Raw genomic sequence first — 1,153,433 nt, forward strand, 5'->3', positions numbered from 1 at the left:
ATCTATGATCAAGAAAATGGGCCCTCAATAAACACCAGATCTGCCAATGCCCTCTCTTTTAGACTCCAGAACTATAAGAAATAAAATTATATTGCTTATAAGCCACCTAGATTTGGGTATTTTGCTATTGCAGACCAAATGGACTAAAATACATGTCATTGTTCATTATGTCAAAATCATCAACTGTACAACTCCAAGAATGAAACTTAATGTAAAATATTTACTTTGGATGATGATAATGGTGATGTCAATGTAGGTTCATCAGTTGTAACAAATGTACTGCTCTTACATGAGATGTTAATACTAGGGGAGCCATGTGTATATGGAATTAGGGAATATGTGGGAACTCACTCTACATTCCTCTCAGTTTTGCTGTAAAATTAAAACTTCTCAAAATTATAAAGTCTATTCTTTTTAAAAGCACAAAGATAAAGTTTTTTTGTTTTGTTTTGTTTTTAAATGAGCCAGCTGGGGATGTGGCTCAGTGGTAGAGCGCTTGCCTAGCATGCACAAACCCAGGGTTCAATCCCCAGCACCACAAAAATATAGAAGAGAAAGAAAACTAATTCTTAACATCAATACATTTTTGTTATTCACATAATTGCATGTCATTTTTTAGATGCCGAGATGATGGGTAGATTTATAAACAGACAGCTAAGAATAAATAGAAGCAAATATTTGCCTAACAAGAATTCATAAAGTATATTATTTGAATAAAATGACACTGTTACTTAAAGTTGAAGACTAAAGAAGTGGAAGTAAAGTTAAAAAACTGAAGTCATTATAAGAAATTAAAAGAAATATTGTAAGAAATATTTCTAAAAGATCCAACTACGTTTTTCACAAGATACCGTCATGGTTTAGATATTAGGCGGCCCTGAAAAGGTCATGTATAAGAAAATGTGAGAAGATTTAGAGGTGACATGATTAGGTTATAAGAGCCTTAACCCAATTAGTGAATTAATCCCCTGATAGGAATTAGCTGGTAACTGAAGGCATGTACTGTATGGCTGGAGGAGTTGGGTCACTAGAGGTGTGACTTTGGGGTACATATTTTTTCCTTATTGATTAGAGCTCTCTCTTCTCTGCTTCCTGGTGCCATGTTCCCAGCTGCTTTCCACCACCATACTTTTCTGCCATGATGTCCTGCCTCACTTCTCTCCCTGAGGAATGGATTCAGCTATCTGTGGACTAAAACCTCTGAAACCATGAGCCACGTAAACATTTCCTCCTCTAATTGTTCCCGTCAAGTCCTTTGGTCACAGCAATGAAAAAGTTTACTAAAACAGATACCATGAAATATTTTGCATAAATTGAGGTCATTATGCTTTTTCAAAATGTTTTAATTTTAGGCCATTTCTGTAACTGACTGTGCTTTAGAAGGATATCAGCAATCTTAGCAATACTAACTGTGCTCCCCTTTTCCTCTGGATTTCAGTTATTGGTTTTCCTACACCATCAACGTTTATGATATTAGCATTTAATTTTTAAGTATGATTTCAATAATTGGTTTAATTTCTAGACTTAAGGGACATGATACTATAAAGCAAAGTTCATGTGAGACCATTGTTGTGAGTAGCCTCCTGCTCTGTCTCCAGCAGGTTAGACCAAATCAGAACCCAGTTGTCCATGCTAGGTGTCATACAAACAAACTGAACTTTGAAGTAGACTAGTTTCTCCCAAATCAGGAGATTCCTGTCAACCAGGGCAATAAGGTAGTCCTCTCTGTTTAAAGTCTATAAGGAAAGTAACCTTCAAATGATGGTTCCACTTCTTGTTTCCTATTTTTGCTTTCTTCAACTCTTTTGTACCTAAAAAGACAACCACTCTGCTCTGCTCAGTACAGCTCTCACCCTCTTTCATGGAATGAAATGTTACCCTATTCTAGAGTCCCAAATAAAAGCCAATTGCATCTTTAAATGTATTGTGATTTTGTCTTTTGATGGAACTAAGCAGTAATCTTCAAAATCTGGTTCCTATGATTTTTATTTATGTCTTAATTAGACCTTTTATTTATTTATCCATGCATTTTTATTTATTGCTTTAGACAATTCTTCTTTATTTCCTGTTTTCTTCCTTTCCTTGTTTTTTTCTTTCTTGTCTTCCTTTTTTTCTATTCTTTTTTTTTTTTACCTTAGGTTTACCTATTTGCCAAGATTGTTTTATTTTCTATGTATCTCCTTTTGGGGAGTCTCTGTCTGTACATTTTATGACATATTTGTTGTAATAGAGCATGGTGAACCCCACACATGTATTTTTAGGCATTATTTCCTTTGTTTCCTCATTTTTCCTTTTCTATTTCACCATAAGCTATATGGCAAGAGCTGTGTAGTTTGTAATAATTTTCTACAGCCGGAGGAGATGAAAAAGAGATGGGCAAAACTAAGCTGAGGGAGTGTGTGATTTTAGCTGGAATAGCTGGGATCTAATCTTTCTTCTGAGATTTTGGCAAGAGGAAAAATAGATCAGTAACTTTTATTCCTCCTAGTTGGGGCCAAGGCAAGCTGGTGACAGTGCTCCAATCAGGATAGATTGGTGTTCCAGGATCCATGGTCCCTGGTCAAGGAGAAGAATGTGGGAAACACCCTTCCCTTGGAGTCCAGATCACCTCATGTCTCTCCAAGAAGGTCAGTTCCCTACTTTATTTTTTTTTTTCTATTTCCCATTACAGAGATTCCCAGCATTCTTTCCTGCTATATAATTCAGAATGTCCAATGTGATCTCATTTTTCAAGTTGCTCCATTTTCCTGGTAGTTCAGAAATTAGAGGAAACATCTATCATCATTCAAGAACATTAAGGAAACCAAACATCACCTGAGGTCCGCTGACTATGAACAAGGGAACAAATGAAAGACTTCTACAGAATAAGTCATCTTATTTTAAATCCTCAATACAGGACAAGTAATTCCTAAATCACAAACCCATCGGTTTGGCAATTTATTTTGTTTGGCCCAAGCCACATGAAAAATTTAGGAATTCCCTAAAAGGAAAAAAAAAAAATGTCTTGGTTAAATTGAATAGAGCCCTATCATGAGGAATTTTTATTTTTAAGCACCAAAACTCTTCCTTTGACAAGGTGAATCAAGATTTAAAGAAAAAGACATTTGTGGCAAAATTAGATGTAATCATGAAAAAATGGAAGAAAACTTCTTCTCAAGTAGAGAAACAATTGTATAAACAATGGTAAGCTCTTTTTTTTTTTTAACATTAGCAAGTTTTCCCAAGTTGGGTTCTTTTAGTTATTGTTGTTATTTTTAGTTATACAAGACAGAGGATTATATTTTGACATATTTATACAAACATAGAGTATATCCTATTCTAATTAGGATTCCAGGCTCATGGTTGTACAAGATATGGAGATTCACTCTGGTGTACTCATATATGTACATAGGAAATTTATGTCAGATTCATGCCACTGTCTGTCTGATTCTATCTCTCCTATGTCCTTTCACTCCCCTTTGTCTAATCTACTGATTTTCTAGCAACTTTCTTGTTCCCAAATAGAGAAACAATTGTGTACACAATGGTAAGCTCTTAATCAAGGAAGTTTGAAATCTTGTGTTTAAATAGCTGTAAACGTAATAGGGAAAATCGTGATAAAAGTTCTAATGCAGCTGTCAGGTCTACAAGTGTCTGTTTTGATCCCCATTTTATGCTCATGACCAGCATAGTATCTGGCAGTGCCAACACCATGAAGGATCAACAATGAACCTGGCCACTCTCCTAAGAAAAGGAGCAGAGTCGGTCCTCAAGCAGAATCAGTTTCAGAACACTACTGCCAGATACTGAGCCACCTCTCAAGGACACCAAAGCTAGGATACCTCACAAATATAATATTTTTCTCCCAGTGGAATGTGAATTTGATGTGTCTTAATGAATTCAGGCCATTTAAAAATCTCAAAAGGAATATTGCAAGATCGAAACGCCACTAAAGTTCTGAGCAGCCACTTTTTTTTTTTCTTCACTAGCTCCTAATTACTATAAAATTTTGACAAGTGGCTCACACATTCAAAAATCCATGCTTGGCTCTTCACAGATCGCCCAAATCCTTTAATCATCTCAGCCCTGGCAGCTGTGTCGGTGCAGAACAGGGAGGATATGGCAGCCAGTGAGGACTGCAGTGGCCCCATGCCTCCTCCTTTCAAGCCTGGAGTGGCAGACAGGACACAAAGTAAAGCACAGCCACAAAGCTAGAATGTCTTTTCAAAGACTAACTGAAACTTAATGAAAGAGGAAAGTTTTTATTAAGCTGAAGAATCAGAAAAACTAAACAATGGTTAGAGACATTTTACTTTGAGAGGAGTTGGGGAATGGCAATTTTCAATTTGAAGAAAGTTTAGGATTTTTAATCCTTGGTCAGCTCTTTTAAAAGTACTTATTCTGCAAAGATTTGTGTAAAATCCAAAGGGGGAGGGGCAATATAATGTTTTTCAATTTTCAGCATGTCATAGTTTATTTTTCAGATCTTCACAATTACGTCATTTGCTTTATTTATCTTCAATGAGATGATAATTCATAGAATAGATTCTTCATTCGTTCATTCATTTAATAAACTATTGTAGAGTTACTCTGCTAGGTGTAGTGTAAAATACAGTACCTGACCATGTTTTGGACAGGCAAATAAATGAACAGATGAATAAGTATAATAAATAAAATTCTGGCTGCCTATCAGAAAATTACAGAGTTGGATCCCTACCTCATTCCAAATAGCAAGATAAATTTTAATAAATTGTTCATCTGGCTTCACTTCAGTTGAGCCATATGGAATATTAAAAAAAAGTACACAGCACATGACTTGTTGTTGTGAAATGTACAAATTCCAAAGCCATTAAGGCAGAACCTGACACAGGGAAGTTGTTTAATTAATGGCTACAACTCTTGTAAGAAGTTTCTCTATAAGGTATGAGGAAGAAATGAACAGAGAGTGTTCACACATGGCTGAACATAATGGATATGCAATGAGTCCTTCACCTAAAAAGAGCAAGAGAAAGATACGCAGAGACTGAGGACATTTAATTACTTTGGAGATACAAACAGAGGCATGGGAAGGCAATGTTAAGAAGAACAAATGAAAAAGAGAGAAAACTAATAACTGTCTACCTTCAGAGGAGTGTGATTCATCATCAAATATATAACATTTGTGGTACTTTCTTTTTAAGCTGCTCTTACATATTGTCTAATGGTATTCACCTTCTGTGGTGATAAATACCCTTTTTATTGCTCCTATATGAGGTAGCTCAAGCCAAATTCTGCTGCAGTACTAAATAACCCCCAAATTTCAGTGTCCTCAATAGTTTAGTCTTTGGTCGTATTACATGGTCATTGTAGGTTCTATGTAATCCATTGTCTTTGTTCTAGGACACAAACAAGATGAAAAAACAATGTTTGTTTAGGGTATTTCCAATGCCATGGCAGCGGGAAAAGAATGACAACAGAAGGACACTATGGCTCCAGAAGCTTCTATTCATCAACAATATACATCATTTCTATTCACATTTTATTGCTCAAAACAAGTGATAGATAAGATTGAAGTCAATAGATTGGGGTATATGATCCTCCCAGAAGAAAGAGTAGAAAATATTTTGTGTAATAATGTAAAACTAATAAAGGATTCATCCTTACAAAAAAGAGAATCTTACAAATTAAATAAGTACTTATATATTACTAAAGATATTAAGAACATGTCAATATTTTATTCTAATTGTTTTTTGTTATTTTTTTTTTTTTTGTCTGTTGTAGACACAAATCTCCTTTCCTTACATGTCAGGTAGATCCTCAGCAAACAAACTCCCTCAAGTGTCTGGCTGATGCATGTGCTATGTAAAAACTGAGCACGGGACCTTTCGTGATGCTATCAAACATTTTCCTTAGCAGATATGGATTATGAAGCTACCAAAATATTTTGATTATTATTAAAACCTAACTTGAGGGAGAATTTCTGAAGTCTAAGACAGAAAAGTTATGAAGAATTCACTTTAGAGAGAAATAGAGAAAAGTAGCTTTGTCAGCTCAGCAAGATCACTGCTGACATCTACTGGATGGAAAATTAAGAAAAAAAAATGTAGCCGACAAGTGAGAACTGATGTTCTGGTTTGGAAGTTATTCTTCTATGGTATGGTGGCAAGTAAGCAATTTCTAGCATTTCATGAAAATTTTAACCAATCCTTCTGGCAATACATACTAAGCACCAACTCTATGTCAGGTGGTGTTACATGCATGGGAAATGATACCTAACAACATCATATTTAAAGGTTATTCATTGCACCGGAACCTATATTAGCAGTCAATGTATGATATCTCACCCAATCTTATTGTCAAGAACTCAGAAGGCCCTGAGATTTGCTTATTTGTAAGCTAACAAGTTTTACCAAGTTGCAAGGGTAGATTACATGTGACTCCTGATTTAGAAAAGATGGACTAATGATAATATAATTAGCTAGAGTATCAACACTTTTTCTACTGTTCATCCAAGTCCCAGTTTCCACAGGACTAAGTGATGAGGGCCAGAAAGCACTGACACATGCTGTCATTTGTATTATAGGAACTCTGTGCTTAGGATCCTAAGATTTTATAATAGGCAATGAACATGTCTATTATTTGCTGAAGAGGGAGATGATGTCTTCATTATATTTGACACTAAGAATTCTTGCTGTTTGGTCTAGAAGGAAATGCTATCTCTACCTTCCAAAGTTGATCTATGTATAAACATATTTATTTATTTATTTTGGCGGGGAGGTGTTGGGGATTGAACTCAGGGGCACTCAACCACTGAGCCACATTCCTAGTCCTATTTTGTATTTTGTTAGAGACAGGGTCTCACTGAGTTGCTTAGCACCTCACTAAATTGCTGAGGCTGGCTTTGAACTCACAATCCTCCTGCTTCTTCCTCCTGAGCCTCTGGGTTTACAGGTATGTGAAGACATTTTTAAAAATATATTTCAGAATAAAGATTAGTAAATGCTTCCTCACAAGACATGCAAAAACCTAAGATATCTCTGTGGAATTATCTCCCATATCTCCCAAACAATATCTCTCTCATTGCTATTTTGATGTGACTTCTAGCATATTTACCTCATGGCCATGCCATTCAATTGGCCACTCTAATCTCAACAACATAAGCTGGAACCAATATATTAACTTATGTAAGATTATCACTTAAGACTGCTATCACCAGGATTCCAAGAAGCAAACAGAAGTCAATCTGCATTATCTCCAGCAGGACCCAACCAATTAAATGAATTCCACAAAGCATCAAGGTCTACCTTAGAAATTTACATCATTTTCTTCTAAAAATTGCACTGACTTTTCCATTTTTTCCAAAATCTTAATTCACATGCAACAAGATGTATCAGCAATCACACAGAATCCACCTTGTCTTATAACAAGAAAAATGTAGGGCATTTCCATCTTCTAGCATAACTCTAGTCATTAAGTTATGAATGATCGGAATATTTTCCAGAAGTGAGCTGGTATTATTGATCACTATAGCTCGATTAAGGACAAATTTGTAATTGGATTCCTCCTACTTTAGAATAACTGGCCACAGCATGTAAATAAATATTGAATCATTCATCTCACCAGGAATCTCCCTTGAGTAATTCAGGGTAGCCAAATTTTAGAGAGATTTCTACAGTCATATATGAGCAACATGATCTGTGTTTTCTTAAATACTTGAAAAACTTCTAAGGTCAAGTAACTATGCTTTCAGGAGAATATCAGTAATACATGACTTACACATAAGAAGCAAATGTATAAGACACACTTAGAAACAGAGCATTGTTTAAAATTGTTGTCTCCAAAGTAGTACTAACATTGATGAAAGATACAATTAGACAGGGCATCTAACATGATCTTCTGTCTGACGAGTAGATCTTTGAAATCAGACCAGTTCAGTTAGTATAGCTGCATTAAGTCCTTGATTTAGAGGACCTGCTTGAGGCCAGTTGGTCAAATTGTCCATTTATCTATTCCACCTGTTGGATGGAATTAGTTTGCCTTTCAGGACTGATCAAGGGCCACAGGTGTGAGGAGGGATTAGACATTCCAGATGTGTGTGTGTGAATGTTCTCCACGAGAGGTAAAGGAGATGCTTTTTCCAACAGACTTCTTTGGAAGGTTAACCCATTGTCTGAGTTTTCAATCGTGCAATGAAATTGACACAGGTGCATTAAAATGTGTTGAAAACCATGATTTAGAGCTTATTTCATAACTTATTATCATTAATAATATTAATGATGTCATTAACAAAATTAATGAATATTATCACTAATATTTCAACCTAGTTATTCTTCCACGTGGTGACAAGATATTATTCTCCACCACAAAATAGATGTGTCTGATATTAGTATCAGTAATTTCACCTTTTAAACAATCATTTCCTGCTCACACCTAGACTTCTCATCCAGAAAGTACAGGTATGAGAGAAATAAGAGAATTTTTATAAAATAGACACCTGATATATTCACCAATTTGTTCTGTGTGGACTGCTGTGGGAAGAGTCAATAACAATATTGCCAATTAAGAGATCATTATCCTATGACCTGGGGCCATATCAATCCAACAACAACAAAAAAAATTGTCAGCTGCGTCAGAATTAGGTTTATACCTTTGGCCCTCCTTTTTGCCATTCAAGGGATATATATATATATATATATATATATATATATATATATATATATATATATATATATATATATATATATCAAAGTGGCATAGGTTTGTCACTAGGGAAAAGTAAGAAACTTCATATCTAAGAATGATCAAGAAAGAATCCTGAATTTTCAAAATATTTCTATATAACCTACTGCCCTCTTTGATCCTGATCACAAGAAGATGATCCCTTTCTGGGGACAATGGAATTTAGTCACCACACTTCCTTACTATGTCATATGAACCAGGAGAAAGTGAGAAAGGTTGAGTCAGTAATAGTTTGAGCAAATTTTTGTGGAAGTAGTTGCAGAGCATGTGTAACAATATCAGATGTCTGTGGTGAGAAGGGAATATAGAAATCCATCTACTAATTTGATAATCAGCTAATTATTAAGAAACTTTTATGATTAAAGAAAACACACTTACCAGTTGGCAAATGGTGTGAAAGGCCAATATATGACATGGATTAGTTTTAGTGCCACACTTGTAGCCAGACCCTTACCATGGACATCTAAGGTCACATAAGTGACTCTGATGTGTCCATTAGTAGCTATGATATATTTTTATAGTTTGTGAATCTAAAGGGGATTTTACTCTAACATTTCAGTCTGTAGTGTGCCAAATAGGAGACCAAGTAGCTAGACAAGCACTCAATAGTCAGTAAAAATGTAGGAAGATTCATTAAGGGTAGTTATTACCTACTAAACAGAGCCATTAAGTCCATATTTGCTCTGTACAGCTGGTACTGAGGTTGAACAAAGCAGCAGCTAGTGGAAGTCACTAGATTTCACTTTAACTGTGCCTTTAGTGAACTAGGCCCAAGCAATGAACTAAAGGCACAAATGAGCCAGCAGTTTTGCTTAGGGCAATGGAGGAGAGGATAGAGATTCCCCAAAGCTATGCTTGTTAGAATTAATATAAATATATGATGCTACCATAGAGGTAGAGTTCTAAAACATAACAGTTTTTTTTTTCTACAAATGAGGCTTGATGGACCTTTCCCATCTGGAAGGTCATTTAATCTAAACCGACCAATGCCAAAGTAGAAATATGAGGGTGGGTTGTCATAAACTCAACATGAATCCAGGGTTCAGTTTGAACAAGAACCCCATAACAAGCTAATAGCCCCTTTACCAAGAGTGTGCGCAGTAACCATGTCAAAAAGGCAGCCAGTTTAAAACTCAACAGGATGCCTTCAGATGGATATTACCTTTCTTTGCTAGGGGATCCACTCAGCAAAATCATTAGTCACAGGTATTTGTGGTTTGAAGGGTCATTAGAGAAATTTAAAAAAGATAAATCCAAAGAAAACCAGACCTTGGTAAATCTTAGCCAGTATGGTAACATCCAAGAATTAAAAAGGAAATATTTGAAGCAGCAAGAGAAAAAAGTGATACATTTTATAAAGGGTAATAGAAGTAAGAATGATCATCAATTTCTCTTTAAGAATAATTAAGATCAGAAGATAATGGAATGACATCTTTAAATTGCTGGGGAAAAATTCTCTATCCAGAAAAACTATCTTAGGAATAGGAAGGCAAAATAAAGACATTTTCCCAGATTATGAAAAAGGAAGAGTACCTTGAATTGTAAGAAAGGTTATTAGTTCTTCACTCTGAAGGAAAGTAACATCACATGATAAAATACAGATCTTCAAAACAAATGAAGATCATTAAAAATGGTATCTATGCAGCAAATATAAAACACTATATGTAATTTTCTTAGGTTTTATAATGGCATAGGTTTAGAGAAAACTTTTAACATTGTATGATGTGTGTCATATAAAAATGTGAATATATGACAATAGCACAAAGAGTAATGTGGCAAGTTGAATTAATCTATTGTTACAAGATTCCTATTGTTTAGTGTAATATTAATTCTAAGTAGATTGTGATTAAAGATTCATACTATAATCTCTAGAACAACCACTGAAGAAAATAAGCAAGGTAGCACAACAACAACAACAAAAAAAAAATGCAGAAGAATCAAATTGGAATATGGAAAACACATTTGTTTAACCCAAAAGTTGGAAGAAAAGAAGGAACAAAGTAACACAAAAATTTAAATGGAACAAAATGTCAGATTAGATAAGAAGCTACTTACTTCTCAAAAAGATTCATTTTACTTATAAAATTAGGATGGGCACAATGGCCTGTCTGTTATTCTAGCTACTCCAAGGCCAAGGCAGGAGGATTACAAATTGGAGGTCAGCCTCAGTGGCTTAGCAATACCCTGACTCAAAATAAAAATAAAAATTTTCACAAAGACTGGAGATGTAGCTCAGTGGTAGAGTGCCCCTGGGTTTAATTCGCAGTGCCATACACACACACACACACACACACACACACATGCTAATTTGTAGTTGAGTTCTCATAGACAACAGGGATTCTATCTTAGGTAGTTTAACTTAAGCCTTAAATTAGTCGTAAATATTTAATGGTAAAAGCGTCGAATTTGGGGTTGTGGCTCAGTGGTAGTGAGCGCTCGCCTAGCACATGCGAGGCCCTGGGTTCCATCCTTAGCACCACATAAGAATAAGTAAATAAAATAAAGGTATTGTGTCCAACTACAACTAAAATAAATAAATAAATATTTTTTAAAAAGTGTTGAAACTCAAGCAAGAAGGCAAACTAGAGTTCATTGTCATTATCATTATGATTATTATATTATTAAGACAGGAATATAGTTCTACCTATGACCTAATAAGAAAAAAAATGAAAGAAATTTCAAAAGAAAAAATACTGTAATTGACACACTAGATACAGAATGAGACATAAAAGTAAAAAAATGGCTCTGGACTTACAGTGGCATTTTCAAATTAACGTTTTATTGAGCAAGTAACCCTTCTTTGAGTTAATTCTGTAATTTTAGTGATTGTCATAAAGGAAGCAAACAAAGTCTATTTGATTTTCTTTTTCCCTCTCTCAATTTGGCCTCAATTAGTGACAAATGGGTTCCAGAGTGGGCAGAGAGCTCCCATCCAGAGTCTTAAATTATGAGAAATGGCCAAAATCGAAATAAATCATTAGAGAAAAGAAATTGAGTTTCTACAAACTTCATTAACAAAGTTTTTGTCTCCTATTTGTCAGCTGAATTTGCCCTACCAGCGTAATCAAAATATTCAGATGCCTTTTACTCCCTACTAAACTTTCTAATTCTTGCATGTAGCCTTGAGTGTAATAGAAAAGCTTATCTTGTCCAGGAAGTAAAACTCCAAATACATAATTTAGTTATAATACAAAGAACCTACATTGTATATGGCTTCTCAATACATAGATATGTACATTGCTTATAAGAATCTGAAGTAAACTCTACTCTTAAAAACAAATTCAACTTCAGTAACTCTAACTTATGAAAAAAATTGATACCTAAAATAAAAGATGCTTTGATTTTTTCATGTAATGAAAACGTTCATCCTAAAACCAGTCTGAGATCTGCCTGAAGATTTGGATTGATAGGAGCGCATGTTGTGATCGTTAGTGTGTTGTTGGCGTTCTTTTGCCATCTCTTAGTGATGTTTTCTGAACATATTTTTGCTTTAACATCCATGATGCCCCTATATTTATATTAGCTTTGTGCGCTCATGGCAGAACAAGAGATAGCTTCATGGGGAAAAATATCTCTAAGAAGGAGACTGTAATAGTTCAAATAATTCCCAACTGCCCTGAGGAGATAAGATATGAAGAAATGAGTAGAAGGCTGAATGTAAATTGAACAAGAGACATCAAGTACACGAAATGCTATAAGAAGGAAAGTACTTAGTATTAGGATGCAGTTTTAGCCACTTATGTAGTGACTTACTAAAGCAAATACTGCAAGGCTGATTCCAGTTGCTATGTCTTCCAAAGGCACCTAAGGTCTCCAAAGTTCTCAAAACATACATTGTCATTAAGTCAGTTTAGAGGGCAATATGTAAAGTAATTCTGTAATTTCCTTTATTTTCCAACCCTGCTATAGATTTCAGCCAAAGAACAGAGAACTGGGGAACTGTATTCAAAGGTAACTATAAAATAATTTGGAACATATATTGTTTTCCAAAAGGTTAAAAGATACAGTTTTGAATGAAATACACATTTCTTTGGACTAATCATTGATTTTTGTTTGTTGACCAATTGTTCTTTACTTTGATGGAGTATGCAAGGGAAGAATTAAGCCTCATTAAGGCTGTAATCTCTTAAATATTCTACCATTTAGTCATCAGGACATACAGCTTCTCACCTTGTTTAGTCTTCTCTGAGCACTAGAATCTTGACTAATTTAATAAGATGGTTTCCATTCATCTTGTAGCAAAATATGGAGATCTTATTTCAAAAATATATGAGAGGACAAAGGAAAGACAATAGGAAACATATGACAATTAATTTACACATATATAATGAACTCTGAAGTGATTAGTGGCTTTTGATATGTATTTGTAATGCTGATTGTGGTAGTGTTGCTAATCTCTATGCCACATGATAGGGAGATAACACTGAGCCTTCTCTTTTTGGGAGTCCTACAACAGCTATTTCTTTCTTAGGACTTCAATGACTTATTTAGTTTCTTCTTTTACTTCTGGGGCCTTTAGCAATGGATTTTTACAGAACCTGTATTTTACCCCCACAGGCTCTGCTCAATGCCAGCTTCTTCTTTTTTTCATATTATCAGAAATAGCTGTGGCATCCAGCAAGTCCCTACTCCCCTTGAGGCCTGGGTCTGTGCTCTCGGTCATCCATGGCCTTTCTGTGAGATTAAGATTCTGTCAGGTGCTATTGAGATGGAAAGGACATTTCAAAACTTCATCTGTTGGGAAAATCATTTTCTGCCCAGAGGCTTTGTAGGAAAAGCACTGCATTTTGACCTAAGCCAATGTAATATGGTCATTCACAATTTTGAGGTTCTTTTTGGTTGACACAGGGCAGACTCTAGTAGGATCAAGATAATTGAGAGCTATAGGCATCATGCTACACAGATTCACTACCAGAGAGTTGGCAACAATGAAAGCAAATTCTGCCATACATATCAACATTGATTAGCAGTTATACACAGAAATTATCATAGAACATTTTCAGTAATATCAATAAGGTCTGAAGCCTCTGTCCATTTCCTTGTTCCAACATCACTTTACATGATTGCGGATGTGACATCCATTCCAGAGGCAGCATTCACTCAACATAATATGTTGAGGTTCATGTCAAATTCTGTGATAAGTAACTGTGAACTTGACTGACTTAGCGGGGTGCTTAGACATTTGGTTAAACATATATTCTGCATGTTTCTGTGGGGTTGTTTTGGATGAATTAAAAATTTAATGGATGGACTGAGTAAAGGTGATGGTCCACCCTAATATAAGTGGGTCTCTTCCATTCAGTTGAAGTCCTGACTAAAAAAAAAAAAAATGCCTGATAGCCTGCCCCTTCCCCCAAATAATTCTTCCTACTGACTTCTTCTAAACTCATACATTGTTGTTTCTATTTTATGCCTTAAGACTGGAACCTAATCTCTGCTCTTCCTGGGTCTTAAGCCTACTGACTGTAGATTGGACATTTGTCAACTTCATAACCTCGTGAGTCAAATTTTTTATGAAAAAAGTTCTCTCTTCCTTCTCTTTCTTTCTCTCTCTAATTTCAGAACCTATGTATTATCTTACTCTTTAGGATTTAGCCTCTTTGGTTTTCTGATTCTTACTCTCTATTCTTACAAAGATGTTGGGGTGGGCCATGTTGCCAGGAGAGGCAACTCTCCTCTAAACTCAACTCATTCTAAGCTCTATTTAGTTCATCATTCAGTACCTTCACTTTTAAGGGTTTGGAAGTGGATTATAGATAAAGAAAATTAAAGCCCCTAGCCTGGAGGCTTGTAGGGTTATAGGTTGGTTATAGGTACTTTCAATGTTCATTAACTGTCCCTAAGTTATAGATTAGAAATAACACACACTTACATTGCCTGAGGCACTTAAAAATCAAATATAATAAAACAGACCCTCCCTATAATGCAGTACCTGAATAGCAAATCCCTTTCTGCATAAACCAGTAACTTCTCTTCAGCAGCAGTATCATGAGGCCTTCCTCTTTCATTACCTTATGTTCTGGATTATGAGGCTTTTCAAGTAATAGGGCATTTCATACTTTATATAAAACCAAATTTTCAGATGCAGGCTCTGTTATCAATACTTTTTAAAGAGTATTTAGAAACAAGCATTTCGGTGTGACACATTCTTAGAGGCTTGTATTCAGCATCAGTAGCTCACAAGTTTTCCTGAAGATACAGCATTTCATTGCCAAGTATAAATGTGTCTTGCAACACTTCATGGGAGCAAATTTCATGGCTTTTGGGTTCTTTAGAGTTTGATTATTCACAGACACAAAACAGAAATTTATATATTTTATTCAGGCTCTTAGATTGGATAGTTCTATTCTTAAAATGAATGCAGTTTCTAAACATTCGTCCATTTCTCTTCCTCTCTCTCTCTCTCTCTCTCACTTTTCTTTATGTTTAAAAACCACTAAAGAGCATTGAGCTCTTGCTGCTACTTCTTGTGAAGCCATGGCATGTAGATGAACTGAACCATGAACTAAAGGACCTTTCCTGTTAGTAAGAACTCTGTAATTTAGCACAGCCTTTGTGGTGACCTTCAAGTGTGAAGTCCTTTGATTCAGCTCAGCAGTGCCATCAGAACATTTAGTTTGTTACAAACTACACACTAAGGGTGCTGGTTTTTCAGCTTCAAATACAATGGTCAATTTCAGTTCTAAGTAGATCGATAGATGAAAGGTACAATTTTAAGCTAAAGACGATCCAAATAAAGTATCTATTTCTTCTATGAAGGTGGCACTTGACACAGGAGAGCAACAAATTAAGGGTACTTTCCAGCCAACCTTGTGCTTGTAGAGACACAATTGTTTGCCTACTCTTGCATACTCAGGTCAGGTCAGGTTTTCAAAAAAGCTTCAGCTCTATTTTGAGTTCTAGAGGTATGATAACAATATGCTTGTTCCTTAAACCCAGTCTATTATTGGGGCTAATATTTGGGCCATTTTTCCTGGTTACAAAATGAAATAGAATCATTGGCACCCTGGTCCCCAGATTCAGTCAACTAATATGCCAACAATAGTTTTCATCACTTCCTCAAAACACACCGATTATCTATAAGCCATAGGTCAATCAGTTCCTTGATTGAATTACCCTTTACTTGATGGAATTTAGAAGCCTGATTAGTTAAAACAAGTAACCGAGAAATAATACATCAAGTGGGACCCTTTCTGCTATGTTAGACTCTAGTAGTAAATTTCTAGGGCCTGAATGGATAGATTGCTATAGAACTTTCTAGAACTTTCTGCCAGAGAAGAAGCAGAGTGATTTCATTATGAACTTTGTTCTTGCATCTCCTTTCTATCTCCATAGTCATTTTGGAAGTTTCTGTCAGGGTCAGAGAGGCTGCTACAGGCTATGAAAGCCAGACAGTTCTGTTTTGGCGTGTTTTAGTTTTGCTCAGTGGGCTTCAATACCTGGAAGGCACAGACAGAAAAGGACTGCAGCTTGCAAGTACTTTCAGTGTCTTGGGCAGAAAAAACATCTTCAGAATGATTTCCAGGAGGCAAAGAAGAGAGCATAGAGGGAGCTTTTGTGGGTAACAGGGAAGAAGTCAGAGGCAGAGGACAAAGAATACAGTGATCTGGGTGGGTAGACACCATCCTTTCACCCCAGAAGGGACAGGCTAAGCTGGTCCATACAGATTCAAGACCCTGCAGCAGGGCGCAGTGTCTAGTTAATAATCAGATCAGTAACAGCCTGCAGACTGCGATAAGGAAAGGCAAATGTGACAGGGCTGAAGGGGAAGAATAATGGGCCATGTCTTCAACTGACAAGTCCTAATTGTCCTTTAGGGCTGGGAAAGGATCAGCCTTCTAAGGAACACACTTCCTAAAATATCAGGCAGAAACCTCAGGGCTTTCAGGCTGCTTAGAAGTCTGGGTGCCCTTTCATTTACAGGAGCACTCAGCCTTGCAGTGGCAGGGCTGGTATTAAAGTGACTGAGGAGGAGGAGCTGAACAAATGGGCATGTAACAGGCTGAATATCCAGGTCAGCGTTTAGGAAGCTATGCTTAGGCTGTATAGGATTTTTTTTTTCTTAAAGCAGTATTGGTTAGTGCTAAGAGGAAACTTCTGGAGTCAGAAGTTGAACCTATGATATAGGTTCAACTATAAAATTCCAGCTCTGTGACCCATGTGACATGGAGTAACTTTTAACTTTTCCATGACTTTGTTTTCTCATCCAGAAAATGAGGGAATAGCATTGTGGCAAGGCAAACAGCAGATGATGGATATAAACTGGTTATGCCCATGCTTGGCACAGAGCCCATGATCCACAAATGTTCCCTGTGATTTCTCTTGTCTCCCACATCCGGGTATGTGGCTAGGCTGAGGGAAAAGCCTTTGGGATTCTATGCTTTCTCTTAAGCCTGAGAACGTGGGTGCTAATGTGGTCCCTTTATGTGTTCCTTCCTAAATGAGGACTTGGGTAGGTGATAATAGGAGAGAAGATGACCAAGAGATCTCTGGTACATGGCACCACCTGGGAATGTGCTTAAAGGACAGTGACAGATTTCCACACAAGCAGAACTGAAAGATGATTCCTGTTATTGTCTTTTTCTTTCCATGTTTGATGAATTAACAAAGCTTCTTGATGTCCACTCTTGACAATTTTCATAGCATGTTCTTCACTAATTCCCTGTGTCACCAGGATTTACTTGGTGCATACTGATTTCCAGACTTCTGCAGGAAAACGGCTATCGAGGCAAAGCAGCCGAGCACTTCACACTGCTTAACTATTCCCAGTGTTGTGAGGGGTCAAAATTTTTCAGTAAATTAATGAGATGGTATTGTTTACATCACTTTGTCAATTCAGTTTTCTTTCTTGCCCATTTTCCTTTCAGAATAAAAGGTTGTCAGAACCCAGTTTTATTCTTTTTAGTTGAGGTAACTGTTTTATATTCATTTAGTTACTGTGTGGCATTTTTATATCAGGAAAACCACATTTGACCCTAAGGCAAGAAATCATGAATTATCTTTAAAACCTGGTAAGAGGTTGAAGTTATAAACAACTAATAAAATTATTGAGAGGCACTGTTATCTTCCCATCAGATTTACCTGCAATTCTGTGGCAAGATTAATTTATCACCTAAATTGTTGTAAACATGGTGAGTGGCTATTCCATTTTTATTTACTTTCAATTTGAGAGAGAATGGGAGGAGGAAGTTGCAGAGAAAAATCTGTAAGTTTATTGAAGAATTAGACCAATAATGTTCAAATGAGCAAACACTCTTAGGATTTCCCATCATGTTTAATGTAAATGCAAAATGAGAGAAATTTCTCGAAATCCAGTATGGAATAATTTTTTAAATTAACACGTATTTACACTCATGAATCTTTCATAACTATCAAGAAGTATGCCTTTCTATGAAAATCATTGAGATCAATCATATCAAGAGGGATTTCCTTTCTTTTCTTTTAAGTCAATAATATGTACTCTATTTATTAAGAAAGGTTCTCTAAAAAGAGAGAGTACATTCATACATACATAAAGTGAGTTTATAGTATTAATAACTATATCAGTCATTGGTTACTGTGTTTGTCTGTTAAATAGTTGAAACAGGGGCTGGGAATGTAGCTCAGTGGTAGAGAAATTGCCTAACATGCACAAGGCCCTGAGTTATATCCCCAGCATTATAAAAGAAGAAAAATGTTTGGGAAAAAAAACAGCTAAAATGACTCTTCTTTGTGTTTTTTAAAATTCTAGTAATGCAAATATTTGGAGTGGTGGGAGAGAAAGAGAAAGTAACAATCTTATTTTTTTGTTGTTGCAATATATATCAAAACTTATTATACAAAATGGAAACAGATTAAAGAAAAAGAAAATGTAAATGAAGAGAAGTTAAGAAAAAATCAAAGCAGAAATGTAGAGGAGAAGGAAAGTAATGGGATGCTAAAGGAAAAGAGTTGGGGGATTAGGAAAAGAAGCTAAAAAAAAAAAAGAATGAGGAACCACAGTCTCAATTATCCATGAGTAAGATGCTCAGAAATAGTACCTGAGGGAAGAACATCTTTGATAAAGAATGGGAGAGAAAAAAAAAAAAAGAAGGAAATGACTACTGCTTCTAGCATGATTGAAGAGATAATGGGGAAAATGAAATCTTGCCAACCCTCAACTAAAAGTACAGAAAGCAGTCTTGAAAATAGTTTTGAAAAATCATCATCTCTTATACTCCACCTCCTGAAATACACATAATTCAGCTCCTCTTTATTTATTTATTTTTCCCTGTAGTCTTGTAACTTTTAGGGATTGAATTTGTCTGCCTGATTGCCCTTAACTTCAACAAATTGAGGATATATAGTCCTCTCACACAATGGGAAGTCTGAAGGCAGGTATTTGCAAGCATGGGTCCTGCTGCTCAAAGACAGCTGCCTCTGAGTCTCTCTGACTCTCCTGGCTTTTCATTAATGGTCTTAAGATAGCTGCCCCAGAACCAGATTTCACACGCATACAAGAGAGGAGGAAAGGAGATAAGAGTGGGTAAAAGTTCGTGAACCCACTTGGGTCTACCCCTGTAAAGAAGATATTCAGGCAGCTCTGTCAACTACTTCATCTTACATCCTAGTTAGCCACAATTTCATCATTTGGCCATCCTGTTCGGAAGACAGAAAGGATCATGCCATTTTCTTTCTGTCTTTCTTTATTCTCTTTTCCTCTGAGCTCTTTTTGGCTTCCCACAAAATCAGAATGTCAGTAAAGCAGAGAATGAATACCAGATCAGTAGCTCTTTGGGGGCTACATAAATTAAATTTACTGAAGCAGCAATAATAATAGTTTGGACTGGTTTTACTATTTGCTTTGCTAGGGATATAAAAGTATTATTTTTCAGTGAATATTTATGCCTTCCAAAAAATAATTCAGGTCAGGAAAATGACAGAGAAGGAAGCCCTAGATCCTCTTTACCTCCCAGAAACACACCAAATCAACATCACCTCCTGAATAAATTCTCATCGTGAGGACTGAGAAACAAGTTGAGAGGCTATTGCACCTTGGGTGAACACAAAACTAGCTACATAGTGTTATTTGCCGAGCAAGCTGAACAAATGTTAGCTGCAGGGTGCGCTGAACACTCAACCCTCACCCTCACCTGTCTGGTTCCTTATTGCTTGTTTTCCTCAAGTCTGAACACTCAGTCACACTCAAGGCTTTACACTCAAACCCACTCAAGGCTAAACACTCAACCACACTCAAGGTTGAACACTTGACCCCCACCCCTCTGGTGCAATGGAAACCCACATCTGGCCCCTGCCCCATCTGCCTGAAGGCAGAAGATGACACCCTTAGCAACTGCTGTATGATCCAATCACTGTACACCAACAAGGCAGCTTGCAGACCCGAAGACCCCATTAGATTTTGGCTATAAAAACTTTCTCCTGCCACAGTCCCCCTCTCTTGCTCTCTTTTTCTTCTCTTGCTTTTACTCTCTCTCTCCTTCTCAGTCTCACTTTCTCTTTCTCGAGCTTTGCTCTCCCCGCCTAGCTCCCCCCTCCTCATTTTTTCTCCTCCTTCCTGTTAATCAGACACTGCCATAATAAAGATCTCTTGGTTGCTCTGAGCATCATGGTCACTTTCCTTTCATCTGGTGCCAAAACCCGGGAAGAGTGTGAAAACCCACTTTTGGGTCCCTCTTCCTTTGGAAGCGCCATTCACCAGACTACCTGAACCATTTTCTTGACCACCAGAACTACATTCACCACCGGCCTTCAACTGGTGAGTTTCCCCTTCCTGGAGTCCTAAACCCAATGGTGATCTTGGGAGAATTTGACTCTTGATCGTCTAGCAAACCTCTTCGCCCACCTGCGGGGAGGAAAACATCCCATCACAGCCTTCAAGGCCACAGTGGTCCTCAGGGACTCCCTCCTTGGGCAGATTCAACTCTTGGGTCCAAATATTATTTCCCTTCCCCTTCCCCAGCATAGACTTTACAGGTCACCCTCAAAGGATTGTGTAACCTCAAGGAACACATAACGGAGAACTGAAGATCGCACCCCATCCAGACCTTCGTGGTTGCAGTGGCCTAAAGTCCTCTCACCTTTAAGACTCAGCTGCTAGAGATTCTCTTGCCCTCCCCTCCCACTCTCCTCTCTCTGGCCCTGAGAGTCACCGGCCTCTCCAGAAGGGGTCCTGAAAAGCCTTGGCCAAGGTCTCTCACGGTTTTGGCTCCGTCCAGGACGGGAGCCTTGACTGTCAGGAATTGGTGACAACTAATCTCTACAGCTCAAACCTGCCACTAGGCACTGCTTGATTTTTGACTCTAGCAGGGACACACCTTTTGCCAATAAATCAGTTCCTTCCCCATCCCTTACACTATGTTTGCAGCTTCCCACCCCCCCCACCCGCCCTTATACTACGTTTGCGACATGGGTAATGCATCCTCTCTGCCGGTCGACTCTTCCTTACAGTGCCTTTTAGACAACCTCAAGACCCTCTCCTTGACACCAGACATTAAACTCAAAAAAACTGGTCAAATATAGCACCCAGGATGGGCTCACTTTTCCCCCAGACAACCAAAATAAATGACTCATTTTTGGGTCTCTGGATCCCTCCATTCTAAGGGATCTTTACAACTACTGTGAGCATTCAAAAAAAAAAAAAAAAGGGTAAAGAGCCCAATGTCCAAGCTTTCTTTTTGCTCCAATCCAATCCTGCTCTCTGCACCTCTTGCAAACCTCTACAAATTCTTCTAGCTTGTAAACCAACCCCCACAACCACAGATCCCCAACCTCTCCTCCTCCCGACTCATCCACTACTTTTTACCCTGCTGATGAACCTCCACCCTATCACCCAGCTCAAATAAGTCCTCACTTTCAACCTTTTGCCCCAGTCCCTCCATGGTCACCCCCACCTCAACAACCTGCTTTCTCCCTTCCAACTACTAGTTCAAAAACCTATACCACTGCCCTTCCTCAGATCGTTGTGTGAGGTAGAAGATACTGTAGTGTCGCTCCACCCACTCACTCCTCTCTTCTCCTGTCAGTGCCCATACCTGGTCCCACCAGGCTGTTTTACCAGCTAACCCAAAGCTCAAATGAGCTGAGGAGGGCCCTCAGACTCCTACCTGGAGATCTAGTGAAAATGGCCTTTAAAGTTGCTTTGTTATCACTGAAAACAGTTTACTAAGAATTTAAAGTCCCTTAGAGGCTTTTTGGGATATTCACTCCTGTCTTTCCCTCTATTCTACCTGATCTACTGCTCAAGTTTTTCTTGCTAGAGAAAATTTCAAACCTCTTTCCCATTATTCTTTTACATCTCCTTCCTCATTCTCAGATACACTGGAGATGCTCTCAGCCCCACCTTCCTGTCTTCCCCTTCCCTACCCAGGGCCCACAGAAAAGTCTTAACTGACCTTCTCCAGAAATCTTCACTATGGCTGATTGTAGGACTGTCAGCAAAAGAGTTTCTGCAAAAAGTTTCAATGCAGATAAACTTCCTCTTTTTATGTTGTCCTTTTTTACTTGGCCATTGGCTAGACAAATCAGCCAAATGGGCTCCCTGGTAACAGCTGGCAGGGGGAGGAAAGAAAGAGGAAAGAAGCTCTCCTCTTCTCCGGTGTCCTTGAAGGGTTAACTTGCCTTCAAAGCAAGTGGGAAAAAAAAATGCTTTTATGTGAACTTCTGAGTTCCTCCCCTTACATTCTTCGTATAAAATTCTGAAACTACCTGAACTTGGGGTTCAGGGCATTAATTGATAACAGCAGAAGCTGTGCCCTCTGAATCTGGCTCCAGCCAAATAAAACTATTTCCTGCTATCTTAGGTGCCTTGCCTGGTCCATTCCTACAACAGTATAATTCTATGTACTTAAATATTGCTTATGTTTTCATGAAATGGTAAGCAGATATGAACAACTGTATACTAGAAATAACAAAATATTTCTTATTAAAATGGAATAATTTGCCTAAATTCAGAAATTTACAATGATTATTTTCAAAATGTGAATAAAGTAGGGGTTAACAGATGGGAAAGAGAAATTAAAAGGTTCTAGGTATGGATTTAATAGAAGGGGAAAAGGTGTTTCTGGATAAGAGAGTCTATGTGATAAAATAAATAAGAGGGTTTAGGTAAGTGATAAAGAAGGTCTGTGTAAGTTGGCTATATAGGTTTAAGAAGTGATAAAAAAGATCTGTGTACGTTGGCTATATAGGTTTAAGTAAGTGACAAATAAGGTCTGTGTAAACTGGTTATATATGTAAGTTTTTTTTAGCAAGTAATCTTGAATGAATTAAGGTTATACAACTGTGGCTAAACAACAACTGTTATTTTGCAATATTATGATATGTTATTTCTTTAAGAGCTAAACTTGATTAATATAAAAACATCAACGTAATGGTGGTACTATTACTCTTCTTTGTATATTAAGTATGTTCATATTTTCCAGGTATATAAGTCTTTAACATAGAAGCTTTAAAATAGCATTATATCAAGCTTATGTTCTCCAAAAAGTTGCATGGTAATTTTAGGCATATAAGAATAACATATTGGAGATTTATTTATATTATTTAATGTTCTTTAACTGGACCTGTTATCAATAAGATTAATATAAAGTTCTACATACTGGGATACAATTTAAATATAATATTATATTGTGTTAGCTAATATTCATGTGACTTCGAACAACAATATATGTAAATTTTATAAAATGATATTCAAGAAACAAAGATTAGCTTCAATACTAGAACACTTTACCTACGATTTAAAAAGAGCCCCGCCTCACCTGAGATTAGGCTCTGCTTCCCATCTTACTACATGATAGAATGACTCCAAAGTAGGCCAGACTTCAGGTAAAACCCAATACTCTTAATTTAAGACTGGTGAGATTAACTTGTTAGATGTTTAAGATTAAGACTTTAAATTAAAAAGGCCAAAAAAAAAAAAAAAAAAAAAACACCCAATATTTGGCTCTTACCTTCTGAGTCAGCCTGAATCCAGGGGACAAGGAACTTCTCTAAAGAGCTTTGCAACTCTGGGCCACATAACTTCCCAATCAGGAAGATTAATGATACCACTGGAGAATGAAAAGCCAATCAGTGCACTTGCTGTGAATAGGATGGTCATTGGACAAAGACATCCCTGATGCTTCCAAGAGAAGCCACATGGTCAAGCATGGGCCCACCCTAGTGTAAATGGCACTAGTGGAACTAAGAAGCTGCTCTCAAGTTCTTCCATGAGTTACTCCTATGGGAACTTGGTTGACTCTTAAAAATAGATAGAGAAAAAGTCAATTTTGACCAGCTTGATCTTAAACACCTACCAAAAAGAGTTAAACCAAGACTACCAGCCCCTGATCCCCAAGACAGAGACCTACGACTCATGACCAACTCCTCCAGCTCCAGAGACTCTGCCCCCACCTAAAACCCTCCCTGACCTCTTTTCCAGTTTTTACAACCCCTCTTTTACTTCCTAGGAATGAGAACTACTCTCCAGCAGGTCCACTCTTCTTGTTCTGTCTGCTCTACACTATCCCCACAAGGAAGCGTCAAACCTAAACTCCCCCTGCATCAGATGAGGAGCCACCAGCCAGGTGAAGACTGGCAGATCAACTTCACTCACATACCTAGGCACAAAAGGCTTCACTACCTACTTGCTTTGGGTGATACTTTTTCAGGTTGGATAGAAGCCTTCCCTACCTCCAGGGAAATTGCTGACACTGTTGCCTCCATCCTCATCGAGCAGATCATTCCCAGGTTTGGACTTCCCACCTCTATCCAGTCAGACAACAGGTCCGCCTTGACTTCTCAGGTTGTTCAACTAGTCTCCAAAGGCCTCAACATCACTTAGAGGCTCCACATCCCCTACTGACCCCAGTCCTCAGGTAAGGTTGAGAGGCCTAACAGCATTCTCAAGGATCATCTCACTAAACTTGCTATTGAACTCAGGCCAACTCTGGCTCTCCTGGCCCAATTTCCTGCCATTGATATTGACCCTCACCCGAATTCAGGCAACTCCCAGAACCCCCTCAGGCCTTAGCCTCTTTGAGTTCTACAGGTGCCCTTTCTTAACCAACCAAAACTTCCCAATCACTCTTCCTCCCCTTGTGTCCTACCTGCCCTATCTCACACTTCTAAGCAAACTCCTAAGGGAACACTCAGACCAGAGTCTTCCTGTGCCATCAGCTGCCTCAATCCCAATGCAATCACAAACCAAATTGGACCCTCTTCAACTGGGTGATGCAGTCTTATTTTGGGAACTGCATCCTCAATAGTTGGAACCTCACTGGACAGGACCCCATACAGTCATACTTACTACCCCAATGGCGGCCAAGCTTTTGGGCCACTCACCCTGGTACCATGTCTCCTGTCTTAAAAAGGCACCTGTTCCAAATGTCCAGTCCTGGACTTCTAACATGCCCACCAAACTCAAGATTTCTCACCAACCCTCTTCTTCTTTTACTAACCATTAATGTCTCTCAAGCTTCTATCCCAAACCACACATGGCACTTTTACATCCAAGTGACATGGCACCACCCATTATCAAGGTGATTGCCCTTACACTGGCTGCAATTGGGAAGTCACACTTAACATTACTAGATTCAACCAAGCCACCTCCAATATTTACTAGAGTCCTTAAGACAGGACCAATGGCTGATGTCAATGATCTCCACTAATCAGGAATGGTTTGATGCCTTTGACAACTTATGGCTTCAAGGAACCTTTATGGACTTTGCCCCTTCCGAGATAACTGTCTATAGCCACTAGATGTTAGCTTTAGCTGCCCTATTATTCTCAAGCCTGTCCCCTGAACATTGCCCCCACTCTCCCAGGAAGGGCCCACGCTGCCCCCTCTCAGCTGTAAGTAGCCAGATGGAATTACACCATCCCTACACCACCTAGAAAAACAAAAAGGGAGAAATGTTAGTTGCAGAGCAGGCTGAAGGAATGTTAGCTGCAGGGTGGGCTGAACACTTGACCTTCACCCTTACCCGTCTGGTTCCTTATTGCTTGTTTGCCTCAAGTCTGAACACTCAACCCCAATCAAGGCTGAACACTCAAACACACTCAAGGCTGAACACTCAACCCCACTCAAGGTTGAACACTTGACCCCCACCCCTCTGGTGCAATGGAAACCCTCATCTGGCCCCTGCCCTATCTGCCTGAAGGTAGAAGATGACACCCTTAGCAACTACTGTATGATCCAATCACTGTTCACCAACAAGGCAACTTGCAGATCCAGAGACCCCATTAGGTTTTGGCTATAAAAACTCTCTCCTGCCATCCCCCTCCATGCTCTCTCTTTCTTCTCTCGCTTTTGCTCTCTCTCTCCATCTCCCTCTCACTCTTTCTCTTTCTTCTCTCTTTCCTCTCTTTCTCTCTCTCTCTCTCTTGTGCTTTGTTCTCCCCACTCTTGCTTTCCCTTCCCCCTCCCTCCCTGTCTTCTCCTCCTTCCCTGTTAATCAGACACTGCCATAATAAACATCTCTTGGTCACTCTGAGTGTCATGGTCACTTTCTTTCACATAGAAACTCTCAAGGAAATCCAAGACACACTCTAACCAGAATTCCTACTCCTGACCACACCGTATGATTGAGAGGAACCTCTGCACACTCCCTCACTTTTCCTTGGAGAAGGAAAGAGTTGGACCACCTTAGAACTGACTCTGTCTTGCCTGATGGGAATCAGATTGATCTATCCCCTTAAGGCCAGTAAGAAAAAGACATTGATTAGATCTAGCATTTTACTAGTGATCACAGCCTGCTCACACACAATTGAATGAAGAGTGAACAGTCAAGTTTAGATATTTAGGGATGTGGGGAGATGTTACCAGATGCTAATGCTTACCTGAACATGAGCACAAAACATGGTCAGAGACTGTAGAGTAACACATATGACCATGAAATTTTGTGTAGGGAAGGAAAGGATGATCACTTTGCACACAATGCAGGGAATATTTCTCAAAATCACTTTAAACCAGAATTTTCTCCCAATGACTCCCTGCAAGCTGCTCTCAGGATCATCTCCTGCCTTCTGCTCAGATCAAACACCTACTCATATTTCCAAAACTTTCTTAGCTCATCCACTTCAAAACCAACAGCAAGCCCAGACATTCTCCAATTGAAGACTACATGATGTCCCTTAATTACTTTCACACATATTAAATAGATATTAAATGTTTTGGATATAGGAAAGTTTTACATTCTCAATAGTGAACAAATTCCTATTAAGGTTATTGGTAGATTCCAGGAGTTTTTAGAGGAATGTAGAATGTAAACTCCACAAGGACCAAGGTTTGTTCTCCTGAGTTAACAGTAACTGCTGTGAGTATCAATGAGCTCTTCATAAGCAAGTCTTGCCTGTTTTTCTGATGGGACCCAACATAGCTTGCCTGTAATTTAATGTTCTTTCCAAGGTGATTTTTAAAATTTGTTCTAATTAGTTATACTTGACAGTAGAATGCCCTTTGATATATCATATATAGATAGAGTATACTTTCTCAGTCTTCTGATTGCACATAATTAGAATCCTACAGTTGTATAGTTATATATGTACATAGGGCAACGATGTCTGATTTGTTCTACAATCTTTCCTATTCCCATACCCCCTCTTCTCCCTTTACTGCCCTCTACCTAATCTAAATTAACTCTATTTTTCCTTAGATCCACCCCTTATTGTGAATTAGCATCCACATATCACAGAAAATATTCAGCCTTCAGTTTTGGGGGATTAGCTTATTTCACTTAGCATGATATTCTCCAGCTCCACCCATCCATCTACCAGAAAATGCCATAATTTCATTCTTCTTTAAGGCTGAGTAATGTTACATCATATATATGTGGGGGATATATCTATATATCTATATCACATTTTTTATTCATTTATCTGTAAAGGGCACCTAGTTCCTTAGTTTAGCTATTGTGAGTTGAGCTGCTATAAACATTGATGTGGCTGCATCACTGTAGTATGCTGAGTTTAGGTCCTGTGGGTATAAACCAAGGAGTGGGATAGCTAGGTCAAGTGGAGTTTCCATTCCAAGTTTTCTGAGGAATCTTCATACCACTTTCCATAATGGTTTCACCAATTTGCATTCCTACCAGCAATGCATGAATGTACCTTTTTCTCCACATCCTAGCCAACATTTATTATTGTTTGCATTTTACTAATTGCCATTCTGACTGGGGTGAAGTGAAATCTTAGAGTAGTTTTGATTTGCATTTCTCTAATTGCTAAAGATGTTGAACATTTTTTCATATATTTGTTGATCAAGAATCAATAGATGGTATGGATTTAAACTAAAAAGCTTCTTAGCAAAGGAAACAATGAATAACGTGAAGAGAGAGCCTACAGAACAGGAGAAAATCTTTACTACATGCACCTCAAATAGAACATTCATCTCCAGGATATATAAAGAACTCAAGAAACTTAACAACATAAAAATAAATAGCCCAATTAATATATGGGCTAAGGAACTGAACAGACACTTCACAATAGAAGAGATACAATCCATGGTGATTGATTTCTTTCAACAAATACCATTCTATACTATTTAATATGCACATGTTCCCAGTGGCTTTTATAACAAACATGAGAGGCATAAATATATCTGATATTTTCCAACAGTACCAGAAGTTCTGCTCCTCAAAGGACTTACAGAAGTAATTACCATTTACTCCACCTCTGTGTGCCAAGCATGGTTTTGGACCTTACAGACACCATTACATTTCACCCTCTAAACAGTTCTATGAACTAGGTTATTTCCATGTGTTTTGTTTTTTTGAGATACTGGGTTCAAACCCAGAGCCTCACACATGGTAGGCAAGCACTCCACCATTGAGCTATATCCCCAACCCCTGAAATAGAAATCTGAATCAGAGTATAACTAAAATTGGGAAGAATAGGGCCTAAAGAAAGCCTTTAACCTTGATTAAAACTGTGTAATATTTCTATTATTTATTATTATGGAGAAAATGAATTTTTTTCCTAATTTTGTAGATAATGTTTCTACTTTTGAAAGCTTAATTAAATTTTGATAGTTTAAGTTAAGTCAGCTTTAATCAACCACAAAGCTGATTTTCTGACATGCTATTCTTAGTATTAGAGCAGGCTTTCCCAATAATTGAAAAATATAACTCTTCCAATCAAACCTCGAATGGCCAGATTTCTTACTTAAAAAGCTGTGTTGGTAAATGCTTAATGACAGGCTGTCCACAAAACCAAGCAAAACAAAAAATTAGTCCTAATTTCTGTCATTTTTTTAATCAATTCTGTGGTTTAAATATTCTTTCCATGACCGATTTCAAGTTACCATTAAAGTGTGTTGGGATGAGATGTACACAAAGGCTCTCATTAGCCAGTATGAGCCAGAACATCACAGACTCGATGGTAATTAGTAACAATGTCTGTGCTCTGCATTAGTAATTAATTTAATGATTAATTTGTGACCAAAATAAGAGACGGTATGGGGAGGACTTCTTAGACTTTTCAGGTCAATCAGAATGGAAACCTGGCCTCACTAGGAAATAGCTTCATGTGATTATGGGTAACTTATTCTTCCTTTCTGAGTTTCAGTTGCCATATTTCTTAAATGGAAATGATACCATCGACCTTCTAGTGAATATTACAAAATAACATAGATATTGTACTCCATACGGTAAAAGTTAAGTATATTTAGTTCCCTACTTATTTATTTTTATTCATCTTTAACAAATATTGTTTAACAAATACACAAGAATATTTTAGTGACTTTATGAAATATATATTTCCCATTTTTTAAAAAAAATATTTATTTTGGTTGTAGCTGGATACAATACCTTCATTTTATTTATTTATTTTTATGTGGTGCTGAGGATCGAACCCAGCATCCCACACGTGCCAGGCCAGGGCTCCACCACTGAGCCACAACCCCAGCCCTCTTTTCTATTTCCATGATCATAAAAAAGCATTTTGTTTAACCTCTTATTTTCTAATTCCTGTGAAATCTAATTTTTAAATATCTTCTATTAAACACCATGAAACCCATACTTCATAGACCATTTCTGACTTACAGGTTATTTGTTTGCAACTTCTGAATTAATCAGTGAAGAGGTCTTAGTAGAAAAGTTGGAGTGAGGAGCTTGAACAAGTTGTAGAGGCTGGAATGACCAGGTGGACAAGCTCCAGGCAGAGTGTGACTCTTCTGAAGAGAATCACACTTACAGGAGACAAGCTTGAGTCAGAACTACTGGAAGAAATTGAGCATGGTCTACTTTTTAAGAAATGGAATTTTTCTGCCATAGAAAATGAGAAAAAAAATTATCATGGAAAATGAAATACTTAATTTTATACTAATGGAGAATGAACTCAAGAATGGGAAGTGGTACATACAAATGTTTGAGGCACCTCATCTTTGGTGCTGGATTGCCTAAGTTTGCATTTAGCTCACCACTTTATAATTCTATAATTATGGAGAAGTCATTTTATCTCCTTGGGTTTCATGATAATAAGATGCTTTGAAGATTAACTGATTATGAAGTGCCCCAGTAGTACCTAGCACACGGGAAGCATTTAAAACACTGTTAGCTATTATTATTAGTGTTCAGATAAGGGAACCGAGTGGCAGAAACACTGGATAAAAGGTCAATCTAAACTGCAGGTGTAAATTATTCAGTGAAAATAGAGGGAATTTAGTAGTCTTTTTTAAAAAGATAAGAAAAGCATAAAAGTAAAGACTGAGGTCTTTTTCTAAACTTGGATAATAAGAAAAATGTCCTACTTTGACAAAAATAAGGAATTAGAAATGAAGAATCTTGTGATAAGACAAAGATGAGTTCAGCTTTAGATGTTGGTGGAATGCCAGTTAATAAATAAAGTAAAATGTCCTGTCAGCAGTTGAAGAGGTAGGGCAAGAGGTAGATTGCCATTTATACATGACACAGTCCCTAAACAGTGAATGGTGTGCCACTCCTTATGTTCAGTGCTTTCAGAGGGAAACAGGTATGTAAAATGCAACCCATGCTCTTCAACAAAAAATATAGTTTACTTAAAACTCATGCCCTGCACCCCCCATGTACCCCAAGATATACAGGGATGTGGTACAGAGTTTAACTCAGAGAGAGGGGGCTGAAGAAAATGCACTGGGGCAGGGATAACACAATTGGGTGTAGGGCACAGGTGGAATCAAGAATCCTGTTAGTTTGGTTCAAATGGGGAAGTTCCTTGGGATGCACTATGTAAAGCAGGAAAGTGACTGAGACACTTAGAGAGGGCCTCGGATGTCAGGATGAAGACTTTTCATTTAATGTATAAGGCGAAGAGTTCGCACTGAGCATTTTGGGAATGTAGTTAAAACAAAGAAGTTCTGCGTGTCAAGGATTTCTATGGCATTTTATATAGGATGGAGTAGAGGAGAAGGCATGTGAATGGAAAGTTTGTAAAGTACAATCTGTCTGGTTTCGTGACCATGATAAACTCAAAGGAGAAGAATAGGAAAAGTGTCTTTAAGCAAAGTGGCGAAGTTGAACAAAGCAGATGGTAGCCAGGAAGAAATATTACTGTAATTCAGAAAAGAGGTCAGGGCTAAAACTGCAAATTTAGTAATCACCTACAAATCATGGATGAAACTAGAAAGTAAATGGGGTGGTTTGGGAAACAAATTCAGAAGGAAAGAAAGATTCTGTGTCAAAGCTGTGACGGCTACATGGAAGGAAGAAGAATAAAGTTAGTGAATGGGACAGAGAAAAAGAGGTTATTGCAGTAGAAGAGATTCTGGGACAGTGTTGTGTCGTGCAAACACGGACACCAGAGAGCTGGGCAGCAGAGAGCCAAATCATGATTGGGGCTGAGTTCCTGGGAACTCCTTCATTCTTTTGTCATCAAATAAAAGGGTTCTGTGGAAAAAGAAGACAACACTGAGCTCTGTCCACTTCTGAGAAAGAGGCTGAACTGTAGGAGGCAAATTAGGAGCAGTTACAAAGGATTCAAAATCCTCTAAACTGTAACTAAAAATGCAGTGAGACTTCTTGGATATGCTTCTATATGATGTACACCTGTATCAACTGACCTCTTTGGATTTTTATTTTATTTTTAAAATATTTTGTTCAGAGTAGCAGGATTGGAAAAGGGAAAGGAGGACGAGAGAGAGAGAGAGAGAGGGAGAGAGAGAGAGAGAGGGAGAGAGTGAGAGAGAGAGAGAGAGAGAGAGAGAGAGAGAATGAGATAGAGAGTCCTTTCAGAGAGGAGGGGGACAGCAAGCCCCTTTTGTTCTCCAGTTTTATTGGGAGTTCCAGAATGTTTCCAGAGTCCTGTTCAAGTTCACCTCTTGACCTCTCACTGACATCATAAGAATGGACCACTGCCAAGAGGAGGGTGGAGTGGTGCTCACAGAGTAGTTTTTAACAAAATTGAGTCCCCCTGTTTTGTCTCAATATCTGATCCCTTTAATCTCTTCATTACCCTTTGAATAGCCCCTATCAAACTTTCTTTGATGTTTGGGCTATCAGAGTGATGGGGGTGGTGACACAGTTGAAGTGATGAGAGGATCCTGGCCATCTGGTAGGGAATGACATGATCTTGAAACAAGAGTTTAATTTTCTTAAGGGTATGTAACTATGGCTGGGAGAGTTTTTGTCATACTAAGCTCCCATCTTCCAGGTGCAATCTGTCAGCTAAAGCTCCCTGTGACTTTCAGTCACCCTTCATTGTCTCTTCCCTACTCATTTATCGATTTGGATCTTTAAAAGTTGTTCACTTAGAGTGGAAATGTCTAGATGTACGTCGACTTGTTTTGATAATGCAACCACAGTGCACTGAGGAAACCATTGTGTAGTTTCAGGTTTATCAGCCTTGGCATGACTGCCACTCTGGGCTGGGTATTCTATCCTATAGACTGTAAGACCCTTAGCAGAATCCATGGCTTCCATCCAGTAGCGTCACTCCCCATTTGTCACTACACAAAATGTCCCCACCAAATAATCTCTGAGGGAAAAACACTGTCACCTTCCCCCTGCATTGGAACTATTGCTATAGCTTAATAATAGACATAATAATTTTTCTTTCTTCTTCTACAAGGGAAAGAAAAGATACCTAGACAATAAAGTTCCTGGAGTGATAAAATTATTGTTACCAGATTTGTGACATAAAGGTGTCACATATACATAAATACATACATATATTTTCAGAGAGAAAGTTATGCTTTCAAGTGCCTAACAAGTGGAAGAGGCTGAAGTTATGAAGCTGAAAAATAAATTAACCATTATATCTCAACAGATATGCCAGAGGGTAGTATTTTCATTTAGTGGCAAATACAATTAAACAGACATTCGGTTTGAAGCAAATAAAATCCTCCATATATCTGGTGGCATCTTTACACTGATATAAATTGCAGTGAGAAGCAATTTGTATAAATCACTATTATTCCAGAGAGAGATATACAGACCAAGCAAATCTAATGTGACAGATGTTATAAACGTTGTCATTATGGTTTTTCATTTCAATTCAAACAGTTCATAGACTTCCTCCACTGATTGCATTAAGCAAGGGACTGGAGTTTCTCCTGTCAAGAAAGACAACAGTTTTGTCATGCAGCAATTTGTTCACTCCGGTTGAGCTTTTTTACTTCCCATGGATGAACGAGGCTCCACAATATGGTACACAAAGCAAGTCCCTTGACTTAGGATTAGGCTGAGAATCTACCCCAGATTAAGACAAAATGATTAAGAAAAACAATGAACATCTGGTCAGTATCTAAAAACAATTTTAGATAAATCTGTTCAAAATAATAGTGAATTTTGTATTTTTTCCACATAAATAAACATTAAAATGTGCAATAAGCAAGCATATCCATGGCCTAAATATGTAGTCTAAATTCACATATGCAGAAGGTATAAGGGCTGTCTTGTGGCAGAAGATGGAAATTTCTTTTTATTCATTTAAGTCCAATGGATGGTGTAAGAAAAGAATGTAGCTGACTGCATATATGTATCTTTGAGACATTGTATTTTTCTAATATTTTATGAGAAATTTTATTTCCCCTTAAGACCTTTCCAAAAATAAGTATGTACTACTATCTATTGAAGTGAACTGGCAGTGCAACTTTAATAGCAAATGTAGACTATTTTGAGGTCTAGGTCAGAATTGTGAGCCTTATAATTATTCTATATAAGTATCATATTAATCTTTGTATATGATCTTTAATATAGATAGAATCAAAATGCATCAGGATTAAAGATCAATCCTTTGAAAGAGCAGATGCCCATGCAAACAGAACACCCCAGGTTTCATTAGATATTGAGAACTAAATTATGTTCCCCCATAATTCATTAAATTGAAGCTCAAACTCCCTTGATGGCTGTATTTGGAGACAGGTCCTTTGGAGAAGTAATTAAAGTTAAATGAACTTATAAGGATGAGGCTCTAATTCACTATGACTAGTGTCCCTATAAGAAAAGGGGAAAACCATGGATGTGCACTCAGAGGAAAGCCACATGAAGACATGGAAAGATGGTCATCCTCATGCCAAGAAGAGAAATCTCAGGAGAACCTAAACTTGCTAACACCTTGACCAGAAACTTGCAGCCTCAGAACAATGAAACCATACATTTCTGTTGCTAAAGCCATCTACTTTGTGATTGTGATATTTTGCTATGCCCTAGCAAACAAATATATAGAAGACAGTCACCATTGTTCAATTTTCCAAAACCTGTAGACTCAGCTTCCATTTCTTAGACTTATGAGAACATATAGACTGAAAGATTCAACCTCTAGAAATATCTCCAAAATTCCCTACAAATGCACATTGTATCTGTCCATGAATGAGAATTTAGTAAGACTTGCAGTTCTTCTTTCCCAGTAGAACAGCAAGCCATGTAATCCTGTCAGGAGCTCTATAAACCCCTGGTCTCAAGTGTAGTTGTCCAAGAGAGTTTGAGCTACTGCCATCTTGGTTGCATCACAATGTGTAAAATAGGAGATTGCTGGTAATGCCCTAAAAGAATAGCCTGGAAAATTCAATGCTGATATTATATTCTGCATGTCAATTTCATAGAAAAGAACAATACTGCTGTAACCACCATTGTGGAAACTGTTGAAAACAGATCTCAAAACAACAAGGCAAAGCACCCTATCTACACAAACTTTGTAATCTAGTGAGAAAAAGCAAAAAATTAAGTAAATAATTTTGTGATGAAAATGACAGCGTTTTCATCTTAATAGCTTCACCTTACCTAATCTTGAATGTTGGGAAAGGCTCTCTGAAGAAGCCACTTTAAAGCAGAGGCTACAATGATGACTTGGAGTCAGGTACTTGAACAGTCAACTAATGAAAAGTGTTTGTGAGGACTTGAAGAAGCACAGATTTGGGAACCCCTGAGATATATTGCCAATATGTTAGACCATAATGATCATGCACAGTGAGGCTGGAGAGAAGGATGGAAGAAAATAATGGTGTGAATACACAATAGTGAAGAACAGGAGGAGAGCACATGCAGCATGATGCTTGCAACCCTCTTTTTGTACCTGGAAAAAGGGAGATAAGGAGATAGAAAGTCCACTTTGTAATGCTTCCAGGTAATTAATTTTACTACACCAAATAATTATGGAACAAATTGCCATAAAGTAATGACTTAATATGCATATTGGCAGTCATAGAGCAATGGAGTTAGGTGCATTCAATTGATTATAGGAAAGTATTTCTTTGGAGCTTATGCAGAAACTACCTATGTTGAACCTATTGCTGGAAATATATGTTGGTGAAAGTAAACATTAGATAATGTATTCATGAATATGTAAAACCGACCTCTAAATAAGCTTCATATCTTGCTCAGAAAAGAATAGTGTTGTCTCTTAATTTTTCCCATCCCTAGTGGTCAGCTACCTGAAGGATTACAGCTCCTGAGACTCATTCATTGCCACACCAGAGAGATGCCCAGAGACTGGACAGCTCACACCAGAGCTCTACTGGCTTGCCACATTCAGGTCTCCAAAATGAAGGCAAAAGTTTTTGGTTCTTTCTTCCATGCTAAATGCCCTAGTTAGAGATTAGATCTAAGAACTGTATCTTTGATGACAGATCAAAGCTATTAAGTATGTCCTCAGTTCACATTCTTATTAGAGAAAGCTCACTGCTTACTTTTGAAATCATTTCCAAATCAATGTCGCCCTTGAAATTCTTAAATGGCCAGTGCCTCAGCCACAGTCTATTGTAACCCAGACTGATAATTTCAGCAAATTAGTTTCAAATGCAAATGGGCCAACAAGGCAGTTAGCCTACAATTTATTTCTCAGACACTTATTATTGTCTACCCTAGAGCTCTTAAAATTGTTTAAACTAGAAAAATAGTAAGGCTTTTGAAAATAAAAACTAAGTAATCAGGAATGGCCATTAACATACCTTCAGGTGATCACTGGATTCTAAAAGCAAAGATAATTATTGAAATTAGACTTTGCTTTAAGTCTATTTCAGTGTTGAAATTCAGTACCTAGAATAAAGACTTGAATATTACATGGAAAAGCAGGTTTGGTATGCCCAAATTTTACTCTCACCTATTTCTCACTCAACCTCCTGCTGCAATACAAATAATAATTAAAAAATCAGTTTCTCTAGACTTTTTTGCATAGTGCCATCTTCAGCAATGTATTAATTAGCATCAGCTATATTTAAGGCAAGTACTAGATGTGTCTGAATATGATGCATAAGACAAAGATGAATAAGAGAAAGGAGAGAGACGATTCCTTAATAACTACAATGCCAACTATAAATTTAAAGGTGATAAAAGTAAAGAATCAAAAGTTCCATTAGATGAAGGTTTTGAAGTCAGTTGATCGTGCATGATCAATGAATAAGGAAAATGTAGATACAAGGGTGAATATACCTAAATGAAAGACTTGAACTTATTTCTAAGATTAAGAATCCTGTCTAATTTTTTGAAGTAAACTTTCTTTTTAATTTTGTGAACATACGGTGATATCAATGATTAGGTGGGGAATCCTATAATGGATTCAGATTCTCTTTTACATGACAAGAAATCCAAATACTATATCTGAGACCCCTATTTTTAGATCCAAAGAAAGCAATTCACTTGTGTGTGTTGAATGTTTAAGGAACTTTTCATGAAGGCAATAACTTTGAGTTAGGTCAGCCTTGAGCAGATTACACAGTCAGCTGATTTGTGCTCTGCAGCACACAACTGGTAACTGACATGTTGATACAACAGAAGTTGGAAATATCACTCTCATCAGCTTAACATTTAAGTAATACTGAAATGTTTGCTACAGTCAAGAAATTTAACTCTTATACATACTGTATTAATAAATTCTTTTTGTTAAAAAAATCAAGTAAAAAAATATAAATACTAAATATAAGAATTCTGGGGTGTTCTCCAGAACTCAAAGGTAGAAGAAATACCACCCAAACTTGACCTTCACCAAAAGAAAGAGAACTAGAGGGCGCTGTCACTTCACAACTTCCAAATTCACATGTTACAGTTCAAATTATTAATAGAAACTAAGTTGTGGTCTCTTAGTGGAGAGGAGGAACTAGAACCTTGAATTTATTCAAAGTAGTCATCATCATGTCAGATACCTTTTTTAGAAGTAATGCTTATATTAGTATTATGTTATTTAGTTGAATTATTAGTATTGTATTTCTTAGTTAATTCACCAAGGAATTCAATGAAGAAATAGTATAATTATTATCCTCACTGCACCAGTGAGGTTAAGATCATTGTTCAAAGTGATAAAACAGTTAAGTAGAAGAGCTTTTATGGAAACCCATGGAATCTGGCCTTAGACCCAAAGCTCTATACCATATAGAGCCTTCATGTCTATGAATCTGAGCGAAGGTCCTCAAAAAAGGGTACTAGAGAGGATCTGTAAAATGTATCAAAGGTATTTCAATGGTAACTACTGAAAGATGGAATCATCCAACTGATAGGAAGTTCATTTTTTTCAAGACTAAAACAAATACAAACTTAATTTTTAGAATATCTAATAAGGAAATGAACTTTGATATGCCATATTATTAAAAGATGCTCTACCTGACCAGAAAAACAATCACTCAAAATTGAGTTAGAAGTAAGATAATTATAATGTTGAATTCTTTTCATTGAAATCACAGTATTTATTAATGAAACTAAGAAAAAAATAACAACTCTGTGATTTCCATATTTTAATAAATACTGCTGTTTTGGACTCTGGAATTATCTTAACTATGTTTTGTTGCAAATCAGTTATAAATATCAACTCATCTTAAATAACAAAAGATAATAAATGCAGAATATCATTGTGATAAATGATAATATCCAGTATGAGTTGGGAAAATACGTAATTATTTAAAAATACAAATTGGTGCAAACAGAAGTTAATAGAAAACTATTTAGATAGAGCAAAGTAAGCTTACAAAGTCTAGTTAGCCATAGAAAGTTAGGCCCCAGCATCTTGAATGAATATCTAATGTAAAGGAACCAATTATTTTCCTTTATAGCAACAAAGAAGGAGACTATATGTACACAATGTTGAGGTATATTCCTACCAACCCTAGTTTTTCCAGTGTTTTGAACATGAAAGAATGCTGTATTTTGTTGAATATTTTTTCTGCATGTATTGAGATGATCATATGATTCTTATCTTTAAGTATTGATGTGATGAATTACATTTATTGATTTCCCTATGTCGAACCAACCTTTTTTCCCTGGGAAGAATCCCATTTGATTGTGGTACACTATCTTTTTATATGTTTTTGTATTCTATTTGCCAGTATTTTATTGAGGATTTTGCATCTATGTTCATTAGAGATATTGGTCTGTAGTTTTCTTTCTTTGATGTGTCTTTGCCGGGTTTTGGAATCAGGATGATATTGGCCTCATAGAATGCATTTAGAAGTGCTCCCTCTTTTTCTATTTTCTGAAATAAATTGAAGAGTATTGGTATTAGTTCTTTTTTATTTTTTAATTAAATTTATTTTTAAAACTGATGCATAAAAATATAAAAAATGTAGATAGTAAGGGACTACAATGTGGTATTTCAATATATGCATACATTTTGTATAATATTTTAAATCAGATTAAACATATCTATCCCTGCAAACATTTATCATTTCTTTATGATGAAAACATTCTAAATCTTTTCTTCTAGCTTTTTTTAAACACATGGTACATTATTGGTATCTATAGTCTTCCTACTGTGCAATATACTTTGTATACAACCAGAGATATGAAAAATTGTGCTCTATATGAGTAGTAAGAATTGTAATCCATAGTGCTATCATATATAAATTTACAAAAAGCATAAATACATAAATAGGAGAAAGAGTTCTGTTGTCTTAGTTCTTCTTTAAGGGTCTTATAGAACTCAGCTGTGTATTCATCCTGTCCTGAGTTTTTCTTGGTTGGTAGGCTTCTGATGGCATGTTCTATTTCACTGCATGAAACTGGTCTGTTTAAATGGTGTATATCATCCTGATTCAATTTGGGCAAATCATATCACCCTAGAAATTTGTCAATGCCTTCAGTATTTTCTGTTTTATTGGAGTACAAGTTTTCAAAATAATTTCTAATTATCTTCTGTATTTCTGTAGGGTTTGTTGTGATTTTTCCTTTTCCATCATGGATATTAGTAATTTGACTTTTTTCTCTCTTTCTCTTCATTAGCCTGGCTAAGGGTTTCTCAATTATATTTATTTTTTCAAAGAACAAACTTTTTGTTTTGTCAATGTTTTCAATTGTTTCTTTTGTTTCAATTTCATTGATTTCAGCCCTGATTTTAATTATTTCTTGTATTCTATTGCTTTTGGTGTTGATTTGTTCTTTTTTTTCTAGGGCATTAAGATGTGATATTAAGTCATTTATTTGTTGACTTTTTCTTCATTTAAGGAATGAAATCCATACAATGAACTTTCCTTTTAGTACTGCCTTCATAGTGTCCCAGAGATTTCAATATGTCATATCTGTTCTCATTCACCTCTAAGAAATTTTTAATCTTCTCCTTGATGTCTTTTGCAACTAATTGTTCATTTAGTAGCATTTTGTTTAGTCTCCAGGTGTTGGAGTACATTTTATTTTTTATTTTATTATTGATTTCTAATTTCATTCCATTATGATCTGATAAAATGCAGGGTAGTAGTATTTCTACTTTTTTATATTTGCTAAGAGTTGCTTTGTGGCATAATATATGGTCTATTTTAGAGAAAGATCCATGTGCTGCTGAGAAGAAAGTGTATTCGCTTATTGAAGGATGAAATATTCTATATATGTCAGTTAAGTCTAAGTTATTGATTGTATTATTGAGTTCTATAGTTTCTTTGTTCAGCTTTTGTTTGGAAGATCTATCCTGTAGTAAAAGAGGTGTATTAAAGTCACCCAGAATTATTATGTTGTGGTCTATTTTACTCTTGAACTTGAGAAAAGTTTGTTTGATTAACATAGCTGCTCCATTGTTTGGGGCATATATATTTATAATTGTTACATCTTGATTTGGTGCCAGTACCATGCTATTTTTGTTACTATGGCTCTATAGTATGGTTTAAGGTCTGAAATAGTGATACCTCCTGCTTCACTTTTCTTGCTAAGTATTGCTTTGGCTATTCTGGGTCTCTTATTTTTCCAAATGAATTTCATGATTGCTTTTTCTAGTTCTATGAAGAATGTCATTGGGCTTTTAATAGGTATTACATTAAATATGTGTGGCACCTTGAGTAGTATGGCCATTTTGTCAATATTAATTCTGTCTAGGCAGGAGCATGGAAGTTCTTTCCATCTTCTAAGGTCTTTTTCAATTTCTTTCTTTAGTGTTCTGTCATTTTTATTGTGGAGGTCTTTCATCTCTTTTGTTAGGTTGATTTCCAAGTTTTTTTTTTTTTGCTATTGTAAATGGGGTAGTTCTCCTAATTTTTCTTTCAGTAGATTCATCACTGATGTATAGGGATATTTGACTTATGGGTGTTGATTATAAAACCTGCTACTTGGCTAAATTCATTTGAGCTCTAGAAGTTTTTTGGTGGAGTTTTTTGTATCTTCTAAATATAGAATCACATTATCAGCAAATAGTAATAGTTTGAGTTCTTCTTTTCCTATTTGTATTTCTTTAATTTCTTTTCCCTGTCTAATTGCTCTGGCTAGAGTTTCAAGGATGATGTTGTAATAGAAGTGGTGAAAGAGGGCATTCTTAGGTTTTGCATATATAGCTTTTATGACGTTGAGGTAGGTTCCTGCTAAAATACATGATGAAAAAGGAAATATTACAATGAACACAACTGAAATAAGAAAATAATTAGAAACTGTTTTGAAAATTTATACTCCAATAAAATAGAAAATCTTGAAGACATCAACAAATTTCTAGAGACATATGACCTATCCAAACTGAATCAGGAGGACATACATAATTTAAACAGATTAACTACTAGTAATGAAAAAGAAAATGCCAACAAAAGTGTACCAACCAAGAAAATCCCAGGACCAGACAGACTCTCGGCCTTCAAAGAAGAATTAACATCAATATTTTCCAAAATATTCCATGAAATAGCAAAGGAGGGAACCCTTCCAAGCTCATTCTCTTAGGTTAATATTACCCTAATACCAAAATCAGACAGAGATACATAAAAGAAAGAAAACTTTAGACCAATATTCCTGATGAACATAGATGATGCAAAAATTCTCAAGAAAATTCTGGCAAATCACAAGCTAAAACATATTAAAAAATAGTGCACCACAATCAAGTTGGGTTCATCCCAGGGATGCAAGGTTTGTTCAACATACAAAAATCAATAAACACAATTCATCACATATACTTAAAAACAAGAATCATATTATCATCTCAATGGATGCACAAAAAGCATTTCACAAAATACAGGACCCCTTCATGAAACAATCTTTTATTGAGTGTTTTGAGTGTTTCAGATCGGATGTAATTGAACTGAAAATAACATTCCACTGGAATTAGGAGATAAATTCTTCAATTATAACAGTTAAACAAATTCCATCAGGAAAATAATTTTCAGTAGATAATTTAAATATCTTGAGTTATCACAAGCAGTATAGTGCATTTATTTATTTATTTATTTATCAATCAAAGCTCACATGAAGAGGTTTTCAACCCAATGTAGGTGGAAATAGAAGTCAAAAGTTCTAATCAGGCATGGTGGTGCATGCTTGTAATCCCAATATTTTGGGAGGCTGAGGCAGGAGGATCACAAATTAAAAGTCAGCCTCAGCAATTAAGCAAGGCCCTAAGCAACTAAGTGACAGCCTATCTCAAAATAAAATATAAAAAGGGCTGGGGATGTATCTAAGTGGCTGAGTGCCCCTGGATTCAATCCTTAGTACAAAAATAAAAAAAAAATAAAAACCCAAACAAACAAACAAACAAAAAACACAAGCGTACTAGAGGTGGAGTCTCCTTTTCCAGTGTTGCAGATTTAAAAATCTTGACCTGGTCATCTTACTGGTATCTGTGATTAGATATATCTTCATCTCATCTCAACATTTTTTTTCCTCAAATCAGATTCATATCCTGATTTCATTTCCATGTTACCAAAACACAGATCTGAGTAGTATTCTGCTTAAGCCTACTGAATGGATCTCTATAGCCTTTGGTCAATGTCCACACAGTATTCTATCAGTGACTCTATAATTCTGCTTTCCCTCCACCCCAAGAGATTGATTCCATAGTCCTACATTCACCTGCCCTGTTATGCTGTTCTAGCAATAGTTCCCAAATATCTCAGGTAGTTTGCTTTCTATTTACTTTGCTTGAAATGCCATTCCCTAATCTGTCTCATAACTTAGCTTCAAATCCATTGTAAAGACATTTCCAAATAATTCCAACAAGTTAATAGTATCTTTGAGTTGCCAAAATATTCTGAACATACCTTTATAGTACTACCTAAACATTTTATTGTACCATACCGTTTATGATACTTTGTCTACCATAACAGATCATCAATTCTTTAGAGATAATACTAATATCTATTTCCTCTTGGTGTTAGGTTCAGCTGTACAATGTTTTTCATAAACTAGAAAAGACAAAGTCATGCCAGATTTCAGTGGCTTGTGAAATTTTATTATTCTCCTGATGTCAAGGCTCCATCAAAAAGAAGAAATAGAACTTTCATTTTACTCCCTAAAGTATATATTTGGGTATGTTTATATTAGAAAAAAATACCATTCTATTCCTTTTAAAATTATAATTTGCTCATTGATTTTGCCCTTTATGTGTTAACAAATTCATCATTTTAAATAATGACAATGTCTTTTATTCATCTTTTATCATCTTACCACACTGGATAGATGTTACCCCACCAGATAGAACTTTTAGTACCAATAATACAGTTAATAATTATGTGCTTGACTTATTCCTGATTTTAATGGGGAATACTTCTAATATCTCTCCACTACTAATGATAACCTACATACAATTTTAATAGATGATATTTTAAGGTAGTTCCTATATATTATTAGTTTGCTTGCAGTTGTTACCATTAATAGTGGTCGAATCAAATATTTTTCAGTTTTGACATGATTTGTTTTCCTTTCTTCAATTTATACATGTATCAAATCACATCTACAAATTTGTTTTTAAATGTAAACTATCATTGCATTATTCGGAAAACCTGATATTGCTGTGCTATATTTTTAAAAAGAAATGAGTAGATTTGGTTAGCTAATGTTTTTTTTAACAGTTTTGCCTTGATGCTCAAAAAGAGTTTGGTCTGTAATTTTTCTTTGTCTTTACTTTTGGATCTCTAATTCCTTAGAACATTCATTTTCTATTTTATCATGCATTTCCATATGTAATAAATTTGATCATAAATTTGTCTAATTCTCCTCCTTTCCTTATCTTTCCAGGTATAATCTTCCCCTCCTATTCAAAAATATAGTCATTATTCAAAATGTTTCCCTATATGCATACATATATAGATATATGAAAGTGACCTACTTCTCCCAGCCATACCCTACCTACCTACAGTTACCACCCAGTTAATACATATCAGCGGATTAATCCACTAATTAGGTTAAGGTTCTCCTAAGCTAATCATTTAACCTCTGAACACTCTTGCCTTATCTTACACATGAACTTTTCAGGGACACCTCGTATTTAAACCATAATAGGCAGCAATTAATATCATTATACATATGTCTTTATGTGGCAATGCTTTAATTTCAATCATATAGTTTTCTAGGAGATGGATTCCTGGAAATATGCAAATATATATTTGGTTCTTTTCTAGTTAGCTTTTACTAATGTATATCATACATGTAGAAGTGCACAAATCATATGTATACACTACATAGTATAAAATACAGAACACTAACAATATCCTACTATTGAACTTTACATAATATGATAAAGTGTATACTTCCTGTCTGACTTATTTTGCTTAAAATGTATTTGTTAAATAAGTTCTTCTTATATATAAAATGTTTTCATCATTCCCCATTGTATGATATTCCATTATATGAACAGATCATAATTAAACAATTAAACATTGTTTCTATCTTGGAAATTATTATGCTTTAGATATTAGGTGTCCTCCAAAAGTTCATGAGTAAAACAATGCAAGAAGATTTAGAGGTAAATGATTGGGTTATGAGCAACTTAACCAATCAGTGAATTAATACTTGACAGGGATAAACTGAGCAGTATTTGCCTTATGTTGGGATGTGCCTGGATGAAGTGGGTCACTGGGAGCTGCTTTTGGGGTGTGTATATTTTGTAAGCTGAGTTTAGTTTTTCCTCTGTTTCCTGGTGTCATGTCTTGAGCTACTTCCCTCCACCCCACTCTTCCTCCATGATGTTCAGTGTCACCTTGAGCCCCAAGGAATAGAGCTGTTATAGTGAAAGCATCATCCTGGGGTTTCATAAATTGACTTCCAGACCACTTACGTATAATCGAATCAAGCCTTTATTGAAGCACACCGGTGGCGACTGACCAGAACATAAAGCTGTTCCCCTGATTAGCCCCGAACAATTGCCAGGGAGCTCCTTATAAGCATGAAAACCGCAAAAGGGACATTTGGGGGTCTAGCCAATGCAAGCAAGCCAAGTTACAGAAGCGGGAGAGTGCAGTCAGGCGTAAGGAAGCTTAACCAATCACAATTGGCCCAGTCACCTCAGTTACAGAAACAGACCCCCATTACCCTAGTTACAGAAACAATGCCCCATTAGCTAGTTCTGTGTTCTTAGGGTTTCTATAGCAAAAGGAAGAGAACAACTTGCCCTTGTCATGACCCTTCTACTTGGCATGGTTGTTTTACAAAATAAAGTTACTAAACAAAATGGAGTCACTTTTTGCTTTACTATCACAGAGCCAGCAGTCTCTGGAATGAGTCCTCTGAAACTGAGCCCCCAAATAAAATTTTCCTTCTTAAAATTGTTCTTGTCATTTCTTTTGGTCACAGCAATGAAAAAGCTGACTAAAACAGAGATATTAGTAGTAGTACTGTTATGTACATTCTTGTACATATATTTTGGAATGTGTAAGCTCATAATGTGTAGGAAGAACAGTGTGTCACAAGCCATGCTTATATTCCACTCTGGTAGAAATGGCCACAAGATTTGTTTAAAGTTTCTGAACCAGTTTATACTCCCAATGATGTATATGAGGGCTCCTTTTGTGTCATATTTTTACCAGTTATTACCAATATCTTATATTGTCATTTTTAAATTTAGTTTTATTTTAGTCATTTGACATTTGTATAGTGGGTATCTCATTGTGGTTTTGATTCCAATATGTTGGGGACTAATAAAATTTAGCAATTTTTCATGTGTTGGCCATTTGGATATTGTCATTTATAAATTGCCTATTATAAATTTTCCTGTTGGGTTGACTTCCTTTTATTGGTTCCTTGTATGTTTTAGATATATGATACAGACACACACACACACACATATACATATATATGCATACTATATATACTTCTCCCTCTTCTTGCTTTACCTTTTTGCTCTATAATGGTGTCTTTTAATTAGTATATATCTTAAATTTTAATGTATTTCATCCACCAATCTTTTATTTTATTATGGTTTCATGTCTAGTATAAGAAGTTTTTGCCAACTCTAAGCTTATAAAGGTAGTCTAACATATTTTCTTCAGGAAGTTTATTGCTTTATTTAATCACATTTGGATTTACAGTCATCCTGGAATTGATTTTTGCATATGGTGTGAGGAACGTGTCAAGATTAAAATATTTTTCTATATGAATATCCAATTGACTCAGCATCAATTATTGAAAAGACTATTCTTTTCCACACTGTATTACAGAGTCATCTTTGATATAAATTAAGTGGCTGTCATTTTCACATTTTCTATTTTGTTTCTTTGATTTATTAGTCTGTCTTTATACTTACACCACATGGTCTTAATTAGTGCAGCTTTAGACACAGTTTTGATATCTGGTAATAAAATTCCTCCAACTTTATTTTTCTTCTACAGATTTGTCTTGTTTATTCTTGGTCCATTGCATTTTCTCATGTATATTTTAGGACAAGCTTAGGAATTCATACATATATTCTGGGATGTTCTTTAACTTACGGATCAATTTGAAGATAATTTCCATCTTTATTATTCTGAATACTGCAATTTATAAAGCTCCATTTACTCAGAAAGACTGATTTATCTCAGTGTTGTCTAATTTTCTTGTGTCTATGTCTTACACAACTTAGTGAATGATAGTTCTTGTTAATGTAAATGGTATCATTTTAAGAAAAAAATTATTTTATAATTTTACCTGTTATATTTATTTATACACTGACTTTGTTTCTAGAAACTTTATTAAATTCACTTTTAAAATTATGTTCTTAATATTCTGGGGTCTTTTTCATATACACAGTGACATATATGAATGATCACTATTTTAAATATTTTTCCCCAAACCATATTCATGTTCCTTTTCTCTCTCTTTTCTTTCACTTTCTTTATTGCCATGCTGCAATAAAGAGGGCTTTTCACAATGTTGTATAATGTTGAGTAGAGGTGGTGATAATGGACATCATTGTCTTGTTTTTTTTATTTTCATGAAGAAAACTCAATACTTCACTATGAAATATTACAGTTACAAATATCATTTCATGCTATTTTAATTGAGTTAAAGCTCCCCTACAATGAAGTATTCAAGTATTAAGTGCTCATATTAATTAAAGTATACACACATACACACACACACAATTTTGTAACCATCCTGGATCAAAATATAGCACATTCCTATCATTCCACATGTGTTACATAAGTCTCCTCCCATTTCTGCCAGCATCTCTGACTCAGTGACTGTGCTCAACTGACATTAAATGGATAAGGGGTCGTCCAGATAAAATTCATTAATCATTTTCTGGAGCATAGAGCATGGTGGGGGAAATGAGAGTTAAATCTGCAAGGATGAATGTAAATATTCATCTTTTTCTGCCTCAGAATTCATTATTGCCTTTTGTTCTATTAAAAAATCCTTATGCAAACATCCCAGTATCTATTACATCATGCTAAAATATCAATCTAGCCATTCCTCTTCATGAAACCTAAAACATAGTTCTTTACTCTTCATATAAGACATCAAATGACTGGAGATGTAGCTCAGTGGCAGGATGCTTGTCTAGTATGTGCAATGACCTGGGTTTGTTCCCCAGCACTGTCCATCGCCTAAAAAAGACATCAGTAAAAAGAGAGTGAGGGACAGTAGAAAAATAAATTAACCTAAAACATACCTGTTGGAACTCTGATCTCAATTAAATTATAATAAATCACACAGATTTGTGTGTGTGTGTGTGTTTGTGTGTGTGCATTTAAAGTCATCAAAGAGTTATGGGCACAGAGAAATCAAAATAAAATAATTAAGATATATGTTAAATCTTTAAAGGTGAACAAAGTTCATAACATCCTCTATTTCTAAATGAAATTGTTGATTCTTCAGGAATACTCAGGTAGAAAAGTAAGACCATTATAGACAGTGGAACATTAATGAGGAAGGAGAGATCAGCTGAGGCATTTACCATTGCAAATTGGCCAACAGGGATGCTAACCAATTCTCTGTTAGTAATTTGAGTGACTGAGCAGTGGAAAGTGAACGTGCATTGGAAAATGAAGAGAAGTTGCTGTATATTCTTGATTAGGAAAGGTAGGGTCTGACCTCCCTGCGGAGACTGAAACCCAGAACTCAAATGAACTAGACTACTGATTAAAGATACAAGTCCCTAGCAGCCTCACAGGAGAGCAAAGCAAGTTTTTTTCTGGAATATTATCCCTAATGTAGGCCACATCCAAAACCTAGTAGACATATAAAGCAGCAGGACAACGTGATTCATAATAAAAAGTAAGATTCAAAGTAACCAGAATCATAGATGACAAAAAAAAATGTAAAACTAAATTTTATAAGTAGGTTATTTAGAGAAAAAATGCATGAAATAGTATCAAGATATATTGTAGCTGCAGGAAAACTTAACTAAAAAATGGAGATTCTAGAACTAAAAATTTGATTAATAGTAGACTGGACAAAGAAGAAATGTCAGAGACTTCAAAGAAGTTCATTTAAAATGATCTAAACTGAAGCATGAAGAGGGAAAGGACTAATGATTTTTAAAATTGTGATCAGAACTCTATAAAAGAATGTCAAATGTTCCTATATAAGTAAAATAATAAATAATCAAAAAATGAAAACATTTTTTAAAATACCATACTTAAACCTGTACATTGAGAATTATTGGAAATAAATGGAGAATGGACATATAATATTAAGATGTCTCATCTGAAATTAATCTATAAAATCATAGCCCTACCTTTCTAAATTCTAGCAGTTTTTTATAAATTTTCATACTAAAAAAGTGTGTTCTGTAGTTTATGTGGAGATGCAGAGGCAGAGGATCCAAGGTAATTTTTGAAAAAGGAGAATAAAGATAGAGGACTTACCATATTTTAAGACTTAGGATAAAACTAACATGAAGATTTAACTGAGATATTTGTAAAGAGAGAGTAAAATGCATTGTGAGCCTAAAAGTAAACACTTAAATTACTTGATTACACAAAGGCATCAATGTAGTTCAGTGGAGGAGCGGATTATTCTTCAATTTAAGACACACATATTTTTGGAGAAGTTGGATATTCAGATGGAAAAAATGTTAAAATTAGTTAACATTGATGTGTTAATCAGCTTTGCATCCGTGTTACAAAACACCCAAGATAATCAACTTATAAGGAGGAAAGGCTTACTTTAGATGATGGTTTCAGAGGTTTCAGTTCATGGTCACTTTGCTCATTGCCTTTGGGACTGTGACAGGCATGATGGCAAGAGTGCACAGTGGAAGAGGAGTTCTCACTTCATGTCAGCCAGGAAACCAAAAGAAAGAGAGTGTGAGGTTCGAGTACCCATATCCCCTCCAATGGCTTGCCCTCAGTGACCTGACTTCCTCCCACTAGGTACCACCTCTCAATAGCTCTACCCCTTCCCAATAGCACAGCAGGCTGGGGACCAAGCATTCAACACAGTGGCCTTAGGGGGACATTCAAGATACAAACCATAGCATTATACCTACTTTTTCCCTTCACACTAAAATTATTTCAAAATAGAACATAAATATAAATGTCAAAGTAAAAGCCTTAAAGCTTTCAGAAGGAAACAGAAATCTCCTGGTATAGCAAATGTTTTTTAATTAGGACAAAAAAACAGGCATAAAGTATAAACATGTTGAAAAATGAAGCTTAAAATTAATCTTTACACTAAAAGATAAGGAAATGAAGAGGCAAGCCATAGGCTAAGAAAATATATTCAATAGCTGTATCTGTGACAAAAGATTTATGTCAGGAATATATAAAGAAACTCTACAAATCAACAATAAAATGGCAACTTTTTCTAAATGAGCAAAATATTTGAACAAACACCTTAGAAAATGAAATGTCCTTTTTGGCCAATAAGTATTGCCATGACTTACCCAGATTACATCTATAATAAATTTTTTAAAATAAAAGAGCGATAAAACATTATGATAAAATTGGGATCTTGAATATCTTCCAAAGGTCATATGTTGAAAGACTTGATCCTCAGCCTGTGGCTCTGTTGGGAGACAGAGGGTGGAACCTTTAGAAAATAGGGCCTGGTGGGAGGAAGTTAGGTCACTGGAAAGATTGGGAACCAGGTCCCTTCCTGTTTTCCTTTTTGCTTCTTGACTGCCATGAGGTGAACAGCTTGAGAAATAGCTTCATGTTGAACTATGTATAGCCTCTATGCCTCTACAGTGGGGTCATTAGGACGTCACTGTACATGAATGCATTGACCAAACACCACAGTGGCTGAGAAAGAGGCTGAGTGACATCAGAGAAAAGATACTATCTAATTATTAAGAGTATCCTGAGTTATGAATACCCTCTGATGGACATTTAGCAGAACATGAATATCTTTATAGTCTGTTCCAGGATAGTCACCAATATATTTTACTCTTCTACTTCATTGTCACCAGTTTCCAATTTTCAATGCCCTAAACCAGGCAGTGTATAGCAATGCTTTATGAATTGGTGTTAATCTTTACCACAAGCATCTGTCTCTCTCACATAGTGTGAGCAAACCACCTACTGGGAAGATACTCCTTCCCCACTTTCTCTTTTCTCCATTTCCAGATTGTGGCAGAACACTACACAGATCATTTATTATCCAGGTCTGCTTTGTTTCCCTTTCCATGAACTGGTCTTAGGACACTTTTCATGAGGCTATAAGTGGGAAGAATGAGACAGAGAAGCAGTAAGAGTAGGCATCCAAATCTGACCTTTGTTGTGCAGTTTACTCATGTGTTATAGATCTACTGGTGCTGGGTTGCATGCTATTTCCATGATACAAGGCAACAGCTGCCAAAAATATTTCAATTTTATTATTTTTGTAAATTATATAACACCAAGTACCTAATAGGTAGTTTAGATTGCATATATACTTGATGTCCCAGGGTAATGCATTCAGTAGTAAAGCAGGGGCTGATTTTTAAATGGAGTATAATTGTCAAAGAGAGAGGGGAATGAGAATGTGGCCTGACTCCAAAGTCCTCATGGTCTGAACTCCAGTTCTTCTGCTGGGAGAACTGGAGTTCTGCTGGGGGTTTCATTGAGCATCTCTACCACAGATCTTTCTGAAATAATCATGGCTATGCAGCTTTCTTTAAGCTAACCCAGGAAACATCTTGAAATAGCAAGTCTGATTAAGTAAAAAATTCCCACTAGTTTAGAATATCACCATTATTGGATTGCTTTCTTCATTGATGGGCAGGAAACAATCAGGCAATTGGATTTTTACTTTATAAAAGACATTCTCCTAAGTTATAGATGAACGTGTCTGGAAACTTTACCAGTGTGGTAGAACTCTGAATTTTTGTGGGTTTTTTTTTCTCCTTCTCTGGAGCACACATGTGTTATTTCCTACTCATGAGGTGCAATGAGGAATATTTTTTCAATATAATGAATCAGTACATTTCATGGGCTGTTAGTAAGATCAAGACCTTTTTAGTAATATGGCATGCACAGAGAACAAGAAAGGTGATTAAATCTAATGACAAGATCATAATAGTATTTTTTCCTAATTTATGAGATGAAGTCCTTCTAATTATCTTTATTGATAACCATAAATCAAAAAATATTAAGTAAATATTTGTAAACTGGGTTCCAATGGCTGTGGGCATGTTTTATTTTGTTGTAGCCATTATTTTTTGGTACTGAGAATTGAACCCAGGGTACTTTATCAATGAGTTACATTCCCAGTCCTTTATTTTTTTAATTTTGAGATAGAGTCTCACTATATTGCTGGAGATGTCCTCAAACTTGCAGTCCTCCTGCTTCAGTCTCCTGAGTTGCTGGAATTACAGGCATGGGCTGTGTTGTTTTTGCCTCTGAAAAATAACCACACTTAAAAAGACAATTGTAATTAATGTCACTACTTGATTGTTTGTGCTGATGTATGCCAGAAGACATCTGGCTTTTACACCATTTATTTGAAAGGGAATGAATTTCCACTTGTCAGGGGACCATATTTCCAAGAGGCTCTTAGCTAGAAAAACATTCAGTTACCTGAACCATAGAACTAGAACTAAGGTTTCTCAGACATACTCAAAATACAGGCATTAGTAGCACTTGAAAACTGTCATGCAAATTTATAGGCTCCATTTCAGACCTACAAAAGCAGACTTAGGTGATGCTGTCTAGCAATCTGCATTTTATGGACTCATTCACATGATTCTGGTGTGTGGTAAGGTTTGAATTTACTTATTATACTCTTATTCAATTTACTTGCTATACTCCCACTTAGTCTTAATTCTTGGACAGGCTAAATCTCAACAGGATGTGTTTGAGCTTTGACTGACTGAGCTGATTGTGACATGGAGTCAGCAGTTTATCAGTAGAGCTCCATAAATACCCTCTTTGACTTTTGGAGCATGTTAATGTTTTAAAAACTAGTGATTAGCATCAGTTAATCTGAGTGCCTAATTAGTCTAGCACGTTGGTATGTTTCCATTTATGTAGTGCAAAACATCATAGAAAATGGTCACAAGCATCTCTGAGGAAGGTTTGACCAATGATACAGAGTCAACTAAGTTAATCATGTTGCTGGGTCTCCTTTGTCAAGAAATGCAGGTCCATAAATTACTCAGGTTCAAAACTTGTGTGAGTGGTCACAATTACCTTTTACAGTGACCCAAGACTGGTACCATTTTCCTTCCTTTATATGAAAAGTAGTACTTTAATGAATCTTGCATCGATTTCATTCCAGGAGGCTCATGATCAATGAAAGATTACCACAAATTCCTGTGTATCAAAGTATTCTCATTGTAACTTGTAAATTTTTGTGGCAATTGTGCTTAATTTTATTGCTGATTTTTTAAGTAGCTTTCTTTCATAACATATTATTGTCATTAAAACCAGAAAAAGTCAATTTTAGTATGGCATACACCACCATCATCCTGGACCTCCAGATGTCAGCTACCACAGAATTCATCATGGAAACTGGTGCTCTACTTCCAGTGAATTCCCTAATGCCTTGGTAAAGACAGTACCTTCTAAACCTTTCATGAGGCCAAGTTAGTTGATGACTTAGTAGGTCCAAAGTATTTCCACCCAAATCCCAATTTCTTGAGCTTTTGTCCTCTTCCCCAAGAGCACATCTCACTCACTGTCAAGTTCAGGCTTAATTTGGTCACAGTTGATGTCTCTTAACACAAGTCTTAAAGTTCAAGGTAACATGTTTAATCATGAATCTTAGTCCACTGTGTTTCTGTCAATAATTTTGTACATGAAAAATGCCTTAGTTTTAATAAAGGTATTTAGTCATTTTTCTCCCATTTTTGGTCTAACATCCTTGTAATCCACTCATGGATGCTCCTCAGACTCCTGCCAAAACAAATTCAGCGAATATTTTCATTTCCTGGATCACATTTATACTTCAAGTTGTGATCAATCTCTTCTTATGAGCCTAAGGAAATATTGGTAGTGGTGGGTCCTGAAGATAATCAGCATCCCTGATGAGGGAAAGTATGCAGGGAAAGGTCTAGTCTCCTCAAAGAGGAAGAGAATATGTACCATTAAAGAGATCCAGGGCTATTTGAAACACAGAAGAACAAAATTGTTAAGTGTCTGTTCAATTGCTCTGCCCCATAGCTCAGATTTTCACTCCTCTCAGACCAAAGGCTTTATTTGGGTATCAGATACCTGCAGTGCTTACAATCAAGCTTTGGACTTATATGTCAATCATAATTGTCCCAAGCTACCAGCTATCATATAAATGTTCTAATTTTTGCCCATAATCTGAGTTGACATGCAAGGCCTTTAATTTTTTTCTTTCTTTTCTTGTGTGTGTTTGTGTGTGTGTGTGTTTGTGTGCTCGAACACGCACCTGTGAACACATCGAGAGCACATGCTCTCCTACATTATAATCATTTTTGTCTTTGTAACAATGAAGGGCTGTAGGTGACCTCCCAATGTCTTGCTCTTCATTTGCATTTCATAGCATGCCACCATTGTTAATCTGGATAAGTGTGAATCTACTTCATGCCAGTAATTACTAGGGCAAGAAAGTAATTTGCACTCTCCTTAAACATTTGAGCAATATGGTATAAAACTCCCATTTCCTGGAGTCACCCTAATACAAATTATTTTAGTACTCAGAGTTGAAACAGGAAAGAATGGCTTACTCAGAGTGATTGATTTGAGTTTAATTAAAGAATTTTAAATGAATGAATTGAGGGAAAACAACAGTCATAAATAATTATTACTCTTATGCTTAAAGGAGAAAACAAAGGTAGTGGAGGGAGTAGTTCCTGCAACCCAGAGGCAGAATCTGTAGCTGAAAACCAAGCTACTTGATATAAGATGTGGTCTTCATTCAATGGATTTAATCAATCCATATCCATCACCAGGAAGGCAGTTGGCTGAATATTCCTTTATTGCTCTCTGATCTCCTGCTAGTGCTTCTCATTCACTGGTCTACCCAAATCCAGAGTTCAAGGGAACCGATTGGTGTAGTTCATAGATTCACTCTTCAAAAATTGGTGGGGAAGACTTGAGAATAGAGGGAAAACACAGAAACCACACAGCACATATTCTCATTAATTTAAATTTTCTTTATAACCTTTAAATAAAGTGTTATCCTTCAAAAAGTTCTTAAATATGCTGGGGTGAATTCCTAGCTTTTTTGCTGGATGGGGGCGGGGTTGGCTGGCATTCCAAATGGCATTTCTTTGTATTGCATTTCTAACTATTTATTTATTGTTGGTGTAAAGAGTTTGAATGGACAACAGTGTTTTGATTTCCTGTCAGAAAAACTAAGCTCTTATTAGTTTTGAAAACTTATCTGTAAATTCTGCTGCATTCTCTATTAAGATAACTTTTCATCTATAATAATTTTTCCCCAACTGTATGTACACTTTTTATCACTGGAAAAAATACCTGAAATTGACTTATAAGGAGGAAAACTTTATTTTGGCTCATGATTTTAGAGGCTTTAGTCCATGGTTACTTGACTCCAATGGCTTTGGATTTGTGGCAAGGCAGTATATCATGGTGGGAAATAGATGGTACAGCAAGCTTTTCACCTCCTGGTGGCCAGGAAGCAAAGAGGAAGAGGAAGGTCCAGGTACCAATATCCCTTTTATGGGTATGCTACCATATGACCAGAAGATTTCCAACTAGACCCCATCTCTTAAAAGTTATACCACCTCCCAATAGTGCCACAGCCTGTGAACCAAACCTTTAACACATGGGGCTTTGAGAGTCACTAAGACTTCTTCTTCTTCTTCTTTTTTTTTTTTTTTACTTTTTTTTAATTGTTTTATTTAGTTACACATGACAGTACAATGACCTTGACATATCATACATTTGAATAAGATGGGATATAATATCTCATTTTTCTGAGTATACAGGTTGCACAATCACATTGGTCATGCATTCACATACATACAGACAGTAATAATAATGTCTGTTTCATTCTACTATCCTTCCTATCTCCCCAACCCCTCCCCTCCCCTCCCATCATTTCTCTCTACCTAATCTAGGGTAACGCTATTCTTTTTTTTTTCTCACATCTTCATACATGTATTTTGTATAACAATGAGGGTCTCCTTCCACCATCTATGCAATTCCCTTTCTCCCTCCCTTTCCCTCCCACCCCTCTTCCCCATGTAGATTTAATCTTCTTCCCATGCTCTTCCTCTCTTCCCCATTTGGAGTCACCCCCCTTATATCAGAGAAGACATTCAGCATTTGTTTTTTGGGGGGATTGGCTAACTTCACTTAGCATAATCTGCTCTAATGCCATCCATTTTCCTGCAAATGCCATGATCTTATTATTTTTTAGCACTGAGTAATATTCCATTGTGTATATATGCCACATTTTTTTATCCATTCCTCCATTGAAGGGCATCTAGGTTGACTCCACAGTCTAGCTATTGTGAATTGTGCTGCTATAAATATTGATATGGCTGTTGCTGATATGATTCTATACCTAGAAGACCCTAAAAACTCTACCAAGAAACTTCTAGAACTAGTAAATGAATTCAGCAAAGTGGCAGGATATAAAATCAACACCCATAAATCAAAGACTATTCTGTATATCGTGACAAACCCTCTGAAAAGGAAATGAGGAAAACTACCCCATTCACAATGTCCTAAAATAAATAAATAAATAAATAAAATACTTGGGAATCAACTTAACAAAAGAGGTGAAAGATCTACACAATGAAAACTATAGAACCCTAAAGAGAGAAATAGAAGAAGACCTTAGAAGATGGAAAGATCTACCTTGCTCATGGATAGGCAGAATTAATATTATTAAAATGACCATATTACCAAAAGCACTATACAGATTCAATGCAATTCCAGTCAAAATCCCAATGGCATTCCTCACAGAAGACAAAGCAATTATGAAATTCATCTGGAAAAATAAGAGACCCAGAATAGCTAAAGCAATTCTAAACAGGAAGAGTGAAACAGATGGTAGATGGTATCGATATACCAGATCTTAAAATATACTACAGAGCAATAGTAACAAAAACAGCATGGTACTAGCACCAAAACAGGCTGGTGGACCAATGGTACAGGATAGAGGACACAGAGACTAACCCACAAAACTACAACTATTTTATATTAGACAAAGGTGCTAAAAGCATGCAATGAAGAAAGGATAGCATCTTCAACAAATGGTGTTGGGAAAACTGGAAATCCATATGCAACAAAATGAAATTGAATCCCTATCTCTCACCATGCACAAAAGTTAACTCAAAATGGATCAAGGATCTAGGAATTAAACCAGAGACTCTGTGTCTAATAGAAGAAAAAGTAGGTCCTAATCTCCATCATGTGGGGCTAGGCCCCAATTTTCTTAATACGACACCTATAGCACAAGAATTAAAACCAAGAATCAACAAATGGGATGAATTCAAACTAAAAAGTTTTTTCTCAGCAAGAGAAATAATATGTGAGGTGAGTAGGGATCCTACAACCTAAGAACAAATGTTTACCCCTCACACATCAGAAAGAGCTCTAATCTCTAGGGTATACAAAGAACTCAAAAAGTTAAACACTAAAAAATACAAATAACCCAATCAAAAAATGGGCCAAGGACCTGAACAGACACTTCTCAGAAGAGGATATATAATCAATCAACAAATATACAAAAAAATGCTCATCATCCTTAGCAATCAGAGAAATGCAAATTAAAATTACTCTAAGATACCATCTCACTCCAGTAAGAATGGCAGCCATTATGAAGTCAAACAAGTGCTGGTGAGGATGCAGGGAAAAAGGTACACTCATACATTGCTGGTGGGACTGCAAATTGCTGCAGCCAATTTGGAAAGCAGTATGAAGATTCCTTGGAAAGCTGGGAATGGAACCACCATTTGACCCAGCTATTCCTCTTTTTGGACTATACCCAAAAGACCTAAAAACAGCATACTTCTTAATATACAATATTAAAAACAAATGCTGACATACCAGCCTTCCTTGTTTTGTACCTGATTTAAAGTGATTATTTTAATAGTTTATTGTTTTACCTAAGAGTGCTCTAAGTTTTTACAAACTATTTTATCAGGTGTATTAGTTATTGATTGCTTAAAAACAAGCACTTTAAAAATTAGTGGCTTAAAATAAATAATATATATATATATATATATATATATATATATATTATTACCTGTGAAATAATGAATCTGGAGCACCTTAGGTGTTTGATTCTGCCTTGTATCTCAAAAGTTGAAATCCAAATATTAGCCAGAGTTGTAGTCATATGAATCTTTGAGCAGAACCGGAGTTTTGGCTTCAGAAATGGTCTGCACACATGACTGGCAAGTTGATACTTGTTTTGGATGGAGGCTTCAGGTCTGTTCCACTCAAAAGGTACAATCAGGGACCATAAGACAGAAGGCAAAATGTTTTTATAATAGCCTTGAAAATCACACACTGTTACCATCACAATATCTTATTGAGTATACAAATCAGCCCAGTGAAATAAGAGAAATATAAAAATGTAAAAATGAAATATAAAAATTTATGGGAGGTCTCTGTTTTTAACTGAGTTCCTGCACTGGAACCAATCAAGAATGGAGTAACTCCTGCTAGATGCCATGTGATTATACTGAACTTAGATTCATTAGGTCCATTTTCCAAAAATACAAGATTAATAGCAACCAATGCAAGGATGCCCAATCAACTTGTGCTGGCTGTTATAAGAAAGTTCTCTGGGATTTAACCCTTAAGCAATCAATCCACTTTTTGTTCCTTATTCTTTTCTGCATCCCTTCTAAGGAAATGGCTTGAGGCTATTCTTCATCAAAATAATGCAATAATGCCAGAAAAGGGAATTCAGGGGAGTAAAAAACAGTGAATCAATCTAGTCAATCAACAATGGGAAGTCCCAGAATGAAATCTCTAAAAAATACTAAACTAGAACCAGTTTGGAATAAAGAAAGACAATCAAAGACTCCTGGCATTTGGTAACTGGGTGGGGGCGGGGGGAGAAGCCTTTGCGGAAGATAATCTTTATCTGTGAGATAAAAAAAAAATAGGCTATAACTAAGACAGATAATAGTATGGAGGGAAAGAAATAGAAATTCTAAGGGGTGGAGAATTAGGTGAGAAAGATCTTCCAAATATGATTAAAATAAAAAGCACATAATTTTAAATAATTAGTAGAGTGCAGGGGTTCCCACCGGAGATCCCGGCTGACTGATCTGCGCTGCCCGCCCCGGGGCTACAGATGGCGGGGCACCACTGAGAAGCGACCAGCAAGCAGGAAGAAACATTGCTGCAGATTCTGTGGAATCCTGCCAGCTGAGCACCCACTGAGCCCGGGCTGAGTTCGGGATTTCAGACGGGGAAGGAGGCGGTACAGTTCTATCCCCCAAAACGGAAACTCCACCAAGGAAACCAGCGGCCACCATCTTGGAGAGCTGAAGTAACCACCGCCACTCTCCGACGGATTGCAACAATAAAACAGGTGTGTGTTACTCAGCTCAGCTCCCATACAGCTGGGAATTCGCATACAATCTTAACTAGGCTTTCTGGGGGTGGGATTATCAGAGCAAGCCTGGAAAACTAGAGACACCTGACCTTCAACTCCCCCTCCCATTAGCGGTGAAAACGAAACCTGTCTAGTCAGCGCTGGGGGAGGGGCAAGCGGAAAAAATCAAAACAATAGAGTGCTGGGGTTCCCAATAGACACCCTCCACACCCAACAAACGGCAGGCCCAGAGTACAGTTTGAATTGCCAAGAGGCATCACTCAGGGGAAATCTGGTCTAGCAGGAGAAACCAGGGGACTAGAGGCCAGACCCTCGGACTGGGCGGCTGGAGAACGCCTGCCCGCTGGCGACCGACCTCATGACTGGGTGGCTAGAGATCGCCCGCCCGCCGGTGACAGCCAGCCCGCTGCCCACGTGACTGGGCAGCTGGAGACCGCCCGCCCGCCGGTGACCGACCACGCGACTGGACGGCTAGAGATCGCCCGCCCACCGGCGACAGCCCACCCGCTGCCCGCGCGACTGGGCGGCTGGAGACCGCCTACCCGCCAGCGACTGGGAGCTGAAACCAACCAGAGACAGTCCAGTCCCACCCCCCCATTCGGACACCCCGGCAAGGAGCCTGGAGCCAGCCATAGCAGAGAGGTGACGTCACTGGAGCTCGGCCATCAGAATTCCTTCCCAGCAGATTCCACTTTAGCAGGCATAGTCTACCAACACAAAGGAGAGACAACAGAGATATACAAAACCAAAACAAATCTATAGAAGAGAGCAGAAACACAGCAATCAAATAGAGCTGGAAAGTAATGTGAACATCATGAAAAAACAAGGGAAAAAAGGATTACAAACAATGCAGGACAACTTAATTCTACAGGAGGACCTAGAAGCATCAGAAACAGGGATAGGGAAAGAACTCAAGGCATACCTAACTCAGATGGAAAGGAATATTAGAGAAGACATGAGGCAGCAAGTCCAAGCAATAAAAGTATATTTTGAAAATGAATTAAACAAACAAATTCAAATGGCAAAGAACGAGCTTTACCAGGAGATAGAGATCTTAAAAAAAATCAAACAGTAATGCTAGAAATGCAGGAAACTATAAACCAAATTAAAAACTCAAACGAGAATATTACAAATAGACTAGATCAAGTAGAAGTCAGAACATCAGATAATGAAGACAAAGTTTATCAACTTGAAAAGAATATAGTCAACACAGAAAAGATGCTTAAATCCCACGAGCAATCTATTCAAGAGATATGGGATGTCATAAAAAAACCAAATTTGAGAGTCATCGGGATAGAAGAAGGCATAGAGATTCAAACCAAAGGAATGGACAACATATTAAATGAAATAATTCTAGAAAACTTCCCAGAGATGAAAGATGGAATGGATTGCCAAATCCTGGAAGCCTACAGGACCCCAAACATTCAAAACCATAATAGACCAACTCCAAGACATATAATTATGAAGATAGCCAACATACAGAACAAGGAGAGAATATTAAAAGCTACGAGGGAAAGGAGGCAGATTACATTCAGGGGTAAACCAATTAGGTTAACGACTGATTTTTCATCACAGACTTTGAAAGCGAGAGGATCCTGGAACAATGTATTTCAAACACGGAAAAATAATGGATTCCAACCAAGAATATTGTATCCAGCAAAATTAAGCTTCAGATTTGACAATGAATTTAAAATCTTTCACGATAAACAAAAGCTAAAAGAATTTGCAGCCAGAAAACCAGCACTGCAAAGCATTTTGAGCAAAATACTACAAGAAGAGGAATTGAAAATTAGTGCCCAAAACTAACAGCAGGAGGTATCTCAGTAAAGGGGGAGGAAAATAAGCAAAAAGTAAAAACTAGCCAAACTAAAATAAATAAATAAATAAACATGACTGGAAGTACAAATCATATTTTAATTGTAACCTTAAATGTTAATGGCCTAAACTCACCAATCAAGAGACATAGGCTAGTAACCTGGATCAAAAACACAAATCCAACAATATGCTGCCTTCAGGAGACTCATATGATAGGAAAAGACATACACAGGCTGAAGGTAAAAGGTTGGGAAAAATCATACCACTCGCATGGCCCTCGGAAGCAAGCAGGAGTGGCCATACTCATATCGAATAAAATCAACTTCAAACCTAAGTTAATCAAAAGGGATAAATAAGGACACTATATACTGTTAAAAGGAACCATCCACCAACAAGACATAACAATTATCAATTTGTATGCACCAAACAATATGGTTGCAACGTTCATAAAACAAACTCTCCTCAAGTTCAAGAGCCAAATAGACTACAACACAATAATTATGGGTGACTTCAACACACCACTCTCGCCATTAGACAGATCCTCTAGACAAAAACTGAATAAAGAAACTATAGAACTCAACAGCACAATCAATAACCTAGACTTAACCGACATATATAGAATATATCAACCATCATCAAGTGGATACACATTCTTCTCAGCAGCACATGGATCCTACTCAAAGATAGACCATATATTATTCCATAGGGCAACTCTTAGTAAATATAAAGGTGTGGAGATAATACCATGCACCATATCAGATCATAATGGAATGAAACTGGAAATCAATGATAAAAGAAGGAAGGAAAAATCCTACACAACATGGAAAATGAACAGTATGCTACTGAATGATCAATGGGTTACAGAAGACATCAAGGAGGAGATAAAAAAATTCTTAGAGACAAATGACAATACAGACACAACATACCGGAATCTATGGGACACAATGAAAGCAGTTTTAAGAGGGAAATTCATTTCTTGGAGTTCTTTCCTCAAAAAAAGAAAAAAACTAACAAATAAATGAACTCACACTACACTCAAAAACCTAGAAAAGGAAGAGCAAAACAACAGCAAATGTAGTAGAAGACAAGAAATAATTAAAATTAGAGCAGAAATCAACGAAATTGAAACAAAAAAAACCATTGAAAAAATTGATAAAACTAAAAGTTGGTTCTTTGAAAAAATAAATAAGATCGACAGGCCCTTAGCCATGCTAACGAAGAGAAGAAGAGAGAGAACTCAAATTACTAACATACGGGATGAAAAAGGCAAAATCACAACAGACACTACAGAAATACAGAAGATAATTAGAAAGTATTTTGAAACCCTATATTCCAATAAAATAGAAGATAGTGAAGATATCGATAAATTTAAGTCATACGATCTGCCCAGATTGAGTCAGGAAGACACACACAATTTAAACAGACCAATAACAAAGGAAGAAATAGAAGAAGCCATCAAAAGACTACCAACCAAAAAAAGCCCTGGACCAGATGGGTATACAGCGGAGTTCTACAAAACCTTCAAAGAAGAATTAATACCAATACTTTTCAAGCTATTTCAAGAAATAGAAAAAGAAGGAGCTCTTCCAAATTCATTCTATGAGGCCAACATCACCCTGATCCCGAAACCAGACAAAGACACTTCAAAGAAAGAAAACTACAGACCAATATCTCTAATGAACTTGGATGCAAAAATTCTCAATAAAATCCTGGCAAATCAAATACAAAAGCATATCAAAAAAATTGTGCACCATGATCAAGTAGGATTCATCCCTGGGATGCAAGGCTGGTTCAATATACGGAAATCAATAAATGCTATTCACCACATCAATAGACTTAAAGACAAGAACTATATGATCATCTCCATAGATGCAGAAAAAGCATTTGACAAAGTACAGCATCCCTTTATGTTCAAAACACTAGAAAAATTAGGGATAAGAGGAACTTACCTCAACATGGTAAAAGCTATATATGCTAAACCTCAGGCTAGCATCATCCTAAATGGAGAAAAACTGAAGGCATTCCCTCTAAAATCTGGAACAAGACAGGGATGCCCTCTATCACCACTTCTATTCAATTTAGTTCTTGAAATACTAGCCAGAGCAATTAGACAGACAAAAGAAATTAAAGGCATAAAAATAGGAAAAGAAGAACTTAAATTATCACTATTTGCGGTTGACATGATAATATATTTAACAGACCCAAATGGGTCTACAAAGAAACTGCTAGAGTTAATAAATGAATTCAGCAAAGTGGCAGGATATAAAATCAACACGTATAAATTAAAGGCATTCCTGTATATCAGCAACAAAACTTCTGAAATGGAAATGAGGAAAACCACTCCATTCACAATATCCTCAAAGAAAATAAGATACTTGGGAATCAACCTAACAAAAGAGGTGAAAGATTTATATAATGAAAACTACAGAACCCTAAAGAGAGAGATAGAAGAAGATCTTAGAAGATGGAAAAATGTACCCTGTTCATGGATAGGCAGAACTAACATCATCAAAATGGCGATATTACCCAAAGTTCTCTACAGGTTTAATGCGATGCCAATCAAAATCCCAACGGCATTTCTTGTAGAAATAGATAAAGCAATCATGAAATTCATATGGAAAAACAAAAGACCTGTGGTAAGCCGTTCTAATAGACCGTGGCCGCCATTAGAAGAATTATCACTGTGGCCTGTGATAAACAACTCCTTTTATGGAGAGTTGGCACGTAATCCCTTATCACCCTATGAGAAAGATCCACGTGGCGGCTTAAGATTGGTATGCGGGAGGCTTTATTAGGCTATGCTTGGGCGCTCGGTGGGGGGGTCACTAGAAGATTATACATGAATCAAGGCCTGAATAAACTGCTGAAAGAAGAATCCTGTGTCGTGTTTTCCCTTGCCGGCGAGGGGTCGCGACAATTGGTGGCCCGGACAGGGAATTATATTCCTCGAACCCAGGATCCAGAACTTTCAGCAGTCAGGGTGGTGCACCGGTAAGTTCCCAGGTAAAGTGGGAATCCGCAAGCAAATAGCGGGGCGCTCTCTCTGTAAATAGAGAGAGAGCGGGAAAAAGGGACGCTCCCCTGTAAAAGGAAGAGAGCGGGGACTTTTGTACTTTCACTTTCTTTATAGCTCTAAAAACATTATGGGCGCTACCTCTTCAAGCCCAATTTTGTTGGCCCTAGATGGGTTGTTACATTCAAAAGGACTTAAGATAAAGCAGAGCATTTTGCAAATGTTTGTGAGAGAAGCTGATATAGTGGCTCCTTGGTTTGCTTTTTCAGGGAGTCTTACGATTCCTAGCTGGGACAAATTAGGGAAAGATCTAGATTTCGCTCGTGAGCAAGGCACCTTAGAGGGTGGCGTTATACCACTTTGGAAGTTAGTTAGAGGATGTATAACAGATGGTAAATGCCAGGAAGCTGTGAGTGAGGGTCAAGCTATTCTTGAGCAACTGCATGAGGAAAAATCTGAAGGATCATGTAGTGAAGTGGCAGAGAGTATTTAAAGTAACAGTAGTGAGAAGGCAAAAGAGCCTGAAGATAAAAATAGGAGAAGGCTCTACCCAGACTTGACCGAATTAAAAACGCCTGAGAACACAAGCGACTCAGAGAGTTCTGAGGACCTTGATACATTGTTACAACAACTACATAAGATAAAAATGAAAAAGAAGAAAAAGGAGACACAGGGCACGCAGGCCTACTGTAAGAAGGGGAAGGGAGTTAACATCGGTCAACAAAACTCTGAGGAAGAGGAGGTAGAATATCTAGAAGAAGATATGGTGCCGATTGCCCCACCTCCGTATGTGGGGGGGAGCCAAGGTTCCGGGAGATCTTTTCATGCACAAGTTTGGAGGACAGTTAATACAGATATGGGACTTGCATACCCTGTATTTCAGGACAATAACAGGGGAAGATATCATGAGCCTTTAGACTTTAAGATAATTAAAACCTTGGCAGAATCTGTCCGCACTTATGGCATAGATGCCGCTTTCACTTTCACTCAGGTGGAGGGACTTACTAGATTTTGCATGACTCCCTCAGATTGGGCTAGTCTAGTCCGCGCTTGTGTTTCCCCAGGGAAATATTAGGAGTCCAAAGTTGGCTGTTTAATGTTTCTGGCAGTACCCAAGACTCGGAGCGAGGTAGGAGACTTAAAATTAATTCACACAATTCACAATTATCTAATGCTACATTACCCTCCGCAGCAGTCTGTCTCCAATCTCCGTTCCTGTTTCTTTTGGCTAATGTTACATCACAGGGGATGCTTAATTGTTCTAATATTACCTGTTATTTGTCTGAGTGTTGGAATGGCTCCTGGACTACGGCAATGGTTATGAAAATTCCAACCTTTGTCCCGATCCCGGTTACTGCGGATCCAGAGTCATTTCCTATTGTTGAACTGATTAGAGCCCATAGAGATTTTGGAATTACGGCAGCTATAGTGACAGCTGTGGCAGTGTCTGCTGCTGCAGCAGTTACAGCTGGAGTAGCCATGGCCAGCCAGGTTCAAACTGATGCCACTATTAATCAGGTTATTCAACAAACATTCACCATACTTGAATCTCAAAGTAGAATTAATCAACACATTTTATCTGGGATTCTGGCTGCTAATCAAAGGATAGATCTGCTTCAAGCTCAAGTTGAGGAATTGTTTGTTCTAGTACATTTAGGTTGTGTTGATCAACGTGCACATTTATGTATAACCTCTGTCAGATTTAATGATTCCAGAAATGCCTCCCGCATCATCGGAGAGTATCTATCCGGAACCTGGTCCATGGAAGCAGAAAACTTGATCCAGTCTCAACTAACTCAGATTGCTGTTTTGAATAGTACCCGTGTCGAACCAGTGACTTTGGGTCAATTCACCAGTTGGCTATCTTCTGCCTTTTCCTTTTTTTAAGGAATGGGTGGGAGTGGGCATTTTGGGGGCAATGTGTTGCTTCGGTGTTGTGCTTTGTTTGTGGCTTCTCTGTCGCCTTAAAACTCGCCATGCGCAAGAGAAAGCTATGATCGTACAGGCTCTTGCGGCCTTAGAAAATGGCATTTCTCCTCAAATCTGGCTTGCACATCTTAAACAGTGATTTCTGGGCAGGGCCATTGCGCCCCAAGCTAATTTTGCATTGCACTGGGATTGGCCTGTCCTCTTCCTTATTCTCTCCCAGTGCTGAATAGCCCTTGCACTCTGCAGGTCTTGTTACCATTGCACGCAGATGGGTTTCAGAACTGGTCTTTCTTCTCGGCTATAGACCTTTTACCTTCCTCTGGGGTTTAGGGATTGTGTTGCCAACTTAAATTTTGTCTTAACTACCAGGCTACTTGTGTTATCCTACTTCTCGCCGTCGTCACGATGCAGGATGTGAGGCAAAGCACTGCACTTGAGTGATCCCTCAACGGACCTCAAGGAAAGCATGTCCTATTGCATGCGGGTTTGACGTCCACGCCCCGCCCTACGAAAAAAGGCGTCGGCTGATATGGGATCAGGTCTGGGGAAGGCGCCTCCTTGGGACTGAACCATACATTGCAGCCACTTCTGCACAGTGGGATAGGACCTCTACTTTCGCCTGCATTGTTATATAAAATAGAAGGGGGAACTGTGGTAAGCCGTTCTAATAGACCGTGGCCGCCATTAGAAGATGGCGCCGGCTTCCACTGTGGCCTGTGATAAACAACTCCTTTTATGGAGAGTTGGCACGTAATCCCTTATCACCCTATGAGAAAGATCCACGTGGCGGCTTAAGATTGGTATGCGGGAGGCTTTATTAGGCTATGCTTGGGCGCTCGGTGGGGGGGTCACTAGAAGATTATACATGAATCAAGGCCTGAATAAACTGCTGAAAGAAGAATCCTGTGTCGTGTTTTCCCTTGCCGGCGAGGCGTCGCGACAAAGACCCAGAATAGCAAAAGCAATTCTAAGCAAGAAGTGTGAATCGGGAGGTATACCGATACCAGAGTTCAAACTGTACTACAAAGCAATAGTAACAAAAACAGCATGGTACTGGTACCAAAACAGGCAGGTGGACCAATGGTACAGAATAGAGGACACAGAAACCAATCCACAAAATTACAACTTTCTTATATTTGATAAAGGGGCCAAAAACATGCAATGGAGGAAGGATAGCATCTTCAACAAATGGTTCTGGGAAAACTGGAAATCCATATGCAACAAAATGAAACTGAATCCCTTTCTCTCGCCATGCACAAAAGTTAACTCAAAATGGATCAAGGACCTAGATATCAAATCAGAGACACTGCGTCTGATAGAAGAAAAAGTTGGCTACGATCTACATTTGGTGGGGTCGGGCTCCAAATTCCTTAATAGGACACTCATAGCCCAAGAGGTAATGACAAGAATAAACAAATGGGACCTACTTAAACTAAAAAGTTTTTTCTCAGCAAGAGAAACAATAAGAGAGGTAAATAGAGAGCCTACATCCTGGGAACAAATTTTTACCCCTCACACTTTAGATAGAGCCCTAATATCCAGAATATACAAAGAACTCAAAAAATTAAATAATAAGATAACAAATAACCCAATCAACAAATGGGCCAAGGACCTGAACAGACACTTCTCAGAGGAGGACATACAATCAATCAACAAGTACATGAAAAAATGCTCACCATCTCTAGCAGTCAGAGAAATGCAAATCAAAACCACCCTAAGATACTATCTCACTCCAGTAAGATTGGCAGCCATTATGAAGTCAAACAACAATAAGTGTTGGCGAGGATGTGGGGAAAAGGGTACACTTGTACACTGCTGGTGGGACTGCAAATTGGTGAGGCCAATTTGGAAAGCAGTATGGAGATTCCTGGGAAAGCTGGGAATGGATCCACCATTTGACCCAGCTATCGCCCTTCTCGGACTATTCCCTGAGGATCTTAAAAGAGCTCACTATAGGGATACTGCCACATCAATGATCATAGCGGCACAATCCACAATAGCTAGATTGTGGAACCAACCTAGATGCCCTTCAATAGATGAATGGATAAAAAAAATGTGGCATCTATACACAATGGAGTATTACACAGCACTAAAAAATGACAAAATCATAGAATTTGCAGGAAAATGGATGGCATTAGAGCAGATTATGCTAAGCGAAGCTAGCCAATCCTTAAAAAACAAATGCCAAATGTCTTCTTTGATATAAAGAGAGCAACTAAGAACAGAACAGGGAGGAAGAGCATGAGGAAAAGATTAACATTAAACAAAGACGAGTGGGGGGAGAGAAAGGGAGAGAGAAGGGAAAGCATATGGAAATGGTAGGAGACCCTCAATGTTACACAAAATTACATATAAGAGGTTGTGAGGGAAAAGGGGGGGGACAAGGGAGAGAATTGAACAACAGCAGATGAGGTAGAGAGCGAAGATGGGAGGGGAGGGGAGGGTGGATAGTAGGGGATAGGAAAAGTAGCAGAATACAACAGTCACTAATATGCCATTATGTAAAAATGTGAGTGTGTAACCTATGTGATTCTGCAATTTGTGTTTGGGGTAAAAAAGGGAGTTCATAACCCAATTGAGTCAAATGTATGAAAGATGATATATCATGAGCTTTGTAATGTTTTGAACAACCAATACAAAAAATAAATAAAAAAAATAAAAAATAAAAAATAAATAAAATAAAAAAATAAAAATTCTTCTGTGTATGTTACCAAGTACACATGTATAAGTTTCTCATGAAAATGCAATGGAGCTGAGTTACTGGCTGTTACTGGCTGTATACAAACATTTAAATCAATGAGACAATGTGTTGTATTCTACAGAAGTTGTACCATGTCATAACCTCAGCTGAAGTGTATGTGCTTTATTGATCTACACTGTCAACAATGCTTGGTATTACTAAATGTCTTGACAAGCTAATGAATGCAAATTAGTAGTTCAGCCTGAACTAAACTTACAATTTCATGACTGCTGAGAATATAAGCCATAACTTCATTTATTTTTGAGAAATTCTTATTTCCTTTCCTGGGAAATATTTGTTCCTTTCAGTTGATACTTTTTCTTCTAGATTGCCTGTTGTTTTTTTTTTCCTCAGGGATTTGTAGGGATTCATTGTTTTGGTCAATACTTTATCGAGGTTAAGGTGTCATGGGTTGCTTTTCCCACTTTTTACATTGTCATTTCACCTGTCTTTGGATGAATGGAAATTCTTAATCCTGATATAATAAAAATTTCCAAGTTGTGAAAAAAAAAAAAGAAAAACAGACTAATAGGGCCACATGTGTATATCAAAAATTATTCACAGGAGAGGGAGAAGGGAGAGGAAGGGGGAGGAATCGAGGAGTAGAATTGATCCAACTATGTTATATGCATGTACAAATATGCCATAATAAGACCCATTATTCTGTATAATTAATATGCACAAATAATAAATAATTTTAAAAAATTAAAAAAAAATTTAAATAATTTATGAAAGAAATCAACTTTTGGATTGGATGCCTAGTGCAGAAAATATATTCTAATATTCTACTTGACCAATTGAGTTATAATATTTGGTCATTAAAAAATAACTGTGGGATATAGATGAGGGAAGGGGAGAGAGAAGCATTACTATTTTTATTGAAAGAGGTGTCAAGGAAGTTGAATATAGAGGTTTGAATATATTTTAAATTTAAAATATGTAGAATATCTAAAATAACATGAATATGAAAAATTAGAAAGAAGAGAATTCATCTGCGAGCTCAGTACTCTTTCATATTGAACCAGAGTTTTGAGAAGAAACTAGATTTTTTATTTCACCAATTTCTTTCTGGGTTATTTACCTCACAAGTTTGAATAATAAAATCCATGTACAATAATGGAAGGAAAGAGTAACCGTAACAGTGGTCCACTTTATGCTTTGAATATAGCCTTTGCAGCTTTGCCACTGCAACTTATTTTTGTTTTTTAATGTTTAGTTATAGATGGACACAATTCCTTCATTTTATTTATGTATGTGGTTCTGAGGATCAAACCCAGTGCCCCACACATGCTAGGCAAGTGCTCTACCACTGAGCCACAACCCCAGCCCAAGGCAACTTATTTTTAAAATAGACATATTTCTTTTTCTTCCTCTCTTCCTCCTCCTCCCTAATCTCACCTCCCCCACCCTTGGTAATCTTAGGAAAAAGATTACCTTTCTTCCCACCCCAGGCAGAATTTTATCTGTCCTTAAGCACACACTCACCACCGAAAGTAATTCAGACTTCTGGGATGTACCAGGAGATCTCAAAATGACTCAAAATTAACAAGACAGAGAATATATTAAATGTAGCCATTGAATCACTTTTTTAAAAATTTTCTTTCCTCTTGATGGGCAGAATCGAGCCTCTGGGACAGGAGTCTCCTATGTTTCTCCTTTGCTAGCAAAGCAATAAGACTTCCTTTTCCTTTTTATTAAAACCATGTCCTCATTCTTGGATTGGCAAGGGGGACAGGGAACAATATTTAGGTACCAAAGGAGTAGGATTCATTGCAGTGAGAAGAGAAGAGTTAGAACTCACACAAGGTGGTAGGGGACCTGATAGCAGGAAAAAACTTTTTTTTTTCTTCTTTTGGCGGGGTGGTGATGAGCATTAATAAAAATCTATGTTAAACAGGCATTAAAAAAGAACCAAAGTCATTGACTGTGTCCTTTAGCCTTTGAGTTATAATCCTTCCTGTAACTCCCATCCAGGTTCACCTCCAACTTCCATTTTCCCACCTCTCTGGAACAAAGGAATTGGCTGGAACTACCAACAGGTAAGCCTCATGGTCTTTACATTTGAAAAAAGAAAGGCCTTTATAGGTCCCATTACCCTGATTGCCTGGCTGTTATTGATTCTTATTCAATATGATTAAATCAAATTTTTTCCCTAAATTAACAAACCAATAAACACAAATAGAAATATATTTTTCTGGAATTATGGAGATACACATTTACTATGTAAAACTGGTGAAATGACTCAAGAACTTCCATGTGTTGGTGGTCAGTCACTTACATGCACATTATTTATATTTATAGAGTATTTGAACCCAAATACTCTATAAATATAAATAAAACTGTGGATCACTTTGAAACATCACTGATTTTACCCATATTTTCTTTCAAAGATACATATGCTTACCAGAAATCTCTTTCTTCAAAGCCAGACTTAAATGGGAGAACTTTGTATTGGTTGTGGAGGAATCAGCAAAGTCATGCTGGTCTGAAGGAGAGTAAGTTTATTGGCAGTGCCAACACAGTGTGCTTGATAGGCATCTGAGTGAGAGATACTAACACCAGAATCAAAATGTAAAAAATAATAATAAGTTAAAAAATCTCAAAATTTGGAAATTGGATCAATTATCAGTCTGTAGACAAGTAAGAATATAGTGAACATGTTCTGGGATGACTGCCTGAAGCCCAGATGATTTTCGATGAATTGCTTTTGGGATGGTCATTATGTGCTGTATTAGGTGGCCATGAAAGTAAAGCAGAAATTGGGACATGCTGGCTTTATCTCTTGATCTATAAGCCCATGATATGCTAATAGGAAGAATGGTGCTAGAGTCTGAAGATAGATTTCAACTCTTATGGAAGAGTGAATCCTTTATGGTAACATAAATCTACCAACTTTAGGTAGAGCAGAGCTGTTAACAGCCCAGAGTCAGGTAACTTAGTGACCATCTGCATGACATAAAACTTGATGGAAGCCACATTTGTGCCACATTAATGCAACTAAATTTATTTTTAGGATATGCTTTTCTTTCATTTTTATATGTTTTTATTAATAACAGGTCACTTCACAGAATCTGGCAGTACACTGTCCTGCCTTATTGCTCCTGAGATTTATATGAGTAAATATCTGGCTTAAAATAACTATGATAATACATTCTTTTATGTCTGGCCCCTAGGGAATAATGTGATTTAATTAACATATACATTATACAAATATCTGCTCATCTTACTTTTTTGCTTGAAAGGGATTGAAATTTGTTCCACCAAAGAAGCTAAACCAACACACACACAGGCTGGGTGCAGGTATATTAGCATTTCAGAGGCTCAAGTGTCATAACTAGTTTAACTAAACAAAGCCACAATGTACATTTCAGAAAACTGCCGGGAATGAAAACCAATTCTGTATTTCAATGGAATTCAAATAAATCCAGTCTTGTGTATCTGCACTCTGCATATCTCTCCAAGGATTTCTAAGGATTATTTGCAATGAAAGTCTTCCTTAAACATGATTAGAGAGAGGCAAAAATTTGCCATGTTTCTTAAATGGAAAGGTCTATCCCAGGAGATACAAGAAAATAGTTTATGTTCTCAAAAGTTACTAATGTTGCCTTTCTAGATTTTCAATTTCCATATAATTTGTAATTACTATAAGGTTAATTACTACAATTTTAAGATTCAAGTATTAGTTTATTCATTGTCTTTGGGAGATGGATTAAGTAAATTAGTTGTGGTATATAAAGCCTAGTGTCAGATCAGTCTGATGGCGATTAACATGCCAAATGTTCAGTCATATATACATTTAGTTTTTCTACACATTGTTGGAATAGAACATTATTTTTTAAAGAAAATTTGAGAAGTCAAGGAATTAGGATTAAATTTCATTTTAAAAACATTTTTTTAATCTTTTCTTAATCTTAGTATGAGGCAAGATACTGGCGGCCCATTGTCATAATATTTGAAAGATGTAATGATGACAAATGTAAGATCTTATACATAAAGTCATTCTCTATTGAAAGAATAGAAACAATGAAATGTTTTTTTTAGTAAAAAGTAAATTCATAGGCCCTGAATTTTTTTCTTAAAGCCTCTATTTCAGTATAAAACATTGTTATTCCTTATTTAAAATATAAAATATAATAAATTCCTCCCAATTAAAGAATTAACGGGAAGTTATTCCATACCATCAAGCAAGGGAGACCATCAAGGCCTAACATCATACAACTCAATGTAGCAACAACTGGGAATGGCAACCCCTGTTGTGTAGTATGGAATATGAATCCATCTGAGGCACTGGGCAAAGTCCCAGAGCCTGCATGAGGACCATAGATGTTTCTTATGGTTCCTATTCTTTGTATCAAATACACAAAAGAGGAGACCTGACATTCTTCACTAGTTTTCTAATGTGTCCCACAGTCTTCCTCTTTTCTTCCTTTCCCCCTCCCTATCTTCCCCATCACCTTATTCTACTTCCAGTACTTTAAGCTGCCTGAGTATCTTCTTTATCTTGTTGGTGATTAGACTCATTGTCAGGTTTCCTGTCCAAAGGAAGATAGAGTACAGAGCCATCAAGAAGAACTATGCTCTCATTCTGTTAAAATGAAGGAATGGTAACAGTAACTCCTGTAAAATGAAAATAATAATTTATTTGTTGCCTAACATATGAGCTGGGACAGAGTAATTAATTCTTAAGTAGTCTCAGATCTTTTCTTATTCATCTTATTTTAATTTCCCTGGAGATATGCATCAGTATTTGTGTGTACATACACATATACACATGTAATCATTATATATATACATATATGTAATCTCAGGAATTTTAGCTATAAAAATTATTTTTGCAATGCTAGAGCTACATCCTGAGCCCTAAAATTTTTATAAATATTTTTTATGGCAATGACTTGGGGTCCATTCAACTTATGGTATAATAATCAGAAGCTGAGGTTTCTCTCTATTATTTACATTAATTCTTTCAATTTCTTTGGAGCTTTTTGCCAATTCCCATCTATTGTTTTACTTTATTGTTATAATATATGGTCATATTAAAAAGGTGTTAAGTGAGAAGTGTTTGGATAAAGAATGCAGGGAGAGCATGGGGATGGAGAAAGCATGTTCTTCCACTTTAAAGAAATCTTCTATAAAAATAGTATCTGCACAGAATATATTTGCTGGGGGTGCAAGTTCACATACACAAAAAGCCCTTTGACTGTTCCCTTTGTGCTTTTAAATATGTAACAAATCAATAGGGTTTGATACAGAGATATTTGGAGATTTGAGAAATAAATGGAAGCAATATTTTTAGGAACAAAAACAACAACAACAACAAAAAATGAGTCTCAAGCAGTTTTTCATCCCTGAAATGAAAAGCAAGCTCATAGAAAATCAACATGGGTATTGAAAACCCTGACATACTTATGGCTATTCACAAACTCACCTCTGATTCACTTTGCATCAAAGGTCTCTTTGGGATTACATCCACTAGACTTCAAATTTAGGAGGATAATAGAGCAAAATGTAGCAACTGACAAGTGTGAACTACTTGCTTAAGTTAGTTCATATTTCAACATTAGATCACATTTCATTCCTTTCGATGATGTCACAGCTTTATGAAGCTAGATTTTTATTGATCACTGAGACACAAGTGGATAGTGCATAGAAATCAATCTGAAAAGGAAATGAAGGTGGCAGCAGCCAATTTGATTCTATGTTTGAGAGGTTCCAGGAGCACAAATCCCTTAGACTTCTAGTAATTTATTAACTGTAGCTATCTAAAAATCAACTTAAAATACTTTTATTTTAATTCATGAGTATTGCTATTCTTTTCAAAATACCACTGCATTCTTAAGACATATTATTAAGTTGTTTGTACATGATTGAGTTGAACTACTTCATAAACAGAATGGTTAAGTATTTCTTTTGGCCTATCAAGTGCCATGAAACAATTATGGACACATTAAGAATCCTGGGAAACAAGGAGGTTTGGGAAACTCTGAGTCACATAATTTTATTATTTGACACTATTAAATCTGTTTATTTTTCTTTGAAAACAATCAAAACGGCCAAGTGACACTTTAGGAAGTTTATTCAGTATGTTTACATATGCATACATATGATTCCCTAAATCTGTAGTTAAATATTCCCCAGTTCCCCATTTATTAATGAACGGAGGCAGGGTTTTCTTAGGTATTTGAGCAGTATGTACTCCTTTCCACAACTCTCTTTTCTGGAGTCAGACTTCTGAAATTGCACATAGTAAACATGGGATAGAAACCCTTTAGTAGGGCAACTCCTAGTGATTTGGTTCTGAGAACCCAAGTCATCTGAAGCTATAAATGGAGAAGCATTTCATGCTGCTTGGTGGAGAAATTGATACCTCTCAGTTTGGCATTTCATTTCTGAATCAACCAAAGAAATGAAAATCACCCTCATCCTGGTCCTTATCTTGAGGACAGTGAAAATTATCTTAAATCTTTGGGGCAGCATTGTCTACCCAATTATTGGTACCTTTCCCTTCACCATCATCAAAGTCTTCACTCTTTGGTGTGTAACTCAAATTCCCATTTCTTCTGAAGTTCTTCTTTAGTTTCCCAGATGCAATTAGTAAAGTCTTTATTTGTGCATATATTTATTCACTGTTATTGTTTCTATGGGGTTTCTTCCTAGCTTATAAATTTAGTTCGAAATAGGAATTTCTCAGGAATTTTTTTTCAAATTGTTCTAATAGCCCTCATAATCTTAGGACTTAACACACAATAATCTTTCTTTTCAAAAAATTTCATTAACAAGTTATTATTATTACCCACTGCAGTATTTCTTAAATATTATGAGACATATCAGAAATGATAACCAGTCCTCTAACATGATAGAGTAATTGCATGAGGTTGTGACTATGAGGCTGACTGGCTCCGGCCACTCCCACATTGGAGAGGTATCCATATTTCAGCACACCTTTAAGCCACCTGCGGCATACTGTGCACTCCAATATATTAATTAATAAGCTGAATTTTATTATATTTCAGTTATACTAACAACTTTGTGTAAAATTTACAGAAGAAACCCTATAAGTATTATAACAAATGTAATACTTAACACAAAACTCCCACAAAATCTCTTTCCTAAAATCATTGAGTTTGCTGTTTAGTGGTTATTGAAAAACTGCAGAACTTGTCACTAAATCTATTTTACCCTAGGGCTTCTGCTCTCAGGGGAATCTTCTGAAGCAAAGACATTGAACATGGATCTTTTGAGATTCTACTAGCATAAAAATTTCTTGTTCATGAAGGATATGCTGATTTATAGCACAGGCTAGGTACATAAATGAATGGGTCTGGTCAATCCAGGGTAAGAAACCGCATCATGTCATGTCACTCTGCCAAACATTCCAGCAGCTGTCCGTTACATTTCTTATACAAAGTCCTTAACATGGCTTCCATGGATGTATGGTGTACATTGCTTATGTCTCTAACCTCATACAATCATTCTATCAATATTAAATATGTACCAATTCCAAGCATTTGGGATACATAAATGAAGAAAAATAAGATCCTTGTCCTTATGATATTAGCATTATAATGCAAAGAGAAAACAGACAATAAACTGTAAAATAAACAGGCTTAGTAAATAGAATGTTAGAGGTGATCAGGCTCTTGAAGACAAAGTTGGGGGAGTTAAAGGGCATGGATTGTAACAGCAGAAATGAGGACAGCAATTTTTTTCTACAAAAAGAATACTTTTATTTTAACACTTAGATAATATTTCAGGCTTTGTAGATCATACAGTATCTGTCACATGAGCACTCAGCTCTGCCCTTTGCTCAAAGGAAGACATAGACAACACATTAATGGGTGTGGCTTTGCCTTAATAAAATTTTAGGAAACCGGACTGATCTGGACAATAAACTGATGGCTGAGAGATGCCTCATTGAGAAGGTGAGAAAGACTTGAAGGATCTCTCATATCACTCTCATCTGGCTCACATTGCTCCATTCTGCTAATCATGTCTATAAATCAAACCAAGGTTGTTTTTGTTTTGAGGTTTTTACATTAGTTAATCCTTCTACCTGAAACTTTCTACCCCAGATTATGGAATTTTTTCTTTTCATCTAGTTCTCAAATTGTATGTCACCAAACCAAAGATTATCTTCTTAAGTGTCCTTCCTGAAGACCCTACACAAAGTAGCATATCCCACTCAAAGTACTCTCCATCCCATTATCCCATACAGTTTTGATCATGAGATTTATCACCAGGTGATAAATATTTTTTAATTAGTGAGTCTGTTAGAAATCTGTTTTTATCTCTCTCTTTCTGAGTGTGTAAGTTCCATGAGGGCAGCAAGCTGTTCTCTTTTCACACGTCTAGCATATGCTCAGCACCTCCAGTAGTGTCTGGCACACCATAAGTATTCTATAAATATTGTTAATTGAATGATAAATGGATGTCATTCCCAAAGAGACCATCCAACATTCAGTTCCAGCAAATTATTACATAAAAGATTGAGATATTTGTTACCAGATATTCTTAGTTTTCAAGAGCTAGAAATCCAAATTTTTATGTGAAATAACTCAATTTTAAATGACTTTAATTCAAAACTATAAAAATACTTTGCATATTAAACTAAATAGTTCAGCAAGCTAGTTCCCTGAGACTTCTGGCATACACAATCATGGGTTAAACCAGCTGACGTTTTTAGTAAAGTATCTTCTGCAATGTGCAATGTGAAAGGTGACTTAAATGACTTGTTATCAAAGGCCAATGGCTGGGTGCTGTAGTACTAACAACTTCTGGCTCCTACTCTTATTCTATTCCTATAAGAACTACAAGTTAAAATTGTTTTTTACTGAGGAATCAATATGCTCTAAAGAAATGTGTGCATGTATTTCAAGCATAAAATTTCAGAAAATATATTACCTTATGGAATTTTTTTTTCACTCATGATTTTTACTTGGGTTTGCCTATACAGAGGTAAAATTCCCAAAACTTTGGATATTTGTGGCATAATTTGCACGTAAAATAACAGAAAGGATCATATTTCATTGATTCAACAGTGTACCTCTGAGCACTGTGCCTATGATATTTTATAAATATGTATTGTTTGAATCAATAGAATATGCATTAATTATGATATTTGAAAAATAGGTGTAACTGAGTTAAGAATATTTTGAATAACTCTGTACTATTGGAGAAACAATTTTACTCAACCATGAATGTTAAAATCTAATATTTTAACACAAATTCAATATATATGGATAAGAGCTGAATCTGTACCGAATGAAATTATTAAATGACCTAAGGTCTCAATTCTGAGTGTGCTATAAAATGCTAATTATAGATGGTGAATGCCAAGTATTTTACATTTATCATTAATGTTTACCTTGAAAGGAAAACTTTATTATCTTTACTTTTGGCATCAAACAACTAAGATGTGAATAATTTATAGTCTTTGTCCAGGGTCACACAGGCAGTAAAGGGCACAGCCAGGGTTTGATGCTCTCGAACTACTCTGAAGACTATTGAGCTTTACCTGAAGCAAAGCCCAACTCTTGTTTCCTCAATCACATGATTGAAATAAGGTATTCCCTTTGCATTCACTTTTTTTTTTCTTTAAAACCATGGTGACATTGGGCACAATCAGTTCATCCAAGGGCTCACTTAGCTGATAAATGGCTGGTGAAAGCCATAATACAAATGAAAATATCCTCTACCCTCCTCACTGCATCACATTTCTAAGATTCCCATTTTCTCAGCTCTCTTGGTAATTTACATATTGATATTTGCATTATTACAGTGTTTTGTTCTAACATCATCTGGGCTATAAATGTTCCTTAAAAGCCTCTCTGTGTCCCTATGACTGACTCTGCTTCACAGTACACCTGAGAGTGTTGAGAATCTGGGATAAGATTAGCTTTCTCGGTCAGTGATTTCATCTGTCAGCCCGAAAAACAACAACACAGGAAAACTGGTATTAAACCGTTTTTGTCAAAGCAAAGGTGTTTTGGAAATGAATAAATGTAAAAGAGCCAACACTGCAGTCTCTTGAGCACTTTATTTGTTATAAATACAAGTCAATACCACAAGATGGCACCTTCTTACTTTCAACACCTAGGATTACAAACAATTATCTTCATAAAATGGTCTCAGCTTTTTAATGTGTTGTTTTAGGTATTATTGAAACCTTATAAAAGCAAGACTTACTACAAACAGGATTGGTGTTCAATGTATATTAAATGAGGTCAGATAATTAAATTCAAGAAAAGAATTTATAAATATTCAGATAAGAAAATTGAAATTACAAAAGCAGAGTTTGTCATCATTAAACTGAATTACAACTGTGTGTGGTTAATGTTATATCTACACAGCTAAGTATTTGTTAAAATATAGTTTTAGTAACCAAATAATTACCTTATTCTCCAATATAGCCACCTATTTTCATTTATACACTCTAACATTCGGTACACATTTCATTCAGAAACCACCTAGCTTTCAACTAGCCCAGCAATTACACACACGCTATTATCAACAGATGCAACCCATGAAGTGCCATCATCCCCTGGCTACAAAACAAAATACAATATTTAAAGGTAAAAACTCAGAGAATTTTTGAAATGGTAACCCATTCTCTGTGTTCATGAAAATAGGCAATCCAATTTGAAAGTCTTTGAACCAATGTAAACTCTAGAAAACTCATGTTGAAGTATGGGAAGAATAAAGACTTTGCACTAATATAGTGCATAACAATGCAATGTCAGACTCATCATTTACAGTAAATGCCTTGATTGGACTTCCTCTGGATTGTCATTATGCGGCTGAAGATCAAGTTTACTCAAGTCTGTGGGAATTCCATCATGTTTTCTTCCTTTCATTTACAAACAGGAAGAGAAGGGTTTGGGGTCCCTTGGGAAAACCAATAAAATAAAATAAAATAAAATAAAATAAAACACTCACACCCACAAACAACTTGAAAACAAAATGGCAGACCTAATAATCCTTGACTCCATGTCCAAATGAAGTTGAGGCAATATTACTTTTGCAATATTTGTATTCTGCCCAGTATATCACATCATGAGATTCCTCAAAAAACTGAGAAGTCTGAGAGCTACAAAAGTGAAAGCAGTTAAGGCAGTTGATGTCTACATTTGGATTTCTTTTTCAGGTTACATGTCTAAGTCTCCATCGTAGGCTAAGGTCAGAGGCTTCTGATGGGGAGGTGTGCTTTGATGTGGTTTTGGCTTCTTGCTGCAAAGGGAAAAGAATTCCTTAGATAAAATTCACAGAGCTCTGTTTCATCTGCCAATGACAATTTTGAAGTAGAGAAATTCAAGTATTAAAGTGACAAAAGATTCATTTCTCTGGATGTATGTGTGGGTTTCTTTTTTGAATACAGTCATGCATCACTTATCAACAGGAATACATTCTGAGAAATTGTTGTTAGGTGATTTTGTCATTGTGTGAGAATAATAGTGTATACTTATACAAACTAAGCCAGTGACAACACCACTAGGCAATTGAGTTTAATGAGACCACAGTCATCTATGCAGCCTATCTTTATCAGAAACACTATCATGTGGTATGTGACTGTATTATATACTTTAACCCTTTTTAAGAAAGAAGTCATCTTCTTCTTCCTCTTTTTTTTTTTTTTTTTTTTTAATCTCCAGAATGGTTTAAAGGAATCAAGGAACTTGGTAGAAGGGTATTTTCATTTCTTATTTATACACAGAACATGGACATCTGCTGCTCACCAATTCCTAAGCGACTGTGACCTCCACATCACAGATGTTTAACATTGTAAGCAGCTGGAGCAGCCAGGCTCCTGTGCCTAACTCTGATCTTGTTTTTAAGCAAATATGTTTCAGCTCTGGTCTGAAACCTGACATTTAGCTGCCATGTCACCATAATCTGTCAGGAAAATTTCACAAGTTCCAGGCAAAGCCATTGTCACCTGGTGTATGCTTTATCTGCAGTCTGTGATTTTGCCAGGAAGGGCTATTTTTCCTTCTCATAAAGAGAAGCTAAAATTGAGTAACATTCCCAATTCACACAGGGAGGCATTTTATTGTTTGTTTTTTAGTGTGCATAAATTTCTATTTATAAATATTTGTAACTAAAATTCTACCATGCACTCCCTTGTCCCATGGTTGTCTTTCCCGCTCCGTGCCTTTGCTTTTCCATGCCTTCAGAGCCTGGCTCTCTCTTGGGCCATTCTCGGCAGGGACCCCTCTCTTTTCTGGTGTCCACATATCTAGGCTACATATTTTATAGCAGCATCACTTATTTTTTGGATGCATACTAAGTGCCAAGTTCTGTGCTGAGCAGCTTACATCTTAATCTCTCCATAAACCCTAGAATAACCCTAAGAAGGAGGCATTAAGATTAACGCTACTTTACAAAGAAGGACTAGAGAGATTATTTACCTTCCCACAGGTCATTGGGTGAGCAGCAGAGCACAGATTTTATGGAAATCTAACAAGACCTAAGTTTTTAACCAGGTCACCACACATTCCGTATGTATGTGTCACTTATTTGGTACTTATTAGAAATGAGGAGTTTAAGGAGGCTGATACATAGTGGGATAGGGAGCAGGAGCATGGGAGAAATAGATGCACTCTAGATAGGGCAAAGGAGTTGGAGGGGAAGGGAGGGGACATAGGGTTATTAATGATGGTGGAATGTGATGATCATTATTATCCAAAGTACAGGTATGAAGACACGAATTGGTGTGAATATACTTGTATACAACCAGAAATATGAAAAATTGTGCTCTATACGTGGAATAAGAATTATAAATGCATTCTGCTGTCACATAAAAAAACAAAACAAAAAAAGAAATGATGGGTTTATCTGGATATAAATTAAAAACAAAAAATTTTAATGTGTGACATTAACACAGTAACAATGTTGTCCACTGTCACCACTACCTAGGACCAGAACATTTTCCTCACCCAAAAGGTAATTCTGTTCTCACTGAGCAGTCTCTCCCTGTTTCCATGTTCCCGTGTTCCTGGGGAACCACTAACCAACTTTCTGCCTTGGTGGATTTGTCCATTCTGAATATCTCACATCAGTTCTACCCTATGTGGCCTTTCATGTCTAGCCTCTTTCACTTAATGGTAAAATGGTGAAATTTATGCTATGTGAATTTTACCACAATAAAAAAGTTTGATGAAATAATAATAGGGAGAATCCTCTAGTTTAAAATGCTCACGTTCTAATTTAAGGAGTAAAATTAAGTCTTCAGGTTGATGTTTGAAATAAATCGCAGAAGTTAAAGAGATAAAAAAGGATATTTTAAAAAACTACTCAAAGGAACCACAGATCATCAAAGTGACCCTCACCCCAGTACCTGACATGTGATGGGTGTTCACTGAGGACTTGCTGGGTGCATGGACAGTGGGTGAATGGCTCCCAGCCAGAGAAGCTAAGGAGAGGCAGCTGTGTGATTGATAGAATCCTCTGGAGAGGGAGTCTCAGCTTCCCATATCCTGCTTTCTAGGCCCTCTCCAGCTTTCAAGGGGTCTTGCATAATTACCTGAATAACATCCAATTTAACTTTATCCATTTTAATCTATAAGCATGTTCCAGTAGCTCTGATTATATACCAGCCCAGGCTCTAGAGTGGATAATAAATCCAGCTTCATACAGCATCCTGATCATGCTCATGCACAGCATTTCAAGGTACAAAGAAGTCACACACGAAGTTGAAGTTGGGACAACCTGGAAGTGACAGTTGGTGTATCGACCCTGGTGGTGGTGTATGTTTCCCTAATGATAAAATGAGCATGACGAATTTTAGCTGAAGTGACAATAAGTATCTTCTCTTCCCACCTCTCCTGTGCTGTTTCTGTGTGTGTGTGTGTGTGGGGGGGGTGGCGTGAGGAGAGGAGTGGTTGAGCACAGAGAAGAAAGGGGAAAGAAATGTAAGTGCTCTCAAAAAATTTTTTGCAACCCACCCTTCGCTGGCATTTACTGAAGGTTACTGCACAAAGAGAAATAGAGATTGATCATCTCCCCCTCCGTACCCCACTATGAATCGGCCTCCTTATATCAGAGAAAACATTTGACATTTGTTTTTTTTTAGGATTGGCTAACTTCACTTAGCATTATCTTCTCCAACACCATCCGTTTGAACTCTAGGGCAGAGGGGTGGGAGGGAAAGGAAGGGGGCAGGGGGTTAGCAAGGATGTTGGAATGTGATGGACATCATTATCCAAAGTACATGTATGAAGACATGAATTAGTGTCAATACTTTATATACAACCAGCAATATAAAAAATTGTGCTGTATATGTGTAATAAGAATTGCAATGCATTCCACTGTCATTTACTTTTTAAAAATCAATTAAAAAAAGAGATTGAATCTAAGGAAATGGGAGATCTAGAAAAAGGAGAGAGGTGGAACAATAAAGAAGGCTGTATATAGAGATAATAATATCACCTGGGGAGACAAGTAAACTTGGCCAGGCTCTGTGAACTGAGTCTGGGATATTCTGCTGAAAATATAAATAGATGTTTTTATGCCAGTTTCCCTGTGTGGACTTATGAACATTGTATCCATCTCTGGACAGACAAGAGGGCCTAGGACTTTTGGGGCCATGGAGCATGCTGGGATGGGTATGATTAGAGTTTTTTTAATTGTAGACCTTTCCATATCGTGTAATCTCTCCACTGACAGATTCTGAAAATCTCAACTTAGAATATGTAATATCTGAGAACTTTTATAGAATTTAAAAGAAATCAACATCTTCTTGAAATTAATCTCTGAATATGGTTGCACACTGCTGGCCATCTGTGGCTTTCCAAAGCTTCCTGGCCAGTTAAACAGCCTCCTAAAAAGAGGAGCTATTAGGAGGCTTGTTCTTGGAGCCTGTAGGGTCCTTTCCTTTTTCCTTACTATAATCTCTGTTTTTTTTTTCCCCACCCTTAAGGAATACAATTTTTGTTTTTGTTTTTTTCTCTCCAACTCTGGTATTAGGAAAGGTGGGGCCACACTAAATCAGGACCCAAAAATGCCTGGCACATAGGCCATCACCACCACCAGTCATTTGTGCCTAGCCTACACCTCTAATCCATCATACTCTTCCTTCCTGTTGAGCCAAAGTACAGCTCATCACTCTTCCTAACTGAGCACTTCTGACTGCCACCACTGCTGTTAGAGTTAGCACAAAGGATAAGACCATTTTCCTATCCTAGCTGTGAGAGATCATTGACTAACACATTTGAAGTGTCCTCTTCCAGGGCCATTTATTTGCATTTTAGCAAAGCATAAAAACACATTCCGACAGAAGAGTGAGCTCATTGTGGACTGTCAGGCGAGCTGTTGCACTTCTTAGAACCCTTGAATTCAGGCCATGAGAGCTCATCTTTAGGCAAATAGAGACTAAATAATTGGAAGAAAGCAGCAAAATCTTGTTTTGGCAGCTATTCCTGAACGGCGAGCTTCTGGAAGTGCCACCACTTTTAAACTTGGAAAGAAATGAGAATTCTGAGAGCATATTACTAAATCGTGCTGGGCAGGGAAAAATGGACACCATATCTGGAGTAACTTCCAGGCACTATGTCCTCACGGGTTAACTACAAGCTCTCACCCAGTGGTCATCTCCACTAAATTGCCTCACTGATATTTATTTCCAGGGTAAACTGGGGCATCAGTGATATTTCTAAAACTCCTAATACTAATGGCAGATGTTCAAAGGGTTGTATATTAAAGCAAACATCCTGAAGAAGACTATTTTTCTACATTTTCTCAAAGCCATTTCCAAGTTTTATTATAAATTGCTTTCATCTAAAGTATATACCTAAGACCTGCCATATTATAGCAGTTCTCCTGTCCTAAGCCTTTTATTTGGGTGGAAAATAGAAAATCTCCAAAATTGTCATCCTGGAACTCTCCTGAAAGCTATTTAATAGGATTAGGTGCTGTGAAAACATCTATTTGGATTTCTTTAGGCAGCTCATATGTAGCAGTAAACGGCATATGCTTCCAGGTCTATAGCTTACTTTACCTGTGAAATCAGGAACCTGTAGGAAAGGTGACAGCTGGAGACATGACATTGAATCTGAAGTTTTCAGGATGACTCAAGAAACTATAGAGACTGAAAGAACAGCAGAAGTGGCTTCCACTCAGGGGTTAGGCAAACCTACAGTTAATTCTACCAGGTTGGTGACTGCAGAGATATTATTTAATTTCTCTGAGGATCAATTACTCACTCCAAAATAGGGATGACAATAGCAACATCTCATTAGACCATCATGAGGACTGTATAAGGCAATGTATATAAAGTGCTTTATGTGACATATAAATATTAGATTTTTTTCCTTGACATTTTCCTAAAAGCCATGTGTAATAAGTTAGTTTTCACTAATCTACTCATTTATTTCACTAATCTACTCATTTACTCATTTATTCATTCACTAATTCATGTGTTCAGTAGATAACTTTTCAAATGTCTGCTTTAAAAAATCAATAAAATATAGTTATTACATATTTTATTGGGCTGTATCTCAAAACACTTGGATGAAAATGAATGTGCTAAACATGAGAATATAGTTGTTACAGCCCCCCTCTGGAGTTCTTGGGGTTTAGTGGAGTTGGAAGAAGTTTATGAAAATAACTACAATGTCAGCATGAAGTAAATATTATAGGGGAAGAGACATGAATAAGTTATTGCAGACTGTTTTGGAAGAGAAGGTTGATAATTGAGTTTGACTGGAGGAACAGGTTGAATGCCAATAGCTGATGATGAAAAGTTCATTCTAGAGTAACCCATGGAATCTATAGCCTTCCCAGGAAATTGGAAGGATAACTTCCTCAGTGCCCTAATATTAAGTTATTCCACCCTGAAAATGATCCCTAAGAAAGAGGTCTGTTCTGGTTCAGATGTGAGGTGTCCCCCCAAAACTCATGTGTGAGACAATGCAAGAACATTTAGAGGTGAAATGATTGGGTTATGACAGCCTTAACTCAATCAGTGAATTAATTCTCTTATCAGGATTCACTGAGTGGTAACAAAGCAGATAGGGTGTGGCCTTGCAAGCATGCTGATGGGGTACATAATTTGTATCTGGTGAGTGGAGTGTATTGCTCTGCTTTCTGATCATCAAACCTCCATCACACACTTTTGTCATGATATCTGCTTCAGCTGGAACCCCAGGGAATGGAGCTGGCTGTCTATGGACTGAGACCTCCGAAACCATGAGCCCCTAAAGAAATTTTTCCTCTCTCATAATTGTTTTTGTCAGGTCTTTTGTTCATGGCAATGAAAAAGCTAACTAAACCCACACCTTATATCCAACTCTTATAAAATCTTTTATACCACATGGTGCAAAAAAAGTTTCTTTTAAAAAATAGCCATTATAAATATAAACACAAAACACATAAAATGACCATGTCTCTTAAAATAGGTGAATAGGTAGTTGGGCATTAGAATGAAATCTCCAAGAGAGCAGCACAGATAGAAAGAAGGGCTATATCTCAAAACACTTGGATGAAAGTGAATATGCTAAACATCAGAAATCAAATTTGTGAATAAGGAGACTGAAGCAATGACAAAGTAACTTATGTGAAAGATGTGAATGTGGAATAAAACTGTTATGAATATAAAGTTAAAGACATTTAGTATTTTAGAATAAAATATTAATATATAATGAAGGATCAGTGATGGGACTGTAGAATTAAGCACATCAATTAAATATTAGAGCAGAAAACTTACTATTTTAATTGAAATGGAAACTTTTGTTAATTTCACCTAATATTTTCATTTTGGGCATTTTATTTTCCTCAACGAGAAAATGAAGACAAATATATTTGGGCCCACACAGCACACTAGATTTTCCAGAATACAGGGAGTCAGTACAAAATGAAATTGAAAGAGTTGTTTGGGATCCGATTGTGAAGATTTTGGCTGATTGGTTAAAAACCCAGAACATGACTTTGATTTTGCTGCCAGTGGGATTAGATGCCACTGCTGTGTCAGTGGGAGAGGGCTGACCACCTGGAGCAAAGTTTAGGACGATTAATCCTGCTGTAGACAAATATGTGGCTATTATGCAATGCCCAGAAGGGAATTATTAAGGACAGGCATTGGAGATGAAGAAATAGAGAAGAGAAATAATATGCATAAATATGTATATTATTTGGTCCTTGGAAAATAAGGGGTAAGTTCTACTGATATGGGAAACTATGTTACCAGAATTCAGTGATGTAACAAATTAACCCCCAGAGACAAGTTATACAGAAAAGGGCATTACTAAATATTTGTTACTAAAGGAATGGATGAGGTTAATACATTTTTAAGTTGGAGATAATGGGGAAAGCAAAAATGGCAAAAATTTATGTGCAGCTACATGTTTGTTTTTCTCTCTTAGATAAAAAAAAAAAAAACTTGGGCTGGGGATGTGGCTCAAGTGGTAGCACGCTCGCCTGGCAAGCGTGCGGCCCGGGTTCGATCCCCAGCACCACAAACAAAGATGTTGTGTCTGCCGAAAACTACTAAAAAAACTCTCTCTCTCTTTCTCTCAAAAAAAAAAAAAAAAAAAAAAAAAAACCAACTTGTATAAATTCTACAATAAAATCTGGTTTTGGAAATGTGGTTATTAATAGTTAAAATTTATCCAAGATATTTTGTTTTTTTGATATATATATATATATATATATATATATATATATATATATATATATATATGATGTTGATGGACCTTATTTTATTCATTTATTTATATGTGGTGCTGAGAATCAAACCCAGTGCCTCACATGTTTGAGGCAATCTCTCTACCACTGAGCCACAACCACAGCCCATTGAGGATCTTTAAATGTTTTTTATTAGTGCATTCTACCTGTACATAATAGTGGGGTTCACTGGGACCAAATCACACCTGTACATAATAGTGGGGTTCACTGGTACCAAATCACACATGCATGGAATATAATTTTCTCCCCATACAGACCAATAGACTACCTGATTATCTTGTGTCTTAGTTACCTGTTACTTTAAGAGCTGTTTCCTGTATGTCAAACCTCCATGCCCTCTATTGCAATTTAGTCTTTTCTCCTTTTCCTAAACTTTTCTGATGATGAAAGTTTCTGGTCATTCTAAACCTCATACAAAGTTTTCAAATTCACATTTGATCATTAAGATTGGTTCTAGGTAGTAGTTGCCAAGCTTATCAATTGAAACATATAAACTGGTCAAATCATTTGATTATAGGGTGAATGACTAGCTGAAGACATTTATTACTTTTCACTACAACATTCTAGAAATGTTAGCTGGCTGGAAATCCAATTTCTAGGGAATCAATTTTTATCACAATAGGTGGCAGAAAGAATTAAAGTCATCTTATTTTCTTTGCCAACTTTTACTGACCAAGAGCAAAGATTTAAAAACCTGTGTAGCCTTGGAAACAGCAGTTGAGGCTAAATATACAAAGGCTAGATTTGAATTAAGATTTGGGTTAAAATTTTCAAGGAAGTAGTTTATGAGGCCAATGATGACTATGAATATCTTAATTTGTAGAAAAATATGAAATAACACTTTGACTTTATGAAAAAATCCTCAAAAATTATGCTTTGTAAGGCAATAAAATATTCTTAGCATACTTGAAACTGTTTAAATGTATTTACTTCTATATGATTTCAAGAGGTCTGCACATCAACTAAAATATATTTTATACAGTAAACTAATTATCATTTTCTGAGAATAATAATTTTTTTTATAATTTCTATTAAGAACTAGTCACAGAATGGGCTTCCTGAGATTGATAATTAAATTTTCTCTTATAACCTGTCAGTGTTGACAAGTACTTGACTCTACTACTTAAGATGCACTAAGAGGTAGTTTAAACCAACTGGTTAGTATAACATAACTGGTCAAAATAGATCAAGTTAAAAACAAAATTTAAAAACTAGAATTGAGTAGTGTTTTCAGTTTAGGGAGCAGATTAGAATCAAATGGGCAGCTTTTATACACCCAAATGACACAGCCATACCTTAAATTAATTGAATTAAAATCTCTGGACCAATATGCATTGAGACTAAAACCTACTCTTCTAAATCAAAGTATTAAGTAGAAAATCTCTAATGAACAATTTTTCCTAGACACCTGGTATTATTCAAATACCAAATAAAATAAAACTATTTATATATTTATATATTTATGGGAGCAACACCATAACAATCCTCTATTTCAACTATTTAATCACTCTACTACTGGAGACTATGGTCTCAAGAATCCTATTATAATGGTCAGTGATCTTGAAATATGTTTGCTTTCAGTTTAACATACCACACATTTAAAAATAGAGTATATGTTTTTTACTATTTAGTACTTACCAAACAAGGTAGGAAGTAAATATTAGGAAAATCATGATAAGAAAACCGCCACCTGAAACGCCATAAACCCAAATTTTTACTCGGCCATCTGTTTAAGATAGAGATAACATAACAAGCTTAGCATAAGATGTCTACAGCATTTCAGACAGAGAGAGAGTGTGTAACATAATGTCTAACAATCATAAGCTGATTATCAGTTCAAGACTTGAAATGAACACCAGCACCTTAAGCCAACTGAGCACTCAACTGCATAAATTAGCGACATCCTGGTATTATCTGTGAATTGTTAGGAAGTGACAATGTTTTCTTTTGAACATCTTAAGGGATATGCGATCTCTACTAGAAAATATCTTTGGGAAAAGACAAACTCCAAATTGTATTACATTGTATTGCTTTTCATAGACTTTTATAGATACAAACAATTTGATTTGCTATGTCTGACCTCTGTCAAATTGACCCTAAAAACATTAGGTTGTAACTATATGGCACTAAAACATTTATTTTGCTGAATGTTTTATTTTTCACCTAAACTGAGAGATTTGGATAGTTATAAGTATAGGTGGAAATACCAATAGGTGAAGATGCCAAGGGTAAATGACAATAACAATAACAACAAAATCAGGTAGAGATGTAAGCTATGATATCATCAAATATTTTCATAATGTGAAGGCAATACTTACAATCACTATTTCTCCAATCAAATCAATTTGCAGGAAATTTTGAATTTATTTGAAGTTGCTAATAGTCTTATGCATATCAGAAAAAATATTGCAAAACATTTTGACAACATAAAAAGATAAAAAATTATAATCAAAAGATAATCCTGAATGTCTCTTAATTCTGCACGCAAAGGAACTAGTCTGATCATTTGGCAGATAGGGTGTGGCTAGAGAAAGTAAGTCTCTGGGGGCTTATCTTTGGGGGTTATGTTTTGTCTCTGGTAAGCAGAGAGCTCTCAGCTTTCTGTTGCCATGTCTTGACTGCTTTTCTCCCCACACCATTCTGCCATGATGTTCTGCCTCACCTGGGGCCCAGAGCTTTAGAGTCAGTACCATGGACAGAACCTCTGAAACTGAGCAAAATAAACTTTTCCTCCAATACATTGTTCTTGTCAGGTCTTTTGGTCACAGAGACAAAAAAAGCTGACTGAAACAACCACAATCACTTTCAGTTCTAGTACAATTACATATTATAGTTTTTGCTTATTGGACACTTTTAAGCCTTAGTGGGTTTTGAGTGCAGTAAGGATATTTTTCTATGATCATAAAACTTTTGATTCCAATTTCTCTGAAACACTAATTATGAAATGTCCTATTTTCATATTTCACATTGGCAACAATAAACAAATAAATGAATAAGTAAAAAGTCTTCTTTGGGCAAGAATGTTCTTTCTATCTCTTTGACTGTAAAACCTCACAGAGTTGATGTATTGGGATGATCCAGTGCTTTTAAATCCCCAATGTAGATACATGTAATGGTCCAAGACCTTTAAGTTGTGTTACTTTTAAATGAATTTAATGAATAAATAACTTTAATAAGCATTTTTATGATACAATAATAGATAGCATAACTATTCAGTCTATTATACCATTAAAGCAGTTAAAAATATATAGTAAAAATGTCTTTTCATCATTCTCTCTCAGTTCCCTACTTAGGAGCTACAACATTCCCAATTTGTATTTTCAGTTTTGGTTTGCATATTCAAGCATATGAATACACACACAAATTCATAACCTTCTTTGAAAACTACAAATGATGCATATCATTCCTTTTGATCTGTACTTTTTCCTTCACTAAAAAATAAAAATTCACTAAAAATATATGTCCATGTTAGTTCATAAAACCAGGTCTACCTTATTTTAGTACCCCTGTGAGATACCACTGCACAGCTATACCATATTTTTGTTTTTATATTATTGCATTTAAGAGCATTTTTTCTAATCATTTACTATAACAAGAAATAATGTACTGAATATAATTTACATAATTCTTTTAGTATATATCTATATATCTGCAGAATGAAATATCCTAGAAGAAAATTTTAGGTCAAATCTATGATAGTATACACATTAGGATAGTCTTTCTTCCTGAGAGGTTGTTCTAATTTATACTATCAACAAACATATATTTATATGTATACTGCTATAAACACATGCATACATACTATACATATATGTGCATATACATATGCTTGTGTGTATATGTATACCTACACAGGTGTGCACATATACTCACACACCTTGTACTGTTGATACTCTAGTTAGACTCCGAGAGTCTATCCATGACTAAAGATTAAGGACCTCACTTATGTATTTGAAGAGGACTTTACCCCAATTCTTTTTCTGAAATCAGGTCTAAGGGCAACATAATTTTCCCTCAAACTTAGAGCCACTTCTACTTTAGTCATAAAACTAATGAGATATTTTTAAACACTTTTGACTTTTCAAGACATGTAGGGAAATCAAAGTTCAAAAAAAATACTGTATTCTTCCTTAAAAGTTGGTTGAGGTATATAATTCTCCAGTTAGATCCAGAGTCCTTTGTACCCATGCTCTGATTTTTGCTTCATTTACATATGTCATCAAGCCCCCATTGGTATGGTCAAGTCTTCAGGTCTAGAAGAAAGCCCCCAGGGTGTATCTGCCTGAGCTTTATCTCTTTCCTTCCATGCCCCACCAGTTACAACGAGTTGCTTAGTAATTAATTTATAGTATTTTGCTTCCTAGAAGAGTATGTGTGAGAGGCACAGAGACTCTTACTATTTTTTTCTGCCCACTTCACACAGTGGCACATAAACTCCTTAATGACCTGCCTTCTTCAAATTTTCCTATCACTTCTAGTGTGACCCTGGTAAAATTAGTTTGCAGTTTCCTCATTTCTCAGATGAAGATGACATCTCTTTAGACTGGAAGAATGTAATGATGATTCCTGCAACAAAGCCAGCTAGCACAGAACCACGGGGCACACAGCAAGCATTCAATACATTTTCTTTCCTATTCTTAATAAATACTAATTTCTTAGACCTGACAATCTGCAATATCTGGGACAATTTTGCAGGGCAGGTGCCAGTAGATTGATTTTATAGATGAGAAACTGAGACCCAGAGAAGTTAAGAGTTGATTGTACCTAATTACAAAACAGATGAGTTTAAGCCATGATGCCAGTAAGGTCTGTCTGCCTTGAAACTGGTGCTGTTTCCTTTGGTGCTCTTACAATTTCACCTGTGTTTCTCAAACCAGACCATGCCTCTGAACATTTCCTACAAGTTTCTGACATTCTATTCCATTTTTTCCTTGAATTTCAATTATGCATAGAAATTTAGTTATATAAGCAGTGATAATTCACAATTAAAAGGATACCATTTTGTGACTTAACTCAAAAGTGCTTCTTAGACTATGATTGACAGACTAATAATCATCCTTGAAAATATTTCACATTTAAGGAGGACTCATATCATACAACACTCCACATTTTAGAAACCTTGAGCTGAGCCATATTGCATTTTCCTCTCTCCTCTTCTTCCCCTCCACTCTTTCCATAATGAACCACAAATCAAAATAGGAACCCCCACAAGAAAATTTGCATTTCTTATTTATAACCGAGACACACCTGGATCAAGTAGTTGAAGGGACCATCCTTTAAAAATATCATGTATTTTTGAATTTACAGGTCTATTTTTCCCAGAAAGGTTTTTCACATCTGCTTTTTTATCCTCTGAGCCTGGTACTTTCATGCAGTAATCCAGGAAGCCATTTGATCTCATTATCTCTGTATAGCCCTTCTCACAACCACAGACTCCACCCTGTAGCGTAAAAAGTATTTTTATGGTTACACAGTGAGTTGTGCAGATGAATAAGGAACAATTCAAATGCTGAAATCACTTAATTTTTGTACAATGTGTCATGACAATTTAGGGTTTTCAGCAACTGTTTTACCAATGAGATGAAAATCAAATATATAATTCATTTTTTCTGAATTACAAAGTCAATATTAAATAAGTTGTCACATTTTTATAATGTGTTTATAATTTTGACATCTACCAAATATGAAATTACAGCTCTTTGTGAATATATTATATTAACTCTGTCTTCTCCTCCTCTTTTTTTAGAGATGGTTATGACATTTAATCAAATCATATTTGACTGTCCTTGTCCCCCAATTGTTTTAGATATATGTTCATTGGTTCCAACCACCCCTTCCTACTGAAAAGCAAAGCAGTAGGGATTATGTATCTACTTTCTGCAGATTAGGTGCTCTCTGAAGTCTGTAATTACCACAGTTGCAGAATGCTTCTATTACCTCCTACAACTGCCTGCTAACTAGTCCCATCTATCCCTAGTCCCTAACTGCTCATAGGAGTGCAGTCCAAGTGGAAGAAGAGAATTTATTAAAGGAACATATCCAAGAAAAAAGTCATATATCTATTTCAATGACTCTTTCATGTAACAACTTGCGTGTCATATGACATCACCTTCCTCATTGGTACTAGGACATTGTGTCCTTTATATTTGTCTATGAAATTCCTGGTCACTTTCACATGAATGTCTTTAAGAAGTTATGATGAGGTATGATAGACATGGATTCCTATCTATCCTTGGAAGTGAATCTGAAAATAATTGCTCTTCTCCTAACAAACAAAAAACAGAGAATAGAAAAGAAACAACATAAGATTATATATCTCTACTCTGTCTTTGCTATTATGGCTTCTTACTAAAACTATTTATTTGATATTTTACGAATAGACCTTATCCTCTTCTAGCTAATGCCAATCCTCATTAGTCAGCCAGCTTTATTTAGGTCATTCATTGTTGACTAAACATATGATCTGAAGGAGCAATAGATACTGTAACTAAGTAAGACACCTTGATCTTTTCCAAAAAGAAAAAGGTCAGAAAAGCAAATGTTGTAATTAGCTGCCCATCATTCGATACAGGTTGCAGTCATAAAATAATGAAAATTATCATGGGGGTTTTAGCTGGTTTTAATTGAAGTTACCACATGGTGTTCAATGGAGAGATCTAATTAAGAAAATGTGGATATTCTCAGCTATTAAAGCAATCTTTTCTAGGTGGATCTCTGAGAGAAAAGTTGTAACGAGTCAGTCCCCTGTGTCAAGGGTTCAAGGAAAAGAGCAATTTATGTTTTTATTAGAAAGAGAATCAAGGGAGTTGGCAGAAAGCTACAACTTCTATTTTGCAAACATCATTAGCCCAAATGAAGTTGTTACTTATCTTCTGCCTTTTTTCTTCTTCTATTACACCCTGAAAGCTTGCCCATTGTCTTTTCTATGGTAAAGAATTGACATATCTTTAAAGAATTAACCCATTTTGAAGGAGAAGAACCATAAAATAGGATTGAGTGCTAGCATTATTTTTAATCAAATAATTTTTAGAATAAGCACACTCTAGGAAAAAACCTGTTTCTTAAAAGAAATGTAATTTAACTTTTAAAGATTATTTATGTACTGCACATTATGAGTGACATTTATTTGAATACATTACACATTTTGAATTATTTCCTGAGCAGCAGTAGATAGGAGTTATGGGAGAAGAAGGGATGTAAGATTTCTGCTTGAAAACAGACACACACACACACACACACACACACACATTTTTCAACCATGGCAACATTTAGCTTATTTAAAATGAACTAAAAATTCACTCACACCATAATCATCCTGGGGTAATAAATTTTACAAAATAATTTTATCAAATATGAACAGCATTTACATCTTTTAATGTAAATGTATGAAGGCTAAGAATAGAAGACATAAATCGACTAGTCCTAGTAGATAGAACTAATATAAATTAGATATCTGAAAGGCAGATTTGATGATTTGATTATAAATAGATTTATAAGGAAAAGACTGCTTTCCTTAATACATGTAATACTACACAGAATTTCTCATATCTGTGGTGAGTCCTGAAAGTGCCTCTAGATGGTATCATGGGCACATGGAACTGTTGCCTGGGCTGTAGCAGACAGGAGCACATCTAAATGTATATGTGTAACACGACAATTAAAATACCTGTGGAGGACTCCAGCATGTGGCTTACCTGTGTGCAGTAGGAGAAAGGTTTTCTGCAGGCTGGGATACACTGCCGAATAGCAGCAGGGCGTGCCTGAGGGGAGCAACCTCCTACAAAAGAAATACCACCATCATTTACAGATATCTATACAATAGATAGAAATTTTTATATTTGGGAATATTTTTTGCCCTCTGGCTATGGTCATCTTATAATGATATTATCATTATTATTTTAAATCTACATATCAACAATGTGGTCCAGACCCATCTTATTGATTATACCAGGATGTGTTGCTTCAGATGGGGGCTCTGCCAAAAGACAATGTTTATGGTGGAATTTTTTCCATGTTCAATGGCAATGTGGCTACATTTGAGGGAAGAGTCTATGTGTACCAGAATCAATAAAAGAATTGATGAAATGTCAATTTAAGTTCAGGAGCAGAAAATCCAGCTCCTGTAACCAAGCTAGAGACTAGGCTGATTCCAATAATCACATGCTAAAAGAAATGTTAATAGTGAATTGATGGGACCATAGTAACAAAACCTTTGGAAACTTTTTACACACGTACCAGCCAGAATAAATACAAAGAGCCACATATAGAGCCCCACAGAGATTTTTAGAAACAAATACATAAATTCTGGTGGCTGGGATCAGGGGACATCTGACAATGGACTTATAGGATATCAGTAAATCCTTTAGAGTAAATGGGTGGATAATGTATGTTTTTGTAATCTGAAAATAGTCTAAATACTGATCTTGCCTTCTTGAAATCAAGGCAGTACAACAGACATGGGGAAAAGCCTAGAGATAGACTGAAAACTTAACTTATTATTCAAGGGCAGTATTTCAACTATATTTATATAGTATTGGTTGGATTTATAGGTTCTAGTCTTTTTATTACCATAATTTTCAAGAAATCACATTTTATGATTTTTGTAGCTAGCCAACCCAAGGCATTGTAGGGAATACTCAGACCTACGTTTCTCATGAAGCAGCTAAGTTATCACTATTACTTCAAAAATAAAACAAATAAACCACACTGAAAAGAAAAACCCTACTATTGAGAATTAGCACCTGGATGTGAAACTGATAATTTGGATGTTAGTGGCCATAACCAACATTATGCTGTCATTATGTTTGGGAAAGGGGTTTCTACTCTTTAAACTGGTGATCTCCAAAGCAAGTTACCCAGGGCACATCCTCCTGGGGACCAGAAAGAAAATATTGGAAATTACATAGATTATAAACCATGTTTAGAAATTTTAGGAACAAAATTAAGCTCTAATGAAATTTAGCAGATGATACTGGTGATCTGAGCTCATTCATCAGACGGCTGCATGCTGTGCAGAAGGACTACCATGCCGAGAACTTGAGAACCTGACCCTCATCATTATGCCAGCTCTCAGCACTCTGCAGAACAAGAGGTGCTTTTTGTACTCCTGGCCAGGAAGACTTACAGTATATTGAGTTTTAACAACAACTTACAAAATGAAAAGGTAGCTTAAAATAAGTTATTGTATGGATAAACTATGGATTAAAAGAAACATCAATAATGCAAAGACATGTAAACAAGAAAAGGGAGGAGCTGGCATCCTTCTATTTCCATAGAAGCTACTCTCACCTTTGAATAAGCTGTTTCTCAGTGGCAGTACTAAGGAAAATCAATGTCAACTTCATTTGCCCTGACAAGAGGCATCAAAAAAATCCTTAAAATTATTGAGGAGACCATCTGTTCAATCAAATTGTATCACTGTTAGGAATGAGGAACCTTTTCTTCACTCTATTTTTAGGTACTAAATAATAACCATAATCAGCAAAATGTTCAAAACTAAGTTTACAGTGCATAAATACAAGCATCTGTTACAGTAAGAACATTTTTTTTTTATCATCAACATAGACAATACTTAATTTTAAAATCTTTTTCAATTTTTTAATTTCATTTTTTAGTATATTTTATAACATAACAGCAAAGCAATGCAGGCTGATAATATTGGACTATATCCTCAAAACCTTTTGACTGAGAAGGTACATGATTTAAAATTTTAGAGACCATTGTTTTGAACTAGCATCTATCGTTTTGGGGTTTTGTCTGAGGTAATAAAATTTAAGAACATTTTATTGTATTTCAGTTTATTTCTTTAGCTTATATGACATTTTATGGGTCTTCAAAAACAATTGTTTGCTTTTGAAGATGTCAAGGTCTAATGAAAATTTGCCAAAAAGATCACGAAGCAACCTGCCCAGTCATCCTTCGTTTATAATTTGTAAGCTAATTCTTCTCACAAACTCCACACTCCAAGACCTTTGTGAAGTGTCCACATGCATATTAGGAAGGCATACCTGTGACATTCATGCCATCTGAACGTTGGCACCACACAGTTCGCTCATTATTGTTCCAAAGACTTGCTTTCCATACGTAGTGATAACATTTGCCTCCTGCAGGTGAACAGGGACAACAGAAGTTCTATTAGATCTCACTTCAAAACAGCAGAAGCCTCGTTCAATTAAGGACAAAGAACTGAAAAGTGCTCTGGGTACCTGTACAAGGCCGTGTTTCTAGAACCTGTTGGGGACAGGTGTCTTGATTCTCAAAAGACTGAATTATAAATGTCCTTGACCTAGATTGGCGGCCTGTAGTCTCGAAGCTTCTTCCATCTATGCAGGTTAATTCGCATGCGCTCCATTCTGACCATGCAGTTAAGTGGCAGTCTCCTGGACAGAAAGGTAGCACAGGGTGGGAGAAACAGCGTGAGAACTGGCACTGAATAAAATCTCCCTGGACAGGACACATACAGAGATCTGTGGTGGAAGTGCAGTGTGGTGGACAGGTTCTAGGTACTGCATATTATACTGGATCAACATCCTAATTAGGAAATACTAAGAATGATCAAGTAATTCACAAAGAGGGGGCCAAAGGCTAGAGTGCCATTACTTTGTTTCAAATCACAGTAGCCATAGCTAGAGAATACTGTGTGTCTGCTAGTGGTAATAAAATTTTTAAAAGGGAGATGTAAAGATTATAGTAAATCAGTATTCAAAGATCAGTGTAACATTGTAAAATGGATGTTGATAGAAACCATATAAAAGAGAATAAGTAGGTCACCAGAATGAAATATCTGTTGGCCTAAAGAATATTTAATTAAACACTTTAAACATACGTAATTTATAAATGTAAACACATTTGCATATTAATTAAATGCACACATTTGTGTGTGTACATATCTGTGTTTCTACATATTACATATACATGTATGTTTATGTACACATACACAGTATGTTATAAGGATATATTGGGTCTGGGGGTGTAATTCAGTGGTACAGTGCTTGCCTAGCAAGCACAGACCCTGGGTTCAATTCTCAGTACTACAAAAGAAAAAAAAAAAGAATATATTAAAACATCTTAAAGTTATTCTATACAAGTTGTGTTACTAGAATGAAAAACTCATACAGTTTATGTAACTAATGAAAACCTTCACATGTACACAGAACTTGAAGATTTATTGAATGCTTTCACAAATTCATAACCTTACTGATTACCAGACTGTCATTCCCAAGACTGATCCATTCATGGATTAAGTCCATATTCTTTGAGTGTTGGCCAATGTGCTATGGCTGTGGGCCAAACCCATTATCTGGATGGAGAAACCACTGCTCAGAGAGTTAGACTATACATGTTAGGTAAAACAACAATGAAGTGACAGAAACAGGATCCTTAGGTTTCTAATTCAGGCCTTTTTTTTTTTTTCTTTCCCCATTTGTTTACTTCACCTTCATCAAAGCAGTTGTCTGTTCCAAAATGATAATCGCAGTTCAAAATAAATAAAAGTTAATTAAAAACTCCACTTTGATAAAAATAAGGCTTCTCCAGAAAAAAATGTAAATCGAAAAAATAAATAACATCACCATGAACGGTACCCTAATCACTTGGATCACATACCTGGGCAAGGCACAGAGCATGGCTGCTTCAGGATGCTGTCTTGAAAGGGCATTTCTCCACACAGTGAATCCTCGACATGGATAGGCGGATGAGAGACTGAACCATTGTGAACCATACAGGAAGGGCTGCGCACCTGAATTCCTTCCCCACAGTCTCCACCCTGAAAGAAGAAAGGACATTCCCAAAATTGCCCCAGTAATTAACATCTCAAAGTTTAGGTTCCACATGTGCCTAAGAAAACCTTAGTTGCACATTTCAGCAGTCTCCTCTTAGAAGTTCTCTCTCAGTTGTTGACAATACAGCCTCCCTGAGCAATATTTCTAGAGCTGATAAAGAAAATGAAGTAGACGTTCAAATTTATGGCCACAGAATTTATGTACTCAGAATATGACTATTCATTGTGGAACTCAGCCAGAATTGACTAAACAAGTAAAAACAATACATAATTTGTGTAGGTGTATGTGGTAAAATGGCCTAATCCATAATTACCTCCCAAAAGAACATGTACAGCCACAGGGCACAAATTTCTCTTTCATTTTTCTTGTTTTTCCTTTGTAGAGAATTCAGTGCTTTCTTATATGGATTAGGTTGGGGTTTCCAGTAAACACTGTTTTTCTCTATTGCCTCAAAGAGTTATTTTTCTAGCATGCCTTCTGTGTCCAATGATAGTCTTTGAGGGTATTTTATACCAATCTCACTCAGATATTCTGGGAAACTAGAAAAATTTTGTATGGTTTCTCATAGAAATAGAAGCTTTTAGTGGTTATCTGGCCCAATCATCTGCTTGATGAAAGGTTCCCTATTATAAAATTTCTGGCAGAAACTCATGAGATGACTATCGTCATCTCAATTTTAGTCAGGTGCTCATACTTCAAATAAAGTCCATTGGATGTTTGGATAACTTCAGCGGATGGCTCTATTTTCACATAGACACTCTGGAAAACTGAGCCCAAGGCAAAGTTTTTATGCTAAGGAGGTACAATCCCAGGTTGGAAAGAGTGAGGGTCACAGTGAATGGAAGGGGGAAAGGAAGGGAGGCAAACACAATTTAGTGAGCTCCCAAACTGGCCTCAACTTGATAAATCAGCACAAACAAATCTTGGATACCCAGAACACCTTCCATGGAAGTCATGTAGTACCACCATGTTTCAGTACTACCACCAAGAATGGGGAGGGGAGGGAATAATGGAGAGGCATTGAAATGCTAGCAACTCCTTGGTTCTAGTTCTCATTGATCATTCTATTATTAACTCCTCTGCACTTACAAATTGTATTACCCAGGTTCTACTAAGTCCAGAAGTTGGTGGAGAGTTGGAGTCTTTGTAATTATTACTGCTTCTGGGGTTGCATATGTATGTGTGTGCTGGGGTTGGGGGGAGACAGACAGACAGGCATCTAGTAGAATTTCAGGCCTACAAGTTCTCAGCCTTTGCCCTTTTGCTGTGCAGTCAGAGATGTGGTATACTACAACCCATCATTAGGTGACAGTCTAAGAAATCTAGGCTGCAAAACTGGGTTTGATCTCCTTCTTATCCCTTCCACCCTGTAGAAACTGTACCACATAGACCTTAGGAATGTTGTGATAGGAGAGAAAAAGGACCAACCTGGTCAGCTAAAGCAGTCAAGATAGTGTTGCAGGGCATGGAACCTGTGATCTACAAAATGATGGGTTAGCTGGGTACCTGCCAGGCCAAGGCATAGTGGTAACAGCTGCTGGGCATCAAGGGAATTTCATGGGCTGACTGCTTAAGGGGTAGGATGGCACGAAGTGGCTGCTGAGAAAGATTTTCAACATGAAGGGATTTGTGACTTAAGGATCTGCTGTAACCTTCATCTCACCCCCATCTGTGGCTTCACTTTCCAAGGTTTCAGTTACCCACACTTAAACACAGTCTGAAAATATGAAATGGGAAATTCCAGAAATAAGCAATCTATGTTTTGAATGATATGCCCTTCTAAATAGCATAATAAAATCTTGAGCCATCCCATTTCAGTCCTGCCCTGGATCTGAATCATCCATTTTTAAAGTGTGCCCGGGCTATATGATACTATCTATCTGTTAGCCAGTTAGCAGATATCTTGGTAATCAGATTTGCCATCTTGGTATCACAGTGCTCATGTCCAAGAAACTCTTACTTACTTAATAATGACCCCAAAGAAAAAGATTAGTAATATTTTCATGTTTTTGCAGTATTTTGTTATATGTTCTATTCTAGTATTGTTGTTAATCTCTTACTGTGCCTGATTTAATTAAACCTCATTGTATGCATTTGTGCATGAATTCAGGCATTCACTGGGGAAGTTGGAATGTATCATGGATAGGAGGGGACTACTATATTGGCAAATAAGAATAGTACATTTTGGGGAAGTCAAAGTTGTAGCAAATTAAAGCCTAAATAACCTGAGGCAGCACATAAATCGGGAACATTAAACCTTCTTTTAGAGATGTTTTAACAGAAATTTTAATTGGTTTAGAAGGATAGCATCTTATTCTGCTCAAGCTGCTATAACAAAATACCTTGAACTGAGTAATTCAGAACAACATAAATTAATTGCTCACAGTTCTAGAAGTAGAAATCCAAGATAAGGTGCCAGCAGATTTGAAGTTTGGTGAGGATCTTCTCCTCACAGATGGCTACTTCTATGTGTCCTCACATGGCAGAAGGGAAGAACGAGTACCTCAGGCCTCTTTTATAAGACATTAATCCCATTCGTGATGGCAGAACCCTCATGACCTAATCACCTTCCAAGGACTCTGCCTCTTAATTCTATTATCTTGGAGGGTAAGGTCCAACGTATGCATTTTTAGGGCACCCAAACAGTCGGCCATAGCAGATGACAATTCCCACACTTGATTTACCAATGTGAGAAACAGAAAGTCTGGTGGTCCATTTTCAGAATACAGTATTTAGTTCTAAATGTCAAATGATTAGGAGGCAAGAAAGACAGGGCAGAATAAAAAGTTTCAAGCAGTTAACATGGAAGTATAAAATTTTGCAGCCTCTTGACAAACAGGAGGTGAGATTCCTGGGCCTAGTCACCTAGGCAGGAAGGGGAAAGATAAGGAGAAGAGGGCAGGAGAACAAAGGAAGCCCAGGACATATAAAAAGGGCAGAACACCTTGCTTCTTGGGATACCAGGAGGTGAGAAGGAAGAGGCCCGACCTGACCAACAGAGATAAACTGAATACTTCCCCAAAGGCTCTCAACCCATGGGGACTGACTGTCCTGCCACAGAGAACAAAAAAGGTGAGGACAACTAAAGGCGTATTTCTTTAAATAAACTAATAAAACCTAGGAGACATTCAGAAAGATCGTGCACACCATAGTACTCAGACAATGAGGAATTAGGAGAGGGATCTTGCATGCTAGGGGACAAAATGCTGTTTATACCCAATATGTGTCCCTGGACCATCAGGTACCAGAGCTTGCAAGATCTTCATTAAAGTAAAGTCTCACTTTTCATTGTATCTTGTATGTCTTAGTCCATTCTTTGGGCTTCAACAGGTGAGTGTGTTTCTTATACTAATTATAATTGCTCTGATTATTTGTATAGTTACTTTGAAATTTTTAAAAAACACCATAAGTTAAAAACTAACTGCATTTTTTTTTTTTTTAGTTAATAGGAGTTTCAAAATCAATTGATAGTTTCATTCAGAAAAGATGTTCTGGTCAACCTTTACTCTCTAAAATGGAAAATAACATTTAAACTAGATTTTCTTTTTTTGGAGGGGGGTATTTCCTAACTTATTATCCAGATGATGAATCTGTTAGTGAATTTTCTAGATAAAGAAAAGAAGAATCCAAAGATACTGCAGCATGTGTGAAGTCTGAAAGTCTGGATATCTGGAACCTCAGGTAAGAGAAGTTGCAATTGATGGGAGTTTTGTTCGACACTCCATGAGGCAAAGTGTGAAAAAATGACAGGAAACAAGCCTACACCGGGATCACTTTTAAGACCAAGACAAACAGCAATAGTCTCCTAGTATGTATCTTGGGATCAGCCTATATTCAACCTTAATCTCTTATACCTTTGACAACAGCTACAATATGAAGAGAAATTGGTATCAGAATGATAATTTCATTCATAAAACAAGCATTCACTCAATCAGATTCACACACTTGAAAACATACTGGGCTTCTTAGAGCAAGATTATAAACAACCAGGATTCTCTCACAACCTTCCAAGGCCCACATCATTAATGGAGGTTTTCTTTTTACTGAATTGGCATCTCAACCAGATGCAGATAGGCAGATGGAACTAATAAACATAATCATACTTTTAATTAAAATAACAATAGCGACCACAATTTATTGAGCTCTTTTTTATGTCAGGTACTAAGTACTTTATACAATTTATCTAATTCCTACCAGAACCTCATCAAAATAGGCACAATTGGCCATCCATAGTGGGGTGGGGAGGTCCACATTCTACAATTACAGATTCAGCCAGCTGAGGATTGAAAAATGCATTTTTAGAAAACTGCATCTGTATTGAACATGTACAGATTTTCCTCTTGTCATTATTTCAAAAAAAGTACAATATAACCACTCTTAACAGAGTATTCACATTGTATTACTATTATAAATAATCTAGAGATGGTTTAAAATTTTGGGGAGAATGTGCGGAGGTAATATCGGGTATATCATTTGATATGAAGGACTTGAGCTTCCATGGATATTGGGGTGTGTTTGTGTGCTGGACCATTGAGGAACTTCCAGAACCATTGAAGCCAGAATTAGACAGGCAATCAGTACAGATAGGTAAACCGAATCAGGTCCATCAAGGAGGCCAATTTTGAGTGAGTCCAGCAAGTTGGAGACTGTCCCCCAGGGACTGAAATGTTAATTCCTTCAGAGCCCTTCCTCCACCTTACATAATTATAATTCCTTCAGAACCTCCCCCCTGCTGCAACCTGTTGCCAAGGTAACCTTTCCCAGGAATTGTGCCTTCCTACAGGGAGCTATAAAGTTGTTAAGGTGTCCCTGACAGCTCCATCCAGCCCTTCCCCCTCAGCCCACCAGTTTCCCACCTTTTGGCCCTCCCACTGAGGATTCTTGGGTGTACTCACTAGGCAGGAAGGAGAAAGTTTAGGGGAAGGGGGTAGGAGAACAAAGGACACTTAGAACACATAAAAAGGGTAGAATACCTCGCTTCTTGGGATACCAGGATACCAGCTATGGCCCCCTTCTCCCTCAAGGAAGAAGTCTGCTACTTCTTTTTGAATAAACCCTGCTTTATATGCTTGCCTCAGTGTGCTTCTCTAATGTTCAAACTTCAACATTTGAGGGATCAGAACTTGGTAACTGGCAGTATCACCATGACCAAAATCTGCTGGACTCCAGAGTCTTGAGTTCCCTGCATATGTGCGTATACACATTAGCAGCTGAGAAAACAGGAATACAGTTAGGAACTACTAAAACAAAAGTGATGCATGAGGATAAATACTTCCTTTTGCTAATATCTTTCCATAAGAGATAGTAGTGGAATTGGCACACCACTGTGCTTTATGTAAGCTTCTCTTATTATGCCTTGGTACCTCAGGATGGCAAGCAGCCACCAAAATGTCATCATCACCCTCAATGAAAGAGCTCCTAACCTGCATTTGGCATGTCAGGGCATGCCAGGACATGGAGAAATAGAAAAGCAGTTGCAGAGAGATGTTCTTCCTTTGTGGGAGAGGCCTGCTTGTGTTTTGAGCAGTAATGCCAAAAACTCAGTTTACACTTAACTTGAAGAAAAGACAATTCATTGAAAAGATATTGTATTATCTATTTCATGAAGAATTAAAAATCAGGCTTTAGGAAAGTAAGAATGCATCTGGAACTCAGGAAGAAATCAGCTCCAATATAGTCAAGATTCCCTTTGTCTTTGGCCTTTTCTTTCTTTTGTGTCCTCTAGTTTGTGCTTTCTTGCTTCTGAGTAACTTGACTATCTATAAGGCAGAAAAAGTCAGCAGCTAAGAGGGCCCAATTATAGTATCTTATAACAGCTTTAAATCTACTTCAAATTCTTGGGAAAGAACCTTGATTGGCGGTCTGTAGGCAGGGTGGGTACCCAGAATAATTAACTAGAGACTTGATTTTTGAGGGCTTTCAGAGTTTCTTCCTGACTGGAAGTGTCAAGGAATAAGACTAACCCCATCTAGAACCTGAGGCAACTCTGAGATTTCTTGAGGCAAAGTCAGTCACCTTTTGTGGGTATCTGGAGCCTCTAAAACCAGGTCTCTAAAATGTGCCACAACCCTCTACCCACCACCAGCACTATTACAGAGAATGGTCACAGCCCATCACTCTGTCCCTGTGTTTCTGGCAGAAGCAGCTCAACATTTGACAGCAAAACATTATATTTGGCATTTTCCTATAATGTTCCTATGAGACAAGTTGGCAGACTGGTCTATCAAAAACAAAAAGATGCCTGTCACCTGAGAAGATGAAAAAAAAAAAAAAAAGAAGCAGACAGAGGTAGTTGTGTGCCTGGTGAGGTGGGGAGCAGAGACCCTGTCATCAGTCCTCTGCAGACCATTACCTCCCTCTTCCCTCCTTCTCTTTTACCCCAACTTTCATTCCTCTCCCTTCCCCAGCAATGGCGCCCTGAATTCTTTGAACTTCTTTTCTCTATTCTGTCAAAGCTACCACAACTGGAAGGGAAACTATACCTTCCATTTCCTCAATTGTAAATGATACTAAACAACATTTAAAAATTAAAGACTTAGGAAAGAAGATGTTTAGACTAGTAGAGAAAGTATTATTTAAGGCTATTAGGTTACTTCTAAATCACCATCACGGTTACCTTATTTTCCATAAAAAGAAGACTGAACAAATGTACCTCACATTTTTGCTCCTCTGGGACCTATTAAAATACATGGGCATTTACTTCTGCAAGATAATAACGTTGCATGACAATGTCATTCTGACAGGAGCACTAAACATCTCTATGAGAATACTCTGCAGATTTCTTAATGCGTAGTCAAAATTACTGTTACCTAATTAGAGTACGTTTTGGAACAGAAATAGAAGGATAAACTAGTAAAATAGAAAAGAGGGAAAATCAATGCACTTTTTTTTTTAAGCAAAAAGCCAGAGAGAACGCACAGTAGAGGATCTTTGCTGATCCAGCAGAAGCTCTGGGTATGTGATATATTATGATGTTGCTAGGCATTTATACTTTAGGCCAATAAAAAAGTAATCATTGAGGAAAATGTGGTAACCTTGGTTCGCGTAATAATGTTAAAATATAACTTTCATACACTTTTCGTTTTCTGCTCTTATGCAAGATTTTGTCTAAGCCTAAAGTGCCTATGTAAGAAATACAGTCTAACACAAGCTGTGCATTTCCACAGTATCAGACTTTTGCCTAATTAAATACTACTTTGATATTCCCAAAGAAGCCAAAAAAAAAATAGCATAGAATTATTGAAGATGCCAAAGAGATTGACAGCCCCATGACCCAGCTTAGTATAATCAGTGCCTAATGAATGGCTATTTATTTTCTTAGCAATATCACTTTGCATGAGGTTAAGTCACATGTGTATTTTTCTATGTTCTCTGTTATACTAAAAGTACAGTGTGTTAGACCCCTGGTGCTATGAAATTTATTCTATCAGAGCTTTTGACCAGACAAGTGCTTTGGATATACTGAGAAGCATTTCTCTAAGTGTCATTACATGACCTACCTCCAATTTACATGCAGACCAGTTGCCAAGGACCCAGCTGTAGCAGGGGGTCACTGGGCAGGTTTTCTGCTGGGTAAGCTGTGTGGGGCATGGCCGTCCTTCTCCTTGGGTTGGCATAATGATAAATCGAGTCCGGCTCATTCGACCTAAAATGATAAGGGATGTGGTCAGCTTTTCAGTTATAGTTTGACTTGGAAAGGGAGTTGGAGGGAAGGACGTTGCCTTACATACGTAAGTCTTCATTATAATACACCAAACTCTGTCCAGTCACCCCTTGAGTTTCCTGCCATTTTAATTTAGATTTCCACAGACACACAGGCGATCCACGTCTTCATTATGCTTTAAGGATCCAAAATTCTGCCTGTCTTCTACTTCTTTCATCTTCCCAAATCCAAAAATTCTATTGTTGCCAAACAGACTGATTGTGTAAACACTGGTCGAATGTAAATTTATTTAACAAATGATTACTTATTAAGCTCTCGCATGATCAAAGCATCTTGCTCTGTGCTACATGCAGCGGCAACATTGTCAGATGTATCTTCTGCCCCCACAGACATTATCTTTTAGGTCAGGATTATAAATATTAAACAAAAATAGAGAAAGTTGCACCTGTTTGGTTTTTTTTGTCTCTTACATAATAAATTAGGTATAAATCACAAATAATCCAAATTAGTCTAAAAAGTTTTATTGGAAGGTACCCCTTTGAGGTCTCAATCATGTTCCTCAGTTAGTTCAACATGGCCAATTTTCCTAGAGATTGAAGATCAGTTTCTTCCTTCATTGAACAGAAGAAAAGGTTTGTTGGTTTATATGAAAGAACCATGATGTTTGAACAACATGTCATCAAATGCTCACATTCCATTCCACAATGAAAAATGGTTGGATAATAAGAGTGGCTGAAGAGAGAAGAGGTTTTCTTTATCATCTTATGACCACTCCTGGTATCAGATCGTTAGCTCAAGTGGATTTGTGGATAAAATAACTGACACTATTTGAATCTCTGTCTTTCTTTCTTTCTCTCTCTCTCTTTTGTACTTTCACTCCTACTCCTTTTTTTTTCTTTTTACTAAGGAGCTAATAAGTGCATTTAACTTAATTACTATAATTTATTGTGTGAATATGCTGACCTTCCATTGATGTTGTAAAATTAATTATGTCAGGGGGGCTGGGGATATAGATCAATTGGTACAGTGCTTGCCTCACATGCATGAGGCCCTGGGTTCAATCCCTAGCACCACAAAAAAGAAAAAAAAAAGTTAATTATGTCATTTTTTTGTGACAAATATTAAAGGAAAGACAGAGGGTTCTGTAGGAACAGTTTATTCTGGAATGAATCCTTCTCCTAAGAGGCTGGACTTGAAGCGGATACCTGAGGCAGTAGTAAGCCAGACGTGATGTGAGGAGAGTATGTCATGAGAAGAGGTCATGAGACACAAGGGAGTGTAACACGCCTGAGGACCCAATAGGCCAGTGTGGGTGAAACAGAGAATGAGGAAGAGAAGAGCTTTACCTAAGTTTCTATGTTTATATCATAAGAGAAATGGAAAGATTTTTCTATTAGAGATTATCTATGATAATCTGAGAATACCCTTGAAGAGAATTTGGAAATTCTAATCGCTGGGTTTTAAATTTCTTTAAGTTCAAGTTTCTATTCTTGGCATGATTCTTCATATATATTAAGTAGCAATTGAATATTTGCTTAACTCATATTTTTAGAAATGTGTTCATGATATTAAGTTCTCTGAAAATGTGTGATAATATCGTGATATCAGTGACACTCACTGAGCTGGTATCCTGTATGCTAAGCAATACTTTAAAACATTTTATAGGCATTGACTGACGGACTAACTGAATGGTCAGAAAATCCCTGCAGAAAATTCTATTATTTTGCCATATTATAGATGAGGAAAGTGAAGCATGAGACATTGAAGATACTTATCTGAGGTCAGAACACTAGTGAGTTGTAGAATAGGATTCAAACCCAGGATGTTTTGCTCTACAAGCTGCAGCATCAACTGTGTTCCTGGGAGGACACAGGCCAGAGAGCAGGGAGAGCTCCTTCTCAGATATTTTATGAGAAAAAGAAACTTTGGATGAGGGTAAATTTTGCATCAGCGATAATCTGGGCTTGGTGAACCACAGAATCCACCCACTCTTTATCCTTAGGTACCCAGCTTCTGAGTGGAGCATATGTGTTTGGGCAGATGTTCTCACCAGCATCACTCGAATCACATTACAGGTGAGACCTCATTCATTTGAAATGCTGTCTCTGCCTAATAAACACATTTGGCTCAAGATTTTACAATAATTCTTGCTCAAATACTCCCCAGTTTTAATTTTTATGTTTATTCTCTTGACCTAAATGCCTATTATCCTCATGTCATCATAATTACATTGCTTCCTAGCCATCTTTTAAAATATTGAAAATGTGGCATTGCTTTTATCACAAAGAGGCTTTATTTGATTTTTACCAGATAACTTAAGTATGTCCTTAAATTAATGGCATGCTGAAGGTCAGTATATTAGAAGCATTTTATTTATGACGACTGTAATGAGACATGTGTGTGTGCGTGTGTGTGTGTGTATAGGAAACCTAATGACCAAATGAATTCAATAGGAAAAAAATGATGCCATAATTATTACTTATATTGTTGTGCTGGAAATTGAACCTAGGGCCTTGCATGTGCTAAGCAAGCACTCTACCACTGAGCTTTATCCCCAGCCTGTTATCATTTTAAATAGTAAAATCTTATGACCATTCATTGGAGTCATAACCAAATGATATCTACATCTTTTGCTATTCAAGCACAAAGCTCTTTAAACAATAATCATTACTTCCATGACTTTTTTTTTAAAAACTGAGAGAATAGCCAATCTATATTCGGAAGTATCTTGTCATTTATAATTGCCTATTAAAATTCAGTAAAAAGTATTGCAAATAAAGAAATGAGTGGGTAAAGAAAAACTAATAGAGCTGATATTTTTGTGGGGTACTTGAAATCTTCCAGTATGTTTCTTGTTTCTTTTAAAGTCAAAGGTATTTTGTTTAAGTTAAATAACCTGAGAGAGGATCCCTCAAATTAGAGGCTGTCACATATTCTGTAGTTATAAATAAAAATCAAGCAACACAAAATGCAGATCCTCTATATGTGGGGACCCAACACTTCCCAAGGTCAAACATTACTCAACCAAGCCACTCTCTCTAAGCAATGATTAATCTGTTAGGAACCTCAAAGAGCAGGAACCTGGAGGCATTGTTCTTGTGATACTAGATTTTGATGGAAGAGAGAATCAGTGGTCAAATTAAAGGCATTTAAAATTATGATGGAGTCGAACATAAGAGGAAGAGTATTTTAAAACAGCTGATGTATGGTATAAAGAGTACTAGACTTGGCATCAAAAGTCTGTAGTTGGAAATAGTTCTCTGAAATTAACAGCTAGAAAATGATGTGACTGCATAAAAGTTTAATTCTTCTGAGCAAGAATTTCCTCTTCTAAAAAAATACAACTAAGCATACAGAAAGTCCTTGTTACAAGAGGATAATTCATGTTGGGAAAAGTGTCACTTAAAAGTGAATCTCTTTTAAATGGCAATTAAATTATTTTTAATAAGTAATGCAAATATTTAAATGGGATTTTTTTCTGGAACTAACAAGTATACAACTGGGTTAATTTAATCTAATATCAACTGCTATACAGATTATAATTACAATTATGCACTCATTATTAGAACAAGGAATAAAAAGCCATTGAACATTACTTATATAATTTTATGATTGTACTATTGAAAACCCATGTTTCATGACTGACATTTGCAGCTTGATCACAATGCCTTTGGCCTTTGAGGCACTTTTCAGCAATATTCCTTGACCTCCCTTTACTGTCTGGTGGGAAGCCCTCTCCATTGTGTAGCTCCTTTTGTTGTGGGTACACATTCCATTTGTCGCCAGAGATTGATCAACAAATCTCAATAAGCAATGACAAAATACATGTGTTAATGATGGATGCTGACTGATGGAGGGAAGGATTTTTGTAAATGATCAGCTCTTTAGTGAATACTTTTATATTAAGTGGGATTTTGTTTCATGTAGAACTCACAATGATGGAGATTCAGGTAAAGAATATTCAGATGATGGGGACTAGTTGGATATATTTCCCATAGGTTGTATGATTAAAATAAACATTTTATAAATAGCACCTTATAGAATATTTAAAATATAGAAAATGCTTGTTAAAGTACTATTTCATATCAGTTTCTAAAACTCGTCTAGAGTTTTAGAAACTGATATGAAATAGTACAATATGGGCAATACTGTTCTTAGCTGTATTTTTCTGGGGTTTATTACTAAATGCACACAAATTGAAATTCATAATTATTCATCCAGTTCCCAACTCACCAAATCATTTACACTCTATCCTGGACTCCTTCTGCCCACAGAGTAAGAGTGAAGCTTATTACCATACATACGCTTGTGCTTCCAAAATGTAAGCAGGCGAATTTCCTTGTCCACTCTCTGGATTTTTTTTGTTTATAATAGGTTTTTCAATAAAAGAACAAGATACAAGTCTAGCCATCTCTAGGAAACTTAGTTCAATGATAAAGATGGACACTATACCTGATAGGCAATGCCAAGTGTTAGGCAGAACTTGACACAAGGAAAACCATTTTTAAATATATTCTCCATCTTAGAGCAAGAGTCATCTCAAGGTCACTCTGACTAAACCCCAGATAATACTCCATCATCTTGCGAAGAAACCCCAAACACTCCATTATCTAAAAAAGGAAATTGTTATCTGGGACTAGAATCCGGAAAACATATAGTTTATCATGAAGGTGACACCACAAGGACCCTTCCCTGACAACTCCCTAGCAATGGCCTAACTGCAAAATCCCCCACCCACAGCAGAAGACCAATCTCAGTCTCTACTGGGCCTCCCTCTGCAGGTGCTCCCAAATAAATTTGCACATTACTGTGGAGTTGACTCTCTTCTCTTGCTGACTTCTTTCCTTACACCAATAAAATGAAAGAACTGAAGCGGACTTTTTCTCTACTCATCCACTACCTACATAAAGTGTTTTCAATTTAATATAGACTTAAATTATGGTAGGATAAGATTACTATTTGCTAGAAATTCATCTCTCTGAGCCATTTTCTTCCTTCCTTCCTTCCTTTCATTCTTTCTTTTTTTGAGAGAAAAGAAAAAGAAGTTTAATAGCTTTGGTAGTAAAGGAGAAATACAGGGGACTTCAGTCCCAGAGTTTGTTATTCTATCTGGGGGACTTGAGAGCTTTTAAAGGTGATTCAAATGCTTCATTCCACAGGGTCTTTGTCCAAAGTTGTAATTCATTTGTTAATTTGGGATATCATCATTTCTTAGTCTATCCTGGAAGTCTGAATTACTTGCTATGGTGGATCACTCTGCTTAGGACAGGACTGTCCTTTCTTTCTTTGGGGAATATAGGTATCTCATTATAAGCAACAGTGACACTGGGTTACTATCTATTAAATTAGCAATAATTACGTGAAATGAAGAAGATAAGTACTATTTCATATCAGTTTGGCAAAACCTGCATGAAAAGCAGACAGTGAAGTGGCATATTAGTTGTAAAAACCCCCAACAGAGAAATGCCAATCCTGAACCTCACACATATTGTTAAAGCACAAGGAGCCAGATTACAGTCTCACTGAATTTAGCAGTCATCCGACTGCACACTGGAGCTCTACTAACAAGGTCTACAAGGAAATTTAAAGCAACTAATGAAAATCTCAAAACAGGTTTAATATTTGTCAAGATTTGTCACTTAGAAATAAAGTGAATAAAAAGATTAGTCACTTAAAAATTGTCTTTTAGAATATGAAAGGGAATCAAATACCATGACGACTGAGCATACTTTTAGATCCAAGCAGCCAGCCACCATGCCCTTTCTAGTGACATGGTTTAAACAATAATTCTTTGGCCCTGATGTGCTGTCATTGAATTAGCTTCAAAATGTGTTTTGGAAAATTCTGGACAATTTGGTAAACAATCCAAATTACCTATGTAAGGTAGAGGGGAAAAGGAAATACAAGAATAATAAAATATTTAAGAAGATGTCTACTTAACCTCAGTCTCTTCCTTATCACACATTCTTTCATTCTACTTCCCCTGAGAGTAATTTTCCCTCCCACATGCCATCCCCGGTGTCATGCCAAGTAAGTCACTTCAACAAAACCTCTGTCTCAGGATGTGCTTCAGACATAAAATATTCTTAATATATGATAAACTGAAGCTAAGCAACGTTAAGTTTTGCAAAATCACACAGTTAGAAGGATTGGAACAAAAATTTGGCTTACTCAAAATGCATGTGCTTTCCAATAAACCTCATCTGTTCCATATCATGGACCTTTGCGTTAGGTGTTGAACAAGTTTGAGAACCACACTTAACCCTGCTCTATGAAGTAAACTTGCTCCTGTATTCATACACTTCATATTTTTCTCCAGCAAAAAAAACGATTAAGATTAATGTACTAACATGTTTCCCCTACAATAACTTTTTATTTGTTCTTGGCTACTCATCAGACCAAATTTTCAAGAACAGTAAAAAGTCAGATTGTATATAAAATGCTCAATTAATTCCATGCAGAACTTTATGCTGGACACGCACTAAAATGATTGAAAATATATTTTTCACTTCTTTTAAAGATTTCTAGAATTTTTATTCAAGTCAGATTTATTTTAAATGTGAGCCTTGGTGAATATGGATTGAGATCAAGGTTATTTTCTAATGTAAACAGGGTGGAGAAGTCAAGGTCTTGATCTAAAAATAGCTCTTAAGCTTGTTTTTGGTATTGTTAGAGATGGTTGGGTCTGGTGGGTTTCCCCTACAGAGGAATTCCTTGCCCTATCTGAAAATTGCTTCAGATACATAGATAACTTTAATTCTGGAGAACATACAACTTAGGCAAGATAAATATTTCATAGGCCATTCAGAACCAACAGACTCTAGACTCAGCCAGAATCATCCCTCCAGAAGTGAGCCTAGTTACTTGAAGAAATAATGAGAAAACAGTTTTAGAGCTCAAGATTGACTATGATTTATAGGGGGGTCATATTTTAATGGAGAAAACCTGAGCACCTTTGTCTTTGCTTAGATGTAAAGAATTCCAAACTTCCAGTGGCACAGTGTGTATATGTATATGCATTTTAACTGCTTACCTCCAGTTCTATTCTCAACAATCACATTAGTCCCAGTAAAAACTAGCAAAACTTGATGCAGCACTGTGAATACTTACAAATGGCAGCAATATCCCAATGAGGAGTCCCTATGGGAATCAAGATGAGGTCAGAAAGAATGATTTTGGAAATCTCAGAGCTACCTTCTTTTTAGACAAAACCATCAGAATCACACATTTTCCATCTGTAAGACTAATAGCTATATTTCTAGCAGATGGACTAGATATTAAGCAACTTTTAAATTTTCTTTTAGCAGTGCTAGGATTGCACTCAGGGTTGTACCCTGCCACTGAGTTATAGCCCCTGTCCTATCCAATAATATTGATAATAATATAAGTATATACTTGGGAGACAAAATTCAGAGGAACTTCTTAAAACACCAATGTAACTCTACATTCCAATCTAAGAACCATTTTTTTTTCTGCTTACCCTTAAATATATCTATAAGTTAAAAAAAATGATAACCCAGGTCCATGTACATAAGAGGTGATTACAGAATGTCAGATACAAAGGGGTATAAAGTGGAACAAATGAGGGCTTTGGAGGTACCCAGACCTGGGTTCATATCTAGCCACCATTACTGACAAGCTGTATAATCCTGTACAGATTACTTAATTGTCTATCATCACATTGTAAATTAGGCCTGTACTACAGAGTACTGTTATGAATTATTACTAGCATACCCATGGCATTAATAAGCAGGCCCTTAACCAACAGATATTAAAAAGTAATAACTCTAATATTTCATAAATAAAAATAGTATGAGTTTTGCAAGGGATTAGTGAGCACCCCCAATTCCTACACATGCCGTTGGGAAAGCAGCCTCTAAAGCTCAAATCCTCTGCTTTCTCGTCTAGTTCTCTTTTACATTTCATTATTTAGCTTCTTACCGACTTTTCATAGGAATTAATCACTTAATACAGTAAATAAGTTTGAATTGTTATAACTATCAGACTTTGCCCACAGATACCACAGTGACCAAAAATTTGATGCAGATACCAAAAATGAAGCTTACTGACTTGCCCTTGAAATCTGGGGGGAAAAAATCTGGAAATAAAAAGCCATAGTGTATTGGAGTTAATAAATTAGTTTTTCATTATTGGGTAAAACTGATAGAAACATTATGCACCACCTGGGAAACACAAGAGGCAGGCAGGATTATATAGTAGAGAAAAATATTATAAACTCATATATACTGAATTAAAAATATAAAATTAATATAGTCTGAAATTCATAACATTCTTAGAGTCTTATTGGTTAAATAATAATTATGAATAATTCATGATATGCTAAATTTAGTGAGTTCTACATTTCACTGAACTGATGAAAATTGAATAGACAAAGAACATGCCTAATCCAAATATTAAGCTCTTCTACTACAAGCTTTGATCTTTGAAATCTATCTAAAATGATCCCTTAGTGGAAGCTTAGAATCAGTCTCTCTCTGTCCTGAAATAAATTGGATTCAAACTGTTTCTGACCTTGAAATCTTTAACACAATTAGAAAGTATATGGCAAGCTTCAGGTGTACATTAAAGGGGCAATCCAGATGCTTGGAAAATAAAGTAAGAGGTCATTTCGAAATTTCCCCTCAAATCACTGTAGTTCTGTGAGTTTTATAGTAAAGTGTGGCTCACTGGGTTTTGCCCAAAAGCTCAGTGAATTCATAAACACAGGTAACTATGTGGAGTTTTGCCTTTGATGGAGAAGTAAGCCCAGAGCTGCAGGTGCTGACGTCTGACTCCCATGTAACTCACTCGCCCACTTTAATATGACTATGTAAACCGTCATCTCTTCTTGCAGTCTCTGTCCCACTGCTGCAGCCGTTGGAAAAAAGAAAGTGGCTCATACAAAAGACAAGCTGCTGGCACACTGCTTTGAAGAGCCAAGCTGCAGGTGTTTTCCAATGATAGGTTCTTACCTTTCAGCTCCAGAATTTGGTCCCTTAAGAAATAAGTTAATCTGTACCACTCATTTCTGCTTTTGATGACTGCTGTTTATTGTTTTCAGGTTGTGCTGGGTGAGGATTAAGATGTGATTTAAATATAGAATTCTCTCATTTTGGAAATATTACCATGGACCACGGGGATGATGATCAGGGAAAAGCAATCAGTGTTTTAACACCAGAGCAGGAAGGCAGAATCAAGGAAATGTTCACAGCTGGCGAGGTATGACACAACCACAGACTCCCTCAGTAAAACCCCAAGGGTAGGAGCTTAAAAAGTCAAGGACCCAGTGTCCTATCTGTCCACCCCCCACTGCCTCCCTTTCTTCTCCCTCCTTCTCTCTCTCTCTCTCTCTCTCTCTCTCTCTCTCTCTCTCTCTCTCTCTCTCTCCTTCTTTTTTTCTTTTTTTTGTCTTAAATTGAGGTCAGGCAAAAATAAATACAGTTAGAAAAATAGTCATTTCTATATTTGTGCCAGCAGGTCCTAATATAAAGCCTTTAATATAAGAGGTAGCTGGGTGCAGTGGAGCATACTGGTAACACTGGGGAAGCCTCACTCTGGAGGCTGAGACAGGAGGATAACAAGTTCAGGAACAGCCTCAGCAACTTAGTGAGATTCTGCCTCAAAATAAATTAAAAGGGCTGGGATGCAGCTCTGTAGTACAGCACCCCTGGAATTAAACCTCAGCACTGGAAATAATTACATATATATATATATATATATATATATATATAATTATATATATATATATATATGTATATATACACACATATATATACATATATATATAATTATATATATGTATATATACACACATATATATACATATATATACACATATATTATATATATATATATATATATATATATATATATATATATCAATGTATGTATATATTGGGTAGACAAAAACTGCTTGTGAGGTTATACTATCAAGCACTCTAGCAAAGAAAAAACCAGTTATAAACACTAAGGCATCATCTTCACATTCAACTTTGGCATAATCATTGCCTCCTTGGGGGTCTTTCTTTCCCTACCCTTCACTCTCCTGCAAGATACTTGTGATTTTCTGCAAGTTTTGGTTTATCATAGCACTCAGCATTTACTTTTGTGTTTATTTACTTGCTCATTTGCTTTCTCTCTCTTGGTCTTCCTACTCAACTTTCCACTAGAACATTCATTTTATGAAGGTATGAATAGAGCTTTGTTCATCTGAAATCTTAACCATTCCATGCATAATATATTCTCAGTGCCAGGGAAGGTGACTTGCACTCCAAAAAATCCAAGGAGTAAAGTCACCAGACAATTTGTTTCCCACATTTCCACTTCTGAAAATGAAATAGGATGCCATTAGGTGCCAGGATAATAGGTGTAAACTTATTAAAACTTTGTTGAATGGAAAAAGGAGCAACCAAATGCATACATACTTGGATGGCTGGAGGGTTTATTAGATATCAGGATTATGAAATGATTTCTGAAACTGTATTATTATATTTAAAAGTTCGGAAGATTAAGATATCTAGAGATCAGGAAAGGATTCCCAAGAAGTTATCCTTCCCAACCCTTCAAAACTAGCTAGGGGCTCTTGATGACTGGCCTCATATTCACTAGCTAGTGGACACTATCTAAATGCTTCTCAAGTGCTTTGCGGAACTTGATTTTTCCTAGTAATCGACATTCCTCCCTTAGTCCCTCTGTACCTCAGTTCATTTAATGTCCCTGCTTATAAAATCTTTGATCAATGATTGTCTGTTTATTAGTGTAAGAATTTGAGGAAGTAGAATTTAAGCTCAGACTATATTTGCCTAGATTTCTCCAACAGCGAGATTCAGATTTCGAAGGTTTTGCTTGTTTGTTTCTATTAGCAAACAGGGTCTTGATGAATCCACAACGTTAACACAACTGCTTAAAAATTAAAGTAACATTTAATAATACTAAGTGTATGATTTGCGATGTGTTGGAATAATACAATCCGTCATTTTTTTTGATGTCTTGTTATTACAGTGGCAGAATTAGGGCTTCCAGGTTAAAAAAAACACACACAATAAACAGATTTTCTATCTATTTGCACTGGATACATTCTTGGGAGGTGAGACCTAAGAACCTACATAATGAGGCAGAGGATGGGAAAACAGCCACTCCAGGGACCGACTGCCTTTGAACTCACAATCCAGTCTGTAAGCTCTAGCCCTGTGTTTTCTCCTATGGTCCAGAACCACCTGGCCAAGGATAAATGTTAAATAAAATTCTTCTAATGTACCAAGTACTATGTACTATGTTTCATCAGAGGTGAAGAGGTCAGTCCATGTAAAATCCAAACAGAGCTTTTGGTTCTTTTATAAACATTAAAACCAATTCAGTTCATGCTCAATAAATGTCATAAGGGTCCTTACCAGGGGTGATGGTGAGATGCCCCTTGCAAGGAAAAGTGTTAGGGTGAGAGGATGAACAATGCAACACAATAAGGGTGTAGCTGGAATATAGAGCTTTGGGCAAATAGAGCCAGCAGGGCAGTGGAAGGCAATGGAGACAGAGAAGGAGCAGAGGTGAAATCCTACAGGTCCTTGGGGAGGGGACATACTCTCCATTAAAGAACTTCATCTTCCAAATTTTTACATACTACCCTTTCCTGATGGGATAGAAGAAACGCATTCTAGCAGGGACCCTTCAGGACAAGATTGTGGTGACTGGCTATGGGATAACCAGGTGGGGGATCTTTGACAGAGGAACAACCAAGTGCTCTGAGAACAGGCATCTCTAATGTGAGTAACATCTCCCATTTGCCTGTGTCTTCAGTGAATTATTCAATGTGACTCTTATTACTTATTTGTTTGCTGTCTGTTCTCCCTCAACCAAATTGTAAGCTCCGTGAATTTAGGAAAACTGTTTTTTTCTTCCTAATGTTGTATCCCCAAAATATAGAACTAGAAACAGAACGTATGTATTTAATGGATGCATAGCAGATGCATGACTAGTGCGTCACTAGGAAAACACTTGATCATATTTTCCCTTTTAAAATATTATTCAGCCATGATGAGAGTCCATGTATATTGAGTGGGGTAAAAAGATGATATAGAAAATGGAGAGATGAAGATGACTAAGTCTATGAAAGAATATTTGAAGATCCTAGGGAGTCTTCTTGTAACCCTCTCTACTACTGGTGGGTAGAAAGAAAGAAGTAGAAATTAACATACACTAAACACCCACACTGTGTGAATTATTATGCTAGATATCTTCATAAGCTTTGTATCACTTAGTCCTCAAACCATAAACAAAGCCTCTGTGTTGGATAGTTTTCTATCAATATAACAAATACTTGAGATTATCAACTTAAAAAGAGAAAAGGTGTTGTATTGGCTCAAGGTTTTAGTCTATGATTGCTTAGACCATTATTTTGGGCCTATGGTGTTATATTATGGTAGAAGCATGTGGCAGAGAAGAACCATTCCCCTCATGACTCAGAAGTGAAAGAGAAGAAGAGGGCTGGGGTCCCATTATTCCCTCCAAGCGTATACTCCCTAAAGATCTCCCACCAGGTGCCACCTCTTCCACCACCTCTGAATAGTGCCACACTGGGGACCAAGCCTTTAACACATAGGCTTTTGGGGTCACTTACAATCCAAACATTAGCAGCCTCTAATGTGTGCATTAAGTCCAATTTATAGATGAAGACACTGAGACTCAAAAGATTAAATCACTTACTTAAACAGCAGCAATTTGTACCTAGTTTTATGCAATTTACAGTGAATGCCTAAATGAAACCCCATTGTTGCCTCTCCAAACAGTGTAGGAGCTATAGATTGACTATTGAAATCTTGGTCCTAAGATTCGTCACATGATTTCCTAAGGTTCTTGCTCCATTTGTATAGAAAAAGGCATATCATTAGGGCATTGCGATTCCCACATTTTTCATTGAAAATGATGTTCTCTGTAAAAAGTGGTCAGTTTCAAACAATAATAAGTGTTGGTGAGGATGTGGGAGAAAAGGTAAACTCATATATTGCTGGTGGGACTGCAAATTGGTGCAGCCAATATAGAAAGCAGTATGGAGATTCCTTGGAAAACTGGGAATGGAACCACAATTTGACCCAGCTATCCCTCTCCTCAGTCTATACCCAAAGGACTTAAAAACAGCATACTACAGGGACACAGCCACATCAATGTTTATAGCAGCACAATTCACAATAGCTAAATTGTGGAACCAACCTAGATGCCCCTCAGTAGATGAATGGATTAAAAATGTGGTATATATACACAATGGAATATTACTCAGCAATAAAAGAGAATAAAATCATGGCATTTGCAGGTAAATGGATGACATTCGAGAAAATAATGCTAAAAGTTAGCCAATGCCGAATGTTTTCTCTGATATAAGGTTACTGACCCATAATGGGGTAGGGAGGGGGAGCATGGGAGGAACAGACGAACTCTAGATAGGGCAGAGGGGTAGGAGCGGAAGGGAGGGGGCAGGGGGTTAGCAATGATGGTGGAATGTGATAGACATCATTATCCAAAGTAAATGTATGAAGACATGAATTGGTGTGAATATATTTTATATACAGAGAGATGAAAAATTGTGCTCTGTATGTGTAATAAGATTGTAATGCATTCTACTATCATGTATTTAAAAAGTAAAATCAATTAAATATTTAAAAAAGATTTGTTTATAACTGAAGTCCACAAAACTGCATTTCAAAATACATTATTTTAGTATACTTAAAACATGTTGTCAGTTTTTTTTTTACCTATAATTTCCAAATATAAATATTGGCTATTTTTTTTTTCAGCTCTGCTCTCTTTAGAATTGTGTAGCCATGTTCACATACTAAGTCCTGCCTCGTTCCTGACAATCGCAACTAAAACAGAATTATCAACCATCCCAGCATATCCATTTAGGAGGAGCTTGAAAATAAGCTCATACCCTTGCACTGGTGGCCCAGTCTCAAGACTTCTAGGAAAATGCTTCCAAATATCTGTAGTTGGCATAGATCAAGGTCTTTGTATCCTCTTCTCCCATCTGATTCTATAATTTCTACAAATATCAGCTCTTTCCTTTTCTTCCCCTGCTTGCTGCCTAACCACATATCAGGATTTCTCCTTAGGTCTCTACTTTGAATTTCTGACATTTACTTTATGGTAAATTATTAACCCTATTTCAAGACCAGAGTTCTGTTCTAAAGTTGCTCTGAGCTTTCCTATTATGCTCTTGGCGCTCTCTCTTGGCATGGCCGCCTGTCTAGGCTCTTATTTTAGCCTAGTGGCTGGACTGCCATGTCTTTCCATTTGCCTAGTTTCTGCATATTGATCTACTGCTGAATCCCTTGTCATCATGTGATGTTACATATTGAGGTCCTGAGCCTTATAGCAGTAATAGCTCTCTCTTTGCCAGGGACTCACACTCCTTTTCTTCCTTTTCTGTTGTTAAGAAGTCACTGGCCACCTGGAAACCACATTTCCTTCCCTGTCCACTTGCACTGAGATGGGACATGGACTAAACATTGTCTAATACAGTATGTATGGAAGAGAAGCGTGCAGCTTCCAATTTGGTCCATTAGAGCCTCTATAGAGGCAGCAGATGCCACCATCCAGAGAAACTGGTTATGTTAAAGTGGCAGAACTTCTGTCAACCTGTTCTTGATTGATTTTTTGAAGCTCAAGTGACCCCCTCCCCGTATGTGGGTGGAAAATCAATCTTCTCTCTATTATATTAGGCCACTGGACTTTGGAGGGTTTACATGAAGCAGTGGTCAGTTTCACTAGTATAATACACATGTCGTCCAAATCCACTGAGGTCAACATATTTTTCAACTGGTACAGTTTAGGATCTTCTGAATGAATGTCATCTCATAGGTCCAGCAATCACTTTGGAATTTGTCACTGTTATGAGGTCAGTTCTCAAACCTTTGTTTAGTCCCACTAGTCCAATATGAGACCAGGTTCTGTCTTGCTTCCCCTCTAAATGAGTCTCATTGCCTTCATCTGGCCAACATGCTGTATGGCACTTATCAAGCCTTCACATACTGAAAAATATTTTTTTTAAAATCAAATTATTTAGCAAGAACAAACACAGGGAACCAAAATACCTCCTTGGCCACAGGTTTGCGAACACTCTGTCCAAGCCGTCCACACTGAGAGCTGACAGTTGACCACACATTCCACCAAGCAGGGAATACTCATTCTCTGGGGCTTCTCTAAATTAATCTGTAAATGAAAATGAAATACAACTTCACAGGAGAAATCATATAGCTATCAGATAAAATCGCTGTCCTTTTATAGGAAAGACTATTCTTTATTCTGTGATAAATAACTTTTCTATACTTTAGTAGGGGAAAATATCCTTTCTCATATAAATTGGAGGCATTCACAGAAGATGGTTGTCTTAACTTCATGAACAAAATTTTGTCAGTCCAAATTTCTTTTTATAAAACCCTAAACTCTAGAATGGACCTGCTGTTAGGGTGCTGGGAAATCAGAAGGTCACAAGACACGGGAGTCTTCCTGTTGCTTAGTCAGCAAGGAACCAGGAGGACATCTCAATGCTAAATCCAGGCACCCTGGAACAGTCCAAAAGTACATAAAGAGCTTAAAACTAATAGCTGCCAATACTAAAAAATATACATAAAATAGGAATAAATAACCCATCTGGACTCCACAGGCTAAAAAACCCATCATAGTGCTAACTTTGGGACAAACTGGTGGTACCATTTATTTTCTTCTTGTCCTCTGTGAAATCAGCATACAATCAAAATATACATGGTTTCTAGTGACCAATGTAGAAGGGGTCTTAGTGAAAGAATAAATCACTTAAGAAACATGGAAAGAATAATGGAATAACGTGCTGTTCAATCATACATCGTGTGCTTGCTTAATTAGAAAAACTTTGACATTTGACACAGGTTAAGTATTAGTAATATATCCACACCAAGCTAAAATCATTATAATAATTTTATAAAGTTGATTATTATAGCATGATGATGATTTGTCAAGGGTGTACAATAAAAATTACCACAAAGGGATCCATGATTCATTTGTAAACTATAGATAGTCCAGTTAGGGTAATGACTTGGGACCTCTTTAAACTGATATTCTTTAAATATTTGTTGGATATTTGCTATTTGGAAGATAAAAAATGATTTTCTATTAATGAATAGTTTATCTTTCTTAGTATCCAAAGACTTATTATATATACTAAATCTGTATTTGAAATTAATGTAGATGGGTGATTTCTTTCTGAGGCAAACAGCTTAAGAGGCAGATTAAATGAAACAAAATGTTAAATCACTGACACTTGACAGGTAGCACTCTACATTGTACTAAACAGTCCATAATTTCAGTGGGTGAGGCATCCAATTTCAGGTGGTCTGGTCCAGGATGGTGTGCTGGTCAATGACCATGCTGTTGGCATAGAGAATGTGATGTGATAGCGTTTAGGGTTAAGTCAGGATAGTCAAGGAACTTGGTTGTGTTTTATTTTTATTTCAATGAATTTACTTCACCTGTTAGGAGAAATAGGACCAATTTTTATGTTGCCAGTTTGTTACAGAAGTTTCTGTGGCAATTTTAGTTCACTGGCCCCCTGTTTTCAATTTATTCTGAAAATTGCTCCAGTGATTCTTATAATGTGATAACATCTTTATTTGTATTAAACTGACCCTATTGTACTTTTTATTTATATATTGGGAAGGAAATGCCAATTTCTTTGGCACCGGCCTGAATACAGCTTTCTTCCAAATTCCATATAGTTTGTCACAGGAAAAAAGGAGCAATAAAATTTAAAAAATTCAGAACTCTCTAACTTGAAACTTGACAGGGAGGCATTTTATGTAGATTGAAAAGAAAAGTATAATTATGCCATTTATCCAACAATCATTTGCTAATTAAAGTAGCAAAGTGTTCTAACAGCAAGAGTCAATGTCCATTTTACATTCAGGGGACAGTATATATCATATATACAAATTAACTGCCTTCCCATCCCACTCTTTTAACAATGATAAAGTCACCAATGTGAACAGCTTGTTGGCAAGCAAGTAGAGTTAAGCTAGGTGTTCTTGGAGGTTACACACATACACACACACACACACACACACACACACCACTTCCCCACTACAAAAATGACCATTCTGCATAATTTTTAGCAAGTCCTAATTAGTGAGGTCTAATTGTACTTTCTCGTACCTTTCACTGTAACTGAATCTAAGCTAAGAACAGATCAGAGTCTGTCTTCTATAGCAAACATCATAAGGGATGTAGACCAATATTAAGAAAAAGAAAGCACCAGGTGTGTGATCCCAGTATAAATAAGTTACCTGTTCACACTGGTCCATGCTGACGGGCTTGCCGTCACTGCGCACACAGCTCAGCAGGCGGGTCCTGACACCTTGACCGCAGGAAGTATTTTCACTCAGCTGGCATGTGCTCCACTCTATAGGCATAGGATCACCCACACTGAGTTTCAAAAGTATGGCCATGTGAGAACAATGCAATCAATCTTTCATTATCTGCACTGGTGGAGAAGGCTAAGTGCACACATAATCCTAAAACCACTCTCAGGTGACTTTGGAAAGCATCGTGCAATTATTTTATAGTTAAACAAATGAACATACACACAAAAAGACTAAATAAATGAACACGGGTTACTTTCCTAAGTTTGCCTTCCAGAGGCAGAGAGACAAATGGTTTGTTAGATATCATCTCACACTGGTTGTAGTGGAAGAGAAAAACACTAACCCAGATGGTGAAAGAGAATGAGCTTGGGACCAACTACACTGGGATAATCCAGAGGCAAAATAACCCAGAAATGATGACAGTTTCCACAGCCTGAATGTTTATGTCAGCCCCACGGAAACCCAAACCCCACGGTGACAGAAGCAGAAAGCAGAACCTTTGGAAGGTGATTTGGTAATGAGGATTGAAAGCTCACAAATGGGGTTAATTTCTTTGTAAAAGAGGTCCTAGGGAGCTTGTGTGTGCCTTCTACTGTGTGAGAGAGCCAGAAGGCACCATTTATGAGTAAGGGCTCTCAACATCAAGACATCAAATCTTTAAGGCCATCATCTTGGAATTCCCAGTCCCCAGAACTATGAAAAATAAATTTCTATTGTTTATAAGCTATTCAGTCTATGGCACTTTGTTAGAGCAGCCAGAATGGACAAAGACATCAGTCTTTGATGTCAACTTGAAAATGCTTCCAAAGAACAAATCTAATCACCAACTATTTTGTACATTTGATACAGTGTAGACAAGAGAGATGTCCCAGAAAGAAAAAAAAAAAAAAGGAAAGATAAACAGAAACTCTTTAAGTTTTTCAAATTATTCTACCATTAGAGAAGGTTTTACAAATTTGAATAGTCATATTTCAAACTAGACAATAAGAAATAAAAAATAAATTACTCTGTAATTATTTAGAAAAGAAGATCCTTGACCACACCAATAGAATCTCTTGAAGGAGATGGTCCATATCTGGTAAATGACTAAGAGTTTAATAGGATTAGCAAACTCAGATATAGTAAAGACAGTTATAAAAATATATGCTTCTCCCATAAAGCAAATTTTGCTGTATTTCTGAAAAACTACTATAAAAACCAAGGATCTAAAAAAAAAAAAAAAAGAAAAAAAAAAGAAAAGAAAAAGCCACCACGTCATATTTCACCCATAAAAACAACCAGACAGGGGCTGGGATGTGGCTCGGGCGGTAGCGCGCTCGCCTGGCATGCGTGCGGCCCGGGTTCGATCCTCAGCACCACATACAAGCAAAGATGTTGTGTCCGCCAAATACTAAAAAAAAAAAAATATTAAAAAATTCTCTCTCTCTCTACCTCTATCTCTCTCACTCTCTCTTAAAAAAAATAAAATAAAAAAAAAAAACAACCAGACAGCTTCACAGCATTTACTGTGGGGTTTCCTATATCAGGAATCTCAGCTGAGTCAATGTGGCCACTGCAGGGAATATTTTTTCAGGAAAGGAGATTACTATGCCTCTGCAGGCATATGGCAGTGTGGTCCTCAGTAATGAATTTGATGCTGAGACTTAACATGGTTCCACATTTTGTGGTGTTTTTGTACATTTGCTGCTGCAGAGAATGGTAGGTAGCAGATCAATGTAGCTATAGTAGTGCTTTGGTTTTTAGACACTGAGCACTGTGGTACCCAGGAAAACCCCAAGCAGTAGCTGAATAACTAGGTTGAGATTCTCACTACTTTCCAAACATCCCTGACCACTTAGGGCTTGTTCATCTTTTTTGAGACATATGGAGAAAGTTGAATTTCTGAAATAATAAAAGCCAAACTCTCTGATAGTATGATTATACCCTTCTCTCAATGGAAATAAGTCCTTTGCTATTTATTTTTGTTGTTTCAGTATATAATGGCTTACTTCAACCTTATTTTCAAATGCTGACAAGTTTTTCTAAGCATTTTTTTTTTACTTTGAAGATTCCAGGTGGCCTTTCTGGATCTACATGCGAGAAACAGGCATTTCATTTTATGAAGAAACATAGGTAATAACATGCATCATGTTATTGGGCCTTTCATGCGTCACGGTCACATATTCTACTCTTTCTCCTTGGCACCAAGAAGGAAAACACATTCTCCCACAGCCAATGTTCAGAGAAAAGAGCAAGATCATGGATTTCAACTATACCTGTTAGATTGTACTGGAACTGGAAGCAATTTTCATTAAGGAGGCAGGGTCGCACCTGAGAGTCTTCAGCACAAGTCCTTGAGCTCAGTGAGGGCCTCAGAAGATGGCGAGTTCTTCTCTGCATTGTGTGTGGATCACATGACTATGAAAATCAAACAGCATCAATTAGGCCCAAGGGTAGTTCATAAATGATACATGATTGTATGTAAACAAGTAGGCACATATATAACAACTACAGAGAAAAGACGGTTGAGAGTGACAAATACAGTATTTGGAGACAATATCATTCTGATACACTGTAAATTCTATTTTGTTTTTCATGAGACAACTCTCTCTTTTTTTCTTTTTCTTTTCTTTTTTTGGTGTTGTCTTGAATGCTACATTTCTCTCTACCATGTATAATTAAAAACATGGAGACTATTTTCATCATTACAAATTCACTCTGTACTCTGAAATAGTCTGCCACAAAATAAGAAATCAATACATTTTTAATGTTTAAATGAATGAAAAAAGGAAGACACTGCCTCTGTGACCTTAGATAGTCTAGTCCAATAGAAATCAGTACACAGAGAACTTCAATGAGAAAATCATTTTTAATATCCCAGAACAAGTATAGAGAAATAATTATGAATCAATACAGACAATATAACCGAACTTTTTTTGTGTGTGTGTGGGGAGGCCCTCTGATTCACAGCATGAGCCTTTGCATACTTTTGCCCTTTCCACAAAATGAATGCATGCCTGTGAGCTCCAAAGATGCGAACATCTCACAATACACGTGGGTCCACATGTTCTCCTATAACCACAGCTCACATATTGCTCTTGAGCCACATCATATCCAACTGGTCTACCCACAGTAGCCCCTTTAAGCTTCTTCTACTAGAATAATCTTTCCATGTTCTTCCAAACCCTACCCTCCACCTTTGTCAGAACACTGCTCCAGGCTTACTTATTTCATAGTCTTCTCTTTATTATTGTCATATTCTTCTTTTCCTCTTTGTGCAAACTTCTGTTCATGTTCAGGGAGTTTTCTATAGATTTGCTTCTAAACATATATACATTCACAAACATATATGCCAAACCTATCCTTATATTTCATTCTTCATTTCTTTATTACCCTGATCCTTCATTTCTTTACAAATTATTTAGGGAATAATGAATGATGGCTTCTACTTTTCTTGCCCCTCACTAAAATCTCAATATAAATAATGCATAGCGGTTTTTCAGTAAATATCATTAACTATATTCCCAACACATTTCCAGAAAACAAAAATTTAAAGATACCTACAGTCAGGAGATATCAAAGTCATTAAATTTTGATTACCAAAGCACCATTTCGATTTTTAGTATATACTAGTTTTTATTTTTTTTTTCCTTTTACCTTTTCAGATACTATAGTAAGAACACAACCCATACACTGATCATGGCTATGAGTCAAAGTGATTTACATTGTTGAATTACAATGAAATATGGAAAAAATAAGGCCACAAATTTTTATTCTAATCATAAAAGTTTGGACCATTGAAACACATTTAGTATCCGGCTGACTTCAAACTTGAATAATCTGTTATTACTTGTAATTTTACATTTAATCATATCAAATTTTTTCTAGATCATCAAAAAGAGCAAAACAATTATTCTTAATTATCTGCACAGGAATCCTATATTATGTGTTTACCAATAGTTTATTTCTATTTTATTAACTAATTCGAATGTTTGCTATCATGAGGAGAAATAATAACTTAAATCATTATCCAATAGAAGAAAATGAAGGTATCTCTGTAGATAACTTCTGATCAGTGCTCTGCAGCATTTCTCTTAGAAAATAATTAATTAATGTTTAGAACAAGTATACATATGTAAGGATTTATGTACCTGGTTAGTTAAGCTACCAAATAAAAGAGAAAATAAAATACAACCCTTATCCAAAAGACTTGAGACCTGAAATGTTTCAGAATTCAGTGTTTTTCATATTTTCTAATATTTGCAGGTAGAAGCTTCCTGATCTGAAAATCCAAAGTCTGAAATGCTCTGAAATTGGAATTTTAGGCTATGTAATTTTGAACAATGCACTTATGTACTATAACCCACATAACTACTAAACCTACGTGGGAGCTGGGTGTGGTGGTACACACTTGTAATCCCAGCAGCTCAGGAGGCTGAGGCAGGTAGATCACAGGTTCAAGGTCAGCCTCAGCAATTTAGCAAGGCCCTAAGCAACTTAGTGAGACTCTGTCTTGAAATTCAAAGTGAAAAGGACTGGGGATGGGGCTCAGTGGTTTAGTTCCCCTGGGTTCAATCCCTAGTACCAAAAAGAAAAGCAAACAACAACAACAAAAAAAAACCTACGCGAGAAAAGGGGGTGATGATAGGTGTAATTTGATAACATTTAAGAATTTCCTTCCTCAGATCTCATTCTGTCTCCAAGTTTGCTAAACATGGCTTTAAAATATCTTCTTGGGCTTAACCCAACCTAACCTAACATTCATATCATGTAATCTTTGATAATTATTAGAAATAAATTTTATAGGAATTATTAAAAACCAATACTGAAGCTAATCTTTATCCATAGAAGCAATAGAAGGAAGTGTGAGGTCCCTGGAATCCATAAATATGAGACAATCTCACCTTAGGAGAAGTTTCATACTCCATTTTGTAAATATTGTTCTGGTACTGGTTACAAGTGGCTGATTACTGTTTCTCCTCATTTCTTTCTATTAGCTATGCATAGGAAGTTCACAAAATACTAAATTGTCCACAAGTGTAGGGACAAGGACAAAGGAAGTTATATCTTAATAGCTTCTTCATGGGATCAAAACTCCTCAAACACACACCTATATCTCTTTTTCTAGTGTGTGTGTATGTGTGTGTGTGTGTGTGCGCGCGCGCACGCACGCACGTAGATACTGTCAACTTCCTAAGTACAGAAGTGAGAAAACAATGTAGGAACTAACCCAAAGCCAACTTTGAACTAGTTTCATTATAAAGATAAAGGATATGCAGTTAAAATTCATTTGGTAGAATAGAAGGTGACCAAGAAAAAAATGAGTTTGTTTCCAGTACATAAACCCTTTATGAAACTAGATTTTCTAACTTATTACCTTTGTAAACAGGGTTTACCTTAAAGTTCATTTCTTCCCGATGACATTCATACCTTTGTTCTCTCTAGCCGCAAGGCTACTTTCTTACCATCCCAAATACTGAATCCATCCATCAAAATAAAGTTAGATGTCCCATCTGTGGACCTCCCCTGGCTTCCTCAGATCCATAACAGATAGAATCACTTCGTCTAGTAAGCCTTTCTGCTCTAATTCTAGTACATACTGATGTGTGTTCATCACACAAAAACCCTTCCTATGGGTCCTTCAGAGATTCCATGTCTTAATTTTCTTTTATAAAGAAGTCTTGTATCATGTCTGGCACAGAGAATGCAAATAATAAATACTTTGATGTAGCATAATTTAGTTAATCCCAGGAAATTTGACATTTGTGTAAACTGCCATTAGAAGACACATATTAAACACTAGATTATGATCATATTGCCTGAATGTAAAGGTTTCCAAAAGTCTGTGTATCGGATAAAAAGAGTAGACTGTTTCCTCAAACTTCCATACATTTCACATAATCTAGGGGGTATTTCTCAGAATAATAATCAAATTTTAAGACCTATCAATGAATAAGTTTTCATTTCCCACTTAAAAAGATAATAATTTAGATAAAACATTTTAAGTAAATCCAAACAAGGAGGTATAATTTGATATTTTTCTATCACCGAACTATTAATAATCGGAGTTTAATAGAACCTGTGATAAATCCTGGCACTTGGGAATTTAAGTTACTCTGCAGACTTCTCATCTGGAGATGAGCATGACTCCAAGGCCTGGCCTTGCCAGATCCCATCAGATACTGAAAGCCAACACTTTTCATTTTGTAATGGGGTTCATCTGATAATTCTGAGAAAGTTTCCCCCTCATTTCACCAGTTAGCCCTACTGTCAAACAGTTTTGCTGTTTCTAAAAGCTTTCATAAGGCAAAAATGGATACATACTCTATGAACTTTAGCTTTGGTTTTTTCATTTTGTTTTTTAATATGGAAAATGAGGTAGAAAGTTCACAAGGAAATAAAGTTTTGAAAGATTTTTTTTAAAAAAATGAATTAAACCCTGATTCTAAAAAGTCATAGGAGTAAGAAAAATCTGTTTAAAAAAATGTCAGAGACTCTGGAAAGATGGTTACAGATGTGAAAACATTCTTTGCACATCACAGTGCAATAGCAGAATGAAGTAAAAAAAAAAAAAAGAAATAGACACTATGCTCATTAGAATTAAGTGAGAAGTCATCTCCACAAACCCTCAAAGGAAGGTGGAGACCAATGAGCAGAGCTACTGGACCTGTTGATACCAGCATCTGACGGGAGAAAACTAAAGGGGCAACTGATAGATGAATGACCGCCAGAATGTGAGAGTTGGAGGATTCTGAACAAAAGCAGTGGAGAGAGAGGGTCCCTGAAGAGCTCTTGACAGTCCATATAGCTCAGATCCAATACAACTCTTCACATTAACAAGCCAAAACTCCCTTTTTGGATAATCCACGCCCCTCACCTACCCCTCCACTAAAGTGAAATAGGGCAAGAATTTCCAAACTGAGCAAAAGCGAGATATTAGTAATGAAGCAAAGAACAGATCAGTAAGAAGGTGGGGAAGGAAAAGGAACCAGCAAATCTCAGAAAGCAAGCTGCTTTGTTTATGAACAGCCCCTTCTAAAAGTTCACAAAAAAACTGATTTCCCAGAGTGAGAAGTGAAGAAAGAGAACAAATTCAAATGTCACAGAAGGGTATTATAAGGAAAAAAAAGAGAATAAAGGGCAGGAAGAAAGTACACCAGAAAGACAAGCATGCAAAACAAGATGAAAACTATCATTCCAAAAAGGAACTAAAACCCTTAGAATGTGACACAAAGTATAAAAATATGAACACAAATAAGAATTAGAAAAACTCAGATGAAAGACCTCAGTAAAACATTAGAATGATAAATCATTTTCAGAAATGAGAACTATAATAAAAAAGTCTTTAGATAAACAAAGTGTAAAATGAAAAAAAATTGAAATAAGAAATATGAAAAAAGAGTCTACAAGAATTTGAGAAAACCTGCCAGATAGATACTGAGGCAAAACAGATGCCACATGCATATAATAAGATTTCATGAAAAGAAAACAAAAGCAAGACCACAGAATTTAATAAAAAAAAGATTCAAGAAACCATTCCAATAAAAGCAAAGAAAAAATTTGAAACTGCCTATTGAAAGAGCATATCAGAATCCCCAATACTGAAACATATCCTAGTATAATTATTGTGCTTTACAGAAGAAAAAATAAAAAACTTTGAATGCCTAGGCAAGAATACCAGATGGTTTATAAAGGAAATAAAATCATATTCTCATATTTTGACAGGAAAACTGTATGTCAGAAAAATGTGGAAATATAATAAAGATACACAAAGAAAAAATTGATCCAAGAGTTTTACAGACAGCAAAGCTAACTTTCAATTATAAAGACTATAAACTTAAGAGCATGCAAGAACTCAAAATTGTTTCCACGAGTACTTTGTGATTTACTGGAAACTGAGTTTTCTACATCCATATGGCTGGCTAGAAGGACATCAGTTTACAGACTGGTAAGAAGCCAGGTTCCTATGTAGAACTTATTTAAAAGTTGGATGCACTGAAGACATAGATAAAATATAAATGGAAAAGAATTAGGAGTGCTTATGTAAAAATTGTTAATGTTTTCAAGTATTATATTGCTGGTAGTGTAGGTATGATTATTCTGAGAATGCTTTCCTGTTAATATGGAATAAAAATTAATGTGATTATCCCTAGCTCCTTAGAGCACTTACTGTGGCACTGAAGAGCCATTCCTGTAAAATAAGGCAGGGATTTTTAGAGAAATAGCTGATTCCAAGTCTGACAAAAGATATGTCCAAGATGAATCTGAAGCATCTTGCCATGTCATATAGCAAGAAAGTGAACAAAGACCACCACAATGTGTATTTAAATGTTTTTAGAACACATTTAAAAATACTTCCACTACGACAGCTTAAGTGTTAGTATGGATGATAACTAAAGAAGATAAAAATGTGTTTAAAAATATATTTTTTAAAACGACACAGAGCACTTGTAGTGAAAGCGACCAAAATCATCTTAAATAGGGTATTTAAGGCTATGTATTTTTTTTCTTACCTTCTTTATACAAAATGTATCATCTGGTAATTAAGTAGTGGTTGGGGCAAAATTTCCAAAAAAAAAAAAAAAATGCTGAATGTCTTCTCTGATATAAGGGAGGTGACTCAAAATGGGGTAGGGAGGAAGAGCATAAGAAGAAAATTACCTCTAGATAGGGAAGAGAGGTGGGAGGGAAACGGAGGGAGAAGGGGAATTGCATGGAAGAGGGAAGGAGACCCCCTTCATCATACAGAATTCAGGTATGACGATGTGAGGAAAAAAAAAAGAAGTGGGTCACATTAGATTGGGTACAGAGAAGTGATGGGAGGGGAGAGGAGAGGAAGGGGGAAATGGAAGGACAGCAGAATAAAATAGACATTATTATTGCTGTGGGTATATACGTGACTGCATGACCAATGTAATTCTGCAACCTGTACACTCAGAAAAATGAAAAATTATATCCCATCTGAATCTAAACAAATAAAAAAAAGAAGTAGTTTCACAAATAAATGAGGAAGGATAACAGAATTGAAATGTTGTTATTTTGTATTTCCAAACTATAAAGATGCTACATATTGTCCATTAATGAAAGTTACGCTCACAAAAAGCAATAACCATACATTATGCGCTTCCTGGTAGAGCATACCTTCTATGAAGGAGTCTAGCCAAAGACTGAGGAAGCCTCTATAGCCAGCAACCAATTTACAGGAAATTCAAGAATAGCAGAACACGCTAAACCTCACTATGTAGACTGGCTGGAAATTTTCATAGGACAGGTGACTTATTTTCCTTACCAATAAATTATCAGGATGTGGTGGGAGAGAAGTGAGAAGAAAACTAGATTAAAAGAGATTTGAAGAGAGGCAGAATTAACCTCAACTGTTTAAGCCACTCAGACCACAGATCTATAAGTAAGAGATTATTGTAGAAATCACTACAGCATTTACTTCTGAGAGAAGAGTTTATAATTACAAGAAACTGTGAAGCTACTCTAGGGCAACAGGAAGATTTTACCTTCTAGGTGGTTGTTACACAAGATTTAACTATCTATTTGCTTTATGTGGTTTTCTGTATTTGTGTTATAATCAACAATTTTTTTAAAATTAAATAAAATCTTCCTCTTATGAACCTTTGAAAAGTTAAGCTTGTTTTTATTATGGGAGTTAATGGTCCTCTGACCACAGGCTTTACCAAAGTGTCTTGTTTTCTACAGTGCTTTGATAGGTAACAAGAGAAAAAAACAAGGGTCTTGGTCAAATATACTTAGGAAACAGTCAAATAAATGGTGTTAAGTAAAGATTTTTACAGTAGAAATCTACATGCTTGGTACAGTCTGTTTTTGCTCATTAAACTTTTTCCTCTCTTCCTCGTTTCTTCCTGGGCACAGGGCCGGACCAAATATCCCAGCTTTCCTTGCAGTTGGATATGACTAGGTAATAAATGAGTTGATAATCACAGTAAGTGAGGGCCATGTGTGACATCTATACTCCTCACCCTAAAATCCACATGTCATCCTCCATGTTTTCTCCCTCTTGAGGGAGCTGGAATAGTGATTATCAGAAGCCAAGCCGGAAGATGGTAGATGCGCCAACCTCCTGGGCCCTAGAATGATTGCATGGAGCAGACATTATCCTTTCCACATCTGAAAAAACACTAAGGACTGTTTCATGGCCAATTGATACCGTTATATTGCATTTGAACTATTACAGTTTGGGGTTGTTTTTACAAATTAGCTACAACAGCTACACTGTGCATCGTGGCTCTCCAAGACTCTCAAACTTTTATTTATCAACTTAGTATTCTATGCACCACAACTTGGGTTACAGATTTACACATAAAGGAATGAGAAATTCTTTGTGAATTATAAAATTATTAATTTATTATCTATGTGAATCCCTTGGTCTCCTTGAAAACTCTTCTGTTAAGGTTTCCATTCACTTTAAACAAACAGTATTGGAGAACACATTAAATGCACGGCACCGAGCCAATGAATAAAACATCATCTCTGGGAGGATTTTTCTTTTATCATCTGGATTTTCAAGAGATCATACCTTGTTTCCCCAAAAGACATACAATTACATTTTAAAAGAACATATTAAAGTTTTTTTTTTTTTTTTTAAATAGAGCTATTTCATCCTCCCTTCAAAAGAAAAGTACTTATTGAATTTGGCTCAGAAAAAGTTAAGTTTAATTTACTAATTTTGTATGTATTGAAAAGTAAGGTGGCAGGCAAGTGATGTTAGTCATTCAAAGAAGTGTTTTTTAAAACTGAAGTCATTACACATCAGTGGGTTGTAAAACCAGTATTAATAGCTAATACTTTCATAGTGTTTACTATGTGCCAGCCACTGTTCTAAGTCCTTTAAATTAATTCATTTCATCCGTATAACTGCCTTATGAACTACATATATTATTAACCCCATTTTACTGAGGACACAGAGGTTAAGTAATTTCCTTAAGATCATGCAGCTCTAGAGGAGCCGAGATCCCAACCCTGTAATTCTTATAACTCCATGTTTGTAACTATGCCATCTTGATTCTCAATTATTGGGTCAAAATTAGCAATTTAAATACTAATAAGGCATAATATAGAAAATGTGTATCACATATTCAAATTTATTTAATAGAACTTTTATTTAATATGTGTGTGTGTGTATATATATATATATACACACACACACACATATATATGCATTCCTATATACACATAAGTAAACAACAAGGTATATGTTCTGTTATAATAAAAAATGTATTTCTCTATGGTCCAAAATATTTATAGTCCATCTAATCTAATTAAAAATCTGTATCAAAAGAATTTCACATTAAATAGATTATCATGATCATTGTTTAAAAACTCTTTTTTGTTTATACAAATTGCATCTTTATTTATTATAAGACCATCACCACAGTTTTATAATTATTATTTTACCTTTAAATCAGATATGAGAAGAAAAGAACTACAAACGAAATGCATAGCTATATGATTTTGTGTATTTGCCTGTGTATCAAAACTGTGTTTTTATTACACAGATTGGTCTGGTTTTTGTTTTATAAGTATAAGCTATGGATTTTTTAAAGTGAATGATAATCACTCTATTTTTCTCTCCAGAGAATTTCTCTAATAGCATAGAAACTAATTTCTGCTTTAAATACCAGGGTTAATTTCAGGATAAAACAATTACTGAATTAACTTTGTACCTACAAAACTCACATGTATTTTCAACTACCTGGGGCTGAAAGCGCAAATACAGTTATTAGGTGTAAACTTGTAAGATAGATTAATTTCTAGGTGTACCCTTCTCATAAGAGGTGGGTATATGTACACCCTGACTAGACCAATTGGGGTTAATTAGAGGGGATTGCAAACGAGGGTAGTTGATTCAACTATAAAGTGACTATTTAGGATACAGATGGTCTCTGATGGAATGTGTTTTGACTTATGACTTTTCAACTTTATAATGGTGCAAAGTGATATGAATTTAGTAGAAACTGTACTTAGAGTTTTGAATTTTGATATTTTTGTAGGCTAGCAATGTGTTGTACAATACTGTCTGGTAATGCTAGGCAGTGGTAGTGAGCCCCAGCTCCCAGTCAGTCCTCAAAATTACAAGGAACATTGATGGATATTTCATGGTGTGCAGTGTTGTTGATCTATGGTGTTCAGCATATACTAAATGCATTTTCTTTTTCTTCAATGGTGGGATTGAACCCAGGTCCTCGTGGATACTAAGCTCATGCTATACCACTGAAGTACTCTCCCAGTCTCTAAACACAAATTCAGTTTATGATATATTCAATTTATATAACCACATTATAAGTCAAGAATCATCTGTGTTCCCTTTTATGGAATATGAAGTGTAGTTTAAAACTCAAAAGTTGTGGTCTACCACTTAGGCCTGAGCCAACAGACATCGTATTGGCCACAAATCTGAAGAAAGGGGAACTACATGAGTCCTCCGGCAGTTAAGACACAGAAACCTTCCAGTATCTATGTTTAACTCCTCTCTTCTAATGACCTGTCCTTCTTTACCTCAACATTGTCTTCTATAAACACTGTCAGTACTGGTATATTCCTTCTCCAAGGGCTGTCCCAATACCCACAGCATTGACGTCTCTTGGGAATTTGTTAGAAACACCAATTCATGGGCCCCCTTCCCAGATTTCCCAAATCCACTAAATTAAAAATTTGGGGAAAGACAAAAATAAAACAAACTAAAACAAAAATCAACCCCAGTGTTTAGATTCAGCAATCCATGTTTTAATGAGTCCTCCAGGTAATTCTAATGAACACCATAGTCTGAAAACTACTGCCCCCCAAACCACTGTGTTTGAACTTTATATGTACAATAACAAAATCTCAATTTCCCCCTTTCCAGCATCCTCATATTTCTCATCTTTGTTAATGGAAACTCCAAAGATCCAGAGGTATGAGTCAAAAATTTTGTAGTCATCATCGACTTCTTTATTTTTCTCACCCCTTTCTACCAGACCCTGAGCAAATCTTTTCATCTTTAAATCAAAGTAAAGGGCATGACCCATCTACTTCTCACCACATGCACCATCCCTCCCTTGAACAAAGTTGTTGTTGAATTTTACTAAGATTATAACAATAACCTCATAATAAATCCTGTGTTTCCCACTCTACAGAATAGTTTGAATGATCTTTTAAAAATAATTTAAGTCAGATCAGTTAACTCCTCTCTTTCATACCTTTAACTATTTCCAAACTTACTAGAGTGAAAACCAAGACCTAATCTAGGCCTTCAAAATCCTATAACCACCTGGCCCAGTCCTACCTCTGAATGCTCACGGTTATTAATTCATCTATTAATGTCGTCTCCCCCATTCACCACTGGCCTCCTAGCTGTTCTTGGAGAACTCCAAGCATTCCCTTGCCTCATGCTTTCATTCTTGCTCTTCCCTCTGCCTGCAGTGTTCTTCCTCCTGTAATGTGTCCTTTACTTCCTTCAACTATTGCTCAAATGCTCACCTACAAGAAATCTTCATCCACTGTGCTATTATAACACTATCAACTACCTCTCCAGGATGCTCCTTGTCCTCAATACATTGCTATTTCCAAATCATTTATCACACTTTTTATGCTATATATTAAATCGATGCGCTTTTTTGTATATTTTGTTTATTTTTAGACCTCTCTCCCCTCCACTATAACATAGGCTCCACAAGGGTCAGGATTTGATCTTATTGATTATTGATATTTTTAAGGCCTGTAATAAACTCATGCCCGTAAGAGATACTCAATAAATAGATTTCAAAAGACAATATGCTAGTGAGTAACAACTCAAGTTCTCCAAGAGAAGTCTGGATGGATATAAGTATTCTAAGTTCCTGGGAGTTTCAGATTTTGCAAGTGCCATACATGCTTATTATGACTTTTACACAGGTAAAATTGTAGCACAAAAGTATATTTATTATGATATTATGGCAAAACTGATCAGAAATTAAAAATAGTAAAGTGAAAGAAACTAATCAATCAGGAAGACCAGAGATTTAGATTCCTGGTTCCTACTGGAATGCACTATCTTTTCATATATTTTACCTTAGATTTGAGGATTCCTACAAATCCTACAATCCGGTCTATCTCTGTTTTTGCAGATGGTAAAATTGAAGCTCAAAGAATATAAAATCTTTATACAAGGTACTCAAATCAGGATTTAAATCAGGGAGGGTTAATTTGTTCCTAAGTATTTTCAATTCTTGCACTTGTCATGGTACCACTCTGTTGAGGTACACACAATGGGCAAATCAGTTCACCCAAGTCTTGTGTCAGGACAGAAATTATTGTAACTGCTACTACCACTGTATCCTGGAAAGTGTTTAGCATGTTCATGGTAATTGAGGATATAGCAGAGAAAGACTAGAAACAAGGAAGCACAGTTTATAAGCTAACCAAATAGCTACATCAAACAGATTCCAGAATAGGAGAGACAAGCAAAATATAGGACAATGAATAGAGGCTTGCTGAGAAACCCACAGCTCATAAAAGATGCACCCCATCTAGGGGTCTGACTTGTCATACTTAGAGAACTAATTGGAAGAAGGAGTGCCAGATACATGTCTCCATATAATAGGACTGACAAGAGCAGGTACAGAAGCTATGATATCATCAAGATGATATAACATTCCTTGTAAAGGTTTACTAGCATGCGGTTAAGAGGAAGTTAGCATAGTCCATAAATATCAGTAGGGTTTTGCTTAGGTAAGATGTTTGAGGCAAAATTTTATAATGGATAAGGACATTCCCACCGGCATTTTATGACACGAAGGAGCTGTGAAGGTACATATTCACAATCAAATCACAGGCCTTTGAATATCTGAGTGACACATGACACATCTAACCACAGAATTCAAGGTTGTCTCCTATTTATATTACTGTTGGAGCGAGGCAATGAAATCAGGCAGATGATCTAGCAATCGGACAAAATACTGGTCTGTATTCTTAAAAAAAAAAAAGCCATTCTTTTTTCTGAAAGAGAAAGAAAAAGTGAAGAGATTATAGATCCATGATTATTAAATGCAATAAGGTTTAGATTCTAAAATCAAAAACTACAATTACTGGATTAGACATTATTAAGGGCATTGAGAACATAAAAATATGGCCTACAGGTTAATTTTAAGCATTGTAACAATGGTATGTTCCTTGACTGTCTTAACTCTGCTGTAATTAGCAGAGAATATTCCTGTACATAGGAGTACATGATATATTATCAACATTAAAGAGCAAAAGGGATAATGCTTGCAATACACAAATGGTTCAGAAAAAATAATAGCGTGCATGTGTATATGTCTATATACACATATTACACAGACACACACACATATATATATACACACACACACATATCCATCGTGGGGAGGCAGATAGGGAGGCAGAGAGAGGGAAAGTATATGTAGTAAACTTAAAATCTTGATGTACAAATTTTATGTATATTTTGAGTTTATTTGGGAAGATTTTCTTTTCACTGAGAGCTGTATAAATGGCACCAGAACACAGACATTGATGAACATAAATGAAGCATACACTGATAATTCTCCATAGTCCACCTAGAGGATCCTTATGTAGAAATTGCTATTTGAACTCAGGGTAAACAACACCCTTAATTTCTATCTCAGTCACTTTCCCTCTCTCTCTTTTCCTCCTCCTCATTCTCTTGCCCATCTTATCCTTATTTCTTTTCCTTCACTCTAAGCTCCAGTCATTCAAGGACCAAATAGAAAGTCAAATCAAAGTATTCAATAAGTCACATTAAGTCACCTGGCCTGTGAGGGGATCCAGAGTGCTATCTCAAATGAGAATCCCAGGACAAAAATGTTGGCCTCTTCCATCAGTGTGGGAGTACTAGGACTCTTTCCTGGTATAGAAAGATGAAGGGAACACTTTGAGTAGCATTTTTGTTTTAATGTTTGTGTCTCCTCCATTTCCATGCCCCACCATAAACCAACAGAAATGGGCCAAACAATGCATCTAGAATATCTTTGCCGTTACCTATGCTGCCCCACCACAGAATTTTGGGTCCCTTCCCTCTCAGCAGAATATCAACCTTGGTTGGTGAGAGCCACCTGACCTGCTCCTGGGAAAAGTGATATTCAGTTGTGCCCATGAGGCTGACAACATAGAGGTCCTGCATGAACTCTGATCTGGTCCATTCTTTCTGGTTACACTGCCACTCTGGATTCCTACTTTTTTTTCCACCCTCTTTTCTCTTTCAACCTCTACTCCATTTTGTCTAACTAACACTTATTAATCTCTTAGTTTTCCAGGCAACTATTCTCTTCCTGAAGAACTTCTCTGGTCCTCTCAGGGGTTGGGAAATGTGCCAATGAATATAAGTTCTCTTGGGCTGACAATGACAGTGGTAGAATGCTTGCCTAGAATGCCTGGGTTTGATCCTCAGTACCACAAAAATAACAACACAAAACAAAAATACAAATGCTTCCTTTCTTGATAACCTTAGCTTTCTTTCTTCTAACACCTACTACTCTGTAGAAATTGATTTGGAATTTTCTGCATTCCTTATTAGACTCTAGGTTCCTTAAGGTCAAGGAGTCCTCAGCATTTTCATCCCAGTGCCTAAAAGAAAATCTGTCACATACTAGTCACTTAATATTGGCTTAGAAGATAATATTTAAAATTTATTCTAGTACTAATGCACCAGACACCCTGCTAAATGGTTTACATGTGTAATCCCCATCTAATTTTGGAGTAGTAGACTATTATTCCCATTTCTCTGACTTACTGAGGTTAAATAACTTTTCCAAAATGCCAGTGGCCCACTGTCTACAACATGAAGGGACGCAAGAAGAGACTATAGTGCATTTAAGCTGATTTTAAATCTCAAACTTATTTCACACAATTGTTCACTCAGCGTTGCTATGTACTTAACAACTGCCTTTTGATGTGGAAATTAGCACATAATGTATTGAAAAGGAATTATTTGGAAATCTAAAGAGAAAAAAATATGAGAGGTGGGTAAAGTGATCTCTATAAAATCTATTCTAATAAGCAAATTTGTAGGTAAAAACACCATAGGACTTTCATCTGAAATTTCAGAATTATTACTATTTTTTCTATTTATTATAACCATATAATAAATATATTAACTTAAAAATAAAAGCCCTAAAGATAACTATGCAGAACTATGGATTACTAATGGGATAAGAGAAATCCAACATGGACAGAAATATTACATCATTCATTAAGAAACTATCATTTGCTTAAAATTATTCAGAGTTTTTTTTCAAGATAATATGTATATCACAATGCAGATAAAAAAATCTTAAAATTTGAAGATAAATGCATTAATTTAGAAAAGTTGAAAAGCATGAAAATAATCAAGAAAGCCCACTCTGTCCATATGACTCACTTGACATGCCATTTTATTCAGAGGTTCCCTGGCAACCAGTGCTGTGATATGCCATGAGGTAAAAGCATTTTCACATTCTTTTTCATATTAGCAACTTTGAGGTTGAAAAGGATGCAGAGAAGGACTTGTAAGATAACCTTCCTGTACTCTAAATACATGTTTAAAATTCAAAGTGAAAATCTGCCCTTTTCTTCTTGGACATGAAACATACACTTGAGATGAAATAGAAATCACAAGTAAAGTGGATTATAGATCATACATCTGAGTTCAAACCAGTAATACACAGTAGTTTGGTACTAAAGTTTTAATAATAGCCACCATAATAATGAAATATCATTACTAGTAAAGACAGATCTCATATAGATCAGAAAGAAATTGAGTCATTTCAAAAAATTAAATTTTATATTTTCACCATTTTAGAAACTTAAAATGTTCACTCTTTTCATATTTCTTGAAGAAAAATTCTGTACTTACTTTCAGAAGGCTAAAAGCAATTAGAATTACTTATTATAAGTGAATCTGGGTTCTGTTGTTTTTTTTTTCATTTTCAATATTACTAATTTTGATAAACATGTAATCTCCAGCAAAATCATATTTGATATTACAAAAAGTAATAATCATATTCACTTTTGTATGTCAGTAAAGTGAGCTTCAAATGATGTCAGCAACCTGTCAAATTCAGTTAGCATAATAGCAGAACAGAGGCCAAAATCCAGATATACCTTCTTGATCTCTTCTTGGATGTGAAGTACTGCATCAAGTGTGATCTTCATATACTTGCTCTATGAGCATTAATTCAAAACCAAGAAGAATAACTTTATTATGATAGCTAATGAGTATTCAGTCTCCTTTCTAAAATATATAGATGGCTAAATTCTTCTAATTACACTTGTGCAATGATCTGGATGTTGGCAAGTCTAAATTATCCTAACAAAAGTTAAAGGTTTAAAGGCCCTATTTTCAGCACATTGTGATTGTGAAGTAATTGTTCAGAGAGGTCTATTTCTTTAAAAAAAGGAAGTCATTGCCTTTACAAGCAAGAGTCATTTCTCTGTCTCAGTTACATTTCTTTTTTTCTGCAGTGCTGGGGATCCAACCCAGGTCCTCACACATGCCAGGCAAGTGCTCTACCACTGAACTACATCCTGAGCCTCCAGTTTCTTTATTCATAGATTCACTCTATATAACTCATAATGATTTGAAGACAATGAAGTAAGTTTTGGAGCACTTTGAATAACACAAAGAAGTCTATAAAGAAAGCGGCACTATCCATTTTGTACCTGTGGGACCCTCCCAGGAGGGGAGGGGTTCATGCTGACTGCTGTAAGACCACAGCTCAGCAAAACATCATCTGAATGAAGAGCCATCAAGGTCCAACTCATCACTGATTATGTGATGGTCAGAGCAATTCGATCAAATGCCATGAGAAACAAATTGAAAACTGGTGGAGCACAAAATAGATGATAGTGAGACTCAGACGTGAGGCAGTGTGCATGTGGACAGCTGAGGACTGCTAAAACTGGGGCTTCAGGGATGGCAGATGCAGATCTGTGGCATCACTTTACAAGCATTCTCTACTTCGTCTCTATGGAGCCTCAGAAACAAGCAATGTGTTGAAGGACAATTTGGATGACTTCCCCTCTAGCAGCATGGTTTATTCTTTCTAAGTTAGAGGACCAACATGAGGGGAAAAAGGTGAATGAAGGCAACATAGGTATATGGGGGATGAAGCAGCCACTGAAAATTTGGAAATGTAAACACAGGTAATGGAGGTAAAATTTTATTATGTCTATTGAATATACATAATAAATTTTATTTAAAAATATTTATTAATATTTCTCTTTTAGTTAGATATATTACATTTATTTATTTATTTTATGTGGTGCTGAGAATTGAACCCAGGGCCTCTCATGTGCTAGGAGGGCCCTCTACTGCTGAGCTACAATCCCAGCCCAACATAATAAAAAAATTTTTTTTTCATTACATTAAAATAGCTTGCTACAGTTATGAACAATTAGATGGAACTGAAAGAATACAGGTGCTGGCTTTGGAATAAGGCTCAATTTCAAATTCTGACCCCAAAAGTTCAAATAGTAGGAATTTGATTAGTTATTTCACTTCTTTATCTTTCCCTTTCCTCACTAACAGAAAAGGTGTTAATAATGCTCAACTGTCAGTATTAAGTGAGATCATGTATACAAAATATCTAGAACAGAGAAACGGTGCTTTTGTTTTGCTTTGTTAGTTTTTAAATTCCCTTCTACTTAGAAGAACGGTTTCAGGGATACGTACTGAAAATAATGGTCTATATTATTTCCAAAGCTGAATCCTCATTTTGCTTCTGACATATTCTGAGTTCTAATGAAACTGCTGGTGGCTGAAGCAGATAATTGGTTCCAACAAGATAATTAGTGTTTTTGTCTGTGTTTGTATGTAGATTTCTCTGTGTGTTGGGATGAAAAGGAGGAAGGGGGTGAGATAAAAAAAAGGAGGAGGAGGACATGGAATCTGGAAGCTGAGAAGTGTTGGGAAACTCCCTGCATGGGCACAAGCCTGGGGGAAATACCTGAGCCTTCCAAAAGGATAACTCAGTATAGAAAGGGAAGAAATACACATGAATGCTGACCCAACCACATGCAGTGAGAGTCATTTTATATGCTTTTGTTTGGTTTCTTCTTGTTTTACACTAAATCCTGCAATTTCTATTAAAACAGTAAAGCTTTATGAAAGCATTCAAAATGAATTTCTTGAGCTAGATATTTGTTGATATCACACAAGAAGAGAGAGGGAGGAAAAAAAAACAGAAGAAAAAATCTCTAAGGTTTTCTTTAGAGGGTTGCAAATCATGGAATATGAGTTACACTGATATTTACAAGCTTGGCCCAGATAGAGTATTGTAATCTATAAATGCTATTCAAGTGATTTATGGTGCAACTGTTCTAACACATTAACAATATCAGGAAATGCATTTAATTTATTCTCAGGGATGCACATTTACATTATTCACAACAAGCCATTTATAGGGAAATGTGCAACCCTTAAACTAAAGTAAATGCATCTCTAGTGGGTTTTGAACAGTTATAACTGTCTAATAAATGCTCATATCCTCACTTCCTGTACAAGCCAATGTAAATATTCACCAGTCATCCTATAGGCACTTTATTCTACGAATTAATGAAACAGTCTGGAACAACTTTAGACTGGACCCTAAATGACAAAGAACCTGCATGTTAAAGAATCTACTTTTCTTGTTGAAATTTTGCTACATCATGAAAAAGAATTTATCTTTTACTCCTGATACCAGACTAATTTTTTTTTTTTTTTTCGGATGTAGCAGCATGATATCTTTCAAGGTTCTGAGGCTATGCATATTGGCTACTTCTGGAAAATGTGGCAAACATACAGTGTTATTGACCAAGTATGCATTCTACCTACATCAAGAACAAAATGAATTCTTTATAAAAATCTGCATATGAGGAAGTGCAGGGTGAAGAGCAAGGAGAGAAAGAAAGGAGAGCTGGAAAGATAAAAGTAGAGATGAGAGAAATTGAGGAAGTAGGAGAGGTAGGAGACAGGGAGAGAGAGCTCCATGTGGAATTACCAGGGGCTTTAATGTGTTCTATCTTCTATTTCTCTCAGAAACCCTTTGAGGAATAAATGGTAAATAACCATTATGGATATGAAGAGTGAGGACTATCTCTAGATATATATAGTGCAATTACAATTCTAATAAGTTAATCTTTTACCAATTAACAGTGTAGCACTATTTTAAAATAGTTAAACTATATCTACCAACAGTGTGTCTCCTTTGCAGGTCTTCCTTCAGAAAACTGTGCGTGAGTAATACACAATTATGGTTGCTCACAATACAGAATATATTTCCCTTCTACAAATTTGGACAACTGAGTTTTCCCAAAATGGAATTATAATATGTGTTTGAAACAATACATGCCAATGTCCTTGGTTCTTTGGGATGCTTCCAATTTCAGATTGTATGCTCTCTGTTTTATGGCCATTGGTTGAGTCTTTCCTTACTTCTATGTAAATGCTTCAGTGAACTAAAATTTTTCCTTCCTATGATTTCCAATGATAAGATACCTGCGAACAATAACATCTTAAAAAGTAACCATTTTCCTCCTCTTTTTTCCACTGGACATTCTTGCATTGGTAAATGATTCTGAAAGCCAGCTTGTAAAACCAGGATGTATTCTGAGCACAAAGAAACCTGTCTGCAAACACTAAAACATCATGCCTTCTGGTCTGATGGACATAGAAGAGTTCTATGGCCTAATATTGTTTTAGGACCAGGGAACCATAACTCAATTATACAGGTGTTTGATAATATAGGCAGAATTTCATGATCTTAAAAGTCATTACAACAAAGATTATATCCAACAATCTGTTTCTATGTTCCATTTTTTTTGTCTTTGGCAACAGTAATTTGTTTTATATAATTTCAATAATGTACCAGTATACAATCCTCTGACTTTATCTCAAAGCATGCTCTGCATTACCTCAGATCTATGACTTTGGAGCCTGGAATACCAGAAATTCTAGTTTCAATTCTTCCTTTTGGTTAAAAGAAAAACACATAGTAGTCTCTTAAATGTTCATGAAACTAATGAACAATTGCAAGTGTAGCCTATCATTTTTATGGCAATGCATATTCTCTAGCATATCTTAAATTTATACTTAATCACCTTGTTTCATCATCTAATTTCAAACTTGAAAATAATTGAAAAGCACAGAAACAAAGGAGGAGATATGCTGCTCAATCCACTTAATAATTAAACCCTGGAATATAGCCACATGGTACTATCAACTTTGAAGAATAAACAAGGTGAGAGGGAAGGAGGTGAATAAGAAAGGGCAAAGAAAGAAGAAAAATAAACTATTCTTATATCATAGCACATATGACTCATAGCACAACTCCACATTAACTCACTTTATATGTGCTCTGAAGAATCTGATTGAAATCAATGCATTCTTTTTCAGTGTAAGATAAAAGTTGTGACACGGTTGTTACTGTTTGACATTTGATCAGAGTAAACCTAACCATTATTATAACATTTTGGTTTCAGGAGCAATCAGAATATGATGTTTAAACACACAGCTAAATGAAGTATAATTAAAAGAATATCTCTAACAGAAATTTATAGGAAGTGTGCAGTTTGCAAAACACTTATTGATTCTGTATACTGAAAATACCAAAACAAATCTTTCATCTAAGTTCCAAGTTTTTGTTGTCTGTGTCTACTTAACCAAATTCCTGCATTTTGTTAACCATACTGCACATCAGACAAGGTAGCTTCAGCCCTGTCCCTGGAGAATGCATGTGCTCATGGTTTTTGCCTGTGCTTGGCAATTTTCTAAGTGTTCTCCAAACTTGCAAGATACAAAACTTTAATCAGTGATTTTCCTTATTCTCTGACTTATGGTTATTTCAATCTCTTGGTGTTTTTATTCCCTCCTCCAGAAAAGGCTTAAAGGCTGAAACACATATGACATTTTGTATTACTGTTTTTGAAACTTGCACAAATATTTTTGTCCTTCACCAGGATACTGAGTTTTTAAGGATTAGAATGATATAATAAAACCTTCAAAAGTACCAAACTTGGTATGAGCTCATGTAAATATACTTAATAAGTTGAGTTAAAATATTAAATAAGTATCTAATTAAAACTTTTGCCTAAAGAAGTCTATAATAAATTGCATTCTTTATAAAGTTTTGTGTGATTAATAAATCATTCATTATTGATATAAGCACACATATATATTCATTGATACATAAGGAAATGAGTGCTTTCTGTATACAAATATACTTTTAAAATAAGATTCTCCCAGAGGATATCTAATGAAAAGAGATGTTAGCATATGAAAGATAGTTCATTTTCTGTGTCAAAGTGAAAACTAAAAAAATATATATATATAAATCTCTACTTAAACTTTGATTCTTATTTGAAATAATTTTTAACTAAACAGAAGTTGATTTAGAATTATACAAGCAACCACTGTATAAGAAACCAGAGCCTTTTTTTACAAGTTACTTCATCCCTTTGAGAAAATACTAATTACTTTATTCTTACAACGTGTCTGCTTTAGCGCTATCTAGTTGGTCATGTGCTAGAAATATGATAGAAAGCATGTTGAGGCTTAAAACCCTCTACAGCGATATACTCATGTTATAGTCCATGAGAAAATATGATAAAGAAAGTAGAAGTGTTGAGAGACTGAAAATAAAAGGAGTCAGTGTAGCATTTTCACATTTTCTTGTAATTAAATATTGTTACATTGGAAGATATAGATTAAAAACAAACATGGCAAGGAGGAGGATTTGGGTTTTTTGAGGACATAATATATGTTATACATCATGAAGGAGTCCATATTATCCAGATGGAAAAAATTAGCAAATTGATCATAGGTTTAGCATATAAAGTTAATATTTAAAATTTAATTGAATATCTGCACAGTACCAACCAACAATAGGAAAATGAAAATAGAAAAACAACTTGCAGCAATATTAAAAACATAAAAACACAGTAATAAGATGTGTAAGACCTCTATGTTAAAAACTAGAAAACATTGCTAAAAGGAATTAAAGAAAACCTTAACAATGGAGAGAGATATTATGTAATGGATTGGGAGACAATTCTTAAGATAATGGTCCTCTCCAAATTGATCTCTAGATTCCATATGATATCAGTAAAATCACAGCAGGATTTTTCTAAGAAATTGTCAACCCAATTCTAAAATTTATAAGAAATGCAATAGCTAAGACATTTCTGAAGAATTAAAATACTGAATGATTTACATTAGATTTTGAGACTTTGTTCTAAACCTATAATAATTAAGACAATGTGATATCAGTATGTGGATAGCTACAGAGATCATAGGATTTGAATAGACAGTCTAGAGAGAGAATGCTCATAACTACACTCGATGGTCTGTGAAGCAAGCATGCAGTCTTAAGATCTTGTCAAATGATGCTGGAGATACTAGTTATATACATGGGAATGAGGAGCATTAATCCTATAGCACATACTCCTCATACTCCTGGTGTTCCATCCATATTGCTTTGGACTTTTTAACAGCCCCATCTTATCTTTTCTCCAAGATTTGCTGTTAATAACTTGCACAGAGACACTCCAGTGATTGCCCTTGGGAACTTATCTCACATTTCCAAAACTCTCAGGAGAACCAAAAGCACCTAGAGAATTTAAGAGCTCTTCTTCCTACTTCCAGGTAGCCAATGGCTATTGAGTTATGAGTGATAGGAGACACTAGTTCAGATTCTTTGCCTCAAAAAAGGATATCTCTGTGGTACAATTAAGTGCTAGAGATTCTTTTAAGATGAAGTTTAGTTTAGTACTTCCTTTGAAATGGCATCCTTGCTTGGCTTCTTTCCCTTTTCAAATCTGCTTATCTACTACCTTATTCTTACTTCTGAGAACTCTTAACACTTCTTTAATAAATAATTTGAACTGAATTATTAGTTCAGGAAACATCTTTGGAAGAACTCAATCACTATTAAACCATTACACAAAAAAAACTTATTTGAGATGGGCCATATACCTAAATGTGAAAATTATACCTACAATACTTTTAAGAAATTTAGTAAAATGATCTTATGGCTTTGGTTTAGAAAAACATTTTAGGACAGAATTTATATTAACCATAAAATACAGCAATAAACTATCAACGAAACTAAAATCCTCTACTAAAACAAAAATATTATAAGCAAAGTAAAATGATAAGCTAAATATTGAGAAAAATATTAACATTGTCAAAAATATGTTTGACATCCAGAATACATGCAGAACTTCTTTAACCAATAATTTAAAAAGAACTTATCAAAAAATTGGCAAATGACTTGACCAATAAATAAGATATTTAATAAAATATCCAAATGCCTATAAGCCAATGAAAAGTTATTCAACATTACTGATTGTGACAGAAATGGAAATGAAATCACAATGAGATATTACTACACACCCAACAGAATAGCTAAAATTTAACAGGAGAAGGAGAAGGAGAAGAAGAAAAACAAAACCAAAACAAAAACTTGAAAGCACCAAATGTTGATGAGGTTGTATTACAATTGGAAATAGTAAAAAAATGGTACTATAACTTCTAAAACTGTTTGGAATTTCTAAAAATAAATCTACAACTGCCCAAATGGACCTATCCCAGTTACTAAATATGTGCTTGAAACAAATGAGTGTATTATTCAGTAATAAAATGAAGTATTGATACATGTTACAGTGTAGATGAACCTCAAAAACATGTTAAATATAAGAAGCCAGGTACAAAATATCACATATTGTATCATTCTATTTAAGTGAAATAGTCAAAATAGGTACACTCTTAGAACATAGATTGGTGGTTATTAGGGGCTAGGTGAAGGAGGGGATACAGACCAACAATTTAATGGGTATAAGGTTTCTTTTTAAGTAATGAAAATGTTTTGTCATCACTCTTGTAATTCAACATTGTGAATGTACTAAATGCCACTGAATTACACTCTTTAAAAAAATAGAAATGAGGGTACCTATTCACAAAATGACCCCTAAAGAAAGTTTACAATAGCTATGTTCATATTGACCCTAAACTGAAAATGACCCAAATGTCCTTTAACAAGAGAATACATAAATAAATGATGCTGTAGTCCTATAATGCATACTATTAAGTGCCAAAAGGAACAATCTATTGGCTTTCCAAACAACACTCACAAATCTGAAAAACGTTATCTTGAACAAAAACAATTAAATATAAAAAAACTATGTGGATCCTTCTGTATGAAGTTCAAGACATAATGTTGAGATAATAACATCAGACACAAAAGGGTAGATATTGTATTATTCTAACTCATGAAGTTCAAGGAGGAAAGATTAATAGGCTTACCAGAGTATAAATAGTGGCTAAATTTGGGTGAGGAATTGTGTGTATAATCTAAAAATGTGGGACACACTCAGCCCTGATGGTCACAAGAAGAATCAGCCCATAGTCATTTTTCAGAGCTAGAACTGTGGACAGGCTGAGACCTGCTAGAATGGGAATTACAGGCACCCATGACTGACCTAGCCATTTTCATACCTATGATAATAACATATTTATTTCTATACGTATAGCATAGATTTTATATTTTCTTAAGTATTTAATGTCTACTACAATGAGTATATGCCTGTGTATTAATCAATGAACGCTCATATTTTGAAAGTTTTTACATTAGCCATCTTTGCTAAAAATCTTTGATGTGACTTAATCATTGATAATTATATTCATAACTTAAGATCACAATATTTTGTTTATAGATTTACATGCAGAGAAGTATATATTCAGAGTTTTTCATAAAAATTTAATATAATCAACATACAAATATAAGGCATATCTATAAAGCCACTGGAAGTAGAAATGTCAATGATCCTTTTTCTCTTTTTAAAATATTTTTTAGTTGTATATGGACATAAGGCTTTTATTTATTTTTATGTGGTGCTGAAGATTAAGCCCATTGCTTCACACATGCTAGGCAAGCACTCTACCACTGAGCTACAACCACAATCCGATCCTTTTTCAATAGTATAAAATAAAACAAATACCAGTGATAACAATTAAAATAAAATTTAAAGTCTCCTGTGAATAACTTAGAAAGTTAATCTATATTTGCAAGAGGAAGTCATTATTATAAAACAGGAACAGACAAAAATGAACAAAAATATTAGTAAAGTTATATAAAAATACACATAAAGGAAAATGACCAACATATGTCCCATATTGCTGTATCTTATATTGGCTACTAATATTAAAAAGTTTTTCCAAGTGGACTGGGGTTGTGACTCAGGGGTAGAATGCTTACCTGGCACATGTGAGGTAGTGGGTTTAATCCTCAGCACTACGTAAAAATGAAATAAATAAAAAAGGTATTGTATCCATCTACAACTAAAAAAAAAAGTTTTGCCAAGTATTAGCCATAATAAATAGCTCAGTCATTGATCTAGGTCTTCCTAGGACTTGCACAAAGAAATAACAGAAGCACAGCTCAGACATGCAAAGTGAAGCATGGGTCCTGATAACAAAGGAGAAAAACAGGAGAACCCTCGAAGAAAAATAAGGACTCAAAAGTCAAGAATATCACCTTGATTTTCGATACTCTTTAATACAAGTGGCAGTTTAGGTCTTAGTCTTTTGCTCTTTGAAGCCAAAAACTCAGTTTTAATATTTGTGAATCACTCAGCATTGTTGGGAAATTCAGGGATGCACCAGGATGGCCAATGATCAGAGTATCTAAGAGTCATGGATGTTGTTTACCAAACTAAGTGAGGGCTGACAAAAATAATTAAACACATTGACTCATACACATCAGAATAAAACACATTAATCATTTCAGATAATGTAATTGTGTCCCTTAAAATATCAGGACCCCAAACACAGGATGTACAAAAGAAATTATAAGTCTAGTGAAGTGAGTAGAAATCTAAAAAACAAAAACAAAAATAAAAACCCAGTATTATGCCACCACGCCAGCAATAACATTTACAACAGTGCGGTTGAAAACAGGCATGCCTAAGTATAAATTTAATGTAAATTCCTATGTGAAGAAGGTCACAACATTTTACAAAGTTACGTACATAAAAGAAGTATTGAATTGAAAAATGAAGTATGTAAGTGGTTAAGATCTTACAAAGATACAAGTTGTAAGGTTTTATTTATATTATTATGTGTACTTTTCTGTATGCTTAAGGTTTTTCATAATTAAAAAAGAAAGAAAAATATATTAAAAAGAACAAAAGAGGTAAAATCTCTTTCCAAACAAAATATTGATAAAATAAAAAAAGTAATAAATATCTAGGTATTGTTTTTCTTTTAAAGTACAATTAAATATAACAATGATATTTAACATAGAGTTTACTTTATTACAATTTAAATTAAAATTGACTTTAAAGGATAAATGCATATTTCAAAATTGGAAGACCTACTTTAAAATTATAATATTTATAAAAAAGAAACACCAACAAGTATATCAGTAATTCTACAAAGCATTTGATACAACTGGGTAATCATTTCTGAGCACACACACACACATATAAAATTCACTGAAATTTTTAAACAAAAATGAGAAATAAAAAGAATATGTTCAGCTTTAAATAAGAGTAAAATTTATGTAATTTGCTAGTAAATGGAAGTGATTGGGGGGGGGATGTGGGGATAGGAAAGATAGTAGAATGAAACAGACATTATTACTGTATGTATATATGTGACTCATGACCAATATGATTCTGCAACATGTACACTCAGAAAAATGAGCAATTATATCCCATCTATGTATGATATGTCAAAGTGCATAATGCATTCTACTGATTAAAACAATTAAACTAATTAAAAAAAATAAGAAATTTTTTAAAAAGAATATGTCTTAAGCACATTATCAAGCATCATATTCTGATTGAAATGAGGACAAAGACAGACATGGTTTTTATTTGATTTTGTACCATTTGAAAAGTTTTCCTAATAAAGTATGTCTAGAAAAGATAAATATCAAAAACATCATGACACAATACCATATAATTTTTATATTATAAAAATAATTTATAATTTATATCAGATTAACATTTCACTCTGTAGACTGAGTATAGCAGATTGCCCTTCCCAGTGTGAATGGCCCTCATCCAATCCAATTATATGATTATAAGAAAAATCTAAAAATACAAACTAATAAAAAAAGCTACTAGTAGAATAAATAAGTATTTAGAAAACATTGCTGAGTGATAACTGATTTGGATATTGGAGAGTACTGATATTGGATATAATATAATATTATATCCATCTACAATTAAAAAAAAAAGTTTTGCCAAGTATTAGCCATGATAAATAGCTCAGTCATTGATCTAGGTGACTAGATGTGTATCCCAAACCAGGATACACATGTAACACCTAGCAGTTCCTTAGATGCTAGCACTCCACAGTTAGAAACACACATGGAAAAAAAAAATCCCCTAAATAATGGTGATTTTAAAAATTCTAAATATGTACCAGAATAAATGTAATTAAAAAAGTAAAGATACAAAGTAAACTCTCATGAACAAGTAAAAAAACACACCTAAAATACAGAATCCAGAAATTAAACAATCGGGAACTATTAATTTGGAATTTCACACAAAAATGGGTTGCATACTATATATAAAACTAAGTATCAGATGAATCAATTATTTTTATGTATTCTGAAGGGTAGAGACATACTTAAAATAATAAACCTATATATTTTTTTCAAGCAAGCAAGAAACTAAGAACCCTAAAAACTAAATGCTTTTCTATGGAATAAGGTATTTTACCATGCGGTAGATTACAATAGGACATTTTTTTGATATTTATCGTTTCTAGATATTAAAGATGAAAAATTATACATGATTTGAGAAATATCACTAAATTTTACTTAAGGGATTAGAATGAGAATAAGAACATTTATTTTTAAAGGTGTACAAGGAGCAAAAATAATCCTATAAGGATCTGACGAAGTAACATTTAGCATGCTAGAAAACTGATATGATAACTGATTTGGATATTGGAGAGTACTGAGTCCCAAACTAGGATGCAAGGAAAAATTGCAGCTTGATTTGGACTGTAATGTCTCAAAAGACTGGGGATTTGAGCATCAAATACATCTGGAAAATGAGGTAAAAGCAGTGGTCGAAACTGGAGTACTGATTAAAATGTTTGTAAAGCCATTCAATCCCACAACTTAGTTAATGTCCTCCAGAGAAACAGAAACTGCAGGGTATGTGTATAAGTGTTTATTTGTTTGTATATTTGCTTATTATGAGAAATTGGCTCACATGATTATGGAGACTAACAAATCTCAAGATCTGTAACTGGCAGGCTGGAGGCCCAGGAGAGAAGACCCATGTGGTTCCATATAAAGACCTGCTGGCTTGAGATCCAGAGGAGCCCATGTTTTACTTTGAGCACAAAAGCAGGAAAAGTATGTTGTTCCAGAGCAAGGCTGTTGCCAGGTTTCTGTTCTCGTGACTAAAAGGCTCAGGGGTCACTCCAGTTGAACTGGGCTAACTGTCTGCGCCAAATAACCACACAAGAGACACAAATACCTTTTTGTTTGGGGTCACTGTGACGGCTCCTCTGACCTTAAGGGTCCGCAGAAAGAGAGAGAGCAAGAGAACGCGCTGACCCCTTTTATTGATGAGAAGCTATTCAAATGAGGCAAGGGGTCAGGCTTCAGAGGGCTGAGTCTATCTTCATGATGTCCACTGTCAGCAGGTTGACTGACATCTGGGTAGGCCACACCCAAGGGCGCAGTAAGAGAAGGGGGCACACACAAGGGACTTCCATGGAAGATTCTATCCTAAACAGGGCAAGGGGTTATATTACAAAGGAACAGGTGAGCACAGCTTCACACCCATGCACGAGACACTGACCCTAAAACCCAAGAAGGATGGGGAAAGCTCTGCCACATTTCTGTGACTGAGTGCCCCAGCACCCAGCCAGGGAGTGTGACTCAGTCACTTGCAAGGTTGGTCTCCCACAGGCTGTCAGGCAATGGGAATTCCCAATTGATAGAAGGTCAGGCTTTTTGTCATATTCTGACCCTCAACTGGTTAGATGAGGGCCGTTTACACTGGGAAGGGCAATCTGCTATGCTCATTCTAAAGAGTAAAATGTTAATCTGATCCAGGAACAGCCAGAATAATGTTGGACCAAATGTTTGGGCATCCTGTGGCCCAGTTACATTGACATATACAATTAATCAGTACACCCTCATAAAGCTTCTGCACAATTAGCACAGCAAAATGCCCATCTTCCTCAATTGCAGCTAAGGACTGTGACTCTGTTATTTGGAAAGATAAAGCAGAGAATCTTAGTACAATTGAGCATGGTGCTGCCATTTTAAAAATAATGGGATTAAGTGAAAAGCTGCCCTTATGTTAGATATTGAGACCTTCCAGCACTTCATCCTATTTTTTTTCTCAAAATATTGTCAACTGGAATTATGTGATCCAGAGATTTTTTTTTCTGATGATTTCAACTAGCTAAAGATCTGGAATATTTTCAGCCATTCCTTGTTCATTTTTTCCCCTGTCCATTCCCTACTTTCCTATGAGAACTTCAATTACACTTGCTTCTTTAGATAACTTTTTTTCTGGTCATTTCTTTTGCAGTTTTTATTCTTTCTGTATTTCATTCCGAATCTTCAGGTTCTTTTTTTTTTCTTTCAGGGTCTAATGTGTCTAAAAATGCTTCTGGTGCTTTTAAATATCTTCTATAATATCTTCTATTTCAATATGCTCATGTTTTCCTTTACATTCTACAGTGCTCTTAAAATATTTATTATAGCTGTTTGTAAGTCCCTTGCCTTCAAATCCATGATCACTGATTTTTCTGGTTTTATTTCAATTGATTAATTTTCCTTTCAGTTATGAATCACAATTTCTGCCTCTTCATATGTACAGTAATCAGGCATAAGACACATAAAAATTTGCATAACATAAGAATGAAGCTCAATGACTTTTAATAATGTGAAAACACCTATGTAATTAGGTCAGAAACAAAATACTAACTTTACAAAAGGAAACAAACTAACCAACAATTTCTAACCAGAACTACCTTGGTTACTATTATGCTGCATCATAAACCATTCCTAGACACTACTGAATGTTTGGGGTTTATCTTTCATTTGAGTGTGTTGACGTTTGTTTTAGAAATCTGCAGTTACTTATTGGATCAGCTTGAGTCTTCTGAGTTTTGGGTTTAAACTTCATTGGGAAAGTGCTAAGGTAGACTATGGTAGCCCTCCTTCTAATGCACAAGTCTTGTTGGGTCATTATCAAATGGCCTGGTGGAGGCTGAGGGAGTTATCTCTACCATACTACATAGAATTAAAATGTCTCCTAGACTTGTATGCACTTTGCAATGGGTATTTCTTGCAATTCCCCAGAAATCAATGTTTGCTTATACTGGGGAGTTTCACTGCATGCAAGTTAATATTTAGTCAAGAATTCAAGGGAATCACTGTGCAGATATCTAGATTTTTTTTCCTTGTGTTTCTCCTTCTTCTTCAGCATTTTGGCATTCAGGTTTCTACTTCCTCCAACACTCAGACTCTGTGGATGGGTGCCATGTTCTTGGCAGGATCACACTCCCTGCATAACTTTTAGAAACGTGCCTCTTGTCAGAAAACCTTAGTGATTGTAAAGCTCATCTCATTTGGCTATTGTCTCTCAGGGTCACCATCTCATGATCACTGCTATCTAACATCCAATTTTGTTTTATCCTTTTTAAAGTTGTTTACAATAGTAGCATAAATCCAATCCAACACAAACAAGTCCAGTTATATTCCATCACTGCTAGAAGTGAAAGTTCTCTGTCCTCTCCAATTGTAAAAAATAATAACAATAAAGAGGAGACAGACAAGGTGCAGAGGCAGGGAAGGTGGCAGAGTGGCTCTTTGTCCAAGTGGCCCCGTTTATTATACTAATAGGTTACATTAGGTCATTAGTACCATAACTACATTATTGTTTAGAGTATCAGTCAGGTTGCTTATTCTGCAGTTACATTTCACAGTTACAATATGCAATGTCAGGAGCTTTGTGCAGTTCTCAAGAAAGTCCATTGTCTGAAGTTACTGTTAGGCAAGTAGATCCAGGAGCACCAGAGTTTGGTGGAACATTGTATTTATCAAGCAAGCAAGTTCCTTTATTCCCAGAAGTTATGTGCCTAAGATTAAGGTCAAAGCTGATAAGACTCTAGCATGGTATTACCATAGCAACCAGGCATCCTATGCCTTTGCACAGAAACTTTCTCAGGCACCAAGCATGCCACAGCCATGAAGTCATCAGGAACCCCAATCCCAAACACAGAACCCCTACATACAATTGTCTTTGAACTGGCCTTATAATCACACAGGTTTAATGATTAGTAAGTCAATTAACTTGTGACACTTTGTATGAGAATCATGCTTTTAAATTTTTAAAAGTGTAAAAATATTTTAGTTATTTTCAGTTGTTGTGATTAATCATTATCTCTCAGGAAGAAAGAAGTCTTTATGAATGAAATGAAATCAAATGTGGGATATAGAGTATCGGTGGGTATTGCTAGGGATTGGTTCCAGAACCTCCCACCTTTAAGCATACAGAAATCCATGGAGTCCTAAGTGCCTTATTAAAAAATGGTATAGTATTTTCATGTAACCTACACACATCTTCCTGAATGCTTTAAATCACCTCTAGAACACTATAATACCTAATACAATGTAAATACTATATAAATAGTTGTTACACTGCATTGTTTGGGAAAAATAAGAATAAAGAAAGTCTATATATTTTCAATATAGATACTTTTTTCTTCAAATATTTTTGATTCACAGTTGGTTGAATCTGCGGATGTAAAACCACAGGGGGAAAAAAAGGATGAGAAATGGAGAGGAGTAAACTTACTGCTGTTTTAACTGAGAATTTCTATTATAAAACAGAAATAGAAAAAGAGGTAGAGAGGGAGAGGAGAAAGAAGAAGACTGAGAACAATGGAACCTATATTTTGTACTCCAAATTGATAGTATTGAGAATCAAAGCAATCAGACTGTATGAGAAAGATTGATAAAAAAGCATATTAAATTTAAAAAACTGGAGCAGCCCAGGGACTGCCTTTATCCTATTTTCATTTTCTGTACCAATACATGAAACAGGCACCCTTCCTGCAATGCCTCATGTGGTCCTAGAAATAAGACTGCTCTAAGTGGTATTAAATCTTCTGCATACTGGGTATAATACTCCTTGGTAAACTCCAGCACAATGAACAACCACATTTTTACAAGCACCAATACCAATTTAGCAAAAGGAACCAGAATTTACAGTCCAGATTATAGCAAATCATCAACATTCTCCTCTGGCTTTCAGCTGGGGGACAAAACATTAGGCAGTTTGAGGGTCTTTACCCCTAGGGGTAAATCCACGTTGCCATCTGCTTGTTAGAGACTGCTAGGAGAGGTTGAGTATGTGCTTGAAGCTGAGCGCTGGCATTAAGTATTGGGACAAATTTCTTTGACATCAAACTTAGAGAAGTGGCACTAAGTGTAGAAAATACTGAGTCATCAATAGCAAAATGTCACTGGCTCACAGTCCTTCCCTAAAATAATGCTGGGCACCATGAAAAAAGTTCTTGTTAAACCCAAATACTTAATTATGGATCACTTAAAAAACTGGCATTGCAATTCTCCTCTTTTAGAGCAATCTCTGCCTGAAGGAATATTGACAGCATTCTGCACTGGCTTCACTAGAGGATCCTGTACACATAAAGAGTTGGAAAAAAGGATGAAGTATAGAAATAAGGTGTTTTTAGAAGCACAATATTAAGACTATGAGAAATGGGGAGGAACGAACTTATTATACTACTATTATACTGATAAAATCCAGGTTCTAGCCTGCCTAAGTCCTATGTAGTTTCTTTGCTAAGTTTTCCTTTGTGATCCTTCTTTAGGTATTGTTCTGGTGACAACATAAAAATTCAAGTGACTGTTTGATGATGAGGTTTTGTCTGGAGAACTCTCCAATGAATCCACTGTCTGAGGGGATACCTAGCTAGTTCCAGCCTTCCCCTGAGGCACTCAGCAAGAAGCAAATCAATTATAGTTCAAATAGGTTTGCTAGACCTAAGTCAACATTCTAGAGATGCCTTTCAAAGTCTTGCTTCTGAAAAATACACAGAAATTTGGAAATTCATTTCCAAGACTTTCCTTCCTTTCTTCTATCAATATTATTGTTTAAGTAATCCCTTTGGCAAACTTCCAGAGAGCCATAAATATAAAACCTATATTTCTCAATGGAAAATTTTTGTAGAGATTGGTAACATAAATGAAGTAAATCAGATATTCCTTCAGATATATGAGGGGCTGAACTGATTCAAATATTCTAAGACATCTGAGTTTAGAAATTTATAAACTTTAGTGAATAATATATGACTCTATGAATACACATCAGCATTATTTTGAAGGATGGAGGGCCAGGATAAAACATGTAAAAATTAGAAAAAAATGTATAATAAATAACGAACTATGATATATATGTGTATATATATGTATGTATATATATATGCGTGTATATACATATGTTTGTATGTATGTGTAATTACATATGTGCATTTATACACACATAAGCCTACCTTTAAAGGGTAAATACTACTGAGAAACTTTTTGTCTATACAATTTCTTATATAAGCTACTTTTCACAGTGAAGCATTGTAGGAAAGTGAGCAAGTTGGAGTCAAAATATAAATGACACATCTGTATGCTATGGGAATAAGCAAAAAACAGGAATATGAAATAAATAAAACACAAAGCTTTCCATTTTCTTCAAATTCCTCCTTGAATTGTGTTTGGTTCTGCTTGATTCATTTATAATCTCCAGTTCTTCCCTGTACAGTTTTAAAATGCTCTCTCTACAATTTTTGATATCTTTGGCCTTGTTTGTTCTTCTAAACTGTTTGCAATTGGTAGGAACTTTCAGGTCAGTAACCTAGTCATTCAAAAGTATTTATCTAAGGCCTTATCTGGGGGGACTACTATTAAATTAGACAAAAGTCATATTTCACTAAGGAAAGTGGCATTTTATTTCTGTAGATCAAGTAATAACTTTGGGGGTGTACAGCTTAAAAATGTACTGCTATCTGTCTCTTGTTTTACAAACACATTGTAATTAAGTTAAGGGGAAGCTTTGATCTTATTTTGTTCATCATAGCTGTCCTCTTCCTCCTCTTCCATCAATACTATATCAAGTTATGCTCCATTATTTACTTTATACTTATTATCTCTAAGCTTTAACAATCTGGAAAAACAGCCATCATTGTCCTCATTTCCTGATAAGGAATCTCTAACTCAGAAGTTTAAGTAACTTACCACAGTCATACGTAAAATCATGAACTTATTTATGTGTTTAACTTAAAAGAGTTGCCCTGGGAGGAGGGAATGCACATAGTGAATTGGTGCCCTTAGCACAGTGTCACTGCAGACTATCAAGGGAGAATTGAATAAAATAACAGTAAACACAATCCTTAAATTAGCACATGGTATAGAGAATAATCGTTAAACAATTGTTCCTTTTTCGTAAGAAATACACATCAAAGAGCCAGTTGAAATTTAGACACAGAGATTCAGCCTTTCCTGTGATCATCATCTTTGTCAAGCACTGATTATGCTCCTGTGATGTCAGGGCATTATGCCAAGACTGCGCAACATGTCAAAATCATGCAACATATCTAGATACAGGGAAAATTATCAAGTCGTCTCTCTCTCATTCTATTTTGAAGTCCTATTTACTTCTAGAGGATGAGCCCAATGTGGTCAGACAGACGAGATGACCATGAACAAGTGTTCCAACTTCTTAGTAGTGTGTTGTTAGGAAACAGCCTTGCATAGTTTTAGGACTGTATTGGTCACATAAGACATACTCAGTGAAAGTTACTGTTATTGTTGTCAGAGCTGTTATTCTTCTTATTATTATTATGTAACTTTGAAAGTCCACAAGGAGTTGAAGGAACAACCCTCTCATGTTATGTTGATATGGGAGTAATTGTCATCTTCCAGATACATGGAAGGAGGTTAAGATATTTTTGCCATCTGCAACTTCTAAACGGTCCAAAAATAGAATCATTGTATGTGGAAAATAAATCTTAGAGAAAATAGCCAGCCCAAAGAAGCAAATGCAGATTTCTGAGTCATCACAATCTTATGCAAATGTCCATGCAGTAAAAATTTTAGCTCAGTGGCCAGAGACCTCGACTTGAGAGAGCAACAGTTTCATTGCAAAGTGACTACCCTTAATGCAGTTTTCAATATAGTACAATTCACAATAGCAAGACTGTGGAACCAACCTAGATGCCCTTCAATAGACGAATGGATAAAAAAAAATGTGGCATTTATACACAATGGAGTATTACTCTGCATTAAAAAATGACAAAATCATAGAATTTGCAGGGAAATGGATGGCATTAGAGCAGATTATGCTAAGTGAAGCTAGCCAATCCCTAAAAAACAAATGCCAAATGTTTTCTTTGATATAAGGAGAGTAACTAAGAACAGAGTAGGGACGAAGAGCATGAGAAGAAGATTAACATTAAACAGGGATGAGAGGTGGGAGGGAAAGGGAGAGAGAAGGGAAATTGCATGGAAATGGAAGGAGACCCTCAGGGTTATACAAAATTACATACAAGAGGAAGTGAGGGGAAAGGGGAAAATAATACAAGGGGGAGAAATGAATGACAGTAGAGGGGGTAGAGAGAGAAGAGGGGAGGGGAGGGGAGGGGAGGGGGGATAGTAGAGGATAGGAAAGGCAGCAGAATACAACAGACACTAGTATGGCAATATGTAAATCAATGGATGTGTAACTGATGTGATTCTGCAATCTGTATACGGGGTAAAAATGGGAGTTCATAACCCACTTGAATCAAAGTGTGAAATATGATATATCAAGAACTATGTAATGTTTTGAACAACCAACAATAAAAATTAAAAAAAAATAAAATAAAATATGAATTAAAAAAAGAGTATTTAAATTTTTGAGGTACCCAAATTTATCAAAAGCTTTTATCATTTCTAGATTTTATGCTTTTTATTAAAAGGACTTCTTGACTTAAAAAAAAAATTGAGAAAGATCATGACCTCTACATTTAATTAAACCTCTTCATTGTCATTAAAAATATTTCCATTATCTTTCCACAAATTGTCAGTATGACAGTTGAATTCAATTTATTCTATTCTTTACTTCTTAATATTAGAACTCATATAATATGTTGATAATTCCCATTTTCTTGTTCCAAACTTTATGCATAAATGAAAGTTTAAAATATCATAATTTATCTTCTTGAAATATCGAGTTGAAGTATGCTACTCAAAGAATATTTATTTTGTTATTTTCCTTTTGTTTCAATTTCAATAAAAAGAATACAGGCAAATGCTTTCAATTTAAGTGGGTTTTTTTGGGGGGGAGGGGTCAGCTTTGGAAGAAGTAGGAACACAGTAAAAAAGACTTTCTCTTTGGAAAAACAGCTAAAGGCAGAAACAGATCATCACTAACAGAAGAAAAATGGCACAGCGGAGTTGAACTCAAAATATAATTGATTCCACCAGAATAAAAATGGAACAGAACCAAGATATTATAATGAGAATCATTTTGGTGCTAGAGAAGACCCTTTTAACAATGGGCATACAGTCAGATTCTAGTGTGATTATCATAGGCTCATTTTCCTTGTTCAAGTTCCCAAGATAAAAGCCTCGAAAGAAGCAATGGCATTTTAAATTGCTCAGCATCACTTGCAATTTTTTTTTTTCTCCCTCTTTTTGGTGTTCCCAGGAAAAATTATTTTCCCATGTTACTAGAAGAATGGCTTGTAAAGCAGCAGTGTGAATGTACAAAGAACGACAGCAAGGGCAGCACTGGAGAATGAGGGCACGGACAAGGAAAGGAAAATTACCTGTGGGCATTTGTTCCATGTTCCCCATTCAGACATGACACATTCACTAGGGCACAGGATGGAACAGGACTGAGTTTCCAGGGGTGTTTCATCACGGTTGCACAGGGTACTGTCCACAGCTCCACCTTCACTATCAGCTGTATTCACGCACCTGTTAGGCAAGACCACAAGATAGCTTGATTGCTTAAAAGAGTAGAGCGTCAAAACACTTATGATGTGTCATAGCTACTGACCCTTCAAAGATACTTATATTAAAGAAAAAAGATTAGCAGAAAAGCTAAGCAAAGAAAAACTTTCCTTCCTTAGTCAGTGGTCCTTTATTGAGCAATAACTCAGCGCAGAACTCTTTATTTAGCAGAGCAAAAAAGAAAAATGGAAAGATTACAGAAGATAGTTATCCTTGAAGAACTCCCAGTCTCAAGAGTCCTAGAATATATTTACTCAGGTCTAGCACTGAGGGAATATGCCTTTTACTGTAATGAATCTTGAAGGCTTTTCTGAGTAAATCCATCACTTTGTAATAACCAGAGCCTTTGTACTTCCTGTGTATTTCCTAGAAGTTTCCAAATATATTTGCCAAACCTCCCTAATCTTTGTCCCACACATTTAAGGTAATAGGAAAGTAATATGAAAATCAATTGAATATGTTATTCTTTCAGGCATTTTTTACATTTCAGTATGGAATTTTGCTATCACAAAGCAAAGGCCATTATCAAGCACTGTCACACAGCTCAGAAGCACTGAGCATAGATGTGTACCTATACTTGCTTGGCCAACACTATACATCAGGATTTGAGGTATGCCCAGGAACTGATGAGAATCATAATGCTATGGTTATGGATAATGAAGATTCAATCAAAACTAAAGAATTAGATCACTATACACACCTACAAATGGTTTAAGTAAATGTTGAAAATATTAAGAGTTGGCAAAAATGTGGAGCAACTGTAATCTTACTCTGCTGGTGGAATGTAAACTGTTTTGAAAACTGGCTAGCAGTAACTACCCTATATAAGCCAACATTAATATAACTCATAATGGTGATGGGGTAGCATGAGGAATGGAGGAACTTTAGGGGAGGGAGAAAAAGGAAGGGGGTCAAGGGGTGGGAATGATGGTGAAATGAGTTAGACATCATTACCCTAAGTACATGTATGAAGACAAGAATGGCATGAAAATATTTTGTGTACAATCAATGACTTGAAAAATTGTGCTCTATATGTGTAATATGAAATGAATTGCATTCTGACATCATGTATAGCAAATTAGAATAAATAAATAATTTTTTAAAAAAAGAAATGCATACAAATTCATATCAAAACAAGAGCAAAAGCTGATGGGAAATGTTTACAGGAGCACTAATCATAATCAACCAAACTTGAAACAACTCAATTGTTCTTAATAATAAAATAAATATATTGTGCTAAATTCATTGGGTTAAATACCAAAGAATAATTAGAATATATAGACTACTGTTATATAAAAGAGCATGAATGGGTGATGCTCATAAATGCAGTATTGGATAAAGAAAGCCAGAAAAAATACACACACACACACACACACACACACATTATGATTCCATTTATACAAAGGTAGGAAAAAATAGAGGCAATATTAATGTATTGTGTCACATGTTAGAATAGTGGTTACCCTGGGGGGGGAATGATTAATGATTGAGAAGGGCTTAGATGGTCCAGGTAATATTTTGTTTCTTGACATCTAGTCTGGTTACACAGGTGTTTACAGTGAGAATTCATCCAACAAGAACACTCCCCTCCATGATGGAAACATTTCTCTCTGCTTATATCCCATAAGTTTATTTTTTATGGTACTTATTTTTTCATACCCAGAGGCACTTAAACACTGAGCCATATCCCCAGCCCTTTTTTGTATTTTGTTTAGGGACAGGGTCTCAATAATTTGCTTAGGGCCTGGCTAAGTTGTTCAGGCTGGCTTTGAAATCATGATCTTTCTATTTCAGCCTATCAAGTCCATGGGATTACAGGCTTATGCCACTGTGCCCAGTGTCATAACTTGATTTAAAAAAATTTTTTTTTCAAAAATATTGAACAGAGTCAGGCTATGTGCAAGTCTTCTTTGCTGGGTGTTGAGATACAGTTATTATTTATTAATAATGATATATTTAGTAAATATTTTTGAGGGCATATTATGTTTTACATACCATGCTCTAGCTGAGGGGTTGGGATACAGAAATAAAAACAAAACAAAACAAAAAAACAGACATGGTCCCTTTCTTTATGGGTGTTTTGCTCTAATAATATTGATAAAGGAGAATATAAATATGACAATGCCCTTAGCTGATCTGGTAAGTTCAGGTATGACAAAGTCATAACTGTGCTGTCCTGAGGAGCTTGGATGCTCCCCAAATCACAGTATACTAATAAATTTTATCCTATGACTTAGGAGCTTCTTTACATTCAAATTAAAAATCGGAAAAGATGATTCGAGAAGTGTGCAGTCTCTTATCAGACAGTGAAAAATACAGATTTATGAGATGTAAGTGATGAAAAATTTGATATTGTATGAAGGAGGTTATCAGAGAGAGGTAGACATGAAATGTAAGTAATGCCTTCTAATGTAGAGAGGCGTGGTACAGTGTCATCTATGGACTTTGTTCTCTCCTGTGGTAGTTGTCAGCAGGGGAAGGAGGGTCCATGGGATGGTTTGGATCTGTCCCTGGACAAACTGAAAAATGCAGAAATTGCTTTCCTTCCTGCCTATGCATACTCAGCTGATGTTCTTTTATTATTTCACTAAGAAAAGAAGAGAGAAGACTTCTGGGTAATGATATCTTATGAATGTATGCATTATTTTCTGTTCACTACCAATATGCCACAAAAGCAATAATAAAGGAATTTGTTACCAAAGCAACAACAACAATAATAATAGTGGGGGATGGAAAGGCATTACCTTACAAGAATGAAAACATGGGAGATGACAACTGCAAAAATGGATGATAGACAGGCTCATAGTAACTGCCTTAACATACCGAGAAAACTGATTCCTAAGCTTTCAAGCAACAACAATAAAATTACTCCATTCCCACTACAGAACACATAAAAAATTCCGGAATATGTAGCACCAAGTATCTCTAGACATGGGAATGAAAATTAAGCTGAAAAACTGGAGGTTTTATTGAAGTATGTTTTAAGAAGTACCCAGCTCCCCATATCCCCTCCCTTAACCCATGCAGTTGAGTGGTTGCCCCTCCCCCACCCCTGTGGGTAGCTGAAGGTTTGTTTCTGGAGAGGGTCTCAAAAGATTTACAGACTAGAGAACACCATAATGAAAAGAGGAGTTTAAGTAAAAGTTTACATGTCTAAAAAAAATCACCACAATTTGGGGGCTTAAACAATGAAATGTATTTATAATTCTGCAGCATAGACATCCAACATGGGCCTCACTGCACTACATCAATATAGCAGGTGCATCAGAGCTTTGTTTCCAGGGATAAATCTGTTTTCTTGACTTTTGCATCACATCCCTTAGCAGCCCCTTCTTCACCTTTGAAGCCAGCAGCCTTACATCCCTCTGTGACTGGCTTTTGTAGTCACATCTTCCTCACTTCTGCTCTTAAGAACCCTTGTGGGCAAACGGTGCCTCCCCCAGGCAACCCAGAAAAATCTCCCATTTCAAGTTCCTTACCTTAATCACATCTGCCAGGTCCATTTAGCCACTGGTAACCTACTTACAGATTCTAGGATTATGATGTGGATATCTTTGGGGACCATCATTCTATCTGCCACACAAAATTTCTTCTTTCATTGGGTTTGCAAATACTGGGTGTTAGAATTATCTATCACATGATAGACTTTTCTGGGGATTCTTTCCTGTCTAAGGGTAAGATGTAAAAGACTGAAATTAAGGATGTTCTCAAAAGGAAAGAGTCCTCCCCTACAGATTCCTTGCCTCTCTCTCCTCAGTCATCATTGCACTTGTATTCAAACTTCAGGGAATTTTCTGTATTTGCTATCAGTGTCACTCTCCCTCCACTCCATTATTACTTCCTGAACACACTTTAATTGTGTTGTTATTGCCACTGAAGATAAACTTATTATCAAAATCATCAACAGACTCCCCATTGCCAAATTCAGTGGTCAATTCTTAGCTCAGTAAACATCTGAAACAACTGATTACTTTATCTTTCTTGAAAAAATTCTCTGGCTTGTCTTCTCATTTTCTTTGTTTTCCTCCAATTCCCCAGACTCTAAGTTTCATTTGTAGAACCTTTCTCTTTGACTCTTTCTAACCTTGAAAGTGGTAGTTCCTCAGGGCTCAAAATTTTATCAAAATATACTAAATTTATAAGTTAACGACACTCAAATTGATAACCCCACTGTCTCTCTTGAACTGCAACCTGTAATAGCTCAGCCAGTAGGCTAAAGTCACACCAGATCTGGTATATACAAAAGTTGACTTTTGCTTTTTTCTCAAATCCACTTCTAATGTTTCCCAATTCAACAAAATGGCGCCATCTTTCCTACTCTTGCTCAGACCCTACAAACTAACAATCTTTTTTAATCCTCCCCTCCCCCCCCTTCTTCTTCTTCAGCAAATCCTATGTTTTAGATCTTCAAGGTGTATTCAAAGTTTGACTTTCTCATCACCTCCACTGCTATTAAAATCCAATCCAAATATCATCATCTCCACTGCTACTAAAATCCAATCCAACTATCAACCCCTCTCACCAGGAATTCTGCAAGGACCCAAATCGATATCCTTGCTTCTAAAATACTGTTTTCAAATTTAAATAAGACAATGTAATTCCCTTCTATCCCAAACCTTCCATAGCTTCATGGAGTCATGCTGCTGTTAGAACAACACCCTGTCTTTACTTTATTTTAGAATATACCACATGCTCTGAATACTGGCACTAGCCATATGGGACATCTTACTATTCTTCCAACAAGCCAAGAAGTTTCCAGTTTTACATAGTCCTTCCCCCTAGGATTCTCCTTCTGTACATCTTCACATTCATTCAGGTTTCTCAGTTTATTTGGGTCTATGCTTATATATCATAAAATTGTATCTTTCTAAAACAGTAACCCCCATCATTCCAACTCAGTTTTATTTTTTCTTCTTGACATTTCATAGCAAAGACATCTTATTACATATGAACTTCTGAGCTTAATTTTTCTCTACTGATATATTGTGAGTTCCTTGATGAGATAAACATATTTTTTTTATGTTATGTGCCTTGAGCAGCATCTAATGTATAGAAAGCAAATGATCCTAAATGTGCTTTGAGTGGTCAAATGATTGCAATCCAGGACAAACCATAAAGATATTCTTTAGCTCAGAGGTTTTAAGAAAGATATGTTATGGTTTGGATGTAAGATGTCTTCTAAAAGGTCATATGTGAAAAAATGAAAGAAGGTTCAGAGGAGAAATGATTGTGTATGAGAGCCTTAACCCAATCAGTGAATTGATTCCTTGATAGAATTAACTGAGTGGTAACTGAAGGCAGGTAAGGTGTGGCTGGAGGTGGTGGGTCACTGGGGACATGCCTTTGGGGTATATATTTGTTGAGCTGAGCTTAGTCTCTCTCTACTTCTGATCATCATGTGAGTTGCTTTCTTCTGCCACACTCTTCCGCCATGATGTTCTGCCTCACCTCCAGCCCTTAAGAATGGATCTGGATTCTATGGATTGTGACCTCTTAAACTGTGAGCACTGAAATAAACTTTTCCTCCTCTAAAATTGTTCTTGCTGCTCTTTCAGTCACAGCAGCCAAAAAGCTGTCTAAAATAATATATAAACTGTTTTATTAATAGGTTTTATAATAGTTTGGAATGCAAGGTGCCTGGAAGATTAGCTTCACATATTTAAACGTAACCATGCACATGAAGCATGTTATACAATGATTACATAATATTTTGCTAGGACTGCATAATCAAATACCATATACAGGGTGATATCAAGGGCATAAATTTATTTTCTCCTAATTCTGGAGGTTAAAAGTATGAGTTCAAGGTGTTGGTAAGATTAGTTTCTTCTGAGGCCTCTCTCGTTGGCTTGCAGATGGCCATCTTCTCACCTATGTCTTTTTTTTTTTTTTTTTTGGTACCAGGGATGAAACACAGAGGTGATTAACCACTGAGCCACATACCCAGACCTTTTTTTATGTTTAATTTTAGAGCAGAATCTCGGTCAGATACTTAGGGCCTTGATAAGTTGCTGAAGCTGGCTTTGAACTTGCAATTCTCTTGCCTCAGCCTCCTGAACTTCTGGGATTGCAGGTATGCACCACTGTGCCTGGCTCTTGTGTTTTCATGTGGTCTTTTTTCTGTATGTATCTGTGTCCTAGTCTCCCCTTATAAGGACACCAGTCAGATTGGTTTAGGACCTGAGCCTAGGACTTCATTACCTTAACTGTCTCTTCATCTCCAAACATAGTCACCTTATAAGATAAGAGATTAGAGCCCTGACTCATGAATTTGGTGGGGGAATCATTAACCCATTTCAGAACTCATATTTGGTTGTGTGTATGTGTTTTTTTTTGTTATTGTTTTTTTTTTTTTTTTTTTTTAAATCAGGCTCCAGAGGTTTGAGCTGAGCAGTATGGCTGAAAGACCCTCCTGTGTATTTTCTTCAACCTGATTGCAATTCTGCCAGTACTAATTTGTTTTCTTAAAGTATTCTGTCTCTCTTGAGATTTTCTTTTAATATTGCTAAGAAGTGGGAACGGAACAAGAGTAAGAGATGCCACATCTCATTTGCATATTACTGTATCAACTGGGTTGGCCAGTCTTTCTTCAAAACCATGTGAGAATAAGACATAGGAGGAGATTTTTGAACAGAAAACGGTAAAAGCACAAAGTTTGTGAAAACCTAAGCACCTGATTTCTAGGAGAAAGAGCAACAGACAGAAGGAAAGAAAGGGACTTGGTCTACTAGCCATTTTCTTGGGTTGGTGATAAGAAGCACCTTAATAATTTTGCCTTCAGTTAGACTACATGCCTACCAGTGATTTCACAACTTAAAGAAGGTCAAAGGTATGTGCTGCTCACAGTGGCACACACCTGTACTCCCAGCTACTGTGGGATCCAAGGCAGGAGGATCACAAGGTCAAGGGAGTCTGGGTAACTCAACAAGACCACTTCTGTTTTAGTCAGCTTTTTTGTTCCTGTGATTAAAAGACCTGACCAGAACAATTGTAGAGGAAGAAAAGTTTATTTGGGGGGCTCATGGTTCCAGAGGATTCAGTCTTCAGAAGACTGACTCCATTCCTTGGGGCTCAGGGTGAGGCAGAACACTATGGCAAGGGGTTGCACGTGATGATCAGGAAGTTGAAGACTTCATTCACCAGATACAAAATACCTACACCAACACAACCCCCAATGCCCACCTCCTCCAGCCACATCCTTCCTGCCTTCAGTTATCACTCAGTTAATCTCCATCAGAGTATTAATTTACTGATTAGTTTAAGGCTTTCATAATCCAATCATTTCTCCTCTAACATTCTTGCCTTGTTTCACACATGAGTTTTGGGGCACACTTCACATCCAAACCATAACACTATCTCAGAATAAAAATAGAATGATGGAGGTGTAGCTTAGTGGTAGTGCACCCTGGATTCAATTCCCAGTACCAGACCCAAGAAAAGGTGGTTATATACTGAATTACTGAATAAAGTTTCACTAATGTTGAATAATGGTCAACACACTCATAAGCTCTGCTTTGACAACTGATTTTCATCTAACAGTTAACAGCCAGGTAATTTAGGCACTTTCTGCCAATTTAAAATGGCATTTCATAATTCTGGCAAAAACACTATTCGTATACAACTAAATAGTTGACTATACTATGTTTTCTTTATTTTACATAATAATTATTGTGTATGAATATTTTAACTTTTGATTGTAAGGTCTTTTATGTTTATTGCCATTACCCTTATTGGATAAAGAAATGATTCTTTATTCTTTCAAGTCATTTCCAAACAAACCAACTTGACAAACTCATATCAAGTGTACCCTTTGGTTACCACTGCTGTATTTACAAAACAAAACCTTTAAGCAAGATCTCTCAGCACAGCATTTCCAAATTCCCTTAGAGATGTGCTCTTTTTATATTAAAATCCACAGCTACTATTCATAGGTATGTCATATTTTAGTTTCCAAAGCTAATTGTGGAGTTTTAAATTGACTTTTTCAATCTATAGGCATCCCAAAGTAGTAAACATCCATCAACTACACTAATGATAGTGTGGAGAGAGATAGAGAGAGAAACAGACAAAGAGAGAGTGAGTTAAAATATCCTAATCTGTCAGCACTGGTGGCCAAGCATCAGTGGAGTGATACCAGCTTATTCCATGTGCTGGCTTTCCTACCAGTTGAAATGCAGGAAACACTACTGGGGCTGCATTGCAGAGGAAATCTCATTAAAACAGGGCTGGTTAAAATACATATGCTTCCAAGGATGCCACGAAGATGAGCAAAAGCCAGAGTACATGGTGATAAAAATCAAGTATAGTTGGATAGGGAACACTGTTGTTTTCATTTTTTTTAAATGTAAGTTCCGATGTTCCCACCTCCCAAATCTCTCCGTTTTCACACACCTGATTTTCCTAGTTTGTGTTCCTCTTCCACAACGCGGAGACCTCAGCTCATTATTGATTTTGCATGGAGACCAGTTTTCTACAACCCAGGAATACTGATTGCACTCACTGTAACACGGGACTGCCTCATGCACCTGTCAAGAACAGGAAAGAATAAAAAAAAAATTATGTGGAACTCTCTAAGTTATAGAAAAATCACTTATCTGTTAGTAATACCTGCTGAATATAACCCAAGAAATAACACTCTGGTCCAGACTGCCAAAATTACATTCCTTGGAAGATGTGGTTGACTTATCTGAATTTACTGACTTGCCTGAAGAAGCATACAGGGGAATGCTTCAACTAAAATATGATCTATGCCTTCACAGAAGAGAACAAAGGACAGGAATTTCTTAGCACCATGAATAGAAATTCCATTATCATTTCCTCAAAGAGCTCACATGGTATCTGTGAGATGGTCCAACTCTCAACTACATGGCATATTGTATTCTCAGATGTACTTTTGCATGTCAATTGAAACAATTATGTATTAAGAAATTTCCTGCTGAATATAAGCATTCCTAAGAATGCATAAGGAAAGTGGTATTATTTGCACTGGAAATTTCTTCTTATGCCTTCAAACAATCAATGCTAACAGGCAATCATTTAGCCTCTTGGGCACTGTGGCTTCATATGAATGAAGTTGTTTGTAGGATGTTTTCATAGCATGGCTAACACACACACACACACACACACACACCCCACACCTCACAAGACAGTTACTGCCAGACTGTTAGTGGTTCCTTGTGATTACTGACTATCAACATTTATAATTTTATGGTGAAAACAATGAGTAAATTTAATAAATTCTTCGGTAACTTCTTTTGCATTTGTTTGTGGGATTTTTTTTCCCCTGAAATGGCATTTGAATGGGCAGCCAGTTCAGTTTGTCAATCTTTTTGAAGCTGCATTTATCAGTCATGTCTTCTCAATATGGAACAGAACCTTCTCTGTAAGTAAGAGAAGTAAGGAAAAGAAGGCTGCTTCATAGCATGATTCCACCCAGAAGTCTCCAAAGATGGCGCTAGTACAGGTGTACTGGAAAAGAATGAACGGCTCACCAATTACCAATACGATTAATTAATGCTCTTCCTTTTAAATAAGAATTTAATAGCAGTCCTTCCCTCCTTTTGCCTTCCTAATTCCATAAAAGTGTGAATGATGACTAGGCAGTGCTTTCCAAACACAACCACTGGTTGTATGTTCCCACTAAAATCGAGGGCGAGCACTCTGTAATGGGATAATCAGAAAAGAAGATTGGAGCTTTGTCAGCACGTTAGCTAGAAATCAAATGAGAAAAGGTGATTTGTGAGACTATTTCTTGGGAATCACAAATAACGTCAGAAACTATGTTTTAACCATGGGGTTCTATTTGGCTCTCTCCCGCACAGCTCCCAGGGAAAAGAGAAACCACAAGGTAAAGGATATGTGAGGGCAAAATCAAAGGAGATGGGAAAAGAGAAATGGAAATGGGCGTGAGGAAAGTAAGGAATTAAGTAATAAATGGATTGCATCTCATGCTGTGAATGCGGACAGGAGTGGAATGAAAGGGTCAGGAGAGGCTCCAATATGAATAAGGAGGTGAGAGTTTGTAACTGAGAAAAGTCTGCCCTCCAAAACTCATAGGGTAGTAAAGAATAAAAAAAAAATATACAAAAATGAAAATGCATGACCCCAACACAACAGATCCTAGGAAACCGAGCTAGCAGTAGAAGGTGGAGAGCTGGCCTGATTGCACCGTGTACATGATGCTTTCATTGACTTTATGGGTTGTTTCTATAATCTTCAATAAATATCAATGTAAATTAATTTAAACAAAGCATTTTGGCTTTCATATGAAATATAAGAAAGTACCTCCACCAAAAAAAAAAACCCCTTTTACAAATAAGAGATAGACTAAAAATTTATTTAAAAAGCATTTCCCCTACATTTCACTCATGAACCTAAGAACAAATGGATGGCTATCCTCTTTGACATGGATGTATTTTTTCTAAAGCTATCAATACAAGGTAGAGTGTTTATGTCCCCTTCTCTTTCATATGAAACCCAAGGTCAGAATGAGAAGGAAAACCTGTCAAGTTTCATGTTCCTTTGGTCTAAACATTTGATTCCTTATTCATGTATTAGCTAACTGCTTTAACTCTGTATGCTCCCATGCTTCCCCCTGTGACAGTGTAGCTAACCACAAGGACAGGCTATTGGAAGACAGGACAGGTCTTTGTGGGAAGATATTAAGCTATTTTTCTTAACTGTGAAAACAGTATTTCTTAAAAAAGATTTCCCATCCACATGGAATTACTTGATCTGTTGCCCCTTATGTGTCTAAGTTTTATATTTTTTGGTACCGGGGATGGAATCCCGGTCCTTGCAAATGCTAGGCAAGTGCTCTACCACTGAGCAATAGTCCCAGCCCATCTGCTATTTAAAAATGTCTTCATGCTATTCATTCTACCTAACAAATCTTTGCTCTTCTTTCAAAGCCCAAGTAAATCCTTCCACCTCCAGAGTTCAGGGTTGGCATGCTTTGGGCTGAGGCGTGTGTGGTGGTTAGGGCCCAGCAGTGCTGCTAGGAGAACAAACATGTTTGAAAGTCATCACCTTGACTCCTTCTCTGTGTTTCTTTTCCTATAACTACTTTTTTCTTTTCCTCACCTTAGTCCTAAATACATGTATGGCCACTTTGGACTTTAAATACTGCTCACAGAAATGCAATTTGTACTCTATATACCTGCACAGGCCTGTAGTCCTGTGTGTCTCCTGGGGAAAAGAAAAATAATAACTAGTGAGTCTCAGGCAGGGAGGGGTTATGTATTCGTGAAGTCTATATTTTCCAAGACATGGGGTGAATGGAGGTGTCTAATCAGTATTTATTCAGTTGAAACCACTTTTTGAAGAGTCCCAGGCTGTAAGTAGCCTTCATTTAATTCTCTAGAGAAAACAGGCCCAAAGAGGCGCTTAATGCACAAAGCACAGTAAGAAGGAACACAAATGGAAATGTTGTCTTTCTGTAATGTAACTTGGGTGAAGAATAGCTATCACTCTGTCACTAAAAAGTGCAGCTTCACAATTCTGTAGAAAGGAAAGGCTGGCCTGGGAGAATTGTGAGAACTGGCTCCTTAAAACTCCAGTCTACTGGGCAAGGACTCTTACCTGGAGGACCAAAAACACTCACAAAAGGCAAGAATGAAACAGGGCATTCAAGGATAGAAATTTACTACCCAGGTGCCTGATTTCTTCTCCTAAGTCTTTAATGTTCTAGTTATTGCATATTGTCATTTAGTTGGTGTTTATATATTATTGTAGTTTTATAATGGAAATGTGTTACAGCATGGACTTTATCAGGGAATCATAAGAAAATGTTCTGAAGGAGAGAAATGAGCCATGATAAAATTAAATGAAAATCATTTCACAAATTAGAAAGAAAATAACAGGGTTTTTTTTTTAAGAGAGAGAGAGAGAGAGAGAGAGAGAGAGAGAGAGAGAGAGAATTTTAATATTTATTTTTTAGTTTTCGGAGGACACAACATCTTTGTTTTGTAAGTGGTGCTGAGGATTGAACCCGGGCCGCACGCATGCCAGGCGAGTGTGCTACCGCTTAAGCCACATCCCCAGCCCAACAGGGTTTTCTAGATACTAAAAAAAGAAAATGCTAGGGAAAAAATCTAAACCCTATCAATGCAATTGAAACTAAAAAAAAATTTGAAAAATTGACAAAACAATAAAGCTGGTTCTTTGAAAAAATAAATAAAATTGGCAAACTCTTAGCCACTCTAATGAAAATAAGGAGGGAGGAAACTCAAATTACTAAAATTTGTTATGAAAAAGGAAATATCATGACAGACACTATTGAAATACAGAAGAAAATTAGAAACAATTTTGAAAATTTATATTTCAGGAAAATAGAAAACCTCAAGGCACTGGCAAATTGCTAGAGGCATATGATCAACACAAACTGACTCAAGAGGACATCAAAATTTAAACAGATCAATTTCAAGGAAGGAAACAGAAAATACCATCAAAAGCCTACCAACCATGAAAAGTCTGGGACCAGACGAATTCATAGCTGAGTTCTATAAGACTTACAAAGAAGAATTAATACCAATATTTCTCATATTATTCCATGAAATAGAAAAGGAAGAAAGCCTTCCAAACTCATTCTATGAAGCTAGTATCATCCTGATACCAAAACCAAGGCAGAGACACATCAAAGAAAATGTCAGACCAATATCCCTGATGAACATTGATGCAAAAATTCTCAATAAAATTCTGGCAAATTGAATAAAAAAATATATTTAAAAAATAGTGCACCATGATCAAGTGGGCTTCATTTTAGGGATGCAAGATTGGTTCAACATACAGAAATTAGTACATATAATTCATCACATCAATAGACTTAAAGATAAGAACGATATGATTATATCAATCGATGCAGAGAAAGAATTTGACAAAATAAAGCACCCTTTCATGTTTAAAACACACAAAAAACTAGGCAGAGTAGCAACATACCTCAACATTACAAAAACTATCTATGCAAAACTCCATCATTCTAAATGGAGAAAAATTGGAAGCATTCCCTCTAAAAATTGGAACAAGACAGGGATGCTCTCATTTGCCACTTCTATTCAACACAGTTATTTCATATTAGACAAAGGTGCCAAAAAACATATATTAGAGAAAAGATAGCCTCTTCAACAAATGGTGCTGGGAAAACTGGAAATCCATCTGCAACAAAATGAAATTAAACTCTCTCTCTCACCATACACAAAACTCAACTCAAAGTGGATCATGGACCTAGGAATTAGTCTAGAGACCTTGCACCTAATAGAGAAAAAAGGTAGGCCCAAATCCCTATCACATCATATTAGGCCCTAACTTCCTTAAGACTCCTAAAGTGCAAGAAATAAAATCAATAACTAATAAATGGGATGGATTCAAATTAAAAAGCTTCTTCTCAGCAAAAGAAACAATCAAAGAGGTGAATAGAGATCCTACATTTTGAAAGTAAATTTTTGCTACATACATGTCAGATAGGGCACTAATCTCCAGGATATATAAAGAACTCAAAAAATTAATACAAAACACAAACAACCCAATCAACAAATGAGCTAAGGAGTTGAACAGATACTTCTCAGAAGAAGATACACATTCAATCAACAAATATATGAAAAAAATGTTAAAATCTCTAGTAATTAGAGAAGTGCAAATCAAAACTACTCTAAGATTTCATCTGACTCCAGTCAGAATGCAGTTATATCAATACAGACAACAATAAATGTTGCGAGGATGTGGGGAAAAAGGTACACTCTCATACATTGCTGGTAGGACTGTTAATTGGTGCAACCAATCTGGAATGCAGTATGGAGGTTCTTTAGAAAACTTGGAATGGAACCACCATTTGACCCAGCTATCCCACTCCTCATTCTATACCCAAAAGACTTAAAATCAGCATATTATAGTAGCACAGCCACATCAATTGAGCCACAGCAGCTCAATTCACAAAAGGTAAACTGTGGAAGCAAACTAGATGCCCTTCAATAGATGAATGGATAAAGAAACTATGATATATATATATACACAATGGAATACTATTCAGCATTAAAAGAGAATAAAATCATGGCATTTGTAGGTAAATGTATGGAGTTGGAGAATATCATACTAAGTGAAGTAAGACAATCTCAAAAAACCAAAGGCTGAATGTTCTCTCTGATAAGTGGATGCTGATCCATAACAGGGAGAGGGGAGGCATGGGAAAAATGGAGATGGTTGATGGGCAAAGGGGAAGGAGGGTAAAGAGGGTGCATGGGGGCAGGCAAGATGGTGGAATCAGATGGACATCATTACCCTAGGTACATGTATGACTTCACATACAGTGTGATGCTATGTTGTGTACAATCAGAGAAATGTAAAGTTGTGCTACAATTGTATAAAAATAAATAAATAAATAGATAGGTAGGTAGTTAAATAAATAAATAAATTTTGAGGGGGAAAACCCCTAAATCCTCTGAGAACAACATGGTTTCATTCTAGAACAGATTTATTTATTACTTCTGAATTGGGGACATGGGTTTTTATAATTTTGCCAGTTCCAGATTCATATCATAAATGCATTCATTTAGGTTTTTTTTAATATTAAATAAGCCTCTGCTCATTGCAATTGATCATTTTTAATGATGTACTTCTTTCTGATATGTAGACTGACTACCCGGCATAAACCTGGGACCATGGTCTCACTGGGAAGGAATTTCATGGATCTGATTTTCTATTGCAGTCAACTTCTGCTCCAGTGAGGCTCCCAGTCAAGACCCAGGTAGAATTCAGGCTTGACATTTCCTCCATGTTGGCTACTGTGGCTATACAGTAGAAATTGGAAATCAATTCCAAGGCCCTTCTGGAACCAGAGATGCCAACAAGTCAGACCAGGTCTGTCCCATTGGAATGTGAGAGTAAATGATCCCGATGAGTAGTGAGGTCTTTTAGTAAAGAACTATGGGGTCCTTTCTCTTCCAATTGTTGTGAGCCCTTTATATAAGATGTACAAATTTGCCTCTGATAAAGTCCAGGATCTTCAGTCCTTAATTCAAAGAATTTCCCTCCTAGCCCTTCTCTATCTATGCATACTTTCTCTCTTTCCCTTTGGCTCATACTTTTCCTCCACAGGGGTTCCCCGGGATACATGCTCCCTCAACTTACAAAATTCTGACCTTTTTCTTATTCAGTCAGTAACTAAGTTGTTCTTCCATTCTGATGGGTACAGAAGACTGGAAAGTATCACATTTATACAAAGAACTTTTGTTTCTACTGTTGTCAATCATGCATTTATAACTGCTTACACACAATGCCATAAATGAAATGCTAAAGTTCTGTCCTAATGCAACTATATCCACATGCTGTACAACTGTGCCCATTAATAATCTCTGGTCAGCAATGTTATCAAAATAATGTTGTGTAGAACTTTATATCTTATAAAATATATTCTATGTCTTAAATCTTGGTCAAAGTTTGTATGATCCTTATTTACAGAAAATAATAAACTCTGAAGAAGGCAATGGCTGAGTTGGTGATCAAGCGTGAGAATCACGTTTTGAAGAGGCCAGTGATCAGCTCTGCCCACCAGCTCTGCCCGTTTAGCTTGTTTGGGTTTATCACCATACACCAAAATAAACTATGTTTTCAATGCTAATATAGTCAGCCTTCTGTAACCAGGAGCACATATTCAGATTCAAACAACTGCAGATCATAAATATTCTAAAAGAAAAAAACTGAATTTGCACTGAACATGGACAAATTTTTCCTTGTCATTATTCCCTAAGCAATACAATATAACATATCATTTATATTGTATTAGATATTTTCAGTAATCTAGACATGATTTAAAGATATATATGGATTATATGCAAATAATATTCTGTTTTACATAAGAAACTTCAGCATCTGCAAATTTCTGTATCCATAGAAAGACCTGGAACCAGTTCCCCTAAGAATAATAACAGATAAATGTACTTCTAAATTCCTGAAAAAGGAAAGCCACAAACTGATTTTTTGTTTTTTTTTGGAGGCGGGTTGTTGCTGGGTATTGATCCCAGGGATGGTCTACCACTGATCCAGATCCTTAGTTCTTTTTATTTTTATTTTGAGACAGAGTCTGCTAAGTTGCCTGGGCTGGCCTTAAACTTGTGATCTTCTTGCCTCAGCTTTCCAAGTTATTATAGGTGTGTGCCTCTAGGCAGGCAAGTTATTTATCAGTTAAATGATGCCAATTTTCTTATACAGAAAAAAAAATTTGCATATGCAATTTAGGATTAATCTTTGGAAGGAAGACTCCTTTGACAATTTCAAAATGTCAGAATGACTTTCAGAAAACTAATTTCCAAGTTCAAAGCAAGACGGGCCTATGTTTTTAGGGTGATTGAACTTCTTTATGTGAAAATGGGCAGATTTAAAAAAAAATCCACCAAAGTTTAAAAAGTAGAATCAGCAGGAAAACCACTATGCCTGTCACTTTGTGCTATGGGTCATTTGCAAGGGCAGCATTTAGAGTTAGGTTTTTCTGGAGATCCTAGGTCCATTGATCAATACTCAGAGGTGTTGTAACTGCCAATGTTAGTTCCGATACTCAAGTGTGAGGCCCTACTGCCCTCTGCTTCTATGAATTGTCACACACTAGCTTCTGTAGTTCCACAGAAGTTGCAAAGCCGTTCTCAGAATGCCCTGAGCTTCCTATCAGGCCTAGCTATTAAGATTCACTATTCATTTTAAATTACATTATGTTTTCAATTTTGATATTAAAAAATCTAAAGATGAGCCAAATAATTTGAATGAGCCTTATGCAAAAAAAATTACTAACAAATAAATTACTGAACTTTAAAGCCAATGGGAAGTTTATTAAAACAGTAACTGTAGCAGCTTTATTTCCTGTCTCCTAAGAACAGTTGTTTCCAACCTGGATGTGCAGACTCTAAGGATGTAGCCTAATTACAAGGGGCCCACAAATGCATTCATATACCACACCTTGCCTGTAGTCTCAATGAATAACATAATCTGAGACAAGTTGGGATCATCTCTTGTCAAATGAATATGGCACTGTTGTGATTAATGAAATTTTAATTTCATTTGACAGCACTGATGAATTTGAATTAGCTTTTCTCTCATTAGGTTCTTTCCCAAACTAGTCTGACTGAGAGGATAAGATCCTTGTAGAACAAAAACGTAGGGAGCTTCTGTCTTTTCATATAAATAAGAGAAGAAATTGATTAATAAGAGGCTATAATCTAAATCACATTATTGCTTATATTTGATAAAAGGCATGTAAAGTCCTCCTTCTAAAAGAGAATATTGAAGAGTATTTTTTACTGAGAAGTTCTGTATACCATGTTTTTTAAGGTTCATTTTTTAATGGTTTATGCATGAGTTTAACCCTCAAAGTCTTATGCTGGTGGTAGTAAGAGGGTTGAAACAGTCTGACTAGTGTTCTGAGGTGGGACCTTTAGGATGTGATTTGATTAACTTAGGTTATTAGGGAGGAGCCCCCATGATTGCACACGGGAGGCTTTATAAGGAGAGGGGGAGAGAACACACTGAAAGATACACCTGGTCTCTTACCATGATGTGATGCAATCAAGGGGGCCCTTGCCAGAGCTGTGCCATGCTGTTTGGACTTCTGGACTTCAAAACTGTGAGTTGAAAAAAACAAAACCAAAAACCTTTCTCTATAAAGTAGGCTCTTTCAGTAACAGTAATGAGAAAGTGACTAAAACATGTATCACTGACATGGTCTTATTTTCCTCCTCATGGAGGGAGATTTAGACTGAATAAATACATCCCTAAATTATGCAAATATTTCCCCTTTCTTTCATGGTTCCTGCCTCCTTCAAGGATGTCACATATAGTACCTTTTCCCCATTATAGTATGTATTTAATAGAGGGGAGCCACAAGGCCCTCATTTGGAAAATCACAATTATCTAAATTGTATTACCAATAATTTAAATGATTTATAATGGCAAAGAAGTAGAAACATTTTAGTTTTTTTTTAATTGTATATAGTCTGAACATCCCTAATCTGAAAATTCAGAATGTGAAATGCTTCAAAATCTTAAATTTTTGGAGTGACCACATGATGCCATAGTTAAAAAAATTCTACATCAGACCTCATGCAATGGGCCACAGTCAAAACATAGGTATGTTAAAATACTGTATAAAATTACCTTCGGGGTATGCATAAAAAGTATATGTGGTCCCATTCTCAAGGTATCTTACGATATACAGGCAAATATTCCAATATCTGAAAAAAAAAATCCCCAATCTGAAATACTTCTATTCCCAAGCACTTCAGTGAAAGGATACTCAACTTATATTTCCACCTGAATCAGGCTCATATTCTTATTCTGTGTCACTTAAGAGATATGAAAGTAAATCATGGTCTCAAAGTGAACTACACAGTAAAGGGCAGTCAGTCAGCAGGTTCTATAAAGTGCATGTTAGTCTACAAGGAAAGCACTAACACACACGTGCACAAACACACATGAGCATTGATCAGACTCTTTCTCTCTGCTACATTTTACAGAACAGGGGGTACATAGTAACATAGGCAACTTGGGACAAATTGAACTGTGAAGCTCACATTCTCTATCACCATTCTATGCAAACAATGACTACAAATAGCATGAGAGGGGGAAACGTACTCCAGAATCTGACTGCTTTCTCCACTACCCTGGGAGATGCCTCCTACTGCCATGCTAAGTGGTGGCAAAAAATCAGATGGGATTTTGGAGGTTGTTTACAGAATGCCAGGGACTATAGGTATGGTGGCTCTTCTGGATTTCAATAGAACAGATTGTGGTTATCTGTCAAATTCAAAAAGAAAAAAAAAATCCCACCAAACTAGTAATGATGGATAAACTTTCAGAAGATACTGGAAGAGCTGAATTCTTAGCGCTTCAGAAGAGAATAGAAAAGAGGTCATGGATGAACTTTATAGACATTATACTCTGTGGAAATAAAACAATCTCTGAAGAAAATACTACCAGGTTCTACTTATATAAGGTATCTAAAATAGTCAAACTCATAGAAGAAAGGGATAGGATGGTGGCTTCCAGGTACTTGGGGGCTGAGGAAGTAAGAGCTGCTCATTGATGGATATAGTATTTCAGTTACATGAGATGAATAAGTTATGTAAATCTGCTGCATGACATTGTGCCTATAGATAACAGTACTCTATTGTACATGTGAAAAGCTCCTCTTAAGAGGGTAGATTAACATAGAATTTTTTTTAAGTTTGAAAAGAGCTTAGTGTCTTAGAATGGGTTAGAAACCTGGAATAGTCTCTGGAGTCTAGGGAAAAGACAGATGGAGAGAAGAATGTGTATAGTGAATGAGTGAGTCTGGATTCTATAATATCGCCACCAGAAATTAAGTAAGTAAGGGAAGTTTTCTTTCTGTGTTAATAGAGAAGAATGTTTGAAAAGGAGACAGGTCTCATTTAGCAGATCTCGGTCCTTAGAAACAAATATTCTAAGGGTAAGTAAATCATATAAGAATTTGGTGCTATTTGGGGTTAATCAAGAAAGGAGAAAGAATGAGCTTACGTACTAGGCTGCAACTTTTTGTTATCTAAGAAATGAAAGTTTTAGGGAAAACATTGCTTCATTATGGGTTTTTTTTTGGGAGAGGAGACCTTACAATTCCTTATTCTCAGTGGATAAATGTTTCATGCTTTGCCTGCTTTCTAGAATATATGCAATTATCTTCTAACTCAATATATGTAAGAAGCCTGTGGAGCATGCCCTGGAAATCAGTATAATGTGGATTATAAAAGTGTATTTCTATAACAAAGCAACATAATCTAAGATTCACATTCCTTAGGCCGAGAAATCCTGTATTTGTGTAGCTGGACTATCAAATACAAATGGACAAGGATGAATGGCCCAGCTAGGATTAGTCTAATATGAACTGCTTTGGATGGGAGATTTGTCAATCAATCAAGCAGACAAACCAAAATCTAAATGCAGTTCTCATAAATGGTACACAAGGGCCATGATGCATAAAGAATGAAGGTCTGGAGACAGCAGCTAGTCGGGTAGGTAAATGGGAAAATATAATGAGGTGGAATTTTGTTTGTAGACAACGGGGGCCACTAAGCTGTCTGTTATTTATATCAAGAGATATTCCAAGCAAAGTTTGGGGAAGAATAAGTCATCTTGAATGTGAGAGAGGTGAGAGTGTGGCTGACAAAAGAAGAAATTGCTATGGTCTCTGAATGAGGTTATGGCTATGAAATAATGGTCATCATAACCACTATTTTTCAATATTGGTTCCAGAGAGTGGCCACTATATAGCAAGAAGGAAGAGATCTCAGGATTTGGTAGTAAATATGAAAGAGACAAGCAAAACACCAGCGTTACTTTTAGGAATCATTTATGAGTAATATATTCTAGAATCTAGGGACACAAGTTTCCTCTTTTTCACCAACAACACTGTGAGAAAAACACAAGGCGACAGCTTCTTATGTCCTAAAAATTCCAGAAGTGCCGTTCAAGAGTACAGCAACAGATACTCTTGGGAACATGCCAAGAAAACTTTTCATAACATATTTGTCATCTTATTTCATCTTACGTTGGCTTACTTGGGATAGACTGGATGCCATGTGTGACCTGAAAAGCAATCTGGTCTTTGAAGTATTTGTTCAGAACTTACCAATATTCTCAGTAGGCAAGACCAAAACTGGGTCTGGCTTGAATTCCTGGATTATGTCCAAAAGGAAAGCCCATAATTGGTAAGAAATCCCTTTTCCCGTTTTCTTATGCCATGAGGGCCCAAGGCACAGTGTGACAGTCTATTAATCATTGCCACTAACAAACCTTTTTTACTTTGAAATGTATCAGAGTTTTTGCATATAGCTTATTCCACAGTCTATCAGGAAATGAAAGAAAATGGAAGAAAAGAAGCAGCCATAAAAAATGGCCTTCCTTCTGTCTAGAAAGACCAATTTTAAAAGAAGGGAAAATAAATATTCTGGTTTGTAAATCCCACTCCAAATTTGTCTAATTTGGAATGGAATTGATGCTGCTAAAATAATATTCATTGTCATTATATTCAAGAAAAACCGGACAAACCATTATATCCTTGTACTTTGGGGAAAAAAAGAGAAAAATGAAGATAATTATTATAAAATACTGCTAAAGGGACTCTATGTACAGATGACAGGAATAAATGTTTGAGGAAGTAGTCCTCAATTTGCATTATTCTCTAACATGTTAACATATAAGGCCAAGTACAGCACAGAATGGCATTTTAAAATATGAACCCTTAGAATGAGGCCTCCTGTAATGAACTTGATCTGTCTAGCACAAAGTTAAAGTGGACCATGGAGCCAGAAGTGGTGTTTTATAACCAACAATGGCACAGCCTGACCTTTGCAGAATTAAGAGGCAAGATTGATTGGATAATGGAATCCCTGCCATACACTTACATGGTGATAAATTGGGATCTTGGCTCTGATTTCCACCCTAATTCCGTCAGTTGGAGACTCTTATTAAGGACTAATTGAATGCTGCTGTTTTATGGAATAAAGAACATTTTGTTGCAAACAGTTCCTCTTCTGAGGCAGACAGCGAGGTAGAGATAAAGACTCATACTTTTTTTTTATTATATGAAGAACTCTTCAGCTTTTCACAAAATAAAAGCAGAAAATTGCTAAATAAAAGTGATAATTTAAGGCCAACCTGTTCTTGGCCTTCATTTTAGTAAACTTACTTGGCTGACCAAAAGAAAGATAGCTGATAATAATGTAGAAGCAACTTATAACAGGTGCAAATGTCACGATAGAGAACATAAACAATGAAAATTGTATATTGTATTATAAAGTGGTCCATTAACCCATTTATAAAAAGTTTCTACAAACTGGTCCTTGATAATAAAAATATAAATATACCAACAACAAATACTGATTGAAAATTAAGAACACTGACAAACCATATTTTGTGCAAAAAAAAATATATATATATATCACCTAACCCCTGGCTCAATAAAAAAGACAGGAAGGAAGGGCAGGAAAACTTTATACATTGATTTATGCTCTGTGCTCAATAGGTGTTTATTACCATACACACTAAATAAATGAAAGCTGAAATTCTCTGAAAATGCTTCCTGAAAAGCCTATCTAGATCAAATTATGATACTTGTATCATCGAAAGCCAAAATTTCTACCACCTTTGTTATTAATGAGTAAAAATTTTAGTCTTACGCATCAATAATAAATAATTCAAATGTAATTATTTGTCACTGAAGTCTTGTCTCTAGATTTTTATCATTCTGGAAACTTGATGCCCAAATGAATTCACAGCCTTTCTTAGAGTTCTTATATGTATAAGAATTAAAAATTCTCTCACAAATTCACTTCTGATTTCTCTGAATATAGATGAAGGTAACTGCAAAGTATTATCCCATTTACCTATCCCAATTAGGTATGTCTTAAATTATATAGGATGAATATAAGCTTCTAAAAGGATTGATATATATTTTTTTCCAGTGGAGGTAGGTAATATTCAAAGTAGCCAGCAGACCCTGGTAATATGACCCAGCCAGGCTCATAGTGACAATCTGCTCTCATAGAGAACAGTGACTAGGTCTTGCACATTTTTTATTTCTTATAATTCAGCACCTAGCATCTGGCATGTGCTGAACTCATGATAGGCTCATGATAAATAAATGCATATGGACTGAACTCCAGGAAGGATTGAGCTTATGGTTCTATATCTGAGCAGGCTTTTCATTTGGGAGAGGAGTATCTGTTAAAATATTCCTTCTTAGCAGGAAACTCACTGCTTTGGATTGACAAAATGACATCTGTAGAGCAATTTAGGTGATGGGCAACATCAAGTAGTTTACTTGTATTGGATTCCTGTCCTTCATTATTGGATTCCTGGGTTGGGTCCTATTAAATTGATAATGCAGTTGTCTTTGGGGTGGCTTCATTGCAGCAATGGGTGAAGTGTACTTTTATACTGTGCTAAAGATTATCTGTGGTCTGGTGAGCAGACCAATCTGAAGGAAGCTGTGGGAAAGGGACTTTGTTTCAGGTTCCTCCATTGATTTTCTGGTAACTTACTTACTGGAGTCTTGGGGTCTAGTTTTTCTCTTCATAACCTGAAACGAATACTTACCATTTTCAAGAAGTACAGTACAATGATATAGTACAGCTTTAGAAACTTTGAGAGTTCATTGCATTAAGTTACATTTGTTCTGAGTGATATTGAGACATGGAAGTGAAGGAACTTTGGAGTAAGGAAAAAAGTATGTGATCATCTATTCCAGTTACCTCATTTTCCTCATCAAAAAATATGTCAGAACTCTAGGTGGTCTAATTTAATAAACTTTGAACTCTTGCTAGCTTTGCATCCTCAAAACTGGAAGAAGTGACTGAAAGAGACAGACACATGCTCTAAAGCTTTATGCTTTCTAATCTTCTGTAGCACCTGATAAGCTGCTTAGTACAAGAGATGCCAAAACAGTAACAGTTAAGCCAGCAAAACTACCTCAGTCATTGCCAAAATAGCACTGCTATTTCTCATAAAGAGACGGGGGGGTGGAGGTGGGTGGGGGCGTTTACAATTCCTAGTCATGTCAATTTATGCCATTTTTCTTGACTATGTAATAATTCTTCCTAAAAAATCTTTGATTTTATAGGTGTTAGATAAAGGGCCCTAAGCTTATTTACTTAATTAAAATTAAACCATTAACTAAGATGATAAGTATTAATAAAGAATCAAAAGAAAAGTGTATAAATATCATGAAGATTACTCTTCATTAAAGATAAATGTCATCTGGTAACAACAGTTATGGATTATACTCTTTCAATAGTTGGTGTTAGATCTCTTATACTTATTTAATTACTCATGCATTTATCAGCAGATATTATGGATGCTCTACTAAGTAAGAACTCAAATTTCCTTGATGGTGAATAAATAAAAATGACATAAATCTTTTTCTCTTGCATAGGGGTTGGCAATGGGCCAAAACTGGCTTGCCTCCTATTTCTTTTTTTTATAAAAATGAAACATAATTTATATATCATAAATTCACTATTGCAAAGTATAAAATTCAATCTTTAAAAAATATAATCAATCTTTAAAAAGCCATAGGCACTGTCTATAATTCCAGAATTATAGATAATAAGAGTTCATCATCCCCAACAAAAAATCATATCAGTTTTTCCAATTTGTCTCTTTTTTCCTTGACTATTTGAGCTTTAGGTGTTTTCTTTCTGATCCTAGATCATAGATATTAATACTTAGGTTTTCTTTTTTGGGAGGTGTTGGGGGGTAACCAGGGATTGAACTCAGAGCACTCAACCATTGAGCCACATCCCTAGCCCAATTTTGTATTTTATTAGAAACTTGGTCTCATTGAATTGCTTTGTGCCTCGCCATTGCTGAGGCTGGCTTTGAACTCTCGATCCTTCTATCTCAGCCTCCAGAGCTGCTGTGATTATAGGTGTGTGCCACCACACCTGGCTTAACATTTAGGTTTTCTTCTAAGTATTTTATATTTCATCTCTTAAATTTTGGTCTTTGATCAATTTTTAACTAATATCTTTGTAGGATTTGAGGGAGTAGTCCAAATTTATTCTTTGCATGTGGACATCCAATTGTCCAAGCACCATTGGTTAGACACAAAACACATGGTGCCTGTACTAGGCTGAACAATTACCTCACAAATACCTACACCCTAGTTCCTAGAATCTGCTAATGTTTCTTTACAGAGCAAAAGAGACTTTGCAGATTAAGTTAAGGATCTTGTGTTCAGAAGATTATCCTGAATTATCTAAGTGGAAAAAATATAATTCAAAAGGTCATTATGAGCTGGGCCTGCCGATGGGTCGCAGAATAAATCAAAGGCATTCCTGTATATCAGCGACAAATCCTCTGAAATGGAAATGAGGACAACCACTCCATTCACAATATCCTCAAAAAAAATAAAATACTTGGGAATCAACCTAACAAAAGAGGTGAAAGACTTATACAATGAAAACTACAGAACCCTAAAGAGAGAAATAGAAGAAGATCTTAGAAAATGGAAAAATATACCCTGTTCATGGACAGGCAGAACTAACATCATCAAAATGGTGATATTACCAAAAGTTCTCTATAGGTTTAATGCAATGCCAATCAAAATCCCAACGGCATTTCTTGTAGAAATAGATAAAGCAATTATGAAATTCATATGGAAAAATAAAAGACCCAGAATAGCAAAAACAGCTCTAAGCAGGAAGTGTGAATCAGGCGGTATAGCGATACCAGACCTCAAACTATACTACAGAGCAATAGTAACAAAAACAGCATGGTACTGGTACCAAAACAGGCGGGTGGACCAATGGTACAGAATAGAGGACACAGAAACCAATCCACAAAACTACAACTATTTTATATTTGATAAAGGGGCTAAAAGCATGAAATGGAAGAAGGATAGCATCTTCAACAAATGGTGCTGGGAAAACTGGAAATCCATATGCAACAAAATGAAACTGAATCCCTTTCTCTCGCCATGCATAAAAGTTAACTCAAAATGGATCAAGGAGCTTGATATCAAATCAGAGACACGCCGTCTGATAGAAGGAAAAAGTTGGCTACGATCTACATACTGTGGGGTCGGGCTCCAAATTCCTCAATAGGACACCCATAACACAAGAGTTAATAACTAGAATCAACAAATGGGACTTACTCAAACTAAAAAGTTTTTTTCTCAGCAAAACAAACAATAAGACAGGTAAATAGGGAGCCTACATCCTGGGAACAAATCTTTACTCCTCACACTTCAGATAGAGCCCTAATATCCAGAGTATACAAAGAACTCAAAAAATTAAACAATAAGAAAACGAATAACCCAATCAACAAATGGGCCAAGGACCTGAACAGACACTTCTCAGAGGAGGACATACAATCAATCAATAAGTACATGAAAAAATGCTCACCATCTCTAGCAGTTAGAGAAATGCAAATCAAAACCACCCTAAGATACCATCTCACTCCAGTAAGATTGGCAGCCATTAGGAAGTCAAACAACAACAAGTGCTGGCGAGGATGTGGGGAAAAGGGTACACTTGTACATTGCTGGTGGGACTGCAAATTGGTGCAGCCAATTTGGAAAGCAGTATGGAGATTTCTTGGAAAGCTGGGAATGGAACCACCATTTGACCCAGCTATTCCCCTTCTTGGTCTATTCCCTAAAGACCTAAAAAGAGCATGCTACAGGGACACTGCTACATCGATGTTCATAGCAGCACAATTCACAATAGCAACACTGTGGAACCAACCTAGATGCCCTTCAATAGACGAATGGATAAAAAAAAATGTGGCAGTTATACACAATGGAGTATTACTCTGCATTAAAAAATGACAAAATCATAGAATTTGCAGGGAAATGGATGGCATTAGAACAGATTATGCTAAGTGAAGCTAGCCAATCCCTAAAAAACAAATGCCAAATGTTTTCTTTGATATAAGGAGAGTAACTAAGAACAGAGTTGGGAGGAAGAGCATGAGAAGAAGATTAACATTAAACAGGGGTGAGAGGTGGGAGGGAAAAGGAAAGAGAAGGGAAATTGCATGGAAATGGAAGGAGACCCTCAGGGTTATACAAAATTACATACAAGAGGAAGTGAGGGGAAAGGGGAAAAATAAACAAGGGGGAGAAATGAATTACAGTAGATGGGGTAGAGAGACAAAATGGGAGGGGAGGGGAGGGGATGCGGTATAGTAGAGGATAGGAAAGGCAGCAGAATACAACAGACACTAGGATAGCAATATGTAAAACAGTGGATGTGTAACTGATGTGATGCTGCAATCTGTATACGGGGTAAAAATGGGAGTTCATAACCCACTTGAATCAAAGTGTGAAATATGATTTGTCAAGAACTATGTAATGTTTTGAACAACCAACAATAAAAATTAAAGAAAAAAAAAAAGGTCATTATGAGTGGAACACAGAAAAGTCCAATCCAGGACAAGGTGTCGAGAAAGCCAAGGTTAGTGACATGGCCACAGATACTGGAAACTTCTAGAGCTGAGAGGAGACAAGAAAGACAACTCCCCTAGAGTCTTAGGAGGGAGCCAGTCCTACCAGTGCCTTGCCTTTAGACTCATGAGATGGACTTCGGACTTTTGACTTCCAAAATTACCAAATAATAAATTTACATGGTTTTATGCCACTAAATTTGTGATAATTTGACATAATAGTAACTGAAAACTAAAGTAATAACCTCATCAAAAACCAATTAATCAAAATCAATTTATTTCTCAAATTATATAATGAGCATGTATAAATATGGCATAATGTATAAGAAATAAATTTAAAAATCAATTTTATTTCCTGGCTGTCAGTTCTATTCCTTTGAGCTGTAGACCCATCTTCCATCAATGAAAAAGTCTTGATCCTGTAGCTGTTCAGTAAGCTTTGAGATGAGAAAGTCCTCCAATTTTGTTCTTTCTCAAGGTTGTTTTGGCTATTATGTTTACCTTGTATTGTATGATTACAATGCAATAATTTTAAGATCATCGAGACTGTTACATATCCTAACATGTGTTGTGTCCTGGAGAATGTTCCCTATGTAATTGAGAAAAATGCGTATTCTGCTGTTGTTGGGCACAGTGTTTGGTATTATAAAATAACTTTGTGAGTTTTACCTTTGCTGCTGTTCTTTATTTTCTTTATGTGGACTTTAATTACTTCTAGTGTCTTCTCATTTCAGCCTGTAGAACTTCCTTTAGTATTTCATGTTGGTCATGTAGCCATTCATTCTCTCAGTTTTATTTTAATTTTGTCTTCATTTTCAAAAAAATGTCTTGACTGAACATACAATTCTTGGTTGTCAGCCTTCCTTTCAATACTTTGCAGGTCTTCCTATTGCTTTCTGGCCTCTGTGGTTTTTAATGAAACTTAGCTGTTAATCCTGAAGTTGATGATCACTTGTATAAAATGAGTCACTTTTACTGCCACGGGAATTCTCCCTCTGTGTTTGGCTTTGGCAGTTTTCATCATGCTGTGTCTAGGATTAGATCTCTCAAGAGTTTCTTTTACAAAGAGTTTCCTGAACTTTTTAAAATCAACTTTAGGAAGTTTCTGGTCACTATTTCTTCAAATAATCTTTATTCCCATTTGTGTCTCTCCTCTATTTTTCTGGGATTCCAATCATGTGTGTGTCTGAATGCTTAGTAGTGTCTTACCGATTTCTGAGTGTTCCATTTTTCTTCATTTTTCTTTTGGTTCATCAGACAGGTAATCTCATCATCATATCTTCCCATTTATTGAATCTTTTATTTTGCCTGCCCAAATCTGCTGTCCAGGCCCTCTAGGGAATTTTCATTTCAATTTTTGATTTTTACATCTACACTACTTATTTAGTTCTTTCTTATCATTTCCAAGTGCTTATTAACATTCTTTATTTGGTTTGAAAACATTCTCAAACGTCAGTCCTTTAGACATGGTTCCCTTCAGTTCTTTGAACCAACTTAAAATAGCTGATTCAAAGTCTTTGTCTAGTGTCCCCATGGTAAAAGTTATTCAGACTATGTGTCAGGAGATCCTGGAGAGTGCAGTATTCCAAGGAGGAATCTCCAGACAGTTCAAACTACTGTCCTGTTCTTCAAGAACAGGACTTGGAAGGCGATCCAAGGCTTCCCCGCCCACTCTAGTGGCTCCCAGGCTGCTGTGTTGCTGTAGTTCTTGTTTAACCACAATTGTGAGCAGCTTTGTTGAAGGCTACCCTAGAGCTGGGGGCTGGCGACATTGAAATGGAACAAGTAAAAGTATAAGAAAGCTCTTTGTTCTTATTTAGATTCAGTTGTTTTTCCCTGAATAAATGATCCCCAGATTGTTGCGAGACTAATTTTCAGAATTCTAAGAAGCTGTATTTTGACAAGTTTTGCCAGTGTTTTTGTTATTTTTACGCAAGAGAAGATTTTGAGAGATTTTTCTCTCCACTGTTTTTGCTGATATTGCCTACTTCTTTAAGTCAGGTTTTAAGGAGTCACAGCCCTGCTCATTCACGCATGTACTAACCAGAGTTCTTTTGGGCTCTTATCACAGAGCTGAGCCCTCGTGACAAGATCATGTTGCCTGTAAAGTCATATTTGCTAATCTCTTCCCTATGCCTCATAGTTCCTTTTACATGAGACATAAACTATATTAAACTTTTAGTTTATTTAAACTTGTATAGTTTTTATGCCATGTAGTCAGGACTGGGAGGAATATTTCAAATGTGATTGTTTATATTGTAAAGTTAAATAAAATAAGAGATACTAATCAATAAGATGAAGAATCAGTTATTCACAAATAAATTTGTTGCAAATTAGGAGGAAAATGTCCACCAACCATCCTCAACCTATTAAAAAGGAATGATTTAAAGTCAACACAATGAAACACTTTGGGGCAGTAAGCTAAAACGTTCCACAATGTTACAACATTGCAAGTGCCACACACCAGGGTATATGCCTGCAAAATGCCTAGCAAAAAATCATTACTCTCACCCATAGAAAAAAATTCTCTATAGAACTCTATTTATCTTGACAAATCATTGTAACAATCTTGGAAGTAAAATAAGAAAATGTGAAATGAATATTAAATTTTAGCAAACATAATCTGGCTGTGTATGCCCAGAATGTGAAATGGTGGCCAATTCTAAGAATATCATGCAATGGTTTTACACACCATATGACTAGAAAAAACAACTTCAGCATTTAAATAGAGTTTAGGCATCACAGAAGGTATGACATCATAATCTTAAAATCTGTGACCTAGCTACCAATCAGAAGGGAGTGTAGGTCTGGAATGGCACATTTTATATACTTCCCAGGATGTTGGACCTAAACTACCTTGCTATTTTATTTTCCCTCTTCAGTCCTTATAAAAACTCTGTACATGAGAAAAATCTGAATTCTCCTGTGGCTGACAAACTCACGTTAGCTGTACTTAGCTTTTGGCCCCTAAGGCATCATAAACATCACTCCAGTTGACGATACATGTAGTCTCTAAAAGCATTAGTGATGTTTTTATTCATTATATGACCAACAATATTTCAAACAAAATTTGGGGTGGACAGAAATAGCATTTGGATTTATTCAAACTATAAAAGTAAAGAACTTGACATTTATTGAGATATTGATGTAATCTTGAAAGTAGATTAATGTTCATAAAAAAGAGTGAGAGTGAGATGGAGAGTCAGAAACAGAGACAGACACAGAGATCATCAATTTTCTGAGTGCAATAGCTGAGAATTTGGTAATCCTAGAATTGGTGTCTGGGTAGAAAATCCATGTATAGAATCCTCAAACACTGTTTGGAATAATACTGACCATGCACAGTGCTGTCTAATACATTCTGAAAATAAAGACTAGATCTGATACCAGAAATCTTTCAGAGACTGGTATATTCTTCTATTTTTGAAAGCCCAGAATATTGTTTCCTTCCTATCATAAAATAAGCCAGGCATGGAAAATTTAAGCAGATATAAATCATTTTGGGGAGTTTCTGAAATAGTTATTCTGCTGAAGTAAAAGAATTCATTCAACAGCAACATATAAAAAACTGATTCTCCTATGGGAGAATTTTTTTTTTCCTTCCGTGTGTGAACAATGTTTTGATCAGGATTTACAAAGAGAAAAAAAAAAGCTGATTTGTAAAGGAAAACATCAAAGCTTCTTTTCACTAAATGAAAACAGTAAAGATCAGAACAGATTGCAACACCAACCTGAGCCTTTGTAGAAGTCCATGTTAGCAGTGAAGGATAAGCAAAAGGGAAAGAAAATTATATAGGCATTAGTAGAGCTGCTATTATAACAAAAATTTTTAAAAAGTAAAAAAAAAATCCTTTTCCCTGATTATTCAAAATTGATGGCTACATTTCAGCTAGAATTTGAATGTTTCCCTTTCAGTTCAAAAGTAAAATACCCTTCTAAGTGGATATCAAACTTAGGATTATGTAGCAACAAGAACAAATGGATCTGAAAAGGCTGAGTAGATTTTCACTAGTTGTCCTCTTGTTATGAGAGCTGATTCCTAAGATCAAGGGTCTTAGAGGGAATGACATAAATATCTGAGGCCTAACTCAAATGCCCTAAGAGTATAACAGTCACAGTTGTTTACTCATGGCAAAAGATACAAGAATTGTTATTTTTGCAGTTATAGCACTTATAGACCAGACTTTTACAACGTAGATTCCATGACACTCAAACTGGTCCTTCCTCTCTATCATGGATCTTTCTTTCTTCCTTAACTTTACCGCAACTTTAATTTTGAACTTGAGTGATATGTTAACTACTATCATCTCTAACATTAGACTGTATGTTCCCAGAGGACAGATCTGGAACCATTTTTATGTCTAGCATTTTATTCTGAATATACAGTACCTGGTATACAGTAAATATTTCAAAAAACTTTTTTTGAAAGATGAATGAATGAGTAAATGAGTATAGTTCTGAGGTCACATAAATTATACTTGGACATATCTGAAAAATTGTAACCCGAATCCACAATCCATTTTCAGTTTGCATTGCAATAGATCAAAATCTTAATAAACAGAATAATAATTCCAAATAAATTGGGTGGGTCAATTAAACATCCTTCTATCTGGCATTTTAATTGTCTTTGAATCAAATCATCATCATCATCATCATCATCATCATCATCATCAATCTATAAAGAAGAAGTTGTCAAGTAAATCATTGAGAAAACAGGGCTTCACAAACTCAGCAGGTGGCCACATTTATTATCACTATTTCAAAAAATAGTATTAAAATAGATCATTTAATAGTTATAATTATATAGGCTAATCAAAATAAGAACATTGTTGGCTTTAGATATGTCCTTAGATAGAAATATAAACCATTAAAAAATACTTAATGATAAGAAGCTGAAGAAAATTCCTAACATTAGTGAAATGTCTGCTTCATGATAAATGGTGGACATAATTAACTCAGAGTTAAGTGATCAGTGAACAATGAACCATGCTCACAGGATTATTTTATTGCACATTAGTATCACATCTATGGAGATGAGTTATGTGCTGTCTTAATATTACTACCAAATCTTGGTAACAGCTGCCCAAAGATTAAAATTCAGATCACTGACCATGGAAACTTCAGTATATTATCTGATTCACTCTCCTTCTCTCTCTCTCTCTTTCTCTCTCTTAATAAGTGGATTGAACCCATGTCTTCAAGTGTGCTAGGCAAGCCTACTATCACAGAACTACATCCCCAGTTTGTATACTCCTGATTTTGTATAGATCACCCAGGAATTTTGGTCTGTCCAGAACTTAGGAATCCAGCTCCATAGTTCAAGGGTTGCTAGAATTATTGGATTTCAGTTCACTGCATCACTACATGAAATATGTGTTGGGCAAATAATGAATGCATTATTAATACCAAAGGGAAAAATATTCTTGATGAATAATAATGGGTAATTTCTTTGATATGGATAGTTAAATTTCCACGGGGCAATAAATAAAAGCAATCAAAAGTACCTCTTTGTCATTCCTCAGGATATATACTGAAGAAGTGTTCAAAAGCATGAATAATTATATTAGACATAAGAATTTGAATGTACTATGACAAACTAAGTTGTTTTCCTGAAATAATGTGTATTATTTTCCCTTTCTGTCTTTAAAAATAATCTTTGCATCATAATTACCTAATCTCTTGTTAAAATATATAATTTCTATATAAGATTAATTCTGTATTGTTCTTGCTCAAAAATCTTTCAGATATTTCAACTGTTTTTACCTTTCTATATAGTCTTAATCTATGTCCTTGGCTTTGTTCAAGCTGCTTTTGGCTATTTCTAATATAAAATATGGCTACTATGTTAACATCAATGTGTCAAAATGGAAATGGTTTAATTTCCTCACAGGGCCAACTACATTTCCACATATCAAAATATTACTCTTTCTTGGGGCTGGGGTTGTGGCTTACCAGTAGAGCGCTCACCTATCACATGTGAGGCCCTGGGTTCAATCCTCAGCACCATATAAAAATAAATGAATAAATAAATATAGATATTTAAAAAAATATTACTCTTTCTTTAAAAATAATTTTAGACCTTACTATTTCACCCTGCATTTCCTCACTTTTGTGCTTTTATTGTCCCCTGAATTCCTGAGATGCAACACACAGAACCGCAGATTTGGCTTTCTATACACATGTTCTATCTCCCTAGATGGAATCCAAGTTGTGTTTTGAGAGTAGGATCAGTAGTACATACTTCATCAGACAAGATTAAACCAGTTCTCTCTCCTACTCAAAATACTGCAGGGGCCCCATCACACATAGAATCATACCCCAAATACTCATATGAATGGCCTACTGATCCCTAAATGACCCAAACCTGGTGTATTTCTTTAAAAATCTCCAATACTCACCGTGTAGCTTATGCATTCCAGCCACACCAACCTTTACATTGCTCCTCAGCCAGAACAAGTGAGTGTCTGTCTGAGTCTCTTCCCTTTGTCTAAGGAATAGTTTATTCCTTCACTATAAGCTTCATTAGAATTTTGACTGCCTTATTCTTAGATGTATCTGAGCAAATGGCACCTGGGATGCACTTAATAATTGTGTGTTCCACAAATAATTATGTCTTCATATGTTAGGCAACTGGTATAACATCTTAAGCAAGGACTGTGAGGATTGGTAATTAAAGAGTATTTGGTAAAAAGATACTATAAAACTATACATACATGATTATACTTAAAGAAATAGGGATATGTGTTTGTATCCATTTTCATAATATCTGATTTACTCATTGCATAAGATTCAATATCAGTGACAGTTAATCCAAATGGCAATAATTAAGAAAGTTCACTAGGAGACATGAACACCATTCCTTCTTTGTTTCATGCATTCCAGCACATACCTTGTCTGCATTTCCACAAATTATGAATTTTCCTTGAAGTGTGTTACCATGAATAAATAGAAGTGGTATATACCCACATAAATAATGAATGCTTATCTAGGTGAATATGAATCTAAAATATTGAACATAAGAAAAAAAATGAACAAATTTGTTATCAAATTACAGATTAGAAAACTTCCATAATATTGTCTTTTTGAGAAATTTTAAAGCACCAAACACCATAGTGTTGAATCAAAGGCTAAAGGATATTTGAAATATTCCTTCCAAAAATGATGGAGAAAACAAGATTTTTTTTTTCAGTAGTAGGGATTGAACCCAGAGCCTCTGCACATTATAGACAAGGATTCTATCACTAAGCTATATCCCCAGACTGAAAAATAAGAATTTTGATGAATATATAATTAAGAAGGATATCAATAGACAAAACAGATTTCAATTCTATACAAAGTAAATATGTGTTTTTCTTCTTGTGAAATTTTATAATTAAATTAAGACATACCACATATAGCCATTCTAAGTATTTTAATGTGGAATCAATTGAAAGTGATTTTCTGTGTGATATGTTCTTAAGAAATATGCTTTTCATTTTCTTATTTTAGAAACTCACATAGAGATGCTAATGATATATTTATGACTCATAGGCCTGTGTATTTATTTCTACATGTCTTAGAATTTGGGGGAAGATTAAAAACTATATTTGTAGCATGTATTTTAAATATGGTACAGAAACTTTCCCATAATTTAAGTATTTATTTTGTGTAAGAATAAATTAGGTAATATTTACATTTTACAATTAAAGAAGAGTTAAACAAAGATAACTCAAAACTCACTTCTTCTTTCTTTAGAGCACTATATTTTGCTCTCTCCTCAGACTCCAAATGAGAAAAAAGAAATGCATTGCCCAGATATCTCATTGATGATATTTTTGTGAATGCAACTTCTAGTTGGCCATAAAATTCTATCTATGCTCACAGTGACATAAAAGGGATTGCTATACATGACTTAATAAGCACTAAGAACTCTAAAAATAGATGTACTGCTGTTAGAACCCTGGTTCTCATTAATCCTCTAACCTCTCCATAAATACATAAGAAGACAGAAAAGCGACAACTATTTTTCTTTCATGATACAAAAACCAAAAAATCAAGGAAGACAACCGGATCAGAACAAAAGGGGAAACGGAAGGGTTAAGGAAATAATCAGTGCTTCAAACACTGTGGAAGAACAAAGTTGGAACAAAACCAGCTTTCTTCCCAATACAATTGTGTGTGTGTGTGTGTGTGTGTGTTTTCACATGTGCGTATGGGCAGAGTTACTGTATTTACTTTTATGTATTAGAATAAACAAAAGTGATATTGGAGAGAATAAACTTTTAAGAGTGTAGTTTCCAAATTAAAGGTTTAGTCAAAGTTTTCATTGTGCATCCATGGAATAAGAAATTGCCAAAAAGACTGTCAGAGACAAAGGCCTGGTTCTAAGAGTGTATTTTTTTAATTTTAAAATTTTATTTATTCTAATTAGTTATATATGACAGCAGAATACAATTCATTAAATATTACACAAACAGAACACAATTTTTCAGGTCTCTGGTTGAACACAAAGTAGAGTCACACCATTTGTGTTTCCATATATGTACTGAGGGTAATAATGTCCATCTCATTTGACCATCTTTCCTACCCTCATGCCCCCTCCCTTCCCTTTACCCTGTCTATGGTTTGTCTATTCCTCCCATGCTCCCCCATCCCCATTATGAATCAGCATCCTTATATCAGAGAAGACATTTGGCATTTGTTTTTTTTTTTTTTCAGATTTGTTTAATTCACTTAGCATTATATTCTCCCACTCTATCTATTTACTTGCAAATGCCATGATTTTATTCTCTTTTATTGCTGAGTAATGTGTGTGTGTGTATGTATGTATGTGTGTGTGTGTGTGTGTGTGTGTGTGTGTGTGTGTATATATATATATATATATATATCACATTTTCTATATCCATTCATTTACTGAAGGGTATCTATCTAGGTTGGATCCACAATTTAGCTATAGTGAATTGTGCTATTATAAACATTGATGTGGCTGTGTCACTATAATATGCTGTCTTTAAGTCCTTTGGGTATAAACTGAGTGGGATAGCTGGATCAAATGATGGTTCCATTCAAACTTTTCCAAGGAATCTACATACTGCTTTCCAGATTGGTTGCACCAATTTGCAGTCCCACCAGCCATGTGAGAATGTGACTTTTCCCCCACATACTCACAAACACTTATTATGGTTGGTATTCTTAATTGTTGCTATTCTGACTGGTGGGAGGTGAAATCTTAAAGTAGTTTTGATTTGAATTTCTCTAATTGCTAGAGATATTGGACATTTTTTCACATATCTATTGATAGATTGTACATCATCTTCTGAGAAGTGTCTGTTCAGTTCCTTGGCCCATGTACTGATTGGATTATTTGGGGGGGGGGTGTTAAGATTTTTGAGTTTTTTATATATCCTAGAGATTACTGCTGTATCTGATGTGCATGTGGTAAAAATTTGCTCCAATTCTGTAGGCTTTCTGTCACCTTGCTGTTTGTTTCTTTTGCTGAGAAGAAGCTTTTGAGTTTGAATCTATCTGATTTATTGATTCTTGATTTTATTATTGCACTACAGGAGTCTTATTAAGAAAGTTAGAGTCTAATCTGACATGATGAAGATTTGGGCGTATTTTTTATTCTATTAGACACAGGGTCTCTGGTTTAAATCCCAGGTCCTTGATCCAATTTGAGTTGAGATTTGTGCATGGTGAGAGACAGGGGTTTAATTTCATTTGGTTGCATATAGATTTCCAGTTTTCCCAGCACCATTTGTTGAAGAGGCTATCCTTTCACCAATGTATGTTCTGGTGACTTTATCTAAGATAACTGTGTTTATGTGGGTTTGGTTCTATGCCTTCTATTCTGTATCATTGATCAAGTTTATTTTGGTGTCAGTACAATGCCGCTTTTATTACTATAGCTCTGTAGTATAGCTTAAGGTCTGGTATGGTGGTGCCACCTGCTTTACTCTTCTTGCTAAGGATTTTGCTTTAGCTATTCTAGGTCTCTTATTTTTCCAAATGAATTTCATGATTGCTTTTTCTATTTCTATGAGGAATGTCATTGGAATTTTGATTGGAATTGCATTAAATCTGTATAGTGCTTTTGGTAACACTGTTATTTTGACAATATTAATTGTGCCTGTCCAAGAACAAGGGAGATATTTCCATCTTCTAAGGTCTTCTTTAATTTCTTTCTTTAGCATTCTGTAGTTTTAACTTTACAAGTCTCACTTCTTTCATTAAGTAGATTCCCAAGTATTTTATTTATTTTGAGGCTATTGTAAATGGGTTAGTTTTGTTCATTTCCCTTTCAGAGGACTTGTCACTGATATACAGAAATGCCTTTGATTTATGGGTGGTGAATTTCCAAATACATTCACTAGTTCTAGAAGACTCCTGGTGGAATTTTTTGGGTCTTCTATCTATAGAATCATATTGTCAGCAAATAGTGCTAATTTGAGTTCTTCTTTTCCTATCCGTATTCCTTTAATTTCCTTCATCTGTCTAATTGCTCTGGCTAGCATTTCAAAAACTATGTTAAAATAGAAGTAGAGAAAGATGGCATCCCTGTCATGATCCAGTTTTTAGATGAAATGCTTTCAAATTGTCTCCATTTAGAATGATGGTGGCCTGAAACTTATCATAGATAGCTTTTACAATGTTGAGATAAGTACCTGTTATCCCTAGTTTTTCTACCGTTTTAAAACTGAAGGGGTGCTGTAGTTTGTCAAATGCTTTTTCTGCATCTATTGAGATGATCATATGATTCCTATCTTTAAGGCTACTGATGTGATGAATTACATTTATTGATTTCCGTATGTTGAAACAACCTTGCATCCCTGGGATGAAACCCACTTGATCATGGTACACTTTTTATGTTTCCGTACTCGATTTGGCAGAATTTTATTGAGAATTTTTGCATCTATGTTCATTAGAGATATTGTTCTGAAGTTTTCTTTGTTTGATGTGCCTTTGCTTGGTTTTAAAATCAGGGTAATATTGCCCTCATAGAATAAGTTTGGAAGTGTTCCCCCCCCCCTTTTTTTCCCTATTTCATGAAATAATTTGAGGAGTAAGTGGTATTACTTCTTCTTTAAAGGTCTTGTAGAACTCGGCTGTGTATCCATCCAGTCCTGGGCTTTTCTTGGTTCATAGGCTTCTGATGGCATCTTCTTTCATTGCTTGAAACTGATCTGTTTAAATTGTGTAGATCACTCTGGTTCAGTTTGGGTGAATCATGTGGCTCTAGAAATTTGTTGATATGTTTGGGATTTTCTACAAATTTTCAAAATAATTTCTAATTGTCTTCTGTATTTCTGTAGTGTATGTCACGATATTTCCTTTTTCATCACGGATGTTAGGAATTTGACTTTTCTTTCTCCTTCTCTTCGTTAGCATGTCTAAATGGTTATCTATTTTGTTTATTTTTTTCAAAGAACCAACCTTTTGTTCTGTCAATTTTTTCAACTGTTTCAGTTTCATTGCTTTAGTTCTAATTTTAACTATTTCCTGTCTTCTATTGCTTTTGGTACTGATTTGTTCTTGTTTTTCTAGGGCTTTCAGATATAATGTTAGGTAATTTATTTGTTGACTTTTTCTTCTTTTAAGGAACGAACTCCATGCAATGAACTTTCCTCTCTGTACTGTCTTCATAGTGTCCCAGAGATATTGATATGTTGTATCAGTGTTCTTATTCAACTCTGAGAATTTTTTAATCTCTTCTTCGATGTCTTTTGTAAGCCATTGTTCATTCAATAGCATATTACTTAGTCTCCAGGTGTTGGAGTAACTTTTATTTTTTATTTTATCATTGATTTCTAATTTCATTCCACTATGATCTTATAGAATGTATCTGTAGTTTTTTGTATTTGCTAAGAGTTGCTTTTTGGCATACTATATGGTTTATTTTAGAGAAAGATCCATGTGCTGCTGAGCAGAAAATGTATTCACTTGTTGATGGATGAAATAGTCCATATATGTCGGTTAAGTATAAGTTATTGATTGTTTGGGTTCTATAGTTTCTTTGTTCAGTTTTTGTTTGGAAGATCTATTCAGTGGTGAAAGAAGTGTGTTACAGTCACCCAGAATTATTGTGTTGTGGTCTATTTGACTGTTGAACTTGACAAGAGTTTGTTTGATGAACATAGATGCTCCAGTTTGGAGGCATATATATCTATTATTGTTATGTCTTGTTGATGTATGGTTCCCTTGAGCAGCATGAAATGTCCTTCTGTATCTCTTCTGATTAACTTTGGCTTGAAATCTACTTTATTTGATATGAGGATGGAAACCCCTGCTTGTTTCTGCAGTCCATGTGAGTGGTATTTATTTTGAGAGAGAGAGAGAGAGAGAGAGAGAGAGAGAGAGAGAGAGAGAGAGAGAGAGAGAGAGAGAGATTTAATATTTATTTATTTATTTTTAGTTTTCAGTGGACACATCTTTATTTTATTTTTATGTGGTGTTGAGGATTGAACCCAGCACCCTGCACATGCTAGGCAAGCACGCTACTGCTTGAGCCACATCCTGAGCCCCAAGTTGTATGTTTTTTCCCAATCTTTCACCTTCAGTCTGTGGTTGTCTTTTCCTATGAGATGAGTCTCTTAGAGGGAGCATATTGTTGGGTATTTTCTTTTAATCAATCTGCTAGTCTATGTCTTGATTGGTGAGTTCAGGACATTAATATTCACTGTTATTATTGAGACATGATTTGTATTTTCAGCCTTTCTTGTTTATTTTTGATATTTGACTGACTTGGTTTCTCCTTTGAAAGAAAAAATAAAGTTTTTTCCTTTTGTGTAATACATCCCTCTGCTGATTTTCATTGTTTTTTATTTTCTCCTTGTGGAATATTTTGCCAAGGATGTTCTGTAGTGCCGGCTTTTTAGCTTTAAATTCTTTTAACTTTTGTTTACCATGGAAGGTTTTTATTTCATCATCACATCTAAAGCTTAATTTTGCTGGATATGAGATTCTTGGTTGACATCCATTTTCTTTCAGAGCTTGATTTTTCTAGGTTTTAGGGTCTGGGTTGAAAAATCTGCTGATATCCTAATTGGTTTCCCCCTATATATAATCTTATTCCTTTCATGGCTTTTAAGATTCAGTACTTATTCTGTATGCTAGGCATTTGCATTATAATGTTCCTTGGTGTTGGTCTGTTGTGATTTTGTACATTTGGCATCCTGTAATCCACTTGTATTTGTTTTTCCAATTCATTCTTCATGTTTGGAAAAATTTCTAATATTAATTCATTGAATAGATTGCTCATTCCTTTGGTTTGAAACTATGCCTTCCTCTATCCTAATGCCTCTTAAATTTGGTCTTTTTATATTATCCCATATTTATTAAATGTTCTACTCATGGAATTTTACCATCTTCACTTTGTGATCTACATTCTTTTAGAGATTATGTATTTTGTCTTATTGTCTGAGGTTCTGTCCTTCAAGTGGTCTAATCTGTTGGTGATGCTTTCTATTGAGCTTTTAATTTGGTTTATTGTTTCTTTCATTTCAAGGATTTCTGTTTGTTTTTGTTTCAGAACCTCCATTTTCTTATTGAAGTAATCTTTTGCTTCCTTTATTTGCTTATGTAGCTCTTTATCAAAATGATCTTGGGCTGTTTGTATTTTGTTCTCTGATATCATCCTAAAATTCACAGAACACTTTAATTATGTGCATCTCTGTAATTTCTTTTGTTGTGCTAGCCAGGGATTCTAATAATGTAGTATCTTGATTTGTTTGGGTACTTTTTCCCCTTGTTCTTTCGTGTTGTTCCTGTGTCTTTCCTTCTAGTACTGAGATCCACAGCGTTACTGTTTTTCATGCTTTAGGCTATTAGTGTCCCTGCAGGGTTCAATACCTTTCCTGCTTAGCTGGTGTTCCAACCTGGTATTTGCCACAACTAAAGATGGAAATGATGGTATCCCATGATGGAGGTGGCTGCATTCTGTAATGGCGTGTCAGGTCGGTCAGGTGGGCCCCAGCGATGGTGTCAGGCAATGTGTTCAAAGACGTAGTTTGGACCCAGGCACAGTCTGTGGGTGTTAGTGGGGTTCTCCTGGGCTTGCCTGTACTCTGCGCCAGGTCAGCAGGGCTGACCTAGGCTTGCCTCTCTAAGACTCTTTTCATCATCTACAACTTGCTGACATCTTCATAACCTGAGTAGACCAGTTGGTGACAGCCCAACTAAGCACTCATAGACTATGACTATGTTAAGACAAATAAAATATCCATTTGAGGAAATTATATTCAAAAGACCAACTAGCTTGGTCTTTTGAACAGGGCAATTTATACCACCTTTATGATGCCCTGCTTTGAACTATATCATTAAATAAATTCTTTTTAAGAATGAAAGATCTAAAACAAACAAGGACAACAAAAGTATCAACAATAAACGTTTCAACTGTTCTACTAACTCCTTGCTAGCTTCAAAATGTCTGTATACATAAACATGGTTATGTGTGTGTGGAACTGACATGGAGGAGTAATGACATTGGATTTAAAGTTGAAACTAATAAAATAACATCACAACACAGTTTTTTATGTGACTACAGAGACAAGAGGTCAATTTAACCAGTGTAGGAGAAAGAGGTTTTTCTCTGTATTCTACTAATTTTCTAGAAGACAAGATTCTGAATAAATATGTGACAGAGAACATTTCAAATACTACAGGGATGAGTCAGGAGTAATTTTTTTTCCAAAGAAATTAAGTAATAGAAAGTCATTTACATTTGAAGGCGATTGAAATGAAAAGAAATAGTCTTCTCTAATACTTCTAAGAATCTTTGCTAAGAATGTTAGTTTATTATGTTTATCATTATATGTTTATATGTGAGTAGTATTATATATTGTACATATTATATATGACCTATTATATAGATATGTATTTATCTATTGCCTTCTTTTATCTGTACATTCAATTGATTAATAAGGCTTATTTTCAATTACAAAAATCATGATATTAATTATTAGAAAAATACAAGGAGAATCAAAAACCCTACATATAGAATTGGAAACAAAATAAGAAAGCAGAATAAGAATGTAAAGAGAAATCTAGCTGTATTCTGAATCTTGAGACAAACTCTGAGGTACATAAACAACATATTGTGTCTATTCCATAACCGAGCGATTTAATGGTTTATAGCAAATAATTTAATTTGTTACACTCTCTAATAAGGAAGTCTTATCTCAAAGATGTGAATTTTTCCCCAAGGGCTATGATCTAATCAAATTAAATTTAAATTAAATGTGTTTTGAGGAATTTAATGAGTTATAAAGTGCAGAGAAACAAAATAATCTAAAATAATTCCTTTTTCACTTAATCTAAAAGTTTCTCCTTTCCGATAATTAGAGTATCTCCAGCTTCTTCAATGATTAGTGATAGAAAAGATTGAAGAATTTTTCCTTTAGAAACCAAGATAGTAATGGTTTCCTGTATTTAGAAAATTATCCTTTATTGGCATTTAAGATGTTTCTAAGCTGGGTGTGGGGTACATGCCTGTAATCTCGGGAGGCTGACAAAGGAGGATCACAACTTCCAAGCCAGCCTCAGCAAACTTAGTGAGACCCCAAGCAACAAGTGAGACTCATCTCAATAATTTAGAAAATCAATCAAAAGGGTTAGGGATGTTGCTCAGTGATAAGCACCCTTGAATTCAACTACTGTTACAAAAAAAGAAAAAGAAAAAGAATGCTTCTGGTGGCATCCCAAGAAGCATTTTCAAAATCTCTGGTCCTAAAATAATTGCAAAGCTCGTTTGTTCATTCACCAAATGTTTATTGAACTCCTATTGTCTTTTCAACATTATACTAAGCAATTAACTGGGTAAATCAAAACTCCTCACTTCTTAACAGTGGACTCCAAGAATAAAATTACTATGAACTCTCCCTTTAAAGTACACCTTGCTCTGCCAAATACACTCTATGTTTATTTTACAGAAGTCTAATCATCTCTATTTGGCGATGAGACTTAGATGTGAGCTCATTTCTCCTTCAGGAAAGTACTATTTGATATTCTGAGAGCAAAATACCACAATTTACCTAAAGTCTTCAGGTCACTCCAGAAGGCACTTGACTAAGAATTTAAAACCCTGCGATGACAACTTAAGTCATGAGCATAGTGGTAAAAAACACCCAACATTAGGGAAAATGGCCACATAGGTGTCTTTGTTTTAAGCTCACATTTAGCCCTTGAAATTAACTATAGTTCCCTTAAGCTTAAATCTATTTTATGCTTTACAGAACTACAGGTGTAAAAAATTTACATGCAGAAATAATTGCACCTGAAATTACCAAATACAAATATAACTGGTCAGTTGTATTCTCTCAAGGGAGTCCCTAGTTGATTATGTCCATTATTAGATAATTACAGGTATAATTATACATGTTTCCATGCAATTTCATTGCTTTAAAGAACTCTAGTTCAGAAAACAAGATATGAACATAAGCTTTCATAAAAACTTCATTAAACGACAGTGCTGTTTGCTTGATGGGTTTCAAGCACTTCAGAACTGAATTTCACACTAAGAGTTCATAGCCTGGTAGCCAGCCTCTATCCTCAATCATTGTTTACATGAATCATACCCATTCTTTATCTAACGAAGGGATGTGGCAAGAACATCTTGTCAGGGTATTGTCTTGGTTTAGCACTGAACCTCAATGCCATCTTTAATTGTCGAAAATATACTCTGATAAGACTGCCTTACAGATCTTCAGAACATAGGCAATGCATGTATTTCACAGTTGAGTTCTGCATTTCAGAGGAAAGTGGGGTATTTTTTTAAGAGGTCAGGCCTTACTGCTTTGGAACAGAATGGCGGTATTCCCCCTAGTAGAATGAGCTTGCTCAGCGTGATATTTTATTTTCTAGTTATGCAAACAATGGAGTTGCAATCATTAAAGATACCATTGCATAGTAGGAAGATGAAGACTAGAAAGATGCTTTGTATTGATAGAAAATCTATTATAAATATTGTCTGTCTGTATATTTGAAAACTGATGGAGTTCTCTTTATTCTGGATTCTTGAATATTGAAATTCAAGGATCAATGATGCCTGCATTCCTCCACAACCTAATTTCAGCAATGCAGCTCTTGCCATTCTCCTTGTGGGATCAAACAATTCTAATAATAGGGCCTACTCTTGTTCCCTTAAGCTTTAGTCTATTCTATGCTTTACAGAACCCTAGTTTCTCTTTCCAGGTTTCTGGCACTCTGCTTCTGCATCCTGCTCCTGAGATCAGGCCTGTGAATCATTTACCCTGTTACCCACTGCTATCATCTGCATGTGTGCCCTCCAAAGTTGAGGTGTTGCCAATGTGATGAGGAGGGCCCATCAGAGGTGATGAGATCCTGGGGACTCCTCCCCTGTGAATGACATCAGGCCCATATAAGAATGGCTGAATGAAACATTTGGTCTCTTACTCTTCTGCCATGTGAGGATACAGCATCTTTCCCTTTGGAGGGAGCTCTCACCAGACAAATGAATCTGTGGCACCTTGATGTTGATCTCCCAGCCTCCCGAACTGAGACATCAATTTTTGTTTTCTAAATAAATTATCCAGTCTGTGGTAGTCTGCTGGTGCACCACAAAACGGGCTAAGTAAGACACACTCCTCACTGCTGCCTCTTTAGGATTCCCAATTTTGCCTGTAACAATATGCCTCTGAAAGTTTATCCTGCTGTCCCAGCCTAGTGACAGCAACATTATCCGAGGAAGGCTGATGGCCAAACAGACTTGAAGCTCTAGCTTACTGTCATGGTAAAGGTCATTTTATATATCCAGGAAATCCCAATTCATATTGTGATTTGTATCACTCATATTATTGTCTAGTCCCATGACAGTTGTGATCCAGTGATACCATTCATTGTCAGGGGCAATAATATGTCATCCACATTATCACTGAAAATCACAGTCAGCCTGACAGGTCATTTAGCAATGTCCCATATAAATCTCAAAATGGTCAATTATAAAAAAAAAAAAAAAAATCTCAATCAGATTGGAACATCTTCATCATCAGAAGAAAAAGCTGTAAATCTATAAAATACTCAGTTATAAAAAAAATCTGTAGGGCTGGGGATTTAGCACAATGATAAAATGCTTGCATAGCATGTGTAAGGCCCTTGATTTGATCCCCAACATCACAAAAACTGTGTAGTCAAATATTTTTGATATTTTTATGAGATAGCTATCTGTAACTTAGGTACAGATATATGATTTCCAGAATTACAGAAATAGGTTTAAATTCATTTTAAAATCATGTTTTTAAATCTTATTTCAGAAGAGATTCCTTCTGGGAGCAGAACAACTAATGATAGCCTCTATACCATCTGTAGAACATGCTCTAGGAAACAATGTTCAAATGTTCCAGTTGTAAACATGGCTTATTCCCATGAGCTTCTCTACCTATTATTTAGTCCATAATTAACTATTGCAAAGCATTGAAGAGGCAGACACATCTCTGTAGAGGATTGCAAGAACAATAGTAAGAAGCTGATTGTTTTCTTAGGCCTGCACAGATTTTAACTCTAAATCTCCCACATGTAATACAGTACATGCTTTACTACTAACAGTAATGTTTTTCAATTACCAGTCTATATTAGAAGGGATCAAGGAAAAAAAAAAAGCTCTTTTCCACTTAATTTTTCCCATACACTACTTAAAAGGCACTTTCTATCCCTTTCAATGTTAATTGGATTGTTATCATCTTGTCACTCAATGTTTTCTATGCACATGGTGAAGGGGCTCAAAACCAGGGCTTCAACTCATGCTAAATAAGGGCTCCATTGCCAAGCTACACCAGCAGCTCTCAAATTTCACATATGTGGATACGTCTAATGATGCCATGTAATTAGATGGTCACATGTCTCTACTGTCTCATCTTAACAACAGCAGAAAAAACAGGTGTGATTAATCTAAAGGATAGTTTAATTTACCAGATTTTTTTTCATTCTGCTTTAGAATCTAAAGAACAGTTTAATTTACTTTATTTTTTTTTCATATTGCTTTAGAAGAACCTTTCAATTTGAATTTCTATTTTATGAAGTTTCCTATGATCTCTTAAAACGCAGGTGCACCGTGAATGTCCTGTTTCTTTTTTAATCTCTTCAGAAGTCTGTAAATTCCTTAAAATATCCAGATTCTTTGAACGTTCTATATTACTCTCTTTCTAATGCTTGTTTATTCTTTTCCTTTAAGGCTGGACTCGTACCTCCTTTAGGAGGCCTGCTTGATGAAGTTACTCAGCATTTATTTTGGGGATAATCATTAATCATTAGTCCCTTAGCACAGGCAGGACTTGATTTTTTTTTTAAGAGAGAGAGGATTTTTTAATATTTATTTTTTAGTTTTCAGTGGACACAACATTTTTATTTTATTTTTATGTGGTGCTGAGGATGGAACCCAGCACCCTGAGCATGACAGGTGAGCGTGCTACCGCTTGAGCCACATCCTCAGCCCAGGACTTGTTTTTAAATAAAATTTTGGAAAGTGAACTAATGTCCAGATACATAGAATATTCCCACATTTCCTAAAATCATTGCATTCCCAGGGCCTTTCACTTCTTCTTTCATTCTTTCTCTTATTCACTAGACATTTACAGAGTGCTTCATTAAAAAACAGTGATCATATCAGAATTGCTTATAGTCTACTGAAATGGAGGAGGTGTGGCAGATGAGAGTCATGTAAAAAAAAAAAATTCATGAAGTGAAAAGTGCCCTGGAAAGAAGAACTTCTCCTGTGAAAAGTGTGAGAATCTCGGAAGACTGAGTTAAATTTCTTTCACTAGTGATAAATAGTTTGCTAAAAGGTGAAAAGAAACAAAATTCATATGATATGCTGAAGGAATACATGTGTGCTCAAGAAATGTTCAGAAAATTTTTAGTGTGGCTCGACAGTAGAAAGTGAACAGCAAAAAGATTAGTCTGGAAAGTGCCAGACTGTGAAGTGCTTCCGCACCACATCAACTAGTGTGGTCTTCATCCCCTGTACCAGCAGGTCTAGAATTTCGATATGTATTTTAGAAGCTCTTAAGAAAGCGGAAGTTTGAGGTCTACAGTGGAATGTGGAAATGTGTATTTTTAACATCTCTAGTGATTCCAATACAAGTTTTCCTCAGATAAAATTATGATAAACACCACCTGGATGCAATGGAAACCTTAAGGGGGTGATTCAATAGATGTGTGGGGATGGATTACCTTGGGGGAAGTGGCTAGTAAACTGTGCAGGGATTTTGGGAACCGATCAGGCAAATGATATTGATTATAAGAATGATGTCTATCTACAAACAACTTTATTTATTTAGTTACTTGCTACTATTCTTGAAAGATGGTACCTTAGTGGACACATAAGTAAACACATTAAAATCATGTGTATGCTTCACCATATTCCAGCAATCATTATTCTTCTCTTGTTATACAATATATTGTCCCAGGTAAAGCCTTACAAAAATCTGATGAGGTAGTTCATTATTATCTCTGTTTAAAAGATGCAAAAACAAGAGTTCAGAGAATTGAAATGACAGCCTTAGTGCTACACAATGCACACATAGAGCAGTTCCAAATAACTGAGGGAATATCTCAATACACAATGAAATACAATAGACATCAATTTTGTCTATAAATAGTTGAATATGAATTTGTTAGTATTGAAGTTAAAAATACAAGTATTCAATTAGTTTATGCTAAGATTGTTCCTATTGCGAATGATTAAAAAAATAAAGCCCGACTTATTTAAAGAAAATGTATATTTATTAATTCTCATGGCTGGAAAGTCTATAGTAGAATCTAGGAAACCAAAAAGTGACTGTAGAAATCACTTTCTCCCTCTCGATATCTTTACTGCTTTCGCTTTCTTGTTTCTATGTTAATTTCCCCCAGTCCTGGTAAGATGGCTTCCTCCAGAGAGCTAGCTTCATATACTTTGAAGTTCATGTCCAGTGGAAAATAGAACTTTTCTTTTTTTTTCCCAAAAATTTCTGTCAAAAACTTGGTTCGCAGTTCTAACTGGGTCCATGGTGCATCCTTGAGTCAATACCTGTAGCCAGGTAAATCAATGTTCTATTTGTCAATATGGGTGTAACATTTACCTTTAGGTCCAGTATAGAGTCAATGCTATTCAAATGTTGAAGACTATGAGTGGGAGACAGGTGATTCTTTAAAATTTGGTTGATGAAAAAAAAAAAAAAGAGAAGTTTCAAATTAAGGGAAATAACACTAATAAAATCCACAATGTTCAGCTAAAGTAAGAGCAAGTAACTGTCCTTGATTTTTATTGCTATGACAGACTCAACTAAATTCATTGATGAATTAGATGATACTTTTCTAAATTTCTTTATTTCCTTAGGACAGACCATTGCATGGATGGAAATTTATTTTAACAGGATATTTATTTTTACATAATTTAAACACACACACACAATTTCTATAAGATTGTTTCTAGATATAGATCAAATCTATTCAAATAAGATTATTCTGTAAATAACTGACTAAAATCTTTTTTCAAAATAACCCCCTATTCAATCAAAGACAAGCACTTTTTTAAGCTTTAAACTAATTAGTGTACATATAGTCATAGTCATTCTTCAGCTACAATACACTGGTGCCTTTAATCCTTTAATCAATACTTCCCTCGAGCAATTCATACATATCTTTTTTCTCCTTTGCAAAAATCATTTCTCCAAGAAAAGTAGAAGGTTTTACTGACTCCTGTCTTTGGTGATTATGAATTGGATAAGCATTCCACAATTCTTGGATGTTTCTCTTTGGTGATATTTTATGTTCACATCAGTATGTGTACTAATTTTCAAACTGCTAATTCTTTAATGCACAGTTTGAGCTTCTAAGACACCTGTCCCCTCCCTATCAAGAACCCTTATTCAAAAATATTTATAAGTATACCACAATTAATTACTAATACTACAATAATGAAATTAGCTAATTACACAGATTCACATTAATTAAACTTTTCTTGGGGGAGTGTACTGGGGATTAAGTCTGGGGGTGTTTTACCAATGAGCTGCACCTCCAGTCCTATTTTTATTTTGCAACAAGATCGAATTAAGCTGCTGAGGATCTTGCTAAATTGCTGAGGCTGGCCTTGAACTTGTAATCTCCTACCTCCTGAGTCACCGGAATTACCAGTTCTATACCACCATGCCCAAGTAAGTTCACACTAATTAAATTTTTAAAAAAATTTGTTTCCTTCTCTATTAACTGAAGGCTCATTGAGGTTGGAGCTCTGCATTCTCAGCCCTTAGCACAGTTTCTCACAGCCAATGAAAAGACATGTTACGGTCACTCATGTGCTAACAGAATAATTTACTTTTTCAAAAGCTGATTTTGTTCAATCTTCCTGGGTACAAAGGTTAGGAAAGAAAATTATTCAGTATAGCCAGGTGTCCCCTATTTAAAGCTACAAGGCAGGGCATGGTCAGGGACACAGCCCCCCCCCCAACTTTTCTCTCTCTCTCTTTCTTCAGGCAATAAGAGTATGAAACTAGGGGGAGGACAGAGGAGTGAGTCAGAGGATCAGACTGAATGGCTGACCCAGGACAAGAAAAGAGGCACTTACAGACTAGGGAGGAGAGGAGCAGGCTGGCCTACCAACTGTGACAGAGCTGGGTGAAGTTGGCTTTCAGCTGCCTCTTTACTGGGGATATATGACTGACTGTATTAAGAGTGGGAACTGAGGGAATAATTCGGTTACATAGATACATATCTAACACCCTCTGACTCATTAAATACTTACACATGTGTGAATTCACCAGCAGCTCTTTGCTCTCTGGCTTTCTTCCCATTAGGTGTTATACTTTCTGACTATAATATTTTCATTTCTAAGTATGGCACATTATGAAATACCGTATTAATGATATTTAAACAAATTAAATTGCACTATTATGTTTGCAAAGTGTGGCCCTACATGGATCAACATGACAAATTACGAATGCAAAACACTCCTTAAACTGCATAATGACAGCATATTTTAAAATGCATCCCTGAGTGGCAGTTAGGAATTCCAGAGGAAGAGAGAATTGAATTACACATGGCTTGGAAATGGATAAATAAAAATAAGTAACTAGTTCTGGGAAAAGGATTTGACTAATCAAATGCATGTCCCAAAGATAGGCTAATAAACTGTCCAAGTGAAGAGATTTTGCAGCTACCCAGGAGCTGGCAGCTCTTCCCTCAGCTAGACTCTGGAGCAATTGTTTGCCCCTGGAATGTTAAGAGTTAGAAGAAACCAGTGTTTGGCCTTTTATTTGCTCTGCAACAGTCCATTTTCAGATGTTATTTATTGTGAGTATACTGCTCATTTCAATGTAATGGTCACGTGTGGTCCAGTATTTTTGGTCGTTTGAATCTCTTAACCAAACAACAAATATTCGTCTCATACTAAGTACCAAGAAGCCTGCCAAGCATGTGGAAAAGTAAATAAAACACAGAACAATCAAAAACAAAAGAATACAAAATACATAATGACAACAACAATACAAAGCATGAAGAATAGATTCTCTTTTTCTCCAATCTAGTTGTGAAAAAGTGTGAAAAGCAACATGTCTAACAGATGCAAGTTCTAGAGCAGTAATACTATTCAAAATATTTAACAACCTAAATATGGCTGGCATCCAGCAACCAGAAAAGTCATCAATCTGAGGGAGGGCCAGCTAACAAGCCAGACAGGTACACATCCATGGAATATCAGTTCAAAGAGGAGAGGTGGTACAAATGACCTGTTTGGAAAGCTCACTTCTGCCACTGTAACATCACCTTTCTGATAGTGTAAACACATACTTTTTTTTTTCTGCACACTTGATACTTACAGGATAGATTCTAAACTCTTTGAGAGTTGAGATGATTTCTTGTTCAACCTTTAATACATAGCACTTGACTCTTTTAAGACTGTTTTGGCAAACATAATCAAGGACGCAGCAGTCCCTTATTAAAATTTCAGATGTTTCTGTAGCAGACTGTGTGGGGAGGTGATGAGATACCTTCTTACTCCAAAATAGCTTTGACCCCAGAAAAGTAGTAAACAGGAAAGAATGAGAAACGAGCAGTGAACTCTAACAACAGAGAGCCCCATGCTCTGCCAGTCAAGCAGCAATCTCCAGTGGCCTATGGCAGGGATGGCAAGGAGGCAGTTCCACATGAGGAACTTCTTCATGAGTTGGAAAATGTCTCTTAGGCTAACTGCAAAGCCTCCCCAAGCTGGCTTGGGATTTTCTGGTGTTTTTTTTTGAATATCCTATTAGTACCTCAAGGCATTCTTTTAAAATGAGGTTTTGATGCCAAATCTTTTGACATTTTGACAGACTACCAAATTCAAAGCAGCAAAACTTTCCATCCTAAATGTAGCGTTAGGTATTAATGCAGTAAATACATGCAATTTCACTTAGTAGACTGTAAATACAGTGAATTAAAACCCAGAAATTGATTAGTAGTGAATTTCAATGGGAAAATTCATTAAGAACAAACTTAACATAAAGTTAAATCCCCTCTCTATATTTTTAACATAAAGTCACATGTTGAAAACTTATTTATTCAAAATCTGCTACAGCCATGTTCTTCAACCCTGTATTCAAATTTAGAACTATATAATGATCTTTAAAAAAAAATGATGGTTCCCATGATCTACCCCAGAACTTAAAAGACTGTGCCCTAGAGAGCTCTAAGTAGGAATTGTAAGAACTAGGTCATAGGCTGTATATGAAACACCATAATGCAATAACCGGAGTGGCTCAGTGCCACCTTGATTATCCCAGTGGTGCTGGGCCTATACCTGACTGAGCACATATGGGTTCCAATAGCATGGGAAAGGGAGAAAAATGGCTACTGAGCAGGCAACCATCGAGTAGGCAGCCAACTGTGTCTGCCAAATACTACAAATACTTCAAACTGTTCTTGAAAATTCAGAGTGAAATGGGAATTTCACCAGAGCAGAGTTTGAATATGATAATATTTATCAAATCAGTTCTTCCAGTACCCTTTCTGTTCTATGTGAATACATACCAATATCTGAAAATGTCTCAGGAAACTGTGGGATTAGATTCAATAATTTTTTAAGCTCCTTCCTACCTATACAAAGCCATGATTTAAGACCTAGTAGGAAATTTTAACTGAGAAGAAATAGACATTTCTGGCCTTGAAAAATGTGATCATCTTATGAAGACATATTATGGACACAGGGAATGCAACTAAAGACTCTATCAGAAAATAAATAAACAAATAAAATTAAATGTTTCAAAGACTACAACTTGAATTAATAACAGAAGAGCTTATCAACAAAAAACAACTATGACCTATGAATAGAACACTGACTATATACACAGTACATTTCTATATCTAAGAATTTGAAATTATATTTATACTCTTGCATTGGTTTAAGAAAAGTGTTTGACTCTTTAATTCTCCAGTATGTTCATTTAAAACACTTAGTATGCTTAGTAGCTACTATGTGGACAGTCTTCTGCTATGCATTAGGAATATTTAAAGATAAATGAGATGCAATCCTTGCTTTCAGACAGATAAACAACTAGTTTGAATGCAATCACCCAGCACAAATGGTGGTAATTGGCAGAGTCTTAAATGCAAAAATGATCTATATCAAGTAAAAGTATATTGTGACACAACATATAATTCCCTAAGTGCTCTGTTCTGCTCCACTGAGAGATTTCTAATCAAAATCTGCCTTGTTCTCATTTAAGTCTCAGGTAGGTCTGCTACAAATCTTTGCCTTTATGAAGCTAAATTTATAACAATGTCAATGAAATAATACAAAGGAGTAGAAAGTCCAGAGCCCAAAGAGCAGTAGATAAGGTGTCTAACTGCTTTATCTTATTCTTCCCTCTCTATTCCTAAAAAAAAAAAAAAAAAAAAAAAAAAAAAAAAAAAAAAAAAAAAAAAAAAAGTCATAAGGAATTGTTTTCTTTCTTTCTCACCAAGTCAAAACTCTGGGATTTCTGGGTTGTTATTATGATTTTTAGATAAACAAATTGAGACACATTCATTCACTTGCTGTTGTTACAAAAGAAATAAGAACAAAGTGCAAGAAATTAAGCTCATATCTTTTCCACTCTAATCCTGTTTGCATGTTATCATCCTACAGAGCACATGTAGTCTACAATGGACTCTGTCTGGATTCTTAGAACTACACACAAAGAAGAATCTGCATGGTTCACAATGGGGCACCCGTGGGATGCCATAGGTGTTGTACTAAGAGGAGTAAAAATGGCCCAAACTACATGGTCATCAGGCTGAGTTCAGATAAAAGGGAAGTGGACCTCTATCTAGGCGGCTCTCCCTGTTTATAAAGAGAAGACCCAACCAGGACTTGTGAAATTTCCTCCAAGACACCCCCAGAAAGATATGTGAGAGCATTCTGTGTCTTAGGCTTGAAAATAATAAAAAAGTATGGAGTGAGGCTATTCAACAACTTGGGAACGTGTCAGAAGAGTCTGTCCCACTGTGTGGACATCTTATGACTGACAGGCCTTCTGATGCACTGTCTTGTGACACAATGACCATATGCTAAGAAGCACTCCTGCTTTATGGGGATCCAGATTGCCAAAGAAGTCTCAAAATTCAGGCAGATGCCAGCGTCCTCTCTACTGTCCTTGATCAACCAGAAATGGTCTTGCCAGATGGCATCTCACCTCCTCCTACCCTGCTCTGATCACAGAAAACAAACAGGTCAAGACACTAACAACTCTATCCCCTAAGATCAATACAGCCCTGCCAGTGAGACAGGACTCAATGAGCAATGGATTCCAAAGTGAAGACGGAAGGATGAGGCAAGTGTGATTTTTCTTTTCTCTGTTATTTTCTCCTTAGATAATGGTGTGCTGTACTCTGCATGACCTATTATAATCCAGAATTTCTCTACCTATACAGTCAAGTTTCTTGAGGGTTGTCATAGCCCCTATCTAGCACTATGACTGGCACAGAGTGAGAGCTCATAAAATATCTTTTTTTTTTTAATTTTGTTAAAAAAACAAGTTCTATGATGATGAATGGAGATAAAATACCAGTTAAGTAAGGACTTCAGAATTCCTGTCATATAGAACCTGAGATCCGCTGCTTCTCACCCAGAAAGGATAAAAACAACACATCATCCCATGATCAATGCCTAAGTGGCTCTTTGGCTTCTATAGCAATTTTATTCCTCTGCCAGCAATGCTACCAGGCAGCAAAAACCACAACCTCAGCCCCATCCCATGCCAGAGAAATGTCCAGACATTGTAACAAGACTAATATTTCACTTCTGTCTGACCACAGAGTTCAGCCACAATGGTTCATTAAGCACAAATTTAAAGCAACTTGAAGAGTGTGCTAAAAATCTAAGTGCTGATAATTTTTAAATATTCATCCAGCATATTAAATTATGAAATGTAATTTGTAGAAATTTATCACCCTCAAGCAATATTAAAGTATTAATATATAACAGCAATTTTAATATAAAACATTGCATGTTTATTGGTTTCCTGGTGCATACATTGTGCTACAAGGATGCTGAGGATTAAAGGACCTTATACCAAAAAACAGTACGTGAATGGACTGGTAAAAACAAATTAAGCAATAAATGAGATTACCATTCTTGCATGAGCTCTGGCTGTAACACTGCCTGCTTGGAAATCTCTGGACATAAAATGCATCCATATTTATAAGCATATTTCTCTATATATTCACTGATTTCAATGGAGAATTGAGAAAGATTTTCAGTTTTGCATTCAGCTATCATCTCATATGCAGAGGAACCGTCCTAATTTTCTCCTTGGTTAAATAAAAGTGCTTTAAACACATTAGCAATGGATTGCTATTATTATATGTATAGTGTGCTTACTCTTGTGCCTGGCATATGGCTAGCATGCAATAAACATTTATTCTATTAGTTACAGAAGTCATCATCATCTTTTGCAACAACAATGAAGTTGGACAAGACCTCAGTAGGACTAACTAATCCAAACTTGCTTTATTCTCCATAGGAAAAGAATAGCCCATACTCTACTTACCAAAAGTATTACTAAATGTCATCCAACTAATCAGTGAGAAAAACTGAGAACAAAATTGTATCCTAAACATCAGTCTAGGGATTTTTCATTCCACTATTAAGGAACATAGAATGTCTTCAGGTTATTAAGGGCTTTGGACAATATCAGGAAATGGAGAGTCTCTACCTATTAGCATCTCTCTCACTGTGGTCCTTTGATAATGCAGAACACACCCAGAGTTCTATGTCTTCAACTGTTTAGCTGTCTTTCAATTTGAGAAAGAAAGGGACCATAGGGAAGAAAAGCTTTTTATATTCCTTTGCTGAGATTCACACATTCTCTGAAACATGTTTTCTCTTAATGTACTAGTGCCCAAATAAAGTAGTTGCTCTTACATAATAAGTAATTATTAAACTGATTCCAAGAAAGATTTGAAAGAAATTGTAAGAAGCCCTAAAAGTAATAAAACAAAACCAATGGGGCCTCTACGTTATGACAGATGCTTTCGTGTTTTGCTTCCTGTTCATATGTTAGACATTTACCTATTAAGATGAAGGTCCAAACTTGTTCTCTTTTCACTTTCAAATTGATGGGGCCAGAAGCCTGAAAACTACAAGTTGTAGGCTTCCTTGCTAGCACATTTCTGGTTATATTCTGTCAATTGGAAGTACTCATGCCAAAATGGAAATCATTAAGGAGTTAGACATTTGCTTCTGGCAAACCCTTCTGTAGCAGCATCAACAGCAGCAGCAGCAGCAGGAGCCCATGTTCTGTTAATTAAGCATTTTAGAATCAGCAGCTAATTCCATCAAACGAAGAGACTGCTGTCTCCTGCTCATACCACCTCCCATGACACCAGTGGCATTGAAAATAACTGTTCTAACAATGTTAGTGGCAAGAATGTTTTTATGGGCATAAGCTCCCTTCCCCCTTTTCTTTTCTAGCTCATCTAATACCTTTGAAACCTTCTATAATTAGTTCTTCTCTTATTGAAACACTTCTGTTGGTGTGAATTTTCTGACTTTTAGATACAACCTATCTTCACAATGGCTCTTCAAGCAGGTATTGTTATCTGTGCTTTATAATTGAGGAAGATAATTATTAAAATAGTGAAGTGACTTGACTTGTATTCTAACAAATAGAAGAGCTAGAATCAGAACTATAGTACTATTGGATTCAGATACTCTTATCATTCAATGTTAAGAACTGTCTGTTTCAGCATGTTATGAAAACAGTAAGTGGATTTTATTCTAACTTTAAAATAATGTACAGAAAATATATAAAATTTGAAAAAATACAGGAAACAATAATTTCCTTTTAAGTCTTCAAATGAATTGAGGGACTCCCCCCCAATGATATCCCCAGAGTGTTTTATTGCTGTGATATGTGATAAAGTTTATGTTACATACACTGTCATAGAGATCAGCAGTACTAGAGGGTGCAAGGTCAATTTTAAGTCATCCATCAATTTTCAGTTGATGTCTCATGGGAAAATACTATCAATGATGAAACAAGAGAGTCACAGAAAGGATGAGAAAAAGAAATACAGTGAGTCACAGAGATAGAAAGCAGCTGTATTACTACTTTGAGATATAAAATTACATTTTACAAAAGTAAATGGAAAGATATAATCAAAGAATGTGTGTCTGACACAATTCATGTCTGGTTTCAGATCCTCTAGACATAGTCTGTCTCCCAGTACTCAGTTTTTCTCCTAGAGACTCCAAACTTTATTTCCTCATCTGCAAACTCTGCTGGCTCTCTGGGTAACCTCTGATTAAGCGTCAGTTCCAAAACAGCCCTCATCATGCTGGCTCTATCTTTGTTTCAGGATCTGATTTCTAGTGCAATCTGATTCAGACAGGAAAGAAACTCATTCTTAATGAAATGTTTACATATTTTAGTTACATTATTTTCAGTGAAATTTATACCATAATGTCACGAGCCATCTGTGGGTTGTGTGTGGGTTACCACACATGGAAGCCTTGGGGATAGAGGCATCTAGTATCTGGGAATGGCTATGGACATTTCCTCTGGTCAACTACCCAGGGACAACATGAATCTCTTTCCTTCCCAGCAGTGGCCCACACAATACCTGAGATGGGTGTAATATGCCAAGATGTCAATCAACCTGCTGACTTTAAGACATCAGGAAGCAAGACTCCGCCCTTGAAACTATATCCCTGTCTTTGATGTACCTCCTTAAATCACCAGAGCCGTTTTCCTTTTGTCTAGTTCCAGAACCCATGTGGACTAGATCTATCAGGGGATTTGCATTCTGTAAATATATTTCTGAGTATTTGTGTTTTGTTACTAATTATCTAAAATTGTAAGTTTTAGGGTGGCTTAGATTTCCTTGGGCAGGAAGAAGGACCCCTTATTGAAATGCTGGCCGTCATCCATCCCCCTGAAACCATAAGGTCTTTATTACATTCAATACATGACTATATACTTTATAAGTATTCCACAGCTTCCAATTATCAAAGTGCATCATATATTAATTAGTAGTTTACAGTGTTTGAATCATAATATTCTGATCAAAAATTATTAGAGGATTTTATCTTTATTTTTATGCTCCACTGATGAAACCTAGACTTTCATGTGATGCTGAATCTTACACTTTACAAATCCTCCTCCTCCAATGAAAACATCAACCTATAGCAAAGTCATCAATTTTTTAACTATTCACTTTATTATGCCCTTTTAGGTATGTGTTGCTACAAAATTTTTTACTATCTCCTAATCTCAAAAAATACACGCAGAATTTCAATGTAACCTACAGCTTATTATTATTCACCAGCTTACTTACTAGTATGAGGGATTAATTAGAGACATAAACAGCATTGTTAAAGTATACGACAAATAAGCCCCAATGGTTTAAAGAACTCAAGTTCTTTAATGTGATAAGTTGAGAAAGACACAGGGAATACTAAGGGTCTATCATGTATATTCTTACGAGGTTTTTAATAGTGTTAACTGGACATTTTAATTTTTTCTTTTTTAAAAAGTATGATTTAGCCAATGTCAGAAGTCCTTGAGAATTTTTTCATATAGTTTTCCCTCTCTAATAGTGTGAAATTAAGAGAATGTATACAATGGTGACTATCTTATAATGCCTGAATTCGAAGCCTGGCTCTTTCATTTAAGTAGCCAAGTGGCCTTGGGCAAGTCACTTAATTCTGCCTGTGCTTAGTTTTCTCATCAAAAATGAAGACAAAAAATATTGCCTTGTGGGGATGAAGATAAAATGAATCATTATGTGTAAGGGACTTAGAAATATGCCTAAGTTAACTTTAAAATATATGATATCTTTTATTACAGGCTTTTAAAGTCCTCAATAATAATAATATAATAAACCCTCAATTATAAAACTGATTTTATAAGTGACTTATAAAAGCATTTATAATAAAACGAAAGAATTTAGCTTTTAATAATGACTTGATGAGAGAGATGGATGATTAGAAATCAAATTGGTCATAATTATCAAAAATAATTATTTCAGGTCATTTAAAATGGACCAGTATAGGCAATGATTTAAGAATTATTTATTCAGGAAACACTATTGGTTCTTTCCACCAAGTGAAAGTGGTGATTTTTTTTTTTTTTTTTTTTTTTTTGGCCATGTTATGAGGACATTTTTATTTCTCCGGTTCAGGTGGAAAAATTTCTTAGCTTTCCAGTTGATGTTTGCAGACTCAGTTAAGAGAAGGTGACAAGCAATGAGGAACATAAGTGGGAAATGTAAGGGAGATGAAGAAAGGCTGAAATAATAAACTCTCCATACATCCCTCATTTACTCTTAGACCTCCTGCAGGTAGAACACAGCATAGTCAAGGTAAAATTTAAAAGTCTGAGGAAGAATTAAGGATTTGCCATGTCTTTGGAGCCATTTGTCAACCCATAAATTCAGGTGACAGGGGATGGAAGCCTTACTGAATTGGGGTGTATAACTCTAATCTTACATATGTCATTGGCTGTCCATGAAACTGCAGGAGAACAGGCTACCAAGCACTGAGTGGCTACATTAGGTACTACACACTCTACAGCAGAAATATTTTCCAGCTTATGTAGGTCCCAAAACATTAATTTTCTATAAAAAATTACAAAAACCCTCAAAGAAAGAATAAAAAAAGAAATTGATTAAAGTAACTGCACCAAATCATCTTCATTGTCCAGTTTCTCACGAAATAAACTAATATCCTGCAAAGAAATAAGAATAATGCACAAGAAAAAAAAGGAACAGTTTACAAAAATTGGCTAGGAGTGAACATAAGCAGACCAAGATTTCAAGTGCTATTTTTGATATTTCCAAGTTTAAGAAAATTATATTCAAGGAATTAGAGGAATATATGTTCAAAGAATTAGAAAAACATAGAAATAATAAGCAAAACAAATCAATATGTGGACAATATGTTATCCAATTCAAAGAACAGAATGGAAAACAAATATTTTCAACATTTGAACAGAAATCTGTGACAATATCAAGCATTCCACCAATTATAATTAGAGTTCTAGAGCAAGGTAAGGAAGGAAAAGAGGAAGAAAAAGATTTTACAAATTATACCTGAAGTTCCCAAACAGGTGAAAATACATACAAGAAGCTTAACAAATCCCAAATAGGATAAACACAAAGGAGATTGCCCCAAACACACAGTGTCTAACTCCTGATAGCCAAAAATAAATAGAAATCTTGAAAGCAGCAAAAGAGAAATGACAAATCACCTATAAGGGAGAAACTTAATGGTTAGTGGCAGAATTCATCCACAAACAATGGCAGCTAGAGGAGATATTTGAAGTGACATTCGAATCTCATTGACAGAATAATCAAAAAAAGAACCAAGAATTTTATATCCAGAAAAATCATTATTCAAACTTGAAGGTGAAATCAAATGTTCTCCAAAGAAAAACAAAAAGTAACCTGTTTCCAAGAGAATTGCACTATATGATGTACTAAAACATCCATTTAGCTAAAGAAAATAACAAAAAATGATAACTCATTTATAACGGAAGAAATGAAGAGAACCAGAAATGGTGACCATATATAAAACACATGCACACATACGTATTTCTCTTAATTTGTTTATGTCTTATACTTGGGTAAAAAAAAATTGTACTGCATTCTGGAGCTTAAATGCATACAGATATAATATATATGATGATACCAAGACAACAGAGCACAATGGAGCTATTCTTGTACAAAGTTCCTGTATTTTATTAGAGGTCAGTGTTATTTATATTAGATTATAATAAATTCATGATGGGTATATTCTAACCCCAAGAGTAATTACTTTTTTAAAAGGGAGGAATTTGGCTAAAAATAAAGAAAGGGTTGTTGAAATACATACAAGAAACTAGAAAGAAAGAAAGAACAGGTTTAAAACATAAAGGAGCGAAACAGAAAACAGGTAGCCAAATTCCATATCTAAATCCAATTGTATAAATTATTACATTAAATATTAATCCACCAAACATACTAAATCACAGAGATTTTCAAACTGTATAAAGAATAAACCATACATATATAATATATACAGGAGATGCAGTTTCAATTCAAAGGCACAGATAGATTGAAAATATAGGAATGGGAAAGTTAAACCAACAAAATGATAAGCAGAAGACAGCTAGTGGGGCTCTGTGAATTCTAGGAAAAATAGACTTCAAGAGAAGAAATATTCTTAGAGAAAGTGATTTCATATTTAATGATCCAAGGAACAATAAATTGCAAACATGTAATAATTATAAAAGTCTAAGCACCCAACCACCAGAGTAATTACGAAGAGGCAGACTTGGCAAATGTTTTGTATAATGGAAGTGTTCTAAAACTTGCTTCTGATAGTAGCCAAAACTCCTCTGACTATATATTTAAGTGGCTGAATTTTACTATATATAAAAAAGCTATTCAAATTAAATCAAAGAAATGAAGGGGAAGAAAAAAGAAAGGCAACTCTTAATCACACAGTGTTGTCATAGGATATACAGGGAACTGGACAAATGTTTTTGGTGTGTGTGGCCTCTACCTATACTATGTGTGCAATTTGAGTCCTCCAAAATTAGTATGAGAGTACTCTTCTGGTGGCCTGATTTCATATGGTCATGCAAAGAAATATTGCTTTGGCCAGTGAAAGTGATTCACTTGCCCAGTTGTCTCTCAGTAATCAGACCTGCTCACTGGGCCCTAGGGGGACCTCACTATGGCAAGTCTTGGATGCCTTCAAGCTCAGATTAATAGGGCATGGAATAGAAGGTTGAAGACAGCCCCGTCTTGCTCCAGTTCTAGGTCTAACCAGGGCTCAGAAGCTTGCCCTGACTACACTGCTGAGCTTGGATGATTCTAGGTACTAGGTTACTAGGTGCTTTCTATCAAAAAGGGTAACCCAAAATATAATGTCTCTTGAGAAGTGATAGGGTCTGGCTTGCCCAGATCTATGGGAACTACTGAGACCAGCTTTATGCATATAAATTCTATTTGACTAAGTAAGTTTAAAAATGGCTTTTTTAAACAACTAAAGTATAAGCTCAGTTCATCTCAGTTTACTGGTTTTTAAATAACACTTTAGGGTGTCTCATTTATCAAATAATGCAATTACTATATGCCATACAGTGCTTTAATGTTTTGCAAATGTAGATTTATTTCATTATTATAAAAATTTTTTAATTTTTTTAATTTGTTCTATTTAGTTATCCATGACCTTAGAGTTTTGACATATCATATACATACATGCAGTATAAACTCCCATTTTTGAGGTTTCACATGATGTGCAGTTATTCTGGTCATGTATTTATGTGAACATAGGAAAGTTAGCCTGATTCATTCTACTGTCTTTACCATTCCTATTTCTCCTCCCTTCCCCCACTCTTCCCTGTACAATCCAGTGAACCAGAGAGTCTCCAGATAGTATCCTGTTCCATCTTTTTACTGGCAAATGTCAAAATTTCATTCTTCTTTAAGGCTGAGTAATATCCCATTGTGTATATGCACCACATTTTCTTTATCTATTCATCTGTTGAAGGGCACCTAGGTTGGTTCCTTTGCTTAGCTATTGGGAATTGAGCTTCTATAAACACTGAAATTGCCACATCGCTATAGTATGCTGATTTTAAGCCCTTTGGGTATATACCAAGGAGTGGGAAAACTGGATCAAATGGTGGTTCCATTCCAAGTTTTCCAAAGAATCTCCATACTTCTTTCCAAAGTGGTTGCACCAATTTGCAGTCCCACCAAAAATGTATGAGTGCACCTTTTTCCCAACATCCTTGGCAATACTTATTGTTACTTATATTCTTGATAATTGCCATTCTGACTGGAGTGAGATGAAATCTCATTGTAGTTTTAATTTACATTTCTCTAATTGTTAGTGATTTTGAACATTTTTTCATATATTTGTAGACCAATCATATTTCTTCTTCTGTAAAGTGTCTGTTCATTTCCTTTGCCCATTTATTGATTGGGTTATTTACTTGTTTATTTTTGGTGTTAAGTTTTTTGAGTTCTCTATATATCCTGGAGATTAATGCTGTGAGTTGCAGATGGCAACGATTTTCCCCCATTCTGTTGGCTGTTTCTTCACATTCTTTATTGTATCCTTCCTTGTGAAGAAGATTTTTTTAGTTTAATACCATTTATTGATCCTTGATTTTACTTCTTGCCCTTTAGAAGTCTTGTTGACGAATCTTGTTCCTAAGCCAACATGGTAGAGAGTTGGGCCTACTCTTTCTTCTAGTAGGCACAAGGTCTCTGGTCTGTCGAGGTCCTTGATCCATTTAGAGTTGAGTTTTGTGCAGGGTGAGAGAGAGGGGTCTAATTTCATTTAGTTAAAGATGGTTTTCCAAGCACTATTTGTTAAATAGGTTATCTTTTCTCCAACGTATGTTTGTGGTGCCTTTATCTAGTATAAGATAACTGTATTTATATGGGTTTGTCTCTGTGTTCTCTATCCTGTACCATTGGTCTTCATGTCTTGTTTTGGTGCCTGTATATTTTAAGAATCTTGTGAGGTAAATACTATTATCTTTTCAAGATTTTTAAAATAGGAAATGCACAGAGAGGCTAAGTAATTATCCATATTTATAGTCATTTAGTAACTACAGGATTCAATCCCAGGGAGCCAGGACTTCTGTGATTCTCTCAGTGTTATGCTATATAAATTAAAGATTATACCTACATAAAATTAATTGATTTGGGTCATTTTTAGCTCATTTTTTTAAATCCATTGTTTTCTAAAAACAAAGATAGAAATAAGGAAGGACACAAAGTTATGAGGAAGGAAGGACAGATCAGAAGGCAGGAAAATATATTTAAACACAGTGAGTAGGAATCAGACCTGGAAATTAATCTCCTATTTGAAGTGTAAGTATAACTTTACAAAGAGCTTTATTGCCATTTATTGCTTAATTTAGGTTCTTATTAAAGTCATGATGGAAGAAATGGGATTTATGACTTCATGGAGTTTAGCCACCTGCCTCAAATGGCAAAGCTAGGTAGTAACACAGCAGTTCTGAATCCAAGCCCAACTAAGCTTACTCTTTCAAACCTCACTCAAGAATTTTTAAATCATGAAATTCCAAACTCAGGGGAGTTTCCTTTTTTTCCCCCACAGGAGAAAGAAAGTGAACTTTTTGGTATGATTTATATTCTGAACATCCCTGAACCATAATGGGTGACTGAGGTTTGACCTCCCCTGCAGCTGACAATTCTTTGACTTTGTGTGGAGGTGGCTCTAATTTCAGTGGCTGGAAGAGAAGACAGAATATAGGATTATGACTTTGTGCCACGGGAGTGAGCCCCATTTGTAATTTCCCTCCCACTGCTGGCTGTCATTATAAGATGATGGTGGACAAACAGGCCAGATTCTGTATGAATGAGACTAGTCCATTACCGGAGGGGTTATCTTGTTTCCATTCAAGGACATAATTATGTACTGTGCTTCTCTCCCAAATCTCTTTAAGCACTGGGAGCCTGCTAGCTGAGCTTATGTTGTTATGCCAAAGTCCATGCTATTTTCTTCAGAAAACACCAATTATATGATTGTTATTTCTCGAAAGCCTCTGGAGATGAGTGCTCTGCTGAGTTTAACGTTGCTAATTCACCTTTCTGGAAATGTACTGTGTGGGACTCTATTCAGGTACAGATATTTTTACTAATAGCAGACTATTGAGCCCCAGAGCTGAGCAGACCTACAGCAGCTTCCAGAACATTCCCAGACAGCAAGAACTTAAAATCCATTAGCACTGAATCAGGTTGTCATCACAAAACTTGAAAGAGAGCTGAAAGAAGACAGGGATGGAGAGAAATCTGTCTACTCTCTGAAACATTTTTTTGTGGTAAATGCTAATGGCTAAGTCTGTTTTGTGGGCTTTCTTTGACCCTCCCTCCTGAGTTCTTATCTAAGCATTCCCATGGCCCCTTGCTTTCCACAAAGCAAAGGTCCAGAGACAAAGCTACAGAGTAGAAGGCAGGTAGCATCAATCTACTTAAAGAAATATCAGGGTGACTTTAATTGAACAGAAACAAGGATTTGAATAAGTGTTTATTCAAGAAAATTTAAAAAGTCCAAGAAGATAGAAGAAAATTCTTACGCTGAGTAGAAAAAAAAAAAAAAAAAAAAAGGTTTTCCCCAGGACATAAACAATCTCCAGACACAGTTCCTCAGGTGTAATGACAATGCTTATGATGAAGAGCCACCGAAGGGCCTTTTATGTGCACAACTCGTTTCTGAAACAAAGCCAAGGGCTGCATTAACCGTGTTCTAGCGTCTGTCAATTTGACACTTTAATCCCTGCCCTGCGAGCTTACTTCAGCCATGGCTTGTTCTGGTCAACCTGATAATATGCCAGAATCACTTTGCTTTGCCCCCAGCCTCCCTGAAAACACCCGGAGCCCTCCTAGGAGGAACCCTCTTCCTCAAGGGTATATTTTTCAGATAGAAACCAGTCAATCCAGAGCCCCTTCCTCACGTCCTTTCTTGCGCGGTCTCAGTACCTCCACCTACCTATTCTGATCATCAGCGGCCAAGGACCCTTAACTCTAGAGAGAGCTCTTACGCCAGTTATTCAAACCAGCCAAGTTTAAGTCCACTTATCCTACTTCACTCATCCCTTCCCAGGAAACCACAATAAAAGCCCTCACCATAGTCCTCCCCTCTCTCTTTGCTTCCTGCCCATCCAGGTGCTCTCCTGCAAAACCCTCCTAGTGGTGGCAACCCCTTCTCTCTTTGGAAGTATACATAGACAAACTGTTCTTTCAACGGTGGATCTGTTTTTTGATACTATTCCTCCAATTTCCTATTACTATATTTTAAAACACTGGCTGTTTATTATACAAGGCTACCACTGCTTATGCAACATGATCTCACAAGGCTAGTTACAGATTTTTGAGACAAGGAAGATCGTGTGACACAGAGTGGTCATCTTTAGGCTGGACAGTGATATATCAGTTGGGAAGGTACGATCCATTCTGTGGATCTGGGTTTCCTTGCTTGCAAATGAGTGGAAAAACAATGGTCCCATCAGTAGCAAAGTGTTCCTACTATTGAATCTCAACCTGTGGTCCTCAGTCCACTGGCATCAGCAGTGTGTAGGAGCTTGTTAGAGATGGAGAATCTCAGATCCTTTCCCATATCTTCTACATCAGAATTTGAACTTTAATGAGAATTCCCATGTGATATTTGTGCTCCTTAAGTTTGGAAAAGATTACTTATGGTCATGAGGATAAGCCTCTCAGCATGACAAACTTTTGAAATTTGAAATCCTTCATTGCATTTGCATCTGTTACATAGAGTAGGCCATGGTACCCACTGACTGCTCCCATCTAACTCAGAAGAGGTGTTGATAGGAGACCCATTCTTGGGGAATGTGCAACAGGCAAATTCAGCTCAAGGACCCTCCAATGGCTTTGCTGAATTTCCCTTTGAACCGTATTCTAAGATGTTTGCACAAACCTTCCTTCCATCCCCTTCTCCTTCACTTAAGGTCAGACCTGCATCAGAATTCAGTGGTTTTCCCAACACCATTACTTTTTTTTTTTTTAATCTCATGGATATTTTTCACAACACATTGTTTATGCCTATTGAACAGTCTAAACTTACACAGTATTTTACCCTATTTTTAAAATTTTATATCTTTTTAAATTCTAATTAGTTATACATGAGAGTAGAATGCTTTTTGACACATCATACATAAATGGATTATAACTTCTCATTCTTCTGGTTGTGCTTGATGTAGAGTTACACCAGTTGTATATTCATATATACACATAGGGTAATAATGTACAAATCATTCTACTACCATTACCCCCATACTCTCTCCCATCCTTTCATTTCCCTCTATCTAATTCAAATTACCTCTATTCTTCCCTAGTGCCCCACCCCCTATTGTGAATTAGCATCTGCATATCAGAGAGAACATTTTTGTTTGGTTCCTCCGGGATTGGTTTATTTCACTTAGCATGATATTCTCCAGTTCCATCCATTTACTGGCAAATGCCATAATTTCATTCTTCTTTAAGGCTGAGTAATATTCTTTTGTGTATACATACCAAGATTTCTTTATCCATTCATCTGTTAAAGGACACCTAGGTTGGTTCCATAGTTTAGCTATTGTGAATTTAGCTGCTATAAACATTGATGTGGCTGTATCACTGTAGCATGCTGGTTTAAAGTACTTTGGGTATAAATTCTGATTTAGAAGGTATGAGAAAGGATCTGAAGAGTGGAATAACTGGGTTGAATGGTGGTTCCATACCAAGTTTTCTGAGGAATCCATATCCCTTCCTGTAGTTATAACCTAAATCTAAACGTTAAGGACATGTTGGACCCAAGAAGACTCCAAAGAAAAGACAAAAAGTGTACAGTCTACTAGATCTTCAGAGGGTATCTAAACATATTTGTATTACAGCAATAGTGATTTTAGATAAATATAATGTCTTCTTGTTTAAAGGACAGGTATTAGAATGTTGCCTCTGGTGTGGTAATGTTCATAAAGAAGAATAGTCTACCTACAATGGAGTAGGTGGGAGGAAAATAATCTAACACAGATCCTTTTAGCAGCACATGGGCAAGTGAGGGAGAATGGGTAGGTGTTCGACTGTCTCAAAAATACTAGGGAAAACACTTTTTTCCAATGACATTGGGTTCTATGTATTAATATATATGCTTTCTAGGAATTTCTGAAGTAGTCTAATAATGTTATAAATTCAATTCATCATCTTAGAAGTAAACATCACACACTATGACCCGTGGAGTCAGAGATGTGGTACATAGCTGAGATTGATCAGAAGTGGTCTTCAAAGTAAGAGTAATTTTAGCGAAGGGTACACACAGTATCATGAAGGTGACAATCTTTGCACTAGGTGAATCATTCATTGGATCTCATTTTGTCTAGTCTATACTCTCAACTCCATTTAACACAGGAGGAAACCAGTGTTCACCGACATTATGTAACTTGAAATGAGCACTATACAGCAAAAAAAGTACATAATCTGGAACTTGAAAGAAGATCTGTTTCTTATCAAGCCCAGTGTTATTTCTGTAATTCTCCAACTATATTGCTTAATATTCTTCTCATGAGAAAGGCATAAATATAAAATTTCTTAACTAGAGTGTCTACATGTGTAGCAACATAGAATTGTCAAAACAGTTTTTTGTGTGTCTGACCTCCAACACATACACTGTTTATCTGTACAGAGTGTGAGACATCAGGGAATAGCTCTATGAAGAATGGGAGAAAGGATTTCAGGGGAGAAATGTGTTACATACTGACTGGGTTGGTAGAAATGTTCAGTGCTTTGACTAGATTGGTAGCTACACAGGTGTATAAATTTGTCACAACTCATTAAACCATACTGTTATGTATAACTACATTTTGTTAATAGAAATTAAACCTCAGCATCAGGTTATAACACTGATATGCTTGCTTAGAGATTATAATATATACTGCATTTGGGTACATGATACAATGCAAATAGCACTGATAGAATGAAGATTTTGCTTTAAAATATGTGTTTTTATCCTGCTGCCTCTTTGGAACAGTTTCCTGCTATTGACAACCCATTATTACATAATTTAGGTAATATGCAATAATGATTGGCATCTTCTAAAAATTATACAGGGAAAAGATTTTTGCTCAACTCCATTATATTCTATAAATGAAAATGTATACTTTGTATGTTTTTATGCAATGCTCTAAGAATATTTTAAATTCATCAATATAAAAGTAAATATATAAGCTATGAATATGGAGTCAGAGAATTGTATAAGGGCTGAGATTGAACACAAGTAGTCTTCATAATAAGAGGAATTTGAGGACATATGTGGCACTAAATTAATCAACTTTTCAATGATCTCAAGGACTAAAAATTCATTTAAATTAGCAGTACTAATATTTCTGTAGATGAACTTTTCAACTCCCAGAATCACTAGTTTCACCACATTTTACTCTTAATATTTAAGAAAGGTAACTTGATTCTGAAGCACTGTCTTAGTACAAAGGTCAAGTTTGGCAAGAGGCTAGGTTGTATTCACTTTGCCCTCAAGGATTCCTTAATGGAATCGATGTACTCTATTTCAAATGTCAGATTTGTTTCTTACCTTTCTGGCTCTTTCTTTCTCTATTTTCTGTTTGTCCCTGTGTCTGTTTCTTTTTCTATATATGAACACACATACACATATAAACATGTGCATGTATATGTATGATGGCTAAATAGAAATATATGTTCATACATATACACACACACATATATATATGTATGTATGAATATAGGTAAGTGCACATATATGTATCTATCATTAAGGATTCATGTTCTATAGTGAACTACTAATCTCACTTAGTATCTGAATAAGAGAACTGTTGAAATTAAAAATCATTATGATGAAAGAACAAGGTTGGAAGAATGATAAATCAAAGAATCCTATCCTCAAATGTAAAGAAAATTACTTCATCATCATTGGTTTTTTCTAATATTATGTTCAGACTATACTAAAGTGTTTCACTACACATCATTTACTGATTTATGAGTTTCTCATATTTAGGTTTAGGACAAGAACTGAGAGCAGACAAATCAACACTTTCAGCTTGTATATTGATCATCAGTGCTCATTTAATGCTTTCCTGTTTAAATTACTTAATTCATTAGCCAGACCACAGCCACCAAAGCACTTCCAGTAGCAGTCAGGGGAATCTCACATTCTTGATTAGCAAAAGCCCTGCTCAGATTTCTGTAACTAGCACCACAATTAACCACTGAATTTAACTTACCTCTGTTCTTTGATGCTACAGAGATATTAATTTCCTTACTAAACCAAAATTAGAGGAGAAACTAATAGACAATTTTTCTTGAAGAAATCTTGAATTAATTGCAAATTACTTGAGTGATTCTTCTAAGTACAATTATATTGGTACTGTATCAATGATATCTTTGGGGGTGGGGGTTGTGACTCCAACTTTCAACCTTAAGACGAGTTTTCCATGTCTGAAACAACCAAAAGAACTATCAACTAATATGAATAAAAGCAAAATAAATGGAAATATGGATCATTGTTATGCCATAGAATAAAACCCAATCAAAAACTTTTTCGAGATTACATAGTTTGGCCTCTTTAATAAAGTACCTTTTTACTTTTTATCTTTTTCTAAGGTAGATACAAAACACCTTGATGTAATATTGAAATGATTTTAATACTAGTAATGAATCCATTCATTGTTCTATACTTCCCAGGCCTGCATTCTGTCATTGGTACTTCATGGGAAGAGATCCACCATATTCTATTTAGAATGATAATGCTGGTCAATGTTGATAAAGGACACATTTTCATGTATCAGTGGTATCTAATCTCAAAAAGAGTGGATGTAGTAAATCCTTAGTTTTATGATTTTATGAAACTGTGCTTTTAATGTAAATGTCACAGTTTGTGGTGATTCTAAATGTTAACTGTTCCTGCCATACAATTGATTTTATTCCTGAATGACATATTGAGATTTTTATTCTTAAAAATCTAAAAAAAAATGAACATTTATGATTCTTTGTTTTTTCTTTTTAATACCAAATGTCTCATGAAAGCTGAAGGGTACAAACTTTAGTCACAATCCCCCTTTTCAATAATCTTTTCTTGTGCAATTAACAAATTCTAGGATCCAGATGAGGCGATAAGGATGCACTGAAGGGTGGACTTGGTATAATATGATAAGAATTTATAGGTGTGCTAAATTGCTTGGAAGTGTCCCTGATGCTTTACTGACAGTATAAAAAAAATGAAATCTATTAATGGGTGCTTACTGAATGTCACATTCTATACTTGAAACTGCACCCACTCTCATTTTAATTCCCACAGAAACTCTCAGAAATATATATTACTATGTCCACTTTTTAGATTTAAAAAATAGCTCCAGAGAGTATTACATGATTCTCAGAACTGCACAGGGCTAAAATGACAGAGCTAGAAAGCAAACTAAAGTGTGCCTGACTTACAATAACTCCAATTTATTTCATTTGCTTTGTTGGTGTGCTACCTTCTAGACTCTGCAAACCCTAAAGAACAAACTGTGATACCCATTAAATTGAAGTGAGAGCCTGGCTCTCAGCCTGAAGAAATTTAGACAAAGATGTCTAAATCTTTGCTACTGAGTCAAAAATGACATACATCTGAGTTACCTAAATAACTGCTCTCATTCGTATTTCCTCTAGAAGATCTAAACTTGGAGTCATAGTTCACACTTAGGTTACATTTGGTTGTTGTGACCTTATTACATTTTATGCACCTAGATAGGTTCATTACTCAACATTTAATTTCTTTTTCTGAAAGTTCAAAAGGTAATTTAATTAGGTCAAGGTTTCACAACTGATGGTTTTTCAAGGAGATGGAAGCCTTTGACTGGAATTGAGGGTTTCTGTCTAAACTCCATGCTTAAACAGTGGGTATCTTGAAACATCTGGTTTTGTTAAGTACACCCTGTATTATCAGGGATTAGAACTGTTACAGTCCCTTACCACCCTATATTTTTTCACAAACTGCATTTCTTTTGACTTAGAATATCTATCTACCTTCACCTTTTACTCCAGGATTTGTATAGTTTCAATATGCTCCTAGTTGATTCTGGGTCATACTGTATTGCCTATTCTCAAGGAATTTCTTCCTCCCACTAGGATTTCTGCTAGTTTTCAAGTGTGTATATGCTGTATGGCAGAGTGGGGCAGGTGGGCTTTACCTGTACTCATGTATTTGCTTTGAGCTACAGTTACCACATGGTATTTCCCAGTCTGTCCTTTTCTGCTCCAGTTCATGTTCCCTACTGTTGATATGATCTGTTTGTGAAGACACTTGAAGGAACTTTAATACTCTCATGGTTTCCATCCACTGATGAGCATTGGTGAGAACTTACCAATTCAATGATTCTTGGAAGCAAATGACACTTGGATATTTTGAAAATCATTCAGTGTTGACAGGCTAGTAATACCAGCCACAATGTGTTGAAAGATCATAAGTAGAAGAGAACTGGGGGGCTTGGCTCAGTACACTAGAGCATGTGTCTAGCATACACAGAGCCCTAGGTTTGATCCCCAGTGCCCTCCTACTCACACACACATACTAATAAGTAGAAGACAAGAAGGATCCTCCAATGCAAACTTGGGAGTAATTACAAAATTAAAGGAATGAGTGGAGATAAGATAATGAAATGTTGAAATGAGGAAATTATTTTGTTGTTGCTTATATAAGAACTGATTACAATATATTCAGGATTTATTCAGGCTGAAAATAACCTTAACCCCCCCCCCGCCCCACACCCACAAATACCAAGATATAGTCAGAATTTCTCAAAATTCTGCAGACAGGACAAGTTTCTGTAATCAGTACATTATCTTGCACTTATAATGAACCATTGAGAATGAAATGGGAATTGGACAGTAATAAAGTAGATATGAGAAGCAAATGCCATTCTCTGAATCTCACCATTATAAACATATAATTGGTCTTATTACACCAATAATTAAGATTTCCTAATCATGACTCCTTTGCTTATACCTGACCTCCACATTTATTGCTGTTCTGCAAGAGGCCCCAAACCTACTGCGTGCTTCTTGGTAGCTCTAGATAGGATGCTTGTGAGCAGGATCTTCCCAAAACCACCATGGGAGCTCCAGCATTTCCTTTTCCTCTTCCTGGGGGAGCCTCAGTATTGTCCCTCCTGGTGAGCATGGTAACAGTACTATATACCCATGCCTCATATGCTTCCTTCACAGAAAAACATGGGATTCCTGAGAGAAGTGGGGAGTTATTACTTTCCTCAACATAATGGAGCTTACTTTAATTTAGGCCCTAAGATACTTCTCTTTTCCCAAGTTTCACAAGGGCTAAAGTGAAGGTAATTGCTTCAAGATATAGTACTTGTCTCTCTTTCCCTTCTCATTCATGACAGGTCAAAGTAGCTACTTTCTCCTTCTTCCTCTTTTCCCTCCCTGTCTGGCTGAATGCAGGATTACCACTAGTGAGTTCCTATAACCAACAATTAAAAGCTCCTGCCCTCACCATTCTGCACTTTCTTTGACAAAACAAACAAACAAACAACAACAACAACAACAACAAAACACCACCACCAACAACAACAAAAACAAACAAACAAACAAACAAAAACTCCTTTTCAATAGAAAGGCCACAGGCCAAGAAACTCTAAAGCCCTGTGTGGGCTGTTGGTTCAGTGTGTTCTAAATTATTTGATTTGAGAAGATATATAGGATCAAGGACAGGAGATGGAAACCTAAGAGGCATGGCCAATGTCTCATAGCTTTTGTTATGAAATAAATTCAAATTATCCAAAATCATAACGTATACTTTCTACATGTAAGAAGGGTGTTACTTTCTCTTTTTTAGACATGTATCTCAAAACAAAACATAGGGAATTTGGCTAAAATTTTTATGGTTAATAAAATGAATTTCAGGGGATATCTATACAATTTATCAAGTTGAAAAAATTAAGTAAAAGTGAAATGTTTTAGGACCTAAGATTCTTTTGCTAGGATGCAGTTGAAGAAAAATTAAAATTAAAATTACAATAAAAATTATTGTAAAGTATAATGTACACTACATATATGCATTACAGTGTACCACTGATCTTAATTAACAGAATTTTAATCTTCCTTAAAAATCAGGAAGAGCCTAGTGTATGTGTGTGTATGTGTGTGTAGAGTTTGACTCACAAGAAGCCTATAAAAGTAATAAGCAATTTTTTTCTATAAATATTTACCTGTATTACAGTGTAGGTGATGGATACTCCGAATTAGTAGTATTTATTAATCTTGGATTATGATTCTTTGTAGAACCTAATGAAAATTATGACTATTGTCTCAATAAAAAAAAAGAATGGATATACAATCATACAACCTTTCACACACCATTTTAGATGAGCCATTCTTCCAGCAGAACACAGGGATCAGGTGATTGGAACTTAGTAGCTAAAAAAGTAAGGTCTGGGTAACTAAAGTAAGTAACTGAAGAGTAAAGCCTCAGTGATTAAAATAGTTCCTGGTTCCAGTCACTTTATAAGCATTTAAAAATATGGCTGAATTAAAGATCATCTTTATGAACAAAACTTAATGATAAGTCACAACTCCATGTAAAGAAATTCAAACCACTTTGTAAAGGGTCCCTACTCACTTGGTATTTATAATATAATGATCACTTTTAAATCCTTCCAATTGCATGAATTTATATTATAAATAAATGGATCAGAGATATATGCTGTCAGAAGAGATCAAGCACTAGCTGTGGTTCTGAAAGAGTGCAGCTGAAGGAGAGAAATTACTGATGCAATGATAATTATAGCTGAAAATAACCTAAAAGAGCTGGCCATATGAGAGAAATCTGCATACAATAAAAGCTGATCATATATTGAGAAGGATAAAAAAGAAGGAAAAAGGCAAGCACAAAAGAAAGAGAACTTACGAGATAGAAAATTGGCCCATTGGTGGCAGGGGAGAAAATTCTGGCTGGAAGCCTTGATTAACATGTCTAGATTTAAATTTTTCTTTATAATGTAAGAAGGCTAGATTAGCTACGGTGAAAGTGCATTAATTTGGTTGTCAGAAGACCAGTTTTAGTCCAAATCTGTTCCTCTTGGGCTACAGGAGATCTTAGAAAAGTCATCCAGGAGCCCTGGGTCTGGAATCTTTCCATCACTTGCAAAATGAGAGAGCTCATTAGCTGAGCTTGGAAGTTTTGGGTATCTTTAAAATTTTATCATTCTTTGATACTTCTCTACTTGAAGTATTTCAAAAGATGGCTCAAAGTATTATTCACTAATTCCAAATTTTTTTCTCTTCCATTTCTGACGCTGATTTGGGGCATATAATATTTTTGGGAAAAAAGAGTAAAAAAGATGAAAAACAAATAATTGAATCTAAATTGAAATGTGCTTCCTTCAAAGGAAAATTATTTTCATGTTTTAATGTGGAAAATAAAATCTCAAAGTTACTTGTGACAAACAAAATTTGCAAATGAATGTAGTAGAATTACAAGGGGGTAGAACTATAATTTTGTTATTTTTGGCAGAATATATCATTTAAAAGTTGAAAGGCATAATTTTATTTCAATGCAGTTATCAAAGATATTGGAGCAGAATGTTTTTGTTCCGAGAAGAACCAGGTGTGCAGTCCTTGTAGCAGTACAGTTCAGATGTATGAGGTAACAGGATATTTGCAGAAACTGATAGATGGCTAGACACTAGGGAACTGTGGACAAGCTTTTGCAGCAATCGTTGGGTGGTTAATGAGAGATGAGGTTTGGGTCCTGTAAATCTCTAATGCACTCACTCCAGAGTTGCTCTCAATAAAGCCCTTGGGGTGATGGAAAGTTCACCCTTTGAAGCAGCTACTGTGTAGAGAATTCTTTAGAGAAGTATAAACCATCCTGGATTTAAAAATTATTGTAAGGGCCTGAGGGAGGGTCTACCTTCTTCCTGCCAATAACAAGAAGGGAGAAGGATTTAGGTGGTAAAGGGGCCATAAAATAGTTTTTAGAAAACAATGGCTCTTAAGGAAAAGAAGGAAAAAAACTATAGTAAATATCCAACCTATTGGTTTTTCCTGAGTATTCATTAATTTGAAATACTAAATTCACTGAAGTTACTGCACATTCCCCCCTTATTAAACAGGAAAAATACACCCCACATTGGTGGAAATAACATGATCCTATGGTAACATAATATTCAGCATTGTGCAAGGTATTCAATCTGTATGTACAGAGACAAAGAAGTAACAATAGTTACACTATGAAAAGTAACTAGAGGTGGAAGTTTCCCCAGTGCTGCACCCAATTGCAAAGTAGCAGCAGTGAGTTTGGGATGGAGGAGGTGATTAGGTCAGCATTATTGGAGAAGATGACACAAAATTTGAGTACTACAGTACACAAAACAGGTACAAAATGGAAACTGGATTAGGTAGGCAGGATGGAAATTAAACAAAGTGCATTGTTTGTGGGGAAGAAAGTTAGATGACTGGAGAATGGGTGTCTATAGAGGCACAGCATCAGCTCACAGAGGGAAATGGTTACGAAGCTAAGGAGGATAAATCTTTTCGTGATTTAAATGGCAGCTAAAAATTATTATGGAAGTAAAATATGGCTTAAGAACTAAAAGTAGGCATAGGATAAAAATGTTCTTAAAAGGTAGGGGAGTGGCAGAAATAAGTGGTCAGATGAAGCTTAATAAAGGCTTCCTAAGATAAAAGGGATTGCCACTTTGTTTCTACTTGCTATACAAGATCCTTAAAAAGGCAGGAGACAGTAATGTAATCCCTGTTCATATATTATATGATTACAGATGCATTTCTGATTAAGGTGTAGGACCTCACTAAATACTATCCTCATTTTGTTTGTTTTATACTTGACTCACAGAAATAAGGAAATTTGAAGAAAAACTGGTAATAAATACAAATTTATTTTTTTAAGCAGTAAATTCTAAAGCATATGTTGCAGTTGTTATAGTCTACTCTCCTATACCTTATGAATCTTAATCTAGTGCATTTTCAGGTACAAAAATGATGATGTTAAGGGAAAATAAGTGGTCCAATAATTGGAAACTGCTCCATCTATTTCATTCATCATACCATGCTCTATTTAATAAGGGTGTGATGTAGACATGTTGAGCGGTTTTTAATAGCAAATATTAAATTAGTAACTTTCTGTTAACCACAAATTTAAAATTTAATAATTAATGCTGTCTCTACATGACTTCTGGTTAGTCAAGAGGCAGAAAGAATGATTTCTCTTGGGAAAATGATGTTCTGTTGTTCAATTTATTTACTAGTAAAATTTTATATTCAAAAACTTCAGGCATCAAATGAAATTACTAACATGATTCCATATAAAAATGGGCAAAGTGCTATGAAGTATGAACATTTAAGCTGAGATATATTAACAGAATCATTTCCAAATAGGCAGAGGGTAAATACCCAATAATAGCTAGATTGCTTCTAAGCATTGGTATCACTTTTCTTAAAAATACATTTTGATCAAAATTAAAGAATGGAAAGTTTAAATGAAAGAAGTAGGGGCAGAAGATAAAACATTTCCATTGTGTTACTATCCTCTCATCTGGGTTTTAGAAAATTTCAGACTTTAAAGGTGGTCAGCATTTTTGACTCACATCTGTCTGGCTTTGTTTCTCTCCCATCTATAAACCAAAGGTAATTTTGGACTCATGAGCTGACCTTTACTACCAGCCATTCTTTTATTTGAGGATGATAATGGATTTTCCTTATGATGGAAACTGTGAGTCATGAGTGTCCTCACTTATCTTGCTGTTCCAGTGTGTGAAGTGGCGATAGCAGGCAGAGAGATTGAAGAGGAGCTCTTAGGAAAACAGCAGACAGATATGGCCACATCACGGTTTATTAACTTCAGAATGTTCTCTGATTACATATAATAAAGTTAATCTCTTGCTGACATTTAACTTGCATCTTTGTGGCCAAAATAATAAGACTGGTTCTACAAGCAGTTAGAGAAAGGAATTGTTAAAACTGAAGGAAAGGCTTCAGTAGATTTGGCACCTGACTTCCTATAAATCTCTTTTCAGAATAATAAGGAAGACTCCAGCACTAATATGAATGAAATATAAAGAACAATAAAGAACTGCTGTCCGAAATACTTTCTTGAAGCTTATTGCCATAGTACTTAAAATCATACCTTGTTATAAGTATTGATTCTTTTTATTATTTCTTAACTGCTAATTAATTCCTATTTGTGGAGCTTTGAATATATTATGTAATTTAATCCTGGTAAGATTCCTGAAAAAATAACCATTGTTTTACCATTTTACAGAGGAGAAAACTAGGAAGGAATAATTGGGTCCTGGCATGACTGTCCAAGTCTTCCTGTCTCCAAAGTTCAAGTTCTCTCCATTAAGCCCTACCTTCTTTCACTTTACTAACCTGGAATTAGGGATTTTTCTTTTGTAATTAGAATTTTTTTATCCTGAGAAGATAAGAATATTATGAATACCAGTGCTTAGACCGTAGTGTAACTTGTGTCAATTCAGAGTTCACTTAGTACTGGTTAAGGTGATGCAGGAGCAAGAGAGAGGAGGCTGATTAGCCTAAAAGAAAAGGGGACAGTAAGAGCCTCCTTGGAAGTTGGGAGTTATGAGTAGAAATGGTGAATCCTGGGAAACAGATACAAGATGTGGGTGAAAAAAAAAAAGACATTTCAAAATCTAAATGCCATCCTTTTGTTATTAGCTCGCCTTATTTAACTAGGATTGGAACCCATTTTGAAATAAACAGTGAGGACAAATGAAGTTTCATTTCTCTTACTTTGCAGTATTAGGTAGGTGCATATATCCTAAAGAAGCTAAAAAGGCATTCAGAGCTAAATGTCAAACTATAAATGATGGATTGTGACTGAAAATGGAGTTAATCAGAAATTGCCATGGTTTTCCTTACTGAGACGCAAGAAGTAGTATGCCTAGGAGAAAAAAAGAAAGAGCTGAATGTGGTTGCACATGACTATGATTGCAGTGACTCCAAAGGCTGAGGCAGGAGGATTGTGAGTTCATATCTGGCCTCAGCAACTTAGCAAGGTCCTAGGCAACTTAGCAAGACCCTGTTTCAAAATAAATAATATAAAAATGGCTGGAGACGTAGTTCAGTGGTTAAGTACCCCTGGGTTCAATCTCTCTCTGGTACCAAAAACAAACAAAAAATAACAAGAAAGAAAGAAAAGAAGAAATAAAGAAAAAGACAAGTTTTAGATTTTGTAAAAATCACACTCATTACTGATTACTTAATAAAAATCAAATGATAGCGATGACCTGTAGAATACTGGAAACTGATAGAGTTGTACCCAACTTAATTCACTTTCTTCAATGAATTTTTCCCAAACTTGACTCTTAAATGGCCTTTATTTCAATTGATACTAAAGTAGGAAAGGCAAAAATCTTTTGAAAAGGATCTACAATATGATTTTTATCAGTGTAGCATAAAACTTGGTCTCTGCTCCAAGTTGTGTCCAAAAAAACAAACTGACTTCCAGCAACCTGGGAGGAAGAAGCTCATCAACAGCTGAGTCTTTAACCAACACTGCACCTGATCTTCACAATGTCAAAAGGATAGTCTATATATTAGAAATATATTTTTCTGGTTCCTATTACATAAACGCAGATGAAAGGGAAAGGTCTGAAATAGTAATAGTTTTATAAAGAAAAGTTAGCCACATCTGTAATTCTTGATAGTTTTTTCCCATAGTTAATTTATTTTAAAAAATATATAAATGTTTTTCCTTTTCTCCCTCTTCCTCTTCACTTTTTCCTCCTCTTACTTTAAATCTGATTGGTGGAATGGTGGGGGCACTATTTCTTTCATGTGTATGCATGCAGGGTTTTTTGTTTGTTTGTTTTGTGTGTGTGTGTGTGTGTGTGTTTCCTTCAGGGTTAATTGTAACTCTGTTTTATTAAGAACTTCTATGATATGAAAATACAATGTACTCAAATTTCAAACACCTATATACTAGAGAATAATAGAGATTCTGTAAATAGAATAGGGACTCTATTGTACTATATATTATTATTATATAACACATTATACATTATATAATACATTATATAAATTATAAATACATTATATAAATAAAGAATACAGATTAAGTGTAAGAATCTAGGTCAATGTTTCTAAAACTTAAAAAAAAATAATGATCTCAATAATTTTATAAACTTCCAGTAGTATGTGGATCTAAGATTCAAATTTTAAAGTAAACTTTTCAGGTGATTATTTGTCAGGCATGTGACCAAAAACCCAAAGGGAAATTAAGGTTTAGAAAGACTATATTAGGATGTAAAATGTTTATTTGTATAATCCAGAATTTTTGAATTATGAGAATTATCTTTTTTATGAGAATTATTTTATAATTAAAACACAATCGTGTGTGTGTGTGTAGTTCTTTTAGATAACTCATGGCTTTCCTGAGCTATATTCTTTATCCTTAGATCCAAGTATGATACTTTCATTATATAGGATTAGTATATTTACCACTTTCTCCAACAATGCTTGTTTTACCATCTTTGAGTGAGGAAAAAATTAAATTGAAAATAGAGTGAACCCTGATGTAAACTGTGAGCTCTGTATGATAATGATGTGAGAATATAATTAAGTCAACTGTAATGTATGTAGCCCTGAGTGGAGAGATGTTGCTAATGCAGCAGAGAGCATGTGGAAAATCTCTTGATGTTCTGCTTGATTTTGCTGTGAATATACATTTTATCTAAAAAATAAATTTTATTTAAAAGGCAAATAAAATATTAAAATGGTGATCAATGCTCACATGGAAAAACAGACTATCACTACATATCAGGGAACTAAAAAAACAAAAACAAAACCCCAAATTAGTATAAGTAAATAAATAATAAAAATCAGAGCATAAGTAAATGAAATAAACACTAAAAATATTCAAAAGATAATTAAATAAAAATCTGGTTATTCAAAAAGATAATATTTGCAAACCCTTAGCTAAATTAACAAGAAAACCAAAGAGAAGACCCAAAATCAGATATAAAAAGGGAGTTATAATAATTGACACCACAGAAACACAAAGAATCTTTAGAGATTATTATTAATTAACTATATGCCAACAAATTTGATAACCTAGAAATGGAAAAATTCCTAGATACATATGCATTACCAAGATTAAATCATGAAGAAACAGAAAATCTGAACAAAACAATAATAAGTAACAAGACTGAATCAGTAATAAAAATCTTCCTACCTAAGCCTAGCATCAGAGTGCTTCACTGGTGAATTATACCAAATATTTAAATATCAGTTCTTGTTATTATGGCAAAACTCTGAAGATAAGTAGTTTTTCACAATATACCCTATGGGGCCATCATTACTCTTATATCAAAACTAGACAAAGACATATACATACACACACAGAAAGGAAAAAAAAGAAGAAAATTGCAGGCCAGTATCCTAAATGCAGACGTCCTTAACAAAATACTAGCAAACCAAGTCCAATAGCACATTAAAAAAATATTCACCATATCCAGTAGGATTTATCTTTGAGATGCAATGATGGTTTAACATACATAAATCAATATACTTGCCATACTATTTCAAGATGCACAAAAACCTTTTTGATAAAATTTGACATCCTTTCATGATTAAAAGCACTGAGAAAATTAGATATAGAATGAATGTACCTCAACATAATGAAGACCATTTATAGTGTTATAATTAGCCAAAAGCTAACAGAATACTTGATGGTGAAAAGTTGCATGCTTTCTCTCAAGATCTAGAAGAAGATAAGGATGCCTACTGTCACCACTTTCATTTATCATAATACTGGAAGTCCTAGCCAGAACATTCAGGAAAGAAAGAAAGGCATATGCATTGGAAAATAATAATGATGCTGATGACATGATCTTATATCTAGAAAACTGCAAAGATACCACCAAAAATTTATTAAAACATCAGCAAAGTTGTAGGATGCAAAATCAAAATGCAAATAATTAGTAACTTTTATATAGTAACAGCAAATTATCTAGAATATAAATCAAGAAAGCAATCCCTTTTATAATAACTACAAACAAAAATGCCTAGGAATAAATTTATCCAAAGAGGTGAAAGACTGCTACAAAGAAAACCATAAAACATCGATAAAGGAAACTAAAGAGGGCACCAAAAGTGTAAAGAAATCTTGTGTTCATGGATTGGGAGCATCAATATTGTTAAAAATGTCCATTCTCCCCAAAGTGATATGCAGATTCAATATATTTCCTATCAGAATACCAATGATATTCTTCAAAGAACCAGGAAAAAAAGCCCTAAAATTATATGGAACAACAACAACTAAACAACAATAACAACAAATAACCAATGCTATCTTGAGGGAAAAAAAAAAAACAAAACAAAAACAAAGAAGGAGGCACTTCAGAACTTGACTTCAAAATACACTATAGAGCTTTAATAATCAAAACAGCAAAGGACTGGCATAAAAACAGACACACAGATGAGTGAAACAGAATAGAGAGCCAGACATCTACAGTCAATTGAATTTTGACAAAGCTGCTAAGAACACCCGTTGGAGAAAGAACAGTCTTTTAAATAAATGGTTCTGGGAGATTTGGATATCTGCATGCAGAAGAATGATATCAGACTCCTGTCTCTCATCAGTTATAGAAATCAAGTTAAATGGATTAAAGGTATAAATTTAAGACAAGTCATGAAACTTTGGATGCAAATATAGGGGAAATGCTTTAGGATATTGGAATGGGCAAGAAATTTTTGAAGAAGAGCCCCAAATCACAAAAAACCTGAAGCAAAAATATACAAATGAGATTACATCAAACTAAAAAGCTTCTGTATGGCAACAGAAACATCACAGTGAAAAGACTATCTATAGAAAACGGGAGAAAATATTTGCAAACTATACATCTGAAAATGGCTAATATCCAGAACATTTAAGAACACAAAAAAGTCAATAGCAAACAAACAAACAAATAAAAAAAACCTCACATTTTAAAATGGGCAATACAAAATAAGTGTGTTACATATACAAAAAGAAGAATAGAATCAAGTCATTTGCAAGAAAATGGATAGAACTAGAGACCATCATGTTAAGCTAAAAGAGTCAGACTCAGAAAAAAAAAAGTATTCTGTATTTTCTTTCATATGTGGAATCTAGAGGGAAAAGAAGGACAACATGAAAACAGAAGGAAGACTATCAAAGAAGATGAAGGGGAGGAAGAAGTGTGTACAAAGAGATTTTGAGGGGTAGAAAGGATCCAATTAGGTTATATAAATGTATGGATTTGCCACCATAAAACCCATGATTCCATCTAATTAACATACACTAATAAAATATGGACAATTGACCTCAATAAACATTTCTCAAATGGCCAGCAGAAATATAAAAAAAAATGCTCAAAATTACTAATCATTAGGGAAATGCAAATCAAAACCACAATGGACTATCACTTCATTCCAGTAAGAGGAGTATAGTCAATTAAAAAAAAAATGATTACAAGTGCTGTCAACGACGTGGAGGAAAGGGAATATTTGATTGCTGTTTGTGGGAATATAAACCAGAGCAGCCATTACAGAAAATAACATGGAGGTTGTGCAGAAAAGTAAAAATAGAAGAACTACCATATGATCCAGGAATCTCACTACTGGGCATCTATCCAAAAGAAATCCAATCAACATATCAAAGATATATCTGTACTCCCATGTTCATTGTTCAATAGCCAAGAGATGAAAACAACATAATTGTCCATCAGTTAATGAATTAATAAAAAATACATGTGTTATATATTCCATACAATTCATCCATTAAAAAATTGAAAATCTGTCATTTCTGACAACATAAATGAAACTGGGGATCATTAAGTAAAATCATTTAGACACAGAAAGATAAGTACTGCATGATCTCACACATATGCAGAATCGAAAATCATTGGTCTCACGGAAGTTGAGAGCAGAATGGTGGTTGCCAGAGGCTGGAGAGAGACAATGGAAAGGGCTAGAGAAGTGGAAATTTCAATCAATGGGTACTGAGTTATGGTTAGATATAAGTAAGAAGTTCTGGAGTGCTAGCACACAGAAAGGTGACTATAGAGACTGATCATATATTGTATATATCAGAAAGCTAGAAGAAAGGATTTGGATGTTTTCACCACAAAAAAATGATAAATGTTTAAGGAGAATAGGTACAGAGACATCCCTATAGTACCCATTTGTATGTATCATCTAAAATTTAAAAAGCTAAAAAAAATTTAAATAATTATGTACTATGTATTTCAAAAGGAACAAAAGATTTTGAATGCTTTCACTCTAAGGAAATAAATACTGTTTAAGGAGATAGATCTATTTAGGAGATAGATCTATCTAACCTGCTTATGTACTGTACATATGTATCAAAACAGCACATGGTATGTGCAATTTTTAGTTTTTCATGTATCACCTAAAAATGTAATTTTAATAAATAAAAAAGAAAGTATTTAAATAGAAGAGAAAGAAAAAATCCTCCATAACCCTACTAAAAATTTGATCCTCTTAAGTACAGAATCATCTCCTCAGCAAATAATGATAGTTTGAATTCTTCTTTTCCTATTCTTATCACTTTAATTTCTTTTGTCTAATTGTTCTGGCTAGAGTTTCAAGGACTAGGTTGAATAGAAGTGATGAAAGAGGGCATCCCTGACTTGTTCAAGTTTTTAGAGGGAATGCTCCCAATTTTTCTCCATTTAGAATGATGTTGGCCTTGGGTTTTGCATAGATAGTTTTTACAATGTTAATGTATGTTCCTAATATCCCTAGTTTTTCTAGTGTTTTGAACATGAAAGGGTGCTGTATTTTGTCAAATGCTTTATCTGCATCTATTGATAGAATCAAATGGTTCTTATCTTTGAGTCTATTGATGTGGTAAATTATGTTTGTGTACACATGCATACATAAAAGGGAAAAAGAGGGAGAGAAAAAAACTGAAAAACTTCCTATGAGTACTAGCACCTCTACTTCCAATTTTATTATCATTCCATTGAAAACACATTATTATGGCAAACAGTTGATAAAATTATAGTTAAATCCAATCTTTTTTTAAAGATTTGCTTCTATACTAATTGTCTGAAACTTAAAGTACTTTAACTATTTACATATGTCTTCTATAGAATACAGTTTTCTCAAAGAATACATAATACATTATATATTATTATAAATATGTAAAATATTTTATTGCATATTATACATATGTTAAATTTATATATGGGTTATAGATCATATATATTTTGGCAAGTACATAATATGTATATATTGTATGTTCATAATATTCATATCTAGTTATTAAAAGTATTCATTTCATAATATATTTATAAAAGTTACTTTTGATTATATTTTACAAGCTAATATTAGTTGAAATATTTCACAGTTTTAGTTCTATCTCAATCTCTTCTGTATTGAGCATTCTGTTATGCTTCAGTTCTAAATACCCAGCTATTGATCAGAAATCTGCAGCTAACTACCTTAAGGAACCTCAAAGTAGCATGTCTGGAACTAATCACATCATGTCCAGCCCTCAAGGTGTTCTCTGTTCACTAATGGTGCTGGCATCGTATAAACTTGATAAATGACTCTCCCTTAGTCCTCCCTGAAGTTCCAATATATCAACATGTCCTCTAAATTCTATCTATGAAATGCTAGACTATAGCTTGTTGTAATTGACAATACGCTGCTGCCTACCTTCACTTGGAGTTTGTGTGTCTTTGTGTGTTCTCTTACTCAGAAAGCATTTCTTGCATTCTCTATTTGTTAGAATCAGTATCAGCTCATCTGTTACTTCTAAGAAACCTTCTCTCATTTCATTGACTAGAATTAATTGTCTCCATCTACTAAATAAATAAACACAGTGTAAATAAATAAACAGATGCTAGATAACCAGTTTGGAAGGTGTCACATAAGTGCCTTCAAGTTAGGGTTAGATCATATTCACTTCTGAATACACTGCTTCTGACACAGTGCCTAGTATATTCGATGATTAATAAATATTTCAAGGGGGTTAGGGGGTTCTCCCCCCTCACACAATGGATCAATAGGGATAAGTATTAGCTAAAAATCTGGAGACAAATTCCTTTGCATTGTGGTCTTACATCCATGACTTTCTAGGTATGTAACTCTTGTCAATTACTTAAACTTCCCTGAGAATCACTCCTCACAAAGGAAGGAAGGAAGGAGGGAGGGAGGGAGGGAGGGAGGGAAGGAGGAAGGAAGGGGAATGAGTATGTATCTCAGTTACAGAGCATTACAAAAGGCCCTGGGTTCAATTTCCAGTATTGCGGGGCTGGAAGGAGACATGTATGATAGCAGCTCCTTCCAGTGAAAGAACTAAAACAGATAATACAGGTAAAGGCTTCTGCTTATTAATTTGAACTCTTAATACTATTATTCCTTTAGCAGTAGAGTCAACAGAATGACTGGTGGTTTGGGGCAGCTGAACATCAATGGATAAGAAACTGCATATCCCAAGGTATCCTACCAGGACAAATCTCAGTCCCAAATGGGACAACATACTCTCACAGTGCTTCTGCATGACTTTTGCTTGAAAATATCCTGTCATTTGCCCTTCATCAAACTGTCTGCTAAAAACCAGAGAACCTTGAAATGTTTTTATGTCCCAGGAGACTGAAGTACAATCATCTATATTTCAGAAAACCTAGGCTGCATTGGGCATAGAGATCCACAATTTTCTGCCTTTCCTTCCACCCTATCTGTTCTTGTCTTTGCTCTCAGACAAAGTGAAAAGTTGGAACACACTCCGGGTGGAAAAGGAGTGTAGCTGAGAAGAGAAAAGCAACAATGATACTGAACTTTAAACAGTGGTTGAGGAAAAAAGAATAGTTTCCATTGACAGGTTAATGCACTGAATGGTTAATGAGTCTTTCAGCTGGGAACCCTATTTCCAGATGGCCAAGCATTTCAAGAATATTGTCAGGCAAACTAGCTCAGTGCGTTTTTCAATCTACGTTCCATGCACCATCTATAGTTATTCAATAGGGAGTCTATGATAAAATAAGTTTAAGAAATATAAGATACCATGTCTACCCCGTCACTTGGGCATTCAAACTACATATTAGTATATTAAAAACTTTACTAAGTCCTGCCAAGTGAATAGATCAGTTTATTTTCATTCAGTCTTTTGTTTCTAAAAATTATCTGGATGTGAAAATAAAAGCAATTACCCTTATATTTAGAAAATCAATTAACTTCTTAGTGAACATGCAAAATATAGATGAAAATCTGACCTAAATAATTAAGGTAGTCAACAGTTAACTAATTGCTAAGTTCTCACAGAAGGCTAATTTCTTTAGCCCAAAGAAACCACTCCATCCATATTTATAAGCATTGTTCCTGAGATTCTGAAGGGCTAGAAGGGTCTCCTATTTTATTTATGTAATATCTGATTTTTAATACCCCAAAATGCAGATATTTCAAGAAATTATTAATTTATTAGAGGGGTGTGGGGAGTGCAAAATTCAGTCCTTAGACCAAATTCAGTCTACTGTTTTGAAAATAAGTTATATTGAAACACAACCTTATCAATGTTGACTTACAGTTCATGGTTGTTTTTGCAATATAGCAACAGAGCTAGTTGCCATGACAATGACCATGGGGCAAAACCTAAAATATTTCCTATCTGGTCCTTTATAGAAGCAGCTTGCTGACCCTGATATCTAGGTTTACTTTTTATTTAAAAATCAGATGACAACTTTCTAAAAGTAATCTTAGAGAAGGTGTTATCCATAATAATTCAGTTTGGAAAATGTCTAGCTAATAACCTTATCTATTGCCAGGACAGACCTTCAAATTGTCATAGATATAAAACTAAAACATCAAAAACTGACAATTCTCTATAAGCTGTAAAAGTCATGGCATGAAGAAAAATCTCAGAGTTCTAAGAGTAACTAAGAGTTGTAAGTACAGGTATTAGTCTCTTAGTGCACTACAACAAAATATCTGAGACTGGGTAATTTATAAACAATAGAAACATATGTGTTACACTTCTGGAGACTGGGAAATCCAAGATCAAGGCACCAAAATGTCCAGTGTCTGGTGGGTGCTGCATTTTGCTTCAGAAGATGCCCTGAAGGCTGCTTTGCCCAGAAGGAACAAATGCTGTGTCCTCATAGGGCAGAAGAGACAAGTGGCTGAGTTGTGACTCAAGCCTTTTGTAGAGTGCTAATCTGATCCATGTGGACTTCACACTCATGGCCTACCCAGCTTCTTAAAGATTCCACCTCCTAATACTGTTTCCCTGGGGGCAGTTTCAACATGAATTTTAGAGAAGACACACATTCAAACCATAGTACACAGTACTTCTGGGAGAAATTACTTTGAAATTCTGGTTTGATTTCCAAAGCTTTACAAAGTGTCTATTAAAAAAATCTAGAGACTTCCCATGGCCCTTTGCATAGTTAAAATTTTAATCTTGCTAATTTATTAATGCACTTAAATTTAGCCTCTTCTGAACACTAATGAAAAATCTCTACTTGAGTTATAATTAATTGGGAGGTTCTTGAAACATGCAATTTAGCTTAATCAAAAGTGAAAATTCTCATCTTTTTTCAATGAAGATAGAACTTCAATGTAATTACTCAAAATGTAGAACACTCTACATATAAATGTAATAAAATAATTGAATACTTATAACTAATTTTTTATTGAATTGAAGAATTTGATGAGACCTACATGGATGCCTTGATAAATGTTGATGTTTCAAATTAGCATAATGTACTACTGTAAATCAAAATAAGTTTTCCACAACTCTAAAAGAGAACACTGCTATGGACTTTTTGTCAATATTGAAATGATAGTTCTGATTCAAAATTCTGATGGAAACATATGTTAAACATATTCTTTGAAGAACTGATAATGGTAGCCTAATACATATTGTGTTCTTATCCTAAATGCTAAGGGGTGTTGCAAAAGTATTTTCAAAGTGATAAGCCCAAAGACTTCGACATTGAGCATCTATCTAAGTATATACGAAAAAATCTCAAATATGACTGTTTGTTTGAAATACACAAGGAGAGTAAATGACATCAGTCAAGTACATAGAGGACACTGGCCTTTGTGAGAAACAGCTTATTTTCTTTACGGAGTTTCAGTAAAAGAATATTCAATCCTAGAGAAACCTACACTTGAACAGAATTACAAAGAGCTAAGAGAAGTGATGAGTAGAAATGGGATATAAGTCCATTTGGAATGATTTATTATAACTACAATCATGGTTATCATTTATTGAGGTTCATTATAAGCTACTGTTAGATGTGATTTTTTATGCATTCATATTTCACATAATGTTGATACTATTATCACCATTATGATGAGGTTGCTAGAATTTTGAGAATTTAATCTTGCTAAGTGTCTGAACTATTAGTAAATGACTAAGAATTTTAAGACCCAATTGCTGGATTACAAAACTAGGCCCAAGTAACTGTGCCCTGGGAGCATGATGGAGAAACTTGCTGATGAGAGCTGAGAAAAATACATAACAAAGAAAGAAAAAAAATAGCTGTTTTAAAAGTTTGGCTATCATTTGAGGTGTCCGTGTCATGTGTTCAGAGGTTTGAACTAAGGCAAAGCATATGGGGGAAATGAACAATTCTTGTTAACTTGACATTACCATATTTCCTGGCAAAGTTTGGTCTCTAAGTTGGGAAGCTTGAGACAAAAAGTATCATGGGTAGAGCTAGAAAAAAGTGGAGAAAAGGCAGACCCAAGTGATTAGGTTTCCACAAGTAAAACCTAAAACAATTCAATTTTTTTTTCTTCTGGGTCTGAAGACTCCAATGAAAATGGAAACACACAGGAAGGAAATCAGGGGAAAAGACTGATTAATAGCATATAAGTAAGTTTTTGGAAAAGTTTAAGTTTACCAAAAACTGGGAGACTAAGGAATAATTTTTGAGAAGTACTTAAAGAAATTACAGGTGGCATGATAAACATGTAACTTAAACTTCTAGGAAGTTTTGATAATGAATGAAAAATAGTTTTCTGTGCCCTAGGTACATGTATGACTATACATATGGTGAGACACTGCATCATGTACAACCAGAGAAATGAAAAATTGTGCAGCAATTGTGTCAGTGAATCAAAATGCATTCTGCTGTCATATAGACCTAATTAAAATAAATAATTTTTTTTAAAAAAGAAAAATAGCTTTCTGAAAGAGAGGAACATAAAAATTGTTGTCTTGGCAAAAGGTAATAAGCAGGATTTTTCTAAAAACCCATAGTTTTTTTTTTTTTTTTTAATAATGGATTTACTATGACTGTGGAAATCTAGGAGTAGAGTACAGTTTCATTTCCTCCACTCCTCTATTGTGCTCACAACCCCTTCTTTTCAGGACATTTCCATTCTGCTTTTAAGATATTACTTGTCAAAATGTAGAGCCCCTGAGACTCTTTCAGAGGGTCTAAAAGTTATTTGCTCTTCTTTTCATTCATGACATTTGTAATGATAATGCAAAAACTCATTAATATGTACAATTCATACATGTTTACTAAAGAAGTATTACAGGGTAAATTGCTGGTACCTAAAATGAATCAAAGAGTGACAAAAAAAAATGTACTAATAGGAGTCATTGTAGTCTTCACCACAACACACTCAATTACCTTTATAACATTCTATATGACTAATTTTGAAGTGAGTATAAAGCAATTCTGCTGCACACTGAAGTTTGATGGTTCTCTTGAGAAAAGGCATGAGTGCTATTAAATTCCAAGTTGAACTAGCTTCTTTGATTGTGGAACAGCACTTTAGCTAAAAAGAAAGTTTTGCAGAAAATCTGTGGCTATGTAGACTTGCATATGATTTCTCAAAATGAATGAAGTCAGTCTGTCACTTTAAGGGAAAAAAAACTAATAGTACATGTTTGCAATGATAAAATTCAAGCTTTCAAGCAAAATTTAGAATTTTGCAAAACTTGTATCTGCCACCAAGAGATTGGAAGCTTCCTGATGCTTAGACTCCTGATAATATTAATGATGATGTGAAATAATATGTATGAATTTTTGCTTTTGAGTAACAAAATATATCAGCATTTTGGCATAACTCAGTGGAAAAATTTTTTTAATGACTAACACATGATGTTAAAAAATACATGGACTTAAGACTTATTCAGAGTGCCAGAGAGACCAATGGACTTTAAGGTAACAGCATATGTAAATTACACTGTAATGATTTCAGATTCTAGATAGTAAATAAAGATGCCACTTTTTAAAACTTTTTTGTTGTTTTTTTTGGGAATATATATTTATTTTTCATAGAAGTATTTTAATGTCAGCATGTATGATGGTTAATTTTAACTAATTTTAAGTAAATTCATACATACGTTTTCAATTTCTCTCTTTAAATTTTGATTACAGTAAACATGGATATAATTTGTATAAACAAAAGCTCTTTTGAATATTCAGTGATTTTTTTTTAGTTGAAAGGATCCTGAAACCAGAAAATATGAGGATCTCTGATTGAAGGGCACTTTTCTAAAAGGTGAAACCTTCCTAATCTCTGTCATATTTCAATTGAATAAGGTAATAAGTGTTCCAAACTTCTCACATGCTGGCATAAAGACAAGATATTGATATGCATGAGCAGCAACTAAATTCCATGAACTCCTACTTGGGCAGGAGGAAGATGACTAAATTAAGGACTTTTAATTCAAATGCCTGCAAATTCTAGGTGCAGGACATAGTGAGCATAATAATCTCCACCTAAGAACAAAGCCCTTTCCATTTTCTTGAAACTCTCCACATTACTTTTCTGTCTTTTCATGTTAAAAATTTTAAGAGACACTTGAATTTCAAGAATGATGCTTTCTTGAAGGTACTATAAGAAAATAATACTATAAATCTTCTTATAAATGGTCACTGACAGTATTGCCTTCTGTCTTTACGCCTGAGCAGAGAGAGCCCTCTCAGTTCTTGTCTAGTTATGTTTCTCCCATGATGGAAGAACCCACAGAGTCAAGGGGGTCCCTGATTCCCTCTAAAGTCTATTAGATTATATGATTAGATTACAGAATTTGCTGCCAAATGGGTTTGAGCTGATAATTTGTGTGAACCTCTTCCCTAGATTTGTCCTCCTGAGGGTGAGTACTGCACCCCTTTGTGTGAGTGCCCTTATGCCCTGGGAGTCAGTCTGGGGAGTGTTTTTGGAGTCAACAGAGAATGGTACAGGCAGATGGAGGTGAGCCAGAGTTGGGACTAGAAAAGAAGGGGCACAGAGCACAGACTGAATATCAGCTCTGCCCAATTTGATACAGAACTTTAAGAATCCCTAAATTTGAACATAGCCTTCTGGGTTGTTATAAAGGCATACTCAGCAAGACAGGAAGCTAAAACACATTTTATATAACAGTTTGCTTAGTTTATAGTTTAATTATTAAAACAAATGAAATGTGGGCATGGATTTGGATCACAGATTGTCAGGGATGAGCCTGGCTCTTGATGTTTGTCATAGGTCTAAGGAGGACTGTGAGGAGAGGGAAGGAAGATGGCCATTAATATTGGTATATCTTGTCTAAAGAGAAGAGGCATTCTCAGGTTTAGCTGAACACTGAACATTCCAGCTAATGCACTCTGTAGCAAAAATCTAGCCAGTGGTCCACTAGATTATAATACCTGGGCATGAAGAAAGTTTATAGTATTGTGCAGTTTCCAAAGTTCTTATCCTAGCCCCCTCAACAGCATGGTGATTAATAGTAATGTCAACACAATATAAAGGAGTTCTAAAAGGAGAGTTTATAACACTAAGTTTATAAGTTTAAAAAAAAAAAAGAAAGTTACTAAGTAAATAATCTAACATTACACTTCAAGGCCCTAGAAAAAGAACAACAAACTAACAACAAAATCAGTAGAAGTCAGGAAATTGTTAAAATCAGAGACAAGAATCAATAAAATTGAGAATAAAAAACAATTCAAAGGATCAATAAAACAAAGAGTTGCTTTTTAATTGATAAACAAGATTAATAAACCCCTAGTGAAACTAACCAAAAAAAGAGAAGACCTAAATTAACAAAATTACATATAAAAATGAAATAACATTACAAATATTACTGAAATCCAGACAATCATTAGAAACTCTTTTGAAAGTTTATACTCCAATAAGTTAAAAAATCTTGAAGATATTGACAAATTCCTGGAGATATATGACCTACCCAAACTGGACCATGAGGATATAGAAAACATAGACAGACCAACGTCAAATAATAAAATTGAAGCAGCCATCAAAAACTTTCCAACAAAGAAAACTCTAGGATCAGATGGATTCTCAGCCAAGTTCTACCACATGTTTAAAGAACTTATACCTTTCTTCTTCAAATTATTCCATAAATTAGAAAAGAAGGGAACAATGCTAAATTCATATCATGAAGTCAGTATCACCCTGATACCAAAACCAGACAGACAAATACATCAAGAAAACTTCAAGCCAATATTCTAGATGAACACAGATGCAAAAATTCTTAACAAAATAATGGCAAACTGCATTCAAACACACATTAAGAAGATAATAAAACATGATCAAGTTGGTTTAATCCTAACCTTGGCTACAAGGTTGGTTTAACATATGGAAATCAATAAATACAAGTCATCACACAAACAGAGGTTAAAGACAAGAATCACATGATTATCTCAATAGATGGAGAAAAAGCATTTGGCAAAGTACGGCACCCATTCATGCTTAAAATACAAGATAATCTAGGGATAGAAGGAACTTATCTCAACATTGTAAAGACTATATATGACAAACCCAAGGACAGCATCATACTAAATGAAGAAAAACTGAAAGCATTTCTTCCGAAAACCCAGGAACAAGATAAGGATACCCATTCTACTACTCCTATTCAATATGGTTCTTGAAACTCCAGCCAGATCAATCAGACAAGAGAAGGAAATAAAGGAATACAAAGAGGCAAAGAGTAACTCAAATTATCTGTTTGCTGATCTTATATTAGAAGACCCCAAAAACTCTACCACAAGACTTTTAGAGCTGACAAATTAATTTAGTAGAGTAAATCAATTACTTTCTTATATATACTCTAATAATGAATCTGCTGAAAATGTAATTAGAAAAATTATCCCATCATATTAACCTATTAAAAAAAACCCTGGGAATTAATCTACCAAAGAAGGTAAAGGACCTTTACAATTAAAACTATTGAACACTGAAGAAAGAAATTGAAGAAGACCTTAGAAGATAGAAATACCTTCCGTGTTCTTGGTTAGGCAGAATTAATATTATCAAAATGGCCACACTACCAAAAATATTGTACAGATTCAATGAAACCCCCATAAAAATATCAATAACATTCTTCAAAGACCTAGAAAAGGCAATCCTAAAGTTTATTTGGAAAAGTAAGAGACCCAGAATAGCCAAAGCAATCCTGAACAAAAAGAATAATACTGAAAGCATCACAATATCAGACCTCAAATTGTACTATAGAGCTATGACAAAAACAGCATAGTACTAACACTGAAACAGACACGAAGACCAGTGGAATATAATAGAAGACATAGAGACAAACCCACATAGATACAGTGACTTCATATTAGACAAGCTGCCAATAACAGGTTGGAGAAAAGATAGTCTTTTAAACAAATGGTGCTGGGAAAACTGGATATCCATCTGTAGAACAATGAAACTTGATCCTTCTCTCTCATCCTGCAAAAAGTCAACTCAAAGTGATTCAAACATCAGGGAAGTAGACCAAAAACTGCAACTAAAGAAGAAAATATAGGCCTGATACCCCAACTTATTTACATAGGCATTGACTTCCTTAACAAGACTCCTAAAGCCCAAGAAATACAACCGAAAATCATTAAGTAGAATGGCATCAAATTGAAAAGCTCCTACACAGCAAAGGAATCAAGAGAGTGAACAGAGAGCCTATAGAATAGAAGAGTTTCGTCACCTTCTCTTCAGATAGGGCATTAATATCCAGAATATATAAGAAACTCTAGAAATTAACACCAAAACCAACACAATTAATAAATGGGTAAAAAATAAATATTTCCTGAAATAAATTCAAGAGTATTGGTATTGTAATGCAAAAAAAAAAAAAAAAAAAAAAAGAACACGTATAAAGGCATGAATTGGCATGAACATACTTTACCTGCTGAGAAGTTGGGATTACAGGTGTGTGCCACTGCACCTGGATCCTTTATATTAATTCTTATCAAGAAATCTGTTCATGTTTTTTGCTCAGCACCTTGACTACAGTAAGTATATAGAATGTAGCATAGACTTGAAAAATTTATCTGGTCTGTGGAAGGATTAAACTTTGGCACAGGTTGTAAGTAAGTGTAATAATCTGCTTCTCATGTTTTGATTCCAGGTCTGTAATTCAATGACAGGTTTTGGGCAAGTGAAACTTGAATGCTTCTGAACAATACAAGCATTAGACATGGAACTCTTCTCCTTCAATGCCAAGGAAGTGTCATCTCTTGATTACGATTTATTTTATAGCCTTTCCATAACTCCTTCAAATGGCCTTCTAGATGGGCCATAAAGTAATTAGTCAGAATAAATTAAAATTTGTACTTAGTGCTAAAATGTAAATTAATTGTATGTTTTCTCCCAAATCTAGTCATCTGAAACATCTGGTATATACATATATTAGTGCTTCATTCACTCTAATGGTGATAATTTTTGCAAGTTGTTAAAACCACTTCTTACTTCTCTATTGTAGTTGTCCAAAAGATGCAGCTAATGGCTCAGCATTGAAGCATCTCTTACAAACTCATTAGAGAAACAACTGATCCTCTTGGTTCTTCATAAAGTAAAATAGAGCAGAACATTATCATCTGCCCACTGCCAACAAGAAAATGAAACCACTGGCCTTACTATGAAGAAAGTTGAAAGTTTTTCAAAAATTAAGGGCATTAAGTACAGAAAATTAATCTTTTCACTGCCAAGTTTTATACTTTGGAATATCAATTTTCCCAGCTGTGATAGTTTCTTTTGTTACATTGGCTGGAGAGAAGAAAGGATGTATGATGATTGTACGTCAGGATATCAATACTTTTTTGATGATTAGGGCCAATAGAATTATGGGAAATTTGTGACTTATAAAAATATAAATTATATAAAGATTGAAAATGATCATAACTTACTTTTAATTAAGTAATAAGCCAGAACATATTTTTCAGTAGTTCTGAATAACGTGCATTTCAAATGACAGGCAATAATTCATGCAAAAAAGATCATATATTGAGTTCAAGATATTCATATTTCACTTTTCCATTTTAAAGCTGTTTCTATTCTATTTCTCTCCCTTAGTTCTTTCTTATCCATATTTAGCAATAAGTAGCTACTCTGACCATTTTTTTTCCCCACAGAATTATAGTAATTTTATTCAATTACCTTTCTGGTTTGTTTTCCTAGACATAGTGAACTTAGATTCCAATGCTTATAATTCTAAGGGTATGGGGAACAGAATCTAGAAAAATCCAAATTTTCCATTTTCATGGCCTGTATCCCTGGACTTTATTAACCTTGTCATTTGCCATGCAGCAAATGTAGACATGGCCTCAGTCAACTACATAAAAACCAACATGTTTTTTAAAAAACTGGAAAAATATGTAATATGCAAGTAAGTGGTCAACAAAAACCTCTAATCGCTTTCTCACCACAAGAGAAGAATGAATCACACCAATAAATCACAGTGGTTGAATCTATCATTTCCCCTTTTATTCTGTATCTCAGGGCTTGATTCTGCTTGTCTGTCTGTTTCTAACTTTGGGTAATTATTCAGGGGATAATGCAAACACAATAAAGAAGCCATAAGGACATCAAATGTAAGGCTAACATTAGAATCTGAATATAAAATACCTAAATACACATGCTAACTCTTTTCTCTAGTGACTCTTAATTTACTCAAGCAAAGAACTTAGTAACTTCACTATGTCAAAAGTCCTACTAACTCAACAATATTCTGTTTGCCTCTAAAACTCTTATTTTTTTCCCTCTTCTGTTTTTGTTGTTAGGACACATGGAATCCACTGATATGGTTGAGAGTGCTCAGCCCTTGAGCGAATTGTGGGCAATGGAAGATAAGACACCTGCTTCAGGTAGCCTCAGATCAGATGAACCAGGAGAGACACATGGAAATATAAGAACAATGGTACAGATTAAAGCAAGCTGTAAGTGTGTGATGTCTCACTGCTTTACATTTTCTCAGATTCCACCTTCACTTATTCTACATGCGTTATCCCTCAGGGTTATTTTTTAACTTAAAAAAATTTCTATGTATAAATATAAATTATATATATATATATATATATATATATATATATATATATATATATATAATCCTTAAATGAATAATTTCACAGGGATTTTGTTTTTCATAAATATAAGCTCTTACTTCACTCCCATACAAAATAATATGCAGCTCTATTTATCATTACCATCTGCTATTGTAATGATACAATTTTGATACATTGTAATAGTACATTACAATGATACAATATTGTAATGCCATTACCAAATGGTGGTGCAAATTTTAATGGTCTATGGAAGGTTTGGATTGAAACATTGAAACACTCAGAGGAATCTAAAGAAACTATTAGACTTGGCTTCCCTCATGAGTATTGTTATGAGCCCTCACAAGTATATGGATAATCTTAAAATGCCTTTAACTTGTTGGTGAGCAACCCAAGAAAGGATTGCATGGCTACAGAGGGAAAGGTAATGGGAAAAGCAATGGGGTACATGAATCTATTGATCATCTGGTTTGGATTTTGCTTATTATGAGTGAGGCATTGGATGACTGTTTCTACCAAATAACTTGCAAAATGGAATGATGCCCTAGCCAAAAATAAAGTGTCACAGAAGTCTTGGTCAAGGCAATTTTGTATCCTCATAGGGAAAGCATTATGTCACTTTTCCTTAACACAAAAGAGATCTGATAATTGATTTAAAATATTACTTAATTTTTCCTTCTCAGCATAAAGCTCAAAAATGTTACTTAAAACTAATTATACTCTCAAAAAAAAGAATAAAATTAAGAGTATGTAGAGAAATACTGGTTCACTTCTCAATGTACATTCCATAGTGATTAGTCTATGAAGGTGCTCCCCAACTGGTACTCATTAGCATCTCAGAGCAAACCAGCAGCTTTGCCACCATCTGGGAGCTTGTTTGAATGGGGTCTATCTCCTTTATCCCAGTTCCATTCAATTAGAGTCTGCATTTTAGCATGATCCCTCAAGTGATTTACTTACACTTTTAAGGTTGAGAAGCACTGCCCTGACACACTAGCATATCAAGAAATACATTTTAAGTGTGACTGACACTCTGTTGTCACCACCCCACAAAGTGTGTGGGTCTCAGGCCATCCACGAGTACCATAGACAGCTTTAAACAGGTATCCCAGTTTGCCATACATACATAGAGTTCTACATGCCATGCAGTTTTAAAAACATTAAGATGGAAAGCACTTGTTTGAGCTAATCAAGTTCTTGACATCACTTCTTCCAGTGATCTGTTCAGGAATGGACACAAAATCCAACTTCAGCCAATGGCATGTGAAGAAAAGTCTTTTGTGTTAGCTTGGGCCGGGGGGAAATTTTGGGAAATTTTTGTTGTTCCTAAGATTCTAAAAAAGAGACACTTATTCTTTTGGTCACTGATGCCTCTGAAAGCTAAGTCAGAAACTGCTGAGCCATCCTGCTGAGGACCTGAGGAAGATGCCAATATTGCCTATTGCCAACAAGACAGAATGAAAGAAGCTCTGTCCTTGACAACATTGCCCAAATCCAGAAACAACCACCTGCAGCCTGGGTTTCCACTGGCCTTCTTTTTACATCAGGAAATGGTTTGCCTTATTGTTTAAACCAATTTGGGCCAAGGTTTCTGTTGGTTGCAAATCGTGCCAGTACTGGAAAGGAAATACAATTTTATAAATTAGGTTTGAACTGGCATCATGTATGTGGAGTAGTTCTGATGTCACCAATAACCACAGCAGCATTATCCCTACTTTAAACCTATCTAATCCCCCACCCAAGTTTCCAGGAATGTAAGCTTCCAGTGGAAACACCCTGAAGAATAGAACTCTCCTCCTGGCAGAGTGTCAAAAATATATGTGGTGAAGGACTGACAAAAGGAATGGATGTGGAATTAATGTTGCCTTTCAAAATGTTCACTATTTTGAACTCCACTTTATTGTTATTTCTGTTGTGGAAAGCTACCAGGGATCATCTACAAATAACTCTTACTAAGAAGTCCTTATCCATATTGCTATAATTATGATCTTAAAATGTCCACCAAATGTCCATGTACTAAAGGCTTGATCCTCAGCTTGGTGCTATTTGAAGGAAGTAGAACCATTAAGAGGTGGCACCTAGTGGGAGGTCTTGTGGTCATTATGAGTATGACCTTGAAGCACCTTGTGGCATCCCATTCTGTTGTTCCCTTTTATGCTTCCCAGTCATAAGGTGAGTGATTTGGCTTTGTCATGTGCTTCCATCATAAACATGCTGCTTTACCAGAGGGCCCAAAGTAATGGGGCCAACCAATCAGGGATGGAAACCTCCCAAACTGTGAGCTCAAGTAAACCTTTTCTCATTGATTTTCTTGAGCATTTGTTATGGCAACAAAAGACTAACCAATATATACATCATACTTTTACATCATTTTACTCACTTGTATAACATTTCTACATGTCTGCTTTTAATTCCCTAATTACGGAGCATGAGGATATATATATGGAAAGTTATTGAATGATACAAAGTAAAGCACCTCAGTATTCATAGTACTCAAAACCTTGAAGCCATTGGATTCTGTGTACTTTTTTCCCCTACACATTGAGAGGTATATGTGCAGCTATGCATGTCCTTTCCCTGTCTGAGGCAAGTAACATGTTCAGTTAAATAACGATCTTCCAAAATGGATTTCTCGTTCATAGTAGAGGACACTCTATGTTGGTGGTTCAAATGGAGTCAATGTCAGAGGGAATACTACAGATGAAGTCAAATGTTCCCTACTGATTTGCCTATGAAAACAATAAGCATGATGTTTCTTATTATACTTGAGTTCATTTGGATGAAAGAGGTGTTCAAAGAGGCAAGGCATCATAGGTTGAAAGACAGGACCCCCATTCTAGTTGGTGATTAAATGTCAAGTCACCTCTTTGAGCCCCAGTTACCTTATTTACAAGATGATAAGACAGCAATTCTCATCCCTGGATGCACATTAGAATTACCTGGGGATTTTTACAAATAGAAACAGTTGGGTCCCATCACTAGAAAATTTGATTTAATGAGTCTGGGAGAGGGGTAGGGATGTAAATCTTCAGTAAATCCCATGTGTAGCCCTAAGAACTAGTAGCTTAGATGTTTTTAGGTTTCTTTTCACTTGAACTGTTTATATTATAGTATTGCCCTGGAATATCTTAGGTATGTTCAGACACTGTTTTCAAAAAGGGGGAAATGTACCAGTTCTGCCTTATTCTGCCTTCTGCTTATTCCCAGTTCTAGATAGCCAAAATTATACTGAGCAGAAATGATAAAGAAAAAAGGACTCAATATATAGCATAGTTCCTAAGGGAGAATAAAGAGGATATGTGCAGGGTACTCTGAAGTCCTTTGCGTATCCTTATTTCTGTCTTATGAATTGGGGCATAGTTTGGTCTTTGTACCCAGATTTATTCAGTTCCCTTGCTTTTTGATCCAACATCCACAAAGAGTATGGAATCTGTTTCAAGAGAGACCACATGAGACTCCTAGCCACATGCATATCTATCTGTTTTACTCCAAAATAAGCTACACAAATTCTATATTAGCCAGCCCCCGAGCTATATTAAATGTATTTTTACAGTAGAAAAGGAATGGATTTCTGGCTTGACCATGGATAACACAGATAATATGCTACTCCCAGTGAAAAATGCCAATCTAGTAACTTCAGTTTTTCTAGGTACCTGTGGTCACACAGGGATAATTCTAGGGGCAAGTTTGTACTGTGTTCTGGACAAATTCCAATGACCAACATCTGTATTTCTGTGCTTGTAGGCTTTATGTGAGAGGGAATTTTACAGGATGAAGTCAAATTCCCCTTACTTATTTGTCTATGAAAACAATAAGCATGGTGTTTCTTATTATATTTGAGTTAAATTGGATGAAAGAGGCATTCAGAGAGGGAAGAAACTATGGGTTGAAAGTCAGGACCCCCATGACATCAAATCATAGCTTAGATTTACCAAGTATGTGGGAACATTCTTTGGAGGCATACTTTATATTTTTCCTTCAACCAGGGAATCTTGGAAATTTCTTTGTGAAAATCCCAGCTCCCTGTTCCTTCAGGTGTAATAAATCTGAGACATGTATTTTTCATTTCCCCAGAGTCACCTTCAAGCTTAAGCCTTGATGCCCTGATGTTCCTGGGTTAATAATACCCCCTGTCTCCTACTGGCTTCATCCCTTTGCTGTAACACTCCTTATTCAGCACCTCTAGAGTAGTGTTCCTTGGATTTGAGAAGTAAAATTCTTGTTCTTGAATCCTGTCTCTGATTCTGCTTCTAGGAGAACCTAAGACAACACCGTGACCAGCCTTAAAGGTGTTCATGGAAATCCAGCAAAATATCTGTTTTGAGGTGTGTGGTGAAGAAGACACATCCAAAAATAAAAACCAGTAAATAATAATAAATGATGAAATCATTTTGGTAGGAAAAGAAAAGGCAAGGCAGGGTAAATGGGAGGAGAGGCAAGGTGTGGGGGACAAGAAGTGGTATTAAATAAGTGGACAAGTAGGACACATTAAGAAGTAGAATTTGAGTAAATGTCCTCCTAAATGAACAAAATAATTTTAAAAAATTGACCAACTATAACTTCAAACTTGTATCTCTTTGCTTCGAAAACAGAAAAGCAATAGCAGTTTCGCTCTGTGTGTTGTGGTTGCCACTCTGATTTATGCCTCATGGTCTCTGGTGGTCCCCTAATTGACAAAGAGTAGCCTGAAGAGTCAGGTCAATTCATACTTCTTCCCTAATATTGCTTCCCAAATTAATTTATCTTCATTTCTAAGGGTTGTTGCCTATTGGGGTGGTGATAACTTTGGACAACTCTTGTGCGTATGTGGGGGGCCATTCTTAGAAGGCATACTTTATAACTGGTACCATACATATTTTCAGCATTGATGATTTGCAGTGTCCCTTACTTGTCATCTAAGAGAAAGAGACTTCACTTTTGAAAAGAAGACAATAACTCCCCTCTGTCCCAAGCAGTGGGACAAAATTTTAATGCAAGTAGAAGAATTTGATGAGTAGTTCCCAGAGAAAGGGCAAGAGAGTAACCACAAATATCTAATTTCATTAAAGATTGTCTGGTGACTTGCAAAGTAAATTGAAAGATAATTTCTCTTAAAAGACACCGTATTTGACATCAATCAATGGGTTTATGTGATTAGCCTAAGAATGTGCAACTCTCCCACTTTATTAGAAAGTCTAGATGAGGGCTTCTGAGGAGAGAGAAAGATAGAAGAGGTCCCTTTCTTCCAACTTCAATAGCTTCCCTAGCCAGAGGGCGAGGACCCTGCTGTGTGAGCATGCCACTAGGGTCAGAGAGATGCAATTGGTGTCAGACCACAAAACTTTGCCTTGCAACATATATTATGAAATTTAAACTTTATACCAAAGATGTAGAAAAACTTGAAAGATTTTTAAACATGATCGGGTTTGTGAAGTAGAAAGTTCATTAAAGGCAGCATTAAAGACATTGCTTAACCTTCCATCGAACATTCTATGGTTGCACAGTGAACATCTTGAATACCAAGTATAAGTGAGTTTGGAAACATGCAGAGTAGTGATACCCAGTATTAAAGAAGAGTAAAAGGTAATACCAAGTGGACAACAGATATAAGAAAATTGCTTCTCATGAGGAATTCTGGCAGCTTTTAAGAATTTTGACAAGCCTGAATGGTATTACTTTGGAATGATTAAATGTAAATGCAAATGTTTTGGGGGAGGGGAATCTCTTGAGAAGAATTTTTTTTTTTTTTTTTTTTTTTTTTTTTTTTTGTGGACATGGCAACAGGGCAAAAATGAGCTCCACTCGGCTCAATTAGTGCACTACCACAACTTGAGAGCACAGAGGGGGCTGGCAGAGAGGTATCAAGGCTACAAATGCAAGAATACCAACTCACACAGACTATTTAATGCTGCCTCTGAGATAGGATGCTGTGTACCTGGGCATTGCAATAACTGCAATGTCAGAAAGAGGGGAGTTTGCATCCTCTCAAATAACACCAATCACTAAATCACACTGCAGCCCTTCATTCCACGTGATATTTTGTATTAGAAACAAATTCTTATCAAAGTTACGACCACCAATTGCCACTCCTCATGCAAGAAGAATACACCTGAATGTATTTAGCCATGGGACAGTTAGAGCTTCCTTCTATATTAACTCTCTCATGAAGAAGGCTTCTTGTTCCAAACAGTTTGGGGCTCTTGCCAAAGGACCAAGTCCAAAGTGAGTAGCACACTGCTAGGAATGATTTGGTTTAGGTCACAATCTGTGGGAGGCAGGCTGGTTGAAAAGAAGCAGGAAAATAAAACTGGTTAAGTGAAATTAAACCTTAAGTGTTGCCATATTTTTCTGGGTAAACAAACATCCAAATAGAATGAGAGTTATCCTATCTGCATTGTAACATGATGCTAGTAGTGAATGAAACAGAATCAAAATGACTACGAGGTAATTTCACACAGAAACTTTTGCTCATCCCAAAGTCTTCTTCTAAGGAAGTGATGTTCATGTTGAAATATATTTGTATATCTTGGTGTTTTAAAAGATCTAACCTGAACAAATTTAGGGGAGGAAAAGCTTATTAGAGGGCTCATGGTTTCAGAGATCTTAATCCCTAGAAGGTCAGCTCCATTCCTTGGGGCTTGAGGTGAGACAAACATTATGGTGAAAGAGTGTCACAGAGGGAAGCGGCTCACAAGATAATCAGAAAGCAGAGAGAGGATCCATGCTCCAGATAAAAAATATATAGCTACACCCCCAATGAATCCCTCCCCCCCCCAGTCACACCCCACCTGCCTCCAGCCACCACTCAATTAATCCCATCAAGAATTAAGTCATTGATTAGATTAAGGCTAGAAGACAATTATTTCTCCTCCAAACCTTCTTGCATTGTCTCACGTGTGAGCTTTTGGGGGACACCACATTTAAACCATAACACTTGAGAAAGAAAGCACACTTAAAAACATAATTGCCCTGATTTGAAAAATCAAATTCTAGTGATTTCCAAATTCAGATAACCTCTCTTTGGGGTGGGGAGAAGATGCACCTTTAAAATAGCAAATTGTTTCTAGAAAACACACACATTTAATTTATATTTTCTCAATAAGTTGCAAACATAAAAGATCTTTCAAGAATGTACTGAAGTAGAATGTATCTTTAAAAAGTACAGGAAATAAACCTCCATACAAGATTTTTATTCAAATTGTAAATATCAATGCCTTACAACTTATAAACAAAACATAGTTTTCTAAAATTCCCTTGGCTTCAATTGTATGATGATCTAATAAAGGAAAATGTAAGCCCAATTGAGCTTTAACATGCTCATATTTCATCTTCCAATGGCAGCATTTCAAAGCAAAAAGTACACAGTACAAGTATCCTTAAATCCACTCAACACATTATAGACTGTAAAATTAAAACACATTATGTTTTTTATTATGCAAGAAGAGTCAAGGGCATCAGCCAACTGACCTGATAATCCAATAACCTACAGAGAAGACATTTATGCCTAGATAAGAGCTTTGGACAAGCTGCATATTCAAACTATTTAGCATCACAAATATGTTTAGCAGAAAGCTACTCAAGGATGGCTGTCACTTAGGCACTTCCAGAGAAAGAGCTATCAGGATGATAGGTGTTGGCTTAAAAGAGAGGCTTTTATGAGGGATTATAAATATTGATTTCACTCACAGATTCGGAACAGCTTATGAGCTTGTGTACATAATACCGACCTTTCCATTTATATCATTGTGTTAGATTTCAATGGGGATCTAAACACTGATTTTTCAAGAAAATCTTAAAAGACTCTCTTTGGGCAATAATAATTTGGAGGTTCTTATTTCTTCTCCTGGAAGAGCTCATGCTTTTAAGAATTCAAATGACAAATCACAGCATAAGATACCAGCATCTTAATGCATTTGTTGATTTCTATGAAGCTAGACACCCAGTCATCCAAGAAAAGGCTATTTTTCAAATTAGGCATCCAGTGAATATAAGATGACAACCCACAAGAGAGTGCACTAGGGGATGGATTGAGTTACAAAAACAGAAAAACCACTCTTGTCCTCAAAAAGACCTCTTTTTAAAGAGAATCAAAGGATAAATATTCATAGAATAAGTATATACATAAATAGACACACAAAACAAATTCAGTATTCTTACGAACACTATGTTAGGCTCAATTTGACACATAATGTATTTTTCTCATGCCCAGGTACTAAAATTATGTTTCTCTCTTACTGTTACAATTTGGTAAGTCTATTAAAGCTCTTAAATATGTGTGATAGACAATAGGAGATTAATCTGATTCAAAAAATAGGAAAATAAATTGAAACTTATAAAGCAATTGGAAATAAACCTAAAGTCAACAGTAAAATTGAACTTTACAAAAGAGCCTCAGTCAGCACATCTCTAATTCACCAGATTTCTGGTGCAGAGAAACCAATCACAGTCTCTTCTAAACAAGTGCCATTCATAATAGAAGCTGGGCAGTATTTTCTAAATAATAAAAATCCCTGACAACCCAAGTTATTGTCAGAAGGATTAAGGAAATAGGAATTACTTCAGGGCTGGGGATGTGGCTCAGTTGTGGAGTGTTTTCTTGGCATACATGAGGCCCTGGGTTTGATCAGCAAAACACACACATAAACACAAAGAAGTCCAAATAAAATTATATAATACAGTATAACATACATGACATGCATAAAAAAAGAGTTTACTATATAGAAGGGCAGATATACAACAAAGTCCCCACAAACATTTTTCCACAGACAAGCTTACAGGAATAAGTGTGCTTTCTTTAGAGAAGCAATCGGTTCTAAAAAAAAAAAAGAAAAAAAAAATTCTTTTAATTTTAGGATTTTTCTTAATATTGTTTTCCCTTGACATTCACAGACTCATTGTGAGAGAGAGGATTTATTACCTATTGTCCTAATATAAAGTATGTATGGAAAACAGGGAATCCTTGTACATTTTCATGGGAATATAAAGTACAACAGCTATTATGGAAAACAGTATGGGATGTTCTCAAAAAAACTGAAAATGGAATTACCCTATGTGCCAACAATCCCAGATCTGGGTAATTTACCCCAAAGATCTGAAATTAGTATGTTGAAGGACAACTGTACTACCATGCTCAACATAGCATTATTTACAACAGCCAAGCCTGATAATCAACCTAAGTGTTCAACAACAGATAAATGAACAAAGAAAATGTAGTCCAAACATATAGTGGAATACTATATGGCCTTGAGAAAAAATACAAATTTAGTCATTTATGACAAGATGAATGGAACTACAGAATATTATGTAAAGTGAAATAAGCCTGGCACAGAAGGAAAACACCACATATTATCATGAGTGGTATCAATACCTTTGAACTCAGAGAGAGGAGAATGATGGTTACCAGGTGATGGGAGGTGAGGTAATAGAGAGATGATGGTCAGAGAGTATGAAAAATCAATTCACCATCAATTAGCAATAAATAGGTGTGTGTTTTTTTAAAGAAATCTATTACATGGAATGACAAATACAGTTACTAAAATGTATTTTACATTTCAAAATTGCTAAGAAAGTTCTCACCATAAAAAATGATAAGCATTTGAGGTGATGAATATGTATGTTGACTATATGGACTGAATTGTTTCTGATTGTATTCATTTTGTACACTAGACATATATACAACTACAATTTGTCAATTTATAATAAAATTAATATTAAAAATATATAAAGTATGGAGTGGGGTGCCTTTAATTATTCAACTTTAATTAGGCCATACACATGCCAGATATCTGAAACCTTTTATATTAGAATAAATGCCATACTAAATTCTATTTGTGATTATTAAAACCCAGGATTCGTATCTAAGCATCACAACAAAACAAATGTGTTTGAAAGGCTACAATTGCCTTCTTGAACTCAAACGATAGAAACATCTTCTGCAGACGGGCCTACTTTCACTTAATTTTCAGTTATTATATTTATCTAACTAATCTTGAAACTGGATTTCATTTCTAGCTTGTACTGCTTCTCAAAGGTGTGTTATGTGTCAATTAAGTGCCTGGAACAAGTTTTCTTTAAGTCATAACAGGCATACAAGTACCATTAACTTCTTCATATTCTCAATTTTTATACACATTCTTCTATTCAATTGCATTCCAACACTGAGAATATAGTCATAATGTCTGTGTTTCAATGAGGTCTTTTATCCCTTCGATAATTTTCTCATTTATAAAATTAGAATATTAAAATAAGTGTTAAACACTAGCATTATAAAAGCTAGGATTTCATTGATGGTTGTGAAGAAGATATGATAAGAATTGTCATTAGTTATTATACATAAAAATGCTTAGTAGTTCTTTTAAATGCCTGTAAAATCCCTAAGAATGATGAAATCATTTTCTTACAGAATATTCTCAAAATCTATCTTCCTGACCAGAAACCTGCATGCTTCCTTTCTCTGTAAGGCTTAACTCCACAGAAGACCTCTGCTCTTAAGAACCTCTGTTCTACTGTCCTCAAAAGATTTACATCCTCTTTGAGGGAAGAAACTATGGTCATTATTTTAACGCATAACCTTAAAAAACAAGACTGGAATACTAACTAGTCTCTGTAATAGAATTTAAATATTTCTCACTAGGATAATTTTTCATTTCAGTGAATTATACATCTTATACAAAAACTTGAGAAAAATAGCTAGCAATACTCGTCTTGAAATAACATGGGATATTTAAGTCCAAGTAGTACTACATATGCTACTCAAATTAATCAAGAACAGACATATTGCTGGGCATGGTGACACATGCCTGTAATCTCAGTGGATCAGGAGGCTGGCGCAGGAAGCTCACCAGTTCAAAGATAGCTTCAGCAACTTAGCAAGGCCCTAAGAAACTCAGCAAGACCCTGTGTCTAAATAAAATATTAAAAGGGCTTGGGATATGGCTCAGTTGTTATACATCCCTGGGTTCAATCCCCAGTACCAAAAATAAATAAATCAATAAGAACAGACATATGGAATTTTTCTACCATTAGAAATCTATAGAGCATCTGATCAGAATGGGGTTTAAAGGAAAGAAATTAATATAATAGAATTAGTGATAGAAGCTTAAGTAGCTATTCTATTAAGAGTTTCCTACTCACAAAGTATCTACCCCCACATGAGACAAACTTCACCTCTCTCAGAATAAAGGAGTTTTAACTAACATTGCCTTGTGTTCCACCTACTCGAATCATTAAAAAATTAAAACTGAAATATCACTCATAAGCTAATAATTTGTATACAACCATAGGTGAAATTTAAGTTCTTACTATAGTTCTTAACTAAATCTTATACTGTTGTGACATTAGTAAAGCAGACTGAAATATTCTAAGCAATTTTGATGGCTTAAGATGGTAACTTTATTAGACATCCATATGGGAAGGCATCCATCAGGATTTCATTTGGAAATAGGCATGACTTTGGGGAAAAAAGGTGGAGAAATAGCCAAAAAAGATTTGGAGAGGTTTCAAACAGATAAGATTGAGAATGAAGAAAATTAGGATAAAGAGTTAGGTAAGGGAAAAAAAAATACCACTTTTGGAACTGACAGATAAGGCCACTAATTATACTGCATATAGTAATAGATATTCTTCCAACATTTTATAATACAAACAAATATATACATACACCCCCAAATCATGCATACATATGTAGGGAGTGTATGTATGTGTGTGTGTGTGTGTGTGTGTGTGTGTGTGTGTGAACTTTTAAATATCAAATGACATTTCAAGATTTTAAAAAATTGCATTTAATTCTGTAAACCCTACTACTGCTAAGAAAATCAAGTTGGTCTTGATGTTACCTCTGAGCTGGCAAAGCTTCTATTACTGGTTCTATTATCTTAATTTATGCCCTTCTCATCTTTCTTCCAAGCTCAGCAAGCTACCTGCGGTAAGAGGACAACTTCAATTTCAATAGGAATTAGCAATGAGGAGAGTTTTTAGCTTTGTAGTTGTTGTTCCATGCACTTTACCTGATTCTTGAGATCCAGTTTGGGACATGGTCGACCTCCATTGTAAGGTTTTTCCTTTAGCCATTTGGATCTAATTCTCACTCCAATCCCACAAGATGAACTGCAAGAACCCCAGCTAGACCAATCACTTAACTTGCAATCAAATGGGCAGGGGATGACACATTCTTCTTGCATATAACCTGAAAGAAGAATTAAGACGAGGGAGGAAAGTCTGATTAAAATGTTCTTATCAAATTATATTTCCAATTTTAGTATATGTGCTGCCAAAGCGAGCACAAATTATATTTCCTATTAGAGCTCAGAATTTTTTTTTAACAATATTGCTACAGTGGCTTCAGTCTTGTACTTAGATAAACATACCAAAGTTTTAAGAGATAAATCAATGTGATTACATGTGCATTCAAATGTGTGCTATTCTGTTTTTTTCATAGACAATCTGAGATGGAAGAGACAGGAAAAAGTACATTTATTTTTGGTTTCTGATAAAGCATGAAGTAGTTCATGGGCCATCTTCTCTTATTGGGCCTTGAGTTCTCCATCCTACAATTCTGAAAGTCACCCTCTGGAACAGGAAGTATAATAGAGTCAATCTTTCTTCTGTCTGTGACCACCAAGGCTTTCACTAATATAGACGTTGATTCTCACTTCCAGGCAGTGTGACTTGAAAGTAGAACAAGAACAGAGAACAGACCACAAATTAAGAAAGGCAGGATATTACTGAAAGAAGAAAGTAAAAGGAAAGTAAAAAAAAAATGTATAATAGGATATTGCACTGGAATCAAGACATATGGACTATAGTATAGCTACAGAAGTTCCAGTTTTACTTGTTCTTGCCCCACTATTTGGATTACCTCTTGCTATAATCTTTCTCTGGATGATCTCCTTGTTTTAATGCTCACCTCTACTGATTGCTACCAAGTAAATGTCTCTAATCCTGATTTCTCTACTGAATTGTATACCATTTATGAAGTCACTATTATTGATGCCCAATTTGCTTCATGTCTAAAATGGATATCATTAATGTCTTTCAAAAACATTATAATTCTCTTGTATTCTTCATCTCTTTGAACTATTGCCACCTCTTGGCATTTACCCAATATAACTAAATTCAGCATACTACACAAAAAAAACGCACACCCATGTTTGTAGCAGTGTTAATTCACAATATCCAAATTATGGAACCAGCCTAGGCATCTGTCAACAGATAAATGAGTAAAGAAAACATGTACATATGCAATGGAATTTTATTCAGCCATAAAGAATGAAATTATGTAATTTGTAGGAAAATGGATGGATCAGGAGGATATCTTGTTAAATGGTGTAAGTCAGACTCAGAAAGTCAAAGTTATACATTTTCTCTCATATGAGGAAGCCAGAAATTTAACAGAAAGGATCCCATAAAAATATATGGGAGACCAGAAGAATAGAACAAGGGGACCAGGCTGAGGGAGGAGGGAGGGGAATGGGGAAGTACTGGGGACTTAAATTGAACAAATTATATTACATTTATGTATGGATATGTCACAATGAAACATATTATTCTGTATAATTATTATGTACTGATAATTTTTAAGGGAAATATATTAATGTGCCAAATTCGTTAATTAGTTTGAGTTAATCAAAAGGGAGAATATCTTGGGTGTGTTTGAGTTAATCAGGTGAAATATCTTAAAAGAGGAACAGTCTCTTTTTGTAGATAGATTCTCTTTTTGGCCTGCAAACAGCCATGCTATAACATGCCAATGGAGTGACATGGCAGGGAACTCCAAGGAGCCTATAGATCCTGAGGGTAGCCCTTGGCTATCAGTCAGCAAAAATAAACAAACAAAACAGTTCTATGTGTGTATGAAGATGAATTTGGCCAAAACCTGAGAGTTTAAATGGGGAGTTTTCCCTAATCCAGACTCTAATGAGTCCTCATCCTTGGCCCACACCTTGATAGTTCAGTAAGACCCCTAAGCTGAGGATCTAGAGAAAACCATCCCTGGATTCCTGACACATGGAAACTGAGATAATAAAGACTATTTTGAGCTGTAGTCTGGGCCCATTAAAATCTAAGAAATTATCAAAATAAAAATCTCATATTATCTTGTTTCCTTACACCCTGTTTTATAATTCTACACATATATCAGTACATATAGTAAAATAAATACTACAGCTCACAAATACATACTCTATAATTTCTTTGTCAGTCCCTCCTTTAAGATCTGATCATTCCTAGCTCAGAAGGATGCAGTGTTCTCTCTGTGAATCTCCTATTTGCCTAACTGTCCTCTTTTGTTATCTGTCAATAACTCTGAGGAAAAACCATATTTTAATTATGTAAAGACTTATACTGTTCCCTTCTTTAAAATCTTTGCTGATTCTATTGCCTTAAAGAGAAAATGACAACCTACTTTGCAAAAACAAAACCAAACCGAACCCAGTTTGCTTAAGAATATTTCTAAGCAATGGTTTTCAACTCTGTAAAATATAACTCCATTGTCTAAGATGTACTATAAACCAACTTAGCAAGAAATTTGGAACACAGGAATTGTCAATTTTTAAAGAACCTCAGAGGTTTTTTTTTTTTTTTTTTTTTTTTTTTTTTTTTTTTTAAAATCTCTGGCTCTTCCCTCTCCTGGATCTCAAATTCTATCTACACGGACTATGGACTACTCCATCATCTCCAAAAATTGTTATACCTTTACTTATGCAAAAGAAGTTCTTTCCCTAACCAAGTTAATGTCCCTTATCTATTACTTCAATTCTCTCTTGCCAATAGAGTTGAACACTGTCCCAGCATCCTTTGGCCATGCTTAACTGGCAAAATCTTGGATGTCAGTCCATCCATTCTTCTTTCTCTGCACTTAAAGCAGGACAAAGAGAGATGAAGAAAATGCTAATACCACACTTCTGGTACTCTTTTTTCAACCAATTTCTCTAATTCCCTGGTCATTATTTTGAGTTTTCTTCTCACTCTTGTTTTGCCTAACAGCTCCCCTAAACCTTCTACCTCTGTCTTCAAATATCTTCTTCTACCATCACCTCTTCCACAATGGGGGTGGAGAACAGAAAGAAATTAACCTCTTCTACAATGGGGGTGGGGACAGAAAGAAATTAATGTGAACTCCTTCAACTGCAATTTCTTATAAATATAGCTATATGTATTCCTAGTCTTTCTTTTCTTCCTTCATATTAAAATAGAAAAGGCATCCATTTTCCTACATAAGGCATAGTCTTCATTTTCACCTGTTATCTCTGTAGAACTTTGGACTTTATTAGAACTTTCTCTCCTTGTTTGTTCTCTGAAGACAAAATATACCCAAAATAAGAGTCATCAGGAGAAGATTCTCGAGATTGCAAAAGAATAATTGCTCAAAAGTAATAAATTAATTACTGTTTAAGAATTTTAATTCTATAGTCATCTGTAAAGATGACTTTATGTATGTACTTAATACTGAATTGGTGATCACCAATTCAGTATTAAGTACATAGTAAAAGATACATAAAGAATTAAAGAGAGGACACGACATTGTATAATTTTACAGAGAAACTGGGTCATTTAATGATTTCATTAGCTACCAAATGAAATGAATATGGTTGGAAATTAGGTGGGATTCACCTTCATGGCAGGTGTGCTTAGAATAGGCCAATACGAAATTCCAGAAGATTTCATTTAAATAAATTTTAAATATTTTGAGTGTATAAACAAATAAAGGATCTTTAGAATGAGTCCTTCGTTTTTATCCCCGCCCCCCCCCCCCAGTGCTGGGGATTGAACCCAGGGCCTTATGCACGCAAGGCAAGTCCTCTACCAACTGAGCTATATCCCTAGCCCTTGAGTCCTTCTTTTAATGAAATAAAATTTTAAATCATCTTCATCTATACTTACATATTGAATGATTTTAATTTGCAAGCCTCTAGCAATACTTTCTCAATGAGTATGAAATAATTTTTAAATTCAAAAGGACTAAGCGACAGTGCTATTTATTTTTTCAGAAAAATCCCCATGCTATAATATACCTCAAAGGAAATTTCATAGTTAGAGCTATTAATAATTACATATTCACATACCTACCTCATCACTGAAAGGATTAGTTTTACCCTCACACTTAATACAGTTTTTGGCAACACAATGATGAAATATAACCATTACAAGGTTAACCTCCTTGATGAGAATTCCAATTTCTAACTATAGAAACCTTACTGATGTATTATCAAACTCATTTCCACAAAATATACCACAGAATAGCTGTTTCCATCTAGATAATACTTCACTGGAAACATTCTCATAAATCTAATCTCAATTGCTATGAGAACAGCAGTGTTTTTACCAATACGTATTTAATACTACAGGTTATACAGAACACATGGCTTGAACCATCATGTCACGTTGTCTAAGGATGCTTTAGTGTTTTACTTTAGGTGTCTGCATATAAGTATGAAGTAGTCATAATAGAATAATCAGTAAAGCATGCACCCAATTTGCAAAACACATACATTACATAATAGAATCACAAAAAAAAATCTGACTATGGATAAAGATGGAGTGAAAAAGATCCATTATAGTATCTCTATCTATGTTAAAACCAGAAATATTAATTTAATGACATACCAAAAGGAGTTTAAGCCCAGGAACCTGGAATGGAACTCATTTTCAAACAATATTACTAATCCCCTAACACTGACCTCTTTAAGGTCAGCACAATTAACATCCAAACTGTTTCCTGAACAAGGTAGTCTCTTTAATACAACTACTTTCTAGGTTAGTGTCATGATTTGAATATGAGGTGTTCCCCAAATGCTCCTGTGATAACAGAAGAATGTTCAGGGGTAAATTTATCAGATTGTGAAAACTGTAACCTGATCAATCCATCCTAATTTGAACTGACTAACTGGGAAGTAACCATAGTCAGGTGAGGTGTGGCTGGAAGAGGTGGGCATGCCCTGGAATAGTTCATTTTCCCTGTGGTCTGTGGTCCCTCCCTCCCACTCACTCCCTCCTTCCCATAGCCCCCATCTCTCCCCCTTTCTCTCTTCCTCCCTCTTTCTCTCCACCTCCCTCCCCTGGTTCCTGACTGCCATGAGTTGAATAGCTTTTATCTCCTCTGCCTTCATCCATGATATTCTGCCTTGTGGTAGGTCCAAATAAAACACAAAATAGGGCTGGGGTGTGGCTCAGTGGTTGGGTGCCCTCGAGTTCAACCCCCAGTACCCACCTCCCCATAAAAGATATGAAGTTAGCCATCATAGACTCTGAAACAGTGAGCCTCAAGTAAACTTTCCCTTCTGTTTTTTTTTTTTTTTTTTTTGTGTGTGTGTGTAGGGTATTTTGATCATAGCAATGCAAAGTTGACTAACTTTTTTTATATGCATTTCTTCTCCCACCCTTCTAACATTCAAATACATATGTGAATAACATTCAAATTTCATATTCTAAAGCATAATATCCAAATTTAATATTCTAAAGCATATGAAAGAAAATACTGATGATAGTAAACCTGATAAAATAATCTATGTCAATTCCCTTATATTTTTCTACCATGCATAGTGACAGCAAACGTCTTATTGGACAGTCCCAGTTACATGTACTACCCTTGTGCTCAAAAGCATTAGAAAACACACACATTTTTACCCACATCCTCACCAATACTTATTGTTGTTTGTATGCATAATAGCTGCCATTCTGACTGAAGTGAGATGAAATCTTAGAGTGGTTTTGATTTGCATTTCTCTAATTGTTTCTACAGGTCCTTGGCCCATTTATTGATTGGGTTATTTGGTTTTTTTTGTTGTTGTTGTTGTTTTGTTTTGGTGTTTAGCTTTTTGAGTTCTATATATACCCTAGAGATTTGTGCTCTATCTGATGTGTGAGGAGTAAAGATTTGCTCCCAAGATATAGGCTCTCTATTCACCTTATAGATTGTTTCTTTTGCTGAGAAGAAACTTTTTAGTTTGAGTCCATCCCATTTATTGATTCTTGATTTTAATTCTTGTGTCACAGGAGTCTTATTAAGGAAATTGGGGCCTAATCCCACATGCTGGAGATTAGGGCCTACTTTTTCTTCTATTAGACACAGGGTCTCTGGTTGTATTCCTAAGTCCTTGATCCATTTTGAGTTGAGTTTTGTGCATACTGAGAGATACACTGCTGGTGGTACTGCAAATTGGTGCAGCCAATATGGAAAGCAATATGGAGATTTCTTGGAAAATTGGGAATGAAACCACCATTTGACCCAGCTGTCCCTTTCCCTGGTCTATACCCAAAGGACTTAAAAACAGCATACTTCAGGGACACAGCCACATCAATTTTTATAGCAGCACAATTCACAATAGCTAAATTGTGGAACCAACCTAGATGCCCTTCAATAGATGAATGAATTAAAAAAATATGTGGCATATATACACAATGGAATATTACTCAGCAATAAAAGAGAATAAAATCATGGCATTGCAGGTAAATGGATGGAGTTAGAGAAATAATGCTAAGTGAAAGTGAAGGTAGCCAATCCCAAAAAAGCCAAATGCCATTTTTTTTTTATAAGACGATTGATTCATAGTGGGATAGGGAGCAGGGACATGGGAGGAATAGATGAACTCTAGATAGGGCAGAGGGGTTGGAGGGGAAGGAAGAGGGCATGGGGTAATTAATGATGATTGAATGTGATGATCATTATTATCTAAAGTACAGGTATGAAGACATGAATTGGTGTGAATATACTATGTGTACAACTGGAGATATGAAAAATTGTGCTTTATATATGTAATAAGAATTGTAATGCATTCTTCTGTCATATATAAATTTAAAAAAAATTAAAAATAGGGAAAAAAGAAAACATACATTACATAATAAAATCTCAAAAACTTTTGAGAGAAAACTTAAATGTTTAACAAACTAAGATCTGGGAGAATTATGTTAAAATGATATCATGTTTCATTTCTCACTAAAGATTTGCTGTTTTAGTTTGTACATTTCAGTGCTATTAGAATTTGTTATTCTATTCATTTAGTAAAAGTGTACCCTACTACAAAGCTCCTGTTAGCTTTAGAAGTATATTTGTTTCAGAGAGTTGGGGAAAAAATGGGGAGAAATAAGTTATATCAATACTTGACCATAGTTTTCTTTTTGGTACCAGGGATTGAACAACCTAGCAGTGCTTAACTACTAAGCCACATCCCCAGCCTTTTTTTTTTTTTTTTTTGGTACTTTTTAATTTAGAGACAGGGTCTCACTGAGTTGCTTAAGGCCTTGCTAAGCTGCTGAGGCTGGCTTTGAACTTGTAGTCTTCCTGCCTCAGCCTCCTGAAGCACTGGAATTACAGGTGCACCACTGCACCCAGCTGTTGTCATACTTTTCAAGGGAGAAACTGATGGTGCTAAATATTTATTTAGAATATCAATCCATTAGCAGGTGGAAGTATAGAACAAATACAACTGGGTGGCTTTGGACTGTGAAATACTGCTTATGAACAGCAGTTCTATACTCTCAGAGAGGGTTCCAACCCTATTAAGGTCTCTGTGAGGCTTAGGAGGGAAGATTAAGAAAGTGCCTAAATTATTATTATATCTTATCTATCAATTTTTGAATTATTAGGTGCAAGTCTTTGAAAATACTCCCTACTAAGTAGAAAAATATTTTTACTGCATTTTATAAAATTGAAAAGATGGTGATGTATTAAAATTACCAACATCTCTTATTTGGATCCAGAATCTAATAAGATACTTAAAATATAGAAGTTACACAAAGTTCAAATAATTTATTGACAAATAAAAGGTTTACTAGACTCCTTAAAACTCAAATTGTGTTACTTTTACAGCACAATTACTTATTAATTGTCACTACCTCTGCTGAAGAAATCATGTAGATGTTAACCAGTATCCTTAATTAAAAATATAACTCAGATCAGGCGCAGTGATGCACACCTATAATCCCACCTACTAAGGAGGCTGAGGGAAGATGATTGAAAATTTGAAGCCAGCTTGAACAACTTAGTGAGATCTTACCTCAAAAGCAAAATAAAAGGCTGTGGTTGTAGCTCACCGTATAGTACTCTGAGCCACAGGCTCAATTCCCAGTACTGCCCAAAAAAGTGTGTGTGTGCACAGGCACACACATACGCATGTGTTTGTATGTGTGATTAAATTTACTTTTACTTTTCTTTATTTTAAATGTAGATTTATATGTCGTTAAGTTATTCAAAGTTACATAGGCCAAAAGCTTCCTTTTATACACTTTAAAGAGGTAGAAAGGGAAGTTGAATCCAGACTCCACGTAGATATTCAGCTACCAAGTAGAAAAAAATTTTATGATCGCAGAATGCTCTTTAGTGTTAGAGTGACAAGGTACAGAATCAACCTGCCTTTGAAGAAATTTATATTTTGGAAAAGATCAGTTTTATAAATAAGAGAAAAAATTATAATCAGTTATATGACACATACATTTGATTATATGTGTTTATCAAATTATGACACAAATAATATGTACAAAATTCTATGATGATTTGAGGCAACATGAATGGATTTCAGCTTCAATTTTCTAAAAAATTCTTGTAAAAAGTACTTATTATAGTAGATCCAGGTTTTTGACTAATTGCTCAAACTAGTTTACTTGCTATAACTAAATGTCTCAGTGCCAAATTAATATAACAATATAAAGAACCGATCTTTTAAATTGAATCATCCAGACAATTTAATCAGGAGCTGCAGTTGCTCATATAGACAGACTTTCAACATTAATTCCCTTGTGCCAGTTTCCTCCAGGCATAGAAGAGAGATGTTTTTTTCTTTCTTTCTTCTTTTTGTTCTGAAAAGATATTGAGGATATTGGGGTATAACTGACACATAACAATCAGAACTGTTCAGTTAGGTCCACACATACACAGTTTCTGTTCTTAGTGTTGTTAAAATTAAATTGAATTAATGGTTAATTGCATCAGTAACTTGTCATTTTCAGCACTATAAAAGCACACAGATTGTTGGCAAGTTGATACTACTGAGAAATTTCTAGAACTGTGGCTTCAAGGACCTATATGAAATCTTCTCATTACATCTTCTTGCCTTGAGAGAATTGCATCTTTAACTGCATTACAGACTGTGTACTTCATATTTCCTTTAAAACTTCTAAAGTTATCTAGGAGTGCATCTTACATTCATCAAGCTATTCTTTAAATATTTCAAGCTCAGTTCTCAGATATCCAGTACAAACGCATTTTCCTCCTCCTTGAAGTTAGGTGTGATCACATAACTTGCTTTAGCAAATACACTGTAAGCAGAGATGAAGTGTGCACCTTTAAGTGGAAAGTTTAAGATCTGTCTGGACCATTATTAGCCATAGTTTTTCTTTCCCTATGCCACAAGGGCCAGCAATGTGCCATACAGTGCTGTTGTATACATCAGGGACCTGGAGTGAAAGTGACACAGTTTCCAGCCAACCTGAGATAGACACAGATGGTGAGTGAACTTTGTGACTTTCAGTCACTGAGATTTGAATGTGTCTGTTTCATTTGAAACTATAATATCACTTATCAATACTGGCATAGAAAAGTGTGCATTCAAAAAGAATACAGAGCATTGTGAAACAAATATTTAGAGTATTTTGAGAATCTGTATGGTGTTCTGAGAAAATAACATTGTTATATAGGCAGTTTAAAAAGTCTGAACAACAGCACTATCAAATGAGAATATGACTTTGCAAAAATTAAGCCTATATTGTGTGTTGTGTGTGTGTATTATATAACTAAGGAACATTATAATTTGTTATTTTAAAAAAAATAGTAATAAACGTGATAAATCAAGGTCTGATCTTATGTGATCTGGGATAAAATATTAAACCATAATAGTTGTGTTTCTTTGCATTAAAATAAAAATGTAACCATATGTCTTCTTTGTAATTTCCTATAATATATAAGGTCAAAATATATAATAAGTAGAACATTATGGAAAATTAACATATGATATGAATTACATACTAATAATTTACTACTACTAAAGCTATATAGCAAGTAGAAATGTTCTTTATCATGTTTTGGGGGTTAGAGATTGATAGAGAATATAATTCTGTTAAGATGCTCTAGCAGAGAAATTATAGGGTAATATTTTTCAAATTTGGATGTCATTTCTCATTCCAGATCATTTCCATGTAAATGAAAGGCTAGGATAACATTGACAAAAATGAGAGATTTTTGTATTGGGTCAGTAAATCAGCTGTTGTTTGAGTCCATCTCTGTCTTTCCAAATCTGCTGCCAGCAGCCAAGGCCAGACACTCATTACTCTCAGTTGGACCATTATAATGGTCCCTTAACTGGACTCCAGATCTCAAATTTCGTTCTCATAATCCATTCCATGTCTGATCGGCTGCCATATGTATATCCCTAAAGCAAAACTCTAAATATATCACTTAAAATAAATAACTTTCATAGCATGGCAGAATTTTTATGGCAATATAAGCAGGGGAGAAACCACATTAAATGAAGATGGAAGTTAACCCCTCAATAGAGAGAACTTCTATAAAAGAACTTAAATTTGAAGACGAGTATAAAATTTGGCTGGGTTAGTAGGGCACCAGACTGGAGGTCATCATGACAGGCTTAGAAAACTGATTAAGGATGTTGGCATTAATTTTGGCATGCCGCTGGATGGAAGAAAAGGTAGTATGAGCTCAGGGCACTTGGTTAAGAGATGACTGGAGAATTCAGAAGTGAACTGACAAAAGCCTAGACTTTAAAATACTCTTTTTATATGAAATAAAAAAATGAGATACATATGTTATTAGGAAACAATATCATGAAAGATGAAGGAATACTCTATAATTAACTAGCTAATATGTTATCTAAATGGAGAAAGGACTGTCTTCAAAATGACCAGTGAAATCTCCCCTCAACAGCTTCATTTTCCAAGTGCTAAGTCTAACATAACACATTCTGACAGTCATAGCCAGTTTATGAGTAGTCAGATACCCCAATGCATTCCATGGGATTCTGAAATACAAAAGCTTAGAAGAAGAGTGTTTGTTCTTTTAGGTTCATCTCTTTTGTCCCTGAGGAAGCTGTGACCTGAATTCAGCCATTCTATTGTGCCAGGACCATAAATTTATTTATTGTCTATCTGCTCATTTATTTGGTTGCTAATTTTTGCATTAGAGTTCTAGAGTTCAAAATCGAGAGATTTTTACATGAAAATAAAGATCTACAACTTCCCTTGAAAATGTGGATAGTCTGGGAGTTCCCTTTCCAGCATATTTACCAACCACTGGAACTGAATAACAGGCTTCTTCAAATGAAATGTGCCTTCACAGTCCTTTGACATACCTAACCTAGGATTTCTACCCCCACTAAAACAAAGTAAAAGCTTACTCAGATAGCCAATAGGAAAACAGATATAGGTGAGGCTAGAAAAAAATGGAAGATTAAGAAACCTCCCTCTCTCACTCACCATGTTTGTTACTTGAAAGAATCTTAGCTTCAGGAAAAGCCAGACTCTCGACACTACTAGCTGCTGTTGGAGCTGGGTGTGTGGGCTCAGAAGGTTATATAATGGAGGATATTTTTAAACAAAGATAAAATAAGGAATGCAAATGTAGGTGCAATGATTTGAAATGGGTTCATGCAAGTACAAGTTCCTGAAGCTTCAGCTTCCTGAGGTGACAAGACTTCTGCTGCCATTAGTATCCTGTATACTACCGCACCAGCATTTACACACATGGCAACAAGAGACATGAAGAATACCTGGAACTGCAAGAACATCTAGAATGAGGAGAGTGCAAGCCTTTTTCATTCAGAGCCAAACTTCTCCAAATCAGTCTTGTAGCACAGAGCAAAGTTCACAGTGTGATAGGGTGTGGACACAACTTCAGAGATGAGACTCTTTTTTTCTTTTTTGGCTGAACTGCTTGGTCATTCCAACAACAATTTGTATTCAAGAACAAGGAAACACAAGATTACAATTTTCAATTATGGATTATATGCCAAAGAAAATTTACCTCCAAAAGTTTGCTTTTGCCAAAGAACTGCATCTTTCACTGAGATAATGCAGAAATCAATGTACTGGAATGAATTCACAGTACATTAACTTCTTGTAAGTTACTGTAAAAACCTTTGAACCCTAGCCAAGGTGCAAAATTAAATATGACTCCCAGGCTTGATTTATATAGCACACTCATACTGGTGAATTTGTTTTACTTATCAATAAATTCGTTTCCTAACAGATTGTGTATTATCTAATCTAGAAATTTATATTTAGGCTTTTCCTGCCTTCAATTAGCAAGCAGATATCCTATACTTTTATTTAATGGTTTTACAAGAAAGTAAAGAAATTTACATTTATTTACTTATTTAATTTTATTCTCTAGGAAAATTTAAATAGTCAGCAATCTTCTAACTACACTAATGGAAGCGTCAGGGGACTGTGGATAATCCCAATTCATACAGACAGAAGGTCTTTTAAACAAGGAAAAGTATTATGAGCATTATGAGCATCCAACAGTATTTCACTGAAGAAAAAGCAAAATGCAACAGAAAAAAAAAAAAAAAAAAAACAGAGAGCTTATTTGTTTCCTAGGGCTGTTATAACAAGTTAACAGAAACTTGGTAGCATAAGATAAGAAAAATATATTCTCTAGTTCTGCCATAAAGCCTTCTGAATTCATTCTGATGTATTCCAGAAGTCTGAAAATTAAGGTATTGCCAGGTCTGTGCTCCCTCTGAAGTTTATAGGAGAAAAATCCTCCCCTGCCTTTTCTGGTTTCTGGTGCTCCCTGGTGTTTCTTGTTTTGTGGCAGCATATCTCCAGTGTCTGCCTGTTTGTCTTCCCTTTGTGTCTCTGTATCTCAAATCTCTTTCCCTTATAAGGACACCAGTCACTGGATTTAGAGCCCACTCTAACCCTGGAATGAACTCATTGTAAGTTCCTTAACTTAATCATATCTACAAAGACCCTATATTCGTAAATAAGGTCACATGCATTGATACTGGGGTTTATAACTTAAGCATATCTTTGGGGGTACAGTCTATTAGAGAGAAGAGAGTGAAGATAATGTGAACACACGGATGACCTAGGCCCACATCCCATTTCAACATGAGCTGATTAAATTCTCTAACTTCCAATTTTAACATCTATATTAGGCATTGGCAAACTTTGACCTGCAGGTCAAATCCAGATTCTGTTTTTTAAGTACAGTTTTATTAGAGCAAAGCCTCCACTGTTTGCTTAAGCATTGCCTATGTCTATTCTCACACTATAATAGCAGAGGTGACTGGTTATGACAGAAGCCCTGTGGCTCATAAAATTGAATATATTTCCTGTCTCAATCTTTATAGACAATATTTGCACTCCTTCATCTATAAAATGGGGATAAGTTCCTACTGCATCAGATTATGTGGAGGATCAAATGAGAGCACTACATAATGCTGACGTCACAGTGTACACTTCTTAAGGGATAACTTCCTGATTCTAATACAGAGGCTCAGTGCCGTGATGGATAATAAATAGGCCTTAGAGAGGCTGACATCAACATGAATATGTATTACTTGTGGCATTATCTGATGCCTGATAATGAATCTCTCTAGGCTTCACTTTTCTCATCTGTAAAATGGAGATAATGATCACATCTACTACAAGAATCGCTCTCTAGATCAGAGGGTCTGGGAAAAAAAGAGATTAGGTATTCCTGCTACTACTATTGACCTCCAACAAAATGAGAATAACATCATCTTCAATATCTGAGGGAGGTAGGATGAGTTCCACCTCAATAAATACCATACAGAAAAATACCCAACATCTTAAAGTCTTCCAAGAATAATATTTACTTCCTGAGGTGAAAATCTCTGTGGAACACAGGGAAGGGTAGAGTGTTCCTATGAATTTTTGTCTATTTGTTGATCCAACAAATTGAGAATGCCATGATTAACATTTGATATATGGTCATCAATAGTTTAAGTAATTTTAAGTAATCATCAAAATTATTTAAAATGTTAAACAGAGCCTGAAGGACACTGTGGAAGGGGATGAGGTCATAATACCTTGAAGAAAAACACTGAACTCATTATCAAACCCTAACTCTTCCCACTCATGTTCCTCTTCTCATGTTCCCTATCTTGCTTCTACATAGAAGTCCAATCTCTTTGCAATGACTCACAGGGATTTCATAAATCTTTGCTTCCATTGCTTTAAGGGTATGTGCAATTCTATAACTTCACACTGATCAACATGTGGTAATAATCTCACACAGTGGTGATTAAAACTCAGAAAGTGTCAAAGACAGTTTCCTTGGTTTGCCTCCTAATCTTTGCAAACATGCTTTATGTGGATCTATTTTTAGTTATTATCTTCTTAAAGATGAACATTGATCACTGAGGGCACAAGCAAGACCACCTCCTGTGCCAACTATCTAAGCAGAATATGCCTGAAACAATAGGGTATGGCCAATGTGGTTAGTAAGCCTTTTCATTTTTTATCAGCTTTATTTTCTTTTTTAAAAGTCAGGCCAGAATTTAAGGCATTAAGGCTATAGCTATACATATTTTAAGTACAGTTCTGGCCCAGGAAATTGAATTATTCTGAGGTTAGAGTATACTTCATACTATTCATGCTAGTGTTTCCAAATGATGATTTCAAGAAAATTGGATAAAATTGAGATAAAATTTTCAATTCTTATCATTCAAGAAAACTGAGTACCATCTACACTATATTAGGGTATGAATTTTTGCTTTGCTGCTGTTTAAAATAACCCAGTGAAATCAATTCATCCATATATAAAACTCAATGACACAATATCTAGGCTACAGAGGTAAAAATTTGGTTCTGGCTTTAATTCCATAAGACACTCAAATCTAAATGTAGGGAAAGGTAAAATAGAAAGCATAAAGAGAAAAGAGTTGGAGAAAGAAAAATATGATCTTCATTTGTTTTAGCTAGCTTTTTAATGGCTGTGACCAAAAGGCCTGACAAGAACAACATAGAGGAAGAAAAGTTTATTTGGGGCTTATAGTTTCAAAGTTCTCAGTCCACAGATGGCTGATTCCATTGCTCTGCCCAAGGTGAGACAGAACATCATGGCGGAAGGTTGTAATGAAGGAAGGCAGCACAGGACATGACAATCAGGAGGCAGAGAGAGACTAAGTTTGGCTCACCAGGGACAAAAAATATACCCCAAAGGTGTGACCCCAGAGAACTAAGTCCTCCAGCCACACCCTACCTGCCTAAAGTTAGCACCTAGTTAATCTTTATCAGTGGGTTAATGCATTGATTATGTTATAGCTATCATAACCCAATCATTTCATCTCTGAAATTTCTTGCATTGGCTCACACATGATTTGGGGGGAAACACCTCATATCTAAATGTCACACTGTTCAAAGGTTACCAACAATTAACATTTTAATGTGTTTCTCTTTTTTTGATTATTTTCCTGCTTAAATGTTTATGTGAAAATTATATTTATATTAGCCATCTAGTGATACAACACAAAAGAGCTTTGTAGGACTGTTCGTAACAGTGCTAGCTGATTGTCTTATAGTTGAACGAAGCCTAAATAATTTATCACTAATAAGAAAGAAATATAAAATGCTGAGTACAAACAGCACTAACTATACAGTTACCCCAAAAGAAAAAAACTAATGTATCTATAGTACCATGATAGAGGAATTTAAATATGCTGATCAGGAGATAAGCTCTGGAACCAAATTTTATGGATGAGAAACCACGTCTGACATGCCCTTAACCTGCTTCTTTGTTGATTTTCTTTATTGTATCATAGTATACCTGTTTGAGGGCTCCTAAATGTCAGACATCAAATTAAAAGGCTTCTGTTCAGGAAAAAGAAACAATTAACAGTGTAGAGAGATCCTACAGAGTGGGAAAAAACCTTTCCAGTAACTCTTTTGACATAGGATTAATATTGAGACTATATAAAGAACTCAAAAATCTTTATGCTAAAAAACAATTAACCCTATCAATAAATGAATGAGATAGAATTTTTCTCATAATAAGAAATTCAAATGATATATATATATATATATATATATATATATATATCCACATCTTTACCCATGAGGGAAATGCTAATCAAAATTACACTGAAATTCCATTTTACTCCAGTTATAAAGACAATCATCAAGAATACAAGTAATAATGAATACTGGAGAGGATGCAGGGAAAATGGAACACTTATACACTGTTGGTGCAATTGTAAATTAGTACAACTCCTATGGAAATCACTGTGGAGGTTCCTCAAAATGCTAAAAATTGAAATGCCATATGACCTTGCTATACCCACTCTTCAGGATTCTTCCAAAGTAATTAAAGTCAGCAACACCATAGAGATACATGTATACCCATATGTTTATAGCAGCACAATTCACAGTAGCCAAGTTTTGGAACTAGCCTATGTATGTTTGACAGACAAATTAATAAAGAAAATGTGGCATAAAAACACAATGGAATTTTATAAAGTTATCAAGAAAAATGAAATTGTGTAATTTGAAAAAAAAAAAAAAAGTGGATGGAACTGGAGAGCATCTTATTGAGTGAAATAAGCCAGCCTCAGAAAGCCAAGGGTTTTATGTTTTCTCTTGTATGTGGAATTTAGAGAGAAAAGAATTAAAAATTAAACAAATAACCTCATGAAGATAGAAGGGAGACCAAGAGGAAGGGGTCCAGTGGGACAGAGGAGGAGAAGAAAAAGTGAGGTACTGAGTAATGGAATGGATCAAATTATGTTACCTGCACACACAGATTATGTCACAATAAAGTCCGCTATTATGCATAATTCAACATACCAACATAAATAAATAAATACATAAATCATATGTATTTGATACTAATGGAGTAAAAATTGTTAATAAAGAGAGCATTTAAAGATATCATATATTATTGCTGGGCTTAAAAGCACATGCCTGTAATTGTAGCCATTCAGGAGGCTAAGGCAGGAGGATCACAAGTTCAAAGCTAGCCTCAGCAATTTAGCAAGGCCCTAAGCAATGTAGCAAGACTCTTTCTCAAAAGAAAAAATTAAAAATTGGGCTAAGGATATGGCTCAAAAGTTACGGGCCCCTGGATTTAATTCCTGGTGCAAAAAAGAAAGCAAGCAAGAAAGATATCACATATTATAAATGCTCAATAAATGTTAGCTATAATCATTTATCAGAAAGAAAACCACATGAATGGATATAACACTTGTAGATTAAACCAAAAGTTAAATAATTGCATGTAAATAACTTATTTAGATCTATATATCGAGTATACCATTTATATAAATAGATGAAGATTGAATTGGAGGTTATCAATTAAATATGAGGGGAACTAATAGGATTAGGGATATATAGTGAAAGGGAAAATTATGAAATTGAATTGCAACTAAAAGGAAGCTATGTAAGAACTGAAGTAGACAGTGTGCAGCAACTGATATGCTCTCTTTGGACTTGTAAGGCAAGACACTGAGACTATGGCAGAGACAAGGGAGGAAATGGAAGGTAAAGATTCATAAGCAAGATTCAGAAGACCAAAAGATACAGAGATGTGAACAATAATCAAGGCTGAGCCAGGAGCCATTATATATCTCCTCGTGAGACAGACGGGGGTTTTTCTTTGCTTTCTGAGCTCCCTGAGTATCCAGCAATGGGCACCAAGACCTGAGGTTACTTCAGTGAGTGTTCTGCTTTGAAATTAAAAATAGCCTTATAATTCATCAGTTTGATTAGGTACTCCACAGAGAACATTGCCCAGGGATGTGATAAAGCACATTTGTTCAACTTGAGACATAAAACATAAGGACACAGAAAGCTATTATAATGACCTTCAAGATAATTGTTGTTATTTTTCTTCTTTGCAATACCCTGCAGGGGACACTGAGAGGGGCCACATTGGAGAAGACAGTGCAGTAGACCCTTCATATCTACAGGTTCTATATCCAGGGATTCAACCAACAGCTAATCCAAAATAATTGGGAGAAAAATCGCATCTGTTCTGAACTTGTTCAGACCTTTTTATTTGTCATCAGTCCCTAAACAATACAACAGCTATTTATATAGCATTTATATTGCATTAGGTAGTATAAATAATCTAGAGTGATTTAAAGTATACAGGAGGATGTGTGTGGGTTATATTCAAATACTGCCTTATTTTATATAAAAGACTTGAGCATCCTTGGAATTGTGTATTGGTGGGTGTCCTGGAATCAACCCTATATGAATATTGAGGGCTGTATTTTAAACATCTCTGTGAATGAAGATTCACCATTCCACTACTTTATATTACATGAAGAATATGAAAAATAGATTTCTTACAATGTGGCACCAGAGTAAAATGGGGCTCTGTGGACCTGAGGTCTATTTCTGGTAAATAGATATTATAAAATAGCATAATCAACTGACAAAATACCTAACACAGCACATCCTAAAACAACAACAACATCATCAACAATATCATGGCTCTAATAATCAAAAGAAGGCCATCAAAACTTATCAAATTAATTATCTGCTAATTCTATTATATAATGTAAGTGAGAAGGAATATAACTGGTGAAAAACATGAATTGTAGCTCTTGGGACTATATACTCTTAGATATAGGGACAAAGGAAATACAGGTAGTATTAACATTTATTTTTCTTAGAAAAAAGCTTTGAAAAAGAAAAGGAAGAGGAGCATGAAAAGTAATGTTTTCAGTGTAGACAGTACTGAAAATTATAGTTAAGATTTTTAGGCAATGGAATCTAATGGGCCTCCCGGCAAATGGTTGAGTGCATCTTAAACAGAGGAAAAATGTGTTTTGCAATTGATCTGAATTGTAGGGCCTTAAGCCAAACCCGGAAAAGAAGAGGGCAAATGGACAGATAAAAGTATCAAACTGAGAACAAGACTTGAATGAAGAGGAATGAAGGTGCAAATTGTCATAAGTGGAAAATCAAGTAGAAAATGCAGAACAAAACTACAGTCACTATTATCCATATACCAACACAAAGAATGTGGAAAATAAACATAGTGAAGCAAAGATTGAGATCAAATCTGTAGAAGATATATTCTGCAATTACATCCCCACGTTAAAAGGTCTGCTTATTGAACAGCATCAGTACCTGCTAGGAACTATGGGCTGGCAAAAGACCCATTCTCCTTGAAAGTTATATAACAGCCTCAGTTTCAAATCATGGAGACATTACCTTTGCCAAGAAAATTTTGGCCTAACCAGAAGTATAGTGTTACAGGGGCTTCACGCAAACCTATTACAGTATCAGATTCTGAAAAATTATAAAGAACTTGTGTTTTGATAAAGAAGTGGGTATCAGGTATCAAAATGGTCTCAGGTCAAGTCAGAGAAAGTCATCTGATTTCTTTTTACTGGGTTACTACACTGGTAGAAAAGGAGAAAAAGAAGGCTATCAGCAGGAAGAAATCTGACAGAAATTCTCCTGATACTCTCACAAACAAATGTAAGGAGCTAGATGGATTTTTGTAGCTCCCCAAAACATGTTGATTAATGGATCAGGGCCATCCTGAGAGATGTCTCTCTGCAACCGAATGCTGATGGGAAATACTTGGTCCTATTTTGTTCAACGTTTTGATTAACAACTTGGATAAAGACACAGATGGCATGCTTATCAAATTCTGGGATGATATAAAGCTGAGAGTTATAGCTAATACGTTGGATGTCAGAATCAAGATTTAGAGCTCTTAACAAGCTGGAATAACAAGCTGCAACTAATGTGAAAAGGAAGACAGGTAAAAGCACAGTTCTCCATAATGGTACCCAAAAGGCACCTGAACACTCAGAATAGAGAATACAAAATTTTATAGCAGTTCCTAAAAAACAGAATGTAGGAATTTTTTTTCAATGCAAACTGAAAATGCACCTATAGTCACTTTACCAATTAAATTATTCATTGTATTAATTTTAATGTAAATATCATTTATCAAGAAGTATTTGAGATGGCTTACAAAACAAATCATGTGTAAAAGTAGTATTCAAATGGCCCAAAGTAGGAAAATATAGTACAATATTGCAAATATTGTGTTCCCATTTATTCACAAGATGTTATTTGAGCCTCCCCGACCAAAAGCATTCTTTACCTATTATCTGCATCTTTCATTTTTTTCCCCACATCACATTTTCTTTCATTGAGTGGTCTTCTCTGTTTCCCAACTTAAATGTTGTCCTCCACTCTTTGTTATTCTCTTGTATAACCCCAGTCATTTTGGTCATGGCATTTAAGGTAATTTCAAATTATGGATCCTGTGTATATATTTTCTTGATATGTCAACTACCAAACTTCACAGAAGTCACATTTTTAAAAATGTTTATTGGTACATTATAATTATACATAATAGTCCCTTGTTTAAAACAGTGTTTAACCCTGTGTAACCAAACTATAGTCCTTGGCACACAGTAGGTGTTCAATATATATGCCCTACGTTAACAAGTGAAAGAGCCGAGAATTCAGAACTAACAATCTGGAAGAGGATAATAACGTGCAAAGAGATAAAGCCTGATATAATCATATTTCACATGAAGGTACTAGTAACTTTTCTGTGAGAGGATAGAAACCATCTGGTGAAGCTGGAGAAAAGGCTTTCTAAAACAAATAACTTGGGTTAGGGCTCAAAAGATGAGTAATGGTTGACCTTAAAAAGGTTTAGACACTGAGCTGAGGAAAGAACACAGATAAAGGGATAGAGTCAGAGAAGGACAGACGGTGTGTGGGGGACATGGGAGGAAGTCCAGTATGACTGCAGCATATGGTACAGGAAACACGCTCCGAAATGACATGGGGACACTGTGTTCTCTCTACTATCATTTAAATGTTTGTTGCCAAATGGAAACATATTGAAGAAAACTGAGCACAGTGACAAAAGGAGCTAGAAACTGTCATATGAATCAGAGCACAGAAAACTCGGGGCATTTAGCCTGAAAATGAAAACATTTGTAAGTAGAGGAGGCATTACATACATTTTCAGGTTTCTGAAATGTTCTTATGTAGACCGTGTTTTAGATTCAATTGAATACAGTTAACTTGAAACCAAGGCGTAGATGGAGCTATATTTAAATATAACAAATAGATATCCTTCCAGTTTTAGAGCTAATCAGCTGAGTTTTGTAGAAACAGCTCCTATGGAAGTTTAAGCAGACTTTCCCAACACAATCTCAAATCAAACTACTTCTTCCCACATCTACATCATACTTATCACCTACCTTGCCATCTATAACTATTCTAAAACCTATATCTCAAATCTATAATCAAAGAAAGAGAATTTTTTTCTTTTGACTTCAAATATGTTAGTCTTTTTCTCATCTCTAGTAATTGTTCTGTGCAGTGTTCAAATCATCCAAAAATTTTCCTCGTTTTCTACTCGTAAACTAGATCTTCACCCTTGTCAGTGTTACTATTCATCTGTAACTCAGTTTTCAATTATTCCTGGTCCCATCCTAGTTCTGCAACTCCAGTCACTGTCATCCTCTGGACTTTCAGAAACTGTTTTCCTCCCCATCCCCCCAGTCTCTGCCTTTTTCTACTTTCATGGGGACACCCTCACCAGCCCCCAGTTCCTCTTCCTCCCCTGGCTGGTTTCTCTAACTTTAATCTTATCTAATCTAACCTCAACCATGAAGTCAGAATTCTCCTCATCAAAAAAGCATGGAATCCAATAACAGCCCAGTTAATGTCTCTACTATATTCTAAAGCAGCAGGGTTTTTCTCTTTAAATATTTTTTACACCTTTATTTTTATGTGGTGCTGAGGATTGAACCCAGCACCTTGCATGTGCTAGGCGAGTGCTCTACCACTGAGCCCCAACCCCAGCTCCAAAGCAGCAGTTTAGGTTTTAAAGAATCCGTCGTAAGAGAGATCAAGATACATGGGACAAAGGCTCCTGAATGTCTTGAGTGTACCCAGGGGGCAGCCCTTAGGATGTCTTCTAGGTAAAGGTTACTGGGTAAGTGTATCACCAGAGTAAAAAACGCTGACAATTACTGGCCTAAAGTTGAGTTATGTTGGCATCAGCAGCTATTTTTCAGAGGAAAGTCAATTTTAAGTTTAATAATTTAAAATTTTGTGTATCTTTCAGCCTACGTAGCTTATGTCATAGAGTCATGAGGAAGCTATGCTTAGCTTTATTTTGATACACACTGAAAGAAATTTTATCATAACCTTGATTTGTAGATAACAGTAAAGCTATGTTAGAAATTAGTCCCTTAAAAATGAGTTCAAATGTTACTCAAGTAGAGGAAAAATAAAACTGACTTGAATAATGAAGTCTGTTCAACATATGAGCTCCTAGCCAAGTTAATTCCCTACCTAGTCTTCTCTATATATGCTACTCACACTTGTGATAGTCTGTGTTATTAAACCACAATTCCCACTTCCTTCCTTCAAGACTCAGATTAAAGCCAGGCACTATGAAGCACACCTGTAATCCCAGCTACTCATAAGATTGAGGCAGAAGAATGACATGTTCAAGGCCATACTTAGAAACTTAGTAAGACCTTGTATCAAAAATGAGATGTGGTTGAGCAATTGTCTAGGATGCTTGAGGCCCTAGGTTCAATCCCTAATACTGAAAATAGGAGAGAAAGAGACACTATTTTCATATTTCTACTCAGATATAGTCCACATTTTAAATTAATTAACAAATCTATTTTTATCATAAAAAATTTCCCAGAAAATACTTTGACTCCAAATACCTAGTGCCAGTAAGTGTGAACATACATATGTGTGCATGTGTGTGTATAGTTTTGCCGTGATCTCCTTGCTTTTGGTGTCATATCTAAAAAATCAATAAGACAAATATCACAGAGATCCCCCCCCCTTTTTTTCCTTTTAGAAGTTTTATGTTTCAATCTGTGAGGTGAACAAACAGCCTACATCCTGGGAGCAAATTTTTACCCCTCACACATCAGAGAGAGCACTAATCGCTAGGATATATAAAGAATTCAAAAATCTAAGCACTGAAAAAACAAATAACCCAATCAACAAATGGGCCAAGGACCTGAACAGACACTTCTCAGAAGAGAACATAAAATCAATCAACAAATATATAAAAAAAATGCTCATCATCTCTAGCAATCAGAGAAATACAAGTTAAAACTACTTTTAGATATCATCTCACTCCAGTCAGAATGGCAGCTATCATGAAGACAAACAACAATAAGTGTTGGTGAGGATGTGGGGGAAAAGGTACACTCATACACTGTTGGTGGGATTGCAAATTGGTGCAGCTAATATGAAAAGCAGTATAAAGATTCCTTGGAAATCTGGGAATGGAACCACCATTTGACCCAACTGTCCCTCTCCTCAGACTATACCCAAAGGACTTAAAAACAGCATAGTACAGGGACACTGCCACATCAATATTTATAGCAGCACAATTAACAATAGCTAAACTGTGGAGCCAACCTACATTCCCTTCAGTGGATAAATGGATAAAAAAAATGTGGCATATATACACAATGGAATAAAATCATGGCATCTGCAGGTAAATGGATGGCATTGGAGAAGATAATGCTAAGTGAAGTTAGCCAATCCCCAAAAAACAAATGCCGAATGTTTTCTCTGATAAGGAGGCTGACTCATAGTGAGATAGGGAGGGGGGGCATGAGAGGAATAGATGAAGTGTACAGAGGGAAGAGGGGAGGAAGGGAAAGGGAGGAGGCAGGGGATTAGCAAGGATGTTAGAATGTGATAGACATCATTATTCAAAGTACATGTATGAAGACAAAAATTGAGTGTCAACCTACTTTATATACAAACAGATATGAAAAATTGTGGTATATATGTATAATAAGAATTTTAATGCAAAAATATAACAAAGTACATATATAAAGACATGAGTTGGCATGAACATACTTTATATACAAAGACATAAAAAACTGTGCTCTATATGTGTAATAAGAATTGTAATGCATTCTGCTCTCGTGTATTTAAAAAAAAATAAAATAAATTAAATAAAAAAGTTTTATGTTTCAGATTCAATGTTCAAATCTTTAATCTACTATGAGTTTATTTCTGTGTATGATGTAAGATAAGAATTCACTCTTGTTCTGCATGTGGATATCTGGTTTACCCAACACTATTTACTGAAGAGACTTTTTTTTTTTTTTTTTTGGTCCACTGTATATTCTTGGCACCTTTGTGGAAGATTAGAACAGTATACATATGTAGGTTTATTTCTAAGCTTTCCATTTTGGTACAAAGGTTGATATATCTGTTTTTAGGCTGATACCCTACTGGTTTGATTACTTTTGTTGTGAAAAATGTTATTGGAATTTTGCTAGCAGTTGCATCAAATCTGTAAACCACTTTGGGTAGTATGGGCACTTTGACAATGTTGGTTCTTCTAATCCTTGAATGTAGGATATCCTTTCATTTACTGTGTTATCTTCAATTTCTTTCATTAATGTTTTATAGATTCCATTGTAAAGATCGCTTACTTAACTCTAAAATTTATTACTAATAATTTAAAATAACTTTAAAATTTATTACTAATTATGTGCTGCTGTAAACAGATTATTTCCTTAATTCAGTTTTTTTGTATGTAGGTAACAACTTTTTTTTTTGGTGGGGGAGGGGTATCTAGGATTGAACCTAGAGGTTTTTAACCACTGAGACACATCCCCAGCCCTTTTTTAATGTTTTATTTAGAGGTTGGGGTCTGACTGAGATGCTTAGAGCCTCATTAAGTTGCTAAAGCTGGCTTTGAACTTGCAATGCTCCTGCCTCAGCCTCCCAAGCCCCTGGGATTACAGGTGTGTGTCACTGTGCCTGGCAACGGTGATTTTTTTGGGGGGCTGGGAGAGAGAGAGAGAGAGAGAGAGAGAGAGAGAGAGAGAGAGAATTTTTTTTAATATTTATTTTTTAGTTTTCGGTGGACACAACATCTTTATTTTATTTTTATGTGGTGCTGAGGACCGAACCCAGCGCCCTGCGCATCCCAGACGAGTGCGCTACCGCTTTAGCCACATCCCCAGCCCCACAATAATTTTTATATGTTGATTTTTCACCACTGAGTATCATGATAGCTGTGGGCTTGTATAATGCCCTTTATTGTATTGAGTTCATTCTTTCCATAGTTAAATATTTTTAGAATTTGTGTCATGAAGGATGTTGAGTTTTGTCAAATTCTTTTTCTGTCTCTTGAGATCATCATGATTTTTATCTTCATTCTGTTAATCTGGTGTCTCACATTGATTAATTTGTGTATATTGAAACATCCTTGCATCACAGGTATACATCCCACTGGATCATGGTATACGATCATTTCGAGGTGCTATTAAAATTGGTCTATTAGTATTTTGTTGAGGATTTATGAATCTATGTTCATCAGAAATATTGACCTATAATTTTCTTTTCTTTTAGTGTACTTTTCCATATTGGTGTCAGAATAATGCTGGTCTCCATTTCCATCCAGTCTTCATAGGATCCCTTGGAACACATAACTTTTTAATTTTGATGTAGTCTAATTTATTTTTTCATTTTTTGCCAATGCTTTTGGTGTAGTGTCAAAATACTCTGCCTAGCCCAAACCAAAATACAGTGTTGACAAGCCTGGTGGCACATACTTGTACTTGAGGGACCATAGCAGGAGGATTGCAAGTTCAAGGCCAGTTTGGGCAATTCAGTGACACCTTGTCTCAAGAATAAAAGAAAATGGACTGCAGATATAGCTTAATGGTAGAGCACTTGCCTAAAATATTCAAGGCCTTGGGCTCAATTCCTAGTACAATAAAAAAATAAATAAATAAAAGAAAAAGCCAGTGCTTAGCTTTAGCAGACACTTTGCCTGTGTTTGAAATGGTAGAGTGATGAATAGCCACAATTCCTCCTTCTAGAGTACACAGTCCTCTGTGGAGAAATGAACTATCAATCTATCAATAAGGCTGGTAAGAAGGAAAGCTCTGAGATTAGAGATCTGTATTTTGTGGAAAGGAATAAAGCCGATAAGCCTAGCTCTTAGTAGGTTTTAGTGGTTGGGGAAAAGCTGCCTGGTAAGATCACCTATGGTTTTTCAGAGAGGGTAACTAACATTTCTAATGGAAATCCAGAAAGAATATTAGGAATCCACTAGAAATTAGGTTGTGGATGGGGATGATTAAATTCACAGTATAGGGAAATTGACTGTTATGTTTGTTTTTTTTTAAATTTTTTATTGTTGGTTGTTCAAAACATTACATAGTTCTTGATATATCATATTTCACACTTTGATTCAAGTGGGTTATGAACTCCCATTTTTACCCCGTATACAAATTGCAGAATCACATCAGTTACACATCCATTGATTTACATATTGCCATACTAGTGTCTGTTGTATTCTGCTGCCTTTCCTATCCTCTACTATCCCCCCTCCCCTCCCCTCCCCTCCCCTCTTCTCTCTCTACCCCCTCTACTGTCATTCATTTCTCCCCCTTGTATTATTTTCCCCTTTCCCCTCACTTCCTCTTGTATGAAATTTTGTATAACCCTGAGGGTCTCCTTCTATTTCCATGCAATTTCCCTTCTCTCTCCCTTTCCCTCCCATCTCTCATGCCAGTTTAATGTTAATCTTCTTCTCATGCTCTTCGTCCCTACTCTGTTCTTAGGTACTCTCCTTATATCAAAGAAGACATTTGGCATTTGTTTTTTAGGGATTGGCTAGCTGACTGTTATGTTTTAAGATATGCAACAACTAGAGACTGCTGGAGTTCAATGGAGGTAGATGAAGAATGAGACTTCAGGTGTTAAAAAGGGTAAAGTCTTGCTAATGGGTCTGGATATAATGAGTTGTTAGTGTTGCTACTTAGAGTTTAAAATCTATGAGAGTGATAAATATATTTGCCTTTTGAAAAGGTTCCTTTTACAGGAATGGGAGAAAGGATGGCAAGAAGAAGTGCTGATGAGGTCAGTAGGTGTGTGTTTTATTTAGCTTTTTTTTTGTTGATTTTACCAAAATGCATAACAAGAACAACAGGAGGAAAACTTTATTTGGGGGTCATGGTTTCAGAGGTCTCAGTCCATGGATGTCTGACTTCAAGGGCCCAGAAGAAAGCTATTCCCCTCGTGGCAGGATCAGAAATTAGAGGGTGGGAGGAAGACCTGACAGAGAAGGTGAACCCTTCCAGGGCACACCCCAGTGACCTACTCCTCTAGCCCTGCACCACCTGCCCAAAACCACCACCAAATCAGTCCATTCAAACTAGGATAGACTGATCAAGTTGCAGTTCTCAGAATTCAATCACTTCACCTCTGACTATTACTGAATGTGCAGAAACACATGTGAGGGAGACACCTCACATCCAAATCATAACAACAGTCAGCCACTGCAGAAAATCTACACAAATCTAACAGTAACCATGAATGTTCCTTGGGAATTGTCTTTGACAGGATTACTTCCATTTCCCCTCTCTTTGCCCTTCCACAAGACTCCCCCCTCCAATCCTTTTGCAAAGACTATGTCCCTTTTATATTCTTAATTAAGTGGAATTCTTAATTATAAAAAGAAGCTCCACTAAATATCATTACCTAATATAATATAGTATTATTACCTAATGTTAGGTATTGATAATAATACCTAACATGACTTAGGATGTTAATTGCTAAATAATCTTTCTTTAGATTTATAGAACTGAGACTATCTGGTGACCCTCAGATAACAATAAAATATGTAAGGTCTCTCTTTTTTTCTTTTAGTCTTGTACATCAACTAAGATAAAGCATGTAAATTGCTGTGAGACTTAACTTGTGGAAAAGTGATATGTCTGTCTGAAAAGAAAGAAAAGAACTAGCTCCAGGAGGTAGTTCTCCAGGAAGGCTGCTCCAGGTAGCTCCAGGAAGGCTGCTCAGCATGCAGCCTTCCTGCCCTGCTCCTCCTTCCTCTCTTGTGAAGACCTAACAGCCCCCTCCCTCTTCCAAGGTGCCAGCCTTTGAACACACCTGATTTTTTCCTACCTACTCTCATTTCCCAAATATTGGCTTTGGAGCAATAAGCAGCCTGAACTTTAGTTTAGTAAAAAGGAACAGCCTGAAGGCAAGCAAGGGGGATGGAGAAAAATGGAAAATAAAAGAACCCCTAAAGTAGCAATATTATATAAATTTTACTTAAAAATCATATTAAAATCATGTTAAAACAAAACAAAAAAAAACATAAAAAGCAAAATATCAATGTGAAAAATATTCTTCATCTTTCAAATTTATGTTTTCTTGACCCAGGCATGATTATTCCTACTTGAGTAGTGATTTGAAGAGATTTTCAGCATCTTAGAAAACATAAGAGTATATAGGATTTGGTAAACAGGTCATTTAGCAAAGTCATTGATGACTAAAACATTTCTCTTTCTGCAAGAGAAGGTGATTTCTAATCATCTGGTCACAGCTGGGTGATTGATTGATGAGGAGAGCTCCCAATAGTTCAAAAAGTTTGTCTCTTCTTTGGTGTCCACAAATCTTTGCCAAAGTACTTTATAAAATAATCTGTTAATCACCTATCTCAAGAACCATGGAATCTGCAGTCCCTGAACATGTTTTCCCTGTGCAGCCCAGCCCAAATAAACCTGTTCATATGTAGCTATAACTGAAATAGTTCAATTATACAAAATTAACACACAGATGATACAAACTTACTAATGTATTAATATTTCCCATGGATTGCAAATATATAACCTATATTGTTCTTTAAATCACGAAGAGATTTTCCACTGATTTTTGTTTGTTTTCCAATACTGGTGATTGAACTCAGGGCCTCAAACATGCTATGCAAACACTCTCCGCTATCCCCAAATAAAAGATTCTTCGATGATGATGATGGTGATGATTTTGATGTCTACTATCCACATACCTTATGTATGACATTAAATTAATTAAATTATAATAAAGTTAAGCAGCAAATGGTAAGTTATTTCTGGCTGAAATATTTATGAGTATAATTAATTACCTATCAAAGCCAATCATAATTTATCTGGAATTTGGTATAACACAAATTACATTTCATTTTACTATTTGATAAATTAAAGTTTATTCACATAGTTAACACTGGGTTTTTGGAGTATGGGTTTTCCTATATTCATCCATTATTTATCCACTTGTAGCAATGCAATTTATTTCCTTTAATCCCACACCATATAAAAAGGGCAAAACAGAGCCACATTTTCTGTACTGTTCGTCTAACCACATATTGTATGACTGACTTCTCTATAGATCTGCTTTTCTTATACACAGCTATTCTACCAAAAAAAAAAAAAAAGATTTTAACACACACAATCACACACAAGCACATATATATACACTTTAAAACTTTTATATAGTCATATGTATTGAGGAGTCACCGTGTCTAAAATAGTCCTTTTATTCATTCAGCCAACACCTGCTGAGGGCCTTTGAGAAACAAGACACTATGTTAGGTAGTGGGGATGGAAAAATAAACATGGTTCTGTCCTGAACTCCAATGAGCTCCAAATTTAGTAAGAGAAATAGACATATATATGGAGAATTTCTAAAAAATAAAGCTAAATATAGTCCTAATGAGAAGCACAAGAGAAGAAGAGGCAATGCTTCCTGAAATAGAAAGCACCTGATCTTACTCACAATATGAGGATCTTGAGAAAGAAGTGGCATGTCAGCTAAACTATATACCCTTGGGAACTAAGGGTATATAGTTTAGCTTACTTACTTACTCCCACTAAGGAGTAAGTATGAAAGCAGAGACAGATGAAGACTGCAAACAGGCCAGTGACATGTTCCCATTTACATTTTAGTATGATGATTGTTGTCTATTGGCATGATAGATATTAGGTGACTAAGTCAAGACAGAATAATATATCATTCACTACCAATAGATAGTAATGTATAGCAAGAGAAAAGGAAAAGCTTGAGAGATAGTTAGGAAATAAAAAAAATATTAAGAACTAATGATTCAGTCCTGCATTTACTATCATGTATTATCACTATTTATTACTGATAATGAATAATTAAAAATAAGTACATAATATGTCAGTAAATACCAAGAAATAGAATAAAGACTGTTAAGGGGAAAATGAAGAGATGAAGTAGATTATTTTGTTAAAGTAGTTAGACTTGACATGAGCAGATACTGAGTGAAAACATGAATGAAAGGAGAGATAAAGAAAGAGAGAAGAATGTAGTGAATTGGGGCATATGGTGCTGTGTGTCTCATTCTTTGGCAAAATTCTGTAGTAAGAGACATAATTGGAAGTAACTCACCTCAAGTACCTTAATGTAGGCACCTGCTATTTTGCTGCCAAAACAAGGCAGTCCCCAGGCAACAAAAAGGTGGGAAATATGCCATGGACTTTATCATCAGTCAGTGATGTGGTTCATTAGCCATCCACAGTAGATGACAAAAATAGATACAAACCTCACTTTTAAGTTTTTTTCTAAATAGAGTGCAATATTAATATTTGCCCCCACAGTGTTTTTCTTAAGGACAAACAGACTTGGCTGTAATTATCTGGATTTCAATTATTGGTATTAAAATGGATGATTCAGAATTTTGAGGTTCTGTTCTATAGCCAAATGTGCCAGATGGAATGTGTAAGATACCTGGGCATGAGGAATAACTGTTCTCCTGGGGAAGTTTGCCTGATATCATCCTGGGAAATCCCATGTATGTCTTCCAAATGCAAATGGAAGACAAAGTCCATATAAGAGCTTTAAAAGGCAAAGCATGTACAATTCAACTGAAAGAATCAGACTAGGGTCACTATTCTGTGCCTCAGTTTGTCTAAGATAAACATATAATTCTTAATACACAATATTTAACACATAGAAATACTATGTATTAGTTACCATTAAAATTTTCTTTCCTTGATCAATAGGAATGTATCACATCCCCACAGGTGACACAACAGTGTTTTCATTCACGCTTTTAGAAAATCCATTTTTGAAAAGATATGCTATAAAAGCATCTTGACACAAATACCATAAAAGTTATGACTCTAAAGTAAATTTTGATTAAAGAACTATTGTCATTTGGTGAAAATCTTTTAGAATTCCTTAATAGCTTTTGCTTTTGTACTGCAAATTGGTTGATTATAACTATCTCTTCTTCCCTGAAGATATTTTCATTTCTAACCTGAAATATTTTTCAAAATTAAAACACACACATTCAAATCCATGGAAAATTAGAAACAAATGAAAGATGACTTATAAAAAGGTGATTTGCATTTGGAATAATCTTGTCAATTTATCAATTCTATCTTTAGACCATACCTTCAAGCCAGTTCTCCAAATCTTGATTGCCACCATGGTATTCTAACCTACCACAATGCCTTACCCTAACTGCAGGAATCTCCCAATGACTTCCTTGTCATTCTCCAGAAAGTAGTTAAAAGTGATTTTTTAAAAATATACTTTTAGTCATAGATGGATGGAAGCAATACCTTTATTTATTTATTTACTTACTTATTTGTTTTTATGTGGTGCTTAGGATCAAACCCAGTGCCTCACACATGCTAGGCAAGAGTTCTACCACTGAGCCACAACCCCAGCCCTACAAGTGATCTTTTAAAAACATAAATGGGATTACATCACCCACTCCACTTCCCAGCTGACAACTGTACTTGAATTAGATCGAAACTCCTTGGTTTGACTCAGATTCTTCCTAGATCTTAAACCTTACTTCTCTGTTCATTATTTACAGTCATAGGATTCTGTTATTGTTTTTTTTTTTTTTAACCAGAGCATCTTTCTTGCCTTTTGTGTTGTAGACATCCCTCTAACTGAAATGACCTTAACCTTATTATGTATTTTTCCCATGGCTACCTCCTCCTCACCCTTCACAACTCAGATTTATGTCATTTAAGTGAGGATTTCCCTAAAGTTTATCTAAAGTCTTTTTTTAATTCAATATCCTCATAACTCATAAAACTTTAAGATTCTTTTTATACATTTGTTTTATTTCAACCCCTCACTATTCAATGAGCTCCACAGGTCCCTAATTTATAATTCTAAGACTGTGAAACCCAAGTTACAGAGATCAGGTTCATAGCAGGTGTTTGGCATATAGGTTCTGGTCAAATGAATGAATAAACATATCAATATGCACATAAAAGCTAAAAAACAGAGTAAAGTCACCAGCTTTGATTTCCTTAAAATGGGTGTATTTCCTGTTCATGAGGTGTTCAATGTTTCTGAAACTCAAATCACTTACAAAAATTCTGTAGACTAACCAGGGCAGTAGAAATAGGGCAACAATGACATTAATTTAAAGAATAACTAAACCTTAAATTGCATTCATATAATAATATGGGTATGTCTTTTTATGAACATTTTTGTTGGTGCATTATAGTTGTACATAATGGTGAAATTTGTGGCTACATACTTGTACATGCACACAATATAACAATTTAGTTTGGCCAATATCATTCTGATATGGGTATGGCTTAAACAAAGATGAATGAATACACTGGCTATAAAGAAGAACTACCATTTATCTGACTGGGACATTAGAACTGAATTCAGTTTGCCATTTTTAGTACTATCGAGAAAGCATTTTAGGACTAAGACTGTCATAGCTAAGACCAAAGTTATATATTTGTCTACATAATTTCCCACTAAAACACAAAATATCTCTTTCCTCTTTAGAATTCCTAACTTATTTAGTCTTAAAAATAAAAGGTAACAATAAAAAGAAAAATGGAGCAGGACATTCATCAGCTACATGTTAGTGATGAGTCTCAGCCTCCTCTACCACCTCTCACCCTTTCCCTACTTAACTTTCATTCCCTCTCCATTCACAGATATATTTCAAATTCCCTTGAGGAATTTTTAAAAGAGGCAGCTTTCTGATTTATAGCTCATATTTTCCGCAGTCCGGCTGGGCACAAATGCCGCAGTCTGGCTGGGCACACAATCACGAGCCACCACACAGCTTGTAGATTCAAACAGCAACTCTTTATGCCCGAACTCACACCAGCCGTCTACAATCACGTTCTGGGGAAATCCACGTTCTCTGCCCAAATCCACATCCACTGGGCTTCTATCTCCCAAAATATACTGTCTGAATCCCGTGAGAACTCAAGGGGAACTCAGGCAGCAGGATACGCCCTATTCCCAGCAGGAATAATCTTAAACCTTAAACCTGGAACCTAAACTGGGAACGCCCTAAACCCGATTATCTTAAACCGGGAACACCCTAATCCACCCTGGTCCTTGAACAAGGTCACCTACATTCAATGTCACTGCAAAATGTCAGCAACATGGGGTACGCTGGCAAGGAAATTGTCATACCTACTTGGCTAATGGCTCCCAGCACTGAGTTTTGGTTTTTCTGGGTTAAGTAGAACAACTGTGCTTACCCTTAGTGAACCAGTGGCCAAGAGACCAAGATGAAGCACAGAGTGAAGAGTCAAACATCCCAAATCATCATAGTGCAATCACTGAGATATGGATGCATGCATTTCATATGTGTGTATTTCATGAGTGGAAGTGTGCTACTGACAAAGAAGAATGAAAAACAATGGAATGACAGAGCTACAAATTCTAGACCTTGGACAAACCTCCTGAGCTGTGTGCCACTATTCTCATCTGTTACTCCTCATCCATCTCCTTACCAGAGCTGCTGCAGTACGAGGGGTCAACAGGCCTTCCATTTTTATCAGAGCAGGCGATTGCTCGAAAGCGCATGCCTTCTCCACACTCTTTGCTCTCTCCATGTATCCGCAGTCCTCGCTGGGGCTCCCTTTTATCTTCTGGAAGAATGCAATCTGACCAGTTTCCATAAGGTTGGGATATAAATACATCACAAGGACAGAGCTCTGCTTCCACTAGAGGGTACAGATGAGCATCCTGGCATTTCTCCTTCTTTCTGCTTTTTCCTGTTCCAACAAGAGACATTGATGCATTAATTTCATATAAGCTGTTTTGTTAAGAGTCACTCATATTTTTGCATTTACAAGTCTCAGAATATTAAACCTCAATTCAGATATATTTTCTTTTTCTTTTGGCTTGAAAATAAATCCTAGGACAAGGAAGAAACTCCAAGGGCAACTGGAAAACTCAAGTTAATTTGAAGATAAAAATAATTTCTTGTGGGAATACAGTACAAAATGCTTAGATGTTTTACACAGTGACTCAAGGACTAGAAAAATTTCTTATTAATTTATTTAATATTGTACTCTCTGTATTCTATTTATAATAACAAATTGATTAACCTTATGTGTATTCTCCTAGAAAATAATGGTTGCCATGAAACAAAAGAGTTCAAGTACTAAATCTCTCTTTTTTTTTCTTTTCTTACAAGTAAGTTTTTAAAACTGGATCTTAAAATGAGCATAGGGATCATTTCAGCTATGATGGACCAAACTGAGCTCATTTTGGCTCCTGCTATCATATAGCTCAATGTTGACACAAACAATAAATTTAAATAAATGGTCAAAAGATGTTGGATAATCTGAATAAAAGCTATAACGTTCATCCTGAGAGATTCATTTAACTTAAGTATTCTAGAATATGAGTTTACCTTACCAGTTGACTTTGATGGACCTTTGAGATATTACCCTGAATTTGAATAATGATAATACAGTATTTTTTCTCAGCTATGAATACTTGATAATCATGTTAAATGGATTCTGATTCAAGCTGTAACTTGATTCAACTATGTTGCCAACATACTTCCTCTAGATTACTAAAAATTTTCCATAATTCTATACTTTGTTTTCTCACTAATAAGCCATTAGCTAGAGTCATCCTGGGTTATAAAAAAAAATGTAGGCAGTTTTATTGGTCAATTCCCAATCTCTAAATGTTTTATAAATGCCTGCTGCAAGTTGATGCATGAGCTCCTTCCTTACTGTCAGATGGTTTGCATCACACACAATTCTGTAGGTGTTAGCTGGATAATGGATTCTATCGTCTGCCATGATGCTTATGTTCATATAAAAAAAAATCCTGTGAGACCTGAAGTTCATCAGGTAATAGCTTAATTCATCTTTGAGATGATGTATCCAGTCCCTTTGAGATGATGTATCCAGTTGCCGCTATCATTAGGAACATTTAGAATAAGCTTGAGAAGTATAGTACAGCCATGAGAAATTACTGTTGAAAGAGATATCAGTCAGTAGTGATTAGTTCCTTGCTATCAGCGAGTAGAATGCCCGAGTCTATACTCTTCACAAACTTTCATACAGTACTGCTCTGAAACTCCCAGTCTCCATCTCCTCAATTTCCACTCTCTTCTTCTTCCATTTAACCTTATATTTTGAAACTGCCATTGCCTTAAAACTACTCTTTCCAAAGTGACGAACAAAAGTGCCACAGGAAACAATTCCTTATCTTTCAGACTTGATCAATAAAAATTCAGTGTTTACTTTGACTATACTTTTAAAATGGCCTTCCAAAGTTTCATCATAATATACTTTTAGCCTTACCCCAAATCCTCACCATCTCTCTAGCTACATTTTTTATTGATTTTTTTTATCTGATAACTTTTCTCTTTGTGTATCTCTCTTAACTGATGAAGTTCCTCAAGGGACCAGCTAGGGTCTCTTCTCTTCTGAGCTTACAACTTTATGCTAACTAAAGAGATTTAATTAGCATCTATGTCTCCAAATTAATATCTTCCTCACAGGTTGCTTGTGTAAGCTTTCAAGGACCAATTGAAAGTTATGTGACAAAATCTACCACTCTTCATCTTCATTTCACACCACAATCATTTTCTTTCCTTCTGCATTTCCCAGCATGACTAAATAGAAACAGAAATGCCACACTATTGTTCTGTTGCAATCCTTACATATAATTAATGATTTAAAAGTTACTATGTTTTGAATGATTAAGGATCTCTTAAATTTGGTTGATTGGTTTTTATACCAACCAATACCACCCATATTGGTCCTTTCCAAATCTCTAGCTGAAATCACTACAGCAACTTTCTCCGAGAACCTGTTGCCACTATACCTAGCTCTCTTTCTTCTGCTCCCTACACTGCACTAAGAGGCACCTTTCAATGATATAAATCTGCACACATCACTTGTCTACTAAAATCTCTTCAGTAACTTCCTGTAGTTCATAGAATGAAGCCCAGACTCCTCACATGGTTATCAAGGCTCCAGCTGACATAGGCCATTAGTATCTCCCTCACACCTGCAGTAAACCACTCTGTCTCTGGTACGTTACAATGTGGCAATATTGAACATCTTTCAGTTCCTAGAAATTGCTCTTTTGGCTTGTGGCATTTACATGTTTTACTCTAGTAATGCCCACAGGTTCTACCTTCCCTTTTAAGCATACTTGTCCTTCAGATACCAACTAATAAATTACTCCTTCCAGAAAGCCACCCCTGCTGGGCATGGTGGTTCCTACTTATAATCTTAGCAATTTGGAGGCCGGGGCAGGAGAATCACAATTTTGAGGCCAGCTTGGGCAACTTAGCAAGACTCAATCTTAACAAATACAATAGCAAGGGCTGAGGACGTAGCTCAGAGATAGAGCACCCTTTGGTTCCATTTCTATTCCCCCTCCCCAATCAACCAGAAAGTCATCCTTGAACATGCTCCACATATCAGGATTGAGGAACTTCTTTGCCTCTATACTTTCATAGTTTGTGGTAGACAGAACAATGGCTGTCCAAGGATGTCTACACTCTAATCCCTGTAACCCTGAATATGGAAAATCAGACTTTCTGGATGTGACTAAGATTATAGACCATGAGTTACGAGATTATTCTGGATTATTTGGGTAAATTCAATCTAACCCATGAATCATTAAAATCAGAGGACTCTTCCTGGATGAGAAGGTGGTCACAGGGAATATGACTATGAAAGAGTAATCAGAGAGGTAGTAATACTAGCTTTGAAGATGGAGGAATGGGACCATGAGTCAAGGAATTTGGTCTCTCTCTAAACTTAAAAAGGACAAGAAATATACTCCAGAAAGGAATGGCTTTAAAAAGGACAGGAAATATACCTCCAGAAAGGAATGGCTCTTAGCCACAATCTTTTCTTAGTACACATCAGACTTCAAACTGTAGAAGTATAAAATAATAAATTATAAATCTGTGTTGTTTTAGGCCTGCAATTCTGCAGTAATTTGTTATAGCAATGACAGGAGATGAATACAGTTCCCAATATAAAAGCTGACACAGCAGATATTACACTGTGGTAATTATGTATAGTAAAAAGCTTGCCATATCTCCTAGTAAGTCTATATGCTCTGTCAAGTTGGGTTCTTTCCTCTCTCTTCCCTCATTGTTTGCATGAGAGATCAACAGAAAGTATTCATTGATTTATTGAGAATACAAGAAGTTGTAGGGGGAAGAAGAAAGAGAAAATGGAGGATGAGGGGGGGGGAGGGAGGGAGGGAGGAAGGGAGGGGGGAGAGAGAGAGAGAGAGAGAGAGAGAGAGAGAGAGAGAGAGAGAGAGAAGGAGGAGGAGGAAGAAGAGGAGGAGGAGGAAAAGAAGGGGATAGAAACAGAAAAATGTTCATTTACAAGGCAAATGGAAGAAATATTCAGCCAGAACAAATATTCAGTACACATGGATGCTGTCTTTATATTTGTGATACAATAAAACCCAAATTATCAGTCATCCTTTGATAACATTAAATCAAAGTCAGCAATGACTTTTGTATTCAGAACCAACTAGTACTAAAAGATCAATTGCTAGTACAAATCTAAAGACTTTTTCCACTTAAGTTACAGTATGTATTAGTTATCTAGATATTTTAAATATCTAATCATTTGCTAAAATTGTCCAGCATGTGTGCCTATGTGATATATATATATATATATATATATATATATATATACACACACACACACACACACATATGTTTATAATACCATATATATGTTTGTGTATATAAACACATATGAGCACTTACACACACATATCTGGATAAATTTTTTATCCAATGAACTATTTCAGCATTGTATAAACTGCTTTACTTACCAGTCTAAAGTCTGTGGGGATCCAGTTTGAAAACAACCAGATAATGAATTAAGGTCTCATATTAAAAATGTAAACAAGAAAAGAGAGATGCTAGATGGTCCAATATTCAAGGGTGTGGCCTATATTTGGGTCCATATGCTTCTTTATAGGTGGCTATGTTAAACAGAGAAAAATTATGATGTGGTGCTCAAGTGTGAGTCCCTGGCTTCTATTGTCTTTCATGGAAGAGATTGGTTTATTACTGCAATTCTGCAATAATTTGTTATAGCAATGACAGGAGATGATAATAATAATAAGTAACCACCAAGTTACCTAGAGATTCCAAAACGGAAGCATTAACTTCAAAATAATAAAAATGTCTTATAATCTATAAAACTTTTAATTCACCACTGGGTTTTTATGTTTTTTCAACATTGACACTAAACGACTCATTTGACTGTTTTTTTTTTTTTAATGACTAATGCATTTGTGAAACTAATGAGTTGTTTTGTTGTCACCTAGACATGAAGACACACAAATATCAATTAGCCACCTAAGTGAACAGCAGTTAACTTAGAAAAGGAATTCTAAATAGTCTTTTAGCGTGAGTAATCCTCGGGTTAGAGTTTGCAGAAAAATGTATAACTGTTCTTCAATATTTACTTTTATAAAAAGTCTACTTAAATAAAAATCAAATTCATTAATGTTTTAACAAATCATAACAAACTGTGCTGGTTGTAAAATGGATAAATATTCAAGGATTTTAGCATTTTTCATCCTCATTTTGCAGGTGCCAAATATCATTAGCAAACTTTCAAGAGAAAGAAAAAAAAAAACAGCCACTAATTAAAAACTTTGTTCCCTCTACAGTAAATTTTCTCTCATCTCAGAGACACAAATTCATTAGTAAAATGGCTTCTGAAGCATTCTATATGTACATGAAAACCAATTGTAAAGAAGTTGGTCCCTGAACTTCATATTATTCTCTTCACCCACATACTTTCCTATTTTATTGTTTTCCCATAAGAGATTTATTTTATCTTGGTATTACAGGCAACGTTGCATCAAGCTATATGTGCACAGTTTTGTGGAAGTTAGAGCACAAAGTACAGCATATCTTATTTGATGTTTCTATCATAATTATACATTTCACCTCCATTCAGGAAAGCACACACACATCTAGTTTGTATGCATAAATCCTGTGAAAGGTTCTAATCAGTTACATAAATTCATTGTAATAAATTAAATTATAAATGTGATCAGGTAAGCAATGCATTCAAACAAAGGGGTCTTGAAACCAAGAGAGTTAGCACATGAACTGCTCATGAGAACAAATGGTCACCCTATACTTAATGCTCCGATATCAACACCAAGATTATTCTCTCAATGATCATTCCTGTGTTTTTCTGTTGGTTCTCTAGTCCCTGGGTTAAGTTTTCTGCATATACAAATAGAATTCAGTTAAGAGAAGTTCTAGCATACGATCCATATAAATGGTAAAACACTACTACATCAGTTATTTATATACTGCTGGCAAAAAATGGACTTCAAACAAAGTACTGCTTGCTCTAATTTCCATTCCACTTTTGTAGATATGCACAGACTGAAAAACAATGATATATCACAAAAACAGAATCTAGATGTGGAATTTGTTTTTTACCTTACAGTACTAAAATTTTAAAGGTTCAATTTGCTTGCAAGATAATGGCAAAAGCAAATAATGTAGGTCAGATCTGCCTTTATGTTTTTTTTTTTTTTTCCAAAGCAGTGACTGCTCTTATGATCATTGAGAAACTGGCATGATGAAGCACCAGAAACTTTCCCATTAGTTACTCGAAAGAAGTAAGCAGATAAAGTGCCCTTTCAGACTACAAAGACTATGAAACTACATAGAAAAGAACTTGATTGTCCTACAGTGGCTCACACCTTTCATTCATTTCACAAATGCTCATTGGGTCCATGTTATATGTTAGTTATATTAGGTTTTGAGGGTACACCCTGGGGGATGAGGGAAAAAGGAGATACCAGACACAAATTTATTCTACATGGTAGATTCAGAGAAGCACAGTGTGTCTGAAGTTGAGGAGTGAAAGTTATGCCCTACCTGTGAGCTGTCGCCGCCTGCTTTGGGTGGCTTCACAATTCCTGGAGCAGGGTGTGAACTTGGACCAGGTGGTGAAGGTGCAGTCCTCTCTACATGGGACGGTACATTCCTGCACAAGGGGTGGCATGCCGTGTGTCTGCTTGAGGCATTCCATTATTTCTTCAGACTGGTTATCATCAGAGATGCATGAGACAGCTAAAAACAGAAAAGAACAGTAGGAATTCTTTTGTTATTATTTTGATTTTTCAGTAGACTTCTGGTTCTCTGACAAAACAGAATTCTCCAATGTTTGAAAATTCGCTCTTTGCTACGATTGCACACAGTGTTCATAGCTAACCTTATTGCTCCCTGGAAATTAAATTTTTATTGTTGCCATGGAAATATCAGAGTATTTAATTGGTTTCATTATTAATCTAAACTCTGCATTGACAACAACCAAAATAACTTGGAAGTAATTTATTATACTTCCTGCTCATGACCATCTGATCTTTAGAAATGATGTAAGTCCAGAAAATGGAATTACATATCTGGAAAGGAGATAAGATGAGGACAATAAAGGACAAAACCAGTTTTAAAAGACTGTGTAAAGTCCTCCTAAGCTTGATTTTTATTGTTTCTTTGTTTAGATGGCATTATGGAAGTAGTCTTATTTTCATGTCACAGTATTTTTTTTAAATTTGCTGACTATAAATAAACTTTTTTTCTCATTAATATTTAAGGATCAGTTAAAATTTTAAATGACTTTATTCAAGCACAGCCATAATCTATGCAGATGTTCCCATTAGTTATAGGTGACTTCTCAAAGTTTCTCTCACCTACCTTTTCAACTAGCATGTCTCTAGTCATAAAAAAATAATAATAATAACTTTGAGCAGAAAATTTATAAAATATCACTTAAGTTTTTCATTATTTGGAACAATGCCATTTATTTTATTTGATTATGAATGCAAGATACTTTGGTGCAACTTTTATTTATGCTGATTAGTTAGATATATCTTTATATTCTCCAGATCAGCATTTTTGAGACTGGGCATTATTAAATATTGCCCATTTTGGGAGGGAGATGCCTGAGCCTATCTTGTATTTGGTAAGACATGTAGCAGCATCCTTGCCTCTATCCATTAGATGCCAGAAGCACACATGCCCTCTAAATTGTGACAGCCAAAATGTCTACAGACATTAACAAATGTCATTGGGGATGTGGAGAAGGTGACAGGGAGGGTCAGTCTGGTTTAGAAAACTATTATCCTAAACTGTTTTCTAACATGGCTGTATTTTGAATACACAGACTCCATGGCAACACTTCATATCTCTCTATCAACCTTTCTGAGCAGGAAGTCTGGAAATATCTTTGTCTTGAATTGTTCTTTGTGGTTCCAAATCTAGCCTATACTGAAAGCCCATTAATGGTTAATGGTTTGGATCTCGAAATGTTCCCTGAAAAGCTCATGTTTTAGGCTTCAAAGCAATGTTCAAAGGTAAAAAGACTGGATTATGAGAGTTGTGATATCATTTGTGGATTAATCCATTCAATGAATTAATAATTTGAATGGGCTACTGGGCGGTAACTGTAGGCAAGCAGGACACGACTGTAGGAAGTAGGTCACTGTGGACCTGTCTTTGGGGACTATAACATGTTGCTGGCTTCTGCCTCCTCTCTGTTTCCCAGCCGCTAAGAGCTGAGCACCTTTCTTTGGCCATGGCCTTCTGCCTAACCTGAGACCCAGAGCAATGGAGTCAGCTGACCATGGAATGAGATATTGGAATCTATGAGCCCCAAATAAACTTTTCCTTTTCCAAGTTGTTCTTGTCAAGTAATGTGCTCACAGCAATGAAAGCTGACTAAAACAGTGCCATTAGACAAGGCGTGCATTAACGGATATATGCTGAGTTCATCATCCTAAAGAAATCATAGTTTAGGAAAACGTTTATTGCAGCTCCTTAAAATCCACGATGTGATAAGGAATAAAGAGACTTCCACAAAAGATCAATGTCATTAACAACTCTTATGTAAACACCTCCATTACACAACAAGTGTACAGAGAGCTCCTTTCAGTTGTCCATTCTTATATTCTGAATTTCTTTTTCTATTCTCAGCACAACAAGTCCATCTGAATTCCACAAATCCTTTTTTTAGAACTGGTGAAAGCCAAAGCTATCTAATGCTTCAGGGCCAAGGAATTAGCTATGATGACAAAGGACGCACACACAATACTTTCCAGCTTGTACATCTGTTCTGTGGCAGGTGGAGCTATTCATTCATTTCGATTATTTTTTTGTTTTTGTTTTTATCCACGTCCTAGGAATAAAATCCATTGTACATCAAGCCAACATCACCTGCATTTTCTTTGTTGGGAATATTGCAGCCATTAATGATGAATACAGCAAAATACATTATCTTAAGTAGGGTACAAGCAAATGTTATTTGAATCACATGTTTAGATAACCAATTTGGAATCATTTAGAGAACTTTCATCTTGCCAAGTTAATTTTTTCCAAGATGACAATGCACTGAATAGCATCACAAGGAATTTTAAATACTTTTAAGAAGCATTACTTTCTGAAATGTAAACCTCTAATATATATATAAAAATGAGGAATTTTTCCAATGAAAATAATTTTAAAATACTTCATTCATTTTCTGTAATTTCTTTTGAATAACTTCAGAATTTGAAACCTCTGATAAATGAAAACTTAATGATATTTTGAAGTTCTATTTAATGATATTTTGAAGCTCTGCAAACTTATGAATTAGAATATACTGCATTTATGAAAGTCTATATTGAACTGATCTGACTTAATAAAGGAAAGCCTAAGAAATTAAGAAAGGATAGCTACAGCATATGGTGGAATTCACAGATATTGTAGTCAAATGGCAATGAGTACAAATTCCAACTAAAACACTGAAAGCTAGGAGAACTAAGATAAGTTATTTAACTGCTTTGCTTATTCTCCTTGTCTTTAAAGTGAGTATAACAAGATCGTGTATAAACAGTAGTGGTGAAAATTCTAAACAATGTCTTGTACATACCACAGGCTAAATAAGTGCCACTAAGTATGATTATCTTTTACATTTCTTTTTTTATTACAGCAGGATGATAATTCTTCAAGTAAGTATACACATACACACACACACACACACACACACACCATATTCTCTTCCCAAGGCCTCATTTTTTTTCCTTGTCTATTCTCTCAGTATACTAATGAGGCTATTCAGACCAGATAAGATCTGTCACTCTTGTACAAACTGGTGTAGTGGAGTAGCCGAGAATGCAGACACTCAAGGTTTCTATGGGCCACAGAATGCATATGAAGTTGGAGCATGGAGTTTGAATAAAACCCACATTAGTCTGAAGACCATGTCTTTATTAAGGAAAACCTAAGGGTGAGTGATAAATAAAGAACCACAGGCAATGCAAACATGAGTTTAGACCAGGAATTATGGTTTTCAGATTTGAGAGTCTAATTTCCTCTCCAGTGTGAAAAGAATCACAAGTTCTGGAAGCATGAATAAATTAAGTGAAAATAATTTCCTTCTTAGGAATATCATAATATAAAAGAAATCATTCCATTATCAAAGGTTTATTAAATAACTGTATTGAGCTCTACTGGCGAAGAGAATACCAAAGAAAATATGACAAGAAGGCTACAGGACTGGAAAACTGGCACAGAAAACAAAACAACTATGCAAAGAAAATGAGAAGACACTTAAAGTAAATAGAGATAACTAATAGCCAAAGGTACTGCAAGTTCAAAGGACCCTTCCATCGTACACATCATGGGCAAAAGCATTTTTAAAATATATTAATTATATGTAACCTACAATATAGTTCTGGGACCAATATTAAAGGAATATAGATAGTCTCCTTAAGTCTTTTGAAGAGTAAATCAAATGTAGTATAGTATACTGAAAAAAAATGCAAGTTTTGGTCTCAAACAGAACTGAGTGACCCTTTTTTACTGTTACCTTTAGTAAATTATGAAACTCTTTAGACTCTCTTCCAAGAAATGAGAATGATTATAATGCCCATGTTATAAATTGGCACAGATAAAGTGCCTTTTACAAAACCAAGTACATTACACATTAGTACATGATCCATAAGAGCAAAGTATTATGAAAAAAGCAATTGGAAATAAATTGTGAGAACAGGCAGGAAAGGAGAGTCCACCATCACCTTTCTTGGTTCTTGGCTCAGAAAGAATTTTTCAAATCCCACCCAACTCTCTTGAGCCCTAAGAAGTGTGACTGGAGTCTCTTTTGAATTATAATGTTGAGGAGAGTAGCCCCTTCCAAAGACTATATGACCCTCCCACAGATATTTTCTGTTCTCATTCCAAGTGCTAAATTATGTGTCTTAGGGTATCTCTAAAAATGAGGCTGTATGCTGTCACATAAAATCACACCCCCAGAAAATTGAAATATTAGGCCTTTTGAGAATTCCTTCTAAAAGCACCAAGATCGAGATCTTTGAGAACAGTGAAGAGTTTCATGAATTGAGAATAGACATTTGCACACGAGAGTGCTGGCCATATTTGCATCTTTTGTACCTCATTTCCTGAGATGGCCACACAGCAGAAAGAGGTACCACATCCCTCTTTGCTAAAATTTAATTAATGAGGATTTGAATATCTAAGCATGATTTAAAGCATATGCCAAAGGTTTTCTGAATATTGAAAGGATGTGGGCCTTATTACTAATCAGAAAAGGAGAGAGCACAGGACAAAACAAGGTTTTTATGTCTTAAGATCAAAAATGAATCTTATTAAGGTCATTTTCTCCACTGCCATTGTCATTTAAACATGAAACCATGAGTATACACTGAATCATAATTATCTATACCTTCTTCCTTGATGGACCTTACTAAACATGACCCCTCCATTTATCTATTCACTCACTTGGTCACAAAAATATATATAAAACTATGAATAATCACAAAAGCATTGTGTGTATGTACACAGATATACATGCACATATGTATATTTAGCTATACCTATATATAAATAATCTAACATCCAGGAAGCCACAGTAATGGCAGTAGCAAGGAACAAGACAGATAGTAATACATCAGTTTCCTAATGGTGATAACCCAAGGAAAATTGGTGTAGAAGGGGAAAGTAGGTTCTTCAATCTAAAATTAAAGGTTATATAATGGGCAGGCAGGAAAAAATAAGTGCTTATGTAGAATTTATCTGTCAGGTAGCTACTATTTTGTTGAAGTCTGAGTCCTGAGTTCTTCAGATCAAAGAAAGTCACTTGTAAGCCTTAATCCAGAGAAAAAATATTTCTCTTTTGTTGCTTTCAAGTACTGCACTAGTGGGAAGTGTTTTTCCATCAGGAAAGGGAGAGACATCTTCTTCGGACCCTTGCTATATTTCCACCTGAACTGAATTGTCTAAGGGGACTTGGAATTAAATATTTTTAACTATATTTCATTTATTAAAATTGGAATAATTATAATTATCAATGAAGGAAAACTGTACTCCTAGGTAATATTATCTAAAGAGACGTGAAAAGATATTATTATTGGCTATTGTTGGAAATTTAGCTATCCTAAGCTCTGGGCAGAAATCTCTCCAAGGAGTTGTGAGCAACAGCTGGATTCCTTGGTAAGGAATGACAGGGAAGCAGGTGTCCGAGCCAAGGCACTCAGACAAGAACAGTCACCTGGCAAATGGGTGTGACAGGGTGACCTGGAATCCTAAAAACCTCTCCTTGATGTCTGAGGTCACACTTGTGTATTCATAGTGTCTAGGAAGGTACATGATATATAGCATTATGTTCTGCTACTTCATTTTTCTCTTCACTGCTACACAGGATGAATCTTGGGATAAAGGCACCAAAAAAGGAAAGGTGGGGTGGGGAGCAGAGTGACCAGTTTCTTTCCTTGTTATCTAATTCTTTTCCATCCTAGCAGCATGAAGAGGAAGAAATGCCCCAACACATAAAGAGAATAATTTGAGAATTTTGCAAAAGAAATGAAGCAAAGACTGGTTTGCATTCTCAGTGAGTCTCACAGTTAATTTTTTAAAAAGAATTGCTGTTAATGTGGGATGGTCAGGCCAGCTCTCTTATGCTTAAATGCTGACTAAAACCAGCAGATTATTAACCATTACTAAATGGCGGGTCTTTCTGCCCCGTATCACCTCTGAACTTTAATAGTCAGACATGCTGTGATAAGTTTTTATTCTTTTCAATTATGATATGAAGAGGACAGGGGTCACTGCCCTTATCATAAATTATAATGTTCTGCCTGAGAAGACAAAATAAGGATGGTGCCTGCTACTGCATGTTTGCCCACGCTCATCACCCTTGCCAAGGACACCCAAATTACTTTCCTGAAGTTGCTTCTGACCAGAGTTCAACTCTAATCACTGAAAGAGAAGGGTAGAGAGAACTTCTCTCAAGAGGTCATAATTTCCAGGAAATGGGGGTGACAAGCTGGAAAATAGAAGGGTTCTTTCCATAAGGGTTGCTGTCCTGCAGTAGTGGACAACTTCAATTCAGGTGCAGAGGTCGATTTACAGGCACATTCAGAAGCTGAAAGGTAGGCAGCAATTGCTCAGCTTAACTGATATTCATACACCATGTCCTGTATGTCAGGTCCTGAACTAATGGCCAGGGACACAGACAGAAGAAACATGGAAATCAGATTCACAGCACTCAGGGTGCTGCAAGGGCACAGCACTGGAGCCTCAGGTATTGGGTAATCAGTGGGGTCTTTCTACAAGGAGCAACACATGAATGGTGAGCAGGATGTGTCTATGGAGAACAGCCCAAGCCAGAACAGAGGCTTGGAACACCATGGTCCCTGAGCAGAGAAACACATGATGTGATGAGCTGGCTTTCTGTTTCTGATACTCATTTCACTAAGACCCTTTACTTGCCCTTTGATAAGATTCTAATGACATGTGCAGTGTCTGTGTAGTGAGGCTGCTAATGTAATGACTACACCAGGCTGCCCATATGTGTGGGGACCAAGGTTAGAATACAAGAGGAGTTCACAGCTACAAATCCAAAGAGATAAAAGCTACATTTGAAGTATCCCCACCTTTGGCTGGGGTGCACCCATATAAGAATACCAGCTTCCTGCTGGGGAAAGAAAAGAAGTCCACTGCAATTATTTTATTATGGCCTGATGAATCTTCCTTAAAAACCCTTTCACTTCTAGGTACTGAGGAAACATAAAAAGGCTAATGAACACTGTCTTAGTTTTCATTATTTTGTTTCCTTCCTGGTTCTTTTCAGGAAAATAGGGAGTCTCTGTAAGGTACGTGCACTTCTCCTCCCAAGCCTACATCTGAGTGTCCCACATAGGCAGTATGCGCTTATGGTCTGTGTAAAGGCCCTTCAGAAGCTTTCTAGGTCTTTGCCAGCAACTGCAATGAGATGGGTCCTTGTGTGCCCAGTGGCTGCTTGCCCTGGTAACATCCACGGTGGAAGACCCAGGCTAAAGATCTCAGGAAGGATTTCCTCTCTGGGAGCATTGCCCTCCCACATACCTGAGGAGATCTTACCTGCCTAAGTGCCTAGCTGAGGCCAACTGATGAGTTGCCTGGGAAGTCAAGGATGGGCTCCTATGAAATCTACCAGTCAACATACCAGTTGCCAACCTCTCCTCAGGTGAGGCAGAGAGAAACTCTTCAGGAGTTTCTGGTCAGGGAAGCTCAGGAGCACCTGGGATGCATTAAGGCCCTCTGTCTGCCTAGTGAGCCCAGATCATGGCTACCCTCTGAGGTCCCTGCTATGTTGGAGTGGGGTCCTTGTAGGCCATCACTTCCCAGAGTTTGAAACAGGTCAAGGATCCAAATCCCTTGCTTTCTTCCTTTTATTTAGTCAAATTCTAGCCCTAAACTATCAGTTCTGAGTTAAGAAAACTCTTGACCCATATTCCTTCTGCTCTGCTTACCTGTTCTCTTTCCCTCTTTCCTTTTTAAGAAAAATTTTAAATTTTCTTCCTTTTTTTTTTTTCTTGAGCACAATAGAGTAAAATTGAGGGGACTCAATAGGAGTTGGCCCAGTTTTGTTCCTTTTCCTTCCCATCAATCACCTGGTGAAAAAATAACAAAATGTTTTCTTTACTGTCCAAAGGAGATTCTACCCACATTACATCTGTGTCCTTCCTTATCCCTTCCCCTGGAACTGGAGCCTCAGGGATTGGGCAGTCAGTAGGGTCTTTCTGTCCAATAGCTAACTAACCAACCACTCCATATACTCTGTTTGATTCAGAAAATGTCCCAGAAATTCCTTTTCAGTGGCAACCGTCAGTAGTAGAGAAGACACTTTTACTTGCCATTATTCAGATAAGTCTGTTGGAAGTTAAAGAGCTGGTCTTGGGTATACCCTGGGGACTGTGTTTTTCTCCTGGTATTTCATCTTTCTCTTTACAGTGCCCAGTATGTGGGTAGAGTGTTGGGAGGTCCCATTCTTCAAAACTAGTATTTGAAGGAAGTGTGTGCTTATTATTGCATGCTGACTGACATCTATGCAACTTTTGAGTGTGAACAGCATGAGTTGTGGAAATTGAATTAAACAATAAACCTGTAATTGCTTGTTAGGGTACTTTAATTGACTCATAAGTGCCATATGTGAAGCTGCCTGGCTGCAGGAGCCCAATTATAAGCTTGCTTATGGAAAGATACAACTCATTTTGCATGTTGGAAATATATTCCCCAATTATTGCTGCCCTCTCAGAAAATAAGACTTTTCAAATAAATACAAAATACTTAGTAAGCTAATAACACATACTTAGTCCCTAGGTAACCTGGAATCATTTTATTTAGGTTCTAATACAAGATTGGGAACAGTGCCGTTGAAAAATGTTGCTTCCCCCTTTTATAAGGCATTTGTTGAGCCCTGGAGCCCTCTGTGTTCCCAGCTAACCAAAAAATGTGTGCAGCTACGACTCTTGGCTTTAAGTTACTTGACCTCTCATTGAAAATCACCAACAAAAATAAACATTTCAGGAAAAAAGAAAACATTGCAAACAATTCATAAAGAATAGCTAATATCTGTGCAAAAGAAAAAGGGAGAAAGATCTCAAAACTCTGGCTTCTGATGTGTCACGGTCAATTTCAGAAGGAAATGCCAGAAATTGGGTAAATTTACCCACTCATGCTAGGAGGAAAGTGATTCGGATCAGCTGTGGGATTTGGGTATGTTGGCAGGCCTGGAAACCAGAGGTGATCTAAATTAATTTCCAGCCATTAAGGAAGTCAGAAATATCTAGTCAAATAGATTGAAGACTGTCATGAACTGGAATGGAGGGGCTGGGTTTGTGGCTCAGTGGTAGAGTGCTTGCCTCACACATATGAGGTACTGGGTTCAATCCTAAGCACCACATAAAATGAATAAATAAAATAAAGGTATGTTGGAGTAACTGTTGAGAACTCTATCAAGGAAAAAAAAACAACAAAACAACTAACTTGTCCTCCTATAGGACAAAGCGCATCCTGAGGATGATGTTTACATGGCAATAAGTGGTTCTGAACCCTAACAATCCCCATCAGCCACAGAGAAACCAATGACATAAATATATGTTTGTTTATTAACAAGATTGCAAGGCAAGTCTCTTAAACCACTTCCCCCCTAAACTAGACCAGATAAATATTCAATCTGCAAAGAAATAAAGGATGTGCTGTAAAAATTGTTTTAAAAGAATTTCCTGGGCTGGGGATGTGGCTCACCGGTAGCGAGCTCGCCTGGCATGCACAGGGCACTGTGTTCGATCCTCCGTACCACATAAAAAATAAAAAAATAAAGATGTTGTGTTCACCGAAAACTAAAAAATAATTCATTCTCATTCTCTCTCTCTCTCTCTCTTAAAAAAAAAAAAATCCTTAGCCACTCCTTCCATTTAGATTGCCTGAGTCCTCAGGAAATACAAAGCCTATACTGAAGAAAACCATTATGAATGCATGTAAATCATCACATTCAGCAGGATATTTGGAAACAATCATTCTAAATTAAGACATGGAACCTAATGTGAAGAAGGGACAATTGCAACCAAGTTTTTTTTTTTTCTTTTTTCTTAGCGGATCAGTGATTCTCTCTCCCTGGTTTTATAACACCTCGGGGTAGCCCCATTTATTTCAGCTGACTTTCTTCCATTAAAAATAATTTGATGGGGAATGACTATTAATGACCATGCTGTTTCTTTTCAGGGTGATGAAAATGTTCTAGAATCAGGTATTAGTAATGGTTGCACAACTCTGTAAATACACTAAAACCTACCAAAATGTACACTTCAAAAGGTAAACTTTATCTCAACAAAGTTGTCATAAAAATTAACAATTTAAATATTCTGAATCTTAATAGATGTAATTTCAGAAAGAGGGCAGATATGAATGTCAAAAGATCGTGTCAATTTGATGCTGCATTGTAGAAATCATGCGAATCACAGCATTTACCAGTTAGCAAAGAAATTATTCTCCCAAAAGTTATGCTCAAAATCATTTATATTAAATTTTATAAACAGGAGTGTTCACATAAGCAAGGCATTATATTTTATTATTAATGTGTTTTTTTCAGATGATCTGTAAAGTTTCATTTTTAAATGTTCTTCATTAATAAGGAAAAACAACAACAGCCACCTCAATTGCAGCATTGTTGACCATGTTAGAACTCTGCAGAACACTATTTGGAGAATGCAGTCAGCTGAATGATGAGACATAACAGCAATATAAATGAAATGTCTGCCTTAAAAAAGGCCCATAATCTACATAGAATACTCGATTTCTATCCTATAGGGAAAAATCAATAAATATATAGATACCTATGAATCAACTGCATTTGAATATATTCAGAATATTTAAACATTAGATGCTGCTTATAGTTACTGTGTTATAAAAACTGACAGGTAAGAAATTTCTAACTCCTCTTATAAACGTGGTTCCTTTACTTTTTATTTCTTTCTAAATCACAGCTTTATTAGAGGAGTAAACTAATGATGAGAGAATCACTGGTATTTCCAAGTCATTTTTGTCACAGCCACTAAAAGATATCAGATTCCTTCAGAAATACCCCCTGCCTCTAAATTCCATGCATTCTGCTGAATGAGGTCCTCAACTCAAACTATATGAAAGTTTTTGACATTTCTTTTATATGTATGAAAAAAAATCATGTACATTTCATTCTTCAGAGTATGGCCTATAACTATGCAATACACTAGAAGCTTTATGCTTCTCAAACCCCTATTTTATGTACATGTACAAGGGAAATGCATATTTGGCAGGTATGAAAGAATAAATATGCTAATTCACACTGTATGCAGAAGGTGATTTATTCCATTTTTGAAGGAATATGGCAGTATTTACATAAGTTTCACCTGTATCTCTGCAAACAGCTGTTGTGCAACTAACTTTCAAATCAGGAAGAAAAAAATAGGCTGGGTAGTTTCTAACAGAGGCTGTGGTTTTGACAGATGAATGTGCTTTAGTCACTTGCTATACTTCACAAAAATGTACAGAAAGAGTCGGTCCAAATCACTCCAGAAAATAATTATAGATTTTTTTTAAAGAAGTACTAACACTTGGAGTCTCAGAGGTAAGATTCCTTAAAAGCCTGTGTGGAACTAAAATTCTAACTGTATCTCACATGAAATAAGTTATCTGGATAATGAATGCTCTATCATTTATCAGGAAGCTGAACTTCACATCATATAATCATTCTAGTAACAGTTACTAAGTAACAAATGAGATGTGAAACTCAAATTTAGAAATAATATGGTGTTCTCTATTGAAAAACAACTTCAAGGAGCCAAGACATTAATTATCACATTGCTACAGAGAAACAATAAATCAACCCGATATCCATCCACATTTATTTTCCCCACTCACCAGAGTATGCTACATTTTCTCGTGGGTTTGGCTCCTTAAAACATCCTCTAAGGAACTTTTCTTTTCGTTTTTAAATTTATTTCTATTTTAATTGACACCTAGTAATTGTACATCTTTCTGGGGGTACAGTGTGACATTTCAGAACAGGTAAACAATGTGTAATGATCAGATCAGGGTAACTGGCATAACTACCACCTCAGATTTATAACATTTCTTTGTTGAGGACATTCAAAATCCTCTCTTCTAGTTATTTTGAAATATGCAATTTAGCATTGTCAACAGCAGTTATCCCACTGCACATTAAAACATTAGAAGTTATTCTGCCTATTGGTTAGATAAGAATGTTCCTTATTTTACAAATGATTTCTTTGCAGATCACTAAGTACTCATGCTTTACATGTAATCATTATAATATATTGTCTGTATGTATAAAGCTGATGCCATATCAAGAAGGCATTTGTTTTCATTTTCTTTAGTCTCGGCCTGCAAAGACCCTGCCAAAATGCTGCTGAAATTATGTTTATTCATCTTCATATTCTCTTTGGTCCCTCTGGAGACCATACATTTGCTACATCCTTTATGAAAAACAAATGTGTTAATACTTCAGTTCTGTTTTAGAATTTCAAACTTAATAAAATCTTATAATAAAAGTAATGGGGGATTCAGAGGATGATACTTCTGATACCCATCAGTCATACAACTTAGTTCTCATACAAGACTTTTTAGTGAAGAAAAACATAATCATATAATATGTAGATGGATTCCTGAAAAGTTGTGAAGAAAAACATGAAGGAAATTAATCTATTTTAGTGCAATAGGAAAGCCTATTATTGAAGGACATTTCATCCAAGATAAAGGTATTTAACTTCAAAGATTTATTCTTGAGTGTAAACAACCATTCTTATACTTATGTAAAATTGAAATAGTTTAAAATGATGTATGTTTCAAAATATAAAACTGATTTTCTGTTTTCTTACATAATTTTTACCTGCTAAAATCAATTAAGAGTAAAACTGCCTTCAGATGCCTCACCAATTATAAGTTCTTTAAGTCAAGAGCTTAACTTATTTTTACCTGTAAGCACTGAAAATAATTCACCTTAATGTGAATTCAGTTCATATATCTGACTACTTTGAAGTAGTAGTGGACATTTGTGCAATTCAGATCACCAAGGCTAATCAGGCCTATAACCAGACCTTTTCATAGTACATTATTATAAATGTTATATGTTTGCTTCCAATCTTCCTACTGCCCAAGTGGAACTTGCTTTTTGGTCACAGAGTTTCATGCCCTGACCAAGACCCTAGTGTCAGAGACAACGTGGTCTAGGAACTAGTCTAGCTCGGGCTTTGCCTATGATAGCTGCATGACCTACTGAGCTAGGTTCACTGATACTAAATTGTATTTATATTCAAAATGAAGAAGTTAGACAAGGAGAATCTAGGTTCCTTCTAGATGAGATACTCCATGGATACATTATGGTCACAGCATGTACAGAACATTCTCATGTGTAGTATTACAATTGACAGAGCTATTGAGAACTTTCAAGATTAGCAGAATCAGCTGGTCCTTAAAGCAAGCATTCATGTATAATTATTTTATATTTATTTCACTTAGTGACATGTTGTTACATACACAGAACATGGTAACATACAATGGACAATATTCTAATATCTTGGTTTAAAAAAATTCCATGTCTTAATTCAGAAGGCAATTCACATAACAATTTAAATTAGTTAGCCTTCCAGGTAAAGAGTACAGAGTAGAAACTTGAACTTACTTCCACTTCCTTCTAAGACCTCACTAAAACTTTGTGAGTCTTTAACACTTTAAGAACAAAGAGAACAGGAAAAAGAAAGAAAAGAAACAGAATGGAATCACAATTGCTGTAAACAATGGAAAGGAAGCAAAGAACTACAAAAATATTCTAAGAGACAAGAGACCCAAGAAAATATTCAACTAAGACAGAAACAGTGAAAGCCACAGATTAATTTGATTCATATCACAGAATCTCTGGAAGCAATGTTGAATGAAGTCAAGGGATGAGCTAAAAATCAGAAATACCCCACAGTATATTTACAAAGCATTTAGACCCTCTAGCTCACTGCCCTGTCTTCTCTCTCTCTTTCCTGCCACAGAGCTAGGATATTGACCTCCCCTTTCTTGTTGCAAGATTGGAGGTTAAAATGACAGTAGAGGCTTGCTAGACTGGGGTTCAGAGGCATAATTGAAAGGATTACTGGACCAGGGTCACATGATTGCTGAGACCTCCTCACCTTCTTCCCCAACTCAGCTCCTAACATCCTGACAATCAGGTCTCCCCAGTCAGGTCACCGATTTAAAAGTTTTTTTCTAGGGTATTCAAGCAGTAAAAGAAGAAAGGTTCAGCCACATTGACATGAAAAGTTTCCAACATGAGTAGCCCAGCCAGATCACCCTACTGAAGTCCGCATGGGCAGCCAAACTCATGTAAGTTCACCTTTTCACCTCACTTCTAAAGAAAGGCAGACAAAGTTTGACAGAAGAATGATCTGGAACAAATGACAACATTTTCAGTGGGAGAACACTGAAACCAAAAGACAATCACTAAAACCATTATAGATTTTTGAGAGAAAAACCCGTAGAGAATGCTCAAGAAAAAAAAAATAGCAAATAAAGATCTTTTAGAAATTTTTAAAAAAATTAAAATTAAAAAGAGCAATCCAATAGTTTGCAAAACTAGATCAAGGAAATCTTTCAAAAGTGGAGTAAAAAGGCAAATAGATGAAAACCAGCAAAACATAAAAATCAGAAAATCCATCTGAGGAATCTTATGTCTGGATTGTACGAGTTCTTGTTCTAGAGAACAAAAACATTCAGAGGAACAAATTAAAATATAATTTCAGAATATTTCAAGAATACACATTTCTAAATGAAAATGGATCATGGAGTTTCAAGTCAATACAGATCTACATGAAGGTACAACTTCTTAAGATTTCAGAACAAATGAGACAAAGATCTGAGTTTGATTTCTTACCCCTGATGACATTTAGAAGAAAAATATCTGCAAAATTCTGAAGGAAAATTGTATCCAACTTAGAATTTTATACCTCATCACGCATTCAAGTGTGAGAACAGCATGAAGACATTTTCAGACCTTCATGGAAACAGAACAATTTACCTCCACATACTTTCTCAGCAACTACCCAGGAGAAGAAACTTCACTGAAAGAAGAAAGTAAACAAAGAAAGAGTGGGGGATGGAAGAAGAGGGGATGGTGTGGAGGGGAAATCCTGTGATAAGAAATATGAAATAGGTATAGAGAATTAGTCTAGATTGAATAGGTCAGAGCAAGCCATGACAGCTTTCTAGAACATGAAAATGACAGATCTGGTCATCCTTTATCATCCTCAGAAAATATTTACTGAATCAGTGGAGAGTTTGAATTTTTTTGTTAGTGATAAAAAGATAAAAAATATGTCAAAGTAAAAAAAAAAAGAAAACTTCAGAATATTAATAATTTCAGGGATAATAGGTGGAAAATGAGATTATCAACATTTGCTTACAGATGGCAATACTTTCAAAAATTTATAGTCATATCAATCAAATACTGAATATACTGATGTAAGGAAGTGACATTATAATAATTCGGGAAGATGAAAAGTTTTCATACATAGTTAAGGCAAAGTGAGACAAGAGGGCAAATCCTTATTATTTGTGATTCATAGTTTCAGATTTAACCAAGAGGTACTGCTTAACTCTGAAACTATCAATCACAAAGCAAAAAAAAAAAATTGGAGTTAAAGTTTAAAAAAACCAATATGATCATCTAAAATAAATAAAAGTAGTTGACACTGAGGAGGGACAAAAGGTAAATAATAGAACTATTTCCATTTTAGTTTCTTGTATAGAACTACTTGACTCTTCAAATTGTGGTCATTTTATCAAAATAGTAGTAACAAAAATCAAAATGAATAAGAGACTGAATAAGAGATCAAATCTAACATCTTTAAAATATTCACAATTACATAAAATAGTATATCAAATCAAATACATAATACACTAGATTATATATTATAAATGTATTTTTATAGACAAAAATCTTTCCAATTTGCTTCATTTTTCCAAAAAAATATAATGGAGCATAAATACATATTTTGGTTCTTCAGCTACTCTACCTGTTTATTTCTTACTTTAAAAAAAAGTGATAAAGCTCTTTTCTTTTGACTTTGTAAAGTAACAGGGACAGCTATTCACTTATTTTGTTAATTAATGGCTCACTATGTTGTTGGTTCTCCACTAAATATTACAAAGCAAAAAACACAACACGTAGAAGAATCCCAGTCCTTTGCTTCTGACCACTTAAGCAGTTAGTTGAGAAGACTTTGGTTGGTTGGGTGAGGTAATTCATATTAACCTCCCAAGGGAGAGATGAGAAGAGGTCCCATAGAAAACTGTCAATAACAGAGGTCAAAATGATGAGGATGAACGCAATGGTGATTTGCTGGTGATGAGGGGTGAATTAGCTAGAAACAGCAGGGCCTGCAAAGGAGTTATTGAGACTGAGCTGTATGGCAAGACAAACATGGGTTACTCAGCCATTCTCGGTTCACTTTTCTTATTTAGAATTATTGAACCCATTTCAGGGCACTCAATACTCAAGATTACCAATTCAGAAGTCATTTCACTTCAGATTTCATTTATCATGTCCCTTTTTCTCCATTCTAGGAGAATAGCATTAATCTGCATTCCTGAAGTCATCCAGCACAAAGAAGCAGTCCGTGCAATTCAAAGCAGGAGGCACAATTTCTGGTATCTTGGGCATCTCTAGTCCTCCAAGCCACTGCCAGCTAAAGTAAATTATTCCAGAAAGCAATATGAAAGACTGCTGACAGCAATGGACATACCCATGCCAAAATAATCTCATTTTATTCTCAGCCAAGATAAACTCATTAGTGACTATGAGGTATCTGCTTCCTTCCAAAACTGTGTAACCTTGTGGGGAAACGGGATGCATATACACATCACTGTCTAAGGTTATTTAAAACAACAACAACAAAACCAGGAAGGGTAATGGCAAGTTCATATCAAAACAACTGCGTAGGCAGTTGGTGGCCTAGGTGTAAAAATGGTAAAAGTATTCTTTGCTGGAAAACATTTTAGGAATTGTTAACATTCAAATGTCCCAGTAGTCTGTTGACTTGGAAAATGTATAGCACTATAAATGAAGCCAAGGCAACTTTAAGTAGTCAGTATCAAAATGAGACATATGTCCAAGAAATTCCAAGCAGAGTTCTAAGACTGTCTTACTTAAATATGATTGAGGATTCTGAAAAGTGTATGAAGGCAATCTTTTTGTGGTCAGGATTCCAAATGCAAGTAATATAATGAACACACTTTAATTATTCACAATTTCATCATTCATAATTGGGAATTAATGAATCATGATAAAGCTAAAACTCAACATGCAGTCTTCTTTCTACCTCATGGGTCAAGATGTAAATGAGTTTCCTCTTATTTTCCAAATTGTAGAAGCTTAGACCACATCTGTTTTTTAACAGGCAAATTCTTATGGTTCTATCATCTTTGATTCTGACTCTCTAAACTAGTAGAAAAATAGTCTAGAAAGTAATTCAGTATTTGAATATGAAATCAGTGTGATGACTTTTATTAAAATAAACTGAGTTGACATGTGATTTTTACAACAAATTAATTGTAAGCAATCTTAAAAAAAACAGAATTAACTAATACTGTTGTTATTGACAATATAACTTTTACTGGGCTAGGATAAATCAAAAGGTTTAAATAAATGCCTGAATTTCTGATTCCCACTTTATTTTTAAAATGAAAGAAGAAGGATAAAAGGATATAGAAGGAAAATACCTTGGTCTTTTGAAAGGAAATCAAGGATCAATATTCTATTTCTCTTTTTTTAATCTGGAGATTTGGGTTAATTTAGAGATAATTTTTCTTTTATATACCCCAAGTTCATCATTCCTTAATTTTACAAGGTTGTTACCCCCCCACCAAATAACACAAAAAATGGCAGGCCCATATTCTCTGAATAATCTTCAACATCTATAAAACCTATAGTTTTTGTGTGGTCTGAGTGTTTGCATCCTGAAATCCAGCTATTGAAGCCCAACTCCCCAATGTGATGGTATTTTGGAGATGAGGCCTTTGGTAGGTAATTAAGGTTAGATGAGGCCATGATGGTGGGGCCCTCATGACAGAACTGGTAGCCTTGTAAGATGAGGAAGACCACTCTTTCCCTCCTCGTTCAGGTCATGTGAGGACCTCATAGCAAGGTATCACTCTGCAAAACAGAAAGAGGGTCCTCATGAGAACCTGACTGTGCTGGTACCCTGGCCTCAGATGTCCAGCCTCTAGAACAATGAGAAAAGTAATGTCTGTTGTTTAAACCACCAGACGATGGCATTTTGGTATAGCAGATTGAGCAGACTAATGTAGGTTATAAATATTACAGAATTTTAAAGTCTGTGAGAACTTAGTGATGACTCCTTCCAAGGGTTAATAATTGGTTAGCCTCAGGACGTGCTTTGTTTTGTGTGCATAGAATTAAAAATGCTTTGAAAACCATTTTGGATTAGGGTGATAACTCTGCAATTTTACACACTCATCACTGTCAATTGCATTACTTCCACCCTAATAACACATTTGCATAACCACTTCAAGCCTGTGACTGATTTCTGCTGACTTCTCCTTTTGTACATGAAGAAACTGGAGTTCAGAAATGTAAGCTGACTTGTCCAAGCTATGGCAAGATATTAAAAGAGAAATGATTCTAGAATCCAGATCTCCAGCTATCCTACCTGAATTTTCTCTTGCACAATCTCTCTAGGAGATGTACTAGTTAGTTACAGCACCAGTGCCTGAGAATAGCAGATCATTTGACCACCCAAAGCATAGGTATCAGGAAAAAAGTTCCGGCCAGAAGAAAAAAAAAACAGCTATTCATTTTTCATTTTACTTATCTACTCAGATGGATTAATTCTAAAATAGGTATCTTGTAACTTTGAAGCTGAAATATAATTAGCTAGAAAGTAAAGGAGGAAAAAGCTTCAAACTATATTTCTTGAAGTCTTTCTCTTAATTTTAAGTTTGAAAGAGTTTAAAGTTTTTAGAAGGAAACTAATAATAGAGATTATAGTATGGGAAAAACATAAAAAGGAAAATAGTATAAATGCTATATTTAAATGTGATCACATTATTTAAGTCCCCAAGAAATATTAAAGAATTATTTCAGTCCTTATCCCAAGTTTCTCTTCCCACCTCCTCTTTTCTGCTACATTTCCTACTGATATTTTTTTTCTTCTCAAAATATATTACTAACCTATAATTAGTGAAATAGAAAACAATACTAGACCATTGAAATGCCTTCCTTGAAAATCTTCCAAAGATCTAAATAAGGTAAGTAATAAAAAATTATTAACTAAATGACAGGTCCTTGACCATAAAATATCCACAGATATTATTTTGTTTGATCCCTCCCAAGACTTTGAGAATTCCCTCCTTTCAGAGAAGATGAGACTGGGCTGAGAAACATTAACTCTCTTGCCAAAGAACTCAAGTTTTCTTTAGCCATTCCATCCTGTATTTCATACCTGTGAAATAATATTTCTAAAATTATTGTTGCACTCATTTAAAAAGCTCATGGGCTTTAATATGATCTTCTTGGCAAAGATAATTAATTAGCTTTACTGTTGACTTAGTATTAATTACCTAAGCTTAAAATATATAGTAGTTGTCCACTTAATGTGGCCATGCTAGGTATATTTTAAGTTCACTTTTACCAATACTGTGGGATTTCACATTGATCCTATGAGTGAATTAGTTATTCATTGATTCATTCATTAATTCAGTAAGGTATTCTGAAAAACAAGTGTCTTGGGAGCATGTATGGGTTTGTGAATACAGGATCCAAAGATTGGAGGAAGGATAGAAAGGTGAACACAGCACAAACTCAACCATGTAAATGGGACCCTGCAGGACAGCAGGAAAGATAGGACATAAATACATTTAGCAGGAGTACCTGGCAGGTGAAATGTAGTCCTGGAAATTCATAGTGCTAGTGAGAGGACTGAATGTTCTAGCTAGTGCTGACAGTTAAAATTGCCCACAGATTACCATTCCCCTTTAAAATGCAAGTCATGAGCAAAACCAGACCAGACAAAAAGACAGGCACCTGGTGCAGCATCTGGTGGTCTATATTCTGCCACCTTCCTTCACTCACAGGCTGTCCCCAAACCATCCCATCCCCCTTTTGGGGAGGGGTCTTCTTTGGTAAGGGACACAATTTAACTTAATCATAAAGCCTACCTCTTCCTCTGCTCTCATGCCTTGATACTGATGTCCCTTTGTTCCAGTTTTCTTCTTGTGCCACTTTCAGATAAAGCTGGTCTTTCTGTGTCCTGGCTCTAAGGCCCACCAGAGCTTTTATTAAAATACAACATGTTGAAGTTCTGGTTCACTCTCCCTATGCAGCTCACCCCACATCCAAGCAGAACAGGCACTGAGATGCTCCTGGAAGTCACTCCTTCCCAGAAGTCACACCATCCCCTAGGGATGATGGATACAATTTTGCCTGACGTTAGGAGGAAAGAGGAAGAGGACATGCATGACAAATTCATCCTCTTTGGACTGAATCCAAACTTTCAGTGGGAAATAAGACTATAAAAGGATGCACACATGACACTGTAGAAGGCCCTGGTACCCTCCTAGGCTTTTGTCCCTGGAGGTAATGGGAATCTGTGGAATCGTTCTCGGTTTCAGTAGGGAAACATGTTTTAGGATATAAATGAAAACCTTTTTGGAAAATAGCTGCAGGCACTTAGCCCATAAGTCCATAATTCACAACCAAGGGCACTAGAGAAACTACTTTTGAAAGTCAACCATCAAGGATGACTAGAAAAGTAAGGCTACCAAACCCATAGCAAACCAATCCTTCAATGAGTGCCTGTTTTCTAAGCATCTTCTCAACACAAGATACTGTGTTTGGCACTAAAGGAGGTCCACAGTATAAGATATGGCATCTGACTCCAAATGCTCTCCAGCTGGCTTCCCACGTACATCCGTATGGTAAGAGGTGATACCAAACATAGTGTTCATGAGTCACTGAAGCTGCCAATAGGGCTGCTTAACTGAGAGCTGTTCTCTAGAATGGACTCTCCCAGTTTTGGATGATGCCATTTTTCATAATTCAGGAACAGGCTTGGTTTTGTTTAAGATATTTTGTCAAATCAATTTGGCATACTCACATTCATCCTTTAATAAACATTTTCCTTGTACCCTGAGTAGTTGAAATAAGTTTACATCTAAATCATCTACTGTCTTCAAATTAAATCTGCCCTCAATCATAACCAATGCTATTACATGAGATTGAAAGGTCAGCTCTATTTTGAATCTATAAAATAAGAGAAAGAGAAACAAGTTTCTCATTAGAGCCTTGACTAGAAAATTTTTTTAAAAATGCATCTTTTCAGAGAATATGTCCATGAAGAAATTTGAGTGGAAATCTTAGATTTTTCTCTTAGGGAAAAAAAAAACTGACAGATGAGTCTTCTACCCAACAAAAGAGCTTATCTTACTTGTTTTCAGGTGTTTGAAAGAAGCAACATCTCAAGATTGCTGCCTAAGGGCACAAATGCTCACTTAAGCAGGAAAAAAAAAAGAAGAAGAAAAAAGAAAGAAAATCACCATAAAGAAAAAGAAAAGTGTCAGGCAAAGGCATATGAGAATAAACAGAGAAATGTTTTGCTCTGAAATATGGAACAAGTGCAAGATTAGAATGCACACTTAGAAGAGGATTATTTGAAACAGAATAAAGCCTCTCTATCCATTTGAGATCTATCTGATGTGAATGAGAGACAGTTGAATAGTAGGTGACTTATCCTTTCTGCTCTCCCCATAGTTATTATAATTATACCATTGAAATTTCATCCTTACTATTATCATGTGTCTCCTCTTATATCATTGTTGATCAATATCTTGACATTTGGGGATGGGAGATTAGAGAGAAGGGCGGGAGGTGCTAGTTATATATCAATCCTCAAAAAGACACACAGATTACCCATTTTCTCCAAATTCCTTTTCTCAAACAGCAACTCTTTCCAATGATTGTATCTGGAGTATATCCAGATGGCTTCAAAACTGGCAAACTGGTAATGGCTAGAAGAGAGTGCTGAACATACTCACCAACAATGAAGACATTCAGGTTTTACTATTTTGGTATATGCCTTATATGATCATGGTCTAATACTTAGAACAACTTTATGAGGGGGATAATATAGTTTTTAGTTTACAAATGAAGAGAATAATGCTAAGAAAAGTCTATTATTTTTTCCCCCAAAATTAAAAAAAAAAACAGTAGATGGAGGTGGAAAGATTTAAACCTCGGGTCATCAAACTTCATAGCATGTGGTCACTGTGATACACTTAGGAATTTTCAGAAAGAAAAAGATAATTTTGAAGCATAGGTACATTTAAAGGTTTTTAATTGTAAATATAAATGCTTTTTTTCCTTTTCACATATTTTCTTTAAGACTGGCTTTTCGTAATACTCAGCAAAATATTTGCTTTGTATTTATGGAATATGTGATGTAGTGAATAATACCCACCTAATGCCAATAATATGTTTTGACACATGATCAGAAAATATATTTCCTATGAACGCATAATATATTTCCAAGCCAACTTCAGCAAAATCTATTCCTGAAGAGTCAAAATGTGTGTGTGTGTGTGTGTGTGTGTGTGTGTGTGTGTGTATGTGTGTTTCTTCCCTTGAGAGAGAGAGAGGTGTTTGAAAGTAGTTTGATATGAAAAAGTAGACACTGGCAGTGTGTTATAGTTTGGATCTTAACTTTCCCCCAAATCTCATGTGTTAAATGAAATCTTAGTCCCCAGTAGATCAGCTTTCAGAGCTGTGACATTTGGGAGGCAAATGGTTCATGAGGGCTCTGAATTCATGAACAGACTAGTCCACTTGTGGACTCATAGCTTAATAGGTTTGGGGAGAAGAACTTTGTTATAAAAACAAACTCTTTTCTGCCTCTCAGTCACCATGAGATAAGAAAAATTTCTCTTCCATGTGCTTTCTGCCAAGATATTTGCAGACCTCAGGCCCAAAGTGATGAAGCCAAATGACTATTGACTAGAAATCTGCACTCCTGAGCCAAAATATACCTTTCCTCCTTTAAATTCATTTGTCTCAACTATTTTTGTCACAGCAAGAGAAAGCTTACTAACACCTACTATACTGGTTACATATTATTGTATATAAGCTACCTGAAAATAAAGGCTTAAACAAATGTAGATTGCTTGGGAAGTTCTTCTGATTTTGTCTGGATTCATCTAAAGGAACGCACTTAGTTAAACAGGCAGCTAAAGACTAGGCTGAATTGTTACAATGTGGTAGCTAGGTTTGTTTTCCATATGGATTTGCACATTGAATAAATCTATACAGGGCCTCCTTGTCTGAGGGTGGCATCTACCCAAGAAGGCAAGCTCCCATCAAATCTGTGCTTGTGTCATGACTGCTAATGTCCTGTTGGCCAAAACAAGTCACCCAGGCAAGCACAGATTTAATGTTGGAGAAGACAAATCCAAGAACATAGTATCAGGATCTGAGATCCATAGGACTTACTAAAGTATCAATTTATCACAGATAGACTTCAAGATAATTTTCATGAGAAATATGGTAGAATATGGGCTGGGGCTTTAGCTTTAGCTACATGGTAGAGTGCTTGCCTTGGATGTGTGAGGCACTGGATTCAATCCTCAGCACCACATAAAAAAATTAAAAAATAAAATAAAGGCATTCTTGGCCATCCTCAACTACAAAAACAAAATTTAAAAAAGAAAGAAGGTAGAATAGTCTCCTAGTCTTCTAAAGGAACTTCATGTTTGAGGATATATGGGGAAAGGGTATCAAATTTTTAAGGTAGACTCATTCCTGAAGATAAGAGGGAAGCAGAAGTTCTTATTTTATAGAGAATGAAACAGGGGTATAAAAAAAAGATTAATTAACTTTTTAAATCCAAGTAGCTATTACACAGCAAATCTAGGACTCCAAACCAGGCAGCCTGGCTCCAGAGTCTGGACTCTGAACCCTAGTCATACTGTCTTCCTAGGAATCAATGAGTTAGACAAATAAATGGTGTGATTAATTTGCAACTCTTCTAAAAAAAATTTTAAAGCACTTACAAATTGAGAATTGCATAGTAGTGCATTTTAATCTTAACTACTCTTTGGTCCCCTCCTAGATCTGTAAAATCTATACAATATTCATTTTTGTCCACAGTGAGATGACATTTCTTATACTTTATCATGTACTGAGACACTTCTAAGAATATATAGCTGTTACAAGATACCTCTACAAAACAAATTCCTTATTCTTATTGAAATGTTCCTGTTTATGACTGTATCACTTATTTCTTTGTAAAATAAATACCAATCATATGATATCACTTATCTTGCAACGAAGCTTCCATGGACCATTCTGTACTTTTGGCTTAGTGGTATTTAAATGGCCATCCACAATTTAATGTTAAGACTAGATGGCAACTGGTTTATATTTATTGCTCTGAATCCAGCAAAAATAAAACCTAACAGAGGACTATGAAGCTCTTAAAAAGCTTTAAAGTTTGTGGCTCTTCTTTAAAAAGCATAAATATTTGAGATCTGAAATTCATTCATGATTACTCCTTTCATAAACCATCAAAACCCCGAATCATTCCAAGTAAAGCTATTAAAGATACTTGCAGTGAATGCTTACTAAATTTTGTTTTTATTTGGTTGTTTACTTTGCCATTTCCTTGCTAGACTGCAGAGGTCTCTTGCTGTTTCTTTTTTTAATTTAACAGTTATTTCCAATTTTTCATAACATCTGCTTGAAGCCTGTTAATTTCAGGCAAAATGATAATGCATTCAGAATATTCTCTTTTGATTAGATGATCAGGATTAGAAAATAATGGCTGTTCAGATACCCTGAGGGACTTGGAATCCAAATTTCAGTAGAAACAAGATGAGTTTATAGGATATTTTTTGAATAAAAGTAATTCCACATTAATTCTAAATTTTATAACTTCAAAACAATATGTAAAATTGCTATAGATTCCATAATATATAACCATAAAGATAACTGCTCAATGACTCAGTCAAAAACGACCAATGATCAAATTTATATTCAAAACTGTTAACTTGACACTCTTTACTATCCACCAGATACACCCTATGGTTAAAGTATATCCTACAATAAAAAAAATATAAAATTCAGTACATGGACAACTAATAAATTTAAAAAGGTAAATATAACATCATATTACTATCAAATTGTTTAGGAAAGGATTTGAATAGAGCATTAAAGAAAAATCCATCCAGTTGGTCTAACTATGAATAGGATAATAAGTTATTTCAGAGGTGGTGAGAGAAGTACCAGTTTTGCCTGGAGGGACAGCCATGTAGTTACAGACAGGATTAATCTAAGACAGAGAATAATCAAATATCAGATCGTCTGGGAGACAAGAAAAATGGGCAGTATGGATTTGAGTTTGTCTCTCTCTAGTATAAAGGGATCCTGAGATTGAAATAATTGCATACTATTCTTCCTTCCAATAGTCCCCCACTCCTCCACTTCCTTCTCTTGGTCCTTTTCCCCTTCTCTGTAATGACAGTTTCTCATTCTTCCAAAACTTTCTTTATTAATCATATTTGGAATCTCCTCAAGTAAGATGAGGATAGCACCATATTCTGAAAGCTTAGGAAGAAAGCCTTTGTATAGTTAAAACTGGTAGATTATTTTTTGTGCAGGGTGAGAGATAGGAGTTCAATTTCATTCTGCTTCATATGAATTTCCCATTTTTCCCAGCACCATTTGTTATAGAGGCTACTTTTTTCTCCAATTTATGCTGATGGCACTTTTGTTTAATCTAATATAAATGTATTTATGAGAGTTTTTCTCTATGTCCTCTCTTTTGTTCCATTGTTCTTCATGTCTGCTTTGGTTCCAATACCATGCTGCTTTTGTAACTATAGGTCTATAGTATAATTTAAAGTATGGTATTGTGACATCTCTTGCTTGACTTTTCTCGCTAAGGATTGCTTTGGTTATTCTGGGCCTTTTCTTTTTCCAAATGAATTTCATGGCTGCTTTTTTCTATTTCTATGATAAATGCCATTTGAATTTTAATAAGCATTGAATTTAATCTGTATAGCACTTTGGTAGTATGGCCATTTTAGCAATATTAATTCTGCCTATCCAAGAACAAGGGAAATCCATCTATCTTCTAAAGTCTTCTTCAATTTCTTTCTTTAGTGTTCTGTAGTTTTCCTTGAAGAGGTCTTTCACCTCTTTTGCTAGGTTGATTCCAAAGCATTTTTTGAGGCTGTTGTTGAATGGAGTAGTTTTCCTAATTTCTCTTTCAGCTGATGCATCATTGGTGTATAGGGACACAATTGATGTATGGGTGTTAATTTTATAAGCTGCTACTTTCCTGAATTCATTTGTGAGTTCTAGAAGTTTTACGGTGGAGTGTTTTAGGTCTTCTAAATAAAGAATCATGTTGTTGGCAAATAGGGATAGATTGAGCTCTTCTTTTCCTATCAATAACCCTTTAATCTCTTTCTTTTGCCTAATTGCTCTGGCTAGAGTTTCAGGATTGTGTTAACAGATGTGGTGAAAGAGGGCATCCCTGTCTTGTTCTAATGTTTAGAGGGAATGCTTTCAGTTTTTCTCCATTTAGACCAGAGATTATCTGGTCTAACAGAAGAAAATATAGCCACAACTTCCTATCATGTTGGCTTAGCAACCAACTTCCTCAACAAGACCCCTGAAGTGCAAGAAGTAAAATTAAGAGTCAAATAAATGAAACAGTATGAAACTAAAAAAGCTTTTTCATAACCAAGGAAACTGTCAAAAGCATGAAGAGAAAGCCTGTAGAATGGGAAAAAAAAAAAAAAAACAACTTTGCCACCTGCAACTCAGATAGAGCATTAATCTCCAGGATATATAAAGAACTCAAAACATGTAACACCAAAAATCAAATAACCCAATCAATAAAAGGGCAAAAGAAATGAACAGGCACTTGACAGAAGCAGCAATTGGAATCGGCAACAAATGCATTAAAAAATGCTCAACACCTCTAGCAATTAGAGAAATGCAATTTAAAACTGCACTGAGATTCTATCTCAATCCAGTCAGAATGGCATTTATTAAGAATACAATGTTGGAGGACACTGGGAAAAAGGTGCACTCATACATTGCTGGTGGGACTGCAAATTGGTGCAACCACTCTAGAAAGCAGTATGAGATTCCTCAGAAAACTTGGGATAGGACCACCATTTGTCCCAGTTATCCCATTTGTGGGTATATACCAAAAGACTTTAAAAATCATCATAATATAGTGATACAGCTATATCAATATTTATAGCAGCTCAATTCACAACAGCTAAGCTATGGAACCAACCTAGGTGCTCTTCAACAGATGGACTGATACAGAAAATGTGGTGTATATATACACAATGAAATATTACTCTGGCATAAAAATAATGACTTAGTGATTTTTGCCAGTAAATGGATGGACCTGGAGATTATCATGCTAAGTGAAATAAGCCAATCCTGAAAAACCAGAGGCAGAATGTTTTCTCTGATGTGCATATGATAATACACAATAAGGCAGGGAGAGAAAAAGAGAAGTTCAGAGGAATAGACTAAGGGGAATGAAGGGAAGTGAGGTGGGATGGGAATAGGAAAGTCAGTGGAATGAATCAGACATAACTTTCCTAGTTCATTTATGAGCATAGCACCAATGAAACTCCATATCATGTACGTCCACAGAATGGTATCCTAATTAGAATAAGTTATACTCTATGTATGTATAATATGTCAAAATACACTCTCTGTCATGTGTATCTAATAAGAATAAGAAAAATATTAAGGGTCACTAGAATCTAAATTTCACTATTTCAGAAAACTAAAATGCTAATCCATCTTAAAAAAGGAAGGAAGGAAGGAAGGAAGGAAGGAAGGAAGGAAGGAAGGAAGGAAGGAAGGAAGGAAACTGGCAGATTAGGTATAAGATCTTTCTATTCCTATGCATTTATACATAAGACCTTATCTGAATAAAGCAAAAGGATAAATCCAAGTGAATTCTTGTTTTCAAAGGGATAAAGAGAATGCCAGGCAAGAGAGTGAGCAACCCAGTTTCACCAAGAGCTCTAGAATTATTGTATTTTTCATGGAAATCCATGCCATCATCTAGGATTTAATAGAGTGAAGTCCTGTTGTGGGGACTCTTCAGGTTGCAAGGACAAGAAGTAGGGTCAGTTAGGTCAGTGATAAATGAAATGCAGAGGAAACTGGGACATAAAGACCACCACAGTCTATGGAAAACCAGGACAAGTATCAGCCACTGTCACTGAGAGCCTAACAGCAACAGAGATGTTTTGAAAGCACCTCTAGTAAATGACACATGTTGCTAAACTCTCAGTTGAATTGCTCTGTCCATGCAGTGGGACTCCACCACCCTCATTACACAGTTGCTTTCTGACTCTGCTTTTTAAGCTCATCTCTACTTACTCCTGATTTTTTCCAGCACCATTTCCATCTTCCAGAAAGGAGAATCCAACTGAATCAATAGTGATTGCCCAATACAAAACATAAATCAATTGAACAGAAATCTAGAACTAGGCCAATCAATAGGTACCTAGTCTCATTTTTGGTTAACTCAACATTTCTACTATATTCCAAGGAATATGCATTCTAGGAAACATGGACCATCTATACTCTGGAGCAAATGCATGCCAAATCTGGTATAAGCACATTACACAAATTCATGCATTAAGGCTCTAAAATTTTCAAGTAAAAAAAATACCTAATATAATAAGGGAATTTATTTTAAAGTTAAGACTTAATTTTTTCTGAATAACTTTTCTTCTTCCAAATCTTTTAAAACATTTACACAGTGAGCTTACCTACATTTTTATTTTGTTTTTAAGCACTACTTCAGTTGGTTTCAACAGGACCACCCATATCTAGTCCATGGTTTGTGAACAGTGTCAGAGACAGACACATGCTACAGTGCTCAGCTATTTACATGTCAAGAGTCACTGTGATTCTGCAACCTGTACAATCAGAAAAATGAGAAATTATACCCCATTTGATTCAAATGTATGAATTGTCAAGATCATTGTACTGTCATGTGTAGCTAATTAAAAAAAAGGAGTCACACTGGACATTTGCCTAAAAAAGAAGCTGTGTTCATAGCATAAAATATAAATCCTATAACCACTCCAGGTACCCCATAAACCATAGAGCAATAAATTAAAAAATAAAACTGATTAAGGAGTATCTAAGGCTAGGTGGATTAAGTTGCTTAAGCCACAAGACAGCTCTGATATCTCAAGGCCCAGCAGAGATAGAAATGATAAAGCTATTTTTGAGAGGAAAAGGAAACAAGCTTTTAAACCCTCCTTCTTAAGAGACATCATCAGGCATGTAGACTTTAACAAAAATCTCAGTGCATCCTATGTTACTCTCTGTCCATTAACTTCCATTTGGATCATGCAGGAAAAAGGATGGAGAATAGGATCTCAATTCTGTCTTGCCCAGTGATTATATTTTGTCCTTTCTTTGTATTTATGTAATTTTTTCTCTTTTCTTTTCCCTTTTATTAGGTACAGTATTGCTTTGGGGATAGAATAAATACAATTATTTAGTGCTTTGAGGTAGACTAAAAGAAAACTACCATTATTATTAAAATGCAAACCTTACAAAAAATGTTCAATTGGCAACATTTATTCTCAAGTTTTTGCAACTTCTATTTGCTTTAGCTACAACCCAGGGCTTCCCCCCTACCTCCCATGTACTCAGTGGCCTAATGTTGCAAGCTGGGCAGAATCCCATGTTGGTAATCTTCTATATATTATTTATTTCCTAAACTCTATCAAGACTTACTCATCCATTGCCTCTTGTATCAGATCATTTATATTCTATTTAGTTGGAAATGATCCTTAGTAGAAATGTCTGCTAAAGTGATAAGCTACTCTGCAGTTGGGTAATCTTTGATTTTACCAACAGACAAACTGAAGTTTTAGAGAGTAAAACTTATCTAAAGTCAGAAATATCACGGGTCCTGCTGAAAATACAGGACTTCCTTGATCATAACAAAAATCGATATCCAGTGTAAGACTTGATTATTCTTTGTTAAGTACACCTTGCTAATTATTGACATACATTATTAAACTTGAAACTCTTACCATGTACTGACACTTGAGCTTTAAATTCTAAAGGTCCCAAGGTATAGTTTTAAGCCTTCATCTCTTTTTATTAGACATCCCTTCTTTTTCTTACACTCATGGATCTCATCCAATCCCATGCATTCAATTACCAACCATGACACCGGTGGTTACCAGGGTTACTTTTCCACTTAGCTTTCCAGTTAGCTTACCTATATGACATCATCACAAGGCTATTTTTCTAGGCTCTTCAACCAAAGTTCAATTAATGATCTTTGCAGCCTGCTTTATTCCTCTGTCTAACTCATTTTGTGGCACAAATCAATGCAATTGTTGCAGAAGCCGGAAATCTGGGTGTTCTTTCTTTTTACTCCCATGTCCAATGTGTCTTTGGTACTCCATTTTTCACACATTTCTTCAGCATATCATATTTTTCTCCACTTCCACTGACATCTTAATAATCTCCACGATCCTATCTCTATGAATTATGAAAGTAGACTCTTGACTGATCTCTCTGAACCCAGTCTTTCTCCCCAGTCACCTCCAGCTCATTCTCTACATTGATGTCAGTGATCTTTTTAAAACATAAATCTAATCACGCCACTCTTCAACTTAACATTCTGCAATAGTTCTATTGCTTGTATTGTGAAGTATAAAAATATATAAATTAGGGTGTCTTACAAATTCCTATGTAATCTCCCTGCCCTCCCCCAATTGTACTATTCTCTGATTACATTGCTGGCATTAATTTAGCCACAATGATTCTCTTTCAATTATTTCAGTTCCTGGAGGATCTTCATTACTTACGGATTTGCACACAGCATTTCCTTTGTTGGAAATAAGCTTTCTTCATTCTTGATCAAATTCTCTTCATCCATTCTTGGTTTTAATTATACTTCCTCAGAACACCTTCAAAGTTTTTATAGCCTTATTAAAGTCACTCATTATACTCCAAACTTATTCTTTCTGATGCTTATCAGAACAATAATCAGTTATTTTTATAATTACTTGAATGATACATAACTTCACCATTATGTTAAAATATCCACATGGGCATTATTGCTTATACTTTATTCTCTGTTTATTCTCTGTTCTATTCCTAGTACCCTGGGGTACATTACAGCTTATCAATAGTACTTTTTCTAAAAAATAAATTCATAAGAAATGTCTATGAGTTAGGAGACTTTTTTTTTTTAGTGACACTTGATTGCACTATCACTGTTTCTAGCTTCTTAGCTGTGGATTTTATAAATACAGGTATAAGAAACTTATAAAATAAGAAAATAGAAAAAAAACTTATAAAATAAGAAAATATAAAATAAGACTAACAATTGCCATGCTTTATAGTTATTCTGGGATTTAGCAGACAAGACAGATACCTCTAATAGCATTTCCCCCTGTTCATCTCTGGTGGTTCTCTTGATAATTTGACTTTAGCATATGATGGTTGTCACTGGTTGATCACTCAGCAAATTTTTATAAAAAAACACGGGCTCATTTAAAAATAAACAAGAAAGAAAAAGAGGACAGAAATTCAAAATAACTATCCCAAGAAACTACCTAGGCATTCAAGAGTAAAAGAGAAATGTTCTCAATAAAATTTTGAATACAGCAGGCAATAGCAATAGCCTAATTTTGAAACTGTAACTAGAAACAGAGTTTGCAATAACTATAAGTGGGTCAGACAGCTTTGCCCTCCTGGCATAAGTTTTTAAGGTAATTGAAATGTTCATGAATTAAAGATAGGCCTTTCTAAAATATTACAAATCCACTGCTATCACCTGGCACATTATTTAACAAATTGCTAAGGATTTTTATGAATCTTGTACATGCCATACATGATTCTTACAAGCAGGATTGGGGTACTGTTTCCCAGCTGGCTTTAATCAGCTGAAATGAATGCAATCAGCATCACAAATTGATAATATTCCTTTTCATGATCATTTTATTCCATAAAGAAGTGACAAATGGGTAAAAATACTGTTAAAAATCACAAAATAATGTCTCCATGGGGGACATAAGTTAGTTTAGTTTGAAGACGCCGGTGATTGCTTACACATGATTTCCCAGAACAGCAGACTTGAACGGATGCTTCTGAGGCCATTTTCCATTTTGGTCATGAAGTCAAATAAAAAAGATTTTGTCACAGGAATGATATGTATCACTAACCTCCTAGATCTTTATCCCAGTCTGTGGAAATACTTATACACAGACACAAACACACACCCACGACATGTACGTGAACATATATTTTTATATACAGAAATTCACCATTTTAGGCTAGAAAAATATAATTTCATAATTATTTTAGAATGTTATTAATTTTTCAAAATTTTCAAATTTATTTTATTCAAAATTTACCTTTCTTAAAAAGGTAAAGAAAACTATTCTCTCAGTCTTTGATATGCTATCTTTATGCACAAATTGCTAAATTTTCAAAATGCCAGAAGTGAAAAACGCAGCATTTGGGTTTCTCTGTCTTGACCTTGGACATTAAGTTATACTTTTGTACCCTCCATTCCCATCTTCCTAGTAAAATTGGAAAGGAAAAAAAAAGAGTTCATAGAGATAAGATAACTAACTGTTCTACACAGCTCATGAAATACTACTACTGTTTCAGATAGACACTTTGATTTAATGTGCATTGGCAGACAATTTGAAAATTATGACTTAGCCCTTATGTGACACACGTACCCGCTACAAAGCTTGAATTACTCATTTGTTTATCTCATAAAGCATGGGCTGGTGCAACATAAGGACGTTTCTAGCACACTCCATGGAGACATAATCTGTAACTGTTTAAAATGATAAAAGGCTAACAAAATGGAGTGAACACTGCATATCTATGGCATATGATTAACAGCACTCAGAAAATCAAAAACCAGAAAAAACACCAAAAAAGCATGAACATGAACATCTGGCCTTGCATTTATGGATATTCTCACTAGGAATTCAGAGGCAAAAAATTGCTTTCTAGTTATTAAATCATGCTGGGCTTTTGACACCATCTTGAGTAAGATGAAGCTAGAGAATCTATGGGTAAATCCACCCCTTCATCCTGTGCTGGGGATTGAACCCAGGGCCTCCTCACAATGGCAGGCAAGTGCTTATTGGTGTTGTTTTAATCATGTCCTCTGTTAGAGTCTGTAAACAAGTCAAGATGGCGCCTGGCATTTTGCCAGAGGGAGTGGTTTGTGAAGTAATGCCAGCGAGCCATTAAGTGTGGAGATTCCTTATTGGTTGACTGCTGCATCTAGTTTATGTTAATTAAGATAAGCTGTGTGGAATGTATATATACCCCTCTTGTCCTACAATAAACGGCTCCCACTCCTGCTGTATCAATCTACACAAGTTGTTCGTCACCCTCCGGTTATTTTGCTGCAGCCGTCTATGAAGTGTCTACATCAAGTGTATATCCATGGAATTTTTGTAATATCATAATTCTGCATTATAACATCATTACATAAGAGCTTTTAAGATGGGCCAAATACCTCCATGTAGATTTTTTCCACATTGTTGAATTAACAGAAGCAAATGATCGATGGTCCAATTAAATACAATTACTGTGAAACCCTGGTCTAAATTTCTTCAACTAATGCTGTTTTTGTTTTTTTTAAATAAAGTCCAAATTAAATTCAAGGTATAGTACAACAGTGTTCTATAATTCCTCCCTGTGATTTGTTCATAATGATTGTGTCTAATTCTAATGCTTTTGAGATCAACAATTAAGCATGGTAATTCTAGTAGAATTATAACATTAAAAATATTTGTGGCTGGGTGTGGTGATGCATACTTATAATCCAAGCTATTTTTGGAGGCCAAGGCAGGAAGATCATGAGTTCAAAGTCAGACTGTGCAACTTAGCTTTACCCTGTTTTTAAAATAAAATAAAAAGTACAGGAATGTAGCTGAGTGGTAGAGCACGTGCCTGCTATGTGCAAGGCCCTGGTTTCAATTCCCAGTATTGCTATAGGCATATATATATATATATTCGTTCTTAAAGAAAATAAATATGTGTGTGTATGTGTGTGTATACACACATATTTATTTTAAGACTTTAAGAAAGTAAAGAACATTATTCTCTCAGTCTTTGATATGCTATCTTTATGGACACATTGCTAAATTTTGAAAATGCTAGAAGTGAAAAACACAGCATTTGGGTTTCACTGCCTTGACCTTGACTTTAACGTTAACTTATACTTTTATGCCCTCCATTCCCACCTTTCTAGTAAAATTGGAAAGAAAAAAAAAAGAGTTCATAGAGATAACTAACTGTTCTACACACACAGTTCATGAAATTCTACTACTGTTTCAGATAGACACTTTGATTTAATGTGCCTTGGCAGATTTGAAAAAAAAAAAAAATATATATATATATACACACACACACACATACACTATCTATCTATATATCTCTCTATATATTTATATAATATGTATATATACATGTGTGTGTATATATCTCCACATAAATAGCTTTTCAGTTACTTTATAAACTCACCATCCTAATTATAGCAGTGAAAAAAACCCAAATGTTCTACAAGCCCAAATTTAGTCATGAAAATCAAGTTCAAATATTTTTACAAATGAGGAAACTAAAGACCATATGCTACATCTGCCCTGAATCACACAACTAGATTGTGACTGAGCAAAGGATAACTTGAGACCAGTACCTCTTTATTACCTAATACACATCCCTTTGGTATTTTTAAAAATGAAGTATCACTAAATACAAGCCATTCAGATTGAACAAAGTGAAAAGAAGCTACCCCTTGCTCTAGTGCTCTGTACCATCACTGCATCTCTCCAGGGTCCACACTTTCTAAAGCTTCTGTTTTTAAAGCCATATGTTTCATAACTATACATTCTATACTTACACTGCCATTGATTTATCCATTAATGGAATGTTACTGACTTCCCACTATAATAACATTCAACTTATACCCACTCATAGAAATATTATGTCTCTTCAACCACTTTATAAGGTGAGAGCATTCATTTTCTGCACTGACCTTCATCTATCCTTTCTCCTTCTATCTCAACTCAGTCCCCTTTAATTTTACATTATAAAAGTTGGTAAATATCTACAATCTATAACTAAATATTTTGCTAATTTATCTTCAAGCAGGATTCAGACACCATTTTTTTTCTTCCTCCAAAGATATAGTACGCATTTTAGGTTTCATGGAAAATAGCAAGTGTTTACGACGTTGTGGGAAAATCAGTCTGTGTGCACTGTTGGTGGGGATGTGAAATGGTGTGATACCTATGGAAAACAGTATGGAGGTTCGTCAAAAAGTTAAATATAGAACTTCCATATGCTACAATGTGGATGCATCTTGAGGATATCATTCCAGATAAAATAAGCTTTCTCTCTCTCTCTCTCTCTCTCTCTCTCTCTCTCTCTCTCTCTCTCTCTCTCACACACACACACACACACACACACACACACACACACAAATTGGCACAATTCTAGTTAAGTATCTAAAAGAGTCAAACTCTAAGAAATTGAATGTAGAATCATGGTCACTAGACATCTGGGGGGAGAAGGAAAAGTGGAGTGGCTCAGTGAGCATCGAGTTTCTGTTTTGCAAGATAAAAGAGTTCTAGAGATTTGTTGCACAACAATATGCATATAGTTTACACCACTGTATGTACATTAAAAATTATTAGGATAGTAAATTTCATGCTTTTTATCAAGAAGAAAATGTCCCTAAAAACAAAGAATAAAGAAGTTAAAGAGAAATGCAGGAGAACGATAAGAAGCAGTAAGAGCATCCTGGCCCCTAAAACAAATGAAAAGGCAAGTGTCTCACCTTATGCCCATTCTCCCCACCACACCAAGAAACCTGGATGCATCATCAAAGGAGAGTGCAGGTATTCTTCGAAAGTTATATATATGCTTGTACAAAATATTTATACAATCAATTATCATTCATACTTATTATTCCTATGCTATTTAATCGATTCCTAATTTATTTTTATTACCTATGTGATTTATTATTATTTGATCTATTTTTATTACCTACGCTATTATTAATTTGTCCTTCTATTTTGTTGTGCATGTCTGAATTGCTCACATCCTGAAGTTGTTTCCTAACTCACATACAATTTCAGTCTGATTTCATGTCCTCTCTTCCTTTGGCCCTAATTTAGATTCTTTAGGTCGGCTGCTTTGCTATTTTTATCTTTAATTGCTTTTCTAAGTCACAGTCACCATTTCTTGGACCCATATTCTTTCTCATTTTGACTGAGTATATCCTCAAGAAGCATTGACTCTGACATCCCATTATTTTCTTAAATAATTTTTCTGATTTCTAAAGCACATCTTTCAACTCTTTCAGAGAGCTTCAGGTCAAGAAAGCATTACTCATTTCACATGCCTAATGTTTTTAAGTTTTCTATTTTTTTTTTTCTCACATACTGGCAAGATAATTAGAATTTGTCTTGAAATTCTAGGTTACAAGTAATTTCTCTTTTGTTTTCTGAGTTTGCTGTTTCACCTTTATCTTTGAATAGCCAGAATGGCTAATCAGAAAAGCAATGCCAAATCTTTTTTATTATACTTGGTATGCTTACTCAATTAAACCCTTTTCTTGGGAGTAGTTTCTTCTATTTGTTGAGTTCCCTGCTTTGGAGATATCCACTTTCCTTAAATATGTGATGACTAAAAATTATTTGCATGTGTTTATAATTAAGATTTGCTATTAGACTGTTTGATGCATCAATCTGTACACATACCTGAAAGTGGGGGCTATGAAGGCAAGAAGTAACTTTTGTAGCTTGTATCCCAGCCCATTTTCCATAAGGAGGAGGGTATTGAGTAGCTGCCTGTGTAGCCAAAAAACTATTTGAGAGTCAGACTCTAGATAAGGGACTCCCTATTTCACTTGTGTACCACAACTTGTCTTTTCCACATAAGCCATCAAATATCAGATTCTCTCTGATAATATATCCTCAACCCTGTGAATTGACCCAGGTTGGAGTAGAGAGGGTGTGCAGGAGTTAGCCTATTTATTTCTGTTCTGATAACTACCCACCCTAATTTGCTCTGAGACCATCATCATGTTCTTTCAGCTCCTTATATCCACCCCATCTGAAGGGGCACCTTGTCTTTTCATTTCTATATAAAAATTAGAGAAATCTGATTCTTCTCAACTTGTGATGCATCTCCCACAGAATGGAAGCTCTGCTAGCTGTATCCCTGCTGTTCTGTCCCTCTTCATGTATTCCATCGCTGAGGGAAGGGAATTAATTGTAGTATTTGTAAGAACATGGCCATACATAATGCAACACCTTCCTTTTTGTCTTGCTCACAAGCAAGTCTGTTACAGAAATCACGAGTTCTCCTTTGCTCTTCTATACTACGGATGTTCCCCAGGCAGCAGAAACATCTCCTAACGTAGGAAGGTCTGATCCAGTCAATGTTGCCATGATTGAGTTGTAAGACTCTTTCATTATCATATAAGGAAGCTCAATTGCCCTCAGATATAAGCCATGTTCTTTTATATCAGCTCAACACATGAAATATTTAGCTCCCTGTGTCTTAGCTCCTTGTCTTTCTTCTCAATTGATTCAGAACTCAGAGAAGAAAAGGGATGATATTGATGAGGTCACCCCAATGAACCTAATCTACCTATTTGCGATTTCATCTAATTCTTCGTTATTAACAATTTTTGCTCCACCAAGAGATTAATGTATTGTAAAAGAATTGTGAAACAAGGAAGTTACATGTTAAATTTTCTTAACCATCATTTCTAAGGGCAAATGTATGGAAATCGCATGTGCTCAGCCTAACACCTGGAATGTATATCCTCTTCTAAAACAAACAAATGAATATATATATATATATATATATATATATATATATATATATCCTACTCCAGAGATTCTCAGATTGCGATAACAGTGCTTCACTATATACAGTTTTAAAATGAAAAGTAGGGGGGTCAGGTGTAGTTAAGAAGTGGATATCTTGCCTAGTATATATGAAGCCCTGAATTCAATCCCCAACTGGGGAGTACCTCAAAGAGAAAGAGGGAGAAGTGGCTTTTGGTTGTCACAGGATTGGTGGCTCTTATGTTACTAACTAACTAGGGGAAAAGAGTGTAAAAATTTGCATTGACACAGACAGTCATGCACAGAGTCATCCTGACCAAAATAGCAACAAGGCCCATGTTGAGAACCCTGCTCAGGATACTTCAGTTACTTAAAAAGTTCTCCTTTGAATTCCTTCTAAAACTTATACATCCTTTGCACATGAGTTTTAAGGTATATTTCACCTGAAATTAGAAATTTTCAGCAAAGTTAGATTGTTTTCTTAAATAATACAATATATAGACTATAAGATTTGTGCCTATTTGATTAAAGGAAATTACTGGAAGTAAAATATCAGCTCAAGATAAAATTTCTATGAAAAAGGAAATGATTTCAACTTTTATTGACCATAAATCACAATGATATCCACTATACAATGTACATCTCCAATATACCACACCAAAATAAGTAAGTTTCCATATCAACAATGATATGGCATAATTATCAAATCTTTACACTAGAAGAGGAGAAATATCATCAAATTAGGGAACCTAGCAATCTTCTTTTGACTCAATTCTGACTTTCTTCACTGTTAGATTAGTTAGCAATGAATTCCTAAAGAAAGAGATACAAGTAGAACACGAAAGACACCTCTGTCTGATAGTTAAAAAGCAGCAACCTTTACCTATCTGTCTCAAATCTCAACAGAGTCACCTAGTAAGTCATATGATTAGCTCCGCACAGGGTTAGCCCTTCTTCTAAAGCCCCATTGAGATAATCAATTAGCTCAAAGACTTCCTTTCATTACTCTCATTGATAGTGCAATTTATCAACAATGGCTGCTTTGTAAATTTCTCTAAAACCTTAAATCACATACAACATGCATTTCTTACTATTATTCCATTTAGAAAGTTGGGATCCAGTTCCCAATCCATCCCTTCCTAATAGTCTGCTTTACCCACTGCTCCACACATTCTCACATTCCCAAGCATGGCTAGAAAGACTTTATCTTGATGTTTTAATTTCTTCCTCTCTCCTAGTACTCAGCAGAGCATTAAGGATCTTGTGCTCAATTGTTCTTCTCTAGTTATTTTTGTACCTATGACAAAACACCTGCTCCAGTGGCTTCTGAATGCACTGCATGCTCACCATCTGACAGGAACATTTGTGCCCATTTGTTTGAACAGAAGGACTGCATTTCTAATGGTACAAGATTCTGACTAATGACACAGTTCTTGGAAGAAAAGTACCAGGGGTCAGTCTTTATTCAGGCTTCCAAAGTACTTATTGGAAAATAATATATTTGTTTTTTTTTATAAACTTTAAGAGAAAATTCAGACTGTATTCTTCATTAGATAAAACAGATTATGGGTTTCTTAAGAGGGCAGATTCCAAATCTATTTTATACACTATCTTATGAATATACGCAAGTCAACAATGGACTACAGAATCATGGAACAAACAACTTCCAGAGGGAAAAGGGCCCTAATAAAATCTCTAAGGAACAAAACCGCCATCTTAGTACATGTGCATAACATTGAAGTATATGCTGTAAGTTTATATAAGCATAAAAGCATATGATATACTTTGGATCTTATATGTCCCCCAAAGGCCAAGTGTCAAAGGCTTAGTTCTATGAATGGCGCTAATGGGCAATGGTGAAAGCTTTCAGACGTAGGGCATAGGGAGAGATCTTCAAGTCACTTGGGGTGTGCCCTTGAAGGGGATAATGGGACTCCAACCCCTTCTTCTTTCTTTTGTGTTCTGGTCACGTCAGCCATTTTGTTCATTTCCCACCAGGATGTGCTGCTGCTCACTGAAAGCAACACAGCTGAAAATTGTTAGCCAAAATAAACTTTCCCTCTTCATAATTCGATGACCTCAGTCTTTGTTACAGTGAGAGAAAGCTGACTAACATGACCATGAACTTCAATACGTTTTCTGTCCTTCTATCGCCCTCCATCAGCAACAGATTTCACAATGTGCAGTCTACACAGAGAACACAGAATGGATTAAAAGGTGGGGTTTAGTGTGTCAGATTCAAACCTCTTTCTGTACAGCATTTAGTACCACAACAACATCATATTAAATTACTAGAGTGATAATGAAGTTTCTCTTGCATTTAACTTTTATTCCTTTATAATTCATAAGCATAGTAAAATAGATATTTCCTTAATTGAATGCATGTAGATGTACAGATGGTATTAAGTTGATTTAAATCACTGCCAGGTATGTGTAGTTTATCTCCAAAACAGCTTTATTGATTTTTTTCCTCCATTTTTGAGCAGACCTTTTTCCCATGAGAGTTATTAGTCAATGCACCCATCTCCAATCTTGAATCTCATGGCCTAAAACTGCTTTGACCAACAGAATATGGCAGATGCACGATGAATGATATCTAGGCTCACTCATCAAGAGACGTATCGCTTTCACCTGGGTCCCTTGGAGCACATGTTCCTGAAGGAGCTTCAAATGACCGTTTGTTCTGAAATGACTGTAATGTGAGGAAGCCTAATAAGCCTTTTTGGAGGAATTATGTAAAGAAAAAAATAGCCGACTAGCCCCAAGGTATTGCCACCTATTCTAAGTCAGACTTCAATGCATAAAGAAGCCTGCAGCATTGTCTCAGCCAGGGTCTGATTGTAACTGTTAGAGGGAAACCAAGCGAGAACCACTAAACTCATGCAGCAAATTCACTGAAGCATGAGGGCTAACAATACGATGCTGTTCTAAACCACTAAGTTTTGAGATTATTTGTTCTACAGAATTAAATGATCAGCATCCATGAGATTTTATTTTTTCCTCTTAAAAAGTACTAATATAAAGATGTAACCTGAAAGGACTTCCAAAGGCCAAATGTAGGGCAATCTGAATAACCAAGTTGTTCTAGAAACGGACTCATTCTGATATACATAATTGAATGAGTAAATGAGGGAAAAGAGATAATTCTTTTCAGTAGAACCCAAATTAATAAAAAGTGAGAATGATGGAATCCGATAAACACTATCTGACAAATACATTTATAAATTTTGCTGGTAAGAATTGTTGATGGTTGCTAAAATTAATGAGTAAGAGAATGATGAGAAATAGGATATTTTCACAGTCAAAGTAACTTCACACATAATGTTTAAAAATTATAACAGAAAAATATATCACTTTGTGGTGGAAAAAGCTTCCAGATACCACATTTAAAAAGTGATAGAAATTAACCTGTAGTAAGACATGCTGATGTCATATAACTCCTGATTTGATGCTATTCTTGACAAAAATGTATACTCTCAAGCTCATTTTGAGAAAACGTCAGGCAAAACCCTAGCTGGGGAATATAAATCAGGAGTGATCTTCCCAGTTGTCAGGGTCATGAGGCATAAGGATCCAAACCTACCCCAGACTAGAAAATGAAGGATGCTTGTCTATGAAGGCAATGTGAGATCTGGATTGGCTCTTGAACTGGAGAGTCAGAACAAGATTAGCGTGATAACTGATGAGTTTGGAATAAAGTCCAAAGATTTGAGAGTACTATGTCAACAGCCATTTCCTGATTTAGATTATTATACTGTTATTATTGCAAAGTGTTAACAACAGGGACTCTGGCATGTAAGAAATCAGTGTTGTCGCGCAACATTTTTTGGATGACTTAGTACTTTAAATAGAAAATAAATATAAAGTTGACCCATTACAAAATAGTGAGGAGGATGAAGTGTGATATAACAATGGCTTCACTTGATTCTTTGAAAAACATACATTTAGGGGCTGGGGTTGTGGTTCATTGGTAGAGCACTCACCTAGCACATGCGAGGCCCTGGGTTTGATCCTCAGCACTACATACAAATGAATAAATAAAATAAAGGTATTGTGTCCAACTACAACAACAACAAAAAAATTAAAAAACAAACATTTAAATTATTTGAGACTGTTTTAAAAAACAATGGGGAAATTATGTATGTAATGCTTCAATTAAAAGCTCAAAAAATAAGATATTGATAAATACCTCTATCAGGTTGACACACTGTTGTGGGGTCTTCTCTCCAAGAATACAGCCTTACTACTTAATGGCCTCCCCTGCTTGTTCTGTCTCATTGTACTTCTTTATATTCAAAGCACAGGGTGCAAGACCTGAAAAGAGTTGCTGTTGTTGCGATTGATCTGGTGACAGTTTTGTTGTAGTCTTTAGTTTGGTTTTTGATATGCAAACCATTCTGGAGATGGAGAAAGGAAGTGAATGAGGTTGGAGTTCTCTGACACCATCTCTGTACATATCTCTGGATGCACCTGGTTCATCTTTGTTATACTGATAGAGCAAAAGCCTGCCCTACTGCTCATAGCAGAAAGGACCAAGAGTTGAAGGCAGGAAAACTAAACTTACCTGAGTTGAAGCAGAATCAGATAATATCATCATCTAGCTCTGGTAGAACTCAGAGGATAACAGGTTGGGGAGATCACTTACCAACTTTTCCTGTGACAATGCTTTATATTGCAGTTTTAGCAGGCGTTTAATTTCCTTGAGATCACACATAGATATGAGGTATAAATAGCTCCCAAATTATAAAATCACCTTGAATATTTTTGATAATCTAATCCTCATGATTAATTACTCCTCTGACACTTTCATATTAATAATTGAGAACTTTCGTCTTTTGCTATCTCAAAAGAACGACACTCAACGTTTAGTTAACCAATAAACTTTTATACTTCTCTAATTAGTACGCATCTGCTGTCTTTGAAAATCAAGGCTATTAAATAATGTTCATCAATGGTTCACTAGTGAGCTATTTCACCACCAGAATGAAGCCACAAGGAAATTAAGAAAATGGAAGGAAAGGATGGAAAGGCAGAGAAGAGAAAACTAGCAGAAAGAAGGAGAAATAGAGGGAGGATGGGGGGAGGAGGAGCAGGAAAGGGAAGGGAAAAATAAGAATTTTAAACTTGGGAGGGTAATATTTTTTTCACTTAAAATCCTAGAAACTTTCCTGTTAAATGTGCTGTGGTTAGAATGCTAATCACTATTCTCTGTGCAGGTAAAATCACTTAAAATCAATATTGTGGCCTTTCTTAGGCTGTTGCTATCTTGGAAACCAGTATTTGATCTATTTACTCAAAGTGCACTGGGGGCAGTAACTACAACTCACAATCGCCCTACTTCCTGCTCTGTGTTTAAGCTGGTTCCAATCTGTCTAACTACTATAATACATGCCAAGCATTATTTTTCTCCCCAATCCAATATTATCACCAACTGGTGCTCATTTATTTAAAGGTTGTGAGCATGGGCTATTAACTTTGGCAGGGAAATTCAATGTGGAAAAAAAAAAAAAACCTCCTTCCAAAAGGGAGGGATAAATGAGAGGTTAGAATAAAATAAGCAGAAACTGATGCATCGGTTGCTAATCTCTTCCTTGTTGTTTTACCTGCATTCATGGAAAGACCAGGAGGAGGAAGATCAGATACTATTTACAGAGCCCATTGAGAGCTCCTTCTTCCTCGGCCTCTTTTAACTCACAGTGTTCTCATCAGCCTACCTGAGGATATGCCTAAGACCTTAACACCAGGCAATTCATGGCTTAAATAGCATAGAGTGGTAGTTTCTAAAAGCTTTCTAAAAGTTCATATGCTATGATTAACTCTACTTGAATGTCCAAATAATCACTGCATTTTCTTATAGAAGTGAAAAGTCATGGGGATAAGTTTTAGAAACCTACTCAACCTACTTCTCATAATATTTCCCTACCTTCCTGAAGAGTATCTATTTGTAGAGAATGCATTCAGAAATTGGCACTCAGTGAAGGCACATTTATACCACATGTTACTATTGGGTAGGTGACTGGGGCTGGCTTGCAGGGTTAGAGGCCCCAGGAGAGTGGGGCTCGGGATAGGGAGGAATGAAAATATTTGATGGGAGGAGCAAAATGAGGAGTTAATATTAGACTGCAGGTTCATGGAAAATTTGGCACAAGTCATGTGAGGAGGACTGAAGGGATTGAGGGTTTGGGCTATGGAATCAGTATGTAGAGAATATGAGAAGATCTGTTGGCCCGTCTCCAATATTGTTCTTTTCTCTTTCCACTTACCTTCTAACTCCCATAGAGTTGATACTGGGCCGGGATGAGTTGAGAATGAATGGGAAGAAGACTGATGGTGAAACCCAAATTGCCAAATATTCTCTTTCTTTCCCCAACTTTTTTTTTTCCACTAGCATCGCGGTAGAAAAGGGATGGTGTAGACCATGACTCAGTAAATCTTAGCCTGTGAGTCACACCTGAGTGTTGCCTGTCTATAAATAAGTATTACTAAATCACACCCACACCTGTTACACAGACACAGGACAAGTAGTTCTGAATAGTTGTGACAAAGACAACACGATCTGTAAAACCAAAAATATCTACTATTTATCCCAAAGTAGTAGAAACTTGCTAATTCTTGGCTCTGAACTCTACAGGAGAAGGAGCTTAAGTATGGAGTGGTAGCAGTCATATCAAGGGATAAAGCATTTCCATATGAGGCCCTCTTGATCATCTCACCCATCATCACCAAGCATGTCCTACTTTTCCTCCTACGGCTGCTGTGAGTTTGGGAAGACATAATTGGAGGAAAACATGAATAAGAGAAAAGAAAAGGTTTCTAAGCAGTGATGCAAGGTTCAGAACTAAGGATAGTGAATGAGGAGAAACTATCTGAGGTATTAGAAAGGAACAGAGTAACCATTCTAGCAAACTGAAGAAAAGTACCTTTCATACAAAAGGTCAAATAAATACTCCCTGGGACTCTCTTGCTGGCTTTCTTTTCTCTCACTGTTGATGCTACAAAATTTTATGTGCCATAGGTTCCATCTTTAATCCTGCCAAGAATCTTGTTGTTTTATAATTTTTAAAAATTTTTTCTAATTAGTTATACATGACAGTAGAATGCATTTTGGTACATAATATATAAACGGAGTATAACTTCTCATTTTTCTGGTTGTACATGATGTAGTTACACAGTCATGTAATCACATATGCACACAGGGTAATAATGTCTGATTCATTCTACTGTCATCCCTACCCCAATACCCCCACTCCCTTCACTCCTTTCTGCCTAATCACAAGTACCTCTAAGAATCTTGTTTTCTTAATAACTATCTCTTTAACTGCATGAACTGTAGTCAGGATTTGTATAAGAACTTGAATACATATGTGACAGCGATCCCATAAGATTATAATGAGGCTGAACATTTTCTATCACCCAGTAATATCAAAGCCACAGAAGTTCAACTTGTTTGTGATGGTGCTGGTGTGCACAAGCCCACTTCTCTATCAGTCAGATAAAAGTACAACATACACAATTCCATACAGTACTTAATACTTGATAATGATGATAAACAACTTGTTCATGTATTTACTATGCGGAACTTTTATTATAGAGTATACTCCTGTACTTATTAAAGAAAAAATCAGTATGAAATAGTATGCCATATTATGCTGTCTGCAGGCTCATATATCTTGTCTATCCATCTCTCTCTCTCTCTCTCTCTCTCTCTCTCTCTCTCTCTCTCTCTCTCTCTCTGTCTTCAGTGCTGGTGCACATCTCTTGAATGGATCAAAAGACTACAGCAATGATTGAATTATCTCCATCTAGGTCTGTGTGAGGACACTCTATGATGATAGTTGCAGAATGATATGACCTAACAGCACAGTTCTCAGCCCACATCCTTGTCATTAAGTGATATATGATTATGTATGAATTGTGTGTTCCATGGCAACGGGATACAATGTAGGCCCTTGTTGATTAGCATAATCAAGAATGACTCTTTGATAGATTAGATGCAGAATCTAGTTATACACACTCAGAGATAAGAAAATGTGCAATTTTCTAGGCAAGCATTCAAGAAAATTCTGAGAATTGACACACTCAGAGAGAAGAAAAAAGATAATTTAATTTAGTTAGCAAATATTCTGAGAATTTACCAATTAAAGACTTATTTTTTATCAATCTACTCTAAATTTTCCTAAATTTCAAAAACTTAACCACCATAAAATACATGCATTTTATTAATTTTTTTTAAAAAATCATTTGAGGAGACCACTGTCTGAGAAAGCTGAAATTTTATCATTTTTTTTGTCTTTAATTGGTTCTCCATGGCATGACTGTTATGCCATCACGTATTATACTCTGAGGGTTTACTTACTAAGATAAGACACCCCTGAGGTGTTCCAAAAGGAAGTAATTTTCAGTCCCTGGTCTTCGATGGCTCTCAAGTGTTTCTGAGGACTACTCCCCAACAAGATTTTGCTCTTTAGTGTCATACTAACAGTGCATTTGACTGGGTTGATGTGAGTAATTTTATTGAGATGTTATCTAATGTAATCTTTGCAAACAATTTGAATATCAGACATTATTAATTCTGTTGGAAACTGAGTCCAATAAAGATCATGTAATTTGACCAAGGTTACAATGCTAGTGAGCAAGGAGACCAGGTTTGGAATTCTCCTCAGTCTGATAACTGATGAGATTGCACATTTACTATCCTTCACTTGCCTTCCAAGTTGCATAGCTATTTATTTATATGCTAATATACCAGAGTTTCTGAGCATTATACTAGATGCTGGGAAATCAGGAGTAGAATCAACAGACATGAGATTTTAATTTGGTTATTGGGGAGTTTATAATCTGATTTTATCACATCATCAATTAAAGAGTTGATATTAATTAATCACAAAATAGTACAAGTTCCCTGAGAATACAAAGTGTCATGAGGTGAACTGAGTACTCTGGAGGGGAAGAAAGGTGAAGATAGTGTTTGGGGATGCAGGTCAACTCTACAAAGTGAGACACTGAAGAGAATATTGTGTATTGTGGATACTGAGGAAAGCCAATATGGCTTGAAAGTGGGCTGAGGGAGGAAAGTGCTTACCTGACTTAGAAAGGAGCACAGAAGACTTTGCCTGTCATGCAAACATTTGTGCCTTTGTGTTAAGAGTAAAGGAAAACCATTGAAAAGTTTTAGGCAAGCAAATTACACTCTTTGATTTCTATACTTACAGGTCATTTGGGATGCAGAACAAAAAATGGGTTGAAATGCTAGTTTAGACTGTAGTGATGGTGGTGGTGGAGTGAAGACAGAAGGCAGATGTGCTAGAACCTGATGCTGGCTGGCAACAAAGAAGGGCTAGAGATCCAGGATGACTCCAGACCTCTGAACATGCATTAATTTACCTCTCCACTTGCAGAAGCTACTTCCTCTACCAGACTTACCCTTGCACAATTTTTCTGGACAAGTTCTGATGAATTGAAGCATGCATCTTTGTTCTTGGAGGCATACAATTAGATGCCACATAACCACCTAATCCATTCCATTGCTTACTGAAACTTTCCATACTAAGAGGATTTGTGAAGACCTGGTGCTGAAAAATAAAACCAATCAGGCATCATAGACAGAATCCCACTTGCTGGTGTTCATTTTCAAAGAAAGAAGTATGGCTACTATGCATTCTGCTGCTGTGTTCCCTGGATTCATGGCTTAGGTTGAGAATAGAGAATTTTGTCTTTGTTGATTTGTCTCCATAAAATAAGGAGATAATTAGTAGTGTCCTATTTAACATGTAAATGTTTCAAAATAAAATTTGCAAGCACTCTCCATGAAATTCAATACAAATAAGCCTCGGAGTAAGGCTGTTGCTACTAGAAACTGGTGAGCATATTTGTTCACAAAGGTCTTTAATTTTGGGTAGGGAAGCTCTTATGAGGTGAAAGACATTCAATGACAAAACAAGCAACTTTTCAGGTCAATTTTTAAAAATATGTTGCCTTTATCTAATAGATTATACCAAGCATGTTTATCTAAGAGGAAGATGTCAGATTTCATGGAACCATGTTCCCCTTGCAAAAAAAGCAGCAGTGAAAAGGCCAATGACTTGTAAGAACCTGATTAGGAAGCAAAAATCCCCATATCAACAAGGGAGAAACATGGCACGAGCTTTGTAATTCATTGTCTACATGGTGTCTTGAAATTTCATCCAGCTGAGAAAAAAAAATGTTAACTTTGACTAACTGTTTTTAGAAATGTCAGCTTGCCTTTCACCAAAAAGATCCTGAAGAATAATCTGGAAACTCTAAAGGCCCCATCTGTAGATTTTGACAGTTTTTATTTAAAATAATTAATTAACTGTATAGCTATTGTGCTGAAAAGAAATACACATGTGCAATGAGAAATTATAATTAAAGTCATTTTCTAACAGTTCTGATGCTGTTGCTTGAAAACATATTTTTACTCATCTAGCCTTACATGCTTCAAAGTCAGAGCTGCCTTAAAACTATGTTCTATAAATAATTGTCTCCGTTTTATTGATTTATATATGATAAGCTTGCAGTAAATATTTAATGGTGGAGAAAGGAACAAAAATGTGGGGCATAAAGGGAGCAAGCATGTTTTCATCACTGTGACCAAAAGACTTGACAGGAACAATTTTCGAGGCGGAAGGGTTTATTTGGTGCTTATGGTTTTAAAGACTTCATTCTGTAAGTGGCAAACTCCATCGATCTGGGGCCAAGGTGAGACAGAACACCATGGAACAAGGGTAGAGAGCAAGAAAGCCGCTCAGGACATGGCAATTGGGAACCAGAGAGAGAGGTCAATTCACCAGGGAAAAAATACAAACCCTAAAGGATTGCCCAGTAACCCACCGCCTCCAGTCACACCCTGCCTCTCTATAGTTACTTCCCAGGTAATCCATGTCATGGATTAATTCACTGATTAGGTTAAGGGTCTCATAACCTAATCATTTCATCTTTAATCTCTCTTGCATTGTCTCACACATGAGTTTTTGGGGGGACACCTCATATCTAAACCATAACAAAGGAAGTATGAGAAAAGGGTGGAAGGCAGGGAGATGCAGAGGAGACGGGATAGAAAAAGAGAACAAAGAGGAAAGAGAAAGGAATGAATGAAAGGAAGGGAAGAAAGACATTATTAGAAAGTATCTGTCAGTGATTGGTTTCTAATCGAACTATATTAGAAGTAAAAAAAAAATCACTATTAGGAAGCAATTTTAGTACAAACACTTAACAAATCAAAGCTAAGCAATCGAATCTTGAATGAATTGGGAAATTGATATGGGCCAATGCAATTGGGCAAGATCAATAAGGTCTACAATGCTAGGCAGATCACTGAATATCCTGGCCTTGGCAGGGGCCTCACCTGGCCTGATTGCCCAACACTGTCTGACACAGGCTTGCTCTTTAAATCAGGGACTTCACCAGAAAATATGCAAATACTGCAGAAAGTACGTTCAGCTTTCATACAGAGATGACAAATAACTACTCACCACTAAAGGAAGGAAGGATGACTCAGTCAAATAGAAATAAAACCATTAAATATGTGGATAAATGTGTTTTCCAGGAAAGAATCAACAAGCTTAAGTGTTCCAGCATTGACCCACAAACAGATGTTAGTCATTTATTATTTTTACACTTAAACATTTATCACAAAACACATTTAGGCCTGCCTGTGTGCAAGAAACTGCTTTCTATTTTATATTTACAAAACCTTGTGTTTACAAAGAAATAGGACACATATAGACACACAAGCTAACAGAGTGACAAACTTCTTTTTAAACTACTGTTTTTTAACTCCATTTATCAAGGGAGGTGGTGCATTTTCCTGACATTCTTATATTGATTTGTGTTGGTATACTTGCTATTTTGTAAGGACTCAAGTCATTTTCACTTGTCTACATCCAATTTTGTCAACTGTATTTTAAGTTTCCAAGGAACTTTCATTTCAGTGTCTTCTATTTATTTTGATATCTCCAAATGACTCTGCATTTGATAGGCCCCAAATCAATGCCTTGGACTAACTGATAGTTTTTTTTTTTTTTTTACTAAGAAGGACAATATGGAGGAACTGGCAGGTATAGATACAGGTAGATTTCATGATTTAAAACAACAACAACAACAAAATGAGACAGTTATTCGGCTTTCTGCTTTTAGAAAATGGAATGGTCTTGTAGAGCTGCTATGAAGCTGTGTTTAGGTCAAATTTCTATTAGTTGCATGCTTATAATTTTAGAAGAATGAGACAAAGCCAAAAGGAGAAAACAATGGATGGTCAAGAAAATAATCTGCATTATGTATCAGTTACATGTCAAGCAATAGTCATATATAAGCATGTTCATACAGGTTTAATGTTATTCATTTTTCATGCAGTGTTTATTTATTCTTCCCCTCCTGAAAGTAACCTAGGTTATCCTTTGGGTATCTAGCCCTCTCTGCTACTATCATGTGCATCAACAGGTGCTAAGCCCCTGTTCAGTGTAGGGGAAGGCTTCACAGGTATGAGGGTAATCCCCTTTCTAATATCCATTGGGTCAAGAACTCAAACTTAAGCTAATCAATTCGTGACCTGCAATGGGATTGTGACCCAATCCAACTCAACAATATAAGAGGGAAGATTTCTGGGGGCTTCATGGAAAACTGCTCCCTCACACTGTAGAGAGGGCACTGGTACCTCTTTGTCTCCTCTTTGGATGGTATGGTAACATGTGGAAGTGAATTCTGGAAGAGCAAAGGAAGACTATATGGGACAGAGTCAAGAGGATCAGAGAAAAAGTAAAGCAGAGGCTCAGTCTTGAATTCTGTGCAGTAGAATAACTTGAGGAGAGTTTTAAATTATTTTCAAATTCCCTCCAAATATATTTGTTATCTCATTTTTATCCTACAAAATATGAGACGTAGATAGTGTTGCCATTTTATAGGCATTAACTTAGCTGACATGTCAAGCCTCAGGCACTGTGCTAAACATTGTGTGTGATTGTGAGTATGTGTGTGTGTGTGAGTGAGAGAGAGAGTGTGTGTGTGTGTGTGTGTGTGTGTGTGTGTGTGTGTGATCTCATTTACCTCACAGAACAACTCTCTGGGGTTATGTCATTATTCTCATCATTTTACTGAGTATGAAGCTGATGGAGGATAAATCGTTCCCATGATAAGGCAACTAATGCATGAAAGTTACAAGTCTGGTGAAAACACCTCTGTCTCATCTCCAATTTTTCCTAAAGTAGGTGTCTTCCTTTTTTTTTTTTTAATCCAGAAGGAAAAAATTTTTAAAAAGCAAAACTTTAAAAGGCAATTTTTTAAAGTCATGTCTGAAAGCAAGCCAGAATAGAGGTTAACTGCTTGCTTTCCCTTCTTGCTGCCCAGATATGGAATTTCGGCCTATAACTGGATTTAAAAAAAAAAAAGACAAAATGGGGAAGGGGGAAGAGAACTGGAATTCAGAGAAACGATTTCTTATTAACCTGAAGCCACCTGTCCAGTGGCTTCTTTCTATAGCAACAACATCTTGACAGTCAAACCATTTCATACCAATACCTATGGTAAAACCACAGGCCACATTAGAAACAAAAGCATTGAACCCGAGGAAATCTGTCATACCATATCATGAAAACTGAACAACCGGTTGGATGCAGTTAAGTATGAAATGGAGTTTGCTGACCTCTACTCAGAGAGAAGAGGCACACATTGATCAAGCTGACTCAAGGTCTGGGCTTGCTTCCTCCCGGGAGAAAGCTCCTTGGAAAAGGGTCAGTTACATGGAGTTTTGATTTTGTTCTGCCTGCTAATTTTAATTTGTAGCCTTGGTCCTTTCTTGTTTTTGTAACCTTGATTTGATTAGTATTTCCCTTGGTTTATATAAAAATAATTTTTAGACCTTTTATTTCTCTATAGGCATACACTTTTCCCCCTTCATTTATCCACAGTTACCTAACAAGGGAGAAAAACTTTGCTGTAAGAATCAATAGGAGACAGTGGCAATCACTCTAAATGGTATGTCTGGTAGTCACCATATCATTTATATCTCTGTTAACTACAGTCATTGTGAGGGTAGGAACTGTAGAGGCTTTTTGTTATCTCACAAGGGGCCTTGTAAAATTCAAAGCAATGAATGAATATATTTTAAAATGGTAGCTGTCATCAAATGAAATAAACATAATTATTTGTTGACTGAATTTTTTGTCAAGAATTCAATCAGTGTAGATATAAACATGGCTGTATAACCCATTAGGAAAGAGATACAATATCATTTCATTTCTTTTATCCATTCATCGAATACACATTCATTGAGTACCAACTGTGTGCCCACATTACACTAGTCTCCAGGGATGAATGTGATAAAGGGCTTGGTGTCTCATAATCCTAAATACCTCTCATATCCTAAACATTAGGATACAGAGAAGTATCCTAATATGTAATATCCTGATATTACAGAGAAGTAAGCAAATATTACAAAACTGTGATAAGTAAAAGGAAAATTGCACTGTGCATTAACCTCGTCATTAAACTTGTCACTTTCACCTCTGAAATGTGTTAAATCTCCAAGAGTTTTGATAACAGGAGAAAAGGTGATCTAAGTCTGTAGTGACAAAATCTCTTTCTTGGACACTCATTGCTACGAACCTCAGAGAGTGATGTATTTCCCTATTTAAAATTCACTTTCAAAATGATTATGACTTAGGGAAAACATGGAAATAAATGAAAGGTATTATTATTGACAATAATGTGGCATTTTGCTTTGCTAGAGCCAGAACATTTATTTTTGTCAAACAGAATCTCATTTATCTTCCTAAATTTTCTCATATAAAGTGATGAATATTCGTCTGTGAAATTTATGGAATTAATATCTTTCAAAATTACCAATTCTCCACAGTTTGCTGCCAGTTTGGCTTGGAGACAAATTTGTCACCAGGTTTCCAGTCAAATTCATTCACATAAGCAAGCAACTAAACACTCACCTAGTCATTACTACTTTATCAAAATAGTCTCCCCTACTCCCTCAATAGGTAATAAGTGTCAAAGAAGAGATCCAAGCCCAGAGCGGGATGCAGCCAAAATTCTCTGCTTAATGCCACACTACCCCCCAACATAGCCAGTGAAGAGTAGATGTTTTAATTCATTCTTTTCATTGAAAAGAAAAGAAAATTATTTATGATATCTCAATAGAGTAGGGGATAACTAAAAGTTCCTCCCCCGCCCCCACACTGGGGCAATAAATGAGGAGGATTACATAGGAATACATGAAGGGGCTTTGTACACTGATCTTTGCAGAAAAGATGGGAACTAGGGTCCACGGAAGCCAGAAAGTCAGGCTCTTGGTTCCCTGGCTCCTGGATCCCTATCATGATATCTCTATCATGCCACCTCTGCCTCTGCCTTCTTATCTGTTCTTGTCTACTCTTTCTGTCAACTATGCTGATTTTTCATTCTTCTAATTTTGTAGGTATTATTTATCCTATGGTTTCTGCTCACTTACCACAGCTCTTCTTTAACATTTCAGAAAGAACTTGATCCTTTGTGACCTTTTTGACCTGCTCAACACTACTTTCCTTAAGTTTCTATTATGTCATTGATCTAATCGTGCACTGACTGGCGTGGGACACTGAGCTCACTGTGAAGTTGGAAATGTGCAGCCCAATAGCAAGAGAGGTAGTCTGTTGCTTCCAAGGACTTCCATTGACAAATCTGGTGGGATTGATGAAAAAGATGACAAAATACTCTCCTCCACATCTTCCCACATTAATACATACCAGGCTTCTGTGACAGAAAGGATCCGAGCTTGGAAACCAGAATGGATGAGAGCATTTTTTGAGGGCATCAATATATACTTCCTAAATTGATCACAACCATAATTATGGCTCTAGCTGACCAATGTCTGATCAAATCTCGTCCAGATTTAAATCTTCCTCATGTCAGTTTAGTCAAAGATTTTCCAACTACCATTTATGAAGTGAAGAACAAAACAGTTAACAACGCCAAGTTTGGACTCTGACTGGACTTGAATCCTAGTTTCTCCATAAGGGAAGACTTTGCTGAAGTCAATTTCTCTGACATTCGATTTGCTAATACATAAATGGGTATAATAACAATATCCACCTTATAGAATTTCGTGAGGACTAAATGCAAAGACCGATATAAAGGGTTAGAACAAAGCCTGAAAAGTAACTGCCACTAGCTGTTACCATTGCTATATGTCAGGTTCCCTGCTATGTGCTCTACTCCTATAATTTCATTTTAATCATCATAACGTCTCTACTGGGAAACTGTTATTACCTGTCTTTGACAGAGAAGGTGGTTGATCTGGGACTGGAATTAAATTTTCACAGGAACTTCCAGTCCAATGATTTGCAACTTTATAAAAGCTTCCACTCAAATTTGAGATTAGAGCTTAAATTATGATCCTACACTGGGGAAGAAAAGGGAGTTGAGTTTTGGAATGAGCAAATGACTTTTTAAGGTTTCAAAATTATATTCCCACAGTGGTATTAACACTTGACAACCTTAATGCTCTACAACCTTAAAACCCTGCTTAATTCAACATATGAGGAGTAATGGCAGTGCAGAGGCAGCCACAATGCAGAGTCTTAGAGTGCATAAAAAGCATCTGCTTCCCCATAATGTCTCAATGAATCATTATGACAAACAAAAATAAAGCCAATGCATCTCACTGTATAGCTGATGCTGCTTTTCTGCTCACAAGGCACAGAAGTTAATTATTATGAACAGATGTGCTTAGATTGGACAAGAATTTATACTCCATGAAATCCAGCATGGACTGAAACAACACAATATGGTTGGTATATTTGTTTTTTGTGTGGTTGTCGAAAAGAGCACACTGCTCACTTTCCCAGAGTGTTCCCAGGAAGGCTCTTTAGGGCCCGATTTTCTACTGCCAACCACTTCACATTACATCTCAGTCCAGAAGAATCCATTTAACACACTGAGATGACCACATTGTCTCATTCCTATAGTATCTATGACTCATTGGCTCGGTTACTGATGTGCCAGACAGGAAGATGGGCATATAGGTAGCTTCCTCATTTAGGGGAAATCTTCAATATCATGGTAAGGAATTCCCAACCCTCCTGGAGTAGGTGTCCAGATAAGAATGTGAAGATTCATTAACCCAAACACAGCCATTCCATAACAGCTCAGAATACACGTGCATGATTCTCATATACAAAGCATATAAGGCAAGGGAAAATCATTATTAATTTATTCAATTCTGAAGACACTTAATTTAGGATCATCCAGTTTAATAAATTAATTATTCACTATTCAGGTCCTAGGCATTCAAAGATGAGTGAGAATTTCTTTATACACTGCCTAAAACTTATAAGATAAACAATGCTAAATCATATAGCATATGTTAGGTGTTAAGACAGAATTAGTACTTTTTAAAAGGCTAATGAAGATAATGATGATGAAAAATTCTGTATTTCGAGGGTTAAATATTGGCCAACTTCTTTGTGCAGACCTTATACTACTAACCTCTTTTATTTTACAGATACTTCATGGCATATTATCATTACTATTCTTACTTTTAAAGGTGAGAAACTTGAGTCTTAAGGAAAGTAAGGAAACCTGTCCAGAGAGCCCTCATGTGATTCCAAATGCATTTTCTGATTGTTCCTGGAAGCTAGAGAATGGAAGGGATAATTCTTCTGTCCTTGAATTGGGGAAGCCTTCACAGAGAAGGGCCATCTGATTAGAATGTGTAGGATGAGGGATTTTATCAGAGAAAGAAGAAGAGAAGGGCATTCAGTTTAAAGGAATAGTTGGCCCAGAGCCAGGGGCAAAGAAAAATTAATACATTTGCTAGATTTCCTTTTAATCTCTCATTGTACACACTTTTAGATGGATGATGAGTTCACAGTATGGCCTGTCAACAAGAAATAGAATCAAACTTCTTCCATTTAAATGTGAAAAGTATGATCTTGGGCTTTGGGTACAACTACAACCCCGGCATTACTTTACACATTATATTTATTTCGCACATGGCCTATATAAATGGAAATTTACTTGAAATTAATAAGGTTTTATGAGAAAAATATGCATCTAATATTACTTTCTTAATCAAAGTCTGATGAATCTCATTTCAAATGTGTGATTTCAAAATATTTCTACTTTTCCAATAAACTTACATTATTCTTTTTAGAGAAAAAGGGAATTTTTTCAGTATAAGTACAAAGTAGTAGGCAAAAATGGTTATTGACGCTATGCTAATAAAATGTACCAATATTTGAAGTATACTTATTTAAATGTATCAACTGGGCTTTGGAGTCATAATTATGACATCATTATCCATGTGTGTAATCATTTACTTAAATGTGGGTTCTCTGACGAGAAAAATAAAAAGAAAATATATATAAGTTAGGAATTATATCAGCTTCTAATAATAGAAACCTGAGTACAGTGGCTTACACATACTTTCTTCCAATTTTATTTCTCTTGTAAAACAAATCTAGTGGTAATGGTCCAAGGCTGATAGAGCAGCTGCCCAGGTTCTATCATCCTGTTCTGTAATCTTTAGTGTGTGCCCATCTTCTAGGCCATAAAATGGCAGATGGGACTTTGACAGTTTCATCTATGAGCCAGGCAAGAGCAAAAGGACAGCAAGCTGAGTCAGACAAACATTTTTTTTTACAAACATTTTCCAGAACTCTACCCAAAAATTCTGTGTATAACTCACTACCTCTAGCTTCAAGGAAATGTCAGAAGAAAAAAAATTTTTTTTAATTGGGAAGCATTTAAAAAATCAAGTTTCTGTTATTAGGCAATAAGAAGAAAATTAAAATTGTGAAGGCAAAATAGAAAAATCCAAATTGATAAATAAATTGAGTGGATCTTATGAGAAAATAGCAGCAAGAATCATGATAGCGTCTTTGTGGTGCTTGGTACTTGATAAAGTGCTTTGGTAGTTCATGTAATATTGAACACCGAGCCAATGAAACAGCAATGGGGCTTAGGTAAAGAGTAAAGGGGCTTGGGCATGTATATACTGTGACACAGAAACACTAACCCTGCACGTTTACTGAGCGATTCCTAAGAAGTAACTCTTTCCTTAAAGAGCATTCAAAACTGCTTCACTGTGGCCACAGCAGACAAAGTGGCAGAGGAACAGAGTCACATCTTTCTCCTATAAGAGTGACAGCCGTGGGTGGCATCACAGAGCCGTGGTCATTATCATCTGAAGAAAAAAGCCAGCATCCTGCAAACACACTGAAGTCAAGACCTTCCACTGAAATCTATGGCATACACCCATTCCATAAGCTTTACATGGATTAATTGTTAGGCTTTGCCAATGAACTTTGACTGGTTCAAGGATATGACCTTTAATCAGGGCATTAAGTCTCAGTTCCTCCACTTTTGCTGAAAACCCTTGAAAAGGAAAAGTTCTCATTATCCTATGGTTATTAAGCATGGACCAGGAAGTACTTCTTTATGCATGGACAGCCTGAGAATGTAGTCAATATTAGGTAAGCCAGGAAGAAACCTAGTCCCTGATGACATCTTCTGAGCCCCTAGAAGTCATACTTGATGCAAAATTTAGATTCTATAATTTAAATTATGTAAATGTGTAAGGTACTTTTTTATGTAATTAGCCTAATTCAAGTTATATTTTCTGATTTTGTAATGAAAAATTCAGCTAATAAAGTTACATTATGGAAGATAAAATATGATGCAACTATATGATGTAATTAATACTGACTTACTGAGAACTCAGTCAGGAATAGCTATATCTACCTCAGCACTTTTCATAACCCATTTGTTATGAGTCCATAAAACTGCTATACTCTGGGAAGACTTGGAAATTTTTTCTGCTGGAGATAAGTGTGGATAAACATTGATCAGAATGTTCTGAGGTTCTTATGGTTTATTTATTTTACCTTAACATTACTTGTTCCTTTAAAACAGGAGTCCAGTTACTGCATTTCAGAAGGTGCCTGTTATGTGTTAGGTAACTGCAGAAAATAGAGTTACACATACCATTCTCAAAGTTTATGAGAAATAAATTCATTATACAATATCAATAACCACCATTTGATCACCTAGCACTCATAAAGAGTACCTTATTTTAGTATCTGAAAAGATTTTATTGCTCATATAAGTCTTGGGAAAATAAAAATAGATTGAAAAACTACTATGTAGGAGATTCTAGTTTCATTACTGATAAAAATAATACCTAATCAATAGTCTACAAAGATAGAAGATGAAAAAAAAATCAAGATACTAAAAAAATTTACTTAAACATTTGGGAAAAAAACGGTCAGTTGCATTCATTTTAATACTGTGAATAAGAAATATTTTTACTAATATTTCAATGTATGTTCTAAATGCTCAAGTTTTGCACTGTGGCTTTTTCTTTTACTCTTGAAATATTCATTGTGTCAGAACCTGCCAAGGCAAAGAATTAAAAAGCCCTAAGTATCCACTGAGATTAATAAATGAATGCAATGTTAACAGCAGCCAATGATTACAAACCCTGTTTCTATTACCGGCTCACTTTCCTCTTCCCATCTTCTGCCTACCCAAGTCATCAAATCACAGGATCCTCATCACTGGTACTCCAAGGAAGTTAGTCCTCATTTATATGATTAAATTGTGTGGACCTAGAACTTCTTTTTTCAGTACTTTGAGAAATATATGCAAAAAATGGGAAGTAGAGTATTAACCCATCAGGGAAACTTTGGTGCAAATTCTTTTTTTTTTTTTAATCAGGCATTGAACTTAGGGGCACTCAACTACTGATCCACATCCACAACCCTATTTTTTTGTATTTTATTTAGAGACAGGGTCTCACTGAGTTGCTTAGTGCCTCACCTTTGCTGAGGCTGGCTTTGAACTCATGATCTTCCTGCCTCAGCCTGCTGTTATTACAGGTGTGCACCACCACAAATGGCCTAGGGCAAATTCTTAAATAATCTTTTTTTTTCTTTTTTGCTAAATTCAGAGGTTATTTTTATCACAAAAATCAAGTTTGTGGTATTCTTTTAAAATAAATAAGTAGCCTTCACTATATCTTACAGCTTCTCAGTTTTAAGGGTTCATTGGAAGCTACCATTTATGTTCATTTTGTTTCCATGCATGCAGAGTAAGCAAAGACTATAACTTCAAATATGTATGTGTGATAATATACACCTCTTGGCTAAAATTGTCAATATATTTCCACAAGATTTATCCTGCCATAGTAATATTTTTATGAAAGCAGTCATTCTGAGATATTATCAAAAGACAATGAAATAAAAAAATAAATTCACATGGAAGTAGAAATATATAATATTCTAAAAAATAAGTGTTCAATATGAAAATACTGGCTCACTAAATGTTAAAATATAACATTAGTGATGGTATAGCAGGGGAATTATACTCATTTATAAATAGATTAAAAAATAATAAGGTCCAGAAAGAGATTCTAACATGAAAAATTATGACAGCTTTTCAAATCATAGAGCAGTTGGGAATAACTAGCTATCTACTTGGAAAACAAAACACACTATCTATACATCATTATTTTCCCTAACTATATTCAGAGGAAGAAAATATAGTAAGATATTTTTTATAATCTTGAGATAGAAAAGCTTTTCTAGTTTAATACCAAATCTAGAAACAATATAGTAAAAATTTATAGATATACTATGAGAAAGTGATTAAAATTCGTTCATTTCAAGCCCTATTTTGTTTCATTTTTTTTAAAGCACACAAAAATAAGTCCACAAATAAGTTTAAAAGATAAATTTCAAACTGGGGTTATAGCTGAAAAACTAAAAGGTTTAATATCCAAAATATATAAAATATCTTTCAAATTATAAGAAAAAAGCCAGACAAATAACTAGTATAAAAATAGACACAATTTTGATTAGTACACTTCGATAAAGAATATAATTGACAAAGAAATATTAACAATAAAAGAAACACAAGTACAAACACCGTTATACATACATTTTTGATTGACAAGTATTAAAAGTATTGGCTAGACCTAATAAGAGATAAAGAAGTGAATGACACTGTGTTGTTATTAATAAAGTGATACAATATTTATAGAAGTCAATTTCCTAAAACTTTTAAAGATACATACTGTCCCACCAGCAATTGCACTAGTAGAAGTAGGTCCTAGAGTGGATATTTTCTAGTTCCGTGCCATTCCTAGTGGAGACACCACATCACACCATCCAGTGGTAAATTGGCTACTGCAATAAGGAACATCCATATGATCAGAAGCTTTCTATCAAAAATAAAATGACACTTAGAAATGTCTACAAACTATTAGGAAACTATTTACATGTGTATAAAAAGATGTTTGGAAGATCGTTCACTAAAATAAGACCAGGGGTATAACTCAGTGGTAGAATATTTGCCTAGCATGTGCACGGCTCTGGGTTCAATTCCTAGCCCCACAACCAATCAATCAATAAAGTAACTCTCTCCTTAGGCTGGTGAGATGTTTTTTTTTTTGTTTGTTTGTTTGTTTGTTTTGTTTTGTTTTGTTTTGTTTTAAAGAGAGAGTGAGGGGGGGGAGAGAGGGAGAGAATTTTTAATATTTATTTTTTAGTTTTCGGCGGACACAACATCTTTGTTTGTATCTGGTGCTGAGGATCGAACCTGGGCCGCACACATGCCAGGCGAGCGCGCTACCGCTTGAGCCACATCCCCAGCCCTAGGCTGGTGAGATTTTGCATGATTTTTACTATAATATTTTCTCACCAAATTCTGTGTTAACAATGGGATTTTTTCAAAAATACACAATATTTTTATAAGTGTAAATAAACTAAATTGCTTTTAGGAAAAATTATATAAATCTGAAATACAATGTTGCTTACCTGCTACCTGAAACTTGACAACTATATGCTAATGTATGCTAACTGTATGCTACTCCTACTATTCATAATGATTTTGAATGAAGTATAAAATAGGTTTTGTTGATTGTCATGTGTTAGATGTAATGGTTCTCCATCATTTATAAAGCTCCCACACAGTTTCAAAGTACAGAATTGTTTCCACCAGATCTTTTATTCATAGATGAAAGAAGTCCAAACAGAAACTAAGCTGGTCGGGAACATGATCAAGAAGCTCAGAGCCAGTAAAAATCATCATACGCTCTTTGGAGATTCCTGTTCCCTTATTTCTGATTCTTTCCTGCTTGGAACTCAAATAGAGCAGAGCTATTCCATCATTGCTGGGGTCAAGACATGATTTTATGTGTGTACACTGTCCAAGAGAAAGTAGAGGCTTCAGGAAGGGGTTAATTTAACACCTAGAGGAAATAATAATAGGAAACCTCAATTCTTTTTCTTACAGTGCATCATATATATATGAGAGGGGAGTACACAGATAGATTGATAAAGAGTCTGGATATTTGTGATGACTATCCTATTTGCATCCCTGTCTCCCAGAGAAATGAATCTTCCAGTAAAGTGGTAGCAGCTAATGTGAGTAAATGCTAAGGTGTCTTCTGTTAGTCAGAGAGAGTCCCCAAAGAGGGACACCCAAGATCAGCTACTGGAGTTTTCTGAGGACAAAGTAACCAAAGTCAAATAAGATAAATCCTAAATACATGCTAACCCTAGGATTTACTCTGAGAAGAATACAATTTATGCTGTGCAGTATAAATCCAATCTCTGCCTAGCAATGTCCAAACTGCATATAGAATAGAAAATGGTATTAGTGATGCATGATCTTTCCTTCTTCCGTCCCCCCTGCACTCTTCCCTTTCCTCTTTCTCGTTCTTTCATTTTCATTAAAATGTCTGTATGGTTTTTCAGGAGTGGATGCCTGATAGCAATTTTAGGAACCACATTTCACATTTGGTACTTGACAATCCCATTTCCACACTCCAATAAAAAATGCTGCAATTTGTCCTAAGCATTCTATAGATTTTCTAATGTGTGTGTGTATGTCTTCAGATGGTAAATTAATAGCACCTTTGGATTGGAGACGAAGTGGAAATTGATATTGATCATAGCTTCATCTTATTTCTGGGGTGTCAAGACATGTCTCTAGAAAGTTTGGTGTTTCTTGTTCTCTTCCTGCTTGTCACCACATCCTGTTCTCTCTCCAAGAGGAAGTCTGGAAGTTACCCTGACTGAAGGTGGTCTGTGATAGGTACTGAAAAGACAGCCTTTCTCAGAGCTGCTAGCAGCACCAACCTCAAAAGCATGAGAAAGTCAAAAGTCAACTTGAATTTCTTATCCATTAACATCAACTAACATAGCTGTTGTTGCTATGTTGAAAGGGCTACTGACCCCAAATAATTCTTCCTTTTTAAGGATCTTCCTGTTTCCTAAAGCTAATGCAAAATATCACATTTCAAACAAGCCCTTCAATTGTAAACATCAATGAATAACCAAGACTCTGAGGATGCATTTGGAAAACCAGCAGCTTAACAGAAAAAGTCCAGGAACTGAGGTAATGCATAATATAAAAGAGAATGAATGTAATCCTGCTTTCAAAAATTTAAGAGAACATTGCATCAATTTTTTAAAAGGATGCTATTTGAATATATTATGTTCCATCTACCTATTAATGTCTTATTAGTACTAGACTTACTTTGAAAAAGAGATAATTGGAAAATAAGGAAGGATTATGAGAACTAGTACTTACTTACAAAGACTAGTACTTACTTACAAACACTTGTAAAAAAGAATAGATATGGCTGTAAACCATATTTGAGATCTGGACAGTAAAATATTTCCCCTTTTCAAGAGGAAAAAAAAAAGATAAACAATATGTAAAAGTCAACGTGTAGAGGGAAATGATAGAAGATTATAAGTCTAAAGATATCACAGAAAAAAGAATAGAAACAAAACTATAGCAATAATAAAATATAATTCTTTGACAAAATAACTTTTAAAAGTTTGCCCACTTATAGCAGAAGTTAAAATAAGAAGAAAATATTTTATTATAATAATAAATGATATAAATGACTCTGAGGATGATGGTGATGATAAACACATTGACAAATTCTTGTAAACTTTAATAACTCCAGAGTGGCAGGTGAGGGGGACACTTAAAAAAAAAAAAGTCTAGAGAAAAAGGAATAAAGAAGGCACAAAAACAGTTCACCTAAAACTATATGGTGTAATGGCTTTGTAATGTGCAGTGTGGCTACTCTAAAACTACATTTCCCCAAGTTCCCTGTGGTTTATATTTCAGGTTGGATTAGGTCACAGGGAGAGCCTTACAGCTTTGAAGAAGAAAGAGAGGCAGCAGCCCTTTTGTAGTTTATACAAAATTTTGCTCTTTAAATAGCCCTCATTGCTCTGTGGCTTATTTTTTTTTTAATAACATTTTTTTCTCTCTTCTCCCCTTTCCCCTTCCCTAATAAGATTAGGGAGACACTGTTCTCTTTTCTTCCCCTAGTTAACTGCCCTTGAACACACCCACTACTGGAAGGAGATGCCTGCTAAGGATCTGGGAAGTGAATGTCTCCCAAATTAACAAGTGAATCCTAACACACATCAGGGCACCCTGGGACCTGCTACAGAAGCACACCTGGAATGTAACCTTTGAAGAGCTCCTTTTGATGGGCAGAGTCACAACCCTTGGGACAGAAGTCCCCTGTGTTTCTCCTTTGGTAGCAAAGCAATAAGGTTTTATCCTTTTTCTCAAAACTATGTTCTTATTATTAAATTGGCATTAATTGGCATTGGGGACAAGAATGGAGCTTTCAGTTACATTGCTGTCTGTTGACTTACCACTGTGGCATAAAGCAAAGTTAAAATTACAATTGCTCTGACTTCCCCTCCATCCTCCTTTAGCTTCTTGAACTCCTGGGCCAAGTTGCTTATATAATTCTTGACAGTCTCCAGCTTCTGGAGGATGCCTTCCTAACCAGTGTCAGAGATAACAGGAACAAAGGTGAATGTCAATTCTTCCTCAGATGGTTCCAACTAGAGCTTTTGGGTTTTTAGCTTTTTGGGTTTTTAGATACAAACTGACTGCCTGAGCTGTAGACTCTAAGCCTTAGCATCAAATACAGAGACAACAGCCTTACGAAGCCTCATTAATCTGTTTCTACCATTGTATAAGCCACATTCTTGTAATAAATTCATATCTCTCACTGGTTCTGTTTCCATAGTTGATCCCGACTGATACAGAATGCCTCACTGGTATAAAAATTTTGACCTGAACATGGGGTGAATTGTTTTAAAGCCAGAATTCTATACTCAATCAAACCGTCACTTCAGTTTGAGGGGAAAATAAAATCCTTTTTGAACACGTAAGACCTCAGAACATATATCACCTCAGGACTTCTGAAAAATAACTCAAGTAAAATTAAATATAAATCCAAGAAAAAGAAAATACAACTATACCTAAGTTCAAGTTCTATTTTATAATCATGTAGCAGGTGTGACAGCCTCATGATGTGTCTTCAAGAAAACACCATTCAACAATATATAGACAATATCATCAATATCCAGGAAAAAGTATTATATGATACACAGTTGCTAAAAAATGTACCTGTCTAAATCAGGATGTGCATGATCATTGTCACTGTTGATACTGCTTAAAGAAATTGGGAAAAGTTACAAGTTGTGCTCATGTAGACAAACTCTCCTCAGTATAGAGGTGCTGACTTCAATAAAGTCTACTTATATTAAAAGAAAAGGTATACATCATCATGGGTTAAATGAAAAGAAAAACAAAAAAGGAAACTCTGGGAAAAGAATAAAGTCATCATTCATAGATAAAACACGCTGATTGCACTATGACAGGCTAGAACAGAGTTTTCTATAGAAACAAGAACATCCATATACCAATGGCAAAACTGCAGAAGGATGGGAGACCTGCCGAGAATAGGAAGACAAGTGTGATTTCTATTCAACTTTTAATATGCAGTAAGTACAATAATTATTCCATGCTGTATAATTTTGTCAGGTATAGAAATTTTGCCTTCAACTCAACCATTCCCTATTATTTACCAATCTAGATTTACATTTGAAAATTTCTTATTTTGAAATAAATGTAAGCTTAATAAGGCAAGGGCTTCACCTGCAGCAATTATTGTATCTCAAGTTCAGAGAATCATATGTACTACATAATCAGGGTTTAACAAATATTTCGTTAATTAGTTAATGTTAAAAAAAATCAGTAAGATTTAGTGTGGTATTTGGACAGTAGGGGTGCATTCTGGTTTTCTTTAATTTTTTGTGGGTTTTTTGAATCAAGTATTATTAATGAAAATAAATTGATGACCATTAACAAACACATAAGTAAATTTACAAATAAGAAATTCAATATTTACCTCAACTTTTAGTAGAAACGTAAACTTTGAGAACAAAATTATTTTGTTTTTAAAAACATAATAAAGTATTTAAAGTTTAACAATTCTATCAGGTGCATTTCAATTTCCTTTTATTCTATTAAATCCATGTAAATAAAATACAGCATCTTAGAATAAAATTGTCAATAGTAGCTTCTGGTAAACAAATTGAGAACAAAATATATGTTCTTAATATAATGCATAAATTTTATTTTTCTAAGTATTTTTTTAACAACAAGTATCAATTCCATAAACAGAAAGAAATATTAAATGCAAATGAAAAAAAATACGATGAGATGGGTGCAGTGGTTATACCTGTGAAGCCAGTGGCTTGGGAGGCTGAGGCAGAAGGATCATGAGTTCAAAGTCAGTCTAAGCAACATAGTGAAAAACTAAGCAACTTAATGAGACCTTGTCTCAAAAAAAAAAAAAAGGGCTGGGGAAGTGGCTCAGTGGGTAAGTGCCCCTGAGTTCAATCCCTGGTGCCAGGAAAAGAATGAGAATTTTCCAATGCTTTGTTGTTATAGAAATGTATTTTATTAAAACACAATGAATGAAATATGGCATAAATCTTAATTTTAATAGTGCTTCCTTGTTTGTGTGGATACTTGCAGGCATATATATATATATATATATATATATATATATATATATATATATATGACTGTGGTTGGGGAATGAAAGGAAAAGGTGAATTTACAATGTACTGTTTTTCTTTTCATTTCTTTTTCTTTCTTTTTTAATGCTCTTAAGTTCATTTTTAACACAGAAAATTTAAAAAATTAAAACCTCTTATCGTTTAGAACCTCCTTCCACCAACTCCTCCTTTTTATCCATCATGAGTTTGCCTCTTCTTGGAATCATTCCTTCTAATTATTATTATTTTCAATATTAGAACAAAACAAATTCCTTGATTGCATCTCCCCTCCCCCACCACTGCTCCACTTCTCTATTCCCTTCACATCAAAATTGGTCCCAAGGTCTTTTCTTTTTCTCTTTTTCTCTCTTTCTCTTTTTATCTTTTTCTCTTTCTCTCTCTCTCTCTTTTCTTTCTTTTTTTGGTACCAGGGATTGAACTCAGGGGCACTCAACCACTGAGCCACATCCCCACTCCTATTTTGTATTTTTATTTAGAGACAGGGTCTCAATGAGTTGCTTAGCGCCTTGCCATTGCTGAAGCTGGCTTTGAACTCATGATTTACCTGCTTCAGCCTCCAGAGCCTCTGGGATTACAGGCATGCACCACTGTGCCTGGCCCCAAGGTCTTTTGTTATTTCTCCCCAGTTATTTCGTAATGCTCCTGAAATTTTGCTCCTACAAATTTTCAGTCACCTCCAATCACTGTTCTTATAAGGTCAACAAAGACTTGAATGTTGTTTTTACTAGTTCTCCAACAACATTTAGCAGAATTAGTTGTTCCCTATCTATCTTCCTTTATACATTTTCTTTTCTTGGTATCCAAGACCCCATACTCTTGAGTTTTTCTGAGGACACCACAGGCCTCTTCTCAGTCCCCTTTACCAGTTGTTTCTCAATTCCCTGACCTCTTAGTTCTGGTTTAGTCCTTGAACTCTTCCCTAGCTACACGCAGTCACTGACAAGTGATCCATATAGTCTCATGGTTTCAATATGAACTATGCATTGATGTTTCCAAAAATTACATCTCTAGTCATTCCAGGACAACTATTCTCTCATAATATTTGCAAATCCCATCAATCCTATTCAAAAACCATATTCAAAACCTGACCATTTCTTATTTCTGTTGGTACCACTTGAATCCAGGTCACCATCATCATTTCCCTGGATGGTTCTGGTAAATTCCTAATTGGTGTTCTTGCATGGGTCCTTCCTTTCATGGCTGATTGTCTACTCAACACCCATGTGAGTCAGATCATAGCAGTCTTCTGAGTAATGCCGTACAATGGCTGCCCAGTCCACTCACAGCAAAAATTAAAATCCATCCAATGGTTCCATATAATTTGCTTTTCTTGTCCACGTCCACTTTTCTGGCTTCTTCTCTCCCTTTTCTCCTCCTTGCTTTTTGTTCTCAAGCTTCACTGTCTTTTGCTATTCACTGGATGTAATAGGCACTTTATAACTGAGAGCTTTTGCATTGCCAAGACAGCATTGTTCACTGCTTCCCTTCCTTTACGTCTTTGCTTAATGTCACTTTTTTAGCAAGAGTCTCCCTGATCAACACAGTACGAATTGAACTATTCATTTCACCTCCCTCCTGCCTTCTGCACTCTTCCAATTTTCATTCCTATTTCTCCATAGAACTTAAAACTGATACAAACCATTCATTAATTTTGTTGATAATCTCTTCCTTTCATCATGCTAATAATTATAGGAGTGATGAGGTTTTTATTTTATTTCTGTATTTTAGTATCTAGAACCAGTGCTTATAACATAGGAAGTGCTCATTAAATATTTGTTAAATTAATGACAATCAGTAGAGAATAGACAAACAATTGTATTAGAAAAGAGCCAAAAGCAAGTACTAAGAACTGATGAGGACCAGAGCCAGATCCTGGGAACCACAAAGAGAAAAGCAAGAGCAGCTGTTCAAAAAGAAGTTGAGGGCAGCTGGGTTAATGCCCATCATAAACATTAATGGTCCAGCTGTGATGCAGAGCTGGGTGGCCCATTTTTTTAAAAAATAGTAAGTGGGACGGAGGTTTTTATATTGCTATATGAATTACAAGAAAGGTTACAGATTCCAATTGTAAAAAGATTTTCTTTCTTTTTGACAGTGATTAGAACTGCAACAATGAACTTCAAACTTAACACATGCACATAATCTTTATTCTTCATCTGTACCTCCTACCCAACACAGTTTCTAGAGCTTCCATACACCTCCCACATAAGCCCTGCAGTCTCTGTCATCTTGGACCTACCCTCTCCTCAGCTCTCCTCAGTCACCCCAAGAACTCTTTCAACCTTTCTTCCCATACATACTAGCTCAGTCACTCTCTTGCTTTTCCTAAATTTTAGTATCAAATCAGCTAGTCATCTATTTATGATTACAAGCATAAGTTTATTTTTTTTTCATGGATGATTTCATTTATTACCCATTGAAGAACATGTCTTCTATTATAACAATGTTGTCCTCCCATGAATTCTTATTAAACTTATCATCTCTAAATTTTTCAGGCAGTATGAGGTTCATATTGGGGGAACTTATTGCTTTTGTTCCATAGACTTGGTAACAAACTTTGAGAATTTCATTTTCCACGTGGATTAGCTATTATGCCCAATATTTGCATAGAAAACACTTACCCTTATCCTATTATTACTGGTTAAATTGTATAATTCAAATAGTAGATTAAGAGAGAGAGAGAGAGAGAGAGAGAGAGAGACAGACAGACAGACAGACAGACATGCCCTTGTAAAATGAGAGAAATACGAAAGCTCAATGAAAAGTGTTGTGAAATTGTGCAGCTCCACCCTGGGTCCACCTCCATTCTGGCCTCTGATACATCCCTTCAATAATCAGGGCTGCTTCTTAATCTTGAGATAACCTGCATTCTCCCTTGAATATGCATCTACCTTCCTACATAAACCTCTGTCTATACTTAAAAACAGAGACAGCATGTTGCAAAATTATCATTCTACAAAAGGAAGAAAAGAGGGAAGGGAGGGCAGGATGAATGGAGACAGAATTCTAAGTTTCGATAATTTTCTGTAAATTACAAAAAAATCTTGCCAGGGTTTAGTTTTTCATTATAACTGATTAAGTGATATTACCATAATAAGTATGGCTATTTTTCCAGAATAAATTGAATATATTAACTTTTCTCTTTCTTTTAGTTTAGAAACTTGCAGAGGGCAGGGGCAAGTAGAAATAAGAAGCAATTAAAACAGCATTAAGTTTTTAAATGCTAAGTATAATGACATTCCCATTTGATTTCCCTTAGCACATGAAATATGGAGGAATCATTCCATCCATGAAACATATTTTTGTGAAATCATAATCAACCTTTATTTGCTCCTATTCATTCCATAAAGTAGATAAAATATTTTCGTCAGGCATGTAACAGTGAAATAGCAATGCTTCTGTAAGGAAATATTGTTCAATATTTTATTGCCCAATTGAAAGAACTGATGTAAAAGATTGCATATACTATCATGTTTTATGGTTTAAAAGCAATTCCTCAAAAATATAACAAATCCATACAGAGAGAAAGTTTAAAGCTTCTATCTATCATTCACTTGTACCAAATCAATGTCCTATACCAAATAGAGAAAAACCATGATACAACAACAACTCATCAATTTGAAATTATGTCTAATATTTAAATTTAACAATCAATTAAGTCTTCATGTTTAAATATTATTTAAAATAGAATAACAGTACATTACTGTTTTTCAATGAAATATGTTTCTCAAAATTTTTCTATATCTCAATAAAGAAGTTGACAGTTGTATTCAAATTTTGTTATTTTGTATTCAGACCCACTGAGATATCTTGATCTTAAAATTATGAACACAACACTTCAATAGCTCTTATAGCTCACCATATATTTATTCACTTTTAAATAAAGACTACACCATATTAGTGTTTAGTAAAGTTGTCATAGACTATTATCTGTGCTATTGAAGAAGCTAGGCATGCTGGTTTAGTCCAAGAGTATAAGAAGAGAGATGATGGACAATACCAACATCAAGGTCATATAGAATCTAAGGTTTTTACTTGAAATTTTTGGCTTTTAAAAATTTTTTAAAATCTGACCAAACTGAACTCAGTATGTTAGCTATAAAATATTTGGAAGGTTAAATAAGGGTGACTGGTCAGCAGGTAAGGGTGACTAGTCAGGGAGTCATTCCACTGGATATGTTCTGAGGTCCCTCCAACCTTCATATCTATGAGTCTTTGCAAAAGACAACAAATCTAAAAATATGCATAAAAACAAGTATTACAAAATATATTTTTAAATTTCTCTGGAGATAAAGACAAAAAACTCAAAGCAATAAATGTGGGCCACTCAGTTGAATTTGTTACATACTAATTATAAGGAATTCATTTTGAAGATGTGGTCCTGGCTGAGAAAAGCTGAATGTATTAGAATGTACCAATCAACCAGCAAGGAAGCCACAACACCCAGGGGAAGTTCCCAGCCACTGGAGCTTCCCCCTAGCGACAATCTATAAAAACCAGATAGGGATCAGGTGGAAAGAGTTTATTCTGTACTCTGCCACTGACACTTCTGGGTCCTTTGTATTTCCAGTGACAATGATATGAGAGTTGGGAAAGTTCTTCAAAACATCTACTTTTTATCTTACTCTACAGGGTATTAGTAGAAACTGCCACATAATATTCAATTATCACATTGGTGATAACTGTTACTAAAAATGAGTTTCATAATATTATTTAAAACCCTCTCTGGCACTAGTTTAGAGTTTTGGTAACTACATTGCTCTCAATCCTAGAATCACAAAGAAAGAGTGTATATAGTTTCCTAGCTTTGGTAGCCTCATATTGGAGCCTCACTAACTCACATGTTAGCCCTCGCACTGCAAAATACCCCCATTTTATATAAAGTTCTATGTCAGTTTAGGAAGTGAATGGCATCTCTGTAACTAAGAAAGAAAGACCAAATGATCTTTAATAAATTAAGAAAAACAACCCTTATGTGTAATTGAGTTAAACTGATTAGAAGTAGTGAAAAAATTCTAGTTGAACATAATATGAATGACTTAAATTTATAAACAACATATACAACCAATTATTTTCATAGTCTAGGGCTTACAGGTTGGTAGAGAACATATAAAAGAAACTCGTGATATGGAATATATGAAGCTAAAAAGTCATTTTCAATCCCAATGGATTTTTTATCCAAAGAATCTCAATCAATTTACAGGGGAAAATAAAAAATTTATTTTTGGTATTCTGAGTTAACCTGTTTAATAAGTATTCAATGGTAACCATAAAGTATGTATCAAAATAAAAAATTTGAAGGAGCATCAGTCTTCAGTGAGTAGAAGAGGTCAGGTCACATAGCATATGAATTTGTAAATACTAATCTATCTTGTCCATCAGAAGATAAAAGATATTATTGGAAACAAATTCGTCATCATGAACTTCAACATTTGAAGAAATATAATCAGGGGAATTCTACTAACTAAAGACTTTTTAGGATATTTATTTTAGGAGGTCAATTTTCCCTATTTGAGATGAATATGTTGAACACTTTGATGGCTGGGACATGAGAAGGGTAGCCAAGTTCAAAACTGAAGAAAATTATTCAAATAGAACAGATGCAAAGAAAAAAAGTAGGTGCATTTGTATATTGAGTATATTTTAGAGGCAGAAACTAAAATCTGTCACTTCAAAACAACTATAAACTAAGTAAAATAGAAAAATAAATATGCACTGAATAGTCAAGTGTCATTGTTTATTAAGAATATGTTCATAGTATTTGTTTTTGTGATACTAGTTGTGCTACCATTTTAACTGGAACAGATTCTATTATGATTCTATTATGATTATAATAAAACTATGTGAAGAACATGGACATACTTTCTTTGCTGAATCCTAAGAAATTACAACTGAGATGTATGAGCAATTGTTAACCATGTGGCTAGGAAGAAAAATGAAACCTAAAAGTAGTATTCTAAGAATTATTCAACACCAGTTATGGGTTCATATTTGAAAACTTTTTAGAAGTAGAAAATTGTCAACATTAGTTAACATTTTGTGACCACAAGGAAAGATAAGCATCAACATATTAATTTTCTGAATACTTATTGAATACCTAGAATGAGTCAGACACTATATATAGTGTATACAAAAAAAAAAAAAACAAAAACAAATGAAACATACTTTCTGCTCACAGAAATTTTAAAAATCATTAGGATAGAGGAATAAGTTAGCCAATAATTCCAACTAATCACTATACAAGCCTGAAAGGAGGACACCATGGGAAAAGAGAGAAACTCCTACCTTGAAAGCATCAGGACAATGTTAGGCAAAGCAGAGAAAACAGACCACCTGGGGAAAATGAAGTGTGAATTAGGCATTAGAGGGCCAGTATCAGGTAAGGTAAAAAAGAAAAATAGGAGGGGCTGGGGCTGAGGCTCAGTGGTAGAGTGCTTGCCTAGCATGTGCTTGCCTCAGTACCACATAAAAATAAATAAATCAAGTTTTTTTTTTTTTTTTAAAGAAATGAAAATAGGAACCACATCATGAACCGCCCTACATTTTATATTTTAGAAGTGTATAGTGATATGTTAAAAAACATTAAACAAGTAATGAGAAATAATTACATTTAGTCATTTAAGAAATATCAGGTGTAGATTTGGAGATTCATATCATAGTCCAGTATGATGATATGGCTTACATTAAGTTGGCATCAGTAAGAAAGAAGAGATTTGGGATCCGATGTGTAGGTCTTATACTTAATAAGATATATTTATTTAAGAATTGGAAAGAGTGCAGAGCAATTCCCCAGTTATTCCATTCTTTTGAATACAGAATATAGTAATAATGTGTTGCATATATTCAAGTTATTAAGAGTATGATATTAAGTGTTTAAAATTGTAATTGAGAGAGCCAATTCTGATTTACTTAGCAAAAAGAGAATGACAGAAAGTAGAGCTAGAGACAGAAGAGATACAGAGGAAAAGAGGAGGAGGAGGGGGAGGGGAGAGGAGGAGGGGGAGGGGAGAAGAGAGGGCACAAGTTATTTCACAGAACAGGAAGGGAAAAACAACAATCTACATGCCAAGAACAAAAACTAGGGCAGTCCTTGAATTTGAAAAGCACAGAGATGTGATTAAATCTACCTTGGCTCACTCAACTTGATAGTCAAATCTAGGAAACTAGAGCCTACACTGGCTGGAAAATTATGCAGCCTATCCCTTGGCAAGCAGAAGGTGAGCAGAAGGCACACTATTTGATTCATAGTTCCACTGAGAAAGAAGAAAAGTCACTGCTCAGATTAGGTACTGGTGGGGACAGGGAGTATTAGTGTACAATTTAACCTAGTAGATTAAGTAACCGAAGGACAAGCTGTACTATACATAGAAAAGGCAACAAAGAATAAGGTCACAAGGAAGAAGGGATCTAGAGCTATTAGAGAAAACTGGGATAACGCCTGTGCAGTGGCGCACATGTGTAATCCCAGCACTTGGGAAGCTGAGACAGGGGGATAGCAAATTCAAAGCCAGCCTCAGCAACTTAGAGAGGTCCTAAGCAACTCAGCGAGACCCTGTCTCTGAACAAAATATATAAAAGGGCCAAGGGTGTGACTCAATGATAAAGGCGCCCATTACCACACACACACACACAAATGTGACTGGGGTAATTATCTTTTGGGACTCAGAAAAGGGACAAGTGTCATTAAGTTCAAAAAATACTAATAATCAGCATCAGGGAATAAACACCTAATATGGAAAATATATTAGTAGATAACAACCACCATGGAGACAAAATTATTTTTCTGATAACATTAAGAAGAAAAACTACTTATTAAGTACTGACTGTGCTAAGCATAGATTGGGTTGTTAGAATAATACCAACACAAATCAAACTTAGCAGGTTCGAAAATACAAACACAGAATAAATAGCTCTTTATGTGGAGTGTAATTATATCATACATGTCACTCCAAAACCTTAACTTCCCGGGGAGGCCGCTGATAAGATGGCACAGTACTCAAAATTTCATTCTGCACAAGTGTTTCAGAATTTAATTACGAGTTTGCAGATTTGCAACTGTCACATTACCATCCGCTGTCCAATTGTGAATTCTGAAGTGTCTCAGATCCACACGTTGAAACAAATGGTTTTTTAAAGAAGTGGTTAGCACTGCTACAGATTAAAATGCATTTGTAATCAATTTACAGCTATACACACTGTTAACCAATTAGCTTGTTATTAACAATAGGCACACACTGTCAGAAATATTATTTGTATGGTAAACTATTTGAGCAATCCAGAAAATACAGACGACGTTTTCAAATTGATCTGTCTGACTGAGGGAAAGCAAAGCTAATATTCCACTTGGGGTTCTAAAACAGGAATCATTAACCTCAGCACTATTGATATCCAGGGCCAGGCCAGTATCACCCTCAGCAATCCACTTATGAACAACAAAAAATGCCTCCAGATGTCGCCAAATAGCCCTTGGTGATGGTGGTGGTGAATTCATCACCAAGTGAATACAGTGGTCTAGAGAAAGAGAATCGGCATTTTTCTCCTGCTTTCTCCTATGTAAGGGACAAAGTCCTCCAAATTTCAAGGACATTTGTGAGACACTAGATAAATTATATAAGTTCAATTCACGATCCTGGCATTCGAACATCAAGTTGTGTGATACCACCTCATTTTTTTTTCATTACAAATACACTTTTGAAGCAAATTGTAAAATCTGCCCAATATGGAGTTAGATTGATATAGCCTCTGCTCTCCAGGAGATTCAACTTTATAAGCACATTTCCTGTTTCCATAATTTGATTTAAATGTTTAAAAAGCTAGTTTATAACAATAAGTTTAATGTGTTATTATTTCTGGTTTTGACTCTACAGAATAAAATCATGCATTCATTATATGTATTTCTGTTCGTTATATTTTTACAAAAGTTCTTAACTTCTTCTTGATTCATACTTATTGAGCAAACACCTAAAGAGTGACAGTTATTTATGCAATATAGAGGTATTTGGGGAATTGGAGATATAAAGATGAATAAGGCACGATCTCTATATTTCAGGAGCTAAAAAACCTAATAGGGATCCCAGCATGGTGGCACACACCTAAATCCCAGTGAGTTGGACGCTAAGGCAAGAGGATCACAAGTTAGAGGCCACTCTCAGCAACTTAGTGAGGCCCTAAGCAACTTACAGAGATCATGCCTCAAAATTTAAAAATAAATAAACAAATAAATAAATAAAAAGAGCTTGGGATGTAGCTGCTCAATGGTAAAGTACCCTTGGGTTTAATCCCAGTACTAAAAACAAAACAAAACCTAATAAGAGAACATTCAAGTTATAATGTGACTATGATACATAAAGTACACAAAACTATGGAGTATATGCTCAGAAGTGCTTAACTACAGCTGGAAGAATGGTGCTGAGAGCCATAGCCAAGTAGGAATGGTGCATGGCATTTTGGGTTGAAAGGTGACCCTGCTCAGGGATTAGGGTGGCTCCAGGTTTAGGGTGGATCCTGCTGGGATCCTCCTGCTGCCTCAGGCACCCACTCCTTTGGAGTTCTCGCAGGGTTCTGAGAGAATTGGTGCGTGGAGCCGAGTGGAGGCAGGGTGTTCACAGGAAGTGTGAGTAGAGTGTTGGTGAGAGTTCAGGAATAAAGAGTTGCTGTTTGAATCTACAAGGCTTTGTGGTAGCTTGGTTATTTTGTGCCCAGCCAGACTGCGGCAGAATGGAATCATTTGAAGAAGGGGGTGATATCGGAGATGGAGTGGGGGACATTATAGATCCCAATAAATGGAGGTAGGTGTAAAGGTTTCCTGATATAAAAAGCCCAGAGGTGATGAGTGTTTTGTGGCCTTGGGCAACACCTGGCCAACGGATGGGGTCTTCGAGAAGTAAAACAGCGCTAGACTGAGGCGGCCCTTTGAGGCATATGACAATGGCGGTGAAGACAGAGCCACTGAAATGTCTTAAGAAGGTAAGATAATCAGATGAGTTCCCCTACACAGGTGATTCTGACTTCAAGCTGAGATAGATTATTTAAAAAAAAAAAAAAAACATGGGTCAGGAAATAGGGAGAGCCATCGGGAGGCGCTGTGATACCCAGGTAGATGCAGAGGCCTTAGGAAGATGGGACTAACAGGATGCTAAGGCTGATGCTCTTGGTTCATGGACAGCTAAAGATGCAACTCCCTGGTATTGGAAACTCAGGAAGAGAAGTCCAGTTTCTGGAGGTAGAAAAAAGGTTCATAATTAAAATAACACTTGTAAACCATGGTATAGTGCTTGTACAGCAACTGATATTTTAAGGGGCAAATCCTAAACCTGGAATTGAGAGAAATGACTTCACTGAAATAAAGGTTTAGGATGATCCCTAGAGTTTAAATCCTGGGAAAGTTGGGGTGACCTGGGCAGATGGAACAGAGAACTATGAAGACTGATGGCACACTAAGGTTTGAGTGGAAAGGAGAAGCCAGGCTCAGAACAGGGATCAGGCTCAGTACAGGGTAGCATGAGTTCCAGGATAAAACCACAACACAGTAGTAGAGGTTAAGAGTCTAAGGAAGCAGACCTCTGTGGGCTGAAGAGATTACTGGATGTAAAGAAGATCATGAGTGATTGCTGAGAAAGGGGTCTCTGTGAACACTGAACCATTCTGTAAAAGCTTTTATCTTTCTTCCTCGGTACCCCAGAACCTGTGCTCTACTTCCCCCTGGACTTCAGAACGAAAGAGAGAGGAGCTCCTTCTTTTTCAGTTCCTGAAGTCACCTCTACAGTGGGTCACATCCCATCCCCATCTCCAGCACTGACTCACTCAAGGATTTCCCCTCTCCTGACAGTTTCAAGATCGTTCCCCACCACTTAATTCTACTTTGTCTTTAGATGTGTACAGGGTGGTCTGGTCTTTGCTCTTCAAAACCTGAGCTGTCATGCTTCTTTCCTGGTTTTCTTTGACAAATATTCTGTAATGTCATCTACTTAATATCTATTTCTTCTCAACCATTGGTCTCAAAACTACGATTTTTTTAACCTACAATTACTCTGCTGAAATTATATTCTGGATACTGAGCTATGTCCACCAACTGTCAATTTCGTACTTCTGTTTTTATACAATTATTTTATGTAATATGTTTTTATTAGTAAATTATAACTAATATTGAGATTTATTGTGATATATTCATACATGTATAGAATTTGCTCTATTTAATTCCTTAGTACTTCCCCTTTCCCTCCCTGCTCTCTTGATGCTCGTCCTCAACTCTACTGGTCTCCCTTCTGCTTACCTACTTACCTACCTACTTACCTATTTACCTATCTATTTTTTAACTGGTACAAAAACATTTGAGAATCCTACACTGATTCTTCATAAAAATTTTACCTCTGTGATTTTTATGATACTATAGTTATATTGTAATTTCACAATAACATAACGATTTTAGTTGGTATTTCTTGAAAAATAGGCTATTGGCAAATGAGCTTGGAAAACTCTGTTACATAAAAAGAAGGTAATAAAAATTTCTTAATTGCAGCAATTCTAGCATATGCTAACTCTACATGGAAAATTTCCCAAAGGAAGGTTATTTGGTCACACATTACATTCCCTTCAAATAACTGATGAATTTCTCTATTCATCACTAGTTACTTTTACTAAAAAAAAAAAAAAAAAAATGCTTTGCGATATTTACATTTCCCCCTAGCTTCTGATTATCACCATTGTCTAAGGGTTGAAAAAACAAAGGGAATTAAGGTTTCCTTCATAAACATGATCACTGGCAAAATCACCAAGAAACTAGAATGATTATCCCCATTGTAGATAGGACAGCTGAGACCCAGACAGGGTAAGCAGTTGGACCAACCTCACACAAGTAGTGAGTGGCCAATCCAGGGCTTGAGTGGAGCTGCTTCTCACTGAAGCATTCCCATGAATGCTCCCTGCTTTCATCACAAGAGACCGCCTCTCCATGTTAGGCTTCTACACTTTTTATGTTCAACTGGAGGAAACAAGTGGTATCAACTACATAGGCAGAGGATATAGATAGAGGATTCCTTTAGGCAGAGGAATGACTACTCTTGGATATTTAAGAATGTCTCTCTCTCACTGTATGTGTGTATGTGCATTTTTGTATAAGTTCTGTTAGCTTTTTATGTCAATACTATCCCATTCTCATTGGCCTAAAACCACTGAGTCTTTTCAATTCATCACTATACTTTGCTCTGAATATAAGATAGCTAGTAAGTATTGCTATTGGTTTTTTTTCTTAAAATGCCTTTTTTTAAAAAAAATTAGTTTAGATGGAAATAATACCTTTATTTATTTATTTATTTATTGTGGTGCTGAGGATTGAACCCAGTACCTCACACATGCTAGGCAAGCTCTCTACCACTGAACCACAACCCCAGCCCATTAAAATGCCTTTTATGTGTATTTTTTCTAATCCTTTCAAAACATTACTATTCCAGCACAGGTTTCTAAAACCCTTCTTGCTATAATTACAAAGCTTCATGAACCCCAGCCTTCCTATTTTCAGCGTCTATGATTTATATCCTATTATGAAGCAGATCACCTCCTGTACTTATTGAGATTAATTGACTGTAATAGGTTTTCAATTCTTGTTCCCCATATAACCTGGATTAAGAGTGTTATTTTATTTAATTTTTTTTTTTGCATCTGTTAATCTTTCATAATATGGTTGGCCTAAAAATATACTGTTTTGTAACTTCTGCTTCTGTTTGGATTCACAGTAGCAGTAGAGCTATTTGAGGCTCTTGTGTTAGTTTTTATAATCCCTAGTGTAACTGGTGTAACTGTGGGCCCCACATTCTCTTGCTGCTACCCAGAAGGAGGATTGGTGTTTCTGTTCTGTTTAGAGATGCAAATAAAAAATGCACTCATTTTACCTCCTCCTAATACAATCTTGAGATGGTATGTAGGTTAAACAAAAATGAACACCTTGACCTTGAGGGAAGCCAGGGGATATGCATCTATTTGAAGAGAGAGAATTTCGGTCCTGGACAAGAGACAAGTAATCCTATTACATTTACACAGTTTGCAGTAGACTTTGAAATTCATATTAGCATTCCTGAAGGGAAGATAGTCTTGAGACCCACATGGCTAACAGAGAAATTTCTTGATCAGAGTTTTACATTCTTCTGTTGAACAATCTTTACTTGTCACCCACCCATCTTCATCCCCAACATCCATTCCATCAGGGAAATATTGCTAGAGATGAGAATTGGCTAAAGGGAGGAAGAAGGCAACTCTGTACTTTGCATCACAGCTTATGCTAGAAATTGAGAGGTTGATATAATACATTTCTGCATCCGCAGTTAGTACCATTTTGTGACTAAAGAATTCTGATTTTTTAAAATATTGTTTTAGTTGTAGATGGACACAATTTTTTTTATTTCATCTGATTTTATGCGGTGCTGAGGATCGAACCCAGTACCTCACACATGTGAGGCAAGTGCTATACCACTGAGTCACAACCCCAGACCTAAAGCATTCTGCTTTTGATTGCCCCTTTTTAAAAATATTTATTTGAAATTTATCACCAGTTTTTTAAATGTGCATATTTCACCTGCAGCAACCATGAAAGCCACAAAGATAATCCTACCCATAAACATGTAAAGGAAATGAAAAATTATTCACTTACATTAAAATGCAATCTCTACTCTGAATCCAACACTTGACTCTCAAAACCTAGTGCCTAGGGTATTATAAAACCCATCCTTTTGTTACACTCTGAGGATATTTTAATTTTGAGAGTTGGCATATGCTGTTGATTTAATGTCTATATTCTAACCTGACCTTCCTTATTTTTACATTTTTAGCAATTATATTTTGGAGAGATCTCATGAAAGTTCCTTAAAATATTTATAATGCATCACTTGGTATCTGAAGCTTATTTATAACTAACATTATGCCTTCTAATAGTGTATTCTGTTCTGGATGTCAGACTGGAAGTTAGAAGCCTCCCCAAGAGGATTCTTTAATGCAAAGAATATTGGGGTCTGATCACTTTTTCCTATGAGATTATCACATTTATTAAAGGTGATCTCACAATAAAAATGGGGCATGGCAGAACAGATCTGGGCAGGAGCTCTTGACCTCTCCATGACCCAGTGAAGTAGTAGTAAAGAACAGTTGATCAGAGAGGTGGGTGACAGAATTCTCTAAAATTCAACATTGGACAGCTTGAGACTTGGAGAAACTTGGAGTTTGGTTGCCAGAGTAGAAAATAAGGACAGAATTCCTTTATCTTAAACCCCAGTGGGCGTGGAATTTAAGGGAGGGGTAGGAGGAAAGAAAAAAGGGAGAGAAAAGCCTATCGAGTACTTACTTAACAATGGCTAGAAAGAAAAGCAGATCAAGTTAAACAGAATAGGAGCAGCATGACAGTAAAGGATATCATATAGCTTAGCCATAATTCTGAACTGAAAGCTGTGCTGGGCAGGGCAGTCTTTGTGTAGAGACCACAGCTGGACAGCCTCCCTAGAAGTAATTAAATCAATACCATTTCTCCTGTCCTTAAGATAGTAACCAATACAACCAGAGAGAATACCTCTGAAGTGGGTTATCCCAGCAATTCACCTAGAAAGAACTTTTAGAGGGATTGTTGCTGGCTGAGAATTGTGAAGTCCCCTCCCTATCACCAGGGACAAGGGAAGTGGGGTAGAACTGATCTGAGAACTACTCCTAGGGAGTGCTAACCCGCACCCATCAAAGCACCTAGCTCAGAAGGAGCTCAATCAAAGACGGGCCAACTGACATTCTACCAGCAACCTAGTGCTAGGCAAAACTATGTTGAGCTGCACCAGTGACAGCAGAGGCTTCTGTGCCTCAGATGGCCACAAAGAACTGGCATCCGCAGGCCCCACAATTGGAGATAGTCACCAAGCACTTACAGAGCACCAGTATATAGAAGTCCCAGCAGAGGGGAGTAAGCACCCAACAATTTACAACCACCTACTAACAGTAGTTCAAAGGCAGGGCAACTGATGCTCTATCGCAGACACAGGGATGGTACCCCAGTGATCTACATTAGCCAACATGGAGGCTTCTACATCACAGACCACCAACAAAAAGCCTACAGTCAAACATCTCACACATTTGACAGCTACCAAGCTCTACAGCACTTTAAAGAAAGTTACATGAAGGGAGCAGGCATATAGCATCCTACAGCAGTCATCAACAGTTCTGGGCCCTATGTCTGGTGCTGCCACAACCAACCCAAAGAGTCAGCTGAAACAGCTCAGCACCCTCCAAGCATGCAGGCTTGAAACCTTGGGCTGTCTTAACAAGAAAATCATAGCAACCAGGGAAGTAGCTCCTGTACCCCAGCATCTCTAGGAGGAGCCAAAGCTATGAATCCCAGAGTTGCCACTTAATTCAGTTCTCATTCATTCACATGAACCCACTGATTTAATCAGCATTTTCACCACTGTGACTAAAGGAACCAAGCAAAACAATTGTAATGGAGGAAAAGTTTATTTGGAGGCTCACAGTTTCCGAGGTCTCAGTCCACAGACAACTGGCTCCATTCCTCAGGGCTCAAAGTGAGGCAGGACATCATGGAGGAAGAACGTGGAGGAGAGAAGCAGCTCACATGATGCTCAGAAAGTGGAGAGAGAGATCTCCACTTGCCAGATACAAATAGCCAAAGCCATACCCCTAATGCCCCACTTCCTCCAGCCACACCCTACCTGCCTTCAGTTACCATCCAGCAAATCCCATTAGGGATCAATTCACTGACTGGGTTATCATTTTCATAATCCGATCACTTCTCCTCTGAACTTTCTTGCATTGTCTCACACGTGAGCTTTTGGGGGACACCTCACATCCAAACCATAACACCCATAGAAGGCAAATCCTGAGGATAATCCCAAGCATCCATATTGAACCTTACATATACATGATGGCAGTGTAGCCTACAACAGGGCTTACAGAGGAGAATCTCACAGACACTAGTCACCGCCCAGTGTGTCCAGATACAAACCCACAGACTTGTGACCAGTGCATTCCAGAGAAGGCAGTAGCCTGACAGCCTCTCCATGGGTCACCCAGTGAAACATCAAACCGAGTGCAATGCATCTACCTTACATTCCACACTCTACACACTCCAAAATATACCTAGAGCAGCCCACACTAGATTTGACAGCACTAGATATATGGAGCTTTGCTTCAGGAGGGTACACAAGCTTGCACCTCCTAACAGAAAATAGTTGGGCTGCTAAGTCACAGACAATGAGGAACTGTCTTTTCCTCTGACTCAACAGAAAGCTAGTAGGTACTTATATATACCAAAGATACAGAGTAGTGTATAAATTCAGATAGAATTTACAAACTTTACAATTAAATTCTTCAATGAGTTAAAAGAAGATATAATGAAGGAACTTAAAAGGAAGTGAAAGATCTTTCTAATAAAGAGCTAGAGATTTTGAAAAAGAAACAAGCAGAAATCCTGGAAATTAAAGACCCAATGCATCAAATTAAAAATTCAATTGAAAGCATCACTGATAATTTAAACCACATAGAAGACAGATTATCAGGTCTTAAAGACAAAGTATATAATCTTGAAAATAAAGTCAAGAATAAGGAAAAGATTTTTAAAGACCATGACCAGAAGATTCATGAAATTTGGGATAACATTAAGAGACCAAATGTAGGAATCTTTGTTGCAGATGAAGGCACTGAAATACAAAAGAAAGGAATGTTCAACCATTCCAATAAAATATTATCAGAGAAAACTTGAAACTTATGAATAAGATGAAAACTCAAACACAACAGTCATTTTTAAACCCAAATAGTCAAGATCAAAAAAGTTTCTAAGACCTGGTATAATTAACATGCTTAATATACATAATGAGGATAGAATTTTAAAAGCTGCCAGAGAAAAATGGAAGGTCATTTTTAGAGGTAAGCCAACTAGAATTTCAATTAATTTGTCAGACTGGAATTTTAAAGCAGAAAGGCTTGGAATAATATACACCAAGCCATAAAAGAAAAAAGGTGGCAATCAAGATTACTGTGTCTAGTATAACTATCCTTTGGAATGGAAGATGAAAAAAAAAAAAAAACCTCCATGATAAATAAAAAGTAAAAGAACTAATAACCACTAAGCCTGCACTACAAAACATACTCAATGAAATATTGCATGCAGAAGAAAAGAAAAATAAATATCTGAGTCAGCATATGAACAAATATCACTCATTCATTATTGGTGGGACTGCAAGTTATAACCACTTTGGAAAGCAATATGGAGATTTCCAAAAGACTAGAAAGGAAACCACCATATGACCCTGTGACTTACTTTTTGGTATATTTCTTAAAAATCTAAAATTAGCATCCTATAGTGAGTGATAGAGGTACAGCAGTGCAATTCTCAATAGCTAAGTTATGGAATGAAATTAGGTGCCCTATCAACAAATTAATGGATAAATAAAATGTGGTATATGTATACCCAATGGAGTTTGACTCAACCATAAAGAAGAATGAAATGATGGCATTTGCTGGTAAAATGGATGGAACTGGAGAACATCAAGCTAAGTGAAATAAGGTAGACTCAGAAAATCAAGGGTCAAATATTCTCTCTCCTATACAAAAGTTAGAACAAACTAAGGGGAAAAAAAAGGGCAGGGGGATCCCAAGAAAAAAGAAAGAACAAAAATGGAGTAAAAAAAAAAAAAAGGATAGAGGGGGAAGGGAAGCTGGACAGGAAAAGCGAAAAGAGCAGAATGAAATTGACCAAATTATGCTATGCACACATATGAGTATACCACAGTAAGTTTCACCATTGTGTATATCTACGAAGCCAACTAAAAAACAGACTATAACATGCCTGTAATCCCAGTGGCTCAGGAGGATCTTGAGTTCAAAGCCAGCCTCAGCAATGGCAAAGCACTAAGCAACTCAGTGAGACCCTGTCTCTAAATAAAATACAAAACAGGGCTGGGAATGTGGCTCAGTGGTGGAGTGCCCAAGTTCACTCCCCAGTACCACTGCCCCCCTAAAAAACCCCACACTATAATAAAAGAAAGATTAGAAGAGTAGATGAAAGGAAACAGGGAAAGGGAGGAGGGGAAGGAAAGAGGAAGTGCTGGGAATTAAACTGTGGAGCATTAAAACACTGAAAACTGCCCTCACAAAAGGTACTGATAACAATATATTTGGATAATTATTTGCTTGTCATCTATTTTTTTTAAGCATAAGAAACAAAAAATATTTATTCTCATTCCCTTAAAAAATTCAACATTTTACAATTGTAATGATATCTTCACTAGACATCAAATAACAGTATCTTAAAGTATAGACTCATCATTAATGGTGATAAAATTGCATATTAAAGCACTAATGGTGCTTTTTTTTGTTTTTAAAGAAAGAAAAATAAGTTCCTGAAAAAAAAAAAATCACATTTACATAAGCAGACTTTTTTCTTGATTGAATTGTTAATGCTTGTGGTATTCCAAGTAAGTAAAGTTAATCCTTATATGTGCAAATATTGTTTCACTGTTTTTTTTTTTTTTGTACCAGAAATTGAACTCAAGGGTGCTTCAACACAGAGCCACATACCCCAGTCCACTTTTTTTTTTTTAATTTTTTATTGTTGGCTGTTCAAAACATTACATAGTTCTTGATATATCATATTTCACAATTTGATTCAAGTGGGTTATGAGCTCCCATTTTTACCCCATATACAGATTGCAGAATCACATCAGTTACACATCCATTGATTTACATATTGCCATACTAGTGTCTGTTGTGTTCTGCTGCCTTTCCTATCCTCTACTATACCCCCTCCCCTCCCCTCCCCTCCCCTCCCCTCTTCTCTCTCTGCTCCCTCTACTGACATTCGTTTGTCCCCCTTATATTATTTTTCCCTTTCCCCTCACTTCCTCTTGTATGTACTTTTGTATAACTCTGAGGGTCTCCTTCCATTTCCATGCATTTTCCCTTCTCTCTCCCTTTCCCTCCCACCTCTCATCCCTGTTTAATGTTAATCTTCTTCTACATGCTCTTCGACCCTACTCTGTTCTTAGTTACTCTCCTTATATCAAAGAAGACATTTGGCATTTGTTTTTTAGGGATTGGCTAGCTTCACTTAGCATAATCTGCTCTAATGCCATCCATTTCCCTGTAAATTCTATGATTTTGTCATTTTTTAATGCAGAGTAATACTCCATTGTGTATAAATGCCACATTTTTTTTATCCATTCATCCATTGAAGGGCATCTAGGTTGGTTCCACAGTCTAGCTATTGTGAATTGTGCTGCTATGAACATCGATGTAGCAGTGTCCCTGTAGCATGCTCTTTTTAGGTCTTTAGGGAATAGACCGAGAAGGGGAATAGCTGGGTCAAATGGTGGCTCCATTCCCAGCTTTCCAAGAAATCTCCATACTGCTTTCCAAATTGGCTGCACCAATTTGCAGTCCCACCAGCAATGTACAAGTGTACCCTTTTCCCCACATCCTCGCCAGCACTTGTTGTTGTTTGACTTCATAATGGCTGCCAATCTTACTGGAGTGAGATGGTATCTTAGGGTGGTTTTGATTTGCATTTCTCTGACAGCTAGAGATGGTGAGCATTTTTTCATGTACTTGTTGATTGATTGTATGTCCTCCTCTGAGAAGTGTCTGTTCAGGTCTTTGGCCCATTTGTTGATTGGGTTGTTTGTTCTCTTATTGTCTAATTTTTTGAGTTCTTTGTATACTCTGGATATTAGGGCTCTATCTGAAGTGTGAGGAGTAAAAATTTGTTCCCAGGATGTAGGCTCTCTATTTACCTCTCTTATTGTATCTTTTGCTGAGAAAAAACATTTTAGTTTGAGTAAGTCCCATTTGTTGATTCTAGTTATTAACTTTTGTGCTATGGGTATCCTATTGAGGAATTTGGAGCCCGACCCCACAGTATGTAGATCGTAGCCAACTTTTCTTCTATCAGACGGCGTGTCTCTGATTTGATATCAAGCTCCTTGATCCATTTTGAATTCACTTTTGTGCATGGCGAGAGAAAGGGATTCAGTTTCATTTTGTTGCATATGGATTTCCAGTTTTCCCAGCACCATTTGTTGAAGATGCTATCCTTCCTCCATTGCATGCTTTTAGCCCCTTTATCAAATATAAGGTAGTTGTAGTTTTGTGGATTGGTTTCTGTGTCCTCTATTCTGTACCATTGGTCCACCCGCCTGTTTTGGTACCAGTACCATGCTGCTTTTGTTACTATTGCTCTGTAGTATAGTTTGAAGTCTGGTATCGCTATACCGCCTGATTCACCCTTCCTGCTTAGCATTGTTTTTGCTATTCTGGGTCTTTTGTTTTTCCATATGAATTTCATGATTGCTTTCTCTATTTTTACAAGAAATGCCGTTGGGATTTTGATTGGCATTGCATTAAACCTATAGAGAACTTTTGGTAATATCGCCATTTTGATGATGTTAGTTCTGCCTATCCATGAACAGGGTATATTTTTCCATCTTCTAAGATCTTCTTCTATTTCTCTCTTTAGGGTTCTGTAGTTTTCATTGTATAAGTCTTTCACCTCTTTTGTTAGGTTGATTCCCAAGTATTTTATTTTTTTTGAAGATATTGTGAATGGAGTGGTTGTCCTCATTTCCATTTCAGAGGATTTGTCGCTGATATACAGGAATGCCTTTGATTTATGCGTGTTGATTTTATATCCTGCCACTTTGCTGAATTCATTTATTAGCTCTAATAGTTTCTTTGTAGACCCTTTTGGGTCGGCTAGGTATAGAATCATGTCATCTGCAAATAGTGATAATTTAAGTTCTTCTTTTCCTATTTTGATGCCTTTAATTTCTTTCGTCTGTCTAATTGCTCTGGCCAGTGTTTCGAGAACTATGTTGAACAGAAGTGGTGAGAGAGGGCATCCCTGTCTTCTTCCAGATTTTAGAGGGAATGCCTTCAATTTTTCTCCATTCAGAATGATGCTAGCCTGAGGCTTAGCATAGATTGCTTTTACAATATTGAGGTATGTTCCTGTTATCCCTAGTTTTTCTAGAGTTTTGAACATAAAGGGATGCTGTACTTTGTCGAATGCTTTTTCCGCATCTATCGAGATGATCATATGATTCTTATTTTTAAGTCTATTGATGTGGTGAATAACATTTATTGATTTCCGTATATTGAACCAGCCTTGCATCCCAGGGATGAATCCTACTTGATCATGGTGCACAATTTTTTTGATAAGTTTTTGTATCCGAGTGGCCAGAATTTTATTGAGGATTTTTGCATCTAGGTTCATTAGAGATATTGGTCTGTAGTTTTCTTTCTTTGAAGTGTCTTTGTCTGGTTTAGGTATCAGGGTGATGTTGGCCTCGTAGAATGAATTTGGAAGTTCTCCCTCCTTTTCTATTTCCCGAAGTAGCTTGAAAAGTATTGGTATTAGTTCTTCTTTAAAGGTTTTGTAAAACTCTGCTGTATACCCATCCGGTTCTGGGCTTTTCTTAGTTGGTAGTCTTTTGATGGTTTCTTCTATTTCCTCAATTGATATTGGTCTGTTTAGGTTGTCTATTTCCTCCTGACTCAATCTGGGAAGATCATATGACTTAAGAAATTTATCCATGCCTTCACTATCTTCTAATTTATTGGAGTATAAGGATTCAAAATAATTTTTGATTATCTTCTGTATTTCTGAAGTGTCTGTTGTGATATTGCCTCTTTCATCCCGTATGCTAGTCATTTGAGTTCTCTCTCTTCTTCTCTTCGTTAGCACAGCTAAGGGTCTGTCGATTTCATTTATTTTTTCAAAGAACCAAGTTTTAGTTTTGTCAATTTTTTCAATTGTTTCTTTTGTTTCGATTTCATTAATATCAGCTTTGATTTTAATTATTTCTTGCCTTCTACTTCTTTTGCTGTTGTTTTGCTCTTCTTTTTCTAGGATTTTGAGATGAAGTATGAGATCATTTATTTGTTGTTTTTTTCTTTTTTTAAGGAATGAACTCCAAGCAATGAATTTTCCTCTTAGAACTGCTTTCAATGTGTCCCATAGATTCCGATATGTTGTGTCTGTGTTTTCATTAATCTCTAAGAATTTTTTAATTTCTTCCTTGATGTCTTCTATAACCCATTGATCATTCAGTAACCTATTGTTCATTCTCCAAGTGATGTATTCTTTTCCCTTCCTTCTTTTATTGTTGATTTTCAGTTCCATTCCATTATGATCAGATAGGATGCATGGTATTATCTCTACTCCTTTATATTGTCTAAGAGTTTCCCTGTGACATAATATATGATCTATTTTTGAGAAGGATCCATGTGCTGCTGAGAAAAAAGTGTAACTGCTTGATGTTGGGTGGTATATTCTATATATGTCAGTTAAGTCTAGGTTATTAATTGTGTTATTGAGTTCTATAGTTTCCTTATTCAACTTTTGTTTGGAAGATCTGTCCAGTGGTGATAGAGGTGTGTTGAAGTCTCCCATGATTATTGTATGGTGGTCTATTAGACTCTTGAACTTGAGAAGAGTTTGTTTGATGAACATAGCTGCACCATTGTTTGGGGCATATATATTTATGATTGTTATGTCTTGTTGGTGTATGGTTCCCTTGAGCAGTATGTAGTGTCCCTTTTATCCCTTTTGATTAACTTTGGCTTGAAATCTATTTTATTTGATATGAGTATGGATACTCCTGCTTGTTTCCGAAGTCCATATGAGTGATATGATTTTTCCCAACCTTTCACCTTCAGCCTATGTATGTCTTTTCCTATCAAATGCGTCTCCTGTAGGCAGCATATTGTTGGGTCTTGTTTTGTGATCCATTCTACTAGCCTGTGTCTCTTGATTGGTGAGTTTAAGCCATTAACATTTAGGGTTATTATTGAGATATGGGTTGTTCTTCCAGCCATATTTGTTTATTTATGTTACTAAACATGGTTTGTTTTCCTCTTTGATTATTTTCCCCCCTTTAGTGTCCTACCTCCCACTGTTGGTTTTCATTGTTATTTTCCATTTCCTCTTCCTGTAATGTTTTACCAAGGATGTTTTGAAGAGATGGTTTTCTAGCTGCAAATTCTTTTAACTTTTTTTTTATCGTGGAAGGTTTTAATTTCATCTTCCATCCTGAAGCTTAATTTTGCTGGATACACAATTCTTGGTTGGAACCCATTTTCTTTCAGTGTTTGAAATATGTTATTCCAGGATCTTCTAGCTTTCAGAGTCTGTGTTGAAAGATCAGCTGTTATCCTGATTGGCTTACCCCTAAATGTAATCTGCTTCCTTTCTCTTGTAGCTTTTAAAATTCTCTCCTTATTCTGTATGTTGGGCATCTTCATTATAATGTGTCTAGGTGTGGGTCTCTTATGATTTTGCACATTCGGCGTCCTGTAGGCCTCTAGGATTTGGGGTTCTGTCTCATTCTTCAAGTCTGGGAAGTTTTCTCGTATTATTTCATTGAATAGATTGCTCATTCCTTTGGTTTGAAACTCTGTCCCTTCCTGTATCCCAATGACTCTTAAATTTGGTCTCTTGATGTTATCCCATATTTCTTGGATGTTCTGCTCATGGTTTCTTAACAGTCTTGCTGAGCTGTCTATGTTCTTTTCAAGTTGAAATACTTTATCTTCATTGTCTGATGTTCTGTCTTCTAAGTGTTCTACTCTGCTGGTAGTATTCTCAATTGAGTTGCTTGTCATCTAAATCAGAAATTTCAGTAGGTTGATCTGGGAAGTGGGGACAAGTTCTCCTTTCATTAAATACACAGGAAAAGTATTGCCAGATGTCTCTGCTCTTTTAAGAAAGTGACATTGGAAGAAGGGTCTTTGGGGTAGATTGCAGTTGCTCCCATTCCCTACCGGAAATTCCCATATCCCACAACTAATGTAGGTCATTTCTATTATTAGTAATAGTATTAGGCAATGCTGAGGATAGAACTCAGGGCTTTCTGCATGCTAAGCAAGCATTCTACCACTGAGCTACATCCCCTGTCCTAATGTAGGTCATTTCTGTCCAAGTTCTGAAGAAAATAGATGAAATGACTCCACTTTTCTTCCAAGGAGAAATTTTCCTCTCCCCTCCCATACAAAAAAAAAAAAAGTTTCATTTTCAAATAAAAATGGTTATGACCATCTCTCTCTGTTATTACCCAGTCACAACAAAAACTGGTATGTGTTTCCCTTTCTGAATCTACTGAAATGCCTTTTTGTTTGTGATTTATATAAATGAACATAACAGAACAAACTTATGTAATTATAAGTTTTTATTCTACATTTGGAGAATGAATGTCCAATAGTTTAAAAGTATCTTCTTTGTCTCCTAAAAAGTACTCCTGGTATCAGATAGGAAAACATGACTAGCTGATTGCCACAGTTTGGGTCTGGAATGTTGTCCAGAGGCCCGTTCCCCAGCATGTGTGTGGCACCATGGGAAGTGGGGGTACCTTCAGGATGTGGGGCCTAGGGAAAGCAAGTTAGGTTATTAGAGATGTACCTTTGAAGGGCACTCTGGCCCCTTCCTGTCTTTTTTTTTTTTTTTTTTTTTTGCTTTCTGGCTACTTTGAGTGAGCAGCCTCTTCTGCCATGTGCTCCTACTATGAAGATATGCCTCACCAGAGGCCCAGAAGTAATGGGACAACTGTGGACTGAAACTTTTAAGACTGTGAGCCAAAATAAATCTGTCCTTCCTTAAGTTGATTATCTCAGGTATTTTATCATAATTGGTAGAAAACTAGCACATTGAGGGTTTGGACATTTTTACGGACAGGTTGTGATGATACATGGGGCTTTTCAAAGTGTGAGCTTTTTGGTATATTTCTTTGTTTTTTAGACAGATTTGCCTAGTAAGCTTTAACTCTCTCTTTCTATGAAGACAACACCATTTAAAAACAATTTTCAGTCAGAAAATACAGTACTGAGACATACAGTATGAATTGTTTCCTTTGAGTTTTGTTCATGTAATGCATTTACTTCTGTTTTTCAAGAATATTCAGTTACATTAAAACCTGAAAAATTACATTCTGAAAAAGCATGAAATAAAAATACCTTGCTAAAATGGGAGATATAAACATATATATATATATATATATATATATATATATATATATATATATATATATATTTCATATGTATTTACATTTTTGGACATAAGGTATAAATTGCTATACTATTTAGACTATACTATTTTTTAACCTCTTCCTATATATTACTTTACCCTATTCGAAAGCAAAGGCATCCCAGAACTTATTTTGATATTGAACTATTTTGCTCAGTTTTAAAAAAATAAAAGATACTTTTATTTTTTAAAGGAATAGGATTTATTCAAGTGTGAAATTCTCACAGGGGCAAGAGGGGACCTGAGAGCAGGTTGCCACTTAGGTGTGCTAGTCTAGGGGGTTCTTTCTTTTTTTATTTGTTCTAATTAGTTACACATGAGAATAGAATGCACTTATATATTTTGATGTTTCATACATAGATGGGATATAATTTCTCATTTTTCTGAGTATACATATTGTAGAATCACATTGGTCATACAGTCACATAAATACATATAGTAATAATGTCTGTTTCATTCTACTATTTTTCTTATCCCCGCATTCTCTGATTTCTCTTCCATTCACTTCCCTCTACCTAAGGTAACTTTTTTTTTTTTTGCACCACAATTCTTAATACACATGAATACCATACTTTTTGTATTTCTGTTTGTATATAAAATATGTTGACATCCAATTCAAGTCTTCATGCATGTACTTTGTATAATGATGACTATTACATTCCACCATCCTTGTTACTCCCCTACCCTCTCCCTTTCCCTCCTACCCTTCTTCCCTATCTTGAATTCATATATTCCTCCCATGCTCTCACTCCTAATCCCACTTTGAGTCAACCTCTCTATATCAGAGAAAACATTCAATATTTGTTTTGGGGGGATTGGCTGACTTCACTTAGCATTATCTTCTCCAATGCCATCCATTTCCCTGCAAATGCCATGGTTTTGTTCTGGAAAATACTTTTATTTAAAAGACATTCTTTGAATGTGAAGAAAACACACAGATTCCATCAAAATGTTTATGTAAGAAGACTAAGTTTCTCACTGTCACAAAAACTAATTATGGAAGAACAAAAGATTTGACAGTGATTAGAGATCTACCTCCTTTGGTCCACATAACATTATTCAATGAAAGTGACCCTAAAAGAATGCAGGAAGTCCAGGCTATTGCAGACAAGACACCTTTAATCTCTAGCACCTACTGTGTCTCCATTCCAGTGCCACATGTTGAGTCTTTATGCTGATAGAGGATGCTCACAGCTGATGAATGAGATGAAAGTACTCAGAAATCTTATTAAACCAGTTTTAAAGCAGCGACTTTGGATAATTAAAAAAGAATTCATCTACAGATTAATTCACACTTCTAGGAATGCCAGCACCTTCGCTTTTTCCTTCTTGTTTTAGTACCGAAATTTGACCCTTGTAAGAGCAATTTCTTTTAAGTATTAGAATATGTATGTTTCTTTTTATACTTTCCTTTTCCATAAAGCTTTACAACCAGTATTTCTTTATTCAGATTAAAAAAAAAAAAAATTGGGCAGAAGGCCTGCCTGGTTCTCTGTAAAGGATGGGACAACACAACTCAAGATGCCCATCTCCTTGGAGATGACAGAGACTTTTAGCCATGGCTGTAATTCTACATGTTCTGCTGATTTCTTTATTTTCTTCTTTTTTTAAATAGAAGAGTAATTACACAAATGGATTCCTAACTATGCACCAATTTTAAAAGTTAGCCACATAAACAATCCTTTCAAATGAAAAAGATACAAACATTGAATAAAATACACATCTTCTAAATTTATTGCTAGGTTTGTTGGAAAGAAAAGAATCAATAAAGTCCCAAACAAAATGAAAGGATGAGACTCTGCAAGGTAAGCAAGAAAGACAACTTTTGTTGTGAAGGTTTCTATTAAACCTCATAGACTGGACTTTAAATAGGGACTTTTTTTAAAGGCCCCACACTAGAAATAGAGATCACAAGGTTAGTCTTCAGAGTTTAAGGGGAAACTAGATAAAAATAAACTTGCCTATCAAAAGGTCCCAGTAAGTCCATCTGCAATTCTAAAACTTTGCATTGGATAACAAAAGGAAAGAATGTCTCTTGAGAATTTACAACCTTAAGCTGATTTTCTAAAGACTACCTGGTCTGAGTTTATGCTCTTCTACAATGGGTCCTCAAAGAGAACATTAATTTTTAGATTTTTTTTCCAGATAGATATGGACTCCATGTGAGTGTACAGAAGAAACACAGACAAACCCTTTCTAGGGGCGCTCAATAGTAATCCAAACCTCAAGAAATTCCCATTGATGAGATTCCTTGCAGTGATAAAATAAGAACCTCATTGTCAAGTTAACAACAACAATAACACTGCATTGGTTTCCTAAGACAGCCATGAGAACTTCTACATATTGGTAGCTGAAAACAAGAAAATATTCTTTATCACACTCTGGAGACTAAGTGTCCAAAATCAAGGTACCAGAAGGACCCTACAACCTCCAAAGTCTGCATGGGAGAATCCATTCTAGATCTTTCCAGCTTTCAGTGGAACTAGATGGTCCTTGGCTTCTGGCTACATCATTCCAATATCCCTTGTCTTCTGTGTCTCACAGAGACACTTGTCATTGGATTTAAAGCGCAGGATAATCTTACCATCAGATTCTTACTTTTATTTATCATAATAGCACATCATAATTATACAAAATAATGTGTTTCACCATGGCATTTTCAGAGATGCATATATCATTCTTTGATAGTATTAACCCTGCCTATTTTTAATTAAGATGTTTTTTTTTGAAGTAAAGCCACATGCAAAGGGTATAGGGGGTGATATATGGATATATATTTTGGGGATCCACAATTCAACCAACAAATAAGCATGCAAAAAGTAGACCTCATCTGTGAGGACAACAAGAAATGAACACAGTGAAAATCTTGCCTCATTCCTCCTCCAGCGTAATATTTTTTTCCTGGAGTTAGATTTTCCATCTTTTGTAATGTGTTCACTTACATAACTATTTAGTACATTAAATAAATCACCATTTAAAGTATATTTTTGTCTAAGTAATACATATACATAGCTTTCAAATTTGCATAATGGTGAAAAATAATTACCCAAGTCCCTATCTTGAGTCAATTATTTTAGACCCTTTTACAGTTTCCTTTGATGTATACTTCTTATTTATGCAAATGTGCATATGTTTCCATCTATTAATTCCTCATTGTTAGACATTTTCTATTGATGCCTTCTTAGAGCTCTTCCCAAGCCCTTCCACCAAAGTGTCAATATTGTTGAAATCGCAATTTTTGCTAGAATACATACTTGGGTGTTTTTCCTTGACAACACCATTGGCAGGGGAGCTGAAGATATGTCTTACCACCACCTACAACTTTTTGTATTTCCTGGAGTTCTTTCACATTTTATTTGCACACCTTCTCTGAGTCTGAGTGTTTCTGCACTTGCAAAATATTTCTCATGCAGTTTTTCAAGTTAAACATGACAAATGATCTATTCTGTCCATTTATTTAAGATTTTCATTTTGACACTGTGTAGGTCTCTTGTTCCTACCAACATTAGCTGCTCTCTAGGTATGAGACCACTTTGGTCCCAGGACTTCCTTTCCCTTTCTGCCCTTGAATGTGAATGGACTCTCTTCCAGGTAGCAGACCAAATTTTCCTGTTTTGCTCACCTTAGTGAAGCACATCTTCTAGTTGCCCTCTGGAAACAAAATACATTGAGGGTAAACTTTTGGAGAATTTGCTTTCTGCAAATATTTTCACATTTCCCTAATACTGGAATGATAATCTGAGATGGACTTACTCATTTTAAGAGTAACATGATTTTAATAACATATAAAGAGAAAACTATTTTAAACCACATATAAATAGAAAATCTCCTTACCTCTTGTTTGTAACCCCTTTCCGCAGGCTTCGCTGGTGCCCATTATTCCCTGTCTGACAGACTCAGGCACTAGGATACAAGGACTCCATTTCTGTGGTTTCCATCTGTGATTATAAAGAAAAAGTGAACTAGAAATTCTATAATTTCCACCATGACAAACATGCAACAGAAATACTTGAAATAAATGGATCTGAAATCCAAAATCTGAAAGATAATAATTCAATAAAAATGGACTTGAAACCAATGTCATAAAACCAAGCCCTGGGGAGCACTGGGGATTGCAAATAGTCTCCTATTAATCATGATCCAAATTCATGATTAATGTAATAATTAATATTTTTTGGTTTTGAATGTTTTGCATAAAAACTCATACAGAAACAAACAACTGTATCTCGCATAGAAAAGTGTTAACAAAAAGCCCTAGAAGCACAGGTCAAATGGGTGCCTTATGAACTTGAGATTGCGTACAAAAGAGAGAAATGGGGTTGGGGGAAAGACCCTGTGTCCTACTGGAGCATTAATTAGAGAATCTCAATTTGAACCTCTGAAACCCTGGAGGGAAAACCCTTCAATACTCAGCCTTCTGCTTCACAATTTTTTTATATGATGCTTCCTAGGACTCAGAAGTAACTCAAACATCTCAACAGGTTATAGAATAAAAGGTAAAGAGGAGCCCTGGGGAGCATCTTAACTGATAGTTCATCAGAGGAAAGAAGAGGAAAGGCACCTTTGTTGAAATGTCAAGATTTCTTTCCCTATGAGGAAATAGTTTTTAAGACAGTCATCTGGCTTTCCACTTTTTTCCGCCCTTTCTCAGGCTAATAAAACTCCTACTTTTATGACTCAGGAGGGCAGATTATAACTTGGTTAATTTAATCCTTAATCCTGTTACTGTATAGTGTTTCAGAAAAGCTAACCTCTAAATCTAATCATAGATTCTATTATTTAGTGTATCTCATTTTTCAATAAGAGCAACTTTTGTTAAGAGAGCTACTTAAAAAGAAGAAATACGAACTAAAAATATCATTGACCTTATTCAAATGGCCACCATAAAGGGAATAACTGAGGAGTTATGAGAAAAATCAGGAAACAACTAAACAAAAATATACCCTGCTTCAAGAAGTCACCTTTTAATCTTAGTCACACATTTACTTTGGACATGGACAGATTTATTCAGCATAATTCGAAAACATAGACACTACAATGATAAAGGGTTTTAATTCAGCTTTTCTACCAAGATGTGTAGTTTATTCGGGTTCTCTGAGTTTCCATAGGCTTCTTAGACGAATGCAAGACCAGACATTTAATCTAGTTAAATAGTTTGCTGTACAGACTGAAAGGGAAGGAAGAAATTTTCAGAACTCCCATGTGAAACTTTCAGGTTTAGGATGATAAACCTGAGGTCAGACAGGTTAAGTGATAATTTGAGACAGCCTAAATCAGCACGGGCCAGTTTTCAGTCCTCAGTCTCTGAATACTCAGCTATAGACCCTTGGTTGCAGCCCACTGCCAAGTCTATCTAGGAATAAGGTTCTCATGCTTGTTCCCCTTTTCTTACTGCTTTAATGAGTTGAGATATGCTCTAATTCACAGAACAAATAATTAGGCACTTCTGTTTTGATTTGGTAAACATATAAATATGATACATTAATAAAGTTAAAAAGAAAGATGAAGATAATGATAAACTTGCATGTCTCTACCTTAACTTGCATCTTAAGATAATACCAATAAGGGGGAAAGTAAAATCTAAAGTGGAACCATATTGCTCAAAACTAAAGAATGGTTTTCTAAGGAGAAGAATTTTATGTTAACTTGGATACAGTTTGAACTACACATCAGGAGATACGATACAATCTTCCAGTTCATACACAGTGGAACTGATTTCTGGGGGAAATGGCAGGAGGTCAATAACAAAAACTAGGTCAAACATAAGTGGTTAAATTGAAGTGCAACCAGATAGTAAAGAGATGGACAATAGAATAGCCTGCTAATAGTTTCTATAATTACATCTGATTATAATAGCCCTGGGTTCATACTGATGTCTAATAATATTTGATTTGGCTAATTTTTCACTTGACTACCTTCCTTGAGAGCTCTTTTGCAGGCCTCAGAAGTTTCAATATTTAGACATAGCAGTAAAGGATGGATATTGACAGTGTTTCCACAATGGTCCTGTGGTTACTGAAGAAAAAATGGTACTCTAGGCTTGATTCCAATTTTTTTTTTTAACATCCTCCCCAAATTGGGCACCAGACAAAAAGCCCAAAAGTAAAGCATGATGAAATCGATAGGTATTTGGACTCCTTCAATGACCCTCTTGAACTTTATTTAAAGTAAGGACTTTATCCGAAAAGAACTTGCATTTTCCTGAACAAATTAGCCCTTGAATTTCACAGCTTTAAAATATAGTTTCTCAAATAATCAGGAAAACTCTAAACATCTTTGCTAACAGTATTTTTAAGGGTGCTGATAAAACTGTATGATTGTTAAGACCATGAACTGTTTACAATCCAAAAGTGATTGAATTTAATTCAAAAATACTTTAAAGCAATGATGCATATTTAAAACATGTAAGTGTTAAAAAGAGTAGGAGGTTATGACACAACACAGAAACCTGAAACATTGTTTTAGTGAATAAAAATTAGCAATTTTCCAAGAAAGACGACAGAGTGAACATAATAGAGTTTAAAAATATATTAATTTTCTCCCCTTTTAAAAAAAAATGTTTTCTCCATAGGTTAAACATTTAACTGGTTGTTTCTGTAATTGTGATAAAAATTGACAACCTATTTTTATTAAAATAATTATTAAATGACTACAATTTTTTTTCTAATTCTTTATTAAAGATTTTAAGACGGAAACAATAAAGATGTTACCCTTCTCTGTTTGTGTGTGGTGTGTGGTTGGTTTGTGTGTGGGTGGGGGATGATGTGTTTCCCTCTAGTTTAATACCTTCCATCGTGAGTCTGTTTGGATCATGAGCCTAAATTTGACTGCAGAAGTGACAGAAATCTAGTAGCTCACTTGGAGTCGAACATGTTATGATTTTTGCATTTTAATTAGATGTTAACATCCTTTAGTCCTTTCAAATATATTTTTGGGAAAAAACACTGAAGCATTTGAAAAATACATTACCTCGTCTTATTTTTCACTAAGCAACTGTATATTAAATGCAAGAAAACAGTAGGATTTATACTTAGATCTAATGATAATTTGAAAAGGTAACTAATTACCGATATGTGGGGCACAAGGAGACATCTTCACACTCTCTCTCTTCATATAAGGTATCTGGGCATTCCTGGCCTCCATTGGCTGCTTCTTGGATGATAATTCTGTATCGAGACTGTTTTATTGTGGTATTTCCTGAAGTAAAGGAGAAATAAAATTATAGTGCCCTGTATATTGATACAGACCAAAATCCAGGTAGCATTAGAGGGGAGAGAATAAAAGACACAAAGGTAGAGAGACAGAATTGAAGTAAGCATATGTGGAAAGACAGCCAAGGAATAAGAATTAGCAAATACTAGGAGTTAATGCCCAAGTTTGCTTCTGTGACACAGACACACTATTAGCAACTGTAATTTTAAATATATGTTATTCTAATATGTAAATATACCTTCCTACTCTTTTAATTTATTTTCAATTAATTAGAATCTACATTTCAAATGACATAAGATATACAGGGCATGATCTGGGGGGTCTCAGAAACCCTCCTGAATCTCAAACAGCAGCTGACTACTCTGTGGTTTTCTTATTAACTTATTCCATCTAATAAGGTGTCTTCCTCTTTAGACTATTTTATATAATAGAAATTCACCTAACAAATTAATATTTAGTAGCCTATGGTTTATATTACATATTAGTTTATTAGATTTCTTATTGCTCATAACCTTATAACCAATATATAATATACATATATATATATATATATATATATATATATATATATATATATAAATTTATGCATGTATATAGAATTGGAATTTAGGGAAGAAGTGTTGTTTACTTCAAGGTATTTCTGAGAAGTAGAACTCTTAATAAGCACCTTAAAAAGAAAACTGATTGGGCTGGGGTTGTGGCTCAAGTGGAAAGGTGCTCGCCTGGCATGCGGGGGCGCTGAGTTCAATCCTCAGCACCACATAAAATAAAGATGTTGTGTCCACCGAAAACTAAAAAATAAATATTAAAAAAATTCTCTCTGTCTCTCTCTCTCAAAAAAAAATAAGAAAAAATAAAACTGATCAATTTAATGTGTTACTTCATCACTTCACAATCTTTAGATGTTTTCGGAATCAACAACAAAAGTCAATTATCTTTATAGTGTTTAGCAATTACTTCAATTACCAAATGCAAGATAAGTGACATGTACTAGATATGCAGATGCAAATCTCTGACCCACAGAAGAAAGAGGGCAAATGTATACATAACCAGTTATAAGACTCTGCAGAATATAGGGTTTGGTAAGCAGTGAGATGATGTTATATGGGTACAGAAGATAGAATGATCCTTTATGACTCTGGAAATCAGAAACAGTTCATTGAGGAGTTAGATTTTATCCTGATTCTTGAAAACTGAATAGGAAAATAAAAAAAAATTATATATATAACTGGACATGGAACCAGTTTGAGAAGAGGCACCAAGACACAAAAGTGCAAGAAATTTACAGAGAAAGACACATAAGTACATTCAGAGGAAAGGTTTCTGTGGATTTCTTGCCTGCGTGCCAATGAAGGGCTGAGGGAGGGAAAACTCATAGTGAGTGTTATAAAGAATAAGAAAGGGGGAAGTGAAGGAGAACATGGAGTTAATTGGTAGGTTTGGGACAGGCAGTGGACCTAACCATGTTAAGACATTAATTTCTAGAAAGAAGGTCAACTAAAAATGAGCATTTATTGAAGTTATATATACATAAGTTTTTTAGAAAATGATTAAAACAAGACTCAACAATGAAAAACAACTGACCCACAATCCAAACTCCCTTACTTGGTCTTCCTCCTCAGAGGGAACACTTTTAACTCTTGGTTTCTATATTTAGCTCTGTGGTTATCTCCAAATTTATACCTAATATACCTATGCCATTATTTCTTAATTTATGAACTTTAGAGATTATCTATTGACTTTCTGCTACAATTGAAGAGAATTTACTTTGTATCTCCTTTCAATTTTTTATAACTGCATACCTATTTTTAATGCCTCTACTGGTTATTTAAAGTCTTTAACCCATATAGTTTTCAGCCTACTCCTTGCTCCTGTCTTCCATCAGGGTGGCCACCATGAGTTTGTGGAGTCCTCCTGAGTGTATAAGCTTTCTCCTCCACTGCCATCACCTTCCTGCTAGGTTAGGTCATGGTTCCAGCTGCCATGTTATCAGTTTCTCTATTCCTCAGTCTTTATCCATCAAAGTCTGTCTTCCTCAAGTGAGTTTAGATCTCCCATCTAGTGATGGTCCTTTCCTTTTTCTTTAAAAATGAATTAAGGCTTCAAAATTTCTTTCTTAATAAATAATTTTAACAAGATTTTCAGAAGAACCAGAGAATGACACACACAGGCACATTTTATGACCTTGAGGTACAAGTAAAGGTGAACAGGATCTCCACATCCCCTCTGTATCCATCTTTAACCTGCTCTATATCTAGGAAGCTAACAACAGAAGGACTGTGTTGGTGACCACTTGCCTAATGGCTCCTGTTGAGTGTGTCCAATGGGAAGATGTAACACACAATGGAAGGAAAAAAGAGAAAAAGAGGAGAGAGAGGTCAGAATGTTTATTCCACTAGATTTACCACCTCTATATCAAAAGCTGTAGTTTCTATGGATTGGCACTTGACTCTAGTTACTTTCTTTTGATGCCACTAATTGTACTTTTCTCTATTGACTTCCAGGATCCCATCTGTAACTAGCCCAGGTACAAAATCATCACCTGCTGTTAACTTATACTGATAATCCCCATTCCAGTGTAAATCATCTCTTCATTAAATTTTCCTTAATTGCCCAATTTGAGGGATATCCTGCCAGGATATCCCAATATAGACAAAGGAGAGATGCTGCTATAAAAAGTGGGAGTGCTATAATTAGCCTTTTTTAAGATGCAATGAAGTCCCTGTGAGGAGTATAGAAACAGAAGTATAAAAAAAGTAAGTGAAACAATTCTGCATAATAACATAAAAAGCTATCTTCATTTGGGTAGGGAGATCTTTATAAATAATTATGCCTCTAGGAAGAAGTCTCTTCTGCTTTCCCAATTAATTCAAATTACATTGTACTTACTCTGCAAATTAACTTAGAATGCATACATGACTGTGGGCTTATGTGTGTATGTTTTTTGTCTAAATATTATTTTAGGAGACTATAAACAAAGATTGAAGATAGTAGAAAGAATGAAAGGGTTGCCTTCACCTCATATTGGGATAGAAATCCTAAAGGGGACTAGCTGTACAGCATGGATCAATGCTTCTCCCTTTCATATGCACACCGGCACATGCCACACACTCAATACAGGTCAAATAACAAAAGTTTGTGTAAGAGAGTTACATTGATTTTCATGCCCTACAGTTGTTCAGGTCAAGGTTGAGAAGGATGGATTCCATAGTGAAACAAGTACTGACACAGAGGTAAGATTCTTCAGAGGGGAAAATGACTCACTGTAGAGAAATGAAGAAATCATTGTACATGCCTTTGGATCTCCAGACAGGGAAACACCAAGATGTGTGAGATACCTATTAAGCGATGTTTTTGTGTACTCCTTTTCCCTTGAACTTTGGAATGTTCATATTCAGAATTCAGTTTTGAAGAATTTTCCCTCTCCACATTGTCACAAATGCTGTAGGTTTCCATAGCAGACGCTGTGGCAATTGCAAGAGCAGGCAATGTGCACACTGGAAATGGGGCATTGGAGGTCTCTCCAGTATACTTCTACTTTGAAGCCACTGTGAGAGTGGCACTTTTGCCAAGGGAGAAGAACAAAGTCCTGGAAATCCAGGAGGTAACAATGAACAAAAGAAGCAGATGCCTGAGGCAGCCCTCAATAACATGGTTTGAAGACAGGCAAGAGAGAATGAGCAAATATCGAAGATACTCTCCCAAAGTGATCTTAAACAAAGCCTCACTATTCTACTGATCACATAAGAAAAGTGATTTCTAGGACATAGGCACAGAGAGGTGATAGTGGCTTTTTAAATATAAGAAATTGGTGTTATGTATATGTGAAAAGTCACATAATCAAAAGCTGCCTTGCTTTATTATAACATCTTATGAGATAGCTATTGTTGTTGTTGTTATTCCCATTTCACAGATACAAATATGGACAGAGGAAAGAGGTCAATAATTATCCAAAGTCACATTACTAGAATTAAACTGCACTAGGCAGGCATCAAGGCCCATGATCTTTCCACTAAAAAGAGACTTTATAGTCAGAAAGAAAAGAAAGGGATGAGGATGTGGGGGAAAAGGTACACTTATATATTTCTGGTGGGACTGCAAATTGGTGCAACCACTATGGAAGGCAGTATGGAGATTCCTCAGAAAACTTGGACTGGAACCACCATTGACCTAGCTATCCCACTCCTTAATCCAAAGGGCTTAAAATCAGCATACTATACTAATGCAGCCACATCAATGTTCATAGCAGCTCAATTCACAATAGCTAAACTGCAGAAGCAACCTTGATGCCCTTCCATAGATGAATGGATAAAGAAACTGTGGTATATATACACAATAGAATATTACTCAGCATTGAAAGAGAATAAAATCATGGCATTTGCAGGTAAATGGATGGAGTTGGAGAATATCATGCTAAGTGAAGTAAGCCAATCCCAAAAAAACCAAAGGCTGAATGTTCTCTCTGATAAGTGGATGCTAATCCAAAATGGGGAGGGGGGAGGCATGGGAAAAATGGAGGAACTTTGTTGGTCAAAGGGGAGTTGGTGTGGGGAGGGTGCAGTGGGGCAGGAAAGATGGTGAAATGAGATGAACATCATTACCCTAGGTATATATAAAACTGCAAATAGGGTGTGGTGCTATATCATGTACAGACAGAGAAATGAAAAGTTGTGCTGCAATTATGTACAATGAATCAAAATGGATTTTGCTGTCATATATACCTAATTAAAATAAATTTTTAAAAAAGAAAGGGACATGTTAGGGGGAAGGGTTCACATCAAAACTCCTCTGTTATTCCAAAGAGATACTGCTTCTTTTCTAAGAAATTCTTTAATAACACCCTGTTTGCAGAAAGCTTACATGTCAATAAAAACAGAGTATTTGTAGGTTTTTGTGAATGTTGCTTCCCACCTCATTATGCTTATAAAAAAGCAACAATAAATTAAAGTGATTGGTTGCAAACTAAACAACTGCACAAGAATGATTGTGACTAATAAACAACTAATTTAAATTCAGTTTTGATTTATGCATATTCGATTGTCACTAAGTCATTAGGTATAATGAAACTTAAGTTATTAAATACAGTCCAAAAGAAGTAACACTGAGAAAAGATTACAATTTAAAGATCAAGAACCATATTTAACATAGAAAATATGAGTGGAGACACAAACATTATAGGATAGCTACAGATTCTTTGTGAAATTCTGTACCAGTCTTTTCTAGAAAGACAGTGGCAAAAGTGGAAGAAATAAGTATATGAAGAGTCCCTTTGGGTGATTTGCAATGAACACACCACAGTGAATTAAAGCCAGTGTTACTTAATCAATGTTTTGGAGAATTAATCAGTGTTTTGGAGACTTGGCTGTAAGTGTCCAACTGACTGAATAAGTGAGCATAGGAAAAATGCTAGTACTTGGTAGAGCATCAGTGAACTAGGTAGCCACTGGCTGATAAGAGAGGCAGAGTAGAAGATGAACACATGGCAGGAGGATCTCAGAGGCAAGCAAAGTAGATGGAGGATGCAGATGGCTACATATCAGCAATGCATAGCAGTTATTGTCCATCTGCAGAATAATGATCTATAAATACCTGAATTATAACTCTAGGGCTTTTCCTTGTTTCTCAAATATCCCCATCACTAAAAGACCTCAGGGATCCCTTATGCTTCATGACACTAATATTCCTCCAGGCTTATTGTCATTCTAGGTTCATGGTCTGTCTCTCTTCTTTCTTCTTCTGTTCTACATCCAGTTCATCATTCAAACACACATGCTTGCACATGCACAAAAAATTCGTTGATAATTCCCCTTTAAGATATTTTATTAAAAAGATGGCACTAATGATATGCTATGATTTACATTGCATAAATGGTCATGAGTTAAACACCTCTCAGTGTGAAGTTACAACACTACCTGTTGGATTCAGGCAATTCCTTTAACATTGCTAAGTTTCAGCTTCCCTGGCTCTAAAAGAATTTCTGCGTCGCTGTGACCAAAATACCTGACAAGAACAACATAGAGGAGGAAAAGTTTATTGGGAGCTCAGAGTTTCAGGGGTGTCAGTTCACAGATGGACAACTCCATTGTTCTGGGCTAGAGGTGAGGTAGCACTTCATGGGTGGAAGTATGTGCAGAAGTAAAGCAGGATGGGCCATGCAATCAGAAAGCAAAGAGAGAGCTCTGCTCACCAGGGACAAAATATATACCCCAAAAGTGCATCCACAGTGACCTAACTCCTCCAGCCACACACTACCTGCCTACAGTTACTGCCCAGTTAATCCCCATCAGGGGATTAATGCACTAAATAGGTTAAAGCTCTCAAAACCCAATCACTTCATCTCTAAACTCCTTGCATGGTATCACAGTGTAACTTTTGGGGAACACCACTTATCAAAACATAGGCCCACAAAAAGTTTGTAGTTCTTATGATTACTGTAAGGATTTCATGAGATACTGAATGAAAAGCATATATACATTGATTGATTTTGGAAATTTTCTTTAGTGTAATTTGAATTTCGGAATGAAGGGAAGAAGAAAGGAAAAAAATAGTAGAAAAAACATTTCAGTAAATGAGTTAGTTACCACTGACTTAAAAAAGAAAAAAATGACAAAGTAGCCTTCTATTCACAGCAGGGTCTCACCAATGTTCTACACATCTCTGTGCATCTAGGAGATCATGAGAGACTAGAATTTTTTCCATATTCCTGTAAACTAAACTGCTTTTGCAAGGCCATTAGTACCTACATCTACCCTCTCATCTAATGGACAGGAATAGATAGGGTGATCAAACCCCTGTTTGCTCAGGGCAGTCCTGATTAATGCCTATTATCCCACCTTAAATATTAATAATGGCTCTTCCATTCACTCTTAGAGATGTCTCTGTATGAAAAATCACATGACTACCCTAACAAAAACAATCATGACTCCCATCTCCATGTGAATGTAAGTAAATAGCATGTCTGTTTCTCCTTGAAATGCATCCAATTGCATTTTAAGTGTGGAAAAGGCAGACTGCACTACTATGTTTAAAATTATTCAATCTGACCACTGGGTCTTCAGATGGCTCGCCAAGGAATTCTGTTGAGATAGCAAGTCCTGCATTTGGAGATGACTTTGGTAACCCAAAGTAACTCTTGCTCATGAATCATAAAATTAGAACTTAGAGGAAAAGAAAAGTACAGAGCTTATCACAATATAATTGACTATAGTGACTTATATATGTGATGGTGATAGAAACATCACAACTAGAAAGAACTAGAATATTGTCAAAGAAGAGCATTAATATGAAGGGAGAATAACAACTTGAACTTGGCTTGTTAAGCAGTCTATTTCTGAGTCAATGCTACAGAGAGACAAAGACTGCAGTATGATGTTAGGCAGTCGAAGTTTCTTTAACATTGAATACTCCAGAAAATACATTCTCTCTACTAATTATGTGCAAGAAAACAATCCTTTTTAAATTTCTTCACAACCACTATTGACAGTCACACCAAGTTGAGTTCCTTTTTTACAAAACCAAGGATTTACCATCATTCCCGCTTAAATCTGGAAAAACAAATACTGTGACTGAATTCTCAGAGGGAAGTGTTTACCGCATACTGTGCTGTCATCATGGATAAATATTTATCAGCTGTCTGCTATATGTGGGAGATTCACCTAGGTGCTGAGTATTAGACTGAAATGTACATACATGCATTATTAAATCTCTGCAGAGCAGCAGAAGTGAAGCCTCATGGATGGATAATAATGCCAAACTTCTCCGTAGTCTTATAAGGATTCAGAAATGATATTAAAAACTTTGTATTAATTATCCAAAAGCCATTACCCCAGCATTTTCTTTCTTTGATCAAGGACAAATGTAAGCTTAGTGGTTAAAAAAATGCAATGCCCTAGAATAACTATAGGCAGGAAGTTTTTATGTCCTTCTTATGCATCATGGTATTCCATATAAAGAGCAGATACATCGATAGCAGCCTCTTCCCACCACTAAATTCCCTCCCAGCCTAAACCTTGCAGTACTTCACAAAAAACACTGAACTAAAGACCCTGTCTACATATGGATGAAATTAAGCACAAATTGCAATGCTTTTTTACTAAACTTTCCAGGAATGTTGAAAATAGGCTCCAGGATATCCATACACTTCTTTCATTTTGAAGTGGTGCCTGAAAAAATGTATTCTATATGCTTAAATTTTCATAATCATCATTCATTTTGCAACAGAAGCCAAATTCAATGGAATTGGAAACAGACAGGACCTCCAGGGCTCAGATTTCTAATCCCAGCTCATTACCCAATTGCTATATGACCTTGGGCAATGCACTTAACCTTTCAGAGCTTCAATTTTCTTACTTGTCCTATGTGGGTAATATTGCCTAGCCAATTCACAGGACAGCTGTTAGGAATGCCTAATTAAATGGGATTTAAAGCATCTTGTAAAAAAAAAAAAAGAACTTAAAATTCCTTATATGCAAGCCCTTTAAATAGACTCTATGCTACAAACATAACATGTTTATATCTACATAAATATCCAGGATAAGAATTACAAACATTTCCTCTCCATGGTAGATATTGTATGCTTACAAAAGTCTCCACAACAGTTCTAAATTTCCAGGGTTTCTCTCCAATTCTCTTTAATTCCTATCCTCAACCTCTGCTGCCCTCAAATATCTCCCATTTAGAGAATTAATCTTACCCAATGGTGGATAAGATCTTTGAATCTGGGCCCTCCTCTCACTCTCTACACATCACAAGGGAAATCACCCACACCTGATCTTTCTCCTCAACCCATGTGGTTCTCAATCCTGTCAGTATATTAAAATGGCAAGGAACACTTTTGTAAACTCCTAATGTCCCCTAACACAAACCAATTTATTCAGAATTTCTTGTGGATAAGGCCCAAACACTAGTATGTTTTTAAAAATCCTCAGGGCAAGAGATCCACTGATGTAGCATAATTAAAGCAGAGCCTCTTATTCACCCAATACGTAAAACAGGAAAAAGACCATGCAGTATGCTTAACCAAGCCACAGAAAACAAATGAGTACTAGCTGAATTATTACCACTCTCAACACATTTAAATAATGCCACTTGCCCTCCAGCTAAGTACATCATAATGGGTATAATTGGAAATGTGTACTATAAAGAAGGAGGGTCAACACTGCAATTTAGAATGATGAGTTGCACTTGCATTTTCTTCTTGCCAACATGTGCTGATATGACAGGGATGTATTTTGTTCCCTATCCTGACCCCCTTTCATTTCAGAAGATGCTGTGTGTCCTGACTGCCTGTTATAAGGCTTGCTAATGAGTTGTGTTCAATTAGCATTAAGATTGAAACCCCATGTTAGTCCATTTACAGACATGTTTGGGGTGAACAAATGTCAAGATGCAGTCATCGTTACTGGCATGAGAACTAACAATATATTCTCTCTCTCACACACACACACATACACACACACACACACAAAACCCTCTTCAAAATAATCCATGTTGCCCTACTCCATTAGTACTATAAAGTCCTTGAGGGCATTAAACAATGCTCCTCAAACCTAGTATCCTGCAAATAGCTGGAGGACATAGGGCTTCACCTTCCATGTCATAGCAGAATGAAGACACACTTAAACACAGCTAGCAGCCGTGGGTCATCAGACCCTGTGTTCTCACAGAAGAGTGACATGTATCACTTGTCAATCGGCTGTGTCACTTAGAGTCTTCTGTGTTCTATATCTACCAGTAGTCACTGTGGCTTAACCACATGAATCCTTGTTTGTAAAAATTCCTTTTAGATGACCCTTTTCAAAGATGTGTACACACATAAATGCTGGTTTACCCTAATGTAAGGTATAAGAAATCACACAGAGAGTAGACATTAGTTGTGATATTGATGTTTTTGTTCTGGGGATAATAGTAGGACAGATTAGGGGACAATAAGTCTGAGAAAGAAAACCAAATAAAACTAAGTTTTTCATTTTTAACCATAAATTTTAGCACAAGGCAGACAAAGACTCTTACTGATTGTGTTTATGCAAAAAGTACATGTTATTTCCTGTCTTTCTGCCTTCAGTGTGTGTTCAGCCTCAATATAAAGCCACTAGATTTTGAAATTCCTTGTCAGGCTCAGAGTTGGTGTAATAATATGACTTTTTAGAGTTAGTGAATACAGAATCGTGGATCTGCAAAATTGTGAAAATTAGTTATCTTCTGGTACCTCAAAGGGAAATAATAAGAATACCTCATTCTGAGGTTTTGAAGAATAATAATCAGGTACAAGCTAAACAATTCTGATATAAAAATCTGCAATCTGATTTGTTCCAAAATCCAAGATCTTTTTGAGGGCTGACATGCCATGGAAATTTTGTGCCATGAATCTTTGTTTCATGTAGAAAATAATTAAAAAGTTCATATAAAATTACCTTCAGAGCATGTGTATATAAGACATATGTAAGTTACAAATGAATTTCATGGTTAGATTCTTGTTCCTATCTCCAAGATATATATCATTATGTATATATGTAAATACTCCAAAAAAATCACAAATCTGAAGCACTTCTGCTCTTAAGCATTTCAGATACAGCACACTCAGCCTATAAGAAGTGTGAAGAGGTGAGTACAGAGTCTGCCATCAAGAGAGTATGCAACAGTGTTAGTTGGGGGACAGATTTCTGGGGGTTGCATTAAGCATATTTCCTCTATCTATGTCTGAAAAACCCCTAAGTTCTCCTGGAGACTAAGAAGAGGGTAACCTTCTTCAGTAAGTCCTTCCCAGCCCACCTCACAGGCAGCCTCTTGCCCTGATCCCATGCCTCCACCAAGCACCACTGGCATTCTCTGCCTCACTAACCCTCTCCAGGTCTTACAGTAATTCTGCCTAATAGGTACATCAAAGATAATTGGGGAAGAATCATTGAAAATCATGATTGAAGGAACATGGAGCCATTTACAACATATTTTTTTTTCTTGAGTGGGGAGATGAAGACATTACTTTCTTATAACATAGTAGACATGTCTCTGACACAGGACAACTAGAATGCTGAAATTTATGTGGAATACAATTTAAAATTTATATCACTTTTATTTTGGAAATTTTATAGCTTATCAAATGAAGCTGTGTCCATGTCCCCCAGATTTAATAATCATTAATACATGGCCATACTTATTTCATCAACAACCCTACCCACTCACTCACACCCAAATTAGTTCAAGAATATTCAGACATCATAGTATTTATATGCAAATATTTCAGAATAGAGTTTGAAAGGGTATAGGCTTTTTTGAACCACATCCACAGTGACACTACGGTGGTGTCTAGTTATATATATATTGAAACAAATTCTCCTAAAGTACTAATACCCAAGGGTAACTATACATTCCCACCCCCTTTACTTTTTGTTTCCCTTGTTGTTCTCTTTGAAATGTTGTTTAAATGCATGGTTATAAAAAAACAAGAAAGTAAAAAAAGCATTTCAGAGAACTGGTCCTTGGGGAAAATTTTTAGATCACTGGTGGTAAGAGCATGGGTTTTAATGGATGTGGTAAATCAGGAAACAGGAGACAAAGCCTGTGACCAGAGCACAAAACAGCCCCACACATGGGCAACATACACATAATACTGAACTTATTTGTATGTAAACTAGGAAAAAACCCCATATGTCTAACATAGAGAAAGAGAGGGGTTGCTCGTCCATCTTGGCCTTAAATCTAGGAGGAACAGAAGGACACCACCAAAGACTTTCAACAATGTCTCTACTTGTTGAATCAGAATTCACACTAGAAGAAAACCTAAGATAAAAACACTGCAGCTTCTCTGGACTGTTCTGGATGGAAAATATGAACTCTCCTAAGAAGAAACTGTTCTAGAAATTGAGAATAGAACAAAAGAAGAAAAGTATTTCTATTCTCAAGGACCTTACATTCTAGGGAATGTAAGAGGGAGAGGAAAAATGTAGAGGGAGAGGAAAAGAACAGAAAAAAGAAGTTCAAATTTAGTGTTTCATTTGGGAACTCAATGTTCTGCAATAAGAAAAACTGGCAGGGAATAATAGGGAATGCATGCCTATACGTGTTGGGGAGGAGGGTGATAATTTTAAGCCTGAAAAGCTTCAATAAAAATGGAATATTTGAGCCAGAGCATGAAGGAGGTAGAGAGTCATCTATGTAATAGCTAAGGAAGGAGAATCCAAAGCAGAGCCAATGGCATAATGCAAATACCCAGAGTCTAATTCCAAGTAGAGCAAGGGCAGGCAGATCAGTAAGAAGGGTGAGGGGGATGAGAGAAAATGAGGTCAGTTTCTCCACTTGGAAGAAGAGATTGGAATCTTATCCAATACCTTGTACAGGAATTAATTAAAAACAGATGTAAACATTTCAAAGAAAAAGAATAATACCTTTAGGATTGAAAAAAAAGTATCTTGAAACACAGAAATGAAAATTACTGTAAAAAACTGATAATAAATTCAGCTACCTTAAAATTAAGTTTTAGTTTTATTAACTAGGGATTGAAACCAGGAATGATTTACCAGTATGCTACATTCCCAGATCTTTTTTTAAAAAAAATATTTTGAGACAGGGTTTCACTAAAGTTGCTCAGGCTGGCATAGAACTTGTGATCTTCCTGCCTCAGCCTTACAAGTTGCTGGGATTGCAGGCATGCAACACCAGGTTTAAAAATTAAGCATGTCTGTGCACCAACTTCAGTCTGAAATGATAATTGTACCCAAAAATATTTACTATGGAAACTATAACCTTCAATAAAACAATTCAAGCACTTCATACACTAGAAAGAGCTTTACATGAATCAAATTGATCCTTGTAACAATCCTAAAACACAGTTTTTTTCTTGTCAATCCCATTTTGCAGATAAGAAAATGGAAGCATGGAGAGGTTCTATACCTTGTGCAAGGTTCCAGTCAGTGGTTCAGAGCATTTGAAACCCAAGAAGTCTGGGTCCAGAATGTGTGCTGTGATCTACTCTGCTTTGCTGCCTGTCTCAAAATTATACCTCTTTGAAGTCCTATTTCCTCCAGCCCTTGGATGTTGTCAGCTGAGCACAAAAAATGCAAGCCATTAAAAATACCTGGGTAAGGGGTCAGTCACTCACGTGACAACTCTTTCTAGGAATCAAAATTTAAAGCTCATAATGATCTCAGCTGCTAAAAAGCCAATAAGAATTGGGGCCAGCATCTTGGGCACATGACCTATGCGGATTCTTGGATGGTTTCATGCTCTGTGACAGACTTTTGAAATTTTCAACAATATTTGAACAAGGGACTCCCAATTTTCATTATGCATGACACCCTAAAAATTATTACTTTTCCTGATAAGAACAGATGGGATGTGGAAAAATACTGAGATCCCATAGGTATTCGAGACCATTTTACTTCTTGGAAGCACATACTGAGGAGAAGTAGCTAAGAAAAGTTTGCTTCTTGGGAGTTCTGACTGCTGCTTTTTCTTTTTTTCTTTTTTTTTTTTTTGCTGTCATTTTAATTTTAATAAAATAGATAATTTCATATTACATAGAGAGCAAGTCCATCCACTCATTGTTGATAAAATTTTAGAAATATTTTCTATAAAAAGTTTAGTATTTGATTGGGAATTAGTCCATTATAACATAAATTCTACAGGTACAGAGTTCCATCCTCACTCCCATTCTTATTAACTTTGAGAAATTTTAAAAATACAGAAAAGTACAAAAAATAAGACAAGATATCCATATACCACAATCCAGAATTAGCCAGTATCTTCATATATTTACTTGCAGTCTTCAAGAGAAATGGATGTTTTATATAAAAAGCTGAAGCCCCCTCCCCACCCTACCTCCCATACTTATTCCCTTCCCCTCTTGCTCTTCACAGGCTACCACTATCAAAAGTTTGGCCTGTATTTCTCCATTTCAAAAATGTTAACATACACGTATGTATTCATTACCAATATAAAGTACTAAATTTCATGAAATTTTAATTCAAATTTACAAAGTCACTGTATGTATCATCCTGCAACTTCTTTTTCCCCCTCAATGCAATTTTTTTTAGATCCTTCTGTTAATAACATGTGGATCTCATAGTTGCATTTTGCAGATGTATAGTGTCACATCATAAGAACTTCTTTTTGTTCCTGATGAACATTTAAGTTGTTTCCAATATTTGGCTACAAATCAAGCCACAGTAAATTTCCTGGTATCTCCTGAGCATATACACTCACAAGTAAAACTGCTAAATATTTTTAAATTTGTTAAGAAGGAAAGTTTCCCTACTCCAAAGGTCACAGCCACTTTAGTGAATGGCTTTTGTATCTTTCAGTCTTCAATTCCCATGAATTTTGCTTGTGTGTTCATGGTCTATTTTCTTTCCCCTTTAGAGAACAAATTACCTCCAAATAATTTTTTTAGATAGTCCCGTATTTACTCATCTGATGAATTTCTTTAATATTGCAAGTTCTACTAAATGCATAGTTCTCTTTCTGGAATCTCTTTCCCTCTGCTGAAGCAATACCAGAGTTTTATTACTTATAGATGATCATACCATCTGTTTTTGTCTCTTCCTTTCTAATACAACTTATTACACAAGTGAAGAACTTCACATCTATATTGATGGAGTAACAGGCCTGTTTTCTGTTCCAATTTTAATGGAAATGTCTATTGTTTCAGCATTACCTTTACCATTGACTGTGGAGTATTTTTTTTATTGGCAGTCTGCTTATCATACAAACGTCTTCCTCTTCAGTATCCTCAAAGTTGTTCCCTTCATTTGTGATACACTGCCTCAGAATGACTTTATGATATATAAATTTTTGATGTGTTCCTATCTTGAAGGTACTCATAGGGTTTTTAATGAGTATGAATTTTCTGATGTCTAATATGGTGTGATTTCTGGCTGAAAGCTTTCCCACATTCACTGCATTGGTAAGGTTTCTTACCTGTATGTATTCTCAAATGCAGAGCTAGGGTTGAGAATTGAGAGAAAGCTTTTCCACATTCATTACATCCGTAAGGTTTCTCACCTGTATGGCTTCTTACATGTACAGTGAGAGATGAACTCTGAGAGAAGGCTTTTCCACATACATTGCATTCATAAGGTTTATCACCTGAATGAATTCTCACATGCACAATAAGTGATGTTCGTTGAGAGAAGGCTTTTCCACATTCATTACATTCATAGGGTTTCTCTCCAGTGTGAATGTTTTGATGCTTTATGAGGTACTTCTTCTGGCCAAAAGCTGTTCCACACTCATTACATTTAAAGGGTTTCTCTCCAATATGAATTTTCTCATGCTCAGTAAGATTTGATTTCCCACTAAAGGTTTTCCCACACTCCTTACATATAAAGAGCTTCTCTCCTGTGTGAGTTCTCTGGTGTCTGATAAGGTTGGACTTCTGAATGAAAGCTTTCCCACAATCTTTGCACTCAAAAGGTTTCTCTCCAGTGTGGATTTTCTGATGGGTAAGGAGGATTTCTTTCTGGCTGAAGGATTTTCCACAATCATTACACTCAAAAAGCTTCTCTCCAGTATGAGTATTCTGATGTTTAATGACATACTGCTTTTGGCTAAAGGCCTTCCCACATTCATTACATTCAAAAGGTTTCTCTCTATTATGAAAAAGCTCATGCTCAGTAAGATTGGATTTGTGGCTGAAGACTTTCCCACATACCTTACAGGCAAAGGGGCTTTCCCCACTATAAATTCTCTGCTGACTGAGGTGTGACATCTGAATGGAAGCTTTCCCACATTCACAAGGTTTCTCTCCAGTATGAATTTCTTGATACACAAGGATTTACTTTTGACTGAAGATATTTCCACATTTCTTACATTTAGAAGGCTTCTCTGTATGACCTCTCAAATGCAGAGGAATGGATAAGATTTGTGAGAAAATTTTATCATCTAGCTAAAGGCTTTTCAATACTCTTTAGAAGCACAAGGTTTCCCTTCAGCATGACTTCTATGTTCAATGAAATGTGATATGTGGGTAAAAGTTTTCCCACATTCAATAAACTCATGAGGTTTTCCTCCAGTATGAATGCTCTGCTATCAGATGCTATATCACACTTTTTATACTGAAGGCATTTCACACTGCTTTACACTTATAGGGGGATATTACCATAAGAAATAAGCAGTGGTAGAGAACATCCAGCTAGTAAAATTGGAGACTCAGCTACATACCTTCCCTCATGGTTAAGTCTAAACAGTTTCAACCTAAAACTTCAAAAATGTTTCCTTAAAGAAATGAGGTTGAGCAAACAGGATTTTTCCAATTTTCTTATATCCACATCCTTTTTTCCTCAGTCTGTAGTTTGATGAACACAACTTGCCTCCCAAGTCTTGTTGCTTCTCTATCTGTTCATCATCTTCTCAGGCTTTTTCTGACAAGACTTCTTTTCTACTTTTTCCCCACCATCCAGTGGATCTTCTTGCTTCAGTGGAGGATCATACAGTTTGGTCTCTTTATCACCTGCATTGGGCAATTCCTCTTGAAGAAATCTACTTTAGAGAGAGTCCTGCGCGCCACGTGGACCAAGAGACCGTCCTGACCCGCGGACAAAGACCAAAATCTGTTTTTTCTTGTTCCTCTCTTAGCATTTAAATTTCTTGATCAGGAAAGTGTCCATGTAATCACCAGTTATGTGAACTCCCCAGAATGGGTGAAAAACTCATTGTGCTCCAGATCATTAAGGCACACTATTAAACAATGTTGAATTGTGGCCATTTATATGCCTACATATGATTCACTTTTCTATTCAAGAAAATACACTCCTATTTCTTGCTCGGGTAATTGAATGGTCATCTAATTCTCCTGCTACTTTCCAATGCTGTCTCACCTCATTAATTTCTGTACTATGTTTTAAAAAACACAGATGTGACTTTATCACACCTATGTTCAATTTTAAACGGTTCCATCAAAATTTCAGATGATGTCCAAACTCCTCAGAATGAATTGAAACTTTTCATGAGCTGGCTCCCACATATCTTTCAAACCCTGTTTCCCATTACTCCCCCATATGGATCATGCATCCCAAGCATCCTGAGCTGTCTGTAATCCATTCATTTACACTGTAGTTTCCAAACACTCACCTACTGCACACACATCCCCTTTGCTAATTTCTACCTCAACGTTTCTACCCCATGTTTGCCTGGTGATTCCTGATCTGCCAGATCTCAACTTCTCTGTAATATCTTCCCATCACTTTGCTAGAGCAAGGTCTGATCATTCTGCCTCCAGAATTCCCTGTGTTCCTCCCAGTTACAGCAAACACGTATTTACATTCCTAAAGCATTTATTTTAAAAACTCTTGATTAAAGTAACCTCATTTCAGCCTTATTAATATAATTAGTAACTGGCATAAAACTTGATATACAGTAAGTTCTGAAAAAGGGCTTGCTTGATGAATTAATGATATATTCATATATTAATATTCATTGAATAAAGATTTAGGTATTGACTGTGGCAGCCACAATTCAAAATGTCTCAAGAATAATAAGAAACAGGCAGGAAAGGGAAAGTACTGGGAAATGAGATTAATCAAATCATGTGCATGTATCAATACGGTATAATCAATCCTACTATTATGCATAATTATAATGCGCCAATAAAAAATAATATAATACAGAACTTACATTCTATTCAGAATAATGGCAAGTGCCGTGAAGAAAAGAATATAGATGCTCTTCAATTTATGGTGGGATTATGTCCTGATAAACCTATATTAAATTGAAGATATCTAAGTCAATTTGTATTTGACACCCTTAACCTATGGAAAGGCATAGTTAGCAACATGATACACTGTACCATGTCAGTTGTTTACCCTCAGGACCATGTGGCTGATGGGGAGATGGGGCTCACCATCTTTGCCCAGTGTTGTGAGAGATTATCAAACTATATATCACTATCCCAGGAAAAGATCAAAATTCAAAATGGTACGAAGTGCCACTTCTATTGAACGTCTATCACTTTTACATCATTTTAAAGTAAAAAACCTAGATGCCCTTCAATAGACGAATGGATAAAAAATGTGGCATTTATACACAATGGAGTATTACTCTGCATTAAAAAATGACAAAATCATAGAATTTGCAGGGAAATGGATGGCATTAGAGCAGATTATGCTAAGTGAAGCTAGCCAATCCCTAAAAAACAAATGCCAAATGTCTTCTTTGATATAAGGAGAGTAACTAAGAACAGAGTAGGGACGACGAAGAGCATGAGAAGAAGATTAACATTAAACAGGGATGAGAGGAGGGAGGGAAAGGGAGAGAGAAGGGAAATTGCATGGAAATGGAAGGAGACCCTCAGGGTTATACAAAATTACATACAAAAGGAAGTGAGGGGAAAGGGGAAAAAAAACAAGGGGGAGAAATGAATGACAGTAGATGGGGTAGAGAGAGAAGAGGGGAGGGGAGGGGAGGGGAGGGGAGGGGGGGGGAGGGGAGGGGAGGGGAGGGGAGGGGGGATAGTAGAGGATAGGAAAGGCAGCAGAACACAACAGACACTAGTATGGCAATATGTAAATCAGTGGATGTGTAACTGATGTGATTCTGCAATCTGTATACGGGGTGAAAATGGGAGTTCATAACCCACTTGAATCAAAATGTGAAATATGATATATCAAGAACTATGTAATGTTTTGAACAACCAACAATAAAAATTATAAAAAAAATTAAAGTAAAAAAAAAAGTCAAATTGAATGATTTTAAGTCAGGGACCATTTGTATAAAGTAATGATGAAGAAAAGAGAGCACAGGGGAAACAGACCTTTTAAGTAAGGTAGTCAGGAAAAGGCTCTTTGAGGTGGTGGTATTTGAACTGAAACAAAGTCTAGATCAAAGTCATCTATGAATAGTACTGGGAGAAGAGTTTTCCAGGGGAGGGAGTACAAGAAGCAGCATAAACCAGATGGAACAACTTGATCAGAAAGAAGATCGATCGACACAGCTAGAGGGAAGAGCAGGCAGTGGCAGAGGGCAGGGTGTGGGTTCACAGCTTCACAGCACCAGACAGTGAGGGTGGAGCCCTCTTGTCCCTGGATTCTCTCCACCTCTCTCACCTATGGCTCCTTTGGGAAGGCCGAGTGGCACCTGAATCATGATTTTGGAAGAAGTAAATGGACCTATGGACTTGGATTTCTCTCTCCTCTTTCTTTGCTCAGAAGACACAGGTATTCTGCTCTGTTCACAATTGTGCTTGTTCAAGGAGACTTTCGTTGTCCAGTACATGGTATGACCAGGTAGGAAAGTCTAATTCTAGGGTTGAGAATCAGCTAAAATTGTGATGTTCGTCTGCTCTCTCAGTTGTTGTGGATTCAAGCAGAAAGAAAGATTGTGGGTGAAAGACAGGACTCTTCAAAGTCCAAGATCATGTATGACCTTGTTGGTCATATATCAAGTTATTTCCTATACCATGGCAAGGGAATTCAAGATACCTTACTAAACTCCTAATATTACTCTGCTATAAAATGTGTTTTTCTCTCTTTACGTACAGAGGTATACACTCACCTGTGCTGATGAAATTCATAATGTTTGTGATTTGAGCTTTAATACTCATAAAACCTATAACTTTTTTAGGAGACATAAAGTACATCATGGAAGACAAAGGAGGGAATTATCATACTGATCAACTATTGCTAAAGTAGCCTCTTCACAGGGCATAAGAAAATCCTACTAAGAAGTTGGCTTACAGATATTACATTTTATATCTGTTACAAATAAGCCCACTAAGTCTTGGGGAGGGTAATTAAATTCAAAACACAGCTGAGAAGTAGCCACACCAGGAGTCCACCACAAATCTGTTAGATCTAAAAGGTCACAGTCAACTTCTTCCTACTACATGAAAGCAAATTAGAAAGATGCTCAAGACAGAATATAATTAAGTGCTAAACTGAACACAGTCAAATGTCAATTCAGTAGTCACTGGTCATTCAGCAATGGGAGAGGATATCATTGACTCAAGTTAGAAACACACTTCCAATAGGACTTGTCACCATGTTCACATCATCTTCATTTCCACTTTGGTTTCTATCCATAGGTGTCAAAGTAATTGGTGATAAGCATATTTTAGGTATCAGCAAATTAAATTTAAACTTGGAATATCTCAAGTGATAAGATAGTCTATCATTCTTACATACTCAGTTTTGAATATTTTATTCCTTATTATTGAAAACATATCATCAGATATTCTATATGAACCATCTGTATGCAGCAATTGAATTAAAAAAAAACAAACTTTAAGATATTGGTAGAACAATCTTCTTCATTTTGAGAATGAACTTAGTATCTTCTTGATTTGAGACCATCTATAAATTGTTCATTGTTCCTATAAAATCTGGAGTTTCAAATTGACAAATCAAGATCCCAATGTATACCTCTAACTCTAATCTTTGATACTGTACTACAAATTAAGCAGTTTATAAATCTACCATTGTATAGTGACTCCACTGAGTCAAAACTCTCCAGAAATTACACTCTAATTTAGAATCATATAAAAATGACCATAGCTGAGGAAATAAAAACAATTTATTAATTTTAATTGTACAAGATTATTTCATAAACTTAAGGTAAAACCCCAGCTAAATCAAACTCATTTATTACATGTTTTTATGGGATGTAGACTGAAAGTCTAAAAATAATCTTCTAATTAAAATAGGTACCTTGGTTTCTAAAAAGCAACTAATATACCTCTATAGACACATAGGATCATATTGCAGTGTACACACAAAGAAAATTCTAGAGATGTAAAAGTGAAACCAGCGTGAAGTAAAAGCAGTTTGAAAAGAAAAAAAAATTGGATCTAAAGGAACACAAATTTTTGCCACAGTGCTAACAATAAATCATTTTGAATATCCATGTGTGCCACAGGATTTATTTATGGTAATGTAGCTTGGCTGTTGAGTAAAGAAAATTAATAGTGCTTTAAAAACAACTATTAGATGCAAACTAAGGAGGCATAACACTGGAATTCAAGTGTAAGAACAAAACTCCATGTAACAAATTTGCATTTATTTATTTTGTTTGCTTTATTTATTTGCTTTGTTCAGTATGTTGGTTTATGTTATAATACAACACTGCTCATGATAAAGCATTGATAATAATCATATTTGAAGCATTTTGTTAAGAATTAAAGTACACTCAGACTGCATATTTTGTTTGTTTGTAGTAAAATACCTGGCCCAGATCATGCTAACAGTGAGGGCTTTCTCCTCCCACTTTCCAGTCCACATGAAGGTATTATTTTTACTGCATTTATAGCCTCTGGAGGTACATTTTCCTCTTCTATATTTCTACCAAATTACAATATCTCTCTTCCCAAATTAAAACTGTGAAATACAAAGAGGGTGACTTCTGCATTAGAAGTAAATGGCTCTTTAGCCTATTGAGAACAGTGCCCAGAAGAACTGGTGGGGCACAAGGAAGAGGATGGATTTCCTCCAATAAGCTGAGCTTGAATTTTTTTTTAAAGGCCTATAAACATTTATTAGAAACAGATGAATATTCATGACCCTCTCTGCTTAGCCCATTCCTGTAGAAATGTCTATACAACTAGGAGGGAGCTCAGGATCTACTTCTCAACCAAAAAGCCTCTCTCTCTGTCTCTCCCTCCCTCTCCCTCTCTCCTTTTCTCCCTCTGTCCCTCTGTCTTTCTCATTTCATTTTATACTAGGGATTAAATCCAGGGTGCTTTACCAATGAGCTACACCTCCAGTCATTTCTTTTGAGACAGTGTCTTGCTAAGTTGCCTCGGCTGGAGATCCTGCAGCTTCCCTGTGGTCACTGGGACTACAAATAGGTATGACCATGCCTGGCTCCCGAAAGTGTTCTTTCTTTCTTTTTTTGTTCTAATTAGTTATACATGACAGTAGGATGCATTTTGACACATCATATATAAATGGAGTATAACATTTTATGCCACCCTACATCCCTGACCACCTAAGGCCCTCACCTGGGGAATGCTCCTGCATTGGTGTCTGTTGGCTTTGGGCCCCACTGTCTCCTTTCCCTTTCAGATAGGTCTCTACCTGAGGGGCTTCTCCAGCAGGCTGATAGCCATTAAAGGACCAAGCACAAAAATATAAACTAGAACACCAGATTTTCTTTCATGGTAAATAAAGTCTGAAGGGAAGGTTCTGCTGATATTGAGTGCTTGAGTTAAGTTGTGTAGAGGAAGACTGCGTAGCCATTCTAGGGCCATTTTCCTGCTGTTTGAAACTGTAGAGCATCACAGACCAGTGGAAGCACACAAACACAGAGAGATGAGGATAGAAGCCTGAGTTTCTGCTTGTATATCCAGTTTCTATAATGCCCAGAGGGATTTTGTTTTCTTATTTTTAGATATTTGTAAGATTTCCTCCTATAACTTTTCAACAAGTCCCTTTTTGCCCAATGTGACTGAAAGTTCTTTGATTCTTAAAAACCCAAATATAGACTTATTACAATAATTATAGTAAGTGCTCATCATGTATTCCTTAAAATATATCTATTGTTAAATGGTAAACTCAAATGTTTCTCCAACACAGTGATTTTCAAACTTTCATGAGTCTTAGAATCAATAGGAAAGTTTGTTTAACAATGAAGATTTGTGGGTTCTAGTTCTGACTGACTTCAAAATCAGAATTTATTGGGCTAGTAGCCAGCATCCCATGTAGAGCTAGCTGAATTTTCATGGACCACACTTACAGAAACCTGTTCCAGTGATTTTTGTTTTACCCTTGGGTCAGTAAAGCCTACGGAAAGATTGCCCATGACCATAACTTTGCATTATAATCTTGTAGCCTTGAATTTTTATCACAACGTCCATAAAACTTTGTATTAAATTTTCTTTAGCCATACTGTGGACAATGGTGATCTCTACCTCAGTTGGCAACCTGTTAAAATGTGAAATTCAATGAAATTCAATTCAATAGGCTTTGCTTCTGAAAGACCCCAGTCCCACAACCTGAGGCCTTGTTGTGAGAGCAAAAGTATGCGGTAAACAGGTCTAAGTACCGGATGAGCTTACCACATAACCGGTTGAGAAAGAGCATTGTACCCATATCTCAGGACATGCTTGAGCAAACAGGGACAGATAAGAATGGAATGTAAACCTGTGGGTTTTCCAGGAACCTATAGTGAAAAACAGTTTACCCTTTAAGTGACCTATATGCTGGATTCAAAAGAGCCAATGAGATACCTGCTACTGTGCTAGGCAGGAAACTGACCACTGTACCCTATAAAAGATCTGTACCCCAAAGCCCGGTGTGCCAGTTCACCTAAGCTCCGGCTGAGGTGTTGCTGAGCACCCGCAGGCGCCTGTGTATTAATAAATTTGCCTCTTGCTTTTGCAGCCAGTGTTTCATGTGGGTCACTTTGGACAGGGACTCTGAGGGTCTTTCACTTCCATGAGACAGCCCTACAAGTTCCCTATAAATAATAAGATAATGGACAAATGAACAAGAAAAAATAAATAAAAATAATTGAATTGTTTTCCTTTTAACTGTGTCTTCCAGGAAAATAGTCACAAATCAGTTAAGTCTCCTATATTTGTGCATCATGACACTTATTCCTGCAAAGTATTATCAGAGAAACTTAGTCATAAAGGTAGACCAAATTCTATTTCAGTAGTTTATTAGGGTTGTTTCCTACTGACATCTCTTTATTTATCATAGATTTACTGAGTTCCATTTTGAATAAGTTTACTACTAAGGAAGTTTGGGGAATAAAACCTGAAAAGGGCAAGATTTCAGATCTCAAGGAGATTATTCTTCACAGGAGTATGAAACACCTTTCCCAACAGCTAGAATGTAAGCGATTCAGACAGATTACAAAACTTAAAAGGGAAAGTGATTATTTTTAGAAGAAGCATCAAGACAAGTTCTATGGAGGAGACAAGAGCGTACACCTTGGCAACATTTGGGCAAGCAGGAAAGATGATGAAAAAGATATTCAGAACAAAGAGGAAATCAGGTTTTCCTTATCATCTTCTGCCATAACCCTCTAATCTTCTGCATAGCACACACCACATGTTCATTTAGGGAGTTATATATTCAATGCCTCTATCTTCCCCCACTCAATCGAACTTTCCATAATGCAGGAACTGTATCTTTTACTCCCCACTCTATGAATATATATGGAACACCTAGAACCCAGGTGCATGGTACCTGGAACCCACTGATGGTTCAGCAAATGATTAGGAGTTTAGGATTGTACATGGTTTGACATTCCTTAGCTTTGCAATCACGGGCTTTATCTTTAAGCCTCTACTTCCTCATGTGTAAAATGGGGTAGTAATAGTTCTTTCTATATAAAGTAAAGGTAAGAATTAAATAGTGTACTACTCTTTTAACAATTTTGAAATATACAATATATTATTTTTAACTAGATTTAGGTGAGATAATCAATATGCTAATTAGCTTGATTTAAACATTCCATAACTTATACATCTATCAAAACATTACATTGTACTCTGTAAATATATTAATTCTTATTTGTTCATGAAAATATAAAAGTAAGTAAAATGAAAATAAAGATAATATTAATAAAGTTCAGCTATCACAAATTTGATAAGAAAAGGCAGTGAGGTAAAGTAAAATATGTTGTTTCATGGTACCAAATTTTAGTGGTAAAAGTTGAATTTTCTATAAAAAAGTCTTCTCTTATATAAGCATTTAGAGACACCAGGCAAGACAATGTAGCAAGTTTGAACACTGGGTTTCTTGACTTTGCTCCTTTTGAACTCTGTGTTCACAATGCTCACCTTGAGGAGTCATTTGTCTTAGCTACAGAGTAGGACTAACAAAATAGCCTTTCCTTTGTCATCCCCCAGTCCAGACTGTCTATGAAATGGTGTGTGTGATTTGTAAGATGCAAAGTCTGCATCACAGGTACCAGACTTCAAATTCTTGATGTGCTAACAGACAGGCAAGCTAAGGTTGTGCCTCTCAACGTAGGAAATGACTGGTCATGGGAGCAAAACAGGCTTCAGTGCTGAGAGCCATAGCCAAGTAGGAATGACCCATGGCATTTTTGGTTGAAAGGTGACGCCAGCAAGCCATTGAGATGATAATGATTATGTTAAGATGTGCATTCAATTGGAGATTAGACCCCTGCTGTCCGCCTGGGCCTGCTATTTTGGAGCTCTCATAGGACTCCCGGAGAGTTCCCATTGGTTGGGGAAGTGCGGTAGGAGGGGGAGTTTTGGAAATAAAGTTTGTTCCTGCTTGAGTGGCTCCTGATTTTGTGCCCAGCCAGACTGCGGCACTTCAGAATCAAGGAAACCTGGACTCTCAACCTGCTCTGATGAGAAGATGCTGAGTAACCTCAGAACAGTTATGTCATCTTTCTGAGCTTGCAGTTTCTCATCTGTTAGTCATATAAGCTCAGGTTTATCTCCTTGGGCCACTGTAGGAGGTAAAGAAAAATCCAGTTGATAATTCTGTGCACTCCAGATGTTTATAAACATACATCAAACTCTGATCCAGAAGCAAGACAAGGGGAATGGGTAGGAGGAAGGAGTTTGAACTGAGAATGCTTCCACCGTCAGGTATCACTGGGTTTATCTGAGGAAGTATAAGCCACACCAACTAAGAGTTCTGAGCTCTGAGCAGCAGTTCTTGTTCTAACCCAATGTTCGTACTTGTCAGAATACGATAGTCCTGGACTCTGAGCAAATCTTCTTAAAAACATTTTTTTCCCAAATGATGATATGTTATACCATGTTTTAAAAGAGACAATTAGAAATGTCATAATTTAAGGAAAAAATAAAAGGGAGGACAAAAAGAAAAAGAAATTTTAATCAAGAGCATTTTATCACCCCTCTATGAATTGAGAGAAGGCATCTTTTATGAATTTTATCTGCAGAACTCCACAGTTTGGCAGAAGTGTGATTGAGAACTGTAATCTCTACAGGTTCAAGTGTTTGTCATTCCTCCTCCTAAATTATCAGGAATATTTATTGAGTACTAGGACCACATAGTGATCTATGAGCTTTAAATTACAGACTAAAAAGAGCAATGCACACCCAGTGGCACAATAAAGACAAAGGCGTCTGTACTCTTGTATCAGGACTAAGTGTGAAGACATATATAAGCTATATATCAATAAGATTTATAGCTTATAAATTATACTATATTATATTTAATATATTAATTAATTTCTCAAAAAAATTTTTGAAAAAGAAACCATTATCCAGAATTTACAGAGGAAATAACAGATTTAATTGTAGATTTAGTTTAGATTGTAGCCACTTTACCAAGGAAGAAAAGGTGTTGGATTACCTCCAACATTATTTTGGGGCCAGTGTTCCAAGTTCAATGTCTTAATAACACAAACAACAGATTCTTTATTATTTGTGAATAAATTAGCATTCCATTGTCTACTTCCAAGGTGGACAAAAGTAGGCCCAGAGAAATGAGAGAAGATCACAAGTACTTAAAAGAGAAAAGTAAAGTGTCACGATTCCTACATGTGGTGGGCCTAGTACTATAGGAGAGCCACACAATACTAGTTTCCATCATTATTCAATGATAATAATGACAATACATGTCTATGTACCTGGCATAGTTCCACCTGTTCTTCTTATAACAGCTGTATGAAGTAAGCAGTGATATTTTCTCACTTTGGGAATTGAAATTATAACAGCATGTATCAAGTGATTTGCATGGCAAAGATGGAACTTGAACTTAGGATTCTAACTTAAGAATCCATCTCTCAGGGCTGGGGTTGTGGCTCAGTGGTAGAGCACTTGCCTAGCATGTTCAAGGTCCTGGCTTTGATCCTCAGCACAACATTAAAAAAAATAAAAATAAAAATCCATGCTCTTAACCATTAAGATAAGTGTTTTTTGGTTTTTTTTAAAGTGTGTGTGTATACACACACACACACACACACATATCACTGACTGTCTTTGATACTGGAGCCTCAAGGCCTAACTCCGAGAGGACTGACAGGGGAGGAAATGGATACCACCAAAGGAGGTTTCCTACAGTGCTGCTGGCCTTCCTGTTACCATGACACTCCTGTGGAGCTCACCCCTAGAGATGAGAGTTAAAAGAGCCCTATCATCCTCTAATTATTGAGACTGAGTAATAATTAACTATTAGCTCCATGGTTTCTAGGAATTTATAGGAAGATCTATTTTGAATATGTTTCACTTTATTTTCTAGTCTATTAACTTTATCTCTTCTACATTCTTCCTTTCCATAAAGTAGAGAACAACACATTTGGGAATTATTTCAATTAGTCCTCTGGGGGTACAGGGTAAAAACCAGTAATATAGACAAAATAAGAATGCCCATGCTTTGATAATTGTTTTGTACAATCGTCACTGCACAGAGGACATAATAATTTTCAATACATTTAGCCAGGCACCATGGCACATGTCTGCAATCCCAGTGGCTTGGGAGGCTGAGAAAGGAGGATTGTGATATCAAAGCCAGCTTCAGCAACAGCGAGGCACTGAGCAACTCAGTGAGACCCTGTCTCTAAATAAAATACAAAATAGGGCTGGAGATGTGGCTCGGGGGTTGAGTGTCCTTGAGTTCAATCCCCAGGACCCACCCTCTCAAAATTATCAATACTTTTTATTTAACATTGTATTAATTTATGTATACATTTGAAATTTCATGTAGTAATTAAATGTATAAACTGGGCCTCTTGAGAGACAGCCTGATAAGAATCTTAGAAAACACTATTGATTTGAGACTTTAAAAGATTAAAAGCAAAAATGAGGAAGTATGATAGTGATGAGAGCAGTGGCTATGATAATTACTTTGTGACACTGCCCAAGCATACAGTTAGTAGTGATCTCCTATATAAGGTTAAAATGTACATTAAGCCATATTTTATAATACTAAGGGCCAAAAGATTGCCCTATCCTCCACCAATGAAGTCACCTATAAAGAGGTGTTTTGGGTTTTTTTTTTTTGTTTTTTTTTTTTGCATGCATATTTACTGAGATCTTTACTAAAACTCTAACTACATTTGTTTTACAGAAATGGACAAACTGGTCCTAAAATTCATATGCAATTGCAAGAAACTATGAATGATCAAGAACAAATAATTTGGAGAACTGATACTTCTATGTGTTAAAGCTTACAATGCTATGGTAATCAAATGTGTGATAATAACATAAAGGTAAAGATCAAAGACACAGAATTGAGAATCAAAGACATAAATCCATATATTTGTCATATATTGCTTTCCATACAGTTGCTGTGATCAATAAAGTGAAATATGCAGATGTCCTTTCAATCTGAAGAGATTCAGCCTGAGGTGGGCAGGGATGCTTCTCAGACATCTGTGCATTGGGGGCAAAAAAAAAAAAAAAAAAAAAAACTCCATGGGGCTGAGAAACACTGCAATTTGCAAGCTGTTGCTATTGTTAAGGAAAGGACATTGGATCCTTCAGGCAGCCATTTGCTTTATGGGCTGAAGAAAGAATAGGAGAAAATAGCAAGAAAAGTACCAAGACATTGTTCTTAATCATTTAGTTAATTTATTACAGGGACTTTGAAATTGGGCCACAACAGAGTTTGAGCTTGATGGACCTTTGGTTTGCTTAGAAGAATAGGGGACTCTCACTAATCCTTTAAGGAGAAACTCAGATAAGGAAGAATAAAAGAAAAGCAGCATGGTTGGCTACAAGCCACAGATTATTCAAGGCTTGAAAATCCCTTTAAGTCTCAAGGATTTAGCTCCTAAACCAAGTCAGGACAAAATAAAACCCGACACAGCTCCTCCATGGCTAAGACACAAATCAGTGCTGACACACCTGGCCCTCTGGAACTACCTTGGCTCTCCAAGAAGTTTAGCATGGATTTGGTCTGAGTCATATAATCAAGTGATTTCCCAGTCACACCATGGACCTACTAAATCAGAGCAGCTGAGAGTAGGATCCAGGCATCAGTATTTTTTAGAGATTTGCCAGGTGATTTTATCATACAGCCAAGTTTGAGGACCATGAATGTAACCTCTTCTCAACTTTGATGACCCACCCTAAAACCAAAGCTGTAAAAAAGTTACTCTGTCCTCATTAGTTGAGGTTACAACTTACTCAGGGTCCTCCTTCTCCTAGGACACCTTTTCTCATTTCTCAGAGTCAAACTATTTTTCTCCACCCCACCATGACCTCACCTGTGTCCTTACTGACGGGTGTGTCCCAGATTCATGCTTCTCACTTTACAACTTTGACAGTGACATTTCCTTGCTTAGAAATTTCTAATGAACACCACTCCACCTAGAGCTTTATACCCAAAGAAATCACAGGGGAATTTATATAAGGGCACATTTCCAGGCCCATCTGGGTCTACTGAATTAGAATCTGCATTTATTCAAATCCTCAAGGGATGTGTATGCACATGTAAGTTTGAGTAATACTGTCTTAGAGCACCAGTCTCCAAAGTATCCTGGAAGAAAATGCTCAAGGATAGAAAACCCACTGCTATATTCAAATTTTCTATCTTCTTACAGGACATCTGTACACTTTAAACATATCTATTAATTGACAACTATATACCCATACTGTGCTGGGTTTAAAGGATCAAGTGGTGAAGACACCAAAAGTGGACCCTACATTCCATTCGTGGATTTACAATCCAGCAGGGATTAACAGGGAAAGATAAGTATGGTGAGCTCAGGAAGGGAATGTGTAGGATGCTGTGAGATGATTTACTTAGGTTGACAGGGAAGGGCCAGGGTTATCTGGGAGATGAAAGCAATATTCCTGGGGAAAGGCAGGATGGAGTGGATGCACTTGTTGAGGGCCCAGGAAGACAGCTGAGTAGCTTTCCAGCCTCACACACAGCAGGTGCAAGGGCTCCAAACACCTATAGAAACACCTGCCTCATGCCTACTCTGTGCCAGGCAGAGGTCTCAATGCTTTCCTTGTAGGCAGGTATGATTAGTGACCCCATTTTACAAATAAGTAAACTGAGGCAGAGAGCAAGCAAAGTTCTGTGACAGAGAAAACCTGGGAATCCAACTCTAGCCATCTGCCTCCAACCTACAGCCTTTTGACCTGGGAAAAACAAGATATATTCAAGAAGCTAAAGAAAGGAACTTAGGCCCTGAGGTAGAGCATGTTCTTAGAGCTGTGAGCATTTTTCTTTAGAATGGGGGTGGTGAAATCACCACTCAGAGGCTTTGCTTTCTTACAACTGCAGATTCTGGCACTGATCCCACAGTTATTGGCAGAGAATTTCTAAACAAAGACCTGCTAATCTGCATTTTAACAGTGTTTGCAGGCGATTCAGAAGCACTGATGTTTGAGAACCATTGATTTAGACGTACCATTTCCTGCAAAATTCCTCCCTTCTCATGGCATCCTCTAATTAACTCATGGTTATTTAATAATATCTCAGTCCCAAGGTATGAACTAAACATGAGGGTAAATAAGAATGAAGTGGAAAAATGGAAGAAATCTGAAAATTGAATCTTTACTCTTCTAGTCCCTGGCTGCCAAGCTGTGTAAAGAGTTACCTAGGCTTGAAAGTTGGGAAGCAAAAGGAGATGCCACAGAGACTTAGAACTATTTTCATTCCAATGCCAGTCCTTAGACTAATTGAAACTTCGAAAATTGGAGTGAAATTTAAAGTTGCTTCAATATACAAACACTATATATATATATATATATATATATATATATAATTTTTAATGTATAGTTATTTGTATACTATATATTTACATGTAGATATGTATGTGTGTGTGTGTGTGTATGAGTGTGTATGTATATATAAAGAAAAAAAAAGATCTTAGAAGATAGAAAGACTTCCCATGTTCTTGGATAGGAAGAATCAATATTGTCAAAATGGCCATATCACCCACAAGCAATATACACATCCAATGCAATTCATATATATATATATGTGTGTGTGTGTGTGTGTGTGTGTGTGTGTATATTAAATAAGAAGCAGCTTTGACAAAAACTTTACATGCCTATGATTCCTCCACTCTCAGTTATAGTTAGAAGACTCTCAGGCAGCATAAAAAATTTTCTTGAATGTTGAATACATGGAATAGCAGTGGCAGAAGTAATCTCTAATCGCCAGGGTGCATTGGCTCAACAAAATTAATTGTCCCACCTAAGAATGCATCAGGGGACTTTGATAGCCCCAACACCAAGTTTAAGCTGTCAGTAGGATATTGTTTTTAATTTAGTCTTTTCCTTTCTTATAACCATGTAGCCTAGGAATTATGCTAATCTTCCACGAGTAAGAAACTAAGGGAAAACAAAAGCTGACCCTCAATAAAACTCCAATATCATAAATTATATAATTCCTCTGCATTTTTCCAATATTTATCTTTAAGTGCCTGAAATATTTTGGGGAACATTACCATTAAAATTCCCAAAGTTGGCTTCCTAAATGCTGCCTTTTGAATGGATCAGGTTAGAGATGGTGGCTTTTCTATATCACTCTGTCTGGAAATGACACTTCCCTGGCTGTTCAACAAAACCTGTTCAATCAGTTCACACACTTTGGATCTTCATTCCAAAAAACAAAAATTGGGAGAGTTTCTGGAAGAGATTGTTATTTTCACTCCTCAAATGATCAGAAATCAATAGTTTTCCTATAGTCCAATAGTAATTTAGCCAAATAAGAAATCAGGAAAACCATCCCATTCGCAATAACCTAATAAACCTTAAAAAGAAAAAAAAAAAAAACTGTAGAATTAATCTAACCAAGAGGCAAAAGAGCTCTAAAATGAAAATTATAGAATACTAAAAAAAAAAAAAAAAAAGATCTTAGAATATAGAAAGACTTGCCATGTTCTTAGACAGGAAGAATCAATATTGTCAAAATGGCCATACCACCCACAAGCAATATACACATCCAATGCAATTCCCATTGAAATACCAATGATGATCTTAACAGAATTAGAAAAAAAAAATCTTAAATTTATTTGGAAGAATAAGAGACCAGAATAGCCAAAACAATACTAAAAAAATGCAAGAGGTATCATAATATTTGGACTTGCATTATCCTGTAACACTTTTGTAACAAAAACACTATTGGCATCAAAATAGACACAAAGTCCAATGACCAATGGAACAGAATAAAATACACAGCTACAAACCCACTTAAATATAGCTGTCTAATATTTGACAAAGGCACCAAAAATACATTTTGGCAAAAAGACTTTTTAACAAATGGTGCTGGGACAACTGGGTAGCTATATGTAGAAAAATGACACTAGCACCCTATCTCTCACCCTGCACAAAACTCAAATTGAAAAGGATCAAAGACTTAGGAATTAGACTGGGGACCTAGTAACTGCTAGAAGAAAAAATAGGGTCAATACACATCATGCAGGTGCTGGCACAAACTTCCTTAACAAGACCCTCCCCCTGAAAAAAAACCAAACCAACAAGCAATAAGTGGGATGCCATAAAACTGAAAATCTTCAGCAAAGCAAAGGAAACAAGAGTGTGAAGAGAGAGCCTACAGAGTGGGAGAAAATAGTGACCAACTACTTCTCTGATAGGAAATTAACATCAGAATGTACAAAGAACTTAAAAAAACTTATCACCAAAATAAAAATAACCCAATCAATATATGGGGAAAAGAACTAAACAGAAATTTTTCAAGAAATGCAACTAGTCAACCAATATATGGAAAAAAAGTTCAATATTTCTAGCAATCCAAGAAATACAAATCAAGTAAGATTCCATCTCATTCCAGTAAGAATGACAATGATAAAAAAAATATGAACAATAATGAATGCTGGCAAGGTTGTAGGGAAAAGTGTTCCATTGTTGGTGGGACTGTAGCCTAGTACAATCACTCTCGAAAGCAGTATGGAGATTCCTCAACAATATAGGGATGGAACCAGCATATGACCCAGCCATTATGCTCCTTGGTGTTTTCCCAAAATATCTAAAATTGGCACACTACAGTGATACAGGCACCTCAATGTTATAGCAAATTCACAATAGCTACATAATGGAATCAACCCAGATGCCAGTCAATAGAAGAATGGATTAAGAAATTGTGATTGATGTATACATAGGCATGTGTGTGTGTGTGTGTGTGTGTGTATGGAGTTCTAATTCAACTGTAAAAATGAATTAAATTATGGCATTTGCTGGTAAACGGGCGGAAATGGAGAATATCATGCTAAGTGCAGTAAGTCAGAAACTCAAAGGTCAAAGGCTTTCTCTCATATGTGAAAGAAAGCTAGAGTAAAATAAACAAAAGGGGGAGAGAAGGATAGGATAACATAAGTGAAGGTCAGCAATGTAGAAGAAGGAGATCAAGAGGCAGAGCAGAGGGATAGGTAAGGGTGACAATGCAGAATGAATTCTTAAAAAGTAATGTTATGTGAAGACATAAATATATCACGGGGAACTTCACCTTTATGCAGATGGATAAAGGACCAAATATAAATTAATAGATGAGCAAAAGGAAGTCTGCTAGGTAGAGGAAGGAGAATGGGAAAGAGGGAGAGAGTATGAGAGTTTAATGGATAGATCATGAACTGAAATTGAATTCCATGCATGTATGCATTTGTCAGGATGAACCCAACTGCTAACAAATAAAACTCTAATTAAAGAAAAGATCATAAACACAATAAACTGTGGTTTCAAAGTTCCTCTTCACTTAATACACACATTTTAACATATATTTATATCTATACATATATATTTGTGTGTTTATAGAAAGAAATAGTGTATGTGTACGTATGTACATATGTGTGAGTGTGTGTGTGTGTGTGTGTGTGTGTATATATATATATATATATATATATATATTTATGTGTGTTGCTTAGAACCCAGGGCCCCTCACAGATGCTAGGCAAGTGTTCTATCACTGAGCTACATCCTCAAATTCACATTAATATATTTATTTCTGATTCTGTTGGTAAGCAAAGTTCATTGGATGCTTCTTCATTATTTCTGGGGCAAAGTAATAAGAAGATGAATGGCAGAAATAAAAAAACTTTGTGCAGGTACCCCACCACTGAGATACAAGACACAAATAATGACAGTCTTCAAGAGCTGTCACTATCCTTTTGCCAAATACTTACAGGTAGTCTGAAGGGCCATTATATCTGTGCTGATGTTGGTCATATTTTAATGTCGCTCTCATGAATTGACACAATAGATGTACGAATAGAAAAACATTTGGGAGATTCTAGAGGCACAGGGCTGAGATTTTCTAAGAAAAAGTGCTAATGCTTTAAATCTCTGACAGGTTCTCCCTGTGTATTTCCCTATTTCTTCTGGCAGCAGCTGCACAGCAAGAGTGTAAAAGCCATGCCTGCTTGAGAGCACCTGAGCACTAAGGAAAGGCCAGATACCAGTGGAGGAGATCCACTTAATTCACTCAGCACTAGCATTAATATTCTTTCTTGGATTTGCCTTTTCATGCTGTGGCAATGGGTAAAAGCCCGTGAACAAAGGCCATGGGTATGAGACTAGGGGAAAAGGACCAAATTTTCAACTCCAAAATGAAGCTTCCAGATTATGAGTACTTGTATTTCCACATGGACTAGCTCATCAGGGCACTGCAATAAGCTTTGGGAAAAGAACTATTGCAAGATAGAGGGTCACTTCACTAAAACACCCCTCTGTATTCAGTTAGGACCTGGTTACCAAATGCCCTGGGCCAGAACCCTCCAAATATAGACAGGTGTGAGATGCATCACCACTAAAAGGAAGAAATATATAAAATTTATAAGGCCAGTGTTTGCACTTTGTTCAACACTTTAATATCTTCTCTCTTGTTCTCCCACATGGTTATACTGATGAGTGATATAAGCATAGTACTTAAACACTGTATCTTAATAAAGGTGCTTGGAACTGTGCTCCAAGCACACAGGGCCACATAGAAACTGTGACAGTGATGGTGATTTAGAAGGAATAACATTGGATTAAATGTTCAAAATGCCACAACAGTTTTAGTAGAAGATGAATACTCCTGAAATGTGGACCAGTGGAATTATGATGTGTGATAACTAAACAGGTTTTCCTTTCCAAGTTCCGATAAATCTGGAAATGCAGACTACATTTACACTCTTTTATCAACCTTGTTCTCAAGAAGACAGACAAATGGAAGATAAGGACATGCACATTCCACACCCTTCTACTCATGCAGCAGTGAGGAAACAATTAAATGGGTGGGAGGGAGAGCAACAGGAAAGCAGTGTCAGCATACCTGGTTGACACAACCGTGGGCAGGGCGTCCACTTGCTGAAAGCAGTCACAATGCAGTCTTTCTTGCATGAGAGGAAGCAAGGTCGCACGGTTTCCGGTCGAGTCGAGTCTGGACATCTGTCAGTATGAAGAGACTATGTCATTGACTCTGGGGGACTATAAGTGATTTAACAGAATTGCAGCATTTCAATAGAACTGAGGATACTGAGGCCCTCTTGTTCCTTTTATAGATGAGGGAAGAAGGATCCAGGGATGTAAAGCTACATGCTCAGGTGCTCACAGCTAGAGGCAGAGCCCAAAGCACACTGGACTCTCTTGACCCAGACCCAAAACACTTTTCTCTAAACCAGGAATACAACATTCCCTGACACTAAAGAAAGTCAAATGCCAAATAAGTGTCTGGTCATCAGCATCAATTCAAATAGTATTTGATTTCTTTTTCAGAACAAATGAAAATTTTTTTGAAAAGTGTATTATTCAAGGTGACACAGCAAATACGTGATGATATCCCACAAAAGGAAGAGAAAAATGCAAAGTCATATATGGATATACTGAGACAAAAAAACATCAAACATCACTTAAAAATATTGTGCATCTTTGATCATTAATAAAAGAATAAATAATCAATACATTTTCTATAGAACATATAGGTTGATGAAGAAAGTAAGATATGATAGTCTGAAAATAATATACTGGCTAGAAACATCAATTTTGTTATTATGTGGATAATTAATTGGATGTGCATATGTGGAAGGAAATTAATACATATAGTCAATGGACTCATAGGCACTTAGAAGAAATGAAGTTCAGAAAACAGCAAAATAGTTTTGTTTGCCTCATTGTTTCCAAGGGCACAGAGGGCTAAAAATCAGCTTTACCTACAACTGTGATACTCCATGAAGGAAACAGGGAAGCACTTTGCAACAACATGTATTTGGGTTTCCAATGCTGTTTCCCTAGGCTTCCTATGAAGCAGAGCGCAGCATGCATAGAACTTAACACATGAACTGAGCAGCAGCTACCTGGTGCATAGCTTATAAGTACTTCACCTATGTTATGATTTATATATGAGGTGTCCTCCAGAAGCTCATGTGTGAGACAATGCAAGAAATTTTGGAAGTGAAATGTTTGGGTTATGAGAACTTTAACCTAATCAATGCATTAATTCAATGATATGGATTAACTTGGTGGTTTCTGCAGGACAAGTAGGGTAGAGATGGAGGTGGTCACTGGGGTTGTGCCTTTTAGGTTTGTGTTTTGTCCCTGGTGAACAGAACTCTCTGCTTCCTCATTGCCATGTTCTGAGCTGCCTTCCTTCATCACACCTTTCCATCATAGTGTTCTGCCTCACCTCTGGACCAAAACTGTGGTGTTGGTCAAAGGTGGACTGAGACCTCTAAAACTAGGAACTAGAAATGAAATTTTCCTCTTCAACATTGTTCCTTTCAGGTCTTTCATCACAGCAATGTAAAATCTGACTAAAACAGCCTACATTTTTTTTTTCCATTTGCTCCTAACAGCAGTGTAAATCTTAATTTTCATATGATAAACTGATATGCTGAAATAAGTAGTGGGCCCAAGGGCACATGAAGACAATGCACTTGCACAGAATTATGATAGAAAAATCATAGTCTATCAATTTTAACCTGATAATCAATAGACACCTCATATATAAATCGTAACATAGGTGAAGTACTTATAAGCTGTGCACCAGGCAGCCGCTGCTCAGTTCATGTGTTAAGTTCTACGCATGCTGCGCTCTGCTTCAGTGGGAGAAAACAGAGAAAATGGAGGTGATAATTCTAACAAGGAAATAATACGCTATAATGTCATAAAGCCAACACACAGATGAAAATTCAGAGTGAAAGATCCACCAAGTGTATACAAAATATTCAACATGAAAACACTAGTGTTAGGGAACAGACAGATGAGGATGGTGGGAACAAGAGGTTAAGAGAATAATTCTAGCTGACCCCCACATTCTTTCTTTTCTAAGAAGCAATTTACCTGCAGCCCCGCCTGGCCTCAATGGACAGGAAATGTCACATTCCTCAGTAAACTACCTGTTTACTGCAAGAGAAATGTAGGCCCAAAATAATGTTGATAAGAGGAACCCAGGTTACCCTGAAAGGGGAGACTTTTGTGACCAGATCCTGAAACTCTGGGAGATAAGGATAATTCTAACTATAAAATCTGTAAGAATATATGGTTAAGAATCCAATTAGAACCAATCAACATGGGCCAAGGTGACCTAGAATTGCCATGACATGGGAGACTAGAAAGTCTGATGTCAACCTGCTGTCAGTCAAAATTAAGACTGAGAGGACCCACTCTCTACCTTGAGAGTATCCCTTTTCCCTTTTTCCTGTTCCTTCAATAAATTCATTCTTGTTACTCTGAGGGACATGTATAATCTCTCTAACTTCATCATAAGAATTGGAGTTTAAAGAGGGGGTCTTCATGTTGCCTCAATGTCTCAGAAGGCCCCAGATCTATAACACAAGGACTGTTCAAATTTTAAACACAGAATATGAGAAGAATTAATCACGGTTGATACAAAAAGAAAAATAGATTACTTAAGGGAGAAGAATCTGACTGACATCAGACCACAACTGGCATTGCTATCAAAATGAAAGCATTTGCACAGTTTTAAAATTTTAGGAACACTATAAAGTATGGGAGATTGAATTTTGCTTTGGAAAGGAATGTTCCAAAACATCACTGCTGCCACAGTGAGATAAAGATGCAGTGGATGAAAGATGGAGATAGAAGGGGTAGGAGAGGGTGGAAGTTTGGGTGTTCTTGTCCAAATAAGCAGGTATTGAGAGACTTCATCTGAGTGTAAGTGAAGTGAGAAAGCAAGGTTGTTAGGGATGCAATGTTTGCATCCCCAAAATTCACCTGTTGAAATCCTAAGCCTCCATGTGATGGCATTGGAAGCTGAGGCCGTTAGGAGGTGACTAGCTCAGGAAGATAGAGCTCTCATGAATGGGACTAGTACCCTTACAAGGACAGAAACAAGAAAACTTGCTCCCTCCCTCTGCTCTGTGCAGAAATACCAAGGCCAATGGCAAACCTGGAAGAGGCAGGAACCTGAATTAGAACTGACCAGACTGTCACCCTAGAGACTTCCCTCCTCTAAAACTATGAAAAATAAATGTTTGTTGTTTAGGCCACTTGGTCTATGGCACTTTTGGTATAGCCATCCAAACTAAGACAGATGCCCTTAAGAATATTAATCAAAAGTACTAATGTAACCAAAAAACAGAATGCCACATGATGGATGGAGTTAGCAGAAAGGAGCTAAGGCTCATTACTTTTATGGGAACTAATCAAGGGATGACCATTTAAAATTGATAAACAAAGAGGTGATGTGAATAATTAATATAAATATAAAAAAACATCATTAGAAGTTAGGAGGTCAGCAACAGAAAGGGAGAATAGGGAAGAGGGTATATCAGTGTTTGCCATTTAGACATAAGACACAGCACAAATAGATAAGGCACTAACACAGTGGTACTGGGCAGGACGGAAGGAGGGAAGGGTGGATGGCAGCAGGGGTGGCACTAGGCTTCTCACTTTTCACCTTTATAGACTTATGATTGGTGAACTAACTGGGTACTCACTAAACCAAAAGAGAGAAAAAGCAACATTGTCAAAAAAAAAAAAATGGGTTTTGTTTGGGAAGTGGGATAGAAAGTGAAATAGGCGGATGGTTAGAAAACTATTGCTTTTGATCATCAATCCCTTTGTATTATTTTATTCTATTCTGGAACATATAATGCTTTCATAAAAATAACAAAAGTAAAAAATGTATATATCCACAAAAATATCACTCAATAAATTACTATTAGTGGCATTATTATTAACCATTCCTAATACACACACAAATACACATTCAGTTCAATCAAATGCATCCATTCCATGAGCGAAACAATAGAAAGAAGAGTATGAGAGTTGAAGGATATAGTTTCACTTAAGCAAGCCACTCTGGTAAGGGAAATTTATATCATAGCTTAGTAAAGATAGCAAAACCCACTAAAATCATTCCTAAATCCATTGTTCATACCCTGAGGTCTACTAAAAATAAATTGAACTGCCATTTATTCTAACGCCTCTGCAACCTCTCCTGGTACACTGTTGCAAGTGATGAAGTGCCACTTGAGTAATGCCTATTCTTGTATGAACTGAGGGTCACAGGGTAGGGGACCCACTTCCTCCGAAACTTTCCCATCAAACACTCCTTCAAAAGCTCACCCAACAGCCCAGAAAGATGAGTGCCAGGAGTGAAGCTTTCTACAGAGGGTTGATCATACTGAAGGACTTCCTTCACTGCAATTAGGAGTAGGTGTTAAAGTCTTTGGGGGGAGCTGATATTGCCTTCTTCATTGACTATTTACTAGAAGCACTCACAATAAAGGTTCACCGGAAATAACGTCCACTCTCCATAAGGGAGAGAGTGAACAGAAACAGCCTCACTGTCTCAGTGGCAAAGGTCAGGCCTGGGCTTACAGTGTTTTTATAGAAGCAATGAACTGAGGGCTTTCCTGGACGTGCAAGTGATTCCTGGTCTGAGAAGGGCCAAATTTTCTCTTGCCTGTGAAATTGTCTTTTTGTTCATTTTTTCTGCTAGTAAGGTTTACCTTTTCCTCATGGGTTCAACTTCCTCTTCCTATTTATCTACATGTTTCTATCCCTTCATGTATCGACACATTTTAATTTCTTGTCAGTGTTCAAAAAAAATCATCGACTATTAGCAACTTAAGTGTCTTTGATTTCCAAAACAATACAAAGTTTATTTTCTGTATTATTTTGGACACTGAACAAAACATGGCCTTTGACATCTTTCATGCTGTTTGAGGTATGTGTGTGCTATACACAAGACAGGTGCTGTGCATAAACTGATTTTGAATGTCTTGAGGGTGTAATTCCATCTTACACCGTATCTTTAAAATGCCAGATCTTTCCTTGGTATAATCAGAAGCAGTAAATAAATCATTAAATACTATGTTATACTATTGAAGCCAAAAGACAAATCCCTGGAGAATATGTGGGAAACTTTTTCAGCCATTTCTAAAATAAGAATTGCATGCTGAAAAACCAGGAAAACGTAAGGATTCACTTTTTGGTCAGTAATCAAATTAATGCTCTGCACCTTTTGTGATAATTTATGCATCCTACTTTCAGGAAAACATGTTGATCCTGGATTGGCACTGCTGTTGATAAAATGTGAATTTATTCATTTCAGTACATTTATTTTCCTGAACTTGCACTGGGATGCTCTGTTGTATTGTCTCTTGGTTATCCTGTAGGCCCCAGCTTTTTATAAGCACTGTGCAGAAATGCATCAAGCTGAGCTACCTAGCCTGCCATTCTTCATGATGCCTCTATCAACAAGATGCACACACAACGCTCCATCTCCCTGATCACTCGTCCGACCCAGGACAGAGTGTATTCATCTCCCTCAGCTAGATGGGGCAAATCTGCCAACTTTTTATACATTAAGTGTTTAAATGGATCTATTTATTACTATATCTCACACAAATGCCAGGTGTTTTCACACTGAAGGCAGAAAGTGCCTTATCAGGAACTTTCGAAGACTTTTAATCGTGTGTTTGAATCTTTGTTATTATTATTTTTTTGGACATTGTAAGTGCAAAAAAAAAAAAAAACATTGAATAGTGAAACAAAACCAAATAATACTCCAAAAATATCCCAACAAGCTCTCACTTCTGGTTCAGTTGGGCCCTGGTTAGTTCTCATTTTCTGATATGATCAGTTCTATTACACATACAATGGTAACTTTCTCACCGACACAATTACATGGAAACGGAAGCACCAACCCAGGGCGGCAAGAACTTGCAAGAAACTCTGGGCTTCACAGTACAATGAATTTACAGATAAAAACACATTATTTTAGCCCATTTATTCCATGGAGACAGACTTCCTTTTCTCTACTCTGAAATATTCTTTAGGAAACTTTCTTCTTCCTGCCTGTTTCTATTCCCATATTCCCACCCTCAGGAGTTCACAAGTTACTAGGGGTCTACTTCCATTGTAATGGCTTTCATGTGAAAAAGAATAAAATACATATTTTTTGGAAAGAATAGAGCAATGAATACTTTCTACTGCTGATAATCTTACTAGATGCTTCACTGGACATTAGGTATTATTTTCTTAGCTCAATTAATTTCATTAACCTCAAGAATTTTAATTAAGTAAATTGATGGAAGTCAAGGAAGGCTGCTCATTTTAAGCAGGATTGTTTAGAGACATACATACATTAAGAATCAAAATTAGGTTGTTAAGTCTCCAGTCTCATTGACAGTGCAAAGAGTAACTAGCATTAGCAATGCCTTTCAGGACACACACACACACACACACACACACACACACATATGTGTGGGGGGAGATTGGGGAAAGATTTGTGTGAATGATTTTTCTGTGTTGATAAGCTGTAGCAAACTAGAAGTTATTCACTGTAATAATATTTCAGTCTCACATATGTGAATTTTCAAACAAATACATATTAGTTTATGAATTATACTTTAAAATGTAAACCTCCAGTAATCACACATCATTTTTTAAAATGTATTTGTTGGTGCATGTTAATTATGCAGAATGGGAGGTTTCACTGTGGCCCAGTCATGCTTCACGCATCTTTAAGTTAACATACGAGTAAACTGTGCTCAGAAACCTTTATTAAAATTGTTATTCAAAGTAATTATTAGATACAAAAGGAAATTGAGGACTATTTTGAACACATAACTCAGCTTTTCCTGTCCAAATAGTCCTTTAAAATGTGATAATTTATTCAGTAGATGTCAGTCTCAATTCTAATGCCCCTTTGCTAAGAAATGAACAAATTATTTTCACGTCAAGTAGATTTTAACTGCTGTTCAGAGCAGAAAAGTTTCTTGGAAGAGAGATCAAACTTCAGGAATACTAAATTTTCTTATCACTATAAAGAATAATAGCTTACTGCATTCTGTGTGGGGTTTATTCCTATACCTAAGCCATACTTATTTTTACGTCCATCATAATGTTTCCAACATCTTTTTAAAAAAGTTGAAAATCTGGGTCATAAAACTAAACATTATCAAGGCTGCAGTCCTTCTCAGATAAAGGAGTCCCCAACTCTGCATAATGCCATCAAAAGCCTTTCAGGATTTCAGCATTTCCGTTTAGCCTCCTGAATTAGATTACCACCTGAATCAGGTGACATAAAATGTTACAGTCCATGTTTGTCCATAACCGCACTGATTCATCAATTGCATTTGATCTATGTGGCACTATGACTAAAAGGCAAGTTGAAAAATAGAAGTGAAAAACACTGATATTCCCCCAAACATCATAAATCTTATACAGCTTTATTCTAGGGCAGAAATAATATTTATGGGTCAATAAGAGTACATCAAGTGTATGACCACTCATTGCTCTTCATGATAGCCCCCTTTGCCCAAATTTAGCTATGGTAAATATATATTTCCTTTGTTTATTGAAGCAAATGATAAACATTTAACTTCTCTTGATTCCCTGCCTTTCATATCCAATCCTTGTCAAACCCTATTGCTCCCCTACCCAGAGGTGTGGTTCACTCATGAATTCCAGAAATGCTTACGGGACATTAACTACATGACAAATGCTACTAAAGATTATTTATTGTTGCAACAATGAAAAACAATCAAGGGGCTGGGATTGTAGAGTGCATGCTTCACACATATGAAGTACTGGGTTCTATCCTCAACACCACATAAAAATAATTTTTTAAAAAAGGTATGCATATATGTGTATATATATGTGATAATTTATATATATATATATATATATATATATATATATATATATATATATATATATATATATATATATAAAAAACACATTAAAAACACTCAATCCCAGCTCTCTGTAAGCCATATTTAGGAGGAAGGATTGGTAAGGTCTGCCTGGCCATGCTTAGCTTCAAGTTATGCTTACCTTTGCATGTATTTGCAGAACTACCTGTTACTTGGCTGCTGGGGCACAAGCAGTGGGCAAAATCTCATCAGTCTTCACTCTATGAGCATCTCCTTTTCTTTAACTGAGCTTCTAGGACTTTCCTTACACATGACCAAAGTACACAAAATTATGAATAAGGTCCAGGGCCCTTCACCACAGGGCTACAGATGAAACTATTCTGCTGTTTGAGTTTGCCAATGACAGGGACCCAAATTAGACCACAATAGGTAGAGGAGCAAAAGGGCATACCCATGTTGCCACAAAGGGCCGGGGTGTAGGAAGGAGGGATGGGACCAGAGTTTGATGCTGTCAGAATTTTTTCTGCCTACATTTCTGCTTCTTTCTGAGCATCAGCATATTCTCTCCTGCCTTTTCCACCAGTCCTGATCATGGCTGTCACAGTTTCTAGTTCAAAGGCTTAGACAAACTAGGCACAGAAAGAAAGAAGACTTAGATTTTCCCAATTTGAAAATTCCTGGAGAAAGAGACTACGTGGTTGATCTTTTCATATCAGACCAAAGATTCCACCAGCCCATCCTGGTGACCTGCAACTCCTGTGGCTGGGATGGGGTCTCCAAATTCAGCCACTGGATAATATCTGTGGTTATGGCAGTCATCACTTTGAACAGAGCATAGGTCCCTATATTTTCTTCTTTACCAGTCTTCCCATGAAAAATAAATATCTAGAGAAGAAATTTCCACAGCTGAGTTCTGCAGTCAATTACTTTTTCCCTCCCATCACTTACAATTCTCTTTGACCCTTTTTGAAATCTATATTCTAGTTGCTATGTTCATATTTCTTCCTGTTTTAAAAAAAATTAGTATCTCCAAGTTCAGAGATTATAAAAAGCATGCAATTATATTTTCCTTTAGGGTATGAATTAGTCCAATCAAAATAGCTGTCTGGATTTATCTGCTCACTTCTGGAAAGGTCAGAGTGAACAACCCTATAATTCAAAGTTTAGTACCTTTTTGTTCACTGAATCTATGTGATTTGAGAAGAGTCAATAATAATAAGATCAGTACTAGAATGCTTGTTTGATTATTCAAATACATTCAGTGTTTTTGGACATTGCTCACTTTTACATATTGAATAATACATATAACATAAACAAAACTAGTTGTACCTATTATAAGTGTGTTCCTCTTTAAAGCATATCTTCCTTTAGGTCTTCAAGGGTCAAACAAAAATAATAACAATAAAATACCTCTTATGCTACCACTGACCCAAGCATATCAGTTGTCTGATAAATGTTTTCAATTAAAAATATGCAAGTATGCAATAATGATATGCACTTTCACTAATAGGCTAATATACCTTTTGGTCATCACTTGTCCCACGTGACTTTTGACACAGAAGACCCTCCGTGTCTGAATGCCCACACCACATGTAGCTTCTCCATTCCAGCCAACAGTTGCATTAAGTGCAGTTACCAATGTGTTTTCAGAACAGGGGCCCCAAGGCGATGTCTCCCAATAGAGTTGCATACAGGGGTGGTCGTTGCATACACGATATTCTTGAAGAGCCTGACTAGGAGGACATGGCTTTCCACCTGCAGAAAATTAAAATATAGCATCATACATAACTGTTGGTTTTGCTGTTATTGCTGTTCTTATGATTTTAGATGTTTTAATGATCCAAAGACCTGAGCCACTGAACCTTTTGTTCCACTCTAAGATCAAGGATTTCAGTCTTGACATCAACCTCAGGATAATATATTATAGGCATTTGTCCACACCAAATAGATTATAAAATTAATGGACTAGCCTCTCCGCCTCTGGAGCATGCACCTCTGAGATAAACTCACAAAGAAAACATTTAATATTATTATGCCTACACGAATTAATCAGTCAGACAGAACAGTCCTTGACCTTGAAATAATATTACATGAGACATGTGTGATATATACATGTGTGTCTATACATAGATTCCCTTTCCTAAGAAAGGCATTATTTTTCTCAGAGAACCATTTTTAATATACCCATTCTCCAGCAAGCAGTGCATTTTATTGCAACTTGAGAAATCCAAAAGTATCTGTTGCAGTCTGGGAGTAGAGGGCTCAACCTAGAGCTCTGAAATTATATCTGACAGTGCGATCCACTGGGAGGGAGACCAGACAGATGTATATCCTTACAGTCTTAGGTGAATCAGATAATCAAATATCATTACTGTCTTTTTGTTCACATTTTACTATTAATGTAAAAAGTGGTATTTATCTGAAGTATTGATCTTTTCCTACTCTTCTACACTATAATGTTTTATTCAGTAGGCTAAATGCACAAGATTTGTAACTCTGGTTCTATTATTCTCATTATTGTTTTTTTATCCAATTAAATACTACTAACTTTTTGTTTTCTTTTTCCAGAAATACAGAACAAGAGAGGTACAGAACTACATTTTAAAAATATGAAAATGTTCCTTTATCTTGACACTGGCCCCATTTCTGGGGCTCACAGAGCAAAATCTTGGTTAAGAAGGAGTTCCTCACAGCCATGGCCTCACTATCCTGTCGCTCTAGTGGAGCTGAAGTCAGAGTCAACAGAAATCATGAAAGCAATGATGTGTGTATCTGGGGACAGAGATCATTGTTATGAATGATAAGAACAGCTGCTCCTCTAATTTGTTCTGAAGTCACTGCTCACATTTCCACCACACTTTTACCATCTTCAAAACCATCTCCACAGCCGCCATACACTCTCTCTGCCCTTGGCAGGCAGGTAAGGCAGAACCAGAAGCCAGGGGAACTGGATAAGGTAGCCTATTGATGTCACTGGCAGCTCTTGATCAAGGAACCAGGTCTCCTGATTCCTAATTTGGAACTCTTCTTACAGGCATATTCAATATGCCCCAGTTACCTAATCTGAAACTGGAAGAATTTCAACTGGAGGAGTTTCAACTTTGCTTTCTTCTCTAAGACATATATAAAGAAAAACAATATTCAATTCTTTGAGGTGAGCCATGTATGGATCGTCTAAAGTAATTTATATGACTAAGTAACTGCAGCTTAGATCAACTAGAAGACTAAGAATAAAGAAAAAGAAAGGATGCATGGAAATGAAATTGTTAATGTGGAGTCAGGGAATAGAGATAACACCCAGGTGTAGCTATTTCCACAGCATACATGTACTTGTCTATTGGGAAAAAAATAAGAATCTAGCCAGTGAATCCAGAGCTGAAACCTTTTCTGTTGCTCACCTTCTCCAGCCAGTGCCAGGATAGATCTTGATCTGGTCTGTTTCCCATCTGAGTTTTTATTTGAACAGGACTGGGAACAGGATGACCATACTGTCCACTCGCTCACCACACAATCCATTCGGCAGGGAATTTCACAGGCCATCCGCTCTGGAGGAGGAGGTATGGGGCAAAGACTCCCTGCTACATCTTCACCTGTGATCAACCAGATCGAGACAGACGCTGATTAATTCACAATCAATGTCAGTCCAAGGAACATTTAGATTCATTGTTTCCCCTATTATTTCAGTTTCGCTCAGAAGACTTCATCCAGTGTCTAAATCGATAATGCAACAAAAATTATGTTTTCTTCAGCTATTCGTGTTTGCATCAAGAAAAACTACCAAGAGAGAATTTGGAATTTAGGAAGGCAGATACCACAGCAAAATTCCATTTGTCATTATTAATAGGGACGCAGATGATTTCTTCCAGAAAAAAAAATGTAGATACAGATGATCAGAGATATCTATGATTCACATGTTATTGACAAACAAAAGTAACAAGTATATACTTTTCTTCAGAATGGAGGTCAGAGTAGCCTAAAAACTGAAATTATGCTGAACATTATAGTCTACCCTAAAAAGAATTTTATTATTCTAATTCTCCTTTGGGTGCTTTCACCTCTAAAAACATAATCTTTTCACTTGATGACTTTGTCATCTTGGTGCACAGTGGTAAATAATCTGAAGCTATAGAACCTGCCTGTAGCTGAAATTATATAATGCATTGACCCAAAAGTTGAAAGTCAGTCTGAAGTTATCCCTGGTGAATTTACTATTTCCCCTTTGAATAATCTAATGATTGCTAACCCAAAAACATAACTCAAATTTTTTTTTTTTTTAAAAAAGGCAAAAAGACACATCAGATATCAAGAATTACCAATTTTGCTATTGATATTGATATTTGCTATTTATCTTTTTATAAATACTACCTAACAATCCTCTGATATATCACAGTGCAAGATTTTTCAGAAACTTTAAAATAATGAAGCTTTTTCCAGATTTGGTGGCACTAGCCTATAATCCCAGTGAACTGGAAAGCTAAAGCAGGAGGATTTCAAGTTCAAGGCCAGCACCAGCAACTTAGTGAGATTCTGTTTCAAAATAAAAAAATTAAAAGGACTGGGTATGTGTCTTAATGATAGAGCCATTGTCTAGCAGATGTGGGACCCTGGGTTTGATTCCCAACATGGAAAGAAAAAAAAAAGAAAGAAGGAAAGAAAAAAAAGAAAAAAGAAAAACTACTGAAGCACTAGGAATCTAGGGATGCAGCTTAGTGGCAAAGCACCCCCAAATTGGGTTGAGTCCTCACTACCAATATATATGCATACAGACATTTTAAATAAAATAATGAAGGATATTTTTTAATAACAAACAGATATTAAGACTAACAGGATGGTTTCTAATTTGCTTTTCTGTATCTCAAAAGATTACGAAGATTTATAAAAAAATTCTCTTTCAGGTTCTTTATTCACTATTACAAATCTTTAGCGATAATGATTTGATTCTTATTAGTCCCCCATCCACAGTCTCCTCATAAAAACAAAGGACAGAAAGAATAGTGACACCATTTATTGTTTGAAATAACAACATAAAATGTGGAATGGCAACCGTAGGAGACAGGCAGTTTTATCGGAGTGACTTTATAGTTTTGGAATTCTCTTGTCATGAATTGTCTCCTGCAAAAAATGATTGCAAAGGGGACAAGTATTTATTGAGGACCTCCTTGGTGTAAGTCTCTGTGTTTTGCACATATTTTTCAGGCTTACGATGTGTCATTGAATCCTCATTAGAAGCTCTGATAGGCAGGAGTAATCCATCTCATCTCACCAATGAGGAGTCAGAAGCTCAGAGGGGTAAATTGGCTCAGGTTACAAGCCTGAGCTGGGAATTACATCCAAACCCCCTGACTTTAGAACTCTGGTTTTCCTATTAGCTGTGCTGTGTCTAATTCCAAGGAGATGGATATTCCTTTTTCTGAGGAAGTAAATAAAACAAGCTGACAGTTGCAAGACTGCCTGAAGGAGAAGATCCTGCACAGCTCATATCCGCATTCATATTTGTAAATGAGGCCAGGCTCAGTGCCCTTGAGGTACAAATAAAACTTTTCAAGCATATTATGAGAAGTAATAGAGATTCCAGCAGATAATCAAGCTGAAAGACCAGTTTCAATCATTCTCTTTTCAGTAACAATCTAATTTCAGGTTGAGTCCACATTGTGTGCACACCCTGCCCCTACCCCACCCCACCCCCACGCCAATACAGCTAAGGGGCAGCACTTTCTCAAGTACAGAAGCAGGCAGGCCAAAGAGAAGCCTAACCTACATCTAATCAAAATTTAATTCCAACACTTGTGAATTCCATTAGCATAATTTTTACACAAAACACTCTAACGCAGTGTCTTGCAAAGAGCATTTCGAGGAATAAGGGATGTCCATAGGAGTCTTATGAAGAAAAAGTACAGGGGGGAGTTGAGAAGTGCTGGGTTAAAAATAGCAAAACTGGTCCCATATTTGAAAACTTTTCAGTGTTGAAAATGCAAATACACACAAGAAATATTCTAGGCAGGAAATGAGATGTAGGGCACTTCTATCTCATTTCATCAATGGCCATCTGGTTTTAGGAGTATCCACTCACCCGGAAGTGGCATTTTTATGAAAAAACTTTAAGAAAATTCTGTCTTGAACAATCATAAAATATCAGTTACTATTTAATGAGCACATATTATGTCCAAGACCAATAATGGAATAAAAATAGATGGAGATTACTATTATTTACCTTCCTCAAGCTCATGATTAATGATGGAGGTGCAACATGCACACATAAAAGAAAACCCAGTCCAAAAGTAAATGTCACATTGAAAATACATGATTCAAAGAGAAAATATTGTAGTGATTCATAGAATAGAAACATCTGCTCGGAAACGGAATAAACCTTTTAATAGAGTACAGAGAAGGGCTGAGGTTGCCAGCAATGAGGGGGTATGTCTGGCAGGAGAAGCATCAACTAAGGTACAGTGTAGGAAAATAAAGCTATTTGAAAGGCAGTTAATGTTGATGATACATGAAGAAAAGAGAAAAACATATGGGAAGAGTTATCGGACATCAAATTCTGAATGAGTGATATGGGCACAAGTATTGTTTTATCGGTCTTCCTTAAGATCCCAGTTGTTTTGGTTTCCCATGATTCAAATTTCACACACACACACACACACACACACACCATTCCTGGCATCCCAGTCCTTACATATCCAGGGCCTTTAGGATTGACTTCAGGTGATTGAACCAAACATCTTTTACAACCCAAGTTTTCTTGTAATCTGATACACCTGTTACATCAGTACAGTTAAATGTCAATACTCCCACCAATATTTTGATAGTTTGTTTACACAGGCTAATTCAGGAGTGTGATCAAACAGATCAGACTTTCATTTTTTTCTGTACTGGGCAGTTTATCCACTATTAGGCTACTTCCCCAGTCCCAGAGCACTATATATATGTATGTGTATGTGTATGTGTATGTGTATGTGTATGTGTGTGTGTGTATATATTTGTAGTGTATATATATATTTGTAGTTGACACAGTACATTTATTTATTTATTTATATGTGGTTCTGAGGATCAAACCCAGGATGTCACATGTGTAAGGTGAGTGCTCTACCACTGAGCCACAACCCCAACCCCCAGAGCAGACTTTTTTTGAAGAAGCCAAACTAACAGTCATAAGGAGACTCTGAAATTCTCCACAGCTGTGTGACCTACTGTATAACAAATCTAGCAAAAGAAAAACTTCACAGTGAATTTTAGCTGCAATGCTTCCTAGCCAAGCACAGGTAAGGGTGAGATGGTGAACACTAGCCACTAACACTCACCCTCTTAAGCATATCATTTGACTTTTTTGAATCTCAGTTATTTCACTGAAATAATGAAATCATGACATTCACCTTTCAGGGACAGTCTAAGGATTAAAATCATTTATGCAGCACACATATTAAGGGATCTAACATACGGCAGGTTTTAAATAGTTAGAAACATTTAAAATGTTGTTTGCAAAGATACTTAGCACAAAAAACTGAGAGCCTTGAACTGAAAAATCTGGAGATTTACATCATGACCATAGAAAGCACTAGCTCCATCATTCATATTGGGTACAAACAACTACCACCAGCTCCACAGACAGGCTCATATAAAGCATAAAGAATATTTATAATTATCCAGATTGTTTCATTGATACGGTTGGCTAATGAAAACTATTTAAGGGCCCAGATAAAGTACCTAGGTCTGAAAAACCTCATCTGCTCACCTATGTTGTTATAATTATGTTCCCATCACACATAGAGAACCCATTGAAAAAGGAGCATTTATGCTTTTCTGTTTTCATGTTCTTGGATGAGACCAACTGAAACCTCAGAAAAGCATGAAAAATAAAGTATCACACAGGACAAAAGCTTAGTCATTATGTGGTTATTCACTAGCTCTGATAATCTAATGTCATAATGAAACAGAATATATTTAAGAAGGAAATTGAAGGCATCTTTCAAGATGACTCTATATAATTACTGTTAGCCCTTACCAGATTACCTGGGATCAATAATGACAGACTGTGTTTTTTCCTCATGGAGGGGATTTCTTTAAATCAGTTGTGATTATGGGACTATGGGAAAAAATAATGTAACATGGTGAAATTCATAAGATAATGTTAATCACCCGGGCCTGGTAGCTCATCCCTATAATACCAGTGACTCTGGAGACGGAAGCAGGAGGATCACAAGTTTGAGGCCAGCTTCATCAATTCAGCAAGACCCTGTCTCAAAATTAAAAAGGGAAGAGGGTATAGCTCAGCGGCAAAGCATCCCTGGGTTCAATCCCCAGTACCTCCCCTGACACCGAAACATTAAAGTTATCCATCATAAATTAAACGTTTCAGCAGCCGTTAGAATATTCACAGTGGTGTAGAACCATCAGCTTTATGAAGTTGTAAAATATTTTTTTCACCCCAAAGCAAAGTCTTGTACCTGATAAGCAGTTTCTCCCTGTTACTGCTTCCCTTCAGGTTCTGGAAACCACAAACTTAATTCTGTATTTATGGATTTATCTTTTTTGTATATTTCATATACATTTAATTTGTGACCTTTTGACTCTGGTTTCTACAGTAATTTTGGAGGCTTATCCCCATTGTGGCATGTTTCAGTACTTAGTTCCATTTTACAACTGAATAACATTTCATTGTACATAGATACCAGAATTTATGTATTCATCTTTTGATGGTCAATTGGGCTGTTTTCATTTTTGGGTTATTATAAATAGTATTACCTACTATGAATGTGCATGTGTGTGAACTTGTGATTTTGTTTTCAGTTCTTTGGGGTTTGTACCTATGAGTGGAAATCTGGGATCATACTCATCACTCCATGTTGTCTGCTTGTGATTCTGGGGATTGTACCCCAAATAGCCAGTGACTGGGTCCTGTATTCAGTTCATACCGCTATTCTAATGCCAGCCCATTTCCAACTAAAATACAAAATACTTAGACAAGGAAAAGAATCCTGCACATATATAAATATACTCAAGCTTCGTTATGAATGTTTCTTTATCCAGTTCATTCATATATATATATATATATATATATATATATACACACACACACACACATACATACACACACACACACACACACAGAGAGAGAGAGAGAGAGAGAGAGAGAGAGAGAGAGAGAGGTATATATCAGTTAAAGTATACATCATTCATGGCAGGGTTGAGCATCTGTTTCCAATTTAACAATAACATAATTATCAGAGGTTGGGCTTTCCACATTGAACTAATATTTAAGCCACATATATGCTATAGACTACATCCTGTGGCAATCTTAGTTTTGTGAATTCTAAGAAACTATAAATTAATATTACGAGCTACCAACTCTTTTATATAACAATGAATAAACAATACAGTCTATAATTCTTATTTTCTGACCCTAGTCTCAAATGTCCAAAATGATTTAAAAAAAAAGAAGGGATATGGACAAAATAGGAAGATAAACCCAGACATCTTCAAATGATTTAAAAAGAATACCATCCCTTTGTTATCAAACTTCAGATAACCTTACTCTTCTAAAATTAATACACATTGGATATTTTATTGATATTTCCTCTTATATGCTATTACACTATCTATGGAAATAATGAAACAGTTATCAAAAACACTCTACATGCCATAAGATTTTACGTCCTATTTAAATCTCAGAGAAGAATGCCAATATATGTTGATTAAATGCTTGCCGATAGTGGAGTAAGCTATCAACAGATAGTACAGAGCAGACTTAGTGGAATTTATATGCATTTAATTCCATTTTTTTTAAATCTAAATGTTACTTTCTCAAAAGCAAGTAGCCTCTGGCCACTTATGGGCTAAGATCCTAATCAACTAAGAAAATGTTTATATTTCAATCCAATAGAACATGCAACAAAAAAGCTAAGGGCAAAACAAAAGCTATTTGCAACATCTTAATATTGCCAGCAATGAGATTAAAGTTTCTGCTTGCTTATTTCTGAATTTAAAGCTTATTTGTCTACCTAGTTTACTTAGTTTACTTCAGAAATATATATATATATATATATATATATATATATACACACAAAAAAAAAGGAACTTCACAATATCATAATATTAATAACAATAAAAACAACATCAACAACTGAATTAAGATAACAATAGCAAATGGTATATAGGAGAGCTTAGAGTTAGCTAGATGCTAATCAATCACATTACATGTAAAGTTTTATTGAATGTCCATATTAACATCATTAGTTTGGCACTATTTTAACACATGAAGCATGGATAAGCTAAATAACTGCTCCAGGTATTTTATTTATATATCTAGTAAGTTTCTGTCCTGGGCCTGGAAAACAAATCTGTAAGATGTTGCAACTACTTTCCTATCCATTATGCTATAGTGCCCACTGGTTCGTATCTTATGTATGTCTTTTACTTTAAATTATTTTAGCAGATATCAAGCCAAGTTAGGTCACCAGAGGGAGTAAGCCCAAAGGAATACGTACCTTCATTACCTGGGGATAGTATCATGGGATGGAAATAGCAAGACAGTGCTTTTCAAAAATAGAAAACATAAAGCAAGTGAAAATAATACAGAGAGAAAAAGAGTGAGAGAGAAAGAAAGGACAAAAAGAAAAATAGTGAGGTAGAAACATTCAGCAAAAATAGTACAATGTATGATGAGAAAAGGACACAGACATGCAAAAAATATAATAATGATATTAAGTGAAAAATTATAAAGCTCTAATGGAGAGAGAGAGAGAGAGAGAGAGAGAGAGAGAGAGAGAGAGAGAGAGACAGAGACAGAGAATGAGAATATGAATCAGAGAAAAGGTTAAAATGAACCTGGTAAAGATAGTCCAAGACAAATGCCAAAACAGAAATAATAACAGCTAAAAAAGGAAAAGAATATCTCCACGATAAAGATGTTTACAAAGGCCAAGAGTTCACTGGAACCACTTCTATGTAACAAGTGGGCTGTTCTTTTCAGAACCCCTTCTAACTGAACAGCTACTCAGGTTCTGCAGTGGACAATTCCATGATTGGAGGAGCTAATACTCTAATCACTTAGAAGTTACACAGCACAATGCTGCAATATCCCACATGCATCAACCTAGTCCTCACAACATTAATAACAATGAGTGCATCCATGACACTGACAGATGTCTGCTCCAGATGACTTACATATATCAATTCATTTAAACTTCACAAAAATCTAGCTAGGTGGGAACTATCATTATACTCATTTTATAGATAAATACCCTGAGATTTAGATAAATTAAATAACTTATGAAAGGGAAATAAGTTAAATAACTTATGCAAGTATGATAGTGGAGCTTGGATTTGAATGTGGGCAACCAAGCCCCAAAGCTCATTTTTTAATCATGATGTTTTATTGATACTCATATCTTCTATTCTTTCTCAGGAAAAACTAGGCACTTTCATATGGAAGGATCCATCTGGTAGAAAATCAGTCAATAACAAGCACTATCATATGTTAATCAGTTTTTCATCAGTATGGCCAAAATACTGATCATGAACAACTTTAAAAATGGAAAGATTTATTTGAGGTCATGATTTCAGAGGTTTCAATCCATGATTGGCTGGTTCCATTGCTCTGGGCAGAACATCATGATGGGAGGCAATGGTAGAGAAACACTGCTCAGCTCATGGCACTTGGAAGTCAGAAGAAGAGTAATAAAGGTGCTGGAGCACAACACGGGACTCAAAGGTACACCCCCAAAACCAAGTCACCCCCTTAGACTAGGTCCCACCTCCTACATTTGCCAACACTTCCCAATAGTCCATTCAAGTTTTGGATCCCTCAACGAATTAATCCTCGGATGAGATCAGGGCTCTCAAGGTACAATTCCTTCCCTAAAGTCCCACCTCTGAACACTGCTGCATTAAGGGCCAAGCTCCAACACATGAAACTCTGAGGGGCATTCCAAATCAAAACTATAACACAAAACCTTAGTCCATGAATACTGCAGTAAATGTCAAGGTGAGATTAGATGCCACAGTGCCAAGACAGAAGGACTGAGAGGCAAACTATGATTGCTCAAAAAAGAAAGAATCACATAAAGTCTAACCAAGTGTCGTAGGACTGATAGGTCACATTTCTTTCAGTCCAGTCACACACTCCAGGGAGAAGCAACCACAGTTGTCTATGTGTGTGTACGTGTGTGTGTGTGCGTGTGTGTGTGTGTGTGTGAAAAAAGTTTGAAATCATGCACTATGACTTAAGTGTAGGGAAAACAAACAAAAAACAAACAAACAAATAGCAAACGCTTTTCCCCTAAAAAATGACGTCAAGTTGCTTAAAAGCCTGGATGGAGGTGGATGAGAGGGGAATACGCAGGTATCCATTTAAAGTAACTTCATACCATATAAAACTAAATCTTTTCTAAGTTAATTCAGGCTCCTTTTTAAAATGCTTCTTTCTCTTCTCTTCATTCTTTTCTTTCCAAGTGTTAGAGAAACGTGTATCATTATTACATACTCTCTTGGAAATTTTCCTGGTTCTCTGAGTTATTTCCATCAAATCAAACTGATCTTTGACTGTACACCTGCATCCACTGCTAATCTGCAGGGTCAGTTCCTGATTTTCTGGTCTAATGACTTTGCACTCACCTAGTACTGACTCCCGGCAAGTTCCAGTTTCTCTGACAGGCAGCATTTCCACATTCTACAGAAACATACAAGGATTTGGGGATCGCTCCCACATCATAACAGACTTAGGAAGGGGGAGCACCAGCCAGCTCAAGCCCACTCTGTGCTAAACACATGCATCACTTTCTCTGCCTCTCCCTTCCATTTTGTCTATATGAAATCTCCATGCATGTATTTCCTCTGCACAATATTCCATCTACAGAATGAAGCAGAGGCTGGAGACCCTCATGAATCTACTCTCTTCTGTATATCTTCCACAAGACCCTTTCTGGCCAATGTGGCATCCTGGCTTATGCTAACATTGCATTCTGAGACATGAGGCCCTCCTTCTTGATATATGAAGGAAGCCATTTGGTTTTTTTAAAACACTTTCTCCCATAAGCCTGGCTTCTGTATATGAAAATCTGTTTTTCAGGTTTATTGTCCCTGAAATGAGATTCAAGATTCCATTCTGTGGCACTGACTTTCTGTTTATATTCAAAGTATAATAATCCTAACTTTTTTAGACATAGTGGATGCCTCAGTAATCAAAAGAGGAGAGGGGTCTTGCCCAAAAAGCACAGAAGAGAAAAACACACCCATATATCTCAAAATATGGTCTGATGGCATCTACTTAATGTGGAAATCTGGATTCCCTTGAGAGTTTTATAGACAAACTGTAAAATCTTAAAAAGATGAATCCAGAATAATAATAAGTAAACAAGTACCCTTTTAATATAGTAAGTGATCTTTAAAAGGGACATCTTGGAACAAAATATTCCAATATAATGTACAGGGGGTCTGATGAGGAACAGGGTCATCAGGATTTGCTTAGCATTTGACACTTACCAGACCATGGCCTTGGGAAATTGTTAAGCTTCTTCAGGCTTTAAATGTGTGCAAAAGGTACTGTCATTTCTGATTATATTATTGGGTCCGGGGACAGATCAAAGAAGTTTATGTTAAATAATACTTACAGAATCACAAAGCAACATTTATCCATAAGGCAGTTTTTTATAATTAGTGAAAATGAGAATAAAGGATGTTCCAAATAGAAAGATGATTTGTACCAAAGATAATACTCCCTTCTCCATCCCAGTTTTGTTGAAATAGAAAAGTACCAAAGGAAATGAAATGATTGTAAAGTTAGTTGTATGCACTTTATCTGTCTATCTACCTGGTCAACGAGGGGTGCAGAAAGGGATTTGGACCAACCTGCATATGAGGTATATATGTGTATGAGGTGTACTTCAAGTAGTCCAGAAGTTTTTTGTTTTTTTTTTAATTTGAAAAATCAATATTTTTAAATTAGACTGGGTTAAGTCAGCAAAGTGATAAGACATCAGTAAAGAATAATCATTTGTCTTTGTGATTAACCTTCAGAAACATAATTTAAATGCCTGTAAATGGAAAAGGCATCATAATTTATTTAAATACATCACAATAATAGCGAAATTAAGAGGTTTTCAATTTCTCTGTGATAAATAACGATGCAAAGATCATCCATAACCATATTGATTATTTTCCTAAGAATATATTTCCAGAAGTGGAAAACCAAAGTCAAGGTATAAGAACTCCATGAAGATTCTTACAAGAAATAAGGATGCCAATTTGCTTCTCCCACCCCCATTACTTATCATCACCCATAGCTTTGAATTTACTTAGAGTAAAATTCACTTTTCGGGTTGTGTAGTTCTATAGATTTGAGCAAATGCAGTCTTATACTTAACAAGTCATGACAGAATTAATCTATCACCACAAAATTCCCCAAGCACTGTTCCTTTGGAGTCAATTCCTTCCACAGTACTAACTCTTGGCAACCATTGATCTGTTTTCTGTCCTGAAAATTTTGTTTTTCTCAGAGATCATCATATAAATAAAACTATAAGTTTGTATTCCTTTAGGTATCACTTCTTTCACTTAGCAAAGTGCATAGGGGTTCATCCATATTGTGTCAATCAAGAATTCATTCTTGTTTTACTGCTGAGTAGTATCACATTGGGTGGATGTAGCACATTTTTTGATCTGTTCCTCTGGTGAAGGACATTTGGTTTGTTTCCAAATTCTCGTAGTTATGAATAAATAAATATTCTAAACAGGTTTTTCTGTGAATAGAAGTTTTCATTTCTCTTGGGTATATGTATAATTATGAGTGAAATTTCTCATTCATATGAAAAATGTAGATTTTTTTTAATTGACAACCTGTTTTCCAAAGTGGCTGTACCATTTTGCCTTCCCATGGGCAAATGCATGAGTGTTCCAGTTGTTCTGCACCCATAGCAGCACTTGGTACGAACATTACTTTTTGTTCTGTTTAATTTTCATCACTCTTACAGGTGCATAATGATATTATACTGTAATTTTAAATTTCATTTTCCTAATGACTAATGATGTTAAGAATGTTTTAAAGCATTTATTTGCCATTTGAATATCTTCTTTGGTGAAAGATGTTTTCCAAATCTCACTTTTTTTTTTTTAAATTGGGATGCTTACTTTCTTATTGTTGAGTTTGAAAAGTTCTTTATTTATTCTAGATAGAAATTCTCTGTTAGATATGTGATTTGTAAATGTATTCTCATGGTATGGGGCTTTCCATTTTCTTAACAATGCCTTGTGCAAAATAAAAAGCTTTAATTTTACAAAAGTACAATTTATCAACTTTTCCCTTTATTGATTACACTTTGGAATTTTATGAGAATGCTTTAAAAAGAAAAATTTTTCATATATAGTAGAACGAATTTGAACCCCTATCTCTCACCCTGCACAAAACTCAGCTCAAAGGAGATTAAGAACCAAGGCATTAGAACAGAGAACCTGAACTTACTAGAAGAAAAAGTAGGCCCAACTCTCCATCATAAGAATTTAGAAACCAAGTCTTATTAAGACTCCTAAAGTGCAAGAAGTAAAATCAAGAATCAGCAAATGCAATGGTATCAAACTAAAAAGCTTCTTCACTTCAAAGGAAATAATCAAGAACTTGAAGAGAGATCCTATAGAATAGGAGAGAATCTTTACCACATGCACCTCCGATAGAGCATTAATCTCTGGTATATATAAAGAACTGAAAAAAAAAAATAACACAAAAACCCCAAATAACCCAATCAATAAATGAGCAAAGAAACTGGACAAACATTTCACAGAAACCAAAAAGGGACACTCAAAAAATAAATAAAAAATGTTCAACATCTCGACAATTAGATAAATGCAAGTCAAAACAAAACAGAGATTTCATCTCTAGTCAGTGACAATAAATGTTGGTGAGGATATGGGGAAAAAGGTACACTCATACATTGTGGGAACAAGTGCATGGAGTACTGCATACATGGCATATATTAAGGGTGTCTGAGTGGCAGGCCACTCCCCTCATGCTAGGTAGCAAACCCCTTACCCCATAGGCAGCAAACCCCTTACCCCATAGGCACAGCCCTTGGCATAGGCCACATGTTATAGTCCCTGTGCTTGCTCTGTGGCCCGCTCCTTGATTGGTCACTGCAAGGACAGTTGGCAAGAAATTGTATTGGTGACTGCCTGTAATCTGCTTAGCTACTGCCTGAGTATATATACATGGTAACTGAGCAATAAAATTAGACCTGCTTCCTGCTTGGTCTCTGCAGGTCTTAATTAGTGACTTCACAGCCACACTTACCTCTACCCTCTTCCATGGACCTCCTTGCTGGACAAGAGAACACCCATGCAATACATTGCTGGTGGGACTACACTGATGCAAACACTCTGGAAAGCAGTATGGAGATTCCTGAGAAAATTTGGAATGGAACCACCATTTGATTCAGTTTTCCCACTCTTGCATTTATATCCAAAGGACGTAAAATCAGCATACTACAGTGACCCAGTCACATATGTTTATAGCAACTCAATTCACAATAGCTAAGCTATGCCTAGGTATCCTTCAACAGATGAATGGATAAAGAAACTGTGGTATATATACACAATTGAATACTATTCAGCCATAAAGAATAATGAAATAATGGCATTTGCTGGTAAATGGATGGAGCTTCAGAATATCATGCTTAGTGAAATAAGCCAATTCCAAAAAACCAAAGGCCAAAATTTTCTCTGATGTTTGGATGTTAATCCACAACAAGGGAGGGCAGGGAGAAGAAGAATAGAAGTACACTGGATTGAACGAAAGGAAGTGGGGAAGGGAAAATAAAAAAATCAGAATTAATTGGACATAACTTTCCTATCCTTGTCTATGAATACACAACCTGGCTAACTCCACATCATATATAACCACAAGAATAGGATCCTGATTAAAATAAGTTATACTCCATATATACATGTTATGTCAAAATACACACTACTGTCATGTATAACTAAAAGGAACAAATAATAATAAAGAAATAAAGAGAGAGGGACACCACATTTATATAAGTTTCACTACAGTATGTTGTTATATTATTCTATTTTATTATTAGTTTTTATTGTTAATACTGTACTGTGTCTAGTTTCTTTTTTTTTTTTGCTTGTGAATTTTATTTATTTTTTCCTTTAATTTTTATTGTTGGTTGTTCAAAACATTACATAGTTCTTGACATATCATATTTCACACTTTGATTCAAGTGGGTTATGAACTCCCATTTTTACCCCGTATACAGATTGCATCATCACCTCAGTTACACATCCACTGTTTTACATATTGCTATACTAGTGTCTGTTGTATTCTGCTGCCTTTCCTATCCTCTACTATCCCCCATCCCCTCCCCTCCCATTTTCTCTCTCTACCCCATCTACTGTAATTCATTTCTCCCCCTTGTTTTTTTTTGCCCTTTCCCCTCACTTCCTCTTATATGTAATTTTGTATAACCATGAGGGTCTCCTTCCATTTCCATGCAATTTTCCTTCTCTTTCCTTTTCCCTCCCACCTCTCACCCCTGTTTAATGTTAATCTTCTTCTCATGCTCTTCCTCCCAACTCTGTTCTTAGTTACTCTCCTTATATCAAAGAAAACATTTGGCATTTGTTTTTTAGGGATTGGCTAGCTTCACTTAGCATAATCTGCTCTAATGCCATCCATTTCCCTGCAAATTCTATGATTTTGTCATTTTTTAATGCAGAGTAATACTCCATTGTGTATAAATGCCACATTTTTTTATCCATTCGTCTATTGAAGGGCATCTAGATTGGTTCCACAGTCTTGTAATTGTGAATTGTGCTGCTATGAACATCGATGTAGCAGTGTCCCTGTAGCATGCTCTTTTTAGGTCTTTAGGGAATAGACCGAGAAGGGGAATAGCTGGGTCAAATGGTGGCTCCATTCCCAGCTTTCCAAGAAATCTCCATACTGCTTTCCAAATTGGCTGCACCAATTTGCAGTCCCACCAGCAATGTACAAGTGTACCCTTTTCCCCACATCCTCGCCAGCACTTGTTGTTGTTGGACTTCATGATGGCTGCCAATCTTACTGGAGTGAGATGGTATCTTAGGGTGGTTTTGATTTGCATTTCTTTGACTGCTAGAGATGGTGAGCATTTTTTCATGTACTTATTGATTGATTGTATGTCCTCCTCTGAGAAGTGTCTGTTCAGGTCTTTGGCCCATTTGTTGATTGGGTTATTTGTTTTCTTATTGTTTAATTTTTTGAGTTCTTTGTATACTCTGGATATTAGGGCTCTATCAGAAGTGTGAGGAGTAAAGATTTGTTCCCAGGATGTAGGCTCCCTATTTACCTCTCTTATTGTTTCTTTTGCTGAGAAAAAACTTTTTAGTTTGAGTAAGTCCCATTTGTTGATTCTAGTTATTAACTCTTGTGCTATGGGTGTCCTATTGAGGAATTTGGAGCCCGACCCCACAGTATGTAGATCGTAGCCAACTTTTTCTTGTATCAGATGCCGTGTCTCTGATTTGATATCAAGCTCCTTGATCCATTTTGAGTTAACTTTTGTGCATAGCGAGAGAAAGGGATTGAGTTTCATTTTGTTGCATATGGATTTCCAGTTTTCCCAGCACCATTTGTTGAAGATGCTATCCTTCCTCCATTTTATGCTTTTAGCCCCTTTATCAAATATAAGATAGCTGTAGTTTTGTGGATTGGTTTCTGTGTCCTCTATTCTGTACCATTGGTCCACCCGCCTGTTTTGGTACCAGTACCATGCTGTTTTTGTTACTATTGCTCTGTAGTATAGTTTGAGGTCTGGTATCGCTATACCGCCTGATTCACACTTCCTGCTTAGAGTTGTTTTTCTATTCTGGGTCTATTATTTTTCCATATGAATTTCATAATTGCTTTATCTATCTCTGCAAGAAATGCCATTGGGATTTTGATTGGCATTGCATTAAACCTATAGAGAACTTTTGGTAATATCGCCATTTTGATGAGGTTAGTTCTGCCTATCCATGAACAGGGTATATTTTTCCATCTTCTAAGATCTTTTTCTATTTCTCTCTTTAGGGTTCTATAGTTTTCATTGTATAAGTCTTTCACCTCTTTTGTTAGGTTGATTCCCAAGTATTTTATTTTTTTTGAGGATATTGTGAATGGAGTGGTTGTCCTCATTTCCATTTCAGAGGATTTGTCGCTGATATACAGGAATGCCTTTGATTTATGCGTGTTGGTTTTATATCCTGCCACTTTGCTGAATTCATTTATTAGCTCTAATAGTTTCTTTGTAGACCCTTTTGGGTCTGCTAGGTATAGAATCATGTCACCTGCAAATAGTGATAATTTAAGTTCTTCTTTTCCTATTTTTATGCCTTGAATTTCTTTCGTCTAATTGCTCTGGCCAGTGTTTCGAGAACTATGTTGAACAGAAGTGGAGAGAGAGGGCATCCCTGTCTTGTTCCAGATTTTAGAGGGAATGCCTTCAATTTTTCTCCATTCAGAATGATGCTAGCCTGAGGCTTAGCATAGATTGATTTTACAATTTTGAGGTATGTTCCTGTTATCCCTAGTTTTTCTAGAGTTTTGAACATAAAGGGATGCTGTACTTTGTCGAATGCTTTTTCTGCATCTATCGAGATGATCATATGGTTCTTATTTTTAAGTCTATTGATGTGGTGAATAACATTTATTGATTTCCGTATATTGAACCAGCCTTGCATCCCAGGGATGAATCCTACTTGATCATGGTGCACAATTTTTTTGTGCTGGGCCTGTTCTGCCTGTGGGTCATAGGTCCACCTACCTTGCAGGCGCCCAGTGGCTCTGCCCCTCCCCCATCAGGGGCAATGTGTGTTCCACGCTGTCGGGCCGCTGGGCCTGTTCTGCCGGTGAGTCGCAGGTCTGCCTACCTTGCAGGCGCGGTTGAGGGCTCTGCCCCTCCGCGGGCCACTTGGCCTCTTCTGTCGGAGCATCGCAGTTCCGCCTACCTTGCAGGCGCGGGGGGTGGGGGGGGTGGGGTGGGCGGCTCTGCCCCTCCGCGGGTTGCTGGGCCTGTTCTGCCAGTGTGTCGCAGTTCCACCTCTGTGTCTAGTTTCTAAATTAAGCTTTATTGCATGTATGTATAGGAAAAAAATAGCACTCTGAAGGGTTTGGTACTGACAGTTTATAACATTTGTAGAATGTCATGGGAACAAATCAGTGGATACAGGAGAACAACTGCACTAATTTATCACATTGCAGTTCAATATGCATAATTATACTTCTGTACAGTAAAGACTATATATGTTAAGGAAAGAGACAAATTTTCAGGAAAGAATGAAATATATGTTTCTTACTGGAAAAAAAACGAAGAGCTGAAACTTACATATTAGATCTAGAATTTCATAGTGTTGATGGAGTGAATTATACAACCAGTGTGTCATAGTATATAAAACCACCACTATTTTTTCATATATGGTACTAAAGCACAATTTTTCCATGGTGAGTAATTACTGATGTAACAACTGAGATTCTAGCACCATAACATCCTGACAATGAGTTCCATGCAATGTAAATTGCCTTCTGGCCACAATGATGTTTGTGTGGTATTCATATAATACAGTGCATAATCTATTAAGACAGGATTTGAGTTTTGTCTTATAACATTGCATCAAACATCTGGAACAATGCCATAGTGGGTCTCAATGAATTATGGCTGAGGTTATAAAAAAGGAATAGGAGAAAAGATATTAGTTTATGTATGATATATACTATACATCCATAATTCTGTATTTCATCCCAAAGATCAGACTTCTAACCCCAACATTAACTAGAAGGCAGTATAGCTAGCGTGTGTTCTGGAGTCAGATTGCCCCGAGTTAAAATTCTGTATTCACCTCTTACTTACTAATACTACTTAACTTCTCTGTGCCTCATGTCCTCATCTTACAATGAAGACTTCTATTTCATAGAATGACCATAATAACAAGAGGACTTATTTCATTACACCCTTATTCTGCTTTGTTATTTTAGTAATTCAATCAGTTGATAGACATAAAACCCTAAGAAGGGAGCCTGCTGCAACATGATAATTAACATAACAATGTTTAAAATACAGTTGTGGTAGCAACATACCAAAAGTCACAAACTATTTTTGTTCTAATAAATGTGTAAGCCCAAGCCTCTGCAAAGCTTGTCTTTGAATAAAGTAAAAGGAAAGATAAGGCTGCTTCGTTGATAAGTTGATAAGTACATATTCTTTTCCTGAGTAACAAGTTTGCTATTATAGCAAGTATGATATTCTCATAAAAATGTGCATGATTTCTTTAGATCCCACACATTTCGGGATCCATGAAGAACATGTGCAGTTCACCAACATATAAGAATACTTGTACTGGGGAATACGTTTACAAAAACAGAATATGTTAAAGCAGGTACATTTGCTTGACTATATAATTCTAAGGGATAACTGCAGAGTTTTATGCTTCCCTTTAAAAAACCTTGTTGATGTTTTTCCCATGTCTGATCCCCTGGATATTATACTGCTTCTATTTCATTTTGCTGCAAATGACTAGTTTTGTCCTACATTGAAGAAGTTAAATAAAATGACAAACCACCCAACTACACTGATGGATTGCAGTTATGAAATAAGGTAGAATCAAGCAATATAATTTTATCATTAAAATGTTACAAACTAATTAAGACCCTAAAATAATGATTGCATATCATTTTCCAATATGCTTCATAAACTTACTTCAGATATGAGATTACAAAACTGTAGATCAGACAGCATAGGAACTAATGCTGAGGAAATGTGTCATTATCCATCAGAATTTGAGAACCAAACAGAAAAAGCTGAGTTCAGTCATTAGTGAAATCAGACAAATGAAAGAATAAAATCACAAAATGAGAATTAGGCTAATAGCAATCAGAAAAATGGAATAAAAAAGCATAAACACTGAAGGCATAATTTTAAAGCATATATTCAAGACAAACTGATGTCAGTTGGAAATTGCAGACATAGTAAATAAAATGTTTTCACCTAAATCAATTACATGGATGATATGAGGTCGCATAATATATAGATTTCAACTGTAATATTTTTTGCATAATATACTGCAAAAGTATTGCCTTAAGACTAATAGTGATGTCTTTTTATATGGAATGAATTTGAAAGTACAATAAGCTCTATCTTCCCCAAATGGATCTATTAGTCATTACAATAACTCAATTTGGCACTGTCATTTTTCTAGCCCATCTCAAATAACTTTAAAAACTCAAAACTTTAACTTAAGAAAAGTTTAAAATATGCATAAAATGTATGCTGAGAAGTTTCAAGCATACAAGGAGCAATGTTTCAAAAAATCTAAACATCCCTTTATATCATGGACAAAATTTCTTCAACTCTTCATAACCCAAATGGTGACATTCAATTCAAGCTGTATGCTCAAAGGAATAAAGGATGAAAAATATGGATGTTTCAAATCTGGTTTATTCCTTTGTCTTCTGTATTGAGACCAAAAGGAAACATGCTATTATTTCATGAACTAAATATTATTTTACTGGATGCTGTCTTTACTTAAGAGATCAAATCCATAATTACATCATTAATAATTCTTTTGACATTTATGGCCTGCAAGGCATGGTATCTTTAGAAGCAATTTCAGAACATTAGACATCTCTGATCATTTATCTTATTCTAACTGGCCCACTGGTTAAAAACAATAAGATTGTAATCCTTTTAGGCAGCTAAACTAGCATTTATTAGTTTACTTGTACTCAGACACTTACTGAGACATAAGAAATGGTCGAAAATACCTGCTCAATAAATTTAAGGTTACATAATATCTTTTAAAGTTTTAAGCCATTTTATCATTTGCTTGGTCAGAGAAAACAACACATTTTATTTATTTCTGAATCCTTAGTGCCTAGAACAGAACCTTCTTTGCTCATAGCTAGTGTTGAATAAATGCTAATTGAACTGAATTGAATATAACAGGGATGAACACACTTTTAGCATCTGAGACATTTTTGACATTCATACAGCTAGTACAAACTGAGGGAATTTTAAATTCCCATGTAGGTACCAGCATCAATATATCTGATCAACATCCAACTACTATGAATGTTGGTAAAAACAGTTTTGAAGTGGACAGATCTGTGTCTGAATTTTAGCACACCATTACTAAGTATGTGTCTCTGGGAAAGTTATTTCATCTCTTTCAATGGTAGGTCCCTCGTTTTAAATATGTGCATGATTTCTACCAGTACAGCACAGGACCCATGTGATGATTAGATGAAATAAGATTAAAGTAACAGGCACCAAGTAAGTGTTGGTAATAATGATGATGGTGCTGAGGAGGGTGACAAAGTACATAATACCAACCTTCATTAATGCCTTTATATTTTGCATAAGTTCAAGTTCACTGTATATTACAGTCAAGTCTATGAAACACTATTCTAATGCAAGAAGGAAAAAAGGATGAACATAAAAAAAATGATTGATATACCAAAAGAAAACATTCGTGTAATGCTTTGAGTGGCACCATCTGATTTGTCAGTGTGCTTACTTGGACAGTTGAATTTGCCTGTCCAGCCTACTAATTTTTCTTGGGGTAACATCCTATTAGTATAGGTTTCCTCAGGGATAAATGCTGAAGAAGAATACTGGATGGCAGGAGGGCCCTGTCAAAAGGAAAATTTTGCAACAGAGTCTCTCATTCAAGTAATCAAAAATGACTCAAAGTGCCAAGACAGAAGATGGTAGAATTTTCACAAGAGTTAAATTCCCATTATATAGACTTTTTGGAAGACAGGAGTGAACTTGCCCTAAGGCAATCAAAGGAGATAACCTAGGCAGTGCTATCTGAGCATCTGTAAAAATGTGAACACTGGAATTGGCAGTCTGAGCATCTCATACATCATTCTGCTTCCAGACCTGGCCTGAGATGACTTTCCTCTTCTAGTCTGTGGCTATCAGCCAAGCTTAGGAAACCATATTTTCCTTTCCTGTGAAATTTCACAAACTCTGAAAGCTTAATCACCAACCCATTCTCTACATGCAGCCAGAGCTAAGTTATGAGATCTTTGCTGTAGATGCCAAGCCCATCTTGGACACCTGGGTACCACAGGGCACTTGTTTTTAACTCAGAAGTAATTGTGCAGTGTTTACTGCCAAGCTGTGAGAGAACTGTCTGTAATTTCATATATATGAATTTCCAACAAAGTGGAAAGGGAAATCTGTTCAATTTCCCTCATCCATTGCTTTACCTAAAAATCTCAAGCCTGTCAAGAATAATTTTGGTCTACTCTCCCAAACTGGTATGCAGAAATGAAAGAAGACTAGGTGTGATAAATTTGCTCAAAATACAAAAAGCCCCAGAGTTAGAGAAAGCAATATTGTTTCTCTAACTTAAGAAATATTCTTCAATCCTTACTATTCGGTTGTTATAATGGAAGAGAATTTCCTGACAACTGCTTTTGGCAGAGTTTCTTAAACTTATATGTATGAAGGAATAAGTGTGTAAACAGATAAAAATATTAAAACTTTCAGTGTTAATCCATATTTTAAAACCCAAGCATATCTTGAAAAACTTTCAAATACAGAATGCATGAAGTTCATGAAATATATATGAGTGTGATTGCATTACTGTTTCTAATTTATTTTTCCCCTCAACAAAATTCTACCTTCTAATTCTTATTTATTATGCCTTTTATTCAATTGAGTACCCAGGCAGAAAATACAATAAAGCTTTGCTAATTTCATAAAATATTGAAACACTGACACTGCAAATAGAATTTCACTATCTTTATGTACTTCTGGGTCTATCTCCTAGTTTAATCTAAAAACCTATTTAAGGAATGCATAATTTCCTGGGTTCTTCTTTGTATAAATTACTTTGGGTATCATAGGGAAAAAAATACTTAAAATTCAGAAATACTGTATCCATTTGTACAAAAGTAGTCAAAAGAAGTTAATTCCTGAGAATTAACTGATTAAAAAAAGACATTATGGTTGATGTCTTGACACAATCCTTTCTGCCCTCCTTAAAGTTTTAGAAAAGAGTCCAAGGAGTCTTCCAAGGAAAAGAAGCATGCTTCTAGACAGGCATCTTTATTTGATCATCATTTTGGAGAATACTGCAATGTTCTAACTTCCTGATTAACAGGTCCTTTTCCACTGTTGAAGGCCTTGGAGCTCTCCAGGCCAGCATGCTGCTCTCTTCCAATCTTTATAATGCCTTTTAGATTTTGTGTAAGTTCACTTTAAAAACAATCCAGTCTGTGAAAGACTATCCTAACACAGGAGAGAAGGGACATGTGTACCAAGTGATGGACAGAACAACAGATATTTTTGCAAATCTTTGGGCAGTACCAACTCATCTGTCAGTGTGCCTGCATTGGCAGTTTGATTTGCCCACCCAGGACTGCACTTCCTTTGGGGAAATATTCCATTAGGTAAACCCTTTATTCTGAGTGACTCCTCTCCATAAGGGCTTGATTATGTCTGTTGCAGAATTCATACAACCTGTTTTCCTGTCTTGGAATCTGCAGCTTTTGTAGAAGTGAATGAGAAAAGTTTCTGTTAACATGCTTTCACTTAAAAAAAAAATTGGAAATTAAATCCAAGCTCTATCACTGTTATATTTCCAGCCCTTTTTATTTTTTATATTGAGAATGGCCTTACCATCCTTCTGGCTTAGCTTCCAGGGTATCTGAAATTACAGGCATGTGTCATTCAACCTGGACTCAAAGGTATGACTTCTATGATTCACATATTTATTATACACCAGCGAAGATGTTCATCTTATTTAAGTGTCTGTTTCCATTTGTTTTCTGGGACCTGATACCAACAAACTTAAGATTCAAACAAGGAGAAGATGGTAATCCCAAGGAAAATCCAGATAAAAGTACATAAATAGGCATACCAACAGTATTAAGTGCTCATTGTTTCTCCAAAAGAACAACTTAACACAACTTAGCACATGTGAAGAAACTATATTATCCTACCATTAGCACTCGAAAATCTATGGGATATAGTTATTAGTTAGAATCAGAGTCTTCAACTTATTAGTTTCTTTTCCTTCCCTTTAAACATTCTGACATGAAAATTTTATTTCAGAACAAAATACTATTGTTATTATTAATTACTTGAGACTCTGGATTTTAATATAAATGAAATATTAAGAATATACTTTACTTTTCAATGTTATATCATTATCAATATTCTTCCTTTTTTCTCTCTATTATGCTACCTGATCTTCTATACATTGTAGGAAGTAAAATATAGTTTGGTTAAAGCAAACTAATATCATTCTCAAGAAGGCATGTATAATATGCCACTACATGAATACACATGTTATCTTATGTGTATATGTAATATATCCACATTTGTATCAATCAGAGTAATTGTATAGCAAATAAACCAATGTGTTCTTTGGCATGGGATGGGATGGGATTTTTGTACATCATTTATTTAGTTCAGACACTGTGTACTGGTATAAGTGTGAGCAAAGAAAACTGGCTAAGGCCTTGGTTTAGTTTGGGTTGCTAATACAGTTTTTATTTCTTTTACTTTTTTTTTTTTGTACCAGACATTGAACCCAGCAGCACTTAAGCACTAAGCCACATCCTCAGCCATTTCTATTTTTTTTTTATTTTGAGACAGAGTTTCATTAAATTGCTTAGGGCCTTGATAAGTTGCCAAGGCCGGCTTTGAACTTGTGATCCTCCTGCATTCATCTCTGGAGTCTCTAGGATTATAGGCCTTCACCACCATGCCTAGCTTTCTTTTCATTTAAAAGGAAAGATTTTTTTGTATATTCTCAGAAGATAAAAATGAAATCTCATTTAATTTTGAACAGAATTATGTTTAATTCTATAGGGCCTATTAAATAAATGTTCATGCCAAAACATTAAAGCATTAAAGAGAATCTAAATTTATGGCTTTACAACATTAGAAAATTTAGTAAGTTACACAATAAGTGGATTCTAAAAATCTCAAGTGCATAAGATACAGAATCAAATTTATTGTGAAATGTATAGAATGGAGTAGGCTATTAGCTAGGTGGTCCAGAACCTGCTCTGTGACCAACTCCACCAGTTTTGCCAACATTCTGTGGCTGTAATCTCTCTTGGTTGAAATGACAATGGGAAGTAAGGCATAATAGTGACTCCAGAGGCTGAGTCAGGAGGATCACTAGTTTGAGGCCAGCTGAGCAACTTAACACAATCCTGTCTCAAAAAACAAAAATGTTCTGGGGGAACAGCCTTTGGGCTCAAACCTCAATAATGCAAAACACAAAACAAAACAAAAACAAACAAACGAAAAAAACATGAAGTAGGAATAATTCCAGGACCTAAGGCTGACTATAATTTCAAGAATCAAGACCACAGTTTTAAAACTGTTCACTGTTTTGGCAGCTAAATCTGGCTAGGAGAATATTGGTAATAAGGAGTCAACTCTCTGACTTGCTACTTAATTTCATTTTTACTATTAGTAAATAATCAGATATATTATGTCTAAAATTATAATCACTGGCTTATGTCAAAAGGTCATTCTTCTTTATGGCTGATTAGTACTCCATTGTGTATATGTACCACTTTTGCTTTATCCATTCATTTGTTGAAGGGCACCTAGGTTGGTTTCATAGCTTAGTTATTATGAATTACCCTGCTACAAACATTGATGTGGCTATGTCGCTGTAGTATGCTGATTTTAACTCTTTGGATATCTACCCAGAACTGGGATACGTGGGTCCATTTCTGGGTTTTTGAGGAATTTCCATACTGAATGGGTCTGGAGACTGTCATGCCAAGTGAAATAAGCCAATCCCAAAACAACAAAGGTCAAATGTTCTCTCTGATATGTGAATGCCGGCTCACAACAAGATGAGTGGGAAGGGGAAGAACAGAAGTTCAATGGATTAGAGAAAAGGGAATGAAGGTAAGGGAGTGGGAACAGGAATAGAAAAGACAGTGAAATGAATATGACATAACTTTCCTAAGTACATATATAAACACACCACAGTGAATCTCAACATTGTATACATCCACAAGCCTGGGTTTCTAATTAGAGTAAGATGTACTCCATGATTTTATAACTTTATTATATTAAAGTCTACTGTCACATAAACTAAAAAGAATTTTTTATCAATATGATTACCAGCTTATATATCTAAATGATATATACCAAAGCACACTTTAAATATAATCATGCTATATATAGTATGCTATAGTTTATATTATATATAATCTATAATTAACTTAATATAAATTTGATATTATATTATTAGATATAACCTATATATTATACCTTAAACTAATATTACATATAATAGTATGTAACATATACTATATTATAGTGTATTATAATAGATAACAGTATATTTAATAGTGCATATCATATCCACATTATAAAGCAAAAATAATAGTGTGCATGTATTGTATATAATTACCATTAGTAGTAAAATATGCAAGGGAAATAATTAGTATATTTGACCCAAGATATATTGAAGCTCTGTCAAGTATCTAGCTGATATCTATTTACCGTTGGAATTTAAATTTTAAAAACAGTCAAAAAACTTTTGAGGCCCAAGTATACATGTTTATTGCTGACAATATACTAATAGTCTTCAATGCATTCTGAAGCACTTCTCAGCTTCCTTCCGATGTAGGCTTTCAAAAATATTGTAATATCTGATAAAGTTTTTCTATAATATTTTTTGTTTAGCATATAGGCATTAGCTTAGAGATTGTTAGAAATATTTAGGTGCCACAAGAAATCAGACACATACTCAAAAATTACTCGGTAAGGTCAATTTTTCTTCTACAGAAGGGTGTGCTACCAAAAAATCTGGTAAGCAGGCCCAGTGGGCAGGAAGTCTGCTCAAGTTTTTATCCATAAGGCAGCACTGCCCCTTGTTCTGATAGAAGGAGTTTGAGGTTACAATCTACACAACTGACTAGTTTAAAATTGGGGACTGAAATCATTATGACTGGATCACTTACTACACTGTAGACATTATGATGGACAAAGGGAGGTATGTTGGAAGGTTCAAAATAGCTACACTTCAACCACATGGTTTAGATCACAGCAAACATATTTTTGTTAAATATTAGGAAACTACAGGTTTAACTTTGACAGAAAAGAGAAGATCAATCTTACAATTTGTAAAACAATTTCTGCATAGGTAGATATCATAAATCTAGAGCTAAGTTACATTCCTATCCTTGAACCTTTATTCAGATATCAACTATGAAGAAAAGGTTCATAGTTTTATATGGATTTCAGGATCATAATTTTACATTTGCTGTTCTTCCCCAGCCCTATTCTTTATAGCATCTTGGTGTTGTCCCTGAAGCCATCTTTAAGACTCTGAACATCTTTTTACATATTAAACACATTCAATACTCATCCTAAAAATGTTTTATGTTCACGAATGACTATGGATTGCCTTAAGCAATTTCTGAACTATAAGTCACAGGGGAAAAATGACATTCTTTGTGTATTAAAGAAAATGCCTGGTTAGAAATAGGCCTACCTTCTAGCATTTAGTGCTACCCTGTGAGTTCTCAGGGAATTCCACTTTGAAAGCCACTTGGTTCCAATTCAGACTGTTTAAATTTGCTTTAAAATTATTCTACAGACTATTTCTCTTTGACACTTTTTCAATTACCCAGTTTGATGAACATCTTGACAAATCAAAGTAGACTTTGAATAATTTCTAAGCATTCTCAAATCTCGCCAGTATTGATAATGTTTTCTTATGAAGGCTTTTCATAATTCAGATAGGATAGCCGTTTCTGTACTACTAAAGTGGGCTCAGAAAGGTCTGTACCTGCTTTAAGAATAAAATTAATAAAGTCTACACATCACTAAATTAATTCAGGAAAATCCCTGTAAAACTATTTTATCTGCCAAAAAGAAACAAAACGTAAAAACTGACCCAAATCAAAGGGTAGTGAATACAGAAGTAGAATACTTTATACAGAATACAGTATTTAAAGGATATTTAATAAAATCAAATATTTAATTTTTTTTCCTTTGCAAGAACAAGTTAGAAGACATCACAAAAAATACTGGCAAGGTTGTATAAGTATATGATTGCATTGATTTATGTTTGTATTTCTCCTTTTTTTATCTAGTTCCAAGAGGGAGAATTAGTTCCTCTTCTTCTCAACATGATTTGCATCTTCATCCCAACACTGAACCTAGTGCAGAGCATGCTCTCAATAAGCAACTATTAAATGAATGACGAGTGAATAAAGGCTTATCAAAGAAGGCTGACACATTCTTATATTTTCACTCCATTATCCCATAATGGGCACATGCTCATGTAAGTGTCATGAACAAAACTTAAAAACAACACTCATAACTGCTGTGGCAAAAATCACAAAAAGCAAATCCATTGGCATCCTGAATTGTTCACCAAACACTTTCACACACCATGCATACGAACATGTCTCATTTTCCAAGAAAACTGAGATAAGAGAAGATTAATTGGGTTGCTCCAAGTTAACTAGTCAGTAAACACAGGACTTCTTATTAAGAGAATTTATAATTTCTGTACTAAGTACTAAAAGTTTAGCCAAAGAATTAAGGTACATTATTGTAATATGAAAATAAATTGAAATTAAATAAACATAATTTTTATATAATCTCTAAGCAAGTTAATGCTTTTAATCCTTTTCCTAGAAAATACTGGCACTGAGAAAATTTTGAATTTGGGACATTGAGAGAACACAATTGACACATTGTCTTGTGTGTGTGTGTGTGCCCGAGTGCGCGAAGGCATGTGCATACCATACATACGGGCATCTGTAGAACAGGCAGACTGGTCAAGTAACAGGAAATCTGGGTTCATATTTTCAACTGGGCCATGTCCTATTGCTCAATGTCAAATTTATATCAAACAGTTAAATCATAAAACGCTTTCTCTGGCCTGTATCCATTTCTATTTATGCAAATATCACCTCCTAAAGTGAAAGCTGTTTGATCTCACTATGATACTTTGAAACATTAAATGCCAGAGAAGTATCTTGCAATAATACCTTCTCAATGAATGTTCTCTTTAACAAGCTGCTCATCTCCAGAAATGAAAAACCAAAAAAAAAAAATCTAACTAAAAATGAGTAGTTAATTTTCCTGCAATCAGCAGAATCAAGGTTTGGAAGAAACAACTCTATCATCAATAAGTTCTCCTTTTTCTCCAAATGAATTATTCTAACAAGCCTTCTGAATAAATGAAAGATAGATAAGGACTTCAAAAGCTGTATGAGATCCAAAAGTCTTATATACCTAGAGGGCTAAATTCTATGTTCTGAATAACTTAAAAAAAAAAAAAAAACTTTAAGTGGAACATAATCTCATTAAATGACATAATGCAAAAGTGAACATAAAAGTTGTACAGGAGAAATGTTAAACACTTTCGGGAGAAATTAATGTTTATTGCTGGTCTTTGATACTCTTCTCATTTTCACTTAAATGCTGTTTAAATGCATTACTATAAATCACACTAAGCAGCTAGTAATTTATTATGGAATTCCTACACTGAAAATTTATAAAAATTTGACAATGACTTGTAGGTATTTTACAAAGAGATACATCCTTGAATGTTTTAATTATTTAAACTTGAAAAAAAATAACTACAGGTTCTTACATGACTATCAGAACAAATACTTCAAATCAGGAGATGATTTTTAAGTAAATGCATATATTTTAAAATCACTTTTATAGAGCACTTGTTTTCCTCATACATCATGGAAACATTTATGCATTTTTCCCGCTACACGTGGCAGAATTTTTAATATGATATTCCTATGTGCTTAGGTGTGGTCTACTTATATTTATGGATTATTTAATGGTAACAGTCATTTAAATACCCACAAGTGAAGTCTTGATAAGACTGAGAACCTAGATAATGCTGCATGATTGAGGAGGAAATGAGTGCCATGCTGTTTAGTCAGCTCAGATGGCCGTAACAAAATGCCTCAGACAGGTTGGCTTTAACAACAGCACTTCATTTTCTCACAGTCTAGAGGCTGAAACTCCAATACAAAGGGTCAGGGTGATTCCTCCTGAGGTCCTTCTTCTTGACTGTGGATGGCCATCTTCTTACTATGTCCTCACTGATCTTTCCTCTGTGTATAAGCTCCGCATTGTTCTTCTTTGTCCAAACTTTCTCTTTTTATAAGGACATCAGTCAGATTTGATTAAGGTCCACCTTCATGATTTAGTTTTAACTTAATCATTCTTTCAAGACACTATTTCCAAATATGAGGTACCAGAGGCTAGGACTTCAACATATGAATTTTGAAGGGACAACATTCACCCCCATAACACATGCCAACTTACTATGATGGTAGCATTTCTTAAATGTAGTTAATACTTGATAATTCACACTCTCTCTCTTTCTCTTCTATGTAGTTAAAATAAAGTTGCATGTTCAATGATATCATTTTGTTTGACCATTATTATAGTGATTTGATCATTTGCAGAATTTAGCAATACCAAGTTTAAGTTATTAAATTTGACTCCAAAAAATAAGTTGGCAAATATCATCATATTTTTCAGATTTTTAAAAACAAGTCACAGATATACCAGTCCTTACATTATTTACGGTTAAGAAATGCAATTATAATTTGCATCTTTGATCACAAATCTGACATACTGTAGGATGTGGTAGAAACTAGCCACTAGTGAACAGAGAAAATTCCATCTATTCATTCATTTTTCTATCTATTTTTATTGGTTCATTTTAGTTATACATAGCAGTAGAATAAATTATGATATAAATAGACAAGCATGGAATATATTGTATTCTAATTAGGACCCCATTCTTGTGGGTGCACATGATGGTGGGATTCACTTAGGTATTTTCTTATATGTACCTAGGAAAATTGTTAGATTCATTCTACTGTCTTTCCCATTCCTATTTCTTTTCCTTCCCTTCATTTCCCTTTGTCTAATATACTTAACTTCTATTCTCCATCCTCCTTATTTTTAATGTACATATTTTAATGTGAGGTGGGGGACTCCCTTTGCCAATAGGTACAGATACAAGGAGAAAGAAAGCATGGTGCCTATCTTCCAAAGGCCAGAATACAGTAGAGTCAGTTAGGTAAGCAGAGATCTACTAGTTCATTGTTGTAGGAAGCATTTGAAAGTTGCAACAATGGCACACAGGAGGAAGTGGTCCATAATATGTGCAGGGGTTAGGAAGGGTTTCACAGAAGAAGTGGAAAGGAACCAACATTTAAGTCAGTGGGGAGACACAGGACTATAGGAGACTCAAGTTCTCTTTGTGTTCTTGCTCCATCACCCACCTCTTAAGTGTCTTCCCTCCTCTCCAAAAATAATTTAATCCAATGTCATCTCTCACCAATTTTACTAAAGCCATCTGGGTACTCCTCCTTACAGCTAACTATTTCTTTTTCCACTTGCTTTCATACTGCATTATTTATTAATATGTTCTTCCTACTGAAAACTATTTGCCTTATGCTCTGGTGGATAAAAGATTAACAGCAAAGCACTGGCTAGAAATTTGTCCTCACCTGTTGCCTCATATTCATTAATTCAATAGTTTTTGATTAACTGATGGATCTTTGTAATATGTGTCCGTTATATGGCAGTGGGGCTTGAGAGAAAAGTGATGTGAAATGAGCCAAGCTTTGGACTAGAAGGACCTAGATTTGAGTGATGTCACCCATTTCTAATCTTCAAGCCTTGAGCAAATAATTTAAATTTGCTGAGCCTCAGCTTCCTCATTTATAATAAAATATCCATAAATAAACTATCAGGTTGAGCTGTTAACAGATAGAAGGAGGGAGAACAGAGAAGGTGGCCCTGAATAGTAGATGAATTCTTCTCCTCTTCTCTTCAGTTTATATTCCACAGCTCTTCATTCCTTCACACACAGTCCTCAATTACCTATTGAAATATGTTCCCCTTTCCAGTACAACATCCTCTGCCCACTCTGAACTTTCTTTTCTAGACAAATAGGAATTTTCCTTCCTCAAGCCTCACCTGATCAATTCACATCCCTCCTTGGAAAGCTTATGAGGAACATTTTCCTGCTCTAATTAGATTTTCCTTCCTTACCTGGTACTTGTATTTCTTTCAATATAATGACTTGTATTCACAGCTTCAACCACAAAAATGCATCTATTATTTTGTTTGCATGTATTTAACTACAAGTAAAAGGATTCAGTAAACAATGTGTCTGTGAATAATGACTGTCTTAATGAAGTTAGACAAAATACATCCCTGCCCTTGCTCAGAAAATACATGCCTTCTTTCAAGCCATAACTCTTTCCTAAACAAAATGTTCCATGGTCATACTCTGACCACACATGTCTGTGTTTAATTCTTACACAAGGAGTAATTCTCAGTACTGTTAGCATATTAGAATTACCTGGGGATCTTTAAAATAAAAATTTTCAATGCTAGAACTCAGTCCATATAGAACTAAATCACTATTTTGGAATAAGTTATACTGATATCTTTTAAAAGCACAAAAGGTAATCCTAATATGCAGTCATGGATGAGAACTTTGTATGGCAACTGGCTACATATGATTGTATACTTGGGACTTTAAATGTGTTCACTTATGCTTATTGTTTCTCCCTCATTAACCACACTGCTGAAAGTCAAGATCATTTCCCTTTAGTTTGTGTCAGGTACTATATGCATTCCCTTAGGCAAGTCATTTAACCTCTCATAGCCATAGAGTGCTGATCTTCAGAATTTAATGAGCCCTCCTCCCTTTGAGGATACTGTCAAACTAAATGATATAGTTAGAAAATGACTAAACGAAGCAGTCAACAGCTACTTAAAAATCAACTACTAAAAATAATGTTCTGCCTCCAAAATCATCCTCTATAAAGCTTCTCCCTTTAAAAAAGAAAAAAAAAAGGAATACAAAAGACATATAGATCAAGAAAGAAAGAGAGTGGGGCAGAATCTTTGATGGAAACATGAACTACTTTGTCAGGAGAGGCACAGGTTCATATTGTCTATTTATTCTAGTAATGTAAGGAAATAAGTTGGTAGATAGTATTAATATGTAGAAAGATGCTGATAGCAATCTACCACTGGCACTATTCTTAACACAAGAATGAATAATGTATTAGAAGAGCAAGCAGGACCTGAATTAATGCAAACTACCATAGAGTAAATGTAAAGCTGCTATAGAATTATTTCTCTAGATTGAAGATGCACATAGTATTAAAAGTAAAAATATTTAAATAAAAAATTGGGGATTTGCAGGACATTAGAACCTTTAAAGATGGATCATTTTCTAACTGTTTGAACTTCTATAGAAAGGGATGAACTTGGAGGAAAAGAACTTCTAAAGAGGAGAATGTCATTTAAAATCATAATATTGTAAAAGTCTCAAGTCTGCTTAACTTAATAATACAAAAGTCTCTGTTGTACCAAACACACACACACACACACACACACACACAAAGAAAACTACATTAATTAAATTAAAGAATTAGGTCTAACCATCCATTTCATTAATTTCCTGGCAATATCCCCAGCTAGTGGTCTGTCTTTAACTTTTTCAGTGAAGATAAACTTAGATCTTAATTATGTTTACCGAAAGGATTTTTTATAAAACCCATTTATTTCTGAAGGAGACTCTTTGGGATTTTCCAGAGTCCCTCTGGGACCTTACAGAACAAATTTAACTCCTGTTCAACATGACAAACTTTTAAATACCAAATGACAACTTTTATAATCCCCAAGAATCTTCTATAAAACACTTATAGTTTTTTTGCCTTCACTGACATTGTATTTACCAATAAACCTAGCATTAATTAGAAAAGGGTGTCCAGAAGCACCCTGCTGTCTTTGTCCCATTGGGATTTAGCCAATGCAAGCCAGACATATCTTGGATTTACCCAGAGTAAACAAAGAGAATGGATGCATGTGGAGATCAAAGTCACCATGTTTATGCAAATATATATGCATTTATAAATAAAAATATCTCATTTATGAAATGGTTTCCTTTAAAAAACTCAACTATAAAATGACAATGAGCAAATCTCACAAAGGCTTAGTCTTTATTCTCAGATATCAATCACACTTAGACAACTGAACAGCAGATAACATGACAGGCAAAAGATCCCTGACCAAAACTCATGGCTTATAATGTAGTAAAGAAGAAAAGGAAATTTGAAGATCACAACACCAGAGAACAACAATATACACCATACTCCTCCTGACTAGGCGTTCCCAACTGAAGACAAGTAAGTAAGAGGAAAACTCAACTTTTTTTTTTTTTCCGATTTGTTCCCTTTATTAAGAGCTCATTGTATTCATTTATTTAGTTAATTTAGAGGAACATTAAAATACATTTTTATATCTTTATTTTTCTTTAAATAAAAGTGTCTCTTTGACCCCATTGGAAATTTATTTCCATGATACCAACTCCAAGTGCCATGCAACAGCCTGTCTTTCACATATTATCCCAGAGGACTAAACAGTGTACCTCTATGCCAATTATCATCATATCACCATCACATTTGATGATAATTCCCTTGAAGTTTTCAACTCTTACTTTTCCCTTGAGATTGTCTATGCTTGTGCTCCTTCTACACTTTACAGTTCTCACCAAGTGGTCTGCACACTCTCTGGATAACAAGAGTTCTTGCAAAGGTTCATATACAGTGATACACCTTTCTAAGTTTCTGTTCAAAAATTTTAGTTTAATCAATAGCTATTCAAAGAGAGAAATTTAGTGAACAACATTCTACTTTCAGATATTCAGAATTTCTGTTGTTGCTGTTTTGTATTTGTGCTGGGGATTAAACTCAGGGCCTCTTGAACACCAGGCAAGCACTCTACCACTGAGCTACATTCCCAACTCTAAATGTCCTACTTTTTAAAACACACACACACACACACACACACACACAGTCTTTACATCTTAATATGTTTTAAAATCCCTAGTGGAATATCAAGCAGCCATCTCTGTCCTCCAGGCATTTAACAATCCTCATAGCTACTAATAAGTTACATTTTTAATTATTAAAAATAATGAAAAAATATTTGTTTTCTTATTTCTCCATGAAAAAGAAAAATGAAGCATGGGGGTGAACTGGAAGAAAAAGAAAAGTCTGCTCTACATACAAATGATTAAATAAGCAAATAAAGAAAATTAGTTTTCTTGTTATTTTTGAGACAAGGTCTCACTAAGGTGCCCAGGTTGATCTGGAACTTCTAGGCTGAAGTGATCCTCCTGCCTTAGACTCCTGCATAGCAGAGACTACAACTGAACCTTCTATGCCCAGCCTGTTACTGTTATATTTCTATTCCATTAAGAAACAGAGAAATACACCGTATTACTATTTGAATTAGCCATCCTTATTCCTTGTACCAATGTTAATGCCAGGAAGTCTAATTCAATTATTATTGTTCTATTCAGAAAAGGATAAATCAAAAAGCACTTTTACTTCAAGGGTATGAAGCACCAATAAGGAAAATTGGAGCTTTTGTTCTATTTATTGCTTTGTACGCTAGACCAGATAATACTTTACCTAAGAATTAGGAACATTCATTATTTTTATTTCTATAGAACAAAGTGAATTTATAGAAAAAGTGGGAGAAATCTCAACTGAAAAAGAGTTTACCTCAGGCTTTTGGCTACATGGAATAGCTTGAAACACACCAGCAATCCCACTGAGATCAACTAGTAAAGATGGTTAACATACTTGTCTATCTATTCATCACTCTCTGTCCGTCCATACATTTAGCTATTCAACAATCTATCTGCCATTCATATATTTATCATCTTCCTATCCATCCATCTATCTGTCTGAAGCCATAGGACAACTACTGAGTTAACTAGGAATCTGAGGTCTAGGTCCCAGCAGGATGAAATCAAAGAGCCTTGACTACAGCCTGCAGTCTCTGTGCTCTCACAGCTGATTCTTGATATGAACCTGGACCAAATTCATGGAGCCACAATCTTAAAAAAACCCTAAGAAAGCTGCATGCATTTCCTAAGGCTGCTATAATAAATCACTACAAATGTGGTGCTTAAAACAAGAGAAAGTTATTCCCACATAGTTCTGAAGACCAGAGTCTGAAGCCGAGGTGTTGCCAAGGCAAGGCTCCCTTCTGATGCTTCCAAGAGAGTGTTCCCTGCCTCTGTAGCTCCCCTGCTAGCATCTGCTCTCCCTGGCTCCTGGTCGCATCACTCTCTGCTCTGCTGCCATCTTTCCACACTGTCTTCTTGGTCTGTATCTTCTCCTCTGCTGTCTATCTTCTCTCCTCTCTCATGAGGGTACCAGTACAGCATCTGGACCCCACTTGAGACAATCCGGGATTATCTCATTATCTAAAGTCCTTAACTTAATCACATTTGCAACACTTTTTCCAAATAAGGTAACATTCACAGGTTCCAGGGATTTGATGTGGATATTTTTTGGGAACCAATTTTGTCACCTACCACAAACTCAGAGAATATAACAAAAAGAAAATCATTAATGGACTCATTCAAAAACAAACAAAAACAAAATCAGAATCCTTAAGGAAAAATGGCTATGAGCTTACTACATGGCAGTGAAGAACCTTCTTCAAAAGACAGTGTTGTGAAAGTGAAATTGCACAAAATACAACAAGAGGGAAAGATTATGCAAAAAAAAAGGACCTAATTCCAGAATATGTAGAGACCCAAGGATGCTGAAAGAGTAATGAGAAAAAGGAGGAAAGACCATCAGAAAAAAGGGTGAAGAATTAATCAGGAACACCACAGAAGTAATATCACAAATGACTGATTAAAATATTAAATGAGCTTAAGGCTCTTTAATCACAGAAATACAAGTTCAACCACAAATGAAATACAGTTAGTGAGCCACCCAAATGGCTAACAGGAAAAGACTGACAGCCCTAAAACTGACCACGGTGTGTAGCACTAACACTCCCACTGCTATGGGGCCATCATTTGGGAGGACTGTGCAGCAGATTCTACTTAAAATGAACATTTACTCAGCATTCACTCTAGGACATATATCTGCAGAGAGATTTGTTTGGCTTAGTTTTCTAAATATAATTTTAAATTGACAAATAATTGCATATACTTATGGGGCATAATATGATGTTTTCATATATGTATCATTGGTGATAGGAATATAATTAGTGTTTCCTTTATGGAAACAGCATGAAGGTACTTCTGAAAACTACAACTAGAAATACAGTGATTCAGCAATCACTGCTGGGTCTATAGCCAAAGGAATTGAAATCAATATTTCAAAAAGATATAATTCCATTTTCATTGCAGCATTTAAGCCAACATATAAAACGTATTTAAGTATCTATCAATGATCAATAGATAAATAAAATGTATCACATATACACACAGAGAAATACTATAAAGTGTTTTAAAAAGAAGGAAATTCTGTCATGTTTACTGAGAACTAAATGCAGAAGACATACAGAAATGATCATCAAAATAGAATAGATAGACCTAATATTTTTTAAGCAGTGGGGAGTTATTTAAGATGAAAAGTGATGAACTATATATTTATCTCTAATATTCACAACTGATTAATCACAGAAACATAATGCATTAAAATAGTGTGTGTGTGTGTGTGTGTGTGTGTGTGTGTGTTTCTAAAACAGGCAAAAATCAAACCATGAGATCTGAAGTCAAAAGAGTGGTTTACCTTGGATAATGTGTATAACAGAGATGAGGCATAAGGAGGGATTATGGGGAGTTTTGAATTTTCTACTTTTTTAATGTAAGCACTGGATATGTATGTGTTCATACTTTAAAAATTCATTCAGGGAATATTATGATTTATGTCTATTTCTATGTGTGTGTTATACTTTCTGACAATGTTCTTTAAAAAATAAACAAGATGAATTCATTTTTAAAAATTGAGTTTCTGACAAACCAAGAAAGAAAAATGTGAAAACTGGTCTAAAACAAATATTTGATGTAAAATATTTATATAGATATATGTATATAATAAATTTAAAAATGGGCTAAATGGAGATTTAAATCAAAGTGATAATTACTTTCTTTCACTAATTATACAAAAAATTTCAGAGCATCCACATTATACCCAAATTAATATACAGGAATACATAAGAATAAAGAGACACTCCTATGCTTTTGAATAATTTTTATAGCCTTCATAGAGGAAAAAATCTGTTTGGGTACGTAGGTGTATGTGTGTGCCTGAAATATCTAACAGGGTTCAGATTTAAGGATTTGAGTTAAGGAAAAAGTCCTTAAAGACTGAAAAATATTCAAGTCTCAATGCTCCTTGAAGGGTTGAAAGAATGTGATTATGTGTAGATTCTGCAACACTCATTTTCTAAGGCTATTTCCTCCCAAGTCTTATTTGTGTCTCTAGAAATATTTGGCCACCACAATCATTTTCTCATTAATCATTTTAGCTACCTGGACTTGGAAAAATATCTTAGACTAGTTTGATATTTTTCATTTTTTCTTTTATAACCCACTTCCAGGCAAAGTTCAGAAGTGTGATGCAAGATTCTCATATTTACATATTTCCCTTAGTTAAAGCAGAACATAGAGAATAATTTTTAAAGATCTGAGATAGGGAAATAAATTATTCTCACTTATCAAAAGCAACAGCACAGTATGATATGTTTATTATCACAATTATTTTAGAGATATTCATCACAGCATGATTTTTTTGCCACTCCATAAAATGAGTATTGGGATATGCTTTCAGTCAATTCAGAGGAAGCACCACTAAAAGCAAGTATATCATATCTTTGGAGACCACTGAAGGAAATGGCAAATATATCTGCATCTCAATACAATACAGGACAAATGTAAACATATACACAAATATGAAAAATTAAAATAGCAAAGCTTTGTTAATTATTGGAATTGGAAAGACAGCGTAAATAGGAGCAGGTCTGAAAGGGGAACTTATTTTATATGAATATTTTTAGGTTTACAATGTGCATCAATTTCTACATTATAAATTTTTAAAATTTATTAAATTTTAAGTCAATAATGCAAATCCAGAACATTCAAACTCCTCAACTCAAAGATCTTAAATAAAACCATGAAAATAATCCACCAAAGGTATGATAGCACTCAAATAATAAGGGTTAAATGATAATTTAAATTCTTGGTCTGAAAACACATAAATCAAAATCTTGTCAAAAGTTTTCCATATGTATATAAAACTGGTCACTTACTAATTTTTCCTGTAATAAATGTTTGTGTTTAGAAATACAAATTAAATGAGAATCCACAGAAATGAGAAATTGATCAGAATGCCTATTCCAATTTATATGCAGGCTGTGGTCAGGAAAAGGCCCACCTCAGCCTATTCCCTAACGCAGTTTTACCACTCCAAGACACATATGCAGTGAGCGGGAGGAGGTATTGTCTGGTCCTCATTCAGATGGTTGAAAACTAGCAGCTGAAATCCTGAGTCTCTTCTACAAAGGTTAGGAGGTTGACAGTATCGGCAGAATTGTCTCCTATGCACAAGGTGCTCCTAAGTGCAGCTTCTTATCTGAGCAAGAAGTAAGGGAGGAAGGTAACTATAGCAAAGCACTTTTCATTTACTGTCAGTAAGCAGATTTTAGTTAAGTAATTTCTCCCTAAGTTTCCTGATCTATTCTTCAGAGCTTGAAGGATGATATTGTGGGTTATCATTGAGAGGTAAAGGAAAAATACCATTCTCGTATTCTCCATTCAAAATTGGAGGAGGGTAGTAAAGCAGTGGAGAGGGGAACCCCAGAAGGAAGAAAACAAATGAGGATCAGATAAACTCACAAATACCATTTATTTCTGGACTCATCATACCTGTGAAAATTTTATGATACATGACTACATAGACTCATTAGAATTTCTATTTCTTCTTTTTGTAAGAAATAATGAAAAGTTGGAGCTAAATCACTGTAGAGCAAGCAGAAAGGAAACAGAAAGGAAGACGGTGTAAAAAGTATGGAGGAAATACGACCTACTCCTTCAAAGTAAAAACTGAATTAACAATCCTGTTTTAGTCAGCTCTTTTGCTGCAACTAAAATATATAACCACAACAGTTTTAGGAGAGGAAAAGTTTATACGGGGGCTCACAATTTTAGAGGTCTCAGTTCAAATTCAGCAAACTCCATTCCTCAGGGCTCAAGGTGACACAGGACATCATCGTGGAAGGGTGTAGCAGAGGGAAGTGGCTCACATGATAATCAGGAAGCAAAGAGAAAGACTCCACTAGCCAGATGCAAAATATGAATATCCCAAAGCTAAGCCCCCAATGCCCCACCTCCTCTAACCATACCCTACCTGTCTTCAGTTACTACTGAATCCTATCAGGTGATTAATTCACTGATTGGGTTAAGGCTGTCATAATCCAATCATTTCTTCTCTGAACTTTCTTGCATTGTCTCACACTTGAGCTTTTGGGTGACACTTCACATCCAAACCATAACAAATCTTCACCCCAACACCAGTGTGCCTGTGTATTCATTGTGAGGGACTGTGTGTTGAATGACCTGGGACATTTGGTTCATATGGAATTCAGCCGTCCATCAATGACCCCAAAGACATGGTCTTACTCTCATCAATATAATGGGTGTTCTTCATACCTTAGGAAATCAAAACATTTCAGCTTTCACAAAGGGAAGTAAACTATAAACAAATTGCTAATGACCTAAGATTATGAGCAAAGAATACCTATTCTATTTCAGTGATCTGCCTAAGCATCCAAAACCCAAGAAGAGAATTCTCCTGCCTCTAGTCTTTGGAAGATCTTTGGAGTGCCAACTGTACTTCCAGCCTCCCTCATTCATCTACATAGAATTTATGACTCTGACATGTCTGACTCAACCATCAAAAGCTCCCCATTTCAGTGTCCTTAAAGTCAGATGTCCCTAATTTTTTTCGTTGGGCACTTTTTCATTGACACATCTTTTGGTAGTGATTTACCCAGATCGCCTGCTTTGTTTCAATTGATTTATTTTTAATTAAACACAAGTACTTACATACACACCTCAACACTGTGACTCCTATGAGTTCCCCAGTGTCAAGCTAGACAACACACTGCCTCTAGCAGCTTGTCAAATTACTCTTTATATATTCCTACTAGTTTATGGCTCTGGCAGCTTCTGGTCAACATACACAGATATTAGGTGTTTTATTTCTATGAATTCATCTGTCTCTTCAGACGTCGGCATGGCAGTTTGCTCTGGAACCTCAGTTCCTTAATTGGTCCAAGAAAATCCATAGACTTATAGTTTGCTAGCTTTTCTTGTTTGTAAACATGGGAATGAAGATATCCATGTTCTTCCTCATGTTGAAAAGGAAGCAAGAGGTCTCTATATACATTTATTGCCTTTTTTTTATCATCATGATTTCACAGATGTCCCTGATCCTAAATTGAAACCACAGCATTCATTCCATGACGTCCTGTCCGTACTTGAAACTCCCTTCAATAACATAATACTTGGCTTACAGAATGTTAAAATAGTTTCAGAATTGCTAACCTGTTTTAGCCAAGATTTCTTATTATTAGATCAGACTTTGATATTTCTTTAGAGTTTGTTTTTTGCCTTTTATTTGATGGAGTATAATCCAAATTCTGTTGAAAAGTCATTTGGGTTAGTTCTCTATGCTCTATCTCACTGTGATTATATTTATTCACTTTAAATACAGTTCAATTTATTTCTGTTTGCTTTTGCTTGTATATCTACTCTCCCCATTTTTATGGATTTTCTTTTTTTTTCTGTTTGAATATATGTAGTATTAACAGTGCCCTAAAAATCAAAGTCTATGAAAAGGGTATACCCACACAAGTATTCCCCAGTGGCCTGCTCCCAAGCCCCCTTCCCCTTTCCATCCAATTCCTGATCATATATTAAAGATACATGTCTTAATAATTTCTATGTTTTTATTTCTGTGGATCTTAATTTTTCTTACACAAAATGTATCATACTATGACAACACTTTTGCACTTTAATTTCTCATTGAAAATCAATCTATATCAGTTTACGCATTCTTTATCGTTCCTCTTTTCTACTTCAAAGAACTTCATGGGTGGATGTATCATTTATTCAACCAGTCTCCTTTCAACTATTTTCTTAAATGTGAGCATTCATACCTATATTTTGTGATCCCAAACAATGTCATAGTGAATAACTTTGTGCATGTCTTTCTTTCTTTTTAATTTTTAATTTTTGTTTTATTGAAGCTGTGTCTTTTGGGTAAATATCTGTAAAAGGGAATGCCAAATCAGAATATAAACATACACACAGTGCCTCTGGATATTTCCAAATTCCACTGCATAAAGGTCAAATTTCATTTCAACCAGCAACATATAGCAATGCTTGCTTCCTCACAACAGAATGCGGTGTTATGCTTTTTAACATCAGCCAATCTGATAGGTGAGAAATTGCATCTGTATAGTTTTCATTTGCACCATAATAGGGAAAGCTGAAAAAGTGTTTATAATTTAAAGGTCACTTACATATCTTTGTGTATGTGTGTGTGTGTGTATGTGTGTGTATGTGTAAATTATTTGTTCATGCATTCTCTGGGTTTTATATTGACTTTTCTTAAGTTTATCCTTCATTCTTAAAGATATAAAATTTACACTCCAGTGACTCACCTCCTCCAGCTACTCCCTACCTACTTTCAGTTACCACTTAGTTAATCCCCATCAGGGGATTAATACACTGATTGGATTAAGGCTTTTATAATCTAACCATTTCTCTTCTGAACCTCACATATGAGCTTGTGAGGAACATCTCACATCCAAACTATAATAACCACCAATTTAAAGAAACACAAGAAAATAAAAAATGATGACTGGATTATCAAAACAGAATTACCTTAGTACTAAAGTCAGCAGTTTTCTTAATGGAGAAACCCTAAAGGTATATTCATTAAGATCTGATAAGAGCAAGCTTTCCTTATTACCACTATTAATCACATATTACTCAATGCATTTAGACAGGAGACATTAATTGCCTGAATAAAAATAGGTAGAACAAACATTTTATGCAGATGATGTGATTGTGTATTGGGAACCAGTGATAAAATGAAATCATAAAAAATAATTAAAAATGTAGGAAACTACAATATTAACATAAGAAACCAACAGTGATCATTTACACATATAATAATTAATTAGAGGACACAAAGGGAACAAAAACATCAATTACAATAGAAACAAAAGAATAAGACATTTAGGAATAATTTTAACAAGAAATGTCTAAATCTATATCAGGAAAATATTGAAACAGTCCTGAATAATACAAAGGGAGACTTGAGCCTATGTAAAGATACTCTTGTTATTTGAGAGGAAAAATCAACATTACAAAGACAAAATTCTCCCTACCTTAATTTATAAAGATAGTGTAATCCAAACAAAAATACTAACACATTTCTTCACCCCCAGTAGAAGACTGCCTACACAGGTTAGGCATGCATTTTTAACTCACCTCCCAGGAAGGAATGCTCTAAAGTGGAGTTCATTCTTTCAACATTTTGCACTTATAGGAGAAAAAATGCTACCCACCTCCACCCTGTATTTTCTATAGCACAACCCTTCCCCAGTCCACCAGCTACCTGTGTACAGGGAGTGCAGAAGGCAGCTCACTGGGTTGGTGTCTACTATTGTTTTTGGAGAAAAAGCTGGGACTCTCATCTTGGATGATTTGCATTGCCTTGGTTGTTACCTCATTTAATCTTTTTTTTTAAAAAAACCTTTATTTATTTATTTATGGTGCTAAGGGTTGAACCCAATGCCTCACAAATGCTAGGCAAGCATTCTACCATTGTGCTACAACCCCAGCCCACCTCATTTAATCTTTATTAGAACCCTGATAGGTTAGACCTTTGAGCCAATTTTCAGATGAGGAAATTAAGGCTCAAAATTTAGGCTCTGATCTATTGTCAAATAGCTATAGGGATCAGAAGTGAAAAATTCTAGAATGAGGAAATAATCTCATCTGCACAAGTTTATTTCTGTGATTTGCCATCTAGGTCCAAGAAAGGATCTTTAACGCTTCAAGACAGAAGAAAAGTTGGACATGCATCCCCTAGGCCATTACATGTTATATAGCTTAACATTCCTCTAAACAATATATCTTGATCAAACAGGAATCCACTTTGCTTAGTAAAAGTCTGTTGACACACTTATCACAGGGTATCAAGAAGTGAGTCACATGATCTGCCAAGAGCATCTGCAGATCTTCTTGATTTGCAGAAGCTAGGTCTGTTACCTCAAGGTGCTTTCTTATCAATCACATCTATCTTGTTGTTTCTGTTTCCAACTTCAAAGCTGTCTCAAAAATGAATTAACATACATAAAACCCAGCTTACGCAAATATGTGCAGGTTTGCATGTAAACACTGAGTTTTCTTTAAGGTAAAATAGTATTCTTTTTAATATATTCATATAATTTAAAAAATTAAATATGAAATATATGTCCACATATATTACAGAAATAACAGTATGTAGTTAGAACAAGAAACAGAGAGTTGGTGTAAAAATGGCAGAGGTTCATAAAAACAATGCCAATTGATCAGATTGTGTTTGTGCATGTATGAATATACCACAATGAAACCCACCCACTATTCTGTATAAATATTGTGCACCCCAAAATAAAAGTTAAATAGGGAGGGAAGAATGGGGAAATATTAATCAATGGGTACTAAGTTACAGTTAAATCAGAGTAAGAAATTCTGGTATATCCTGTGTGGTAGGGTAACTGTAGATAACAATAATGAACTGTACATTTCAAAAAAAGAAAAATTTTGAAAGCTTCCACCACAAAGAAATGTTTGAAGAAATAAATATAATTTTCATGTAAAATTAAATTTAAAAAAGAAAAAATAGCTTTTATAATAACGAGATGTTTCTTGTAAGCTTCATGATTAACTACAAAGAAATAATTATAATAGATACACCAAAAATTATAAACAAAGAATCAAAATATTATCTTAAGTGAATTATGAGAAGTCCTACTATTTTGTTGAAAGAATTTAATTATGTTTTTCACAATTAATCTGCACTCATTATATTTAATATGAAGGTGTATCATTAAAATTTGGTACTTGAAAAAAAGCAATGCTACTTTTCATGTAAAAATTGGAAACACTATTCTAAAAAAATGCCTACTGCTTTCCTGCTTCCAAGCTTTACTTTCACAATTCCTTACACTGAAAATTTTCTATCTCCTATCTTTCTTCTCCAATAAATAAATCACACCAATATGTTGAGTCTCATTTCAAATATCACCTTATACAGAGAGTTTCTCTACCCTAATCACTCTGGCTAGAGAAGAAATTCATCATTGATTTTGAATGTCACCTTACTCTTATTATATACTGTATTTCCTTGTTTATAGCATTTATATATTGATCATGTTTATATGTTGTAGTATAAAATTCTTACTGTTTATGCATATGGCCATATCCTGGAACACATGTGTATATGTTATTTTTTTAATAAATAAATGATATGTATTAGAAAATAATTTAGGGTAGGCATACTCTTAATCAAACTGGGATAAACTCAATTACTGGAACATTCTCCACTTTTATCATTTGTTTCACTCTATGGTCAAATCTCCAATTCCAATAACAATGTAGGTAGTATAAACCTACAAAACATAAATGATGACACTAGAAATTTCTCTTCTAACATTTTTTCCTAAATATAGCATAAGGATTCAATTACTAGAATACTCATTTCAGTATTATTTGTAATTGCCAAAGAAACTGAGACAACTCCCAAATCCAACAGTAGGTAATTTTTAAATAAACTATGATGCAGTTATCCTGTGACATACAATGAGACCATTAAACAAAAATGTAGAGAAACATGCAAATAACATGGAAAATGTTCATAGCAAAGTGGCAGGATATCTTTCAGCATATATAATATAATTCATACCAGCAGAGTCAGGGCTATGTGTTTGCACAGGTCACAGTGGAGGAGTATCTCCCCAATAAACCCAATGGTGGGGGTCAGAGAGCTTTCTAAAGGTGACCACCAATAGGCTGAAAAGAGTGACTGAGAAAAGACAGAGGGCAGCAATGAGTGTATAGTACAGCACATGCACCAGCAGATGGGCCAGTGTTAATAAAGGTTCAGCGGCAGGAGCAAGCATAAGCTTGAGGCACCTCTCAAGTAGCTACTACACATTATCCCCAGACACCTAGTGTCAAAAAAAAAAAAAAAAAAAAAAAAGGAACAGGGGGCTGAAGTTGTAGCTCAGTGGTAAAGCATTTGCCTTACACATGTGAGGAACTGTGTTCCTCAGCACCACATAAAAATAAATAAATAAAATAGAAGTATTGTGTTCATCTACAACTGGGGAGGGGAAGAAAGAAAGAAAGCACAGGATTTGGTAGCAAAAGACTCCCCACCCTTTTGTTAGTCTGTCAAAAAACAGTGCAGCAACCCCTGGTCCCAGCATAAGCCCCATATATAGTTGCCATCTGAACCTTGAGGATGCAGCAAGGGAATAATGAAAATGTAAGTCGTGATGAGGTAATTTATATAAACTTTTAAAAATAAAATTATCTAGGAATTATAAAGAAACACAGTGACATCTTGTAGTAGCAAACTGATGTGGAAAGGGTGAAGTTGATTGAGAAGGGAAATACAAATCCCACCAGTAATACACAAAGTGTTTTGTGGAATAAATACTTGGTGAAGGAAGTAAAGGAAAGAATATTTGTGCTTTTGCACCTACTTGCCATTCTTGGGGAGATTGGTGTCACCCGCAGAGGTTATCATTGGCAACTCCACAGACTAAGCAGACCCTGTGGGAGTCCAGTCATGAAAGAAACTCCATCTGGGCCCCAAGACCTTTGGTAAGGGCCATGGCACACTGCAGTGGGCAGCCTGGCTTGGGTGATCACCTGTCAGCAACAGCGTGGCAGTGAAATTGCAGCTTTTCTCAGCGCTGGTTTAGCTCCATGATAAAGGGTCTGCCCTGAGGAGACATGCAGCAATTCGCTGCCAGCAAACAGCCGCCAGGCTGTCAGTGGGCAGCCTTTTCCCAGAGCACCAGTGACAGCTGACAAGGGCGTGCCTCATCAACTCTCTACATGAGGGAAAAGGTGCAATCCCCTAAAAACCCTGAAAAAAACTATACTTGTCAAAAATGTGCTTAGCTGACACTGTGAACTGCAAATCACTTCTTCTCTGAATTAAAGTGGTAGATATGCATATGTGCTTTAACCAGTCTCCGGGGAATTCTGCCTAATATTCAGCACTGAATTTGTCATTCCAACCCATAAAATTCCAGGAAAGAATAACCAGAAGAACCATGCAGCACAGAAACCAAGGCCACAAACACCTGAGGATACTTTTGCCAAGTGTCATCAAAGCGAACGGGTTCAGAAAAAGAGCAAGCTCCCTTGCTGCAGGCAGGTCTGGCAGAATTCTTGTCACTATGGCAATCCCACACTCCTGTCCCTCCTCAGAGACAGCAGGAGCAGATGTTATGCTACAGATTCTACATCAGAAGCTGCCCAAAATCAAGCAACTTGCTTCAGTTGTTCAAGACATCCAAACACAAATGAATTTAAAGCTAACAATAAAACCGTTGATATTAACTAAAACAAACTAAGTGCCTGATATGTCCCAGACTCAGAATAGCATGTGACATATATTTTCTCATGTTATTCTAACCACAAGCCAGCAAAGAAATAAGAGGAAGACAGAAGAGACAATAAGAGGAAGAAATCCCCTAGTCAGTCAAGCCCAGCATAGGCCATTGTAACCTGGAATTTCAGCACCTTTACTATGGGATGATTGCCTCTTATTAATCTACCAGTTTTTGCTAGTTACCCAGATTGATTTCCACAAATGGGTAACTACACAGTTTATATCTGAAATGTCCTCCAAAAGTTCATGTGCTAAAGGCTTGATCCACAATGCAGTAATGTCCAGAAGTGAGGATTTTAGGAAAAAATTGGAACATGAGGGCTTTAATTTCATCAGTGGATTAATCCACTTGATGGATTAATGATTTGAATGGATTACTGGGAGGTGGTTGATTCTGCAGACAGGTAGGGTGTGGTGGAATAAAGTAGGACACTGGGTTTGTATCCTGGGGGACTACATCTTGTTCCTGGCCCCTTTCTCTCTAACTCTACTTTCTTGAGGTCATGAACTGAGCACTTTTGTTCTGCAACACTTTTCCACCATAATGTTCTACCTTGAAGCCAGCCTATCATGGACTGAAAACTCTGAAACCATAAGTCAAAATGAAAAACCTTTTCACTTTAAGTAGTTTTTCTCAGGTATTTTTCACAGTGTCAAAAAGCTGATTAACATAGTGACCTTATGCATGTCACTGCAGATGTTTAAGAGCTAAATATGATGAGGTCTAAGGTACTTCTAATTGTAACTCTGTGATTTGTTCACATTTTATAAACTGTCACACATGGGAGGTAGTTCAGAATGATTAAGACAGTTTGTAGTTTCAAAAACTGTATTGGAAGGAATGTCAAAATTCAGCTGAGCAATTAAGTGTGAAACTGTGTGACAACAATTAGATATGAGATGGGATAGGACATAAGGGCACAGGCAATGAGGGCAGCATAGTCAGAGAAGGCTCAACCTGCAGCACACCACATGGGACTGAAGGCAAGCAGTAGAAGACAGAAGTGAAGAAACCAGAACACCACTGTTAACAATCCAGAGGATCCTAGGGATGGATCAAACTTGAACCAGGCTACAGAGGTTGTAGGCCATGGATGGCATTGGCTTTGTGGCCTCCTAAATGGTGAATCTACATGTGCAGTAAGAAAGAACGGGCTCTAGAGTGGATCCATCATTGGGCCAGTATAGGACCTATACTGGGAGCAATGTTACTGGGAATATAGGGAGGACAATGGGAATAGCTGGGTCTTACTGAGCTGACCAGGCAAATAATCACTCTATGAACAACTCTACCTTTATGTTTCCTATGAAAACTTCAGTACAATTCATAACCTTCCTTGAAATTGTCTCATGTAACTAGGCTTCCTATGGTAAATTAAAAAAAAAAAACAACAAAAAAAAAACAACCTGGGTCAGCCTTCAGGTCATCAGAGCATAGCTAACAGAGGTTGTTATCAAAGACTGTAGATCACTGGGCAATGTGTGGTCAGTCTGGAAGTCAGATGGCAGCAATCCCCAATTGGTCATTCCCAGACAGACTATTCTACAAAGTGTTAGAGCACATGTTACATATAAAGTGTTCAATGCTCAATTTTAGGACAGTCTCAAGGAAACACAATTAAGCAGGTTTCTGTGAAGGTATTCTTCTTGGAGCCCTTTCTATCCTAATATGTACCATGAGCATCTGCAAGAGAGATAAATTATGCAGCAATTTCTACTTTTATTTAACCAGAGAATCTCTTTTCCAAGTTATTCATTAGGAAGTCCTGGAGCTAATGTCCTATGGAATATGATTTGGAAAATGCTCTGTTAAGTGGATGGGTTAGAAGATTTCCGGATACAATTGCTATACACAATGTTCCAATTCATAGAAACAAGAACATCAAAGGTGGCACTGATGTGAGAAATGTAATACCCATTTGCTGATAGAGTGATGGAATATCTGGCAGGCTACAAGGCGCCTGGATTCTGGTCTCAGTACTTCTTTTTGGAAAAGCAAACCTCTTTGAATCCTAATATAATGACAGGGTTGAGTTCAATGCCAAAGTCAGCTCTTCAATCTTATGATTTCTACATTGCCGTTGGGTAGATCCAACATTCTTATAATTCATCTCTATTAAGTACCTACCATGTGTCAAGAACCATATTAAGAATGAAGGATACAGAATGAACAATGAAGTCTATCATTTTTTTTTTTATCTTAGAATTAACAATGGAATCTGGGCCTTCACCCATGCTTGAAAAGTCTCTACCACTGCGCTATATCCCCAGCCCTTTAATTTTTTTTTTTCTTTTTTAAATGTTAGGACAGGGTCTCACTGAGTTTCCCAAGCTGACCTCAAACTTGAAATCCTGCTACCTCAGCCTCTTAAGCAGCTGGGATTACAGGTATATGCCACTGTGCCTGGCTTGAAACCCATCTTGCAGTCAATTTAGCTAGGGTCTTTGTTCCTGGGGAATTTCCCACAAAAAGCAAATAAAGAATTGTGTTTTCAAATTGATATTAAAATTTCAGATCAGGAATATATACAAAGCTAGGAAGAGATACGGATGTAAGAAACACAGAAAAGAAAATTAAAGATAATTAAAACCAATTAGTCAAACTGAGAAACACTGAACTATACATAGAACCTCACAACACAATAATACCTTGCCAACATGAGGTATTATCTGAACACAGAAAAGAAAAAGAAAAAGAAATGGCATCGCATCCCACTTCGTTCGTTCACCACAGCTCTGACTCCTTTGCTCAGGATTCCAGTGCCTTGGCCAGGGTAGCAGTATTCTCCTCAAGCCTCCCAGATCACATTCTGAAATCTTCCATTTCTTATCCTCTTATAAGCAGAGGGATGAAGAATGTATCTGCCTAAGTCCTAGAACATATTATATACTGATCTACCACATTTATTTGAGATTACTAATATCAGTTCAAGAAAAATACTTAAGCCAAAAGAAGTAATTTAGAATTCAAAACATTCCTTGCCCTCTAAACCATAAAAAGGAAGTGCAGCTCTTGAGCTTTGTATAAATCCAGCATATCATAGTCTACTTAGTGGGTCACAGTGTGAAGCACACAACCTCCTGGGGAATGGCATGTCCTTCCCTGCAGTCACCGAGCCACTCTGGGTGCTGTGCATGCCCATCTTTCATCTTAACCCTCTAGGACCTAAGCCTCTGTTCCCCAAGCTACTTCTGTTTCACAGAGCAGTGGTTCAGAGAGGTAGCCACCCAGAATCAGAGGCTTGGCAATGGACTATACCTTCACAGGCACTGAAATGATTTCAAATGTCATCTTAAGAGAAAAACCAGGAAGATAGCACAAGGAAATAAGCTTACACTCTGTCCAGTCACACAAATCATGTGATTTTCTACACAGAATTTTTAAAGAGGCAACAAAAATAAAACTTCATGGCTAGCAAGTTCCTACTGATTTTCACCTTTTGCACACACATACACACAATTATTAAAAGAATCAGTTCTTTTCTGCTACTTCCCATGCTCGTTTTGGGGGATACTCAGTGCATCTGATCAAACATGCCATTGTTGTTTTTTTATAATGCTGTTGCACACTGTTGTAATACATGAATCAACAGGGGAACAGGCAAAAAATAAAAGAGCTCAGAGTTGTTTATATGTGAATATTAAGGACATGTAAATCAAAAGAGAATAAAGAGATCTTTCTAATACTTTCATTTTGAGAAAGTGGAATGAAGACTCACATCCATAGATGCCTATCATCATCTCCAAATAAATCTCAAATTAGTTTGTACCACCTATGCCTTAAGAATAGGATCCTAAAACTGGACATTCTTATTATTTTGCCTGATCTCTAGTTTCCTTTTCTTCTTTTCCTCAAGATATTTGTGTCGGATATCAGAGTTTTGGACATAGCCAGCTGCAGAGAGAGAATAATAGACAGATACAATATATACAATGATGGATATATAGATGTGGATTTTAAAATGTTCTCCTAGATTACAGAAGGAATAGAAGTAATAGTCAATTTTCCAGATATGTAAATTTTATTATTTTATATTATCTCAAATTTGAATTTCAGGACAGAATCCCAGGATTTAGTAGCTAAAATCTTGGACATATACTGGGTCAAGGGAAGGAAACTGTTGCTTGCCTTATACCCTCAGGAAAGTCACATTACCTCTCTTGTTTTCAAACTTCTCCACTGTAAAAATGGACATAAGTCATGGCTATGGTTTGAATGCGCTCCCTCAAAAATTCATGTGTTGAAACATAATGGTCACTAGGATAGTTCTAAAAGGTGAGGCCTTTAGAAGGTGATCAGGTTATGAGGGCTCCTCCCTCATGACAGAGATTAAGACCCTTATAAAGAAGCTTTGCACAATATTTTATCCATTTCTTCTTGTCCACCATGTGAGGAGATAGTGTTCCTCCCCTATGGAGGACGTGGTAACACAGCACCATCACAACAGAGGCCAGGCCCAGACACAGAAGCTGTTGGGACTTTGATCTTGGACTGCCAGCCTCCAAAACTGTGAGAGCCATCCATCTCTGACAACCTGGCAGGGCTATTGTGAGTAGTAAAATGAAATAATGTAAGTGAAAGTAAGTGTTTTGAAACTGTAAATTAGTATACAAATGGAAGGTTCCATTATCTTTAATCAAAACCTCAAGAGAACATAGACATTTTTCATCCTTATTGCACACCATAAACAAATTTAAACCCTAAAAATGAAATCAGCCCAAAGTAAAATGCTAGAAATGACAATGAGACATTTTTCACAACAACAACAAAAAATTGATTTTCCATAGACGTTCTTTCCTATTGCTTGTAAAGACCTATATCCATCAATGCCTAGGTCCCCTGCTTTGACACTGGGTATAATAATGGCTGATCACATAGCTGCTAGGCTGACTTTATTATCAGAGCCTGAAGCCACTAAGTTTCTTCTCTCTTACCAAAGGGAAATGACAAGATTCATATTAAGTTGTACTGTTACCAAGGCATTTTCTTAATTATTTTTTTTAAAAGCCATTTCCCCCCAAATGTGATATAAACCTAAAGCTCAGCATATGTCTACACCATTCAGTTCAAAAGTTCTGATCTTTTCATAATCATCATCAGTAAACAATATTTCCAAGCATCTAGACTGACTGAAAACTACACATGGAGACAATGGCAATTTCCAGAACAATGAAATAGCTGTTAGGTATTTAACAAGATATATTGTACTGCCATTAATGTACATTCCATGATAACTGAACTATGGGTAAATGAGATGTTAACACTGGGGAAGTGGATAAAAATAATAAGGGAACTCTTTGTGGTCCTTTTGTGACTATTAAATGTTTCTGCAAGTTTAAAAAATTTGTCTAATAAAAAAGTAAAGCTAAAAACAAAGTTTTTTTAGGCAGATATAGTAGTAGCACATGCCTGTAATCCCAGTAACTCAGGAGGCTGAGACAGGAGGATCACAAGTTCAAGGCCAACCTCAGCAACTTAGGGAGGCCCTAAGAAACACGGCAAGACCCTGTCCCAAAATTAAAAAATGAAAATTGCTGAGGATGTGGCTTAGAGATAAAGCTCCCCAGAATTCAATTCCCCATGACATCCCCCCCACCCCGTAAAATAAGAAAAGCAACATTTTACAAAATAGAGTCCCAATAACTATGAGTATAGAAACTAGGCCTTCAGGAAATTAACCATTTGCTTAAAAGTTATTATATCAATTCGGTCTATCAAGTGTCTAAGGAAGTTAATTTATGCAAAATTAATAATAATATTTTTAACAAGAAAAAATAGCTAATATTTTTTTGCAAAAGTGATCTCATGCCAGAAACCATATTAACTTGGTTGGCAGAGAGAAATTCAATATATGCATCACACTTATAGTGTAGGTACTATTCTAGTTGTCATGTCTCATAAAAAAGCTGAGATGCCAAGATCAGCAGCTAGCTAAAGAGCACTAATCCAGCAAGTGGCGAAATGAGGATGATACACAGTACACAACTTGACATTCGAGTGGCAGGGGAGGAAGGCAGTAGCTAATAGGAGGAGAGGGGCAATATGGAAGTCTGGAGGACCAGGCTAACCTCAGGGTACATTCCATGCAAGCCAGCCATATGGTTAGGAGGTGGGCATGTATGCTTCATCTAGGATTGACCATTGCTTCCTTAAGGTTCCTCGGGCAGGATGCTGATGCAAGTCATGTAAAAACCTAACTCAGATGTCCTTTGAGGGGATGATAATGATTTTCACAGGAAGAGGCTCATCAGCTCACACACTACAGGCAACTGACATCATAGCAATAAACAATGCTGCAAAAATGATTCTGTAGGTGGTTCATATTACCAGGTACCCAGTTCTCTCTGATATGACTCAGTCTAGGGAAAGATTTCAGAATATCTGAACTAACATTGTTTTTGACAGCTGAGCTAGTATAAGTGTTGGACAGAAATAATTAGGTGTCTTCTTAAGTTCCAAAAGCACAGGGTTCTACCTATCTCAATAAACAAGTGTCCACATGCCTTGATAGCCCTCTAAAGAGAAAGGCATACTTCTCAGAGCACTCTCTTATGCCTTAGGATACTTTTTAAAGAAAAAACCTTATTTATTACCCAGGATGCTGGCTGGCCCTTCCAGATAAGTGAATCTTCTATTTGCCTGATGTCTCAGATACTAATTTACTACATGATCTTATTTTAGGCCTTAATTGCAATGCATGTGTAATACACTGCAAATTTTCTCATCTTCATTTTATTAATTATTTAAAGTTAATTAATAAATTTTACCTCGAGTTACTTAATAAAAAAATATTTAAAATAGCCTTTTCTTGATATCTCAGGAAAAGAATCTGGAAATCTCCTTATCTATGATTTCCATCAGAATAACACTAATTCATTCTATGAAGTATCTAAGCAAATTAATTCAGATAATAATTATACCAAAAAAAAACCAGCCAATATTTTTGGTAACAATACATGCTGGAAACTGCCTTAACTTGGCATAGATTAAATCAATATCAAAATCAAACTTTAGAGTGTCGGGAAATATGTGGGGTCATTTTGTCTGACACAATCATTAAAAGACACAATGACATTTTATTGGAGAGAGCCAGAGATGCTAATGTCCTCAATAGTAGGAAAAAGTCAAGATAACACAGAGTTGCACTGTCCAGAATGACAGCAGAAAGTCCGCAGAGCCACCCTAACTTATGGAACAATGTGGCGAGTCTCCTGCAGGGACTGAGAGCTGGACCCAGCCAGGTGAAAATGCTTCAGGGCCCCAAGCTCACTACTCACATGGCTGCACAGCTAACATGGAACATGTGTTGGTAGGCTAAGCCAGTGCTTGCCATCCTTTATTTCTAACTGTTTATCTTTTGGAACAATGCAGAGAAACAGCACCACCCCTCAATCTCAGTGAACAACTACTTAAGTGTATTTTAGTAACCTCTGACGCAATTTGAAGGATCACTTTTGCATATAGAATTTGGCTTACATTTCAGCAAACTCCCGCAAGTTTCATGACATCGTGTATTAGCAGCTCTGCTCTCATCTCCCTCAGGAAACACTTCTACTATAAAAGATTGTAAAGCTATTTGTCCCTAAATAGCTGTCTGTGACCTTCTGCTTTGTGGTTTCTAATATCTCCTTTTTCAGAATATCTCCTTCTCTCTCTATTCCCATCCAGTCTGATGGATAAATTCCATAGTACTTAGCTGACTGAATACAATCAAGATTAGAGCTACAGTTACCAATAGAAAATAGATAACTAAGTACTATATGTCTAATTCAAATACACTTTGTACCAGAAGGAAATGTGTGTGAGCTTTATGTTTTCATTGTACCAGGTGATCTCTCTCTTGCCCTTAGGTCATACTAAGGAACAGAAAGGCACTATGTTTAGTGAGTGGTTAGAAATATATTTCATGGGTCCAAATAAGTAAGTGAGTTGGCATGATTGCTTTTAGGGCTGTATTGAGAAAAAAAAGTCTCAGACCATGTCTGACTTGACAAATATACTGCATCTTAGCTAATGAGAGTTATTGCTTCAGACTGGTACAGGGTGATGTCAATGTTTTGGCATGTGTGAGATGCATTTGTTAATACTGATTTAAGAACAAGTACTGGAGTCCTAGGAGTTCAAATTTCTGACATTACCTATTACTAGTTGAGTGATTTTAGACTACTAATATCTCTGGGCTACACAGAATATTCTCATTAGTAAAACTGGAGTAATAATAATTCCCAACTGGGCTGATGTGTAAATGAAATAACTCCCCTAAATATTGTAAGTATTGTAAGCATTTATTGAGTATATCTTAACATACCAGACACTCTGGCATCATGCCAAGAATAAAATAAATAAGTCAAGGTCTCTGTCCTTGAGAAGCTAAGAGTCAAATAGGAGAAGCAGACAAGTGAGCAGGTAATTTCAATATAATGTGGTAAAGGCATCAATAACTGAATCACAAGGTGTTATGAGAACACAAAAGACAGGCATGCTATCAATTCAGATGATTTCTGCAGCAGCTGATACAAACTATGATAGAAGCTGGCTTTAATAGCAAGGAAACATATTGTTTTATATAGCAGCCAGTACTCAAATGTTGTTTCAGGTGTCTGACAACATCCTTCATGACCCACAGTGTTTTTCCATCTCTGCCCTATGCTACTCAGTAAGTAATGCCTTCACATAACCTTGATCATAATATAGATCATGGTAGAAACTAAAACAGCACCCTTCTTTACTCAAGTCCCTCTTGTGATATCTTGTTTCCCCAAGTAGATCTCATTCTACACATGGCTGAATCAATCATGAGAAAGAAAAAATGAAATTACCTAAAGTGGACATGACATCATTTGCGGGGTGAGGACTATAAGATTTACCTGATTATCTAGATCAAGGTTAAAGAGCCGGAGTGGGTGGCGGGACTGTTTCCTAAAGGACAACAATCAAGAATTTTAAAGGATAAGTAAGAATTAGCTCAAAGAAGAAGATGAATTCTTACGTAGGGGAACAACATCACAGAGGCAAGTTACCATTGAGGTAAGAGCAGCAGGGGGATCACTTCTTATGAGAGTTGGATTTCTAGGTATTTGTTGGCTGAAATTCACCTCTAGAGTACTAGAAGGATCATAGTCTTAAGATATCCCTAAATTCACTTACAACACATTGCTTTTTCCTCTTTAACTCTTGTGTTCTTGGAATGTATAATCTAAGAACAAAATAATTTCTACTTCTTAAATATTTCACATAGATTTTGTTTTTCTCTGAGTATGGTAGACACTCAACAAAGCCAGTATAGAAAGAATAATGGAACACATATTTTTAATTTTGATTTAATTATAAGTTATAGTATATAGACAGTAGTTCCCTCTTGTCTGTGGTTTTCTTTTCATGGTTTCAGTTACTTTAGGTTTACTGTGGTCAAAAAATATTAAATGGAAAATTCAACAAATAAAATATATTTTACATTGCAGGCCATTCTGAGTAGTATACTGAAATCAATCTGTTCCCTTCCACCTGGTTCCCTTTGTGCTGTCTATACACACTATGTATATGCTACCTGCCTGTTAGTCATTTTAAAAACCTTGTGGGGTCGGGCTCCAAATTCCTCAATAGGACACCCATAGCACAAAAGTTAATAACTAGAATCAACAAATGGGACTTACTCAAACTAAAAAGTTTTTTCTCAGCAAAAGATACAATAAGAGAGGTAAATAGAGAGCCTACATCCTGGGAACAAATCTTTAATCCTCACACTTCAGATAGAGCCCTAATATCCAGAGTATACAAAGGACTCAAAAAATTAGACAATAAGAGAACAAACAACCCAATCAACAAATGGGCCAAGGACCTGAACAGACACTTCTCAGAGGAGGACATACAATCAATCAACAAGTACATGAAAAAATGCTCACCATCTCTAGCAGTCAGAGAAATGCAAATCAAAACCACCCTAAGATACCATCTCACTCCAGTTAGATTGGCAGCCATTAGGAAGTCAAACAACAACAAGTGCTGGCGAGGATGTGGGGAAAAGGATACACTTGTACATTGCTGGTGGGACTGCAAATTGGTGCAGCCAATTTGGAAAGCAGTATGGAGATTTCTTGGAAAGCTGGGAATGGAGCCACCATTTGACCCAGCTATTCCCCTTCTCGGTCTATTCCCTAAAGACCTAAAAAGAGCATGCTACAGGGACACTGCTACATCCATGTTCATAGCAGCACAATTCACAATAGCTAGACTGTGGAACCAACCTAGATGCCCTTCAATGGATGAATGGAAAAAAAAATGTGGCATTTATACACAATGGAGTATTACTCTGCATTAAAAAATGACAAAATCATAGAATTTACAGGGAAATGGATGGCATTAGAGCAGATTATGCTAAGTGAAGCTAGCCAATCCCTAAAAAACAAATGCCAAATGTCTTCTTTGATATAAGGAGAGTAACTAAGAACAGAGTAGGGTCGAAGAGCATGAGAAGAAGATTAACATTAAACAGGGATGAGAGGTGGGAGGGAAAGGGAGAGAGAAGGGAAATTGCATGGAAATTGAAGGAGACCCTCAGGGTTATACAAAAGTACATACAAGAGGAAGTGAGGGGAAGGGGAAAAATAATATAAGAGGGACAAACGAATGTCAGTAGAGGGGGCAGAGAGAGAAGAGGGGAGAAGAGGGGAGGGAAGGGGAGGGGATGGGGGATAGTAGAGGATAGGAAAGGCAGCAGAATACAACAGACACTAGTATGGCAATATGTAAATCAATGGATGTGTAACTGTTGTGATTCTGCAATCTGTATATGGGGTAAAAATGGGAGCTCATAACCCACTTGAATCAAATTGTGAAATATGATATATCAAGAACTATGTAATGTTTTGAACAGCCAACAATAAAAAATTAAAAAAAAAAACAAACAAACAAAAAAAAAAAACCTTGTGGTTATGGGACCAACTGTCATTATTGCAGTGCTTGTGCTCAAGTAACTCTTAGGTAGTAGCCTAACATTATGTCATTTATCTCACTCCATCTCATTACATAGGCAACGTATCATCTCATAGCATCATAGGAAGAATGATTAGTACAGTACAGTAAGGTATTCTAAAAGACACCAACTATATTCACGTAACTTTAATTACAGTACTTTATTAAAATCACTTACGTTTTGTTACTGAGTTTGTTGCTAATCATTTTGTGCTTAATGTATAAATTTTATTGTAGGTGTGTATATATAGGAAAATACATATTACCTGTACATATAGGGTTTAGTACAATCTGCAGTTTCAGCATCCACTGAGACTATTGCAAAATATCCTCTACAGATTAGGGGAAACTACTGTATATATTTTTTATTAAGTAATTCAAAAGTTTTAAATTATAAAATTAAATTTTCTAATTGGTGTTTCACTGGATGGATAGAACTTTCTAGTAGTTTTTTTTCCATTATATTTTCCTGAAAACACTCAAATGGGTAGGGTATAGAAGAATCTCTGACTGCATTTCCTTAGCTAGTCATATTGGCCATTCTCTCAGTGAAAATTATTCCATCATAGTATAAATCGGGTTTAATCCATATTCTTTACATTTTCTATATCTGCAAGGAAGGAAAACTATAAGATTCAGTGTTATGAAGTACCAACCTTGGGTGATACGAAACCGCCAAATACCATTCAAAATACATTTCTGAATGATAAAACAAATTGTATCCTTGTGACTAATATTATAACTAATCTCTGTTATTAACACTATCGTGAATTATACAATGGAATAGGATGCTTAGACCATGTCCTGGGAGAAGCTGCTCATGATGGAAAGGGTAAAAATCTCACATTAATTCCTACAGAAGGTTGGGTTGACCATTTAGTCATATGGACTGCATTTTAAAATGTCAGTTCAATTGATGATTCATTTTTATTTTAAATGATATGGAAGGGGAAAAGACAATATATTGCCATCTAAAAATTTCATTAGAGATGAGAAAAGGAGACAGTCTTCCTATAAGAGATATGGGCACACTTAGGAAGCAATTTACTTTATGCTAAATCTAAATATTAAACCCTGGGAAAAACAATCTGGTTGTGAAATACCAGTGGAGTAGTGATGGGAACACAATCATCTCTTTAGGCACCTCAATAAAGGAGAGAAAATATGAAAACTATCTTGCAATGTATGTAACAGGGTGAAAAGAAGAAGTAATTTAAAATACAATACCTGTTTATCAACAGACAACACATAGTCAATGCATTTAAAACTGCATTGTAGTTCTCTCTTTAGCACCTAAATTGATGCACAGTTTATTTCTATTCCCCATCTTCCCATCAAACATGGACAGGGAAACTGTGATTAGAATGAGTCTCTATTTTTCTGTTTTGGATCCCTTCAGTGCCAACCATTTTTAGAGTTTCATCTTTAATTTTACTGCGAGACATCTAAATGAATGGGAATTAGAAACTTGGCTACAGGAACTCTCAGATTTAATCTTCTTTACATTCTTATTCGTATAGCATCAACAGCACAGTCTGATCTTATTGGCACTTTCAACTGCGATGTCAGGTTCATTTCAAAATTTAATACAATGTATTTGTCATCACCACACTTCCTTCAGGAAGGACACTGATACCAAATGGCTACCGGTTGGTGGTCTGAAAACGATAGCTTGCTGAAAATAGGAAACTCTCTCCTTTAAACCTAAATAACTCATCTCCCATATTATATATCTTGTTTTTGCAAGAAAAGAGTATTGATTTCCACTATTTGATCTTTTAGTAATCCATCTAGGTAACGATAACAAAATAAAAGAATATTTACTCACTGCTTGCTTCTAGAAAGACAGTATCATATTTCAAAGATTTAAAAAATAACTTGTGCAGCAGGATAAAAAGAAAGAACAGATTACAATCAATACTATTGTTGACTCTGACTGAGTATAAGATACACCTTATACCAATGTGGCCTCAAATATTATGAGGTTGCCCAAGGGCCCCATTTGGCCCAGAGCAGTGCTTTCCAGACTATGGTTCTGCATCAGCACCATCAGCATTTCTAAGGAATTTGATAGAAACAGAAATTCTCACGTCCCATCCCAGGTCCACTGATTCAGAAACTGTGGTGGCTCCTTCCTGGGAACCTTAAGGCCCTGGTAAGACTATAGTGGCCTTCCTCATTGAAATTCCTTGTGTTTTTTATAATTTCCAGATGATTCTGGGAAACACTAGTTTTAGAACCACTGGATAAGAACAAAGATGTAGCCTTGAGCAATGAGTTTTCGCACCTCAGACCAAAATTTCCAGCACAGATAACAACCTTAACACCCCAAAGTGTTCTGTTTTTCTTGTTCTCACTCAGAATCATTATACTAACACTCTAGAATCCACTACAATAAACATGTATAGAAGCTAGTTCTCCCCGCCCTCCAGACAGCCATATAGTGACTCAGTTGGTAGAATTTAAGAGTCAGGAGGATAGCACAAGCTACACAGATGCCCTAACTCAAAAATAAACAGAATTCAATGATATTTTTTTATGCCTTCAAAGGGAGAACAGAAGCAGTTGAAGCTCTTTATTATCAAATAATTAATAAAATGTGAGTGTGTTTCAAAATATTGAAAGGGCATAGGCTTTCATATTTTTATCTGAAAAGTGATTCTTTAAGAATCATCATCAATATGGTTTGATTAATTTGGATCACATATCTCCTGCAGGACTGGATCTCCTAAATACCTCTCCAAGCATACTTGTTTCCATTTGTACTATATAAAAACACTGTGGCAAAGACTCTTGGGCAACCAGCAAAACAGTAGGAAGTGATACAAGGATAGATAATAAAGGGTGTTTAATAAAATAAGTCACCAGGAAAGCAAGAGCTTCATCTTGCTAGGAGGAAAACAATATGGAATATACCTCAGATTATTTCATACCAATTTTCAGTCACTGGCTAAAGGCTCCTTCCTGGGATCCTTAAGTCCCTGGCAAGACTACAGTGGCCATCGAAATTCCTCAGGTAAAGAGGTGCAGCAAGCTTCAGCTGCCATTTCTGTTAAGTGGTCCAAAAGATGTGGGCAGAAAACTACATTGAGTGCTACTGTTCACTAAATCTGTCTATTCTGAAAGTGCATTTCTCTGAATTTGCATTGCTTACATTACATACATGCCGATGTTTATTGAAACCCTTCTTTGATCCCTTCTTACAGCTGGCAATAAAGTTAAGATTTCCATTCTCATGCAAAGTAGGCTTTTTCATATCAAAATAAAAAGAAATTTTAAAACCCTGATAAGTAATCCTTTTTAAAAATTGCAATTATTATATATTCCAAAATTCACATCTTAATAAAGTGCAGATCTATTTCAACCAAGGTGCCACTGCTCAAAACTTCATAATTGAAATTTGTTTTGGAGCCTCTATATTCCCAGTAATAGTTCTAAATTTGTAGTGTATCTTTAATAGGCTGATTCACTGCAGGACATCACTTATGTGACAAAAAAATACTTGATGAAAAACCTATTTCTTTTTCTTCCTAAAATACAAAAAAAAAATAAATAAATATTGTGGTAAAACAGAATTTAGAAATTCTTGTAAGAGATATAAAAAATATAGGGAGGAGGAGAAAAACAGCACTTGACAAAAAAATGAGATACAGCATAATCAAAGGGTTTAGAAAATACAGACTTGGAAATACAAAAGGGGTTTTATTTAGAATTCTAGTGAGTCAGAAAATAATCTTTTATCTGAATGGAGTTTGACATTATCCACAAAGGTAAGCCAAAGAACATTTCTTGAGATCTAAAAATAATATGAACAAAATAAAACTTCCTTTCTGGTCAGATTTTAAAACAATAAAAACAGTTCTTCCAATTCAGATCAATTATTATTATGACATGTTTTCCACCAATCAAAGTCATCCTTTAAAAAGTACTTATGGCATTAGAACTTACAAGGACATGCCACTTTAGACAAAATTAAAGATCACCTTCTTGGATTCTTCAAAGTTATTAGTGAAAAAACAAGGAGTCCTAGTAAAATAGCCTTGGGATAAAAAACAGAGTCCCTTAATAATGGGAAACCATTCTTCATGCTTTCTGTGCAAATACAGACAAAACTGAAGGAAAATATTTGCTCTAAAAAAGCCCAGTGCAGAGGTGAAAATAAAACCCTGATATCTAAAAGGGAATATATCAATATCTTGGATTAAATATGTTTGCTAAAATACATATAATTTTTTTCCAGGAAGCTTATTTGGCAAATTATGGTACAAAGCTGGAGGTGATTGCTCAGGATCTGATGAGCCTATCAGACAGATCCATGTTTATCCAATGATCCTGCTCATCTTCCATATTAGATACACAAACAATGACAGTCAGTGAACACTTGCAAGTCACTGAGAACACTGTCTACTTCTCTCACATTATAGAGTTTTTCTCAACCTGTTCAACAAAGATGTCACATAGTGGGAAACTTTAGTGAATTGCCAGTGAAACCTGGCAATAATGAGCCAGTTATGTTTGAGAGTCAAAGTTCAAAATATTGTGAATAATGTTATATGTGTATATAAATATGCCACAAATGAAATTCACTGTTCTATATAGTTAATATACGCATTTAAAAACTTGTAAAAAAATAAAACAAACTCAGGTCAAAATAAGACACATTAATAATCTAATCTAGGAGAGAAATATGCTGGGCTCAGATTCTTTTATCACACTCCATTACATTTAAAATGTCTCATTTAAAATCAGGAAATGTACTTATCAACGAAATAAGAATAACCTATGTATAGTCTACACTCAGTAAATTTCTGTAGACCCACAGTAGACATTGAGAAGATGTTGTACAGGGAGAGAAAACAAAGCTGTCCTACCAATTGAAGACATAAATATCATATTCCATAGCTGTAGAAATTCATACATGACTACTTGGATTGTAGATGATCCAAGGTAGATCACATTCTTAAATAAATCCACAGGTTTAATCATATCAAGAATTGCTAGAGATTTTCAAAATGGCAGAATAGAGGAGGTTGCTTTCCTGTTTGCTCCATGGCATAAAACTAAGAAAGCACACAAGCAGCTTCTCAGCAAGTAAGGTATGGGAAACTGTCAGAGACACTATAAGTCTATAGGGTAGAAACTCCACAGCCTCAGATCCATACTGTTGGATAGGTAGTCACACAAACAAACAACATGAAAAATCAAGTGAACAAAGCACCACACACAAACCAACATACTCCAATAACAGAACCCATTGACACCACAGTAGAAGAAATGTTCAAGAAGGAGTCTAGAACGTACTTGTTAAACTTACCTGTGACGTAAAGGACAGTATAAGGAGTGAAATCAGAGAGAAAATACAGGAAGTGAAAGATCACCAAAATAAAAACAGATTCTGGAAAAAAAAAAAAAAAAAACAAGCACAAGTCCTCAAAAGAAGGGGATCAAATTAACAATTCAATTGAAAGCATCACCAGCCAACTAGATCAATTGGAAGACAGTTTCAGGCAATGAAGACAAAATACTAACCTTGAAAACAAAGTTCAATGTGGAGAAAAGACATTAAGAGACCATGAACAGAACTTCCAAGAAATACAGGATAACCTGAAAAGACCAAACTTAAAGATTTACTGGAATATATGAAGACTCAGAGACACAAACCAAAGGAATACAGAATCTTTTTAATGAAATGATATCAGAAAATTTCCCAGACCTATAGAATGAAATGGAAAATCCAATACAGGAGGCTTGCAGGACCCCAAATATACAAAATTACAATAGACTCACACCAAGGCACATTAGTATGAAAATGCCTAACATACAGAATAAGGATAGAATTTTAAAGGCTGCCATAAAAAAACAACAGGTAACATTTAGTAGGAAACCAATCTAGGTCTCAGCTAATCTTTCAATCCAGACCCTCAAAGCTAGTAGGTCTTGGAATAATATATGCCAAGCTCTGAAAGAAAATGGATGCCAGCTAAGAATACTATACCCAGCAAAATTAAGTTTCAGAACTGATGATGAAATAAAAAACCTTTCATGATAAACAAAAATTAAAAGAATTCACAAGTAGAAATACTCAAGATTTTTAATAAAGAAAGGAAGAAAAGTGAAAACCATCAAAGAGAGGAACTACACTAAAAGAACAATAAATCTGCAGCCAATATGGAAAGCAGTATGGAGATTTCTTGGAAAATTGGGAATGGAACCACCATTTGACCCAGCTGTCCCTCTCCTCGGTCTATACCCAAAGGACTTAAAAACAGCATATTACAGGGACACAGCCACATCAAGGTTTATAGCAGCACAATTCACAATAGCTAAACTGTGGAACCAAACTAGATGCCCTTCAATAGATGAATGGATAAAAAATTGTGGCATATATACACAATGGAATACTACTCAGTGATAAAATCATGGCATTTGCAAGTAAATGGATAGAGTTAGAGAAGATAATGCTAAGTAAAGTTAGTCAATCCTAAAAAACAAATGCTGAATGTTTTCTTTGATATAAGGAGGCTGATTCATAGTGGGATAGGGAGCAGAACATGGGAGGAATAGATGAACTATAGATAGGGCAAAGGGGTTGGAAGGGAAGGAAGGGGGAATGGGGTAATTAATGATGGTGGAATGCGATGATCATTACTATCCAAAGTACATGTATGAAGACACAACTTGGTATGAATATACTATGTACACAACCAGAGATATGAAAAATTTTGCTCTATATATGTAATAAGAATTGTAATGCATTCCACTGTCACATATAAATAAAAAATTTACATAAAAAATTAAAAACAACAATGAATCAATAGAGATACTAAGCCAAATTAAAAACCAGAAATGAATCAAAATGACAGGAAATAAAAATCATATCTCAATAATAACACTGAATATAAATTCATCAATCAAAAACCATAGACTGGCAGATTGGATTAAAAAACAATACCCAATAATAAGCTGTCTCGAAGAGATACCTCATAGGCAAAGACACCCACAGACTGAAGGTAAAAGGATGGGAAAAAAACATACCATTCACATGGATTTTGAAAAAAAATAGGGATTACTATCCTCATATCAAAGTGAACTTTAAGCCAAAGTTAATCAGAAGGGGCAAAGAAGGAAATTTCATACTACTTAAGAGAACATCTACATATGTCAAAGAAACCCTTCTCAATTTCAAGATGCAAACAGAAACACGACAATAATACTGGGTGACTTAAACACACCTTTCTCACCACTGGATAGAGGCTCCAAACAAAAACTATATAAAAAAGCTAAAGAACTAAAAAAATATAATTAATGATTTAGACTTAACAGACATATATAGACTATTTCATCCATCAATGTCTGAATACACTTTTCTTCTCAGCCTGCATGGATCATTCTCTGAAATAGACCATATCTTAAGCCACAAAGAAACTCTTAGCAAATACAAAAAAAAAATATAATACATTGCATCCTATCAGATCATAATGAAATGAAAGTATAAATCAACATTAAAATAAAAAATAGAAGGTACTATAACACCTGAGGATGAAATAGTATGCTATTTAATAACAAATGGATAGGAGAATAAATCACAGATGAAATAAAAAGCTATTTAGAGGTAAATAAGAATAGCAATACAATATATCAAAATCTCTGGGACACTGTAAAGGCAGTGCTAAAAGGATAGTTCATTGCATTGAGCGCATTCATCAAAAGAATAGAGAGACAAAAAATAAATAACCTAACATTACATCTCAAAGTTGTAGAAAAAAGAGCAAATCAACACCAAAGGCAGTTGAAGAGAGGTACTAATTAAAATTAGAGCTAAAATCAATGAAATTGAAACACAAAAAAATTAAGAATCAATGAAACAAAAAGCTGTTTCCTTAAAAAATAAATAAAATTGGTAAACCCATAGCCAAGCTAATGAAGAGGGAAAAAAACCTCAAATTACTAAAATTTGTGATTAAAAAGGAAATATCACTATGGATATTACTGAAATATAGATGATAATAAAAAATTACTTTGAAAATTTATACTCTAATAAAATAGAAAATGTTGAAGACATTGACAAATATCTAGAAACATTAAATTTAGTCCAAATTGAATCAGAAGAACATAAAAATTTAAACAGATCAATTTCAAGCAACAAAATTGAAGATTCCATCAAAAGCCTACCAACAAAGAAAAACCGAGGACCAGATGGATTCTCAGCCAAGTTCTACCAGACCTTCAAAGAATAACCAACACTAATCCTCACTTTGCACAAAACTCAACTCAAGTGGATCAAGGACCTAGGCATTAAACCAGAGACTCTGTGCCTACTAGAGGAACAAGTAAGCCCAACTCTTCATTATGTCAGCTTAGGAACCAAATTCCTCAACCAGACTCCTAAAGTGCAAGGAGTAAACTCAAGAATCAATAAATGGTATGGAATAAAACTAAAAACTACTTCACAACAAAGGAGACAATCAAGACTGTGAAGAGAGAGCCAACAGAATAGGAGAAAATCTTTGCCACCTGCACCTCAGAGCATTAATCTCAAGGATATACAAAGAACTGAAAAACTTAACACCAAAAAATAAAACAACCCAATCAATAAATAGGCAAAGGAACTGAACAGGCACTTCAGAGAAGAAGAAATACAAATGGTCAACAAATATATGAAAAAATGTTCACCATTTCTAGCAGGTAGAGAAATGCAAATTAAAACCACACTGAGATTTCACCTCACTCCAGTCAGAATGGAAATTATCAAGAATACATGCAACAATACATGTTGGCGAGGATGCTGGGGGGTGGCAGGAGAAGTACACACATACATTGCTGATGGGAATGCAAACTGGTGCAACCTTTCTGGAAAGCAGTACAGAGATTCCTCAGTAAACTTGGAATGGAACCACCATTTGACCCAGCTATCCCACTCCTTGGTCTATACCCAAAGGATTTAAAACCACCATACTATAGTGACACTGCCATATCAATGTTTTCAGCAACTCAATTTACAATAAATAAGCTATGGAACCAACCTAGGTAGTGATAGTTTTCTTTTCATCATCCTGAGTTTAGCAATTATTTCATAGGTCATTTACTTCAGAATTTATTCAGAAATAAATGGTTGAGGCCAAAATAAATCATCTTATATTTGATTAAAAGTAATTCCAAAATTTATATTAGATTTTATCAGACTTGAGGCCTTTCAGAATTTACAAGAATGACTTGCTTTCTCTCCACTTTTATACTTATCCATATGAATTCACTTCAGGTATCCTGAACATACAGAGAGAAACTTTCAGCATCCCAACAAAATATCAAGTCCCATTCAGACTGTGGAACCAAGATTTTTCTACACAACTATGATCACTCTTCTGTAGAGCTCCTTCCAGTGTCTTCTTGGATGCTCCTCTTGCCACCAGTGAAATGTATTCTCTTCTCCAGAAGTTTGTTCAGCTCATTAGCTTGGAAACTTCAAAAATATATAATCTATGTCACATTGAAGTCACTGGCAAACTGGCAACAGTATTCTTTGTGTGTATGTGTGTGTGTGTGTGTTTGTGTGCATCTCAAAATTATTTTATTATTTTTATTTTTAGTTATACATGACAGTAGAATATATTTTGACATATCATACATGGAATATAACTCCCCATTCTTGTGGTTGTACATGATGTAGAGTTACACTGGTCATGTATTCATATATGAACACAGGGAAGTGCTGTCCAATTCATTCTACTGTTTCCCATTCCCATCCCCCTATTCTTCCCTGTCCAATCCTGAGAACACTATAAAATGTTACAAGAAGAAAGTAATCACAGGAAACTACCTATTTTTTCTCCAGGCATTTAAATGAGCATTAAAACTTCTGTTAATCCTTATAACTATGCAAACACCCTAAAAACATGTGGATTCAGATAAGAACTTCTCTGCAAACTTCCATCATCAATCATTCAGAATCACACAGAGGCTAATTCAAAAAAAGTACAAACAGAGCTCATTTCAGTTTCTCCCTGGACACAAGTTGGCTTCAGCTATCAGGTGCCCAGTATCCCAAACAATGAAGGAGTTATCAGGTATTTAAAACTACGAAACATCATAGAGCTGATATGAGCCAGCATTAATTCCTACTTCTCCCCAGAAAGGGAGAGCATATGTAAACACCAAAAATTAATTATTACACAATGAACAAAAAAGCTCTTAAACTGCAGTAACTTTGAGACCTCTACAACTATAGCAGCACATACTGCAAAAGACAGCCCTACCTATGAACATAAGATACATGACCACTCTCCACACCTGCTATTACACAACACAGCATCATTGCTGGCACTGGGTCCCAACCAAATTCAGAATCTTTTATTTTCTCAGCTGGAGACTGGGAGAAAAAAGTGGTTATTCAAATTTTCAGTATTATTTTCATTTTAGAAAAGAATGTTCTTTGAACAATTTCCACAGGACAAAATGTAATAATAAACGTGTATTATAAGCTGATTTTCAATTCTTTTGTGCCAGGTAATTTACTAATCACTTTTGTGTAATGAATTTAACTCTCACAATCTTGACAATAAGAGGTAGCTTTTATCATCTCCTCTTGATAACTGAAGGGAAGGATGTAACCGCAAATTGAATAATTTCCCTGAAACCATCCAGCAGGTGAGTAGCAGAGTTAAAATTCCAACCTTTGTGACTCTGGATCCAGATCTGAAACCTCTAACACTTCACATCTGACACCACACTCAACACTGAAGATGTCTGTGAGCAGATGTGTGAAGTTTTCCCCACTCCAAGCAACTTTGCCATAGCAGGTGTGTCCGACAATTCACTTTGATTTTCACATTGTCTACTTGGAGACAGCACCAAAGCCAACAAGTAATGAGCTCCTTCCCCCAAGACTACCCCAGATTCATATGGCAATCAAAAGCCCTAGGCAGTCATCTATGCTTTTGACAGATGAGTTATAAATCAGGATTCCTACAGCCCTTTTTTTGAACCCCATAATTTGCCTAGATTGGTGACAAAACTCACAGAAATACCTTACTTATGTTGCAGGTTTACTACAGAGAACATTACAAAGGATGCAGATGAATACCCAAAAGAAAGAGATAGGGCAAGGTACTGGGGAAAGAATATGGAGCTTCTTAGCCTGGTCTGGGTACATCACCCTTCCTATACCTCATGTTTGGAAATCTGGAAAAAATCTCTGAGCCCCATAGTTGAGAGATTTTTATGGAGACTTCATTACCTATGGAAGCTCAATCTCCAGCCCCTCTCCTTTTCCTAGAGGACACAGGGTAGAGCTGAAAGTTCCAAGTCATGGCTTGCTCTTTCAGATTACCATTCCTCCAAAAGTCAACCAAGAACCATCTCATTAGGATAAAAGACACTTTCATCACCTAGGGAAATCCCAAGGAAACAAGGATCAAAGACCAAATATTAAAACATGCATCCCTATTGCTCAAGAAATAGCAAGGATTTAGAATCATTGTGCCAGGAACCAGGAATAAAGACCAAAATATATATTTCTTATTATAAATCACAGTGTAATTCAAAGAAAAACAACACAAAGGTGATCTCATTTGCCTAGGTTATTAGGACATCTCTTACCACAATTAAAACATTATTTGGTAATATTAGAAGCAGACACTATTAGTTTTTTACTATTTACTGTAGCTATTACAATCTGTTGTCACCTTCTATTTAATTAAAACACCATCTGGAATCTGGAGGTAACCAATTAAATCATTTGATAAAAAATGTATATTTGCCTAATTATGCTTGTGATTTAAAAGAAAGAAGAAAGGAAGAAACAGTGGACAAAAGAAAGGGGAAAGAGGAAAAGAGAGAGAAAGACAAAAGAAAATACTGCGCTATAAGTCGACCCCATGTGGATGCTAATACACAGTCGGAATCCACTATGCAATTTCCTTCTCTTCTATGGATTATTTCACTCTATAAATCAAAACACTTCATCCTGCACACCAAGAACATTACAAAGGGGGCTTCTCATGGCAGAGCTGATTAGTAGACATACATACTCAATATCCTAGTTCCTTGTGAAGAGACTGAATATTTTTTAATCTCTAGGATAAAGATTTTAAATGTCACTTTTCTCACTGCCATGTGACTCACATATTTTAAAATCCCCCTTAACTACTAACAAGGATTGTACCTTCAGAAGCTTGCTGATCACAGAAAGACATAATTATTAATAGATTTCTAAGTCTTGACAACTTATATTTAAAAATGGTTCTTTAGAAATGTTAGTATTATGTCTAGAACTCATTCTGCTCTAATGCTATGAAAATGGAAAGATTTCACTTACTATTTTTTTTTCTTTTTAACATGGAATCTTTATAAGGAGGCACTTGTCAATAATATAAGGACATAATATATATGGACCTAAAAACAAGAAAGTAAAACTTGTTTTGTATTAATAAGTTGAAGACGACCTAAGAGTTACCTGTTTTGTATCTGTTTTGGGAAACTTAAAAACCCCAGACAACTCTTAGAAAGGAGCTCATTAGAGTCCACTGAGCTTAGAGTCCACTGCATTGCACTTAGGCATAGTCAAATGGTACTCTTATGTTCTGAAGCACATGGCCACATAGAAAGTGACTGCCATCTCCTTTGTCAATAATGTGCCCCTTGATTGAACCACGAATATTCAAGCAAAGAAAAAGCTGTGCTTCACTTCCTCCAGCAAATGACTTTTGGAGAGAGGCAATGTGTCCTCTGACTGATGTCACAACACCTCTAGTGCATCATTGGATCATACCTTGGTCATCCTGACAGACGGCCTTCAGGATGCGATGTCCCAAGCCACATTTTCCATGATCAGGGATACAGATCCCTTCTAAAGCCACCCATTGATAACACATTGGATCTTCACAAGGAACAGATTCCACCAAATGAGGGCAATGTCCTGCAGGCCCTGTGGATTCCATGAGGACATGGCGCTGCCTCGTTCTAAATCCTAAAAGGAAAAAAGGAAACAAATTTCACAGGAATCCGCTCTTAGCCCACAATGGAAAGAAGCAGCTGTTATGTGAGAGATGAGACTTTTATATAAATACTTAGAGCTTTAAAGCATATGTTATCTTGATGTGTTTTAATTTTTATGGGATGCGGAGGAATAAGAAGTTGAAAGGAGAAAAAGAAAATGAAAGCGATTTAGAGCAGAAATCTGTCTTCCATGAGTTTACAACCTGGAAATTGGAGAGGCCACATATATCAAATGAAATAATAAATAGGGTATATCCACAGGGTTTCATAAACCAGCAAAATAAATGGAGACTCATAAAAATGACCTTATCACAGATTAATCCACATTTTGTTTTTGCTGTTGTTTTGATACTCTTGATAGTCTGCGGTAAGCTGAAAAATCAACTACACTTTGGCATATCTCTGGTGCCTGATTGTTCAGGGCTTCTTACTTTAAGACATCCATGTATGTCTTCACTGAGATTTCCGCATCACTCTGGTCCATAAAGACAGCATCTCTTTGGACCTCCTTCTCCATCCTGACTGAACATGAGTCTCTCGATTATTATTCAGTTTTAGAAAATATATACGGTAAGTCTAGGTCCTCAAATCCACCAGCCAAAGACCATAATGAGGACATAAGTGGACCTTACATTTAAATCCTTAAGGACCTTCAGTCACAAACTTAACATCAATAGCAGTTAAGCAGGAACTTGCTGAGGGTAAGGAACCATCTAAAAACCGAAGACAGTGACAAAGTCTAGAGTTTGTTCTAAAATGCTATTATTCAGCTTCCATTGAGTATAGCCCAAGAATACACAGACCCTTAGTTAATACGCCTTTCAATTTTGTGTAAGAAACCATAGCTATCAGTTATGCTTTGTTTTTATATAAAATATTTTTTAATAATGGAAACAAATTCACATTTTAAAAAATGACTAAAAGAGAATGACCAAGAACCAGAAATCCTCTAGGCTTTAATCTCTGGCCCTCATAATTTGTCACTTTTATCTATCTATCTACTTATTACCAGGGATTGAACCCAGGGGTGCTTAATTACAGTGCCATATCCTTGGCCTATTTTTATGTTTTATTTTCAGACAAGGTCTCATTAAGTGGCCTAGAGCCTCACTAAGTTGCTGAAGTTGGCTTTGAACTCACAATTCTCCAGCCTCAGCCTCCCTAGCTGCTAGGATTACAGGCATGTGCCACCATGGCCGGCCATGAGATGTCACTTTTAAAACCTACTTCTACTTCCTGGAGAGCTCATACATCATCTTTCATTATTTGTACTCCAAATTCAACCAACCAGTTGAATTCCTTTAATTTCCTTTGTTTTTGTTTCACAAATCCAATCTGTTGCATAAATAATATTTTATGAGATGATCATGCATATACCCTGGAGTAAGTAAAGAAAATATGAGAGTTTTGATAAGAAGAGAACACAGAATTCCCCAAATGAGAGGTTCTCTACCATCCTTCCCATATTTTATGAGATGATCATGCATATACCCTGGAGTAAGTAAAGAAAATATGAGAGTTTTGATAAGAAGAGAACATAGAATTCCCCAAATGAGAGGTTCTCTACCATCCTTCCCATAAGGCCAAGGAGGACAACTTAGGGGCCATGAGAAGTAACAAAGCCAGGCACGCTGCCTCACAGTTTTGCCACCATGAGAAATGAGATCAGAAGGTTACAAAACTGAAGTATAGTCAGAGAAAGACTTATACAACATAGGCAGGAAGGCTATTATGCAATGAATGTGGCTTCAGGACAAGAAGGAAGATGAGCTTGCTTAGAATAGTACAGGGCTAGGATTTGTAAGTATTTCATTTGAGTTCTCCTGATCTGGGGTAACCCATACCCTCGCTTTGAAAGAGACTCTTAGACTCTCACTTTAAGGACCATCTAGGAATATGAAGGCATCTTTGAGTCAATCAGTGACCATGTTCTCATGACATTGAAAATGTCAAGATCAGGGGCAATTAAAAAAAAAAAATTGGCAATTGCCCTCATTCATGCCTCCGAGTCTACATCATTAACTAGACAAAATAAAACTAAAGGGCTCAGCTGCCTTATTAAGCCATTTCAAGAAGAGAAGTAAGGGACATAAAGGGATGTAAACTATATTTGGTAAATCTGAAATTTCAATGACCTCCAAGCTTCTGTTGTCATACAATCTGAGCGGTCTGTGTTATCACATGCAAAACTATCTGATGCTTATTTATCATCATATGTTTGTGCTTGTTTGGTTTTTATCTTTGATCAAGTCACGGTATAGTCCTCATGATTTATGCTGTTTGACAACCAGCTCAGAGTTGAGCACAGAAACTTAGCTGTCACTACTGAGGGATTCTGGGTGTCCTATTCCTGGAACTTAATGCCATTGAGGGCCATGTGCAGCTTTCCTCTATAAATCACACTGCATCCACCTTGCCATAAATCTATAGATTACATCTCCTCAGTCAATAATTTTTTTTAGTCTTTCATTTGTGTTGCCCTTGTCCTGACTCTAACTAGGATCAAATCATAGCACAAGCTCAGCATAAAACAAAACCTTGGAATCTCTTTGTAGTACTTAACTTTAATCATGCATTGGCATTCATGCTTGCAATAGACATCAGACATCCCCTGGGTGTTTTATTCTGAAAGATATACAACAACTAAGTCCACAGTGGCTGGGCTAGCCAAGCACTCACTTCATTTATTGAATTCCATTTTAATCAGGTAGTATGATTCAATAAATGTTAACTATCATGTGCAGATCAGGAAGAACAGAAAGCACATCTAATCTTCACAGAGCACATACTCTAGGAAAAAGGGAATAGCTTCTATCAAAACTGGGATAGACACTGTTCTTATAGTACCCTAACTTAATAAATCCTCAAAACTATTTTTAAGTTACTATTCCCATTTTATATATGGGAAAACCAAGGCTAGACTGCATTGTTTCCCCAAAGGTACCTTACTGATTATATGGATGGGTATGAAACACAGCAGAGGTCTTTCCTGTCATAAAAAAAAAGGATCAAAATTGGCTGCTGTATATGTTGTGCTTTAGCTCCACTCCACAGCATGAACCCAAATGGTACCAGGGATTACTTTGTTAACCTAAAGCTGAACAGAATGAATAGTGGAATTTGAGACGCTGAGCAGAGAGAGTTAACCAGAAATTCAGCTCACCTCTGGCAAAAGTAATGTTGGCAGAATTTTCTATTTTTCTACGGCCCTAAGACTTGTGGTAAACGTGCATCATTCTACTGGAGATAATTTGCGGAGGGAATAATGGGCTGGGAAGAGAAAAGGGAAGAAGAACAGATGGCAGAAGAGGGGTCAATGTTTTTTAATTGGAGCCTTGGAACAATGAGAGAAAGCTAGAGAGGGGGCATACAGGTCTGAGGACTATATTTCTGCTTTGTTTTTAGTCCAGAAGTGTCCTGGTAAGCTTCCACAGAGCTGTCTGTGGGCAACACTGTGTCTCTGCACTGACTCCAGTGGGACAGGCTTGAAGAAATATCCGGCAGATTAAACAGATGACAGAAGCTTATTCCATCTTAAACATTCCATTTGCTCTTTGTCTCTTGTGGCTCCGGACAAGGAAAACAACTGAGTCAAAGATTCTAAGCCGACTGAATCTTGGATTCCAAATCTTTAGATATCCACCACCATTTCTGCAGGCATAGCATGTTACAGTATCATTATTGGTTTCCAGTCTGTGGTGAACACATAAAAGCAGCAGCAACAGCACTGATAGGGTAAAGTCCGTATGAGAATTCTCAATGCTTAGAATAAGAGTGCACAGCCTGCAGCCAGTCCCAGCACACAGATGCAGAAGACAATGAAAAAACTGTAACTTGGCATGCATATTATTTGTGATAAAGCAAAATGATTTTATATGCCTCTCATTAAAGGTAGAGCCTATCTACCAGTAAGGGTGGAAAATGGAGATTTTCCCCTTTATTATTATATATGATCTAGGACATGTCATGGTATGGATTTTAGTGCATTACCTAAATTAATTTGTTTGAGACAATAAGACTTCAACAACAGTCATCGCTTCTTTGTTTCAAAATGCCTTTTCCTATGGGATTTTTAGGTTCTTAGGTGCTGTGATTAAGGAGGATACTGTATTAGAGGAGAAAGAAATCCCACAAGCCCTACCACATAAGCATATATCTATTGTGATGTCACATAGAGAAACCTCTACCAAATTTCCTATCTCTCTCCTTCCTTCCTTCCTTCCTTCCTTCCTTCCTTCCTTCCTTCCTTTCTTCCTTCCTCCCTCCCTCCCTAACTTCTCTCTGGCTCTTTCTCTTTCTCTGTCTTTCACAGTCCTGGAGATTAAAACCTAGGGCCTTCTACATGCTAGGCAAGCATCCTACCACTGAACTACAACTTCAACTCTCAAATTTCTTTTTAGAAGTTTCTCTTTATAGAAATTTGAGAGTGGCGAGGGTGTTGGGTATCAAGTATGCATCTACAAATGCATCACATCCACGTGCACTTTACCCATCAGCATTTTTAAGGCTAATTCTCTTTCAGATTTCTCTAATTATAACATTCTAGGACTGTCTCAAAGATGAACTAATAAAAACAAAATCTGATCCAATTTTAATTCCTCTGAAAGGTGTCCTGGCGTCATTCAACATGCGCTGACCTGCGGAGGACTGCTCCTTATGTCTGCCTGTCACTGACTTGATGAAAGACCAGGAAGCCAGTGAACATGGGCTGATTTTCTAGTGACTTCCAAATAGCTGACAGCCACGAACCTCAGATGATGCCTGATTGAAGGGTGTCTGACAGTCACACATAGATAATTGTTATAATAACTAATCTCTTAGGTAATAAAACATTTCCTACTTTCCCATTCCTTTCTACTATTTTTTTAACCATGAACAAAAAGAACATACCAAAAGAACAACGTGATGACTAGGAAAAAATTGAATGATTTCAAGGATATCCAACTTTCTCCATTTATTTTCTTGCTGATATTTTTCTCCCCGCCCTCCCCACTCATATCCTCCACATTTCTTTGTAAATATAAGTATAAACATAATAGAATATATACACATATATATTAAAAATGCATGTAAATATAAACATATATGCATATATGTGCACTTTAAAAGTGTATAAAAATAAGAAATGATCGAATGTCTTAGATTTCTGCCAGTGGACTCAGCATTTCTTTAGAGGAGGGATTAAAACATGAAGTTGGAGACTGTTGACATTCCAGAGTTTTGCAATGTCTAATGCATAAGCCTGTGCACCCCAGACTCTGTAGAATTCAAAACTACATTTAGTTTTTGCCCCTCAGTGATTCTGAAGGAACTCAAGCAGGATCACAGGATAGAAAGGGAGAATGAGGCGATCTCCAGCTCACGCTGACAAGTCAGTAGAAATAACAAGAAGATCACTTGCTGCCGTTGTAACATGCTTGGACACCTTGTAGGCACAAAATCATTTCCCTGGAGGGGAAACTCCATTCTTTATTTTTCCCAAGAGGGATTACAGGCAGGTGGTCCTGCCAGGTTTTAGAAAGACTTTAAAAACCAACATTCTCTCTGCTTTAAGGGAAGCATTTTAAAATAGCTAACTCTTAGACTTGAATAGCAATCATCGAGGCTCATACTCTCTCCTGTCTGTGATTACTTAGTGCTGAGAGAAAATCATTTCTCCCCACTCTGGGCCCTATGAAACAGGAATGGAGCCTCATTTATTCCAATATTCTCTGAACAATTCCCAAATCCTGAGAGCCACCACTACCTTTAGGTGAGAGCTTCCACTGCTTCAGCCCTTACCTTGGGCTCCAAAGACTGAGCCTCTGAGGAAAAACAAAACAAACAAAAAAAAAAAAACTGTAGTTTTGGGGAAAAAAATACCCACCCTGGTTACCTGATGCTCTCAAGATGTCACTAGCACCCTCCCTCCCTCCCACAATTGCAGACTCCTGGATTCCTGTCACTTTTCTTCTACACTATGGATGCACTCAGACCATCCCAGCTCTACTCCTTATCTCCTATAGCAGCTCAAGGATTTGCTCTCAAGGGCAATGGTTTACCTTGACTAGTGAGGTACAAAAGGCAGCTGGCTTTTCTTCTCCGAGGTAAACTTGTGCTTCAATCCAAACTTCTTTGGAGGAAATGAACTAAGCATGACTAGTATTTGGTGGGAGTGTGGACTGAATTAAAGGAAACCGAAGTCCCTGTGCTGGCTTGGCCATTATTAAATCACCACAGTATTTTTATGAAGCATCACATCATCACGTAGCCTACATGTTAATGGCAAGATAGGTGGTTTATTAGTTCCCTAGGACTGCCATATCAAAGTACAGCAGATTGGGTGGTTTCAAATGGCAGATATGGCCAGGTATGGTGGCACACACCTATAATCCCAGTAGCTCAGGAGGCTGAGACTGGAAGATCACAAGTTCAAAGCCAGCCTCAGCAAAGCCAAGTGCTGAGCAACTCATTGTGACCCTGTCTCTAAATAAAGTAAAATTGGGCTGGGGATATGGCTCAGTGGTTGAGTGCCCCTAAGTTCAATCCCCAGCACCCTCCCCCACAAATAAAATAAAGTGGCAGATATGTACATCTCATAATTCTATAGGCTGGAAATCTGAAATCAAGGTTTCAGTGGGGCTGTGTTCATTCCAAAGACTCTAGAGGAGGATCGTTCTCATGCCCCTTTCCTAGCTTCTGGTGAGTGACAGCAATTGGGAACCTGTGGCTTGTAAGGAGTCATTCCCAATGTCTGGTGCCATCTTCATCTGGTATTCTCTTTTTGTCTTCTGTGTCTTTATATCCTCACATAGCACTCTCCTCTCCAGTATGTTTGTGACCAAATATCCCTCTTTTCATAAAAATGCCAGTCATTGGAATATACCCTATTCTAGTATGATCTCATCTTACCTTGATTACATCTGCAATGACCCCATTCCCAAATATTGTCACAAGCCTACACAACAGGCGTTAGAATGGAAACATATCCTTTGGGGGACACAATTCAATCTGCAACAGGTGGTGTCTAATGAATGATGGAAAAAAGTACAATTTCAGGAGTTGACTTAAACAGCAGGGTAATTAGGGTCAATGAGAAAAAAAAGCTGATGTAAAGCCTTCTTGGAGTAAGATAGAAGATGGGACAGAAAGTTGTGAGTTTCCCAGATGACTTGCAGGGACTAGTTCTGAGTTTTGTGGAAAAGAAAAACTGAAAAGAAAAAGAAAAAAAAAACTTAAAGTAATAGTTTTATACAGAGGTTTGGTGAAAATTTGGGCTAAAGTGACTAAAGATGCAAAACAAAATTAGGAAAAGGAGAGAATGAACATTTTCTAAATTTCAGTAGTGGAACAATGGAACAGAACAAAGGGGATGATACATTTAATAAACATCTATTTAATATTCATTATAATTTAATATTCATCATAATTAAGTCTGGACCCCAGAATTGCTTCTACTTTTTTATAGTGTCCTTGAGCAAGCCACCTCTCCCCATCTCCATTCTCAGTCTGTGAGGCTGCTTGCAGCAGTACCTCTCCAAACTTGGAGACTTGGACTTGGTCACTGGAGTCCTTTCTCCTATCAGTTAATAGCTCAGAAATGAGCACATGCCACAAAGCAGCCAGAAACAGTCATTTCCAGGACTCTTCCTGAACTACTGGGAAGATATTTCTTACTAGTTATTTATTATCTAAAATGAAAAGCGTGCTGACCTTCACTCTATGAAGACAGCCTGCCTTAAACTGAACCCATACAGAGAGAAGTAGAAAAGAGATGGAGAAGCAGAGAATCATGAAGGTAAAGAAAGAACAAGAGGAAGAGACTGAGACCCACTGACCTGGTTTACACTGTTGGATGCAGCCCTGTCGTCCCTTCTATGTTTAGCTGTATGAGCTAACAAGCCTCTAATTTTGGCCTAAGTCAGTGTGAATTGGATTTCTATCCTTTATAGCCAAAGGCACTCTAAGTAATATAAAGCCCGCTTGACCCAGTGCAAGTTCTACAGCTTTGAAGACAAGGGAAGTAGGACTCCATGTGGCAAAACACCAACAGCCATAGCCGAAGTGGTGGAGCCTCAGACCAGCCTTTTGTGGTTTTCTAGATGGTGACAGTAAACAGGTGTGGAACAGGTGGGACACAGAAGCACTGAGTCTAAGAACATGAAAGTCTCCCTGAGGAGTCTCATAATCAACTGCAAAAGACTCACAAAGATCTGACTATGTATGTGTAGACCACATAGGTCTAGACATTAACGACAATGTGATCTTATCTGCCCATAAATTAAAGTAGCCTGGGGGACATTCCAGTTGCATGTCAAAGAAAGTAGCAGGAGCTTCCCCTCCCCAGGTTCCATTGAGACTCATACTTCCATTCTTTGATAAAGGAATAAAAGTTAGCTTCTTCTTGCCTAAGATGCAACACCTGTATTCCTCTTCTGCCTTCAAGGTGTCAGAATTAAGTGAGGAGCCTGGGAACATGGGCTTGTTATGATGTGAATTGGTCAATACAATCAATAAGTTGCTAATACTGGTTGTGTAAAGCAACTGCTGTAGTAAAACCACCTGATCACTTGGAACAGTTCCCTCCTTGCTGGAGCAACAAGAATGGAGTCACTATGGCTATACGAGCAAACAGATGTGGCCATAGGGACTCCATCTCAGCTATTCTAGACTCCACCTTAGTTTTTCTGTTATTGCTCCTGTGACGAGACAGCTGCAGGACCCATTTCTGAGAAAACAAAATGAAAACTGTTTTCTGCTAAATATATATATATATATATATAGAGAGAGAGATATATATATATATAGTCTTCTGTATTTTGTATCCCACAAGATTTACTCAGGATATGGTGGTCTTAGTGACCTCTATAACTTTGACATAGATTGTCGCCCCACTAACCACCCACTCGACAGTTTTCTAGCACCTGCTGGAACCCAAGATGCAGTTAATTGAGTTGTTCTTTTTAGCTTCTGTAACTTGCTTGCATGCTAACTGAAAAATTCCATAGGATGGGGTTTTCCTCCTTAAATAGCAAATTTCCCTCAGAGTGGGGCTGCTGTTCTTTCAGAGAGCCACTTGTACTCTGATAGACTCAGCCCCCGGCCAGGTATGACTGGCAAAATTGGTGAAACAAAAATCCTTCAAATTATTTCAAATTTGGACTTGGTGTGTTTTCTGAGCAGTCTCCCCACAACAGGCTGTAAACTCTGGTAATGCACGTGTGTGTCGGGGATCACTGCAGAAATGATTGAAATGGGGGGTTTCAAATGAATGTGGCATAAAGCTGTGTAGGGATCAGGGAACACCAGGACTGCAGAAGCAAGCCCTGTGCTCCTTTTTTTGCATATAAAATACTCAGTATTACTGTTCTTCAAACAGCGTAACGTCTGGAATATCCTGTATCACATTTCTCTGAGTAAAGGGCATATTTCGTCTTAACACCAGAATTTAAGAGAACACAATATCAATAGAAACCAAAACATCAATGAAAGGAAAGACAAGATGTTTCTGAAAATGGAGAAGGAAGATGGACATGTACAATTTAATCAAAACTAAAGAAAACTAAACTACAAAGATCTAAAAAAAATCAAGCTTGCACAAAAGGTTTGAAGATTTTATTTTAAGCATCAGGACAATATTGAAAAGTATACAACATACATAATGCTTCTTTTAAGCATCTAAAATATAGCATCAAATTTTAAATGTGGAAGTCTAAAAATGAATATTAATCAAAACAGTTGGATTCTGATATGATTACAGAAATCTCATCTAATTCCCTCAGTGTAACCATTTCATTCATCACGTTTCATTCATATATATGAATGAAATATATATTCACTTTAACTTATATCCAATTGAATGACAGTCACTTCATCAGCTGTGAGCCTAACTGGAAAGTTGATCAAGGTCAGATTCTATGCTTCATAGAAATGTCCCCAGTTACCTCCCTGAATGCTGTTAGGCTTGAGCTAGTTATCTAAATTTTAGAAACAAATATTGTCTTAAGCAGGCTTAATCAGCTACTTAGCTAGCAGAATAAATGTGTGTACACTGGAAGTAAATGAAGCACACACAAGCAAAGCACTCACCTTTTCTCCCCTGAGGATCACGGCAGTTTTCATGGAGGCACAGGCCCCAGGCTGACCAGGAGGATACTATGCAGTCTGTGGAGCAAGGAACACTGCAGAGCTGAGAGGCCGTGGGGGCGGGTCCCAAACACAATGCATTTTCCACAGGTCTAAAGACTGAAGGACAAAAAAATAATGGCCCATGTCACACATTCTGGACATCCTTAATATTGCTCCTCTCTTTACCTGTATCTTTTTCTACTTTGCTCACATTTGCTCCATGGTAATAAAAAGTATATACAAACTAAATATCAACACCCTCCAATACACATTATTAGCATTGGGGGCAAAGAAAGGAAAAGACGACAGTACAGAGGGCAAGCACTTGAGATTCCTGCATTACAGAATACTTCCTGGGAATGCAAGAGAGCACTGGTAATACCATAGATACAAATTATCCAGAGTTATGATTTAAAACAAAATTAAATGGCTTTGTGAAGTTTCAAGATGAGTCTATCTGGACTATATAAATGACTGGGTCGCTGTGGAAAAAATCAAAATCGAACCCCTGAGGAAGAGTGTTTAGCATAACCAATCTACTGCTGTGACTCCCTGGAGGGGTGGAACTGGTGAAGAAATAGAAGAAAAATGGTTCTTAGATAGGAAGAAAAATCAGGCTGTGTGACTGCAGACCTGGCCGCTGGAAATCAGTTTCATTAGTAAGGCTGCCCAGAGGTGCAGGGCTCTTCCTAGGGAAGGACAAAACTAGGATCTCTCAGCTCTTCCTAGTGTACAACTGCACCCATTCTGGTCCAAGAGTCTGGTCCCTTCAAGATGCAGTGACCATCTGTCCACAGTTCTTTTCACCAAGCATCCTCTGTATGTTACACCCATTCTGAATAACTTGAGAAAGCCCAGATAAAGAGAATACCATTCCCATCTTTGTGCACATTATAATAGAGTGGGGGCCCTTGAAAATGATACAGCAATGAATAGCCAAACACAGAATGAACTACTTTTGCATAAAGTAATTCCCATGCTAAGAATATTTGGGATGATTCTGAGTTTGTGAGTAAACGGCTTAAGTCCAGAAGACTTATAGAGTGGCTTGTACTATGCCTAAATGTTTTCTATGTCATTTCCACCTAGAAGAGCGGATTATAAATACCTCAAAGGTGGAAACTAGCATGAGAGGATCAGGTGGTAAATCGTACCTTCTACTCTGTGCCCTCGCCCTTTCCATGTGTGTAAGAGTCAAATCTGGTAAAGGTGGCAATCAATCACAGCTCTGGCCAACAGAACTTTGAACAAATACCAAACTAACAGAAAAATCAAAACACTGTGATGAAAAAGTTACAACCTGTGGGGAAAATGTCTTTCTAATGAACAATGAGGCAGCTTGAGTTACTCATGAAGGTGAAAGAAACAAAGAGGTTGTGGGGGGAAAAATACTGTTTTGTTTGCAATTAATTGTTTTTTAATGTTTACCAAAAGGATTTGACCTGACTTAATATGAAAGCAAGGGCAAAGCAAGATTACCAATATAAATGTTAGAGTTTGCATGCCATGTGGAGAGAGGACAGACATTAGGGAAAAGCAAAAGGCAATTACCTAGGAGGTGGAGGACAGGAGGTGATGAAACAATGACTGTTCTGGAAATGACTATGGGGTACAGAGGCTGCAGTGGCCAGAACTGGTACATAAGAGGATGAAAGACCATGTCTAAGGAAGAACCTGCGAGATGGTTAAAGAGTTTATGATTATCTCCTGCAGAGTGAGGAAGATAAATTATGCAATACAGTTATTCCTTGAGTAAAGCCGTACAATTCCAGTCATCTAAAGCAAACATTCTTGGGTGGTATTTGGTTTGAAGGACCTCTCAGTCTACAAGAATAAGTCAAGTAGCACATTAGCAGAGATGTTATGGTTTTAAATGTCCACCCAACGCTCACGTATTGAAGGCTTTGGCCCTTAGCTCATGGCACTACTGGGAAGGGGTGAACTTTAGAATGTAAGATCTACTTAGAGGATGTTAGGTCACTGGGGTCATGCTCTTTTCTTCCTGGTTGACATGAGATTAGTGGCTTTGTTATCAGTATATACTCCCCGCCATGATGTTCTGCCTCATAGCAGACCCAATGTCAAAGGGTCAAGCAACCAAGAACTGAACCTTCTCAAAGTGTACCAAAATAAATCTTTCCTCCCTTTAAGTTGATCATGTCAAGTACTTTGCCATGGTGATGTGAATCTGATTTAAAAACACAACTTTGATACTGAGGGAAAAGGAATTGGACTCATCAGCTGAAAAATCTAGTTGTTTAATAAACATTTACTAGGCCCATCAGACTCTGGTTATAACCACTATAAAAATGTTAAATTACTTAATCTGAATAACTTCTCTTTGAGATATATAGTTACTATCTCTGGTTTTTAAATGAAGAATCTGAAGCATTGAAATGTTAGCTTACTTTCCTACATTCCCAGCTAGTGAATGATGGGGATGGGATTTAGATCAAGGCACTTGAGCTCCAGAGTCTATGCTCTTTTTTGTTTCGGGGGCGGGGGGGGGGGGTTACTGGGGGATTGAACTCAGGGGAACTTGACGACTGAGCCACATCCCCACCCCTATATTGTGTTTTATTTAGAAACAGGGTCTCACTGAGTTGCTTAGTGACTTGTTTTTGCTGAGGCTGGGTTTGAACTTGCAATCCTCTTGCCTCAGCCTCCCAAGCCACTAGGATTACAGGTATGCACCACTGCACCTGGTGAGTCTGTGCTCTTAACAATGTGACTTACTATGTGACTTCCTCATTGATCATTCAACCTACATTGCTTACGTGCCTACCATGCACAGTATGCTTCTTTAGGTGGCCCCAAACTAAATTAGTTTTTGCTCATCCTTTCTTGATTATAGTTCTTTTCTTTCTGCATGTTTTTATTGGCATGTTAATAGTTGTACATAATGGTGTGATTTGTTGTCACATATTTGTACACGCACACAATAGATTATACTTCTTAAAAAGCTAAAGAATAGGCTAGGATGAAACATCCTTAAATAAAAGGGAACTGGCCAGAAAAACCCAAACTCTATTCCAGTTGCCCTAGAACGACAATATGTTCTTCAAAACGTTAGCCCAAAATGTCATGTATCTCGCAGCATATCAAACTCAGCATGGGCCACTTTCGAGCATCCTTCATCTACCACTCAAGGAAGACATGCGCAATTGAGAATACATCCATGTGGGTGGCTTCCTGCACCTCATAGACTGGCTTATAATAAATCTTAGGCTTCTATTATTCCTTGCTGTCTACCTATGAGTAATTAATTTGCTTCATGCAACAAGTTGCATAAGAGTCAGTTTTGTTTCACTGGTCTCAGAAAAGTTAGTAACCAGTGCAAAGTGACCTGCTTTATACCATGTGTTAACAGTTAGTTAGCTGCTGAATCCACAATACTGAGTAAAACAAAATCCTTGTCTGAGTGGAGCCCACATATGAGTTGTTACCAATACTCACGTTGAGTCCAGGAGATGCAACAGGATGAGAAAGCTCTACTGCTGCCCCCTTTACCTTTCCATGGCTTTCTGCTTTCTGCCTTCAACATCAGACAAACTTAAGTGTCTGTCAAACTACCCAAACCTCTGAGCTCCAAGACCTAGGAGCCAGCTGCCTCCACAACTTCTGCACTTGAGGATGGACCATGCAGTTGAAACTATTCAATGCACCAGAGAGAGCAACTACCAAGCACACAGTAGACTCATACTAAATCTCATTTTAAGCCCCCAGAATGTCTGAGCAGGAAAGACTTCCAGGAAGCAGTACATCCGAGGAATATGTCCTGAGCTGCGTTTGTTGAGGACACTGTGCCAACACTGATAGCATGCTTATTCTACTTATTATTTTTGGAGGACAACTGAGGAATATTAGGGACTATGGAGTTAAGTCTCTCTCTGGTGATGAAGGCTTAGTAGTAGAATTGACAGCTAGAACTGGACATCCAGTAGAATTGGACATTGCAGCTAAAGATATTCCTAAGATTTGAAAATAGGGAATGACTCTTTATGCTGAGAAAAAAACAGGAAGGGGTATCCCTGGGGACTACCAAATGACAGATTAGAGGCACAGGGGGAGAAGGGAAGCCATTTGTCAGAGCAGTCCTGTCTTTTCAGCACCTGCTGCATTGATGAACTGTGGATCTCAATCCATATCAATAAATTTCTTAGTTCCTGGTGATATGTCTAAGATGCTTCCTACAGACACTGAATTAATGTGCTGGGGTCAAACTATCTTTATTACAGACCCTTGTCCCATCTCTGCTCCAAGCTAGATTTGCTTTAGAAATAAATCATGAGTAAGTCACAAAGCACTTACCAGTGTCACATTTACCTCTTCCTAGGGGGTTATCCTGCAGAGAAAAGTGACTATGAAGTCTTTCTACACCTATTGACTGCTAGCTCTGGGAGGGAACTTCAGAGATAATTCAGTTGAATTATTCAATGTTACTGAAAAACTAAGCTCCAAAGACTTGGGGTAGCTTTCCCCATGTTTAGCACATTTATACCAAAGTAAGACCTGAGCCATGTCCCCAGTAGCCAACTCACCTCCACCTGTCTTTGGTTTTCCTTCCATAATATAATGGCTTCAGACAGGACAGGTGAGGTCATTTGTACCATGGATAATTAGCTTAGGAATCACAGTGACTACAACCAGAGGTATCCAGTGAGATGACAGGTCCAAAGAATCCATGAATCATACAGACCTAATTTAATCTGTAAAACAACATCTAAATCCTTCTACATTGCTGGTGTAAAACTCCCACTCTTTCCCAGACCTGCCCCACTAAGGAGAGAGACCAAAATTTGCTCTGCTTCCTATGAGAGTTAAACCTTTTTACTCATGGCTATTCATGTTTTGTTAAAACTATCTCAGTGGGTGGATAGGGTCCGGGTATTCCCCAGTCACTAGGAATTGGATATTCTACAGAGTGTACTCTTTATTGACTCTTCATTTCCCCTTGGCAAAATGCCAGTCATAATATTTGTTGTAAGAATTACTGGGGTTCTATTCAGCTGCATTCTGTTCTATGAAACTTTATTAACAGCTTTATTTCTGTTAATTCTGTCTTTTCTGAAATGTTCATCATCACTAGCAATTAGAGAAATGAAAATCAAAACCACTCTGAGATTTCATCTCACTCCAGTCAGAATGGCAGCTATTATGCATACAAACAACAATAAGTGTTGGCGAGGATGTGGGGGAAAAGGCACACTCATACACTGCTGGTGGGACTGCAAATTGGTGCAGCCAATATGGAAAGCAGTATGGAGATTCCTTGGTAAACTGGGAATGGAACCACCATTTGACCCAGCTATCCCTCTCCTCAGAATATACCCAAAGCACTTAAAAACAGCATAGTACAGGGACACAGCCACAACAATGTTTATAGCAACACAATTCATAATAGCTAAACTGTTGAACCAACCCAGATGCCCTTCTATAGATGAATGGATAAAAAAAAAAGATGTGGCATATATACACAATGGAATATTACTTAGCAATAAAAGAGAATAAGATCATAGCATTTGCAGGTAAATAAATAGAGTAGAGAAGATAATTCGAAGTGAAGTTAGCCAACCCCCCCAAAAAAAATTGCCGAATGTTTTCTTTGATATAAGGAGGCTGATTCATAGTGGAATAGGGAGCTAGAGTATGGGAGGAATAGACAAACTCTAGATAGGGCAGAGGGATTGGAGGGAAAAGGAGCGGGCAAGGGGTTATTAACAATGGTGGAATGTGATGATCTTTATTATCCAAAGTGCAGGTATGAAGACACGAATTAGTGTGAATATACTGTGTATACAACCAGAGATATGAAAACCTGTGCTCTATATGTGTAATAAGAATTGTAATGTATTCTATTGTCATATATAAATAAATAATAAATAAATAAATAAATAATTCTGTCTTTTCTGATGCAAGGAATCCCTGTTAAATAAGCACACTTACTGAGGGCAGGTCTGTGATTACACACCTTTCTCCAGATTATGTGTCTTTGTAACCCTGCCTTCTTGAAGCCTTCTATTATTCCTGCACTGACCACTTGCTGGACTAGATAAGCAATTATCTGAGTTCTCATAGGCTATCTAGATTTTGTAGACAACAATGTCCCTTCCCTTAGAGATTTCTTATGGTCAAAAAGTATTAAACTACTAAAATAATTCATCACTTGAATAAATTCAGATTACTATGTAGCAGCATCTTTCTAAATGCTAAGAAATATATTTTAATATTATAAGTGATTGCACATCTGCCATAGTCATTAATATTTTGGATATTTCAGGGGCTAGCCTGGAATTTTTCATTTGCAATAAAAAATGATTAAATTGACCTGCCTTACAAGAAACGTTGAAGTCTGGTACTAATGATTGCAAAGTCACCTTAAATAATGAATAACTCAAAGAATGTTAATTAACAAGGGGCAAAATATGCTAGGTAGGTGATATGTTCAACATTGGAAATATATAATACCATTCTTAATCCTAGAAATGAACAAAGTTCATGATTTTCAAGGACAAGGTGATTTCAGATGAGCACACAAATTCAAACAAACTGAATTGTAATTAAGAAGAAAAATGCCTGTTGTGATCATTAGCACTATTGCAACTGTAAAGATAAATGAGAAGCTTCACATTTTATTCTTTGAAATTAAATCAAGCTCTAATCCAAACTAATTTGCATTAACAAAGTTAAGTTGCCAAAGATTCAATAAGAGGATACCATTCCCACCCCTACTGATGGACATTTTGTAAGATCTAATTTTTAACTCCTCAAAAAGATATTCAAATAAAACTGGACAGTATTATTATTTAGTTAATTTTAATTAATACTGACATATCATTTTTTAGTTTATACATAATGAGTCATATTTGCTTAAAGCAAAAAGAGTTATTAGAGGAGTCAAGGGCACTTTCTTATTTCTTGGTATATCTATTACTGAATGAAAAATCAAGTCAGTCTTTCAAAATTCAGAAAGTGTTTGAGGTAATTCTGTCATAATGGAACTCGTATTTCCTTCAGGACAGGAAGAAATTTCTTCAAGATGGTTGAGGAATTAGTCACAAGATACTGATTCCACCCCTCACTCCCAGCATTTTCAAGGAGATAGGAATGAAAAGAAATAAAGGTAATGACACTTCTTGGGAGCCTCCCAAACCTGTATTACTTTGCCCATTTTCTATACTAGCAAGACCTAAATAATTCTACAAATAAAACCTATTTTCAGTTGACTGTCTATAAGATATTTGATTTCATGAGTAACACCAACCTCCGCAAAGAATTTAGACAAAGGAGTTATATTCATTTCAATTTTCCAAATCAAATCCAGGCACTATAAGCCCCAAAGAAAATTCTCACTCAAGGACTCAGGACGCCCTCCTTCCATGGACTCCCTGAGAAACAACCATAATAGAAGCAGCAATTGCTCAAATTTAATTCAAAACTAATGAAAGTGCCTACTTATGTAAAAATGCTGCTTTCTAAATGATTTTTGAGAAACAATATTGTCTCTGACATATTCATTTAGGGAGTACACAGACTTGGCAGAAACTCAATCCACCTACTGCTAAAATAAATAGGCCTCTTCTACAGACTGAAGGAGTCAACTGGGTGAAAGGGAAAGATAAATAATATTACAATTTTAACCATAAAGCTATTTTCCTTCACAAAGCTTCATGCATTATTTCAGTTGCCTTTTGCCACAGGGATTTGCAAATACTGTATCATTCTTTTAACTTAGTGGATAAAATAAAAGCCAATCTGTCTTCTAGCACTTACAGTCAGCTTAAAGAATTAAATCTCAACTCATCCTATTACACTTAATAAAACTTAATTTTAGCCATATTGTGACTCTCTTGGCAAAGTACTGCACAGTGCAATTTGGCAGGATGCGTGTGTGCACAGCAGATTTAATACCTAAAAATAATTCCTGCAATTAGAAATAATTATGTGAAATTTGGACACATTTCAAAAAGTTTCCAAATTTCATTCATATCATATAGCCAATTAGAAAATGCCTATTGACTAGTGAATTCCCTGCGCTACCAAGTAACAACATTATAGGCAAAGATGGAAAAACAATGTTTACAATTTTAAAAAAAGTCCAAATAAATGAAATACGCATGCAATTTTACAAAGCAATTAGACTCAACAGGCAACCATTAGATAATTAAATAAGAAATATTATAACATTAAGTCCTGTATTTATCTATTTCTATTAGAGATTCTCCCTTCTGGTTCTCTTTTGAAAAGTTCCTCTGGATTGCTTCATGGACCTTCAGCTAAGGGCTAAAAGGAGGATAAGGAGAGGATGGGAAGAATAAGAGCTGACCTAAATGGCATCTTTTACACTTGACAAAGTTAAAAATACCATTATTGATGAGAGTGAAGGGAAGGGAGGTAAGTGAGAGATGGGGAAGTGGTCAGAGCAAAGAGAAAAGGTGGAAAGGCAGAAAATCAGGTAAAAGAACAGAGTTATCTTCAGAGACATCAATGGCAGAAATATGTAATGTCAGGGAAGTGTAGGCTTTTAAAGTGTTTTAGACCAAGATTCCTTTTTACTTTGCTTTGAAAGCTGGAATTCATTTTCCACAGGAACAATGACAAGAGCTAAATGAGAGCCAGTCTTCCCAGGAATGAACAAAATACCTATTTAACTGATTAATGTTAACAATAACAGCTAATAAACACTGACAATGCACTGGGTGCTAGGCACGGTGCTATGTACTTAAATTCAATTTCTCATTTAATCGTCACAGATACTCTAAGGTAACTACAATTATCATTTCATTTTAGAGGCAATGACCGAGAATAAATTATTTGTCAAAAATGACAATAAGTGACAAACACAGTTCCAGGGCTCTTAATAACCTATATCCTTTAGTATTATACTATACAATGGCTTTGTATTTGCAATAAAGATCATGATAGAAAAAACTCCTGTTATAGCAATAATTAGGAAAAAATAAACATTGTATCTACTTCTAATTTGTGTGTATGTGTGCGCGCGCGCGCGCGCGTGTGTGTGTGTGTGTGTGTGTGTGTGTGTGTGTTATCAAGGATTAAATCCAGAGCACTCTGCCATTGAGTTATATCCCAACTCTTTTTTATTTTTAATTTTGAGACAGACTCTGCTAAGTTCCCCAGGCTGACCTCAAACTCATGATCCTTCTGCCTGAGACTACTGAGTATTTGGGATTACAGGCATGTAAAACCTCACCCCACTCCAAAAAAAATTTTTTTTTTAACAGAAAACCAAACCTTTATTATTCTAACCACCTTTAAGTAGATGTTATAACTCATGACCCAAAGCATCTTCCAAAAAATTTTTGAAATGTGGTAAAACAAACATTGAAAAATATCAATAGTAAATGCCAAATCTCAGGAGTATGTTGTTAAAGGAAGATGAGGATCTAGATGGATATTTTTGTTGTGATTCTGAAAGTTACTTACGGTTTTTCCTAATGATTTAGGAAAGAGTAGAGGTAACTGGCTTATAACTATTCTTCTCATTTTAAATGGGAAATAAGATTGATCAAATCATATTATGTGCATGTACAGATATGTCATAATAAATCCCACTTTTATGTACAGTTATACTGTACCAATAAACAATGAAATATTTTTAAGGATGAAATAAAATTTAGTTTTAGGACAATTCCTAATGATAAAAATCCATTACAAGCCTCTCCCTTTACACTAAAGTCTCAATGAAAGTGCCAATTACCAAACAAACTAATTAAGGCAGCACTGAAGCTAGGGAAGGGGTGGTACCTGGTTTCAAAACTCACCTTTCACCAGACACAGATCTTATCGCTTGCATAAATTTTTTTCCCATCATCAACTGAGAATATACAGAGGTGACAGTAATATGTCCCTAAGACCAATAGGCAGAAACTGCAATGAACAATGGATAGTTTTTAAAAAATACAAAAAAAAAAAAAAAAAAACATGGTTTAGGTAAGATTCTGTGTGGAGGGAAAAGCCACAGGAAGATCATGTTATCAAAGAGGTGAGGGAAGCAAAAAGTCCCCAGATTTCAGACTGAATATGAGATGCCCTGTAACCCACTGAGGGAAAACTAACCAAGACAGACCTTCACCTGTGTTGGTTTAGAAAACTGGTATCAAAACCTGAGAATACTTGAATGGGAATGTTTACTAATAGAACCAAGAAGGGGAAATCCACATTCTTGAACAACACTGTCCCCCAAGAACACCACCACAAATCCTAAAGCTTAAAGTTCTTCCTAAGGGGTGGCAGGGGGCTGGAGGCTGGGTAGGAGAGATATGCAATGATTACTTTAAAAGTCCAGAAAGAACTGAGTCTCTACAGTAAATATGTACACAAACCTTTTTTTAAAAGAGGGGAAACAGAAAACCTCACTGTACCTGATGTTCTTGTTGGCATGTGTTACTTTAAATTTGCAAATCAATTTGGACTGAACAAGTTAATTCAACTTCAAAGGAAAGCTCATGGGATTCACCAGTAGGGACAGGAACAAGGGCTTTCTTCAACAATTTTCAAAATGAAGAATAATTTATTCTTTAGAATGAGGAACTACATAATAAATTTTCATCAGAAAAGGTGTAGTTTTTAGAAAAATTACAAACCAAAGCCCCTGCTTTGCAAAAATAGATGAAAGCTACTTCCTCTGGGCCCATTCATTTATTGTAAGCCTTCCTTTATAGCTCTTCAGTATGTCAAGGCCAATACTGGCAACTCTCAACCTATCTACAACAATGTAACCTAATATGGAACCAAGAGAGAATGGTGGATCAGAATAAGACAGAGTACAAGAATTCATAGTTTTTCAAAATATTTATGTTTAGCAAGTTGGAGAGTCAATCCTCTGAATAATTTATAATGTATAATTTTAAAAGGCCAATTGGCAAAATACTTTAATTAAAAACCCATTATACACAGAGTCTGCTACTACCTGTGTGAACCCAACAAATCTCTGAGCAACAGAGCTCCAATAAAATAAATAGATTAGATTATACAGTGCTTCTTACCTTTGTTTCATTATCTAGTCCCAAAGGAGCCTTTATAAACATTTTTCCATAATAATCTCTCCCTGCCTCCTGACATGTTTATAATACAGATATACTCTATATCTGCATGTAAAAAAGCATACTTATGCTTTAAATATAAAAGGTGTAAGATTTTATTTCACCTTAAGAATCAATTTTTGTCTCTTTGGGGATATCTTTCCCCCACTGATAAAGAATGGGCTGAAACACATATAGAATGCTTTATATGCTAAGCAATTTACAAATAGAATCTGATTTAGTTAATAAAACAATTCTATGAGAAGAGTTCAACTAGTATCTCCAGTTTCCAATAAAAAAACTAAAGTTTAAAAATTCTATTCAAATTTCTATAATTTGTAAATGGCAGAGGCAAGACTGGAACCCAGAGAGAGTAAGGCCAGTTTCTGTCTTTATCTCCTTATCCTTCAAGCTAAGGATGGGAAGCTCTGGGATTTCATTGCCATGAGAATAGGCTGAAAGCATCCTTTTAATTTGACTATGGTGCTTCTCAATAGCTGTGTTTTGCTTGAAGTTAGAATCTATGTACTGATATTTTCACTGTAATGAGCAGCAGACAGAACATTAACCAGTAAAATATGGTATTTTCTGGTAGAATTCTGATGCACATGGAGAATAAGGCTAATAAACAACTATTAGGCTGCAGAATTTTATGGAATTTTTTAGCTTAAGTAGCTGTCATGTTACAAAAAGCTATCTTGCAAAGTTGCAGACTCTAACTTTGTATATATCAAAGCAAAAATGATTTAAATTTTAAAATGTTGTAAGTGCCTCTTAAAATCTTAATTTTGGAGAGAAAGCATAAAAATAATGAAACAATAATAATTATTTTATTTCAAACTGCACTTAGATAATTTTATATTAAAGCATCATGAATGTATTTATAAGTTCTCAAATTCAAGTAAGCATTAATTCTGCCAGTGTTATTTACCCTTTTTTAAAAGGGCAGGTGAATTGAACTTTTCAAGGTAATGCAGACCTTTTATAACATAAAAAGTAATACAGCTGCAGCTACCATTTTACTATTTTTTTTTTAATTGTGGTACTCTCAACAACTATTTTTTTGTTCAAACAAATGTAGCTCAAAAATTAGACATGCTTATTATACCTCATAATTGGAATGGGGGGACCCTGAATAGAACAGTAGTCTTGTATCAGATAATTTTCAGGCCTTTGGAAGATCAAGATCTCTAAAATAAAGAACTCTACTCGCATGAAAGTCAGGGAGATTTCTGGGTCTCCCTGTGAGGGATACAGATGATGAATGAAGCACCTCATCTGGGAGCCATCAGCATTACCTGTCCAAAATCATCTTGCCTCCAATCCAGTCCTGCAGAATCCAAACACAACATGGACTCCTATTGAACCATTTATGCTGTTTAGTAACATCTATCTTGAAAATAAGACAAAACCACATCCTGTCAGCCAACATGCAAGAGCCAATCTTGGCTTCTTAACATCATCAAGTAATCATATCAGTCACTTTCATCTAGATAGTTTTATCTATAATACTAAATAACCTGACATCTACTGCTATATTTTTCAAGGAAAAGGATGTTGTTAAAGCTTATCTGATTGACATTTGCTTGACACAAGAAGCTTTATGTCTCAAAGAGTAACAATCAGAACCTAAAGAAAGTGGTAGCCTCCCTGGAACATCTTTCCCCATAGGAATGTGCTTCCTTTTAGAATCTAAGAATGAAAAAGATCATCATTCCATCTTATGAAATATCCTATTGTTATATCTGAGAAACTCAAGGCATTGAGTGGTCATACAACTTATCTGGGATCAACAGCTAGTGTAAGAAATAGTCTCAACCTCCCTATCCAGATGCTTATTAGTTCATACATTCATACTGCCTTTTGTTCAAAACATATTAAAATTGAAATGTTAATTTATCCTAGAGTACCCCAATTCAGCCTATACTTCACATACACTCAGGACATATTTTATCTTGCAGATAATGATGTTCTCCATGAAACAGCACTTCTTCCCTTTCCAATTAGGGTGCAAAAACTGTTTTTAGGACTGGTTCATTTACTTCTACCAGAGAATCATTATTAGCATGTTTTCAGCTAGTCAAGTGCCTATGACCAAGAAAAAACATTACTTGCTTTTTTTAAAGTAAGCAGTTTAAAATAAACATTATATCTACAGTGAAAGGCTGTGTACACTATGTAGATAGTTAGACAGTAACATGTACATTGAATCAGATCCCCCTATAACACAGGAACTCTCTCTTGCTCACCTTGTGGAATCCAGCTCGTTCCAATTCTGACAACCAGATAGTCAGCGCTCAAAAAATAATGAATTTAATATGGTCATCTGAATTCATAATCCTAATTCAGATAGCTAAAACAAAATGGAGGGGGAAGGGAAATGTGATAGCAAAGATGTGATGCACAACTGAAAGAATATGAAAACGGCTGAAAATCCACACAGACAGGGTACCACTCATGGTGGTACAGGTTGGGCCTGCAAAACTTCACCAAGCCACAGGGACAATCAAAGGTTGAAATCCAGCCCACTCTCTTCTTGCCAAGATGTGATGTCTAGTTTGTGTCCAGAAAGGCATCTCATTCTAATGCTTCCACCAAGAGGGAAAACTTTTTCTAATTCAACTGTTGACTCATGTATGCTGCCACAGGCCATGTCCATTGTAGGGTCAGATTGGTTTAAAAGTACCATCTGGAAATTAGAAGGCACCCATATAGGCATGCATTTCTGAGTTCAGACTTGTTTTAAAATTAATCTAGAACTTTGAAAAGTATAATTATCTTACTATATATGAATATGTCAGAGAGATGTAACACCACCAAATCAGATGACTAGGCAAATATATATATATATATATATATATATATATATATATATCCCTGGTGGGTTAGAGAGAGGCTGCATTCTCTGTCGCTCCGTGACCTGAAATTCAAACAACAGGAATTCTGTTTCTCTGCAAGTTATTAGAGGACCCCACACAGTTGCTCCTGGTCAGCTGTTCATTTGCGCAGGACCCTGGGCTGTGCCTGAGCAGGACCCCCAGCATCAGTGCTTGCGCAGGATCCCGGGCCACATACTCATGCAGGAATCATGATTCCATTTTATGAAATATCCTACTCTTAGAGCCACCACTCCCATACAGGACACCCAGTCACTGCTCATACACAGGATCTCCAGCCACCACTCCCATGTTGACCCCCATCTACCAACATGGGACTCCCTCGGCTGCCTCCATCTTGGGACACTGCAATCACTGCCACAGTCCCCTATACACGGTCGCCTGTACATGGGGACACAGGATAGGGTCTGGAGACAGTCACCAGCCACAACACTGCATACCACAGAGCTGCATCTCTGAACATGCCACCCAATGCCACCACCTGGCCTGACCTGACCAGACAACCCATCTCTGAAAGCAGCCACCTCCATCTTGGGACACCTTTGTTGCCATCTTTAGCTGGGCAACTCCCACCTTTGGACACCAGCTGTGGTCTAGAAGCAGTATCAAGGTACATATAGTCTCCAACTCCATCCTCTCCCCCTGGCAACCACTAACCCAGCCCAGTGCTTGCGGCTATGCAGCCGGTCCTGAACTACCCAATACAAAACAGCTCTCCATGACAGGTGCACCGCAGCCCCCAGAGCACTGGAGAGAGAGGTTCCTGATTGGGAAGTAGAAAGGGAAGGGGTGAGTGAGATACAATTTAGAGACTAAATTAGAGATCATGAATTGTGAGGTCTACAGGTGATATAAGGAGATACGACCAGGTGCCAACATCCATAAGTGGGCCCCAAAGGAGATCCTTGGACCAACACTCTGACCCTAAAAACCTTCATCATCCTGAGGGTGGAGATACCAGCAAACAACAGATAAGCCCACCTATTGGATGAGAAGGGAAGCGGGAAAGTTACTGAACTCCAATAAAAACAATCCTTATATTTTCCTTCAAATATTTTTTTCTCTCCTCCTGTCCTCGCATCCCCAGTACTTGTGAAACCAAGTACATTTCCTGGATTAGGCTACTGAGGACTGGGATGTCTGAAAAGTACATTACAGTTGTGTTGTATATGCTTTTATCTCCTATTTGTACATTACTTATTTTTCTTAATTTTTATGTTTTTTTATGCTCTCTCTATTGTATTCCAACTTACTTGTCTCCCCCAAATCACTTTCTTTTCTCCTGCTACTAGCCAACTTCTTTAGATTCCTCATTCACACCTCCTAAGATCTAATAACTCTATATCCTCATCTTCTACATCCTTAACATACCATCCTACACCCCATCCCTGGTTCTGTTTGTCCACCATCAGAAACTGTGGACCCTTTTAGAAACCTATTGTTTATATAGGAGATAATAACTGAACTTACCATTTCTGTATATTGTGACAAAACGGTAAATGTCTTAATAGCAGCTATTTGGTTTAAGGCTGTATATTGTTTGTGTTAGGATCTGTTAATATTGATTTCCCCCTTAAAGAGGAAGCATTGAAACCCTGCAGGAATACTATAAGCTTATACAGTAAAAACTGTAACACCGCGTATCTGCAGTGCTAGAAGGGAAGACACATGAACAACATGAAAAAACAAGAAAAGAAAGTGCCCCGGACAAACCAAAATACTGCATTATTAGAATCCATGGCCAGCACAGCAGAAGAAATGACAGACTCATCTCATAGGAAAAGTCATCTACAGACTGAAGGTGAAAGGTTGGGAGAAAACACACCACTTATGTGGATTGTGGAAATAAGCAGGGGGTTTCCAATTTCATATCAAATAAAGTGGACTTCAAGTCAAAGTTAATCAAAAGGTATAAAGAAAGACATTACACACTGCTTAAGGGAACCATACATCAATAAGACATAAAAATTATAAATAAATATGCCCCCCAAAAGGAGCATCTACATTCATCAAACAAACTCTTCTCAATTTCAAGGGTCAAATAGACCACAATACAATAATACTGGGTGACTTCTACCAATGAATAGATCTTCCAAACAAAAGTTAAACAAAGAAAATACAGAACTCAATAATACAATCAATAACAGACTTAACAGACATATGTAGAATATTTCATCCATCAATGAGAAAATACACATCCTTCTGAGAAGCACATGGATTCTTCTCTAAAATACATCATATATTATGTCACAAAGCAACTCTTAGCAAATACTAAAAAGTAGAGACAATACCCTGCATTCTATCAGATCATAGTGAAATGAAATTAGAAATCAATGATAAAATAAAAAGTAGAAGCTACTCCAAAACGTGGAGACTAATTTGCTATTGAATGAATAATGAATTGCAGAAAACATCAAAGAGGACATTTAAAAATTCTTAGAAGTAAATGAGAACACTGATAGAATATATCAAAATCTCTGGGACACTATGAAGGCAGTGCTAAGAAGACCATTCATTGCATACTCCAATAAAATAGAAAATATCGACAACATTGACAAATTTCTAGAATCCTGTGATTTACCAAAACTAAATCAGGACAATATACACAAGTTAAACTGATAAATTTCAAGCAATGAAAGAGAAGATGCCATCAGAAGTCTACCAACCAAGAAATGCCCAGAACCAAATGGATAAATAGCTGAGTTCTACAAGACCTTCAAAGAAGAACTAATACCAATATTCCTCAAATTAGTCCATGAAATAGAAAAACAGGGAACACTTCTAAACTCATTCTATGAGGCCAATATCACTCTGATTCCAAAACCAGACAAAGACACATCAAAGAAAGAAAACTTCAGAGCAATATCTCTAATAAACATAGATGCAAAAATTTTCAATAAAATTCTGGTAAATCAAATATCAACACATATTAAAATGATAGTGAACCACAATCAAGTGTAGTTCATCCCAGTGATTCATTGTTGGTTCAACATATGGGAATAAATGTAATTCATAACATCAGTAAACCTAAAGATAAGAATCATATGATTATCTCGATAGATACAGAAAAAGCATTCAACAAAATATAGCACCCCTTCATATTCAAAACATCAGAAAAACTAGGAATAATAGGAATATATCTCAACATTATAAAAGCTATCTATGCTAAGCCCAAGACCCACATAATTCTAAATGGAGAAAAATTGAAAACATTACCTCTAAAAACTGGAACAAGACAGCGATACCCTCTTTTACCACTTCTATTTAACATAGTTCTGAAACTCTAGCCAGAGCAATTAGACAGATGTAAGGAATTAAAGGGATATGGATGGGAAAAGAAGAAATCAAACTATCATGATTCTATAATTAAAGGATCAAAAAAATTCCACCAGAAAACTTCTATAACTAATAAATAAATTCAGCAAAGTAGCAGTATATAAAATCAACACCATATATCAAAGGCATTTCTGTACAGCAGTGACAAATCCTCTAAAAGGGAAACTAGGAAAACTACCTTATTTATCATAGATTCAAAATGAAATAAATAAACAAAACAACTTGAAAGACCTCTACAATGAAAAGTACAGAATGCTAAATAAAGAAATTAAAGAAAATCTTAGAAGATGAAAAGATCTCCTTAGTTCTTGGATAGACAGAATTAATATTGTCAAAATGACCATACGAACCAAAAGCACTATACAGATTCAATGCAATTCCAATCAAAATCCCAATGACATTCCTCAGAGAAATAGAAAAAGCAATCATGAAATTCATTTGGAAAAATAAGAGACCCAGAATAGTCAAAGCAATCTTTAGCAAAATGAGTGAAGCAGGTGGCATAATAATACCAGACCTTAAACTATGCTACAGAGCAATAGTAACAAAAACAGGATGGTATTGGCACCAAAGTAGACTTGTAGACCAATAGTACAGAATAGAGGACACAGAGAAGAACCCGCATAAACAGTTACCTCATATTAGACAAAGGCTCCACAAACACACATTGGAGAAAATATAGCCTCTTCAACAAATGTGCTGGGAAAACTGGAAATCCATTTGCATCCAAATGAAACTAAGCCCCTATTTCTCACCCTGCACAAAACTCAATTCAAAGTGGATCAAGGACCTAGGAATTAGACCAGACACCCTGTGCCTAATAGAAGAAAAAGTAGGCCCAAATCTTCATCATGTCAGATTAGGCCTCAACTTCCTTAACAAGACTCCTATAGCACAAGAAACAAAATCAAGAATCAATAAGTGGGATGGATTCAGACTGAAAAGCTTCTTCTCAGCAAAAGAAATAATAAGTGAGGTGAAGAGAGAGTTTACAGAATGGGAGTAAATATTTACCACACACACATCAGACAGGGCACTGATCTCTAGGACATATAAAGAAGTCAAAAAAGTTAACACAAAAAAATACAAATAACCCAATCAATAAATGGGCTAAAGAACTGAACGGACACTTCTCAGAAGATGATATACAATCAATTAACAAATATATGAAAAAATGTTCAACATCTCTAGCAATTAGAGAAATGCAAATAAAAACTACTCGAAGATTTCATCCCACTCTAGGCAGAATGGCAGCTATTTAGAATACAAACAACAATAAGTGTTGGTGAGGATGTGGGGGAAAAGGAAGACTTATACATTGCTTGTAGAACTGCAAATTAGTGCAACCAATTGGGAAAGCAGTATGGAGATTCCTTGGAAAATTGGGAATGGAACCACCATTTGATCCAGCTATCCCACTCCTCAGTTTATACCCAAAGGACAACATACTACAGTGATGCAGCCACATCAATGCTTATAGCAGTACAATTCACAATAGCTAAATTGTGAAGCCAATCTAGATGCTTTTCAATAGATGAATGGATAAAGAAACCATGGTATATATACACAATGAAATATTATTCAGCATTAAAAGAGAATAAAATTATGGCATTTGCAGGTAAATGGATTGTTGGAGAATCCCAAAAAACCAAAGGCCAAATGTTTTCTCTGATATGTGGATGTTGATCCATAATGTGGGGGGTCATGGGAGAAAGGGAGGAACTTTGGATAGGGCAAAGGAGAAGGAGAGTAAGGGAGTAGAAAAGATGGTGGAATAAGATGGACGTCATTACCCTAAGTACATATATGAAGACATGAATAGCGTGACTCTACTTTGTGTATAACCAAAGATATGAAAAATTGTGCTCTATATATGTATTATGAGTTGAAATGCATTCTGCTTCATGTATAACAAATTAGATTAAATTAATAAATTTTTTAAAAATCCCACACCAATGAAAACACAGTAGATGGAAAATATAATCAATAACAGCATCTTAGAAATAAGATACTAATATAAAATGAAAAAAATGGCTAGAGGGACAAAGAGTGAGTTTAACAGAAGCATGGATTAAAGGTCAGAATGATAAATTTATTGGCTAATGATACAAAAGTCTAAAAACTTAAGTAGGAAAGTATTAAAGTACCCATATTGGGCCCTTTACTTTTTATAACCTCTTAGCAATAAACAGTATAATTATAAAAGGAAAGAATATGTTCATAAAAGAAAATATTCTGAAAGCAGAAAATACCTCCTTAATGCACTGTCAAATAAGATTCCTTAACACTGTCAAAAAAAAAAAAATGCCATCTGATATATAATTGGAATTAAAGTGGTGAGCTACAAATTTCCCCTTTCACACTTCTGCCTACTTCCTTGAGGCAAAGCATCTATTACTAATGACCTTCCATTTTCTAGGCACTGCTACAAAGTACCAAAGAAGAGACTGCATGAACATCTTAGTGAGCTTATAATATAGCTGGAAGAATTACATTTGCGTATGAAAACTGAGCTTTACTACAAAGCAGGTACAGGGTCAGACATCCATGTGCATATAGTACCAACTGCATATGAGATAGATGTTCAGAGAAGGAAAGATTGTCATGAGAAATTCTAATTGATTCTGAAATAACTGGGGCCTAACTGTGAAACTGATATTCAGTCCTGTCTTTTTTTTTCCTGGTGGTTCATTTTTCAAGGTTCCAGGAATCCAGAATTTTCTCACTGCCTTTTGGCCAACTCTACATACCTTGGTAGTATATAAGACTGTTCACCCACAAAAAATGCAAGGATGGTTTCAATACTGGGATATATATTGGTGTAATTTACTGCATCTCTAGATGGAAGGAGCAAACTCAAAAACTCGTCTTTGTTAACTCCACAATGATTAATAATTAACCACCCAAATCTCCTAAAGAAATTTTAAAAACCACCATTACTTAATTAACACCATCTAACACATATCACAACCAAATCATACCTAGAAGTGAAAAAGTAAGTCAGAAACAAAGAAGGAATTCCATCTAACATGCTACAACCTAACACTACCAGATTTCCTACCCAAGGCAATAACACAAAAAAGACAAAAGTTATAAATATTAAATGATAAAAGATATATATTGATGCCTATATATGATTATTGTCTAGAAAATTCAGGAACATCAAATAAAAACTAAGAATTCATAAGATAATATAACAGGTAAGATTTTTGTCTTTAATTTCTCAGAGTCTTACAATATGGTCAGAGTACATGTCTTCTCCAAAACTCATATTGAAATTTTATGTCATTATGATAGCACTCAGAAGTGGAATCTTTAAGACGTGCTTATATTATGAGTGCCCCCCTTCTAGTGTATGGACTAATGCCATCATCCATGTATGGACTGTTGCAGCCAGGGATTGATTATGATTCTTCACCTCTTGCCCTTCTGCCATGTTACGACACAACAAGAAGGCCCTCTCTGTTCAGAATCTTGTTACTGGAATCCCCAGGTTCCAGAACAGTGAACCCATAAATTTCCATCTAAATTATTCAGTAATTTATTATTATCAGAGAAGTAACATTTTTGTTACTAATTACTTGTGATTATAAATCAGCCAATCTATCATTTCTATTATAAACAGCAGAACATAGACTGACACTGCCTTTACATTTTTTTTCAAATTATCTGCTACATTTTATAACATTTTTTTCTCTGGATAAAGAATATCGTTGGATTATTGTTTATCAGAATGTTTAGTGTGATATGTAATAAAACTCTATGGGAAGTTTATGGTTAAAACCCTAAAACAAAACTATAGCTATGGGGCTGGGGTTGTGTCTTAGTGGAAGAGTGCTTGCCTACCATGTGTGAAGCACTGGGTTTGATCCTCACAGCACTACATAAAAATAAATAAATAAAATAAAGTTACATGTCCATCTATAAATTTTTTTTAAAAACTAAAGCTCTTTCTATCTATTTATTTACATTAAATCTTGTATTTACCATATCTAGTACCTGAGTATTTAGGAGAAAAGACTGAGAGCCAGAAACAATAAATGTAAATTCCACTCTGTGAAACTAAGTACCAAAGATGGGGACATGCAGTGGTCTGTCCAAGAGCAGGAGTACTTTTTGTGACAAATTCATTCAGAATTTTAGGCACATGGTGATACCTTTGTTTTCTCACATTTTGAGATAATTATATATTTACAGGAAGTTATCAAAAAGTTATAAGGTGCATGAAGTTTCCAGATACTTTAAACCAAGTTTCCTTCATGTTAACATCCTTTATAACCACAGCATGATATTGAGAGGAAGTTGACATTGGTACAATCAACATACTCATTCAGATTTCTCCAGTTTCACGTGCATTCTTGTATACATGTTTCTATGCAGTGTTATCACTTGTGCAGATTTGTGTAGCTGGTACCAGATCTTTATACAGAACTGTCCTATCACCACAAGGCTCTCATGTGTTACCACACCCAAACCCTCCCAACACTAACCCCCAGAAACCTCTAATCTATTGACCTCTACTTTTTTATTGATTTTATTTCTGTTTGTGAATTCTCTAAAATGTTCTCTTTATTGTCTGCTTCTGAGCTTATTATTCATATTGTTCACTTGTGGGCTGCAACAAAACTCAGAGAAGTCAGGCATCCCATCTCACTCATGAAATCTCAAACCCCTGTCTGGCTAACACATCTCTGCCTTCTCTGACCCTGGCCCTGGATGACTCCAAGATTCACCTCCTGCCCTTCTCCCTTGGCTCACACTCCTCCATGTGAGAAGCTCTGTGCTGCCTTGGGGAACAGTCTAAGCACCCTGGTATCTGGTGCCAAAGGACTTTCTTTGCACTTGATTTTTCTCTGCTTGGAACACTTTTCCCAGAGAGCAACACTCTCCTACTTTACTTAAATCTCTGGTCAAATATCACCACAGAGGGAAGAACTTTTCCAACTTTCATCTTAAAAGTGGCACACTCTCACTCAACTCTTATTATTTTCTCTTTTCTCTGAAACTGTTTTATTTTTCTTCCAGACAATTATCAGCCCTTGATATCTATTTTGTCCTTAGTTATCCATTTTTCTCTGTTTTCATCAAAATTTTGTACTACAAAAATGAGTTTGATTGCTTTGTTGTTATATTCTAAGGACCTAAAATAGTTTGTTTTTTTTTTTTTTTTTTTACCATAGAGTGTGTCTCAATAAATATTTATTGGATAAATTAACTACCAAAAAAGATATTGGAAATAAACTATAAATAGCGCAAGACTCCAATTTTCTTTTTTAATCAGTGGGTATTTTTTTTAATTAAAATATTTAGCACAGGCAAGAAAGTGAAGAAGCTGCCATGCCTTGTCACTGTTAAAGAAACTTAAATGGCACAACATTTTAAAAATAAATTTTGGAAATGTCTTCCTTAAGTTTGAAGTGCTCATATCCAACAAGTTTATGCCATGGGATCGTGTTACAATAGTGACTTTTGAAACATGGAGTAGAAAGATGTTCTCTTCAATATTATTTGAGAATAGCTAGATGCCCTACAACACACTATTTGTTACAAGGGAAAAAAATCCTAAAGAGCCTTCTAAATGGAAATGATCAAATCAATTAATATCATCCATACATGGACATTAAGCAGCAACTGCTATACTGAGGTTTGTACATACTAAGTTACATGGGGGATGGGACAAGTGGCAATTTGATTTTTGATAAACTGACACCGTGGGTATCCTGTAGGACCTCCCACCCCAATCAAAATCCATGGACGTTCAAGACCTTTATATAAAATGGTGCAGTATTTGTATATGACCTGTGTGATTCTCTCATAATCTTAAATCATATCTAGACTATTATTATACTTAATACATTGTAGTGCTATGTAACTAATTATTATACTACATTGTTAAGGAATAATGACAAGAAAAAACTGTACATGTTTAATAATGCAATCAAATCTTTTTAAAGTATTTTTGATTTGTGTGAATATACAGATGTAAAACCTGAAGATATGGAGGACTATACTATATGCACACTTAGATATGTGTGTGTGTGTGTGTGTGTGTGTGTGAGAGAGAGAGAGAGAGAGAGAGAGAGAGAGAGAGAGAGAGAGAGAGAGAGGGTAAGGTGGGAGGGAGGGAGGGAGGGAGAGAGATGCAAAACCAGACCAGGAAGTATTTATGCCAATTCATTTACAATAAGTATTCCTGATATTATAGGGGCAGACTTGAAAAGAATGTTTAAATTTTATATACTATATATACTCTATGTAAAATTTTATAACAATACATTTCTTTTATAAATAAAATTCAACAGGAAAAAATAAAATTAAATAGAATGTAGTCTCATTGAACTAGTTCAAATTTAAGTATCCTTGACACATAACGCCATAAGGTATTTGACATACTGTATTATCTGTTCACTGGAGATACCTGCTTTTAAAGGCAGTTTCTCTTAAATCAAAGGAAGAAATTGCCAGTGGGACATCTCAGCAAGAGCCCTGTAGTGCGAAGGGCTTCCTATAACACCTTAATAGATCACTGAGGCCAATGCAATATCTGCATCAATCAAAGCGCAGTCTGGGGGAGGCTCAGCTCTTCACCACCTACTAACTGCAGCTCATTGGCTGGCAAACTGCTTAAGGGCTTGACGTGGGGAGTTGGAGATTCTATAACTAGCATTCAAAGGACTAAAAATACCAGATGCCTGCTTTAATTAGATACTCTCCTCATACGATTGCAACATATTACCTGTGGTCCCAGTGAGTAGACTCACATTCATGTCACACTGGCTCTGCACACAATCCAAACTGCCTCATAATTACATTCGTTTAGAGCCAGAATAGCAGATCCTCCCATTATTTAATCATTTTTTTTTTCTTTTTTAAGACATGAAATTTATCAGCAAAGGTGTTTCTCACATGATCTGCTAGGAAAATAGTGTTAACTAATTGGAACTGAGCTAGCATGACTTGAAATAATTCCTTGATCATATGTTACTGACCTTTAACCAATAGCAACATGACAATTTGGTAGAAGTTGCACATTAACTCAGCACTTAACACCCAACAAATAATTATAGACTATACTTTAAGCTTAAAAGGAAAGGAAAGGAAAGAAGCATAACAATATGCAACATGCACTAGATGGAGAAAATGATGTTGAATGACGGGACAAAAGGAAGCAATACTGAAGATCTGCTAGGTAATATATAGGATCAAATACTTGGAAACAGTATGGGCAATAATATCACCTGAAACATCCAAAAGAAGTGAGGTAGGATGCTATAAATAGCTGAAAATATATGGGACTGAGGAGCACAACTAAAGCATTCAATTATCTTCAAACGAAGCCAGTTTGATATTAAAAAGGACATAGGAACCTACTTCAAAGTTGTAGAAGTTTCAAAATACATTTGCTTCCCCTACATACATATTCTCATTAATGTCACAGCCTTGTGCACCTTTGTGGGACTCAACGACTCTAAACATGGGGAGGCACAAAAATACAGATGGATCTAGAGAGCTTAGTAAGCCCACTCAAAGTGCTGGAGGACATGAACAGTACATTTCTATCCCAGGAAGAAAGTCCACCACCCCTTCATAATGGGCTTGGGGTCCATATTTAGGGAAGAAGATCTACAACAAGCACAGGAAAAAGCCCTTAACGTCATTAGTCACTGGGGAAATACAAACTAAAACCACTAGGAGGTACCCCCCACTCCCCACGGCCAACAAACACCAAGATAGTCAGAAAAAAAAAATTGAAAACACTGAATGTTGATAAGAGTATTAAGCAACAAGGACCTCATATTTACACCTAGCCAGCAATTGGGAAATGGTGTAATCTATTAGGAGATTTTTATAAACCTTTATCTACCCTATGACCTAGCGATTTTATCCTCGGTTATAAAACCAAAGAAATAAAAGCTGATTTGTTTTTACCACGAAAATCCTAGTACAAGAATGTTCATAGTGGCACAATAAATAATAGTAGAAAGGTTATCAACCACCAAACCCTGATGTTCATGAGCAGATTGGACAAATGAAATGTGCCATGTTCATACAATGGAATTATTCAGCTATAGAAGACCCAAACTCTGACATTATCCTGACTGACAACACAAAAAGCACATATGATACAATTTATAGAAAATATTAGAGAAGGATAAAGTAATTTGTGACGGAAAGATGAATGGCTGCTTCTAGTGAGGGTTGGGAGAGGAAGTAGAAAGAAACAAATGGAAGGGGCAGAGAAACTATCCATGGTGATGCAAATATTTGTGTTTCAATAATCATCTGTCAAAACACACACTTATAATCCAAACATTTTATTGCATTTATATTACATTGCAATAAAAAATCACAGAGGTATAATATAAGTGAGTATTTCAGCTGTGCAAATATTTTCTAGAAATTTCATTCACATAAAAGCTAAATATCTACCTGGAAAATCCTACTGATGGTGCATTCATATTTGAAATTGTAAAGAAAGCAGGGAAAGAAGTTGCTATTCCAAGACAAAGTCTTACAAATATGAAGTTATTTTTCATTAGTTCAGAAATGGTGAGCATTGGCAGAAAGCAATTTTTTCTAACCCTTAGGCTTCGGATTTGCTAAACACAGTATGGTTAACATGAAAAGAAATGAATTATCTCTAAGTAAAATTCGAAAGTTTTGTGTTTAAGAGGAAAAGTCTATAAAGATGACACAGAAAAATGGAGAATGACATTAAGAAAAAACAGTGGGTCTAATGGCCCTAATGAGGAATGTCATTATGTATAATTGTCTGATGTAAGATATGCCTCTTCACTTCCTTCTTCCCTCAAATCTTTAGAAAAATATCCATTTCTCATTAAACCATTGGGAACATCTATTTTTCACTAAATCATCATATCACTGGAGCTATATCTGGAGACTGTGTTCTAAGAATAAGTCTTGTCCCCAGGTAGACGCAGGTCAAAAGTGGGCGAAACTCGTGGAGATTCAGGTATTGTCAGGTTTTTCAAGTTCCTTTAAGGTTTGTGACAGACACAGAGAGCTGAGCTAAACTTGAACCTCAACATCAGAAAGGTAAGTTCCCAAAGGGTCAGAGAAAAGAAATGGACGATATTTCTTGAGAAGAAATTGTTGAAACTGGTATGAAATGTAAGCAAAGTTTGTGGTTATTAAAAATAGTAAATGTTATAAGTACAATTTGAATGACTGAGTCATACAAAGTAACGTCTTAGTCCGCCAGCCTCTGCCCAGACGATTCAGAAATAAAATTATGAGCACAAACATTTTTAAAAAGGATTTTAAGATGTATACTCCTCCAAAAAGGAATTCTGAACCTCAAATTGCAGGAATCTCAAAGTGGATTTGAGAGAAGGAAGTTTCTAAGGACTCATGGAGCTGTACGGGGAGTTTTCTTAGGAGTACATGTTTTAAGGACTTGAAATAATTCAGACAGAAGCTTGACAAAAGCTAAGGGAATCATTAGTGATTTGACTTCAAAATGACATTAGAATGTTAGAAGGGCTAAACCTTGATAGACTAGGCTTGTAAAAATACTGAAGAAATCCCCCAAATGTGGAAGGGGTACTTTAAAAATTGTTGATAAGAAAAGTAAGTGAAAGGATCAGATGACTTCTGTTTCAGCAGAGAGAATAGTGAGATTACAAGGGTAAGAAGGGCAATAATGATTTAAAAGTCTAATATTTATTGAATATTTTCTCAATGGTACTGAGATACAAACTGTATATTACTATTTTACATGATGCTTACAACAGCCCTGTGAGGCCAGTACTGTCATCAATCTTCCCTTTATGCTCAGAAGACACTGAGGTTCCTAGTGTAAGTGCTTTTGTCTCTGAGGCAAAGCCTGCAGGGAAACAGCCAGAGTCACTTCATTCTGAGTGCAGAACCTGTCCTTGTAAGCACCATGCAGTCATTTACCTTTCAAACTCTCATTGTTGCTATTATTACTGAAATCCTGGGCTACACCTGAAAAGGTAGAAACTTAGAAAGCTGGAATCAAACTCTAAAGCAGGCAAGGAGATCATGTATAATAATCTGAGCCTCTTACTCTGGATCAATTATAGCCCAGAATACAAAGGGAATGTGTATAACCAAAGACTTACGTGCTGCCGAGAAGAGAGAGGAGGGCACAAGAGTTGGCTTTATCCCACATTCAAGCCCTTGCCCCATGAGGCTATGGAAGCCTGGTCCCATGGTGAGGAGTTTGAGGATCCCCCAGAGTGCCATAGCTCAGCCAAGGTACCTCCAAAACTCCTCCAGGGTTCCACTCCGGCTGACCCAGATGTCCCTGTTTCTTTGGGACTCTATGGCACATTGGAACACAGTGTCCCTCACCTTCCCCACTAACCTTCACTGTAATTCCTGAAGGCACTGCCAAAAAGAGGCCACTGGTTTAAGGTTGCCATAAAAAGGCTACATCACCTAAAAAGAAATTTGATACTTAGTGTCAGATCTTAGTGGTTTCTTCCCCTCACAGGGGATTACCTTTCCTGGCCATTGGGAGGGATGAGGACTGCCTTCCCTCAGAGTGCTCTGTTCTGGATTAAGTGCAGAGGATTAAGTGCTCTGGATTAAGTGGTTAAGAGCATGCACTCTAGAATCAGAGATCTAAATCCTGGTCTGTCATTGCACCTTTATGCAAATTACTGCCACATTGCTTTCTTGCTGAGTATGAAAGGGATGGTGTTGTAGCTCACCCTACAGGGATGTTGCAACAATCTTCTGAGATGACTCATCTGAAGCGGCAATAAGGCATTTACATTTCACAGCAGTGCCATCCACAATGTAAGTACTCAACAAATACTAGTTATCTGTGTTATTTCCAAGTTCTGAGAAATAGTTCTGCACTATCCAGTATGGTGACTGGTAGTCACATAGCCACATATGGCTATTCAGCATTTGAAATGTGGCTAAACCACTAAGAGATTGCTGCCAGTATAAAATATATACAAATATCAGTTCAAATAAATTTAAAATAATTTTAAAGGGAAATTAAAATATCATTGATCATTATACTGATTTTATGTTGAAATGACAGTGAGTTGGATATATTATGTAAAATGAAGTATACTGTTAAATTATTTTTTAATGTGACTGTTAGGAAACTTAATATTACTTATGTGGTTCACATTTGTGACATCTTCAAAAGGAAGGTATTGCTCCAAGTGATCTGCAGATTAACATCACAAGTACTTCCTGGGAGCTTATTAGAAATGCTTGTGAGAATGTGCCTCAGACCTAGTGATTCATAATCTTCATTTTTAAAGATTCCCAGGTAATTTATATTGTACTTAGAATATGAAAAACACGATTTTAGAGGAAATATCACTTAATTTCACAATGCTTTGCAGAAATGGGGCTTTCTTTGGAATTCATTACATAGAGAAGTTTAGGTTCCATTTGCCCAACCTCTTCCTTTTACAGACTGTAGAACCTGAAAGACTATTAAAACCCCACTCTCCACCATCCCTCAAAGGAACTCTGTCCTTTCATCCTTTCAGGATGCTTTAAAATAGAGTATGTGGGGCCTTACTACAATGAGGAATTGGGGTGAGGAAGTAGAAGGTCTAAACAAACCAATGGTGAACTTTTATTTTAAAAGGAAAAGAGGTAGATACCACAGTGCATTCAGCGTGATAATAACTGAAAGCAAAATGTTATTTTTAAATAGATAGTAACCACACAGAAAGGAAATCATATTTCATTAAGAGATAATTAGAATTAATTAGGTATCCTCTGTGATGAAAGAATATAAAAATATGACTAATGAAGCCAAAGTTGAAGAAGGGTGTTTGGTATTAAGAAAACATGAAGTACAGAATGGTTGTCTCTACATTTTTGAAGGAATTTATATAAAAAAATAGATTATTTTTTATGTAGCTTGTAAGCTCCAAATTGGAAGAAATGGATAAAAATGAGGCAAATTTATACAAGGGGAATTTCTGTGGAATAATTTCAACTTTGTAATGAATTACTTATCACTAGCATGCCACCTGAAATCATGCCCTGGGTCACTTCAAGGAGGAATTCACTATGTCTAGGAGACATCTGCACCAATCAATCCCCTTTCAAATTGTAAACATTAGGATTCCACCATATTTGTTAGCAAAGATAACAAGGAATGGTCATAATAAGATTAATGTTATATTACACCATAACTTCTAGCCTTTACCAACATAAAAAAGGTAGGTTTGGAATTGATAATCCCTTAATATTGGGCACAAGTAATAAAAAATTTGACAGTATGCAGTATGAACACAAGCAAGAAAGTTTCTCTACCCTGCCAAAAGAAATGGTCTATTCCATTATTCTTATGTTAAAAAAAAAGTTACCAAAGACACACTCTCTCTCTCTCTCTCTCTCTCTCTCTCTCTCTCTCTCTATATATATATATATATATATATATATATGTATATGTGTGTGTGTTTGTGTGTGTATATATATATGTATATATATACATATATATACACATATATATGTGTGTGTGTATATATATATATATATATATATATATATATATATATATACACACACACACACACACACACACACACACACACATATATATATATGCTTTCCTTACAAAAAGAATTAGTTTGGGGAGGAAATTGGCATTATAGAATTATGGAGATTGAAATTATAATATAATTTAGCCCTTTGAACAAGGGACTTGGGTTACTATATCTATTAATATGTAACAATGAGTTAACCATATACTATTTCTCTTTTCAGTGACTGCCCCATTCCAGATCCTTTATGCCAATCTCAGCTCCCCACACCCAATATTACTTATGCAATATCACCCATCTGCCAGTTCTCTGCCCCTGCCTCTTGTTCCTCCTTTCCCTTGCTCCTCAAGACAAACCCGTCCCAACCTAGCTCCTTTGTTGACTTCTGAAAGACCTCTTGTTTTCCTGGCTGTGACAATCAAAAATCTCAGACATATTCTGCCATCTGTCATCTAATGCCATATATCAAGTATACTTGAATACAAATCTCTTTTAGTTCCTTCATTTCTGCTCAGAATGTTTACCCATATACTTGTATGGAAACAAAATTAAAGTACTCAGAAATAGATTTATCTTAGAAGTTTGAATCCAACCACCCCATAATGCAAATGGCCAAAATGCAGGTAATGAATACTTGTAATGAATGATAAATGATATAAGGAAATCTCTGGGTAAAGCTGAGCTTAAAAGTATGACACAAAGTTCAAAATAAGACTCAAAAGAAAAAAAAAAGTTCCTTTAAGAAGTCATACATCTGACAAGAAAAGAAGAGCAAAATGTGTTGATCTGCAACAGGACCTAAATTATACTACACAGTTTCCCCCTCTAAGAAGGATAAAAGAGAAGTCAGCAACAAAGATTTAATACATGGAACTACAGAGTTCCAAAAGCAAGCTGATTGATGCATGGTATTTAGCTGCCACATCTTTTAGGCTTTGATTCCACCTGGAATGACTTGGAAATAGGATAAAAAATAATTATCTTTGTTTGTATAAAAGGTTACAGATTTTCAAGAATCTTTGACATAGAATTATCACAATAGGAGTTTTCTGCAGGGTCATAAAGAAAAAAGTCATGTGGATTATATAAGATATAAGGATCAACTAGGAAACAGAAATCCAGCAAGTCTTAGCTAAAAAGTAATTAGAGTTAGCAAGTCATTAAAATCTTTGATGCTAAAGCCACAAACTCAACACTAAGCCCTCCCACCTAAAGTGATTTTCACTGGAAACACATTCTCATGGGAGCTTTGTGACTCCTGGCGTCACCTTCCAAGCTGTGGAACTTGAATAGTTGCTGAATTTAGCTGAGAAGAAATTCCACAGTTTAGCTATTTACCAGAGTAAATTAGTGTGGGGGAAAAATCAGTGTAACTTAATAGAAAAGGTACATGTTTCACAGGCATTCGACTTTCAGGTCGTGGGTGATGGTGGAAAAGTGGACAAGGGTAAGAATTTTAAGGCATGGGTCTAAGGTCTGCAATGGATCCATTTTGAGAACTTATGCACGTTTCAACTTCTGCAGGTCTCAATTTGCACATCTTAGGATAAAAGCATCAGATCATATCAATTTTTCTAACATTCTCTATTGTATTATGCAAAATTTAACATTTTCAGGCTCAGTCTAGACTCAGGACAAGAATCTCAAGAAGAGCTCAGGAAGCAAAGTGTTTGGTGAGTATCATAGGGTTACTTATTTCAACAGGTGTTAATAATTCCTGCTTAAGTGATAATTAAATTTTCTCTCCGCATTCCCAATTCTTTAAACCTTAGTTAAAATTATACTTTATCTTAACCTAAACAAATAAATGTAGGAAGATATTATTAAGTCAATAATTGGTTTATTTTAGTGAAGTTATCAGATTTAGGAATGATAGTTTTTAAAGGTTGTAAGCTTTATCTAGTCAACCCTATACTAAAGGAGTCTCATCAGGTTTACAGTATATTCAAACTAATAGGGAAAGAAAATTATAGGATATAATTTGAGGGTGGTGGTTAATTATGTGTAACATTCACACTGGGTGATGTGGTATACATCTGTAACCCCAGCTATTTGGGATACTGAGGCAGGGGGAATTCTCAAGTTCTGGGCCAGCCAGCTTGGACAACCTAGTGAGACACTTTCTGAAACTAAAAAATGAAAATGGCTGAAGATGTAACTCAGCGTAGTGCACCCCTTAGTTCAATCCAAATAATTTATTCAATGAAAGAAGATTTTCCTAAGGGAAAAAGCCAGAGCAACAAAATTACTGTTAAAATACCCAAATAAGCAAACTGCATTTTAAAGGTTGAGTATCCCTTATCTAAATTGCTTAGAATCAGAAATGTGTAATTTCAAAGGTTTTCAGATTTGAGAATATTTGCATAGGCTTCACTGGTTTAGCATCCTTAATCTAAAACTCTGAATTCTGAAATGTTCCTAAATCAAAAAAGGTTCTCAAAATTTAGATTTCAGAGCATCTCAGATTTGGAGTTAGGGATGCTCAACTTATATTTCACTTACAGCATTTTCACTTTGTAAAACATTATGAAATAAAAATTTCTAATTTCCTAAGATCCATACATTTAATTTAAATTCTTTTATGTAATTCTTTGGGGAATTTTGTTTCTGTTACCTAAGATCAATAGAAAGCAAATCAACTATAAATGTAAACCTTTAATTATCTAGAGTAGAATTTCCAGAATATCAGCTTCACAGGTCAAAAAGTTGAATAGAATCATTTTATTTTGCATCTCCAGAGTTTCTGCAGCAGAATCCAAATTGTTATATATTTATTTTATATAAATACTTTACATATCTTAATAACTCTACAAACCCATTTGATTCAGGAAAATGTAATGTATTCCAAAAAAGGTTATGATTACTTTCATTGTGTATATAGTTTATCTATAATCATTGCCTTCTATGTGTTAATGCTGTAAAACAATATAACTAAAACCTCTTACATGCATGCTACATTTAATCAATCAAATATTTTGGAGGACGTGGGTATTTTATTGTTTCATATGGTAGAAATAATGGTTTCTGATTATAATTGGAAAATCAGCAGTTGACTCACTATATGTAATTATCACAGGTATAGTTTTCATGCACAGAGTGTGTGCACGTGTTATTGAAAGACAAAACTCTCTGGGTCTGTCATATATATAAGGCAACACTTCTTGTGTTCACAGATACAGACAGCTTTTGTTTCAGATTACCATCTCAAAAATGTCTGTATAACAAATGGGCTTGGAAGAGAGATAATTCAATCCTTGGGGCCAAAGGTTGGGCAGGTGTGCTTCAAGCCCCAAATCCCAGGGTTCCTCTTTTGTCTCACATCACTGTGTGTGTAGGCATACAGGGCTTTCATTGAATTTTACTGTTGGAACTGGGATTCAAGAAACTGGTATAAATGATGACACTTTGACACGACTTTGAGTAATAAATATCCCTTTCTCCCGGACGTAGGTACCTTTGCTTCTACCAATATCTATGCAAAAGCCATAGATTAACATGTTAGCTCATCAGTAGGGTAATATCTTAGATTCTTTGAAGTTCTTGACATGTGTGAATAGTAGTTATTCACATTTGAATTTACAAATAGTCAATACAGTAGTTTTGTACAATTCCCTTAGAATCAGTTGTTTCTCAACTGTCTGTGTTCTTAGAAACCCTGGAGATTCATTTTACAACTATCCATTTCAATTGCATGACCTAGCCCTAGGAAATTCTTTGAAAAGTGAAAATTTTTTTTCGTGAATTCTATTATACCTATTCTTGCATCCTTACCTTTACCACTTTTTCTGTATCAAATTGTTGCAAAAGAATGCTTCTTAAGTCATGCTCTGAAAACTTCTTGCATTAAAATCAACTGAGATGCTGACTTGCAAATTCCTATTAAGGTACTTCCACGTTTGTTACAAATCAGTTCTGAATGCACCCCACAGCTGAAGAACTCAGAGTAGTGTCTTGTTCTCAGAGATAAAGGAGCACATCTTATATACACCTCATATCACAAGCCAGGCAATAAAATGTCCAGGCCAATTCCTGAGTCATGCTCTACTGGCTCCTAAACATTTTTAATTTTATATCTTCCCAGAGAGAACAGGTTACATAATCGCATTACAGGAAGAAACATTCCTGTTGGATCATATTATAACTCTAATTTTACAGATGAGGAAGCTGAAGTGTTTTTTTTTTTTCCATTTTAATAGAAAATTCGAAGGACATATTCTTTCCCTTTCCAGGATGCTTGTTTAATCTGGCCTTCAAAAAATAGTATTTACCTACCTGGAATACAAGATTCATCATATAATACTCATGTAATTTGTTTGGGTGTCCAAATTGACTTTGGTTTGTGATATTTAAGGTTGATTTGTTCATCCCTGTATCTTGAAAAATCTGGCATGGTGCCAAGCATTTAGAAAGGCTATAATAAACAGGTGAATACTTAAGAAAGAAAAAAAATAATAATATCTTTGCTTTTTGAATACTTACTATTTCTTAGTCACTGTGCTATGACTTTTCTCTCCTTTAAAATGGGATCATCCTGACAACTCTATTGTGTGTATGTGTGTGTGTGTGTGTGTGTGTATATATATATATATACACACACACACACACATACGCATATACACACACACATACGCATATACACACACACATAAAATAACCGGAGAACTGGAGGCTTATAGAAGCTTTGTGACTTTCCCAACATCATAAGCTGGAAATGTCAAACCTGGCAATCCCCACTTCAAAGCCTAAGGTCTTAACCATTAAGCAAATCAGACCTCGGTACACTTATATTACACAGCAAAATCCATAAAGTCACAATGACTGCACTCCTGTTAGTTTTAAGAAATCCCATTTATTTCTCAAGTATAAAGAAAAAGGTTTTGGATGGGCAGAATTTTGGCCACCCCAAGATGTCTAAATCTTAACCACCTGGAACCTGTGAATATCTTAGATTACTTGGCAAAGGGACATTAAAGTTTCAGATGGAATTAAGGTTGCTAATAAAGTGACCTTTGGATGAGGATATTATCCCATCCTGGATTATCTAGGTGGATCCAACGTCATTGCTTTTTAAATGGAAAAAGAAGGCAAAAGAATTAATTGGACATAAGTTTCCTATCCTGTATAGGAACACACAACCAGGTTAACTGCATATCATGTACAACCACAAGAATGGGATCTAAACTAGAATAAGTCATACTTCATATATATAAAACAAGTCAAAATATACTCTACTGTCATGTTTATCTAAAAATAACAACATCAACAAAAACAAAACAAAATAACAACAAAAAAACCCATAAGGGCAACCTTTAAAAGATGGCAGCAGATTCTCCCCTAGGGCCTCCAGAAAGAATGCAGCAGTGCTACAATCTTGGCTTGGGCCCAGTTAATCCCAGTTTGGACTACAGTACTCCATAACTATAAGATAATAAATTTTATTGTTTTAAGTCACTAAATTTGTGTTAATTTGTTATAGCAGCAATAGGAAGCCAACATAGGGGTGTAACAGAAAATGCCTGTAGAAGAGATAGCTAGCTGCCCCTCAAAGATCCATGCTTCCTTCCTAAAGAGCAGAGTCAGTGGTAGAAAGGGGCTACCCTGCAAATGCCATAATTTTATTCTTTTAATGCTGAGTAATATTCCATTGTGTATATATACCACAGTTACTTTATCCATTCATCTATTGATGGGCATCTAGGTTGGTTCCACACTTTAGCTATTGTGAATTCAGCTGATATAAACATCAGTGTGGCTATGTAATGATTTTAAGTCCTTTGGGTATATACTGAGGAATGGGATAGCTGGGTGGTTCCATTCCATGTTTTCTGAGGAATCTTCACACTGTTTTTTAAAGTGATTGCACTAATTTACAGTCCCAACAGCAATGTACGAGTGTCCCTTTTTCCCCACATCCTCTCCAACACTTATTATTGTTTGTATTCTTGATGACTGCTATTATGACTCAAATGAGATGAAATCTTAGTTTTGATTTACATTTCTCTAATTACTAAAGATGTTGAACATTTTTTCATATATTTGTTGATTGCTTGTATATCTTCTTCTGAGAAATTTCTGTTCAGTTACTTAGCCCATTTATTGATTGGGTTGTTTTTTGGTATTCATTATGACATTTGCAGGTAAATGTATGGAGTTGGAGAATATTATGCTATCAAAGTAAGCCAATCCCTCAAAACTAAAGGCTGAATGTTATCTCTGATTAGTGTATGCTAATCTATGATGAGGGGGCCTGGGAAGAATGAAGGAACTTTGGATTGGGCAAAGGTGAGGGTAGGAAAGATGGTGGAATAAGATGGACATCATTACCCAAGGTACATGTCTGATTGCATGAATAGTGCATCTCTACATTGTATACAACCAGAGAATTAAAATGCTGTGCGCCATTTGTGTATGATGAATTGAAATGCAACTAAATAGAACAAATTAAAAATAACAATAAAAAAGAAAGTGGCTACCTTGCTAGGGGCCACAGTTTCCTGCCCTGACTATTCTGCACTGGGTTGAGTCACAATAAAGAATCTCCTCAGTGGACCACCTAAGTGTATCAGTCTTGAATCAAGACATTTACATTCTGGTGTGTGATCTTCCTGCTCTCTACTGCCTGGGTGACACAATTCTGGCCACAAAATGGAAAATCATGCACCAAAACTTTAAGTAACTTGCTCAAGGCCTCTCAGTATGAGTTGGAACACAATGATAGAAAGGGTAAAATAAACTAAGCTGGAGAGGTAGGCAGGACCAAATCATACATGGCCCTATGAGTAATGTTAAGAAGTTTGAGTTCAAGGGAAAGCACTGAAATAACTTTGCACAATAATGTTACACTTGGAAGATGCCTATGGCAGGAATGTGGAGAAGAAAAACAGTAACAACTAATACTTAGTAGTTACAATGGTGCTTATTATATAATGTTCTGTTCTCAGTGATGTGTGTGGTATGTGTTCATTTACTTCTTACAGCATTCTTATGTGCCAGGGATTATCATTATGTCCATATTACAGATGAGGAAACTAAAGGATAAAAACAGACTAACTTGTACAAAATCATACAGCTTATAAGTGATGGAGGCTCTGCACAGGTTAGCCTGTCTGCAGAGCCTTGTGCTAAGCACAAAAACCATGCCCCACTGTATTTAGGAAGGAGTAAGAACAGAAGGAGACAAATCAGTTAGGAAACTACTATTGCAGTCTATATTTAAAAAAAACAGTGCTAGAAGTGGAAGGAGATGGAAATTAAATGAAGATGATAAACACATTTTATTTGTAGGTAAAATGAAAAGAACTTAGTGATGAGCTGAAGGCAGGTAAAGGCATCAGTGATGGTGGGGATATTTCCTAGTCTTTTAGCTGAGTGTGTGGCAGAAAGACATCATTTCACAAATTTTTAAACCCTGGATGAACCTCTGATACGAGCATGGCGAAGACAGAGAAGAGTCGAATGAAGGTAACACTGAATTAAAAATGCATGTAGATCATTCAAATCGAAAGGCTGTGTGCAAGAATGATCTTGAGCCTAGAAAGCTTTGGGACAACTGGATCAAACCAGAGGTCTCTAACACAAGTACTATCCTAGAAAAGCAAGTATTAGCTGGGCGTGGTGGTGCACACCTGTAATCCCAGTGTCTCAGGAGGCTGAGGCAGGAGGATCACAAGTTCAAAGCCAGCCTCAGCAATTTAGCGATGTCCCCAAGCAACTCAGCAAAACCCTCTCTCTAAATAAAATATAAAAAAGGGATAGGAATGTGGCTTAGTGGTTAAGTGCCCCTGGGTTCATTCCCTGTTACAAAATAAAACAAAATAGAAAAGCAGGTATAAAGGGAAACAAATTCAAGTGGCCCACTGAATTACATATAGTATATTTAGAAATTGTCATGAAAGTAGATTTCAAGAATTCTCACCACAAAAACAGATATGTATGTGAGCTGATGCATACTTCAAATAGCTTGATGTTGTTATTCAACACTCATTAATGTATGCATAAAAAAGAAACATGTCATACACCATAAATATATACAACTTAGTTGTCAATAAAAAAGGAAAGAAGTAAATTAAAAAAATAAAATGAGCTACAATTATGTATCTCCTTCTAAGACGCACAAATCTTGTACTTAGAAGTACCATCACAAGTCAGCTGATTTCCTAGCTTTCCTCTTGATGTAGAAATCCATCACTTCTAAAGTATTCCTCAGAAAATGGCCAGAGGACAGACAGAGTCACTTAACTAAGCTTAAGTACATGGAAATCTCAACAAATGCCTAAAATCTAATGAGAAGTTTAAATCAGAGCTTAGGGGGAAAATGTGCTAAATACGGGCTGGGGATGTGGCTCAAGCAGTAACGTGTTCGCCTGGCATGCACGGGGTGCTGGGTTTGATCCTCAGCACCACATAAAATAAAATAAAGATGTTGTGTCCACTGAAAACTGAAAAATAAATATTAAAAAATTCTCTCTCTCTCTCTCAAAAAAAAGAAAAAGAAAATGTGCTAAATAGAATATTGCCAATGCTAAAGCTTTCCTGCAGAAAGGTTTGGGCAATAAGTGTCTATTTATTCCACATCCTACTTTGCTAGTGAATTCACATATTCAAGAAGGCTAGAGGAACAGATTTGGAAACAATCACTTACTGTCAGAAATTCCATTGCCAAAAAGAACACCATTACCTCTTGGCTCGGTGTTCAAGAAAAATCCAGGCCAGCTAGGAAAATGAAGCTGAGTGAGACATTCAACTAAAGATTGTAAATGTAATCTCAGCACGTTTACCCAAATGTAGTTTTTCTACCCTGCAAAAGAGAACCTAACTGTTCTCTCCCCCTACCCTCTGTGGTACTGGGTATTGATCCCTGGGCCTTGCACATGCTTGAAAAATGCTTTGCCACTGAGCATCATCCCTAGCTCCCTGAACAGTTCATTAATGGAGTGCAGGTGTATGTGAACAATGGAATGAAGGGGAAACTGTCTTAAATTAAAAAGTGAATGCCTAAAATTGAATGGTAAGACTGTGGGCAGAAGAATATATTCATTTATTCAGGAAATATCTACTGAGTTTTTATCTACCTTTTGCCAAGCAATGTGCTAACTGCTGTGAAGTCTACCACAATTACTAAAATTGTTCTCGCTCTCAAGATTTCTACAAGGTGAAAGAAGGAGAGAGGGGAAGAATTGGTAATACTGGATTATGAGAAAGAAGTAATATATAAAATAAAAATTAAAAAATGAAGTTAAGGAATAGAAAAGAGAAGTGAGATAGAGGAAGAGAAGGAAGACTTACTATTTACAGCTTCCCCACTCCTTTGGGCCCATATCATGTACCATTTATTGTAATAAACCATACAAAACAGTGTCTCTCATTCTTTCCTTTGATAAATATTCATCATATTTTGCTGTAGCCAAAGTCCTTTAGAAAGCAGAGCCTACAATGAGACCCTGTTGATAATACTTTATTTGGGAAGCACAAGGCCAAGCAGAAGTGGCTGTGAGGAAATAGCAGGAACAGAACAGGAAATACGAGACTGAGTGCATGATGTGTTACAGTGCTATCATTTCACACCAAACCACCACCAAGTTATAAAACAAGTTCATGGTAGATCTGTGTTTGGGGCAAGAAAGTATGTTCCTGTAAAAAGTACAAGAAGAAATCCATATCAGAATAATGTACAGACACACTGAGGAGTATTGGGTCTCCCCCTGGATCTTGTTTCCTATTGGCCCAGGCTCACTCCACTGGGAGCCACGTTACCTACACTTCCAAGTTGTATCTCCCAGACTGGAACATCCAGCACCTTGGCTGCTTCTCAGTAGGTCAGGTCCCAGACACCACCATGTGCTGGTGTATCCAAGTATGAAAGTGAATAGGTATTCCTGTGCTTGTAGAACATCAACCAGAAAAAAAAAAAAAAAAAAGAACAAATGTGGTGAAAGGAATACTATGAGGTACATAAAACTTGGATTCAATACAAACATTACTATTTTCCAGATTCTGTGTCAGGTAGACAGATGTGGCCCTTGATCTCATAAACCTGCACAGCATCCTGTTGAACAGTATACACAGTGACAATCAGTGAGATAAAGAGCTATGACAGTGGAAGAGCAGAGATGATCTATGTCATCTCACAGAGTTTCCACAAGAAAAGACTTCTAAGAAGTAAAGCTTAGCAAGGTAATAAGCATGAGCCAGGGAGTGAGTTTGCAAGGGTGGAGTAAACAATGGACATCTCAGGATAATGGGCAGTGGACAGAGAGCAACTGGCTACAAAGACCTAGAGCACTAGAAAGGTTCAGCATCAGAGTTAAGGTGATAGACAAGAATGAAGAAGGTAATAGTTCAGGTCCTACCTTCCCATCACCATAAAGCTTAAAGTCATAGTCTACCCATCCACCTATTGAGCCTAAATCACAGCCCCTGCCTTCACCCACCTTATATTTATGTCCAGTTTGAATATGAGTTTCATTCTAAATGTGCACTATGATATTTCACCTTTGTGTCTTTCTGTACATGCTTCATTGAACTCCTATCTAAACCAGGCCCTTTCCTTAAGGCCCAGGTAAAAACTTTCTTCTCCTCAAATGTAACCTATGTCTTTCTGACCTCCACTGGCTTAAACTCTCCTTCCCTCAAATTCTTTTTTTTTCCCTTCAAGGAACTTATTTCTGTAGTTATTGGTTTAACTGTCTCATCACCCCTCCTAGGCTACTCAAGAAATCAAAAGCAACACTGACATAAATAAACAACATTAGACCATTAATCGGTTTTCTCAGGAAAACAACAGAGGAATATGTTTACCTCTGCAAATTATTTCAAAATGTTGTCATGGGCCATTTTCCACAGACCATTTCCATCACTTCATGCTCCTTATATATTCTCTTTTATCTCATTCCATTCTAGCAGTTCTAGACAACCTGGTCTTGGCATGGAATGCTGATATCCAGATAGCAGATCGTGCTTATTTGTTTAATAGTAAAGCAATTCCTTTCTTAGTACTACCCAAAAGCAAGAGGAATTCAACAAAACTCAACATACTATTCTCTCATCTTGAGATTTTCGTTTGCTTTTTACATGATGGGCACTGGCACTTGGCAATACAAACAAGAAGGAAGCCAATCGTGACCTTCAAAGGCCCTGATGGCATACTGGGTAACAAAGTCAATAATATTAATGGTTAGATACCAGGCAGAAACTGATGTGTTACTGCAGAAGTATGGACTCAGTGCTGCAAGATTAGGAAAGCTGAAATATCAGTATAAAACCACAGGGAAAATCCAAGCTCATATCTAGTTTTAGGTCCTTGACAACCTCCTCCATGATACCACATGCTTTGATTTCCATAACACACAGTTTTGAAATATTAACTTAGCTGTGTTAATTATAAAGACATATATAACACCTTATGCAAAGGAGAACATCTGTTTTTCCTCTTTAGAAAATCAAATTAAGCGGGATCCACGTGTCATCAAAGAAGGCTCTTTTTCCACAAACCATTTATGTTTTCAAGAAACAACCTCTACTCAGTATAAGAAAGTCTCTCAAATACCGTGCCTCTGTCATCTGTACAGGGAAACTCTCTCCTGCTCTCATTTAAATCATGTAAATTACACCTTGAGTTAAATAAATTAGGAAAATTTAATGTCAAGAACTACCTGATAATTTAATGAATGCTTACAGTGATAATTCTCCAATATTTTTTCTAAGCATAGGAAGTCAATAAACATTTTTATATTACACTAATATAATTTTATTATACTTGATTTAAAAAAAAATCACTAAACTTAGATACAAAAGCAATCAAACAGAAACAATGGAAACCAATTTCAATTTAGATTCCTGGTGACCTAGTTGCCTCTAAATATTTAATGCTCCTTTTCTCCTTCCCTAAAATTTTCTCGGTTTTTACTCTTTTTCAGAGAATATTTAAACGACATTCATCTATATATATATGCCTCTATGTATATCTTGCATTGCTTTGTTTGCCTTTGAAATAGAGTAGGGCTTAAACAATGGAATACACATTATTGCTTACACCAGATGTTCTATTTCTCTCATTTACAGAAAGGCCCACAGTCATCCCTGGCAGGGTGACATTGTAAGTGTTCTTCTCAAAAAGAAGGAGATGGTATCAATCCTATAAATCTTGAGCATCTGTGCAGCTAGGATCCTATACCAATAACCAAATTTCAAAGCCCTAAATTTAACCCTATACAGTTTGTAGGTTTAAGATATAAGTTGAGAAATAGCATAGCACAATGGAAAAGTCCTAGAGGTTATCCGTTTCCCTCCTCCTCCCTCATTTCTTCCTCCTTTCCTCCTCCCTTCTTTTTCTTAAGGAAAAAGAACAACCACCTGGCTTCAAATGCCTCCCCTACATCCATCACTACCCGCTTCATTATGAGAAAAGGTGGAGAGAGAGGAAGAGGAAGAGGGGGGTAAAGGGAAAGGAAGAGGAAGAAGGAGAGGCAGGAGAGAGAGAGGAAGAAGGGGGTGTGTGGAGAGAAGCCTCTTGATAATTACCTTCTAGTTCCCTTTGCTGACTTTTGCTACATCCATGATCCCTATAATTGAGGATGTTTCCAAGGAGGAATGTTGCTAGCCAAGAGCCTTCTCTCTCTTGGCCTCATGTGAATTGTCATCAAGTATCCTGCTGTTAATTAGCAAAGGTTATTTCATTCCGTTATCTCTGCGTTTCTGCTAGCAGAAAGTGAGAGAAAATGCTACCACTCCCTTTAAACAGTCTCATTTCTCCTCTCAGGTTGACAGCAAGAAAAGTCCTCAGCTCACCACTTTCCTGACATCTTATTCTCACACCCAAATGATATTATTGACTTTAAAATCAATTTCTAAAGACAGGTATAGGACATTCCCAGTCTCTCAAATGATGATGGAATATCTTTTCCAATTGCCCCTTAAGCAATCCGTTCTTCTGTTCAAACTGTAAATTACTTTATTTCATATCTCAAAATATTACTGGATAATCAGATAAGTTTTCAAATAGGACATGACTACTCATGAGAATAATCTTACTGGCAGTTTTTATATATATATATATATATATATATATATATATATATATATATATATATATATATAGAGAGAGAGAGAGAGAGAGAGAGAGAGAGAGAGAGAGAGAGAGATAAGCATATGAAATTTCTTTCCTGATTTAAAAGTCTGAGGTGGGTGGGTGGTAAAGGCTGTAATAGGCACTCACACTCTCAAAAAATGAATTATTACCTTGTGAATAGCACAGGCAGCCTTGTTTTCCAGTGCCCTAGTGGCTTCCTTCTTTTCTGAGTTCTCCTCACACCAGTGGGCATGCCCCACTGAACACAGGCATCTCCAGTCCTATCCATATGTTCTCTCACACATACTTAAACATTTTTTCTTATTGATCCTCCAAACTTCCTAGAATCACTGCCTCCTCTTTGAAACATTATCTCTAGGCATCATTAAATGGTTTTAGCCATATGATATATGCAGTGATCACAAGACTTAAGACACAATAGCATGGTTATCAGGAAAATTGTTTTTCCAATTCTAGTAAACTATAGAAGGGTGCCTTTATAGAAGCAGTGCATGGCACACAGCATAAAATATAGTATGTGACATTGGTACGTGACAAATTGTTTGGGGGACGGATAAAAAAAAAAGAATGATTATCATCTATTTTAACTTACCAAATCACCATAGTGCCTACAATGGGATGAATTATGAATAGTACAAACATTTAAGTGGCTGATAAAACTTCCTTCCAAGTCAGAATTCAAACCTAAAATACGATGTCTTCCTACAACACCTAGCATTCCAGGACATGTCCCTTATCTGCTCGTGTTCTCCCTTCACACCAACTCTGGGCCAAGCCTAATGAAGACAGCCCTAGTGGGGTAGAGGAGGTGACCAGTTAATTTAACAAACAGTTCAAAGCTGCTCCTTAAGAGTCTCACTCCTAAAATAGCTATGTTTATTTGATGCCAAACAATGAATGTGAAACATATAAATGTGTGTGTCTGATACATATAAACACAAACGTTTTATTTACACATACACACACATATTTCCATATTTGTTGATATTCCAGGCTCTGGGAAACATTGTTATAAATATAATAAATTTGCCCTAGTCTTTATTGGATTTTGAAGATATGTCTCACACGTTACCTTCTGAGAACGATTCTTGAATGAAGACTGAGTGGCTTTAATTTTATTTGAGAAAAGAGCAACAAGAAAGTGGTCTTACCATATCCAAGATTCTAGATTTAAAGGTAAGCATCCACTTTTGCAGCTGCCTCTAAGTTATAAAACAACAACTGGTAAACAAAATCATAAGTATTCCTCATTTCATTCTCAATGCTATTGGCTTTGCTTATACTACTGGTAATACTTCTCTTATGGGTTGTTACAGGATTATTTGGGTTGCATTTAAAATAGCACATGAACACTGAACGACAGTTTCAGGTAAATATTTCAAAAAGTATCAAAACATTGCTCTGCAAACACCATGAATGAGATCTAAAGGGGACAGGCAATCCCCAAAGTTAAGTCATTAATGAACCACATCAACATCATGATTCATCCTCAGGATCCAGGCTAGCTTAAGAAATTTGAAACAGTTGGGAATCAGCATTCTTTTTCATTCTGGCATCTGGAATTTTATTATATTCTAATGCATGAGAGATCCATGAAAATAGAGTTTTGTCTTTTCTTCCCAAAACTGTGGATTCCTCTAAGGTCAGGGTCTTGGAATGCATAGTAGCTAACCTACAGTGGATGGGCGAATGTTATAAGGAAAGAAAGATAAGCAATTACACTCCAGGGAGTCAACAGAGAGAATAACTGAGTCTAAGGGAAAATTAACCTTGTGGTGAAGTCATCTATAACTAAGAAAGGACTTTCTGAAATCAATGCTACAAAAATGCCTTTTTCCTCCATAATTTAAAATAATAATAGTTTTTAAAAGTTGATCTCAGAAACTGAAATGCAAAACATGGCATCGATTTTGACCTTTATTACATTAGCAGAAGGGGTCAGAAAATTAAAATGCTGCCTATTTCATTTCTCGAACCCTCAGCTGGCCTCTTACAGCAGGAACTCAATTGTTCTCTTGATTTTATTTTGGGCCAAGAAGAAATTCCATGTTGCCAGGTTTGTCATGAAACAATCTAGAAATGATAACAGGAAGAAAGGAAAGCATTTAAAAGAAAGGAATAGCTGGGCACAATAGAGAACCCTGTAATTTCAACCACTTAGGAGGCTGAGGCAGGAGGATGGCAAATTTGAGGTCATTTGGGGCAACTAAGTGAGGCTTAATTAATTGATGTAATTGTCGAATAACCCTCAGTTTTACTTGCACAAACGAGCAAAATAAAGACTTTGATAACAACTACAAAGTTGAGTAGTAAGCTCTAGCATGAGTTTAATGTGACCATGCCAATATGGTTTTACTCACTGCATTCAACGCTGTTCAGGAGTTCATGGTCATGATACACAGTGATACGTTTACATCTTGGCTTCTCATTAGACCTCCTCTTCCTGAGAATTGGGCTATCAGACTGAGAGATTTGAAGTACTTTGTTTCCATGTTAACCCTGGTACTAATTTTGAAGTATGCATTATGCTAAGATATTTTCCTCTTTTTTGGATGCCTGAAGCAGGTAGGCTGCTAAACCTGTAAGTAACCCCCATTCTTTATTTGTCCCCCACCATGCAGCACCTAATTTCCAAGTCTAAGATACCACCTTTCTACTTTCTTCCTAATTGCAATCTTTCTGCCCAGTATGTTTCAATTAAGAGAGTTGGAAATACTAAGGTAAAAGAAACTTAGAAACTTAGGTGATCCATAAGAAACTTTCAGAAGATGCAAATTTCAATGCATGATTCAACACTGAACCTGAAAATAGATAGGTAGGCTATAAAAAATCAATTCTACATTTAAAAAAAAAATGTGTACTTCCTAAAAGATTCTGGAACTATAGATTGTAATAAAAGGGAAGAAGAGAGGAGATGGGATGCAAAGACCACCAAAGTTTGATAAAATAACCTAGAGTATTTTATCTAAATTCTGCTTCTCCAAATTCAGAGAAGTAAGCAAAGTCATGTTTTGTATTGAAATAGAAAGTAAGTCTTCACTTTCCAAAAGTGAATTTAGAGAAGAAAGAAAATATAGCTACTATTATTTATAATGCTGGCCCCAAAAGTGCAGATCTGTAAATTTGATTATTGAAGCAAAATGCTAAGGAGTCTATAAAAATTGTGATACAAGGTGATCATCTATTTCTACAACTCTGAGAGTCCATACCACAAAAGTATCTAGCATAAAAAGGTTTACACAAGAGAAGGAATGCATCCACTTATTAGAGAAAACATTCAGGCCTTTGGTTCTTTGGAATTGTCTTACTTCACTTGGCATGATATTCTCCAACTCCAAATAAATAAATAAATTAAATTAAAGTCATGCTTTACCACACCAAGAAAGCTTTCACCTTCCATCCTAAACAAAGTCCACAGCGTAAGGGCGTACTCATGCTCGGCAAGTCCAAGGAAACATCTTACCTTTACCAATTCTGTATAGGCCCTGCCCATATTCTCCAACATGGCTGGAAGAGGCCACATATTTTTCTAGGATAGAAGTATTGCTGTCCGTGCTTGGCTTTTTAATCCATTGACCTGCCTAAATTGAAGCAGGTTTCCCAGACTCTACATGCTATCACTCACCTAAACTTTGCAACAAAGGGACTAGTGCTGAGGGTGTATCTGCCTAAGAGAGAGTTTTATATGGAGAAAGCTACTCCTCCGCTCCCCTTCTTTTGTTTTACAAATAATTTTTTATAAAAAGTGGCTCTTTGACACTTGAAAGGGATATGCCTGTAGAAATTTGCACACTCACAAAATTTAAAAAAAAATACTCTGAGGAGAAAAACAAATGCTATTCATTCATTACCAATAGTCTCACTTGAGCACACCAATCAATTAGCATGTAGAATCCATTTACACTAAACACCTTTGGTACTTTTGTTCTCTTAAATTTCACAATAAACCTTTGGTGGGAGATGTTATTATTATTACTATTGTTTAACTATTCCCCAATTGAGGGTAGTTTGCAAATGGTCAACAAAACAAATATTAAGTTTTTGAATGCTAAGGGTCCATTTATCAAGAAGATGACTAGGAGATGGTGTTGAAGTTGATTTCCCTTCCAACCAGCAGCACCATCTATCCAGGAACTGGCTGCCTACCTTCCTTGGCCCTCTGTGCAGTGGCTGCTGGTGTGCTCTGGGCACAGTACACCTCACGGGTCTGGATCCCACCGCCGCAAACAGGTCCTGTCACATGCCAATGGGGGTCCTGCTGCTCCAGGAGGGGAGAGACTTGGCATTCTTTCCACTCAGAGGTTCTCCAGGAATACCTGTTTTGTTTGATTTATTTAAAAGAAGAAGAGGCAATAAGGAAAATATACAGTTCTAAATAAAACAAGTCATGACATCAAGTATATATGAAAGTCTCTCTAGGGCCAAGTCTTTATGGATAAAGAAGTCTACTGGCATTGAGTGACTAATCCCTAGTAGTCCCAAGAAAACCACAGCAGTCCATCATTGTAATAGCACGGGATGATAACCTGAAGAGGGAAACTAATATGGCTAAACATTGGGATGTCTCAGGTCCAAAAAATGAAAAAAGAGTGAAGAATTAGAGGAAGGAACTGGAAACCCTTCACAGCCTTCCAGATGACAGTGTGTGAAAGTTAGCCTTTCCATTTTAATTAGCAGGGTAGTGTGTGGATGTAGGAAGTTGTGAATATGTTATTTCAAATAGGCAGAGATAATATTCTACATTTCAGTCTTTTTGAAGCAGGAAAATTTTTGTATCCATTGAATTGACTCCCTGCTACTGGGACAAAGGAGTATATGTTAAAATGAGTTAAAACAGTGTCCCTACATTTAACTGATGAATACTCACTTATATATGCAGCCATGCTGTTACTTAAACTGACTCAGGAATATATCTTCCTGGTTTATAATTGGTTAGGAAACTCTCTAATACACATAAACATACACATATACACACACAAATAAGGCAGAAACCCACAATGTAGTTTGTATACAACATACAGAAAACAGAACTATCATAGCACTGTATTCATATCTGCATGATTACTTCAGAAATAATTTTCTTTTGTGGGTTATTATACCATTCCTCAAGCCCAAAACAGCCTTCACATAATCACCAACAGACTAAAAAAATGTTTAAAAAAGGCCAACAGCCCAACTACTGAAATAGTAACAAAAATTTAAGAACAGTTTCCTACCTTCTGTCCTAGTTCAGATATAAAGAAAAATTTCTTGGGTTTATGATTGTTTAAAATAAAAATTTTAAAAAACTCATGTCACCAAGACCCTGACCTTACAGAAACTAGAGTAAAATTGAAATCAAGCAATAGCTATCAAAATAAGGAAGCAAATCCCTAAGAAACCTAATAGTGACCAAACCCCTTGCAATTAATACATCATTCTAAAAAGCTTGAAAGCTGATAACCATTCATCTTGTAAAAAGGTCATTGTAGAAAAAAAGGACTTAGACAATCATTTGGGGCTTGTTATAACACAATTTTTCTCCCTCAATCTCACATGGCTTTTCCAAGCTTCAAAATTTATCCATAGGTACGTGAAGAGTTTGGAGGGTGGAATTCAGGTCCTACTCCGGCCAGGTGAGTAGATACAGCAATATGTTTCTAATTCCTAGGATTAAGAGAGGACCAGTTCTCTCCAGAGACAGCGCTTCTTCAGAGGAGAGCTCCGAAGCCCTTCCTTCTCACAGAATTCTCATCTTAACTGCATGGTCACCAAAGTGGAGGACTTGTTCCTCTTGTTTCTGAGTCTCAGGACACAGGCAGCTCTGTAAATGCAATCAGACTAGGGTCTGTATTGCTGGATGGTTACTAAGTTCTCGAACCCTCCCCTTCAAGGACTTCCCTAAAGAACTCTCTGGCAAAAGCCAGAGGAGTCAGATACAGCAGGTGACTTCAGGGCTGCTATGGTACAAGCAATAAGAAAGACCTGCAAACTGGGGCCATGCGGTATAGATGACAAGCATGCTTTAGTGTCAAATTGACCTGGTCTGGATGTGAGCTTTGCTAATTTGACTTTTTCCGAACATTTATAAAATGTTAAAAATAATACCAAACATTGACCCTGAATATAAATTCACTAAATATCAATTCCCTTTCTAATATCCTTCTACATGTACTATTTGCCCCTTGCTGCCTCAGAAGACAGACAGACACACACACACATATGAACACACACACACATTCTTAACATTTGATTTATGAAAATTTCATCAGATGCCCTAATATTCGGGATCCAGGATTACCACAGCGTACATTATGACGACCAAAGTTCACCAAAGCATTAAAAAAACAAAGTTTTAGAATTATAGCAAGTCAGGGTAATTTGTTTGCCTGTTTGAAATGAATAGGCCATACTATATAAATTGCTTTTTCAATTAATTTATCATTACCTTATAAAAATTAGCAATGGAGGGATTTGAGAAATCATTAGAGAGAAAAATGAAAAGGAAAGTTTAATGACTATGGTTTTATATAAAGTAACAAAAACTCCATCGGTAGTTCATTAACCAAAAGTACCCAACTTTCATTCACCGGCAATTGGCAAAATCTCTAAAGAAATTTAGAACATTTATCACTATCAGTATTGTTTACTACCTCAGAGAAAATGCCAACCCAGCAAGAAGCAGAGGGGGAAAAAAAAGCACCCAGTCAGAAACTTCTATACTCCTTTTTGAATGTGGATCATTTCATAGCCCTTGCTCATCCTCTTTTACTTTATGTTTTTCAAAAGCTCTATCTATGTTTAGTTACAAATCACTCGGCAGCCATAAAAACCGAGCACCCTGAATGCCACCAACCTGAGAAAGTGTCTCAGGATCTGACAGAATAAGAAATCAAAGGAGTCCGCTCAGCTAAACGTTACTCCCCTTCTCCTTTAGAAGCTGTTACAATGATAGTCCTCTGGCCTCCGGAAAACTTCGCTTCTTGATGCCCAGGACACTCGCTTTAATGACTAAGCCTGTGTCAAAGACCACGCCACTCTGATGCCTTCCAACACGTCCTCATTTTGTCCTCCTGCTTAGGAGGGAAACATGGAGAGCCTCAAAGACCAGAGTCCCACCTCTTAGGAGTGAGAAGCACTTTGAAGTTGGCTGTGTGAATGCCTCAAGTTGAGCAGATGAACATGGAATAAAGAAATGAATCAATCTTTGTGGCCCCCTACCCTTGCAAGTGTGCAGGATCAACTGCTTTTTACAAAGGGTCTGTCTGAATAAAATAAACATGGCATTTATTTATTTGGCTACTAGGGTATCATAACAGATCCTTCAAGTAATAAAAATAACAGCCAACATTTTCTGACTGCTTATTCTATTCCAGGGACTGCACCAATGAGTTTAGGTGCATTGCTTCATTTAATCTCCTAACAACCCATGACAAAAATATCACTTCCCCTTTTATAGATAAAATAATTGGTATAAGGAGTAGGTAACTCTGGGGCTGGGGATGTGGCTCAAGCGGTAATGCGCTTGCCTGGCATGTGCGGGGCGCTGGGTTCAATCCTCAGCACCACATAAAAATAAAATAAAGATGTTGTGTCCACCGAAAACTAAAAAATAAATATTAAAAAAAATTCATGTGTTCTCCCTCCCTCCCTCCCCCCCCCTCTCTCTCTCAAAAATAAAAAAAATAAAAATAAAAAGAGTAGGTAACTCCTCCAAGGTCACAAAAGTAAAGGGAAGAATAGGGTTCAAAATCAGGTAGATCTGATTCTAAAAGCACATCTTCTTAATGAAATGGCATTCTGGTGAATAAAACAGTGAATGGACAACCCATGAAGTCCAATCAGGACTTCAGGAAACAATAGACAGCCACTTGTCTCACTATGACATGAACAAAAAATATTGGTATGACTTGGATAAAGTGCACTTTTGACTGAAAAACAATGTGTGTATGTGTGTATATATGTGTGTGTGTGTGTGTACACCTTCTGTTGTGATAATGATATTGTCAGTGACAACTGCCAATATCACATAATATTTCATACTGCTAAAATATTTTTCTTCCACTCTCACAAATAAACACAATTTAAGAATATTTCATGGCCATACATGTTATGATTACAGCACTATGGTAATACAGACCCACTAATTTTAGCATTTTTAGGAGACAATTGTAAGTTAGAAATAAAACCAAAGGTAAGTCAAATAAAGGAATCTCTAATTATAAAAATTCAAATTCCCACTAATAATAAAAATTCAAATACACATGTCAACTTTCTAAAGGTGAATGCCCCTTTAAAGCACTGAAATCAAACACAAATACTGCATACAGCCACCCAATCATTCAGAGTGTTAGGTGACCCTGAGGTCCATTCGGTGGGACTGACTTCCATGTCCCTACTGTCACTGAGAAGCATACCCACTGTCAGCCACACTGAAACCCCAAACCTCCAAAAAGGGGAATGCTAACAACTCAAATTCTGAATCTGCAGAGAAGACAACTGCTATAGTGACATTTTAGTTAAGATAAAGATATGTTAAGAGACTGAAGCCAGAAAGGAGTTAAGAAGCAGGCAGCTTTACAAAAATAAACAGTCCATCCCAAATAGCAAATGAATCACTCACTTGTCCTTTCCTTCAACAAGTAATTCTTGAGCTCCAACTATGCCATGAGGATGATTTCAGGCAGTAGGGATGGATAACAGTCTGCATGACAAAGTCCCTGACCTTGGAGGACTGTCTTCTAGGACTGTCAGGCAAAAATGCAACAATACATAACAGAGTATCAGATAACCTGCAGAGGGGAGACATGGTCTGGGAAAATCCTCAGAATCCTGAATAAAATGAGCGCAAGACTAGGTGGACAGGAAGTGTTCTAGGCAGAGAGAGGAGTGTGTTCAAATGTCCAGGAGCACGAGTGCTTGGCATGCCCTAGGGACAACACGAAGCCAGTGTGGCTGAGGCAAGGGTATCAGGGTACAGGAGCAAAGGCAGGACATGAGGACGAGTCAAGAGTCAGGCCATATACAGAACCTTGCATGTCCAAGTAAGGATTATATTTTCCAAACACAATGGGAAATCATGTGATGGTTTGGGGAAAATGTTGACATGGTGTTGCAATTTAACTTTTCAAAGCACCATCCTGACTACTGGGTAGAGAAGGGGGAGGTGAAGCCAGAGAATTATGGAGGCCTCTGGAAGTCTAGAGGAGACCATGGCAGCTTCAGCTGTAGCAATAAGAGTGAGCATGGTGGGCAGGGATTAGATCTTGGATATATTTTAAAGGAGGAATCAATCTTTTAACAGATTAGAAATGGGATTGGAGAGAAAGAAAGGAGTGATGAATGACTTCAATGTTTTGTGTTTTTTTTTTTGCCCCACATATTAGCAGTGTGATTTCTTGGCACTGAGTATTTAAGTCACACAGTCCAGTGAAGGGAACTAAATCCCCAACATCAGAACAATCATATATTATAACTTTTCTCCTGGTACCTGAAACTCATTACCCAACTTCTTCATATTTCTTCTTATTTTAAGTGTACTCTTAGGAAATAGTCAATAAATGTATCCACACGAGGTAGAAACAGTTAAGATTTAATATGCTATCATTCTCAGGAGACATATATGTAGCTTAAAAAAAGAAACAGAGATTAACTCAGAGAAAGAGATCTTCTAACTGTGGAAATATATATCCTCATCAAGAGATACAGGAAACAAATTTTGGATTAAGAAAGCCTACTCAAGATTTTGGAATTAAATAACTTAGATTTCCAGCCTGGCTTCCTGGGAGTCATGCTGTGCGATCCAGAGAGTCATAATTAAACTAGTCCCTAAATTGAGAGGGGGAAGGGAGTCAGAAGTAAAGAATTCATTGCTGTGAAGCAAAAAGTAGAGCTAGCTTAAATTATCAAAGTCTAAATTAGGAAAGTTGGCACATTCAGTGACAATTCTTAAAAGGCCTTCATCCTATTAATGTGACAGAAAGTAATTCTAATAGCAGTAAGATGCCCAGACTAGCACATATTTACAGCAACCTCTGCCCTTTAGAATCCAAGCATTGTCACTTTTATAAGTCTTAGAATTGCTTACCAAGTATGGCTTTCTTTTTTCCTTCTTCCAAAGGCTTAGATTTAAGGCACAGCAACATGGAATAGAATCTTAAGTGATTTAATGATGGCAGATTGAAAGAATAATTGCATCAGTTAATAGTCATGTTTTGACTGAGCACATATAGATTTGCAAACACTCCTTGGCTGAAATGCTAGTGCAAGGTATTCAAATTAAATGTGTGTGTATATTAAAAATCAGTGTACTGCAGCATGACTAATTTATGATAATGTCTGTTGTCCTTTTAAAGTTGTAAAGGCATTTAGAAAAGAATTAACTTGTCATATTTTGCTCAACAGATGACCAAAATAAAGGGAACTGATCAAGCTTCATGCATTTTATGCTCCAGTAATTTTTTATTGGGTAGAGTGGGGCTATTGATTATGGAAAGCCACTCTGAAGTGTAAAGCTCTTTGCTCTTCAGCAGATGGCTTTGCTTGCCAAACTCCACATATGTATTATTAATGGACTTCTATCGCTATGCACAGCACTTAACAGTACGTTAACTTTCTTAGACTAACTGGGGAACAAATCTTCCATCCAGGAGGACATCAAGTGGCCTGATGGGGACTCATGAAACAACACACACCAGAACAGACAGACCCAATAAAAAGGTTTAAAAATTGCTATTCCTTTCCTAAACCAGATTCTCCTGAGGTTAGACTTCCTCCAGTCCTCTACTGCTGCAGAAAAGCTGCTTACCTAAATAAAACCAGCACTTTCTAAAGGAATCCCTTAATTCATTTGAAAGTCCTTCTGTGAATCCCTGTTACGTGGAGGACATTAGGTACAGTGATAGAAATCAACAGGAGAAGATTCAGAAAACGCAGTTGGTAATGTGTCTGAAGGCAAACTCTATCCTCACCATTTCTGAAGCAACTCATATAACCATGATTTTCACCTGGAAAACCAAACATAATGTCAGCAGGAACATGAGGACCATTCTGGACCATGGCAAGCTTCACATGTCCATTCCTGTCCTGGATAGATTCCCTTATTTGATCTCTTTGATGATGTAAATTTCATCTTCTCTTTGGAAAAACACCTCTGAGTCCTTTGTGCACATTATTAAGTAGCCCTTTGCATGGAATAAAGTACTCTGTGAGCAGTACTGTTCTGGGGTGCTACACTCAAACATGTCATTTATCCAGTGTTTACTGAGCATTTACTATAAGCTGTGCACTTTTTCTAGGTGCTACTCGAAAGTGGAGAAAAAAGAAACAAACAAACAAAATAGGTTACATCCACATGTGTGAGATGATGGATGAGAACATTATCAACCACTAAACATTCTTAGTGAACATGGTGATAATATTTTGTGTGCTCTAGTTTGAAACAGTAAAGTATAAAAGATTCCTAACATAAATAAGCTAAGTGACTGAAAATGTCAGTTCTCTGAATTCTCTGGTGATTAACACAGCGGCAGGCCCAAGAAGGTGCTAAGCAAACATCACCTCAAAGACATGTCCCTCTGTTTCAACTGGCAAAGGGCGCACATAATCAAGGCAGGTTCTCGTTCTCCATTCTTTCCTGGGCACCACCTCTGGTGTGAATACGTATCCAGAAATTCCAGAAGAATAAATCCATCTAGAAAATCTAAAATTGAGATCAGTGCCTCAAAAAGATGTCAAGGAGAACCAGGCTGGTTGTTTAACAAGCAAATCAATGGGGTATGTGTGTGTGCAAGGGGCCCAGAGAAATCTATCAGCATGAGTCTGCACAGACAGAATTTTTGTAAAGAATTTCAAGCCTTCCCATAATTAGGATCAATTCATACACACCAGAAACAGGAAGTATGGATTAAAAGAGCCTATCTATTCAGTGCCAGACCAGAGCATAGAAGGGATTTTTAACAAGCTGGCTTTTCTGAATAGTGATATCACAGTCTATCTATGTAATTCTTGTCAGCCATCAAACTTTCGCCTTGAGATTTTCTTAAGAGTTTTACTCTGCATTGGTCACTGTCACCATTTAATAATGCTGTCTCCTATTCAATTTTGAACTTTAAATTATCATCTAAGAGATAGAACAGCCATTTTCACATGAAAACAGCTGCCTCCCTGTGGGGTGGCAGAAGTTGCTGGCGGGTCATCTGAGGTGTCACTTCTGAGAAAGATGTCTGCAGTTGACGTTTTATCATTATTCGTGTGTGTTAGTCACAGTGGCTCCAGTTACACTGGAGTTCTCTGGTTAAACACAAGGGATCTTGAATCACAGCTGTCCCAAAATCAGGTTGTGTCTCAGACCTGTGACATGAAGCATTTAAAACATTACAGTCCTGTGCCACTTGTCTTTATCCTGTCTAGTAAACAAAGCTGTCTCAACCTTTAAGGTGTTAAAATACATTTCTCCTTCCCCTTGATTGAGACATAGGGGCTCATGATTTAGGTGTTAATCAGGACACAGGAAAGAACCCAGTGCAAGGCATCTCACACACTGCATTTTTCTCATAGTTTGGGGACAGAGGACAATGCCCAGTAATCACAAAGAACCGCAGCAAGAGTGAAAGTGGAAAGTGACAAGTGACTCTCTCATATCCATTCCCCATATCAATATACTCTGTGAGTGTTATGTTGTAGATGGGGTAGGGGAGCATAAAATCGCCAGTCAACTGTGTAATGCTGGAGGAAGAAGTTTCTGGGGTCTGTGAGTTTTGGTCAAAACCCACACCTCTGAAACAAACTTAAGGCTACCCAGTGCTAACCCCCATGTCATTTTAAACCTTTGGCATCAGCATAACATAGATGGGTCTCTATGTCCTTTCAGGTTTGGTCACTTGTTCCAAGGCAATATCTACTGATTCCAAAGAGTAATTCTATGATGGACTCTTCTTGGTTACATTCCTTGTATCATGCCTCAGGGACTGACATGCAGGATTCATAGTTAAAATGGTGGTGAAGAAAGCCCAGCTGACGAGACTGTCCCAAAGAGCTAAGCAACTGAAGAATACTAATAGGTAGGGACTAAAGAACTTCTCTACTATACCTTGGAATGTTTTCCCCTCATCACCTGAGTAGCTAATTTACTCACTGCTTTTATTTTTTTTTAATTTTTATTTATTTTTTATTTTTTTATTGGTTGTTCAAAACATTACAAAGCTCTTGACATATCATATGCCTTTAAATACCAATCCCCTCCTCAAACCCTGTTTGTTCAAATGAGGCTTTGTGTAATTCTATAACCTGTGCTGACTCCCATCACAGCATTCCAGAAGCTTTTACTTTCACCTTGCTCTAGTAGTTTATATTTTTCCATAACGTATACATCAAGTGTATAGTTTACTCATTTTCTTCATTAAGTTTCACAAGGGGAGGGAAAGTAGTCTATGGTATTCTCTGAACTACCCCAAACACTTAACATAGTACTTGGCATAAAGCAAGAACTCAATGTGTATTTGCTGAATGAATGAACAACATATCTTCAATTGCAAACATGACAGAGGGTAAAAGCCAAAGCACATTCTGAGACAGTTGAAAAAATAATACGAAGACTCAAGAGAAATGTACATTTACCTGCTGGGGATAAATGGAGTGAATTAATTGTTTGATGCATAAGAATTGCTCATGAATTCTGGGAAAGGATAATGGGTATTTCCGTTCCCTAACAGATTTCTGTTTCCATTTGCCTTGTTCACAATGAATTTCAATCACTGATGTCAAATTAGAAACAGACGTTAATGCACACCTTTATTCTGTGTGGCATATCTTTCCTGTGGTAGAGGCCACAGCTCAGGTTTCAGACAAATAAGAATGTCAACTGATGTTACTTTTGTTGCTGTTATTTATTCATTCTTCTTCCGACAACCAAGTAAAATCATTAGTTTACACATCATTCTCAACAGAAAATGCAGGGGTTGATATTTCAGTGAATTCTCCAAGACAACTACTTCCTAAAGATTCATCATGTGAAAGGTTTTTTTGTTTTGTGTTCACTAAATTCCAAAATCAGCAACATTTCCAAAAAATAGAATTAGGGGGCCAGGTTCATCACCAGTGAAATTTGCCAGTCTCAATTTTCAGACATTAAGGATCAATCAAATGAAGATCATTATGCCTAAAAATAAATAAATAAAAATTAAAAATATAAAAACAGAATCAAATTTAAAAAAATGAAGATCAATGAAGAAATTCATCTTGCATACATATCAACTTATAATAATTCCAAACTTTTTGGAGTAAAAGATGGTGCATTTAATTATGCGCATATATATGTATGTATATAAAATATATATCCTTTTCTTCTATATAAGATATAAATACAAGATATATATTCCAAATAAATACATATCCTAATATATAACTGCATATATATTTTGTGTGTGTGTATATATATATACACACACACACATACACTAATAGGTAGGGAATAAAGAACATCTCTACTATACCTTGGAATGTTTCCCCTCATCACCTGAGTGTGTATATACATATATACATACATATATGCATATACATATACATATGCATACACACACACACACACACACACATATATATATATATATATATATATATATATATATATATATACATCTCCTCTTCTTATCTTGGTTATTTTGGTGCAGTCTTCACTGAGCCTATATGAGAATCAGTGTGATGTACTGGGAAGAACACTGACTTAAGAGCCAAAAGGATTTCAGCTGAAACCTTTTTTTTTTTTTTCTCAGAGACACAGATTTATTTAGGAAGGTAGATACACATTCAAGGGAGATCGCAGAGTATCTCAAGAGAGAGATGTGTTTTGGGGTAAAGGAGGAAAAAAATCCATTCAAGGGAGAATACAGTCCATCTCAACAGAGACAGCTTGAACCGAATCTTAACAATGTCGGTTTATACATCCTTCACTCACAAAATTTCCCCATTTGGATTATAAACTGTCATTACTCTAAATAGTCTTTATATTTAGTTAATTTCTAAATCTGTTATAATTATTGGTCCACTATAAATACTCAATGAAACATAGGCATAGTTTAACAAATATAAATGCAACCCAACTTTCTTAGCATCATCAGGAAAGTTTTACTCTGACTTCAACAGAATGATAACAGTTATTGAGAAAAAAATGGGGTAAGTCTACTGATAAACTATTGAAATGGCAGGAAGTAGGCATTTGCCATTCCATGAAAAGAATAAAGACATAGGCACAAACACAATGCTATTTAACCCAGATTCCATCCCTGCCTGCCAATCATTAAGAAAACTTCTGAATTACACTTGTATGGGGAAAAAATGATTTTCAAATTACCCAGAAGAAATAAGTTTCTATCTCATGAAATGAATATAGCATGCAGTCCAAGGAAAGGAGGGGTTCTATTTATTGAGGAAAAAAAGTCCACCTGCAAATAGCAACAATAATGGTCACCCCTTTATTAGTGGCCCTGTATGCCAAGCACTGGGCCTGGCATGTTAGTATCTGGTCTCATTTTTCAACCCTATACCACAAACAATATTTTTAGACACATTCTACTGAAATGTGAAATGTCTTAGGGATATTGTATAGCTTGTTTAAGTTCACACAGCTAGTAAGTCATGGAGATGCAATTTTAATTCAAGTATATCCACTTTCAAAAGGGACAGAGACCCCAGAAACATGCCCTTTCCAAGTCTTTGTATGCTCAAAAATTAGTGTTTGGAAAGGTGGATATATACTGAACACAAAGAGAAGAATTCTGAGAGACTGTGGGTTAGTGTGTAAACGATCATGAACTTCATTTACCTCCTCTGCATGTAAAGTAAGAAGTCTTTTGGAAAAAAAAATCAACTCCAATCAAAATTGATTCCACTTGTGAAGTGAAGGATGGAATGACAAAGAATCTCACAACAGAAACTTGCCTTTCTAACCCTTACCTCAAAACACATTATTTCAGGGTTAAGGAACAGCCAGATTCAGCCCATCAGGCACACCTGTTGGGTTTATAACCCACCCGCCCTTCCCACGACACCAAATAATTAATTCACCCAAGAAACTACTTTTGCCTTGTTTTTGCTTTTGTTTGATGGCATGATTCTTAAATGTTATTAAGGCCATAAAATATGAAAAATATTTATTTTAAATAGATAAGAGTTTAAAAAATAAAGTTCAGGGGCTGGAGTTGTAGCTCAATGGCAGAGCACTTGCCTATCACATATGAGGCCCTGGGTTCGATCCTCAGTACCATATAAAAATAAATAAATAAAATAAAGGTATCATGTTAATCTATAACTTAAAAATTATTTTTTAAAGTTGAAGGCAGATGTCCAGCAGAAATTACCACAAATCCAACCTTAACAGACTTATGAACAGCCAGCTTAAATCAACATCTGGGAGCTGGGGTTGTGGCTAAGTGGTAGAGCGCTTGCCTACCATGTGGGAGGCACTGGGTTCAAGTCTCAGATATAAGCAAATAAAACCACATATAAGCAAATAAATAAATAAAGGTACATCAATAACTGATAAAAAATATTTAAAAAAACAAGATCTGCTAGTATCAGACCCACCTGGCCCCCAGTAAGCCAACAATCTAAAGGAGGATATGCAGGAGGCCTTTATCTGGTGAAATATAACCTGGACTATAACTGATACCAACATGATGAAATATAGTTATTAACAGATAACCCTTTTTTTCCCTCTGGCTCCCTAAAGTTTCTGGAATAGAAATCATGCCACAGAATGGCAGTAATATTTGCAGCCAAAACGCACTATAACCAGAGTGCTGTCACTCATGAAGAATGCAACCTCGGGAACTTTTTAAACTCTATGACCAGTAATGGACTCATTCAAAATTAGTATGAAGGTTTCAGAGGTTTTTTATTAGAGTTAGGTGTGCCATGTCAGATAATAAGAACTAATAATTACTAAGCATTTACTATGTGCCAAGTACTAGGTGAAGTAAGAACTGCTTGTAGATGAGTAAAGCAAGGCACTAGAATTAAGTAACTGGATTAAATCCATATAATTAGAAATCCACAGAAGCAGGACTTGAACACAAGGAGTCGGCATCAAAACCCATGCTCTTAACCCACCACCCTATAATGTCAAGTATGGAACTTCTATACCAAGGAAAGACTCAATAAGTGAGTCTTAGCTAATTTTATTATTGTCAACATCCCTACCACCACTCCAAATGAAGTCATAAAATAAAATAAAAATGTTCGTACCAAAGAATGCACACTACCTGGGACATGGTTGCAGAAGGTTTCCTTCAACAATGCAGGCCTCTTTCTCTAGAAGTTCTGGACACTCCTTTCCACCCCCAATGGCAATGTGCTTCACCTTCCGGCTCCTGCTCCTAAATCCTGGTGATAGATTCCCTGAACGGCACGTCTTGGAGCAGGTGCTCCAGGAGGTCCACTCGGAGGTTTCACAGTCTTTTGGCATGAGGCAAGGTTGAACAGTCAGCGGGAAGGAGTCCTGCATACAAAGGCTGAAGGACAATAGCAGAAAACATGAGGACAAGATGAAATAAATGCAATCAACATAATTTTAAGTTCTGACCATGAGAAGAAAAAATTTAAATTTAGTGTAAGCTTTAAAGAAGAAGACATATACTTCTTAACAGTGCATCAATGATAGCATACTAGAGGACATCACTTTTAAGAATGTGTACTCTAGGCAGGCTTGGTGGTGCATGCCTATAATCCCAGTGACTCAGAAGGCCAAGGCATGAAGATCACAAGTTTAAAGTCTGCCTCAATATAGCAAAAACCTATCTCAAAATAAAAAAAAAAATTTTTAAAAAGCACTGGGGTGTGGCTCCTTGGTTAAGTATCCCTGGAACAAAAAAAAAAACAAACCCAAGATTGTATACTCTATTTTACTGGAAACAATGAAGCTCTTTTACTTCGGCAAAATACATATGGAATGTGGGTACATCTTATCCCTGTTCAGAGCATTATCAGAAACAACAGAAGTCCTTAATAGGGTGTTTCACTGAGGATGCAGCCCACTATTACCATTTATTGACTGGTTCCCAACTGTGCTGCACTTCACAGGCCACAACAATTATAGGAACTTAGATTTTATTATCTTCATTTTGCAGATAAGAAAATTTAAGTCCAGGAAGGCTATATAACCTGTTCTTCACCAAACAGGTAAGGGAAGCTTTAGAGCCATCTACCTATTCCTATAAATATTTAGAAATTTTTAAAATAGGGTATTGATTGTTTCCTCACACTGTTAGGCTCTGAGCATCAATTTCCTAATCTGCAAAAATTGAGTGAAATCAAGTAGACTGAGAGTTTAATTGCAAAATATAAATAATGGGATGAGATAATGTGACATGGTGATGAAGCCAACATAAAAGCATTTATGAGGAAGAGCACCAGTACTGGTAAAGTGGAGATGAATCCAGGGGCAGAAAGGGAGTGTTTAGGGAGAAGGGTATCTGAGCTGCAATTTTAAAGATAAATGGAAGCTTCTTAGGCACAAAGAGAACACTATTATAAGTCAAGGGGCAGCATATGCAAGCCTTGAAATCACACATCATGAAAACGGAAATACTGGAGATGGCTATACATCTCCCAAGAGCCAGCTGTTTAACTTTTAGGAATTTTGCAAGACGCTTGACTATATTTCTGTAACCTGAAATTGGCCAATTTGGGAATATTTACACTACAGAAATTGGCAACTGCTATAAATCAAATCCTCTCTTCCTAACCCCTGGGGATGAATTGTTAAACCTTTACAAGCTCTCTTGGGAAACACTAAAAGCTAATTTGTTTTGCTGAAACTAAGAAATCAGATAGATATTATGAGAGTTCTTCAAAAGCTGGCCTAGAAAGGTTTCACATCATGGCCTAGGAAACATGGATTTGACCGTATGTGCAATAAAATCAAACTCATAGCAAATATAATATTTCAAAACATTAATTGGCATTCTTTTCATCACTTCATTGTTAGCCTTTCAGTTTTTACTCAAAGGCATCCATTACTTTGGGAGAAAAAGTATAGTTTTCATAGAAACGTACACTAAAGAAAAGTCAATATTCTAATGCTGACTTCCAAAATTGAGCCTGTGCACTCTAGTAGAATAAGGGGCTACAGTCAATTTAATAATGGCCCCTCCATATGTGCTCAGAGAGAGAAGTCTTAAATTGCTTCCGGGTTCCTAACATGGAAAAACTCACATATAAAGGAGCTACTATTTACAAAAGATAGTAATCAGAAGGGAGTAAAACAAGTTCATACTTGTCCACATTGATGAATAAATTATAGTGAGATTTCCATACTGGCATCCCTCAGTAAGCCATTGACAGTTAATAGGTCATTCCAATAGAAAAAGAGAAAATAACATAAAACAAAATTTTGATACAGTATTTACTTTTGTACAATCTAGTTAGATCATATTAGCAATTCTAAAATGAAAAGAGCAGTATAAACTACATTACCATTAATCCAATGTGGTGTTTGGGGGACCTGGAATAAAAATGCACTAGGAAGAATGTCTCCTGCAAAGCTACACCCAACCACCCAACGAATGTATTGTCACTGTTTGGGGGCACTATGGAGTGGAGTAAGGGAACCACCTCATTCTTTAGTGTGACATAATTAGAAAACTGTCAATCAACGAAGTTTCTAGGTTTTGACTTTTCTGAAACCATTGTAATAGGTTCTAACCCTCAGCAACTCGAAATGCAACCTCATTTTTGGAGATAGGGTCTTTGAAGAGGTGATTGATTAAAAATGAGGCATTAAGGTGGGTCTAATGCAAAATGACTAGTGTCCTTATGAGAAGTTATTAGGACACACACAGAAGAAAAATCAAGAAAAGTCACAGAGAAGACAGCCACAAATTGAAAGAGAGAGGTCTAAGAAAGGAGTGCTGCCAACACCTCCATTTTTTACTGCCAGATTCCAAAAAATAGGAAACATATTTTGGTTGATTATCCATCCAGTTTGTGCCATTTATTATGGCAGCCTGAGCAAACTAATGCATAAACTTAATAAAGTTTTTCAACGTGTACGTGTTTTTAGAAATGAGTTTCAATTTACAAGATGGACTTTCTTCTTCCTATAAAGTCCAGCAGGATTTAGTTCCCTGTGGTAGAAGTGGTGGCCTGGTTCTTCCCACTTACCAGATTCTACTCCCATCTCTCTCACACAGACTGGACTGTTCCCACTGGAGTCACTAGTCTCCAACAACAAAAGTAAGTGCATGGAATTACACTAAGTGAGGCTTTTGCATTTTTAGAAAGGGATCTTCTTTTGTTTTGAATAAGTTTTTTTGTTAAGATAAACCATATGTCCCATTGGTTACAGATTTACTTATTTTAATGTTAGCTACAACAATCCATCCCCTTGGTTGAAATGATGAAAACATCAGGCCCCTTCTAATTTGATTAGTAAGATTACATTTAACTAGAATAGAGGAAGGAACAATAGGTGATAAATCACAAATATCTGGATCCTAGATTCTGTATCACAATATAGCAGTATGATTTTAATTTCTTGACTACCTAGTTTTGTAATCTGCACAAGAATAAAATACTAATAAAGGGTGATTTGCTCACACCCAAGGGTAGTGTAAGTAGAATCACCTTAAAAACTATAGTCCACAAAGAAAACTGTCCAGAGACAGAAATGGGAATCAATTATTTCATAGAAGGCAGGTGTGTCTTTTTAATGAAACAGACAGACACTCAGACACTGTTGATTTTTCTTTTAAACAGGAGATGCTATGGTAATTATACCTCCTTGACATTTACAGAGCATGCTGTCTTCTGTAAATTACTTCGCACGTATTCAACTGTAAAGAGAATCTTTGAAACCTAAAAATTACTATAGGTTTTTTTTTTTCTTTCTGAAAATATAAGGAAATCTCTCAACTTACAAATAAGGTCAGAAACTCTTCCAAAATAAAAAAGAGTAGTGAAGTACCCCTAATTCATTAGTACTTCAGTTACCAGCACTTTAAAACAATATTAAATATTTCAAATACACAGAAAATAGATTAACAAATACTCTAATATCTTTCAAGTAAATACTAAGATTTAGATTTAGCTCAAAATTTTCTCATATAAATTTTTTAAAAATTACAAATCCAGGAAAATTCACATTATCTTTACAATTGTAGTTACATTTCTGTTTTCCATTATATGACCACTATTCTCAAATTGTTTTGTTTTGTTTTTGTTTCAGGGCCAGGGCCTTGCATGTGCTAGGCAAGTGCTCTGCCACTAATCCCCAACTCCTCAAATTGATTTGCATTATTTTAGATTATATATTACACTTTAAATAAATATACATACATTCATAAGTAGCAAATAGCATTGCCACAAGTTTCTTAAAACTTGAATCAATATTATTTTGTTACACCACTTGTCCTAGAAAATATTTTCCTTGTGTAATAACGTGACTTCTAGATCTACGTGTTAATAAATATGGATAGAGTTCACTTATTTTTATTGCTGACTTATATTCTAATATGCAGCAATTCATTTATTCATTCCCCAATTAGGGGCTCTTTGGTTGTGCTCAATGTCTTGCAATTCCACAGGTAATGTTTTGAACCTCCTTGTACATGTAAGAGATGCTATTATTGCCTAGAGTTGAGTCATGAATACTTGCATTCTCAAATGTATTAGATATGATCTTATTTCTCCTTTCCTACCTGTTCTCAGTTCTTGGTATTCTTCAACTTACTTTTCAAAAACATTGAGAAAATTCATTTCTTTTCCAGATTACCATTGAGCTTCATGTTCTCTTCATCCCTTTAGTGATGACTCAGATTTTCTAATCTGTGAATCGCCCACAGTGCCTGCATATTGGGGCATGCAGAATAATGGCCCCACTCCCTCACCACCCAAGATGTTCACAAGTACTGGCTGGAATCTGTGAATATGTAACCTTATGTGGCAAAGGGGGTTTTGCAGATGTAATTAAGAATCCTGAGTTGGTTTGATAATTCCAGAGTATCCAGGTGAGCCCAAAGCTATCACAGAGTTCTTGTAGAATGAGAAAGAAGGGTCAGAGAGTCAAAGAAGGAGATGTGAAGATAGAAGCAAAGGTTGAAGCAATGCAGGGTCTCTGAACTGAGGAATGCAGACAGCTTCCAGATGCAGGAAAAAGCTAGAAAATGGCTTCTCCCCAGAGCCTCCAGAAAGAAGATGCATTGCTTTACCTCCATTTAAGATATTTTTTTATCTGTTATGTTTCTACCTCTATTTTTTTCTTATATTTCCCACAATTAGTTTTTTGATTTTGCATGTGATATGTTATTGTGGCAAAAATGTTAATTCCCCTTGTTCAGCCTTTCCTCTTGTAGCTTGTGCTTTTTATGCCATACTTTGGAATTTTCCCCTATCCCAGTACCATAATGTCATACTCTCATAATTTTTCTTCCAGAAAAAAATTTTATACCTTCCTTCATTATTTAAATCATCAATTTGATATTCATCTTCATGTATGTTTTATAGGTCCTCCATTTTTTAAACCATTACCAGGCAGATGTTTAACCTATGTAATTTTTATGTCTTTGCCCTACTTTCCATGTTTTTTTTTCTTTCCAAATGACTTTGCCAAAATTATCTGATTTTAAGCATATTTTGTAATTAGATTTTAATGTTCATGATTTCTTTATTTTGAATTATTCTTTTAAAATATCATCCTATCTTTATTTCATGACTACCATAGTTCATCTTGTATCTTTCACAATATTAAAGTGAGTTTTAAAACTATTTCTTGCTTCTTACATTATCTCATTCTATTCTGACTTCTGCTTATTTTGGTCTGTTTCACATTGGACTCCGCTCAAATACCTGGTGATCCTTTGTGATAGGGACTGGGATAAGAAATAGCAAATGCAAACTGGAAGCCCTCTGGTTATAGGTAGGGCTTATCAAATGATAGATATTACCATCAGCTAACAATGCAAAGGTCAGGCCATTTTACTGGAGCAATTTAAATATTGGTCTCCATCAGGCTTTACTTTTAGCTTGCTTCTTTCCCAAGATAAAAATCTCCTGTCATTTGCTTCACCTGTGTAGATCTAGATGTTAGATTTTTGGTAGCTGACTAGAGAAAGGAAGCATGCTTACAAACTATGTATGGATTTTTAGAGAACATGCATGATCAAAGGATAATGTTTTATACTTATGTGATCTTCTGCAGGTAAGAGGTTAATGTTTAGAACCATTAAACATGCTCATCCTTGGTCATTTAGCATCTATAATGTCTAGTACTTCCAAGAATCTTATATTAAAGTTGGAACAGAATAAACTACAGTACTGTAACAAACTGGAATCTCAACACTTTATCAAAATCAATATCTTATAATTTTCCTAAATGAATACACCATAATGAATCTTACCATCATGTACATCCTTAAGAATGGGGGGTGTGAGCTAGATTAATAGATATACCATGTTTATATAATTATGTCAAAATGAATTCTACTGTCATGTATAACTAAAAAGAACCAATAAAAATGTCTTAAAAAAAAGTCTTCCTTTATTTTTATTTCCATTATTTATTCCATTTTGGTCTCTTCATAAAATTTGTTGTAGGTTATCCAGCTTTCTGCATTTATTCCTCTAACTTAAGCCTTAAGGATTCAGCTTGTGTCTACCTTACAGATTCACCATCTGGAATATGTGGCTTCCAAGTTCACCTTTAAAAAGGGAGGGGCGAGCAGGAAGATGGCTCAGGGCGACTCATGACTTTTGACTGGAAGTGGCTTCTCTCACTTCTGCCCATGTCACTGACCAGAACTCAGACAACTAGCTCTAATATAACTACAAAAAAGACAGTGAGATAAATTTCCATGCATGATAGAAGAGGCAAACATGATAAATCAATAGATGTGTGTCTAATGCAATTATGCTATGTAAATTGTGTCACTTCTAACACATTTTCCAACTGAAGGAGGGCTTTCTATTTTCTCCATGCTGCTGCATGATTTACCATGCATCTGGTTTTCAGCTCCCTAAATTTGCTGATCTTTCTTTTCAGTGGAGATATATTTTGCCATCGCATTTGTGCTTAAGAGTTTGTGTCTTTTTATTCATTACTGTCATTTAAAAAGGCTTCCAGAAAAGAGCAGAAATACATGTTTGTGTTCATTTTGTAATTTATGACCAGAAACAGAAAAGTTATGTGAGACAAAGCTTTGCTAAAGCCATATATTAATCCCATCTATAAATCAATGTATTCCTAGAGAGCTAAATTTACCTTACACAGGGAGAAAGTACTGATTAGAGTAATTAAAAATGTATGAGTTAAGAGTCTAATTGTGAAAGTATTTCCATTTATTTTACTTTTGTTCTAAATTAAATAAAATCAGTGTATCTAATTGAATATTTCCAAAATAGACTTCATAGTTAAAAAGTAATTCTTTGTAAACGTGAAATTGCAACTAAGAAAGCACTTTAGAAACCCTTAATAAAACCGTGGGCCATACAAAAGCATTGTTTTGCAATTACTTAGCAAAAAACACTACTATCCATATGGCAGCCCCATACCCAAATCAGAGCATAACAACAAGGGAACAGTTGCTCCTGAAGCTTACAGATTCTAACTTGGGGAATGTTTGCAAGATCACATCATGAAAATAACACCAAGGAATAAAAATGTGAGTGAAAAAAAAATGAAGACAAATGAGCCAGAACTGAGAGTAGCTTAAAGGAGCCTAGATCTGGGAAATCAGACAGGATGTATGCTATTACTTTTAATGATTTTGACTCCAAACTGGTAGCATTTGTCTGCCACAAGTCCAGATAATAGGAATGTATGAAAAAAAATGACAAGTATGATAACTGGAATAAGGAAAATATGCATATGCCAAGGCTTATATAAATCCCTAACTGCTTGAGAAAACAGAACCCAAAATGAGCCTTGCCACCTACTACAACATGAGATTCAGCAAATAAAGATATTTCAATAAACAGAGTTTTATAAATAGAGACTTGAAGATAATTTTGAAAATGTTAGTTTACCAAGAATGTTAACCTACCAAGAAAAATCATTGAGGATTACTGAGAAACCTTAGCTGGAAAAGTGCATGAACTTTCTTTTTTCTATGACCTCCTTTCTTAGCCAAATTAACCTGGTACTTATGACTTATTTATCTAAGGTTAGTATTTACAGCTAACAGGGGCACAAATTGGGATGTACAGCCTGGTTTTTTTTTTTTTTTTTTTTACTTCTCAGATAAAACTGTATGATTAAAACCTCTCTTAATTTCTTATCTCCATTTATACAATTTTAAATTTTTCAATAGGTAATAAACCTAAAATCACATAGTAAATCTAAAGTAGCAATATGAAGTTAGGTTTTAAATGTGCTGTTCAGTTTCTTCTGTGGAACACAAAGATTGTTCTATAGATATAGACATAAGCATACAGATATATGGAGATATTAAATTTTTGAAAAGGAATATCCTTGAGTGTGATGTTATATCAAAATAGAATGTGTTCAGTATTATGATCATTTCCCGTCACTAGAAAACATTATTCAGCAGATTTAAAATGCAGCGCAAGTTTCAGAATATAACAGATTTAATCTTCTCCAAATTTCTTGGACAGAGCACTAAGTATGATATGTTGGTTCATATTTGTGGGTGTGCATGTAACCAGTTAGAGATGAAAGCTGTATCAGCAATCATCTGAAGGTTATGGCCACTACTTTCATTTTATAGAGATGGAAACTGAGGCTCCCCAAAAGAGAAACAATTTTGTAATGAATAAACAGCAAAACTATAGATTGACCAAGGCTAAAACTGAATTACTGTGCCTTTTAGTTCAAAACCATGTTGGCATGGGAGAACTGTGCTTGTTTACAGACTCAAATTTATAACATCCTAAAGTTGCATTAAAAAGAAAAAGCCTACTTGGCCTCCAGGTTTGGAAAACAATGGCAGTTACCTAACTTGGAAATTCCTCTATCAAAACCACCCTCTTGACAAAAAAAAAAAAAAAAGCGAACAAATAAAACTACACATTACCCTTGCATTCCCCATTACTAGCAACAGAAAACATATACACATGCACATGTGTGTGCGTGCACACACACACACCTCCAAATTATATATAAGTGAAAAAAAAATTCTAACAGATTATACATGATAGAACCAACCCAGTGGGTATGAAAAGAAGAGGTGAGTCCCAAGATATTACATGAAAAGGGCTACAGAGTTATAAGCGACTTAGATGAAACATAGAAAAAGATCACTTTCAAAATAGAAAAGTTCACCACTGACTTCAAAACACAGAATACAGGCCAGAACTTGGCAGTTCTGAATCACAACACAGATACTGAGAAAAGCTGTGAAGTGTATGGGACTGAAAAGGCAGTCCTGGAGAAGCATTCCTTTGAGGGATAATCACATAAAGAGAGAAGGGCTGGTAGTTAATCCTTAGAGATGAGACAGAAAAAAGAAAAAAGGGAAATTGGGAGGGAATTAAGGAGAAATAAGACATGGTACCCCTTCCTCAATAACATTACCAGAAGCAATATCCATAAATGAAACTTCACAAATGAAGGCAGAAATGACAAAAGAATTGCTTTTGAATCAGAAGGCCTATTAATGAAATGGACAGAAATTTAACCAAAACACACTGCAACTTCAATACAGTATTAGAAAATGTAAAAGAGTTTCTACTAATAAAATATCTCCTCCATAGCAAACATAAAGCTGAGAAAATTATATAATACAACACACTACACTGAAGAAAACATCCTCAAATATTTGGGGATGGGGGTGGACCTTGAGTTGACTGTTCTCAGAAAATAAAAGAAAAAATCATTTCAAAAATGAATTTTGAATTAAAAGATGCACAAGAAAGACACATCCAAAGGAAATAGAGCATATTAAAGGAAAGAAAAAGAACTGTAAAAGGAAGATGGCCGCTGCGCATGGGGGTTGCTGAAGTGCTGAGCGTGGTGCTCAGAGCAGCGGCTTTAATCGAGATTTCGTGCAGCGTGTAAGAGCGCCTTTCACCGTTAATCTGTAGCGGACCACTTTGCCAAGCAGCAGGAAGAACAAAGAGATCGAAAAAGAGACGCTTGGCTCCCGGATGCTTTGCCGCTCAGAGCCGCGGGCGCTTTGCTCCCATCTGCTTCCTCTTTCGCTTCACTCTGGGCAGAGAAGCTGAATGTGTAATCAGCAGTGGATTGTAAGTACCCTAGGCAAAGAAAGCTCAGTGCACCCTGCCCTTTTTTTTTTTTTAATATTTTTTATACAGGGAGAGTTTGTGGATTGGGATTGTTGGCTGGGCTGCGGTTTCTGTGCCGAAAATCCACTCTGCGGGAGCCGCCATTTGCTCTCTGCGTGCTGTCTTGATGGCTATGTCTACATTGTCCGGCAGCCGCACCTAGAGGTTGGAGCTGGGCTGCGTGCAGAGCCCTGTCCTCCGAAGGCTGGACCGCGGCCTTGAGCGCCTGGGTCTCCTGTTCGCCGATGCACCTTCGGGCAGAGCCTGCTCTGGGGTCGTTCTGCATCCCACTGTGAGGGGACCCGTGCTCCAGAGGAGGGGGCCTGAGAGCCGCGGTGGCAGCCGCTTGGGCCTGGGGGCCGGGCACCGGGCGGCGGCGCACCTATGGTCGCGGACGAGCCCAGCGGCCCTGAGCGTGGCCCCGGGGAAGAGGCGATGGTGGCAGGGTTTAATTTCTAGAAATCTGGACTGGAAACAGAAGCAGCAGTTTGTATAATCCCAAGAACTTGCTTATGCCAGGAAGCTGTAAGGGCAACATGAATATCATTGAGGAGATCTAACATGGCAGCGGGTGGGGAGAGATCAAGTCTCTGACCTCTTCAACTGCGCGGGCATAGGGAGCTGTAAACTGTATAAATGCTGTTTGCTCAGGATCACTAGGCAATGCTGAGCTGATGTGGATCTGGGGCTTACAGTCTGGGCCCCTCAGAACACACACACCGAGCCCGGATCGGCTACATTAAAGCTCCGGTTTGCCTGCTTCTCGTGACTCAGCACTAACAATCCCGCTGAAATAACTGGTTGGCCCTTAGGAACTTTCAGAGGTAAAAACCAACCGAGCCTTCATAGGCAGTGGCCACAGGATTGAAACGGGGATTGGGAGAGACAGTCAGGACCCACCCGTTGCATTGGTCACCCGGCAAAGGGAACGAACGGTCACCATTTGCATGGGATACCACCTTGGCAGAGAACTGACGTCACGGGCGGAGGAGATAACTGCATTGAAACCAGTGCAACAGGGCTCCCAGGAGCAGCAGACATGGCGTGTAGCCAGTATTGTGGTGAGCGTCACAGGTGAGTGCGGCCTGGCTTGAGGAAACACAAGAGAAGGCCCTAGGCACTCAGGACTGGAGACCCGCCAAGTCTGTGAGGAGGAGCTGCTGCACAGTGATTGGTTCCCACCTATTGAGAGGAGAAGCTTGACCCAGTGGGCACAGCTCCACCTACTGGAAGAGAAGTTAATAGAACTCTATGACTGCATTTATTATTATTATTATTATCATTTTTTTCTTTTCTTTTTCTTTTTTTTCTTTCATTTTCAATTTTTTTTGTTGTTGTTCTTTAACTTTTTTTAATGTTTTTATTTTTTTTTAATTTTTTAATTTTATTATTATTTTTTTTTAATTTTAATTTTCATTATTTTTATTATCATTATTATTTTTGTAAAAATTTTTTTTCTTTTCTTTCTTTCTTTATTTTCTAACTTTTTTGTGTGTGTTTTGTTTTTGTTTCTTTTGTCTTTTCATTTCTTTTCAATTTTCTTATTCCCCCTTCCTTGAATTCTACCTGCCTACTCTCATTCTCTTTAGTGACTTCTTCCCTTCCCTTCTAATATCTTTCCTCCCAAGCATCAAATAAATCTATAAGAGTAAACAGAAACTCAGCAGTCAAACAGAACAAGAAGTAACATGAGCAGCATAAAAAAGCAAGGAAGAAAAGGAGTACAAACAATGAAGGACAGCCTAAATATTCAGGAGGACCTAGAGTCAGCAGAAAAATGGTCATATAAAGAACTCAAGGAATACCTTAGACAGATGGAATGGAACCTTAAAGAAGATACGAGACAGCAAATCCAAACAGTGAAAGAACACTTTGAAAATGAATTACATAAACAGATAAAAGAAGAAGTTAAGCATCTTTATCAGGAGATAGAGATTATTAAAAAAAAATCAAACAATAATTCTAGAAATGAAGGAAACGATAAACCAAATTAAAAACTCAATTGAGAGTATCACTAACAGAGTGGAGCAAGTAGAAGCCAGAACGTCAGATAATGAAGACAAAATATATCATCTTGAAAAGAGCCTAGCCAACTCAGAAAGGCTGGTTAAAAATCACGATAGAAACATCCAAGAGATATGGGATAACATAAAAAAACCAAACCTACGAGTCATCGGGATAGAAGAAGGTACAGAGTTTAAACCAAGGGAATGAGTAACCTGCTGAATGAAATAATTACAGAAAACTTTCCAGAAATAAAAAAGGAAACGGATATACAAATTGTAGATGCATACAGGACACCGAGCACACAAAATCACAGTAGACCAACGCCAAGACACATTGTTATGAAGATATCCAATATACAGAACAAAGAGAAAATATTAAAAGCTACAAGAGAAAGGAGGCAGATTACATTCAGGGGTAAACCAATAAGGTTAACAACGGATTTTTCATCACAGATGCTGAAAGCGAGAAGGTCCTGGAACAACGTATTTCAAACACTGAAAGACAATGGATGCCAACCAAGAATTCTGTATCCAGCAAAATTAAGCTTCAGGTACGACAACGAAATAAAAATCTTTCATGATGAACAAAAGCTAAAAGAATTTGCAGCCAGAAAACCAGCGTTGCAAAGCATCTTGAGCAAAACACTACACGAGGAAGAAATGAAAAACAATAACCAAAACCATCAGTGGGAAGTGCCTCTATAAAAACAGAGGGCGGGGGGAAAGCTAACCATGGAGAAACAAACTAAATTAAATTTTAAAAAAAGAAGATAAATAATCAAAACATGGCTGGAAGTACAAACCATATATCAATAGTAACTCTAAACATTAATGGCTTAAACTCTCCAATAAAGCGACATAGGCTGGTAACATGGATTTAAAAAACAAATCCAACAATATGCTGCCTCCAGGAGACACATCTGATTGGAAAAGACATATACAGGCTGAAGGTGAAAGGTTGGGAAAAAATATACCACGCACACGGTCCTCGTAAGCAAGCAGAGGTGGCCATCCTCATATCGAATAAAATTGACTTCAAGACTAAGTTAATCAAAAGGGATAAGGAAGGACATTATATACTGTTAAAAGGAACCATTCACAAACAAGACATAACAATTATCAATATTTATGCACCAAATAATGGTGCTCCGACGTTCATAAAACAAATTCTCCTCAAGTTCAAGAATCAAATAGGCCACAACACAATAATTATGGGTGACTTCAACACACCTCTCTCACCATGTGACAGATCCTCCAAACAAAAGTTGAATAAAGAAACTATAGAACTCAATATCACAATCAACAACCTAGACTTAACTGACATATACAGAATATATCAACCATCATCAAGTGGATATACTTTTTTCTCAGCAGCACATGGATCCTCCTCAAAAATAGACCATATATTATGCCATAGGGCAACCCTCAGTAAATATACCGGGGTGGAGATAATCCCATGCATTTTATATGATCATAATGGAATGAAACTGGAAATCAATGATAAAAGAAGGAAGGAAAAATCCTACATCACATGGAAAATAAACAATATGTTACTGAATGATCAATGGGTTATAGAAGATATAAAGGAGGAAATCAAAAAATTCTTAGAGATAAATGAAAATACAGACACAACATATCGGAATCTATGGGACACAATGAAAGCAGTTTTAAGAGGGAAATTCATCACCTGGAGGTCATTCCTCAAAAAAAGGAAAAACCAACAAATAAATGAGCTCACACTTCATCTCAAAGCCCTAGAAAAGGAAGAGCAAAACAACAGCAAATGTAGCAGAAGGCAAGAAATAATTAAAATCAGAGCGGAAATCAACGAAATTGTAACAAAAGAAACTATTGAAAAAATTAACAAAACTAAAAGTTGGTTCTTTGAAAAAATAAATAAGATCCACAGACCCTTAGCCATGCTAACGAAGAGAAGAAGAGAGAGAACTCAAATTACAAACATACGGGATGAAATAGGCAATATCACAACAGACACTACAGAAATACAGAAGACAATTAGAAATTATTTTGAAAACCTATATTCCAATAAAATAAAAGATAGTGAAGACATCGATAAATTCCTTAAGTCATATGATTTGCCCAGACTGAGTCAGGAGGATACTCACAACTTAAACAGACCAATATCAATTGATGAAATAGAAGAAGCAATCAAAAGACTTCCAACCAAGAAAAGCCCAGGACCGGATGGGTATACAGTGGAGTTTCACAAAACCTTTAAAGAAGAATTAATACCAATATTTTTCAAGCTATTTCAGGAAATAGAAAAAGAGGGAGCTCTGCCAAATTCATTCTATGAGGCCAACATCACCCTGATTCCGAAACCAGACAAAGACACCTCAAAGAAAGAAAACTACAGACCAATATCTCTGATGAACCTAGATGCAAAAATCCTCAATAAAATTCTGGCGAATCGGATACAAAGGCACATCAAAAAAATGTGCACCATGATCAAGTAGGATTCATCCCTGGGATGCAAGGATGGTTCAATATACGGAAATCAATAAATGTTATTCACCACATCAATAGACTTAAAGATAAGAACCATATGATCATCTCAATAGACACAGAAAAAGCATTTGACAAAGTAGAGCATCCCTTTATGTTCAAAACATTAGAAAAACTAGGGATAACAGGAACTTACCTCAACATTGTAAAAGCTATCTATGCTAAGCCTCAGGCTAGCATCATTCTCAATGGAGAAAAATTGAAGGCATTACCCCTAAAATCTGGAACAAGACAGGGATGCCCTCTATCACCACTTCTATTCAATATAGTTCTCGAAACACTGGGCAGAGCAATTAGATAGACGAAAGAAATTAAAGGAATAAAAATAGGAAGGGAAGAACTTAAATTATCACTATTTGCGGATGATATGATTCTATACCTAGAAGACTCAAAAGGGTCTACAAAAAAACTACTAGAACTAATAAATGAATTCAGCAAAGTAGCAGGAAAATCAACACGCATAAATCAAAGGTATTTCTGTATATCAGCGACAAAACTTCTGAAACGGAAATGAGGAAAAACACTCCATTCACAATATCCTCAAAAAAAAAATAAAATACTTGGGAATCAACCTAACAAAAGAGGTGAAGGATTTATATAATGAAAACTACAAAACCCTAAAAAGAGAAGTAGAAAAAGATCTTAGAAGATGGAAAAATATACCCTGTTCATGGATAGGCAGAACTAACATCATCAAAATGGCGATATTACCAAAAGTTCTCTATAGGTTTAATCCAATGCCAATTAAATCCCAATGGCATTTCTTGTAGAAATAGATAAAGCAATCATGAAATTCATATTGAAAAATAAAAGACCCAGAATAGCAAAAGCAATTCTAAGCAGGAAGTGTGAATCAGGTGGTATAGCGATACCGGATTTAAAACTATATTACAGAGCAATAGTAACAAAAACAGCATGGTACTGGTACCAAAACAGGAGGGTGGACCAATGGTACAGAATAGATGACACAGAGACTAATCCACAAAGGTACAACTATCTTTTATTTGATAAAGGGGCTAAAAGCATGCAATGGAGGAAGGATAGCATCTTCAACAAATGGTGTTGGGAAAACTGGAAATCCATATGCAACAAAATGAAACTGAATCCCCTCCTCTCGCCATGCACAAAAGTTAACTCAAAGTGGATCAAGGAGCTAGATATCAAATCAGAGACTCTGCGTCTGATAGAAGAAAAAGTTGGCTCCGATCTACATATTGTGGGGTCGGGCTCCAAATTCCTTAATAGGACACCCATAGCACAAAAGTTAATAACAAGAATCAACAAATGGGACTTACTTAAACTGAAAAGTTTTTTCTCAGCAAGAGAAACAATAAAAGAGGTAAATAGGGAGCCTACATCCTGGGAACAAATTTTTACTCCTCACACTTCAGATAGAGCCCTAATATCCAGAGTATACAAAGAACTCAAAAAATTAAACAATAAGAAAACAAATAACCCAATCAACAAATGGGCCAAAGACCTGAACAGACACTTCTCAGAGGAGGACATACAATCAACCAACAAGTACATGAAAAAATGCTCACCATCTCTAGCAGTCAGAGAAATGCAAATCAAAACCACCCTAAGATACCATCTCACTCCAGTAAGATTGGCAGCCATTATGAAGTCAAACAACAACAAGTGCTGGAGAGGATGTGGGGAAAAGGGTACTCTTGTACATTGCTGGTGGGACTGCAAACTGGTGCGGCCAATTTGGAAAGCAGTATGGAGATTCCTGGGAAAGCTGGGAATGGAACCACCATTTGACCCAGCTATTGCCCTTCTCGGACTATTCCCTGAAGACCTTAAAAGAGCGTACTACAGGGATACTGCTACATCGATGTTCATAGCAGCACAATTCACAATTGCTAGACTGTGGAACCAACCCAGATGCCCTTCAATAGATGAATGGATAAAAAAAAGTGGCATTTATACACAATGGAGTATTATACAGCACTAAAAAACGACAAAATCATAGAATTTGCAGGGAAATGGATGGCACTAGAGCAGATTATGCTTAGTGAAGCTAGCCAATCCCTAAAAAACAAATACCAAATGTCTTCTTTGATATAATGAGAGCAACTAAGAACAGAGCAGGGAGGAAGAGCAGGAAGAAAAGATTAACATTAAACAGATACATGAGGTGGGAGGGAAAGAGAGAGAAAAGGGAAATTGTATGGTAATGGAGGGAGACCCTCATTGTTATACAAAATTACATATAAGAGGTTGTGAGGGGAATGGGAAAATAAACAAGGAGAGAAATGAATTACAGTGGATTTGGTAGAGAGAGAAGATGGGAGGGGAGGGAGGGGGGATGGTAGAGGATAGGAAAGGTAGCAGAATACAACAGTTACTAATAGGGCATTATGTAAAAATGTGGATGTGTAACCGATGTGATTCTGCAATCTGTATTTGGGGTAAAATTGGGAGCTCATAACCCACTTGAATCAAATGTATGAAATATGATATGTCCAGAGCTTTGTAATGTTTTGAACAACCAATAAAAAAAAAGAAATGAGGAAGAAGTAAAATAGATGAGATCAATGGATTAAGAAATTGTGCTACACAATGGAGTTCTAATCATCAATAAAAAAGAATGAAATCATGGTATTTGCCAGTAAATGGATAGAAACAGAGAACATCATCATGCTAACTGAAATAGGACAAAGTTAGAAACTCAAAGGTTGAATATTTTCTCTCATATGCAAAAGCTACAGTAAAATAAATGAAAGGAAAGGGGGAGTGAAGGATAATATAAATAACCAATCAAATATAAATTAAAGAACTAGTGAAAGGAAGTCAAGTACAGTAGAAAAAGAAGAATAGGAAAGGGGAGGGAGGATGGGAGGTAAAATGGGAAAGGGAAAAAGGGGGGTCATGAACTGAAATCAATTTCCATGCATGTATGAACTGGTCCAGATGAACCCAACTACCATGTATAACTGTAAGGCTCTAATTTATTTTTAAAGTGGAATAATTAAAAAGAGAAAATAAATAATATGGAAAATGAGTGGTCCAACTTATATATATTCCATGTCCTTGATAAAATCAAAACACTCTACCAAGTGACTATTTAAAATATATATATTATATGAAATATATTATTTATATATATTTATACATTTTACGTATGTAATATAACATATATTACATATTATATATTGTATATTATGTGATATATACATTATAACCCCCAATTTTTAATTGATTTTTTAAAATAAATGACAGCAGAATGCATTACAATTTTTATTACACATATACAGCACAATTTTTCATATCTGTTTGTATATAAAGTATGTTGACACCAAGTCATGTCTTCATACATGTACTTTGGATAATGATGTCCATCACTGCTGCAGTCCGGCTGCAGCAAAAGAACCAGGGGGTGATTTGTGCCCAGCAAGACTGTGGCACATCACATTCTGTCATCCTTGCTAATGTCCTGCCTCCACCCCTTCCCTCCCACCCCTCTGCCCTATCTAGAGTTCACCTATTCCTCCCATTAAAAAAAATAAATAAAAGATCTGATTCTATACATTGAAAGTATATGCCACATACCACAGAAATGTGATCCAGAATAATCAACTTTTAGGTACATACTAGTAAAACTGTTAAGCCTTAAAAAATAAAGGGAGAACAAGTTTTCAGGAAAAAAAAGATGGAATAACTTAAAAAATGCATAAAAAAACTTAAACCAGCAGAGGGTTCTCAAAAACAAACGAAACAAGAATCACACATGTCAAGGCTGTAGTGAAGTTGCATTTTCAAGAAAAGTAATAAGAAAGTGTAAGGTAAGAATATTATATATAAATAAACCACTCTTCAATTGTGAATTTAACAAACTGAGGAAATATTATACATTGTGAACTTCCTCAAGAATCCATGAGAAGTTGAGACTTATCCAAGCAAAGATAACTTGGTGTTATGGTTTAGATATGAGGCGTTCCCCCAAAGCTCATGTCTGAGACAGTACAAGGTTTGGAGAAGGAATGATTGAATTAGTGAACTAATCCCTGATGATATTAAGTGCTGAAAGTGGGTATGGTGTGACTGGAGGAGGTGGGTCAATCGGGATGTACCTTGGGGGGATAGATTTGGTGAGCTGAGTTTAGTCTCTCTCTGCTTCCTGAACATATTGTCAGCTACTTCCCTGGGCCACATACTTCCCCCATGATGTTTTCTCAGGCCCAGAGGAATGGAGCCAGCTATCTATGGACTGAAATCTCTGAAACTGTGAGCTCCCAAATAAACTTTTCCTCCTCTAAAATTGTTCTTATCCGGTCTTTAAGTCACAGCAATGAAAAAGCTGACTAAAACACTTTGAAATCTTTAGTAAAATGACTGAAGTTAAGCATTTCAAATACATAACTGTACAGAAAAGATAACAATGAGGCAGGTAATGGGAAGAATAATAATATGTAAATATCACATTCTCTAACAAAGTAAAATGGATAATATGGAAAGACAAGTATAGAAAATAGAGAACGAAGAGTAAGATTATAGGTAGTAAGTACTAATCATTGAAAACAAATATAATAATTAATAAAGCACTAGGGTATAAAAGGTGACAGATTAAGGGCACTACAACAAGTGTTAAATATAAAGGCAACCCCTAAAATGCAAAGTCTACCATTCCTAAACAGAAAAACGAATTACATTTAAAAATCAAAAACTATTCCCCAAAGAAACAAGTAAACATATGTTATATGTAAAGTTATACCTATTATAATTACAAAATAAAATGACAGAATTGAGAACAGAGAAAAGAGTCATTAATAAGTGTAAAGTTAATTAATTTAATAAAATAATTTTAGTGTTTGTACTGACTCATAAAGATAAGCCCAAACCATGCTGCTGCTGAATAAGAGACAAACCTAAAAATGTGTGATTCAAAAGAGCAGAAAATAAGGAGATGGACAAAGATTTGTAAGGTAAATTTAAACACACAAAAAAATGTATATTTTTGCAATCCTAATTACAGACAAAGTTCAAATAAAGAGCATTAGAAGAGACAAAGATACTTAAAATATTAAAATTATTATTTCACAATAAAAACAGCAGTTTTGATATGAACCAAATAACAGAAGAACAAAGTATAGAGAACATATAGAAATTTCCAGAGAAATAGATATAAACAAATAATCAGAGACTCTAACAACTCTTTTCACTATAAAACAGACCAAGTAGAGTGTTATGGTTTAGGTATGAGGTGTTCCCAAAATGTTCCTTTGTTAATGCAGAGACAGAATGATTAGATTTTTTTAAACTACTTTATTAAAATTTGTTTTTTATAATTATACATGATAGTAGAGTATATTTTGACATATTTTTACAAACATGAAGTAAATCTTATTCTAATTAGAATCCCAGCCTTGTGGTGGTGGAACATGATGTAAAGATTCACTGTGATGTATTTACATCCCTGCATAGGAAAGTTAAGACAGATTAGATTTTGAGAGCTGTAACTTGAACAGTCCATCCTACTTTGAATGGACTGCCTGAGTGGTAACTGTAGACAGGTGGGGCATGGCTGTAGGAGGCAGTTCAATGGGGATGTGCCCTGGAAGGGTATATGTTTACTGAAACCCTTTTCTGATCCCGCACCCCCATCTACTTCCTGACCCCACCATTAGCTGATCAGCTTTCCTCCCCTGGGCCCTTCCTGCATGGTGTGTTGACTAAACTTGGGACCAGAATAATAGAGTTGGCCATTTATGGACTGAGACCTCTGAAACCATGAGCCCAAAAAATTTTTCCTCCTCTAAGTTAAGTTGGGTATTTAGGTCACAGTGATTTAAAAAAAAAAAAAAAAAAACTAACTAAAATACAGAAAAAAATACTAATGATTAAAAAACCTAAAAAGTATAATCAATAAATGTTGTGTGTACACATTTATGAAATAACTCATTACCAATAATAGAAAATATATTTTCTATAAAGCAAACATATTATAAACAATTCTTTCTGCCTACAAAGCAATAAAACTAGAAGCAAGAAAAAGAAAATGTCCATTTTATTTGGAAATTAAAATGGTTTGCATTAAATAATTCATTGAAAGAAGACAGAGAAAATAGCGAATTTCTATAAAAATTACAGTAAAATACTACATGTCAGTGTCTATAGAATCCACTTAAAGCAGTGATCAAAGAAAATAAGTATATCAGTACAACTGGACATAAATTAATCAAACCTCTATTCTAAACTTTGGAAAGATAACAACAATAAAATACAAAGGAACCATGAGGAACTAAAGAGTAAAGAAACATGAAGAAATCAATAAGGTAGAGATCATAAAACAAGTAGATCACATTAATAACCCAAAATACTGTTAAAAATTAAAAAAAAAACAAGCAAGCATTAACTATGTTAAACAATAATGAAAGAGAGAAAAAACACATAAAAGTATAAAATGGAGCAATTGAATCTCTTGATAAAGAATATATATATTTATGAAAATAAATGTGAAAATCTAGAACTGAGTCATTCAAGAATACAGTCTATCAAAAGTAATCCAGCACAAACAGACCAAAACTAAACCCAACATAGAGTTTTCAAAGAAATACTCTATGCATGCACAAAAACAGAATCAAGCACAGATGGTTTCAAAAAGGGATTCCCCAAACATTTAATGACCATATATTCTCAATAATATGTAAGTTGTTTAGAACATATGAACAACAAATGGAAAAAAATGCCCACACTTTTTACAAAGCTAATGTAATAATAATATTTCCACTTGATAGAGCAATAAGAAAACGTCAAAGTGGAGGGTGTTATAGAATGCAGGGATGATTCATTATCAGAAAATTTATTCACACAATTTGCCAAATAATTAAATTTTAAAAATCATGTGATTATCTACAAAGATGCTGGAAAACTTTTTGACAGAAATCAATGTCTATTAGTAATACAAACATTAAGTAAAAGAAAAAAGAAATGGATGGATACACAGCTCTTTAATATGATTAAATACAAAATACACACATGTGCACAAACACAGACATAAATATATAAACCTTATGACAGTAAGATAATGCCCTTCTCACAATAGATCCATGTGTAATCCTCAAGACCTGAGAAATGTTATTTTAAATGGCAAAATGTAACTTAGCAGATGTGAGTGATAATAAGAACACCATGAAAGAGAATTTGACAGTCAACACCGCCATGAAAGAATTAGGAATATCTTATAAAATTTAAATGCATTTACTTTTTTTTTTTACCCAGGAATCACATTTCTAGGAAATTACCCTGACGATTATTCCCAAAAATACCAAAAATAGGTATGCAGAAGTTAATTTATTGACAAAAGTATTTGTAATTGTCAATTATTCAAATATATCTAAATATTCATGCATAAGAAGTTGTTCAAATAAAATTATGGCTGCACACCACAACAAAGGACTATGGAACTGTAAAAGAGAATGGGAAAGATGTTGAGTAACTGATATGAAGCAATTCCCAGTAAATAACACTAAGTGGAAAACTCAGTACCAGGTGCTACCTTTTGTGAACGAATGTAGGGAAAGTAAGAAGATGTAAAGAAGGAAGGTTGAATCAAGGAAACTGGTTAATTGCAAGAAATAGAAGACGGGGGTGGAGTGGGGTGGTGGTGAATGTATATATGAAGGAATTCACTCACTCTTCTGAGTATAACCATGTATAGTTTTGATTTAAAACCCTATCAATATCCAAAAGATTCAAGTTAAAATTATATCAGTATAGATGAAGAGGGGGGAAACAAGGTATGAAACTGAAAATGAATTGGGAAAAAGAAAAGTAAATGTCCTCCATTTGCATTCTCACCAGCATAACAAAAGGAAATATATCCATTTTTTCCCAACTACTTTCAAAGAAAAAATTATGAAAAGGACTTGTGTTGTTTGGGGTCTGCATTTGTTCATGTTTGGGGATGAATAGAAATGGAAAATTTATTTTCAAATCTACTTTAGTGGTACATATTAAAAAAGAAAAAGCAACAAGCAAACAAAGTAAAAATAAGATCTGAGTTTTTGAGCTGATGGTTCTTTATATAGTATTTAAAATTTATTATATTTTGGATGCTCCTTTACAGGGATATTACAGAATATTTATATTATTAAAGTGGTCTGAGAATTTAAAGTATGCTTAACATGTACAAATGATTAGAGCTCTTAAAGATTGTCCATACCACATGCTCCTCTGTATCAAAATAAAACACATTCATCTGAGATTTACTCAAAAACAATATGATTCACTGCTCTCATAAACAGTCTGACTAGTCTACAACTCAGATGTCTTAATCAGATATGTTTCTATGAAAAAATGGAAAAAGAATGAAACAAAGACAAAAACTGAATAATCTATTTAATTTCACAAAATAAGTTAGTGTAAAAAGTCGATAATGGTATCAATGCTATCTGAGCAAAAATGATGAACAGGCTGTACAGCAGCTATTCTAAAATGCAACAGTGGAACTTGAGAGAAAGTCTTGTCAAAATAAGACAAAAATTAACATATGAGCTGAGACAATTAAAAACAAAATATCTTTAAACACAAGAGAGAAATCAATGATGAGGGAGCAGAGGAGCACCAAGAACAATACAACAGCCTACCACATTGCAAATAATAATTGTGAAGGGAAAACCACTTAAGGTGATTATAAAAAGTCACAATGATCAATGAGATAGCTAATAAAGAGCATTAATTATAGCTCTGTAGTGATCTAGAGTGAGAAAGTGACTTTCAGCAAAGCAAGACCAGGAGCTTATATTATGGTACTAAAGATAGGCCCTTCTTATTCCAAATGTGATGACATGACAACCATAGTCAACACATATAAAACAAAATGCCTCTTGTCCCTAGAGTATCATGGAGATCACCGAAAAGAAATAGATCTGAAGTTAGATATAAGTACAGAGTACAAGAAATCTATATCAGGATAAATTACAATGATTAAAGTTCATACTAGAAATGAACAGATGCACAAAAATATCACTGTTTTCTGAATGCATAAAATCCACAAAAGAAAACAATGTGTATTTTTTCAGAGATGAATTTGAGCTTTTTAACAAAATTCCTTTATTAGGCAATGTCAACACAGTTCATCAAGTTGAAAAGAAATGAGACAATAGTATTGACTACATGATCACACAGCTGTCAAGAGTAACATTTCTGCTTTGGGCAGTGGAAGTTACAGAAATAGAGATGGCCTCACTTAATAATATATTTTTATAATACTCTAATATTTTCATAATAGTATATGAGTCATTTCATAATCTTTGATTACTAAATGAATGAATGTTATTGATTTCATGGAATGGTGCAAAGGAAGCTGTTTTGGTTCAAAATGCTATCTAAGATGCAAAAGAAATCATGGAGAATTCTCTCTTCCATTCAGAGCTGTTAGGGGCAAGTCACTCTTATGCTCACAATAAGAAAAAAGTGATGCAAACTGAAAATCAACAACCCTTCTTAGATCCATCAGAGACTTGAAGTCAAAAGGCAAATGACTGCCCCTCAAATTGGAGAGACAAGTATCAGATAAAAAGAGTCATAAGTTATTTGATGGAAAAGCCAGGAACAGAAATCACCAATGGGGTCAACATCAGGGCAGAACAATTTTTAAAATATGATTAACAATTACTGGAGGTTAGAAGTAGATAAGCTTGGCAGAAACTTCAAAGGGCACCGACCCTAGTGGGGGCTAGATACTTTCATGAGTTTTACTCAAAAAAAAAAAAAAAAAAAAAAAAAAAAAAAAACACTGTGAAAAATCAGAGAATATTCTCTTTATGCTTCCAGTAGGGGGAGGAAAAAAAATTAGACATTTTGAAGTGACCCAGAGAATTCTTTTTTTTCTTAAGATTTTCCCTCAAAGAAATTATTTTACCATGGCCAAAGCAACTGAGATTTTACCAGACCTTAATCAAAATGGGAGAAGAAAAATATTCATCTCTAGCTCCTTATGACCTTCTTATTTTACCTAAATTTGAGGATGGGAGATAAAAAACGTTTATAATTTCAACACCCAGAGACTCAAGCTTGGTAAAATATTAGGTCCAAATAACAGGACTACAGAAACTTCCCCTATCCCCCAAATTTAGCACATCACATATATGGCTTCTCTTCTTATTACTGGTTTACAACTGAAATATTTGCATATTTCAGACCTTATTTAGGAAGAAGTATTTGTAATAATTCAAAGATAATAGGAAAAAGTATAATAACAAAAAAAATCAACAAAAAGAAAAGAAATAAGGAGACCAATTAAATTTTAGCCTCTGACACCTAACAAATAAAACAGACCTGGTGTAGCTCCAAACCAGGTGAACATAAAACTTCATATTAAAGGCCCATTTAGCTCAGGTCCTTTTGCTCAGTGTATCATGTCCAGTTTTAATAAGATATTACATGGTATACCAAAAGATGAATAACAATATTTAAAAAATAAATTAAGAATCTTAAATGGACTAACATGGTATTCTAGCTAGACTATGGGCCAGATTCAATGCAATATTGGGGTAATCAGACTGGGGATGTAAAACTGTGGTTAGTATAATAAAGATTCTAGCAGGAAAAATAAACAATATTTAAGAACAGATGAGCACTGTAAGCAGTGAGAGGGAAACTCTAAAAAGGAATGGGAAAATGACTGAAATTAAAGGCACTGTAACAGAAATGAAAGGTGTCTTTGATGGGCCTGTCCAGAGATTATAGACAGACCATGAAAGAATCATTAAGCTTAAAGAAATGTCAATAGAAATTTCCAAACATGCAAAAAAAAAGAGGGGAAAAAAACACCTTGTAAATAACAGCATATCCAAGAAATGTAGTATAATTACAAATGGTGAAACACATACACATGAGAATATCAGAGAGAAAAAGGAGAGAAAAGAAGAGAAAAAATATTTTAGGGCTCAGGGTTTAACCACCAGTACTGAAGAAAGAGGCGAAAAAACATATTTCAAGCAGTAATGGCAGATAATTTTCCACAATTAATATCAGACACCATATCATAAGAATATGAAGCTCAGGAAATATCACATAAGGTAAATATCAAAAAATGACATCTAGGCAAATTATATTTTAACTTCAGAAAATCAAACCCAAAGGTAAAAAAATCTGGAAATAAGCCAGATAATAGAAGAAAATCCATGTTATCCAACTGAAAAGGATCTGAATTATAGCAACCTTCTCTTCAAACACTATGCACTTCAAACATCTAAATCTGATCTAAAAAAAAGTCTAATTTTTTAAAGAAGATGGTAAAAACAACTAGAGTATTCAAAGAAAAAAAAAAAATCCTATCAACTTAAATCCTATGTCCAATGAAATTATCCTTCAAACATGAAGAAGAAAGAAGGCTTTCTCAAACAAAAATTAAGAGAATTTGTCACCAGTAGACTGACTTTGCTAAAATATGTTATCTGTTCTTCAGAGAAGAAAAACAACATAGGTCAGATCAAATCTACAAAACAAAGATTGGTCACTGGAGAAAACAATGAAGATAAAATAAAATCTTTTATTTTCCCTATCCATAGTTGATATAATAATTAAAAACTGTTTAAAATTATATCACCAATGTATTTAGTGATTATAGGTTATAAATAAGTGAAATGAATGATGTGATAGTATGATGGATAGCTGGCTGGAAGAACTGGAAAAACTGCTTGCACAAAAAACTTGCAGAGCACAGCGTCTTGTTTGAAAGTCAATTTTCCTGCAAGCACATTAGGGAAACCATCAAAAAAGGTTAAAAAATATAAATGATACGCTAAGAGCAAAGATAAAATAGAATAATATCAGCCAGACTTGGTAGAGCATGCCTGTAATCCCAGCAGCACCTTGGGAGGCTGACTGATGAGGGGATCGGATCTCAAGTTCAAAGCCAGCCTCAGCAATGGTGAGGCACTAAGCAACTCAGTGACACCCTGTCTCTAAATAAAATACAAAAATAGGGCTGGAAATGTGGCTCAGTGGTTGAGTGCCCCTGAGTTCAATCCCTGATACCCCTCCCCCCCAAAATAGAATAATATCAACTAGAACAAGAGCAATGAATGGAAAATGGTAAAAAAAAAATATATATATGGTGGATGTTAATCCACATATTTCAACAAACACTTTAAACTTCAATAGTCTGAATATACAAATTAAAGACAGTGAATAAAAGAAGATCCAACTACATGTCATCTACAAGAAACCCACTTTCAATATATACACAGATGATTAAATGGTTAAGAATGAAGAAAAATATATGATAATTATACTAATCAAATACAGTAATTCTAATAGTTTCAGAAAATGGAGAATTTACATCAAAAAATAAAATTGTCAGGGATTAATAGGGATATTATAAAATAATGAGGTTGAGTCTCCAAGACAACATTGCAATCATGATATATACCTTACCTGAGTAGCAAAATACATGAAGAAAAAAAAATAAAAAAATATCAAAAACTGATAATGTTATGAAATTAGAAAAAGAGTAAATATAAAGCAATCATAAGAAAATAATTAAAATTTTCCTATTTAAATTCATATTCTTTTAAAATGTATGTTGATTCTGTTTTTAGATAATATTTAATATGTCTGTTATATTAATATCTTAACTTTATATTTTTCATAATCTAAAAACAATAAAATTATTGTTGATCAAGATCTTAGGCAAAATCAAATTAATTAGAAAGAGGGCATCAATAGACAAAAAAATCACTAAAACCTAGAGTGAGTTCTTTGAAAATACTGACAAAATTGATAAAGCTCTATTCAGGGTAACTAGCCACAAAAAAGACACAAAATATTAATATCAGAAATGAAAGAAAATGATATCCTAATGATCCTATAACTATTAACAGGACAATAAAGGACTATTACGAGCAACTTTATGCCTAAACATCTACATGAATTGGACTAATTCCCTAAAAGCCACAATCTAATAAAATTGATATTGACAAGTGATAATCTGAATTATGTGTGAATACATTAAATAGTTCAGTCAATAATTAACAGCCATCCAAAAAAGAAAACATCACAATTTGTGTTATGCAAATAAATTTATAAATATTCAAGGAAAAAAATTATACCAACTCTTAAAAATTTCTTTCAGAAGAAAGAAGCAGAGAAAATACTTTCCAATTGATTCTAAGAAGCATTACCCTCATAACCCAACCAGAAAACCTAAAACTGATCTAAAAAATAAAGTCTAATTTTAAAAAATATATATAGTGAAAACAAGTAAAGTAAATAAGAAAATTCTTTATAATACTCACAGCAGAAAAAACAGTATGGAATATTAAGGAGACCACATTTTCATAGATATAATTTTCAAATCTAAACTTTTGCTTTTAAGAGTTAATTCCATTTATAGATAGGTAATTCTAATTACTGCTGGGGTAAGTTGACCTTTTTATCAGTTCAATACCAAAAAAAGCCCTGTTAGAATAACTTTTGGTATTTTAACTAATATTAAAAAAATCAACAACTCAGAGGTGAGAAAATTTTCATTAAAAAAAAAAACATGAACCCTGCAAAACAAATTTTAAAAAGCAAAATCATTGTTAAAAAAAAATAAAATAAACATTGACATAATTCCCATGACAATTTTGGGAGTGAACTTGAATGTGTTAATTATTATAAAGAAATACTCAGTTATACTGATTATTAAACTAACAAAAGACCTGTGTTTCTATTCGTTGTTATCTGGATAAAATGTGGAAATGCCTGACCTCCCTTTATGACCACCCTAGGAATCACATTAGAATTTAATGCATGGATGCTTTGACTATGAGACTTCTAACATTTCTTAATGGAAATTTAAAATTTCTTCAATGAAACTTCTAAAAACCCAAATTATAAACTTTATTACAATTTTCCCTTTGTAGAAAATCACCAAAAAGCCTTATAAAATCACATAAGAAAATAGTTTAGGCCAATTAAAGAAAGCACTGAAAGACCACCTACCTCAACAGGGCATTTTTCCCATCACTTCTTGTACACCAAACCTGTCGAGTTTGAAAGCCGATCTCTATGTCCCAGGGCTGGGAATGGTGATGTGCTTTGTAACTTTGATGTCTAAAGGTGACTTGCTCATTCGAATCAGAGCTAAAATCCAGAACAGTTCTTTCGCTGAGGCTAATTTCTTTAAGATGAGGAAGTCTACATTTACTCCACGGTCCAACCTTAAGGCTGAAAGTATATTCCTCTTCCCCAAGAGGGCAGGAGATGGAAACATCACAAGCCCTGGACTCGGTCAGATTGGGACACTGCACACCGCCATACAGAGGGGGCGCGATGGCCGCCCGAGTTCTGTGCTGCAGCTTCTTCCCACATCCTTTGCTACACTTGGACCATGGGGAGAACTCTGATACAACACAATCTCGGGGACAAGGAATGAGGCAAGCTTGTTCTGTGGGGGGCTGAGGGGCAAAGTGTTCACAGATGTCACTGGCCACCATGGTTCTGTTCAACTTCTGAAGACAGCGTACTGTTCGGTGCTGCAGTCCGTGTTGAGCGGTCACACACTCCGAAGTCCTAGGCTTGACTTCTCCCTGGGCATAAGGAACAAGCACACAGTGGTGCCAATCAGAAACCTCCCATTGGAAGAGGTCACTGTGCCAGTCACAGACTCGGAAACAACTTCTTTCCGTTGGAGGCCTGCTGCTCTCATCACAGTTAGATAAGTGACTTGTCCACCCTTCAACGTGAAAACACCATACTGCACGACTCTGGACTCCTCCCGGCCCACAGTCTCCTGTACACCTTCCCCAGGGACCTACAGGCAGAAAAACAAGGGTGTGGATACTAAGAGACACATTCTGCTACGCACATGAAGATGGAGATCAGTTTACACACTTCCCAACCCAATCAGTGTGAAATGATAAACTTCAGTGGAACACAGACTTAATGTAGCAGTTAAGAATGGGGGTTCTGCCTCAGTTTTCTCCTGTTGAAATCTCATTCCGCCTCTGATCTGTAGTGTAAACTTGCAAGAATTACTTCAACTTTCCAAACTTTAGTTCCTTACCTACATTAGGTTAAAAATAATAAATGCACCAACTTGTACGGCAGTTATGAGGATCAATGATACAATGTGGTGCCAAGAAGACAATACACATTTAATAAATGATTGCTCCCATTAAAATTACTATGTTCCAAAGCCTATATATCTATCTCAATACTAATATTTTTCTAGTTAGGCAATGGTTCATTTAAAGCAAAGCCCTAAAGCCAGGATTTTAATAAAGCAGAATTTTTCATGTTTCCAATGATTTAGTTCATACCCTAAGAGACTCAGAAGAGAAATGTTTTTAAAAATAACTTGCTGAAGTATCCTAAATATATTTTCATTTTCTAAATAACTGTCCTCAGTTTCAGTTGGTGCTTACAGAGGAAACTGCATGAAGAAAAACTTAAACTGATACAGGATTGAAAAAGTAAGGTGGTATAAGAAACAACAGCACTGAATTGCCTATAGAAATTTTGCCCCTAGAACCGTAGAAATAAAATGTGCTATCTTTTTTTTTTTTTTTTTTTTTTGAGACTAGGTCTCACTATATTACTCAGTCTGGCCTTGAACTCCTAGGCTGTTCTCCTGTCTCAGCCTTCAATTACATAGGACTACAGGTGTGCACCAATGCAGCTGGACAGTTTTAATATTTGGTGGGTATTGAAGTTGACAACATTAGCTTATAATTTATCATATCTTTTGATTAATTAGTCTTCATTGGAAAGAGATCAAGAAATGAGCAAACCAGAGGGCTGCCTATTGATGTTTATCACATTTTTGGCTTCTATCTATAGACATACCTCTTGGCATTATCCAAAAGGTTCATCGTGTATTTATTCCCAAGGATAGCAAGTAATCATATATTGAGTCAATGAGAAAAAAAAATGGCTGCCTCTCTTTCCCTTTATTTAAATATATCATCTGAACCTGAAAAAAGTTTTATAAGGTTAAGTAGTTAACCTCTGCCCCTGCACAACTGTGAGGATCATTAAGGTACTTCACACTTCGAGAAGCATATTAATTGACAGGGACTAGAGAAATACATTTTGTCCCTTTCCCCCCAAATCTGATCATCCACTCAAATTTCCAATTAATTAATTGTATTTTCATGCACATTTTCATTACATTTGTAGGAACAGTAGGGCACGTACATAGCCACATGCATTGTGGCAGAAACATGTATCCCCAGACAAACAAGCATCTGCATTTGGGACTATGTGTGACAACGAGGATGTCTTACTTAAGCAGGACGATAAGACAACGGTTTCAAACTACAGTCATCCCAGTTCTTCCTCACATCCTCTTCTAGTTCATACAAACCTATAATTCTTGGCGTTAACATGTTGGGCTACATTGATAATTACTCCTGTCACTTTGTAAGGGTGATTAACATGGAAAAATAACCCTCATCTTCTTTCACTCACCACAAGCAAGAGTTTCCTCTTGCTGAAACACAAGAATGGGTTTCATTGATTAGAAAGTCAGATTTTACTCAGGAAAATGCTTGTGGGTTTGTCTACTCACATCCTGGGGTGTGTCATGGCAGCACTGAGTGGTCATGGTTCAGAGAACACATGTGGGAAATGATGATCTCAACACTAACAGATTCCATTGCCTGCCCTGGATGTTCCCACAGTTACCTACAGTTTTGAACTTTGAAATTTGGGATAGTTGTTATTACTTGGCATGTTATTACATGCTCTATAGTCCAGATATTCTGGAGCACTTTAATTGTCTTAGCAACTTCTATCATGTCAGAATACACTTGTAAATTTTTTACTATTTATTAAAAAAAAGTCCAGTTACTAAAGAGAAATTTCAGAAGTATACAACTTTAAAAGTCTAAAATTTTGAAGTTTGCAGCCAACTTTTAAAAATCAGTTTCAAACAACATAAAATGTTTTGGATAAAATGAGTTTATCTCTTCCTCCCATGGTGGGAGGGTAAGGAAGGGAGCATGGGGTTAGAAATGATGGTGGAATGTGATGGGCATTATTATCCTAAGTACATATATGAAGACAGGAATTGGTGTGAATATACTTTATATACAACCAGAGATATGAAATATTGTGTTCTATATGTGTAATAAAAATTGTAATGCATTTCGCTGTCATATATAAAGAAAAAATTAGTTAAAAAATGTTTTGGATAAAATTAAACTTTCTGGAAAAGCACTGAGGCTTTTTAACAATGTTGTCATTTTATCACTATTTATTTAAATATTAAAAACATGAAACTTTCTATTCAGGATATTTGATATGTGGATTAAATAAAGACAAGAAAAGTCAAGCCACTTATAATCAATCTTGAAAATTTTAATATCAAATTTAACTCATTTATTACATCCTATAAAGTACTCCTGTTCTTCCTTTCAAAGCATTTGACTAATATATTTTCTTACCATTATAATACTGATTTCTTATTAAAAGTTCTCCAGTTACTTATAAACATTTATGGTAGCCTTTTTGTTATTTGAAATAATTATCACTTTATAAATTATATTGATAAATCACTGTTATTCTCTTAGATTTCACATCCTCCAGTCATACAGAATTTTACCAAATAGTAACATTTTCCTAAATCAGTGGAAGACAAAATATAACTATTAAGAAATTAAAATTGCTACTATTGCAGATTTGCTTATTAGCTTAGCCATGGTCTCCTATTGGCAGGTTAATATTCCTTTGGACATAAAAGCAACAACAAATGAAAGTGGTGGATGAACAATGATTTCTCCCTCCTAGAGCTGGAAATTTAGACAGTAGCTGTCATGAGATAAAAAGTGCATATATTTGTAAACATTAGAGGGTACATTTAGAAAAACAGAGTGAAGTGAGAACAGTTCCTCATGTTAAAGCAAACTTTGGTGACAGCTGAAAACATTTAAATAACAAGTAAATGCAAAGTAAATTGTGTATGCTTAGACTAAATGAAAAACAAATTGCAAAAAAAAAGACATAGGAGATGGAGACAAGACCTTTCAGCAATTGACCTGTAATAATTTGCATTTCTCAGGCATGGAAGAAAATGTGTTCCATGATTTATTCACTTTTATTGGCAACAAACTTTCAATACACAGAGTGAAAATCACCTAGCCCTGAGGGGTTTTCAGAAAACATATTGAAGTAAAATGTGGCCTGTAGTTGGAGAAAGCTTATATCTCTTGTCCAATTTCAGAAATGGAAGATTAAAAATTTGAGCAGTTGCAGAAAAAAAGAAGAATATCATCTTTAAATTTACCACATACATAAAATGTGATTACATTCAGAATATATATTTGGGATAAGTAATGTAGGAAAAATAATAAAATTATTATTTTAAATATCAGTTCCAAATTTTGTCTTAATTAGAACACAGGTACCAGATTATAAAATTAAACAAAATTTAGAACACCAGAAATATTTAAAAAGTTTAGTTACTAAGATTGCTCTAAACTTCAACTCATGCTATATTGCATTCTTGAAAAAAATTTTCAATGATACAAAAGGGATGGTGGTTTTGAATATATTATCTGTCTTCTATCTGCAACTTACTATGCTTTCAGTACAACTAAATTCAGTTACTATCGAATAAACTGCTAAGTATTTTAAGCCACATCAGTTTTAATTAACAAATTAAAATTGTGGTTTTCAAGTAAGTTCTTTGGACGTTGAAGGGTAGCATTGATGAACTGAGGTCACATTCAAATTCTTGACTGGTTCCTTTTTGTCTTTGGCCTGTGTTTTGGCAGGAAGTTCAAATATGTGAAAGCTCTAATGTAATATTCTGCCAGAAGCAGAAAAGTGCTGGCAAATTTTATTCTCTTAATTAAGTTATCCCTTAACTTGATTAGTTTAGATGAATATGTTACCCAATCTAAATCATCATATTTGAGACAGACTGCTATATCCTTCAATTTAGGTGTGGTGCCCACTAAAATGTCTGCAGCCAAAAAAGGGGGGATTCTTCAGGTCAGAGAAAATCAACACACTCTCCACTGCTTCTGCATAGTACGTATCACTGTTTGAAGTGGCAACCCTGATTTAATACCATTCACGCAGTAGGAAGAGATGCTTGCCTTATTATTCATTTTTCCTAGCCACAGCTTTTATTATCCTGGCATTGTTGTAGTTTTAACTTAGGAAAGAGGGTTGAGGACTGACATGAATCATAATGCAGAACTTTACCATCTTAAGTTAAAATATCTGTGGATAATTATTCTACCAGAGCACTATCATAAACCACAGAATTATAAAATCTGATATAAAACAACAGTGACTCACTTGCAAGAGACTTCATCTTCAAGAAATAGCTCAAAATTTATGTAGTAACTTTCATTGCTCCAAAGGCATCTGCAACAACTTTAGAATAAAGTAATAGCTCACTTACCTAGCAGATGCTTATATAAGAAACTTCACTTAATAAAATACATCCAAGAACACAAGAATGAGAAAAAGTGGTATTCATTCATTTAAACAATTATTCATCACTAACCATTTGACAGGTAGTACATCAGACTCTGGGAATATGAAAGTTAATGAGACATTATCTCTTACACAATCTGTATTCTAAAGGTACTACTGGTTTACCCATGAGGAGGTCTTATGACCCCCTGTACAAGCCTATTTGCAACCTACCATACACTGTATTAACAACCTGAATGGTTTCCCAGAGTTCTTTAGATCTGAAGCAGCAAACGCAAAGCTGGGAGGGAATCTTGGAAGCAGGTATACTGATGAAAACAAGAAGAGTTGTGAGGTTCCAAGCCCAGATTTCTGTATCTATCAGGGTAATCAGTAAATCCACCACCAGAGGATGCACTGAAATACTCAATACTTTATGAACTCTCAAAGAAAATCTGCTCATTTCACATACTCATTACTGAGTCATTTGTCACCAGATGCTGCTAAGAATACAACAGAGAATATAGAAACACAAATATTTTCAGGTGGGAAGGAATTTAAGTTTTAAGGCCATTCATTAAAAGCATCCTTTTGCATTTTTTATAATTCAAATAATCCTTAACACTAAAATTATTTTCAGAAAACATGTCCAATGGCCTAAAAAATATGTATGCTAAAGCATTCCAATAAATCTCCTAAGAAATCTTCCCAGGAAAAAAATAAATGCTTCCAAATACAACTTCATTTTCATAGGTATAAAAACTTACTTTCAATGGTATCCATGATTCCTGTCACAGAATTGTGACAGGACATTCATACTTCATGGAGGCATAGGCATTGTTGCTAACATCACTGATTCTTTCTGAAGAATTATATTATGTTTGACACTAATAACATATTCTCTATCCATTTCACCTTTATAGACAGATACCTCTGACTTCAAAGCAAACTGCATCTGTTATTTATCATTTTTGATTACAAAGTATTAGTCGCCACTGGCTAGAACATCCATTAAAAGTAGCTCGGCAGGAAAAATAGATTAGAAATGTATCTGAACAACTCATCAGCTTATGCGAACACCACAGAGACAGAAAACCACCTTAAAAAATTGTTTATCAATATATGTGATTTGAACTCCACTTTCTAAAAATTCTAAAGGCTAAAAGAGACTCTCAAGCCACTATACTTCACAGCATTCTGACACAAGTGAGTCTTTTAGGATCACTAAACTCACACCCTACTAACTCCCTAGAATGCAAGGGTGGAAAGGGAATCTCACAGCTCACAGTTTGTGCAGGAGGAAATAAAGCCCAGACAAATTCAATGACTTTCTCAAGGTCACACAAGCATTTCAAGTGGAAATGAGAATGACAATGTCATTTCCATGCGCCTAACCCAGTGGTCTGCATACTATAATACTCTGGTCTCTATTACTACATTTCTAAGAATGTAAGGGGAGAATAAGTACTCCATAAATGATTGCAATCTAACGGGTGGGGGAGAAAAAGGAGGGAAAAAAACACATGAAAATTATATTAAATCTCATATAACAGGCAACAAACTGCCTATTGAGACTTCTCAGCCCCCTGAACTGTTACCCAGAGCAGACAGTTACTCCCAAGGGCCCTTCACAGTTTATTATATGAATTGTGACACATCGTGCCTTTATATGCAATGAAAACAGACTGAATTCCTGCTTGAGTACATATATTAAGGTTTGGGGGCTTAACACAAGAAGGAACCCTCAAGCAGCAATAAGAAATGATGTGTCCATAGACTAGCTACAGCAATAACAGTAACAGGCACCAGTTCCTTCTGAACACCTACTATCTTCCCTGTGCCACACATGCATTATTCATATCGTTGATATTGTTCTGCTTTGCTGGATGAGAACATCAATACTTGAGATCCAAGAATCACTCAAGGTAAACAGCTCAGGAGCCCTCTCAAGCACTTCTTATGCTAAACCTTTCCCACAACTGCAGTGAATCTATTCTTAGCAGTGATAGCCGGTGAACAAATGAGGCCTTGCAAAGCCCATTAGGCAAAAGATATTTAGAAGGGGGGCCTGTCTGATGGGTATGCAGCTAGTATGAGGAACTGAGGGTTTTGCCACCCCCCCATCTGCCTATAGCTCTTTGCCCCATCTCTGTCCCAGTTCAGTGGGCTGGCTCAGGTGGTGGCCTCAGAACTCCCAAGGCTCTGATACTTGTCAAGAGATATTTATGGGGTATTCTCATCCCATAAATATGGCTCCACTCAACTTTGACTTTACTTACAGTAAATGCTTCAGCTCAGCTCTCCAGATTCCCTGGAGAGGTGGAAGAAAATCATTTACTCAGCTGTTTTGTGTTAGTTAAGTGGAAAAGACAATCGCAAATAAGCCAGAGATGGAATAAAGCCAAATACCACACATTGTTGTTCTCAAGGACTTCCTCGCTCAGTTTACTGACCACCTAGGCATTCTGGACTCTCCAGGAGAGTCAGAATTCTGTTTGCTTTACCCTGTGCAGAAAGCAAACTGGAAAACATGCAAAGGAGGAGGAAACATTTAAGATGTGTCTCTGCTCAAAAACGGAGCATACAGTTCTGCTTATAGTCAGTAAATGTTGGACTACCTGGAGGCCTTCTATGTTTTCTACTAGAGATTCAGGAAAAGGCAGCACTGCAGTTATGGGGCCAGGCAAACAGGCTTTAAAAACACCCAGAAGGGTGGGATGGTATCAAGCATGGCATTCTCCATTAGGTAACTTAAGAAATAACTGCCTAAGAATAAAAATAGCACAGGAGCATATTCAAGATAATATTTTTCTTTGTGACTTTGAAAAAACTGTCACTGTAATGGTCACATGGAGTATATCTGCTTTAGAGTACATTCTCTTTCTAGTAGCAGATATTTGTATGAAGTACAAATGAGAGAGAACAAAACACTAGCTGCATTTTGGCAGACAGAATAGCTCATCTCATTTTTTTTAAAAGAAATAATTATTTCTCTTTCAAAACAGCAATTTTAATAGTATTTGAGATTCTTTTCTAGTTCGGAAAATAATTTTCAAGTTATTATGCTTGGAAAAAAGTCTGAGAAATAGCAGTATCGTGGCAAAATCACAATGTTAACTTTTTTTTCTATCTAGAAACAACTAAAATCACCTATTTGACCTATGTAGTCTAATGGGTATGCTAAAGATGTACATAACAATGTTAAAGATCACATCCGATCACTCATTCATCAGTTTTACCTCCTAAATGTCACTCTACCCTATTGATGCTTCTTCATCGCCGCTGTGGCCACCTTAGCCCCAGCTCCCCTCTCTGTTTCATGTGTGAGAGGATGAACTACCTGTTTATGTAACAGGAACTTAGAGGCTGCTTTTGCTAAAAACCACAAGACATCATCAATATTTGTGGGGATCTTCAACTGCCAGATGTTAAAACGCCCCATTTCACACCCCTGGAACATGGAATAAAAGTCTTTACCCACTGCCCTAAACCTGCAGTAACCTTGGATTGCAAGAACAGTGAAGCCTCACAAACAGATCCCCCCATGATGATATCCCCCCTGATGACATCAACCACTAAGTTACAGTGATTACCACAATACAGAAACTGAGGATGCTCCCCTTTGACATGAGCAATCATCCCAAGGGAAATGGATTGCTTCCTCAAGCAGTGATGATAACAACTTCTCCCAGGACCTTGAAGAACCAGGCTTGAGCTGGTAAAAGACCAGATCATTTTGACCAAGGCTGCAGAGTTACAATACCCTCTTGCCGCTGCCCTAATTCTCCCTCTATTTAAACACAATGCTCATACAAGTAACCCCTAAAACAGGGCTGGAAAAACTTGTCCATGGTCTTCTATGTATAGCTACATTGATTAAAGTTCTTTTCTTGCTTTTTTACCAATACTTTTTCCATTTGTTTTTGGGGTAAGTGACTGTATGTGATTTGTTGGAAGCCCTAGAGTTGGCCTATGGCTAGAAATCCAATAACATATAAACTTCCACAATATATTGATCCACCCTCATTCCACCCCTGTCATCAATTATTTTTCCCTATTACCATGTGTTGTTTAATAATTCAAATTTAGTGCAATGTATTATCTGGATGTTATCCCCATGCTAAAAGCCCATCAACAGCTTCCTGTTGGTGCAGCCAATATGGAAAGCAGTATGGAGATTCCTTGGAAAACTGGAAATGGAACCACCATTTGGCCCAGCTATCCCTCTTCTCAGGCTATACTCAAAGGATTTTAAAACAGCATACTTACAGGGACACAGCCACATCAATGTTTATAGCAGCACAATTCACAATAGCTTAACTATGGAACCAACCTAGATGCCCTTCAGTAGATGACTGGATAAAAAATTTGGCATATATACACAATGGAATGTACTCAGCAATAAAAGAGAATAAAATCATGGCATCTGCAGGTAAATGGATGGAGTTGGAGAAGATAATGTTAAGTGAAGTTAGCCCAATCCCAAGAAAAACAAATGTCGAAATGTTTTCTCTGATATAAGGAGGCTGATTCACAGTGGGATAGGGAGAGGGAGCATGGGAGGAATAGACAAACTCTAGATAGAGCAAAGGGGTAGGAGGGGAAGGGAGGGGGCCAGATGGTGGAATGTGATGGGCATCATTATTCAAAGTACATATATAAAGACACGAATTGGTGTGAACATACTTTATATACAAACTAGAGATATGAAAAATTGTGCTGTATATGTATAATGAGCATTGTAATGCATTCCACTGTCATTTATTTTTAAAAAATCAATAAAAAAAAACCTCAGTTTCCTGTTCTTTCCAGAATAAACAATTACAAGATAGTTAATATGACATGCAAGTACCTATCTGACCAGGCCCTACCTTATTCCCTTAGTGTCCTGATCATTTGGGTTACCTACTGCTGTTCCATCATATCAGCCACTTCTGCCATCCTTCTAATGTGCCCAGTTCCCCCTCTATCTCTGCATCCATATGTACTGTGTCTTAAACCGAATCATACCCACTGCACTTGAGACTCCACTGAAATTCATTCCTACTCATCCTTCAGATCTTACATCACTTCCTTAGTAAACTCTTTCTGGTGCTCTGATAGTACTTTATTCTCCTTCAAAATATTTGTCACTCATGCCATTACAAATTTATTTGTGTAATTCATTGTTTGATCCTTGACTCACCCACATGACTCTACAATTCTGTTATGACAGAAACATGTTGGTCCCATTCACTACTCCATTCCTTGCAATAGCTCATCACCTGGCATGTGATGAGTGTTCAATCAGAACTGTGTATCATTGAAGCTAGAAGAAGTAGCAGTGTATGTAGCAGAGTCATGGACAACTACAGTTAGGAGTAATATCACAACTGTGAACTCACTAGGGCAATTGCATGTTGGTTTTGAGAAAATAGGGGACAAATTTTAAAAAAAGTCTTTCCTTTGTGTCGCCTTAACTTATGCTTATAGGAAGAGAACTCTAAAAATGGTACCCCAGAGAATTTTCAAATGCTGTTTTTTCACAAATCCCATCTGTAATGCCCATTTTTCTTTGTTGGACTCTGTGGACCCTTTCTTGCCAACCTCCATAAATCCAATGGAATTTAGTAATGGAGTGTCCAGTCTTCTCTTGATTAGCATGTTAATGTACTAAAATTCCCAAGTTTATAAAAACATATTTCGTCTTAGGCATATGTCTAATCAAAATGATCCAGGAAACATACTCAACAAGTAAGATTGCAATTATTTAAATACTTTGAGAAAAAGAAAAGATAAATGAGAATTGCAAATATGATCCTATCAAGTTGGCTACTATTGGCAAAACTAAAGAAGAATGGGAGATGGAATTGTGATGGTCACAGGCTCATTACAATGACAACAGCAGCAACACACTACACACTATACTCAATGATTTATAATAATCATGTAATGCAGTTCTTATAAAGATTAGCAGACTAATCTTTATAAGAACTCCAAGTACCTTAAGTTTCCTGAATATTTTCAAGAATATTAAAAGAACAAAGGAAATGAAGGTGAATGTGATCTTTTTACAGATTGTTGACATGATGATATTCTCTGATGCCTAAGAAAATGCCTAAAGGAAGAGCATAGAAGGTATGTTTTAAGCCTATTAATGTGGACCTGTCCTCTGCCTGATGATGAAGCACTAAAAGATGCAGAAAACCCCAACAGCAGGGAGAAGGCTGTCAGATGCAGACTCCTAGCAAGAACCTGGAAGACTCTGAAGAAAATGTCTTGTGCTTGCACCCTAGCAGGGCTGGAAATGGAACTATTTATTCAGAGGGGGAGAATCTGTATCAGAGACCCAGGACCCACCTTGAAACATGTTTAAGAAATGAATTTTGATTACAGAAATACAAAAATACCTCTTCTATTCAACATCATCCTTGAAACTCTAGCCAGAGCAATTAAACAAAATAGAGAAATTAAAGGGATACATATATGTAAAGAAGAACTCAAACTATTACTATTTGCTGATGACATGATATTATATCTAGAAGATACCTGAAATTCCACCACTAAATTTCTAGAACTAATACATGATTTCAGCAAAGTAGCAGAATATAAAATCAACACCCATAAATCAACCCAGTCCTATACATCAACAATGAATCCACTGAAAGAGAAATTAGGAAAACTACCCCATTCACAACAGCCTCAAAAAAAAAAAAAAAAAAAAAACCTGGGAATCAATCAAACAAAAGAGGTGAAAGACCTCTACAATGAAAACTACAGAACATTAAAGAAAGAAATTGAAGCAAACCTCAGAAGATGGAAAGATCTCCCATACTCCTGGATAGGCAGAATACTGTCAAAATGGCCATATTACCAAAAGTGTTATACAGATTTAATGCAATTCCTATTAAAATCCCAGTGACATTCTTCATAGAAATAGAAAAAGCAATCATGAGATTTATTTGGAAAAATAAAAGACCCAGAATAGCTAAAGCAATCCTTAGCAAGAAAAGTGAAGTAGGAGCTTAAATTCACAATACCAGACCTTAAACTATAATACAGAATTATAGTAACAAAAATGGCATGGTACTGGCACCAAAATAAACTTGTGTATCAATGATACAGAGACAAACCCACACAAATATAGTTATCTCATACTAGACAAAGTTTCCAAAAACAATCACTGGAGAAAAGACAGCCTATTCGACAAGTGGCGCTGGCAAAACTGGAAATTCATATATAGCAAAATAAAATTAAACCTCTCTCACCTTGCACAAAAATAAACTCAAATGGATCAAAGACTTATGCACTAGAACAGAGACCCTGTGCCTAATAGAAGAAAAATAGGCCCAAATCTTCACCACATCAGTCTAGGATCTGACTTCCTTAACCGGACTCTTAAAGTGCAAGAAGTAAAATCAAGAATCAATAAATGGGATGGATTCAAATTAAAAAGCTTCTTCTCAGCTAAGTAATGTGAGGAGAGAGCCTACAGACTGGGCGATAATCTTTACCACATGCACCTCCAATAAAGCATTAATCTCGGCGTACGGGGGTTGCTGAAGTGCTGAGCGTGGTGCTCAAAGCAGCGGCTTTAATAGAGATTTCCCACAGTCTGTTAGAGCTCCTTTCACCGTTAATCTGTAGTGGACCACTTTGCCAAGGAGCAGGAAGAACAAAGAAATCGAAAAAGAGACGCTTGGCTGCTCAGAGCTGCGGGCGCTTTGCTCCTATCTGCTTCCTCTTTCGCTTCGCTCCAGGTGGAGAAGCTGAATGTGTAATCAGCAGTGGATTGTAAGTACCCGAGGCAAAGAAAGCTCAGTGCGCCCCGCCTTTTTTTTTCTTTTTTTTTTTTTTTCTTTGAATATTTTTTATACAGGGAGAGTTTGTGGATTGGGAGTTGAGTTCATAACCAACTTGAATCTAATGTATGAAATATGATATGTCAAGAGCTTTATAATGTTTTGAACAACCAATAAAAAAAAATTAAAAAAAAAATAAAGCATTAATCTCTAGAATATATAAAGAACTCAAAAAACTTAATACCAAAAAACCAAATAACCCAATAAATAAATGGGCTAAGGAACTGAATAGACACTTCACAGAAAAAGATATACAATCAATCAGCAAATATATGAAAAGGTGTTCAATATCTCTAGCAATTAGTGAAATGCAAATCAAAACTACACTAAGATTTCATCTCACTGCTGTCAGGAGGTCAATCATCAAGAATACAGAAAACAATAAATGTTGGTGAGGATGTGGGGAAAAAGGTACACTCATACATTGCTGGTGGGACTGCAAATTGGTACAACCACTATGGAAAACAGTATGGAAATTCCTCAGAAAACTGGGAATGGAACCACCATTTGACCCTGCCGCAGCCCGGCTGGCTGGGCAAAATAACGGGGGGTGGGGGGGTGGGGGGTGTGAGTGACAAGCAACTTGTGAAGATTGATACAGCTGGAGCCGCTTTATTGTCGGACAGTAGAGGTATATATACACTTAACTGATTATACACAACTTGTTTCAATTTACGTCAATTGGCCATTAAGGAATCCTCATCATCTTAATAATTACACACAGCTTAACTTAATTGACATAATCTAGACACAGCAGTCAGTCATTAAGGAATCTCTATCATCCTAATGGCTCGCTGGCGTTACTTCACAAACCACTCCCTCTGGCAAAGTGCCAGGCGCCAACTTGACTTGTTTATGGACCCTAACATGACCCAGCTATCCCACTCCTTGGTTTATACCCAAAAGACGTAAAATCAGCATGCTACAGTAATGCATCCACATCAATGTTTATAGCAGCTCAATTCACAATAGCTAGACTATGGAAGCAACCTAGGTGACCCTCAATAGATGAATGGATAAAGAAAATGTGGTATATATACTCAATGGAATATTACTCAGCTTTAAATAAGAGTGAAATTATGGCATTCACCAGTAAATGGATGGAGTTAGAGAATATCATACTAAGTGCAATAAACCAATCCCAAAAAACCAAAGGCCCAATGTTTTCTTTAATATGCAGATGCTAATTCACAGTAAGACAGGGGGTGGGGGCACTAGAGAAGAATAGCACTACCTTATATTAGGTAAAGGGAAGTGATGGAAGAAGAGGGCAGGGGATGTAGGAATAGGAAAGATAGTAGAATGAAACAGACATTATTACCTTATGTATATATGTAACATGTACACTCAGAAAAGGAGAAATTATATCCCATCTATGTATGATATGTAAAAGTGCATAATCCATTTTACTGTCATGTATAACTAATTAAAACAAGTAAAAAATTATTAAAAAGAAATGAATTTTGATTATAGAAATATAAAAATTAATGAGAGTGGTCAGAAGACATTTTTAAAATATTTATATATACAAGAGTTTTCCTTCTTCCTGGTATTTCTCTTTTCTGTTTTGCAACTTTTTAAATGGTCATTAGTGACCCATGCTCATATTTTTTAGAAGAGAGGTGCAATAAAGAAGAAGTAAATACAGCCAAGTCTCTGGTAGTATAATTTATTACATAGGTTACGCTGGGGTGTTGGGTGTTTCTGAGGGGCAGATTCTCTTCCCTGAAGTAGTGTATGTATTTCCTGGCTCAAGGGACAAAACAAAACAAAAATAACAATAACACATACACACACACACAAAAAAAAAACCAATAACAACAACAACAACAAAAAAAACCCTCTTCCCTGCCCCTTCTCCTGCCTTGAGCAAAACTGATTAGACTAGAGATGCTAGTGTCCATGACAGACCCTGTACCTTGTTTTCCCAGAGAAGAAGCCTCAGCTCTATCCAAGCAGAGCAATCCACAGCCACTGAGTACCTCCTGGAAGGGCTCAACATAGCAGAAAAGTACCATAAAGGACTAGCACAGCACAGAAGCTCCAGAGAGTCAGAGTGTTGCCAGCTGGCCTCTCAGGAATTAGTATGCACTTGTAATCTGACATAGAAAGGTGGACCTCTTAGAGAAAAAGTCAGGGAACTTCATGGTAGAAAGGGCTCAAAACATAATCAAATAAAGATAGAGAAAAACAAAATTATATTTCTTATACACGAGATATTTGGGGTTAAGACTGATACCTACTGCAATAATCACTAGCACATATAATTATAATTTTAAAGGGAATCAAAGAAGTATTAATAAATGTGTCTCCCTCTGGTCCAGGGACTGACAAGCCTGTAGGACATGCAAGCCTTCGCTCAATAGTTCACTGAGAAATCCATCCTCATTACCCTTTCGCAGCAGTGTGAGCACATACCAATGACCTGCAGTTGGTGTCAACTCTTTTTAGCTTTTGCAAGATTGGAATTTCCCAGAGTGCTTCGTGGGAATTCAGCTTCCAAAGAAAGTGAATTGAATAAATGTCATTTCAGTTAAGGGGGTACTTTACATTCCCATAATGAAAATAGTAATTATTATAAGGTGTTCCTTTTTTTTCACTTGATAGACTTAATGTTAGTTTGCAGACTACTGGAAAAAAAAATGCTGAGATTTACAAGTTCCTGGAGACAAGGAAAGCTGTTGTCCTTGCCTTTCCTGGAGTAATCACCTCCTCTTATTCCTACTACGGATAGAATGTACTTATTCCTACTACAGACAGGATTTCCCAAACTGTTTTCAGTGGAATGAGTGTATCTCCTGAGATCAGTAGGCAAGGAGAAACCCTGTTATTAAATACATTTGGGAAGAATGCAGGGTTAAATAAAATTCAAAATTCTCCATTTTATAAGACTCTTCAAGGATTTTAATACACATTTTGAATTCCCAAGACCTGAACTCTAGTGCGCAAAGTATGTAACCCTTTTTACTAAAGATAAATTTTTAAAAAGGAATATTTTGGGGCTAGGGTCGAGCTCAGTGGTAGAGCGCTTGGCCTAGCATATGTGAAGCACTGGGTTCGATTCTTAACACCGCATATAAATACATAAAGGTCCATCAACAACTAAAAAAAATATAAAAATCTGAATATTTAAAAGAAAAAAAAAGAAATATTTTGCATACATGATACTTTTGGGTTGTTATACGAGGCAGTTCATCTTTTTAATGTTTTTAACTTCCATGATTATAGGTAACATGAGATGAAAACATTTAAAAATTTTAATTTTAGAAATCACATCTCATACATCTAGGTTCCATGTCATCTTTGAACCCAAAGCCCATTATTCACATCCTTCCCAGAATAAAAACCAAAAAGCAATGGACACAAGAGAAAACGTCAGAGATCTGCCACATGTTCACAAAGGTGGATGGTTATAAAACACACAGTAGAGACAGCATGTTTGTTAGGTGTTAGCTAAGCAATTTCCAAAACCCCAAGACACAAAGCCAAAGTGAATGGAATAGGGACAAGGTTCAAGGCAAAGGCACAAAACAATTCAGAATAAACGCTGAATATGCTGCTAACTCTTCAAACAATGAAGAGGTCTTGCATATGGGACTAATTTTAGATTTTCTATATCATTTCAAGCAGAGTTTATGCTATGCTAGGATTTACATCAGGATATGATACGATGTACTTTACTGGCCATACATTAGTGAATTATAGCAATGCAATCATTGATTCCAATTTTAGAACATACTATTATTGACTCTGTGTGCCACATCAGGGAACAGTACATGAATCTGACATTCTGTAATAATATTTACTAAACAGAATTGGCTTATATATTTGAATCATTGTATCAATATATTATGTAATATCAATATTATATTGATATATTATATATGCATAACCAATAATTGGTTAAAATATATCTTTGTATATAAGTACATGTATTAATGAAATACAAATATATGTATAATTGTTTCATAGATGTATATTAGATACACACACACACACATAGTCTTGTGTGTATATATACACACATGTGAATGTGTATTAGTTTTTCTTAACATCTTAGGACATTTTGTTCATACATCAATCACCCCTAATTTGCATTAATTACCTCCATGACCAAAGATATTGCTTATTAGCATCCCTTGTACCCACTCATGGCCAACACCCTCAAGGAGACTTTTTCTGTTTCTCTTGTTTTTTACATAAACAAATGAAATACTACCCCATTTAGTCTTGTGTTATGAGATGAAAATGAGTACACATATCCAGTATTTAAGAAATTTGAGTTCTTTATCCTCATAGTGACCACAGAGAAACTGATAAAATACAGGAAGATTTTTCTGAACCATCCAAAAAGATTACATTTATTGTCATTTTAGAGTGAACTGTACTCTGTAATATCCCTGTTCACTAAAAATCAATACTTAATTCTGGTCTAAGTATGGAGATTTAATGTTGACTATAACATTCTATCCCCCAAGCACTAACTTACCATAACACACTACCAAAACTTTTTACTCCCCTGTGATTTCAGAGAATTAGTTTGAGTACCTCATAATTCCTTTCCTGATGAAACATATGATTAGGGTATACACTACTTTGATGTAACTGAAGGCAACACTTCTAATTTGCATCAAGGTTTACTTGAGGTTTTATCTTACCCTGTTCAAGACACCCAACAAGAGTTTCTCTCTTTTACTTTTTCCCCAGTTTACCATATAAACCATGGGTATGGTGGATGCCCCATCTACTGGATATCAGAAAGAAAAAAATGCAACCTACCTCCTGTGCTGTTGACCTAGAGGAGGAGACTAATAAAGTTTACTTTGAGTACCTCATAATTCCTTTCCTGATGAAACACATGATTAGGGTGTACACTACTTTTATGTAACTGAAGGCATGTGCATGCACTTCACATGCAGTGCATGTGAAGCTAGATAAATCTTTGCTGTGAGGAGCAACCTTATGCATTGCAGGATGCTTAGCAGATCCTTAGCCTCAACCTAACAAATGGCAGGAGTACTACCATCATGACAATCAAAAATCTCTCCGTAGGTAGATTTAGTTATTTCGTGTGTGTGTGTGTGTGTGTGTACAAAAACTTCAAAACATGTTGTACACAATATATTTAATTGTATCTATTGAGTTTTTAAAAATTATATTAAAGTCTAAAATGTCTCCAGATATTGCCAAATTTCCCCAAGGGAACAATATCTCCATAATTGGAGGTCACTGATGTACACTGTATCATTTAATCCTAACAAAAATCATAGGAGATGGGTGACTTTTCTATATTACAAAGAAGCCACATCATCTGTACACTCAGAAAAATGAGAAATTATATCCCATCTGATTCAAATGTATGATATATCAAAGTCATTGTACTGTCACGTATAACTAATTAAAACAAATTTTAAAAAAAGAAATGAGGGGAGATTTAGGACAGACAGCCTAAGGTTTGACTACATCTCTGTGTCACATACCTTTAAAATGTGTACTTTATAAAGGTGAATATCAGAGCACCACTAATGTCTATTAATGTCTACTCTAAGTTCAACTGTGGCTTCCTAAAGAAACATTCAATAGTGTGCACCACCTGCCCTCCATTTTTATTAATCCTCAAATAAACAAGTTTTCAGAACCATCCCTATTGCCACATTTGAGTGCTATTTAAACAAATTCACTTTATCTTTCTCATTTCCTGCTCTAGAAATAGACTCTAAACTTTAGATTCAGACAGCCTTGATTGGAACAGCAGCTCCTCCACTTTCTGGCTGTGTGACCCTGGGCACTTTAACTGAATTTCACCTTTATATCCCACAGAAAAGCAAATAGGTTTTGTCAACTTCACAGTGGAGTTAACAGCCAGACCTCCCCTGCAGACTACTATGCAGGGCAGGGGTGAAAGTTACAAACTGCAGTTGTGGGGTGCAGCCCTGGCTCCTCGACCCTTATCTACAGGGCCATTATCAGAGGCAGTAGAATTCTTGACCCTCCATTAAATGTGCCCTGGCTGATTCACAGGTTTACAAAGAGTAATCTCACCTTCTCCAAAGAAACACCCATTATAAAGAATCCAACTTCCCAATGAAATTCATACAAATCACCGGTAACCCAACTGTTCTCTCTGCTATGAAACTTTGGAAAGGGTCCATCAGTTGCATTTATTTTCTAAAAAAGAGTCAAGGTTATCAGGAGTATGTGTTTTCAGAAAGTGGAGGCGAAGACCTATAACCCAGCAGAGACAAAATTAATCTTTTTCATCAGGCAGGTTTGAACATGACCATTCATGTTTAAACCTCTTCTCGGTAGTGATCTTGAATGAGAAGGTCTTACTAAGATGTGTAAAAATATCATAAAATAGCAAACATTTCGATCACTTTCCTAGAGCATCAAAAGCCATGAAATGTACTTGTGAAAGGACAATTTTAAGGACATAGAGCCTTTTAAAATTACAAAATGATAATTATATCTCTGATTTGGAATGAAAACACAAAGTAAAATAAAAATAAAAACATGGGTCAGAGTTGTATCTGGAATTAAAATTTTACAAGATAAATAATAATGATGAAACATTTTCATTTTTCTTAAGTATTAAAGTGAAAATTTTAATACATAGATACATGTGGGATTATCCTTTTTGTAGGTAATACAGTCAACACTTATTCCATTTATCCATCATTCTTGACTTAATGCATCCTCCTTATGTCCTCTGAATGCTTTCTCTTCTGTCTCTATAAATCATGCAGCTAATATAAACTACACTGTTTGTACCACCTTGTCACACAGTTGGAAATGTGAGGAAAACAACAATCTTAAGATAAAATTAGTGCAGAAAGTACTGTAGCTGGATAAATCCATATTTATCATCCTAAGAGTTGAAGAGAATGGGCAAAAAAGAAAAAGCAGAACTGTGATTCTCCCATCCCAAGTCAAGGCCCATTGGGAAAAAAATAAGACCTTCTCTTAGACACAAGGTGTGAAAATGAAAAAAGCAAAACATATTTACATGGAAAAAAGCTGTATTCTTACATGTCTGTTCTTTTTAAATAAATGTACAGTATTCACAATGTGCTGTAAACACATACACCATATATATATGCTCATACGCATACATTCAGTTCAAAAAGATGATCTCTATTTTCATTACTCATCACTAGTCTACGTACAAAAAATCTAGTATCCATTTATATTTATTTCAGTATAAAATTTCAGAGTTTTAGCACCCACCTATATAAATTATACAATTCAGTATTAAGTACTATAAATAGTACTATTTATATCACTGCCATGTGTAACCTTAATTCAATCAGCATTAAGTAGCCTCTATGTATAAAACACAGTTATCATAATCGTATCAGAAATACCAGGCATAGATACTTAAGATGATATCTCTGTTCCTCAGATTGCTTAGAATGCATTAGTTAAAATAAAAAAAAAGACTTGGGCAACAATAATATTAAAACAAAGAATTATGAAGTAGTTATACCAACCAATGTAAAAAAGCTTTAGAAACAGGAAGTTAGGAAAATAAATCAGAAAATTGAATGTTTCACTGACAATAGAATATATAACTACATATATTCTATTCCTTCTCATAGAAGAAAGGGAGAATGGGAGTATATAAGCAAATCTTAAGGGAGGAGTAGTTAAAGGAATTTATACCAAGTGTTCTTGACCTTATCAATAAGATGTGAGTTTAGCATGTGAGAAAGTTCAGCCCAGCTACTCTGAGGACTGACCAGGAATCCTGCAGGGATGAGTGATGGTCTCTCTAAACCTGTTGCCTGTTAGTACACTATGCAAATATTTAAAGGTTACCTGTATCTGTGATACAGATACCCTTTCAGTGACATTCCAGACTTCACCAAATCCCTCTGGGAAATGAATGCACACACAATTCTGACTTAATACTTGGATAATATAATGATTTTTTACTAGCATATAGAGCAATGGAAGTATTTGATAACCTTATTTAAGCAAAAGTCTATCTATGACAGGGATATCTTTTCAGGTTTCTGGAATTCATATTTAGAAAGTCATAACAGTTCCTTCAGGTATACTCAAATGAATAACTACTTTAGGGTAACATTGGTAGTGATAATATATTTTCATCATTCATAGATATTACTCATAAACTTGGTACTGCAACTAAGGAAGAGAAATGAGTATTTGGGGGGGTACTGCAAGTATTATATTTTCACGTTGATGGCATAAAACAAAGATGTAACAAAAAGATTATGTATGCTAACATTTTGTTAATAGCTCTGTGGCCATTTGTGTATGGCTGTTAAGCAGAATGTACAGGAAACAAGGATTATCTTTCAAAGAAAGAAGTTGTAAAGTAGTTCTAGGGAACATTTGAATATGAACAGTGGATATTTCATGTGGATTAGTGAAAATAACTAAAAATTTCAGGATTCATGATAATGTCTAAAAAATACCTACAATGCATATGAAAAACACTGAATCATTTAATCTACTTTTTTTTTAAAAGGACCTAGTCATTTGTTCTAAGTGTTTGCACATTTTGAATATATGGAAGCACATTTTATGTACTTTGGAGTACTGCTGATGTAGTAGGCAGTATATCATCAAACTACTGCTGCAGCAATTCTAAGGTCAAAGCTATTGCTTTTGGATTTGATACATTTTGTTCATGATTTATGGATTAATTTTATGGAAAATATGTAAGCTATATGTCCAAAAAGCATTTTATGGTATTATAACAATAAAATATTATAGTTATGGGACGCCCTCCATCTAGGCCTCTCAAAACCCTTTCCCAGCATTAGTTAATCCTTGTAATACTCCTCAGAGGCAAGGAAGTATTACCTGCACTGCTTTTTTTTTTTTTTTAAGCTACAGCAAGCACTAGGAATTTTTGCAAGTCCAGCTGGGTTTAGAGCTACTACAAATCATCAATGCATTTACTCACTCATTCTACCTATTACAAGGCCTAAAGAAGGTGTCAGGGCCTAAAGAGAGAATGAAACAAAGTTAAGCAGAAGTACTATGTCCATCTTCCCTCTCTTGGAAATCACTGTGTTAAGTGTAAGATGCTTTCTTACATGGGGAAGAAACCAACATGGTGACATTGTTCTTATCCTGAACCTCACCCTAGGCCATCTGGAAACACACCTCTGTAGGATATCCCCTAGCAGCAGCAGACTGAAGTCTCCAGCAACAAATCTACATCACAAATGAGGTCTTCTCATACCAAAAACTTACAAGGAATTACTTTGGACAAATCCTTAACAGATTTTGGTCAATTGATTTCTAAGGAAATTAGTCACAGTAATAAAGAAAGGGTTATGTAAATAGGTATTAGAGACAGCCTAATGATAAGAAATGAGACACATATATCCACAAAACAGACAAACAAAAAAGCCCAAAGTTTCACAGCAGTCAGAGACCAATTAGCCTCAGGATCCCACTACCTGAGCTAGTTCTTCATGAGGCTGCTGCTTTAGGTCCTTTGAAAGAAAGAGCACTACCTGTTCATCTCTCCCTGTATCTACACCATTTGTAAGAGAACTTTGTAGCAACTCCAACAAGATTTGGAGTCCACTTCTCCATTCTTGAAATTGGGCTAACCTGTTGACTTACTTTGGGCAAAAGCATGGAAGGTGACGTCAAGAGAGACCTATTCATTTCTGCTCACTGTGATAGAACCTCACTACTACTAAGTTAATAAGCCTGGGCTAGCCAGCAGGAGACTGAGACCACATGGTATTCAGGTCATTACAACCCTCTTACATCATCAGCTTCTAGACTCTTCCTTGACCTAAAAGGGGCTGAAAGAAAATTCAGCCCAAATCAGCTGGGTGTAGATCAGATCAGCAGAACTACTTCTCTGATATGTAAATGCATAAACAAAAATAACATTTTATTGTTTTAAGTCACTAACTTTTTTTTTTAAGTCACTAACTTAAGTTACGAAGTAATAACTACTTTATGTAATTGGATTTCAGCAAATATTAACTATTCCATAAAACAATGAAATTAATCATTGGAAAAAAAACTGAAATCCTTCCCAGTATCTTCTGTTTAATAAGGCAGAAAAGAATGAAGACATTTTAGAGAAATTTTCATCTGAAGTGGCCATTAAAAATACATAAAGAAAAATCTAAAACCTGTGAAAACACCAGCTATCCAGTGCAGTTCATTCCCAAAGTTGCCAACTATAGTCTTAATTTTGCTGGAAACAAAATCAGAATTATAAACATGATAAATTAGATGGTGCTAGACGTATTACATGATATTTTATGCCTTGTAAATGATCTATTAAATGACTCTAAGACACATTTAAGCTATGATCCAATTACTGAAATCTACTTTCCAAGCAATTTTTCAGAAGCATATTGGTTACATGATATAAGAAGCACCTCGGGTCTACAACTATTAATACCTAAGTCTATCCTAAAACATTCTAAGGAATTCTAAGACATTCTAAGGTATTCTAAGGCTGTTCTGAAGTATTGGTAAGCATTGACTACAGATGCCTTTTCCCTCTTGGGAAGACCTGAGATAGACACAGAATATTATGATTTAGGACCAGCTGGGGACCACTCACTCCCTCATAGACTTACAGAACACTTTCTGAGCACTTCTTATGTGCCTTGTATGGTACTTTGTGTATGTATATGTATGCAGATATGACTAAGATGGGTAGGTTCATGTCCTTGGGGAAACATAATCTGTTTAAGGAGACAGGCAAGTCCAAGTCAAGGATCTTCAGGCTAAACAAAAGACCTGAGGGCAAATATCAATAGAAACATTTTTTGGACTTCATATCCCAACTGCTATCTTATTATCAGTTGGAGTGCTGGGTTAAGAGCATTTCTTAGACCATATCCAAGATCACTGAAAAGCAATGGTCGGTTACCCAATGATGTAAGAAATGGGCAAAATAATGTAATATGGTGGCATGGGTCACTTTAACAAATAAATACATTTTGTTATGTTCCTTTGTGAATGTAGTCAATGAGATCCTACATGAGCTAGGTATGGTGCTAGTCACAAGTATGTGCATGCCCTTAGTTTCATCTGTGTCGTACTGCCTCTGAGGTGACGTGTGACAAAATACAAGGGTTTCATTAAAAGCAAGAGACTATTTTCAGTAGAGAATTGTGAACAACAAGTCTACATTTTATCCTACTTTAAATTTCACTCTAGTTTCTCTTGGTATAAGTGTGAAATATTAAATATAATAACAGTGTTGACAAGAACTATAATGTAGTGCTTATTGAGTATCAGTGCTTAAAATTATCACTAAATCTTCACAACACACAGATCATCCCCTTATGGGCAGCCAGGACTGAGAAAGGTTAAAGTATCTGTTTAAGGTCACACAGATCCTGAATTACAGAGTTCAGATTTACACCCACAACTTTCTGTCTCGCAGCCCAACTCTTACCTTGTAGGCTACACTCCTCGGACCATTGTCAGATTATTATGGCTAACCTAACCTAATACTGCATATCCCAGTAAGGAAGAAGAGCTCACAGGAATCATTTGTGTACCCCTTGTGTGTTAAAATATGTTTCCTAAGCCCTTCAGTGAGCTGTCAGATCTCTTAGAGCATCTTTAATACCCTTCTCCTGGAATACTTATTATAGACTGTACACTCATTTATGTATACACACAGGTGCATGCAACGCGTGCACATAAGTACACACACACACACACACACTCCCTTGTTACATTAAAAAAAAACTGAGGGAAAGATCTCCTTCTCATATCCTAACATGTGCCCCATGGGGTGCAGCACAGTTTTATACAGAGCAGGAACTTATGACCCACCTAAGATGAATTAAAGCAACCCTAATTACTTCAGTTACTCAATTAGCTTCCACAAACTCTCAACCAGCAACAGTCTCTTCAATGTTACAATGATGTTATAATAAGTCAGTGTGTGTTTCCAAAGCTGTGCTCCATGGAACACTAGAAAAATAGCCCAATCCAATGCTTTGTAAAAACAGGATACTGCATTCACACAACTTTTGGGATTGCAACTCAGTGACAAACCTTCTGTCACACAGACAAACAGTGCATGTTAGCACATTAGTGGCTCTGAGAATTTCCACAATCGGCTGTTTCAATATTGATTAGCATCCTGAAGGACAGCTTGGTTCACATAACACAGAAAAACACTCAAGGAGACACTAACTTTAGGAAGAGAGATCTGGAGAGATTATACCTATCAGGAGATTCCACTTGTGCAGTTATAATGACCAAGGAAAATGAATTCTTTCTTGATGTTACTTTTTAAGCTGTTCTGAGGTGTAGACATTGCTATATCATGACAAGTATTTTAGCATAACTCTGAATTTATTTAAAATAGAATTTTAATCCCCAGTGATATTTTAAGATGTAAAAAAATAGAAAAAAATTAAATGTGTAGCAACAAGGTAAGTATTCAATTGTTGGATTTATCTTTAAGATGTTATTTATTTTACGCCTTAAAACAATGCTTATATGATGCTTTAAATGGTGCCTGGCATAGTAAAGATGTTTGACCAAAAAAAAAAAAAAAATGCTTATAAAGACTTTGGAAAAAGCTTCTAATACTATTCTAAATGAAAAATAGAAAAATATTTCATACTGCCATATGTCAATTATATAAAATTTACAAAGAAACACAGCCATAAAATAAACTATAATATTAACAGTGCTTTTCTTTAGTCAGTGGGATATGGAAAAAAATACACATGCATACTATATAATATATATGTATTATATGTACATACATATATAATTCTACATCTTCTAATATGATTTAATGTGTATTTAAAAAGTCAATTCTATGTCATCAGAAAGAGTCAAAGCATATTTGCCTGAGTGGCTCCTAACTATTTCTCAGGTTAAACTTATATCTAAGTTTTTTTTTTGTGTTTTTTTTTTTTTTTTGGGAAACCATCCAGGATCACATAATTATGAGAGAATCCATAGCACACTACACTCTCCTCTCATGGTGCTTATCATTGCATTTTTAAATTTACTTGCTTATACACTGTCTAGACTATAATTTCTCTCTAATTCATCACTGTAATCCCAGTGCCTAGTGACTAGAATATTCAATTATTATTGAATAATTGAAATTTTGGGTTTTTTTTCAATTCTGAAATATTGGGGTGGGGGGAAAGGGTACATACACTCATACATTCCCCTTTGTCTAATTCACTGAATTTCTATCCCCTTCCCTTTGTTGTGTGTTAGTCTCCACATAATAGAATACTTCACCTTTGAATTTGGGGGGATTGGCTTATTTTACTTAGCGTAATATCCTCCAGATCCTTTAGGTAGGATGAAAAATTGGTACAACCATGCTGGAAGGCAGTGTGGAGATTCCACACACACACAAAAAAACTAAGAATGGAACCACCATTTGACCCAACTATACCACTCCTCAGTATGCATCCAATAAAGTTTAAATCAGCATGCTACAGTGATACAGCTACATCAATGTTTATAGCAATTCAACTCACAATAGCTAAGCTATGAAACCAACATAGGTGCCCTTCAAATGATGAATAGATAAAGAAAATGTGATCTATATACACAATGGACTATTACTAAGCCATAAGGAAGAATGACTTTATGACATTTTCCAGTAAATGAAAGGATCTGGAGAATATTACACTAAGTAAAAAAAGCCAATCCCCAAAAATTCAAAGATGCAATATTCTATTATGTGGAGACTAACTCACAACAAGGAGAGGGGGATAGAAATTCAGTGGATTGAATGAAGGGAAGGAAGTGGGGATAGGAATAGGAAAGACAGTGGAATGAATCTGGCATAAATTTCCCATGTACAAATATAAATACAACCATAGTGAATCTCAACCTCACATACATCCACAAGACTGGGATCCTAATTAGAGCAAGATATACTCCATGTTTGTATAAATATGTCAAAATAGACTGTACTGTCATGGACAGTCAAAAAGAACAAAAAAATTCAAAATATATGAGGTATTTAACAAATTTTTGAATGAATGAAAAATTATAAATAAATTTTTAAAAGATTTGCAAAATTATCTTCAAAGGACAAAAAGATCACATATTTGTATACATGAAAGCAAAAAATTTAAAACTCCTCTGTATAAATTTTCTAAACATTTAAAAACATAAGCAAAAAAAATGTAATATCTGTATTTTGGAATAACAACATTTTTCTCTCAAATGACACTGCTATTAACATAGCTGATCTTGTTCATATACTTGTCAATAATTTATATTTCCTATGAAATTTTGTCTACAAGTCATTTTCTCCCCAACTAGTTTAAAGGGTAACAGGGATCCCTGCCAGTCATTATCTAATTTTATAGCATAACTGCTTTAGCACTGTTGGGTTGTAAATGTTTCTGTTGGAGTCTCTCAATTTGCTTCAGTTGGAATACATTTCTCTAGGCTTAGGAGGCCATTAAAGTGAATTGTTTTAGCATCAAACTCCTACTTAGATCAAAAGACAACCATATTAATAATGGAATCTCTTTAAAGTCCAGAGATGAAAATCCATTCAATTATTCTCAAAAATTCATGATATGGTGAATATGCATAGGCATATATACACACAAAATAAGAAGGATAATACGAAGGAAAGCAGCACTTATTGAATGTTTCCTATGTTCTGGGCACTAGCTAAAAAACATGCAGCTATTATCTCATTTAAATCTCAGATAGATGATTTGATTTTCTGCTTTGATGATGGAAAAACTGAATTAAGTATCCTGAGTTTAAAAGACCAATGAGTGTGAGAGTTATGACTTATTAATCTTATTGCTTATTCATTCTAAAATATTTATTGAGTTCTACTGCCCTTTGTTCTAAAAATATACTAGTGAACAAACAGGAAAGACACTAGACTCCTAGAACTTAAATTTTTATCAGGACAAATGGAATTTTAATCAGGACAATTGGAAATTTAAGCGCATGCATGCAGCATGCAGACATAATGTGGAAAGATAGCCAAAATATTCACCAAAACATATATGATCTCTTTCACAGAATATTGTGTTATCAGGAGGAAGTCAGCCAGCATTCAATTTTTCATTTCCTCTTCCATATAGACATGGCCATGTGGCTACTTTTTCCAACAGAATGCAAATTAAAGAGATTTATGTTCTTTTTGGACAAAGCCTTCCAGGAATCACTTGTGGAGTGTATTTCCTTTTCTCTTTCTCTTCTTATGAACTGCATGACAATGACAAATGCCTAAGAAAGAGAGGCAAGTCTGCTGGAACATGCTTCAGGCTCCAAAATCACTACTTGAAGAAAAGATGCTTGCCCACTAGGAAGACTTGCCTTGTGAGCCAGAAATAGATATTTACCAATTTATCCATTCTACTATGTGGTTTATTTGTTATAACAATTAGCACTATACAAAACCCTACAGAAATTGGTACCCTTGATTTGGATGCTAACGTGAAAATAATCTAAGTATGTGGTATTAATTTTATATCCAAGCAATGAGTAGTACGGAAAAGGTATCACAGGAGTTTTAAAATATTTGAGAAAATTGCTGCCTACGGTAACTAAGAAGGTGAGCTACGGACATACCAAACCTCTAACCGCAAGGAGTTAAGGAGTTGTCTTTTTCCAATGCAACTGATAACACTAGGGGGATAGATAACTGCCTTGGAAACAGAATTAACGAATCTGCTGAGAAAGAGAGATCAAATAATCTATGACCATAAATGTAGGTAGGAGGCAGAAAAGTAAGGATAAATTCCTATTTAAAATTATGATTTAAACAAAGAGATTCAGCTAGAAACAAACAAAAAAAGATTACAGGTGGTGATTTCCAGCTCATATATATTGTTTCAGATGGTCACAGGTGGCCACCATAAGGCTGACAGGGAGAGGCATGGGTTTTCAGAAGCAAAGAAGCAAAGTGCACTCAAGAAAGATATATAGGAAAGAATTTGAGGAAATATACAGATACATACCAGTAAGTGCAAGCCAATAAGTCAAAGATTAATAAATTTTGTATTTTCAAAGAAACCATTAGCCTAGCCTTTAAAAAAAAAAAAAAAGCCTTGGATTTCCAAATATTTAAGATAACTTTGGTCTCTCAAAGTTTTATGAACAGAAAGCAATTTGCAAAAATTGCCGAGTCTCTAAGGAAAATGTTCTCCTAAAGCTCTCTTCAGATGCAGCCACAGAGGAAAGTGGACAAGAAAGAACTTCCTAGAGAACAAAGCAAAAAATTCCAGAAAAAAAAATGGAGAAGAAAGATCCCCCCAAACATGATCTAGGTTCTTAATCAGGAATTCCTTTCAGTAGAAAAGTAGAAACTTTACAATCCCTGTCCAGAAGGATCCATCCTTGCTCTGGACAACAATTGTATGTGTATATCAATCTTCCCTGAATTGAATGGGAACTGACTTGTCCATATGTGGTCACTGTCCTACCATGTGACAGTAGGGGTGGCAGGGTGATAGCTCACTTTTAATTGAGTCATCAGAACACAAAAAAAAAATCACAAGTGGACAATGGAAATAACAGAGCACCACTCAAAAGTTCTGGATTTGGACATGGAAACAGGATCTGAACAAAACATTTAGTTGTCTTGCTTGAGGAGGGAGTGAATGTGTTTTATGCAAGAAAAATGTTATGTAAAGAAATTGCAGGCTGGGGTTGTGGCTCAGTGGTAAAGTGCTTGCCTAGCATGCATGAGGCACCGGGCTTGATCCCTGGCACCACATAAAAATAAACAAATAAAAGAAAGGCACTGTGCCCATCTACAACTAAATGAAATATTTAAAAAAGAAAGAAAAATAAATAAATTGGTTTCCAGAGGAACAGAAATAACAAAGAGGACTAATTTCCAATAATTTTTTTTTTCTTTCCTTCTTAATGCATTACTGGTGGTTTTCATCTTGCCAATCAGGGGTGCTACACCCCATTTTCCCCACCTTTTTGCAAGTAGATAAGGCCATGTGATGAGATATCATCAAAAGAATCTGAGCATAAATAATATGTTCCAGTTATGGGACGAAAAATTTTAAGAAGTGAACATGCTTCCCACATACTCACTTCTGCTTTTTAGGGGAAGAGCAGAGTCACAGACAATAGGCATCTGAAACCCTCAATCCTCACATGCAGGAGAGCTGTCCGCCAACCAGGAACACAGACTTTGAACCTAAGTAGTAAATGAACTGCCACAATAGAATTAGCACACAATTTAGGGACCTGTTGCCAACTTAGTCAATGCTAAACAATCCAATCCACATTCCAAATAGTGAAATAGGAAGAAACTCAAACTGCGTAATGGATAAAGCCATTTGTTAATGAGGTGGGTTGATTCACTGAGATAGGAAGATCAGAGGAAAGCCTCTCTCTGAAGAGATCACACTTTAGACAGAAGTCTGGCAAAAATGTGGGACAAGGATTGTGGACAAAAATATAGCACATATAAAATTCTTAGGATATAAACTAACTCTATGCTTCTAAGGAAGAGCAAACACGAGAGAGAGGGAAGCCAAGTGAGAAAATGGAGAGAGGCAGACAAAGCTGATATGTGGATCTCAGTGGCGTGCTGAGAAGATTTTAACTCTCAAATTCAGATTTTAAGGAAAAGAGTGACATAAATGATCTAGTTCATTTTCTGGGCTACAGTGTGAAGGATGGCTATCTAAGCAAGATGAAAGAATAGGGCCAAACAGGAGACCATTGTAGGACCCTAGGTATGAGAGACATGGTAGCTTGCCTACATCAGTAATGGTGCTGATGATAACAAATTGGAATAAATGTTAAGCTAGAGCTGAAAGGGTTCGATTATGGGTTAGATATTGGAGGTGAAGAAAAACCAAGAAACCACTGATGCTTATTATATGTTTGGTCTGAAAAAACCAAGTAGATGGATGTGTAATTTGATGAGAGAAAGAAAACTGAGGGAATAGAAAGATGACTGTGTGTGGAAAAAAATTGGAATTTTATGTGTGTACTTTAATGTGGTAAATATATTAAATATCAATTTTAACATGGGCATGCTAATACATGCTTTTAGCCCCTACTCTAATGGGAGAGGGTGCTAATTGGTGGAGGGTTTTGAGTGAAACAACAAATATATCATTCCACCCTACTCCCTAAATTTGAAATCAACTAAGACCAGGAATCAGTCATGGGGAGATTTAAATATCACTGTAAAAATGGGTAATGCTGATCAGATCATGTAAACTTACATCTTCAGTTAAGTAGCCTTGCTGATACCCCCCACACACACTTCCATGGGTATCTGTGAACAGAAGCATGCCGACACTATAGTGAGGTTAGAGCACATCCCATTTCATGCTTTCAGAAGGGTTTGAATCACATATGCTTACAATGTCATCTCAAATCTACCACCCATCAGTTAAGTATTCTCCTCTATTCTCCCAAGAAGAGAGTGAGGCAATCAATCATGAATTTAGAATGTTTAACTAAGGAGAATTATAAATGCTATGGTTTGAATCTGGAATGTTCCCCAAAGGCCCATGTGTTATGGGCTTGTTCTCAGGAATATTGGGAAACTTTAACAGGCGGTGCCTAGTGGGAAGACTTAGGTCACCAGGGTATGCTCTAGATTTTAGGTCTCTTTCTCTCCTACATTTTTCTTTCTTTCTTTCTTTCTTTCTTTGCCTGCCATGGTGTACTGAGCTGAAACAGACCACAAGCAATAGGGCCAATTGGCTGTGGATGGAAACCTCCAAAACTCTGAGCCAAAATAATAAAGAGAAAAGAGTTTCTCTCTTAAAACAAATAGAAGTCTGGAAAATGAGAACACAGGATGCAATGAGGGTGCAAGAAAAGAAATTTCAAGGGATGGGTATCAATTCAAAAAGCAAGAACGTGTGATAAGTAGCCTTTCCCTTGATAGTTTCTAACCTAGTTCTTGGAACTCAGGAACAGATTAAAAAAAAAATGAGATTTTACCACCTATGGATCTTGGTCCACAGGGCTTTTATCTTCTTCTTTCTTGACTAACCAATTTCTCTTAGGGATTAAATAGCAAAACTACTGAAAAAAGAGTCCACACAAAGAAAGATCTGCTACACAAACTGGTTCTGTTCTTGGCACCAGCTAGCTCAAAGCTTCTTACAGCCCGCCCCCCCCACACACACACACACACTTTATATTTTGTTTTAATCTGTTAACTAAGAAGGCATTGCTCTCAGATCCTTTCCCCAGGCTTCTCAAGCTTGGCTCTGAGTGACAAGCAGCTACATTTCACAGATTTCTTCCCTAATATAGCCTTACCCACTGCATGGCACCAGCAGCTCCAACATGTCCTCCAGTGTCTGGTCCCACTGATGGCCATTTCTTCTGCAATCCCAGACCCTGACAGCCCTCAGATGACCTCAGAGAACATCCCTGATCTCTTTCCCTGACATTCCAAGTTTAGGATTAGTAGCTGCTTACAGTGGACGCTAATTTCAGGGATGGTTTACCATCCCCTCTTTAGCTTCTTAACTTTTCCATCTTCTTTGTAAATAACCACGTATTAAATTCCTTTGTTGAGATATCTAGGATGTTTTCTCATTTATTAATTAGAGCATATCTGATAGAGCCAATCCGGTCAAGTCAAGCACATTGTGTGTGATTCTTTATATTCCTCATACCAGGGACTAGTACATGATCGGCACTGGGCCCCTAGCCTGAGGTTGTAAATAATTTCACTAGAAAACAGACGTGGTCATTCACTTAACCACTGTATTATCTATAGTTGGTTTTGTGTTACAATGACAGAGATAAGAACCAACAATAGAGATTTAATGGTTCACTAAATGGTTCTAGCTGGCATTTTACAAAAAAAAAAAAAAACTTGGTAATTCCTGCACTTAAAAATTAAATAAATAAATACTAAAAGACCCCTAATCCAGAGGCCCTTCCAGTCTCTGTGATCATTTAGCCCAATAGAATAATATGGAGTACACTATCATGTAATTGAAATTTTCTAGTCACATTAGAAAAGTAAAATAAAACAGATAAAATTAATTGCAATAGTTGAAAAAATAGATTCAATGTTATCAATGTAAAGTACTATTGAGTCTGTTTTGTATTATTTCTAAAACCCAGTGTGTACTTCATACTTATAGCAAATCCCATTTTAGATGCTTAATTTTCATTACAAATACTAGATTCCTATGTAGACTTTTTCAAATTTAGTGTTGAAAAAGTAACATGACACATCCAGTAAAGTGGATATAAAAATAGAGACAACACTAAATGCTGGAGAAGATGAAGACAATTTGGTTCATTTATACATCACTGGTGGTAACTGATAACATTACAGCTACAGTGAAAATTGTTACACAGTTTCTTATGAAACAAATCAGGCAACTACCATATGATGCAGCAATTATACTCTTGGTATTAATCCCAGTTAAATCAAAATTTGGTTCACAAAAAAATGTTCACAAATGTTCACTGTAGTTTAATCTATAATATTCTCAAATGGGGAAAAAATAGAATTCCTTCAACAGGTTAATGGTTAACAAGTTGCCATACCAAAGAATATTACCCAGCAAGAAAAAGGAACAAATTATTAATATATACAACAACATGAATAAATCTTAAATGTATTATAAGAAAGAACCCAGACTCAAAAATAAAAATACTACATGGTGGATCTTGGTCTCTTCCTCTTCCTGTCTTTTCCTTCTTGACAATGAAGGGAAGAGCTTGACTGTGATACATGTCCCCCACAGTGATGTGCTATACCACCACATGCCCAAAGCAGTAAGACCAAAGCAATAAGACCATAAATGGGAATCTCCAAAAATGTGAGCCAAAATAAACCTTTTCCCTTTATAAATTAATTATCGCAGGTATTTGCTACAGTGATAGAAAGTGGACTAATGCATGCAAGTTATAATATGGTGCCACAGTTTTGCAAGATATTAGTACTGGAGAAATTAGGTATGGGATATTTGGAATTCCTGGGTTACTTCTTAAATCTGCAGAGGAATTTAAAAAATAAAAAGTTCAACTTTAAGAAAAAGTTGATAATTTAAAGTTTCCCAATAACAAAATCAAATGTGTTTTAAAATCTAAATTAATTAAATAAAATTAAAATTTCAATCTTTAGCTGCACTCATTAAAGTTAAGTGCTCAACAGCCACTTGTGGCCAGTGGCTAAAGCACTGGACATGGTAGCTTTAGATCTTCTTTCTGGGTTAGAGCAGCTAAAAGTATAGCTAAATTTGAGCCATTAAACTGAAAAAAAATGGCCACACAAAATTAATCTCAGAAACCACACTTGTTACAAAGAAACACACATTCATACTCTAATAACTCTGTGATTCCAAAAAAGGTGATGAAGCCTCCAGGGTATTAAACACTAACCAGTTGTGACAAACTACTTAAAGAGATGCACTATTCTCTCTGGACAATTCCTTACCCAACTAACATGATGCTGTCGCCTGGAAAAGACGCACATTTCCTTCTTAAATTTGCTTCTTCTTTAAGAAAAGAATGGCTAAAATGAAATGAATTATTTTAGACTATAGCTTTTCCTACTAGCCCCTACCTCTGCGTGGACAATGGAGTTCAGTATGATTATAAGCGGTAATGGCAATCTTCACAGTGGGGAAAGGGGATGGCAGGCTCAGAAGGCCCCTCTCTTTGACAAGTTGACAAATGCAATTGGAGGACAAGGCAGACAACTCAGAGGCAAAGCAAAAGAGTTCTTGCAGTCCCTCCATGCATCTGGCTGCCTGCCATGCAGAAGAATCACTGGAGGCAGGTGGGGATGGTTTCTGCTTCTAGAGCTCTAGGCAAGAATACATAGGGTCCAAAGGTTTCTGCTCACTGCAGTGACTGCTGCAATTAGCTTCTCAATGAAATAATGATACACCCTGATACAGCATAACTGTGCTACTTACATGACTGTTCCCAGTGGTGGGGCTGGAATGAGGTAACATCTTAACTGGACAGCAATTGGATCAGGTTAGGAGAAAATAAGCAAGAACAATTTTTTTTTAAAGGAACTGCAGCAATTTAGCAGGTCTGGAAAGAAGTCAACAACCATTCAGCCTAGTGTTCAAAGCCCTCCACCATCTGGCCTTGCTGTCTCTGGGCTTTATGTGCCACCAGGCTCCATTCAAGCTCGTCTACTTGATTCCCTCAGAACCTGGGTTGGATTGCCCCTGTACTTGTGCCTGTGCTATTCAGTCTGTGCATGTGTTCCATCTTCTTTTACTAGAGTCTTATTCACCCTTTAAAGTTAAAACTACATTGCCTGGAAATCCAATCCATCTATAAATGATCTTACCTTTTGCTGGATTTCCATAGCTAATAATAATAATTTTTAAAAAGCTACTATTCACCGGACAACTGTATGTTCCCAGTTCTGTGCCTGGCATCTTCATGCTCCCTAACTTTATCCTCACAAATCTTGGGCAGGAATCATTACCCTTAATTACAGGCAGGTGAACTGAAAATCAGAGCTACTAAGTGGCTAGTCACACAGCACCTAATTATGACAGCCATATTCAAACTATATTTCTTCTGAATCCAAAATTTACATATTTGATCTCTGAACTATTCTATTAAATGAGGACATAGCAATTTAATCAAATCACATTTAAAAAATAATCTGAGGTATACCAGGGGCTGAGGCTGTGGCTCAGCGGTAGCTCACTTGCCTGGCATGTGTGAGGCACTGGGTTTGATTCTCAGCACCATGTATAAATAAATAAAATAAAGGTCTATCACCAACTAAAAAAAAAAAAAAAGAACTCAGTAAATGATAAATTCCAGGTTCTTATAACACAGTCATATAAAAGCATTAGGTAAAGATACATACAAAGAATTATAAGGCCTCACAAAAATGTGACATTTATAGTGGATTTACAAGATATATGAAAGTTTTTCAGGCAAAAAAGGGCCTGGTCAAAAGGATGGCATGGGGATGTGGGAATATGAGATGATAAATTCGAGAGAGAGAAAGAATACATGTCCAAAGGCAAAGAATTATAGAACTCCACAGAGTGTTGGAAATTGTTCAGCAGCCTTAGCAGAAACACTATCAAGGACAGCTTAGGAGGGTCTGCTTTGTCACACCCAAGAATTGCAAGTTATTCTGTGGATAGCCATCACAAAAGGATATTTAAGACCACATTGGCACCTCTTTCATTTATTCAAGTAGATAGGGAGTACCAAGCATTGTGTTGAAACTGGAGGCATAAATGAGAGTCTTCAACTGAATGTTAGAATCAAATAAATCAACAAATATAGAAAACTACAGTAACTCCACATTATGGAGAACAGAAGAGGGGACACATGTTAGAATGGAGAGAGGAAGCATGTGTGTCATCCATAGGAAGGGGGCTGGTGTCCCTGAAAGAGTGGGTTCAGCTATGAAGAGCATTATTTGAGAATTATGTCTTAGAAACAATTAAAATAGTGACTTACTGAAATGTTGGCAGACAAGAAAGAAGTAGAGGGAAGAGTCTGGGATGGAACTAAAATCTTTAGCCTTCTGAGTTGATGAGGATATTAAGATACAAGAAATATTTTTTTAAAAAGTGATAAAGTTCGTGGAGGAATGAGTCTGTGCACAGGTTCATAAAAAATAATGGGAAACTACCAATAATTCACAAACAAAAAGGAGAACTGAACAGAAAGAAAACATTGGAAATAGGATAACAGCAAACAAGATAATAATTTATTAACTTCATGTTTTGTCATTTTCTAATGTTAATGATTAGATGACTTAGCAGATAATGTCAACATGGTGCTTTCTCGTTCTCAAAATAATCTATATTTGAGCTTACTAATATAATAAATCCTATTTTATTTGATTTCTTGTTACACAGGTATCTTACCCTATGAACATTAAATTCCCTGAACATTTGCAAATGGGCATTTACAGGACACAATAGAGCTTTCCAGGTTATATGACAATAGCATCACTCTAAGAGTGAATGGCACATGTGCTAGTGAATGCTTTTGTTTTCCCAGGATTTTCTGTGATTCAAGGAATAGATATTTACATTTCCATAGATCATCTGTTTGTTCCCAGCACTTATGAACTCCTAACATGTTTCTTTGGTTTATCTGCTTTCATCTTGGCAATCTCATTACCAACAAATAAATCATTCTTTGAACTCATGAATATTTTCTCATGCATATGCAGGAATACAATAAGAACTAAGTACACTTTTGCGATCTTTCTAATAGCTTAACATTTTTGGAAAATATTCTAAAGTTTAAAATTTTATCTATAAGTGTTCATTTGGAATTTAAAAGTATTGAATTATATAATGAAAATTTATTTATACTGTATTTTCCTTAAATTCAAGGAATAATTATGGGCTTTAAAAAAAAAGAGCTGAATACCCTTTTACCCATAGCAATCTATATCTAAAGATGCTGAAAAAAAGATCAAAATTCTTGACTCATAAAAGGAAGGCATCTTCTCCAAAGAAACTTAAAATGCAAATAAGACACAAAGTATCTTTTCTTCAGCTTCACGGATGCTAATAATTTCTCTTTTCCCATCTTACATGGCAGAACCTTTGGAAATATTATAATAGTGCAAGCTAAGGTACAGCATTAACTTTGAATCCAATTTCTAAGAATTTAAAGAAAAAGGATTTGGAGATTCTTTTTTGATGAGATCTTCAAAAGTTAATAAATGATTTTGTGCAACTTTTCAAACTAAAATTGAAGAAGTCATAGAAGCATAGTACAGGGTATGTTATTGCTGTTGAGACTAGAGAAGGGCCTCACCATACCTGATGGACTAGAGAAGCCTGTTTGGGTGACAGAGAATGAGGGACATTGTGACATCAAAATATCTCAGAAGCAAGAATCAACACATCAGGCTGGGCACAGTGGTGCAAACCCGTAATCCCAGTGGCTCGGGAGGCTGAGATAGCAGGATCCTAAGTTCAAAGCCAGTCTCAGCAACTTGTTGAGACCCTAAGCAACTTAGTGAGACCTTGTCTCAAAAAAATTTTTTAAAAAGGCCAGGCATGTGGCTGACTGGTAAAAACAACACATCAGATATACCCACAGTTCAGCCTAACAACCTGTTTTCTGCCGCAGTCTGGCTGGGCACGATTCAGGAGCCACTTGTCAAAAGAAACAAACTTTATTTTTAGAACCACACACGCCAAACAAAACAGCTCCTCAGGAAAAACCCTCAGAGCCCAACTGCCACCACCAGCTTCCCACAAGCCTCTCCCACCACCCCAAGCCTCTCCACCTCCCACAATCCTCCTGCTCTTGAGGCCGATTGGCTGGGTCACGTGGGTGGAGCCAAAAAAGTCCCCCAATGAGCAGCTCCATGGTCTGAAAGGGCAGGGAAACAGCCCAATGAGCATCACCGCAGAGGAGTCAATCAGCTAGATGTTGCTGCGGCTGCTGTGAGCCAATCATCAGCTGGCAGTCTGAAAGTTTGCTGGGGCCCCTTTGGCTGTGGCTCTCAACAGTTTTCTACATTCATATTTGCCATTTCCAACCTAAATACTGCCCCTGTGACACTGAGCAGATGAGCCTGGCCCCTATGGTATGAAAACCAGGTCATTAGACCCTCACTTCCATGCCTTTCCTCCTTCCTACCTTCCATGACCCATTATTCACTCTCTCTCTCTCACACACACACACACACACACCCCTCTTCTGGCTACCATTGCCAATCCTTCCCCTCCTATTCTCTCAGAGGGTACGCATCTCTCTTCCAATCTCTTCTTGAAATGACTCCTCTCTCTCAGCCTCCTAATATTTCTTTTTTTTTTTTTTTTTTTTTTTTTTAAAGAGAGAGTGAGAGAGATAGAGGTAGAGAGAGAGAGAATTTTTTAATATTTATTTTTTAGTATTTGGCGGACACAACATCTTTGTTTGTATGTGGTGCTGAGGATCGAACCCGGGCCGCACGCATGCCAGGCGAGCGCGCTACCGCTTGAGCCACATCCCAGCCCCACCTAATATTTCTTATACAAAAAGCAGGGGATATGAAGATTTCCACAGAAACTCCTTTTTTCAGTTTCAATGTTACCTCAATTTATTATACCATGTTTGATGCTTTCTGATTCAGAATAGTGAATACATATTATAGTTCACAATCCCTCATCCATAGTGTCATTGCTAAAATGCAAAAAATATCTTAAAATACACAAGTATGTATGTGTATATGTGTACATTATGTGTGTGTATATACACACACACACATATACACATACACACACACATATCTAAAATCAATTCATTTGAAGGCAAAACCTGATCCACTAGTTTGACACTTGGGGAAGCTACTCTTACTTTCTGGAATAGAAATATCACTGTGACTGATTATAGCATACTGGGGGTACTTTATAAAATAAAGCATACATGCACTATATTACATTTATAAAATTGTAAATGTCCATATTTTTATAGATATATGGCCCCAAGGATTTGGGGTAAAAGATTATGAACCTGCACTATCATTCAAATAAATCTTAATAGCCAGGAGGACTTGTACAAGTATTTACAGATTGTGCTTGATGAATATAGAGGCTAATATGATATACTGGTGGTTTTCTACTTAAGAAGTTCTTCTACTGAACTGTGGTCTCATTCATGTTACAGTAAAACATTAAGGTGCATTAACATGTCTAGACACTCTTTTATATATCATTCAATATTCTCAGAGAATATCCTGGTCCAAATATGGAGACTTATTAGTGAAATAAGCCTTGATAATGTTCAGGATAATCAAACAACTGAGAAAAAGATAAAATAACTACAACCTGCATCCCTCCCAACTAAGAACTTTGGAGTATCATCCTCACAGAAAGATATGTGCTCTGGTAAGTAAATTTGATGTTTGTCCAACTGACCCAGGAGGTGAGAGTATTTTTACCATTATCCTTAACTGAGTTCAAGTTGTAGCTTCTTGTAAAAACTCCAAAATTAATTGGATAGTATTATGTTCTTGGAGAATGTACAACTCTCCTATTTATGATTATTCCTTTCATTTAGAAAATAAAAATAGGGTTCCCACTCGGCAAAATCACTTTTATCTGTAAAAATTCACTTTTATCATTTGTTAAGTTAGGAAAGCTCTCAGGGGTTGTTGTTGTTGTTTTTAACCTAATTATTCATTCAGCAAACCCTATCAGTTTTTGGAAGGGAAAAAGCAGAAGTGAAACTGCAGGCTCCAAGGTCCTACCAGCTGGGCTGGAATCCTCATGTTTCACATTATGACCTGATTTTTTCAATGCAAAGCCCTTAGCACAGTGTCTAACACATAGGAAAAAGCATTCCACAAATGTTAGTGTAATAAGATATGAACATTCTCTTTCATTATGCAAGTTATTCATCTGTTTTTTTGTTGTTCGCTACTATACTAGAAAGAAGGGAATACTGATATTTACATTTCTCTTCATCTCCTTGGAAGTTCTCTTCACTAAGCCTTCCCTCCTCTCAAGGAAAGGGATACTAATATCTGTGTGCTGATAGTTCAGGTTCTAAAATTTATAGGATATGTACCACCACCACCCCTAGATCTGTGGATTGATTACAGAGGCACTCTACAACTGAGCTTCATCCCAAGCCCTTTTGTTTCTTTCTTTTCTTTCTTTTTTCTTTTTTTTTTTTTTAATTTTGAAACAGGATCTGCCTACACTGTTCATGCTGGCCTTGAATTTGGGATTCTCCTGACTCAGCTTCACAAGTAACTGGGATTACAAGTATATACCACCACAACTGGCCAAAGTATATTTTTGAAAGACAGAGAGTGGCTTTGTATATCTTATATCTTTATAATGATATATAAAGAATGTTTAGGAAAGAGATAAAAAGTCAGAGAATCAGGAGGCAAAGAAGAGCTTCCAGAGATAAGAAAGACTCTTTAGAAAGAGCCCAAGCCTAATGGTATAGGAGAGGGTTTTGGTTTTGAGATAGTGAGGACTCAGTTTTATAACACTGGCTGCAGCCAGGGAAGCAGACACTATGGTGACAAAGTAAAAAATGGTACATCAAAGCTAAATGAAATTCACATAATGTTTCATATGCAATAAAGTATCATAAGTGTGTCAAGAGAGATGGGCTCAGAGAACTCTAGGTACCCTTCCTCACCAGTGACTTCCAGTTCTCTTCATAGCACCAAAGCAGCAGAGAGCTTTAGAAACAACAGCTATCTCAGCAGTCACCTCTGAGGACACATGAATGATAACCAGAAAGGCCTCAATACTGTGGCACAGCCGTTTGGGGAGAGCCCAGGCCAGCCAAGCTGAGTTTCCTAACAGTCCCTCTGAGTAATTTAGAGTCATGAATAATGCTGACTTATAGCAATAAAAATAAAAGTCATGTCTTGGCTATCTGGTGCTTAGTATGAGACCCATGTCTACTTTAGTTATCTACGTTGTTTTCATGACTCTGTTATTACCATTTATGGCAGGCTCAAGGTATACCACAGTAAGCAAGAGGCAGGGGCATCACTACTTGGGAGTCTAGAGTTTACTAAGACTATGTTATGATGCAGGAAGTGTGAGACAAAAGTGGATGCCAAAGAAGAGAACCAAGCCTAGGTTCAGGGAAGGCTTCTCAGAGGGAGTGAAGATAAAGCTGAGGCTCAAGCATATGAAAAAGAAGAGCAGATAAAGACAGAGGCAAGTGCTCCCAGCAGGGAAAACAGCATGCACAAAGCTCCAGAGAGAAGAGAGAACTCAACAATGCAGTCAAGGATAGAGATGACTAATTGGACTGACACACACAACACAAGGGAGGAAATGCCATGGGGTGGGCTTGGAGGGAGAAGAGGTCTGATCTGGAGAGACAACCTCTGAATAACTTGGATAAATTGACAGGGCAGTTCATGGTTGAGTCAGAGCTGCTAGTTGTCATGACAATAAAAAACAAGCAAACACCCAGAGGGAGCCTATAATGGAGAAGCCAACACCACCAACACCCAGCAGAACAGCCTAGATGGGGGCTCCTAACAAAGATAAGTATTTAAATTTTAATGGACCAAATGAAAGTACTCCAGGGCTGATAATAATTGAAAACTCCAAGCCAAGAGAACGGCTATAAGTAAATAGGCAAGGCTCTGAGCAGTTGTGGAAAAGTGGCACAGAACAGTTGATCCAGAACCACAGGTGAGGAGACCTGTCTTCAGCAATGAGCAGACTCTAAGCATATACAGTAGCATCAGCTGCAGCAGCATAGGAAGAGAGCCCGTCCCACAAGTGCCCAGCTCAGGGCTATTCTGAAGACATTTACTCTGCAACATGTTTTATGTCAGCTTAAACTGTACAACAGAAACCAGAATCGCACAAGCAGTTGCAGACAGGAATGTTGAGCATGGGGCTTGAAAACTGACTCAGCCACATCCCAACCACACTGTTTTGGATGAATAGCCCACATCTTTGAACTTCACTTTTCTCATCGGGAGAGCAAATATGATTTTTTGCTAGGCTTCACTGGTGGCAGAAACACAGTCAACCAGTATAAACAACAGGGGATGACATTAATGATGAGTCTGATGGGCCTAACTCAATGGCTGGACAGTCAGGCCTCCCAAGATAATATGAGAAGCTAAAAAGTTGTGGAAAGCAATCCCTGTCTCTCTCTGCTTCTAATGTATGCTTGCCTCCACATCCTCTACTTTCCCAACATAAATATGATGGACTATGGCTCCCCAGAACCCCCCGGTTTTATATTTCATTAGTTATTAGTGGAGACTGACTCCTTTCTATAAATATCCATTCCTAAATCCCAGGAGATCCCTTGTTCTGCCTCAGAAGGGAAAGGTCACATACACTAGCCTGGTTCCTGGAGTCCTCCCGGGGACAGAGGCTCGGAAGGCAGGAATGGGGGAAAGGTTTTAACAAAGACTGTTGTGACTTGACACATACCACCAAAGGGAACCCTCTAAAGGGAAACTGCAAAAAAAGGTTGAGTTCAGGATTTATTTTTTTCTATATAGAGCAGATAGGACATAAAAAGTCACTATGTAATAACCTTTGTAACCTTATGAAGAATTTTGTAAGTACTCAGGGTTATTCTGACAGGCTAAAGTGAATCCATAAAGGGATGGACTTGGATGAGTTTGATGCATAAATTCTTCACCATTTCCCAGGTGTGACCATAGGCCAGGTAGTTTATATCTCATTGTTATGTTAAGAAAGAATATAATTAGCTTTACTATTTAAAAGAGTTTACTTTTGAGATGATATGAGCAATGTCCATGTTTCTGAAATCTCTAAACAATCGTTTAAATGTGCTAGTGGGAGCAGAAGGAAGATCCTCCATGACAAGTGAACATATTGGGAAACCTGAGCTACTGGTATGTGATGTTAGAAAGCTGTGATTGTCCTACACTTCTCAAAATGTCACTGAAAGGACCTTGAGTTTGGCTCTCCAATGTTTAATAATCACCTGAATGCCACATGAGTACTGAACTTACTGAACAACCAGATACACTGTGAATAACAAGTTGTACTTGGACATAGAAAGAATTAACTGTGCAAGATTTCCTATTAATCTATTAACCTTCCCTTCAGTAGTAAAACCAAGCCATTAGCTTCTAGAAAGATGCATGTTTGATTTACCTGAATGGATGCTCCTTCTACGGTTTTTAAAGGACCTTGTACCAAAAATAATCAAGCCCAGGGTCTTCAGTGGTTATGTAACCATCTTTTTTGACAAGGGGCCAATGATTAACAGGAGTTTTCTTGCTCAAGTGGAAGACCATATATTCATAGAGTTCTGACTTTCCAAACTCTGGAGACTCTTAGATTGCTACTTCCCTAAAGAAAAAGTAGCTTTATAAAGTTGGTTTCACCAATGTCAGTTACTACACCTCCATGATATTAGTTACACTTGAATTACACAGTAGGTGGGTAAAAGAACAATTTTCCAAAATAACTGATTGCAATGGAGACCATATAATTTATGTTCTCACTTCTCCAGATGGAGAATAAGTTTGTTGGTGCATTTTTTTTTTTACAATAAGATTGCTTATGCCACATTCAACCCATTACTTAATGAGTGTCCTTATCCCAAGAGCTTTCCTAGGTGATCTATCAAGATGCAAAGTTATCTAAGGCGTAATTTCTCTCTTCAAAGGATTTATAACCTAGTAGAAATAAAAATATGTAAACCTTTCAATAAGCACCAATAGGCTCAGCTAATGGATGAAGCTTGCCACTATCAAACAGAAAATAAGCCCAATGGGAATTCAGAATTAGAAGACATGAAATGGGCTCTAGTGCTGAGAGGAGGCTTGGTATAGCTGTTGAAGTTCAAGCTCAATCTCAAAGGATAGATGGGATTGAAACCACTGGAGAAGACAAAGGAGCTTTGGGTGCTGCACAAGCAAACATAAGTCGGGACAGCAAAGACTTGTAGTATACACTGTGCACAATAGCTAGAGAAAGAAGCTCTCTATTTAAGGCAGCAGTTTTCAGCCAAGGCTGATACTGTCCCCAAAAGACATTTGGCAATATCCCAGTATCTGGGGTCATTTTTGTTATGGAAACACAGAGAGGATGCTGCTGGAATTTAGTTGATATGGGTCAGAGATATTGCTAAATATCCTACAATGAACATATCAATCCTCTACAATAAAGAATTTCCCCCACCTAAAGCATCAAAATTGCTAGCACTGAGGAACCCTAATACACGTTGAACATGGGGTTACCAGAGGATGGGGAGGGGAGGGGGTGGAAAGGATGGGGAAAGGTTGATCAATGGGTACTGAATTACAGTTAGAAAGGAGGAAGAAGTGCTATTGTAGAGCTCGGTGACTATAAATAACAATAATGTACTGTCCACTTGAAAAGCTAGAAAAAAAATTTTTGAAGGGTTTTATCATAATGAAATGATAAACATTTAAAGAGATTAACTCTTTATGTAATTTGAGCATCACAGAAAGTATTCATACAACATCAAACACCCCATTCAATAAATATTAATGCTTTGAAAAGTAGGCATTAATACATATTGAACGAAGAAATAACAATACACCATTAAAAACACAATTTCTATGTCCTTAGGCACATAATTAAAAATATTCAATTATGATTTATTTGAAGTAGTTCACTAAAAGGTGCTTTCTTCAATCAGCCGAGAGATTTAAAGGGGGGAGGAGGTGTACAGTTTAAACAACAAATGGTATGTAAAGCACTAGAAGCAAGGCCCAAATAGATGGCTTCAAGAACAGACTGGCTGGATTAAAGGTTTGAATCACTGTACACGGTTTCTCTTTCCATGGTTTCAGTTACCCATAATCAATCATGCTCCAAAATATTAAATGGAAATTTTCAGAAATAAACTGAGTTTATTTCTGAGTAGTGTGATGCCATCTGACATGCCTCATGCTGGATGTGAATCACCCCTTTGTCCAACAGAGGCAGTGTATACACTACCATCTGGTTAGCAGCTACCTAGTACTCAAACTCCCAACTACCACACCACTTGTACTCAAGTGACCCTGATATGTGGCCCAACGCTACATCTCAATGCCCAATCATTTACCACCTGCATGTCACATAGGCATTGTATCATCTCACATTATCACATGAAGAATAAGTATAGCATAATGAGATATTTTAAGTGAGAGACCACATTTACATAACTTTTTGCAGTATAACTACTCTATTTTATTACAGCTGTTGTTAATCACTGTGCCTTATTTATCAATTAAAATTTATCATAAGAATGCATGTAGAGGAAAAAAACAGAGTATATTTCTATGGTACTATCCACAGTATGCATGTACACACACACAAAAAAAAAAAACAAAAAAAAAAACCTATGGTACTATTCATAAATTTAGGTATCAGCTGATGGCCTTGGAACATACCCCACCAGAGAGTCAAAAATCTCTATTCCAAAGCAATAAGACCCATCCCAAACCCTGCGAAGTTTAACACTCCTTACTATTGGTCTCAAAAGAGAAGCAGGTCAGAGAGAACATAAATAGTTCAGCATCACCATTAGGAAGATAAATCAAAGTACACGTTATACTAATGAAAGACTAATAACAGCATCTTGATGATAATGTTAATCATGGTAATGATAAAAATTCCAATGTTAATTACTCCCTGAGAGGTCTTTCATTGCCACTGTCCATCACTCTCATCCCACATTGCTGTATGTTTTTCATAGCACTTACTTACATAAAAGTACCTGAAATTACATAAATGGATAGAATTTTTAATTCTTATTTACTGGCAGGCCCACTAGAATGTGAACTCCATGAGGTCAGGAACTTTGTCTAATTACCTACTGTATTCCTGAGTCTAGAGAGTTTCCCTTCTGGGCTTTGAAAAGTAGGCATTAATATCTATTGAACGAAGAAATAACAATAACTTGCACATAGTGTGCAATGTTACAAAACACTTTTACTATAATTTGATGGGGGAAGAAAACACATTTGGCACTGGGATAGAGACAATGGTAAAAGAAATCCAAGCCTGCCCCTTGCTCACTTTACAGGTCTGAAATGGTGGCAGGCAGTAGAAAAAAAAAATAATTACAAATAAACATGATAAGAATCCCAATATGGAATGCTGAAAGTATGACAGACGAGCACAGCATGTGGAAGAAACCCAGAGCAGCATCAGGGGAGATGGATACAACTGTTATTTTATCAGTGAGAAAACAGCAAGTCATAGAACTTAGCAGAATTGTTCCAAATGATTTGGTTGAGAAAGGAAGATGAGACTCGAGATTCTTGTAAGGAAATATGGATTGCTTAGATGTGAATACTAATAGGACTCTTTTGAAGTACACATGTAATTGAAGTATGAGCCATATACATGCTGCGTCAATATATATTATTTTCCATGCAGGCAGGATGTGAAGGTTTCTGTGCGCCACTCTGTATCTGATTGTAATGGATTACACATCTCCTTGAATCAAAATGAGCTGAAGATGGCTACACAGTGAGATGACCTTTTGTTGGTGGTTGGCCAGCACTGCATAGTTAGGAGTCTGGAAGCAGAAGTGTGGGAGGAGTGGGAGGGGTGGGAGGAAGTGAGGATGAGGGGAGAAGGAAAAGTCACCGTAATGTATTCAGATTTAGATAACAGAACTGGATTTAAGAAATATGTGCTCTTAGAATGCCAATGTGACTGAATCACATTTTCATAACCTGTCTGAATCCAGAACAAACTTGTGGGTTCTCTGCTAAAAGTGTAAATGTTGTATGCTGCCATGAGATCTGCACTTGCTTCTTCAAAAAAAAAAAAAAAAAAAAAAAAAAACAATTATGCGCCAGACCTGGAGCCACCCACCACAAGGATATGTGGTAGTATCTAGTGAGATTCTTGGTTGACATGAAAGAGGGAAGGAGGATTTTCTGGCATTCAGTGGATTTTGTGGCTGCTAAACATCCTAAAATGTACACAACAGCTTCCTACAATAAAGAATCATCTGGTTCAAGACTGAGAAATCATGCTATAGATCCAAAGATCAAAAGAAATAACTCCTCCTATTAAGGACTCAGTGATTGATCATGAACATGGTAAGTTCAAGGTGCAGTGTATATAGATGACCTAGGCACACAATATCCACATTTCTGGAAGTCACCAGGGGAAATTCATGGTTCTCCACCCTCTCTGACATGCAATATCAATCCTACATAATAATTTATCTAGGTTGTAAATGTTGGTGCCATTTAACACATAGCCCCAAAAGCTTGCAAATTTTCTCTCAATGTTTTTTAACTTCTTCTGTTCTTTTCTATCTGCTGAAGAACGAAAATGTACCATGTGGCATATTAGGCTAGAGTATTTTTATGTCAAACTTTACACAGGCCAAACTGATGTTCAAATAACAGAAATTACACTGTACTTTGTATATGTTGTAGAAAAAAGGACTTTGTTCAAATACAAGAGAATGAAAAGAAACCATTTTAGATCATTTATCTCTCTAGTGGTTAATAACAGATTTCTCACTATTTATGAACAAGCACTATCTCCTTCATTAGCCTTTTTATTACACTCTCCACCCCTACATAAAATGAAAATGTTCCAGAAATTGTGGTGTCCATGCAAATATAAGGATTTCTATACATTCTTATAGACAATAAGAATTCCAATCCTTTCACATTGAATAGAAATAGAACGCCCATCCACACCCTGCACACACATCAGAGAAACAGCAATATCAATCAGAGCAATATACACAAATTTAGTCTTATTCTGAGAAACCTTACTTCTGCCTGGTTAACTAAAGAACTACATCAAGCTCAGATTGGTCATTAGGTCACACATTCAGTTTTCTTAATAGCTAATGAAGATATTTTATAGGCAAACATCTAAAGATACAATGTATTCATAGGGCTGAGGGGTCTGTATTTTAGTTTCCTTTTAGCCAAAGCTGATTTCTTTCTTGTTTTTCATTTAACTTTTTTCAAAAATGGGCCTTCTGCATTAATTTGTTTCCACACATTCAATTCACTGTCTGCCAAAGGACATCCTCATTAGGACCCATTTTACTCTACTCCTCTATCATTACAACATTTAACAGTGTACTGCAAAGGGTGCAGAATTCAGAAAAGCCTTCTGCTCTCTGTTGCGAACAGAAATTTTGTCCAGAGGGTATTTTTCTTATTAAGTCCAACTTGGATACACTCTTCTGATTATACACCACTTATTCATGTTTTTACTAGTAGAGACAGATTAGTTATGAAACCATTAAGTCTTATAGCCTTGACATCATATAAAACTTATCTAGATAGCTAAATCCTTCAACTAATTATTGTTGAAGTTATGCCAACTAATATCAATCATGCTCAGAAAAGTGGTTCATATATCAGTCCAAATTTTATGATGGAGATTTGTTTCACAAATACTCAAATAATTAATGATAATGTGAGTTGACCTGGAATCAAAGTAGTATTTAGATGATTCATAGTGAAATAAATAGACTTCTGGTGAAATTAATTAATCATACAGAGTTCTTTGCCCAGATTTTTCATTGGTAATATGATCTCTGAAGAAATATTATTGTTGATGCATGCCTTGATTTCTGCTTCTTTAAATGTTACCACCAAAATGTTACAAGAGTATATCTCTGCAATTCTTATCTCATGGTGTTATACCTTTGCAACAGTTGATGACCTCAGTATAGAATTCAAGGTTTGACCTGGCCACAAACTTCATTTATCTTTCCCCAACATAAATTTTACAACCTGTCTTCTATCAGCTTATACTTTCTTCATAAGTTGTTTATTCTCTGGATATGGAAATAAATCAAGTGAGGCTCCTCTAATCTTTTCCATAGTGCTCCTGTCTTCATTTCTCCATTAAGACAGTCATCTGTCTCCATTAGTTGTTAATGTGATTCAAATCCACAGGAAACTATTAATTGCTAAAATGTTTCTTAGTGTAATTTAAACTTTTCTGTGATAATTAGTGTACATTTAAGCCATTTAAATATGTTCAAGTATAATTTAAGATGCCCACAAAATCTCTCCCTTAAAATTATTTAACCAGAGTTTCATTCACTTCTGCCCAAGCAACATGAATATTTACAACCTACAAGTAAGAGAGCCTACACATTTACCCTCAGGGATGTCTGTCTGCATACAAATTTCCACTGTTAGTCATATCCAATGATGTGACAGAAAAAAATAACTTTAGTTACCCTAATACACTTGAATATAACATCTTTGAAATTAAGAGTACATTAAGATTATTGTGTTTTTCATATACATGGCTAGAAGAAAATGTTTTCAATAATACCAGTTTGTGTAAAAATTACATTTTTATCATGGAAAAATTCTCCTTAAATTCTTTATATCCCACTATTTGAATCATAATTTCCTAGCACCCAATGTGATGAGTAACATTTTAAAACTGAATGGCTGTAGAGAGTACTGGATAATAGAAAATGCAAAATCTTTTCCTTATTGTGTAGGGGGATTTTTCATATGAAAGCATGCTGCCAAATGTAAAATGTTCAAAAACTGTTGATATACACTCTCACAATGATTAAATTGTGTTATATTTTTAGTGGTTTAGATAAATTTTTTAACTATTTAATTAATATTTGCTTATTTCCAAAAGGATTTGGAGAAGTTGGCTATTTTAGTTTCCAGCACTGATAGTAGAGGATGGCTGGACAATATAGAAGAGATGTGTCAAACCAGTAGAAAATGAAGATTACAAGAGTTCTTTAACCTTCTTTATACAAACTCCAGGTCATGTCTCAGCCACGTGGGCAGGCTTCTCATACACCACATATGTATTCCTTCAACAGTTCAGATGGGGCTTCTGGTTGCATAGTTTTTTAGGCAGTCCTTATTTCTTTACATTTAAAAGTATGAAACGATGTTTTATTCAGCTTTGGGAGTATGTCAGATCTTTCCTCTCAATAATTTAAAAAGATATAATACAGTCCAAACTCCGTAACCAGGGGTTCCTCATTAGCAGATTCAACCAACAGAGGATTGAAAACATTCAAAAGATAAATTCATATATACTGAACATGTACAGACTTTTCTTCATGTCATAATTCTCTAGAAAACACAACTATTATATAGCATTTACCTTGTGTTAGGTATTACAAGTAATCTAGAGCTGATTTAAAGTATTGGGAGGATGCATGAAGATTATATGTAAACATTACACTATTTTTTTATAAGGAACTTGAGTATCTGTGGATTTTCATATCTCTTAGTAGGACTCATGGAATCAATTACCTGTAGATTCTGAGGAATGATTGTATTCAGGTGTTATGGTTTAGATGTGTCCCCCATAAGCTCACATGTGAGACAATGCAATAAGGTTTGGGGGAAAATAATTGGGTTATAGCCTTAATCTAATCAGTGAAATCATCCCTGATGAGATTGAGTGGTAACTGGAGGCAGGTGGAGTGTAGCTAGAGGAAGAGGATCATGGGGGCGGGGGTGGCTATGAGGTACATATTTTGTATCTAGAGAGTGAAGTCTCTCTCTCTGCTGCCTGATCATCATGTGAGCTGCTTCCTTCCACTACACACTTCTGCCTCACCTCAAATCCCAAGGAATGGAGCCAGCCTTCTATGGATGGAGACTTCTGAAACCGTGAACCTCTGAGTAAACTTTTCCTCCTGTAAAATTGTTCTTGTCAGGTCTTTTAGTCACAGCAGTGAAAAAGCTGACTAAACCATCAGGATTAACGGCAAACATGGTATATGCATACACACACACACACACAGTTATGTTGAGTTTTCTTCTCAGTCTGGTAACACCAAAAATTATGTCATTTACTCGATGACATTATTTTTATTTTATTTAATTTTAAAGCATAGACTTTAGAAAGTGAAATCTCCATTAACAGTATAATATGACTCTACCATCTGAAATACATACAAAGGAATCCAACAAAAAGAGCTTGTCTCCTTGTTCTTTGTATAATTGAAAACTCTAGATTTAGGTTCATTTTTCCTCTACAATAGATGCCAAATTAATTGGATGAATTTAAATTCATGAAACTTGGCAATGGCAGAATTATGACACAGAATAGCAAACAATATAGGTATATAATTACTTCTGTTAAGATATCTCAATTTCTTCTACAATGATGCCAACACTTGCAGTCTGATCTAAGAGTAGTATAACATCTCAAAACTCCACTGATTTTCCAAGTCACAAGGTGCCAGGCAAATAAAGTAAAGGATGGGCAGTTTCACTGATGGCAAAGCCGAGCTACTGCCCTGGGGAGAGAAGACAGCAGATGATATTTTCTGTATCATCCCTACATTTCTTTTCTCTGGGGGATTCAAAACATAAAACAACTGACATGTTTTGGCAGGTTTCAGAACCTTTCAACTCCTCCATCTGACTTGTTCATAAACATTTCGTGGCTCGAGAGGGAAATTTTGCTAAAATAAGTTTGATGAGTACTGAAATCACATCACATTTTCATATAAAAAGCCTGACAATAATCCAGCTCTCCTGGTTTATATCAAATAATGATTTTAAGGACTAGCAGAATGAGATCTCTTCTGATACGTTATATGTATTCATATTTCATTAGAATTTTCTGAGCAGTGGCAATTATTTATTAAGACCAAGTTTGCTTCTTAAAATTATAAGAAAAGTTACAAAATGCATGCATGTGTGCATAGATAATACAGTCATATGAAATCCCACTTCAAAATAAATAGAATAATACCATAATGGTTAACTATTTATGGATATTTAGGATAGATGTGTTCTAAGGAAGCTAGAGTGTGTTTTAAAATAAAGTCAGTTTATTCTAGAATATATTTCAAAACATTACAAAAAAGAAACAAAATGAGGATCACACACTGTTGAGAATAAATATTTACAAGGAAACAAAGAAACGTTTTAATCAAATATTTGGGTCCAATAAACTGTCTGCAAAGCTGGATGATTATTTTAACAGAAGATGAGATCCTATCTGAATTACTATATTTCTTTAAAGACTTACAGTTATTGGGATTTTAAAAGTAGGTTTTTTTGAAAGTTTGGTATAAGATCACAATTTTCCAGAAAGATGAGTTATCAGACAAGCAAATTTTCCCATGAGTTAGTCTGTTCTTTACATTTCACTGACTTAAAAAAAAATCCATCATAGGAGGCACATTAAAAGACTTGTGTCTCCATGAATCCATAAGTAAGAGCAATTATTCCTTAAGAACAACATGATTGGGCTGGGGTGTACCTCAGTACTATGGTGTTTACCAAGCATGCACCAAGGCCTTGGGTCTGACCCCAGGACATCAAAAAAAAAAAAGGTAAAATGAAAAACAATAATGTGGTCTGCAGAACAAAACTAGTCACATGACCTTACAGTGGTTCTCCTAGAATGCGGGGGGGGGGGGAGAGAGAGAGAGAGAGAGAGAGAGAGAGAGAGAGTGTGTGTGTGTGTGTGTGTTTGCAATACTGGATCAGGGGAAGGAGGATAAAAGTGGATTAAGGTAAGTAGAGCAATCTATGAATGCATAAATGCATATACATCTCATTTTACCAACCCCCCCAAAAATAATAAACTGAATCCTCATCATATTTTTCTTCTAATGAAGGAAATAATTTCATATATAATTATGAGTTCATACTGATTACCACAGAAATTTTCTATCTTTTAACAATCAGGACACTGAGGCAGAATTATAACTCTGCAAGTTATCATTCATTCAGTCACTTTCAGGAGGGGCACTGAAGGGTATTTTTTGGCATAAGTGGAAGAGGACAGGCAGTGTAGGATTTTGTGAGCAATACTCACAAAATATACATGATATTTTTAAGACCAAGAAGTAACGGAGTGCAAAAATTATTTTAAATGCAGTGAAGTGCAGGTCTGAGCACTCATTGTTTAACGATGGGCTTTTTATTTCAATGCCTTGTAACTTCCTTATCCTTACAACTATTCACCTCAGAATTATCAAGCTGACTAGTGAGTTCACAAATGAAAAGCCAGGGCTAACAAAGAGTAGGCATCCAGTAAACAGGTGCTTATGAAGAATCCTTTTGGCTGGGCCTGGTGGTGCAGGCCTATAATCCCATCAGCTCCTGAGGGTGAGGCAGGAGGATCACAAATTAGCAGCCAGTCTAAGAAATTTAGGGAGATCTTTGCCTAAAAATAGAAAGGCCTCGGGATGTAGCTTAGTAGTAGAGACTTCTGGGTTCAATTCCTACCATCACACAGAAAATATAAATAAATAAAAATACTTTCTAGATGAAGTTCATCTGGACAAGGTGCTTTACTAATCACATGGAAGGGGCTGGGAATGTGGCTCAAGCAGTAACGTGCTCGCCCGGCATGCACAGGGCGCTGGGTTCAATCCTCAGCACCACATAAAAATAAAATAAAGATGTTGTGTCCACCGAAAACTGAAAAATAAATATTAAAAAAATTCTCTCTCTCTTCTATCAAAATCATCATCATCATCATCATCATCATCATCATCATCACATGGAAGTCAGAGACTTCCATCCAGTCCTGCAAAGGCAGAGACAATTTCATCTAATCACTCTGCCTCCAGAGAGCTGCTACACTTTATATATCCTCTTTATTTCAAATGGGAGATTTTTGGTCATGGATTTTAAGAATTTGAGCAACTCTTCTATTATTATATCTCTCTTACCTCTATAATCCTCTAATTTCTATTAAAGGCAAAAAGAAAGAGTAACCTGTTCTTTCACTCCTTCTTAAACAGTTAAATTATGCCTTTTCTCATCCCTGGATTGTTCTTCCCCACTTTACTTTGGAAAACTTTCAAACTCCTTTCAAGATGGAAAAAAGGGCACAATTTAAAGACACAGCCTAAAGACAATCAAAATACACACCTGAGTTTTATATAGTATGCCTTTTAAAAAGTAATGCATGAGCTGGGCGTGGTGGTACATGCCTATAATCCCAGGAATTGGGAGGCTGAGGCAAGAGGATCCCAAGTTCAAAGCTAGCCTCAGCAACTTAAAGAGACACTGTCTCAAAATAAGAAAGGGCTGGGAATGTAGCTCAGTGGTAAATCACCCTGGTTCAATTCAATCCCCAGTACCATTAAAAAAAAAAAAAAAAAAAAAAGCAAAGCATGGGTCTTCACATTCCACAGAAGCACAGTGTAGCATGTAGTTCAATTCTTCCTATGATGCAGATTGACACATAATTGTTAACAGACTTACAAACTAATAAATAAATTGGATAAAAGACTTGAGTTAGGACATGCAGTGTTAGTTTATACAGACACTGTATGAATAAATTTCAATGGCTTCAACCTCCATAGACATACATCCATGTTACTGGTTTTAGCTGCTCACCCACTAAAAAGAGTCCTTAACAATCAACTTTTGTTTTTCCCAAACTGAAACCTAGTTATAATGTTAGGACTCAGAAAGTGGTACCCAAAGTGTGGCACCTTGACAGGCTGAGCAATTGGAATTAAGGTCTCTGGGACTTTTCCTGTCTATCTCCCTCTCACTCTCCAAGCACAAGGAGAGGATCTCTCCAAAGCTTCCTTAACTAACAGAAAGAAGTTCTTCCAAAAAAAATATAAATATGCAATTTTTCATGGACCCCCATCCTGAAATCTCATTAACAAGGGATGATTAACTCATAGAAAGAGGTCTAAAAGCCCCCACGTATTTATACTTAATACACCATCTATTCTTCAGCACAGACAGACTATTCTCTCTACTTCTGGAAACTTGTCACATTGTTATGGCTCTGGTGAACTTTATCCCAGGCTATTTTCTGTTCTTTAGTCCCTTTATTTCTCCTAAAAATCATTCATTGCCCCTCTAAAATTGCCCATACCCCCACATCATTTCCTTCTCCCTTACAAAGAATGTATTTAAGCTGCAGCCTTTGGCTCTTCTTTGATTTTCAAAATATATAATCTTGAGAATAAATTTGACCACACGGTGAAGATGGTAAGAGAACATGAACAGAACTTCTAAGAATTTTGGGATAACATGAAAAGATCAAATTTAAGATTTATCAGGATAGAGGAAGGCATGGAGATACAAACCAAAGAAATGTACAATATTTTCAATGAAGTAATATCAGAAAATTTCCCAAACATGAAGAATGAAATGGAATACAAAATACAAGAGGCTTACAGGACACCAAATGTACAAAATTACAACAGACCCACCCCAAGGTACATTGTGATCAAAACACCCAGCATACAGAACAGGGATTGAATTTTAAAAGTTGCAAGAGAAAAGTTATCAGACTACATATAGGAGGAGAAAAGCAATCAGGAACCACTAGAAAAAGCAATCATAAAATTCACTTGGAAAAATAAGAGATCCAGAATAGCCAAAGAAATCCTTAGCAAGAAGAGTAAAGCAGGAAACGTCACAATACCAGACATTAAACTATACTACATAGCCATAGTCACAAAACAGCATGATACTGCCATCAAAATAGACATGTACACCTATGGTACAAAATAGAAAACACAGAGACAAACCCACATAAATGCAGTTATCTCATACTAAACAAAGCCACCAAAAAGATACATTGGAGAAAAAATAGCTTCTTCAACAAATGGTAGTAGGAAAACTGGAAATCCATATGAAGCAAAATGAAATTAAACCCCTACCTCTCAACCTGCACAAAACAACTCAAAGAAGATCAAAGACTTAGGCACTAGAACAGAGATCCTGTGCCTAACAGAAGAAAAAGTAGGCCCAAATCTTCATATTGTTGGCTTAGGACCTGACTTCCTTAAAAAGACTCCTTTAGTACAAGAAATAAAATCAAGAATCAATAAATGGAACAAATTCAAACTAAAAAGCTTCTTTTCAGCAAAAGAAACAATCAATAATGTGAAGAGAGAGCCTACAGAATGGGTGAAAGTCTTAACCACATGGACTTCAGACAGAGTACTAATTTCCAGGATATGTAAAGAACTCAAAAACTTTAACAAGAAAACAAATAACCCAATCAATAAATGGGCTAAGGAACTGAACAGATACTTCATAGATGAAGAAATACAATCAATCAACAAATATATGTAAAAATGTTCAACATATCTAGAAATTAGAGTAATTCAAATTGTAACCACTCTGAGATTTAATCTCACTCTAGTCAGAATGGCAATTATTAAGAATGTAAGCAACAATAAGTTTGGCAAAGATTTAGGGGACTCATACATTGCTGATGGAACTGCAAATTGGTGCAACCACTCTAGAAAGCAGTTTGGAGATTCCTCAGAAAACTTGGAATGGAAGGACCATTTGACCCATATATCCCATTCCTCAGTTTATACACAAAGGACTTAAAATTAGCATACTACAGTGATACAGCCACATTAATGTTTATAGCAGCTCAATTTACAATAGCTAAACTACTCGAATTTACAATAGCTAAACTACTCGAACTAACTTTATGTTCTTAAACAGATGAATGAATAAAGAAACTGTAGTATATATACACAATGGAATACTACTCAGTCTTAAAGAAAAATGAAATTATGGCATTTATCAGTAAATGGATGGAGCTGTAGAATATCATGCTAAGCAAAATAAGCCAATCTCCAAAACCAAAGGCCAAATGTTCTCTCTGATATGCAGATGCTGGTCCATAAAGGGGGTGGAGGTGGGGGGCTAGGGAAGAATGGAGGAACATTACTTTGAGCAGAGGGGAGAGAGAGAAGGGGTTGTGGAGGTGGGAAGGATGGTGGAATGAGACGTACATTATTATCCTATGTTCATGTACAATTGCACAACAACCAGTGTAACTCTGCATCATATACAGAGGAATGAAGAATTGTGCTCCATTTGTGTACAATGTGTCAAAATGCATTCTGCTGTTATATATATAAGTGTATATGTGTGTGTGTGTATGTGTGTGTGTATATATATATATATATATATATATATATATATATATATATATAAAAATTAAGGCAAAGGCAAAATAAAAGTGATGCTGGGTGATATAGATAATTATATTTCATGAGATTTTATTCACTGAGAATCTCCATCTGTATTACATATTCGATAGCCTATTTGTCTTTGGCAGACTGAACATCATGATTGTAAAGAGGGAATATTGTAGATCAGGAACCAAAGTTATCTGGGCTATTTTTAGACCACTTAATAGCCATCTACTATCAAACTATGTATGTGAACTAACATCCTAGTGACATTTAGATAAAATTCTTGGAAAGCATCACTAAGCTTGAAATACCTCCAGCCTCCATCAAGATGGGAATGTGATAATATCTGAATCTCATGGAAGAGATTTCCCAACTTTTCTGTTGCCAACTTACCTATCACTTCCACAAAGTCACGAGTGTCACCAATGTAATTGGAAAAATGTATTGACAAGAATTTCATTTTTTCTGTGACTACATAAGCTCATTAACCTCTTCTTAGGTGGAACATGTCAATGAGGGTAACCTGAACTCATGTTCCTGGGCCATGGTCACTCATATTTGACTCAGTATTTCTTTCTTTCAAGTTTTTTTTTCTTCCAGATTATGGGGCATACCTCCCCTGTGCGCTTGAATTATAGGATACTTTAAGTATTGTTGAAATCATTTATTTAAAAAAATAAATAAAATTATTTATTTTTTTAAAGCAACATTATTATTTTACATTGACAATTTAGCGAACCTCCATGGAGAATTCAATTTATGTTAGGTGTTATACAATATGACATCAAACAAAGAGTAAAAGCAAAGAAGTAAGGTCTCTGTTTTCTAAGATCTTATAATGGTGGAGACAGGGATAGTCATAGGCATGAACAAAGTTATATAAAATTCATAAGATACCAAAGGGAAATCAATTCTTATATGCTGAGATATCACAGGGACAATAAACAGAACATAGGGCTAGGGTTCACCTGGTCCTATGCCCCTTTTCAGTATTGCAGGGTCTCATAATCTTGGGCAGTTCAGGTGAAATCCTTTGATTCTCAGTTTTCTCACCTGCATGATTTCAACAATACTTAAAGTATCCTGTAATTCAAGTGCACAGGGGAGGCGTGCCCCATAATCTGGAAGTAAAAAAAAAAAAATTGAAAGAAAGAAACACTGAAGTAGAACCAAAAGGGAGGGGAAATGAATGGGTTATTGAAAAACTTTCAAAGAGCAAATTCCAGGGAAAACAAGTCATGCAAAAATCCCAGAGTTAGAAACAATAGTCATGTGTGAAAGGCAAAATTTATACCTGCTTAGCTGGATGATGAACTCATTCAGAAATAACAGTAATGAGATGAGAAACAAGGTCGGGTATTGGAAACCAGCAACTCATCTGAAGGCAGCACAATTGCAGAAAATATACAGGAATAAAATCATGGAGAGAATATTGAAAAGAACCGAAGAGAACAAAGAAAGGGGATAAAATTAAAAGCAAAAAAAAAAAAAAAGTAGAAAGAAAAGTATTTCTTGTGTCAATGAAAACAAGTGGTTGTGAGAAAATGAATGAGTTGGAGGTTCAGAAAAAGTGGGTTGAGGCTAAATATAGATGAATGATCAGCTTTGAGCATTATTTCTGAATTGGAGCCTTCAGTACTGTATCAAAAATGGGCATTTTGAGGTCAATGCATCAGCCAAAAATATTGGCTTCTGCAATGTTTTAGCTGTCACACTCAAAGCATCCACAAGCAGGATGAATGTAGAACAGGAAGTGAAATTGTTGGATAATTCTGATGAAATACTTTCTTCCTCCTGAGCCCAAAACCAACTTAATTGTTCTAAAATTAGACTTCCAGCAATACCAAATGAGATGCAATCCTAACAATAATTATTTTCTCTTAGCTAACATTTACTGAACCCTTCCATGCACCGGGAACCATGCTGTGTTTTAAAGGCACTATCTCATTCAGTGCTTTTTTATTTGAGGAGAGAAAAAGATGTGGCTGGCCAGAAATGTGATCCTATCCTGTTTATCCTTTCCATAAATGAAATTCAATCCTCCTTGTAGGCCTGAGTATTAAACAATTGGATGCCGAGAGGATACTCTTCATCAGTCATCTCTACACCAGTAAGAACAAATAGAAGCACCATTATCACTTCACACAGGCAAGTCCAAATGAATCCACCGCATTAAGAAGAAATCAGGGAAATGTAAAACGTGAAAAAGACTGCAATGCATAAAAGTTAAACGAGGCAATATAAAACAACACATGCTCTTAACACCTTCAGCCTCTTGTTTTCATCCTATAATGCAAACATAATATTACTACCTGGAGGGTGAATGGGGAACAGCTGAGGACACTTTAGTTATCATAAGGAATAAAATAAGGAAACATCATTCAAATCTATAATTAACTAAATGGCTTCTATTACAACTGTGGGAGGCACCCTTTCAAAATGCAATGGCTTGTTGGTGAGGTACCTTTCTAGGGACTGAAAATAAAAAATAAAATAACATCTGCAAAGGTATGCCTGGAAGTTCTCTAATTAATGATCAAAAAATGCATTTACTTCAGCATCAGTTCACATTTTTATGTAAAGTCTTATTTGATTGTAATTAGTACAGACTACAGGACTTAATTAGGACTAATCATTCCTTAATGCAATCAGAATCCCAAAAGAACAATATAAACAGATTTTTATTGGTATTTGTGATGCAGACTTGTAAAATATAGAGCCAATTAACCCATAACAATGCTTCCAAAATATAAAATAAAAATAAATTATGGGTGCATTACCAAACAGTTTCATGAGTACACTAGGAACATAATAACAGTGTTAATAATCAATCCTCACGGGATGAGTCTTTCATCTTAAATGCTAAAGATAACCATGCAGTCACAATTATGATGCATATTAAAGTATGTGATCTCTTAACAAGATTGAACATAAAAGACTTTCCAAGATACTGCAGGTTCCATGAGGTCAATACAACTCCCAAGATAAGGTCTGAGTCAGGAGGAAATCTACAATTCTCAGATCACATAACAATAATCAGTTATAGCCCCCCTAAATTTTCAAAAGTTAAAGTAACATGTCCTCAACCCAGGGGTGGGGGAGTCAGGGATACTTAGTATATATTGCTGCTCTACAAGTTTATGAGCATAACAGCAGCTATACTTCTCTCTCATCCAAGATACTCGAGCTCTATGAATTTATTCTTTCAGCCTTATAATTCAACCCTCCTGGAGAAAAACTAGTAGCCAATATCTTCAGCTGGACATTTCTATTGGAATTTACAAAAAAAATATATATATATTAAGTGTGATTTGTCTTAACGTGGAGCTGTCTAATGAAATTTCTTCATTGGAATTGGAATCTACCCTAACAGGTCTGGAATATTGCACACAATTAGGTTTAGAGCTCCAACTGCTCTCCATCCATTTCCAGAAAGTGCCAAATTGAACACGTTAGCACAGGATGGATTCTCTTGACTGAGCCCTGAAGTAAAACTTGAAAAATACAAATTGGCATACAACTTCCACTGTACCAAAATTACTTTCCAGCTGGGCTTTAGTCGGACATTAAGGGAGAGGTGCAGTTTTTGAAATATGTAATCTCAACAGTATGCTCATATTTCTTGAATATTGTGAGTTCCTATCACAATACTGCAGACTCATAGCAGCTTGCTGGTGGACAGATGCTAAAATCACATGCTAGGAAGACAGGGGAACAGATTTTCAAATTTGGGGAATTAACTGATCCCTTACCTGCCGACATTTTTCAGCATTTCTAGGGTGAGTTCAGCCTAGTTCATATAAATGCACAAAAGGGATAAATCAAAGTCAATACTATCCTTGGAAAAAAAAAAAAATAACAAGATCTCTGTCACAAATTTATCATCCTGTACTGCTTTTATCCCAAACCTTCCTAGCTTTCCTTCCCACCCCCAGGTTTATCAAGTTCTGCCTTTTACTAAATATGAAGGAATCCACAACCTGGCAGAACTAAGAACCATGATTCACCAGGAATTTGTAAAGAATAGGCTGTTGATTTGTGGATAGTTATAGTGCTTCCATTTCAGTTATCAAGAATTGGCTATCTTCTTTGTGCTCAGAGGATAAGATCAGGAGCTATGGAGGGTGGCTATTTTGACGGGGCTTATAATCTTTCTGAGAGAAGACTCACTTCTCCTAAAACTGCAGAGAACTGGAGGCAAAATACAACCAGTCCATTCACAAGGGATACAGGTGTGGACAGGAAAGAAGAGGTGAGAATTCTTGACCAAGACTTCAAAGAGGAGGCAAACCTTGATAGGAATATTACGAATTCTTAAGACTTAAAAGAAAGCAAGTAAACGAGGTGTGAGTGAATGTGTGCGTGCGCATGAGTGAACTTTTGTATTGGGGATTATTTCAAGGAGCGAGAAACATAGATGATGACACAATGAATGCCACCAATCACTTCTTACCCACCACCGATATGTTTTCAAGCTTTTAAAGCATATATTTCAATTTCATAAAGCAACTTTAGGTGCAGGAACTTGAGAACCTGAGACCAGGAAGGAATCGGAAGCAGAGTTTTGGGGGGTGAGCTTAGTATGGTACCAAAGGAAAGCAAATGCGTACGTCTCCACTAGGAGGCCACACTCCAGGCTGCACCTAGCAGATCCCCCTCTCCCTCTGGAAAAGGTGAAGTTTTGTGTTTAAGTCTAACTCTTCTGTAAGACATTACAAAGATCTTCCCACCTCTGTCATTAGAGTGTTCTCGCACTGATGACCTGAGGAGAAAAGCAGCAGCTGACCTTATCCACACTAGTGAGAGTCATGGGATGAAATCCACATGATACACAAAAATGTACAGAAAAGCATATTCCTACGGCAATAAAAAGCAGTGGAGGAAAAATAAATTTGCTAGTAAATGTGTCTTTTTTGCTTTTTCTTTTTTTACCTTTTTGGCCTCAGTCTTTTTCCATTTATAAGATTATTTTAGAAGGTAAACTGCGCTTTTTAAGGACAAATTATAGGCTTTCAGGGTTTCTAATGCTGCTTCTTCACAAAATGTCATCTTAAGAGCAGCAAAAGCTTATGTGATGCCATAGCAGTTGAGTGGGGTCTTTGCTTTTTGTGTAGGTCTTGGTCAGCGTGTCTCTCTTGTCTCATCCTGTCCTGGGCAACTTACATTGTAGCTTGATAAGGTGTGACTGGCAAACTTCTGGCTTTTTCTCTTAGTCCAGGCCCACTTATCTTCCCCTTGCCAATTCTTCCCTCCCTCAGCTCTTGCTAGTGCAGTTAACCCTTTGGGCCTAAGCCAAGTCCTCCTGCTCGACTCTGGCTTAAGCTACATGCCCTGTAGCCAGCATATGGGACTGGGATCCAGGCTTTGAGCTCAGAGTTCTCCTTCTCCCAAAAGGCAAAACGCTCCTGTCACATAAAGCAACCAGACCAGGCATGGATTCATTAACTCATGCCCCTTCAACCATTAGATGGCTTGCTTCTGCCACCTCGGTGCCTTTCCCTTCTATTCTTCTAATTTCACTAACCCAAGGGATTTTCCACCTCCTGTTCGCCTATGCACCTGCTTTCCACTGTCTGAAATGACAGAAGTGGAACATAAATGGATGAGTGTAATTTTTTTTACAATGACCACATTTGGTTGATATTTTAAAAATATTATCTTCTGTGATTCTAAGATATGACCACATCCATGCAAAATAAAGAATATAACTTGTGTTAGTTATTTTATACTTCAACCTCTAATTAAGCAAAATCTTTAAGAATGTGGATTTTGTCTTTTATTTACACTCTAATTTTGAAGAATGAATGTCAATAAAACAATTTTGTGAGTAGGATTGTAAATAAAGGAAAAGAGAGGTATAATGAAATAAAAATGAAGATAGAAGGGCAAGGGAAACGGAGTTTATCACACCTGGAAAGATTCTCAGCTTGACACAGTTATAATAACCTTTGAAGGGACTAGGACTCATTTAGTGGTAGCAAACCATCCTGGATCCAGAGAGAGATTGATCACATTATCAGCTTTGTTTCCAAGGATAAGGAGTTGAAAAAAAAATAGTATTATAGATTTTCAACCATACATATTTCAGAAAAGAAAAGTAAAAGGCTTCCATCAATACTTACAAAATGTAATCAGTAAAGACAACCCACTCCCTATTACTCCAGTCCAGAAAGTTTAATTGGAAATGTTTCCAATTCAGTTCATCAGAAAAAGTACAGTATTTCATTAGTAAAATTAAAAGATCTTTCAAACATTCAATTCTATACCTTTTTTAGATACATGTATTTTGGCATAAAACACACTTATTCTAAGGATACACAATGAATATTAATGTGATTACATTATTTTATTTAAAGCAGAAATTTGTTCTCAATGTATTTCTAAATCACAGGTTAAAAAAAAAACACAGTCTGACTCCTTTTTTAGTAAATTAAAATAGGATTTCATGTCTTTTCCAATTACCCACTGAATTTTTAAGTAACTTTTTCAGTTGGCTAGACGCGTGAACACAGATCAGAACTGGGAAAACATTAACACGACAACACCATCTCTGTAGAAATGAAAACACACACAGTATTATACCTAAAAAAAATAAGAGTGCAACTGCAGATAACACTATCATTTTCTATATGCTGCTATTCAGAGATACAAAATATTATGTGAAATTAAACTAAAAATAAAGATAATCCCTTAAAACCCTTGAGGAGAAAAAATAATGGATCAAGATTATGAGGACTGAAAACCATTTCTCTGCAGGACACACTACTGTTGGCTCTGACCTCAATAATAACATGTACTTTCTTCACTCCACCCAACTAAAAATAAAGCTTAGGATTAAAAATACATAACGTGGGGGAAAAATGTTTCATTATGGTGTAGAGAGTCTACTATTGGCAAATTTTCTTGATTTTTCTCTAAATGAGAAAGATAAAGTCTGGTAACAACTACCTCTCTTTGTTAGGTGAGTCTAGGAGAGTTTTTTTTTTTTTTCTCTCCTTAAGATAATGTCAGAAAAAGCAATTATTTGCTCATCTTATTCTTTTTCAAAGTAAGTAAAAATCTGTGCCTTCAATATTGATTCACATCACACCTCCCCAAGAAGTGTCTCCTCTGATGGGGTCACTCCAATTTCAAGGAAGAGAAAGATACTCAGACCTAAGTTCAAATAAAAACTAGGTATTTATTGGAAGAATTAAGAGAATATAACTATAGACAGAAGAAAAACTTAGTCTTGGAGAAGAGGTGAGAGGGTGTCATTGCTTTCTCCATAACTCAGGGATGCAGGTTTGCTGGTCTCTGACTTTCTCTGAGATTCAGCTTTACTACTCTCAATTTGACCATCTTCCTTTCCCCACTCCACCTAGCTTTTCCTGCTTTGATGACACATTATGTTCAACATATGCCTGCAAACATCCATTTCCAACTTCTGGTCATAGATCCCACCAGAATTCGAGCTAAGGTACCTACTCTTAGTTGTGGAATTCTGGGCTGGATAGGAATGATCCTCTCTTCCTATTCCTGCAGCCAGCTTTCAACTGTTTGAGATGTTTGCCACAGATTAACATCTGGCTCTACAAACTGGAGCTAACCTCTTAACAATGGCAGCAATGCAGAGTCAGGCTAGCTCAGTCCTCATAAGAGACACACCACATGCTCCACCCGAAGACCTCCAAATCAAGAACTCTTACCAACCTATGTTCCAAACAGGAATACCAGAGATAAATAAAACTTAATGCCAATTTTCCTATATTTGAAAAAATGTAGACAATACTTGTGGCTTAGAAAACCTTATGTTTAGGCTATATACATACTTTAAAGAGTGTAATCTGGTTTTGAACCTTGGAGCTGAGGCTCACTATTTATTTGATGTGAAACATGTGCTCATGTATAGAGGAACATAGGTTTTCTCTTCTTGAAAAGTGTTTTTTTAACATCATGCAAGATTGTTGTGGGGACTCAACAAGAAAAGAGGCGCAACTACCTGTCTTAGGACGCAGCATCCAGGAATTCTCAATGTATACTGTTATTCTTAATCTACATTTCAAAGTTCTTGTATACTTTTCCATGCTTTCCCATCATTTTTTTAAATAAAATGAATAGTTTAAACTTCTCATGCCAGCAGTATTCAGTTAGGTATTTCTCACCATGAATCCACCAAGCAAATGACTCCTGCAGCAATCTTTCTTACAAAGGCAAGGAATTAGTGATGTGGCAGTGGCAGAGTTGGCCTCAAAGTGGGAATATGATTAAAATGGAAAAAGTATGTGAGAAATAGTTACCTCTACTATTCCCCCACTCATCATATCTCATTGTTTTCCATAATATATTTGTACGTATTTATATATAAATACACACATATAAAGGTGTATGAGCATATTCATTACAAGTACATCAGTTTTTCTTTTCTTCCTTCTTTCTCTCCCCCTACCACCTCCCACACACACAGAGCCCAATCTTTACTAATGTAAGTAACCTAGTATTCATATAACTCTGTGTTAAGTCAGCTTTTTCTTACTGTAACAAAACTCCTGACATAATACACTTAGAAAAAGGAAAGGTTTATTCTGTTCCACACTAGGGTCAATTGGTCCCATTGCTATTGGGTCCATGGTGAGGCAGTACATCATAGCAGAGAACTCATGGGAAATAAAGCTGTTCGTTTCTTGATAGCTTGGAAGAGAAAAGGAGGAAGGGGCTGGGGTCTAAATATCCCCTTCAGGGGCTTCCCAAATAGGTCCTAACTTTTTTGCAGCTTACCAATAGTGAAATGGTTGGTGACTAAGCCTTTAGCAATGGGCCTCTGGAGATACTTATCAAAATAGCCGCCTCTCTGTCAGAAAGCCCAAATACCATTTGATCTGTATGCCATCACTAGCCACTAAAAGTTTTATTTGACCTGAAAAGATTTGAGCCACATACTGTTTGTTTGTTTGTTTTTTTAAATATTTTTTAGTTGTTTTTTTTATTGGTTGTCCAAAACATTACAAAGCTCTTGACATATCATATTTCATACATTAGATTCAAGTTGGTTTTGAACTCCCATTTTTACCCCAAATACAGATTGCAGAATCACATCGGTTACACATCCACATTTTTACATAATGCCATATTAGTGACTGTTGTATTCTGCTACCTTTCCTATCCTCTACTATCCCCCCTCCCCTCCCCTCCCATCTTCTCTCTCTACCCCATCTACTGTAATTCATTTCTCTCCTTGTTTATTTTCCCATTCTCCTCATAACCTCTTATATGTAATTTTGTATAACAATGAGGGTCTCCCTCCATTACCATGCAATTTCCCTTTTCTCTCCCTTTCCCTCCCACCTCATGTATCTGTTTAATGTTAATCTTTTCTTCCTGCTCTTCCTCCCTGCTCTGTTCTTAGTTGCTCTCATTATATCAAAGAAGACATTTGGTATTTGTTTTTTAGGGATTGGCTAGCTTCACAAAGCATAATCTGCTCTAGTGCCATCCATTTCCCTGCAAATTCCATGATTTTGTCATTTTTTAGTGCTGCATAATACTCCATGGTGTATAAATGCCACATTTTTTTATCCATTCATCTATTTTTTTTAATTTTTATTGTTGGTTGTTCAAAACATTACATAGTTCTTGATATATCATATTTCACACTTTGATTCAAGTGGGTTATGAACTCCCATTTGTACCCCGTATACAGATTGCAGAATCACATCAGTTACACATCCATTGATTTACATATTGCCATACCATTCATCTATTGAAGGGAATCTGGGTTGATTCCACAGTCTAGCAATTGTGAATTGTGCTGCTATGAACATCGATGTGGCAGTATCCCTGTAGTACACTCTTTTAAGGTCTTCAGGGAATAGTCCGAGAAGGGGAATAGCTGGGTCAAATGGTGGTTCCATTCCCACCTTTCCCAGGAATCTCCATACTGCTTTCCAAATTGGCCGCACCAGTTTGCAGTCCCACCAGCAATGTACAAGTGTACCCTTTTCCCCACATCCTCGCCAGCACTTGTTGTTGTTTGACTTCATAATGGCTGCCAATCTTACTGGAGTGAGATGGTATCTTAGGGTGGTTTTGATTTGCATTTCTCTGACTGCTAGAGATGGTAAGCATTTTTTCATGTACTTGTTGATTGATTGTATGTCCTCCTCTGAGAAGTGTCTGTTCAGGTCCTTGGCCCACTTGTTGATTGGGTTATTTGTTATCTTGTTGTTTAATTTTTTGAGTTCTTTGCATACTCCGGATATTAGGGCTCTATCTGAAGTGTGAGGAGTAAAGATTTGTTCCCAGGATGTAGGCTCCCTATTTACCTCTCTTATTGTTTCTCTTGCTGAGAAAAAACTTTTTAGTTTGAGTAAGTCCTATTTGTTGATTCTTGTTATTAATTCTTGTGCTATGGGTGTCCTATTAAGGAATTTGGAGCCCAACCCCACAATATGTAGATCGGAGCCAACTTTTTCTTCTATCAGACGCAGAGTCTCTGATTTGATATCTAGCTCCTTGATCCATTTTGAGTTAACTTTTGTGCATAGTGAGATAAGGGGATTCAGTTTCATTTTGTTGCATATGGATTTCCAGTTTTCCCAACACCATTTGTTGAAGATGCTATCCTTCCTCCATTGCATGCTTTTAGCCGCTTTATCAAATATAAGATAGTTGTAGCTTTGTGGATTAGTCTCTGTGTCCTCTATTCTGTTCCATTGGTCCACCTGCCTGTTTTGGTACCAGTACCATGCTGTTTTTGTTACTATTGCTCTGTAATATAGTTTGAAATCTGGTATCGCTATACCGCCTGATTCACACTTCCTGCTTAGAATTGCTTTTGCTATTCTGGGTCTTTTATTTTTCCATATGAATTTCATGATTGCTTTCTCTATTTCTACAAGAAATGCTGTTGGGATTTTGATTGGCATTGCATTAAACCTATAGAGAACTTTTGATAATATCGCCATTTTGATGATGTTAGTTCTGCCTATCCATGAACAGGGTATATTTTTCCATTTTCTAAGATCTTCTTCTACTTCTCTTTTTAGGGTTCTGTAGTTTTCATTGTATAAATCTTTCACCTCTTTTGTTAGGTTGATTCCCAAGTATTTTATTTTTTTTGAGGATATTGTGAATGGGGTGTTTTTCCTCATTTCCGTTTCAGAGGATTTGTCGCTGACATACAGGAATGCCTTTGATTTATGCGTGTTGATTTTATATCCTGCCACTTTGCTGAATTCATTTATTAGCTCTAATAGTTTCTTTGTTGACCCTTTTGGGTCTTCTAGGTATAGAATCATGTCACCTGCAAATAGTGATAATTTAAGTTCTTCTTTTCCTATTTTTATGCCTTTAATTTCTTTCGTCTAATTGCTCTGGCCAATGTTTCGAGAACTATGTTGAACAGAAGTGGTGAGAGAGGGCATCCCTGTCTTGTTCCAGATTTTAGAGGGAATGCCTTCAATTTTTCTCCATTGAGAAAATCTGAAAAGATTTGAGCCACATACTGTTTGTTTGTTTGTTTTTTAAAATATTTTTTAGTTGTTGACAGATCTTTATTTTATTAATGTATTTATATGTGGTACTGAGAATCGAACCCAGTGCCTCACATATGCTAGGCAAATGTTCTACCACTGAGCCACTGGCCCAGTCCCCCACATACCGTTTTAAATGTACAGATATTTTCTTATTTAAAGTTTTTTTTTGGGCTGGGGCTGTAGCTCAGTGGCAGAGTGCTTGCCTAGCACATGTGAGGCACTGAGTTCCATACTTAGCACCACATAAAAATAAACAAATAAAATAAAGGCATTCTGTCCATCGACAACTATAAAAAGATACTTAAAAAAGAAGTTTTTGTCAGTGTCACATGAACAACTATATGCCTACTATGAGAAGTTGGATTGATCCATAACCACTGGCCTGACATCCCAATCTGGCAGGCAGCCTGACTGCACTGGGTGGAGCCCAGGCTTCCTGCATTCCTAAGGAAAGGCTCTCACACTCACTGTTATGCTCCTGACCACATGGCTAAGTTGTCCTGTTACACCTGGCTACTTTCATAGCCCGTGTGGGTATCTCATTTTATGCACTATAGACCATGATTTGATGTCCATTTCATTGTTTAGGATTTTAGATTCTAGGACAAAGAAATGCCTTGGCTTGGTGTGCTTTTTATACTGCCTAAAGGTGTCATATTCAAATGGAGATGCCTACTAAACGTGTGATATTAATGACGACAGTGATACAAGCAGGCAGTGATTTGTTCTCATGTACCTCTGAAACATCTAAGGCGCCCTCTTGGCTGCTGAGGCCTGCACTTACAACCCTTGATTATTCATGGTCTGCTTCCTCAGTTTATGAATGATTCAGGTAGCTTTGTGTCTCCTCATTTTGCCCACTGCCTGCTTGCGTATTTCCTCCTGTGCAAGAGCATGACTAGAAAGATGAAGGAACTAAAATCTCTTGATAAGATTATTTATGAGGGGGAAAAGGTGGAAATAATGCTTTAAAAAAGAGAACACAAGAGAATAAAGATCTCAGGGTTTAACTTTGTTCTCTTCATTCCTTTGTTCTTCAGATAGTCTAATGTTGGAAATAGATGCTGTGGCACACACTGCCAACGGTCTATGCACAATCATGGGACTATTCCATGTATGGGTGTCAGCTTGATTTTTTAATGCTAGCAGCAAACATTTGTTCCTACAAGGATCAAACCAAAAGTTGCCAGAATGTGCTATTGCAGGACAGAAACATCAAGGAGTTAACACTCCTAGGGACAGGGTACTATTAAGTCCAAGTCTTGAGAGGTGGTATGCAGCTGTCCTACCCACTTCATCCCTCAATTGTGTACTTTGCAGTATTCCCTACAATCTTCTCTGAAATAAGCTCCAGGAACCCACCACTGATTTAACAGTTCACCCTTACTGACTATTCTTTCTCTTTCCTGTACCACTTTACTTCTCCATTACCTAAGGGACTTTTCCTTACTTTCCAAGGACGCTCCTGGCACTCACCTCTGTTCATCAGATCCACTGCTAGAAGCCCTCACAGTAAGACACATGTACCTCTGAAACAGCAAAAGCTACCAAAAAGCAAACCACTAAATTGGTTCCCATGATTTTCAAAAAACCAAATTGACAGGAAGATAGAAACTCCTTCAGATCTGTTTCAGCCTTCAATTGGTATAAGTTTTGCAAAGAGAACATTTTTTTTTTTAATGTACCATACTTTAGTCATTTAAGTAAGGTCTTGGTAACTTGAGAAGAAAGATAATTGTGAAACAAAGACAGTTTAGTCAAGCTTTTTATGTTGATTGATCTGATGTGTCTCTTTATTGCTATATCAATCAACTAAATTATTTCTTCCAAGTCTGAAATAAAATTATATGTTGGTGTGTTGGAAGAAAGAGACAATGAGGATAAAACTTTAATTTGTTTTCATGAATGTGACTTTGTAGCTTATGTGACTGCTGAAGGGGTCTCTGTAATCTTTATTATGGCAAAGTGACTAATGGAGAAGCCAGAAACCAAATAAGAAATCCTGTTTTAGGGCCAGACAAGCTTCTGAAAATCGTGAAAACCAAACAGTTACGGTTTGGCATTCAAAGTTTATGGACGTGAGTTACAAAATACCCTTGACAAATTTAATTTGGCCTTGGGGCAGTGATGAGGAAATAAGAGAATTTGAAGGAGAAAAATGAAGCAGAAGAAAAATTAATGGGATGAAAGAATTGGCTATGAGGACAGAATGCAAACAATAAGGCTAAGTAAAAACCCTAATTCTCACTGCCTTGTAAATGAACAGTGAATGAAGGAGTTTACAAACACATTCATGCGCTGCACTCAATTGACCCATCCCTCCAGATACTCAAATGCATTGGGAATCACCCACCTACGAGTTAGGATTCACTACTCTAGAGCCAAAGTGATTGAAGTTCAGAAGACAAGAGAGAGGTTCCCTCTCCATTGCACACCCAAATGTGCTTGTGACTTCCAACAACACAAATGTAAGCACAGATTTTTTTTTTTTGGCAAATACATAATTTAGCTAAAATCTTTCACTAGATCATGGATGACCGTCATATTTTTATTCCTTACTCTTACTATTATCATAGGAATTCATTGTTCATATGACCAAAGTACATCCTACTTCCCTCCACAACAGCAGTTATGTTACGATTATTTTTTGATGTGCTCTAACTAAAAGAGCTATTTGCAATTTAGGATCCTGTCTTGCTCAATTATGCATCAACAAAGCCCAGTAAAAAATTATCACTTTAAAAAAAAATCTATTGAGTTGAAATGCTAAATTATATACCAAGAACTTTCTGATGAAAAAAACAATGTATAGCCTTTCTATTGAATGTCAGATACCTTGGTTCAGGCCATTGTATTAAATAGATAACAACCTCTTTTTTTTTTTTTTTTTTCAGGTATTTAATTGTGCTAGCAGAAACCATGTGACAATGTCAACATCTCTCTCACATCTCATTCTCCTCATTACCTGCTGATTTGTGTTCCAAAATCGCCTCGCCTGTCATGTTACGCATTGTTTCATTTTTGACTATTTTACTTTAACAAGGAATTTTAATTTGTGAAAATGCTCAGTGCTCAGAAGAAATGCCATTGGCTGGGCACTGTGGCATGTCCTCTTCAGTGTCTCCATCTTAAACAAGGTGTTAGCGAAGGGGAAATGCAAACTGCAAATATTCCCCTAGTTCCTCAATTTAGTGTATTTAATGTAGAAAGCTGTTGCAAACTTGTCCACTGTTACAGTAAACGCCTTATGAAATGGGACCATTTTCCCCCATGTTTTGCAAAGCACCTCCATCACGAGTAATTAGTGTCAGTGACAGTGTTTCTCACCCCCACATTCTGGTGCAGCCCATCTGCTGACTGTCCTCTAATGCCTCAGACAGTCTCAGGTTCATCTGCTCCCTGCCTGGCGCTCCCCCCCTGCAGCCCTGTCCATCTGCTGTCTTCCTCACTCTGACCTTTAAAGTCCTGTCGATTTCCCAACTCTGCCACCTTTGCTCAGGCATCTTTGATCACCTTGGGCTGACATACGATCTACTCCACCAGCCTGTTCTATCAGCTCAGGTATCTCTGCCCAGTGACCAATCTGACAGAATATCTGCTCCTCATATTACAGAAGAAAAAAAGCATACTTTATGAAATTATAAATCAGGCAGGACATGAGTAGAAAGAGCAAGAGAAACCTAGAGTTCTGAGTTTTACCATTGGCTCTGACATTAACCAGATGAATAAAATCTGAAATGCCACTGATTTTTTTTTTCTGACATAGGTGATTCAACTCTAAAATGAGTGGCCTGCATTATATTATCTCTAACAATGTGTCTAACTCAAAGATTGAAAGTCTTCATCACTTTAGGTTAGCCAACTCAATTGAGACCATTGACAAAAAGGAAAGAAAGCAGAGGACATGTCATGTTATAATAGTACAATGGCACAAAGAATGAAGAAAGGAAACATGGGCTTAAGAATTAACACCTAGGTGCCTCCAGAATTCAGAATGAAGTACCTGAACTCACATGAAGCATTGTTATACTATCTTTGAATCCAGGGATACCAAAATCCAACCTAAGAACTTCCTAAACCAGCTTTCTCTTCTTAAAGCCTTGAGCAAATCCTGTAGAGACCTAAAGTACCAGAACTTACCTCTATCATTATCACCCCCATGACACCTAGATTTTATACCCAGACCTTAGAGTCACATGGATTAGAGTCACAGGTTATATTGTAGCCCTCTCCTGCATGGTTGCCTAATGTACTCAGAATAAATACCAAACACGGATCCCAGTCTGTCTATGTTGGTTCACTATCTCCTTCCTGAGTAGCAACCACACTGACCTCCCTTTGGTCTTTAGACACACCAAATATATGCCCAGATATTCTGCCTTGGTACTTCACTTCCTGTGTTGTCTACTTGGAATACCCATCCAATAAATATTTATCTGGAAGGCTCCTTATGTTACATTTCAACCTCAATGGGAATACTCATCCCTCACTGAAGCTTTTTCCTGATAGCTCATCTATATTATCCCTACCAATAATTTCTCCCTAAACCTCCTGTTTTAATTTTTCATTGTTATTGTCCTGCCTCTGAAGGCATCCTATTTGTTTGTTATTTTACTCCCCCTACTAAATGCAAACTTTCAAAGATCAGGGACATTGCTTTTCCTATTCACACCTGCATCCCATCCTCTAGAACAATGCTCAAAATGACAAATTCTTGTTCAATGGACTAATGAGAGTGTTCTGGGTTGTGAAGCCTTCTTCAATATGTTAAATGACAGACTTGATTCTAGAGCTCGGCTTCAACAGAGCAGATTTTATAGAGCAGATTTTGAATAGAGAACAAAAAATAGAGCATTCCCACTAGGAAAAACTCACATGCCCAAAGTGAAAATCCACAATTTTCACTTCTCAAACAAGACTTTCTCTTTGGAAAGCAGAAATATTTCAGGGAGTGAGAACAAAGATTTCTAGCCTTAGACACCCTGAGGACAGTCTTTTCTGGAAGCTCCTTATACGTGGAACCAGTTTACTCACACATCAGTAGAGGCTGGCCTTCTCAAGTAAGATTGCCAGGGGTCATACTCTGGCCAGAGAAAGAATTAAACAATCTGAAACTACTTTTTAAAGATGGTTTTCAATTACTGTGGCCAATGTGAAATAAGATTTGGATATGGTGGGCTGGGGTTGTGGCTCAGTGGTACCAAGCTTGGTACCACTACCTACCAAGTGTGAGGCACTGGGTTCAAGTCTTAGCACCATATATTATATATATATATATATATATATATATATATTTTTTTTTTTTTTTTAAAGATTTGGATAAGGTATCATTTCTTCCACTTCTCAAGGCCACTCTCCTCCATAACAGGTAACATCAAAAGACTCAACAGAATTCAGAATGAAGTACCTGAGCTCACATGGAGCACTGCTACCCTACCTCTGAGACCAGAGACAACAAACACCAACCTAAAAACTTCCTAAACCACCTTTCTTTTCTTAAAGCCTTGGGCAAATCCTGTAGAGACATAAAGTACATTAGTAATCATCTGAGGCTAGAAGTGAGAAAGAGGATTAACTAGATATAAAAGAACATCAGGTGATAAATATGTTCTAAAACTGGACTATGATAATGATGGCTGAACTCAATACATTAACCGAATATTAAATTGTATTATTTAACATGGATAAATTTCATGAAATGCAAATTACATCTCTAGAAAGCTTGCTTTTTAAAAAGAAATTTTTGTTCTTAATCAGGTGGCATTCTCTGGCTTCAAGTTTCGAAGAGAAGACTCCATATTAAAATGTATTTTTTTTTCTTTCTTCATCTTAGTCTAAGAATGTGGGGAACTCGGCTTAATAATATCACCAGAGGTTCCCAGGCAAGGCAAATAATGTGTCACTCCAAAATAATGTGTCCTTTCTTCTTTCATTCTTTTTGTCAAATGGAAACTGGCTGAATGTAAAATCTTTGGCATATGTCCTGTGCTTGACCAAATGCAAACGGACACAATTATGAGGCTATGTGAAAGATTGAGGGAATAATGCAAACCAAATTAAAATTTTGACACCTCTCTGAGGTTGAAGTCAGACACCTTATGCTGTGTGGTGGAAAGGCTGGTGAGAAGGGTAAATCTCCAATAGTATTCTAGAATCGCTAACATCCCAATTCCTTACTACAGTCTCTCAATGTCCACATTGCCTCATCCCTCTCTCCTTGTAGTGACATGTGGATCTCATTTCTCACCTTTCACACAGCCTAAAATGTGCAATATTCTGCCTGTTGTGTACCTGATCCATTTACGAATAATTGTCAATTCTGTTTCCACATTTTTAAAGCATTTAAAAATTACTTTACATTTTTATTCTTTTTTATCAAGGTTCTAATTAAATAAAAGCCCCAGAGGTTCTCCAAACCGGAAATGCTACAGGTGTGATATTCTTTGCCAAATAAAGTACACCAGTATTTCATTCTTCAGGAATTTCAATTGTGTGCCCTTGCTAAACAGCTTTGCAAAATCAAAATGAAGGAATCTGTTATTTGCTCTCTAGCATATACATGAGAGATGTGACTGGCAGATCTATATGCTAAATGTGACAGCCTATAACAGAAATAGGATATATTAAAATACCCTTTGAACTATTGTGAATCCAAGTGTTCTCATCTGTGAAATGGAGGTCATTATAGCTACCTTTCAATATCACTGAAAGATACAGAGATCATACCATAGTGCAATCATAATGTAGATGCTCAATTTGGGGGTAGCCAAATAACTCCCAACCGATACTTTTACTGTCATCCATCACCTCTGGACTTGGAGATTGCTCTAAGTCACTCCCAAACCTACTAGAGAAATTGTTAGTGCATCAAAAGAGCCTTGGTCTGTTTCTCAAATTATAAGCTAAGCTTATAATCATACTGTCTTTACCTATGGGAGCTGACAAATTGACAGAATTAAACTCTCAAAAATGATTTACAAAGGTCCACTTGCTGCTGTTTCCAAGGATGACTATCTACCCTGTAACTCATTTTCTTAAGTACGTATACTATCTGATTCTGAAAAGTACCATGACAACACCAGTGCTATTGGACACTGTCTTACAAAAATACAGGAGGAACAGTCCAACTACCTCTCCATTTAGAAACCTGTTATTTGCTTCCAAATCCCTGCTTATCTCACATTCTTCAACTAGACGATTCTGAGGATAAGAAGGATAACACCCATTGAAAAGAGAACATGAACCTCCTAACACTTTTTGTCCAGGATATATGTCCAGCTGATAATTCATCATAGACTTCCTTGTTGGTACTTACAAAATATTTGTTTTTTTCTTTAAAGTCCTTCACATCATATTTTCCCATCTGAGGACTGCTGCCTTAGGAACAGAGACTATGCTGTACTTTGCACCTTGCCAACATGTTAACTAGCTCAGTCAGTGCTCAAAATGTTTTCATTGATTCCATCCATTAAAATGTTTAAGTTGTTCAGAAATTTCCCATTCTGTGTAGTTGATACAAACTAAATTCCCTTATGAAGTCCAGGTTAGCAAAACTGCAAGTTCCTGAGAGAAGAAGGGTCTTATCACATTTCATCCACTGCTTTGTGGATATGAGGTTCTGTATTTACTCTAATGTGGCACATTTCTCTGTCACAGTTTATGAACAAATAGACAATACGGTGTTAAATTTAGTGGTTTATGTATCCATCTCCCAAAGTATGTTATGAGCCCCTTGAAAGTTAAGGGACATCAGGTCCACCTTGGTATCCCTAGAACTTTACCCAGCACTTACTTCTTGCATAGTGGTTCTCAAGAGCTCTATAAAAGCCAGGAAGTGTGACAGTTACTCAGTGGTCAACAAATGAGTAAGACAAAGCTCTCCCAGTCATGGTGCTCACAGGCCAATAAACGAGAATTAGGTAAAGGAATAACTGCAAGATGGTGCGGGAAGAACTGCACATGTGGCAAGCAATCCTGAGGGTACAGTGAGGGTTCCTGCTCAGCCTGAAAGAGTCACCAAGGTTTTCCAGAGAAGCTCATGGTGAAGAGGACAGTTGTATAGTGAACAAATGGTAGGCATCCAACTAGAGATCCCCAAATAAAAACACGAAGATGCAGCAGCGGTGATATGGATGCAGCACCCAAACCTCTGCAGGCCTCGCTACAGGGTAAGGGCACTCTGTTCCTAAGAGCTGCCCAGAGCAGAAACACACAGCTACCCTCAACGGAGACATAGCTACAGCAAAATTAAACTAAAACATGAACAGAACACGCTAGGTTAATAATGAAGCAAAATGAAAAAGGCATTCATGTAGATCACTGAAACTACCCAAATGTAAAACTAAAGGTGGAAAATTAACCCTCACAACATGCACACACCACAGGGCCCAGATCAATGTGCAGCACTGCCTTCCTGTCCAATTCTCAGCTTTCTGTCAACACCTCAGCTTCCTTCTCCAGGCAGGCAAAACTGGAAGCCTCGTCTCCAGCAGTTGCCACCATTCATAAGGCAAGTCATCATAAGAGTCCTCTATCAACTACAAAACCTCCATTCAAAACAAGTATCAGAATCTCAAGTTCCTTAGTCAGCACTGCTTACCCTTTACATATAAGATTATGTTCATCCTTTTACATATATCCTAGTGCACACTATTTAACTCTTTTATTATGTAAAACTTCTTATAAAAATAAAGCACTACATTTTAGATAAATTATATATATAAACATTTTTAAGTCATAAGGATACTAAAATATTATAGATGTAATAATATACAATGCAAGGAGCCAATGATTAGTATGATGAAAATAAATGACATAAAATCAGATGAACTTTCATTAAATTCTTATATAAATCATAATTAGAAGGAGCATAATTTACATGATCATTACTTAATCACTTCTAGTTAGTCTTTCATTAAAATATAAAATCCTTTTGAAATATGAGGTTATTATATGATACATTACCTCATGATATTAGTTTTAAAATAATTTTCTACACAAATATAAGTTAGTAAGGAATAAAATATCTGTTTTTGTCAAAATTCTACATGCTATCTTATACTCTCCAGAATGCCAAAGTTCAAAAATATTACCCTAAATATTAAAACTCAAGGGTGTTACTTTAATGAACTTAATTATGCAAAACACCAAATGCAAGAATGTACTAGCAAAACAGCAATTTGAAACAGATGGGTAATTACAACAGTTTGCTACAGATGGCACAGTAGTACAATGTATTTTTTTCAAGTTTGGTTTTTTATCAAAAAAGTAAATTGAAAACGCTTCTCTACTGGTACAATAATAGAAGGAATATGTTAAAGACTTGAAAATCCATTTTCACAAATAATTTTGGAAAATGGTGAATTTTCCTACTCTATAATGACAAATGTCATTTCAAAATAAAATCCCACTGGAAGGGGGAAAATGCAGAAAAAAACATAAACAAAGGCATTTAGTCTTTAAATTTAACTTATTTGCCAAAGTAGAATGTCAATATAGAGTCTTACACACTGAAAAACAAAAGCCATTAGATAATATGAAAGCACTCCAAATGTGAGTGGTATAAAAACAGACAATATATTAACTATACATTGGAAAGGAAAGGAAGTCAGTTAAGGAAGCACAAAATTCAGAATGGAAAATACAGATGAGATGTTCTCTGCTTCTCTAGAAAAATTAAAAACTGAAAGAAGGAAAAGAGAAAAAACAATATCCCCCTAGTACAACCTAGCACTTTCTAAGATGCCTGCCTTGAGACTGGCACTGTCAGTAACAGTGACCAGAAGGCAAGGCTGGAGAACAGAAAATGTGAAGAAGAGAATAAGGGGCAGAAGAAATTATATCACTCTGACCTTGAACCTATTTAAGACTTGAAAATTTAGACATATTATATTTTTAAATCATGTTTTTATAAGGAAGAGGGAGAAAGCAAACTAGTGATTCTCAATCTTTGCTATTCACTAGGTTACTTAGAAGACTTTTCCAGATAAATCTATATTGATGTAAGTGCCCCACACCTCCCTCCCATCTTGATCTATTGGTTTGGGTACAACTAACCCATTTTATAAAATCCCTCCAGTGATTCATGGGTAATATAGCATTTGATAATGACATTTTAACCCTTTAGATCTCCTCCTTAAAAAGTACTTGCCTTAATCCCAAGTTTATTTCATGTCTATGATGAAAGTATTTTAAATGAACCAAGGATTACCCTTCGACACTTAGCAAAAATTTTCAACATTCTAAATACCTTTTAGTGAAGGACTGGTTAAATATTATAGAAAAGTAGATAGTGAAATATATGATTTTACTTATAATTAAGGTGAGAGGTTTAATATTCATCATTTAAAAAATATTTTTATCAAATATATATATATATATATATATATATATATATATCGTTGAAAACACCAAATGACACTGAGAGATATAATGAAAGTTTCAAAAAAATACTGTTTTATTCACTTCCTGCCTACTCCCCATAAGAGTAACTTTTGGTTTTATCTCAGCTGATACTAACCACCACACATTTATACTTCTTTATCTTAATTCAGCAATATTAGACACTATGTGCTAACTTCCTAGGTAGATAAGAACTTAGCTCTTACTACCCCTGAACATTTCCTACCTCAAGGTCAGCAGAAAGTGTTTGTTGCCTGCCCAATGTCCACCCATGGACTAAGACTCCAAACTTGTCAAAGTGATGGTCTTGACAGCAATTGATTTTAAGTATAGGTATGTAACTTGTCCTAGTCACAGAGAATTGAGGGAATTCAGGTAAAGAGCCACTGGGAAAGATAGCTCAGATTCTAAGGAGACCTCAGAAAAGTTTGTTCTCTGCTGTTTCTGGACTTTATCATAACTGGATGTAATGGTTGGAATCCCCATAGCCATTTTGCTATCTGCCTGAGGGTAATGCCAAAAGAATGAAGGAGAGAGCTAAACATTTATCCAGGAGCTAGACCCTTGCCAACACTGATCTTGTCCCTTCCCTATATCTAAATTTATCAAGTGAGATGTTAGTTTTAACTTTAAATTTAAATTGAGTTTGTAATTTTGTATTATAGTTGCATATGTCTTAACCCTTGGATACTTCTCCACCATTTAACATTATTTCATTAAATATATATTAAGAGGTGTACATATATATCAGTGTGTACACACTACACAATTTTTATTATTAAATAAAAGTGTTCTGTATCTATGTAATTTTTTCAGTAATAAGCAATAATTACATTTGCTTTTCTGCATAATATTTAGTGTTTCTTAGAATTTAAAATGTGCTTCATTTTTCAATTACTTAGATTGCTTTCTCCCTGTAGTTATTTCTTCCTATACTGCAAATCCCTTTCAGTGCCATTTTTCACATGTTACAACATGTCCATGGTGATTGTGTAATTCAATATCCTACCTGGGCCACTTCTGAAAGTGAAAGTTTGTATTATCATGATTATGCCAAATCCATAGGCATAAATCACAACTAATACTAAGAAAGCCAAGGCATAGATGTATCTAATAATTTATAAAACATTTTATGCTTTATCATCCAAATTTTCATTTGATGTTTTTCTTTCCTCTAATTTTCTAGAATACATTGATATTTTCTAAGTATTTATGTTTTTAAAGCATCCTGATTTTTCCCATGGGTAAAAATTTCCTATTCATTTCAAGGAATTAATTTTTAAAACTATTGCACTCATGAAATAAGATCAGAATGCTTTAAAAAATATTATACTTTTATTATACTCCCATTACTTCAAGTTCTTTTTGTAGGTTTGCAGTTTTTGTCTTGATGTAGGCTATGACTCTAGGCTTCCTTCCATGTATAGAGAGTCTTGTTTTCCAATCATACTGAATACAAAGCACTGAAAATCTTTACAGAAACTGTCACATGGTGGGCTTCACCAACAGTGATTAGGTGACACCCTTTTTATTTTTTTTTTTCCAAATGGAAACTAGGGATTCCCAAATATAGGTATTTCTAGATCTTTCCTCTAAGTTTACTCAGTGTCTATAAAGAAAAATCTTCTACCTTCTAACCAATGTGTGCTACAAACACAGCAGCAATTGAGGGCCCGGAGTCTCCAACTTCTACTTCATTTAAATTTTCACAAAACATTTTTACAAAAATATTACTCATCAGATAATACCTATAAGCTCATCTTTAAAAAAGTAAAACAGATGAGTTGGTTAACTGATCCAAAAAAAATATTTTTGAGATCCCACATTATTTTTGATGTTTTGTAAAATCCAAAAATATATAGGATTAAATATTTGCCCCCAGACAGTTCACTGTCTGCTAGAGATAAATGTCCTGGCATAACTAAATTTTCTATTTATTCTAATTAGTTATACGTGACAGGAGAATGCATTTTGACACATCATACATAAATGGAGTATAACTTCTCACTCTTCTGGCTGTACATGATGTGGAATTACACAGGTCATGTAGTCATATCTTCACATAGGGTAATAATGTCTGATTCATTCTACTATCCTTCCTACCCCCAAGCCCCCTCCCCACCCTTCACTTCATGTGAGACCTATGTTTCACACTAGTACAGAGAGCAAGTCTAACAATAGGGGCATACCACACCATGTCCTGTAAGCGTGGAATAGACTTTTCCCCTTAAAGGGACATTAAAAGACTTTGAGAATAAGCTAGATTTTTAGGTGTGAAGGATTTTAAAGTCCAGAATCAGATGGAGAAAGAGTTAAGGGGAAATTTCAAGGAAAAGCCCAAGAAGTCTAGGGAATCAAAGCAAGAACCTTTACTACAATGGCAAGCAGACTGAGAGCTGGCAGAGTTGTAGTAGCTCAAGAGATGAGTGAAATGTCCACTGTGGTGACCCAAGCAATATCTTACATTTTAGGGCAAAAACACTGGAATGTATTCTCTGGGTAACTGAATGATATTAATATTTTAAAATCTTGCTTTAGTTAATTCTGTGTGCTGAATAAAATTCTATATACTCTTCACATATAAACTTATACAATGTTCTAGAAATTCAAGTCTCCTTGTAGAACATGAGGTAGATGAGAGGAGAAGGAACTACAGGGACAGCCAAAGGGAGTTCAAGTCCATTGCCTACCACCTAACAAACAGCATTAGCAAAAATCAAAGGTGGCTAACTCAGACATTAAAAGCTTTTAGAAGATAACATAGGAAAATATCTACAAAACCTCAGGGTGGGAAGGGATTTCTTAAACAAGATTAGTAAAGCACTAACTGTAAATTATTGATATGTTGGTCTACATTAAAATTAAGAACTTCTATTTTTAAAAGACCTCACAAAGGAAATTAAAATCTGGACATATTAAGAAAATATGTTTGCATCCTATTTAACTAACAGAGGACTTATTTCAGGAACATATAAGTATTCCCTAAAAATCAATAAGAAATAAAGAGAAAACAAAGAAGACAAATGGGCAAAAAAAAGCTCAAATAGGCATTTAACAAAAAGGAAATACACATGGCCAATAATATATAAAAAAATCTCCAACTTGATCAGTATTTACAAAAACACGAAATGAAATGCAAAGATGCCTTTAAATATCCACACAAATAAGACAAAAATAAGATTTTATATAACCCTGATGATACCACATAGTGTTAGACTATCGATTAGTATTGATGTTCATATAACAAAAATAGGAGTATAAACTGGTTTAATCTCTTTGAAAAAGAGCTTGCCATTAATAGTAGATTGAAGATATTCAGAGCCAGCAAATCCACCCCAAGATACAAATCCTATACAATCTTTTGCACATCCATACTGTGATATATTCATAAAACATTCAGGGAAACAGTGTATGAAATAGTAAAAATGGAAACAACCTAAATGTCCATTAATAATAGAATAGCTGAGATAAATTGTGGTGTATTCATTCCATAGAAAGATGAACAGCAATAAAAATACATACAACAATATGTCACTGTATGGATGAATCTCAGAATCACACTGTGGAGTGAAAGATACAAGTCTCAGAAGATCCATATACAGTATAATTTCATTAACATAAATCTACATAAAGTTCAAAACCAAGATATTTTCTTTAGGGAAGCATCCATCTGCAGTAACTGAAAAAAAAAAAGGAATGTAAAGATTATTACAAACATCATAGGAAGCACTTTCCTCTGGGTGAGGAGGAATGGATGGTGATAAGTAAGAGACACACAGGGAGCACAGGCAATATTCTATTTCTAAGGCTGAGTTGTTTCAGGGCTCACTTTGTACTTATTCTTCAAACTTACATTTATATGTAGTATTCTAAGTATATATACTAGTATAAAATAAAATATATAAATATTATAAAATACATGAATAGGATTGGGAGACAGAAAATTTGTCAAAAACGAAGGGAAAACCTATTGTGACAATCCAGGAGGAAGGACCTGTGGTCTTGAACAATGATGAAGGATATGGAGAGATGGAGAGTTCTACAGTGATTAGAAGTAACTAAACTTGGTGAATGCTTGGTTACAGTAATGAAGAAATAGTAGAAACAAATATGTCTACAAGATTTTATTCAGGTAACTGAATATGCCATAGAGAGAAGCAACAGAAGAAGGTAGGGGTGGTGATACGAACAGTTTGGACACTTTAGTTTAATGCCCCTGTATGACATTCATCTAGAGATGTTCAATGGGCTTGAAACACTGATCTGTAATACAGTTTCATGGTAATCAGCAATCATTTATTTCAAATAGCCAAACAATAAATGCTTTTCCTAGTACCTGAACCTTGGAAGGTTTGTATATACTTTGCATTGTGGAGGATACAATAAAATATACAATGCATACTCTTCCCTAGGAAGCTTATATTTTATCTATAGGTATAGAATACATATAAATGGAATGGCAACCATGTAAGAGGCACAGGTAAATGAACTGCAGAGAATATAAATAATGGAGGGTTTAGTGGGGAAGCAGGAAGGAAAATACAGGGATGGATGGATGGATGGTGGATAGAATAGGTGAATAGAACAATGAGCAGATGGACAGTCAGGTAAGCAGAAACATAGATAGATAATGAGAGAGAGAGAGAGAGCCATGTCTTACTACTTGTTTTTTTTATCTGTGTGTTAGAGCATAAATAGGACTTAGAAAGGATAGGAAAGTCTACCCAAATAGGAAATGTAGTTTAATATTCAGAGGACAGTGAATAAACAAAGTCTGGGAATAAGAGAAAAAATAGAGACAACAGTGATTTTTTTTCATCAAATGAACAGGAGGCAAGAAAACAGAGCAAGTATAAGGTGCACAGTTTGAAGATCATGTTGCTATCGTAGTGAAGACAAAAAGATATAAAAGACCTAATCTAAAATGTGGCAGCAGCAAAAGAAACAATTGAAAAAATTGACAAAACTAAAAGTTGGTTCTTTGAAAAAATAAATAAAATTGACAGACCCTTAGCTACACTAACAAAGAGAAGGAGAGAGAGTACTCAAATTACCAGCGTATGTGATGAAAAAGGCAATATCACAACAGACACTACAGAAATACAGAGGATAATTAAAAATTATTTTGAAAACTTATACTCCAATAAAATAGAAGACTTTGAAGGCATCCACAAATTTCTCAAGTCATATGATCTGCCCAGGTTGAGTCAGAAAGATATACACAACTTATACAGACCAATATCAAGTGAGGAAATTGAAGAAGCCATCAAAAGATTACCAACCAAGAAAAGCCCACGACCAGATGGATACACAGCCAAGTTCTACAAAACCTTTAAAGAAGAACAAATACCAATACTCTTCAATTTATTTCAGGAAACAGAAAAAGAGGGCGCACTTCCAAACTCAATTCTATTATGCTAATATCACCCTGATTCCAAAACCAGACAAAGACACTTCAAAGAAAGAAAACTTCAGACCAATATCTCTAATGAACATAGATGCAAAAATTCTCAATAAAATCTGGCAAATCGAATACAAAAACTTATCAAAAAGATTGTGCACCATGATCAAGTGGGATTCATCCCAGGGATGCAAGGTTGGTTCAACATACGGAAATCAATAAATGTAATTCATCACATCAATAGACTTAAAGAATCCTATGATCATCTCAATAGACACAGAAAAAGCATTTGACAAAATACAACATGCCTTTATGTTCAAAACACTAGAAAAATTTGGGATAACAGGAACATATCTCAACATTGTAAAGGCTATTTATGCTAAGCCTCAGGCCAACATCTTTCTAAAAGGAGAAAAACTGAAGGCATTCCCTCTAAAATCTGGAACAAGACAGGGATGCCCTGTTTTACCACTTCTATTCAACATAGTTCTTGAAACACTGGCCAGAGCAATTAGACAGATGAAAGAAATTAAAGAGGTATATATAGGAAAATAAGAACTTAAATTAGCTCTGTTTGCTGATGATATGATACTATACTTACAAGACCCAAAGAACTCCACCAGAAAACTTCTAGAACTAGTAAATGAATTCAGCAAAGTAACAGGATATAAAACCAGCATCCATAAATCAAAGGCATTTCTGTATATCAGTGACAAATCCTCCAAGAAGGAAATGAGAAAAACTACCCCATTCACAATATCCTCAAAAAAAAAAAAATAAGATACTTAGGAATCTACTTAACATAAGAGGTAAAGATCTATACAATGAAAACTACAGAACCCTAAAGAAAGAAATCAAAGAAGACCTTATAAGATGGAAGCATCTACCTTGCTCTTGGATAGGCAGAATTAATATTATCAAAATGACCGTACTACCAAAAGCACTATACAGATTTAATGCAATTCCAATCAAAACCCCAATGGCATTCCTCATAGAAATAAAAAAAAAGCAATCATGAAATTCATCTGGAAAAATAAGAGACCCAGAATAGCTAAAGAAATCCTAAGCAGGAAGAATGAAGCAGGTGGTATTGCTATACCAAACCTTAAACTATACTACAGAGCAATAGTAACAAAAAGAACATAGTATTGGCATGAAAACAGACGGGTAGAACAATGGTAAGAGACTAACCCACAAAAGTACAATTATCTTATATTAGACAAAGGTGCCAAAAACATGCACTGGAGAAAAGATACCATCTTCGACAAATGGTGCTGGGGAAACTGGATATCCTTATGCAACAAAATAAAATTAAACCCCTATCTCTCACATGCACAAAAATTAACTCAAAATGGATCAAGGACCTAGGATTAAACCAGAGACTCTGCCTCTAATAGAAGAAAAAGTAGGCCCTAATCTTCACCATATGGGATTAAGCCCCAACTTCCTTAATAAGACTCCTATAGTACAAGAATTAAAACCAAGAATCAATAAATGGGATGAATTGAATTAAAAAGTTTCTTTTCAGCAAAAGAAACAATCTGTGAGGTAGACAGAGAGCCTACATCCTGGGAGCAAATTTTCACCCCTCACACATCAGATAGAGCACCAATCTCTAGGGTATATAAAGAACTCAAAAAGCTAAACACCGAAAAAACAAATAACCCAATCAACAGACAGGCAAAGGACCTGAACAGACACTTCTCAGAAGAGGTTATACAATCAATTAACAAATATATGAAAAAATGCTCATCATCTCTAGCAATCAGAGAAATGCAAAACAAAACCACTCTAATATATCATCTCACTCCAGTCAGAACGGCAGCCATTATGAACACAAACAACAATAAGGATTGGCGAGGATGTGGGGGAAAAGGTACACTCATACATTGTTGGTGGGACTGCAAATTGGTGCATCCAATATGGGAAGCAGTATGGAGATTTCTTGGAAAAGTGGGTAAGGAACCACCATTTGACCCAGCTATTCATTTCTTTGGACTATACCTAAAGGACTTAAAAACAATATACTACAGGGACACATCCACATCAATGTATATAGCAGCAAAATTCACAATAGCTAAACTATGGAGCCAATCTAGGTGTCCTTCAGTGAATGAATGGATAAAAAAAATGTGTCATATACACACAATGGAATTTTACTCCGCATTAAAAAAGAACAAAACCATGGCATTTGCAGGTAAATGGATGGCACTGGAGAAGATAGTGCTAAGTGAAGTCAGCCAGTCCCCAAAAAGCAAAACCCCAAATGTTTCTCTGGTATAAGGACAGGTGACTCATAGTGGGGTAGGGTGGGAGAGCACAGGAGGAATAGATGAATTCTAGATAGGACAGACTGGTGGGAGGGAAAGGGAGGGCGCAGGGGATTAGCAAGGATGGTGGAATGTGATCAATATCATTATACAGAGTACATGTATGAAGACTTAAATTAGGTGTCAACATACTTTATATACAACAATAAAAAAATTGTGGGTAATATATATATATAGAATTGTAATGCAAAAAAAAAGTACATGTATAAAGGCAAAAAATAAAGAATAGCATTACCTTAGATTAGGTAGAGAGTAGTGAAAGGAGGGGAAGGCAGGGGATGTGGGGATAAGAAAGATACTAGAATGAAACAGACATTATTACTCTATGTATATATGTGACTGCATGACCAATATGATTCTACTATATTATATGTATACTCAGAAAAATGAGATAATTATATCCCATCTATGTATGATATATCAAAGTATATAAGTGCATTCTACTGTCATGTGTAACTAATAAAAACAAATAAAAAATTAATTAAAAAAACAAAATGTGGGGGCTGGGATTGTGGCTCAGTGGTAGAGCGCTTGCTTAGCATGGGCGGGACCCGGGTTCGTTCCTCAACACCACATAAAAATAAAGGCATTGTGTTGTGTCCATTTACACCTAAAAAAATAAATATTTTTTTAAAATGTGGCAGCAGAAATAGAAATAAAGCAACTGGTTCAAGAAGTGTTGTTTAGAAAGAATTTGTTATTAAATAAATTTGGGAAGAGGGAAAAAAATTAAACCAGCTTTGAGGTCTAAAGTCTGGGCAGCAAGATGCCCAAGATCACTGTGTGAGAGAAGGCTGCCAGAAGGAGGAGAGTTTAGAGAAGGACATGAGCTCAGTTTCATGCACTAGGAAGATAATGAGACAGAAGCTGATTAATCAAGCAAAACAGCCCAATATGGCTGCGGAAAATTAGAACATTTATTTAGGAAAAAAGGTCAGTCAGCAGAAGGACTGTGATATATGCACATAGAAGGGAGAGCTGAATCCAGAGGAAAGAATTCTAATGAGTTTATCAAAAAATCATGTATGTAGTACCTACCCAACATGAATACCATAATAGGCACTTTGACGAAGAAGACAGAACAAGAGTTATACAGAAAAAAGTGTAATATCAAGTTTATAGGTGAGAAGAAAAGGAAACATAAAAAATCAGAACAAAAGGAAAATCAGATTAACTCAACTGAACACTAATTATAAAAATGGTTGAAGACAGACTATTAGAGGCACATACAACAGAGATGTCAAGGAAAAATGAACAAAGAAGGTGACTTTGAAATGCCACTGTCAACTTCAATGTCATTAGTGAACTTTGGGAAACAATATCATTCACAAGGCTTCCTGGGAAGTGCTTTATTGGGAGGAGAAAATTATGTACCTGACCCCTCTGCTCAGGACATTTTCTTCATGGTGTGCTGCTTTCTCTTGGAGAACTTTTGCTCAAATGCCATGGTTTTTGAGAGCCCTTTCTTAATCTCATTTAATATGTGAACCTTCAAACACTCTTTTTCCAATCCAACATTCAATTTTTCACTTCAGCACTTTGCACCAAATATTTTAATCATTTATATTTGTTTATTATCTGTCTAAATATAAACTCCATGAAAACAAAGGATACATGTCTAGTTTGCTCCAAGTTCCAGTATTTAGAATAGTGCCTACATAGAAGATGTTCTCAAAAATCAAGTGAAGAAGCATTACTTAACTATAAATCATGTTTATAGTTTTACCTTTTATGAAAGGTCATATAATCATGACCTTTCATAAAAGGTCAGATAATATGAAGGCAGAGAACTGATAAACCAATTTTGGAAGATGATCTTAGCAAGGGCAATTTCAAGAAAACAATGTGAAAAAAATGAAGTGTGTAAAAATATAAAAGGGTAGTGACATAGTAAAACAGTGTAAATAACTTTTCAAAGGAGGTTTGATCTATATGCAAGACAAAGGAGATGATATCTAGGGAGATGTTTTTCTTTTTGTTATACAAATAAAAGATGTTATACAATTTTAGCTCAGAGATTAAAATGTTCAAGTAGAAAGAAAATATGTTGATAATGAAAAAAATATGGGATAGTTAATAAAAGGACACCCTTGAGAAATGAAGGGAGGTGGATTCTGGAAGGTTGGAGATAGACCTAGACAGAAACAGAGGAAATCCTCCCATTGTGAAAGGAGCAAAGACTAGAACAGATGAAATGATAAGACAATATCTTCTTCTGATTACTCTCCATGAAAGAAGCACTGAGTCAGCTAAATATTTAAGAAAGAAGATGTGAAGCAGTTGTCTTGGGCAGGAAAACATGAATTTACTAAGAAGATGAGATAGAATCTCTTGGTACCACCCACAGGAATTTAAAATAAATCATTGAACAACAAAATTGGATATTCTTCTCCAGCTTTGTTCAGTTTCAAGGGCACAACTGTAGAGCTGAGGAAGATCTAGGTGTTAAACTATGATCTCCAATATCTTCTATGTTGTCATGAAATGCTGCCACATGTGGCTGTAACCGTAAAGAGCTGAGCTTCACATAGATTACTCCAGCATTTCAGCAGAGTAATAACCCCATACATAGAATCAAATTATCAAAAGAAATTATTTATCTTTTAAAGAAGATTCAATGCAAAAGACACAAATGTCACTTTCTTAATCTTTTAATTCTCTCAGTAGTTTAATCTGGAAAGTCCCCCAAAGGCTCATGTGCTGAAGGTGTGGTTGGCAGCTGGGGTTACTGGGTAAGTGGTGGAAACCTCACAAAGTGGGGCCTCGTTGAAAGAAGCAGGTCACTGGGGTGTGACTCTGAAGGGTTTATTTTGTTTTGGGCCTCTTCCTCTTTTTCACTTGGCCTCCTGGAGACCATGAGGTGAGCAGCCTCCCGCAACACGCAATCTTTCTCCATGATATTTTACCACACCATAGGCCCAAATCAAGGAGGAAAACTGTGGATTGCATGAACTAAAACCTCTGAAACTGGGAGCTAAATAAATGTTTCCTCCTTTTAAAATTATTTCTCTCAGATATTTTGTCACAACAAAGAAAAGCTGGCCAATACACCAATATAATCACCTAATATTCTTTCTTATGGTTTGGATACAAGGTGTCCCCCAAAAGTTCCAGTAAATGCAGAAATATTCAGAGATAAAATGATTAGGTCATGAGAGCTGTAACCTAATGAATGCATTCTATATCAAATGGATTGACTGGGTGAAAACTGTGAGCACATGGGGCATGGCTGAAGGAAGTGGGTTCTTTGGGGTGTATCTGGAGGTTTACATCTTCTGTGTGGTCATTCTCATCTCTCTCTTTCTGCTTCCTGACCCCTCCATGAGCTAAGTAGTTTTCTTATGCTGAGCCCTTCCTCCATGATGTATTGCCTCCACTTGGGCCCAGACAGAATCAGCCATCTATGGACTAAGACCTCTGAAACTAGGAGCACCAAATAAACTTTTCATCCTCTAAGTTGTTTTTGTCAGGTATTTTGGTCACAGCAACACAAAAGCTGACTAAAACATCCTTGAAATTTCTCATCACCATTTACTCATGACTTTCCCAGTCTAAACCCAGCCCTGACACATGATGGTCTGGGCTCTGATTTTCCTCTCAGTTTTTCTTCTGTTGTCTTTATTCTTTTTCATTTCTCTTTCCCATGCCAACTGTCTATTCTCTTCTATTTCTATTCTTCTCTACTCTTGTCTACAAAATAAAATGGAAGGACTGGAGTCAGGGAAACCAAGTGAGAAAGCAGTACCAATATGGCCAAACCAAAGTTATCCAAAAAGAGTAAGTACAGGAAAGGGATGGTGAATATTCATACCTTTGTCCCTGTTACAGTTTCATTAGCATACCCTCAAAAAAAATCAATATTTTTACATGTTGCATCCATCTCTAGAACATGAAATTCAGAAACAGTAATACAATCTCTATTTTCCTTTCCATTTGGATTTCTTTTATCATCTTGTCTCAAGAGAAAAACACACCATAAAAACTTGAATTTTATAATAAATACTTCATAATCATTCTGAAAGTATTAACTTTTATTTTACTTCTTTAAAACTGCACATATGCTTTTAAACTAGCAAAAACAATGCCCCACAATTTATAATTCCTATAAGAAAAGTAATAGATCATGATTCTAGCTGACCCCCGCAGAGCCCAGGCAGGCCCAGGGCAGTCTTGCTGACCCCTTTAGAGCCCACCCATTCAGTACCATGTCTAAAAGTGGTGGCCGCCATCTTGGGACCCCTCCAATGCCATCTCAGGTTTGATGCTACCCCACCACCAACTACAGACATGGCCACTTCCATATAAAGACAGCAGCCAGGACATGGAATATCGCACCAAGGTCCCTTGGTTACACCAGAGGCATCCCTGCTAAGTATGCTAATAGCCACCATCTTGCTGCAGAGGTAGGAGGGAGTCTTGTACTGGGTCACCTCTTTCTCTTTTCTCCTCTTTATAGCCAACTTCTTTTGATTCATCTTTCATTCTTCCTATAATATAATACCTCTGTATTCTTACCTCTTACTTCATAAACATCACACCCTGTAACACCCTGTTTCTCTCTTTATCCACCATTAGAATCTGTAGACCCTTTTGCAAACCTACTGTTTATATTGCAGATGGTAATTGAACACATCATTCCTGTTTATTGTGATAAAACTGTAATCATCTAAATAGGAACTATTTGGTCTAAGACTGTATATCGTTTGCATAGGGTGCTATTAATATTGATCTCCCCCTTATAGGTGAGACAGTGGTAACCTGCAAGGACACTATAAGATTATAGGATAGAAACTGTAATACCTAGGATCCGCACTGCTAGAAAGGAAGACCCATGGAATGCTTGAAAAAGACCAGTGAAAAAAAGTGCCCCGAAACAAACCAAGATGATACAACAATAGAATCCACTGACAGCACAATAGATGAAATGTCAGAAAAGGAGTTCAGAATGTACATAATTAACATAATCTGCAAATTAAAGAATGACCTAAGTGAGAAAATTCAGGCAACAATTGATCACTGCAACAAAGAGAGAATGGAGCAAATACAGATGGCAAAAGATTACTTCAAGAGACAGAGATTCTGAAAAAAAAAAAGCAGAAAAACAATAAGCCAAATAAAAAAAACTCAATAGAAAGCATCAATAACAAACTAAATCACATGGAAGACAGAATCTCTGACAATGAAGATAAAATATATACTCCTGAAAATAAAGACCACACAGTGAAGATGGTAAGAAACCATGAACAGAACCTTCAGAAATTATGGGATAATATTAAAGACCTAATCTAAGATCTCTCAGAATAAAGGAAGGTACAGAGGAATTTATACTCTATTCAATGAAATAATATCAAAAAATTTCCGAAACATGAAGAATGAATTGGAAAATCAAATACAAAATGTTTATAGGATACCAAATGTACAAAATTAAAACAGATCTACACCAGGGCACATTATAATAAAAACAACTAGCATACAGAATAAAGATAGAACTTGAAAAACTGCAAGAAAAGAGTTTCAGAATACAAACAGGGGGAAACCAGTTTGGACCTCAGCAGATTTCACAACCCAGACCCTCAAAGGTAGAAGGTCCTGGAAAAACATATACCAAGCTCTGAAAGAAAAGGGATACCAACCAACAATCTTATATCTAGCAAGATTAAGCTTCATATTTGATAATGAAATAAAAACCTTCCATGATAAACAAAAGTTAAAAGAATTTATAGCAAGAAAGTCTGCTCTACAGAACATTCTCGGCAAAATATTTTATGAAGAGGAAATAAAAAACAAAAATCAAAATCAAAAAAAGGAGGAGCTGCATTAAAGGAAAAACCAATCAAAGGGAAAAACCAAGGCAAGTAAAAAAAAACAAAAGAAACCAAAATGACTGGGAATACAAACCATACTTCAATAATGTTAAAGGTCTAAACTCATCAATTAAAATACATAGACTGGCAGATTGGATTAAAAAAATAGGAAGACTCAACGTGAAAGGATGTGAAAAAACCATACCACTCACATGGACTGCATAAACAAACAGGGGTTTCCATCCTCATATCAGAAAAAGTGAACTTTAAATCAAAGCTAGTCAGAAGAGATAAAGAAGTACATTTCATACTGCTTAAGGGAATCAGACATCAACAAGACATAAAAATTGTAACTATTTATGCCCCAAACAATGGAGCATCTATGAACATCAAACAAACCCTTCTGAATTTTAAAAATCAAATAGACCATAATACAATAATACTGGGTGACTAACAAACCTCACTCACCACTGGATAGATCTTCCAAACAAAAACTAAACTAATAAATTATATAACTCAATAATAAAATTAATAGTTTAGACTTAACAGACATATATAGAATATTTCATCCATCAAGGAGCAAATACACATTTTTCTCAGCAGTACATGGATCCTTCTCTAAAATAGACCATATGTTATGCCACAAAGCAACTCTTAGCAAATACAAAAAAAAAAAAATAGAGATATTACTCTGTATTCTTTCAAACCATAATGGAATGAAATTAGAAATCAATGAGAAAATGAAAAATAGAAGCTATTCCAACACCTGGACACTAAATAATATGCTATTGAATGATGCATGGATAGCAGAAGACATCAGGGAAGAAATTAAAAAAAAATTATTTGAAGTAAATGAGAATTCCTATGCAACAAGAAATCTCTGGGACACTATGAAAGCATTGCTGAGAGAAAAGTTCAGTGAGTTGAGCTCATTCATTAAACAAAGAAAATGTCAACAAATAAATTACCTGAAATTACATCCCAAAGCCCTACAAAAAGAAGAACAAATTAACACCAACAGTTGTAAAAGAAAGGAAATAATTAAAATCAGGCCTGAAATCAATGAAAATTAAACAAAAGCAACAATTCAAAAAAAATCTGGTTCTTTGAAAAACTAAAGAAAATTGATAAACCCTTAACCACCCTAACAAAAAGGAGACAGAAGACATATATTACTAAAATTCATGATGATAAAGGAAATGTGACAGATACCATTGAAATAAAGAAGATAATTAGAAACTATTTCGAAAATTTATACTCCAATAAAATAAAAAATATCAAAGACATCAACAAATTTCTAGAGAAATGTGAGCTGCCAAACTGAATCTAGAAGACAAACATTTTAAACAGATCAATTTTGAGCAATGAAATAGAAGACACCATCAAAAGCCTACCAACTAAGTAAAGCCCAGGACCAGATGGATTCTCAGCCAAGTTTTACAAGACCTACAAAGAAGAACTAATACTAATACCCCTCAAATTATTCCATGAAATAGAAAAGGAGGAAAACTTTCCAAATTCATTCTATAAGGCTAGTGTCACTCTTAAGCCAGAAAAAGACACATTAAGGAAAGAAAACTTCAGACCAATAACACTGATTCTCAATAAAATTCTGGCAAATTGAATATAAAAACATATTTAAAAGATAGTGCATCATTATCAAGTGCATCCCAGGGATGCAAGAATGTTGGTTCAACATATGGAAATCAATAGCCATAATTTATCACATCAATAGACTTAAAGATAAAAATCATATGATCATCTCAATAAATGCAGAAAAAGCATTTGATAAAATACAACAACCTTTCATGTTCAGAACACTAGAAAAATTAAGGATAGTAGGAACTTACCTCAACATTGCAAAAGCTAGCTATGCTAAGCCCAAGGCCAGCATGATTCTAAATGGAGAAAATTTGGAGACATTCCTTCTAAGAACTGGAACAAGACAAGGATGCCCTCTCTCACCACTCCTATTCAACATAGTCCTTGAAATTCTAACTTGAGCAATTAGTTGGACAAAACAAATTAAAGGGATATGAATGAATAGCAAAAGAAGAACTCGAACTATCACTATTTGCCAATGACATGATTGTATACTTAAGAGGATCCAAAAAACTCCACCAGAAAATTCTAGAATTAATAAATGAATTCAGCAAAGTAGCAGGATATAAAATCAACACCAATAAAGTAAATGCATTTCTACACATCAGTGATGAACCTTCAGAAACAGAAATTAGGAAAACTATGCCATTCACAATAGCTTTAAAAAAATACATGGGAATCAATCTAACAAAAGAGGTAAAAGACTTATACAATGAGCATGCTACAGGGACACTGCTACATCGATGTTCATAGCAGCACAATTCACAATAGCAAGACTGTGGAACCAACCTAGATGCCCTTCAATAGATGAATGGATAAAAAAAAATGTGGCATTTATACACAATGGAGTATTACTCTGCATTAAAAAATGACAAAATCATAGAATTTACAGGGAAATGGATGCATTAGAGCAGATTATGCTAAGTGAAGCTAGCCAATCCCTAAAAAACAAATGCCAAATGTCTTCTTTGATATAAGGAGAGTAACTAAGAACAGAGTAGGGACGAAGAGCATGAGAAGAAGATTAACATTAAACAGGGATGAGAGGTGGGAGGGAAAGGGAGAGAGAAGGGAAATTGCATGGAAATGGAAGGAGACCCTCAGAGTTATACAAAAGTACATACAAGAGGAAGTGAGGGGAAAGGGAAAAATAATACAAGGGGGACAAATGAATGTCAGTAGAGGGGGCAGAGAGAGAAGAGGGGAGGGGAGGGGAGGGGGGATAGTAGAGGATAGGAAAGGCAGCAGAACACAACAGACACTAGTATGACAATATGTAAATCAATGGATGTGTAACTGATGTGATTCTGCAATCTGTATATGGGGTAAAAATAGGAGCTCATAACCCACTTGAATCAAAGTGTGAAATATGATATATCAAGAACTATGTAATGTTTTGAACAACCAACAATAAAAAATTAAAAAAAAAAGACTTATACAATGAAAACTACAGAACACTAAATAAAGACATTGAAGAATACCTTAGAAGATGGAAAGATCTCCCATGTTCTTGGATAGGAAGAATTAATATTGTCAAAATCACCATACTACCCAAAGCATTATACAGACTTAATGTAATTCCAAGTAAAATCCCAACAACATTCCTCACAGAAATAGAAAAAGCAATTATGAAATTGATTTGGAAAAATAAGAGACCCAGACTAGCCAAAGCAATCCTTATCAAGAAAAATGAAACAGGAGGCATCACTATATCAGACCTTTAACTACACTACAGAGACATAGTAACAAAAATGTCATGGTATTGGCACCAAAATAGACATGTAGACCAATGGTACAAAATAGAAAACACAGAGACAAACCTACATAAATACAGTTATCTCATACTAGACAAAGGCACCAAAAACATACATTGGAGAAAAGATAGCCTTTTCAACAAACAGTTCTGGGAAAACTGGAAATCCATGTGTAGCAAAATGAAATTAAACCCCTATCTCTTACCCTACACAAAACTCAAGGACGTAGGAATTACACCAGAGATCCTGCACCTAATAGAAGAAAAAGTAGGTCCAAATCTTCATCATGTCAGTTTAGGTCCTGACTTCCTTAACCAGACTCCTAAAGAACAAGAACAAAATCAAGAATCAATAAATGGGATGGATTCAAACTAAAAAGCTTCTTCTCGGCACAGAAAACAATCAATAATGTAAAGAGAGTGGGAGAAAATTTTTACTACATGCATATTAGATAGAGCACTAATCTCTAGGAGTATACAAAATTCAAAAAAAAAAAACTTGACACACAAAAAAAGTAAATAACCAATCGATCAATGGGCTAAGGAACTGAACAAACACTTCTAAGAAGATATACAAATGATCAACAAACATATGAAAAGTGTTCAACTTCTCTAGAAATTAGAGAAATGCAGATAAGATTTCATCTCATTTCAGTCCGAATGGCAGTCATCAAGAATACAAGCAATAGGGCTGGGGTAGAAGCTCAGTGGTAGAGCACTTGCTAAGCATGTGTGAGGCACTGGGTTCGATTCTCAGCACCACATAAAAATAAATAAATTAAATAAAAGTCAATTAACAACTAAAAAATATTTAAAAAATAAGAATACAAGTAATAATAAGTGTTGGTAAGGATGTGAAGAAAAGGTACACTTATATATTGCTGTTGGCACGGCAAGTTGGTGCAACCACTATGGAAAGCAATATGGAGATTCCTCAAAAAACTTGCAATGGAACCACCATTTGACAGAGCTATCCTATTCCTCAGTCTATACCAAAGGATTTAAAATCAGCATGCTATAGGGCACAGCCACATCAATGTTCATAGCAGTTCAATTCATACTAGCTAAACTGTGGGACCAACCTAGATGCCCTTCACCAGATAAATGGATAAAGAAACTGTGGTACATGTACACAATGAAATATTTCTCAGCATTAAAAGAAAATAAAATTATGGCATTTGCAGGTATATGGATGAAGTTGGAGAATAATATCATGCTAAGCAAAGTAAGCCAATCCCAAAAAACAAAAGACCAAATGTTCTCTCTGATAAGTGGATGGTGATACATGATGGGGGTAGGGAACATGGGTAGAATGGAGGAACTTTTATTGGGCAACAGGGAGAGAGGTAAGAAGAGGGGTCATGGGAACAGGAATGATGGTGGAATGATATGAACATCATCACCCTAGGTGCAAGTATGACTGCACATGTGGTATGACTCTACATCATGTACGACCAGAGAAATGAAAAGTTGTGCTGCATTTGTGTACAATGAATAGAAATGCATTCTGATATCATTTATAACTAATGAGAATAAAAAGTAAAATTAAATTTAAAAAGTAATGAATCACTTATTTTTATAAAGTTATATCTCTCAGCCAATATATATGTATGAGTATACATATATATTGGCTGAGAAATACACACACACACACACATATGAATACATATACAGTTTACTGTAATACTCTCACATAATTTTGCTGGCACTTTTCATTAAATGTGTCTTGAGCATTTCTACTTTAAGTTGTAGTTTCTCAAGCCCAGATTAGCTCTTAGGTCATCCCTTTCTTCTATCCAACTATTCTCATGAACTCCATTGCCTTCATTTATAGGAGTGAGTGGTAGAGCTCTTGCTAAGCATGTGTGATGCACTGGGTTCACCTTATTGGGAGATATACCTTACTGGAGAGATACTTTCCTCCTCCTTTACATCCAGGAAGATCATGGAGTAGAGTAATGCTATCCAAACTCCCCACAGGTCTGCTGATTGCCAAGTGAACATGTTTATGGGATATATATGAATTAAAAGATCAAATACATATCATCTGTGTATATATATATGTGCAAAATATACATATATACATATATATATATATATATATATATGTATGTATATATGAGAGAGAGAGAGAGAGAGAACGTGCATGTTAGTTTCCTAATGCCTCTGTAACCAATTACCACAAAGTTGATGACCTAACACAAATTGTTATCTTACAATTCCGGGGTTCAAACATCTAAAACTAGTCTTGCTGGCCTAAAATTGAGGTGCTGTTAGGGCTGGGTTCCTTCTGAAAGCTGCAATGAAGATATGTTCTCTTGTCTTTTCCATTCTCCAGAGGCCATCTGCACTCCATTACCTCATTCCACATTAAAAACCAGTGATGGCTGATTGTCTCTCACACTGCATTCCTTGGATAATCACTCTTTTTTAGCCTTCTTTTCCCAGTAATAAAAATTCTGGTTGTTACATTGGATCTGTCCAAAGAATCAGGATACCCTGTCCATCTCAGTTTCAGCTGATTAGCACCTTTAATTCCATCTTCAACCTTAATTCACTTTAAGCCATATAACCTAACATATTAGTAAGTTTCAGGCATTAGGAAATGGGAATTTTAGTGGTAATTGGACTGATGGGAATATTAGAAAATTTAAGAAATATTTTTATGATCTTAAAGTCATTTTCTTTAGTTCCCAATTCTCTTGCTGATATGATAAGTAGCTGAAAGTTGTATGAGACTTCAACTCTCTGTCATTCAGAAAATGGAAACTACCACATTCCTTCATTCTTACAGAACCCATGTGGACGACCCTTGTCTATGGTAATTTATCTTTCTTAAACATAAAACTAAAAATGATACATCCATAATACCAAGTTTGTCTTTGCTTCCCACTGGACAAGTGAGATATAAAGATTTCCATTTAGTAGGAGACACTGAGTCCGGCCAAGAATTATTCATTTAGGGCATTGCCTCATGGTTTTCCAACTCCCACTGGAAAGTAGAATCCAATAATGTCTGTAAGTTAACATAACCACTTTGCTGTGTCCAAAACTAATACCTTAATTCTTACCAGAGAATTTTCTGAAATGACCATGGTATTTCGTTTTCACACTATCAGTCTTCCTTCTCCCCAAGCCCACGTTTCATCCTCCATTCTTTCATAAGAGCATCAGTGACAGTGGCAGCTCCCATATTTTCTACATAAGGCAATTCAAGATGGGAATATCATGGAATAGGAAAGACCTGACATTAGAGGATATATGTTAAAGTTGTTGCTTCAAGAGCACTTCTCAGAAACTGTGTTGAGGTTGTCTATTTCAAGGAGGAGAGTAAAGCTAAAGGTGACCCTGAGAAGGCTAAATGCATCTCCCTCCCCAAATTAGCCTGTTGCTACTACCACGAATGGACAAAGACCATGGAAACTGCCGCAGTCTGGCTGGGCACAATCAGGAGCCAGTTGTCAAAAGAAACTAACTTTATTTTTAGAACCACACACGCCAAACAAAACAGCCTCTCAGGAAAAACCCTCAGAGCCTCAACTGCCACCACCAGCTTTCCACAAGCCTCTCTCTCCCACACAAGCTTCTCTCCACCTCCCACAATCCTCCTGCTCTTGAGGCCGATTGGCTGGGTCACGTGGGCGGAGCCAAAAAAGTCCCCCAATGAGCAGCTCCGTGGTCTGAAAGGGCAGGGAAACAGCCCAATGAGCATCACCGCAGAGGAGCCAATCAGCTAGATGTTGCTGGGGCCGCTGTGAGCCAATCATCAGCCGGCAGCTGGAAGTTTGCTGGGGCCCCTTCAGCTGTGGCTCTCAACAGAAACTTTATAGGCATGAACTGCATATGCAGTGATGGTCCCAGTAGATTCTATCACCTAATGTCTTCATAGCCATCTTTGTTTGTGTAAGTGCACTCCATGATGTTCACCAGTGAAATCACCAAACACACTTCTCAGAACATATCTCTATCATTAAGCAGCACATGACTCTATTTAGAAGAGACTCAAAAACCATTCCTGTCTCCAATACATCTCAAGAGTGTTCTCAAATGAGTACTCATATGATGGGTCATCTATCCACTGCAATATCCCTTCAGTCGCAGATAAACAACCAGAACTTACCAACTCAATAATGGTTAGCAGTTCAGCTCATAGCTGAATTAGAATCAGAATTATAATCCTGAGTCAGTATGCCTTCCTTCAGGCTAGTGTCTTGGTTCTTTTCACAAACTTAGTATCCAATTCCTGCCTATGAAAATTCCTACAGAGTATCTTCCTTGCTAAATACTCCACTCTAGTTGAGGACAAAGTACTTTTACCAAATAAGCTGAGAAATGCCCCTGACTATCTCTACAATATATTTAGGGAGGTAAATGGCAGGGGCAAACACACCCCTCCTGGCTATGTATTCGATTTCTAGTCCACCAGATATTAGGCTGCAAAGCATTTGACCAAGGAAGAATAATGACTTTAATTAACTTCAAATTCAGCCAACCCTGCTAAAAGATCAACAAGAATATTCAAGTTGATTTCTCTGACCAAACCAAATGTATTATTCAAAAAGTACATGAAGTAAGTGTTTTGACAACCAGGTAATTTTAAGATGATGTGGAAAGTAGTAGGTTTCTACAAAACTGCATTGAGGGCATAGTAAATTTAGAGAATGAGCAAGTTCTATGACAAGAAGTAGGAGTGTCATTTCAGTAATTCACTTCAACAAAGGCTATAAATTGGAGAAAAAAAGGATGCTAAGCTCTTGTGTAACAGAAGAGAGCCAGAGTTTATCTCAACTTCCACTCCCTTAAGCCACCACGAGCTGGAGGAATCTTGGCAGAATGCTGTCCTACCAAACAAAAAAAGCAAGAAATCATTAAGAAATTCACAATGACTGAAGGAAATTAGTTCTAACTGTATTATATTGAAGTACCTCCTGGTTCTAAGATGTGCTCATGGTCCCTAAATAGCATCAGACCTCAAAGTTTCCTTATGTCTCTGCTTTCTAATATCACTTGAAATCAAGTAAAATTCTAAAGGAATTTACCAGAATCCCAGGTTGGAGGGAATCTTAAATATACACTCTTGTTCCCCACTCAGCACCATTACTATGCTCTCAAAGGCCTGTCTGTGTGAATACCCTCTCTTATTTCCAAGTAATGCTTTCCCACCTGAGAGTAAATGGGGAGCTCAGAGATCTCAAAATAACTGCTCTACATGAAATTTACCTCACAGTGGGGCCAATTCTGTCTATTGGACTGCTTGGTCTGCTAAGCTTGGTCTAGTCAGCTGAAACCTACCTCCATAAATAGGGCCCATGTGTGCTCTCCACGTTACTCAAGGGTATTTTTGAATGTGTCTCCCAAAATTTCATGTGTTGGACACCTCGTCCCCAAAATCATCAATGGTATTTGGAGATAGGGCCTTTGAGAGGTAATTGGATTAGATAGTGCCGTGGTGGGGGGGCACGTTGGCATTAGTAGCTTTATAAGAAAAGGGAGACTTGAGCTAGCATGCTTGCTCTGTTTTACCATGCAACACCCTCCAACACATTAGAATGCAGGAAGAAGGCCCTCATCAGATGCCAGTGACATGCTCCTCAACTTCCAAGTTTCTAGAACTCTGAATTAAATAAACTTCTATTCTTTAAAATATACTTGGGCTCAGGACTTTTATTATAGAAACACAAAACAGACTAAGACAACATTCTCCCACATAAATGCTGTTCAAATACTCATTCTACCTCTGAAGTAAACTTTCCTGAATCACTGAGAATAGTGACAGTTCCTCTCACCCTTGCTCAGCCTTTCCTCTGAAACATATACCCCTGTCAACATTCCTCAAACACAGTGCCAAAAGCAATCTCATTCTAAACTATGGACCTCATCCCAGAATTACAGGTGATTATTACCACCCACACATGGGGAAGATTAAACTACTCTACATCTGAATCAATGCTTTTAAATTCATCATTTTGGCTAGTAAACAAGTTGTTAAATTGTATATGTTCAAAATCAAATAAATTCACTAAATTGTTTTCACCGTGCTGCTGGTAAATCACATAAGTCCTTCATCCTGTGTTCATGCAGGCTAAACTTTATGACAAAATGATAAATCTTTACTTAATAGAAACTTTAGAATTACTTTTTCATTTTGTTTTTAAAAATTTGAGTTTCCAATATTTGCATTTTCATAAACTTCAAAATATCTCTCTTCTGATCTCTTTTTATTTCTTCATTTGTTACTTTTAATTTTCACCTTATTTCCACAAAGTAAATTAATTAAGATGGGAACATTAATTTGTTTGGGCAAATGGATTAAAAGCGATATAATTAAAAAGAAAAAAAGGCTTAACACAAATCTTACTAAATTGTACCATTGCAAAAAAGCAGACCTCTTTAATTTTTTTCTTGTTACATACAAATAATTATTTTAGTTGTTGGAGACTCCTAGCATTTCTGATTTAGATACGTGAAATATCAATCATCCCATTCAGTTTTGTGTCCAACTAATAAATACTTTCATTAGTGGCTAACTTCAAGATTAAGAAAAATACTGGCCAGATTGGACTAACACACTGTGAGCAACAAATATAATGTTAATATTGCAAATTTAATCCCCACAATTTGAGTACAGTCTTTCAATTAGTCAATAACCTTTCTAGCTATGTGCTATCAATTTGTCCCAAATTTTGCCCACATTGATCCAAGAAGTAATGAGGTATGACAACACATAAAGTACTATAATGCATATAACTACATAATTTTATTACATTATGTAGAGTGCTTTAATTCAAATATAAAATCCAAATTTCTATTTGATACAATAACAAAGAAAGAGAAATAGTTCAGCCACACCAAAGGAAACCATGTTTGTCAGGAGTCTGTCTTCTAAAAGGTTCAAAAATAAAATATCAATAATAATGATAATTTAACTAATAAATGCAAAAAAATAAAAATTACAAAAGAGGTATTGGTTCACGTAACTGAAAAGGCCAAAGTAAGCACAGCACAGTCCTGGCTCCTGTACTACTATCAGAACTGGTCCCTGATCTTCCTCTCACCCTTCAGCTCTGCTCTCTTCCACACCAGCTCATTCTCCAATTGCATATAGGAGCAAGATGGCTGTCAGCAGCAACTGTCCTGTGTCCTCTTGGAATCAATCCTTAGTGGGGAAAAAAAAATCTCTTTCTGATATTACAAGCTCAAGGATCTCCAAAAAGTGATGCAGCAAATAGACTAAATAACACTGTATGGTCAGACCAAGTTACACATTCCCCTCTGGAACCAGGAAGGAAACCCTTTGGAACACAATCAGAAGGAGGCAGTAGGCATTTGAGGTACTGTCACCAGAAGAAGGGTGAATGGATACTGTGGGGCAGAGGACCCAAAACCTGAAATGACCACTAAATATGCATAATAAAATTTTTATGGCACACTAACCATGGGAGAACACCTTGCCAGATGAAAAAGGAGCAAAGTGGTGATATCAGTTAGACGTATAAGAAAACTTCAGATGTTTCCAGATACAAATGAGCAATGATTTCTCCCAGATTAACAAAATATGCCACCACATTTTCCATTTCAGCCAGCATACAATCCATTCTGACTCTGGGCCAAGTTGGCACTGTAGGCTGCTCAATAAATTATTTGGCTCACCCCAAGTTAAAAAGCAGTTATATCTGCTTCTCAGAGTACCTTTAAGATCAAAGGTTTCCGTCAGGATTTCATGCAGCTGGTTTTTTACATATTTAAAGAATTTAGAGTAAAGTTAATCTTCCTACATGCCTGATTTATTATATTCCTGCTGCCTGAGAGTAAGAACTTCAGTGTTTTCATGTTTAAGAAAACATTTAGATTTTCTATTGCTTCTGCTGCTACCTCCTATAAATTAAATACCTTCACTTTTTCCTTGCTTAAACATTCACATCTCTCGTACCATGTTCTGAAATTTCTATATCAACTTAAATTCTGAAAATTCAGATTCAAAATTTTAAATCCACACACTCAAAACACTAATGGATATTAACATGTTTTAAAGGAAACTAAAACTTTAAGGGAATCTGATGGGTGGTTCTATGAGTTTCGTGAGATGGCATTTCTGTTTCTCTGAGAGTTTCCTTTTTAACAAGCATGGTAAGCTATTGTTAACACATAGGAAGAATCTATACAGAGTAGACTACGTTTAATCATATCAATTCAATTCCCTTCTGGAGCAAGGCTAATTTAGCTAGGCGATTTTCTTAAATTAAGCTACAACAATTTGCTGTTATAGACTTGAAACTTACTCGGTACAAGATCTGGGCAAACAATGGTTCTCTACATTTTCATTTATACATCAGCTCTATCAAGGTGATTCAGTATTTTCCAGCTATCCAAAAATCACCATAAATGGCACACAATTATATTGCTAAGTCCTTGGTTCTTAACAAAGGCGCAGTTCCCCAAGCTGTGATTCAGGTAGGGTGATCACTGGTCCTCAATCTACCTCATTAGTGAGACTGCTCTTTCCTTTTTTCTCCATTATAGTTTTCTGGGGTTCCTCTGATAAAACTTAATCTGAATATGTGGATTTGAGGGATAACTGCAATTAAGAAAGCTAAATTACTGATTACTAAATTTACTGATACAAAGTAAAATGGTTTGGCCTCAGAGCCTGTTGAAATACAAAAAGAATGACTTTATATACACTATGTAATATATATATATGAATTTTATAGCAAAAGACTAAGAACTCAGAAATGAATGCTCTCACAGTCTAGTAAAAGAGTCTATTAAAAAAAAGAATAGAAATGTTGTTATGTGATGTCTTAAAAACAAAGTAGAAAAAAATAAGCAAGGCAGAGACACTAACTGGTCAATACATCAAATGAGGAGGAAAATCACTAAGATGAGTTGAACAGGCAAGATCTGCAAAACTCTTACCTTTTCTCACCTGACTACCCTTTGATGGGTTTCTTTAAATCTCAGCTGAAACATTGCCTCCTTAGGGAGCCTTCCTAACCCCCAAACCAGATGAGCCTCCCTTCCATTATACATCTACAGTAGCCTGTTTTCCTCTTTCAGAGCACATTTCACAATTGAGACTCCATAATGAATACTGTAATGATTTTTAAAATACCTGATTATTCTGTTGCAAACTGAATGACTGCAGAGATTCAGCTCATGTTCCCAGCACCTAGCAGTATCAATAAATAACCCAATAAGTAATTTTTTGGCGAATAACTGAATGAACCATCTAATTCCCTCATTCCCTAGAATGTGACTCTAAAATAAAATCTGAGGGCATATCACTATTCAGACAACTGGGTGAGGCTGTATTTCAAATACATTTGTCATTAAGCAAATCCCTTACATCTCTTCATATTGAACTCTAGAAATGTGGGTGACTTTCAGGACTCCCAATACCTTGGAGAAGAGCAAGCACAGTAAACAAAATAATGTCCATGAGACTCTCAGGGGAGAATTTTAAAAAGCTTTTAAAGATTAGGAATCATTGGTGTTTCTAGGAATAAATGCTTATTTGCAGGCTTTGTGTTTGTGTGTGCTTTAGGATTGATGAGATTAATTTATAAAGGATGTGAATGCATGAAAATGGTGGAGTGGTTCTGGGGTCATTTCTCTTCCCACTGTGGTGCTCCATTTAAACCTGATCCTTGTGAACTCTAGATTTTTTTATACATTGGTACATAAGTGGCATAATAATGAAAAAAACCCAGATATAATCTCAGCATTTACAAGAAAAGCTTAAGGATAAGGATATATAATTCTTTCTTTCTGCTTCTCTGTTTAGGTCACTTCTTATTTGGGTAGTAAATATCGTAGCCTAATACAGGCAGAAGTCCCTGAGGCTGAAAAGAGTTGCTCTTTAAAATAGCTTAATGTGTTCTTCAAAGCCAATAATCTGACTAAGTAGCAGTGTCTTCAAAGGAATTAGCAAGCCTTTAAGTCCAATAAATAAGTTTATCTTTCCTACAAAATCTCATCTGCAGGAAGAGGTACTCTACTTTGTTCTCAAAGTACAAGTTAAAAATCACAATTAATCATGAACATATGTGTTCTAGTCATAATTTCCAGTATTTAAAAAATATTTTGTGACTTTTTATTGGATCTGTAACAAAGTTTCTTGTCATTTCCCAATATTGTTTTATATACATATGTGTGTATACATACACACACGTATATTACAAAAGTCTTCATTTTTCCTAAAAAAATGTCACATGAGTTATATATCATTTAGGTAGATATAAATTATCACAAACATTTGCTTTGGCAGAATCCATATGACACTGTAATTCTAAGTAGTTTCTGAATTTTTTATACCTACTAATAGCAAATATTACATATACCCAAGGGGACGGTAACCCACTATCCTAACATTCCTCCAGAGAATCTCTAGAGACTCAAACTTCAAAGTCTATACAAGGTCAAAGGTAAAATGGGCTCAAAGTCTTCACACTTGGTCCTAGAGAGCACACTCAAGGCAAGAAGAGGCCATATCCCCTTTGTTACCAAACTGAACATAAAATGTAAGAGACAGCTTAAGCTCTTTGAGAACCTCTTTAAAGGTTCTGAGACCTGCTATAATTAGTAATGCTGTGAGGCCCCTCTCCTGTATCTCACCATCACTGATATATCCTGCAGATTATATAGTAATTCACAAAGAATAAAATATTAAAAGGACTTTGTGCTGTTAGATGATTTACTGTAATGACCTGAAAAAACTTCCAAAGATTGGTCATCTGGCACTGAATGACTCTATACTTAAATTATATCAGACAATTTTAGGAAGGAAATTAAATAACTTATAACAAAGAAATGATACACACAAGAAAGTCTCAACCTGTTGAAATATTTTGTTGATGTAATATCAATGAGTTCAAAATAAATATTTTTCTTTTCAGGTTCCTCATTTAAAACACATTAGTTATTTCAAAAGAGAGAGAGAGAGAGAGAGAGAGAGAGAGCGAGAGAGAGAGCGAGCCCTGCATGCACAAGGCCCTGGGTTTAATCTCCAGCACTACAAAAAAAAAAAAGAAAGAAAGAAAGAAAGAAAAATCTTGATGAATTACCTGCATCACAGATAGCAAATAAAAGTTGATTTATGATTTAGTTTAATATTTGCCAGTTCTTTTTTCTGACCACCAACTAACAATTATAATGTTCATGAGGATCCTATCTCAAATATCCGAATTCAAAACTATTAAACCATCTTTCCTAATACAGCACCATCTGCATCTCTGAGTACTGGCAAAAGATGAAAAACAAAACTCAGAAAGTCAGAGAAAAAAATATTTAACTTCTTCCCTCCTTCTGGAGTCATGCCACATTTTTCTTTCTAGTTTATTTACTAGAGAACAAGACACAATTATCTGGAGGGATTTTTTTTGTCCCCAAAGTCCTATTGGCCAAGAGCACAGTTTAGATATACACATGAATTTTAATAGTATTCCTGATTTTTGGGGGAGGGGGATGTTTCTCTAGACTTTGCTACATTAGAAGTAGAACTATATTTACATTTTTATCTAAATAGATTTTCAGGACACATTAATAATCAAACTAGTTAAATGTGTACATAGTGTGTATGTAGAGTGCAGATAATGATAAGAAAATGAGGTGAAGGAGAGAGAGAATATTATTTGGTATCTCTCAAACTTTGTTACCTTTCTGACACCAATTAAATGCCTGACATAACCAATTTAAAGAGAGGACAGTTTGTTTTGGCTGACAGTTAGAGAGGTTCCAGTTTGTGACTGGTTGGCCCATTTTTTTCTGTCCCTGTCCTGAGGTAGCACATCAGGGAGGGAAAACACAACAGAGAAAAACACTCAACTTGTGTCCAGGATGTAAAATAGAAGACAAGGAAGGGGCCAGGTCTCACCAGCCCTTTTGAGAGCACACTTCCATTACCTGAAGATTTACTACTAGGTCCAAGATTTACTACTAGGTCCAACCTCTTAAAGGTTCCACCAGCTCCCAGGAGCACTATGGGCTGGAGACCTTAAATATATGGGCCTCTGGGAGACACTTATCCAAAACAAAACAGTTTTAGATACTCAATAAACCTCTCTCTCGAAAGCCAGCTCTCAGTGCATGCTTCATCCCTAGGTAGACTGATTCCCAATTGGTTTCATGAGACCTACTATAATTAGTGATGCTGTGAGGCCCCTCTCCTGGATCTCACCCTTTCTTGATCCTCCCAGGTGTGGAAATGCTAGCACTGAGAAGCAAGATAATGATGGAAACCTCACAGTTATCCAAATAAGCAGTTTTTCTAAAGTACTTTCAGTCTCTGGCTACCACCATACAGGTCTGTACCACAACCACAACACATTTGTATCTCTCCCCACTACCTGTCCAATACACAACATATTCTGTTTAAAAAAAAAAAGAAGGGAGTTATTAATTGGTTGCTTTCCTCAGGATCAAGAGAATGCCATGCACAACCACTGGTCTGCTGTCTTTATTCAGTGTACCTGAGAGAATCTGTGAAAATAATTGTGGGAGCATTAATCATAGACTAATAGAACACCACTATTTGTGCTTAAAGATGTCATTTTCTCTGTCCACTTCATCCTAGAAAACTAATCATTCATTTCTTATGGTGATATGAGTGGGGGCAAGACCTCCCATGCGTAATTTTACTAATTAAATAATTTAGATATAATCAAGGGTAAATTTATTCCACCTAAACTTAGTCTTAATAATCAGACTTAAAGTCACTATATCATAAAGACAGTTAAGAAGAGAGGCCAGGAGATAACAGCCGACTTTTGGATCAGTGAGTCTCAATTCTGGTAGAAAATTAGTATCATCATGGGAGCTTTTAAAAATCTGGATACTAAGAGAGCCAGGTGCAGTGGCACATGCCTGTAATCCCAGCTGCTGGAGAGGTTGAGGCAGGAGGAGCACAAGTTCAAAGCCAGCCTCAAAAAGCGAGGTTCTAAGCAACTCAGTGAGACCCTGGGTCTAAAATAAAATACAAAATAGGGCTGAGGACATGGCTCAGTGTCAAGTACCCCTGAGTTCAATCCCCGGTACCAAAAAAAAAAAAAAGGTCTGTATACTAAGGACCCATCACAGACTACCTAAACTATAAACTCTGGGGGGCGGGGGGGGTTACCTTACATGATGTGTTCTAAACTCACTGATGAATCTAACAAACACCAGGGTTGAGAATTCCTGGTCTATAGTGACTACATGAACCCCTTAAACCACTAAGTTGAAATTTCAACAGCAGTCTGAGGGATATACACAGAGCCCTATAGCAGCCATGCTAGAAGACAATCAAGTGCAAAACTTAGTTTTATCAGTCAGGATAATCTAGGATATGCTGCAGTAATAAACAACCCTCAAAATATCAGAGGCTCAAAACAACAAATTTGAGAAGTTTAAAATGTATTTCATCTAGGTTTTCCTTTATGTCATTCTTTGGACACCAAACTAATACGTACCCCATGTCCATTCTCACACAGAGACCCAGGCAGGGAAAAAATGAATGTAGAGAATCACATGGCTCATAGAGCTTTCTTCAAGCCCTAACTTGCATTTTTTTTTTTTTTTTTGGAGAAGTAAGTCTCTGTGTGACATTCAGTTCCAAAGGGGCATGGAGATATAATTGCACCATATGATATAATAAGATGCAGCAGCAGAGAGCCAGATATCTTTGGTGGTCAGTACAAATGGTAACCCCAATAATCCACCAGCTTACTTCCAGTGTTCCTAAAGGCCATTAAAACTGAGAAAAGGTAAGCTTTAAGAAGCCCCCTGGAAATGTATAGTCAGTATTCATATCAATGGGTTCTGAATCCACATATTGAACCAACTGTAGATCAAAAATATTTGGAAATATAATTGTGCCCATACTGAACATATGCAGATTTTTTTTCTTGTCATAATTCCCTAAACAATGCAGTGTAACAACTACTCTATATATTTTTAGGTATTATAAATAACCTAAAGATGAGATGAGTTAAAGTATGCAGGAGGATTTGCATTAGATTATAGACAAAGACTCCTTCATTTTATATTAGGGAATTGAGCATACACAGGGTTTTTTTGTCTGCAAGCACTCCTGAACCAATATGCTGCAGAGAGCACAGAACAAATAACCTCACAAGCTGACTTGCAGCCATAGACAATGCATCTTACAAAATCTAAGTTCCAAAACTGGTGCATGAAGCAGAAATTATGTATAGCACAAAGCAACTTTGGAAAGTGAATTTAAAAGCTATCATGCTAACATAATGCTCACATACTAGATCTCAGTAATTCTAACACAGCTAGCTTTTCCTGAATGTTCAGAACAGATTTCTATTTCTTTAGTTGAGCAGCACATGAAATATTTGATTTCTATTTCTGGGGCCACATTAAACAGGACCACATTTTGTTTTAACAATCAACTGTGATTCTCTCTCAAAGAATCTCATTGAGAAAGGCAAAATTATAAAGACCAATGAGGGGAAAATACAATCAAATCCCCCTATCACAAGTTTAATCCAGGAGATATGATCATTAAAAGGGAAGCTGAATATAACTGTATATATTGCTTGTATTGGTATTCCCTGTAAACTTTTTGTCATTAACACTGTATTGTTGAAGTTGTGTAAGCTAAAACCATACACAATACAATTCTACTGCATTTATTTAATACATGAGAGGAGATGTTCCCTACTCTTTTCCACCTATACAAATTATATTCAATCAATACTACAGTCCTATGGCAAGAGGTCTCTGTGCAAAATTGAATTATGTAAATGAGAAACTGCAATAAGGTCGTATAATATTCAAAATAGCAGAAATAACATGAACTGCCCAATCTTTTTTTTTTTTTTTTTAGGAAAATTGATTAATTTCTAAACTAAGAGAGTCAGTGAATTTCAAGTTACATCTATATTATCACCACCTGGTAACACAACACCAAGGTTTTTCAGGAGTACTCTTTAATTCTGTATGCTTTCCTCCATCTACAGCATCTCTCTCATATAAAATGTGACCCACATGTTCTCTGTATCTTAGAATTGTAGTAAAGATGAGATGAGGAAAATGGCAGTATATCTCTTAGAACTCTGTATAACACAGTAAGTGTTTATTTCATTTTATCTAGGATTTGATTGCAATCTGATTTTATATTTATAAAACTTCAAATATACATATGTGTATATACATTTATATAGGAAAGAAAGAAACCAAAATATCTGCAGATTGCATAATTTCTGGTCAGAGTGACCGGCTATCATGGAGCCCTGGGTTTAAGGGGTCTACCCTCCAGTGAATCATATACATAACAGAGAAACTTAAAAGGTGACTCAACCCCTGACTGTCATATGACAATTTGTTGTTGTTGTTGTTGTTGTTAAAAAGGCAGCATTGTTTATGGAAGCATTCTAACAAATTCAGAAAATGATCTAAAATACAATCCCTTTGCTTGTCTACTTCAGGGTTTTATAAAAAGGAGGAAGGAATAATAAATATCAAAGAGATTACACATGGTAAGAAGAAAAATCATCTTGATAATTCTTCAGCTACCTCACTTAAATATCTCTATCTGCCCATTATTTCTAATGCCATCTATCACCTTCCTTTCTGACTTTAAATGTGGTAATAGCTGAAAAAACAACAATGAATAAAGGTACAAAGCTTCAAATACTTTTCCTGGTAGAAGAAAAAAAAAAGACTCTCTCAGCTGCCTACATTAGGATTAAATCAAAAAGAACGGACGTATTAATTTTACAGATCCTGTTTATCATACAGCAGGAAGGACTTCCTGACTAGGATACTAGTTCCATGAGCTAAGAAGTACTGTCCTTGCATACAAATATAAAAGCCATGTGACACCACAGGGTGGCCCTGGTGGTAGTGGAGACTGCTAAATAATCACAATTCTTTTGCCTAGAGATTCCTCGTGATAGATGGTGCAAATTCACAAGATGGATGGCATGGTTAGACAGTGTAAGCTGTGCCTGTGAAATAAAGAGCAAGGAAGGAAGTCTTTGGAAGTGAAACATGTATAATGCCTACAGCAGCTCTAACAGAAGAACAATGTGCACACCAGGGTTCACAGAAAAGAAAGATCACCACAACTCGTCAGAGAGAAAAGTAGGGAGGAGGAGAAAAGCTTGGGGAATGGCTCCCAGTTGGAAAGAGCCACCCATCTTCATAGTAAAAGGGAAGATCCAACCTAGCAGGAATATGATAAAATCATGAAGCACAAGCTGTGAAGGCCAGTATGCCAGATGAAAGTAAATGGAACTATTTATTGCAGTAATGGGAGAAAAATTTAATTGAAGTACCACGATAACATGCTAGCACTTGGGGGTTAAAGATAAACCCATTATTTGCCATTCAAGTGCCTGGAAAAGGATATGACCAAAGAGCAGAGAATAACTAAGGGGCTGTTGTTAGGGTAGTAGTGAAAGGTACCCAAAGGTAATTTGAAGAAATTCTCCACATAACATGGTGATTAATTGGACTTGAAAAATGAATGAGGAAACTGAGCCAAAGCCAGCTACAGGAAGACAGGTCCAGGTAACCAAATGATGTAGTCATTTTTTAATTGAAATCTGTGTGAAAGGAAGATATTTAGGAACGAGGCCATGGAATCCTATTTTGCATGGCCAGGTGGGCTGCTGGCCAATAGGAATCACACAAACAGCAAAGGAGTTGTGTAAGATTTCCTCCCGGCACCATTTTCACATTGTACAGATGCATCTTCATTTCTCTAGCAGTGTAGATTGTATTATTTAACTTAATTTTCTAGTAACTAGAATCTACATGAGAACAAATATTCTATTTTGGCAGTCACCTGTGTGATGCTACACCAACTCAGATTGGTTTATTCATCAAATTACTCTTTGACAGACATGGACACACAGGGGCATCACCAGTTGGATTCTCATCACACTCTTCCCTTCAAAAGCTCTGTCAAGGCCTTGCAGCCTCCAACACAAACTTCCTAGTGATTCACTGTGGTACAAAAATGCAAAGTATGTCTCAGTACAAATTAAGATCTCTGCTTCAACAAAAACAGAATATCATCATGTTTGACTCCAAACTAAAGGAAGTGAACATCTTTCCCCATATACTATGTTCTAGAAGTGTCTGAACAAATGCCAAATGCATATATATATATATATATATATATATATATATGTGTGTGTGTGTGTGTGTGTGTGTGTGTGTGCACGCGCGCGCGCGTATGTGTGTTATGTACACACACACACACATATATGTATATATGAAAAAATAAATAAAATATATATTTGGGGAGCAAAAGGAAGGGTTTAATGGAAGGCTTCAATATTAAGATTTTAGAGTTTCAAAGAAGTAAAATACCTGTTTGTCCTTCTCCACTGCAGGATAAACTTAGTTTGTCAGCTACTTCATCTGTGAGTTTTGTATCTTTTCTCTTTCTTCTTTCTTTCTTAGCATTTGTGGCTGCTCAATGATCCAAGCTTATTTTCCACTCAACTCCAACTTCCCTGAAAATTTTACATTCAGATTCTATAGAAAGGATGGGCACTTCATTCACTCTAAGCACTCTCCAGGTTGAGCTGCAGACCACTTGTGTCAGCACCCACTTCAGCATGAGTCAAGATGCAGATTCCAAAGTATAGCTCAAGTTAGCTTGGGCTGCATCTCATACTCTTTTATGGACTTCTTTTACCTCTTGAAGTATTTTTATTTTCCCTTTATCTTATTCTACCTGTATAAAATTGAAACAGAAGTGGAACATGGCTTGATCCATACCCAACCTATATGGGATACACTTACCAAATGCCATATGCTTAACTAGGGCAGGTATTTCATGTACTCAATTACAAATTCAAGCAACTGCTCTACTAAACTGTTTATTCAACAGTTCAATTCAAGATCTCTTCAACTGCAAAGGAGGACAGTTTTTTCTGCAAAGAAAAATATCCATCATATGCCCAAGAATCAGATTTCTTTTGTTATGAGAAAGTGAAGATGATTTTTTGGCCAAATTAGGCAACTATATCAAACTGGTGAGTGAAGAGAGGTAACAGTTAATACTAACTCATGCATTGAGGAAAAATCAACAAATATTTTGTTGAATATCAACTTTACACAAGGCACATTCCCTCTGCAGTATACATGTGGGTCAAGCATCTTGCAATTAATTTGGGAAATTAATGCCAATGAATGAACAATCAAATGTGATCTCAATCTAAAACAGCAGGTTTGACACAAGACCATGTAATATATGCTCGCCATATGGGGCAATTCGAGTTCTGAAAAGACATATACCAATTCATTCTGAGACATGAGCAAAGATTTCACAAAGAAGATGAGAGGTGAGCTGGGATTACTGGATCTGCATAGGCAGAACAAGATAGGGACACGAATACCAAGTAAGAAGTATACAAAGCAAACTATATGATAAAAAGGCAGAGATGCCAAAGCAAAAACCATGGAGTAGAGAACTTATGTAAATCAGAGTGGCTACAGTAGGAATTCTAATCAGAGGAAAAGCAGGAGAAAGTCTCACAAGTAAGAAAAGAGTCAGTAGATTAGTGGTTGCCTACCTATGAGTGCAGGGGAGAATGGAGAATGATGGGTATGCTAATTACTTTGAAATAACCACTATCTAATATACATATAAATCCCAACGTAACTGAGTCTTGCATCTTTTCTCTATAAACACAAATATCATGTGTCACTCTAAAATTAAAAACAATGATATTTCTTCTGGGGATGATGGAATTTTTTTTTCATTTTTTTTATTAATTGTTCAAAACACTACAAAGTTCTTGACATATCATATTTCATACATTTGATTCAAGCGGATTATGAACTCCCATTTTTACCCTATATACATATTGCAGATTCACATCGGTTACACATCCACTTTTTTACCTACTGCCATACTAGTGTATGTTGTATTCTGCTGCCTTTCCTATCCTCTACTATCCCCCCTCCCCTCCCCACCCCTCCCATCTTCTCTCCCTACCCCATCTACTATAATTCATTTCTCTCTCTTGTTTTTTTATCCCCTTTCCCCTCACTTCCTCTTATATGTAATTTTGTATAACAATGAGGGTCTCCTTCCTTTACCTTGCAATTGATGGAAATTTTTAAATTAGAAAAGCAGCTTCACAACTTTGAGAATCTTCTAGAAAGCAGTGAACTGAACATTTTCAATAGGTAAATGCGCTATATAAATCCCATATCCATAAAGCTGTTTAAAAAATGTGAGAGAAAAAGGCCTTGACTAGTCACTGTCACTAGAGTTTTCAAAATTATCTTTGGTATAAATATCCTAAAATCTTATAAATATCCCTGCAACTGCCTCCCAAACACTTGGGCATCATTGTCTCTTGCTCTTTCCCCTGGCAGTCCTCACAGCCCCACTTCCACATCTTAGCAACCCTCCAAAGCACCACAGACTTAGTTAGCAGGCCTCAAGGCTTTGGAAAGAATAAATGAAACTAATCACATCTGATATTGTATATTGGACAAATGATTTTGTGGTCACAATACCTTTGAATCCCAATATGCTATTTCTTATAGCCAGTGGAATTTTTTCAAGTCAAAAAATATTTACTCTTACACCTATCCTTCCTGTTGATATGCAAATGTCCTAAAAATGTCAAAGATTGCTGGTTCTTAGGATTTATTCTATATATTCCATCCAGTTTTATCCCCAACATTGTTGAGAATAAAAATGATGCAATATTAATCTACTCCATTCTTAGCATGTACTAAGTATTTCCTACAGGTTCTCTTCAAAATTCCATGTTTGAAAGGTTAATAAAACCCATCACATAGAGAAAAAGACTGAGGCTCAGAAATGTGTAGTGATTTTCTCCACCACTAGTAAGTGATAAAATCAATGTTCTGACAGGTCTAGCTGACTCCAAAGCCAACCAAGAAAGGTTCAAAGGGGAAAGAAAATAAAGCTGTATGTAAGTACAAATATTAACTGAAGTTAGAGCATAGAAAAGAAGATAGTTTTACATCTGGATCATTTCATTCAAGTCTTTGGATGTTTTTAAGAATGAATATCGACCTCTAATTGTCTTTCAATCCATAAGCCTTTTCTCATGATCACGTTCTCATAAATACTGCAGTTTTAACCCAGAGGAATGTCAACATCCTTTATAGTCACCTGAATTTCAAAGTTTCCTGAATGCTTTAGATATACTAAATTATAAATTAGTATTAGTCTATTAACTGGTATTTTGATGTGATTTAAGAAATAAAATTCTAAATGTAACTGATTCAGCATTTTTATAGAATTGGTAGAAACTCTGCCATAGGTTAGAATGATTATTTTAAGTCTAACTCCCAAAAAGATGAATTGTGTGTTAAAAATTCTGAAACAACTTAGGTATGCCTAATTTCTTTTTGCTACACTACAGTTATCTTCTAAAGTTAATGCTGACAAATAATCTCTTATTTAAAATTCATTTTCCCTAGTGCACATGTAAATGTTGTCTGTCTTCCTCTCCAGAAGATCCTGGGTATCTGACATCTTTCCAGACAAATAAAAATTCTGTGGGTCTACAAATTCATTTGGCAATAATTTGTTTATGCAATGATAAAGCAGTGAAGTTATCCATGTTTAAGTGTAAAACAATGGAAGACATAAATTTATTTTTACTGGAAATGAGAGAGTGTTCCACTGTTCTGCACAATCCATTAACTGCTATACCTAAACAAAGTCTTTATAATGTTATGTTTCTCATTTCATGAATTTTTATAGCTAATGTGTTTTCAGCCAAGAATAATGTGGTGATTAGAAGAGAGTTCAATAAGAATATGTGGCAATGCAATAAGTATAGAAGTTAATGAATTTCTCCGTGACTAGAAAACAATTATTGATCACCAATTTTTGGAAAGCTTTAAATCAATTTTCATGTCATTTACTACAAAAAGTTCTGAAACAAAATTCTACAGGAGTTAGATAAAAGATTTTGAAACTAATAAGATATTGATTTTTCTAACTTTGTATGCTAATTTGTGAATTTAATAGCCCCTAATTTAATTAGACTAATACCTTTTGTGTGAACAGAGCTTATAGAAAAAGATTGCCTGACAAACTGCCTGAATTCTGAATTGCTTTATCTCCTAAAAGGGGAAGTTAATACACTCTGGCTTGGGAATGTCAGTTAATAGCACAACTTAAATAGCTATGGATTTGGAGGATCATGTGGTTTCGCTTGGTCCTTAGTTATTTGTCCCTTTAAGTGAGTAGAAGAGATAAACTGGTTAAATTTTTCAGTTAGGTTTACTGTCAATTAGGTTAATACAATTTAGCATTAGAATATGAAAAAAGTAAGTAGAGACTGGATTTCTGTGACAATTCTGGAGGATGGGGGACACGGAGCAGAGAAAGGAGGAAGAGGAGAAAAAGAGATCGGTTATGGGAAAAAAGAGTGATTTAACAAAAATGCAACAACAACAAAAAGCCCCCCTGCTGGAGTCTCTCCACCAACCAAGAATATTCTATGCTAGCTGCTAGACAGTAATCACAACAGACTAGAGCTTATCTTTTATTTCTAAATCCAACCTACTTAAGCATATATTAAAGAACAATTAAATAGCCAACTGATGAACAGGAGAGAGAATGGATAATCTAGAAAAGGGGAAATTATTTCATGAAAAAAGCCTGATATTAGGACATTCCCTGACAGATTTACAAATATTGTCCTTCTTTTCTTTAACCACTCTCAATGCTACTACCCGTAATGCTTTACACCTGAGTTGGTCCTATTGCCCGTTACCTTCCAAGCTTCTCTAGGACATTACCACCCCCTGGTGGCCAGGAGGGGGACCTCTTGAGCTTCTTGCATCCTATCACCTTATTTCCCTACCTCACTCTACAAATTCAATTATTTTCACTGTTTCAATACCATCCTCTGGCATAAATAATTCCATCGCAAGAGTCAATTTTCAGATTCATTTGTATAGCTAACTGTCCATTTTGTTCAGACTTCTTTATCTCTTCCAATTTTTGGTAAATTTCCTTAAGAAAATTATCTCTTTTTTTCTTTTTCCCATCTCTTAGGTACAGTGAGCTGAAAATGAACCACTGGGTTTAGAGGTAAAGTTCAAGTAATTCCTCACAAGTAAGTACATTATTTCCAGTGATAGAACCTTAGAAAATTATGCCAAAGAGGTTTAAAATGGGATCTAACTGCACACGATCCTCAATTTATGACAGGGTTATGTCCTGATACACTCTTTGTAAGTTGAAAATATTATCAGTTGAAAATGTATTTAACACACTTCACTTCCAAAACACCACAGCTTAGCAACACGGAATACTGTACAGGGCCAGGCACTTACCCTCCTAATCGTCCAGCTCAGAGCATCGCACAAGAGGATCTAACTACATATTATGGTCAGTCCGAGAGCAGACCAAAATTCTAAACTTGAGGTATGGTTTCTCCTGAATGCATATAACTTTCACATCCTCTGAAAGTCAAAAAGTTGTTTAAGTTGTGGAACCTTGTCAAGTGGAGACTGCCTGCATATCAAGATAAAGGAAAGCTACAAAAGCAATTGAAAAAAATAGCAGAACCAGTATTATCTATATTAAGTATAATTTTTTAAATGCTAGATCTAGTAAATCTACATTATATGTAATTGAAAATATATCTGACCTATTACTGTCTATATTGAATTACTTTAAAAGGACCTAAAATGTCATTTAAAATCTCTACAACTATTTTCCTCCTATCAAAACCTTTGAAACAAATGTGCCTATATACTAAAGATGTTATAAATTACAAGCTAGTTCTGGTTTAATTTTTACTAATTTTCAGCTTGGGAAACAATGTTGTCTACTTCTTTCTTCCCTAAAACAGACTATTTGGGGGATTATATACATTTTTATTGGCAGTGTTTGACTAAAGACTTTTAGTGATATTTATTTCTATAAGGAAAAGCTTTCCATATTTCATACAACGGAGAATCATCTGGACATGAAAAACAAAGAGTCATTTTCCTAGAGCACAGAACAGAACTACAGTGATACATTTGCCAAGAATCTACCCTCCCAGCATGAGAGAAGCACCAGAAAAGTGCAATTAATATAATTAGCATTAGCTCAAACAAGAAAGGGTACTCTCTACCACTGTGAGTACAGGAAATTTCATAAAGAGAAAAGAATGCTGATTTGGAGCCAAATTTAGATTTCAATTCTTAACCTACCTTTTAAGTAGATATTTAACCTTAACCAAATTGATAAGTTCTTCCAGCATTGATTTTCTAACCTGTAAAATATGACTAGTAAAACTTACTCTAGGACTGCACTAATACACACAAGTTTGCATGCATGTATTTCCAATTCCTGATCTAATCACTGCAAGTTTCTGCATTCTGGCTTCATTCTCTCGGACTTGGTGCTCCATGCAAGTGTAACAATAGTAACAGACAGATCTGGTCTTATATCTTTATGACCTCATGACTGCAAGAAAAGCAGGACTTTTCCTAACCAGATAATCAGAGGAAAATATAATAATTGGGAAAGCACTCTTGTTGGCCCACCCAGAGTTAAATATTCATTGCAAAACAAATTACTTTTCCCTAGAGAAGGTAGTACTGTCTCGAACTACCTTCATCTGTGATTGAAGGGACACAGGTCTTAGCTGATGGAGGCTGGGCAGGCTTCTGAGCAGACACAAATACCAGCCTGTGCAGAACCATGTCTGCATCTTGAATTCCTCACTCTGTAGAATCAATAAACTCTTACATATCTTTAAAGTCACAAATCATTATTCATTTCTGAAAGTAAATCCATCAGCCTGGATGACTGCAGACATATTCTGGCTGGATACCACTTTCAGACTCAACTTCCCACCACCATCTGTCACATTACTTGCAGATTCAAGAACTAACATGGATTTTTTGTGACCTATCATAAGAGATCAAACCTCTGCCACTCAGCCTTAAAGCTCCTTCAATGTCTGGCCCACCCGTATCCAGCCCACTTTATCTGCTACTATTGCTTAAGTTAAACCATTCTTCTGGGATACTTAATATTCCCTGACCATGTTACTCATTCTCCATCAGTCTCCTGATTATGTTAATCTTATTATTCAAAATGCTCTAATCTCTCCACTCCAAATCCAATAACTCAATACAACCAAATGCTCCAATTCTGTTCTATTTTTGGATGCAACTCATGCTATTTTTTTTCCTTCTTTGAACTCTTATAGCATCCAGGTGCAATCAATTTTGTAATAATTTATTGTTTCCTATTGGTTCTACCATTTCTCAGGTTATAAGTGCTTAAGAATACAGACATGCCTCAGGGATCTCATTGTCATGGTTGGATATAATGCCCACTCAACTACAAACACTCAATTTTCATGCCCCCACATTTAACTCCAGTTCTACTACTGAATAAAGGTCATTTTCATATGCTCATGTGACTTAGGGGTGCTTAGAAACTGGAAATCTGCACATGTTTACGAGAACTTCAGTGCATGCGCTATTCCCCAGGGAGACCTGATACTCTAGTTCACAAACAGGTCAGTAGTCTGCAATGTTGGCAGTTACAGACACCAGCAACTGTCTCCTAAAGACATCAGAAAAATTTCATCTCCTGAATCTTAAGTAGCTAATTCAGCATTCCATCAAGCTAATAAGAAAATACACCATTCCTTCATACCTTACCAGACCTGATGTCAGTGGTTGTTATTGTGATAAAATGATGAAAACTTTCCAACAGAGTGGATTCTTAAGGTGCCATTTCATATTTTTAAAATTTATGAATTCACAGTACCAAAACCCTACTGATCACATGCAAAAACATGACATTTGGAAACAATTACATTAGACCTCTGACTTCATACAAAAACAAGATGCACATCCATTAGTACCATTTATGTAGAAAGCCACAGAAATGGGAAGTCACAGTTGGCACAGGAACAGAAAAGGGAACAATGGCTGATTTAGAGTGATAAGTGTTTCAAAACTAAATTGAATAAACTAAAGCAACCATCTGCTTTACAAACTTAAATGATTAATTTTTAGTAAATCTTCTGATGGGGCAGTATTTTTGGCAGAGCATTAATTCGTAAGAAACAGAACAAACAACGGGCAATCCTGCACATTTCATAAAGGATAACTACATTTCCCAGTTATCCATCTGGGTCCTTTTCATTTCAGTGGTTTAATTAAAACTCAATGGTATTATCAATCTGTTACATTTTTCATGTTGATGGTTATTACATTTACAGTACAGCAGGAGTACAAATTAAAGTGAGAAGATGATAAATCTCATCTCCAAATTTCATTTCTGTTTCTCTAGTAACTAATACTCTGGTAATATTTTTTAGCTCACTCATGTTTATAGAACAATCTTCATGATTTTTTATGATTAAAACGGGTAAAAAGAAGAATGTGAATAATCAAGTTTTTCCTTTTACATGTGCTAGATTTTATGACTCTTCTGTCAACCCACTGTGTACACATATTTAAATCGGGCTTCTCAAAACTCTACCATAAACTTGTTTTTATAACTTCTTTCTTAAAAGGTTTACTGTGGTTTTATTCTGCATGATTTTTTTTTAACGTCAGACTTTTTGAAATCAAAATAAGAAACATACCATTCAATTTTAGGTATTTAAACTTGTATATAAAATTGGCTGGGGCTGTAGCTCAGTGGTGGGGCGCTTGTCTCACACATGTGAGGCACTGGGTTCGATCCTCAGCACCATATAAAAATAAATAAATGAATACACTGTGTCCATCTACAACTAAAAAAATTAATTAATTAATATGTAAAATTGGCTATTGACTGTATAAGTCGTTAGCCAAAAAAACAATCACTTTTTCATATCAAGGATGCCTCTTTAAACCTAGACCATTAAATATATATCCTTTGGGGCATATCAGAGATACAGACACATAATCTTGTTAACATGATTACAAACTAGATGGTGACAATGTCAAACACAAGGTACAGTGGGTTACACTAAAATCTCCTACCCAAATGCTTTCAGAATATTAAAGTATATACAAAAATATCAGTTCTATGCTGACTTTCTTAGGTAAAAACATATGCAAAACATCTGCCCTCTCCCCCGTAGGGACACTAGGATAACAATGGATAAGACCCAATGTGCCTTAACAAATAATCTAAAGGGCTTTAAGATGGTGATCATATTAAGAAGCAAAAAAAAAATGTGAAATAACTAGTGTCAAAAAATAAGCTGGAAAATCTTCTCTTGACCTCCTTGCACTCCTAAGCTCTGGTTGCCCTGTGTCTGCCATCAGTCATTCCTCCCTATCTACAGTCTACTTATTGCACCAAAGTTAACTCCATTCCCCAGAGACAAAAACAAGCTCAGAAGGCAACACTCATTTCTCAGGAATACTAACTACATGTCCTGCAGCAGCTTAACAAACTTAAACCTTATGCTAGGTACATAGGTGACCTTATCTGTTCAACACGGAATAAGAATTTCATCACCAAAGCCAGTTATTTAATAAGGATCCCACAACATTATTTAAATGTCAAAATATATGTGTGGTCTAATGGGGCTGAGGAAACAGAAGAAAATCCTTGTTACAGAAAATCCTTGTTGCAGAAGTAAACTAGCTTGCAACTCAAATCATTTCCTAGGCTGCTTAACAGTGAAAAGACAACTTTTCCTGAAAGTCACCATGCCTGGGCACCTGACTGAGTTAAGCTTACTCTAAGGAAGTGTACAGATGTGAGGTGGGGGTCAGGAAAAAGTCCACCCAGCGGGTGACTGTTAGATGCTCTTAACAGACTAAAACAAATTAATTATGAGGAGATATGAGGAGAGAGATAAGGAGGGAAAGAAGGGTTAAAGGAGAGAGGGAGGAAGAAGAGGGAGGAGCAAAAACAAAGAGCAGGGAAGAGAATACATTTTCCTAGAAGGACAAGAAGTTCCATATTGCTCAAAATTGTATGTGACTTCAGACTTCAGCTGAAGCAAAAGATAAATCCTAAAGCATCTTCTCAGCATAAAAGGAAATATACAGTTTATCCTAAACAAGTAAAAAATTATCAAAGGATTTTAAGCAAAGAAGTGTTAGAAATAAGTTTCTGTTAATAAAAGGAATGAACCAATTCATAATTTGTAGACAAGAACATTTGAGGACAATAGAAGAGCAACACATTTGAGAAACAAGGAGAAATTATAGGAATATTTATGATACAGACGAGGGAAAGGTGTTTAGAGTACTGGGCTGGGGATGTGTCTATTACTAGCTTGGCCAAGAAGATCTCACAGCAATTCACAGAAATAGCAAGCAAAGTAGACAGAAGAGGTTCTCAATGCTGCTGATGAGCACAGGTTTGGACAAGTGAGTTTGAAACTACTGCTCAGGATCTGAGAAGATCTACAGACCAGAAGCACATCTTGATTTCAGAATTTGGAAGTGTGTGTTATCTCTGTGTTTCTCCCATGTATATGTTATGTATCCCAAATAAAGATTAAAAATATAGATATATGAGAAAATGAAGGGGTGAGGGGAAGGGAGAGAATGGGAGGTTAGATATGATCAAATATTTTATGTGCATGTAGGAATATGTCACAATGAAATTATTCTGTATGACATGTATTAATGTTTTTTTTTAAAATGAGTGGCCTGAGATGGAGGAAGAGAATCAGAACAGTTTTTAAGAGAGGGAAAAATTCCCAGGAAAAAATATACTCCAATAATGTCAACTGTATCAGAGATATCAAAAGAGATCAAGAACAAAGTGTAAGTTTATAATCTTCACAATTCCCATCCTATAAGGGAGATATTACCACTATTATTGTTACTATTATCCTTATCTTAAAGACGAAAATAAAAGTATGAAAGGTATGTATTCATTTGTCCAACATGACATGACAGTGTTCAGGGTACCACATCCTCAGTTTGATCTTTCTATCATAGCCTTTCTACAGTTTGACTGTAGAAAAGACCATTGGGACATTAGAGGTAAATTAAGATTGAAAATGAAAGTATTGTTTACAGACAAGAGAGAGAGAGGGAGAGGAGATCTTATATGATCTTACTGTAGAAAGTCCTAAGGACCACATAAACACAAACACACACCTTGTCATGGTGAACATTTCAGCAAATTTGCAGAGTGCAAAGTTAACATGCAAACAATTGCATCTATATACAGTAATAATGACCAATTAGCAAAACATTTAAAAAAATTACCTCAGAATCAAAAGTAATCACTTAGAAAAAAAAAAAAACTTTGCAAAGGAGATTTTAAAGAACCATATGCTGAAATCTACAAAATACTACAAAAGAGAGCAAGAAAAGACACATCGATGGAAAGGCATATACTACAAGACACATGTTATGTTATTAAAATACTACCCAAAGTGATGTATGCATTCAATGAAATCCCTATAAAAAATCCAATAGCTTTTTTGTACAGAAATGGAAAAATCCTAAAATCCAATGGAATCTCATGGGATCCCAAATAGCCAAAACACTTCTGAAAAAGAAGAAATTGGCTCTCATATATCACAATTTCAAAACATAATATAAACGAACAGTAATTAAGACGCTGTGGCACTGGAATAAAAACAGATATAGCACCCAGTAAAACAGAATCAAGGGTCAAGGCATAAACACACACATATCTGGCCAAATGACTTTTGACAAAATTGTAAAGACTACACAGTAGACAGAGAACAGTTTCTTTAACAAGTGGTATTGGAAAACCTGGATATACATATGCAAAAGAAAAAAAAATGAAGTTGGAGCCTTAACTTAAACCATACACAAAAAAAATTAAATCAAAATGGATTAAAGACCTAAATATAAGACCTAAAACTGTAAAACTTCCAGAAGAAAACCCATGAAAGCTTCACGATATTTGGTTTGGAATTGATTTCTTGGATATGACTCCAAAAGCAGATAAGAAAAAGGAAAAATAAATAAATGAAACTACCAAACTTATATAAACATTCAAAAGAGTGAAAAGACAGCCTATTTATGACAGGAAGTCCATGCAAATTATACTTTTGATAAGGGTTTAATATCCAGAACACATAAGGAACTTGTACAACTCAATGACAATACAAAAAAGTGTAAAACCTGATTAAAAATGGGTAAACAATTGACCATTCTCCAAAGACGACGTATAAATGGCCAGCAAACACATGAGAGATGCTCCACATCACTAACTGTAAGATAAATACCATCCAAAATAACCGAGATGGCACCATAAGCCATCAGGAGTGTCACTATCAAAAGAACAGAAATAACAAGTGTTAGTGAGGAAGGAAAAAAACTGGAACCTCCATGTACTGTTTGCAAGCATATAAATTGGAGCCAGAATGATAGGAATATTACAGAGTTTCCTTAAAATATTCAAAATATTCAAAATTAAACAGGAATCATAAAATTTATGTCACATCCATATTCATCATGACATTACTCAATATAGCCAAGAGGGGGATAGTTCAAACGTCTGTCAACAGATAAATGGATAAAGAAAAGGTGGGGCCTGTATGTATGACTGAATTTGTGAAGCCTTTTAAAAAAGGGGGAGGATCCCCTCACAGGATACAATCTGAATAAACCACTAGGATATTACACCAAGGAAAACCCAGTCATACAAGGCAAGTACTGTATGGTTCTATTCACATGGAATATCTAAAGTAGGGCTGGAATTGTGGCTCAGTGGTAGTGTGCTCACCTAGCACATGTGAGGACCTGAGTTTGATCCTCAGCACCACATAAAAATAAGTAATTAAAACAAAGGTGTTGTGTCCAACTACAACTTAAAAATAAATACTTTTTAAAAAAAAAAAAAAAAGAAATATCTAAAGTGGTCAAAGTTACACATTTAAAGGAGAGAGGTGGTTACCAAGATCTGAGGGGTAGAGAGGAGGGGAATTAATGTTTAATGGGTACATAGTTTCAGTTTTGCAAAATGAAAAAGTTCTAGTGGTCTTTTGCAAGATAATTTGAATATACTTAACACTACTGAACTGTACACTTAAAATGGATAAGATGGCAAATTTAATATTATGTATTTTGCCACAATTTTTAAAAAGATACTGAAAAAAACATAGTTGGTTACCCATGTGCACCGCAGACACATGAATATGCAGAGGGATGCCACTTCCCCAAGTGCAATTTCTGTCTTCCACAAAGTGTTACAGAGCATCATTCATCTCTGATATATGAAGAAGAAGGTTAAAAGTGGCTGTGCTATTTTAATTAAAAAAGCAGGTTATAGTGAGCTTGACTAACAAAGATTAGTCACAAAAAAGGGGTTTTTTTAAACATTTTATTGGGTTTATTTTAGAGAAATATATAATTCTGTCAAAGTTACCTACTATAGCCAACAAGGGTTCATTAATCAAGTACAACAAACAGAATGTGTATCTCATATTTATATTTGAAGCACACTGGAGGAACTGAAAATAGAAACACATAGAGATAAAGAAACTTATTGCATTTTTAGATACAATTTCTGACTGACAGATTAAAAAAGATTGTCAACTGCAAATTACATCATGGTCAGCTAAGTTGATGCTCTCTCCCAAATAATGTGGCTTTGTTAAACACACTTTCCTTCCTCTTTCTACCACCTTCAGAAGATGGAAATGGCAAGATTTCCAGACAAGAGAAATTGATTACTGATGGGTAAGCACAGCATCTTCTCAGTAGAATCAGGTGGGAAAATATGGGGCAGATATCATAATACTATAATTACATAGTATCGTGTAATACTATGTGGCACGAATCCCCTCTGGTCAGAGAATATGACTGTATGTTTAATAGGTACAGAGTTTCAGTTTTGCAAAATGAAAAAGTTCTAGTGGTCTGTTGCAAGATAATTTGAATATACTTAACACTACTGACCATCCCTACTGAGTTCCCCTAGTGGGCCAGACAACCAAGTGGGAATTAAGTGAAAGTCAATGCTGGGAACATTGACCTTGGACTTGGTTTCTCATGTCCAACAGAGATGATGGCAGGTACCAGGGAACCAAGAGGCTGTGGGTGAAGAGGAAATAGGAGCTCTGCAAAGAACATGAGGACCGTTTATTCCTTTGCTAATGTGTAGAAAATCTTACCTGACATTAGGTAGTAAAAACTAAGGAGAAATGAATACTAGAAAGCACAAAAGCAATCCCAGGCTGTACCTTCCATAACATATCTTTGCAGCTTGGAAAGTTGATAAGGAAACTTGATGCCTCTGGGCCAGGTGATAACCAGTCAGAAAGATAAGAGACATGTGAATTTGCACAATCTAAGGTCAGAGTACAATTTGACCCAATTGTTCTGTTGGCTGTAATAAAATCTATAGAATTCTGTTTTGCAAATAATTGTTTGCAAAAACTGAACTTTATGAATTCCACCATCCAGTGATTTTTCCATAAACATGCTAATTAATTCTAATTAAAGAAAATGTTCAGAACCTATTTTTTTTCAAAAATCAAGAAAATGCTAAATTGAAATTTCTATCCAGTCCTTAAGGCAGTATTCAATAGCAACACCTGGAACAAAAGCCAAACATTCCACCTCCTTCATAAACTATTTTCCACCTTCCTTAGCTTAGCATATCTTTCTTGGCCTATGACCAGCCAGGCTCATAAGAGAAACAAAACCCAGTATCTACAGAAGCAGGCTTGCACATAAGCAAAATAAGAAGCCTGCCTACATGTGTTCCTTGTGGGTCTCTTAGAGGTAAAAGTGCCCTGAACTTCCATTTGGGCAAGCCCACTGCCCCAATCATAGAGTTAGCCCTTTCAGTTTAGTTGTTACACAAGTTTTTGCAATGTTTTTCTTACTTCATGAAATCTTACTAGTATTCTTTAAGGCACAAACACAGACAGGCAGGCTGCAGTGAAGAAATCTTATTTTTATAAGAGTTAAGAATTAATTAAGATACTTTCAGGTACTTTCTTCAGTGATGCTTTCTACCTTTATTCTGGGACTCCAGGTAATATTAAGCTCTATAGCTACCACAAACGCAAAAAATCCCCATTAGAATCCTTTTAATAATGCAATAACAAAGGGAACACTACTCGTAAAGCCACTCATACGGCCACTGGGTTCCTTCACCCTCCTACAAACATCTCCCCTCAACAGTTTCCAGTGGTATTCCTTCTATTTTCCATTGTTTATAATATGGAAGTTTCAATTTACTGTGATCATGTACATGCCCATGTCTAAGGGCCATGTCTTCTTTCTTTAGAGGATTCTTTTAAAATGCTCATATGTAAAATTTTTAAATATATATAAGCACATGAACTTTTTCCCCATTTCTCCTACACAGATTTCTCTTAACAAATTCGATTGTATTTTCTCTTCTACCTAATTAAATGTTTCAGGAAGGGTCTTTTTATAGGAATGTCCTGACACCAATCTGACCTCAATATCAACCAAGATGTTGCACATTTAACATAAATCTGTTGGACAGTAACAGTTCCTATAAACAGTCATTTCCATAATTTGGTGTGGGTCATCAGTCCAAAGCAAGCTCTTCTCCTACAAAAACAGACTCCTGCAGGTGAGAAGTGTGGAGAAGAAAGGGCAGGAAATGCTACCAGAGAAATTAGCTGCTTGAGAATTGCCTGAGGCTAGTTCTAATTACCAGGAAATCATCAAGAATGTATCTTGGCAGGAGAAAGAAAGGTACTCCATGGTATTACTTTATAGGCAACTACTACTTTTGTGTGTGTTTTATTCCAGTGCCATCTCAAGAGCTTTAGGAGAGTGAAAAGGACTAAAGCTATTGAATTGCCAATTATTTACTACTGCTGTCCTAAACTGCATGCATTTTTAAGGAATTCATCATTGTGAAACTGTTTTGCTTTGGGGCTCGAGAAGCACCAATTTAAGAGACTAGAACTAAGTCCACTTTTAAAAGGAGTTCTAAATTGAGTGCAGAACAAGCAAGAAGACCTGAGGTATAAATGCCTCCATGAGGAGAATTCCAACTCCTAGTCACCACAAGGCACAGTATTCATGTCCCAAGTACGTCTCCCAGAGTAAAAGGAGCTATTTTATTCAGCCAGATCAGAAAACCAGTGTGGCATATATAAAGAAAGATATCAGTCTGGGGTTGTGGATCAGCAGTAAAGTGCTCACCTAGCAAGTACAAGGTTCGATCCTCAGCACCACATGAAAATAATTAAATAAAATAAAGGTATTGTGTCCAACTACAACTAAAAAAAATTTTGTTTTTTAAAAAAAGATAGATGTCATGCCTAAGAAACTAAGGTTTCTTCTAACTATACCAACTAGTATTTTAAATAGGCTAGCCGACTTAAAAGTTTCATTTCTGGAAAATCACTCAAGATGCCAGGCTTCCTCATATGATAGGAGAAACCATATGGTCCCCACTGCTCCAATTCAGAAAATCCTTTCACAGAGAAAGACAAAGTTCTGGGTTCTTCTTGTTGTTACCCCTTCCTCTAAGAAGTATGACTTAAAGACCCTCTCAGCAATGAGGCTGTAACTACCAGATCTTTAACTTCAGGAAGGCTGCCCCTTGCCACAATCTATCCCAATATCTTCATTTACAGCCAATCAGGACAAACGAGGAGGACAGACTCAGGCACCAGGTCTCATCCAGACAAGGATAAGAATAAACAGAATATAGCAACTATATTTGGCAAGGGGATTCGACAAGAAGAAAGGGAAGATGGATTGAGTTCTCCTTGACTTTCCCTTGTCCAACTGGCTGAACCAGAGTGGGAAAATGAAAATGAAAGAGACCTAGGTTTTGGTGCCTGCCTAAAATAGGATATGATGGGAGATGATGTAATAGAAAAGTCCTTCCTTAAAAATCTGGTGATCTGGGCTCTGGTTCTCCAGAATGCAGGCTTCAGAAAGTCCATTTTATTTCTAGCCCCAAAGTTCTTCAGGTACAAACCGAAAGATTATACAGAAATAATCTCTGAGTCTATTCTGTGCTCCAGCCCCCCAATTTATAGCCAAATGTATTAATAAGCAAACTAGATTCACAAATGAAAATAAAACTTAATTTTTTCAGAATCTGTGAAACTGATACAATTTAGAGATTCAAATATCTTCAGATTACAAGTAGGCACGTGGCTCTAGAACTGCAATTAGTGTTCTAGAAACTCCTTCCACCTAATTCTAAACCATTATATTTCAGTTAAAGGATGTTAAGCTTTGGATATTGTACTTGAGACTTTATGCCAAAGAAAAGAAATCGCTCAAGGCACATTTGAATTTTTATGACTCTAATGATGTCAGTTCACAAGATGGACTATTTCCTTTGGAAAATAAAGAGTCCTCCAGGGTGACAGAACAGACGGTAGGCCAACTTCTACTTATGGCTCAGGTTACATAGACACTGCACCTTAAATAATTCATACGATGTGATCACTCTCAGGTCTCATCTGTGGGAACAGACTGAAGTGAAACCAAATATGTCCCAATCTGTATACTAATCACTGCTCAATAGCAGAGATGCGGTGGAGAGTCCATTAGGCCAGCCAGAGTCTGGAGGCTCATGCCACTTAAGCACTGAGCAGATGCTCAATTCTGGTTAAAATGCCTAGTTTCACCTCACCCCCAGCTGAGAGTTCAATAAATGGAAGTTGACTCACTGACTCAATTAGACAAGAGCTGACGTGTGAGTCCACAGACAAAGCCATGCATCCCTGTCCTTTCCTGCTGAAAGAACCCAGCAACATGGGCAATCTCTGTAAACTAATAATACCTACGTACACAGCTTCAGTGTGACTATATGTCCATCCCATATCAATTCAATAAGGGGGTTACCTTGTGCTGTAAAGTTTGAAATTTGGTATTTAAACCATTTATAAAAATCACATCATAGTCAAAAATGTTCCTCATGAAAGTAATTGATTATTTACCTAAATAGCCACTTACATGAGACTGATAAAACTAGTGTCTACTTGAATGCCGTTTTTCTCGATATTTCTACAAACTCTTTTTTTAGAGCTTCATAATAGTGCTGTCTCTATTTGTCATTTCACAGATGGGGCTCTAAGGTCTACTCAAGTTAGTGCAATGTCACAACTAAATGAAACCACTGATTTGATACACATGGCCTCAGGATTCAGATCCTTTTCCATTGTACACAGTGTTATGTGCCTCCTCCATCCCTGCCTAAGAGTGTGGAAACAGAACCAGAAGCACTGCAAAACAGCCTGCCCACTGCTGAACTATATGAGGCAAACGGGGAAGGGAAGGCAGAAAACTCCAAAACACTTGCCCATTAAGAAGCTGCACTTCATGCCGAGAAGCAATGTTTTAGATTACACACGTGGACCACAATAAAAGACTCTACGGGAAGGAAAGTGGGCAAGAGTTCCAGCCACCCAAGCCCCAACTGAGCTCTGCTGCTCATAAGCTGTATAATTTTGAGCAAAGTATCGGGCTTCTTTTTTGCCTGAGTCTTCTCATCTGTAGTACCAGACTAATCACGCTTCTTTTCCATTACTATTTTAGGAAATGAATGAACGCATATTAACCAGTGTCCCTGGCATAGTAGGTACTGCACATAAGGCACTTTCTGTGTGTGCCTGAGGCCAACCCATCTTTTAAGGCCACAAATTAAGTCTAAAGCAATATTCCCCTGCTTCTCATAGCAGAGACTAGTACACATCCTTCCCACCTAATTCCCCATGGCCATAGACAGAGCATTACCACACCTAACCACCTAACAAGTACAATGAAACTGGCTCTTCAGCTCTTCCAGTCTTTCTTTTTTTCGGGGGGTGAGGTTAGATGGGGGTGGGGAGTAGGAGTGGTACCAGGACTTGAACTCAGGTGCACTCGACCACTGAGCCACATCCCCAGCCCTATTTTGTATTATATTTAGAGATGGGGTCTCACTGAGCTGCTTAGCACCTTGCTTTTGCTGAGGTTGGCTTTGAACTCATGATCCTCCTGCCTCAGCCTCTGGATCTGCTGGGATTACATAGGTCTGCGCCACTGTGCCTAGCCAGCTTTTCATTTTGGTAGCTGGAAATGTACTTAAGAAATAAAAAACAGTTGTCATCTTTTCTCTAGTGAAGTTTACAACAAAGAAAGTAATTAAGCAATTATTAGGAAAAGTAAGAGTGGTTGGTTCATCATGTCTTTGTCCATTATATTTTAAAATAAAGAGAAGGTGATGGATGGTTAGTTCTTAAAACGTTTTTCAAGTCTACACATGTAATATAAATTTATTAAGTGAACTGTCAGGTTGAGCAGAAATCTTTTATTCCATATATTTGATCCTAGATCTTAGGTCTTACTATAGTCATCCAAAAATGTAAGTACTTTCTATATGAGGCATTGATTTAGGACTCAGGTTCTGGAATCACAGTGAGTTTGAACTTAGTTCTGCAACTAAATTGCTTGTGACCTTGGGCCAGGTGCTTAACCTTTCTGTGCTGTAGTGCCTCATCTATAAAATCAAAATACTAATAATAGCACTAACCTTCTAACAATCCAAGTAAGCAAAATAATGTAAAAACCCATTCAAAGCACTTGGAATAGGACCTGTCCAGAAAAAAGCAGCAAATGTTAGCAATTTGGGGTAGCTATTACTGAGTGAAATCTCACAGGTCTTGAGAGCAATGTGATAAGTTAGGACTAGATGGACTAGTTGAACTTTGAGAGTCTTGAAAGAGTATCTTATAATAAAGTTCCTGAAAAACTCTTTGATAGTTATGTTACCTACTGTGATCACAGGAGAAACAATGGCACAGTGCCACATTCATACCTGAGAGGGAGGTGCAGCAGTTTATGATCAAGTTCTGTCCCCATCTCTGGAACGAGTGCACTGGTTATTCCCATACTATGAAAAATTTACCATTTCACCTTGCTTTGGAAAAGACTTTTTACAACCCCTTATCTCATTTTGGAACACAGTATGGACCTCATATGAATGTTTCCTGGATACTAAAATGTCATGAAGAACACTGGTATCTCATTCTATTGAATGAATTCCATTCCATGTTGATCCCACCCTGTGGACAAAAAAAAAAGAAAAATACACCTTCTGTTTGTGACATCTCATTGCCTGAATAGTACAAATCTCACCTAAGATAACCCAGAAATCTTCTTTGTGTTTCTTTTAGTTAAAAGGCATTTTTTAAAACCTTTAATTGCTAGCCTAAAATGGCATTTTGTCAATTCGTTGCTTACCTTACCTATTTCTTCATCTTTCTTTACTAATGTTACTAGCTCTAAAGCTCAAGGTTATACACCTGTAGAGAGACTCTCATGAAAGAGACAGTGAACGCATCACTTCACACAACTGATTTCAATTCTCACAGTATTATGAGGCAGTAAGTATTATTATGACCTTTGTACAGGTTACAAAAGTGAGATAGAGAATCTGAATCAACTGCCCAGAGTCATGCAGCTGAAAAGTTCACATACCACTACACTAAACTCTAATTCCTATGCACTTTTTTAATCTCTTCCTCCCCACTTCCCTTTCTTCCTTCTTCCATCTGTTCATCATCCATCTGTTCATCTACCACCCTTCCATCTGTCCATATATTCACCTGTCCATCACACCATCAAGCTATCAATCAAGCATTATATGGGAAGAAAGAATTAATTAAAGCATATATTTAGAAAGAAATTTGGAATTTAACTAATTCAAATAGACCAGTAGGATCTGGTGGCTATAAAATACTCCCTTGTAGTAGACTCAGCAGGGCATGCATTATTAAAGAAACAGTGCCTTAAATGAGTGTCAGTTTTTCAAAATGCAAAACCTTGCTCTATTCAAGGAACCCAGCAGACTTGAAAGGACTTGTACAATCTTGCTATACAGCAGCCATGTTACTAAGATATTAACATTATATCTAAAAGGAAAGACATAATCAACAATTGTTCCTTTGCTTTCCATGGGAAGAAAGCAAGGTAGGAGTAAGTCTAAACTATCTTTCCTTCCTTAATGAAACTGCTATTGATTTTTCATCCTAGTGAATCATTGCCTTGAAGCAATTTCTTTTAGCTGCAGGTTCTCACATTTAATTTGGATGTATGCTTAAGGGAGAGTTTATCAATAAAATCTCCAGAGGAATGCCAAAAGGTTTTTATTAGAGAGAAACAGCAAAAGCAATTTTATCAATTTTGTTAAGCACAAAGATGATCAGAGAATTATTAATGAATGGCATTTAAAGAGCAATTTCAATGTGAATATGGGTCATATCAACATAATCATCTCTCCAAATGTTCTCAGTGGGTATAAACATTAAAGATTTCCCAGAGCAAAACAGGAATTTGCCTGCCCTTAGCAGAAAGAGCAATATGTATCTTGGCCAAAAGCCAGCCTTAGAGTTTGCTGACCAAAATTACTATCTCTTCAAATTCTTTTCACATGATCTTTTGTTATATACTAGTTATTGAACAAAGCATGATGACCCATGTGTTATCTCATCTGATCTTTGTAACTATCCTATAAATACCTTAAAACCTAATTTTATGTATAAAGGAAATAGATTTAGAGAATTTTAAAAAATTTTCCCAAGTTTTATAATTTTCAGATCTGAGAAATAGCATTAAAATTCATGGTTCTCTTTCCAGTTACATTGGTAACTCTGAACTGTTAATATATACAAAGCACTTTGATTCTTCTATTAAAAAATCATTGAATAAGCAAATATTTTCATAACATTCATGAGAGTCTTGGAATCACAGATATTTGGACTAATTGAGCAAAACCCTTGTGCAGGTTAGAAAACAGGACAATTTTAGAAAAAGAACATCTTATTGAGGATCAACTTGTTATTTCAGATTCCTATTAATTATATTCCCAGATGGAGGTGACTAAGTCCCTTCCGAAATACTGGTTCTCATTCCTAAAAGTTTGCATATTCCAGAATGATGCACTGTGGCCAGAACTAGCTGGAGAACCAGCTACAAATTCCCTACACATTAAATTCTTGATTTTTCCTTGACTCCTTCTCCTGCCCTGCATACCTAGTTTAACAGCATGTTCAGTTTACACTCTCTTCTAAAATTTGTGTGGTTCAAATTGTCTTCACCCTTCCAACAGAGCTCCTCTATGGACTGATGACACACTAAGAGACTTTTCTTTCTCCAGGAACCTGCTCCATGATTCCCAAAACCCAGATCCCGCTCTGGAAAGTAGCTCAAACCAGGGGAGATACCTTGCCACAAGCCCGAGGGGACCTGGAATCAATCTGTAGGGAAGAACATGATCCTTTCTGTTCTCTGTGCCAACCACATTCCTATTCTCTTGGGTTTCTCAGTAAGTCATCCCATTATTCCATAAATTCACGTTTACCCCCTAAGGAAATAGTGAAGAAAGCTGTATAGCAATGATAACCAACATCAGAACAAAACAACTGACAACGGTCAATAGTTGGGTCACATCGTAATTACTGAAGTAGCTTGTGGATTCTTCTGATTCAATGACTTTTCAACATCATTTAGCTCATGTTTACAATGACATCAACTTTTCTCCTTCATTTCTACTATGATTTTGGACTATATTTTAGAGACATCCTAATAAGTAAGTCATTTGTGCATTTCGGCACAGATTCATTCCTCTATTTGCTACACACATTTATTGAGCTTAAACGTAAGCTGAACTCTGGAAACAGAACTTTGTGGCAAGTCTCGTATAAAGATGAATAAAATACCATGTTGCCCTGAAAGATATTCCAGGAGTGCCAATGGTGGAGCATCAGTCAGTATCAGTGATGGATAAAGCAAGGACAGTTCTCTGCTGTCCCTCCATGTCCTTTTCCCTACCTCATTTCTCACCTGCTACCCCTGTTTCTTCAACCTCTTTGCCCTTCTTGTCATCTCTTAGGTATCTAAACTCTACCTGGCATTCCTGTCCTTGTTTCAGGTGCCATAAGCTGAAAGTAACAATTCTTGTGCATTTTCTAAGCTCAATACTTAATACCCCCAAAAATGAAAATAAAAGCAATCAGGGATCTAATAATAACCTATCTATCAACATTACCATTACTATTGCTGCTATTCTCTCTATCACATCTTGCAGGAATTTTTGTAAGATTTGTCTTATTATTAATTCTGTGTGTGGCATAGTATCTTATGTAGCTCTAGAGAGTTAAAATGAGCCCTAGGAAGCAAATTGTGGTTGCTATACTCAAGTTTCCTACAGAAAACAAATAAACAAAAATGATAAAATTACACCAAGTGTTTTAAACCAAAGATGTCAAATAAATTCCCTGAAAGAATGAAAAGTAAATCACGTGATTTTAATAATTTTAAGATGCTAAATTTTCATGCAAATACAAAAATTTCCATCTGTTCTGTTTTCCTATGTCACATTCCCCTTATTAATGTCATCACTATCACCTAAAATCTCACACCAAAGTAGACATCTTCCTGTTTAATGTTGATGACATTTACTTTTCACCTTAATATGGGGAAAAAACAACCCCCAAAATTGAAATTTTAAACTAAAATAATAATATAATAATAATACATTGAAAACTTTGTAGGTTAGGGATTTACAGCAGTTGCCTTTCAAAAGTAGAAAAAAAATAATTTATCAGTATCTGAGACCATAATTATTACTTCGGCTTCTATTAAGCAAAATAAATTATAGGAGATTTTTAATAAGTTGCTAAATCACTTAATGGAACTAAATTGATGATTACTTCTAGGTAAGAAGTTATTAAGGTAATCGTCATAAATATTTAATGAATTTTATTTATCATTTTATCTTTTTCTTGTTCTGTTTTCTGTTGTTTCTTAGTTTACAACTTATTTAATCCAATATATGGACTAAAATATGTCTATTTGAAATTTTTTTAAAAATTCACTTAAAATTTTTAAAAATCTATTTTCTTCCTTGGTAACTAATCCCAGAAATAAACATTAGTGATTGTTTAATTCTCTTCCAGGTTTCCTTTTTTTCTCATTTTTAATGAGAAACACTGAAATATTTAGACTTTTGAATCTCTTATCAAGAAACATTTTGTAATAGACGAATGGATAAAAAAATGTGGCATTTATACACAATGGAGTATTACTCTGCATTAAAAAATGACGAAATCATAGAATTTGCAGGGAAATGGATGGCATTAGAGCAGATTATGCTAAGTGAAGCTAGCCAATCCCTAAAAAACAAACGCCAAATGTCTTCTTTGATATAAGGAGAGTAACTAAGAACAGAGTAGGGAAGAAGAGCATGAGAAGAAGATTAACATTAAACAGGGATGAGAGGTGGGAGGGAAAGGGAGAGAGAAGGGAAATTGCATGGAAATGGAAGGAGACCCTCAGGGTTACACAAAATTACATACAAGAGGAAGTGAGGGGAAAATAATACAAGGAGGAGAAATGAATGACAGTAGAGGGGGTAGAGAGAGAAGAGGGGAGGGGAGGGGGGATAGTAGAGGATAGGAAAGGCAGCAGAATACAACAGACACTAGTATGGCAATATGTAAATCAATGGATGTATAACTGATGTGATTCTGCAATCTGTATACGGGATAAAAATGGGAGTTCATAACCCACTTGAGTCAAAGTGTGAAATATGATATATCAAGAACTATGTAATGTTTTGAACAACCAACAATAAAAATTTAAAAAAAGAAATATAAATTAAAGCCACAAAAAAGAAACATTTTGTAAAAATGACATTTCATAATTATGTAGGGAAATTTTTAAGTGTGAACAATAGTTTGTTCAATTTCATATACAAAGTTTAACAATAATTTTCACAATTATTTTATTTAGTTTTTAAAACTAAATAGTTCCATAGATGACTTTTGCAAAGATTTTATAGAAAATCTAAAACGATTACTATAAAAGAAAGAGCATTATCAATTGTGCCATATTTCTTCTCTTCCCTACACAGAGTCACCTTTCATTTATTTATTTTCATAGCAGGAAACAGAAGACTTTGCAAAAGTATCACTAGAACTCCCAAAACAAATGTATCATTGTTTTAAATTACCGTTTTGATGTTTCCATATTCTTGCTTTGTGTTAGTATAATCAATAAATTAAAAATATATAAAAAAGGACTCCCCAAAGTTCTCAGGTTTCTTTTATGTGAATCCTCCCCACACACTCTCCCCCAATAAATCTTTTGTTTCTCATCAGGAAAGCCCTATGTACTACAAAAAAATATGTATCTATAGATAGATACCAGTGTGGGTACTTCTCCCCACATACTATTTATAGCTTGTGGGTAGGTAGATTAATAAAGATATGGATATATAAATGTAAACATGCACATACATCATATATGCACAAGACACACACATGTGCTTTTTCTGTCTAACCAATATTCAGAGTGCACTTTGAACCACGAGGCATTTTTAAACTAGGAAGGTCTCATAAAACTATACCTGCAGCTGAATACTAAATGCTCACTCCAAACAGATTTTTTTTTTTTGAAAATTCACTCCAATCAAGCAAAATTGGATAAAAGAGGGAATACAGAATATTTTTAAAGCCCCTATTATTTACTTCTACTGAGAAAAGGATTCAGAGAAAGCAGAGCAGAGGGACTGAAAGGCAGGGAAGAGCAGATTGAAGGAGCTGGACTGTGGGAACTGCTCTTCCACCACTGAGTAAGAACCTGTCTACACAAAGGCTGCCCAGCAAGCAGAATGACACAGCTTGATTCTGTCGTTAGCTATGAGTATCCCCACTGGGTATTCAAGATTCAGAGTAGCATGTGTGCCTTTCCCTCCCCCACCCAAATATAAGAGGCTCCATCACTAGCCCCAACTGTCTCCCTCTGTCTGACTGTCCCTGGAGTTCTGTCTTTGCATGAGGCCACATGCTCCCTCGATTTTAGATTGCCACTTGTCTCCAGGCACAATGATGTAATTGCCTCAAATTGTTGGTTATTATTGGTGTATCTGCCTACAACCACAAACGACACACTGTTCCTGATATACATTGCATTGTTTAAACTGTATTTCTCATATAATCTTTGGGTTCACATAATGTCTTTGATATATTGCTTTTAGGAATTCTTTCTGTAATTGTCTTATTTCTTTACTGCCTCACCAACCAGACTGGAAACTTCTGGAGAATAGAGGAACAGGGTGCCATCATTATATCCTTAAGGCATGGAAAATGACTCATAAAAACTTGAGAGCCAATTGAAAGAATGAAGGTTAAGTGTTTTTTTAAGGTTTTACTACTAGAGCTGGGGATGTGGCTCAAGTGGTAGCTCGCTCGCCTGGCATGCGTGCCGCCCGGGTTCGATTCTCAGCACCACATACAAACAAAGATGTTGTGTCCGCCGAAAACTAAAAAATAAATATTAAAAAATTCTCTCTCTCTTTAAAAAAAGAAAGATTTTACTACTAAATTTTAAAGGACGATAGTCAATGACTTGCCTTCTGACTTGTCTATCTCCACCAATGATTTTTTGTCTTGTCTTAGGCAACCCACACATAGCCACCCATATCATTCATACAGTTCTGATGAAGATCACATCAGAGAGAAAATGTGAAGGGAGAGGCCAAAGAAGGAGTAAATGAGAGTCACTTCCTCTCCCACAGACTCAATTTCCTGAACTATAAAATTGGTAGTTGTACCACACAGAGTTGTATGAGTAAGTACTTCGAATTCCTAAGCCAAACACCAAAGTTTTCAGATGAATAAAACAAAAAAAAATCACATCAAATGAAATATGCATTCACTAGAAGGATTCCCCCCCTCTTCATTTTTCTCTATATTTTATCCAATGTTTTTTTTATTTATTCCAAAATTATCTCCCATTAGGATCCCAGGGTCATGCATTAAAGGTTCCTGGGGGGTCTACAGACCACAGAGGGTTTCTCCTACTGGGATGCACTGTCATTGCCTGAGCATCAGCTGTCCCAACCTAGTGTTCCAACCAGGTCAGAGATGGCTTGGGACATACCAAGGCCCAAGCACCTTGGCTCTCAACTTAAGGGTGCGTGGTTTCTCCTCATGGATCCTTAGTCTATAACAGATTTGCAGTCATCAGAGGAGGAGAAGGAGGCATCCATCACAGCCACACAACAATGTGGCCCTGTCACCCACCCAGAGCCAGCTGTGGAAGGACTTGGACGTGGGAACTCTTCCAGGCATCAGGGTGGTAAGGCATCCTCATGAATATACACTACTGCAGACCCATTCATCTTGGGTTCTGCCTCCTCTCCTGTGCACCTGCTCTGTCTCAAGGATCAAGATGGCTCATTCATATAGACAGTTCCCACAGCCCAGGCTAGCCATTTACTTCTGCCATGTCAGGATGTCAATGACCCTAATTCTATTCCCTTCCCACTTTTGTAGGGTTGCTATATACTCTCACCCCATACCACATAGTACTGAACTCTGGCATAGGAAAACAACAAGATTTTTTTCCAATAAAATGCCTACTTTTACCTTCGTCACTCCTTGGGAGCATTTGGGGACACAACTGTGCCTATGAATTTAGTCACTTGCTTTAAAACTTCAAAAATCTTGCCTCTGGCTCAGCTCAGATACCCCCACACACCACCCCCTCCCAGCGCGCGCGCGCGCGCGCACACACACACACACACACACACACACACACACACACATTCAAGGAGACTCTATTGAGTACTGAGAATTCCTTTCAAAGTTCTATTTTTCTTCTGCCTGTCCTGAGACAAAAAAAAAAAAGGGCAGGGGTGGTGGATACAGAGTCTGGTATAAAGCCCACTGACCCTGGGGTGCTGGGTTCAGAGGCAAGCTCATGTATTACCTATTTCTAATGGGAAAAGGGTTTTCTTAACATGCATTCCCAACCTCCCTGGAGGCATCAGCATATCTCTTTGGCACTATGATATGAGCTAGAAGCTGGGCTCTTCCTATTTGTGCCAGTTCTGATCATTGATTAGGAGGCAGGGCCTGGCCCTCCATGTGCCTATACCACCCACCATAGAGGAATGAGGTGGAGAGCACTTAAAGACCTCCACCCTGTCCATACTCCTGCTTTATACAAGTACACAAGGGAGTTGTATTTTAAAATCCTTTATTCTCCTCTTAAATTTAAAAAAGAAATGTAGTTCTGAAAGCAAATATTCAACAACAACCATGAAGCCAGTGCCTCCCGGTGTCAGGCAGAGGCCACCTCCACGCCATATTCTCTCTGCACAGCCACATTTTTGATCATCTTTATGCCAGATACTGTATCACATTACTCCTCTTCTCCAGCAAAAAACTTGGTTTTCCTTTGCCAGAAAAGCAATCCTAGCAACCATTCTATAGCCTATGGAGCATTTAATGTATGCTAGGCACTGTGCTAAGGACTTTAATGTATTATCCAATTTCATACTCAAAAAGAAAACTGTCTGGTGTAGCTATCAATAACCTTATTTACATAATATCGTAAAGGCTAGCATAAATGCTACATTCATGTATACCAGATAAATTAGGGAAGGAACATAAAGCTATGCACAACTGGCTGAAGCTCACACACTAGTAAGAAAGAAGCTGGACACAGACCAGTATCCGTCTAACATCAAGAAGCCTCTAGACTGTCAGGCATGGTGGTGCGCACCTGTAATCCCAGCAGCTCTGGAGGTTGAGACAGGAGGATCGTGAGTTCAAAGCCAGCCTCAGCAAAAGCAAGGTGCTAAGCAACTCAGTGAGACCCTGTCTCTAAATAAAATACAAAATAGGGCTAAGGATGTGGCTCAGTGGTCACGTGCCCCTGAGTTCCATCACTAGTATACCCTCCTCCCAAAAAAGAATCCTAATTTATAATGTTGACCTTTCTTTTGCCTTTGATTTTAAAATGATGTAAATATACTGGGATGGTTGCTTTTTCTCCCCAGGTCTCAGAGCTATCTATTATGGCCCAGACACTCAAGTGTTTAATGATATAATCCTAGATATATGTACTCTCTTTTTCATCTGTTTTTTCTAACTCAAAATACTCATCTAAATCATTGATGATAGCTCCCATGTTTAATGAACTACTACTTCCACTGTAAAAAGTGAAATGTGTGCCATGAAGTCCACCATCTGCTCCCTCCCTCACATAAGGCTCTGCTCCCCTCCCCATCAACAGTCCATGTGGAAGAAGAATGTGGTCTACACTTAAAATGGGGCAGGGAGAATGAACTCAGAGGGCACATGCCCTTGTTCTGTTTCTGCTGCTCCAAGTTGTCTTTCTGGCCCTCATTTTGCTTACTGGTTAATGAGGAAGCCAGTTTTACTGATCTCAAGGTCTCTCCTAGCTCAAAAATCCTACAAAAAAAAAAGCTGGTTTAAAAATATATCTTATAATGATCCAAATAATCATAACCTTTCAAACTAATAAATAATGGATTGTACTTTAGCTGATCTCTGATGTCAGTATTGACTTTAGTGTTGATTGATAATTTAATCATCCTAAAACATGGTCCCTAACCACCCAATAAATTCAGTATATCATGCATTTGCCCTTTCCTACATTTTCTAAGCTCTAGACTCCTTAATGGTCTCAGGATTTCTATTATGTGACTTAAGTGTAGTCACTGTAGATTAAGTGCCACCATTAAATTCAACCCTTTGACATTTGGAGTTGAAGACCTACAAGAAACGTCAGTACTTTCAGGCCAGCGTAGGGATATCAAGTATCAGCAACATGTACTCGACATCTGTTCACTAATACATTCTGAATGCTGCTTCCACATACCCTCAAATCTGATTTTGGGCCTTGGGTTCTGTAATAATTAAATCTTTCTCCTCTAAAAGCTGGCTCACCTATTTCAAAATCAATCAAGGGCAAACAAATCAGAGAGTTTAACAAAGATGAATAAGAGATGGCAAAGCTTAACTTTGAAAGCATCACTAGCTTTAATACTGAATACAGAATGCTTTTCAAAAAACTTTTCAAGAAAGTATCCTTGATTTGTAAAAAGCCTGGTGAGAACACAGAGTTCCTTTCTTGAGTGTTATAAATAAGACTCTCTAGGGAAGTCCCTCCTTATCAAAGTTTACTCTAATAGAAATGTCTTCAAAATATCAAAAGGTTTAAAGAGTGAAAGTCACTTCCCCAATAATTTTGAAAAATTTAAGCAGGGAGGAGTTTTTAAATATCCATGGAATTTGTCTCAAACTTCCTTTTTCTACTCATCTCAACATCATCCTTTATTGACCATATTTTCTATTTTAGAATTTAATGATAAGGAAGCACATGAGCTTCCTTGGATAATATTCTAGACCTTTGAAAAAGGTCTATAGAAAGAATATGTCCTGGGCTGGGGTTGTGGCTCAGTGGCAGAGCCCTTGCCTAGTATGTGTGAGGCACTGGGTTCGATTCTCAGCACCACATAGAAATAAATGAATAAAATAAAGGTTCATCAACATCTAAATACATATTTTTTTAAAAAAAGAATATGTCATTAAAATATCAAATGTTTTGCATCAATACAACTTAGCGGTAAATTCCTTTAGGTGCTCTTTCAGAATCGGTCCTTATGGGCCAGTTTTTCCACACTGGGATCAGTTAACACTGCCCTTCCTACTTGGAAACAGAACTAGGTCTTGCTTTGCTTTGTAAGTCACAGCACAACACCAACATATAGTGTCCAAAAACTATTTACAGCATGAACAGAATCTTAGGATTCACAGATAAAGGCAAGAAAAAAAGAACTTACGGCCTTTCAGATCAAAACTTCTCTCCTCTATTAAAACACTATTGTCATGTCTGTAAAAAATTAATTAATTTTTAAAAAAATAAGAAAATCCAAGGAATGAGAATCATGATTTACATAAGCACTGAATAAAAGTTTATAATGATGGTTTTCTAGGTACCATGTACTTGTGTACTCATGCCTAACAATAGAGATTGTATACAACAGACACTTTCTGAATGGAGGGTACCAGGATTTTTCTTTATTGAGAAACACCCACCCTCCTCATTTTCAAACTCAGAAGCAAAGCTTTCTAAATTCAAGCTCCATACTAAAACCACTGCTATGCAGCCTAATCTATCATCAAACTCTGAGCCAATCTTTTCTTGTGGATATTAAAATTTTTCTCTCAAAAACAAGTCTTGAATCACTTTTAAGTCGTCATAAAATGTTTATTTTAGAGGTTACATAATCCATGCAAATAAAAAGGGGTGTATATGAAAAGATACTTTTCTGTTTAAAAGAGTTTCTTAGAAATATGAAGCATCAAATAAATGTAAGCTAATAAAACCTTAAAGAGAACAGACCTCCTTTTTCTCTTTTATAAAATGTAATAAAAGTCTTTTTTCAATGGATACAATAATATTGAGAATGTTTTTCACACTAAAATATAGAGAGGTCTTAATGTGTGGAATGTTGTACTCTGAGTGCGTGAGTACGTGTGTGTGTGTGTGTGTGTGTGTGCTCTAAATTAAGCCATGGTTTAGAGGCAACCTTGGTCCTACTGATCAATAACAACCAATAACTTGAAGGCATCCCTAGGGCAAAGAAGCCAAAATAACCTTTTTAGCTGTCACACGAAGCTCATTACAGAGAGAAAGGCAGCAAGAACACACAAATACTCACATATGAACAGCAGATATGAGCCAGACCCCAAATTTTCTGGACCAAGTGGATTAGTGACATTGGTTTGGAGATCCTATTCTCAGCATCCATCAGACACCAGTAAGAGTACAACTCCCAGCTGCAGAGATGTCAGCTCCTCATTCATGGTGTTCCAATTGGATTCTCTTTGAACATATGCCCTTTCAAGTGAAATTAATCAATCTCTTTATCACTCTCACTGCATCTGGAGCCATAATCATTACCCAACTGCTGAGAAAGAAATGAAACCACTAATCGCACAGGGAGTCGAGCTTAGTGTTCAAAGCAGGAAAGTTTTTATTAAGTTCTAATTTCAAAAGTGATTTTTCACGACTAGCCATACAAGACATTCTATGAGCAGGAGGCTGCACTACCACAGCTGCCAGCTAAGTATCCACTAGCGTATTATCAACTCCTGAACAACTACAGAACTTATACTTTGTTTGAATTGTCCAATGACTCGATCTTCAAATCAGTTTAGAATACCCAACATGAAAGAATCCATCTAATTCTCTGAATTTAACAGAAATGCTTTAAGTGTCAAACACACGAATGCCCAGTAACTTCTAATCTTTGAATTTTCCCACCAGCTATCCAACTTAGAACAATGTAAGTAAATCTACCGAAATGCACAAATTCTTACTTGTAACGTTCTGAACTTTATGAAACTTCAAACTACTTGAGTGAGTTAAACACTGTGCTTCACTCCAAACTACAGTACACAAATTATGTTAACTAAAATACATTGTCCAATTGACTTATCTTGTAAAATTGGACATGTTTTCCCAGAAGAAAAGTTAGTGTGAAAAATCACATTTAAGGATGCAATAAGCATTTATCATGACCCAAATAGTTGGATGATAAACAGCAGCTACTTAAAGCATATAATAATACACAATACAAAGAAATATTAAAACAAAAACAAGACTTAATCCTCAAGGGGCTAGAACTTTAGAATACTAGACTGCCTACAGGAGTGATCATTCTTCCCTATGTGAGCCAGGTACTCTCAACAGCATACTAAGCTAAAGACCTTGGCCAGGTTCTGATATTAATAGTCCATTTCATTTTTTTACTAAGACTATTTCATTTAACATGGTTCATTGATACTTTAAGGGGTATTTGCTCTATTGTTTTGTTTCCTGGGGAAAAATCTTCTGATGACAAGGGTCAAGGAGCATCCTTCAGGACATGAGAAATAGCAATAATCATTAGAAGCCAGTTCCTGAGTATTATAATCCATGTGAATTTTAACAAACTGTGAGTTTCTATAAGACAGAGACTACTGCAAGTTTGTTTTACATGCATGTTTAATATCCAGAAGATTTGTTCAATCTGCATAATTCCAAAATATTATCAATTTTTAATCATAGCAGCTTAATCACGGAATAATAAATTTAAAGACCAACCACGACAATAAGATAAATGTCTATAACCTTTTAGAAATATATTGTATTTGTTTGTACTAACAGTCAATGTTCTGAAAATGAAATTAAAGAAAAATATCTGTTCAAAATAAGATATTTATTTTATTTTGAACATAAGTAAGTTTAAAAGAGAAAGCTTGTACACTGAAAGCTACAAAACATTGCTGGAGGAAATTAAAGACATGAAGAGACATTCCATGTTCATGGATCAGGAAGCTTACTATCATTAAGATAAAAATTCTTTCTAAATTTATCTATAGATTAGACCAAATTGCTATCAAAATTTCAGCAGGTGTTCTGTGGAAATTATCAAAATGATGCTAAAATGGAAATGGAAATTAAAAAGACTTAAGAATAGCCAAAAAACTTTTTAAAAAAGATGCACATGAAAGACTTTCACTTGTCAATTTAAGAATTTATTATAAAGCTACATATATCAAGAAAGAAAAATACTAGCATGAAGATGGATGTTTACCATACTCAATTCCACTCCCAAGAGAAGTAAAAATACATGCCCACACCAAGATTTTCACACTATGTTCACAACAACATTTTTCATAATAGTTCATATCTGACAGTCCAGAGATAACTTTCCATTTATGGTTAACTGATTTTTGAAAAAAGAGGCAAAGACCATTTGATAAGGAAAGTATAGTTGTTGTTTTTTTCCCCCAGCAAATTATGCTGGTATAATTGGATATCTACATGCCAAAAAAAAAAAAAAAAAACACAAATAAAATAAAGACTGAACTTACAACCTTACTCCTTCCAATATGAAAAATTAATTCCAAATAGATGACATACCTAAGTATAAGACTAAAACTACAAAAATTTTAGAAGAAAACATAAGAAAAAAATCTTTGAGTTCTTGAGTAAGGCAAATATTTCTTAGATGTAGGGCCAAATGTATAACCCATAATTGGAAAAAAAAATTGGTAAATTGGACCTCACCATAATATAAAATATTTGCACTTCAAAAGACATCACCAAAACCTGAAAAGACAGGCCATATACTTTGAGAAATTATCTGCAAACCTCATATTCAATAAAGAAATCTCATCCAGAATATACAAAAACTCATGAAACTCAATAATAAGACAAATCTGTCAATTTAGAAATACAAAAAGATTTGCTAAGACATTTCACTAAAGAAAAAATACAAGGGCAAATAAGTACTTGCAAAGAAAATATCATTAGCCTTTAGTGAAATGCAAATCTAAATCATAATGAGATACTATTTTATATCCACTAAACTGACTACAATTAAAAAAAAAACACAACAACAGACAATCCTATGTGCAAGAATATGGACAAACAGGGATCCTCATGTATTGCTGGTGGGAACATAAAATGGTAGAGCCACATTTGGAAAACAGGTTGCATTTCTTAAAAAACTAAACATGTATTTGTCATGCAGTCCAATCAATTCCACTCCCAAGAGAAATGAAAGTAGATGCCTACACCAAGTTTTGCATACACCAAGTTTTGCATACTATGCTCACAACAGTATTCAAAAGTGAAAACAAGTCACTGGTGGGGGGGGGCGGTTGTGCATGCACCTAATTCCACTGGCTTGAGAGGCTGAGGTAGAGGATTTCAAGTTCAAAGCCAGCCTCAGCAAAATTGAGGCCCTAAACAACTCAGTGAGACCCTGTTTCAAAATAAAATACAAAATAAGGCTGGAGATGGGACTCAGTGGCCAAGTGCTCCTAAGTTCAATCCCTGGTACAAAAAACAAAAAAGTAGAAATAATTCAAATGTCCATCCACTTATGAGTGGATTAAAAAAGAAGTGCTATAGCCATACAATGGAATTCAGTGACATGAATGAATGAGTGTTGGTATATGCTATAATATCAATGAACCTTAAAAATGTGAAATAAAAGAGACTAGTTATAAAAGACGAATGTTATATGATTCTATTTATGTGAATTATCCAGAAAAGAAAATTAATAGAGACAGAAAGTAGATTCGTGGTTGAGGACTAGGGGTAGGAACAGGGATTAACTACAAATGGGCATGCAGAAGTTAATTTGGAGTGATAAAAATGAAAATAGTGGAAATGGTTGCACAGCTTGTTAATGTGCTTCAACAATGAATTTATACATTTTAAATGAATAAATTTTGTTATATAAACTAGGCCTCAATAAACTTGTTTAAAAATAGCCAGTCTCTCAGACTAATAATTACTAGTATTAAACAGTATAAAATGCTACAAATGAGAAGCTTCCATATAAAACATGTGTTCATCTAGATCACCAATCACCCAAAATTAAAGCAATTAACGTGGAATTTAGAAAATACAAATGTGTGGGGGGGTTTCCATTTTTGTTGTTGTTATTGTTGTTCTTGTTTGTGTTCATGAGAGCCTCTGGGGAGACTGGCAACATTGTAAGCAGCTGTAAGTTCAAAGTTTCAAAGAGGTGAACCTAAGGCCTGTTCATCGTGGAAGTTCAAGTAGTGAAAGACTCCACTGCATAATATCTATGGTATTCTAATGCAGTTTCTTCAACAGTAAAACAATTGGGATCCTTGCCCTGCCTACAACTTCCCAGAGTGAAGCCCATGTAAGATAAATGAAAGAGGAAGGGGTTCTAGAATATTATAATTTTTAACTTATTGCCAAATATAATGGTGCCACTTGCACGCTGGCTTTCCCTCTTTTCAGTCTGAAGATGATAGAAGTCAATGCAGAGCACTTATCAAAGCCTGAACCCAGGCTTGGTTGAACTGGCCACATACATTATCAGTTCTAAGAAAGCTCTGAGACTGCATCCTGCATGGTTATTGCTTTGAAAAGAATCCCACAGCTCTTGCTTTGAAAACAATAAAATAGAGTTTTATGAATAGGAACGTCAGGGGAAAATATCGAAGGTACAATATTTGAAACGGCTAAGGTACATGAGGCATGCCACCAGAAACACACGGTAAAAGGGAAACTTGTACACTTATTTTGAAAGATACGGTACAGATAAAGAATAATTAATTGCCTCTTTAGAGAAATGACATTTATTATTAAATGCATGCCTATTTATCCAAACTAGAATATATTCTACATGTCCGAGGTAGAGAATAGGGAATAAGTCTTATCAAGTAACACTCCTTTTCCAGTAATAAAGAATAAAATTACTTAAGTGCTTACTATGACTTTGAGCTTGTAATATTTACTTTTGAATACACAAAATTTAGTTTGAGCATGTACTACAGAATATGAAGTCAGTTTTTCTTATTTCCATTGTGCTGATGAGAAAGTAGAGGCATGAAGTTAAGGACCTTACCCAAGGTCACACACAGTTTGTCACAGAAGCTAGCAGTCTGATTTCAGTGCTCATGCTCTGAACCATTCTACCACCCTGCTTGGTATGTACTGTCAGCTTCTGTATGATTTATAAACATTAATATTTGAAAATGGTATAAAATTCTGTACATACATAGCTAGGTAATTAAGTCTCAAATAAGTTTTCTAAAAAAGATTCAAAATGTAGCATCCTTTTCAACATAGTGCATGTACTTAGCAAAAGAAAACTTTGAGCAGCTGCATTCCATTAAAAATTATTAACCCTGAGGAAAAAAACCCATGTTATTTTTATCATTTATTGTTAGTTTTGTAGTAAAGATTGTTCATGAATGAAATCTATCATTTGATGATAAAACAAATTATATCCATAATGGCTTTTATTTTGTACTTTTGGGGAAACTGGACTTATCAATGTAAGTGGGTGCCAATATCACAGATTCCCTACATAATCCACAGTTTTATTCCTATATTAACTTTAAAGAGGGGAAAAAAAAAAACCAAAAGAATGAGATGACTATTTCATGATCATACTTTGGTGAAGAAAATAAGCTTTATTTTTTATTTGTCTTTTTAGATATACATGACAATAGAATACATTTTGACATATTGTACATAGGTGGAGTACAACTCAATCTACTTAGGATCCCATTATTGTGGTTGTACCTGTGGAGTTTCACTGATGGTGTGTTCATATATGGACATAGAAAAGTTATGTCCAGTTCATTCTACTATCTTTCCTATTAACATGTCCCTTCTCTTTCCTTCATTCCCCATTGTCTAATCCACTGAAATTCTATTCTTCCCTCTTCATCCCCTTATTGTGTATTAGCAACATCACATCAAAAAGAACATTTAGCCTTTGGTATTTTGGGATTGGTTATTTCGTTTAATACGATAGACTCTATATCTTTACATTTACTGGCATAAGTCATAAAGTCATTCTTTTTTATGGCTGAGTAATATTCCAGTGTGTATATATATACCACAATTTCCTTATCCATTCATTTTTTGAAGGGCACCTAGATTGATTCCATTGCTTAGCTATTGTGAATTGAGCTGCTACAAACATTGATGTAGCTGAATCACTGTAGTATGCTGATTTTAAGTTCTTTGGATATATACCAAGCAGTGGAAAACTGGGTCAAATGGTGGTTCTGTACCTAATTTTTTGAGGAATCTTCATACTGCTCTACAGAGTGGTTGCACCATTTTCAGTCCTACCAGCAATATATGAGTGTACTTTTTCCCCCACATCCTCACCAACATTTATTGTTACTTATATTCTTTTTTTTATTTTGATTTGTTATATATGACAACAGAATGCATTACAATTCATATTACACATATAGAGCACAATTTTTCATATCTCTGGTTGTACACAAAGTAGAGTCACATCATTCGTGTCTTCGTACTTGTAGTTACAGTAATGATGACCATTGCATTTCACAGTCTTTCCTATCCCTATGACTCCTCCCTTTCCCTCCCTCCCCTTTTCCTCTTTGCCCTATCTAGAATTCATTTAATCCTCCCAACCCCCACAGCATAATATGGATCAGCATCCTTAAATCCGAGAAATCATTTGGCATTTAGCTTTTGGGGATTGGCTAATTTCACTTAGCATTATATTCTCCAGCTCCATCCATTTACCTGAAAATGCCATGATTTTATTCTCTTTCAATGCTGAATAATATTCCATTGTGTATGTATACCACATTTTCTTTACCCATTTATCTACTGAAGGACATCTAGGTTGGTTCCACAGTTTACCTATTGTGAATTGTGCTACTATAAACATTGATGTGGCTGTGTTCCCATAGTATGCTGATTTTAAGTCCTTTGGGTATAGTCTGAGGAGAGGGATAGCTGGGTCAAATGGTGATTCCATTCCTACTTTTTCCATACTGCTTTCCATATTGGCTGCACCAATTTGCACTCCCACCAGCAATGTATGAGTGTGCCTTTTTCCCCACATCCTCACCAACACTTATTGTTGTTTGTATTCTTAATAGCTCCCATTATGACTGGAGTGAGATAAAATTTTAGAGTAGTTTTGATTTGCATTTCTTTAATTGCTAGAGATATTGAACGTTTTGTCATATATTTGTTGATTGATTGTATGTCCTCTTCTGAGAAGTGTCTGTTCAGTTCCTTGGCCCATTTATTGATTGGGTTATTTGGTTTTTTTTTTTTTTTCTTTTTTTGTGTTAAGATTTTTGAGTTCGAGAGATTAGTGCTGTATCTGATGTATGTGTGGTAAGAATTTGTTCCCAATTAGTAGGCTCTCTATTCAATTCACTGATTGTTTCTTTTGCTGAGAACAAGCTTTTTAGTTTGAATCCATCTCATTTATTGATTCTTGATATTAATTCTTGTGCTATAGGAGTCTTATTGAGGAAGTTGAGGCCTAATCCAACATGATGGAGATTTAGGCCTACTTTTTCTTCTAATAGATGCAGCGTCTTTGGTTTAATTCCTAGGTCCTTGATCCACTTCAGTTTTGTGCATGGTGAGAGATAGGGGTTTAATTTCATTTTGTTGCATATGGATTTCCAATTTTCTCAGCACCATTTGTTGTTACTTGTATTCTTGAATCTTAGTGTAGTTTTAATTTGCATTTCTCTCATTGCTAGAGAAGTTGAACACTTTTTCATATATTTATTGACCATTTGTATTTCTTCTGGGAAGTGCCTGTGCAGTTCCTTTGCCCATTTATTGATTGGGTTTGGTTTTTGTTTTGTTTTTGGTGTTAAGTCATGAAATTCATTTGAAAAATAAGAGACCCAGAATAGCCAAAGCAATCCTTACTGAGAAAAGCAAAGCCAAAGGCATCATGATACCAGACTGGAAAATTGGAAATCCATACATAGCAGAATGAAATTGAACCTTATCTCGCACCCTTCACAAAAGTCAACTCAAAGTGTATCAAGCAAGACCTAGGCATTAGACCAGAAAGCCTGCATCTACTAGAAGAAAAATAGGCCCGACTTTCCATCATGTCGGTTTAGGAACTGACTTTCTCCACAAGACTCGTAAAGCACAAGAATTAAAATCAAGAATCAATAAATGGGATGGTAACAAACTATTATGGTTTGGATATGAGGTGTCCCCCAAAAGCTCCTGTGTGACACAATGCAAGAAGGTTCAGAGGAGAAATGACTGGGTTGTAGCTTTAACCTAATCTCAGTGAATTAATCCCTGATGGAATTAACTAAGTAGTAGCTAGAGGTGGGTGGGGTGTGGCTGGAGGAAGTGGTTCTCTGGGGGCATGTCTATGTGGTATATAGTTTGTATCTGGAAAGTGGAGTCTCTCTCTGCTTCCTGACCATCATGAGAGCTGCTTTTTCTCTGCCACATTCTTCTACCGTGGTGTTCACCCCTTGAGCCCCAAGAAATGGAGCTGGACTTCTATGGACTGAGACTTCTGAAACTGTGAGCCCTCAAATAAACATTTCCTGCTTTACAATTGTTCTGGTAGGGACCTTTAGTCACAGCAGGGGAAAAAAAAAACTAAAACAAACTAAAAAGCTTCTTCACAGCAAAGGAAACAATCAAGAGTGTGAAGAGAGAATATACAGAATGGAGGAAAATCTTTGCCTCAAATACAGCATTAGTCTCCAGGATATATAAAGAACTCAAAATACTTGAACACCAAGAAAATAAGCTTTAATGTAAATATTATTGAAAGAAAGTAATAATTATGAGTGAAGTTAAATACACATTTTTAAATTATTCTTCTGAACCTCAGTGTGGCACTAATGTATGCTGCACAGATGTCATCTGTGTATAAATTTTTAGGACTTTGTTGAAATATAAAATAATTGCATGAATAGAGTAAATAAGGAGCCCACAGGAATGTGGGCATTTTCATTCTATTCAAGAGTGGTGGTACTTTATAGCACCTAAGGTCATGACCATGAAGATGTTAACTAAATAAGCTTCTAAGGTTGTTTCATGAATGTATAATACTCTCATTTTGTCTTTAATTCATGTTTCAATTTAACTTTGATAGGTATGACTTATTTTGAACTTTACTCTTATCTTTCTTTGCTTAAAAACCTTTATTTCTTAGTTAATCATAATTCAAAGGAGTTTGATGTGAAAATACTGTCATAGAAGACAAAGTTGAATGGATATATTTGTAGGTGCCATAATGGTGTTTGTCCCTTGATAATCTGACCACCAGTCAGAAACCTTTCCTATAGCAATCACCAATCCAGTAGCTCAATTTGACACACACATACGCACACACACACTCCTGTATAACCAATGAACATTTGAATAAAGTTTTTTTTTAAAAAAAACTTTTAATCTGCAAAAAGTTTGATGGTCAGTTGATTCTATAATAGATACATTTTGTAACACATGCTCAAAGAGAACATCTAGGTCAATTTCCTTAAGATTCACCTAGTTCACCATGTTTCCTATCCAGAATAAACAACCAAAAGTTACTAAAAGTCATAAAAAGTAAATGAATTAACCAAGTAATGGAACCAGCCCAAGTGTCAACAGATGAATGGACAAAGAAAATGTGATGTATTTGCACTCAATGGAGTTTTACTCCACCTTAAAGACAAATACAATTATGTCATTTGCTAGTAAATGGATGGAACTGTAGAACATTGTGCTAAGTGAAAGAAGTCAGACTTGGAAAGTCAAGGGTCAAATGTCCTCTCAATGAGGAAGCTAGGGGGAAAAAGGAGAACAAAAAAGGGATTTCACAAAAATAGAAGAGAGATCAGCAGAATAGAGGATAAGGAATAGGGGCAGAGGAAGGGTACTGGGAAACAAAATTGACAGTATTTTGCTATGTCATGTATAAATAATCACAATTAACCCAGTTTATATAAAAACTAAATAAAATATGAGACCAGTAGCATAGAAGGGTCCAGGGGAAGGCAAGGAGAATTAAATTGATGAGATTATGTAATAGATAGATAGATAGATAGATAGATAGATAGATAGATAGATAGATACATGTACAGATATGCCACAATGAATCCCACACTATTATGTATCATTATAATGCACCAATAAAAACAAAACAGTGAAGACATCCCCATTGTGTGGGGATGATATTTTTTTTTCTCACCCTCCAGTTACCCTGTTGAAACAACAGTAAAGGTACTAAAAGATATAACCCAAAAAGGATCAGAAATACAGAGACAGTGGTCCCAAAGAAATGAGTTCTGAGACCTGAAGAGCAGAGAGAGGAGCTCTACACCTCTTGTTAAGGTAGAGGATGCTGAAGATTAAGTCATTACAGAAGGGCATGATAACAACAAAAAAGAAATTTATACTGAAAAAAGTATGAGATGGCTGGAGAATTAGAGACATTGATAAGGAACTAGGCTTGTGACTTGAAATAGAGAATAATTTAAAATCTACAAATCGAGTTAATTAGCCCTCTAGTCCCCTTCCTCTGTCCCTTACCCAATCTCAGCAGGCAAAGAGCAAAATTCAAGTCAAGTAAACATTTTTGAGAAGAGCAGACAAAGGAGAAGGCAACCATGAGTTAGCTCAAAAGAGAGCAATGAAGTAAAAAGAAGTATCTATGTTGGGCCAAGAACTCTCCCCTTGCTCTCTTTTCAGTCGTGCAGTACAGGAGACACAGGATAGCCCCTGGAATGAAGGCTGCCTATTATGATAAATCTATTTTCCCTTCTGACATTGCTACCCAAACACAGGCTATACCTTCCACCTTCCTTTGTGACCAGGTGACTCCCCTCTTACCAGTGAATTCTAAAGAGAAGTGATGAATTGTGATTTAAAACCAGTCTGGAAATCCTTTGCCACACCTCTGATCAGAAGATGGAACCTGAGCTCTCTTTTCAGAGACTTACTTGGAAACAATGGAATGCAGCTTTGGTGTCCACACATGACTCCCAGGCTGAGCAACCACAAGCCATGCAATGCCTTCTTATTTCTCGGCAGAAGCTTCCTCTGGGATTCTGCAGCCCCATATGAAGAGAACACACAAGGAAAAAGATACCCGAAAGAGTTCCAGCTGCTCCAACCCCTGTTTGAGTCTTCCCAGTCCAGTTACTAGGTACATAAGTGAAGAATCCTCCCAGATAACTGCAGACTCCACTATGAAGTGATCATTCCTAGCTGAATCCAGTCACCCCCTCAATGTGTGAACAAAATCAATGACAATTATTGTTCCAAGTCACTATCTTGTGGCTAGTTGATATAGAGAAACAGAACATGTGTTCAACTTCTGTCACTTATGTGAAACCTCTTGTTCCTGACTTCAGCTCTGTGCCCTTTTCATCCAATAGATAGTAGAAATGCCTGTAGTCCAGCTTGGATGGATGGAGAAAGATAATGTCCTTCAGGAAAATAAAAGAAAAATGCCTGGCTGAATAAACACAGAGAGCAGAGCTGCCCATCAGTCATTCTGGACCACTAACTCTGTGACCTTCACATAAAAGAGATATGAGCTTCTGGGGTTTTAAGCCATTATATTTGGGAGCATCTTTGTTATAGCTGCTTAATCTTCACCTTAAATAAAACCAGCCTCAGAGAAAAGACTTTTAAGTATTGATGGATATAGATTTTTGAGAAACCCACCTTCAATAAAAAAGCCAGCTCGCCACTCAAGAAGTTCTGACAGCGAAGTCCAACAACTGAGTCAGTTGCAAGGAATAACCAATCAGTTTTTAGTATTTCATTTTTAATAAAGTGAGACACTAATGAGACTGTCAATAATCAATATGCATTAGAAGAAAGCTATCCATCTCTATGGCCACCCTTGAAGAAACAAGTGAATAAAACAGGAACCGTGCATTAAAAGAAGAATAAATGGTGGATAGAACCCAAGGGGAAAAAAGCAAGCATTAAAATCCCTGAATGAATAAGCCCTATATCTGTGACACAGGATACAATCTTTTTCAAATCTTAGAATAACTAAAAGATCATATAACAAAAAAAAATGGGATGACTAAAAAAAAATTCAAAAAGGATGGTTGAAAATAGAAGAAAAATTTTAGAAACTGGAATAAAAATGTAAACAAAAACAAAAATGGGAAATGTCTCAAAGTTGAACATTAGTTAGAGAGTTCATATGTCTCCATGAAGAGTTTCATAAGGTACAGATGAGATCTGAGTGGCACTGAACTTCTCGCTAACCACACTGGAAGCCATAACACGATGGAGTAAGACTTTCAAAATTCTGAAGGAAAATGCACTTTTTAATCTTGAACTCCACACCCAAGGTATCAGTCCAACACAAGCACACAGACCCTTCACAACCTAAGAGGGTTTGAAAATTACTTTCAACTCACCCTGTTTCAGCAGTACCAGAAGATAAACTTGGCCATTCTGGAAAATAACGCAAGGGAGAGAAACAAGCACAGGAAAGAAGGAATTCAAGACGAAAGGGAGTGAAGGGAAGTTCCACAGAAAACACCTAGACACTGTAGTCCAGACTGAATTCAGGGGACAGATGGCTGCACAAAGATCTCCCAAAGAAAATAATGTAATTATTCTTAAGAGCTGCACTGGAATGTTTGGGCATGTGACATCTCTAATGGAGTATTTGGGGAAAAACAGCAATAGGCTCAAAGACCACACAGAAAACAAAATGAGGCCACTTTTCATTTCTGTATAAAACAAAGAGCTGAAAGAGAGAGGGTACACTTGTTGGCTCAGCATAGAACAATATCTACATAGGAAATGAGCACCCATTGACTTACAGATCTTGATACAACTAGTTTGGAAGACTGCAGGTAGGACGGGAGAGGTAGATGGATGAGAGATCAAATCCTCATTTAGCATAACAGCAGATTGATAGGAAATATCTAATATTTATAAATCAAGAAGTATCAATAATGAAAATGCTGCTTAGAAATATGGAGTTAAATATGAGAATAAACATCAAAATAACAGAAACTGTGTCCCTCTGTGGAATGGAACTGGTAAGACGAGATACTATAGGTCTATCTCACCTAAGTGTGGTAGTAATATTTTTATTTTTAACGCTATTTTATCTCTAACGTTATTTTCCAGAATATTGTATTCTATTTTTTAAGAAAATGAGTTGAAAACATTTTTCCACATATGATCACCACTGCTAGTAAAATCAAGCAATGTGGAAATATAGACTTTATTTCCACATTCACTAATCTGTAAAGTGTGACTTTGGTTTCAGTCATTTCATAGATCCTCAATATCTTCAAGCTCCAGAATAACATAGATCATACATTTTTGTCTCCTCACATCTCAGACACACAACACACACACAAACATGTATGCATGCACACACACACCAAAAAACAGTGCCCCTTATTAATGGGCTGGGTATATTTTTATACAGTAGTTATTGGTGTTCTAAGTTCTTAAATATATTAGTGAACAAATCCAACAAAATCCCCTGTTCTCATGAAAACTACATTTTAGTGCTATTTAGGAAAAAATAGCAGAGAAGTATTTTTATGTTATTTGGGTAATATACATTTTTTCTGACTTATTGGCAATATCATGAAATTAGCGCTTGTAGTCTCTAATGAAAAATGATTAAAAATTTTAGCAGTAAATCCCAAGCCCCGTATGTCTAAAATTTTTGTTATCACAGAAACACCACCACTGAAAGTATAATAAACATGTGCCTTCTCCATTAACTAAAACCCATGGAAGAAATTAAAATGATCCAGAGAAAATATTTCATGGGCTTATTGCACTATCAAAAAATAGCTTTCTTCCAAGAACATTTTATTTTCTCTAAATACTTCTGAACTTTAATATAATATATGTATAATATATAATGCAATTTTTCCTTAAAGTACTTTCAACATTGAAAATATTACTTAAACTATAATAAATATGAACGTATGTAAGATCCTTTTCTCCTTATGCAATGTGATTTCGATCATCTCCTTTTTTTTCCCCAAAAGAATAATTCCAATCTTTCTACTTAGTTCTTAGAACATAGGTCATTCTTCTCACCCTTTTTATTCACTGGGTAGAAACTATGAAAATTAAAACTTTCCAAGGATTTGCATATGGCAAGAAAGTAAATGTCTATAATATTACTTATAATTATTTATTAATAAGGTATATAAAACTATAAAACAAAACTTTCCTTTTGTGTGTCTAAGAAATGCATGCAAAAGTTGTATAATAAAATCAAATATTTCAAATATGAAATTACAACATAATGATAGAAATAGTAACATCTGAGTAACCACTTACACAATAAGCATTTCAAAATAGTATCTTGCTTCTCAAAACAATCCTGTGAAATGTTGGTTGTTTACCCATTTTCAGATAAATAAGGCCCATAGAGGTTCAATAACTTTCTCCCCATTAAACACTCAGGATTTGAGGATTCAGCTTGTGCACAAAACTTTAGCACGTTTCATTACGCCAGAGTGATCTCTTAGAATGACTTAGGCTATTTAAAAAGTCTGTCACAAAAAAAAAAAAACGAATACAGAATATCTTTTTCTTTTGGAACTTGTTTTCCAAAAAAAAAAAAAATTTGTTTCCTAGTTTTTATAAGATCAGTTGCAAATGTAATTTTAGATAATGAAAATGTTCTGGAACTAGATAGCTGTAATGGTTCCACCACACTGCAAATATACTAAATATCACTGAATTTTACACATTTAAAACTGCTAAAATGGCAAAGTTTATATGCATTTACCAAAATAATTTTTTAATGTCATTTGGCTTCCAAATGGAAGTAATTAGAATGTGATCCACTACATATTTAGGATCACATATTTCAAGCTCATCTCTTCATTTCTAAGGCTTCACGTTTAAATTCTACCACTTTGCTTGCGGTTCCCAAATTAATTTCTCCAGCAAAAGTCTCCTACTGAATCAGATCCTACACATCTCACTTTCTGGTCAACACTTCCACATGAATTTCTAACACACTGCCCAATACCTACCTCCTGATACTGCATTCTCTCCACAGCAGCTCCTTCCCAGACAGCCCATCTTAAATATGTCAACTCCACTCTTCCAGCTGCTGAAGGAAAAGTCCAAATCACCTAATGTCTCTTCCCTCCCACCCCATCACAAATCCTGAGGGCTGTGCCCTGAATCAGGGTTTTCAACCTGAGCACCATTGATATTTGGAGGCCTGATAATTCCTTTCTTGAGGAGGGCCATTCTGTGCATTGTAGGATATTTAGTAGCACACCTAGTTGTGCCAACCAGAAATGTCTTCATACATGGCCAAAATCACCTCTGGCAGAAAAACATGGCCCTACCTATATCCAGAACTCAACCCTTTCTCACCATCTTCATGCCATGACCTTGGGTCAGATCATTATCATCACTCCTTATTTCTCTAGCTGCCTAACTGGTCTTTCTGCTCTACCCTTTTCAACTACCTACCTACCACAAGGACCCTTTTCAAATTTTACTAAAAAGAAATTCAGATCATGTCACTGCTCACTGAAATCCCTCTAGCATCTTTGTGTATCATCCAAAGTAAAAACCTTGTCCTCTGAGGAACACAACTGATCTGGCCCCCTTACCTCTCTGTCCTTATCTCCTATCACTATGCCCATGTTCTCTCTGCTGCAGCATGCTGGGCTCCTCTCTTGGTCTTTAAACGTGTCCCAGGCACTCCTGTCTCAGAGCCACTGCCCTATTGCACCATCCATCTGTCAATATCCCCATGGCTGGCTCCCTCACTTCCTGAAGGTCTTCACTCAAATTCACTTCCTTCTTGAGGTATCCCATGGACAACCAACTAAAACTATCAGTCTCTCATCTACCACCATATATCCGTCTTCTTTGCCCTGTCTGTGCTTCTTAGCACTTCTCATCATCTAACCTGTTCTCTAACTACTGATCATGTTTAGTACCCAGTTCCTGAAAACCAAGGATTTGTCTGACTTACTCTCAATTATCCATTTATCTCACATCCTTGTAACAGTGTCTGACACACAGTCAGCACTCAGTAGGTATTAGTGGAATGAGTGATGAGTGCACCTCCTAGAATTAATACTTAGAACTTTTTACAAACTACCATTTACTGTCTCCTACAAAGAAGGTACACATGAATAATTACATACCTAAACTTACAACAGAAGGCAACCTTATTCCTTAACTGATACTCTTCCTAACGTGACCCTTCTTTCTTCACATGAATGGTAGATAGCCTGACACTAACTAACTGATCAGGAATTCAACAGCCTTGCCAGATCAATGACCCCACAGTCTATGATACACTAGACTCTCCTTTAGTACAGAAATCTTTAGCAACATATATTATTATTTATCAATCCATTGTTTTTCTGAAACCATGACTCACCTAGAAATGCCACTAATTTGGGTAAAGTTGACTAACATCTAATGTTCTGATTCAAAGAAAAAACAATAGACACTAACAAAGAGTTTAAGTGGATGACACTACAATCTAAACCAAGAGAATGGTTTCCAGGTTTCTAAAATATACTTATCTGAGTCTCCATGGAAGTCTATTCAAATTCCAGATTACATCGGTCTTGAGATGTGATAACATGCTGTAAAAATTATTACTAGTTTCAACTAAAAACAGCTTTAAAATCGAAATGAAATATAGTAAACTCATCAATAGGTAACAGATTTTAAGGTTTCAAAGTTGACTATGAAAGGGGTGATCCAGAACTGCTCCAGGATATATGGTTCCTCAAGTAAATAAATCTACTTCTTACCTTTAAAATCCTGATTCATCCATGTCATTAGTTTTTATAAAAGCAAAGAAACTAGAAACCACAGAAATGCAAAGCAACGGGGAAAGAAAAAATAAATGAAAAGGAAACTAGTGAAATGACTTATTGAATTAAAACATGCAAAAATACTAGACAATCATTAAAAGATGAGGCTGACCTATGGGCTCTATGATGTAATATTCATCAAGACCATTATATTTCAATTATATGATAAATTATATGAGATAAATGAAGCTGCAAAAAAAGAAAGCTGAGAGCATGATTCTAGTTGTGTATGTGTATTAATTAGGTATTTTCATATCCATCATTCTCCACCATCCTCCCTGCCCAGGAGGCCCATCTACATGGATTCAATAGGCTCTCCTCTCTTGTGGCTTCTGGTAGAGTTCAGACAATGGAAACTTCGGGAGAAGATGAAACAGAAGGAAAGATGAGGCAAGGTCCATTCACTCTCCAGTTCCTTTCCTAGTTTCTACCTTTGGTTGGTTCTAGTCCTCTAAAGGCCAAGGCATCTGGAAGGCACTGCATCTACAGATGAATGCTTTTTTCTTGAGATTCTAGAAACCATTCTTTTTCCTTACCCCTGTTGGCCTACAAATTGTAAAGACCCCCCAACTGATGTAATTAGGGGCACTGCACAATCCTGGTGGCTGTCTTCAAACTCTCCTCGGCCTCGCCCACTTTCATGAATAGTGTTTTTCCCTAGCCATTTCTTTCCTGGAAAAATCCTAAACAACATTAATAGCAATACTTGTGTGTTGTAATTTGTATACATAAATATGTACAATATATATGTACACATGCAAGGAAAATTTTAGAACCCTAAAGAGATTGGTGAATTCAATATATAGTCTGGATTTTTGCTTTAATTTTATACTGCTTCAACTTTCCTATTTTAAAATATATGATCAGGTACAAATAATTTGGTTTAGAATTGAATTCAGAAATGAGAGAAACGTATCTTACTTACTACCTTTGTAATGTAACAGCAAGAAGGGAAGGAAGCAAAGAACACCAGGGAAAATGAAAATAATGACCTGGATATTCATTTGAACATGCAATGTATCTGATAGGAAGGATCCTCATTGCTAAACCTCAAGTTTGACAGTTATCAATGTATTCATTCAGTGTAGAGTTGATTCTGCTCCTTCCAGTTCTAATGACCTACTTTTGAAAAAGCAGATTTTTTTAAATTTACTTCAAATTAAGCCCATTCTCTTAACATATCTCATTCATCTCAAATTTGCTATTTGTCATTTTAATTGCATTTTTTGGAGAAATTTAGACAGGAGTAAAATCAGATAAATGTAGCTTATTTTAATGTGATAAAATATTTGTCTTTTGTTATTAAAACAAAATAGCTCCATTTGCAGAAAAGCAACATTGACTTTTAAAACTATTTTCAAAGTCTCCTAAAACTACTGTAAAGGGGTAAAAACACAAATCACTACTGTGGTTTTGGAGCCACAATTAAATTAATTTATAGGGGCTTTGATGCAATTAAATTTCCTCTAGACTATCTCTCTAATGGTGCTGGAGTTTTTTACTTAATATCCTTTAAAGCATAATTCACTTTCATTTTTGCAAAGTCATTTAAATATCACAAATATCACTTTTATACATATTTCCATGGTGACAATACGTTCACAGTCTATTTAATTTACAGATGATGAGACCAAAATGAAAACTCTGAGAACCATAGATCTTCTACAACATCACATTTTCCTTCCACTATATTAGGAGTATAAGTTATCTCTATTTGCAAGAAAGGATTCTTGAAACAGTAATAAATATTTTAAATGATCTGATTGTGAAATGTTAAGAAAATTAAAATCCAGAAGAACAAAAAAGTATCAGTGACACAAAGAGCCAAGATATATGGGGCTCATAATTTAACTTAATAAATTATTAACTTTGAAATTAAATTAACAAATTTTTTTCACAGCTAAATTAAGGAAATATTTAAGGAAGAATGTAAGTTATATATAAGCTTCCAAACACCAAGCTCAACTTATTCATATATATGAAAAGATTATACATAATATAGCTAAGGATCACCAACATCATTAAGATGACTTTATAGTCACAACTAGTAACCAAAACTATTAGAATAATATTTCATGCCCCCAAACCTAGATATACAGGATGTATGCTGGAAAGTATTTAATACTAAATAGCTAACTAGTTTGAACCCTGAAAGAAAGACTCATACAGGACTGTTCCAAAGCATTTGTAGCAAAGGATACCTGCTAAATTCAGATGTCATTTTTGCTGCAACTGTGCTGCACAGTGGTGAAATATTTCACAAAGGAGAAGTAGATGTAACTATGGAAATCATAACTTTAATTGACAACAACATGAAAATTTTGAAGCATAACAAGCATCACGGATATCGGTGACAATTATGCAAGAATAAAAATCCAATGTAAGCTATAAAATAAAGGGTTTATTTTTCCTGCCTGTATATTTCCCACTATTCCATAATAAGATCAAGGATGGAAAGCATGATTTCTCATTAATAACAATGGGACAAAGGAACAGTCAGGACATTCCTACCTGGTTTCCAGATGAACTGATTATCTCTTTTGCCTTCCAAATGAGCTGCATGGGGCAGCAAGAAAGACAGTAATAGAAACAGCTTCCTCATGCTCCTCCATACCCAGCAAGTAACAGCCAGATTATCCTTTGGAAACATTCTTCAGACTTCTCAGCCTCTTGACTTGCCTATTCCTAAAAGAATAAAAGAAAATCAGATTAAGTTTATTCTGTTCATAAATGATGAAAACTCACTTTGACTTCTGGCACCTTTATCATGATAGTATTAGAAATCTTCCATTAACCTGAAGATGATAACACATACAATACCAATATTTGAAGGTCAGCAGTTAATCAGTCACACTTTCAATCCTTACCCACAGACCCACAGAAGCCTTCATTGATTCTATGGACTTGGTAGCCCCTCAGTCAGTTGCATTTTATTCTTAAGAGAAAGCAAGATTGGCAGAAAACTGGTATGCATGTTCCCTTCCACTCAGCCAAATTCCAAATAGTTCACAAATTTGGAGAAGAAAGGTAAGTAAACACAACAAAGTTCAAAAAAGGGTAAAGAATCCTCTAAAAGTAGCATTAAAAAATAGATGGGAAGACTGAAGACAAGGCAATTACTCTTCTGTGCTGAGAAAAAAGAGGGGGGAACCTCACACAAGATAATAGCTGAGAAGAACCCAGGGAATCATAAGGGCTAGAAGGAGTCAGGAAGGACACATCAGGCAGAATGAACCACAAGGCGTGGAAATGCATATCATGTTGGAGAACTAGTGGTGAGGTGGGTGGTTGCAGGGAAGGACACAAGGAGCAGGAAGAAATGCACAGAGATGAGAGACACAACACAGACTGGGGACCAAATTATAAAGATCCTTGGGGGATTTGAGCTCATGCTGTGGATAGTAACAAGAAGAATTCTGGGAAGAGAATGACTTTGAAATAATTGAAATCGGTGTGCATAAGGATTATTAGTGGATGATGTTACAGAAATCAGGGGCAGTTAGGAAACTGGTAAAACAGTCCAGGTAACTACTCATAGATGAAAAAGACCTGGAGAGATTTGAGAGGTAGGGCTCAGGTTGGATTAAAAGGATCTGGTTGACAATTGGGTGTGTTATATAAGAGGAAGGAGATTAAATAGGACAGCATGACTGCAAACCTAGATGACTAAACCCATGGAACCCAAAGAGGAGAAAGAAGAAAAGAGATGGATTTGAAAGGGAAGATAAAAGGCATTTACTTTAGAGTAGTTGAAGTCCAATGTGATGCTAGATATCCAATAGAATTTTTTTTATTTGTTTGTTTGCTTGGTTCTTGTTTTTGTTTTGGGTGGATAGTACTGAATCCAAGGCCATGTGCATTCTAGGCCATGCTGTGCCATGGAATTATAACCTCCAGGTACAACCTTCTAAAATATATTAAAAGGTTGAAATGTAGGACAGTGGTAGAGTGCTTTCCTAGCAAGTGTGAAACCCTGGATTCAATCCCCAGCAATGCAAAATAATAAGATGAAAGAAAGAGAGAAATGCTGCCTGGTGTTAAAAAGACAGCTGAGATAACATTCCATAATGCATGAATTATGAAAAAATATGTAAAGACACATAGGCATAGAGGATAAAAATCTTGAACAGTACAAAAGGATACCAAGGATAGAAGTTAATAACCCTAAATATCCATCTGCAAAATTGCTAAAGGTGGGTAACAAATCTAAACATGAGCTTCCTAGTGACCAAAGAAAAGAAATAGCTACTATAGTCCTATAGTCCTCATGTGTATAACTCCTTTTTTTCTTTTCTCTCCAAGAAAAGCCATTGTCCTTCTCTCAAGCACTGAAGAGATTTACCCCAGGAGTCCTCATAAATACAGATGAGCACATTACTTCATCAAATAAAACAGACAACCGCAAGTTGCATATGGCGGAGTCTCTTGGCATTCCTGGAACACTCCTAGGGTACAGTAACAAAGTACAAGTCAGTAAAAGTTATTCTACAAGGATTCAAGCAATGAAGTTCAAGTACACAGCTCTCAAATGGCCTGTATCATTTCAGGGATGAAGAGAATACTTTGAAAGACAACCAGAAGCTTTTCTTCAACGTTCCATATTACAAACCAATACTGAGAATGGTAAAAGCAGAGGGCTCTGGCTGAAATAAAATGAGACCCACTTTGCTGATGTTTGTCTTCAAGAGTGGCCTCTTGGAGGATTTCATGGAACCCAAGGGACATCACTAGACACAATTCTAAATCCTCTGCCCCAGGAGAACTGAACTAGACAAATTTACTTGGGGCAAACAATCAAGAATATGTCTGATCGTAGCTGCACTTTTGCTAAGGGCCAAGCAACATAGATACTAAAATATAGTTTGTTCTAAGTCCATTGATAGCCCATATGGCACTTCTTTGTGAGGCAGAAAAATATGTTAAAATTAGTATATTTTTACAGAACCTTAATTGTTCTGGCCATGAGCTATTTTCCAGAACCCCATGGACAGCAGCCAGCATGCACATACAGGCCCACTCCAGCTCCCTTGCCAATGTGACGATTCACAGACACATTTCATCACCACGGGGAAGCACACTGCATGCCCTCCCTCCCATTCTGCAGGTGAAAAGAGTGCTACATATCAGATTGGAGCTGCCACAGAGCTAAAGAAGGACCTCTGGGAGTGGTAGGGGGCAGGGCACAACCACAGGCTTATGTGTTCACAAGTCAGTACCTGCTATATCGAGTGCACAAGGCCATGGGCTCAGCAATGGGTTTATGGGGGAAAGAATTCCCCCTTCTACCCTAGAAGCCCTGGAATCTCAATTCCCCTCCACATGCTCCCTTGCAAGTTAGCATCCATCAATGAATTGTGGCCCTTTTATGACATATCTTTGAATATCCAGACATACCCTCAAATATGGATAATGACAAATTCACATGCTATTAAGAAACAAAAGGCATTGTATCATGATATTTTCAACTTTACTTTCGTGTATCAATGGATGGTCACTCCACTTTTACTGAAAGATGGACTGAAATCAGGCTATTATTTCATTAGAAACTCCAACACAGGGTTTTTGCCAGACATGCAAATGCGTGTACACACACACACACACACACAGTGAGAGATGTGATTACAACTGTATAATATGGAATTGAAACAAAGACTTTAGAGTGAATATTTTTCAGGAAATGTCGTGGCCAATTATGCCACAGAAGCAGCAGGAAAAAAAATCTACATCTATCTTGTCACCATAAAATAAAATAACTTCCTGGTGAAGTTACAAAGTTTCTTCCTGGTGACAAACATACCCATGGGAAAGCTGGCCTTATACATAAAAATGAATTTGAGTCAGTGCCACATTAGAGTGTGTTTGATAAAAATGATTATATTTTAGGGTTGTTGATTCCAAGCTATTTCTAAAGTTATAAAGTAACTATGTTGTAGGACCAGCTCTCTGTTGAAGCCGCCCTTTTCATGACACAGAATCACCCTGGGCCAGACACGGTGGCACACTTCTGTAATCCTAGTGGCAGGGGAGGCTGAGGCAAGAGGATCACGAGTTCAAAACCAGCCTCAGCAATTTAGTGAGGCCCTAATCAACTCAGTGAGACCCTGTCTCTAAATAAAATACAAAAAAGGCTGGGGATGTGGCTCAGTGGTTGAGTGCCCCTGAATTCAATCCCTGGTACAAAAAAAAAAAAAAAAAAGAATCACCCTGGAATAGAAAACTTTGTCCATTCTCATTAGTGGGAGGCATGTATTTAGCACATCTAAAATCTATTAAGGTCATTAAATAGTAAACTAAGGAAAAGATGGACCAAAAGCATATTTGCTCTACTATGAATGGCTGCAGTTAGGAAGCTAAAAAGAGATTTTTAGAATGAGTAGTCAAAGAATGAATGATCCAGGATGAGCAGCCAAAGATTCACACATAAATATTTTTAATTTTTCATCAATCTTTGTATTTTTCTTGGAAAAAAAATATTAATATTATCTTAACACAGGTTACTATGAGCCTTGGTCTCCTCTTAAGCTGTCTCGCCAGCCAAAAGCTCTGTATGAACACTGCAAAGGAAACTAATGCCTTCACAGCTCCTTCTGTGATTACCTAGGCCAGGACCCAACTCTCAGCGTGGAAGATGCTAGGGCAGAGTGGCTTGCAGAACCTTCTGGACTCCTGCAATCATCATATCTCCTAGCTGTCACTAACAAAGCAGAGTACCAGTAGGAAACCTAAGACAGATCTGGAACAAAAGAAAAATCTACAACAGATCCTAGGTAATAAGAAAAAGATTTTGATTCAGGAAGTAACAGCAAGATTCCTCCTAAAAACACCCACGTGTTTTAGGTTTTACACTGACCACACTGCTCTTCCTCATGACATCCCTTTCCCAAGAGGCTTGAGGGCAGAGAATAGGAGAGCAGCATTGATGGAGCTTTCTCCATTGACCCTGCTGCTAACATTTCACACATAAATAAAAGGAGACTCTGCTGAGCTGATGGAAAATGCAAGATGGAATTTGAACACAGGTTTGTCTTACTAAACCATGTTGCCTTTCTTTTCCCCAAATGCCTGAATCTCACTAAATTATGCCTTAGAAGACACTGGGATTCATTCTGATGTCTTTAACTTGAGGAGCCACACAAAAGTTCACTGTAACAAAATGAAAGGACAAGACACAGATTCCACTCCCCTGTTAGTATAACACAAATGAAAAAATGCTATAGCTATGATAAAATATGGTATGCAGGAGATGTGCTATCCATGATGGCATGAATAATTTATATCATGAAGGTCGTCGAATTTCCAAATCAACTTATTTACTATATATCTTAGCATCCAAAATGTATTTGCAAGGTTAGCTCTAAACTGATGAATACTAAGAGAAATAAAAACACAGTTTTCTCCCTTTAGCCTTAGTTTTCTAATAATTTAAAACCCATTCAAACTATGAAAAATGTGCCTTATATTTCATATGCATTTCATTTTCCTTTAAATATATTCTTATCATTGAAGCCCTTGAATATTTAGAAGGTACAAACCTTAAAAAATAAAATAAAAACTGTTCCAATTTGCTTTCAGCCTGAAGGAATAGCAATGAATGGGAGAAAAGCAAACTGTGATTATGCATATCCCCATAGTGCCATCTCATGGCAAGTGTGCAGAGAAGAGGGCTCAATAATGATGGGCGATTAACAGGCTAATTTTTGATAACAACGTTACACATTCCATTTCATCTTCTATCATGTGCTTACCATATGCTACTATATACAAATATTGACCTCAGTCCTCAGTACTCCATAGTCCTATGAAGTACTTATCCACATTACCTCTCATTTGAGAGATGAGGAAACTGAGGCATACAGAATTAAGTGACAAACTGAGCTCACAAAGGTAGTTAGTTGTTTGCAAGGAACCTCAGCAATCTTCCTTGGAAACAAGAGAAACTAATGTTGTGAGTCAACATTGAGACAAGCAATTCCTCATGTCCCTGGAAAAGTATATCCTTTTCAACCCTGTGGGTTCTGTTAGAAGATTGTATGAGGCAAGTCACATACCATTTCACTAAATCCTCATAATAAAACTGTGAGCAATTATTCCTATTTTGTTGCAAAAGAGAATTATTATGAAGCATGTTAAATAAGTATGCTGAAAGTCACCTCAGCCAGAAGGTGTTAAAGTTGGGCCAGAAAACAGCCCAGACACCACAACACTTGCATTTACCACAGTACTCCTGAGGTACCAGATGACCTCCAAGCTGAGGGTCCTCAACTATAAAATGAGGGCAACAATCCTCCCACAACCTTTAGGGGAGTAAAGATGAAATAAAATATAGAAAGTGTTGCAGGTGAGGGCATGCCAGAGGATGTGTTCTCACTAAGGAGTTGTCATTGTTACCACTGTCATTGGTCTCTCAACATTAAGAAAAACCCTTACTCCAGCTATACTTAAGGAACACTTCCAGTGCAATCCTGCCCTGCAGCAAAGAAACAGGAGATGATTTTTCAACATCCTAATCTTGTGGCTTGTGCTTTATTTCTGAAGAGCTAAGAACACTCTTCTACCAAGAGTCCCATTAAAGATTCACACTGACCCTGTGAAGGAGGAAACAGGTATTATCATCTCTATTTAATGAGAAAGTAACCTCTGGCCTTGCAATGACAAGACGTTTAGTAACTTTCTCAGGCCTTTTAACCACCAACTACTGCCATGAACCTCAGTCTGCAGACTCCAGAACAGTATTGAAAGGTCATGACATCAAATGTGAGCATGTAATGCATAGTTATGTATCATAAAAAATATTAAATTGCACTGTTTGGGGTTTGCTGAATTAATAAATGCAGTCAGTTGCATCATGTATAAAGCCACAGAAAATTCTGCAGAAAAGTTGACCCAAATATTTTACGTATCTCTGAACAAACTTTTGCCAGGGGACATAATAGAAGGAGAGCTTGAAATAGATTTTCTGACACTTTCAAAGCTACAACTTGGTATGGTGACAGATATTACTATATTATCACTTTCTTCTAGAGCTACAGCTTTTTAGGAAGTCTGCAAGCCCTGTTTGAAAAAGAAAGAAATCATATTCCCAGATTTGCTTGTCACCAAACCAGTCATAAGACATGGTTCTGGTCAATGATTTGTAGGCATAAGTGTCTAGAGGTGTGAAGACCTTGCTGTTAAATGAAAATATAAAAGCCCCAAAGAAAATATGATCTTTTGCCATTGGCCTCTTTTCCAAAGAACACAGATATAATACCTTAAGTTGCTAGAATTATCTTCAGACCAGAGATTGAATATCATCTTCTAAAAATAAATGAGTTCAGAAATACAAAAGAATCCTGAGAGTCAGACTCAGCTTCATCATGGGGCTACAGCTACTGTTTTAGAACATGAACTAGTAGACTTTCTGTTTTGTGAAAACAATAATCCCTTTATTTTAAAGCTACTATTTTGTGTGTATTCCATTGCATGAACGAAAAGCAACTTAAGTCCTACAGTATCCATGTCACTAGGGGCAGATGTTCTATACATACACATCTATCCATATGAATGTGTCTCTCTAACTTACACAAACTGAAATACAACTTTTCATCTCATGTGATTCAAGCAACACTTTGGAACATCCTGATGACCTGAACATGGTTAGATATTTCATATAATACACACGTTAGTCCCAGAAAATTATTTGCATCTGTTGCATTTCTCATACCTGTTACTCCAGCGAAGAAAGAGGTGCTTAATTTATGATGGTAACTGCATACAAAGAAGCTATATAAATGAGTTTGTTCTCATTGAGGGATCTGAGGCTGCCGACCAAAGAAAGGTAGCAATTACTCTGGTTAAATGCCCCAGATTCCTCAGTGAGAACAAATCCATTCACACAGGCAGAATGTGCAAATCTTCCACTACTCCCTCCATTCTAAAGAAAGAATACATCTATACAACTTCCTTCTATGCAGATGCCATACCCTCTTGAAGGTATCATGGCACATTCTTGTGATTTCAGAACCAGCTTGTCATCGCTCCATGGAAAGTCATCTCATTTCCTGAAAGAATCATCTCATTACTCCTAACATTCTTAAGTTTACTGTTGGCCTGTGCCAAATGAGAAGTGCTAATGGATCAATTTTCAGATGTGAAGGGTTTTCAGGATGATTTCTGGGCTTCTGGTCTGGTGAAGCATGCAGCCATTATTGAGATGGTGATATGGAGGCAAGAACTGGGCTGTGGGATATGCAGGAAATGAAGAACTCTGCTCTCAGATACTTATGTGAGAGCTGTCTACCAGATATCAACGTGGAGCTGTTGATTGGTAAGTGGATGCATGAGGTCAGAGAAGAAGTCAAAACAAGAGATATGGGAATGAATACGGAGAAATGAGCTTTGTTATGAAGCTGTAGGAATAAATAAGTTCATCTTGGAGAGTGAACAAAGCTGGGAAAGAAATGACAGAGTCAGAGCCACACCAATTTAGAAGTCAGGAATGGAGGCCCAAAAGAGGTAGCCATATGTATGTATGCATGTATATATGGAAGAATTTAATGTTTCTCTCTCAATTGAAGAAAGTGTTTGAAAATGAGGGAGTAGTGGAAGATTTGCACAACTAAGAATGTTACTAAGTATGGAAAAGAGAATTCAGACACAAACCAGAAGTTAATTCATGTAGTTATACAGCCCTGTGCCAGATATCTGACAAATTACTCCTATTTTAGAAATAAGTTATTAATATTTCACTGTATCAGCCCCAAACATTGAAAAGAAAAAGTTGAATATTGCCTAAACTTTTAAATGTCTTAAGTAGAAGATTTTTATAGAGAAAATGTAAAAGTTTAATACTGTAATAGAAATAAGTTTAAAAACATAGTCACTAAAGAGAAAACAAAAATCTATAATATCCTACTTAGAGGAGTTTAGGTTAATTATGTAAAGAAAACACATTGCATTTGAAAATCTTACATTCTAAAAAGAGTGATAAAATAGATATAATGCCTTCTGTAGATAGTTCAAGAAATAAAATAGGTACCTATGGTGTTAGTCTACAGTCCGTCCTTCTTGAAGGTACAGGGATTTAATAATCTCTTTTTACCAAATTGTATACATACGTGCACATTATATATGCATACACACATTATGCAAATTATGTAGAGAAGGGAATTTATGTGGGCTAATATTTAATAGTTACTCTAAAGAACTTTATAAGATTTTAGGATAACTAGACTGTATGAATAAGATGCATCCTTTTTTTCAAATGTGTTGACCTTTAAAATTAAAAATACTTAATTACTCATTAATATTTCCTACAATATAAAATTCTAAATATTTAATGTCAGGACAATTATCCAGTTAAACTGTAAACACAGCTTTGTGTTCTCTTGATTAATTATGCATCCACTGTTGCAAAGGAATTTATTGAAAAATGTGTCCACAATTGACATGAAAATAATAACGTGTTTATAAGCCTGTAAAATTTTCTAGCAGGCTCCTCCATTGTATTTTAATAGTTTTCATTTATTATGGCAGTGCACTGACCATTAATAATTTGCTCATTAGATTCTTTGGTAGAATGTTCTTTCGTCCTGTGTCATCTCCACTTCCCCAAACAGTGGAGTAATTCTGAAAGCAAACATCCCAAACAACGTTGAAATGCAAAAGGACTGTTTATATTTTCTTTATTTTTTTAGATGTTGGTGAACCTTTATTTTATTCATTTATTTATATGTGGTGCTGAGAATCAAACCCAGTACCTCACACATGCTAGGCAAATGCTCTACCACTGAGCCACAACCCCAGCCCCAGACTTTTTATTTTTACAGAGACCACAAGGAAAGTTGCAAGAATATGTTTGATCAACAGAAGACACACTATATCCTTTGTACTGGCATCTTCAAAACTGTGAATGTTTTAAACAGATGAACACAGCCTGAAGGCAACTGTCTCAAAGTACATTTCATTTATCATTTTCCTACCTTAAAAAACTGCAATACATTCAATCAATACTATCTAATTCCAATCCCAAAGAACAGAAATTAATGCTCTTCATCTTCATTATCATATCACAATATTAAAATGTATGTGTACATAAACATACACATTTATCAGGTATAATGTTACAATTTGCCATATGTACATAATGTATAATGGTCAAAACAGGGAAATGGGCATTTCCATCTCCTTAAACATTTATTTGTGTGTGTGTGTGTGTGTGTGTGTGCTGGGAGCCTGCCAACTTTTTTACTTCTCTCAATTTATATAAATAAATTGTTGTAAACTATAGTTACCCTACAGTGCTGATGAACACTATAACTTATTCATACTGACAGTATTTTTGTACCTGTTATCTGACATCTTTCTGTCCCTCATTCCCCAACCCTTCCATCTAATAATCACATTCTACTCTCTACATCCATGAAATCAACTCTTTTATCTTCTGGATATCAACAAGAATATGTGGTATCTGTCTTTCTGTGCCTGGCTTACTCCACTTAATATAATGTCCTCCAGTTCAATCCATGCTATTGCAAATTAAGATTTTGACCTTTTTAATAGATGAATAATATTTGTTGTGTATATATACCACCTTTTCTTATCAATTTATTTGTTGATGGGTACCTTAGTTGATTCCCTATCTTGGCTCTCCACCCACAGTGCTGTAGCTATCTCTTTGGTATGCTGACTTCACTTCCTTTGGATACATACCCAGCAGGGGGATAGCTGGATCATACACTAGTTCTGTTTTTAGTTTTCTGAGGAATCTGTTTTCCATAATGGTTTCACTAATTTATATTCTCACCAATTACAAACACAATACTTTTAAATGATCAACTGGCCAAAACACAAAACCAAAAATTTCAGAGTGATTTATCTCAGAAACAGAACAAAAGTTCACTGGGTATCCTGGCAATTTGCCACCGGAAATTTTACATTCACAAGTTTAATTACAAACTTAGATAAGTGGATTATAATGAAAGATATCTCTAGCAAGGGAGCCCAGACAGATGCATCATGAATGCATTAAAGAAAACACCAGAGAGAGAACTTTCCATCAGCAGTAAGATTTTAATTAAACAGCAATAGGACGGATCTCTTCTGTGAAATGATATTACTGTTACCCACATAGTTCATTAAAACTATTTACTATCTTATTTGAAATTACTCCACTCTGAAAACTATGTTTAAACCTTTCACTCTCATTTAAGAGGGAAGAAAACTGAGGAGAGAAGAGGACCAATGAAGAACTGTGGGACTAAAAAATAATTTCTTTGTGCACTGTCTTTGCAAGCCACACTGATATAGCCCCACACTGCATGGAGACACAAGGGCTTCAGAAGAAGGCAAATAAGCCAATATTGATCACCAAGGTATCCACTGAAGTAGCAAGGCCCAAATGGGACAGCCAGGAAAAGAAAGATGGCTTTACTATCATTTCATTCTTGGCATAAACTAACTCACTTACATGGAATGCTAGCACGCTGAAGACATGCATTTTCAAAAACTTAAAAATCCCTGAAGTGTGGCATCCAAACAAGAGTTTGGAGAGGCTTTATTTTCTTTATCTTGTATTCCTAGCTTGTAGTCCAACATCTGGACCCAGTAAGGGCACTGAAGATGTTAAATAAATGAAGGAATGAATGAAGCAAATAGATACGTTCCATTATAATAATAGATCATAGTATAATAAGATTATAATGAACAATAAGGCTAGAAGAGCCCAAATTCTCAAACACTTAGGGAAAACTGATTCCCAGTTCTGGGTCCTCCCAAAACATTACAACATTCCGTTTTTCACAGACCTTAGATACCTAACTTCTTTCATTTCACCCTATCATCATGACACATTTAAAAAGCAAATATTTTCCAGGTCACAGGCAATTCCAAAGCTGAAGTAAGCTCTGACAGGTACGATGTTGGAAGATCTCTAAGGCTTCAAAGAGAGATGCTTTTTCTGAATGTGATGGTACGTGGAAAATAAAATGTCAAACTGAAGCTTTAATAAGCAAGCCTTAATTAATGATTAAGTAAAGTTCTTAAAGAAAATAAATGAATTATATCCCCTGGACTAACAGTCTTGGAATGTCAGATGCCTTATAATTTCTACAAATAGTCACTCATTTTTTTTCAGAGTTAAGAGTGAGGAAGAGTTACGAAAGCTTCAAGGAACGTGGGTCTTTTAAGATAACAAGTTTTAATATAATCATTTTCTATTAAAGTTCAGAACATAACTTCCTTCAGGCCTGATTTCTGCTGTATCATTGCACTAGATATTAACAGCAACACAAATATGACCTCTGTAAGCTGGGGAAAAAGAAATAACACTCAGAAATCTGAAGGTCAAAAAGAGGTACCCATGGGAATGAAGCAATTGTCTGACACAGAGGAAAGAAATAGCAGAGATTCTTCAACGCTTTAAAACAAAATGATACAATCTAAATGCATTAGTACCCACATAAGGTGAGCTTATGAAGCACTGGGTAAATGACAAGAATGAAATGATACTCTCACAATGTTTAAAAAAGAAATCTCACTTTTTCCTGGTTGGGTACATTGTTGGAAGTGATAATCACACTTACTCAATAGGTGTTGATAATCCTTTTGGGAAACCAGAGCTAAAGCATATCCTCCAAGCTGAGCAAATCTTATTTGCATGGAATTGTATATTTATGAGACAAAAAGTAACACAATATGTCACCTTGTGGGTCAGGTGTCTGTCTGGTCTGTGGCCACCACTGCACTTGAATCCTCCACCTGCTTTAAAAAAAAAAAAATGCTTGTCATTGGTCACAGGGTAGGAGACAAGGTGGAAGGCTGCACTCCAATAAATCTTTGTCACTATTTAGAAAAATACCATAGCATAATTCTTAAAGAGGATCAGTCACTTCGGGAAAAAAACACCATTGTTAATAGTGTTCATTTTATAATCAGATCCAGTGCAGATATCTTCCGAGGGGATGATTGTACCCTTCCTCAACCATCTCCACTGTTTTTGTAAACTTCCTCCTCCTCTCCCTCTAAGGCAAATCTCCTTACATCTTCTAACTCACAAACACAAGAATGAATGAATGTTAAAATCAATATCAAAACATATAAGAGAACATTAATAGCACTGATAGGTACTCTAGAGGGATCAAGAAATTGAAAGCGTGTGGGAAGACATCTCCACAGCTCAAAGCTTCTCCACTATTCTTTGCAGGAATGAATACTTCCAATGACAGAGAAATTAATACAATGCCCCCTAAAGCAGTACATTCCAGTTTTGGACAGCTCTAATTATTAGGATGTTCATCTCAAATTGTAATGATTGTTTTCCTTTCTTAATCTAAAGCCTTTGATCTTAACTCTTCCCTTTACAGTTAGAGCTAAAGTATTTCTCATCTTTCTGACAAATGATAAAACTCCAAGACTTAACTTTTCTAGGTTAAGCCTGTCCAGCTCATTCAGCCACTGCCCATTAATCAGGGTTTCAATCCTTCATCAAAATAGCTTTTTCTCCAGGAGGTGAAGGGCAATTCTCTGAGGGACAGGGCTGTGAGAGATGGGCAGCCAGCAGGTAAAGGGTACAGGGTGGCATAATACCCATGCCAGAAATAAGATTATCATGAACAATTGGGCTAGGAGAGTAAAAATTCTCAAACACTATGGAAAACTGATTCCCAATTAAGGATCCTCCAAAAATAAGTATAAAAAAATAAACTGGTGCACGTAAGTGTTCATGTCAGGGTTTATTATAAATATTAATTAGGAACATAATAACATTAATTAGAAAGGCAGTAACCCAAAAGCTTATTATGGGGAAATGATTAACTTTGCTACTACCTTCTCAATGGAATATTGTATAACCACATTGTTTTAGCTACGAAGAGAATAAAATTATGGAAAATGTGTACATGGTGACTTGAAAAATCTTCAATACTATGTTTGTCTAAAATTATGAGGAAAAAATCTACACATTAAATTTCAAAAGAAATAATATACTAAAAATGTTAGTTGTGTATGCACAGTAGAAATAGCAGAGATTTTATTCTTCTTTGTCCTCTTTTCAAACTTCAATTTTAATAACAATGTGTATTTCAAAACACCTCAATTTTACATTTTTTTTTAAATTTCGGAGGACATACTGTGTGTACCCAACACCAACATGAGCACAATTTGCAGCACATACTGAGTGCTTAGTAAAAGTACCTGCTCCCTGCTGGAAGAAGCCAGCTCAGCAAGACCATCTCACTGCACTGTGTGGATTTTGGCAATTTGTCAGTGAAACGATGTTTTTCCCAAGAAGGAAAATAATCTTGCTGCAAAAGAAACTTTAATGACTACTTTAAAAATAGTGTTGTTTCCCCATGTAGCCATTCTTCTCCAAGTAGCAAAGAGGGGCATGCTTTCCCTCTCTTTTGTGCTATACAAAGCTCATCTAAACTCAGAGTTACCATCAACTTTTAATGGAAATGCCTGGAGCAAGACAGGAAGCAGACCCTTGGGCTTCGTGGCCCAGTGTATATAATCAAGGTTTGTTGCAGGATAACTTTGATATTGTTTATCATGAAAATTGAAATAAATGTAAATGATTTGCCTCTTTCAAGAAGGTATCCTCAGTTTGATTTATTTTTGTTGAAGCTGCTCCTGTGTTTGGTAATGAAGGCTTAAAGTAAAGCAGAGCTAGAAATGCCTGCTTCTCTCTGTTTATCCTTCTCACCCCTAAGAGTTGTTCTTCTCAGTGCCCTAAGTCAACCAAAATCCACTGCAATACCTTCTTCCCTCAATATTCTCTGTTGCAATTGACTATCCATTCAAAGAACTGAGTCCAAATTCTCTCACAGTGACAGTCAGTGCTGCAGCCAACTGCCAGCTGATTTCATTTAATATTTGATGAATTTCGAATGCACAAGAATCTGGATGGTCCCTCTGATGCTGTGAAAATCTGACACACACCTAGCTTCGTGGTATTATGTCTCAGGCGACACAGTGAGCAGAGCCTCATAATCCTGCTCCCTCCTCTAACACCATACTTCATATCAAACATTGCCATCATCAGTTATTTAATAATTACCAGAAAACAGAGAAAAACAGTTTTGTGCTCAGGTGAAAACAAGAAGAACTGTATGTGGCCCCTCCTCTGAGGCTGCTTATCAACTAATTGACAATTACTGGCCCCATAATAAAGGTTTCATTAACAAGGTACCCTGTGTAAGTGCCAATTTCTCATTGCAGATCATGATTGTTCTAGGAGCTTCTAGAATGAGTTCCAGGAGCAGAGTCTGAAAGATGAGGAGAGTTCAGACAAGGTTGGACCACAGGAAAGCATGAAGCATCCAGTACAGGAATGGCACACACTAAAGTGCTGAGACTAGAGCCTGAGAAATAGATGGAAGCCTCATGGTAAAGGATCTGAACCAAGAGCTTTTGATATAACTCAATGAGCAATGGATTTGGAAATTCAGGCCCATTAAATTGGTAGTTAAGTCCATGAAAGTAGAAAATAGAACAAGTTCTCAGGGTAAGAGAAAGAAGTACAGAAAGAGCAGAGGGCAAAGGGCTGATCATATTTAAGAGGAAGAATAAGTAGATTTTTGCTTCATGTTCTCTCTTCTAGGTTAAATGCCTTTATGAATTCAATTGCTTTACGAACTTCTCTGGGACACACAGGAAGCATAAATGGCCCCTCATCTAGGGTCTTCTCCTTCATCTTGACAAATTATTAACTGCCCAACATATGATCCCAAAGCATGCTGTGCAATAATTATTTATGCATCTCTTTCATACACCTCACAGTGAGCTTCCCAGAGGTAAGGATTCTGTGTTATCAATTTTTATATTCCTATCTCAGTGCCTAGACACTTAATCAATGCTTATCAAATGTTCAATGTCCAGCAAAGAAATAAAAGTGATCTGATACGTAGAAGAGGATCTAAAACAGCAAAATTTTGTGGAATGATATTAATAATGCCTGACTGAATTCAGATGATGGGGTTCTGGACATGGACTTGATGTTATAAGTGCAGACTTTGGGGATTTGGGAAAGTAGATCCAGGGACCTGTGTGGGAGAGCTGGGAGTTGCTGGGCCCACAGAGCAGGCTGAGGTATTCAGCCTCCACAATGGCTCCTGATGATTCTCACCTCCCCACGGCCACACTTGGCACAGTTCTGCCCCCTCACTGAATGGGAAAATGTGAAAGTGACCTCATGTGAGTTCCTGAGCTAGGTCATTAAAGATCTTAATACTTTTGCCCTGCACTCTCTTATTCACCTGCCCTATTGTGCAGACACACCAACTACGGAGTCCATACAGTAAGGAGATGAGAGCCCCTGCCAATGGCCACCACTAAGTTCCACACTTGTATGGTCGTCTCCTTAGAAGCCAGATGAACCTGCAGCTGACACCGGCACTAATCCTTCTCAAAAAATGCTGCACCAGAGACTCAATGAGACAATGCTTATTATTGTTTTAAGATACTAAACTTTGGAGTAATTTACTATGCAATAAATGACTAGCATACCTAGATTCTTTCTATTTCTCTCGATCTCCTACCAAAATGGAAGAAGATAAATATGGATAGTCCAAAAATAGTAACTCCCACAAAGGCTTGATAATTCTGCTGATGGAGTAAAGACTGGAGAGTGGACTCAACCATATTCAAAACTGGCTTGCTCTGACTCTAGGTAGGTCTCCTCGCCCTTACTGAAACTCCATTTCCTCCCCTGCAAAATGAGAAAATAATACCTAATGCACAGGTTTTCTGTGGTTCAAATGTGATAAATTTTTAAGCACTCAACATACAATCTGACATATAGTAGGTGTTCAATAAACATAAATTTAATAACAATCTAAGAACAGTTCAAAGAGAAACTAGATTTTAAAATAAGCGAAGGAAAAAAATAGAATGTAAACTATAATACAGTGAAATTCTAAAATTAGATTACTGCCTTACACAAAATATTTCTATGCCAAATCCTGACTCCTACATGTAACAGAACATACTCTTGCTTCTTCAGCAGATACTTCCTGTCCTACCCACATCACCAGCCTCCTGGCCCATATCCTAATTTAAGTTAAATTAAGTCTCTCAATACATATTAGTGAGTGCCTACTATATACCAAGTATTATTCTTGGTGGTAAGAATATAGCAAGGTAAGCTGTGCTTCCCTCTGGGAATCAGTATTTCAGGCAGAAGGAATAGTAAGTGCCAAGGTCCTGAGGTAGGAAATTTATGAGAGTGGAGTAGAAAGAGTAAGAGGAGATATAGAGGAAATAATTTCAGAAGAGCAAAAGAGCACAGGTAAGCCACTGCAATGATTTTTTTCTTTTACTATGAGTAAGAAGAGGAGTGACAATAGTATTTTGAACAAAAGAGTGACATGATTTGTCTTACATTCTAGCAAGATTTCTCTGGTTGCTGTGTTAAGAAGAAACTATAGGAGGAGTAAATATAGGAACAGGGAGATTTATTTATAAAGGTAGTTATGAGTGGAGGCTGAAAGAATTATTTAAATTCTAGAAATATTTTTAAGGTAGTGACAATAAGATTTGCTGATGGATGAAATAAGAGTACAAAAGAGGAGTCAGGATGACTTCTTTTGGATACCAGCAACTTGAAGAATGGAACTTGCTAACTAACAGGAAAGCTACGAGATGCAAGAAAGAGATTTGGGGTAGGAAGGGACACTGGGAATTCGATTTTTGATGTTGAGACTGTTTATCACACCTCCAAGTAGAGAGAGCAGATAGGAAGTTGTACACGTGACTATGGTTTGAGGGCAAGCCCTGGGTTGCTGGGGTAGATTTGGGAGGCACTCCCCACATAGTCTGTGAACGTGGTAGAGGAGGTCAAGGGCTGTAACACAGCAATTGCGTGTTCCATCGGCTCATGGCCCTATCTCCTCGAGTCCTCCCTCATTCCACCTCCCTGGCCTCCCAACCCCTGCCCTCAACTCCTCAGATAAAACATAGTCCTCTTCTCCAATCCACTCCAGCATGACATTGGGCTCCACACTCACCTCTTGCAATACCAGATTTTAGAGACTGATTTGGTTTCTTTTTATGCTCTTTTACCCCCTGGTATCCACTGGGAGAACTGATGGCTGGTCCTATTCCTTTTCCACTATGGCTCAACTAATGGGTCTTGACCCTTCCTCCCCTTCCTTGATGACAACTTTAGTTCTGGGTTTCCCTTTTGGGTTCATATCATTCCTCTTAAGAAAAAATACCAAAGAACTTGAAGAGAAGCCTTTCCTAATGAACACAGTAGCATCCAAACCTGGACAGGTTTGCAGTGTCTTCCCCTCTGGGGTTCTTCCCAGAGGCAGGGGGCTCACACCCACACCAGCCCTCTCATCAACCCCTTCATCCCACCTTATTTGAAGAATGCCACTCACTCTTACCATGAACTCATCTCTAGAAACTATAAGTTCTTCTATTCTCTCCTTTCTTTCTCTTTTCTCCTTTATTCCAGTGCTAGGGACTGAACCCAAAGACCCATGCATGCTAGGTAAGTGTTCTACCACTAAACTACATTGCCATCCCTGTTTTCTATTCTCAAAATAGTCTCTTCTTTAACTATCATCATCATCGATTAGCATATTGGCACAGAGCTGGTTAACTTCAAGTCCATTTTTCTCTGCACCAGATTCAATTATTTGAGTAGCGACTTTTTAATCCTAGTTAAGTGGCTTTTAAAACAGGCACACGCATAACAGTTATATCCTTACAAAGAATATTCACGCGCATGTGGAGGCCTTATTTCTGACACTTTAAAAAGAGCTAATGTTTGCTTCTTCTGAAAATGATGAAATTATGGTTCATCAAGATTAAGTGACTTCTCTAAAGACATGATTCATACTTAGGAGTTATGACTCTTGATTTGTAACGTGTTAACACATCACTGTGAAGGAAATAACAAGTTGATTGATAACAAGTGTCAACAGTAAGACACTCCTAATTTCCAAGGACATTAGTTCATTGATGTAGTGTAGCTGAAACCATCTCACATTTCTTCCCACACATGGGAAAGAAACAAGAATTGTTAGACCAACCAGCGTTTCTAGGAAGGTCATAAGAACCCAGGGTTCAAATTGTATCTCGACTCCTGTAATTTGTCCTTCCCTGCTGTCACTCCCATTATGGTTCAATTAACAGTGGAAGCCGGGAGCGACTTGATGAACATCTGTCGCATCCACCTGGAAATAATTCAATAAGGGTGCACCACGGGAAGATATTATGGGACATCAGCCTACTATTTTTTTTTTTTTCATCTTCACACTGGGTGGCGAGAGCAATTCAGATGATGGGAGGAAAAAGAGGACTTGATCATCTGGAAATATTAGGTCAGTTTCTCAGGGCAGCATTCCCACACGTATTGGAAAGGAATATGAAAATATTAACGCAAATGGACTAGACTTGTGAAGCAACAATGGCATCAATATTTTAGATAGTATAAAGAAAATAATAGTGTTAGTAGTATATCGTCTGAAAGAACATGTTTTTGATGTATTACTTAAGCATTTCACAGGATGCCCAGGGATGATCAGAAAAATGGACAAAAATGTGAAGGGCCATTAGCCTTATATTGCATGGAATGAACAGACAATGACAATGAGGATGTAAGCCTGGGACGAACCACAATTTGGCATGTCTGCAAGTCCCATGGCAGGTCCAGCCATAGCTGGACACACCTATAGATTCCCTTTTTAAATAGCTACTATTTCTTGATTTTTTTTTTTCAAACTAGACATTTGCAATTCTCCCAAGGAATCATTCTAAAACGTAGTAAAAATGTTCTGTCCAAGCCTAGGATGTTATTAATTTAATAATCATCACTTTAAAATTGTTTTTTAATTAGCCTATCTAAGTAACAAATCTCTGTTCCCTTGCACTGTTAATTATTTTCCTCAACTGCTGTGTTCAACCATGGTTTTAAGACATCTGTTTCTAACACTATTCTCAACCAAAATAAGGAGTGCATAATATAAGGTTTAAGAAGAAGGCTCAAGGAACTGCAGATACTTCAGAATTAAAAGGCAGGATGCCAGTGCATAAATACAGTCACCTTCAAGTAATACAATGGGAAGAGAGGCAAACAGCTATTCTCTACAGATGCCCGAGCAGCAAGAAACAGGTTTAACCTGTAGGTGTGAGAGAGAGGATTTAGTTTAGACAGAAAAAAAAATGATATATCAATGTTCAACAATAGAGAACCATTATTATGAAAAAGAAGAACTCCATTTTCCTCAAATTATCTTAAACTATGATCACATTTTAAAATATGGTCATATTTTATAATATGGTTATTTATTTTGTTGGAGTCAATATTATGTTTGTATCTGGTAGAACTTCAGGTTGCTCCTGCAGGTTTATGATTTTGTCACCACTCAATAGCACTGGAATCATTTTAGTTAAGCTTAAATTCATTCATTTGTAAATATATAAATTAGGAATTATATGATTCTTAAAAAAAGAAATATATGATTATAAGTATATAAATTAGCGAATTTTACATAGTGTAGAAACACTTTATAGACATCATACAGGACAGAACTAAGTTCAAAATTTAGGAAGAGTGGAGAAAAACAACACAGGATGCCTTGAAGAATTGGGAAGGTGTGTTAGCACTTCTTTTGCTTTAGCACTTTCAGGATCAGAGAGCGGAGAAAAGGAGTCATGGACACTTTTAGTCACTTTACTGTGACATCTGGTGGGACACATACATTCTGCTTACCATGGTAGCACAGAACCATAGTCTTAACCACAGTGGACTTACCGAATGTCACAATGAGAGACTGACACTGGGGACTCAAGAATATGTCATTCTTCTTCTTGTTAAACATTTAAACTTGAACAGATAATTTCATGAACTGACATTTCCTAATTGGTGACAATGTAAAACCAATATAGACAATTAAATTTTATTTTAATGCTTATACACCAAATGATCTTTCATAGAAGCCATGCCACACTTTTTGGTGACTGTAAAAATAAAATCAGCCAAAATGAATGAAAACTGGAAATAAAATGAATATCTCAAAACAGAATATCACATCAAGAAACCAATCTAGGTCTCTATTCTAAAAGAATGAAAAATAAACATGTAAGAAAAGCATTTCAGAAATAACCCCACTTCTTGGTACCAGTTTTGAGACCTCTAAAACCATGAGCCCCTGAAATGCTTATTTTCACTGGAGGAAGTATGGGATGGGGTAGAAGGATGACAAGCACTGATGAATACTATGAACGTGTTCTCTATGAAAAAAATTAAATGGAGATTCCAGGAAAACAATTAACAGAAATTCTGAATACCACTCAAATATCCAGTTCATTGTAATTGAGTGATCTTTTACTTCAAGAGCTAAGTAAATTGACCCAAGTTCAAGAAAAGATTTAGCACTGACATTAAGAGTCATTTTGAAGAAAATATGGAAAAGGATCATGACCCTAAATACAATAATGTGAGCCTTTTGGTGAATATAATCAAAGCTGACCCCAGCCTGTTGAAAATGAATGTAGGGTATGTTTTGGAAGACCCCCTCAGCCTCTTCTTACATTTGAGTTCTCTCAACTCCCTAAATGCCCATATTTACCTGGTTCCCTCTTGATAGCGCGGGACTCATCCATTCAACAGCATTTTATTAAGAGTCTTTATAACACCAGTGACTCAGAAGTGTTCTCCCACCTTTGCAATGGACAAAAATATGAACTGAAAAATACACAGAATTCTTTGTGAAATGATAAATGCAATAAGGAAATAAAATATGATGGTAAAGATCTGGGGAAGGATAGAAGGGGAATTTAAGCAGAGGGAAGATCTACCAAGGCTCATATTATTGTATTCAGGGTCATGATCCTTTTCCATATTTTCTTCAAAATGACCACAAAGGGCTTGTGTCTTTCAGGGCAAAAAGGTACTCATTGAACATTGCCAGTGATTTGATGCTACCCTCCCCACAACCCTGAAGTAGGATCACAATGAACGAGGGAATATTGACAAAAAAAAAAAAAAATAGGGAATAAAGGCATGTGGCAGATCATATTATAGACCCTTTTAAGTAATGATAAATAGTTTGAATTTATTATAGGACAATGTGAAGCCATTATAAGATTTTCATTGGAGGAAGTATGGGATGGGGTAGAAGGATGACAAGCACTGATGAATACTAGAAACAGAGTCAAATTTTAGTGAAGATATATCCATTGTTCACTTTATACATAAAAATAAAATCAGAATAGGGAAAATGCTTACATAAATATACAGAAAATCAAAGAAAGCTATCTCCATAGCGCAGCACCAAGAAGAGCAAAACCATAAGCATTCTAAGTGCCAAGCTTGGAAGTATGCAGAACCAGCCACAAACTCATCTGTTATGATTTAGATATGAGGTGGCCCCAAATGCTCATGCATGAGACAATGTTAAGAATTTTCAGAAATGAAATGACTAAGTTATGACACCCTTAATTTAGTGCATGAATCCACTGATACGGATTAACTAGGCAGTAATTATAGGCAGGAAGGGTGTGGCTGAAGAAGGTAGGTCATTGAGGGTGTGATGTTGGGGTTTATATTTTGTCCATGATGAGCAGGATTCTCTTTCTGCTTCCTGTTGCTATGTCCTGAGCTGCTCTCCTCCATCACGTCCTTCTGCCATGATGTTCTGCCTGACCTAAGGCTCAGAGCAAAGGAGTCAACCATCTATGGACTGAGACCTCTAAAACCATGAGCCCCTAAAAGTCTTTTCCTTCTCTGTATTGTTCTGATCAGGTCTTTTGGTCATAGTAACAAAAAAAGTTGACTAAAGCCAAAACTGGTACCAAGAAGTGGGGTTATTTCTGTGTCTAACCTGACCATGAGGATCAGAAGCTTTTGGAGCCGGTTTGTTGGAGGAGAAATGTTGAAAAGTTTAGAGATGCAATTTGGAAAACTATTAGAATGTTCTAAGTGGATTTTAATAGGAAATTCTGGTCGGGGCTCAGAAAACCAGGAGGCTGATAGAACTGCAGATGGTAAAGACCAGGCTCATGAGATTTCAGAGGAAAAGGAGGACTCTGTTGGAAACTGGACTAGAAGCCATTCATATTACATTCTGGCAAAGAAATTGTCTATATTTTGCCTGTTCCTGAAACTTTCTATGAGGCTGAATTTAAAGGTGATGGACAAATTAATCTGGTGGAGGAAATTTCAAGGCAGCACAGCATTCAGGCAGTTGCATGGATATTACTGGTGGTTTTTAGCCATGTTTACTGTGACAATCAAAAGCAGAAACCAGAGCCAAAAGATTTTTTTAAAAAATCAGTTTGGTCAGAAAACTGCAAGTAAAACTTAGGCAGAGGAAAGTGTGGTTGTTAAAAAGATTACAACCACTAAAGACACCCTAACCACTTTACTCAGAAACAATTAGGAAAGATGGCTTGAAGGCATCCAAGGAATTGGCAAGACAACACCCATCTCAGGCTCAAAGATATCATACTATAGGGATACTGCTTCAACGATGTTCATAGCAGCACAATTCACAATAGCTAGACTGTGGAACCAACCTAGATGCCCTTCAATAGATGAATGGATAAAAAAAATGTGGCATTTATACACAATGGAGTATTACTCTGCACTAAGAAAATGACAAAATCATAGAATTTGCAGGGAAATGGATGGCACTAGAACAGATTATGCTAAGTGAAGCTAGCCAATCCCTAAAAAACAAATGCCAAATGTCTTCTTTGATATAAGGAGAGCAACTAAGAACAGAATAGGGAGGAAGAGCATGAGAAGAAGATCACCATTAAACAGGGATGAGAGGTGGGAGGGAAAGAGAGAGAGAAGGGAAATTGCATGGTAAAGGAAGGAGACCCTCATTGTTATACAAAATTACATATAAGAGGAAGTGAGGGGAAAGGGGGAAAAAACGAGAGAGAGAAGTGAATTACAGTAGATGGGGTAGAGAGAGAAGATGGGAGGGGAGGGGAGGGGAGGGGGTTAGTAGAGGATAGGAAGGGCAGCAGAATACAACAGACACTAGTATGGCAGTATGTAAAAAAGTGGATGTGTAACCGATGTGAATCTGCAATATGTATACGGGGTAAAACTGGGAGTTCATAATCTGCTTGAATCAAATGTATGAAATATGATATGTCAAGAGCTTTGTAATGTTTTGAACAACTAATAATAATAATAAAAATAAAAGTAAAACTTCCTTTTAGGTTATTGTGGAATCCTGCCTGTACAGGGGGACCTAGGTAGTTGTTTGATCATGCTTTACCATCAGGTACTCAGAGGATACAGCTCTGATCTTGAAAGGCTTGGCTATTTTGCAAGATCGTGGTAGAACCTGGCATCAACTACACTCCATGGTGCTGGTTATACAGGGATGCAGGATGCAGGAGTTGGAGAGTCATGTAGGCTTCCACCAAAAATTCAAAGGAAGGCATTGGAGGCCAAGCAAAGTATGGGAAGGTCAAAGTCCCTCTGATCTAGCCCAAAAGGGTGATGCATGAAGATGTGAGAAGGAAGCTGCAGTAGAGATCACTGAGATTAACAGATGTCAGTTAAAATAGGTCATCTGCCAAAGAAAGCTTCAGGAATAGAGGAGAAACAATCCAAAAGAGAGGTCATGTGGGCTGCAACCAGCAAGGCCATAGGGATGGAGCTGCAAAAGGCCTTTGAAAAGAATATCAGAATGCCACATGCCCCAGACGCTAAACACAGAGCTAAAGGACTTGTTTGTCCACCTGGATTTTGCTCTTGTTTGGATCCCATCTCTTCTATTTTCCTATTTCTCCCTTTTAGGATGAAAATGTTTACTCTGTGCCATTATATATGCATATAGTAACTTGGGTTTTTTTAAATTATTTTTTACAAAGGCTCACACTTTGGATTTGGACTTTTGGGTAATGTTGGAACTGTTAAGACAATGGGGACTCTTAGAAATGGACTAAATGTATTTTGCTTTATGACATGGACATGAGCTTTGGGGGGCTAGGATGAAATATGATGATTTATATATAAGGTGTCTCCACAAATCTCACATGTGAGACAAAGCAAGAATTTTCAGAAGTGAAATAATTGAGTTATGAGATCCTTAATGTAATCAGTGCATTAATCTACTGATAAAGATCAACTTGGAAGTAACTATAAACAGGTAGATTATGGTTGGAGGAGGTAGGTCACTGGGGGTATGACTTTGGGGTTTATATTTTGTCCCTGGTGAGAAGAGCAAGCTCTCTTTGCTTCCTGATGTCATGCCCTTCTGCCTCACCTCCAGCTCATAACAATGAAGTCAGCCATATAGGGTTTGAGACCCCCAAAACCGAGGGCCCCAAATAAGCTCTTCCTCCTCCACATTCTTCTTCTTCTCAGGACTTTTGGTCACAGTGACGAAAAAGTTGACCAAATCATAATCTGAGGCAGACAGGAAAAAACGTCTTTGTATGATATGACACTTCACACTAAGGCTTCTTATTTGAAGCAAGTGCCCAAGAAAGGGCTTTTCATATTTGGAAAAGGAATTTAAACAATAAAATAAAAACCCCTGCTGACCACCAACTGGGGAACCAACTCATAGAAAATATTAGGAAGAAGGAAGATATAGATGCTATGAAGATCCGAACCAAGGTACTCACTGCTTCCTAGTTTCACCATGATTCAGGAGCACAAAATGTCATTCTAAAACCCTAGCCGAGAAGGATAGGTAAAATGAGAAAGAAGAAAACCAAACAAAATGTTGTACTCAATTAAAGTGCTCTGTCTTTCCTTTCAAAATGTCCCTTCCCAATTTCTCATCTTTCTTTCTTATCTTTTTCTACCTTGCCAAACAGAGCACGTGCAGAAACAGGACAATGGGGAAATGGGTACTGTGTTGAAGTCATGGTTATACTCCCTGAGAAAGTAGGAGGAGCAGGGGTGTCATGTGAAGGCTAGCTGGTGGTAGAAAAAGTGGAACGGTGGGAAAGTTAGTTAATTGAACAAATGTGCTGATTAGGTAAATATATCAAAGATCGTGGAGACCATATTCACTATCTAGTATTTGTAATTCATAGGATTTATATATTTTTACACATATAGGCATACATATACCAGATATAAAAATAATTACATGTACACATGATTATGGATAGCATGCCTGTGCATGCACACATGCATGTGCGCACATACACACACATTTCCCCATCTCTACTTCCTAAGAGGCCCTAGAAACAATAACATTCCAGTAGCCATGAGCACATTAAGTGACAAGATCTGGTCTGGAAATAACCATTCTTCAGGAAGAATAGCTTATTCTAGGCTGGTTCAAGAAAATACAAGATGACAAGATGAGTTTTGTATAATCTTTTATGCCAGAAAATAAGGATGGAGGCAGAAAAAGGTTGGGGAATATGGCAAAAGGACACAAGCCTTCTACCACTGGTCAAATTCAGGGCAATTCAAATATTAAAGAAATAAAAATAAAAACCTCCCTCTAATAACACCCTGTTGAATAAGCTAGGAATTAATGCATCCATGCTGATATAATTGAATGATTTGGGAGAAGGGGAAATTCTTTCTCATAGTAGACTGCTTACCTGCAAATGTAAAAAGAAAGAAGAAACCAGAAGTTAGATAATCATTACTTGATAATCAGAGTAGTGGTAGTTAAGAGAAACAGGAGTCATCGATGAATGCCAAGCCTAATCTGTGAGGTTTTGCATAGTACAGCAATATTGCCCCACAAAAGGTTAATAGAAAACAAAGAAAAAGTGGCATTTTTAAAATAAGAAACCTAGATACTATCTGGAAGATACAGATGCTATGAAGATCCGAAGATATAATAGATAATAGAGGATAGCATCACCAGTGATTTGATGCGTCAATATTGTGTGTCTGCTGATTCTAGGTACCGAGAAAAACCACACAGTCATTCCAATGGTATGCTGCCAAGAATACATGCCCTGAGTTTGGTCATGGGGAAACAGTGGACAGACCACATTAAGATCACACTGTAGAATAAAGGCCTGTACTCTTTAAGAATGTAGAGATCATGATAGACATGGAAGGAAAGAGAAACCGTTATTTAAAGTGGCCATTGATCCCTGATGACTAAGTGCAACACAAAATCCTAGATTGCATGTGGACCAAGGAGGAATAAGAGACTTTGGTGAAACAGATGGTTAAATTTGAATGAGGTCATCAGGACAGATAATGAGTGTATATATGTTGATTTCCTGATTATGAGGATACACAGGCTGGTCAGCAATAATTTAAGAGAGAATTCTTATTTCCAGGAAGTGTGAACTAGTTCATTTGTGCTTACACACAGAGAGAGAGATGGAGAAGTACAATAAAAAGTTAAATATTGAGAAAACTGAGTGCTAGGGCTGCAGGAGTGCTTTACCTGTTCTTTTAATTTTTCTGTAGATTTGAAACAACTTTAAAAGTTTAAAAAAATTCTAGACAAAATTTTCTAACCAAATGCCAAAACACACACAAAAAAATTAATGGTAAGAAAGGCAAATATTTGAACACATACAATGTGAATTCAACACAAAATTAATTCCGTGTGGCACTGTAAAAATAAAAATATTTGGGTGCTTTTTCATTTATAAAATAAAAATAGGCTTTTAGTAAAAAGATCAAACAAATGATAAAGCAGTCAGAAATTATAGTTTAAAATATTCTGTGAAAGAACTAAATTGAAACCTTGGCAATTATATTAGTTTTCTATTGCTATTTTAACAAATAACCACAAACTTGCTAGCTCAAAGCAAAACTCATTATCATCTAATGGGTTTTGAAGGACAAGTAGCTCAGTGTCACTCAACTGGTTCCTCTTCTCTGGGTGGCACAAGATCAGAAGCAAAGTGTCTGCAGGGTTTTCTCTTTTCTGAAAGCTTTGGGGAAGAGGCCACCTGCCAGCTATTCAGGTTGTTGGCAGAATTCAGTTCCTTGAGGGAAGACTGAAGTAGTCCTATTCCCTTGATAGTTGTCAACCCAGGTCAACATTATCCTCTAGACACATCTCTTTATTCCTGGCATGTGTCCCTCTATACATCAGAGCCCTTCTCATACTTGGAATCTCTTCAATTCCCCCTTTCTTTCTCAAATATTTTCTGCCTTTGTCTTCTGCCACATGTTTTTGGGTCAGAGAAGACTCTCTGCATTTAATGGCTCATTTGATTACATGGGGTACACATCTAAGATCATTTCCCAATTTTAAGGGGCCATACATGACTGTAATTAAATCTGCAAGGTCCCTTTTCCTTAAAACATATCAACAGGGAATAGGGTGTGAACAATTTTGGAGGACCCTTATTCTCTTCCCTCAGAGATTACAAACTTTAGTTGCTACGGACTCATTATTGGCCTCAGTTCTTCACATTTGCCTCTGGTTATACCCTTAGCAATGATTTTCAAAATTCTTCCCATAATAACAAAATATATTTCCACATCTCTTGACTTTGGTCACAATTTTTTTTTTAAATTACTGTGTCCAACAGAAACAAGCTGAAATGATGCAATACTAAGCCTTAAGAAATTTTGAGTGTGTCTACTTGCTCTCTTATATTTCTACAGTTGCCATAAGAAGAATATTTCTCCCTAGGTCCCTGGATCAAAGAAGAGGAGCATGGTTCGTGGAAGAAAGTTATTCCAGCTGAGTTGAGTCAAAACTAGGTACTTCCATCTGACAACAGATACTGCAAAAACACAATGAAAGGCAATTTTACACAATTAATTTGTATGGTAATTTCCTGTGCAATAGTTCACAATGTGAGAGAAATTCCAGTCCCAATATATTAAATAAAATAATCAGAAAACATAACTGAAGAATTCACCCCAAATCCAGTATATGAAGACAGAGGAGGAAATAATAACTACAAAGAGTAGCTAAAAGACACGGTGGCGTAGACTGAAGGGCTACAGAGCTCACAACTGACACTAGTTGCAAAAAACAAAAAAAGAATAGAAAAGGGGTTGGGCAAGAATACTTAGAGATATTAGATGACAGTTTGTCATAATTTAGGAACTATACAGTATGTTGAATACTGAGTAAGAATTAAAGATGAATTCATATTTAGACTTATGAAAAAAACTACAGAGTACAACAAGTAAAAGTTTTTCAGAATGAAAAGACAGATGACTTATAATGGAACAATTATCCTGGTCTTACATTTCTTATCAGTAACAGAAGACAGTAGCTCGGTATCTTTAAATGACTGACAAAAAGTAAGTGGAAGTAATTAATTTCATAACCAGCTAAATTATCACTCCTGAATGAGTTCATAATAAACACATTTTTAGACCCTTAAATGTTAAATTTATTTAAGAAAATTCCTAAAGAATATATTTCAGAAGGAAAAGTCAAATTATTGAAGACATAAGAAGTGAAAATGAACACAAAATATTGATGAATATGCATCAGTAAATTTAAAATATCTTCAAAGATTAGAAATAAGACCATTATCATTTGCTTCAAAATAGGTAAAATTACATTTCATTCATTGATAAGCAGATGAAAAAATATTTCACAGTATAATTAGGAAAATAAAAAATTAAAACCAAAGTCATGCACTTTATATTTACCAGGTTAAATAAAATGAAATGTCTTACAAAAAAAAAAAAAAAAAGGTCCTTGCCTGTGGTAGAGCACACTGGTACAACACTTTTAGAAAACTGGTATCATACAGAAAAGTTGAAGACTTACATACCCTTCATTCCTACAATTTCATTTTTTTTCTTTCTTTTATATACAGTAGAAAAATCTTTCCAATATAATTAAAGAAAAAAGTATTACACATTATTCAGTGTTTTTCAAAGTAGAAATTATAAAAAGAATCTAAAAGACTACACAAAAGGGACAAGTCATTTTAAGTGTACATACATAATACAGGATCATTCAATTTACAAACATGAATGAAAAAAAATACACATCAACATAGATAATTCTCAAAAAAATAAGATTGCATAAAGAAACAAATTGAAAAATGACATATACAATCTGTATTTGGGGTAAAAATGGGAGTTCATAACACACTTGAATCTAATGTATGAAATATGATATGTCAAGAGCTTTGTAATGTTTTGAACAACCAATAAAAAAAATAAAAATATCTACTAGAGAAATTAAGAATAAAAAGCAAACAGAGCAAAACTTTTCCTTTCTATTTTTCTAATCCTGTCTTAAAATATTTCAACTATTGGAACATTGTTCCCATATGTGAGACATGTGTACCTGTGTTCAACATTTATCAAAATTTCACATGTACCTCTATAAATAGGTACACTTTTTCTGTTCTTATATATTAAATAAAATAATTTCAAAGTTTAAGAAAACAAGGAAGAGACAATGTAATTCATTTTCTTGCTGATTTAAATATTCTACACTGCTATTAGTTTGTTTATAAGTCTGGAAATATTTAGAACACAGGCTATGAACAAAAGCTTTGAGTTGAATTTTGAAGCTTAAAAATAATAAATTTGATCCTTTGTGACAAAAAAAAGAAATTAAGAATAAAAAAAAAGAATACAAAAAAAAACTGACATATAAAGTATGAAACCACTTACAAAAATTTTTAAAACATAAAATATGCTTATTTTTATTTATTTTTATTGTTGGTTGTTCAAAACATTACATAGTTCTTGATATATCATATTTCACACTTTGATTCAAGTGGGTTATGAACTCCCGTTTTTTACCCCGTATACAGATTGCAGATGAATATGTACAGTGATAGTATAAAAAGACAAATTGAAATTATAAATATCAAATAGATAGTGTTTAAGTCAGAAGAAAGGTGGAAGGGAATAGGCCTGGGACAAAGATGATGCTTCAATGTAAAAGTAATGTTAAGCTCCTGAAGCAAATATAGAAAACTATTAAAATTCAAGAAAGCTGTGTGCTATATACATAGGTAGTATATTATTTGCTGTACATTTCTGTATGTCTCTAGGATTCTGTAACAAAAATACCTGAACAACTTTTCTCAGGATCATTTGGCTTATTTCTGAAGAAAATGAAAAGTAATCTCTAAGGGTTTTAGTGCATTAGTCCTCCCCAGGGGGACACATTTGCACAACTGGAGACACTGAGGCTGCTTGCAATGAAACATTAATACATAAATGCCAGTCTCTCCAGACTCTGCATGTTTTACTAGTTAGTATGGAGCAGGACTTCCTTGAACAGCTCAAATCTCTCTAGAAAGAAGAGGCTCTGCCTATGGATAAGACTTACAATAATACTAAAGGTGATTGGTCACAATTATCATTTTTAATAGTGACTCACAGTAAGACCACTTCAAGGCTTAGGGAAGCATTGTCAGGTCTTGTAAAGGGTTCAGAGGCAGAACAGCTTGGGTTCAAAAACTTTTCCCAGGTTTAGTTAGATATTAAGTCCCTTAGCCTTCTCAAAACTTCAGAAGTGTCATCTATAAAATGAGTTTAAAATTACTACACTTTCAGAATATGTAAGGAAGAAATGAAACAACAAAAATAAAATGTACATCCATCTAGTAGGTACTCAATATGTTAGTCCCTTAGATTTCAAGTGAAACTGATAAAAACAAAAGGCAAAATGCTTCAGAAACCAGATAAAGTTGTGTATCACTTAACAACAGGTCATTTACTGAAAAACTATCAGTAGGCATTTTCACTGTTGTACAAATACCAAATAGTGTACTTAAAAAATGAAGGTTCCAACATGCTAGTCTAAAGGAAAAGTTTCAGGTCAATTAGAATCTCATGAAACCACTGTTGTACACATGGTCCATCCCTGATAGAAACATCATTATGTGGCACATGGCTATATATAATTAATGGGGGCGATTACTGAAGAAAATACAAGTCTTTTCAGCCTATGGTATCAGAATGCATATGTCTCTGAATAAACCATGTAATATTTCCCAGTGCCAATCACCTCACTCAGAAATGAGAATTGCAGAGTTATTTGAAGACCTCCATAAGTTAAAATGCTGGACATAAAAAAGTCAATAAACAGTAGCTGCTATTAGTATCATTGTTGTCAGTATTATCATTCTCTAAAAATAGGGAGAGAAAAAGAGAAGAAAACAAATAGGGCATTTGTGATCACAAAGTGAGAAGTTTAACTACAAATTTTAAAACCATGAAAAATCTTGTTCAATCTAATGTGTCTCTGCACGAACTTTCAAGAGAATAACAACATTTCATCTTCAACACACCTTTGCATAACTAAACCCCTACAGCTTTCTCAAAATGACTGAGAGACTTGCTTTTTGGCAAAAAAAAAAAAAAAAAAAAAAAACACTGAACAATAAAGAATAAATACTTAAGTCTTCATTGCCCTCAACAAATACATTCAGAGGACCATAAAAAAAAAATCTAAAATTCAGATTTTCAAACGAACAGCATTCTTGAGAAAGTTATTAGAATATATATTATTGATAAACTATCTTTTCATTGTATGTCCTTTTGTTAGCTTTCAAATCTCAGGTATCATCCAAAACTATAAGTTACATTGTTGGGTCCCAAAATATGATCTCTAGGATAGTAGCATCAACCACACCTGAAAACATGTTAGAAACGCAAATTCTAGGGCCCTGTCCCAGCCCTTCTGAATACAAAATTCCCTGGCTGAAGCCAGCAAATCTGTTTCACCAGCTTTCCAGATCATTCTGATACAAGTTAGAGATGCAATAGGTTGCATAATAGAAGATTCACAGTCTTAAAAGTTTGATAAAAATAGCCCAGTACTGCTTACAGTGCTCTGACCACATCTTCCAGAGACATTGTACAAGGAATCCTTACACTGGTCTATAGACTGGGTTCAAACACTACTAAGATCCCTTACATCTTTGATGTTACAAACAATGGTCTCTGGATTTGCCTAATGTGCTATAAAACACATAGGTGGCAGCTCCACGTGACAAGGTTTTAGGTCCCTTCCACTTGAAAAGTTCTATAATGGGTGATCCAGCATGGCACGAAGGAAACCTTCAAATACACACTGAAGTCTTAGGAAACATTTTCCTGTAAGAAGAAGGGAATGAAGGATGGTTTTAGAATTTCAAATGTTCTGCTTCTAATGTTAGTTATTTCATAGTTAGTTTAGTCCAACTAAATAAAACCCTGAAGCAGCAACAAGCACTCTGCCAATGTGTGAGTTAAAAATCAAAGATACCTGAAGATCTCAGAAGTTAAAGATAGGCTTGAATGTCCTCTGATTTGGTTTCATAAGGTGGGATTTAGGTAGATCTCCTTGAAAGAGAGGGTTCTGTCCCCTACATGCATCTTTATCATGCATCTTATATATCCATCTTTCATCAGAGTTACAAAGAAATCACTCAAAAAATAATAATATGCTAATTTTTTAAAAAATTTAATGAATATTTTACCATTTCAATATACATTCACCTTTTCTTAACCAGGCACTAAAGACTTTCTTAGAAAGGCATGGTGCCCCTCCCAGGAAAATCAATCATCTCTTTTGCTTCAAGAGACAGAAAGCGCCCAAACCCTCCAAAGTATCCTTTCTCCTTTCAGCCTGTGGACTCTACCCCTGCAGAAAAAAACCTCCTCGTTCCAAGGACCTGCTTTCCAGAGAGTTCTAGATGGAGCTAAAATCAAGCAACTCCTTTGCATATTCATTTCCATCATGGAAAGTTCACCCACTGCTCTCATATCCCACTGACCACATTTTGACTTCTGTATGCTGTGGTCATCCCCAGTTCTCTTTGACTTTATTAGCACAGTAGCACCTTGGCCAGAGGCAGAACCCTTTCTAAATAGGGCAGCAGACTTCCTTACCAGAAGGTTTATTCCAAATCAAAGTAATTCCATTTATTTCCATCCAAATTAAGATGTGTTCACAAGACACCTTAATTCCCACCTTTAATTAAGCAGTGTAAGTCTTTCTCATGAGGAAAAAAATGGGAAATTTGTGTTAGATGAAAGCTTTTCAAATGTGTCTCTTGTTGCCAGCGCTCATCTTTACATGAACTCTAAATAATCCAAATGATCACATATAGACCAAGCAGGATGTATAAATGCAGTGTCAACTCCTTGCCATTATTATTTATTATTGATATTTATTACATATCAATGGAGTCCTAGAAAAGAGAATTGCTAGTAAATTCTAAAGCTATCTTAATGTGACTATGGAAATCTGTGTGTTGTAAAATCCATACAGTGATTCAGTAGATGATTTTCTTCTCCATATACTGGCTGTGATCATATTCTAACTGAATTCTACATAATTCATAACTCATTCATAATATGAATAAGAAAGTTACATCCTAGTAGAGCAATTTTCAATGTATAATTATGATGATACCTTTGTTGCTTGCACTCTGCAATGAATTACTAAGTAAGGTTAAAATGGAATCACAGAGTGCTTTTCAATAAAATAAGGGCATCTATAAACGATTTTCATGTTAATTATTTAGCATCAGCCTTATAACTAAAGAAAATCAGGCAGGTAGTGGGGTGTTGCTCTTGCTTCCTGTAATATATAAACTTTATTATCAAATTACTGTAGCAGAAATTGTTTTCATTTCTTTAATGAAAAGAAATGATTTCATTTTCTAGTTACTGATCTTTTCCCACATGACATAAAAGAGAATCTTAAGCGTGGCTTAAGGCATCTGTCTCAGTAGCTGGTGCCTCCTTAATTGCCATATTCTGATCTCTTTCAGAAGAGGCAATGACTTGAGAAGCTCAGTCTCTCACACCAAATCATTGTGGATGTTGACCTGGATAGAAACAAAGGTCTCATCTTGTCAGGAAGTCTTTCCACTCTTGATTTGACTCCTTGATTGATCTTAACTAAGGAACATCCATCAGGAAGTCTATTGATTATCCCAGAGCCAAGATCAGGGACAATGATAGGAAGGTGTTTGACTCCCTCCTGTTCTCACCAGAGTTCCTTCATGAGGTCAGTAACAGGAATAGTCCAAATAGTCTTTTAAATAAGTAGCATATCCTAGGTGCTATATAATGTCACAAGAAAACAATGGAAATTTTCCACTTAAACTTCTAAATGTTCAGGAATAACTTTTGATGACACCTCTCTTCTTCAATAACTATGCAACATTATTTTAATTTTTAGCATAGTTATCTTCAGTTTAATTGAGAAGCATGATAAATTCATGTTCACAGACTACCTACATCTAAGTGGAAAACACAAAAACTTACACCTTCCCTCTGTGTATTACTACCACAACTCCTTTTCTAAACCAAAGTGCACAACAGGTTAGCACAATGCTGCATTCTATAATTGTGTCTTTCAGATTTTCTTCCTAATATGAAACCCTAGGGGGGAGAAAGTTTGCATTTAAACATCATATTTTGCACTTGTCTCAATTATGTTTTTGTAATTAAAAGTATTTATGGGGCAAAAATGTGAAGTGGTATACAAAACCTTGTTATAAAGCTTATTTAAAATCTGCATGCCTCTTTTTGCCACACTGTGAAATATATGTCCCCCAGATGCTGCAAAGTTAAAAAGGAAAACCTGTCTCACTTATCATGACTTCTTGTCCTTCCTTGGAGCAGAATTTAGGACCACAGCCAGGTCCTAAATTCTTATAGCACCACTTGCACTAAGCATACTAATTCCCACTGTTAACACCTTGAGCTCTTCATCTCTCCAGAATCTTCACTTCACCACTACCCACCTATTTAACATCTCCCAATCTTTCCCCCTCCTCTGTGAATTCATCCAATGCTTGAAGCCCTCTCCCTCGCCTGAGTGAAAGTACAATCATTTTTCTCTAATATGTAAAGTACAATCAAATTTCTCTTCCCAGACCCCAAGCCTGCTCTTTAGTCCCTCTACTCTGCGTCATGTTCAAGGTGTGAGTTGATAAACATTTCTCTGTTCAACATCAAGTAATTAACAAATATACTGAAATGGAGTTGGGGTGCAGCACATTTACATGGTATCAATACCTGTGAAAGGAAGAAGGGGAAGTAGACAAAGGGAGAAGCTGAACTGCCGTTTAGGCTTAGCAAAGTCTTGGGAGAGGATACACTTGTTGGGAGTTATGGTGTCTTAAGGTCAGAGGGCTAGCTAGCCCTTACAAGTTGTCCTACTTCAGTCACCAGAGGCAGGCCGGCACTGAATTGGGCATGACCTAGGCAATCTCTCTGAGACAGGCTGAATGAGCTGAGAGGCAGAGACTGTCTGCTGACCCCACCTCCTGCTGATTCCTCCTTGAAGGAGGGCTCATTTCCTGTCTGCCTCAGTGGCCATCACCTGTTTGTCCTCAAATTCAATCTCAGCCCTTCTCCTTCAAAACTACCTTCCACACATTTGCAATTCCCTTGCCAGGCTTGGCCAACAGGAGGCACTGAAAGGGGAATAGCAAGAAGGAGGGAAAAAAGCCAAGATTCTTCTCTCTCCTCGTCTTGATATCTGAGGAGCCTCTTCTCTCTGGTTCCAACTCCTTCTGGAAAATTCCACCCTAAGTATTCCCAGCATTCAGCAGGCAGGCCAGCTGTAATTCCAGCTTTCATCACTTGTCCCCAGCTCCAGGGCTTTGGCAACAACACCTCCCTCTCCTTTGTTCTTCCGGATTTAAAGATGTAAGTAGCTTTCAGTTTTCAGTTAAAATTGCCCATTGTTTGGCTTCTCAGCTCATCCATTCCCCTGTGGTAACTTCCTGCATTAAAAGATCATGGAATGAGATGGACATCATTACCCTAGATACATGTATGATTGCATAAATGGTGAGACTCTACATCACGTACAACCAGAGAATTGAAAAATTGGGCTCCATTTGTGTACAATGAATTGAAACGCATTCTGCTGTCATGTATAACTAAGTAGAATAAATTTTTAAAAAATTCTCTGTTTGAAATTTAGAATGACTTTAGTTTGCCTGCCTGGACTCTGATCAATAAATCTTTCTCAGAAATGAACCCATATACAGAAGCCCAATGTCTAAAAAAGATCAAAGTCACCAAACCCTGCCAAAAGGCACTTGGAAGCACAGTACTTTCCCCTTTGCTCCTATGAGAACAAGAAGTAACACAGAACCCCCAAAATATGACAATACACCAGAGAACAGCCATCTCAAAAATTGTCAGGGTGTCCTGTTTTGGATCCCTCCTCACCTGCCCAGTACAGAGAAACAGCCTTATTAAAATATGCACCTTTTATTTGCACACCAAGGGACATGTTGTCGCAATGGATCATTTTCAGGTATCTATAAAAATAGATGCATGTCTCCATTAAGGTATGAGTTCAATATGGGTTCTTTGCATGCCTATCTCTTCCATTAGGGTGATAATTCCATCTTTTTCATCAAATTTCATCCCTTAAGAAAGTATAGGTCATAAATTTGCATTAATTTTCGCTTGACTATTAAAGTTTTATTTAATATTTTTTATCCATTTTTGTGGTTTACCTCTGCATTTGATATGGTTATGATGCATGAGAAAAGAACAGTGTGGCATTCACAAATATGACTCCATTATGCAGGATAAGTGTGTTAATGTAAGTATCATCTGAGAGAACTTTAGATGAAGCCAGGATTCCTCTTGGGAAATGTAAGAAAATGCAATGTTTAAGCAGATTTGATGAAATTCTTTCTTCCCAATAGGTACCAATAACTATAACAATGGGACATTGCCTTACTTCAACTCAATGATTACCCTTGACAATAGATGTATAAACAGTGCTTTTGAAGCTGTTAAGTTAAATGAAAGAAAAGAAAGGAACATCTTACTAGGAAACAAAGAAGCATAAAGAAAGAAAGCATTTGGTATCAGTGAAGTTATTTTGCTCAACTTTAAAATTACAATAACATTTTGTTGGAAAGGGAGACCATGCCAATCAGTACCTTATTAGTGGTCATTATTGTTGAGGGAGCATTTATTGAACAATTACAATATATGAAAGACAGTGCTTGATATATTCTCCTTGAATTCCTAAAATAAGTTTGAGAAATAGATTGTTGTACCTTCTTGTGGAGGAAAAAAACAAAGACTAGTAGTAATATGACTTGCCCAAAGTTAAATAGCCAAGTGACAGGGTCAGGCAGTACAGCCAAAGCAATCTAACATCAAAAGCCCCATGTTTTTTCATCCAAACTGTTCTCTGATGTGAGTGAGATTATTGTTCCCATACTGAAAGTGTTTTGCTAATTATTTTATAAAGTGTTTTCCAAAAAGGACAGTCTAATTTTCAAATGTCATTTTTAGGGACATAACTCAGTTTTCATTCTGTAGTCCTGAGATAGATACTAGGGGTTTCACTAAATATGGTATCTTTTCCTGAGATTACCTCACTAAATAATTTTTTCTAATTATTGCTTTCTTGCTAAGATAATATCTGTTAAATGCATGCCTATCTGTGAACTGATACTCATCCACTTATTAGAATTAACCTATCTTTGACCCTCATAATAGGACCAGATTGATATAGTTGAGATTAATGAGTCAATTATTTTTGGACAAGGTACAAGGAACACAAACTGTTTCATACTGTTAATACCTCGTGGTGTTCTCTCCTTCCTGTGTAGCTTTTGACATCTATAAAATAACCCAGTGCAGGTTTTTTTTCCATCTTAACAATGATGAATGCTGGTATTTTCCCAAGAACACAGAAATCATTTGGATGAAAAAGGAAGTGATAACACAAGAGTGCAAGCTATTCTTTAAAAACAATTGTCTTTAAATCCTTTTATTTGACAAATTCATGCTTCCAGAGACTTAGCTGCCTCAGAGTGTCATTTTTATAGTTCAATTAGCCTGCTAGGACGACATAGGTCCCATTATAGGTAAAGCAGGAGACACTGACAAATTCGCAATCAACTAACATGGGAAAAAAGCACCAGAAATCTCTAGAATCACTGAGAAGTTTGTTATCATGACAGTACCAGATTCCTTAAAAATTTGCTGGTATGAACCTACCCTTTCATTTCTGCAAATACAATGAGAGATCTCTACAGAAGGTCAAGGTCCATATGGTTGCAATAGTTAGGTTTGGGGTTTCCCTTTTAAATGTAATGTCTCCATGTTTACACTTTATCTACCATCCATCCAGCTATGCTTCCCAAATATGTCTCTAAGTGTGACTGCTGGCATGAGATCCAGACTCATTATCAACCACCTAGAGATGATATTCTCAGCTGTCCCACCTGTAGGTGTCTAACACATCTTCATCTCCACATGCATATTCATCTAGAAAAATAAAGCCAACACAAGGTTTTTGTGTGGTAAGACTCTGAATGGCCATATCTCTCGTTTTTGCTTTAAGTTTTTTTCTCATTTCTCTATCATTAATTTCATTTAAAATGGAATTATATTAAACATTAAAATGCAGACATTTAAAATATATTTTAAGCAAGCTAGAGTCACACAGACTGGGTTCAATTCTTGGTTCTGACATCTTCCATTGTGTGGATCATCCAATCCACTGAGGCTCTCCTTCCTGCTATGCAAAATGGAAGATGGTAATGATTCTTATAGAGTTTTTGGGAGAATGATCTAAGAGTAAAGGACGTGAAGGACTTGGCAGGCAGCAACTGCTCAATAACTGCTACATGCATTAATAACAGAATAGGAAGATCTTTTTGATGTCTTCCCCCTCTCCTCTGGTAGTACCACAATATCCAGTCAAACACACCAAAAAATCTGGAGTCATTTCATATTTTCCCTGTCATTCCCTATAGAACTAATCTCCTGTCATATCACTCTACTTACTGCATACCTCTTGACATTATGTTCTTTTTTTTTCCCTTTAACCTCGAACTTAGAGGGCCTTCTCTGATCTGCCCTGCAACTACCCAAGAGAAATAGTGACTTCCATCTCTGTATCCTTTTACATTCTACAATTGTATGTAATTCACCTGCCTTTTACTCTTTTTTTTTGGTATCTTTTTCCTTTACTAAATTGGATTCTCCTTAAGTCATTTCAACTCAATATCCCCAAACCATAATATACTGACGAGCACATAAGTGATACTCAATACATGCTTATTCAATCTGTATCCTGGATGTGTAAGAGAAACCACTGCAAAGCCCTTTGACTCAACTCAGGTACGTGCATCTGTCTAGAACCATTTGTTTGATGGAAATCATGAATTAGCAAAACCAGCATAAGCAGAAAAGGTCTAGATGATTATCAGGCTGCACAGAACCAGCACAAAAAGGGGACTGGATATTTCTCACACAATAATATTATCAATAGGTTAAAAAAAGGTCATTGATTATTTCCTTGAAAGTCTTTTCCTTTTTCACACTCCACTTTGAAGGTCAAGTGTCTCTTGGGAACTGTGGGTGGTTTCTGCCAAGAGGAAGGAGGTCAGTGCTAGACAGAGTCTCAGAGCACAAAATGAATGAGTCCATAATGAGACAATAATCTTGAAGGTCAGGGTTGATAGAAAAAGTTCTATTTTTTACATTATAAAACCCCCCATTTATATATCAAGCATGTTAAACTCAAATTAAAGTTTTACTATAAGCCATAGTATTGGGGATGGAGGATATGAAACTCTAGAAGCAGAAATTCTTGTATTTCTCATTAGCAGAAACTACGGAGACACAGGAGAATCAAGAAGTGGAAGGAGTATCCTCCTAGACAGCAGTGACTCTTGGGCAATGGAGAGAAGGATGATGTGGTAGAAATCCTCAAATTTGTGAGGAAACTCCCAAGTAATCTTCGAAGCACAGACTAGAGAAATCTGCAAACTCCTTTATCCAGCTTGGCATGGGGAGCAACAGAAAAGTGTCTCTAGTAATTTAGACACAAATACCAAAGAGTTCTAGGTGACGGGCCAAAGCATTCTCTCATTGAGTACTGAATGTCCAGCATGCTGGAGCTAAATCAGCGGAGGGATCCTAATGTCCTGCCACTTTCAGGGCTTTCTAGGTGCTGAGAGAAAGGAAGGAACCCAGGCTCATAGAACAAGGCAGCTGCGCAGGTCAGCTACAAGTGCCAGCATGGTGCTCCAAAGCTTGCAGATGGGTCATGTCATACCCCTTCAGGTTCAAAGTCAGACTTCGAGGGTCACACCAAAATAGCTATAGCCCATTACCCACCCCCCACACACACAGACACCCAGAAGTTAGTGTGTCAGTCTCCTTGGTTCCTCTTGACTCATGAACCCAATCTTGGTAAGGAGAATGAGAAAAGATTAAAAAAAAAAAAAAAAAGGAAAGCTGGCTATTTTTACATGAAAAAAAATTTCAATAACAAAATATGACTTTTTAAAACAAGGAATCAGAAAATTTATGTTTTATCAAGACCTAGCACATTTTGTGGAAAGGCTTGCAAGCAAGGGGAGATCAAGTATAGAAAATACTGAAGCTAACATTTCTTGTACAGCTTTATTTGTGGTGGTTTAAATCTTGACTCTACTGCATATTTAATGATAAAAGGGAAATAGCACATAGTATCTCTAAGCCCGAAGCATGACTTCTCATTTAAGAATGGCCACAAACTGCCTACCTGCCTTCCTTCTCTGCCTGAATTTATGCATGCATATATATACATATATATACACACACACACACACATACATACATATATATATATATATATACACACACACACACACACATATATACACACACACACACACACAAATGCGGTCACTTGATAATCAATAATCTAATCACATACATACAGAGTTTACCCAATTCTTTATGACCAACTCTAATAATAGCATGTACTATATTTGAGCATTCGCTCTATAACAAGAGCTCCACATATATGATTTTATTTATTCAACAATCATGAGTGTGATATCATTATTTCCAGTTTACAGATGATAAAAATGAGGGCAAAGGAAATGGAGCAAATTGTTTATAAATCCCAAAATATATAGTTAAACATCCAGAATTTAACCCAAGATTGTCTCTCCAATTCCAGTAGCTGGACTCATTATGATTCCTGACTATCTCTTAAATGAGAAGCTCCTTCATTCGAAGGGAACCAAAGTACTGTTTAGTATTCACAGCAAGGTAAGATGTGATGTAAAAGAAATAATGTAAACTGGTGCGGCCAATCTGGAAAGCAGTATGGAGATTCCTGGGAAAGCTGGGAATGGAACCACCATTTGACCCAGCTATTGCCCTTCTTGGACTTTTCCCTGAAGACCTTAAAAGAGCGTACTACAGGGATACTGCTACATCGATGTTCATAGCAGCACAATTCACAATTGCTAGACTGTGGAACCAACCCAGATGCCCTTCAATAGATGAATGGATAAAAAAAATGTGGCATTTATACACCATGGAGTATTACGCAGCACTAAAAAATGACAAAATCATAGAATTTGCAGGGAAATGGATGGCACTAGAGCAGATTATGCTTAGTGAAGCTAGCCAATCCCTAAAAAACAAATACCAAATGTCTTCTTTGATATAATGAAAGCAACTAAGAACAGAGCAGGGAGGAAGAGCAGGAAGAAAAGATTAACATTAAACAGATACATGAGGTGGGATGGAAAGGGAGAGAAAAGGGAAATTGCATGGTAATGGACGGAGACCCTCACTGTTATACAAAATTACATATAAGAGGTTGTGAGGGGAATGGGAAAATAAACAAGGAGAGATATGAATTACAGTGGATGGGGTAGAGAGAGAAGATGGGAGGGGAGGGAGGGGGGATGGTAGAGGATAGGAAAGGTAGCAGAATACAACAGTTACTAATATGGCATTATGTAAAAATGTGGATGTGTAACCGATGTGATTCTGCAATCTGTATTTGGGGTAAAATTGGGAGTTCATAACCAACTTGAATCTAATGTATGAAATATGATATGTCAAGAGCTTTGTAATGTTTTGAACAACCAATAAAAAAAAAAGAAAGAATGTAAACCATCACAAGATGAAGACTAGCTAATAGGTAAAAGTATCCAAGAAAAGATTAGAGTAAGCATATCATTTACTCACCCATTATGTGCCAGATGTGTAGATGCCACACAGTGGTGAACAACACACACACAGTCACGTCCAGATGGAGTTTCCACACTTGCCAAGGAGACAATGAAAGAGCAAGTGAAATGACCAATATTATTTCAGGTAAGGAGAAGGGCTATGAAACATGGAACAAGGATAGAGAGAGAGGCACAGTTGCTGTTTTAGTGTAATACATGAGTTATTCTAGGTATCCAGGGGAAGAGTAAGGATTTCTCAATCAAAAGAGTGAGGCCGGGCAGAATGGCACACATCTATAATCCCAGCGGCTCAAGAGTTTGGTTAAGGAGGATCGCGAGTTCAAAGCCAACCTCAGCAACAGTAAGCCGCTAAGCAACTCCATGAGACCCTGTCTGTAAATAAAATACAAAATAGGGCTGGGGATGTGGTTCAGTGGTCAAGTGCCCCTGAGTTCAATCCCCAGTACACCCCGACCTCCACACACACACACACACACACACACACACACACGATGTAAATGAGTGAGACAAGCATATATCTTGGGGGAAAACAGTATAAATGGAGGCAACAGAGACCCCCCAGTAGAGAGTTGGTCAGCAAAATGAGTATGAATAAGGCAGAGTGAATTAGGTGAGTGTAAAAGAGAGCAATTTAAAAAACAATGAAGAAAAACACTAAGTAATGGCCATACCATGGAGGATCTGGCAGGCCATGGTTCAGACTTGAGATTTAATTCTCAGCGGGACAGGAAGACTAATCTCACTTTGGAAGACAGGAAGATTCGTTTTATATTTTGGAAGATTCACTCTGAATACAGAGTACCATCATGTTAGGAGTGAACACAAGGAGATCTTTCGGGAAGATGAAGCCAAACTTTGGGATACATGTGGAACATATTTTGAAAGTATAGCATATGGAACTTAGATGCTACTGGATAGAATGTGTAATGTAAAACAAAGATAAAGTTCAAAAATAATCTCTAGATTTTGGGGGGCCGGGGAATAGGGAAAACAGTAGTACCATTGGAAGATGGAGGAGATAGGAGAGGACCAAGATAAGCGACAGGTGCATGTGGCAGGAATGAATAGTTGTCATCTCAGGCACACCATGCATGTGATAACTTCAGACACCCAACAAGAGATATATATTCAACACAAATGAGCAAAAGTCAGGAGCTCCTGGAACTGGAAATAAAAAATCTGAACATCTTCTGCAGGTAGATGCTATTTAAAGCTATGGTGGCTGAAATCACCCAAGGAATGAGTGCAGTTAGAGAGCAATGGACCAAGAATTATCCCAGGATCATGCAATAATCAGAGGTCAACAGATGGTGGTCCAAAAAAGGTGACAGGGAGGTGCTAAGATCCCCGAGAGGATACTAGGTTGCAAGGTGATTTTACCAATTGGTATAGTAGGTACAACAAGTTAATGCATGTGAACTACTGTACGGCATCCATACTGCCCTCAGAGCTGACAATATCAGGGTAAATCATTAAGGATGTGTGCACATGCACAGGCATCTCGTTATCGTGATGATGGGAAAGGGGCTTCTCAGCTGTCACATTTTAACTCTGGCAAAAGTACAGATCAACTAAAAAAGTGAGATAAAATTAAAAACCTCAGGTCCCACTGTCCAATTAGTAGCTGGAGCTCAATTAGTATGGGTGAAATTTTCATTTGCAATGACACTCATAGGATGCTTGTATAGCACTGCACATACATACTTCTTGAGTAAATATGATTTAAATAATGGAATAACACTTCCAAAATGGCCTACGCTGTTTTGACTAGCAGTTTTCTTCAGCTCTGAAATTAACTTCAAATTCTTTAATTTCATATTTGAAAACAGACACCAGCTGAATGCTCTTCCCACATGCAATGATCTCCTTTCTAACAATGCACTCCGCTGTTTTGGGAAACAAAGATTTCAGAGTACAGTTAGAAACTTCCCAAATAATTTTGACAAGATTAGTTTAATTTCTTCCCTGAAATCAAAGATAAACACACATTAATTCTCTTGTTTCTGTCCTTATACAATGAAAATCCCTGTGTTCTTTTAACAACATCCAAAATATATTCAGTCCCTTATGTAACAACCCAAATGTGTACCAGTTCTCTTAGAACGCAGGGCCTTCAGGAAGTTTGGCAAGTGCTCCAGGAAGGGAAAAAAAATGTACTGAAGTCTTTTATGTCTACATTGTTTGTGGAGAAAGTAGAAGTCTAAGAGATGATATTTTAGACATTCTTCCTAACTGAGCAGAGAAGAAGCTAAAACAAATTACTGATTACAGGATTACTTCCCCCCAAAGACCAAGGATATAATTCAAAAGGCTGCCCACAGAGTGTAGAAGGAGAATGGGCACCCAAGTCAGCTTGCCCAAGGGCATAATCTTCTCCTGACATTAATGGAGGGACAGATGTTAAAGCCAGGGTCTCCTCCCAGCTGCGAAATTTAATGAATTCACTTTCGACATCATGATAATTTACATCATCAATATTCCTAATTTAAAAGTTTCTCAACACTCAATTATTAACATCTCCTATGAGGCAAACTAATGTTAATAATCCTATTTCAATAACTAAGGAAAATATGCTTTAGCATTCACAGGAGAGTTATACCTGGACTCAATTTAAAAACTCCACACATCTCCCTTCTTCCCTCTCATCTCCTGAATGATGTGGAAACACCACAAAACAGTTTCCCTTTTTTATATTTATATATTTTTTACATTTATAGCTGGAAATTTTTCATAACTTTAAAGAGTTCCTCATTCAAAAATTGGGCTTTGTATGGCAACAGGGCCCTGGTTATTGGGAGATGTCCTAGCATCAGAGTAGTGGTGCACAGACTGGCATATGGGCTACAGAGGCTGATCTGTATGGCAAGATGAGCTCCACCAATCACAAGCATCTGGCTTCTGTCAAGCCACTTAATTCATTCTCATATTCATATTCTCTCTCTCTCTCTCTCTCTCTTGTTTCATGAGGATAAAATGAGAATTAGCTACACTAGAACATTTCCTTACATTAAACCTTTATTTCATTAATTATTTTAAACAGTTTATTGCTACAAAAGCTACAGAACATAGATTTATTATAAGTATCAATGTGGCACTTGACCAATGCCAGCTGTCCATGTGATACCAGGCATCAAATAGGTGTTCAGCAAATGCTAAGTGTTGCCATTCCTACTGCAATAATAATGACTGTATGTACATGAAGAGTTTAAAACCCTCTTCTTTTAAATAAAAAGCATTTCACAAATTATGGAATACATTTTCCATCTACACTCACCAAATCCAAACCTCTATTCCTCTAGTCTAGATACCTTCAGCATAAAATTCTAAGACCCCTACAAATAGTTTACAATCCAGCTACACACAATTTCTTGGGAAACAATGCCAGTCACAAATCAGGAATGTACAACACGAGCCTTATTCCACTGACTTTTGCCTAGATACATGGAACTTTTTCAAGGTAATGGGATATATATATATATATATATATATATATATATATATATATATATATATACACCTTGGAATACTCCATGATTAACTTTAATTAGAAATGTCAGAGAATATTCAGAAGCCAACTCTTGGCTTGACAGAGAGCAGAAAAGAGCCACAGGCTCTGAGCTACACAACCTTACACATTCTAAGGCAGAGATCATACAGGAACTACCAAGGGTGATATTCAAAACACTTTGCACCAACAGGATGGGTGCTAGCCAGGAACACAGTACTTGGTGGCCCCAATGTTCTAGACATTAATCCTTTTGCTCTTGGGTTTTAGCAGGTTGGGGCAGTGACATTTACCAGCCAATATGATAAGCTATTTGGTCATACTGCTTTGTATTAGCTACTTATAGGGGAAAGTCCCCAGTAGAAAATGTTCTGATACAGAATCTGGCTAAACTACTGAACTCCAAAATTACAAAAATAAATCTCAAAAAAAAATTATGAGAATTTGGAAACAATGCCACACATTTTAAACAAGTAAAATTTGCCATAAATACTTTTATTATTTTTTTATAAATTTAATAATTGTTGCAAGTTACAGTCATTAACCATATCTCAACAATCTTTCCACCCATCTGATCTATCATTCATTTCTTTGCCTTCATCAAAGGCTGAATAAGTAGATCTATTATACATAGAAAGATGCTTAAGGATAGTCTAAATTATTCTAGTAGGCCTTTTGTTTGCACTTGCCTGCATGAAAAACAACCTTTTTTTCTGTAAACCAAGCTCTAAATCAGCAGTTTACAAAAATGTGGCTTCGCATACACAAAAGTAAAATAGCAAAGTAGGATATTTCTAATAATATTCATCACAAAGGCCTTTAAATTATGAGACTCACACTTGACCCTTCATAGTTCACCCAGCTGAGATTAGCTCTAATTATTGTCTTAAATTTAAAAAGGAATGAGATGGGTCATTAAAAGTACCAGCTTTTTGTGGGAAAAAAAAAAAAAAAGTTCCCAGAAAATAATCAAGCTCTATGCATGTAAGTGCCCTTTAGTTTTAAACTTATTAGAGTATTAATTTCCACCAGTGTGATAATCACCTATCACAAATATAGCCCATTAATAGATTTTAGAAGAATGATCTGCCTCTGTTGGTCTAGCTACCAGTATTTCCAGACAGAGAGCAAAGATACAACTGAGAATAAAACTGTGTCGTGAGGAGTGAAAACACTGGCCAGGCTTCCAGAGGCAACACGGTAGAATGCATTCCAGATATGCTACATATTGGCAACCCTGGGTAGGTTACCTACGCTTCAGTGTCTGAACTATAAAAAGGGAGACTGCTCTCATAAGCATCCTTCCTCGTACTTGCTAAATTTTAGATGCAAAATAAATTATAGCTATGTATACTTATGTTATATGAAAGTTGGAGACTAGGATAGCCAATGGCAAGCGTATTAAGGCCACAGGTACAGTACCATCTTTTTCTTTTAATGTTTTTATTTGTTCTTTTTGGTACTTGACAGTAGAATGTATTTTGACATATCATACACACATGTAGGTATAACATGTGTGTATGATATGTTCAACCCATTCTTGTGGTTGAACATGATGTGGAGTCACACTGGTCACGTATTCAAATACGAACATAGGAAAGCTATGTCCGATGATCCTACTGCCTCTCCCATTCTCATCATGTCTTCCCACCATTCCCTCCTGTCAGACCCTGTGAACCTCCACTCTTCCCCTCCAACCCGGCCATTGTGAGTCAGCATCTGCAAGTCAGAGAGAATATTCAGCCTTTGTTGTTGGAGGATTGGCTTATTTCACTTCACATGAAAGCCTCCAATTCCATCCATTTACCAGCAAATGCCATATTTTCATTATTTATACGAATATTCCATTGTGCATATATTCTGCATTTTCTTTATCCATTCATTATAGTACCATCTTATAACCATTCAAAAATTGACTGGGACATGGGATATCCAGATTAAACATTATTCCTGGGTATGTCCATGCAGGTGTTTCCAGATAAGATTAGCAACTTATCTTAGTAAAGTAGACTGAACTCCACACATGGGTGAGTGTCATCCAATCCGCGGAGGTCTTAAATAGAACAAAAGGCAGAAGGAAAGAGAATTCATCCCTTCTGCTTGAGTGCACAAGCTAGAACATGAGTCTTCCCAGGCCCTCAAACTGAGACCTGCACCACAGGTCCCCTGGTCTCAGGTCTGCAGACTTGGGCTAAGCTATACCAGCAATTTTCTCAGGGCTCCAGTTTACAGATGGCAGACCTGGGGATTCTCATGGTCTGAAACTAGGAGCCAATTCCTCATGATAAATTTCTTCCTACCTTCCTTCTCTCCTCCCTCCCTTCCTCCTCCATCCCGCTCTTACTCTTTTTCTCTTCCTATACTTCAGTCTTCCTCTGGAGGAAACCAGTATTTATTACTGCCTACTATATATAAGGCACTATGGTCAAACTAATATTGTAAAGAAGAAAAAGCACTGTTTTATCCACAGGGGACCTTAAGTCCAGTTGAGGAGGCAGAACATTTACAAGGGAATTAAGCTAACACATTTGCTAAGTGCTAAAAGAGGAGGACCTACAATTATTACAGGAGTTTCCTAGAAGGAAGAGATTCCAGCATCCTGATCAACAGAGAAAAGTTCTCTACAGAAGTACTGTCTTGGGCTTGAATGAAGAAGAAGCCTCATAAAAGGGGGCTGACGCATAAGAGGGAGATGATGAATACCAAGGACCATTTGCCAAAACCAATAAATATAGCTGCTAAAATCTCTAACTCCCACCCCACAAAAGTTGATATTTGGTAGAGCTTCAAATTCTCAAAATCTCATAAACCATTTGACCCTAACTACCAAGTATTTCTATTTGGTACACTAACAACTGATGTCCACATTTTTCTAATGAAATCTGAGCTCCTAGGCAGATGGATTTTAATGGGTTTGTTTGCCATATAGAAATGCTATTATTATACACATTGAAGAACAGCTAACTTCAGAAATAACAGTGTCCACTTACAGCTTAGCTATTCTGCCAAAGACGTAAGCCATGGTGGGAATCCCAAAGGATCTAAAGTCAGATATCTGGGTTGGAGCTCAAGGTCTGCTATTCAACATACGTACATTTGCATGATCATTTGATATGGTAGTTTCTTCATACGAAAACAGAGAATGTAAATGTCTCTCTAGTTATTGGATTAGGTAGTTGGAAGGCTCAAATAATAAAATAAATTTTTATACAAATATTAATTACTAAATATGTAAATTATGTTCAATCTTTAACTGTGATATTTATTTCCTCCCACTGTAAAGATAACAGTGTGATAGAAATATCATTTTGAGCTGCTTCTGATAAAAAGAAATTTTAAAAAATTTCATTGGCAAAGAGAAGCCCTTTATTTTTTGACCTGATTATTCTGCAGGCCTAAAACTCCAGAGAACCAAGCAAATGAAGAGAAGGAGGAAAGTGGTGGCACCATTTTTGAGGACTTCATAGATAAAATGCCAAATAGTTTTATTGACAGCAATTATTAGCTTATGATTGCTTTATGTATTCATAATTGATCTACATGTGTCATTTTCTGCTAAGCAGTTCAATTCTTCCCTTTTCTAAAAGGAATCTAAAAGAAATAAAGGTGTCTTGGATCACTTATCATAAGATCTCACTCCTAATTTAAAGGGATTTACAGGCAAGGTACAGTTAAGAGACTAGCATACTCTTAAACAAGAAGTAATTCTGCATAGGGGATAACTAAGGCCAAATTGTATGTAGAACTAAATTTGATGACAATAATTTAAACAACAACACATATTGAAAAATAAACCATTATCCATTTAAAACATGTAAATATAGTTGTTTAGAAGGGAAAAGAGGTCTCATAAATGGGTAGAAAAGGGATACCTGAAAAGATTCAACAGGTATTGAAAAATTTCATTTATGGCAAAGTTCAACACTGGAGGAAAAAAAAAAACATAACAATATCCTATTGAAATGATTTCCAAATACTTTAAGGTTAACAAAACTCAGAACACCTTTATTATCTACATAAAGTGAATACTGAAAACAGAATAAAAGAACCCCCAAGAGGCAATAAAAATGAAATCTGAGTCCTTTGAAAAACATATTCAGAGGATCACTAGGGGCCTAACTTATTTGTTTGGTTAAGTTTCTCATTTTATTTCTTTTCAGGAGAAGAAAATGTTCATTATAGAATGCAGCTAATTTTCCATCTTTTAACTTAATGTGCTAAAACAGTTTTACATAAAAAAATTTCATTTGTCAAATGCCAAACATCTGCACCCTTGATTACAGATCTGCTATTGAGACTCTGGCTTATCAGGTACCATATGTCACATTATTTCACTTCGGCTTAAGTTTTTGTTTATGCACATTCAGGTAGAGGGGTGTGTGTGTGTGTGTATACTCATGTGCACATACACACAGGCATGGCACAGGTTTGCAAAGAAAGACAATTGCATCTGGTACCTAGAAAAACAAATGAAGAAAGAGGTATACGATAAAGCAACAAGTTTTGTGTTGTGTTGAGCATTCACAACTGCTGGCGTTTACAGACCATGAGACTCTGTAGGGTCATGAGCTGGAGTTTGTATAATAAAAATATTAAAAAGATAAAAAAGAGTCAACAGGGAAAAGGATAATTTTAAAAGGGATTTTTTATTGTATAATTATTCTACAAATAAAGATTAAAGTGGTAAGAGATAAGGGAAATAAATGTAATGTATATTCTTCAAACAAAAATAAACTATAGGTAATGACTTTAACCAAATACATAACCCACCCCTGCTCCACCTGGCCTCACCCATACACCTGTACTTTCCCCCAGGATTTTCCTGGCTTTCCCTGTCCCTATTAATTTCAATTCCCAGCATGTATTCCTCTTTGTATTAATGAGAACTTAATCTTCCCTCTCTAAATTTAAATGAGACAATCTAGTAAAGAACAATGGGCCCGGAGTCAGGGGACCCATGTTATGGCCATGATTTGTCTTCTCATTAGTCGTGTAACCTGGTACAAGTTATTGCACACCTGCCTCCTGTAAAGCACGAGTTTCTTCTCTCCAGGTCTCAGTTTCCTGATCTAAAAGGTAAAAGAGTTGAAACCTGTGCTCCCTAAGGCTCCCCCACCTCCCACATGGAAGGGATCCAAACTAATGGTTTTATTTCCACATCTCCTTTACCCCAACCCGCTCCATATCTGAGGTGGCTATAGGAAAAAGCCAATAGAAGAGGTGTCGTGTGCAGAAGATTATGATTGGATTCCCACATGCATTTGGATGAAAGCAGATGGATCCCCATATCTAGGTGTAAACTCCCCTGTGTGCCCAGCAGCAGTCTAAAACACTGGAGGGGGTCTTTAAAACACAGGACATTTCCCTTGCTCCCACAGACTTACACTTAGTCCTTAAAGAACTTACTGTCTTGTTAGAAGAACACTACATTGAGAATGAGAACACAAGAGGACTCCTGCTTCAGTGACGGGGGCTAGAGAAATCTTGAGATAGGAAGATGTCTCAAGGATATGAACAATGAATGAAGAATCAGAGAAGAAACAGGATTTAACTCAAAAATATTTACTGAGTTCATACTGTATCAGGTACCAAAACAAACATACCTCCTTCTCTCAGAGAGCTCACAGTCTAGTAAGAGACACGCATTGATAGGCTGCTATGTAGGAGGTAAAAGGGGGAAGGAGCCTAGAAAGGAAATTCAGAGGGAATGTTCCAGAAGAAGCAACAGTGTTGCTAAAATCTAAAGACAAAAAGACACCAACAAGGTAAAACACAAGAGGTAAGAATCTCACAGAGTACATTGCAAGTGCAAAAGCCCTGTGGCCAATGGATGCTTGGCAATTCTGGGGAAATGAAAGAAGGCTCCAGTGCAAAGAACGAGGGACACAAGATGCTGCTGGAGAGGAAGGCAAACACAGGCACCCAGGGCCTTGTTGGTCATGTTACAGGTTTCACTGTGAAAGAACACCACTATCAGATGTAAATTTCTGGCAACAATGTGAGGGAAGAAATAGAGCAAGATTGGATATGGGGAGATACTGAAGAGACTACTTCAGGTAGGAAATGATATCATGTTAGACAAGGAAAGAAGCCGGGAGGGTGTAGGAATGAGATGGCCAAATTTGCTCATGTGATAGATGTGGGTATATGGAAGAGGGGTCCTCAAGGACAGCTCCTTGGCTTCTGATTTGCGTAACAAAATGAATGACACCTGCTATTAAATGAGGAAGAAACACAGAAAAAAAGCTACTTAGAGGAGGAGAGGATGATAAGAGCTGAATGCTCTTAAGAGGTTAAATGAGGACTTTTGAGTTTCAAGACATGAAGGTTATTAGAGACAGACGTCAGTAATTTTAAGTGGAGTGAAGAAGGGTCAGGTGACAGGTAAGAGTGGACTGAAAAACTAGAGATCAAGAAACGAAGAGCAGAGAGTGTAATGCAAGCCCATCTTCAGTCACCTTAGCACCTTGAGGGCACCTGTATACAACACACACATACAAAACACACACACGTGACCTACTAGACATTGTTCCTGAGTACTAAAAGAATTGGACTGAATTTAATTTCGGTAATGTGCAATCAGACAAAGCATAAAAAATGAGCTTCTTTTATTCTCTCCCTCCCCCTCCCTTCAATACAACTATCTCTAAATCTCTCACACATTTCTGTTGATAAATAACAACTACATTTAAGTCTTAAGAAATGTACCTGGATCTTCTCCTAGAGAGGGTCTGTGACACGCCTTAGCTGGGTTTTCAGCCCAGCCTCTGAAGCTGGGAGGTGCTTCCTCACGCCCATCACCCCATGGTCAACCTCCACTAAAGGGCAGCACCACTGTGGCAACAGAGTCAGGCCCTCTGAGGACACCGAGTTATTCTTTCCTCAAATAAGACTTCCCTTTCATCCCCTAGTGTACAGATGAATTGTCGCCCTGGGCTGGACAACTAGAGTTAAGTTTCTCTCCCTTTGCTGCCTAGGACTGCACAATGTCTTGGTCTCTGTTTGTTCCAAACAGTTCAAGAATATCCATTCATCCCTCTTTTCTGGCACGCACAGATCTGGACACTGGAATACCACAAACGGGGGTTTTCTCAAGGTCTTGGATATTGTACCCAGCATTCCAAGTCAACAGAAGATCTCCAGAAACGCTGGACAGAGATCCTGGAAATGTCTGGAGTTGACTAATGTTGCCAGAGGGACTGGCAGCTTCTCATGATTCTCTTTGTGCTGTGGTTAATAAGGTTAAAGCTGATCACTATCACAGAAACTATATTGGCTCCATTAAGATTTAGCATGTTTTCTTCTTTTGCACTTGTTCTTATTTTCTAAGTTTCTATTTATTAGAATATACCCTTTGTCAAGGAAATTCAGAAACTCTATTCTCAAAGACATGGGGATGTAAATACGTCAGTTAATCATTAAGTCTATCCCAGAATTAGATTCTACCCTCAAGGATATTGCTAAAATATATCCAAGATCACTCCTTTTGAGATATCTTCTGAGAGGTAATAGAGTGTGAGTTAGGGATTCCAGGAAGGCTTTATTTTAAAGAAATTCTCTATTTACTGGTTGCATCTAAATATTCCATCACGCCTCTCTTGGTGATTTTACTATTACGATGCAAGCAAACTAATTTTTCCAGGCATCATGAGTAAGGATCTTGCTAGGAAAAAAGGCTCCCCATACCATCCGAGGTGGTGAGATGGGACAGTGTGGCCTAGGAAGAGAGAGGGGTAGAAAGAGGCTGGAGCCAGGAAAGACAGTCTGCACCTTTTCCAATGTTCTCTGGGCCAGTCCTATTGGAGTTAGTATTCAAACAGCTCTTTAAGAGCAGTTGAGAAACAAACATGAAACTACCATCTCAGCACTGAGCAGGATCCATTGGGGAACAGGATGGATCAGAATCACCTCCTTTAAGGAACTTAAAAGTTTATTTGGGACCTGTGACAAATCTCTAAAATAAGTTCTGCAGAAGATGATGATGAATCCTGTCAATGTCAATCCTGGGAAACGGTCTTCTTAGTCTGAGGAAATTTATTAAACAAAGACACCCTACTTCATATCTGTCATTTCTTAAAAATCTATGTCATTACAGTCCAATTAAATAATTATGAACTATTTTACATGTCTGAAAAATCTACTTCAGAGCATATTACTTCATAATGAAAGGAATGAGACTAACACTATGTAAAAACAATCCTGACATAATACTGGGGAAACTGATGTAGGCAGAATAATGTCTCCATCCCAAAAGATGTCTGCGTCTTAATCCCCAGAACCTGTGAATGTGCTATTTTACATCACAGAAGGAGACTGCATATGTTGTGAGAGAAGAGGGCTGTGAGATGGCAAGATGATTTGGGATTAGAAAGGCAGGCCCAATCTAATCATGAGTCCTTGAAAGCAAAAGATCCATCCTGGCTGTGTTAAAGAGGTTAGAAGGAAGACTGGAAGCATTCAAGAGACTGGAATATTGTTGCAGGCTTCCAAGACAGAAGAAGGGAACATGAGCAAAGAATGCAATTGGCCTCTAGATTATAAGAAAGGTGAGGAAACGTTCTCCTTGAGAGACTGCAGACAGAACACAGCCCTGCCAACACTTTGATTACAGCCCCTGAGTGAGACTCATGGCAGATTTCTGACATAAAGATTAATAAGATACTACAGTTTGGATTTAAAATGTCCCCAAAAGGCCTATATGTTAAGGGTCTCGTCCCCCTTGGTGGTGGAAGGAGGTGGCACCTTTAAGAGGTGAGCTTAGTGGGAAGTCTTAGGTCACTAGAGGCTCCCATCCCTGCCTGTCTCTCTTAAGATGAGAACGTTGTTCCACCAGTGTTTCCTGCTATGAAGTGATAGCTCAACACATGCCTGGAGCAACAGGGCCAACCAACCATGGGCTGGAATCTCTGAAACTATAAGCCAAAATAAACCTTTCCTCTTTTTATGTTGTCTATCTCTGGCATCATGTAACAGTAACAAACAGCTAACTAATACAAAGGTAATAAATTTGTTTTAAGTCATTGAAATCTGTGGTGATCTGTTAACAGCAGCAACAGAAAACTATCACGCTTTCCTTTATATTGAGTCAACTGTAAAATGGGAAAAAAATCTTTTCATTTCTTATAAGTGGTTGTAAACATTAAAAGACAAATATTGGACAAAGATTTTTAAAGAAAAGAGCCAAGTAGGAAGAAATAGCAGTCTAAAATTTCCTTCAATGCACTTCCTTCTCCTGTATTTTACAAGATCCAGTCAATCAGAAAATAAACTAGAAACTTAATATATCTTAACAGTTTCATGGCATCCCCAGGTAATCAGAGGCAATCTTTCATATTGATCATAATATAAAACTAGGTGAGTTATAGAGACACATATCTTGTCAGTTCTTTGGCAAATGTAAAGCCTCCCTTAGAAAAATACTGTAATGAAATATTTTCAAAGTCAGTATGCAGATCTCCAACTGCTAGGCAAGTTAATGAGATGCATAGCTAGGGACTTAGCATGCATCTCAAGCACTGGTTCTGCATAAGAAACACAGTTGATTCTGATCTCATCACCTTATCCATTTTTTTACAGAAACATCTATCAGCAAAGAGGAGACACTCCATGTATTAAAAAGTTTCCACATCCACCCTTAGCTATCAGAAACAGGACAGCAGGCCATGTATTAGAGCTTGCAAACCTAATAAAATATTTTGCAAGAAACATATTTAATCAGTCAAACATTGATTATATTTGGTACACTCAAAATACTGAAGCCCAGCCACACAAAATGATTTGTCAACATTCCAGAACAGCGCTTTAAAGGAGATAACTTTGGGATTCACACATTAGATAAACTGAACTTCCACACTAACCTAACAGAAAAATCTCCTTGTGGATATGAACAAAGACAGGATCTCAGTCTCATACAATATTAAGTAATCAGAGTGTGCTTAGATAACAAAAATGTACCAAAATCCAAAAATAAAATGTATTTAAATGTAGGTAATTTTTTTAAAAAACAAAACAGAGAAGGGACAAAAATATTTTTAAAGCAACTATGTACACAACACTTACTCCCTTTACCTTTTTGGGAAAGTTTTATAATTTCTTTATGCCTCAGTTTCCATCTGTGTATGATCGTGATAAATGCATACTGAATTCAGCACACTGTTGTGGAGATTAAAGGAGATAACAGGTACAAAATATTTAGTACAATATTTGATCCCCAGGAAGCCCTTAATATGTATTAAGGCAAATGTATTATTATCATCAGTTATTAGTATCACGCTCAATTTTTCTATAGGAACAATTTACTACAGAATTTGCTAGAAAACCCAGGAAATGAACCACAGTTAACCAGATTCATTTTTGCTGTGTCTTAGACAATTTCTTGATACTAATAGGAACAATTCAAAGAAAGGGGCTTACCCAAGTGTTCTTTATTAATTTAGTTACGAGTCACAGAGGAATTTCAGTGGAATATCATTGTTAGATGCGATTGCACAGTAATAAATTCTAAACCCCAGGAAAAGAAGACAAAACTCAGAAAAATAATAAAAATGAACTTTAGAAATTTTTGCCCAAGTAATAAATTGGCTAAAATGAGATCTTTATGGAGAATAAAGAATAAACAGCAAAGTCATGAAAAGTAAGTTAAGCCAGGTTTTAAATATAAAGAAGGAAATCTGTGAAGAGATAAAATTGATTAATGTTACTAGCAAAAGACACAGAAGACCTGAAGGAGCAGACTCAGAGGGAAGCAGGCTTGTGCTTTCAACTGTGCCTTTACAAACAAGTGTCATCTGCTTTCTGCCAACCAAAGCAAGTGCCGGCTGTCACAAGGAAAAGGAAAATACAGCCAAAATGGAGAGAGAAATGTTCCTCAAACAGCTGGATGTATTCAAATTAGAACGTCAATAGCCCATAGGAATGAGATAATTAAAGAATTTCCAAATGTTTCTACTAGGAGCCCATTCTCTTTGGTTATCCGTCATCAATTCTGTCTTCATCTCTGAAAACCCATCTCATGCAAGGACATCCCACATGTTAATGCCCCTCTTGCAGATGATATGCACCTCTTCCTGCTTACAGTTAACCGAGCAACTGGAAAGCATGCATTACGTGCCTACCATTGATCTAAATTTACCCATGTCATAAAAGAAGTATAAAACAGTTGCTTAGTGATAATATTCCCTTGTAATTAGACTCCAAACTCTTCAAAGACTGGTCCCAAAGAGTACTACACAAAATAAATTAGAATTCACACATTTACTTAGAATAAACACTTTGAGGTACAGGGCTAAATCTAGCTAACTTTCTAGGGCTAGGACATCTGAATTATCTGGGGTGCTTTGAAACTTACTATATTCTCTACTCTACCCTCTGAATCATGAGGCAAAGAAATTAATTAATAAAAAAGTCTCCCTTTTAAAATGTCCCATGGAGATGTTTAGCATGTGCCCCCAGCCTTCATCCACTTGCTCCTTCCCAGGATACTTCGTCCCTTCTTTTATTAAGTAACAAGCATGTTTTCAGGGTTTTAAAGCAACAGACTCAGAATCAATCAGAACTAAAGTCAAAATCTCCCTTTACACAATGGCAGAAATAATGCCTATTTTACAAGTTTGCTTTGTTCAGCTGAGGACTAAATGATTCCAACTGTTTAAGGTATTTGAGGGAGTATTTGACACTCACTTATCCTTCAGGGAGGGCCATCAGCTACTGCCAACACCAGCAGGACTCAGTCTCAGCATGGGTCCACAATTACTTCTAGAAGAATGAGGTCCTTGGGCTTTTGTATGTCTATACACACACCCACACAAACACCCCAGTGGGTTCTGTGCTAACATTAAATCATCTTAAAGTGGCCTGGGTGGAGGCCAGTCTGGATGGAATCTCAGTTCCATGATCCTAAAATTCTGACCAATCACTTCAGTGACAATGGCAGTGAACAAGCCTCTTCATTACTCAGAGAAATACAAAAGGGAAGAGGACTGCTTTGTAACTCCCACGTCCTTCTCCAATCATGACCTAGTTACTTTGTTCTGTCTAGAGCGAATACAGCTCATTCTACTTAAAACAGGCTCAAAACTAAGTGATGAACCTTGATCTATGATCCAGGCCCGAGACATCTCATTATATTCCTGGTCATTCAAAACCAGACATCAAGTACTGTATTCTCTATAAACAGTGCACACTGACTGAACTCTTACCAGGTCCCATCCATGCATACTGCAAGGCTCTGCCCTCCTCAAGTTTGCAGCAAAGGAAAGAAATTCTTAGTTGAAGTTGGGCTGTAGCCAACTAATGGACTAGTGGTATGAGATGTAAAGGTTCCCTCAGAGGTCAGAATTTGGAGTTAGGACTGAGTGCACACATTGTTTTGAGAACTTCAAGGCAGGAGAAGCTCAGAGCACACACCAGCTAAACTGAGAAAAGAGTCTTTGCAGAGATCACAGTCATCCATCCACAGCACCTGCCTGAGAAGCAGATGATACCAAAGAAAGCAACTTCCTCCACCTCAGCCAGTTTCTGTGCTTGTCAATCACAAAAGAGGATTCTCCCTACCCTCCAGAGCCATTACCATCCCCAACCCCACCAGCTTCCCAGAAGACTAAGGTAGAGAAGGGAGAGGAGAGAATGCAGTCCATGAGAGCCAATCCAAGAAACACACTCTAGAGGAGCCAGGCCCAGGGAGCCCTGAACTGTCATGCAGGATGAAGTTTGAAGTTTCAAACTGATTATAAATGAATATCAAGTATGACAAAATTATCATGAACTGAAAAGCCACTAATTGGCAACTTTACATTTTCTTTCTTTCCCTCAGTAAGTACACAGGATATGGGAGCTTAAAAAGTCAGGCTGATATAAAATTACTGGGGGAAAAGTGATCCACAGAAATACATGACTCAGAAGATTGTCATACCTACCACATTTGCACTATGTTTTCATTAAAAAAAAAATCAAACCTACAGAAAAGTTGAATTAGATGGACCATATGAAATTATCACTTATAAAAATAAAAAATTACCAGATATTAGTTATTTCATATTGTCCCACCTATTATTATTGAAATTTATCTGTAAATTTTCTTTTTGACACAATGAATTTTCATTCACCTTTCACCTAAATTCTCTATTGCTAACATCACAGCACTTGATTTTTTGCTTCTTTCTCTAAAGACACATGTAAATATAAATGTATTCAGAGACATAAAGATAGTGCTGAGAGTTTTTAAAGTTGCACACACCTTAATGCTTGACCCCTAACTACTTCAGTGAGTGTTTGGTAAGGACAAGGACACTAATTTATATAATCACAGTATAATTGTCAAATTCAGGAATTTGACATCCATGTGCTACAAATATCTAAAATATAGCCTATATTCAAATTATTCCAATTGCTCCAATAATGACCCTTCATAACATCATTTTCTAATTCAGGATCACACACTGCCTTTGTTTACCACATCTTTTTTTGTTGGCTTTAATCCAAAAACTTTCCAGCCTTTCCTTGTCATTTATTATACAAATGTTCTTGAAGAGTACGCCCCAATTGTTTACTATAGACCATTCCTCACAGTGGATTCGTCTGATGCTTTCCTATGTTTCCTGGCACTTATGATGATAATACAGAAGTGGTGCTGTGTCCTTCCCAGTGCCTCACACTCAGAGGCAAAGATTGCTTTTTTGTCCCCTTGTTGGGGATGCACACTTTTTATCACTCAGTTAAGAGTGTGACTTCCAGGTAATTCCACTGCATAAACTACTACTTTTCCCTTGTAATTAACAAATAATCTCGGGACAGAGAAACGACCGGCTGTTAGCATATATAGTTCAACAGTATTCCTTGAGTACCCACCGTATCCAACACCATTTGAGGTGCCGGAGGTTTCACAGGAAATAAAACTGATAAAAAAAAAAATCTCTTGATTCAAAGACCCAGTGACAGTGAAGAACTACTGACAGTGAACAACATATTTAGCATACTTGAAGGTAGATGGAATTTGTGAAGAGATGAACGGGCTTTATTCTAAATAAGATAGTCAGGGAAGTCCTCATTGAGTTGAGATTTGAGCAATAACTTGAAGGGGTAAGGACCAAGACCATGGGGAGAGCTTTCCAGAAAGAAGTCCCAGCAAATGCAAATGGCCCTAGGTGCCTGGTATGTCTAAGGGACAGCAAAGAGCCAGTGTGCCTGGAACCAAGTGAGCTGAGCGAAGGGGAAAGTATTCTTTCCTTTAGGGATGACCAAAGCATTCCCTAAATTCCTACAACAAATGAAAAGGGAGTGGAGGGGGGAAGAAAATGTATAAGAATGTCATTTTGATGTCAAAAGCAGAGCTCACTTCAGTCTTAGATGGCTTGAGGGTCATAAGGGACTCCTCAAGAGCCTGTCTCTTTCAAGCTCTTGCCTCTGATTTCTGCTCCCCAAATGTGGGTAGAGATGACCAGCCCAGGTATAGCCTTTCAAGATTCTCATTCCGTCATCCTGGGGGAAATAAGTATCACTTTCCAACAGACCAAGGACAGTTCCTAAGAGCAACTACTTAGAGAGTCCTGGTTCCTGGTTACCATGGTTGCTGTACTCTTCCCAAGTAAATTCCTATGGGATGGGGGCTGGAGATAAGAGGAACAATGGCAGGTAGAGGGGTTTGGATTGACAACAGCTGGATTAAAACTGAACCTCCAAACACACCAATCTCACCCCAGAACACAGTGAACGAATCACAGAAGGGTGACTCAAAGGTCTTTACTTTGAGCAAAGGAAGATGATGTCCAGAGTGGAAAACAACCTAGGTGCATTATTAGTGCATTTACGCAATTACACTTTGTCTCCTTATAAATTATTATAAACATACAATAATGGTCTTGATCTTCAAAGTCCCTGATAAATAGCAATTGGACCTATCATATTTTTTCAAGGACACTAGTTTTTGATCCTCCTAATATTGACATTAGAGGACTGAGACAAAATAAGCAAAACAAAATATTAAGCATACAGCTTCTCTGTGGTTTTTGTATGGTAAGTATGGAGACAGCTTTGAAGGAGCAAGGATAATGGTTTTTGTGTTCATTAAATCTGCTTTCACCCACACATAAATACCTAATTCTCCATTGAAATGCCAGAGTAGAGAGAACATAAAAGTCGGATAGCACCTAAAATGACAATTCACCATTATAACAGCATAATTTTATAAGAGCTATAAGCAGTCAAATCCAATCCCCTAAAAATCAACGTATCTGAAAGCCAATGGACATTGTTAAATGAAAAAAATTAGAAATGAGAAATCAGTGACATTTTATTATACCATTGGCCTTAACACTCATGTTAAAACAATTTCACAAACTAAATTAAAACATAAATTCTGTTTTAGGCTAAAAGAAGCAAGAGACTATAGTCATTTCCGAACCCATTCTAAGTTCTTGTAATGACAAACACAATTCAGGATTCTCTTCTTTAAAAAAAGAAAAAAATCATATCTGGAAAAAAAAAACAACTAACAAAACAAAACCTTAATATTTCTAAACATCTACTCTAAAAACAAAAGCATTCAAAGTGACAGATTAATCGAGCTGTATTCACCCAATTTAGATCCTATCAGCATGATACTTACCAGTAATGTTTTGGAGGGAGCTTAGATGAGAATAGACCAAAAATAGAGACTTTAGTGTGCCTTTTCACACATGGTAAGGGAAGCTGAAGACTTGTACACTTCAAAGTGCACTCTCACCTCTCTGTGGCCTGATGCAAACTGAGAGAAAAACTAAAAACTTTGGGAATAGGAGAGTTAAGCACTATATCCCTATATAAAATTTATCTTAACACACCAGCAATAACCCTGTGGAAAATAATGGAATAAATATTCCTAATTACCCTACCAACAGATAACTTTGGGTATAGTATTCACAAGAAATGTGCCAGTTTTATATTTTTTTAATTATAAAACTTTTCTGAGTGATAAAGTGATAAATATGCAGATAGTAAAACACAATAACATTGCACTTATATATATTCCAACAGAAAGAAATTTCTGGAGAGCAAATTGGTATTAAATTCTCATTAACCCAAGGAACCCTGTGTAAAAAACCTATCCTAAGGAAAATATCCCAAGGAATTATCATCCTATATTAAAGGAAGGCTGTCTTTCCCGGTGTTATTTATATTGGCAAACAAAACAAAAATAATAAAAATCCAAATTTTAAGAACAATTAATTAACGACACTATTTCTCATCAATGCAAATGAAACCCTATGCAGCTATTAAAGGTCATAGTTTTCAAGAACAGTCTTAAGCAAATCTTAAATAATATGCTATTAAAGAAAGTTACCCAATTAGAAAGAGAGCAGTCTCCATTTCATAAATATATGCATGAAATATACACTTAGCATTATTAGAAGGTAGCTTCCATGCTTCTCAAATCCCCAAATCTGTAAGAATAACAAATAATTTCTCTCATAAAATCCAATCAGGTATAATGAAATCATGTAACACCTGCCTAGATAAACTAAAGAACATGGGGCAAAAAATAAAAAATGCTTTCTTCAGGTTCCACCAATCCTAAATCAAATCCTAGCATCCCTTCCATGATGCTCACATCCACCTAGAAGAACAGCCTCACATTTATCTGGGCATTCCCTTATACTATCATTTCCCTCAAAACTCCAGAGTCATACCAAAAAAGGTAGTAGACCATACTTGCCTATTGGCCATAGTTTGTCAAGCCCTGCTTTCCACCAACAGGGTTGGCAATTTTTATTGCCACCATATAAAGTGATAGAAGGCAAAGATCCAACTATTTGTTATATTTTCCCTTAAGATTTCTGTGCATATATGCTTAAACATTAAAATCAAATCTGAAGATAATCAAAGTGAATGTACATTAATAACAGAGCTTTAATTTTTCCACTTCTCCCCACTAAAAGTCTGTTTTTACCTTATATGAGAATTTAGACATCCTCATCCAAGGAACAAAGCAATTTATGCAGTGCATGTGATGGTATTCAACAATTACCTTATGGGAATTCTAAGTTCAAAGATCAAAGGAAAATAGATGTTAAAAAAAAGTTCCTGCCTGGTGGTTCTGGAGAGTTCATGTAGCAAACACTATAAAACACTATATGACATTGGAAATTTCAAGATTCAGAGTCAGAAAACCTGAGGCCACCAGCAAAATCACTGTGTTCTCTTGTTGGACAAATGGCAATCAGGTAGCATACACATACACACATACATACACACACACACACACACACAACCAAAAAATTAAGAAAAATTAAAATGAGAAAAAAAAATCTGTAAACCTAGGAAGGTGACAGAAAAGTTAATAAAATCTAGAGAGAAATTTCGTCAAGTCAGAAGTAGAGAAATAACCTGATAACTCTCATTAAATAATATAATAAGCAACCTCACTTAGTAGAACACAGCCATCATTTCACACACTGTTTCTGGAAACAACAAGAAAATCACTCTGAGCTATTGTATTGATTTGTGGAGCTCACTGAAACCCTAGACAGAATAGCATGGGAGTTGAATCATGGCATTTTCATAAATATTATTTGCAATTTTATAGTTGAAGTTCAAAGTCATATGAGTTCAAACTTGAAATTAGGAGTTAAAAACCTTCTGTTGTCTCCAAACTAATATCAATGTAAGTACAGTCAAGCCATTTTTCAATGCCACGTGTATGTTTAAGTCATCTGCAAGAGCAGTCGCTCTATTTTTTTCTTCTCTTGGGAAATGAAGAGCTTCCATCATTAACTTTCCAGCCAACATGATCTCTGCAGTCACACTATGGGGCTAATCCAAAGGGTTTGAATGCACAGCAGTGTCTGGTAAGTCACAGCAGGTCTGAGGTCAGGTTAAATAGCTTTAATTAAGAATAATAATAAAAATGAAAGATTATTTGACACATAGGTCAATATTTTTCCTTCAAACCAAGGTAACCATACTGAGAAAAAAATCACTGAATATTCATCAAAGGAAAGTAAATATGAGGACACAGAAAAGATATCAATTAAACAAAAGAAAATACTTAACAGAAGAAAAGCATGGTGAATACAACACACTTTTATCCAACAGCATTATTTTAACTTGTAAATCAACAGATTGAAAAATAGTGAAAGAATTTAACTTTCTGCTGGCTAAATGCTAACGATTCTCATTTGCATCAGCAGATATATACAAACAGATTCATATTTATTTACTCAGTAATGACTGCTTCTATGAACTTTCAAAAATATTGTGCTTTTATAGCAAGATATACAATAGTCCAAAGAACTGTGGTATCTGGCTTAGATCTGTGAGTCCTAGTACTATTCAATTTATAGTATAATTTAAAGTAGTCATGGTGGTGACATCAAAGTAAGGCAGAGATTTGAAGCTGAGTTCCACTATGCTATCTATTTTCATGTAAACTACTACAAACTGTTTAAGATTTCTCAAGTCTTCATCTTGGCATGAGCATGTTGATGACTTCTTTGAACTGCTTGATGAATAAATAGGATAATGTGCATGAGATATTTAGCACTATGTTAGTAATATAGAGACATTAATGAAGAATAATACTTATTATCATGTTGCTTAGCTTCTGAGTTTTAACTTACAACTACCTTACCAAGCCTTTATCAGAATCATGTAAGCCAGAGAATGAAAATGTTGTTTTTATATTACAAAGAACCAGACAAATACGATAACATCATCAATTATCAAGTTTCATATCTATTTAGTATCACAAACTTTTTCTATTATGTTGAGATAATTCAGAGTTTATGCCATTAAAATTTATCTAGACAACCATTGTGCAAACATATTAAGGTGTTAGACAATTAAACAAGGAAAAAAAAACCCTCCATTTCTAGTCTGAAATAACTGGGCATGCTCAAAACAGGCTCTAGCAACTTTAGAAGGGCACCAGAATGAGCCTTCAAATTACTGGTATTTTAAAACCAAAGCCACACTTTAGAACAAATAAATCACTTAATTCACAAAACCCTAAGAAGTTCGGGGGAAAAAACTGTTTTTATCAAGTAATCAGCTTCCTATTGCAATTAATAATTCATTTTATGTTAGTTTAAATTGGAGTTGGAACTTAACTCCTCACTGGAAAGCATAATCTTGGACCAGAGAACCCAAAATCCAACACCAACTGAGAGAAGGCAAATAACAGTGAACATGGAGGACAGCCACCACTGAGCACATGCTAACAGTCACCACATGCAATAAAAGGTCCCTATGTTGTCATTTGGAAACATTTCAACAAAAATCAGAAATCCAGAGTCTTGGGGCAAAATCTTCTGAGATCTAAAAGATAGAAATCCATTCAAAAAGATTTTAAGCACTGTTCAGACCAAATCTTATCTAAAGTCTGGATTCAGGATTCAGCCACTGAAATGCATACTCCAAGCTCAACCCTAGTGCAGGGATATCCTGCTTTGTTAAAAATGAAATGTATTAAAATACCAGTAAGCTAGTGAGCCGCAAGAGAACTGAGGGAAAAAAATTTTCATGATAAAGAATTCTTGTAAACTAGGGAATTAATTTTTATAATTTAAAGAAGTAACCCAATGGTCCATGATCTAGATAATTAAACCATTCCAACAAGGCAGAGATCCAAACTAGGAAGAGTCCAAGTCCTCACACTCATTCTCTATTTCACTGGACAACTATTTACCTACCATATACTGTGTCTTTATTCTAAAGCCTGAGGTTCCAGAAATGAGGGAAATACTACTCCTACATCTACTTAACAAATATGTGAAATAAAATTCAAATTCTCAACAAAGAAGATAGACATTTAATCCAATGTGGGGTGGGGGGCGGGGGACCCAGAGTCCCAACCAGATCTGGGAGACCTAACAGTGAACACCACAGTGAAAAAAAAAAAAACACCCAGATCTCCCCTTGACTAAGCCCCCTTTTAGGGGACCCAAGCTGTGAATGTGACTCCCCAGAATCTTCCGTATTGGGGGGCCCACTGCATCACCCATTTCTGTCGAGGTGGTCTCTATTCATTTGACTTCTTTTCTAAAACAATACATAGAGTCCTGGTGAATGTCATACCCTTGCCTGTCATCAGGATCTATCAGTCCACATTCAGTGAAGGACACAGGTTGAACACGATACCCCCGAACCAGAACTCAAATAACCCATGCTATGAGCATCACTGGTCCAAAGGTTACAACAACGTCATTGTTTTGCTTTGGTTTTGTATTTTGTTTTTGTTGTTGTTGTTGTTTATATTTCAAGTAGCCTTGGTGCTATGCCAATGTCCAGTCCACAAGTAATGTGTCCTCAAGGAGCAGCATTTAATTAACATACATAGTGCCAAGGAACATAACTTGCACTACCAGAAAACCTAGAAGGGTAATACAACCTTTAGTTCTTCAACCCAAGGCAAGCACCAGCCACTGGCCAGCTTGATGAAGACATTCTCGGAGGAACCACACCATTTCACCAGCTCCGAACACATGATGCATCTCTTCACAGGTTCGCTTCTCTGGCAAGACATATTTTCAGACCACTTCTGCCCGTGGGGAGTAGGAGATTAACTAGCAGATGTAGTTTAGAAACTGGCATAGGTAGCTATGGCTCTCTCCTCTTATATTTAGTGACCACTTTTATAGTCCTACAGAGACATTTTAAAAAGAGATTTCACTTCTATCTGCTCACAGAGAGAAGCCTAAAACAAATGACTTGGGTCTGTTTTCCATCTCCTCTGGCAGGAGCAATTTCTTTGAAAGACTACTCTCTGGAAAATTCAAAGTTCAGCTTAGCCCTTGTGGCTGTACTACTTTCCAGGAAAAGCTTTCATGGGCCATGAACTCAGGCAGCAGCACATGACAGAACAAGGAAAAACTGAAAGACAAAGGCTTTTGTCACACTTGCCTTCTCTGTGTGTTAACTGTCCAGTCTCCTATGGTAAATCCAACCCCTTCTAAAAGGAGAGTCCAACAAACACATATCCTGCCTTTGCATGAATAATAAAAAGGCATCCCTCAACTTCTCAAAGAAGGAATTGCAGAATTGATGTCCCATTTGAGCTATGAATCATCTAAAGGATGGATTACCCAAAAGAAATGTAACTGAATCTCCAGCCTAACATGCCCACTCTGAGTACCTTGGGCAGCGCACAAAGCATGCAACTGTGAGGATGGGCACTATTCCCACTACTGCCATCACCACCACTCAAGTGTGAACACTGGAATCTTTCACTCAGACTGCAGCTATAGACTCCTAAGCAGTCAATGTGCTTTCTGCCTTGCTTCCTCAGCAGATTCTCTATTCAAGGGAGAGTAAGACTTAAAAAAATATAAACTCAAATCACATCATTCCCATGCTAACAATCCACCTAAGACTTTTAGTCTATTCAGAACAAAACCCTGACCAGTCTCCAATGTTGCTATTCATCCATGAAGCAGCAGGAACACTATCACCTAGGAACTCATATAGTAGAATGAACCAGACATTATTACTGTTATGTATATTTGTGACTGCATGACCAATATGAATTTGCAACATGTACGCTCAGAAAAATGAGAAAATTATATCCCATCTATGTATGATATATCAAGGGGCATAAATGCATTCTACTGTCATGTATCACTAAATAAAACAAATGGAAAAAAAATTAAAATAAAATGCAGAGTCTCAGGTCCCACCCCAGACCACATAAATCAGTCTCAGCATTTTAACAGGATTCCCAGGTGATGTGCAGACACATTGAAGTTTGAAGATCACCCGTCTACCAAATCAAACAAGACTGAGCTCCCTCCCCCACCCCAACTGTGCATACTACCACCTTTGCTTACTCAGCCCCAGCCACTGGACTCCTTGCTCTTCCTGATATGTGGCAAGCCTCATCATACTATGGCACCTGCTCTAACTCTTTCCTCTGCCTGGAACGTCCATCCCTCAGGAAACTGTCCTGGCTGACATAGGTAGCTCACCACTTTCAGATTCCTGTTACTGCCATTTTTTTTAATTGACATAATTATACACATTTACAGAGTACAGTGTGACAGGTCAACACGTGTATACATCATATAATGATCAAATCAGGGTAATTACCTTTTCTGTTGCCTCATCATTTATCATTTCTTTGTGATGGGAACATTCAAAATCCTCTCTTCCAGTTATTTTGAAATATATAATCAGTTGCTATAGAACACTAGAATTTACTCGTTTCCAACCATATTTTGGTAACTGTGATCCAACCTCCTTTCATCACCTCCACCCTTCCCAGACTCAGGTGACCTCTATGCTACTCTCTCCTTCTGTGACACCAACTGTCATTTTCTCAGCTCTTCCCTCACCAGCCCCATTCTCCCCTGCCAACTCCAGTATTTCCTGGATTCCTGAATCCTGCTTTGATTTGATCATGGTATTTATCACTTCTTTATATATTACATTATATTATATGCTTAGATGAAAAATTGTTCTCCCCTACCAATATAAGCCCCATAACTGCAAGGACCTTGTCATTTATTTATTTCACTGCTGTATCCCCATGGCCCAGCATACAGTAGGTATTCAATAAATATTTGATGAACAAGTGAATATATGAAACTAGCGCTTCTAATGAACAGTGGCTTAGGCAAGTATCCAAACTTGTTTTTACAGACCTTGAAAAAAATATCTAAGGCACTGCTGATTTCTGAAAGAAAATTAGCTGTAGCTGACAAGGAGTCTTGGTCAAATCTCCATAGCAAGGGGACAGATCTACAAAAGACCAGGTGACTCCAGGAAGCTTGAGCTGCAGCCAGAAGCTATACAATAGTTCAAACATAAGAAATACATGTGTTTAAATTTAGATATTTCTGGGGATGAAAAGAATTGGCAATACCAAGTACTAATGAGGATGTGGAACAGCAGGAACACTCATTCACTGCTGGCAGGAAGGCAAAATGGGACAGTCACTTGGGAAGTCCCACACATAGGCATCTACCCAACTGATTTGAAAATATATGTGCACAGAAAAACCTACACATAAAAATTCATAGCGGCTTTATTAATAATCACCAAAACCTAGACACCACCAAGATATTCTTCAATAGGTGAAGGACACGTACCTTCAATAAACTGAAGTACATTAATAAAATGAATGACACTGAAGTGATGAAAAGGAAAATGCTATGAGAGTAATTCAACATATGGATGAATCTTATATGCACACCTAATTTCTGCAAAAAGAAAAATAAAAACAGGAAGATACCAATCCCAGAATGAAATGGGAAAATGAGTCTAAGTCTATTACGAATGTCTGCCATAACCTCATGGAAAAGAGTAAGGAAAAAGAGGCACTGACCTCAATAACTTTGGAAATGACTAGAAACTGTAAGACTAAAGACAGAAGGACCTGTACATAGGCACGGGGAACCTTGTGAAGTTATTCCTTACACAGGTACAGTTAGCAATTCTGAATGTTGCACGTGTAGACTTAGATTGATCATGTAAATAAAGGAATGGTTTCTCACTACTGGTGTAGGATGTTAGGGGAAAGCAAGGGGAGAAAGCCAGAATAAAATGTGATATCAGAACAGAAGTGGAGATAACTGTAGGAAGTCACATTTCACATAATGGAGACAGTGCTTATATGCATATATTTTCCAGCTCCATCCCCTGAAAGGGTCCCCAATCTGTGACGCCCTGGTAGCAGAGAGCCCGTTTCCCAGACCTTAATTTCCAATTCCCAACAGAAGGAACCAGAGTTTCCTGGAGAATGTTTGGTCCTAGGACTGATGCAAGAAATACACAAGGTAAGCTAGAAATATCTCATGGTGCCCAAAAAAAAAAAAAAAATAGGGGGGTATATCAAGGGAACACAGGAGCCAACCCAAAGAACACCCAATGGCTACAGTCAGAACAAGGTGAGCAAAGAACATATAGGGAACTACAGGATGAAAACTCAAAGTATAAGATGCATATTCCTGAGGCCATGCTGACAGAAATAAATGCTTGAGTAAGTAAATGGAGAACAAATATCCTGTGTAGAAAAATTCTAAACAATTTAGGTAAGCATTCCTTCTATTCTCAAGGAGGTGGAACATAACTTTCCATCCCTTACCTTTGAGCTCTCCTTAGTGATTTGCTTCCAAGGAACACAGTATAGCAAGGGGAGCAAATTACAAAGTAACTTTACAATGGAGGAACCTGGAATACTACCTCAGTCAGGAGAGCAAGGTTAAAAGGTTAATATGAACAGCCATGGGTCAGATGATGGTATGTACTATTGAGAGTCTGGGTTGAGAAGAGCACTTTTCCCCCGTGGTCTTCCTCCCCAGAACAACATATGAATCACCAAAAAGTATCAGGTAGACCCAAATAAGGATCCTCCTGCAAAATCCAACGAATAATTCCCCTAGATGGGATCCTGGAACAGAAACAGACCCTTAGGGAACAACTAATGAAATCTGAATAAAAGATAGAATTCAGTTAATAATAGATTAGTATTTATTCTTTAGTTGTAATAAATGTACCACAGTGATGTGCTACCATAGGGAAGGCTGGTTGCAGGAAATGTAGGAACTCTCTGTACTATCTTTGTACGTTTTCTGTTAATGTAAGATTACTCTAAAATCAACTTTATTTCAAAAAGAAAGCAAAATTGAACATCTTCCTAAGCCAGGTAATCTTCCACAATCATCTACAAGTTATATTTAGACACAAGTTATATTTAGACACAAACCCATATTTGGTGGTTTTCATACTTCATCTTATTATTTAGTCTTATGACAGCCCTAGAAGCCAAATATTAGGCTCACACTTTACAGATAGAGCAACAAAGATTATGTAAAGTCATCTAGAACTATGCAGCTAGGAAACAGGGGAGGTGGAATTCAAACCTATATCTCCCTGACTCCAAAGCCCACTTTCTATCTAGTACACTATTCTGACTTTTATGACATTATTCCTTAAGTCTAAAATACAATGGGCTGGAAAAATGAGGGGGGAAAAAAATCTTTGTAACTCCACAATCTTAAAAAAGTAGCTTCAACATTATGGCCTTCCAGAGAACAAGAGTCAACTTTGGCAAGTAATATTTAGACAGATTTACTCCTGGGGGCCCCACCCTCTAAGTAGATACCAGCACTGCATGACTGCAGCAATCCAAGGCCCTGGCAGAGGCAGATAGCACACTCTGGGTAATATAGGGACAGGTCAACAAAGGCATGATTTTAAAAGGTGATAGCTGGGTTTAGGGAAGCCACAAGGAACAGAACAGTTCCATGGAGGTACCATAGTTATCACTCCCTTTCAGATGGAAGAAACTAGAGGACAGAACAATTACTAGAGCTTAAGAAAATAACCAGGTGGGGCTGGGGATGTGACTCCATGGAAGAGTATTTCCCAAGAATGTATGAGGTCCTGCAATCAATCCCCAGTCCTACAAAAGAAGCAGTAAGGAGGAGGAACAGGAGGAGGAGGAGACCACCTGACATGAGCTACAGATCCCAAATATTATCTGTTAATTAAAAATAAAACTGTAAAAAAATGCTGAATGCTATTTTTTTAATTTTTATTATTGGTTGTTCAAAACATTACATAGTTCTGCTGAATGCTATTTTAACATACTACATTTTTCTTCTGATTCTACTTTAAGCAAATGAAAAAAGCTTCGAATTTGATCTCTAGGATGTTTAACAGCCAACTACACAAGAGTCTACTTCAACACATGTTGTAGCAGTTGAAGGGGGCTGATAAGAGATGGCACTTGTTAGTTCACCCAGTTTCTCCCAGGAGTAATAACGAGGAGGACTGTGTGAGACCGCTTACACTTGCAGTATTTTTCTAGGGAGAGTGAAGGAAGAACAGTCACATCCTCAATTCTTTAAAGTCTAGCTCAATTTAATAGTAAATTTAGCCACCGTCCCCAAAGGGATGGACCTGGGTGGCCCAACACCAGGATAACCATTTCCCCAGAACCAAAAGTGAACACAGAGTGCATGGTTCAAAGTGCTGGCCATAATTCCAAAGCCCCAAAAGTTATATTCATAACTCTCTGGCAACATCATGACCTGTCAGTCTGAATAATTAATTTTTAAAGATCGTTGAAGTCCCCAAACAGGAAAAAAAAAAAGTGACTTCAAGAAAAGAAATGTAAATGGCGAAGAACTCCAAGTTTTCTGTAGGATGATCTTTACCCACTCCTTTAATACTATCTGAAGCTGTCTTGCAAAACGCTGTAACATAACTGAAACATCCCAAGTTAAACTTTGATATTCATATTGATCTTCATGCCCTTATATTTAATAAGAAATCAGCTCTGCTTTCTCCAGCATTAACCTCGTTATGGATAAATTTCAAATGAAAATGACATGTGTGTACGATGCACTGATTCATTCAGAGTACTGGTGCTAAGGGACGAAGTGATAAACTAACACTGAGTCTCAACTTCTACATATGCACATTAATTCATTGCACTCTCACAATAACTCTTCAAGGAACATCTGTGCAGCTGAAGAAACAGCACGAAAAAGAATTACAATGTGGAAAATCCCACAGCTGTCAACGACCAAGCCAGTGTTCATAGAGCAAGCCCTTCCAATGTACTATGTTTCCTTCAGAAGACAGATCATATTAAGCTTTCTTCAGGAGTATTTTGGTGTTCATTTTATGTGTCAATATGACTTGGCTAAGGGATACCCAGACAAAGCATTATTGGACATTTCAAAAGATATGACCATTGGAATTGGTGAGCTGAGCAAAGCAGATGCCTTCACCAATGCACATGGGCATCATCCAATTCACTGAGAACCTAAATAAAACCAAAGGGTGAAGAAAGGGCAAATTCCCTCTCTCAGGGATGTCTGAGACATCTGTCTTCTACTGCCCTCAGTTGTTGGCATTCCCTCTCAGGTTGCAGACTCAGATCAGGACTTACTCCAATAGCCCCTTGATTCTCAGACCTTAGAACTCAGACTGAATTACACCAGTGGATATCCTGGATGTCCAGCTTGCAAATGGCATGCTGTGGGGCTTCTCAACCTCTATAATCATGACAGTCAACTCCTATAATAAATCTCTTCATATATATACATATATATATATATATATATATATATATATACACACACATATATATATATGTATTTATATATATATATGTGTTTATATATATATATGTGTGTTTATATATATATGTATGTATATATATATATATATATATATGTATTTATATATGTGTGTGTATACACACATACACACACACACATAAAACCAGTTTCTCTGGATAACTCTGATATGATTATATAATCTCATTTTAATTCTATATTAAACAGCCAGATTAAAAATTATCTCTGCATTTCCTATAAAACAGCTGAGAACATTTAACTACCATCACTCCTAAAGTCCTCTACATGTTGCTTTATGTAAAAATTTCTTTTAGAATTCAGTGTAGACAGACATTTACTGTTAAAATGAGCATGTTCCCTCCTTCCTGATAACAAGAATTTTGCAACAAATCATAATATGCCTCCCAGTCTTGACTGCCAAGAAAGCATCAAATATAAGACTGAATCACAACAGCTGTATTGGGTTGTCGGTGGTGTGTTTGTTTTTCCTTCTATTCATGGTCCTGTGTGTTCATCAAACTTATTATATGCTTACTGAAAATGCAACAGAGCACATTAGCAGTCTTTTTTTACTATATATGTATTTATATTCCAAGAAATATTATTTGATCCATGATATATCTAAATCCATGAAATAGGAATCCATAATAGTGAGGATCTTGCTGGGTGGATTGTCAAATGTTTTTAAAAATAAGCATCTTTTCCTTGATCTGTACCATGGCTCATAATTTTTATGAGCTTTGATGTACTCTCTGAAAAATAATAGAGCTAATTTCTAACAATCTGAGTCATTGCTATCTATTGCAGGCACAATGGTTCCTAGCATACCCATCATTGGGTGATAATAGAGATCAAAATAATAACAGTGGTGTTAATAATGCATTTGGTTATACAGCAAGTGTCCCTCTAAGTGAAGAGGAAGGTCTCACATTTCTAAACTATTCTGTTACACTCAGCAGATGGATTAAATATTTAGTGAGTTGCTTAATATTTCATTGTAGACAAATCATAGAAGGTTTTGCCTACTCCTGGGTACAAAACCAGTGATCTAGTACAACACCTATAGAAATTTAAATCATAAATCAGTTTTAAAGGCATTAGAGTCAATAGGACACATGTAGGAATACGTGAAGGACTCCAACACCAGCTTATCAAAAGAAATTACAGCATTTTATTTGTTAAATATTTTGTTAGCCTCTCGGGAGAAACAACCCATGTACACTTCAGTTCCTGCTCTGTATATTTCTGAAATCAAGAGAAGCTATATTCATTGCTCATGTTACAAAGGAATTCAGTACTTGAGCCAAAATATTCTGGCTCTCTATGAGGACCTAGCTTTCCTCTTTGCCTTCATTGTACATGTACTGCTAAAATCTATTTGGAAATAAAAGAAAGTTAATTCTCCAAGGATCCATGGGATTGTGTTGCCTCTGGCTATTCTCACTTCCTTCCCCACATGGTACATTGCTGTTGGCTTTGAAAATTTCTCGTGATGGTAATTGGCAGTTTACCTCATTAGTGTTCCCCTTACATTTAAAGTGTTTTTCACATTACCAGCTATTTCTTATTCTGTCCCTAATAATGGAGAAGAACAATCCATCTCTACCAGAGTTACAATGACACCGGGAGGTTTACAAGGAATTGCTTATTAAACAATTATTAACTATTCGGAAACCACACATGCATTTGTGTTATTGGAACAGCCACTCATTTCAATAGCAGCAGCTCACTAAATATGCATAAGCTATTTCTCTACAACAGTTTAACCACCACGTCTGCATTATGCAACCGGAATGAAATAACGCTCTGGTTTAAGATGCTATCATTTCCTTCTCTGAAGTCTCCTCTTCGTTCTAGCCCTCCAGATCACAGCATGTGCTGAAAATTACTGCCTTCGTTTTAGCCATTCAAAGCTGCACAATCATACCCCAGCCTTCAGACACAACTCCACTAGCCTGCCAATTGCATTAAAATACTATTCAAACCATCCTCCTCGCTTTCAAAATGCTCTTATACTAGCTAGGGCCTCTTTAATGGGCTCTGCCTTTGCTCTGCTGCCATTTTTTCCTTCTAATGCAGATGCTAACCAGAGAATATTGAAACAGAGAGCAGAAGGCAGATGAATGACCATGTAAACCTTATTTGAAGAGGTGGCCATGACTACATCAGGTTGAGACCAACGTAAACCTTTCTAGGAAGCTCAGGAATGAGCTTTTTCTTAAAATGGGTTCTATTTTAAATGAACCATCCAATGACATCTCAACCGATTCTAGATACAACCAAACTTACAGAATGGAAAATGGGATTTTAGGGGTTCTCAGTTTTTTCCTCATCTGTAAAATGAGAAATATTAACTGAAAATGTTTCAGGATTTCTTTTAATTCTAAAATCATTGGTGTCCATGGTCCCCACTGGTCAAGGTCAATTTCACTGCAAGTTACATCATTTGCCGGAATGAGCATCTTTGCATGATTATCTGGAGAGGCAGATATATGCAAATAAAATAAGACTTAAAGACTATTCTTAGAATAGACACATGTACAGAGAGTAAAGGGGGACTCCAGAGAAAAAAACTTGATGTTTACCTGGCAAAGTCAGAAAAGACTTCATGAATGAATGAGGTGACTCTGAATGTGTTTTGAAGGATGAGTGGGCATTTACATGGCACACGAACACGAGGAGCTCATGATAAACCCAGGGAACTGAATAGGCAAAAAAACAAATATCTTTAACCTCTACATAAGTTCTGTGTTATCTGAGACACAAGAAAGAGAAGAAAATCTGTTGATACCCGCTCCCTCGAGATGGAAAACAAGAGACAATTATGGAAACCTAGAAAAATCTGCCCCTACTTGAAAAATGGCTCATCTTGGCAAACATTTTACTTTCAAAGTACAACAATTTCAGCAGGTTTGATAAAACTGAACAATGCATTGCACTAAACAGTTTTGCATAGCTTTGTGATTAACAGATAAAAACAGTCATTCTCCCTTGGCTACCAGTTTTAAGTTTTCTATTCAGAGTTGGAAGCCACCAGTCATATTATACAACCTGCTCTGCAGGGAAGATACCGTAAAATATTCACTTACTGACAGATACTGAATGTGAGCCACAGAGAGGTAAAATAAGCCATAAGATGATGGAGGGAATTTTCAGATCCAGGCAGCTTAAGCCCACTGTGTTCCTAAAGATGAGGCTTAACTACATCGCAAAAGGAGGGAGTCATTATAAAAATAATTAAAACTGATGAAATATACTGACTGGAAAAAAATTAGTGTTCTGGGAGTTGAACTATTTTTTGTATTCTACATAAAATAGTATAGATTTTAACATCAGAAGTAATGTTTGAGTTTCTATGTTATTAGGGTTTCCTTAAGTCATAGTACATAAAATTGTTTTTTCAAATGAAATTAATTTTCTAGGATCCAACATGGTGGCGGGCACAGAGAGATCAAGTCTCTGACCTCTTCAGCTGCACGGGCATAGGGAGTCGTATTCCCTGAAGACATTAAAAAGAGTGTACTACAGGGATACTGCCACATCGATGTTCATAGCAGCACAATTCACAATAGCTAGACTGTGGAACCAACACAGATGCCCTTCAATAGATGAATGGATAAAAAAAAAAAAATGTGGCATTTATACACAATGGAGTATTACGCACCATTAAAAAATGACAAAATCATGGAATTTGCAGGGAAATGGATGGCACTAGAGCAGATTATCCTAAGTGAAGCTAGCCAATCCCTAAAAAACAAATGCCAAATGTCTTCTTTGATATAATGAGAGCAACTAAGAACACAGCAGGGAGGAAGAGCAGGAGGAAAAGATTAACATTAAACAGAGACATGAGGTGGGAGGGAAAGGTAGAGAAAAGGGAAATTGCATGGAAATGGAAGGAGACCCTCATTGTTATACAAAATTACATATAAGAGGTTATGAGGAGAATGGGAAAAAAAAACAAGGAGAGAAATGAATTACAGTAGATGGGGTAGAGAGAGAAGATGGGAGGGGAGGGGAGGGGGGATAGTAGAGGATAGGAAAGGTAGCAGAATACAACAGTTACTAATATGGCATTATGTAAAAATGTGTATGTGTAACCGATGTGATTCTGCAATCTGTATTTGGGGTAAAAATGGGAGTTCATAATCCACCTGAATCTAATGTATGAAATATGATATGTCAAGAGTTTTGTAATGTTTTGAACAACCAATAAAAAAAAGAAATTAATTTTCTACAGACCTTCACACATCAGAATATTTTAATCTACCTAGAGTGGATGCATATCTCAAAGGGAACTCCATATGTTTTAAAAGCTTTCTTCTTTTAATTAGTTTGTTATGGCAATATTGACAGTCATTTCATGGGCACAATTATTCAATATATTCAATATATGCCATATTATTGAGGGCAGAAATAAAACCAAATCCCACATGGATCCTAAGACTTATCTTGGGATCTAGAATAGTGGGACACACCCTTGTATATATGATATATGAAATAGAAACAGGCATGTTAAGAGTATCTTATATGCAATTACAGAATATAAGAATAATATCACTTTTCATAGTGATACTATTGAAAAGGTGATGTTCAAATCTTTGAAAATTATGTTTCTTTCAAAGGAACATGAATTCCAGAGAAGCATCTCACAGTGACAAAGAGAGTGTATGATATTTACATAAAAGTATATTTAGTATCTATGAGAGTGAGAAGGGGGGACTCAAACATTGAAGTCAGTTTTAATTGTACACAAACTTTCCTATGTTAATATATGAATACACCACCAGTGTAACTCCACATCACGTCCAACCACAAGAATGGGATCCAAATCGGAATAGGTTGCACTCCATGTATGTATACTATGTCAAAATACACACCGTTGTCATGTTCATGTATATCTAAATACAACAAATAAAATAAATAAAAGAAAATCCACAGAACATTGGCTTAAAAAAACAAATGACTTCAGAAAATCAAATGCTGATTGGAAAGAAGGTAATGACTTACAGTACATCTGAACTTATCTGAATTATATTACAGACATAATTGGAACACAGGTCAGTAGAACTGAAGGTGAATTTGGATTGCAAACCCAAAAAAATGCAGTCCATGAAACTATTGATAAACAAGGAATTTTTCTGTCACAGGAATAAATCAGTTCTAATTAATTGTTCTAACTGTTCAAACTGAAACACATGTAAAATTTGTGAATCTTAAACGTTAAAATTATTTCTTCAATCTCCCAAAATACTTCAAAAATGCATTTTGTGCTAATAAATTAGATGATTATAGTGTAGAGCAGTAATAACAATATAGAAAACCCCAAGGCCTGCCAACATTTTTTTTTTTTTTTTTGCTATATGAAAACAAATTATTTTTCTTACTCAGCTAACAGAGGAATGTTAACACTACCCTTCAGGGCACACCTAGATGGAAGATATTGCTTCTGCTTAGTGAAGGAGAGCAGAGAAGAGAAAGTTCTTTCATCAGAAGAGATAGCAGCAAGCCAGCAAAGCCCAAAAGAACCTTTACCTATGAACTTTCCTCAAAAGCAGACATGTAAAAGTCAAGTGGGACAAGCTGCCAAAACTTGGTGCATGAATGTCTAGGAATGAAATTAGGAAATGTGTGTAGATTATAAAACAAAAACAAACAAACAAAAAAGCATTAATAACTGCTTCTAGTGAATCCGGTCAAGGTTTATGGGAAATTATATTTCCAAAGAAAACTGGCTGGGTCAACTGCAGATAAGTGATTATGTTATTTTTAACTAAGCTCCAGAGAGAATGATCAGTGTTTTCAAAAAGACAGTGTGCCATTGGCCAGGGATGATTTAGCAAAGGAGTAAAGATGTCAACTGGCCAGTTTTGTTGTGGTGTTGTTTTTGTTTGGGGCACAATGTCAATATTATGTTTGTGGTTCTCAATCTAGAATGATGCCACCTCTCACAGAGGTCCTCTGGAGATATGTGCAGCAGTTGTGGTTGACTGAAGGTAGAAATTATCATTCCACAGATAGGGAAGGGGGCAAGGATGATAACCATTCAGGAATATGTGAGATCATCTCACAGGACAAAAACTGTCCCACCCAAAATGCTGTTAGTGCTTCCATTAAGGGGCACTGAAATGGTTCCCTATCCACCATACTTCCCTCCTCCTCAAAATCCAATTTATGGAAGTCTAAAGCAATTCTTTTATTTTATGGGAAATTATATTCCCAAAGTAAACTGGCTGTGTCAAAAGCAATTCTTTTAATTTTATAACTCTGTGAAGAAACCAAAGTATTAAAGAGAAAACTTTTAAGGAAATTTTCTTAAGAGGTTAGGATCCAGTTAAACCTAATCCACCATTAAAACCCAACATCTGCTGGGTGTTGATGGTGCCTGCCTGTACTCCTAACAGCTTAGGAGGCTGAGGCAGGAAGACTGCAAGTTTGAAGCCAGCCTCAGCCATTTAGTGAGGCCCTAAGCAACTTTGTTAGACCCTGACTCAAAATCAAAAATAAAAGGGGCTGGGGATGGGAATGTGGCTCAGTGGTTAAGCACCCCTGGGCTTAACCCCTAGTACCAAAAAAGAAAGTAAGTGAGACCTCTCCTAAGAGGGAGGAAAGACAGACATGCTGAAGAAATACAGTTTGGATAAAAGATATGATTTCAGAGCTTAATGTACAACATCCACCCGTAGACACCCTCAGATAGGGGCCAAAGAAATTATAATCCAGGTAGAAAAGGGTCATAGAAGAGAATATAGGAAAGAAAGAACAAATCAAATGGAATGCATAATTTTGCTTGATACTTATATGTAATTGTAGTAAAGAAAGTCTTTTTATTTCTCTGAAGATCATCCCACATACTAGTTTTATCAAAGAAGTGACTTATCTTGTACATAAACCACCTCTCAACAAGAGTCAGACAAATCAAATGTCATGGAAAAATCCATCAGACCATTTGGTATAAATATGGAACAAACCCATATAAAAGTTCTAGTTTTTGCCAGGCATGGTGGTGCATGCCTATAATCCCAGCCACCCAGGAGGCTGACACAAGAGGATCGCAAGTTCAAAGGCAACCTCAGCAACTTTGCAACTTAGTGAGATCCTATCTCAAAATAAATCATTTTTTAAAGGGTTGGGGATGTGGCTTAGTGGTTAAGCACTTCTAGGTTCAATCCATCCCTGGTTATCAAAAAAAAAATTTAGTTTTAATAACTAAGTATTTTTATATGGTAGGAAGTCCTTGGCAATATCATTTTCCTCATAAGAAGATATTAATGCTTCAAAATATGCATCACTTGTTATCAGGATAAATACCTTCCTTGTTTGAATCATAAGACAAAGGGGGAAAAACATGAAAAAAGCCATGAAATATCCCTCTAACGGCTCAAATAAATGGGGTGCCAACACATAATAAAAATGATAAAAATGTGTGCAGAACTATATTGCTTTCCATCTGACCAGTCTCAAAAAGATCAAGAAAAAGCAATATGTCTAATCAATGGCCTATCCATCTGCAACACAAGAACAAGCCCATTTTAACTAAGTCTTACTCCATGGTCTTTCTGTGAAGTTTCATCTGCGCTCCTGAGACCCCCTCTAGGCAGACATCTGCTTGAAGTTTATGCATTCAATGGAAGCACCTGTGAAAAGACATATGCCCTTTTCAGTCAGTTTTAAGTCCATCTACTCAAAATGCCAAGAGGTTGTTTAATTAATTTGTGTGTTTTACTGACTTATGACCTTGAGAGATTGAGAGAAAGTGTTCATTTGGATTTTTCCTCTGACTTGTAGGCAGGTAGGAATGATGAGTATTTAAACCAACTAGAAGAGACTTGAATAATTTCCAGAAAGAAAAACTTTTCTCTCTCTCTATCTCTCTCAATAACCTGTTGTTGTAGATGAAGGTTAGCGATACATAGAAGTGTCAGACCATTGTCCTTCTAAGGCTTCAAAATGAACAAAAATTTTTTTTATTTAAAAAAAGAACCAGATACATCACATATTACTAATTAATATGTATCTCCTTTGTAAATAGTTTCAGCAGGGCCACTTCAGGTTGCCCTGATCTCTCCAACTACCCTAAAATGAGCATGAGTCAGGGAATTTTGTTTATGGGGGAGAAAAGTTAAATAAAGAGACTGGTACGGAGCTTGGAAAATAAATGAATAAATAAATGTGTTGTTTCCATGTGCGTAAGACCAAATACATTAGCCATATTTTAGCCAGTAAAATTTAAGTTGTATTCTGCTGAATTCTTCCATAGCTCATCTATGGTTTCATCATAAATGCCCCAGTTATAGAACAATAGAAAGTTTCATTTATTATTTTCAATTACTATTTCTACAAACCACACATCCTAAAAATGGAAGCTTTTTAAAGAGAAAGACAAGTTTATGATCTCACTCTTGACAGACAGATCTATAACTTCATAAAGTCTCTTTCCAAAGCTAAATATTGATCGTAAATGTACTCAAAATTTTCAGAACTGATCAGAAGTACAAGGTGAAAATACTGAAATAAATATTTCAAATGCACAATTCAGTAATTAACTTCTGAAGATCTCGAATCTCATACTGTCACAACTGAATGACTCTCTACTATCACCTACAGGTAGAACCCAAATGTCACCATTCAATGTGAAAAGATTTAAATGACAGTTTAGTAAAACTGAACTCGCCGACAAACAACCCCTCAATTATGTGAATTAGATGTCCCTCTAGTGTACCGTTGAAGTTTCCAGTACCCAGTAGGTTTCCATAAGGTATAAAAATTTACAAATCTTTCCATGAAGTAGTTAGTAGGATCCTAGGAAAACAAAGATGAAAGTGTCACCAAAGACCAGTGAACATCCCCCCTGAGGTCAAGCCAGTGTCTATATTAGGTTCCCTAACCACCTGCCTTCCAAGCTCTTTATTTAACTTTTCTCCCCCATAAACAAAATTCCCTGACTCATGCTCATTTTAGGGTAGTTGGAGAGGTCAGGGCAACCTGAAGTGGTCCTGCTGAAACTATTTACAAATCAAAAGAAAAATTCCAAAAAAAAACATACTTTGAAAAACATCAAAAAGCAATAGAAGCAATGACATTTACATGAACTAAAACTTCAGCAAGGGAAAAACATTCTCTAGGTGAGAGGGGTAAATGACGGTGGAGTGAGTGTGTGAGTGTGTGAGTGTGTGAGTGTGTGTGTGTGTATTCAATAGGCAAGTGAGATTGGTAAAAGGGAAAAAATAGAAGCAGTCTCACACATGAGCCAGCTATAAGTGTTATCCACAAGGACTTTAAAAGATGATAAAAATAACAATTCAAAATGGACAAAAGGAAGTATGCGTACTGAAATCTGTGAACACTACCACTAAAGATCATAAAACTAACTTAACTAAAGATTCGAAGAGAAAAATAGAATGAGATACTTGTTTAATCTAAAGAAAAGTAGAAGAGAGGGAGTAGGGAAAAAAATCAGTAACAAATGCAACAAATAGAAAATTGTAGATGTAATTCATCTATGCCATTAAATTATGTAAATGGATGAATAATCAAAGTACAAGACAAAAACTGTCAGAGTAACTCATGCTGATGTAGCAGGCAGGATAATAACCCCACAAAGATGTCCATGTCCGAATTCCAGAATCTGTGATATGTTACCTTTCATGTCTGAAGGGACTTTGCAGAGATCTAAACACAGGAAGATTACTCTGGATTGTCCAGGTGGGCCCAGTATCATCACAAGAGGCCTTAGAAGTGAAAGAAGGATGGGAGAGAGTCAGCATCAGGTTGATGCAGCATGAGAAAGACTTGACCAGCATCTTTAAAGATGGAAAATGGCATGAGCCAAGGACTGTGGACAGCCTCGACAAGCTGGAAAAGGCAAGAAAATGGTTTTTCCCTAGAGGCTCCTGAAGGAATGCAGCCTTCACGGGACTTTTAGCCCAGTGAGATGCATTTTAAATTTGTGGCTTTCAGAACTTCAAGAAAATAATTTTTTGCTGTTGTAAGGAAAAAAGTTGTAATTTTTTTATAGCAGAAAGAGGAAACTAATAAAGTTCACTGTAAGATAAATAAGATAAATGTAAAGATACATCAAACAAATATTAACCAAAAGAGGTGTAGCTATGTTAACACTACAAAAACCTGACTCTTTGCCAAGTATATATATAAAGTGTGTGTGTGTGTGTATATATATATATATATATATATATATATACATACACACACATATATACATGTATATATACATATATATACTTTAAATACATTTTTATATACAAATACATGTTTATAAAATATATATATATATATGCTTGTTATATAAGTATAAAGTGTGAGTTTAACCAAAAAACATGGAAGTTCTAAATCTTTAAACTCAAGAGGAAAAAAGCAGAGATCTAGACAAATCCACTGTCATCACAGGAGATTTCAATGCCCTTCAGTAGATGAATGGATTTTAAAAAATGTGGCATATATACACAATGGAATATTACTCAGCAATAAAAGAGAATAAAATCATGGCATTTGCACGTATCTGGATGGCATTGGAGAAGATAATGCTAAGTGAAGTTAGCCAAACCCCACAAAAACAAATGGTGAATGTTTTCTCTGATATAAGGAGGCTGATTCATAGTGGGGTGGGGTGGGGGAGCATGAGAAGATTAGATGAATTCTAGATAGGGTGGGAGGGGAAGGGAAGGGGCAGGGGGTAGCAAGGATGGTGGAATGTGTTGGACATCATTATCCAAAGTACATGTATGAAGACACAAATTGATGTGAATATACTGTGTATACAACCAGAAATATAAAAAGATGTGCTCTATATGTGTAGTAACAATTATAACACATTCTGCTGTAATTTATTTTTAAAAAAGAATCAAGAATTAAATAAATGTCAAAAATAACCTTTCTCTCAGGAACTGAAGAATGGCAGAAAAAAACTCAGTAAAGCGGCTGCAGTTGTTGCTCAATGGTAAAGCGCTTTCCTAGCATGTTTGAGGCACTGGGTTCAATCCTCAGCACCACATAAAAATAAATAAATAAAGGTATTGTGTCCATCTATAACTAATTTTTTTAAACTCAGTAAGAATGCAGAAGACCTGAAGAACTCAGTTAGTTAAACTGACATAATACAAAACATATAGAATATCCAACAATGGCAGAATATAAGTTATTTTCAAATCTTTGCCACCCACACCTCAGACAGGGTGTTAATTTCCAGGATATACAAAGAATTCAAAAACCTTAACACACACACACACACACAAAAAAAAAAAACCAAACAACCTAAACAATAAAGGTCAAAAGGAACTATATAGACACTTCTCAAAAGAAGAAATATGAACAGTCAACAAATATATGAAAAAATGTCCAACATCTCCAGCAATTAGAGAAACACAAATTAAAACTACACTGCGATTTCATCTCACCCCTTCCAGAACGGCAATTATCAAGAATACAAGCAATGATAAATGTGTGGAAAAAGGCGCTCTCATACATTGGTGGGACTGCAAATTAGTGCAACCACACTGGAAAGCAATATGGAGATTCTCCAAAAAACTGGGAATGGAACCACTATTTGACCTAGTTATTGCATTTCTCAGTATATATCTATCCAAAGGAGTTAAAAATCAGCATACTGAGGTGATGCAGCCACATCAATTTTTATAGTAGCACAATTCACAATAGCTAAGTTCTGAAATCAGCCTAGATGCCCATCAACAGACAAATGGATAAAAGAAGTTGTGGTAAATGTACATAATGGCATATTACTCGATCAGAAGAATGACTTTATGATATTCACCAGTAAATGGATGAATCTGGAGACTCATGATAAGTAAAATAAGCCAATCCCCAAAACTCAAAGGTTGAAATTTCTCTGATATGTGGATGCTAACCCAAAATACAGAAGGGGAGCAAGAACAGGAGTTCGGTGGATTAGGCAAAGGGGAATGAAGGGGAGGGCAGGGATAGAAATAGGAAAGACAGTGGAATGAATCTGACATACCATTCCTATGCACAAATATGAGTACACCACAGTGAATCTCAACATGTTGTATATCCACAAGACTGGGATCCTAATAAGATATATTCCATGCTTGTATAAATATATCAAAATAGATTCTGCTGTAATATATAACTAAAAAGAACCAATTAAAAAAGAATGAATTATTTTCAAGTACACATAAAACAGTTCCAAAATAATTCATGCATTTGATCATAAAGCAGAACTCAATAAATCTCAAGGGATTGCATCATATAGATTATGTGCTCTGATCACAGTGGAAATAATTTATAAACTAAAAGCCAAAAGATAACTAGAAAAATTCACCAACTGCTTGAAAACTTAATAATATATACCTAAATAGGAAAAAATGGTAATTACAAAATATTTTGAAGTGAATGAAAGTGCAATATATCAGAATGTATGAAATGTAGCTAAAGAGGGAATTTAGCTTTTAATGTATGTTAGAAAAGTATAAAGGTGGAAGGAAGATCAATTTCCAAGGTTCTCTCTCAAAGAGAAAATTAAACATTGAGAAAGGAAATAAGGAGGATAAAAATTAATGAAATAGAAAGCAGATATATGGAATTCGATAGAGTTAAAGACTACTTCTTTGAAATCCTTTGTAAAATCTATTTTACAATCTTCCTTAGCAAGACCGAACAAGGAAAAAAAAAGAAAACAAAGCCCACATATCAGGAATTAATGAGGGATATCACTACACACAAAAAGATAATGAGAAGATATCATGAACAAATTTATAGCGATAAATCTGTCAATCTTGATGATAGGGATAAATTCACTAAAAAATAAAAATTACCAAAACTCATGGAAAAATAATGAAAATCTGAATCCATAATTAAAATTCTTTCCACAAATGCCCAGAAGGCTTTACTGATGGATGCCTCCTTGGTTAGCCAGCTTTTCATTGCTATGAGGAATAAAAAAGAAACTTAGGGAATTTAGGGAAGGAGAAGTTTATTAGGGGCTCAGGTTTCAGTCAGTTCCACGGCTCCGGGAATGAGCTGAGGCAGAATATCATGGTGGAAGGGCTTGGTGGTGGAGGGTACTTGGCTCAGCTCACGGCAGCAAGGAAACAAAGGCAGAAAGAGGCAGAGAAAGAGAAATGAAGCGGGAGAAAGAGGCTAGGAACAGATACAGTCCAAGGCCAGGCCCTCAATGATCTATTTCCTCCAGCTAAGCTCCACCTGTCTATAGTTCATCTTCTCCCCTCTGAAAATTGCTACATTTCCTAACACATGAGCTCTTTGGGAGACATTTTTAGACCCAAACCATAACACCTCCAGACACTTAAGGAAGAAACAATGTCAAACTTAAATATACTCCTTATGGAATAAATAAAGTGAAAATACTTTCCAGTTTGTTTTATGAAGCTGAAATAATCCTGATACTGAAACCTAAAAAGGATATTATTAAGTAAATTATAGATCATTATTGCTCATGAATATAGATACAAGTTCCTAAACAAAATATTAACAAATTTAGCTATACATAAAAATAGATGATACTACATGATCAAGTAATTTTATTCCACTGATGCAAGATTGATTTAATAGTCAAAATTCAATGCAGCAAGAATAACATAAGACAAAATTTGAGAGTTTTCTGTATTAAAATTAAATAAATTTCATCTTCAAAAGACACTGTTAGGCAAAAGAAAAAAAAACACTGAGGAAAATATCTATGAATCCTATATATACACAAAAGGACTTCTCATCCAGGATAAACAAAGAACCCTTATAAGTTAATAAGAATACAAACAACTTTTTTATGTTTTTATTTAGTGTAATATAGTTATACATAATAATGGGGTTCATTTAGACATATGAAATATAATTTGCTCCATCATGATCCCAAATAATTCCCCCTTTTTCTCCACTCCTCCATTTCCCTGCTCCCTGTCCTCTACTCTACTGTTCTGCTTTATATTTATATATTATTTTTTAAACTGGTGCTTTGTAGATATGAAGGAGGAATTCACTGTGGTGTATCCATATATGTACATCAAAGAACTCAATTTTTTAAATAGGCAAGAAACAATGAAAAATCAGCTGAATACTTCAGGAAGACTGAGCTTAACTGCTTTACAAAATAAAAAATTGATAAATAACTTGAGCAAATATTTTACAAGATATTCAAATGAAATGGAAGCACATGAAAAGATACTCAACATCGTAACTTATCAAGCAAATGTAAATAAAAAACAAAAATGAGGAACCACTGCACACTCACAAGAATGGTTAAAAGCAAAATGATGGACATTACAAGGGTTGACAAGGATGTGGAGAAACTGGGCACTCCACACATTACTGGTAAAAATACAAAATGGTACTGCTATTTTGGTAGAATTTAGAAGTTTCTTTTAAGTTAAACATATACTACTATTCTACACAGCAATCTCACTCATGTATTATTTACTCAAAGGAAATGAAAACAGAAGCCCACACAAACAGTCTTGCACCCAAATGTTCATAGAAGCATTTTCATAAAAGCCCCAAACTGGAAATAATCCAAATGGCATTCAAATGGTGAAAGAGTGATCAAAATGCCATATATCCATGTAATCATACAACACTACCTGGCAATAAAAAGGAATTAACTGCTGATACAGGCAATAACATGGATGAAATTTCAAAACATCCTAAGATAAGAAGCTTGACACAAATGCTATGATTTCATTTATATAAAATTTTCAGAACAGGCAATGTAACTGTAATGATAAGGGGAAAAAAATCAATGGTTGCCTGAGTTTGAAATGGTGATCATAATGGGAGGAAATGATTCCAAAAGAATTTTTAATAGGCTTTACTTCATCATATTTCATGAAAGAAACCAGTCGCAGAAGAGCACATATCATAAAATTCTAATCATGTGAAAAAATCAAGAGTAGCTAAATCTATAGAGACAGAAACATTAGGGTTGCCTAGGAATAAAAGGAATTGGTAATAATAGACATGGGATTTCTTTTGGGGGCGATATTCTAAAATTTATTGTGGTGATAGCTAGACAACTTTACAAATATACTAGCCCTTTTCTCTCTTTCCCATTATGCCCCCCATGCCACATCACTCCTTGACCATCAGAGGTACAACAGTCCTGAGATAGCATTCATTTCCTTTTACTTCCCTGGTAGCCAGCTTGCAGACCTACCACATCTTAGCCCTCCTGCTAAGAACCCCCAACCTAGGCAATACTTTCCTTCTTTAGAATGAATACTCTTTGTTTCTCTCAACCCCTTTGCTCAGTTTCCTTTGCTGGAGCTGAGTGTCTATATAAAGGTAAAGTTTGTAGTGTCCTCTGTCTCTTAGCTGTGCTGTGGTTTCACTTGTTCTTCTTATTGATCTGTATTCTTTCTTTGAAATATGTGTGGATAGATTTGGATTTAGGTAGATGCATTACTCAGAAGCCCTAAGTACCATTTTTTTTTTTTTACCACTGCCAATATGCTAACTATCATAGTGGAAATAAGTGTAAATCGCAGTCCCTGAAATCTCCAAGGACTTTCATCTTTTTCAGGGAGGAAACGTTTCAATACACAATAGGAAACAAAACGCAAGGCAGTGGAGAGCTCTATTAACTACACAAACTGAAAATGTTACAGATATTTGTAATAAAAGTAGAGATCACTGTGACTTAAATTATTGATAAAAGCTTCAAAAAGAAGGCAGGATTGTACTTTACCTTTCATAAACAAATAAGATTTGTTGTAGAATTGAAATCGGGAGCTTTTTAACAATAGCTAGTTCAATAAAAGTAGACAGAGGGCTGGGGCTGGAACTCAGCCATAGAGCCCTCGCCTATCACATGTAAGGCCCTGGGTTCAATCCTCAGCACCGCATAAAAATAAATAAAAAATAAATAAATGTATCGTGTCCAACTACAACTAAAAAAAAAATTAAATACTAAAACAAAGTAGACAGATACTATTTTAGTTTTCTTTTGAAATATTAAATAACATGGGGTTTTTCTTCCTCCATATTTGGTATATTCTCTATTTTTTTTCACTGACCATTGAGTCAGTGGGGAAACATCATTCATCAAAAGTGGGGCTGGTGGGTGGGGAGGGGAGTGAATTTCATAAGCCTAGTTCCCAAAGAAACCCAGGGCAAGTAGGATGTGTAACACTAACAAGGAAAAATCACCAGGCACTAGGGGCCACAAATTAGGTAAATTAGAATTAGGTAAATTAAGAATGTGGAAAAGGCCTGAAAACAAATTTCCTTCCTCAAGGCACTAAAGTTCCCCAATAAGTTTAGGGAATAAAAGAGTACAGGACACCTTGGTAGAATGCCCCATCCTTTCTTCCACTTTTAACTAAAGGGTCCCTACTCATGCAATGTCACCTGTTAGGAGAACTAGGAATAAAAACTAACACATCCCTTGCTATCTAAACTATCCCACAGACAAAGTTTTTTTCTGTACCCATCCTAAAATTGCTGTTATTTAGATATAAATGCCACTCTCGGGGCTAAAATTAGATTTCAGAACTAGTCATTCATCTTTCTGCAATTCCTCATGATAGAGTTGTTCTCTGTCCTATAATATTCTCATGATGGCACATACAGAGCTGTCCATTGTATATTTTCTAAGTATCTATCTTCTTGATGAGATTGCAAGCCTCCTGAGGGCAGAAAGCAAATCTTATCTTTGTGTCACCAACTTAGCACACGATTGATACACAGTAGGCATTTATTGAACTGAATTTTTTATTCAAAGTAAAACTAAGTGGTAATTATCAGCTCTTTAGGATGGGGAAATTTGCATTCACTTTTTTGTATATTAAAAAAAAAATTGCATTTTGGTGAGGACTCAAGTGTAGAAAGAAATGGCCTGGAAGCAATTTCAAAACTATAAAAACTTTAAAAACCAAACTGTTAAAATTTTAATTATTCATTCTTGGCAATAACATCCCTTTAAAGAGTGATTTTAAAAATCCTTACGCCTTCAATAACCTAATTTTCTACTGAATATGCAAATCTAGAGGTCATTTCATTTAATAAACACATACCTCCTAATCAACTGCATACTAATGAAGTTAATCTAAAGGCTAAATTTCAATTATGAATTATAGACCCTCATCTCTGTTTCTTGATTGCCTGAATAACTTATATCCAGAAATTTCCAACCCATGGCAAAATGATCTGCTAAAAAGAACATCCTTTTTGAAGATAAGCTTCATTCACAGGTGAGGCAAAAAGGGATGCATCACTAATTCTTGATTTTTATATAACACCCCTTATGTGGAAGAATGCTTTATAGCCACCTTGTAGGTAACTTGGCTAGCTTAAGGCATGCTACACAGATTTGGATTCTTAAACTGAGCCATAAAACTTAAGATCCTTGAGGTTTGTAATTAAGGCACACACTTCAACAGGAGTATTTATCCTGCTTCAGTTCTGAGAAATTAATTTGAATTGAAGAGAGAATGGTTTCTCCTCAATTCACAGCTCTCAGTTTATTCTAAGCATGTTTTCTCCTAAAGGAAAAAAAAATAAAAAACAAATAAAGGATTTTTTTTCTCCTAAGCTGAGTAAGACATACATCATCTGACATTTATATTCCATTTAAAAATTAATTTGTGTGACTATAAAAGCAACAGATTGTGTTATTTCACAATGTGACATTGCAATTCAAATAACTATCTCTGATAGCATATCTGGAAGAAAAATAATTAAAAAGTCCCAGCTCACTTTCAGCTAATTGTTCTGAATGACCACTAGTATTAACCTCAAAGTAGAATCATGCTCCAAACAGAGGAAGTCCCTTCTCACCCTCATAAACAACTGTGATGTGTAGTGGCAGGCATATCCCTTGCAGCTTCAGTTATCTCCCATTGGGAACCTTAACCCCATTCTGGTCTGGCAACCAAATTCATTGACTCATAGGATGAAAAGGGAAATTCAGGTGGCTTCAAGTCAATTAAGCAAAGCTGGTCACCAACTTTAAATTTCTCAATCTTACTCTCTCATGGACTTCAGCACAGCCCTGTCTTATCTTCACACCTCACATTTCTCCTATCAGTTGGGTTAGCTAAATTATGCTGCATTAGCAAACGTGTCAAAATTATAGTGGCTTTCAACCCAAAAGGTTCATTTCTCACACTTGTTATACATTCACAGATCTGAAAGCCAGGCTGAAAGAGCAATCTCTTTCTGACATGCCATTTTTAGGAAAGAGAGGGGAAAGAGCATTGGTAGAACCATGCAATGGCTTAAAACTTCTACTAAGAAGGAGCACTCATAACTTCCTCTAATATTTCCTTGGCCAAAATAAGTTCCGTGACTCAATTATAGAGGGGAGGCACCTAGAACAAAGGACAGCAATATATTTCTAATAATACAGTAGGTAATAAAAGAACAATAATGTGATATACCATATCCTCTAAAACCACAGATCTTTACATTTGCCAAGGAAAAGTCTAGATTTCTCTCTCAATCTCCAAGGGATTTTGAACCTTGCACAGGGGGACAAGAAGACCAGCCAAGTAAGTCCCTTTTGTGAACTTCCACTTCAGGCACACTTAAAGCAGCTTATTTCTAAAACCAGACCTTGAAACTCTTTAAGGATCCAGAACCATGGAATCTTCCCAGCAGACTCAGAAATAGTCACTGTGCCAGAGTACAGGATAATTTACTCCTGGCAAACAGAAAAAAATAATTTACACCTGGAGAGCTGAAAAGAGAGGGCTTATGAAAAAATTGTCAGAGCTCATAAAACTCTGGTACTTAATCAAAAGTAGGCTATATAGATATAAAGGAAAATATATTCCAAACTCAAGACTTTCCTCGAAAAAAGAGTCGCCAGTATCATTTTTTAAAGCTTCTTGGATTTTATTTTTATAGTCCTTTAAACTTCTTGAGTAATGCTGGATTATGAATTCCATCATTTTCTAAACTTTGACCCTCTCCTTACACTCATCCCAGATACAAATCCAAAGTAATCATCTCTGTTAACAATTCCTGATGTATTCTTCTGAATTTGGGGATCAGTTGTTGATAATTCTGGCAATCCCCTGTGCTTTGATCACCAAGATGTGTCTCTCACCTAAGACTACTGAAATCTCTCCACCTTCCTAACCTACACAGAGAGCTGAGGAAGCCCCCTTACTACAAATGTTCCATGCCAATCTCTATTTCTACAGCATACCTAACCATCCCTTTCTATCCAACTACTTTTATTTAATGGATGCTAAACTATTAGGTACAGGAGTTGGCAAGAAATCAGACATTTATTTAATGCCAAAGTAAGCCCACAATTACTTTCTACACAGAAGGGACACACACTGTGTGATGGAAGGGTCAGGGCATCATCCTTCCAATCCAGCCATCAGGTTTAACATCGATAAGACTGTGTGCCTTCCAATTTGATGCAAACGCAGTAGGCAAAATCACCACTGAAGTCCTAAAGTCCAAAATATTGAAAAACATTTTAGATAAAACATCCACTCAAAGAAAGAAACAATCCAACAAGGCCTTGGAAAAACAATCAGACAAATCCAGAAGGTGAGACATTTGACAGGACAACTAGACAGGATTCTTAAACCAGCTAACATCATTAAAAACTGCCAGTTCTTAGTTGAAGGAAACTCAAGGCATAACAAACAGAAGCAATCTGCGGTCCTCTTTTGGATGCTACTTTGGATAAACAGCAGTGAAAGACATTTTGGAGACAATTTGGGAAATCTGCATGTTCTTTGATACTGAACAGGACGAAAACATTTATAAAATTGTGTGTGTGTATGTACATACACACACATTATATACATATAGACAGAAGAGGGAGATCACAGTGGATATACACTAACATGTTAAAAGTGGTATTCTCTTTATGGAATACAGTGATGATTTTCTACTTTTGCTTGTCTGCATTGTCTGATTTTCTACCCTGCATACATGCTGCTTCTGCAACAGCACTAGGCTACTTTATGATGGTTTTGCCTCTGCGTGATTACATGGGTAATACAGCCCTGAGTTGGTTTCTGATTTTATTTGATCCTTCAGTTAAATCTTTTTCTGTCTCTAAACTATAGGGTCACGGGAACAAGTGGGAGGAAAAGAAATCTTTTCTTTGGTAACTGGACTAATCAATCACACTAAATCTTAATAAAAACCATTCGAGCTCAGTATTATAATCCTTCTTTGAGATCTAAGAAAATAGACTCCCAGGAATAATACAATGTGGTTTCAGAAAGCAACCTTGGTATTGGCTGTGGTGGCCTTTCCCTGGTTTTGACAAATTTCTTAACTGGGATCTTAGGACCCCTTTACCCAATCCAGAAGCCATCTTCTGAATTGCTCATTGCCCCAAAGGGATTCTATGAGAATCAGAAAAAAGAAATCTCCAATTCTTGATTATCAAGTTTGCAAACTGGTCTTATGTTCTGCTTGAAACAGTGCATATATATTTAAAAGGAAATAAAAGTTAGATGTGGTTTGAATTTCTAAGAAAGGAATGAGTGGAGGAGAACAATCAGACCCTCAGAGCTTCATCCAGCTTTCCTTCTGGAGCCTTCAGAAATGGTAAGTCCTACATCTCACTGTCCTGGTGCTGCTGCGGCCCAGAAGCAAAGACAGCAGAGGCCGGGCAGAGGGGTTACTCTGTCTCACAAAGCTTTCTGCATGACTGCTGGAGCAGGGGGAGCAGCTGAACATCATCCTCCAGGCTAAGAGGGGCAAGGGGCAAGGCTGTGGCATACAGGGCAAGCAGCAGATGGAAAGGCCTCCAATGGTAGAGCATGCTATACCAAAGGCTGTGTGGCAGCAGATGGGAACTGGTGTACTGGGCAGAAGCTAGTATTAGGAAAGTTTGGCAAGGCCCAAGGACCAGCAAAGCAGGAGCCAGTTCAGACAAGGGTAGATCACTGTGGGCCAAATACCCCTCCCACAGAAGGTACCATCCAGGGGCCAGAGGTGAGAGGAATAACTGGAACTGAATGAGGGAAAGACGGAGACATGGTGAAGATAAGCTACAATTAGCTAAGGTTACATTTGCTGCCATTAGGCTGACTGGCATTATGAAAACAGATTGCCATTCAAGATAAAACAATATATATAAAGAAATTTGTTTATTTGCCCTGTTAAATATGTGACTTAAAAATATGGTAGCTGAAATAACTTATCCCTCTTCACAGAGCCAGTGGATGTCACTGTAACTTGCCTTATAAATTGCACTTCACAGAGCTACCAACAGAGGAAAGGTTAAAAAAAATATTTCATCATGATGACAATTTTATAGACTAAGAATAAAATATTATCTTACACATAATGTCTTTCAAGTTTAGAACTAAATATTTCCAGGTAGAAAAAAGTCAAATTTTTTTTTTTGGAAATTTAAGATAATTTATTAACATTAATTTCCATTTTGCATTATAATACTAATTTCTTCTGGACAGAATTAGCCAATGACTTTAAAGCTCCTTATTTCCATGTTTTAAATTTTTATATTTTACAAAAATAAAAACAAAGAATGGAGCTTATAAAATATTGTCTTTTCAATGGCTTGAGCCCTTTAATATCTTGCAAAAAGAAATCCGTGCCTTCCATTTCTGCAGTATAGAGCCTTGTGTTAAATAATACAAGGAATGAATGAAATAAAAAAGCAGCCAGAGTAGAAAGAATGTCCTCAGTCTCGTGGAGAACTTTTGCTCAAATTGTTATTTGTAAAAGCTCTGCTTTGATTACTTTTGCTTTGCCCTGGAGAATACTTTTGATATTCAGCTGTTAATATAATTTCTGGAGGACGATATTTCCTATAAACCACAAGGACAATAAGACAGGTTAAAGGTGAGGTGTGCCACATTGCCATCATGACTCCATGCCAGAAAGAGACTTCACCTTTTAAAAAAAAATTGCATTATGATCAACTGATTTGGGGTGGGGGATAATTCTTCATGAGAAATATTGCACCCCTCTGGTTCACTGGATCTGCACAGCTGACACTTCACACTTTTGACATAAATAATCCATCACCCAATGAGCTCTCTCAAGGAAACTTAATTAAAGTCCAAAGCATCGTGCATCTTACTGAACTGATTAGGAAGCCTTTCACAAAGTGATTCATAAGTCAGCATTGATACCACTGATGGGCTGAAAAATAAGGCAATGAAAACGGGGGGTGGGGGGAGCATACCAATCATTTGCCCCCATTGCCCTCTGCCTTACCTCCTGCTCCTCTCTGTGGAGCAGGCAGCTGGTTCCTACAAACTACATTTCTGATACTCACCTACTAACTGGCTTCTCATTCAGTGCTCCCAATAGAAGACCCAGTAGGAAACTGGCAGTGGGCAGACAGAAGTACCTCCTCCTCTCTGCAGCATTTTTAGCAACAGCTATTGACTTCTTCGTGGTTCTAGGTCCCTCTGTGTAGCTCCATTCCTAGGGGCTGGTAACAGCACCAACTGTATTGGTCTCTCTAGTCCTTAGTTGGGTGACAGCTTCCTTCAGTAAAGAATTTATTTACTATCCTCTGTTTTTCAATTCTCAAAAATAACTTTTGAACAAGGACCTCTCTTAAATCCATCCATTGAATGATCTGACATGCACTATTTTTTCAGTTCAATTTGGCCTGATACAGGGACCGTGCTTAATTCATGAAAGAACCATCCCAAGGTTTTGCTCACTAGGAAGAGGGATACACTATACCATAATCTACCATTAACCCTTTCACTTGCAAGGCAAAAAACAGACATGAAGGTCTTGAGAAAATAGAAAAGGATGCACTAAAAGATTCATTCAATTTTTGAAGCGCCTACCACTAACCAGGCAATGCACTAGATGATAGGGCTACAAATTGGTTGGGGGCTTAAGCAAAAGCAAAAAAACCAGCCCTGCCTTCAAATATCTAGTCGAATGGGAAAGATGGACAGTTACAGAAAGTCATGCAAATCCACATAAGTTCACAACAGTGTACAGTTTTAAATTTTTATATTCTGCCATGGCGCTTATTTTGAAAACATGAAATTGATATATTAGGGAGCTATTTGAGCATGGCATGATTTTCTGTTTGCTTATGCAGCAGCTGCATCTGTGAGAAACAGTCATGAACATGCAAAAATCTGCACCCAGCAGAACAGAGCCAGGCAGTAATACACAAACAGAACAGAAGTACAGACCTCTCCAGGGACCTCAGTTCACCTTAAGCCACACCCTGTTGGTGTCACAACTTTCTACCACTTTCTGACAGATTTCCAATAAATCTCCTTACACCATTTCACTACGGACAAGAAACAGCCCTCTTGAAACCCACTTCACAAGTAAATTTCATATCTTTCTTCAAGGTAAAATACCACATTTGCAGTATTTAGATATTTCTTAACTATTTTATATGTGCAAAACATACTACCATTTTGTGTTAATTTCTTATCTTTTATTTTATGGGTGACTGGGGAAGTTTTTGAATGCTGTGACCTACACTCTTTTCCCATAAGTCCTGTGAATTTTTATTGTGTGATTTTGCACAGTGTGGTGGTTTTGAAATAGGTGTATGCTGCTTTATAATGGAACAGAACATACTTTGAAAGAAAGGGCAATGATACTTATACTAGGAGAGAAGAAGAGAATGGACACTGTCCTGAAAAGTGAAAGGGGACAGGAACTAAAAGAAGACCAGGATGAGGGAGCAGGAAAATAGACACACGATGAGAGAGGAAATCAGAAAGCTGGAGTGTTAGGCAGGGGCTGCATGTGCAGCCTGCTAGGTGTAGGAAGTGGACTGGCAGGAGGGAGCTGGACTCCCAACAAGTCTTCAAAGGAAGTGGTAAGTAGGCCTGTAAATACAGTCATCCTTCAGGATCCATGGGGGCTTGGTTCCAGGATCCCCTACAAATACCAAAATTGAGGTGGTTCAAGTCCCTTACATAAAATGACATAGTATTTGCATATAACCTATGCACATTCTCCTATATACTTCAAATCATCTCTAGATGACTTATCATACCTAATACAATGGAAATGCTATCTAAATAGTTGTTATACTGCAGTGTTCAGGGAGTAATGCCAAGAAAAAAGAGTCTGTACACTTTTAGTGCAGATGCAGTAAAAAAAAAAAAAAAAAATTTTCAATTAGAGGAAGTTTGGATACAGAAGCCATGCATAGAGGGCTAGAGTATAATGAAGGCCCCATTTTCCCAGTGATAAAATGCAAAAGAAAGTGGTTTGAGTCAACTTGAATAGATGCACATATACTTTTGATATGTATGTTAAATTGAAAATATCTACTTATAAAATCTATTAATCCTGTTACACATGCATATTTAAAATCAGAAGAGATCATTTGGTGACTTTAAAATGTTGCTTTTCACATGCACATAAAGCAATTTACATGCACCTTCACATAACCTACATGCATTGATCCCCTAAGTTTTTACCTCCCCTGTGTCTAGCCCTCTTTCTATGATTTTAACCCTTTAATTATACCAGAAACATGGACCTATTTTATGCCTCTCTCAAATTGTGAGGTGCACTAGCAAACTGTCACCTTGATTATTCAGAGAATATGAAAAGCCATTAATGCCTCTGGATTTTGGATAAAAAAATCTAAAAGGTTTATTTAAACCCTGATCAAAAAATTAAATGTACAAAAGGCAGCCTTATATGAAAGACTATGATTCTTGCTACTTTACAGAATAATTTGGGAAAGGGGAAAACCCCTACATAAGTGAGAATGAAAAGTCTACATTAGACATTAGAGATGGGGGAAAACTGGAATCTACTCACTTGAATAAAGGAAATCAAATTCAGTGGGGGTTTGGGGTATAGAGCTACAAAGAGAAAAGCTGAACACACATGCACGCATACACAAAGCTACAATCTGAATGTCTGTGTCCTCCAAAGTTCACATATTGGAATCCCAACCCTTGATGTGATATGATATTTGGAGGTAGAACCTTTGGGGAGGCAATTAGGTCATGGAGACTGGGTCCTCCTAAAGAAGATTAGTAAGCAGCCTTATAAAAGAGGCCCCCGAGAGTTGTCCCTTCTACCCTGAGAGGATACAGGGAGAACCATCTATGAACTAGGAAGCAGCCCTCACCAGAGACGGAATCTGCTGTCAACTTGATCTTGGAGGTCTCCACCTACTGTTAGAAATGAATTTCTGTGGTCTTAAGCCATCTGTTGATGGTATTTTTGTGTAACAGCCCAAATGGACACTGCTATGGTTTGAATGGTTTTGTCCCTTCCAAAATTTAAGCAATAGTGTTGGCAAACAGTGCCTAAGGGAAGTGTTTAGATCATGAGTAGATTCATGCCATTATACAAAAGGTTGCAGGCATTTGTTCTCTTCTTCTTCTTCTTCCATGTGAGAACACAGCCTTCCTTCTCTCTACAAGATGCAGCCATGAGGTACCACCTTGACCCCAGGGTGTGAACCTGCCAGTGTCTCAATCTTGGACTACCCAGCTTCCAGAACTGCCAGAGAATAAGTTTCTGTTCTTCATAAATTACCCATTATTGAGTGTTCCATTGTAGCATCATAGAAGGGACTAAGATAAACATGCACATACCTCCACAAAAATCCACCATATCTCTGGTGAACAGGGAGTCTACAACCTTTGCCAACCCACTCCTTCAACTCTGGCTTTTATGTTTACCTAGATTCAAACCCAACACCTCTTCTCTTCCACAATTTCTACCCATTATACTCTGAATACAGGACCTTAAAAAAAAAAAAAAAAAAAAAAAACAGGCTTAACACCAACTTCTCCACAGGTCTGCCCCATTTGCATCAGTAACTAATTTAGGTTTGTATTCTTTGATAAATTTGTTGTAGACTGAATGGATCTACTTATCTTTCCTATTTATAGTAAAATCCCATTTATATATGTCTAAAAACCCAGAAAACTTAAATAAACAGAATTTATAGTCCTATTCAATTGTAATTGATTTTCTCAGTGTTTCTGGGAATACTCCAAGTTCCTAAAAGAACTCTAAATTATCAAAGCAAGATTAACCTACATTCAATGAAGTTAAGATTTTTTTTCTTACTCTAATATGATTCATTTAAGAAATTCTTAAATTAGTTCCTACTATATACATAATAATATGCTCAGCATAATGGAGAGAATCCAAATATACTACATGGTTTGGGACTTGAAAGCAGTTACAATACTCATATGAAAAGAAAAGCCAGAACATAAATTACACTTCAACATAACAATATTTATACTAATGCCACACACCAATGAAGATACTTTTCTTTCTGCTCTAGTGTGTGATGAAAAACTGGGTCATAAATTGGACTACATTTCCTGAAGAAAAAACATTATAAATTACAACTTGAGGGAGTGTTTTTCTGATCAAGGACTTGGAATTAAAAAGAACACACACACACACACATTCAGTAACATCACAAAACAAAACAAAACAAAATGCAAGACACTCCAGTAGCAATTTAATGTAATATAAGAGTCCCGAAAAAGAAGTAATAATAATGTAGAAATCATACAATGGGATCCAATGTACTCAAGTGTGCACATAGCACAAAAATAAAACTATAATGTAAACTCTAATGCATTATAAATTTTACTTAATGCCAGCAGTGATAAATATCATTAACCATAGTTTTGCTTGACTTGTTAGATTTGAAAGGGTACTTTGGGGATGACTTTGATGTCCTGAGTCTCTTTTTAAAATGAGCTGATACATTCTTTTCCTCCAGATAAATCTCCCTGTGGAGTGTCCAGGCACTCAGAATTCCTCCCCAACCTTAAAGCTGACTTAAAGTCCCAGTGCAGGTATTTAATAAATGTCTGTGCCTAATGGTTATAGTGGCATTAGTGTGTCCCTTCTCTTTTAAAAGAACTGACTTAACATTTCTCTTCTTCAACACTCCTCACTCTTGAATTCCTTTAAAGTAACAGTGTCTAACCAAATAAAAAAGATGAGAAAAAAGTAAATCTGGAGTAAAACCAGAATCTATAAGAGAAGATCTAAAAATTTAATCAAAAAATCCAAACAGCAATTATTAGATAGGCGACAGTGGTGTTTTATTATCATTAAAGGTGCATCAAAACTCTTCTTACATAACTGCAAAGGCCCTAGCTCACCTTGTCTTTTTCCTGGGCAAGACACTGAAGAATTCTTGGGGAAGGCAAGATCTACTCCTGAGGCCGGTCATAGAGGATGGAAATTCTGCTTATTTCAACTAGGACTGGATGAATCAGATACAGAGATGGGCAAAACATTCACCAAAGCTGCACCGAGCCACAGGAAGGAGAAACACACAATGTGTTTCAAGGACAAGTGTAGCCACCCCAGATCTATGCAAGGACACTAGCAGAAAATGTTAGAAAACTAAGCATGAGACCTCCAGATGACAGTCTAGATAATACAGTGTCTAACCAAATAAATCTGATGACAGATTTTAAGCAGGAAATTAAGGAACAATGAAGAGGATGCAATCAAAGAAATGCAGAACTACTCAAACGGGTTGGCAGGTGTTCTTATAAAGACAATTTCATTGGTAACACTGTCAACCAGAGTATTCTACAAGCACAAAGTATATCCTTTGTTCTCTCCACACTCTTGATCAATAAACACTGGGTGCTCATTGGGCATCGATGTCTAAGCACATGACCATCTTTATGCATCCCTTCAAAACATTGCCCCTTTACACATTTTGATGTCAACGCCCTCCAGGAAGAGAAATATGACTACACCGGCAACACTTCCGCATAGAGTTAATAGGGTATCTGCCATAAAACACTTCTATTTTGTGTTAATAAGTTCTAATGAAAGTTCCCTTTACTTGCCCATGTATTGTTCAATTTCCAAAGGCTAATCGACCAATTTCAACTCTACTTTGGAGTTATGCTTTATTGGCAAAATTTTACATTTTAATCTTTTTCAGTTCACATTTATTTCAAAATGACCCGTTTCCCTTGTGTAAATCCTCAGTAGTTATTTTTGGCAACTTTAAAAGGAAAATCAAAATGGCAGGATCATGGAGACTTTGCCAATCCATTCTTGGCTCCTTTTATATACTAAGATTTTTCTTTTAATAATCATAATTAAGATTGGAAAGTGTCCATTAGATTTGACAACTGGAAAATAATTTGCGACTCTGGAAAGAACGACGTCAGTTGGAGAAGTAGGGGCAGAATCCTCACTGGGTGATATGAAGGGGGAGCACAAAGATGAGCAAATTCTACTTTCAAAAGCTAGAATTTTGAAAAGTCAACACAAGATGAGAATATAACTGGAAAGAGTATCCCCCTGGTTTTAAATGGGGAAGACTTGAGCTTACATGTACTATGAATGAATTCCTGACAGTACGTTATAAACAGCAATAACTTTCACTACACCATTCACTGTTTCATTTCTCTCCTCTTTGCTTTTGCTCTTGTTCATAAAGTTTCTCTAAAGTCAAGACAATGCATAATCTAACTAGATTGTACAAATTCCTCCCACCTTTGCAACTGTCTACGTCTCTGGAGCACTATGCTTTCTTTACCTCCATCCATTTTAATCATTCCATTTGTTAATTTCAATCAAATAATATTTCTAAACATGTCCAATCCCAACAGCTGCTTTTTTTCAATTTCAGTTAAATTTTCTGCTTCCTCGTCTCTATTTTCCTTCATCTCTCATCTTGAATTCTCTTTCCTATCACTCAAATAGGTGTACATTTCCTTTGGGGGGGGCTTGTACCTGTACATGTATGCCCTACTAAATTTCCATTATTCTATTTTCACTTCCTCAGGCATCACAGCATGAATGACTTCATACTATTTTGAGCATCTCAGTTTTCAGTTGTTGGGGCTGAATGACTATGTTGCCATACCAGGTGCTTTTATCTTGTAGGCACTCACCATCCATTTATGATTGCCAACCTATTGCCAAATTAATGGATAATTCTGTCCTTGTGTACACTTCCCTGCCACACTCTGACACACCTGGACAAAACTGTTTACTTTAGATTATGAAGTTTTGGGTCTCACTTATTTACACTGTGAGCATCACAAGTTTTCAAAACAGAGTTTGAGAATGCTATTAAGTTTTATGTGGACCAATAAACTATTCTGCTTGCATTGCCAGGCTACAGAGGAGTATTCTTATCATTGTTGTTTTTAATTAATCTTAAAGAGTTTTCTTAAGCCATCAGCTTCAAACACTGTGCAATAAGATTTTATATTAAAGAGGATATCAATAATCAGATTGAAAGAATAACATAAGTAGTCTAGAATCAAAAATAATGTCAAGAAAATTGTAGCAAAAACAAATAGATACACAGGGAGACCAGTTCCTTCCTTCTCATCCTGGATCTACTCATCTATAAAATCCCACAGATGCAATTTGCATCTCTGAAGCATCCTTGCCATTTCCTTCCTACCTCCACACAAGCCCCATAAAAATTCTATAAGTGCATGGCCAATTTTCAAGTACTGCCATATACCCCAACCAGGCCAAGCATAATATATGACATACTGTAGACAAATAGTACATAATCATTGGCTAAATTTTGCTTGAGGAACCCAATAGGCTAAGAAGAATTATTTCAATCTATCAAAGGGCACTGAAGTCTTTGCATGTAAAATGCCAAAGAAATGTCTTCCCTGTGATCTAGTCTCCTCACTGCATCCACTTTTGTAACCAGCTCAAATGGCCCAAATGGTAGCACAGCCTGCTAGATGCCCTTAACTGAATAGTCCAAGAGGGCTCCAGATCTGCAGGTTACATAGCTTTACTAATTTTTAGTGGTTGTCCTGGAAGTGTTTAGCAGTGTATTCTTCAACAGACATTGGGAGCCCAGTTTGGGTTCTTCAGCCTCTAAACAAACAAACAAAAAATTTTATATTGAAGGAGTCCATGACTCAGTTTAAATCAAAGTATGATCTTGGCATTTTGAAAAAGAGATCCATATCCACATACTGCCTTTAGGTGAACATAATTTTTTTTTTCCTTAGTGCAGCTGAGCTGTTAGAAGTCAATAGAGTCAGCAAAGCTAATCTGGTCAGAGGAGCACAAAAGGGATTGAGACTAGACTTTATTCCTCTTCTTTATTTAAAATGCAAATTTAATGTAGGTGATCCCATTATAAATAATAGCATTGTAGCTATACTTTAATTAATATGTGTAAATAAAACCAGCATACCCCTTTCATTTATTTCAGCATATAGCTATGTATAGTTACTCTCTGCAAGGTGATGAGGATACAAATAAGATTAAGACACATTATCTGCTCTTATGGAGCTCCTACTTGGAAAGATAGACATATATAAACAAAGTGATTTGGTTTTGCTATGGGCAAAGGATGTGTATGTCCCATCTCCCCAGGTAGGCTGTAATTTCTAGAAATTGGGTTGGTATCTTATACTTACTTTTATCTACTCTGTGCCATGAACACAGCAGGTGCTCAATAAATAATCTTTGAATTTATTCATATAGCTTACAAGCACATCATTTACTTTACATTAATTTACCTTGCTGTGTACAAACTGCTTAGTTATATTTTAAAAAACCTAAAAGAAGTAACTGGAAATATATTATGTCCACAAGCATTATGTTTTAATTCCAAATGAAATATCTAATAATAATGCACATAATATTAGATGACACATTCATAGACTCTGTCTTCACAAGAAAATTCCTCCCTGTGAAGTTTAGAATTTTTCTAACAGAAGCCTTTTTCTTAATAGTCTTTTTTAAACAATTAAAGTCAGATTTAAGCTATGTATGTAATATGCCCCCCACACCAAAAGATTTTAAATTATTAAAATGTTTCACACATATAGTTTCACATATAGTTTGATAGATGTTGCACTCACAAAGGAAATACAGGATTTTTTTTAACATGTTCCACACAATGAAAATCATGTCGAATTCTGTTTTTTCAATTGAAGCATGTCACAGCCCAGAGGGTCGGTTACTGTCAGAAATTCAACTTGAGAAAAGCCCTTCAGATCACTGGGAAGAACGCAACCTGCCAGGAAACGAACAACCCTACCAAAAAATTACTACAATTTGATCAGAAATATCACTTTGGTGGGCCACATGTAATTTCTGACTACAGTAATCATAATAGTGACAGAGTAAAAGAGGGCTGAGAAATGGGCATCAGGTGCAAATTAGAAAAACTGGTTAGGCTCAGTCTTAAAGTTTATTTTTCCTTTCTCATGCCCCATAAACAGATCGTAATCTATGCCCATTTCATATGCAGCTGGCTACACATATACTACAACTCATAAACAAAAACGACAAAAGAAACAGATTCTTTAGCCTGGAAACAAGATGGGCAAGGTGATTTGGTGATGTAACATGTATATATAATGGCAAAGTGAATGAAAGCCAGATGTGCTCAGTCTTCACCAATGAAAGGTATATGGTATTCAGTAGTTTTTACAGATGAGATATAAAGGAACCTTATCTTATAGGTTTAAAAGTAAATGTGTTCCGAAAGAAGTCATGGGAGTGTTTTAAGCATTTTTCTAATATATTATTTGTGCGGATATTTAAGGGAAAACTTAATAGAATCAGTTGCCTGTGCAGCAACTGATGGTATATCCATTAGAAGAAAACCTGGCAGTTAACAGGCAGGCAAAAGAAAGGGACTGTCAGTAGCATGGGTTCTGGGCATATCCAGTATGTTGGCCACGAGTGGCTATTGAGCAATTAGAACATGACTAGGCTGAACCAAGATGTTCTTCCAATGTAATAAAACACAGACTGGATTTTAATACTTGGTACATGCAAGATCTAAAGCAGCACATTAATAACTTTTCATAATCAGTACGTTGAAATGAAAAATTCTAGATATATTAATAAAATTATAATCAACAAAATTTATTAATAAAAAATTTCAATGCTTGTTTTCTTTCTCTAATGTGGCTACTAAAAAATGTAAGAGTGAATTTGGGAAATGTATTTGTAGCTTGCATTTATACTTCATTTCAATAGTGCTGCTCTAGAACAAGACTGCCTAGGTGTAAATCCTGACCTAGGGTAAGTTATTTACTAATATGATGTGGGAAAATAATCGTAATACAACCAGCCTCACACATTTTTTGAGAGGACTTCATAAATCAGTACATGAAGAGCAGTGTTTGGCACACAGTATGTGCTCAATAAATCTTCAATGCATGTGTCCACTCTGCAAATATCTTGACATGTAGTTGCTCATCCTCTGCTTGAATACACTCAGAGATAGGAAACTCACATTTCCTTGAGACAGCCTATCACACTTCCAGACAGTTCTGAATGTGAAAACGTTCATTCCTGGAATGAGTAAAAAAAAAAAATCTCTTTACAACTCTTCTGCACTTCTTTATATATGATTCTGCCAGAGGCAAAAAGAAACTGGTCATATTCCAACAGCATATTTCTATAAAAATTACGAGGCATTGATATTGGAAATGGGTTTATTATACATTCCATGGAATTTCACATCAGGAGATCTCATACTTCTAAGAGATCTTTAAAACTATGACTTGTCATGCATGCTTAACCACAGAACAGTTCTTCTAAGTTGTCCCCTTTGACCAAGGACACCTTCCATCGGAATACACACAAAGAAGACAGACAAGGGCCAAATCTCAGGAAATAACCAAGGCCACTGTTCATCCACACCCACCCATATCTGAAAAATTATTTTCCCCTCTTTTCTCCTCTTTATGCCAATTTCAAAGCTAAGGTTTTGCACACTTGTCAAAAATAGTTCCCTCTTAATGATAAATCATTAATCAAAAGGAATATGGTGTACATTTTCTATTTCCTGAATTTTCCAATGGTTCCTCCAGAAGTCAACACTTTTATATGTGAACATCTTAAGCTCTTTACAACTCTAAGATATAATCTTCACACACAAGGTCTGTGCCAAAACCAAACACAGCCTTTCCTCATATCTCCAAATGACACTTCCACCTCCAGGTAGAAGTGATTCAGCAATACTCTTTCCATCAGCCACCTCCATTGTTTGCAGAGACTCTGGCAGCTGGTGAGTATATGGCACTCATTCATTTTGAAGAAATTCCTGCAGAGGTCAAGACTGAACTTGTTGCCCAAACTTTAGACTCTAGAGTAGCCTAGTGAATCAGTACATGAATAATCCTTGTAGGCCAATAAACTAGGCCATGATGCAAATCATGATTCTGTGGTTTTCAAGTTGTACTGGCATTAGACAAAGTATAAAGTCCCTCAGCCTCTGTTTTCTAGCATTTAAAAAAAAAATGGAACTAGATAACAATACCCTCTTTGCAACATTATGAGGATTAGACAAAGCAATTCTAATGCTAATGCACTTAGCCTGGTGTACATCCTGTACTTATGAATCCTCAAATGGCTAATGTCATCCTGTCCCAATTCTCTTTCACATTTTCCCCTCCAAATTCTCAGTAGAGAATAGTGCCTTTTCCCACTCAAAGTCTTAACCATCAGAACTCTACAAGTAGATGCTAAAGAAAACAGACTCAACATTAAAATCAGAATTTACCACCTCAGTTATTCAGCCAAAGACAGCGCTTCGCAAACTGGTATGATCAGAGAAAGCCCAGTGGAAGTATAATTAAAACTGGATCTTGACTAATGGGCAAACTGTGGATAACTAGGGACAGAGGGAGTGTGAATCTTGTGGGAGACAGGCCTGAGAGAATACAGAATGAGATACAAAATTCATGAGTGGCATGAGTTAAACTTAGATGGGATGTGGAATACTATTTTTTTTCTGTTCAAGAAGCATACTTTATGCTTTTTTCAGGGCCTATCTAACAATGTTTTAGTTTTAGCCACAAGAGATCGAGAAGAAAGCATCCAAGTATCCCTTGGTCCTCAAAGTCATCAATATCCCTAGCTTCTCTGTGATCAGCCAGACATATTTCAGCTCAAGGAATGCATCAATTCAGGTCAAATGAAGCCCCATTAGCAATACTGAATCAAAGCAATGAATGAAAGTCAATATGAACTAAATTATCTGAAGACTGAAAATGGAGGAGGTGGAAAAAAAATAATTATTTTTTTCTAAAAGAAAAGCATTGTTAAATTATTCTTGTATACATAGATTTTGGTCTAAGACAGATGTGAGGGAGAAGGACTTAATGTTTTGACAGATGATCTGGGTTAGAAATTTAGCTCTGCCCCTAAGAATATTCTTGTTTTACATTTTAGCATTCTTATTTTACGTTTTCCAAGAAAGCAAATTAATTTGAAAGTAGAGTGGCTTTATATGAATTGAAAATCAGTTGAAAGAGGTTTCAATATCCTTGGGCTCTTAGGTAATGTAAATATATGCAATAGAATAACAATATTTCAGTACTGTAATGGATACATGTGTTAGAAAACACTAAAATGTAAATGTAAACAAATTTCAAGTTAAACTATGCACAATGCCAATGGTTACATTTATAAGTAAAAATACCAAGGAATAATATTAAAAATATTTGCCAACTGGTAGTGTCAGGCACAAACCAATTAGAAGATTCTGACAATATCCCTGGAGCAGGACCCAAGGCTCCATTGTCATGCCAAGTGAGTTAATACTCTTAGTGACTATATCAAGAAGTGGCCAAATGGTGTTCTGTAGGACACCCAGGAAATGGCATCTATGGGGGGTGGGGAGGGTGGGAGTTCAGAGAGTACCCATTTACCTACTAGCACAGAAATACTTCAATACTTTTACATCCTGTAAGGCTGTATCAATGCACACTGGCCAAATCTCCCTGAATATGTGTAATGTAAGCACAAAAGGTAGAAATCAATACAAGAGAGCCCAGAAGCAAATTCTGCAAGAGATTACTGCAAGTCTTAATCTTACTATAATTAAATCCTTCATATATGCATACTCCATGGTTTGCTTTTTAAAATAACCATTTGAAAGAACACAAAATTAAAATATGCATTACTACAAAACTACAGTCTAAGACCAATCCTGCCTAACTGCTGTGAAGTCTAGAGCTTTTTTCAACATTGTGATTCCTCTGGAAGTAATGAACTGTTTGCTAACATAACACTTGGGCACAAATCTGCAGCCAATCCTCATGCAGGCAAGTGGAACAGAGCAACAAGCTTCTTACCAGTCAAGGAACTAAAGAATTGTTTGTGCATTAGCTATGTATGATTCTGTTTTTAGCTACAGCACATTTAATTATAAGAGATTCACAATTAAAATATGCCTAGAGAGGCAAAATCAAAAGATGCATCACGGCCCTTGCTGCAAAAAGAAAAAAAAAAAAAAAAAACAAGTTTAAAAATGATAGCCTACTGTTCCATACAGGAAACATTTCCATATTTTCACCAATTCCCCACATCTAGGTTAATGTATAATCTTTTCTGCTATGAAGACCTCTTTTTTAAACTTCCAAAAATTCTAGATTTCCACATTTTAGCAAAAAGTTGTGCTTTTGGAACATGTTGTGAAAATACATAATGACCAAAAAAGTAATACAAATTTCATAATGCTCTCAAATGTCTCTATTCATACCAGCATGTTTAGACTCTTAGAATATATAGCTCTAATGTGTACCAGATGACTGAATTGTTTAACTCCTCCCCTCCAGCAATAACACTGACATGCACGCTTCGAAACTCTATTCTATAATACCTCCAGAGTTGGTTTCACAATTTCACCAAAAGGTATGAAGTAACTAAAATTTCACTAATATTCTATTTCCCTCTCAAACGCTTGATCTAGTAGCTATAGAATGCTCATTAGAAATCACAGTAGATTATAAAGCAGAAAAATAACTACGTGTAAATATTTTGCATGAATGGTCCTCTCCTGGAATCATGACTCAAAATGAAAGCATGAGCCTAGGAGTTCCATTACCAGGACTCCTATTTCCTTCTTTCTCAAGAGGTACAAACAAGCTTACCAGGGAACTGTACTCAATACCCCTCATTTCATCAATAGTCACTGTTTACTATTCGTGATTATTCACTGTTATTTTCCCACTAAAACCATCAACAAGATAATCTCAATTAATGGAGAAGTTTTAAAGGGTGAATAAAATGTTTATCTTAAAGCAAGGGTGCCAATGATTTCAGATCTGCAAAACCAGAGTCCTATGAAACTGACAATAGTAGATTTCTAGAATTAAAAGTGGAGTTTAAAAAAAAAAAGTCCTCCTACTTTCACAGGTTTAATGTGTTAATTATCACTTAGATATTAATCCTGTTAACAGCTCTAAATTAAGGACCTGTGGTATATTTAGGAAGCTGACTGGTGGTGAAGTGACTGGTGGTGAAGTGATTACAGCTGCTTCTTTTGGAGTTATACATAGGAAATGTCTTCTTTTGAAAACAAAGCATTTATGCAACCCATACTGAAAAATCCAAAATCACATCTAAGGAGCTCATATAAATAGTTTTTGATACTGCAATACCCCTACTCTTTTTATTCAAAGATCCACCCTTTACACTTCATTTGTGGAGTGTCTCAAAAGCTTTGATTTTCATGGTGCTGTTCTTTTCCCCTACCAATTAGTATAGTTGTCACTGCTTGGAATTCTTTAATCTGTTTATTTTAATCATATATATTTGTCATTTTGACTGTTGACCCAATAGGACCAGTCAACTATTCTTCATCATTCTATTCAAACTTCTGAAGATCAGTGTTATTATTTTAATGCCTAATCTTTACAAAGGTGTGCAGAACAGCAAAATTGCAGATTGGGCAAGATTGTTTTTCTCTGAAAGAAGCACATGACTTCAGTCTCAACTTGTGAAGTGTAATTAAAATGAGCCGACATGCCTTAGAATTTGTCTTGTTTGGACACTCCTCTTCTATTAATTTAACTCCTATATTTTCATTCTGCTTCTGTAGTCTGTGATTTAAAGACAAACTTTTTTAACAGATGCTAATAAAACAATTGTTCCTTCAGAAATAGGATCTGCAGCAAGTAGACGAAGACCTTAACAGCCTTTCTGATGAGCACTTTTCTATCTCTTTCTCTTAAAAGGAACACTCAACAGAGAACAGAATGGTACATCTAGTTACCAGTGTATTAATGTCAGTCCTTGAACAGTAGAGTTTGGGTTTATATGGTTTTCATAATCAGTAATCATTTACTATCTAATAGTGTTCCTGTTTCTCAGCCTTCAACTCTTTAACAAGCAACAACTTTGATTAAAACATGGTGGGGGATTGAGAAACATCAGAAATATCACTTTTCAACTATCAATTTACTATTAAAGGTATATATAAAGTGAACCCACTGTGTTAAGAACCCTCAAATAGACTACTGAAATCTACCAGCAGTATCAGTCCTTTCCCGGACCACACATCTCCAAGTTCTTACCATGGATTAATCTCCAATCTTGAGAAACCTGAATGGCTTCCAATAGTGTCTATGGTAATGTGACCATTTTTTAAAATTAACAATTACATCCACAACTCTGTGGAAATAATTATGTTGTTACAGGGTCAAAAGAATCATCTTTATAATTTTACTTAAATTTGCATAAAAAAGTTTCCAGTCCTTCACTCCCAGCAGATAGGTTTAGAACAAACAACAAAACAACAACAACAACAAAAAAAAAAGCCAGGAAGGTAAATGTCAATTACAGGGAATTTACTCCCCTGGCTCATCTACCCAAGGAAAACAGAGAACCGGTCACATTAAGATTTAAAAGAGCATTCCTGTTATTAATGGCACTGAGGTTTAAAAACAGCAGTGCATCAAAGTGAAGCCTCAAGACAGGGAATTTAGATAGCTTTTAGCCCACTAAGACATGAGCATTCACTCACCACTGAACAGGATCTCTTGATTTGGTTAGTAACATCCTAAGTGGCTTCCAGGAAGCCTTAACCAGCAGCTGAGTATGGTCAAAAACACAAAAAGGCTTCCCTGGAGATCACCTCCCCCCACCCCAGTTATCCAACAAACCCAGATGGTCTCAACACTGTCAGGGGAATAAGTACATCACTTTGACACCCAAAGTTTGCCTGCTAAAAGGAAACTCCAGACAGACACTACACACACACACACACACACACACACCCCACAACCTGATTGGTGTGACCCCTGCCTGTCTGTTTGGATTGCCATTTCCATAATAACAGAGCACTCACAGGTGTACTGAAAAGCCAGGCAGGCTCTTTACCAGATTGTCATTTATAAGATTACCAGTACACTTGAAGGTGGGAAACTGCAGGCTACCAGCAGACCACTCTGGCAATAAATAGAGCACTGCAATAAATAGAGCACTCCAATGAACACTGGAATCCTCCCTAGACCATGCCAAAACCCCACAATCTTAGACAAACTCCACCTTCCTGTACAGAACCGAATCGCAAGAGCTCTTAAGGGATGTTTAGAGTTCAGGTATTCCAAAAAGAAAAAATATATATATATCATTAGATCATCTGTCCCTCCCTTTAAATAAAGTTTTTTTCTTCTTGTATTTAAAGAGAGCCAGAGAGCTTAATGTTCCTGTCCCCAACACACACACACACACACACACACACACACACCACTCCAAGCTTCCCAACTTCAATAGTCAAAACATGCAGACGCCTAAAAAGGGAGATTTCATTTTCATATTCAAATAACTTTAATACAGCGGAACATACAGCACGAAAGGTGACAGGTGCAGATGGGTGGTGCTCTTGAAAATATGTTTGTCGTCCTCCTTGCCTCTCACTCACGCGTACCATTCCCAGTTTTCTCTTGATAAATAACAGGCTGTCACGTCGGACCCGCAAGTCCCATTCTCTCCAGCATACCCTCGACCCCACACGGACATGGAAATGTAAACTGTTGCTACAGCCTACTAACACTCTGCCGATAAATCAGAGGAAGATACAAAACTTCTTGGCTTGCTCAGCTATCCTCCAGGGCCACTGAACGCCCACGCGCGGATTTCGCAGTCAGCGCTATGGAAAGGGATCCCCTCAGTTAACCTGTTCGCAAAGCCCACAGAACTCCCCGCCCTCAATCTTTGGCTCCTAGGCTCCCGGCGCAGGATGGGGAACACGGCTCCCTTTATGGGCACCCTCCAAAGCAAGCTAGAGGTGGAGTGAACAGAGCTCTGTCGCCCCCATCCCATCGCTAATCCTACTGCCTAAGGTCGGTTCCCAAGCTGCGAGCGGGGGTGTCCCAGTCTGCCCAGCCAGCCGGCTGAAGGGATCCCGCACGCTGCGCCCTAGGTAGCCTTCCTTTCCGCAGATCCAAGCCAGAGGCGTCCAAGAAGCTCCGCTTCCAAGTTCCCGCTCTGTCAGGCAAGAAGGAGCGAGGAGGCAGCCGGGTGAGGAAAGAGCAAAGTCTGTGCTGGTAGCGCGCCCCCAACCCCGGGCGCTGTCACCTCACGCCCCCGCTGGCCGGCCAAGTGGACCCGGCATCCCCAGCTCTGGGCGCAGCGCGGCCGCACTCACCCGCCTCGCCCGAGCCGCAGCCGCAGCCTCTGGGAGCCGCCGAGCCCCAAGCTTCTCGAGTGCAAGAAAGATGGTGGTGTGTGTCGGGAGACCACCCATTCCAGCGTCTGGCAACCCGGCGGCGACTCTGGCTCCTCAGCACTGGAGGAGGAGGAAGAAGAGGAGGAAGGAAGGAACCGCGCAGTCGGACGCCATCTGCTGTACACCTCTGTGCAGCCATTGGCTGCCTGGTGCGTCCCCGGGAGCAGCGGGGCGCGGGGCCGCGGGGAGCCACCTTGCGCCTCGCCTCCCCCAGCAGCTGCTCCCCGCCGCCCCTCCCTTCTCTCTCCTCCCAGCCGCTTGATCCTCCTCCCCTCCCTCCAGCAGCGTACCCGCCTGACCCTCGACCTAGCCTGCTCCTTTTGGCGAGCAGCAGCGGATGCATTAACCGCAACCTAGCCTCCTCTGCTCCCCGCAACTGTTTTCCGCAACTTTAAAGCTTCGGGGTGCAGGTATGGTCTGAGTGAGACTCTCCAGTCAGCCCCGGGTACCCAACCCGCTGAGCGCTGCGGAAAAGAGCGAGCGCTTTGCTCCTCCAGGTTTCGCGAAATGATGGGAGAAAAAGAGGAAGAGAGTCCGGTTGTTCTTGGCCCCCACTTATAACTCACCCTAACAGTCATGAATGCCAACATTCAGAGATAAAGCACACTCTCACTGAGCCATCCCGCACGGTCCGAATGGCCCAGTGTTCCTCTGCAGTCCCCAGGCAGGAGAGGGCTTCAGGGTTATTAGGAAAATGACAAAAGAAGGTCCTAGCAAGATATGTGGGCGAGAGAAAGAGAAAGGGGAAAAAAAGATGAAGAATATACATTGAGGGCATCTCTGGGGAAACGCCAGGAACTGGGTCCGCACCTGCCTGAACATCCCTGGTTGAGAGGTTTCCAGCGGTTGTCAACCCACCTCAACCAGAGCCTCAGAAAATCTCTAGCTCTGGGGCATCTTGTCTAAAGGATTTGCGGGGGTTGGGGGTGGGGGGTATTAATTCTGGGGAAGCTGCCGGGAGGCCAGGCAAGAGAGCCTTCCCCAGCCAAGTAGGGACACCTGAGACAGCCCAGGAGCTGTAAAGTCAGAGTGCACCCAGGTGAGGTAGGAGTGCAGAGCAAAGAGCACGTGGGTAGGCGAGGAGCAGAGTCACATCTGAAAGTCGTTTGCCTACTCTGACACTTGTTTCAAACCCTCCAGGTTTTTGACACCTTTGATCCAGGGAACTTCTTAAGCTTGTTCAGAGACATGAAGTTGCTTCAAAAGGGAGAAGGGGAAAAAAGCATGAGGACTACTATTGCCAATTACTGGATATTTTGCCTGTCATCTCTGTTTAAATGTGTGAGCCCAGCGACAGCAGGGAATGTATCTTTTCTATTTTATCCAATGCCTGGCACACCATGGGTGCTTAAAGAGAAGCAAAATAATAATGATAAATTAAAGCTTGATGTCATAGCACAAATTAGATTAAAGAGATAAATAGAGCAGCCAGGATCTGTCACCAGGGGGGAAAAAAAACAAATCAAAAGAATATAAGTGGCATTGTAAAGGGAAACGTGAATACTTTGGTGAGGAGCTTCAACCCAGCTTGCAGTGGGACAGCTTCTGAACGTGGGAAAGCCTGACTACTTTAGGCAGCAGTCATTATTTTCCCCAGGAGCGCTACTGTCACATTCTAGTTTATGCTTTTCTTTCTGACATCATTGTCTTAAAAATATATCAACTATTATCTAGACCCCAGAATATTTCCCCAGATTCAAGACCATGATTTGTTACTCCTGAGAGGTAAAATGCCAGTCCTGTGAGCCAGGCGAAAGAGAAACCGGTCCATTATGTTTTATTGTAATCTCGATATATACAGATCAATAGTCAATGAGTCTCATTTAAGTAACTTGAGGAACAACAGCCAAAGAAAAACATTTCCGCTTTCCTGAACAGTTACACCCAGGCTTCCCAGGTTTCAGTCTTCCCGAATCAGTGCCACATTTTCAGATCACATCCATGCACACATAAATACTTACTTTTGCAACCTTTCTGGAAAAAAGTTTTCAGCGATGACCTCTGAATATGTCATTTATGGATGTCATAGGAATTATGGTTCACCTCCCTCTTCAGATGCAATAACATATATTATTTTTCTTTAGCCTGGCCATTTCAATATGCATTCTAAATTTAATATGCTAGCCCATTCTCATTAACCCTGTACTCTACCTCAACAATAACATAATTCTCATAAGGATACTTGGTTCTTAAGACACAACTTTCCTCTGTCATGTTGTTTGTACTTGGTCTCCCAGTTTTTTAATCTAGGATATGAGATAGTAATTATATGGCAATTATGTTCTACATATTTGGCTTCTTAAAATAAAAAAAGTAATTTATAAGAATGAAATCTAAGGTTTTTCTAAAATATGAAATCCATGAATATTATATCCAATTCTTTCATTTCTACAGAATAGTCACTTTTCTTTGAGGCACTGCACAGACAGCAGGTATATCAGCAAAGTCAAAGTGTATAAGATGCCTGAACCTTATCTGATATTATTCAATTGCATACAAATCTGTTAGACAAAAAAATACAGATACAGATTTTTCCAACTCCTGCTACTCTTGTAGCCCAAACTCCCAGTTTATATTTTTAATAAAGATTTTACTGATAATTTGAGTTTCTTGCCAACACAGTCAACTTGGTGCTGATAAAAACACTGCCCTTAAAATTCAGATTAGGGTTTAAAACATTTAAAGTATAGCCTAGACAGGGAAAGAAATGTAGAAAATGAAGAGGGGAACAGAAATTTTACCAAAGAAGGGACAAAATAAAGAATTTGGAAGAAGGTAGTCTTGAAAAATAGGTGTAAGAAATAGATCAATAGGGGTGAAAAATAAGCTGGAGATAAGAAATCCTGAATGCACAGATGCCAAAGGCCACAGTCACCTCCATGCTTCTAATGAGCAGGAAGCAAAACAATAGAACAATGGGAGAGGAGGGGAGGGGTAGGAGGAGAAGGTCTGTTGGGAGTAGATTCTGTAGTGAAATTCAAAGGGGAGCTATAGAGCAAGTAACCTGATGCTATTCGAGAACTGATGGAGTTTAAATTTCCATTTCTGTTGCTGTGTATGTTTTCCATTGCTCTTTCTGAACATGATGTTCTCCATACAGTCTAACAAGCTTGGATGGGAAAACACTGTGTAAATGAAATAAACAGTCAGTGGCACTAAACAAATCAGAGATAAAGAAGCCCATTTCAAACAGGAGTGAGGAATGCAAGTAGGAGCCAGTATTTTTAGCTTTTCACCCGGGAAGTCGCTGCTCATGTCTACTATAGCCCATCCACAGAAGCAGTGAATTGAGTCAAATATTCAGTCACTTTGGAGAACAGAACAGGAGGAGCAGGGAAGAGAAAAAGAACCATGATTGTCTCGTTTACAAAATTCATTCAAGCCAATTCCAGGTTGGATGAGATCCTATGGCAAATCTGAAAAAAAAAATTTTCTGCCAAAAAAGAACATTTAATTCTGGCATATTAATGTAAGTTTTGAGCTTGGTCCAGTAATTTGATTTTGATATGTCAACATCTTAAAATACAATGTAAAGATAATATCTTAAAAAGTAGTGTAGTGGAATTCCACTGGCCTGTGGCCCAGCTTGGTTCCTCTGAGGTGCCCAAGTTTTCCCAGCAGACTGTCAGCATTCACAAGCTTAGTCCTGAACCATCAGCCTCAGTTTCATTCAAAAGCATATTTGCTGAGTGTCTCCTATGTGCTTGTCACTACCGTAGGTATGGATTATTAAGTGATATACTGGGCTAAGTCCTTGACCTTGTGGAGTATATAGTCTAATAGGGGCAATAAGTACACAGGTATATAAATTCTTATAAATATATAATATTGAAGAGTTCTGTGTAAAAGAAATGAAATACCAGGGAGGGAGTGAAAAGAAAGGGTCAGGATTAGACAAAATCAGAGGAAATGACCTTTAGGCTCAAACCTCAAAGATAATGGAAAGTAACACTGAGATTTCTCTAGATAGTAGGTATTAAGTATAGATCCTTTACATATACTATTGGGTCCCCATAACCTTATTATCACCCCAAGACCTTATTATCAGCTCCATGTTACACAAAAGGCATAGAGAGTTTAATCAAGTTACTGAAAGTCACACAACTGATGAGTAGAAAAGTTTGGATTTGGCCAGGCAGCCTGGCACGAATGTGTGCGTCTTTTTGGCCTCCAAGATACATTGCATCTCATATAAGTAGGCATCAGCCAAGAAAAGGGGGGAAAGAGGAATAGCATGGCCAAAGATTCTGTGGCTGGAATTGCTTAGCACATAAAGAACCCATCAGGAGCTGAAGTAACTGAAGAATAGTGAGGAGGGCCATAAGGCAGGCTGGGAGAGACAGGGAAAGAGCAGAGCTGGCAGGTTTGTAAGCCGACAGGTGGCTTTAACCATCTAAACAATGTGATCCAATTTAGACTTTTTTTTGCTGGGGGGGGGGGCTGGACAAGGGATTGACCTAATGTCAGTTAACCACTAAGCTACATCTCCAGAGTTTTGATTTTGTTTTTGTTTTGAGACAGGGTCTCACTAGGTTGCTTACAGCCTCATTAAGTTGCTAAGACTGGCTTTGAACCTGTGATCCTCCTGCCTCAGCCTTATGAGCCTCTGGGATTATAGGTGTGCATCAACACACCCAGCTAGTTCAGACTCTTAAAAAGATCACACTGGTGCTATGCATGAGCAAATAAAATGCAAGGAGACCAGTGGTCAAGACAAGAAATGATGGTAACTTAAAGGAAAGGGAGAGAACCAAGTGGATTTGATGGATATTTGGAAGGTATTGTTAATATCTTCATTTTTACTTCTACTTCTCCATCTCTCCCCAAGTCTGACATCTACATGTTACCTCAAGATCTAAAGTCTCTTTTGAAAAATTCTAAATCCTAAATTCTTCATCTGAACTTCTAGATCTTGGGTCTGTTAACTTGTCATACACAAGTGTTACAGAGAAGATTAACAGCAATGAGTCTCCCATTTGGCCAACTCTGAGACCTTTGCTTCTGATCCCTGTCCTAGCAGCCCTCTCCTCCCCACTCAAATCCCAACATTATCTGAGTTCTTTCTTTGTCTCCTCAGCCTCCAATACTATTTACTGACCAAGATATCTGGTGTGTGATCATCCCTTCTTCCCCACTGCTCTGTAAAATAACCAGACCACAGCCAAGTTGGGAGAGGCACTCGCTCAATTTATACTAACCAAGGTAAATAACATAGGCAGGTAACTTCCATACATATAAGAAACAACTCCAACTGATGTGGAAATAATAAAACCCCTGGAGTGACAACTTGGACTACATTCATAATGACTTGGGCTGTAAAGACCAGGTGTTATGTAGATTGGAGCTTGTTATTATCCAAAGATTTGGCAAACTTAATCCTCTTCTACTGGGCACAAAGCCATTCAATACTCACAGGCCTAAGTTTCACAAGATGGGCAAGAGAACGTGTATCTTCTATTTTGCTGTTTTCCAAGGACATCAGTCTATCTAATAGGTAGCAGGTCCCTTTCAGGTAGGAGTGATAGAAAACGCTAAAAAATGACAGTGTTGTCAACAGATCACAAGCTGCAGTGCACAAAAGTGAGATGTGAGGGGTGGTGGGATGAATAGAAGAGCTGTTTTTTTTTTCCCTTATCGTTTAAACTGCAGTGCCCAATTATATAGGGGAATGAAACCAATGCACTTGGTATTGGAAGGAAAATATATAAAAGAAGCCCTTTGTAACTAAACCTTTCTAGTTTATTCTTCATAAATTCTGAATTATGCCATTTCCCTTGCTGCTGGCTACCTCATTGACTCTCTACCTTTCTCTATATTATGTGTTATCTTCCTAAAATACTCTGTCATATCACTTTGATTCCCAGAAAGCTACTATTGTCTCATCTTGTCACTTTATATGGGTCCCTTCATAAATACCAGCTCAACAGAAAAAGACTTCCCTAACCTTTTTCCTATAGAAAATAGCATGTTCCATCTCTCCGTATTTCTTTATTACGTCTTATTTTTCTTCATAGCACTTATCACAGTCTGAAATTTTGCTACATGGTTGTTCATTATGTATCATCTCATCAAAAGTGTGAATCCCATGAGGACACACACACACACACACACACACACACACACACACACCTTCCATGCCTGGCACTCGATGGGTCCTCAATACATGTTCCATGAATCAATGAATGGTGTGAGTTATAATCTCACTCTCTTTGGGGTCCTTCCTAATCTGGCCCACCTTAACTTTCTACCCATGCTTATCACCCCTGCCCTTTACTTTGGTTTCAGGGGTCTCTGTGTCACCCTCTCCAGCCTTGCAAACCTTACCTCCCCTTACAGTCCCACCTCCTCTAAGAAATTGTCCTGGATCTAATTTTACTTTACAGTTATCTATTTCTTCGCTTTATCAGACTCCTTTAATATGCATTGTATATGCCATTCAGCTTTTCAATTAACTGTATACCATCTCATACTGTTCTCTAGTAGTTATGTAGCCATTAGTCAAGTCCCCTCAACTGCAATGTTAGTTCCTTGAGGATAAGGAAGATAGTTCTCTTTTTTTCCTGCAATACACAATTTCTGGTACCCAGCAGGCACTCAGTAAGTACTTGTTGATGGACTAAAATGTGTGAAGACTCTGAATGAGAGGGTCAGGCTTCCCTTGGTCATGTGACATTAATAGAAACACTTATCACCTTATGTTTGTAACAACCAGCACCCTTATCACCTTATGTTTACAGAAGCTGATCTTGCCAGGTGCCAGGCAAGACTGTGCATTCGTTGAACAAACAGACTGAGAATCACTTTGTGGCAGGCACCATTGTAAGCACTGGAGAGAGTCCTGAAGGAAATTATTATCTGAGGAAACAGACACTTACATCGCAACATAACAAGCCTAGGAGGTATTCCATGGTCACAATGCAAACTCCAAGACAGATCATCTAACCTAGTCGGGAGCAAGTCGGTAAAAGCTTGCCAGCTAGAATACATCTGCATCTGCTCAAATTCAGAGCCAGGAACAATTTCCTCAGATTTTGTGATCTTCTATCTTGAAAGGGTTTGTTTCATCACTGTAACATTTTTAGTGTGTTGTACTCCAATCATAAATTAATTCTACGAAGTCAAAGCACAGGTTCTCTTATAACCAATAGTCAAGGGAAATCACAATTGTTATTGCAATGTCTATGCATGCTACAAAATCAGCCCTTCTGCTCACTTGCCACATCAATGGTGATAATCCTAATATACCTCTTCTTCCTTGTGCTTCCCAAGTATAATACAACCCTTACTTTCATCTTTTGCTCAATTCCTACTTGTTAAAATAGATTAGGTTTCTAGACTAGACTCTCTTTTCTTTCCCATCCACACCTTTTCCTTAAGTGCACATGTCTATTCCCATGATTTTAGAGAGAATTCTTTTACTATCAGTGCCTTAATCTATTTGTCTGGTTATAGTAGTCAGTAGAGGCTAAGTTTCACTGTAGTAACAAATTAACCCCCAAATCTTAGTGGCTTCACACAAAAAGGTTTTTTCCTCTTCTCATCCCATCTGACTAATACTGTTTAGCAGAGGAAATGGTGACTCTGCTTTACATAACCCACTCAGGGAAACAGGCTGAAAAGTCTCTGCCATCTGGAACATTGCTGGTGGCAATTGCCTGGGGCATCAGGAGAAATCATAAAAAAACCCAAATTCTGTCTTGTATGTTTCAACCCAAAGTGGCATAGCTCATTGACCAGAATGAGTCATTCTATCAAAATGCAGGATGTTCAAAAATATGGGAAAGCTTATGAATGTGCAAAGAGCAATAATTTTCTCTTCAGTGCTGCAATTCTATGTCCAAGCACTTGTCTGACTTCTGCTTTAACATTATACTTCAAATGGAACATATTTTGCTCAACCCAAAACTCTAGGAATGACCCTTCATTCTTTCTTCCTCTTACTTTACGTATATGGAAATAACAGGCTCTGCTAGATCTATTTCCTAAATGAATACACATGGATGCGCTTCTCTCCATTTCCATTCCAGTGACTCTGATCTAAGCCATGGTGGTCTTTCATGGTGAGTGGTTGAACAGTAGCTTTGTAACTAACTTCTTTTCCTACACACTTGTCCTTATAAATACATTTTCCACATAGAAACTCGAATGATCTTTTCAAAAGTCACACTGAATAAAATCATTTCCTTGCTTAAAACCCTCTGATAAAAATAAACTTAGAATTCATTCTGAAATCTTCATATTATCTGACCATTCTTTTCTGGGAAGCCATCACCTACTCTTCTGTTTTGTCGTCACTGAACTGCAGTCTTAGGTGCCAGTGTATGTGCCACTTTGAGGCTGTGGCATGAATTTTGTGGTGTGCCTGGATCTCCCAATCTCAGACCTGCATGCCGCCGCCTCTCTCTCTCTCTAATCATTCATATCTCAGTGATAATTCCAAATTTGTTCAGAGAGGGCTTTTGGGATTCTTAAATAAAGTAGCCATCAGTAGCCAGTCTCTTGGTGACTACTTGATTATTTGACTACTTCTATGTAATATTTTGCTATTTTTATACTTGGTTGCCCACTGAAATGTAAGCTGCATTAGAGCTGAATTTTTGTGTATTCTCTCTTGTCACTGTCCAGGGCCCAGAGGAACAGTACCAGGCACAATGTAGTTGCTCAATAAAGGTAAACAAAAGAAACACATTCACTAGTTTACTTCCAAACCCTGTTGCCACTGATCATTTTCATCTTTTATTTTAAAAGTAAGTATTGGCTTTCTTTTCATCTGCCCTTTTAATACAAAAGACTCTGGAAAAAATCCCTATTTGCCACTGAGAGAGACAAATCTAAAGAAATGAAACAGTGAAGTGATCATCTGTGTGTTGGGAGTTTGCAGTCTTCTTCTTGCCAATCAGAAGGAAGAAGTTAACTAAGGAGGAAGCTCCTTGTCACAGCTAAAAGTTCTTTTGACCCTGGTGATTAAGATGATGTGCCTGATGTGGTGAACTTTTATATTATGTTGCCAGAGAACTGTGAAAACAGCCCTTTTGTCACACGGAGTTCTCAATTTTGGTGATGGCTGTCACTGTTCTGGAAGGAGATGACTCACCCAAGGTGGAGGGGGGAGCAGTGACCCAAGGGAGACAGGATTGACCCAAGGGCCCATTTTTTAAGTCCGCTGAAATAAACAGAAAGTTCAGGTGCCATAATATACAGAAAGGACAGGTGCCATAATAAATGGCATATCCCAATATCACAGCATCACATCACGTGCATGCATCATTGGCCCGATTTCTAGAACTGTCAAGGAAGGAAAGACTTCCATGTGCTTAGCAGTCTCCTCTTCTTAGACTGTGGACTCCTCTTTCCTACAGCTCTAATGTAACAATCTTCAAGCCTATGATTCCACCTTGCTTCTCCAAATTGTCAGGACATGTTGCTAGGGCCATATAAAAGAGGCCCTCAAGATGTACTTTGTACAGCTCTGCTTTCTCTGAAAACATCCTCAGGCCGTTCTTCTTCTACTTCTTCTTCATTCTTGTTTTGTTTTGTCTTGTTTTGTTTGGGTACTGAGGATTAAACTCAGGGGCACTTGGCCACTGAGCCAATCCCTGGCCCTAGCTTGTATTTTATTTAGAGACAGGGTCTCACTGAGTTGCTTAGCACCTTGCTTTTGCTGAGGCTAGCTTTGAACTTGAGATCTTCCTGTCTGAGCCTCCTGAGCCACAGGGATTACAGGTGTGTGCCACCGTGCCCAGCAATACCTTTCTTCTTGACTTTCTTCCCAATCACTGAGTCCTTGGTTTTGCTTTGTGTTTATGGCTTCTTTTAACCCTGATACTAAGAGCAACACTCAGCATGTGCCTTTTACTTGGAAAATGTGCTGCTCATGCCAATCACGATTTGGCCCTTCTTGCAGGTGATACTACGGTCAGCTGTTTGAGGACAACACTCTAGTTCATCTAGTCTAATCTCCAAGTCCTTATTGTCAAAGCAGATATTCCAGCTAAGTTTACCCACTTTAAATGGTAACTTAGAGCTACAACTTCCTCAACAACTTAGTTGTTCACCTGTCTTAAAAGCCTGTACATTCCCCCAAAGAACATGTTCTATTATCTTGTAACCTTTAGAGTCAGCCAGGGGAAAGAAGGGGTCTCCTATATATATAGTGTAAACTTCTCAGCATTTAATTTAATTAGAGCTTGTACTTAAATGGAAAATATGACCTTGTGACAAAAAAAAACTTTTGATTTTACTCCTATTAAGAGAACTTATTCAATCTTTGAGGAACCCTTATTGCAATGGTATTTGATCTATCCCTGATTATACAATTATTAGCCTTTTGGTGATCTAACCAATGACATTTAAATGGCATTTATGTGCAGAGCTTGAATTATGGAATCACAAAACTTTTGAGCTGAAAGGGACCTCAGAGAAAATATGGTCCAATTCCTGTGTTTAAAAGATAAGGAAAGTTGAGCCCCAGATAGCTGAGGTGTCTTGTACAAGGTCACACAGATTGTCAAGAAATAGAAAGGGAGAAAACATGTGAGACAGATTTCTTACCATTCTCCTATAGTTGAAGAAAACTATTTTAAAAAGATAAAAAGGAAGAGAAATAGCTCCAAGCTCTTACAAAATAACAGAAAATCTGAGGCCTTCTCACATATTTTATTACACTTCAAGTATAGTATGTCATTAACACAGAAAACAATTTCAGAACATAAGAATATTGGCAAATCATAATTTTGAAAAGAGAGGTTCGTTTCCAGATGATTGGGGTGAACGGTAATGGGAGGTAGTGGGAGGAGAAGAGAAGAGGTCTTACGAATACCAGGCTAAATCACAGTCCCTGGAACCTGCTTCTACCCTATTGGGAGCCTTTTGTAAAAGAAGACTGGAAATGTTCAGCTGCACACAGATTGCTTTATTTAGCAGACAATCTCAGAAAAACAACATGTTCTCTTGTGATTTGAGGCTTGATTATCTAATTTTCTCTTTGTGGTTCTTCACCAACAACCACCTGCTAAATGGTCAGAACAGACATGACTACTTTGTTAACGGTCCTTGGCCCTCCAGCCTTCTCACTCTGACTCTCCCTTGAAGCTTCTACCCACTCCACAGCTGCAATTTGAGGGTCCTAAACTTCATCTTCAGCTCTGAATGTTCCCTTGAACTTTAGATTCATTTGTTACTGCCCAAGTTATATCTCTACCTTGATGTGCCACAGACATTGCAACTCAGGAAGTCTAAGATTACATGCATCACTTTTTCTCCATAACACCAAATCAGTCATCTACCACTTTCGGCTGATCAATAGTCTCCTGTACCTACCTCTTAGGTATCTCTGGAATATACTTATGATACACCATCCCCTTCTTATCTACCCAAAGTCTAGATTTCACCATCTGTTGCCTACACTATTATAATAATCTTCCAAAAAGATAACAATCTTATTTTCCCTACCTTGTTCAAATGCAAGACTGTTGTTTAAAAGCCCTTTGTGGCTTACTGCTGCTATTTCACTGCTATTTCTTTATTAAAGATTACTTTAAATCTACTTATTTTAAATTTGAATATACACTACACCATCCTATAGCTTTTACCCATTAGTAATCGTTCTGCTCTTAAGAAGTGAACAGAATAATAATCAATGCACACTTTCATTCAAAAAGAGGACTACATATTATGGCTGAAAGGGTTCTGAGAACAGATGGAGCCTGGTTGAGTCTTGATTCCACCAGAAACTACCATTGTGAACATGGTTCTCAACCCCAGAAACTCTATTTTCTTATCAGTCAAATAAAGATGATAATGGCAGATAATGCTTTGGGCTATGGTGGAATTTAAATTATAAGAGATATGTGCAATGACTGAATACCTCACTGCACCAACTAAAGGTAGATCTTATTATCATTGTTAATATTACTATTATTAACATGATAGTTCTTTAAATATTTTAGGATAATTATAGTAAGACCCCCCCTCCTATTGTTTACTTCTTCAATTCAAACATTCCACTTCTTATAATCAGTCTCAAAGTCACATTGAGAATGGTTCTCCATCCTGGTTAACAACTCTGGACCCTTAAAAAGCTCTTCATGACTTTACCACACACTTGAAAATAATAAAAGATCTCATCCTTCCTAACAGTTTAATGGTGATTAATATATACAAAGTCTTTTTTTTTTCAAAAGGTGTTTTCCCTTTTAATCATTAGAACTCTGAAGAATTCATCTCCTCTTTATTTTAGTGTGTACTTTTACTTTCTAATTGGGGCTTTCAAGGAAATTTTAGAGTGACTGCCTCAGACCACGAATTAGTAGCTTCTTTTAAAAAGTGCACCCTCAGGTTTTGGTTAGAGATTATTGGCAGGAAGTGAGGGAAAGATTTACATTTCCTTTTTGTGGCTTTCTAAAGCAGCGCTATCAATCTGACACTTTTCACCAGCTCTGAATTTACAGTCATTTTAATAAGTGAAAGAGGGTAGTTGGTAGAGTAGCAAATTGGTTTTCTCTTGCTATGACAATGAAAACAGATAGCAAACATAGTATTCTATTAAAGAAAGATAAGCGTTCAAAGGAGTCAAGATATTGTTAGAGATGTCTTCAAAATGTCAACAATGAGATTGGGCAATGTGCCAATGACTTTCAAGCAGAATATATTTATTTATTTATTTTTGTGTGAATTCGATGATTCTTCAGCCAAAAGCACTAGGAAATTTCCATTTAACATATTCAGAGTGAAGTTAGTGTCATCTCGCGGGTAAATATGGAGGACATTTTAAAATAAAGTCCCTGTGTAAGTCTTGATGAAGATAGTATCCAGGACAAGAACTCTGAAGTCTAAATACTTCAGTCCAGATGTTGCTTACAATCACCTTCTAGCCCGGCAATCCTGCACAAGATACTAAATCTTTTTAGATATGAAATCTTTCCTTTTAAACAACTGTAAAATGAGGACATATTGTTTGGGAATTAGGACGAAGTCAACAGAATGCACAAAATGTGCCTTACACAGTACCTAGCTCACAATAAGCACTCCACAAGGATTGTCTGCTCAGGATTATGAATAGACAACAGGAAAGAAGGCTATGAATCTCACTTCATTTTGCTGAAATATCCAATGCAGTGAAACCACGTGAAAACTTCAGACAACAATTTAAAATTTCATCTATTCATCCATTTGTTTTTGATCTATGTAAAAACAAATACCAGTAGACTTTTATTCCACTGAAATGACCAGCTATTCTAACACCATGTGGAAATGTTCTAAGAGTAAATGCTTTATGCTTTCCTGTTCCATACACCTAGATGCCTCAGAGACCTGCAAATTCTAAAGAAAATTCACTCTGAAAGTTTCTGTGCAAGGTCAGTGGAAGCATATGCTTGGAAAGAACAATTCAAATATCATGTTTGAGAGTTCTCTCCAAAGTAAATTATATGCCATTCTGGCAAAAAGTATTGCAAATGAAAAGAAAGATTCTTCCTAAAACTCCCAACAAGCAGTTGGGACTAATTTGGTATTGACTATAAACTCATAATTGACTAAATCAAGGCATACCCCTAGAAATCTGGAAAATATTATATTTACTGCTACCAGAGAGGGTGTGGGCAGCATGCTCTGAGCGAAGGGTTGATTGACTAATCAGCAGGTAGTAAGGGATATTCAGTTCTGCTTAGGGGAGGCAGAATCTGAACCTGGCAGTTTCCAGGCCACTGGAAGGGTTAACCTATACTAGGTATGAGGTGACCAGAGAGTTTTAGTGACTTATCACAAGCTTGATAGTGCTCAAAAACTCATTAGAAGTATATTTGGGACTAAAATCTAGCTAACATACAGCCTAAATTAGTTAAAACAGCCCTGTTTCCTAGATGGGAGCTTTGTGTTTCAGAGCAGCCTACAGGCCGGACACACAAAGTTTGAAACTCCACACCTGGCAGGTTTGTTTCACTCCTATTTTTTAGCCACTAGCACAACTCTCTTTGGTGGACCTTCCCCAGGCAATTTCAATCCCAAAGCAGCAGGAATGTATGCTTTATTTTTTTAAAGATATCTTTATTTTTTTAAAATTCCTTAAATGCTTCTATTAGTACCTTATAATTATACATAATAGTGGGGTTCGTTTTGACATAATCCTACATGCATGGAATTTAATTTGCTCCATTTCAGTCCCCAGTGCTTGATGATTTATTTTTTTATATCTCTTCCCCTTTGTCAAATGCATCCCAAAATATTAAACCCTCATACTTCATAGAATTATCTAGCACCCAAACTTAGAAGAAGGTTGGAAAACTGCAGGACTACCATCTGTCTCAGATTTCCTCAGATTGGATGGAAGTTAGATTAGCTTATGTAGTTAGGAGTCAGATATATCAACATGCTATATCTTCTCACCCCCACCGCATTGTTGTATGAGATTCAAGTGAAATTAATTAGGTATTGAATTCAGGATCATAATTAACTAAATCAAGTCAATACACAATGCCATGGTGTATTTGAATGGGTCATTTCTTAATGTGGATAGATAAATAAACTACATTGTATTAATTCAAGAATATAAAAAACATATATTTTTGATTATATATTTTATTTTGATTAATCAATGTATGTTTTCAGATGGTAAATTGGTATCCTTTAATGTAAAAGCCAGACAGAGGAAAATGTTAATGATATTTGCTAAATATATACATGGTACTCACATGTGTGTAGTTCTAAGCATTTCATGGATATTTAATCATTTAATCCTTCTATCAAGTCTCTAATGTAAATATTATTCCCATTTTACAGAGGAGGAAAGTAAGGTGCAGAAAAGTGAATAGTCCAAAGACACTCAAAGCCATTCATTCAGTAAGGTGGTAAGACAGAATTTGAATTTGAGCATTTTAATTTAGAGCCCTTAGTAATAACATCTATACCAGTGTTTCTCAACCCAGAGAGGTTTTACCCTTCAGGGAACATTTGGCAATGTCTGAAGATAGTTTTAATCTCATAACTGGGGAAAGAGAATAGTACTGGCATCTAGCCTCTAATGCACAGAACAGCCACCCTCAGCAAAGAATTATCCAGTCCTAACTTTCAATAGGGCAGAGACTGAAAACCCCTGCTCTATTGCCTCTGGGATTAGCTATATTCTACTATGAAAAATGTGATTTGCAGACTAGCAGCACTGCATCAGCTGGGAGATTGTTCAAAAAGTTCATTCCAAGCCCACTGAATTAGAATCTGCATTTTTAATAAGGTCTCCAGGCCATTCATTTGCATTTTGAAGTTTGAGGGTAGTGAATTATAACGTTAATTCTACCACCCTGTGATAGTTCTTGGATAGATCCAATACTCAATTCTAGTCTCCACGCACAAGCACACAGAACAATGTTAGAAGGTGTCTGAGGGGTGGGTGATAGAAGGGAGATGGATATAGCCAGCAATGATTTGATAGTAGGGACTGGAATTTTCTTCATCAGTTAGTTTTCTGAAGTAACAGATACAATTAGAAGGTAAACAATTCAGATCTCATAAAAAGGGAAATAAACAACACTGAAGTTCAACTCCATCCTTGGGACCAAGAGCCGAAGACAAGGCAGAAGGCCCAAGACAAGGTAAATACAGGCATGGAGTAGAGGGGACATAGCTAACATGACAGGGATGTGAGGGCAGGCCTGGGAGCCAGAGACAAGATAGTTGTTGTAAACATAAAACCCAGAAGGACAATCTCCTTGCACTGGTGCCAACTGTGTTGAGCAGGAACTGGCCTGGTTACAGGCACACATAGAGAAGATAGACCTATCTGATGAGATGTATATTTATTTCCCTAAAATGAGATGTCTAGAACACCTTTTGCAGAGTCAATAAGGCAAAAGCACCACCAAAAATAAATAAATAAATGCAAATAGAAATAACTAACTCCAATAACATCTTTTAAGAAAAGACTCCCATCCTTTTAAGAAACATGCACAGCAGATAATGAAAAAGAGATGCAAAAAGAGTTCCTACTCCCAAGGGGTCCACAGAGCTGACCACAGAGTACTTTATAACCAACACTCAGATACATAAGCCATTACAGAAATTCACATTTGGAGATTTAAGACAATACTTTCCTCAAAACATGCTTCCTCCCCCACAGGCTTTTCAAAGCAATAAGCAAAGAAACAATCTTTTGTGAGCTTTACCAAATGTTAACTGGGAAACCCTACTGTTTTTAATTGTGCTTGAATAAACGCAGATCAGGATCTGTGAGTACAAATAAAGTGGTTTCCCCCTCCTCTCTACCTCCAAATCAGCTTTGCACTGATGGGCGGCCATTCCCAAAGGCAAAGGTGAGGTGCAGCAAAATTGAGAAAAGTCACTGTGGAAACCATTTCAGGGTAAACTGATAACTTAAGAACACTATCATGGTTATCCAAATAATTTCCCTTCAGTCATTCTCTATTGCTATTCACCACCATAACTGTTGCATTACAATCATAGGATGTGAGCACTGAATTGGAGCCTAAAAGATGCTTTTCAGTGTTTTCCAAATGTGGAGTCCTCCAACATGAGGAGTGAAGAAAATCAGCCAGGGACTTTATAAAACTACCTATCCCTAGGACCTTTTCCTAAGACCTGCCTCACTCCTAAGAATTCCAATTCATCAGGTATCAGGTGGGTCCAAAGCCCAAGTATTATTTTGATGCCAAGTAAGTTTGGGAAAAACTATCAAGTGCAACTTTTTGATTTCATAGGTGAGAAACCTGAGAACCAGGCAGTAATTCATAGGAATGCCAGAGCTAGCATCCTAAACTCCATGCCTCATTTATTTTTATTGCTCACTGCTATTATTTTTTTTCATTTGATCAACAACATTGGATGATAGAAAAATACAGTGTCCCGGAGTGCAAATGCAGAAGAATCCAGAATTTGGTGCTAGGATCTCTTCTATTTTCTCCACCATCCATCACCGGTCATCTTGATTCATGTAAAAGTAAAGTAGTCTCCTGATATTCTAAACCCCAGCCTCATGGACTTGATGGGAAGATAGTCCATATGTACTCACTGTGAAGAGGCAGATGAGTTTTGAGAACACATCAGCTGTTTTCTTTAGTTACCCCCCTTGCATTCTTGATTTGCTAAGAACTCATTTGACTAATTTATTCACAAAACAGAAAGTATTTAAAAAGAAAAAAAATGTAACAAGATAGTGATAGAGTTTTGTTTTGGTTATTTTGAAGGGCAGAGGACATTAAAAACAACCCCAAATATATTAATTTATTTTTAGGCAAAGGTCCACTCCCATTTGTAAAAATAAACTCAAATCCAGGCTTACTGTTTTGCTCTGTGATTCAGGTGTACTGTCACATATCTTGGTCATTAAGTCTTAAAGAAAAGAAGAGCAGGTTATCCTAAGAGCCCATGGCTTTCCAGCACATTGTGCTTGTATGGAAAATGAATGCTCTTTTGAAATATCTTTATAGTTACATTAGTTTCCTTGTTAATATCAGATTTCCATAAAAGATCCCAAAGAGAACTGTATTTTGTCACTTCCATCAAAATCCTAAAATCTTTAGGTCCTACACAGTATTCTCCTAACCACTGGAAAGCACTCCAGATTGAGCTAGATTCTTTTCTTCCTATACATCAAGCATCACATATGGTCTGTGTCCTTGCTATTCCAAGTGTGGTCCTCATACCAGCAGTATCAGTATCACCTGGAAGCTTTTAGAAATGCAGAATCCCAGCAGGACTCTAGACTACTGTATGAGAATTTACATTTACATCAAGATCCCCAAGTGATTCATAGGTACATTAAGGTTTTAGAAGCATATCTCTGTGCCATATACAACTTTACTGAGTCTGCTTAGGATCTTATCTCCTGCAACTGAATTTGTCACCCTTACAGGCGGCAACTTTTGTGTTTTCATAGCATTTGGCATCTTGAGAAGTCTATGGTGGAGTTAAAGATGATAAATGTGCAGCCAGGATCATTGGGTACCTGTTCATTATTTCTCTTTAATACTTCCTAGACTTCTATCAGGTAGGCATATCCAGGTGCCACCAAGGGAATGGGACTCAAGCCCATTTCCAGCCCCAGGTCCATGGACAAATCAGGATTGGTCTATGCTAATCAGGGGATAACTTTCCATAATGACTGGAGCGGGAGTCTGTGTATGCGACACAATTCTCTCCAAGTTACTGATGAGGGAAACAGGAAGATTTGGGGAAAGGCTTCTAAAAATTATGAGATACTGAGCTATAAAGCCCCATTTTCTGACTGAACAATCCTTGATAAAGATATGATCCCTAAAAATAAACAGAGCATATTGTGACCTATGAGCAATTATACTCAGGAAAATAATCAGAATGTTTGGAAAGCTGGAAGGACCTAAATCTCTGTGGGATTATCGTGCTGTAGAAATTGTCAACCTTGAGCCAGGTTTACCTTCAGACTTCTTGTAATGTGACATAGAAATCATATTAAACTATTCAAGTTGCATTTTCACTACTTGGAACCAGAAGTAGTCTGATTATTTTGTTGACTAAAATATCATCCAATAATTGGTTATGTATACTCACATTTTACATATATTATCACACATGATAATATATCAGTTCTTCAGGGAAGACTCTGTTCTATTTTACTGATGTGCAAACTAAAGTTTAGAGAGATTGAATAATATTTTCATGATTTAGGATTTAAATACAGGTCTTCCTAATTCAACTGCTTTTTTTTCCCATTCTCTTTCTATGATTTGCATGGTTAATAGCCACAATAATTTACTTACATTGTTTTGTTGAGCCCAATAAGAGTGGATCTTCGGGAGGATTACACTCCAGCTCAGGATGGGGAGGAGGGGCTTTTATGGGTTTCCTTGAGAGTGGTTTATTATTTGCTTTACTGATGACGCTGCATGAACAGATGCATGGGTTATTGAAAATGGGAATAGTCTCATCCTGCAAAACTCTATTCCCAAAGAATCATGCAGCATGCCAAGCAGGCTCGAGATGAATAAAATAACGAAGCTCCCAGTTTGCAGAACTATTCATTGTAAAGGGATGTTGTGTTATAAAATTAATGAATCCTTCCAAGAGAGTTGATAACAATGAACTGATAAGTAATTCCTGACACGTACACATGGGTCTGAAGGGAGATGAAACCTCTACAAGAAGTGCCAGAGGAAAACATAATACTATACTTCTTTTAATCTATGAGTTCACTTTGAAAGTATGTGGTTCAGCTTTTAGATTTGCTCAATTTAAGAGAGCAACTGCATTCATTTGTTCAGAGGTTTTGTCTGAAAGAGGAGATTAAAAAATACCAAAATACGTGGAAGTCTCCAAAAACACCACCTAAATATTTTATTTGCCATCCCCACATGATGTGTGATGTGTGATAGAGACATAGCCCTTGAAATGAGGCCAACAGTTTACTCAGGCTGGACTCCAAAATTATAGGAGATGAAAGGCTTTTTGACCAATCTTTATCTCCCAAGGGAGTATTATTCTTATTCTTAGAAATGTCATTTTCCTGGTGTTTATAGATACATAACAAGCAGCAATGGTTCTGAATTAAAAGGAGAACACAAGCTTAGACACAATTAGCAACATTAAAGCTGGCTTTCCTCCAAAATAAGGTCATGTCCTCACACCAAATAAACCTCTAGGGACACTGGCCTTCCACTCTCCATGTGCAAACTATGCTTGGAAGGTCACCCTATGTGCACAGAACACAAAATCTAGCTATTAATTAGTTCATTTAGTCAATACAGTGGAAAATTTCGTCCCAATGATTATGTAATACATGCAAACAATGTTTGTCTCTTTTCATTCTGACCTTAAAAATCTCTTAAATCTGATGTTGGAAGAGACCACTTATTTCAGTTAAAAGAGATGAACAAATGATTCTGTGCAGGCACAGCAACTGCTGATTGATTTGGGAAATGGCACAAATTCACTCCGAATTTTAATCCAGAATATTCTACTTTATCTTAAAATCAGCACGCTGGCTCATTATTGTGAAAATCAGAAAGCCATTCCTCATTTTCAAGCTAACAGAACAAGAAGGACAAAAGATTTAGTATTTCATTTTCAGTATTTTATCTTGTGATTCAGTTTCTGAGTTTCACAACATCTTTCTGATCATTAAGACAAAAGATACCTGCGAATGACAAAACTCTATTATTAAACACGTTTTACCAGTATACTATTAATACAACTATGCAATTTAGATTTTCTTCTTCCACGGTAAGAGTTAATTTGAACCCATCATTTTAAACCCATGAGAGATTAAAGTCTCATGTAAGTCAAAGAAATCCTACAATTTTTTTTTTATACTTTTGGAAGAGAATCTCCAAAGCATTAAATTCTTTTATAATGAAAGCTTCTTTTAAACTCTAAACATTTAAGGAAGATTAGAATTTTGAACCATAATCAGTTTTTAAAAAGATAATTAATTAATATGCTAAGATAATACTGACATACATTTTGATTAAAAGAAAATTTTAATTTTAAACAAAGTATTATAAATGTTATTAAAAAGCATGTTTTCTTTGACAAACGCGATAGTTTGATAAAAATGACTGTCAATAAATTAGAAATATCAAACCATAGGTTTCTTTCCTTTTGGAGAGCTTATATTATTAAAAAAATCTTTGAATTTTGACATAACATTAAAATGAGATGAAAGTTTTTACTCACTATTCCTTGCTAATCCTGAGCTCTTAAATTTTCACTACATAGTAAATTTTAACTTAGTAGTAAAGAACTATAACTTTTTAATTGTTTAGGTTTATACATACTGCCTACTCAGAGGTGTGTAGTAATGTGTTTGAATATTTTATTTCTTTAAATGACAAGCTTATTAGAGAGAAACTTTATTTTGTTTATTTATTTTTATGTGGTGCTGAGGATCGAACCCAGGGTCTCGCACATGCTAGGCAAGTGCTCTACCACTGAGCCACAACCCCAGCCCCTAGAGAGAAACTTTATTCCTCTTATATGGTATTCAAAAAACAAAGCTGAAAAATTTGAGAGCCTGAAAAATTTGAGAGCCTCAAATTTTTCCTCATTGTAAATGTTACTTCAAATACCCAAAACCTCCACCAGAACACTTACGAGAGTTTTTCAAAATACAGAAATCCTGCTAAGGCTAATATTACAGGGATGGTTCTTACAGGTGAATAAAGGTTTTCTTCTGGAGAAGACAAAATGTTATAAATGTGAATTCTAATAGTTTCAGGGATAGCAGAATAGAAGGCATTTCTGTTTCTCTTTTTAAAATTATTTTCCATCAGTCAGTGAAGTTTAAACAATCTTTTGGTTCAAGGAATTTGTAAAGAGGGCTTTCTTCTGAATACAGCTACAATTCAAGACATCTGCATTTCATTTTTCTCCTCTAAAGATTTGCTGACCAACCTAAATCCAGGGAGTTCTCTTGTTGGAGCTCTGCTTTAGGAGAATGATGTACACAATTTTAGAAAGTGGGAAGAGACAGCAAAAATGATCTACTCTCAGAGATTTTATTACATTTCAAGGTTGGGAACTTTCTCTGTTCTTTTCATTTCCCCAATCACCAACAGCTGATGTGATATGAGAAGAGTTCAAAGGATGTGCAGCAAAAACAAATGAAACATGCCTACTATGACCAATGGATCCCTGAATTCTCATTTAAGGTTTAGCTTTTGATTCCTTTAAATGTGTTTTATACTTTACACACATGTGTCATCTTCCCTATTAGCAGGCAATGTGACTGCCTTATTTGTGCCTCTTGGCTGTGGACTGTCCTGCAGCCTAATGGACACCTCTGTGCAACACTGCATGTTCTCTTGACCTCATCCCTTGCTTGATCGACTGGGACACCTAGTTTTCTGATCAATCAGCTCTATTCATATGCCACATGACTGTGTCAATACCCTGATCCAAGCCCAAGATCTATCTCCATATCCCTTCCTTCTTGCCCATCACTGCCTGGGAGCCATTGAAAAAATACTTCCTTCTTTTGATATATTTCATAAGAATCTCTAGAACACTCTGATGAGAGTGAACATGTCCCCTGTAGCACAGACCAACTCAATAAATTTTATTAGTTTTCCATGTCTCCCTATTCCATTTTCCCAGTCTTCCCCCACCCCCAACTCTTACTCCCTAGGGTCATTTTCCAAAACTCTGACTCCTGCTCTGCTTTGAAGATAACCATGGTTATGATTATAGTATCCTAGGCTGGGTTATCTCTGAGTGTGAGCCTGTCTCGAGATAGTTTATTCAGAAAACTTAGAGTCCTAAATAAGAAAATTGACACTGAATAGTATAATGAGGATGTAAGTCTCACACTCAGCTCTGCTAGAAACTGTTGATATCACCTCCCCATTCAGTACTATTCAGAAAGCACTTTGAAGGATTGAAACCTTGACATCAACAAAACTTTACATGTCCAAGTGCTTTCAGGTTATCCAGGTACTTCCTAATATTAACAATAACAGCTATATTTATTAAGGACTTTCTTTGTGCCAAGATCTGTACATATTTGTGATCTTTTCTTTTCACCATTAAGCTGGATCCTATTTCCCCATTGCTGTGGATGAGGTAGCCCATCCTACCACTGTGCTTGCCAAATAAACAATCTTCATCCTGTATGTGTTTCATATATATATATATATATATATATATATATATATATATATGGACACAATATATATTTTTTTCATTTTTTTTTTTTTTGTGGTGCTGAGGATTGAACCCAGGGCCTCACATGTGCTAAGCGAGCACTCTACTGCTGAGCTACAACCCCAGCCCTGTACTTGTTTTTTGAATTAAATTAAACTGAAATAAATTTTGGAAACCATGGATCTGTTCCATCTTCCCACTTCTTTTCAGAAAAATGAAATGAGCCTCATACTCATGAGTTTCCTGAAAATTTCCACTTTGTTCTTTGGTAACATATTCTGAAGCCCTAAAAGAACAAAGAGAAACATATTTTCAAAGCACAAAATAGTAGTATCTTCAAAGGAGAAATAAAAATGTAGGATTCACTCAAAGAGATTGGTATCATGGAATTATGGAGTTATAGGGAACCTCAGGAGGTTATCTGGTTTATAACCTTGCCTCTAGGCAGAACTGCAACAAAGCTATCACGAGCACATTTCTATCTGTGTCTACAGGTCAAATCTTATTATAACCCATGATAATTCAGATCTCCAAATGATAAAAAGATCCCTCTGATCCAGAAATTGGCCAGTTTATTTCAAGCAGTGTTTGATAAGGCAAAATCCCAGAAAGAAACATTTTCGTGAGCTAGAAAATGAAAACTCAAAAAAACACGAGAAGAATTTCAAAAACCTATATAAAGACTGAAGACTTTGAGAGAGTGGATTTGCATCAACATGCTTTTTCTTTTCTTTTTGAACACCTGGAAATCTAAGAGGAATTAAAGAGCAAAGAAATTCGGAAACTACAACACTTCATTACACTAATAAAATAAATACCTATCTCTTATAGGTCAGGAGTAAATGATCATCATTACATGTACTTCTTTATTGGATTAATAAACATGATCTTGTTCCATAGCCCCTGGGCAAATGTACAATAAAACATGAACAAGAAAAGAAAGAGAAAGATAATATCTTCAAGCACCTTCTAACCCAACAAGTGAGTTTTTATGTCTACTTTTTCCATTAAAAATGTAAAGATCATTTATGAAAATAGGATGATAATAATGGGGCCCAAAGTGCATGCATCCGAACTCCATTATAAACTAGTTCATTATTAGATGTTGTTTTGCACACAGCATAGGTCAAGGTGTCTCTTCTGAGACATCTCAACTATATTCAGTGAAGCACAGAATCAGGTTTATTAAAAAACATACTCAAATATTTTCATTCACTACAAATGAATGAAGATGGTAAATGAATATAATTAACTAACTAATTAATTAAAGATATCTTAAAAATATCTGCCATGTAGTCCATTGAAGATAAGGATACTGATTTTTGTGGAGAGTCAGATATTTAATGATAATAGAAATTGGTTTTTCCACAATGAGTTAGCATAAAAACACAGTAGTAATTTTCTCCCTTGTCCCTCATATCTGGTTCCCACTAGCACTTTCAAGGTTGCCTCGGTTTTACTTAGACCAAGGGCTTGGTATATATACCTTGCCATATATTGTGTATATCCATAGACTGTGCCCTTTCTGTTGTGGTTTTTCTTACTGGATCTACAGACCCAATTAAAACCTACTACAGGCTTCAGTTTTATACTGGCCTTGTTAATCTGGAAGAATATACTGAATATTTATTTCTGTATCAGTTAGGTAAGAAATGCTAGCTGATGTAACAAACAAGTCCTGAAGGCTTAATACAAAAATTTTATTTTTTACTAGTATCCAATCTTGCTCAAATACAATAGATACAGTTTCATGTGCTATCTTGTGTCACACTGCTGTCAGCTCTGATCAATGGAAAAGGAAAAAGAATGGAAAAAGGATAAAAGGATGTACTTACTACCTTCTCTAAAGTCCTGGGTCAGATGTGGCTCTCATCTCTCACATTGTCATTTAGTTTGTGACTGGTATAACTGGAGGGCCATTCTTAGATGCAAGGAGGGTTGGGAAATTCAGCCCTTGAATTTAGCCATCTTCCAGCTAAAGTTTCATAATGTGGATGATGCACACAGATTTGGGTAGATAGAAATCTCTCCCACTGTTTATTTTCCCTTTAGATCACAAGGTCATTACTTTTATTGGTTGTTTGTTTGCTGGGTTTCAAATAGGTGAAATTTGCTATGTGACCGAAGTTCAAGACACTTGATGAAAGGTTAATTTCTCCCCTATATAAATTGGAAATACGCATGGCCAAATTAAAGTCTCACATTGTTGTTTACTTGGATAAAATCTTTGGCAAATATCTAAGTGGCTGCTCTTCTTGCTTCTGGATCCCTAACTACAAATTGTTAATTTGACATTTGCAAGGAAATTTGGTTACTCAAATGTGGGGATTTATGAAGACCTACTTGTTTTTAATAAGCTTTGTGGCTTTTCTTTTCTAAATCTATTATAAATTCCAAGATCAGATAATGTCCTTTGGGTTAAATACCTGAAAACTCCCATCTATTGGGGAAAGAAAATTCTGGTAAGCTCTCTAACTCATTTACTTAACAAACATGTATCAAGTACCTACTATGCACAAGGTGCTACGCAGAACTGAGGGATTCCTGGCCTGTATAAAATACAGTCCCAACTCCCAAAGAACTTATAACTAGATAAGAAGAAATGCAGTCCTCTCTAGATTTTCTTTTGCCTTTTCCTTCCTATAAATTATATATATATATATATATATATATATATATATATATATATATTAATCTTCTAAGTACTTACTTAGAAATGAAGTCCAGTAGAGGGCAGCGAACACACACACACACACACACACACACACTTCCACTATACCCCTTACCACCAATAAATCCAACCATGTAGATAGAACAAAGTAAAAAAAAAAAAAAAGAGTGAAACTGTTCTTTTCACAGGATCCATCCAGCACATGGTAGATTTGCAATTGATTCTTTAAAAATAAATAAACAAATAAAATAAACATGGAGTGGCAAGGAAGCAAACATTTACAAACAGGCAGATGTGCCTTAAGTAAAATTAGTATTCTGAAAGATAACAAAGAGCAACCTAATTTATTCCTCATGCCTTAGTAATTGTTTCAAATACACAGTGTACACAGAATGCAGTAAAAATCCACTTATAGTGAAGATGCTCTATAATTCAGCTCTATTATCATATTACTGTGTTTGATTTGTTTTCTCTGAACTCTGATACAGCTATGAAAATGAGAAAATCAAGTGTAACATTTTTCCATCAGTGAAAATAGAGATAGATGGAACCTAATTATTAAAACTGTCATGTACCTTAGTCACCCACATGCTTAGATAAATTGTCCAGTTCTCCAGCACATTTTAACCATAAAAGGGAGCAAGAGATAAGCTCTAACTCATTAACACAGTATGAAATTGTTCACTTTATTAATAAAAGACTATAATAACAGAGACTTGTGGGTACATAAGGGAGATTTATAGCTAGTGTTTGCAGAAAAAAAATGTGTACATTTGCTGTTAATAAATTGAAAGCAAAAGTTTTTCTCCCTACAATAAGCCTATATACATATATGGGTTGTGCACTGAGTTGTAATTTTGGTCTTTAAACCAGAGAACTGCTAAATTAGCACATCTAATGAAATCAATATATTCTTGGGTGGAAAGAACCTTTGTGATGTCTGTAAGGAAAACTATTTAGTATGGCCTGGCTGCCCTTTGATTCTATAGAGTGCTGATTCATCACCTTAAGTAGATGCCTAATGATTGAACATCTATTACTGAGGAGTAAGTAATGAACAATATTAACAAGTTTGGTCATTCCTATTTAAACAAATTGGGGAGAAGCAAAATTTCATTGGCAACACTAGTATTAGAAATGATTTCCTCCTCTTCTCTCCTAGATGAGTGAAATTGAGGTAAATAAATAAAGACCAAAAAAAAAAAAAAAGCAAAAATATAGACAAAGCATTTTCAGGAACTGTGGGTCACATAAGATATTTTATCCTTCTTTCCACTAAAGTTGCAGCCCATCGGATTTTCATCCTGACATTTGGGTTTTTAATATTGTATTGGGTATCCAAGTAAACATTTGTCATGCTTTCAGATCAATTTTGAAAGAAAAAAATCAATACTTTAAAAGAGTATGTATCAAACTGCCCCTACCCCTTTTCCAGTGTGAACTTTCTCAAGCTTTAAAAAGTTTCATTCAATTTCTTGCTTCTAAAAATCTAAGTGCTTCTTTACCCCTATTTCATCAATTCTTGAAATTGAAAAAAAAAAAAAACCCTATTCAACCCACCTTTGTTGATAAAGGAGAGAAAATGGGTTCCTATAGTTTGTTCTCTCTGGTAATGACAATTTCCTGAGGGGTAATTCTTGCAAATATATGCATTTTGGAAAAAGGTACCATCTGAAAGGTAGGAGCTCAGGGGAAGTCCAAGTTCATCCAGAAGAATCACATTAGCAACCAAGCTCCCTTCTAGGATAGAAGGGAGAAAATAAGAAGTGCTGCACCAAAGCAATTTTGCTTAACAGGCTTTTTAAAAATAATGGAACCAATTAACTTTGATTTCATGGAAGGCCTTTAAATAATGCATTTTCCCCAGAATAATTCAAGAAAAAGGTAGACTCTCACTGGCTTCTGAGTTTGAAATGTTCTTATTTGTGTTGGAAGTTTGGGGATAAGTTTATTGCCTTCTCTGGGATGAAAGAAAAATTCTGAATTTGCCATCAATTTTCTCCACAGTTTTAAGTTGCTGAGTTCTAAAGATCTTCATATTAGTGATTCTCAAGCTTCATAATTTCTCATCAGAAGTATAGATAAATTCAGCAGTCTTTACCCTCCCATGCTTCCAGAGAGTGATAAAAAATGTGATAGTACTTCACAGTATATAAAGTACTTTCCTGTATGATAGCTCACGTAAAGCACAGAAATTCCATGCTGCAGGCAATATTATCTCTGTTCAACAGTGAACCGTGAGACACTTAAATCCAAACCAGACATTGACTGAGCAACTCATTAGGCTTGTAATTATAGGACTCCTTGTCCTTTTACGTGTCTACTTTGAGTATATATTATGTTTCTTCTTTCTCCAATTGCCTTATAAAAGCTTCCAAAAATCATACCATTTATTTGATATATGCACAATACTGAATAAAAAAATAAGTGTTCAATAAATGCTTGAAAAGAACAAATGAACAAAGAATGACATGTTAGGTGGTAAACCTTTATAATTTACCCTAAGAACTCTGAAACCAGAACTTTTGACCACGAAGGGTGGTTGAATCCCTCCCCATCCAATATGGACCTTGATTATTTACATAATATAAAGAAGGGATGGCTGATTACAGTTGATACCTTCTTTCTCAGTTGAGCTCCTCCTTCTCAATTCTGAGGTACTTATTGGGCCATTTTCTCATCCTCTACAAAGTCCTCCCCACTTAAACTTGAAGGTCCTTTCTTGCTCTGAATTTCTATAGCACTTGTAGTTGTGCTAGCACCCAATCATTCCCTAACATTTGTTTTTTATTTTTTTTATTTTTAAAATTTTTTGACAGTCTTGTCTCTCAGTTGTGGACTGTCTTCTATTTCTTTAGGATCTGCCAGAGTATTTAGCATAGTAGCAGAATCACATAATGGGTTCTATTAAGTATTTATATTTAGATAATGGTTTTTAGATAATATTATTTTAGATAATGGTTAATTCGTTCAATACATGTGGTATCAGGGATTGCTCTCAGCATAGAGATACATCAGGAAATAAGACAAATTCATTGCCTTCATGGAGTTTATATTCTAGTGGTAGAAGATAAATATAAAAAGTCAAATGCATGGTGTGACAAATGGTGAAAGGCATTGTAGGGAAGATTGAATAGAGAAGTACATATTCTACACAAAATAATGACCCAGACCAGCAGGGACTTTGTCTATTTGAACTTAGGTGAGCTAGACAAGCCTTTGGGCTTTTAACTCAACTTCATGGGAACCAACAAAAATACATTGCCTGCTATAACCTCATGGACTTTGTTGAAAAGGATTTCTTCCTTGTCTTAGGGATAAGAACCACATAGTTCTGCATAGAGTACAGACATTACTACTGACAGAGAACAGAGAGCTTTTCTGCCAGTCACTAAACTTTGTGAGGTTCCTTTAATCTCTCCAACTCACATTACTATCCAGTGTAGCAACATCCTGAACTCTACTACTGTCTTGTCCCTACAAGAAAAACACCTTCATGATTACTTTAAATAAGCTAGAGAACCTTGTGACTCATTCAGATTTATTACAGAATCTCACTGAGGACTTTGACCTAATATTGCTTGTTGATGGAAAACTGAAATGTGAGTTTATCAAGCAGAATTTAACATTGTTAAATTAAGTTCTTTGTTGGAAGATTCTCCCCTCTGTGAGATAAAATCAGCCCCAATAGCAGAATGTTTTGCACTTACTAAGAGCTTATCAACTAGTCAAAGACCTGGGAGGAAGCACATATGCAGAGAGCAACTATGCTTTTGGATAAGTTCATGACTTTGGGATGCATTGGAAATAAATGCTAATTCTTACTTTCACTGGAATCTCCATAAAAAAATGGGCAAGCTAATTAGCAAAACTCTCAGAAACCCCTGAGCTCCTTTGGCCAAAGGTAGTCCCACTAACTCTTCTGAGGACATGTCTGATGTCACTCTACTAATTGGTCCATGTATTTTGAGATTTCTACTCCAATACTAGACCTACTACATACAAATATATCAAAGTATTGCAAGAGACTTCTCACAACATCTTTCTACATAGCCTCTTTATGAGGCTTATAAATGCACTCCACATCCAAGACAGGTGTACATCCTAATGGTTGTAGCTCATGCAGAAAGAAATTACATGGAAGCAACAGAAAATGCACTAGCAGATCATGTGCCAAACCTGCAGCCGTAACCTAGATTATAATTCAATCTAAACCTTCAGTGGGTAAATATCTGAAATAATTCAAGGAACCCCTTATGAAATATTAATGTTTAACCCCTGGTTTTTAAAAGAATGGGGAAAATCTAATTTCTGGCTCTTCCAGGATAACTGCTTCATAGCACCAGATAATTTCAAATAGCTATTAGCTAAGTTTCTACATGAAACTACTCCTAATGAAATAGACTAAATACTTAGTATCTTAAATCAATATCAGTGGGAAAACTTGTAAAAGAAAGTTGAGGTTATTTTTGGATCATGTGTTACGTATCAACAACAAAATCCTGGAAAAACTTTTGAGGTGGGACATGGCCAGGAACCACAAAAGCCATTTTGGACACCTTCAGATGTCAGCTTTCCAGAAGCTTTAAATAAATTTTAGTGATCATGTGTTTACTTATAGGATGCTTCCTTGTGAAAACGCTACAAATTATATTCACCAAAATGCTACTTGATTTTGTGTTTCCAACCTTGATTTGATCAACTTTATATCAAGTGGCTGGGGAATACAATTCATGAGAATTATTTTAACACAATAACTCTGTGAAGTGTTACCTCTTATTTAAAAATTACATTTTTCTGATCACTTGCAATCTTATTTAAGTTTGAAAGAACTGATAGCATTTTTATATTAATATTAGTAAAGCTCTCAGAAATCCTTGAACTACTTTGGCCAAAGGCATTCCCACTAACCCTACTAATTGGTCCATGTATTTTGGGTTTTCTCCTCTGATAGTAGGCCTACCACATACAAACATATCAGAATATTGCAAGGGACAAAATCTTCCTACACAGCCTCTTCATGATCGTAAACCAGAAGACTTTGTCTACTGGAAGAGACATCATGGAAAAATTAATTTTGAATCTCATTGGAAAGGACCTTATGAAGTACCTTTAACAACAGCCACAACAGTGAAACTCTAGGGACTCCATTCTTCAGTTCCTGTTTCACAACTATAGAAACAATTCTGAATTTGAATGATTAGAAGAGTACCCCAAGAGGGATTTCCAAACTAAGTATTCTTACAGAACCTCTAGGAGCAACCAATCTTCACAAGCATGTCACTGACCTACAACCTCAGAACAAGCTAATAACTTCAGACAGTTGACACCACTCCCCAGAAATATTAGACAAAGACCCATGTCTAATTTTCCTGATTTAGTTATTTCATCTTCTTACTCATAATATTTTCCCCCATTTTCTATAGATGTCTAGTGGCCCTTCACGTATAAGGGCACTTTTTCTCCACACTATTATCTGGTAGGTCAAAACATACTCATTCTAATAACCCATTCTTTACTCATTCCAAATAGCAGCTGATCTTACTGACTATAGATACGTTGTTGATTACCAGATTCCCATGATGAAAACCCCTGGGAAATTCTAGTCTTACCAAATGAGACCACAGGGAATTGTAGCTAATGTCATTTCCTCTTGCACCTACATGGAAAAATGACCTTAAACAAATTAACCTATGACTTTGATAATGTACCTCTCTCTGGAAAAAAATATAACCAGTTATTATAATCTATTGGTCAGATTGAGGTAATTCTAAGCTTGAATTCAACAACCTTCTTAGTTGATAGGCCAACTAATTGCCAATGGTAAGGGGCTAATAAAGAGATAAATGTGTAAACCCAGCTAACTCAACAACTCTTATTATTATTCCTGAGGCTCCTACAGGATAATACTTCATTTGCATTCAGAATGTTTGGTCTTGTTTGCCTAAGACGAATACTTCATGTATATTAGGAATAATATTCTGACTCTTGTCTGCACATAGAAATCTCAATTCTATAAATCGCTAAGAGTGGGCATTCCAACTCAAGATGAGCTCCAAAATGAAGCCCATTCCTTTATAGGTACAATATCTGGAACAATTAACATTTTATTCTTCATGCAAACAAACAGTTTGGTGTTTCCATTGGTGGCAATTATGCCAATAGAAATGACTCTAATAAACGTGTTAGTAACTCAGGCAGAAGTGGTTAATAATATCACCACTTATCTGGATGTCATAGGTATTCATCTAAACTCTTTGGCCAAAGTAATTATGTGAAATCAAAGTGCTCTAGATTTCTCCTTGGCTAGCCATGGTGGTGTCTTTTCCATAGTTAATACTTCCTGCTGTACTTAGACTGATGAAACAGACAATGTAGAACAGACCACAAAACTTATGGCCTATCGGATTTGTTCTCTTGGCTTGGATTGGGCAGTTGGAGTTCCTAGTTCCAAAGCCTCATACAGACAGAGATGGTTAAATTGTTCTAATTTTTGTTATAGTGGATCATTCTATCCAGAGGATTAAATTCTTCTACACAGAGGCTGTTTCTTAAGATGATTGCTATCATGATATAGCAACAAAAAGTCAAGAAAATATCATAATACTATTGACTAGAGACAACTAAACAATCCCCAGGAGATGAATATCTGAAGCCTAACTTTTGATGAATTATTCAACCTCTCACAAGAGACAGAATAACCACAAGGGGCAGAAGAGGTAAAGAAGAGACTGAATATACAGACAATGGCCAGACCATATACCACAGTAGAACTCTGACCCACAAATTTTGTAGCAACCAACTCAGGAAGCCAAATCACACAACCTTTGCAAAAATCATTCCAGATTGGTCAGGACTTAGTCAATGACTTCTGGCTTCCCTATTTAGTGTTCCTTTCCCAATATAGAACCAATCAGAGAGGGCCAAATATGTTCTGTGAACCAATCACTTCACTTCTGTTTAGTTCATCTCCAGCTTCCCCATGCCAACAACTTCTAATCAGAGCATACCTGAAGCCATATCTTTTTTTTTTAATAAGTCTTTCCTACTGTTCTTCTTGCCTTAAGTCTCTGTGAATGCAAGTGTGGCTCACTTCCTTGATGTATAGCAAGTTCTGACAAATAGTCTGTTTGTACTGATTTGTGCAAATATTTGTTTGCCCATAGAAAGAGGAAAGGAAAGACACCTGGTGGATCCCCAAGAAAAGGACCCACCTGATTCAGAGGGTTATTAGAAGTCAAGGATAGTATGGGATTTGTTTCTAAATCTTAGATCCCTTAAAGTAAATTCATGCATGCCAAAGTGCTTCTGTTCAGATTTTGTAAAAGAAAACTCTACTCCATAATATTGTCTCTTTTAATTAAAAAAAATCCATCATCCAGTTGTCTTCAGAAATATGCAAGTTATTAAATGGTATCTCTATAGGCAGTATCTCAAAGAAAATGTTGGCTTATTTAATTGGTGGCTATTATGACATTGGAGCATGGGATTACATGAACATTACATTTCTAGTGCCTAGAAAGTTGATAAATCATGTTCCATTTTTGTCTAGAATCTAATTTACAGATTATGTGCTTTTATATTACCTCAGCATATTAAGAGAGAATGATGTAGACAACAAAGCAAACTATACAAATTGTTAAAAATTTAAGTATTAATTTCACAAAATCTACTAAACTACTGAGTTTGGTGAATATAAGAGAGCATGTATGTAGATTATTTAAGAGAAAATACTATTGCTATGAGTAGTGTTTCTATACTGTTTTGTAGTTTTAAAAAAAATATCCATTATATTTAATTATTCCTACAACTGAAGTAAAAACTGATGCTTCAGAAAATGAAGAAAAATGCAGTATTGATTTTAATTTTTTTTATTTTAAGAAAGTAGATCTAGAAGGGCAGAATCCAAGAAAAATTTTGTTGTCTATGACTATCTCTTGATGGAGAAAAGAAATAATACTCTGCAGTCATTTAGAACCCAGAAGTCAAGCAGCCATCAATAGGGTAAAGTCAACAAAGAGGCTGCAGAGACAGGCCTGCTGAACTGGGAAAATGGTTGAGATGATCTATATTTAGGTAATGCCATGTGCATCTGAAAAGACTATTAAAAATGTAGGATGTTGTTTTAGTCAGCTATTTTTGCGGCTGCGACTAAAGAACACAACCAACACAATTATAGAGGAGGAAAAATTTATTTGAGGGCTCACAGCTTCAGAGATCTAAGCCCACAAACCTCTATTCCTCAGGGGTGAAGGTGAGGCAAAACAACATGGTGGAAGAGTATGGCAGAGGGAAGTAGCTTACATGGTGATCAGGAAGCAGAGAGAGAGCGCCACTTGCCAGATACAAATATATACCCCAAAGCCATGCCCCAAGTCCTACCCCCTTCAGCCACACCCTATCACTTGAGTTAATCCCTCTCAGGAATTAAATCACCAATTGAGTTAAGACTTTACAACCCACTTATTTCTCCTTGCATTGTCTCACACATGAGCTTTTGGGGGACACCTCACACCCAAACCATAACAGATGTTTATAACCTACTCTTTCAAGCTTACTAGATCTTGTAGATAATTGTTGGAACACCAGAGTGCAATGCAGTAATTAAAGGCCCCTCAAACCATACCTGATAAAAGATTAAGGGGTTTTGCAGAATCAAGATGGAGAATCAGAAAAATCTCCTGTATTCCTTTTTTTTTCTCCCAACAACTGGAGGGATGCAAGTTTCAACTTATCCAAAAGTTTCATAAGGATGAATTCTGTTAGAAAGCTAAATGAAAATGATTCAGGGATTCCCTCACTATTATTTCTACTTGACAATACAACTGCTAATGTCAGTTCAGTCTCATAACTTCTGACTGAGCACCTTTATTAAAGGGCATTAGATTCCTCCATGGTATAGTTGAGCATTATTCTAACCCATTATGGAATGACTTCAGCATTATTGGATGGAAAGTTTCTTTCCTAATGCCATTAATCCATGCCTTTAATGAAATCAAACAGAATATTCTTATTATCTTCTCAGAATAATTATTATAATTCACAGACTTTTCACATGTACTAAATCACTGGCTTTCAAAGTGTGATCCAAAGACCACCTAGGGTATGAGCAAATAGAGGTTAAGGGAATCTCACATCAGACTTACTGCATCAGAGTCTCTAGGAATAGGATCCTGTAGTTTGTATTTTAACAAGGTCCCTGTGTGAGTCTTACACACACATATGTTTCAGAACAATTACCTGCCTTGCTAAAACCACTGTTGGAGAAAGGTAAGCCAGGCATCTTGTCTTACTTGTTCTTGGCAACAAATACATATTTGTTGGTTAAATAATATGTGAATAATTAAAGAATGAAAATTATGTAAATGTAGGGCAAATAAGTATTAAGGATAACTTTGATCCATTTATTTTTATCTCAGATCTGCCTACACCCACTGTTTGAAAAAAGATACCCAACCAAACTGAGGACCTACACTACCTGATCCTACAATAATGGGCTTTGTTCAGCACTATGGACAGCAGCCACCTTTCATTGCTGGCAAAATATAGCACTCAGAACAATGACAGTGAAATAAAATGTGACTTAATTCATTATTGCAAAAGCCTGAAGTAGAAGGCTGTGTTTTATCTATGTTATCTGTGTTTTATCTTCTGTTATCTGTGTTTTATATATGGAGGGATTTAGGGCAATAAGATGAAAATTTCCTCACTACCCAGTAAGAAAGAGAACCATTAGCTTAATTCAAACTACCTACTCACATAACTTCTATCATGGAAAAAGATTCAAACATATATAGAGTACATTCATCCCCAAACCTTAAATGTTGGGTTTTAAGGAATAAATTATGCAAAATTTCTATGCTATATAGTTCTTTCTAGCAAATCAAATTAGTAAAAATTTAATGATGCTCTCTTATGTATATTAAAAGTTAAATAGTAATCTAAGAATCAGATATCAAAGCAAGAGAACAATGTGGAAAAGCCTCAAGAAAATTCCCACTCCCAAATAAAGGGCCAAAAAAATCAACTAGTTATCTAATGCCCAAAAGGCAGATCATGGTCGCAATGAACGAATGAGTTGTCTGGAAAAAAAGAATTCATTATGAATTTTGGAGGGAGATAATATTAGATAATTTGAATGGAAATCAAGAAACCAAAGATTATTACAAGCATGCTACAGCTGCATACACCATCTTAATTGGTTGTATGGAAGAAGTCTTTTTCCATGAGGAGAAATGCAGTTAATGTTTCAATTGCATGAGAGGCATTCAGAAGAAAAGGAAATACTGTCAAAAAAACCTTTGACTCTCTGGACCAAGGCCTGCTTGGAGCTCAGACATTGTCAATATTTAAACAAGTAAATTTCCTTTTATGGTTAGCAGGTCTGAGTTTTGTTTTTTTGTTTTTGTTTTTTCTAAACATTTAACAGATGTTTATAACCCACTCTTTCAAGATTACTAAATCTTGTAGATAATTGTTGGAACACCAGAGAGCAATGCAGTAATTAAAGGCCCCTCAAACCATACCTGATAAAAGATTATCTTTTCTTATTTTGGTCAAAAAACATTTTAACCAGTAAGCAGTGATATAGAGTGAAATATATTTACTATAATCAAAAAGCTTATGGTTAGACAAATAAGAACACTAATAATTATAATGCAGTCTGATAAATGTCATCATAAATGCAAACACTAGATACAACCGTAGCACAGAAGAGGACCACCTTATTCCTTATGTAGATTTATAAATGATAAGACTCTACCACTGTAAAGTAGGGATTTATTAGCCTTTATGTTCTCAAAACATATTTCCCTCTATTATAAATATATAAAAATATTTAAATCAATCAGCATATGTTTTCTTCTAAATACATAGTGTAAAACATAATAAATGGCACAGAGCCCACCAAAATGATTTGTATGCATCTTCCTTTACCTTCTTGATTTATTAATGAAGTTATAATTTACAAGGAATTTTAAATAAGGCCTTTCTTGGCTAGGAAAACATGTTTTAAACTCAACATAAAAAGTGCTATTTATATCCTCTTAAAAATCCTTTATTCTCTAAATAGAAAATACCCAATTCAGTAAAGATCCTAGTTCCAGACACTTTCAGGAGTTAGATAAATATCCACTGAAAATTGTTATAGCTTGTTTTTAGCCTTCAGAGAATATACCTAGGGAAAGAGAATACAAAATGAAGAAAGGAGAAGAACTTGAGAGGAGATAATTTTACACAATAATCATATGCATATTATGTCAACTATGGTAATAGACAGAAGGGCACCCACCCATCATGTGCAGGTTGACTCAAAGAGCGAAGGACCTGCGTGGTACCCAGGCTCATAGGAGGCCCTGATCCATCCCACCACTGGCAGACACCCGCCAGAGCTCAGGCTCCAGCACAGGACCACCTCTTCCAACCAGCAGACCACTGCAGAAGCTCATGCCTATCCCAGATCCACCCACACCAACATACAGGGGACCCAGGCCCAGGGTAGGTCCAAGTTTGCCAACCCTCCCACCTAGGAGCCCAAGCCTAACCCACTTACATCTTGGGACGCTGCAGACATTGCCATAGCCTTCCTCAAGCAGTACCCCCTACCTTTTGACAACAGACAGGACCTAGAAGAAGCTTTTCAGACAAGCATACCAAAGACAGTGTAAGGCCCACCCTTTCAGCCCCATCTCTGGAAGACATTGCAACCATCTTCAGGCACCTCCACTATTATCTTGAGTTACCTCAGCTATTGCTGCCACCACCTTTAGTTGCAGTAGCATCCATTGAGGGACACCAAAAGGGTCTGGAAGCCCAACATCAAGGTGAGGTACGGACAATCTGCATGATTACTACAAGAATATAGGGTAGAAACTGTAATATCTCAGATCCACACTGCAATAAAGGAAGACACATAGACAACATGAAAAAAACAAGGGAGAAAAGTGTTGCAAACACACCAAAATACTACAATAACAGAACCCTTAGACAGCGAAGTTGATAAAATGTTAGAGAAGGAGTTCAGAAGGTTCATAATTAAAATGATCTGTGAATTGAAGAATGAGCAAATACAGACAAAAATTGATCATTCCAACAAAGAGATGAGAGAGGAAATACAGGTAGCAAAAGATTACTTCAAGAAAGAGATAGAGAAATTCTGAAAAACTCTGAAAAAAATCCAGTCAGAAATCCTTTAAATGAATGAAACAATAAACCAAATTAAAAAAAAAACTCAATAGAAAGCATAACCAACCAATAGACTAGATCACTTGGAAGAAAGAATGTCAGATAATGAAGACAAAGTATACAATCTGGAAAATAAAGTTGGCCACATAGTGAAGACAGTAAGAAATCATGAACTGAACATCTAAGAATTTGGGGGCAGCATTAAAAGACCAAATCTAAGAGTTATTGGGATAGAGGAAGACGCAGAGTTTCAAACCAAAGAAATGCACAATCTCTTCTGAGATAATATCAGAAAATTTCCCAAGCATGAAGAATGAATTGGAAAACCAAATACAAGAGGCTTACAGGATACCAAATGTACAAAATTACAACAGGTCTACACCAAGGCACATTATAATGAAAATGCCTAGCATACAGAATAAGGACAGAATCTTAAAAGCTGCAAGAGAGAGGAATCAGATCACATACAGGGGGAGACCAATTCATATCTGAGCAGATTTTTCAACCCAGAACCTCAAAGCCAGGAGATTATGAAACAATATATACCAAGCTCTGAAAGAAAATGGATGCCAACCAAGAATCTTATATTCAGCAAAATTAAGCTTTAGATTTGATGATGAAATAAAAACCTTTCATGATAAACAGAAGTTAAAAGAATTTATAACTAGAAAGCCTGCACTATAGAACATCCTCAGCAAAATATTTCCTCCACAAAGAGGAAATGAAAAACAATAATGAAAATCAGAGAGGGAGGTATTACACTAAAGGAAAAACTATTCAGAGGAAAACCAAATCAAGTTAAATACCAAAAATAAACAAAAATGGCTTGGAATACAAATCATGTCTCAATAATAACCCTGAAAGTTACTAAATTACTAAACTCACCAATAAAAAGACATAGACTAGCAGATTGGATTTTTAAAAAAAAAATACCCAACAATATGCTGCCTCCAAAAAATCTCATCTCATAGGGAAAGATATCCACAGACTGAAGGTGATAGGTTGGGGAAAATCATACCACTCACATGCACTGCAGAAACAAGCAGGAGTTTCCATCCTCAAATCAAAATAAAGTAGATAAAAGGGATAAAGAAGGACACTATATACTAATCAAGGGAATTATACACCAACAAGACTTGACAATTATAAATATATATGCCCCAAACAATGAAGCATCTACATTCATCAAACAAACCCTTCTCAAGTTCAAGAGTCAAATAGACCACAACAAAATAATTTTGGGTGACTTTAACATACCTCTTTCACCACTGATAGATCTTCCAAACAGAAGCTGAACAAAGAAACTTTAGAACTCAATAATAAAATCAGTAACTTAGACTTAACTGACATACATAGAATATTTCATCCTTCATCAAGCAAATACACTTTCTTCTCAACAGCACATGGGTCCTTCTCTAAAATAGACCATATACTATGCCAAAGCAACTCTTAGCAAATATAAAAAAGTAGAGATACTACTCTGTATTCTATCAGATCATAATGAAATGAAACTACAAATCAATGATAAAATAAGAAATAAAAGCTACTCCAACACCAAGAGACTAAATAATATGCTACTGAATGAACAATGGGTTGCAGAAGACATCAAGCAGGAGACTAAAATTTTTTAGAGGTGAATGAGAACACAGGTACAACATATTGAAATCTCTGGGACACTATAAAGGCAATTCTAAGAGGAAAGTTCATTGCATGGAGTACATTCCTTAACAGAAAAAAAAGTCAACAAATAAATTACTTAATATTACATCTCAATGTCCTAGAAAAAGAACAAATCTACACCAAAAGCAGTAGAAGACAGAAAATAATTAAAATCAGAGCTGAGATCAATGAAATTGAAACAAAAGAAATAATTTAAAAACTTGAAAAACAAAAAGTTGGTTCTTTGAAAAAATAAATAAAATTGACAGACCCTTAGCCATGCTAAAGAAGAGAAGGAGAGAGAAAACTCAAATTACTAACATATGTGATGAAAAAGGAAATACCACAACAGACACCACAGAAATACATAAAAGATAATTAGAAATTATTTTGAAAACTTTTATTCCAAAAAAAATAGAAAATATTGAAGGCATCGACAAATTTTTAGAGTCATATGATTTGCCAAAATTGAATCAGGATGATACACACAATTTAAACAGATCAATTTTAAGCAATGAAATAGAAGAATGCCATCAGAAGCCAACCAAGAAAAGCCCAGGACCAGATGGATACATAGCCAAGTTCTACAAGACCTTTAACGAGCAACTAATACAAATACTCTACAATTTATTTCAGGAAATAGAAAAAGAGGGAGAACTTCCAAATTCATTCTATGAGGCCAATATCACCCTGACTCCAAAACCAGGCAAAGACACATCAAAAAAAGAAAACGTCAGACCAATATCTCTAATGAACATAGATGCAAAAATTCTCAATAAAATTCTGAGAAATTGAATATGAAAACATATCAGGAAGACAGTACACCACAATCAAGTGGGGTTCATTCCAGGGATGCAAGATTGGTTTGACATACAGAAATCAATAAATCATCCCATCAATAGACTTAAAGATAAAAATCATATGATCATCTCAATAGATGCAGAAAAAGCATTTGACAAAATACAGCACCCCATCATGTTCAAAACACTAGAAAAACTGGGATAACAGGAACATATCTCAACATCATAAAAGCTATCTATGCTAAGCCCCAGGCCAATATCATTCTACATGGAAAAAAATTGAAAGCATTCCCTCTAACAACTGGAACAAGACACGGATGCCCTCTTTCACCACTTCTATTTAACATAGTTCTTGAAACACTGGCCAGAGAAATTATATGAAAGAAATTAAAGGGATACAGATAGGTTAAGAAGAACTCAAATTAGTACTATTTGCCGACAATATGATTCTATACCTAGAAGACCCAAAAATACCATCAGAAAACTTGTAGAACTAGTAAAAGAATTCAGCAAAGTATCAGGATACAAAATCAACACCCATAAATCAAAGGCATTCCTGTATATCAGTGACAAATCCTCTGAAAGGGAAATGAGAAAAACTACCCCAATTACATAAAAAAATACTTGGGAATCAAGGAAAGAGGTTAAAGACCTCTACAGTGAAAACTACAGAAGGCTAAAGAAAGAAATGAAAGATCACCTTAGAAGATGGAAAGATCTCCCTTGTTCTTGGATAGACAGAATTAATATTGTCAAAATGACCATACTACCAAAAGCACTATACAGATTTAATGCAATTCCAATCAAAATCCCAATGACATTCCTCATAGAAATATAAAAAGCAGTCATTAAATTCATCTGGAAAATATGAGACCCAGAACAGCTAAAGCAATACTTAGCAAGAAGAGTAAAGCAGGTGGTATCACTATACCAGACCTTAAACTATACTACAGAGCAAGAATAACAAAAACAGCATGGTATTGGCACCAAAATAGACTTGTAGACCAATGGTACAGAATAATTACAGTTATCTTATATTTGACAAAGGTGCCAAAAACATACATTGCAGAAAAGATAGCCTCTTCAACAAATGGTGCTGGGAAAATTGGAAATCCCTATGCAACAAAATGAAATTAACCCCTATCTCTCACCATGCACAAAACTCAATTCAAAGTGGATCAAGGACCTACGAATAAAACCAGACACACTCTATTAGAAGAAAAAGTAGGCCAAAATCTCCATCGTGTCGGATTAGGCCCCAACTTCCTCAATAAGACTCCTGTAGGGCTGGGATTATGGCTCAGCGTCAGAGCGCTCACCTCGCATGTGCAAGGTCCTGGGTTCGATCCTGAGCACCACATAAAATGAATAAATAAATTAAATAAAGTAAAAAAAAGAAGAAAATTCATGGAGAAGTATTAGAAGGAACATGTGACTAGTTAAAAAAAGACTCTTGTAGCACAAGAATTATATCAAGAATCAATAAATGGGATGGATTCAAATTAAAAAGGTTCTTCTCAGCAAAAAAAAAAAAAAATCATTGAGGTGAATACAGAGCCTACTAATTGGAAACAAATTCTTACCACCCGCACGTCAGATAGAGTACACTAATCTCTAGAATATATAAAGAACTCAAAAATCTTAACACCAAAAAACAAGTAACCCAATCAACCAAATGGGTCAAGGAAATGACCAGACACTTCTCAGAAGAGAATATATAATCAATCAGCAAATATATGACAAAAGGTTCAACACCTCTAGCAATTAGAGGAATGCAAATCAAAACTGCTCTAAGATTTCATCTCACTCCTGTTAGAATGGCAGCTATTAAGAATACAAACAACAGTAAGTGTTGGTTAGGATGTGGGGAAAAAGGCACACTCATACATTATTGGTGAGACTGCAAATTGGTGCAGCCAATATGGAAAGCAGTATGGAGATTCCTTAGAAAAGTGGGAACAGAACCACCATTTGACCCAGCTATCATCATACCCAAAGGATTTAAAAAGAGCACACTACAGGGACACAACCACATCAATGTTTATAGCAGAACAATTCACAATAGCTAAATTGTGGAACCAACCTAGAGGCCCTTCAGTAGATGAATGGATGAAGAAAATGCAGTATATATACACAATGGAATATTATTCAGCATCTATAAAATCATGGCATTTACAGGTAAATGGATAGAGCTGGAAAATATAATGCTAAGTGAAATTAGCCAATCCCAAAAAAACAAATACCAAATGATTTTTCTGATTTAAGGATACTGATTCATAATATGCTGCAGCAGGTGGGGAATTAAATGAATTCTAGATAGGGCAAAGGGGAAAAGGGGAGGGAGGGGAAGGGAGGGGTCATAAGGGTAGGAAAGATAGTGGAATGTGGTGGTAATCATTACCCTAAGTACATGTATGAAGACACAAAGGATGTGACTCTATGTACAACCAGCAATATGAAAAACTGTGCTCTATATGTGTAATATGAATTGTAATGCATTCTGTTGTCATATATAACAAATTAAAAGTAAAAAATTAAAACTTTATGAAAAATGTTGAATAGGATTTATCATTAAAACAAATAACTGTCAAGAGGTTTCTACAAAAGTAAAAGGAATGTTGCTAAGAAAAAAAAGTTAGAGCCACATAGGAGCCAAAGACAGGAACAAAGGATCCTCAAAGGGAAGGAACACCAAGATTATGTAGACATCAACATAATACAAAGAAAAAAGTCCTATCTCCCAGGAAATACGGAACATTTAATATGAACCCATAAACCAATAGTTAAAGGATGCTAGAATAGCAGAAAGAAGGCAGGCTTCAGAGATACATGCATAACTCATAATGGGTATGATGAAGAGAAAATAATGCAATCGACCAAACTAGTTAAAATATTTCACCATGTAAAGAAATAAAGAAGGAAAACAGATTCCTAAGATTATGTTCTACTTGCTAAGTCCACCAGCTGATTTTATGAAGATTCAAGAATTTTGGTGACCTTGAATAAAAACAAGAGTGCACCAATCCCTTACAAACCAGCTGAGTTTGTCTTAATTCTTAAAAGAATCTAAAAACCCAACATTTATACTGAAGTGCTTCCTTCAAAAGGAAAGGGAGAGCAGGGCATGTGAAAACACTTTTTTAAAAAATGGTGTATTACTTGCCTGTTTCTAAAAGGGGCTAAGAAGAAACTAAACAGTAGACAGTGAATTCCTTAGGGATGGGCACTCTGTCATCGCTATCTCTAACAAAATAATACTCTGGGCTCTGTACATGGCAGAGGTAGGATTAATATAACCTAAATGGATGTATATGGATTAATTAACATTCAGCAGTATAAACAAAGGTAAGAGGCAAGCATTGGCTTTTTTCTATTCTATGAATAACTGAGTCCCTTGTGGCCATCTCTCTTGGGAGAATCTCAGTTCTTAACACAATACTTTTTTCACTGTAGATGCTCTAAACACTTAACTGACATGTGAATGAATGAACAGAGGAACACAATTGATTCAAATCATAGGATTGGCTCTCTCATCTTGCTTCTTACACACCTCCAAAACATTAGTGCTGTATTTGCAGTCACAGATATTAACTAAGGTACAAAGGCCAGCTTTTCCCAGCTCTCACTTCACAGCTTTAACAATGGTAAATTAGTTTTGGATGCAGCAATCAGAAAATTGTCATTCACCAAGGAAAATCTCCCAATTACAGAGTTTCTTCATGTTCCCTGAATGAAGAATTCATGGAGGCATAGATAACTGACCATTGAGGAAGGGATACTTTGTGTGCTCTCGCTCTCTCGCGCTCTCTCTCTCTCTCTCTCTCTTATTCAAATGCAGTGCCCAAGTTTGTAGCTTTGTGGTTTGTTTGCACAAGAGCTTTCATGTGCAAGTGTACTGCCTATTTGGAGAATGCACCATGCACCAAGATTCGGAAGACTGCTCAGCATTTAACCAAAGGATTTAAATCCATGGTCACAGGTTTTACTCTCCCCACTTCATTACGCTTGATGGGAAAGGAAAGGCACAGGATGTTGTTCAAGTGGCTGACCTCTGGTTTCATTCCAAATGGCTCTGTGAGTTTGGAATGACCTAATTGGGATTAGGCCATTACCTTTTCAGAGACAACCAAACTGTACTTACATATGGGATGAATGTAGCCTAATACTTAAAATTTATCTGGCTTTTTTTTTTTCAAAGCAGGTAGTACAGCAAAGTGACTTTCAAAGTTCCCTGTCAGTCCTAAGAAAATATAAAACCCCACTTAAATTACACTTGTTAAGCCACCCTGATCCTTATATTCCATGTGTTTATCAGAAGTGTGCTATAGTAACAACCTCCGCTGCGAACAGAGAAGAGTTATCAGTATAGACTACCACCCCAGTGAAGCTACAGCCTCAACCTGCCTGTTATGCAAAAAGAGAGATAATTTCTTTCTTTGAGTACAAATGTGAGGATAAAAACTCCCAAAATGGAGGAACCTGGAATTAAACTGGAGCTACCCAAGATTAAGGAAAAGTTGATCTCATTGGAGTATATTTCTTCATAATTGCACAATTCCTTGTTAGAACAGAATCCCTGGGTGACTTTTGTTTGAGAATATTATAAAAGCATTTCTCTCAGAAATACACATATAAACAGGAAATGTAAACATTTCAGATGGTTTACAGAGCTCCATGAAGCCTATTCATGAAATTCTAGGGGATACCTGGGCCCTAGGTTAAAGATTCTTGCACCAAATCTTGCTTTTTTTCCCTATACATCCTAGATTGGTCAAACTGGAGAAATGTAATCTGAAAAAAAAATGGAAAACAATAGAAGATTTAGGAAATCCTGAGCCATTTTTGAAGTGTGAAAAGAAACCATTGTACCTTCTTAACATCTGAACCCAACTCCTGATCCCCAGTGCAAGCTACAGAATTTTCAAGGATAATGAGTACACGATGTATTCTTCCATTCATCAGATACTTACTGAATGCCTCTCAGGTGCCAGGTGACATGGTGATCACTTTGGTTAGACATTAAAGATGTTTTTCTGATCTATAAATAACTCATAAAATACAGACAAATATTGTATTACAATGAAGTATGATAAATGTTAACATGGAGACTAAGGTGAATGTTGTATGGAAGTACAAAGAATCAAGGAATGTAAATGGCTAGATAGTAACAAGAAAATCTCCATACAGAAATAATCCCTGACCTGAGTCATGAACAAATAGGAGCAAGTCTTGGGAAGAAGGAGGCTGGCACAGCATGTGCAATGGTATGGAGGTCAGAAAGGGTGTGAGGCTTTCAGAGAACAGCAAGCAGTGGTATGTCCACCATATAGAAAAGGGCGAAAGAGGAGGATGGATGAGTAGACAAGAGCTATTTCTGTAATAACCTTGTAAATTATGCTAAGAAGCTTGGGTTTTGTTGAAGGAAAAGAAAAGCAACAAACAGACTTTAAGATAAAGAGTACCATCCAGTTAGCATTCTATAAAAGTCACTTGAGGGTGCAAAATTAAAGTAATTGCTTGACTGACCAATAGTTCTAAGACTTCATAGAAGAGGTGTCAGTCATTTAACTGGATGATTCCAAGACAAACAGCATTCAGAACATGCAGACACTTGTGTTGCCCAAGACCCTTAGCTTTACATAGATGGGCAGCATTTGACTTTGCTGCAAGTTCTTCCATATCCAATCCATAATGACCATATTTCCAAGATAGAGAGGGATCTTCAAACTACAATGCACCAGCTTTCTATTGCTGATAACAAATCATCACAAAGTTACTGGCTCTATGTAATTTTATTTATTTTTTCCAAAAGGTCAGAAGTCTGACGTGGGTCTCATTCAGGCTGAGGCAGTGTGTCAACAGAGCTGTGATTCTTTCTGGAGCCTCAAGAGAATAATGTTTTTCCTTGCCTTTTCCTAGAGGATGCCTGAATTCCTTGACACATATCCCCTTTCTTCCATAACATTCTGACCACAGCTGGGAAAGGGTCTCCACTTTTAATCTAATCATAGTGTGATTAGTTTGGGCTCATCTGGATAATCCAGAATCATCCCCCCACCCCCTGGTCTGTACACTTAATCATATGTGTAATCGAAGTTAATGTTTTCATGGGTTCAGGGATTAGAGTATAGGCATCTTGGGGTGGTAAGCAGGAGAAGCATTATTCTACCACAGAAAGATTTGGTAATTTTGCCCTCCACCCTTTTGGCACTGAGTATTGAACCCAGGAGCACTTTACCACTAAGCAACATCCCTGGTCCTATTTTTTTTTTTTTTTTTTTTTTTTTTTGTAATTTTGAGACAGGGTCTCACTAAGTTTCTTAGGGCCTCCCTTAGGTTGCTGAGGCTGGACTTGAATTTGTAATCCTCCTGTCTCAGCCTCCCTAGTTGTTGGGATTATAGGTCTGTGCCACCATGCCTGGCTTCTCCTGTCTTTTATTGTATTATGACCAGTGAAAAACAATTTTATAACAAAATGTAGTATAGTTTTATCTACTTTGGTATATCATTGACTCTACTCACTTAAAGAATTTGACAAGATGCATAAATCCTTAATTTAAAATCATAAGCTGCTTTCAATCCTCAGTTGAAAAATGTGTCAAGGCCTTGAATGTGTTCTCACTATCATCAAGTACTCCACGGAATGAAAAATCAATGAAGAAGTCAATCCTGGCAGATCAAGCCAACAGTGAAACTTAGTATGAAAATCTGGGGCAAGTGGAAGCTGAAGAACAAGGCAAGAACTGATAAAGGACTTTGAAGAATCACAGTTAACAGGATTCCCCTGAGAATAAGACCAGATGTAAAGACAAAAACAATATCAAAGCAAGGGGGAAAGTAAAGCACAAATGACCACGTGTTTAAAATTTAAAAAAAAAAAATCTAATCAACCTTGTCAAGAAGTGTTCCCTACCTATCTCCAATGTCCTTAAGGCAAAGCTAATGTATGTTTATATTTTACAGGCAACGAGACTGTTGTTTGAATGAACACTGAACCAACAAATTATAATAACTTCAGTTTAGTAAATCTTTTACTGCCCAGAAAAGAAATTTAGGTTTTAGAAAAAGGACCTGAGATCTCTGTCCTCTCTGGCCTTCAACCATTTTAGAAAGCTATGTACTTTCCAATACAACCTCATCTGCTTCAAAGGACATTACCTTTTCAACATTCACTTTGAGGAGAAAGTAGCCAGGCACACATATTAATCAAATGTTAAGCTTCAGTAACCTGGCTATATTCAATATATGTTCCCAAATCACCCAAAAAGTCTGATCATGTTCCAAATTCATCACTAGTTCAACATTAATTTTTTTTTTACACTTTGCTGTGTTGTCTTGAAATCTAGACTTATGTTTTATGATACCAATTCTAAAATAAATAGAAGCTATTCTGCTTTGAGAAATGAGATGGATGAAGAGTTAGTGAGGTCACCACCATTTGAGGGGTTTCGACATATGGACAATCATGCGCAAGGGTGCTCAAAGGGAATTCACATGTTGGATAAAAGTAGAAGCTAAGCTCTTTTCCAAACCTGAGATGCAATGCCTTAATAATGATATTGTAATGTTTAGAATGTTCTGGATATCATTGCACTGTACTAGAAGGAAATGTATTCTGTAAAAGTTCCTTGAAGGCTCTATTCCATACAAAGTAACCCTGAATGAAGATATACTATCAATTTCTTCAGACAAAGCAGTCAACCAATTCTGGGGTATGATTTGAGATGGAGCAAAAGTTGCCTTTCTCCTTGGTCTGGACAGTCAGATAAGGAGGGATTTGAAGTGTCCTAGGAAGCTTGCAGTGTTTTGCATCAGATGAGAACATTCGGGGAAGACTCTAAGAAGAGGCCATAAGCAAGTAATAATGATGGCTTAGAAACAGGTAAAACAATCTTGGAGGAAAAGTCTGTATAGAGAAATAAGAAGACAAAGTTGGGGGGGCACTAAAGGCTTTCTACTACCATCCTGTACATGAGACCTTAAAATACATGCAACATATGGGAGAAACCACATGAAAATTGGCAGTCTAGACTCTGACCAACAGGCAATGGCAACTAAAAAATATTTACTGGGTGGAAACAAAGGATCTGACCTGAATTCACCTTGGGCAGTAGTTTGCTATAGCAGATTGAGGAAAGAGAAGATTTTGTGTTCATAAATGATGACTGGAGAAAATAGTGGACATTCCCATTTACTTTGTTGGTTTGGTGTTTGATCATTTCATGTTATGTTCTTCTCAGAAATGGTACTTTTGAAAAAAGCTTCAGTCTCATACTTGTACTAAATGCAAAAGAAAATAAATTGTATGTGCATTTGTACATGAGGTGTAGGCATGCCTGGCTCAGGGGAGCCTTCATGCTCATGAACAGAGGTCTCAGGACTGAGGATTGGTGCCTGGTGGAGGGGAATAAGTAGCAGAGGAGCAAGGGAGCTTCCAGAATCTCATTACTCCAAATTGGTGCATTTACTTTTCAGGTAATATCTTGGCATGGTAGTCATGAGAACTAGAATAAAAGGGTCTGAAATGAAGCAGAACGAAGTGACAATTAGGTCAGAATGCTTAATATACAGAAGAGATGTGTGAAAGGGATTGTTGAAAGGCAACATGTTTTTGCTTTTATACCTAGTACCTACCTGCACCAACAGTCATGCCCACCAATGGAAGATGACATTAGTAACTGTGTATGCTTCCAGGGATGTGAACTTTCAAGGGTACCATTATCTGCTGGAAAGTGTGTATTTTAGATATATCAATACCCACTATATATATTTTACTCATTCATTCCTGTTAGCAACAATGTTTAAGCATATAACTGAAAAATCAATATATTTACTTACAATATATTGATTTTTATATAATACCACATACCCATATAAAATATTTAAAAACTAGAAATCCTTAAAGGGTGACATAAAATGCAGCAAACTATTTTTAAAAACTAAATTTGAATTGTATATACTTTGTTCACTAGTCTAAGTACAGTATACATATTAACCATTTAATGCTCACATTAGCCCTCAACTAAAATAGGGAAACTGAAGCATAGGGCTTCAGTTTGAATACTTTGAATGTTTGTGTGCCTCCAATATTCATGTTGAAATGGGATGACCCCATTGTTGTAAGTGGTAGGGCTCTTGGACAAGTGATTCAGTCATAAGAGCTCCATCCTGGTAATTGGGATTAATATCCTTATGAAATGAGGTTTCAGAGAGCTACCAGGACCTTCTGCCCCTTCCATAATGTGAAGACATAGCATTCATCCGTTTCTTGCCCCTTCTGTCATATGAGGATGCAGCAAGAAGCATCATCTTAGAAGCAGAGTATGCTCTTTTTATGTGTGTGTGTGTGTGTGTGTGTGTGTGTGTTACACTATTTAATATAACCTTATGGGACCTCCATGACTATCATTGACCAAAACATCATTAGGTGGCATTTGACTGCATATATTTATTCTACACAATTTGTAAAATAACAGAAAATAAGAAAAATAATTTACATAAAACCTGGCTATCCAAAAATAATTTACATATGACCTATAAACCCATATTTTATATATATTTCCACACTTTTTCAACTAATTAGAAATTTATAAACAGTTCTTGAAGCAGAGTATGCTCTTACCAGACACAAAATCCAGTAGCATCTTGATCCTGAACTTCAGTTTCTGCAAAACTGTGAGAAAAAAAGTCTATTACTCATACATTACCCAGTCCAAAGGTATTTTATTATGGCAGCATGAACTGCTTAAGATAGAAAATTGGTATCAAGAAATGGGGTGCTGCTATTGTAGATATCTAAAAATGCAGATACATCTTCAGAACTCATAGCAAATAGACTCTGGACTATAAACAACTACCCCAGTGAGGACTCAGAAGAGGAGAACTCTAGTAGAGGCTTGATCTTGTTAAAGATTAAGGGATTATAATCAGAATGTAGGTAGAAATTTGAACTGTAAATGTCTTTCTAATAAGATCTAAGAGGAAATGTAGGGATACATTATTAGAAAATGAAAGGAAGTCTAGCCTTGTTATAAAGTGACAAAGAACTTGGTTGAATTGTGCTCAAGTCCTAGTGTGGAAGGCAGAGCTTAAGAGTGATGAATTAGGATAGTTGGCAGAATATATCTCTAAGCAAATTGTTGAGGATATGGCATGGCTTCTCTTGACTGCTTAAACTAAAACGCAAGAAAATAGAAACAAATTACAGATGGTATTTGTAATTGAAAGGGAGGCAGAATTTAAAGATTTGGAAAATTCTTGGTCTGTAAAAAATGAGAAAACACCAAGGATATATAAAGAAGCTAAATGCAATTCATCAAGACAAAGGGAGAAAACAAACCCAAAGGCATTTCTGAGAGTCTTGGATGCCGTCACTTCCAACTTAGCCATAGAGTGCCAAAGGCTTTGAGGACAGAATGGTGACAAGAGAAGCTTTCGATACCCATGAAACTCTAGTACTCACTGTAGTGAGCCACCTGAGTTCTCTGGCCCTTGCCTTCTGGGATGCTGCTCCTTAACCATTCCAGGTATGACTCCACTGATCCCAAGTATAGTATTTTTATGATGAGATGGCAATAAATCACTGAATCGATCTTCAAGCATCTTTATTCACCTGCTGGTGGGTCAAGGGAAAGGCTGCAAGTCTATACCCTCTGATCCACTCCAGGGATTAGAACAAATCTTTTATACCATAAGTAAAGCATGTCAGTACATTAATCACAGTGGTTGTTGCTATGATTTAAGACCATAAAAAAACATGAGATCTAAAATCATAAGCAAAAGGGAAAGTGGGTCAAAACGACCCTAGTTGAGTACAAGTTAAAGAATGGTTACTAATGTCTAGACAATCATTCTCTGACAGGGTACATTGTCCAAGAAAAATGGGAACCAAAAAGAGAACAATTTTACATTGTCTAAGAACAGAAACATTTGCATTTCTAAGCAGGGTGTGCTAAGCAGGATCAGGATGGCAGAAATGGAGTTTTCTCATAGAAGAAGCATTTCTTATATGACATGGAGTCTCAGGGTAAAATGGAGTCTGTTTGGTCATTGACCATGTACCCTGGCCCATAACAGTGTGAGTGGCAGTGATCATCTCTCCACAAGGCACAGGTATAAACCTTGATGGCATGTGTATGGTGCCATCTCCACCAGATGCAGAGTGCACAAACTATGAGAGCATGGCTGCCTCCAAGTGGATTTACAAAAAGTCCCTAGAGAGCATTGGGGCCCAGGCAGAGAACTACCACAGGGTCAGGGCTATCACGGAGTCCCCATTGGGGCAATATCCCACAGAGTCATAGGGGCTAGACTGCTCCCATGACCACATAACTATAGAACCACCAATGTGCAACTTCAGTCTGGGACAGCATAGGAAAACGACTCTGAACCATGTGAGCTCTGAGATGTGAGCTGCACTCTGGGTTGCACCCAGCAAATCCATGAGGGCTGCATTTCCCAGGGCCTTTAGGCCCAGTCCCTAACCCAGTGTTTCCAGAAGGTAGGACATGGAGAATATTATTTTAGAGTCATAAAATTTAATATTTATCCTGTTGGGTTTTGGAATTACTTGGAACAAATTATCTCTTTCTCTTTCTTTCTTCTTTCTCTATGTCTTTTTCTTTCTTTCTATTGCTCTTTTTTAAAATAGGAAAGTATGCCCTATGTCCATCCTGCCATTATATTTTATAACAGATATGGATGAGACTCAAAGTACAATTCCTCTTGAGACAAATTGCCCCCTCAAGCTGTGAGCCTGAGAAATCCTTCACTTCACAAACCCTCGGTTTGATTTCACAGGCTCACAGCTGGAGGGGAGGGAATTTGCCTCATGATATACTGTCCTTTGGGTCTCACCCGTATCGGATGTAGATGATATTCAGATGAGATTTGGAACTTTGACCTTGAAGTCAACGTGGAACTAATTAAGACATTGGGGGCTATTGGGATAGAATGAATATATTTTGTATGTGAGCAGAACATGAATTTGAGGGGCCAGGGGCTAAAATGCTATAATTTGAATGTTTGTGTCCCTCTAAAATTTTTGTTGAAATTGAATCTCCAATGTAATAGGATTAAGAGATGGGGCCATTCTCCCTTCCACCAAGTAGGGATGCAGCAAGAGGCACTATCTTTGAAGCAGATAGAGCTCCTCAGATATTAAAAAATATAGAAATTTATATTAATATTTATTGTTAGAAACTACGCAGTTAAAGGTCATTCTGTTACAGCAGCAGATGCAGACTAAGACAATGCAGATAATTAACTCACGTGAGGTCATAGAGCTGATAAGCATCAGTGATTGGATTCAAACCTAGTCATCAGGCTCTAACATGTGAGTCCTAACCTCTGTGCTGCACTCTCCTGCCTCTCTAATTGCTCTTCTGCTATGCTGATCAGGATGGTATTAGCTAATTTTTCGAGGCATGATGTGCACTTTGGGAGAGGTTAATCATTCTTGATAGTGGCTGTAATTCCATATTTCAACCAGTCTTCTTAGTAATCATATCTGATTAGGTTGTCATTGCATTTTACCACTTAATGTAGCTGACCAGGAGCTATTAATGAGTAGGACAAGTGCCAGGATGGCCATTTTCTTTTGCTCCCTGTTGGATGTCCCTTTGGCATTATCATTTAGTCACGTGTTCTTTATAGAAATCTATTTAAGTCACCTGCCTATTTTGTTAGGGAAAGTTTAGTTCTACAAGATCATTGTCCCTTTGATATATTTTCCCAGGCAATATATATAGTACATCACAGAAAGCTAAACTCAAAGCAACTTCTACTCCTACCGAACTTTCTGGGATTCTGCAGGTTTTGTCTAGGACATTATCTGCTGATTTTTATATAGGTTCAATGAGGGCACTAGTGAAAATCAATGGCAAAGCTTAGGAATTTCCAGTTAAGATCAACCTAAGATGTTTTACAACAAAAGTAAGTTGTAAAACATTTCCTGTACTACTCTCCCCTGTAGCAGGACATGCATAACCTACTTTAGAGATCATTCCTCTAGTTGAATATTTTGCACATTGGAGCCCTCAGACTATATAAGAATCAAAGGGTTGTTATAAGAATCTGGATTTCTAGGCTTATGTCCATATTTACTGAGTAGGAATCTGGGGTAGGATACAGGGAATTTGCATTAAATGAACTTTAATGTAACCCTTACACATCTCAATGTTGATAGCCACTGCTTTCAGGGCTACATGCACCTTAATATAACAATTGCTCCCAAAGTTACAAGAGCTCATCAATGGCATTTAATCAGGGGTGATTAATTTTTTTTTTGATCTTTTTCTACACTTTTTATTGGTGCGTTACAGTTGTACATAATGATGGCATTTATTGTTGCATATTCAAACGTGCACACAATATAACAATATAATTTGGCCAATATCACTCCCCAGCACTTTCCCTGCCTCCTACCCCTTGATCAGGGGTGATTAATTTTATGCATCAACTTGAATTGGCTTTAGGGCACCTAGATCAAGCCATATTTCTGGATGCATCTGTAAGAAACTTTCTGGAAAAGTTACTGCTTTAGACAGCTTTCTCACCGCTGTGACCAAAATACCTGACAAGAACAAATTTAAAGGCCAAAACGTAGATCTGGGGGCTCACAGTTTCAGAGATCTCAGTCCACAGACAGCCAGTTCCATTCCATGATGCTTTAAGTGAAGCAGAATATCATGGAGAGTGTGATGGAGGAAAGCAGCTCAGGACCTCACATCAGGAAGCAGAGAGTGAACTGTGCTCAACAAGGACAAAATATAAACCCCAAAGGCATGCCCTCAGGAACCCACCTCCTCCAGCCACACCCTACCTGCCTATGGTTACCAACCAGTTAATCCATCTCAGGGCATTAATACATTGATTAGGTTAAGATTCTCATAATCTGATCTAAACTTTCTTGTATGGTTTCACACATGAGCTTTTAAGGGATAACTAATATGTGAACCATAACAGTTAGCATATGATTCAGTGTACTCAGTAGATTGCCTTCCCACAATTTGGTTAGACACCACCTAATCCATTTGAGGTCCTAAATAGAACTAAAGGCAAAGAGGGAGGAATTTAGGTCCCCCTTTTATTCTTCCCACCTCATTACTTGAGCTGGGACATCTCATCTCTTCTTCTCTTGCCCTCAGACTGGGACTTACATCCTTGCTTCCCTGAACTCTCAGTGCTTTGAACTCAGACTAAAAGACACCATCAGCTTTCCCAGGTCTCCAGCTTACATAATGGCAGACCATGCCACTTCTCAGTCTCTACAACTGCATGAATCCCTCATTTTAAAAAATCCCCTTTTGTGTGTGTGTGTTCTGTTTCTCTGAAGAACCTATTCCAATTGGTTCTGTTTCTCTGGAGAAGTTTGAGTAATATAAATACCAATGCTCTAGCTAATTCTTTAACATCAGGGTAAAGAACCAAATACAGTGACTAATCCTACTACTTCTAGAGGAAAAAAAAAACATTTGAATACTATCTTTTGATACTGAAATATATTTTGCTTCTTCAGTATGATTATAAACAAACTAGAAAATAAATGTGTTTGTTTTTTCATTATATGTTTAGCTCTTGATTCAGCACTAGACTTCAGTCGGTCATAGCCAGTAAATTGCATTTATCTGACATGACACTGGGTTAATTTGCACTGGCTAAAATAGTGCATTATAGACAAGGTAGCACAGTAACCAACCTGTGATGTGTTATCTATATTTTCATAGAAACAATATTTGGGGACATGGCAATTTGGAATAGGTACGTGGCAACACAAATGAGCCATTTTAGTGTATTCTCAAAATTTATAAACATGAAAAGACATTTCAAATATTGTGTATAGGGGCAAAATTATCTCTCACATAGGGATGACCTGCAGAAAGCATGGCATTCCCTATCTTGATAAGTCATTCCAAAAAATGAAAACTTAACCACTTTAAAAAGAATATTTTTGTCTTGTGTCTTATGCCCACCAAGTACATGCATTATTGAGTCTAGAGAAGGTTGGAAGCTGTTGGAGGCAGACCTTGGACGTACTAGTGGGAAATCATGAAACTACAATTGAAAACAAGAAAACAAGTTGAGCAGTGGTCTGAATCACTCTGGGATAGGATTAGATATCTCCAGTACCACAGCAACTCTCTTGCATGATAAACAAGACCCTGACTTATAAGGGTTTGTTATAGAGCCTCTAGTTATTGCTCATCTTAATGTAAAATAAGAAGATGCTACCTGGTTGACGGAATGAAATATTTTTAATCTTATTCCTAGAATTATCACATGACCTACATATAGTTCCCACTATTTGATGAGGAATCATGCAGAGACACAGGTACACATACTAGCTAAAAATTGCAGGCTTGTGGAGAGTTTAGTCTTCAGGGCAAAGCACAAAGTGTGAAGCAGGTAGGACCATCTATGTGTTTCTGGGTCCCATTATTTCTCTCTTAATAAAATCTTTGGTAAAGAACAACTGGCTTCTTCCTTCAGGAGAGGTCAGGACTTAGCATGCTACATCAAATCTGTTAGACACATTACAGGTTTTATTATTTTGGATTTCTCGGTAGCATTTATTGGTTGATATTTCATTATTTTAACCTGCTCACCTTCTGTGACGATGTGCTTATCTCTTCATACTTCGATGATTCCTGTTTTGTCTTCTTTATTTTCTTTTCCCTCTATCATCTCCTGAAGAATGGTCTTTCTCATAGTCTTTGTTTTCAGCATATTGTTATCCTCGCCTATGGATAATCTAATCTTCCTACACTTGTAGTTTCAACCACCACCTAGATGTCAGTAATATCCAAGTATTCATCTCTAGGCTAGACTTCTCTTCTAAGCCTCAGAATCATAAATCCAACTCGCTGAGACATGCTGACCTAGATATCCACAGGCACTTTAAATTGAACTAAGCCTAAACTGTGTACATTACCATCTTATCTGCTACCTACAAACCAACATCTGATCTGATACCTACGCTAGAAATCTGGGAAGCATCCTATATTTTTCTTAACTCTTCATCCCCTATCAAGTTCTGCTGTGTTTATCTCCTAAATATGTTTCAAATTTCTATTTTTTCTGCTTGTCAATCTAATCAACACTGCTCTAACTCAGCCCTTTATCTTTAACATGGATGCCAATAATAGCTTCCCAACAGTTATCCCAACCTTTAGTGTAGTTTACAAGATTCTTTAGGGTCTATTGCCTATCAGCCTCCGCATCCCAATCTCCCTTCTGTCCCTGCATCTCAGCATTATTAACCTATTTACAATTCTTCCATGTCTTAGATCATGTTGTTCTCGCTACCTGAAATCCTGACTCCACTCTGCATGACTAGGTTCTACTCTTTAAAAGTTTAGGGTTGTTTCCTACCAGGAGTCACCCCTGAGACAAATCAACTTTCTATTCTTGTCTAAGACCCCATTCACCATAATTCTAAACCATTAAGTGACCATCTCTATTATTATATGAATTACAGTTTATTGAGTTTATCTGTTATTCTCAAGGGCAAGGATGTTGCCTTATGCATGCTGGTCCTCAAAGTCTAGCAAAGTGATTGACACACAGAAAAAGATGCTGAATAAATGTTTGGTAGCTGGATAGGGGAAAAATCAGGTGGGAGAATCAGAACAGAAATTTTCTTTTCAATTATGTTGAACATTTATGGGTTTTCATCTCAGGCCACAAATTGGAAGAATAAAAGAACACTCAAAGTATTCAATTTGAGATTATTTATATTAACACTACAGAGTGAAGAAAACAAAAATGTCCAGTTTAAAGTTTTAGAAAAGCTCACAGGACACCAGGGACCAGCACAAACTCTCCTTTTCCTTTAGAAAGACTATTCAAAAGAAAAAAAAATATCTTTTCCTTTTAGATATCATGTGTTTAATTTCTTCCTGCTAGTGAATATTTATGGTTGGGTTATAAAAATCTGGAAACAGAAAATCTGGAAGTGCTTACCCAGGTTTAACTGGCCACTCTGACTTCTATAATTACCATACAACTAATGTTCAAATGGGGCCAAGTATAGAGTTCCTTTCTCCATCTTGCTTTGTCTGCTTCCAAAGAAAAAGTAAAGTCATGGAAGAGGATCCTCTAGTAGTGGCCACTGTTCTTATCATTGCCCAACGTACCACTACCCAAGGGAGATTCAAAAATATCTCTGAAGATAAAAGTGCATCTCTTTGGATTAATGTTCTCTCTAGTACAATGGCATTGCATGGGAGGACCATATGGAGAAGATCCCTTTCTTAAGGAAAGCTAACCAATTGATCATCAAGAAGGAACTTTAAAACTGTAATAATTTGTGTGTGTATATATGTATGTGTGTGTATACATACATATACATACATACATACATACATAATATATACACACATACTTCATTTGCTTGTGAATACAGGAAGTAAACTGCAACTTAAAGGCCAAAGCAAAATAGAAGGATGAGAAGGAAGATGGAAAATTTTGTTCAACATTAGTAATGTTTTTGTCAAAGAAAGACAACCTGGCCAACCCTTTCACAGCTGGAACAAAGAAGAGCTTGTAACCACCCAGAATTCTGAGCTCAATATAACTTAGAATGCTGCACAGTTCTAAGCCTCAGCACAGGATAATTTCATGCTTACTTTCAATATGCCAGTACTGCACTGAGGGCTTCTTTGTCACTCCTAGCGGGCAGCTTTCCAGTGCTGCCCATGTGTTTGTATTATGCTCTCTGACAAAGCTACTCTGTGTATCAGCCCAGACATTGATAGAAACCCTGAGGGCTGAATGTGGTATCCAGCCAGGAAAGTAAGACTGGGAAGCTCAGGAAACCAGGTGTGTGTCTGGCAGCGGGGGTCCACAGCCCTCTCCCAATCTCCCCTCCCCAACTTCTGACCAGGACCACCTGTGGGCACTAGATTTTACCAAAACAAATACTTAACAGATCTGACTTTGGGTTTTGAAGCAATTAAAGTAGAGAGCTGGTTGTCACAGTCATTTGAACTTGAGTCCCTTCTGCTGACAAATGTTAGTTGAAGTGATTGGAATTTGAAGGTGGTTATTTTTGCTCATGAGAAGGCGAACTGTTCTTGCAACAAAAACAGTCAATAAACAAGTAATCACCATTAAATTCATATGGATTTCTACTATTCTGAAAAAATAATAATCTCTCCACTGTAGGGCTCTTTGGAAACTGGAAACATCTCTCACTCACCCAGCTCTATAAAGTGTCTGGCTGCATGAATCACATCATCTGTCCCATCTTCCATGTGAAGGAGAAAAGCTGCCTTCTGATTCTCTGCTAGGTGATGCTTCACAGGCAAATAGTCAACACTAAGTAGGCATCTATTGTATCACCTTATCAGCGAGGAACTTAATTTCCAAAAAAAATGAATCACAATCTAACCAGAAAGACACTTCCCTTTTTCCTCAGGTTGGGGGCTGACAGAGAAGGCTGGGCATGAAACACCATCATAACATTTTCAGGCATATCTGTTCTGCGCTTAATGGAATTTGAAGAGAGACAGTTCAACCCTATGTCTTATCAGGAGGCTTGAAAGGAATCTTTAATAATTAGAATACTCATGATTTGCCCCCTCCAGAAGTTTCCATTTTAATTTTCACTTGTCTTTTGTGTTAGTCAGAGAAAGAAAAGACAAAGTGACAGACAGATCAGAATAACACTCTTTTTATAAGAAAGCGTCTGTCTGTCACAATAATGGCACCTCCTTAAATATATGTTGACTTGCCCCCAAACACAGTTGATAAAATCTGTTCATATCTGTGTTCAAAACACTTTCCACCAGAAATTACACCAAGTTACTTTAAATTTGTGTCCCTATTCACTCTCTCTTGAAATCAACCACAGATAGTCAGATGTGTCTGCAGAGCTGAATTCATCATTGTGCTACTGCTGCCTAATTTAGGATCTTTAAGACAGAAGGCTGAAATTTTCAAATGAATAATTTTCACAATGATTTAATGATGTATGCAATATTGTCCTCATTTTGATTTTAAGTAAATCAAAGTTCCCCATTATTATTTGTTTTAATTTCATCACTACCCATTAAATTCTTACTTGGGGTATACACTTTACTAAAGCTAGTAAACTTGAAGAAACTTCTATTTCTAATATGGGGTTACATGTGAAGAGCCAATAATGGCAGTTGGAACAAAGCCTGGAGTTTCACAGGCAAAAATGAATTTATAATACCTATGATGTCAAGGACAAATGTCTTTACTTACTGCAACCAGTCTTAACCTCTAACTGAGCCTGATATTCCCCAAAATGTTTAGTATATGTCTTGTAGTTCCTGTAGAGCAGCTTCTTCACAATTCCCCATATATCCTGCAGATTTCTAAAATTTGTAAATAATGGAAGCATCTGACTTTTGTTTGCCACTGTATTTCTGAGAAATATTTATTTCTTGTTAATGGCTATAGTTAGTTTTAATTGCTGTATGATATGATATTGTATGAGTATATTAACATCTATCCATTCTACTGTTGGGAAATGTGATTTGTTTCTAGTTTGGGGTCAATATACTAATACTAATATATATAAATATATGTATATATATTTCCATGTATCTTTGGCATATGCATGTACATATTTTGTTATAAAAGTTATTAAAATCTAATGTAAATTAATAGACACATACCATCTCAGACAACTCAAAATCTTAGGATATTTTTACTTCATCCACCCTCTTTGGGATTTTATTGTCATATTTTAAATATACTTTAAACTCAATAGTATATTAGCATTTGTTTTATATGGGGTGTGTTTGTTTAGATTTATCCATGTATTTACTCTTTCCAGGAATTCTTATTTCCTCCTTTATTTCCCTGCTTCTACCTGGGATTATTCTCCTTCTACTTGAGAGAAGATTCATCATTATTACTTTCAGCATGTATCTACTGGTGATAAATTCTCTGGTTCTGTTTGTCTGAAATGATATTTACTTTGGCTGATTTTCAAGAATACTTTTGTTGGGTATAGAACTCTAGGTTATAAATGATACCCTCCCATACACACACATTACAGCTGTCAATCATAGTGTTCTGGTTTCCATTTTTTCTTTATATTCTTACTTCTTTGAAGGTAATATTTTTTTCTACTAGATACTTTTAAGATCTTCTTTTGTGTTTAGTTTTCAAAAGGTTTACTATTATATTCTTAGCATGTGTGTCTTGTATTTATACTTCTTTAGGTTTGAAGCAGTGCTTAGATCTTGTGGCTTGATGTCTTGTAATGAAAAAAATCTTAGCAATAGTTCTTCAAATATTGTTTTTCACCCTAGCCTTTCTGGACTTCAATGGCTTAAATACGAGGGCATACTCGGGCTTTATACCATATTCTGTATATCTGTTATACTTGTTTCCTATATTATTTTTTTCCTGTCTATGTTTTACCTTACTTTTTCTACTTTTAAATTGTGCTTAATCTGCTGTTAAATCTATCTACTAAGCTCTTAAATCTAATTACTATGTTTTTCAATTTTAGGCTTTCCACTTGACACTATTTTAAAATTTTCACTTCTCTGCTTAAAATATCCATTTTGCTCATATCTTAAACACAGTAACCACAGTTATTTGAGTCTAAAAACTGAACATGTGGGTTTCCTCTGTGAAAATTTCTATATACCTTTGACCTCATGGTTCTTGGATTAATTTTTCTACTTTTGCATGCCTAGTTTTGCTTTTGTCTTTGCTTATTTTTTTTATAAACACCAACGTCATCTTGAGTCTCCGAATGATTTTATATTTTTCCAATGTGAATTCAGTTTTGCCTATGGCAGGCAGTTAATGTAGGAGCACATCTTCTTCCAATCTGAGATTGAGGTGATTTAAGTGAAGTTTTAGTTTTTTCAAGTCTATTTCCAGTTTGTCCTAATTCCCAGAATGCTGCCTTTAAGGGTCCTGGCCAAAGGTCTCAAGTACTTATGAGAGCTTTCTCCCCTTGGCAAATACTGGATTTCATCATTCCCTTATCCCCATGATATTACCAAAACCTATCAGCTATTACTTTAGAGTTGGCTAAGATCTTGGAATATGAGGCAACGCCAAACATTAATGCTTGCTTCTTTGGACTCTCTTTTCTGGTGTCTGGAAGTCTTTGCTGCTAAGAAGCTTTCTAATGCCTTCAAATGATGGTTTTAAAATCCACTTTTCTAGTGCTGGAAGTGTTGGTTGTATGCAAGCTGTCTGCCAAACCCCAACCAACATGTTTTTAACCAGCAAAAGTTGAGCTCAGTTCTTACCTCCTCCGAGTCTTTTCTATATACTTACTCTGGTCCCTGGGGTGCTCTCCCATCTATGGACTGTAATGACATTTTTAGTTCTACTTTATGTCTTTTAGTACACAGTTCCATTCTCTTATTTTCCTCTAATAGGAGAAATAACAATTATGTTACTATAACAATATGTAGAAGATTATATACATTGTAATGTTGTTATTATTATATATGTAGAATTATAAATTATGGTATGGTTTAGATGTGAAGTGTACCTCCCCTAAAAGCTCATGTGTGAGACAATACAAGAAAGTTTAGAGGTGAAATGATTGGGTTATGAAAATGTTAATCTAATCAGTGCACTAATCCACTGATAGGAATTAACTGGGGGGGGGGTAACTATAGGCAGGTAGGGTGTGACTACAGAACAGGTTCACTGGGGGCGTGCCTTTGGAGTATACATTTTGTAAGCTGAGTTTATTCTCCCTCTGCTTCTTGATGGCTGATTTCCTCCACAACACTTCCACCCTTCTGCCATGATATTTAGCCTCACCTCAGGCTAAGAGCAATGGAGTTGACTGTCTATGGACTGAAACCTATGAAAGAGTGAACCCCAAATGAACTTTTCTTTTCCTAATTGTTCTTTTCTGGTCTTTTGGCCACAGTGACAAAAAAGCTGACTAAAACAACTGATATACCAGCACACTTCTAAGTTCCTCAAGATCCTAAGATCTAACATTTATATTGCATTCTATTCCTGTGTGGAAAACTTAGAGATCAAAAATAAGTAGATTATGATTCTGCAATCTGCATACGGGGTAAAAATGGGAGTTCATAACCCATTTGAATCAAAGTGTGAAATATGTCAAGAACTATGTAATGTTTTGAACAACCAACAATAAAAAATTTTTAAAAAAAAGTAGAAATAGATTCACCTGTTACTTCTATTCACCAGAAATACGCATAGTGTCCAACCTAGATCCTGCCCATAGTATCTACTCAATACATGATAGTGTCCTAGCTCTTTTCTTTCTTAAGAGAGCACTATCTCTCCCACTACCTCTACTTCTTTTTGATATAGAAGCAAAAATCATAGGAGCTATAATTATTTTCGCTGTATACCATAAGTACAATGAGAAAGTTCAGAATGTTAAATATTCTCTAGTAGCTCCCCTACCTGGATAGTATACAGCTAGTGCTTCCTTTCCAATCTGATTAGGGAATCATATAATATTAGGTAAACAACAGGGGAGGTAACTTAGCCTATTGTTAAAAGCATAAAATTGGTGTATATCTGGCTTATTTCTTTTGGTGTAGTGTCATCTGCAGGTTCATCCATGTTTTTTCAAATGATGAAATTTTCTTTTTAAATACCAAATAATATTTCATTGCATATGTGTATGTGTGTGGGGATATATATATATATATATATATATATATATATATATAGAGAGAGAGAGAGAGAGAGAGAGAGAGACAGAGAGAGAGAAATACATATATATCATATATATCATTATATTATATATACATATATATATATATATGTGTGTGTATATATATATATATATATATATATATATATATATATATAAAATCACATTTTCTTTTTCCATTCACCCAATTATGGACACCTAGGTACCTTTTATATCTTAGTTATTATGAATAATGCTACAAGGAGCATACAGTGAAGCTATATTTTTGGCATACTGATTCAATTCCTTTTTTTTTATGTACCCAGAAGTGTGATTGCTTGATTATATGATAATTCAATTCTAAGTCAATTAAAAATAAAATTAAAAGGAATTTAAGAATTAAAAAATTCGGCAAGTCTTTGGAGCCAGACACACTTGCCTTCACATTTTAGGTCCACAAATTATTGATTATGCTACTTTGGGCAAATCATCTATCACGTCTAAATCTCCATTTTCTCATCTATAAAATAAGGGAAACAGTACTACCTCATTGAGTTTCAGGGAGGATTAATGAGTTGATTTATGTAAAATGTTTAGAAGAGGATTGTACATTATATACACTCAATTAATGTTAGATAGCAGAGTAGGAGTATAGTGTTCATGTTTATTCCCTGCTTCTTTTCAATGGGCATTTTCTTGTATAACATAATATCCCACTGATGTTTAATTTCATGTCTTCATTCAATAGCACCTGGATATGGAACAATAAGCCAAAGTATTTTCTATGGATTGCTTGTCTTGTCCTGAATTCACTACAACTTGTCAGGACATGCAAACAAGGTCACATTAAAGGCAAAACCTTGAATTTCTCTGGATCTTTCTCCTGAATGGTTAACAAAGTCATCTACAGCATATTTCTTTTCTGCACCTCCATAGTCTCTCTCATGGGTTCTTATAATCACTCTTGACTCCCAGTGTCAGAATATATAAAGCTCACAGATCTATGACTACTGGTGCCCATCAGAGAACTAATGGCATTTGTGCCAGAAGGGTTGCCTTTCCATGTTCTCAAAGCTGTAAATTGCAAGGTGCTGGAGGAATCAGAATCCAGGGAGTAATCATGAGGCCAGAGCTCTGTGCCAAAATGAGGAATATATTGTCATCTCCGTCTCCATGACACACCTGCTCCACCTAGGCACCAAAGTTAGACTACTTGTGCTATATGCAACCATTTTCTTCAATTTCCTACTGTGTCTTCTTTCTCAGAAGGCAAATAAGTCACCTTGAGAAGGTGCTTATTGACATAGAGCTCCAAGCAAGACTCATGTCTGGTTTAAGTGGAAATATCTACACAGAGATAGCTTGATTTCAGCTATCTAAGAAAATGGAAAAAGTGAGAAGCTAATACATAAGAAAAGGGCAAGAAAGAAAACCTATATGTATATTTGGTACCGGGGATTGAACTCGGGGGCACTCAACCAGTGAGCCACATTCTCAGCCCTTTTTTGTATTTTATTTAGAGACAGGGTCTCACTGAGTTGCTTAGAACCTTGATAAATTGCTGAGGCTAGCTTTGAACTCTTGATCCTCCTGCCTCAGCCTCCCAAGGTGCTAGGATTACAGGTATGCACCACCATGCCACACAAGAAAACTAATATTTAACAAGTGCCTCCTCTATCCTTAGTTCTCCCGCTCCAGTTACAGTATCCAGAAAGAAACTTCTGAGATATTCAAACAAACAAATAACTCTGTTGTACACAACCCCTAGAGGTCCTGCACAAGATTCGCCAGCTGTAGTCCAATCTGGTTTAAGCTTCACTTGGCTCTTGTCATTTTGGTTACTGGCTCCTTCTCCCTCTCATCAAGGGTAATTGCCTCCTCCAGTTTCCCCTAGGATCAATCTACCAAATTTCCTTTGTTCATGGTAGAAAAGGAAAAGGGTTCATCAGGATAGTTTCAACAGAAATCTTCACCTGGTGCTAAGTGAAGAAATACAGAAATATCCAGGCAGAGATTGCTGAGCTCTGCCTTTGCTCCAGGTTATGATATTGCTCAAGAGGCTGATGAACTGGAGCACTTTTCTTTCCATAATACTGAAAGATTAGTCTTCCTACAATAGAATGAGAGACTACAAATAAAAATGGTTCAGCTGTAGCACAAAGAGGAGGAAAAAAATCAAATAGATAACATGGGCCATCTTCTACAGTGTGCCCGAGCAATGGACACAGACCCTTGGACTATCTTCAGGGGATTGATGGATGGCAGATCCTGCTGGAGTCCAGATCACAGGTACTACCTTGCTTGCTCACCAAAAGCGGACTCACAGTTAAGGACAGTTTGGGGAGAATGTTTGCAGAGATCCCTTATGAAGTCAGAGAACCTGACAAAAAGAAAAAAAATGAACCTTTTTCTTTTTCCTTTCTCTAGGCTGAGTTTCCTTTTATTTGATTCTCTCACTGGACCTGGCCCTCAGGATTGCAATAACAAAATGTTTTAGGCCCATCGTCATGTAAGGACAAACTACTTTCAAAACATTTTCATACTTTAGGGCATCACTGTTAGCTAAGATAAAACCTGAGAAATATAAGTTTCTTAAAAAAAAAAAAAAAACAGAAAAAGAAAAAAAGTGTTCCATTGGACTTAAATAAAACTTCTCTTTTCATATTTTTTATTCATTATTTTTACATTCATGAACATTAAACATTTCATCAAAGTTGATGCTTGTTAGTGAAGTGATTTTTCTGCAATAATTTTTTTCTGTCTTACAAATTGGTTCGTTAACTTTTCCTGTAGCAAGGACATTAGTAAAGTCAAGATTATTAACCAGGGACCAGGGGCTACTGGAGGCCACTTGAATTTATTTGCATCAGTGGAATCATAGAAGAGTTTTGTTTGGATTTAAGCTGTGAAGGCACATTTGGAAGCTGCCACAGTCCATTGGAATCACTAGGAAGCCATTCAGTATTTTCATTGCATATGACTTTGTATCTAGTCCAAAGTAGAGATGATATGATTAGTTTTATGACACTGTACCAAATACTACAATGTTATTTTAAGTAAATGTATTGGGTACTTTGGCATAAGAAGTCATCTAAACATTTATATATATTTTCATATATAACACCATATTTGACACACAGTTCTTGGAAGGAGTAATTTTAACTGTACCTCCTCCCCACAGGCTTATATGTGCATAGACTATCTCTGCATGAGAAACATGAGGATGTATAAGAAATAGAAGCAGCTAGATTTTTAACCATAGGCTCTTTGGAAGTTTTTGAAACTTATCTTATGTGCATGTGATTATCCATTAAAAATAAATTAATAGAATTTAACATAAAAATTTTAAAATCAGATAATGTCAGCTGGCTTAAGAATATAGCAACATTCTTAGATTTTTTACTATGAAGATGAAGGATCAAAGTCTGGAGGTGAGTGAGGGATTGAGTAGAGGGTACATTCAAGGTGGAGGTGCACTGCAGGGAATTACACTGAACACTGACCGAGATGGTATAGAAGCCATTCATTCAACAGAATGCTGACTGCACCAAGCACCTGACTCAACAGCAATAGGTGAAGCATGATGAATGGCTTAGAAAAGGTCATAGACAAGTGGAGGATTCAGAAGCTCAAATGTCAAGGAAAAAAAATGCAACCTGATAAGTGGTAAGAGAGGCAGAAATATGGGGTGATACATTCTCATTTGAGTAGCTAAACCCACTATGTGTTTATTTGCTGCAAACAAATTCATCTTTCTACCCTTAGGACACCAAACAAAGGCATTTTCCCCCCCAAAATGTTTCACCCATTAGCATCCCCAAACACTAAATTTACACAACTGCATGAGCTCTGCAGATGGTCTCAGGTGCCTCTCCCTGAGAACACCTAAGAAAGCATAGATTTCAAATTCAAATGGCTATAGTTTAAATTCTAATTCTACTTCTTTCTTGACGGGCAACATTGGGTGACCTGCCTATGTCTAGGAGGCGTCAGTTTTCTAATCTGAAAAACAGGAATAAAAGTGCCTGTATTGCAGTTTGCTATAGGATTGTGTGGATAGAGGTGGGAATGGGGGTGGGAGAATGTATGTCTTGTTACTGTGCTAGCACATGGAAGGAGCCCAATGAATGGTTGTCATGACCTCGTTATTATTGACAAAAACAGCCATGGAGGATGATAAATATTTGAGAGGGCTCCTCAATTTATCACTAAGGGAAAAGATAAGCTCATAAAGAATAAGAGTAAACCAGAACAAATAGCTAAATATCTGCTATACTTATGAGCATAAATGTGCCTTCTCTTGTTTTATGGAGCCTGTGATTATCTCTGTCAGCTAGGATATTCAGATAAATGCAGTATATTAAAGAACAGGTCTATTCTATGGAAATCAATCAATAAAATGTAGAATCTAGAAATGACAGAGCCTGACAATTGTTTTATTTGATCTGTTTATCTGTCTCTATGCCATCTGTCACAGTAGTACCTGAAGGTGGACTCCAGGGGATTTACTTCACTATAGGGGGATCAAGTTTGGATGTGGAAAGAGGACCAAGGCTCACCTCGGGTACCAAGGGGGCAGCACAGTGGAGGTGTCTGGATGGTGCAGGGCTAGACACATGCTGCTCCTTCCCGCTGTCCCAGACACCACAGCAAGTTTAGGACAATGGATAAAGCCTAAAACAGGAACAGACCATCCACTGTATTTTGGACCTTTCTTATTAAGAAAAGTGTCAGAACAAAATAATTATTAGGAATAAGGGGCTCAGCAGGAGTTCTTTTCAGTTGGCTGAAAGAAGTTAAGATGGGAATCACACTTGTATGGAGGGCAGAACAGGCAAATGCTTGATCATCAGGACACAGATGGGGGCACAGGAGGCTAAAGGTGTAACCAGCTGCCACGGAAGTTGGTCAATAGAGAGTTGCCGCAGATGGTTAAGGACAGTAGGATTGATCAGCATCCCACAAGAAGACAGCGCTCATCTTACGGGAACCTGGCCTGTCATAGAGAAGGAACAGGACAGGGTCTGGTTTTGCATGTCATCCAGGAGCAGCCATTAGGGATGGGAAAGAAAGATTTGGAGATACCGGAACTAGAGTCAGTAAAATAAAATCATTAACCATGGTCTACAAGATTCTACATGGCATGGCCCTGCCTCTGTCTCTAACCTCATCTCAAGCCAATTGTCCTTTTGCTCAGTTACCACCAATCATATGTTGCTTCCTGATTGGACTAAGCTCATTCCCAGCCTGGGGCCTTGACTTTGTTGTTGTTTACTCTTCCTCTAATGGAAACTGGTTCTCTCCACATGCAGAATTTAAGACTCAGCTAGCTCTGGGTCACCTACTTAGAAGTTCCCAGGGTCACCCCATTTACTGGAGTCTAATGCCTTTTATCGGGTTTGTTTAAAGTCAGACAGTACATTTTGGGTGATGGGCCTATCCTGTGAGCTCTATTGTTTGTCCTGGCTAGGAGTTAGGCTGCATTTATTATTTTCTGTGGATATGGATAAAGAGACTAAAATTTTCTGCAGTGGTCTGGTCTTTGTCTTCTGTGTTATCTTTGGAATTCCCTAGAGAGTGCTCCTTAAGTACAGCCTGAACTTTACAGGTCTTTTAGTTATAATCCCCACATAATACAGCAGGGGATGTGGCATTAATGTGTGAAGAAAGAGGAAGTATTCTATGATCCATGCTTAGGTCTCCATATTTTAGTGGGTCTGTGCCCCTGGGCTAAAACCTTCACATGAGCTTCTCAGTTTTTGTCCTCCTGAGGTAAGACAGGAAGCCTAGAGAAGGTTGGTGTTGCACATTTCGCCAATCCCATGTTGGTGAGACACTAGTAAAGCAATTTTCCTTTGGTTAAGAGAACAGAATGTTCTGGGTGCACCTCACAATGATTACTTTTCCCATCTCCCTTCAGGGAACACTTGGGGATATTTCTCCAATTTTCACCCCGAGAATCTGAGCCCCACTCACTCTATCACATTACCCTGTTTCATTTCCCCCATCTTCTAGAATCATCTTATATTTCTGTATGTAAAATTTGTCCTCCATCTGCATATAAACTTTAAGAGGACAAAACCTTGTCTTTTTTGTTCACCACCAAATCCTCAGTACCTAGAATAGTACTTGCCACATAAGTACTTGGATATGGACGGAATGCCATCTAAATGCCACACTTAAGACTACGAAACTTCTAAAACAGAACATTGTAGAAATTCCTTGTGATCTTGTGTTAGACAGTTTGCTTAGATCTAAGTGCCTCAGGTTGATTCCAGGATCGAGACACTACTTTGATCTTCACTGGACCTAAGAAATGATCTTTTGCTTTCTCTATCAACAATGATGCTCCTTAGCTTGCCTTCTGATCAAAATCTGGCCTGTAGCCTCCACTTCCTCAGTAAGTTTACAAAACACATAAATGCAGATACATATGCTCATTCAGACACAGACACACACACACACACACACACACACACACACACACACAGCCTCTCCTGCCCTGCAGGAATCCATCTCTATTTAGAAACCTTCAAAGTCAGTCTTTTCTCAGGTCTCATCTCCTACATGAGACCTCTCAGGTCTTTTATCATGTCTAACCACTTTACACAGGGATCAGCAGCACTCTTCTTCAACCTCAAAAACATACTCAGAAAAACAGAAGAGTCCGACTGTCTCAAAGTGAAGTCATCATTAATTTAGTACTTTCTGCTTGTATTTATTTGCAGCCTCACGTGTAAGACAAATAATGCTTTAGGTATGTTAGATCATGCAGCTGGGAGCATAAGAGAGTTATTATCCGTAATAATGAATATTCCTGCATTTTTATAGAACAATTATTGATTGTCTGGAAAAGTTTAGAGCTCAAGGTAAGTCTACCATTAAATAGCCAGTTAAAAACTCCAAAAGATTCATCATTGCTCTTTAAATATATATTATGTAAGAAATGGGGTTGCATTTTCTATGTTACAAATGAAAGGCCTAAAGATGGTAGATTCTCAATAAGCCTACACTGCAATTAAAAAGAAAATGAATATTGCAGAAGAAAATATTAGCTAAGATGAAATAAGAAAAGGGCAAACTGGTTTAAAAATTTAGTAATGCTTTAGCAATTCAAACTTCTAGTACCTTATTAATATTTAGTTATCAGATAAAACTGGGTTTTTGAAACCTCTATAATTTGAACAGTGATTTTATATACATAATCATTCCATCGTCCTCATGCCTCTACCTGGCTGCTCAGTTCTGGGTCTTCTCTGGGCCTGAGCTTTATTCTTAACTTATCCTCACTCTGCCAGAGAGAGTTGCTCACCCATGGGCCATGAACCATCTTCCATGAGCCCAGCCCTAACAGCAGCACAACCCAGACTTCCTATCCTGCTTTCCTCTGGCCCAGCCAAACAGAGCTGCTGACCATTCCTGCCTTCCCCCAAGGCATCAGAAATGTCCCTGCTTGGCATCTGGAGTGTCTATCTAGCTTCTTCCATGGTTATTCAAAGAACTGAAAAGTGGAACTCAAATCCCACTTTCTCTAAGACCCAGGATACACAAAGTCTGAAGACACTTTTTGTTGTCACAACTGAGAAGTTGGCTAGGGATAGTAACATCTAGTACAGAGAGTCGGGGATGATGCTAAACAGCCTACAATGCATAAGACAAATCCTCCCCATCCAAGAATTATCCAGCCTGAAAGGTCAATACTGACACATTGAGAAACCCAGGCCAAGAGGGAAGAAAATGTTAGTACCCCTTCCCTGAGGCAGCTCCAACCACCCCTGTTGTTAGTATTATGGATATTAAAGGACCATTGCTTTCTTCCTCCTGCAGATGATGTCACCCTTCAGTTTGGGGTATCCAAGATAAGGGGAGACATTAAAGCCATGGCTGGCACCTGTGTAGCCTTGAGAATGTGGTCTGGCCACATCTACTTGGGGACCGCTCCTGGGACCTCAGGACCATGCCTGAATCTGATATTCCCCCAGAACATATGACCTTGCAATCCATAGCTGTCCCCTGTCATTGCTGTTATACCCAATTCCTCCTTTGCCTTCTCCATTGCGCTATTCTTATCTCTATTTTGTATCTACCAGCCTGCTCAAAACTCTCTCAGGCCCTTCCTTCTGCCTTTGGTCTTCCTCTCGCATCCTTCCCAGAATGTATCAGCCCACATCCTCCACTCCTTTCATGGTCAGTTTTAGACCTCACCTCACTTAAAAAGAACAATAAGAAAAGGACCTTCCTCAGTCCCCGACTATCTCAAATGCTTTCCTTTGTCACCACCCCTATAATAATTACCTCATCTATGTGATGGTGGGGCTTAGGGCTGGGTTTGGAGCCTATACCTGTGACCATTCAGTGCTGGAACCAGGTATATTGGAAGAATTCCTTGAAAATGCCTCTCTCATATAAGGCCTCAGTTTTGCTTTTAAATCTCTATTCCACTCATGATTCTACCTCTGCAGTTCAAATCATAGCCGAAAAGGTTACCACCATCAAAGAAATTAATGGACTATAACATAGGATAAGCCCAAAGAATATATTGTGTGATGAAATGTTCATTAAACACATTCTGAGTCGAAGGAACCCTCTAACCTTGAGGGGTCACGGAAAAACAATGCTGTTGACTTGGTGATGTTAGGGGAGAATCTACCATGTCGGTGATAGGATTTTATATCAAAAAATAAACTAGGACTTCAAGATCCCAAAGAACAGAGCCTTAAATAATGTGTGGAGATGGTAACTTAAAAGATATCTGGAGCCTATGCAAACCCAGAGTCAGAAATTATATATCGCTTTCCTTTCCTCATAAAACATACTCCACAATAGAATATTTCACCTTTCATCTAAAAACATCTCTCTTCTCCTCGCCTTTGCCTCATAAATAACAGTACTGAAGGAGAAAAATTAAGTTGGTACCAGCATTGTCTGAGATGTGTTTCAGAGGACAATTACTTTCTATAGCAGTTTTCAGATCAAAATGGTATCATGCTTTCTCATGAATTAGGTCAAGGAGACTTGTATCACAACTCGAATAATGTTGTAAGACAAAGTGCTGTTCCCTGCCACACACAGCTCTACAGATCATTTCAGAACTTCTGAAATACCAGGAACAGATAAAACCTTAGCACACCAAGGATAGGAGCTGCTCAGATAACAAGGAGTGGGGGTGGAGGAGGTATATCTATATATTCAACATGACTCTCAAAATCATATAGGTCTTACCAGGTGTTTCCCTCACCTCACAGCCTTCCAGGAGCTGGCTGGAGGTAGACAGTTAACCCACAGGTGTATGACAGAGAGGGAGAGCAGAGTGGAAAAGCCTTCACCTGTGAAGACGAGACATGCTTCAAGGAAGGGAATTTGATGAAATTAAACGCAACATTTATTGACCAAATGCCTTCTAAATGGCAGACACAGGATACAGTTAAAGGTTTCACTATAACACCAGGGAGAGAGACAAGCAAGATAATCAGTCTAATAAGCTGTAAGCCAAGTGAGCACAGAGCAGGAGATTCTCTGGCGAGGGGACATGGTTGTGATGGTTCACTAAGATTATCCTGAGCTAAGGTTTTGAAGACTGAACAGCAGTTCTCTGGCTATACAAGGTAGGAGTGATAATCTAGGAAGACAGAATACTTATTTGCTCACATGACAAAATATATTTGTAGGAGCAATTATAGGAGAATCTAGGCTACGATTTTTAAATACCTACAGGTATGAGCCCAGGGCTCCTCAGAGTTCAGTTGTCCAGAGAAGGATCAGCAAGGAAAAAGCTTTGTGTCTGTGCCTGGAGGAAGCCCACATAGAGAAGAGATGGCCCATGTGCTAAAGCTGGACCTGATGGCACAGTATAAGCTCTGTGAACAAAGAGTGCTGCCAAAGTCAGAGGCAGGAACCATGTATATGAATTTATCTTGAAGTATGATGAATAAACATTATGAATGACATGAAATAGTGATACCAAATATACAAGACAAATCAATGCAAAATGCAATACCCCTTAGGCACAGAAAAACTCAGTGTATTCTGGAAGTGCAAGTTAGTAGGGGTTGGGGTTGTGGCTCAATGGTAGAGCACTTGCCTAGCATGTGTGAGGCCCTGGGTTTGATTCTCAGCACCACATATACACAAATAAAATAAAGAACCATTGACAACTAAAAACGATGGGGGTGGAAGGTACTAGTAGAAAATGAGATGTTTAGCAGGAGATGGCAGATGCCCCGTGAACGTGGAAATGCCTAGCAAGTGCCTAGCAGAAAAGAGGAAGCAGGGCCAACGTGCAGTGCCCAGAGGATTCTGGAAGAAGAGCAGAGGCACTCTAGGGCAAGCAAACCTGCTTGTCAAATCACTATGTCTCCCAAAGTATAAGACCTTCCAGGGCTCTACAGATTCTTCCTGAAAGATTGTGGATGTGATCAAGTGACATTATTTAATGTTATTAATGGAATTCTGTTGGTATCCACAGGAGCAATTGGCATTTATGTTTTAAAGAATAAAATGGAGAAATATGACATTGGCTTTGCTCTTGAGTGGCAAGAAAACTAATATCTGGGGTTGGAAATATGGCAGTTCATGTTATTTAGAACAAAACACCTGGTTACATTTTTCATATGGTGAACTGAGGAACAGACATTACTACTTGGTCTACAGTTCTAAGAAGAGGTTAAACAGTTAATGATCTGTTGGATTAGTTAAAGAATTGGCTGACTTGCAAAACAATGATACAGATACACAACTGAATACTATTTGGCCATAAAAAAATATACTGACATTTGCAACAACATCAATGGAACTGGAGGTCATTGTGTCAAGTGAAATCAGTAGACAGAGAAAGATAAGCACTACACTACTCATTCATATGTGGAATAAAGAAAAAGTTCATCTCTTTGAAGATGAGAATAGAATAGTTGGAATAGTGGTTACCAGAGACTGGGTACAGCAGAGAAAGTGAAGGGAGGGGAAATGTTGTTTAGCAGGTACTAAATTATAGTTAGATAAGAGCAAGGAGTTCTGGTGTGCTATTGCACCATAGAATGAGTATAGACAATAATAATGTGATGTATACTTTTTAAAAGTTAGAAGAACAGATTTTGTGTTTTCACCATAAAGAAATGATAAATGGGGGCTGGGGATGTGGCTCAAGTGGTAACGCGCTCGCCTGGCATGCTCGGGGTGCTGGGTTCGATCCTCAGCACCACATACAAATAAAATAAAAATGTTGTGTCCACTGAAAACTAAAAAATAAATATCAAAAAAATTCTCTCTCTCTCTTTAAAAAAAAAGAAATGATAAATGTTTGAAAAGATAGATATGTTTACCCTGATTTGAACATTACACAATGTACACATGTATCGAAACATCACATGGTACCCCATATGTATAATTTATAGGTATCACTTTTTTTTTTTAATTTTTCATTGTGGGTTGTTCAAAACATTACAAATTTCTTAACCCACACTTTGATTCAAGTGGGTTATGAACTCCCACCTTCACCCCATACACAGATTGCAGAATCACATCAGTTACACATCCATTGATTTACATATTGCCATACTAGTGTCTGTTGTGCTCCGCTGCCTTTCCCATCCTCCACCCTCCCCCCTCCCCACCTCTCTCCTCCCCTCCCCTCCTCTCTCTCTACCCCCTCCACTATATACCCTGAGGGTCTCCTTCCATTACCATGCAATTTCCCTTCTCTCTCCCTTTCCCTCCCACCTCTCATCCCTGTTAAATGTTAATCTTCTTCTCCTGCTCTTCGTCCCTACTCTGATCTTAGTTACTCTCCTTATATCAAAGAAGACATTTGGCATTTGTTTTTTAGGGATTGGCTAGCTTCACTTAGCATAATCTGCTCTAATGCCATCCATTTCCCTGTAAATTCTATGTACTTGTTGATTGACTGTATGTCCTCCTCTGAGAAGTGCCTGTTCAGGTCCTTGGCCCATTTGTTGATTGGGTTGTTTGTTCTCTTATTGTCTAATTTTTTGAGTTCTTTGTATACTCTGGATATTAGGGCTCTATCTGAAGTGTGAGGAGTAAAGATTTGTTCCCAGGGTGTAGGCTCCCTATTTACCTCTCTTATTGTTTCTTTTGCTGAGAAAAAACTTTTTAGTTTGAGTAAGTCCCATTTGTTGATTCTAGTTATTAACTTTTGTGCTATGGGTGTCCTATTGAGGAATTTGGAGCCCGACCCCACCGACTGTAGATAGTAGCCAACTTTTTCTTCTATCAGACGGCGCGTCTCTGATTTGATATCAAGCTCCTTGATCCATTTTGAATTCACTTTTGTGCATGGCGAGAGAAAGGGATTCAGTTTCATTTTGTTGCGTATGGATTTCCAGTTTTCCCAGCACCATTTGTTGAAGATGCTATCCTTCCTCCATTGCATGCTTTTAGCCCCTTTATCAAATATAAGATAGTTGTAGTTTTGTGGATTGGTTTCTGTGTCCTCTATTCTGTACCATTGGTCCACCCGCCTGTTTTGGTACCAGTACCATGCTGTTTTTGTCACTATTGCTCTGTAGTATAGTTTGAAGTCTGGTATCGCTATACCGCCTGATTCACACTTCTTGCTTAGCATTGTTTTTGCTATTCTGGGTCTTTTATTTTTCCATATGAATTTCATGATTGCTTTCTCTATTTCTACAGGAAATGCCGTTGGGATCTTGATTGGCATTGCATTAAACCTATAGAGAACTTTTGGTAATATCGCCATTTTGATGATGTTAGTTCTGCCTATCCATGAACAGGGTATATTTTTCCATCTTCTAAGATCTTCTTCTATTTCTCTCTTTAGGGTTCTGTAGTTTTCATTGTATAAGTCTTTCACTTCTTTTGTTAGGTTGATTCCCAAGTATTTTATTTTTTTTGAAGATATTTTGAATGGAGTGGTTGTCCTCATTTCCATTTCAGAGGATTTGTCACTGATATACAGGAATGCCTTTGATTTATGCGTGTTGATTTTATATCCTGCCACTTGGCTGAATTCATTTATTAGCTCTAATAGTTTCTTTGTAGAGCCTTTTGGGTCTGCTAGGTATAGAATCATATCATCTGCAAATAGTGATAATTTAAGTTCTTCTTTTCCTATTTTGATGCCTTTAATTTCTTTCGTCTGTCTAATTGCCCTCTGGCCAGTGTTTTGAGAACTATGTTGAACAGAAGTGGAGAGAGAGGGCATCCCTGTCTTGTTCCAGATTTTAGAGGGAATGCCTTCAGTTTTTCTCCATTCAGAATGATGCTAGCCTGAGGCTTAGCATAGATTGCTTTTACAATATTGAGGTATGTTCCTGTTATCCCTAGTTTTTCTAGAGTTTTGAACATAAAGGGATGCTGTACATTGTTGAATGCTTTTTCCGCATCTATCGAGATGATCATATGGTTCTTATTTTTAAGTCTATTGATGTGGTGAATAACATTTATTGATTTCCGTATATTGAACCAGCCTTGCATCCCAGGGATGAATCCTACTTGATCATGGTGTACAATTTTTTTGATATGTTTTTGTATCCGAATCGCCAGAATTTTGTTGAGGATTTTTGCATCTAGGTTCATTAGAGATATTGGTCTGTAGTTTTCTTTCTTTGAAGTGTCTTTGTCTGGTTTAGGTATCAGGGTGATGTTGGCCTCATAGAATGAATTTGGAAGTTCTCCCTCTTTTTCTATTTCCTGAAGTAGCTTGAAAAGTATTGGTATTAGTTCTTCTTTAAAGGTTTTGTAAAATTCTGCTGTATACCCATCCGGTCCTGGGCTTTTCTTAGTTGGTAGTCTTTTGATGGTTTCTTCTATTTCCTCAATTGATATTGGTCTGTTTAGGTTTTCTATATCCTCCTGACTCAATCTGGGCAGATCATATGACTTAAGAAATTTATCTATGCCTTCACTATCTTCTAATTTATTGGAGTATAAGGATTCAAAATAGTTTTTGATTATCTTCTGTATTTCTGAAGTGTCTGTTGTGATATTGCCTTTTTCATCCCGTATGCTAGTAATTTGAGTTCTCTCTCTTCTTCTCTTAGCTAGCATCGCTAAGGGTCTGTCGATTTTGTTTATTTTTTCAAAGAACCAACTTTTAGTTTTGTCAATTTTTTCAATTGTTTCTTTTGTTTCGATTTCATTAATTTCAGCTCTGATTTTAATTATTTCTTGCCTTCTACTTCTTTTGCTGTTGTTTCGCTCTTCTTTTTCAAGGATTTTGAGATGAAGTATGAGATCATTTATTTGTTGGTTTTTTCTTTTTTTAAGGAATGAACTCCAAGCAATGAATTTTCCTCTTAGAACTGCTTTCAATGTGTCCCATAGATTCCGATATGTTATGTCTGTGTTTTCATTTATCCCTAAGAATTTTTTAATTTCCTCCTTGATGTCTTCTATAACCCATTGATCATTCAGTAACCTATTGTTCATTCTCCAAGTGATGTATGCTTTTTCTTTCCTTCTTTTATCGTTGATTTTCAGTTTCATTCCATTATGATCAGATAAGATGCATGGTATTATCTCTACTCCTTTATATTGTCTAAGAGTTGCCCTGTGGCATAATATATGATCTATTTTTGAGAAGGATCCATGTGCTGCTGAGAAAAAAGTGTAACTGCTTGATGTTGGGTGGTATACTCTATATATGTCAATTAGGTCTAGGTTATTAATTGTGTTATTGAGTTCTATAGTTTCCTTATTCAACTTTTGTTTGGAAGATCTGTCCAGTGGCGAGAGAGGTGTGTTGAAGTCTCCCATGATTATGGTATGGTGGTCTACTAGACTCTTGAACTTGAGAAGAGTTTGTTTGACGAACATAGCTGCACCATTGTTTGGGGCATAAATATTTATGATTGTTATGTCTTGTTGGTGTATGGTTCCCTTAAGCAGTATGTAGTGTCCCTCTTTATCTCTTTTGATTAACTTTGGCTTGAAATCTATTTTATTTGATATGAGTATGGACACTCCTGCTTGTTTCCGAAGTCCATATGAGTGATATGATTTTTCCCAACCTTTCACCTTCAGCCTATGTATGTCTTTTCCTATCAAATGCGTCTCCTGTAGGCAGCATATTGTCGGGTCTTGTTTTGTGATCCATTCTACTAGCCTGTGTCTCTTAATTGGTGAGTTTAAGCCATTAACATTTAGGGTTATTATTGAGATATGGGTTGTTCTTCCAGCCATATTTGTTTATTTCTGTTACTAAACATGGTTTGTTTTCCTCTTTGATTATTTTCCCCCCCTTTACTGTCCTACCTCCCACTGTTGGTTTTCATTGTTATTTTCCATTTCCTCTTCCTGTAATGTTTTGCCAAGGATGTTTTGAAGAGATGGTTTTCTAGCTGCGAATTCTTTAAACTTTTGTTTATCGTGGAAGGTTTTAATTTCATCTTCCATCCTGAAGCTTAATTTCGCTGGATACACAATTCTTGGTTGGAACCCATTTTCTTTCAGTGTTTGAAATATGTTATTCCAGGATCTTCTAGCTTTCAGAGTCTGTGTTGAAAGATCAGCTGTTATCCTGATTGGCTTACCCCTAAATGTAATCTGCTTCCTTTCTCTTGTAGCTTTTAAAATTCTCTCCTTATTCTGTATGTTGGGCATCTTCATTATAATGTGTCTAGGTGTGGATCTCTTATGATTTTGCACATTCGGCGTCCTGTAGGCTTCTAGGATTTGGGATTCTGTCTCATTCTTCAAGTCTGGGAAGTTTTCTCGTATTATTTCATTGAATAGATTGCTCATTCCTTTGGTTTGGAGCTCTGTACCTTCCTGTATCCCAATGACTCTTAAGTTTGGTCTCTTAATGTTATCCCATATTTCTTGGATGTTCTGCTCATGGTTTCTTAACAGTCTTGCTGAGCTGTCTATGTTCTTTTCCAGTTGAAATACTTTGTCTTCATTGTCTGATGTTCTATCTTCTAAGTGTTCTACTCTGCTGGTAGTATTCTCCATTGAGTTTTTAAGTTGGTTTATTGCTTCCTGCATTTCTAGGATTTCTGTTTGTTTGTTTTTTATAACCTCTATCTCCCTGTATAGTTGATCCTTTGCTTCCTGGATTTGTTTGCGTAATTCGTTGTCGAAGTGATCTTTCATTGTCTGATTTTGCTGTTTAATGTCTTCCTTGATACTCCAGATCATCTGAAGCATGTATATCCTGAATTCTTTATCTGACATTCCATCTGCTGCAGCTGTTACCTCTTCTAAAGTTGCGTTGACCTGCATTGCTTGTGGTCCTTTCTTTCCTTGTCTTTTCATACTGCTTGTGTATCTTTCCTGCAGGTGCGGGTGGCGGCCCTGCTCTCTCCTTATTCCAATTGGGGTGTCGTGGCTACCACGCTGGCAGGTCACTGGGCCTGTTCTGGGCGCTGGCGGCGGCTCTGTTCTGCCCCTACTCCAATTAGGGTGACGAGTGTACCACGCCGGCAGGCCACCGGGCCTGATCCGCCGGTCGGCTGCAGGTTTGCCTACCCTGCAGGTGCGGGCAGCGGCTCTACTCTGCCCCTACTCCAAATGGGGTGACGTTTCTGTCGTACAGGCAGGCCACTGGGCCTGTCCCGCTGGTCGGTCGCAGATCTGCCCACCTTTCGGGCCCGGGTAGAGGCTCTGCTCTGCCCCTACTCCAGTTGGGGTGTCGTGACTACCCCGCCTGCAGGACGCTGGGCCTGTTCCTGGCACGGGCGGCGACTCTGCTCTGCCCCTACTCCAATTAGGGTGGTGTGTGTACCACGCCGGCAGGCTCCTGGGCCTGATCCGCCGGTCTGTTGCAGGTCTGCCTACCTTGGAGGCGCGGGCGGCGGATCTGCCCTGCCCCTCCTACCACGCCTGCGGACCCCTGGGCCCGATCTGCAGGTTGGTCACAGGTCTGCTCACCCTGCGGGCACGGGTGGCGGTTCTGCTCCGCCCCCACTCCAATTGGGGTCAGGTGGCCACCACACTGGCAGGGCCTGATCCGGGCGTGGGAGAAGGATCTGCTCTGCCCCTACTCCAGTTGGGGTGACGTGTGTACCACACTGGCAGGCCACTGGGCCTGACCCGCCAGGCTGTCACAGGTCTGTTTACCTTGCAAGCGCGAACGGCGGCTCTGCCCTGCCCCTCCTACCACGCCCATGTACCACTGGGTCGCGGGTCTGCCCACCTTGCGGGTGCGGGTGGCGGCTCTGCTCCGCCCCCTCTCCAATTGGGGTCACGCGGTCACCACGCTGGCAAGCCGCTGGGCCTGATCCGGGCGCTGGTGGCGGCCCGGCTCCTCCCCTCTGGCTCGTCGACAAATTGAGGAGACTCGGGTGTCTGTGCCTCATCCCCCCTACCAGGAGACCAACTGTTTCTGTTGCCGCTGGTATTGATGAAGTTCTCTCCTCCGCCGCTTTCTGATGACATCAGATCTCTGCCATGTTGGTATCCTATGCGAATGGCAGCATTTCGTTCCCCTTGCCGGGCAACCAAAGCAACGGGTGAGTCCTGACCGGCCCTCAGCAGGACCCGAACCGAGAAGCAGTTTCCGCGGGCTCCTAGCCCCGGGCCAGGGAAGTTCCGGGAGACGGAACTCGGCCGCTCCGTGCTCGGTGTAAGCTCCTATAAGGGTAGGCTCCAAGAAGCAGTCCCCGCGGGCTCAGTTCCGGGAGCCGGAATTCGGCCGCTTAGTGCTTGGTGTATGCTCTGATAGGAGCAGGGTCCAAGAAGCAGCCTCCGCAGGCTCCGTAGCCCTGGGCCAGGGCGGTTCTGGGAGCCGGAACTCGGCCGCCCCGCGCTCGGTGTTCGCTCCGATAAGATCAGGTTCTAAGAAGCACCCAGGCACTGAACCCTAGCAATCTGTCTGCAAGCCGCAGGCGAATGGCAGCCTGAAATTACCTGTTCTATGGCTGAATGCGCTGCGGTCAGTCGAAAACAGGGATGGTGACGTCAGCTTTCCAACATGGTGGCCGCTGGCCTCCTCTGTGGTCTGACCGGTGTGAAGAACCAAGATGGACCGCTTCCTTCCCCCGTCTCGAACCCAGAATTCAGCACTGAGTACGGTGCTTGCACGGCTGGCAGAAACTGCAGCGCTGTATCCCTGCGTCGCTATCTCCTCGTTTCCCAGCGCGCGCTGCAGACTCTAGCCGCGGGGCCATTTGCTGAATAAGCAGTGTTACCCTCCGTGCGACAAGCCTCTCGCGTTTGAGTCCCCGTAGCCGATCCTCGTGCGATGGAAATCCTTCCTCCAGGTTCCGGAGCACCCCACTATTGCTGGAAATTCCTAACAAGATAGCCTTTAGCAGTCCTGACTTGTCATACTCCCACACAGTGAAGCAGCACACGGGGGCAATGCACTCCCCTCGCCGCCATCTTCCCTCTCTATAGGTATCACTTTTAAATTTTTATTTTAAATAGAAAAAATAATCATCTAATTTGCAAACAGAAATGAGATAAGAAAGGTAGAGAAACAATACAACATGCTTTGGATAGTTGAAAAACTGCTTCAAGACCCCAAATACTACGGGAAGAGAATTTAAAAACTAAAGAGTTCTAAATGAGAAACATTTAAGTCTTCGTTCAGATGATTAAAGGGGTTCAATATAAAGATCACATTAAGTTTATAACCATTCCATCCATAGTTTCAGAGAGCAGTAAGGTGGCCTTAATTAAGTTGAAATAAGAAAGGAGCATGAGAAGATGCAATGAAACAAATCGGCGTCAAGTGTTATGTCTGGTAATTCTTGAACAGGCTTATAGGTACCTGGAATATAATATAATATATTGCTTACAAGTAAATATATCGGAAGACTATCAAGCTTTGAAGAAACTTCATTAATAAATGAAAGACTTTGAGTATTCCAATAATACAATAACCCCTGGATTCTCTAGTTTTCATGAGCAAGAAGAGGAGTATGAAAGCTCTTCAGTCCCTAAGGAGGGCATGCTCCCCACCACCTTCAGCTGTGGACATAGAAGACGTGCAAAAGGAGAAAGAGGGGCAAAAACTCCCAAAGGATAAATCCAGGGGTCAAGGAAACCAATGGGCAAGAAAGCCGTCTCTAGAAAGAACTATCATGACTTAAGCAAGAAAATTTACACACTGTCAAATTAGGGGGGGCTTCAAAAATACTTGCAGTTCCATGACAGCTGTGTCTGGCATCCTTCCTTTTTCCAAATGGGAATCTGTCCTGAGGTTACTCTGCCTCTGCTCTACCACTAGACATTGAATGTGGAAAGCATAAATCGTCCTTTTAGTCCATAATCCAAACCTGGTGAGGAAGACCACAAGTCACTCAAAAATCATAGGTTTTTTTAGTTGGATACAATGAATAAACTGGCTTGGGGTTGGCCCTGTGTGAGAGGGAATGAACTGTTATATGTGGGAACACAGAGGCATGTGGATAGTTAGTGACCAGAGGGGCAGATGGAGGTAGGGACGTCTTTCTGATTGTTATAGGTTTACAAGTGGAGTTTAAGCTAGGAAGAGGCTTTCCAGCCTAGGCTACACTGCCCTGTTGCTTTGCCAAAGGATCACATGACTAGTTCTGGCCACGGAATGAGAGCAAAAATGAAGCGTGTCCCTTCCAGTCTGTGGTAGTTAGTATTTTGTGAGGCTTCCTTCCCAAAATCTTTTCCTTTACAGGCCACCTACTAGCAGCACCTCAGGTCTGCTGTCGAGTCCCAGAGTATCCACTTCAAAGAGAGTCACCTAGAAAAGGTACTCAGGAAGAGCTACACCAGACTTTGAGTAAAAGAGAAATTTTGTCACCTCAATTCACTGTGATTTCATTGGTGTCCTTACAGCAGCTGATGTTAATTAGCCTGCCTGATAGAACTGGGATAGGCCAAGTGCATGGAAGGAAGAAACTTCACATTCTGGTGAAGAAACTAAAATAATTTAATACTATTAAAACAGAAGATGAGCTGGGAGAAGTAGAAAGTGAGGCTGTGAGGTAGGCAAAAAAAAAAAAAAGGTGTTTCTCAAGGTGTGGTTCATAAATAACCTAAATAAAAATCACTTGGGAGTCTAATTAATAATATAGAGCTACAGGGGCTCCATACAAGGCTTCTAGAACCAACAGAATCTCTTAAGAGGATCCAAAGATACGCTTTAAATAATAACTCAAATGATTCAAATATGCACAACAGGTTGAAAGAGACCTGGCTGGATAGTGGAGGACTTTGTGTACCATTTTAGGAATCCTTTATTTCATTTTACCACACAGGCAATTGGGAATAGGTGAAAGGTTGTGCTTCAGTATGATCATATCTCAGTAGGGTGGATGCTCCTTGGGGTCAAGGACTGTTTTGATCACCACTGCATCCTTAATGCCTTAGAAACAACTTGGATTTCTGTAGGTACTCAATAAATAGTAGGTACTGAACAGACGTATAAAATTTAAGTTTTAAAATGAGAATTGCCAAGGAAGTAGAGATAACAAAATGGAGGGGAAGATAATGATTGCTTAGTGGCCTGCTAGGAGGCTATTAAAATTGTTCAGGTGTGAGACGATGTATTTTTAAGCTAAGGCAGTGGCAGAGTAGAAAAGGGAGCGTGATTTTGAAATACATGTAGAAGGATAAATTGGTGTGACCAAGTGAATTATTCAGGTAGGTGGGTGGTGGAAAGAAAGAATCGAAGACTCTAATATTTTTTTCTTATCTTACAAAATTGATAATGGTGTTATTCACAAAGATTGGCCACTCAAACCAGTTTTCAGAAGAAAATGATAAGTTCTGTTTTGTATATGTTGAGCTTGAAATTTTTATAAAGCATTCAGATATCTGGTACACAGTTGATTATATATTTTAAAACTTATGAAAAAGAACTGAGCTGTAGACATAGATTTGGGATTCTGCTATTCATTCATTTGTTGTTTCATCCATGAAATAAACATTTATTGCATGTTCCCCTTATTAAATACCATACTAGGGGGTTAGACTTATGAAGATGCCTTCAAATGTCTCAGAGTTCCATAAGAGGACTAAAATGTAATAGGCACTCTGAAAATGATATGCCCAGGGAGGTCTGAGAGGGCACACAACCCAACTGGGAGGTGGAAGAAAGGGTCATGGTGGAGACCGTAAGAGAAAATGCGTTCTGAGCGGAATCATCAACGTGGACAGAAGTTAGTTGCAACAGATTCAGGGAGGAAGAAGCCAGATTGCAATGTATTGAGAAGTGAATGGGAGATCAGGAAGTCAGGACAATGGGTTTAAGACAACAATTTCATAAAATGTTGATGAGAAGGAAAAAAGAGAAATAGGTCAATAGCAAGAAGGGGGCATCATAGAGGTCCAAAAATTCTATTTAGAAAAGGAGAGAGTTGGGCGTGTTTTCTTGAAGAAGGGCAGGAAAAGTTGAAGTTAGGAAGGAGAAAATTGAAGCAAAATTACAGAGGAGACAGGTAGCAAGTTCACTGGATAGAAAGAGCTGTTGACAGGAGGTGAAAGAATTCTTCTACTGTTCGGGTGGCAAGGAAATATACAGGTAAAAATTATATCTGTAGTGGGGAGGGAGGGGTTGGCAAGAGGAAGAGTATTGTGCATGAGTAGCAAGCACTATTAGGTCTTTTTTGTTGTTGTAGTTTTGTTTTGGGATGTTGTCTGGTTTTTTGTACCAGGGATTAAAGCCAGGGGTGCTTAACCCCTGAGCCACATCCCCAGCCCATTTTATTTTATTTTATTTTTGTTTTGCTTCATTTTGAGAAGGGTCTTGCTAAGATGCTGAGTCTTGCTTTGAATTTGTGATCCTCGTACCTCAGCCTCCTAAGCTGCTGGGATTACAGGCATGCACTACCACACTCAGCTTTTGTTAGGGTTTTGGAGGTGAAGGATTGTACAAATCAGCATGGATTTGTGTTTAAAAGGGAAAAGGGAAGAGAGAAAGAGAGCTGTAACTTTTAAGTGAAGCTTAACAAAAACAACATGCCAGAAAATATACCTATGCCCAGGGATAATATTCTTTTTTTAGAAAGATATGTTTGCTCCCAAATTGTGAGAACTCCACAGTATCCTGGTAGTTATCTATTTTGACAAACCTGTGCCTAGCACAATGCTTGACCCATGAGAGGCACTCAGAAATAATGATTGCTGTATGATTCTGGAGCCTGATCAGTACCTTTAGAACACCTTTATTCCTGACAGTCATAAATTTTGATTATAATGAAACCAATATACTAATTAGTCCTAATTACTAATAATTAAAAGTAATAGCCAATCATATCAGTAAAATAGCTTCTCCTAATTTTGTGCTAGACCAACAAGAGATGACAAATGTTAAATTCAGTACACTTGCACATGATTCAACGCAATCAGGGGGAAAAATAGGCCAGAATTCATAACACCACTTCTCATTGCTCAGTGCTTTGTAGGCCTCTTTATATTCAGACAAGATCTTTTGGATTTAGAGTAAGATTTAAATAATCTCCTAAAACAACATATGCTCAACTCATAACTGTTACCAAACATATGTTCAGAATGGGATAAGCCAGTAGCTATGATTTACGCAAGAAAAGAAGTCTGCATGCATATCTATCCTTTCCCATTCTCAGACTCCCTGTGAATCCAATATGAAAATACTCTTAAAATTTTATCATTTTATTTTTATATTTGGAAGCTTGAAAAATGAAATAGAAATTCAATCAGATCAATGATTTTTATTATTACCACCATACCTACCACAGCCACCAGCATCGTCACCATCGTCTTTAGCAGAAGCATCTTCAAAAAGAATGAAGGTTATACCAGGGATTAATACAGTCCATGTACGTGGAAAGATCTCAAGGTCAAGTGACCCAAAAGGAGGAAGAAAGAATGGTGCTTGTGGCTAGATGCTAGGTGCTTGTGGCCAGTGCTCTGGTTACTCAATAATCAGTTGTTCATTTTTTTTTTATAGTTTGTCATTTCTAGAATATTGTGAAAATGGAGCCAATACAGTTTGTGACTACTCTGAATTAGCTTTATTCACTCAATATAATTTGCTTGAGATTTATCTAAATTGTTGTATATATCAATACTTTGTTCATAGCCATGTTGCCAGAACTCATTCATAACCCCCACCAAACATGAGGATCACATGGAAAACTTCAAACATACAATTGTATAGATCCTATTCCAAATCAATTGTATCAAAATCTGAAAAATAAGGTGTTTTGGGAGAACTGAACACCAGCACTTTTCAAATCTTAGGATTTTTTTTATTACTACTAAGTCTTAACATTGAGCCAATTATATATTCACATGGAGTTGTATGAAAAAATAGAGATCCCATGTGTTAGTTACCCAGTTTCCTTGTATGGCAATACCTTGCAGAACTATAGTACAATTTCACAATAGAACTCTAACACTGATGATGTGAAGATACACAACAGTCATCATCATGAGGAACCCTCATGTCACTCTCTGCTCTGGGCATATCTACTTCTCTCCCACCTCTTAAGTAAACTCTGGTTACCCAATAATCAGTTGTTCATTTTTATAGTTTGTCATTTCTAGAATGTTGTGAAGATGGAACCAATACAGTTTGTGACTACTTTGGATTAACTTTATTCACTCAATATAATTTGATTGAAATTTATCTAAATTGTTGTATATATCAATACTTTGTTCCTATATATTGCTTAGTAGTATTCCATAGTTTGTGTAACAGTTTGCCTCTTGAAGGACATCTGCATTGTTTCATGTTTTATGCTATTATGATATTTATCTATACTTTCTTGAGTAAAAATAAATTTTCATCTCCGAGATAAATTTTCAAAAGTATATTTTTTTGGTCGTATGGTAGTTGTATGTTTATTTTTATGTGAAATTGCCAAATGGTTTTCTAAAGTGGCCATACTGTTTTACATTCCCACTAGTAATGTACGAGTTCTTGCCTTATTTCTTTTTGAATGGCTAACTTAGTGACTATCTGCTATTGAAGTAGATACCTGCATGACTACATCCAGTTTCTCTCCATCTTCCCTCTTGACTGCTGGATGGTCTTCTATGTTTTTTTTCAAATACCCCCTGTTCTGTGTTCCTAGTCCTTTGGGATCTTATATCTTTAAAATAAAGGACAGTCTGGCTCACAGGAATTTGGAAGTCTTAATTATTTGGAGAAAAGGAATTATAGGGAAAGTATCTGTTCATCTGAGGTAAGCTGACATTTGATCAAGCACCCATGAATTCAATCCCCAGTATTAAAAGGAAAAATAATTGAAAGAAGAAAACTACCAAGGAGTTGTGTTGACATGGGACCTATGTACCTGGAGAGGAGAGAGCTGGCTTTAAGCATCTTACAATAAGCACAAGAAATCTCTTTTCAGAGCTCCAGAATTACACAGTCTTTCCCCTGTTCTTACTGCCTTTCAACACAGCACCTTACATCTCTACAAAAGCCTAATGGAGGTGGATGAAGCCTGAGATAAAGAATAGAATGAATCACTTCACACTGAAATCTTTATTCTCTTTCATGGGAGAACTCTCCTGTATTTTCTAGAGAATCCTCATCCATCCACAAACACAGATGGACTTGAGCTTTCAAGTAACACTTGACAGTAGTTCCGTTGCCTTTGCCAGTATCTAGGAAATGAGCCTTCTGAGGACATGGATCTAGCACATCAACCAGAGCAGGGTTTCCCAAGGGGCAAACTGAGATCTGCCGACTTACCTATTGAATGGAACCACTAAGTGCCAATTGCTTTGTCTTAGGATACACTCGACCCTTCTTAGAACAATGTCCTGGGCCAGCACCAGAATGACATGGAAATTTGTTAGAAATGCAGATTCCACAAATACACTGGGTGTATTTGTCCTACACTCACTTTAAAAATGGAATAGAACAGGAGAGATTAGAATAACAATATGAGGCTGCCTCAAAAGTACTAAGGTTAGAAGTTGTTTCTGAAGATTTTATTTCTGTGAATGTATGCATGCATGCACCACACCACACTTACACACACACACACACCCCACGATGGATGTAAAATGTATTTATTCCTGTGGGCAGAAGTTAAAAAAAAAAAAAAAAAAACAATTCAGGCAGTAGTGATGTCTTAAATTTAGAGCAGCTAGGACTTCACATCACCATAATGTATAGGGCCAACAATGTGTCCTTAGCTCTAATTGGAGACGTTTGTCCAGAAATTCCCTCTTTGGGGTGGTCCTCCCTGACCTCTCTCCCAGGGAGAGTGCATCCTGACCTCTCTGAGCTGCCCTTTCACTGCCCTTATTGCACTTGCCTCTCTGACTATAATGCATTGGCTTATGTGCCTGTTTTTTCTAATGGATTGAAGTGAGAGCGTGAGCTGTAGGAGCTCCATTCCCATAACTGGTTAGTGTGTGCTACTGATGTGGGTGAGTTGGAGTCATGCATGTACCTACTTCAATAGCTGAAGCACGGTAGATAGTCACTAAGTTAGCCACTCCAAAAGAAATAAGGCAAGAATCATCAATGGATACAAAAATTAGTGGGTGAAACTTTAATGAGAATCTAGATATTTAGGTAGTGTACACTAGTTATATTAGAGCATACTTCTAATTTTAGAAAATAGACACTCAAGTATTGGAAGGAAGGGAGGAGAGAGAGAAATGTAACTCTTTTTAAAATATAAAACCATTTCTAAATACAAAATTAAAAACGAATAAATTGAAGACAACACTATCTTAAGTCTGGTTAGTCATAGAGATAACTAGATGGCATTATGTAATTTACATTAAGAATGCTTAGGTATTTTGGTTCCAAAATCACAGGCAGGAATGAAGCCTGGACCTGCTCTGTCCAAAAACCAGCAAAACTAGGAGACTTTAGCTATATCTGTAAACAGTCCATATCATTTAGATAAACTGATGAATTACTTAGTAGTTTCAAGTTGGTTGGTGATCAGGCCATCCAGTCAAAAGTCCAAAATAGTCTACATAGTCTGAATCACCACCAGCCATGGGAAAGCATTAGCTGCCTGCCCTTTAGCCAGCTCTCTCCTCTCCAGGTACATAGGTGCCATGTCAACACAACCCCTTGGTAGTTTTCTTCTTTCAATTTTTTTTCCTTTTACTACTGGGGATTGAATTCATGGGTGCTTTACCACTGAGCCACATCCCCTGTTCTTTTTACTTTTTATTTTGAGACAAGATCTTGCTAAGTTGCTGAGGCTGGTTTCAAACTTTTGATCCTCTTGCGTCAGCCTCCCAAGTCACTGGGATTACTACTTCAATAGCTAAAGCACAGTAGGTAGTCACTAAGTTAGCCATTCAAAAAGAAATAGGCAAGAATCATCAATGGATACAAAAATTAGTGCCAATGAGTGGCAATCCTGTGCCCAGCTCAAATTTATCTCTCTCTCTGTAAAACAGAAAATCCCCACTAACAAGCCCATTTAGAGAAAAGCCCCTTACAAAGTTTCTATGCAAGTTTATGTTTTACTGCTACATCAAAATTGCATGAGGACACAGCTCAGTTTGGTGCTCTCTATGTATTATAGCAGCACAAAACTACCCATCTGAGGGTTCAAATTCAAATAACCAGTTATTTTACACACTAATTACATCAGCCAATTTGGTTTCCACTCAGTGATTTTAACCAAGGATCTGACTAAATTGCATAAATTAAATGTGGTTTCAATATCAGGAAAACCTAACTATCCAATGCAAAAATTGCCCCATAATCTGAGGTACTTGCAAAACAAACAAACAAACAAACAAACAAACAAACAAAAAACAGCCTTAGGATGATGGGAAGAAAATAGCCTTTGGTAATTGTATCTCTTTTCTGTGAAGGACAATGACATATGTCTATATAACTAATGATTGGGCTCCTGTATCTAGAACTTGATGGGGGAAATGAACAGGTTAGGGGAGAAGGGGGTACTGTGTCCTTCCTAGACCAAGGGCTAGGAAGGAATACCTCAGATTAGATGTAGCTCTAAGCACTTTACCACTTCGAAGACTTCTTTTTCACCAATGAGGTTCTCTATTCTCTGCCTCTGCCTTCCACGTCTCTGGCTACTCTGTGGTCCCAGGAGAATTCAGAGTCAAACATTATCATTCATAACAACTCTCACAATAAAATGTTATAGGTTGATGATGTTAAACTCTAATTTTAATTACTCTACTAAGCTATTACATATCCTTGAAACAAAGTTACATGCAGGGAAGAAACAGAGGGACAGAAGGAAGGGAACTCCCAGGCTCCAATCCCAGCTGAGTTATAAATCATAGTAAGGTGGTTGACTTTGAGCTAACTCCATAAACTTTATTTTTTAGCTAAAACATGAGTTTGGACTTGATGACCTTTAAGAACACTTTTATGTCTAAATCTCAGTGCTTCTAAATAAATGATTCCTCTTTGTATAAATAAGCTCTTCAGGGGACTGAATAAGTCAAACTGGCCATGTTCTCCCACAGACATTTCATATTCAAGGTCATTCTCAGGGACATTTCTATTCCTAGATTTCAGGACCAAGTCTTGAATGTAATATATATACAGGTGTGTGAACAGATAGATTGGCTGGATGGAAAGTAGGTAAGTAGGGAACTAGAGAATCACAAACATTCATTTGCACACAACCACACATATGCTATAGACTACATCCCAAATAATCTATGTATACATTTATATGCTACACAAACACACAAAACATACACACAGAGTGTATATACTATGTGTGTGTTTTCAATGCCTCATTACACACTACTTCACAAACAAGAGGAATCATTCTTCATTAGTAAAAGAGACCAACTCAAAACACTTCAAAGGTCACATTTACACAAAATATATAGGACATCACCATAAGTGCTTTGACAAGAAACAGAGACAGGCCACAGGGCCAGCCAAAGTATCCAGAGTGGGAGGACAGGAAACTTCAAGGAAGACATCCTCAAAGGCATCTACATGCAGACCACACCTGCCTGTGCATATTAAATGAGAGCTCAGACACGCAAGATGGTGCTAATGTGGATAAAATATGGATAAGGAGAGACGAGATACCAACTAAATGAATAAAATTGAGACATTGGAAAAATGAAACACAGTCCTTTGAGCCAAGTAGCCAACATCAATATCCAATTCAGAAAAGGTGATGCATAGACTACCAAACAGAGCAGAAACTCTGAATGACTTCAAGAGTTTGCTATTTCCTAAGTACTAGTAGACATACAGGGATGCAAAGACGCCCAGATGAGCTTTTATGTGAATGTGTGTGTGTAGGGGTGGGTGGCGTAGACTAAATGCAGTACTGCAAGCAAAAGACACAGGTCTTAGCATGGCTAGACCATATAGAAGTGGGTTACTTAAATTTCAATCTATCTTTTCCAAGAAATCAAGACACCCTCAGCTTACTTCCTTCACAGAGTTGTTGGAAGGGCTAAACAAGAGAGTGGGTGTGAAACCCCTTTGGAGAAGAACTGCGTATCATTCATTCTGTAAATGGTTATTATTTTTATTGAATCACTAGGATCTGGCTAGAATGCATTATTCAGAGAAGATCACAGAGTGTAGACAACTCTCTCATCCTCAAGGAGTTTTAGTAGAAGGATTTTATATGTAAACTAGAGTCCCAAGAGAGAGCTTGGTAATACCACTTCCAAGTGTTCAACCCCCTTCACCTCCACAGCCCTCATCAGTCAAGGCAGCATAATCGTCTCACCAACTGCGGCTTTCTCTGAGCCTGACTGCTAAAGCACTGCCTCCTTGTACAAACCCCACACATCAAATCTCTCAGGATTTCTTCACTGATACCCTCTGCCATTTTTACGTTGGCTCTGCTGTCCTTCTGTCCCCCTAATTTGTGATATTCCCCAATCCATCTACCGTCACACGGAATGGGTGTCATAGACAATGATTTCCATCTTGTATGTGTCACCACCCTGATCCAGGTGGCTACAATGTTGCTCTTGGCTGATGACACTGGCTTCCAAACTTCTGTCTGCTTGCAGACTCTAATATTTCCAACTTATTCTAATTCTACTGCCAGATCTACCTTCTTATGATACTGCTTTTATTACATCATCTGTTTCTGTTGTTTTTTCTTTTGAACTACAAAAGTAACACACTTGCCTTATTTTTTTCCTATCAATTCAAAAATATATAAAGAGAAAAAAAATCCATAAGATACTTTTTACTCTTGCCCTAAGGGTAAGCTAAAGGCATAATTCAGAAAAGGCAGTTTTGTGTGTGCAAAGTTAAATGAGGCCTGATTCTAGCTCTCTACTACATACTTGCAAGGGCAGAGCATTGGAAGGAGTAAAGATCTTGCATTTCCCTTAGACCTAAACTATAATCCTTAGGGGCTACAGCCACACAAAAGGGTTAGGGGCTTCAGGAGTTTCTTGCCCTCTTTAACCAGAGCACCTTCACTTTTCTCTACTTCTTATGCTTCGTTTCCTGTAAGATATCACTGGAAGAAAAAACCTGTTGCGAAAATAAAAAAGTATGAAACCATTCCTTAGAGACTATCTTCCTAAGTATCTCTTCTCTCAGATTGGATTCTGATAAGGGATAGAGAGCTGACAATTTGAGGTTATTCTCTCTGACAAGTGTCTGGAAGGCAGATGGTCTATGTTATTGATTGAGCAAAGATTGATATGTTTTAAATACAAGGGAAAGAAGTGGTTGGTTTGATATTCTGTTATGAAGTCTTCAAAATGATACCGTGAGATCCCTGGGGGACAGGATGGTGTCTTACATGCTTCTTGTATGTCCCACAAAAATCTGAAACTGTATCTTGCAGATATTCAATAGGCACTTACAATCACTTTGAATTATATTGGATCCATTTTAGCCACGTTTCTCTGAGTTCATATAGGACTTGATGGTGTTTTAAGGGCCATTGATGTCAGAGACCCTGATGTCAGAGTCATTTGTCCTAGTTCATCTTACACATTTCCCAGCAGAGTGTCAGGTCAACATTTGAAATATTTGCAGGCCCCTCCTCTCATCCTGCTCTCTCCTGGCTCTTTATCTGCTCAAGTGTTCCTCCCCATGACAACACTCTACTGTGGTCAGAGGATCAGTTGTCAGATTCTATAACTTACAGAACTTCCTTCCTTCATACTCACTCTACATGGAGGACCAATATAAAAAAGGTCTCCCAGGCTGGAGATGTGGCTCAAGCAGTGGTGCGCTCGCCTGGCATGTGCAGGGCACTGGGTTCGATCCTCAACACCACATAAAAATAAAATAAAGATATTGTTGAAAAAAACAAAAAGGTCTCCCTTTTTCTTCGCTGTAATGAAAATTGATCTATCCTGTGCCCCACATCCACATTTTACCCAACATGTTATTCCAGTTTCACAAGTTATGGAAATTAATTATGATGTATCTCTGTGTTTCTGACCAATAATATATATTTTCATCTTGACATAGGATAGTAATGACTAATGCAAATAGTAAAAGGCAATATTTTGAGGCCACAACAGCCTTCGAATCATAATAATCTCACTTTTCTATTATATTGGTGTACAAAATTAACTTGAATGCCTTATCCCTTCATGAGAGTCAGAAGAAATTAAAGAATCATCCTGACCATGGCAACACTCTTTACTTGATCTCTTTTACTGAACAAAATGAAAGCCTCCTATTGGCACAAACATGTCCTTCAAACAGTGTGAAGCCATTCTTTCACACAAGTAATTGTTGAGTGTCCATCAGGTGCTGTGTTAAATACTGGGCTTACAACAAATTCCCTAACCTCATGCATATGTAGTCTAGTAGGAGAGACAGACATGAAAAATGTAATCACAATAAATTGCTAGGAAGGCCAGGTAGAAACTGAGGTGGAACCTTCAAAGGAAACAGCACAAGTGTATCAAGGACTTGGTATAGAAACTGGGGAAGAAATGAATTCTCATTTATCTGCAATAGTCTCATGTCTTTTTAATTTCCTTGAAGTGACTGGATAATGACTTGAGATTTAAGGATTTCAGGCATCCGTGTCCTTTGAGAAAGAAATCCACAGACTGGAGGGAGGAACTGAGGATAGGAGTGGAAAATATCAGGCAAAGGAGATGGAGAGTACGTAAAGGTGTTGTTAATGTCATTTGATGTATTTCCTGAGGGACAGTCAGTCCTCTTACCCTCTAGGGCTGTCACTTTCTTCATGGTTTTCTGGAGAAACTGGTCCATTTAGGGAAAATTTTATTGAGTCTCTGCTATATGCTAGGCATTTGGGTGAGAAACAAGAAAACAAAGACCAGAAACTCTTAGGGAAAAAAAAAAAAAAAACAGGTATCCTGCTATTCAAAATGTTATAACATATTAGGGGAAAGAAATACAAAAACAAATGATTTCAATGTGGCATTATAATGCAAGTAAAAGAAGTGTGAACCAGGCCCTTTGAAGCACAAAGTCATCATTTCTGCTTGGGTGCCAGATATTTTCAGCTGGCCCTTTTGATCTGTTCCTCTCCTTCATGCTGCTGTGGGCCAGGTGGCTGACCTGACTCCATTGCTCTCTCCTTGCCCTGCTCCTCTTGAGTTACCCCTGCTGGTGAGTGTTTGCAGGAGATGGGAAGCAGGGGAAAGAGTGAGGATACTTTTTCCCTTGGCTTTCCTTCTGCGGAAGATAACTGTTGCTGTTCACATCCCTCACACAGCACTCTTTTCTCTAGGTTTAAGTAATATTTCCCTTGCCCAGGGAGGAGGCAGATGAGAGCCTCTGTTTTGGCCTCAGGGTACTCACTACTTTAGTCTTGATGGTTTCCCATATTCTTCCCACATATCTGTAAGGAATTTCTTTACCAGACACTTCTTAAGTCACCCATTTCAAATGAGCTATGCCCTGACATAAGGTAACTTCCCTGTGATTAAAGAAAATTTATATGGAGATGAGTTAAAGGGTTAAACAGGAAGATTGGAGAAGAAAGGGACATCAAATAGCAGGAACAGCAATGGAAAGACACAAAGGAAAACTGCAAGACATATGGGATGAATTACTGCCATCTAGTCCACGTTAAAAGTTGGAACTGGTATACAAACTGGTCTTATACACTACAGTGCAAAACACAATCGTTTTTGCAAATGGAAGTAGGAGACCAAAGCAGAAAGACTTGGTGCTGAGTTATTACAGAAACTCAGATAGGTAATGATTTGAAATATGTCATGAAATGGAGATTTTTCTCAAGGGTCTTCCTCAATTCATACAGCCACAAAGGGGTGGGGAGAGAGAGGAAAAAAGAGAGAGGGGGAGAGGGGGAGGGGGAGGGGGGAGAGAGGAAGAGAGAAAGAAAGAAAAAGAAGGAGGATGAGGAAGAGGAGGAGGAGGAGGAGGAGGAGGAGGAGGAGGGAGGAGGAGGAGGAGGGAGGAAGAGAAACAAAAAAGAGGTAGAAATAACACTGACAAATTAGGTCAAGAGATTTCCAAATTTCTCAGAAGGCAAGATGATTCTCATTAAGACTGTGAATCCAAGAACTGGAAGATATTTAGAGAGAAAATGAAAAGATCTCTGTTTCTCCATTGGCTTACAGGCAGAGCAGGTAGAAGAACCATAGCAACCTAGACACAATACACATCCTTTCATGTTTAACAATGTGCTGTGGATACATTGGTTTGGCTTAAATGATCCATCCTTCAGCCAAGTGAAGCCATCAAAAAGGGGGTATAGTTCTCTCATGGTCAATTCAAAGGTCCTTCACATAGTCTGGTTCTCCTGAGAGCAACAGTGTGCACTTCTCCTTGATTCCTAATGCTCCCAATATGAATTCTATGCATATTTGTGTAAAACAGCATTTTAAAGTTAAAACTGTCAACTATGAGTCCTTGGGGACAGTAATAGCAAGATAGGAGGGGAAAATGTTTTCATTTTCCATCTGAGAAATTGTATTTTCACTTGTAAGATGTGACACATTTAATTTTAATGAATTGGAAACCAAGGGTTTTTTTTTTTTTTTAAATCCATTTCTCAGTATGATGGTACGTTGAAAGACAGGCAAGTGACTGAAGGGCAGAAGAAATGGAGAAGGTGACTGTAGAATTGTTACTCCCACCCCAGTCTCCCTCCCTCAAAGGAAATGGTTATATTTTGAAATACATAAACTGTCTCCAATTTTTGCCATTCCATTTCTCTCAGAAGAATGAAACTCTGAATAGTTAAGGGGTTTGGACTTGCTATGAAAACTGTTTCTTGATTTGGTTTGGCCAGAAGACGGTCTCAGAAACAAAATAATGCACCAAGTCTAGACTCTGGCTTTGGAGGCAAGCCAGTGGTCTATAAATGGCAGTACACATACAGCTGGACATTAGCATGCCAGTACCAAAATAGGAGGGAATTCTCTAGTTTGATTCTTCCATTAGGCATGCAATTCTTTCCAAAGTTACATTAGGAACTGGTAATAATCCAGAACCATAAATCCCATGGCCAAATCAGAGAAACAACAAAAGGGATAGAAGATATGGCATATTTTTTCTCCCACATACTGCATTCTATTCTTGACATCTTTAACCCCTTCCTTCTTTCTCATCACTCACACTTCTGGCAATCCAACTCTTAGCCACATTTCAAAACTCAGTACTTGAAACCTATACAAATCACTTCCTGCACAAACTCCTGTTTTAGTCAGATGCTTTTTGTTGTTATTGTTGTTGTTGTAACCAAAAGACCTGACAAGAACAATATAGAGGATAGAAAGTTAGGTTGTGGTCCAGGGTTTCAGAGGTCTCAGGCCACAGATGGCTGACTCCATAGCTCTGTACATGAGGCAGAACATCATGGCAGAAGGGGATGGAGGAGGAAAGGAGCTCAGAACATGATAGTTAGAAAGTAGAGAGCTCTGCTCAGCAGGGACAAAATATAAACCTCAAAGGGCCCCCAGTGACCTACCTCCTCGAGCCATACCCTACCTGCCTATAGTTACCACCCAGTTAAAACTTCAGAACATTCTTGCTTTGTCTCACACGTGAGATTTTAGAGAATGCCTCATATCTAAACCATAACACCACTTAAGTCAGAACCAAGGCCCCTCTCCTCTACTCCTTCTAGAATATTCTACCTGCCTCAGTTATCACTTTCCAAGCACAGAATTGACCCACTGTTTACAAATCTGTCTCTTCTACTAGATTTTGTTTCCTTGAGGCAGAGAGTGTCTTATTCATCATTGTCCTGGTGCCTGTCCAGGGTCTGTTCTGGTGCCTGGTCCTAGTGAGTGGGTACAAAATTCTGGGGGACTGAATTTAGGCACACTGAGTGCTAACTATTGATCAACCCCTGTGCTAGAGGGCAACATACCAGCAGGCAAAAGAAAAAGACTACATTGTGACAGTTGGTTTCTAAGCACTCTATATTCATTAGCTCATTTACCCTCACATTAACCTGAGAGAACTCATATTAAAATCCCCATTTACAAATGAGGAAACTGAGGCATAGATTAAAAACAAGGAAGTCTGTGTAAAAGTCTGTCTCCTTCGACTCTATGCCATGCTGCTTCTCAGTAAAAATTAGTATACGGACCCATTTGTAGAGCACATTGTACTTTAGCAAATGTTTATGGGCATATTTTTCTCTTCTAGTCAACCCTATCTGATAACTGGTGACATACTTTAACTTAGTAGGCTTGGTTTTCTTCTGGGTTCCCAAAAGCTATTTTCCTCTGGAGTCCATACCATGGCCTAGTCTAACAGCTTGCCTTAAGGGCTGGCTGACCCACCCTGTTAGGCAGGCTAGGCACAAAAAAAAAAAAAAAAACCACCAAAATGTGCCCAAGCCTATGGTAAGGCTCCTGGAATGTGCTCATCTAAATCCATGCCACTCAGGGGCCTCCTGCTAAGAGCCAGCACATACAACGCCTTGGCTGGTGCTTGTTTGCTTAGCTGTATTGACAGCATTATCCATTAAAGACAGAAGAGATAGTAATGTGTGGCATTAAGAGCCAGTGGGCTCTAATTCAAATCTGGGTTGGAAAACATCACAGCGCAGCAAGGAAAACATTCATCTTGGAACATCTATATTAATGAATTTAATCACATTTATTCCACCCTATCAGATGTATGATTCAATATGCAAATTAAATATTTAGATAACAGTGTGGAGATCACTGTTTACTTAATAAATTAGTATTTTCTAAAATATAAAAAAGGAAGATGATAAAAGAGAAATGCACCATAATCATCCTATAAGGTGTAACCTGTCTTTAATAATTAGTCAACAGTTTCCACAAAAGACATTCAAAATGCTAATAGCAGTCTGCACGAGTTTTAATTTTAATATCAGAATTAGATTCCTGAGGATTAAGCTATCTTCTCACCTTTAATGAATATTGGGAATTGTAGGTACTATTTGTTTTCAGCTTCAAAATCAAGGGTGGTGCCAACATAGTCATAAAACCAGCAGAAGACAAGGAACAAGAGAAAGAATGAATGTTGATGTAATCTCTCCCTTTCTGAGCAATGGTTTGTGCTTTTGAAACTTTTTAATGAATATGAATCCCTCAAGTCAGAGTGACCTTCTCCAGATGGTTCTTGGATGAGGGGGATGTCTCTGCTGATTCCAGCAGTAGTTCCTGGGAGACACAAACAGGATCGGCTTAGCCCCAGCCAGGCCAGTGACTGTGCTGACAGCTGGATAATCCCCTGAATGACAGTCCTAGCAGAATATTTAATTTTGCCACCAGCACCTTCCCCAGCACTCTGATCAGAACAATCGACTCCTCCCTTGCTAAGGAACCACTGCTGTCCTATTCAGCTCTTGTCATTTATCAACTGATGGCTGAAAGTCCTGCAACTTCCCTTCCTGGGCCCAATTCCACACCTTTGGGCTATTCTCCTTGCTGCTTCCAGAATGATTTTTAGGGGGATAGGTTGATTATAAATGTGGTCACATAAATCCCACAATCAAAATCCTTCCAAAGCTTTTCTGTCCCAAGGAGAATAGCAAAATTCTCCTTTCGCTTGAGGGCTTGACCTCCCAAGTTACAGAGAATCCGACCTCTTTGGAGACATTTTTGTGCTCTCCAAATACCTCTCTCAGCTCCAGGTACCTTGCTTACATTTTCCCACACTAGCTTTTGCTCCCTGTATTCTCTTACCTAAAATATTCTCCATACTCCAACTTTCCTCTCAAAATGGTCAAAGGTTATACTTACCCTAAGTGTACTATGATCAAAAATTTCCTGGGCTGCAACTTTTTGATTGGGTGGGAAACATTCCTCTAGTCTCTCTCATGAACTCCTTTATTTCCCTGCACATACCTCTACTAAACTATTATCCTATTCTGTTCATTCAGGTAGTCATCTAACATTTACTGAACTCTTGAGAAATAAGGGACAAACACTGTGCTCACAGCTGATGCTCTCTCAAGATGCTTCCTGAGAGAGACAGTCCCTCTTTGCTATACTGCATAAATACTATGCTAAAACTTTCAGGAAGCTATGAGGCAGGCATAGGAGAGACAACTCACCCTGATTTTAGGGGAAGAGGGGAGGTAGATAAGGAAAAACTTCTTGGTGGATGAATTTGAGATGTGAAGAACAATAGAAATGGGTTAGATAAACAGAATGCAATGCAAGTTGGAATAGCCAAGGGAAAGACCTAGAAGTGAGAGGGAAAGACCACTAGAGTGAGGGAAACAGACTCAGGAGGAAAAATGAAAGTCTTCGCTTAGAACTTGTTTTGATTGGGATAACTGTGATGCTTAGGAAGTTAGATGTTAGGTAGTTCTCAACTAGAAAGTCATCATCAGAAATATGGCATTTAAGTATACAAAATCTGACAACATGACCAAGAAAGGAAGAAAAGACAGCCTAGGACCAATCATACTGTATTGTTATCTTCTTTACACATTGCCAGATTTATTTTAGAACTCTGTGGTGGAATTTTTCATTTATGGGTTCATGAATGAAAATAGCCTGCAATTTTCTTTATTTGAGTTGTCCTAGTTTGGGGTGTGATTCAACTTGTTCAGTTTCTCTACCAGTTCTGGAAGTTTTTCATCTATTATTAATTTGAATATTGCCTCTCCACCATTCTCACTGCTCGCGCTCCCCCCTCTCTCTCTCTCTCTCTCTCTCTCTCTCTCGACAGAGGGAAGATTTATTCATTCTGTTCTTTGTAATTCTTAACCTCTCTCATAGTTTCCATCACTTTGTGTTTAAATTGCATTTGGATACTTTCTTCAGATCTATTTTCTGGAACATTGATTCACTCTTCCTTTATATCCAATTTGCAGTTTAGTCTGTGTATAATGATTTTTTTCAATTACTATTCTTACTTCTAAATCTTCTGTTTTACCTCTTTCTAAATCTTCTAACTTTATGTTTTGTCACCTTTGCAGCCCTCTCATATCTTTCTTTAAGCATATGAAGCACAGATGTTTTCACATTCTATATCAGATTATTACAAGCATCATTCCTTGCGGGTCTAAGTCCATAGCCTGCTGTTTCTATTGAGTGACACTCATGGTGGCTTTTTTCCGTGTATACTTGGCAGGTTCGGGCTGTGATCTCCTTTTCCTTCAGATTAGTCTATAGGAATTTGAGGATCTGGGATTAAAGTGTATTATTTCATAGAGAATTAACATTTACTTTTTCTAAGCTCTTTGTCAATCCAGCGCCCATTAAGTTTAATGAGTTTATGTGTTTTGTCTTTTTCATTATAACTACACAGGTACCCTCAAGTCTGAAGGGCAGGCATAAGAGAAAGAAATTCTTGGTGCAACTTGCTTTCTTTCCTTTTGTTTTTACTCCACACAGAAATGAGGCAGAGACAAACAATCCCCCTTCAGAAGGGCAGATTATGTTCTAGCTCACCTACCAAGGTGTTGAACTTTGAGGATTATACTTTATTCATGATTTTATAGCCCAACCTGCCAAGCTGGTAAGGCCTCCAAGCTTTATCAACTATATACTGTGTATCCTGGTGGTGGCTGAAGACCCAGACTCTAGGATTCCAGACCTCTAAGGTCCTGTTAAATAGGCACAAGCAGATATGGTCTGCATATATATGACTTTGACCATGTCCTCTTGGAAGCACATGCCCTCAGGACAATTACCAGCTCTAATGCTTACTTACCTTCATAGAAGAACATATTCTTATCATTTATAGTCTTCAATGGTTTCCCTTAATTCACTGCAAACTCATCCATGCTTTACAAATACATGTTGAAGCATTTTATCCAGAATTTCTATCTGCTCTATACCTGGATGGGGTTTATCCCCTCATCTTATTGCTGGGGATGAAATCCATTCCTTTATAATTTAACTTTTATAATACATTTCTGAACCATCCATCAATCTGCCCTTGCAGTTCATTTGAATTGAACAGGCCATTTCTCTACTTGTGGAAAGAATGTGAAGTGCCTCCAAAGAGCACAAACTTTTCCCCCAGACCACATAAAGGGGCTGTGGAGAGCTGGGCTCTGGCCTCGCAGTTCCTCCCCACCTGCTGGGCGGGCACTCTGCCTAATACCAAAGTACCTGTAGACCACTGAGGCTCCTCCTCTGTCATTCTAGCCTCTCTCATGGCAGTTCTCTTCTTGGCTTGGGTATGTGCTGGGAATTCTGAAACAGCAGTAAAGCCAACCAATTGCAGTATTTTCAAAGATTAATTATCATTCACTTTTTAAAAGTCAATTTTCTTTAAACTAGGGATGCAAATGAGAAAACAAATGAAAAATGGATTTCCAGAAGAACTGCATTTCCTGCTATTCAGCAAGAATCATCCCCAAACACTGATTAAAATATTGGGATTGCTTCATATCTTGTTAATTTCCAGTGAAGAGGCAATGTCATTTAAAATTAGCAAAAACCCTGTGATGTGAGAGGAAGCACAGAGTGAAGCATTTATAATGTTAATTTACTAAATAGATTTTTACCAAGTCAGTTTGGGTTGGCAGTGGAGTAGCCAACCACTTAGTAGGGTAATTTAAAAGGGGCCAAGAGGGTCTACATTACCTCTTGCTAATTTCCCCACTCATTAGAGCATACAATTCCACCATCGCTCACTCACTCTCGCTAGCACTCTCTCTCTCTCTCTCTCTCTCTCTCTCTCTCTCTCGTTCATATATCCCTTTCTAACTCACCTTCTAGTTGAAAGGCAGAGTCTAGGACAAACAGGTGGCAAGCAGTGGGAATAGGAAGTTCTAAAATCTGCAGCCTATGGAATAGGGGACTGCATATCTATGGTTCTTTCAGATTTAACTGTCCAAGAGGAATGATGAACTTGAACTAGATGTGTGTCCACGTTGATGGGATTCTAATCTATGGGTTAAGACATAGCAGTAGGAGTCTCCTGTGAAGAATCACAGAGTCAGGAAGGAGGCAGTGGTGTCTATGGAACTTGGAAGAGAATGCCAGCTAGATGTATGCAAAACATGACACTAGAGCTCAAAGATCAAGCAGAATGCCAGTGTTCCTGCCAAATTTTAGGTTCAGATTGATGCAACTTCCCAGTCTTGGTTGTGCTAGAGCTATAAATTCATGGGGCTACTTCTTTAGGTACCACATCTCCCTGACTCTGATTGAGCTAGCTGAAATTAGCAGAGACAAACCAAGAGCACAGGGATACCGAGACCCAGCAAAAAGAAGAAAGTACCAAAAGCAGGACACAGAAAGGTGGTAACCAACACATTTCACCTGCTTTTCCATTTCCCCTCTGACACATCCCACCTGCATACCTTACTTGCCCTCTAATTTCCTATTTATTCAGAATTGACTGAAATGTGGGTAGTTCACAGCCCATTTATACTAGTATAATGTGGAGACCCTGACCCCAATTCACCTCCTTTTAAGTGGGGCAAATGTGCTGTCAGAAATCTAGAAAGTAATAAGGTTCAGTGGTCTTCTCTGACTATCATGCATAGCCCACAGGTCTGGGTCAGGGACCCGTGCAATCTGGGATTGGCTCAGAGAAAGATCAGACCACTTTTTAACCTCTACCCAGTGGTGCATTGACCAAAATTTCAGATTAACTGACATTGGTGCTTTTCTTTGCCTGATCAGCAATTCCTTCAGAACTGTTCAGTGGGTCTGTAATCCCGATTTAGCAAAGTTTGCATTTCTTTCTTACAAGGAGTCAGAAAAAGGTATGAAGATTTATGTTTAATTGAAAAAAATTTAGGCATCACTATTTATCTCCAGCTTGAGAGTGACGCATCTAGAAATGTTCGCCTGCAGGGAAACTCCCTTGAATGAAGCACTTAGTTCAGTCATTCATTGGCCATTAATTAGAACCTTTATGTGTGAGCCCAGGTTGCAACATAATTGAGAATATATATGTTCTATTGTGTGTTTCATTTATATTGTATTGAATACTTATTCTGTGTGAGGCATTAGGCTGCATAAATTAACTTTATTGTCTTAAAGGTTCAACAACCCTTCATGCAATAAGGACAACAAGGACAACATTAATCCCTAATTAATATATGTGGATATCTGAGATCCAAAGGGGTTATATTGCTTGCCTAGGTTCACATATCTAGTTATATCAGCTCTAGAACTTGTGGTGGATAAGAAAGACCTCTGCCCTCAAGAACCTCTAGTAGATTTTGGTGCATTGAACTTGGGTCAATGCACCAAAATATACTAGAGAAAAACAGACAAAAGATAAATATGTACAATAAAGGGCCATAGGTCTCATAACAAAGGTCCAAGAAAATAGTCTAAGGGGCAGGAGTCTAAAAATCAGAGAGAAGGCAGATTGAATGGAGTGATGATTTGGAATTCCCATCACTGGACAGGATCAGGGTGTGTGTGTGTGTGTGTGTGTGTGTGTGTATGTGTGTGTGTGTGTTGCTTGCTTATAAAGAGTGGCATGTGGTTTGGGGTCATGTGGAGAGGAGAGAGAATACAGAAAAAATTTATCCAGCATCTTAACCTTGTATTCTAACATAATTCTATGTGAAGCCTTGTAATGTACACATCTGATGACATTCTCTCTATATACATTTGTATATATTTTGTATCTCTAATCAGATGATAAACTCTATTAGCACCACTGATTCATAACAGTTTCTAGCTCTAATATAGTTCTAGATTTGGGGAAGATATAAAATAGTTGTTGGATTTTGGTGGAAAGCTAGGAGTCAGGAATGCTTGTGTGAATACTCAAGCAAAGCCTTCCAGAGAAGACACAAGACCCCAGTTTTCAGATGGATTGTCTGATTTCTGACCCTCCTTTGACTGAAAGAACCATCTGATGAGCTTCCATCATCTTAATTATTGAAAAGATAAGAAAAAAAAAAAAACTCCTTTTTACTGAACACTGCCTCCTTTTTCTATTGTTCTCACCATCAGGATTTGTGTGTCACTTGTCAGTTCAAGAAGCTGCTGCTTATCATAGGACCACAGGGGCTGCCACGTGGGACTCATCAGACCAGCATTGAAGAAGGAAGAGTCAAGGTCACAGCTGGTGTTGTGTAACACCGAGGAGAGAAACCAGAGCATCACTAGGCTCCTACTAGCTGGGGTTGTGGTAGGGATGGCAGCTTGTCTTATCTTTTAAACATTATTTTTTTTCTTTTAAATGAACTGTTTCTCTACACTCCCTCCTGACTCCTTCCCTTCTCTCCTGTTCTATGAACCTTATCGAGAACAAATAGAGAATGATAGTAAAAGCAGCAGGAGGACATTCTAAAAATAAAGACAAATACCAAGCATTGTTAGGAAGTATCCTGCATTTGTCATGGTCCATTAAGATGTGCTGTTGCTTCTCCTCCTCTTTTTATTTAGAAATAAAAAATGTCAGATATGACTTTCTAGAGTTCTGCCAGATGGTATCTGGGTATGATTAGGGGACTTAGTATAGGAAAGAACTGGGAAAACCGTATGGTAGAGTGGGTGTTGGGGGGCTGCCTTCCACAACAGTGAATGAGATAAGAGAGTTGCCAACTGTAGGGGTTTTGAACAATTCATCAGCAGGCATGCTGCACAAGAGGAAAACTATCAGGAAGTTCAGAGGATAGAGTGAAGAGTTGGGAGAGGCAAGGTGCAAAACTGGACCTAAAACAGATGTAGAGATCCTATGTGAAGGCAGAGACCAAGAGGCTGGAGAAACCTGGCAGTTTGGAGGCAACTCAGTAATGCTGGAAGGGTCATGACTTAGGACAAAAGCTCTGGGCAGCAGGTGAAATATTCCTCTCTCTTATGGACCTTGGCCAAGGAGCAGACCTTGCAAACTTGTAGCTGCCATGTTTATAAAACTAGTCTTTTGAGTACAAATTAACCATGACAGACCTTCAATTTTCTAAAACAACATATTTTTTTTTTCTATTGAAATGTCTTGAGTTTAGTTTATAAGATCATGCTCATGACCTGGCATAAGAAGTTCATAAATACAAGGTAGAATTAACTAGCTCTTGAATCTTTGAGCTCATGCTATCTAGACACACAAACCCAACACCTACTCACAAGCTTGGGGAAGACTGTTAACAAGCCAGCCTTGAGTCAGGAGACTTTAGCAGTCACTGACATCCAAAATGGGTTCTGATCTGAGCAGCTAAGATTTTATGCTTCTCTTCTTTTGAAGTTATTTGGCTTGGTTTTCTTGGGTTAATGATCTTCCATTGGACACACTGGTGGTGAGGGAATTTGCCTTGACTGGGAAGGGACCCAAAAGTCAGTAGACAGTCTCTCTCTCTGAGAACTTTGTGTCTAACCCAAAAGAAGTCCTAATCTAAACTAGTTTAGCACCTCCTTCTAATAGCACATTCCTTCAATGTAACATTATCATTTCTGCTTCAAATGCTTCAAAGATTCAGACCATTTTACATTTAGATATCGTACTTCAAAATGTGGTCAAGCAAAACTTTAAGTTAGAAGACTAGACTTTTAGAATCAGAGATAATCTCATCTGGCACTCTCCAAATTGATTTCCATAAGAGTCCATGTAAGTGTGCCAACCCTTAATTCTATACACCTCTCATGGAGAATCACAAGGCATACAAGCACATTAAAAACTATAAGAAGTCCTGCTGTAAAGAAAATGGTTAAAGTTTATTTAATATAAACATTCTCCAAACTTATTTGGCCACCAAACACTTTTATTGGAATAAATGTTTGAGAAACATGAATCTAGCAAAAACCTTTCTTTTTCCCTCCCCAATTCTTCCTCTTTCCCCCTCTCTATGGAAGCTGAGAACAACACAGTTGAAATGACTTGTCTTAAAATAACACAGCTTGAAAATAACAGAAACTGTAGCTGTCTCCTGGCTGCTGACCCTGGGTTCTCTTAATCTCATTCTAATATCTTAACTCAATACACACAATGAGGAGACAATGACACTGAATCAGTTCAAGGCCTCCTCACCATGGCAGGCCAAAAATCTGGGGCACACACCTGACTGTGAAGCTTACTGAAGCAGCCAAGACTGTAGGTAGTTTTGGCAGCTTTAAGACTTGGGGGTGTTGCCCAAGACAGAGGGTCAGAAGAGGCAACATAGTCTCAGACCTAACTTCAAAAATTTTTCCTGAAGACCCAAGAAAGTATACAGGGGATAATAGGCAAAACTGAGCAGATAGCTGGCAGGTGGTCATCAGGTAAAGCACCCCAGGACTGGAATGTGTAATCCAGGCCCTAGAGAAACCTAAGACATTAAGCAGAGTAACATCAGAACTCAGAGGAATGGACCTTGAAAAGGTACAAGGATAGAGCCCAGACCTGGTCATCACATGACCAATACAGAATCTCAGGACCCATTGGAAAATGGACTTAGTTATGATAGTCTGCATTTATCTAGCAATGTGGTGCATTTCTAGATAAATGCAAAATGTGGTGCATTTCTAGATTTTGCAAAAGAACTGCAAAATCTTGAGTCTGGGGGCAGGGGTGGGGGTCTGTTACGATCCTGTGCTTAAGTCTGTTCCGCTATTTACTATCTTAATGAACACAAAGCAGCCAAGAGATAGCACTTGGCTGCCCCAGAGAACTGTGGGTGAATAAGCCAGTGTCCTCCAGCAATGCTGTCTTCATGCATCTCCAGTAGATCCTGGAGCTTCTCCTCTCCTCACTCATCCTTTCAGTCAACAAATAATTATTGATTATGATATCCTGTGCTAGGTACCCTGCCTGCGGATAAAACGGTGATTCCTGGGTTTTGTGGTCAAGTGGAGTAAAAAGACATTGATTGAACAACTTACACAATCACATAAAAATTGTAGTGGTGACAAACACTGTGAGAGGAGAGTGTCCAGTGTTCTGAGAGTCTATGCTATGGGCATTTCACCTGGTCAAGGGAGGGGAGATGGTGCTCGGCTGCAGCTGGGTGCATGTACAAGGAAGTAACTCATGGAGGTAAATCTGAAGGTTGAGAGCAAGGTTGCATGGTGCAGAAGAGGAGGTTTTGAAATACCAGTAAAGACCAGATTGCACAGAAAATTGAGTTCTTATTAAACAATTTTATCTTTATACTATGAGCAATAGAAAGCCAGCAAGTATCTTGGGCTAAGAAGGTATCATGCCTACCTTCAAATGTAGGCATGTGTTGACTTTTTTTCCTATGGAAACTCTCAAAAATACTCTAAAATAGAGAAATGAGTAAACTGAACCCCTTTTGTACCCATATGCCAGCTTTAATGATAATCAATATTTGCCTATCTCAGTTGATCTTTCTTCTGCCTATTATCTTTTCTGTAATACATTATAAAGTAAACCCCAAACATCATACGATTTCATCTAAAAATATTTCAGTGTACATATGATTGGAACTTTTTCCAAATCATGCATTGAAATAATTGCTCCAGCTATACATAAAGAAAAGACTGGATAGAACCCCAAATAGATGTGGACAAACTTGTTGATCCAGGCAACTTGGAAACTAGTAATGATAACAGCAATGGAAATACCTGGAAGAATCCAGAAATATTTAGCAGGTAAAAATAATAGGATCTGGTAATGGATGAGATGTGGGTCTGGGGAGTGGGAGGTGTGTAGGTTGACACCACATTTCTAGATAAATGAACAATGGGGCCATTCGCTGAGAGAAGGAGTTCTAGCAGGGGACCAAACCTGGGGAGGAATATTGTGAGCAAAATTTTATGCAGGCTGAGTACGAGGTGAGATGCCTCGGCAACCTCTAAGGTAGATGTCTAATAAGCTGGTGAATATGTAGGCCTGCAGCTAGTGGAGGAGTCTTGACTCAAGATGTGCATGTATGAGTATCCATCAAGGAAATGTTAATTGAGGTCACAGGCGTGGTGGAGATTAAGTAAGGAAACTACTCAGAGTGAAGAGAGAGAGGAGAGAGCCTAGGACTAAAGAAAGCTGCATTTAATGTTTGGTGTTAGAAATGCCCAAGGAATCAAACATGTGCTCAGAAGTAGCTCAGCAAGGCAAAGGTCACTTCTGCAGAAGGGTGTGCTGCTGAACAAAGTCTGGCAAGCAAGTACTCCTGGGCAGGCAGTCTGCCTGTTTTTATCCCTAATGCAGCACTACCCATTGCTCTGATAGGAGGAGCTGTGGCTTACAAAGTACATGACTGGCTAATTGTAAAATTGGGGCAGGCAAAGGAAAGGGCTATCGTTAAAAAGACTATGATTGGGGCTGGGGATGTGGCTCCAGCTCAAGGGCGCTGGGTTCGATCTTCAGCATCTATTTAAAAATAAAGATGTTGTGTCCACCAAAAACTAAAAAATAAATATTAAAAAATTCTCTCTCTTTCTCTCTCTCTTAAAAAATGGCTATGATTGAATCTTACATTAAGGCTAAATACTATATTCTGAAAGCAGACCTCTGAACTTTCTATTTCTCACATTGGGTAGAGGTAAATAATATTGAGAATAAAATATAAAAAGAGTAGACACAGAGGTAGGAGAAAAATTCAGAAACTCAAAAACTCAGGGGGGAAAAAAAAGCCCAAGAAGCCTTCCCATGTTTTGGGGAGTGTCCAGGGAGCACAGAAAGCACTTGATAGCAACCCACCCTATTGCTCAATCCTAGATGTGAAGTACATTGATACTTTGAATGCATGGACTTCTCCAGCTCCTTCTGGTCACCCTCATATATATGACACTGGTGATCTCTTAAATCTTCAGCACCTAATGCCCTGACACATGGCTTCTCACAAAGGTGGGTTGAACCAAGTCATAGAATTGAGATAGAACTCCACTTTCAAAAGAAGAGAATTTGATCTCAGTCTCAGACATCACAAGTGGTCTGAGCCAAGTAACTCTTCAGGCCTCTGTGTCACCAACGGAATCCTCTCCCTACCCTCTATGCCTCCACAGTCATTCAGAGCCCAGAGCAGGCAGGAAAAAATTAAATACAACTGACATTTGGATTATCTGCACCACTGCCCCCCTCCATTAGCATGAATAGAAAGTTAACCGAGTTCCTTTATTAAAATTTTTTCTTTGCCAGAAATATTGTTAATGGCATTTTTAATCAGTATTAGCCTGCAGGTTGTGTCAGCGGTGTTTATCAGCTTTCTCTGCTGGGCTCAGGCCTATGTGACTGACTCTTGTCATCTTAGTCAGAGATGGGAGGAAATACACAAATGAATTTGGAAGGATTGGAGTTACTTTTCAGTAAAGAATTCATAGAGCTGCCATAATTCACTGTGGCAACATCAGCAACAGAGCAAGGCAGTTTGGACTCACTGAGCTCCAGATAAGAGGAGAAAAATAAAGCACATTGTAGAGAAGCAAAAGTCGTGGAAATTTCTGGTGGCTGGAATATGGACAAAATTAATAGGAAGCAGAGAAATACTGGATTCACAAATGAACCTACCTCTTCATTCAAAAGCTCTCTGTGTTCTTTTTTTGTAGCATCAACCAGAGATTTCAAATGAATACTCCACTCCTATTTCTTTTTTTTTAAAGAGAGAGAAGAGAGAGAGAGAGAGAGAGAATTTTTTAATATTTATTTTTCAGTTTTTGGTGGACACAACATCTTTGTTTTTATGTGGTGCTGAGGATCCAACCCAGTGCCCCACGCACATGCCAGGAGAGCGCATTACCACTTGAGCCACATGCCCAGCCCTCCACTCCTATTTCTATGCCCTGATTAAGGTGAGGAGTTGGATGTATAGGCTCCCAAGTGGTGGGAAGTTAAGGATCACTTTTATTTGGCTTTGGAAAGGAGTTGGTCCTTTCTGCTTGCATGATCTGGAGATCTAGGAATTGACAGATCCTTATGGAGCCCCTACTTGAGAAGCAAGTACCTGTGTAGTCTCCTCACCCTGCAATCCTGCCTAGTGTGTCTCTGCTGCATGCTTTCTCCAGCTGATGCAAAGGGCCTGCCTTTGCTTAACAAGACTTCTTGCCATGTGGCCTCCTACTTAGCTCAAATCTTCCCTTACTTGGAACAGAATCCACGTACTTACATGTTAACCTTTAAGAGTTTTGATTTTTTTTTTTTTCAAATATCAGAGGTTGCCTCTGGAAGCAACTCATTAAACTCTTTCAGCAACTAAATAGACAAAATAAGATCCCCCATTTAAACCTCTGCTTCAGGATAAAGTGCATTCCTCTGTGCTTTCTCCATCACAGCAATCACCATACTATATATAAGCTGTTGTCTGATTCACTAAATGAAGGTAATCTCTTTGAGGGAAGAGACTGTGTATGTTTACTTTTAAATTTTTCAATATCCATGCAGTTCCTGGATCATAGAGATCAATAAATATTTTTTTAATAAATGAGAGAAAACAAAAATGCTCAGGTCAAAGATTTTGTGTTTCACTTAGTATGGGACTTCTCATAAATTAGATCTACAAAGGATCATAAAATTTATCTAACTCCATCCTCTCAATTCAGAGTAGAAAACTGAAGCCTACAGAGTCAAACTTCTGTGACCTGAACATCGTGGCTTCTTAACTTAACTGGAGGTGGCTGTTTGACTGGTGTATTGCACCAAACATGTTTTTATTGTTTCTTCTCATTGGTCACAAGGAGTCCCTGTCAGGTAATGCCCCTCCAGAGGAAAAAAATGAGAAAGGTATTCATAGTTCCAAGAAAGATCTTCACAATTCTAGGCCATGAGATGTCTCTATTAGAAAGACTCGAGTCTCAACAGACTATGAAGGGTTAAGTGATTTGTCAGCACCATTAGTTAGTATTAGAAACAGGTCCTAGTTGGTAATAAGGACAGGAACAACCCAAATCTGATTTGTACTTTCATGTCACCTTCTTCCCAAACCTTAGGATTTTTATATTCCAATTTTGTGTCTTCCCATCTTCAAAGACTCTCTGGAACCTATGACCCAGGTATCTGGAAGGAAATTTGTACTGACTCATTCACCTACATGAATGTGCCACTGAAGCTCTCTTTTAGTCCTGTAATAAAAATTTCTGCCCGAGGCAGCTGCCATTTATAGCATGACTGCTTGTGTGCACCTCAGACCCCATCACCTCATTTTCCCTCAGGATCTCTAGATTGAGGTTTTCTGCCTTTCTGTCTGCCTGATGTGTTTGAATTCTTGAACTTCATTTCTGTTGTCCTCCACGTTTTTGCCAAGTGCTGTAATTATGTTATTTCAAGCAGAGCTATTCCACTCCCTAGCGTAGCGTGATGGGTCATCTCAGCAACACACGGAGGCCCAGCAACTAAGAATTTACACTCTGATTTCAAATACTAGTAATGATTTCTCTCCCAAGCCCTCTCACAGAGTAGTTCAGTTTTAGGAGTTCTCATTCAATGCAGGGAAAGTCGACAGGCCTTTAATCTTGCTTCTTCTAATTGAAATCTTGCAGTCTAGAACTGTGAGGGGAATAACTTGGGTCTAAATGATATAACATTGAGACAGGGTTGACCTGTAGTCTCTATCCATGAGGGCCCCTCTTCACTGTCTTTACTATGTTAGCCACTTCTGCTCTAAGAGAAAAGTTATTCTGTGCAGACATTTTCCTCTTCCTGGAGGTATATAAGACTGTCAGGTTGAGTAAAGATTCGGGGGCTTTGAAATTCAGCTGTGATGTGTCTGAAGGTGATTCTTTGTGCTGGAAATACATGAATCATTGCTCCAGAGACAGCTGGGTCCAAAAGTAAACTCAGGATAAAGAGTGTCTATAAATTCAAAATACCCAAGAAAGTGGCATGATTCTACAGTCCGACTCCACTAACACTGTAGTAAATGCAGTGTTTGGCTTTTAATTATTCCAATAAAATATTGATTAATTGTTTGCAGTACCTTCTCTGACTCTGTATAAATAGCTCTTTGGCCAAAGTTTCCCAAAGTGGTTAATGTAGCTGGACTTGATTTCAGGGACTCCTTCACAAGTTAGTGATAAGGCTATAGTAGTAGATTATTAAGGCCAAACTCAGGTGATCAATTCCCTAGTCCATTTCCATATCTAAAGATGGACTCTTTTAACTTTCCTACAAGTACATGCCAGGGTCATAAAGGAGGATAGATACCTGAAGGAGAAAGAAGGGAATTTGGAATAGCAAATTTACCAGAAAACAGGATAAACAATTAGAAACATGCAGAGCTCTCCTCTGACATCACTGCAAAAATGAGGTGAGTAGCTTCAAAAAGAAGTTACTTCTCATCTTACCCTTTCCCCAAATATTTAAGATACTCGTTTACAAAATCTGACAGAAGCTTATATGTAATGTGAAAAATGAGAAAATATTCACTGATTCATTCAACAAATCCTGATCACCTACTGTGTTCTAAGCACTACCTTAGACCCTGAGAATACAGAGATGAACAGTACAAAGTCCCTGCCCTTTGGAGCTTTCATTTTGCTGGGAAGAGACAGAAAGAAGCATATAAACATACATGAGTAAATTTGGATAGTGGAAAAGTAAAAACCTAACAAAATAAGATTGTAAGACAGAGGTCAACTGAGTATATCCGTTAAGGGGAGTATCTTGACTCTAGCCTAGGAGGTAAGGACAGGGCTCTCTGAGGAGGACACATTAAGTGAGACCTAGATGATAAGGAGCAAGTCTTATCTCCCATCCAAAGATCAGGGGAGATAACTCAAGGTAACTACAGAGGCCTGAAATAGAGTCAATCTTGGCATGTTCAGGAGAAAAAAAGCAGTATGATTAAAGAATAGAGGGGGATCTTGGTAGGAGATGAGGTAAGAGGATGGGAAGGTCAAATCAGGCAGGACCTGAATACCACTGCAAGAGTTTGTCTTTTATTCCAATTGCAAGGTGATACCACCAGTGAGTGGTGGTGGCCAGGGACAGCCACCATTGATACATACCTCAAGGTATCCACACCCTTTTATCATCCACTTCTGCATAGGGTGGGAGTGAAGTCATCTGACTTCTGAGGCTACATCATGATTTCTCAACCATGACATTATTGACATTATAGACCAGATAATTCTTTGTTGTGGGAGTCATTAAAGAATGCTGAGGAGAACCCCTGGCTTCTACAATAGGTGTTAGTAAGTACTACTTTCTGTGATTATAATAACAAAAATGTATCTCCAAACCAGGCTAAATATCCCAGCCCGTGTGTGTTTAAGATCCCTCCAGGTAGTATTCACTGAGTTGGTCCTAAAAGACATTGTGGCTACTGCCTTGTTCTCTGATTGCTCACTCTAGGAGGAAGGCAGCTGCCATGCTGTGACAACACTAAAGCAGCTTCATAGAGAGGCACACATGAACATGAACTGAGGCTTCTTTCCAGCCCCTTCAGATGACTACAGCCCTGGTTAGAATCTTGACTACAACTTTGTGAGAGGCCCTAAGCCAGAACCTCCTAGAACCTCCCAGCTAGAACACTCCTAAGCTCCTGAAACAGACTGAGTTGGTAAAATTTATGCTGTTCTAAGCGAATTCTGTGGATAATTTCCCATGTAGCAATAGATAACTAATACAGAATATTTAAGAACAAGAGTGACTTGTTGTGACTGCACATATAGTGTGACGCTACATCATGTACAACCATAGAAATGTAAAGTTGTACTACAATTGTGTACAATGAATCAAAATGCATTCTGCTGTCATATATACCTAATTAAAATTAATAAAATTAAACAGCAAAAAAAAAGAGTGACTTTAGCCAGGCGCGATGGCACACACTTGTAATACCAGCAGCTCTAGAGGCTGAGGCAGGAGGATTACAAGTTCAAAGCCAGTCTCAGGAACTTAGCAAGGCCCTAAGCAACTTGGTGAGACCCTGTCTCAAAACAATAAAAAATAAAAAGAGCTGTGGATGAGTCTCAGTAGTTAAGCACTCCTGAGTTCAATCTCCAGTACAAAAAATAAGAGAGAATGATTTTTGTCTAATCTGATATGCACAAAATAAACTACAGATGTGGTAAAAGGGGAGGCTGGGTACAAAGCAGAAGGCTATTGTTCTATTTAAACAAGAGATTATGATGTCCTAAACTAGAGTTGTAGCAATGGTCAGGGTCAATGCTAGTTTTCATAGCACACTTGTGAAAATTAGAAAGAGGCACCTAATCCTCAAGGTATTTTAAATATGTCTATTATTTTAAGTATGTCTAATATTTAAATATGTCTGATTGTGTCTGTGTGTGTGTGTGTGTGTGTGTGTGTGTAGAAGAGGAAACATTTAGGCCATCTGCAGGAACATTTTTTACAAAATCACAAACCTGTGTTGTCTGTCATATTAAAGGGAATGCCCTTGGGCTGTGTTGCAACCTCCACAGTCATACATGGAGGTCTAGAAATTTTTACAGAAAAGTTCTCCAATGGAGAATTTCAGATATTCTTTTGGTATTGCATATGAAGAAAGACAACTGCTGAGTTGGGGACCAGAGAAATTAGTTAATTGAAGATCTTGTTTAAAGGAATGGGAGAAATGGAAGAAGTAGGTAGTTATAGATACTGGAAAACCAAGAGTTCTCTTTCAACTTTGTTCAGTTTGAGTTCTTTAGCAAATAACCAAATCAAAATGTTCTGTAGGAAACTGAATTCATGAGCCTGGATCTCAGAGGAGAGGACAGAGCTACAATTTGGGTTGGGTGTGGTGGTACATGCCTATAATCCTAGCAGCTTGGGAGGCTGAGGCAGGAAGATCACAAGTCTGAGGCCAGCATCAGCAATTAAGTGAGGCCCTGAGCAACTTAGTGAGACCCTGTTCTCAGAATAAAAAACAAAAAGGAAAAAGGGCTAGGGATGTGGCTCAGCAATTAAGTGACCCTGGGTTCTCAATTCCCAGTAACAAAAAAATATATACTTTTGGTATTTATTTATTATTTTGGTATTTAATAACATTTATATATTGTATATATTAGGCATATTTATATTTTTATATATTATTAATATATATGGTATAAATATATTTATTTATAAATATATATATTTTGGGGAGTCATTAGCATATAGGTATCTTTAAAAAATCACAGGACCAGACAAGATTTTCTAGGAAGAACATTTATTAATACCAGCAGCTTTAGTGCATGTGTGAGGCATTGGGTTCAATTCTCAGTACCGAATATAAGTAAATAAAATAAAGATCCACTGACAACTAAAAAATATTTTTTAAAAAAGAAAGAGAAGATGCATAAGACTGAGTGAGCCCTTAAATGAACTCACATGAAAAGTTTGAAGAGAGAAAAGGAATCAGTAAAGAAAAATAAGTTTTGATCAATAACATAGAAGGGAAAAAAGGAGGAGAGTGGTTGTCTGAGAATTTAGAGCATAAATTTCAAAATGATGAAGTGGTCAGTGGAGACATTATCAGACCAAGTCATGCACACTAATCAAAGAAAGCAGTGTTTTGTATGGATCAGACACTAAATAATTCTTAACCATTTAACAAATGAAAAAATAATAGCAAACATGCATGCTGTGCTCTCTACAGATCAGACATTGTTATATAAGACTTTTACATATATTAGCTCAGTTAATCCTCACCATTATTCTATAAGGTAAAAACTATAATCCTTACTTCAAGATGAAAGAATTGAGGCCCATACAAGTTAAATAATCTGTGCAGTGTGACATTGTTAGAATGTAGTAGAATAAGGATTGGGACCTGGCGATCTAGCTTCAAAGCAAATGCTCTTAACCTCTGTGCCATTGCTGATAAATGAGTGAATGAGATAACAGTAATTTCTAAGAAACTTTTCATGTGGATTTGTAATACATTAAATGATTGGTTGACTTCTAAATCTTATTCTGCCCCAGCTGTTTTTAAATGCATTTGCCTTCCTTGAAATCACTCTGTCAAGGTGGCACAATGAAGTCAACCAAAAAGAGATGGGGCAATAGGAGGAATCAATCCTACATTAAAACAGGGCCAGGCATGATGCGCAAAAGCACTATCACTGGCTAGCAACCAAGTAGACTATAGCTCACTGACAGCATCAAAGGCTAGGCCCATTTGTTTAAAAATTTTATAGAAGAATCCATTTTCAGAGCCTCATTGTTTCTTCTAATTCCCATTTTTCACTTTGCCCCAGTTATTTAGTTCCTTCCCTTGGTTCATGGACAGCTTTATGTCCCTTCTCATATCCTCTTGGCCTGACTTGGAAGCGCCTGGTCTTGGAAGCCAGGTGCATGCAGGTGTGATCCGACAGTGCCTTGCCTCAGTTTTGATGTCTCTGGCTATCTGCCTAGGATTGCTCTGCACCACCATGGAGAAAGCCCATAGAAGCCCACTCACCCATGGAAGCACACCTACAGACCTTCAAGTGAAGGGAGTTATTGCCCTCTAGAGGTCTGTGACTATTGAGAAACAGCAGCTGGGAGACTAATACTCCCCCCTTCAGGTCTGATGGACAGCATCTCTAAGGAACATGCAATAATTCCTGAAAGGCTCACCAAAGGATCCAGTCCCAGTTGCCCACAGCAATGCCCTCAATAGCATTATCTTGGGTTGGCTTTTTCTCCTTCCATGATCTTCATTTCTGTTCTCAAAATAAATCACACACATCAAGCCATTGCCTCAGGCTTTGTTTTTTTGTTTTGTTTTGTTGTTGTTGTTGTTTTGTTTTTTTCAAGTGAAACATATGAAGGCCACCCCATTAGATTAAGAGAACATGAGATTGAGTCTCACCTGAGAGACATTCGCGATCACTACCCATAGCCCTCAGAATTTAGAAATAGGCCTGGGGTTGAGCCCTGGTTCCACTGCTAAGTAAACTTAAACTGTTTAAGTAAACTTCAACAAAATGTAACTTCCTGTGACTTAGTTTTCTTATCCATAAAATGTGAAGAACAAAAATATCATCCTGCTAGGGTGTTATGAAATAATGGATATGATAATAAAGTGATGGATATGTGTAACCTTGGTAGATAGATTCTCTAGTCAAATGTCAAGGGTGTGTGTGTGTGTGAGAGTGAGTGAGAGAGAGAGAGAGAGAGAGAGAGAGAGAGAGAGAGAGAGAGAGTATAGTATTTTCTTTTTTTAACCAATTTGTTTCTAGGCCATAAGAAAACTACTACAAGGGGCTGGGATTGGCTCAGCAGTAGAGCACTCGCCTAGCACGTGCAAGGTCCTGGGTTTGATCCTCAGCACCACATAAAAATAAATAAATAAATAAATAAATAAATAAATAAAAGATATTGTGTCCAACTACAACTAAAAAAATAAATATTAAAAATATTTAAAAGAAAACTATTACAAAATAAGTTTATACAATATGGTAGCTATTACCTATATGTGAAATTTACATGAAATAAAATTAAATTAAAAATTCAATTCCTCAGTTACATTAACCACATCTCAAGTGTTCAGAGGCCACGGGTGGCTAGTAGCTCTTGCATTGTCAGATAGTGCAGTTCACCATTGGATTGACAGTTTGATTGGACAGCGTTGTATTCAATATACTTATTGCAAAAAATATTCAATATTCTTATTTGCAAAGAGGCAGAGGGGAGGGGATGTCATGTCTTGAGTACTCTATAGCTATGTCTATTACCCAGCTATTGAGAAATTTTTCTCCCTGGAAATTTTCATCCAATTAGAAGTCCAGGCTCATCTTGATGGTGGCACTGTGCCCAGTGCCAGGATTTCTGGGCTTCTCCCAGCGTAAGTTTCAAAGTGCATGGCTTTAATTGGGCAGATGACACTCCTCTGAGCAATGTAATGTTGCCTTCTCGCCTGACAGTTGGCACAGTGGAAACTGGGCACTAGAAAAGGGATCAAGTCCAGCCATGCTACAGAGGCACAGCCAGTTAGCAAATGACCATATAGGAATGTCACCAGGTCACTGATCATGTCACCCTGCATATAGGACTGCTGACTCATGCAGGTGTTCCTTCCTGAGTTTCAGAGGTTTAGGGTGACGTTTTTACTAGGGATACTGTAAATGCCTCCACACTTTATTGACTCACTCACAAACCTGATAGGTCAAGGAGCACAGTTCCTGGCAGAGACACGTTGTGGAAATTTTGCAGTGGAAAGTTTGTCTTCCAGGTCTCACTCTGGTGCCTGTCCACAAAGTGTCCAGTGCTCTCATACAGGCTTGAATCCCGCCTCAGCAGGGCCCAGCCTGTACTGGCTCAGATGGCTAATAGATTGGATACTTTTTCTGCCCTGACCTTCCCCACTATCAAAATTCATCAATGTGCTGAGTAATCCAAGCTGAGGTAAAAATGGGAAAAAGACATTATCCCCCTGAGGTCTGAAGTTAACAAAAATATTAAGATGCAAAATCTTAACTCAATACTTCCCCAAGAGGAAATCTATTTGTTGATCTGAAAGTCAGTAATGCCCATTAGCAATGCCTCCTGTTTCTACAGCCACCTTTACCTCCCATCATAGGCACAAAGATTAATGATCATGGAACTTAGAGAAATCAAAAATAGCACTCTGTGAGGATAACACAAACCTGGTTGGTTCTTCACTTAGCTTGCTCTTCAACAAGACTGATTCAAGCACCCATTGTATCTGACACCATAACAGCAGGGAGATGTGCATCATGTCTGGAAAACACTCTGGGTCTTCCTTGCACTTTTTCTCCTCAGGGCTCACATTGCCATGTTTTTAACCCATGACACTTCCTGGATGTGATATGCTTTTTCCACCTACCTTTCCTAGCTCAGCATGACCACCAAGCCTTGATCTCAACCCTTGAATCTTTAAAATGTATCTAGCATTGGTTCCTAAACTGACATCCTACCTGATTAAGTAAGTCCTAGAAAGCAAAGTTTTAAATACAATTTAGAGAAAATGGTGCATCAAATAGTGGCAGAACCCAACGGAGGACACAGGGTTAGATCTTACAGTGTCTAATACATAAATGACCAAATATATAAATGTATTATGTAATTTAGATATTAAAAAGTTTGATTTGGGAGTCAGGATGCCTGGGTTCAAATTATGGCTCCATTACATCACAGCTATAGAACCTGAGTTATTTAACTTCCCCACACCTTGCTTCTTCAAGTGTGAAATGTGAACATGATATCATCCTCATGATAGGATTTTTAGAAGGTTAAAAATAGGATAAAGCTTATAAAGCATTTAGCATAGGGTCTTCACTACAGTCAGAGACTAATTACTGGCAGTGCTAACTATTAATGTTATTTGGCAATATATTTGTCATTGTCATTATTATCCATTTAATAATAATCAGGGCTCCTTGATAACTGATTAGAGTTAGCAGCCAAGGGATGGAAACAAGAAAGCCAAGGTCTTTGCCACTCTGCCTTCTGGACCTGAAGCCTCCCAGCTGCCAGAATATAGTTGCTACCCAGAGAAATGATTAGACGAAGAGCCTGCTTATTTTATCACATCTTTTTCCTATTTTCCCAACTTCTCCTTAAAAAGAAATAGACGTTTATTTAATCAGCTGAAAATTTCAGGGGAAATTTTCCTTTGTTATTCTCACAGTATTGAACAGTATAAAGAATGCGATCATTTACAAAACCAGGTGATATGGCTCATTTTCCCTTAATTTTCACCACATGCTTAAGGTGATATTTTCATGAACACAGCAAAAAGAATAAACAGAACGATGATTCACTATTTTCTCCAACAGATTTTTGCAAAGACATTTTGCAACAAGATAGAAATTATTTCTCAAGAAAAAAAATCTCATCTTCACACACAAACAAAAGAAAGAAAAAACCCACAAAAGTGACATTTTTCTTCCCTGGAGAGTGTCTTTCTTTCTATGAGACCTGCCTTTCACCTCCACAGTCAGCTCCAGGTGTTAATAGAAAATGCTTTGGTGTGTCTAACTCCTGCAAACCATGAATCATTTCCAATCCCCGCAGAAATGAAAATTAACATCCTGAGTTTATGGGGTTGGCATTCCTCTATAAAAACTGGGCCTCACATTTGAATACAAATATTTCTGGATGAAAAGTAAGTCTTAAAGAAGAAAACCCCAAACTTTTCACATGCTATTATCTTTGTTCCCCCTCTTCAACCTTTAAAAACCGGCACATGCACAATAATTTGAGACCCTTTGTGCTGGTTCAAAATAGATTGGCATCACAGCAATCAAAAAGCAAAGTAATTTGCTCCAACAAATCCCTTTCAAATGGCTAGCTAGAGCAAGTCACAGATGTATCCTTTGTCCTTCCACTTTAATAGTGCAAGGTAGCAGAGGTATGTGGGCCATAAATAATTATTTGAGGGTGAGGGACACAAAGGAGAGACTAAGAGAGGGTCATTCCAGATAAAAGATTTTATACCACTTCCATATCCGTGGCCACCAAATGAAAATGAATCTGCTTTGGCCTTTGTGGCCAGTGAGTGGACACCCCATTCTTCACCTGGTGCTAAGGACACAGACATTTTTCCAACTTAGTGAGTGTGGAGGAGGTGAAAGCCATGATAAAGACAAACACTTTCATTTACTCTCAGATTATACAATTACCAAGCCTGGAATCCTACTTTAGGGAGAGATTTCGGGGACAGCCCATCCAGAATTGTCCCTCAACATCATTTAAAATTACAAAATCTTGAGTGCCTTCCCACTGCCTACTTCATCAATAGCTTAACAATAAGGCCAGTGGCTAACTGGCTTTAAGGACATTGTTTGTCTCGCTGCTTAAAATAATTAGTTATATTTTCACAGAAGCCAGTGCCTCTTTTCTTAGAGCAAAGCCAATCCTGTCAGGCAGCTAATCCCTGGAAAACTCAACCTGGGCATGCTTTCTGCACAATCTGGTAAATTATGTAGTGTTACTAGTCCTCAACATTTGTGAAGAGAAGGCTGATTTATCTAAAACTACAATACTCAGGGCACTCAAATACTCAACTTTGAATGTCAGAGAACTAACAAATTCTTTTACAGCATGTTACATGCCATATTTGGGGTATATGTATGCTAGAAATATTTGATGTTTATCTGAAATTAAAATTTACCTGTGTGTTATATTTCTGTTCATCTAAGAAAATCCCTGACGTTATCAACCTAAGAAGAGGAAAGTTTTGTTTGGACTCACAGTTTGGGAGGTTTCAATTTTTGGTCAGATGGGCCCATTGTTTAAGGGCCTGTGGCAAGGCAGGGAGTGTGTCAAAGAGAAAACTGTTCACCTCATGGTGACCCTGGAGAAAGAGTAGGAGGAATAAGGGGCTGAGGTACCAATATCCCCTTCAAGAGCATGCTTCTAATGACGAGACTTCCCACAGGTTCCAGCATCTCCCAGAAGCCTTGAACACATGGATCTTTGGGGAACATTCCAGGTCATGACCATAGCAGCCTGGGTACCCTGTATTTTTATTTATTTGCAGAATTTGGTAGCACTATTTAGAACATCCCTATGATAGAGTATTGTTCAAAAATATTTATGCCCAATTCCTCCCCCATCTTCAATGGTGGAATTTAAATCCCTCATCCATCAAAATTTGATCTGAGCCAAGTAAAATGCTTTGGTCTCATGATAGGTGAACTATGCTTTCCCCTTGAATTGGGCTTGGTCATATAAATTACTATGGCCAATGGGATGTTAGCAGATTTGACTCAATTAGGGATCTGAGTTAGGTTTGCATAGTTGGGCTTGAATTCTTATACTTCTCCCATTCCAATGCTCCCAAGTCGGCTTGGACCCAAAAATGAACGTATAAAAGATAGCCCTGAGACCAACCTACTGTGAGGATCCGAGTCCAGTCAAATCCACTGCTTGTTGCAGAGGTGCCCAGTCAACCCCAACCTAGGTCTGCCGACTCCAAGCCCATTTCTAGTGTGGCTTTAGGTGATAAATTTTGTATCTCTTTGTTAATGCAGCACTACATAGCAATAGCAAACTAAGATACTACACATATTGGTTTTTAAGCATAAAAAAGTCTTTGTTTTCTTAAATGGCTTCTTAAAAATAGCCAAGTATTCTCTTCAGTCTGCAGTAATGATCATCCTAAAATGCTGAAGGTGATCTACTACAAAGTACCAGGCTGAGGTTTAAAATAATTAAGTTAAAATTCCAACTCTTCTATTTACGCATTGGGTAAGTGTGGGTAAATAGAAAAACCTCCTGAATGTGTTCCCCTAGCTGTGATATGAAGATAATTTCTATCCATCTGCTCTCTAAAATTAAAATGATGAACCAATGAGCCAATGTATCAAGAGTGCTTTGGTAAATTGTAAAGTTCTGAATAAATAAATGTGCAGAGCATTTAGAACTATGCCTTGTATATAGTACATACTCTCTGGGTGTTTGCCAAATAAGCAAGTATATGCATCCACTGTACAATCTCATTTTATTCAGCAATGTTTTTAGCATGTGCACTGCAGTGAGCACAGTAAATAACTGTGGAGTAGGGAGGGTGTCAAGGAAACTAAGACAATGGTCTAAGAACCCAGATGGGAAGGTCAGGAAAAGCTTTTCAGAAGAAGAAAATGATGTGAGATATTGTTATTACATGCCACATTGAGTTATAACAATCTCTCTCACTCAGACGCATAGATGTATACTGTACAAAGATTGTCATGAAATTTCTTTCATAAGATCTGAGACATTCATTTAGAGAATGACACCCCCTCACTCACTTCACAGTAGATAGTTTTACTTTCCTAGCATACACAAAAATAAATTGATGGAAAAGATGGGAGGGGAGAGAAAGAGACAAAAAAGACTCTTGCAAACAGTATAAATCAACTTGACTGAAACTGTCATCTTCAAGAAAACTGGATTAACTTTTGTTTTGTTTGGGTTTTGATTGCATGAGGCCCATTTTTCATGCAAAAGATTTTAACTTTCCAATTTATGTTGTCTTTGTCCAAATGCATGCTCTGATCTTCCAAAGAAAAGATTTGTAGATAATTTTTTCAATCAAAATCTATTTACATAACTATTGTTATTTAAAGCAGGACTCCATGATAGATACCAGAACTACATTTCAAAGTGTGACTTCGGAGGTTGAAAATTCAAACATGGAAATTCATGCACTAATAATGTCACTAATGATCTTAATGAAGACAGAAGTTAGCAAATGCATGCAGAAGACAGACAAGGATATGGGTAATTATGATTAAATCATAGGCTGGGAAAAGCAGCAAAACACTGAAGAATTTGACAGAGGGTTTAAAGGTTTTACAGAGCCCATTCAATCAGATACCAGGGAGCACAGAGTAGGGCCTTTTAAACAGAGACTAGTTTTACGCAGTTCACTCTGCCTATACTGTGAAATCTGGACCAGCAAGAAGGGATGCTAGAAGGAGATGCCAGTTAGGAGGCTGTCTAGTGATGAATTTCTTAAGACCCTCTTTCCAAAGAGTAGCCCCCTTTGCGTTGCCATAAAGTAAAGCTTAAGTCTCTGGAGACATCAATCCAACTTTCTTTGACTGGTTCTCAGTTTTCCTACATTCAGTTTTCTTCAGCCAATAGTAAAGAGCATTTGTCATTTACATTCTTCTCTCATAATGTAATTTCCTTGGTTTTTTAGCCTTAACAGTCACTCTAGGAAATTTGCTCCACTTTGAGGGATGAGTGGCATAAAAAGACATCAACACAAAGCAAACAAAAAATAGGAGTAATTCAAAGCCGAACTCTGTTTCTCCAGGGAAGCAAGAAGGCTTAGCAGAAAGAACATGGAAGAGGAATGCCAAAGCCAGAGGTTTGGGTCCAAGTCCAGGTGGCTGCTCATGAGCTGTACAGCTGACATGAACATTTATTCTCTCTCCAGCATCAGCTGCACTACCTGGGCCAGGTAAAGGTTGGATAAATTATTCTCAAGCATTTTAAATTCTCAAATACTGTGATTCTGAGAAAATGAAGAGTTTGACAGCCTATTCTGTGACTGTACTAAGCACTCTCCATGTTTTGCTCCACTGGGTCTTACCCTCACTCCTGTGTGCTGCATACCATCAGATCCCCTGTACAGATGGTGTACAGGGGAGGCTACAGATCCTGACCATCCTGGTCAAAATAATAGTAAGAAGTAGACATAATCACCAAAAGAGCCCACGCCTAGCTTACCTCAAAACCACTATCTGTGTTTTTAATATCATTTCCTCACACTGTTATAGGCATATCTGATTAGTGTAGAAATTTCAGAAATATACAATTAATATAAAGAATCATACTTTGTTGTCTTAGATCTGTGCCTAAATTTTATAAGATTATGCTAGTTTTTATTTTCTTCTTTGTCTAAAAACAGAAAAAAAAATTATGTCTTCCTTTTTTTCTTGTCCTTAAATATTCTTTTAGTTATATAGCTATTGTCATTTAAAGCAGGATTCCATTATAGATACCAGAATTACATTTCAAAAGGTGACCTCAGGGGTCTAAAATTCAAACGTGGAAATTCATGAACTAATAACGTCACTAATGATCCTAATGAAGACAAAAATCAGAAAAAAAAATTAAGAGGGGGACAAAGAAAGGGAAAAGTTTAGATTTGATAACTGTTACAGAGTCAATCAACAAACATACACTAAGAACCTATATATGCTGAATGCCAGACCTTCCTCTCTACCTAAGTAAATTCTTCTAATTCTTTTATAGCTACATACCATGCTCTGTTTACTAAATGTTCTTATGAGCATTTTTTATGCTAAAAAATCTTTGCAAATATTTTGTGGCTATCGGGTTTTTTAAAAGTAATACGCTGCTTTGAGATATTTAAGGTGTATTTTCATAGGGCTTTATTTTTAATATAAATAACACTGTCAAACATCTTTCAGGATGATTTTGGGCAGATGATTTACAAAGGGCATAAAATATTTTCTGTGGTCTTGTTACATATTACCAATATGTTTTGCTATTAAAAATATCTAACAATTCACCTTTCCACAGGGACCTACAAAAATATCTATTGCATTCTATCTCACTGATATCACTCTTTTAGTTCTGTAAACATTATAGGCAATGTCTTAGCTTTTTCACTGCTGTGACTAAAAGACACAACCAGCACAATTATAGAGGAGGAAAAGTTCGTTTGAGGGCTCACGATTTCAGAGGTCTTAGTCCATAGAAGGCTGACTCCATTCCTTGGGGCTCGAAGTCAGCAGAATGTCATGGTGGGAGAATGTAGCAGAGAGAAGTAGCTCACATGGCAATCAGGAAGCAGAGAGAGAGAGACACTCCGCTCTCCAGATACAAAATATATACTCCATAGCCATGCCCCCAATGAGCGACTTCTTCCAGCCTCAACCCACCTGCCTCCAGTTACTACCCAGTTAATCCCATCAGAGATTAATTTACTGATTAGGTGTTAAGGCTGTAACCCAATCATTCTCCTCCAAACCTTGATTGTCTCACACATGAGCTTTTAGGGGATATCTCATATCCAAACCATAACAGTCAAAGGTATCTTTCTTTTCTATTGTCTTTGAATTTTAAATACATAGAATATGCTTTTATGCTTATTGGTGATTTTGACTTCCTCTTTAATAAAGAGATTATCCACTTTCTACTGGGATTTCAACCTCTTACTATCAATGGAGTGCTTTCCTTATATATCAATACCTTCAACCTGTTGTCTATCATGTTTGTCAATTGGTGTGTCTTGCAAAACACCTCCAGTAGAAGAATTGTGTTTTTTGGTTCTGTTACTAGAGAATATAAATATAGATATGCATACCTTACAAGCAGGAATTTGTGTATGAAAAATTGGCACAAAAGATTTTTTTAAAATTCAGTCCATCTGGACGATCACTCAGCCTACACCATGGTACCAGAGGCTACAACATGGGCAGTATAGTGTGGTCATTAAGGTTTCCATCAATCTCCTGGGACTGAGTGTCCCTGGCCCCGAGTGATTACACCGATTCTGGACTTTAATGACTCCAAGCAGTTCACAAGCAAGAGGTTGATCACCTTCTCAGCAGGGAACTGAATATCTGGTTACTACATGCCTACATGCCGTCCCTACTGACTGGCCACAGCTGATATGATGGCAGAAATTTCTCTCCATTTCATTTATGCAGTAGAGTTCATTGACTTGTTCTGACTTTTGTGTTTTCTAGAGCCTTAACCTTTTCCTTCATACTAGTGAGATATGACCTGAATGCCATTCATTCTTTTGCTCATTCATTCTTTCAAATAAATATTTATTGCATGTCTGTTATTTGCCAAGAACTGTGCTTGGCACTTAAGATTAAATTAGTAAGTAAAGAAACCAAACACAATCTCTGATTTCAGGAAGCCTAGAGAGAGGAAAGGGCATCAAAACCACATAGTCACACCAATACAGGCAGCAGGTGCCTGTTCTGCAAAATCACAATAAGAAATAAAGTTAGAAAGAAGACCTGAATGATCCATCCAGGACCTTAAATGATAAGGAGCCAATTAATATTCTAACCAGATTTGGGCTTTAGGAAGATCTTCCTGGCTACTAGGTGGATAACAAGTTTGGGTACAGGGGACAATATAACATTTGGAGCCTACTGCTGTGGTCCAGGAGAAGCAATGAATTAGCTTCTACTAAGGTAAGCACAAAGAGGAAGTTAGAGAGCTTCTTCACCAAAGGTTCTTATTACTTCTTTGCTTCCTCTATATTGTTGAAGCAGGTCCCTGACCTACAACTGGGAAAGGCAAAAAGCACTCAAAAGGAGAAAAATGGGACACACTCTAATATTTTCTGAATGAAGTGCAAAAACCCCTTGACATGCCCTTTTCCTAGAGTAAGTTTGGTGGTAAGAAGCCAGCAACTCAATGTATTAAAACTAATGAATTTCAAAACTTCTTTTCTCATGTTTTGTCATGTTAGTGTCTCTTTGTTTGTCAGAAAAAAAGCAATAAAATCACCACTCTCCTTCAGATAGAAAAATAACATCATGCTGGGAATTTATTCTGTTGTTCAAAAATCTCTTTGGGGGCTTTTAAAATGTGTTCATTAATTCATAATATGTGTTTGTTAAGGTGTCTCCTATGTACCTGGTATTTTTCTAAGAACTGGAAACATAGTGATCAAGACAGGCAAGATTTACACTCTGAGAAATTATACTCTAGTGGGGAAGATAGACATGTATATAAAATGGATAAATCAATAAGTGAATATAAGCTTATATTCATATTTATAATTTTAGTGATAAGTATTGTGAGGAATTAAAATATGGCCTTGGATAATGTAACATTGGGAGGAACTAGTTTAGATACAGGGATCAAAGGGTAGAGGTCACATTTGAGCTGAACCCTAGAACTTGAGAGGGAAGAAGCCAGATAAAGGTCTGGGAAAGATCTTGGGAAGAGAATTTTTAGAAGAGAGAAAAAGAAAGTTTGAGAGTTTTGTATTTCTCAGGTTGTTCTAGCAGTGGACAAAACAACCCCAAATTTCAGTGGCATAGTACAAGGAGAGCATGTTTCTCACCTAGACGGGAGTGTAGTCTAATGCAAGTCTCAGCGTGGTGGGAGGGGTATCCTGTTCCACATAATGGCTGAGTCTCAGATTCTCTCCGGAAGCCCTCAGCAGCTTAGATTCAGGCAGAGTAGGGGAACAGTTGGATTTCATCAGGTCAGATTTTAAGCAGATGAGTTTAATGGGGGCAGGGGGCAAAGAAGGATGAGGGTTGTATAATAAGGATTTTGGCCCTACCAAAAGAGAGTTCTAGCCTTTGTCCTGGCTCCCTAGAGGTAAGCTCTACTGGAATTTTCTCAGTGATAAGAGGCTCCCTTTCACTCACAAAGAATTCCTCAAACTCCACCTAAAAATTTTATGTAAGCAAGACGAATCAGGTTGGAACTGGCCACACCTGAGAGATTAGAGTGGGGGCTATCTGATTCAGAAAAATCAACCACTTGTTTTTGCTTCATGTGGTATCAATCAACCTCAAGGCTAAGTGCAATCATGGAGGCAATCAATCAATCAATCATGCCTACATAATGAAGCTCCAGTAAGCTCTAAACACCAAAGCCTAGATTGAGCCTCCTCAGTTGGCAGTACACTATGAGTATTGTCACTCATCAGTTCTGGCAGGATAATATTGCACAAGCTTTACATCTGGAATCCTCTTGGACTCTGCCCCCTGAATCTCATCCTTGGGCTGATTTTATTGTAACTTTCCCCTGGAATATACGTATAGTGTGTGTAACTATAGCTTTAAACGAGTTCTTTGAGTTTTCTAGCAAGCTTTCCAACCTGTGGATGGTTTGGGGAATGCCCTTTGTGGGTCAAATTGTCCCCCCCTCTTCACAAATTCATGTTAAAGTCCTGTTAGAACCTCAATATGTGAACTTATTTGAAAACAGAATTATGTGATGTAACTAGGTAAATTAAGGTGAGATCATACTTCAAGGCCTCTAATCTGATAGGATTGTTGTCTTTCTAAAAAGGGAAATTTGCACATAGCCTTACACACATGGAAACAGGATGAGCAGGCAAGAGCAGAGATTGGGTTGATACCTCTGGAACTCCAAAGGGTGCCAGCAACCAGAGGCACAAAACAGTGTCATGTGGGGACTCAGAACCAGGAGACAGATCAGTGTCCTGGGATTTGCAAGATGCAAGATGCAGTTAGGATAGTAGATATGCTTTAGCCAAAGGTGGTATCAGCCTCCAGTCTCCAGCTTCAACTTTAGTCCCCATCCAGTTCCATTTCAGACCTCAATTTGACCCATTTTTGTCCCCAGGTCTCTTCCATAGGCTCTTTTTATATGCAGGCCAAACAAAGAAGGCACACTGCCAACAGGTTCCATAAGTGGGTGCATGCTCACAGTGTCTCTGACATTGAGTATATATGCTGGATCAGAGTGTTTCTGGCCTTGACTAACCATAACATAGTTGATTCCCAGCCCTGGCGACACACTAAACACAAAACAAAGACTTCCAAAATTCTTGGTGAGGGAGCCTAACTATAGCCATTTAGGGCCTGCCCCAACAATACATCCCTTTAGGATTCCCCACCATACAATCTATGTGTCTGAAGTCTTCCACAATGATCCCTTAGGAGGAGGGCAGAGCCCTGCATCCAAAGGCCACAATAATGGTACAAGTTGCAAAACATACACCAAAAGACAAACACCATCACTTATGATTACTAAAAGCCATTGTCAGTTTCATCTCTTATTGAAGTGGCAATAAAGTATGTTTCCCAGCCATGTCCAATTATCCAGGGACAGATTGGATTCACCAGGGTTGTCCAGCAAAACTCACAGACATTTCAGTGCATACCCAGCAGGTACCTCTGGTATAGGTGTGTATCCAGTTCACAATGGTGTTGGTGAGGACACACCCACAGACAAAAGGACAAAGTAATTATATGCATTAGCACAGATAAATATCATCCATCTGGGAAAATGTATGAAAGTTTTGAATCACAGGAAAGCAGAGTGGCCACCTGTGGTGGCTTCCCTGGACATTGATACCTTACCCATACAGCTTGGTCCTGAACTTCAGCAGGCTTGGTGTGTACCAGCAACAGGAAACTCATAATTGGCCAAAGGGAAATAACAAACATGTCCTTTAAGGTTCCATCTATGGGACCTGACCAAGTCACATGTACCTGGGGATGGGGATGGGGGCATCCCCTAGTTGCAAGGAAATCACAAACCAAAACCTTTTCTTCAAGGGGCTAACAGGGATACCCAATGAAGATGGAGGGCCATTATTGTCCAGAGCCATGTCCAATCCACATTTCACCCCCTATTTAATCCAGTGGGAGCAAACAAAAGAACATTCCCTTGCTTCCCCAACCTAGGTTAAAGTACAACATCCTTTGCTGTAATGATGCTGCTGTGAGATGCAGCAAAGCTTCCACGGGATCTATCTACCTTGTTAGGAACACTCATTCAGAGCTCTCACAACTTCCCATAGGCACTGCACCCACCCTTTCATGGAAAGTGGGTTGACTAGAGTCCTAAATCCTTGCTTACGCAGATCATTATATCTATCTTGCCGGCAGCCTGTGGGTGGTATGGGACATGCAGCTCCCACTGGACCTGTATCTGATTTGCCCATTGCTGCATGTCTTGACCTGTGAAATGGGTACTTCGTGCACTCTCTATTGTGATGGGCTGGCTGTACAAGGTCATCAACACATCAGGAAACAAATTGTTCATAGCATACTGATTTGCTTGTTCTTAGGCCAGGCAAGCCTGTAGCCATATCCAAGGCAAACATATCTGTCAAGGCAAACATAGCCCTTTCTGAATTCAGTAATGTAGTCAACCTGCCATTGTGTCAGAGGGATGCATCCCTGTGTTATCTGGCCATCCATGGCTCCAAGGTGTGGGGGGGTGTGGATATTCCTGAGCACAAACCACACATGCCTTGCAAGCCTCTACCAGGGCATCCCATGTTAAAGGCAGACCCCACTATTTGACTACATTCCACATAGTTTTCACACTTGCATGCTATATGTGGTGATGCAGCCAAATCACCAAGTCAGTAGGAGGTCCCTGTTCTAACCACTGCACAATAGCCAGAGCATCTGCTTCATCCTTCTCTGGGCTATTCAGGGGGCACGGCCAGTAACATGTCCCAAAGTCACCAGTTCCTGGTGGCCCAACTCCCAGAGCTCTTGCCGCAGAACTTGACCTCAATACACAGCACAACTGTTGTGTATCGTATCCGTATCAAACAAGACAGTGTGTGTTTCTGCCTCTACAGCCAATACCATCCACACAGACAGTTATCCAGGGCTGGAGTCATTAGTTTACCAAACACTGAATGATATTGGTCTTACCTCCAAGGCATGGGCTTATTTCTGGTTCACTTTCATAGATAATAGGCTCTAGCACCTCTCTCTTTTTTGGCCCCTGCCAGATTTTAATACACTTAGGTTTCTTGGCACCTCCCACCTTCTAATACATCTGGGCTCTCTCTTGCCCCCTGTAAGTTCCTAGTACACTTGGGCTCTCCCTGGCACACTCAAGGTTGTATAGGATCAATAATATGTAACATATGGGGTGTCTTTCCCCTGTCAGCTCACGGCACCCCTGAATCTCACAGGCATAGCAACAAAGCAGTCAGGGACGCTTTTGACCTCTGTCCAAATTATTTCCCAAGTCCACTAACTCCAACTCCATTTCACTGGTGGAATGTGGTAAACTTGGTTACCGGGGCCAGCTCTGCTGGCAGCTACCCATTGGAGTCATCAGCTGCTGCTGTTTCGTTTTCTTCATTACCATTGGCTGGACTTGCAGACATTAATCTTATTTCTCCTCCTTGGATTCCATCAGCACCATGGGGAAGCTAAGGAGTAAATTCAAGGTATGGAAATTCTCTTCCAGCCACCATACTCTGGCCCTCAATGCCTCTTCCTTACCTTGTAACTCTCTCATCTTGGTAGTCTCTGGTAAAGGTGCATCAGTTTTTGCTCTCAAAGCTGTAAAAAACATTCATCTCACGGCCCCAGTGGTTGTGCACATGGCTCCTCGGACATCTCCACTGCCCTCTTTGTCCTTGGCCATGGGATGATGCCTGGGCTCTGTGGCTCAGTTCAGGGTCTGCTCTGCTGGGTCCATGTTCACCACAGGGCAGCCAGAAGTCTTCTCTATGCTCACAGGGTATCCATCCACTGTATCCCAACTCTACATAGGAGTTCATGCTGATAGGACCTTGGCAACCGAGTGATACATGCTGCTTGGGGGCCAGAGTTCCCTCCTGTTCATCCAGGTTGAGGAATCTCTCACCTGCCAAACATCCTGTCAAACTTCCTGCCAACTACACCAACTGTCATGCAGGGGCTCTGACCTAGGAATCAGATTCAGGGTCTTGGGAGGCAGAAGAAGATGCAAAATGCAGTTAGCATGGTAGACATTCCTTATTCAGAGATGGTAACAGCTTTCAGCCTCCAGCTTCAGCTTTAGTCCCCAGCCAGTTCCATTTTAGCCCTAATTTTGACCCCATTTTTTGTTCCTGGGTCTTTTCCATAGGCCCTTTTTATATGCAGGCCAAACAAAGAAGGCACACTGCCAACAGGTTACGTAAGGGGATGCATGCTCACAAGATAGTGTTTATGACCTTGAGTATGTATGTTGGATCAGAGTGTTTCTGGCCTTGACTAACCATAACATAGCTGGTTCAGCCCTGGCTGCACACTGAGAACATAACAAAGACTGCCAAAAGACTCAGAGAGGAAACCTTTTTTGGCTTGCCCCAACAGATTCTTACACTCCTCAGAAGAAACCAACCCTGCCAACACCTTGATCTCAAATTTCTATCAACTAGAATCCTGAGACATTAAATTTTTATTGTTTGAGCCATCCAGTCTGTGGTACTTTGTTACAGTAGCTCTAGGAAATTCATATCCCCCAAACTTGGAGTTGATATGAGAAATCTAGGGCAGGATTAGCAGTATAAAGGATTGTGTCCCTAACCTCACAGTTTGGCCAACTCCAGGAGATGTCTAAGCTGGCAGAATATGATGACATGCAGAGAGTTGGATAGCGACAAAATAGTAGGGGCAATAGTTTGAGGGTCCCAATGTGGATAAAGAATTGTACTTGGTACACCAATGGGAGTGAGATTGAAAGGTTGGGTTGGTGACCAAAGGACCAGGTGCTTGCCATATAGATTTTTGGAAGTGTTACAGTTACTGGTGATGGTGCCGACTAATATAAGACAAGGGGAAGAGTGGCTGAAGTGGGTTAGAGGAAATCATCATCTGAGGTAAGGAGGTAAAGGAATCAAGACAGCCAGATGTTGAACAGAATCATCTTCATAGACATTGATGTTCTCTAAGGTGGTGAGAAAGGGAAATCAGGTACCGCAGTCTTTAACGAATGAGAGAAAACAACTCACTGCACTGTCAGTGGGTGAAATCCAGAAGGAAAGGTATTGATAGTGATGTCTGATAACTCAGATTTTAGTGGAACTTGAGCAATGATTGAAGAAGGAGTTAAAATGACTTAACAGTGTCAATAGGGAGGGTCCAAGGAAGAGACCTACCCCCCAACTCTTAGTACTGGGGAGGCCCTCATTTGTACTAAATTATGTATTTATTAAACTGGATGCATACCCTGAAGATTAGGGGTAATCAAAACACTATTTTCTAAAGTTTCTGTCTGTCCTAAACATAAAGGTCATGTGGGGAATCCCAGATGTCCAAGACACAAAATAGGAAAACAGCATATTCTACACATCTGGAAGGTAGTAGAGCTTGGATTTGAACTCTCCATGGATCCAGATATAACACTTATCTTAGACCATTCAGGCTACTATAGCAAAATACCTTAGACTGAGTAATTAATAAACAATAGAAATCTATTGCTCCCAGTCTGGAGACTGGGAAGTTCCAGATCAAGTTACAAGCGAAGAAGCTGTCTGGTGAAGGCCTATTCCTCACAGAGATGGCACCTTCTATGTGTCCTCACATGGCACAAGTGGCAAAGATGCTCCTTTTAACTTCTTTATAAGGATACTAATCCCATTCATGAGAATGGAGACCTCACAACTTAATCTCTTTCCACTGGTCCCACTTCTTGATACTACTACATTGAGTATTAGGTCCCAGCATCTGAATTTTGAGGGAATGCCAACATTCAAACCATAGAAACATCTTTACAAATAAAATCACCTGCCGTTCTTCCATGGGGAGAATTATACTTCCCCATCTCATTGACATTGGACTCTGGCCAATAAGATGCAGACACAAGTTAGGTACTTCACTTCCCAGCAGTAATTTCAGGGTGATCACTACACTCTATTTTCCATCTGCCAAAAGACCAGCAATGTTCCAGGTGGATGCAAATCTATCCGCAGGAGTTCCAGAATACGACAATCCAGAGCAGAGACTCAGTCACCTACAAATGACAATCAACATGAATGTAAAATAAAATAAATGTTGGTTGTTAAAAGATACAGAGACTTTGGAATCATTTGTTACTGTTGCAGAACCTAGCTTATCCTAACTTGTACAGAGAAGAATGGAGTACTACTTGAGGTTTCAAATTTGGCTACCCAGGCAGATGGGATGGTAATGCAAGAGGAAGAAATGTTTTCCTCTATAATTCTGTTTCTCCCTGCCTCCATCCAGCCTGAGGATGCTGATAATTACTCTCTGATATTTCTCCAAGGCTTAGTCTTTCTGAAAATGAGTTTTGCAATGATATTCTTCCATGCTAAATGCAGCCCCCAAGATTTTGCCCCTTTTATTTTATTCCAGAGGCAGCCCTTCTGCCTAATTAAGAGATGAAAAGAAGAGAGAAAGGGGGAACATTTATAGGCCCCAAATATCACAGGAAAATGTCTTACTGCCATCCAGAGCAACTTTCACAATGTCCACAAAACAGAAAAGTACTCTAGTAGCTCAGCACTAGGAAAAGAATATACCAATGGCCTGGAACAAGCCATTTTAAGACATGTCTTGTTTAGGCTACAAATTCTGGAAAACTTTGCCTGTTTCTATTATACTTTGCTAGTTTATTCTTGCTCAACAGCCATAAAAATAATGTGAACAGAACAATGCCTCATTTCCCCTAGAATTATGTCCTCTTTCTTAAAATTTTCCCAGTAACCATTTTCTTATATCCCTCAGGCAAGAGTTTATGCCATAGCAGTCCTGAAAATAGAGCCCTTACACATTGTAACATTACCCATGCCCTTCCATGAGCTCAGCTGATAACCATTCCCTCATTAAACTTATCTCCAGGAGATGGAGAAGGCACCTGTCCATTTGTTCAGTCCTTACTCCTGTCAGCCTCCCTTCACTTTGTTTCTTTATCAAGTGTGTGCTGGAGGAGCTCAGCAGCCAGGCCCAATGTGCAATTGCTGATGGTGAGTTACTCCTTTCTCTACCAATGGAGCAGCTGTGCAAAGGCTGCAGCAGGAGGCTGAGGAGGAGCCCAGCCTCACTGCTCCTTGGAGGCTCAGGAAGCAGCTCCCTGAAGCTACTCAGAAGTAAACTGTCAGATGAGCCCAGGCTGAACCCTGGCGGTCACTCGCCTGTTCTACTGCCATCGTGCCCTAGGTAGACTACAGTCCACAATCTCACCCCATCTGATTAACAACAAGAGAGATCACCCTAAACCACAAATCAGATCATGTCTCTCTCTTGCTTAAAATTTTTGAACAAATTCATGTTAAGGCAAATCTTAAATATACTGCCCCCCTCCGCCCCCGTCCAGCCCTTCAGCACTTATACAGGCCCCTCACAATGTCTGCTGGGGGTTATGTTTTGGTTTGGAACTGAAATATCCCCCAAAGGGCTTATGTGTTGAAAGCATGTCCCCAATGTAACAAGGATCAGAGGTAAGACTTTTAGGCAATGATTAGACTATGAAGGTTCTCACCTCATCAGTGAATTAATCCATTTTTTGCTAAATGAACTCCTAGGAGGTGGGACCTAGTTGAAGGAAGTATGTCACTGGGGACATGCCCAGGAAGGGCTTATTTTCTCCAGCCCACAACCCCTCACCCCCTACTTCCTGGCTACCATGAGCTCTTGAGCTAAGCAGTTTTCTCCCGCCACACATTCCTGCCATGATGTTTCTTCAGTGGAGTCTGCTGACCATGGACTTGGACCTCTGAAATCATCAGCTAAAATAAATCCTTCCTCCTCTAAGTAGTCCTTGTTAGGTATTTTGGACATGGTGACACAAAGCTGACTAACACAGGCTAATTCTTGAGCTTTATCCTTCTGCATACTGCTCTCTTTGGGGTACACTTTACATCTTCTTCTACCAGAAAAACTCCTTTTGTATCTTTCAGATCTGATCACCACTGTCACCTTCTCTGGAGTCTGCCCATGCATACCACATCCTACCCATCCCACATTCCATCCTTAACCACGTTGAAATACAGGGTTTCTTTGTCACATGCAACGTTGGTGGTAATTTACTGGTACCATAGATAGTCACTATTTGCTTCAATGGGATCTTCATCCTATTTTTATATTCACAAGAAATTGAATTATCTTACCCTAGTGCCAGAGTCAGGCCCAACATATAAGGATGATTCATTTCTATTCCATAGGCATTGATCATGCCAAGTTGGGAATCAAAAGTGGGAGAGACCCAGTTCTTGCCAAATAGAAACAAGTACATTCATAAATAACGATTGTATTGATAACTTATAAGATATTCATAAATCTTTCTTAAAGGATCAAAAAAACTGTTCCATGAATCAAAAAGCACAATTATTTGAGGGCTATTTCTTCTTTTATCGTCTTTTGCATCAGACCTGATTGCAACAGTAATATCAGGGTTGCCTAATCAGTTTGGGCTCTAAAGGTAGATGCCATGAATACAAATCCCAATCCTAGTGATGCTTAGTTCTATTGCCTTGGGTAAGTCATTTAACCATCCTAATGGCTGATTTCCTCACCTGCAAAATGGGGGTAGAAGTGTTGCCTTCTGCATGAGGCTATTAAGAGGATTGGATTAAATGAGAGAGGATGAAAAAGGAGCACAAAACAATGGTTGGCACATATTAAAAACCCAATAAACACTTGCAGTTAGCATTTGTGATCGTCAACATTTATTGTTGACTCAATAAAATGGCAGTCACTGTGCCATCTGCTTTCCACACACTGGCTTATTGAATCTTTACAATGCTAGTACAAAGGCACTCAGATTATTCTTGCTGCATACTGAAGAAAGGCAAGGCAGTATCACCCAGGGGCTCAGAGGAAGGATTTTGGAATCTGACCTATCACCCACAGGAACTTGGACCTGTTATTGAAACCTCTGTTTCTTATACTAGAATTGATTCTGTAAGGGTTTTTCTTTTATTGGAAGATTGCATAAGATATAAAAAGCTTAGTAGGTTGCTTGTCACATAGTACTACACAAATGTGATCGATTTTTATTGCTACTAAGATATTATTAATGAGTAAGTTCTATTATTTAGAGTGTAAGTCTCCCGTGATTTGGAAGCTAAGACCTGAGCCTTGGTCATTATTATCCAAATTACTGAGCCATGGTCTGGCTAATTCAAGCCTAGGTTTCTAGCCCTGGCTCACCAACCCCTGCACCTATAACCCAGCTCTCAGCCTTCTCCTACAGATCAGCACTGGTGACTCTGGGAGCAAAGACTGAAACTCTGTCACCAAAGCCAAGAGCTTTGGACAGTCAGGCAGAGAGAGCAGTTCAGAACCCCAACTCAACACGAACATGAGGAAGGCTGCCTTTTCCCTACGGTGCTCTGACTAATTAAGATTCAACACCTTTCCTTCCTGGTCCTTTTTCATTTTCACAGTTTTTCTTCACAGTAGATGTCACTACCAATATTTCTTAACGTGTTCCAATTATTTTTTTTCCTTTGTGAGAATAAAAAGACAAATTAAACATCCTCTGCCAAAGATATCCCTTACTGTTTGTTTACAATGGTCTACACAAATATTTTTGCCCTCAGAAATTCGAAAAATAAAAGCATTCCCTGTGCAGCCACTTCTGGGTGTGGGCAACCCTATGGATGTCAGACATCAGCTTCTCCTCTGAAATTGTTCTCTCTACCCTGGCAATGGTCTCTCTGGGAGTTCCCTGAAAGAGCGGGTGGTGAATGGGGCGCTCTAGAAACTTTAAGACAATCAGGCAGGCCAGCAGCCTGGGCACTGCAGGAACACCGGGCTCCCCAACACGTACTCCACAAGGGTTTCCAAAGTGCTGCTCAGAGATCTATTTTTAAGAACTGCTTCCTCTCCCTGATGTGTCCCTGACCTTAAAGCTTTGGAACACTAGCTTTGCGCTATTTTTATGCTCACAATGATCATTTTCAGCTAAGGAATAAACTTGTCACCTTTGCTGGTCCTTCTCTCTGACAGCACAGAACACGGTGAGGTGGCTGAGGTGCAATCTTGGCAGCCCAAGGGTAACTCTCAGAACAGGCCTGGAACCTCAGCTTCTTACCTGGCCCTTCCCACCCCAGCAGGAGCTGCTAGGGCCATTCTGTGATACTCCTCTCTTGGCCTTCGTCTTCTCTGCTAATGTCCTTTGCTGCTCCCTGTCTCTTTTGGGGGCCCTCTTCTACATTTTCCCTTCCCTGAATGCTACTTGCAAAAGTGCCTCCTGTGAGACCTGCCTCGTCAGCCTTCAGACCAAGCCAGCCCTGTCACTATGCCAAAAAGCCTAGATAGTGGTCTGTAAGATCTCATCTCACTCCAGTCAGAATGGCAGCTATTATGCATACAAACAACAATAAGTGTTGGAGAGGATGTGGGGGGAAAGGTACACTCATACACTGCTGGTGCAAATTGGTGCAGCCAATATGGAAAACAGTATGGAGATTTCTTGGAAAACTGGGAATGGAACCACCATTTGACCAAGCTATACCTCTCCTTGGTCTATACCCAAAGGACTTAAAAACAGCATACTACAGGGACACAGCCACATCAATGTTTATAGCAGCAAAATTCACAATAGCTAAACTGTAGAATCAACCTAGATTCCCTTCAATAGATGAATGGATAAAAAAAAATGTGGCATATATACACAATGGAATACCACTCAGCAATAAAAGAGAATAAAATCATGGCATTTGCAGATAAATGGATGGAGTTAGAGAAGATAACACTAAGTGAAGTTAGCCAATCCCCCCCCAAAAATCTGAATGTTTTCTCTGATATAAGGAAGCTGATTCATAGTGGGGTAGGGAGGGGGAGCATGGGAGGAATAGACGAACTCTAGATAGGGCAGAGGGGTGGAAGTGGAAGGGAAGGGGCAAGGGTTATTAATGATGGTGAAATGTGATGATCATTATTATCCAAAGTACATGTATGAAGACACGAATTGGTGTGAGTATATTTTTTATACAACCAGAGTTATGAAAAATTATGCTCTATATGTGTAATAAATAAAAATAAATTAGATATAAATAAATAAATAAATGAATAAAAAATTAATTTAAAAAATAAATAAAATGATTTTAAAAAAGAATTTCTTTTTTTTTCTTTTTTTTTTTTTGCTAGCACACTCCAAAAGACTTTTTAAAAAAGTTTTTACTATCCCTTCATGAACTTTAAGCATACTTAAAATGTTCGTTAGTGTTGAAACACATGTTTCCAGGCTGTATGTTGTGTATGTACTGTAAATACTGTATATTTTCATTAAAATTTTGGTGCTGCAGATATTGCTCATTTATTCATAGAATATGTTGGCCATGTAACCTAACAGGCAAGGCGATCTTCATTGTCAAGTCAACCAGCTACACTAGGTTTGCATTCTGACCAAAAGAGTGACTTCATTTTTAGAAATTCAACACGACGTGTTAATAAGAATCTTTGTGACGAACATTTATGAATTTTATACTTAAGATAGATAAATTGATTCATCAATAGATCATGATTGACCCATCTATCAAACAATGAAGGAATAAAAGAAGGAAACTTATCTTTTTGGCCATAATTCAGTAGCCAGCTCCCTTCAATACTTTTTTCCTAAACTCTCTTTCCCAAGATTCTCCTGAGAGAGCTATACATTCTCATATTATCCTTTTTTTAATGTTCTGGAAAAAGGAATAATAACAAAATTCAGTATGGAAAAAGAATATGCTTTTCTTTTTATAAGGCAGACAAAAGCAATCATAAAGGGGAGAGGCGAGCTCTCAAGAAGACCCACCATAAGCAGAGGCCACATAGACACCAAGGATTTGCAAAATGACTCTGCTATAGCCCATATATTCCAGGTTCAGAGACATACACCTCCCCGATCACTTTCCCAGGGCATTTCTGAGCCTGTGGCACTAATAAGAATAACCTGTGTTATTTCCTTGACTTCCCTCACCCCCAGGTCTCAGTTTTCCTTTACATGAGGATTCTATAATACCTTCCCAGATATTGCCTTCTTGGCAGATTGTTTGCTTTAGGATCTTGAAGGCTTCCTTCTTCCTTCCTTCCTTCCTTCCTTCCTCTTAACCTGACAAGAAGGAGGATTTATCTAACTGGGGGATAGCCTGCTTGATACCATGTATAATCATGTAGTAAATGTTGCCATGTACCCTCTCTTGATTCTCTGTACCCGTCTGTGGAGCAAGGAGTAGAGTAGAACTCTTTTGGCCTTGAGTTTCAGCAGCATCTTCCAATCCCGTTTACCTGATTGGGTAGTCACAACTGAATAGTCACAAATATTCAGTTTCTCCTCTTTCGGGGAATAGGATAAGACTGTATTTTCCCATATCCTTTGGGGTGAGACTTCACCATGTGACTTGCTTTGACCCAGGAAGTATGAAAATAGAGCCTTAAAAGTTGGTGAGTTTTATACCTGTCACCCTCTCACAGTTGCAGTAACTATGGAAACACAAGCCAAGATGAAGCTGTCTGGATCCCTGCATTATTATAATGGGAAGAACACTCCTAATGGACTGTAGCAGAAGTACAAAATAAGTGTCTTTGTTGTGATAAGCCACTGAGACTCTGGAGATGTTCATTCATCAATATAGGGTGGCCTGACTGATGCTGACTAACACATAAATAAAAAATAAGATGTTCACGTTGGGCCCCTACCTGTCCCTATGTCTATAATATTCAATTGATTTGAAATTCAACAGTTAGAGGGGGGTGATTCATTGTCCAATCCATTCCTATACTTTGTATCTATCCAGACTTTATCCACCCTTCAGGGCTCACATTTCCCATATTTGTAGTAAGGTCTTCCAATGCTGTCTCATTTTAGTGTCCTTTTTCTCCTGTGAACTAGATATTTACCTGAAGATACAACTCAAGTGACTCCAGGAGTCAGGCAGGTAGCACAGACAGATAATTAGGAAAAACAGAGAGAATCTATCTTCCCTAAAGGTATCCCAGTTTAATTAAAACAAGGAAAAAGAAAAAAAAATGCACTGTGCCAGGCAAATAAATATACCTCTGGTCTTCCAGGTTGTGACCTTTGTAGAATTTGTGTAGAATTCCTAGTGTTTATCTTCAGCCTTTACTTTTTCTTTGCATTCTCTGACAAAATATATAATAGCAAATTATATAAGAATAAATAAAGCAATATATAATATATAATAATAAATAAAACAGAAGCAAAATATATAATAATAAATAAAATGTGTTCAACTAGTGTGTGGTTTCCGGTGTATCTTTCTAACAAGGACATAAGCTACTTGCGGGCAAGGATCATTTTTGACTAAATTAGTGTTCTCCCTAAAGTCTGATACAGCACTTTCACAAATATTTTTTATATAATCTACTTTGAGATCTTACATAGGAATGAAAGATACATTACAAATTATTTTTAATTAGTATTTTGCAACCCAGTATATTTGGTTAGTATGCCACAGACACTAAGTCCATTTCTCCATCTTTGAATAACCATGTCATGGTAAAGAAATGTTTAGTACCAGTTATACAGCTATGTGGTTAAATGTTATAGTTTCCACCTTGTAGTCTGATGGGACCAGGTAGGCTGACATGGCAATACTGGGGTTGATTAGAACTCTCTATGGTAGCAATTTTTGGGAGGAAGTTGCTAGAATCCAGACTAGATCCAGTTAGATCTAGACTTGTGATATGGCACACGTCTCCATCTAACTTAAGAGCACATGTTAACAAGTAATTTTCTTTAGAAATAACCTGGGGGCCTAAGTACAAGAGTGTTTGCCCAGCATGCATTTACACACCCACACACACACACACACACGTAAGAAATGTCAGTCCACCAGCCTGTTTCTGGCCTCCTAAAACATTATAAAGACAGTCTCTTATCAGAGACAAGCCTATCCTCAAAAAGATTTTTCTAATACTGCTCCATAATTTTATTATTTCAAAAAGGTGATTAATCTAGCAGAGAATAACAAAGTTCAATAGCAAAATTACTGTGCCTTGAGAGAAAAGGGTTGCATAGTTTTATTAAAGCCTGGAAGTAGATTCCATTCTTGTTGCTATCCTTACTCCTTATTTGCACTCCTGTGTCCCCCCTGCACCACAGTCCCTGAGATATGCACATTCTTATAACAACTGGAGGCATTACAGCTGTCTTCATCACACTTTCCCAGTTGGTGCATGTGTATTATACTGGACCACAGCTTGGAATTTAAAGAGACTGAGGTTTTGAGACTAGAGTTTGAGTCTAGTCTTGAGTCTAGACTCTTGAGTCCCTGATGTGCACTCAAGTCTCATTCTTGCTGTTGATGTGCTGTGCTGTGACTCAGCTCACATTTAAATGTGACCCTCTTCTGCCTGAATTCCTGATGCCTTCTCCTCAGAATCATCATGTGGGATCAAGAGTCTTCACCAATCTCTCACTCTGGTGGCTATTGCTCCTCTATTTCCAGGTTTTCTTACAGAACTTAATTTAGAATCTACTGATTTTGTAACATGAATGACCCCTCAATCTCTGGCTCTATGCTCCTGAGACAGGGAAAGTTATACTTCTGCTCAGGCCTCCTGCACTTGCCATCCACGCTATTCCTTCTACCTGGAACATGAATTGGAGACCCCTGATCCAACACCTCTGTGGTGTGTGATCTTGAGAGTAGAAAACAGAATAGGTGGCTCAGGACTCTAGGAAGTCTTCCTGACCATTTCTCCCCATTCTCCAAATGGTAAGACACCCCTTCTCTGTGCATTCATATATTCTTCAATCCTTCCTTCAACCTCATCATTGGCTTTCCCTTAATTTTCCCTCTTCCTCAATAGACTTGGAACTAGTTGACAGTACTATTTATTTTCCATCTTTGTGTCTCAGGACTTTTACTGAATGAATAAATGAATGAAAGAAATTCCAGTGTATTTAAGAAAGTCTGCTTTCTTAACCTATCATATCATCATCACAGAAAATTTGGCTTGAAATTTAAAAAGGCATTTGAAAAACCACCTGAAAAGCTACACAAATGAAAAAGTGGAATACTCTAAGAAGGAGAATAAATGGTGAATTATTATAATCAATTGCCTGCTTCCAGTTAAAAGTGATTTTTGTTGGAACTAAAATTACTAATGAAGAATATTACTCCTCCTGATCATCTTTCAAAGCAGAACATTGAGTGCTTAGGGCCAGGGATCTGATAGGCTGTGACTCTGCAGAGGATACCACTTGTGAGGGATTCCAATCACTTGGTGGAAATCATTTGCTATGTACAAGTCAGCATCAACAACACACATTGATGCTCATACATCTTAAGATTCTGACCAACTAGAATCTTAACCACAGTGGATTTTAGGCAGTGGGGTTCAGTGAAAAAGGAAGAACATAAATCCATTTAATTGTTACTCTTCAAGTAAAGGAAGATTTCACTTTATTTGAAGGTAATCTAGACTTTGGATTGTATTTGGAAACCATTATCCAAGGCCCTTTTGGGGCAAAAGTGCCCTTAGAAAGCCTTAGACTTGAGTTGTGGGCAACCTAATTAATGAGAATGGCCTCTAACTGCAACCCACAGCCATGAATAATGTCTACCTATCTATTTCACAGTTTATAGTAATGAGATTAATGAGCCACTTCCTTGAGAGACCAGAGAGAGTTGAAAGCAAGAATATATCCTCTACTGTGGGCTGACTTCAATTTGTGTCATGGACTGAGGTTTAAATGGATAGAGGGGAGCTCTAAGGACTTAGGAAGTTCTTTCCATAACTGGTAACATATATCAGATTATCTGAAGATGCACAGACAAGTCTATTGTTGTAATGAAATTCAATTCTGTTCATAAACCTATACAAATTGCCATAAAGACAGGGGTTAAACATGTGGATAAGAGGCAGTTCTTGTCACCAAGTACCTAATAGTTGGCAGGTAAAACTAGGTATTAACTAACAATTATTAACAATAAATTAATAGCAACTTAAATTCAGAAAAATGTTTCCAATAGGAGATAATTATGCCCCGGAATTTATTAAAAGAAGGAACTAGGGAGGTGATAAAGAATAGACACGGAAGAATGAATAGGAGTTTTCTAAGTGAAATGGTGAGAGGGCATTCTTGGCAGAGTGACATCATATGCAAAGACAATGAGGTTGGAGAGATTAGTTTGTTCAGCAAACTACAAGAAGACTGAAAGTTCAAAACAAGTCTAAATGAAAACCTCATGTTCTCTTACCTTCAAGCACCTACGTTCGAAAACATAGAATGTATAAATGCTTTACTGTTAGGCTTCATGGGCATGAGGAGAGGGATCCCGGATAAAATTAAGATTCTCAGATTGTTCCTAAGAAGTGTTTTAGAACTTGTTGTTGCTGTGCCTCTAATGCCAGCCACTTGGATTAGTGAACATCCCTGGGGAGAGGGCTCCTTATCAGGATAAACTAAGTGAGTTGGAGTAGGGACGTGGAGTTAGGATTTAGTAGAACAGGACCAATAACCAGTTAGGTGACTGCAGAGAAAAGCAGGAATCTGTAAATGAATATTTCTGAGTCACCCTTATGAACAGAAATAGTTCCAGATTTTCTTGGATTAGATGGTTTCTCTGTGCAGATAGGCTATGTACACTGCACTGAAATCTTTATTTTGACCATTTTCTTCAGCTGTCGCATCATTGCTATAAACATAGGTACACTGTACATCACTTGCAGCATATAATCACAGAGCGCTGCAATGTAAGCAGAGAATGAGCAATTTACCATTATCTTCTGGGAGACAGAAGATTTGTATGCAATAGCAGAAACTACACAATGACCCTGTGACAGAGACTATATCATAATACATATGGATGTGTATTCAAACACACCCACCCACAGGTAATTATGTGGAGCACATGCAAACATACTTATGTTTTCCACTAGATAGAATTATTTTTATTATCACCTTTACCAGGTACTAAAAAGATTTTATGTCTGAAATTGGCAGCAAAAGCAAATCTGCATCCATCACCATATCCCCTTTTCAAATAGACTTGAGTTTAATAAATAAAGAATAGTGAAAATTGCTTCCACCAATCTAGGACTTAATATTATATACACTAAATCACTTGATTCAATTCTTTATAAAGTTTTCTTACTATCTGTAATTCAGCCAGTCTTCTGGATAGAGAATCTTTCTTTAGTAAAATTACAAAATGTATGCTATATTTCTAATTAATTGCTTCTTATTCTTGTTAGCCACTGAACTCAATTTCTATCTCACAAGGTTTTCCAGAGTTGGCTGGATTGTTATTGGGTCCCAGAATTGTACTTTCAAGGGAATTGAGTAGACAAGAAGTGCAATTGGTTTATTTTTCATGAAGTAGAAAATGGTAATGGAAAATTTCACCAAATAACAAGGTATATTTCTAAAGAGAAGAAGAAGAAGAAGAATGACTTAACCTTGCAAAACAGCTTTCTAAAAATTATGTTTTGTTGTTTTCAGAAAACTTATTTGGTTGGAAAAATCAAGAATAGCCCACTGTGCTTCTTGTTTCTATATTCTAATTTTACACTCTTTCTACCTTACTCCACCTCAGAAGACTGGGTGAACACCACCAGTTATTTATTTATAATTGCCATAAATGCATATTTTCATTTTAAAAAATGGACTTCAACATGAAAGATAAATTGGAAAAGAGTACATTTATTTTAGGCCACCTATTTGATTTTAGTTAGGCCTGAATATTTTAAGGATTCCAAGATGTATTATACAAAAACACACTTGGCCCTTTCTAAGATTTGTATTTTTTTTTTTTTTGGCACAACAATGGTCACAAAGGTTTAGATGAGTAGATTGATAACTGGGCCTCTCTACATAAAAAAAGAAAACCAGCAAACAAGTGGCTAACCCTAACTCAGAGCTCTCTATTAAATCCTCTAGGGGGAAAACAAAGACTACAACTGGGTTTAGGCAGGTACTGAAACACCAGCCTACTTCATGCATCTGCTAGGACCCATGTGAATGCAATAAGGCTCTTGGTCTGTTTGGGCTCCTGGGCCTCAGGGTCCTGAACCTACTTGCCCTTAAATTTCAGATGCCTTTTGATTAATTTTCCTGCTGTGATCTTCTGACTCAGAAAGGACAATCAGGTTTTACCCACATGCCAACTAAAGATCAGGATTAAGAGAAAATTAAAGAGTGTTCTGGGACTTCTTTTTTGAGCAAGAGGGACTAGCTATAGGGTTTGGAATAATGGCAAAACAGAAAGCACCAGAAATTTGTCTCCCTGCCTAGACAACTACTGCACTGATAGAATCCATCTGACATAACTATTTTGGAACTTGAAGTCTTTTCAATGCTTGAAACATCTAGATGGACTAAAAAGCAGTAAATTGTAGTTAATTTTGGTGAATTTCAGTTCTGAAGTCAGTAATAGCTATCTGTCTCCCACCCCCAGGCCTGTGGCAGTCAGTCATGGTTCTAGAGCAGTTAGCACACAACTTTCAGGAGCCACAGTGACCAAAAAGGACCCTGTCCTCCAAATATTGGGGAGCTGTGGTTTGATTGTTGAGTGCTACTTTACAGAGGTGCAGGCAAAGTGGTGGGTGGCCATCATTGCACCTCTGGCCATTGTTTTGGCCCCTACCCATCTAGTTAAATGAATTTCAAGAGATTTGAAGTACTAATACCCATTTTTTTTCCTCCTTCACATTTCTCTTTTCCTCTTTTAGGAGCCAGACTTTTAAGACAAGGGCATTTAAAATTAACCATATATATGGAGAAAATTAGAAAGTCACCATATAATCCAAGGGAAAGGTGCAAACTCAGAGAGGACCTGAGCAGATCTTAGTTTATACTCAGGCTGGTTCTTGGCACAGAGACAACTTACAACAATTAAAAACAACAAAAAACAACAAGCTCTGAAAAGGCTAGAATATGATTTTCAGAGTTACCACAACACTAGATATCATTGTTCAACTTTAAACAATGCCACAGTCATACAAAGAAACAGGGTTGTATGGTTCATTCACAGGGGAAAAAAGATAACAGAAACTTTTCCTGAAAAAGACTTATGGCAGGATTACTAGACAAATAATTTAAAACCACAACCTTAAACTAGCTCGATGAAATAAAAGAATTCATGTAAGTGAAAAGTTTTTTAAATGATGCGTAGATAATATGTAAATATCAATAAAGAGATAGAAAACACACACACACAAAAGAAAGCAATAGAATTCTGGAACAGAAAATTACAAAAATTGAAATGAAAAACTCACTACTATGATTGAAAGGCAGATTTGAGCACACAGGAGGAAAAAACAAACTTTAGATAGAAAAAAATGGAAACTATTGAGTCTAAGGAACATAAAGAAAAATAATTGAAGAAAAGAAATCTATGGAACACCATCAAATGGAAAAACGTGGATTATGGGAGATCTGGGAGGAGAAACAGGCAAGGAGAAGGAAATATATAATGACACCCCCCCACACACACAAATTTGTTAAAACTTGTGAATACAAACATTCAAGAAGCTCAATAAATTCCCAAAAGTATGAACTCATGGAGACCACACTTACCTAATATTATAATCAAACTATTGAAAGACAAACACAAACAATCTTGAAATCATCAAGAAAAGTGACTTATAGTAACAAAAACAGCATGGTACTGGTACCAAAACAGGCGGGTGGACCAATGGTACAGAATAGAGGACACAGAAACCAATCCACAAAACTACAACTATCTTATATTTGATAAAGGGGCTAAAAGCATGCAATGGAGGAAGGATAGCATCTTCAACAAATGGTGCTGGGAAAACTGGAAATCCATATGCAACAAAATGAAACTGAATCCCTTTCTCTCGCCATGCACAAAAGTGAATTCAAAATGGATCAAGGAGCTTGATATCAAATCAGAGACGCGCCGTCTGATAGAAGAAAAAGTTGGCTACGATCTACAGTCGGTGGGGTAGGGCTCCAAATTCCTCAACAGGACACCCATAGCACAAAAGTTAATAACTAGAATCAACAAATGGGACTTACTCAAACTAAAAAGTTTTTTTCTCAGCAAAAGAAACAATAAGAGAGGTAAATAGAGAGCCTACACCCTGGGAACAAATCTTTACTCCTCACACTTCAGATAGAGCCCTAATATCCAGAGTATACAAAGAACTCAAAAAATTAGACAATAAGAGAACAAACAACCCAATCAACAAATGGGCCAAGGACCTGAACAGACACTTCTCAGAGGAGGACATACAGTCAATCAACAAGTACATGAAAAAATGCTCACCATCTCTAGCAGTCAGAGAAATGCAAATCAAAACCACCCTAAGATACCATCTCACTCCAGTAAGATTGGCAGCCATTATGAAGTCAAACAACAACAAGTGCTGACGAGGATGTGGGGAAAAGGGTACACTTGTACATTGCTGGTGGGACTGCAAATTGGTGCAGCCAATTTGGAAAGCAGTATGGAGATTTCTTGGAAAGCTGGGAATGGAGCCACCATTTGACCCAGCTATTCCCCTTCTCGGTCTATTCCCTAAAGACCTAAAAAGAGCATGCTACAGGGACACTGCTACATCGATGTTCATAGCAGCACAATTCACAATAGCAAGACTGTGGAACCAACCTAGATGTCCTTCAATAGATGAATGGATAAAAAAAATGTGGCATTTATACACAATGGAGTATTACTCTGCATTAAAAAATGACAAAATCATAGAATTTGCAGGGAAATGGATGGCATTAGAGCAGATTATGCTAAGTGAAGCTAGCCAATCCCTAAAAAACAAATGCCAAATGTCTTCTTTGATATAAGGAGAGTAACTAAGAACAGAGTAGGGTCGAAGAGCATAAGAAGAAGATTAACATTTAACAGGGATGAGAGGTGGGAGGGAAAGGGAGAGAGAAGGGAAATTACATGGAAATGGAAGGAGACCCTCAGGGTTATACAGTGGAGGGGGTAGAGAGAGAGGAGGGGAGGGGAAGGTGGGGAGGGGGGATGGTGGAGGATGGGAAAGGCAGCGGAGCACAACAGACACTAGTATGGCAATATGTAAATCAATGGATGTGTAACTGATGTGATTCTGCAATCTGTATGGGGTGAAGGTGGGAGTTCATAACCCACTTGAATCAAAGTGTGGAATATGATATGTCAAGAAATTTGTAATGTTTTGAACAACCAACAATAAAAAATTAAAAAAAAAAGAAAAGTGACTTGTTACATACAAATGATCATCAATAAAATTATCAGCAGATGTCTTATTAGAAACTTTGGAAGCCAGAGTCACAGAGGCTGACACATTCAAATTATATGTGTGTTATGGGGGAATTGGGGGAGATTTGTTAACCAGAGTTCAATATCCAGAAAAACTGTCCATCAAAAGTGAGGAAGAAATTAAGACATTTTCAGCTGAACAAAACTGGAAGGATTTCATTATCACTAGCCCTTCCTTGTAAGAAATGCTAAAAGGAGCCCTACAGGTTGAAATGAACAGACATAGATAATAACTTGAAGTGATATGAAGAAATAAAGACCTCAGTGAAGATAAATTACATGGGCAATTATAAAATCTAGTATTATTGCAGCAATGGTTTGAAACTCCACTTTTGATTTGCTACATAATTTAAGACACTAATATGTTTTTAGAAAGCAATATTAATTTTTAAAATTTAAATTTAAAAAGTTTAGAAGACAGTTATTTGTCTAAAAGCTAGTATTATTGCAACTCCATATTTTGTTTTCTACATAATTTGAGAGATTAGTACATCACCCAAAATCATTAGTTTGTTTTTTTCATACATTTATAAAGATGTAATTTGGGGACATCAACAACTGAAAGGTGTGAAAATTGAGATGTACATTTCGTGTATGTTATTAGTGAAGTTAAACTACTATAACTTTAGAGTGTTCTAACTTTAGGATGTTAAATGTAATCCCATAGTAACCACCAAAAATACTATAGAATACACACAAATGACAACAATATAGAAACTTAAATGCTTTCCTCTAAAAAAAAATCAACAAAACATAAAAGACAGTAATGCAAGAAATGAAGAACTTTTTTTAAAAAGCTATAAGGCATATAGAAAACAGTAAAATGATAGAGGTAAGCCTTTTCTTATTATTTAGCCTTTAAAAGGAAGAATATTTTGACATAGGCTACATGTGTGAAACTTGAAGAAATTATACTGACATCAGTCAACAAGAGACAAATACTCTATGATTCTACTTACATGAGTTAATTAGAACAGAATCAGAGACAGAAAGTAGAATGGGGATTGCTAAGAGCCCAAGGGAAAAGTGAATGAAGAGTTGCTGTTTAATGCATGAGTCTAGAGTTCCAGTTTTATAAGTTCTAGAGATGGATGGGTGGTGAGAGTGACCTAGAGATGGTGGGTGAATCAGTGGTGGGTGCACAACAATGTAAATGCACTTAATATCACTAAACTGCACACTGTAACATAACTAAGATGGTAAATATTTTATTTGTACTTTACAACAATAATTTTTAAAAAGAAGAGGAACTCGACACTGAGGGAAAAAAAAGACCACTCCAAAGAACAGGATGTTGAATCAGTTATAACGTGAAGTTAAAAATATTGCTGAGCTTACCAAAATAAATAAATAAATAAAGAAATAAAATGGAGTTAAGAGAAACCCCAAGGGTAAAAACCAACAACAACAAAAAGAAATTCAATGAATCAGGTGTTAACAATCAAATGCCCTAACCAAAAATACAACAAATTGGAATTAATGGCAGGCCATGAAGGAAACTAAAGTTTTGAACTCAACACACATGAGCATGCACACACACACACACACACACACGGAGCCTTTGAAAGGGAAGAATATGCCAGGAAAATATACTCTGCCTTTAGAAAAGAGAGGTAATAAGGAAATATGCCAGTTTGTGCCATAGCTTTTACAGCCCTGTTAGAAATAATAATTTCACTGTCGTCCCTTTGGGCAAGTACTACACACTGAATGTTTTTGCCCACACCCTAGCAAGTTCCTCTGTTGAAGTTCTAACCCCCAATGTGATGGAATTTGAAAACAAGAATTTAGGAGATGATTAAGGGCAGATAAGGTTATGAGGTTAGGGCCTTGTTTGTTGGGATGAATGCCCTTATAGAAGATGCCAGGAAGCTCATCCTCTCTCTGTGGCACATGAATACATAGCAATATGAGATCCATGAAGAGAACCCACTGCAGAAGCTAAATAAGATGGGACCTTGATACTGGGAAATTAATTTCTGTGTTTAAGCCACCAGTCTATAGTCTTTTTATGGAAACTGGAACTAACCAATACAGCAGGTAATCATAGACCTTGTTTATATATTTCTTAATACATATGAAATATTAATAATTTAATTTTTCAAATTTTTGCGGCTATGTTTTAGACAAGAGAATGATAAATACTAGAATAATCCATAGCAATAACTCATGTGTCCTAATAGTCAACCGAGTTCTCTTTCCAATAATGTTGAATGAGATTTATCCATTGTAATTCTACAAAAAGAAAGAGTTTCCTGGGGGAAAAATATCCATCTATTCACCTATCTATCTATTCAAAATCATCAGCTTATTTAGCCTATCCATACCTCAATATCCTCATCTATAAAATATCTTTTTCCTTAGGTCAATGTGACAATTAAACAATAAAACATGTGTTTTGGAAATTATATCCAAGCATAACGGATTTTTTTTAACAAGAGAAAAGATGCAGTAAGGGATTTTTGTGTATTTAATTTCTTGGCTCTGTAATTTGCTAGCTGTGTGATCTTGAGGAAGTTTTAATATATCTTAATCTCCATTTCCTCATCTATAAGATTAATAGTACGTATCTTCAAGAGTTGCTGTAAGGATTAAATGAGAAGAAGTATATAAAAAAAATCTAGTTATGTTCATCAGGAATTGCTTGTTTGCACATAATAAAAATTACACAGATATGCTTAAAGAAAAGGGGAATTTATTTTGAAGATCAGAGATTTCGCTTCACTCCAAGAGTTATGCATGCATGTGAGCCCATCGAATGAAAACCAACTACGAAAGTGCTTTCAAGAGTCAAGGTGATACTCCAAGCAGTTTCTTTCTCTATTTGAAGTTGTACAAGCTCCCACTTCTGCCTCTTTCTGATCCTGGACTTTACTCTTTTCTATGCCTGTCCCCTCAGGTGACAGAAGATTCTCCCTCTCTCATGCCCTGTAAAATATCTTGCAAGTTCAAGAATTAATCATCACCGATTATGGATTTGCAGTTGTAATTCCGAATTCTGAACGTAAATTAAATTGAGTCAAATGCCCATCCCTGGTCCAGTCAGCTTTGACCAGGTATACGGAGACACAACTTATAAACAGGGCCACTCTTTTATCCTTGTAGTACCTGACACTGTTCAGGTGCTCAGTAAATGAATTTTATAGTTATTACTCCCCAAAATGCCAGGACAAATAAATACCATCCAGTTTACCCTATAACTTTGCCTTCTCATACATGTGAGATTTATCTCCCAAAGATAATTACAGAAAAACCCAGGGAAATGAGTTGTTTATCATGTTCTGCAATACATTATTGAATTCCAAGAAGTTATTCCTTAGAATGAATTGGAAGACTGAGATTGTTCAAATGAATTGCAAACCCAAATTCATCTAAAACCTCTTAAACCATAAGACTTGCAGGAAATGTAGTTGTTGAATGGGCAGTGATTTTGCCTCACCAGGATCCCTGGACAGAACCAGCACTCAGTGAGGGGTCATTGATATGGCATGTCTTCACTCTTTGTGGAAGGTTTTATTTGATAAACTTCTTATTTACAGGAGCACACTGTGGAGAAAAATCTTTATAGAGGCTGTGGGGCTGCTTAAACAAGACTGGATAAACCAGCAGGAAAAGCCGTGCAATGTGAGTTGAATGATTTCTGGTCTCCATTGGAACAATCAGAACCTATAGTCCTGGGTTACCTGTCCAGGAACCATCACACACTCATCCCAGGCTATCAGTGTCAGAAATGGAAACCTTTTCAAGGCCATCATAAAATAAATTTTTTCAAAATATATCTTTATAGCCAGATGTGGGTTATCTATGCAGTGAACATCATTTTCTGAATTTCAAAAAAAAAAAAACATGGCTTTGAATCTTTACCACTTACTAATTGTATGACACTGGGCAAGTCACTGAATCTCTTCTTCAAGCCTCAGCTTCTTGTGAAATGGAGAGAACCATATTCCTCTGTGGAAGGGTATTTGTGAGGATTGAACCAATGGTTGGATATTTAACTATCAAATCATTGTAGACCAGCAAAAACAAGGTAAGTGTTTTAGGAAATGGAAGGTAGCAGAATAAGTAAAGCAGGATAGATATAAGACAGTAAAGGGTGATGAAAACTGTGCAGGATTTGCAATCAAATTATATCTTTAAAAATAGTTTCTGAGAACAAAATCTCATTTAAGCTCTAAGTTTATAACCGGTGCCCTGGCATCCACTAAATGTTAGTTTCCTTCCCTCTCCCTTATCTTTTCTCTTCCATGCTGATAGAGTGCTGTTCCATTTTTGCATCTATTACTGGGGTAAGTTTTGCAAACCTGTAGGGGTAGTTTTGATGATACTGACATTTAGTAAACAGAAATATTAAGGGTGGTGGCCCACAGAATGAAGAATCCACACCCTGAGCTTAGAACCTAATTTTGTTTTACAAAGAGACATAGATATTTGTGCCTAACCTTTTTTATATATAAACTAATTTCCAGGAGCATAGCTAGAGAAATTAGGGGAAGAATGTGTTTGCTTCACATGACTAGAAGCCCTTCATTATTTCACAAAATTCATATAATGCCACTTGAGTATTTGAGTTACCCATAGAACACATCAAGAGGATTTTGCATTCAATGTGATTCTTCCTAAATGTGTAAGTGCTTGACAATTTCATTATGTCTTCTAAAATAATCCTGCCCAAGCATTTGCATTTTGAAATACATATTAATTTATTATGTATATTGCTTACCTTTTTTGTTTTCACTTTATTATGGATAAGGCATTTGCTGATTTTTTATTATATGAATAGGTAGATTATATTATCTGCAAAACTTATTCTAAGGTGGTAAAGGGACATTACAAACTATTTTCTAGAAAAAGCAGGCAGTAGAATTGTTAGGGTGAGAAATCTTTGATCTAGAATCTAGTTCCAAGAGCAACTCATGAACACTGCCTTCAATTCCCAATGAGTCAGTCTCAAAATGAAACTCTTCTGCAAAACCATGAAAATAAAGGGAATCATTCATGCAGTAATAATGAAACAAAAGTATTAAAAAAAAATTGGCTGTTATTGGAGAGAATCACCATTGCAAGGAAATGCACATAAGAATTGTAAATGCACATAAGAATTGCACCTCTCCCAACAGTGCTGCTGCAGGTCATTAAGGTGAAGGATCTGTCAATTTTCTGCCTATTTGCTCTTTCACTGAACCTGTCCTATAACATTAATGTTATTTTAACGTCATCCTTGCTTATAAATTTTTCAGAATAAAATTTTATTTAGGTGGCTGGAGTTGTGGCTCAGTGGTAGAGCTCTTGCCTAGCACATGTGAGGCACTGGGTTCAATCCTCAGCACCACATAAAAATAAATAAATAAAATAAAGGTTAAAAAAAAGAACGCTTTAAAACATTTATTTAGTGATCACCTTTTGAAGCAACTGCTGTAATTAAAGAAAATCATATGTTTAATTAAATAAAGCTGCTTGTTTGTAGAGGCTAGAGTAAAATCAGCCACCTGTGTAATGCCTGTGTTTAATGTGGAGCATCTAGGTAATGATTTTGTAAAATAACCTTTTGAAGCTGGGGTCTAAGTATAAAGAAACCTCTCCCAAGTGCACATAAAACATATTAGTTTAAAAAATATTCTTAAAAAATATTAAATTAAAAAAAATATTCTTTATAGGACTAAGATATTCAAGTGAGGACTTAAAATGTAGATGATGAGAAAAAAAATTGATTAATCAAGCAGTTATTTGGGCTTTGCAGAATCAGTAGTTTCCTGAATTGATCATACTTTTGGCTGGGCTGACTGATGTTTTGATGTATTTGCTGGTTTGGATGGCAGGCTCCCATCTTCCCAGCACCCCCATCACACTGTCAGATAGACAAAGCTAATGAGTTGAGTCCAGGTTTCTCAAGCCTCCTTTGACATGCTTCAGAAAGAGCTGAGTCTCTGTTAAAGTGCTAATTCATAGGCCACTTGCACATTGACTATATCTTTCTGGGATAAAGCCAAGGAATCTGCATTTTAATAAACTTTCTAGATGCTTTTCATGTACTTTAAATTTTGGAAAGTATATGCTAGTGAACTGAGCATCCCTGGTCCCCAGGACTCCATTATGACTCCCATGGGTGACTTTTGTATACCCTTATTCACCTTTTGTGAGCATCTTCTTTTACAAACAAAAAAAATTAAAATGTATATTTTATGATTGTGTTGGTATAAAGATGAGCATATTAAAATTACATATGAAATCACTCCTTGATCTAAAAGTTCTTCATAAAGTTGTTAATTTTCATAACAACTATACCCCAACTTAAGAGATGTGAACATGGAGGCTCAGAGCAATCAAGTGTATTGCTCAGTCACCCAACTAGAAAAAGATAGAACCAAGATTTGAACTGGAATCTCTTGATGCCTGAGCATTTGTTCTTATCCCTTACTGTCTGATGTCCTGAAGCTTCATCCTCTGGACTGAATCCTTAATAATCTAGCACTAGCTCAATAATCTACCCGGCCACTCCAAAGTAAGATCCTGCCTTTCATTTCAACTTCCTATCCACAAACTGTGCTTCCAAATGATTGGCAGCGCCAAACTGTCTATCTTCTCACTTTCCTCACCTACTAGTACAACCACCTCCTGATGAATCTCCCTGATGCCATAGACCTGCCAGGTTTTTATTTGATTTATCAATGATTTCCATTCAAGTGACATTTGATGTGTCTCTCCATATCATCTGCTAGGCACATAAATGTAAAAACACTCTTCTCCAAGATTCCGTGGCTTGCAGCAAGGAAAGTGCACACATGTAAAGGGCCCAGAACCAAGGGTACTGTGGATAAGGTAATAGTCACATACCCTGGATGGCTTTTCTCCTCCCATCTGGCCCCTGCTGGGCCTACCTCCAAGCAAAACTCAACCTCAGCATAGTGCCTTACCTCCTGATGTAGGCCACTACCTACTGAGTAGATAGGCTTTGCCATTACCTACCAAACTCCATATTTATGAAGTTCTAGAAGGTTTGGGATGCTAAGCATGTGGAGGCATCTTAAGGGATTACTACTCTCATTAGTCATCCTGCCTAGAAAAAGTGATGTTTTAAAATTCTATTGTACTATTTATACAGGCATTTCACTGTAACACTCCAAAGTAGAAATCAGTAAAGTATAAATCCTTTCCTCAAGGGGATTTATTTAGTGAGGTACTGAAAGACTTCATTATTAAAGTGGTCTTACCTTTAAGCCAGTCACATACCACAGACCCCATGAACAGCAGAATAAATAGGTTTCCCTGGATATTTTGAAGTTCAATTATTTATTTAAGGTAGAATCAATATTTCATGTTAATATCATCTAAAGAAAAATGTCTTCATAAAAATAATCTTCCTGTTGGGGCACCCACAGCATTTCCTGGACTCACTCTTTATAGCATGTCTTACTTTTATTCTTCCTGTGACAGGTATGGGGTTTTCGGGCTTTGTTGCTCTACTCTGAGTTCCTTTGGGATAGGGATGCTGTCTCATTCATCTTGGTATTGCCCATAGCCCAGTACCTGGCACAAGAAATACTCCACAAGCAATTGATGGAAAGATCTGTACACAATTTTATCCATAGATGTGGATTAATAGCCCACATATTGTTTTAATGTTTTTAAGAATTGATTTCCCATACTAAAAAGTTGATTGAAATTTTATTTTCCTATATTGAAATTTTCATTGAAAATTCTCACACAAATCTCCAATTTTATAAGAAAAAAAATCAAATCCATCAATACTGGACCTGATCCCCCACCTATCTATCATCAACTCTGGCAGAGAGTGCCCCTATAGATAGCTTTTTTTTGTAGGTACCCTCTCCATTTCCTGTTCATCCCACTCTTGGGATCATCCTCTCCTGGAGACACCTGTGTCTGTGGCCTCTGCAACCATAACTTGTGGGAATGAGTATTCCCACACTCTTCTCTTCCCAGGCAATTGAGACCCCAAAGTAAGACTATCCCAAAGTAATATAGGTGAGTAAAAATTCAATGGAAACACAGGAGACAGAAATGGGATGCAAAAATGGAACAATGAAATCTCCTGGTAAGTTGGGAGTCCAGACAGCAACAAAATCATTCAGTGGAAGGAAAGGTGAGAGACTGGAGCATTTCTTCACAGTACTCTTCCTCAACTGCCCGAGGGTATTCCCTCCCCTGTCTTTTCAGGTTGCACCAGCTTGGTAAGATTCTGGGTCTTTGAGGAAGATCCTGGGGCAGAAAGCATGTCACCCTTGAGGTGGGAGGCTGAGAATGAAAGCTGTCCATCAACACTAGTGTTGAAATCAGTTGTGGGCTGGGGAATGTGACATAGGAACCAGAATATCTGCTCACACAAAGAAGGATTTATTATGGTCGACAAACATGCATGCACCAACATACATTTATACATATTTTATAAATATATAAGAAGTCAATAGGGGCTGGGGATGTGGCTCAAGTGGTAACACGCTCGCCTGGCATGCGTGAGGCACTGGGTTCGATCCTCAGCACCACATAAAAATAAATAAGTGAAATAAAGGTATTGTGTTCAACTACAACTAAAAAATAAATAATTTTTTAAAAAGAAGTCAATAATGAGAAGTCAGTAACAAAGTATTATGAGAACAACATCATTTAAAAAGTTATGCTCTTCTTAGAAGTGGAACTCAAATAAAGCCTCTGGATTCTAAATATAAACAAAAAGAGTGAAGCATGATGAAGTGTAAACTTTAATGACCGAAAGGCAAAAAATGAACCAGTTGGTCAGTAGAAACAAACTCTTTCTGGCACAGATATCAGAGAGGTATTTCTCCTGTGGCTACTCAGAGAGGACAAAGGGAAACTATGAATTATGACCTTGTCAAAATTTTAATGTAAAACTAAGTGTGGGTTTCATTACACTTTCTTTTGTTTGAATATAGACAAATGACTTTTCCAAAAGTATGATTACTAAAAGCATAGCTAAATGGGGGGATAGGGAAGGAAATATCAATAAGATGCAGTTCAAATTGGTGGTTCTCATCAAAGATGGATGGTTTTAGAGACTATTGGAATGGGCCAACTGCATTTAGATTTAGCTTTGCTGTGCATCTGTTTATTTTCCTATGTCTCTCTTTTTTAAACTGTCTGTCATACTCATTTCCATTTTTCCTTAGATAGCAGAAGAAGCATAGGCTTTGAAGTAAAATTCAACTACGAAAAACTCAAAAGCTATTCATCAACTGCTAATAGAGAATGAAAAAATGTATTAGCTTTAATCTGGGATTTGCTACTTATTAGCTGTTATTACAGTGGCCCAATTATTTAACCTTCATAAGGTGAGGGAGAGAGAGGAGTGGAGTGAAGGATGAGTTCAATGTTTTAGCTTAGATCAAGCTGGTAGAGTGTGGTACTATTACATGACTCAGAAAAATAGAGAGTGGGTAGATTTGTGGGTGAAGTAGACAAATTAGGTTTTGGAAACACCAGTGTGAAATGCTTGAGAAGCTTTCATATGATGTAGGGAGTTGGAGATGTGATTCTGAAGCTCAGAAGGCTGTGGAGTTTCAGGTATAGATTTGGAAATCATCATTCATTTCATAGTTGAGATTAGGAAGACATAAGATAATTCAGGAAGATGGATTGGAATAAGAAGAATACCATACTGAGGAGGGAACCTGGAGTCTCTTACATTTCAGACAGAGAAACAGAATCCCACAAAGATGAGAATAAGTCAGAGAAGTTCAAGGAGAACCAGGATTGCAGGGTCATCGGGAATAAGGGAGTAAAGATTTGTGAGAGAGGGAGAACTATCAAAATTGTCAAATGCAGCTTTAAAAAGACTGAAAAAAATCATATAGGATGGAGTTCCTATTTCTTATAGTAATACACCCTTATATTGAGTTTACTCCTTCCCTATCTGACTTTCTCAGTTCCCTCACTTCCCTTCCTGGGATCTCCTTCCAAATAAATGTCCTGTACTTGAATCTCAGCTCAAGGTTCTGTTTTCAGAGAAAGCCAAACCACAATGGTGGGAAATAATAGTGAATAAATTACTGGATAGTTATTAATTGAGTGATGGAAGTCAGCTCACAAGAAAGAATTCTTTCTACCCAGATTCCTGACTATGAGTTCCCTGAATGAGAAAAAAAAATGTAGACCCTTAAGTGATCCCCATGCCTACCAGACACACACACACCACTTTCTCCTCAGATAATAATTTCTAGACCTTTGGGCAAATAGCAGATAAAATTTGATATTTGACCAAACACAGTACTGATATGCCATGGATATCCCAAATCCACATTTAATATTACAGTCATCAGGTGTAGGTGAGCCTTTTGCTCAACAGAATGCTTCCTTTAGATGCTTGTGGAAACTGGAGGAGTGGAGCTCTAAGGATAAGGACAGCCAGTGGCAGGGAACTGGTCCCATCCAGTTACCACCCGGTAATGCCAGAATGCACTGCCACATGGAGCAAACACATTGCAAGAGAGTTCTAGAGGCCACAAGGAGACGTGCAACCACACATACTCTGTCCTAGAGCATGACACTGAGAACTTCAGGGAGATCTGCAGCCTTAGGATACAACATACCATAATTTACATCCTTCATGAGAGCTTCTCGTTGTCTTTTGTGTACCATGTGGTTGTAGGCACCTGATCAAAGTTTGATGAATGAGTTGAACCAGATGTTGATTGCTCCCCTTCCCTCTATAGCTCATCTTGTATAATTGCTGGTGAGCCTGGTGGCAGTGGTAATAGCTGCCAATAATTAAATACTTGCTCTCCCAATCCCCTCACTTGATAAACCAAGGAAAGAAAGCCAAGTAAATAGCTGGCCATTGACAATGTTGTAACTTTGTCTCCCAAGCCAAAATTTGTCCCATTACATTTTGCTGATTCTACTTGCTACTGTTGCTGTTGAGGATTTACACCTAGGAATTTCCATGACCCATGCTATCTTAAGACCACTGTATAAGAGGATGAACAATTTTCTTATCTGACATAAAATCAAGTGAGGAATTCCCCTTTATCGCTCTGAACTTAGTGCACTATAAAACAATGTCCCAATCCATGAGTCATAGTCATCACCTTGAAGCAGGAGAGGAAGGAGCCGAAGATCTCTGTCCAGTCACCTCTAGTCATCTTCAGATACAAGAAGATGCCTCACAAGTGGAGTTATCATGTCTATTTTGTCGTGACATGAACACTTTGGGAGGGCTATCTTAGCAGGTCTACTGACTTATTGAACAATTGTCCTTCTGGACAATTCTAATGGAGTCCAAACATAGAACAGTTTTATTTTTCTTTCCAACCACAACTTTCTCCCTGCTCTGCTAAATCAACCCTCAATCACAGTTTAATTTGAGCAGATCCAATAGTTTTCCAGGCACTTTCAGATATAAAAGAACAAGTCTCATTCTGGACTTTCCTTTTGGCTTTGAAAAGTATAATACAAATTAATACCAGAATCTCACATTAAATTCAAAGCTTCTGATCTGTCCCTGCTCAGACCCAACTACTGGGTCAAAAGGAAGAGGGAACAGTCTTTTTTTTTTTCTTTTTACTCCATCTGTTCTCTCTTCCTTTTCTGACTCTCACTGGGTAAGAGAAGGTCAGCAGAGGAAAGGAAACAAGTATTTTACTTAACTTCATCCATTGTTTTGTTGGCTCCCTGTGGACTGGACATCAATGCCCAGAGGGTGTTCCATTGTTGGCCCTCCTGTGAGCTGTCGGAGTGGGTCCTTGGGGGCTCCCTCACATTTCCCTCACATGGTGATACAGTCTCAGGCTGACCTCCCATACTTCTCCCTTCACTCTTACCCCAAATGGCATGCACATAATGTCTCATTCCAGTGACATAGTCTGGCAGAATACAGTAAGAAATTCCAATTCAGTACATTCTGTAGTCAGCCTTTGATCACAAAAAAATTCACTTTTTCTTGCTGAGTCTAAGGCAGTCTGTAGATTGTCCCAATACTGCTTTCTCTCCTCATTTTCTCTGGAGCTGCTCTTGACAACATCTGGGCTTCAGGAATCTCCAGGCAACCAAGTGACATGCTTCTGTTCCCACAAGCCCCCAGACTCCCAAGCACATATCAGATTGCAGAGGTCTTTCTCACTTAACGCGACTCTCCCCTAGGTAGCTCAGAGCAGACTCATGGATTCCACAACTCCACACAGACCCAGCTACACAGGGAAGGAAATGTTACTCTTCTTTTCTTGCAGAAAGCCACAAATCTCTGACTGGGGAGAAAAGCACCCCAGAAAAGTAGAGGACAAGAGTTTCCCCCTGGGTCCACAACCCATAACTCAGAGCTTTTACAACTTCAGGGCTTCTTTTTGAATAGGCTGGAGGAGGTGTGGGATTTCTATCACTTTCTGTGTTATGTTTTCTAAGTTCAGGGGACCATGTCCACTGCCCTCGTTATAATATGATGTTATTTATTGCCTATTATTGTCAATGTTGAAGCTTTATATAAAATTCTGACATGAAGATAATGCCTTCTTTAAATCTGTTAGCAGGAAATTTATATTTACAAGTATATAAAAGGGAACACATCCTAAAGGGAATGTTACTCTTTAGGTAAAAACCAAAAATTAAAATCATATAAACTAGACAGACCACATCCTGTCAAATGCATCCCCAGTGCTTTCAATAAACCTGGGCTATCTAGGAAAACATACATTGGAGACACATAAACCATACTAGAATTTCTGCTTTAGCCAGACATTCACTAGAATAACTTGCCTCTGCCTTTCCCTCCCTATTAGATGCCCTTGGGCACCACAGCCCAGACCCCAATACATGGTTCAAGGACTGCAGAACTGAATAATCTACTTTTAACATACTTCTGCTGCTCATAGTTGGCAACTTTCCACAGAGATTTTACAGTTTTCTTATTTTTCCTCTAGCCCCAAGCCTTAGACCAGAACTGTGGAGCTGGGCAGTCCACCCCTCCCACCTTCTCACCACAGGAACATTTCTTGGTCTCTGCAAGACATTTGTTTCTCAATTTTCTCTCAATATCAACTTCTAAAAGTAAAGTTCAAGAGAAACTGAAAGGAGACACCAGACTTATTATTAGCTAACAAAGCAACTTGGGCCTGAAATACTCTAGGTTGCAAAGAAAAAAAAATGGCTGACCAAAATCAATCAATCAAACTACGTGTCTCCAAACATTCCCTGTACTCATGTAACTACAGCACCCAGGTTAGGACTTGTCACTGATCTCTGGGAATCTGTTTTGAAAACTGGTTGATTTTTATTGAACTGGACTGGTTCTTTCTCCATTCTTGTCCGCAAAGTGCTCGTGTGAAGGAAAGGGTAAGTGGCCTGTTTTGCAGCCTTATTTTGTTCCTAGGACTGCAACAAGAATTTTGCATGCCCTCTCGGAAGGACTGAGAGGGAAGAGTCCTCTTTTGCCCCTTCTCATCCTAAAGGCATTTCCATCGTGCTTGCATTTCAGGTATTTCACACACATGCTCAGGTCTCATCAGAAGTACAACGCCAACTTTAATTTTTTGGTTGTTGAACCCAGCTCTAGGAACAAGTCAAGAGGGTGACTATGAATCATGTTTTATTCATGCAGAGGAATAAAAACACACTCCTGCAAGTGAGGGGTGAGATGCAGCACAAGGCAGTGCATTTTTACAAGGCAAACGGAAGTTTGATTTACTCCCTGTTCACTAAAACTTTACGGCTTCCTCATCAAAGAAGACAGGTTGCTTTCTGTCTCTTAGATGGTAAATATGGTTAATGCACTGAGTGGTAGTGTACCCACTCTTGGGCTGTTTATTAGGAACAGGAGTTATTTAGTGATTCTTTCTTTGTCACAGAGATGAGTCCCTGAGAGATCATTGAGGGTGACAGAAATGATGCTCGGCCTGATGTGCCATTGCTTAGGGAATCATGCTGGATAACCATGGATGCAGAAAGAGGGATAAAAGATATTCCTCATTTCTGGAGTCCTTCTCCATTCTTCAAGTAGTATAGTCTCAAGACTTTTAATGGGAAAAGGGTAATTACTCATTTCAATTTATTAACATTTTCTGAGTCCCCAGTGGGGCAAAAGAGCAGTGGGAAAAAGGAAGATGGAAGTGGCTTTGGTCCTTACTGGCAATGTGGCCGTGGGCAACTAACTACATCATTAGAAATGTAAAGGTCAATGAAGTTGAGGATTAGAATAAGGTGGGCCCAGGGGACACACAGACCAATTAGAGTCCTAGGGATCCCCACTCTAAAGCAGTGCTGTTCAAAAAGAAATATAATATGTGCCACATAGCAATTTTAAGTTTTCCAAAAACCACATTTAAAAAAGATGAAAATAAACATGTGAAATTAATTTTAATAAGGTGTGTTATTTAACTTCAATATTATATATCAACAAGTAGTCAATATCAAAATTTTTTAGTAAATAGTTTTCATTCTTTTTTCCTACAATGAGCATTCAAAGTCTAGTGTTTCTATATATACCTATAGACCATCTCTGCTCAGACTGGTTACACTTTAAGTGCTCACCAACCACATGTGGCAGATTTGTTCAAACTTTAATGTGCGTAAGAATCACCTGAGGATCTTTTTAAAATACAGACTTTACTACCATAGGCCAGAGTAGGGCCTGACATTCTGAGAAACTCTCAGGTAATGCCAATATTGATGGTTTATAGACGAAACATTGAGCAACAGGAAACTAGGAGTGCTGAATTTCACATTCAGTGATATCACATTCGTCACTTGAAATCAGCCATAGTAGGAGTATTTAAACCATAGGAATTGGTAAATGCTACAAATCAAGATGTTGCTTTTTCCTGGAAAACCAGTTGCTAAAAACTTACCAAAACATCCCTGCTCATGGTCCAGTGGGGAACATCACAATTATGACTGTAAGTAATGGGATAATAGGTAATTCTCTTATTCTTTTTCTTCTTATCTGTAATTCTTAATTAATTTTTTATTTCTATATGACAGCAGAATGCATTATAATTCTTATTTTACATACAAGAGCACAATTTTTCATATCTCTGGTTGTATACACAGTATATTTACACCAATTTTTGTCTTCATACATGTACTTTGGATAATAATGTCCATCACATTCCACCATCATTAATAACCCCATGCCTCCTCCCTTTCCTTCTCACCCCTCTGCCCTATCTAGAGCTTGTCTATTCCTCCCATGCTCCCTCTCCCTACCCCACTATGAATCAGCCTCCTTATATCAAAGAAAACATCTGGCATTTGGTTTTTCGAGATTGGCTAACTTCACACAGCATTATCTTCTTTAACTCCATCCATTTACCTGCAAATGCCATGATTTTATTCTCTTTTATTGCTGAGTAACCATTTTTTTACAGTTAATATGTACTAGTCGCATGATTTTTAAATATACTTTTTTTAACAAAAGAACATAGTATTGAGACATACAGAACCTGCTTCTAATAATTGTTATGACACAAACATTTTTTTTTACAGTTCTTTAAACTCTGCCACTCACTTTCCATATGTATATGATGGACATAACCACATTTGCTCTGCCTGCTTCAGATACATGTTTGAAGAATAAAGTGTAAAGATGTGTTTGATTTTCAAGGTGACTTTACCCCAATTGAAGGCTGAAGGAAAATAATACGACTGATTGGCTATCTCAATCAGCAACAGCTCTAATGCTCTGGTGTGGTCACTTCTTTTAGGTCAGAACTCTTATGAAAGGCAAAGAAAAGGTATTCAATTTAAGAGACACATCTATCTTGCTATTAATTTGCTAAACTCAGATTCTGGCCAAGTCCTACTTGTGTTTTCTGATTAATAAGAGTTTATCAGCCAAAACAATCTTGAGAAAGAAACAAAATTGTAGGATAAAAACATCCTGATTTTAAAGCTTACTATAAAGCTACAGTAATCAAAACAGTAAAGTGCTGCTATAATGAGGACACACACACACACACACACACACACACACGATACATAGATGCAGACTTTAATATTCATAAGAATCACATTGTACATAATGTACAGAAGACCCACATCTTTGTTCAACTAATTTTGACAAGGGGGACAAGACCATTCAATGGAAAAGAATAGAATTTCCAACAAATGGTGTGAAGACAATTGAACAACCATGTTCAAAAGAATGGGGTTGGGCAACCTGCCTCACAATTTATGCCAAAATTAACTCAAAATGGATAAACACCTAAACATAAAAGCTAAAACTATAAAACTCTTAGAGGAAAACAGAGGCATAATAAGTTTTTATGGCATTGGGGTTAGGCAACACTTTTTTAAATATGACACCAAAAGTACAAGTAAATGATAAAAAAAAATAGATAAATTTAATTTTTTCAAAATTAAGAAATTTTGTGCATCAAAGGACATTGACAAAAAGTGAAAAGGTAATCCACAGCACGAGAGTTTATGCTTGCAAATCATTATCTGACAAGGGATTAATATTCAAAGAATATACAGAATGCTATAATTAAAATAAAATAAAAAATGGGCAAAAGACAAACATTTCTCCAAAGAAGATATACAAATGGCCAATAAGCATGTGAAAACCTTCTTAACATCAGTAATCCTTCCAGAAATGTAAAGCAAAACTACAATGAGATATTACTTCACATCCACTAGGATAGCTATTTTGAAAATAAAAAATCTGTGTGGAGAAGTGGAGGAAATGAAACTGAAACCCTTCTGTATAGCTGATTAGAATGAAAGTGGTGCAAAAGTATGGGAAACCATTTGAAAATTCTTCAAAATAGTAAATGTAGAATTATCATATGATGCACCAATTCTACCCCTAATTATATACTCAAGAGAATACTTAAATGCTTACAAAAACTTGCATAGAAATGTCCATAGCAACATTATTCATGTTACCCAAAGCTGGAAATCAAATGACTCATCAACAGATAAATAGTTTAACAAAATGTGGTATATCCATTCAATGGAATTATTCAGCACTAAGACAAGAATAAGTACTGATACATACTATAGTACAACAAATCTTCAAAACAACATGGTAATCGAAAGAAGCAAAACATAAAAGACCACCTATTTTTTTAATATCCATTTTTTTAGTTGTAGTTGAACACAACACCTTTATTTTAATTTATTTTATATGTGGTGCTGAGGATCGAACCCAGGACCTCGCACGTGATGAGCACTTTACTGCTGAGCCATAACCCCAGTCCCAAGACCACATATTTTATGACTACATTTATGTAAAATGTCCAGGATCTGGGGGTAGAGCTCAGTGGTAGATTGCTTGCCTCCATGTGTGATTCCCTGGATTCAGTCCCCACTCATCCCCTAAAAAATGTAATGTGTGAAATGTTCAGATAGGCAAATCCATAGAGAAAGAAGGTAGAATAACTGTTGCCAGGCACTAGGGGGAATAGGAAGCAACTGCTTGATGGGCACAGGGCTTCTTTCTGGAGTGAAAAGACATTTCATTCACTCAACAATTAGCGCCAATTGTGAGCGAGATATTGTGCTGGGTGCTGAGGATAAAAGTCAAGTATAACTGGTACCATTCCTGCCCTCAGAAATCTTACTGTTGAGCCTGTACATCTATCTAAGCCCCATTGGCAACCCTACTTTCAATCAATTGATTATACACCCTTCCATGATCAGGGTTGTACAAGCTCAAGATATCCTAGAAGTTGCTGCTGAGTCTTAAATATTTCAAGTCATTTTATATATGTGTATGCATGTGTGTGTGTGCATGTGTATGTATGTATAGATAGATGTACATATACACCTAGTATATAAATACATATATGTGTATAGATAGATCTTTATACATAGATAGGTCTATGTATATGCCTATACATAGATAGGCACACACACACACAAACACACACAAACACACACACACACACACACAATGTATTAGTTTGCTAATGTTGCTATAACAAAGTGCCACAAACTGAGTGGTTTAAACAATAGCAGTTTTTATCTTATACCTCTGGAGCCTAGAAGTCCAAGATCAAGTGTGAGCAGAGCCACACTCCCTCTGAAGGTGCTAGGGAAGAGTCAGACTATCTCCTAACTTCTATAATTCCTAGCTTGGGCAGAATAACTTGAGTTTTCACACCGTGTTCTCCTTGGGTGTGTGTCGTGTCCATAACTCCACATTTCATAAGGACGCCATTCATCCTGGATTAGTGTCTACCCTACTCCATTATGAACTCATCTATAATAGTTCTCCTTGCCAAGTTTTGTTGTCTGTGGTTTGTTACCTACAGTCAACAACAGCATGAAAACATTAAAACAGTAAATTCCAGACATATGCAATTCACAAGTTTTAAATTATGTACTATTCTGAATATCGTAATGAAATCCTGCATCATCCAACTCTGTCCTGCCCAGGATGTGCATCATCCCTTTGTATAGTACATGTATGCTGTATATTTTATATGCCCATCAGTCACTAGTAGCCATCTGTCACCAGATTAATTGATTTGGTATTACAGTTCTCAAATATAGGGTTTGATATTGTCCCTGGTTTCAGGCATCCACTGGAGGTCTTGGAACCTATCCCATGTGGATAAGGGGACCACTATGATTAAACTGAAAAAACCCTATTTCCAAATACAGTCACATTCTGAAGTACTGGAGATTGGGAATTCAACATCTGAATTTTGAAGGGACAGAATTCAACCCATCTACACACACACATAAACACACACACACACACACAAGCACAATGTGCCTGAAACTGACTTTACTAGCATCTCTAAAATACAGAAAGAACAGTTTAATTTTGTCCCTATGCTCCAGAAGAGATTAGTGAGGCTCTGATAGGTTATAGGATCAGGGAACTCTGGTCTTGGGGCTCTCCGTTGGGCAACCACTTTCTTCTTTTGGAGCAACATGTTTCTCTTCTCACGCCATCACTTTTGCTACAAGCACCAGTAAGCCATTGAATTCCTGAAGGCTGTGATCTTGGCCAACCCAGGTGTCAAGCTGGTGGGAAGTCCCTAACGCATTTCTCAAACCATGCTGACAGCATGCTGGCTGCAGAGCTGGCACTGGGATAGGAGCCTGGTCCAACACATAGCATTCCTCCTGGGCTGTGCTCTCTGCCTGCCTTCTTTAGCAGCCCAGAGCTGTTGGCAGCTGTGGTTACAAAGAACCAATGAATTGAGGCCATAGGAACTGCAGTCCAACACATTTCCAACTGAAGAGACAAACTGTCCATCAATCCAATAACACTCAGGGCTGGGGATGTAGGATGTGGCTCAATGACAGAATATTTGCCTAGTGTGTGCAGGAGACCTGGGTTCAATCCCTGGCACTGCAAAAATAAAAAGGAAAAATTCAGTCCCATCTAAATATTTCTAGCTACCACGTTTCTGTTTTGAAAATCTTTATCAGACCAAATTTAATTTATTGAGGCAGTATCTACAAATCTGATATAATCCCATCTTTGAGCTAGTAGATTACTGGAAAAGCTTCCCCTAAACTATTGCCAAACCAAAATTATTCTCTTTAAAATAGTGCCTGAATAGAAGATCAAGGCTGTTGTCTTAAAGAATGTGGGGAGGTAAGTAGCTCTGTAAAATTTCATATAAATGCAGTATACACAAGTGTTGTCTCCCAGAGATGGATCAGAGAAATGTGAACACCCAGGCAACTCAGCTGAAAATCAGAAGCAGAAAGAGGATTTTTCACCAGAGCCAACAGTTCAGAGGCAGTGGTATGGACATGCTGAAAAGAGCCAGGAGACAGAAGTCCTACTCCTGCCTCAGGACCAACTGCCGAGCCTCAGCTAAGTCCCTCACTTTCCACAGTTGTGAAATGAAGGTAGGATTTAAAGATCTCTAGTGTCTCTTCTGATTCTGACATTTTGCCTGGGAAGGAAACCAGGTTAATAAATTAGTAACATGCTCTCTAAATGAATAGCAGGTTCCAAAGAGGCACGTAGCTTCTATGCTGCTGAAAGCCACCAAGTCCCAGTAAACACTCCCTCCCACAAAGCCACCTCAGGCACTGTAAACACAGTTTACCTTCAGGTAGAGATAGGACGATTCTGGGGCATCACACAGTACTGACCCTGATTCTTCTGAAAACACATGAGTCAGCAGCCCCCATGCACCTAGGTAGTCCCCACCATGTCATATAAGGAGACAGTGCAGGGGCATGGCTTTGTCTGAGAGAGGATGGAGATGCTGGGGAGAAGTGAACATTACAGCAGGCAAGGTGAGGCAAAGCACAGTGCTCACCAGCAAAAGCTGTCCAAGAGCCCTGCGATTACTCATTCAGGAAACAGAACCCCAGGAAGGCAGGGATTACAATCAATAATAAATGCTTCTAAGGGAGATTTCACACTGGCCAACCATGGGCCGGATATGGGGAGGAGAACGGTTTTGTTTAGTCTGCACAGTGTTGGCCAAAAAATTTAATTGGTTTCCCAACTTTAAAAATTGGGTGATTTTTATTTTTACATAAAAATATGGATCTCCAAAAATCCAGGTATGGTGGTTGCACACCCATAATCTCATCAGCTTGGAAGCTGAGGTAGGAGGATGGCAAGTTCAAAGGCAGTCTCAGCAACTTAGTAAAGCTCTGAGTAATTTAGTGAGACCCTGTCTCAAAACAAAAAATAAAAAGGACTGGGGATGTGGCTCAGTGTTTAAGCACCTCTGGGTTCAATCCCTAGTTTTATATGTCTCTCTCTCTCTCTCTCTCTCTCTCTCTATATATATATATATATATATATATATATATATATATATATACATATATATTTATGACTGTGCAGCTTCTCTTAAAAATGAAAATATTTATATATAGGCAATCATATATAGAGAGACAATTATATATATATATATATATGCAATCATAAGTGACTGTGATATATATATAGATATATAGATAGATATATATATATATAGTATATATATATAGTATATATAAGCAACACTGGGCCTATATCCTTATCTGGCCACCACCATCTAGGACTGAAGAGCACCTACCTGATACACAATAGCTGAGACAAGGCTCCCCAGTGTGTCCCAGGCTTGGTCCTCAGCATCATTGATGTATGGTTGCTCAACGAGAAATAAAGTAAATGAAGCCCAATCACAACAATGTTGTATTTGGAGATAAACAGGCATGAGTTTTGTCTCTGCCAGATTTTAGGTTTCTATATATTAACCATGGACCAAAGGCAGCATCCATCAAAATCAACATGATAAGCAAAAAAGAAAGATACTGAAAACAAATTGAATGGCCACCAGGAAAGAAACAGACAAAAGGTAGCTTTGGAATATTATGCAGTTATTGAAAAGAAACAGACCAATGGCTCTCAAACCAGGAGTAATTTTTGCCCCCTGGGACATTTAGCAATGTTTAGAGACATTTTTGGTTGTCACCACACAGATGGGAAAATGAAAGCTAGGTACTTCTAAAGTCCAGAAGGAAGAGAAAAAGCAATACTATTTAACATTCTACAATGCACAGAACAGCACCTTCACAACAAAGAAATTATCCAGGTAAGGTGGAGAAACCATGAGTTATATGCAGACTGATGAACAGGGAGAGATTTCCAAAATGTTGACTTAGAAAAGTGCAATGCAGGCAGTGTGTTTGTGTGCACCATTTTTACCATAATGACAAACAAAACTCTATGTCCACAAATGTAATAAATAGCACTGTGGTATGATTTGCATAAAGTTGGATATTTCTGGATCTATGTGCAAAAAAGTTACATGGAAGAACAGATCACAAATGTTAATGGCATTACAGGTGATTTCTACTTTTCATTCTGTACTGCTTGGCATGTTGCAAACATTTTTAAAATAAATATATATATATATATATATATATATATATATATATATATATTTTATTTATTTTTTAGTTGTAGTTGGACACAACACCTTTTTTTCACTTTTTTATTTTTATGTGGTGCTGAAGATCGAACCCAGGGTCTCGCACATGCGAGGCGAGCGCTCTACTGCTGAGCCACAACCCCAGCCCTAAATGAGTATATATTTTTCAAATAATCAGAAAAATAAATAAAGTAAGGACGGTTTTCATTGTGAAAACATCAATAGATGTTTCACACACATAACCTTAAATAATAGATGTATCTACCACCTCACCAAACATCATCCCTGTGCCATCAATAAGGACAATCATAAGTGACTGTGATCTCCCTCTTCTCTCTTCTCCTACCCTACCTAGAAAGGTCTTGCTCACTAAGGCCCAGAGAAAGGAGACACATTACTTAGCAAAGAAGCTCAACTGGCTAATCAACTAGAGAGTTAGGACCTGTCAGAGTCAAGGGGGCAATCAATGACCCATCAGGTTACAGGTCCATGGCTCCTCACCCTCCCCTAATCAATAAGTTTCTCCTTAGTTCAAAGATCTCCCAAAAGACAGCAGGGCAAAAGGACATGGATGCTCTCCTAAACAAGTCAAACCACTATTTAGGAGATGGACAAAACTCCGCAGAACTTAGTGAAAGGATGGGATCCCAACACAAATCCCAGAGCTGTCACAGCTCAGATCTGCCTTGCTTCAAGTCAACCTCCCTGTCTTCACATCATGCCACCCACTTTGTGGTCTGAAGAGCAGGGCTTTCTTCAGTGACAGAGATTCCAAACAACTGGAACTTAGTCATATGCATCTGTGCCTGCTGGAGCAGATACCAAAGCCTGAGTGGTTCTCAGCCTCCCTCACCTGGTTCTCACAGCAGCATCACCAATGGGCTGAGTGTTCAGTGACATCAGGACAGCTGCCTCACCCCCCATTCTCTTGTGCACCTGACTTTTTGGTGCTGAAAACAGAGTTGGTCTGTCATGAAAATGTATGGGTTTATGTGTACAATTATCTGAGTGTGTGGAACTAATTTTTTTTATACTGAGGACTAAACCCAGAGGTACTTTACCACTGAGCCATATCCCCAGTCCTTTTTAACTTTTTATTTTGAGACAAAGTCTCCCTAAGTTGCTAAGAGACTTGCTAAGATACTGAGGTTGGCCTTGAACTTGGGATTCTCCTGCCTCAGCCTCCCAAGTTGCTGGGATTACAATGAGCCACTGTGCCTGGCTTGGAACTAATTTTAATGTGTGCATGGGTAAGGGTTATTACCGTGCCCTTTAACAAATAAGAGTTTTAGGGCCCGTGAGAGAATGCTTTGGGATCAGTATAAGAAAGTATATTTACCAATGAAAATATCATACATACTTGATAATTCGACAAATTAAACTTCAAGAAATTAGTCAATATGTATAAAAATAAAAATGAGGTTCTGAGCGATGCTAAACACCAGGTTTTGCTAGGTATTTTTCAGATGTCTTTAATACTCATAAAATACCTACTGCGAAGTCTCATCATCCTCATTTAATACATGAGGAAACTGAGGTTCAAAAAGTTGAGATATAGCACCCAGGTCCATCCAGCTATTTAATGCAAAAACCAGATTCAACACAGGCTTGTTTAAGTCCAATGTTGTTTCCATGAACACCATGATCTCTCTGCATTTACTCCCCATAACAAAGACATCTCAATTAAAGGGCAGTTTATAGGGTGAATTAGAAAAGCTACAATCAGCAGCTGATGTTTTCTGGAGTTTATGCTTATACCAAATATTTGTGTGCCTTCTAATGGGTAATAATCAAATAATTATGTGTGTGTGTGTATATATATATATATATATATATATATATATATATATATATATATTAGGTAAGATAAGATACTAACCAACTATCTAGTAGATTCACTTGAGTGAAACTAAAGAGTTTTTATGGTTATGGGTATAACTAGTAGTGTTTCATTTTTCTTAAAGTATGATAAAATAGCCATGATGTTGGAATAACTAGAAAAACCTAAGGGAGATTATCATCAATTTCATATCTACAGTTCATGCAGGGATTGTTAATGCTATTTATTGCAGTACAAAGCAGTGCTCATTATGAGTTGAGACCCCATGTGAATTTTCTGTGATGGGCAGGTTAGCATCAAATTAAAATGCCCCAAGCTTGTGAGTCTCAGCTGGCTTCTCCTAGACCAGCTTCTCATTAAACTCAGGAATGGGTCTCTAAGAGCCAGTCTCGCTTGGGTTGTAATGACTGTTTTGCTTACTTCATAAATAGTGTTTCTCAACAGATTTTAAAGATTTATTCTCCATTTGGTGAATATAATATCCTCATGCAGTTCCCCACCAAAAAATATAAAATAATTGAATTCTAACCCTTCTCATCGATCATCTGTACCGTGCCAAAGACAAAAATCTATCTTCCAAGTATTTTCACAAAGAAAAGCTGGTTTTAAAAGCTGAGATATAGCACCCAGGTCCATCCAGCTAATTTATTTTCTATAGTTTTATTTAAGAAAATAACAGGGTTTTGTTTTAATTTGATATGGCTTTAGCTTAGCATTGTGTTATAATAGTGAATATGCTTTTCAAAATGCACACGATCCACCAACCCTTTCTTCAAAGAGATCCTGGTTGTTTTCTTCTAGGACATTCAGGGACTCTGGTTCAGAATTGTAGTCCTGGAAGTTTAGTTAACACCAAAAATAGGAGAGTAAACTGACTATGGAATGCTCATCCATGCTCCCACCTCATGCTGAGGAAGCACACCAAGTCCTCATTTATAGAAGAAGAGAGATTTATAAGAGAAGGGGAACGGATGACAGGAATGAGAGAGGAAACTTGTAAAAGGATAAAGCAGAAAGGAGAAGAAGAAAAGAATAACTACCAGTGAAAGCATCAAAAGAGCTTAGACCAGCCAAGCACATGCCTGTAATCCCAGCAGCTCAGGAGGTTGAGGAAGGAGGATGGTGAGTTCAAAGTCAGCCTCAGCAAAAGCGAGGCATTAAACAACTCAGTGAAACTCCATCTCTAAATAAAATACAAAATAGGGCTGGGGATGTGGCTCAGTGGTGGAGTGCCCCTGAGTTTAACCTCCAGTACACCAAATAAAAAAAGTTTAGACCATAGAGAATAGATCATTATAATAACAAATTTTAATTGGTAATGACAACTACCATTTTATCAGTCTCTTGCCATGTGATACCAAGATAGCTAGATACATGAGATGGATAGATGGATGGATAGATAGATGGATGGGTGGATAAATAGATAAAAAGGTACACACATTCATATGTAGATACATATATTTAGTTCAGTTTAATTTGTTACTTTAATCATAACAAAAACCTGTAGAATGGATATTCCAATCCCCATTTTACCCTGAAGAATCTGAGAATTATAGCTACTAACCTCAGCAAGGTAGCAGAATGAGAATCTAAACTTAGTTTATCCGGCTCCAAATTTCATGCTGTTAATTACCATACCACACCACTTGTTTATAAGAAAGGCAAGTGACACTTAGTTGCATGTTTTCTTATTCAAATTTATCATTTTCAGACATGACACTGTTTCAGTAATGTTATCATTGATGAAAATCATTTGGGAACCCACTTTTGAAATTTCCATCCCAGCCTTGAGCACTCTTGATTACCTCCAGGGATGACATGGCTTCAAGCTTTCAGAGGAGAACTTAGGGAACAGCCAGGAGTCACTCAGAGCAAAGCTAGCCAACATTGTGTATGATAGTTCTGGGAGATGTCACTGAGGTTTAAGAGTAAATGATACAATTATTTTTTGTGTCTTATCAGCTGTATTAGAGAAATCCCCAAAGGTAAGTTGCTATTAAAGGTACTACAGTACCTTTAAAGCACTGCAGTAAATATAGAAACCTAAGAGAACCCCCTTCAAACTTCAACATTAACCTGATATATTTATTTATTTATTTTAGTTTGTTCTTATTAGTTATACATGATCATAGAATGTATTTGTACATATTTTACATGTATGGAGTATAACTACTCATTCTTCTTATTGTACATGATGTAGAATTGCATTGGACATGTAATCATATATGCACATAGGAAAGTACTGTGATTCATTCTCTTTCCTACTCCCATTTCCCCTCCCTTTCCTTCATTCCCCTTTGTATAATTCAAAGTAATTCTATTCTTCCCTACCCCCCCACCTTATTGTGAATCAGCCTCCTTATATCAGAGAAGAAACATTCTGCTTTTGGTTTTGGGGGATTGGCTAACTTACTTAGCATTATCTTCTCTAATTCCATCCATTGTGCCTGCAAATGCCATGATTTTATTTTTTTATGCTGTCTAATATTCCATTGTGTATATATACACCACATTTTCTTTATCCATTCATCTACTGAAGGGCATCTAGTTTGGTTCCACAGTTTAGCTCTTATGAATTGTGCTGCTAAAAATATTGATGTGGCTGTGTCACTGTAGTATGCTGATTTTAAGTCCTTTGGGTATAGTCTGAGGAGTAGGATAGCTGAGTCAAATGGTAGTTCCATTCCAAGTTTTCTGAGGAATCTCCATACTGCTTTCCATGGTGGTTGCACCAATGTGTAGTCCCACCAGCAATTATACGTGTACCTTTTTCCCCACATCCTCACCAACATTTATTGTTGCTTATATTCTTGATACTTGCCATTCTGACTGGATAAGGTGAAATCACAGTGTAATTTTTATTTGCATTTCTCTAATTGCTAGAGATGTTGAACATTTTTTCATATATTTGTTGACTGATAATATTTCTTTTTCTGTGAAATGTCTGTTCAGTTCCTTAGCCCATTTATTGATCGAGTTATTTGGGTTTTTTGTTTTTTTGTTTTTCTAGTGTTATTTTTTTTTTTTTTTTTAGTTTTTTATATATCTTGGAGACTAATGCTCTGAGGTGCAGGTGGCAAAGATTTTCTCCTGTTCTGTAGGATCTCTTCATGTTATTGATTGTTTCCTTTGTTGTGAAGAAACTTTTTAGTTTGATTCCATCCCATTTATTGATTTGTGCTTTTACTTCTTGTGCTTTAGGATTCTTGTTAAGCAAGTCAGTTCCTAAGCCGACATGATATAGATTTGGCCTACTTTTTCTTCTAGTAGACACAGGGTCTCTGTTCTAATGCCTAAGTTCTTGATTCACTTTGAGTTGAGTTTTGTGCAAGATGAGAGATAGGGGTTTAATTTCATTTTGCCACATGTGGATTTCCAATTTTCCTAACACCATTTGTTGAAGAGGCTATATTTTCTCCAGTGTATGTTTTTGGCACCTCTTTGTCTAGTATGAGGCAACTCTATTTATATGGGTTTGTCTCTGGGTCATCTATTCCGTTCCATTGGTCTTCATGTCTGTTTTGGTGCCTACACCATATTGTTTTGTTACCATGGCTTCGTAGTATAATTTAAGGTATGGTATTGTGATATCTCCTGCTTCATTTTTCTTGCTAAGGATTGCTTTGTCTATTCTGGGTCTCTTATTTTTCCAGGTAAATTTCATGACTGCATTTTCTATTTCTATGAAGAACATCATTGGGATTTTAATAGGAATTGCATTAAATCTGTATAGCATTTTTGGAGTTATACCCTTCTTAACAGTGTTAATTCTGCCTATCCAAGATCATGGGAGATATTTCCATCTTCTACAGTCTTCAGTTTCTTTCTTTCATTGAACTGGTATATTTTAAACACCGGACTTGTGACAATAATGTCATACCTTATTCATCCTGTAAGGCAAATCAATTTAATGCTGTTTTAACTACTCAATAGAGCACTCCATAAACAGAAAAAGAAAAAAAACTGAGTAATAACCTAATCATATTTGAAGTTAACATTGTTTACAACATTTTATGTCCTAACTTGTTGCTGAAAAGTCTAAAGAGAAATGACAATGACCTTGGGGCACTGTTGCTTTTAAACTTCAAACTTCTGATTGTCTGGAGCAATATAATGGATGAGGCATTTGGGATAGAATGTCCGCCCATCTCCGGCTCTGAAACTGACCTGTGGGCTTCTAGCAGTGTTGCCTCTAATGCATTTGAAGAATGGCATCATATTTGGGCTAGAGAGGCTCCTCTGCCCCATTCATGGTCCATGTAGCAGGTGCTCTTCTCTGAATGGTTACTGTTTTTCTCAGAAACTGCCAATTTTCATTATAGCAATGTACTGGAGGAGTGCTGAAATGTCATAGGAAAAGAAAATTACTGGGCAGCCCCCTTGTTTTTCCATTAGGATTTTGGCAAAGCAAGTAAGGCAAGGGCAGACAAGATAATGAAGGGGTTGTGCAGGCATTTATTTCACTTTTATTTTCCTTTTGAGGAAGCGTTAATAAAATTAGCAGTGTTCTAATAACAGCAAGGATTATAAAAGATACATTTATCAACAATGTACAATTTTCCTACTGGAATATATAATAGAACTTTTCAAATGCAAATTTCCTATCAATGAATATACAAAAGGGCAAGATAAAGGAGGGGGGGATGACATGAAACTAATTCTCCATCGTCCCTGAAAACTACGAGGATTAAAAAATTTTAAGTTAACTGATAAATAGCCCCAAACTTAATCTTAAACATTCATTGAGTGTCTTCCTTGTCAAGGATTTAGCCAAAGCTTCTCACATGCAGTCATGCTAATTCTTTTGAATTTCAGGGATTGGGTCAAAATCATCAATGCTCTCTCATCACCCACCACACAAAGCCAAAAACACCTTAATATGTTCCTCCAACATCAGGTTCTCCCAACAATCAAACCTGTCCTTCATCCACCTCTCTGTCCCCCAAATTCACTTCTCTGATTCACTTACCACACATCCCAAGCTGAAACTGGGTCCCTTAGAAGTCTATGATGCTTTCTCCTCTGTCTGATTTCTGCCCAAATCCTCCCCATCTTCTAAAACCTTTATAACTCAAATATTGCCTCTCTTGAGCCTTCCTTTCTAGCTCTCACCAATCCTCCATCTCTCTCATATAGCCTTTATCATGGATACCGCCCCCTGGGAGAACAGTGAGTTTTCATAAAGCAGAGACTATCCTGGGCATAAACACCTAAAAAGCATTTATTGATTAAATGATAGATTCTATAACCCATCCTCCTCCTATGGAGATATAAGCCGCTCAAAAAGACAGGCAGAGAGAGAGAAGATAAAAAGACATAGGAGTGGCAAGGAACTGAGGTAATCCAGAAACTGGACAATCAACATTGAAATAATGAATAAATTACTGTACACATAAAGGGGAAATATGCAATGACCAATGCCATTTATATTAAGTGTTTTGAGAGTACAGTGTTTTGTTAAAGGTTAATAAGGCTGATTCAGCAAGCCTTAATGTAAAGGGTGCTTCCAGGAAAAGCAAATAAATGAACATAAAATATTTCCTGAAATCAAATTCTAAAATCATAAATGTGCTAAAGAAGGATTTATCCCCCAAATCACTCTAAGCTCAAAAGAGTAAATTCAGTTCATTACTGAGCTATTCAGACATGCTGATGATGTTGACCACCCCTGCTGGTAATAAATGAAAACACTGAAGTCTTCCTGGAACACAATGGGTGCTGTTTTCACACAGCCATCTGAAGTCTCCATCTGTCTTTCAAAGGCTAAAGTTGCATTGTGTCCTTCATGAAAAACCCAAGGAGATGCTGCCTGAGGCATGAATGATGCCAATTTTTTTATATCAAACCAAAACAATAATAATCACTTGAAAGTGCCAAGTATCATGTTCAAAAGATGAATTGAAACTAATCTGGAGACACCAAAACATGATATTTTGTATAATGAAATGGTGTCCATCTCACTGAAGCAAACCCAAGAATGCAACACCATTTCTTACCTAGTCACTTTTATGGCAGCAAAGTTGCATAAATATAGTTTATGGCAAGTGCCCAGGAGTGATTCTATTGCTGGAACATGTAGCAGGCCAACCAATTTTTTCATCTTTTACTCAGAATTTTTTACTCAGCAATATTTTTGAAAATAATTATGACTTGGGTTGACTGTACATTTCAACATGTTACCAAAGAAATGCTTTTAGGAGATTAAGTACCCAAATGGTATATGATACACACCTCTATCCTATTCCCACCCAACAAAACATCCTTATATGCTCATATCTACTTGTTTGACAAGCATGCGGAAACAGGGGGGGAATGACACAAACTTTGAAAAATACTTTTTTCAAAAAGCATAGCATGGAAGAGCACTACATTTCATTACCTTCTAAACACAAATGACCCCAGAAAGATTACCACAGGGTGACTAACAAAAGCAAACAACATACCCAGGACACATATGTCACACTCAAATAAAAAATAAATGAATAAATCTACAGACCAAGTATACTTGGAAATTCATTTTGGAATTCAAGGTGTCATCGAACAGCACTACCTTTCTAGCTCCATGACTGCACAATGCCTCTATCTTCCATTTTATTTTTTTAATTTTTTTAAAGAGAGAGAGAGAGAATTTTTTAATATTTATTTTTTAGTTATTGGCGGACACAACATCTTTGTATGTGGTGCTGAGGATCGAACCCGGGCCGCACTCATGCCAGGCGAGCCCGCTACCACTTGAGCCACATCCCCAGCCCAACTTCCATTTTATTTTGACTTGGGCATCTACTACATGAAAAGTACACTTGAAGGAGGGTGATCAATCATTTCTATGATTCCTCTTGCATGTGACAGAACTGAGCATTTGATATGTTCCAGGTCCCGAGAACAAGACAAACCCCACCCGGCCTCCCTGGAGCCTAAAAACTAACAGGTATAGAACCATCAACCAGAAGTGAGATTTGTGTTGCTCCAAAGTACAGTATTTTGCAAGGACTTAAAGCAAGAGATCCCAAGGTAGACACAGTGATCAGGCAAGCCTCCACTGAGGAAGTTAAATCTAAGTTGAATTTGAAGTGGAGAAGACATTGGCAAATGAAGGGCAAGAGAAGTTTCATCAGAGAGAAGGACAAAGGGACCAGAGAGAGAAAAGACTGGGTGCAGAATGAATGGGGAGCAAGGTTAGCAGCCAGGGCACTAGAGGCTCTCACCACAGTCCCTGAAAGAGAGGAACAATTTGTACCAGATTGGTGGGAAGAAGAATGTGGATACAAGCAATATTCAGGAATCAGGACTCTGTAATGGACTGGAAGAAGGAACTAAGGGTGAGAGAGAAGCCAAGGTGGACTCACAGACCCTGGTTTGAATAACTAGGGCTACATACTGAGGTGTGGGAGTTTGGAAGAGAACCAAATTTCAGATCTGAAGAGTGGGTAGACAGAGGTTACAATATTGAATATCAACTTTAATGTCCTACAAACAGGACAAGTTTTTAGTTCACTAAGGCTTAGCCATGAGCTGACAAAACTTAGAAACTTCTCCATCAATCACATACCTGCAAAGTTTTAGACCAGCGAGGCATTTGGCAGATTTTCAGATTAAAATAACAAGTTTATGGAAGAATCCACCCAGAATTTGAAGGCAGAATACTAATTCTAGTAATTTCTGAATTGCTACTGGCATCATTAATACTTACAGAAATAAGGGATTTATCCACTTATGTCCTGGGTACATGTCCCAAGGTCTTTTTAAATATAGAGTTCACAATGAATGCCAGTATTCGGGAGCAAACAAATCCGTCAGTTGCTACAGAATTTATGTTAAGATTTCAGAAAGCAGAGTTCCGCTTGTGAGAATGCCAGGGGTCTTTTGAAAATTTTCATTGAACAGGAACCCCTGGAGTTTGTATTGATTGGACAAGATCAAACAGGAAGCTTTCATTTCCCCCAAGTGTCTACTTCTTTTGTAATATTACTTAAAAGATAATTCACTTAATTATGTTGGCCTTAGTAAAAAGTGGGTGATAATAACTATTTTTTAAATTGCTTATTTGTAAACAATTCTTTCACATAAAAATAATAATTCCTGAAACTCCTGGATGACACTTTCAGGAGTACCCCAGGCCTGTCACCAGCCTGGAGGAGATCCTTTTTCTCAGCTGCCACAATGCTCAATAGTTACCTTCCACTGAAACCTTGTTCAGCGTATGATTTTTTTTAATATCACAGGTTTCAACTCCAAATTGCATTACCAAATCTCTCTCCTCTTTCTCATTTGAATGAACATTTTCTTCTGGGCCTATTATGAATAACACACAGGAGCAGCTGAGAAAGAGAAGTGAGCACTTTGTAGGTGATTTGGAAATTCAGAGAAATACCAAAAATTCTTGGCAGAGAGATGCAGACACAGAAAGGAGATTATAGATATAGGACAGGACTCACTGTATATGGCCTTACTGTTTCTATGGCACATAATTTCTTAGTAACCAAGTTGCATAAATTCAGGCCAAATTGATTGGGTTTGGGCTTTCAGTAGCCAGGAGATACAGTGTTTTAGCCCCCAAACACCTTGCCTTGCCATCAGACATACAGTGCATTACAATGGAACAGGGAAGATTGAGGAGGCAGCAAAAGCCTCAGAGAACTGCTTAATAGAGTAAATACAAGGATACTCCCCTGTCACAAGCCAATCTGACTGCTTATGTACCTGAAATTAGTTCTTTGGAGGCAGCTGCTCTTTTCTGCCAGTATTCTAGGCTGGAGACTTATGTGTCAGGAAAAAAAAAATCCCTCTGCTATATTGCACTCAGTTCTTGGAGTCAAGCTGAAGAGCTATTCAGGTGATTTTTTAAATATCCCTAATAAAGAGATTCAAATATTATTTGTCCACAGATCAGCTATGTGACCAATAAATTGTCACTCAGCCCCACAAGGACTAAGGATTACTGATTCCAAACAATGGGACAAAAGAGTTAAACAAAGAAAGTTCTATTATTCTTTTTCTTGATTTCTGGTCCCTTCAATATTCATCTCCTCTTAATTTGGGGTCAATGACTCTAATAGAGACACTTGGATCTTGATTTTGGTAACAAGTCCTTGCTGACCCATCTTTGATAACCTGACCTGTCCAATGTCCCAGATTCTAGGCATAGGGACCTGTTTTGCCATGACCAGTGATCTCACTTGACCCTTTATCCACTAGTAAATGGCAACTTGACTGTTTTTTTTAGAACATAGTTGATGTAATATGCAAAGATACAAGTAGAGACTGTGTTCATGCAAAAGGTATGTATTAAGTACCCTCAGTGTTACAGTTTCTGTTCTAGATAATGTATCTATGCAAAGTCATGTACTTGTATTCCTATAAGGAAAACATATAACAAAAAAAAAGTGTAGGATATATTTAATGGCTAAGAGGGAATTTCTGAAGATGGTACAACAAAGGAAGCAACACAACAGACTCCCACATGGAAATATGATCCACAAGTCCCCACAGGAATGTACAGCCACGGATGATACCACCCATGAAGAGAGAGGGTACCAGCCAGAACCACGCGGCCTCCTCTGCCATTCACATGGCCACCTGGACTTTTATATGTTTCAGCTACAAGCCTGCATCCTCAACAGATGCAAGTGGAAATACTCAAGCAGACCGTGGGACAAATAAATCAAAATTTAATTTTCCTGGCCTGATTTCCTACAGCAGACCCTAATCTCTGGCCTGATTAGGAATGCCTTCTGAAAGGGGATTTGCTAATATTCTTTTTGTGATCACCATCAGGAGTGATGCAGGAAGAGAAAACCATGTGTCACTCTGTGTGACAGCACTTTTTATTGACTATTGTGATCATTATTTCACCTTTGAGACAACACCAGAGTTGTTCATTTCCATGTCAGTTTCCTTTGTAGGAACCATGCTGGTTAAGCCCAGTAATTTAACCTATGTCCAAATAAACCACCGATTAGGACTATAGCATGCAGTCCATCTGGATTCCTATGGCTTTACAATCTATAGAAGTCTTTGTGTAATTTGAATCTATTGTGCCATACTTTTATGCACGTATGTATAAATATCACTCCACACTATTGTGCACATATCCACAATTATCCTCTCTCCAACTACATTCCATACATTAAGAGGAGGGAACCGTAGCTCATATTCTACTTTCTCAGAATCTTTTATAATACCTCTCATGTTGTAAGTACCCTACAATATTTACTACCAGTAGTAACATTGAGAAAAAACTGCCCAAGACAATCTTAGTAATAGTAGTGCATGAGAAGCATTGAGACAGTTGCCCATGTTCCACTAGTATCTGTAATCAACAGAGTAAGCATCCCAATAGATAAAAGTTATTTAGGACATTTGGACATTTAGGGCAGGACCTGTAGCAAGACTAAAAGACTTCTGCCTTCATTTCTTTCTGGTTATAACACCCAATTTGGGGACTGCTGAAACATATGATGGTTCTATTTGAAATTTTCAAAGAACCTCTATAGTGTTTTCCATAGTGGCTGCACCAATAGCCACCACCAGCATACAGGGATTCCCTTTTCTATTCTAACAAATGTAAGATAATATTGTATTGTGGTTTTAGTTTGCATTTCCCCTGATTATGCATGATTCTCAGCTTTTATACCTGTTTGACTTTTGTCTGTCTTCTTTTGAGGAATGTCTATTCTGGTCCTTTGCCCATTTTTTAATCAGGTGTTTTTTTCCTATTACTAAGTTGTTTGAGTTCCTTATATATTTTGGATATTAATATTTTGTCAGATATATGCTTTGCAAATATTTTTACCCACACTTAATTCTTCTCCCATGTTACAGAATCATTCACAATTCCCATTATGTGAAAACAAACTCAGTGTCTATTAACAGATGAATGGATAAAGATAATATGGTATACAAATTCAATAGAATGTTCTTCCACCTTACAAAAGGAGGAAACCTTGTCAATTGCAACAACATGGATGAACTTAGAGGACATCATGCTAATTGAAGTGATCCAGAAACAGAAAGACAAATGCTGCCTGATTCACATAGGTGGAATTTTAAAATGCTGAACTCCTAGAAGCAGAGAGTAGAATCATATTTATAAGGGCCTAGAGATGGGAGGAGTAAGGAAATGTTCAAAGGGTACCAAGTTTGAGAAATAAAGGATCAATAATTTCTAGAGATAATGTACAGCATGTCGACTATCATTAGCAATATGAGGTTGTACATAAGAAGTTTGCTAAAAGAATAGATCTGAATTGTTCTCACACTACCCCACCTCCATAAATGGTAACAATGTGGAATCATGGATATGTTAATTAGCTGATTGTGGTAAACATTTCATAATGTATATTCATAATAAAATATCATGTTGTATATCTTAAATATATACAGTTTTTATTTGTCTATTATACCTTGACAAAACTGGAAAAATAAAAAAGAATATCTGTAGCTTTATAGCCACAGAGGCACTTCAGAGGTCCCTGCTCTTGTAAGGGCTCTCTAGGAATCACATCACCAGAGGAGCCACAGCCTGTTTCTTCTGCAGAATACAGGAGCTGACCATGGAGTATACCTCCAGGCACATGACTAATGGGTCACTTTGAGAATCCCTTATGATCTTCTCCAACCAGTTGTTCTGTAAGTCTACCCAGAGCATGTGAATTTGTTTCTTAATCTGTTGATAACAGTTTCGCATGCAATTGAAATTATGTAACTAAATATTATATAAGCTGATGAAATGTAAGTGGGGGAAAAAGGAATTAATTCTATAAAAATTGGGCTGAATGCCTGGGAAAGATTCCAAAGTGATGGTTAATTAGACTGTAAAAGACTGAGAAAATGATAATAAATGTCTAGAAGGGATCTATGTCTAGAGTGCTTTACAAAGGTCTAAGTTGTTCCTCTATCTTAAGAGATAGATGGGTATCGTTGGCACTATGAATGTAAGAGAAGTACATCTTTCTGATCGCCCCCCCCCAAAAAAAAGCCTTGACTCTATATCAAAATATTGGGAAAAGGATATGCAATCATAGGTTTTTAGACTGAAATAAAATGTTTGAACTATGTATGTATCATTTTTTTCAGATTCCCATTTTTTACCAATCTTTACACTAAAACAACTACCACCCTGTCACATCAGAAAAGAAGGTTCTCACTACTCACCCACCCCTACCTTACCTCCAGAGCTCAATCAAGAAATTGCTCAGAACTCAGAAAGCCAGAAGCAGTGGGAGTTGTCACCTGAGTCATGACAGAATATAAACAAAGGCCAGTACGAGGGAGTCTCTTCCTTTCTCTTGGCTTTCATTTTCAATCTTCAAAAACATATATATCCCATGTGTTTTGGAAAGTCTCTGGGTCCATGTAGAATATTTATAGAAATACAGTCCATAATTAAAATCAATATAGTAACAAATAGGAATCATAAATTACCTGCCAAGCTAAGCAGTTCACCTTCAGCGGGTCATCACACATGCTCAACACAGTCAAGCTTTCAAATGGTCAGTTAAGCAAACAGTATGCGTGGGAACCAGACCACACTTCTGGGGTGATACAGAGAGATGAGACATGGTGCCTTCCCCTGTGGGGCTTACAGTTCAATAATCAAACCAGAGCTATCAAGCTGCATTTAGTTCTTGGTAATGACAGCAAGGCAGGATTAAAGTGGAGGGCAGGAGGAAAGGAGCCAGTTTTGTGCTTCCCTCCTTCAGTAATTCCACGTTCACTGCCAAATGGATATTGGAAAGTACAGAGCATGAGAGCAGAAATAGTTTGTATGATGTGACTGTAGAGATATTTTTCTTAGATTCACAAAACATTAAAATAGGAAGGGATATTTTAGAGACACTGTTTTCTTTTACAGATTAGAGACCAGGGCATGGAGAAGCAGTTGAGTAAAGTCACATTGCCAATGAGGAGCAGGGTTGGAAACAGAAATCACATACCCTGCCCCGAAATCCAGTACTCCTTCTAGAACACCCTTGGCAGTGGTCTCCCTCGCTTTGGCTAGCATCTTTCTTCTCTGTTTCATTTCCCAAACCAACCAGAACACTGAGTTGGTCAGACCTCTCAAAGTTCATTTCTAAACATAGAATTTCTAAATAAGTCAGCTTAAAATTTTATTCAAGTTGAAGAACACTTTCAATAAGTTAAGAGGGGGGATAGTAGAGGATAGGAAAGGTAGCAGAATACAACAGTGACTAATATGGCATAATGTAAAAATGTGGATGTGTAATCGATGTGATTCTTCAATCTGTATTTGGGGTAAAAATGGGAGTTCATAACCCACTTGAATCGAATGTATGAAATATGATATGTCAAGAGTTTTGTAATGTTTTGAATAACCAATAAAAAAATAAGTTAAGAGAATGTCAACTTGAATAAAATCTTGTGCTAATTGTGTGGTTTTGTGTGGACAAAATATTTAAAGTTACCAAAGAATTCTCCATTGAGCTATCTAACTCAGTATTCTGGATAGTTCTTTATTTCTACTTGAAACTCTAATGTATATGCTTTCATACCTCTGCATCTTTTTACATTCTGTTCCCAAAGCTAGAAATATTTTTCTACATACTAACTACTGAGAAAAGTTCATCCTTAAATTATTAATTCACATATCACTTTCTCTGTGACAACCCAGGGGGCAATATGGTGCTCTGGAAGAATAACAGACCCAACTTTGAATTCAGTTTCCAGCATTTATTATGGAGTCATATGACCTTGACCCTGCCAAGCTTACCTTTCCTTGGCTATAACATCTACCTCAGAGGGTCATAAGCTTCACCTGAGATGATATATGTGAAAAAGCTAGTCAGGAAATGGCACCTGGGAGGTTCTCTTGGCTACAAGAGCACACATACATAATTACTGCAGCCCTAGTTTTGTGGTGCTCTCATTCTATCCTCCAGATCCTATGTTCTTTCATGAAAAAGCATAGAACCCAGCAAGACCAAGGCACACTCACAGATATTTATTTAAGTGCAGTAAAACTGGAAACAGATCGGCACCCAATTCTAGGGCTTGGATCTTGAGCCCATGCCACTGGGAAACTGATACTACAATTAAGGGGAACAGAGACACTGAGAATTAACTCTTCCGTTGACTGATGAGAAGAATTCAGTGTGGGGCACATTTAGTTTTTAAAAGCAGAAAGAGATATCCAGCAGGAAATTGGGACTGTGCCTGGAGGTGGGAGATAAAAGGGCACATTTAAGTAACAAGGGTAAAAAACAAGGTACAGCACAAAGGAAAGGAGGAAGGGAGCATCAGAACAATGCAATGACAGAGAAATGAAAAAAGGAAGGAATTTCAGGAAGAAAGCAGAGAGCCCACAGTGCTGAATTCAAAATAGAGGATCCTAGAATTAGAACAAAAAACAGACTCTGGGGTTTTGGTCAAGGGGCAGAAGACAGTTTTATGGAAGGGTGAAGACAAAACAGATTGCAAGGGGCTAAGAAGTAAGTGGGTGAGAAATTTAAAAAAAAAAAAAATCTCCACGGTAACTAAATCATGGTCTAGCATCTATATGTGTTTCAAGGTGCAAAATTTTCACTTCCTGATGTGTAATACCACCAACAGCAGAAGGAAAGCTAGAATCCAGGTTTATTGGCTCCCTGTTGTCATGGATCCATCAAATCACAGGGGAAGATGCAAGTGACTTTCCGTGTCCCCACCCCTTGTGGCCCTTAATCTAGACACTGGCCTGCAGTCTCATTCAACAAGAACCTGATGGATTCCTGCCTTGCATCCTTGGCAATTTCATTACTCAGAAGGCTGAGGAAGAACCAGAGGTGCAGCTTTTTCTCAATTAATTTTAATCAACAGTCAGACTGAGTGATGGGAACTTTGGAGGAAAGTGGTAAAATTGTCTTGTAATAGGCAAGAAAAAAAAATCGGGTCATAGTCAGACATGATTCATGGTATTTAGGGGGTAAGTTTTTATGTTTGACTCCCTACCCTCCATCCCCAAGGTGTGTAGCTCCTAAATGAAAAACAGAGAATCTTGAACCTATTTAATTTTTTTAAAACCTATTTATTTTTTTTTAAATTGAGTTGGGCAAATTAATGCATATTAAAATTGAAGATGGCAGAAAACAGGGAGAAAAGCACTTAGAACACTAGATCAGGACCTCAGGATCACTAGACAAGCTAGCATGATAATCAAAGCTAAGAAGATTAATTTTAATTAGAAAAATATAAAGCTCTGCTCTAACATTAAAGAAAAAACTAGAAGAAATATAGGATGGGAACAGGATGAAGATATTAAATAAATTTAGGCTTTAAAAAAGGAAGGAATGCTAAAATTGTGAAGGACAAGTACTTAATAACTGAAAAAACAATCTATAAATTGCAAATAGGAGAAAAGAGAATAAGAGCTTTCAAAATTAAACAGGAAAGGAGAAGAAAGGAATGAAAAAATAAATGGCATAAAATAAATGTCATACATGAGTCCAATCATATTCGTTTTAACAAATATATGTAAGTTCAACTATTAAACTCCAGAGTATCAAACAGAAGTTTTAAAAATCCTGCTATATACATGAGACACACCAAAAACAACATGATATTGGAGATTGAAAAATAAAGTAAGTACAAAAGATATGCAGGAAAAGAATCTTAACAGAAAATTTCTAGTATATCAATAATTTTATATGACAAAATAGAATTTGAGGTGAAAAGCATTAGTAGGGGAAAAAAACATGCCACTATATATTAATCAAAGGAACAGATACATGCATTAAATCACATACAGAAATGTAGAAAGGAAGAGACCTGACTTAATAGTAGTTCATGTGAAAATGATGGTGTTTTGCTTTCATAAATGTGATAATGGCCAAGGGCTCAACAGGTTGCCTTTGAAAGTCACCGTAGTCTTTGCCAACAGATAGTGAGCAGAAGTGTGCAGGTAAAGATCTGCTTTCTCTTTACTGTCAAAACTTAATCTGGAGTGGAGTCCTGAGGTCTGAGCATGTCATCTTGAGACAGATAGTGCCGCAGCCCGGCTGGCTGGGCAAAATAACCGGGGGGTGACGAATAACTTGTGTACTTGATACAGCAGGAGTAGGAGCCGTTTACTGCAGGACAGGAGCAGTATTTATACATTCCACACAGCTTATCTAATTAACATAAACTAGATACAGCAGTCAACCAATCAGGAATCTCCACACTTAATGGCTCGCTTTTGTTACTTCTCAAACCACTCCCTCTGGCATTTTGCCAGGCACCATACAGACTTGTTTACGAACTCTAACATTCCCCTGGCAAAATGCCAGGTGTTATTTTGACTTGTTTACAGACTCTAACAAGATAGTGTTACTGGAGACCCTCTAACAGGAACTGACTGGAAGGAGAACAGCATGAAAAAGGACCACATCAGATACAATTGAAGGACAGGAGATACCAGGGAAGAAAAGAGGAAAAGCTCAGAGGTGTGGATCAAGTAAACGTGGACCCAGTAGTAAATGGTGGAGCCGGGTCTGGAACAGCAGATCTCACTACAGATGGCATTCCAACCATTCCATCCAACCTCACCTCTCCTTCAAAACACCAGAAGAAAATATTAGAAATAGTTTTCTCAATATCAAAGTAGAACAGACATTCCTAAGCAAGATGTGACAATCGCTACCATAAATTAAAATTCAGAAAACTTTTTTTAAAAGTATATTTTTATTTGTCAGTGGACCTTTATTTTATTTATTTACATGCTGTGCTGAGAATCAAACCCAGTGCCTCACACATGCTAAGCAAGCACTCTGCCACTGAGCCACAACCCCAGCCCCCCAAGAGGACATTTTTAACAAGGTAAATTTTTGAAAGTTTGCATAGAGAAAGACACAATTAATAAGGTTGAAAAATAAACAACAGAATGACAACACCAAATCCTAGTGAGGATGCAGAAAAAAATCAGAATACTTATATATGGATGGTGAGAATGTAAAAAATGTGAAATAGAAAATAGTTTTACACTTTCCATTTATAATTACATTTACAATTTTTTTTGTAAATTAAGCATTTAATGGCCATAGAATTAGTGATTGCACTCTTGGGTACTGACTGCAGAGAAATGAAAGCTTGTGCTCACATAAAAACCTGTGCATGAATATTTATAGCAGCATTTCTCATAAAAGTTGAAAACTGAAAACAGCCCAGATGTCCTTGAGTGGATGAATGTTTACACAAACTGTGGTATTATCTATTTCATAGAATACTAGGTAGCACTAAAAAGGAACAAACATTGACACACACACAACTTGAATGAATTTTCAAGGAATTATATTGAGGTAAAAGTTAATTCTAAATGGTTACTTAATTATGATTCCATTTATATGACATTTTTGAAATGATGAAATTTAGAATGGAGAACACATTAGTCGTTGCTGAATTTATTCTGTCAGAGGAAGGGAGGATGAATAAGGGAGGTGTGTGTGTTATAAAAAGGCAGCAGAAAGAAAAATATAGTGTCTGAACTTGACCATAGTTGTGACTACATGATAAGATTAAATAAAACTATCAAAAAATATACAATAACAACTTTTTTAGGCTATAGAGAAACTGGAATCCTCAATTGCTGCTGGTAGGAATGTAAAATGATACAGCTGATAAATAACAATTCAGAAGTTCTTCACATTATTAAGCACAGAATTATCATATGGCTCAGGAACTATACTCATAGGTATATACCCAAGTAAAATGAAAACATGTCCACACAAAAACTTGAACGTTAAATTTACACAGTTTTCATAGTAGAATTATTCATTATAACCACAAAGTGAAAACAAACCAAATGTCATCATCTGATGAATGTATAATATAGTGTGGCATATTCATACCATAGAATATTATTCTATAATATAAAGGAATGAAGTACTGATACATGCTATAACTTGGACAAACCTTGGAAACAGTATGCTAAGTGAAAGAAACCAGTCATAAACAAATACATATTACATGACTATTTATATCAATAGGCAAATCCTGAAAGAAAAAAAAAGTAGCTTAATAGTCACCTAGAGCTGGAGAGAGAGATGGAGAATGATTGCTAATGAGTAGAGTTTCTTTCTGGAATGATGAAAATGTTCTAGAATTATGTGTTAGTCAAATTTCTGTCAGTATAACAAATACCCAACATAATCAACTTATATAGAGGAAATGTTTAATTTGGCCCCCAGTTTTAGAGGCTTCAGTCCATGATCAACTGGAACTGTAGTGAGGCAGGACTTCATAGTCAGAGTTCTTGGCAGAGCAGAATTGCTCACCTCATGGCCAGGAAGTGAAGGAGAGTGGGAAGGGTGTTGGGGACTCACTATCCTCTTCAAGAGCATGTCCCCAGTGACCTCCAGTTCTCCTACTAAGTTCCACTTCTTAAAGGCTTCACAAAAATTTCCCCATAGGCTCCAAGTTCGGGACCAAGTTTTTACTACATGGGTCTTTGGGGGGACATTTAAGATCCAAACTATAATAATTTGATAATAGTGAATGTTGTACAATTCTGTGAATGCACTAAAAAACATTGTCTACTTCAAATTGGCGAATTTAACAGTATGTGAATTACATCCTAATAAATATGACCATATTTTATAGAACTAAATACATACACACACATAATTTTAATTAAATATATCTAATTTATGAACACTTATATTTTTATATATTTACATACAATGCATATACTATTTAAATATATATATAAACACACATCTATGTATTCTAAAATCACAGCATAATGTTTAGATAAAATCTGTATCTGAAGTTGCATATATAGTACCTTAGCCAAAAAGTCACATTTGCAACAAAGTTTGATGCATGGGTGGTTTACTCAAGATGATGATCCCAGAAAGAAGTATTAGAGGAGTAGAAAGACTAAACAGAGGAGAGAGGGTAAAAACAGGTGAATTACCAGAGTGGCCACTACAAGGGGAAACTGATGACTCCTTTCTTTCTGAGAAGCCCAGAGAACTCAAGGGCAGTCCCTTTGGTCAAAGGTTTAGTGTGCACATGTTGAGCAGATCTTTCAGATATGTCACACCACACCATTGTGCCAAAGAAGCAAGAGGTATAAGGTATGTACTCAAGAGGAGGCATTGCTGGTGACACGTATGAGAAATCAGTTTAACCTAAATAGCAATTACTGGTGACAATGACAGGATTTGGAGTAGCACACAAGAGGAAGTTCATAAATACAGAATGACCCCATTATATGAAATACATTATGGACTGAAAAACATCTGGAAGGAAATTCACTAATGCCTTAGCAGTATTTGTTACTGGGTTATGGATAATTTTGTTTCTTTCATATACTTCTTGTACTTCTAACTTTCCTACCATAAGTAAATACTGTTACTGTAATCACAGAATGCAAGAGAAATAATTTTTAAGAACTATATGGTTTACAAATACCAGAAGACTTGAGTCTAGATTCTTCCACAAACTATGAAACTGTCTGAGATGACTTTTCTGATTATTGGCTAGGATTCTATGACAACCTATCTGGCTGAAATACCTAGAGTAATATAGGGACAAAGTAGGTGCTCAACTCATATTTGTCAGTAGAATGAATATACACATTACAGAAACACAGAATAAGAAAACTATCCTCAGGAGCTCACTGTGGCTTAAAGGAAACAAAAGAAAAGGCTTAAAAGAGTAATCATAGCCCCAACAATCCTACTCCTAGTTACGTATTCAAAAGAGAGAAAAACATAGATACACACACACAAAAAAAAGTGTACCCCATGATCACAGCAGCACTATTCATAACAAATACAAATGACCATAAAAAGACAAATGGAAAGGCAAAATATGGTATTTTTGTATCCTTTCCCCCATTTTAATTGGGTTGCTCTCTTGCTATTGCATTGTTTAAGTTTCTTATACTTTGGATATTATCTCCTTATCAGATATATAGTTTACAAAAATTTTCTCCCAGTCTGTGGGCTTTTTACTCTGTTGTTTTCTTTGCTGTGCAGAACATTTTGATGCAATTTTATTTATCTATTTTTGCTTTGATTACCTGTGTTTTTGGAGTCCTATCTAAGAAATTATTCCCCAAATCAAAGTCATTAAGCTTTCCCCCTATGTTTTCTTACAGTAGCTTTATATTTTGGAGTCTTATTTAAAATTGTTTTTATCAATTTTGAATTAATTTTGTATATGGTGTGAGATAAGGATCCAATTTATTCCTCTGCATGTGGCTAGTTAGTTTTTCAACACTATAAATTAAAGTTTTTCAGTTTTCGAAATCCATCTTTCACCTCCTTAATGAATGGCCAACAGATATAAGAAACTGACTAAACTATCCTATGTACATATGAAAATACCACAGAAAATTTCAGTTTCATGTATATCTATAATGCACTAATTTTAAAATATATATATAAAAGAAAGGCCAGTAGAAGAGAGGAAAGGAAATAAGGGGAGGGAGGAGGGGAAAGAGGAAGTACTGGGGAAGGAATTAGAGCAAATGATATTCCATGATTGCATAATTATGTCCAAATGAATTCCAATACTATGTATAACTATAATGAACCATGAAAATTAATCAAAAATGCTCAAAATCTATAATAATCAGGGAAATGAAAATTAAAAGTACAATGGCTATTATCAAAAATACAAAGTGTAGTAGGGATATAAAGAAAAGGGAACCATTGCACACTGTTGGCAGGACCACAAATAGATACAGCTGTTTTGGAAAATAATATGGAAGTTCTGTAAAAAAAAAATTAAAATAGAATAATCATATGAACCAGAAATACCACTTCTGGGTATGTATCCAAAGGAATTTAAATTGATCATGTTGAAAAGATAGCTGTGCTCCTAAATTCATTTCAGCATTGTTCACAATGGCCAACATATGGAAGCATTTTAAGCATCCATAAATGAGTAAATGGATAAAGAAGATAGGAAAAGGAAACTGTATCACTCACAACAGCATGTATATAAATGGAGGAAATCATGGTAAGTAGAATAAGCTGGGCACAGAAAAATAGAAATGCATGATCACAACTTATATGTGGAATCTTACAAAGTCAGTCTCTTAGAAATGAAGAATATAAAGGTGGCTATCAACAGCTGAGTCCAAGAGAAAAAGATAAGGGAAGATCATATGCTTATCAAAAGATACAAAGTCTCAGATGGATGAACAAGTTTCAGTGATCTACTGCACTGCAGGGTAAACACATTTAATAATAATGTATTGGATCTTTCAAAATTGCCAAAATAATATATTTTAATATTCTTAATTCAAAATAGGTAAATTGATAAGATAACAGGTATTAGCTTTCCTGGATCTTCCTACAACATACACATAGATCAAAATATCACATTTTACTTCAAAAATATATACAAGGGCCTGCGACCCACCGGCAGAAGAGGAGCAGCGGCCTGCTGAGAGGCAGAGCCGCCCCCTCCCCCTGCGCTGGTAAGGTAGAGGGAACTGTGACCACCCACAGAGCAGGCCCAGCGGCCTGCTGAGGGGCAGAGCCGCCCCTCACCCCCTGCGCCTGCCAGGTAGGCGGAACTGTGACCACCGAGAGAAAAGGCCCAGTGGCCCACGGCGGGACAGAGCTTCCAATCACTCCTGCAAGGTAGGCGGGCCTGCAACCCACCAGCAGAAGAGGAGCAGCGGCCTGCTGAGGGGCAAAGCGGCCCCCTCCCCCCGCGCCTGCAAGGTAGACGGAACTGTGACCACCATCAGAACAGGCCAGACCTGCAACCGACAGACAGAACAGGCCCAGTGGCCTGAGGAAGGGTAGAGCCGCCCCCCCCCGCGCCTGCAAGGTAGGCGGACCTTCGACCCACTGGCAGAACAGCCCCAGAGGCCTGCAGAGGGGCAGTGCCGTGCTGCCTGCGCCTGCAAAGTAGGCAGAACTGCGACCACCGACAGAACAAGCCTAGCGGGCCGCAGAGGGACAGAGCCGCCGCCCGCGCCTGCAAGGTAGGCGGACCTGCTACCAACCGGCAGAGCAGGCCCAGCGGCCTGCCGGCGTGGTAGGCACATTGCCCCAATTGGAGGAGGGGCAGAGCCGCCGCCCGTGCCTGCGCGGGAGACTTTGCAACTATACAAGACCAATATAAATATATAGGGGGAAAATTCAATAGCACAACAGTTTCACCAAGTAGAAAGGAACGCGAACAGTATGAAGAGACAAGGAAAGAAAGGACCACAAGCAATGCAGGTCAACTCAACGTTAGAAGAGGTAATAGCTGTAGCAGATGGAATGTCAGATAAAGAATTCAGGATATACATGCTTCAGATGATCTGGAGTCTCAAGGAAGACATCAAACAGCAAAATCAGACAATGAAAGATCACTTCAACAATGAATTACATAAACAAATCCAAGAAGCAAAAGATCAACTATACAGGGAGATAGAGTTATAAAAAACAAACAAACAGAAATCCTAGAAATGCAGGAAGCAATAAACCAACTTAAAAACTCAATTGAGAATACTACCAGCAGAGTAGAACACTTAGAAGATAGAACATCAGACAATGAAGATAAAGTATTTCAACTTGAAAAGAACATAGACAGCTCAGCAAGACTGTTAAGAAACCATGAGCAGAACATCCAAGAAATATGGGATAACATCAAGAGACCAAATTTAAGAGTCATTGGGATACAGGAAGGGACACAGTTTCAAACCAAAGGAATGAGCAGTCTATTCAATGAAATAATACGAGAAAACTTCCCAGACTTGAAGAATGAGACAGAATCCCAAATCCTAGAATCCTACAGGACGCCGAATGTGCAAAATCATAAGAGACCCACACCTAGACACATTATACTGAAGATGCCCAACATACAGAATAAGGAGAGAATTTTAAAAGCTACAAGAGAAAGGAAGCAGATCACATTTAGGGGTAAGCCAATCAGGATAACAGCTGATCTTTCAACACAGACTCTGAAAGCTAGAAGATCCTGGAATAACATATTTCAAACACTGAAAGAAAATGGGTTCCAACCAAGAATTGTGTTTCCAGAGAAATTAAGCTTCAGGATGGAAGATGAAATTAAAACCTTCCACGATAAACAAAAGTTTAAAGAATTCGCAGCTAGAAAACCATCTCTTCAAAACATCCTTGCCAAAGCATTACAGGAAGAGGAAATGGAAAATAACAATGAAAACCAACAGTGGGAGGTAGGACAGTAAAGGGGGGAAAAATAATCAAAGAGGAAAACAAACCATGTTTAGTAACATAAATAAACAAATATGGCTGGAAGAACAACCCATATCTCAATAATAACCCTAAATGTTAATGGCTTAAACTCACCAATTAAGAGACACAGGCTAGTAGAATGGATCACAAAACAAGACCCAACAATATGCTGCCTACAGGAGACGCATTTGATAGGAAAAGACATACATAGGCTGAAGGTGAAAGGTTGGGAAAAATCATATCACTCATATGGACTTCGGAAACAAGCAGGAGTGTCCATACTCATATCAAATAAAATAGATTTCAAGCCAAAGTTAATCAAAAGGGATAAAGAGGGACACTACATACTGCTTAAGGGAACCATACACCAACAAGACATAACAATCATAAATATTTATGCCCCAAACAATGGTGCAGCTATGTTCGTCAAACAAACTCTTCTCAAGTTCAAGAGTCTAATAGACCACCATACCATAATCATGGGAGACTTCAACACACCTCTCTCGCCACTGGACAGATCTTCCAAACAAAAGTTGAATAAGGAAACTATAGAACTCAATAACACAATTAATAACCTAGACTTAATTGACATATATAGAATATACCACCCAACATCAAGCAGTTACACTTTTTTCTCAGCAGCACATGGATCCTTCTCAAAAATAGATCATATATTATGTCACAGGGAAACTCTTAGACAATATAAAGGAGTAGAGATAATACCATGCATCCTATCTGATCATAATGGAATGGAACTGAAAATCAACGATAAAAGAAGGAAGGAAAAAGAATATATCACTTGGAGAATGAACAATAGGTTACTGAATGATCAATGGGTTATAGAAGACATCAAGGAGGAAATTAAAAAATTCTTAGAGATTAATGAAAACACAGACACAACATATCGGAATCTATGGGACACATTGAAAGCAGTTCTAAGAGTAAAATTCATTGCTTGGAGTTCATTCTTTAAAAAAAGAAAAAACCAACAAATAAATGATCTCATACTTCATCTCAAAATCCTAGAAAAAGAAGAGCAAAACAACAGCAAAAGAAGTAGAAGGCAAGAAATAATTAAAATCAGAGCTGAAATTAATGAAATCGAAACAAAAGAAACAATTGAAAAAATTGACAAAACTAAAAGTTGGTTCTTTGAAAAAATAAACAAAATCGACAGACCCTTAGCCATGCTAGCGAAGAGAAGAAGAGAGAGAACTCAAATTACTAGCATACGGGATGAAAAAGGCAATATCACAACAGACACTTCAGATATACAGAAGATAATCAAAAATTATTTTGAATCCTTATACTCCAATAAATTAGAAGATAGTGAAGGCATTGATAAATTTCTTAAGTCATATGATCTGCCCAGATTGAGTCAGGAGGATACAGACAACCTAAACAGACCAATATCAATTGAGGAAATAGAAGAAACCATCAAAAGACTACCAACTAAGAAAAGCCCAGGACCGGATGGGTATACAGCAGAGTTTTACAAAACCTTTAAAGAGGAACTAATACCAATACTTTTCAAGCTACTTCAGGAAATAGAAAAAGAGGGAGAACTTCCAAATTCATTCTACGAGGCCAACATCACCCTGATACCTAAACCAGACAAAGACACTTCAAAGAAAGAAAACTACAGACCAATATCTCTAATGAACCTAGATGCAAAAATCCTCAATAAAATTCTGGCGAATCGGATACAAAAACATATCAAAAAAATTGTGCACCATGATCAAGTAGGATTCATCCCTGGGATACAAGGCTGGTTCAATATACGGAAATCAATAAATGTTACTCACCACATCAATAGACTTAAAAATAAGAACCATATGATCATCTCGATAGATGCGGAAAAAGCATTTGACAAAGTACAGCATCCCTTTATGTTCAAAACTCTAGAAAAACTAGGGATAACAGGAACATACCTCAATATTGTAAAAGCAATCTATGCTAAGCCTCAGGCTAGCATCATTCTGAATGGAGAAAAATTGAAGGCATTCCCTCTAAAATCTGGAACAAGACAGGGATGCCCTCTCTCACCACTTCTGTTCAACATAGTTCTCGAAACACTGGCCAGAGCAATTAGACAGACGAAAGAAATTAAAGGCATCAAAATAGGAAAAGAAGAACTTAAATTATCACTATTTGCAGATGATATGATTCTATACCTAGCAGACCCAAAAGGGTCTACAAAGAAACTATTAGAGCTAATAAATGAATTCAGCAAAGTGGCAGGATATAAAATCAACACGCATAAATCAAAGGCATTCCTGTATATCAGCGACAAATCCTCTGAAATGTAAATGAGGACAACCACTCCATTCACAATATCTTCAAAAAAAATAAAATACTTGGGAATCAACCTAACAAAAGAGGTGAAAGACTTATACAATGAAAACTACAGAACCCTAAAGAGAGAAATAGAAGAAGATCTTAGAAGATGGAAAAATATACCCTGTTCATGGATAGGCAGAACTAACATCATCAAAATGGCGATATTACCAAAAGTTCTCTATAGGTTTAATGCAATGCCAATCAAAATCCCAACGGCATTTCTTGTAGAAATAGAGAAAGCAGTCATGAAATTCATATGGAAAAATAAAAGACCCAGAATAGCAAAAACAATGCTAAGCAGGAAGTGTGAATCAGGCGGTATAGCGATACCAGACTTCAAACTATACTACAGAGCAATAGTAACAAAAACAGCATGGTACTGGTACCAAAACAGGCAGGTGGACCAATGGTACAGAATAGAGGACACAGAAACCAGTCCACAAAACTACAACTACCTTATATTTGATAAAGGGGCTAAAAGCATGCAATGGAGGAAGGATAGCATCTTCAACAAATGGTGCTGGGAAAACTGGAAATCCATATGCAACAAAATGAAACTGAATCCCTTTCTCTCGCCATGCACAAAAGTGAATTCAAAATGGATCAAGGAGCTTGATATCAAATCAGAGACACGCCGTCTGATAGAAGAAAAAGTTGGCTACGATCTACAGTCGGTGGGGTCGGGCTCCAAATTCCTCAATAGGACACCCATAGCACAAAAGTTAATAACTAGAATCAACAAATGGGACTTACTCAAACTGAAATGTTTTTTCTCAGCAAAAGAAACAATAAGAGAGGTAAATAGAGAGCCTACATCCTGGGAACAAATCTTTACTCCTCACACTTCAGATAGAGCCCTAATATCCAGAGTATACAAAGAACTCAAAAAATTAGACAATAAGAGAACAAACAACCCAATCAACAAATGGGCCAAGGACCTGAACAGACACTTCTCAGAGGAGGACATACAATCAATCAACAAGTACATGAAAAAATGCTCACCATCTCTAGCAGTCAGAGAAATGCAAATCAAAACCACCCTAAGATACCATCTCACTCCAGTTAGATTGGCAGCCATTATGAAGTCAAACAACAACAAGTGCTGGCGAGGATGTGGGGAAAAGGGTACACTTGTACATTGCTGGTGGGACTGCAGATTGGTGCAGCCAATTTGGAAAGCAGTATGGAGATTTCTTGGAAAGCTGGGAATGGAGCCACCATTTGACCCAGCTATTCCCCTTCTCGGTCTATTCCCTAAAGACCTAAAAAGAGCATGCTACAGGGACACTGCTACATAGATGTTCATAGCAGCACAATTCACAATAGCAAGACTGTGGAACCAACCTAGATGCCCTTCAATAGATGAATGGATTAAAAAAATGTGGCATTTATACACAATGGAGTATTACTCTGCATTAAAAAATGACAAAATCATAGAATTTACAGGGAAATGGATGGCATTAGAGCAGATTATGCTAAGTGAAGCTAGCCAATCCCTAAAAAACAAATGCCAAATGTCTTCTTTGATATAAGGAGAGTAACTAAGAATAGAGTAGGGTCGAAGAGCATGAGAAGAAGATTAACATTAAACAGGGATGAGAGGTGGGAGGGAAAGGGAGAGAGAAGGGAAATTGCATGGAAATGGAAGGAGACCCTCAGAGTTATACAAAAGTACATACAAGAGGAAGTGAGGGGAAAGGGAAAAATAATACAAGGGGGACAAATGAATGTCAGTAGAGCGGGCAGAGAGAGAAGAGGGGAGGGGAGGGGAGAGGAGGGGGGATAGTAGAGGATAGGAAAGGCAGCAGAACACAACAGACCCTAGTATGGCAATATGTAAATCAATGGATGTGTAACTGATGTGATTCTGCAATCTGTATATGGGGTAAAAATGGGAGCTCATAACCCACTTGAATCAAAGTGTGAAATATGATATATCAAGAACTATGTAATGTTTTGAACAGCCAACAATAAAAAATTTTTTAAAAAAATAAATAAATAAATTAAATAAATAAATATATACAAGTATTAATTGTCAATTAAACAATGAAATTAACCAAATTTTGCAATATACATATATGAATGAATATACCACAACACACTAATAAAAACATAAAAAATAAAAATAAACTAATATTTAAAACACAGTATATCTAAATAATGGAATATTATTCAGCCATAAAAGGAGCTAAGAACTGATTCACGCTACAACCTTCATAAACCTTGAAAACATTGTGCTAAATGAAAAAAACTAGTTGTGAAAGGCAACATGTTATCTAATTCCATTTGTATGAAATGTCCATAATAAGCAAATCAAAAAAGGAGGAGGAGGAGAAGGAAGAGGAAGAGGAAAGAAAAAACTTGGTTATAAAGGTTTACAGGGAAGAAGAAATTGAAAGTGATTATTTAATAGGTCTGAGGTTTCTTTTGGGGTGGAGAAAAAGTTCTGGAATTAAATAGTGGTAATAGTTGCACAACACTATGACTATACTCAAAACCACTGAGTTGTCCCTTTTAATTGTTAATTGTCATGGATTTATGTTATTTATTGCAATTTTACTGAACTTCATTTATATGGACAATGAATGTATATTAAACAAAAATGAAAAAATAAAAAAAATTGACCTTCTAACTGAACTGAGATGAAATTTCAGTGTGGTTGATTCACATTTTTCTGATTGCTAAGGATGTTGAACATTTTTTTTCATGTATTGAGGGCCATTTGTATATTTTTCTTTTGAGAAATGTCTGTTTAGTTAATTTGCCCATTTGTTCATTGAGTTATTTGATTTTGGGGGGGGTATTGAATTGTTTTGAGGTTTTTTTTATTATGAATATCAATCCCCTGTTGAAAAGTAGCTGGCAAAGATTCTCTCCTATTCTGTAGGTTTTATCTTCACACTCTTACTCATTGATTTTGCTGTGCAGAGCTTTTTAATTTGAAACCACCCTACTTACTGATTCTGATTTTTTTTTTTTTTGAGCTTTTGAAGTCTATTAAGGAAGTCATTGCCTGCACCTATATATTAGAGTATTGCCTGTTTGTTTTCTCCTAGCAGTTGCAAGGATTCTGGTCTAATTCCTAGGTCTTTGGTCCACTTGAAGGTGTATTTTGTGCAGTGAGACAGATAGGGATTCTAGTTCATTCTTCTACATATGGTTATCCCAGTTTTTTCCACTGCTATTTGTTTAAAAGCCTATCTTTTCTCCAACACATTTTTTCGTAGCCTTGTCAAGGATCAGATGACTGTTATTTCTGTGGATTTGTTTCCGTGTCCTGTATTTGATTTCATTGGTCTTCATATCTGTTTCTATGCCAGAGCATTCTGTTTTTGTTATTATAGCTTTGTGGTATAATTTGAGATCAGGTATTGTGAGTGATGTCTTCAGCATCACCTTTATTGCTCAGCACAGCTTCAGCTGTCCTGTCTCTTTTATTCTTCCATATGAATTTTAGGACTGTTTTTTATAGTCCTATGGAGAATTTCATTGGTATTTTGATGGGGATTGTATTGAATCTGTATTTCGCTTTTGGTAGTGTGGATATTTTGACAATATTAATTTGGCCTATTCAAGAACAGGGGAAGTTTTTCTTCTTCAAATTTTTTCTTCAGAGTTCTGGGAGCACAAAGAGAGGGCCTACAGAATGGGAAAAAAAAATCTTTACCAGTGAATTTCCAACAGGGGATTAATATCCACAATATAAAAAGAGCTAAAAATCTTAACACATGCCAAAAAAAATCAAATATCCCAGTGAATAACTGGGCAAATGAACAAAACAGACATTTCTCAAAAGAATAAATACCAATGGTCAACAAAGACATGGCAAAATGTTCAACATCCTTAACAATCAGGGAAATGAAAGCCAAAACTACAGTGAGACTTTCATTTTACTCCAGTTATAATAGCAATCATCAAGAAAACAAATAATAATAAATTTTGGCAAGGATGTAGGGGAAAATGTATGCTCATGAATTGTTGGTGGAACTGTAAATTAGTGCAACTACTTTGGAAAGCAATATCTTGATTTCTTCAAAAGACTAGGAATTGGTGCACCATATGACTAAGCCATTCCATTCCTTGGTATTTATTTTAAAAAATTAAAATCAGCATACTATTGTGATAGAAGCACTCCAATGTTTATAGTAGCACAATTCCCAATAGTCAAATTAGAACCAGCCTAGGTGCCCATCAACAGGAGGATGGATAAAGAAAATCTAGTATAAATACACAATGAAGTTTTACTCAGCCATCAAGAATGAAATTGTGTCATTTGCTGATATATGGATGAATAGAACTGGAGAACATCAGGCTAAATCAGATTCAGAAAGTCCAGGGTCCAGAGTTTTCTCTCATATGTGGAAACTAAAGAAAAAGAAGTATTTTTTTAAAATGGAGATCTCATGAAAATAGGAGGGAGAACAGTAAATAGAGGAAAGGGATTCAGATGGAGAGAGGAAAAATGGGAAAGGGGAGGAAGTTTGGAATGAAATTGGCCAAATTATAATATTTTTGTATTAATATATCACAATGATTTCCAACTTTACATATAACTACAATGCACCAATTTTTTAAAAAGCAATAAATAAATAGCAGGAAGACAAATAGAGCAGATGAAGAGGATCAGGGTGAGAGAGTAAGGAAGGGAAGGGGAAGTAATAGGAACTAAAATGGAGCAAATTATGTTATATGCATTTATAAATGTCAAAATAAAACTTACTATTAATATGTAACTATAATGCATGAATAAAAACATCATATATGTGTATATAATTTATATATATAATTTTATATATGTATTTGTAATTTCACTATATATGTATAAATAAAATGAGAGGACACTGGGATCAGCATCGGGGGTGAAAATAGACCCTGTACAAAAAAATATCATTCAACATAGGGGAAAAAAATGATAGCAAACAATTCTACATAATATACAGTATGTGGCAAATAAAGTTAGTAGACTCTACGGGAAAGTGAGACAGATCCTGTAGGTCTGAAGACATCAGGGATGACTTCTCAAAGGAGACTGGAGTTTGGACTTTGAAGGGCAAGATAACAGACAGTTGAAAAGATGTTCAATGAATGCTTGTAGAACTGAACTCAAACACAAAGCATTACAGGAAGCAGTATCAGCAAGGAAATCAAGACAGCAAGGCTCAGGGTGAGTCCTCAGGTGTCAGTCAACCTCACAGGCATGTAAGATTTTTAACAATGGAGGAGTAGTGACAGATAATGTGCGTGTGTACGCGCGCGCACATGCACACACACACACACACACAAACAGCATCCATTTAAAAACAGTGTTAGAAAAATCCAGCCCTGATTAATGCTTTCTCTATATTTTCCTTCCTTCTTTCTTCTCTTTCTTTTGTATTTTCTTCTTTTGCTTTCTTTCCCTTGAATTTCAGAGATAATATAAAGAAGGCCCTCTAGCTTTAGGGTTTAAAGGATCAGTCAGAAGGTCATGTTGTAGAACAAATGAATTTTTGTGGCTGATGACAGCAATGGTTCATCTCTCATTCACTCTCATGCCCACTAAGAATGGGCTGTAGGTATGCCGCATGTCTCGTCACCCTAGAACCCAAGCTGATTGAGCAGTCTCTCTCTAGCAACAAGACAAACGACATACTGATCTTAGTCTGTTCAGAAATGACATCTCTTCTGTTCTCCTCTCACTGGTTAAAATCAAACACATGACCATGCTGAAGATCAACAGAATGGGAAAAGTAATATGCCATGGGTTCCAAACCTGGCCCTGCTATTCAATAGCTTTTGGCAAAATGATTTCCATTGCTCAGCTTCAGAGTCTTCATCTATTAAATGGGGATAATCATTCCTCTACCATGAAATTATTATGAGGACTAAACTAGATTATGCCTGATGTAATACTTGGCACATTGAAATTGCATAAAATGAATTGAACATCAAAGTGAAAAGCTCCTTGAGAGGAGGTTATCCATTGTTTACCTAAGCACAGGACCTAGCACACAGCAAGTGCTTCCACAGATATTTAGTAGAAGATTCAGAGAATGAGTGAACCAATATGTGCTCTTTAAAGAAGGTTTTAAAATATAAAAAAACAATTCAGAAAAAATTTAACTTACTCTTTCATTAATGGCCAATGCACAGGGAAGTCGGTCCTCGCTCCTATCACTGAGTCCTTTGTAATTCACATTATTCCTTGCCCCAGCTCACACCTGATGCAGAATCAAATCTTAAATGCACAGATTCTGCCTATCTTTTGGAGAGTGGGGCACTATTTCTGAAGAACCATTCTAGGTCAGGAGGGGCCTAACAATCAACCGTCTGTGTAGATCTCAATATCTAGAAAAACTACCAGATTGTCTTGGGACCCTCCAGAAAGTGAGAACCAGGGACAGAGAATGGAAATTACTGCCCAACTTAACCCTTCCTAGAATGGGATCTCCTAAGAATGGAGCCCTTCTGTGCCAGGATACCACCTGATTGTCATCAACTTGGAGTAACAATAAGGTTCTTTTTGAGAGTTTTAAATTTTTTTAATTAAAAAATCTATGTTTATACCATATAATGAAAAAGAAGAAATGTAAATTAAAAAATTACAATTAAACCCCAACTTGACTGAATATAAAGTTCTAACTACTTCTTTTTCATATTCTTCTTTCAAATACATAAATTATATAATAAATTGGTTTTCATAATTTAAAAATTTTCTTCACTTTTAGAATCTGCAATTGACATGACCCATTATTACAAAGGTTTACTATGGCTAAGATAATATTCCCAGTACCCACACATGCATTCATGCACACAAATTGCCATGAACTCAAACACACATACTCTTAACTCACACTACATATGTGAGAGCAGACATAATGATTGACTACAGTAACAGCTACTCTAAGGAATAGAAATCCTTGTTGTTTGTAGACTAATTGTTAGAAGTCACAGAGAAATGTTTTTCAGTTTAGTGGAAGGGAGACTTTTCAAATGAATGGTCTGTTAAAGCCCCTTAACCCTGAGAGGTGATGAAGTTGGTAAAAGCCTGATTTAACCTGAAGAGCCCCTGGGTAAATCGTTCTCTTGTATTTATGGCTCTTTCTGCTCTCTGTGGAGCTGGTGACAGATGCTTATGAGCACCTGTGCTCTGCCACCTCTTGCAGGGAGTTAGGAGGGACACCAGAGTGAGGAATAGCTCTTCCTCCTATGGGGTCTACTTCAACAAACAACAGATATCCATGGAAAGTCCATGGTGTGGGAACAAATGGCACCACAACTCAAAACAGCCCAAAGAGGAGGGCGATTAATTGCCAAGAAAGTGCCACAGTTGATCTGCTGGGGAAATTCAGGAGAGGGATTAGCAAGTAAACTGAAGTCCACAGCAGGGACTTCCTAATGTATAATTTTTAGCTAAATTATACTGATAAGTAAAACAGAGTTTTCAGGGCTTCTGAGGCAAGTATTTCAGAGGAAAAAAAAAAAAAACACCACCCCATTCTCAAACTCCCAGCTTGAGCCCATACCAACACACACACACACACACACACACACACATACTCACAACCCCTGACTCCATACACACAACCATATACGCACTCAGTGTATGCCTACACACACCATTACTCCTTGGGAAAGGCTTTGCAATGGGTGGCCCTGCGCTGTGAGCCCACGCATCTTTATATTTCTCAGGATGGTAAGATTGGGCTCCATGGATGGCAGGACTTTGAACAGGCAACACAACCCGGTAGAGGTGTGGGCTGTTTTAGAAAGCCATGAGTTCTCTGTCCCTGGCAATATTCAACCTAAGGCCTAGAAAAAGCCCAAGAAAAATGACTTAGGAGACAGGCCTACGGGCACCGGGGACTTCTCACAAGACTCTTCTACAGGCTCCCAGGAATGCTTCTTCAATGAGAGACTAGAGCTGAGTCATGAACATGAGTAGCAGGTAAAAAGTAATGGGTAAAACTCTTGGGACAACAGCACAGAAAGAGCCTAAATGAAGGTCAAGCCCATTCAGGGAGAATGGAGGAATGTGGCCCATGTGTCTGACTGAGGCTTCAGAGAGGTGATCACTGACAGCCATGAAGGATTCTATTTCAGATAACCTTGAATGCCAGGAAAGAAAGTGTGGACTTTGTCTTCAAGGCCATTGCTTACAAACTGGTCACCAAACTGATGGCTTTTTACTTGAAGTGTGAGCATTTTTAGAAGGCACTTGGTCCCAACACAAGCAGTTTAGAGCCTAGTGTCATACTTCCCACCGACTTCACACATTTATATTACCTGGCTGCCACCGTGACTGCTGCTACAGATGATGATAAATTGCTGAAGATTTTAAAGTGAGAAAGCAAAATGCACAGTCTTAGGAAAATCACTAGAGCAAGAATGTACAGCTTAGATTTGAGTCAAGAGAGTCCAGAGGCCTTTTTCATTGTCATAGTCCAAGCATGAGACACTAAGATCTAATCCTGAAGAGTAACCATGAGACAGGAAATGACAATATAGATGCAAGACAGGTTTGAAGAAAACGTGGTCAGAGAAGAGGAGGATGCAGAGGGGAGAAAGTCTGTGCTGTGCTCAAATCCCCTTTTAGTCAAGATCAGCTGTGTGGCTTTGGGAAAGTTAACAAACTTCTCTGAGCTTTATTCCCCTAAAATACACAATGGAGATTAAACTGTCCAGATTGCAGTATTGTTTTAAGGATTTGCAATAGTTTATCTAAATCTACATAAAAGTTTCTAGCACAGGATTCATCACATAGAAAGCATCCACAGATGATAGGGCTTGATATAGTTGTTTAAAATATAATTATGTGACGGTGTGTATGTGTATGGTTATTATCAGATTGGACGTCCAAGCATCCTTAATTATTTCTAATAAAAATTTGAGATGCAGCTTTGAGGAAAAGAGGAAGAGGTAAGTTTTAGATATTTTGAATGAGAAAAGTTATTAATAGGATATATCCAGGTAAAAATTTCTAGCTGCAAATTGATAATTATGTGCACACAGGTGAGAAAATTTTGGACTGAAGCTTCAGATTCATTAGAGGGGTTTGAGTGACAAGAAACCAATACTCAAACTCAGTTGACTTAAACAACAAGGGAAATACAGTAGCTCCAATAATGGAAATACAGCTCAAGATTATTTGCTTTAAAGGCTCTGTGAAGGCCTGAGGGGTCTAGGTTTTCTCTCTTCCCCCAGCATCCTCACCGTGCCTACTAATCCCTGGGCCTGCAGGCATTTCAGGGTCATATCATGACGTGACAAGAAGACCACTCCTCCTTGTGAGGAAACATATATCAAGAATCCTCCAATACATTTCCCTTCTTTTCTCTTTGGTTAGATTTAGGATAAATTCCCTCCCGTAGACCAGTCATTGGCAAGAAGAATTGGACTCAATTTGGCTTAGATTAATCCAGATTTACCTCCTGGGTCAAGAGGGAGAAGTGGATACAGATAAAGGATGAGAGCATCCACTGGGTAGAGAAGCCCTTCCATCTTTCATTTCTGGCTGAGTCTTAGGATACAAGCCAGGACTTTTGATGGACTCTTCTCACTGCCATGTGGCTGATGACCCTTCCACTTCCTCCTAGGACCTGGGTTTCCAGGTCCTTAGAGGAAGACATCTGTCCCTCAGCAACTCTAGACCTCCAGATTGAAGTCAGTGCCATGAACTAATTAAATGGAGCCAAGCAATAAGTGGTAGCAGTTTCTCACTTCCCTACCACCACCTGCAGCAGCCCCTTCCCTGGCACTGTCTCTGCAGAACCAGGATGGATTGGTTCAGTTATGTGGACTGCCTGACTGCCCCCTCTGAGGCACACAACAGGCAGGAGGCTGGATTGTCTGGCTGGCTGGCAGATGGTGGCAAGGCTGGCTGGCAGATGGTGGAAGACTGTCCAGCTGCCAAGAGGAACAGTAAACCCCAGTTCTAGCAGAACATAAGTCCTTTGTCTCATTGATACACATGACAAACTCACTTTCAATCAAGCGCACAATTCCTCCTCTTTCCTGAGGTCTTCTTTGTTTAATTACTGACCGGGAGGTGGCATCCAAGCATTGGGCAACATAGCTGGCCATCTAGAATTCTCCAGTTAGGTCAAAGGGAAAGAGTCCAGGTAAACTTGGGACCTTCACTTCTCTCTCACTAAACAGAGAACTCATAAGAAGCCCATCTAAAAAATGCTTGCAGGAAGAGATCACTGATCCACCTCCCTGTCTTTTTATTTTTAACAATAGGCAAAATATTTCCTCTACCCCCAGTATCATAAGCTCTAACTCTAAGTCATTCTGGAATGGTGACAGTCTCTTACATCTTTCACAAAAATATCACAAACTTTCTATAGATTCTCTTGATGACAAACTTACCACCAGTGAGATGACAGCTTGTTTTAAAAGTTTGGCCTTTTGGCTCTGAAGGTTTTCAAAAGTGGTTCCCTAAGAAAATTGTGAATCATTTCCCTCCTGGATCGGGGTCATGTTTTAGAAATCAGTGCCTTACAAAACAGTTTTTCTAGCAATAATTAATATTCTCTTTCATCTTATATCATGAATCATCATATTTGACCACTATGAAATAAAAACTAAAAACCTCTGTCATATAAATTTCCATTGCACATTTTTAGAAACTAGATGATGTAAACTCACTGAAGTATGAGACTGTATGGAAAAACACACATGCCAAAAATGTATTGCTTAATTTATCTTCACAAACCTAAACATACTCTCATAACCAGCACTCAGATCCAAAAAGAGGTCATCATCAGCATCCCTGTTACCAGCACTGTACACTACACACCACCACCCCTGAGGATTAACCTCTTTCTTGATTTCTAGTAGCATTGAGTAGTTTCCCCTGTTCCTGGACTTCATGTAAATGATTTTTGCATTACATTTTATTGTGTCTGGCTACTTTCACTCAACATTGGCTAAGATTCATGTCACACATAAAGATCATTCATTCTCAGTGCTTAATGGGTATTCTATTTTATAGATTCACAACAATTTATTTATCATTTCTACTATTGATAGGCATTTGGGTAATTTCCTGATTCTGGCTATTCCAATAGTACCATTTTGAACATTTTGGTGCCTATCTTTTAGGGAATATATACGTAAGCATTTCTGTATCTAGTACTCATACCTAGTAAAGAAATTGCTAGGCCCTAGGGCATATGTGGATTCAGCTTTCATAGATAGATTCTGCCAAACAGAATCTGCCAAAGTGGTTCCATTAGCCATTAGATATTTTTGAAATATGTAAAACCATTGTGAACCCCACTAGTTGCTTCATGGATTTCTTAGAGGTCTAAAGACACCGGTTAAGAACTTCTATTTAAAAGAAACCTAGTAAGTATAAACTTATCCCATGTGAACAGCTAACACTATTTCTCATAAAATGCACTCTAATTACTTTAAAATTATAATGAAATCATTTGTGACAATTTTATGTGTCAACTTGACAGGGCTAAGGGATATCTAGGTAGGTGGTAAAAATTATTTCTAGGTGGGTCTGTGAGGGTGTTTCTAGAAGAGATTAAAGTGTGAACTGGTAGACCAAGTAAAGATCTGTCTCACCAATGAGCGCAGGCCTCATGCAACCCTTGGAGGGCCTAAATGGTGGGGCGGGGGAGAAGGCAGAGGAAAGGTGAACTAATAGACTCTTGCTCACTCTCTTTTTCCCTCCTTCCTTTCCTCTTCCCTCCACCACCTCCCTCCCTCTCTCCTAGAACTCTGACATGTCTTCTTCTGTACTCAGTATATTAGTCAGTTTGCATAACTGTCGCGACCCCTGGCCCGCAAGGAAGACGCAACTCAGGAATCTTCTTTCAGCAGTTTATTCAGGCCCTTGATATTTCTTCTTCTCTCTCTCGGATGCCCCTCCCAGCCTTAATAAAGCATCCCAAGCCCCAATGCAAAGCTGCCGCGTGGAGCTTTCTCACAGGGTGGTGAAAAATCATGTGCCAACTCTCCCAGATAAGGAGTTGTTTGTCACAGACCACAGCGGAGCCAGCGTCATCTTGTAATGGCGACCATAATCTGCAGAAACGGCAGAAGCGGCTCACCACACATAACCATGACCGAAAGACCTGATGAGAACAACTTACAGGAGGAAAAGTTCATTTTGCTTATGGTTTTAGAGGTTCAGTCCATGGTCAGCCAACTCCACACCTATGGGCCCAAGGTGAGGTAGAACATCATGATAGAAGGGCGTGGAAGAGGAAGTCACTCAGTTCATGACTGCCAGGACACACAGAGAGAGTTCTCCTTGCCAGAGACAAAATATAAACCCTAAAGGCATACACCCAGTGACCTACTTCTAGCCACACCCCACTTGCCTACCACCTATTGATCCAAATTATTGATCCATCAGATGGATTAATCCACTGATTAGGATATGGATTTCATAATTTAATTGTTTCACCTGTGAATGTTCCTGAATTATCCCTCACATGAGCTTTTGGAGGATACATCATATTTAAACCATTACACTCCGATATCAGAGTTGCTGGTTCTTGAGCCTTCAGCTTCAGAGTGGGAGTCACACCATTGGCTCCCTGGCCTTCTGACTAGGACTGAATTATATCACCAACTTTCCTGGTTCTCCATATTGCAGACGTCAGTTTGGGACTTCTTGACCTCCATAACAATGCTCTCTAGGTCCCATTATAAATTCCCTCGTATATCAACATATATTTGTTGGTTCTATTTCTCTGGATAACCCTGACTAATACATCTTCTCTTAGTTCTTTTACCCCTATACTATAAAATGTTTCCTCACAGGTAAGGCCCTGACAGGCTTTATGCTCACTGGAGGCCTTTCTATGTGATGAAGATGCTGAATCTCAGAGCGTTATGCGGTCACCATTAGTAGGAGTCAGGGTGAATTCTAGAATCATGTCCTCAGCAACACACAACCTCTGTGTTCAGAAGCAGGTAGGAAAGGGGGCAGAGAAGGGCCAGAGAGACACACACTGTAGAGTCAGGCCTACCTCTGCCTACTGACTCGGCCACTGTGTGCTGTGGAGCTGGAACACGTGAATAATAAGAATGGTTGTCAGGCTCCATCACAAGCCTGCGGTTAACATTGCTTTTCTAGACTGGGTGCCTTTCTTCTTGTTGTCAGTTGAAAGAGGTAATTTAGAATAAAATGCAAGTTCCGTGCCTTGCCATAAGGACCCATCTGAGCTGACTCCTCCTGACATCAATTCCTTCCAACTCTCCTTTGATCATAATGCTCTTGTCGTGTGAGTCTTCTTTTGCCCTCTAACAAGTAAACATGGGTATCTTACAGCCTTTGCACTTCCTCTCCCTCGATCCAGTTGTTCTTCTTGGTCTTCTCATAGCTGCCTCTTCCTGGTAATTCAGGTCCCAGCTTAAATGGCACCCCCTGCTAATGCCCTTCTTTGACCCTCTACTGTCTATCTCATTAGCCTACTGAATACTCCTACAGTATCTATCATTATGTGACATCATTTCTTATGTATTTATTGCCTTTTCATACCTAGAATGAAAGGTCCACTGGAACAATGACCATGTTTCTAATTCATTGCTGCATCCCCAGCACCTAGAACAGTCCCTGACGGATACTTGGTGCTCAACAAGTGCTTGAAGAATGAATGGCTGAGGTTCAAGTAAGAAAGTGTGTTGGCCCAGATTCAGCCACTATTGATTGCCTTTGGGAAAAAAAGAAAGTTAAGGTCCCACTCACCATAGTTTATGACTCCTCCCCCTCTTTAGGATAGGATCAGCAATTTTGCTGGTCCTTACCAAGGGCTTACTCATCTGAGGGCCCAGCATTTTTCTTACCTCTTTTCAACAAATCAATGTTGTGAACTTTCTACTCCATACAAACTTGCATTAATACATTTCAGTTAATCACCAATACACAAAGAGAACTGTATAACTTATCAAAAATGAAAACTATCAACTGTGGAAAATGCAAACCTGGACAACGAAAGCCCTGCAGGGCTGAGAAGCTATCACTCTCAGCTCTTCTGACTCTCAGAGCCAAGACAAGATCAATGGGGGTGCCACCCAGCAGGGCAGACCTCATGCTGTCACAGGGCACTGCTTCTGCCAACCACAGTAAAGCCAAGAAGCAATGGTCTGCTAATTGTGCTGTGTGACCATGGCCAGCAACTTTGCCAGGAAGAAGAGGAAGCTTTGTTTATTGGAAGTTCTCAGATTTAAAAACAAAATGTGTCAGTAGTTTTGCATTTTCCTGGAAAATATGAATCCCTTGCATTTCAACTAATGTGGTATTTTTTTTATTTGCTAATTTCAGTGTTGGTCAATACGTGTAAAATACAATGCAAGACACAAGATGAAGATATTGAAAAGATGTCCAAAAGCAATAAATATTCTTCAAACAGAATACATCAATATATAGGTTTCATCTGACAGAAAGTGAACCCAAATGATATGATCAAATCTAATAGGTCAGAGAAGTCTTAAGTTGGCTTTATTCAAGCTCTTTAAGCTTACATAAACAAGCTTTCAATGTTCTCTCATTGTTCAGAGTTTTGATCATAAGCCATGTGTTCCAACCATAAACCAAAGCCCAACCCACCCCTGACCCATAGGCTTCCAGCAATACTTCTTTCCCATCAGAATAAAACCATGCCTCTCCTCTTGACTAAGTGCAGATCATCCCTACAATTCTTCTGCCATAGACTCCCACCAAGTATTCAGTCTCCAATGTCTGACTTCCACTGTGCGTATCTCAGTCCCAGGGAGGAAGCCAAACAGATCAGGAATTACCTATGTTGACAATTCCATCTTGAACCAACTGTTCAAAACTCCTTGGTCACGTGCACAAGGTAGATCACTGGAGTCACGAGGTGATTGGAAAGGCCCCACTGGGGACACAATAGCACAAGGCTGATTGCTTTGCTCAAAAACTGTTGTGAGTTTGCTAGGCTATAAAAAAGTATCAATAGAACCTTATTTGCTCGCCATTCTGAAGGATAAAAGTCCAAGATCAAAGTATAGCAGTAGGATTGCTTTCTTCAGAGACCTCTCCCTTGTTCTGTAGATGGCTTTCTCTCTGTGTATGGTCTGTGTACATGATCTTCTTTCTGTACATGACTGTGTTCTCATCTCCTCTTCGTGTAAGAATACCAGTCGCCCTGGATTATGTCCTGCCCAATCACCTTATCCTAACTGGATATTTTTAAAGAGCCTATATCCAAATATAATCATATTTTTAGGTACTGGGGGTTACAATTCCAAGACATGAATTGGGGATGGAATACAACTGAGCCCATAGTGTCCTTTAGTATGACTTGCTCACAGGAGACACATCGATTGCATAACATGACTAAAATCTACACATCGATTTCCATCTCAAAGACCCTCCATGAGGTAGATGGTAAATCTGGCCCCTTAGGAGGAAGAGCAGCACAGGTATCAAGAGAAGATGCACTGGGGTGTGGGGTGGAGCCTGCCTATGGAAAGCCTGTCCTCTGGCTGGGCTTTATTTATAGGTTGGCAGCCTAACTCCTTTCAAAGAAGCAGATGGAGAGCTCCAAAGCCAAAAGGGTAACCATTTAAGAGAACCAGGACTTGCCTGTGGTCAGCTGGTAGGAAACCAGGCCAGCAGAGAGACAAAGAATGTTAAACATCAAAGACAAAAATCAGGAAGCCATTATGGGATCCAAGAGTTTGCACGGGAGCACGGGACCAATTAGAGTGGTCCCTCTTGAGTGGCACTGGCCTTGCAATGGCTCATTAGGTATAGAAAACCTTTGATTGGACCCGCCATCCCATGATCATGGATTATGCTGTTATTACTGTATGGTGTTCACTCAGCAACCTAAAAGGGCTGGGTCAGGGGCTATAAAAACAAAGGGTATACATCCCACATGTAAGGATTTTTTTTCAATATGAATAATTGACCAATGTTTTTACATAGGGAAATGGCACATAATAAAAATCCCTAATTTCACTTTCTCTTGAGAAATGTAAATATCTGACAAAACTGAGCCTGCACTCTATCACAGCAACATTTGGCCAGAGCGAAGTAGCCATCTTCCATCTGGGGAGACCACAAGCTCTTGGTTCATTATAGTTCCTCTAGCCTGTTTCCTCATTGAGACTCCTGCCTAGTCCAGCAGGAATTTTAGCATGAGATCCCTGAGCTTATCACTGGGTGTACCAAACAGTGGGTGTCCTGAGGGGTAGGATTTGGGTTAACATTAATCATAGTAGTCGAAGTTGCTATAACCGTTTTCCTTTTTGTTGTTGTTGAAGGGTTTGATGTTATTGAAGATTCTTCGTGGTATAATGCCCATTTCAGAGAGACAAGATAGGCATAGATCTTCATTGCGAATCTTTAAACTAATGGCAAGATCAACATAGGTTGATTTTCTAAGACAGTGCAAAAATTCAAAGTGACAATGATTGATGGGGCATAGGAACAGAGGCTCCATAAAGAGAGTGAGAGATCATAAATTGAGTTTCATTGCTCACTGTCACATAGGGCAGGAAAGATTCAGCCTACGGCTTCAGATACGAGACAGGCAGCCAGCCCACCTCCAGGGTTTTAGTTGTAAACTCCTGGGATGTTCATAAAGAGAGACTCTGACTCTAAAACCTGACCTCATGACCCAGGAGCCCCTACGAAGGGACAGTTTTTGAGTATTTATATGTATTAAAGGGAGTACTTTACCTCCACTGGTTCACTGGGAGAAGTAAGTGGTGGAAACTTTTCATAGTAGGCTGATTGGTTTCATATACTGGCTCCACACCTCCTAAGCTATGTGAATTTGGATATCTAAGCTCTTTCCTCACCTGCAAAAAGAAATTAATAGTATTTAAGATGTTGCAGAGTATTAAATTTAAAGCTTTAGCATAGTAGTTGGCTTAGGTAAAGACAGTTGGCCTCTGTATCCATGGATTCTAAATCTACAGATTCAAAATATGAGGATTAAAAATATTTGGGAAAAAGGTTACATCTTTACTGAATATGTAGAGATTTTTACCTTATCAATATGCCTAAAAATATACTATAACTACATACATATAATTTATATTAGTCATTCTAAATAAGTCAGAGATGATTTAAAGTACATGGAGGATGTGCATAGGTTGTACGCTAATACTACATCTTTTTATATAAGGGACTGGATTACACATGGACTGTGTATTTTGAAATCCAAGGAGGGTGCTGGAATCAATCTCTAGTAAATACCAAGGGATGGCTATACACAATAAATAACTTTTGTCATTATTACTCTCACTAAGTCCCCTTTTATCAGGTGATAAAACTAATGACATGCTCAGGATAGTCAGACAATAAGCAACAGAACCAATATTAAAACACAGATCCCTCTGCCTAAAAATATCTATGGTTCTTTTTCTAATAATGTCTCGGGGCTGCCCAAACAAATATTAGGGATCATAAATAAGAAAAAAGAGAGAAAGTGTGGGTAAATGCCCTCAAAGTACAGCATTAAATCTTTTTTTGGTTACTGGAACTTTTTTTTTCTAAATCCCATTGTTCTACCCATCATTGAGGCCATTTTCCATGCCCATGTTAAGACCAACTCTCTGTGGAAACACAGTGTCAGTCATCCCAGGCACAAGTCAGGCTTAATAAAGAATGGCAGGACAGGGTCACCGGCAAATCTGCCTGGATTTCTGCCAGTCCTCCCACATGGAAGGCGAGCTCACTGCCACTCAACCCACCATGTTGGACGTTCTCCAGGAATGAGTGACAGGCCCTACCATGGGGGCAGCCAAAGGCAAAGGGGCAGTGGAGATGGATCGGGAGATGAAAGAACCACATCAGGGATGAGGAAAAGCCAAACAGATGGCATGGCCTCCCTGCAGGTGGCTGAGGAGGCACAGCAGCAAGCTGACTATATAGGCATATGTATGGCCAAGTGGACCAGGAGATGGGTAAAGAAGTCAAGTCCCCAAGGCACCTCACTTGGCAAAGAACAACAGCCAAGATGTAGAGGAGGGTGTTCATGAGCTTGTGAAGAATCAAACGCCAACAGTATGAGGGCTTCAGCTGGGATTGGCGAGGAGGGAGATATTGGGTAAAGATGGAATAATCAGGAACACAGACCAGGCAGAAGCCAGCCTATCAAGATCTAAGACACTAAGGACAGAGGATCACTGACACAGGGTGACAGAGTTGGGAAACCTAAGTGTGCTAACACCAAATGGTTTTCTGATGTAATAAGAGTGAGAGACCAGTTGTATTTCTTTTGGAAGCAGTATCCATCCCACTTCTCAGAGATAGCCATTATGGCTGGGCACATGTACTCTGCTAGTCAACTTTCTATTACTGTAATAAAAGACCTGAGATAATCAACTTATAAAGATAGAATTTTATTTTAGATCAATTATAGAGATTTCAGTCCAGTTCATTGGCACTCTATTTTTTAGCCTGGAGTGAGAGAGTAGTAGCACATGGTGGAGCAAAATGCTCACCTCATAATAGAGAAGTGAAAAACAAAGAGGAAGAAACCAATGTCCACACAATCACATTCAATGCAGATCCCCAATGACCAGAAGACCTCCTACTAGACACACATCTTAAAGTTTTTACCAACTCCTAGAAGCACCCTGCCAGGGATCATACTTTGAACTCAAGGGCCTCTGGGGGACATTTCATATTAAATCATAGCATACACACACACAAACACACACACACACACACACAAATGTACATACACAAAAATATACATTGTGCTTTGTATAAAATGAGATTTATGTATATATTTTTTCACTCTATTGGATCAGGGATATCTTTCCATGTTTGTGGATGTATATAAGATCATTTTAGTGGCTGTGCTATATCAAATCATGTATCTAAGCCAGATCTACCTTCCTTACCACTTCCTTATTGAAGAGCACATATCACTGGGTGGAGAGTTTTCCCTGTTGCAAGCAATACTTTTCATCTGTTTCCTTCTGACTCATTCCTAGACATAGAGTTGGTAAATCAAAAGGCATGAGAATTTCAGAATTTTTTCTAACATATGAAAAAAGTGAAAATTCAACCTGTTTACCCTCACAGCTATTGAAAGGGCAGTTTTAGCTATAGGCTCCTCAGCTCTAGGTATTATTTTCATTTTTCCAATTTTCTAGGTATGGATGTCCTGTCATTTACCTATCTGAATTTCCCAAATACTTTTACAAGGGCATTCCCATTCCCTAAGTGCAGGCTGGAACATCCAACAAGGAGATGGCATAGAAGGGAGTGGGTGAGACCTGTTGGTCAGCTGCTCAGACCCGGTCACAGAGGGAGACTTTTATCTTCAAGTCTGCAGGTTCTGATCAAGGCCTTCTTCTCAGCTTTGCAGATGTAAAACCTGACTTCTGTTCACCCATTTGTGTTCTGGCTCCGGGAACAAATATTAGCTTAAAAAAATTATAGGAGATGAATTACTAAACTAGCATGCTAATTTACCAACTTATAAGTGAAAAATTAAAATCTTTTCAACAATGAGGATTCTTATGTCCAATATCTAGCCTTTCCAGAAAAAGAATCCAAAAGTCACCCATTGAATATACTTATTCCAAGAGGGAGAGAGGAGCAGCAAGAGAGCATTTCTAGGGACCAAAATATGTTTGCAGACAGAGTGAAAGTCCCATCATGGGAGAATTGTCTTGAGAACCACCATTCTCACAAAGCCCATCCAGAGACCTAGGACCCTCACAGACATAGCCAGAGAGGATTCTGTGGTTGTAGATGACCCACATTATGACCAGACTGACAACTTTAGTCTCAGTCATCTCCTGATATAATCTACAAAGTTAGCCAACCCCACAGGCCTGTGGGCATAAAGCCAATTGTCTCAGGTATCACTAGCACCCTCTCCTAACCTTCTAGACCAATTGATCTCTCTCTCTCTCTCTCTCTCTCTCTCTCTCTCTCTCTCTCTCTCTTCTCCTACAATTATAAAAACTCTTTTGTATTTTGTTTGAACCTTCTTTTAAACATAAATCAACCTTTTATATACTTCATGGGCTCTCACATTGGGAATCGTGCACCAGAAAGGTTCACCAAGGTAGGTTGGGGGACATTTGGTGCCAAAGGATAAAAATGGCTTATCAAAAAAAATTCTTTTTTTTTTCTAAAGTACATCATTCAAAACAATTTAAAAGTAAAGAAAATGCATAATAATATGTAGCAGCATACAGAATGTATGATCTCTTCATATTAAACATGATTTTTGAAAGAAAAACGAGGCTCAAAGAAATTCCAATCCATGCCCTTTGTGCTAGTCAGCTTTTCATCACTATAACCAAAATGCCTGGAATAAATAATTTACTTTGGCTCACAGTTTCAGAAATTTCCGCCCATGGTTGGCTGGCTTCATTTCTTTGGGCCTGAATTGAAACAGAACATAATGGCAGAAGGTGTGGTGGAGGAAAGCTGCTCAGCTCATGGCACCAAGAAGCAGAAAGAGAAAGGAAGGGGCCAGGGACACTGCATAGTCCCCAGTGGCACACCTCCAGTGACCTACTTCCTCCAACCATGTCCTACCTGCTGACAGTTTCTATCACAACCCTATTGATGCATTCAGCTATTGATGCATTAATCATTAATGATGTCAGAGCCCTTATGACCCAATCACTTCTCCCCCCCAAAAAAAGCCCTATTTCTGGACATTGCTGCATTGGGGACTAATGAGCTTTTGGGGAACATTCCAGATTCAAACCATAACACCCTCTACTGCTCCAATAAAGGATTACACATCAGACCTCATCTGCCTCTTAAGAGTGCATTGGTAGAAAATTTTAGGAAGCATAAATAATCCATTAAGGTAAAGATTAGGACCATAGACCTGATAGATCCAGCTTTGAAAACAGTACCACATTCTACCAGCTGGGTTCCTATGAGTGAGTTATGTAATACATCTAAACCTCAATTTCCTCACTTGTTAAATGGGATAATAATAAAATAATTGATAGAATGCTTTATAGTCACAAGAGCCTATAAAATTTACAAAATTGATTTTTAAAAATTTATTTATAACCAAAATTTCAGCTTAGCTTTTAAGGCTCCATTTCTGCTGATGATAGCAAACTTTTAACCCTCCAGCATAAGATAACTCATTGCTTTCTAATTCAAGACTTTGGTGGCAAATACATAAATTTGAAGATCCCCTCTCAAAATGATCCTCCATGGAAATCATTCGAATGCAAGGAGATCGTTATAGAACATCATGGTATTAGTTGGGGGGGGGAAGGCAGAGTCTTTCTGCTCAGCTCATACTACAGCAAGCTACATCTGCCTGGTTCACATGCTGAAAGTTTCCAAGCCAGCCATAGTCACAGCCTGGAGCCAGCAGGGAGAAACAGCCCAACAGGGATTGTTCCGCACCTAGGTCAATCTAACATTGGTGGTGTCTTCTTTTATGCCTCATTCTAGGTGGTATATAGCTTTGTATGGCAGCATTCAGATGCCTTCCAGCCTCCTGTGTTGCAGATTCCACCCCCCCCCCAAAAAAAAGAAACTAAGGTTCCCTGTGACTGTCGCCAGCAGCCCATCCCCATCAAATTGTGCTCTTCCTTGGGGTGCCTCCTGTTACTCAGTCAGACATCTCCCAAGGCAACATGCTGATAGCCACCTCTGCAACAATGTTCCCATTTTCTCCACTCAAGCAGCTGGGGTGATAGTGAGGGAAGTTTGGGGCTGGATGTCTTTGACAAAGCTATTGGATAATTTGCTAAGGGTGGAAACTGCTAGAACCCAGGACAACCCTGCTTTTCAGGAAGCAACCTCCTGGTTTATCCCCATGTGCTTTTACCTCCCTGTAAGCCTCTAACTCTGAGGAGCATGACCAGGCAGGACATTGGACCTTGGGGGTCCCTTTGAGCCCTAAATTATTCAAATAGATGTTGTGCATCAAACAGAAGTCTTCAGATGTTCCCTGTGAACAAAGATAATAGCAAACAAAATTAAATAGAAGTCTTAGTGATGGAAAGTAAAATAGCTACTGACAAAAAAAAAAAAAACAGGCAAAGAACATTTATAAACTTGAGACATACAAATCATGACTTGAAATGACACTTATCTCTAAGCATCATGAAAATTAACTAATGTTGAGCTCCTGGAAAATATAAGTGATATATAAATGCTAAACAATTTACAGTTTGCTGAGCCACTTAGGATGCTTACCGAAATACCATGCAATACTGATATTCTAGAAGATTAATCCCCCCCAAAAAGCAAATGACTTCCAAAGTAGCTTGACAAATGACAAGGAAATAGCAGTTTTATGAATCTAATACTGGTATTCTGTGCAACAATGGAACAAATATTAAAAGAGAAAAATCTATCAATATCTTGAGGACAATATTACAGTACCTGGGTAGCTGCACCTAGCTTTGCAAAGAAAACCATTCTAACAGAGCAGCTTTCCAGAAAGGAATCAGCATATGAAGAAACGGGTTTGCTGTTTCAAGGAACATCTCATAAATACTTAGGTGCCAATATTACAATTGAGTACAGTATAAAGACAAAGGCTGTTCCCCCATCTCTCCTGTGTCCTCTGTATTGACCCAAGTCTCCTTGGGCCTCTGCAACTCTGGCAGTCATCCCATGCTCCTCCATCGCCACAAAATCCAAATGAGTCAACAAGACCCTGGGCCATTGCTCCAAGCCCCAGGGGTTGAATGTTGCCCCTGAGGTCATAACTTCTATGCACTTGGGGTTGTGCTTGCTAAGAACAGCTATTCCATTGTTATTGAAGAAGGTCCCAAGGCAGAGAAGCAGAAAGGAACAAGGAGGCCTGAAACCATCCTCTAGTCAACCTGAAATTACAGGTAGACCCTGGGAGGTGACATGGGCACTTAAGTGTCTGCCCACCAATTGCACCAAAGAGAACCTTCAAGCAGAAAGATGATGAAACGAGCATTAAATGGAGAGATGGTGCAGATAAGTGGTTACAGAAGGCTTCAGGAAGAATGAGCAAGAAGGGTGGTAGGAACAGGGACAGGAAGGAGATGGAAAAGGAAAAGGCAGGGATCCAGAAACCAAGGGAGCGGAGCAGTTAGGATTCCAGAAAAGCTCACTCCACCTGCTCAGGGGATCAGAATAAGAGGAGACAGCAGGTTTTCAGACAAATAGGACATCTTTTTTAAAAAATTTATTTATTTATTTATTTTTATGTGGTGCTGAGGATTGAACCCAGTGCCTCACATGTGCTAGGCGAGTGCTCTACAGATGAGCTATGACCCCAGTCCCCAAATAGGACAACTTTAAAAGGAGAAATCAGAACACTAGCATACAGTGACACCAAGCAAAAAGTGGTTAGGAGTTCTTGGAGGCCCTTAGTACCAGCCCAAGCATGCTTTGTAGATGATGGTCGTGGGAGCCAGGAAGTGGAAAAAAACAAATAACATTCAACTTCTTCCCAAAATATAATAATATCCTAAACCGAGGGAGCTGAAACTTTGAAATGTGCCATTTCGAGGAAGGATCAGCAAAAAGAAAATTACTTAGCCCATCCATATGTCCCAAAATGACTGGCAACATTTACTGTGGGGAAAATGCACCCCACCCCCGCCCTGTTCTGAGATTCTCGATACTGTCTGATGGGGGGAGGAGCACAGAGGATGGGGCATGGGAGAGTTAGCACCTAGTGGCATCTCTCCTCCCAAACTATCTTTCTCACAAACTCTGTGATGCCTGAAATTCACAGGTTTTGTATTTGGTAGAAGAAAAATATATGTGTGTGTGCCTAGATATTGAGTGCCTACTCTATGCCAGCTCTATGCAGTGGATTTACATACATTATATCATTTAATCCTCCCAACACTCTCTAGGGTAAAGACATTTCATCCTCATTTTTACAAAAGAGAAAATTAAAGCTGAGAGTGGTTAAGAAACACACCCAAGGTCACACAGCTAATAAAAGAGCCAAAACAAAAGCTGGTGTAAGCCTTTTGCCCTAAAATTTCTAACCTCACCTCTACATAGGAGCCTGCATTGGGTTTAATGCAATATCTTTTGGAAGGAATGCAATCACCTTAAAAAAGAATTGTGCCCTTGTAGACATCACTAACTTCTTTCATTCATTCAACGCACATGTATCCAGCACTTTGTTGGTTCACTCATTCAGCAAATAGCCACAGAGTCCTACCATATGCCAGGCACTGAGCTAGGCACTGGGGAAACCTCAAGTGTTTTCCATTAGGAGGGGGACAGAAATCAATTAAGTGAAAGAATTGCATATTATAGAATGTTCTGTGAAGGGACTAAATGGCAGGCTGGGACAGAGAGGACTAGGGGGAGGATGGCTTGAATGAGAAGATGACTTTCTCAACCAGATCTGAACAATAAGAGGAGGAGCCATAGATGCTGGAAGACAAGGTTTCCAAACAGCAGGAACAACCATGTCGAGACTCTGAGGCATCAAACAAGCCTACAGAGGGCTTGAGTAAAGGGAATAGTGAGTATAGGGATGCTTGAGAAAAGCAGGACCAGATTCCTGGGGGCCTTTGTAGGCTCTTCTTGGGACTTAATGCAACCTGTGGAAGAATTTCACGATGGATTTCAATCAGGATCCGCATGTGGCCCAGTTGTGTTGAAGAGTTCTCTCTGGTTGCACATAAAAAGAAGACTCTCAGAGGCCAAGGGTAGAGATGGAGAGAACAGTTAGAAGGCTACTTTAAGTGCCAGGAAAGAGATGAAGATCACCTGGATTAGAGGGAGGGCAACTGAGGTGGAGGGCAGGGACTGGTTCTGAGGTCTTCCAGAGACGGAACCAAAAGGACTTGCTAATCGACTGGCTACGGTGAGTGAAAAAGGGGGACCACTCTGTTTCTGCTGGAGAAATGAGATGACTTGGGGAGCCATAGACTGAAATGACTTGATAAGGGAAGAAGAGGAATAATAGTTTTGATTTTGAATTCTTGATTTTTTAAATTTGACTTGTCTATGGAGACATCCACATACAGATGTCCAGTAAAAATTTGTGTGAGTCAATGTCACAAGAGAGATGAGCTCAGAAGATATGAATTTTAGAGATATTAGAGTAAGTAGAGAGAGAAAAGCCCAGGGAAGAAGCTGATGTTTAGAGATCTAATGGAAGAGGAAAGTGCACGGCAAAGAAAACTGAAAACTAATAGCCAAGGAGGTCTGAAGAGACTTCAGACAGGACAGAAGCTATCATGGAAGCAAGGGGAGAGACCGCCTCGAGGCTGTTCTGAGGTTGTGGAGAAGTGAAAAAAGACACAAAATGATGAATATGTTAGAATTCTCATTCCAGGAGAACTCCCAGTCTGATGAGAAGACCGATATGATTGATGAAGGAATAAAAAGCTAGTGTAACATTTATTGAGCACTTACTATGTGACAGGAACTTAGTTAAATGATTTACGCATATTATCACCAAAGTCCCTCGTGAAGTAGGAATCATATTATTCTCATTTTACAAATGATGCTTGGAGACAGTGAGGAGCTCATCAAAGGTCACAGAGCTCGTGAGGAGGAGTGCTGGCATTAAAAATAGACAGTCGGATGCCAAGGAGCCCATGTTAACCACAAAGCAGACATAGATCTATGGATCACTCTGTTGTTGCTCTCCTTAGCTCTTCTCCCTTGCTCCCATATGCATCAGGGCCTGGAACAGTTCTTCTCCTTGCAGTGGCTTTGTCAACGTGGTGAGGATGCTCAGAGAGGCAGCCCCAGCTCTGGGGCTCTTACCACACTGAGTTTTTCATCCCCTCCACCCCCCCACAACTATCCTGCCAGAACAAAAACCACTTTTCCAAGATCCCTTTTTAGATGCCCAACCCTAAGACCTGGATATTTAACTTCATTCTAAACCAGAAGCCAATCAGATCAGATTCAAGCACTTTGGAGGTGGGTTGACATGCCAGACCCACTGGCGCAGCAAAGAGAATAATCATTGCTGATAAAACAGAGGAAAATGGAAGAAAAAGCTATTTTAGCTTAAATTGCTTCCTATAAAACAGTTGCGAAGGTAAAAAGGTACTATCTTCTTGTCAGTGTCAACATTTCTCTTGCTAGATAAGTGAAATTATGTTTCTGTCAATGACTAAATCTCTCCAAGAGGGAGGTGACATTTGTGTTTGGTTCCAGGAAAGGAAAGATTGAGTCTGATGAAACCAGTAACTATATGGATGTGTAAAGGACATTTGCATAGAACACCAGTGAACATCATCAAATTTCTAAAGTAGATGCTTAGGAAACACCTAGTGTCTTCAATGAGGATATGCCCGGAACCCTTTTAAGCCTTGCTGAATTAATTTGGTCCAACTGACTTGATGACTATTTTTCACTGAAATTTTACCAATTATTTGGATTATGGATACAGCCATAGACTATACGTTACTGCTCTCTCTGTATTATCTATAGTCCAAACTTATCACCTGATTATCAACTACCAATATCCAGATAGATTCCTTTGATCTCTCCCACAGCCCACTACCTCACCACCTCACTGGGTAAATCCCCACTATAGTGTATCATCTGTTCATCTGAGTTTTATCAAAAAATCAAAACAAGTTTAAGAGATGACAATATTCAAGCCTCCTGACCAGAGGGTGCCAGGCTTTGGGGTTTCTAGCTTCACTTCCTCTCCATCTGTCTGATGGATGACATGCCAACTGAGCCCACAGTGGTTAATGTCTTTGCCTCTAAGTGGAATCCACATGCCTTACAGCTGCAGAAAGGAGTCAAAGGAATTGCTCTGAGAGATTAGAAGCAATTCCCTCTTGTGGGAGACAGCCAAGGCCCCTTTATTTCAGCACTACTGAACTGAAGCTTGCAACCCTTGGCATCTAGCATGAGCATGTGCCCAGATACCAGCTGTGAGAAATGGAAGCAGAAGCACAATGTGGAAGGCACACATCAGTGTGTTGGACTCAGCAGCAGTGATATTCTCTAAGGGATTGAGAGACATCTGTAGCCCACCTTATGGTACAGATCTGGGTGCAGTTCTCATATTGTATCACAGATGATTCTTCTCAAAGCCAAAGCTGATCTTAGTTGTGATATCTTTTGGAAAGTTGCAAATCAGGTGCTCCATAAGCCACAATCCAAAGTTTGTAGGAACCAGAGAAAGGATAAGAGAAAAAAAAATGAAAGACCATTTAGAAGGGAGGGTTTAATAAGTTTTATGGATCTATCTGAAAAATTTAAGTAGATGTGATTTTTATCACCAGTAGGTTCTTAATACAGAAAAGAGGCTCATCATTTTGAAGGCTGAAAGCCCAACATTGAATGGTCCCATTGGTTTGACCTCTGGAGAGGTCTTCCCCTGGTTGTGTCTCAACATGGAAGATAGCAACATGGTGGGAATACGTGTGAGAAAGAAATCACCAGGCAACAAGAGAGACTCGGGAGTCAGGCTCACTCTTCATAACAACCCTCTCTCTGGAAGACTAACTCACTCTGAGAGACCAGCACTAATCCCTATTGTGGGCAGGACCCCCAATGAACCCCCAATGACTGCCACTAAGCCTCATCTCTTAAAGGTTCCACTATTTCAACACCACCACACTGAGGACCAAGCTTCCAACATATGAACCCTTGGGGGACAAACCACATCCAAACCATTGCATAGTCCTACAAACAAGTGGTAGAAATTGAAGTAAAAAAGTTTTATGATTATGCTATTGATTATGCTATAGATTATGCTATTACACAAGGCATCACATTTTCTTCTATTTCTTCTCTATTCTTTCTCCCCCTACAAATAAATCAAATTTATAATCTAAGATGTGGATGATTATAATACATGGCATTATTTTGTGAACCATCAAGAAAGGGGAAAAAAAGCTGCCAATTAAACCCTGGTTTCAGAGATGTTAAAAGCATTCACCCTAAAAACTATGAATTATAGCATAGTCACACACACACACACCACTTGTCAATGAATTTCTCTAGTAAGGGTAGAGACACTGACACCAAGAACCAGCTTTCCAAACAAGCTAGATTTGTGCCAATCCTCAAAAGGAACGGGTAGGGAGTTTGAAGTTTATTTTATGGCATACATTTGCTGCCTAAAGACAACTCAGAACACCACTGACAGATAATGGACCACATTTCATATCTGAGAAATGTGTCTTATTTTTAAAACTGAAAGCAGAGAACTCATTAGATTTGCTTTCACTCTTGCCTCAGCATAGCAGGGCAATTTCCATCATACATGCTCCTCTTTGTTTTCTTCATTTTCTATTTTCCTCTGTTCTTTGCATTCATCTTTATTCATTTTCATTCTCTCTCTCTCTCTCTCTCTCTCTCTCTCTCTCTCTCTCTCTCTCTTTCTCTCTCTCTCTCAAAATCTCATTTAGTTGTCTCCATAGCTCATTAACATGGCCAGCCTCAAAGGTCCTTAATAATAACTTATTGTACATGTTTATTATACTTGATAGGAAGTAATTTTATTGCAGCCCCCTTTGTCTCCTCGTTTGCAAGTAATCTCATGTCTCCATGCCTGTAATACTGTCCTTAGGAAAGTAGTATTTTTAGCACTATACATGTTTGTTATAACCAGGGAGATCATAATGGGGATTCATGAGGCTGAAAGGCAGGTATAGTGACTCCATCTCTGAAATATCCTGGCACCTAACTGTAATGAAGATGACTTGCATTTATCTGGGATAATGTTCCTGACACCTAATAGTGGCCATTTTCCCCTCAAAACTGAGGATTTGTTTAGATCAGCTTACTCGTTGCATTAGTTATTTGTTAAAGCCTTTAACTGGGTCACTCATATAAAAAGTTGATGCCAGTTCATTAAAATTTAATTATTCATCAAATCAACATTTGTTGTGTCAAAGCTTTACCCTGACACTCTGGCAGGAACTGAGAATAGGTCAACAACTGAGACACAGTCCCTGGCCTCAAGTTTAGCAGAAAAAGGAAACAAATGAGAAATAAACATAACACTCCTTAGTTAAATAGCACTGGATTTTCCATATTTCCTCCATCTAACTAGCCATTACCACCTCCTTCTCTGAATCCCTGTCCCCCCACAGCTAAAACAGCCCAAGCCTATATCTACAGCATATCCAGCTTCTAATCCTATGCGTGCCTACAAAATATATCCTTAAAAAAGAAAAACAAAAGTATCAATAAGAGACATGACCTATGAATTATTTATGCCTTCTACTTCCTTTCCCTGAGCTCTAAAATAAATATTAGATCTTCTCTCAATTATATTTCAGCCATTTATTATGAAGTTTTCAAATACACAAGGTAGAAAGAATAGAATATGAACCCCCAAGTCCTTATCCCAGCTTCAATAATCACTGACAATTCTGCCATTTTTATTTCACCTCCCCACCATTTTTTCTTTATTGTGTTTCAAAGTTAACCTAGAAGTCTTATCATTTTCCCCATAGAAGTAGTCAGTCCTTTGTATCCATGGATTCAACCAACCTCACACTGAAAATATTTCAGTGGAAAAAAAAGCATCTGACTGAATATGTTCATAATATTTTTCTTGTCCATGTTTCTAAACAACATAGTATAACAACACTTCCATAGTAAATAAGGATTGTAAGTAATCTGGAAATACTTTAAAGTATCTAGAAGGATATGTGTAGGTCATTTATAAGCACTAAAATATGTGTAGCATAAATACTACATCATTTTACAAGGGACTTGAGTTATCTCTGGATTTCAGTTTGCATGCCCCCAATTCCCCATGGATACTGAGGGATGACTATATATTTATAGGTATCTCTAATTGACTGGCACTTTTTCTTTTTTATATCACCACAATGTCATTATACCATCCAACATAATTAACAATAATTTTGTAACATCATCAGTTGCCTTAATTTTTCCCAATTGCCTCAAAAATGTACATTTGTAATTTATTCAAAACAAACAAGTTCATGCATACCTCTTGTTTGATTAGTTTTTTAAGTTTCTTTTTCTCCGAAACAACTTTCTCTCCTTTTTTTCCTATGCCTTTTATTTGTTGAAAAAAAATTCATTATTTATCCAATGGGTAAATACGTCTTTGGAGTGTCAGCCAACGTGTTCCCTTTATTCTAAATTTATATAACTGGTGGTTGGATCCAGACACTTGATTACATCTAGTTTCACACATTTAGCATCAACATGACAAGATAATGCTGTGATTCCCTATTGAATCACATCAGAAGTCAGAGAGTGCCTAGTTATCTGACTTTCAGTGATGATCAATGAGTTTCAAAGGAAAAAAGTCTCTCCTTGAACTTTCACCCAGTGTTGGGCATTAACAATGATTGTATATAGCCTCTATTCCAAGAGGGACTTTATTTTTATTAATCAACTCTTTCATGTTACAAGTATATCACAGAGTGAGATGATTTAACTTTGAATTGATTAAGGTGGGAAAGAAGTCGAAAACGCTGAACACACTGTAGAAATGATTCTGGATAGGAGATTTTACATGGTTTAAACATATATATGTGAGGCATGGTGTTGATTCAGTCTGAAAAGTTTCTTACAGATCGCTGATGCTCACTCTAGGCAGTCCCCCTCTCATACCCAACCCCTGGCATCTTCAGTCCAGCAACTGTTCACTGACCTCCTGATACTGAACCCATGGGCTCCATCTCCATCCCCATTTCAACAGTATTGGGAGCACTCAGTTAAATACCTTGTCTGTATAAATGCAGAAAGCAAACAAGCATAATTCGCCATGCAGGGATGCTTTTCACATTAGAGGTTTGTCCCTGAGACCAACCAAACAACCCAGGACATCATCAACATAAGGGACACTAGTAGCCTATACCCAAGCGCAACACAAGGAGAAATACAGTGAGGAAAAAGGAGGAACATCATTTTGCCCTAACACAAGAGAAGTAGCAAGAAGCATGTCCTCCTGGCTCTCTACTTCCAGTCTCATCATACTGCCAGCTGGGGAATTTCCCTCCCACTGAGCCAAAACCACACCGTGCCTGGGTAAGCAGGGATGCTCACAGAAAACATATAGCACAATCAGGCCAGTGACCAAAACTTTGATGTTTGGAGCTCACACCCTTGAAGATTCCAAGCCCAATCCTCCTTCCTCTATACAAGAGACCATTTGACATTTCAGTTGAAAGCCTTGTATTCAAGAATGCATGAAGTAAAACTTTCACAATTTTGAAGGAACCAAGCAATTTGCTGCATGCAGGGCAGGCCTTACAGAGATGCTGAGAAGATGGACTGCAGCTTCAACCCATCAATAAAAAAGAATTTTGAAAACATCTTGGATGAGTCAGCCCCCTGGAAAGACTGCTCAGAAGAGGGGTAGGGAGCAGGTGGCCTGAGGAGAACAGGTGGCCATCAGCTAAACAAAAATCCCCACCTCAATTCTTCACTTCAATGTTTGTTACAGAGCTTTTCCAAGTGTTCAAAAATGGGAGGAGACACCTTCCATGTCTTTACCCCAAAGGTAAAGACACTCTTTTCTTTAAATCTCCTGTTCCTCTTCTTTTAGAATTGCTCGACCAGAACTTACTCCTGAAATACAAATCCAGAAGTACACACACACATACACACTCTATCATGTCAACCCTGATCCCAGCTTTGAGAAATGAATCTCAAAAAGAAGAACCATATAACATTTCTCTTAGAGAATCGGCATGACTTTCTCTCTCTCCTCCCATATGGAAATGGACAGTAACAAAGTCAGGTTCAACATTCAGCCATTCCTTCAACATCAGTTGAAGACCACTGCACTGGGGGATACAAAGATGAACAGGACAGAGGTTTCTGATCCATAATATCCTGATCTAACGAGGGAGATAGAGAACTATGCCAATAACCCCAGAGTCACATAACTGTGATGAAACCTCAATAAAGGTGAATCTGTCATGTTGTGGGTGTGCCACATTAATTATTCAGTATTAGAGTTTGGATGTTGAATGCCCCTCACAGGCCTATGTGTTAAAGGCTTGATCCCCAGAGTGGCTCTACTGGAAGATGGTGAAATCTCTGAGAGGTGAGGCTTAGTGGGAGGATCTTAGGTCATTAGAGGAATGCCCTCAAAGGGGGACTGTATGACCCTAGTCTCTTCCTCTTTCTCTCTTTACTTCCTGTCCATGATGTAAGTGGATTTTCTCTACCACATACTCCTACCATATCACAGGCCCAAAGCAAGAGGGCTAACGAATCATGAACTGAAACCTCAAAAACTGAGACCAAATAAACCTTTCCTCTTCGTAAGTTAATTATCTCAGTCATTTATTTCAGTAATGGAAAGTTGACTAGCACAATAGGGAGTAAGAAAAAAATCCATGCAGAGGTGTGCCTTCAGAGTCTTGCTTTTGCCTTAGTTTATTGCAGGTATAGGCCTTAGTCCTGGGGTATAAAAATAGGATAGGAAACATTACCCCCAGGGAAAAAAATCATTTCTCAGTTTTCTGGGGTTTTTATCCTGAAAGTTTTCACCCCAGAATGGCCATCACCTGAGAAGAACAATCTCTGTGAAAAGAGGAAAGTGACTTTAACCAAAGCCAAAACCTCCTCCCAGTGGGGTTGTGGAGAAAGAAAAAGGAAGTGGGGCTTTTAGCAAAGATCTGCTCCACATAGGTGAGACAAAGATGAGATGAGAAAGCAGAAGCCTAGGTCCTATGTTTTAATTAAAATTTTAGTAAGATAATTGTAGATTCATATGCAATTTTAAGAAATAATACAGAGAGATGACTCTTATACTTACTCCAGTTTCACCAATAAGATTTTATAAAACTATACACCATCATAACCAGGATATTGACATTCATAAAATCTACCAATCTTATTCAGATTTCCCAGGTTACTTGTACTGATTTGTGTACTAAGTTTTATACGAATTTGTCACTGGTGTAGGTTCAGGTAACCTTCATCATACTGAAGAAAACGAGCAGTTCCAACACCAAAGAATTCCTAGAATCACCCTTTTATGACCACACACCCCTTTTACTTTAACTCTAATACCCAGAAACCACTACATCTGCCTTCCACTTCTAATTTTTATCATTTCTAAATGTCGTATAAATGGAGTCACACAGTAACTTCTTGGGATCAGCAGAATTCCCTGGATATTCATCCAAGTTGCTACATAACTGATGCTTTGCTCCTTTTCATTGTTGAACAGTAGTCTATGGTATGGATGTACCATAGTTTAACCCTTTAGTACTGAATGTCATTTGACTTATTTCCAGTTACAGTCTACTATGAAGAAAGCTTCTACAAACATTTGTATATAGGTTTGTAAATGTCCTTAGACATGGAATTTGGAGTCCACATTCTAGGCAGGCTCCATTTTTAGATGTCCACTGAGTATTATGCCAGCTCTGCACTCAGAGTGCTGTCATGGCAATACTCTTCCATCAAGGCTGGCTGCCAAGTTCCTGAGTTTCACAACTCTGTCACCATGTGGCCTCTGGTAAGTTCTAGAACTGGCTTGGGAGATAGGAAGCAGAACAAGCAAAAAGAAACATCAGATATCCCAGCCAGCTCAGTGGGACTTCAAGTGCAACTTGTCCCTAAACTTCTCCAGCCATAACATGCATATCACATAAGCATCCAGGAAATTATTGCAAAGCAAATACCATCCCAGGTACCATCCCAGAAATTTTATCAGTCCAGAATAATTCCAGCACCTACATTTATAACAAAACAAAGACGTGTGGCATAGACTCTAAGGTGGCTCAAATCCACTTTCCAGTGTTCACACTTTTGTGTAATCCCCTTTCCTTAAATATGGGTACAAACTGTGACTTGCTTCTAACCCACAGGATCCAACAAAGGCGATGAAATCTCCATCTGAGATGCCGGAACACTGCTATCTAGAGACTTTCTTTGTTGGTTTGAAGTAAGAGGCCATTTTGGGAAAGTCCTTGTGACAAAGAACTGCAGATGGCCTCTAGGAACTGCAGGTGACCTCAGCCTCCCATCAGAAAGGTGTCAAGACCCTCAGCCCAACAAGCATAAGGACATGAATTCTGTCTAAAACCTGAGTGAGCTTGGCAGTGGATTCTTCCACAGCTAAATGTCCAGCTGAGAATGCAGGCCAGTCAACATGTTGATCACAACCTTATAAGAAAAAAGGGGGAGAATCCAGTTGAGCAGAGTCTGGAGTCCTGATCACAGAAACTGTGAGTTAACAAATGTATTTTGTTTAAAACTACTAACAGTGGAAAATTTGTCACAGAGCCATAGAAAATGAATATACATTTCCACAGCAATAGTTAACTAACATACCAGGTGACACATAGAGTAATGAGCCCTGCCCTGGATCCCACCCTGAGAGCCCCTGACCCAAATAAAGAGGAGACTGTAACATGCCTTGAACCACACCCTGGAAGTCTCTTTGACTTGAAAGACCTCCTTCCTGCCCCCTTAGGAAGCCCTTCAGTTTTTGGAATTTGAATAGCAAGGATCTCCTGTCTCTAATCCCCTAGGGCATCATTCAACTCCCCTCCCCAGAGATAAGGGTCATAAATTTGAAGAACAAGCAACAATCACTTTCACCACCCTTTGAGCTTCTAGAGAAATCTTTGTGGTCTTCAATGCCTCTATTTAGTTTTCTAATATCTAATTGATCATAGAACCAGCTTTTAAGTGACAAAAAGACTAACATGTACAGGCACAATTTTATGTACATAAACAAAAACACGTGTCACTGCCAATCTCCACACACACACACAAACACACACACACACACACACACACACATGCACACCATAACATAAGGGTAAGGACTTATTCTATAGTGTTAACTGCTGTATCTCCAGAGCCTAAAACTTTACCTGACATATTTATAGGAAGGAAGGAAGGAAGGGAGGGAGGGAGGGAGGGAGGGAGGGAGGGAGAGGAGGGGGGAGGGGAGGAGGGGAGGGGAGGGGAGGGGAGGAGGGAGAGCTGAGAAGTAGGAAAGAGGGAGGAGAGAAAGGGAGAGTGGCTGGTGAGATACTGTGACAGTCTCCCAACTACCCCATTCCCTCAGGTACTCAGATGTTTTCAGCTAATCATGATTTTACCCTTTTACACCTCAAAGAAGTAGCCACTACAAATATTCCTGGGCTGCGAGATGGTGATTCAGTCAGAAAAATGTCTGAGGACAAAATGCATTCCAAAGGTAGTTTGTCTATTCCATCCCCCTTTGCGGGATAGTGGGCATCTTAACTGCATATTTATCTGTCATAAAATACCCCTGGTGCCTTCAATCAGCCACAATTTGCAGCCAATTGAAGACAGCATGCATATTTTTAGAAACTCTTACAGTGACACACCACTGTTCATCTATGAGACTCCTTCTTATGATAATCCACTTCCTGTCAAACAGTGCAGGCACACAACAGGATGGCCCATTGGAGAAGGGCCTCATTAATGCACAATAGTCTTAATAGGCCAATCTTTAAACAGACCGCCCAGTATGGAAGCTGATTAATAGAACCAAGTCTAAGAGGGAAGTTTCTCTTTAACTTTCAATTTCCTTTTCTGCCTGAAGACAGATCTGTGATGTGATTTTAACATGGTTTTTTTTTTTTTTTGCAGCTCTAGATTTCTCCAGCAGTAAAACCAGCTTTGCAGCAATATCTTTCCTCCTTCATCACTACTTCCCTAGCTTTGGGGATCTAATTCATTCAAATCTATCTGAGGAGCTTATTGTATTATTTATCCTTGAGTAAATTGGAAAGAATCATTACCAGTTTGCCTCACATTTCTTGCTCAAGTCTAACCATTGAGCACACTGATGTCCTGTTTAATCAAATCCTTAGACAGACAGAACCAGCATTTCTATTCATACTACACATTTTAAAAACTTTTAAAGTCCCTAGTCTTCAATTTGGAACCTGGTTCAGCACCATCACCTGTCTACTTTGGAGAAGGTTCTAGAACACACACTAACCCAACTCTGGCATGTTGGGCCTATATGTGTGCACACATGTGGGAGAAGAGTGGATATTCTGTCTATCACCACACACCTTCCCTGCAGGGTGACTTTGAGCCAGTCTCCCAGGAAGACCCTCGGTTCCAAACAGAAGAGACTGGGAGCAGTGTTGAGGTGACCCATCCACCATCAGGATTTTGGAGAATGATCTGTGACTTCCTGGCTCTGTTCATTAATCAACAAATATTAAATGTTATGCCCAAGACATAGAATGAGGTTTTATTAGAGTTCTCTATAGAAACAGAACCAAAAGAATGCAATTTTTACTTATATGTAGTATATGTATATAAATAGATTTCTTTTAAGGAATTAACACACAAAATTATGGAGGCTGGTACATCCCTAGATCTGCAGGATGAGCTGACAAACTGGAGACTCAAGGGCAATAAAGGTTTTATTCCAGTCCAAGTTCAAGTCCAAAGCCTGAAAACCAGGGTGTAGTTCCAGTCCTAAGGCCAGGACTGGACACCTAGGATGAACTCACATTTTAGTTGGGAGTCCAAAAATGGTGAAAAAAGCAGATGTCCCAGTTTGAAGGCTGTCATGTAGGATGAATTCTTTTACTCAGGGAAGAGTCAGCATTTTTGTTAAATTCAGGCCTTCAAATTATTGGATGAGGCCATCCACATTAGGGAGATTTAAATATTAATTTCATCTAATAACATACTCACAGTAACACCCAGAAAAAATGCTTGGCCAAATGTCTGGGAACCCCATGGCCCAACCAAATTGGCACACAAAATTAATCATCACAGAATGTTTGTGGAGAGAGAAGGCCACCAGGTGAGAAGGGAGCCACCATGTACCATACTCATATAATACCTATATTATCCCCTTTAGTTCTCCCAAGATACAGATTTATTCTCTCCATCTTACCCAGATAGAAACTGAAGCTCAGAGGAGTCAAATAACTTGCCCAAGGTCACACAGCTAATTGTGGATCCATGGCCTTCTGAGCCTAAAGCTCATCTTCCTGCTTTATCCCAAATGCATCCTGGGCCTGCTATAGCTCTTCTCCACATCTTCATTCTTTGTTTCCTTTTCTAGTCGCAAATCCTCAAGGCTTGTCTGCATGTTTTCTTTCTTTAATGCTGCAGAAGGTGCTCTGTAGAAACAGAAACCAAAAGGCTGCAATTTCCTCATATCCCAGGTAAGTTCCAAAATACTGCTGAGCTTACCCATCAAGTTGGGCCAGATTTGAGGGGAAAGAGATGGTTTATCACTAAAGCATTAAACATACTCCACCTACCCAGTACAGCTTCAGTACCAAATGTAGGATATGAATGTTCACACCAAGAGCTGAAGAACAGATTTTAGTGGCACAAACTCTTAAAAACATAACATTTATCTCTTTGATATGGACTGTTCCTTAAATATAGGCAGATAAACAAATGAATAAATAAAGCTTCAGTTCAAATGAGGGGCCACAGAGAAATCCTACTGTATTCTCCCTTTGCTATCAGGGATCAATTCAACAACCCCTGGGTGTTTGGGGGCATCTTTTTCCCTCCTGTGCACCTGCCCATAAGAGCAATGACATTCGTTGATTATACCCATTTGGTTTTTAGAGGCCAAGGTGGATTGTATTCGCCTTTCCTATTAGCCTAGCAATACCTCCCTGTATTTTTTGCAGTAGATTTTCTGAGCAGCAATAGGTTCTAATCAATCTTCCTGGCTTCATTTCTCAGAATCTTACAATCTCCTCAAGGAACATTTCAAACCTGATTTATCATCATTACCAGACCCTAAATATTCACCAGATTCTATATTATTTATTACACTAGTTAATTTCCCTGTTCTGGCCTTACGGGTCGAATCACAGAGCATGTGAAAGATTATCCCTGTGATGTGTCCTGAAGACTCCGCATTATAAAGAAGCATTTCACATGCCCCCACCCAGAATAAGTTCTGAACAGAAGCTGATCCCCCTCACTTCTTACAAAAATTTTGCTCCCCACATCCGGGAACAGATTTGTACAGCCTTTGAAAGACACGTAGGAGCACCAGAAACTCCACACTCTTGCATCCCTGGAGAAATCTCATCTTGCTACTGTAGTATAGAGCCGGACAAGGGGCTAAGCAGCGGAAAGTGATTCAGGCTCAGTCCAGTGAGGAGAGAATTGTCCTAATGGCCCCAAATGATAAGGTAAGAGGTGGACTCAGGTCGTAGGGCTACCCTATTGGGATAAAATGACACTACCAGTATGACCTACACTGAAGAACAAAGATCTCACAGTGGTAACCCTCAGAAGAAGGGATGTTGAGCTCCTTGCTCCTCATGCTTTCCAACAGGCTAGCTGAGACTTGGCCATCTACACCTCCCATCCCTTCTTTTCTCTCAAGTGAAGGAAATTGGGCTTAGCTATGGGCAGCCTGAAGCTGTGTCCCACCCATGCCACATGGCCATGGTGGAAGGGGTTTCATTTGAATTCTTTCAGGAAAACTTTTATTGCTCACTCAGGGTCTAGGCTCTCAGAAGACCTTTTGAAGCCCTGACTGTGCTCAGGAAACAGCTTTCTGGCATGTGCTGGGGGCTTGGAATAGGTTCATCCAGGTCTCAAGCTCTGAGAAACCAAAGATGTGTCTGAGTTGCTCCAGGTGACAGTAGTAGGATCAGTAAGAGAAATGTTCGCTGAGGGTTACCTCTCAACACTCCTACCGCAGAGGAGGCCATTCTGTGGAACAGCTAACAGAGGTTAGGTGATAACTATTGGAGGTGTCCCATGAGAGGCAAAACCAGACTCCTACAAAGGCCTCGCTAAGATGGTGTGACTCCAGGGAGACCTTCTGCATTAAACTCACCGAGCCATGGCTTTCTGTACCTGGAACAGGTAGATTTCTCAGTTCATCTTGTCTAGGGTTTGAAAATTAACAACCCCAAACTGCATTCAGCCCAGGGGAAGATGTCATTTTGTTCACAGTGTCACTGCACATATTCACTGTTTTGTCCAATATTTAACAAGTACAAGATTTCACATAATTTGAGAAGTATTGGTATTAATTCTTCTTTGTAGGTGAATCTGTCTGGTCCTGGGCTTTTCTTGGTTGGTAGGCTTTTGACGGCATCTTCTATTTCCTTGCTTGAAATTGATCTGTTTAAATTGTGTATTTCCTCTTGATTCAGTTTGGGCTCTTCATATGCCTCGAGAAATCTGTCAGTGTCTTCGAGGTTTTCTACTTTTCTGGAGTATAAATTTTCAAAATAGTTTCTAATTGTCTTCTGTATTTCAGTAGTGTCCGTCATGATATTTCCTTTTTAAAAACATTTATTTTTAGTTGTAGTTGGACACAATACCTTTACTTTGTTTATTTATTTTTATGTGGTGCTGAGGATCGCACCCAGGCCCTCGCACATGCTAGGCAAGTGCTCTACCACTGAGCCACAACCCCAGCCCCATGATATTTCTTTTTTCATCACAAATTTTAGTAGTTTGAGTTTCTCCCTCCTTCTTTTCACTAGAGTGGTTAAGAGTTTGTCAATATTTTTTCAAAGAACAAGCTTTTTGTTTTGTTGACTTTTTGAATTGTTTCTTTAGTTTCAATTTTATGGATTTCTGCCATGATTTTAATTATTTCCTGTCTTCTACAACTTTGGGTGTTGGTTTGGTCTTTTTCTAGGGCTTTGAGCTGTAATGTCAGGTTGTTTATTTGTTGACTTTTTTTTCTTTTAATGAATGAACTCCATGCAATGAACTTTCCTCTTAGCACTGCCTTCATAGGATTTTGAAAAATTGTATTGGAGTTCTCATTTACCTCTAAGAATTTTTTTTATCTCTTCCCTGATGTCTTCTGTTTTTCATGCATCATTCAAAAAGCATATTGTTTAGTCTCTTTTTTAATTTTATCATTGATTTATAATTTTATTCCATTATGGTCAGATAGAATTTAGGGTAGTATTTCTATTATTATTATTATTATTATTATTATTATTATATTTTCTAAGCCTTGCTTTGTGGCATAATGTGTAGCCTATTTTGGAGAAGAACATGTGCTGCTGAGAAGAAAGTGTATTCACTAGTTGATGGATGGAATATTCTAAATATGTCTGTAAAGTCCAAATTATTGATTGTATTATTGAGTTCTATAGTTTCTTTGTTTAGTTTTTGTTTGGAAGATCTATCCACTGGTGAGAGAGGTGTACTAAAGTCACCCAGTATTACTGTGTTGTTATCTATTTGGTAATGCATTTCTGTACATCAGTGATGAATCATCTGAAAGAGAAATTAGGAAAACTACCCCATTTACAATGGCCTCAAAAAAAAATCAACAAAAGAGGTGAAAGACCACAACAATGAAAACTACAGAACACTAAAGAAAGAAATTGAAAACGACCTTAGAAGATGGAAAAATCTCCCATGCTCTTAGATAGGCAGAATTAATATTGTCAAAATGGCCATACTACCCAAATCATTATATAGATTCAATGCAATTCCAATTCATATCCCAATATCTTTCCTTATAGAAATAGAAAAAGTAATCATGAAATTCATTTGGAAAAATAAGAGACCCCCAAATAGCCAAAGCAATCCTTAGCAAGAAGAGTGAAGCAGGAGTCATCACAATACCAGACCTTAAACCATACTTTAAAGCTATAGTAACAAAAATGACACCAAAATAGAAATGTATACCAATGGTACAAAATAGAACACAGAGACAAACCCACATAAATACAGTTATCTCATACAAAGGTGCCAAAAACATACAGTGGAGAAAAGATAGCCTCTTCAACAAATGGTGCTAGGAGAACTGGAAATCCATATGCAGCAAAATGAAAATAAACCCCTATCTCTCACCATGCACAAACTCAACTCAAAGTGAATCGAGGACCTATGAATTAGTCCAGAAACCCTGTGCCTAATAGAGAAAAAAGGTAGGGCCAAATCTTCATCATATAGGATTAGGCTCAACTTCCTTAGCAAGACTCCTAAACCACAAGAAATAAAATCAAGAATTAATAAATGGAATGGACTCAAACTAAAAAATTTCTTCTCAGCAAAAGAAACAATCAATGAGGTAAATAGAGAGCCTACATTTGGGGAACAAATTTTTGCCACACACACATCAGATAAAGCTCTAATCTCCAGGAGATAGATAGATAGATAGATAGATAGATAGATTTCAAAAAACTTAACACCAAAAAAAAAATTCAATCAATAAATGGGCTAAGGAGCCAAACAGACACTTCCCAGAAGAAGACATACATTCAATCAGCAAATATATGAAAAAAACGTTCAACATCTCCAGCAATTAGAGAAATGCAAATCAAAACTACTCTAAGATTTTATCTCACGCCAGTCAGAATGGCAGTTGTCAAGAATACAGACAACAATGAATGTTGGTGAGGATGTGGAGGAAAAGGCACACTCACGAATTGCTGGTGGGACTGCAAATTGGTGCACCCAATCTGGAAAGCAATATGGAGATTCCTTAGAAAACTTGGAATGGAACCACCATTTGACCCAGCTATCCCACTCCTCAGTCTATACCCAAAGGACTTAAAATCAGCCTACTATAGTAACACAGTCACATCGATGTTCATAGCAGCTCAATTCACAAAAGCTAAACTATGGAAGTAACCTAGATGCCCTTCAATAGATGAATGGATAAAGAAACTGTGGTATATATACACAATAGAATACTACTCCGCATTAAAAGAGAGTAAAATTATTGTATTTGCAGGTAAATGGATGGAGTTGGAAAATATCATGCTAGGCAAAGTAAGCCAATCCCAAAAAAAATCAAAGACTGAATGTTCTCTCTGATAAGTGGATGCTGATCCATAACAGGGATAGGGAAGGCATGGAAAAAAATGGAGGAACTTTGATTGAGCAAAAAGGGAGAGAGGGAAGGGAGGGTGCATGGGAGCAGGAAAGATGGTGGAATAAGATGGACATCATTACCCTAGGTACATGTATGACTACACATATGGTGTGACGCTACATCATGTACAACTGGAGAAATTCAGAGTTGTGCTGCAATTGTGTACAATGAATCATAATGTGTTCTGCTGTCATATATACCTAACTAAAATAAATTAATTAATAAAAGATTTCACATAAAAATCTGAATTTTTTTTTAAGATTCTCCTTTTCAAAAAATCAGATCTGGCTACACAAGGCCTGTGTTCAGCCTGAATTAAATAGCAGATTGCCTCCCTTAGATGGAGCTGCATTATGCCCCAGACCTCACCCCTTCCTGTTGGCTACTCAGCCTCACATTAAGGCTGGAGTTTTGCTGGATGTTTCATTGTTTTGTCTCCTTCCAGTTCTTTTTCTTTACATGTATTTTCTGTCTTGTTCCTAAAGGATGAGTTAGCCACTTCTGGTCTAGTGAAAACACTGGATGAGGTGGCTACGAACCCAAGAAGTGAAGTGACTTGTCTATGGTCACACAGCCAGCCAGTGCAGAACAAGTTGCAGAACCCATGATTCCTGGAATTCCTTCCATTCGGCCACACTGCAGAAGCTTATTTCTGACATGACAGTTCACACTGAGTTGTGTAATTGCTGCATTGAATTTTCATTAGTATATCCTAGAGATAGGGGTAAGCTCCAAGATGTAGGTATGGACAAAGATCTTCGGATATGACCCCAAACACATAGGCAACAAAAGCAAAAGTAGATAAATAAAAATACATCAAACTAAAAAGCTTCTGCAAAGAAAATAACCAACAAAATGTAGAGATAGCTTTAAAAAATGGGAGGCTATATTTGCAAACCAAATATCTAACAAGGGGTTAATATCCAAAGCATAAAGGACTCAACTCAATAGTAAGAAAACAAATATACCTGATTTAAAAATGGACAAAAAACCTCATTAAACATTTTTCAAAAGAAGATATAAAATGACCAACAGCTACATGAAGAAATGTTCAACATCAGGAAAGTGCAAAACAAATAATAATTATCATGTAAATGCAGATTAGAATCATAATGAGATATCTCCTTACTTATATTAAAATGGCTATTATCAAAGTGTTAGCAAGTATGTGGAGAGAAAGGACCCCTTACAGGCTGTTGCTGGGAATGTAAATTAGTACAGCCATTATAGAAAACAGTATGGAGGTATCTCAAAAAGTGAAAAATAGAACTACCATAAAATCTAGCCATCCCACTACTGGTATATATCCAAAGAAAAGGAAAGCAGCATCTTAAAGATATGTTTGCACTCCCATGTTTATCACACACTATTTATGATAGTGAACAGGGAACCAATTTGAGTGTCCATCAGTGGAAGAATGGGGTAAAGGAAATGTGGTAAAATACACAATGGAATACTATTTTTTATTCTAAAAAAAACAAAAACAAAAAACAGAAAATCCTGTCATTTACTACGACATGGTTGAACATTATGTTAAGTCAAAATAAACATCAGGCACCAAAAGACCAACACTATGTGATCTCACTTTTATATGGAGTGTGAAAAAAATCAAACTCATAGAAACAAAGTAAAATGATGGTTACCAGAGGCTGAGGGTACCGGGGATTGGGGAGATATTGGTCAAATGACACTAAATTTCAATTAGGAGGAATACATTCAAGATATCTATACATAATGGTGACTACATGTAATAACAATATATTATATACTTGAAAAATGTAAAGGGCAGATTTACATACATGCGCGCACGCGCGCGCACACACACACACACACACATACAAAATAAATGTATGAGGTAATGCATATAGATTGTTAAGTGGATTGATTTAGCCCATAAATATATATGACTTTTACTTGTCAATTAATATATATGTATATAAGTGCACATCTATATGTATGTATCATAGAGATCAAGTCCTCACAAATTCCCTTAAAATAAGTATAATAGTAACGAAATAATTATTCTTTCCAGTTGACTTCCCAAACAACCAGAATTCAAACACCAAATACCCTTTTGTATGTCCAATAAGAATTTGACCTGATGAACACATAAGATTGCAATCAGAAATAGGCCAAAACCTTATTATTTCAGACTCAGCATTGATAGTCCAAATCAATAGTGCAAACAAGATTTGAGAGAAAGGTTAAAGTAATTGGCAGAACACACTGGTGTTCAGCCACCATAAGTACTTTCAAAGCAAAGAATTAAATGCAAATAATTGATAAGCTCTTTATAAATCATTCTCATCTATATAAAAGGGGCTTTATAAGACATCCTTTATAATCTAAGTTGCTGCCTGCATTTGAAAGTGATATAACTTCACATCTCTTAAAATCTTCCATAATCAGACCTACAACTGACTTAAGCTGCCTATGTTCCCAATTAGTCAGGATTTGTCAGGACTAAGCAAACCAAAGAAAAGCCTGATTGGAAACTTCATAAAGCTTTTACCAAGGGTGGGAGATCACTCCGGATAGGACCACATTTACTCACTTCTTCTATGTGTTAAGTACAGTTACATTTTACTCAGCATTAAACAGAGATACAATTTAAATTCACTTGTTAGTGGGTCCTACATAGGAGGGTGTAGGACCTAGGGGAATCGGGCTCACCTTTTGGATGAGACTAATTTAAAGAGCAAGTTAAAAGTGAAGACTGTCTAATCACTAAGGACACAGGAAACTAGAAAGATTAAAAAACTGAGGTTGGAACTACCTTAGTTATCCAGGTAGCCTAACACTGAAGTTGGCAGCAGATTCAGCATCATTGACAGCTGCCTAGCCAGGATTTATTCTCCCCTCCTCTCTTTAGGAGAACACACATTGTGGTTAAGTATTTAAGATGATACACAGCAGAGGACTTACTGGTTGCTTACAGTTAGTATCCATTCCAATTGGTTGTGTCCACACTGTACTAGATGTGATATCTTTAGAATTTTGCTTCTTTCTACATACCAGTCCTGACCACAGAAGAGTCCAGACTCATATCAGCCAGTCACAATAATCCTATCCTTTTCACCAGTGATTGGTTTAGGTATCCCAGCTTGAGCCAACTGGTACCTATCATTACCCTCACTGACTTCTATTGGTCCACAGTTAGACCCACAACCTACCTGATCCAATCAGACTGAAGAAAAGGAATATTTGGTCCATGATTAAAGGAGATATTTTTCCCTCTTTTGCATGGAATGAAAAAAGTCACTTGTCCTATCTGTTAATAGGAACCCTTTTGAAATCCTGAGGGCAATCCAGTTTAGGATAAAGTGTATATAATAAGGACTACCAGAGGAAATACAAAACATTACAGAGAAAAAAAACATAGTCCAAGAATTAGGATACTGTGTCTGGAGCCTTCCCCAACTCCTGTCTTCCATTACAAGAAAAAGTAAATGTCCTCAATGTTTAAACTACTTTAGGTGGGATTTCTATTCCTTGCAGTCAAACATGTCCTATATTTTTACAAGCCAATATATTCAAAGCAGGTGAGAGGGGATTTCCAGGTGAAGCCAATGTTTTAACCCAACCCCACACAGATTTTTGCAAATGAAAACAAAGCATGCAATTGTTCGAAACTTCAAAGAAAATTCATAGTTTTCAATGTGTTTGCATAGACTTAAAATTAGCAAGGAAGAGAGTTTCACCAAATGCAGAATGAGAGAGGCTTGGGTCCTTCTCAGCTCTGCCTCTCATAAATTCTGTGACCACAGGAAAACATCAACATCTGTAAATTGTGGGACTGATATGTATCTTATAGCAGCATTGCTCTGAGAATTTAATGAAGGGCAGAAGGCAACATATCTAGCATAAAAAAGGAGCTCAATAGATAAAAGACAAATTTCCTTTTCCTTTTACCACCTTCTTTCCCAAGAAATCTTTCCAAGATCCTCTGACCCAAAATTCCTGACTCCCCAGTGCTCCAAATTCTATTTCGTCTCTTTTCTTTCCTCCTTTTCAGTTCCACACTTGCTTAATTGTCTATATGTCATACATTGGTGGTTGGGTAGCTGATTTTCATTGATTCCATTTACTGGTACTTCCTATGTGGCAGGTACAGTTATGACTAACCCTGGGGACCAACATTGACCAGGGACAATATGATAAGCTTATTTATAGTTGACAAAATGAAGCTCAGAGAAATGAAATACATTTGTCTATGGGTTTGTTTGTTTGTTTTTTTTTTAAGGTGAACTCCAGAACAAGGAATTCCAAGCCAGCAGGACTTCAAAAGTTATGCTTTCAGTTTTTCGCTCTGCCAAACATCCAAGGCTAAATCTGTACACATGTGTGCCTCTTTCTGTGGACTAAGAGCTCTTGAAAAGCAAAGTTCTTGTTTGCTAAAGGTCAGAAGATAATTCAAGGATTGGGTAGTCACCGGTTCTAAGCCATTCATTGACAACACATTTTTTTGGTTGCACAGATACACAAAAGAGATACAAGACATTGTTCTTGCCATCAAGAGGCCCCAAAGCAGAAACATAAATAGGCTATCTGCATAGAAAGCAATATGATACAGTATATTTTATTTTCTCAGGGAGAAGCATCAACATAAGTACCACAGGATGCCAGACATGTGGGAGGAGACCATAAAGAGCTGGAATGAGCAGTGCTAGAGCAGGCACCGCAGGCCCTAAGAGATTACAAAGAAATTCAAAGCAAGATTCTGTGGGCCTGTGTGGGTGGGGGTTAATGGGGACAGGCACCAGAGACAACACAGAAAGTAGGAGGTGTCAAAGGTGCATGTGACACCCAACTGGCTTTGCTAACTGACTATAAAAGTCTACCTTCCTACTGTGGCTGGTAGAAAGGAGCCCCACTTTAAGTAGGGGGAGGCATTCAGTGAGAGAATGGAGAAAATCCAGATGGTGACTGGAGCAAACAATAAATCCTTTTGACAGCCTTGAGTTTTCTCAGGCAGGCAATTTAATGGAACTAAGGTCATCCTAGGGATGTGACCTTGGGCTGTTAGAAACTATATTAGTGTTTGTTCAAATCTTTATAAGCCAAAGTTGAGATCCAGTTGAGAAGAGGGCTCTGAGGTGCCTGGCTGGAGTTTGGTTGAGGGGAGGAAAGTCTTTGTCGGGGGCAGCCCTAGCCCAGCCAGCTAGTCTGGTGTTGACCAAGTTCTCTATGTGGAAGAGCAGTAGATTGGATAGATAACGAGGGGTAGAAAAACAGGCTGGTCATTTTGAACTGTCTCTTATGTGTAGGGTAAGAAACAGTCCCAGTTTGCCAGGGAACGGAGGCATCCAGTACTAGAATGGAGACAATCCAGGCAAAGAGGAGCCATCCAAGTATCACCTTATTTGGCAACAATGGGAGCCTGCTAAGGTTAGTGAGCAAGAAGGGTGGTGCCCGGTAATTCCTCCAGCTGCAAAGCATTAGAGATTCCAAGCCTGGCCAGCCATTTGGCAGGTCAGATCGTGTGACATGCCCCCATGCCCTGGCACTGCTTCTGGGCACCATAGGCAATGTTTCAAAGTCTCTGAACTGAGCTGGAACTGCCTCTTTTGCTTTGGAAACCCCAAACTCACAACACTGTGCTTTGTGAATTGTCTGAGAAAGTAAAACCCACTCGCTGCTTGTGAATTCGGGGTTCTCCAGAGGAACAGAACCAATAGAATGTATATCTTATTATAAGAGGGAATTTGTTATGTTGGCTTACCCAGGTAGAGGCTGAATGGCCCCACAGGGGTTGTCTGCAGGCTAGAGAGCTGGGAAAACCAGTAGCTGCTCAATCCAAGAAGCTAGAGCCTCAGAGTAAGAGGGATCAATGATGCAGCCCCACTCTGAGGCTGAAGATCTGCAAGCTCCCTGGAGAGTCACTGGTGCAAGTCTGTGTTCAAAGGCTGACGAACCTGGAATCTGATGTCACTGGGCAGTGGACCACAAGAATAATCTGGCTTGTGCACTTGAGCGAGCTTCCCCCTTCTTCAGCTTTTGTTCCAGCTGAGACCCTCACCCACTGGCGGGTGCTGCCCAAATACCCTCACAGACACTCCCAGAAGTGTGCTTTACGAATTTTAGAGGCATCTTTAAATGTAGTCCAGTTGACAAATACGATTAACCAACACAGTGCTAGAGTTATATTTAAAGAATATTCAAGAACTTTTCTTCCAGAAGCAGAAGGAAGGTATTGGAATTCCATCTCCACCAATATCTGGTCTTGTGACCCTGTGTGTGGTACCTAAACTCTTAAACCTTGGTCTCCTCATCTGTAAAATAGATATTAAAATGCCACCTCACTTGCAGGGTTACTGGGAGAATTAAATGAGATTATTCACGAAAGGCCCTTATTAGGGTGCCTGGAATATATTGAGCATTCAGTAAGTAACAGCTATTGTTATAATTGTGGTGGTTGTTTCCATGTTAAGCATGAAAAAGGAGCAAGATTTTATCCACAGTGTTTAAAGGTCAGCGTTCTAAAACATTTCCACTGGGTTAGATTTTCAGGTGAAATAAACAAACATAAGGAATCTGTCACATAAATAGAAGTTGACCCTGGTTCTTTTAAACTTATGTAATGGCCACTCAGAGCCTTCTGGGAAAACAAAGTGGACCACCGAAAAATACTTGTATTGCCCCTGGGTGCTATCCATCAGTGGGAGAGACCTAACCCCTGATTTTATTTTCTGTGTTAGGGGAAGGCCAAAAGAAGGAGAACAAAACCAATTAACAAAAGCATAATCGATTTCAGAAATCCACGAACATAGAGCATCATTCTTATTCCTTTCAAGAAAAGCTTTATCAGCATCGAGTGTGGTTAACACTGAGCTAAAACATTTATTTATTAATGTTAAAAATATGCTCTTTCTCCGAAGTCTCAGGCATGAAGTATAATCAAATCAGTCTGTAAAATATTGACTCTGGATTATTGCTGCAGCACTGAGCAAAATCTAAATGAGCAGCACAGCAAGGCACCTGCCAAGGTCCCCCACTGTCCAAGGAGGCCTCTGAGAGGCAGCAGCATGAACACAGGTTCCAGACCCTTAAAATCCGGACCACATGGTCCAGCACTATGCTGACCACACAGAGTGCCTCCCACAACCCCAGGCACCAGCTTCCACCCAGGACACCCACCTCCCCAAGTCAGATTCAACACATGCCGGGTTTACTGCTTGGAAGTCTTGACCTCTGTAAAGCCTCAACTTTCTCAGCTGTAAAATGGAGAACATAATATTTACCCTCTCTCCAGGACTTCTGAAGATTAAAGCACAAGCACAATCCTCAGTTCAGTGCCTTCTCTTTCCTCTGAATCCTCTAGTCTGTGGGACTCCTACATTACATGTTGCTAAATCATGCTCCTTCCTAGAACGTCATGGTGCTGGTTTAGCAATTGTGTCTCACTCCACAGGTATAGGTGCCCCCACCTAATGATAGGGTAAGTTCTCTAAGGCCAGAGATGGTTAATCCACACAGCATGCGTGTGCCAATCATGGCTGTAAACCTGTAGAAACATTGACTTGGTAAATCCTCACAACGATGGTGTGAGGTTTTTCCTATTAGGATGAAGAAAGTATTGCACAGAGGTTTAAGGAAAGAATCACAAAGAAAAAAACTAAGGTTTTTTTTTATATTCATGGATGAAGAAACCAATGCACAGAAAGATCTGATAACTTGCCAAGGAGAACTGAACTCCTGAAGGCTGACTCCAAGACCATGTTTTCAACCACCAGCCTCGTCCCCTGAGGTTTTGACTTCTGTACCTCCAATACCTACAGCATGAAGGGCCCTCCCCAAAGACTTCAGCCGACAAACAGCCTCATCAAGAAGTATTACTTTGCAGGTGAGGAAATGGAAACATTATGAGGTGTACGCAGAACATCTCCTGGGTTAGAAAGACAACTAGGATGAAGATTAGAGCCTTAGTAACTTCCTCTTTCTGCTATGGCTTTTTTTTTTTTTTTTTTGATGGGGCATTGAACCTAGGAGTGCTTTATGTTTTTTTTTTTATTTTGAGACAGGACTTCACTAAGTTGCTGAGGCTGGCTTTGAAGTCACAATCCTGATGTCCTTTTGAAGGAAGAGGCACCTGTTGATGAAAAAAAAGAGGACAGATGAGCAAACCTCTGTCTGTGATCCCACACCTGGATCAGGTGAAGACCACTCTTCTCTCCTCCCAGGTCCCCACCCCCCCTCCATGTCCCATAAAAGGTCCTCACACTTAGGGTCAGCAACAACTCCTCACTGGGTTTCACTCACTATCAGGGATGCTCAGGATTGGGCCAGTACAAGAAAGCCAGACGACCCTGGGCACACAGGTCACGGCACAGCAGGTAAGCAAGGCAGAGGTCAGTGCAGAGGCCTGTGAGCTGCTGCTTGAGTCGGCTTTAGTCCACTTCAAGTAACCCCAAATAGATGCAATTTTGTAAACCAAGTCTTTATTGTAAAATGCTGCAAATTTTTCTTCCAGATAACCATTTCTACATCTTTTCACAATCTGGAAACCTGCTTTCTAAAAACTCAATCGAATAATTCCATAGTTATAGCCCTTTGCATTCTATGGATGTATTATCTTGAGCTTCCAGGCAAATTTTGCTACTATATGGACCTTGCTACCATCTCAGGAGCTTATTTTTCCAGGGTCAAATATCAGCTTCAAAACATGATAGCTGTGGGGCACTGCACACATTCTTCAACCCTTCTGTGCCTCAGTTTCCTTGTATTTAAAAGAGGGAAGTCACAGAACCTATTTTAAAAGCTTATTTCAATGATAAATGAATTTATGTGTGTGTGCACATATATGTGTATAAATATGCACATGAGCACAAACACATATTTGTATAATTCTAAACATTTCATGCACACACACATACACACATTACAATATGTAGAGTTATGGATTGACTTGTGTTCTCAAAAAATTCTTATGTTAATTTCCTAACCCAATACCTCAGAATGTGACCCTATTTGGAGATACAGTCTCTTTAGAGGTGATCAAGTTAAAATGAGATAATTAGCATGGGCCCTACTCCACTGACTGCTGTCCTTAAGAAGATATTTGAACCCAAATATGTTCAGAGGGAAGACAAATTGGAGACACAGAAAGAAGATACCCTCTCTAAGAAGATGAGAGAGGAGAGAGACCTGAATCAGATCCTTCTTCTATGGCCCTCAAAACAAACAACCCTGTTGTTGACTCCTTCATTTCAGACTTTCTGTCTCTAGAACTGTGAGAAAATAAATGTTTGTTGTTTAAGTCACTAAATTTATGGTACCTCTTACATGTTATAGTAGTCACAGATGATTAATAGATAGATAGATAAGGAAAACCACTGGCACATTTTAAGTACTAGTACTTGAATGTTTGCTACTAATAGTAGTAAATATGTTATTAACCAGAAAGTGTATAGTTTTACATTATCCTTTGAAAACAAAATTCCAGACCTGTGAATACAGAATCATATCAGAGGAAATACATAGCTACAGCAGCAGACATGTTCATCAAACATGGAGCTGATCTGGCTCATCTCTTCAGCCCTAGATCCAACCATGAGAGTTGTACAATGAGGGGTAACAATGTGGAGTCTCTCTATAGCTTGTAAGTCCATAATGCTTTTTTTCTGACTCTTTTAAGTCAAACATGAACCAATGTCACCACTGATTTAACTTTGAAACAAATATTTCCTACTGTTTCTCATAGCTTTCAAATGAGTTTAATGCAAACGTATGCTGTTTTATCAAGGCAAGTCAACACAACAAAGTTACATTTACAGCTTCTTTCTGTGATATTTGCCTGAGTGTTGTGCAATCAAATCACAATGCAGAAGTTTGAGGCCTGAGGCTGATGGAAGATTACAATTGCCATTCACAACCCCTTGCTCCATATTTTCATATTCACTCATATAGTCTCGTTTTCCCTCATTGACTATTTAATATAAGTAAATTATAAATGCAAACTCTTGAAGCAATATAGATTTTACACTAGTGTAGGATCCTCCATTCTTATCTGTGCCATGAGTCAGAGAAATGCAGACTGTGTTCAAAAAAAGAAGAGGTTTGTGTTAATTGTATTGTCAACTTTACTGGGCCATAAGGTGCCCAGATATTTAGTTAAACATGCTCTGGGTGTGGCTGTGAGGGGGTTAGAGATGATATTGACATCTATGGCTCTTTCTTGGGAAAAACCTTGCTAATACAGGGTCTGTTCTGCAACTGGTTGGTATTCTCTATATCAAGCTATTTCAGAGAAACCACTCTTTGAATTCTTTTTCAAATAAATTTTGCTTCCCCTAAGCTGCATTGCTATGTTCCCTTCTTTTTGGTTACCTAGAATGTCTCCCTCTTGTCACAGTGCCCAGAAGATTCAAATACAAGGTTTTGCTCAATCACAGTGACAGTGCTGACCCTTTTAGCAGGTATTTATTCTTCCTCTTTATTCTCACATGCTGCATTATAGATTATCAAATTGCTTTACTAATCTCATTGCATATATACCAAATTCCTTCTGGAAAAGTGAGAGTACAGTCAATGACTAATTTGGTTAACCTCCAAATTTCATCTTCACCTACCTTCACAGAATAACAATCCAGTATTTTCCATGAAACTAGTGGACAACATTTGGCTCATCTCCTTCTGCCCTCTTTTCCATTCTACCCACAGGTAGTTCCTTGTAATATAAGTAATATAAAAAAGCATGACTTAAAATGTCACACACCACTAATGTTTCTGAAGTATCCTCGTGTTCCTTAAAATTATTTTTAACTTTAGACTCAACAGGTAGATGTGTTGGCTTATCTCCTCCTGCCCAGGTTCCTGAAAGACAAAACATAGCAATTACTGTTAAAGGAAAGAATTACAAAAATCATGCATCTTTAATGAAAGACACAGGAATAGAAATATTATTATCTAGCTCAGATGGTTCTCAGCTTGAGCCTCTTGTGAGCCTGTCCTGCCAGTAATTCTGGATGCAGTGGAGTGAGCCTTGGGACAGGGAGTCGGGATCCTGAGTCCTAGTTCTGACCCTGCTTTCAAGTTGCTAGATGATCCTGGGAAATTATTTGTGGGTCTCCTTGGAAAATTTGGGAATATGGAAAGCATCATAATTAAGGTCAGTTAGCATAATGGTTAGGGGGTGGTGCTGGGCCAGCCAAGGTGACCTTGGATAAATTACTTAACTTTATGCTTCATTTTCCTTACCTGTGACATACAATCACAGACTTCCCTCAAAGACTTCTTGTGAGATTTCACCAAACTCATAAAGTACTCAGAATAGTTGCCCAGCCCAGAGTAAAGCCCTCTCTAAACATAAGCTATTGCAATAATCTCCAAAGGGCCTTACAACTTTAAAACCATTCAGCTCTATGACTCCAATGCCTCCCCTCAAATTTTTTAGTACTCTTGGATTTTACTTTTGTAATAGAAAATGAATAAAGAAATTAAATATTGAATTTGAAAAGCCATCTTTATCTCTGTTTATGGATATAATAATTGTCTGAAAGAACATATATTTCTCAAGTATCAAAAACAGATAAAATAGGCCATTGGTATCAAGGGATCAATTTCACATGGTAAAAACTTTTAAGAAATGGGAAACAGATAGGAAAAATATATATGTTTTATCTTTCAAGAGAAGGAAGTAGCATTCACTGAGCACCCAGTGTACGTTGGGGTTCTACAATTTTGAGTCATTAAACCTTTCTCTGATATCACTGTGGAGCAGATCACCATTTCTATTCTATAGATGAGAAAGCTGAGGCTTAAGGAGGCTCATTACAGTTGCAAAGTCACATGGCTCTGCAAAGAAGGACTCAGATTCCATCCAGGGCCTGAGCACAAAGCCTATGCTAACTCCACACCACAGGGCAGCTCAGGCCACAGGGACTCTTAGTCAGGACCAAAGTGTCAAAGGAGAAGTTGTGTTTTCGTTAAAAAAGTTATAATTTGAATGTATGAGTAGAATTTGCTCTTTAAAATAATCCTTATGTAAGTTTTGCTATGAAATGAAAAATAAAGTGTTCTGCAAAATACTGTCTCTCTTCTCAGTTTCCTAATACCAGTTACTGGACAGAAGGAATAGTTGTCAAAGACTGGATGGTGTGGAACAGAATTTGAATCTGATGATGTGGGTTTTAGTCCTAGTTTTGATGCCCACTACCAGGATACACACACTATCTCACATCTGAATAAAGGTAACTGCTGGAGGGACCTCATACCTAATGATAGGGGTGAAGAAGGAGGAAGACTCCAACTTCTACAATGCTACTGCTAATTATTTGTTCTCAGGTTAACGAAGTGTCTCTAAAGTGTCTTACAGACACACGGTGACAAGAATATACCTTAAGTGTTCTCAACAAATATAGTGATTTTTTGTTTTAAATAATATAGTATCTTACAGAATCAAATACTCAGGCTCAATCAGAAGCAGCATTCTTTCCTAACTCCTTTCAACACCAAGCATAACTGGGAATTCACATCCTGCTCCCTGATTTGGACCATGATTCCCAAAGACCCAAGAATTGACCACAGGTATTTGTCTCATAGCAAGGTACTAAGTCCAACACCCATTACCTAACTCCTTTTTTTTTTTTTTTTGTATCTCCTGCTTCCGGCTCAGGGTGTACACAGAGTAGAAACTTAGTAAATGGTTGCTGAATGACTGAATGAATCTCTGAATTCCTTTTATTTGTACCTGGGCACAAAGCAAGCTACATAATTTATGAGGCCCAGTGCAACATGCAAATTTGGAGCCCCTTGTTCCAAAAGCAGGGGGAGAAATCATGGTAAAGGACTAAAATATAAAGCTTTTTCCTGTGTTCTATGATCTCTCTCTTTACCTGTCAGTACCTTTTGCTATTTAATGTCATTCTAAGTAAAGAAAAATTATCAGTGAAATTTTTATTGTTCCTCTTTATATTGTAGATTGCTGGTGAGACTATAATGGTTACAGGCCTGTGAAATCAGACCAGCCTGGGTACAGTCCTAACAAAATAAGGAATAATGACACAATTCAAGTGTCTCCTGGTATGAACTTACACAACAGTAGCAAGCAAAGTCAAGGAAATATGCCTATGATAGATAGAGGGCATTGTAGAATAGTGTTTTTCCATTTGTAATAACACCAAGAAAACCTTTCATTTAACTAATTGCAAATCCAATTTATTCCCATGGAGATGAAGTCCTTTGATAGTACATAAAATGTTCAAGCAAGTAAGTTTCTATCTTCTTTGAGAAAAAAAGGAGAGAGAACAGAGAAAATACGCTATTGATATAAAGAATTATGGATGGAGAAAATTGCTGGGTTTTATTTACTCATATTCCATTCTACCTTCATGCCTGCAAGAGGCTGGCGAGATATTATAACATAATTATGGACTCCCCTAGCAGCTTGAGTATCAATGGTTCCTATTGTTCCAAGCCTTTTGCAAGCCCATGAGCTCCAAGATTGCATCACACACACAAAAAGAGCAGGAGCTAATTGCATTGCATATTTATACTTCCACAGTTCCCGCCATTACACACATAATTCCCTATGGGTTCTAATTAGCTCAATCAGGCTGGGGGAGTGAAAATGTAAGCAATTTAAAATAAATACGGGTTTTGCTACCACCACAAAATTTGGCAAAATGCTAGCCTTACAACTACAACTTATAACTATAGTTTATCTCTCATTTCTGAAAAAAACTGGATAGCTCTTTTGTTGTGCTTAGGTTTAATCAGGGATAATAACTTCTTAAATAACACCAACCTTAGTGGTTTGAATTTTGGTGTTTTCCTGGAATATAGAGGGGAAAAAATTCATTTTGAATATAATTTTTCTTGGGCTCTTAAGTGATAGCTCTGAAGATAATATCCAATAACTCCTGCCTGCTCTCTTTCCTCTCCTGTTTTATAATCTGCATGACCCAGAAGTCTTACCTTTTAATCCTGTGCAAACTATAATGAATGGTGCTTAGGAAAAGGATTCTCCTGAAGTGTCGAACTCTGGAAAAATAAGCTTAATTACTGCAGGCGCCAATTAGTGCTTCAAAGTTCAGGGAAATAATCTCTTTTTTTAAAGTGAAAGCACCTACAACTTCTTTTAATGTAAACAAGAGCACTGTCAGTCTCTCCTGTTGCCCATCACCTCATTATTAATTCATCTGGCTTCAGAATCTCAGTTCTAATCAGGGAGCTGGCTCCTGCGGCTGCACTTACAATCAGCTCAATGGCAAAACGGCCGCATGCAATCACCCTGCTCCAATCTAAGATGACTCCTAATGAAGGAATCATTTGGAAGGCAG

General features: G+C 36.7%; 1 protein-coding gene across 1 annotated transcript; it reads right to left on the minus strand.

The window, feature by feature from the left end:
• Nucleotides 1-78,094: 78,094 nt before the first annotated feature.
• Thsd7b (thrombospondin type 1 domain containing 7B) lies at nucleotides 78,095-899,979 on the minus strand. The gene is made up of 28 exons (XM_046463780.2): nucleotides 899,742-899,979; nucleotides 787,568-787,741; nucleotides 623,864-624,674; nucleotides 595,418-595,666; nucleotides 582,327-582,496; nucleotides 535,265-535,420; nucleotides 524,970-525,167; nucleotides 455,051-455,242; nucleotides 453,173-453,407; nucleotides 443,858-443,973; nucleotides 408,605-408,734; nucleotides 405,372-405,475; nucleotides 310,662-310,856; nucleotides 304,246-304,509; nucleotides 270,748-270,926; nucleotides 170,979-171,112; nucleotides 162,401-162,551; nucleotides 125,832-125,973; nucleotides 123,499-123,614; nucleotides 121,276-121,393; nucleotides 106,032-106,177; nucleotides 98,357-98,516; nucleotides 96,958-97,131; nucleotides 96,760-96,855; nucleotides 94,447-94,529; nucleotides 92,000-92,192; nucleotides 88,391-88,478; nucleotides 78,095-79,303 (listed from the first exon to the last, which is right to left on the minus strand). The coding sequence occupies exons 2-28, from the start codon at nucleotides 787,704-787,706 to the stop codon at nucleotides 79,222-79,224; spliced, it is 4,821 nt and encodes a 1,606-aa protein (XP_046319736.1). The 5' UTR covers nucleotides 787,707-787,741; nucleotides 899,742-899,979; the 3' UTR covers nucleotides 78,095-79,221.
• Between the last annotated feature and the right edge of the window lie 253,454 nt (nucleotides 899,980-1,153,433).

The sequence above is a fragment of the Marmota monax genome, unplaced genomic scaffold (assembly GCF_021218885.2).
Source record: "Marmota monax isolate L192 unplaced genomic scaffold, Marmota_monax_Labrador192_F-V1.1 WCK01_AAM20220418_F8-fsc00034, whole genome shotgun sequence".
NCBI classification, from domain to species: domain Eukaryota; kingdom Metazoa; phylum Chordata; class Mammalia; order Rodentia; family Sciuridae; genus Marmota; species Marmota monax.

Excerpts from the sequence above, each read along its gene's own strand:
- Thsd7b (XM_046463780.2), bottom strand. The coding sequence starts at position 787,706 with ATGTTTCCAAAGGATAATCTGGCTGTTACTTGCTGGGTATGGAGGAGC. Across the intron at positions 310,857-405,371 it reads AAAGGGGTTACAAACAAGAG|CTGTCTCATGCATCTCTGAT; the intron begins GTAAGGAGATTT and ends TTCTGTTTTTAG. Across the intron at positions 121,394-123,498 it reads GCATGGACCAGTGTGAACAG|ATTAATTTAGAGAAGCCCCA; the intron begins GTAACTTATTTA and ends TTTCATTTACAG.